The sequence below is a fragment of the Cyanistes caeruleus genome, chromosome 1 (genome assembly GCF_971803275.1).
Source record: "Cyanistes caeruleus chromosome 1, bCyaCae1.hap1.1, whole genome shotgun sequence".
In the NCBI taxonomy this organism is placed as follows: Eukaryota; Metazoa; Chordata; class Aves; order Passeriformes; family Paridae; genus Cyanistes; species Cyanistes caeruleus.
The window spans coordinates 106282242-107412643 of record NC_141701.1 but is presented as its reverse complement, the minus strand read 5'-3'; the positions used below and the strand labels follow the sequence as shown (position 1 = coordinate 107412643).

General features: G+C 39.0%; 18 protein-coding genes, 10 long non-coding RNA genes and 1 other non-coding gene across 99 annotated transcripts; 15 read left to right on the top strand and 14 right to left on the bottom strand.

The window, feature by feature from the left end:
- Positions 1-2854: 2854 nt before the first annotated feature.
- CDCP1 (CUB domain containing protein 1) lies at positions 2855-28382 on the bottom strand. Its single transcript, XM_086848242.1, has 9 exons — positions 28194-28382; positions 15470-15673; positions 13822-14178; positions 12142-12510; positions 9730-9957; positions 8755-9135; positions 8070-8435; positions 6761-6842; positions 2855-5577 (listed from the first exon to the last, which is right to left on the bottom strand). Exons 1-9 carry the CDS (start codon positions 28267-28269, stop codon positions 5133-5135), a joined length of 2508 nt encoding a protein of 835 aa, XP_086704368.1. The 5' UTR covers positions 28270-28382; the 3' UTR covers positions 2855-5132.
- A 3387-nt stretch (positions 28383-31769) lies between these two features.
- On the top strand, positions 31770-35882 carry LOC147655810 (uncharacterized). The gene is made up of 3 exons (XR_015275568.1): positions 31770-34551; positions 34679-34788; positions 35439-35882. It is a non-coding gene; the product is annotated as an uncharacterized LOC147655810 (long non-coding RNA).
- A 13154-nt stretch (positions 35883-49036) lies between these two features.
- Positions 49037-52288, bottom strand: LOC111923588 (uncharacterized). Its single transcript, XR_002861163.2, has 3 exons — positions 52175-52288; positions 51630-51740; positions 49037-50921 (listed from the first exon to the last, which is right to left on the bottom strand). It is a non-coding gene; the product is annotated as an uncharacterized LOC111923588 (long non-coding RNA).
- Positions 52289-61442: 9154 nt separating this feature from the next.
- On the bottom strand, positions 61443-67421 carry TMEM158 (transmembrane protein 158). Its single transcript, XM_086848222.1, has 2 exons — positions 66232-67421; positions 61443-65686 (listed from the first exon to the last, which is right to left on the bottom strand). The coding sequence occupies exon 1, from the start codon at positions 67321-67323 to the stop codon at positions 66325-66327; it is 999 nt and encodes a 332-aa protein (XP_086704348.1). The 5' UTR covers positions 67324-67421; the 3' UTR covers positions 61443-65686; positions 66232-66324.
- Positions 67422-87214: 19793 nt separating this feature from the next.
- On the top strand, positions 87215-99996 carry LOC111923959 (uncharacterized). Its single transcript, XR_002861367.2, has 4 exons — positions 87215-87283; positions 90021-90378; positions 90735-90850; positions 99910-99996. It is a non-coding gene; the product is annotated as an uncharacterized LOC111923959 (long non-coding RNA).
- Positions 99997-117437: 17441 nt separating this feature from the next.
- Positions 117438-201563, top strand: LARS2 (leucyl-tRNA synthetase 2, mitochondrial). 3 transcript variants are annotated; one of them, XM_086848186.1, is made up of 22 exons: positions 117884-117986; positions 120762-121012; positions 122906-123034; positions 123817-123896; positions 132359-132450; positions 134283-134343; positions 141932-142021; positions 146086-146229; positions 158204-158311; positions 159841-160000; positions 163129-163233; positions 165897-166012; positions 167304-167587; positions 170664-170762; positions 173561-173698; positions 181743-181846; positions 183039-183221; positions 185772-185941; positions 186953-187030; positions 189054-189165; positions 195673-195800; positions 201189-201563. In XM_086848186.1, the coding sequence occupies exons 5-22, from the start codon at positions 132371-132373 to the stop codon at positions 201366-201368; spliced, it is 2340 nt and encodes a 779-aa protein (XP_086704312.1). In that variant the 5' UTR covers positions 117884-117986; positions 120762-121012; positions 122906-123034; positions 123817-123896; positions 132359-132370; the 3' UTR covers positions 201369-201563. The 3 variants fall into 3 exon arrangements, with proteins under 3 accessions (XP_086704305.1, XP_086704312.1, XP_086704304.1); XM_086848178.1 differs by lacking the exons at positions 117884-117986; positions 123817-123896 and adding exons at positions 120420-120510; positions 120608-120661; XM_086848179.1 differs by lacking the exon at positions 123817-123896 and having other exon boundaries at positions 117438-117986.
- Positions 201564-212821: 11258 nt separating this feature from the next.
- Positions 212822-246215, top strand: LIMD1 (LIM domain containing 1). Of its 2 annotated transcripts, XR_015275560.1 has the most exons (9): positions 212874-214164; positions 223644-223745; positions 234728-234795; positions 236528-236590; positions 237339-237406; positions 237935-238065; positions 239177-239228; positions 239916-239984; positions 240957-246215. XR_015275560.1 is itself a non-coding variant. In XM_023919852.2 (8 exons), exons 1-8 carry the CDS (start codon positions 213003-213005, stop codon positions 241092-241094), a joined length of 1785 nt encoding a protein of 594 aa, XP_023775620.2. In that variant the 5' UTR covers positions 212822-213002; the 3' UTR covers positions 241095-246215. The 2 variants fall into 2 exon arrangements, 1 of the variants encoding a protein (XP_023775620.2); XM_023919852.2 differs by lacking the exon at positions 237339-237406 and having other exon boundaries at positions 212822-214164.
- On the bottom strand, positions 244966-247453 carry LOC147655808 (uncharacterized). Its single transcript, XR_015275561.1, has 2 exons — positions 247079-247453; positions 244966-246659 (listed from the first exon to the last, which is right to left on the bottom strand). It is a non-coding gene; the product is annotated as an uncharacterized LOC147655808 (long non-coding RNA).
- On the bottom strand, positions 247058-247130 carry TRNAR-ACG (transfer RNA arginine (anticodon ACG)). Its single transcript has one exon. It is a non-coding gene; the product is annotated as a tRNA-Arg (tRNA).
- On the top strand, positions 247273-276877 carry SACM1L (SAC1 like phosphatidylinositide phosphatase). Its single transcript, XM_086848191.1, has 20 exons — positions 247273-247453; positions 256223-256320; positions 257775-257849; positions 259667-259794; positions 260808-260957; positions 262216-262275; positions 263858-263891; positions 266564-266665; positions 267423-267508; positions 267711-267797; positions 268238-268306; positions 268395-268474; positions 269425-269523; positions 272124-272262; positions 272486-272555; positions 272646-272718; positions 273162-273255; positions 273340-273432; positions 274121-274178; positions 274752-276877. Exons 1-20 carry the CDS (start codon positions 247395-247397, stop codon positions 274886-274888), a joined length of 1791 nt encoding a protein of 596 aa, XP_086704317.1. The 5' UTR covers positions 247273-247394; the 3' UTR covers positions 274889-276877.
- Positions 276878-277571: 694 nt separating this feature from the next.
- On the top strand, positions 277572-283792 carry SNRPD1 (small nuclear ribonucleoprotein D1 polypeptide). Its single transcript, XM_086848154.1, has 4 exons — positions 277572-277787; positions 278319-278395; positions 280774-280965; positions 283169-283792. Exons 1-4 carry the CDS (start codon positions 277774-277776, stop codon positions 283243-283245), a joined length of 360 nt encoding a protein of 119 aa, XP_086704280.1. The 5' UTR covers positions 277572-277773; the 3' UTR covers positions 283246-283792.
- Positions 280190-302636, bottom strand: SLC6A20 (solute carrier family 6 member 20). Of its 3 annotated transcripts, XM_086848092.1 has the most exons (12): positions 300924-302636; positions 292943-293888; positions 292665-292805; positions 291900-291991; positions 290978-291205; positions 289923-290033; positions 289297-289538; positions 288281-288443; positions 287766-287970; positions 286841-287000; positions 285659-285824; positions 280190-284759 (listed from the first exon to the last, which is right to left on the bottom strand). In XM_086848092.1, exons 3-12 carry the CDS (start codon positions 292777-292779, stop codon positions 284610-284612), a joined length of 1632 nt encoding a protein of 543 aa, XP_086704218.1. In that variant the 5' UTR covers positions 292780-292805; positions 292943-293888; positions 300924-302636; the 3' UTR covers positions 280190-284609. The 3 variants fall into 3 exon arrangements, with proteins under 3 accessions (XP_086704218.1, XP_023775168.1, XP_086704204.1); XM_023919400.2 differs by lacking the exons at positions 292943-293888; positions 300924-302636 and adding an exon at positions 296761-296980; XM_086848078.1 differs by lacking the exons at positions 280190-284759; positions 292943-293888; positions 300924-302636 and adding an exon at positions 296761-296980 and having other exon boundaries at positions 285482-285824.
- Positions 302637-303288: 652 nt separating this feature from the next.
- Positions 303289-319833, bottom strand: LZTFL1 (leucine zipper transcription factor like 1). Of its 9 annotated transcripts, none has more exons than XM_023919405.2 (10): positions 319603-319833; positions 311868-311992; positions 311232-311426; positions 310667-310727; positions 309617-309685; positions 308193-308258; positions 307966-308043; positions 305399-305572; positions 304816-304919; positions 303289-304242 (listed from the first exon to the last, which is right to left on the bottom strand). In XM_023919405.2, the coding sequence occupies exons 2-10, from the start codon at positions 311942-311944 to the stop codon at positions 304224-304226; spliced, it is 843 nt and encodes a 280-aa protein (XP_023775173.1). In that variant the 5' UTR covers positions 311945-311992; positions 319603-319833; the 3' UTR covers positions 303289-304223. The 9 variants fall into 9 exon arrangements, with proteins under 9 accessions (XP_023775173.1, XP_023775170.1, XP_086704249.1 ...); XM_023919402.2 differs by lacking the exon at positions 319603-319833 and adding an exon at positions 313925-314776; XM_086848123.1 differs by lacking the exon at positions 319603-319833 and adding an exon at positions 312657-313930.
- AVL9 (AVL9 cell migration associated) lies at positions 319806-361043 on the top strand. 2 transcript variants are annotated; one of them, XM_086848043.1, is made up of 16 exons: positions 319806-319991; positions 335024-335144; positions 337170-337255; positions 339452-339523; positions 340423-340512; positions 340882-340948; positions 341590-341630; positions 342746-342784; positions 346240-346309; positions 346905-347452; positions 350320-350454; positions 351243-351462; positions 352844-352961; positions 353679-353732; positions 355606-355694; positions 356504-361043. In XM_086848043.1, exons 1-16 carry the CDS (start codon positions 319926-319928, stop codon positions 356596-356598), a joined length of 1911 nt encoding a protein of 636 aa, XP_086704169.1. In that variant the 5' UTR covers positions 319806-319925; the 3' UTR covers positions 356599-361043. The 2 variants fall into 2 exon arrangements, with proteins under 2 accessions (XP_086704169.1, XP_023775166.1); XM_023919398.2 differs by lacking the exon at positions 319806-319991 and adding an exon at positions 320725-320775.
- Positions 361044-365629: 4586 nt separating this feature from the next.
- KBTBD2 (kelch repeat and BTB domain containing 2) lies at positions 365630-378329 on the bottom strand. Of its 3 annotated transcripts, none has more exons than XM_086848055.1 (4): positions 378052-378329; positions 370614-371142; positions 367674-367839; positions 365630-367240 (listed from the first exon to the last, which is right to left on the bottom strand). In XM_086848055.1, the coding sequence occupies exons 2-4, from the start codon at positions 370781-370783 to the stop codon at positions 365705-365707; spliced, it is 1872 nt and encodes a 623-aa protein (XP_086704181.1). In that variant the 5' UTR covers positions 370784-371142; positions 378052-378329; the 3' UTR covers positions 365630-365704. The 3 variants fall into 3 exon arrangements, with proteins under 3 accessions (XP_086704181.1, XP_086704195.1, XP_086704190.1); XM_086848069.1 differs by lacking the exon at positions 378052-378329 and adding an exon at positions 377665-377716; XM_086848064.1 differs by lacking the exon at positions 378052-378329 and adding an exon at positions 371762-371909.
- Positions 378262-388766, top strand: LOC111923596 (uncharacterized). Of its 4 annotated transcripts, none has more exons than XM_023919409.2 (6): positions 378262-380276; positions 381456-381616; positions 382342-384234; positions 385210-385335; positions 387136-387261; positions 388483-388766. In XM_023919409.2, the coding sequence occupies exons 2-6, from the start codon at positions 381469-381471 to the stop codon at positions 388518-388520; spliced, it is 2331 nt and encodes a 776-aa protein (XP_023775177.1). In that variant the 5' UTR covers positions 378262-380276; positions 381456-381468; the 3' UTR covers positions 388521-388766. The 4 variants fall into 4 exon arrangements, with proteins under 4 accessions (XP_023775177.1, XP_086704148.1, XP_023775176.1 ...); XM_086848022.1 differs by having other exon boundaries at positions 380270-380292; XM_023919408.2 differs by having other exon boundaries at positions 380270-380599.
- A 1045-nt stretch (positions 388767-389811) lies between these two features.
- RP9 (RP9 pre-mRNA splicing factor) lies at positions 389812-400472 on the bottom strand. Its single transcript, XM_023919853.2, has 6 exons — positions 400255-400472; positions 398589-398619; positions 397697-397826; positions 397291-397382; positions 395792-395853; positions 389812-394663 (listed from the first exon to the last, which is right to left on the bottom strand). The coding sequence occupies exons 1-6, from the start codon at positions 400455-400457 to the stop codon at positions 394444-394446; spliced, it is 738 nt and encodes a 245-aa protein (XP_023775621.2). The 5' UTR covers positions 400458-400472; the 3' UTR covers positions 389812-394443.
- A 55-nt stretch (positions 400473-400527) lies between these two features.
- On the top strand, positions 400528-416813 carry LOC147655807 (uncharacterized). Its single transcript, XR_015275537.1, has 3 exons — positions 400528-401016; positions 402710-402880; positions 409933-416813. It is a non-coding gene; the product is annotated as an uncharacterized LOC147655807 (long non-coding RNA).
- Positions 416814-417293: 480 nt separating this feature from the next.
- On the top strand, positions 417294-435437 carry FKBP9 (FKBP prolyl isomerase 9). Its single transcript, XM_086847783.1, has 10 exons — positions 417294-417804; positions 421563-421708; positions 422304-422493; positions 423148-423293; positions 424868-425057; positions 427136-427281; positions 428479-428665; positions 430521-430666; positions 432324-432487; positions 433794-435437. The coding sequence occupies exons 1-10, from the start codon at positions 417548-417550 to the stop codon at positions 433974-433976; spliced, it is 1755 nt and encodes a 584-aa protein (XP_086703909.1). The 5' UTR covers positions 417294-417547; the 3' UTR covers positions 433977-435437.
- A 1673-nt stretch (positions 435438-437110) lies between these two features.
- LOC111923599 (uncharacterized) lies at positions 437111-462412 on the top strand. The gene is made up of 3 exons (XR_002861165.2): positions 437111-437326; positions 460411-460500; positions 461593-462412. It is a non-coding gene; the product is annotated as an uncharacterized LOC111923599 (long non-coding RNA).
- On the bottom strand, positions 440435-468660 carry NT5C3A (5'-nucleotidase, cytosolic IIIA). Of its 27 annotated transcripts, XM_086847853.1 has the most exons (15): positions 468364-468619; positions 453227-453333; positions 450645-450695; positions 450339-450507; positions 448296-448524; positions 447639-448206; positions 446275-446373; positions 445764-445833; positions 445014-445060; positions 444781-444866; positions 444441-444530; positions 443042-443204; positions 442511-442711; positions 441690-441787; positions 440435-440599 (listed from the first exon to the last, which is right to left on the bottom strand). In XM_086847853.1, the coding sequence occupies exons 7-15, from the start codon at positions 446371-446373 to the stop codon at positions 440569-440571; spliced, it is 885 nt and encodes a 294-aa protein (XP_086703979.1). In that variant the 5' UTR covers positions 447639-448206; positions 448296-448524; positions 450339-450507; positions 450645-450695; positions 453227-453333; positions 468364-468619; the 3' UTR covers positions 440435-440568. The 27 variants fall into 27 exon arrangements, with proteins under 27 accessions (XP_086703979.1, XP_086703984.1, XP_086703991.1 ...); XM_086847858.1 differs by lacking the exon at positions 448296-448524 and having other exon boundaries at positions 468364-468610; XM_086847909.1 differs by lacking the exon at positions 440435-440599 and having other exon boundaries at positions 440652-441787.
- Positions 468661-468895: 235 nt separating this feature from the next.
- On the top strand, positions 468896-760213 carry BBS9 (Bardet-Biedl syndrome 9). Of its 23 annotated transcripts, none has more exons than XM_086847607.1 (24): positions 468896-469144; positions 470220-470340; positions 473645-473795; positions 475543-475607; positions 478044-478157; positions 497971-498145; positions 501856-501940; positions 503667-503850; positions 504851-504980; positions 519074-519255; positions 522467-522543; positions 524688-524741; positions 526680-526782; positions 527729-527833; positions 529841-529855; positions 533313-533453; positions 535542-535637; positions 539867-540039; positions 541835-541987; positions 592912-593094; positions 609357-609579; positions 636886-636996; positions 759255-759468; positions 760091-760213. In XM_086847607.1, the coding sequence occupies exons 2-23, from the start codon at positions 470229-470231 to the stop codon at positions 759407-759409; spliced, it is 2787 nt and encodes a 928-aa protein (XP_086703733.1). In that variant the 5' UTR covers positions 468896-469144; positions 470220-470228; the 3' UTR covers positions 759410-759468; positions 760091-760213. The 23 variants fall into 23 exon arrangements, with proteins under 23 accessions (XP_086703733.1, XP_086703793.1, XP_086703739.1 ...); XM_086847667.1 differs by lacking the exons at positions 759255-759468; positions 760091-760213 and adding exons at positions 693578-693671; positions 744547-744739; XM_086847656.1 differs by having other exon boundaries at positions 468924-469144; positions 503667-503754.
- Positions 760214-761513: 1300 nt separating this feature from the next.
- On the bottom strand, positions 761514-762328 carry LOC147655806 (uncharacterized). Its single transcript, XR_015275498.1, has 2 exons — positions 762133-762328; positions 761514-761763 (listed from the first exon to the last, which is right to left on the bottom strand). It is a non-coding gene; the product is annotated as an uncharacterized LOC147655806 (long non-coding RNA).
- A 182-nt stretch (positions 762329-762510) lies between these two features.
- Positions 762511-910503, top strand: BMPER (BMP binding endothelial regulator). Of its 2 annotated transcripts, none has more exons than XM_086847771.1 (15): positions 762511-762579; positions 763808-763893; positions 786894-786993; positions 798540-798622; positions 800165-800255; positions 801421-801503; positions 836325-836424; positions 839704-839813; positions 840428-840568; positions 842827-842931; positions 849536-849581; positions 857777-858106; positions 865099-865435; positions 902467-902597; positions 908585-910503. In XM_086847771.1, exons 1-15 carry the CDS (start codon positions 762531-762533, stop codon positions 908764-908766), a joined length of 1974 nt encoding a protein of 657 aa, XP_086703897.1. In that variant the 5' UTR covers positions 762511-762530; the 3' UTR covers positions 908767-910503. The 2 variants fall into 2 exon arrangements, with proteins under 2 accessions (XP_086703897.1, XP_086703888.1); XM_086847762.1 differs by having other exon boundaries at positions 762564-762991.
- Positions 910504-932031: 21528 nt separating this feature from the next.
- Positions 932032-937619, top strand: LOC147655805 (uncharacterized). Its single transcript, XR_015275374.1, has 2 exons — positions 932032-932170; positions 934097-937619. It is a non-coding gene; the product is annotated as an uncharacterized LOC147655805 (long non-coding RNA).
- A 53239-nt stretch (positions 937620-990858) lies between these two features.
- On the top strand, positions 990859-1046622 carry NPSR1 (neuropeptide S receptor 1). Its single transcript, XM_023919418.2, has 9 exons — positions 990859-991050; positions 1003393-1003525; positions 1029313-1029416; positions 1029743-1029836; positions 1034400-1034601; positions 1043226-1043302; positions 1043983-1044072; positions 1046187-1046367; positions 1046492-1046622. Exons 1-9 carry the CDS (start codon positions 990904-990906, stop codon positions 1046583-1046585), a joined length of 1122 nt encoding a protein of 373 aa, XP_023775186.1. The 5' UTR covers positions 990859-990903; the 3' UTR covers positions 1046586-1046622.
- A 1251-nt stretch (positions 1046623-1047873) lies between these two features.
- LOC111923603 (uncharacterized) lies at positions 1047874-1067648 on the bottom strand. Its single transcript, XR_002861166.2, has 4 exons — positions 1067502-1067648; positions 1061391-1061506; positions 1059767-1059957; positions 1047874-1050461 (listed from the first exon to the last, which is right to left on the bottom strand). It is a non-coding gene; the product is annotated as an uncharacterized LOC111923603 (long non-coding RNA).
- An 8026-nt stretch (positions 1067649-1075674) lies between these two features.
- Positions 1075675-1122468, bottom strand: DPY19L1 (dpy-19 like C-mannosyltransferase 1). 3 transcript variants are annotated; one of them, XM_086847557.1, is made up of 23 exons: positions 1122113-1122468; positions 1120973-1121041; positions 1115862-1115886; positions 1115276-1115363; positions 1114523-1114660; positions 1109492-1109612; positions 1107867-1107960; positions 1105666-1105723; positions 1102035-1102126; positions 1100479-1100578; positions 1099009-1099086; positions 1097311-1097397; positions 1095767-1095826; positions 1093333-1093413; positions 1092458-1092559; positions 1091688-1091759; positions 1089597-1089646; positions 1088961-1088985; positions 1087350-1087469; positions 1080726-1080900; positions 1079871-1079970; positions 1078295-1078420; positions 1075675-1077267 (listed from the first exon to the last, which is right to left on the bottom strand). In XM_086847557.1, exons 1-23 carry the CDS (start codon positions 1122228-1122230, stop codon positions 1077111-1077113), a joined length of 2136 nt encoding a protein of 711 aa, XP_086703683.1. In that variant the 5' UTR covers positions 1122231-1122468; the 3' UTR covers positions 1075675-1077110. The 3 variants fall into 3 exon arrangements, with proteins under 3 accessions (XP_086703683.1, XP_086703675.1, XP_086703688.1); XM_086847549.1 differs by having other exon boundaries at positions 1121939-1122347; XM_086847562.1 differs by lacking the exon at positions 1122113-1122468 and adding an exon at positions 1121355-1121720.
- A 460-nt stretch (positions 1122469-1122928) lies between these two features.
- LOC147655804 (uncharacterized) lies at positions 1122929-1129887 on the bottom strand. Its single transcript, XR_015275355.1, has 3 exons — positions 1129762-1129887; positions 1126223-1126337; positions 1122929-1125978 (listed from the first exon to the last, which is right to left on the bottom strand). It is a non-coding gene; the product is annotated as an uncharacterized LOC147655804 (long non-coding RNA).
- Positions 1129888-1130402: the final 515 nt, after the last annotated feature.

Sequence of the window (1130402 nt, the reverse complement as noted above, 5' to 3'; positions counted from 1 at the left end):
CTTTTAAATAAAAAGCACTGTGATGATGAAGTTGAAGCAGATGCTGAAACAATTTGGCTTAAGAGCCTGCAGTTCATACTCCTGAGACCAAGTGGTGAATTGCATTTAAGACAAGTTCTTCTGTGCAGAAAACTAGATTTACACATGCAATTAGCAGCTGCTTTGCCACCATCAATCTCATGTATGAAGGGAGGTGTCCCTATGGGCTCCATCTGCCATTTTTAGCCTTTAAGGTAAAGACCATTATGGGATATTTTCCCCTTCATGGCAAGTTGCAAAGGTTATATCACCTTCAGACAAAACCATCCCCAGGGTTCCTGAGGAAGAGAAACACCCAAGTCTGTCCCCATTTAATTTAGGGAGGTGAAAGGGAAGTGCCCCCTAACCTCTCTCGATATTTACCCAAACCAACCCACCGAAGGATGCAGCCTCCAAAAAAATGGCAACCAACAACTAAAATAAAAATAAAATTTTAAATAAATTAACAAAATCAATTTAATAAATTAAATATTAAAGGAAAATAGGTATTAAATACATGCAATTTGAAATCAGAAAAATCAGTGTTTTATTTAAAAATTAATAAATAAATAAAAAGGGAAGCACATACTTCACATGAAACATTTAGCTGGTTCTAAATAACACTTTCTCAGATCAAATAATCTCCAGCTTATTAATCTCCAGGAGAAAAGTAAAATAGTTCTGTTGCAAAGATGACAGGATACTGCCAAAACATTTTCTCTCATTTTCTTCTGAGAAAGCATTTTTCAGGAAGCGAGGTCATTTTTTTTTAGCCTCATATCTAAAACAAGTGCTGTGTGCTGAGCGAGTGCTGCTCTGTTGGAGTATCTTTGACAGGATGCAGCATGGCAGTCTTTCTACAGCTGTGAGTGACTGCAGCAGCTGTACCAGGATAAATGCACACATCTATATACAAAATGCACTCACAAATGGAGCAAGGAACAAAGCAGTTCCTCAGGTCTTTGAAGATTCATCTTGCCTGGAAGCGTAAAGCCGGGTTTGTGTGAGGCAGTGTAGCAATTCTTTAAGACAAGAAATGGATACAGCCCAAACCACAAAAAACACCTTTTATGTGTTAAGTGTTGCTAATTGAAACAATTTGCCTTGCCTCATTTACGTCGAAGAAACTTCTTGCATGTTGTTTCAAAGTCCTTGTAAAATGGCTGTTCCTTCCTCCAGGCTGGATCAGTTCTCCACGCCACAATTCCTCAGTTTTACAGATCATCTCTAAGTTGGATGGAGAAAGCTGTTTAGACTCAAAAAATATATCCTCCTTTTTTTGGTTTTGTTTTGTTGTTTTCTGGTTTTTGCTTGTTTTTTGGGGGGGTTTGGGTTTTATTTTTGTTTGGTTTTTTTTTTTTTTTTTTTGGGGGGGGTGTGTTTTTTATTTTGGCTTGGTTTTTTTGTTTTGTTTTGCTTCCAGCTTCAGAGTTTTTGGGAAGGCAGATTTGCTCCCACCTTTGCATGTATCACAGTCTGCAGTTAGATGCTGGTGAAGAGGTGCACATGGATAAGTGATATTTAGTGTTTTGCTCTCCTTCCTCCCCCCAAAACATTCACAGACTTAAAAGTTTTCCCTGTCACACTTACAGGTATCCCAGCACGGTTTCTTCAGAGGAACATGATTTCCCCCCACTCCCTGCTCCCCCAGGGTCAAGGAGTTGAAGTCTCACTGTAAGTCTGGTGTTGACAATAGAAACTGCGTTCTAATTTCCTACCGGTGCTCTACAAATTTTGCTGTAATGCAACAAAACAGTAACTCAGCTTTTGATATATCTGGAAATTTGACTATACAGAAACATGCTTAAAAACAAACTGAGTATTTTGATAGCTCAAGATTGCCCAAACCTTACGAACTCAAGACCAAGAAGCAAGAGGTGTCTTTTCAGCTTTGCTGGTTTGGGCAACAAAACCCTGAGCTTCTCTTTGGTCTTCAAAAGCAAATTACATTTGGGCCAGGAATCCTGCAACTGCTGCCCTCCTATGGACACTCACCTTTCAATTAACAGCTAATTAGACTTAGAAGTTTTCATTTTTAGATAAAGACCACTGCCAGGGAATTACTCCATGGTGGCACAATTGCAGTAAAAATACAAATGATAAGCACTTGCATTTACATTTGTATTAAGTGGCAGTTTTGGAGAAGGCCTAGGGACTGGATGATCCTTGCCACATTTCCCAAGCCTTCCAAGAGGAGATCTCATTAATTAATCCTAGGATCCATCCCCAGCAATTACTGGGATCCTCAGCAGTAAGTATTTCGAACATCACTTTCTATATGCATTAAAACTTGCCCCCAAATGAGTAAATTAATAAATAATGAAAAAAATAAATCCCAAAAGAGCAATCAGTATGTACTGATTCCATGAGCTTATATTTAGAGCAAAATGGGCTTCAGACATTGCCATAAGGGTCACTGCTGGGCTGAAGGACTGTTCACAAAATATGCTATTATCCCCGAAAAGAAATGAATTTTGAATTCAATTGTATGTGTCAGCTGGACATGAATAAATTACAAATATCTTGACCCTACTGAGAAGCCACTGAACTGTTTATTTTCATATGAAATCTACAAATGTTTTACAACCCTTCTCCTCAGTGATCTGAACACATGCCTTTAAAAACAGTCATTAACAGCATATCACTGGCTACACAAGAATAAGGGCATGCAAAGAGAGCAGTTTATTATCACAGGAAACAATATTTCCTAGAAACCCCTTTCTATTGTCCAGGGCAATGGCACAGCTTACCAACAGGCAGACAAAATACTCAAATCAAAATACTTATGCCTGAGTTCACACACACACAAAAAAAGGAGATACATTAGTTACACCAGTTGGCAGTAGCATTATTATTTATTTATATTAAAAAAAAAAAATTAAGTCACAACTTTCTCTTAATGTAAAGCAAACTGAAATCTGTGCCTGAACACACCAAATAAGCACAGTGGAAGTCAACCTCAGACTGGGGACATCTGTAAACTAAGGTTTATATTGCCACTTGAAAAGCTGAGTTAGAACACAAAAAAGTATCAGTCAACAAGAATCATATTGTCAATGAACAAGAGGTTGTGAACAAAAACCCAATCTTCACTATGTTTCCTCCATGTTGGTTACAAGGAACATGAACTAAAAATTTCATCTAAGGAACTGCAGAAGTTGAGCTAGAGGGATGAGAAAACCATGACTTTCTTTTACAGACTATTCAATAAAACAGAAGTGAGGAACATTGACCAGACAAGTGCACAACTGGACTACTCTGATAAAAAATGTTTTTGGCAATTCAGTTACCTGAGAAAAACGGATATTGCAGAAATCTTTTTATCTTCTCAAATTACATCAAAGTGACTCAGTACACTTTGAAATATGTGATCCCAGTGAGTAGCCAGAGATCTAGAAATACGCATTTCTGTATTAAAATTGTTAAAAATGAGCAGGAAGATACCTGAAACAATTAAAGGCACTTTTACCTGGCACGTGTTTTGATATATGCTACAGAAAACTGTGTCAGGTGTGACTTTATACTGAATAGTGTAGTGGTCCAACCAGTATTAACACACTGTTAAATACACACACTTGACCAAATAGTCAATGAGCAATGTTAGCTCATAGTTAACACAGGAAGAAATCCACATTTTTACTAAATGTAAACAGTAAAGTTTCTAATAAAGGCTTTTTAATTTTAAATGTATGTTTAGCATCATTGCATGCAATACTTGTCTAAAAGTTTCATGTCATCTCTGTGTATCACTAGGCCAGAAACAGTCATGGTAAGGTATTTGGAGAGAAATTCTCCAGTCATTGAGGCTTGTGCAGCACACAAAATTACAAACACCCTCAGTAAACTGCACAGATGCAACAGATGTTTGTATATAAAAGGCAACTTCATTCCCACAAGGAATCTGACCCTCGTGTTGTCACAGGCACAGAAACTGAGGGGAGCATGCTAACTACAGCACTTAAAATGAGACCTGATTTCAAGAGATACCTTTCAGGGGCAGGCAGACAACTGATTTTTAAATTCTGCCAGAAGTCAAGAACTGTCCCTAACATCATAACATGGTTGCTAAATTCAGACTGATACACCAGGAAAAAATATTAAAACATATAGGCTTTTCTTATGGATTCAATATTTGCATTTCAGAGACACCAGATGCTGTAAAAAATTTTCTTTACCCTGTATTTTAAACCTTAGTAACAGGTGAAGTTAAAAGCACTGGTAAACAGCTAAATGACTACATCATTATTTCTTTACTGAATTCGTACTCTCATTTGAACCAAAAGTGCAAGGTATTAGTAAAATGTGAATGTCACAGGCACCTGAACAGAACCACAATGGTTTAGACTTCTGAAACTGTTTTTGTCAAAGAGCAAATAAAATAGTCTTTGGTGTAAGCTCACATGGTACAATCCAAGCATAAAAATATCAGTAAAAAATCAGAGAAAACCCATAACTTATCTTCTGAAGGAGAAGAGCCCAAGCTCAAGTGATCACACTGATATACAGGCATAGAACTCTTCCAGGCAGCGTACATGGTCTTTCACTACACTCACATAGCCACTGGCATGCTAAATCTGATGGACTCTCAAGCTGCAAGTGATGGAAAGGACGGTGGCCCCACCTTTGGTCAGATATTAGCAGATCAGCTGGACATGTGCAACCTGAAGATGCCTTGAGATAGTGATGCAGTTTGCTTCTTCTAGGAGTCATCAACCAACACTCAGACAAATAATGGCTTGTGAGAGGAAGAAATACTGGACAGAACACTCTCCCCACTAGCAGTGGCCAGTTTTAAGCTGGTGGCTAGGAATTAACTTTCCTGATGCCCTTATAGTACAAAGCAGAAGCCCACCTTTGGCACCTGTTCCACAACCAGTCCTGGAGAGTCCTGACTGGTATTGAGTTTGCTAGGTGTTCACTTTAAAACTGAAAGCTATCAATAGCTGAAGTTAAAAAAAAAATAAAAAGGACAAAAAACAACTGAAAACATGCACATGAAACAAAACAACATAAAAACACATTTAAAAATAACATTCGTCTTCAGTATGTTTTTCTCCTAGGCCACTGTCCTTATACCTGTGTTTCCACAGGAAACTGCTATACCTGGCATAAAATTACTCCACTAAACCACCCATTTCCTTATTTTCCAGCAAGGGCACACTTGTATCTCCTTTACCCTTTTTATTTGCATCTCCACTGTCCTCTGACTGCCCTGGTTTCTGATGAGCAAATGTGTAAGTGTCTTGGCCTGTGTCCGTCAGGGGCGGACGTTCCTCCTCGATGTTAGAAGAGCGTTTACTGTCTTTTCTGAAGGAGAATGGAGGTGGAGAAGGTGGCAAGAAGGGTCCATCAAAAGGCCGGTACACATCAACTTCTGGAGCAACTGAGCCATTGGACTCCTTCAGCAAGTGTCCATAGACCACAGCATCATCAATAACTGCATAGACATGAGATTCATTGTTTTGCCTCCCTTTTCTGAAAAAGCCTTTTTTTCCAGGCATCTGGGTATTCACATTAGCATTGTACACTCCCACCATGGGATTCTGGGTTTTCTTCTTCCTGTTACAGAGATGAAATTGTTAACAGGTCAAGAACAACACATCTGGTGTGTTGGAACTCAATAACAACAGCTTCTGTTCACTCATTCCAACCAGAGTGTCAGGCAACCTACCTAGATTAAAAGCTTTACTTGCAATTTTGGGAGAAATTACTCTTGAGAATGGACATTCTTTTTTAACAGAGCAGAAAACAACTTCACACTCTTGGGTTACCCACTGCTGCTCTGCCGACCCTGAAGTTTGCAAGATTAACTCCAGTGGTCTCCCAGGCACCGGGGAGCACTGGGCTGTGCACTGTACCGAGTCCCACAACATCCACTGGCATTAATAAGACACAGAGACCATTAGGTCCTCACAAAAACAAGGCTGTGGTACTGAAGACAAGATAATGGGTCAAAATGAAAGTCAAATGATTTTTTCTTGAATATGCTTCCCTGAGTGACTGTCCCTAAAATGGAAAGAACAAAGGCTGAAGACTTTTAAGTCTGTATTTGTAAAGTCTTTCCTGTGTGGCAGGAAAATGTGCTCCTAAGTGCACGAATCACGATATTGCATAAATTCATTCCAGCTCTACAGCCTCAGGACCCAACCACCTTGACAGCACTGAGCATACATGCATCAGAAAGCCCAGGTTTTCAATGACTTCAGACTCTGCTCCTATGAGTAATGCAATGCATGTAAGCTTTGCACAACCCACTTCCCTCCCCAAGGACTCATCTCACACTAGAAAATTGCTCCCACTTGATGTGCAAACTGCAGAAGTTGCTGGAGGCTGTGCAGATGAATAAAGCTCTCTTAGTCTGCGTGAGTTCACTTTGTTTGAACAAAGACTCGAGCGGAGTCATGCATACAACAGCCACATTCATTGGGATTGCATGTTGCAGGGACTGCTGAGGAGGTCCAACCAACATCTGACTTACAGTACACCCAAAAGCCTGCACTTAAGGCCAAGGTAAGCAGTGGTCTGCAGGTTGAAGTAATGTAACTCCAGGAATGCTGCTCTGCTCTTGAAGTTACTCAATTTAGAGTAAAGAAGCATTCCCAGGATCACGCTACTTCCACCATGCCTTCCTCATGCCTTAGACCCTGGTTCAAAGGGTATCAACACATGAAACAGAAGGCCAAGCAGCTCTCCCAAAATGCCTTCTTGAACTGCAAAGTTACAAGCTGAATTATGAACTTACTTCTTCTTAACGCAGTACACCGTCAGTCCAATGGCTGTGAGAACTCCAGCCCCGGCCACCACAGCAAGTATGATTCCAAGGTCTGCAAACAGACAAGGAACAAAGATACTGAGCAAAAGAAGGAACACTCAGCTTTCTCCTAAAATCCGTCTGGGTTTGAACCCCTTCAAAAGCTTCTAAGCATAGCACCTGCTGGCAGAGCAGCAGTTCCTAAGCCATGCTTGCCACAGGCCATTTCCAAGAGACTGGAGGCCAAGAAATAACAAACTCCTGCTATTGACAGTGGAACACAACCAAAAAACCCAACCAATCCACCCACCTCCAAGAGTTTTTGATACAGCTCATGTGCTGCTAAACTTACCCACAGCACCTCACACATCTCTGACTGAACAGGCAAGGAAGAGATGAAAGCATAGAAAGAAACAGAGAAGGACTCAAAAGAAGAAACAGCAGCATTTCCACAGCTTCCCCTCAAAACCATATTTTCCTCTGAAATACACAGGTTGTGCTGACCTGGGGTTTTCTAGGAGTCATAAAATTGATTAGGAAAGTCCACACATGAGCAAAGAAAATTGCTGCATGTTTTAAAAGAAGTATAGATTTTTTTTTAAAAGTAAAAGAATATTAAAAAATTAGAAATTGCAAATGTGAAGCAAATTTACATAAGCAAAGCCTACCCTAAAAATTTCCCCTCATCTGTTTTTTAAAAACTGTTTATGTTTCAGGGGGATGAAAGAGAACAAGAATGCAGAATTTGCTGCTAGCAGTCAGGGCCCAATCTCCATTAAATGGTCAGACCTGTCCTAGGGAGGATTTCTTGCTCATGTGAACACTGAGACTAATTGAACTGCTAACATGAAGTGAGGACTACTTTGATGAATAAGTTTGCATAATCAAGTCCCAAGCTGTTCACCAGGTCTGTGACCCTGGAAGGGAAAAACATCGCTTGATCTTATTATACATTCTGCCTGTTACCTCCAATTAAAAAAGCTAAATTAATTTTTTTTTTTTTAAATGAAATCTAGTCTTACTACCCCTGATCCTTGCAATTTCTTGTGTCAATGAAAGAAAACCCAGAACCACACTTCCCACACCCCAAAAAACCACACCACATTAAAACCCCTCCTTTCTCCCCAGCTCCTAGAAATACCCAGCTGAAACTCAGAAGTTTTTGAGGGACAGACTTTGCCAAAGGCAGGAATCTCACAAACTGCCTACATCCAAGGAGGACCGTCATCCATTACTGTTACCCCAAGGGAAAGCAAGGAAACAAGCAGAAAACAAACCACCACAACCTCACAGGACTCACCTATCTGCTTGTCAGCCAAAGTCACCCAGAACTGCAAGACCAGCTGTGTCTTATCCACAGGTTTACAGTTGGAGACGTTCACCCAGAAGTTGTGGTGCATAATTCGGGGCTGGGGCAGGAGCTCGTCCTCGCGGCGCACGATCTCCTCTGCTCCCAGAGCCTCTTCCTTTATGTTGACAAAGGCACGGCCTGTCTCACAGGCAATGCCCATGCGGTCCTTGGAGAAGCCCAGGCGGGCAGTTTGCTTGTTGGGCACAATGATGAGCCAGGATATGGAAACATAAGGAGGTAAACCATGAAGCCAGTTGGGAGTCTCCAAGTAAACTTTAGATTTTGGATTTGGACTCACAGTGAATGTGCACTCATCTGTAGCAAAGGGAAAGAAGAAAAAAAACCTTAAGTTTTGATAATTACTGTCCTTTCCCACATCAGCATTATCACAATGAACACAGACATACCTGCAGGATTTACCACAATCAACTATCCACTACCTGGAATACAAAGCTCCTTCTCTCTTCCCAAAATAAGCCACATCACTGGTTCAGATAAAGGCTGATTCTAGAGTCTAGTCCTAGAGCCATTGCTAAAGGATTGAACTCTTCATTTCTGTTTATCCATATGGGCTTTAATAAGCCTACTGAGAGATCTATCACTGTCCAACAAAGTAGTACAAAATCTACCTTACCTTTAATATGTGGCACAAAAGACATTTTCAGATCCTGAGGGACAGATTCATTGATGGATCCTTTACCAAATGTTTTTAAGGATATGGTGATATTATTCCTCATCTGAATCTTTTCAATAGATCCACCAGGACAGAATACACCAACATTCAGCTCCGTCTCTGGGGTGGCACTAACGATGCTGTAACTGTAGCTTGTGTTGCACCTCTGCCCTTGGACGTGCTGCTGAAGTTTCAAGGACGGAGATGTAATTTCTACATTGATCAGATCAGTAGCCAAGAGCTTCCAAATGAACATATGCAGTCGGATTGGCAATCGGGTAATAACCTTGGGCACTGAAAGGGAATAGATCTTCCTCTGACACCAACGAATATCCATACAGCCTGCAAAAGCAAAAACAAAATCCCAGGAGTTGGGTATTTTTTGCAGAGGAAATACCTGGACACACACAGACTACTATCAGGTTTGCATTATAGACCCAGATAAGCATCTACCTAAGAAAATATCCTCTCTTAGTAACCTTTATCCAAACGTGTATTTCAAGAGTTTTATATTTCAAGAGCTTTCCTTAACAGGTGCAGGACACCAAAGAAACAAATAGAAACATACTAAAAGGCCCTCACTCAAGACAGACCTGCTGACAGGGACACTGCTGCAGACTAGTCAAGGTATGGATACTCTGAAAAATCTAAATAATTCCATAATTTGCAGTGACTTAGGTGACTTCTATCTCTTCCCTTCTAGGAATAGCTATGCAGTTTCTATTCTTAAAGGCAGAATGATGTACTGAATAGGTCACCTCCAGATCCACTGCACCCGTCTCCCAGCTGGCCAACACCTGGTTTACAACCTCAACCCATTTAAAGCCAAAACAAGGGAGCAGGTTTGGCTGACCCCTGGGGAAAAACATGCAAAAGCATTTCCTAAGGAATAGGAAATATAACATGAAAAGTAGCAATAAACTACTTTTGTTGTACCTATGCCTTTTTCAGCCGTGATCCTCAGCCGGGACAAGTCCTTGCACAGAAAGGAGATCCTATAGACAGCACCAGAGGTTAAAGTCACGACACGGTCACAGGTGCGAGGATCCTTGCAGATCAGGCATATGGGTTCAGACATGAAGGGGCTCTGGCTGGGCCATCCTTCCAAGTGTATTTTCACAGTCATGTTCTTCTCCTTGCTCAGGTCGACCAAGTGGGTGACATCTGCAATGTAAAACACCCCAGAGCATTTACAGGCAAGAAGCACAATGTGAAGCAGAACTTCCTTCACCTCTTCTCACCCCATTATATGAGCACTTGGAACACCTGGAAGGAGAAAATGGGAAGAGAAAAAAAATGCAAGCGTAGTTCATAAAGACTGTCATGTGCAAAGATAGATTTTGGATCCATGCATCATCCTGGTGCTGTTAATAAGGTGCCTCTCTGACATCAAAGACCACTGGCCTGGTGGAAGTCCCTACCCATGACAGGACATCCATTTGGAACTGGATGATCTTTAAGGTTCTTTCCAACCCAAACCATTCAATGATTCTACCAAGGACAGGAGGGGAAAATAGTGTACCTGTATACACACATACACACACATACTCCTCTTCATTTTCTGGTTTTAGCTTTAGCTATGGATCTCAAAGTCATACAAAAAAGGTGATTAAAATAGCTTTCTCCGGTGCGGGAAATCAGGCAGACAAAAAGGCAAGTGGTCAAATGGAGTTATCCAAGTCATTGGCATAACCAAGCACGTAACCTAGGACTCCCAGAACAAGGTCGTCATTTTTCAGAATGTGTATTCCTGCAGCAGCTAAACAAAGGAAAAGTTAAATTATTGTGACTGGAAAGGGCTATATTTTCTTCTTACTTAATGACAAGCACCACAGACAGCTGTGGAATACCCAAATGTTTGGGAAGCTTTGAGAATATGCAGATACCAATGCATTTTTAATAAGAGCAGTGTTGCAGATGGCAACCTGAGGGCTGGATTTGAATCTCTGATGGAACTTACATAACTACAAAATCAATCATGAAATCCTATAAAATCCCTAGAGAAACCACTGTTGTCTCTTAAATCCAAGTGGTTTATTACTTGCATTTCATTCATGGAATGACAACCTGTTTTTAATTTTTTATGTGATTATTGTCTTGTCTACTGGCCATAAATATATTAAAATTGTTTTTCCTTTCCAAAGAAGAAGGGAGATAAAGCTGATTAACTGAATACAATGTTTTCATTCTGTCTAGCTTCCAAGATGCAACACACAATAAATGTAAGCAAACGTGATTTTATTAACAACAATTCTGTGAGGATTTTCTGTTCAAAAATTGAGTCAGGTTAGACAGACAAAGAACAAAGAATTGTAACTGTGAGATGCTACAGCTCCTTTCTGGACATGTGACTTCAGGGCACAAACCATTCAAACCTTATTCTCTCTGAAATTACTTAGAAAGCCTTTAAGTAGCTCCTGACACAGTGGCAGTCAAATGTGGACGTTCCTCCGCCTGCAGTGAGTGTACCTTGATGGTTAACTTCCACCTTGAACAGAGGTCAGAGCTGCAAAGTCAGAGGCTAAATCACTAACTCCATGGCTCATTACCTAGACAGGCCCTTTACTTCTGTTTTTAGAGAAATGCTCTGGTATCACAAGTCATTGCGCTAAACAAATCTGAATTTGGGGCTAGAAAACAACAAAAAAATTATTTCCTCAATATAGAGAAAGAGATGTAAAGACCATCAAAATATGTGGGGGATATTATTAGTGGAATATCTTGCTGACAACATTTGTGTTTAATGTGACTTCTTCACACTTGTTGATGTTCAACGTCCTTTAGAGGAAGCAAAATAAAACTCAAAAGGAAAAAAGGAAGGGAAGATGCATATTGATGCCATTAGCCATACAGAGAAAATTTTACATCTCTCATTTTACCAGTTAATGCCACAGATCTTGCTACCTACCATGACAGTGGGTTTCACCTTGTTAAGCACAACTGCTCATGTAGGGAACAAAAAACTGGGTTTGCACTTTAAGAATGATCTTTAAAACGTAGAGATCATGTCTGAAAGCAAAACTGTTAAAGGCATTTTTCAATTATATGATTCAGGTGCTGGAAAGGGAAAGGAGTCTCCATTTATAAGTTACGGTGTAAAAAATACAGCAGCACTAAATACTCCATTGCAAATTGCAAATTTCAGCATTGCTGCTCGTCTTGCTGTACTGGTGGCCAGTGGTACCCCGGGCAGGAAAACACACTTCAGCGTTGCTTGGCAACCTTCTTAAACTCATAGAGGGACCAAAGTTCAAGAAAAATAACAAAAAAAGCGTATTTCTCTTCCTTGCAGTGCTCAGTCCAGACATGTATAAGCAAAAGCAACAAAAGGGGCAGGCAGGTACTTACTCTCATCGACCTGTGGGTGCTGAATAACGACTTGAAAGAGCAGGCGAAGAACGCCCGGGTTCTGGGCATCCTGATCACAGCCCTGCAGGGACATGTTGAAACTGCCAGCAATATTGGCAGGCTGGCTGTCGCTCAGCTTGAACACCTCCGGGTTGCTGGGGGAGCCGGGGATGTAGTACTCCACCCTCTCCTCCTTCCTTTCACAGTTGGACAGGCTGTAGTTGTGGAAGAACACGCTTGCTCTCAGGCTGGGAGGAATCACAAACTGCCACGTCATGAGCTCGTCTTCTGGAAAGCCCAGCGGGTAGTTAGGGGACATCAGGGTGATTGAAGACTCCCCCTTCAAAATGGATTCAATGATGCATAACCCTGAAACAGGGAAGGAATCACAACATATAAAACAAGTTCCAGTTACTGAAGACACACTTCTAGCGCCCCAGAAGCAGAGGCTTTATTTTGACAGTGAGATCACCCACTCCAACTACAGGTTAGGCTATTACAAAATTCTCAGACTAAAACATATACTTGAGTTGGTTCTTAAGTCTTCAATTACAGAAAAGATAAGGAATGTATTAATACTGCATTTTCAGTTTAGCAGTTTCAAGCACATGGACAGACAGGCCTTTATTATTGGCAAAGGCAAGATCTTAATTCCTGCTTCTACATTTGGCTTTGCAAGAGCAAACACGCAACCTGATAACTGCTTCTGCTTCACTGGGTTTTGGGAAAGAAAAAAATGCAAGCTTTTATAGCAGCATGTAGCTCTCTTCACAAAAGCCTCCTAAATTTAACAAAGGCACACCAGCAAAGAGCCTCAAATAGGTATAATAAAGCACAAATGTAAGCTCTGCAGGCTGTGTAAGACACTTTATCCTTGGATGACTCTTGGCAGTGTGAAGCTGGTACACAGAGATTATGGTCCCACTCTAGGACTCCAGTGATGATGTGCAGCTGTGAGAAGTGCCAGGAATTACAAACCACTCATGCTCTAGACACTCGAACCTGGACCAGGTTTCTTTTATAAGTGATAGCAACAACACTAGAATTCAAGTACAGAGCAAGATTTGTCATGAGATCACAAAGTAACCCACTGATTGCTGTATAATATTCCAGGAATTTCAGGAAGATTATCACACAACAGTTTGTGTTACTGTGCAGGTTGAAACAGATAAAGGTATTTATGCAGCCTCCTGAGTGTTCCAGGCATTGCTTCATCTTTTCCCATACTCCGCTCCTGAAGAGAGGCATTGGTTTGAGGCTCCAGAAGTTAAAGAAACTTTTTTTAAAAATAAACAAGCCAAGCTACACACTGCAACCAGCAAAATACTCTCTGGCTCATTCTAATTATGCTACCTAATCTCACCTAGCAGAATGCATAAAAACAAGAAAACAGGTATGTTTAGGCTATAGGAAGTTTAAAGAGATTTAGAATTATTAATGCACACCAGAACCAGCAACAGAACAGTTTCCATAACTAACAGTCAACCAAACTAGGATACTTTGACTCCAGAAGAGCACCATCTAACCAAACAAAAAATCATACAAAATTAGTTTCCAGAAAAGATGAAGTGGAAGGGAGTTAGGGATAGCAGCACCAAAACTGGAAGGTTAGCCTTGAAGAAAGGTTGAAACAGATTCTGCTGCAATCTGCAGGAGGCAGTTGCACTACTCTGTACTCACGTTTTATGGAAGCCCTGTTGGCTATGTTGAAGCCTGAGGTGATGAGGGGCGAGTGCCATGGGAGGTGCAGGGACATGACAACTCCTCCCAGCAGCTTGATGCGAGACACGGAGCCATTCCTGCAGAAGGTGCCAATGTTGACCGTGGCCTTATCAATACTGCTGTTGATGTTGTAGCTAATGGAGTCTGGGCACATCTCTCCTGGTTCAATCTGTCTTAGCCATGGGGTAGAAAATTTTAGTTCAAGTCCAGCTTTTGTACTTGCCTGCACGTCCCAGATGTAAGTCCTGTTAAGGCGAGGTAACCCCGGTGGGTAAAGATGAACATCTCCGTAGGGGCATGGGCCTGACACACAGTCTAAATGCAGAGAGAGAAGAGCTGTGATACACTCTGGAAAGCATTCCTTTAAATGGGGAGTATGATATTTCCCCTTCCTTGCTATTACCACCTTTTTTAGGTTGCATTGCACTAAAAGACACTCCTGTAACCTGCTCACAGGTTGTCTCCAAACAGGACTCCCAGCCCATAGAACAGACAGGATAAACCTGCTTTAGTCAGGCTGACTAACAGAAGGGATTCATTGTCCCTAGTATTCCACCTTGTTTGCTGAAGAATTTAGAAGGTATTTAGTGAATGGGGAAGTGTCTGAATGGACAAAAGGGAGAAATGCAGTGTCAAGAGAGCTGGAAATCACAGATCTAGAGAATCTATTTTATCCCATGTCACCCAGAGAGTTCCTGGCAAATCATTCATCTTAAATTTTTTTACTGCTTGACATGAACTATTTTTGTTCCATTGGTGCCCAGATGAACAACAACTGCCACTGCAGGATTCTGAGGGGAACTCAGAAAACTTTTATTTGAAAAATCCAAACAACTGATTGACACTCAAAATAAGTATACTTTAATCCATGTCTAGGCTTCAACTTAAAAGAAGAAATATCACAAGTGTGCCTTGCAAATATATGAGATACAGTAAGTGTTACTATCTGCATGAATACTATGAATAAAATTCCAAAAGATGAAGATAATTATTCTTGAACATCACCCCAAAAATAATGAAGATGTTACTAAAGACTGAATACCCAATGAAGTTTGGGATCTAGCTGAGAAGTAGCACGTGTTCATGCCATTAAAGAGTACACACAACAGGGATAACATTCAAAGCTGAAGAAGCTTTAGTTACACTTCTGAATTTACAGTTTCTTGACTTGAATAACATTCATTAAAGATAAAGAAACATGTGCAGGTCTTCAGTGTTTCTGTTGTCCTTATAGACACAACCAAGCTGTTCATCAAATATATATTATTATAAGTGTTCAGAGGCTTTTGACAGGAACAAAAAGATTCTTTGATGGATTTATGAACTGTGGGAAAAGGAAAGGCAGCAAGGAATTGATGCAGCAAACTGCCTCCTAGCTGTTTCCAACACAGCCAAGTCGACATTAATTCTGCCAGCTGCAACACAGACTTCAGCCTGCATAGCAGCAGCAGTCATTCAAGGTTATTTATCAGTGCTCAAAGATTTCTTCTTACCTAAGATTATGGCACCTTAATTACCTTAATACAGCAGCAGAAAAAAAAAAAATGCACATGGTTTTACTGGAGGAAAATTACCACTGCGGAAAAATTAAAAATTTGTATCTTACCAATATTTTTCTTAATTTCCATGATGAAATACTTCTCTGGAGTACTACAGGTGAAGGTAAAAGTCACATTATCCCCAGGTTTTATCTTGAGTTCAGACATGATGACATATTTCATGCGGATTCGACAGCTTGGTGAAAGACTGGGTCCCAGTTTAATCGTAACTGTGGTATTGTCCTCTTTGTGAAGAGAGATTGTAAATGAAGCTAAGGAAAAAACACATAGAACAGAGGTGTTTTGTTATTACACATATGAACAATACCAGGCTCTGCACACAGCCCCACAGTGTCCAAAGGTATATTAGCATCCACATTCTCAGGAGCCTCTGGTGTTGTACCAATAGAAAATGCCTCCCCCCTTCCAGCACAAACAACATAAAAATATGCTTGCTACATGTGCCCAGGAGAGGTATACAAGGAATTTGTGCAGAATCAGTTCTGCTCCAGTTTACCCTCACCAGTGTCATTTATTTCACATTTAAAAAGTAGCTCAGCTATTCCTGTCAAATTTTTGTTCCCCTGATTTTTGTTTTCAATTTGTTATCACACAGCCCGCTTCATTTCTGCAGGCACCCATCAAGTCATGACTCAATTCAGGAAGTTTATTCAGCAGCCAAACAAAAAAACTAGCTTCAACTTTAACCACAGACAATGGTAACAGATGACTTTCTGGGTATACCTCTACAATTACTGCAGGCCAGATGAGCTATTCCAGCAATACCAGAAGCACGTACCAACAGATATTTTTAGGTGCAGTCACATCCCTCTCCTACCCTCTCCACCGTTCACAACTCATTCCCTGAAGGTGCTTTGTTTGCACAGGATGCCTGTGCAGTGCCCCCCACCAGCACAGAAGGCATCTGTGGCCTAAAACATACTGCATGTGCTTGGATACCTCCTCTCCATCTCTGACACAACCATCACTGATTCACAGCTTTTGGGAAACACTTCACAGATTTCAACCTATCTTCAAGTACCGCCAGATGCAGGAGCAGCTCTCACAGGAAATACTGGAGGCACTGAATAAACTGCTTGTTGAATAATCTTTTATTTTATGAGTAGCAGTTTATCAAAAAAAAATGACTCAAACCTGATTGTCTTCTAAAAATATACACACAATATAAGGCACCAGAGAGTACTGACTAGACATTCAAGATGACTATTATTAAACTTCAGTTGCATGCTTAGCAAATAATGAGGCCAGCCCTAGCTGAAATGAGTTGAGTTTGCAGTTAAGTCAACCATACCCCAGCCCCAGGTGAAAATTTGAGGACAGGACAGACAGTAAGTTTTCTGCTACTTGTTTTCATTATTCTCCATTTCTTATTTAAGTGTATGGAAGATAGAATCACAGGGTTTATAGCACTTGTGCTTTTAGTGCATAAGAGAAAATAATCATGCATATAAAAAATAGTAAGATAATAAGAGATCCAGAAATAAAGGTACCCCAAGTTCTGTTCAAAAACATCTCTGCCTTGAGTGGGACATCACACAGGGCTGCATGACAAAGCTGTCATATGCCAGGTTGGGAATCCTCATGTTCATTAACCTCAATGCAAAAATATTTACAAGCTGGCAAACCCAGCAGAGCAGCACCCTGAGGGAGTCCCTGAAGCCATTCCAATTACCAGGCAGCAGCCAGGAAGGTGTAGGAGAACAGCTGGCTCACACACACCTGCACAATGCCCCGGGCTCTGTCCAACTGCTCAGCATCCCTCGAGCTCCAGTTTGGTCCACACCAGCTGCTGCTGGTGCAGGGGTGATAAGGATGCTGGTCAGAGGCCAGACATGCAGGGGCTCACCTGGTGGGGTTGTGGGAACCAGGGCTGAACACACCTTGGGAACCCTTGACTGGCAGGACCCTCTAATGGCCTATGAGCACACCAGAGACCCTCAACAAACATACCCACCCAGCTCAAAACTTCAGTCATCACAGCTGCTGAAAGCAGCTTATTGCATTAGTGACTCCATTTCATACAAAATCCATCTGTTCTACTGAAAAGACGTTTAAAAACCTCCTAATTTTTAAAGGAATCCCATGGTTTTGCAGGGCCTGACTTTCACTGCAATGCTTTGCAAGAGCCCTGGGAACTGAGCAGTGAGCATGGTTGGTCCCCACCACTGGAAACATTGCAGCTCCAGGTTTGCCAGTGCCAGGCATCAAAAATCCCACTGCTGGGGGGAGTAGGGCAGAATAGAGTACTCAAAGACATGCCCATCATTGTGTTTATCTGAGTTTTGCTGCTCTTGAGCCTTTCTAGCTTTTCTATACAATCTTGGAGTCAAAAGACTTAACAAGTCCTTGAAACTGCCTTACTTATTTGCTTCCAGGATCAAAGGTTTTAAATGAAAATCTCAACCATCACAAGGCTTGCCAAACTGCAGCAGATATTTTTAACCACAAGTTTACCAACCCTCGAATACCACCAGTGAGTACCTGGTCACTGAGTAACTTTCCTACAGCTTTTAAGTGACAGGACAGCTCTCTGACCTGAGAATTCTCCTACCTCTTCCAATGGCTCGCACACCTTACATCTGTGTTTCTGCCTTAGAAATGCTTTTGCAGAGGTTTTCAATATGGATTTTCCTGAGGAAGTAAAAAAGATGATGGTGTAGCCTGGGAACTGCCTGTACAATGACCTTCCAAGCACACAGGGGACAATCGCAGGGGCAATGTCCATGGGGTGGGGAAGAGAATAAAGCCAAGCAAGCAGTCAGCGCTACTCTTCCTCATTCTCCAGGAGGAAGCAGTCTCCAGAAGAAAAAATGAAACAACTATTTCCAATCTAGCCCCGAGTTCTATTTCCCATACCTCTGGATTGTTTTTGGATTCTCTTGTTTTTATTTACAACACCTAGTGCACAAAATACCTTTGACCATGTTGGTCATAATTTTTCCGATGTTTAAGTCATCCAGATATGAAATGTTAATAGCACAAATCAAATAATTAATAACTACAGACAAAAGACATTTCTTTCTTGCATATGGTAATTGTAGTACTCGTTAGTTTATAAGTATTACTGAAAAGTCTGTTTCTAACTCTCTGGTCAAACAGTTATCACTGTTCCTGTCCCCATCCCTGGGACAGCACAGCCACATGCCCAACCTGGCAGGACAGATACCAGGACCACCAACAGCCAGCTCTCCTACACCACATGCTGGCACATGGCTCTAATTTTTAGTCATGAGGATTAAGTTTAAGCATAGCCTTAAGCATGTGACTAGTTTTAAATCAAACAAATACACACACTGAGTAAAAACCGAAAAACAGAAATTTTCCACATTTTGAAATGTGCAAAGCATTCCTACAAGGGTCAAAACAAAGTATCTCCTGCCCCAGCCCTTGAAAGACCCAAATTCTGCTGCCTGGGCTTTTTTTCTCCTCTTTCCCCCTCCTCTTGATGACTTCATGACCATATAATCATTCGTCAGCTAAATATTGTTTAGGAAAGCATAGACTTATTCCATTCCTCAGCTTTCCTAAACAGGACCTGCCCAAAATCACAGAAATGTTTTCAATGATCAATGTATCATCACAGCAGTAAGCAAGAAGGATGCAGACACCAAATTAGGCCAGAAAAGTTGCCTGCTAGAAGCCCACATGAGAACATGCACTTTCAGTGCATAAACAGCTTGCACAGATGAAAACCCACAGATAATAATTTTGGCCAAGAAATCAGAGTGTGGTGCTGTAATGCCAACAGCAGCCAGCTGCTAGGGATGTTCAAATCTAATGGGAAAAGCAGAATAAAAGAATCAGGTGGGAAATATATGCAGTGATCCCAAAGTCACTAAAAATAAATGAACAAATGGCTAAAACTCCCCAAACTACAGCCACACATGAGCAGTACAATAAAGAGACTACTTAAAGACCACCTTTATTGGAGAGTTTTTATAAACACAAGTAAGTCTCCTCGTGACTCACACTAATCTGTCTTTGTCTGTGACTCCCACTGCATGCCTCTTTATTAAGATTACCAGTAACTGGACACGTTTCTTGAAAAGAAGCAATTTCCATGCCTTATTGCTGCTGCATAGGGATGACACACAGGATATCCAAATCAACATGAGGAAGCATTGCCAGGCTGGATCTCATCTCTGTCTATACAACAATGAAATTTTTCAGGTAGAAAATGTTAGAGGTAAAGCCTCCAGTGCTGAGCTGGTTCATAGCTGATGCAGACAGCTGATCTCACCCTATTCTTTTTTCCTGTGAGCAATTACAGTTTTGCAGCCTCCCCTGGATATCTCATCAACTGCCCTAATCTCAACCTACACCCTCCCTTCCACAACTGGATTTTTCTACTGCTCTTCATTTCAGAACATGCCTTCATGAGAGTTGTCCCATCACAGCAGCCCTCTAGCACTAGAGTAATGTCCCTCTCTGCACAAACACAGCTTTTCCTTAACAGTATGGTATTTCCAAACTTCTGTGTTAGTGCTCAGAGCTCTCCCACTGGGGTTAGAAGCCAACTGCATAGTATAAAACAAATTCAATAATTCCAGAATGTTGAGCCTATATTTATTTACTGTGTTTGCATCTGACAATCTCATAGTAATTTTAACATGTATATATAAATGTCAAAAGAACATTTTTCCTGTACAAGAGGGAGAGCAGTGTAGAAGGCAGCTGGCGAGTAGTCAGGGCAGTAGCACTCACACGGAGCATGTGTACGTAAACACAAGCAAAGGACTTGGCAGAACAGCAGTTTTTATGGCTATGTAAAGTGCCTTGCTACACAAAGCAGGAGCTAGAACAGAGTCCAACTAGTTTTGGCTTGACAGCTGCATTTTATTGCAGTAATTTACGCATAAGGATCTATGGATTGTTCCACACGACTTGACTGTATGGATTAAAGCAATCAAAAAAGCCCCAGACACACCAAGAAAACAAAACATCCAAGGAAATCCCAGATGTTCATTTATCCCAGAACTATGTACAAAAGCTGTTGGTTTGCTCATTCCGGTCAAATCACGGGCTTGTTCCATGACAGCCTTTTTTACCGAAACCCCGTTGGATGGGGCTGACTCAGGCACCATTCATGAGCTGGAGGAGCCGGGCTGCTGCGCAAGATGAGCAGCAGCAACTTGCTTGATTATGAAATATCTGTACTTAAACCCCTGTTCTGCCCCAGGGGGATCTGAACCCACACAACCAACACGCCTCTCCAGAGAGCAGGCTCATTCCCTGCAGTGTACAGTGCTCGGGACAAGGATAGCACAGGGATGCTCTTTGCCTCTACAGCTTGGCAGGCTTTCCTGAAGGCTCACTGCCTCTTCTGACCCCTTGCAGGGGTGCTGACCTGCAGGCACACTCACAGCCCACTGAGGTTATTCCTCTATGCATAATCTGCTGCAAAATTCGTGGCAAGAGGGTGGGATGCCTGGGGTATAACACAGCAATTCAGTGTGGTAGTGCATCACCTCCAACACAATTCCCTCCATAGTTCACTCAAATTGGCCAAAACACATCGAGGAATATTTGAAAGAGTAAACATCTCCCTGTTTTGCCAACTCAGTTGTTTTGCACCTGTCTTATTAACATCTTTGACAACCTGAGTCCAGCGCTCCAGTTGAACTGCAGCACCCAACTGCCCAAGTATCATCCACCCCTCCAGTCTCACCTGTAATGTAATCCAGATGACTGCCTTCACAGTGTTCAAGCCCTTAGCAAAGTTAGTCAGGGACCCATACACTGTTTGGACTCCTCTCACCTCCTGAACAGTGCTGTGAGCAGCCAAAGAGAGATCACAAGTACTATCACAATGTAGAGCCAACCCTTCCTAATTTAATTGTAAACTACCCTCTACATTACATGATTACCTCCCCTATTTGGACCTGTCTTCCACCACCACACTTGTCTGGGATGTGAGGTCCACATTTTGTGAAAGGATTACTTTCAGGGAATCACCCAGAAAATTACAGTGATAAAATCAGCAAAGCTTGTAAACTCTTAAGAGACAGATGCTGCCAACTGCTACTATGCCATGGAAACCACACCTCAGGAGGGGGAACCTGGGGGAGAATACCCATTCCTCAGCCATCACAGAACAGCACCCTGATCTTCACTGATTGTTTGAACTGATAGCCAGGATGGGGATGCAAAGAAGGTGAGATGTCATGAATTTTCCTCCTCATCAGGAAGGAAGGGTAGACACTTCTGGAATAGTGATGTTACAAGCCATTTCAGCACAGCTCACCAGAGATCTGTTATCACCCCAGACCAATAAGGTTGCTCACTCAAAAGATGTTAATTTGTAATGCCTAACATGAATAAAATACCTCCAGATTGAGAATAACTGACAAAAACCCCCAACAACTATACATTTCTGTACTTATATTGCTTTCTCTAGAACCTTTTTGGAAGATAATTAAAACACTCACATAACTCATGTAGATTTTTAAAAGCAGCTTTTTTCACTGCAAGTGGGAAAGAGACACTGTTGACTCTCAGCTGCCTTTTCCTATTATTTTACAGATATGAAGTGCTGTTCCTTCTGTAGAGGTGAGATGTCAGCAAACACTATCTATGAGCTGACCACCAGCATACAATCTATAAAACGTTTAACACATGGGTTTGCACAGCTTGAGGAGAAAATGTCACACTGGCTCGAGGAACGTTGACACCACACAGGTCCCTGCAGGAGCCTCCCTTGATCAAAGGGGTGTTTGTTTGCATAGTTTTTATCCCTACCTTGATATAAGCCAGCAAGAGGACAACATCTCAGAGCGTGTCTGAGCAGCTCTTCAGTCTTGGCTCTGGTTCACAAAGGTGTAAAAGCACATTTCGCAATCAGGGATCCCTCCCATGCCAAACATCCTGCCATCAGCTCTTAGTTTCTCACTTCTGAGGAGCTCCAGATCATCTTTTTCCACTCCTCAAAGCTTGCTCTCTCTGTCTCACAGCCAGGTACTCAAAAAATCCAGGGCCAAGTCCAAAATGCCAGCATTATCCTACCTTCCAAAATGAGAGTTTGATCTGACATCACTTAACCACACTCTATCCCCCAAGAAATCCAAAGGCACAGCTCAAAGCAGGCTGCCCCATGGCACCCTAGTGGATGTTTGTTAAAAGGTGTCCAATAGAACAGGCAGAGGCCACCTGTACAGGAGACAGATTTAAAATAAAAAAATAAAAAAATCACTTTTTTCACAGCAATGGCAGCTCAGGCACTCATAAGCAGACCAGATCTTACTTGTCAAGATACATACTTGAAATGCATTTCTACTAGACACTATGGCACAATTCTTCAGCTGAAGGTCTTCCTGAAAGTCTTCCAGGATGTTCCATCAATACTATCCACACCAGGCAGGCTCAGCTGCAGGCAGCAAACCCTCACCTCAGCAGCCAATACAGAAACTCAAGATGTTGCTCTGACATAAAAGCCAGCAGCCAATAATTTATAAGTGCAGCCCAGCCCACGTCCTTTCCTTCACACCCTGGTGGCACAAGCAGATGTGATGCAAGAAGCAACTGTATGGTAACATCTGCAAGAGATTTGAGAAGTTTACAAATCAAGGGATGGTGACCCGGCTCTATTGGATGAATCCTACTAAGAAAGCACCAAAAGTCAGCAACTGCTCTTCAGGAACTGGTTAATGGTTTGGTTCCAAAAAGCCAACCCCTGCTGCAGTGGGTGGGTTGTCCTCTCCAGAGCCAAGGTTTGATGGAGACACCTGAGCAGCATCAATGAGTTGGATGCTGTCCAAGAAACTGTTGAAGTGCTTTGTTAAAGTGGTATCTTTAGTCTTTCCCCAGTTGGGCAATGGTTTATAAATTACAGAAATTATTAAAGGTGCAGATTTTAAAAAATATTTTAACAGAAGCTTACAAGAGTAGTCCAAAAAAAGAGTTCATTTAGATCAAAACTTGCATCCAAGGCTATTTTCCCCATATCCTCTAGCTAATACATGCCTTGCTGCAGCTGAGTCTTTCTAAGAGCTTTTGCAAGGACACCAAGACCAGAAAATATCCAAAGGGAGAGCTTCAGGGAGCACCCAGAAGAGAGTAGGAGTACTTTACTGCTGTAAGAGAACTACTGGCCAGCTCAGCTCAGAGGCACATTCCACTCGTGGCAGTGGTGAGCAGCACCCAGCTTCCCCCACAGCCCCAGGAATAACCAGCACCACCGCTGATCCCACCCCAGCCACAACAAGGAGGGGTACATCTCCACACACATTCATTGCTCTCCTGCCCAGGACCTGAAGAAGGTCGTGGTATGCCATCAGAAATTACAAAAAGCAAATGAGAATGGGGCCAAATGAGAATACAGAGAAACTGGTGAAGAAAGGAGCTATTCAGCCACCACCTACACTAATCTGCAAACATGCCATGCCCCTGTCACCCATAGCTTTAGTCAACACAGGTAAAACCAAAAGTATCTTGACTTTGCTCTCAGCACAGGATGGTTCCTCACGCTGTTTCCAATTTGAAAAACTTCTGGAATGCACTAAGTGCAAAGTTATTCAGCCTCTGCCTAAGACTGAGGATTTGGCAGCTATGGATCACAAAGCTTTGCATTTAACATATGCCGGCATAAATATCAATTAGGCTGGGTGATAAGGGCTACATTAATAAACTGAACCCAAGCAACATTCATTTGTGAAAACACTGCTGCTGCTATTACATATTTCAAGAAGTCATATTATTTTTCAGTACTTTTTCTCCTACTTTTTTTTTTTCTATTCCAACCTTATTTGTAGATAAGATAATTCATATAAGCAATTAACAAGCCTGAGCACAACTGACCCAAATGATATCTGATATCATGCTGGGGAAAGGTTCTTCCCTTATTTCATTGAGCAAGCCCTGATTTCTCTCTAGAAATTCTCATTGCAGTATAGAAGGACAACACACAGAATTGTAATAAAAATGAGAGGAGGACTACTTCTTAGTTAACAAATTACTTCATGTCACAGGCCCATGGTGGTACTCTGGATATGAGATTCACCAGCCTTCAATCCTCTCACCTTGTTTTTCCCTTGACTAGTCCTTTGCCTTGAATCAGTGCCAAGAAATAATCATTTTCAGCATGCTTTCCCCTAATTATTTTTTGGCTGATGAGCCACCACATCAAATGACAACCCCAGGCATGAAAAAGATGCCAGCCACCTAAGGAGCCTGGCCCAGGAGCTGGCTCATCACATCCCTTTTCTTCTCTCCTGGGCCACTTTGTAGCCAAGTGACTGCTATGTGTTGCTGCTCCCAGTTTTGTGTATGAGTAAGCCCAGGACCAAGAGTACAGCTCTTGGAGAAACTTCATTCACACAGCTCCAGAGACAACAACCTTACTGAGGATCTCTAGTGGGGTGGCACTCAAATTGGTGGTTATTTGTGCTGCTATGGACAATCAATTCAGCTCAGTCTATCAGTCCTCAAATCTTTTCACACATTCCACCACCTCACACACTCACTTCCCATCAGACTTACAGACTAATGAAAAACACGCACAGGCAAGGCTCACCTCTTAAAAATAAACATCTCAAAGTTCTGGAATTGTGAAAAGAAAAAAAAAGAAATAAAATAAAAAATAAAAAAAATTTAAAAGGGTATTATCTGGTGGAGAATTTAAGGTAGTAGTACCAGAACTGAGACACAGTTGAGACACAAAAAATTTACTATAAACACATTAGTTGCTAGAGAGTAAAAAGTTAGCACTCTAGACTGATAATGGCATGAGGCAAACAAAAAACCCCAAAAAACTTGCAACACATGTTCGTTGGTTGTAGTCTTAAATGGAGAGGTCTCAATTGAATGAACAAATTCATTCAGAATGGATGATTCAGAATGGAAATAATCCAGTTTCCACTGACTTTCAGAGGAGAACTAACAGGGCTATTACTTATATTCTGTCAGAGCAGAAGAATGACCCTGCTAACAGCTTGGGGGTTTTTGTTTCATTAAATGAAGCAGCTTTACATGTTAGGACTGACGTGTGAGTCAAATCACTCAGTTGCCAAGAAAAAGATAACTGGAAGGTAAAACAAGAATCAACATGGCACTATCTCTAAATTCACATATTATAACAATGACATTTTAAAGACAAAGCCCAGAATACATACGCAGATTTTATCACAATCATAAGGATACTCTAAACCTGAAACATTTATGTTTCATAGACAGCATAGATGTCTGATTAAGTTCATTATTAGTGCCTCAAAGAAACTCATTTTTAGTTGGAAAACATATTTTCAAAGGTCAGATAGGCAATACTCCATTCACACTCCCATGTCCATGCAGAGCCAGCAGAACAAATAGTTCTTTCTGTAGTTTTCCAGCGATAAGTTGGAACCAATCTTTCATGTGATAAGTAACTTTAGGCATAAAGCTGCATTTCAAGAAAACGCTCAAGTTCCTCTGAGGACAACATGACCAGCCATGCTGGACCTACACCTTCCTACAGGAACACTGCTGGGAAATGGTGGAGCAGGGGGGTGAGAGGACAAAGAACTTCAGAAAGGATGACAAGAGACAGCTTTAGAGACAGGCACACCAAAATCTGTAGCTGTCCCAGCAGAGCATCGCCACTCCCCACAAAGAGCCACGTGTGCCTCATACATACCCCATGTGCACACCCAGCCTAAACCCAGCCTTGCTGAAAGGGAGAAAGCTGCAACCAAGGAAAGGGAGGCAACCAAAACACAGCAACAGCAGAGCCAGTACCAACGTCAGCACCAGCGCAACAGGAACTCCTTGAAAATTACAAACTACATAGGTGTGCAGAGGAAAATCTTAATCTGAGCTGTCTTGGGCTTTCGGGACAAACCTTTGCTCAGGGAAACGTTCCAGAAGATTGAGTTGTGCAATAACAGCAGCTCCCACTGGAAATAAGGGCACACGAGATCTCACGTGCCAACACACCTGGGAAGGCACCATTCTCCTTTGCCTCATGTCCCGCTCACCATCACAACCTTCAGTCTGCCAACCCATGCTGCCAGGGTAGCAGAGACCCAGTCACCTCTTCTTTTGTGGGACTGGGGCGTCTCAAAGAGGAGGAAGGCACCGTGTTAGAGAGTTTGAGAGGATGACAGAGGATGACTCCTGGCACACAGAAGTGGTGGTGCTTGTGCAGGAGACAGACCAGCGGGCAGAAGCCTGCAGCTGGAAAGCAAGGGACTGAAGGAGGTAGGAAGAGGGGCCACCATCAGTGGCAACAAACCACTGGGTCTGTCAGTGGTGTTTCGTGAGATTTCACTGTTACTAACTTTGCTCTGAAGAACAACTTCAGGATTTGATAAAGAGCGAGGCCAGAGGTTGGGGAGCTCTTTCTCCCACGTTTCTCTAGATTAAGCTAAGATCCTTGGACAGTCTACCTCCTCTGCTTCTAGTACTGATCCATCTAGAGTTTTAAATATTTGTTTCCTTTGAAAACAAAACACAATTATTAAACAGCATTATATCCTTTCTTTTAACTTTGAAGAGGCTTAGAGAGGCAAATTGCTGTTATTCACTCAACTCAGAGGCAATACATTAAATACAAATATTTTATTTAAAAGACTACACAGCTTGAAATTTGAACCTCAGGGCTGCCCAATTTCAAAGGAAACGTTTTGTGTGTATTGTTTATGATAGCAATGGCCTGAACTCCACTTCAGCAGAACCAGTGCGGTTAAAGGTAATATAAATATTAAAAAGGCATCAATTTCACATCAGACTCTTTAGGTAATTTACAGTCACTTCAAATAATTCACCAGTTATTTTGTACATAAGGACTTCAAGAGCCTTTAAAAGGACTACTGATAGCAGTTAAAGAGACTGTTTAGACTTGAGGATGAGCATTTTTTTGCAATCAAGCAGCTTTGGAAATTGAGGAAAACACCACACACTATCCCTGTGTTCATAACTGGAATTCTTTTAGGGTTGCATATAGGGTTAGATACGTGGGATTTCAACAAGCATCCAGGAATTTCAAGAGATTCAGAGCTGGTGCTGAGCATTAGACCATCTGGCTCAGCTGGCCAGATAAGCCATTCCATTTTCCTGTATCTACGGTCCACCCATTGCTCTATATAAATAATATTCTCTGCTGAAAAACTCGGGCAACAGCACGGTCCCACACAGAATACAGTCCAAGGAGCTCTTTACAGAGAATTCAGCTGCTCCTCCGGCGTCCGGGAAAAAGAACTTTGGGAAGTTACTTGCATAATCAATACTCCAGCATGTGAGGACGTAAAGATCAAACCATTTTTCCGGTTAGTATTTTCAAAGAGAAAGAAAAGGATGCGTTCTGACTAGAAGCGCCGAAACGTCCCACCGCACAACCATTACGAATGCCATTCTCCCACCACCCCCGCCCCTTTTAAATAAGTAATAGTTATTAAATCAGCAGCAGCACACGGGGATAAAGCAGAGTCACTGGCGGTGCCGCCAGCTCAAGCGAGTGCGGGCTCAGCCGCGCCCCGGGCGGCTCCCGCCGGCGCGGGCAGCCCTGAGGGGCGGCGGGCAGGGCGCGGGCAGCCCTGAGGGGCGGCGGGCAGGGCATGGGCAGCCCTGAGGGGCGGCGGGCAGGGCGCGGGCAGCCCTGAGGGGCGGCGGGCAGGGCATGGGCAGCCCTGAGGGGCGGCGGGCAGGGGATGGGCAGCCCTGAGGGGCGGCGGGCAGGGCATGGGCAGCTGGGGCCCGCCTGGGGCTGATGGGGGATCGAGCCGGAGGTAGGGGCAGCCGAACCGAGGCTGGGGGGAGCCGGCCCGTCCCTATCCCTGTCTCTGTCCTTGTCCCTGTCCCTACCTTCCTTCGGGAGCAGCTGCGCCGAGGCGGTCAGGAGCGCGGCCAGGAGCGCGGCCAGCGCCCGGCCCACCGCCATCTCCCCGCATGGGCCCGGCGCCGAGGCGGGCGCGGGTCCCCTCCGCCGCCGCCGCCGCTTCCTGCTCCACCTCGCACCTGGAGGGCCGGGCCGGGCCGGGCTGGGCAGGTGAAACCCCTCCTCTTCCTCCCGCCCGCCGGGGCCGGCTCGTCCCCGCCCGGGCGCTGCCTCCGGCCCGGCCCCGGCTTGGCGGGGTGGAGCCCGCTTGGCGGGGTGCCGGAGGTGCGGGTCCTTGTCGGTGAGGTGTTATTCCTGCCCTAAACGCTTTTTCCTGCCCATTTCCGACATCCTTTACACTTTCCCAAAGGGGTATAAGTTGGTCACCAAGCTCCCCTCTCCCCCTCGGAGGTGTTACTGGGTAAAGGGCCCCTTGCCTGCCAAAGCATCTCTGAGCTTCAGCGCTTAAAGGGTGCTTAAATTTGGGGACAGACTTTTTTACCCAGACAAGGGGTAATGATTTAAAACCGCTAGAACAAATTCAGACTAGATATTAGGAAGAAATTTTTTGTTATGACAGTGGTGAAACACTGGTAGAGGTTGCCCAGAGAAGTGGATACCCCGTCCCTGGGAACATTCACAGACAGGTTGGACAAGGCTCAGAGCACGCTGATCTATTTGAAAATGTCACTGCTCTTTGCAAGGGGTTTGGTCTTGATGGCCTTTAAAGGTCCCTTCGAATCCAAACCATTCTGTGTTTGGAAGCACCACGTTTCAGACAGAAGTAGGCTCCTCCCAGCAAACAGCGGTTCGTATCCTGCTTGTTAAACATTTGGGGACTTTGCAAGGAAAAACTCTGAGCAGAAACCATCGTGACATAGTCCAGAGTAGGTGTTTGCCCAATGACTAAATACCTTACTAACGTCAGACAGCTCATCTCCTAGTAATCCCATGCTGTTGCTTTGGAGCATTTGTTTCTTTGGCAATATCATTACAAAAGCCCAGTACATTTATTCTAGCCCACAGCAGCACCTGGCTATTATACAAATCTATGGCAATGTACACCAGAATATTCATGTTCAAAGAAAGACAAAAAGCCTAATGAGATCAAAAATTCACAGCCTGTTACAGATTTGAGACTGAGCTTTGGAGATGACTCTTTGCTCTTGCTGCCTTCAGCTGGCAGTGAAGATACTCAGCTCTCTTGGGAGATCTTTACACCTCTTTTGTGAATAAATCTATTTTTCAGTGATCTTCTACATAGTGTGGCTTTTTACTCATCTTAACAAAGAATATGCAATTAAAAGAACATATATCCAGAAAAAAAAAAAAGCCTTTAGAGAAGGAGCTAATAACAGTGCTCATAAGAAAGTAAGTGGTTATATGACTGCAGAGAAATGAATGGATAGTTTTACATTCACATGAAGAGGAATAGAGAGATTCTGAGGGGCTCAAATCAGATGTGATACCACTTCATTAATTTAAGGAAATACGCGAGGTCTAGAGTTTTTATTTTCTTCTGCTGGAGAAAGTGGAAAGTTTATGTTAATTGTGTCTTATTAGATTTCACCTCTTCCTAAAGTTCAGTATTTTCCCACTAATTCTTGTCTCAGCTTTATATTACCTTACAGTTCCTCTTTTTTCCCCCAATATCTAAACATAGAAAAATCTTAGACTTCCTAAGAAGTTAGACTTCCTAAAATGGATGTGGGTTTATGTCCATTACAAACCTTAACATTACTCTGTCTTTTGTAATTCTGATGTAGGAACACAGAACCAGAAACTACCCACTGTCTGGCTGCTCTTATGTTGTCCTTAGTCTTCCCAGTGGTTTGCCAGAATTTCCAAACAAGAACATCACCATCTAATCCCTTTGTAAGCTCTATGAACATTTGCTGGCCAGGCTAACATCACCTCTGTGAGACAGCTAAGTTCAGTTCCCTTTAGATTTGGAGCTGATGTGCTGAGGGACAAGTCTGTATGACTTTCCTGATGGGGTAAGAGAATAAGTGCTCCTCCCCTGTAGGGTCCAGAGAGCTGCATGATGGACTGTCTATATATAAGAGTCACTTCCTAATAGATTTGGACATTTACTGTTGCATAAACAGTGTAGATAGCTGGACTGAGATGTTTAAAATTCTTGGCATGGGAAAGCATGCAGAAACAACTGCTTCAAGTAAAAAAATATTGACTGTCTATAAATATAATTTTATGGAGGATAAATAACCAACACAAAGTGAAGGCATTTTCCATTGACTTCATTAAGACTTGCACAGTTAATCAGCTTCCTTACAGTGGCAGCAGTTCTGGTGGCTGTTGGGGGTCAGCAACAGTGAAGGAGTCAAGCTCCATCATACATTTTGTCTGGACGTGCCAGGATGCTGTAGCAGAGTCTCAGGGGTTGGCAGAGTTGGTTACAGAGTTGTTTGATGTGTGCGGCAGCTTGACCCTAGCTGAATGCTAAATGCCCAAAGCCACTCCATCAGCTGGGCAGGGGAGAGATAATAGAGTGAAAGACAAAACAGGATTATAAGAAATAGACTCAAATCATAAAAACACCTTCCCCCATCCCTCTCTCCTTCCCAGGCTCAACTTCACTCCCCATTTTCTATACCTTCTTTCTCCCTGAGTAGTGCAGGGGGATGGGGTGTGGGGGTTGTAGTTCAGCTCATCACGTTGTCTCTTCTCCTCATTCTCATTATGCTCTTCCCCTGCTCCAGCATGAGGTCCCTGCCATGCAAGACAGTTTTTCACAAACTTCTCCAGCATGAGTCCCTGCCATCAGGTGCAGTTCTTCATGAAGTGCTTCCATCATGGGTCCCTTCCAGCCCCTCAGGAGCAGACTGTTCCACTGTGGATCCCTGCAGGGTTACAAGTCCTGCCAGCAAACCTTCTCCTGCATGGGCTCCTTTCACCACGGGTCCATAGATCCCACCAGGAATCTGCCCCAGCATGGGCTTCCCATGAGAGTCTCCTTCAGGCACATCCCCCTGCTCCAGTGTGAGTGCTTCCACAGGCTGCAGGTGGATCTCTGCTCCACCATGGACCTCCATGGGCTGCAGGGACATAGCTGCCTCACCATGAGCTGCACCAGGGGAATCTCTGCTCTGGTGCCTGGAGCACCTGCTGCCCCTCCTTCTGCACTGACCTTGGTGACTGCAGGGTTGGTTTTGTTGCATATTCTCACTGCTCTCTCTGATGCTGTTCTGCAGGTTGTTTTTCTTTTCTTATATATGTTCTCCCAGAGGTGACTTGAAGGACTCAGCCTTGGCCAGTGTGGGTCTGTGTTGGAAGTTGTAGCAGCTTCTCAGAGAAGCCATCCCTGTCCACCCTTGCCACACAAATCCAACACCTCTATCCCAAAACATCCTGACCCTCGGAGTACAGTTCAAATGGAGGTGCATCATCCTATGTGATGCTATCCCAGTGTCTAGGAGGTAAGAAGGCATCCTCTGAAGGTGAATGCAGTTAAATAGGCACTCTTCTAAAATCAGACTTTTCCCCTCTGCAAAAACTCAGGACCACAGGTGAAGTCACTCTAGTGACAAGAGTTGATCTGCTAAGCATAAAAGTAACTTAATCTGCTTTGCTATGACCTTAATTGCTTCACCTTTGTTATGAAGATGAAGAAATAAGAAAAATTTGAAGAGTAAGGGACTCTTCCTTTCACGAACCTTTTAAGCAAACTTTCCTTTGAAATAGTTATCAGCTTTCAATTCAGTGTACTTTTTTGAGAAGTTGAACACTCTTGTGATCCTGTCAATTCATCCATGTGTCTATTTTGGCTTTTGCAGATGATGAACAATTCCCAAAGTCTGTCTTTTTGTTGAAGACAAATAATTTCTTTTTAATTCCATCTTGATAATATTTTTTTCCCTAAAACATTTCTTGTCTTCCTCTCGTTTTGGTTATGCCTCTATATTGGCAGTGATGGGAAGGATCTTGATTTTTAGTCCTAATGTAGGTTAAATGTGAAAGTGTTTGTTAGCAAACCTACCCTCTCAGGCTGGAGCGGAGCAAGAGCAGCACGTATCGCTTTACATTCTTCCTCCCTGCTCTAGAGTCATTTCCCAGAAAAGGAGAAGAGTCAGCTAGGTCAGATTTGGGGGCCAGACTTACCAGATCAGCTCGACATGGTGTGCAAATCTATGGATTGAAGCTCCCATGGGTTGAAAAATAATTGTATCTGCAGTAAGTGTGCGCCCACACACAATGAAAGCTCCATCAAGAAGGTCTAATTTGGCTTTCACCTCTCATTAGCTTAATGCAAAGTGCCCTGGTCCAGCTGGAAACGGCGTAGAAAATCATACGTTTTAATCCTTGTTAACATTATTTGTTGTTTTTATGGTATTCTTTTTCTGCAGGTCTTGAAGGGTATTGTAGCAGCCATTTCATGTGGGCCACATGCATTTCACTGGTGAGCTGTGCTGACTGGCTGACCACAGTAATGTCAACACACACTTCTGAGGAAAGGCTGGGTTTAATCATCATGGACATGTGAATTTAACAAGGGAATCCAGGGAAGAAGAAAAAAATGGGATGAAATAAGAAAAAACATGTTAGTCAAAAACATTCCTATTCTTTGTTTATGGGAAATACACCTTTCCTTTGAGTATGGGAATCATATCCTTTGCTTGAAATTCCCTATAAATTACACATAGCAAGTTGCAATAAAACACTGAAAAGCTATAAAGTGAAGCACATGAATTCTGAACCATACTGGTTTTGAGGAGCAAAACTCACACTTCAGCTTCCTTTTATCCCCCCATCCAATGTGTGTAACAGCTAAATAAACACCTCAAAGACTGAGACAGTGTCATCCCTACCAATTGTTGGCAGTAAGAGATTCTGCTCCCTACATTTTTTCACCTGGAAAGAAATCATTAAAGTAACAATCATAAAGGCACACGGGCATAGACCTTTATGGTCAGCCCAGCGAAAATTCTGCTGAGAAAATATTCAATCATCTTATACTGAGAGAGAGAAACAGGTGTTCTTTGTCCTAATGAGAGAATGTTCACTTGACTAATTTTTAGGATGGTGCTTTCTACTGTGCTCTGACTCTCAACACCAGAACAAGCTTGGTCAATCCTGAATTGACGGGATGTGAATTCAGTGCAGATGTCCATGAGGCAGGTGGTAGAGGAGCCAGTGCAGGCTCAAAGAGAGTAATCAAGATGCAGTTCATCGTGCTTGAAACACAGCTGCTGTATGAGATAGTATTTGCTTTCACTGGGTAAAACAAAGCAGCTTTCAGCCAGCTGTGTAACACTTACCCAGCTGCCCAAAGAGCACCAGGTGAGTACCCCATGCTGGTGAGAATAAGGGCACTCATGGGGTGTTCCAGCTGAATTCCCAAGTATTTAATCACCTCTGTTAAGATCAGATCAAGCAGATGATTTATGGCCTTATACCGTAGTCATGGCTAAAGACCTTACATAACATGTCACATGAGTGACAGGGCTTGAGCCCTGTCACTGTGCCAGCTCTGAGAGTGAGCCTTGCTCCACAAAGTTTGGGAATGCATGAGCCAAAAGTAAGAGAAGCCCATACTGGAGAACAGAATGTGTTAGAGGGAGCAGAACCCAGGCTGCTGGTGTCTGTACACTCCAGACAGGGGTGAGTGCAGCTACACATCACTGGGGCTGAAGTACTGGGGAAATTGCTGTGTGCTGCTGGCTCCTTGCTTCTGCTGCAGTTGAGAACAGCAATGATGCACAGCATCTGCTTTCCTGGGCTAGAGGATCAGCTCAGTATGGCAGGGAAATGGTGAAAAGTATAGCATCTCCTGCAAGAGCACAGGAAAAAAATGCATTCTTCAACCCTAGCAAATTTTTGATGTATTTTTATCTGGACCTCATTGGAATCTAATGAATGTGCTACCTCTTGAGGTAGGCACGGAAATATGTAATAGCCTACTTATTTTTGAGTTAGTTTTATGCTTATGTTAGTTGCCATGCTTAATGAAACTGATTGATTCCCCTTGTACTGTAGCTGCATCACCCTAGCAGACTAATTAAGACAGAGTTAATATAAAGGAAATATTATCTTTCCTAATATTAAGGAAAGATGTGAGAGCTTTTTATGTTTTCTCGTCTCTGTTCAAGAGAACCAAAGACACTGTTTCCTCTGCTTCAATCCTAGCAGGAACATCCAGCTGTAGTAACAGAGCGCATCTGTCACAGCACTTGTGGGATGCAGCTCCTCTCTGCTGTGCATGCCAGCTGTGTGGAGAAGAAAGAGTTGAAGTCTCATGACTGTCTCAAATATGGAAGGAAGGAGATGGGATTTTTATTGCCTGCCAGGCATACAGCTCCACATGGTCTTTTACGTATTTGTGAAAATGTGAGCCATATGAGTACATTTCATTCCCTTGATAACTTCTTAAAGCAATTCTCCTGCCAAAGCAATTCTCCTACCAAAGTGGTTCCACTTCAGTGGTTTCTAAGTCTGCCCCTGCACCCCTGACCAGGTCTGGTGAGTCATTCCTTGGGGGAAGCAAGTGACTCAGAAGGAGCAAGGGAGAGCTACAAACATAAAGGCCAAGGTGCATTAGAGTCAGGACCCTTCTGATAAATGTAGGTATGTACTTTGATAATTATGTTATCAGCATGAGCAGTGTTGTACTGACACTGAATCTAGTCCACTCAACCCTCTGGACACAGGATTAAGTCCGTCTCTGCAGGATAAAATGGAATTTTCCACAGTAAAACAGGATTATTTGCATTGCTATCCATATAGGATCAAAAGAAGTTTCCTGTGTTGAAGTGTGTTTGGGAGCTACTCTATTACAGTATTTATCAAGGACACACATGATGCTAAATAAACAATACAACTCTGCATGATCTGTCATAATATATAAACTATTGATCATAAATTTTAAAAAATGTTTCCAGATATAATAATGATCCATGGAATATTTTGGATTCAACAAATCAAGTCTATAGACTGAAATTATGCAGCACATAATTTTGGTCAAAAGCTTAATTATTTCCAAGTTATTCATGGTGGCTAGATGAATTGTAGGAAACATAGTGCTTACAGCACTTGAATGCTGATTCTGATTAGTTTTTGAATACAAGTGATATTCAGCGACGCTTGAATGCAGGGCTTTGAGCCAAGGCTTGTTACCTGAAAATACACGCACAAAGCACCTCAATAGCTTATAGAAATTTTTCTCTTGCCAAAACATTTAAAGTGTTCTTGTTGATATCTCTGAATTGACTTGGCAGGTCTGCACAGGGAGCACAGAAACATTTGTTACTGCTTATTCAATGATTTTAAGCCACAAAACAAACAGCGCCGGAGCTGACTGGTTACTCTCCCGCCGATTAGTTACCGTGAGGCTTTTTCCTCGTCATAGCCCTGATGTGAAAATGATGAGACAATGAGACTTCTGCAAAGATTGCAACTTGTACGCGCAAGGTCTTATCCTGACATCTTTTGCCCATCGCCTGAGACGTCACAAGCGGGGCTGGATGGAGCGGCAGAGCGGGGAGGGATGCGAAAAGCTGTGCCCTGAGCGAGGGGAAGGTGGGGCAGAGGCTGCGAGCCAGCTCTGCCCCTGGCCAAACTTCTCATGCAATAAGGCTCACTCATTCACGTAAAGAAGACGAGCGGGATTTTATCCCCGAGCACGCTTCAATAAACAGATAGCTTGTAATTTTCCTGTGAAACTGGCTGTGAAGAATGTGGTGCTGTTACAGTAGAATGGGAGAGGAATTGCTGCCCCTCCCCGCTAGGTTTTCATTTTTCCGTGGTATAAAGTTACTGTTTCCTTCTTGATCACAGTTGAAAGGGAATTTACTCAGGAAGGGAAACAAGCAGAACTTCATGAGGGGCTGCCTTCCCCACTTCTGTTTTTGTGCTATGCCAAGTGCAGGGGAAGGGAAAAAAACATACCAGCAACCCAGAGTGCCTGTTTGGCTGGTTTGTATCCATCTGCTCCCAAAAGGTGGTCACGGGTGGTTCAGCAAAAAAAGATGTATTGCCTTACCACATGAGACACTGTGGCCTGAAAGGAGTAACTTGCAGATGAAGGGAGTGCCCATCACACATCACACAGACAGGCAAAGGAGACAGCAGAGAGAGTCTTGAGGCTCAGGCATTTCTGAGCTGCTGGGAAGAAACCCAATTTTTTGTCAGGGAGAATTTGTATTCCATCATCTTTATCTGTCGCTAAGTGAAACCCTAACAAACCAGCTTAACAGCAGGAACATTCCTCATCACGTAACCTCTGGTTATTTGTTGCATACTGCATAGATCTCTGTCATTTTGTACAGACATCTCTGGTACAGATGCTCAAGCTCTCATAATAAAAGCTAAAAATAGTATGTGTGGTAAACAACTTGTGGAATAGAATCCCACTACCAAATGGCACATATGCCTGTATATGTATTTAGCAGCCCGAGTCATGTGAGGGACTCCAAGGGGAAACAGCACTTCCACATGGCACGTATGAAAGGGGTGCTTAATATATGGGAACTATTAGTGATGTGCCTGAGCTATCAGCTGTATTGATAAAAAACATGGTAGAGCTGAAAAGAGCTTGAGACATTGAATTTTCCTCATTGGGCTGTGCCCAGGGTTTAGCATTCCCATGCCTTCATAAAGGTCTGTGGCTTTGTTATGAAAGTGAACCAGGTGCCTACTGCGTGATATTCTGCCTTTAAAGGGGTTGTGTTGCCTACTGAAATGATCCAATTCACAAAGACCTTGATTGTGCCTGGATCTGACAATCTTTCCGTGATGGATTTATAAAGCTCCCAAGCAGGGGGCTTGCGTCCCAAGATTTTCTGTTGTCACTCATACCTGGTTCTATTCTTGCAAAATGTTTTCCAGATCAGGTGGACATAGAAAAAAAAAAAGGAGTAGGTCAGGGATTAAAGACAATTGTGGACTTAAATGAGATTTAATGGTGCTGTTATAGGTTCAATGGCTGCATGTTGTCCAGGAAACTGAAGCTAAACTTCTTATTCCACATGTAAAACTGCTAAGACTTTCCTGGAAATATTTAATGAGAAAGAAGTGAGCATATGCTGAAGCTATTTTAAGTTATACAGAACTTAAAAAAAAAAAAAAAAGAAAAAAAAAAAGAAAAAAAAAAAGTGAGATTCTGCCCAACAGGCTAACGTGAAGTGTTAAAGTTTTCTTTTAACCAAAGTCTGCAGCTAGATGCAGTTGTCACCAAAGCCAGAAGAAACTTTCTGTAGAACCTGGTAATGTACAAGCCTGGGGTGAAGTCTAGCTCTATTTTTGTGTCTACAGCTTATCTACTGCTCTTTTGGGTAACTAACTAACTTCAAAATGCACGCTGTTGAACTTCTGCCACAGAAGTGATATATTCACAGATCCCAAAGCTCATCTATTAAAGACCAAAACTCAAGTGAAAGGCATGTACTAGAAAAGCAGCATTTCTCAGAAGGCAATTGCCACACATTGCCTATAGTCATTATTAAATACCACAGAATGCATTTGCCTGGCACATATGCTGGTTTTTCCAAGAGCAAATAATGTTTCCATCAAAAAGATCTTCTCCCTAGGATTTCAGAGCTGGACTTCAAAAAAACATCTATTTTACACTGAAAAGACTTATCATCCTTAGGAGAAGCACAGACTCAGTGAAAAATAACTTTACAAATGTCCAATTTATTGGACAAGGAGAACGTGTTGGCGACAGGAGGCAATGTAAGATCCTTCTTGCCTTAAAAGGCTCAACATCTTTTTCTTTCCTGATCCTGCCTGTGCATTCAAGCTCAGCAGGCGGCATCAAGCCCTCTCAAATGAGCCCCTACAGACTCATTTGAGTCTTCTATCTCTTCCTCCTAGCAAAGCTGTGTATAAAACAGGAGGAGAGAGGGAGTATATTCTCTAGGACACTGCATCTGTACCATGAATTAATTGTGAAAGTCAGTTGGCTCTCACTCCACATTTAGCAAAACACAAATTCACGTCTTCCATCTCAGAGGAACGCTTTGAGAAAAGTAGGTGCAGAACTTCTCCATTTCATTCCATAACAGGACATAGCATAAACCCTTTGCGTGTGCTTTAAATGCTATTATTTCCCTTGCTTGATTTCGCTTGCCTCTTCCTTTGTGCTGTCAAGTATCCCTGCTGTTCTACACAGGTAGAGTCAGCTGGACGCAAATGTCACTGCTGCAGAGATCTGCACGAATCTATCCCCTGCTGGAGCATCAACCCTCTGTCAGCTTCTTACGTCAGAGGGATTCACATTCCTGGAAGAGAGCAGGGACAGATCCTGGCACAGTATTTATACCTATCCCCTGCTTAGCTGCTTAAACTTTCTTGACATCAAATTCTGCCCATTTGATTCTGTAATACATTCAAAACAGAGGCCTTTGGTGCAGGTTTGTAGGGAGAAACAGGGAATTGACTCACCTTTGCTGTCCCTGCCTTCCCATCATTATGCAGCAAATGTAGGAAAACTTCCTGGATTTGGAGCTGGGGTGCAAACTCAGCTGAAAATCCTAAGGAGTCTTCCTAAAGCTTAGCCACTCTGAAGCACTTGGTACGTGGATGCCTCCTGAAATATTCTCGAATATCTTCGTGCTGTCGGATGGATTTTTTGGAGCTACACAAGATGGCACAGCTTACAGCATCCTTCATGCCGCCAGCGGCACCTCCCGATCCCGCCGCGATTCCCTACGCGCTGTCCCCAGGATACAGGCCAGGCCAGCAGGCTTCTTGGAAGCCAACACAGACTGTGGGGGAAATTCAAACTGATTGCTTTGCTGAATGCCACATTCACTGTGTGGAGGCTGAATGGCCCTCGGGTTATTTCAGCGGAGCAATAACTTGGATAAAGTGATGGTTAGGTCATTTCAGAGGGAAGCTGTGAAATGGAAAGCCAGTTTCTCATTCCTCAATAGACAACAGCAACACAGAGAAAAAACTTATTAGTGCCCAGCTGTTCACTGGGACATATATTCCTTTGCAGACACCTTATTCAGGTAGTATGAACTGATGCTGGATCTGCCAAGGTCCAACACAATTCCTTGCATAGAGGAATTGTATTTCTTTAATAAAAGACCCCAGTGAATATATAAAAATATAACTGCAGAGGAAGAAAATCATCATCATCATCATTCAAGAAAATAGCTCTGTACCATGAGAGGTACATATCATAAGTGGCATTTAATGGAATATATAATTTTCACCCATTGTAGATTTGGAATGGCAGTTTTTGGTTAAGATTGTCTAATGCTTCTCTCTCTAAAATAGTTTTTGATTGTTTGTAAGCCTATCATACTCCTGCTGCTGAATTTTTTCATGATATTTAATTCATCCTCAATTCCTTGAGTGCATTCTAGCCAAATTGATTTAATTGATTCAATAAACTCATAATTTTACTGCTGGTAAAAAAAAATATGGAAATAATTTATTTTTTAAAAAAACTCTGTTGTTCATATGTTTTGGAGCCCAAGCTAGAAATAAAATGGGGGTGGTTTGTCTGGCTAGGGTTTTCCAGAATTTCTGGCAGTCTGAAAGCTCTTCGCCTTCTGTTGCTGATGCCATGTAGTTTCCAGGTGTCCCAGTTTGCTGAGCCAGGAAGCTCAAGGCAACAAGCTCTCTAGGAGATGTGAGAAAGGGAACAAGAAGGCAACGTGCCCTAGAGGTGATGTGAGACAGAGAACAAGGTAGGAGACAGGGCAGTGCTGTTCTAAGTCATGGTAAGTCAAGGTAATGCTTTCTCATGTTAAAGCAGCAGAAGCAAAATTTTTGATAAAAGTTTGTCTTATCTGGAAATTTCATCAAACCAGATCTCAAAGCAAAGATACCAGAGACAACTCCAGGAGGAGATCCACAGCTCTGTCTTTAGAATAGTACCTGGCATGAAAGTCATGAAGCTTTGCCTGTCCTGGTGGGAAAATAGCTGGAGGATGATGTGCTGGCACTTCCATGATAACCATCCCTGCTGCCCTGTTCATTCAACACCTGCTTCAGGAAAGAGGTTTCAGGAGCTCAGGGATCACCACTGTGTATTGGCACCTATCAAAAGCTGCAGGTTACATGCTGAGAAGTAGAATTTAAATTTATTTTTGTCTCAGACTCGTGGATCCCCAAAGCACACAATGTTTCTGCTATCACATTGCTGAGAATCAAACCAGCTCACCATGCTGCTGCAATCCTCACTTGCAGCCACAAGTATGTGCACCTTCTCCAGAGAGTGTATGAGCCATTTGTCATCTAACCTTTACATGGGTCAGGGCTCGCTTTCTTTTGTGTAATTCTTCTTCCAACCAGCATTTTAATCAGTCAAGTTTTCAAAAGGCATGTCTGTTAAAAAGGGTCACCAGTGCTGTGCACAAGGGTGGGCAGAAGAAAAAACAATGAGCAACAAGATGTCCCCAGCGCACTTAAAAATGCCACCAGATTTTTCAGTTCGTTCTCCAATTTTGTTTACCATTGTTAAGGAGAATGAGCGAAATTTCTTTGTCATCATTCTTCCCTTCCTGAGATGTAAAGTTATTATCAATACTTACCACAGTTGAATAAATAATTAAAAATGAATAATTTATACAATTAATGCAGTCTTTGCTCCCATTTATTTAATAACTGCCAGAGGATCACAAATTTCTTTTGCATTTATTCCTTAGTTAAGTTTATTTGCTACAGCTTCATGATCCTACTGCTCTGTAGATTGAATGTTAATTTTGAGTAATTATTCACATTCATTAATATGCACACTGTTTTCTTGTGGTTGGTCAAATAAATCAAATTATGTCATTTTTATTTGCTGGTTGAATACATCTGCAGTCACTTCCAGTACAAACATTCATAAACATGAATGCAATGCTTGTTTGTTTGAACAGTTGGGCATATGAACTTTGAAAACTCTCTTCTGAGTTTACTTGAACTTGGAAACCATGATTTGCCCCATATTTGCAAGCAAATGAGCACAAAAGGTGTGGCAGCACATCTACAGCAAATGTATTTCAAATGCAAATGGGTATTAACTTGTGACTTGATTATTTGCACATCTTTTTCCAGTCCTTCAAGCACAATTGGTGCATTCAGGCCTCTGCATTAGACTGCTATATAAAAAACATTATTCTCTCCAGGTTCTGACATCTTCCTTTCTCTAATGAATTCCCAGCAGATAAACAGCATTCTTTTATATTTCTGATAGGCATTTAAGAGCTTCTTTATCCAGTTCACAGCAGTAATGAGAAATAAAAATTACTTTCCTGGTACTGCGACGCAATGATCTGCTTCAGTGCAAGCTTTTCTTTTGACTTCAGCGGCAGATGGATCCTGGCTCTTTTCTGTAGATGGTTACTTTTCTCAGAAAAATCATAATTTCTTTAGCAGCAGCATGCAGCCTTTATCAGAGGGAGAATCCTACCTGCCTTCCCAGGGTCTCTGCTGTCTGCAAGAGACAGTTGCTTTTTCATGTTCTATCAGTCCTCAATAAAACCCCTTCTCACCGTGGCCCAAAGCTCCTGGGAATGAATGTCACTGCAGTAACTTGAAACCTAAGGATCAGGATTTCCTAAAAGCTGAAGCATAATTATTGTCATCAGCCCTTGTTTTTTATGAGAATTTGAAGTGTGATTTTAAATCTGTGAGATGTTTGATATTACTGAAAAAAATATTATAACCCCAAATACAATACAACATTCAGATAATAATACAGCAAATATGATATCACATAATATAACCCCAAAATTACACCACCAAAAAACTATTTTGTTGTGAAATCTACAAGTACTGTGGTTGGGGAAAGTCTTCCCTCTGCACACTGAAAACCTCTTTTCTAGAGGAGTATCTCTGCAAAATGATTCCAGCTGAAATAGACCTGCCTTAGTGAACCTTGGGTATTGCTGAAATGGTGGGAGGCTTTGTTACTGTCAGAGAGTCAGGCCAGCTACAAAATTGTTTTAATTTCTTCGACTTGCATTAGCAGGCTTGGGGACAGGCTGGAATAGGTTCTACTAGAGGAGCAGTGCACCAGGAGGTGCAGGAAGACACGTAAGGAGGGATGCTTACAGCTCCAGCTGGTGAGTCTCCATGGTTAGTGCAATCCACTGTCCAAATCCATCCCAGCTCAGGGCCATGCAGGCACTTTGTGTTCAAGCCAGGATTTGAAGCAAGGGCACACAGGGTGCTGAGCTCTCGCACGGGCTCCAGTTTCTCCTTTCCCACTGGCACAGAGCTCTCTCCTGGCTTCCTTCCTATCTTTCATTCTCTGCAGATTTTTGCTTTTCCACAGATATTACTCACCTGCCCTGCCTTTGTTTTCTCTTCAATTGCTAACACACTCAAATATCCGTTTGATAAAGCACTTCCCCTCTGATTCCACCTCCCTCATGCACTGCCTTTCCAAGGGTATCCAGTTTAATTGAGGTCTCTCCTGGGACTAATCATTGCAGATCAGAAGGACAGCCTTGCAAGGCATCATCTCTTTTGCAAGTCTGAGTGCCCTGCTGCTATTTGTCCTTTTTTTTTTTTTTTTGCATTTTGGCTCACAATTATTTTTGCATTTCTACTTGTGAGTGCCAAAGCTCTGCTGAGAGAGGCTTAATGCTGCTGTAAGTAGATAAACTAAAGGAGGTTTCTGTGATAATAATTTAACAGTCCACTCATAGCCAAGACACACCAGAAGTGACCTCCAGAGTAATCCAGGGGGATTGATTGGGAGATGGGAGAGTCTCCAATCAGCTGGAATCAAAGCCAAAGGCTCAGGCTTGCTTCTGCCAAGCCCTGTCCCCTCCTAGGCTCAGTGGCTCTGCTTTACCATGCATATGACAACAGCCACAGCAACAAGTTTATGAAGAATCTGGGGTGTGTTGACATGAATTATTTTATAAATATTAAGATTAGTCATATGTATAAAACACATTATAAGCATTATAAAATTTATAATTTATAGGGGAATAATTTGTAGAGCTCAGAAAAAAGTCACACAAAATACCAGAGATGTTTCTTGCCCACATATCAAATGAGTAAACAACCTTGAGAAGAAAGCAAGCAACTTTTTAAAAACAATTTTATAAAAATATGGCTGTGAATATCCAACTTTGTACAAATGGATACCATTGATTTATACATATACATCAGGCCCTTACTCATTGGAAATGAAAGCACATATTTGGTTTACATATAAAACTCTCCTGTTTAGTAACAAAGCAGTCAAGGTCTTTCCCTCGGAGTCTTTAAATAAGATTTGCAGTAGCAGGGAAACCTCTGTTCAAACCACTTAGTCTACATTTTCTCATCATCTGGGGAGGGAAGCACTGCATCCACATGGGGAGCTGCATCCATCTGAGCACTGGCAAGATGGGTAGTTCATACTCAGAAGCAGGCAGCTATGGTCTTTATTTTGTTTTTGAAGAAGGTACTGGGGAATGTGGGCACAATTGCAGGGTTAGCAGGTCTCTTGATAATGATCCTGAAGGAAGCTTTTAGCAGAATAGGTTTCCCATTATTGTAACTCACCTACTCCAGGGTTATAATTGTTCCAGATAGATCTAATGCTTTCCATTATGCATCACTCAGATTGCTTTGATAAACAAAGCATTTGCTCATGATGTTGATTGTAAAATGAGAAGGAAACTCACACCCTAATCCAATTTAAAATACAGCCAGGAGGTGGATGTTGATTATAGTGTGAATATAGACACTGTCACATCAGTGTAAACCCAGTTGCTGGATTAGAAAACAGCAGTTTAGTACCTGAAAAACTGGGCAGAAGGAGTGGTACCAGCTCCTAATATGCCTGGGAGTCTCAGAGCTGTGGATTTTTCTTGATCTCCCTTCCTTATGCAATAGAAATGTGCTCCTCAGTGTGTTAAGGCATTCTGCTTATTTCAGCCACTGAGAGGTGGGATGGGAAAAGTACATTTTGGGTTAAAATATAAGCACAGATGAGGAATCACAGTTTGTGAAAGAAGGCTGTGATTTAACAGTTAGTCTGGCTTTGAAAAAATTCTGAGAACTGACGGATGGAAGAAAATAAAAGCAGAACAGTGAAAAAGAAATAGGGAATTGAAGGGGAAGGGGAAGAAAGGAGACAAGCAAAAGACAGGGAAAATGATAGGGAAAATGATAACCCTAACACCCCCAGAGAACCAGGATTCCTGTTCACAGATCAAAACTCTTGGAAATGCCTCTCTGTTCAGCTGCTTTCATTAAGACAAAGCAGCCACTTGTTTTGGTTTGTTTCAGGTCTCGATGCAGTTTCCTCATCATTAAGCCACCTACACCAGTGGCCTTTTTTGTTACCAGCACAGATGTCAGGAGCTTCAAGATCAGAAAGCCTTCATCTTGCTACAGGCTCTTGCCTGGCCCCCATCCCTGTAGTGCCTGAGCAGAGCAATAATCCCATCTGACAGATGGGAAGAGAAGCAAAGCGATGCTCAAGTTCAGCCAGGCAGTCTGCATGAGAGCAGGGTTTGGATCTGCTCAAGCTCAAGTCCAGCCTTCCTTTCAGCCATCCCTTCTTGGGGAGGTCTACATGCACTGGAGCCTCTGTGCTCTCTCCTGAAAAAAAGGGTCTGGTCCTTCTTGCAGAGTGGCAAGGCACCAGGAAAAAAGTTCTTGTTTGCTGCCTGATGGAATTTTACTTGTGCGACATTTGGTTTGGTATAGCTGGATTACCGCAAACATTATGAGCTTCAAATTAAGGGAACTGCCTTTGTTTTCCTTAAAAAGCAGGTTTTCAAAACAGTGTACATAAGATCCCATGGGACTTACTGGCTTGACTGCAGGCCAGATTCAACTCTCAGATGTTATAAATGGAGACTAACTCAACTGCTATTCATAATGTTGCTGCGAACACCCTCTCATTCAGCAGAGAACAATGTCCACTCCTCAGTTTTGCATCAGGATAAATCCAAAAGGAGCACACTTCCAAAAATATAATTTCTCCTGAAATCTCATGGCCAGCTACTCTAGATGTTACCCAGACATGTCTGAGAAGCATGTTTCTATAAGAGGCTTAGACTAAAAAAACAGTGATGAGATGACATGGGTTTTTTTTCAGCTTGTCCAGGTAGTGCTCTGAGCCAGGTTGAAATAATACATCCAATGTTGGACCTGCACAGTCTACAGCCCCGTGTAGGATGGAGCTTCTGTGCTGGACTCAGCCCCATGCTGATTTCAGCTCTCCATCTCCCATCTTGGAGATGTTTCAGAGCATACCCTGAGCTCAGTCACATCAGGACACAAATACCCACAAAGATACATTCTTGGGCAACAGCACAAGAAATAAAAGCATAAGGCAGGAAACTTCTGCACTCTGGAGGGAAAGATGTGAACAGGTGTCTCTGCCTTCTCCCTTGGTTACCAACATCAAAGCGTGGCTCCACCAGAGGACATTGACCAAACAAATGCAGACCACCAGAAATGATGTGGTCCAATTGTGATACTTCAGCACCTGGGGGGAAACTTGCTGGTTTTATTTATCTTTGTCCAAACAGTCCAGTTTTACCCTATTTACCCCATCCCAAGAGATCATTTTCAACCCTTGTGGCTGTAGATCTGCCTGCCCTTCTCTCTCTCTCAGCAGCAGCTGGCAAGGCTTGACTGTATTCACCCCTCATGTGGCATTCCATGTGGGGTTGTGGAAGCTGATGCACAGGAGAAGGAAGAAAAGAGAGGAGGACCGGGAGTACAACAGTAACTATCAGGTTTTTTTCCTTGTCTCTAGTTCTGGTGTTAGGTATCATGGCTGGTTTGAGGATTTACACCAAAAAAAGCAATGAATCTGGCAGAAGAAGGGGTGGAAAGGGGATGATGCTGCAAAGTCCATCAGAATGGTGTATGAGCTATATATACATACAAATACAAGCACACAAATATATGTATATATAGCAGAAGGCAGTTCTGAAAGCAGTAAGACAAATGCAGGAAATGCTTCATTATTACCATGCAAAGACTTTTTTCAGCACAATTCTTCGCATATTCCCCCAAAAAACTGTGCCTGGAATGAGGATAATGGAAATATTGATTGTTATCTTAAATTGTCTTTGTCAGCTTCATTTCCCAAAGTGTCCTATATTTAAAAGACAAAGGACTTGAACCCCAGCATGTGCTTAATAGGAGGAAGTAGCCAGTCTGTTAGCTGGCTTTGGACATTTTTTCCTTTTCTAGGAACTGAAGATGCAGAAAAAAAGTTCTTTGTTAAAATAATTTGGTTAAACTTGAGTGCTTTTTCCTTTTTTCTGTGTTTTTTACCTTTGGTTGGTCTGTCACTTAACATACTTTACTGCATAAAACGAAGCCTGGCCAGGTAACAGTTGCTTATTTACCAAAAAGATACAGTTCTGGTTGCCACCTGAAATTTCAAGCTTCCGCATAATTCTCTGCAAGCCATTTGTGTGGTGTAGCCAGCCTGACCTCCAAGCTGTACGTGCAAAGCTGAAAGCCACCACATCTGATCCACGTGGCTCAGAGAGCCAGGGAGCCCCAGCAGTGGCTCACAGGTGAAGGAGAGTGCTTGTGTGAACCTTTGCAGCTTGCAGGACAGAGCAGGGTTTGGCATGCCTATAGATCCAGGTGCAACCTCCTGATGCTCGGCTCAGAACTATGAGCCAGCCTCCCTGCTCTAAGGCTTTTTTAGGGGAGCCAGCCTGGCTCACTTATGGGCTGCTCAGAAACCATCACAGCTGTGCAACAGCATTCCCTGGTGTCTAAATCCCAGCAGTTATTAAAGCTTTCCTACCTGGTGGTTGTTGCTAGGCAAGAGGCATCCTGCAACTGCTCCATCACTGAGGTCAATTAAATGTTGTCCTCAAGCAAGTTCCTTTGAACTGGAGTCTGTGTGAAAACAAAGAGACAAGATTCTGGTTCTCTTCATTAAAGAATGATTTGAGCTGTTGATAGAGACAAGCCTTAGTCACAGCTTTTAATTTCCTCAAAGTAGAAAGGAAGTTCGGACAAAATTTTTTAAGGACTAAGGACAGAGTTTTTAAAAGGAAAGGATGTAATGTACATAATTTGAAACAGCACTGCTCACCCCCTCCTGCTTTGCATCACTTTTTCATCTGAAATGAGGGCCAGCATCAGATGACACCATAGTTCATGCCCATGTAAATGGTAAGGTCCCAAGTTGTACCAACAGAACAAGGCATATTTTTGCTCAGTTTTTGGATTTGCTGCAAGAGGAGAAAAAAGATAGGAGGGTTGCTAATGTTTAAAAGAGAGGGCAAAGCAGAGAAAGTGAAAAAAGGGAAGGAAAATATCATGTGTAGGCTCAAAGGTAAAGGCTGTTTTTCTCACTGATAATAAATGTGCCAAGAAGGCTGAATTCATTTTAAAAGGTCATTGGAAAAAAAGTCAGATGGAAAACGTTTTGATAATTGAAATCCAAAGTTTTGTGCATGTTATTTCATCCTGGGTTTCTGTCAGCTCAGCCAACCATTCTTTGGGCAAGCAGCATTGCATCTTGTAAAGGAGCCTGTCTCAGAGCCAGGATCCCCAGATCCCTGCTGGAGGAAGCTCTGCTCAGCTCCACCAGGTAGACACAGTCAGGACCAAAACCTGGGAAACTGCTTGCTCTGGGATTGGGAAAATACTCACAGCTCAGCTAAAAAAGCTGGAAGTGGGGTTGTGATTGAGGCTTCCCTTACTTCAAAGTCTCTGGATTTCCTTTCATTCCAGCAGGCAGAATGTTATTTTAAAAAATTAAGTTGCAATGCTAAATTATTTTTAGGAATTTTTGCCTGAAAAATTACTAATCAGAATACTAATGTAAGGAACTTTTCATGCCTCATTCAGTCCTAGTGGGTACCTAAATTGATTTTTGTAACAAATAATTTTTTTTGTCAGTGAGAGACAGTTCAGGAGCCTCTATGCCTATTGAAGTTTCATGTTCAATGTTTTGAATAATTCAGGCAGAAAAAAAATATTTAGAAAATGTCAGATCATTTTACTTTGAGATTTTGGTGTTTCATTTTGCTGCAGCATTGTAAAGCTAAAGGAGACAGAGGAAAACACTTGGTAATGTCAAATCCTTCACTACATTTGGCAGTGCCGTGGGAAAATTCACATCTTTCTACCCTATGAGTTGGAACCCACCTGCCCTTCACCCACCTGTCACCACCAGGTTAGGGAGTTGCTGGCTTAGTGTAATGACAGATATTTTCTTGTATATTTGAGAGAAGTTTGAAGACACAGCACTCAGTGGTCAGGAAATCAAATTTTGTCCTCCCACCTCTACAGTGCCCCAAAATGCTAGGCTTCTCTGGGAAGGGGGAAGAATTATCATGATGTGGTCAGTCTTCAGTATCCGGAAAAAAAAAGTGTGATACTGTACCTGAAGGTGAATAATTTCAGTACTTTTTAAAGAAACAGGAATGTCACCTTTCCTCTTGCTCCCTTGCAGCTGTGTTCCACCTCTTGCTGCTCAGGCTGCAGCAGAAGTTTCTGAAGGCCTCTCTGAAAGTTTATAAATTTTTTCATTTAACCTGAAACAGTTTTTCAGCCCTTTCTTTTGGTGTGGAAAACAACTCTTGATTTTAGGGTCGGTCCAAAACTGATAGTTCTTTATTGAATTATAATCCTGTAGTAACACAGTGCATTATTTCATGCCCCCTCAAATAGCTTTCCACCAGGCAGAAACAAAACACGTATCCTTCCTTTGATTTCTGTTCAGGCATCCTGCTGTTGATAGCAGCCAATTAGCTATTTGCCATGGGATGGCAGCATCCTGAATACATATCTCAGCTGGTGAACCATTTGTCTTCTGAAATCCCCACTCTGCACCTTCTGGATATAGTTCACACCCCGGTCTAACACACTGGAGTAACATGAGCTGCCAGCATGATATCTGCAATTATCAAATCAGCAAATATAAAAATACGAAATATTTGAATCTGTGGGCTTGGTTCTGACACAAAAAATGTACAGACTTTTTTTTCCCTTCTTGTCCTCCCACTTTGAAAGACCCTCCCCAGCTTGCTATGGCTGTCGTGTAGAGGAGAACACATTCACAAACCCTTCTTACTGACTGCTTTTCTCAGCAGTAGTTTTCAAGGGTCTTTCCCCAGTGCTGTACGAGTCCCTGCAGGTGATGTGCCACAGGAGACCTTCAGGCTGCTGGGAAAGCCTTTCGTAGAAGCCAGCGTGATTTTAGAGCCAGAGCCAAGACATGGTTTGTTTCCATTGCTGGGGCTGCAATCCTGCCCTAGCAGAAGGAGTGACAAATGCTGCCCATGAGAGAAGAGTGTAGTACACAAAAAATCATTGTGTAAGAAAACAAATGTTAATTATGTAAGCTAAAAAAAACCTCGCCCGGTGCACAGAGAAAATGACAGACAACAGCTGAATTTTCTTACTAGTGCTTCTCACTCTATTTTATTGCTAGAGCTTTTTGTAAGAAGAGTTAAGCTGCTCACATATGTCAAAATTTGCCAGGGTTTTCAGTTTTAAAGTAGTGCCAGAGGGGCAGGTGGCAAAGGAGCCTGAGAGTGGTTTATCCAGCTTTAACATGAAGTGGAACCATCATGTTCTGGCAAGGAGGCTAAACGGGGGAGTCAAGTCATCACAGCACGTAGTTTCTTGCTCAGCCTCCTCATGCTTCGCCTTTACTCCCCTCTGGACAAGCCATTTAACTGCAGTCATCTTTGGTTGCTTTATTTTTGTGTTAGAGACAGAAATATCTGTGCCCCGTTTCCATGCCTACTCATATTTACAGAGTTTATTCTGAAATCCCAAGCTGAAAAATCAAAGGAAAGGCTTGATAATAATGTGACAGCAAAGCAACGACACCTCCAGCATCCGTTGTTTTGCCCCGAGTCTTTTCTTCCAGGAGAACAGTTATTCAGAAAGGGAGGTCAATAGAACTCTAAACACATGCAAACTGAATACTTCATGTTTCTTATTGTCTTTAATGATGTTCAGTGACATGAAAATGTTACCATGGAAACTAGTTTAACAAAGGTATTACATGTGCTGTTTCCAAGGTTCAAGCAAGGCTCCTGCCTCTACCAGTGAAATTTTAGAGGAAGGAGTGACTTGTCAGTGTCTTCATGGGTCAAACAACAGGTCTCTGAAAACCCCCAGTCCAGTAATTAGATGTTTATGGGACTTCATACAAATAGGACATCCACTGTTCCCAGCTCCTTCCCTTTTAAGTGATCAGTATAAATTTAAGATACTATTAGTTGAAAACCCTTCAGGAAATGCTAGAATGGAGTATGGCATGAAAATGGACTTGCCAAATCAATTAATTTCTTCTAGTGCTTTGCTGTAGGCTGTTTTAGGGCAGAAGAAATATGATCTGGACTTTCAAAATGGAGTTAATCAAACAAAATTTAGGTACTGAGAAACAGAATGTTCTGCATGTTTATGTGTCTGATGATGAACCTCCTCTCATTTCCAAAAGACATATCTCCATGGAACATGCTTCTGAAGTCCATCCAGAGCTCATAGGAGGTGATATATTCTTCAGAGGATATAATCCCTATTATACTCTATTCCTATTCCATTCTTCATATAATTATATTAAATAGCATGCAGAGAGAGAGAGAGAAAGGAAATGCCTGTGGCAGTCAAGGCTGAGGAATTTTTTGGTTGTCCCAAAACCAGCAGTGGCTGAGAGGTAGGTGCAGTGGCAGGATCATCACCAGGGTAAGCACAGCTCTGTGGGAAGCGTACAGAGCATGTTACACCCCAGGATGGACTGACTTGGGAAGGCCAGCCTGCACAGGACATCCCTGATGACACATCCCTGAAAGTCTAGAAAAAAATACCTGCAAGAAGAAATGGAAGGATGTAGGTTTTTTAGCCAAAGAGAGCACTGAAGAGTGACAGACAAAGGGAGTGTTTGGTTGGGGAAAGAGTGTGGTGAGAAGGACAAGGAATAATGGGTTTCAACTACACCTGTGATGCTAAGATTTGGTTTTAAGGGTGGGATTCATCTAAGCAAGTACAGATATCTGCCATATAAATACTCCATCTAGGTTTCATCCATAACCGTGGAAAGAAAGAGTCACTCACAGAGAACTGATCATCTCATCCTAAAATAGACATCTAAAATAGTGCCTTCACAGCACCTCGTGGTTTTCATCCACAGCAAAGCAACCTGTTTCTTGCATCCAGCACTTCCAAACTGGCTCCTGCTCTCACAGCCATAAACACTAAAGTTTGCAAATGAACTACATATGTGGGATGGGATGCCAGGGCCTGCTAACCCCCCTTATCCTCCTTTGCTAAGGCAAAGAGCAAACCCTGGAGCAGGCTGAACTGCTGCATTCAATTAATACTGTGACCAGAATCATATTTAGCAGCTGTAGTACATCCCTGTGAGTGCCAATGACCATGTTAAAAAGACCACATGTTTATGAAGAATATAAATGTCCCTGTTTTGTCTTGTCATGTGCTGGGAATTGGCCCTGAGTCATTCTTCCTATGAATCCTTTCAGAAGGACCAAGGGGAAGAAAGGAAGAGAGAACGTTACCTTGGTGAAGGGCAGGTTTTCTCTTGCACTCTAAGGTGAAGGCACAGCACAGAAGTCTGTGCAGCATTGTGGGTTTTGAGATGTGGAGAATTAGTGTCTGATGACCAGGTTCTGTATCATCAAAGAATTACAGTTTAAGTTGTCAGAAGATAATAAATTAAATAACTCTCAAAACAATACCTTCCTTTCAACATACTGAGTTCTGTTCCAGATATGCACCTATGCTATGGATAAGCCACCCTGCCTCTCTCTGGTAAGCTTCCATATATTTTATCAGAAACAATAAATAAATAAATACCACCCAAAGGAGCAAAGAAGCAGCCATAAGCAGTACACAGAAATCAGGTCAGCACAGTGGTACTTGTAAAACACAGTAAACACATGTTACACCACCAGCACAGGCGTTAAATCAATACATGGGAAGATGTGGTGTTATCAGGAGGCGAGAAGCTATAGATTTCTTCTGGTTTAATTGTACTTCTGCACCTCTGTAAGCTATTAGATGTGAGTAAATATGCCAGTGCAGAGGCTTAATGATAACTTACTCTAGCATTTCTGTGACACTTTTCTTCTTCAGAATGCCACCTGTCTGAGACACGTAGGTAAATATTAACCCTGCTCTGCAGCTGATTTATTTATAAGCTATCAGCAGGCAGGTTATGCTGGCAGGCTGTAGAGACTAATTTATAGCTCAGCCGTGGGGAGTCACTTGGTTTGCCTGCACCTGGGAGTAATTTCATACTGCCACCAATCCTTCTCCAGCCTGCAGATGGAGATCTCCTGGTCAGCCAGCTGCTGCAGTGGGAGGAGAACGGAGAGCTGGCTGCAGGAGCCCCACCAGCCTCCTACCCTCTAGATTTCACGGCAGGATGGCAGGCCAGTTTGTCCCCTGACATTTTACCAAGTGCTAGGGACAGCAAGGAGTACTTTGTTTTACATTTGGAAGAGCTTGCTCTTACTTGCTAAAGAACAAAAAGGTCCTGACCTCAACTTCTCTAGTGCAAATCAGGAGAAATGATGCTGAAACCACTGGGGCTGCAGTATTAGAAGCAGAGTGGTTACAAGGAAATAATTCCTTGTTATTTATCGATCACACAGAGGATTCAATTCTTCCTGTGTTACAAAGAGTCAACCAGAGAAGAAAAAACATTTCATTAAAGAAAAAAAAAGTTTGGTGGCGATTGTTCTAGAGGCTAAGGGACTACATAACAAATGATTTCTCACAATTTTTAACATCTTTCCTACTAGGCTAATAGCACTGTAATACACAACATCTATCCTTTCCTAATTTACTATAAACAGTTAAAAAGCAGGTCTTTAAAGACAAAAAGGTGATAATTTCTGGACACAGTTTCTGTGATAGCTGTTCTTGCTGTCTGGGAAACAGGATAATCATGGATAGCCACACAGGGGCTGTGGTGTGGATGGCACCCAGCCATGTGGGTGCTGCCATGGGCAGCTGGACCGTGTGGAGAGGGGAGCAGCCAGCAGAGCGTGACAGGACATAGCTCTGCTCCCAGGGGGAAAAGGCACAGGGATTTGGTATGCAGGCTAAAGCACACACATACTGAGGTAATACAACTGATTTGGGTAAGTCTGTTGAGCCTGCATACACTGAAGTGTTCATGGTGCTTTATGCCACTGTGCATTAATGGGACAACTGGTGAATGTGGTAAATGCACATTTTGATTCCTTTTCTGCTATTTAACCTGCCAATGAGTCACTTTTGCTCACTGCACAGGCCAGTCTTTGATGGCATCATTAGACTGTGATTACATCATAAATCACACCGGTGTTAAAGCAAATACCCATCTCTGTAGAGCAAACAAAGATATGCCTTGTGAATATCTGTATTTTTGTGAGTCTCTGTCTTCCTCTAGAAAGCAAGATATATACAGTCCCATTTTTCTCTGATGTAATTTAGAGAAAACACTCATTTTAGTTGCAGTGGCTACCTAAATTTTTTTTTTTGCTACTTTGTGAATTATTTACATTCAAAATTAATCATAGATCATGTTGAGGCAGAGAACAGTTGTCTGCTCTAAAGGAACAAATACTTCCATTTTCCAAGTCTCCTGTCTGAAAAACTCATATGCCAAGAGTCAGGTCAGGAGCACGGGATGGCCAGAGGAGGTAGTGAAGGATGCAGTCAGGGATCAAGCAAGAACAGGTGAAATGGTTGAGAACAAAGAATCAGGTTAGAGCTAAGGTGTTCAGAGGCAGAAGCAGCATGCAGAGCCATAAAGCAGGAGACTAAAACAATGACCAGCAGCAAGAATCTGGAGCATAACAACAGTCAAGAGCTGGGCTAAGCAAAGTCAGGGCATCCCAGCAGCCCCCCAAGGACAACCCCAGGGGCTGGTGACCAACTGCAGCTTGACTGTCTGGGACCCACAGATTGGGCTCAGAGTACCCCTGACATTTTGGAGCAAGAGGAGAAGTGAGGTAGTCCGAGACCTCCTTCAGAGCAGTGCAGCAATGGCACTGCCCCTCTTCAGCTGCACTGTGGTAAGCTGGAAGCGTGCAGCTGAAAACTCAGTGGGGCTCCTGTGAGGAGACATCAAGGTGCCATGGGCTGGGTTTGCTGCTGGCACACAGCTCTGGTATTGGCTTGTGTGTGCAGAACATCAGAATGGGCTTGCTGAAGTTTAGCAAAGCATGTTTGACAAACTCATGCTAGGATTGGAAAGCCTGTAGTAGAGTCATACACTGTCTACATCTTCTCATAGGTCAACTGTACGTAAATCATGTTACCATTCTGGGTAGCTCCTCACAGAGACCCAGCTTTCATTAATACTGCCTCCAATTATTATTCAAACACATGCTTTTGCTATCCATCTGATACATTTCTTTTTTTTCCATTTCTCAATATACAGAAGGTAATCTGATTACAACTTTGACCTTTAAGACAAGGCATATCTTGTTTTTTAAATGCCATTCTCAGTATAATGTACACATAAATGTAACCTTATTAGACACTATTACTGGTTATTAATGACATGAGGCATAAATATCTGGGCACAGAGACTATAACCAGATGTACTCCTGAATTAAAATACCAGTCATGTTACTGCTAATCACTCAGACCTTTGGGCACAAGCAATGCTCACCTAACAAAGTTAGAGACAGGAATGGATTCTTCTGTGGGAACAACGGTGGTAGTTGATTTATTTTGCCATTATCTTCAAAAAGGTGCCCAGAGAAAAAAAAAACAAACTCAAGATATGCTATGAAATACATTACAAGAATATATTTTTACTCAAAAACATTGTACATGGAATATTCTGATATGTGGGTCAGGGAAGACAGGAAACCATCAAAGTCATGGTGGGGTCTAGCAACCAAACCAGAATGGGGAAAAATAACTTAGGGAAGGAAGTGTGAAACCCTGAAAATGCAAGAAAACTGGAGAACTGAAACAGGCAACGTAAACACAAATGTCTTTCAGACATGACATTTGGATTCCATTTGCACAGCACCTTAAGGTGCAAACAACTGCAGAAAATCCTGCTCAATTGAAACAATTTTTAAAAATTCTGGCTCCCACAAGCACCTAACAAAGCAAAAACACGACAGGCATGACTGAGCACGGCAGGACTAAGACAGTGAGCATCCCCCTGTACTCAGCACTGGTGAGGCCACACCTTGAATCCTGCATTTAATTTTGGGCCCCTTTCCCTACAGGAAAGAGATTGAGCAGGTCCAGAGAAGAGAAACAAAGCTGGGGAAGGGTCTGGAGCACAAGTCTTATGTGAGGCAGCTGCAGGAAATGGGGTTGTTCAGCCTGGAGAAAAGGAGGCTCAGGGGAAGCCTTGTCACCCTTTAGAACTCCCTGAAAGGAGGTTGTAGACTGGTAGGAGTCTGTATCTTCTCCCAAGTAGCAAGCAACAGGACAAGAGGAAATGTTCTCAGCCAGGTAAGGTTTAGATTGAAATTTTAGTTAATTAAAATTTCTTCCCAGGAAGGGTTGTTAAGCATTGGAACAGGTTGCCCAGGGAAGTGCTTGAGTCACTGTTCCTGGAGGTATTTAAAAGACGTGTAGATGTGGCACTTATGGATACGGTTTAGCGATAAACACAGGGACGTGCAAGGTTAATGGTTAGACTTGAGGATCTAAGGGTCATTTCCAACCTCAACAATTCTATGATTCTATGGAAATTAGAGCTAGTCAGAGCAGCTATAGGTGCCTCTTTAGACCAGCCTGAACACAGGATAATTTGTGCTGCTTTGTCTGAAGCAGCACTCACACCGACAGCCAAGTTAGCACAACGTGGCAGCTCTCACAGGCACCACCTCCTCAGACTGTTCCAGCTATCTGCACTACAGATATGGACACATATCCCACAGCTCACAGACACGTGCAGGGTTTTGCCTCAGAGGTGGCACAGGGATGACCCTGAAGCAGCAGGGCTGACTGCTGCCCTCAGCCCTTGGCCAGCCCTCTTTCATAAGTTTCACCCTCCTGCTCCCCCAGGAGAAGACTCAGATGTGTCAGTTCAGTGTGGTTAACTGCAACACATGGGTGAGTCAATAGGAAGCATGGGCTGCTGTGTGCTTCTTTCCATCAGTAATGTTCTCATGGGATCTATTTTTTCAGTGCATATATATGTATTCTGTACTGTCTCTGAAGTAACTCAAACCCCTACATTTCAGCTGTCTGAAATAACATAAAAACCTATGGTAATATGGAAAATTAAACTCCTCAAATGCAAAACAGAGGAGCTGATATATCCTCCTTGCCTTATGCTTTATCCAGACTGACTGCTCAATGCTTTGAACTGACAAAGATAGATCAATTACCTAAAATCATTGCAGCAAACATTGATTTCATTTTTCTCTGAAGTCACACTCCACTCTTTACAACAGGCAGCATAAGGAAACATCCAGCACACTCTGTTCCTCTGCTAACTTCAAGCCTAGTATTGCTTGAAGAAAGTTTTTGCTGAATTGCTCATATATTCCACTGCTTCCTGAATATCCACAACTATAAACATGCTGAGTAATACTAGATAGTACAGCAGCTGTAGGAAACAAAGGCAAGAAAATGAAGATGGTCAAAGCAAAAGAACATTTTGTACCTTTTAAACTCTAATATTCAAGACAGTCTTATGGGTGCATTGTCATGAGTAAGTGGTTTTACTGTAACTGTAGAATTGGAAGATATTAGGAAGCAACTAAGCACAATAATTATTTGCCAAGCAATAGCAGACAACACATGCTTGGGAACTTGCTGTGAATGCTTTCTATTGCTACAGTCAATCTGTAGCCCTCAACGCTGAGGATTCTGGTATTTTAAATATATTACAGAAATTTATTAACTCTTTGGTGTTTTCCAGCTTATGAGCTCTCTGAATATCATTGTTAGAAGGATTTAACTGTGATTTAAAGCAGTATTTTGGTCAGAAATGTCATTAGCACTATTCATCCTCATAGGTTTCACATTATCTTTTTATATTTTACAAAAGAAAAATAGCAATAGAGACTGCTTGATTGACAAAAAGATATTAAAGATAGTGCAGTTATCAGATGAATCACAGGCAATTTGATGAAATTAATTGGGAAATGTTCAAAAGGTGATCCTATTCTTGTCACTTGTTCATGTAAAAGACTTTCTGATCATGCAGTTAAGGGGGGCTGTTCTCATGGCAATCAGCAGGAGTTACATACACGGAAAAAGGCTCCTGTTTTGTTTTTGAATAATTGGATCATTCAGCATCTGTGCATCAGGGGGTCTGTTTTTCTTACACAGGTGAAGTCTCTGATTTCTGCTTCACTGTGCTCTGCACATGTAGGAAAACAGATTAGCCAATGTTGTTTTCTTTCTGCACTTCATGTGTGGGAGGAGAGTAAATCTCTCTGACCCATTCCACCCACAGCACTTCAGTTAGCATTGGGCATCACCATTATCAGTCTCACTGGCTCAATTCAGGGAACTCAGAATTGTCACGAGCATGAAAGATTCCAGCTGCAGGAAGAAAAAAAGCATTGTCTCCTTCTGTCTTAACCCAGCATGGGCTGATGCCTTTAAGTGTTACAATGGGCACCTGATGTGGAGAGGAGATGAGACTCTGAAATGGAGATAAGTAAGGGACATTTTGGAGGATGGGTTTTGTCCTAGGCAATCCACTCTACTATTCGGATAGCTAGAGCAAAGCCTAGGAAATTACATTTTATATGCAGGGCAATGAAGTATTCCCAGGTAGTATCTACAAATTCTAAAAAAAAAAATAACAACTCAATTCTGAAAAGAAAAAAAAAGTCAAACTCTAAAAAAAAATAATAAAGCAAGCCAAAAATGCCTGCAAAACTCTGAGTACAGGATAAAGGCTTCCATACATGGCTCATGCAATGCACAGACATTCCTGGATAGCTCAGACAAAGATCTTTTCTGCTCAAAATGACTTTTAGGCCAAGCCTTATTTCATTTCCAAAATGGCAGCTACATTTTTCTTAGCTGACCCTCATGGATCTATGAGGAAGGTCCACAGCCACAGCACTGTGGAGCACTCCACAGGCATGGAATGCAACCAGCTGAGCAACTGGAATGCAACCAGCACCTGCTGGAGGTGGTCCTCTCCGTGGAGAGCTACCAGTACTGCTGTTTTAGTTTTTGTGAGAAACTGCTGCTTGCATTGGCTTGCTGTAAATTTATTCACAGCAATATCCACCATAAGTGTGCTTCCAGGAAAGAAGGAAAGGTCATGTGTGGCTGGGGTAGAGTACAGAGAGATAAGACATCAGTCTTCATGTTCTCAGCCCTAAGCAACCCTACAAAAAGATAGCAGGAATTGAGGTGCCATGGGAAATGCTCATCTTAGAGACTGGATGAGATGTTGCATATAAACATCATGCCCCGAAAGTGGGTTTCTCTGTGTTAAGTAAACGATGTGACCCTGCATCATTAAGTGCTTTACATGCCCTGGAGGAAATTAAAAAAATTTCAAGAATTTATACTAAGTATTGCCTGAAGAAAGTACTTTCCAGTTTCCATTTAGAAGCAAGTACATTTCTGGCATAATTAGGCACAGCTGATATTCTCCAGAGAAAATGTGATGAAACACAAAGTGCAAGAAAAGGAATGAAATAGACCCATGATTAATTCTCCACCAGCTACCTCCACACCAAATTTTTCATATATTTACCTCCTAAAAAATCTTTCTTACACTTTGGGGGATTCTTTCATATTCTTTTGGATTAATTAGAATCTCTTCCAGTAACATTCATCACTTAGTAATGATTTGTTTTAATATGTCTGCTCACCGCAACACCTATCAATGGGAAAAACATTTCCAGAGTACAGCTATTGCCTAGCTAAATTGTGGTCAAAATTGTGCAGAATACCTTCATTTAACAACACAAGGCTCTATACATGCTCTTCAGTGCAAAAATGAACACAGAAGGAATAAAATCATGTTCATGCTTTGCATTTTTATTGTGCTTCACAAGCTTAAAATGTTGTATGGGATTTACTTCATTAATCCTTTCACTGCCAGGAAGAAAAGTATAAATATTATTTTGTCTGCAGCTAAAGGGACAAGTTTTCCTAAGGCCTGAACCTCACAAGCCCCTGTCTGAGCTGTACACATTTATCATCTAATAAAAGGAGGGCTGTGGTGACTTAGCCTGGCCATTCAGCCATTTACTAGTAAAGCCAGAAGGCTACTAGACCAACACTTGAAAAATCTGCCAGATCTGTTCCTCATATACCTTTCCCATGGCCCATAATCCAGGGCAACAGAGATCACCCTGCAGAATCCAAGATTTAATTGAAAAGTAACGGGTTTTGGTCCTATGGCTGCATACCTGACCTGAGTGTAACTTTCAGTGCAGGTCCACTCCCAAGTGAGATCATTTCTGCTCTGGCTGTAAGACACCTGCCTTTGGTTAGAGCAGAAGGCAGGATGAGACACATCCTAACATTTCAATTGAGGGTATGTGGGAAAACTGACATGTGAGGGCTCCCATGATACATCAGGTAAGGGTTTGGGCAGGTACATGAGTAGAGGGTGACTCAGAGACAGGACCTTGAGAAATTAAGGAGGAAGGAACTCTTCAAATGGGTCTACTTTTCACTTACCAGAAGACAAAATAACTTAGATCCTTTGCTCAGTGTCTGGGGCAGACGTGTGGAAGAAGTCCTGTGATGACAGGACTGGTGGTAGAGAGAACTTTGCACATGGGTTTTACCCTCAAGACAAAGTTTCCTGTTCATCTTTGTCCTAGAAGTGTCATAGACCAAAGGCATGAGAGGTTCAGTCTGAATGGGTGGGAAGCAGAGTGGAAAAGCAGAAGAAACTGACAGCACAGTTTCCTGAAGTACATTTTTAGGGCTTCATAACAAAAGACATACTTGTGGGAAAGAGAGGTGAGAAGTCTGAAGGCAGAAAATGTCAAGATAAATACATGCTATGGAAAAGGAGAAGGGAAGAAGGACATACCAAGTGAGAAAGAACTAATCTTAAGAATGATTAATTTTCAATGGCAGAAGACAAATGGAGTGAAACTTTGGAAATAATGAAGATAGGCACAAAAAAAAGTGAAGATTCTGTAGGTAGTCATTAAAGGGTTTGAGTGAGAAAGTATGGGCAATATAAATCAGAATGCCATCCACAGCATTCCAGCACGTAGTCTGGTCTGCAGCAGTGACCTGACCCAGCCTGGGACATGCAGTCACACCAGCATTGCTTCACTTCAGGTGGAAAGCTTTAATACAGTCATGAGGAACATTGGACAATGAGAAGTGTATTTTTGGTATGGATCAATCCAAGATATGAGGGAAGAACCGTACCCGTTCCATAAAAATGGTATTTTAACATGTTTTCCTTACAACCTCAGAGAACATATGAAGCAAAATTAGAGTAAAATCAAAACAAGAGAATCACAGAACATCCTGAGGCAGAAGGCACCCTGGAAGACCACCCAGTCCAGCTCCTGGCCCTGAACAGGCCAACCCCAAAAACCACACCATGTCTCTGAGAGTATTGCCCAAACCCTTCTTGAACTCTGGCAGGCTTGGTGCCATGACCACTTCCCTGGGGTAGAATAGAAAACATGCATGAAAGTGCCCTGCCAGTTTGTTGTTTTGCTGCCAACAACACAGTGAACTCTCTTTTTACTACTGGTATGGTGGTGTTATTTCTCAATTTTTCTCATGCCTCACATTTCTTTCAGGCTTTTATTCTCTTTCACCACTAGTTGGTGGTTTGGGGCCAAAAGAGCTATCAGTTGTTCAAGCAAAGAACTGAAAAGTTTGAATATGGAAAGACTGAATATGAAGTATGTAATCAAGTTCCCAATTCACCTGGTGTCAGTTTTCTTTTTTCTCTATGACCTTAAATGCTGTCTTTTTCCCAGCTGATACTTTGCAACTTCTTTGCAGGATGTGCTGGCACATTTACTCCCTTTTATGCTTTTTCTATGATTTTTTTTATTTCTCCACAATCTTCTTCTGTATCTCCATTTAAACCACTTCATGTTGCTTAGCAACACCCAGAATGACACCAACAAGGTACAATCCCACTGTTTCTAACAAGTCTCACCTTACAAGAAACACAAATATAATTTTACTTCACACTCCTAGTGAATTCACTTCCTCAGAACAGCACTGATTTATGTCTCATTAGTCTTATGTTTTCTATAACAGCTAAAAAAAAGTCAAACATGCAAAAACAAACAGTGTTTCATAGGATATTTGCATCTTCCAGTTTGGCTCTGTTTTGTTCTGACACTGTTAACCTGTCAAGATAATACAAAAATTTTATACCAGACTGATTTCTTCCTCAGCACAGTAGAACAGAAACACAACAAACGGGCTAAGCTACTTTTTTTTATTATTATTATGATTTACAATTATTTTGGACAACTTATTTAACCAGAACTATTATGAAGATGGGACAAGAAATACAGCAACTTATTCGTCAAAAGCTGTTATCATTCCAAATCACAGAAGGGAATTCTTTTTCCACAAAAAAATCACATACAAAATCACAGTGTGCGACACTCAAATGCCCACTGATCTTCAGTGAAATGTTTAGCTTCTGAAGGGATAAACGGAAACTGATTTGTTTAAAAATATGCTTTGAAAAATCAGTTACTGATTAAAAAGATTTTTTATGTTTTGAAATTGGAATACACTTCGGATTTGATATTTACATGTTTTTCCAGAATCATTACAAATGCTTTTTTGCAAAGTCAAGGTCTCTCCCTGAAATAGACAGGAAAAAAAAAATTAAATTTATTCTGTAAAATTCCTTGGAAAATAACTGATATTTTTCATACTAGCTTCAGAAAGAAACTAACTTCCAAACTGGCAAGGCCCTATACTGGACTGAGAAATCCTGGCTTTAGATTTATAAACTATGTGTATAAAAACCAAAGAGGAAAAAGAACATCATGCCTACCCTTACATCTAAATATATATATATATATATATATCTTCAAAATAAATCCTTTGATCTCCAGTCCTACAAAACTTCAATTAACTATTTGATTTCAATAGGGTTTTGTTCAGCCCCTAGGATCATGTAATGTCAGCCCTAGAGATACTTTTATTCAGCAAGCAGATGTCATGATGAATAATACTTATTCAGCCAACTACAGCTTTTAATTAGGTTTTTTTAGGGTCTGGTTCAGTAGCCCTTCCTCATACTGAGTAACATTCACTGCACAAATAATCCTGCTGTTGCATTAATCATCGAAAGCACTGGTGAACTAAGCCCTGGATAAGGAACAACTCTTACAGTTAACCTAGTATGGCAATTTTGCCCCAAATATCCAAATACCTCCTGACATACAGAAGTGCTTGATTACTGACAACCTATTGAGCAACAGCGTGCTTACATAATATATAACTATTATTACACTGCACTACATTTTTGTATTTTTATTATTGGAATCAATGTGGCACTAAGTAACAGCAAAACTCTGTCCATGCTAAAACTACATATTCCTCCGTATACTTCCCCTTCTAACACATCTGTGAAACACAACCAAGAAAACAGGGGAGAGATTAAATTCTGAGGTCTGAATATACAGAAAAAATTGTACCAGTCTAACACTAGCACACAAGCCTAGTACTTTCAATAGTACCTTCAATAATGCTGAATGTCGAGATTGTTCTTGGTTCCTGGAATGAAAACAAAAATCTGTAATAGAGTTGAGTTACATTTTAAAAAGTAAATCAAGAAACTCCCTCTGTTCCTAGATATCTCTTGCTTTCCAACAAACACTCATATGTAAATAAAGTCATGATAACTTACCAGGAAACATGATCCAACAAACAGTGAAGGAAAATCAGTACTACTTCCTCAGTATTATTTGTTTCTCATCATCCCTTTTCTCACTTCTGCTTTAACTTCCTGTTCTACACAGTGAATCCTCATATGTAGATAAATATATACAAATATATGCCCTCCCTGAGTACATAAAGGATTATACATGGTGACTAATCTGCTCTCGTGTTGACCCTGCTACCAGCTGGTCTTAAAAATAAATCCAAATGAATAAAAATGGCTTAGAATCAATTCCAGCTAAGAGACAATAAAGCTCCACTCCCAGTGAAGAAGAAAAGAAATAGACATTTCAGTGTCTAAACTTGTAATCTTAAACTAGCTAGCGTGTATCATTTCACATTGCCCTGGGCTTGCTTCTTCCAGGTTGCATTCACATGAAATTCCCATGAATGAAGGCAAAAGTTACCCAAAATTATAGTTTACTTAGAGTCATCGTAGCAGCCACAGTTACAGGAACAGAGTTATTGATGTTAGGTGTAACAGCGACTGAAGAAAGCTCACGGTTTGCATAGTGCATTTCCACTGTCTGTTCTTTACAGAAGCCCTACTGCCACCTCACTGAAACTGGAGGGTTCAGGGAGTAGGATCCAGCCTAAAGCCTGTACAGCAGGCAATCCCTGTGCCCCCTGCTGTGCCTTAAACTCCTCTTTAAGGCGCAGAAACACGGACAGGTCTGCCTCCGAGAAGGGAACATGCTTATGCACGCGGTTGCTGTGATCTAAGGAAACACCTTCCCCAACCCACAAGGGCTCTTTGCACGTTGTGTCCGAGTCCCATACTCCCTGAAAACATTGCAGGGTTTTTTTTCTATTCTGGACAAGATCTGCCTTTGGAGTTTGTTTAATGCCACCCCTGTGTTGTACACATTTGTGTCTTAGCAGATTTTTAATAATAGCTCCAGTTACAAGTGTATTTATAGAATAACTACGAGAAAATCTCTGTCTTGTATCATGCTTTTTAAGTGAAGCAGCAAAATATTCTGCGTGTGGCAGTGTCTATTCACAAAGTTTGTATTCAAGCTGATATCGATAGAAGTTAGAAAAACAAGCCATTTTGTACCAGTTTTGGTGTACTACCTGCTACATGTATGCAAGAACTGCAAAATAATAAATCTTTAATAAATGGAGCTGCCTGTTTCAGACAGTAACACCATTCCCTTGTTTATGGTGATGTAATTCAGAAAAAAAACCACAATATCACATCACTGGTGAAACAAGGATAAGCAAAAAAGAGATTCCACCCTTGAGTTTAAGCACAGGCTGCCTGTACCACAGAGAGGACTGTACATCATGAATTACTAAAGCCAGAAAAACTTCCAGTAGAAATAATTAACTCTCTGCCTAAATGCATCTCCTTCAAAAGATTAAATTATTCCTGAAGATGGCAACTTTTCTGAGGTCTATTCCATATGTATAACATTTCTCTTTTGAGAGGGTGTTAGCAGGATCTTCATGTTTTCCTGCTAACCCTGCCTTTCAGCATGAAGAAGTGTCTCTGTCACACAGGACATGACAGGCAGAGAATTGCTCTCTAGCATGTCAAATGTCTGACAAGAGCTTGCTCAAGGTGGAAATGACAGTTTTACACACGTCAAGGAAAGAAAATAGGGGCTCTCTAAACTAGGCATACAGGGGCAGGTGCCCTTTGGATCAACAGGTCAAGAGAACACTTCCCACATTGACTGGGTCATCTACTTTCTGAAAACAATGCAACTGCAATGTTTACTCAAGTGACAACCCCAACAACAGGATTAACAGGAGGAACAGTGGGTGTAGAGGCAGCCTAGTAACATGGAGCATTTTAAAATCTTGATTTATTTCTCCGTTTGTCAATCTTTTTATCTCTGTCTTTTTGTCCAGACAGCAAACACATAGAGCATGCATTTATTTTATTTTGTTGTCAGTTTAAAAATATGGAAATCCTAAGAATTTAATCCTTCCAGACTTTTCATCCAGTCATTTCCACCATACACTGTGAATACACCAAATTAGCCCCAAGCAAATTCATGCGTTACTAGCAAATTAAATACATCTATGTTGACCAAAAAACCCGAGAATTCCTATTGCAAATATTTGTCACTTAGCTCGTATTTTGGTTTTAGAAACTTCAGCTGGACTAATCATGTCTAAGGCAAATGAAACAACGTTTTGTAAGGCTAAACAGTTGGAAGTATACAACAAATTATATTTCAGGCTACACAACTATCCACTCAAACAAGAGAGAAGAAATCTTTCTTCTTTGCATGCTTGCACAGCAGCAGCTGGAATCTAGTTCTGGACCGGCAGCTCCTGCCTTCTCACCCCACAGACTGGCTGTGAGCAACCCTGCAGACTGGTAGATGAAAAAGAGGTACAGTATTACTGTGTCTCCAACAAATACACTGCATCTAAGCTGGTTTTGAGGAATGAACTTTGAGGAACTCAAGAGACTTGCCCCACGCTGCTTAGCACAACTCAGAGCGGGCCTCGTCTTCCCAGGACTGAAGCCACCCAAGCTCAAATCGAGGAGAAAGCCTTAGTCTGTGGAGCTGTGCAGATGAAATTGCTTTGGAGGATCTCTGGCACAGCTGTGCTCCCCACCCCTCTCCACCCAACCCCGGTGTAGGCATACAGACCCACATCTGCTGCACAGATAGGGCAAACACCAGCCAGAAAGGGTTTGGGATTCTCCTTTTGCCACCAACAGCCCGGTAACACCATTTCACGGGGAAAGGAGCTTCGTGGCAGGTTCGCAGACAGGAAGGCCAGCCAAACCCTCTGTTCCACCCTGGAGGAAACAGACCAACAAAAGGCTACAGTGGCTCCAGAAAGAAAACCTCTGTATTAAAAGCCAAATAACGCGGAGCTACAATAATAAATACACACTATCTCAACCAGGAAATACAGTGTGAAAGGTTCATTAAAGTTCAGCTTCAGCAATAACAATATATATACCGCATCGGTTCTCCATTCTGTCAAAGAGAGACATCCCTTTCTGTCCATAAAGAAAAAACCCGTTCAAACCACATCCTGTACAAAAATGCTACTCTGACAACAAATGCAGCCGAATAGGAGGGTCTTTGATTTCCTCCATTGAATTCTTAGGGAGGCTTTTTCTTGCCTTTTTTTTTTTTTTTTTAACGGGGGGGGGGGGTGTTTGGTGGTTTTTTTGTTTTGTTTTTTGGTTTCGTTGTTTTTTTTTTTTTTTACTAAAAGGTTCGATCAAAACGGGTATTAAAGATATAAAACGCGCACATATGATTTGGTCCCCTCGGGGCCGCTGCCCTCGGGGCCGGGCCGGGCGCTGAGGCGGCCCCACGTCCCGCCGCGCACCTGTGGCACGCTGCAAACGAGAAAAGCACGACAGAGTCCGTCCCGCGTCCCTCCAGAGCACAAGACGAAGAGACGGCGGGTCACCGGGAGAGGCTACTTGGCGGCGGTGGCGGTGGCGGCGGCGGCGGTGCCGCGGCGCTGCTCCATGCCGTTGGGCAGGAATCCGGCGATGATGGGCACGGGCCAGATGAGGGCGGCCACGCTCCACACGATGATGACCAGAGTCATGAAACACGCCACCAAGGTGGACTCGATGGGCTTGCGGTTCATCCGCCAGCCCGGCTCGCCCTTCAGCTCCTCCAGGCTGAAATCCAGGCAGCAGAAATTCAGCGGCTCCCCTTGCAGCCAGTACTGGCCGGGCTCGGCCGCCGGCGGGTAGGAAAGCGAGGAGGAGGAGGAGGAGGCGGCGGCGGCTGCAGCGGCGGGGGGCTGAGGCTGGGGCTGGGGCTGGGGCTGGGGCTGGGGCTGGGGCTGGGGCGCGGCGCCCCGCAGCCGCCCGACCCGCCTGCTCCGCACCCAGCTGCAGCCCACGCAGAGGCGCAAGTCCTGCTGGGCGCCGCCGGCCGCCAGCCCCAGGTGCTCGATGAGCAGCGGCGGCCCCACGCGGTGGAAGGCGGCGGAGAAGAAGGCCCGCCCGTGGCTGTTGGTGGAGAAGAGCAGGAGGTCGCACTGGATGCCCAGCGGGCGGCTCCAGCGCACCAGCAGCGAGCTCAGCATCTGCCGCTGCACGCTGATGTTGCAGTGCGGGTCCTCGGCGGGCTGCGGCTGCCCCTGCGGCTGGGGACGCTGCTGCTGCTGCTCCTGCTGCTGCTGCCCCTGCTGCTCCTGCCCGGAGGTGGTGGGAGCCGAAGGGAAAGGCTCTTGGCTAGGGGCAGCCGGCGTGCCCGGGCTGTCGGTGCTGCCTTCCTCCTTGCTCGCTGCCCCGTCGAGGTCCATCTCGAGGCTGGCCAAGGAGCGGGAGGAGGAGTTGGCAGGGGGCAAGAAGAGCTCCTGCTCCTGTTCCTCCTGCCCGCTGGCAGCCGCCGAGGGGCTCCAGCCCTGGCAGGGCGGCAGGCAGGCGGCCAGCAGTGCCGGGAAGAGCAGCGGCAGCATGGCATTAACTTAGAGCCGGAGAGGAGGGAGAGGAGGAGGAGGAACGGGAGGCTGCATGGCGCTGCCGGCTGCCATCTGGGAAAGGAGGCACAGTGCTCTCGCCGAGCGAGCGAGAGAAAAGGAAGGAGGGTGGAGGCAGGCGAGGGGGTGGGAGCGGGGCTGGGGCTGCCGCGGCGACGAGCCGAGCGAGCCGGGAGCCTCGGTGACGGCAGCGGCTCCCCCCTTCCCCGCCTCCTCCGCCCCCGGCCCGGCCCGGCCCGGCAGCGCCCCGGCGGGAGGAGCCGCCAGCCCGCCCGGCCCCGCTGCCGCGCCCGGCGGAGCTCCCTGCCCCGGCAGCGGCCCCCCCAGCCGGGGACCCTCTCCCCACAGGGACCCCTTTCTTTCCCCGTGGTGTCCGAGGGGAGAGCCGGCGCCTCCCAGCTCCGCCGCCGCCGTCTCACCCGCGGGGCTGGCAGCCGCTCCCCTCCCCGGTGGGCGAGGGGGAGGAAGAGCAGCGGGCAGCGCCGGCTCGGGCCGGGGCGGGGGGCGCGGATCCCGGAATAGCATCCAGGAACGCTTTCACTGCGACTTTATGGGAAGGGAAGGGGACGGGGGAGACGCGGAGAAAGGGAGTTTAAACTCGGTGGCTGCTCTCTCCAAGTCCGGACTCGGCCCCAGGATCTGCTCCCGCAGCCGGGCGTTCAAAGCTGGCCTTGGACCGCAGGCATCCCACCCATCCGACGGGCGCTGCCGGTCCTTGCAGCAAAGATTTAAACGAAGAAGCTGCTTACAAGCAGCACGAAACTCCTAAGCGTGGTAACCGTGAGATTCGGCAGCGTTTTTGAAACGCTGCTTTACAAGCATATTTATAATCAGACCAGATAGTCAGGCTCGTTTTGTGACCCTGTGTTAGTTACAGTATTGCTCTTGACACGGTTTGGAGCTTGCTGTGTTGCAGTTTGACACTCGGAGCCTCGGGGAGGGCCAGAGCCAGTGACACAAATGATGAACGTTTCTTGGTCTTTATTTGGAGCACAGGATGGGACAGAGTTACATTATCCTGGCAGGCATCCAGAACTGAGACTGTCTTCTTTGTCTTTGCAGCCCTTTTTTGACAAATAACAATGCAAAAGGGTACACTAGTCTTTCCCAAAGGATAGACTAGAAATCCATAAGGATCTCCTTTGAGATTGGCGTTGGTCCCATGTCAGACATGTTCCCACGTCAAAGTGACACATGGACACATTATCACTTGGAAAATGAGTTCCTGTAATATCAGCCTCAAGTCCTTCAGGTGAGTGATGGTAGTGAATGAGCCTAGAGAGTGAATTTTAAATTTGATATTATTCAACATGAATGAAGGTAGCGAGTCGGTTTTCTTTTAAAACCTGTGCCTAAATATATCATGACAAAATCCAAAATTGTTTGACTTCCACTCAAAAGATATCTGAGCAGCAAAATGTGTCTGTGTTTGGTCCCAGATTTGTCCAAAGGGTACTGGCTACCTATAGTTTGGCTTACTACAGAGAAAGATGCCTGATGAAATGTTCAAAGCAAGCAGTCTACTTCCAGTTCTGAGCTCATGCTCAAATATTGCAATACAGTTAATACCTTTCTCAGTGTCTCTTATTTTAGGGTTCTCTGACGTCTTTTATTGCCTGTTGAATGTATCTCTACATGCTTCTCTTGATGTCGTTTGTCATATTCGCACTCACACCTATTTGTGAGGTTATAGTATGTCTATAGACCCCAGACCAGATTAAGAGAGGGCTAATGTGTAGCAAGTAATGCCAAAACTGTGTGGCCACTGTGTGCACAAATTACATTGCATTGGGATTTTTGGCACAAAGGACTGGAAATGAAACTAAGCCTCATAAATAAGATTTAACTCCTGAACACTGTTGCAGTATGTGGGTGGTAAATGTTCTCAGGCAGAGCTTCAGTTCTTTTGGTTTCCACTCCCAGCATCCAACTGAATGCAGTCAGGGGTATCTGTGAAGAAATTGGAGGGGAGAAGACTTGAGCTAAGTTTCTTTTTCTGCAAGGAAGGATAACCTGCCACAGGAAATTTAAATGTCTTCAGCATCATTTAGACCTCCATAGCAAAGAGATAAAAGACAGCAATTTATTTCAGGTTGGAGATGCATGGGTGCCTCATACCTATTCCTCCTCATCAAGGAATAATTGACCAAGTGGGTGGAAGAAGCAGAAGGTGTGTTAGATCATTGATTGAAAGGCACTGTCCAGCAGGGCCCTTTACAGATACTTTATTTCTAGGTCTACCATATATAAAATTAATCTCTGCATGGATTCAGTCAGTCAAAGATGTTACAGCGCACTTGAAAACTTTGTAAGCAGAAATATTATATAGCGCTATTCTGTTGTTTTCAGCCACAGATCTCAAAGAGCAGAGTAGTTTTATGGCTGAGGAGACAGGAACATAAAGATATTTGGGGACAGCCAAAGGTGACCTAGATGTCACAGGCAGATCAGAGTGTAGGTTTTGCAGGTTTGAGTCTATAGCTATAACTAGAACTATAATATGTACTATAGGTCACAGTAGAATTTGACAGTATGGTAGAGGAGGTGTGAAGTGGGCTATAATGATAAAATTTTAGAAGGGAATAATGAAGTAACAAGACAGTAGGAGTTTCATGAGACAGACTGCAGAGCTGTTGGAAGAGTGAAGATTAATAGTAAAGGATGATCAGACTCTTTGGAATTGTTTTAGTGACATTTTAACTAAGCATTTTTAATAAAGTAATGCTTGTGAAATACTTCAAATAAGATGAAATCAAGAATAGGTATTTCTGCCCAAGTGCCATTAAAATTGCTTCTCATGAGGGTGCTGTTTCAGAGCCTCAAATCTCATTCCAGCTTGTGAAAATTGATCCTAAGCAGATACTGATTCCAGAAAGAAATCCGTAGTTGCACTCAAGTCAAAAGCTTGTGATGCTCAGGCAGTGTGTCTCAATTGAGCCAACTTGTGTTGTTCTGCACTGAGGAAAGGGAGTAACTGTGTAACTTTTCTTGACAGAGAATATGTTTTAGAGGTTGTCCTTTCTGAAAGGAGTTGCATGTGGGAGAGAAGACAGGAAAGTAGTGGAGTACAGGGTTAGGTATGCAGCTGTAACATCACAGAGATATTTTCCTGTGGAAGGACTCCTGCTGTCAATTACAGGAAAAAAGATGTTGGGAACAAGTAAGTATAGTGATGCATTACCAATCCCTGTAAAAGTGCCAAATAAATAAGGAGACTTTCACAGTCAACAGCTGGAGAGGGAGGCTGGGCCAGGAGAAAGCAGTTGGTACTTGAGTCTTCTAGAAAAAAAGTAGTTTCAATTCTGTGAAAGAAGTAGGATCACATCATCCTGGGAATCCTTCAGAGTGATATACTTGTTCCTAGCTGAGAAAAAATGTTTCTGTGATACAATTTAGAAGGCTTGGTTGGCTAATGGTTTCACAGCTGATATGGGGGGAGAGTCTCAGAGTAATGCAAGGAAGTGAACTGATCATGTAATGTCTGTGGAATGAAGAGTCATCGATAATCAGTGGTTTGCTGGTTGAGGAAGGAGCTAAGGGTTTTTTTGTACTGCCCATAGAGGTGTTTCTTTGATTGTAAGTACAGTAATCAGGACTTTCACTCTCCTCCTTTTTGCTTGTTATTCTTGTGGATTTGCCAGAAATTACTTGCAATAAAATACTTAAAAGGCCACTGAAGCTTCTGAAATAGATAACAGAAGCTGTTCAGGCTAAGCATCTTGTTACTGCTACATCATGTCAGAACGATTTATCTGCAGAGAATAGAGATCATGTGCTGCACACAACAAACCAGGGTTTTGTACCACTCTTCACCTGAATATCAGGAGCCCAGACAAAGGGAACAGTCAATTGGCAAACAGGCCGACAGCAAGGGCATAATCTCTCCAGGGAAGTCAACACATCTCTCTCGGTAAAGACACTAAGCTCATCATTTCACAGGCATTTCTATCAGCAGCAGATTCTGCCTCTGCACCACCCTCTCAGTTATATGAACAGATGTCCCTGAAGCCATAAAATGACCCACGTGCAAGAGTTGGGGCAGATGACAATTTTAAAATAACTTGGATAATTATGCCCTATTTAATTAAAAAACTGTAAACATTTTCAGCCCAACCTTAACCACAATCTTTAACCCCTTATCCAGATCACCACACACTGCTGCAAAAAGCTGTACCTGTGTAGCTGAGGGAGGGAGGCAAGGGAAGGGGTTTGAGCAGCGATGGCCAGGGCTGTCTACTGGATGTCAAATGGGCTCTGGTGGGGCTCCTATGTCTGCAAATCACACAGATGATGGAAGTGTGGACCAAGGGAAAGCAACCACCAGTCAGGGCTCCTAGAAGGAGTACTGAAGAGGAGTCACCCATGTCAATTACTACAAAGTGGATTCCATCTGTAAATACAACTGCTAGAAATCAGAAAAACATTTTTCTGAACATTTTTTTGGTGGTATCACTAAGATAGAGTGCCTGCTGGATGAGTGCTCTGGGAGCTCTGAGGACTACTTAGGAACTCATCTTTGTATTCCACTAGACTGTGTGTTGTACGAGCACAGACTAAAAACACTGTTTCCATTCTAAAGATCAGTGTGAAATATATGCAGAGAATGCTAACGGGAATGCATTAATAGACTTTCAGAACTTTTTTGTGTAACATGCTTTAGCATAAATAGCATGTTTATAGGCTGAGGCTTTTAGACAAACATCAAAGGAAAAAAAACAGGAAAAAAAGATTCTGTGGGAATGGGTATGAGTATTCCAAGGAACAAACTTTGCACCTCCACAGTTGAAGGTGATCTTTAGGTAACTGCAAGATATACCCTTTCCCATATGGGCTGGATAGGTCTAGTTGGCCTACAAAAAGTGTTAAATGCAGTTCTTTCATGTATTCCATTTATACAATGAAGTTTTTAAGATCAGATTTAACATGAAGCAGTGCTCCAGAAGCCTGGGTTAATGTTCTTGCCTAAGTTCCCATTTGAAGCTTGATCAAAACCCTCACTCATGTGAAACTTCCTCCCAACTGAATCTCTAAAGCTTGGGCAAGATTGAACCCTGGACTAAATTTATTTTGTCTTGTAACTACCACGCTTGCTTATTTTATATTTTATTGGCCAGGAGCCTGACTATATTTATAACCTATTTGCCTCATATTTATCTCACCAGCCAACCTATCCAGTGTTGGAGCTTGGCTGAAACTGGCAAATTTAGGATCTGATATATTGAGGAAAAAAAAAAATCCAAATCAAATAGTGCAGGTAGAGAGAGTGGCAATCTGGGTCATTTTAAAGAAATCTCAGATGGGGCTAAAGGAAAATGTAAGAACTTTGTTCCCATCAGAGTATACACATTGCAGGACACGGGCTTAGTTACTCCCAGTTGCCAAAGGCCATCGTACCATGGGTTTGACCAGGTGTCAGACTTCATGTGTTCTTGAAGCACAGATGTTCTGAATGTCTAAATGATCCCTGGGATTCTGAGCAAGCCCTGAGGTGTCAAGCCATTCTCAAGGGAAAAGAGATCCAGTAAAGCAGTAGTTGTTTAATGCCAATGCTGTGGAAGTAGCAGGAATGGAAAAACATTTGGTGTGATTACATATTAAATTGTTCTGCAAAATATTTGTACATAAAGTAGCATTGCTTAATGACTATTTTATGAGTTTGCCTTTGGAAAATCTAAACATTTACTACAATAATACATTGAAAAATAGCTCCCTGGAAAGCATTTAATTCTACAAATACTTTGTTTCCCAGCCTGTTCTGAACATGGCTCTAGGGCTTGCCTTTACTGTTATTTATCCCTGTAGAGAAAAAGAAAAAGTCTGGTATCAGTCTGCACTAAGCACATGTGGGTTTGGCTCTTACATCCAGTGTCACCTTAGCCTCTCAGTGGCTTTGAAGTGCAGCTATGAAGTACAGAACCTTGCTTCCCTCAGAAGTTGCAAGGCACATGGACTGTGAAGCAATCCTGTTCCAGAGAAGAGGAAGACAAGCTAGTTCACAGGTCATTTGAAACGTGTTTTGTCCTACAAAGAAGATGCAAAAAAGCATTACATTGTCTATGGCAGTCTATATCCTAAGGAGCTTTTTCCAGAAATAAGTGAATAACGAGAGAATCTGAGTTAAGGGGATCTCAATGTGCAGCTGTGTGCAGCTCCTTACCCAACCTGCAGCCCTGACCATCCTGTATCTTTCTGTTACTAGCTGGTTCTTCAGCACTCTATGATACAGGACAGAGACATTGTAAGGGAGTCTGCATGGACTTAACTGGTTTCACTGCAGGCTTTTGTCCCCAGCCATAAAGGAAAGTGTAGAATAAAGAAGGAAAAGTGGAGGCTGCGATCAACAAAGTGAGGGTGGGTGGAAAGATAACAAATACCAGGAGTGCTATGAGGCATGATTAAATTGAGAAAGGCTTTGAAAGTGAGAACAAGGAGTTTGCATTTGGCGCAGCAAAAGAGGAGAAATGACTAGAGAACTGTGGTAAAAGAGTGCTGTGCCCAAATGAATGAACAGTTCCAGATGGTGTTGCCAGAGAGGAGATTACAAAAGGGGAGAGGTACAGGCCTTGGCTAGGACTTTCAAAAGGGCAAGCTGAGATGAACTGTGATACTTTGGAGATGCTGCATGAAACAAATCAGTGACATTTGAAGTAGAGCAGCATCAACATCGTCAGTAAAATCAGCAGTAAAAACTAAACTCCTCCCTGCCTCCAGACCATGCATCAACACCTTAGACTGGGACTCTCAGAGCTGCTGTAAGCTTTTGGCATGCAGAATTCTGAATTCTGAAGCAGCACACAGGTACCACTTGGTGGTCAGTAGAATAGTTATATGTGTGCCCCTGTTTGTGCCTTGCCTTCTGTCTCTTCTCCAGTGAGACACTTTTGCTGTACATCAAACGGGGAAAGAGATTCATCTGCCTCAGTGAGTCAGCAGAACAGCATTAACTCTTTGTGGAAGTGTCAATGCCAGCGAGTGGGGCTGAGTCATCCAAGCAGATACAGCTAGCCCGATGCCCACCCATTCCTTCAGCTGGGAAGCAGTCCTGAGCTGCCAAAGAGAAGGTGCTAATATTTCACATTCCACACTCATCAGTCCAGCATCATTATTATTTGCAAAACAGCAGACAGTTTCTAATGTCATATTTAAAAACCTGTCAGCTGTTTCTGAGTTAGATAAGAACCAGATTTTATTTGAAAAAAAAAAAGTTCTTAATTTCCAGGGAATTTGCTTGCTCATACTACTTATTTTCCCAGCAATCAGTATGAGCCATAATTAATCACTCAAACCTCAAGTCTTATACTTTTGCTGAGCTGAAGTAGCTTCATGGAAGTCAAGGGAGTCAGAGCTTTAATTCCTAGCTTTTGAAGAACTCTTGTCCTAGTCCAACAAAGTCAGCATATGAACAAGGTGGCTGATTGCTTTCAGCAGGACCCTGCACTCACAAATGCTGTTCTGTATGGTATTACAGACTCACCCTTAGTACAGGGGCATGCAAGTAAGAACAAATGCCTGTAAGCCTGATGCGTTGAACAAGCAGCAGAGGAACACCAGCTCTTCAGAGAGAAAGATTTTCTATTTTCATGCAAATGTTCCCAATGTTCTGAAGCAGAAGGAGATGCTTGGAAAATGCATGCAGTACAAACTGCTTGTACTCTAAGAGTTTCATATTCACTCAGCATTACCTGCTCTTTCCACAAACTAATAATCACAAAACGAGTAGGAATTATAGCCTTTGATGTTATGTGCCTGGTTCTTTGCTGAACTGATCAGGTTTAGAAGGTGTGCCTGGATATTTATGATATCTTGGCTTGATTCTGTAAATTAAAGAGGGATACATCTCAGACCCAAGATTTTTATCATAAATTAGTTTGTGGGATTTCTTCCTTAAACCACCATGTCAAATGATACCGTTTCTAATATATACAAGACCATCATCCACATCATTGCAATTGCCCTTGGCTCTTTTTACTGTGTTGCTGTAGAGCACTAGAGCTGACAATTGCTTTTTATCTTCTCATGAAGACTGGTAGGTGGTAATCTGTCATAACTGTATTCAAGCTCCTCTTCTCGAGTTCTAGCTATGAATGAAGGCTTTGTTTCTCTTCTCACCTATACCCATACACTATATCCTAATCCTCTTGCAGTCAACAAACTGTGCTGGTGGAATAGCTATGGCTCCCTGTTATTTCTGTTATACAAATCCCAAACTCTCATCTATGAGAAGGTGGCATATGCATATTTGTGCTTTTGGTTATGTCCATTGTAGTTGGATAAAATCATAGACATAAAAATAGGATTTAAAAATAATCCCCTGTATTCCTATTGCAAGACAGGAAAATTTAATTAGTCCCTATGGGATTTCCATGTGCCATGATGGTCAGGGATGCTGACACCACTGGACCACTAGGAAAAAGTGGATAATCTGAGAGAGAGCTTGTAATACTTTAATTAGCCTAATGCCTTATGAGAATATTATTTCCATTGTATTGTCTGCATATTTAAATATTGAATTAGCTTTCATTCCTGACATAAAATGTTCATTGGCTACATTTGCTTCTTCATGCCAGATCAATAGCATCTGCAAGCAGCAGGCTAGATCAAAATCTGTTTTCCCAGCTTTACTGCATATGTACAAGTGCAGTGCCAGAAGAGAAAGTATTTATTCTACAGGGAAGCAGTTTGCTCAGAAATTTGATTCAGGCTTACCTGACTCTCCTGGTTTAGAAGTTTCTCCATTTCCTTTCTGTTAACTTGTGTTCATGTTTTTGCCTTTGATTTTGATGGGTATCTCTTGACACTGATGTCTGCCAATACACATATTCCTGCCTACAGTAAAACAGATGGCTTCTCTGTGCTACAAAGTGATAGATGTTAATCCACTGATCATGACTTCTGAAGTGTATCTGAATGGATGTCAGAGCCTTTCTCTGCAGAGCAGTATATAATATGTACAAGGTAACAATATAACTTTTATTTAAACCCCATTGTAATTCTTGGACTTTCTGCTTTCAACTTTGCTGGGTTATCATCCCTGTAGAGTTTTTGTTTTCTAATACACTGATTTCAAATGCTTCCTCAGGAGACTGGACCCTGACTCACATGCTTAGAGGCTGCAGGAGTTTCCCCAGGCAGCACAGGTTTTCTGCCTGCAGTATCTGAACCAATACTCCCAGTCCTTCTCTTCTATGATTTATACCTACCAGTCCTCAGATGGCCTAACAGGGACTCCAATTTAGACATCTCTCACTGGGTAAAGTGACCTGTTTTAGTTTATTTTCACTTTCTGCCAGCAGCTCTGCTTAAATGGGCCTCCTGGGTGGCTGGTCCTAGGAGAACAGGAACACAGTCTCAGTTTAGGGGCATTTTTATCTCGCTTCTATTCTCCCTGCTTCTAGCCAGGTTTGATATGTCAGTGATGATAAGAAGGGAGCTGCAGGAATGTTAAGTAAAGGTAGTTGCTTGTTAAACTGGGGATTGCATAAGGGGAAACACAGAGCTCAGTGCCATATTTTAACAAAACACAAACAACTGTGCCTTACAGAGAAAATCATGTTATAGGAACAAAATTAGGAAGAAGTATGGAGCATTAGTCTTAATTTGGAAGAATTTTTGGGTTTTATGTAGTTGGAGGAGGTGGGTATTAGACTTTCCAGCTGTTCTCCCTGTTGTCAAGTACACTGGTAGCTGGTTTTCTCTAGAGATGTTACAAATGCTGGTGCTATTTTTGTCCCATAATTTTATACCTTTGAACACACACATAAGGAAGAAAGATGAGTTTAATGAACAGGACTCACTGAAGCTCTACTGATAAGTGAAAATTAATACAGTTAATTTTGCAGCATTATTTCCTCGTTCAAAATGGTGTCTTTAAACATCAAATATTGACATGACATAGTATACAGATTTCCTCAGTGGAAAAAGAAAATTATATAATTTAAGCAAAATTATCCACATAACTTGAATCTGAGGCTTAACTGACACAGGTGGTCTTGTGACAGTCCTTGGAAGAAAATTTGACACAAGAACTGGGAGGTTTTTTTGTGTCACTCTTGAAGAGGAGCTTGAGATATGCTTGAAAAGGCATCTTCAAAGACAAAGTCCAAGAACAGTTTCAAAGCAGTAGAGCTTCTTTTGTGAAAATTCTTGTTTACTATAATTAGAACTGGTTTAGTCTGAGGGCTCTTCCACAGGCCATTCTGACCTTCAATAAATTACTATAAAATCATTCTGAGGAAGAACTGAAAAATTAAATTCCTCAGGAAATTAAAATTCAAAAGAAATTTGTTTCCAAGGTATTATGTATTTTAAGGAACTGGCTTACTGCTGTCTTGTCAATAACAAAAACTGCTTTGTGCCAGCTGTACTATCTTGATTAATTTTACATAGACTTTTCATCAAATTAATGTCTCAAATATCCCACATTGGCAATATCATGTTTATATATTATCTAATTATTTAATACAAAATACAGAAGATAATACATACAAAAGCCATGAATCAAGCAGTACCACCAAAAGCATTTTATTAAACTAAGCATTTCTACAAGATCACAACAAAAGGTGAGAGGGTTGGTTATATCATTGAAAGCTGAACTAGAAAGTTGCAAACTATCACTAAATGGTTTGATTTCAACAAAGACACATTTTGTACCAACTTTACGGGTCATGCCTTTGGCTCATTTACACACCTAACACTGCCCTGATTATTAGCTTTGTTAGAAAAATCCTTCCTAGAGATTTTACATCTGGTCACTCACTCATTGATGGTCAGATTCTCCTAGTCCTCATAACATGCTGTGTCCAATGTGCCAGGATACAAAAAGGTATGAAGAGGAATGCTAAACAATTTATTCTAAAGGCCAGATTACAAGGTTTGCATCAACATCATCCTGTTGTTTTTGATAGATTTCTGATTAAGACAGGAGAGTAGAGAAGCATGAGACTATAAATTCATTTGCAATATGGCCAGGTACCTGCTGAAATAATGGTGTTCTTTGTGATTTCAGAAGTCATTTTTTGGGTCATGTTTTTCAGCTACTAGAAACTGCTTTTGAAATCAAATCCCTTCAAAAAGTATTTGTTTCACAAAAAGTATTTACTCATGAGTCCCACAGGGACTGTGAACACTAAATTAAGATCTCCAGGAGCTCACCACTGAAGGTGATCACTGTTTATATAAATGGTTTATCTGTAGTATGACTGCACCTGGATCCATTCAGCTTCCTTCAAAAGACTTACAAGAGGCACTAGAAATGTCACTAGAGGACACAAAATAGAAGCATGGGTTCAGTCACAACAGCCAAGGTTTCAATCCCAAGGCAGAAAAAGCCTTTATTTCGGGGTTTTCAGCCCCTTTTATAAGGTGTACCAATACAGGTTAACCTGATTAGTACAAGGAACAACACCTCTCTTGTCCCATTGGTGGAACAAGAGAAAAACACTCAGAACATTTGTAAAACATTCTTTTGAGAACCAAAACCAGAAAACAGTCCTTGAGAGAAAAATGTTTCTCAAAAGACTTTCCCTTGGGAAACAGATCAGGCTGAAAACACTCTCAAGCTCAGAAAATCATGTCCACCCTGGAAAAATATATGCATGATAATTTTGGCAGTGCTCTTATATGTAGTTAGCCCATGAAACTATTCCAAAAGTTGAATGCCTATACCTGAGGCAGGAGGATCCCATAAATACACATACATTCCTATCTATATTGTTTACAGGCAATATTATGTTCATATGAAAGCTTATTTTCATTTTCCCATGAGTTTTCTATAAAAGCCAGGCTGAATGGGAGGCAGTTCCTGGCTCTCTGCATTCTTTCCACAGCATGATATGGTGAAAGACTCTATCAAAAAAGGCCCTGGAGGGAATCGTAATCCTTTGAGCAGCCTGTCTGGTAACTGGGCAGAACAGGGTGTTTCATTCTGCCACTTCTTGCTTCATCTTCAGCCTGAGATGTCCTGCATTTTGCTTTATACAAGCAAGAACAGCTAAGCACAGAACAGGTAAATTAGAAGGGACCACTGGACCACTTAGTCCAACCCTCTGCTCTAATCTGGGTCATCTGGAGCAGATTGTTCAGGGCCATGTCTGGTCAGGTCTTGAATGTGTCTGAAGATGAAGATTCCAACAGCCTCTCTAGGCAACCTGTGCCAGTCTTTGAACATCTATACTTAGATGGAATTTCCTTTATTTCAACATGTGCATATTGCCTCTTGTCCTTTAACTGGGTAGCACTGAGCTACAACTCAGTGGATGTCACTACAGCACCTAGCACAAGGACAACTAGTTTTGGGGATGCCTGTGAGTGCCCCTGTAGCCCAAAACATGTCCACAGAGAAATAGCAGCAACAATCATGTGGGATTTCTCTCCCCAACAACTCCCAGAGGGTTCCAGTGCTTTTTGATTAAATTGAATAAATAATTCATTTGACACCACAGACATTGCTCAAGATGAGCTCAGAGCTGATGGAGTGGGAACTAGGAGCATCACCACACAGAAGCAGTGTGAATCTCCTTGGGTGCTGGAGCTCTTTCTCTGCAGCCAGAGGGTAGGCAGGGAGAGAAAGACAAAGTGAGCCTCAGGCACTGGAGTAACAATACATCCCCATGTGGGGCAGGAGACCTCCTGTGGGACACTTGCACCCCACTTTGGGAGCTGGAGGCTCTGCAGAGTGTGGAGGGGCAGGCTCAGTATTCTCTTCCCATCCTTTGCCTGAAGTTTGCCATAAAGGTGAAATGGAGCCTCATTTGTCAGGAAAGAATTAAATGATCCCTAAGGTTACCAAAGCACTCAGAGGCCCTTTGGGAAGAAAAGTGCTACGTAAATAGAAGCTGATTCCTACAGGTTATTAATAGATGTATCTGCAAAAGTAATGTGAAAACTACAAAGGAAAGATCATTCTGAATTAAATTACCATAATTTTTTTCATTGCTGTCTCTTTTCAGGAGACCTGGATTATACTGCTAACAATGACAGGTTTGAATAAGAGACAGGGTTTGTGTGGGCCAGAGGTGGGAACAGAGAAAGAGACTAATTATATCTTTTTTTAACCTTTGTATGCAGCTGGGCAGGATAAAAATGAATCATGCAACCAGCAGCTGAGCTGTTATCCCAGTGGAGGCTGCAAAATGTGCCCAGGTCATTTAGAAACATGATCTAACCTGTCCCATTTCTTTTGGATCTAACCACTTCAGAAATCATTACATAAAATCAGTATTTTCTGCATGCTTCACCTAAAGCTCATGTAATTATCCTATGGACAAACCAAAACATTTATCTCACCTGCTCTTACCTCAACAATGCAGAGGGTGAAGAGCAAGCACTGATGTGGTCTGGCAGAGCTAGAAGTAGCACTCTTCAGCATACCTTTGGAACCTGGGTTTAACAGGCTAAAGATGATGGCACTGCTTTTACAGTCACTCAGATGTATAATTTGAAGTCTTCTATGTGGCATTTATTCCAGTTTTAATGCATGTTTTGATGCAAAGCTTTGTTCAGAAGTGAGAAATGGATGGGAAGAGAAACCTTTAATGCCTGTATTACTCAGCAAAGTAGCGGGTGTCTGACCAATCTTTCTTTGCAGGTAGAAATTATGGAGAAATGGAGGAATATGTTCCCATGAAATAAGAACTCTTTTCTCTCTGGTCCTTGACTTTCCTGCCCAAAATTCAATTCAAACTACAATATAATTTAACTGGTCTACTTCTGACGTGCTGTAGCTTTACTACTTTTAAATGGGTCTGGAATGAGTTGGAGTATATCCTAAGCAAAGAATTTGACCCTTCAGTCTTGATTTTTTGCAAACTCTATTCACACCATCTTGCAGTATCAAAACACAGGATCTGTGTCCTACAGCAAATTAAACCTATGTGAAACAAAGGGCTTGTGATGAACAGAGCTTTTACACATTGCCCTGCAACACTTCAGCCTTATCAGACTAAACTCTGGAGGCTGGATGAAGTGTCTTTGAGAGTCTGAACCCAAATTTTGCTAAGTTTTATATCAGTTTTCCTGGTTCTCAATTTGGTCCAGTATAGTATTTATTAAGAGTGATCCAGGACACTAAAAGGCTGTAAAACCCGCAGTTTGAGCCAATTTATCCAATGCAAGAATTTTGGCTACTTCTTTTTATTTCCACTTTTTTTTTTTTTTTCCCCTCAAGGAAATAGAATCAATTTTGGCTGTGTTTTGAAAAGAGAGTAAAGAATGTGATGCATTTGTTTATTATTAACTTACAGAAAAGGGCAATATATCACTGGGACAGCTGCGCCTGATGGTGTATAAAAGACTCTGATTGCTTAAATCTTCCTGTGGATAACCTGATGATGAGTTCATGCCATTTCTTTGCCTTACATAGTGTAAAAAAGAAAAAAAATGGAGTGGAAGTACTGTACTCAGTAAGTTACAAGAGAAATTCTGTTCCTGGACACTCACATTTTACTGAACTCAGATTTCCCCCCATTCTTCCCATATATAATCTGTGGCCTTTTTGATATTTGCAGTCAAGACCCTGTGACTTTGTGATTATTTAAATTCTTAAATGCTAGGTAACCTGTTGCCACCTGAGTGACCAAATGCATCCTCACCAAACTGCAAAGAATGACCCAATTAAGCAGTAGCCTGCACCAGTATCTGTAAAGGCCAAGCCAGTTTTTGTACATCATCCCAGTAGAGCAGATCTGTTGATAATTTGGATATAGTGCATAACAGCAACGCTTGTCTTAGGAGTTTCCCAGTCCTAATATCACCATTTCTTCTCCAGTGGTATGTGTCATTCACTTGTCATCCACTTGCTGCCTTGGCCTTCAGAAGACAGTATTTTCTAGAACCCTCATCAGTACACACAAGCATCAATCACAGTGGGGAGCAGTCTCCAGCACACATCTCCTGGATTTGGGCTCTCAGTCACAGAGTTTGTGTCCTCCTAGCACGTTTAGTACAGTGAGATGAATACGAATGGAACTCCTGAGCTTGTGAAGATCCAGCAGGTTAAATACCCATAGTTTATTTGTCAGGCCAAGCAAGTGAATGTAATCCAGTACTGCACTCTTTTATGACCCTTCATGAGAAGTGAGGTCAGCATTTTAGTTGCTGTTTTCTAAACCCTCTATTAGGCTGTTCTTGCTTCAAAATCAATCTTTGCAATGTTCTGCTGGATGTGGAACCAGTAAGCAAGCCTGAAGGGATGGGAGGGCTTGATAATGCAGCTACTTCCTCATGACATGAAGGGACTTGCAGGTATGTGTTGCACACCTGTGGCTTTGAATATGTTAATTCCCAGGCAAAGGAAGAACCCATGCAATATGCACTTATCACAAACATAATCATGCCTGCCCAAAAGGAGAAAACTTTTTATAAGCTCCATATAGAATCCATTTGGGAATCAGTATCACATCTTGAATGCCATGAGAAGTTATCAGCAATCCTGCCCCAGCAGAGACAACTTGTGAGGGTTTGCATTAGCTATGAAGAAGCAGATGATAGCGGCAAAGCAGCTTTAGGACACAAATCACTGAAAACGTTTTGAGGAACTAAGGAATTGGAATTGCATTTGGCATTCAAGAAAGAAAGAAAGAAAGCAGCTGTTGCCTCACATATGTTTATTTAATTTCTTCGGGGTCTTTTGGGTAAAAGTTTACTGTTGGCTCTATCAAAGCAGCACTCATGGTGCTGCCCATTTGTCATATTCAGGCAGATGCTCGTATGTCCCAGAAATACCATCTCTATTCTAAGTGAAGAAAATGATCCCAAATAGACAAAAATTAACAAAATGCCTGTATTTCACATGACTTCAGCAGGAAGTTACGCTGGAATGAAACCACTGGGTGCTCCTTCCAGCACAGGTGCCACCTCCAAAACCAGCTCATTTATCCCCAAACCTGGTGTTTTCTTTGCCAGCCTGTCTTGAAGGAGCAGTTTAGAATGCACATGGATGTGAGGCCTTGACTCCAGCTGCAAATGGCACTGTGGAGGAGGGGAAAGACATGTAGGTGGGCTTGATGTACATGTGGGGAAGAGGAGGAATGTTTTGCAGCCTTGCCAACATGCATCTGGTGATGGAGGGGCTGCTTGTGGACCAGCACCGCTTCTGCCAGCACCTGGAACGTTCGCCATGGCTGAGACAGTGAGTGCTCATTGGTTTTTTAGCAGCACTTTTTTTTTTTTCTGAATGGGAAATGCAATCCTGAATTTCTTCTTAAACCAAAAAAAAATAAATATAACTCCATGTCACCATTACAAATCAAGACAGAGAAAGCAATACATAGTCTACATGTGCACAGCTACCCTTTCAGGAGACTGACATTTTCCTTTCTGGGCACCAGCAGAGGCTTTGCACTTCAGCCATCTTCACAGGCAGCATTTTTAATTAAAGTTGTAACTTATCTCAAGGAAGAATCCAGAAAATATCTGGATCTTTCTTCCTTTTGTCAATCCTCTCCCCTAGGCATGGAGATAATGAACTAGTCACTTCAAAATAGTGCTCACCGTGAGCTAATTTATTTCATTGTATTATTGAGCTTGAGGGTTAGTACAGACTTCTGATTTCTCCCAGAAATGACAGAATATTTTGAGCTGACTGATTTGAGACCTCAGTGGCTTTAGTTTTCTGCCTGCTTGAAGCTTCATTCCTGCTGGAGAAAGAAGTACAGTGAGTCACTGGGAAGGGCACTGCAGTAATGGATTGCAGTAGGGACACACACAGAGAGAGACATGAAGTCTGCCATGAGGGATGTGCTGGTCCTTGAGATGACAGGAGTCAGCAGTGCAGCTGGGACATGTGTTTTAGCAAAGCTCCTCGGGCCATGAAGCCCCACCAATAAGCACCCTGTGCACATGGGGCAGTGCTGCTGCATTTTTCTCAGCCCACAGCATCCAATGAAGCCAACCCGGACATGCAGTACAGGGGATCACAAAGGTAGGTAAGGCTGTGCAGCTGTGGAGATACCTGAGCCTACAGCAGAGAAGGGGGAGCACATTGCATGAGCACTGATACTTCCAGAGCAAAGAAAATGAGACAGAAATAATCTCTTGTAAAGTGAAGATTATGGCCTCATCGCAGATCTGTTTGCTTGAAAATTATTCTTACAGATGAGCTAAATAGAAATATGTTTTGTTAGGAAACTTATTTAAAGTTTAGCTTCACTCATCTCACTTTTAGCTTCAGATTTACAGACAGCAGGGAACCTTTCTACTAATTGGAGTCTAGCATCAGTTGGGGCTAGCAGAATTTATACAAAACCTGTCAAGGGAAGAAAAGCTTTTAAGGAAGGCCTGTGCCATTTTTACTGATCAGACTTTTTGGTGTGTTACTCGAAAGTATATGAAAGGCAAGGGGTGAGAGTAAACAGCAGGTATCATTTCTGATCAATTCGCTTCCATTATTTAGACTTGGGCACTTGTAGAGCTGAAACTTCACGTACAGCTCATAAGGGGATAGAATCAAAGACATAAAAATGCCTGTAGGAATCTCAAGAACAAAGTGGCTTTGTAAAGTGTATTTTTGGTCTTGGAATATGGGAAGAGTTTGTGAAACTTAAGACGGTCTTTACTGAACTAACATTGATATCCAACCTCCTAATGAATTTGGGCTCTCATTTCCATTCACTGATACTTTTATTTAGACCATTTCCTAAACTTTACTTCCTTTCTTCAGAGGAGGAAACAAATTCCTATCTACTACTGGACATGCCTGCTTATATCCCATTAGAATCAGGCACAAAGAGATCATCTAATCTTTATTTTTTAAAAAAAAATCTTTATTTAGATTTATGTAATCTAATGCCTATATTTGTGTGTTTCTTGATGGACTTATCTAGATTTTCCTACACAGAGATTCTCCTGTGGTATTTATATCAGATTATCCTGTTGTATTATTTATATCACCCTTTAGAGTTTCCATTAACACCAAAACATTCAACCTTGAGCAGTTACAGTAACTGCACAGGACCTGGAAAGGAAAGCTCTCTATTTATAGTTTAGTAAATCAGAAACCTACATGGTAACGCTTCTTGTAATTCAACAATGGACTTTTAAAAATGTAAACAGAGGAATTAAATCTAAAATAGCATTGATTTTAGTTGAAGGGAAAATATGTAAAGATGATGAAGTCAATGAAAACCTGCCTGTTCACACTAGGTAGACCTTATTTTTGAAAAAATAAAAAATAAAAAATTGTATGACATTCTTTTTCTGAGTGGAGTGTCATACTCATTATTGTCCTTTTTTATTCACTAGTGTTGTTGTTAATGCAAGTTCTCTGTCTGTCTTCACAGTTCAGCAGCTTGTTTAGCAGATCACTACAGATGCTCCAGGTTTGGCTCAGAGATGTTTTCCAAACAGGGTCATTACTGGTGGGTATCAAGATCCTGTCATCTGTGCAGTGGGCTCCCAGTCTTACTCTTGTGCCCATGTCTGCCCATGGTTCTGGGCAGTTGTTCTTTCTTGGTTCCAGCAGTGCTGCCTGGGAACAGCACTGGTTCTGCTCATGGATTTCTGGAGACTCAGAGCTGCCCAGCACCTGGAAGTACTTGTTTGCCTGCCCCCTGCTCTGCTTTGTCAGCTCTCTTCAATCTGCCTGTGGTTGTTGGCTCATATTCATCCTTAAAAGCAAGATGATTCCCACCAAAAATTTTTACTGAAGTAGCTGAGGGAGCACTCACAAGGTCCCTTCCTTTGCCAGAGCTGAAGCAGTGGCAAACAATACAAATGGAGTGACAGGAGCTGGAATGGTACAGCTGTTTGCAAAGTGAATTTCTGTGTGTGTATATATATATATATATGCATATATAGGCATGTGCATTTTATGATCTGATAATTTCTCCTTCAGAAGAAAAATGGTTCACAGCCTGCAGGGAGCAGACTCACCTCTGTTATCTAATAAAGGGGCTGTTTATGCCACAGTCAGTGAAAAACAACGTCCCTTTCTTTAAAGAAGAGCTCTTTGGAGCCAGTCCACCATGACTTTGTCTTGGGTTAAGGAGCTTATTCTTTTTCTTTAACCCAAGACAAAGACTTCCCTGAATGAGTCACCCCACACCCCAATGTCGTTCTTACTGGATGTCTGAAGTATGAAAGAGGATTGAGTTTTTTATTTTTAACATACCCATTTCCTTTGGCTGCTCTGTGAGTTGAGAAACTTTCATTTGTGATTCCAAAGCTGTAGGGTAACTAGTTTCCTAAAATTCTCCAAAGGCAAGAGATTTGCAGTCATACTTTATTATATGTTTATAACTATACTCGGGAAAACTTTGCATGACCCAGAAATGTTTGCCAATATTTAAGGGGATTTGCTGAACATCGAATGGATCTCTCTTACCATTTAATGATGATTTTTTGCACTCCAGATACTGCTTTTTATCTTGGTTCTTGAAATAAGACATCTTTTCTCTAGTTCACCTCTTCTGTAGTATGCATAAACACTTACTTACTGTTGGAATTACTGATTACTGAATGATTACATTTCTGAGTTGGATGGATTCAGTAATAACTCATTGTAACATCAGATTAAGTCCTGCTTTTCATACGTTGTTCTAAGAGTATTTGGTATACTTATTTTGGCAGTACACTAAAACCTAAGTCAGCGTTACTTAACATATAGCATATCCTTGATACATGCTGGTCCATTAAACAAAGGAATGTGTTCATAACCTCTTCCATAGACAAATCATAGAAGTATTTGAGTGTCTGCATTTGAAACATTCCTTTGCTGTAGCCCACATAGGACACTGAGTTCCTCTGACCACACTCCCATGTGGAATCTGGGTAGCTGTGCTGCCATGGCAAATCCTGTACTTGCTTTAAGAAATAAGCTTGATCTTGAACTTCAACAAATGAAAGGTGAAATTTTTTTCCTGTGCTTACAGTCCTTATCTTTGGCCTGCAAAAGGAGAAACAACCAAGAAATGCTGAAAGCAGGAAAATCTGCTGCATTCCAAAGGTATTATTGCTAAGAACCCAAATATGTGAAACACAGACAGTTGAATAGCCAAGGGCATCTTTTTGTAACTCACATAACTCCTAATTATTTCAAATGTCTTTATTTTTCTATTATTAGGAGCTTGACTTGTGTAAAATATTGTGAGATGAAAATATTGTTTCTACTGAATAACTACAGGATGTATAGAATTACCTAAAAAATATTATTACTTTGATGAAAATGTGTACTAGCCATAACTATATATTGAGACATGTAAGGTCTTATCATACATATAAAGAAACTTAAATTTTTCTAGCAGATGGGATATGTAATTCTATTTCCATTCCTTTCCCAACAGACATTTTCTCATTCAGTGCAGGCACATTGCATTGGTGTCCTTGTCAGACTTTCACTTTCTCAAAGGTGTTTAGGCAATTCTGATGTCAAAGGGAATTTGTTACCTAAAATATCACAGAGGATCTGGGCATAAACTCCTCAGAAAAAAAAACCAAAAAAAACCAGGATGAAGCACATTTCAATTCCACTACATTTGGTGGCATTTCCCCATGTACAACTAGCATAATTTGGACTGATAGTTATTTGCATAGTTGCTTAAAAAAAAACTTGGGAGGGAAGAAAAAAGAAAGCAGAGGTGAAGAAAAGCAGAGAACATGAGCAAAGAGTCCTGTAATTCCAGAGGAAAGTGAAGTCAATTATTTGAGGCCTGGAGAAAACTGAAGAAGGAACAGGAAGAATCCCTAGATGTGGTAAAGAAAAGTTCTTACAAGACTAAAAACAAAATTTCAAATGTTAGCAATTACTTTCAAGGTGTTATCAGCCATCGCCGGTGTGTTGTCAAGGGGAGAAAAAGGCATTGCAGCATCAAAGGAAACAAGGAATCTAATGAAGAAAGAAATTAAAGGAGTAATTTGCATCTATTTGGTGGAACAATCTTCAGAGGCACTTTTGTTAATTAGAAGGTTTGAGCTGCACACATTAGAGTACTGAGAGGCTGGTGGAAGTCTCCAGACATGTTTCAAGGCAGCAATTTGAGTGGTCACAGAACATCTCTATAGCATCACAATTTATCAGAGAATTGAGTTATTTTTCCTTCATTGCTTGAAATTTGACACTCAGAAGGAAAAATGACCAGCTGCTTGCAGGAGCCTGTTTCTCTGAGCAAACATAATACTTAAAAGCTTGTATTTTCTTCCAGGACTTTTGATACTCTTTCTATCCACTGGGGTGTGACTATGAGTGTCCCTAGTCTTAATTGTGACTCTTTGCTCATCTTGTATTGTGGGTTGTATTAATTTCTTATTATAGTTTCGTGAGTGTTTAGAGGTCTAGATATCTGTCCTGAAAAAAGTAAATAAATAAAATATACATAAAGGGAGAAAGAGACTAATTCTCTGCTCCACTAAAATTAATGAAGACAGAACAGCAATCAAATTTAGCATACTTTCTGGTAGAGTTCAAGGCTTCAGATGTTAGTCAGGTGGACTTTTTTTATCATTAGCATCTAAAATTTCAAATGACAGGAGATGAGTTCTTAAATCCATGTATATTTTATGAATCAAGAAAAAGTCTTGATTTATCTAGACTTCTTTACGTATAACAGATTTGAATAAAACCAAATTTGTTATTCTATAGACTTTTTTTACCAATAGACATATAACTTCATCCTTTATATAGGAACTCCCTCAGTCTGAATGCCTTTCCCTACCTTTCTACCTCATATTTCCTTCATCTGGGGCATTCTCTGGTCCCCACATTCTCCATTCTCTGGCTGTGTCTCCTACTTCAGAATCTAACATGTCCCTGCCCCTTTCCTGTGCACCCAGCTCTGTTCCCTTGGTGGATAATTGCCTGCAACCACTTCACCAAAAAACAACGCTTCCCGTCTGGTCTCATAGCCTTGCTGGAGTCAAATTGATTCAGAGCCTAAAATTATCCCTGTGGTCAACTCCACTGACATAAATACAGGGGATTTAACTCTGTGTTTTCCTTTCAAACACGATTTTTAAAAATTTCAGTCTTATGTATGTTTTCAAAACATTTTCATTGAAAAGTATGAAAGCAAGAACTCATTCATTCCTTTTGAGTAATACCTATTCTTTGCACCCAGCAGCTGTTGCAAATATTAAAATCTTCTTTTAAAATCAAAACAACTCACTGCTTTCACAGCTCACTTGCTTTTCCCCTCATTACCGATCTTTTGCTGTAACCATGGATCTCTCTGTAATGACGTCTTTTGTGTGTACTAAACTTTGTATTGCTGAAAAAGCATTGACCAAACTTGCCTGGAAGTCTCAGATGAAGATTGCTTAAAGGATGTGGCTGAAACAAAAAGGTGTTTCTACTATTCCATAAATAAATCCTCCTAAGTGTAAATTGTGACCATTCCTCTCTCCATCTGAACAATTCAGATTTTTCAGAGAGCTGCTTTTATGTAAGATTAGAGAGCTGTCTCCTTGACATGATGCTCTGCTTCTCTTCACCATTAGTTGGGCGTTAGTTGTTCTGGCTGTAAATAGACAGGCACAGATGGTACCACGACTCTCCGAGCCTCCACACATCTTGCACTGCAAGGATTTTTGTTATTCTTGCTATGTCTCTAGCAGCTCCTACTCTTTCCTAACAGTTTGTTGAGAAGAAAAATGGAAAGCTAAAGAACAATCAGTCCCTTTCCTCTCTAGGATTGCTGAAATCTTTAGACAGGACAGCAGTATTAATTTTTACTTTTTGTTTTTGCTAGGGAAACCCAGCCATGGGCTCATCAATGTAGCAAAAATTCTGCCATCTTCCTTAGGTGAAATCGGTCATTCCCAAGACAGCTGAGATGCCTGAGACAGACTAGATGTCCCAAAAGCATTAAATTGTGAGACTCAAGTGGTACATCCTCCCTCAGTTCCCTGCAGCTCTGATCATCACAGCTGAAGCACCATGGCAGATAAAAGAGAAGCTGATATCTCGAAAGACTGCCTCAGTGCACAGGAACAGTGTTTGCAGGAAAACAAGTTGGAACAATTAGCAATGCTGAATTGGGAGAGAGCGTGGATAAGAAGGATGTGACAGATTCATACTCCCCGCTCCTCATGTCTGTCATGGAGAAGGTAAAATGGGTGCTGCTCATTAGCCTTTCACATAACAGAAGAACAACATGTTAACTTAAAGGCAACAAATTTGAAATCTAATCAAATTTGAAATGATAAGAGGAAATCAGAACAGTTAACCTGATAGAATAACTATTGAAACCAAGAACTTAGTGAAGCTATAATAAGGACTGGATGTTTCTATGTACTAATAAAGTATCAATTTAATATTTTCTCTGTCCCATTTAATGTAAGGTTATAACTTTCTGTGTCTCTAGAGAAGTCAGTTTACTAACAAAAAGAAAAGAAGTAGTCTTCCTTTCTATGATCAGGCAAATCTGTTTGTTTACTACTTGGTTTTTCATCATCTTCTACAGTCTTGGGGAATGGAAGAATCAGTGACATGGTAATGGGTGGACTGTTCACCTGCTCCTTGACAACAATTCCTGCATTTTCACCTATGAAGCTACTAACAAGAAGAAAACGGATAAAGGTTAGTCAGTGTGTTCATGAATGACTCATCTCACACCTGGGCCTCATATTTTTGTTTAAATCTGTGTAACATTTTTGGGGGGACTAAGATTTTTCAGACATGCTAATGCCACTGGAGTAGACAGAGGAGTAACTGTAGAGCTGTAGATGGAGAGCAAATTTCTCTTTTTCCACTCTTCTTCCTCCACAGAAAGATATTGAAATAGCAGCAATGCAGCTGTGAGCTTGGTGTTGTAAAATGCAGATCTACTAGGTTTCATGGCCAGGGGATGGTTTGCTCCCTCTTCATCCACCTCTTTGATATGACTGAAAACTCATCTACTCATCCACTCAGCCACTCTGTAATGATACAGCTTATCTTTATACTGTGGCAAGACAAAAAAGCCCTCCTTTCACAGGTAGGCATGCCCATGTACACCAGCCATGGTCTCTGGCAGGTCCTCAGAGACCTGTGGGCAAGCAGGAGGGGTGTCAGAGCCTGGACCATCACACACAGGGCTCCTCTTACCTGCTGCTCTGCCTTGCTCAGGGGAATTCATCTACATCTGTACTTATCACCCCATCAAAGCCCTACCTTAATCAAGACGTCAATATCCTCCTACAGGGACAGGCTTGCAGGAGAGGAGAGTATGATGAAAATACTGAGAGAAGAAACATCACAGCTCACCTCTTTTTAGAGAAAGGGTTTTCTGAGAACAGTCCATCAAAAGGGCTAGACACCTAAGTGATAGATGAGTTTCCTAGAATTTCAGTGCTTCGACAAGAAAAGCAAAAAGCACCTTAATATTGAATAGACACTGTGACTGTCATGTAGAAATAAATCTATGACAATCTGCAGAGGAAGCAGTTGAAGGCATGAAAAGCCTGATGAGATTATAAATAATATCATCTATTGCATTGCACCATGCTCACACAATTTGTGTTTCCTCAGCTACTCAGTATAGACTGCTATCAGTTCACCCCTTATCTGCTGCAGACTTTTGCAATCTCTTGGCTCCCCCACAAACGAGACAATTTGGATACTGACATGTAGAAATAGGAGGTGTCTCATAGCAGATGCCAATGTAAGTGGCAAATCTGGGTGAAATCCTGACTGCGTGAATGGCTCAGGATATGCCAGCATGTGTTGCAAAAGGCAAGCAGAGTTGCAGTTCTTTGAAAACGTGAAGACAAATAAATATACAATTCACTTGATGGAATCATCAAGTGGTGATGACTTTGAAGTCTGTGGAGCAGTTTTCCTGGTAGTTGGCTAGTTCAGGCTTTTCTTTATCCTGGAGAGTGTGCAGGCATTCCCAGAAAAGCTTGCAGACGTCCTGCTGCAGAATGCAGGATATGGTTGATTCATCCATTCTTGGTGCCTTCCATTTAAAACCATCTGCCTTCCTAGAACATGTGCCCTCACTGGACACATGGTTAGGATTGATACAGAACTGCAAAGGGAAATTTATGGGCATTGGGACTACGTGTCACCTAAAAGCAATGCTCTCAGACCTGTGAGACACTCATGTGCTCTCTTGCTTGGCTGTCTATCTCACCAGCACACCCCAGCTTGCCGTTCATAGCTGGACAAAAAGCCTGGCATCTACCATGCAGCACTGCAATGGGCTGAGCCCCTAAGGAGGTTTTCTTTGGAGGCTGCTGAGAGTCTTTAATAATATTCCCGATTTTTTTTCTGATTCCTGCCAACCAAACACCATGTCCTGACGATGAATAGAGCAGTTAGAGCCAGGTCTGCGTCTGCCACTGAAACTCTAATGCTTTGGCGCTGAAGCGAGCTGCTTGCAGGAGTTGCTAGGTAACTGTAACCTGCTCACAGCTTATGTGAGCCAGCGAGATACTTCTGATGATGTCATGATTCAGATTTGTATTTCATCTCTGAAAAGTTTTCTCTCTGTTTCTACAAGAACAGGTGTTTGGGGAAGTTCTTCAGTGAGGCAGAACTTCTCTGGCCCAGCATGCTTATGCAGCTTAATTTCACTCTTACAAACACTATAATAAAGCAAAATTGACCATGGCTTCTCAAAGTGTGATTTTAGGGGAGAACTTATAACTGTTCAGACCTCTTTCATCTTCTAGACACCAATTCAGTGGAAATACAGATATCTTCACTGACTACTCTGCAGCCTGCATGTGAACAAAATGATGGCTTACTTTCTGTTATTAGTAAAATATAACAGGAGTTTTGTGATTATTCTTTTCAAGAACAAAAAAAAAATCCAAATATTATGTGCAAGATACAGACTAAAGCTGGGAGTTATGATCCTTCCAATACTAACTACATGCCTAACTTTAATATTTATTACTAAGGAGCATCTAGTTATGGCAATATGTGATATTACAAGCGTGTATAGCATACCAGTGACAATGGGAAAAGCTTCTCCATCATGATGCTCTGAGCATGTTGTGGTGAGTATAGGATTGATGAACAGAAGACCCCAGAACTGTGGGAGATCTAACAAGCTGGGACTTGAGAGACTTCAGCCCTAAACCTGGGCTGAACAAAGACTGCAAAATGTGTATGCTTCCTCACTCCTAAACCAAGAGAAGATGTGCTCCTACAGCATGGTGGGTCTGAAGGCTTTTTAGTGGCTTTCTGACCGTATGGGAAGTCAGGGTGTGAAGATTAATCGTGTGTGTGTGTGTGTTTGACACCCACTGGGGCTCTACTCATTTCTCATTTCTCCTGGTCTCTTCCTCCAGTTTATCAGTGAGAAACCTCTGCTTCTCCCTGAAACACATCATTTTCTTAGATACAACCCAATCCTCTTGGGTTGGAGAGTGCTCTGTAATCTCTGAACAGGCCGGTTTGCCAGGAGCAGTAGCTGGTGCAGGCAAGGAGACATCAAACCCTTTGTTTCCTGTCCTCTGCTTGTAACACACATCCTCTGTGAGCCACTGCCCTCATCCCTGACACTCCTAACTCTATCTATTGGTTTTTCTTTCCCTGTTTGCCTGTCTGATTTGATCTTTTTCTTTATTTCTGTCTCTTGCTGCCATTCTCCTCATGTGTGCTGCTCTTCCCCATGTGTGCACATCCCTAATCAGTGCAGGGCTCAGGTCCTAGGCGTGTGCTGTGCCAGGCTGCTGTGACAATTAGCTAACATTTGGAGAGTGCTGTCTCCAGCATGCTATTTTAAGATGTGCAGTCTTGATCACATATACGGGTCTACCTGGCAGAAAAGGAACTGAGACAGAGCATACAGCTGACATTCCCTCGGCTCTGGATGAGTGCCAGTGTTAAATGTACTGTTTAGCACAGAGAAGACCATTTTCTGCATGGTCTAGCAGGCACTCATTAGGACAGGCAGAGCCCATTGGGAAGGATGATATATCTCACTGTCACCAAGTGCCCTGGTATCTTCACCAATCCAGGGTGATCAGACAAGAACCCCTCCTTGCAGATGAACCACAGGAACCTATTCTTTGTGTCATTTCCACAGAAGTCACTGGGATTATTTGCATAAATGTGCATTTTTCTCCCCTGCTTCATGGTATGATACCTCTCCCAAAACATAATACATTTACTGGCAAAAGAGCAGAGCAGACCTGCCAGTCCTCTAGTAACTGTCCTGTTGTTCTGCCTGCAATTTTTTAACTAGTTGAAAGGATTAAATAAATGGGAACGATTAAAATTGCTGATCCCATTGGGAGAGTTTTCTTTTCATGCATATTTCACATACTGAGGCATTCTGCTAGATCTAATTTACAACCAAGAGTCTATGAAGAATTAAGTGACTGAGATTCCTCATTCTTCACGTTTTCATTTTGTTTTCTGCTTGATTCCCTGTGTATTCTGATGTTCAAACCAGAGATTAACACACACTTCACAAAGCTTCTTGATATTTTATAGAAAGTACCCAAGGTTTTTGTATAGCTGCCCAGAAGTGGAAGAGTAGAGGGCTCCAGAGCTTAACAAAATGATCAAATATATAACTTGAGCCATGTCAGTTTGCATATCATTAAAACTTGGAACTAAAGATTTGATGATTTTCCAAAATGGAGTGAATGAAAACAAGTGTGAGAAGTGATTTTCCAAAGTGAAGTAAATGAAGACGAGTGTAAGAAGTGAACCAAAATGAGGATTAAAGTATATACTTCTCTTAATTGCCCAACATAATCCTCTCATTTATAAATGGCTTAAGTGCCAGGTAAAAGGAAGTCAATTACCTAGAAAACTAGTAATCATTTCACTAGTTATCTAAAAAAAACAGCACCTTCCAGTAACACAGTATAATATTTATGAGTTACATCTAGCAGTGATACTTCCTCAAGGCAGATGATCAGACTATACATAAATCAGACAGGAGTACTTTAGGAAGGTGTCATTAAAGTCCACCTTTAAAATCTCACAACTTTCCCATGCTAGTATTTTGGGGAATGAAGTTTTTCAGTGCTTAATTCCTTCCCAAAGATGATTCCTTTTAGATGTTCATAATCATTCTAGCTTCATATCTACATTTGAAGAACACATTATATAAGCATACTGTTTTGTATGATGAACAGGGGTATCTGCTGATGAAAAAGTATGGTGATACAGGATAAGGAGCAGATTTAAGAGGGTACTTGTAATTCAACAAATGTTGCAGACCAACAACAAATGCTTCACTATACAAGCTGATAATGGCAATCTGAGACATCCATGGGGGGAAACATTTTTTATTGAAAACCATTTTTTAATGCTATTTTGTTTTGAATAATCTGATTTTTCTAACAAGAGGTATGTTAAAAAATATTCATTAAAATACCACAGAAATTATAAGCAGTGTTTGAGTACCCTTTCTTGGGATTAAGGTTTTGAAATATTTCTCCCACGGTTTTTATTCTGTTCTCATTTCATTGTTCAGAGACAGCTTGCAGAAAGAGTTATAATTTATTATGCTCTAAAAAAAACAGCTTACCCAGATGAAGACATATTAAGATCAGTTGGTCTTTAATAGTTCAATTTCTGCTTGCATTGTAACAGTTAGTTTCGGCTTTCAGGAAAAAACATGGTTACCCTAGCCCATCAGGAATGAGTTTCAGCATTTCTGTGGCAGCTGTCCCCCAGTGCTGAGGACTCAAATCAGGTCCCCTTGTGCATGGAGCAGTTCAGCCCTGCTCTGTTCAGTTATGACAAGGAGTCTGGAAGATGATAAAAGGTGCTTCTCCCCAGCCTGCATGGATACTTTACACTTCCAGAAAAATTATTCTGTGTGATTAAAACAAAAAACTAGGTGCCCTCTATCTCAGCTCCAAAGGTTATTCTGGCTGTTTATTCAACAGCAAAGCTCTTCCAAACAAAGCTTTTCCAAAGGGGTAGCTATCCTCCAGCATAAATTCCTCCAGGCAGCTGAAAAGCACTGGCAACTTGGAGATCCCCCTGAAGATGCCAGCAGACACTGCACAGGGTTGAGGCTTGCGCTCTCAAGCACCCTCCACAAAGACAGGCTGGGCATGCCACGCTGCTGCCCTGCTCCTCCAGGAAGGTGCCACTGCTGAAGTTGGCTACAGCCTCTGTGGAAAATTATCATAAGTTGCATTTTATTTTTATACCCTGAACTCCTATCTTTACACTAATAAGGGAACAGCAGCCTCTAATCTCTCTTCTAAATCCTGAGCCTGGTATGGCAACCTCTTGGGCATCATGGATGCTATCCTTAACTCACCAATGAGACACAAATGCCAGCAATTGTGGCATTAGTTGTCTTTTTGGTCATAAGGTCTTTTTTTGCTGCCTATCTAATTTTCTCAGTAGCAGTTGGGTCACAAGAGTCAGAGAAAAACTCTGCAGTCACTTCTCTTGCTGAAGGCTGAGATTCACTGACCAGCAGCATGTAGAGAGTTGTTTGGGGCTGCTTTGACATTAAAGGTTTCATTTCCAGAGATTGCCACACAATGATGCAAACTCCTGGGGAAATTTAAGCACAGATGATTAATACACAGTGGACTAGCTGAGCTGCTATTCCTCCAGAAAAGCTGCCTTGTAATAAGTCCTTTAGATAAGAGCAGCAAGACACTCTGTCTTGGAAGTGCCATGGTTTGGGTTCACCACGGCCATAGGAAATGTGAAGGGGAGCTTTCTTGGCAGGACAGGCAAAATGCAGCTTTCCCACTGTGGATGAGACTGGGCAAAGACTGCAGAGGTGAGGCTGTGTAAAGCTGTTCTGCTCTATAGATCTGGTCCTGCAAAAAAAATAGTCTCCATACACATCACCCTCTTGGTATAATCTCCCTTTCAGAAAGTAAAGAGGGGACCTGCATCTCAAATGATTGTAAAAAAAAAAAAGTGTAAAAACAGATCTATCATGTGGAAATTCTACCTCTATCTACTGGGGAAAACTAAACTAAACACAGGTGAAAGAAAAATTATTTCCATCTTCCCTGAGATTGGTAGGTAAGTATTAAAAGGCATTTTCTCTCCTCTTAGCTAACTTTTGCTAAAAGAGAGGAATTCCAAAATCTTGCCCACCACATAGTTCTGTGTAGGTCAATAGTGGCAATAGTGAGTAAAGCCAAATTTCTTTGACTAATTCAAAAATCCCTGGAAAAGAGATGGGGAAATGTACAGAGCAAATGAGGTACAAGAAATTGGGAAGAGGTAATTTTCTCTTTTTGTGACAAAGAGGAGTTTTATAAAGGGCTCTACAGTTGGTGCTTGTAGCCAGATAAGATTTAATACATATTCTTTCTGACGGTGATGAATTGCATTGTTCAGAAGAGTTCTTTTTCTATACATGCAATACAAAAGTCTTGGAAAGAATATTTTGGCTAAAATGACTGGGGTAGTACTAAAGCTGCAAGGTGGCAGCAGGTCTTCAGAGCTAGTGGTTTGTTGACTTAATATTCCTCTTCCAGGAAAGCCTGTGTGCTGAACCAGACATATCCAGGTATACTTTGTGTTCCTTGCTATGGACTGTGTTTTCTCAGACATGGAGGGGCCATTCTCATGAGTCCCCTTTCCCACCCTTCATCCCACAGAAAATACAGTATGCTAAAATGTGAGATATGTAAGTGATAGCAAACACCAAGAAGAAAGATTCATGCTTAAAAATGAATTCTTCTCCTAACTTAGATTCACCAACCTTCTAGTCTGAGTCTACAGCCAGTCTACTGCTGGTGTTCAGCAGTTACTTGAAGATGGTTCTTCTATATAAACAAGTATGTGCATGGATATATGCAGGGAGATATCTACAAACATTTGCAATTCACTGTAGTGGCAGAGGATATAATTCAAATGGCATGAGGGATGTTTGAACTGTTTTGCAGAGAAAAGTGCCGTAATTTCAGCCTCATGTAATTCCTACATCTTTCACGTGCAGTTAATTGTTGTTTAGTAACTCACAATAAGAACCCTTTTAAGAAGCTGTAAAGAAGCTATTTGTCTCCTTTATCAGACTAGGTAACAGAAATTAAAGTAGCTTCCATCCCATGAATAAGCAGGGCACCAGTCCATTCTTGGTAGCACAACCCTGAGATGCCTACTTTTCCTCAAGGCCATGCTCCAGTGATTCATCCACAGTGCTCAGTCCATCCTACCTCCCTTCTCTCCCAGAGTCATTAGCCATTCTGCTCTATTGTAGGCACAAAGGAACTTTCCATCCACCTACACTAAAGCTAAAAAAAGCCAACAGAGCCTCTGGGCCGTGTATTTTCTGTACTCAATATACTGATTTGTATAAACATGTATTAGTTTTATCTCCTCTGCCAGCAGATTGCATTGCTTAAAGTTTTTTATATTTATCGTGCTCATGCTGGGAGTGGCTCTGCTCACCTGTGGTATCCCAAACACATCTTGCTTTCCAGGATGGGAAAGGATACAGAGGAGAACAACTAAGAAGTAAGTGTCACAGGCCCCTTCCACTAATTGAACGTTGGATTAAAGGGAGAATGCCCAACCTGCTGAAATGGAGACAGGAAAAGAAGTTTTCCTTCCATCACCCTGTGCTGAGCTCTGTAAGGGAAAAGATCTCAGTGCCTACTGACAGAGTTCTGTCTCATCTTGACCTTCCCTCTGTATGCAGATTATTTTTCTATAGACTTAAACAGTGAGTGAAGGTGGGAAGGGTAAATGAAGAAGAAAAAAAGAAGACAAGCAAAAAAAAATATTGAGTTTTATTATTCTTGCTCCTGGGCTTTGTCTATTATTCTTGAATCACCTTGGGATTAAGTCTCTTTAGAGATATGAAGAATATCTTCCTCAGACATAATTTAATAATTTTCCCTTTTCTGTTAGATTAGTAAATTCCCCCCACATACCTTCCTCTGAAAAGCAGATCACTCTGAAATACATCACCTGGGTTAATACTTTATTTTCAGCTGCACTGCTCATGCTTGGGTACTCTTGGTTCCCACTCTTCACAAGTTTGTGGTTATCCAGGAATATTAAAACATAAAAGTGAAAGCCTTTTACATCAGCATTGTAGTCCTGATAGCTTAGGATATTAAAAACCTCCATTTTATTTACCTGCTTCTCTCTTTTTTCCTCAAGTTGTTTACACCATTCTTTTTCTACAATAAACTTGTGTAGCAAAGATTAATCTGAAAGACTTCTTCATCAAGCATAGCCTTTCACCATAAGCACATCCAGTTAGAGCTGTGGTGCCCCTCTGGTTGTTTGATTGCCCATCTCTGAAAGTTTGTAGCCACTTCACTCAGCTTTACCAAGGACAAAGGTGACAGAAGGCCCTTCAAGACCCTGTTCTTCTTCTGCTGGCTTGCAAGGTAGTTCTGAGCTATTATTTCTCTAAGAAGTAAAAGCTTTTATTTTGTCTCATTATAGTCATTCAAGAAGGAAAATAAACCAGAGGGTGTCTATCTGTGCCAGCAAAGAAACATCCCTCTGATTAGTAAGAAACTCATTCATTAATTTCCATTTTGAAACAATGTTTTCATTATCCAATTTTGCTTCTGCCAGCTACAACTAAGTTGAGAAAGATTGAACTGTTTATATGCAACTTAAGATGGATGCCCAAGACAACATTGCTTTCTTAAATAATTGTTTTGTATTGCTGACTGATTTTCTACTGAAGAGGCAGAGTTATTCGAAACTATGATATTCACACTTTGTCTTCTGTTCAGTTCCAGGAAATTTGTCTCATGAGGATTAGACATGCTGCCATCTGCAATACAGACATTTCTATCAGCGGATATGGCCAGGAAAACCTGCTGTTTGTGAGTAATTTATTTTAAAAATAAGTACTGTATCTTAGAAGTGAAACAGGAGAGTGACATGTAGATCTAAAACTAATCTTCTAGTTAAAAGCAGAAAATAACGCACATCAGTGACTATCTGTAAGACAAGTAGCATGGGCATGAAGAAGGATGGGGTTCCACTCCCAACCTAAATGCAACTTTTGAACTTCAGTTCCACAGCAGTGCTCAGACCATTGGCTGGGACCACCGGCTGCCGATTCTCAAATGTCTCCTTGAGGGTCTTCAGCCAAGGTTCCAGCTCCATTCACCTGCACTGGAGTGTGAACCTCCCCTTTGTTCACATGGTAGAGAGAACCCGCAATTGCAAGGGGCCAGGGAAGGGCACACACGCTCAATCTACTAAAATGGGAAGGGCAAGCCAGCATGGGTCAGATTAAAGGTCAGGATCAGACAGTTCCCTTATCCCACAGGAACAACCTGGGCAGGCACTGAAGCATTCACATGTGCCCCTGAAGCAGGCACAGATCTTCTATGACAAACCGCTAACCAAGGGAGTAAACCAGAGATTATAATCAGTAAAGTAATACATGGCTCTTCTGGTTTCTCTCTTAGCACTAGGGTTTTTTGTGCCACCAAGAAACATATAAACTGACATCAACTCCTTAATATACTTGCTCTAATGACAGAGCTTTAGTCACTCCTAGCTGCATCCTTGCTTTAGCTTCAGACGAGTTTGTTACCTTTGTAAATACTGCTTGGGTAGTAATGCATTAGGCACAAACAGTAACTGCCAATTATCATCCTTTCCCACAAACCCACAAAGGGAGGAGAATTTTGTCCCCTCTGTCAGAGACAGGCCACAAAAAGATCACTGTTTCAGTGCTGGCGCAACTGAGAGGGCAAGAATTCTGTGGCCAGGAAGCTGGGGGTGGAACTAGAGATGAAATCTCTTATAAAGGCAAGAAAAAATTCAACTACTTATAGTTTGTGAAAATGGTAAGCAAACAGTCCAACACTTAATGCCCTAATTCTACTGATTGAGTCATAAGTCTTAGTGTGACAAATGAATGAAAGCCTTTTTTTGCAGAAATGTCCAGTATCTGGCTGGTCTGAAGGAAACAACCAGAGAGGTGTTTTAAGGTTCTTGTTTCATTTTAAGGCAGGGCCAACCTTTTCTCTAAAAATTATGGCATTTTAATGGGGCACCACTTAACATCTGGCAATTTGTACTTCTAGATCAGAGAATTAATAAATACTGGCACTGAAAACAGAGAAAACATCTTCCCATACCCATACATCTCCCTGTACTATTGACAAAAGCTTAAGGGCAGTCCATTGTCCACCCTCAGTCAGCGGTCAGAGTGATATTTCTGGAGGCTTGTGCTACACAAAATACATGGAAGAAAAACAATCCTCTTGTCTTAGCTAATGGGAGAACACAATGTAAAGCACTGCCCTGCTTTTTGAGAGCAGGACAGATACCAGCTGACTCCATTTTCATCTTCCAGATTGTCATTCTTATACATATACACCTACTAGAGCTATTTTTCAGGCCAGGACTCGGAGCAAGCTCAGGGGAGTCTGCTGAGCACAGGCCACAGTGGAGCCATTCAAGGAGCACTGTCCCGCAGTGATATGACATCAACAGGAACTTACCAGGAGAATGTAATCTGGAGGGCACATACATGACACAGTACAGGAGAGAGTTGGGAGAAATTTGTGGGAAATTAGCAGAAGAGAACAATGATTTATTTTCAAAAATAATTTCTTTACAAATAAAATATCTAATCAAAGAAAGTGCTGAGAAATACTGGCCTCTTGAGCCCAGCAATTACTCTGGGAGAAGACATAAACACTCTGCACTGGCTGAACCTGTTCTTCATCCCCCCAAAAAACAGAGTTCTGGGGCAGCTCTTTCATTAATATTTCACTGTACAGCTTGCTATGCAACCTGCAGCTTGAGGCCAGTTGTGCTGCCATTCCTGTCCCTAATGGCCTGATTCACTACAGCCCATGTAAATCAGTAAGAAATATTCTCACAGGGAAAATGAGGTCTTGGAGAAGGCTCTGAATACAGCAGATAAATCAGCAGTGATGTTGGCATTGCATAAAGGGCAGGGTGAATAATAATAGCAACAAAGAACTCCCAGCATCCTTAAAATGTGGCAGGGGTTAGGCTTTGCCACCAAGACAGTTGTTCAGGAGAGATTTAAATATTTTGAAGGAAAGCTCAGTAGAGCAATCACGCAGGGAACTACTAAAAGGCTCTGTTTCAGCTGTAGCTCTAAGTGTTGGGCTCTGGCTGAGGATGCTGCCACAGAGCACAGCCTCTTCAGCATTTCACTCATCTCCAAGCATACACATCCAATAGTCCACCACCTTGTTGCATGTGGTTCAACCCATACTGGTGGGCTGTGAAAACTGAAGCCACCTCCTCAGCAGCTTGTAAAAAGGTGCCTCCAGCAACCTGTACTCTGGCCAGCTCTTGCCCCGCTCTCTGGCAACCACCTTGGCCATTTTCAGCTCAGTGAGTGACTACTTCTCCTATGAAAATTCAAGCCTGGTGCTGGAAGCTCCCACCATCCAAACTCACCCTCCACACTCGTGTTGCAGCATGTTTCCAGAACTTCCTTTGCAGATCCAGCCATGTTCCTACTGGCCGCTGTATTCCCAGAAAATTCCCCCTGTATCCCTTCAGGGAAGCCAGAGGGGAATATATTACCATAGCCATCTTCACTGTGCACTGGCTCTTTGGAGTCTGGACAGACTGCAATATTCTCAAATGTCCTTGAATTATTTTTTAATTTCTTCAACAATTAATTCTTGGTCTGTTTCCTGATTCACTGAGTGCTGTACATCTCTTAAGTCATTCATGCTAATGATCATCTCCTCTGGATTTTATAGCTAGTAGTGGTGAAAGATGAAAGCCCAACATTGCCTATTATACTGGGGCTACAGTCAGATATTAAAAGCAAAAAAACCCCTTCAAGATGACATCTGTTGTAGCCAAAGTTCATATATTCCTTCATGAAAATTCAACTACATAAAAAAATGACTTTGCAATAGATGATGATTCACACTTAAATATACAGCTGAAAGCCACTCAAAATTCTCTTTTCACTACTTCCTGCTGTTTTGTGAGTCCAGTGAAAGAAGAACTATGATCAGTGATAATAAATCTCCATTTTCTCACCTTGCCCTTCAGCATTTTATCAGAGATAACAGAAAAATCTGGTGCTCTTTTGACATCACACGAATAGCATTCTGTGGTGCTCTTCTCTCTCCAGCCTGCTTTATTTTTCAGTGCTCACCAAATCTTCACACAAAACTAAAGTTTAGCTGCAAAAAATAAGGATATGGAGGATATGCATGAACACAGAAAGTAGCAACACTGCTGCTGAATGGCCCTTTTTGGAGAAATTGGCCCCTTTACAGTGGTTAGTGAGCAGCTGCTTTTCAGCTGAGATTTATCAGCTAAAGACAAGGTGATACAAAATTTAGCAAAAGCCATGGAGAGATGTGAAAACTGGAGGGCTTCTTTCTGGCCATACGTTGGAAGTGCATGACCCTAGGCATTCACATCCCAGAAAAGGATGTGGTTATGCATGAGAAGCAGACCCATTCCCTGCAGTTCCCACTGGGAATAATCTCCCTGCAGTGAAGGGAAGATGCTAGTGAGTGCCAACCAGTAGACGAAAGCAAAGCAGAAGGCCTGAGGCAAGTGCCCAGATTGATGTCTAGCACAGTCTCCTGTATCACTGAACTGCAGAAGTGGGTTAGAAACTTGAGAGATTGTAGCATTTCTGTCCAAAGGACTAAGTGCTTCCTTGGGCAGACGTTGACTTGCGGCTGCTGTTTACCCATTTCTCTTGGTCACTTCAGTCCCATGGTTACTTTGGCTAACATCCAAAGCAAATCTCTGTCTCCTGCTCCACCCATGTCTCTGGCTGAGGTGGAAGCTGAAAAGATATTTGGATCACAGGAGAGGGTTAGGTGCTACTGAAGTCATCACTTGTCTTCCCTTTTGAATGCCTGCTGCAGCAGAGTGAGGTGAAACCATCCTTACATGGACTCACGTCTTCATAAGGTGTTTCTTGGAATTTGCTGTAATTCAGAATGAAGTAATTGCAGTTTTGTGGGGGAAGGTTAGCCTCCTTAGACACCAACAAACCTCCATAGCAGCCATGACTATTGGATTGGGTATGAGTTGGTGGCATATGACAGCAGGTTGTAGGAATGAGATGGGGAGTATCACATTCATGTAGCCATCCTACAGAAACCATGGAAGAGAAAAATTGGGGCTGGGACCCCACAGAAAGGAGAGCCAATGGAGAGAAGAAGGAAAACATAAAAGACGTTGCCCAGAATAATCTAGGACTAAGCTCTGTTTTATGCAACACAAACATCTTGCTTACATTGACAGTTGAAATGGGAGGCTTTGTCTGCTGGAAGCAAAGAGGCAATACCAAATACATTGGGTTTTTTTTCCTAATTACTATGTCATTCAGCTTTCATGTGCCCATGAGTTAAACAGCAGGGCATGATCCTCAGGGAGGATGCGTGATGGGGGTCCTGCAAGGCTCCTGCCCAGGAATATGGTGGTGAGGAAAGTCATGCCAAATATACCACACCAAGCATGGGAAGCAGGATGCCAGCCAGGAACCATGAAAACTACTTTGAAATTAAGTCCAGGGGGTTTTTGTGCCTTTCTTTCATGTCACAGAGTCTTCTGGCTTCTGAGGTTTTTATGATTGCTCTGATAATTGAATGATTCCCAGTGGAAATAAAAATGTTATTTACAAAAATTCTTTTTAAAAAAAAGTGACAATTAACTGCCAGATTTTTTTCTACATCATACACTGCAATCACAACTATCAGAGCACTGATTAAAACCAAAGGTCACCCCTGCAGATACATGGGGAAAATTACTCGAGGTCTCTCGCAAATTGCAATTTCGCAAGCTGGCAACCCACCAAAGCACCCCAGCTCAGGTCTGGCCAATAAAAGCACAGAAGCAGCTTTTTTATGTATTTCTCTACTAAAGTTTGGTGTTGATGGAACAGAACATTCCAATAACCTTTTAAAAGGTTGGACTAACTCAATTCTTTGGGTTGGAGAGAGCCAAGCTGCATTAATCTGGTTATTGGGTAGTAAGTAATAAGCAAACGGAATGACATAGAAGGGAGAGATGTGGTGGTTTAAGGTGTTTTCATGACACAGTTGGTATAAAAAGAGAGAGGAGCTGAAAAGTGGGAGGCTTAGCTTGCTGAGAGGGGACAGACACCCACAAAGTTGTCTCTCCCTTGCATGACCAATCCCTGAGCCAGGCTGCACCTGCGCATCTCCAGTACTATCATCCTGGGATGAGAGGGATATGTGGGGATGAATAATTCATCTGCAAATCAGCTCTCCAACTGCACTGCATTTTTTTTTACTGGGTTTCTATTTTTAATTTAGATACTCCCACGTGTGTGTTTGGTGGATTAGAGGCATGTGAGAAATAGAAGGAGGTGGCTGACGCAGGCAGGTAGCAGAGCCTGGGGATGGCAGGGGTTGAACCAACACTGGCCTATAGCAGGTCCAATGCCATCTTCCTGCTGAGGGCAGCCAGGGCCTTAGCACCTCTGAGCCCTACCTACTTTGGTGGGAGCTGAAAAAGCTCAGCACTGCTTGCTTGGATTTATACCCCTGTGTTGGCAATCACAAAGAAACAATGCAGGTGCCTGTTCACTTATAGCCAGAGCTGGATGTCAGGATATCTGGGTTCAGTTCTGAGGTCTGCTACTTATCTCCTTTCCAAAAACCTTGTAAATCCTTTCTCTTGTAGTTCCAGATTTGCTAGTGGAGAATTGTTACCACTGTTTCTTTTGGTCTGCCTCACTTTCCTCTGTGGTAGAAACCATCGCTGCTTGTTTACAGCTACAGAAGAGAACTCAGGTGGGAGCCTCTCCTGCTGTAAGGCGTCATCTTCCTATTGTATTTTTTAATCACAAACATCAAAAGGAGCAAGTCATCAAAATTATTTAAGAGGAAGTAGAAAGGTTTTACCTGCAGCAGCTCAATAAGGAGATGAGGAACTGTAGGATACAATGGGGTAGGAAAAGCTACCTATTTGGGCAAAAAAACTATTATTACACACTAATCTTCCTGAGAACCCAGATTTCTGGAAGAGGTTGGCTGGCATTTTGATTTGTTCACTAGTTCCTACAGGTAATAAAAACAAAGATCAATCCATAAAGAAAATCCTGTCATGTCTGAGAATCTTTCCTTTTCCCCTTTCTGCACATACGGTGTCCAGCCAATTACTAATAAAAACTGTTTTTACAAAGTCTAGAGTGCTTTGGCAAATCCCTGGCTGGTAAAGGCATTCATGTCTTCTTGTGGACTCAAGGAAACTGATGTTTAGAGTAGTTCACTCCTTGTTAAGTTATAGAGACTACATGGGGAACTTCTTAAAAATGAGATAAGAGGGAAGTATTTGAAAACCAAAAATTAACTATTGTGACATCATTCTATAGATTACTGCCAGGGTTGTGGAAAGGGCCTATGCTTTTCAAGGCATGATGCACTGTGCTACCCCTTCTCAGTATCTAAATAAAGGTCTAATTTACAAAAAGCCCTTTACTTCTTACTTGATTCTTAATCTTTGAGATCAGGAAAAAACCCTGGACTATTGCATAATTACTCAATTCTTTGTCAACAAAATCAGATGCTGTGCCCAGATTTTGGGGTGGAAACAGCGAAACAAAATGTAGCGATGTAGAAGTGATGAAGAAGCCAACATCCTCCACAATAAAAATTTCAAGACTAATGGTTCACAAAGGCTGGTGGTCAGTTTTAACCATGTGGTATCCAGGAGACTGGGACAAAAAGCATTCTCAGTTACACTCTGTTCAGAAAGTAGGTAATTAGCCAAACAGCTAAATGTCCAATAAGCTCCATTTATCAGGCACCTTTGGCCTCCTGACTTCTGAGAAAACAAGCACCAAGTACACACCACATGGTGCCTTCTCACACCAACATTTTACAAAGAGTATCTACAATTTTAAAACACTAAACAGCATGCTAGACAAAGGTTTCACTTTCTTTCCTAAAACATGAATTTAATCTACAAAAACTACATTTGCCTGCAACCTCCAAACAGCAAGCCTATGAGCATTGAAACAGAATCTGTCTCAAGATTTGGAACCCTTGGAGGCATTAAGGCAGGAATGAATTGCTTTATATCATTAGAAAGCCAAGACTGCTGGCTTTCCCAGGGAACATAAAGCATTCTGTTTGCAGCTGGTACTTCACAAGACACTGAGCCGTAGCACTGCCCCAGTGCATTTTGAATATGCACTACAGACCATTTTAGAGTTTCTAAATTTTTATCAAAAACTTAATTATTTTCTTTTCTCTGATGGCACATCTAAAGGCAGATTTCATAGGCATCTTCTTACCTACCTAATTCTCCATTATGCTTTCCAGATATTTGGAAAATTGTTGGCATGTAAATTTTGCTTTCCAGTTGTTCTTCTCCAGTTTTGTCAGAGCTCAGATCAATAAAGAGAGCTATCATCCAACTTCCAGCCTGTGAATTAGCTTTAGTACAGTCACTTGGTAGACCTCTACCAGGACAGCATGCTGTCAGGCACACCTTGTCCTGCAGTGCAGAAACTTCTGCTGAATGATTGTTCACAGTGTCCTGTGGGAAGTGCCCTGTGTTGGATTAACAACTCAGCCTCAAGCAGGCAAGTACAGGTTTGAGTATAAACCCTCGGTTCAGGATAGAAGGGAGAAGTACTTCAATGGAAACCTGAAAGAGTAAGATGTATTCCTCAATTCTTCTGTCACTCTTTATATAAACAATGGGCTGCTTTTAATACAGATACAGCAAAACACTCTAATATAGAACAGGCACTAAATATCCTGGACAGGCCTTAAGAAATCTTAGCATTATGTTCATATAAAAGCAGTGCTAATGTGGGCTGGTGATCCTAGTTGTCAAGCCATCTTTTAGTCTTAACTCCTCTAGTGGTATTTTGAATGTTAAAGAATAGAAAACAATATTTAAATTAACATAAGGTTAGCAGTTTAAGTATTTGGTTTGCAAAACATTTGTAAAAACTGCGAACATTACATGCTCTGCTTAGACTTGTGAATGTTAACAAGAAAAAATTACATCCAAAACACCTTTAGAAGTAAAAATCAAAAGCAGGAATCAATCTGACTGTATGAGTAATAGACAAACTACCTGAATACGATCTTTTGGTATTTTGTTTGCTTCATGAAAGTCTTCTTCACAAGTTCAAGCTGAACAAAAAAAAAAAAAAAAATTAAAAAAGAAATTTTAAAAAAAGTGGAATGAAACTACTGAAGCAGCCCTGTACTTGTCATGTATACCACAATGACAGGAAACACAAACGGGCAACCACAGTATCCCTCTGGGTCTGCATAACTAGAAGTGAAAATTTCCTTGCATTTCAGAATTAAACTTGGTATGGTTGAGTTTATTTATGGCAATGGAATCTTTAATGAGCCATACTCTCCAAAGACACACCCTCAACCGTTAAAAGAAAAGCAGCACTCATTTAAAAAGTCTTATATTGTTGAAATAGTACTACTTAACATTTAAAATATATTTTCTAATTTTAGCTATACCATACAAATCTCAAACATCTTCTATTAAGAAGCAATACACTCTCCACTTTCTTATTTGGATTTTGTGACATCTTTTCCTGTAATTTCAACTACAAAGAGAAAATGAGTGATAGGTTTCATAACATCAAATCCGGAAAGGAGGTGTTAATTGGTATTTTGGAATTACAGTCCAGAGCATTCAAAAGTCCTATTCGTTATCTAATCATTTAGAAGCAAGAGGATTTCTATCTAGTACCAATGGATTTGAATAGCATATATGATAGCATCATAGCTATCAATCAAGACTATTCTATATAATATCTGTGTAGTTTACATGGCATTAAATATATCTGTTGATACTCACATAATAAATTAATAAAAGTTATTAAAAAAAATTTAAAAATAGAAAAAAATGAAGTTAAATCATAGTAGATGATCATTAGGAAAGATCGCCAGACATCAAACAGCATCCACAATGCATTACCGATCCTGTTTTGCTTCCTTTCCAAAGGAAATTAAATTAAAAATTCCTTTAATTGGACTCCAAGATGCAAATAGTGCTAATGAAGAATATAAGGTATCTGCAATTGCATGAGACAGCAGGGGACCATAATAACATCATAACTCTCCCAGGTGTAATACATGTAATGTCCTAAAGCAGCAACACTTTCTGCTGCACTGTGAGCAAGCAGTCCCCATGTGCATCATCCCTGATGAAGTGGTTTGCTCGGTCCAGTATCTAGTTACTCTTTTGCTGCTTCTGCTTGGGCTTCTCCAGCTCAACAGCCTTCACCATTCCCAGATCAGCAGCCAGGTCGGGACAAAACATCGGACTCAATCTTTCATGAAATTTCTCATGCATTGTTGGCTTTTCGGTCGGTCCATGCATCATAAGAAGCACCAGATTGGTAAATGAACATAAAATATTAATTTTAAAGTGCCAAGATGTCCTGCAGCTTTCACATCTTCACAACAGTTCATGATGGCCAGAGGGTACAAGTGACTGAGGTTGACAAAAGCTGCCCTTGGGAGGTCAGTTCCCTCCTTGGTCTCTTTATGTAGTCAATAGAAAGAGCAGGGTCTGACTTAGGTACACTGTGTTGCCACTGGATGAAATTCTTCCCTTTGTGTAAAACCTTCCTCAGCTAAAACAGGCCCTGGTGAAAACTGTCCCCATCCCCATGCCCAGAGTGGGCTCCAGAGAGCCCAAAGTAGGATTCCCACACGTGGCTCCTCACTGGCCTGGGACAGTGACACACAAAATTTGGCTACCTTAGGTATAAAAAGGGCACAATGTCCTAGCACAAGAAAACAACATATACCCTGAAGCACTACCTACTTTATCACCCTGACTGCAAGGAGATACCATGGCTCGATTGTAAAAAAATGGTAATAAGGAACAGCATTGAGTCACCAACCATAACCATCATTCCCAGGCTTAGCTCATTCTTGAGTAAACAAGTTATTTTCTTTCATCAATAAAGTATGAATCAAGGTATATCCTGTGCTGAAATTGCATGTCTTTTGCTTGAATTTTCTTTTTAGAACAGGAAGGCATGGAACATCCCCTCCTGCCTGTCTCTAGCAAGTCATTTCAATGGGAAAAAGAAACGCTGAGCGAGCTTATCCGGTACATCTGGTATGCCTGCAAGCCATGCTGGCAGTTTTGCTGAAAAATGTGCAGAAGAACCTTCTCCCTGTTGGAATGTAAATCTTCATTTTTATAAAAGCATAACAAGTTTTGAAGGGGTTGCAGAAAGTGATTTACAGAAATGCCAACTTTGCATTACATATCTGTGAGATATTCAGAATTCCCACTGTATTGCAGGATAGATAGCATGGCTGTATCTGCCTTACTTTGTGATTCCAGGCTAAATCCTAGCAAGCAAGGCTCCTGTTTAAATGTTATTTGCCAAAGTAATTTACGATTTTTCCAGGGAAATAAGGACTTGGATGATCAGTTATAGTATTTCCAGAGGCCACCCTCATTGCCAAACCTAGACCAGGCCCTGGCTTTCTACAGAGATTGTGATGTTAATGGGCTGAATTTTGTCCTAAAACTTGCTGGAGTTATTTGAGGCAGGAAGCAGTTTCCACTCCTCTAGAAGGTTGTTAGAGGACCTCGGTGATCCAGTAACGAGAACCTGCTCTTACTATCCAGTCTAAATGCGATATGGTTACTTGTGGGTTTTTTATTCTTTTCCTTAAATAGGAAAAATAATATCTTCTCTGTTGCTGGTACTAGGCTATCTAATATATTCTTAGAAAGAATTCAGTATGTTACCATAGCCTTTGTTTTTTAGGCTAAGCAGTATTTCATGCCATCTCTCTTATGACATGCTTTATGACACCTGTGCACTTGTTGCAGATTAATTAATCTTTTTCAGAGAAATGTGGCAGCAGTTGTGTTGCAGATGTGCATTCACCCATGCCTTCTATAATGAAGTTTTCACTTTCTGCTAGAAATACCTTGTCTAATGTATGCTACGGCCACAAACACCTTGTTCATGGGTTCATCCCATAGTTGATTCACAGTCACTCTGATCATCTCTGACACCCAGAGTTCTCTCCACCTGAGTCATCTCTTGTGTTCCTTAGAGAAATTCCTCATTAAGCCTGAAGTCCACACACTGAAATTCTGTTCCAATCAAACATCTCTTCCACTTATCTTTCAGAATCGGAAAGGTTTTAATAAATGATAAGTCTTACATGTTATCTATGCCCCTTCATCTTTAAAGAGCCTGCTAACTTCATCTGCTAATGTACTTAATGAAAATATTACCAGCGCTGGTCCTAAAATTTACCCTTAAGGAACTCATTGTAGCTTGCTTCTTGACTCTCTTTTTTTCCTCTTCCTCTGCCCTTTCCCATTGGTCAGTTCTTCCCCACCTTTCATTCCATCTGTTAACCCCTGTCTTCTTTTGCTCCATTAATATTTTCCCATATAGGAGTGTATCAACTACTTTGCTAAGGTACAAATGAGATTCACCATATCTTTTATTTTGGAAAATCCATTATCTCATTTAAGGGTTAAGCTATCAGGTTATTCTGGCACCATGTCCCCTCTATGTAAACCCAGGCCACTTTCATCTTGTTTTATGCTTAACTAGAAATAATAATTTAGTCATTCCTTCTCCTTTGGTGATTTTACCATATGTAGAAATACAGAAAAAAAAATCGAGGGAGATCAAATCCACTTCCATCTGGGGCATGTTCATAAGCATATAGATAGAAAACACGAGTTTACGTATGTGTATGTGCATATGAGTGTTATGCATTACATACACACATGGACAACCCATACACATACATGTAAATATTTGTACACTACAACTTCCAAGCTTCACTGAACTTTTAAGGAAATATTACCATTTTCACTTGTCCATACAATAAGGATTAATTAATACTCATTATTTTTAAGATATTTTAAATATGCAGATGTTTTCCTCCTTTTCCACTTCTCCTTCTGGCGCCAGCTGACAGCCACCGAGACAAGCCCAGTGTGCAGGATGGTTTTACCCGGCACTCAAACTGTTTCCTGCTGATATCATTACAAAGTTCAAGTGCAATCTAGTTGTTGGATAATTGCAATGATGAAGTTTGTCCATTAGTGTAAAAAGCTATTTTAATAGTCACAGTGAACAGAAAATGTCCATTTGCCATCTGTTTTAAATATGGGGGCCTGGTTCTTAATGAAAGAAAGGTCAACACATGAAAAGTGTTTAATTAAAAAGTGCCTGTCTTGTTACTCCTTCTTGTCTGACATGGTAGCACACACTTTTGTAATACAAAAATTCATTGTGAGAGGAGGTGGATGAAGAGAGGTGCAGTGCCTCTCCATAAGGTGGCTGTCCAGATGGATGATCCTCTCCTGCACATATGTGTAGAGGATATGTACCTCAGCAATGTGGCAGCCTTTGCTAAGGGCTTTGAGCAGCTGGAATCACCCGCCTCTCAGCATACAACTGACTTACTATCTGAAATGACTCACTTAAAGAAGGACAGAAGAATTAAAAGCCAGGTCTCCAAAACTTGCATTCCTAACTGTAATAAGGAGACACGATATTCCCAGATGGTCCCTGCGTTGTAGATAGTTTAATGACAATATGGTGTCACTGTGACCAGAGCCCAGCAGCTCATGAGGACTGAGCTCTTATTCCCTGTAAATGACTGTAAATTCAAAGTTTTAAACAGTCTTACAAAAAAATTCTTTTCAGATTAAAAGCAAGAAATGTGTAGCTTTGAATGCTGCAAAGGGGTAGCTTGGCTTGCCACTGCATATAACCAATTCAAAACCAACAGCAAAATTGTGTTAGTGCATTAGGAGATGGCCAAAACGAAAATACAGTACCAATTACTTTGTTTGAAAATCGAGCTGGCGATGAAAGGCAAAAAAGTAAAGGTGCATTGATTCTGATAACTTCTCCCCACCCACATGCACACACCTACACACACGCTTTTAGTCTGAATCAGTAAGAAGCTGCTGACTGCCACTGGTCTAACGCCTCCGCGTGGAACATGGAGGATGTGCGTTTTGGGTTAAATGCACCCTTCTGTAAATAACACAATACAAGCGTGTTGTGCATTAAACCCCCCCAGAGTAAGGCTCACCTAGGTCTTAAAAATTGCTCAGCCCCATGTCCCAGCTCCAGGCTCAGGGTACCAACATCAGCCCACTAAAACAATGCCGGTAAATATGATTCCACCAAGTTTGGATGTTTGAATGTTTTCAAAATTCTTCTGTAACATTCAGCATTTTAATGAGTGGCACGGGGACAGGCACAGCTATTTTACAACCAGACAGGGCCATCCTGGTCATCGGGCATTGGATGGGGCAGGCACGTTTTTGACTTCTTATGTAGCTCATCTCTTCTTCCCCTGATGCATTGCATGAGTTCTTCATTTTGACAAACCAAGAAATGACAAATCTTGTATTGGTTTGGATGACAAGAACCTCCCCTGTCACCAAGGTCAGTTCCCAGCTAAAGTGGGCATCAAACAGTAATACCTGTATACAAGTTATGAGTTACCAAAACTCACAGTTTAAAGGCTAAGCTCCATCCCAGTAATGTAACCAGTCTTGCCCAAATCAATTCCTTTCTATCCCAAAAGTATATCTCTGCTTCTTCTACCTCTTTCAAGCATTTATTCTTCCACTACCACTATACTTGAGTGCTTTTAAAATAAAATCCATTTCAAAAGTGAAGCTTCTACTGACCTTTTTGGTCTCACTCAGAATTCTTTCCTTTGAGATCTAGGCTCAGAGAATAGATAGGGTTTGAAAGGATTTTTCTTAATTTTACTCCATGAATTTCTTGTTTTTTGCTTTCTCAAGTGATAGTCTCCACACCCCTGATCTAATCACCTGCATTTTTTATCTGACCTTGTGTTTTAGAGCAAAACCATTAAATATACGTATATGTAAACAACAGCAATATGAAACTCAGTAACAAAAGCCACATTCAAGGAGTTGGATGGAAAAAAATAATCAAACAAATTCTTTAATTACATTAAATGGGGCTGGGATTTGAAATAGGTCATAAAAATTATTTTGCATTCCAAATGCTCGGTTTTAATCCTTTTTGTAGGAGGCTGAAAAAATACTAGTCATGTTGTTGATGTAGGAGCTAAAAAACAATTCCAGGAAGCACAAACATCAATTCTGGTAACTATCAGCCAAAGCAAAATGATACTTGTACGGAAATCTGGAAACCATGTCTATTTAAGTGACAGACAACTGGGGCACTTCTGCACATTTCCCATACAGGAACTAATGAATTATCTAATTACCCAAGTAGCTCCAGGCTTTATGTGGACTAACAGAAATGCTTAACACATTAGTGCAAAATCTTAAAAAAAAGAAACCAGGGGACTATTAGCCTGATGGAAAATAGTTTATGATTATTAAAAGCAAATACAACTATTTCTATATCATTAATTTCCCATAATGAAATGAGACTGAGAAAACAGACCAGGTTAGAAAGCAAAACTGCAGGTGGGGAAGGTGGAGATCATGGGAGAGTGGGTTAGGTACCCTGTTTGGAAAAATCTGAGCTGTTTTAGGGCTTGTGTCTCTTCTTCCTCTCTGCACTCTGCATGGGTTTCAGTACAATAAAGAGAGACAGGTGAGTGGATGGTGTCTCCAACCCTTGCCTGGGCTATCAGGGTACTGTTGGGTTTCATTTTAATTTATATGGTGTGCTGTGTAGCTCACAGCTATGATTCATGATTGCTACAGGATCCTGCTCAGGAACCTGCGAGGTTCCCACTGCCAAAGGGAAGGGACCTGATGTGAAGCAGCTGACCATCCCCTTGCTTGCAAATGAAAATCTCCTTGTGTGTGTAGTGCTCTTCACCTCAACTGAGGAAAACATCACAGAGCTCAGAGCAAGAAAAAGTAGCAAAATAATGAGAGGGTTATCTTATGTTGTCTTGAAAACATTTTGGAAGTCAAATCATGGCCTCAAACTCAGAATTACAATTTTTAAAATACATTTCAATTTCTGGACTGTTGAAGCATCTAACATTAAACATATTGACCTATATTTCTCATGCTCTGCCATCAAGATTATAGCTGATTGAGCATTTAGACCTTTGTTTTATCTTTTTAATCCATTCATTTCACTAAAACATTGCTTTCTCATCCTGACAATCTACTTATGTATTTGATTTGCTCAAAGCTGAGGATAATCTGTTTAGATTAATATTAAATCACAATCTTAAACGCTTCCTAGAAAGTTAGATGTATGCTATACACAAAAGTAGACCTGCCACACCTGAGGAATACTCACTGAGGTTTGGACCCATGTAGAGCCTCTAGCTCTTCTCTGTTTACCATATTAACTAACAACCCAAACTGGGTTTGATTGAACTCAAATCCATCCTGGAATTCTGATGAAATGGCAAGTATTGTACCAAGTCTTGGCTATAGGTGCCATTTTGCAGATGCTATTTAAAAAAAATAAAATGGAGAAAAATAAAACCCCAAATCATACAATATAGTCTTATTTTCTTCTGGAAGGACTTTACTGGTATGACTTCTATTAGCTGCTAACAAAAACAAGTCAAGCAGGTTTGACACACGTTTGAATTCTGTGTTACTTAGAACATGTAAAAGGTGGCTTCTGTTAAGATACTACTGAGAACCTACTCTGAGAATATACTGAAATTTTCATTTGTGACATTTTGTGTTGATTTTATTGGAGCTTATTGCACAATCTGGATTCTAATAGTGAGGAAGGCAGCCAGTATCAAAGGAAGCTAGACAAGACATAAGTTTTCTGTAAACAGAAACTGTAATAACGTGAGAAAAGCCAAGACCAACCAGAAACATTCTGAGAAGGAAAGAAGAGCAAAGGTATTCTGCATAGTATGATAATTCATGAAGGCCAAAACCAATCGAGACATACACTGTTATTTGGTATTTGGGCTTTTTTATTGCCTTATTTATGGTAGGAGTTACTTACCTATTAAGCACTGACTGTTTGGCAGCACCATTTCAAAAACACTGCCAAGACCCCATGTCAGCAGTGCCTAGAAATGGCAATGAATAATTGTCCTGGGTTGTCAAGAGGACAGCCAAAAGCACACCAAAGCCCCAAGATCTTATACTGGCTTTTTTCTGTGGTATTACTCAGTCTGCTAACCTCTCTGAGATAATTTTCATCCATTCACTCACATGTGAATCAGGAGAGTGCAGAGGTTAAGGCCAGTATGAAGGGAAATCATCCTGTAAGCTGAAAATATGTCCTAGCTGGTCCTGAGCTCTCATTTATCCTGGGGAAGGGACTCAGCCAGGAGCTGCACTGCCTGTTCCCACACACAACAAAATGCTTCATCCTTCCTCAGTCCAGGAACTTACACAGAAGCTCAGGGAGAAATCTGGGGTGGAAGACCTGTTAAAGCCAAATTGCCATCACTTGCTGACAGGGGGATCAACTGGAAAGCAAAATAAAATTATGCATAGAGTCATGGGGAATCTATACTAGTTTACCAGCATCAGAGCTGCTCTCTGTTCATTTTTGTGGTGAAAAGGTTATAATTTAAGTACACTTGACAGGTACACACAACCAAGTGGAAAGCTTTTATTCAGTAAATACTTTTTTTTTTTTTGTTACATAAGAAGGTTGACTTTACTGTAGGCATTGCACTGCATAAACAGAACATGTCTGTTTAAACTGTGTTGGAGACACAACAGTGAAGAAAAAGGTCTAAAAATGGAAAGAATCAACAGTTGCCAGCAGCAAAAGGGCACAAACACAGGGGGGAAAAAAAAAAATCTTGTTCCTTGGAGGCTACTACAAGTTACTTGCAGTAACTTGTTGACAGTGTTGTCAACAGGGTGAGATGTTGCTTTCCAGGCAGAAGTAGAATTACTCATGCTGTGCTAGATTGCCATTATTGACTTGTGCCATGTTGTCTAGGACGACCCCACTGGAGCAGGGAGGTTAGACCATATAACAGCCAGGGGCCCACTGCACTAGAGCTGAGCTCGTTCAAACACATGGAATTCCAGGACAAGAAAGAACTGCAGTGCCTTTCCTGCTCCCAGGTACCCATCCTGTGTTTCTGTGACTTCTGCCTTTTACTCTGACTAGTCAAAAAGACATCACGAAAAAATCCCCAAACTATTGCCTTTATTTCAGAATCTGCCAAAAAAACACAAACAAACAAACAAAAACAGAAGTAAAATTACTGAAATTACTGAAATCTAGCCCTAACCTATACAGTCACTTTACAGGGTACACTTTACAGCATACACATCTGTATATGCTGTGGAGGGGAGCAATACTAATCACACAGAAAAGGTCAGGTTGGAGGGGACCACAGTCGGTCTGGTGCAACCTCCTTACTCAAGCAGGATCATCCACAGGACTGCATCCAGACGTTTCCCGAATGTCTCAAATGAGGGAGACTCCACAGCCTCTCTGCGCAAACTGTCCCAGCAAAGTTCTTCCTCATGTCCAACTGGAACTCCCTGTGCATCAGTTTCTGCCTACATCAGTCGTCTCATGTCCTACTGCTTGGCACCACCGAGAAGAGCCTGGAAACATCCTCTTGGCACCCGTGCTTTTGATATTTATAGACATTAATGAGGGCCCCTCTCTCCGTCTCTTCTCGGGGCTGAACAGGCTCTGTGCATCTTATACAGAGCTCAACCCCAGTTAACGGATTTTTTTTATTTTTTATTTTTTTTTTTTTTTCCGATCGTTCTACCCCTCCACGTTACACTCGGGACAGGGGAAGCTTTTCCCGCTCCTCCCTGTGCGGAATTCCCGCCCCTCCGGGCGGTGCCAACGGCGGAGGCGGCGCCTGGCTCCCACACGCCAAGATGGCGGCGCCCGCGGCCCGGAGGGGGAGCTGAGGGAGGGCGCGCGCAGGTAACGGTCCCCCCGCGCGGCCCTGCCTCACGCCCCTCACCCGCCGGGGCCGCCGCTGCTCCCGCTGCCTTCCGGCTGCTTTCCGGCTCCCCATCGCCCGCTCCTTCCCATCGCCCGCTCCTTTGGGCTCCTTGCCCGCGCCCAGCCGGCTCTACCGGCGGCCCTGTGCCCCCGGAGTTCCCCGCTCCTGCAGCCTCCCTCCCACTGCTCCCCCGCTCGCTCTGTCCCGCCCATGGAGCCGCTGCTCCCCGTGCGTGCTTCTCGAGCGGCGGGATACCCCCCTCCTCCCCGGGGCCGACTGAAATGTACTGGGCCTCGTCAAGCACTTTTCAGGACCTTAAAGCAGGCTCCCGCATGCTTGCTGCATCATTCCAAAAGTTTTCTGTGTCAGGGGAGGTGTAGACTGGGTATTAGGCAAAGGTTCTTACCCCAGAAGGTGGTCGGGCACTGGAATAGCCTCCCCAGGGAAGTGGTCACGGCACCAAGCCTGAGTTCAGGAAGTGCTTGGACACTGTTCCTGGGCACATGGTGTGACTCTTGGAGTGTCCTGTGCAGGGCCAGGCCTTGTCCCTTGTAGCTCAGGACATTCTCTGATTTCTCTATCAGACCAGCCCCGCTTTCTCCTTTCTTGGCGCACCTGGCTAAGAGAGTTTCAGGCTCATAACCTGTTCCTTGAAGGACCCACACTGGGAGAGCGCTTAACTGGAGCAGGGAGGGGCCCTCTGCTTGTCGTACTCCCATGCACACAAGACTGGAAAGGAAGAACATCTTAGTGCTGTGTCTTTTGGATTTGATTATCCTCTGTGCCATGGCCCAACACATGTCTGGCTGGCCATTGCATCTTGTGTGTGATGGTACCTGGGAGTAGGAAGGACACTGTAGTTCTCTTTCTCATCCTGAAATTCCATGGACTTGAATGAGCTTAGCACTAGTGCTTTGTGCCCCTGGCTATGGCTGTTTTCTCTCTCTCACCCACTGCTCTGACCCCTGCGTGGGTGACCTGTAGGGCCTGAGGTCACCCAAATGTGTCCTCTCAGGCATTACATTGGCTGGTGGGCTTCCTTTGAGCTGTGCACAGGCATGGGGTCTGTGTTCTTTCTGTCTCAGAACCACAGAATCAATTAAGTTGGAAAAGATCTCTGAGGTCGAGTCCAACTTATGGCTGAATACCACCCTGCAACCAGATTGTGGCACTAAGTGTCATGTCCTGTCTTTCCTTAAACACCCCCAGGGATGGAGACTCCACCACCTCCCTGGGCAGCCCATTCCAATGTCTAATCACTCCTTCTGGGAAGAAATTCTTCCTAATGTCCAACCTTACCATGTGCTTGAGACTGTGTCCTCTCATCTGGTAGTCTCCCTTCAGTGAAGCACAGTATGCACGTGTAGCTCCTGGGCTTTGAAATACTTGCTTTGTAAATCAGCAGTGCTGAAATTGGTTTGCATAAGGAAGCACTCCTTTCTGTTGTAAAATAAATCAATAGAAATAAGACATAAGTAATAAGGAAATAATTTATAAAAATAAGCAAAAAACTTTTGAAGTATTGAAACGCTAATTTTGAGATGAGTGTGATGTTATCGAGGGGGGAAGTTGAAGTCTCCTGAATGACTCATGTGCACCTGTACTGGGAGTCCTGAATACAGTCCTGGGTTTGTTTTTATTACAAATAAGAGAGATTATGGAGGGTAGCAAGAAGAAATTCAAAGCAGTGGTGTGACATAAGTGAAAAAATGTTTATAAGACCCTGCTTGATAAGTATGAGAGAAAAGGAGCAACTCTATAGATAGGTAATGAGACACACAGTGAGGGTTTGTGTATGAATATACGGTGAATGTTAAAGGAAGCATAACTCCCACTAGCTTGCTGGGGATCTAATTTAAGTGCTGTAGCAATTATTTCTACTGATAATGTTTCTACCTTATGGGAAATGCATAAGTAAAATCTTTTCTTATACCGAGTTTCTCTACACTGAGATTTTACTAATGTAACTATGCAAGTAAATTCTGAACTGACACCAAAACCATCCATGGAGGATAGGAAATACTGATGTAAAAATGCTAATATTAAAAAAAAAAAAAAAGGCAGTCAAGATGAGAAGGAAATTTCAGAGTAGAGGTTCTTTTAATGCCACATTTCCTACTGTAGGAAGTAAAATCAGCAATTATGTTGTTGAGACTGGTCCCAAATATGGGAACTGTCTGATTTTTTCTCATCTTAGTAGCTTTAGAAGACTCTCTCTAAAGCATTTGAGGAGTTAACTAGATTTTTAGTTGAAAAAGAAAGCGTTAGCAAAATAGTTGGTTTGGAATATCTGGTTGAAATCTACTAATTATAGTCATCCTCCCCCATCTCTTTTCAGTGATGACAAATTCAGTATTTTTACAGTATAATTTCATCCAACTTCCTCTTCTTTCTGTTTCATTCTGAATTTTTACTAACACCCTGTTAGGCCCATCTTCTGTTCAGGCAGTGGAGCTTCTGGAACCTTCAATTGGCTGATTATGTCTTTATGGGAGACTGAATGTAATAATTTTATTAGACATCTAACACAATACTTTTGGTCTGTGCAAAGGCCACATTTAGTTCTCTTGACTAAAAAATACATACTTCTGTAATTCAGACACAGAAATAAAATGCAAGTTCCGTGGAAAGCAGTTGACTAGTCCAAGTCAAGGTAAAATAGTCTCATAGCTACCAATTTTCAGTATATTCATAATAATCATTGAGTTCTTGTTACATACTGCGGCATGAAATACGTATTTTTGTCTTTTCAGATACCATAACCTTAAGAATGCAGTTGGTTTATCAAAGAGCTGGCCCTTGTTCCTCATGTTTGAAGAGACAATTAAATGGCTTCCTGGGATTAATTAAATGGCAGAGAAAACTGGTTCCTGCTCGTGTGAGAACTATTTACAGTGAGACGGGGAAATGGGAAAAAAAATATGGGTTGGAGACAAGAAAACGAGTTGAAAATTGGTGGTTCCCAAGAATAAAGGATCAGTTCTGCAGAATTTCAGAAATTGATGTAAGCATTATGAGAAATTTGGAGATGGCATGTTTATATTTTTGTTTTCTTAGAATGAAATGAATTGAAGCTTACTTAGTACAGATGGCTTATAATGGTTAGAGGTGCATTACATTTCAGGGGAAAATACTTTCATATAGATTGTTAAAAGCTATTAATGAAATAAGTAAACAAAAACAATAAAAAATCCTGAGGAAAAATACAGTGGTAGGCAAAATATAAATTTGTAAATTTAGGAAGTATTTAAGTAATCAGTTCTTTCTTTGCATATTACACAATATTTGGCAGTTCATTATTTAAAGTATTAAAAGAAACATCTATTTGTAACTTTTGTAAACAATTTTCTCAAGGTTGCATTCCCAGTGTTATGACAAATCTATTACACTACACCTGTGACTCACTAAAATCTGTGTTAAGGGAAAATGATTTTTTAATATTTTCTGGTTTGCAGTCTCAGGAATAGTAAGTGACTTGAAGAAAAAAAAAGTTTTCCCATGCAATAAAAGATCTTGAAAACAATGGTATCTCAGTCTCTGACTCTTTTTGCCTTCACAGTTGTTCTGTCACAATAGATAAAAAACACTTTTGTGGCCCATTGTGGTTTTTTGTTCATCTCCCTTAAAAGCTGCCTTTTCTCTGACAAAAAAAAAATACCAGAATGTTGAAGAGAGAAAAGAGCTTGCTGTTTCTGGGGAAGAAAACTGGCATGAAATGGTGTGCATGCATACCTGTAGCAGGGAAAGCATTCATTTAGACTTGTGTCTTTTATACAAATACATACATAGGAATCATATATAGCATACATATGCTAAGTTCTAAATTGTATTTTTAATGATATTTTCAATCCTTACAGTTGAAGTAGGTTTAGTAACATCCCATATTAAGAGGCAAATAGTGTGTAGTGCTGCAATGAAGTACTCAGATTATTTCTCATTTTGCTGTGATTGAATGAAAGTGATAAAGAAATATTATTTGACAAATATACATTCGGTATATACTGGTTTATATATTAATAATATTAATAATAATTATATTTATATATTCAGAATACTGTTTTATTCAGAACAGTAAAAGCTGAAAGCTGCCTGTAATTTTTTTATTATTAACATTAGAAAAATAATGGAAGAATTTAGCAAGTATCAGTGATACTTGATACTATCAATGTATCAGTGATGAATTCAGTGGTAATCAAGATGTATTAGGAATAATTGATGTGAGAGAGGATTTGTGATTTCTTTGTAACTTTTGTCATTTTAATTAAACCTAAGTAAATTAAATTTTGATTATGCAAAATATAGCATGTAAGATGTGTTTGGATCTGAGCATACATAGCGAAACTGAACAGTTTCTCTTTAGCAGATGTTCATGCAATTGCAAATGATGTAGTCACTCTGGGAGTTACTGCAGTTCAGCTGACAAAAAGCAACTGGCCAGGAGTGAGCTCTGTGTTTGTTGTTAATACAAAGTAAAACATTAATTATTTAAACTGTTATGAGAGTAATTTAATCTGCTATGTTTTCATGTTTTTGTTGGGGCAGACTAAGAACACATAGATAATCAGTTGCAGATGCTACAGTGGCAATGGTGCTTTGTTAAGCTTCAGTTCTGTCAGTATAGTTTTTTTTGAGTAAAAGTGAATCAATTTTCTTAACATTCAAGTGCCATAGAAGTGTCAGTACAAATTGGTGAGATGGCAGCAAAGTGGTAAAACATCTCCATTTACAGCCCCAAAGAAATTGATCCAATGAACTTCATCAGTGCTCACTTGGATCAGTTCCAGCAGAACCGTGTTTCTCTTTCTGGTATCATGTAGTAGTTTATAATGTGCACGTGTATTTATTCAAGTGAAATGCTAACTCATGTAGTTACTAGTTTCTAAAAATTTCTTTCTAGAAATCAAGACCAAAATTTTATGTGCTTTCTATGTTCCCATATCCTTCTGGGAAGCTTCACATGGGCCACGTTCGTGTCTACACCATCAGTGATGCAGTAGCTCGGTTCCAGAAAATGAGAGGGATGCAGGTAAGAAGAGATAAGTGGTAGGACTGGGTGGGGTTTTTTTGTATTTTAGTATCATAATTGATCAGGAAATCAGTATTTTCCAAAATCCATGAAAGTGGAATATGTGCTACAGATCTGTAGATAATGACCCATGAAGCTTTGAGTATTGATATTCAAGACTTTTATTAAAGCCGGTGGTGTTCAGAATTCACTGTTGGTAAGAGATGGTTAGAAGCTACCTCAGATGATAACAGCTGATGCTGGGTGAGGTGCCTGAATCTACTGATGTGTCACACAGTGTTGCTGAGACCTGTGAGACCACACAGTTTTTATGAGACTGACAACCCTCCTGTCGTCTGGGTGGGACCAGGGGAGAGGAAAAGATTTACCTGGCAAGAGAAAATAGACACCACCAAAATCAACTGCCTTCACCTCTTCTGCTCCTGAGAACCAGTTCATGTCATTTGTCACACACGTAGGGACAGCCTCTGTGCCAGCTGGGAGTGAAACCTCTGTTTTTTTGTGACTGCTGCAAGTCAGATGAACAGGATCATTGCCACATCATGTGTGTGTAGCTGAAAGTTTCTCTTCTGTAGCATCTGGCCCCTTGGCTTGCCCCTTTCAGCCTTGCTTATATATTTGAAATATCTTCTGAAGGTGCAGGCCTACAAGGTAGGCTAAGCCTAACTTTCTTGCTGCATCTGCAAGGAGAAATCCTATTTTCCCTTCCACATTTCTCTGTTTCTCAGTCTCCCCTATGCCTGCCATAATTTCTCCCTAGCTCCCTTCTGTCTCTCCATTAGGTTGAAGGGGTAGCTGAGAGCCTTGTTCCTGCAATCTGCAGTGGGATCCTGGCTGGCATTCTGCAGTAAAGGCTGGCAAGGTAAAATTTGAAGGATGTAAGGAAGGTGTGGGAGAACTGTGGCCAGAGTGACAGCCATATTACAGAGAAAAGACATTTGGTAGAGGGAAAATGTGAAGAATCTGGGAAAACAGTAGGAAGGAGGAATATGGAAAGAGAAGGGAACAAAAGAGAAAAATAGCATAGGCAAGGATCTAGGATGACAGGAAGGAGTCTCTAATGTACAAGAGAGAAGGAGCAGCTCAAGAATATAGGTATCAGCATCAAAAGAGTACAAAGAAGATGAAATAGAGAAAAAAATTTGTTAGTTGCCTGTTGTGGTACTAAGTGCTATTTCCTTGCTGCAAGTGCTGTAGAAGTGTAGCATTTCCTGGATTGATCACCGTCCATGAGATCTGATAGGTATCGTCACTGCATTATTCAGTGTGCTGCCTTTCCAAATACTATGTATTTTATGCCAGTGATGAACATACCATGCACTGAATACTTGCTGCTGCTTTACACATACGCATTCCTAGGCTTTCAAAATTACAGGAAAAAGAAATGACTGCCTTAGACTTTAAAGGAGACAAAACCCCCAATGTCTGTTATAACACTTACCTTTCCTGACTCCTCTGAATGACCAGAATTTGGATCTCACTAAAAAAATTGAGCTAATGAGGCATTTGAAGGAATGCTTGATTCTTGCTTGATTCTTGCTTGATGTTAAGACCACTAATGATATAGCCATCTCTTACCAATGGCAGAGGAGGTAGCAAGTAAATTGCTGTTCAGCAAGCTGAAAATTTTCTTCTTATACTTGCAAAAATAAAGTGAAAATAATTATCTACATCAGTAGCATGCCCTAGTTGTAAACTTTTGCATACAAGGTAAGTAAGCACCTTTAATAGAAAAATTTGGAGGAAAGTAAAGATAATATAATTCCAGTGAAGTACAAGAGCCACCATGCAAACAAGTTTTTACTTCCACATTTGCCTATTTTTTTCCCAGAAAAATTTTTCCAGACTTTTCAAGTTTTTTACATCTTGCATTTCAGCATATTTTTATATTACATGTAAAAATTACTTTGAAGAAGTGCCTGTAGAACATGCTGGATTTCTAAAAATACTTTTATCTTCTGTTATGTTAACCAGTTTGAACATCTATTTTTGACTAAAGGTGGGCAGCCAAAGAATATAACTTTCATTTACGATTAAGAGACATTAAAAGTCTCTCAGATGATTTTCTGAGTATGTCAGATTAAGAGACATTGCGTTATTGATGTGCATTAACTTGCTGGAACTTACATTTACCTTAAAAAACTTTTCCCATATTACCCATGCTAATTTCTCCATCACTTAGAATTAGAGTCTGTATAATTGATTTTTTCTTTGCAATTAACTTATCAACTTCTAAAAGTTCTATCTGCCCTTTTTCATGGTTGTACAATCTGTCAAAGGTTATTATGATGTTTAAGATATTGTGACAACTGTAGGCTAACACATGGTTATGTCATAATACTTGCTACATTTCTTAGAAAAATAAATTTGACCCTGTATTCAAGGAATTACTGGAATTCTTCAATATATTAAAAAAAATGCTTTAGAAACAAACTGTTAGTATGCATAATTGTGAAGTTACTCCATTGATTTTCTATTTCTTTCTCAAAATTTGGCTCTAATATTGTATGTTTGAAAGCCTAGGGACTGCTAATTTTTCTCCAATCAAAAATCTGAGTAGAAGTGGAGCCATTGCAAAGTTAGGGTAAGATTTTTGAGTGGCAGTGTTGTTTAAACTTTATATCCATCATTTTCAAGTTAAAAAAAAGGTGTAAGACAATGAGGAACGATGGGCTGTTACCATGAAAATTACAGACAGAACCCTTGAGATTTACAGTTCCCAGGGAAAGCTTCAGAGTACTATATATATTTGTTATTTAATAAACAATGAGGGAAAATATCTATGGTGTGTATGTAATTGAGAAGAATATATGATTAAGAGAGCAATTTATGTTGAATAAGATGGAGGTATTTTTCATTAAGAATGCCTTAATGAGAAAACAGTGAATTAGTTACATATTGATTTAATCTGAACAGGCAAGCATTGGCCCATATTTTGTAATATTTTAGTGAAGATAGACTAGAATACATTTACAAAGGGATTAGGTCCTTTAGACCTTTTTTGGAATGCAGTTGTGTAATTTCTTCATATTGGAGGTATTTTGAAATTTTAACTGGGAAAGTCTTTAATGATTTGGATTCTGCTGTGGTTTTGGTTTTTCTAAAATGTAATTTAGTATTCAATTTTTTTCAGCTCCATAAGGTCTGATTTTGTTTCAATTAAAATATTCTAGAGAGGTAATGCACACTGAACTCTACAAATATTTCCCAGAAACCTGTACTGCGTCAGCACTTTTAAGTATGAAAATAAATATCTACTGCACTTTTCTCCACCTTATTTCTGAGAGAGATACTGCTTCAATAAAAAAGCATTGTGAAGCATTGTCTTGTTCCAGCACTCAGTCCTCAAGGACCTGTAGGCAGTGCATGGGAAACAAGCTGTCATGCGCTTGGATTGGGTTGCTGGATAAATGATTTGTAGAGTACATCTGTTTTAAGATAACTTGTTTACATTTTGATTACTGAAGATGAAGTTTGAAGTCTCTGCATGGGAAATGTAGGCCATATAGATTACTTAGCATGACTGCACTGAGATGGTCTTTCCAGAATGTGTTAACGTGCCATGTTTCTTGAAGTGCAATTAAAACAGTTTTTGTATATGGAGACCTCTACATCTTATTACAAACATATGTATTATAAAATGCTTGAAAAAGTAATTTGTATATTTTGAATGACAAATTCATACCTATTAATAAATCAGTCCAGAATTATGATGCGTAGTTTCTAGTTGCATTTACTCTGTGAATTTACATGCATGTTATGAATTTAAATGTAGGAGTTTTGTAAGAAATTATGAGATTTCCTATTCATTATTTGAGAGTGCAGTATAGAAATGATAGAGATATTCATGGTGGTTTTCACTGTGGCAGATTTCCAGTGTGCTGTTGCTCTGAGAAAAAGCATTTCCCATTACTTTATCATGGTATCGTTAACACGTCTTTGATAAATTCCAAAGTGGATAAATTGTGCCTCTCAGAGGACTGAGAATAATTCCCTTAGTGATCACTAAACAGAGAGTGATTCAGTTCAATAGTTCTTGTGGTATCTTCCTAATGAAACTGGTACCAAAGCAAGGCAGTCGCATGTGAGAGTTGTACAGAACCAAGAACAGTCCTTTCCGTAATCAGGGTGAAATTTCTACATGCTAGCTTCACACTATACTAATTATTTCTTAATTTACATATAAACTGTGATGGATGGGATTAGAATATAATCAGTGATATTTCTACAATAATAACAACGTAAATTACAATGTAAATGAATTTAAGAGCATTTTCTTTTTATCCATATCCTCTTTCAAATTTGATGTATTTTCATTAATTGTTTTCCCTTTCAGCAGTGAATCTTAATACTCTCGAAATTGCAAAAGTGAATGGTATTGAAGCCAGACAGGCAAGTTTAATTAAAACTCTATAATTAATCATCAGTAGAACAAATTATTTCAATACAGATCTGTTTTCTGATCATCACTGGCTGCTGTTCTCCACTTTTTTTTGTGTGTGAGACTGTTGTGGCCTTTTGTCAGGTTATTTCATGTGGTATAAATCAAGTAGCAAATATTGCAAGTATTGTGTGTGAATTGAATCTTAGTTAATTTCACTTTTCCCATAACCTGTACTGAAGGTGTTAATGAGCTCACTCAGTTTCGTTTTGAAAGAAAAAGAGAAAATGAGATATAATTTTAAATGTAATTATGTTAGACAAGAATGTGTGAGATTAAGGAAGAAAAAGATGACTTTGTTCTCAAAATGTGTGTGGTACTCTGTGGATGTTGAATAATTTCTTGTGTTTTATGTTTTATGAGAATAAAAATAAATGGGCATTTTATGTTTTGATAGAAATCTGTATGGGTTGATTATTTTGAAAGTGCCTTCTCTAATATGCAGCGCTATGTTGCAGAGAAGCATTGAAATAGTCCTTTTTAGAATGTACACACTGGTCAAAAATTCCTTATTTTAATCTATTTCCAGGCATGCCTTATCTGCCTGGGGGAATTGTTTGTTGTTAATTTTTACCTGTTGTGTAAGGGTGTCTATTACCTCTAATGGTTAAAAGAGAATCTAGGCTTCACTCAGGTGGAGGTCTTGTATTTAAAGTGTGCTGTAATACGTCAGTTTACATCAGATTTTCAGCAAGTTCAGCCCAATGTAGGCAACCAATGGAAGGAGCTTTCCCCTCTTCAACTGCAAGTCCTCGCTGTCTCATGTGTCTGTGATTGCACAATTATGAGATCCACAATGGAACTAGGGGTGTTTTCTGGCAGCTGGAACTTGTAATCATGCATTTCCCATTTTGTCAGGGTTTTTTTGGTTAGCTCATGTCGAGTGTGTCATGGAGCTGTAAGTAGGGATAGGAATATAGACTTTGCTGTATCAGTTCAAACCACTAATTTGTCAGTAAGCCTCTTAATTTTCATTTCTGGTCATACTTTATGACAGATTCTGTGAATTAAATATATTTATTTGCAGGCCTTTCTGATGCTGAATCTGCTGTCTTTCTTAAAATTTAGAATGCATTGATCTGAGTGCAAGAGCAGTATGTCAGCTCCCTGGTCACAGTTCTGAGACATACTGAGCACATCAGGAGAGCAAACATGTTCTTTGTGTCCTTACAAAGACCGAGGAGAATTCACTGAATCACCGGTCCTGGTTATGTTGATGGAGGCTTAGAACTTTGTTATGAGATCATTGTCAGCTCTGTGTTATATAGTACACTGATCTCACCTACTGATGTCAGATAAGAATGCTCTGAGAGCAAGAGCTGAGAACTCAGCATTCTGAGATCAGTTTCTGTGTCTTCCTCCCCTTGGTCCCACAGTAACACAAAGAGCTCTAGCCATCGCTAACAACAGATGTTTGACCATGCTGTGAAAGGATTCTTCAAAATGCTTCAAGCCAGATTCTTTGGCATCTGAAATGCTTCAAGATGCAACTCTTTTCATTTTTAATGATTTGTTCCCAAAAAGACCACTCATTGTAGTTACTGAGCACTTTGTTCCCCACGCACTGTTTAATCACTTCCTTGTAACATTTTATGTTCCCGTGCAAACCCTGTTAATTGATGGAAAACGCCAATCTTCCACAATTCAAACAGTAACAGTTTCAGGCACGGTGATCCTGCCTGATCATATGAACTTCTGAGGATCTGGAGTTGTGCCACGTGTTCACGAATAACCTGGGAGTTTTCAGCACCAGGAGTTCACCTGCTTGCTTCATTGTGAGGATAAACACAGCTGCCTCTGGTGATAGCACTGCCTTTTGCCACTGTAAAATGGCTGAAACTACACCTGCCTTCTTTTACTTGGTGTAGGCACCCTTAGGCTTATTCAGCTTCCTGTTTAACAAGATACAGTCATTACTTGTTTTTCTTTCTCCTTGAGGCTTAGAGAAATTATTGTCTACCTAGAGAAGTGGCGCTTGGAAGAATGGTCACTGCAGTGAGCAGGATGGATCTCTCAGTTGCATAATGTTTAGAGGTTGCTGTTGAAAGCAAGTTAGCATCTAAGAAAGCATATGACTTGTTTTTCTTCTGTGCTGCTGAAGAGAGCAGCCATGATTTCAGTTAGTGACCCATCAGAGAGCTACAAGGAATACCCTTGGTCTTCAAAACAAGGAAGACCCTTTGGTCTTCAAAACCACTTTCTATTTTTTTCTTCCTATTTTTAATTTGTTTTGCACCATCAAACTGTTCCTTTTTCCTTTGTGCCAACGTTTGACATGTTAGTTGCATATTTTCTTTTCCTCTTCCATTTCTCTTCAGATTTTTATGTTGAATGAGTTAAAATGTAATGTCAAATGCTGCATGGAGACTGAGGCACTTTTGCTGCAGATTACATCCAGAAGGAGCTGACCTGTTGTTTAGACAAACACATTTCACAAATCTTTCAAATCCACTCATGGTAGAGAAATAAAAGAGACAATAAACTTGAAGTCATTTTCTAAACCACTGTGCATATTACATTCATCTCTATAGCAACTACATAAATAGATCTATCCTGGAGGCTAATTTGAGGATATTTTTAATGTCTCTTTAAATTCAGTTTTCTGATTGAAACTTGAATTAGCATACTTCTTCAGACCTTTAACTTGAGGAATGCTATTGGTCGTTAAATTGAACTTTTGAATGTGAAAAGTGAATATGATATTTGTGATAAATGGTAGAATTTGGAAGATCTGGGTGCACAGGTTGCTCCTTCCAGTGTTGATGGTATGGTGATAAAATGTCTGCACATGAACTGTCTGGAGCATCCATCAGCCCTTTTGGGGCGTCTGTAGCTGGTAGTGAAGTTGTTTTTCCCACATACTTTTGCTTGGGAGCATGAGAAATGAGATTGTGCCTTGCATTTGGCTGCCTGTCTATATCCATATCATCAGAAGCCAAATTTAAAAAAAAATAACCAAGAGTGTTTTTTTTCTAATATCATTTACAGTGCATCAGCTTGTAGTAAGAGATGGTATTTGTAGGAATATAAAGGCAGAGCATTAATCTAGGGCATTTAAATAGAGAAATTATATATAATACATGGAAAAAAAATCTGTTTTTTTTTCTTCACATCTGTCCAGAGATAGGTTGTCAGCAATACTAGCAGTCAAAAAGAACTGATCTGCATAAATTAATATTTTAATGTGTCCATAAAAAAATCTGTGGAAATTTATAGCTTATGTGAAGCATAACTGTCTTTTTTTTTCTTTTGTACCAATAGTTTTGAATGATGGATAGATGGTCAGGGAGGGGAAGGGCTGGGCAGGGGTGTGCTTCAGTGGGGTGTTGAGAAGTGGTTTAGGCTCCAACTGACTTTTTCCATGTAAACTCCCCCCTCTGTATGTGAGGAAATAGGCAGTTAAGACTCATAATTTCTGATACTATGGTGTGAGGAGCAATAGTCTGATAGTTAGGGAAAGTTTGTAACATGGAATAGCATTGCAATTTCTGTTAGATGTAGACATCAAAACATGTGCTGTGCATGGGCCCTTACTGGGCTGGCTTGGGTCACAAGTTAATACCTTTGCTTTTGTTGCTGCATCAGTAATGATAGACAGCAGGTTTTGTTTTAGATCTGAAAATGAAAATGCTGAAGAGTCACATCTGTTAAATCCTGTTGCTTTTACACTGTGTTGGTGCCTAGGGCATCTTGATAAACACTATAAAATATTTTTCTTATGAACTTTATCTGTTTATCTAATATTTGTCTATAAAATACTTTCTATGAAATATTACATTAAGTCAGAAGATTGGAAAGTGGTGGAAAAGAAGAATAAAAATAATTCAAAGCAGTGACAAAAGCAGCTCTTGTGCTTCCAAAATGAGCAGATTTTTCACATGGAGATATGAGATTAGTGTGGCTGGGATTGCTTTTTTATGGCTTGTTTGCTTACATGCCACTAAGAAACGTGTTCTTTATATAAATACATATTTTAAGGGGTAAAAAAACTTATTTCTTACAACTTGTAAAATGTTAGTCATGTTTTGCTATTGTTAAACTTGTGTAATTTTTATCATTATTGCTGTATTTATAGCACATTTTTATGTTAAGAAGTAGAATTAGCTTTATCAAGTATCACAATATATATGTGTTTAATGACAGCATCTGAAGTACTGGACTTTCTTTCCTTGGTTATTAAACAGGTTTTTTGAATACTTACCGCATTGCTAGATTGTTTTTCTAAATAATAGGCATGTTAACAGGAAAAATACATCTCTATTTCAACAGTAATTATCTATTATATTTTGTAATAAGCTTTTTTCCCCATCTTTATTTATTTGTGGTCATGAAATAACAACTTGTCAGTCTGTAGTCTATATTTGCAAAAGGTATTTCAGTAAAAATTGACTAAAACTGTTTTTCCTCATCTTCTTAATTCTATCCGGTGAATTTAAAGTTATGGTAGGGTATTCTTTTATTTTGTTTTTCAACACAAAGTAAAAAATTAGTAGGCTACGCATCACTTGCAGTTACAAAACTGTTGGTTCAATTATTTTTACTTAACATCTTCTACTTTAGAATGAATTATTGGTTCTGGCCAGGGGTAGCATCAGCTGCTGAGTTTTACCACCACACAAACTTCCAAAGAGTTGGTTTTTCTCATTGTCAACCTTGAAATATTGAGATATTGAAGTAGTCATGAGAGTTTATTGCATAATACTGCACTTCATAGTCATCTTTTGAAGCAAAGCTGGCCATAGGTGGCAGGTTTGGAAGAAGTTCAGTTCAGACAAAGCAAGTGCTAGAATGCCAAGCACTGTTCATTATTTGGAGGCCTCTCTGTGTTGCTGATGCCATTCCAGGTAGTTGCATAACATTCTGGTTTTTCTTTTTGCTGACAGGTGATAAATCCAATGGGATGGGATGCGTTTGGTTTACCAGCAGAAAATGCTGCAGTTGAACATGGCCTTCACCCTGCAAGCTGGACACAAAGGTGAAGTGAACTGAAATATGGATTTTCACTGTGAATACCTGTATTGTGGCCCCCATAAATCAACAAAACAGAGCAAAAGTAGCACAGAAGAAAGATGGTACAGGAAAGAAAGGGGCTATCTCAGACCAAGGTTATTTGACAACATTTTATGGGACTGTGCAGATGACTCTGTTTTGAAAGATAAAATATGTTGAGATGATTTTCAAGGTTTTAATCTCAATGACTTTTAAATTGTAAAATGCTAGAATATCAAAAGAGAAGCATTCCCCAAACCAGCAGTAAAAATAAATCAGAATTTCATTATGGTGAGGCAAACCTTAGTATAGAATACATAGTGGAAAATTATGATTTACGGGGTTAGATTTACTAGCAGTTTTTTGTACCACGTGAGAGAAGGAAGTAGATAGTTGGGTTTTTTTGAGACTGGATCTTGGAAAGTGCTAAGTAGCCATTATTACTGCTGACTTCTGTGAACATTTTTGGCTTTAGATGACAGAATTGGGTGTTATGTTCTCCTAGTACTCTTTAAAATGAGTAAAAAGTTATAAAAGTAAACAGTTTCTAAAAATTATTTGGAAACCAGTCTTCCTATGTGAAGTTGTTTGTTGTACTCTGGATGCAGTAATCTATCTGTGGTATCTTATAGACCTGGATACATTTGCATCTTTGATAATGTTGTTTCATTCGGTTTGTTCATGCTTCTGGTCCCTTCATAAAATGATAATGTTGTTTCATTCAGTTTGTTCATGCTTCTGTTCCCTTCTTAAAATTCTTGATACTTTTCCAACTAAAATATTATAATATTAAATACTTGCAGTACTCAATTATTCAGCACTGCATGTTTTTTCTGGACCATAATTAAATGCTTGGTTTCATGACTATCAACTTAGCCACTCTGGGAGGATAGATACTACTTTATCTGACAGAATGTATTTTAGTAGAAAGGTAAAAGTCCCTAAGAAATTTTAATCCATTCTACAGTATGTGAATGAGTTCCCACTCACTAATTAATATTGTGTATTTGTGAGTATTTTGGTAAAGGGTATTTAGTACATTTTCAAACTAAAGCTTCACTGTATATCTTGATGTATCCTACTTTACATTTGTAATACAATCCATTCAGGGCAGCATCTCACCCGACAGTGTCATAGTTGATTAATGTTTCTAGTTCCTTGTCACCTCTAAAGATACATGCTCCCACCACCTCGTTTGCACTGGCTCAGCTGGTCTTTGTGGGCCACAGTTTTGGTTTGATCAGCCTGTTGATCAGAGGAAAGAAGGAAAACTGGTGGTGGATTTTTTGAGATTTTTTTGTAGGGCATCTTTTCAGCTGAATGGATAAGATAATTCAGATTATTCTACAGCTGCATGATCACCGAAGCCACAGCAAAATACAGCCGGATAGCATTGCCAGAATAGAGCAGAATTAAGCTGAGAGTGGAAGTATCCCCTACTGCACTGAGATTTAAGAGGGCCCTTTGACTCAACTGCAGTAAAGATAATTAAAAATTGTAGGAAGTAGTGCTTGAGTAATTCTTCCTTCAAACTTCAGTGCCATTTTTACTTTTAAGTTGCATTCAAATCGAGAGAAAAAAATTTATTGCTTCATATACATAGCCATGGAAATTGGACCAGAATACATTAGGGACTTTTAAAATTATTATTTGAGTATTCTGACAATTCTGAGATTTACTGCTAGTGACATCATAGTGTTTAGAGGTTAACTAGTGCTTTTGATTTCTCAGATCTCTATAAGCACCAGATTTTTGATATGATCACTTTGGAAATAGCTTAAGCTAATAATTTTTTAATTTATTTTCATTATTTTGCAGTAATATTCAACACATGAGGAGACAGTTTGATGCACTAGGTCTGTCTTTTACATGGGAAAGGGTAAGATTTTCTTTTTAAAATGGATACTGCTTTATTTTATTGTATGATGGAGCATTGAGACCCATGGAATTTCACCGTTTCATTTACAACAATACAGGTGTCTTTGGCAGTGACCAGTTTGTTAAACTGTAAAATTGAGCTTTTTATCAGATATCCATATTTTTGACATGCTGATATTATCTGATAATATTGATGTGTAGGAGAATCTTTAAAATCATTTTGATTTTGTATTTGCTTTTTCATCTCTTTGAAGTATAAATTTTATATATTAGAAATAAGGCAATAAACAGATATTTATGAAACAGCAATGCCTTTGTGCTAAGGTATGTGTTTTTTGAGGAGTGCAGTTTTCAGTGCGTAAGTCAAGGTTTTAAAGATAATAAATTGAAGTGGTGGCTTGGTTATGTTATTCCAAATTTCAAAGTATAAGCCTGCATTTTCATAGATGTTCATATCAGGATCATTTTAGAAACCAAAAAATTTTATTTAAAACACTAATACTTGAGAATCAGGTGTTGACCTTAAAAAACTTATCAAACACAATCAGACATAAGCTAATGTCATTTTCCAGATAAAAAAAAGAAATTAGCGTTTGAAGTGATTGTGACGTTATTGCATTTACCAGTGAATCAGAGTCAGCCACTACCTTTATATTCTCAGCAATAGCTGCTGCTTATCACCTTAATGTGATTTTGAATAGAGTGATGGAGATGCTAATCTTGGATTTTTATAGTGGTATTGTAGATTTGAAAAGAAAAGCATTGGTTTTCTGTCAGTCTGAGACATGCTATCTGTTTTCTTTAATCATCTAGGTGAAGTTGTTTATTTGTATGTCTTGCATCTAAAAAACCATTTTGTCATGTCTCATACATGGAAGTATTTTTCAGTATAAGCCTTTTAAATAAGATTTGAGTTTTCTTGGTAGCCAAAAAAGTTGCTCTGAAAAGATTTGTTGTGCAAGCTCCACCGCACATGTTCTTGACATCTAAAGTTTAAAGCTGTTGGTGTCTCAGAGGTTGCCTGTATGTGTAGCACAGCAATACTTAGATAATATACAGTACTGCAGAAAACAGTGGAATCCTGTGTGTAGGCTGTGTTATGGAAAACACATGTGCACACACACATCACACACATGACGAGTTCAGTGATGCAGGTTGCGTTTCAAGAAAACTGGGAAAATTATTCTCTTGTGTATAAATTTCTGTTTGGCCCTGTCCTGACCTGAAGAACAGATGGAAAACTGGCAGCATTGAAAATCGTGGCAAGAAGTACACAGGGAAAAATCATTTGTCATCTCTGTGCCTATTCTCTGAGAGTTACCTTCTCTTTACTAGTAAACAGTGTTTTGGTTAATGAACTTTCAGGAGTCTCTGAATACTTGTGGAAAGGGCTTTGAGTCTCTATTATGAACTCCGTTTGAACTGCTTTAGAATGCTCCAGGGACACATACTTGGTGTTTTTGGAAAGTAAGATTTTAAAACAGCTGAAAAATGTTCCTTGAAACACAGCACATTTTAGAGTTTTCACTCCTTAACTTGTGAGCTAAATTTTGTTTTACCTGGAAAGCCTGCCATACTAATTGAAGTAAGAGCAACCTGAATAGTAGCCATAGCAACAGATATGTTTATTAACTGCAAAAAATTTATGATGCCCAAAATATTATGTGACCTCCAAATGCAGATATTTGAGCTGGCCAAGAGAGAGTAACCTGTGGAAATGGAAGGGCTAAGCTGTAGCAGGGTGTTTTACAGGCTGATAAAGCCTGTTTCTCTGCAGAGCTCATTAGGCTGGGCAGAGCATCTTACTGCCTCAGCTGTACTGCTCCTGGGCTAACTCAAGTGTCTTTGCACAGAAAAACACTGTGCTGTGCAAGTACTTACATTAAAAGTGAGCTGTCTGAGGTAAGGAGTATTTTTTTATAGTATTCTATACTTGTATGGCTTTAAATCAGTAGCTTACAAAAAATACTGTGACACTGCAAAAAACTCACTAGTATTAGTGACTCCTATGAACAACCCAAGAAAAACAGATTTTATATGGGCTGGTCTAATTAACCAAGACTGTTTCACAAAACAGGGGCCTGTTTAAAATTTAATTTCATTGGTTTTGCTTAAATCTGCCCCTTTATTGTGCTACTGCGTAGTACTTATCAAATAATGCTGGAGGGAACCTGTTCCCCTAACTTAGATCCTTATTTTGGTGTGTGGTGAATTGCCTTTTTAAAGCATGAACCTTTTATGTTAACTGTCTCTGTCCTCAGTGGCCAGTTTAGAGTATATGCTTAGATGATGGGAAGGAAACTTACATAAACTTTACCTTTTACATGTGGTAAGGGAAAAAAGAAGTGAAAAAAGAAAAAAAAATCCAATTTTATTACCTAGTGCATGTAGCTGTCCTAAAGAATCTGCCTCCTTATAAAGTCAGATGGTGGTCAAAAAATTTGTCTCCAGGAATATGAAGATTAGTTAAATCTCATTGCTTGATAATATTATTATGAACAAATTCCAGTGCACCTGCAATACTAGAAATGTCCTTTTATTTTTCTGTGGGTTTTTTTCATTGTTCTCTGTGTCTTACAAATCAAAATGTGCAGTTATTTCTGTGTTGTAGCTGTCAGTGAACTTACTTATCTAGTAAGATATCATAAATAAGACATTATTAAAAGCTAATTAGATTACTTCAGGTTAAGACACTTTAAAATTGCTCTTCTAAAAAGAAAATCTAAGCAAATTAAAAATGAAATTAAATGCATTACTTTGCCTTAGAGTAGTTTTAAATACTAATGATGATATGATATTTTTACCTGAAACATGGAGGTATTTTACATGCCTCAAGTTAGAAGTATTACATTGTAAATCACTTTGGAAATGGTGTGATTTTGGGGAGAGATTTTTTAAAAATCCGTGAGAGAACACTTCTATTCTGAACATTTGTTTCTCAGTTGGAAGGTTGAAAAGCTGAAGTTTGAACATGGAGGAAATGTCTCTAAAAGACATTAAAAACACATGGAAAATTAAAAAATCCCCAGCATTATGTTTTGATTTTAAGATAACTAATCTGAGCATTTCTGATGACCAGATTTTTCGAAAATATTACCACAGACAGCATAGCAAACTGCCTGTTACTTCTTTTAAACATGATTTTCAGGGGAATTAGGGTGTATAATTTTCAATGATTCCTATCAGCAGCAACAAAAGATGAAGAGCATATAACACTTTTCCTTTATTTTGTTCAAGAGTGTCATCAGATCGAGTGCATGTTCCCAGTAAGCCATCAGTTCACCACTGTTACTATCAATCTGTAACTTTCTCCTAGAAAGTAGCTCGTTCTGTGAAGGTTTTTTTCAATTTCTGCATTCCAAATGACATATTTTTTACGTGAGACTAATGTTCCCTGTCTGCTCTGTACATTAAAAATATTAAATCTTTGGTAGATTTTCTTTGTGCAGATAATTTTCTATTTAGTTTTGAAGTTGTCATTTGTGTGTACTGCCTGAGCATGCATAAAACCAACAGTAGATAGATTATTACCTATGAAATTTTCTTCTTATCCATGTACCATTGATAAACAGTGGCCCTACTTATAATTTAATTTAAAAAAAAAAAGAAACTGTTGATACAAGGCTACTTTCTTTTTTTCAGAAAAGATATTCATGCTCCAAAATGTAACCACTATATGACATTTCTATTTGTAGCTAATAAAGCATAAAACTAAGGGCCTTTGAAATACAAATATTCAAATTAATTTAGAAATGTAGGTTGGTGTAGCTCTAAAACTCTGAATATCAAATAATTATACTTCTAGATGAGGTGGTGTATGCCCTTGAAAACCAAAATAGGCAGATAATTGATTAAATACTGTTTTATCTTCCCAAATAGATTTTGAAAAAATCCATCCAGAGTTTTTCTTCTTATCTCCCTTTAAAGAAGTGCAACATGCTTGTCTTCAGGACAGCATTAGACTGCTAAAAATAAATTTATTATTAATAAACTAGAAAATTGCTTATCTCCGATCTTGAATGTGCTATTCACAAAGCCTGATGGATCTTAGAAAAAAATAAGTCTTTTCATGCAGCCTATAAATATTACTTTTATTTTTTTTTAATAGCCACAGAAGTAGCTTGAAGTTGTAACCTTCTTCTTAAAAATACAAGCAAAAACAATATCAGAGACTCATAATAGAAAATGGTAAGAAAAGAGCAGGTTTAGAACATATAATGAATTTTAAAATAAGACATTTGAAAATTAGTTTTCCTTTTATTAAATACCAAAATTTTTCATCCAGATTTGTGCTTTTTTATGAAGGATTCTTTACTATTGGCTACCCTTATTTGTGGTAGTTGAAAGGACTGTTTAAATCAGATTTTATAATAGTGAATGGCTTTTTGACCTTTACATAGACCAAATTCTTCCCAAGTTGCAGTGATATCAAATCCAGATTGTAATACTACCATTTAGTCTGTAACTGAGAATATATTTGTGAAAATAAACAAGTTACAAACCCCTCTGGTATAGACTTTGTTAGGAACAAATTTCTGTGCTGCAATAAATGGATTAAGCAACGTAGGTTTTGGTAAGGATAAATGTCTTTCCTATGCCTTGCCAGTATTTGCTCTTTTAAAAGCAAACCACCTGTATAGGTGGTTTATTTTAATTGTTGCAATGAATAATTTTCATGAATATCATTTCTGTAAAAATAAGGAACAGTAACCAATGACAAAGATGCATTTTGGTGAGAGTATCTGTTTAAAACTGGGAAAAGTAAAAGGCAAAATGGATGGGGGGAAAGAGGGAGATGCTTTCCCTCCTATTTCATATTACCTTCTGAAGTGCTTGAGATGTGATGGGTGATCACTAAATCTCTCACAGAGCACTGAAAAGCACATGCAGTGGACAACTCAGCAGCATCTTACATATTTTTGGAAGAGTTATGATTTTAATAGGTATTTTATTTTTGTGGAAAATATGGTAATATCCTGTTATATATATTCACTGCACTGCTTTATGATATGGGATTCTATATGTATGCTGTTATGCCACTGTTCAGATCGCAAATGAGAAGCAGAAATGTACAGCTTTTGGCAGGATGGAATGGCTCCAGCGTGTTATTTTTCAAACCCTTTTATAAACTCCTTTGTGTATTTCTGAGTTAAGATAGTTCTGTTAATGTTCTGTGGATCTTTATCGTGCTTATGGAGTATAAATAGAGATGTTAACATTCACCTTAATTTAAGCATGATGGCAGCCTAATGGAAACTTTTTACCAGACGTCATTTATTTAATCAAGGTCAGTAACTGGAATACACAGAAAATTATTTATAACAGTAAATCTTACTGTGCTAAATGATAGGAAAAAAAAACACCAAAACACATTTCAAGATTGGCAAGAGTTTACTGGCTTGTCTTCAGCAGCTCATTTCACTTGGTAGTGATGTAATTTCTCTTTCTTCATTAAATTGAAATGTTACTTAAACCTTCATGGTTATAAAGTTAAATTTTGAGCTTGAGTGATCTTTTTGCATCTCAATGACCATGCAGCAGATTTTTTTTTTCCAGTGATACAGTCTACTGCATTTCTTTCAAAGAAAGCTCTATTTACTCCTGAAAGAGTGTGTACATGGGATTCTGTTCCCAGGAGTTAGCTTGTATCGTGTAGCACAAGCTTGTGTTGCTGGTACATGCTTGTTTAGATTGGGAATTGTAATCCTTTTGTTTCAGTTGACACACATCTGCCCTTCAGGGCCAGAAGGACAAATCTCCATTCACTTTTCTATTTATTTTTTTTTTGACAGCTTACTTTTGTTGTCCTACCTATTTGCCTATTGCTCACACAATCTTATATTGTACTGAAAGGGATTGCTTCTCTTCTTTTGTGTGTCTGATACTCCACTGATGAAACTCTGTTGCCTGTAGTGGCATCACACTGGCACAAGAACTGTTGTTACTGTGTGAAGAAGCAGGGGAGGGAAAAACTGTTAAATGTGCTTAGTTGCAGAGATGGAAATCAGATTTTTATCAAGTGGTGTTTTTTTCAGTGCAGAGAAAAGGGTTTTAATCAAGCAACTGTTTTTCATTACTAGGTCTTCACATGCTGAGCTGAAAACTTGCCATTAAATGTCTCTTTCTGATCTTGAAGGTCTCTTATACACACTTATAGGCACATTTATTCAAAGGTCATTTTAATTGTTAAAAGCAATGTTTCAGCACTGGAATATAAAGTTCAAAGCAACTAGAATATAAAGTTGTAGAAAAACAATAAAAAATTTCTGCTAGAGCATTTCAAATGTCATTTGAGTAGCAGATGATACCGCAGGAGTTGTGTGTAGTGGGAAGCTAGGATGATGGGAAAGCCCACGTGAAAGACATTTCACATTTGGAGCTATTTCTGATGCTTGATAACTACTCCAAATGGAATAAATTTTATCAGTGGCTTACTTTTTATCAGTAACTTTAAAATCAAGAGATGCTCATATTAATTTGAAGCTTGGTGTAGAAGCCGTCTTCCACTTCAAGCAGGTATGTGGGTTTTCATTGTACCTGTGAAACCTGTGTTTGTGTTGAGAAGACAGGGAGTCTCTAATGATGGAATCTGTTACTTGTCATTGCCTATTAAGATCCTTATTTTAAGTTAGGTTTTCTTAAGAACAAACATTTAAAACATGGAGCTTCATAAGCAATTGGTAAGCAGCTTGTTTTTTAATTATCAGAGTTCACTAAAAACTTAGCAAATGTTTTCAAGCTTTAAAAAAGTTATCCATTATATTGTTGTTTGCTTTTCTCTTAACTCCCCTTCTTCCTTCTTATGTTGTCTTTTATTTTTATCTGTCTTTATTTCCTTCATTACCATTCTCCTCACTTGTGACTTTTATGACTCATTTTTTACATACTTTAACCTAGAGCATCCTCCTAACTTGAGCTCCCTTGCCTTTTGGAACAGTTGCTTATTTGACCTTTGAATGTGAGATCTCCTTCTCGAGTCTTTTATCTTGAATTTAAGAATCTTACTGTATTCCATCCTGCCCCACACGGTCTGCCTGCCAACAGCCTGGGTTCCTCAGAGCTGTTTCGCTGTCCTCCTGCTCCCAGTTTCAGCTGTTAGCTCCTCACTCTGCCTGCTTCACATCAGCCAGCTCCCTGCTGCCTCTGAACACCGACAGCCTCTCTCCTGCTTCTCATTGCTGAGCAACAGTGGAAAAGGCAGCCTGGCTAGGAGGCTTCTTTGAGAGAAGTCTACCTTTTTTTCTAGTTTTGCTGTTTCCTTGATCAGGCAGCTGTGATCACTTCCATTCATCTTCTGCTCTTATATCTTATCAGCTTTAATCTTACAGAGTTTTATATCCCATGTTAATAGGGAAACTTTTCCTTCTGCATTAAACCCACACAAAGCCCGTGTTCTCTGGTTTTGTGTGCAGGTGAATATCACTCATTGTAAGCATTATACAAATAAATGGGTTTGTACATGAATATGTACATAAATGTTTACTCTGTGGAATATATTACAAACTCCTGGGTTAATTGTTTAAGTTAAAATGGTGTAGGAAAATACTAAGAATAATTTCAGAATTTTTTATTTTGTTTCATTTCTACAGGAGGTAACCACTTGCTTACCAGAGTACTACAAATGGACACAATATCTCTTTCTTAAGCTTTTTGAAGCTGGAATAGTGTATCAAAAAGAGGTAGGTACAAATTTAACTTTGGATATTTTGCTGCTACACTAATTTAGATCACTCATGTCAGTGGCACATTTCTGGATTGTCCATTCACAGTCAAAAAATGATTGTGTTCTGTTAGGTTTAAATCACTCTAAAATATAATTAATTTTATATATAACAGAATTTTCTATGTAACAGTTTATAACTAACTAACTAACATGAATGGCCATTGTAGCAAGTCAAGTCAGAAGTGTTTATTGTCAGGGATTTGCATTAAAGTGCAGAATCAAAGTACAACTTTTAGTTTTTTATTTATCCTGGCTTTAATATCAAATCTTCTAGATTTTATCATCCCTCATGGAAATATATGACATGGTGGTCATTAGGCGTCTCTTCAGCAGTGAGATTATTTACCTATATAACATTACTGCAGTACTGTCTCAGAACTTAGGGTTTTGTATAGGGTAATTGGAGATTAGGTGCATAACTATCCTGAACTATTCCTGAACCCAATTTGTGATCTCCAAAATATTAAAGTATTAGGTGTCATAAGACTATCACAGCTGTTCATCACTTGCCACTGCATTAAGAAATTACAATATTTGGTAAATAACATGTATCAGGCTATCTGAAAACTGAAGGTTTCAGTTATTTCTTATACACATGATGAAACAAAGATGTTGAATGAGTAGTCCAGAGAACTCTCTGTATAGTCAGGCAACACAGTTCCAAAATGCACGTACAACTGCACTTTAAGGAAGCAGCAATTTAGTACATCTTTCTAACTTAAAATGGAAACTAGAAATTTCTTAAATATGCTTTGATATTTCATTTGTATTCTATAGAAAGCAGGAAACCCCATAGATATCATTCAATAATTCTCTGAACCTGGAAAAAGAGATTGAAGGTGAAAGGTAGCATTTAGGATGGCAGAGTATTACTGAGCTATTTCTCTTATTTGCATTTGTATTCAGAAATCTTAAATGACAACCAGCAAAACCCCTCAATGTTTGATATATATACTAGCATGGTGGATTGGAGTTTGGGGGTTTCTTTCCTTCTGTAATTATTATTTTCTCGTAATAAAAGAATTTAACCCCCTAGCTTTGTTATAACAAACCTATTTTTATCAGTGAATTTGTTTGACAAGTGAACACAGGTGAATCTGAAAAGTACAAGCTTGCCGCTTCCTTCAAAGCAGGGATGATATACAAAATAAATCTTTTATCATTCAGACTCCAAGTACTGTGGGATCCTGGAGGTGTTTGGATACCCGTAATTGAATCTACTTCTAACTTCCATCTGCTTTCAAGTCAAGGATCAGTTTGAGGACTTAAATCAGCATCTGTCAACCTTTAGGGAATGTAATCTCTGGTGGATATGAACCAGTTGCTTTTTGGCAGGAAACAGATGGCAGAGAGAGCCCATAACCCTGGATCTCTTTGAACAATCATATATAGTTAAAGCATATATTTGTCCCACGTTGTCAGTTTATCTGCAATATGTATTAAGCACAGCTTGAAGTCTCCTGTATTACAGTTTCATTTTGGCAACAAGAGATAATTCATAGCCTTGCTGTGATAATAAGAATAAGGCAAGTAGAGTGTTAGCCTAGTTAATGCCCTGTTCCAGGAGTGTGCGTGTCTGACCAGAAATTACCCTGGCAGGGAGACACAGGCTCAGTATGTCCAGGAGCTGCAATTATGGAGGATTAACAATGTCTGTCTGAGTGCTGCAGCATCCATAGAGGGCACCTTTATTCACCGTAGCAAAATCCTCTCTCCTTTTCCCGCAGTACTCATCTAGTCAATATACTGTAGAGGTGATTGACCTGGCCAGATGTGAGTGTCTCACTGAGGTTAATACCTTCCCTGACTCTGTTACTTTGATCAGATACCTGTAATCCATAGTGGACCCAGAGACAGCAAGCCTGGAGACAGATACTTACACTTTTGAGACCTGAAGTTAGACAAGATGAAACCTGTCTTAAAAGCATGTGGTCTGCATTGGCGTAGTGAGGAGAGCGAGATAATTGGTGTGCTCTGAACACTCCTGCACTGTGCTTTCTTTGTGTAGATGACTTTTAGCAGCTTCCTGGGGTCATAGTTTCAGAGGCTGTCATTGTCAAGAAGTTGCCTTTGTGAGGTACAAGCAGGAACTAAAGATTTCATTTATTAGCCAGGTTCTAGATATTGTCAAAAATCTGTGTGAGTTGGAAGGAATGTAACTTAAAAAATTCAAAGACGAGACCTTTCAGCTAACGATTTCTTAAATACACATTTGCTTTATGTTTTGCAGGATTTATTTAGATATACCCTCATGAGTTGTAACAGGAAGATTTATTAGGCTAAATATTATGTAATCATTGCAGTTACCTTCCAAAATTTTCACCATAAATTTGATAAGATATTATCAAAATAGAAACAGTATTTTTTCTTGAGTCACAGCCAGTTTAATACAAGCTTATACTAGCTCTGCTTTATGCAACTTGCATTTTATCACTTCTCAGTATTATCTGATTTATCTCTTTAGGTACTAACTTTGTGTGGTGTTTTTTCAAAACTTTATTAATTAAAAGATCATTACTTTAGAGCCACATTCATAATGTGTTATATTATTACTGAATAAGCTAAATTTTTCTGGAATTCTGGAAAATATGTTTGTAATACTGGAATATATTGATTTCTTTTAATTTCCCAATGAATTTTCATAAGACTTTTATAAAATTTGGTGTGATATTATTGGTTGGTAACAGATAAAAGGTAGGCAGAAAGTGAAAAGTTTAAATTCAGGTCTGAATTCACAGAAGCTTAATTTGAAGGCAAGTTTCAATTTATCAATGAAGAGCTTTCATTCATTTATTGATAATATTTTTTTTATAAATCAGTGTATCCAGACTTTGTGCTCACACAGTTGTCAGCAGTATTTCTAAGCAAGAGGATGTCTGCATCTTTCTTTTAGCTCTCCTCATTATAAGATTTGTGGTTGTGGTATTTAGTATTTGTAAGAATATGTAGCATACTTAAAATGAAGCAATATTAGCTGTTTGGAAACTGGTTGGAAGGTGATCAGTGATAGATAAAATACAAAATACAAGATAAGTACAGTTACTAGTTTTTGATTCAGATACAAGTTCTCCCCATACACAAAGAAGTCATTTGAAATTTAAAAAAAAGTTTAAAGTATTAGATTTCTATGGAACTATAGCTATTGTCTTTCAGTCAGACTGATTTAGCTTTACTACTAAATAACATTCAATATAATGGATTACTCTATTGCTTTGATATTTATTTTTTTTCTGTTCCTTTCTTCAAGTCAATTAACAGCATTTAATGCCACTTTTGGATAGGATTCTTTTGTGATCTTAGATCCTTTTTGAGAAGTGACAAGTTAAATAGTTCAGTACTGGGGGAGGGTAAGTTTGATGTTTGCTCCTTTTCCAGTATGTTATGTCTGGTATTTCAGTTGACTCAAATGCTCAAGATACAAGGTTTGTGAAGTTGAACACCAACATTAATTTTATTTTACAGATTTTCACTTAATGCATTTGTATTGATAAGGAAAGAGGATTCCAGAAGTAATTCACGCAATTGACAGGAGTTACAAACAGATAATAGCAACTCTTTCACTTAAAATAGAGTTGACCACCATAATACTTCTTCGTGATTCTGACCTCTTCAGTTGGACATCCTTGTTTACTCATCCCCCTCAGTCTGACTCAACACTTTTGGATTAGTAGTGAAGAGCTTTTAAGCATCAGACTGTTATTTGCAATATAGTTGATTGGAACACTTACTTATGTATTACAGCCAAGCAGTTAGGTGTCAAGCCTCTCCTGCTAGCATGATCAGTCTAGACAAACCTTGCCAACTGCATTTTTGGGTCTTTTGAGTTCTGAGAAGATGAATGTTCAAAACTTTTCCAACTGAGTCCATGATGCTGATTCAAATGGCTGTTTTAAAAATATAGAAAACTCAGATAAAATTTCAAGGTATGCTTCTGGATAATTAATTTGGCATCTGTAAAGTAAAACTCTGTTTTTTAACTAGCCACTGAAAGTATTTTTTCTTCCTGCAACTTTTTTCTAGGCCTTGGTTAACTGGGATCCAGTGGATCAAACTGTTCTGGCTAATGAACAGGTAGATGACAATGGGTGCTCGTGGCGCTCAGGGGCAAAAGTGGAGCAGAAATACCTCAAACAGTGGTTTATCAAGACAACTGCTTATGCAAAGGTATGAGAATACAGTTTTTGAAAATTATGATAGCACTTCAAAGCAGAGACTTTTTGTCCAGGAATATTAAGCTGGATGTAGTCCTTTATAGATACATGTTTGAATCACATATAATTGCATTATAAGATGTGCAATCTATCCCTGTGTATGTGTGTATATTAAAATTATTGCTTCTGAAGTCCTTCTGTAAAAAATGATTTCTTCTGAAGTCCTTCTGTTCACCTCTTTAAGAACTGTAGGTAACTGGTATGGAATTAACTTTTGAAGAAATCAAATTCTTCATTTGCATATAAACATCTGTATTCACCATCAGGTGCTTTTCTGCATATTTTGAGTGTAAAGTTTTGCAAAACTTGTTTGCTGAATCAACCTATTGGACTTGTGGGCATTTTATAAGCAATGGAGTACAACCTGTCACCTAGTTCAATTCCACTTGTGTCTGCACCATAGCTCTTTATGTTTAACTACTTTTTATTAAAGATTCATCTGGACCTTCACTTCATACTCTACACTATTTCATTATCTTTTATTTTAAAAATGTTTTCAAGTTATTTAAACGTCCCTATTTCTTATGAGCTCAAATTTTGATTGTGCTGGGACAATGTAGTTTCCACACTTAGGAATTCAGAGCAAAAGTTTTGGCTTTATGCTCTCTGAGATGAAAATGTCAGCTTCCTGCCTTGTCTAGGTAAAGTTTTTATTCCTTCTGAGTGTTCTGTATATTGAGACTTCAAGTACTGATTGAGAAAGTTGCTCCAAAGAAAATATTAAAAATTTGTCTTTGATCCTTTTCCCAAGTCTCAGATTCAAGAAACCAAATTTCCACTATCATGCACTAATTCCACTGTGAGGAACGATTGAGCTGGGGCTGTTCAGCCTGGAGGAAAGGAAACTCAGAGGTGACCTTATCACTCTAAAACTTCCTGAAAGGTGGCTGTAGTCAGGTGGGATTGGTCTCTTTTTCCAGGCAGCAACTGACAGACCCAGAGGACACAGTCTTAAGCTGTGCCGAGGGAAATAAAGGTTCAACATTAGGAAAACTTTTTTTACAAAAAGGGTAAACATGTACTGGAATTGTCTGCCCAGGGAGGTGGTGGAGTCACCTATCCTGGATATGTGTGTTTACAAAGACTGGATGTATAGTTGAGATGTTAGAGCTGGGTTGATCTCGATGGTCTTGAAGGTCTCTTCCAACCTTGTGATTCTGTGATCCAGGGAGAAGTCTGTGTTTCTCTCTAGGTCTATTCATAACAAAAAGAAAAACTTCAGATATTCTGCCTGATGCTTTGATTCTTCATACACAGAGAGGTACTTGAGATGTGTTTTTTCATTCTGCTGCCTGTTCTGGTAGTAAGGAAGGAACATTTGCAGTAGCTGAAGCAAAAGTGGAGCGTGTCTGCTCCATCACAAAATAAACACAATGTTCTGAGCTTTTTCTTTTCCCAGTTCCTTTGTCACCAGATTTCATTATGACCTTTGTGATATTTTAGGGTGTGCCCCGAATCACTGTTTCCCTCATTTTGAAGCTGGAGCTCCATTAGAATTTCTATCTTTACTGATATGTCTTTTTTCTATTGTCTCTATACAGGTTGTAGGGAGCAATGGCTGGTATTTCTGGTCTGTGTCCATGCTGGTACCCAATTACTTATATCCCTTTAAAAGAGGTGAATCAGCCATAGATTTTTACTCACCATGACCAAAAGACAAGACTAAGGAACTTTTCAGTAACCTTGAAAGCACTCTTGGTTTATGGGATTATTACCTCTTGCTCCTTATCCACCCTCCACTAGGAGGGATATGTCTTTTGTATTTAGTCTCTTACCTGAGAAATGGTATTACAGGAAAAGCACAATCTCTTGGGCAGATCACGTCTCCATCATGTCATTCCCCAGTAAGCAGGCTTATCTTATGATCAGAAGGAACTTTTGCCTCCCTCATCTTCCCCCAAAGATGTCACCTCAGGACACTGCCATATTCCCTACCTACATCCCCACCAAATGTGCAAGTGATCTTTTGTTCTTGAACATCTTAGTGACATGAATAAAAGCTGCTTCTGCTTTTCATTTCAGGAAGAACATTTGTATCAACTCCTACAAAGCCTTAAAACATTGCTGCAAAGGACAATTGAGTATTCTACAGATTTCTGTGAAGGTTCCCCACAATTTTGTTCTGTTTGTGATTGATATTCTGTAGGGTCTGTGCTAGCTGATACAACCAGATCGATGAATGATGCCATACTGCTTCCAGCTCAAGTGCTTTGGCAAGCATTACCTTCATGTTCTCCCACTTCATGTACAGTGACAGATGCTACCAAGAATCAGCAGGTGGTTTGGATTTTCCTTTTTACTCACCCTCCACTCACTCCTATTTTTGTTGCTGTGGTTCTTTTTAAACAGCCTCACTTTGCTTCTTTTGGCAAGGCTGTTAAACATTTGGTGGTAGAGGGGGAAAAATAATTTCCCCCCCTACACACACCTTGAAATAAGAATAGCAGATTACCAGGCTCTGCTCTATGAAGTCCGGTATCTGATGGTAAATGGATTTCATGCTTGGAAGATAAAGACAAATAAAGTCCCTACTTTTGTAATTTTTTTTTCTTTCAAGTTGGAAGAGACTGGATAACATAGCATGATGTGGTTTGCTTTCTGAAGACTGTTTTGTCCATACAACTCTGAATAGCCCATGAACTGCAAGCCACAATTGAAGATAGTTCACTGGAGGGAGACTGGATCTGAGTTAATAGTGGCCAAGTATTTCAGTCTCTTAGAAACTGTGCACACACTTATATAATCAGGAAGCTTCACATTAGCATTTTGACAGGAGCCAAATTACAGATCTGAAATGCTACAACTTTGGCTTCTCTTTCTGAATAATTTGACTAATTATCCTCAAAATGTCCTTGCACACATTTCTTCATTCCTTATGGTAGTCATGCCAGTACTTCTCCAGGAGTTGTGAGAGCCTTGAATCCTTCCTCCTGTTTCTTTTGTCTGCTTTTTCTTTGGGTTCAGGCTGTTCACAGTTCATCTGAATCCACATTGACCTGCATTGTTGAATACCCTGGTTACAGCAATCACTCTTCCTAGCCTGTTCCTCAAACCTTCTTCCCCTCCTCTTTTCAAAAGCTCTTGCCAGGAGAGTGAGCTTTATTGAGATGGAGACATTAATTTACCTTTATCATTTACTCTTGGAGTGGGGGGTCCAGATTTCATGGAGCTAGTCCTAATAGGTGTGGAGGATAGAGAAATCTCTTTAACTTTACGAAGCTAAGGATCTTTAATTGCTAATACAATTTCAGGAGGATAATATTGGTGGTGATGATACCTTCACTTTGGTAGGGGGGATTATTTCATGTCTCCTGATTTTGAACACACTTATTTCAATAAAGAGATTTTCCTGACTTTCATGACAGACCAGAACTACTACCAGTGTAGCTTTGTTTTTCTGAAATTCTTTAAAGTTCAGAGACTTCAGATATCTGTGCCTCTAATGATAAATTAGTACAGCAGTTCAGTTCTTTATGGATCTCAATTCCCTTTTTTGTCAGTTGTTTGGTAATTCATATGTCAGACTTCTATAAAAGGGAAATCTGAGGGGACATCATAAAAGTCTGTAATGAGCCTGGGGATTTCAAATCCATGGTCAACTTGCTTTGCATTAGACACTAACAGAAAGAGAAACTTGCCTTTCTGATCCTGAGTCCTGTATTCCCCATTTCTGAGGCAATTGCCTGTTTAACATCTATTGTCCAATTCTCTTTTTTTAAAATGTGTCCACAAGGTTAAGACAAGACAGTGTCAGGTTAGCATGGTCAAAATCATTGGGATATGGAGATCTTAGTTTAGGTCTTTGAGCTGTACTACCAGAATTTCAGAACACATATGGCCCTTTATTTCCTCACAGCTTGGACAAGCTCACAGGCACAGAGCAGATTTAATCCTTCCTTGTGTGAGATGTTTTTCCTAGGTTTGGTAAAAGGTAGAGATAAGTGGATCAGCCTTTCAGTGAGCTGTATGACTGGATTTCTGCTATCCACTGAAGTTCCACTCCTTATTTTGAAATTAAAAAATTGGAAGGCACTAAGAGACTATCTGAGAGTAACTTAATCTTTGCATCTTTTGGGGAAGACTTGTATTTTTTTACAACTTTGGCTACTTTCAGACTTAGAGGGTTAGAGTTCTATGAGTTTCTCACTCATCTTTGTACGATCAGGCCCTTATCTGATTTTGGTGTATTGTGGGGAAAGCCATTTGATTCTGGTCATTTTTTTCTTGTGCCTTCAATGGTGACTAATATTTCTTCTGAAAAGTTTACAGAAATTCAAGATCAAATGTCAGAAAGTACCACCTTCCTTGCCCTTTTTCTGAAAAATGGCTCTGCAAATGTTTCCTATTCCTTCCTCAAAGTTATACCTGAGTTTTCTATAAATTGACATAGTGGGAGAGTATTTTGAAAAAACAAGCTTTATTTCTGTTAACTTGCTCCATTCCTGTGTGGCTTAGAAGAAAATAGTTTTTCCATAACCTTGTTTCATAGGAAGAGTTCCATTTAAAATACTTTTAATTCATCTTCATGCATTAATTCTTCATGCAAATTACCAGCTAGCAATAATGACTCCATATGTCTGGTACAACCTATTTTCTACTTGTAACATCCGCAAATAATTTTGTTGTAACTTTTCAGCCTTTTTATAGGTTATACTGATGATCTATTCTAGTCATCTGTGTTCCTCCCTTTTGCCCATTTATCATTTTATGTTTTCCCTTGTATCTCGCAACCTTAATGAAAATAAAAACCAGTCAGAGTAATCTTCATCTGCAGTGCCCCCATTACAGGTCAAATAGCAGCCAGGAGTTTCATGATTAGTAGTGGTCTGTGAAGCTGGGTGTTACAGGAGTCAGTGTTTCATTCCTACACACACTGTTTTTTCAGATTTCTGTTGTGTCCAGAGGAATCATCTCCTGTGGATTTGCTTTGATTTTTTTGTTGTTGTTGTTGTTGTTACTGCACTAGCTCATACTCCTTTCCTGCAATAAAAAGTGCAAACAAAGCAGTGTTGGCTCACATGGCAATTTACCGCTGGTAATGAGCTTTGTTTCAAAGGGCAGAAATATTTACCGTGCTTTTAATGCTTTTAATGCCTAGTAGAAAGCATTTTGCTTATGTAAAGTAATAAAGTAATCATGACCCATTTTTTAAACTGTAAAGTACATGTGAAATGGTCTAGCAGCTTTTATGGATTTTTAGAGAACATTTTAATTGTCATTTTTCTTTTGACACATTTCTTTGATAAAAGTATAATGCCTTAACTGATGGCATTATTATTCAAATTGTTGTCTGTGCATTTAAGATGTTTAAGCTAAAACATTTAGTTGCTATGGTTACCCTGCTGAGTTGGTAGGCAGATTCATTGGAAAAATCTATCTGTAAATGTTAGTATTTTCTCTGTGTACCTGTAAATTGCTTTTATGAAAGTTTTTATGGATGGACAACTGAGTCCTCAAAACAGAATTGGCAAGATTAATCTTTTTTTAGATTCTATTCTTCCTAAATTAATTTTATACAATTCTTTTTCATATTTTACTGTACAAAATATCATTCAAATACCTGGAAAATAACCTTTTCTTGAATAAAAAAAAATAGAAGCAACTTTAAAATTTCAAGTTTTGCCTTAAATCATCTCCCTGTTTTGCGCAGCAATAGGGCAGTCTGTTTAATTCAAATACTGGGGAACATAACCAACAAAATTCTGCTGTTACAATTTACAGTTGCCATACAGATAAGTAGCACCCTTTCTTAGTTAAGCTTTTTTTGTAAAGACATTTAGAAATAAAAACCTTCTCATTTTCTGTGGGTTGCAGGAACACAAATGTTGGGCATGGTGCTCACTCTGTGAAGGGAAAACAATTTAACTACAGTTCTTCTCTCGCTTTTCTATAGCATTGCACAGCATCTGACAGCCCTTTTGTGTCATCTGAATAGATTTGGAATTATTTAATATAATGTGAAGTATAATAATAAAGTAACATAATAAATTGTGTTTTGTTTGGTTTTTTTATTTTGTGTTTTATTTCTGAGACCTTAAGCAGAATGATAATGAAATGTAATGAAACTGAAGTAATGCATTTCAGGATGTTAAGAATCTTGGCATCACTTTGGATTTGATAGCAGGAGGTAATGTCTCATCACTGAGGAGAACTGAAATGCTGGCTCTTTTTTGTTCTTTGTGTGTGATTTTTTTTTGATTGCCACACTTGAAGTCTAGCTCATAGTTGTCTTCTCCCAACAGAACAGGCCTGATAAACCTCACTTTGAAACTCTTCCTCCTGAGCCAGGCTGAGAGCTGTCTCCTGGACAGGGACCAAGAGCAGTGCTCCCTCAGCTTGCTTAGCACTTCATTAATAAGAAATGGCACCTGTTTTGTCAGTTTGGCAAGACAGAAAATTGTTTGTGGATATCCAGACCAGTCTGGTTTTTTCACCTTGGTTTAAACACAGCATGGTATAAGGTTAATCAAAACAGTAAATACTCAGAACTATTAAAAAAAAATTATAACAAATGTTTTGAAGAGCTTTTATATTTATAGAATCAATTACTCATCACAAAGATATAATTCATTTTTTCAGAAAGGGAGTATCTTGATACTCTTTGGAAATTTAAGCAAGGAACAGCTCTAAAGAGCAAATCTGGAAAATAATTCTGGATTTACTTTTTGCTTTTAAGGGATCATTTATTTGCCTCAGTTCTGTGTAATTCACACCAGAGGTGTTTGTTGACCATAAATTGTGGGTAAGGAAATGGGAAAACTGCTGACAGTTCAGACATTTATGAGGAAGAATTTTAAGTATACGCGGTATCTGTGTTACTGCTCCTCTTAAATGTATGTTTTCAGTATGCTCCACACATGGGAAATAAAAGTCAAGAGTGACCTACAATAGTACTGACAGAAACTACTGGAGGAGAAAAAGAAATAGTAAAACAAGAAGGTATTAAATGCCAGCTGTACCATATAATCTCAGTTGGAACAGTGCAATAGAATGCAAAATAAAACAGTGGGCAGCCTAGCTTTAATTTCTTGTACTTTAATATATGTTAATATATTTAGTTGTATTAAATGATTTCATGTAATCTTTAGTTTACGCTTGCTTGCTCTTTTGGGAGTTCAATCAAATAAAGTGAAGAATTTCACTAAAATCCAAACAGAGGTTGGATATTTATTTGACTCTTCCTCAGAAGAAAAGCTTTTAAATTTTATTGTAATTTAGTAGAATGCAATTTTATTTTGCTAATTAATTGAATTATTCTGAAATGCAACCTTTTGCTGATTTTTTTATTCTGATATTGTTGTTACCTTGCAGATCTGTCAAATTTCATTGAAGTGCCTTCATTAAAAAAAGTGTATGCATTTGACTATATAGTTTATATTTAGATTTTTCACTTTATTTCATTTACTATCATAGAGGAGTTAAATTACTCTAAGTGTGAAATCAGTAGCAGGTATTGATCTAGTAAAAACTTCAGTTCTTGAAGTCAGAGACTGAATTTCTTAGGGGCTCAGCAGAATCCTTCTTTGAACTATAAGCAGGGGGACTTCTGGAGTTGAGATGCTCTTGGGAAATTCTTACATTCTTGGATTTTCTGGATCTTTTTTGCCTGAAAATTGCTTAGCTGAAGTTCTGTTTCTGTCATAATCCTCAGCAGACTAAACAGCTAGAAATACGAGACAAGTTTTTCACATACAATGTGTTATTTCTAGTTTCAGGCTTGGTCATCATCGTCTTTGATGAATTTTCAGCAAACTTATCTTGATTTAGTTACTCTCTGATCATCTGAGGTAGTTGGCTTTCATCTTCTGGCTGTGCCAGAATTTTCTGCGTGTTCTGAAGGAGTAAAGAAGTCCATGAAACATTGATTTATTCTCAATCTCCAACTTCTTCAGGTGTAAGAGCCTTTAAATCATTCTCATCCCTGAACACAACTTTGATTTCTTTAGCTTTGCGTGAGTCTGTCTATCTTTAGATTTGAAAGGCTGCCAAAATGTATTTATGCTATTCCTTGACTTGTGTTTAATTAAAATGGGAGTAATTTCTCCTGTAATTAGATGTTTGCATTTGAAGTTTTCTTGTCTCTTCCCAAGTAATGAAAAATGAAAGCAGAAAGACTGCTACATAATTTCTTTTTCTTTTTTTGGGTTTCCAAATTTCTTACTGTCAAGTTATCATCAGAAATTTGAAAAATGAGTTTATTTGATAATCTTATCACTCTCTGCTTACTGGATTGAAATGCTTCTATTGTTCTTTGTCCCCTGCTGACTCCAACATGGTTTTACTTTTGTTTATTTGCCTTTGTGCTGGGAGCCTTCTTGCTGGTTGTCTTCTCTGTGTTAACAAATCTAGTTAACAAATTTGTGGCAGAAAAAACTAGAAGTTATATGCACATTTTTAAGGATACGATTTTTTTTTAATGGAAATTATCAATAATTATAGAATCATAGAATGTTAAGGTGTTGGAATGAACCTTAAAGATCATCTAGTCTCAATCCCCCTTGCCATGGGCAGGGGCACCTCCCACTAGACCAGGTTGCTCAAGGCCCCCATCCACCCTGCCCTTGAATACTACCAGGGTTGGAAAATTGCAAAATTAAAATTGGAGCAGAATTCATGGGACTACTCTAATGATTCAGAAAATGTTCTACTGGACATGGCAGTGATCTTTAAAAAAGAACATGGAAGCAAAATTAAGCGGAGTTAATATTTAACTTCCCAAATACAAACTTAAAATATTCAGGAATTTGTATGCTAGTATCGGTCGAGAGTTTTGTATGCTCAAATAGTCTACATGTAAATTTTTTATATTGATAATAGTTTTAACATGTACTTGTGGGCATGTATTTTGTAGTGCAGTGCAACTGGATTTGAAAATGAAAGGCTTTCTTAAAGGGTTTTCCTTAAGCTATCTTCTAAAAGGTCCTAGTTTGCACAGATGAATTTTCAATGTACAAATGAATTCACATGTGTAAGAATTAATGTTTGTCTACTTTCCTGCTAGTGAGTATCCTAGGTTAATTTACCATTCCAAAACACACACTAACATGATAGCAGTGTGCATACAATGTATTATTTGCCTTTGTAACCCCACGTAAATTGTGATTTGCATGTTCATTTTCTGCTTCACCTGCTCTTCATAGCCTTGACAAGAAACCTAAGGAGTGTGTTGAGTACAAAGAACTGAGAATCATAAGTCCATTTTGAACATTTTTAAAGTTTTTTTGTTTGCTTGGGGTTTTTGTTTCGTATCAGACTAAATTGCTTATGTATAAATTAATTTATAAAGGGTTTGTGTTTGAAAAGCCTGCTAGGCTGCATCATGCAGATTAAGCTTAGTTATCTTCATTCAGATGAAGTAAAGTTGGCTCTTCCTGCATTTAGTTGCATGAAGTAATTGCATTATCAAGAGAAGAACTGGATTAAGTCAAACTGTAGCCTGTAGCTTCTAATAAGGCAAATGAATTAGAGTAAAATCATTATTCCACTGGTATTGACAATCTTGGTATATGAAGACTGCAGTGAAATAACATCTAGGAAGCTTTGCTGGTAAACAGTTACAGACTGTACAGTTTCAGTAGAACACATGCACAGTTAGCTGCTTCTGCCAGCAAAATGTGATGTAGATCAGAATGGATAACTAATGTGAACAGCCAGTTCTGTGTGTACTGACACAATTTCATTCTTTCTAAAATGCGTAAAGTTCTTACAAAGGCTATATCTAGGTATTTTGTGTGTGTATCTCTATGTATCTCCAATTATTCATTATTCTTTCACAGTTATATAAGTACATGGATTGATCATGGTAGATAAAGCTTAGTTGTCTCTGGAACAGTGAAATTAATGAGAATATTGAGAACTTTGAATTCTCTGTGGTATAGTATGCTTGCAATTGTGACTTAAAAGAGATTAAAGATATAGTGTGATAAAAACCCCTCCAAATGCCTAACATTATTTTATTTATAATAATCAATAAATTGTTTTTATTCTTAAAGATGTAGAAAGCAATAAAAATCCCAAGTGGTGGTATAATGTTATACTTTACAAAGGACCGTTTACAAAATGCCTTTTGTTGTATTTCAAATGACAGATATATTACAGAGCAGTAACTAAAAAAGTAATTCTTATATTAACTGTTATGCATCTCACTTTGAAATTACTTAAGAATGTCATTAAAACAGAACTTGAAATGCATTCTTGGAGAAGAATTAAGTGTGCATTCACTAATTATCCACCTACCTACTGTTTAGTTTGAGCAGCACATGGTAGTGACTGTCCATCTTTGCAGGTTGTTAGTAATTACTGAGATAATAAAGAGCTTGCACATTTGATGTTGGGAGTCACAGCTGAAGGAGAAATTATTCAACATGTTGCCTTATTCTTCGATTTTGACTGTAATTGTTCAGCATATTCACCATCTGTCCAAGTGACTCATGCCTCTGGCTGTACTTCTGCCAAAGTAAAGATTTTGGACAGTCACAGTATTGAAAACAAAAATACGTAGTGTTACAAAGTGAAAAATTAGATGAACTTTAAATTATCTGTCTGTCTTCTCCTTTACATTGTTATAGATGCCATTGATTAAAATCATGTTGTTCAAATTTTTTAGACAAATGCTAGTTGACTCGGAATAGACTTTTATGCTTCCATTCCACACATCAGAATGCACATAAATATATGTGCTTTATATATTTATATGTGTGTATATATATATATATACTCTTGCTGAGTGCAAATATGCATGGAAGTTACAAGTTGGCTATTGGACATTATGGCTAGTAAAGGATGCAACACTTAATTTCTTCACTGCTGCATAGTATAGATCCACTTAGGCTGGAAAAAACCTTTGTGATCCTCAAGTCCAACCATTTAGCCAGCACTGCCAAGTCCATCAGTAAAGCCTGTCCCTAAGCACCATTTCTATGGGTCTTCTAAATACCTCCAGAGATGATGACCCGAGCACTTTCCTGGACAGCCTGTTCTGATGTTTGACAACCCTTTCCCTGGTGAAATTTTTTCTAGTATCCTCCCCTGGTGCAACTTGAGACCATTTCCCCTGGTCCCGTTATTTGTTACCTGAGAGAAGAGGCTGACCTGCACTTCACTGCAGCCTTCTTTTGGGCAGCTGTGGAGAGTGATAAGGTCCCCCCTGAGCCTTCTTTTCTCCAGCCTAAACATCCCCAGATGCATCAGCCACTCTGCTTAAGACTTGCTATAGACCCTTGATACCTCTAAATCCAGCTTCACTGCTGGTTGCTTATAGGAGTTATATTATTATAATACTATGTATATTTTTTGATTTGAATATGAACCTTTGTTATTAGGCTTAGTGTTGTTTTTGCAGGATGATACAACTTAAAGAACCCAATCCATTTTACAGCCTGTTGTGTTTGGTAAAATATCAATACCAAATATAAAAAAACAGATATCTAGAAACTATCATGCTATTTTAAGTCAGAGCCTGAAAATTTTAGGACATGTCACCTTAAAGGACACCTTTGGTCTGACTGCCATCTCTAGGCTATTGTCTAAAACCACTAATCCAAATGTAGGCTTCATATCTGCAAGTATTGTTCAGCTCAGTGATCCTACACTTCCCAGAAGTTAAAACCACTGGGAATGTTTTCTGTGCTTGTTTTCATCTAGGTTTTTTGTTCCTGTATCTTAAGGTCTAGTCCATTCAAAAAAAAGGCCACGTTTAATAACAAGGTATCTGTTAGCAGTGACATACCTCTGGCTTGTACCATGTTAGTTCTATTCTCAGAGAGATTAATTTGAGGTAGCAGCAGTATAAAGCTACCTCCTCAAGTGTTTTTACCAAAACCTTAACATTTTGTTGTTAGTTATAATTAAACCCATACATATAACCATTGTAACCATTGTATGCTTACAAAAGCTGAATGTTCTAATTCTTTCTTTTGTTGCTTAAGGCCATGTTTGATGCTTTATCTGATCTCCCTGAGTGGTATGGTATTAAAGAAATGCAAGCAAATTGGATAGGTGACTGCGTTGGGTGCTCTCTTGACTTCTTGCTAAAGGTAAGTCAGATATTTCATGCTGTCTTGGTTGGGCTAGCTGCAGCTCCTGAAATGTGTGATGGGACTGGATTTTCAGATCTGAAAAGCTTGAAGCCTCCTAAAAAGGATTATTATTATATTCATGCACAGACCTGCACAGATTCCTGAAGAACACCAGTTGAGGGTTGAAGAGATACTCCCTGCTATCCTCCTTAGGGAAGGGTTTGTGTGTTCAAATGGATGTAAATTGGCTGTGTATATTTATGCCAAAATATATGCCAGATAATAAGCTTCCCTAAAAGCCAGAACATTTGTGCCAAGTGCACTATCAAGTAGCACTGCACATGTCAGTTAGGATCTAGTTGGGCTTTTGCTTTTCTCTGCATGTCACCTTCTCTGTCAGAACCAGGCTGACCTCAGGCAAGCTGCTTAGCTTACATTTGTCCATTATTTCACTTACCATATACCATAATTAAAATAATGGAAACCACACCATTAGGTAGTGATGGTGCTACAGAGAAGTCTAGATATAAAGAAAGGAGAGGAAGGAAAAGGAAACCTGAAAAAAAATTTATCATTATCTACAGAAAGACTTCAGATTTTCCCCTTTTTTGTCAAGAGATGAAAAAGCCTCCATGAATATGGTAGTGACAGAAGAGATTTTCAGAGACCCTGATTGAATTTCAGCCCTTGTACTTCAAAACTTTGTGATTATTTACTCTGGTCTAACATTCTAAAAGTGACTTCTTATTTTAAAGTACTGAATTCTTTAGAACTTCAAATTGAGACAAATTAAACCTTTTAAATACCTCTGATTTGCACCTTGCTAAAAGATGCTGTATTTGTATTTCTATAAATTACTTTGTATCAAAGTTGGTTTTATCAATTGTTTCTAACAATTTATGTCAATACTTGCTACAGAAAAATCTCTTTCCAAGATCCCCATATACTTTGCAGTTAGCTGGTCTCAGATATAAACCTTGGTTGATAATTCCAGGTGGTAATTCTTAAAAAGTTGCTTAGGTTTACTATTTACATTATATGTCCAATTGTTTGTTGTGCCACCTTTTATTATTTTATTTCTGTACATAAGTTGCAGCATTCACTTCATCAGAGAAATATGGTATAAAGTCATATTGTAGCTGAGAAAATCCTAAATTCTCTTTAGACTTCAGAGGTAGCATCTCCTTCCAGTTTCTTGGAAACAAGGCATGCATATTAAAAGTGAATAGAAGGATTCTGGGTGGCTTAGCCAGGGATTGAATCTATCTCAGTAGCACAGTGCAATATTACATATGGGATTAGAATTATATTTCATAGATATATTTGGAAAAACTAAGGCAAGACTGTAAAGCAACTTTCTCAAGGCCTAAAAGTAAGTTTTGTCAAGGTTTGATTCTGGAAAATTTCTGTAGTGCAAATGCATCTGGCTTTGGTATTTGGATCTGTGTATGTCTGTAGGGTGATACAGACTCATTAGCTGTTTGGAAAGGAAGGGAAATCTATAATCACTGCACTTCCAGTGGGAATTTTTTTCTGCTCTTTTTCAGGTTAATGGCAAAGTAACAGAAGAGAAGGTAGCAGCTTACACCTATACACCTGAAGCCATTTATGGAGCTTCCCATTTATGTATCTTACCAACTCACAGACTGCTGCATGGGAATAGCAGTTTCAAGGAAGTCTTTCAGAGGGAGTTAATCCCAGGGAAAGGTGGTATTTTTCTTGTACTGCATTTTGTTGTAGAAGAGCAACAGTTATAGAGAATGATCTTTGGAGAATGTGTATCAAGCTGAGCAGGAGCTGTTCCTGTTGAGAGCTAGCAGGCCTTTGATTCTTGCTATATGTCACACTGTGTCACAGCAGCCTGTCCTGGCTTCAGATGTGGCAAGAGCAGCTATGCTAGAATTCTTCTTTTTATAATAGTTGTAACACTTCATAGTATATAAAAGCAATGGAAGATATTCTTGTTTCCTTGTCTATCACAAATGAATAGTCCAAATTTGACTGTGTCAGCCCATTGGAAAGTCTCATGTCTTTGTGGTAATTTGTCATTAGTACAAAGACAGCAGAACTAATTCATGCACCAGCAAAGATTTCTTCCTGTCATAAGCAATCTAAAGTGGTCAATAGATCACTAATACATAGCAAAGTGAATCACTGATAGATAGTAAAATAATACTCTACTATGCAGATCCTTAGTTAATACAGGACTCTAGTGGAGTAAATTCAGAGTATCCCTATGGCAGTCATGACTTACACAGTCAACTGATAATGCTTTAATTGTTCTTAACTGCTTTCCTGAAGTCTTCTACCTCCAATTCTGCCTGTATTTGGCATCTGTGACATCATATTTGTGATCTAGTATTTTTTTGTTGTTTGGAAAACATGGAAATGACAAGAGTAAACAGAATATTTTTTGTTTCTACTTCAGGCTGGTGTTCAGTATTTTCTTTTTTCCTTACTGGTAAAGATGAGGCTTCATTGTCTATATAACATCTGATTTTAACAGCATCTTGTGGGAAATTGTGTTGGTTGTACAGAACCTGCTTTTTTAAGTACTTCATTTCTACCTTTAAAAATCTGCTTGCTAGTTGAAAAAAAAAAATGAAGCCTGACTGTGTTGAGTACATAAAGCCCTTGTCTAAGAGGTGAGCAAAGCCTGGAGAATTTTTGAGAACAAAATTGCAGTTCTTGCAGTTGAACCAAATCAAAGCAGTAACTGCACAAACACAGTGTTCATGCATATGTCTGTACCTCATTGGATCCATGCTTAAAGCCAAATCACAAAAGTGCAGAATTTGCTTTTAATAAGGACAATGGTATATTTTTATATTTGTTTTTAAGTGGAAATTCTTGCAAAGCTTTTTTGTGTGTATGTTAACAACAAGCTCAAAGGCTTTGGTTGAGTTAAATTAAGAAACTCTCAGCTGAAAAATGACAGCCAAAAGTCCTCAAAAAAGAGGCACAATTCCACATAACTCTACTATTGTATACTTGTGCTACTTGTGAATATACTTACAGACATTCTTCAGTTGAAATTAGCTGAGATTGGCATTTTACATATGAAAGGCCAACAATGGCATTTAAATGAAAAGAAATTTTGGATGGCCTTATACAAACCCTATTTTCACATTAACCAAGACTTTTTTTTAAAAAACCCTCAGTAACACTGAAATTTTAATTTAATTAAGTATAATTGTTTTCTTTTCAATGGGCATAGTCTTGTAATTCTCTTTCATCACTGTGTTCTCATTTAAATAATTAGGAGGTTATTTTTTTTGTGTTCTCTAGAAGAGAAAAAAAAGCTATTGTATAGCAGAGTAACCGAAAGTTCTAAAACCTTTAGTCTTGAATTGCATGTCTTTATTTTAGGCTACTATTATTTAAATAGATGGAACAACCAGTTGTCAAACATTGAATTTTTTCTTTTTACCTACAAAAATATATGTTAATTTAGAATCTGGCAAATCTAATAGTTTTGACAGCAGGAGGTGCCTGAGATAAAGATTTGACCATTATGTTGTTCATTATCTCATTATAATACTCAGCATACATCGTCTTACATTTGTACCTGTACCATTCTCTCTATTCAGTTATAATAATGATGTGAGCAAATGAGCTCAGGAAAGAGCACCTTCATAAACTGCAGTTATTATTTTGGGTTCCAGCATAAAATGAAAATTATTGCTGGGTGGAAGAGAGAAGTTATTTTTAAAACCAGTGTCCTGCCCACTCAGCTTCCTGCTCATGACGCTTTTTGGTTAGTTGCTTTTAAAAAATTAAATTGTCCCTTTTGTATTTTTTTTACACAGAGGAAAGCTGTGTGTGCAATGGTTTGAATGTGGAAGTTTTCTGTATAATATAAATACCTCAGATACCTAAAATTTGAAAAAGTAGTAATCAGAAATAAATAAACGTATCATTTGTGTTAAGAAGCATGATGAGATATAACAGCCCTGTTCTCAAAATTGCAGTTACTTTACTTCAAGCAGATTTTATGCATTACAATAGAAGCCTTCATAGCCTCAGCTTAGCTTTGAAGAAAGGTGAAAGGAAGCTCTTAGCAGCCCACATTTTAATGGTTGAAATTATCATCAACTTAAAGGCTCTGAAAAAGTTAGAAATTGGCCCAAATTGAGATCTGGGGTTCAAATCCTCAAAATTTGTAGTGTTCAGATTTGGTTTTTTTCTTGCTGAGCCACCCAATCTGCATATTGTAAATCAGTTTCAGTTCATTAGTTCTTACTCGTAATTCTCTCCTCTCCTATCTCCCCTTGCTTGTGGACATTGGGTTCCTCATCTGTAATATGAATATGAATGCCCTGTTTGGAAAAAAGTAGATTACTTAGGTGGCTTTTTAACACAGGTTGAAAAAAAAAAAAAGATTTCACATGCTTTGTAGTTCTTCTGTTAGAAATTAAATCATAAGGATATATGCTCACCTGCAGTTTTATCTGATTTTTGGTGGGATTTTGTAGCATTGTATGCTAGTACATAAACCAGGGCTTACTAAAACAAATCCATACAACTTTGCAGCAGCCTGTATTTTGATCAAAGACTCGATTTTTATGTTATAATCAAAATCCTACTCTGTTTTTATACAGGTGCTTTTTATAAGTATGTTTTCTAATCATGAAAATTTACCAATCTGACTTACTGTGCATTTTCATGCATCTCAACTTTTTTGAAATGTGAATAGGTTTGTAATTTTCTTTCTTTTTTAAAGAAAACTGTTATTTAAAATTCATGTAAGTTTAAGATTAGCTGTATTGTAATGGTAAGTGATGTTCTTAGCATATCTTCTATTTTATTTACCATATCATTACATTTGTTTTCAGACTCACTTACTTCAGTGACAGCTGTGAATTTGCTTACCAATCAGGAGATTCCTGTAGTCATCTCAGCAAAAACCAATTTTGATAATTTTCTTGATACTAAAATAGGTATGTGATGTTAGATATGTAAGTGGAATAGTATGGTTTTCAGTTGCTGTGTTGGAGCACAAGATACTTGTTGTGGTAAATATTTGAACACAGAGGTTCGCTCTCCCAGATTTTGGATTTCTGTTGTTCATTAGGTAAGAAGGAAGGGAAAAGGAGCTATGTGGGTGAAGAAATTTGCAGGATGATAATTTTAAATGGAAATACAAAATTAGTGCGTTTAATGAGCTGAGTTTGAGGATCTGCATATCTTCAGAAAATTGGTTACCTACAACATATGTGTTTGGCTGTCTCTCACCATCCTTAATCAAAACAGAATGGTACCATTTTTTGACAAACAGCCCTAATTTTTGGCTTTTTTTTGTGTGTCTTAAGTTTGCATTAATTATGTACATCCTTATAGAGAAATGCTTCAGATGGTAAATGTACAAAACTTCCAACTTAGACTTTTATCTAGTAATACTTGTTTTGAGGTTAGTAAAGTAGTTCAGGATAGGTAATAATTTTTTTCAGGTAGTCTTGGAGAGTTATCTTAGATCCTTTTTCTCTCAAGGTAGCGTTCCCATAATGTAAGGCACCTGATTTAGAGTTGAGGATCCATAGGTGAAGGGGGAGGGTGTTGCTGGAGGATGCTGAATCACCTGCAGTGAGCTTCTGTTCTCAAAGTTGTCCTATGAAGCTGCCTGTCTTACTCCTTTTCTGGATATGGAGCCTGGTCCCCCAAACTGGGCAGCTAAGTACATACTCTTAGATAATATGGTTGTACTAATAAGTCAAAGTAGAAACTTTGCTTAGTTTTAAAAACCATGTCCATTTTAATCTGCACCCACCAAGCTCTTTGTTTACTGTTGTGCTTTGCCGTGGTCTCGGCTGCATTGAGAAGGCAATATTCTGTTCTAGTCCTAATGGGATTACTATGTCTTCTTCCCTTTTTCCAGTGCATTCCTTATCCCTTAACTCCTGTTGTTACCTCCCTGTTGCTGATACTTCTTTCCTGTCCTGGGGCTGCTGCTTTCACTGCTGCCAATATTGGCTATTTTTGCACAACTGGGCTGAATAAAACCTGCTGACTGTGCAAAAATGTCTTGGATGACCCTCAAGAGCCTGATGGAAATTATCTATTTGGGCTGTATACCTTGCTTAAGCATACCTGCATCTTATGTTTTAGACTTTAATCTGGTTTTGAGAAACAAAGGTTTTCCTCATACAGGAGAAGCCAAATGATTGAAATACCTAATCTCATTTTTCCTTAAAATATTCCAGTTTGCTGGCACATACTTTGGCCTTATGTCTGTTGGAAACAGCCCAGCTCTTCATGGGAAGCTGTGGGTGCCAGCTGTTGAGCTTTGCCAGTGTACATTAATAGCATCATCTTTTCTAAAGGAAGCAGACCAAAAACTGGGACATGCTTTTTTCCATTCTTAGAGCATATTGTGAAGTCACCTGTTGCAGACTGCAGGGCTTTCTGACAAATTAAGATACAAATATTGTTCTTGAAATGGCAAGAGTGTACATCTGCTGGAAAGATAAAATAGCAATTTCGTGTTTTTCTAGTTAAGAAGTTACTTGTCACAGGGGAGTTTTGTTTGATTTTCTTCAGTCATCTGCTTCCAAACTTCCACATATTGGCAGAGTTAAAGTAGAGCAGGCATTTCACTGCCTGAACTAAGCAGTGATTGTTAAGCTGGTTTAGTTAATAATTCCAGTGTGCTCAGCAAATATTTTGAGAATTTCTGTATGTAGTTTTCACCAACTTAATGTTGGCATTGTCTTGTTGGAATAAGTTTCTTTTCCTTTTAACAATGACAGTAATTGTGCAAGATGGTTCAAATTACTAATTAAATTATCATTGAAAAGGAAAAATAGGCAGGAAGATGTAGCTCTGTGTAAATAATAAATGTTAGCATCTTAATATTATTTCAGAATACATGTAATAATAAAGCAAGCAAGAAATTTCTTAACTCACTGTGAAAGGTAACCCTCCAAGTAACCCTCAGAATTAAAATGTGTGACTGTCCCAAATAATAAAACACAGAGGAAAAGAGAGCATTGGGAGCCTTAAATAGTGAGACTTGTGTAACTCATCTGAATATCAGTAGGAAGTGTTCTTACTAGTTATAGTCTGAATTTCAAACTGATGTTATTTGAATTGTTTCCCTGAGTTTATAAACAAATCATGTTTTTCATAGTAAATTAAACGGATAGTAATGTTTGAGACTGTTGCATTATGGTACATTTTAATAAATTATGAAATTAGAGCTAAATTAATATTGAAACAGGAAAACTTTGCTCTTTGTTTAGTCTTTGATTATCATATTAGCAAATAGAATTAAAATTTGTAGTGTTTAAATATATTATATTTAGATAATATGGTTATATTGAAAATTCTATAATTCTATCCAAATTTTATAGCTTTATTTTTAGTTTTTTCAGAATCATCAAATTTTCAAACTTTTCTGAAAGAAGGACAGGACACTGATGAATATTTGAATTACAGAGGAATTGAGAAACATATTTCTAATTATTGCTGTTTCAGTTTCACTACTTAAAGAATACAAAAAACATTTTTACTATTCTTTAATCATTTTCTTTAAGTCCTTTGGGAAAACGTAAGTCATTATAAAGTGACTGCCATAGCAGTGAAATGTTTTTTTCATCCATTCTAGGAATTCCTAGTACTAGTGCAGAAGATGCTGCAATAGCTAAGAATCTGGGTATTTCTTTCACTGAAGTTATTGAGACATTTCCAAATGGTTTGGAGAAGATCATTAATTCTGCAGAGGTAGGTATACATGTATGGATTTCTTTTCAGCTTACGGTAACAAAGCAAATTAAGTCTGTTTTCTCAAGAGTGCCAAATACTTTGAATTATTAAAGATTTTTTTTATTTTTTTTTTAAATCAAGCCAAGCTTATGCTACCAAATTTCTGGGAATAATTTAATGATTAAATACATTGTCTCTACTGTAGCAGTAAAATAAGTTTTTCCTTTTGTACATGAGAGGAAAGTTGAACTTTCCTCTGTATTAGTCTCAGTTCTATAAAGGAAACAGAATAATTTAACCTGTGTTAAAGTTGATTCTTATTTCATAATCTCAGTAGATTCTTAACCTAAACATGAACATACTAGTCCTTCTTCCACAAATTCATTGAAATGCAGCTTCAGCCTTTGTGGTATCATGAATGCCTCAAGAGACATAGGAATCTTATCTTTAGATACAGGTCTTGAAAATGTGTGTTTTAGTAGCCGACACATTATGTCTAAGTGGTTGGGTGTTGCTAGAGGACATGAAATACCAGGCGCGGGTCCAAGCATGAACACCACCAAGGTCAATTTTTCAGCTTTTTGTTTCAAAGTTTTCTAACCTTATATAGTTTTTCCAGCCAGGTTACCCTGATTGGTGGAAGGAACAGCACCCCCTTTTGTCCCCATTGGTGGGACCACAGAAAACACATCAAGGATGTCTGTTCTTATTGTTAGGAGAAAAATTACCTCTTTACAATAACAATTCTGGAGAGAAAAACTGTTCCTAGGAACTGTTCCCTGGAAACAGATGAGCCTCTGACAGGCCTAAATTTTCTCTCTAGCTCAGAAATCCTGTCCACAGCAGGGTAGGGTCTAAGTGGTTAAAAAGTATGTGAAAGCAAGAATAGAAAAACCTGAAATGAGCACAGGAGAAGGAAAGCTGTTCGAACATTTGCATTTCCTCAGTCTCTACCTTATGTTCATCATAGAATTCTGAAAGTTTTGGCATACAGCAACCGATGAAGATATCAGCAGTAAATTCAAATATCTGCCAATAATGGTTGAAGGGGTCTACAAGACTCTTTTTTAGTCTTCTTCTATTCAGACCATAAAGAACATAATCCTTTAAGCAAGAAGGTTCAAATGAGCAGCTGGTATGTGAATAGCCTCTTGGATAGCAGGATGTTAACCAGTGGTAAGAGTGAAATTATTATTTTGGTTCTCAGAAAACTGGTTTTGTTTGTTCTTGCACTCTCACTGATAGCAACTAAAGATTTTTCTTTCTTTTTCTATGTCACTTGTTTTGTTTTGTTTTGTTTTTCAATCAGATCACTGGCATGACTCGGCAAGAGGCTTTAGAAGCTATTACTCAGCAGGCCAAAAAGAAAAAAATAGGTGGAGACCTAACGAGTGACAAATTGAGAGACTGGTTAATATCTCGGCAGCGGTACTGGGGAACGCCCATTCCAATCATTCACTGCCCGGCATGTGGCACTGTTCCTGTGCCTTATGAAGACTTACCTGTGGTATTGCCCACTGTGACCACGTTCACAGGAAAGGGAGCCTCACCTTTGGAGAGTGCCCCAGAATGGGTGAACTGTTCCTGTCCAAGGTAAGTCAGTGCTGTACTTGCTGCAGCCTGGGAGAGATTACTTTGCACCTGCTTGTTTCTTGTGCGCTTTCCCGAAGTGTTGGCAAGTGACTGCTCTGAGACAGGATGCAACTCCAGAATGATGTTTAGTTTGACCCAGCACAGGGATTTTTTTCTTACACACTCTGTAAAACTCCTTTTTTTTTTTGCAACAATCAATGCCCAGACTGCTATTTTTTCATAAGCAAGCTGAAACAAAACTCACTGGTTTTAAGTTACAGGAAAGAAACAAAGGGAAAACAGAATAATTTTCTCTGTTTCCCATTTCTTAACAGTATTTCTCACTTCATTTACTACAGTTATTTTAATTATCTTTCATCAGTGTTTATATAAAGCTTATAATGATTACTGAATTAGTCCTCTTGTTAAGGAAACTGATACTGTGTTCATTTTCTTGCAATAGTCAACAATAAAGTGTTCACTCAGCTATATAAATCTTTATAATGATGCTGTACCTTACAGATAGCATGTAATTCAGATTTGAAAGTAAATGCATCTTGTCATCACTGTAATCCTTATTGTTTGTAGTCCATCTGTTCAAGAAATAAGAAGTCTAAATTATGTAGTGAGAGAAGTGTTGTAAAAATCAATTGTGTAATCTTGAGGACTGCTTAGATACTCTGTACACTGAAGGTTGCCTACAGGTTCTGTGGGAGGAACTGAACATGAGGTATTCCAGAGAAGTTTTTTATCAGCAATGCAATGCATTGCTGCTCTTAGCACACTGACCAAATGTTATCAGGCTTCTAGGCAGGGAAATCAGACATATAAATGGCAATAGGGCTCTCACTGATAATTCAGCTGATTCATAGCATCTAAATTTATTTTAATATTAGCTGTTCCATGGTTCTCTGGAAACATGTATTTTGAACATTGTTGATAACATGTAATGTTTTTGCAAAACAGACCTTTACTCCTATGTTTCTGTATAAAAAAATTTCTTCTCAGATGTGCCTATTGAAATTGCATGTGGTAGTGTATTTTAAAGTGTGACCTTTGCAGTGAAGCCTTACTGAATATGATCCACAGGTTTAGTAAAAACCCCAGAAATGCCTTGGTCTACAATTCCTAATTTCAATTGAGAAATTTTCCTGTTGTGACTGAAAGTCACTGTGTGAAAGGCACTCTTGGCTTCCCCCACAACCTTAGTTAAAAATTATTTTGTTGTTTACCAGGCAATAACATATACTTGTGATGTATAGCAAATCCTTACGATTCTGATTGGTTATTGTGGCTGCACTACATAGAAGTTAATCAAAGGCATTTGTTTAGTCAGAAATAAAGTCACACAGGATTACTTTCTTAGCCCAAAATGTGGTAGCTTACTGAAATTAACTTTTTTTTTCAATTCTCATCTTTATTTGTCTTCCTAATTCTCACCTATTTGACAGCTATCATCAGTATTGCTCATCCATGCTTGCTACAGTTTCCAATCATTTGAGCTATTACTTTTGTGTGTAGTCATCTTTGTTTTTCCTTGCTCGGAGAACTTACATCATCCATTCCTTTAGTTCTTCCCTCCAGTTATAAGGTTTTTTTATTAGTTTTGTTTAATATCTAGAATTAATAAAGAAAGCCAGATGGAAGGATACAAAAGTCTGAGTATTTGAATGACAATAATGTTAACAATCATAAATGGGAGGAGATGCCCAAGTTATTCTTTGTTACACTAGTCCAGGTAATTGTGTTAGTCATCTGAAGATTGTCTAATGAGATTACAGTATTGTGTCTGTAATCACAATATTGATATAAATTATACAAACTCTGAAAGATGCCCATACTGTCTCTGTGTCAGTGAGCCATGTCCATTTAGCACAGAGGCATGAAACAGATGTAATTATGGTTCAGTGACTGTAAAGTATTCTTGCTTTTGACAGAAAAGCCATTCTTTTACATTGGCCAAGTCTTTCCTTATGTGTGCAGTTTAATAAAATTATTATTCTGCACTAAAAATCAGTTAGAAGTAAAATTCCTTTATTACATTATTCTCATTGGAGAAAAAACTTGCATGTAGAAGAGGACCAGGTACAGAGACAGAATGAAGGAAAATGTTAAGCAGTGATGCTCTTGTGAACTTGTCTTGGCAAGCCAAGCTGAAGTATCAGGCAGGCAAGCAGAAATACATGTTGCAGCTCACTCATGAAGACTGATCAGAGACTAAATATGGAGTTAGTAAGTACAAAATAGCCAGTCCCCATTTATTATGTATACATATACATTTATGTATATGTATACATAATATATACATATGTACAAGTGTGTACAAGATTTCAAAATTTCATTGACATTAGAATAATCCCATTGTTTTAATAGTAAGAGTTTTAAGGGGGATCATTTACAATAACTGGAAGTTTATTAAATGTGATTATTGACTCCTACAAACAATGAATATTCAAGGACAAATTAACAGAAAGTAACATGAGATTCTAAAATCTATTTTGAAACTGTTCCTTAGGGCTGCCAATACAATTACAAGCAAAAATCAATTTGCTGTAATCACAAATTAAAATTGTGCTACAAGGTCTAGAAGAGATTTGATCTCAGTGAAAGCTGAAATTAAACTAAGTTAATTTTTTCTAGAGATAATAAATGGAATCTGCAAAGGCCATTTTGTACAGACAATCAGTGAGAGGCAACCACCTGACCTTTCTGCTAAACATGCTGGTACCTAGCGAGTGTGATCTATATTCAGTACCCATTAACTGTATGGCAATGTACGCTCGTCTGTGCTTTGTATCTTTCAAAATGGCAATTCCAAAAAACTCCAAGATTGAGAGGGCTGTCCAGCGTGGTGCCATCTTCTGCTATTGCTGGATGTGATGGCTGTTGAGGCTTCTTTTCGGTTTGCTTTTGCTGTGTCTTGGGAAGGAGAGGGAAAAAGTCACTGTTACTGTTGTTGAATTTTCTCTGAATGTGTCTCTCTTCAGACTGTTCAATTTTCAGTCTAAGTGTCTATGTAGCCCTTCTGTCCATGTTTGTTTGGGGGTTTTGTTCAAGCTTGTCACGTACCTGAAAGGTTTTCTCCTCTCTTGCTCAGGTGCAAGGCAGCAGCACGGCGAGAAGTCGATACCATGGATACATTTGTTGATTCTGCTTGGTACTACCTGAGGTACACGGACCCTCACAACACAGACAGGTGAGAGCTGTAGGCGCAGGGCCGCTGGGGGCAAGCCTGCTACACAGAAGAGAAGGGAGCCAAGAGGCCACACACTCAGGTGCTTCCAGCTTCTAGCTGCAGTCTACTGGCAGTGTAAATCCCTGCACTGTCCTCGTTATGTGCCTGCCCTCTGGGCCTGAACACAGCACAGTGTAGGTGGTGTGGTTTAACACCAGTTGGCGGTTCATTACCACACAGCTGCTTGCTCGCTCCCCACACACACCCCGTGGGCTGGGGACAATCGGGAGGAGGGGGGGAAAAAAAGAGTAAAATTCATGGCTTGGATAACAACAGTTTAATAACTGAAACAAAGTAAAATATTGTGGTGATAATAACAAGGAGGGGGAGGGAGAGAGAGAGAGAGAGAAAACCAAGGGAAAATAAGCTCTGCACTGTATAATTGCTCACCACCTGCTGACCACTGCCCAGCCCATCCCTTAGCAGCAATTGGCATCTCCCAGCCAACTCTCCCAGTTTATATACTGGGCATGACAGTCTATGGTATGGAATATCCCTTTGACCAGTCTGGGTCAGCCTTCCTGGCTTCCTCCCAGCTTCTTTGTGCATGTGCTCTCTGGCAGAGCATGAGAGACCAAGAAGTCCTTGGTTTATGCTCAGCAGCAACCAGAATATCTGTGTGTTACCCACATTATTCTCATACTGAATTCAAAGCACAGCACTGTACCAGTTATTCAGCAGAGAAAAAACTCTCTCACAGCCAGAACCAGGACAATATATGGAGCTAGTCCAAAAATGTGGTCTTTGATTGCTCCTGTGTCAGAAGATCTAGAAGAACAAGATGTATAAACACAACTATGTAAGCACAGGAACTACAAGGCAATGAGCAGAAATTTGCATGAACAGGAATTATGGGGCAGGGCACAGAGAAAATCTTCAGCTGAGGAGCTGAAGTCCTTAGTGGGGGGTACCATCAGGAATGACAGCCTGCCATGACTCTGAGACTGGTAAATTGCATGGAATGTACCCTTCCTGGCAATGCACTGAGTAGTTCAGTGTGTGGACAGGCAGTGCTGTTCCACAGAGGAATAGTCCAGTGTAATATCCAGCTGCCAAGTCTGACATCTTCACTTCTCTTCTTTTGAATTCTGGTGACTCTTGCCGTTTCCTTGCACGCAGACCTCAATTGAAGAGGCATCACAGCAATCTCCTGCTGTGTCAGCACTTCCACTACATGCATAATTAATGAAAGGAGATTTTTCATATGCTGTGGACTAGTGTCTGCAGCATGGAAAGTGTGGGAAGACAGATGTAATTATTTAACTGTTTTTCTGCTTTGTAGTCTGCCTGTAGTAGCGCTGCTTGATAGCACTGTTTTTTTTCCAAAGAGGAATTAGTGCAACATCCCTACTATGTAGTCTGAGGAAGACAGGAAGGATTGAATTTTAAAACATTGATACCACTGATGGGCTGCTTGGGCATGTATTTGTTTGTTTATTGTTCAGAGCAGTATCTGGGAACATACTACATGTACTCAGTGACTTAATATTGCTGGGCCAATTTTTTTTTTGTATCGGTAGCACTAGTTTGGTTAAACTAGAGAAAAATCTTCTGTGAACACTTTTTTTTCATGCCAATTTTAATTATTTTCTAGTGATAGCATGAATATATTATTACTATCACTGAGTTAGGCAGATTGCTTCCTCTCCATGACAGTTTGAAGTATTTTTTGTGTGTGGGCGAGAGGGACTTTTCCAGAAGCTGAAGAAGAAATAGTCAGATGTAACATCCAACTGTCAAAGTAACAGCTTAATGTAGTCTAATCTGTTTTACACTGAAATGAGAACATTTATATGGACTTCTGCACGAAATTGCTGCCTGCATTTGATTTATTTAGTTAGTTATTTTAACTAAGCTACACATATGTATACCCTTCATTTCCATAAACCATATTTCACTGGTCTACAGCTCAGGAGAATTACTCTGTTGATTCTTGAGCCCTATGAGCAAGTTAGGTTTGATTTGTTCCCCCAAATACATGAATCCCAGATCCATGATTTGCTTCTGGGCTCATCTGTGAGGAAGAAAGTGTCACTGTGAGAAAAATTATGGATGGAATAATCAGACAGACTGACAAAACAAGTAGGTTTGTTAGAGCCAAGGCTTGAAGCCTACATTAGAGAAGAACTTCTGTACAAATGGTATTTTGTGGGCCCACTACAGGAGACATGGAAATATGTAATGAAGCAATAAGCAATTCTGAGAAACCATTCAGGTGACCTCCAACGACATGGTAAATATGCTGTGAATAACAAATTTACTGTCATTTCATCCTTCAACTGGAGTGCTGTGACCCATCTCACTCTACAAACGGTTCCACAGCCTTAAACTGCATTATTGCCCCCTAATGGCAACAATGCAAACCATCAATTAAAACAATCAACTGTTTCTAAATGGTCATGTCTTTTCTATATAAGGCGTGATAAATACCAAAAAAATTTAAAGCTGGTCACAAACATTTGCAAAAAAAAATTTAAAGAGCCGTCAAGTGTTTTCATTGCTTTCTCAGGTAATTTCTTACCTGAAATATAGAAAAATAATCCTTTTGTGGATCTACATGTAAGTGGAAATTAGATTTTTGTCTACAATTAGCATTTCACTTCTTAAAAAAAAAAGGATCTGATAGCAAAATGAACGTTTTATTGCACATGTATTGCTCTCTGTAAACAGTGTCGTCCAGTCAAGGATGGTGAGCTACTTTAGTAGTGCTGGTCTTTCTTTTCAACATTGGGTTTTTTTCTGTAATTGTGTTTTTTCAGGCCATTTAATAGTGACTTAGCAGACTACTGGATGCCTGTGGATTTGTACATCGGAGGAAAGGAGCATGCAGTTATGCACTTATTCTATGCAAGATTCTTCAGCCATTTTTGCCATGATCTAAAGATGACAAAACATAAGTAAGCCTTATATATTTCTACTAAATTCATTCTTATTTCATTTGACTTCCACGAGTATTACTGGAAATTATTGTGACAGTTGAGCATTACATTGAATAAGCCTGAATTTTTCTGCTTTGTCAGTACTTGGTTTCTCACAGTGAGTTGTACTTCCTGTATGTGTTCATACAAATGTTTTTATTTCATGAGTATTAACTGGCTCAGAGCAAGTGATAAAACACTTCTGTAGATTTCCAGCCTGCAAAAGCATGCACAAACTAGTAACTTCAGGCATTCTGTGTAGTGCTATTATTTCAAATTAGGTAACTTCCTACCGGCAATAACATTAATTTCAGTGGAACCATGCATATGTAAAAAAAAAAAGCACTCTTTTAAGTCACTGTATTATTGGAGCTGAGAAGTACAAAACACTTCTTGATAGGCAAAAGCATTATATTTATCTTATGTCAATTTATTTTTTGTTTAATGAATTTTATATAATTACTTATAATTACTCTTGCTGATGCTGCTGCTATAGCCTGATTCAGCTGTTCTCTGTTTTGGTTAGAGGTAAAGTTTGATCGAAGATGGTGAGTCATCTGTTGTTCTGTCCTTTGTCCTCTCAGATAGGTTCTGAGCTTAACATCCCCATTTCCACTGAAATTCAGCTCTTTTATACTCTAGAATGCCACTCTCAGCTTGGAGAGTACTAATGGCACAACAGTGAAGCTCTGGCCTGTGCTCTGTCCTGTTCTCCCATCAGCAGAGATGACTGAATAGATTGAGTCAAAATAAATGGCCCCATGAGAAGAACTGCTCAGTAATTTTTCAGCCACAGCTCATATAAATTCATTCTTTACAAGTATTCCTCTCTAAAATCTTGATGTAAAAGAGGAGCCTAACTATATATGTCACTGGACTCATTTGAATGCTGTAGTATTGCTACAAAACTAGAATTCAAGTAGCTGTGAGCCAGAAAAAGATGGACAAGTTACTGCGGCTAGCAGAATGTTTTCCCCAAGGTTTTTTTATTTTGATGAAAATAGTCAATGTGTTTTCATAACTCATTTTTGGCTGTGCAATAGTTTGTAGTGAAAGCTGAGTTTGAAATACTGGATGTAGATGATTTGTGTATCTGTGTTTCACTTTGTTTCTGCAGCTTGTGTAGCTGCAGCAGGAAGGCTGTTTCTTCTCTCTCAGAGTGGGCCTTTCAAAGCAGACCCTCTCAGAGCTGCTATGCCTTCAAGCAGAGAAATCTAAACCTTTCTCTTGCAAGCAATTTCAGGTTTATTAATTCTACAAAAGATTTTACAATCCTAATCCATCAGCCATCTAGTGGAGCTGTAACACACAGCAGCAAAATGTTCTTTTGCTAGTCAAATTCTTTAGCCTTCCAAAATTACATTAACCATATTAGTGGCTGAAGTATTGTCAATATAAAGTGAGATCACAGAGCAGGGGAGATTTTCTTGCAAAGTAAGTGGTTCACTTTGATGTGCAAGAAAAAAAGGCATGGAAAGAGGCCAGCTGGACTAAAAAGGGACCTCCTGTGTCACCTTAAGAAGACCAAAATAAGTGCAAGGGAAGTGGAAATAAGGATGGGCTACCCCTGGAGAAATGTAGAAGCATTTACTGGATAGGCAATATGGATTATGGAAAGGTCATAGCTCATCAGATACTGAAACTGGTGAAGAATTTGAAGATAGTAAGAATAACTTCTGGACAAACATTTAAAAGAACACCAAGGAAGACACTGGCCTGATGCAAAATCCAACCAAGAGCCTAAGTGGAAAGGAAAGTCTTTACCTTGGCTTTTGTTGTCAAGGTCTCTGCTTAGTAGGAAAGTTTGAAGGCAAGAGATACTGCCCATTGTGGAGTAGGACTGAGTTAGGGTTCACTTAAGTAAACCAGACACATGCAAGTTCCAGGCATGAAAGACAAGGTGACAAGGTGGCCACCATAGATTTACCAAGAGGAAATTGCACCCTACTTAATCTGCTTTCCTTCTGTGGTGAAGTGATTCCATCTGTGGATGAGGAGAGAGCTGTGCATATCTTTTACCATGACTTGAACAGAGCAGCTGGGGCTGTGCCATCTATGTGGGGAGGATTGCAGCAGAGAAGGGCTTAGGGATCCTGATGAACACCAAGTTAGAGGTGGGTCAGCAGCTGGCATGACAGTATACTCTGCTTGGAAAACCATGTCCAGCTTTAGTTATCTCTGTTCATCATTCAGGAACAACTGGAATACTGTGTCTGGTTTTGAGGCCCTCACCCCAGTGTGCAGTACACTGTCAAACTGAAGAGGATCTAGTGGAGGAGCACTACGATAGTCAGGGGTTGGAGCACATGACACACAAGAAGAGGCTAAGGGAGTTGAGTGTGTTCCCCATGGAGAAGAGAAGGCTAAGGAGGAAATCTAATTGCTATCTACTGCTACCTAAAGGAGATTTATAGAGAAGATAGAACTAGACTCTTCTCAGAGATGTACGGAGAAAGGAAAGGAGTAAGTCACAGATTGCAGCAAGGTTCAGCTGGACAGAAGGAGTATATTTTGGCAGGGAAGGTGATGAGACTGGAAGTGTTTGACTTGAGACATTGTGACATCTCTGTCATTACATATTTTCAAAATGCAGCTGGACAGGGCCCTGAACAATCTGATGTGAGAAAAAGGATTTGACCAAATGACTTCCTAAGGTCCTTTCCAACCTGCATTATTCTAAGGACTATGTGATTCTGTAGCTGCATTACTTTGGAATGTGTTTTGTTCATACTCTGGTGTGTCAGAGCAGTAGCACAAAAGCTGTGTAGTGTAGCCTTGTCTAAATATGGTAAATTGCAGAAGAAAACTCTACCTTCAATGAAAAAAAAAATCCTTAAGAAGCACTGACTATGTCTAGTGACAATGGCAGAAGAAAATCGAAATTGCTTTCTGTAGAAGCAGTTTGCAAGACTGTGGAGAATTCCTTTGGCACTTGAGATATACGATCTCAAGAACTGTTGCACATATGAAGATCTGTTACAGCATTGCCCTGAGGGCCGGGTGTATGAACTGCTTAGACATGTGCTCGGACTGCAAGATGACTGTAACAAATTCATCATCATGCACAAAATTGTTCAGTTGCTTTAGCTCTTTGCAAGGTAAAGCATTAGGTGTTTTGAAGTCATGAAGTCAAATTAGGATTTTGGTTTAATTTAGAAGTCATAACTCCTTTATAAATATTACCATCTATTTTAAATTTTTTAATGTTAATCAGAAGCCCCTTTTGCTCAGTCTTGTTTGAACTGCTCAAGGGCAGGTCTGAAAGATCTGCAAAGTGTAATTAGAAACAACACACTTATTGTTAGGAAGCTCGAAGTCATGATGTCAAAGCCCGCAGCTCTGAGGGAAAACACTAAAATGTTAAAAAACACTGCCCTCTTGTGCATTTTCTATCTTTCTCTAGTAGATTAGGTCTTTTTCACTAATTAAAAAAATAAAATTGTTATATCTCAGTTAACAAGAGCTGCCACCATTTAAAGTGTCATCTAGCATCCTTAATTTTTATGATTCCCCTACTTATCTGTAGTAGTTTTTCATTTTGATATATTTTCTTTATGGAAATTTTCGTTGTTTAGCTCCTCTCCTCTGACTTTCAAATCCACTGAAATATTTCTGGATAGTCTTTAATTATGTACTAATGGTTATTAATACAGTAATATGGTTGAAAACAGAAATCAAAATTCCTGTAGTTTGAATTTTCAAAGCAGTCTTTCCAAATATGGCGTAATGATTGCTACAGAAATATTATAGGCAAAATGTATGAAATAGGCATTTACAGACACACATGCCCTCATTGAAAATGCAGTGTTTGTAGGCATTTAAAATTGTAAAGGTGTCAGTATAGCTTAAATATCCCCTAAATATGAGGCATGGTCTTTTATTCTTTAATGCATTGGACTGGAGACAGTGGAAAAGAAATGCTGCTCAATTTCTCAGTAATGACAAGGCAGAATAAGTGGTACCCTCTGGGTATTCATACATGTGATATCAGGTTAAGCCCAAATTGATGTCAATTTGTTCTAGCAGTCTGGTCTGTAAAATGCATTGGTTCTATAAATAATTCACAAGGCAGCAAGCCCTCCCAGCTGTGACCACTGCTGGGAGATGGGCCAGGTAGGCAGCTGGGGCCAGAAAACTCCTCCTCTGTTCCAGCTTAATCCACCATGGCAGGCGTGTGCTGACACTCTCGGTTACACCTGCTCAGCTGTGCAAGTACGCGTTACATAGAATTTGGTTCTGCCCTACACTTCAGTAACCAGTTCTGTCTGATGAATAATTGGAAATGGAATCTAGCACATTCTCCCTGAAGGATTATAAAGTAATAAAAAAGTTTATTGTTGCCATTAAGTCAGCAGATTTGACTCTGATAGAGGGAAAATCTGCTGAGTAAGAAGGCACAATTTTTCACATAGCTGACTTACAGAATAAAAGAAGATATGTGTGTGACAGAAATAGCTTGTTCTGTGAAGGAATGATGTTGCAGCTCCTCTGCATTCATTTAGGACCTTATCACTAGTGCTGATTTTAAGCAAAAAGCACTCAGTTGTTAATTGTGTGTAATCTTGAACATTCAATATTGTTTTGTCTTTTTTTTTATTGCCTAAAATTATCAGCTTCCACATCCTTCAGTCACCTCCACAAGGTTTCACAGCTGCATCTAACAGCAGGTTTTACAGCCCCCTGGACTCGGCTGATAGCAGCTGATCTAGTCTTGTCTTCACTTGGGTTCTCTCAGCCTTTCTAAAGGTGCAGGGTGCAAATACATGCAGTGAGCTCCCTTGCTAGGGCTGTCCCTTCTTCTGAATTCACTATTTTATCACTATGGCAGGCTCCACAGAGTTCTTCCAGCCAGGTCATTTGTACTGGGATTGAAAGTCCTGATGCTCACCCTGCACAGAGAAAAGCAAAGAGTGCGAGAACAAGGCACTGAGCAGAAATTACTGATCTGTCTGTCATGCTTGCCCTACCATCCATTGCATGGTCCTATACAGAGAGATTGGTCTCTCACAGAGATGAACCTGTCTGTGAGCATTAGAGAAAGGCAAAGATGGATTACAGACTTCATGGTACAGCTGATCCTTCTCAGAGGTGTCAGGCACACTTTGCAGCTGGGACATACAACATGATCAAAAGCTATAATATGGGCAAGGTCTCAGTGTGGATACACCAGCATGAGCACAAAGGAACCTCACAGGCAGGTGAAGGCCCATCCCATTCCATTATACCTACAATCTGAAACATGACAAAGCATTCAAAGGAACTCCAGACACCTCTTGTGTGCCAGAAATGCCAGTGTGTCTGAAAATGGCTTAATTTCATTATTCTTGGTGTTTTGGATCAGGAGTTATTTATGATGCCATGACCAGGTGCTGCAGTATTTAGGTCAGAATTGCATCATCCCTGCTGTGCCACAGCCCCTTGGAAGTTCCCTTACACAACCAAGAAGTGCATCCCTGCCTTTGAAGGGGAACGTTCAAGCTGTGCAGTTTTATTAACATGAATTCAAGTGTAACTCTGCATGTGAACATGAGATGGAGCCATCACAACACTGCCAAAATCACTGTGCATTCAGTGCAGGGCTCAGTTTGGTTTAGAGCCCTGTGTTTAGCAGATGGGCTCTGGCTTTCTCATTTTGGGCATGTCTCCATACTCCTGCGGTCTCCCACTAGGAACACGTGGTTGGGGTTTTTTTTCCCCATACTTGGTAATGTATTTTGTATTGCATTTTTGTAGCCTCTGTCAGCATAAACAAAAATAAGAAATGCTTGTTCCTGCATTCAGTTTTTAGTAACTTGGCATATGATCTGAACTAACTCTTTGTCATTAAAAATAAGTGTTCCTTGAGAAATCACTTCCAGTGGAGAACCCTATCTGATTTGGATGATCTGGCTACCTCATTAGCTTTACTTTAGATAGCAGGAAGTGTAGCTATTTTAATAACTGTTTGAGATCTTAAACAGACTGAAGTATGAATGATAGGGAGGTAATTTTTTTTTTTTTTTCTGTGGTGTAATGTCTCTAGTTTGTGGAGACAGAAGAAATTTATCGTAAACCATTAAATCCTGAAGCATTTTCCCACCATTGTTGTTGATAGGGTTACAGATTTTGTTCCAGAATTTTACCTTCTAATTCGCTTGGATAATTTATAATATTTTTTTATTTTTTGGATTATTTTTGCATCCTATTTTTAAAATAGTTTTTCTTGGTTTCACTGTCTAAATTTGGCTTAAATTCCCTTAAGTTCCTTTACTTCTAAAAAACAAGATTCTTCAGTCAACCTCTGAAGTATTGTCTACAAAATATTTAGAGAGATTCTTGAGTTGTTGCTCTTACTTAACATTGTTGATAAAACCAGGTGGCGTGGCAGAGACTCATACTTCTTTGTGACTGAGTGATTCATCAATATGTGCCAGTACTTGTACAATATTTATAAGTATACAAAATATGCAAAGAAGGAAACTCATGTTCAAACTTGAACATGGTAAAGATATAAAATGAAGCCTGTAACCTTCTCTCCCAGTTCGTAGCTTTGTTTTCAAATGCCTTCTTACTTCAGAGTCATCAGAAGTGTTTAAGGACTAGTTCTTGGAAGATACCTGATTTAATATGGTAGAAACATGCCTAATTGTTATATGATTTAATAATACTTCAATTGGATTATTGAATTACTTTGTTTTAAATAATGAGATAAATTGTCATGTAATTTATATTTCTTAATAATGTAAAATACTGTGAGTCATGTTTTGGATTATTACTTTTTTGTGCACATGAAATAAAATGTGGAACTCTGGTTTTACTACTTCTTTTTTAGATGGGTATACTCTGGCTTTTTTTAAAAAAAAAAGTTAATAGGAATAATGCATCCTTTTTACATAAGTTGTTTTGTACACGTTTGAGGTTTCATTAGGTAAAAGTGTAGAAAATTCAGATTGTTTATGTTGTGCACACATCAGCATTAGGAGGTGCAAGTCAGTATTAAGCAGTGGTGATGATCATGTCCTCCAACATGATGGTCACTGATGTCCCCGTGTTGGAGGGCCCCAGAATAACATTTCCAGACTGTAAATGCTTTCTGGGACTGGCTCCATACCTCCTTCCCTGGACCCTGCTATTCTGAAAGCTGTGTTAGAACTGCCTTACTTTCCTGTTCTCTGAGTGGCAACCAAAAGGCTTTAGAGATTAATTTTGTTGCCTTTTTTTTTCAGTGAAAACAGTGACAGATGTGTGACTCAATGCGTTAGAAATGCAAGATCATTAAAGGAGGGGGCCACAATAGTGTGTCAACCAGAGCAGTGTTTACTTAGAGTTTATTTCTTGCTGAATGCACTACTGCCTTTCAAGGCTCTCTTTAGCCCTGTCATACACTCATTTATGGGAGTTTACTCTCCCTGGTGTAAATTTTGCTAGAAAAGTAAGGTGCTAAAAAATGGATGCACTGAGATACAAGCTTTTCAGCATTGCCTTTTTCTAGCATACTTTTTCATACATCTGGGCATTCCTGGCTGGTTCTGCAAAGGGACAAGGCATGTGAATACTTATGTTAGAGAAACTGTCTTATCTGTTTATAGAAAGAAATGTGCAACAACATTTTGATTTGTTCAAAATCCTGTGCTCCTCAGAGAAGCTAGAACTAAATATTTGTAAGACAATGAGGCCAGGTACTTGAATGCTTTTACACAAGAGATTTAGCTTGAAGTTAGGGAAATTGTACTGTTGGCTAAGAAACTTCTGTGAACTATCCATATGCTAATTTGAAAAGTGATGTTAGAATAACTTAATACTAAATCAGGGTACAAGAATGTGAGCAGAATGCAGATAAATAATTTAGACTTGCCAGCCAACCACCGTGAATCAAAGCACAAAGTACTCTTTCTAAGGTGACAGTTACTTATGTATAGTGAACTTGAAATTCTTGTTTCATTAAAAAATTGTGCCTGATTGGCTCAACACCTGAGGCATATCATAAAGTATGCTTTTGACAGCTCTTTTCAACAGAGAAGTTTCTTTTTCTTTCCATCCTTAGGGAGCCTTTCCATAAGCTCTTGGTTCAAGGTCTTATCAAGAATCAAACATTCAGACTAACAACAACAGGCCAGTGTTTGAAGAGAGAGGAGGTCGATCTCACTGGTAAGAGAAACTGCATGGGAAAATCAGCATAGGTGCATCCCTGAAGCCAGGGACTGGTTCAGTGCTGGGAAAATTTGGAAGAGAAAATGAATCCTCCTTATATGTAAACTGGAGAGAAACTTCTGTGAGTTTTATATTCACACATATTGCAGAGTGCACAGAGATCCTACTAACGCAGCAGCTTTTAATTGCATCCAAACACAGAAACAATGCTGTGGTATTATTTTGGCTCCAGTGTAGTCCAAAAGATCAAAAGTTAGTTTTGTTAAGACAGTGCTCAGCAGCCTGCTGAATGGAGCCAGTTAGTCCCAGCAAACAGACAACCTACAAAAACATTATGGCAAAACTAACACAGGTGGAGGTGTATTCAGTAGGTACTATGAATGTAAAACCTGCAGGAAACAGTGCTCATTCTCAAGTTCTTTGCAGAGCCTTCACTGCATAAGCTGGACCAGTCATTGCTATGACACCTGCAGCAACAAAAATGGTTTGGTCATATTTGCCTCTCTTAAGCATTCCTCTCATACATCCTTGTTTTCACTGGATACAAACCCTGTGAGACAGTTAAAAGTCAACCAACCAACCAACCCACCCACCCTTTTAAGCTTTGCTACCCTTTGCTACCCTATATTCTTCTAGAAAAGATTGGGGTTTTTTTAGCAGAGAGTTTTACTCAGTTGTACCTTTTTCAGTGTAAATGCCCCACTCTGTCTCTAAATTTGTGGAAGGGAAAACACACTCTTTTCAGGATAACTTACTGCAATTGGAACCTATAAATCTGGTATTTGAAAAAACTAAGTACAGGTCAGAATTGTATCTAATCAATACACTTATCTAGGAAGTTTTAAATGTCATGGTTATAAAAAAGCTTAAATGTCAGGAGCTGTCAAGGCAGCACTTAGGATGCATGCCAGGTACAGCTCCCAAATGCACCTGGAATGTAGGAAACTTTTTGTCATGATGGGATGGAAGCTTTAGGATATTACCAGAGTTAAAAACATTAACACAGAAAAAATTTGGGGGGGAAAATAGTGTTTGGAATGGGTGGTATTCCTCTTGAACCTATTTTGGAAAAAAAAAACCCAAAACACTAGCAATAGTTGTTTCTTCTCATGCTTAGGCAACCAAATTAATTGCTGTTACAAGTGAGCAAAATCTGGTTTAGTAGGTTTTTATATGTCTTATTATTTAGGAAGTGAACCGGTTCACCTAAAAACTGGTGAGAAGCTCCAGGTTGCTTGGGAAAAAATGAGCAAATCTAAGCACAATGGAATAGACCCTGAGGAAATAGTGAAAGAGTATGGCATTGATACCCTGCGTCTTTATATTCTGTTTGCTGCTCCTCCAGAACAAGACATTTTGTGGGATGCTAAAAGTAAGTCAAGTTGTTTCTGTAGTTTGTTTTGTTGTGGGTTTGTTTCTTTTTTCTTAAGTATTATATTTTAAACATAAAACTAATACAGTTCTTGATGCCAAAGTTTTGGAAAACAATGAATCAAAAAAGTATAAACAGGTTTTATTGCTTGTTTCTTTTGGAGGGGGGAGGGTCACAAAGCCATCACTAAGAGGCAAACTTGCTAGATTATTGCAAGCAGCTTACCTCTTATAAGCTAAAATCACATATGAAAACTACTTCTTAAGTTGTGTTTTCTTCTGGAAACTTGGACCTCATTATCTTTTCTTTAATTAGCAATGATTGATTAACTGAAAATTATTTTTCTTTAAATAATACTTTTTTTCTAATCATATCAGATCACAGATACAACTTTATTTTGTTGTTTCCATTTATTAACACAAATGCAATGGCTTTTGTAAGCTGGACTATGAAGTAGTTCTCAGAAGAATCTCATCAGAAGATAATCAGAGTTCCTAATAATTATTATTTCTAGATATGACATTTTTATGAGCTTACTTCTTGAATGTTAAGAATTACTCTGCTTTGCACTTATTTACCCCTATCATGGAATTCCTCATATTGATAGGTCTTAATTTCTTTTATCTACTGTGGTTCATACATTTTAATGTAGTCTTACACATTCATTTAGATTTCACCTTTCTGTCACATAAGACTTCAATAAAACACTCCATTATTGGTTTCAAAGTGTAGTTCTTCATTGTTTCACATGTTAAGTTCTTGCCACTTAGTTCAGCCTGCACTAAACTTTATTTCATTTATGTCTGTCACGCTTTATATCAATTTGTGTTCCTTTATATATTATTGCACTACTGTATGTACTGGAGGAGTGGGCTTTATGAGTTCTCAGCTGGCTTTCTGTCACCACCTAATCACAACAGTAGGGAACTAGGCATTTGAAAAGGTCTCTTAAAAAAATGAATCACTTAGAATCAAGCCTTAACAGCTGCATCCCAAATTTGGTGATGCACAATCATTTTGCTGTATTTTCTGATCTTGAAAGTGGAATAATTAAATTACTGTGAGGATAGTGTGTACCAAATCTTAGTCACAAAGTATACAAGAGTATAATAAAAATGTATTAAACATTTTGTAAGAAAGCTAAGCACATGCAGTTATAATGCTAGCAAAAATGCATTTGGTCATTCAAGCCAACCTGCTTATCACTTCAGAAATAGAAAGAAAGATTTTGGCATCATCTCATGTTACAAGTACTGGAAAATGTGAACAAAAGGAAATTTTAGCTGCCTAAAGATATTTCCAGGGGAGAAGAAAATAAAAAGTTAGTTGAAAAGCATCTCTTAAATCTTTTTACACTTTGGTCTGAATTTTTTAATTATAACAAAATTATGAATGTTTAAATTAAAGAAATTATGCAGATTGTGTTGGGTTTCACCTTGGCCTGGATGTCAGGTGCCCACCAAGCTGCTCTATCACTCCTTGCTTTTCAACTGGACTGGGACAAAAGAACAACAAAAGGCTTGTGGGTTAAGGTAAGGGTGAGAAGATCACTCAGCATTTCCCATGGACAAAACAGACTTGACTGAGAAATTAATTTAATGTATTACCAATTAAAATTGGAGTAATGAGAAGTAAAATCAGATTTACACCTTCCCATCATCTCTCCCTTTTTCCTGGGCTCAACTGGCTCTGTCAGACACAGGAGAAGCTCCTAGAAGCTTCCCAGAGAAGCCATTCTTCCTTCCTACCAAAACTTTTTCACACAAAGCCATTACAGGAATTTATTTCATTCAGAGAATGTTAAATAGTAGTTCTCAGTTGTCATGATCCTTCTCTCCACTGTATGTGATAGCCTTTGGATGATTGCCCTTCAGAATAGATTCCTTGTCCTTGCAGTGGTGGGCCTCAAGGCAGGGCCTCATGTCATTCTCTCCTGTGATGTGAGCAGCCATGGAGTAGGACTGATGCTTCAGGGTCAAGGTCAACAGCTTCACAGTGTCCCCATACCAAACTAAGCTGTGTGGAAAGAGGGTACCAAGGGTCAGAGCCTGTACTCATTAGCACAGTAGCATCTCTAGCAACAAAAGTATACATACTTGCTAAAATCAAATTTGAAAAGAAACTTCTCCATTTGAAAAAATGTGTATGCTGACTTGTACATATGTTTGTACTCTGCCAGGATTTCAGAAAATGAGAGCACATAGAACTCCTTTGTGGAGTCATTAAAACACAAAATGAGCTTTCTAAAACTGACATAACATTGGGTTATTTTACAGATTTTAGTAAATATTCTATGCTGTAGTCTTGCTATATACATCTGTTTCAAAGTCGTTGCAGAAAAATACTTCTATCTTACTGATTTTTTTCCATTAAAGCAAGTCTGCATTACTTGTAAAGACATTTTTAATTGCATTGATACCTTTCATTTGAAATACACAGGGTTTTTTTAAAAAATGTTTAACTCCAGTGTTCTCTTCCTGCTTTTCTTTGAAGTTTTGAATTCTTTACTTGTAACTGACATTTGTTTCTGAAATCTTTCATGAATCTCAGCTGATGCCATGCCTGGTGTTCAGAGATGGCAGACACGGCTCTGGGCACTTGTAACCAAACTTATTGAAGCAAGGACTTCAGGAACCATGCCCAATCCTGAGCTTCTGAATAAGAAAGAGAAGGCTGAAGCCAGAAGGATCTGGGAGCAGAAGAATCTGGTGATTTCTGAGGTTAAAAGAAACGCATAGTTTCTAAATGACTAAATAAGTTGCTTCTTTTGCGAAAGCCATATGTTTGATTTACAGAGCCAAAAGCTTTTTCCCCAGATGAGTAGATATTTTTTTTAAAGTGAATTATTCTCTATGTAAATCATTGTATCTACCTACACATTTTGTGGGACAGGACTTACTTAAAGCATGTATGCCTCATTTAAGGAATGAAATGTTATGACATTAAAGTTTATTAATATGGGATTCAAGTAATTTCATTTCAGGTAACAAAACCGTAGGTGAGTTCTGTAGTTTACCCTAACAAAAGCTTTGGTCTGTTTGCTTCATACCTCATTACCCCACCTGCTGTTTCATACAGAATGTAAAAAAGCCACAGGTGAAAATATATAAGCATAGCCTTGAAAAAAATACTGAAGTGGTTGTTCATCTCTTGTTACGTGTTGTCTCCTGCTGTGATCAGTATCAATTCAATTATCCAAGACTCAGAATGAAACATAAATACCTGCAAAATTAACTTCAAGGATTTTCCTGTGGATAAAAACTTACGCCATTTTAAACCCTGCTGTAAGGGATATTCCAGATCATTTAACAAATTTTTAATTCTAATCTTGTAATCTATGAACAAGTTTTCACCAGTATAAATGGATTTACAAGAGAGAAGGTCCCTTGTAGGGGTGTCCTGGGGTGACAAGGGGCAAAGGGAAGATATTTTATGAAAGGAAATAAAGGGTGACTAATGCACATTTTTCATACCATTGATTGAAGCTTTTTAAATCCTGAAATAGAAGGGAAGCTAATCAGTTGAGTTTTTATATGATTCTTATTTCCCACACACACACATGTGATTGCACACATGATGTATTGGCATACCAAAGTGATTTTCATATAAGAAGAGGCACGTATTTCACAAATTGAAATTGATTATCACTAATTGTTTTTCATTTAAAAACCCAGTATTCCAAATTTGAGAATTTTAAGTAATTAATGACAGACCTTTTCTTTTAATTCAAGGTAACCGAGTACTTCACAAAGGATCATTTGTTCAATGCAGCTATTTCCCGATTGATGAGCCTCACAAATGTACTCCATGTAAGTAGGTGATATTAACAAAGGTATTTTGCTCTCAGACACTGCTTCTGTCAGTCTTTCTACAAAGCAGGAGCTGCCTGAACTACAGGTCCAGCATTCTGTAGTCATTAACTTCATAAACATATTACTAAGCCAAGAATGTTGTTGAGTTACTCAATTCAGAAGCCACATGTTCTAGTACCCCTGTAACCCTGAAATATAAACAGTTTTGCAGGAGGAGCTCGATGGTATAAGATCCACCACATAATGTTTTTGTCTGCATCCTGTAATTTAAAGAGGATACATTTTGTTCAGTTCTGTTCTTTGTTGTCTTGATTTTAGCAAAGTTGCATAGGTAGCTAGGTATAATACTACATTATAGAATTACCAAACATTCTGATTTTAAAAGGGTTATTCTTTGCAAGGAAAATCACACATAGTCCTCAAAGATAGCTTACACTGCTGAACTTAAGATTTTTTTATTTAGATTATGTTGTTTGTCAGCCAGTAGCGATAGATGAAATATAGTAAACTATTACCATTATTTTCTTTACTACTCTTAGATCTGGTTGAGCAATCCTGCAGGCATGTAATGGTAACCTGATATAGGCCAGAAATTAAATATAATTTTGAAATATATTTTTGGAAGTTTTAGCTTCTTTATTGAAATACCATTTTATACCTTATGGATTCCAAGGTACTTATTGGCAAAATCAAGGAACTTAACAATAAGTTAAGTAGGTTGTGCACAGGTGCTGTACTGAGATAACTTAAGTCTGGCATCCTTTATGGTGTTGGGAAGGTAACACACGTTTCTTTATCTCAAACTGAATGACTCATAGGCATTTGGGGCTAATGGATGGTGGAATGAATGTTAAAAAAAAATAAAACTCAGTGTCCTACAGACAGCCAGATACCTGAACACTGATATATTTTTTAAGCAAAGAAGACAGTGCAGTATCTTTGAAGAATAAGTTTCTGCATAGTATGCTAGCACTTCCTCTTTTGCTCCCAGTTAAAAGGAGGAAGTGTAGAGTTGGGCATAGATTAAATATTTAAAGTGGGTAGTAGTTACTAAAACTTACTCAATATAATTTGCACTGTAAGTGATAAGATGCCCTCTGACAAAGCTTGTGGTCAAGCAAATCACTGCTTTTGGACAATTTTCTAATTGATGAGAATGGGTGTTCATCACATCAAATAATGCTCATAAGCTGACATGTATTGACATTTTTCTGTGCTGTTTCATTAGAGAGATAGATTACAAAATAAATGCAGCAGCTGAATTTGCCATGGTGTGTAATCTCTTACACAGGCAAAGAAAGAAGAAGTTCATCTGATTACTTTTAGTGCTGTATCTTTTAAGTTTTCTGTAAGTTAAGTTAAATGGGGAAATGAAGTTCAAATTTTGTCAGTCAAGTTACCTTTTGCCAGAAGTTCAACATTTTCTATACTAAAGAAGCCAGACACTTCACTAAAATAATGAGAACATAAAACTGTAAAAGACTTTGCTATGCTTTTCATTCCCAAAACTTCCTTCAGCTCTAAAACCTCACTTAGTCACTAATTTCAGCTTTAGTGAAGCCACTCTATGATCCTGTACAGCTGAACCTTGTCCCAGCAAAATCTATGTTGCATTCAGCACAGTTTGACTGTCATATACAGGTGCTTCACATCTTCTCAGATAGTTCTGGTTTTACCTAAGATTGCACTTCTAGAAAAGGCAGCACTCAAAATTAATTTTGAGGGCCACTGTTGTCCACATGAGTGTGTGTTCAGAGTTCTGTGCTAGAGAAGACCCCCAAGGGTCTTCATCAGCCACTTTAGGATTAGCTTCTAAGTGTTAGAGAGCACTCTATGATCAAGAGTTGTGATTTTAATTCTCCATTTTCATAAGTTTCCAATTTATTGTGAAATTACACTCTCCTTAGCATAAACATTGATTTTAGGTTTTATTACTTAATTTTCTTCTTAATTAAACTACTTTTCCCCCCCACCTCAGAATGTTAATAGTTTGTTTCTTTTTCCTTGTTTTTTTGCTCAGCAAGCTCCTCGGTCTCTTGTTCTCCACAGCATAGAATTTGAAGATGCTTTGGCTTCACTCTGCATTATGGTTGCACCTATGGCTCCCCACATTGCATCAGAGATGTGGAAAGGTATTTATAAACTTCATATAGGTGTTCCAGGAAAAAGGACAAGAAATTTGCAAAAATGTCTGTAACTCAGTACATGTGACATGAATTCTTTATCTAGCTTGTCTCTTTCTGTCATAATTGTTAAACAAATTTGAATTTTGTTTCATTGCCACGTCTCTCTTTTCTGCCTTTGGTTTCTTTTTCCTTGCATACAGAGGTGGATTTCTTGAAACTAGGCAGAGAAATAGAGAAGAAAAATGCAAGACAGGACTTCATGCCAGCAGCTAACTGTTCCTAAATATGGATAGCATTATTAAAAGCTGAACACCAGTACAGAAACACTCCCTTTTTAAATAATTGTGTCAAGAGCCTTTGGACTACAAATATTTTCTTTCAGGAATTCAGGCAAAGGAAACCATATCAGAGGGCTCCATACTAAAAACACTAAAGGAGTGTTCAATAAAAATCCTACTCTTTTATCTTTTTAGCTCCAGAGACTGAGGGACACTATGCCATTATTAATTATTATAAAATTATAAATTATAATTATTAACATTATAAAATTAACCTGCCATGGAGAATGGGAATGATAGGGTATCTTTTCTAAGACCTGTCACAATTGTACAGGTCTGAATACCAGATGGGCTGAGTTCTGTGGTGCTGATACAGTTAAAGCCTGTGAAATAAGGTATGTGCATGCCAGGGTTTAGCAACTGATTCTAAGTTTTGTTGGGAAAAGTCCCAAGATGCACGTGCGAAGATAGGAATATATTCTGCATTGTGGCTGGCCACAAACTGCTGTGTGGTTTTGGACCTAATGTTAGCTTTTGGATACTGTTTTAATGGCCTTATTTTCAATGGTCCCAAAAAACATAGTGCATTCAGATGTTTACAGAGCAGTGCTACTAAACTGATTATATTTCAGTGTTATTCATGGCCCTGAAATGTTAATTGCTAAGGAAAGACAACTCTTGTTCAAAGCAGTAACAAGGAAGACCCTATGGAAACAACAAGATATGATAGGGAGAGTGGGTTGGGTTTTTTGCATGTGTTTTCATTTCCAGTGATTTTAAAATGTCTTAATTGAAGTTTAACTGTCTAGAATAAAGAATATGACATCTGATATGATCCATCTGGTCTTGTACTATGATGTGCCATCTAATTAAAATAATACTAAATAAAAGTAGTTAGCATGACTCTTTTCCACATTGGCTGAGATGGAGGCAGAAGAGATCCAGGATAATTACTTATATATACAGTGCCTTCTGAACTTGGAATTCTAATACATGTTAGGAAATACAGAATTATCAGCTATGGTTGATAAAATGACAAAGAGCACTAGGGTATCATAATTACAATTTGTCAAACATGAAGCTTAATCCTGTAGCATTTTGAATGTTAGATGAGGAAGTCTTCTTGCTACTAAAATCACTGGACAATGAAAATTATAAGCATTTTCTAGATCTCTTTCTGATGTAAGAATGAAAAGGAAGCATATAAAAATTGGAAGTATATTGTCCTCAGCCTCTGTCTGCATTTAAAGATAAAATTTTACTTGTGTGGTCCAAAGACATGTGCACTGCAATTCAGTGCAGCAATCATAAAAAAGTGTTGATGTGTGTTGATTATTGCATGAAGAATTTTATTACTAAATTTGAAAATGATAGTATGTTTTAGAATGATAATCATTGCATTATACTGAAGTTATTAAAAAATTTTATCAGGAGAATGTGCGTACATTTTGCTGCTGCATTGTGGTAAGAATATTGTATTATTTTGAAATAGCCATCAATCAGATCTGTCCTGGGATTGAGATTTCATATTAAAGATTACCCAAGTTTTGAGTTGTACTCTGGTTCCATCTGATGTAACCAGTTTATCAAACTTTGTTGTGTATAAGTGATGATGCTTTACTATTTTAAATAATTTCAATATGAAAATTAAGGCTCCTAATACTCTGTTTAGTTTTCTCTGTGCTTTAGTTATCCATACTCAGAAGTCTCTCCTTTTGTACCTTGGCTTTGCATCTAAATGTCAGGATAACACTGCTTCCTCTTTCGTAAATTGGTCAGGAAAAGGAGTTTGTATATTAGTTCTATAAATTGCACCTATAGCAGTGGACCCCGCTCTTTGATGGAAGCTGCTTGAATGTTGTAAGTGCCTCACCTTTCAGCAGCTGAACAATAGCAACCCATGATACTTTGTGTGTGAAGAAGGTCTTCTCCTGCCATAGGGGCTGAACAGTTTTTGGTATTTTGGTGTGTCAGCCTGATGGTGTTAACTGTGCAGTGAATGCACTGGTTTATCGTTCAATAACATAAAAAGCAACCGTAGCCCCTCAGTGTGGGAAGAGTTCATCCGGCTGATATCTTGGCAGTTTATGAACACTAACAGGATGAGGAAATCAGTTTCCTTCCTGAAACCTTGTATCTAAGGAATATACAGACACCATTTGAGACTTTTTTTTTAGTTTGTTTGTAGTAGTACAGTGTTTTGCTGTTCAGACAAGGATATGAAACTGCTTATTGTAGTTGCTAATTTTTTATTAGAGATGGCACATGAAAGATAGGTACACATTTGATAAGGACATCTTAGGAAATACTGAAATGAAACATAATTTTTGGAATTTTTAATGGTATCATTGCCTTAGCAATATTTTAACTGTCACTAGAATAGCTCTGTTGCAAGAATTTGTTGGAATTCAGCCCTTGCTCAAGAAGGCCTCTGGAAAGAATGGAGTTGAGTAAAAGCTAATTGATGATGCAGGATTTAATTGAAATTCTGAATGTAGAAACCCCCCTTCACAAATCCAATAAGAAACATGATTTGAAGTATAATTTTTATTTTTATTTTTCTCCAAGAGTAATAACATAAAATGAATGAGAGCAAGTTTTTCAAATGGAGGAAGATATTGTTTTAAGAAGATTAAAAGGATTTGAATGGAGTTTGCTGGATTGCAAGCAAATCCTAGAGTTAGCTTACAGTGACCCAGGGTTTTCACATCTTACTTCTGTACTACTATACCAGTGGTATAAAACATCTTTTCTCAGAGCTGTCTGGAGACAGCTGTTACCATTTCTTTGAGATTGTAGACTGTTTCACATACGACTAACAGACATAGGCTTCCTGAGCTGTAGAAAGGTATTTTGGATATGTAACTTGCCTGAATCTGTCAAATAGGGAGATTAATTAAATGGCAAAAAGCATATCAACAGAGCCAGAAAGAGGCTGCACAGGAGAGTAGATACTCATCCAAAATGTCTCTCCACTTGCCCTGACATACTCCTGATCTGAGCTTTTTAAAAAGTTTTCCTGCTTTGTCTACTAGTGTGGTGGATTTTTGCTTAACACACATTTCTGTTGTTTCATTTCCACTAAATTCAAAAATTAGAAGTACTTGGATATCCACCCTCACAGTCATCTTAGACTTCCCCCTCTGATCATCTTACATTTTCTGTTCGAAAATCCCTAGTCCTAAACTCTGATACTGCCATTGTTTCATTAATAAAATGCTTTTATTAGCTTCCTTTTATCACTCATTAAGACTTCCATCTTCATTTCTTTCTCTGCTTTAACCTCTCTGTTCCAGGGCTTGTCACAGGCCAGCTTTTTCTCAATTTACTTCATAATCACAACTTTTCCTCTGGCCTACATAATTTTGTTACTAAGTAGCTGCACAATTACTGGAATTTTACAGATAATTTTTCCACTGCTTTTTTTCTGTAAGACTAGTGTTACCTTGCTGTCCTAACACCTTCCTGATACACAGTTGCTCCCACATCTTCCTTCTTAAATCTAAATCATTTAAAATGAGAATCTGCTTTGCCCTGTCAAATAGCACCTTAGGGGAAGTATTATGCTTATGAAATACTCCTGTAATGCTAGTAAAACATTGCCCTGAGCTGAAAAGTTGTTAGACTGGTCCTGTTCCCTCTTTCTCTCAACTCACTAATTTATAGTACTCATTTAACTTGGTGTTTTAAAATGTATTCAGTGCTGTGAGTTACTGGCTAGGGAAACCTTGCTCTGATATTAGCTTGCTAGTTGGTAGAGGTCCATTGAAGGAGATCCAGTAGCAAGATCAGGGCTTCAGACTGAGCACAAGTATTGTCTTTGATCTGTCCTGTACAGATGGATATATATAAGTAAAAAGCATACAGTAAGTAAAAATATACTCAGCTTTCTGTCCTGCATCTGCAAGATAGTCTATAGCCATAAAAGCAAAATACATCAAAAAATATGATGCAGAATGCACACCACTTCATAAAATGCACTTCACTAGGCGCTTTCTAACACAGAAGACAATAAAATAGTTTTTTTGTGTTTTCACGATCAAAGTTTCAGAAATGGTCCATTTTTAATGTATCAAACAGTGCTTTTTTTCTAATGTCTCAGAATTGAGTGGGAAGGCTAGAGAAAGGTTCTCTCTAGGTTCTCACAAGTGGACCATCACCTTTCTGGACCAGGGTGGTGAAGTTTCTGGTTTAGTGTGTTGAATTTTGAGAATACAAACCAAATCATTATATTTTCTGTGTTCTACAGCTTACAAAATGTGAATTAAGGCAGGAAGCCAAACAGGCAACATAACTAAAACCTTCATTTTGGTTTCCTGTCAAACTGTTTTCTCAAACTAGTTCTGTTGACTTTTCTACTCTCTTTTTCTATGGATGAGCTCATAGTTCATTTTGCAGCAAGAACATGAAGCAAAAATTGACACCAGGCTTACTCACACTTTGCTTCAGAATACATTTTAATTATTTTTTATTAGTAGGTTTATTAGGACTGACAGCCTCCACAGGAATTAAAAGTGACCCTGGTTTTGCTTTTGTAGATAGAAACTCTTATATCAGAAAGTGGGTTTTAAATAGTTTGAAGAATTCTCTTTAACAGTAAAATAAGGAGTGGCCAGTGTGAATGCTTCTGCCACAAGGCATGTGATCAGTTGGAAAGAAATGAGGTCATCTGAATGTTCAAAAGCCAAAAAGGAAAGAATCTAACAGCTTTTTTCTTTACAGTCAATGTGATAATGAATCATCAACACCAAGATTTTTTTTCTGCTTGAGTTCCTATCTTTTGCTCTCAATTTCTGAGCTACTGGTGCAAAAGAAAAAAAAAATACACAAAATAAGAGCCACTGAACTGTTTTAATAAATTATTTACCTAATAAATAGTTGTTTTCATTAGGAAATGTGCATGTTCTTGCTTGCCATTAGAAACAGCTCCCATCGGTCCTCCCCACTGTCCCTCTCTGAGTCATTCAGTAAATAGCACAGCTGTGTGTCATTTTACCAAAGCATTTTGTCTGAAAAAGCACTGACAAAAATGTGGTGGATTTTTCTGGAGGAAGTTGCATGCTCTTTATGTCCCTATTTGCTGTTATTCACTGTATTAGTCTAAACAATCCCACGAGCTGAACTGATGTGTGCACTGTGCATGGGTTGGGTGTGTGCCTATGGCTGCTGTCATGTTATTTGAACAGCTTCAGTGCCTCAGTCTCACCAGTGAGTCTTGTGTTGATGGGTTTTCTTTATGCTTTTGCTGGAGTTTCCATAAACCAGATGAGATTTCACATAAATTTGCAGTTCTGAACAGAGCATGTGCTTAAAAAAAGTTTTAGTCTGTGTTCTTATTCCTATGCAGAGAATGCTTTGAATTTACAAATCCCCTGGCTCTGTGAGAATTGCAAGAGCAATCATCATCAATACTGATGATATTTGACAGCACCTTGTTAAATGAAATCTTTGTATTTTGTCATACAGCTGCGGTAAACAGCAACATAAATCCCACTCAGGAGCTTCTATTCAGTTACAGAATGCAGCTTCAGGACCTGCATCCTGTTCTCCTATTACTTAAACAAATCAGGAATTAATTATCTTGGTAAGACCATAGCCAGTTTAATAAAAGGAGATCACATTTAGCCATTTTAGAAATTTTTAAAAATCAAAGGATAAAATGTTTCAGAATGTAAAAATCATAAGGAGAGCAAGCTGTGTTTGTATGACCTTTAATTTGTGAGAAAATATATTTCACAAAATAGAGAGAATCTTGCAAGTAGCTTGACTTGCAAATTTAGAAACTACCCAGCATATTACAAGTGGTAAAATAAGTCATAATGGTGTATCATTCTCAATTGCTAGTAAAATTCTAATCAAACTGGTGGCATTACTGAAAATAAATGCAGTATTATAGTTGACTTTTAGAAGCAGAGGTCAGCTTGTGTTGCAGTATTACAATGTAAAATAATAAGCAGTGGTCTTTTGTGCTCTTGGCAAAGTTATAGAGTGTTAATTTAAATCTGAAGTGTGCCCACATTGTTAATATCCTTACTCGTGGTATAAAACAAGTGCTTCAAAGATGTGCATCTTTCTGTTTATAATGTGCTGTATGCTAATCTAAACAATGTTATTTCCTCCTATGGCACTTGCTTTTAAAGTCAGCTTTATCCTGATCTAATTTGTCAAACAAATTCCAGAGACCAAATGTTCTGGTTACCATGCAGATGAATGTTTCACTGTTTTCATTTTCCAGGTTTGGCACATATTCAGAATAAACTTTGTACTCATCATCGCTGGGATGTTGATGTTCTGCATCAGTCCTGGCCCAAGGTAGACCCAGATTACCTTCAGCCATCAGATGTTGTGGAGATGTCTGTACTGGTAAGAGCATTTTGATTTGTTCTCAGTAGTGGCCAAGTAATGTGTTATGAGCCCAGAGGGTGATGGAATTTCTTCTCTTGTGGAAGTCAGTTCCCTTAGTAGATGGTTCACTGAAAGTTCAAAACAGAAGCTGCTATTACAGTTGTGCTGAGTAATTAAAATGGTTTCCTAAACAAAAAGATACAGTGAGTTTGGAAGAGAGATGCCCTAAATATAAACCTTTCAGAGTGACTGCATACCAGTCACTCAACCTGTGGATGTTTGACCAATGAACAGCCATGGGCAAGGATGATACTGTCAAAACTAGGATCAAAATACAGGCTCAAATTTTTTGCCTGACAGTACATTTATTAACTCAGCCCTGTACAAAAATGTATAATCAGATTATATTTCTTGTGGTACCAGTAGTGCTATGGCTCCCTAGCAGAACCAATCATAAGCTGGGTTAAGTTGTGATTTTTACCAAATGATGTTTCCCATCTGCCTTGGGCTGAATTTCTGACACATGTCAGGAGACTACATTTGCAGGAATGGGGTTGAGAAAACCAACTGCCTTTGGAAATGGTATAACTTCCAATTTCTTATTGAACTATAATCCCTTTGAGGCTGGGAAAGAGCTGGCTGCTCAGTGGAAGAGTGGACATGTAACTACCTTTACTTAACCTCCAGTTTTCCAACGCGTGCACAGTGTAGTTTACTGTCTTCTTTCCTGTGGCTCTAGTTAACTAGCATGTGTTCAGAACGCTCCTAGGCATCATAAAACTTGGTCATTAGACAGGGCACAGAGGGAATGGATGCCTGGAGCTAAAGGTGTGGGATCCCTGAGCAGTGTCTCAGCTGACTCTCACTGACTGACTGCTGCTACACCTGCCTTCAAGTTCTTCGTGCTCAAGCATTGTGATAGTCAGTAATTAACATAGTTGAATACTACTAGATCTGCAGGACTCCTTCCCTTTTCACTGTTCCCCAAAGGATAATCTTGAGTGGAAACATTCTAAACTTTAATGTTCTAAACTATATTAAACACTTCAACACTTTCTGTGTTTCTGGATATTGAATGAAATGGAGCCTACAGAAGAAACGTCATTTGGTCATGTAAAACTGTATGTTCTGTGTGTGTAAAAGAAACAGAAGAAATGCATTTTAGTTGTATTTTTTTCTGTTTGCCTGTTTAGGGGAGTGAGCAAAGCAGTTGGGTTGTTTTTGTTGAACTGAGTTTTTTGAGTAGGAAAGAGATTGGTTCAACTTAGGGGAAGCCATGTTGCTGTAGATTTCCTTAATCAAAGTATCTTTGCAAATAATTTCACATCTTGCCAGATATCTCCATCAGTTTATTTGAACAGAATGAGAAATACTGTTAAAACACTAGTTTTTCCACCATTAAACATACACACTTAATAAAGACCAAGGACTGTCTTTTTGAAGGAGATTTTCAATTGTCATCTTTCTAAGCCAAGGACAAGGACTCAGTTGCCAGCTGGGGTTAATAGAAGACTTACCCTAATAGTCTCTGTGGGTGAATTGCTTTTTTCCTCTTTCTTTCTCTCTCTTTTTTTCTTTAAGTGATAAGCATTTAGTTCTGACAGTAAAAATCTTCTCTGAGATATGATCACTTCTCTCAAGCTCAAAATAAGCCTTCACATCCAAGCACAGCTAGCAGACATCTTAAATTCCAGTGTTCCGTTTATAAGGAAGTCATGAATGAGAAATTGTGTAATTATAGAAACATCTTTGCAGTTGTGGTTAAAGCAAACATGTTATTAAATATATCTTTGAAATAACAACTTCAGCAACACAGGGAAAGCTCTGGACACAATTTTTTTAAGACTACACAACCAAACATGAAAATGCCTAAACATGTCACTGATATGAATATTTCCTTCTCATAAAAAGGAACAAGAAAAAAATTAATTTTGCTTTCTATAGCCATTATGAAAATTACTTTTTTTTTTCTTTTCCTGGTTGACTTTGTCAAAGCCATAGCCTTGTGTAACAGTCTTATTGTAATAAGAGAGAAAACAACCCCTGGGTTCTCAGTCATATATTCATGGAATTATATGGTGTAGGTAAACACCTGCCTTCTGAGAAAGCAAGTGAATGGAATACCAGAGAGACAACTTGCTTTTTTGAACTGGGAATAATTCTTAGCAATAGTGCCTACAGAGCATGCATGGCTTTCTACTGTAAGAGTAAGGCAAAAGAGAAATATGGGGGCGCAGGGAATGTGAATGTGCATGGAATGTGGGAAGTCTTGTGGACACTGAAGGTTTTTATATGGCTGCAAAAATAAATTGTCCTCTTTAAACCAAGAAACACTCTCCATATAGAGGAATTGGTTAGTTGCAAAGAGTCAATGTCTTTTCACAAGGCTGTACAGTCAAACCAAGTCTTTGGGCCACAACCCTATTCTTCTCAAGCCATCAAACTGCCTCAGGCTGCCAGGGATTTGTCTGCTGAGACATTCTGGGTTTATTTCTCTTCACACAAAATACTTCATTATTTCCTGTCTGTGCTGCAGTTATGTCTTTCCATATTTAACCCAAAGCAACAAAAGCAACCAACTCACTGTATCCTCGGCTGAAACAATATAAATTGCCTACATAAGAAAGACATTTAAATTCACGGGGTATGCACAGTATCTGTTACTCTAAATATTATTGCAAAGTTAAGTATTTTTAATAATACTGTATGTAACTAATGCTCTGAAAAATCTGACCTGAATGTAGTGTGCATTTCATCCTATAAACACATTTCTGACTAGCATTCCTCACATTTTCTAGGTGGTGCAGAACTGTTAGCAGATGTGGGCTTATAACTGATGTTTTTATAAATTAAAAAAGAAACTTGGTGTCATTTTCCTTGCTTTGGCATATGAGTGCCTAACAGTGCACAGATATTTATTTTCTTTCTAACTTTTCAGAAGGATTATGCATCAATGGTAAAAAAATATTTGGGTTGAATTAAAAATTCCTCTCTGCAGCCTCAAGGTGCTTATTTTTCAGTCTTTTGTGATTTCATTTCAAATTTTATAACTTCTGTAGTTAACACTAGCTCCCTGCAGATCTGGCATAGTATAGAATGTTGAATATTAAAAAAAAAAAAAAAAGGGAAAAGAAGAGAAGAAAAAACAGCTTCTTTCCTTGGGGAAAGAAAAGACCCAAGACTCGTGTATTTCTCCTCGTGCAGTTTGCCATGATCTTTCAGAGAAACAAGGCTGCCAGCACCCAATTTTCTTGTGCTGGCACTTTTACCTGGAAATGTCAAGGGTTATTCTGGTCTAGTGAGATAGAGACAGAGATGGAGGAACAGCAGAAGGCATTTCTCCTGCTGAGAACCTAAGTCCTGGACTAAAAGGATATGTGAATAGGATGCTTGTTACACACAGCATGTGATGAAATCTGCAGCTGCCTGCTTTAAGAATAGTGTTAAAATGCTTCATGATACCTACCATATAATGAAAGCCATGCTCAAACACATGGTGCAGCCATAAGCAGTCTGCTGTTTGATAAGAGCTTTGGTCCCAGAGTGTAGTGTGGGAAGATCAGGAGACATGCTGTGGGAAGGTGGAGATGTGCTGTGGGAAGGTACACAGTGCCAGGTCGCCCAGGCTTCTCGACCTTTCTAGGAAAACACAACCACTAGCAGTCATTTATTTACCAAGTTGATTTAGACCACTTGGCTCTTCTGTTGAGAACAGCACCAAATAAGCTAGTTGTGGAAAATTTCCCCCTGCCAACCTCCATCCACTGGGACATATTAATTTGCATGATGGAGGACAGTGAATGACATTTTAACTAGGCAGGCATAGCTTTGAACTGCAGGCTGTGTGTCCTAGCAGCAAGCTGAGAAGCTTGCTTTATATTCCCACTAAAACTGTATCTGTTTGGATTTTACTGTTTTCCTGTGGAATGCATTTCTTCTCTGGAGTGTCCTGTCAAAAAGAACTGCTTGTATTTATTTTTCAGAAAAGCTTTAAAAATTAGCTCCTATGTGTTTTTCAAGGATTTTATTTTACACCAGGTGCTAAAGGCAAAGTTTAACACAGCCAGCCTTTTATGATGCCACATTATGAATGCATGTAGGAGTAGTTAAAAGCCTACTGGCATTATCGCTTCAAATTATTCTCAAGACTAGTCAAAAAACAGAAGTCGTTCATCTTTGCTGCATTTGAGACTTCATCTTGTTCCTTAAAAATCTGTCCTAACTTCCTCTCTCAGAGAATTGCACAAATTATTTTATTTTCAATAAAATAAAGTACCAACAAAATACAAACTAGGTATACAATACACTACACAGTACAATACACTAGGTAAGTGAACTAGGTCTTTCTCATTTGTCATATGTTGCGTACAGATATCCTGGATAAAATCCAGATGAGAACAAAGTCGTGTCCATTTTTATGTCCAAACTGCATGAAGCAACGTGCTTCTTTTAGAAGATTGAAATCTCCTTGAATGATGCCTAGGGCTCAGAGATCTGCAGTACCTACACAGATTATTATGCAAGTAATGTGATTAATGGCATTAAAAAAATACAAATTATTTCATTTTCTAAAATGTGTGATTGGCATTCTTATTATGCCACTGAAAATAGTCCATATAAATCTGAAAGCTTTTGTAATAATTAATTTTATTCCAGCTCCAGAAAGGTACTCAGGCTGTGTAGTCTGTTTCCATTATCTGCTCTTACTGGATGACAGAAAGAATTTATACAACCATTTTATAAATTAAGGCGATTCCCACCAAAGGACTTACTCTGCTTTACTTACACGATTCTGCCCCACTGAAGCAAAACCAGCATGGAAGCTGCTCTGAAAACCAGCCACAAACAGGAAAATGTTACTTAGTGAGTAGTTGAGATCTTTGTGGTCAGTGTTGGATTAATGAGCCATGGGTTGAGTGCAACATATAACAATGAGTGCAACATACATAAGTTAAACCCTATTTTTCTAAAAATAATAAATCTTCCATTTGAATCTCTGCAAGACATTGCTTAGCTGTAAAGAATCCAAATTGCTGTCCAGAACTACGTACAAACCAAGATTCCCACCAGACATTTTATGCAGCTTATGTGACTGTCACGTTTTTAAAATTAAAAGATCACTGCATTGCACAGTCACGTGCTGCTTGCTGTCTTCAAAACTGAGACTCCCTGTGGCCACTTCTCCAAATTTTTTTGAGTACCGTGAGTCAGAGTTTTATCTTACGGTGGACAGGAGATAGGAAGAATTTTATCCTCTACTTAGAAAGTGTGAGTTTGGAGAAAAGAGACTATTCCACTTTCTCCTTTTCCTTTTGTAAAAAGATGGATTGGATACAGGAAATGAAATTGTGGGAAACAGTCTAGTTAAACTTGTGGTTTTTTCTTGTTTTCTCGTCTCTTTTTCAGATCAATAACAAAGCTTGCGGCAAAGTTTTCGTGCCTCAGCAAGCAGCCCGCAATTTTGAAGAAGTCCACAAGCTCATTCTTCAAAGTGAACTTGGAGTCAAGCATCTCCAGGGACGAGCCATTAAAAAGGCCTTTCTTTCTCCAAGAACTGCCCTTATCAACTTCTTAGTGCAAGAATAGTAAAGGCTCTGCTGGGCTGTAAAAGGGAACTGGAATCTTTTGAGGTGGAAACCAATGAAAAAACAGCAGTTATGGTTATTTCACTTCATGTAAAGGTGGGAAAGAAATCTTATTGAAATCAGGTTCTTGCTAAATCTTCCTTTCAATGTGGAGAAATGTACAGAATTAAAGTTTCTTATGGAGTCACGCTCAAAATGCTGCCTGTCCATGTTCTTTGAGAGGAAGAGAAGGAAGCTCAGAAGAACTAAACAATTGTAACAGAATGTAACTGAAGAAAGCACATGGGCCTTGGTGTTAGCCTAGGGAATATATCCTGTTGGAAAGTTGGCTTGGCTAATTGCAGATGCATAAATACGATTCCAGGGCTAAACTACTGTCCTGAGTATGTGCTGCCCCAAATGTTAGGTGTGCTTTACTCCCTGTATCATGTTTGGGTACCCTACCATTAACTAGCATTTAAAGTTTTAAGGAAACACTACAAAACACTACAGAGTGTTAATTTAAATAATAATTTCTTTGTGCTGACCAATGGCCTTGGGCACAGCAGGTAGCCAGAATGGGTTGGTTTGATACATTTCACATACATTTCAGAGCCAAGCTGAGAAAAAGGTCAGGTAATTTAGCCAAGCCCTGCCTTAGCCAGGGTTCTCCTTCCTAGCTGATGTATTTGTGTTGGCACATGCATGAGATGTGCAACTTTAGCAAAGTACTGATGGTTGTTTTTGCATGGAACAGGATGGAAGTTGCTTCCTACAAATGAGCCATCTCAGAGACTTTCAGGGCATTCAAGAGAGGGATCCGTCAGCTGCTAGAAATGCAGAAGTGGGGAAGGCAGACAAGGTGCTTTTTGGCTCTATTGGATCTTGTAGTGCCTAGATTGTAAAACTTGAATTGAAATTATTTCTTTTTTATTTTTTTTATTTTTTTTTCTGAGGGGTTCATTAAGTGAAAATAGCCACCATGTTTCTAAAAATCAATCAGACATTCATGAATCATAAAGCCATTCTCATGCCAGATTCCAACCAGGTTATTTGTACGCTGCATTGCTGGTATATCCACATGGAAATATTTATTGTGTTCAGCAAATGCTTGAAAAAGAGTTTCCAAGGAAACAATTGCAGGGTTCATTGTGAAAGAATGTTTTTTTCTTTAACAGTCATTCAGCTAACTAGTCCAATAAGCCAGCCATTTGTGAGCCACTCTGACAGTTAAGAAATCAGCAATAACAACCAGCGAGGCAAATACAGAGGTCTGCAGTAACCTTCCAGCCCAGCAGGCATCCACTCTGTATTGAATTGAAAGGAAACCAAGAAAAATATCCTACATAACAGTAAATAAGTCTCATAGGTCCTCAGCAACTAGGCCCAAGACAGATCACATTGCTATGTGGGCACTAGTTAAGCAATGCCAATACTCATTTGGGGTTTATGCATTTTTGGTACCAAATATCCAGATGCATAACAGAGATGCCAGGCTTGGCAAACATGTTTGGCTGTACACATCCCTACCTTTGCAACAAAACTCCTCTGATTTCTGCTTACTCCTGGACCACACTTGTGCAGGTTTTCTCTTCAGCAGTCCTTTGATACCAGAATGACTAAGAAATGGAATATTTATAATGAAGATACAGTCTTTGCAGTTTTAAGACTCTAGAAATCTGAGCCACAAAGGAATGCATTCAGACATTCAAACACAGGCCTTTAGTTGGAGTTAAAATAATTTGAATTCCAGTGTCTGCCTGACATATATGTTGTTATAAATTCATAAAACTCCTGTTCAGAAGCCCCTAAAAGGACTGTGAAAGAGATCCTTTAAAGTAAAATCTGTGGTCCTGCTTATTTTTTATTTTTTTTTTTTTTAATTTATGTAAAAGGTTTAACACACCCTGTGGAACCATTTTAACAGAGATTTTCTTTGGGGGAAAGGTGACATGTTTGATGTAAATAAAAACTTTTAAAATTTTTAAGGATGAAGAAAGATGTTGTAAGCCAGGAACCCTGTGGTGCCTTTAAACAAAAGCTGCAGTCACTGCAGGGCCAGGCAGCAGCCCACAGTGTTTATTGCTGTTAGCACTTGAGGGTATTTGCTCTTGCCTGAGGAAGTGAATTGTAGATGTCACTTGGTGATTCAGGCAAAAATCAAAATAGGGAATGGATTTCTACAGGCTAAAAAAGGAAAGGTAGTGAACAGCAGACTCACAAAAAGTGTAAGGTCAGAAGTGCCGCCAGTGTGTTTACAGTAAGTTGTAATTCAGTGTGGTCTAGAGGATACAAAAAAGGTCGTGAAAGAGTGAGTGAGTGAGAGAGATGATGCAGACAGTGTAACAGAGCCTAATCCCCTGCTAAGTGTATGTTTGAAGGATGGCAGGGGTGCCAGCTGCAGAGCTTTGCTGTTGTGCTGGCAGCCACTGACATTTCTTACAGGACTGACCTGCTCTAAAGCACAAGTTACCGTTTGTCTTACAGTAATTGTGACTCACAGGTTCGGTCTGTGCCTAGATGGAACTGATAATGATATACAGGCTGCAGCCAGTTACTAAGCCTTTTCTTGTAAAATAACTCAACACGGAAGTCTCATTTATGTGGCAGTTGTTATTTGTGCCACAATAGAGAGGCATCTTTATGCTGAAGGTGGTACATATAGATTGTGCCCCCTTGGAAAGCTCAGTGGGTAAGTAGTGCTGGAGTTTTAAATCTGGGCAGGGGACACTTGAGAAGTGAAAAGGAAGGGTGCTGGCAGGTGATCAGTCAAATTGTACTGCATTCACACACCTTAAAAAGGACATGGAGCCACTGTCCTTATTCCATGAAGATCCAAAGATGATGTGGGAGGTTTGCTAAACGCAGTGGGATAGACCCAGGACAAGCTGCTCCAAGAAACGGATCCGTGACACAGAAGGGGCATCTTCAGCATCCTGTGCCTCTGAGGGATAGGAGATTGGCTGTTGCATTGATCCAGTCTATATTGAATTTCTATTTTAAGTAATGTCAAATTTAAAGAATATTGCCACACTTTCTTCCCCAAAATTGTTCATGTGACTAAACTTCAGAAAAATCCAGCCCTCAAACATTGATTCCACAAAAATAAAAACTGGGAAAGTCCTGAAAGGTCACCAAGTACTTTTCCAATGTCATTGATTTCGTGAGAAAGGATCTCAAATGCACTCATCACCCCACACTGAAATGTGGTGGAAGACACCACTGTAGAAAAATGTGTTATTTGGCGTGGGTGACAACTGAGGTGACATAGACACACCCATGGTGCTTTGCAGCAAGGCAAGAGGGCTTCTTATGTCAGGTTAAAGGACACTGTTACAGGTTAGGTCACTAGCTAAGACAGATATCTACTCAGCTTGTTCCACTGGTGCCTTGAAAAAACCCTGTACAGGAGCATTGCTGGACAAGCATGTATATTTCCATGACCTTTATCAGAACCCAAACATGGAGATTTGGTGCAAAATAAAGTCTGTGTGCTCTCTTACCAGACTGAAGTAATGCCCCAGAACTGACACCGGGTTAATAATGGCATTTTCAGATCTGACTTTGTAAAGCCTGCTTGTTTCTTCTGGAGGGAGAATTTCCACAGATAAGGCAGGTCATACAGTCTCTCCTCTTTGTCTCTCCTTCTGTGTAAAGCCTCACAGAAAGCTATTCCTATTCTCTAAACCTTTCACAATCAACATGCACTAGCAAGAATGTTAACTAGTGCATTGCTGGTTGCTCCTTCCTAGGGAGGTTTGCGGTATGGGAGATATTTCTAAAAGCTTGCTATAAATGAAGAAGTAATTGGGGCTGATTGGTTGGTTGGTGGGTTGTTTTTTTTTTTTGTAGTTTTGCAATACTTACTCCAGTTTACAGAGATGGGATTAGTTTTATTCATGTATATTTACCCACTTGGAAGAGTACATATCTGGCTTCGCTGGGTGCTTTTTCTGCTTCCATGTTTTACCAGTCCTTTCCTTCAATGATCTGAGGTGATTTTGTATCAAAGAACTGAGCTGAACAAGTGTTCAATGTTAAACCAGGTCTATCACCAAGGAACCTGAGTGGTGAATATACACACTATCAGTCCATTTTTGACCTTAAAAAATGTTGCTGGAACTACACCATTGTTAGTTTTGGGGTTTTTTTCATGGATATGGGGTTTATGTCTCTAAGAAGAAGGATGAAGCTGATCACAGTAGATCAGAGGGAGTTTTAAGCATCTCCCAGCCCTAGCAGGAGAAGAACTGAACTGAAGCATTGTCTCTGTGCAGGAGGGGAGAGGATCAGAGCTCTCATCTGCAGCCCAGATGATAAAAGAGATCTTGCTTGACATGTGGAGGAAAGGTGGGAATTTTTTTCCCTTTCCTGAATAATGTGACTTTCCGGTATCACAAGGCAGTCTTCAGTGCACTAACCCTGCCTGTCCCAGGAGGCCTTGAGTCACACACAGTCTTTGTGTAACTCGTGGCACTTCTCTCACTCAGGTAAGCTTTGGGTTGGAAAACTTCAGGTCTGGTTTCAAGCCCTGGGGAGTTGCCATCCAGCACCATCTTCCATACAAAGTTATCCAGGACATTCCTTTGCATGCTCATCTGCCTGGGCCACACCGATTTGCTCTCTCTCCTGAGCTGCTGAGTTTCTCACTAAGCAAAGGAATGTGTAAATAGGACAGGCTTAAGTACAATGAATTGAATATTGACACTCTGCTTTCACTAGTGGTGCTTAGCCTGGGCATAAAAAATTCTTTTATTTGAGGAGCCTGGTCTCCTTCAATATAACTCTAAACAGAACGTGTGCATTTACGTGAGCAGAAATGTGTGTTTTGTACATGTTCTCTGGGCTGGCTGCAAGGGGGTGGCCCACACTCCTCCATATAAGGCTCTGAACTTCCTCATCTGCCAGTAGTTTTTTACACGTGCCAAAATGAAGCGTAAAAGGTCCAGGGCTGTCCCTATACCCACATCCCACTGCCAAAGGAAATGCAAGCTGCTGAGCAAAGGGAGTTGCTTTTCAATAACTCTGCTTGTGCCAACAATACGTGAAGCAAAATACGTACAAGTCATAACAGCTGTAGGTGATCCAATCCAGTGATCAGGAATAATAAACACAGGACACATAACTGGGGTACAGAAGAGGGTGATTTAATAAAAGAACATGACACATCACTGGCAGTGGCAGCCTGGGTTTGTTTCTGATGAAGATTAAGAGAATTGGCATAACAGGAAATTGTTTTCTGCTACAAAGGGAAATCAATTGTTTTTAAGCACATAGCAGTGTAATTAGCAAATCTTACTAATTGCTGTGAAACAGAAATACAAGTGTACATTGCTGGGCTGGTTAAGCCAAGGAAGTATTGTGATAAAGATGTGTAGAAGCTTTCAGAAGTGAATATTTTTCTTAAGTACGTCTCCATCCCTGGAGAGCCACGTGGCTGGATGAAACAGCAAGGGTGCAACAAAAACATATAATTCCCAATTTTCCCATGTGAAAGAGCATTTAAAAACATCTGTTAGTCAGAGAGCTTCTCCTAGGACATGCACGGAAGAACTGAGTAGATGCACTGACTGCATCTGGCAAATCCACTCGAAGTCCACCAAACCACGTGAGGCCAGTGACTGATGGCAGGATGTCGTCTGACCTGTGGAGTGCTTCCAGCACAGCATTACTGGAGGCCACGTATGTTGGTTAAAAAGGTCACGGTGCTGTTTGTGTTAATGCACTGATAAAGAGGCAGGGAAACAGAGCTGGAAAATTCTCCAGGCAAGCTCTTGTTCTGATAAAAGGCTCTTTTCAGTAGAAAATGGAGAAAACAAACTATTCCACATTCTTTTGAGCAGGGGTAGGAAAGCCAACAGAGCTGTCTGCATCAGTCTAGTGCAAATCCACAGCCACTGAAAGGAAGCGTTCTGACCCATGGAGTGACAGCTAAGGAAGACCAGTGACTCCAACACTGCTGATGGCACCTGGAGAAACTGAGGAGAGGAAGGTAAAGGCTCTTGTCTGCCCTGGAGCAGCAGCCAGGCGCCTGGCACCCAGCTCTGGCCTTCCTCATGGAGACCGAGCTGCTGCATCTCAGAGGTCTGCAGCTTCTCTCTCTGCTGCTTCCTGGGTTCCTGTTTGGGATCTTGGCGATTCTCCATGGCTCCTCTAACCTTCCCAAGGTGTGGCCTGCCAGGTAACCCTCCCTGCCTCAGTTTACCCACCTGTAGGCAGGGTCCACAGCATCCCCACTGAATTGATGCTGCAAGTGCAGCTATTTAAGAAGGAACATGATCCTGAAACCCCTTCTGTGAAGCATCTGTACCTCTTCTGACAGGCAGTGTGGAAAGGTGTCCCCATACTGCCCTGGCCTCTCTCTGCGGTTAGTGTTAATTAAATTAGTGTTAATTAGTACTCTTAGCATAATTTCCTGCAGAGATAATGCCCTGTGGTAGACACTTGTACCACGGCAGGAGCAAAACATCCAAGTCTGGATCCATTTCTGCCCTGATCCCAAGGGCATGGGATGTACCAACCCAGGCTGAGCGGTGGGCACCTGGGCTGCCCCCAGTCCCCAGGCTGCCCCTGCAGCTTGGGGATTCAATGTGCTGAGAGCTGGCAGGGCTGCCAGAGCCGGCTGCAGGCAGGGCTGGCCTCCTGAAGGAATGCAGGGGCCCCTGGGGCAGCCCTGAGGAGGAACAACATGTCCCTGCCCTGCCCTGCTGCCTTCCTGAAAACCTTCTGGAAGGCGGAGGCTGAGGTTTGGCCTCCCCACCTCTGCAGCGTCCCATCCCGCAGCTGGCCCCCGGCTTGAGCCCAGCCTTCCCTTCCCACACACAGCAGCCCTCGGACTCACCTCTGCAGTCACCTTGCTTCATCCCTGCCTCCTCCTCCACCCTCTGATTTGCCCTACAGTGCTGTGCATCATCTTCCTAGTATAAAGCATTTGGCAGGTGCAGATAAATGGTACATTCAATGAAAACCTCTATTAGAAAGCTGCAAGGAAAGTCCACCAAGGAAAGCTCCCCCCCCCCACAATTCAGTCAAAAATTCGGAGATGCTGTTGCACTGCCTTGCAAGAAGCTGAGAAACACATTTGCTCCTGCAAGAACCAAGCCAGGCTCTATGCTGGAAATACCTCTGCCTTATAAATTGCTCACTCTGTTTATACTCTAGCACTGAAGCCTTTATTACTTTCTTGCTAAAACACAGCAGAGCACATGTCTTGGGCAGTGTGCAGTCCTGTGGGAAATGACCTGCAGAGACACAGGTACATGACCCTGGAGAGACACAGGTACTGAGGACCAGCCCTGGGCATGTCCACAGCCAACCTGCTGTGCTCACACTCGTTTGCTTGCAAATAGGCAGTGTGAATATGCAATAGTTGCTTTTGGAGAGAGGTCTGGCTACAAACTGGCACCCAGACTCCTCCTAATCATGTTTTTCCATAAACTACACAGCCGCGGGCTGTTGTTAGGGTTTAAAATATGAGGATTTTAAAGCTTTAAAATATGAGGGCGTTTTCTGCCAGATAGAGAAATTATAGGGGGTGGGTAGAGGCGGGGAGAGAGAGAGGCGGAGAGAAAAACTTGTGAACTTGTGGTGGAGAATTTCTTCACATTTTCTCCATCTCTCTGCAATGTGAGCCCAGACACCAACGTGGCAGCGAGAAATAAAGAGAGATGATCCCCTTCCTGCTCTCACTCGCCACTTCCCAGTTCAGCCGGGCAGGCGGAGCTTTGCCCGGCCCGCCGGCCCCGGAGCGCCGCGCTGCCCCAGCGCAAGGCTGCGGTGAGGTGCCAAAAGCTGGCAGCACCACTCGGGGCTGCTTCTCCCCACAGTGAGTGCTTCTCTCACTGCCTCCCTCCACCCCACGGGCAGCTGAGATGGCCACGTGGAGCGGGGCTGAGCACAAACTGTCAGCGTTATTTTGCATAAATAAATGCAGTGTGTAAGCCTTGCCCACAGGAACAAAAACAGATTAAATGAGCGATGTTTAATTTCTTTTTCTCTTCGAGGGGGTAGTAGGGTTTAGAATAAGTTAATTCAAATTGGCACATAGATTTTTGGTCCTGTGCTACAACAGCAATCGTGGACCCCTTAGTTTCTTAATAGGCATGGACTGTAAAAGTCACAGGAACTATAAACATGTAGGACCATATCTAATCACAGCAGAAGGGTCTGCAAGTCAGTGTAGTATTACATCTCCAGTCTAGCAGAAAGTTCAAGTTAATCATCTGCTCACTTGGGAATACCCCTAGCCCAAATCTTGCAGAAAGAATAAATCTGAGCAGGAAACTTCAAAGCTATCTTGCTGCCTAACATCCACTGAAAGCGTTGCGAATTCAACTCCAAAATGCCTTTGAATCGCTTGGCTGTGATCCCCCCTCGAAGGCGCTTGCCATCAAAGTGTCTGCTCATGCATGCAGAGTCTGGAAGGAGGCCAAGCCCAGTGCGAGGGGTTCCCTATCCAAAGGACTTCAGCAGCCTTTTCCACGTCGTCCTCGTAAGCATTGTTCTGCAGACAGCTGATTTGATCCTTTGGCATAGGAAGGAAATGTACTTTACATAGCTGGTGAAGGTCAGCAGCATCCAGAGCAGCCATTTGGCAAGAAGACTGCTTCCCCCCACTCCTTCCCTCCACAGCGTGGTGAGCTCCTGCAGGTCAGACTGTAAAAGGACTTACAGATGTTAGATAAAAAATAACTGCAGAAAATATATGCATGACCCTAAAAGAGAAAGGAAAAAAAAAAAAATACATGATCTGATAGAAGTTAGATTCTTCCTTGGTTTGTGTGTTGAAAGCTGAAAATAGAGACATCTATTCCCTAAATCCTTCTGCTCCACCAAATGGTTTTTTTAGACACAAGTCTGAGTCTCTGATGTGCTGGATAGGAGCATGGCTTTCCCTGATTAACTTTACATCCTTTGGGGAGAGGGAGGCAAGAAGGTGCACAACATGTAATTTCCTTTCCAACTGCTCTTTGTCCATGTTGCATATTCCTCTGGTGAGTAAAGCAATGCTGGGGCTCACGCTCCCATCCTTATCTACCTGATGCTCTGTTTCCTTTCTGTCATTCTCCATACAAATATGAACTCAAGATGTGGTTCAGTACCAACTTTGTTGTTACCTACTGTTTTAACACTGAAGCTTGCCCATTTTAGATAAAAGTGCTCATAACTGAAAGTTAAGCATCTCAGCTAAACCCATCTCCAAAAGCATCCTAAAGCCAGCAGTGAGGAGGAGATATCTCACGCCTCAGTCACTTGCTGTGGTTCTCCTTGTCAGCCCAGGATGTTGCCAAAAACAGACTTCCAGGAGCCCTTTCTGAGGATGCTCTTTAGATACTGAAACTGTCTTGGCTTTCATTGCCCCACCTGAGATTTACCTCAAACTTGACAGTTTTGGTCAAGACCCACAAAAGGGGTAGTTACTCTCACTCTTGGCAACTAGTGGCCTCAGCATGAAGCAGCTGATGGGGACCACGGTGGCATCTCCCAGACACAAAAATGGGAGGCTTGCAAACCCTTTCCACTCCAGCCAAAAGAGCTCTGGTACAGACAGGGATTTGTTGTTGGACATCCAGATGGAGGCTAAACCCTCCTCCTGAACTGGTGGAGCTTGTGCAAAGTGGGGTTTTAGTCCCCAGGCACCCAGCTTCTCCCAAAGTAAAACAGGGCTTGTGGGGATCAGCCTGAGGGAGCTGTGATATCTCTCCTTCCCTCATCCCCAAAGCAGAGGAGGGCTTGGAAAGGTTTCATAGATGGGATTGCTTGATAGTTGAGATGTTTCCCTGATACTGTGAAAAGCTCCAACATTATCAATCTCTTTAAAAAGTGGCAGGCCATGGTTAGTAGCAATATGTGCTGGGGTCCCCCTTCTCCAGGTCCTGAGGACTGGGGGAGCTCCACTGCTGTGCTTTTCCCTGTCTTCCCCAGAAACCACAAACCCCCTTACCTAAAGCTGAGCTATGGCTGGGCCAACTTTTCTGTTCAAAGTTCATCAGTTTATCAGCTCAAGCTCCAGCATAAGGCTGTTGCTGCAGGGATGAGCCTCCAGCCTCTCATTCCAGCTCAGAGTCTCTTTGGAGACACCACCCGAGTTCTGAGGTTGCCTTGAAAGAAGACAAGGCACCTTTCCCAGGGGCTCACAGTGCCATCATTTTTAAGCACATTGGGCCAGCTCTCACAGGAAGAGGCAGGATATTTTAGGTCTGGCCTCAGTTGCTCAGGAGTGTTTTTGTAAGGTAATGGGTCAAAGAGGGGAGGAGATTTATTTTTTGTTTCTGACATATTTTGGTCACAGCCCAATTCACCATTATTAAAGGCAATGAATTTCCACATTCCTTAACATTTGGCCCTCCCTCCTGGAGCCTGGGGGGGAATTACAATAAGAGGTTATGGGAATGCAGGACACGTGCCTGAGCCTGTAGGATCAACTGCACCAGTAAGTTTACTTAGAGGTACCACAGCTCCCTACCAAGCAGCCTCTCCCAGGAGTCTGACAGAGTTCCTGCTGCAGGCCCCCAAACTCTGGGCACCCCCACCTGTGTTTTGCCATGGAAATTTTGCAACTGGCCCCAGCTGACAGATGAGGGAGGTGGGGATGTAAAGTGTAGAATCACGTGAGTAAGCCTTTAATCGTGGGTACAAAATCTCCCAGCCATATTGGGGCACCCCAAATGCAGTTTTACACACAGATCCTTGCAAGCATCTGGGAACAGCATGATTCGCCCAATCCCTATGTATTACATATATGCCACCAAACTCCAAAGCAACAATAATTTTATGATGTCATGATCCATCTGCTTCTTTCCTGATATAAATGTCTCTGGAGTTGGTCTTGCTGCAGTTACTTGTATGATGCTGGATAATAGGGTGGGGGGTTCCCAGAGGTGTCAGAAAGGCTGGGATGCTGATGTTACCTTGGATATCCTTTATTCTTCAGACTAGGGGTCATCCTCCTACAATGATCCAGCATCCTCTATTCATGCTTACTTAAACATGACTATCCAGCATAGAATGTCTATCTACACCAAGAAAATTCATACAATTTCCTACTATGCAGACTAATTGCTCCAATAGGTATGGTATGAGATTTTCCTCGCAGTTTTTCATGGGGGAGTAGGGCTGGTTTGTGTTTTTTCCCGACGAGCGTCTGTGACTTTTCACAAGGCTTCTTCAGGAAGGTTTCCGGGCTGCAGGGTGAAAAAGAGGTGTATTATGCAGCGGGGAGACGAGGCAAAAACACCTTCCATGCATCACCCGGGTGACTTTTTAACCACCGTGCGCACCCCCGTCCTTCCCTGCCCTGCTGCCTGACCCGAGCCCTTCCCGAGCCTCACCGGACCCCGCGGGACGTCTCCTCGGACAGACCCCGCGCGCGCCCGCCACCGAGCGGGGACGAGCGGCGCGCGCTGCTGGGTGGGCGTGGTTTGGGGGCGCGGTCCGTGAAGCCACGCCCCCTTCCCGCGCCCACAGCCACGCCCCCAGCGGGGACGGGCGCGGCGGGCGCGCGGCGGGACGGAGCGGCTGCCGCTGCCGGCGCTGCCTTGATCCCGGCGGGAAAGAGGAGACAAGGAAGAAGAAGAGGAAGAGGAGGAGGAGGAAGAAGAAGAAGAAGAAAAAGAAGAAAAAAAAAGGCAGGGGTTTTCCCGTTACGCCGGGCAGGATGGACAAGTACGACGATCTAGGTCTGGAAGCAAGCAAGTTCATCGAGGACCTCAACATGTACGAGGCCTCCAAGGACGGGCTCTTTCGGGTGGACAAAGCTGCCGGCAACAACCCCGAGTTCGAGGAGACCAGGCGGGTGTTCGCCACCAAGATGGCCAAGATCCACCTCCAGCAGCAGCAGCAGCAGCAGCAGCAGGAGGAGATGCTGATGGCCGCGATGAACGGAGGGGCTGCCGCCTTCCACCCCCCCCGTAGCAGCCCGCCGGCGGCGCGGGGTTCGAAGCCGCCCCTCGCCGCCGAGGGGCCGCGAGCGAGGCCCTGCGAGGGAGGGGAGCGGGGCTTCGGAGAGAGCGGCGCACGTGCCGAGGCCCCGGGCAGCCAGGCCGGGCGCCGGGGCTGGGAAGCGGAGCCCGACAGGATCCCCCGGGTGGGGGGCTCACAGCCCGGCGCGGGGCGCGGGGAGCAACAGGCTGGGAGCCCCGGCGACCCGCAGCCCTGCCGCGGCGGGCCGGAGAACGGCGGCGAGGGCAGGCGAGGTGTCGGGGGCCGTGACCCGATGCCAGCCGGACAGAGGTCCTCCTCCTTCTCGAGCGCCGGGACCCCCCCGGCACCCTCGGTGGGGCCAGAGGAGCCTCCGCCACAGCAGAGGGCCTCATCCTTCTCGGCACCCTCGGCGCAGCCCACTCGAGGGTTTTCAGGCTCCGCTGAGCCCTGCGGTCCCAAAGCCGGAGGAGATGGCAACCAGCCGTGGTACCAGGGTGTCTCGCTGTCCTTCCCGCCGGGCTCCGCACCCGCTGCTCCCAGCGTGGAATACCAGCACGCCTATCCCAGCCCAGCCGGTCACTTCGTGGCCCACGGTCAGAACCACAGGCCCGGCGGCAGCAGCAGCAGCGGGAGCCCTGAGCCCGGCTCCTCGCGCCTGGCCTCGCGAGGCATGGTGGCTCCCAGCGCGCCGCAGATGCTTTTCCCGGAGGGTGTGAGCGGGCCACGGTCAGACTCTGGGCACCTGGATGGCTCCAGCGCAGCAAAGGTGAAGCTGCCCTGCCAGACCCTCCTTCCGCAGCCAGAGCAAGGGCCATCGGCGGCCGAGCTGAAGCTGGAGGCACTGACCCAGCGCCTGGAGCAGGAGATGGATGCTCGGCCAAAGGCCGATTACTTTGGTAAGGAAGGAGGCAGTCCGCCTGTCGGCACCAGGAGGGCTCATTGCAAGGTGTCACGGCAAGGTTCAGACCTGCAGGGTTGTATTTGCCTGTACATCTGCTTGGTTGTGTTCCATCAGTTGCCCAGAGCAGAGTTTTTTTCTTAATTTAACTTTTATTTATCTCAGGGATTAGAAGCTCTTCCTCCTGCGACACCTTTTTCTTTAATCCTACCTCTCTAATTTTAAAGCAAGGGTAGTTTAGCAGCTATTTTGGGGGGGAGGAGGGGGGGGCAGTGCTAGGAAGAAGCTGGAACAGCATATTTTGAAATGTCCTTCATTGCCAGCAGGGAGGCACTTAACTTTTCTTGAAAATACTCCTGTTTCTCTGTGTCTTACAAGGATGCTTCCCGACCACGTGTGGGCGGGAAGGCAGCCATCCAACCTGCGGAGGAGTCATGCCTGCATAGGCTGCCGTCATAGAGAAGGGTATGGAGCTCAGGGAAGAGAGAAGTAGCTTGGGGATGGGGAGGGCGGTGGTTTCCCTAAGTTGCCAGGATTTCCCTCTGCCCCCAGGTGCTGGTTCCCATCAGCAGTGAAAGGATTGGTGCATCCTGAAGATGGCAGAACAGGCAGTAGGCATGTTCTTCCCTAAATCTTGGGTCTGTGAGGAGTCCAGATCACTGCCAGAGGTTTTCACTGGCACTTGGCAGTGAAAAGGAACCACTTCCATGCAAGGATCTCCCCATGAGAACATTAAATGTCCTTCTGGATTAAACTGACTTGCAGCCCCAGGAGGGTGGGAGGTCAGAGGCAAATTGCGTGTTTCCTTTGCCTGCTGTGCCACTTCACAATTTAACAGCTCAGCTTTTGGGAGAGGGAAAGCCAGAGTTCATGGGAAGGCTGGAAACTTCACGATTAACTTAAGAAATGACGGGAGCAGGCCAGGTGTACGGATTTTCCTCATGATTTTAGACCTGCAGTCGTAGAACAGAGACAGATTAAACTGTTCAGCCTGGTGCTGAGGAAGGGTTTGCATCTCAGCCTGCACAGGTGCTGTTGCACAGAGTCTTGTCTGGTGGGGTCGGTGGGTGGCTCAGTGGTGCTCTGAGCCACACAAGAGCTTCACACCAAGCTTTGGGGATGTAGCTGGAGGGACCACGAGTGCTCAGCTGCAGATTGTATAACAAATTGTGTTTCTTGGCAGCAGGCGGGGGGGACTTGCCCGCAGAGGCTGTGCCGGGGTTGTTTATCTTGGTATCCGAGACTGGATTAAGCTCTGTGGCAGGGCAGGGGCATTTTTTATGCCGTCGCAGGAAAGTGATGTGTTGAGCTGCTCTACTCACAGTGTTTTGGCCTGGAAGTGAGTTTTGGCACTTTCCGTCCCATGCAGGAAGCGTGCAGTTTGAATGAGCGCAACGGGGCTGGGACAGCAGGCTCGTGGGAGGTGCTGCTGGAAAATGGGAATGTTTGTCTGGAAGTGACATTCAGCTCCATTTCATGCAGAGGTGTCAGGGGGGTCTCCAACAGACCCTGCTGTGTCTTCTCCTCCCGGTGTATGTGAACCAGCTGGATTGTACCTCATCCAAAGTGTGCCTGGGGATGGGCTCAGGAGGCAGAGAAACCCAGTTGATTGTTAGATTGCTTTTACATTTTTGTCACAAAATAAGGATGCGAGGCAGGATGAGGCTTTTGTGGGAGATTTATAGTTTAACAGGAGTATTTTTGGCAGCATGGAGAGCCCAGCTGGTCAGGTGTCTGAGTGAGCCCTAGGGAGGGAGGAGACACAGAGGCTGCCTGATCCCCAGTGAGGTGTTTTGACATCCTCCTCCAGGGGATTTTGCACCAGGATGTGATGTCTCAGAAATTTGGGAAGGAGGAGAGTGAGAGGAAAAAAAAGAAATTATGCAGTCTTGGCAGAGGGAAAAGTAAATTTTTGTGGAACCTCAGCTCAGCAGGCAAAGGTTCAGCAGATCTGCTCTGCTGAGGACCAAGGAACAGGAAGGAGCAAATATCGAAGTATTTTAATTCTGGGCTTCCTCCTTCCCCTTTCTTTCTCACTTTTATTTTCATTTTCTGCACAGTTACCTTACTACCTTTGAAGGTTCAAAGGGCTTTGTTCCTTTGAAGGAACAAAGGGCTCAACTGGCCTACTCAATTATTTTTTGCTATGCTCTACTCTCAAGCTACCGAACTTTAGGATGTAAAATAAACACTTTTATGCAATAGTGATAAAAAGGATCAATAGTTCGTTTTGCAGCAGACTTTTTCCCCAGTGAAGGGAAGTCTTTGTAGCAGCTTTGAAGTTCATCAGAGCCAGGAAATGAAACCAGGACTAAAGTACAGATGACCAAAGTATTTTATAAAAAATACTTTCAGTTCTCCTAATTTTGTGTGCTGCTTTCATAACAAGGGAATGTTTTTGAAGATGGGTCTGTCTGTCAGGTTAACATACTGTCCTTCAGTCTGTCTCAGTCTGGACCAGATTCTGATCATAGTAAAGGGAGCTGCTTTCTCCTTCACTATGTGAAAATGTGTGCTTGTCAGTAAAAGCCTAGGAAAGGATAAGCCAAGAACTAGGCAAAATACAGGTAGGGTGCTGTGCTTAGGAGCAGCAGTCTGGTTATCTGTCAGCACCAGCTTGCTGTGCAAAATTCTTTTGTCTGCTCAGAGTAGGTATAATAAGTGAAAGGAAAGAAACATACAAAGCCAAGAATTCTCTCTGGGGTTTTTTCCTTTTGTTTTTTGGAAGTAGTGACCTATGCATGAGCTGCATGGGCTGCACATGTCTGGAGGAATTTCAGTTCTCCAAGAGAGCTTTTGAAGTGCTGATTTGATTTATGTGGGCTGTCAAGGAGGACACAGGGAGTCTCAGGTGTCATCCAGGTATTTTGCTTGGGGAAGGAAAAGCTGAAGTTGTTCCCTAGAGAGGCTGGTTCTCATGCAGCAGAGAAGAACCCCCATGTCCCTGGGATGTGTCCCTGGGAGGAAGCCAGTTTAGGTTGTATTTAGGTATTGGTATATTATTTCCAGGGTACACTCAGCAGTGAGGTGCCCAGATCCAACTGAATTCCCCAGTATTCCTTTGGGTGCATCAGCCTTCATCTCCTCTTGGTGACAGAAGATTAAATAGGAGTGATGAGATGTAAATCCTTTGCTAGCACCACCCAAATGTTTAGGGTTAGGTGAAGCGACACCATCCCAAAGACTGAAGGTGCCTGATGAGTTTTCAGGTGACACAGATAGACAACAAAACCAAGCATCTGCCTGCACTGCCTGGGAGTGACTTGGTAGAGGAGGGGCCTGGCTGAGGTGTGCTGGGGTCTACAGGGAGGTTTGGCTGCTTGTTTTAGCATGCAGTGCCTTGGTCTGCAGGCACAGATGGGTGCTTTTAGAGATGTAACATGTAACATCACGTTTTTACCAGTGCTTTTTTCATACAGCTAGATGGAAATCTCCACCTGATGAGTATTATCTACACCCTTACCAAGAGCTTTTTATAAACCATTTTAATGAATAGTTTTTGTGTAATAATTATTTATTAGCTGTTGTATTCTGGCTTCCTTATTGTTTACAGCAGAGCTGATAAGCGGTGGGTGTTTTAGGAGGGCCCTTGGCATCGTGTTTTGCAGTGAAAAAGCTGGGATGCTTCCCAGCAGTCAGACAGAGAATACCTCATAGCAAAGTCTGCAGATTTTTTTTCCCCTTGGCAGAAGCAGAGCAGTAGCTGAATTGCTGAGCCCTGTGGAGACCTGGAAGCCCAGCACCTTTGAATGGGTGTGAGCAGCTCAAGGCCAGCAGTGCTCTTTGGTGCATGGTGAAGTTAGTGTTTCACCACTGCTGAAACCACAATTCACTGTACACACCTGGGGACTTTACTGAACCCTACTGATAGTGGAGCACCAGGACACCTTGTGCAGCAAAAGGAGTCTCAGGGCTGACAAGTGGAGAATTTCTGATTAAAATGAAAATTGTTCTGAGTCTGTTTTGTCTGTGTGTGATGATGACAATGTCATTTCCACTGGGAATGAGCAGAGGCATCCTTTACTGCCTTCTCCTGGGAGAGTACCAAAGCTGAAAGGAGATGCCTGCCTGCAGCAGGGAGGAGGGGAAGGCAGGGAGAGACAGGTTCTGGTGGAACAAGGAAAGCTGGAAGGATCACAACACTTGATACTGCTTGATACTACACTACTTGAGTAGTGGGTGTGTACAGATTGTAAAGCTTATCTCACTGCAAGAAACCAAGCAAGTGAGTGGCCTGGAATATGGCTCTTCAAAATTACAGCAGTATGTGCTTCTCCTCCCTTCCTCTTGGGAACTCAGCTGGGTTTGTGAGCTAAGGAAAAATCTACCAAAAGGAAAGAAAAAGCAAAGAGTGGAGGCAGAGGAGCAATCAGTCTTTCAGTCAGGATACAGTAGGAGTGGGACTGAAAGAAATAAGGAGCCTCATTCATGTGGCATGGGAGTTAACATAATCTCTGACGTCACTATAAGGTACTTAAAATATCGCTGACGTGACTTTGATGGCATTTTCGTCCTTCACTGGCAGTGTGTACACAAAGGTCTGCAGCAAGGTCAGGGGTCAAGAACATGGCAAAAAGGGAACAGAAACTCTGTGGTTCTTTGGGGAGGGAGTACCTGTCCATCTTTGTACAGACAACCCAGTCACTCAGTGATGAATGGAACTGATCTGCCAGGTTTTCCAGGCACTCAATCTCACCTGGGCCTCCAGATCTTGAAATCACCTCTCCAGCAAGAATTACTGCTCAGTAGTGGATAAGCAGCATGGCAAGGCATGCAATGTGTATAATTTAGAGTTTGATGTAGGAATTACTTGGCTAAGGTGACCCATGGGAAGGAGGGTGGGTTCAAGTTCCAGAGAAATTCAAAAGTAAGACCACAAGAATTGAGCATCGCATCGTGTATGACACAGTGAAGGCTTTTCTCAGAAGACAGTCTTTAAAACACATGTGTGCAAGTGGGGGGCTTGGTTCTCCTGGGATAAAATAGGTGGATTAGAGACACAGCAGCTGTACCTGCACAGAGTCCTCCCTGTCAGAGTGAGTGTCAAGGAGAATTCTGATGGGGAAGACCCTTGTGAAGGTACAACTTCTGCCAAGAGGCATCAGGATCTGCTTCTGGATTAGCTGTGTGCATGTGTGGACAGATGGGAATGATGATACCAGAGGTGCAAGGGCTGGTGGGGTTCTTCTAGGTTTAGCTGGGGGTTCTTCAGCATAAATCCAGCCTCCTGTAGGGAGGGGACAAAAAGCAGTCGCATCTGATAGAGAAGAGTCAATCTGATTGCTGAAATGTGGCTTGCATAGAGTATGTGGAAGGAGTAGGACAGACTTGCTGTTGCTGGATTAGTCAGATAAGCAGACCCACACCACCGGAATCGTCCTGCCCCTCCATTCCTCTTACCTGAGACCAAAGTGCATGGCAAAGAAATCTCACCATTGAAGCACTGTCACATTTCAAAATGAAATTATAATATCACATTCAAAATTAAGTGATAATATTAGTAAATATTAGTAAACCCAACCAGGAGCACAGGTAGGAAAGCTTGGCCGTGCTGTGTGTTGCTGAGAAGGGAGGTGCTGCTGAAAAGAAGGGGGATGCTGTTGGAAGAACTGTGGTCTTATTCTGTAGATTGATGCTGTCTGAAATGTGGAAATAAATCCTAGTCCCAGAAAATGCTGCTGTTCAGCATGGCTTGTGTTGAATTTTTAGTGAGTGGGATACAGTAAGTAACTAAACTTCTTCTGGTGAGTGTGAAATAGCAACACTTGGAGGAAAAGATGTCTCCAGGGGCTTTGAGTCTGGTGATAAATGGAAGTGCACTTGTTGAATTTTGAGGGTGGGACTGACATTTCAGACTGAGTACCGGGTTTGCTTTCATTTCTCACAGCCCTTGAGGTCTGCATCCAGCCTGTTGGATCACGTGAACTGAGGCTGTTACTGGTGACAGGCTTTTTGGTCTGCAGTGCTGAGATGGAGTGTGGCAAGTGCTGGAAAGGGGCTTACAGGGCATGTTTTCGGTCCCAGCTCCGTTCCAAAGGTCCCTTTGTTCAGACTCTCAGCTGCAGTGCGGGTGGTTGCTTGCTGCATGATGCAAAAAAGAACAGAGATTTCTTTGTTGTCCAGGGACGGCTGCCCTGCCGGCAGAAATTGAACTAAAATCAGCAATTTCCATCCCTTTCCCTTCCCAAATCTGGCTACTATTCTGCCTGTGTGCTTGGGCATGAATCTAGTGGTGCTGTACATGTGTGCTGGTTTGGGTTTGTCATCCTGGTGGTAAAAGAGAAACCCGTCATTTCTTCTTAATAACGTTGTCTAAAGTTAAGAACTGTAATTTCAGAGGGGATGTCTGTTGGCATTGGTGCTTGCACAAACACTTGTTAGCAGCTACAAAGTTACCAAGCACAGGAATTGGGGATTTTGCTGAACCATAGCTACTCAGGATCCCTCTGCTTCACAGTGAGGACAGAAGTTTTTGCTAAAAGCCACTCCATGCCAAGAAAATTACCCAGAACTGCTGACTAGTGTCAGTGGCATGTGGGGCTGGAGTGATGCTGCTGGCATTTTAACACCAGCAGAAAGCACAGTCAGCACTGTTTGAGGAAACAGCCATTGGAGCTGGCATGGAGCAGGGTGCAGAGTGCGTTTTGCAGTGGGATGGGGTTGGAGGAGGCCCTGGTTGTGCTGGCTTCCATCAGCTGGCCTTGCACACATGCTGCCGACCTCAGCGGCTGGCTGCTGTCAGCAACAGGTTCTTCCTTGCTTTTCCCTTGCTTAGCCTAAGCCAAAAGATCAGGGTCATTGTGACAGCAGGGACTGAATGGAAAAAAAAGGAAAGTGGAAAGGAAAATTTAGTAAAAATCTTTTTTTTTCCCCCCCTGCTTTCAGGCCAGGTGTGCTGAGTGTCAGAGATGAAGGCTCAAGTATGTTGGTTATAATACTTCAGAATATTTTATCTGGAAAGAGCAAAGACTTATTTAGAGAGTAATTTCACTTGCTACCGAGATTTAGTAGGCTTTCAAGTAAGATTTAGCAGATACATGTAAGAACATAAACTGGATTTGGATGGCTATAATTTTTCAATTGTCAGCCCTGGCACAGGATAGGTATGAATATTTATAGCATGTCTGGTTATTACATATTTGAGTAATTTTGCACATTGGAGTTATTATGGAAAACATTGTCAATTTATTTTAAAAGCCCATTTCATTCCATGACTTTATTTTCCATGTTTTAGGGGTCTAAATATTGAAAGAAGTGTGTGAAAGGGTTCATCAGGGGGTGAAGTGGAGCATGGGCAGAAAGGAAAAGGTGGAAGGGTGGTTGGGGAGGTTGAGGGGTGGGAGGTGGAGGAAAGTTTTGGTAGAGATGCGAGAGCCTTGACAGCTCCTGCAGGATCTGTTCTGTCGGGAGCCCAGAGGGGCAATGCCTGTGCTCTGAGGCGTAATGGGGTAGACAGGAGAGATGGCAGAGACAATTTCTGCCCTCCACGGGGTTTGCCTTAGCCTACTTAATAGTGGTTTATGCCTGCCAGCATCTTTACTGGGCGCTGTGCCTACATTCAGCTGCTGTGCCTTCTGCCTCCCGCTTCTTCTTGCTGCTCATCCACAGTCAGTGTCACCCGGCTGCTTTGTGGGAAGGAGGGAACTGGAGCATGCTGGTGAAATTTTCTGGAGCAGCCATTCATTGGCACGGAGAAGGGGAAAATGCAGCGCTTACAGTGCAATAAGTACGTTGGCTCTGTGGAAAGCCTGGTGGGTGTCGTGGAAAATTGGCAGGTTTTCTGCTCCCGAAAGTTTCTGCTCGGCATTGCTGTACTCAAGAGGGAATTGTGAGTCGTTAGCTCTTGTGTCAGATCATAGCACAGAAATTCAGGCTGCCGCTGAATGTGTGCATTCCTGGGAGAGCACATCCATTTGAAAAGCTAATTTTTCTTATCTTTGCCTTGACCTTTTTTTCCATTATTAATCCTTTTTCTAATGCCTGTATGATTTATCTTTCTTAAAATGTTTTTTCAATAAATGAGATAAACCTGCTCAATTCAAAAAGAACCAGAAAGATTTGTTTGCTTGGTGCCAGCCTGAGTGCTGGGGTGGGCCCACAGCCAAGTGAGTGTTTCAGTTGGTGTAGGATTTGGACAAAACAAAGTAACTAATTATTCTTCTCTCCAGGTTTGTGTCAGTGTGGACTCTGGCTCCGAGTGCAGCAGGACTTGGCGCAGCACTAGGACAGCTTTCAATGCGCTGGTTGAATGCACGCAGGCAGCTGCAGCATAGAGAGCCGGGTCTGCTCTGCAAAAACCTGGGAAATTCAAGTGTTTGCTTTTCAGCAGCCATGTGTGTGCTACTGCAAAGGACTCCCGAGTGTTTTTATCCTTGTAGTGTGAAAACTGACCACCATGGCTATTGGGTGAAGGAAGAAATTGTTACTTGCCCTGGCAGCGCAAGCCTGGTGCTGCCAGAGTTGAGTTCCTTTTTTCAGTGCTGTTGTAAGCACAATGGACTTCTTCCTAACTTTCTCCAGGCTTTTTCAATTACTCTGGAGCTTGCAGTGCCCCAAAAGAAGTGAAATCTTGTTTACCACCCTTAGCATAACTAAGGATCTCCAGCAAGATGATGCTGTTCCTCCTCCTGGGCCGGTAGGAGTGAGGTGTGACTCACAGTCCCTTGACCAGGGATTTTAAGAGCCAGGATTAATAGGGCTGGGTAGTGTGGTGCAGGGAGAGACCTGGAGATGAAGTCACATAAGAGTCACTACACACCAGAGACAGAAACACATAATCTGTTTCTCCTTCACACTGCCCCTTATTCATTTATTTGCTTAAACAGTGATTCAGATTTCTCAGTTAGGGGTAGTTTAAGGGTGATTCTGCTTTAAAAGCAGCCTGTCACAATCACAGGGTAATACCTGAAGTAAGTAAACTGGCTTGATGTGCCATTTCCTTGTTAAGAGAGGTAGATGTCAGGTAGTTTAGCTCTGTTTTGTTGGGAAATCATTAGGGCCTTCAGCAGGCACAACAGGGGTCTGAAATGGATGATTTAAAGGAGCTAAGTGAAAAGCTGTGTTTTCCTCACATCAATTGCAACCAACAAGTTTATCTTATACAGTGAGTGGCAGAAACTATTGGTCTGTGAAGAGCTCTGAGCACCACTTACTGACACTCACTGCTTTTTTGAGGGTCCTTCAGTAGCTTTGGATGTATGTAAAGGAAGGAGATGTCACTGTACCTGGACAGGACTGTTCTTGTGCAGTTTGTTTTTCGGAAAAGTCTTTATTTGTGGAGGTTTGATGACTGCCATGACCACTGTTAACAATGTCCCTCAGGGCAGGTGACGCTGATGTCGCCTACATCTGGTGGCTTCAGTGAACCGCGTGGTCCTAAGCTGTTCAGCCACCAAGACAAGCTACATGTGTTGTCACCTCACCAGTGTCCCCAGCCACCCCACTGGGTCCCACTTGTGACCTCTCTTCTCTCCCCAGGTACCTGCGTCAAGTGCAACAAGGGCGTGTATGGAGCAAACCAGGCTTGCCAGGCCATGGGCAACCTCTACCATGACAGCTGCTTCACCTGTGGAGCCTGCAGTGAGTATCCCTGGCCTGGTCTGATGCTGGTGCCAGGCCCTGCATGCAAACACTTCGGGCTTAACATTTTTCTGGTGTAAAAGGGCAAGAAAATAAAGTGGTTATTAAACTATCTCTCAGCTGGAGTCTGCTGCAGCTGTATGACTTGGTGGTGGTGGTGGTGCTTGCTGTTTGTTTTTGAATGGATTGTTGCAAGGCATGTAGAAAAGATATTTTGGATTGTGCCAGCCTTCTGCCTTCTGGTATGGGGGATGGTTGTTTTCATTCCTCTGCCTCTCAATTACAGCCACATTTGCTTACAAGAGTATTTTTTCAAAGTGGCAGTGAATATGCCTTAGCTGGCATGTTTTTTGTCTCAGCAGGCTTTACTTTTCAGATGGAGCTGCTGCAAGGGTAAATCCAGTGACAGTGTTTTCACTGTGTGCATTATCTTTTACTTGATAAAATCATTTTGTACCTCTAAAATACCTCCAGTCAAAGCATGTAAGTGCATGAATGATCCAGGTTACATATCTTGCTTGTTCTTTCTCCAGAGAAATGCAGCCATGCCCTGAGATAAGGGGCATGTCTCTGCCAGCTTGGCTTGTGGTTTTTGCTGGGAGGGAACTGGTTACTGTGCAGAGGTATCAGGCTGGAAGCAGTGATGAGCCCTGTGAAATCTACCCAAGATGCAGAGTAAATAGTTCAGCTGGCCCTGCTGACTTCCCTCAGTTGGACCTCCCTGTGGGTCACTTGTCAGATTCACATCTGGAGCTTGCTGGGACATACAGCAATGTATGGATCCTCCTAAGCAGCTTTTTGAAGAGGTCTGTGATGGAGCTGGAGTGAAGAACTGGCCACTTGATTTTAAACTGCGGCTGTGTTTGTAAGACAGTGGTTTTTCTGTTTTGTTATGTTTAACTCCAGCACTAGTAGCGTATTTTTAGAAGTGTAGCTGTATATGTGGTGGCAGAAAAAATAATAATCTTCTGCTGCTTTTGTATATATGAGTTTGGTTTTCCCAGATGAGACTGAGGGTTTTTCTCCTGAGCTGTATTTAGAGTTATAAACTCATCAGGACTGCATGTGTTTTATTTGGAGCTGTAAAGTTGGAATAAATATAGAAAGATGTGTATGCTTTTTAATAATAGCTGAGCCTTGAACTATGCCCGTTTCCCAGCTGTTCTACACCAGCTGCCCTGCCTCACCTATGTTTTTAGTAGAACATTTCACCCTCATCTGACCGAAAATAGGAAAACTGAAAAGAGAAAGTGGTTTTTGCATATAGTGGCAGTTTCCTAGAGGCTCAGAAGTCAGCTGCTCACTCTTCTGTCCTTTCTTTTAAATTAATTTGAAATTAATCTTCTCCCATGGAGAGGATTCCTGGCTGCAGCTAGGGCTTTGCTTCAGTTACCTCTCACCCTCCAGGGCCAGGCAGTCTGTGAACTGCCCTTGCACCCAAAGCTCCTGTTAAAAATAATCCAGCAGCAGGTTTGAGCTGTCTTAAATTTCTAGAATTACTACCATCCAACTGGTGCTTTAGAAAGAAACACTTTTGATCCTCCTTTTAAAATGAATTTTACAATTTTTATTTGGAGACCAGCACTACAAAAGTAGTTGTGGTTGCAGAGGTATCCTTGGTTACGTCTGTTTGTTTGTCTGTGTTTGGTTAAAAATTAGCTTAATCCCATTTCTAATGAGGTAGGTTGTTGAGAGTTGAAAGAATAGCTATTTGCTGCTTATTCTGAAAGTCAACCCTCTCCAAATGTTTCCAGTGCAAGATGAAAAGGTGTGGATGTCAGGTGAGACTTAGAAAGATGGAAGGAAGCCAAGTTTAGCAAGGTGAAGCCCATTTTCTCTCTTACCCAGGCTGTAACAGAAATGTGCTGAGTAGATGTGCTGGGGAAAAGGGTTTCAAACTGAAAGTAAAACTAAAAAACAAGGCTAGTGAAAAGGATGGGGAAATGGGGAAAAAGAAAGGGGTGTGGTGTGGGAGCAATAATGGTATTTCCCTCAGTAGGAAAGACTATTTCAAAACAAGATAAAAAGGGGGAATGCAAGTCATAGGCATATACATGAGAGCCTAATTCAGCTTGTTATATTTAGAAGAGTAGTCATGAAAGCCAAAGTTCTTCCCATTGTGGCAGTGGCCATACTAAAATGGAAACTGGAGGCAGTGGCAGCTGGCAGGATGGGATGGATGGATGGAGGGGAAGGTGTGTGGTGGCATGGGATTCCCAGCACTCCAAAAAGAGTGGTGCCAGAGGGAGGGCCCCACAGTAGTGGTGTTTTCCCTCATGTGCACAGACCTCTACAAGCAGCAAGGTTTGCAAGAAACCCTTCAGAGCAGTGGGTGGTTTCCTGACTACCCCTGTGGTCTGCAGGGCCTTCGTGCACCAGACGCTTGCTCCGGGGCTTTGTGGCCTGACCTGGGCTGGGCTGACTTTCTGATTCACCAAACCTCTGCGCTGCGGCTGCCTGCCTGATGCTGCCTGGGGAGGCACAAGATGTCCTGCCCTGTACTCAGGGAGGAAACCTACTCGAGGGGAGTCCCCCCTTTCGCAGCCCAAAGTAATTTCCCAGCCCCACAGACCATCAGTTGCTGTGGAGATAAAGGGCACACACTCTGTTGTTCGCTCAGAGAGGACACATGCCCCTCTGCAGGCTTTCTGTCACCTTCGTCACCGCAGTAAATGCAATGAGACCATTTTTGTTTGCCAGAAAAATAAATATTTATATGGTGTTGTCTTTCGAACTGCAAAGCACATCTTGAGCAGCCTATGTGGAAACTCTGGTTTCCAGTTGAAAACTAAGTAGTGCTTTTAAGGTCAAGTGGAGTTCATCTTGGACACCATCCAGTACAAACTTGACTTTGAGAAGTCAAGGTTGCTCCTGATTTCAATCCTAAAATTTCTTCTCTGGTGGAACACTGAATATCCCCTACTCCAATAAATAAAATATACAAAATTACCTATTAAGGTAAAGCATATTGTCCTTTAGATATTTATAACCACTGTCCTGCTGTTTTCATTTTAGCAAGGATTTCTAATTTTGCTCCTAGCTGGATTTGTGTCTGAATGTGCATTGGTTTCTGCAACACAGAAAATCAAGAGGGTCTAAGAAGCAAGGGGTTATGTGTGAGGGATGATACCTCATAGTGCCAAATTTCTTTCACCCTCTGCTTCCCAATACACATATGCTCAGAGATAAATGATAGAGCAGTTGAACAGGGCTGTGCATATACTACAGGGTTCAGTTGGCAGGAAAAAAATGTACTGTCTTATCTGAGCCAATGGCATGTAGTGCAGAAAATTTGGCTTAGAGGTCAAAACAACAGATTTAGAATTATTACTTTGGCACAAATATCTCATTTATCTTCTTGTTTGTTACAGGGCAGAGGCACAAACAAGGCAGCCTTTTGCAGAGAGGGAGAGGAAAAAGCTTCAGGCTCTTTCTGCAGGATTAGAAATAAATGATATTTGCTTTACAGGAGGGCCACGAAAGTAAGTTTAAAAAACAAAAATAAGGCCTCCTAACACCTTGAGCGTTTCCTGCAATCTCAAGGTGTTTGTTTCCGTGTTTCTGCTTTGGGGTTTGGGGTTTTTTTTGCAGCTTGTTAGACAAACTTGTAGCTACCAAATAGTTTGTTACATATTAACCATTTAAACTAAATCACTACTTCATACCTTCTAAGAGCATGAAAGATACGTGTGTCTCCAGATGTTGATATTTACCATTTAGGTAGTAAGGAGACCTTATAAATTGTGTACTTTTAATTAGACTGTATCACTGTAACCTGCTGTGTTGATTTTAGTGTTTTCTCTTGGATTCAGCCAGGCTTATATCCAAATTCCACCAGTTGCCTGGAAAACAGACATTTTTGCCCTGCTGGCAGTGTAGTTAAGAGCATAAGTCTTGCTCTTGAGCCACTTGGTCCTCAAGAGGAAATCTGAAAGCTAAAAAAGTGCAAGGGAAATGTTGGAAATGGCTGGGAAGGAAATCAGTAGGAGAGGAAGGAAGTCAGAAAGAACTGATTGCAAGGTGATTTGAAGGAGTGTTTAATTTTGAACTGCAACATGAGGGCCAGAGTGAGGACCAGATTTTGACTCCTTACTGCAAAGAGTTGGAAACGTTGCATGTTTGCCAGATTACAGAATTCAGTCTTTGAAATGTCAACATCACTGCGTTACTTTATTTTTCTTTTCTCTTTTTGCAAGCTCAGATTAATGCTGATGTCAGTGTAGGGGTTAACAGACTGCTGTTTCAGAGACAGACTTTGAAATCACACAAGCTGGCTGCCTCTTGCCACCCTCTGGGTATATATATTTTATATTTAATATTTTGCAACATAGTTGTGTTTAGAGGTATTAAGGGTCATTTACTAAACTAGGTAGATAATCTATCAAAGCAGTGTTTTCTGCGAGCATAACCCTCTGCTTGGGCTAATTAAGTCTTGCTGCAGTGATTATAAAGCATGATTACTTAAAGCAATCCAACTCTTGGTGTCTTTGGGCTAATTATGTTGGATAAACATGTCCTGTATTGACATGTAACTCCTAGAAAAAGAAGGCCATAGTTTTTATTTGCACTGTTAAATAGCTTTACAAGCAGAAAATCACCTAGCCTTGCCAAGTGAATGCCCCATGGCCACATGTATGTGTATAGTTATCTTCAGATGCAGCAACTACCATCTCTTCTTGTGGAGGCAGAACTTGGTGCCTATAATTGGATAAAAACCCACCACACCAATCAACTCACTTGAGAAATGTGCAGATCTTCAGAGTGGAGAGCACAAAGCATTGCCAATAATCCATCCCAAACACCCCTTCAGTAAAATTATCATGCCAGAGTCTGCATAGTAAACAATAGACTTTTTTAGCAAAAATCATGTCAGAAAAGATTCAGTTGTGCTTGGATTTACAGTTTAGGGGACAGGCAATTCATCAGTACATTTTTCTGCTTCAGTCTAAATTGCTGTTATGTTCTTGCTGACTTTTTGTCTTCAGTCTCAGCTCACTGGTGAAAAATCCTGTTGTTTGTCACAAGAAGTGCTTGCTGTAGATGAGAAAAGCCAGGGCAGCTTTTACAGTAAGATGGCAGTACTTGTTCCTCTCCTGGCCAGATTTCAGGGCAGTAGTGATATGAAGCCTGAGCTGAAGGAGCTTTGGCATGGATCAGGTGTCCTCAGTAGATATCCTTGATGGAAAGGTGCAGATGTTCAGCTCCACAAGAGGGTGGATGTGGTCAGGGATTTATCAGTGTAATAGTGGTTTCAGTCAACTGCATCTGTTTTAGTGCTGGCTGAAATCTGCAATCATCAGGACAATGTGAGAAGAAAAAAAAAGGTTGAAATTTTCAGTGGAATAAATTTCCAGTCTTCTAGTCTTTCTATTTTATAATGTCATCTTCAGAGTACCATTTTCTGTTAAGAATAGGCATAGGATTAATTTAATTAATTAATACAGGTTAATTAATCTATGAAGATTTTAGTGGGTTTCTTACAGCGTTTTAATGATGCCTGTGAGTAATTTTCTGAGTAGTGTCTCAGTAAGCACTGAGGCCCTTTCCATAACCAGAGAAATTTAAAACTTATTCATGTCGTTTCAACGTACAGTTACATTCACTGAGGTCACAGAGATTGCCTCCCCCTCCTTCCTCCTCTGAGTCACTTGGTGACAGGGTGGGAGGCCAGCTCTTGATAGCCACCTAGTTTTGGTGCATTTTGAGGAACAGGGCAGCAGTCTCCAGAGGGATGCAGAGTGGTTGAGCACAGGGATGAAAACTAGTTACTGAGCAGGGACTATCTGGATCAAAAGCACTGCTTTGTCCCAAGGTGACTGTAGTTTACCTCTGAATTTTGACACTCCTAGGTGTTTTCCCTAAAAAGAACTCTTGAATATCTTCTTGCAGTGGTTTGCCTGATGGCAAAGGAGAGGTGTTGCTCAGCTGTGTGCTGTGGTTTTGCAATGTTTCTGTCTGGGGATCCATTTCTACCCTCACCTGTGGTTGTGTTGCCCTTGGAGGCAGCTGACCTTTCTTGCTGACCTTTCTTACATGCACCAGAGCACGTTTTTGGCTTTCAGGCATCAGATCATTTTCTGAGAGTTTTGAGGGTTTTTTGCTTGGGTTTGTTTGGTTTTTTCCCTACTGTCTCAAATGTATGGTGTGAGCATAGAGGGTATGTTTTGCAATCTTTCCATACAGCTGATGTAGTTGAGAGAGACTGAACGTCTTACGTGGTAGTGGAGTTACTGTGTTGTAGCAGTTTCTTCTCAGAAATATTCTTTCCTCCTGCCCATGGTTTTAGCAAGTCTGTCCTGATTTACCTGATTTGGAGGATCTACAGGCATTGAAGTGACCCTTTCATGCAGGCCCAGTTCAAGAGCAGATTGGAAATATTGATGCTTCTGTGTTAGCCTCAGTGCTGCATCCAGCTTTAACGGTGGCCAAGAGAAATGGGACAGATGGCAGAAATTAAGAGCTGTCTGATGCCTGACCTAGTTTGCTGCACATGGTAGGACACCATGCTGCCTGTCAGCAGAGTGTCCACAGAGGACTCCCAAAACACACATGTTGGCTGAATTTAACGTGCCACCAGTAATCACATATCCAAATTTATTTTACAGCTGTGGTACTTGAAAAAGCACTGATGTTTTGAAATGGCAAAGGCCCAGGGCTGTCAGTGTGGAAGGGACCCAGGAGAAGCTGCCAGTCAGCAGTGATTTTTGCCCATCTACTGTGCAGATACCACAGGGACTTCCATGATGCTTAGATAAGTGAAGCCCACACACTGCCTCTCCAGCAATGTAGCAATCCTGGTTGTGCGTAACCCACAGAACCCTGGAATCCAGACACGGCCCTGTTCCATTGTATGCACTGACGAGCTATCTCTTGTCTTTGAACATGGGTTTGTGACCCCATTGTTTTTAATAAATAGTCGAAAAGCAACTTCAAAAGAGAAAGTTAAGTCCAAATCTCCAGCAAGCAAATGATGCATCTCCCAGGATCCTCCTTGCAGACTTTGCAAGTCCCTGGTTAAACTCTCTCTTCGTGGTCTTCAAAAGGAGAGAGCCATCATTTGAGAAAACAGTGGACAAAAGCACTGGCATCCTAGGAGTGCAGGCTGATGGTATGCCTATTATCAGCTGCTAAGCAAAGTGTATTTATTTTAGCACAAAGGCACTAGTGACTAACCTTGAAATATTTTGAAATTGGTGCTGAAATGACCTTGAGGTCATCGTGAAGGTCCCACAGCTAAACAGATTAGACAGTGTGAGGGATGAACAGTACATAAAAACTCGGGGCTCAAACTTCCTGTCAGAGACATGAACAAGATACTTTGCAAAAACAAGTGAAGATAGTAAGGTTGAAATGCCAAAGAATTTTGTCTGAATCTTTTCAGGTGTGAGATTAGCTAAATTCAGGGTGAAGTTGAAAGTGAAATATAGTCAGGAGCCAGCAGCATAAGACGTGTAGTAGAAAATTGATCCCGAAAGCAGCAGGCCATGCATTCCTGCGTTTGTCAAAGGATATTTCATCATGATACATATTGAAAGCAGGCAGTTATCAATATGTGATTCCTTATATGCCATTTAACTTCTCAATCCTTCCTTTTGGTGAAAATAAAACAGCATCTCCATGCTCAAGTGAAACCTCTGGCAGCCTCTGCAAGCACAGTCAGCAGCATTGCTTTTGAGAGGGACTGGTAGAGCACTATCCCATAGCAGGGAGCTCAGTGCAGGTGCAGAAGTCACTGCCGCCCTGCTGTGCACTGTGGGGCAGTCCCAGTGCTGTTTCTTGTATTGGTGTGGCTGCAGGAAGAACATGCATTTCCCAGCTCCACTGGGACAGTCCCCAGCACAGCCTGGGAAGTGAGCTTTTCCTGCATCTTGCCTTCCCAATTGTGTGATGAGAAAGTGCTTCCTCATCTCAAAGAGACACTGTGAGAAGTCCATCCCAGAAGTGTGCAGGGAGAAAGAAGTTGAGAGCAGCAGGGAAGAAACGGGCTGTGTTTGCATGAACCACTCCCACAGTGGCTGTAGAAGCACCTGGTTACTCATTGTTTTTGCTAATTTCCTTTTACATTTCTGTCAGGAGCTTAAAGAGAGTCACGGAGAACTAAAAATAGTTAAAATGCTTACCTCTTCCCTAAAAAAAGTAATTCAATCATCCCTCAAAGTGCTTTTGGTGTCAGCAGCTCTTCTTCAGGGACTCACATAATGCCAATGGCCAAATTATAAATCCTTTATAAAGGGTTTATCCCTCTGTTGAATGAGCTTACAGCAGTAGCCCAGACATAGCATGCTGGCTGTGGCACCTTCACTGAAGGTCTGTTGCCATCAATCTTAACCTGCTAATGTCACCGTGTTAAAAATACACTGGGTGCAGAATGGCTGGTAAATGCTTTTTTTGTCACCATGGAAGAATGGCATCATGGCAGTGATCCAAACCTCATCCCTTCTGTCGCAATGTCTGCTGCTCATGCATCAGGCTTTCATCCAAAGAAGCATTTCTTGTTTCATGGCCCCGTGTGTATGTTTTTCCTCAGCACTGTCAGCTTGTCATTAAGGAGACACATTGCACGTAGGTGGAAAGTCACTTGGGCACCTGCCTGTTGCACTGAACTGAAGCCCTCACTACCATGTAATTTAAAACCAAAGTTAAATGTTTTTGTTTGTTTTTCATTTTTGGGAGTGCCAAATCTCAGTGTTGCATTTCAATCAGTGGGAGATTTTCAAGAGTGCTTCTTGCTGCATTAGGCTTGTTAACTTGCTTAGGACCACCCTTGACAAAGGTGATGCAAATCTCAGGTATTCCCTTGCTTCTCCTGTCCCTTCTTAGAAACTGTGACTCTAGAGCTGCTGGTGAGCATGCCAGGCTTACCTGTGGACAGGTGGGGTTATCATGCAAATACACATCCTGGGTCATAAACCACAAAGATTACATGTCCCAGATTAGATACTTTCTATTTCATTTTATATAATATTTATTATATTTATCTTTTTATTTTTAGAAAGTCCTGTTTCAGTTTCAGCAACCTTGGCAATCAGGGTGGATGAGAAAAATCAAAGTGGGATGCTTTCAGAATTGTCAGGTTTTCTTCCATGTCCTATCCAATGTCTGCATTGGTGCAAGGATGGTTTGGTGCCCTGGGTCATCTCTGACCTCTAGGTTACGTGGTTGTCCCTAGCAGGGATCAGAAGAGAATGGGGGACAGTGACTGTGGCCTGGCTGTGTGCTTTTGGGTCCTGCATTGGTCCAGTAAACACAGAGCTGAGCAATGCCCACAGTTTAACCACAAAGTTCCCGCACATGCAAACCACAAAGTTCCCGCACATGCAACCTGGGGCTTGTTCCTTGAGAAAACACACTGCCCTGTCCTCCACCTGCCCCACAGCCTGAGACCTGGACACTAAGGGCACTAAGGGCTGCTGATGAAATGCTGGTCTGGCTCAATGCACTTGGCAAAACTTTGGTGCTTCCCCGGAGCATCTCCATTTTGCAAGGTGTTCCACCGGGACAGTTCCTAGTGCAGCCTGGGGAAGTGAGCTTTTCCTGCATCTTGCCTTCCCAATTGTATGATGAGAAAGTACTTCCTCACCTCAAAGAGACAGTGGGAGCAGTCCATCCCAAAAGTAGGCAGGGAGAAGCGGAGAGCAGCAGAGGAAGAAATGGGCAGCAGGAGTTGTTTCCCAGCTTGAGGGTGCCCTCTGGCGAGTGCAGGAGACTGTAACACTTGTTTCTCGAAGTGGGTTTACTTTGCTTCCTCCGTTCCCTAAAGCCTTGCAGCCAGCGTGGTTCTTTGCTGAAGGCTGCTGGGTAGGTGCATACCATAAGGTGACCCCCAGACCAGTCCCTTGTGTTGTTCACATTTATACACCCAGCAGCTGACAATCACTTTTTTAATGATACTGGCCACATTCAGCATGTCAAGCAGGAGGCTTCTGGGGCCCAGTGTCTCAAACAAAATTTCCTTCCAGCAGTGCCTGGTAGTTGTCCAAAACCAGCCTGCAGCAGGTCCTGCTCCAGCTGTTCCCAGGAGGTGCTGCTCCCCTGCCCTGGGCACTGTCTCCTTGGGGGTCCAGAGCAGAATCATTCCAGTGTCAGGCTGGCATTTCAAACCCTGGGCTCAATAGGGAAACCAGGCTGCAAAGAGGTAGGAACAGCTTTTTACAAACAAACAAAACCTAGCCCTTTATTCTTGGGGAAAGGCAGGGCATTTAGGAGTGGTGGCAGTGTGAGCAAACATTTTCATGATTACATGGAACTGAAAACAGACAGTGAATGAGAGGCATAAATGCAAAAGCTACAGTAAATACAAATCTTCTCCATATGTAGAGTCCTTTCTTGGAAAAACTTTGTCATCTTGTCTTGATTACGACATTTGGATTTTATAACAATTTTTTTTTTTAAATAGTTTCAAAGTTTTTGTTGGCAGCTGTAGTAACAAATGTGCCGGTAGGTAGCAGAGAAGTCTGTTGAGTGCTCTGGTGTTGCACTCTGCTGGGGCAGAGGGAGTGCTCAGATATTGCAGTGCCTTGTCTGGCAGCTGCTGCTCATAGCAAAACAGCAAGGTCATGACATTTTGATAAATTAAGTCAAGTGTGGGTCACTCTCTGTATGCCCTTTCTTCTTTCCTCCTTGTTCCTTTACTGGGGTGTTTTCCAGGATGAGTCAGTGTATCCTCACTCACTCTTCCCAGAGTTACAACACCCCATAATTTGCCAGGAGGTGGCCCAGGCTTGGTACTACTTCCTATCCAAAGGTGGGACTTTTGTCCAGATCGGCCAACTGGCATTCATCAGCAACCACCAGTGAAAGAGGGTTTGGTGGGCTAGAGTCCAGGAAGACCCATGCTGGGGTTAGGTGCTCTTTTCCAGCTGTGTGACTTCTGTCCTTGCATGTCTTCAATTGTTGTCTCCTTCTCAGCAGCCAGGTTTTGATCACATTTTCGCCTTGCTCTCTGGGGATCTTTTTCTTATCTCTGTGGTTTTTTTCCTTAGGTCGAAAGCTGAGAGGAAAAGCCTTTTATTTTGTCAATGGGAAGGTGTTCTGTGAAGAAGACTTCCTGGTAAGCACCCAGTTGGCTCTTGTAATGAGATATCTCACTGTTGCTAGCAGACTCACAGCCTTTCTGCCTGCCAGCTTTGCCTGTGTTTCACACACTTCTGGTCCAGCATCCCACCCGGCCCTTCTGCTCCAACATTTTCCCAGGGCCAGCCCCAGCCGTGGTGGCTGCCCACATGTGGTGCTGAAAAGGCTGACCTAGAACAGAGGCTAGACAGAGTTAAGAATAAAGTAGATATTTATTAAAAGGCTTTAAAGGATACACCTTGGGCAGTACAAGTACCTGGCCAGGGCTACACCCAAGATGGACCCAAAAATGGTCACAAAAAATGGACAACTGGTCAGTCTCACATTTTTAGAAGTTTTGGTCCATCTGCACATCGGGGTTAATTGTCCAATTGCCGCTTCAGGTTATGAAGTGCCATCTTTCTTATTTTCTCTCTTCAGTCCACCGTTGTTTATGCTTTTGGGCCTGAAACTTCTAACTATTGTCCTTGGTATCAAGCTAGAAAAGGAATTGTTTTGTCTACCTACTCTGTGAAGGGAGCTCACCAAAACTTAATATGAAGCTCAAAACTACACACCTAGGCAGTACAGAATCTGAAAAACATGAAAGCTAAAACTTAAGGCATCAAATTGAGTGAGAGCCCCTGTTTTATGGCACAGACCCCTAGCTGAAGCCATAAACTGTTGTGATATCTCCTTCAAAGCATTGTCTCTGTCACTGTATGTGACCATACTAAGGAGGCAGGAGTGGGATGAATGGCTACAGAAGAATGAATGGGTGAATTTCCTTTCTCACCTTGCACCTTAATGGATATCTTTTTGTTGCCCTCAGTGGATTTTGTGTGAGTGTACCTAAGCCTGAAGCAACCCTACAGTCCTCTCCTTGGCTGGTGCAGATAAAAATCCATACAACCTTCTTCCCCTCAGTCCTGGTAGATTAAGCCTTCCTTAAGACTTGAAAAGGTCGTAATTGCTTACTTATTGGTGAATCCTAGTGATTTTTGTCAGAGAGGGGTAAGTTCATCTTCTTTGTTCTCCTCAGTATATTCCACATAGGATGAAAGTAAAAGGATTAAATGCACCTAAAATATTTCATTTTCCAAGTTTGCATTCCTTCATTCATGATGTGCTGTGCCCAAGGTGCATGTCATGGATGTGACAGACAGTTCCTTATCAATAGATCTCAGCAAAAATAGCAAAAAAGTTGTTCTGGGCCAGACTTTATTGCTATCCTAACAGGAAACTGACCTCAGAGAAACTTCAACAGAATTATAACCATATAACCAAAGAAAAAATTTGCTTTCCAGGCCTATATATACAGATATTGTTACATAAATATGTGATAAACACAAGTAGGTTCTTGTCTTGTAGATTCATGTGGTCAAATAAGATGTAAATAAGTCTTATTAGAAACTGCTTTATTTGTATGGGCATTTATGGTATTTATTTTTATACTTTAAATTAAAGTTTAATTTTGGACTTCATTTGGAAGTTACAGGAACTTGTACTCTTTCTGAAATTGGGCAGTCAGAAGTATAGATAAAATATCAGAATATCATCTGTTCACACTTTTATGTAACAAAGAAAGCAATGGAAAGTTTAGCTTTTCTGTGTAAGGAGCACAGAAAAAGGACCAAAAACAAATATGCAAATAACACTCCACACTACACTGTTGTTTGTGCTTGAGTGGCCTTGTGAAATTTTAAGTGAATTCTTTTTTGTCCTTGCAGTATTCTGGTTTCCAGCAGTCAGCTGACAGGTGTTTCATTTGTGGTCATTTGATAATGGACATGGTAAGTGATAATTGCTTTTAGGAGAAAAAACTCCCACAGCTTTTTAGAAGAATGCATCAAAAGCAAAGTACATGCATATCCAGTGCTGTCTGTTACCATTTGGTAGTTTGCTTAGTGTAAGACTGGTATCAGAAGGAAAATGCACTGATCCTTTTGTTGATTTTTTCAAGGAAGTGAAGCTGGCCCCCACCATACATGGTGCAGAGACACTGCTCTGCCCATTTTCAGCAGATGTTGAAAAGCAGAGCCTCCAGGTCTTTCATCCCTTTTTGGACTTCTCTGGACAGTGTATTTGTAACTCTGTTTATGCTTCCTGCTCAGCAGTGCTGTGGCTCTGCAGTGCTCCCTAGCTGTGAGGCATCAGTGCATCTCTCAGCCTCTCTTTCCTGCAGTCAAGTTGTGGTTTCCCATGTGTTTTCTGGATTAAGTCATTTCCTTGTCATTTTTTGTGGGTACTGATACTCTGGGGAGCAGGTTTGACCCGGAGTGTGTGATCCAGACCTCAGTTCAGATCTGTGAGCAGGATTAGCCTACAGCAGGTACCATCCATTCCAGATGTGCATGGGGTAGGGGACTCTCAGGGGATCAGCATTCAGTTGTAGGACATTCAGAGGGAGACCAGTATGGCTGGTGGTGTAAGACTACAGCTGAGGAAAAGAAATTAGGAATTTCTGGTTCACAGCATGCCTCCCAACATTTTCTAATGCATATCATTAATTATCTTTGTTTGCCTGCTTACACTGGAAAGCATTACAATTGGAAGCTGTTTCTTACTCAGAAGTCTCATCTTTCTACTGACGGACCATGGTATTCCAGGTAGTGAATTGCAGCTGTTGAGTTCAACAGTTTCCATAGTCTGTGCTAATTAGAAAGCCAGGTGAGCGAGTACAAAGCCCTTCAATATCTCAGGAAAACCTAGCAATAATACTAGTTTCAACTTCTCATGGAGATTATAAAACTGTATTTTCTTTGTTTGGCCAGTACATCTTGCCTTGAGGTCTTGCTATGTATTCTCTACTTGTTGACTTCAGAAATTATTTTCTTTCCTTTAAATTCTGTCACTTTTATCCTTTGTCATGCTAAATACCTTGACTGAGTCTCTAAATTGTTTTCTTATCCATGCTCTAGTAATTATAATTAATAATATCTCTAGAGCCAGGTACTATATATTGATTCCAGCTGCCTTTTCCATCCTTGTTAACTGATTTCTCAGATGAGACAGGGAAAAAAGACACAGCCCTGCTGATGAATATACAGCATTATCTGGTGTAAAGCTGTTTGTTTACTGTTTTCACCTTTATTGGCTCTTCATGTGCATTTTGCCTTTCTCTTGCTCTGTTGCAGATCCTGCAGGCTCTAGGGAAATCATATCATCCAGGCTGCTTCCGATGCGTCATCTGCAATGAGTGTCTGGACGGTGTGCCATTCACTGTAGACTCTGAAAACAAAATCTACTGTGTCAGAGATTACCACAAGTAAGGACAAAATAAATAGCACAGATGTTCCAAGCAGCAAGCCTCTAATTTAGCTTTTTAGTAAAACAGGGACAGGTTTAAAAGTTTGAGGATGGGGCTAGACCCCAGAAATTCCTCCTCTCTTCTCTTACCCAGCCATTGACTCCCGTGTAACTCTGATGAAGTCAAATTACCTCTGGGCTTCAGCTGCCCCTTCTACAAAGTAGAGAGGGTGAGAAATAGTGCTCCTGAAGTGTTCAGTGATGTACAAAATTAGTCTGCTTTAACGTAAGCCTGTGAATGCCTCTGGAAATCAATTTGATTTTCTTTTTGAGCAGTTGAAGGGCTGATTTTGACTTTTAGAGAATCGCCACTGAACCTGGGAAGCAAAGCTTTTACCCAGTTCTAAATTAAACAATTGATAAATCCATTTTAAAAATCACTTCTTATTTAGACAGTAAAATAAAATGGCTGTGCTTTTGGCTGGTAGTTATGGTATTAGAACTGCACACATTTTGTGTGTCCTTCTGGCTTGCTTTGGTCCTTGCTCCATTTTCTGAACAGGGAGAGTATTAAGTTTTGCTCAGACAGCCCTTGGAACTCTTCTGAGTTGTGCCAAGACTAGAATTGTTACAATCCTGTTTGCCAAGATTAGTGCCCTTGTATGCCATCATTATTCTGAAATAACTCATATTTCCTTGCAATTTAATTTAATTAGTTACTGTGTTACAAGGCCTTAAGAAGCTGTGCAGTCATGTGGTGTTTTCTCAGAAGTTCTCTGCCCAGAGGCTGCTATTCATTTTAATGTATTTTTCTGGGGACAGTCCTGCTCAGTTCCTCCTCATTTTCTTTTCCAAATCTGTCAGTAGCAACCAAGAATTTTATAGGGAATTTTGCATTTTTTTTCTGGCACTAAATGTAAAATATAAGGTCTCTTCTTGCCTGATTGAGCAATGTGTGCCAAGCATTACTTAAAATAAATGCTAAAATGAATTTATGATCTTGGGATGTAAATCTTTCCTGGGCGTAAGTGATTTACACCTGCAGCTTTCCATGTTATCACTGAGAACATACACGCCTCTCTTTTTATGTTGATCCATAATTTACCTTCCATTTCTCGTTGCTCTTCCAGAGTTTTAGCTCCGAAGTGTGCAGCATGTGGACTTCCCATTCTGCCCTCTGAGGTGAGAGCCTTTTATTCCATATCCCCTTGGGGGACGAGTGTCAGGCCTTGCTTGCTTTCACACGTGACCGCGTGTCATGTGCTTGTGGATGGGGAGAGTTGATCACTCCCTCTGGAGTGCAACCCTTTGGTCTAAGCTTATGCACTGTTCTTGAGATGTCACCCTTCTTTGTTCATTGTTGAAGTTTATTCTTCTTGGCCAAGGCTGCTTTTATCATCTCCTGCAGTATTATGCTGCTGCTAGTTCGATGTTCAGGATAATTTTCTTTTATGTCAATAGATGTTGGTGGTACTCATGAATGTCCTTTGTGTGACCACTCTGGGACTCTAACTAATTTTAATACTTGGAGGAGATGAATCTTGAGCAAAAGTAATCTACAGTGCTGAAAAATGTGACCTATTGAAATTACCTAGTCATTAATTTGTGATTCCTGATAGATGTTACTGTTAAACAGAGAACATTTTTACATTTCTGGTGTCACACAAATAGAGGATATTTGCAGTCAGTCAATGATGAAGCTTTACTGTAAAAATAACTGTAAATGGCAGGATTTATTTGTGGTTTCCAACCAGCTGCCCAAATGCATTTCCTCAACATTCATTTTGTTGCAGGAAGCAATCTACAGAGTGCATGTGTCTGATCCTGCTGTAATCCTTTGTAATTTCTGCTTTGCTCAAATGCTCACAGGGGTCTGATGAGACCATTCGGGTTGTGTCCATGGACAAGGATTACCATGTGGAATGTTATCACTGCGAGGTAGGTCAGCAGCTTTCTCAGGGAGTAAGTGCTTAATAGTCATAACTGCTATTATTTTTAAGATGGAAATAAATCTCCTGCCTTACAGTGGCAGTAGCTGAGCAATTCAAACCTTGCAGTGTGAGACCCTTTCTGTCAGTGACTGAGAAATTTCCAGATTGAGGACAAAAGTTTTTGCAGCAATTTGTTTCACTTCTAATTTCATTTGCTATCCGTAAAGTTATGGGCAACAAGTTATTTATTGCTTTTCAAACTTGTCAGTTTACTCATCTGTGCAAGAAGCATGATGACTTAATAAGGTCTGTTGCTGCCTTTCAGAAACTTCAAGCTCCAGATCACACCAGTGTATCTGATTTCCAAGTCAGATTGTTGAAAAATGCTAAGGGAGTGACTGATCCTGTGGGGTGTAAGTTACCCTCACTCTCATGGGAAATGAATGTGTCTTTGGGGCTGGAGAAAGGATGTGGCTGCACAAGGAAAAATTCCAGGAGATGCCAGCTCATAAAAACCATTTAGTCTCCATGCAGGGCATCTCCAAAAGCTGCCATACTTCCACACGGAGAATTAAAATAAATAGTTTTGTTTTCTCACTGTGCTTATAATGCAGTGAAAAGAGGCCCTGACTCCACAAGCTGATTTCACATCAGTACAACTGTAATGTAAAGAGGTGAATCTTACCTGACAGTGTAAGGAGACACAAGTGTGTTTAAAATACAGAGGGCTGCACCTTACCACACGATAAAGCTTATTCAATAAAACGGCTTCAAACAAATTTGTACAAAGCTGCCCATCAAAACTCCTGTCTTGAGAAGATGTTTTTCTTCTTGTGGTACATGCCGGACCTATTAGGAACGAGCTGTTGTCTGGGTATCTTCTGTCCTTGTCACAAAATCACTTTCCTGGAAGCCAGACCCCAGCTGACACTGAAAGATGAACACAAACTCTAACAATTTGCACGGCCTCTCTTTGCAGGACTGTGGGATGGAACTGAACGACGAAGACGGACATCGCTGCTACCCACTGGATGAACATTTGCTTTGTCACTCCTGTCACCTGAAACACATAGAGAATGGCACAACCCCAGCAGCTGCCTACCAGCACCATTACTAGTCAGTGTGGCCAGTGTTGGGAAGCCAGGACAGAAGACTTGATACATGATCTCCCTCTCCCCACCTTCAGCTGATTTCCTGTGCATGTTTTTTGCCAGTCAGCAATGTTCCTGTCAAAGGATATTAGAGATTTTTGCTGGATTCACCAAGTTTGTGTGCTTGTGGGTTTCAGCTGCATCAAACCACATCTATTTGACCAAGAATGTGGCATGTTACCTAAACAGATCAGTTTACTTTTACGTGCCTTTTTCTGCCACCTGGAGATTCCTCTGGGCTCATTTTGGAATCTTCTTCAGTGAAAGCACAATTTGCTCTCGTGCCTATGAACTCAGATCGTGCCATGCACAATGAAAAAGCAGGCTTGCCTGCCTGCCTGCCAGGGACATCCCATCAGTCTACTGTTCCCTGAAAGCACATTTCATCAGGTTCCCTGAAGGACACCAAACTATTAGTACCAGCTTTTTAGACACTCTCTCTTTTTATTAGTTCTTTAGAAAAAGAAAAGAAAGGGGTCTGTGCAAAGTGGCACACCCAGACCTTTCAGTTAATTCCCTGAACTCCAGTATCAAGTCAAGTAAAAGCACCAATTCTCCAAGCCCAAACCAGGCAATGCTGTCTGGCAACTGGAGGTCAACATCCCATTTTGTTTGTCAACATCCCAGAACAAAAAACTGGAACAAGCTAGGCTAAGCCACTGCAATGACTTGGGGCCCAGTCAGGCTTGTGTGTCAGCATGACACATATGGGCCAGTCTGCTGTGTCAGAGTCTGAACAGTGGATCATATTTGGAAAGGAAAGGTCGGGATGCTGAAATGAGGGAAATCCACCCTCATTCTTGCTTGCAGGGCTCACTTTGGAAGAAAGCTCTCTGTACACAGACAGTTGCCTGAGTTTGTCCTCTCAGCTCAGCCCTCAGCCTGGCTATTCCTTTTCATGGTGTTTACCAGCATAAAGCCATTTCATAGTGGTGCTTATTTAGAGCTCAAGAAGCGAACTTGAGATTGTTATGAAGGCTTTGTTATGCAGGGATTTTAGAGCCCAGCTCCACAACCTGAACTCAGATGAGTATGTTGGCATAAACAGATTTGCTCCTATGAATAATAGCAGCTTATCTGACCAAGGGGTTAGAGAGTTTGGCCCTTACTTTCCATTCTGCTGAGAAAGCAAGAAGGCAAATTGTTTCTTTTCTTGACACTCCTACCCTTTATAGTCAAAACTGTTCCACTCAGTGATGGGTTTGCCAGCAGTGCATGTTCTGTACCTACCAAAGCTGAGCAGCCCCTCGTGTACTGGTACTTTTGTTTAACAAAAAGTTCTTAACTTAAAGCCTCAGATACAGCTGGGGATCTTAACTACTCTTTGTGTGGAAAACCAATTAAATCCTCAAGTATCTATGCTGAAGATGTAAATTTGGTTCTGACTGGCAAAGGATGGGATGACATTCTTGAAGATCTTTTCAGTGTGGAAACAACAGTAAATTAGATGAGCTGTGGCATTGGGACTCCTGAAATGTGCCCATGCTGAAAACCCATTACAGTTCAACAAAACCTCTTTTCCAATAGCATGGATGTAGCTTGAACTTCACTTGATGTAGTCAGACAACAACGTGTACCCATCTGGAGCAGCACAGGTGTCAGGTAGCAGCAAGTTCCCTGTCTCTGCCTGTGCTAATAAATCATCTTGCCACGGCTGAAATGTGAAACTGCCCCAGCCTCGGGAGCTTAGCATGGAGTTTCATGGTGCCAACTGACCATCCAGCCCTCTGCCCCATGCAGCTGCAAGTGCCCCTGCCTGTTTCCACTGCTCATCAGGATGGGGATGGCAGCTCGAGGCTGGAGGCTGGTCCTGCCTGGAAGCCATCCAGAGCTTTGGTGTAGCTTGGACCTGTGACACCATTTTTCCTGGGCACATGCATCCCTTCAGTGAGTGACTAAAAGCTCAAGGGGGTGCACTTTATCACTGTGAAATATATCTTCTGAGAGTTTTACCTTTGATTTTAGAGGAGGTAAAGTTGACCCCAAATATGTGAGCCCTCCTAGAGCCTTAAATTTAGTCTCCAAATGCTGGTAAGGAAAGGGATGGGAGCTGACACAAAATGTAAGCAGCACTGCATCCAAGCAGGATGGATCGAGGGCAGCAACAGCCAGGGCAGATCCCAGAGTGCTCTCACACCAGTGTATCCCATCAGCTTGTGTCCTGCAGCACAGCTAGGCTGGAGCAGGGAGGGGGTGTTCAAGGGGTGACTGTGGTCTTAGGACTGTCTGAAAGGACTGAGCTGGAAAATAACACCAGCTCACAATCCCTAGTAAATAATTCAGATAGTCCTGGGCAGGTGGATCTGTGCCCTAGGCTGCTTTTGGCAGCAAGGGCAAAGAGATATCAAAGTGGTTTTTTGAAGTGAGCTGGAAACACCAGCCTTGGTCATCTGTTGCTGTGTCTGAAAGACCAGCTGCTATGTAGTTCATGCTTTTGCTACCTCTCAATTTTTTAGATCAAGCCCTTGTGCACATTTTTTGGCCTTCATTTTATAAAGATCAGAAAACACTAGTGGGACTGGTATTTTCTTTTTAAACTGCAGTTTAAACTTCTGTCTCACCCTTGCAGTTTTTCCCACAATCTCAGAATAAGCAGGAGAGAAGGGGACTGGGAGAAGGACAGTTTTACTTCATGGAAAGCCTTAAGCAGGCAGTTTGTGGCAAGAAGCTCTCTCTGCATCACCAGAGAGTTTGGCCTCTGCTCCCACACAGTGTCTTATTCCTGTCAGCCATCCCGTATCCCTTGGCGCTTGGGAAATGAAGGCTGCCCTACTTCCAGTTTTGAGGTCCCCTATAAATTATTAAGTGCTAAGACTCTCCTTTCCTCTATTTACAAAGAGCTGGAAGTGACAGTGTGAGGCTCTTGAAAAAGGAGCCTGTGAGCTTGTGGTTTTGAAGCTAAAGCATCTACTGCACTGCCCTACACCCCTGTGTGTGCTAACTTGCACTGCTTCTATCTCTGGGAGTTCAGATTCATTTAAGCTCAGTATTATTTCTCCCAGTCTGTGAGGGTTGGAGTGAGTCCCTGTTGATTTTCCCCAGCTAGTCCCCAGCTCTGCAGCTGCCTGACAGTGGATCTGGCACAGGGGAAGGCAGGGGCATCCTGCATAGGGGAAGCTTCTCCTCCTGACCCTCCACCGGGCATCTGTGGAGCTGCAAGCCCTCGTTGCCTGCCTTCAGGCAGCTCCCCCAAAGGGAAAAATAGCTCTGGAGCTGGAGGTGTAAGGCTTTGTGTCCTCTGCAGAAGAAATTCAAAAAACATGTTAAATTCCACCTATCTCCTGGCTGATATTGCTGTTCAAATGAACCTTGTTGCCTTTTAATTTATTGAGAAGCTATGAAAACCGTACTATGAAAAGTTAGTCCTGGTTCCTCCCCCAGCAAGTTCTTCTGATTGGTTTTAAAGTACGGGACCTTTGGAAATCCCATTGTGCTGTTAATGAGTAACTTTCATGCAAATAGTTATTCAAGTGAGTTCCCTGAAGCCTGCTTTCAGGAATCAAAGCTTAAATGATTTTTTCATTCAGATCATGCTGTTAAATTTCTATTGCTTAGAATACAGAAACTCATTTAAATAGGGATTTTTGCATAAGAGCCGGGGGAAAGCCCCAGCTACAGAAGCAACAGACATTTTTGTGTAATTTAAAGTGTAAGAAGCACCTGTGATCAAAGCAATTTGGGAAACTGCCCTGATGTTAAAACACAGGAACAGCAGTTTCTAACACTCTGGTAAAGGAGCATTTGAAAAGATCTGTGGCTCTTCAGTTTCTGAGTTTCATTTGGGGGCTTCTAAAACATTTTCCCAGTCTTTCAAGGTTTAAATGCTTGGTTTTTTGATTTTTTTTTTTTTGGTAGATCTTTTTACTACAAAGTGAATAGCTGCTTAGTCTGGAAATGATAGAGTTTCATCAGCAATCAGGTGCGATGTGGCAGCCTTGAAAGGGGGAAACTGGGCTTCCAAGAGCTGCCATGTGTCTGGCTGGCCATTCCAAAGAAAGGATTATTTTTTTTTTTGGAAAAAGATCCCATATGGGCCTTGACCACTTGCTATGTGCTCACTTTTGGGGTGATATGTGCAGTTGTGTCCATGCACATGGATGTGTGGCAGATGCTGCCTGTGACACACCTGCCTTTCACACCTCTCTGCCCATGCCAAGTGCTTGTAGGCACCTTTTAAGCAACTTTCTGTGCATGAATGTAATGACAAGTTGGCCCAGGCTTCCTCACTGGGAAACACCCCTGGAGTACCTGCAGGCAGGGAAGAGCTATGACCAGATACACATCCCTTTCCCCATCCTGTGAGTGCCTGTGCCACTGGGATAAGCTGGGAAGGGGTTTGCATCTCTCATCATCACACAGCATTTGTGTGCATTCGTTTTTCTTTTCCATTCCTGTGTCTTGCTGCTTGCTGGCTGCAGTGGCCCTGGATGTACTTATTAAAGCTGACTGGGCAGACATCTTCCTGTCACGAGCCCAGAGAGAGCTTGGAACTGCTCACCCACTCTTTTCCTATGGAGAAGCAAAGCTTTCCTGAGCAATAAAAATCCTTACCCTGCTTTCTTCCAGGGCAGCCAGAAGCTGGTGTGGCAGAATGCATCTGCAACCCACTCAGACACCGCAGGAAATGTGAAGATCCTGTCCCCATGTGCAAATACATGGCAAAGGGTCCTGTAAAGGCAGGAGTGCCCTGTGACCCTGATGGAGGGATGACTGGGCTGCAGTAGTTCCCAGCCCTGCTGGCACCAACCCTCCTCCCCACGCAGCAGGTCTGCGGAGCATGGCCAGGCAGGGACCCAGGCACACACACACACACACACACAGGCTCTGGCTTTCTGGATCTGGAAAGCAAATCCAGAGCCTGGCTAACAATACTGAATGGTACTAGTTATTTTATGTTTCCTTCAAAGCTCAGCTCCAGGATAGAGTATTTTAGGATTTGTGCTGGTGTAACTAACCTTAGCCTCCTGTGAACACAGCCCTCTTTTCTTCTGTGCTGTTAAGTATTTATAAAGAATGAAGACTGGTAGCAAAACGAAGCCACTGGTCTGTTGTGATTTCAGTGATTAAAGACAGTATCTTAAGCAACACTCTGAGTCAAGTCTTTCCTAAACTTACAACGATTGTCATTGCCCAGAGTCCATAGTGGGGGGGAGTTATGCTGTGAAATGATGGTTTCCCAACCTCTTCCTTACTCCTGTCCCCCCACCTCAGTGGGGTTCACTGGGAATTTCCAGTCCTTTGCAGGCAGCTGGTATTTGCTGCAGCTCCATGGGAGGCTGTCCTACTCTGGAATCCTGGGGAGGAGGCTCATCCCAGGCTGAGGAGCTGGGGAGGGATGTGCTGCGTGTGGGAGCAGGCTCTGACCCCAGTATGGGAGTCTCCTTTGCAGCAGTGGTGGGAATGGGTTCCTTAGAGGGTTTTGGGTAGTGCTCCCATGTCAGGCAGCTGCACTGTGCTCCTGCTGTCCAGATGCCTCACACCCGAAGACTGGATGTTCGCCAAGCAGCACCACAGCAGGTTGGAGCCATCACCTAAAATGAAGCAAATAAACAGGAATAACTAATTATAGGTCCCCCTCCTTGGGTCAAGAAGCTGCCCAAACCTGGGGCATGACACCCAAAGAGCGGTCTCCAGTGGGAAAGTGGCCAGGAGGTGCCTCAGTTTTGCTTCCTGCCAAACCCCAAGGCCTGCAGGGTCAGAATGCGTGGCCCGGTGAACAGCAGCTATCCCCGAGCTGGGGGCTGCCAAGGGCAGGAAGCCCTGTTGTACACCACCCAGCCCTGGGAGGTTTGGAGACCCCCACATTGGGAGCAAGAAAGTGGCAGCGGTGTGCTTTATGGGGGAAGGGGGGGGCTGTAGGCAGCACCCTCGGCTCGAAGTACAAGAGGGGAAAAAGAAAAATATGAAGTAGGGGTGAAAAAGGAGCAGCCGAGCCAGCCAGGAGTCGAACCTAGAATCTTCTGATCCGTAGTCAGACGCGTTATCCATTGCGCCACTGGCCCTGCTCGAAAACCGACTGCTGCCGCCGCACACTTCAGCACAGGCACTGCTCTCGCGCTGCCTCGGCCAATGGCGGCGCCGGCGAGTGCGCCCGGCCCCGCCCCCTCTGCCATAGGCGGCGCCCCGCCCTGGGCTCGCCAGCGCGCCCGCGGAGGTTTGTCCCGAGCGGGGCTCCGTCGCTCCAGCCCAGGGACGCGTCAGTCGGGCAGGGAGGGAGCGGCCGGGTCGGAGCGGAGCCGGCGGCCGGGGACAGCCCGAGGGGACGGATGGCGACGGCGGCACCGGCGGGAACCACGGCAGCGGCGGCCTACGCCTGCCTGAAGCTGTGAGTGACCTGTTGGGACGCGGGTGACGCGGCTCTGGCACCTGCCGAAGAGGATTGAAAGGGAAGGGAGGAGCCGCCGGTGGAGCGACGGTCGCTCGTCCCGTGCTGTCCCCTGCCCTCCCCTGGCCCGTCCTCTGCTTTTTCTGCCTGTCTTAGCTCCCTCGCTCCCCCGGGTGACCGCGAAGGGCTTGGCCTGAGGTGGCGGCTGCGTGCGGGAGGAGGGGAAGGAGGAGGGAGGACTTTGGCCGCAGACACGGGTCCCCTGTCGCCGTCCATCCGACAGCGCTGCGGGCGGGCGGCTCCCGTGTCTGTTTCGCTGCCCTCCGCGTGTCCAGGAGGTCAATGCCTGCGGGCTTCCCTCGGCGTGAGGAACCAGGGCTGCCTGCTGGTTGTGGAGGCTTCCTCTCTGGAGCCGTTCCAAACCCACCTGGACGCGTTCCTGTGTCACCTGCTCTGGGTGACCCTCCCTTGGCAGGGGTGTTAGACCAGGTGATCTCCGGAGATCCTTTCCAACCATAACAATTCTGTGATTCTGCCTTCGTGCTGGCAGGCGGCCGCTGTAGGGGCTGGGGCACTGGCGTAAGGCTGGGAGTGTGCAGCGCCGCTTGCCAGCAGAACGTTCCCTAGGCGTGCTTGTCCATCGGCCTCTCGTGACACAAATGGGCTTTTTTTTTTTGTTTGTGATAGTTTTGATGCCAGTTGATGACTGAGCTTTGAGGGCTTTGAACTTTCGGGTCTCTCCTGTGCAGTGCCGGCTGTGACTTTTCCAGATAAATTATTCTAACTACTAACAGTGTAATTTTATTATTAAAACTTTTTTTATTATTATTTTTATTTTTAGAGGAAATTGTAACCCTTTGAACATGTGTGTATGCCACATGTTTGTTTGCTGCCTTTAACACAGCAGCAGAAGTTGCATAACCGAAAGCAGTGCAAAATGAACACTGCAAGAGGCATCTCCATTGTAAACCCTCACACCAACCAGTTCAGATTCCCAAGGATATTGCTCTGAGCATGAGACTCTTCATGACTGTCTGAAGGCAAAAGTGAAGTGTCTTTGTGTGTCCTAAAGGCATGCCCAGGCTTTTGACCTCTAAAGAGCAGCTGGAAACTCCATAATTGAGTTACTGATGCCATTTTCAGGCAGCAGTATCAGAAAGTGACTCTTAAGCCTGATTTAACTGTACTTTATGCTCTGTTAAATTTCATTTGACAGTCATCTTTTGGATTCAGAGCAAATAGATCTTTTGGAGGTCTGTATAAACAGTTTGCCATAGTGCTGTTATGTGTTTCAAAGTCACTGGGCTTCTTATTTTTGTTAGGTTATTATGTGAGGGTACACCAATCCTGGAGATAATTGAGTATTGCTGAAGAGTAAGATCATCAATGTTGGCTGAAGGACTTTACTTGGCAGAAAGTTGTGGGATTGTTTTGTTTTGGTTTTTTTTGTGGTTTTTTTATAGTTTTTTTTCCTTCTTGTCACCTTAGCAGTATTTGTCTTTCTTGAAGCTGATCTTGTGATCTTTTTGGCTGCAGAGGAGCAAAGGTGAGCTGTGTGAGAAGCAGTTGTGTGACTTATAGTGCGGAGTTGTTGTTACTGAGAAATTTTTCACACAACAGCACTTTTCTCGATACAGGATAGTAAAGAATTCTCTCATTCAAAGTTTAATCTTGGCTAAAAGTACACTTTGATCTTTTTAGAACAAGGCTGTCTCAGATGTAGTTTAACATGAGTTTTTTCATAAACATAAAAACAGAATTGTTTTGTGTTCTGAAAAATGAGCTTATTTTCTTTTCTCGTCACACCAAGTTGTGATAATGGCTGCAGCCTTTCCACCAAGCAATTGAAGGTACAGGGCCGTAACTTGGATGATGACTCAAACCTACCAGATTGTCAAGGTCAAAGGAGAACATTCTCATGAAAAATCCAGGCTAGACTTCAATTTGGGGATTTAGTGGTGGCAGTGTTTGGGTGTGGGTTTTTAACTGATTACTCACTCTCAAGATGATAAGGTCAGATTCTGCAACTGTACCTCTTCTGGGTAGTCTGCTGGCCCTGTACAGAGCTTCCCTGATTGCGGTGCTCTGCAGGGTCTGTGTACATCCAGACACAAGTTCTAGCTCTCAGCACAAACCTCTTGTATTCTCCACCTTATCAAAAGTAGTGGTTCATGCCCTTTGTGCTTTGACCAGGGTCATCAGTCAGGTTCAGGTGGTAACAATAAAAGTGCTGCTGTCTGCCATTTGTGCTGCTTATGGAACTTACTGAGTGACACCAACAATTATTGGGAAAGCTATGAACCTGACAACTGTTATCCATAGTAATCACCTCTGTCACTGCTATATTTAATTAACTTCTTCTGGTAGCCTCAGGAGTTGCCAGTCCAGTTAATTTATAAAAACTGATTGTTGAAGGTGTCTGCAGAATAGAGAAAATCCTGACTCTTGTTTTGTCTCAGTTAAAATCACTTTAATCACTTTTAAAATTTGTGCTTGGTTGAAGACTTATCTTGCTGATAGCCTTCTCAGTGTCCTGTAGGTCTGTGACACTAGCTGTGTTTCAGACTTAACTCCTCCTGCCCATAGTTATGTTGCCTCACATGCTTTGTGAAATTATTTATCAGTCTTCAGTAGCTACTGCACTTGAACACAGTGCCCATCCACTCGTGTTTGTGTTTGGAGGGAGGTTTAAAAGGGCATTTTTGTTTGAATAACACTTCCAGAAAGAACAACTACAAATCCCTTTCTTCCTGCTCCATCTAAGTGGCTGTCGTGGTAAAGCTTGGGATGTTGATTGAGCAGGACATTAGCTTTTGCAGTAAATTATTTTCATCTAGAGTGAAACTTCACGGGAAATAGACATTATGTAGCTAGACCTTTAATACATGCCTTTTCTGTTTTGTTTTTAAATGGAATTTCCATTAGTATTCTAAATCCTGGGATTTTTCTCCCTGCAACAACTACTGCAGTATGGGAGATGTATGGGTTCCAATTCTTTGAGCTGTTTCTGCTCGAGGAGTAGTATTTATGGGAGACATATAATTAGCACACCTGCTCACCTAGAAAATCTGGAATCTCTGGAGTGCTGAAACCACTGGTGTGTTAGCTCTGTTACTTAACATACTGTTGGGGCTCTGCATAAACTAACATCTTTCCTGTATCTCACTGCAGAGCAGTTTGCTGTGCTCAAGATCCCAAGTGCACCCCTGTGCAGTATAGGGTGTGCTTTTGGCTTGCTTTATTACAGTATTCAGAGGCTGACATCAAAGAGTTCCCTGCATTAGAGCAATGTTAAGTATTTATGGTGAAATAATCAATTACTGAAGTAAGGGTTTGGCTGTTGAGGCCTTAGAAGGCTAAGTAATATTGAGTGAAGTACTATCTTTAGTGGCCATTAGAGCATGCTGGGTCCTCTTTCATGCTGTATCTGAACACAGGAATATTCCTATGTGTAAGATCAACCTAATTAAAATGTGGGATGCAACTGTGCATCATCTGTATGATACACAGTGCTTCTTTATAACATAACTAAGGAAGTGAAACTTCACAACAAATACACAAACAAAAGAAATACTATCTCACTTTACTGTAAATGAGTCTGACTTTGCACTTGGTGTAAGCAAGCAGTGCTTTGTTCTTTTTTTGGCTTTTTTTTAATGTTTCTGTTATGCTGGGAATCAATACTTTTTCCCTGCAACTTTGAATTGTAGGAATGAAATCTACTGAGTTGCTTTATCTCTTGGCTTCAATCAATACAGTTTCAGTTGTAGAAGATTATCAAAATGAAATCCAAGTCACCTTTAGTAATATTTGAAATGGGAATTTGGTGATTGCAGTTCTTCAATACTTCTTCTCTTGAGTAATATGAGTTATACTAAAAATGTAAAATATTTGCTCTTATCACTTTCTTTGTTCTTTAGCAATATTGAGAAATAGTGCATTATAATGATGGTCTGTTTTCTTTTAGTTAAAAAAAAAAGAAATAGGAGAACTCCAATTTTGTGAAGATTTGACATGGTATTAAGTTGTAAGGGAAGCAAGATGATGATGATGAACCAAGGTGGTGAGAGCTCTTGATATCCTGTGTGGTTCTAGACAGCAGTGACAGTGTAGCTGAGGAGAATGCAGGCTCCACTGTCAGATGTGAAGTTTATACAAAACCAGAATATTGTTATTTTTGATATAATATTGGCACTTGGACTTTCATCTGTCCTTTTATCATTAAAAGAATGGAATGAATCTGCATTTTGTAATATTAAAATATTGCAAATTTCTGGTTGTGAATGATCCTTTCTTCACCATTTAATATCTCCCTGTCAGATGAGTGAAATTAGCATGTGTGCTATCTGTCTAAGCTTTTGATAGACATACAAGCTTGCTGGTGAGTACAGTTTGGAGATGAACCTATTCTTGCATGCAATGTTCATCAGCTTCCTTTCTGAAAGACAAGTGAGAGGCAATCATCTTGACTATAGCAATTTAATGCTAGAAAAGGTCATCTAAGTGTGAATGAGACTACTAGCCTAGTTCTGGTAATTGGTAAAGTTGTAAATCAGCACTTGGGCTGGAACTGCTTTGAGTCTTGGCCTCTTCCTCAACTGTATTTATTTTAGGAAATATTGAACTTCTTGCACAAATGAAGCAAGGACTAAGTGAATCATCTTTCTGTTGAAAATTCTGTAGAACACTAATTATCCCACTTCTTCTGAAGCACGAATTTAACATCTTGCAGGGCCTTAGGCTTTCCAGTTTGTATTGCACAGCTGCATTTAAGGCAGTTTTTAAAGGTGATCCTGGCAGTGTAGTATTTGTTCAAGTTCTGTCAACTTTGCAGGTTGTTAACTTCATTTCCTTTTACTCCTGTTTCCCCCCTCTCTGAAGAATCAAAAACGTTTCTGTTTCAGACTGCTGCAAGCTGCTGAAGCCTTTTTGGTCCATTGAGCTGAAAACAGAGATGACTTGCCTTACATTTTCTGACACTTTTGTCACCAGATTTGGTCCTGGAGAGGACCATGGGAAAGAGGACTTGGAATAAATGTGAAACATAAATTTCTCGCTTTGCTTAAACTATAGACACGGTGTAAGAGGAAACAATGATAAAATTGTTAAAAGGGCAGTGGTAGTGGCAGGAGATAATGTGGTCTAGGATTTGAGAGAGAGAAATGCTGTGATCTGATCTAGCAAAGCGGGGCATATGACACACTTTGAGAGACCAAACATCATTTGCAGCAGCAGCCCTAATTCTCTGTTTTCTTTCCAGTTTGGGGGATATTGAGATAAAAGACTTTTTGTTCTTTGGGGAGAAATTGTTTTTCTTGCACGTAGTAAAGAAAACATTTGTTTATATGACAATTATTTGAGATTTGTAAGCTTCTTCTGTGTTGGTTAAAAACAGGCTTTAACTAATATGCATGTGAATCTCTGTTCTGAGAGTGTAGTAGTGTCATGGCCATGTTGTACTTTATAATGTAAGGAGCAGCTTTTAAAAATACTGATCATGGATGGAAATGCTTTCTTTGTGTCAGTATAGATGTCTTGTCCGTGTTGTGCTCATCATACAGACATAGTTCTCAACACTTTATGACCTGATAAGTTAATGTATTTTTTCAGCTTACTTTGTTTGAGATACTCAGATGAGTAAGAGTCCATAAACACCTGTGTTGATGGCACAACAGGTCCAATATTAAACTTCATAGAGTCTCTTCCCAATTGTTTTAACTGGAATCTTGTGTGTCAGCTGTCATCCCAGAGAAAGATGAATGTTCAGCTAAACCAATTGAAAATGAGCTGCAGCTTTCTCTAGTGGAAAAAATCTTTCCTGCTGCCTCCTGCTAGTTAGCAATAGATTTCTGACTGCATCTTAAATAGTATATCCGCTTTTATTTTTAGATTCTTTAACAAACTGAGAGTTTGTAGGTGTCTTTAAGCTTGTCTTGCCCCTCTTCTATCTGTGTACGCTTGTTTGCTTTTTGCCATAGAAACAGCTCCCGTTATTGCTGTGAAACTCCCCTGAAGAGCTGGGGGTGCACTTCATCAAAAACAAAAACAATGGAAGCAAAATAGGTGTTTTAAGGCTTTAGTGTTCAGTGAACTGCATGTCTGTATTTCTTACTCTGGTGTTTTTATTTTCAAAGATTAAGCATTTAATACATGTACGTGGAAGATTTAAGGATGCTGATTTACAAAGGAAACACTGTAGATATGTTTCCCATTTTAGGACCCATAGACTATAATGAAGTTAAATTATCTGATGAACACTTAACTATTAGTTGCTTTACAGGCGGTTGTATTATGTTTGGTGGATTTTTTCAGTTCAGTATTTGCTCTTCTCTGGCTATCCTCTAATTTCACAGTTAGGTTGTGGAATCACCATCCTTTGAGAGTCAAAACACACCCTGAGAAACAGGCTTTAACTTAGAAGTTAAATAAACTTTGAAGTTTGCCCTGCTTTAAGTGGGTAGAAAGTGGGGGCTTCATGACCTCTTTTTAAGGACTCTGGTGAGTTGATCCGGGGTGCACACTGGAGTGGCTCTATCATTCCCTCCTCACCTGGATAGGGGATAGAAAATAAAAGGAACAACTGGTCATTCAAGATAAAGGCAGGGAGTGATTACTCAGGAATTACAGTCATTGGCAGAACAGAGTCAACTTGGGGAAGTTAGTTTAATTTAGTAACAATCAAATCGGGATAGGATAATGAGAAATAAAGCCAGATCTTAACACTTTCCCCTCACACCTCCCTTCTTCCCCATCTCAGCTCCACTCCTAATTTTATCTACTGCCTCTGTCTCACCCAGCAGCACAGGGAGACTGGGAATGGGGTTTGTGGTCAGTTCATCACACTTGGTCTCTGTTGCTGCTTCCTCAATGGAAGGACTCCTTTCCCTGCTGCAGCATAAGATCCCTCTCCCAGAGACAGTTCTCCACAAGCCTGTCCACAGTGAGTCCTTCCCACAGATTGCAGTTCTTTGTGATCTGTTCTAGCATGGGTCTCTTCACAGAGTGCAGTCCTTCAGGAGCAGGCAGTTCCAGCATGGTTTTCCCCCAGGGTCATAAGTCCTGCCAGGAGCTTGTTCCAGTGCAGGCTTCCCATGGGGTGACAGAATCACAGAGTATTCTGTGTTAGAAGGGACCCACAAGGTTCATCACGTTCAGCTGTTAAGTGAATGGCCTGTATGAGGATCAAACCCACACCCTGGTGTTGTGAGCACCCTGTTCTAACCAGCATCACCCTGCTCTGTTGTGGCCCTTCAAGGGCTGCAGGTGGATCTCTGCTCTGCCATGTACCTCCACAAGCTGCAGAGGGACAGCTTTGCCTCACTGCTCTTCATGCAGGGGAATCTCTGCTCCTGGAGCACCTGCTGCCCCTCATTCTGCAGTGGCCTTGGTGTCTGCAGGGGAGTTTCTGTAACACATTCTCACTCCTCTCCCCTGCTGCAGTTGGTGTTGTGCTGAGTGTTTTCCCCTTCTTAAATGTGTTATCCCAGAGGTGCTGCCACCATCACTGATGGGTTGGCGTTGGCCAGCACTGGGTCTGTCTTGGAGCTGTCTGGGATTGGCTCTTTCAGACACAGGAATCTTCCAGCAGCTTCTCACAGGAGCCAGTTCTGTAACCCCCCCACCCCCTGCTACCAAAACCTGGCCATCAGACTTCTCTGATCTAAATTAGGATTCTAATTCAGCTTTCTGAAGGATAAAAAAAAAAATAAATCAAAGATGCCTGGAAATGCAAGATCTATTTAGGGAGAAGGAGCCTAAAAATACCTACCCTGTTACCAGAACAAAAATTTTAAAACTCTGACCCCATGTCTTGTCAAGCCTTACACTGGGAAAAATCACTATAAGAGTCAAGAACAATAGTTAAGAGTGTTTGGGATGTTTTGTTTGTTTGCTGTACATTTCCTGTGTACAGCTGCAAGTTACTTCTGCCTAACCTTCCTATCGATGCACAGTATAACATGTCTGCCTTCTTGCAAATATCACAATAGGTGTATTTTTAAGGAACACTTATAAAAACTGTTTATGACCAGCACTGGATTTTGTGCTGGTTTTGAGGGGAAGGAAGGGAAAGATGGCGATGAAGTCTGAACAGGGAGTCAGTGTGTGACTTGTCTCTTAAGTGGGGGGATACATGTTAATGCTGTGTGTGTTACCTAGACCTGGCTAACACATCTGGGAAATAGTGGTGTTGAGACACCTGCTTCAATAAATTAGTGTGCCACTTGAACTTTTCCATTTCTGCAGTGTTGTTTCCAGTGGATTCTTCCAATATTTACAACATTAATGTGTTGTAAACGTGTTGTAAACATGTGTGTTTATCATTTCGTACATTACATTTATGTTTAATAGACTTGCATTAGGGATGTGGTCTGGTCTGTTAGGAAGTTTTCGTTTTAAAAACTTCTGATTTTGTGTTGGGTTTTGGCTTATCAGATATAGCTCAAGCTTACAGGAATTAGAGTAAATCACTATGTACACAAATTCACTTTCATGTCTTTACCTTATGGTAATAAAAAAGGATTAAGATTGTTAAGCAAGCCATGAATTTTGCAAAAACTGATGAGCTGGACTTGCCTTTTTTTTTTTATTTTTTATTTTTTTTATGCTGTCAACATCAGTGGCTGTTGGAAACAATCCTGTGAGAATTTTGTTATTTTGCAGCTGAAATAAGGTGTAAAATTGATTGTTCTGTCTTCAGGTGGTGAAGAATAAACAAACCCAAAGTAAGTTTTTGAAACTAATTCTGTTTTCCTCTCTATTCCCTTGAAGGCATATAACGCCAGAGAAGTTCTATGTGGAAGCCTGTGATGATGGAGCAGATGATGTGCTTGGTATTGACAGAGTCTCCACAGAAGTCACTCTTACAGGTGACTCTCCTCACCAGTATTTCTCAATACAGTCTTCTCTGTCCTTTTTGTCTGTTTTGCTCTAGGAGTCCAAGAAGATCTTCAGAACCATCCTGAAATGATAATGACATAATTGTTTGGGGGTTTTTTAGTTACAGTTTAAAACAATGCTTTGTCTGTTCTGCAGAGCTTTGTTTCAAATGCCTTTTGGCTTTGAGTTTGATGCTGTGGCTTACCAGGCTGACAGTGCTTGCCTGTTTTTTGGTAAGACTGTCCATCACAATAGGGGAAGCTGACTCATCCAGGCTAGTTGGGGTTGGTGCTAGAAGTTGAAGATCAGACAGGGAAAGGATTGAACACTGGGGTTCTGCAGCTTTTCCAAATTGCCCCAGTGCTGTCTTTTATATAAAACTGAAACCTGACTTTTCATAAAGCCTCCAGAAACAGCTACAGTAAAAAAAAAACTTACTGTAAATTTTCATTGGGTGTTGTAAATCCAGATTCAAATGTTGGTGGGAATAGTCTTAAGTGTGTTGATGTCTTGAAAATTTTTGTTACGTTTTTTAAAGAATATGAAACAACTTTGATTAAATAACAGTAAAATGAAGGCAGTGGGACACTTCCTTTTTGATACTTTAGGAGTTTGGTTCCACAGTATTACTGATCTCCAAACAGACAGATATACTACAGTAAGAGTAATATAAAAGCAGTCATTCTCTCTCTTTTATTAGGCTTCTTGTATACTTCATGTATGAGCAGTGTACCATCCCACTAATACTTTTGGTATTGTAGTATATTATTTTAATTTCTCCTTCAAAACTCTAAAGACAGTTATCCCAAGTCTTTTGTTAGTTTATATCTCTCTCACTACTGGTGTTTTATCAGATGAACCTGCAAGGTGTTTAAAGCAGAGGAAGATTCAAGGGTTACCTTTCTCAGTTTTCTGAGTTCTGAGAAAATGCCTCATTCTGGGAGATGTTTTGGGAGTTTTTAGATTTAGTATATCTTCTTTTGTTTTAGAAGTGTGGGTAAATGAAATTTACACACGCTAAGACTTTTAATTGCTATTTGGGTACTTTTTGGATCTCTTGGTATGTTGTGTGGAATATTGTGTCTCTTGCCACATCTATGCTGTTGTTGGTAGTTTTGCAGAAATAGCCTAGGTCTTCTGAAACAGAAATAGACCAAAGCTCAGAAGAAGCAAACAGACCTGAAAGGCACAAGCACTTATGGTTTGGTTGTCCTTTATGTCTTGTTGGCTTCAAAGCAAAGTTTCTCGAAGTTGGATGGACAATACATTATTGAGGAGTCTACTTGGCTATACTATCATGTAAATAAGCTTGAATTCATGCAGTTGAATGACTACTTTGATTAAACATGAAAAATTGGTTAGAAAGTGGGTTAGAATCCCAGATCCTCCTCCCAAACCTCCATCAGGCTTTGAAATTCTGATGTTCTTTTCTTCTGCTTTTCAGTTAAAAAAGATGTTCCCCCTTCAGCTGTTACAAGGCCCATATTTGGTATTTTGGGAACTATCCGATTGGTGGCAGGTAAGGAGAACTGTGTTCTTTAAACATATTTGGACAAAATAGATTGCTAAAGAAGCTTTAGAGGGAAAAACAGTATTTGCAAGTATCTGAGGTTGCACTTTCATCACTATGATAGGCTTTCCTTGTGGCTTCAAGAGGATAGAGGCATCTAAATCTACTTTATCATGAATATTTGTTTAACCCTTAAACCAGGAGGTACTCTAAGGGTAAGTGGCAGTTTGAGTTGTAAGGAATGCATTTCAAGTGAGTGAAAAGAACCTCGTCTACATAGTCCTTGTAACTATTTTAATCTTAGCTGCAGGATTTGATGCAACAGTCAAGTGTTGCATTGTGAAGCTTGATCAATAATCATGGTATGCAAATAGCTGAGTGACTGGATGATAGACAAGTAGATGCAGCTGTTCAAGTAATGATTGTGTTGCAGCTGGCCTACATATACGAAGAAAATCCAGCATGAAAAGGACAAGAGCAGACTGGAACAATTCTAAATTTAGAGAGTTTTAGAATAATGTAAGAGTGAGTTGTCTAGTTTTTCGAAGTGTCTCCGTGGTCAGGACTTAGCAGTCACTATCATGAATACATCTGATGCATAAAGTGTACGTTCTGGGAATGTAAGCACTGCTGCTCCAACAGTCCTTTTTGTAGAATTTGGTAGAGTTTGAGACTAAAGTACTGTGAAAAACTATGTAATAAGCAGCATACATACTGAAAAAATAGAAAGTATTAAAGATCACTCACTGCAGTATTCCCAACAGAGGCAAAGGGTGATTGCATTGGATGCAGTGCTTTCTACAGGATCTTAAAACTGCTGAACTTTCTATGCCCATATTCTAAAGAATTGTGGGTCTTGCAGGGTAAGAGCCGTGTAATGGATACATGTGTCTTAGGGACTCAACAAGTACTGACTGTTTTAAAACTGAACTGCCCCTAAGGGGAATTTTCACCACTTACAGGCATGGTAATGACTAGTATTAATCTACCTGAATACTACCTGAATATTAAGCATGTTAAGTCTCTTAAAAGCTTGGGGTTTTTTCATTCTATCCTCTGGAGCTTTGCACTGATTGTTAGTATACAGCTGTCAAAGTAAAGATGTTATCAGGTAAATTGCTTAGCTAAGTGTTATTAAGCAGTTCACTGCTGTTAACTGTAAAACTGGCTCTGTATCTTGAAATGCAGCATCTTTAACAAATATAAATATTCTTTGCCTGTTGCAGTATTAAGAGTAAACAAGATGACACTGAAATATGCTATGCTTAGAAATGTGTTCACCAGCAAGTGTAAATTAATTGCTCTGAGTGAACTGTCCATGATGATGGGGTGGGTTTTTTATTCCGTTACTTGCACAACCAGGGAAACAGCAAACTTTGTCTTAAATTGCTAAAAGAACCCCAGATCTCTTTGTTCTGTTTAGAATCTGTTAGGGGGAATATTTTTTTGTGACAAGTTGAGTAGTCCTTTTGGCTTTTGAAACATGCTTCCTTTTATGTATTTTGGACTTGCTCTGTGCTTTCCAAGCCATATTCAAGAGCATTTGCCTCTTTCTGAGTTTGGAAACCTGAAGACTTTCAGTCTGTCTCTCATCAGAAGAGTAGGTGACACTTTATGTTGTCTACTTTTTTTTAAATTCCTTAAACTTAATGAGCAGCTCAAGATCTCGGAGCATAGAGAAGTGTGTAGCTTAGCAAGTGCATTTTGCTTTTGTTCCAGCCCCGTTTTTGCTACACTTAAGAACATGAAGTCCTGTTGGTTTCAGTTTTCTGATATGAGTATCGGCTGCTTTTCTTAATACATGCTTTGTTCTTTCTGATTTACAGGCACGTATCTTATTGTAATAACAAAAAAGAAAAAAGTAGGTGAGATTTTCAGTCATGCAATCTGGAAAGCAACAGACTTTGACATCCTCTCCTACAAAAAGACCATGCTGCACTTAACTGATATTCAGGTAAGTACATTGATTAGGGGTGCGTGGAGGAATGTTATTGTATGTTAATGCTCATTCCCACAGGACCCAATTTGATGAAGCTATTCCAAGAGCATTTTTTTAAGAAGCTCTTGGAATAATACCTTTTCACTGATTTGTTCACATTACTAGAATGGCTTTACTAGTGATGTATAGTATATAAAATGTATGATGTATATGAAATCATGGCATTCAAGATGATAAGTTCACATGGTGCAACTTAGAGTATCATCTGCAGTTTATGGATGTGCATTTTTGCTTCTGTTAAGATGGTACACACTTCCTAATGATTCTGTAAAGCCTCTCTCACATGTTCATGCTTCTGACAGCCCCTACGATAAACTGCAATGCTGTCATCTTATCTTTCTTTATGGAATTTTCAATTACATAGTTACCCAACAGGGAAGAATTGACCTTTATTTTTTTTGAGTGAGGGAAAGGTGTAAGATTTTTTTTCAAACAGATGTGTAGTGAATTGATAAAGAGCAGGTCAGGGTGTCTAACCAATGGAGCTGGAAGGGAATCTGATGCGTTTTCAGGAAAGGCATGAGGTTAATCAGAACTTGAACCATAACACACAGATTATAACTATTCTTTTGTCTTGCCACATTGTTGGTGTTTTTTGTCTTTATTTTTGGTTTTTGTTGGTTTTTTTGGGGTTTTTTTTTTTGACAGAGTGGTTCTCAGGGAAACTTAACAGCTTCCTTTTTGCTTGGAAGTTGTTACAATTTACCTCACAGGAATACTGTTCTCTGCTCTCGCTGTTGTTGCAGAATTTGGTTGCAGTGTGCTAGCTGCAAGTTATCAGTGAACTGATACCAGAATTGCACTCTCATGCTTTCCTTCTTGTATGGTAATCTCTGGATGATGTCATGTATTGCTAGAGCTCTAGCAAAATTCATCTCATCACTTCAAAAAGTAGTGGTAGCTCACAAGAGTAAAATATTTTGATAGTAGTATATGACAGTTCCTCTGTTCTTTCCTCATCTCAACAGTTGCAGGACAATAAAGTATTTTTATCAATGCTTAATCATGTCTTGAGCGTGGATGGGTTTTACTTCTCAACAACCTACGACCTAACACACACCCTGCAACGGCTGGCCAACACAAGCCCAGAGTTCCAGGAGATGAGCCTTCTAGAGAGGGTAAGGATTTGAGTTTACCTTATGTCTGTCTTGCAAATTGTCTGTCAGTTTGATGCAGATGATGTTTAAATGATGCTGGTGTTTTATCCAAGCTGTTAGGGGTTGTGTCTGAGCACACTGGTCCATGCAAGTCTCATAGCTTGTGAGCAGCACCATGTTCTAGGGATCTGTTCTGAACTAATGTCACCCTTTCAGATCAGCAGTTGGAAGTACTTCCTGAAGTATACTTTAAATGGATTTTGAAGAATCCAAAATAAATTAAGTTTTGCCTCTAATTTGAGCAAATTACTTTCTAATTACAAGAAGATGGGGCTAAACAGAAAAATTGAGAGAAAGCAAGTTATTCCTTTGACCTGGAATATGGAGAAGGAATCCAAGGAATAAATTGTACTTGTGTTCGTATTCTTTCTCGGGATAACTTGGAATAGAACTGCAAGTTTTACGGCTGTCAGTCTTGGGATGTTGTATTCTGTAGAAAGTATTCCAATTCTTTGTGTGAAGTATGAATTTAGTATGCTGCTTTTGTTTTAAAGACAGCAGCCAAATGTAATTTGAACTTAAAGTTCTCTTGTGCCTGTATTGATGGGTTTGGTTTTTCATATTGGAAAAACTGTGTATATGTGGGGATTGTTTTGCATCATCAAATGCTGCTCTGGCAGTGCTCTTGCCAGGGAGATCAAGGACACAAAAGGATTGATTTGTCTTAAAATTGTCACTTCAGAAGGCTTTTTGAAAGGTAAGGTACACTAAAAAAGCTTCAGTTTCAAGTAAATTCAAATCTCAGATGGTTACAATTATTGCAGTGTAATGTCATATGCCCATGGCTGCAGTATAATGGCTTATCAAAAGGATAGTGGCAATTTTGAACATCTCAACTTTGTCTGTGCAAGAGAAGTTTGGTCTGTGTTTGGAGTGCGGGTGTTTTTGTTTGATATTTGTTTGTTGTTGTTTTTTAACAGTACTAGTAGAGGGAAACAACCCCAGCATAAGGGCACCAGTGCATTATGTCCTGCAGCTCAGTTGTTAATGGTTTAAGTGTCAGGCAATGCCCTTAAGAGTAGTTAAAAGAATAACTCTCTCCAATCTTTAGTTAGATTTCTAGATGAGGATATGAAGGCTACTGATGAAAGAAGGGAACTTCATCCCCATTTGTACCTGTTTATGTGAACTTAGACATGGATACTATGACACCGCTTTTATGTTGAATTAAACAGAACTGACTGTCTCTAAAAGCATGTTGGCTTTTTTCTTGCTGCAGGCAGATCCACGGTTTGTGTGGAATGGACACCTTCTGAGAGAATTTATTGCTCAACCAGAGGTAAACACTTAATAGTGATTAGGTTAATAGAGAACAAATACTCTTTTGCTAGAAGTATGCAACAGCTTTTTGTGACTCTGTCTCTTTCAGACAGCCAGAATCTAGTATAACATGGCTAATCATCATCTAGTTTAGCACAATGAGTCTTCTGCTTTCAAACTTCCAATTTTGTCAATGTCCTCAGTAGTACTTCTAGAAAGCTAATGTTTTGGAAATGTCTGTGTTTGAAGATACTGTGCTGTGAAGATAGCTGCTCATATAAATCAAAGGGGAAGTTACACTGCACAACATATGCTTCTCAAGCATTTTGAAGTTTAGCTACTTATATATCCTTGGTTATAGGCAAGGTCCAGTTCATCACTTTTTTCCTAAGACTGTCTCACATAATACTCTGTGAGTGCAGTTTAAATTCCATTTTCCTAGTGAGTAGATCATAAAGCTGGTAATTAAGACTGACAGTTTAGAGTCTTCCAGTTTATTTCAAATGAAGACTAACGCAGTGTAACCTTTGAATTCACTTAGTCCAGCAAATGCAAGTGCATGACCATGAGCCACAGCTGTGGCACCTAATGGCCTGTCTGTCTAAGCTCCTTCCTTCTGGAGACATCCTCTGTCTGTTCAACTTCTTGGATTGCCTGCACTACAGCAGGCTCCTCTCTCCATCGGTGCTTTGCATTTATCAAAGCAAGTGACGCACAGCTTCTATTTCTGCCTCGGTAACCTGTGGAGATGTGCTATTACATTAGACAGCACTGTTCCAAAAGGCTGGATTGTGCAGTGCTTCTGGAATGTGAAGATAGGAATTACAGAAGGGCTGTTGTGCATATTCCAGGGGCATTTGACTGGGTGTAAAGTTTGCATAGTGTTATGCAAATAAAACTTGGGAAATGAGAGAGAAGCTGTGGTGGGAACAGCAAAGGAAAGCCAAGTGTGGCTGGCTAGTGAAAACAGACCTAAGAGACAAAACACAGAAGCTGAAGAGGGAGATGGCTGATATTTTTAGGCTACACTTCCTCTCACATTGATTACAGGTGGCTTGATGCAGGAACAGTTTTTTGTAATGAACTGTGGGTTTTCGGACTTCTAGTATTGAACTTTAAAGTTTTCTTGAAAGATGAAGTTATTCAGGAGTGGCAGGATGGGAAAAACCCTTGAACAAGCATTTTGAGTATTAATCACATAGAAACACATCTTACTGAAGGCTTCTGTAACTACTATCTCTGCGTATGTCCTGCTGTGGAGGTAAAGCAAACACACCATGTCAAAAGATTTTCAGCAAATATTGCTTTATATCTGGCATGTTTGTATGAGAGTAAATGCTATGTATAGGGAGGATAAAGCAGCTTGCTTTTTGTCCAGGCTGCCTAATTAGGATTAGATTTTCACTTTTTTCCTCCTGCTGATAGGGATTACATAGGTTGCTGTTTCCCCTGAACTTCTTTTCTCAGAAAGGAATGTTTCACCCTAAACAAAAAGGAAATTATATAAAGTGTATAAAACAAAATACTTAGGCAAAGCATAGTCACTCACCTTTCTTGGCTACTAGTGCTTAGTGTTTTTAACATGTATTTATGTGTTTCAGATCCATAGGTTTGCTACACCAGTGATGCATGGATGTATCCTTTTGTAAAACTGAGTGCTGGGTATGGGTAGTCCAGTAGCAAAATGGCTGCTGATGAGGCTGCTCTATTGTTGTTATTATTATTATTATTATTGTGTTATATAATAACAATATGTATATTGTATTATAATGATACATTATATATATATATACAATTAATGGTTGTCAGAAATAAGTTACATGGGTTATTTGCTCATCTGTGGGTGTTACATATTGTTTGAGTTAACACTTGTGTGTTAACTCCCTCGAATATCCTGCTTTGAAGGCTTAATGTATTTTATTTTACAGTTATGGTTTGCATGACTGTCTTTCACTGGGGAGGTTAAGATTAATATGGCAAATGCTCTTCCATCAGCTTTAGTGTTTTTTTTATCTTGCTAAGATAAGGATGCATTTACTTTAGATACGAAATAAGGGAGAACAGTTCTGACTTGCAGGAGTGCTTATGGATGTTGATGAATAAAAGGACAAGTTCTGCTGAAGGCTTCTGGAATGCTTTTCCTGGGAAACTACTCTTCCTGTACCAACAGCCTTTTTAGGAAAGCAGTCACGAGTCTATTTTTGAGAAGGGATGAATGCTGCAAGGAAGCTGAATGCTTTCTGGAGGCAATGTGTGATCAACAATAAGTCCCAGGTAGTTGCTCCTGAACTGACAGCATGAAAAGGACTGGCAAGAGTGGATGGAGCAACTCATGCCATGTTCTGCTTTGTTCATCCATTGCAAAGGCCTCTCAGGTGTGTGCAGGGAATGGCTTCCAGATGGAATCGGTTGATCTGGTAGGACTGTCAGCTGCTGGCAGATCTCCAGTCCTTTCCTGTGACTTCATTTAATGGAAAATGTTGTGGGAGTAGGCAGAGAGACAAAGATAAAATAGCAAAAGGGAACCATTGAAACACCCTAATCCTTATCCTGCTGGTTCTGGGTAAATTGCAATTAACAACCATCAGACTGTAATTAACACCTTCCTCAATCCTGTTTTTTCACTGTATAAATAATTTGCATAAGTAATGTTTGGTTAAATTAGAATTACAGCAAAACCATAGAGAACTCAGGATTTTGAAGAAATAGGATTTCTAGCAGTAAAAATGCTAGGAAGACTCTTCAGCAGAACTGCTACGGTGCTACTAGTAGATATTTCAATAATATTAAAGCTTCTTTCCCCCCCATATAAACCTAAGTATATTTTTTCCAGCTAAGTATGCTGGGCTTCTAGTCTTGCAGTGATGAGAAATTATAGACTTGGATAGTTGAGATTTTGATCATCTGAAGCCCTAAACTACGTTTGATATTTCCCTTGCTGCTCCAAACCAAAGACCTTCTAAAGAACAGTAAATTCTGTCTTGTCCTTATCTGTGTATGTGGAAGTTGCTAATAGCAAGTTGTCATTTTAAGTGATGACAGATTGCTAACAGAAAATAGGCTGACAATTGCTAAGTAGCTAAGGCTAGAGGTAACCTTTCTTACAGAATATTGTTGGGCTGTACAAATGTTGAATTAATGGGTGGAGGACCTGGCAGTAATTTTCCAGAGGAATGGTTATTTTTCAGCTGTAGTTTTTGAATTGTGAGAACATTCTGGATGGGGCCAATTTATATTATATTTTTGGGGTTGTTTACAAACAGTATTAGCATAAATCCAACTGAAATCAAGATGACTCATGTATGAAATCAGTATGTTCTTGAACATAGCTGAGGTGCTCATGTGTGACACAGCTGCTTTATGTCACATTTGAATCATAGATACAGAACCTAAATTTTACTTGAGATGAAGTATCTAGATTCCTCAAAGAAGAGAAGACTGTAGTACACTAATTGAAGAACTGACCGTTTTTATCTTCTGCTCACTTTAAAAGTGATAAGTTTGAGTTTTTAGGGGCAAAGCATACAAGCTGGTGAATCCACCTGGAGAAATTTTTCATGAGTCCTGGTCTCTATTAGACTTGATAGCTTACTGCAGTCCAAGTAAGTGCCACTGTCAATAGCACAAAACAAGACTAAAGCTGAAACCAGTTGTCATTGCCCCTGTTTGTTGGTTAGTCCCAGGTGCATTTGGCACTTTGGTTTCCTTTCCAGGCCACATACCCATTCTTGTGTAAGAAGCTTACGCTGGAGTCATGGTGTGTGTTCATTTTCTTTTTCTTGACATGGATTTGAAAGCCAGTCTATTTTACTGCTATATCTGGCATTTGTAGATGTGGTGCATGTTGCACTTACTGGTGCAAAATGTATACCCCAAGATATTTGCTCTTCTAAAAGCCTAGAAAAATTTTTGAAGAGGTATTTTTTGAAGTAGTTGTTCCTTTTTAAAAGCAATAGGGGCAAGAAACTGTTATGGTAGTCTGATAAAATTGTGGTTGAGATGGATTCTTAATTTTTAATTAGGACCATAAGACCCAGAATAAGCTTCTTTGGAATCACATTTTCTCAAAATTACAGCAATTTTCTTATTTGTTCATCAGTAACATCACCATAGAGTGTTTTGCAATGTGCTTATTGAGCCTAATATTGTTACTGCCTCTCAAGTTTAATGTTCAGCTGTTGTTGGGGTGACAAATGTTAAGAGATTACAGTCAAATAAATCTGTAGGTTCCTTGATGTTTCCTACCTGTTGATGTGTAAAAATATCCTAATGAAACCTGGGGGTTTTTCCTTAGTGTTGTTCATCAGTTATCACTATGCACTCTTGTTCTATTAATGGCAAGTGTTTTGACTGGCTGCTTGTTTCCAGAAGAAGCTGTTTCAGGGCTGGTGTACGCTACTATGTAAGAGGTAAAACAAAAAAAACCAATTTATTTCAAAAATCTGTATTCCATCTGCACATGTGAGTTACCTTTAAGAGTAATTGCTATGTAGTGGCTTGCAAAAAAAACATTGTTTAGTTTGTTTTGAGGTTCTTCCTCCAAAGAAAATATCAGGCATTGAAGGATTTTTTGGTATTTATTAAAACTGACTCTTCTTCATGTCTTTAAGACATTATTACAAAAGTTTTGTAGTGATTTTTAACACATGGCTCTTCTCATTGGTGCTAAATGAAACTGTGTAATAGCCCTTTTGGTCTAGCAGTAAATCCAGCTAAGAACATCACTGGTGCTGGCAGGGAAGTCCTGAGTGGTGTTCTCTAATTGTTTCAAGTTAAAAAGCGAACAGGGAAATGAATTTAAATTACTTTCTCTGTTCTTAGTCACAACATACATGGTTTTGAAGAAATTAGTTCATTTCTGCAGTACCATTGTTACAGAACTGTGAATATTTTGGTGTCAGAGCACTGGTATTTTATCTCATATTAAATTATAATTTCTAGTGCTGGAAATATCAAAATGTGTTAACTTGAAGAAGCACACTTCTGCTTAAATTTGGTGCAGATCATGTTAAACTTTTACCAAGGGTGCATTTATTTTTACGTTGTCAGGCAGCTCTGTGCTTCCTGTGAGGACTTTAAAGGGAGTAGAAGGAAGCCTTTTGCTGATGTACTGTCACTGTTGTGCAGGCAGGCTGAGCTGGCTAACACGGTCTTTTTCCTACACAGGTATTGATTCAGAAGGACACGCTGCAAACTTTGTTGAGACAGAACAAATTGTTCATTACAAGGGGAGCAAAGCATCGTTTGTTCAGGTAAAGTCACTGTAAGAAACATAGATACATAGCTAGCTAGCTCTGTCTGTGATTTTAAATATAGATTGTATATGATATATGCAAACAAAACTAAACCAACAGCCTGAATTAGTTTAACAAAATAAACCTGTCTGCTTTATTTTTAAATGTAAAGTGGGTTTTGTAAATCCTGCTGTTTAAAACCATTACCATTCTTTTGCAGACCCGTGGATCTATCCCTTTTTTCTGGTCTCAAAGGCCAAACCTCAAGTATAAACCAAAGCCACAGATCAGCAAGTCAGTAAACCATGTATGTGAGTGTTTGTGTCTTGGGGTTTTAACGTGTTACTGGGCTCATAGTTGTGTGATAGGGTAGCAAACTGTAATCAGAAGAATAAAAATCAGCAATACTGGATTGGACTTCATGTTTTTTAAAAGTAATATCAAGAAACCTTGTACTTCTCATAATGAATTCAAAGGCTGAAAAAAATGCAGACATCAATGTGGGTAGTTTCTCTTTGGATTCAGTTTGCAGCAGTTTTAGTAACTGTACAATACTCCTTATCTGTAGCATGTTTAATGAAAAGAACTGAATGGACTGGGAGGAGGAAAGTGGGAATGTATTGGCACAGTAGAGAACAGCTTAAATACTTAGTTATAAGAATCATCAAAAATATAATAGAGGTTTCTTGTAAAGCACAGATCTTAATAGTAGTGTACATCTGTCAACACATTTCTGTTCTCTTCTAGATGGATGGCTTCCAAAGACATTTTGACTCACAAATAATTAGCTATGGAAAGCAAATGATTGTCAACTTGGTATGCTTCCAGTTGTTCTTCCTGAAAAAGTTGTTGTTCTTTTAAGCAGGCTTTTGAGTAATTCTTTCTCTGTTTTCCATTTTCCCAGGTTAACCACAAAGGCTCAGAGAAGCCTCTGGAGCAAACCTTTTCAAAAATGGTGAACAGTATGGCAAATGGAATGGTCAGGTAAGTGTGACATGAAGCAATACATTTTGTATTATGAGTTAAGCTTTGCCTCTGAGACCCACATCTGGTGGAAACCAAGATGTGAAATTATGTGAAGGTGCAATTTGATGATGTTCTGCATATGTTCAAAAGAGGTGTTTGGCAGCCCTATTTTACTATTGCTATCAAAATCCACTTTATTGGCTGTTTTTGATGGTGTTTACCTGTCTCAGAGTCAAACTTGAGACTTCAGTAACTTGTTTCAGTGTGTATAGACCATCTTTCTTCATGCATAATCCTGAAATCTTGTCAAATAACTTCTGGGTTATGAATGCTTGCAGGAATGTGATGCCCTGTAATTCACAGCAAACATATACAGACATACATTAATTAAACAAGCACCACTCATTTAGAGCACTTTGTGCCAGAAATTGGCTGTAAAAGTTTTGTTCCAAGTCAGTAGCCGCTTAATTTTCTTATGACAGTTAAGTTAGCTGCTTAAACAGAACTGGTCTCAGGTTTCTAGTTAGCAAGGGAATTATGCCAGCAAAAAATGTTGGATTTCAACACCTGTGTCTCGTTCAAAGTGAACAGAGAACACAAGAATCCTGGTGGGGAAAAAAAAAAAAAGACATGAAATAAGATTTATATCCCTTCTGTACTTTCTGGAGGAAAAATATTAGCCAGGCCATAGAATGGAACATACATAGAACTTGGAACTCAATGTCTGCTTCCCCAGACTAGTGTCATTTTGTAAAGAGCTTTAAATGGTGTCACCATTCACACTAAGGGTGCAGCATCAGGAGGATTACAGAGCACTGACAAAATCTACAGTTGTGCTGAAAGTCATCTCTAAAGAAAAAAAAATCCGTCACTATCTGTTTTATAGGTCAGCTTTTTCCTGCAGGATTTTCTGTAACCTTCACTGCAGTACATCTGTAATCTGAAAAAATGCTTCTCTCTCTGAACAGATACGTGGCATTTGACTTCCATAAAGAGTGCAGTCGGATGAGGTGGGATAGGCTTCAGATTTTGCTGGATCAACTGGCAGACCAGCAAGATGAGTTCAGGTAAGGCTATGCAGTTCTTTCACCTCTGTGCTGTTAAAATGAGACCACTTCCTCTAGTTTCTATTGTCTTGCATTAAGGCACAGTAAAACAGACCTGTAATCTTCCATGAAGAAGATGCATATGTGTGCATTAATGTATCCATTTCTCTGGTGTGTTGCTGACACCATGTGCAAGGTTAGAGACCTGGTGGGATGGGTAAGATGTAGAGCCTACGTTATCTCAATAAAGTGGGTCTGAGAATTGCAGCAACCCTGAGTTAAGGCAAGAGCTGCCTTTGTAAGGCTGGGTGAAAGGTTAGACAAAGAAATTAATGTGCATACAGCTGGAGCTATTTAAAAGAAAGTCTCCTTAGGTGATATTTTTTTTCATCCATAATAATTTCAGGTGGTGTTTACAGCAAACTGTTCTGCCACACAGTATAAAACACTGGGTGTTCCTTCCACAGGCATTTGTAAAAGTGTTTTCTCTAACACACATTTTTCTGGCTCCAAACCTTGGCACTGACATTGGTTGTTAGTCCTTGCTAATATAAGTAACCTGCAGGGAAACAAATTCTCATTTTCTTTAGTCATATAAAAATACACAAAATGTCCAAATCAATTTAAATATTTAATCCCAAAAGTGTGTGGTTTTGGTCATAGCTACTTGTAGACCTGTAGATTGCTAGGGAAATAGTTTTGTTTGTTCTGCTTTTCTCATTGCTTCCTCCCTGTTCCTGAAATCTTGTGACTAAAGCACAAAGCACATCAGCTAAAATAGTACAGAAGTAGCAGTGGTATTGTCTATCCTGGCAAAATAAAATAAAAAATAATAACGTGTAGACTAGAACAGGAGTCTTGGTAATAAATTTCTTGCCTGGAGTGATGGCTATGGGAATGATATAAATGAAACAGATTATAGTTAATGTTCTCTGTCCACCACAAAAAAAAAACAAACAAAACAAACAAACAAAAAAAAAACAAACAAAAAAACCCCTTAAAAAATCTTAAAAACTCATAAAGACCTAATGAATAAATTGACTTTGAGCACCCCAAATAAGAACAAATAAGATTGTAGGTTTTTCCTATACAGCAAGGATCCTTTATTCAGAATTAATACTGAATCCCATAACTTGTTTACTGTCAGCTGCCACTAGAGGCATAGAAAATAACCAGATTTCCTTGAAATTAAGAAAAAAAAAAGCCATCCCTGAAACAAGATACAAAATTGAGGACTCTTTTTCAAGATTAGGCTGGCTCTAACTTAACATGTTTTATTTCATCTGTAGTAATATTGCTTAAATAGGAAAAGTCTGAGTTCATAGAAACTTCATAGATCTTCATAGAAAATAGTTCTGAAGCCCCTAGGGAGGTAATCAACTCTTATTTTATGCAGGCTAAATCCAGTTGTGGAAGATCTGCCAGAAAGGAGAGTTGGGTTTGTGGAAGTGCTTTTTGTTAGTTGTTGAATTTTTTTAGAGCCGCTATACGAGATGCAGCATTTGAGAACAGACATTTCTAGTTAGGATAATAACAAACTATCTTATCCTAATATCAGTTGTTAGGCAAACCTTGGAGAAGAAAAGAAAGATTTCACAGGTATTATTGTCAGCCTTAGTCTTCAACAATGTAAAACATGGTTTAACAAAATTACTTCAAGAATGATGAAAATGGCTCTTAAAAAGAAAACACAAGTTTAATCAAAGTCATGTGCTTCTAAGTCTCCTGATTGTAGTACTGGACCACTCTAGACTTGATAAAAATGCTCTGCAATTACACTGGATTATTTGCTAGTCCAGAATTCATAATTACATATTGGAGTAATTTAATATATAGATTATAATCTGTAAACCTGTAGAGAAATGGAAGTTTCATGCTGTGGCAGGACAAGCATAGTTCTGTCCCATTCATACATCCAGCTGATAAGTAGATTGGAATTGATTGTTCTACCATCTCAGTATTTGCATTCATGTGTACAATTCAGTATTTAAAATTAACTGTTACCAACTACTGGAAACACCTGGTTTAGTGGATTTAAAAGATTGAAGTAATATTTATAGCATATGCAAGAGGTAATATCTGCTTCCCCCACACATTCGCATAATGGAGAGAACAGTATGTGATGGTAGCAGAATTTTCCATATTTTTCAAGCATCCTTAAAAAATTTGAGTATCTTCCAGGAAGAAGTGTGCTTGGCAACTTTGATGACTTTTTATGCCTTGGTGACCACTTATAAACAAATCTGGTTACTTCAGCTGTTAAGGACTGCTGATGATTTTCATATCTGTGGAGCTGGGACACTTAAATAAGTGGGAAAACAAAAATACAAGTCCCTGATTTTGCACCAGAAGCTGCTCTTCCCAGTGGCATATAACTCATTATTGCTGATTGACTTTCTGAATAGTAAGGATGACTACAGCCCTGAGACTGCTGCATGTTCATCCATTGATGCTGTTTTTCAGCATGGCAAGAATTCAGTGAGGCATCAAAGTTTGAAGACATGGCTGAGCACTCATCAAATGCTCAGGATAATTGTGTTTTGGTTGCTAGGATATTTCCTTATAAGAACACGTGGTTTATATGGACTGTTATCTCTAAATAGATGTATTGTATGTGTTAGTTACTTTCTAGTTGACTCGGAGGGTAAAACTGTGACTCAGCAGGAAGGAACGTTCCGCAGTAACTGCATGGACTGCCTGGATCGGACTAACGTGATCCAGAGCTTGTTAGCACGCAGGTCTCTCCAGGCCCAGCTTCAGGTAAATGTTTTACTCTTCTTTGACAAGCTGGAAGAGGAGAGAGGCTTTCCATTTGGAAATGTAATTTGAATGCTCCAGTAAGAGCTTGCATAGTGGAGTTACTGTACTTCTTACTTGAGCTGCACTAACTAGACTCAAGTTTGGTAAATACATCTTTTTCTGAAAGCAAATCCTAATTTTTCTATCAAACTCCTAGCAAGCTTCAATGTGCTTTTTATTCCAGAGACTAGGTGTTCTGCATGTGGGACAGAGAATTGAAGAGCAGGCAGACTTTGAGAAAATCTACAAAAATGGTAGGCTGTTTATAGAGTTCAAACAATGACTTTTCCTCTGAAGAGAGTATATAACTTCCTTAATATTTCTTATTGTTTTCCTATTCACAGCATGGGCTGATAATGCTAATGCTTGTGCCAAACAATATGCTGGAACTGGTGCCTTAAAGACCGATTACACAAGGCAAGTCAGCCTTTCTTATAAGGGCCTTCTGGATTTTTGAGCATGTTTGGGATTTTCTTCAAGTCCTTCTATCTGAGAAGGTTATTAACCTGGGCCTTAAGCTATAAATCAGTTTTTTGCAATAGTGGAAAAATGTCAGACTAAAATCTCCAGATTCTTTGCTGCGCTTATATGAAAGTAAAGGCTATCTGAATATAAAAACCAAGGCAGTGTGCCATGAATATATACATTTATATTTTCTGATGGAAAGAAGTGTAATTTTATTTTCCAGTTTTGTTGCAAGTCTGTGTGGTAATAATGCAGAGGCAGCACTAGATAAATGTATTCCTGTGCAGGTGCTCATTTAATGTAGTACACGTCTGGATAATGACAATGTTAATTTGAAATTATAGTCTTGAATTTATACATGTATTTTAAATATTTTTCACAATTTCTTTTTGCAGAACTGGGAAAAGAACTCAATGGGGCTTAATAATGGATGGCTGGAACTCATTAATACGTTACTACAAAAACAACTTTTCTGATGGATTTAGACAAGTAAGTAAAGCTTTCAACCATGGGGAAGTGTATTTGATAAACACTGCTGTGAATTCGACCTCTTGTCCTGCCTTTCTCTTCCAGGATGCAATTGATCTTTTCCTTGGAAATTATTCAGTGGATGAAGTAGAACCTGCTAGTCCTTTACATGTCAAGAAAGATTGGAAGTTCTTAGCTGTGAGTATGGAGACTATATTTGTGATAAGAGAAACACAACCATTCAGTCACTGACTTCATTTATGAATGAAGTAGGACTGAATGCCTGAGTAGGACTTGTCTGTTAGTCATGAAGCATCCCTGTAATCAGATAATGTTTCTATGATACCTGATTCTAGGATTAAACCCAGACTGTTCCCTTGAAAGAAAATGGAGTGTCCTTCGGTATTGGAAAAACTGCTGCTTCCTTTTTTAAACATATGCTTCACCAGGTGGAAGGGGGAAAATTCTATTGGTCACTATCAATGACACTTTCCTTCTGCAGAAGAATCTTTTCTCTCACTTCATGCAGAAGCACAGACTGTAACAAAAAACCCCCACCTTTTTTATTTTTTTCACCCTTCCCTTTCTATTTTGAAATGGGATTTGGGAACATAATGGGGTTTAACTGGTGTTTTGGGGTTTTTTTAAACAAAGCATAAACATCAACCTCTCTTTTAATGCACAGGAGGTGTATTTCAATTCTAAACATAGTTATTGAGCACAGTCTTCCAAATTTTGGAACTATCCAAACTTTTATTTGTACCTGAATGCAGGTGAATTGAGAAGCAAAGGAAGTAAATAGCTTTACAGTACAACCCGTCTTAAAGGAAATTAAGGAACATATGTACTGCTGTATCAAGTGATCATTCTGTTTCTCTTTCCCCAGTTGCCTATTATTATGGTGGTTGCTTTCTCCATGTGCATTATTTGTTTGCTAATGGCTGGTAAGTTACTATTGAGTTTAATTTTATAAAACTGGCTTGTTCCTCTGTGAACTTTGTGTAAATGGTTACCACTTACTGTTCGGTATAGAATTGCTTCTCTGTCATTCAAAAAGGTGCTTGTACATGGCTCTGGAGATTGAGGGCTATAGAAAATGATGTTAAAACTCATGTAGAAGTCAGTTAAGGGGTAGTTAATTATCCCCAAATTTAGATGCACCTTGGTAGACCTGTAGCTTTATTGTAGGCTGGATGAAGCCCCAGAGGAATACCTGTGTAATTTTGGGCAGAAAGACAGTTTTTGCCTTCTGTTTTTGCCTTGAATTTTCTAGCATTACTGCCAGTAGAGTTCTTGACTGACTTCCATAAATCTCTGTTCAGTGTGTTCCAAGAACTATGTGGGAAATACAAATTTTCCAAGGTAGAGAAACAGAAAAAGATCTGTGAAAGACTTCTGATTTCATTTGACAACAGATCTCTGAGGGAGAACTTGAAATATTTGCATTTGTCCTAAAGCAAAACTGTCTGCTAATGGGAGATAATGAGCTAAAAGGTTTATCTGACTCTTCTTCTCAGGTGATACATGGACTGAGACACTGGCCTATGTGCTTTTCTGGGGAAGTGCCAGCTTTGGAACTTTTGCTATCATCCTTTACAACGGCAAGGACTTTGTAGATGCACCCAAGCTGGTCCAGAAGGAGAAGATGGACTGAATTTGTGTGTGTGGAAAGCGGCTTGGTACTGAGGATTCTTCAAGCCACACTTGGAGTCTCTACTGACCTGCTTTCCACACCAAAAAATGCTCTTATGAACATTCTTCCTTGACAGTGGGGGGTCAGGGGTAAGGAAATGGTGTCCTGTGGTGGTGGTAGCTTTCAACTGAGACCTGACTTGATAGTCTTAGTTGCAATGGTCTTTGGAATATTGCATTAGTGGACAGGGCTCCACTCTTACTGGGTTAATGCAAAGACAAAAGCCAGCTTTTTGGTGTCTGTAATGTTTCGGAGCTTAAGAGGACTACTTAAGCTCATGCTCCACCTGGGTCGTTTCAGCTGGTTTTTTGATCTTGACAGGAGAGAGCTCTGATGCTGTTCGTGTCTCAAAATACCCAAATGTTAAAGCATTAATAGTGGAACATCTGATAGTGGTCTCTGAACAAATATGGCTTCATACCAATAAAAAGTCTGGGTCCAGACTTACAGCTGGATTACATTTGTTGTGATAAAGTCCGTGTTAAGGAGTCCTTCGTGCATATTTGTGTGTGGATTCTTTTCACTAAATATGAAAGATTTTTGAATCCTAATGCTACTCTAAAACGAGGTTTTTTGTCCTGTCTTGTTTATCTAGAACTGATGCAATATTCTGCTAATCATTGTTTGGGTGAAAGGGCAGTGTAATTGGATGTTCCTGAAGTTGCAAATGTCTTGCACTGTTTCAATACTACAGTCTCCATATGAAAATCCAGTAGTTAGCGAGTTAAAATGTAGAATTTTCTTTCTGAAGATGTTAACAAAATCAAAGAATGTAAAAGTCCTTTGCAGTGTTTATTCAACCTTCCTTATGCTAAAGTTCCAAAGTACTTCATTACTTTAAGAATGGGTCACAACATAAAAGGTGAACTTTATTGTTTTGCTAGTCAGCTGCTTCTATCCTTGGTTATGTTGAAATAATTTATGAAAGAAGGAATAACACCCTGAGGAGAAAGCAGTAAGTCTAAACTCCATATTTCTACTTGGGAGCAGCAGCTTGCTTTTGATGCATGATACTGTAACACACTCTTTTAAGAAAAAAAAAAAAGGAGAAAAAAAAAAAGCTGCAGACTAATTTGTGCTGGTTAATGTGTGTCTTTAAATTTAGTGCTTCCAAGCTGTATAAAAATAAGGACCAATTTTAAACTGTTTTGTCACTTATTTTATATGGTTTGTTCAAAACCAGACATGGAACTTGCTTAAGGCGCTGTGCATTGTTTAATATTTCCTGTAAGTACAGCTGTATATTCAGATTGCGAGTATAAAATTTAAGTGGGGGGAAGGGACAAACATGTAGAATACTACTAGGACTAGCACAGGTGTCACTATTGAAGCTAGAACACAAAACACTGATACTCCAGTGTTCCCTTGTGTTACGACTGAAAATATGTACAGATTCTTTTTTCCTTTTTGGGTTTTTTTTTTTTTCTTTTTTTTTTTTCCTTTTGCAACTGTTCATTTTAACCTTGAATGTTTCTGGAGGCCTCTCTGGGTTTTGTGTAAACATAACCTGTTCATGAGCACTAGTACTTGCAAAGTATCCGTTTGCTTCTAGATGCTGTAATGGAAAAATACCAGTTGGTGGCTAACTGGAAAATCCTCTTAACTTAAAATTTTCAAAGGTGAACTCCGTCATGGGCACAAAGTACAAGAACATCATAGACTCAATATTTGAAAGCAGTGGTTCTGGTGGCTCATTGGCAGGTGGAGTTTGAAACTTGGCTCAGTTGTCTTGCAGTCTAGAACTAAGTTGTTGCATCTTTGGTGAAGAACTTGTTGCAGCAAAGACCAAACTTGAATTGCTAATATAAAAGGTTTGTAAGACGTAGAATAATGTAGGTTTTAGAAGTTGGAAGGCACCTGTGTTTCAGTGCTTTGCAAAGAGTCTGTATTTCTAAAATCACAAATGGTGTACTACTCCTAAATGACAATAAAATGTTCAACTTTTCTAGATGTACTGTCTGCAGTGCATTTTGTGCTTTGGAGCAGTCTGTTCCCAAATGGTTCCTTAGGAGCTGTTTCAAGCCTGAAGGATTCTTCAGTTTTGGGTGTGCTCGTTGCAGGTGGGGAGTATCACTCAAACAGTGATGAATGATCTCATGCAGTGCCTGTCTGCACTGTGTGATGATGTTCTGCTCCTCTCAGCCATGGCCGGATCTCTGCCTGGAGCTGCTGGGGCTGGAGTGCTCCATCCCCAGTGTCACCTCTGCTCAGGGCCAATGGCTCTTTGCCTCTTTCCTCACAAGGGTGCTTCAGGGTCTTACTGGCCATATCAATAGGTGAAAATTCAAGCTGTCTTCCTTTCCCTTTTGCCTTCACTAGGTGAAGAGACTAACACACAGAGAAAATTGTTGCTATTACAGTTCTGGATCCTGAAGCTGTAACTTTTTTCACAATAAATTAGTGCTTTACAGGTTCTAGGCCTTGGATTTTTCCTTTCCTTAAAGCTCAAAGTAGGTTTAAAAGGAAGTAGTCTATTTTTATTTCTTTTCTAAAACTTATTTTAAATTAAGGAAGACAAGCTGGTGCTTGTAAAACCTTACAAAAAGCCAGGCTTTCACACACCAAGTCTCTTTATTCTACCCACAACTCCTTCCCACCATCCTTCTTTTCCTCCATCCCCCGTCCCCACCTTTTCCCCGTCCCCACCTTTTCCCCGCCCTCTCCCCCCACGGGCTCGCGGCGGGTCCTCCGGGCCGCTCGGGGGCGCTGTCGCGGCCACGTCCTGGCGCGCGCGGCCTGGCGCGGCCTAACCAAGAGGCGCCTCCGCCCCGCCGTGTTCGGGGCTCCGCTCGCCCGGGGCTCCCCGCCCGTCGCCGCTCCGCGCCCGGGGCCGCCCGCCCGCCGTCATGAAGCTCGTCAGGTGAGCGGGTGGGCGCGGATGGGGGCGGATGGGGGCGGATTGCCCGCGCCCGGCCGCGGCGGCAGCGCCGGCCGAGCCCGCTCGCTCAGGGCCGCCCCGCGCTCTACCCCCACTGCGGGCGGGAGCGGGAGCGGGCCGGGATGGGCTGTGCCGGGCCGCTCCCGCCCCGGGACTGCGCGGGTCGCTCGGCGAAGCCCCCTTCCCCTTTTTGGGGGGAAACCCCCCGGCCAGGGATAGCGTTGCTTTCCTGAGATTGTAACGATTTTTGAAATGGATCCTTCTTTGTACAATAATGGCCGTTTCGCCTGGAAGTAGATGCTGGATCCGGCAGTGTGTCACTCAAGTGTCCCAGCTCCCGGTGGCTGGGCAGGACGTGGAGTGTGGCACTGAACATCCCCAGCAGAATCTGTGAGCGTCGTGTTTGGGGGCTCAGGATGCGGAGCTGCTTGGTGCTGCCTGTCGAACGCGTACGGCTTTATGTGGAAGTGAACATTGGTTTGGGGTTTTTTAAAACAAGTTCTTAATTCCCAGGTTTCTAATGAAGCTGAGCCATGAGACTGTGACCATTGAGCTGAAGAATGGGACGCAGGTGCACGGAACGATCACAGGTACGGCAGGACGGGAAGATGCAACAGAATATTCCCCGTTGCCTTTCGGCAGACAACTGGCAGCCGCGGCTTGAATGAGTTTTTTGTCCTGTGCTCCCTCTTGCGGGGACCGGCACAGGAAAATGCTGGAGATGGGCTTTGTAATTCATAGCTTTGTGTGCAGGCGCGAGATGTGTTTGTGTTGCAGAAGAGTCTGGATATTGTCGGGGGCTGCTAGAACAGTGGGGAGCTGTGACCAGCCACTCTCCATAGGCAGCCACGAAAGTACTTGGGAATTTCAGTGGGTCACGGATTGTCTTTGCTATGTAGTAGTGGGTGAGTGAATCCGTGGTCAGAGATTTCTTTGGTTTAAAGGTTCTGCTGGGAGCCTCTGAGCCCAACTGCAGCTTTGCCTGCAGACAGGCCCGGGGGAAAGGAAGCAAACTCTTCCAAACTTTGCTTAGTGGTCTCTTAGAATTTTAGTAGCACGGTCACGGAGTCACAGAATGGTTTGGGTTGGAAGGGACATTAAAGATCACTCAGTTCTAACCCTTTGCCATGCACAAGGACACCTTCCACTGGACCAGGTTGCTCGAAGCCCCATCCAGTCTGGCCTAGAACACTGCCAGGGATGGGGCATCCACAGCTTCTCTGGACATCAGCTGTTCCATCTGATATGGTCTTAAATTGGTTAAATTCTGCATGTAGGCAGTTCTAATCGAAAAAATAAAGTTAATTATTTCTGTTGAGCACGGTTTTTGTTAAGGTGAATCTAGATGGAAATGCATATTTGCATATGTTTGATTTCATGAGAGGCGGGTTTGAAAACGCAGAGCTGGGTGTGGGATACAGAGCAAAGAGGAATCCTGGCCAAGGGAATCTGCTCCCGCCCTGTTGCCAGAGGTCTGGCCTGTCGGTTCTGGGAGTGCCTGATTGCCAGGTGCTTCTTTCTGAGCTGAAAGCCAAGCTGAAAGTTGCAGGGAATTCTGTAGGTTCATTATGTGGTTGTCACCTATTAAAACATGTGCAAGCTATTTTATTTGCATTAATAACTTCAGTGAGGGACATTGTTCTGAGTGTGTTCCTGTGAGCTGTACTTAGCATTGTGTTTAATGAGGCAAACCCTCACGGCTGAGCTGAGGAAGCTGCTGCATCTCCCTTCCTAAATTCAGCCTCAGGAAGCTTTCAGAAGCTCTTCTGCCCAGGCACTCTTGGAGAAAAAAAAAAAAAGATACCATTTCTGTTAAGTTTGAATTTTATTCCAGAGGATTGCTGAGGTGCTTTTTTGGCCAGTAGCAATCTGTGGGTATTTGGCAGAGTTCAAAACTGGCATTATTTTGCAGCCAGGTCCATCAGCTTTGATTAGAGCTGACTGAGCCACCTCGGTGCCCGATTGCAGCACGCTCTGCTGAGCCCAGCCAGGTGGGAAGCAAGCACACTGCTGGGCTCCTGACCTTACTGCTCTTTCAGGCTTAATTGTCAAGCAAGGCCTCTCTCATTTTCTGCTAAGAATCTGTAAAAACATTGCACAATCTCCTCTTCCTCCCCGTGCCAGGGCAGGAGCAGGGATGGAGGCAGCTTTTGTGTAATGCCCCTCATACCAACCAAGGGACTGGGTCGGGTGGAGCTGTGTAAAATCCAGAGGGAGCGGGAGAGGACAGAAGAATAAAATCACTGTTATTTTGATCTTCATAACTGGGGATCACATCCCACCTAAAGCTCTAGATATGCAAAATAAAAACTTCTGGGGTTTTTTATTATTGATTGTCACAGCTGTTACACAGTACATGTGTCCAACTGAGATGTTTTTTCCAGTTTGGGATTATGCATAACACAATATAGTGTGCACAGTACTGATTCTGTACAATTATTATGTACTCAGTGTTCTCAGAGTTTGTAACCACAGTGTTCCTTGCAGTGGGGTATTTTATGTATTTATATAGAAAATTCATTCTGGTGTTCAGTGGATTTTATCAGAGAGTAAATGTTGCTTTTGTGGTTGAATTTTCCTAAGGCTTACAGAAAAAGGAAATGATCCAGGTTATTTTTCCTCCTGCAAGGTTTGTTTTCCTTCTTTAAAAGGACTAAAGATTAGTATTAGCCTTTTGTAAGAAGCAGTAGTTTAGTTGTTGTTCAGAGGAGTTGTTTTAACCATTTACAAAGCAGCTATTGTCAGGACCTGGATAAAGATCTCTAACCATGAGGAGCTAAAGGCCTCTCATGGTAACTGACATAATTCAAGAGAGAAAAGAGATGTGGTTGTATTCTGTGACAGGCTGAAGTAATTCATGAGTGGTAGAAGGAGGTCTTGATGAACAGGATAAATCTCATTTCACGTGCATACTTAAAAACACATAACAAGAGACCTCATCCCTGAAATCAGGCTTGTGTTGTTTCAGGAGTGGATGTCAGTATGAACACACATCTCAAAGCAGTGAAAATGACACTGAAGAACAGAGAGCCCGTGCAGCTGGAGACACTGAGTATTCGAGGGAACAACATCCGCTACTTCATTCTGCCAGACAGTTTGCCTCTGGATACTTTGCTAGTGGATGTTGAACCAAAAGTCAAGTCCAAAAAAAGAGAAGCAGGTGAGTTTGTGCTTTCCTAGTCTGTGTTCGTTCTGCCTTTGTGTGCATCTTAGTACTGTGAGTCTGAAGATGTCTAATTTGAGTGTCTGAACATCTGCATTTGGCATTAAATTCCTTCATCGAGGGTTTGACACAGCACTGGCTCAGTCTGCCTTGCCCACCTCCTTGGCATCTGCAGAGCTTCATTCACGTGAAGTTGTGTTATGGCTTTTCGTGCATCTATTTTTAAAAATGTAAATGTTTATCAGCTTGAGTAAGTCTTAACCTATCTGAGTCTTACAGTTGGCACCCAAAGAAATTTACACTTCCTCTTCTCCAGGTGTCTGTTTCCCCAGTTTGTTTGAGGAGCTTCACACAGATAAGTACAGGATAGCATCTCAAATGGTGCTGAATGGTTCATTGAAATTTGGTGGGGGATGAAAATGGTATCTCTGAATTTTGAGAAACTTAGGAACTTGAGGGAATAGAGGCTGTATTCCAGTGAGTGCATCTCCAGCTTTGGCTCCCAGTGGTGTTCCAGTCTCTGCTCTTTTACTCTTCCTGAAACTTTCTTTTCAAAGTGCTGCTGAATAAAAATCCTTTTCCCTAGAAGCCTAACAGCATAGACAGTAACTCAAGTTTAATCCACACTACTAAAGATGAGTCTCCAGTAAACCCCAGGAAATCAGCAGCAGTATATATTTTGCCCACCAGTTAGTCTGTGTGTTTTTAAAACAGTGAGCTGTAAGTGAAAGCTAACTGTGCTGTAAAATCATGTTGTACCATTTCTCCTGTAATTAGTGTTGAAGTATCTGAGTGTGCAGGGTGTTCTGCATTGGTGAAGAACCTTGGCTGTGCAGCACCGAGTGCGAGCGCTGCGGCTGCTGCCTTGATAGGGAATAAGGACAAAGCTCCCAAATGGGCTTTGCTCCTCTCAAGTTCATTAAAAACAATCTGACCACACGGAGAAGTGAGTGTGGTTGGATTGCTTTTTTTCCTGAATCTCATGATGTGTGAGCAAGAACAGCCCTGCTTGGTGTCAGCTTTGGGGAAAGCAGCCATGATAGCTCCAGTTACCTTGGTTTGATGCTCCCTGCATCCACAGTGTGTGGAAGCCCGCTCAGACCTAAGCTATGCTGTGCTTTGCCTTAATCCATAAATTCCCTTGGTTTCAGAAATGTAAAACCCTTGCTCTGTCCTTGGCAAGTGGTCAGGAAAGGGCAGGATGCTGGCTGGGGTGTGTGTGCCCTGTGTGCCTTGGGTCCAAGCGTGCTGGCACTTGGTGAGCACAGCTGCTAGTGCTGTCATCCTCCAGCTGGGGTTCATGCTTCCATGGATTTTACAGGGCTGGTGTACCACCAGCAATATATGACACCTTGCTTATGTCAAATTTGTCTCTGCTCCTTCTGTCTTCTGCATTTCTAACCTCTGTCCCAGACTAATTGTCACAGCCTGCTCCTTGAATGTGGGTGCCAGTGGGTATGTCCTAGAGAGCCACCCACTTCTGCAGAATTTTCAGTATCCTTATGAGCCCTGCATTCACAAACATGTTTGAAATGAACCAATAATCTGAAGTTTTTAGAGTGTCCTTGCAACCTGTTGAGTCACATTTCTTTGAGAGAGAGAAAGATGTGAAGGCACATTATCATCTTATGGATCATAAGGCATTCAGCAGTTGCTTGTGGCCTGTACTGTCCTATGATTCTGTCTTCTGTTTACAATTAAATACCAGTAATTAAAACTGGGAGCACACAGTCAAGACCTTTGCTTTAGAATCACATCTTCAATTGGCAGAGGCATCACTGAGACCAGTAGGAGCTGTTGGATGCTGGGATCCTTTCAAAATGCTGACCTTCTATATGATGGGTTTGGGAATTTCACAGCATGTCAAAATATGCATTTCTCTCTGAAAAACTAGACTGTGTATATGTATGTATGGGGTTCCTGAAAGATTACCCAATCATTTGGGAGCAGCCAACAGTTTTATGCACTTGTTTTCTGCAGTGAAGCCAAGGACAGTAGTCTTGGAAGTTGTATACTGGAAGAACTAACAAAAAAGACATAAATATTGCCTGAAACTTAAGGAGCATTAACAGACTTAATGCCTAAATTAATGTCTTATCACAGGAAAGGAGTGTGGTTAGACTCAATACAGAGTGTTTTAACCAAAATGAAAGTATTCCTGGGTCTCACTTGATTTACCCTTTTCCTTTTATCTGCCAAGTTGCTGGAAGAGGCCGTGGCAGAGGCCGTGGCAGAGGCCGAGGTCGTGGAAGAGGAAGAGGAGGCCCAAGACGATAACTTCTCATCATGCAACTCTTACCAAATTCTGGGCAATGCAGGCTATTTTTTGTACAGGTCTTGTTTATGGTATCCATTTTTAATAAACTGAAATGTGAAAAGGTGTCTTTCCTTTGTTAGCAAAGCCTGGGGAGGGAGGCAGTGTGCTGTTTCTGGGGCTGTTGGACTACATGGATCTTCGTTGTCATTGTCGAGATTTTGGCCACCCCTGGAGGCTGTACAATTCCTCTTGCTTTTTGCCCCAGAACAAGAGACTTGTGTTGTGCTTTAACAATGTTTGCAATTAATCCCTCTTTTCTAAGGCACTTGCCATCTTCTAATGGTTACATAGTTAAGACAATGTGTTAAGTACCCCTGTCCCGTGAGTGTGTCTCTAATACTGTTTTTTTCTAAAATTCATAGATATAATTTTAATGTTTTCTATTACATGAAGCTTGCAATTTAAACATGTTGCTTTCTTTATAAAACATTTACACAGGGAAATTAACCAGGTCCATAGAACTGCTGGATTGTTACATCTGATGATTAAAGAATACCTGGATATAAACTTTGTCAAAGCTAATTATATGGCATACTTTTGTTTGGGTGGGGCTCGTAAAGCAGCTTTATCACAGATACCTTCTTTAGTGTACTTCAAGTACGTCCCTAGAAAATACAAAGTACAGCACAGTGCACAGATGTATACTGGAATTGGAAGCTTTCTTCTGGAGGTGGGAGAACTTGTGCAGCTCACACACATGTGTGCATATATATAGATATATTCATATATAAATATATATATTCACTGCTTTGCTGGACACAAATACAAAAGAAGCTGTGTTGGCCGCATTTATCTCCCAATGCCATCCTGCTGATTTACTCCCATGTAGGAAAGCAATTGCCACATTCTCATTGCCAGACTTCAGCAGTTTCACCTGTTGATGAAATGCAGATGTCACTTCAAACAATGAGTATGCTGAAGTGTCTTGAAGGGTTTGGGGGTATTTGCTGGTACGTTGGTGCAGGAACATGCTTGGTTGTTCATGTTTCCACAGAGGCAGTGCTACAGCAGTGGAAAAGAATCACCTAATCTTGTGTAATGGGCTGATGTGCTGGTTAATTTGTGCTAGGCTGGCATTTTGTGAGCTGCTCTTCTCCTTCTCACCTCTTTCACAGAGGCCACTTTAAGGCTTCATCTTGTTACAGAAGAGCTTTTTTTCCCCCAAACCATTGTGGAACCTCCCAAGAGCACTTTTTGGTCAATATAGCACCCACCATTCTCAACTCTATAAATAGCTGCTACAAATAATGGTTGCTGCTGTCTTCCAGAAGTGCCCAGTCACTGGTGACAAGGGTAAGGTCTTCCCAAGTCCAGCTGTCAGCTTTCATGCAACAGTTGAAACTCGTTCCCTCTTCAGTCTCTTCCTTATAAAAGTCACTAGTGCTCCCAGGGGTATGCACATGGTGGATGCTGCCACCAGCAGCCCGATCACAGCCAGGGCATAGCCTGGGTAATCCTTGGTCACCAGCTGCCCCTGTAAGGGAGAAAAGCAGTGTTGGATCTGTGGGATCTGTCCCAGACTTGGGCCAGGAGCAAAGTGGTGTGCATGGAACTAAACAGCACCTCTGAGAAGCATTTTCAGTCTGTGGCAGCCCACGGCTGCCCTCAGTGTTCTCTGTCAAATCAAACACACTGAAAACTGACAAGAACAGAGCTGCTGACAGCAGGATACGGGAAACTTCAGCAAGCTTTGGTAAAGAGCAGGTTTTGGCTTGATTTGTGTTTCTTAATGAGGTGACTGGGCCCTGACCTCTGTCAGGTCTCTGTTCCCCTCCTGCAGCCTGTGGGCTCATGCTGACACCCAGTCAACAGGCCAGGCCCACCATGAGTCCCAGATTGGCCATGACATGAAAACAATTATGTGCTTTGTTCCTGCATGATGGAAACATTTCCACAAAAGGTTATGAAACCAGTGACTACTTATCCAGTAATAATTGCTCTGTGATAAATGCACAGTCCAGTATTAAGCAAGTGCTCTGGCCATGAAGAAAAATGTATATGAAAATTATGAAAACTATTTTTCCCAGCAGCAGCTCAATTCCGGTAAAGTACCACTAATTTTGTTCAAAGTAAATACAGTTTGAAAGTAGGGGGTTTGGGTCTTCAACATGAATGAAATTTAATTCTATGGAGGATTGATTAAGAATCATAGAGGGAAATTAGTTGATTTTATGGAATCATTGCATCGTCACTAAGTCAAGTGTTTCCTGGTTTTCCATTCCACAAAATCAAGGGATGGCCCTGACTCCAGCTGCCCTCTTTCAGAACATCATTTTCTGGAACAGTGTAGTTAGGAAGAAAGTTTGTATCCTTGCAGGAACTAAGGGGAGTTGAAAACAGAAAAAAAAGCCCAAACCCAAAACTCTTATTTACCTGTGTGGCATCCCATGCTTGGTATTGCAACGTTCCTGTGAGGATATAGTCGGTGAGGTAAAAAATAAATAGGCTTATAATGAGCAGTGGACTAACAAAAGCCCACATAATTTTCCAATACCAGTTTGGCTTGCGTCCAATCATGGTGTAAAGATCTTTCTCAAATCTGTTCAAAAGAAAACATTTTTGTGAAGAAAACCAAATGCATATTTTTGAGACTGGCTACTCAATCAATACTTCTTCTGAGTTACTTCAAAAACCACCTACAGAATCGAGTATGTCAGATGAGAGAGTACAGTTGACGACAAATGAGCAGAGAATTGCTATCTGAAAAGCTGGCTCACCAGAATCACAGTGAGGGGGAAATCAAAAAAGACAGTGAGGTTTCCAAAAGAATCCCAGGTTACAGAGAGTAGCTAGAAATAGGTGCAGCAAGGAAGTTCTGCCTGAAGCACAAGCTAGGGCTGTTACTGGTGTCAGCTGACAGAAGCAATAATGCTGAAGAAATGTGGAGAAAACAACTGGGTTTGCGTAGCTGAGCGTTGTCAGTGCTGTTACCTGACTGTCTTTGAGGAAGTACTGACACTGGGAATGGTACCTAAAAATCTCACAGGAGACCTCGATCTGACTTGAAGGCTTTGAACTCATTAGGGAGGAAATACCCATGTATGTGCCTGGACACCTTCTGTGCTGGCAGACTAACAAAGCAAATGCCAAAACCTTTCCTTTCAGCTGTTTTCAAACACCTTTGCTGTTCAAAACTCCTCCTGATTCCAGAGCTCCCTTTTACCCACGAGGATTGACTTGGGAGACAAACAATGTGTGAGGTGACCACCTTTGAAACCAGACTTACTGGCACTCCTGTGCTCGTGCTGGATTCCTCTCATGGCAGGAGCAGAGTTTTGGCAGAAGTTGCTCCTGATACCAAAGACAAGAGCAGAGAGCTGTGTGTCCAGCTCTTTAGTACTCCCCTGCCAGCAGAGACGTTGTCAGCCCAGCCTGGCCCCTCACAGCCCTGAGCCAAGGCCCTATAAGGGGTCTGCAGGGCAGGGGAGACCCCCACCCCCTTGCTGATCCTATAGCACAGAAGAAACATTTATCCCAAGGCAGTATTTTTATTCTTGGCCCGTGGTGGCTCCCCTAGCTGTCCCACTGGGAAGGAAGCAGGGCTCCAGCTTTTACCTCCTTATCCCATAGATGTAACACACAGCGATGGTTTCCACCAGCACGATGAGCAGCAGGGAGAGGGTGGCTGCGTAGTCATTGAAGATGTCAAACCAGTAATTTCCAGCCTCCATGGTGAAGATCAGGCCAATTATACAATTCATGAAACACACAACACCTGTGTGGATAGAACAGGGATCCTGCCATTACACCTGGAAGTTTGCGTAGGGAAAACGTCATGCTTGTGACTAAGAAGCTGCTGGGATTTCTCCTGAGCAGCTTTCTCTGAGTAGGATTTCTTTTCCCCTGTGGAAAAGACTCCCCTTTGCACATGTGACTCTTGTTTAACTGCTGCTCCTTAGACCTGCAAAGTCACAGGACATCACTCCCAGACATGGCCAAGAAAACCAAATCTTAGCTACAGCCTTGTCACACATGCATGCAGCATCTGCTGTTGGCACTGGGCATCCAGCCAAAATGGGTTTTAAGGCAGGACAACCGATTTCCATGACCAGACAGAAGCACGTATTTCTTTTGAACACTGAGGTGGTTCACAGTTTTCAGAGTTGGGATACTGGCGGTGTGACTGAACAGCTAATTGCTATTCAGCTACACAAGTGCAACTATTGCCATTTGTGTCCTTTTGAGCTTCACCAGTCAGCACACACGAGTCTGAAGGAGCTGGGATGTGTCAGGAAGCCTGGAAATACACAGCCACGGCTGGCCTGGTGCTTTGGGAGCTCCCAAGGGAAAGGATGGGCAGGATTTCACAAGGGCAGGCAAACCCTTCCAGCAGCATATTTGCTATTCTCTGTTCCACCGGAGGTCAGAGGGTGGAGTGCCACTCCACTCAAGAGCAGTGGGACACCACAGCTGCTGCACTCTCACCCCCAGACCCACGTGCTCAGCGTGTGGCCTGTGCTGCAGCCTGGCAGGTGCTTACCTGAGATCACCTCCTTGGGAAAGCGGGAGGCAATGACCTTGCTGTCGGTCAGTGGTGTGAGGATGGCAGCCGTGTTCCCCAGCATGCTGCCAATGCCCAGCATCAGCAGCATGAAGAAGTAGAGCACAGAGTACAGCTGGGGCACCTCCATGTTTTTGATCGCTTCCGAATAGACTATAAATGCCAGTCCCGTGCCCTGGACAGCCTGACAGAGACAAGGGGAGGAAACTGAGCTACAGGCAGCTGCTCAGCTCGCTGAAGGACATATGACAAAAGAGAGTGACCCTGTGTCATGGCAAGGTACACCTGAGGTGTGGCTTGCACAGCAAAGGCAGGTGAGGTCTTCACCGGTTTATCCCACGTGCATGGACACTGGATGCTAATGACTCAGGTGAGCCCCTGCCCCACCCTGAGGGGTAGAAATGATCCCCAGCCCTGGGCAGGCAGCTCCTGGGCTCACATGGGGTGTATGAGCTTATTGGGAGCAAAGGAGACACCACAAAGTGGCAACTCACCGTGTCTAGCTCAGCTTCCAAGCTGCAGTTTTTAATCTGTGGTGCTAATTGGGCATACTCCTGTGGGTAGGTGGTCATGAGGTAATCTTTCATCTCATTGAGGTTGTCTGCTGTTAAAGAGCCTTCCTCCAGGTCAAAAGCATTCAGCAGCAGCAGGATCACCCTAGGAAGGATTAGAGGAATTTAATGGCTTTCAGGCCCAGGACACCTCAATCCCTTTTCTCCATCAGCTCTGTGGGGATGCTTTGCTGGCTCCAGGGCTTCAGTCTCCTTGAGTGAGGGCAGCACAGAGCTGGGACACGGGCAACCTTGTGCTCATTTGTGCCTTGGAGGGAGCAGCTCCTGCACCCACACTGCTACTCCCAGGCAGGTATTTTGGGTGCTGGCCAGTGCTGGCTGGTGTCTCTTCCCCTTTGCCCTGCGGTCTCACGTCCACACCCCACCAACTTTAAAGTCTTTTGGCAGCAAGCAAGGACTAGCAGCTTGGTTTCCTCTCTGATCAGCAGATAGATTGAAAGCTCTAAAAATATGAGCAAATGTGTAACTGCTGTGGGCCCTGCGCCAGGGACTGCACGCAAGCTTGCAGCTACAGGACACAATCCTGCAGGCTGCTGGGCACCTGCAGAGCAGCACAGCCAAGGAGGCTGAGCTCCTGGAACTTAAGGACTTAGCCTTAAAAAGGGGGATCTGAGCATCACTGCATTAATTAATCAGCTCCCCCACACTCCCTGGAGCAAGAACACAGGGAAAAGTGCCTCTGTGACTTGCCCAGGCAAGCTCATCCTCTTGACCAGGCCTATGCCTGGAAGCAGCACCCGGGTGTCAAAAGGCAAAGCGCTCTGACCTTTCATCTCAGGCTTCATTGCTTTGAATAGCTCCTTTAGCTTTATTAGAGCAGTATCAGCTCTGGTCTTGGGGTAGTGCTGGCAGCGCTGTGTGCTGTTATTTATTTACCTCCCCCCTCATCTGCCCAGAACCACTTGCAGCAGAAAAACAGCGAAACAGTGGGCTCTTACTTGTTGATACAGCTCTCGTAGTTAAAGGTCGCCTTGAAGCCGTAGATGGAGAAAGTGACAATGCTGGCAAATATGGAGGTGGTGCTGTTGATGAGGGACACGATGATGGCGTGTCTCTGGCAGTTGTTGCTGGGCTCGTTGTAGCTGGCAAAGGCAATGAGGCTGCCGAAACCAAGGCCCAGCGAGAAGAAGATCTGCGTGGCAGCGCTGATCCAGGTCTTGGGGTTTGACAGCTGCTCCAGCTGCAAAAGCGAGATCAGAGAGCAAGACCATGAAGTTCCACAAAATGTCCAGCACTGCCCCTTCCGGCCTGCAGGAATGGGGACAAGGGCAGGGATGGGGCCCTTTGTGCATTCATTGCAGGTCAGGGGTGGTTTTGGGCAGGGTTACTGCTCTGACTGAAAGTAATAGGTTATGCTAATGGGAAAGTCTTTTTCTGCAGGAAAAAGCAAGCAGCTTATGGGCACCATGGCAGCCTCCAGCCACTGCCAGCTGAGGTTTCCAGCTGCCAGTGGCTACTGCTGCAAAAATTCAGGATAAAAAAAGGAGGACCAAGACCTTTTAAAAACTTACATGCTCATTAACTGATAATGTTTCCTGAAAAATTTAATACCATTTTTCTGTACCTTTGGTGTGAACATGTAGACAAGCCCATTCACAGCTCCATGAAGTGTTAATCCTCTGATGAGATATATGATGAGAACACAGTATGGCAAAGAGGCTGTCACATAGACAACCTGGGGAAAGAGGGTAAAGACTTTGGTCTAAAGAATACGTAAAACAAAGCTAATCTGCTATGCCAGTCTCACTTCACACAAATAATTTCCATTATTTTGTTTGTTATCCTGTACTTAAAGAAATATTATCAGACAAATCTAACTTTATATTTACATTTTAGGGAAACAAATTTTTAATAATACTGAAGACCTGTGCTACTGTTCCAAGCATCTTCTCTTTGACTGGAAATCAAACAAAAATCTAAAATATTTGCAGCATTCACAAACTCAGTTCTGCATCATTTGGTAGAGTAACACCAGTTCACAACTATCTACCAAAAACTCGTCAGGCCAAGATCATTCATCATTTGCTGTACAAGGAAGGCAAGCAGAGCTAATAAAAGGTCAAAATCAAACTTGAATTTTATCAAATGGAATCAAAATTTAATTGAATCAGTTGCAGCAAGTTTAAGAGGTTATTACTAATTTACAGTCTCTTGGCTTTCTGTATTTGGCTAAGATGATTTGGGGATTACAGCCCTCAGTTTGCTGCTTAGTGCAGGCTCAGCCAGGACATTGGGGTTTTTCTCCCTGCTTCCTCATAACTTCTGCTGTGAATAAAAGGCAAGCAAAAAATGCCCAGTAGATGTCTTGTTTTTCTTACTAAGACCAGGGAATAGACATCTCCTGACACGGCTCTGCTGGGGCAGACAGCTTTCCTCATGGCCAGCAGTCTGACAACTTTTGCAGAGAGCTGGCTGTGTGAGAAGAGGACTTCCCCGGATTATGATCATTTTTTCAGTATCACTCAGTGTTTTGATGGCTCCTGCTCCAGCTGCAACTCGACAGGGCAGTAGGGGCAGCGGAGCTCGGTGCTGCGGGGAAGATGCGGTGAGCCCAAGGAAGAGCAGCCATCCATTCCTCCCTGCCTGTCCGGGCTGGGCAGGGCTGTGCCCCGCTCTCACCTTGCCGGTGGAGGCGGTGCCGCGGAGGATGCAGAGGTAAACCACGAGCCAGGCCAGCGTCAGGCACAGCGCCTGCTCCCACTGCACGCTCCCGCTGGCCTCCAGCGACGGAGAGATGTTCAGGGTCTGCCGGTACCAGAAGTACTGCGTGGACGATGTCTTCTCGCACTCCTCCACGTAGCCCGTGCGGTTGCTGTTGAGGGGGCAGGTGGCCCATGGCAGGGGGTCCTGGCAGGAAGGGGCATGCGGTGAGTGCGGAGCGGCAGGGCAGGGAGAGCCGGGCTGACAGCGGGCAGCAGGGAGGATGGTGCCAAGGGCGGCTTTCTGCCCGGGCTTGCCCCTCTCTGCACGCTGCTGCCCAGGGCTGGGGAGGACCCTCTCCCCTGGGGATGATCTCTTTTGACACCGTCCCTTGGGAATGACCCTCTCCCCGAGGACTGATACTTTCTCATCCTTTCCCCTGGGGATGATAATTTCTGAACCCCCTACCCAAGGACAGATCAGCTCTGTCCCGATTCCTTGGGGGTGACCAGACTGAGCCTCTTCAACCCTCTCCCCTGGGGATGACACTCTCCAAGCCTCTACCATGGGCCCAAGCCTCTGCCCTGCCATCAGACAGGTCCATCCCAGGATGCAGGACACCCTGGCACCAAGGTACATGTGACCAAAGCGTCACAAGCCTGGCCTTGACCTGAATCCCATGGTGAGGAAAAGATAACGGCCAATGATTCTGGGAAGACCATGGAGGAGGACACGACTGCCTCACTTTTCCCTCCAGCAAAGCCCTGGGTTTCTGGAGCATTTGACTCTCCTCCACCTCCCCACTCCCAGCTGACAATGGTGCCATGCAACATGCAGCACCTATGCAATGACCCTCTGCAGCCACAGTGCGGCCAAACTGGGCCCTTGGGAGCCCACACACCTGGAAGGAGTGGAAGAGGTACCAGAAGGCCCAGGCATTTATCACATTGTAGTACATGGAGAGGAAGAAGGAGACGACAACACTGGCAACTCCTGTGGGTATGGAGGGAGACACTTGGTCAGCTGAAAACCCCAAAATTCCCAGGGCTCCATAACATCTGTGGGGTGTGAGAGCAACACCACCATGGCTGACAGAGGAGAGGCTTTGTTCCTGCACAGCCATGCACACAGGGCGTGTCCCTGTCACTGTAGTCATTGCCTCCTCCTCCTGCCAGGACTGTCCTGAACTAGATTTGATACTCTGGGCCCTGGGGAATGAATATTCAATGTATCATTAAAAATAAAATGTGTGCTTATGCAAATTAATGATAGCTTGGGTTTTCAGAGTAATTTAATAACAAAAATGTAGCTAAGAATGGACACTGGTAAGTGGTAGGAAATTAAGGCACCATTTTAGCACTCACGTTGAGCTTATTGGGAAGGTGCTGTCAGGGTCAAAGCCCAGTGTAGGCAGCCTCAAGGGCTGGGTTTAGCACTGGCCTTCACACCATGACTTTGGCAGTCTTCCTCTGAGTCCAGATCAAACATTGCAAGCTGGGGTCTGGTCGCAGTGGCCAACAAGGGACAGGGTAAATGCATCAGCCTGGTGAGACTCAGTAAAACCTGAGCTTCCACCTGGCTCTTCTCTCAAAGACAAAGCTCTCCAATCTAAAATCACCCATGTTCCCTGCATGCTGGAAAAAAAAGACGGAAACTGAAAACATACCAACACCACAGAGGTAGGGGCTTATTATTTTCCAGGCACCGATGCTGCCCTGCCGCATTCGCTGCCCCACAGCCAACTCCAAGTACAGCAGCGGCATCCCCTCAGCAATCAGCATGATAAGGTATGGGATCAAAAAGCCACCTGTGAGAACAAACCCAACAGTCAGCCTTCAGCAGAGCAGCAGCAAGATGAACACCACATTGCCCTATTTGTGTTCAAATCATGCTGTCAGTGTCCCAGAGACAGGCTGGGTCTGGGTTCTGGTCCTGTCCAGGTACCTTGAATGCTGAGGGCACAGCCCAGTCCTGAAGTACATCTCACAGAGGTTTCAGGCAGCGTCCCAGAGGCTGATGGGCACTGCCTGCCCAAGCAAAGGGAATTTTCCGCAGGGACTTGGCAGGGCTGGGATTTCTGCTGTTAAACTGTGTTGGTCGGCACTGCCCAGATACATCCAGGAGGTTTGAGCAATGCTGGGGGCTGGGGCTGTTAAAGGGTAACCAACCACCCGCCAAACCTTGTAAACGATAATGAGATGAAGAGGACAAGGGAAAGATTTACTTCCCTGTGGGGTGTTCTGCCCTACAGCCAAAGTGCTCAAAGAGAAGGTAACAGCAACGTCAGTGTCAAACAGACTTCTGTTTCAATATGTAACAGAGTTACATATTGAAGTCTGGCCTTGCTTAAAAATAAAAAGTAAACAATCAAAAAACCAAACTAAAAAGCTCCCAAATCCCCATGTTGGGCCCACAAGCCCCAGGAAATGAATGAAGGCTTTTCCCCCAGAGCCCCACTTGTAGGAGCAGAGCCTGGGACAGAGGTGTAGAGACTCTTCCTGCATGGGGCTGCTCATCTCTGCTTCCCTCCACATGGAGAGCCACAGAGATGCTCCTGTGGAAGATGAACAGCAGGAATGCGGAGGTTGACAGTGAGGAGAGGAAAAGGACATTCCCACCCAGCAACCAGGATATGCTTTGGCTTAAATTTCTGCTGGAAAAAAAATAAAATCCTTGTATTCGACCTGGGGCTCACTTCAGAAAGAGCGGCTGACTGAGTTAAAAGCTGGATTTTTGTGAAGGCTTCCCTGATTCCCTTTTTACAGCAAGCCAAAATATTTACGTAAATATATCTTATTTAGGATTTAATCTGTGGCATTAACATTCCTTGCAATGGGCTCTGTGCAGCGCCGTGGAGGAATGAACTCTGTGCAGCAACTGAAGCAAAGATCTGGAAATAAACACAGAGCAATAATCCGGTTTATTCTGGGAATTAATTTCCCACCTCCCAGCTCTCTTGTTATTAACAACCCCTTTGTTAGTCTGTTAGATAACTTCCTATGCTGCAAGGGAGCTGTTGGAGGTTTAAGAGCTCCTGCAGCCGCTCTGTGCCGGTGGGGTGCGAGCTGCCCCAGCAGCCACTGAGGGAGTTCTGCCATGTACCACAGCGGAATCAGCATTAGGCCCTTGCAAAGGTTTTCCACCCTCCCAGCAGCGCTGCCACATGTTTGGCACTGACTGTGCCACCTGGCAAGGAGAAGAAATGCCTGAAGGCATTGCTTCACCCCAGTGTCCCCCCGCAGCTGGGAGTGCCAGGGCTAAGCCTCTGCCCCTTGCTCTGCATCCTGTTTGCACACAGATCTTGCTCTTAGTGCTACTCTTCCCAAAGAGTGGAACCAAAATGTCTCACACAAGTGACTTCTGGCAGCCGATGAAACAGCTCCCTATCAGCCGTGGATCAGCAGAGCTTTACTATGGGCGTTGCTCCCCACGGTGTCGCTGTCTGCAGACACCAGCCCCCAGGCCGGAGACCTGCAGCTGGCAAAACGTGTCCTGGATGGAGGAGCGTGCTCTGGCTCTGCTCAAGGCACCGAGCTGGCTCCTGCCCGGCGCTCAGGGCTTCCTCGCCCCGCTGCAGGCCCAGCCCAGCCCCGTTCGAGCCTGGCCCAGCCTGCTCAGGGACAGAGGAACTGCACCCACGAGGTTTGAATCCCCCCTGCACTCAAGTCACGCTCTCCTCAGGAAAGCAGGAGAGGGAGGAGAAGGAGGCGAACTGCTGATGAACAGAATGACAGGTTACAAAGTCTGCAAATACTCAGGTTACAAATACTCACTGTCATTTGCGATAAGGGCCCTATTGCCCTGCTGTGCCTACAGGGACTGGCTCTGTGCTTTACTACAAGGAAGATGCCAAACAAACTGGGGTCCCCACCTAATCCCAATGCCTGGCATATCCAGCTTTTAAATTCCTGAAATGATGTTCTGTATGCATGGGTTTTGTGAACCCCTGTAAAGCCACAGAATCCTCTTTAAGAAGACAGTGAATAAAACAATTAAGAAAAGCAAAACCTCCTGTCAGGAGTTTTAATTTCACAGTAGAAAGAGCTGCCTTTCCTCACATAAGTGGTGAGAAGAAAAATAATGGAAAGACATCCTTATAAAACATGTTTTTCAGAAAATACTTGGGTGTATCACAGAATCATAGAATAGTTTGAGCTGGAAGGCACCTTTTAAAGATCATCTAGTCCAAAGCCCTTGCAATGAGCAGAGAATATTATTTAATCTTTTATTCAGGTTAACCAAATGCTCCAGTTTTGGTTACATTTCAGAGAATTTTCACCATCTACTACAATACAGATGGCTGGTTAAAAGAATGACACAAAGCCCCCAAAATGTCCAAGTTTCACTGTCCTTCAGGATATCTGCCATGGTGGCTGCTAGTGAGCTGATCACGCGCAGTTTGACTGTGTACAGAAACGCATTTTAGTCTGTGCTAGAGTTTGGTGTCAGACATGAAGTCTTTATCCTTAAAGCATGTGTAGGGGAATACACACAAAATTAATCTGAACTGTCTAAGCATCAGACACTGCAGCATCTATCTTCTACTGACACTTCACCCACCATATTATCTGGATTTTTCTGACCTGGTCCCACAGGATAGCTCTGATGCAGTCTCAGTGCCAAGATGGCTTTTCAAACAGCAGCATGAACCAGCTCCTACCACCACAAGTGCATTCAGAAGTAAGCTACAAGCTAACAAAACAAGCATAAAAGCAAAAAAAGCTGTTTAACATCTCAGTATTTCTTCCTGAAAGGAAGAAAAGGCAGGAGACCAGAAGCAGATGAGGCAGATGTTCACCATGTCCCTTAATGCAAGATTGAGACAGGTCCCGAACTATTAAAACAGATGAAGTATGAGAAGCAGTAAAACACTTGGTTTTCTTACAGAGAGCCTGTAAAACACAGTGGTAGCTGAACACTAGAGGAGATCATTAATACTGGTCCTTAATTAATCTAATTAACTGCCTTTTGATTTCTAAGGAAGAACGGCTGTGGCTTGTATATGCCACAAACATCGTCTTCCTTCAGTTTGAACCAGGAGGAGGATAAACTTTCAAAGAGGATTTCAAAAGTGGGGTCTTTTTGGTTGGTTTATTTATTTTTGAAGGACAAATCAATTTATTCCTCATTTTCAAAAGTTCCTGGGAGGCTTTAGCTGTGGAACTCCTCTTGATTAAGGCATTTCAGCCAACTTCAAGGCAGATGTGCAGCCAAGTTACCATCTCCTGAAGTAAGGCTTTGTATAAAAGACAAGATATTAATGAAAGGTACTTTCAAATTTCAAAGGTACTTTCAAAGGTAATTTCAAATAATGCAGATGATCATTAAGTTAAATCAGCGCAATCATCTCCTCTTCTCGGTATTTTCCAAGTCCCCACAAGTGAATGTTCAAGAACATGAACCAGTTTCTGACACCTTCAGAGTGATTCAGTGGGGCAAAAATACAATAAATTAATACTATGTGTATCTGTATCTCCCACTCTACCTCCATTTTTTTAGAAAACATGAGCCTTCCCAGTGTTTCACTGCACTTACAGAAAGCAAATGCCACTATATTGGGGCAGCTGTCAGGTAAGAACCTAATGCTAAAGAATACATAAAGTAAAGCCACAATAAAACAGATTGTACACCAACAGAAAGCCAGACCTCCTACTCTGTCCCTTGCTGGGTGGACAGAGCATTAACATGGACAATATACTTTTGGACTTAAAGCTTGCCCCCCTCCTCCTCGAGGGAAGCAAGAAAATGTAAACCACACTTACCTCCTCCGTACATCTGACATAAGTATGGAAACCTCCACACATTTCCTAGCCCCACAGCATAGGAAATGCAGGCAAAAACAAACTGTAGGGGATTGTCCCATAAGGGTCGGGATTTCTCCATTGCCATCTTGCAGGCAGAGGTTTCAGCAGAGCCCCCTGCCTTCACTCCCTCAGGTATTCTGCCAACCGTGCCTCACACTCCACGCCAGTCCGGCTTGGAGGGGAGGGAAAGGCGGAGGAGCTACGCTTGCCAATTCCCTATCAAGCCTTTTAATTACTAATCTTATTAACAGGCACATACTGAAATAGGAATGCTGGTAAATAGATTATAGACACACACACAGAACTATAAAATTGGTACTTTGGGTGAATAGCTGCTTGGGTTTTGACTGGCATTTCTGGGAAGGATGTGAGCTGACGGATTTTTATTGACTTACATGCCAACTCGAAGCTGTGAGGAAATAACACTGGGGCTGCCGTTTGGTTTTCAAAATGGGACACTCCTTCCCCACAGGGCTCCCTTCCTACTGAGTGGCATTCATGTGCATGAGGGCACCAGCTTGAATTTGATTGCACAGAAGATGGGTTCCCACACCATTAGGACTGGGTTTAGAGACTATCAGTGCTTTTAGGGTAAGAATAAACAGAATCCTCAGACATCCATCACTGTGCCCTGGTGCTCACCTCAACCAACTCAGCACGCTCCCCACTTCCAAAAGCAGCTTTGAAACACTCCTATCAGCCACACAGGTCCCCAACCTGGTGCACGCTTGCCACACTCAAGTTTGACCCTCCCAGAATACTGCCTTCCCTCTACATACTCTGCATGCGTGTGCCAGTGTGAAACAGCCAGTCTCTTTTCACTTACCTTCATGCTCAAACCCTACTGCTGCAGGTGAACTTTTCTGAGGGATTGCCATTTTAAAATACTTTCAAGCAGCAGGGACTAAATACAAAAGCCAGAGGAAAAAGGTGTCTGTGACCATTGTGGAGGCAGAAGGATCTAGGGGGCCTTTGGATTGTCTGAAGGCACACTGAGGTGCCAGGTCTGAACATGAACCCTGTGTGTTTGGGCCCCTGCCAAGATACACTTTGAGCTCAACCACTTTGGATACGTCTCCCAGTGAATGAGGCTGCCAGCAGCATCTGCAGCAATAAAAAGTAGCTGAGCAACTCCAGGGACTCAGCTTCTTTCCTCTATTTAAACGTTTTTTTTTTCCAGGGCACCTTTCAGGACCATTTTACAAGTAAAGCTCTCTCAGTTGCTGTCAATCTTATTCCTCCAGTGCCAGGAATTTGATCCCTGCCCGTGCTGTGTGTGCTGCTCCAGCATCCCATTGGGCACTGACTGAGCCAAGGCCTCCAGCTGTGGGTGTGGGTGAGAACCCCAACCCTGGGGCCTTTGGCCAGGAGCCCAAGCTGCAGAGTGTGTTGTGCAGTGCTGCTGAGCCCAGCAGCAGTACTCTGGTGGACCTGCTGACCAGACACCTGTATTACCAAAGCCACAAAGTGGGACACCACTTTTCTGTCTGCTAAAAAAGGTGATGGCAAGAGGTTTACACATTTCACATATGTGCATCCATTCTTCGGGGTGTGTTTTAGTGGTGCTAGAGATGGAAGTTGTTGGAAAACATCAGGGGGTGCTAAAGTTGCCTGTAGTACAGTTTTGAGGGAGTCAGTGTCTTTTTTTGCAGTATCCGTGCAGTTCTTGCCTTGCCTGCAGAACTGCAACATGCCAGCTAGCCCTGACAGCATGTCTCATGGGTATAACCTGCTGGAAGGAATAATCCAAGGTAATTTTAAATACATAAGATGTTAAACTGAAAGACACATACAGAGAATATGAGTTGCCCCACATCATGAAAATTTTTACAAATTATTAAAAAGTCAAATGCCTGTCCCTGGCAGTGAGATTTTTTATAAATTATGTGTATAAATAGCTTACAGTATTAAACAGTTTGCTTTTAAGGACAGCCTTGAAAAAATAGCACATCAATACCACTTGGGATGCTTCTGTGTGAATAGATTACTCCTACTGATGAGCATCATCAAGTTAAAGATTTCCTTGGCTCTGTACCTCCTTCCCATTACATTTCAAACTAGTTTACTAATGGACTGGAGGAGATCATGCAGGCAGAGAGGTGTGATGTCCTCATCTCGGGTCAGGCGAGATCAGGAAGTTCAGGTGGAATGAGATGAATCCCTGCCTCTCTCACAAATGTCAGTCTCATCAGTAGCTCGGATCACAGACTAGTGTGAGTTTTTTTAAAGGTGTTCATGCACATAGGCACCCAGCAAAGTGCCTTTCATCTAGTGGCTTCTTGGGACACACACTTTAAATATATTTAAATATGTATTCAAACAGACAACACTTAGGAATTCTTGCTGTGGGACTTTTCTATACACACCTCAGATTATCAATATGCTATTTCTGATGCTGTTCATGATTTTTATCTCCTTTGAACTGCTTTCATTTGGGTTAGGGAAGGGCTTGGGATTTATCTTTAAGGACAAAGATAATCCTCTAATAGACATATGCAAGAAATTTTAATCATCTCACTGCTCATATTAAAGAAGGATCAGAAAGAATTTTTTCTTCCAGTACCTAACAAATCTGAGATGTGGGGTTTGGCAGAGTGGTTGAGAAGGGCAGGGGTTCATCTGAACAGCAGATCAGGGACTGATGAGACTGCCCAGGAGAACTGCCCTATGCAATCCTAATCAGAAGCTGATAAACAAAGCAAAGAATCACATTTCTCACTGAAGCAAAACCTCAAGTACTTAGGTGAAGGTATAAACTGAAAGCACTGATCTTGTGTCTCTTGATGCCAGTACAGTAAAAAGCCAAACGCCTCTCCCAGCTACCTAAAATGCAGACAAAAAGGGACTCTGGAGTCCTAGCAACAAGTTAGGGGCCATGATTTCAGGGTGTGAGAGAAGCTTACACTTTGATTGGCAAAAGTTTGGAGACAAGGGAAGAAATTCTACTTTGAATTTGTTTGATTGGCAAAAGTCATGGAAACAAGGGAAGAAATTCTACCAGGTAGCCTGGACTTTCATTGTGCTACTTCCAACAGGTATCACTATACAGCTTAGACCTAAAAATAAACCCCCTGGGCTTTCCTTGATGAGCCAGACACTCAGGAGAAGAACAATGTGTCAGGAGCTCTGGTGTTTAGTATCTCCAATTCCTGGAGGCACTCACTTCCAAATGCAAACACTGCTAGTGTGTCAGATGACTATCAAAGCAAAGCCATAGAGCCTCTACAGCCTCTGCATGTATTTACTGATGCTGTCAAGGGAAGCAGATATGCTGACAAGGGAGTAGTAGCTTCCACATATGGGTTTTCTGTTGGGATTCACTGTTCATAGTTGCTACCCTAAGATGCCTGTTTCCTAACCTTAAGAGAAAGAAAGAATCCATCTGGATTTCCAGATTTTTGACAACTCATAGGCCATGACAAGTGTTGGGAAATTGTTCTATGTGTAATTGGAGATTACAGTTACTCCTCTAAGCTGTTACTAGGATTACAATTATTCCTTCCATTTTAACACTACTTCTTGCTGCTCAGTTCCAACTGTTGATGATATCCTTAAGTTCTGTACCCTGAAGTAATTTTCAGCCTCTTAATCACCCTTAAAACTGTTTCACTTTATCTCAACCTCCCAAGGAAAGCATGCCTGAAAACAGTCTATTTATTTTCCTTGCTTTTCTTTAGCATCACAGATCTATTAATCTTCTGACTGTGATTTTTTAGGGTACTCAATCCATGAAGCTGCAATCAATGAAGTTTGGATTTGCAGAATTGCACCTAATTCACCCAGACTTCAAAACTGACCTGTGTCAAATGAGTGTCAGAAACAGGCATGTCACTGAAAGACAGCTGGATTACTCAGTTAGTTCTGCTTGTCACCTGCCAGTTCCCACTTTCTCTGTCAAAGCTGGCCTGCAGTCAGGGGAGGTCTCCAGGCAGCTCTCTTATTCACCAGCAGCTGTCAGTCCTGAGCTGCCCTGCCACAGCCCTGCACTAACCACTCTGCATCACCATGACTTACCACAGACACTCCAAGGCACTACATCAACAAGTTCCTAAAAATAATAATTAAAAAATAATTAACAAACAAAAGTTTCTGTTGAAACAGAATGACATGTACCTACCCACCTTTATTTGGAGAAGAGCTGACTCCAAAGAAGTTGCCTAATGAGTCAGGATACGTCCAAGAGGAGACCCTTCTAAGGAGAGCATATCTAGATGTCTTCAGGGAGAGTCTGTAGGCAGCCAGAGCAGGGCAAGAATTCTGGGACAACACTTTTCCTGGGACGTTGTCAAAATTAACAATCATAGGGTAACTCCCTATGCACATTCTCTGCTCTCAAAGTCAGTTAAAAAATAACTATGGTAACAATCATAATAACAGCCCTTACCTGCTCATATACAAACTTACCTTCAAATTACTTCAAAATGTTTTAGAAGGCACATCCTTCTAGACCAGATCAAACCATCTAAGCTTGATCCATTCAGCTGATACCTCAACATGATTCACATTTGCTTCCTGAGGCAGTAAAGATTTCACTGTGGTTTCACAGCATTTCATATCACACAGAAGTCAAGACCTGTCCTTGATAATGCCAGAAAAGGGAGATCAGACTAAGGAATCTTACAAACATTTTGGCTGGACTGAAATCTAAGTTCCAGGAAGATGACTGTGTTTCCCAAAAGCAAGGTATGTGCGAAATGTCCAAATTTCAGCTGTTTTAAATACTAGTCTATCAAACAAGAAGGTGCACTTGCAGGTTAAGTGTCAATGTATGTATTAGTATTCACTTTAGGACATTTTAAAAATGGCTATTAGCCACAAGAGAAAAACAGGTTAATGAGTACTTCATGAACAGTTAAAGATCATTGATTAATATATGGTCTCATTAAGATGGCAACATGCAGGACTACTGGCTCATTTATTAACAATTCTGAAGTCACTGCTGGAACACAGAGCTGTTGGCTGTCAGAGTCAGTACAAGCAAAGCTGAGATGCCTAGATCTCATTCCTATATTCTTCAGTCTGCAAGAAAAACTAAACCAAAACCAAAACCCAAACCCAAACCATCCTGAAAGAGATACGATTTCTGCAGACTAGCCAGTTACACAGAAATTTTCTTTTTAAACATTCCCTTCAGGCATAACTAGGGAATTAACAACTGAAGTAGAAGTAATGGATGATGTCTATTTGAGCACTACAAGGAACAAAGGTTGCTAAAACCAGTATTAGAATTTGCACCTTGGGGAAAAAAAATGAACTTTTAGAAACATCAGGCACTGTCAGGAGAGGTTCAGATGTCATCCCCATCTTCAAAATATTGTACCTATCTCAAGAGAAAAAAAAAAATCACCACAGTATAACACTCCAGGTCCTCTTTGACAGGTACACCACCTATCAAAAATTATGTATTTTTCATCAAGAGCTCCACACAAGAATTAGCCATTCTGCAGCACAAAAAGCAAGCATCACAGTGATCTCACACTCGCTAAACTGCCAACCTGCAAGGCATGAAATCAGAAAGTCTGAGTTGCAATTTTGCAATGCACAGCTCTTTACAAGAATTGCCTTACTCATTTGAGGAGAGGTGTGCACCAATGCTTGCCTACAGCCAACTTACTTCACTGAGACCTAGCCATATACTGAAGCTGACAGTGCACTTTCTTGCTGAGATTTCTAAGCAGGTAATGAAGGCTGATCACAGAGCCAATATTCTAGAGTCAAAGACTGATGAGAAAAGAAGACCAGCAGGAGTCATGAGACACTCTGGCTTTCTTCACCCTTTACCTGCCATTCTAGAAATAGTAATTGATCTCATTAAAGTGAGTTTTATTATGAAGGTAAAACCCACAACATTCACCCAGACAAGTACTCATGCAAACACAGTCCAGAAAGCTCTTTGGTACATGCCTATTAAGAACTTAACATTTTAGTGACTGTACAAGGGGAAAAATAATACCTTTCATTATCTTAACTGTTACTGCATGAGGAGGATGCCACTCTACAACACTCTATTGTTGTGCTGCAGCAATAATACCCTGCCACAGGCACGGGGCTTTATCTCAAACCAACCTCACTTAACCAGTGGGAGGCAAAAGACAGGAGAACTTACAGAAAACATGAGAAATTAAACTTAGAGAAAAAATAAGAACTTAAGACTGCAAGTATATGGCAGATTTGAGTTAATAAATTTTAACAGCTTTGCTTATTAAAGAAATAATGAGGAAAAAAGATCCATTTCAGTTCAAGCAGCTCCTGAGGAAAACATTGTTAAATGCCAGTTTCTGTAACACAAACACCCTGTCTTCTCCTCTGCCCTGTCACTGGTACTCTCTTTTACAGCTGTTTGATGTGAAGTGGCTTTGAGCATGAATTTACATGTTCTCAGTTCTAGCAAGATTCTTTACTGATCTGCCACCCATTCCTACAGATGTTTTTAAAATAGCTATACAAAACATTCCCATTAAAAAACTCAGCTCCTTAAAGATTAAATGCTTGAAAACATAGTATTTTATTTGAAGTAAAATACAAGATACATATGAACAAGGACAAATGAACAAGTAGAATGCACTATTAGGCGACTGACAAACAAATGCAAGGCAAAGAATTACAAGGAGAAGACTTGAGAGAAGTAAGCTGTTTTCTGGTGAGGCTACATTAAGAAAGGAGATGAAAACCTCTAAAATAACTTATTTCCCATTAAGTTGCTCCACTAACTTTCCAATGCATATTTAGATTACCACTGCAATATTAAGAATACTGGCAAAATCAGAATCTCTGTCTTCTGATGTTCAAATTTGCTTTAAATCAATTCAAGTGAAAAAGCAAAACTTCATTTGAAACGGTCCAGCACTTTGGCTATAAAGCATATTTATCTCATAATCTAATGAACACCCTCTAGAAAAGTGTGACTGATCACACTTTGCTGAGCTATGACATGTCCAGTGTGAAGTAACATTACAGAATCAGTGTTTGTTTTTATTCCTCTGACTCTATCACTGATGCAGTTTTTACATATAATGCTACTTCATAACTACATTAACTACACAAAAATAACAACTGGAGTTTCCACCTTGAAGACATCAAAAACTCTAATGCATATATTTTTTGTCTTTTTTCTCCCCTTTTTTAATAAAAATAAACTCCCATTTTTGTAGGGAATGTTCTCAGTTCTTCAACAAGGTCCTATTTGCTATTTCTCAAGGAATGTCAATTAAAAACACCACTGCAGAAACTAATACCTGTAAACTATAAGTTTACAAGGAAATAAGGTAAGAGTTTCAGTGTGAAATTAATATTAATAAAGAATTATTTTGAACATTAGAAGCAAAGAATACACCATTCAAAACAAAAATTATTGAAAAATAATACCAGTCTACATTTTCTCTCCATGACAACTTCTGATAGATCAGATGCTTTTTGGTATTTCAGTCCTCTGACTCATATCTGAAGATTAAAAAAGAATAAATAGAAAAATAATTAAAACAGATTAGAAAATACCCCAAAGACATTTTGTCTCTAATGAAAATATGAAACCAAAGCAATAAATTACACCCAACACTGACACATTTCTGTCCAAGTTTACTGTATGACTTAAGCCACAGACAAATGCATTTAGTTTTTAGACTATTTTCACCTTTTAAAACTGGCCAGTTTACCAAACAGTAGAATGAAGGAATGACCTACCAACAAATCCAAACATTTACCAAAGCACCTGGAACATCTCCCATCTGTATCTCTGTGTGTAGCTCCTGAGGCCTTCTCTACCACAGCCATGAATAAATAGCCTGTATCTTCTCCATAATAAATTCCCATTACTTGCTACATGGCAGCTGCTGTTGCACACACCAGCCCTAACCACACTATCCATTCAAAGGACTGAATGTCAAAAATCAGGGCATGGCCTATTAGAAGTTCTCTCCAAGGGAAAATGTACAGACTGTTTTACAGACAAAATGGGAGCAGAACATGGATCCAGAACAAGGATCTTGTTGACCCAGACAGGGCAGCACCACCTACTTGGAAAGTCTTCTACGCAGATCCCTGATCTGTTCATTCTTCTTGGTGAGGATGTCTTTCATGTTGCGATAGGCAGCTGTTTGCTGAAATTTCTTCTCCAGTTCCTACATAATAACATCAACATATTATTTACATACTATGAAGACTAGACAAAAATATTAAAAAACAAAAAAGCCTACTTCCCCTCTTCAAGTTTGACAATAGTAGTTTTCTGTAATGTACTCAAATTTAGATAAAGTCAACTGGTAGATTCAAATGAGATTACTGGGGCAGCCATAGAAACACCAATTTCATTTTCTAACAAAATCAGACTAAAAGTCTTCAGAAGACTGGGAATAGGCTTTGCATTAAAAAAAATCTATCCAGACAAATAGTCAATTATTTAATATTCATCTAGTTATAACCATGCAGTTAGTTGTGTGTTTGCTATTTTATGCATAATGTGCTTTTCCACTGAAATAACAAAAATACAAGAGCAAAAGTGTGGCCTGGTAAACTCTGCATCCTGTAGCTTGTGCTTGTTAAATTAATCAGTTAAAATGGGAGTAAGGAACTAATCTTCACATAAAAATAAAATACTAACCTTTTCAGCTGTGGATAGCTGATCTTGAACCTTCAATAAGTCATGTTTTGTTGTCATCAAGTCTTCTTCTAAGAACTTTTGGTTTGCAGTTCTGTCATTCAAAGTCTTCTCAAACTGGGATTTCAAAGCTGCCACTTTATTTTCCAGTTCAGTGATATCCTGGTTTGCATTATTCTTCAACAGAAGAAATATTTAAAATATGTCAAATTCAAGAGAATAAATAATTAAAATTTTAAGTGCAAAATCCCACATAAACTAGGTATGTCTTCATTTCTAATAATGATGTACAAGCTGCTCCTGTAGAGCCTAGATCAGAAGTGCTTCAACTAAAAAAAAAAAAAAAAAAGAGCAGGGACTAATTTATAACTTCAAAAAACTGTTAACAAATGCTTTCTAAAGATGGCTGGAATGTCTTCTCAGCTGAGATTTTAAGTTCTTGTTCTAATTCTTAAGTACTTCATTTCTTTAGGAATTAATTAGAGCCAGAGGATGTATCATATCACAAGATGTTATTTACCATACAGAAACAGTACATTACCATTTAAGATCTGAATGTCTACGCTACAATGTGTTTTTGAAACATTTCCAAAGCTGTTAGTGTAGGATATGTAGGAAAGGCTGAAAGTGTTAAGGCTCACACTCTCAGCCAATGCAACCAACATTGCACCGTTCTCAGACGTCTTACACAAAGAGGCTCCAAGTTGCAAAGCAACTTTTCTGTTTCCTTATGAGAAGAAACAACTCAAATTTTCAGAACATCAGTTCTGGGTCACAAAACATTATAATCATGTAACTGTTCTATGGATTTTCACTTAAATAAAATAAAAAAAACCAAACACAAATTATTCTTAGGTTTTAAAGCTCAATTTCAAACTCAAAAGTGTAATAACTCAGGATGAGGCTGAACCAGAAGCACAAAACAACAAAAAAAAAACCAAACCAAAAAACCAACAAAATCTAAAATCTATGAAAGCCCTGCTACTCTCTCTGTCTGAAACTTAAGACTTGAGAATAGGAAACTACTTGATAGTAGTACCCATACAGAAGAAAAGCTTATTTTTTATTTCTGAGACAGAGTCCAAGCCTGTGGTGTTGAAAAGCATTACATACATTTTGTATGTTTTATTTGCTACTTTCTAACCATGACATAATTAGGCAAAAATTCTAAATCCTTAAATTAAACTGATCCAACAAAGCAGTTACTTCCAGTTACTGCTGGGAATTACTCCCAGTTACAGTTACTGTGACTCACACTTTCTATGTGGAGCCATCTATTAACTATGAATTAAAAAAAAAAATCAATCTCATGAGTTGGTCCTTAAGAATCAATTGTGGTTTGGCAGTCATTTATTTGTTCAAAGAGTTTGAAATCTACTGCTTTACGAGCAACTGGGAGAAAGTGACAGATTACAGAGAGCAAATTAGGACATGAAAGCTGAAGATACTCAGCAGCCCTGACACTGAGGCCAATTCATGTTTATCCAGAAAAGCAGAATGAGATTTGGTTCCAGTCTTTTAACACTACAAACAGTATTAGCCACGATTTAATACACTGCTTTAATATTTTAAACCTGCAATAATTTGAAGTTTAACAAAACAGAGAAAGAAAATATTTTCCATGACTGATTAATCAAGTTCCCTATTAAAAATATTATTGAACACAATTTTGAAAGTTACTAAGTAAACTTTTTACATATTAAGAAAACCAAGTACATACCATAAACCAGGTAGAAAGCAAAATAAAAAGAAATCAGGATTAAAATATAAAAATTAAAAGAGAAGTGTTTTATAATTTTGAACCTTACCTCCTAATCTGTAAATACTGCAGGAATTTTAAAGTCAATTACACAAAATAATGGGATTAAAGTGTTCTAATTTTGCTGAAAGCCTGAACTGAAACGTTTTAAAATTAAGACACAATGAAAAATAAAGGTAGAAACTTAGAAAAATACTACAGTGACCTGAACAGATTAATTTGTGTCAACATGACTTGAGGCTTCTTACATTTTTTTTGCCAGCAGCAACTCACCTTTTGTTAAAAGGTTATTTTGTCATTTACAAAACAGATTAAGGATCTCAAGTAACTTCTTACCTCAAGTAATAGTAATAAATGGTGAAACATTTTTAACAGTATGCTGACACAGGGAGAACTACAGAAAAATCAAATCAGCAGCAAGTCTGGCTTGCTCATGTCAACATGAAGTGACAAATGTGTTAAAGAATTAGTGTTTTATTGTTGCTCTAAAAACCAGGTTAGGTATCACTCTTACATTAATAAACACGAAGAAACAAACAGGCAGATTTGTCTGTTAATACAAGTATCAGCCCTGGGAATATGAATTCTGGAATACTACTTCCTGATAGTTCCTGAATACATCATAACATCAACAAATATTACAGATGACCTGCCGACTGACATACCAGAGGGAACAGAAAATGTCAGCAGGAACAACACTAACTCAAATTCTTGCATTTGCCAGAAAAGAAACACACCATACAAACCAATATTTTATATGTACTGGCAAGAGTTGCATTAAATGGCAGCAGAAGGATATAATTATATTTACCTTCTGATCTCCTTGGATCATCTGTAAATCCCTCAGTGACTTCTCCAGCTTGGACTTTTCATCTAGGGCAGCTGTAGCCTGGAAAACATTGAAAATTTAAAACCTCAGAAACATATTTTAACTAAAAACGTAAGAATAACAACCCTTATTTATTCTTATTTATTCTTATTTAAATGCTTTTAAAATATGTAACCAACATTATGCATCCAAGATTACAGGGAATTTACCTGTGTTTCTATGGTCCTGAGTCTGGTCTTCAATTTTTCATTTTCTTCTTGGAGAAGAGCAACTGTCTGTTATAGAACAAGAAAATACTTGTGAGCACTCTTGTGCCATTCTGGCTTTTGCAAACATTTCAGGGAAGAAAATACACTTCATAACTTAGGAAAACAAAAGAGATCCTAAATGCTTATAAAAATGGCCTTCATAAGAAATCAAGAATTCATTCATTTATTGTGGTTTTTAGCCTCAGTGAGAAAGCAATTTAGATCTCCAATTCTACTGTAACATATAGGGCTGTTCACTTAAACACATTGAGATTACTGAGATCAGTATCTTGTTAGTATCAAAATTCATGATTTAAAAAACGCATGTTCAGGGAGGAAAATCTCACTGTTGCTCATAATTCACATTTTCAACCAACAGGCAAGCAAAAACTTATCTGCAGTTCCTTTTCAAAAGAGACAAATACCAGGTTACTGCATATCCTTTCCTGTGTCACATGAAATACCCATGTTTTATCAGTCAGAGTAAATTCACCACATGAACTTTGAATGATTTGGGGAAAAAAAAAAGACAACAGATGTACATATTCAAGAAAAACTGTTATGATTTTGAAATTACTTTTGAAAAAGAACTACATTAACCTATAAGCAAAATACAAGTCTGAATTATTGAATGCTTTAATTGTTGCAGTGAATAATAACAGCTTGAGACAGACGTACTCAACACGTCATTTTGGGAATGCAGGACAGAAGACAGAAAATAAAACGCCTTGCTAATTATCTTGATTATCAAAAACTTATAAGGGTATTGCAAGAAGTGTGACATTTTAGAAAAGTTCAGCTGAATGAAATGAGTACAATACCTAATAAAAACTACTGATAATATTGAGTACTGGAAAGTGTAATTCTGAAAATGTTTAGCAAGTGAGAAATCAGATGTTTTCAAAATCCAAATTCTTTAAGTGCCTGTTTCTTCAGGAGGAATTTAACTAACTTACAAAACAAAAAAGAATGGATGTAATGAGATTGACTTCAAGTGATACAGAAAATGTTCAACAACCCAGTAATTTCAGCCATCTACATATTTTAATTTATTTCTTTGTTGAAGCACCAGAGAGGTCCATAGAACTAATATAATAATTTACTCTATTAAATGGAAAAATAAATTTCTACAAAGATCAAAATGTCTTGGCAAAAGAAGGGTTAATATTGTAATACGTGTTAGAGACCATAACTGCACAATAAATTTCTGATGCTTTACAGTATTTAATAATTTACTAGTGTTTTACTTCATATTCTGAGGTATATTACCATGAAGTCAGTACAGTGACAGACACATTATACAAATATTACTGTACAGCTATTCAGTTCATTTGCATAAACAGAATGATCATTGACCACAACTGCATGAACAGTCAAGTTCTTACCTTGTTTAGCAGCTCTGACCCACCTTCATTTAATGGAGCAAGTTTTGGTTTAACAGGATCTGCAGTGGACTAAAGAAATAAAAAAGGTGAAAAATTAAATTATACAGATTTCCAGGAGGCATAAAAGTACTCCTTTAGCCTGTAAAATAACTACAGATACTCAATTCAGCTTTCTTTTGCAAAGCAAATAAAAAAAACAACCTTTTATTTCAAATTCATTTTTTACTGCTTCCTTGTCTCCTAAGTTATGATCTTCACTTTGAGCTTAAGTTAAACATAGATCCTGCATAAAGACAGAAGTATCGCAAATGTGATTCTACAAAATACTGACAATCCTGCAGAAACCAAAAGACAAAGGAGTAAGGAGAACATAATATTTGAGTGATTGCAAGAGTATAAAGTATCTACAAAGCTTCAAATTATTTCACACTTAAGGTATTAAAAATAATATCTATATAAATACAATATAATATATATATACATTTATATATATATATACACACACACACATAATATATATATATATATATATATATATATATATATATATATATACACACACACACACACATAATATATAGATACACCTTTATGCTACAAATCTAATAGAAATAAGATGCAATCATATTCATGCAAGACAAGCTAGAGGGATATCTGTGCTGTGCAATCTTGGCAGCTCTTGAGTTCATGCTGGGACAAGTGAATGTCCCATTCTCACACCAGGTGCCCCGGAAAGGGAACCCAGAAGCAGATGCTTCAACACATCCCTGGTCTGGCTGATCTTGGGATGAGATATGTGAGGCACACCCCAAAAGTGCAGAACAGGCACTCTGGAAACAGCCAAGGCAATTCAGAGGGAACCTTGGTGCTGAAATACAAAATAGTACTTTTTGGACAGTTACAAAGACTGTTTTGAAAAAAAAAAAGGATGGGGTTTGTGTTTTGGTTTTGGTTTCCTCTTAAGCGCAAAGAGTCAATACTAAGTATTTTAAACATCTGTCATGACTCCACATGACATCTGATTACAATTTGATTAAAATAAAATTCTACCTTTTTGTTTGAAGATGTATATTCTGACTTTTCAAACTCAGCAACCTGGTCCAATAATTCTCTTGAAAAAAAAATAAAATAAAAAGGCATTTATTTAGCTAAGAAAAATGTAAGGAGAGTTTTTTTTACTAAGAGCTATGCTATGAAACACATTTTAACAGGCTAGTGCTATGCTTTTTCTTACATGTAAAATTCTTGTTAGAAGTACAGGGTGGAGTCCTACACAAATACCACAAATATGTCATGCAATGGCATGATACATGCATTACAATAGATTTAGCATCCTTAATTAAAATATAATCTAACCAGACAACAAATTTTTTTAAATTGAGTCCAGTCACCTGCTCTTAAATTATTAAATCAAGTAAGAATATTACTAATAAAACATCTTGCCCACAAGTTTGAAATTATTTTGTATCTTGCTATTTTATAGATGGAAACATCAAAGCTAATCTATCACTGACCCAACAGTAAAAGAACAGGTTTCTATGGTTACATAAAGAATGCAAATAGTCAACAGTTTGAAGTTTTCTTGTTGTTGAAAGTATAGTCCAACAGCTGTTACCGATTCTCCAAGTCAGAGACGTCTGTCTGTAACTTCAGGTACCATTTCTCAGCCTGTGAAAAGAGCTGCCGCAGAAGTAAAACGTTGGTATAAGTTGTGTTTATGAGCTCTGACTCCACTTCACTGTGTACAACACTCTGCAGTCCATCCAGCATGTCTATCACCTCGTCAACTGTGAAGGTCTCTTCAACAAGTCTAAACAGAGAGGTCAAGATGAGTCAGGTATGGTAAAGGTAACAATTCTGCCTTGTTATGAGATTTCACTACACAGGTACCACTCATATAATGCAATATTTTCTAAAAACTTTCTGTCATTATTAGATGACCACAGCATTACTAATTGGATATTGTATTTGAATTTTCTCTTTAAATCATTAAAATCATAAATACTAATTCAGCTTCAGCCTTACATTGAATTTAGATAGCAGAAGCAAGATATGAAGCAATGTCATGTTGTCAATGTTAATTCCTAAGAATCTGAACAACTTGGGGTTAAAAGCATTTGACTTGTAACTTCTGGAAAATACAAGAACATACAAATGTAAAGGAGAAAAGTCAGCCCATAAAGTATTCAAACCTGCTACTGCTGCTAGCATATTTTGCTTTATTCTCGCTCAGAGCCACCCCACACAGTACCTGCTGTCCTTGAGGTCCTGAAAACAAGAATCCACTGTTTTGAGACACATGCCACGCTTGAAACGAGCGAAGCGCATGTAGCTGACCACTTCGTTCTGGTGGTGCTCATTAACGCCCAGCTCTGCCTGCGGAGGAGGACACAAGCACAAAGACAAACATACGGAAAAATGAGCTTAACTACTGTGAATACCTGCCTTCTGACTAGTTTCTGTGATTGCTTTCACAGGGTTAGCATGCTAACTAGCATGGTGAAAAACAAGATATTTTCATATGTCTGATCCCTATACGCCTCTCTTAAGAGGTTGAGAAAGCTCCAGTACTTGGAAGCAAGGGCTCAAGTAACCTCAAAAAAATCATAAAAAATCAGAGAGACAGAGGCAATCAGAGGATCAGAACCAGCAGGACTGTACAGGAGAGGATAAACACATCTAGGTATTGCATTGCATATGTGTAAGGTAGCTGAATGATGTATCTTCCATAGACGTACTAATAAAAAACCCAGAGAAAGTATGTTATGTTTGTTACTTTTTATGTAAACTCTTGAGACTTCTCACAGAATTATAGATTTACAGAGCGTTTGTGTTGGAAGGGACCTTAAAGCTTATCTAGTTTTAACTCCCTGCCATGGGTAGGGACACCTCCCATTAGACCAGGTTACTCAGCGGTCCATCCAACCCGGCTATGAACACTGTCAGGGATGGGGCATCCATAATTTCCCTGGGCAACCTGATGCAGTGCCTCATCACCCTCACAATAAAGATTTTTTCTGTATATCTAATCTAAACCTACTCTCTTTCAACTAGTGCCCATTACTTCTTGTCCTATGGCTGCAGTTCCTGATGAAGAGTGCCTCCCTGGCTTCCTTGTAGGCCTCCTCCAGATACTGGAAGGTTGCTAGGCAGTCTCTCCACAACCTTCTGTTCTCTAGGCTAAACACCCCCAACTTGTCTGTTTTCATAGGGGAAGTGCTCCAGTGCTCTTGTCTGCCTCATGTCCTTCCTCTGGACTTGCTCCAACACTTCCATGTCCTTCCCATGCTGGAAACACCAGAACTGTATGCAACAGCCCAGACAGGGTCTCATGAGAGCAGAGGGGGGAATCACTTCCCTCAACCTGCTGGCCATGCTGTTTTTGATGAAGGAGATCACAAATGATAATCTGAATTTGCTTCCCAACACATACATAGACAAATATTGCCAGCACAAATTAACAAGAAAGTAATTTCAGACCTGGCTGAGTAGCCCTTTAATGCATGCCTGTATTTCAAAGAACTACTGGCATGAGTAATCACATCAGAACTACACTGTTCATGCATGAGTGACAAGGAGGCGCAACAGGGCATCAGTGGAAGTTTATCACCACAGTCCCCGGCGAGCTGATGCAAAGGCAGGTTCATTTAATTTACTCCGATGTACTTTGTTAGCATGGCTGGTGTTGGAGAGAGACAGGCATGTAGTAACTCAGACAAAACAGTTCACCTTGTCCTTAGGGAAGCTCCAGTGACAATGCAATCCTGGCATACCTGGATGAACAATCAATACTCCGGGAACTAAATGCAGCTGAGGAACCAGCACCAGCACTAAATAAAACCAGCTCTTATAACGCGGCTGCAAGCCCGATGTCGCCCACAAAGCCCCACATATTGCAGATGAGGGATCTTATGGGAAGCTAAACTAATGTCCTCTTTGCTGTTGCTGGAGGGTTGGTGTATTTTTTAATTGAAAAGCTTCTATTCATTACAGACAGAAAGGAAATTATACTAATAAATAAACACATAAGCACAGGCCACTCCTGATCTCTGAGTCACCCACGCTGATACGCAGATAGGCCACCGGATCCCTCAAAAACCTCAAGCCCTAGGAGCCTCCGCAGGACGGCAGGGATGCCCAGGAGGGCAGGTGGCGGCCGCAGCTGCCCCGAGCGGCTCCCTCATGACGACAGGCCGCCCCCGAGCCCCGCCTGCGGGCCGGCCGCCCGACGCGGAGCGCCTCCGTGCCGGGACGGCGGGACGGAGCGGGGACGCCGGGCGGCGGCGGCGGCCCCCTCCCGCTACTCACCATGGCGGCCGCTCCGCCGGCGCTCGGACGGCTGCGGGCCCAGCGTTGCCATGGAGACCGAAGCCTCGCGAGCGCCCGCGGCGCCCTCCGATTGGCGGCGGCGCACCCACGTGACCAGCGGCCCGCAAAACCAGATAAAGGAGATTTTTCCTTTTTTTAAAACTTAACTTTGTATTTCCTACGGGCTCAGGTGCAATTTGGAAAACTGCTGTGTAGCAATGAGCTGCTGAAGCGGTAGGTGCAGTTAGGCGAGATGGGAAATGTCTCAAGTTTATTTACACCACCTAAGATTTTTTTCCCAAGGCTTTTTCACTAAACATGGATTTTTGCAAAGCATTAGCATGATATCAGGACAACTCAGAACCACAGAATGCTTTGGGTTGATAGGGACCTTAAAGATCATCTAGTCCCACCCCCCTGGCATGGGCAGGGACACCTTTCACTAGATCAGGTTACTCAAAGCTCCATCCAACCCAGCTTTGAACACTCGCAGGACTGGGGCATCCACGACTTCTCTGGGAAACCTGTTCCAGAGCCTCACAGTGAAGAATGTTTTCCTAATAATTAATCTAAACCTACTCTCATTCAGTTTGAACTTGTTCTCCCTCGTCCTGTCACTACAAACACTTGTAGGCTCCCTTCAGGTACTGGAAGGCCATAATTAGGACACCCCAAAGCCTTCTCTATGCTGAGTAATCCAAATTCTCTCCTCAGCCTTTCCTCATAGGAGGTGCTCCATCCCTCTAATCATCTTGGTGGCTCTCCTCTGAACTCACTCCTACAGGTCCATGTCCTTCTTGTGCTGGAGACTGCAGAGCTGGATGCAGTACTCCATGTGGGGTAACTATCACCAGAGTCTTTCACCTGGATCACCCAAAAAATTTATAAAATGCAGAAAAATAACCTGGCATGCATCAGCTGAGTGTATGGGAAAAGATCTAACCCTTTGCAGGTGGCCCAGCTGTATTGAACCTTGATTGCACCTAAGGAGAGGATGAAAGTAATGTTGACAGCGTTTGGGGTTTTCCAGTGTAAGTAAAAGGAAGTAAACACTGAAACTATGGATTTTATCCATTAATTGTCCTCAAGACAATTGTCCTCTCCTGCAGGAGATCAGATCTGTCACAGCAGAAATGCAATATTAGAGAGCCACAGACAGAGGGAATAGAGATTATTGAATCTGTCCCATTATGAATGGAATGAAGGGATGTAATGGCCTTCTCCCATGATGCTGGTGGACACATCAAATGCCAGTATCACCTTCCATATCCAGACAAGCCGTGAAAGCAGAGCACTGGAATGACACAGCTAAATGACTAACAGACCAGGAAGCAGAAAGCTGGCAAAAGGCTGTTTGGAACATACACAGGCAGGAGGGCTGCTGCACTTGGGCAGCTGTTCCATCCAGGCACTTTACGGAGCAGAGTGGCCCCAAGGGAAAAGTGCTCTTCTTCCGCAGCTTGAGAGGGAAAAATAGGATCCTTTGCAATTAGCATTCCTCAACACTGTGTTTATCTTATTGACCACAGCCTGCAGTGCATTTTCATTAACTAATGGCCTTAAAAGCAGCAGTGACCAATTTAGGATTAATGGGTAATTTTGAGTAGGCAGCTGTATTGGTGACAAGTCTAACCTAATTTCTATTTACTTCAGACACAGTCAGGAACAAGTGACAAAATTCCATCAAAATTGTCTGGAACAACTCTTGAGACAGATAAAGCCTGACTCCTTCCAAATCTCTTTCAGTAAACACAAGTCACAGGTGGAATCTACATTCAACAAAGACGACTCAGGACATGTTTACAGGAGGCCCTGGAGCATGCCCTCAGGGAAGGGCATCCATGTCTGTCCTCAGAACTGAAAATAACATCCATGTAGCAATCAAGGGAGTGCAGAAAGATGGACCATATACACAAAGGTTGTTCCTGGGCATAAGCAGCTCTACAGTACTTGAAACTGGCCTAAAAGACCTGACAGGAGCTGTGCTCTTATGAGCTTGCACCTCTCTGTCCTCTGCTTCAGCACATGGTATATGCTGGCAGCATCACTTCTTCAGGTTCCTCAGCAAGCTCTGCAGAAAAAGATGTTACCTACACACATTGCCACTAGTGATGTTGACTGGCAACTTTTATGGGGATTTTGTATAGCCTTTCTAAGGTACTCATGGCATCAGTAACAGTGTTGGCATTTGGTTGGGCCAAAACATGTTCAACCATGGATTGCTCTCATTCCTCTTCTTCAACAGCTCCTAGTTACAGAGCTTGGAATGACTGTGCATGAATGGAATGACTGAATGTTCAAGAAGGCTTGAGCTGTGGTAACAGCCTCAGCTCCTGCTGATCTGGGTTCATCTGCCTGCTCTGTACTGCAAAGATCCCTGCACCTGGAAGTGCTTACCTTGGCTGCTTCTGCACACTTGTTAGCAAAGGGACCCCAGTGAAATGAAGCACAAAAGAACAGAAGTACACGCTTTTAAGTACCAGCCACAAAGACACCAACCCATGAATGATCAAGGTGTAACAAGAGAACAGCTCAAAACACTGATCAGATGAACCTCCCTTTCACTGATACCTTTGCCCCTACGCTTTTGCCAATGCAGGGACCCAAAGGCAAATGAGATGCTGGGAAAAGATGAAACCAGTAACAGGTACCAAAAAGCTTTCATACAGGATCAGACTAAAAAGCATTTTGTTTCCTTTTCTGGCTGTGGCAATAACAGCCAGAGTAAGAAAAGGAACAGAATGGGATACATGTGTATCTTGTACAGTTTTTTCCTTCACTTCCATTTACCCTCCCCACTGAGTGGATCGCCAACTTTCTGAGCTGCCAGCCAAACCCAAACTGCAGTCAGTGGCTGATCACCATCCTGGAATCTGTCTGCTTTCAATTTCTCTAGCCCACCTTCAAAGATATTTGTTGTCTGTCTTGACAACCACTGTGGGAATGTACCATATGCTCATTATTTCTTTTTTGTTTCAGCCTGCAATCCGTTCCTGTCAGTGTTGTCTGGCTTTAGCTGTCTCTTGTACTTAGTGCTATGTCAGTCTTGAAAAGAAGAAAAGGAGGTAACAGACCATCCATATCCCACCTGCAGTGTGCATTAGGCTGTGATAACGATTTTTGTGCTTACTGTTGTCAACCTCCAGAGCTTCCACAAAGGACACCAGAGAAGAAATTGGGTTCTGAGGAAAACAGCACAGAATTGCAAACAAAATGATCACCTTTCATGGCTAGTATTTGGAGGGGGAGCATTTGGATCAGGGCCCCCAAAGAGCAGTGTCTACTTCACAAATAATTAACAGCTGCACCTGGGGTCTCAAGCTTCTCTCTGCTCCCCTCATAACCCACTGGAACACATCTCTGCTTTACCACTCATAACCAATATTTTCTAAGGAAACAATTCTGACCAGTTATCTTCTTCAAACATCTCTCATCCAACTTGAAGAAGCAGGACTTAGAGGTCTGTGAACCCTTCTAGCCAAAGTGAGTGGGGACCCCGGGGCACTGAAAATGTCAACAGGGGTCAGGACAAGACAGTATTTGTGTGAGGAGAACAGTCAGGATTTGAGAGCAATGTTTCTGCCATCCAAATCTAAGCCTCTTTAAAGTTACAGAAGATACATTGCATTTGTGTCTGCAAATGTCCCTAACAATCCAAGCTCCCCTTTTTTGCTTCCATGTATCCTATCAATCTCATGAGAATGACACCATCATTCCCATAGGATCAAATACAGTATTTTCCATGGGGAAGCCTGTTTGGAACACTGCCTCCTACATCATGATGCCCTAATGCAACTAAGTGTACAATTCAAATTACATTTGGTCTTGTTGACTGTAAAAAAAAAAAAAAAAAAAAAGAGATTCTTTTCATTTTCTACAAATTACTGCATTCATTTTGGATAAGAGCTTCAAAGAAAACACACTGCGAAAACAAAGTGAGCTTGCCATCCAGAAGAAATTAGATACAACCCTCAGATCCATGCCAGGGTTTTATCTATGCTTTTCTTCAACAGAAATCAAAGGACATTTATTTTTTATTCACGTGCTTGTCTCCACAAATTCAGAGCTTTGCTCTTCAGGAAGCTGGGCTATACCTAACAAATAGAGGGGAGCTACCAGTTGCCATGGGCACTGCTTAGCTCTGGTGTTACTTGCAGACATAAACTATTATACTGCCCAGGGAAAGGTTATCCATCTCGAGAAGTCTCACTGCACGTAAGCTGAGAACTCTGCCTTATTGCTATGACTTGAAGAATGACTAACAAATTACTATTACTATGGTAATGATATCATAGCTGGTGGTTCTTAAGCAAAGTCTCTGAGTAACAGAAGAACTGTAGGGCTGAGTTTTCATTGCTATTTGTTACCTATGCATAGAGAAAGAAAATTCCCTTAGGAAAATTCTAAGACTTTTCTGAGAGCTGTTTCATAGCAGCTCTCACTTGTCTTTCTTTCCCATAAATGCACGCAGTGTGACTGTGAAAACAACATCAATTATGCCAACTAGTTCATCTTCCTAGACTAGACTGATGCTTTCAGTTCAACATTTTTATTGCTTTAGCAGGAAAGAGAATTTCAAGCAGAAAAAAAAATAAATCTAATAATCTATTCAGAGAAGCCATAAGCCACCATTATCCAGTAGTATCACTGAGATGCCTCTATAATGCATAATCCATAACAGTAAGAGTGATGCCAGACTGCACTTTCCTGAATGAAATGAGAATGAACCGTAAACACTCACATGCATCTTTTGGGGGATATCTCATTACTGCAGGAGATAATGGCCAATATTTAATGCATTTTTCTTTTTTTTTAATTATAGTAAACTGACAATTACAGGCTAATACTAATAAGAAACCATTCCTTTGCCAGAAGGATTGCTCCTTGTAGTTTATCCTGTGCTCCCTGCAGTATACGTTTTCTATAACAGCACTTCTGTTGAAGCTGAAAAACAATATGTGATTACATGCTGTATTGTTATCATTTGAGCCCCTGGGTACTGTGTTAGTGATGAGACTTTTTTTAAGCACAATTCTTTTATAGTTCTTTCAAGAAGATTATCTTCCTCCAATTTCCACAGAGAATCTTAATTATTAAGATTACAGCCTCTACCAAAGCAGTTAGAATTTAATCACAACAAAGGTGTTAAAGAGTGAGCATGGTGTGAGAGCAGTAAGATATAGTTCTTTAATTTTATTTTTTCCTCTCACACTAAATTTGCCCATGGTCTTGGACAAGTCTTTGAACTGCCTTCTTTCTAAGGTACACTAAGACATGTTTATAGAATCACAGAATCATCATCGAAGTTGGAAGAGACCTTTAGGATCATCCAGTCCATGTGTCCATCCGGCACTGCCACTGTAACACGTAACCCACATCATCCAGAGCCAGAGACCTCCTAAACACCCCGGGGTGGTGACTCCACCACCTCCCTAGGCAGCCTATTCCAATGCCTGACCACACTAACACTGATTTTATTTTTTTTTTATTCTAATATGTAACCTGGATCTCCCCTGTTTCATTTTAAGGCCATTTCCTCTTGCCCTCTCACTGCAGGCTCGGTAGAGGAGACCAGTCCCACCTGGCCAGGGCCTCCTTTCAGGTGCTCGTAGAGAGCCACGATCGCTCCTGAGCCTCCTCTTGTTGGAGGTTTAGCCCCTTGAGGGAAGAAGCCTTACCTTGATTTTTTCCTCAGTTTTAACCTTCAGCAACCAACACGAGTAAACTGTACTGACACAACCCCTAGACTCCTTCCAGGGCTGCCACTAATCTGTACGACCTGGACTTGCCGACCGAGCAGCTCCTGCCCACCCCAAGTAATCCCGAGTTCGGCGCCGGGCGGGGCGGGCGGAGGGCGGCGCTGAGGGCCGTGCCCGCCCTCCCGGGCCGGGCGGTGCGGAAGCGCAGGCGGCCGGGGCTGCGTCCCCGCCGGACCCCGGGGGGCGGAGCGAGAGCCCGGGCACGGCGGCATCCTCCGGCGCGGCCATCGCCGGGCTGCTCCATGGAGAAGCGGGGCCCGGTGCTGCACATCGTGGTGGTGGGCTTCCATCACAAGAAGGGCTGCCAGGTGAGAGGGCTCGGGTGTCCCTCGACGCCCGCCTCTCCGCTCCGCTCTTGCGCTTTCTCCCGGCCCTGCCCCGCTCCCCTCCCCCGCGCCGAGCGGCGCCTGCCCGGCTGCGGGAGCCGCCGCGGGAGGGGCGCGTCCGGCGGGGCCGGGGGGCTGCGCTCCACTCAGGGGGCGGTAAAGGAGGGGCTGCGAGCTGGCGAGGCCCCGCTTGGCCGCGGCCTCCCCCGGCCGGGGGTGCCCGGCTGGGCCGTGACTCGGCTCGCCTCGGGCAGTTCGTGGTCAGGGAGCTGCCTCCATTCCCGCCCGGCCTCGGCGCTCCCGCCGGGAGCGAGGCGGAGCGAGGGCCGGCGGGGTGAGCTCCTGGGAATGAGAGGCGACCGTGGTGCGCACCGTGGCACCGTATCTGTTCCGAGTCGTGCGTGTTTAATGCGTTCAGACAGAGGATTCTGAGGAAAAACCCCCAAATGGTGTTTTAATCTACCTTCCTCTATCCCTGCCGGCCCATCATTGAGTGCTCACAGGTGCATCTTGTACCAAACAGCCCCAGGGTAACAAGCCCACCCTGGATTTAAGTTTTCTTTGCCTCTTTCCGGTTTTCATAAATGCTTGACTGCTGCGTGTGGCCAAAGTAGAATTTTATGTCATGTATTTCGTAGCTGGTTTATGTTCTGTTTGTTTTAATTCTTTTTTAACCCTTGAAGCAGGAGATGCAGTTGCCCAGCTGGGCTGCCTGCACAGTTGCTTTGCGATGATAAGAGAAGACAGACATAATATTGGATTTCCAGTGAGTCTTTTTCCATAGCCACTTCTTGGCCTTTATAAAAATTGCCAAGACACTAATGAATATGATGGTTATTGTTATACAAGGGTTGATCTGACATAAACACGTTCCATACAAGGTAGCTGAGAATTAAATTACTGCTTCAGCAAAAAATCCAAGCACAATTCCTCAGAATCTAAGGTGAAATAACTCAATTTCTGAAAGATGTACGTGGTTTTCAAATTCATCCTTTCTCCTCAGGGTGTCTGGGCACTGTTTGTATATAGATGTTCACAGGATCTGATCCTGTGAAGTAATTAGATCATCTTGGTTGTCAGGCTTGTGATATTTATCAGGCACTTTCTTGTCAAACACTGTTACAAGGTGAACCTTAGTTGGGTATCTGTAGGGTGGAGAGCATATTTTTGCCCTCTCCTTGTTGGCCTCTTGGAAAAGGCCTAGGCTTTTTTTTTTCTTCTGTTCTTCTGGAGTGTGTATTAATTTTTTTGCACATTAACCAGTGGTGATGTAAGAAAAAAAAAGAACAAAGTACCCAAACAACCCCCCAAACTATAAATTAGTAGCAGTGAATTTTATTTTGTTTCCAGTAAAATAAGAAGTATTTTTGAGGTGGTGTCAAAAATTAGGTCGGAATATCTCTGAACTGAGGTTTTCTTCATCTCAAGAAATTACCTGGAGAAGCTGAAAAGGAAGGCAGTTTGGGAAGGGGACAGGGCAGCTGAGTCACAGGGAGAAGAACTGCAGGAATAGAATGACAATGAGTAGAACCACAACCAGCCACACTTCCTAAGGGAAAACTAAACAGAAATCTAATTTTAAATGTATCCTACCTCTGACGTAGCAGATTTTTTTACTGAACTATGGAGAACATTTCCTAAAAGAACTGGAGGCGAGGAGCAGCACAGCTATAACCTAATGAGTTTGACATCAGTAGTATGCAAGACTCTAGAGAATTTTTGAAGGAAAGAATTAATTACCAACATGAAACTAAGTAGACTGAGTCCTGTGTGCATTTGCTAAAGATAGATCATGCCTGACTGACCTGCATCTTTTGTAAGAATAAGTGATTGAATTCCTTTCACTGTGAAAGAAATGGAGTAGCTCTAACCTGCTGGGAACTTGATAATGGATCACACTTATTTTTAAGGTAGAGATACAGAAGAATTAGTGCAAGAGCTGGTACTTGGGTAAAGAGTAGGAGAGGAAGCAGAAACAGATTTGAGTCAGAAGAGGAACTATTGGTTTGAAAGGTACTTGCAAGAAGTATTTCTCAAGATTGAAAGTGGTGCTGGTATTGTTTACACCATAAAATTGAGCTATGATAAGCAAACTTGAAGAATTAGTATTTCAGAGGAAAACTGCAAAGTCGTGCAAGAGCTGGACAGTAAGGAATGCTGGATTGATAAAAATGAGGTGCCTTATGAAATTGTGCAATAGGAATGAATAACAACAGTATAAGCTTGGGAATTGACACGAGGAAATGTCTGGAAGAGAAATGAGACCACATGTGATCAAGGCTAAGTCACCAAAGCAGTGTGATTTGAGGGCAAGAACGACAATGTATGTAATCTTACTGTGTGATAATATGTTTATTGATGCATATAAATTCTGATCCACTTTTCAGAGAAAGGCATTTTAATTCTTTCTTCCAAAACTGGATGAGATAGTCCCTGGGCAGTCCATATTAAAGGAGAATGTAGAAGAGCTTCTCTAGCTAGGCAAACAAAGTAGATTTGGAGGCTGTATTCACCTCTGTAGGTACGGGAACATTCTTCCCTTTTCCTCTCCTGCCTCTTCACAACTGGTAAGCAGACACAGTTGTGGTAAGCTGAAATGAGGAACTGAGGTGACCAAAAAGCAAGCCTTGTTTTGGTGGTTTGCTTTTGAGGTAGTAGTTTCACAGATTCTGTTTGCCAGGTGGACAGCTGCAGAGGACAAGCACAAGACTAGTGAAGGTGAATCACTGCTCTTGACCTGCTGGCCACATTCCTTTTGATGCAGCCCAGGATGTGGTTTGCTTTCTTGGCTACAATGTGCAAAGTGCACATTGCTGGATAATGTCGAGTTTTTTGTCAACTGTCACCCCCAAATCCTTCTCTACAGGGCTGCTCTCAATGACTTTTAAAGTGTTGATCATGACCTTTGAAGTATTCATTGGAACACTGCATTGCATATGGTTGCATTCCAAGAAACTGTTGAAAAGTTAAAAATGAGGAGGAAAAGCCAGCCATTTAATCTAAATAGGTATTGGTACTACAACCAGTGGATATGAATTCTCTGAGCATGTGCTGCATACCTGAAACTGTGAAGTGCAGAAAAACAAAGGTCTACAGCACTGCTCAAATGGACATCACTCAGAGTGAATTTGGAAAGCTTAAGATTGAAAGATCATAGAGCTGGGCTGCCTGTCCTAACGGGAATCAACCTGGTTTGCCTGACAAGGCTCTTTTCATTTTCTGTTCCCACCTCTTTTCTCTGTATTGTTACTAGGAAATGCATGTGGAGTTAGGAGTTTCTATGGATTTCTTGATGCTAGCTTCTTTCATTAGCTGCCATTGCTTCTGAAGCTTCATCACTTGAAATGTACAGCTCTTCCTGTTGGTTTACTTACAGATAAGGAATGTGTAACATGCAAAGGCTTTGATGTGCAGTTTGGAAATGTATAGGAATATCTTTTTCTTTCACAGACTTGAAAAACAGTCCATATGCATTTGTTTTTGAAAGAGAGGAGAATCAGAGAATCTCTTTCTGTGTGCCCTTGGATTGAGAATATGAACGTCACAATTGTTCCTCAGGCTCCTTTCAAAGGCTGACTGTTTAACTGGGGGTCTTTTTGCTGGAATATGAGAGACAAAGTAAGTTTTGCCATATGTACGTTGTTAAGTCTGGGGATCCAGTTACCCAGTCAGTTGTTAAAAGCTTGGGAGTTGGCACTCACTCCTGTGAAGGCTTTGTGTTATCTGAAAACCAAAGCACTAAAAATTGTGAACACATTGGGAGGAGTTTTCTCTAGCAAATAGGGAGTAAACATTTGGAGAACCTGCAGGCTTTTGTTTGTCTTCATGAGCAGATTGCCATCCTGTTTCTTTGGGCCCCTTAGTTATTGAGTTGAACTGTGAATCCAAGGAGATATGCAAAAAGTGCTGGTTGCTGAGTCTTTTTGCTAAGGATTAGAGGTAGTTATGGCAGTGTCCAGAGAATGGGAGGAGAAACTTGGCTGCCAGCTACGAGGTCCACCTAGTATTTGACATACTTTCAACAGGCCCATTAAGGAAGGGAATGGCAATTGGCAGGAAGCAGGAATGGTGACTGGCTTCTTGGATTTGTACATGCTGGCTCGCTTATGGGCACCCTCCTCAGTGAGTCATTAAATAGTAAATGTCCCACAGCAGGCAGAACTCATGGGCAGTAGGCATTCAATTATGGTTTTCATGCATCTGAAATGAAATGACATTAAAAATTCCTTTTCTGATCCCTCTTTGCTATGGATGAGTGGCCTCAGGAAAAAGTAACAGCAAATACAGTGTGCTTCATCGTATGTAGTTGCTCTAACTCTTGCCCATTAATGTAAAACACACCATTTTGGTGCAGTAGGAGTTCTACACACTTCTCAGGCTCTGTAGGACTCAAGGCACAAAAGCATTGGGGCACAAAGTGACAATATGGGAAATTGCCACAGAAATAATCTGATGTGTTTGGAGTATCTGTAGCTGCTCAACTCATTATCTACTGCAGCAGGTTCTGTTGATCTGCTTCAGTGTAGGGTTATAAGACTTCAGGATTATTTGTACCTTTCTTCTGGAGCAGCTGAAAACAAATTCTTTAGTAGTTTTGTGAAACTGTAGTAGTGAATGACTAGTGATTTCAGAGCAAAAAAGGGGAAAGCTTTATTTCAGAATCATGAAACACTTCCTCTCATTACAAGCGAGTGATAAAGCACCTAATTTGCCTTACAACACTTTAATTTTTGACAGCATTAACTAGTGTGGAAGATCCTTACCTACCTTATAATAGAAGTCTTTAGTAAACATGGAACCTGAACAGACCTTAACTAGAAGATGAAAGTTATGTTGAAAACACATGGAAAGACCTTTGATACACAGTGATGGTAGAAGACTGAAAGTCCTGAGGTCCTCCAGTTGTAATCATGTGTGTTGTGACCATCACTTGAGCTCTGCTTCCAAGCTTTATTTACATGGAGAAGCAGAGAGATAATAGTCTCTGAGGGTGTAGGAAGGCTTAAAATATCACAAGTACTCCAGAAATAATTCAGTTTGAAGGCAGAGTTAAAATGAGAACTGATGTAAAGGAGAGGACGGAAACATTTCAGCAAAGCTGGAAAAACTTGTGGGTAGGAGAGCTAGGCACAAGTCCCTGTAAACTCCCTAGCTGGTTGCTGAGGAAGTATTTGGTCCTTTTGCAGCTGCAGTGCCTGACCTGCCACAACAACCCCTACCTTCTCCTGATGCTGCAAGGCTTCTAGGCTAATCACATCTGGAAGAACTCAGGCCCTGTGTCACCACCAGTGAGACCACACAGAATCTCACTTCATTTGGGGCAAGGCCCAGCTTTTCTGCACTCGGTGTCCTGAGCAGTTGTGCGCATCACTGCTGACCTTGTGCAGCAGGTGACCATTGTCTCATGTATCCTCTTAAGAGCTTAAAATTATTCCACTTTACTCTTGGCTCTCTTTAACATATGCATTTCTTACTATGTTGTGGAAAAAAATTAAATTGTGAGTGGTAGGGAAGGTGAGGAAGTGCCATGTGTGCCCTGGAATGCTCACGCTGCCCCATCAATTTTGTTTGCCTGGGATCTTTGATCTGTGAAATAACGGCAGTGTATCTTGACCCACTTTTCTGTACTTCTGTGGAAGATGACATTTCCAACTCCCACAGACATGGGAATGGATTACTGTAAATACCAAAAGGCATATTTCCATGGAATCCTAAAATTTGCTGTAAGGATCTTCAAGGTGCTTGAACTTTATAATGTAAAGGTGATGCCTGCTTTCTCCAAAGTAGTGTCCGAGTGCTTGTCTGTGTGAGATTCTTTTTGTGTGGACTGTGCCTGAAGACTAATCCCCCTCTCTTGCCTGACCAGAGGCTTTCTTCCTGGAATGCAAAGGAAACCTAAGGTCAGGAATGAAACAGCTGATACTCAGTTTAAAAGAAGAGCCTGAATATAATCCTTGAGAGGGAAGAATGCCCTTTAATTTTTCCTGAATTATGTATGTGATCATCATCATTTGAGAACTTTGAATACTTGAGCTCTGGAAGATGGTGCTTGTTGTGATCTGCAGAAATTGGCACCTGACATGGCCTGAGCAATCCGTGCATGCGGCCTTTTTCACTGGTGCCTAGGAAGTAGGTGTCTTTAAGCAGAAATGTTAGCATCTTAGGCTTGACTTTGCCAGAATTAGGAGATGTCTAAGGAATGAGCAAGGTCAGTCTGCACTTTTTATCAACTCTTGCAAACTGCCTGCTTTTTCAGATCTGCTGCACTCGACTGTAGCACATTTTTTCAAGAGGGAAGTATTGAAGTTGTTCCCTTCCATAGGTTCCATGGGTGGGAAGTTGTAGGGGAACACTTTCCAGCCTTAGTCCCTGTTTTGTTTGCTGCCTTTCTTCTAAGGCTGATCACTGGAGAATTATTTTTTTCCCTTCCTGATCTTTGTCGCTCCAGTAGTTGCTGTGATTCTCTTAGATGTGCTTGATGCTCTTAAACATGGAAGTGAAGTGTATGCTTTGGTGTCTTTAAATTCCTCATGTCTTTGTTTTGGGGGAGCACAGTAGGCAGGTATTATGTAATAGGTAATCTTGTCTAGTGATTAAATAAGATCTTGTTAATGGAACAACAGGAATAAAAATAAGTTGAAAAGGAACTAGGCTGAAATCAAGCTGAAGTGCTTTGTTCCTATTTCTATTGATGATAACCTGTAAACATTAGCATAGTTTCTTTGGTTTTGTTCCCTGCTTTAATTATATTAAAGCACTTTAAAGGACCATTATGAGCATGAAATCGTCTAATAAAGTTAATCATAGCATACATCAAGTATCAAAGATTAGTCTTTTGTCTAAAATATGTGGATTTTATGCTCAACAGTTTGTAACTTTCAAAGAGGCTTTTAGCTTTTATTTGTGAGGCTACTCGGAATGGCATGTATTTAAAACTAATAATTTTTAATACACAATTAATTACTGAGTACACAATATCTGTAAACAATACAGATTTTGGTCTCTTGTGTAGAGTTAACAATGAGTTCAATTTTTTACATATCTGTTTAATCCACTTACATAGTACTTAGTGTTCAGTGTTCGAGAAAACTTCAGGGTGTGGTTGATTTGTTTGTTTATTTTATTCATGTTTCTTTATTGTTTCTTTGTTTAGTTTTGGTAAAGAACCCTGTACTTTGATAATCTTGCAGTCACTTCTGTGAAGTGCTGCCTGGGAAGTGAAGTATCCATACTAAAGGAAGGATCCATACTGGATATTTTTTCCATAATTGTCCTGATATGCAGGTTCAGAGAAAGTTCCTAAATACACATTTGCAGTTATGTAATGCTTCCCATAGTCATCATACTTAACTTTCATCTTATGATTTGTCTGTTCTTTTTATATGTCATAACATCTGAGTAGTTATTTAAATATCCTGTGCCAGGAATCTCAGCCTTTCTCTTGAATAAATGAATGAATGCTAAGTCAATAAAACATGTATTTCTGTATTTCTGCTGCATCTTTCATTTACCTGTTTCAGAATGTTTTCAAATAGTGACTTGGGCTCTTGGCACTTGAGGTGGCAATGTAATTTACCTACATGTAGAGTAGAGGGAGGTTCACAGCTGTAAAATCACTGAACAGAGGCCACTCCAGAAGGAGTAAATTGGAACTTGCAAGGCTCAACTTTGTGTTCCCTGTCCTAATATCACCTGATCTGTGTCTGATTTTGCTAATCCATCTCACATCATGTATGAGGTGCTGAGTTAATACACCTAGGCAGCATGCTGTTTCTAGAAGCAAAGAAAGTTGTGTGTGCAAGGTGTGAAGCAAGCTCCTTGCTGCCCCAACATGTTGGGGGGCAGGACACAGGGCTGGCTGCCTGCTTCCTTGGGCTCACCAAGAGCAGAGTGTGTTCTGTGCTTCATGATGTCACTGTGTTTGTGCGCCTTCTCAGCCTTCGCATACGTGGTAGCGAACCAGATTTGCTGGCTCTCGGGAGTAATTCTGATGTTGAAACTTGTGAGGAAGGAGCAAATTTACTAAGAACAATTCTGGGCCCATCAGATGTCCTGTGGCAAAGAGCCTGAATGCTAAAACCAAATGATGGCTTGCTTGGACTGCATTGGCTCAGCAGCAGATGCTGGGTGAATGAGACACAATGGCTATTTCTAAACCGATGAGTAAAAGCGCTTAGAAGCGTGCCTGCCGTCCTGGTCCTCCCATTTCCCAGGGGAAGGTGGATTTAGTGTATCATTTGTCAACTTGTTGCCAGGTCCTTGCTGTTAGTATCTAGGCCGAGGAGCAGAGCTGAGGAAAGGCTGGATGTCTGAGTCTCATGTGTGAGGTCTGGGTGCTGTCCCAGGAGAGGGGAAATGCCACAGTCCTTGTGGCTGAGTGTGCTCATTAAGAGCCCATGTGAGGGCAAATTGTCTGCTGCTGACCCCAGTCTCCACTGGCTGCTGTGTTGGACAAACATCTCTGTTAGGGGTAGAGATTGGGCCCTAATAAATAAACCCCTGCTTATTTTATCATGGGAGCTGCTCTCTTTTGCTAGAGTCCATCTATGAATTCTTGCTTTCTGTAATGGTACACGTCTTGATGGCATGGAATTCCCTAGCAAGTCCCCTTGGCCGGAATGGTTGCAATAGTATTAAGTTCCTTTTCTGGGAGGAGTGTGGGGTTTGTTTTTTTTTTTTGCTGTTTCTTCTTTCTTTGAAGAGACTAATAAGAGCCAAACTTCCAAAACACAGTATTTATGCAGGGCTTGAATTACTATTAAAATAAACTGTTAAATAATTGGAAAGAGTGTCTAGAATGCATGCTAGCATGACGTTGGAAGTAAAGGTTTTGGTGTTTCAGGTTATTTTATCTCTTAAGGGCCTCAGTAAGAGTCAGAACTTTGCTAACCTAGTCAGAGTTTCTGAGGCAAACTTGAATGGTGATATTGTGCCTACAAATGGCGCCTTAGAACTTGTGTAAGTGGCCACTGTGGCTTTTGCAATATGGAAATGTGAGGAAGTACCAGTTTCAGGAGCTGAAAAGATGGAAACAACTGTGCCCTGCCTCCTTGTAATACAGGGGTTTCTTTTGCTGGTGCTATTTTTGCATATAGTGTATTTTAAAATATATTTCTATAAGTATGTATTATATATATTCTTCATATATATTTTTGTATGCATATATATGTGTTTTGCATAGTTGTTACAAATATTCATATTTATATAAATGTATAACATATATTTAAAACTCTGCTGTTAGAGGTCATTATATTACTGCATAAACATTATTGTTATGTGCATGGGCTCTTCAGCTTGCAGATCCTGGTCTGCTGTGCAAGAAAGGGGGAAGTTTGTAATTTAAATTCAATTGTTATTTAAATAATAAATTGTTCATAAACTGCTGAAAGACAATGCTCTTAGATTTTCATTTGGCTCTATGCTGCAGTTGTTATGGTGATTCAGATAAGATCATTGGTGTGCTGGTCTTCACTGGGTCTGGCTATGCAAGGACTAATATATTGGGAAAACTGATTTTAGAAATCCCTACTTCAAGTGAAGAACAAATACTGACTTATTTATAAAGTGGTATCAAATTTTAGGTGTAATTTTAATATGTTGGGTTTTTTTGCTTGCTGCTGCTTGGAGTTATACTCTATTTAGCATACTTCTGCCTTCCTTTTTTTAGAGGAAGGGTTGGTATCCTTGAAATTAAATGTGTTGTAATGATTTATGAAAAGATTTTCTAAATAGAAATGTAATTAGTAGGTTTTGCTGATCTCGTTTTCTTTATTTCAAGCAATTATCCTGTGGTCAAAACAATGGGAGAAATCAAAGCAATTGTTTAGAGTATGAAATGGGTTTGCTTCCTGTAAATTAGATTCTGTAGCTTACTAAAAGCGTCCTGGGTCTTTAACATAATTCTGTCATTCTAAAGATTTTAGATTTTTTTGAGATTAAATAATCTCTCCATTGTACCAATGCAAAACTTTATTTGGGTCAAAATGTTTTTTCACAATTTATCTGAAGAGAAATCTTCCAAAATACCTGTTATACTGAAGAGGAGGGCTTATATTGTGGTTGTAATTCAAATGTGATAGTACATGAAGTGGGCAGGATGGAAAGGTTATACTGACTTGCCAGCACATTTTAAATTATCTCTGTTTTGTGCTCACTGATGATTTTACTTTGATTAACAATTAAGCACTTTTCACAGATAAGGAGAACAACCTTACATGAGTGTAAAATTAGGACCAACTGCCTGTCAAATGTTTGAGTGCAATAGTTTAGCTGGACATGCACATATATTTGGAAATTCTTCTTTTATCAGTGTCCTTTTTTAACCTCTTTTCTGATTGTGTGCTTGCAATTTAGTAAAAGACACTATTAACGTGTTTTTCTTAAAGAACTATAATTCCTAGGTGTAGGAACTGAAATGCATTTTTCCTTGCCTGTTTTCATGTTTTCTTACGGTGACTTAATGAATGTATAGCAAATTTATTCTGGCTAGGAAGTGCCTTGAAAGACAAAGAACAAAACTAGATTGCCTGGATATTTTATTTTTCTTACTAGAGTTGTGTGTTGGTGCTTTGCATCCAAACTGTTAGATTAAATACAAACTGCATATTAAAGTTAATGCTGCAGAATTCCAGAAAAATAAAAAATGTTAGTTACAGAAATTCAGTTGTACTTCCATTTAAGGAGTTCTTAAAAAGTAGATTTCATTTTAACTTAATAATTCCCAAGAGTTGAAGTGTTTTGTGTAGTGAAGAGCACAGTTATTTATTTCTCCCCTAAACCTCAAGACAATCAATATTCTGTATTGTTTTTAGTTCTGAAATCCATCAGGACCTATCTGCTTACAGAACATGACAGTTTGAACAGGCAAAAAAACATTGCCATCAAAACCCCTTGACAGGCATGAGCAATATTTCCAGCTGGGATGAAGATCCCTGACACTTGGAAGAGTAAGAAATGGAGATACTGGTTCATGTTTTATGTAGTTTATTTTGAAGTCTCTCAGGAGTTCAGCTTTGAATTTGAATTTCATTTTGTTGAGGACTCTTCTTTAATTCAACTGAGGAGACAAAAAACTGTTAAATTTTATCTGGCAGTCAGCTCTAAAAACTTGTGTCTATAGCTTTATTCCTGTTGACTGCTGGGCTTTATGAAAAGATCTTATTTCTCATATTTGCAGGCATTTTTGTGGTGATACATATATTAATGACATACAGGGACATTTAAGTGTATGTTTATGCATGCACATGCATATATGGATGGAAGCTGTTATATTTAAATAAAAAATGAGCTCCTCTTTCTTCATTCTGTGAAGAGGGTGAAAAAGAGGTATGAGACAGGTCTCTTCAGAAGTCCCATCTCTTCCCCTTTTAATGGTTTGTCTTGGGTTTAAGGTGGGAAATGCTAAGAGAATAACTTTTTAAGTTGCCTTCCCTAGGAATACTGCTCTGTAGTTTGCACATGCAGGCTGGCAAAGCTTTTTACTGAGTTGTTTGGAAGCTCTGATAGAACTGAAATTCTATTTACCCTTTATTTAAGCTGTCTTAAAGGTAAAGCTACCCCATGACACCCATTTTTACCACCTTTATACATGTGCACTGCCCATTTCATAATTTTCAAAAACTGTGAGGTTTTAGACATTTTTTTTCAAGGCTGCTCAATATTCTTATAATGTTTTGTTTTTGAAATAATGGTTTCTTTCCGAACAAAGGATTCCTAACTGCAATTGATGCAAGTCTGCCAACTGAGCTGGAGAAGTCAAGCAGAGCACCTAGAGGATGGGGAATAGTAAGTCAGTCATCTGCAAGTTAGACTTAGAGCTGACTCTCTTCAGAGATTGTCAAAAGAAGCAGATGAATCCCCCTCTGCAGGTGTCTGCTGTTTCCTCCTCATTCCTTCTCCAGCATGGGGACCCTCCCCTAGCACACTGCTCCATGAACTTCTCCAGTGTGAGTTCTTCCCACAGGCTGCAGTTCTACATGAACTGTTCCAGTCTGGGTCCCTTCCACAGAGTGCAGTCCTTCAGGAACAGATTCCAGCGTGTGTCCCCCGTGGGGTCACAAGTCCTGCCAGGAGCCTGTTCCAGCACAGAGTTACCATGGGGCCACAGCCTCCCTCAGACTTCCACCTGCTCTGGCATGAGGGTGTCTACAAGCACATCTCTGCTCCACCATGGACCTCCATGTCCCCTTCTGCAGGGGGACAGCCTTGCCTTACTGTGGGCTTCATGACAGGCTGCAGGGGAGTCTCTGCTCCAGTGCCTGGAGCATCTCCAACCCTTCCTTTTTTGCTGGCCTTGGTGTCTGCAGGGCTGTTTCTCACAAATATTCTCACTCCTCTCTTCTCTGGCTGCAATTTCCTTCTCTGCAGTAACTTTCCTTCTCAAATACAGGATCCCAGAGGTGCTACCACCCCCCCTGATGGGCACTGACCAGCCCTGGGTCTCTCCTTGGCTCTGTCAGACATGGAGGAAGCTTCTGGCAGCCTCTTGGAGAAGCCATCCTGTAACCTCCTTTAACTATGAGGAGTCCATAGTGTCTCTTGAATAAAATATACCACTAAGAAAAAAAAAGAAGAGCATCTGACTTATAAATGAGAGACAAACACTGGAATTAGCATCCATACAAGGAGCAGAAAAACTGTCTGCCATTGAGTACACACATACATCCTGAGAATTCCCTGCTATCTTTTTCAAGTCACAGATGAGAAAATTAAAATGGGAGAAACTTCATGTAAATGTCTGCAGTATCATACCCTTTGCTAATATTCAGATTCAAACTGGCTGGCTGAAAACACTGTTTACAGAATTATTACTAGAATCTTGCAGGAGTAACTTTAGCAATAAATATAGCACAGTTACTAAGCTTAAAACATAGTCAAGGAGCATCTACACTGAAGTCCTGACTTGGGTATTTTACTTCACTGCATGGCCAACAGTGAGGGATTCAGATTCACCCTCTGGAGGAGCTTCTTTCTAATACAGAAAAAACCCTGAGTTCCTTAGATTCTAGCAAATACCTTCAATGCATCATTCCTGACAGGGAAATACTGTAAGGATTTAAGACATTGCTTCCAAGCACCTTCAGAATTACCAATGTATTTTGCACTCTAGTCAAATAATGAATTAAGAGACAAATTCAAAGGAAAGAGGGGCAAGATGAGTCAAGCTACACAAAAAACATGTATTCACTACAGAACACTCCTTTTTAAAGTCCAGAATAAAGCAGAGAAATCTGGCTCCTGTGTTCTTTTCACAGTGTGAAATTTGCTGAAGAACTACTTTGTTCTAGCTCACAACACCTCAGCTGCTGTCGGATAATCCCAGCAACAGGATTTCTGCAGGCTCTGTCAGTTCCAAATTCAAAAATAAACTGTACAGGCGTTAATGACACTGATGACAGTCTTGTTTTCTATTAGTCATCTTCTTTCAAATACCAGTTTTAATACAAATTTCTGTATGCATATGAACAGAGACAAATTGATGAATTGTCCACAAACCATTCCCCCTGTGCTGTGGGGGAGGAGGTAGAGAATCAGGAATAAATTTAAGTTCAGGAAGGAATTAACCCACCTCAGGGTGGGGAGAAGGTGTTTTCAAGATTTAGGTTTACTTCTTATTATCTTACTCTGTTTTATTGGTATAAAGTTAATTTCCCCAAGCCAAGTCTGTTTTGCCCATGACAGTGACTGGTGAGTGATCCCTCCCTGCTCTTATCTCATGAAACCCATGAGCCTTTCATTATGTTTTCCCTCCCTTACCCAGGTGAAGAGGGAAGTGATAGAGCAGCCTTGGTTGGCTCCTGGTATCCAGCCAGGGTCAACCCACTGTAACAAGGAATAAGAAAACTTGGAATTGATACAACAAGTAGCAAGGATGATTTCTCATGGTGCTTTCTTGTCCTTCGTGCCTTTTTCACAACTTGGCAACAGTTGTAGACAGTGACATCGTGTGTTAAGGTGAAGAATTTCACTTTTCCTTGGTACTTTAATCCTTCACAGTTTTTTTTTCAATTGATGTTGTTGTTATTATTTTTTTTATTTTGTTTCATTATCCATTAAATGGTAAGATTATTTATATGCTTGCTTTGTCATGCTTTTTATTTTCCATGTGTACATTCATTTTAGCATTCATTTTATCAACTAGCTCACTAGTTATGCTCACTAACTAAATATCCTTGGAAAGAAGTTGAAGTATCAAGAAACAGTTTCTTTTACTGAGAAATCTGTATTTAGATTTTGTTCACTGAATTAAAAAATGCCATCTGGAAAAGAGTTGTTTGAAGTGGCTGGAAACACAGAGGGGTCTCCATATGAAAAGAAGATTGCATTGTAAAGATGCTGATTATGGGGATGTGTGGTAGATGTGTAGTGCAAGAAATGGAGAGGTTGTCCCTATTTCTATGAGAAAGGTAAATAGCAATTAAATGAAAGGCAAAATGGAAAAGTAGGTTTTCTTAGTGAAAGGAAAAGGAGATACTTTTAGCCATTGTGTAGAACATGTTGCAGTCAGGGAAATAAAAGTACATAAACCAGCGTTTTGCTGTTAGTATAGTTTCTGAGATGATTTAAAGTCTTGCAGGGTAAAAGAGAGGCCTGCAAGTTTTAGCATTACCTAGTCATGAGCACTTGAATGGCTTGGAAGTCAAATCTGCTTTCAGGATATGTGTGCCCCAGCAATGAACCCTGCTGATATTGCAGATGTGGCAATGTGCTGCTGGCTCTGTGCACACAGGGAAGAAGATATTCAGCTCTTGGGTGCTGTTTTCTGCTTGAAGATATTTTTCATTCCTCTTAAGGAAAAGGAATTGGGCTCTAGAAGCTAAATTTGCCCAAGGACTGTCAGTTAAACCACATAAGTCAGTCTGTGGGTGCCTTGAAGGAAGAGACAAGGAATGCTAGTTGGAAGAAAACCACTTTTTTCCCATAATATTGCTAGGCTGAATCATAGAGGCCTGCTTGTATGGTAGCTGTAACGTATTCTCTCTTTTTCACCCCTTTGTTTTCATTTGTTTCTTTAGGTTGAATTTTCCTATCCTCCCCTAAAACCTGGAGAAGGACATGACAGCCACAGTTTACCAGAGGAATGGAAGTACCTGCCATTTCTTGCCTTACCGGATGGCGCTCACAACTATCAGGAAGGTGAGAAATAAAAAAGTTGTGTGTACTTCTACTGCAACCTAAAGAAAAGACCTGATATCTGAACAGCTGACCAATGATTCTTCTTACTATTTGACTTCCTGCACTTTTAGTTTAAATTGCAAAATACATTGGCAATGATATGTTCCTTTAGGTGAAAGTAAAGGTGTGCCTCCTACATCCAGAATTCAGATGTCAGTAAAAACTTCAGGGTTACATATCAATTTTGCACAGTTCTAGCAAAAAACAAGGTTGCTGGCTTTCTCAGTAGTTCTTTGAAGGGTGAATAAACTCTCCTCCACTAATTTAGAGATTCTTAAAATGACCTACAAGTTATGGAAAGCCATGTCAGTATAATGGCGTGAGCTTTAAAAGGGTATTTGTTGGCAGAATAAAAATAGAAATAACAATTTTCCATGTAGCCATCACCAAGTTTGTGGCACTTTTTATTTTTTTACTATTGCATTTATTCCTTTATTAGCAGTTCTATTCATCCATGGAATTTAGATTTGTGTCCAGTTGTTTCATCATTTTTTTTCTGCAGAGCAGACAACAAGGAAGTCACTTTAAAAATCACGAAATCACAGAAATCCTTCAATACTATTTTTAATTTGTTTTGTTTTTCAACTTGATATACTTAACTTCCTTATTGTCCAGCTTTTGGAGAGCTCATTTGGAAGCAAAGGAAGTTTATCAAAATAATCTTTTTCCTAGCAGCAATAAGAGTGTCTCTGACTGCTCTGGGTCATGATTTTTGCTGAATTTCTGCGTTGTTAAATACATTAAAAGAAGTAGGCTACATTCCAAGCTAGGAAATTCACATGCAGCTTCATTTACCTGCTCTCTCTTATCTCAGCACCATTCCAGTTAATATTCAAATTTGAGCATTTTTATTGCTGTACTAGAAGAATATAAATGTTTATTTTTTGGTAAGAAAAAAAAGGAGTTGGCAGCAAAGGGTAAATATATATCCTTGTGTTTTGTAGGCAAGAATACACTTGAACTTGAACCATGCAAATAGATTTTCTGATAATAATTGTGTTTCATTTACTGTAACTGTTAGGTATCTGTATTTTGAGATTAAAATTCAATTTTAAATGAATTCCCATGGATAGTTGCATTTGTGCAAAGAGGATGACTTGGTACAGGAAATGGTTTTACAGGCCTTCTAAAACTCTAGGTGATTTCCACAATATAAACTTGATCAAGGTAGTAAGCTTTGTTATAAAAAGTCCCCCTCTCTGTTGGTCATAAGTGCATATGGGATTATCTCTTCTGTGCATTTTCTTACTATGAAGCAAACAAAAAATTAACAGTTGACTTCAGAAAATATTTCACTCATGTTTTGAAAGGAGAGGACAAGTGGTTTTCTTTGCTTAGGATTTAGCAACTTTTTTTCCAGTAGTAACAGGTGTATGTGTATATGTATATCTCAAACCATAAAAGTCTTTCTCTTGTTATGTTTTATAGCTGCTTTTCTTTTTCATTTTGCACTTGCACGAACACAGTAATTATTTTCTGTAAGACTAGGTTTCACAAATTCTTTTTGGTAGTATAGTGCTGCTGATGGTGCAGATATCTACCTTGGCAGTGGTAGGAGATACTCTATCCTTTCAACTGTGTGTATCCTCCTTGACTGTGTTTGCCTTCTTAATGTCATCACACTCCAAATTGTACTCAACAGTGCCTTTGTCCTGAATTGGGAAAGCACTGTACCAGTAGGTTTCAGTGGTGCTTCTCTGCTGTCAGTAGCTGCTTCTGAAAAGCAATGTTGGTTTGGTCTGGCTAAACATGAAGCTGTCCTGCACACCTGGAGATTCTTCCACAAATTATCTTGAAATGTGAAAACTAATTTGGGTCCAGACATAACCTTGTTAGTGACTTGTTCCTTTTTCTTTCTTTTTTTTTTTTTATTTTAGAAAATAAGTGTATGCCAGTACTTTCTGCATTAAACCTCTAAGGGATGCTGAAAATAAATATACCAAACTCTTGTGAGTGAATTACAAAATAGTCTTGTCTTTTTTCTAGATACCGTGTTTTTCCATCTGCCTCCAAGATGTGGGGATCGAACCACAGTGTACGGCGTCTCCTGCTATCGGCAGATTGAGGCAAAGGTAACTTTCCAAGTTGTGAATTAATTATATTAATGAATAATAGGCTTGATGCATTAACAAACCTAAAATTCAGTGGCTTGCATTACACCAACAGGCAAAAACTGCATGATTGTCTTACATTGAAAGTCTTTGATGATGCTCACAGTATGTAGCTCCAGAACTTGAAAAGTATGCTTTCCCATACATCAGCAGGTGTATTGTGATCTTTTAAAATGTTCAAGGCAATTGAAAAATACATTTTTCAATTCTTGAGAGCCCATCTGGCCATCAGCACCAAGGAGCAAAACTCAATTGACAGTCTGTCAGGTGGCAAAGGTAAATTTCCAAGCAGTAGGCCTTTTGGGTGGAAAAAGTTGAAATTTCTCCCCATAGAGAATTTGAATACTTCCTGGGATCTGACCATGCAATTGTAGGGATCTTTCTCTTCACCTACTTCCTTTGCCAAATGTACTCTTGCAGAGTAGACTTGAATCCTCCCATTTATGCTAGCTGCTTAGTGATACCAGCCTTTAGCAGTAAAACTGAAAAATTGAGGAGAGCCATGGTTTGCACGTGATCACACTGAGGAAATTTAAGTACTAGATCTATTCAAATCATCCCATGTTTTCAAAAATAGTAATGGTAGTATGATCTATGCACTTAGAATTGAGAAGTTATTACAAATTTATTTTAAAATTACTTTTTTTTTAGTGAATTGCCAAGAATCTGGAATCTCATGTGGGTTTGTTTTAATTTACAACCTCTGAATATATGATTCGTTTATGTACTCTGTTTCTCTGTTAATTACATCTTGATTATATTTCAAGTTCCTGTTCTTGCTCTAGGAGAAATTTTGCACATGCAGTTTTTAATTCAATTTATTTTGAACTAAATTCCAACTAAATTGGTTTCATTCACTCATTATTTTTGCACCAGCCATCACTGTATTCTGTGATTTAGAGTCTTGCTGTATTTAACTATGCAATAACTCTAGTTTATTGTGCACTTGATTCCACTTTATGCTTTTTAGTAACCACTTAAGAAGATAAATAGATGTTTAAAATGAACTCTTTGGAACAACTAGAATAAAACCCAACGTGTTTCATATGACAGCTCTAGCACTCTCTCCATCTGTCCTTTTTGATGTGTGGGCTGCAGTCCATACATTTTCTGTTTTGTACAGTTAAGTGAATCATTTGTGTGTATTCTGCCCTCACCATTTCTAGGTTTGCTGTAAAGTGCTGGGACCATTTGTTCTGGCTGAGAATGTAACTTATTTTGTGGATAAGTTTTTATTTTATGGATGAGTCAAAAAAGATGCACAAGTATGAAACAAACAATTTCTAGGCAGAGACATTTTAATCTGGTCCATTTTCACTGATGATGTTAGAGAAGAGCAAGTGATGTGTTGTCGTTTCTCTCCTGTACATTCCCCTGAGTTAAAATGCCATTTCCTTTTCCAGGCTGTTGCCTTTTTCTCACGCTAGTGTCTTTTAAATAGGGTTTTGCCAATCATCACAGTTGTATTTGGATCTTTGTTGGACACAGTGAGATGAGAATACAGCTCTGACATGTCAGTGTTATGATGTTTTTTACTAGGTAGAATCATAGAATTGTTATACAATGGTTTGGGTTAGAAGGAACCTTAAAAATCATCTAGTTCCAACTCCCTGCCATGGGCTGGGATGTTTCCCACTAGACAAGGTTTCTCAAAGCCCCATCCAGCTTAGCCTTGAAAGCTGCCAGGGATGGGGCATCCACAGACTCATTGCTTTCCTAGCCAGCATTGAAGTGGTTGAATTCCCCCGTTAGGATGAGAGCTTGCAAACGTGAAGCTTCCTTTAGTTGAAGCAAGGCCTTGTCAACAGGCTCCCTGTGATCAGGCAGCCTGTAGTAGACCACAGCCTGGTGTCCTTTGTAGGTGCTGTCCTTGATTTCTACCCACAAACTCTTGACCTGTTTGTGGCTGTTTCTCAGAGGCAGCTCTTCACAATCTAGCCATTCCTTAACATAGGGGATGACACCTGTGCCCCTCTTTCCCAGTCTATCCCTTGTGAAAACATAAGAGCATACTGTTGCACAGTTTGGATATTCCACCATTGAAGATAGCCATTTTTAGGATTTTGCTTAAATAGGGGGCTAGTGGGAACTAAACTTGGGAAAGAATTATTTTTGAAATTTTTTGGGTAAAAACACTGTAATATTTCTATTTCTTAGGCATTAAAAGTACGGCAAGCAGACATCACCCGAGAAACTGTACAGAAGAGTGTCTGTGTTCTTAGTCAGCTGGTAAGAATTATTGTTTAACTCCCAAAACACCTTCAGGTAACCTTAACAGTTGTTCTTCCATATTCTTATTCGGAACATTTGGCTTCAAATATCTGTCTTAGCCATTGCAGAGTAACAAAATACTGGAGTAAAATTGAATTGGAAGGCTGTGGCATTCGAGTGAGCTGCCTTGATTAGTGGTATCTGCTTGTAACTTGAAAAGCATCTACCTATCGTCATGCATGGATACCTGTTTGCACTTCTGATTCTTCTTAAATGCTACAAACTCAATTTCATGTGGTAGAATCGAGGAGTTTGGCTAGTATAATCATGGAATGGGTAGGGTTGGAAAGGGCCTCAAATATCATCTAGCACAGTAGCTGGAGAGAGTGGCTACTACCTTCAACTGTGAGGGAGGTTTTCTGCTAGCCACACATACAGCATATTCTTGTTTTGAAGAGGTGTCTTTTATTTCTATATTCTATATATTTATATATTTTTATATATTTATATATTTTTATATATTTATATATATACCTACATAGATGTATCTTATATAGCTATTCATCCAAAGCTGCTGGTCGCCAGGCAGGGAATACAAATTCTTTTTTGCGCTTAAAGCTGAAGAAAGAATTGTTATCAGAGCTATTACTATTATGTACAAATTATAAATTTATGATTATTATAAAGCAAGCAACTACTTTTCCAGAAAGGTGTTTAATGAGGAAAAAAAATTGTGATCATTTAAAATGAGCACAGGAGAAAGGTGCTGGGAGTTAGCCAGTGAGGACTGCTCATCCATGAACTCTATGTATAATAAAGTGTCAGTATTGCAAGATAAGCATGGAAGAAGATTAAAGTTCAAAATACGTGACTAAATAGTTTTATTCACTTGCTTTTGTGTTTGTTTTTCTTCCAAGCCTTTGTATGGGTTACTTCAGGCAAAGCTGCAACTCATCACACATGCATATTTTGAAGAAAAAGACTTCTCACAAATTTCAATTCTAAAGGTAACTTTCCAGTAAAATCCACACACAGCAGCTTCCAGTGTATGGCCACAAACTTTACTATCTTAATTTAGTGCTCAAATATTCCTTTTGCATAAGTCATTCAGTTGTTCAGCTCCTGTAACACTTTAACATGAACTAAATGTACTACTCTAATCTGAGAGAGAGCCAACTTTCTAATTTGTTATGAGATACCAGTGTAGTTGGTAGTCTCTATCTCTGTTGATTCTGTTAGTAAAATTCTGCTTTCCTTCTGGAATAAGCCATTGAAATCCTTGAATAAGCAAATTTAATTTATTCTGGATTTTGTGTGACTGTGTGCCATTAACACCTTCTGGGTTTCTTTTTTTGCCTTTGTTCTAACTTTTGTAGGAACTTTATGATCATATGAATAGTTCCTTGGGCAATACCTCTTTAGAAGGGTCACAAGTTTATCTTGGTAAGTGACTTGTTTTGTACAAGGCAGTAGAGATGATGTTACACGAAACAACACATGCCTCTCCTGAGGTAATTTGTTTATGTGCATTAACAGATTAAGCACCAGAGGTCTGCATTTCTTTATTAATGGATTTAAATAAATGGAAAATGTAGTGTTCCTTTCATAATAGGAGTTAGTTTCAGGTTGAAAGCCGTATTACTCCTTGACCTAAAAGTCTGGCTAGCAGCTGTTCATCTGCTTTTGGTAAACAGTACCTTCTTAATTTTTAGATTGAGCATGCCACACCATCAAATTATTTAAGCTTGCATCTATCTGTTATTCAGTATATCTCACCACTCAGTTCTGACCCTGTGTTTTCTGAATGCACAGTGTAGTATTTACCTCAGTGTTTCCTTAATGCTGCGTGGCAGCCAACAGCACAACTATTCATGTTATTATCATCTCTATTGTCGATGAATTCTTGCTCCTGCTGGGAGGGGTGGGGTGGGAAATTGTATGAATTCTGCTGTTAAAATAACCAGGTTTACACAGAATCCATAATGGATTCCCTCACACCAAAAAATGGTGTAGAGAAAAAGAAGTAAATCAGTATCCCTATCAGCTGTTGAACTGTAATAATTGCTTTCTTTTTGGTGCCTCAGGTCTGTCTCCTCGGGATCTTGTTCTCCATTTTAGACACAAGGTAGGCGTTCTCTACTAGAAATAAAAAGGACTGCACTGTTTTGGGGAGTAAAATGCTTTGTGAGGAACAGAATATTTAGATGTACCTGAGCTTGGGAGTAAGAAGACTGTTTCCTAAGGACTGCTGGTTACAGCCTCCTGAATTTTCCCTCCCATTCTACCTGCTTAACTTCGGTGAAAGCACATTCCAAACTAAGGAGTTTTTTTAGTCTTGAGGGATTCCTGGAGATTTCTAGGTTTGAGTGACATTTTTTAGTCCTGTCCCAAATGCTATCTTATTTGTGACCTTGTTTCTATTCCCTGTTTCTCGTTCAATGAATGTGATAAAAAACTGCTGCTAAAGTCTGTACAGACACAACTTGGAGCATTTTCCCTGTGTTTTGTAAATTCAGTAGCTCCTGCCATCATAGCACCTGAGGAGACTTGGACCTCTTCTTCTTTTTCCTAATTTCTGTTCAAATTGAATGTATATCCTATAACTAAAGTACAAATAGCATTTAGAATCTCTTACTAAATGAGATGCATCAAGGAAACAACTCTGAGAATCTGAATTTCATGGTGCACCTGCTTAGTAGATTTTTGGGGTACAACTCATTTTTGTTTGACTTCAGATGTCTGCCAATCATTACCCAGAAGCATCTGTGTTTTTCCTCAAGTGTAGAGAGTCTGGACAGCCACTTCTGATCTAGATGCCTCATCTGTAGATAACATAAAATTGGGTGAAGTGGATACTGTTCCTGCTATTTTGCTGGATATTTTTTTTTCAGTTATTCTGTGTAGGAAATCTTATATTTATGCAGTTTATTGTTTTTCAAAATTCTGGACTTGCACAACATGTTCTTTCTGCTAAGCTATGTATGATTCAAATTACACTGTTCTTGTTTATCGAAGTTTTGGTTGTTTTTTGTTTTTTTTTCATCTCATGCTATTTCTGAATGGATGCTCAGGTGGAGAAAGGGTGTTAGAACATTTGTTTTCACTGGTCAAATGCCTTTGGTCATTTGATTGTTCTGCAGTGATTAAAACAAAACCATGAATAAGAGATTATGCTTGCACATTATTTTTGAAAAATGGCAGTGGTTCACTCACTGTATTTTTTCTTTCTACTTTTTTCAGGTCTTGATCCTTTTTAAATTGATTCTTCTAGAGAAAAAGGTAATTCTTTGTAAGCAGAGGCAGTTTAAATAGAAATGCAGCTGGTAAACATTTTTCATCTATAAAATAGAAGCATCTGAAGTCACATCAACAACCGTGCATCAATATATAAATTGGATTATTAGGCTAAAAGAAACTACTGTGTGTTGACCTATAAATTTGCATCTACTTCTGTTCTGTCCTCACTTTGCTTCTTTAGTTGCTGTCCCAGCCAGAGTAGGTAAAATATGATGCAATATGACCAGAGAAACTTAACCTACTGTAAAATATAGGACAGGATAAACATCATGCAGATAGGTACCTCTGTGGAGGAACTGATAGGAAATATGGGTACCTAAAAGGGCAGCTTAACAGCTTTACAGAGATTCAATAAAACTTCTGGTTCAGGCTTTAAATAGACCAAAGGAAAGAAGTGCTAGAAGTGTCCTTCAGACATGAATTCCACCTGCAGGAGACAATGAAGAGAGCGATATCTGTATCTGTTAGGTCAGCCTGAACTCAGATTATAAATTAATAACTGCTGAATTCTAGAGCCCAGTGCTTGCTTTGGGCTATCTTACTGCCTCAGAAGCCATGCTATTTTAGTAATTTAAGTGTAATATGCAAAATGTGAAAGCAGATGTGAAATTGAGACATTTGTTTTCTTCTGTGTTCATATTAATGCCCTAGAGCAAGAACTTCGAGTGAAATGACTGTGTATCAGCTGCCAGACATAATTATGCAGGGATTTTGTTTTGTTTTTGTTTAAAAATGTTATTTAAAGCTTTGTTTCAGTTTCCCAAATGCTACTTTTTCTTCAGCAGACCTGCTAAAACCCAGCTACTTCAGAGTACTTGGAAGGCATTAGAATTTCCTGTTAGCTGCAGCTGGAAAGTCTGTAGGATTTAATCTATAAGTTATCAAAACAGTTGTGGAGGTGTTTTTTAAGTCTGTATCTGAGACCTAGATATCTTTTGTAAGGCAGTAAATATGCTATTCAGTTTTAAAATAGATGTATCAGCTTCTCTGAAGCATTTGCAGTTGTCACTTAATTCTGTAAGTTAGATATACCTTGACTGTTCTCAGTATTTGTTGATGAGAATATAAGAATAGATGCCTATATTCAAGGCTATGCAAAAGGTACACTTGAGAAAATACAATTATGGCACAGTAGGGGTCACCAGATCAGTTCAGCATTTGGACATATACAAAGAAAATACTTCACTGAGCTACAATTCTTTTCTGAAACTGCTTAAACCACAAGACACAAATGCACAGGAAGAGAGGAGAGGAAGTATTTCCCTAGCGTGTTCACATTATTCAGACATATGAAATTGTTTTCAAAGTATCTGAATGCTTATGGAACAAACCTGCAGGTTCCTTTGTGTCTGTTTTCCCCTAAGCTCTGACAGGAAGACAACACTTGCAATTTCAAAAGAAAGTTTTGGTTTTCAGGCACTGCCTGTTTTCTGGCAAATGTTATGGTTTCAGAATAACTGTGGGAATCTGTATGTTCAAAGACTTTAAATATAATATGCAAGAAGCCACTCGTAATGCCAATTTTTCTTGATCTGAAAAATGCCACAGACTAATTTCCTTTAATCCGTAGCAATTCGATTGATGTTTTTCCACAGGCTAAAAGAATTTCTTTCACCTCTCAGCTGTTATTAGGCTGAAAGACTACTTCCAGATGGTGATCCTTTCCATTTCTGCTGCCAGGACCACCCAGTTTGCTGATGTAAATGCTGAGGGACATGTAGTGGGGTTGGGAAGGGTAAGGAGCTGTGCATCCTTATAGACAGAAAGATGGCAGAGGGACCCAAAGAAACAAATAGAGAAAAGTATTTACCTTAAGTAAGTGGTTTGCCCAAACAAAAACCTAGACTGGAATAGATTTCTTTAAAAAAGGTACTTCTTTATAGGCTTAATTATTTCTGTAGGCCAAAAAATAAGCTTGGCTAAGAATGCATGGTGTCTGAGAATCTAAACCTGTGGGAGTATCATAGGCTTTCTGTTGCAGTTCAGTGCTATTATATCATGCATTTTTCATACATACATTATAAAGCAGCGTCTTTAAAGTTAGGTATTTTTACTCCTATTGCAGACAACCAAGACTTTCCACAGATGTTCTTCTCATCAGGCTTTTTCAGTGGTTGTTGCAATTTGAATTCACCTATCTTGTACAGTTTTTCTTTGTAGTATGTTTAGGTTAATATACATAGTCTGTTTTCAGCTGAGGTACCATTAAATATCATTTGGCCTGCATTAAGGCTGTGTAGGTCTTTCTCTTTGCTCCATCAATTCACTAGCTTGTAGACTGGCAAATACTAGTAGGACATGAGCTATTATTCACCATTCTATTCTAAAGTGTCTGTCTTTCTTAGAGCAGAAGTCTCTTATTAAGACTAAATCCACAAGCTTGCACTTTTAATTACATCATATGCCTGTAAAACTGGACTGCAAAGTCATAAAGTTAGATCATTCTGTATTCCTTTGCATTCTTGATTCCTCTTAATGCTCACGTATGTTTTTTTACAGGTATTGCACTAATTAAGGATATAAAAATGGCATTTTTAAACAAGTTTACTTTTGTGGGGAATTTTTGGGGTTGGATTGTTTTGATTTTGTTTTGTGGGTTTTGGATTTTTTTCCTTTCCCCCCCTTTTTCCCCAAGGACCTATTTTGAAGAAATTCCAGTAGTAATATTCAGTCTGGCTTCTGTTTCTTCTTTCATTGCTAGCCTTTGACACCCCCTTTTGAATTCCTGACTAATTTACTAATTCCAGTGTCTCTGATTTAATTAAGTAGATTCTGTTTTCCCATGTTATGCCTTAAGTGCATTACCAAAGGTAGTATCACTCATGTCTTCTGTTTCCAAAAAATCTTTTTTGTTACATATGAATATTACTGTAAAAAATGCATGCAGCACTTATCCTGTTTTTCATTTATCTACATATCCTTAATGAATCTCTTTAAAAGAAATGTTTTTGCATAGGTTTGTATCAGTGGTTCTGGAATGGAGATTATTTGGCCTCTTTGATTTATAACAGAGAATTTAATGTGCTAGAAATGACCAAGAATTTATGCAGCATGCCAGGAACAACTTTTTTCTGTCAGTTCTTCAGTAATTGGATCAATTTGGAAAAAAAAAAATCTTAAATAACAGTAGAAAACTCTGAATAACTGAGAAGTGTGTTACAAACACATGTGTATATATACATAAATATATAACATGTATCACAAATATTTTATAAGGATTCTGTAGACATATTTAAATACTTACTTTGAACTGTTGTAGGAAGTTTTGTTTATAAGCAGACTTTCTAATATAACATAAAAAGCAGTGCCTTGAATAGTTTGCATGTGTCATTTGTCATGCATAAGTGTAATGTTCTTTTTCTCATTCTCCCCTCTCTAATCCCCCTTTCCTCTCTTGCATTCTCTCTTTCTCCCATTGCCCTTCCTCCTGCCACCAGGTGCTGTTTTATATTTCTCCTGTAAATAGATTGGTGGGAGCTCTGATGACTGTCTTGTCACTCTTTCCTGGTAAGAAGAGAAGTTTGAACTTCTTTTTATATGCTTTCTGGTGATAACTGAGATAGGTTGTGCTGTCACTTGGAAATCAACTCATGTGATAAGAAAGATAAGTTGATATGCTGCCTGAAAAATGGGTGACTTGTGTGCATGTCCATGTACTATGCACACACCTCCTAACACTTACTGCTTGCACTTTATGGGTTATTTCTTGTGCTTAATTGGAGCCACTGGATTTTCTGTATTTCCTGTTGGTAACATAGATGGGCCCCCTGAGTAACACATTCCTGTTGAGTTCCTTAAAACCCCAAAATACCAGCTTTTCCTTCCACATGTGCTCTTAAAAAACCAAAAAAAAACCAAACATAACCCCTAACCGTGCTAATCATTAGCTTCTAACCAGTCTTCTTAAAGCAAAATGTTAAGGCAGATTCTTTAGGAGAGAGAGTGTAGGGTTTGGGTTTGGATTTTTTAACACACTGCTGCCTCCCCAGAGTAGTGTTTTAAAATATGTTATTCCTTCTATGTACACAAGAGCACTTTTTTTTCCCCCCACAAAAGTCACTTACATTTCAATTGAGATATTAGTGTGTGCTGTTCTTTCCAGGTATGATTGAACATGGTCTTAGTGACTGCTCACAGTACAGACCAAGAAAGAGCATATCAGAGGATGCTGGCTTGCAGGAAAATACACCACGGTTAGATGACTATGTTTCTGTGTCTGCTGCTGATGCTTCAAATGGAAACTTGGGAATGGGAAAGGGAGACAGGAAGATGGCAGGAAATAATTCACTGGAAGGTCAAAAAGCAAATGTGCCTTTCTCCCAACCTGAGAAGACTTGCAATGGCGCTCAGTCCTCCAATGGTACCGTACAGCGCTTGAAAGTTCCTTCCCGTGCTTCTCCAGCATCCTCAGAAAGTGACTGGGAGACCCTAGATCCCAGCATTTTGGAGGAGTCTAATTTGAAAGAAGGAGAACGTGAGAATCCAGCATCAGAACAGGCGGAAAATCTTCGGAGCAAAAGCATGAGCTCCGAAGGCCTTCCCATCACTGTGCAGCCCCAGGCAAACACAGGGCACACAGTGCTTGTTCAAGGACTGGTGTCTGGGTTGGAAGAGGACCAGTATGGGATGCCACTGGCTATTTTCACAAAGGTGAGTATGTTCTTTGTGGTACCTGGTAACTCATAAAGACTTTTTTTTTCCCTGAAGTAGGTAATAATTTTGGTTACTGAACTCCAGGTGGACTACAAAACATGTTAGCATGGCCTCTCCTAGTGGGGGGGGAAAGGCCTGAGAGGGTTGTGCACATGCCTATTTGCATTTTACTTTCATACCTATACTTTAATAGAATTTGCAGGGTTTTTTTCAGTTTTGCATGGTGGTAACCTGCAGCCCCACTGTGGTTAATAAATTGTATGTAGAAGAAACTACAGTTTTCTTTTACTCTGAGGAATTGGTGATCTAACCTACACAGGGCCAGATCAGAGTATTTCAGAAGCCTTTAGATACCTTAATCTAAACAAAGACTCTGAAAGCTCTAGCTTTGCTGACACTAAATCTATGTTTTCCTCTTTTAATTTATAGCTATATATGTATTTTTAAATGTATATGTGTATCTATGCACAAAATGTGTATATAAATGCATATATACATATATATATACATATATATATATATACATATATGCAGGCATAAAAAAATATGTCAGATGAAATTTCACTCTCCTCTCCATGATAACTCTTTCTGTTTGTGTCTCTTTCTCTGTGCATGGTGCTTAGCTGCTGAATTTTAAGCTTGCACTGATACCTAACTGAACTCTAGCTATTCCAGAATCTCTAAGGACTCTGATAGGCATAGTCAAATAACAAGCAGTAAGTCTGGTAAGCAGGGCTGCATAGTAGGGCTCATTTCACATAAAAACCAGGTAAAATGTATCCTTTTTAAAGCTACTGCTATCAATAAAAGAAGTTATATAATACATTTCATTGTTTTGTTTTTAGTGTAATAAACGTCTTTATGACCACTTTCACATAGTAGAAGATTCAGATTTATTTCCTCAAGCTGCTGATGTTCAAAGTGTTTTTTCTTCCTTTGCAGGGGTTTATTTGCATTTCCTTGCAGAATATTGTATTTTATGATTGTTTTTAAGCTTCTCACTGTAGCTTTCATTGGAAACAGTACATTGTGTGGGCCCAAGTGAGCAGCTCAAATGTCATTGCCCTGTATTGCTTCATGTCACCATTAGAAATGCTGTTTCAACAAAGATCTGCATTTGATGTTTGTCCTTATGATCTGCTTAATGTGCACTATAGCCTGTAAGTTGTATTTAGTCTAGTTCTTTGAAAATACTAGATGGAAAGCAAGAATAAAATACTAGATGAAAGCAAGAAAAAATTGATCAGGGAACCTCCAAGTGCAAACTTTTGTTTGCTGCTAAGCTCATCAAATGGAAAAGAATTTTAAGGAAGCTGACAGTTTCTGCATGTTTACCTTCTGTTTCACAAAGGCACTTTTCACTTGAGTTCAGCCAGTGTAATTAAAGCAGAAAAAGCTTTGCATGTCTGATTTAGCAGAAAAATCTGATTCAAAGTTACAGTTTTAACCACTTACTGGGAAAGTTTACTTCTGATTCAGAGCTGTTAACTCAGGGTTGTTTTATGCCATGCCATGGAAATACTAATAAATCCGACAAATTTGAATGGGAGGAGGTTTTACCAGGTGTCATAATACATTATCCAGGTACACCTGGATACACCTGGAGCATAAGGGAAAATAGCTTGTGGTACTTGTTTCTTTAGTACCAGTTCTGTAAGATCTAATAGTCGTTTCATTTGCACTCTTTTAAAAAAGAATTAAATAATTCTTTTATTTATTCAAATAGAAGTTGTTGTACTTACAAATGTGCATTTGTAAACTGGCATTTGATACTTCACATAGTGAAAGATTTCCCAGACTTTGCTACTTTAGTATACAGTAATTAAACCTTCCTTTTCCTGTTTCTTAAGCTGTATTTTTTGAAAACTTTACATTTTAGGTTTGTGATTTATTTCAAAGCACTGTCATTCCTTTGACACAGGCTATTTGTTTCCTGCTGATAAGTGCTTGTCATCTCCAAGGCCATCCCTGTGTCTAATATAACAAAAAGGGAGTAGTTATGCTCCTTTTTTCCATATGTTTCCAATTACCATGTACTGGGTGATAAAGTGTGTGTGCTCTTTGTTTCTGTCCAATGTGCCATTAGCCCTAGTGAATAAATTGCTTTGGGCTTTACGCTGTTGAACAGCTGGGATTTCATGTTAAGGATATGTTGATCCTATGTTTAAAAAGAAATTTACCTACATCTGCCTCTCAGTAATCCCTCAATGTCTAACTCAAAGCCTTTTTTCAGAATGTTTTGGGGTTTTTTTTAATTGGAGCATAGGATACTAGATTAATTTACAACCCTGAAGCTAAAACCCATGGCTAAAAAGCACACTAGGTTGCTTTCTGTTCTGCTCCCTCTTAAAGCAGGATTGCATATACTTATCAAAAATTGATTGCTATCTCTGGTGTCTGGAAATCTCCACCCACAAAATGTGGATAGCTGTCTGCAGCTTTCCTGCATTATGTGCCTCACAACTACCAGAAGACATCATGGGGGCAACTGGAGAGATGAATCCTTATGTCCATGGGCTTCTTGTCTCTGAGCTGACACGAGGTCTCATTCTTGCTGCTTATTATTGGTGTCATACTGCTTATTCTGTTGCCTTACAAACACATTTAATTCTTGTCCTTGGCTTTGGATTTCAGTTTCAATCCTGAGACTGAAAGGCAACACAATCTCTTGAAAAATTTAATTCACGTGGAATCCGGTGGCTTCGCTTTGCAAATGTCATGTAGCAAAACAACAGATGACTGTGGCTGAAACTATAATAACCAAGGTTCATTCCGGGTGAAATATGCTGGCTTGTACTAGGAAAACCTTTGAATGCAGGGACTTTTTTTTTAAATTATTTCTATGAATGTCTCTGTTGTTCCAGGGGTACCTTTGTTTGCCGTACATGGCGCTGCAGCAGCATCATCTCCTGTCGGATGTGACAGTCCGCGGCTTTGTTGCGGGAGCTACCAATATCCTGTTCCGTCAGCAGAAACACCTGAGTGATGCAATTGTGGAAGTATGGATCTTGGCATTTGAGCTGGGGGGAAAGCTGGGGGGAGCTGAGGTTCTATTTTAAATGTAGCTTTCCAGTTTCACTTGCATGCCTGAATTTTGAATCCCTTCCATATAAATAAAAATAAATTCTCAACTGCAGAAGATTGTTAAATTTCTATGACTTGAGAGGACAGGATTAGATAAGCTGTGCAAAATTATTGTCCATGTTTTTATATGTATCTAATATTTGAATTTGCAAGGGCACTTGTTAATTTTTTTTGTGTTAGTATGTAATTTAATTTTTCATGTAATGGGCTTTTTCTGGGCTTTGTAGTGAGGTCTTCAAAAATAAGTGCTTGCAGATGAGAATCAGATACAGGTACTTATTTGACTTCCATCAGATTTAATCAGGAAGGTAAAAACACAGTATCTAAAACCCCCACTGTGTCACTTCTAGCAGACACAACTATATAATCAGCATCTGGTAACCTAAGATGGTTCCCTATAGGTAATCAACTTAATTGATTAAGAGATGGTAATCAAAGAGCACCATACTTCCACTGCCAAACTTTCTGCCAAATCCTGTCAAATAAACAGCTTTTACTGTGTGCAGGGAAATGATCAAATTCTGAATAAATCAGAGCACTATCTGACTTTCTGAGAACAGTTAGTTCATTGTTTCTTCGGCCATTTGTTTCTTCTTGGTATTTGGAATGAGGATTTAAATTTAGGTGGCAATATGTTGTAGTGTAAGTTTGTATAAGCAGTTTTATTTAGATAAATGTTTACCCTTGGAATTATTTCAAACAGATAGAAGATGCTCAGGTGCAAATCCATGATCCAGAACTGCGGAAGATCCTGAACCCAACAACTGCTGACCTAAGATTTTCAGATTACTTGGTGAAGCATGTAACTGAGAACAGAGATGATGTGTTCCTTGATGGCACTGGATGGGAAGGAGGAGATGAGTGGATCAGGGCTCAGTTCAGTGCTTATCTTCATGCACTGCTTGCTGCTGTGCTGCAACCAGGTACCTTATCTAGGGATGGAGATAAGGGTGGACATGTCAAGCATTTGTTCTGTTGCTGTCGATGTGTGGTCTGTCAGTGGATCTCCTTCTACCTAAAGCTTCATTTTAGGCTGCTTTTTCAGTTGTCTTTGGCTATCCTTGTTATTTCTTGACAAGCTACTTGTTAATCCTTAGTTCACAGTCTTACAGACACTTACTTATTAGAATGTCTTCTTCTCCTTGATTTGAGTTTTCCTCATAAGTAGTTTCCTCATCACTGTATGTGATGAGACTTACAAATCTGAGTGTCTTCTAGACTGTGTTGCAACCTGAAGTTAATTTTGGGAATCTACTTGGATTCAAGAAGGCATAAAGTTAAGCATCTGTCATCAGGAAGTTTTGCTAGACTGTTCCAGATCTTTTCCCTTCTTGCCATGGTTCTAAGTAGGGATTCACATATGTGAAAAGTTTAATCTACAGGCTTTTTAGCTTTTCTTTCCTGGAGCTCAACATTTTTTGCTTTACCTCAGAAGGAATTCTCTATGTTCCAACCTTTTGTGTGAATACAAATAAAATAATCAGTGTTTTTAATTTGTGGAAAATGTTTAGTTTGTCCTGCACTCACGCTGTTAACTTCATTTTCATAGTGATTTTTCTTTATTCACACCAATTAAATTCAGACTTTGTTTTGTGGTATAAGTGAGAAAACATGGGATTGAGAACCTGATTTTAAAGTCTGGAAGATGCCAAGTTCTTGGCGTGACAAAATTAATATTTTATGAGGATTACCAGATTGATATGAAATATCAGGGTTTTCTGGGAACTCATACTACTTAACTGGCTGGCTGTTAAATTATTTCCTATACTTTTCAGTGTTTTAAAGGGGTTGTTGTTATGATAAAGTTTATTCCACAGTATTTCCTATTGCAGTTTTGGAATGGATTTGGGAGTTACTAAACTTGAATGAGTAATAGCAGTACAGCAAAGCCCAATGTATATTACCAAGACCAGTGCAAATTGTGTTTTTGTTCTTGGTTGCGATGTGGCCATTCTGTTCCCTTTTCTGTCATTGCCCAGAGAAAAAGTTAAGATATGTATATTTGGATTTTTTTTTTTTTCACAGTTGAGCTCTTAGAGCTTTATAAATTAACTAAAAATAAGAAAAGTAAATTTTTGGGCTATTTTTTCCCCTCTTGTCTTGGTACTGTATGCTTTTGACATTTTAAAATAAAAAAACATTTTTTAAGTACCCAGGTTTTAGTACTGGAGTTTTAATTGTTATTTACTTGATAAGAGCCTGGAAAAATGAAAGTTTTCTTACAAGAAAAAAAGTAATTCATCTTGTAGTTATTAGATCTCTAATGAATTTCTTCAAATTCTTGTCTTTATTTTAATTTATCAGACAATGAAAAGATTTTGTCAGACTTCGGAACAGCATTTGTAACTGCCTGGAAAAATACCCACAACTACAGAGTATGGAATAGCAACAAACATCCAGCTCTTGCAGAGGTAAATTCGAGGTAAGGAAACTTAGTAGTATTTATTCTAATTCTGGGCAGTAGTTTTATGAAGAAAGAGTCAAGAGAAGTGTAATTTGAACAAGTTGATGGTCAGCTGTCCCAGCTACAGAAAGTTTGTCATTCCTCAGGAATTGTCCTCGGATAGTTCTGCTTTTTATTAATTGCTTCCAGGTGTGCAGGGAGTAGCTGTGTCTATGGCTGTCACTGGTGGGATGGAGGGGAGCTGGCTGTTTTGTGTGTATTTTCACTGAAAAGTTTGACAGTGCCAGGCTTGGTACCACTGTTGGCTGTGCATGTGTTCTGTTTAGTGTGGATTATTGCTCTGCTGCAGGGAGTTTTGTTTGCTTTTACTTTGTCAGCTGCTATCGTCTGAAAAAGGTTTCTCCTTAGACCTACAAAGCTCTTTTTGTCTACTTAAGGGATGTTTTCTATTTGCTATGTGTTGCTGGAAGGAGGTGCTTTTGGACTTAGTGTGAAAAGGTTGTTAATATCTCATCTGTAAATAGAAGGCACCTTTCAGGTAGTTCATAAGAAATCTCTCATTGAATAGTCACTGCAACCCAGACTTCTGTGAAGTAGTATATCTGCAAAATACTTTTTAAACTTTTTTTTTTTTTTGTAAGTCAGAGGGGAGTACAGCTGACAATTGTGTGTTACAGATTCATAATGAAAAAGAAATTAATGTGTTGGGTTTTTTTGTTTTTCCTCCTCTTCTAGCCATCCATTCCAGGGACAGTACTCTGTGTCAGATGTTAAGTTAAGGTTGTCACAGTAAGTACATAGTACTTTGATTTGTATTTTTTAGAAGTGTGGTCAAATATCTAAAACTGTGTAACTGTTGCTATCATGAACTAAACAAGGTATTGATTCAAACTGGCCATCTTTGTGAAACTATACTCAAAGTTCTCTTGCAAAACAGCACCAGATCTAAAGATGAGATATTTGGCTGAAATAAATAATTTTTTTTTTTTTAAAAAAAAGGCAAATGCACTATTTTGTGTTGTACTTTACATAATACAGCCTTGAGTTTTTGCATTGCAATTATAAGGCTTTTGTACTTTTAATTTGTCAGCTAAAGCTGTTAAAACTTCTATCAGAGATTTGACTTAAGGTCTCATTATTAGGAGAAAATAGCTTTTTTTTCCTTTCTAATTAGCTGGTTTTTAATACAACATTGTTCTGAAACTCGAAGTTCACTGTATGCCTAGTGAGATGTGGTTCAGTTCCTTGAACTTACAAGTTTCAAATGAGTTTGGCATAGTTTTATTGTACCAGACTCGGCTGAACCTTAAGTTGATCTCAACTGCTGCCTTTAAAGCTCAAGTCTAAAACTCAGTGGTACTTATTTTTCCTGTAGCTGTTCAGCCCTCACTGAAGCCAGAGTTCAGCCTGGGGTTTATGCACCAGGAAAAATGGATTCTTTTCTCACTTAGCTGTGCTGACTATAAAACAACAGTCTCTCTCTCTTTTATTAATGGATGATCTTTCCACAAAATCTTAATTTGAAAGCTCTAGACGTGTCTGTAATGTTGGCCTGTTTTTGTCCCCTTGTTTGAAAGGGGAGTTACTAACTCTTCTGGGTAGTGTGACATCAGTGTAAAAGGACCAGTAGTTCTTAGTATGCATAATAATAATAAGTATTTTTTTCAGCAGTGCCTTTATTCTGCAGGTGGGACTTTAATACCAGATCCTCATCAAAATTACTTGCCTTTGCAAACTGAGCCTAGACTTGGTTTTGGTGTATTCTGTTTTTCTGCTTTTTCCATCTACACAGAAGATTTTGAAAGTGGGAGGACAATGTGGCATGATGTGTTGTTAGGTTTCACATTAATGGGTTTGCAAAGACTGAAATGTGGACTTGAAAGTTACAATCTAAAACTAAATGAGATCATTTTCAAGTCATTGTACTTGTGCAGTAGAACTGATCGCTGTTGTGCTTTTCTTTCCAAATGATGATCATGTATCTTCTTGCATTTGTTTAACAGAAGCATGACTGTATACTCTCCTTGATCAAAAATTTATTCTTAGACAAAGATACAAAATCAGTTCTATGTAGAAAAAAAGAACCAATCAGTTACTCTTGCTCTTCTGTTTAAAGATTATGTACTAGGGCTCAGAATCCCCAAAACTACTGAAAATCTGACTTTGTCATTTTAATCATAAATGAATTTTGGTAAACGTTTAGGAAAGATTGATTGAGCATTGGAAGGGGCTGCCTAGGGAGGTGGTGGATTCACTGTCCCTGGAGGTGTTTCAGGAAGGACTGGACATAGCACTCAGTGCCATGGTCTGGTTGACTGAGTGGTGTTCAGTCCTGGGCTGGACTCCATGATCTCAAAGGTCTTTTGCAGCCCCATGGAGTCTGCGAAAGGTTTAAAGTGTGCGGTGTAAGAATGAGCCATTAGGTGTTTTGATTTCCTGTCTTGCTGGCAGCATCTTTTCATCCTCTGAACCTAACTGATTGCCTAACTGATCTCTGTGGATAGGATGAATGCAGGAGTTGGGCTCAGCCATATATGTGAACAATATATATGTGTATACGTATGCTATGTAAATCTGTGTGTAATAATACATACTTTCACTAGTTTATTTACACCTGGGAGTGCTAAGTCAACTAACAGCCTTCAGTATCTCTCTTGTTCAGTTCAGTGCAAAACAGTGAACGTGGAAAGAAGATTGGAAATGTGATGGTTTCTACCAGCCGGAATGTGGTACAAACAGGAAAAGCTGTAGGTAAGAAATCCGTTTAAAATCAGTTTACATCTATGCTGGATCTTTTTTGAAGCATAACATGCTTTATAACATGCACAAGTCAGAGCAACATTTTGAAGGGTAAAGCTGCTGATTGAGGCCCAGTATATTGTGTAATAGGAGAAAGAGAAGCAGTTAAATAAAGAAATTAGTGTACATTCCTTTTCCGGTGTGGCCTGGAGGTGAATATGGGAAGAGAGATGTTCGTGTAAGAGATTCCATGTAATCTGGTAAATACTTCAACCACCCTCTGCACTGAGTTATTCTCAACTTTGATATCACTTTGACTAAAACCATCCAAAGCTGATTGAGATTAGAAAAAGTCCTTGTGTCACTTTTTGCAGATTTTGCAGCAGTCTGTAACTTTCTGGAAAAGCACTTGTTGCACTTGAACAATGGCATCATCACATTATAATCTTGCAGCATGAGTTAAATAGGAGTTCATCCATTAAGGGGTCTGATGGTTGGTTGGCAATAGCTGTGCCAAAAATTGTTTAACTTTCTCTTTTATTCAGTTGGAATCTGTCTTTTCTTTTTGCTGTGGTGCACTCTGGTCAGGACTGCCTTCAGCCCAAAGTCTACCAAGCCTTCCCAGGCAAAGGACACTGTAGGCCATTTCTGCAGAGCTGCTGTGTTCAAGTTCATTGCATATTTTCTGGCACAGACTCTGGAATTGGATTTTAAATCCCAAATCAGACAACTGATGGTGTAATTATTTTTTTTTTTAATATTTCTTTGGAGCAATTCAGTAAAGATAACACTTCACTATTGATCTTTATTTTGTATTGCAGGTCAGTCTGTTGGAGGAGCCTTCACAAGTGCAAAATCAGCAATGTCATCATGGTTTTCCACTTTCACACACTCACCTCAAAGCCTTGGGGACTAAATGCTGGTTTGGCAGGATGCTGCTGACTATTTCAGGTGCAATCTTTCTCTGAGCTGTAAAAAGACCACTCCAAAATGTAAAAGTGGAGATTACCTACCCAGGACCAAAATAAGGTATATGTTGCTTGCAAGCAGATGTGGAATGTTATTATTCACTCTCCCTAGAAAGAATGGTGAGTGTCACCATACAATGGGATGGCATTTGCAGTGTATTGGTTATATTTAAAATGACTACTTCTCTTTAAAACTGAGCCTTTATCAAGACATTAGCAAACGGGGCTTGTTGCAAGCCAAATGTGTTTGACTTTAGATTTGTACATTTTCTTGGATGTTGGAGATATTTATGTAAAGTAGTTCTATTTTTCAATCCAGATAGCCAAATGTTTGTGAATTCTTGTTAGAAATAAACAGAATCTAAATAATAACTCCTCTTTTAGGTTGAATTTGAGAGAATCTCTGCAACCCTTAAAGGGTGGAACTTTCATGTTTATACCTGCAAATGAAAATCAGCAAGGTGCAGAGTAAGACTGTGGCTGACAAGGGGTTTTTTTTCCTCTATCCCCTGTATCCATGTAGAGTTGTTTGGATGAATCTAGCTCTCTTTGTGTCTCCAAATCTGTGTGACAGTTGCAGAATCAGTAGGTTTTTTCATGTAAGCAGTAGGCCTTCATACCTTTGTGTATGTTTTGGTTGTGTTTTTCCCCTGGGACGTGAATGGGATTCCAGTTGGAGAGATCTCTTCAGGGAAAGAATTACAAAGCATTTCTCCCAAACTGGGACTGGATCATAGACAGTTTTGTAAGGTAGGATATAATTACATTAATGTAGTTGCATACATATGAAGTACTAAACCCACCCAAAACTAGCACAATAGCAAACTCTGCATGTTTTGGGTTTTTTCCCCCCCAGTAAAGTTGTGAGGACTCTTCCAAATGAAAATCAGCTATGTGGATTTTCTGTGTCGACTCAGGGAATGTGCTGTTTGGATAATTGCTTTCTTCATAAGGAAAGTAACACTAGAATTGAGAGTACCTAGAACAGCTCAGTTCGTATCCTTGTGTGAAAAAATAAATAGTTTATTTGAAAAGATGTGGCATAATGCTGTATTTCCTATGTAACATGCATGTGGTGTTTTCTGTATGCAAGCGTGTTGCACTTCCTACATTTCTTGATTCCCAGGAAGATTATTTCCTGTTTTCTTGCAATGTGTGTGCCTCTAGATGCCTTCTGACATCCCCACATGTTGCTCTTAACATTTTATACATTACATTATCAAGTGTTCCAACTTTTCTGTACCGAAAGGCTGTTAGTTTATTGCCTCAACAGTATCTGTCAGCATTTTGCCATGTTCTTTTCTGGGGCCAATATTTCCTATTCCTCAAATAAAATGCAGCAGCTGCACAAGAGATAAACAAGAAGACTCAACTGTTTTTAGGAAATTATGTTTTAATTCTTTATGTGCATTTGTAAAGTTAATAGAAAAGCCAACTTGTATCACATTGTCACTCTCCAGCAACTTGGTTGTCAGTTTTTTTGCTTCAGTGATTTGAAAACATGGGATCTGGTTTAAAGCCTTCTTTAATTTTTTTCCCAGGACAGATAGATAGAATGACTGTGGAAAACCTAAAGGCAAACAGCCAGTTTGAGTAGTTCGATTTGAGGAGGGCAAAAAAGGCCACTAAAGCTCTACTAATTTATTGCTTCTGGCACAGAAGTTAAGATGTATCTATCAAACTGCAGCTATTGCTCCTGGTCCCCTTGTGTCTTTGTATCTCTCCTAAAACTTCTGATGCTCTTTTCTGTTTTATTCCACAACTCTGTAATAGACATTTGTATCTTTTTAAAGACTAGGTATTACTTTATATGCAGTGAATTGAGACTAGAGCTGTTTATTCATGGTGTGTCTAGAGCTTTCTGAATCAGCATGCAGATAAGAAAATAACCCAGAATAATCACTTTTGTGAAATGACCAACATATTATCTGCACTCTGGGACATAAGTGGTCATGGTGTTGTGATGAAGACTGAAGACAGGTGCATAAAGGATTTAAGTACCTATAAAACTAACTCAAACAACTTAGGGCATGCCTAGGTAGATTTAGGCTTAGGAGCTCACATTGATGAGTTCTAGAAGCCAGGCAAAGTGGTTGTTATTTATGTGTACAAGCTGTAGAAGCAGGACCTTCAAGGATCCCTTTTCAATATCCTTGTCTTCGTCACCTCCTCACCTGAGTTTTCTCTGTTGGATTCTCAAATGCTCCAAATTTATATGGCAAATTTATTAGCTCTCTGCATTCCCCTTATTCCCATAGATTCCATTGCTGGCCTAAGGGTATTAGAAAGCTGAGCTTTGTTTGTTTTTCTTCTGTTCGATTAATCTGAGGAAAGACAGAAGGAGGTGCCCTCTTTGGCTGCTTGTTGCTTTGTACAGTGATTCTGTTGTGGTACTTCACAATTTTTCTCTTATGGGCAAGAAGACCAGACAGATATTTCTCTGCAGACTTCTTCTCACTGTCCCAGCTGTCTCTGTTGTGGAACCAAACAAACAACCTGATTAAGAATATCTTCCTTTCATTACAAATGACCAAATAAAAAACTTAGGTTACTTTTCAGTCTTTTTAAGAACTGGCACCCTGATAGCAAGTTGGACTTGGATTTAAACTGAGATTTAAACAGTGATTAAGACTCAAGGAGTGGGTGGAGATGAAGTGATCTTCATAATTAGTTGTCTTCATTAACATCTATGTTTACTCTCCAGCATTTGCTTAAGCTTACTTTTGGGCTGTAGGAAGGCATGCAGCTAATTGAAGTTCTACTGAGCTCATGTAGTTCTCTTCTTAACATAATGCTTATAACCTCTTTAGTTAAATCCAATGCAAATGCAAGTTATTTTCCTCTTCTCTCCTTTAATATTTCCAGCGCAGGCATTATTAATTATTCAGAAAGATTTAGGCAGTCGACTTCTATTTCAAAAGTCCTGACATCTATTTGTGCACTGTAAGGAACAATGGGTCCTAAGTGAATTGGTGATAGTGCCTCTAATCAGTCAGCTGTGAAGGTATTGTTACAGCTCTGTCGTGATTTGATGTTGCAAAGGTATTTTTGGCTGTCAACATGCAGCACACATTGACTTACAGGTAACACAATAGCACACCTCTCAACTTTCATCACAGGCATCAACCTCAGCTTTTTGTATGTGGCAGCATTGGAGGAACTGCCTGTTGAGCATAAATATGAGATGTAAGTCCCCAAAACCCCACAAGACTTAAGTATTGCTGACCTTTTATTTCATTTGACTGAAGTGTTCAGCGTCTTTCTTCAGACATTTTTATGTCATAACCTTAATTCCTGTACACATCTCACACCAGTTTCCTCAAATGTCACAATTTAATTAGAATTTTTAGGTCTGTGTTCTGGTACATTGCACTTATTTGACTTTGTACTTCTGTTTTAAGCACCTTTGTAATTAAATATAATATTTTGCCTAAACAAACTTCTGATTTCCATACAAATTATTACTAAGCAAAGAAACTAATGTGGCGGCATTTAATGGTGAAAGTGAAGGTGTGAATGCAGTTTTTTAAGTTAGGAACTATTGCTTGATAATTGAACATACAAGTAATGTATTCGATTTTTCTTGTGCTGCTTGAAAAATAAAACACATCCAGCCTGTTTTAAAGTTCCATCTGCTCAGAAAGCTGTATTATTCTAATAAATTAATTCCACCAGAAGACACTTGCAGGGATCTGGTTTTGATATTGGTAGCTGCTTGTAATTCACTGGCAGTCCTTTTGAAATTTGTCTTCCATTCAAACTGATTATGGATGCTGCTTTTTGCAAATTTAGGACAAAAGGATGCTCTAGAGTGACTTTTTATTCCCTGTGGGGTGGTGCTTGTTGTGAATTGATTGAAGTCCTCAGGAGATCACAGACCTCTCTTACTTCTGTAAGAATTTCAAGTACAACTAAAATTTTGGTGTAGATTTAGCTTCAAATTAACTTGTAGTTTCTGTGGATTGTGACATCTGGTCAAAATCAAGATGCTGTGTAAATTAATTGCTGCACATCCATCTGTCATAGTGAGCTGTTTAAAAACTTCAGTACTTCTACTGCAGATGTCACTGTACCTGTCTGAGAATGATTTGGTGAATGGGTTTTCCAGAAGGAGGAAACTGACTGCCTTGGCTAATGTTTAGATGTGAATTAGACAAAAATTATGTCTAGAGAATGGTTGCAATTCCCTAAAATTTGTTAACGTTTTTCCAACGGTGTGCAAGTAGTTGTGCAAAGAAACTGAAAGATAAATTTACATCATGCTTTTTATGCACTGCATTTTCACTTTCTTGCAGGTATTTGGTTTTCATTAAAAAGGGCAACATGGAGAGTATTCATTAAAGGGAGAAACACTACATTATTGTATTATGATTAAAGATGTATGACAAATTGCTTCCTGGTGTTTTGAGTCTTTAATGCTATATTAGAGAAGGGACTGACTTAAAAAAGCAGGCACAGAGCTTTACTTCTGTGATGTTTCTGGTCTTGACCCCATTCTTTAACAAGCATCAGAAAGTCTTTGGATTCATAAAAAATTAGGGAAATGGATCACTTCTGTCAGTTAAATAGTGACCCTTACTCAGATTACCTTTTTCCCTGAAAATTGACATCACGTGTGCATAACATCTGTACACAGGTGGCTTAATCTCAGGTGGGATGGAACTTGGAACTCTAGCTGCCTTGAGTTAAAATTGTTAAATCATACATTGCTCCTCTTGTAATAATTCAAAATCAACTCATCAAGTAAGGTCAGGTTTTATTTGTTTGGGTTTTTTTGGGTTTTTTTTTGCTTCCACCCCTGAATTTATTGACTAATATTGATGAAAGCACAATTACTGTTTGCCTTAATAGAAGCAGAGAACACCTACAAAATCTTTTCTTTTTGTCTGAATCCAGATCACCAATAATGTGGCATTACTTTCTGGATTGGGTGAGCATAATCAAGCAAGAATGTTTAGACTGAAGGAAGAACAGTTATTTGAAGTGAAGGCAGATGTACAGCTGTCATCTTATCTTAAAAATAATAGGGGAAATAATTTCACTTGCATACTGTATGAAATAGATGGAAAATACTGGAGAAGGAACTCAGTTGATCTCTCATATCTGAAGAAATGCACACAGAAACACAGTGGAGAATTTTAAAGTCCAGGCATACCAGAAAGTGGCAAAAAATAACACTGAGCTTAAAATACTGCCTAATATGACCTGTAATTTCTTTGCCATTTTGAAACATCTGTGTGTGTATGGATTTTGTCACGTGCCAAAGAAGCATATGTCAGCTCTTAAATTTTGGAAATGGTTTCATATTTTTTTTCACTTCAGACTCCTCCTCTGGGTTTATAGGCTCTGTAAGAACTCTGCCTTGCTGAACTGTACTTATGAGAAATGTTGTAGGAGGGAGGTATTTTAAATACTTCTGAAAGTGGAACTAAACAGAACTTTGTGTGGCTGATGTTAAGCATGAAGTGGAAAGAAACTGGTTTTAACAGTGAGCCTGGCTCAGAGTCTGCCTAAATTATAGCTCCTTTCATGTAGGAATCCAGAGCAAAAAACAGAAAACAACTTGAATGTAGCTAGAAATGGGAAACAAAGGAGGAAAAGTACTATCCTGGCTAATAAGTTCAGTGGTCTGCAGGTTTGTCCACAGGTGTCCCTTAGCTGTACTGCAAGGTGGCAGGTGCTTGTGCAGCTTATCAGACGCTTTGAGAAGTGAAATGAGAAATACTGTGAAAAAACTGTAGTGCTTTAAATCTTGAAATAATCTTTAAAATATTATCAAATTATTTCCCCCCAAAATTTAAGTATTTGTCTGATCCTGTTCTCTGCAAAGCTTGGCACAATTCACTGTCCCAGATCTGACTCATCCTTTACACAAAAACTTGCAATTATGTATGTATTTAAACAACTGCAAAAAATGATTGAATGCATTAAAAATTAGCAGAGGCCAGATCACTTTTTTATTACTTTAGGTAAGGGAAACTGAAACTATGTAGGACTGACTTATATTAGGTATACCAGAAAAGAGGTAAACATCTTTGCAAATGTAGCAGCTTGAGGAAGTGAATTGATTCATTGAAACTTGTATGTAAGTGTACTTAAACACCACAGACAGGTTGAATAGGCTAAGATTAGGCTGAAGCTTTGTAGTAAGACAATAGTTAGATCTCTGTGGAGGCTTTAATCATATTTGCTCTATTTATGAGAACTGCAATTTTTTCAGCTGTTGTCTTTGTTCCTGCAAGAGTCTTTCTCTAATTCTACCACTAGTGACCACTTCCAGGCAGATGACAATGCTTTGGCTGCACAGTTTCCTTCTTGGATTATGCAAGGCAAGACTTTAGACTGGAGAAGAGCATTTGCCAGCTGTTTTTCTTTGGGGATGAATACTGGCTCAGCAACTAGTTGTGTAAATGAACTACTAATATGTCTTTAGCAGTCACTAGAGAACTGTTCGTCACTTGACTAGTCTTGTTTTTAAATGCCATATTATTAATAGCAAATAAATTTTATATAAGGTACTATATAATCTTGGGCCACATGAAAAACACATCAGACAGGCTATTTACAGAAAAAAAAAAAAATGAAAGGTACAGACAAGCAGGAAGTCATGCAGGCTGTCTGTATTTCAAAAGATATTTCTAAATGGCTAAAGTAAGTTCTTCCAAGTTCTGTGAGGCAGCTGTGACTTAGAGACACTGCAATTTAGTATTTCCTATTTAGTATTTCTTATTTCCTATTCAAATACACCTTTTTTTTTCCCCTCCAGTAAGAAACTACACATAAGATTTTAAACTCAAGATGAAAGTTCTCAGTAACAGAATGAGCCCACTCTGCTCCTTCACTAGCTATAGATCACCTGCAGTTAAAACAGTAACATCTTGTCCTAAATCATAATGCAGCCTGATAACAGTAGGGTGAGGTGAGAACGAGCCACAGAACTAAGCAGCCCATCCAGGCTGGAGTCACTTGGATACAGCTCATGTTTTTGCCTGAGGTATGTGATTCTCCAAATTGCATTATAAAGGAGTATCTCTGTCTTTCTTTTTATGTATGCTCCCTTGCACAGGCTTGCAACATGAAAGCAATATAAACAGACCTAGCAGCAGGAGCTCCTGAGTCACCTAACACCTCTTATCTAAAAAATGTAGGTGTTAAAAAAAAGTTTATGTAATGGTAAATGCAAACAAGTTATGTCACCTTCATAAAAAAAAAATTTGGTAGCTTGCCATTGTTATTCATGAGTCACATAAATTCTCACATGGTGCAAAATGCCAAAGCATCAGGAAGAGTTTTGTATAAGGTAGCTTTCTTATCTAAAGCCCCCTTTCTAGTCAAAACCTTTAACAGTTGTACAAGACAAAACTTTGTAAAGCCCCTTGAGACCTAGCCCAGACAATACACAGGTGTTGTCTTTATTGAAGGCTGCAGTTGTATTTACTGCAATAAGAAACAATTAAGGAAAAGCCACTGTCAGTCTGGACAATGGAGTAAATAAATTTGCTCTTGATTACTGAAGACTGAAGATAGGTCTGCCATCTTCTGAATTTACAGAAAATGCTCCTCAATGCCTGCTGTTCTTTGCTTTCAGCAGTGCAGAATTTGTACCATGACTGGAGAAGTGCCAATTTCCAAAAACGATAGCAGGGGATTCCAGTCCTATGTAATCCTCAGTTTGACTTCCAATACCTAATTTCCAGCATTTGCTGAGTAGTAGTTAGCAGAGTCAACTTAACATACTCATCTCCAGGCTTTTTGCAGCTTAACTATTTCTAGCTGCCTTTAATAAGCTACTCACTGCAAGTGTGCATGTGGTGGGAGGGTGGTACAGCTCTATTTATTTCAGCCAAAAAGCACACTCAGTCTTTGGATTCAGTCTTTTTTAATAAATTAATGTCATTCAAAATACAGTGCCAGAACATGATGCAGCTGAACATGCTAGTAAGGTTTGTCATGAAGCACCTGTGTTCATGTTAGGTTGGCGGCACCCCGCTACTGCTAGTGGTTCCTGGGATTAATGCCAGAGCAGCACTAGGCATCTGCTCTCCTGCACACACAGCACAGGATATTCCTGAAGTTTGCTTCCCCCCCCCAAAGTAAAAAACCTGACAGCTAAGGGATATCTATACACAATCACACTACAGTAATGCTTGTTATTAAATTAACAGAAAATAAAGACCTGGTTAATCCACACTAAAACTTTGTTTTACAATGGAAAAATACATCAGCAGCAGGAAGTAATATACATGAGCCAATGTTACTGTAATACAGAATGTGGAGGCATTTACTGATTAAAGCCCCACATAGACCCGCACTATGAGGGCTGGCAATTCCTATTGCAAGCCCAGCAACTTAAGTCCACACCTGGTAATCTACCAGCTGCTTGGAAGACCTGTATTCTAAATAGACAGGTATAAGTTAGTGAAAATAGAATACATGCACCTCATCATACAGCTTGACTGAACCTGCAGTCATTTTGCCCAGCATGTTACCATACAATGGAAGATCTACCCTTCCTACCACAGGTAGATCCATGGGATTTGTTTCTTTTTCTTTTAATGGCATTACTATACCAACATAGATATTAGTATTTAGTAAGTGCAGCACAGTTCTTTAATTAGGCCACACTGACAATTATATAACTAGCACTTAAGTAGAATATCCAGAAGTAGTTCAAATGTAACTGGAAGATACTTTCAAAAGAGTTGTGACATCATCCTAGAAACAATAACTACTTTTTTTTTCTGAAGCTAATTTTCCTGAACTGAGACTTTATAGAGCTAGAATTAATTCTTTAGACAAGTCAGATGCTCAAGCTCACGATATACATATATTTTTCTCAATTATCTGATAATAGTATTTGAGATTATGGAAGCATATCTGCTCATTTCACTAATTCATACTGAATGACAGCAAGTGTTAGGTAGGGCATAAAAATACAATTCATGAAAGACAGCTCTGAGATATCAGTCCCCAGACCTGTTCTTTCACAGCCATTTATTTCTTTTATTATTTTATAACTGAGCACAGACTCAGTTGTGCAGTCTAATTTGGGAGCTATACAGGTGGTAAAGTAACCATCTCCCCATCCAGCTCAAATTCATCAGCTCCATCTGGTGAGAACAGATACGTTGGAGGTTTCCACGGGGACTCTTCAAGACAAGATGGATACAGCTTTCCTACAGTGCACCGGAAGTCTTTCCCCAAGTCCCACAGCACGCGTTCCGATATGTGCTGCCTCAGGAACCAGCGGTCGAGTTCCAGGTCATACTGATAGGTGGCATACTTGGCTCTCTCGTTCATGTGGGTCTCCCGTATAAAGACACATAAGGAATTGGAGATGACAACGGCCCTGACACACGGGTCGGAATAGCGCTTGGCAGGGATGTTGGCTGCCATCCTCCATTCGTTTTTATTCACGTCGTAGATCTCCACTGTTACAGAAGACCCATCCACAGTACTGCTGGGGAGCCTTATCCCGGAATTGCTGGCAATATGCAGTCCTCCGATATAGAATATCTTATCGCCAAAAGCAGCAGCTGAGGCGAAACATCTGCTTGTTTGTCGCATGGCCATCTCCACCCAGGCGTCCGAGCGGGGGAAGTAGCAGTACATCAGGTTGTGTGCCATGACATAGATGCAGTTGTGAACTGCCACGGCCGTGCTCCACTGCCACGCGCAGGGCAGGGGGCTGACCATGGTCCACTCGTCCTTCTCGGTGTCGTACCTCTCCACAGTCCTCCTGTTGAGCTCCCCGCCGACGCTGTCCCCCCCGATTGCATAGATGTATCCTTCACAGCACACCAGCGACGGCTTGATGCGCACAAAGAGCATCGGCGTCTTGGGGAACCACGTGTTCTGCTGCGCATCAAACCAGTAAAAGCAATTCACAGTTCTGAAGGCAGCCTGGAGTTTGCTGCTTTTACTGTGATTGGTTTTTGTGTTCTTCAGAGGAACTTGCCCACCTGCTATATAGATGTCATTATCGGGGGTTACCAGCGTCCCAACCTTATGCAAGTCAGCGGGAGGGTTGCAGAGTTTGTAAACTTTCTCTGCCTGCGGGCTGTAACAGACAGAAGAATAAAGACTACCAGGGTTTTCAGCAGCAGCTTCAATGAATATCATCATCTCCTCTTTTGTCATGCCAAGTCTGGGCTTGAAAAATTTGGGCATCGATTTGTACAGTCCTTGCACCACCACTGATTTATCATTAGGTGGCAAGCCTTGAAACCAGGCTCTCTGTGTTACTTCTGAAAGTGCATCAATCCGGATTTGGCTAAGAACAGAGGACAAATACTGCGAGCGTGATTCCGTGTTGTACTCCAGCCATAACATAGCAGCCTCACGCACTGTCTCCTCCTTTTCCACATTTAAATTGTCACTGCTTAAAATATCTATCAGTAGATCATGTGACAGTTGCATGAAGGCCTCCTGGTGGTACACAGCTGTGAACTTGTGCTCCACCATTCTTTTAGCACTCTGTTTTAACTCTTCACAGCTGAAGAGATCAGCAAAACTTAATAGACGCACACAATTTTCTGCATTAATTTTTTTGATTAAGTATTCTCTACATCGTTGTAACACATCATCTACCTGTAATGCAAAGAAACACACAAAGTATTACACATACGATCAATGCTTTCATGTAGCACCAGCACATAAGGTTCCTGCATCTGGTGTTGAACAACACAGTTCAGGGCATGGAATACTATACATACACAAAAATACAGCAGTGACTCACTCAACTGCTTCATACAGATCAAGTAAACAACATGAATAAGTCTGCTGGCAAAACTAATTTTCTAGATGTTAGAAGTGCACTGGTTTACTGCCAGCCTTCCAAAGACACTGTCATGCAAGGAGGGATGGCTACATGAAGCAAATCTGGCAAGCAACTGCTGTCTATACTGAGGGAACGGAACAAAAGTGTTTTGAAATGACTAAAGAGGAAAGATCTTTTAACAAGATAAAGAATAAAGCGGTTCAGAGATTAGAAGCTGTTATTTCCTCCTCTAAACATTCCTACCTGTAAGAAGCAGGCAGTTTCATAGAGCTGCTCTACTGTGCTGTCGCTTATTGCCAGGTTACCCGTGTATGCGTAAGTGATGATGATCTGCAGAGTGGCTGCATCCACATTCCTCAGGTGTACGTGTGTCTGTTTGCTCTCGCTCAGCCCGCTCATGAACATTGCTCTGAGGACAAACACATATTAAGACAAGGATCAGCAGTGAGTAAAGTAATCTTAAACAGTCACCTGTAAGCCTTTGGTGATTACACTCCTAAAGGTGAACAGTCCTTTTGCAGGCCTGTTTGCAGGTATTTAGGATTTACCTTAGGCTAACATCTGCTGTTTATGATAAAACATTTGGACAGAACATTGAAGGAGTGACATCAGTGCCTTCTCCAGAAATACTTCATATTTGTGCAAGACCTTCTGTGTTAATCAGCAGACAGCAATAATGATTTTGGAGTTTTAGTGACGCAACTTAAGTATTTTCTGTTATAGGTGATAAGATGGAAGAAACATTCTCCAGAAAATAATGTTGAAATATACACAGCTAGATTTTAGATTCTAAAACAAAAGAAGCAGATTTATGTAATGGACTGAGCTAAGTCATATCAAAAAGGATGCTCCTCTGGGAGGAGAAGAAATGGAGCAAGGACTAGCACTCTATGAATTATTTCTTATATACTATTCATTATAATATGCACTAAACTTTAAATTTTCAGGCAAAAATCAGTAACAGAAAAAACTATCAGATCTAGCATGGGAAAAATAGAAGAGCAAGTATTTCCATTACATCTTCCTGAAAAAGAGTAGAAAGGCAGCTGAAAACATGGTTATAATGCTTTACACACCTCTTGCCCATTCTGGTATTTTTATTGAAGCACAGTTAAGAGCTAACTGCAATCTGATACTCTAAGCCATGTAATTGTCAATTTTCTTAAAACAGGGGACACTGGTTTCCAGAGCTTTATATTGATTCAGGTTTGGTATTTATGGTTGTGCTAAAAATTCACTTCAAGGCTCTTTATATTTATTTTGGCTTTGTTTTTTAGGAAATGAGAGAAGTTAGAAGGGACAGTGGGTGCACCTTTTAGTCCTGCTTCTGGCTGCAGAGGTGAAGGGGACATGGAGATACACTCCCTAAGCAAAGCCATTCCAGAAAGCATCTGATGCAAAGACAGTATCCCATCCCCATTTCTCTGTCTTCTTCTAAGCTCCTTAACTCAGGGCAACTTGCATTTTAGGAGGGATCACTGACTGAGTATCAACTTGCTGTGCAGCTATTTAAAGGTAAGCAGGAAGGTTAAAGAAGGTACAGAGACTCCTCAGAAAGGAAGAGGGAGCTGCTGGAGGCTCCAGCTCTTGCTCACACACTGCTGAGCAGCCTGTGCTGGAGCAGGGCTGCACATCATTCAGACACAAAGATGGAAGGTAAGCTGGCTGCAGTCACATACAATGGCTGGATCACATAGAAGGATGGATGCTGTATTTTCTTCCCCCTCCTTCAGGGCTATCAATTTTTTATAATAAAACTAAATTTAGGAAGCTGAGCATCTTTTTGTAAGCCAAAGTAGAGAAGAAAAACAGAACATGACAAAACCACAAGTTTGATACTTCTTTTAACCAGTGCCAAAACCTCATTCCATAAATAATAAACAAACACATATGAATAAGAGATTTGACTGCACATTCTGATGCAGCACACTGGGTGGACTCATGACAGCTTTCCAACCTTATGATTAACCACCCACATTAAATCTGGCTACACTTCCAGTGGCTGTTATTTTACAAATTGTTGGAACTGTGTCATCTGCATAGGGCCAATGGTAATAATTATTATCTAGTGATCACACAATGCTTTTTGCTAAAAATTGGACCAGATTCATCTGAGATGAAAAAATAAACAGAAAATCCAGCAGGGACAAAAATTTCTGTGTAAGTAATAAATTAATCCTTACACAATTTTCTACAAGAAAGGACACAAAGTACAGTAAACATCTTGGATGTGTTCTGTATATGAAGCCTGTCTCAGGAAAAGCAAATTTGTAAACTTTCCTGTGATTAAACAGGAAAGAAAAGTTATAATCCCTCCACAATGCATCAGGAAGGTAAAACATGCGTGGATGTCACCCAGACTAGTTTCAAGCTTCAAAATACCTTCCAGACAGGCAGATTAATTACACTGTGTTGCCAACAAAAAATGATTAGTCACTGCAGAAAATTCATGGTGCCTTATCATCCAGGTCTTACTATGAAGGCATTTGCAAAAAGTGGTAACACTAACATATTAATAAAAATGTTTTAAAAGACCAAAATCAGGACATTTGGAAAACAGGAGCTAATGAACCAAAAATTTCAACAGCATCTTCGGGGGACCATGAAAAAAACAAACAAAAAAAAAGAACCCAAACCACACATAGAAACTCTCCACTTGCATTGCCACAACACTCAAGCAAGGGAAGAGTTTCTGGCTTTGCTGAGCAGAGAAAACCAGATAATTCAGAAAAGAAAGCCATGAACTTGCACAGCAACCCCCTTCTTTTAGCAGATGCTTCTACTAAGAAACCACTGTTAAACATGACAATGGGATTCCTGCAGCCAAGTCTCAATAATCCCTTGTTATCCTACCTTGGGAAATAAAAACAGATTAAGTATTTTAAAGATTAAGTGTGAAGAATAAGAAATTTACTAATTATTCAGACTCAATTAACTCCCTAAAGAAAATGAGCCATCACAAGTGTGATTTCCGCCCCCACCCCCCCACTCATTGTAAAAGCAACAATAAATATCTAGAGTAAGTCCCAGGATGCCAGAAATTTTATTTTACTCTGTGTTGGATAGTAACGATATTTAAGTTTTGTACTCAAGTTTCTGATCTTTAAGGCTCTGTAAGACATTGTCAATTACTATTACACTCAAAACCAGGTACCACAGATTTTATAGCATTTGAATACTTACCTGAAATACGAGCTGCAGGTTGCAAGAACCATCTTGTGGCAGGGAAATTCAGTGCCCTCAACAATCAACACTATGTCAGTTAGCAACTGCTGTTCATAAAAGAATTTTAACTGCTCCAGCAAGGATACAGCATACTCTGTATTTATCTGCCTCTCGTCCTGGGTAGACATGACTGTATTCCATCAATATTTCCAGGACCAGAGAGAAAAGTCAAGATCTCTTCACCAAAGAAAGGTCAGTTGAGTGTTTCTGAAGTAGCTGGGAAAGAAATGGCAGGAGGTCTGTAGCCTTCAGAAGCGATACTGATAAAAAGGGCAGTGTTATCTTGAACTGCTGAATCAATGTTTGAGACTTTGACCTCCTATTAGGTCATCATGCTTTGACTCGATGTCCCAATCTGTTTAGAGACTTTCAAGAGTGTCTGCAGAGCTCCCGTTGAGATCTATGACGCAGCAAATGAATGAACAAAAGTGAAGTCTGAGGTAGATTTTGTGGTAACATCTCGTGATCAGTGGCTGCACTTGACTGACTGAAAGCAGGAAAATAAAATTAATTTACACATTAGTGCATTTTGAAAAACCTTTCATAATTACCCCTTAGAAGTAACTGTCTAATAAACATTTCTAAATTAGTACTTCATTACTTGCAATAAAACCCCTCTGAGAAAAAAACTTAAACAAAGGTATCAAAGAGAAATGAAAAGCAGAGGAGTTTGTACAAAAATTCTCATATGGCCTAGACTCACAAATTAAAGTAATTTATTTTGTCAATATAGCTCCTAAGGCTGGAGAGTTAAAACAAGGTTCAGTAAGACTTTATTCCTCCTCAAAGAATTCCCCAGATTTCCCACTGAGTACACCTATGAATTTCATTCAACCATTCATAAGATTTTTTCCCCCCATTTCTACTTTAAACAAGCAAGTTTTTCTGCTTCTTTGTCTACTAAAAGCTTATCAATACCAGGCCACTAAAAATATAAATGCAGTGATTTTAACATTACATCAGTTTCCAACTTAACTCTCATCATCTTAACATCATCATCAGCCTGTTTATTTCACATGTTGCATTCTAGTAGAGATGAAGCAGAACTAGCACTAAGGCTTAAACAAAAGAAACAAACAAACAAAAAAACAAAACAAAAAACCCACCACAAAATAAAAAACCCCTAAAAGTCTGTATTTCCAATGCATATCAAATTCATCTGCTCCATGCAGAAGGGCTTCACCTATTCATATTTCACATTCCCTTGTTTTTTTCCTTCCAAGTAATTTCCATACAGCCAGGTAAGCTTCACTGCTGCAGATGGGATAAAAGAAAAACAGGGAAATAATAGGAGCACAGGGATGCTGGAATAGCAGGGCTCAAAACACCTACAGTGGCTACCAAGGCCTGTTATCTTATTTGGACATTTCTCCTCTTAAAAATGGGGTCAGGTTTTATGTCATCTTCCACTTGAACACAAAAACCTAAGAATGGGATAATTGTGACAGCAAAATTACCATCGTAATGGTATCACAGCTATCAAATGCTTCCAGATTGCTTTAATCTTGCAATGTTCTTCTGCATTCCAAAACTGAGGAATAACCAGGACATGTTTGTCTTGTGTCTAAGATATTGCTATCACTACAGTTCATGATGAACAGAGAACACAGAAACAACTTGCGTGAAATGACATTCCTTAAATTCCCCACAAAAACACAAGATTTAGTGTAAGATGAAGGCTGTACAAATATCTGCCAGCCACACCAAAGAGCTATTATTTCAACACAGCTCTGCCTGTAATACAATTCAGAAACAGTTGTCGTTCAACATTCACTCACTTGAAACAGATATGCTTAATTAATGCCACTTTAATTACTACTAGTTTAGTGTCCCTGATGTTTTTCTTTTTCAGTGATAAATATACACAAACAGAAATCTCAAACTCTTAGATTTCCCTGGCTGTTTAACTGGAAAACAGTCCAACTAGTCAAACCCAATGCTCACTGCTGAGGTGCAAGCAGTTAATTAAGGAAAACAGAAAAGGCTTTGATACTTGGGGGAAGGAGTAGATAGATACTACTGTGTGCTACAATAACAGCTACATACACAAGTCTTGACTGAAGACCTTCAAGTTTCAGGTAACCTCTGAAGTCACTAAACCATAAATACATCGAGGATATAGAGATACTGCTCCATCTAAAGCAATGACCTTCTGCCTCAGGTCACAGCTTCTTTCCACCAAGACAGCGTGCATCCCATCCGCACCACTGCCCACCCTCCCGGTACTCTGGGAACAGCTTACCATGCAACCCAATCCATTGACAGATTTTGCACTGAACTTTAAATGGCTACAGAGACACACAGACTTCCTAAGTGTGTTAGGCCCATAGAAATAAATAGCTTGTGGCTCTGCTGGTATCCTGACTCTCTCTACAGCATTGTTTTTCCTGGCTTAGGAGTAAAGTTTCAAGAACAATACAAGCCGGTGGATTAAGCTCTGTTTGGGCAGAGCATCAGTAACACTAAGCTTTAGCAAAAGAACTCATTAATACCATAACTTCCTTTTCTGATGTAATTGTAAAGAATATATATTTTTCTTCAGAAGCAGGAAAAAATAGAAAAGTAATATGCACTAGTTCAGTCATTAGGTACCAGAACAAGTCAAAGATGCCATGAAGAAATTGATATACACCTGCTAGTAAGATTAAAGACATTTTTGGCAGATAGCTGCTGACAGTCAACTGAAAAAGCAGACCTGTTTAGCAGAAGACAAGTTGAAACTGTGAAATTAATTACTATAAATAACTGGAACATTTGAGTACGACCCTCAGTAGCAGAAAAGATTGAGGAGATGACAGGAATCCTGTTGCAGAACATTTATGTGATGTGGATCACCTTTGAACTGTACATTTACAAAGCTGGAGTCTTTGGTTTACAGAGAACCATCTGTCGTGTACTCCAGGGAAGTGCACATGGTAGGAACATGCTATGTACACAATTCCTGTTTTCCACATCCATACTGTGTTTTGCTGCCAACAATAACCATTCACTAAAGAACAAAGTTTTGTATTTGTAACAAAGTCAGAACTTGCATCCCATTCCCTTGTAATGGAAAGAAATACATCAAGGATCTCTGAATTTCTGGTCCTAAATTGCCATCACTTATCTTTGCCCAAGAGAATCAAATCTGTTCAAAACATTAGAGTAAGTGGTAGGAACATCATTTACTGCCTGGAAAATCATCCAAGATTACCTACCTCTCTCACACCTCTTGGGAGAGTTCAAGACAACTTTAAAGGAGATCCCTCCTCACTTTAGAGGCCGAAAAACTGAGGCATTGAAATAAAAATCAGCTTGCCCAAAGCCATGTACTTCCAAAGGAGAAAAACAAGAGGCTTAGCTCTTCCCAGTCCCAACCCATCATCTCTCTCATTGCACTGTGCCTGGTTGGCATACAGTCATTGGATCTGAGATAAATGAAAAACTGCAGACTTGAGAAAATGTCTACAGATGCACTACTGTCTGCTGTAGTCCCATTAACTATGCAGCAGTGGACATTTCTCATTTATGGATGAAAAGGTCTGTGGCTGAAGTTAGCTTAATATCCTGTACTGAAATTCTGGCAGAATAAAAATAATCCCTGAATACAAGTTCTAGGAATGAGACTTTCCCCTTCAATGATGTCACTGGAGTGACCATTTTGTTCTGGGTAATTTCTTGGAAGCCAGCTACCCAAAACAGGACTGGCAGGTAGCTGCTGGAAGGCCACAGGGTGCTACATTGTAAATGAAACCAAGTAATCACCGGGTGATCCAAAGTACCTCCCTATCAAGCTGGAGAGCAACATTAAGAAACATGTTGATAAGAGGGTTTGTTTTTAAGTAATTATTCCTTCTTGCTTAAGTAATTTTAATGAGGTGGCTTGTTAACACTTGTTCATGTACTTCAGATCTGAATGAGACCATTCAAAAAATTAGTCATCAAATGTTAATGAGTTATGGGATAGGCTATTAATTGCCTTCCTTGAATCTGTTTATTTTCTGAGGTCAGGCAAAGATTGATAGAGATACATACTGCACTACATTCATGGCAGTGTTAGTACTATACTTCAGTGTGTAACATGGAATAGGTAGAATGACTATTTCCATTTTGGTAGGGAAACATATAAGATACATAAATATAATATTCTTCAACTGGACTTATTAAAAAAAATAATTTATTCTCCCCCCAAATTATAAGAAGGGCAAAAGACAGATAGCCATCTTTTGGTTTGGGTTTTTTTAGAGATTCTGATACTCAGAAAAGTTGTTCTGAAAATCCCATTAATTAGGGTCAGATTAGATGCCTAACTTCCCATAAAATGGTGGGAAATGTGTAAAAGATCTATCAAAGTGTTACAGGTTCCCATCAGTATCCAGCCATTTAAATACCTCTCAAATTCTACCTTCGCTAACTACACTTTACACTTTAAAAAACACACTTCATCTTCCATATGTCTGGAAAAGAACTTAAAAAAAATCTCCAACAACCCAAACTTATCTCCCTGGGCATTCAATGTATTTAATCTAGTTTTAACTAATTTAAAAAAAAACAAAACAAACAAACAACTTTAAATGCTACTTTTGTGAACTTTTAAATTCCTATTTCCATCCAAGGGCAGCTTCATACAAATCACAAGTTAAAACATGTCTAAAGAAGTGAGTCATTCACTATTTTTAACATAATAAAAGGTCAGAATTTAGACCTGAACAACCATAAGCCAAACTACACAACCCTTGGTGTGTGGAGATAGCGATCGTCCCAGCTAGCAACACAGTAGCCAGCTCAGGCACTTCAAAACTTGGTTACTAGGTGGCATATTCTGAGTTACAAACCAACCAGTTTCAAACTTAGCATACCTGCTAATAGCAAGGGGGAATGTGAGTACTAAAACTGATTAAAATCAATTATGTAAATCGATATACCTAGCCAATAGATTTCAAAGATAGGAAAGAAATAAAGAAAGAAGAAAAAGGAGTGGAAGCTCTAGATTCTTGAGTAGTGTATCAAATTTGCATCCTTGGCAGAGAGAAAGAAAGGTAATTGATGAAGCAGTTCCAGACTTGGAAGTTTTCCTCTCTTCTAAAGCCATCAAAGGTGTCTTTGATAGCACAGTAGTCCAGAACACCGAGGACATCAAGGAGATTCTAATAAGGCAAAAATGTGAAATTTCACTAAAAACAAGGAAAGGTTTAGTCTACAATGTTATCTTGAAAATGACTATTCACTTAGAAACTACTACTATTTTCCATACATACTATGCTTGGGAGGTGAGTTACAACTTTGAGGAAGGTAAGTTTTCTGGAACTACACAGAAACGAGCAACTAGAAGTGTCAGACTCCATGTTAACAATATGTTTGGTCATAATGCACTCCTGTTTTTCTGCTTCTAAAGGAAGTTATACACAAAAGGAAATACCTGCTCAGAAAGAAAATTAGCATTTATGACATGATAAACCAACAGCTTAAATAGGCAACTGGACTTCTATGGTGAGTACAGACAGTTTCCATTCCCAAAGGCATTTCTGTTTTGTGGAAGACTTGACCTGTTTTGGAAAATTAACCTTTGTAAAAAAGTGGGCCATGGATGTCTCAAGTAAGATCCAACCATGTATCCTATATATATAATTTTTTTTCTCTGAACTATAGTACATTAATGAAGCTTGTCTGTTTTATGTAACAACTTAAATTCTAGTTTAAAAGTACATGTCATTTTCTTAAATAGTCACTATATGACACTTAACTAAAAATTCAAGCATTTCTACATTAAGAAATTAATTAGTTATTAATGTAGCTTAATTAATTGTAAGTTAATTCTGAAAGGTTAAGTCGTATAATGGATATCATACTCATGCATATAAAATTTATTCTCAAAGCACAACAGTCACTAAACTAAGAAAGAGAAATTTTAGGGTTTGCACCAATTCTGGTCTGTTTCATAATCACATGACCAAAACAAAAAAGCCTGCTTCAGCAAAGAAAAAAACAACAACAACAGTCTGTCTAAAATATAGTCAAAAATATTAAATAAGCAGCAATACCTCTTCTTCCTCTTTGGTCTGTTCCTGAAAGATGCTGCTTACACATCTTTAAGTATAAAGGGCCCTTTCTACTCGACACACAAAAACAATTAGGAAAAAGCTGTGACACCTATACTCAAATCCTGAGACTTCTTATGTCTGCACCGGAGTACATTAAATTCTAAAAATTACCTATTCTTCCAGATACATTTCTGAGAAACTGAACTATACTCAGTGTACATGTTAATAATGTCTTAAATACATCATCTGAACAAAATTCATGTAGCTACAGCCCTAAGTGAGCTCAGAACAGCACACAGCCTTTCAGGCCCATTACGATCACAAAATAGATGTACACGATGTAGAAAAGCCAAGCTGGGGCTTTGCAATAAAACCTCTAAAAATGCACGTGCTAACTACAGCACAAATCCATTTTTAAATCGTAATTAATTTCAAAAGCAGCAGGTATTTATCCCATTTCATAGCAGAAATAATGGCAAACACCGGAAAAATTTTAGGCATGCAGACGTACTAACGTCAAAGCTATACTACGTGTTTATTTAGTCCAGAAAGGCTTACTAAGAATTATGTGACTCTTTAAAGCCAAGTATGGCCACAGAAGCCCAGCCCTGGTCACTGCAGGTACCCATAGTGTATATATGCACAACTAGATGGATCAGTAGGGAACGCAGGGGCAGCTACAAGGAACGGCAATGCCACTACACTGCTGTTCGCCTCCAAGATTTCTCAGCGTGAGTCTCTGCGAGCGCTGCCAACACAAACACCGAGGTTTCAGACATCCCCACCTGCTCAGCCCAAGGGGAGCCCCGCTACGCCCCCACTCCCCAGCACAGCCCCGCGCTCGCAGCCCCCTCCCGCCTGCGGGACGCGGCGATGCTGGGCTAGGGGAGAGGAAACACAGTGCTCCCCTCTCCCCGATGCTCAGGTGCGCCGTCCCGTCCCTCCGCAGCCTTAATCCCTTTCCTGCTTCCCCAGAAGGAAGGGGGCACCTTTCCGCTCCTCCAGCACCGCCGCACTCCGCGCTTAGGAACGATCCCGATGGCCTCTCCTTCTCCTCCCGGGAGCCGGCCCTGCCCGAGGGCGCGGAGACGGCCCCGCTGCCGCCTCCGGCGGTGCCCGGCGGGCCCGGGGCCGCGGCCGCCGGGCGGGAGCGGCCGCGGCGGGAGGGGGCGGGCGGGAGCCGCGCCCGCCGGGGCGGGGGGAGCGGCTGCCGCAGAGCCCCCGCGGGGCCCCCCGGGACCGAGGCCCCTTCGGGGCAGTCGCTCCCCCCGCGGGGACGGGAAAGGGCCCGGTGGCCGCGGAGCGGCGGGACGCGAGCGCGGGAGCACCACCACCACCGCCATCCTTCCCCCCCCCCCCCTCCGCTCCGGACAAACCTCCGGCCGCCGCTTCCTTTCGTGCCTGGCCGTCCCGACCGCGGGCGGCCGCGGGGAGGCGGTGGGGGAGGAGAATGATGCGGCGGCGGATCCGGTCTCTCTCCCAGGCTGCGGAGGCGGCGGCGGCCCCTGGGCGCGCAGGCGCTGCTGCTGTTGCCGCCGCCCCCCCCCACCTCTTCCTCCCCCTCCTCCTCCTCCTCCTCGCCCGCCGTTACGGAGCGCCGCGCCCGCCCCGTGTGCGCATGCTCGGCGCGAGGCGCTGGGGAGCGGCCGGGCCCGCCCCCGGTTTCCTGCCCCTGCGAGCGCCCGCGAGCGCCCCCTGGTCGCGCGCCCCGGCAGCGGCGCCGCCCGCCCGGTGGAGCGGGACCCCCCGCGCCCTCTGCTGGGAGCGGCGGCCCACAGAGCCACAGAATCCATCGGCTTGGGAAAGGCCTCCGCGGTCACCGAGTGCGACCTGTGACCGGACACCGCCCTGTCAACCGCATCCTGGCACTGAGTGACACGTCCAGTCTTCCCTTAAACACCTCCCGGGACCGTGACTCCACCACCTCCCCAGGCAGCACATTCCAATGTCTAATCACTCCTGCTGGGAAGAAATTCCTCCTAATGTCCAACTTAAAGCTCCCCTGGTGAAACTTGATGCCATTTCCTCTCATCCTGTCGCTGGTAGCCTGGGAGAAGAGACCGACCCCCGCCTGGCTACACTTTCCTTTCTGGGAGCTGTAGAGAGCGATAAAATCCCCCCCCGAGCCTCCTTTTCTCCGGGCGGACAACACCAGCTCCTCACATGAATTGTGCTCCAAACTTGCTGCAACCTGGAGGCCTGTGGGCTTCAGGGTTAACACCCTCTCCCCCTGGTCCCTCGACCTCCTGGAATCCTGGAGTGTCCTTTGGCCAAGTGTAGGTTTGCTGCCCTAAAAGCAAAAATTCACCTGAGGTTTGTGGGGACAGTAGTTTCCTTCAGGATGGAAGGAAGTGACAGGGGAACAGGAAGCTGAAGTAAGGTATGAGAGAAAGGGAAAGCTGGAGAACATACACGTTTTTAGAAGCCATCCAGTGATACTCATTTTCTTTATTTCTCTTTGGGTGCATCCACCAAGAGCCCTGTCGTAGGCGTGGACACCTCCCACTAGGTCAGGTTGCTCAAAGTCTCATCTAATCTGGCCTTGAACACTCGCAGGTATAGGACATCCAACAACCTCCTTGGGCAGCCTCTTCCGGTGCCTCACCACCCACACAACAGAATTTCTTACTAATATCTAGCCTAAATTTCCCATCTCACTTTGTATCCGTTGCTCGATGTCCTCTCACTACAGGTCATACAAAGTACAAATGCTGCTGTCAGTGGAAAGGATGAGCTTTGGCTGGGAAGGTCTGCAAGGAATGGATCAGTAACCCTTCTCAAACATTAGATAGTTTGTGTTTTAGTACGAAGGATGTGTTTAATCTGAACATTATACAAAGAAAAAACAAATACATTTTGGGAACTTCCCAACACAGGAATACAAGAGTCTCTCAGCATCCATACCCCTTGTTTTTCCCTAATCAGCCTGCATAGCACATGCATTGTGTTTTCCTCTCCTTCCATCTGCCCCACTACCAGTGGTCTCTCATTTGGAGGTGTGCAATTCCAGAGCAGCAGCTCAGACTCTCACCTCCTATAAAGATGTAGGGTAGAGTCAAATTGCAGCCTCACATTTCATAAATTCCCATGACACACAGTGGAGTACACTGTACAGGAAGAAGTGTTTCTCCTGCTCATATGGAAATAACATTACATTTGTCAGCCCCCTCAGCCATGTTAGAATGGAAGAGCATTGCTCCCTTTATTCAATACTGAGCAACAGTTAAATGCTGAAAATAAATGTAAACTTGGCCTTGTGTCTTCTGATTTTTTTTTTCTTCCTGAAAGAAGTGTTTTTAACTGCAGTTTGACTCAGAAGATTGGTAATGTTTCCCTTTCTTTTTTAAAATAATAACAAAAAAGTAATTTCCAACATCACAAAAGGGAAATACCAGATTTACTTAGAGGTGCAGCTTAAACATCTGCAAGATGAAGACTGCCAGCTTTCTGTACACCAGCTGAAGGCTTTTACAACTATTCCTATCCTTGTGTTTTTATTTTCCTCCCACACGTTGATGGGAAAACGTTCCCTGCATCACTGTTAAATGAGCCTCAGGTGGGAGGAGGAGTGGACAAGTAGCAGCTGCCTGCCATAAAGAGGGTAAGCAAAGGACTCGGTTAGTGTTTTGCTGGGCTGTAAGCAGCAGCAGCAGCAGCATTAGACATGAGTTTTTGGGGTCTAAGGGGGTAGGAATGGCTTAGTCCTTGTAGGGGGTTTTGGTTTTGTGTTTTTTTTTCTTTTTCTCTTCCTTGCACTGCTCTCCTTTTCAAAGGTCAAAGTAATTCTTTGGCCTGAGGAAGTCTGTAGGCTTTTTGGTGCTTTCAAGAGCTACACAGGCCACCCTAGATGGAAACTGAAGAGAGCTCCAGCGTTCCTAAAGCATTCTGAAACTCTAGGCTGAACTGTGTGGTAGTTTGTAACAGGTCTCAGAATAATTTTATCTTTTTATAACTTTGTAGGACTTAAGTCTTCTAAAGAGTTAAGCTTCTATGTTATGTGATTTCTTATAGTCTTGCTCATAAGCTGTGTGTGATAGTGTTGTATTGCTTGCAAGTATTAGTTAACTGAGGAGACATCTAAGTGTGGGAGGAAGTTCTGTCTTGTGAATCTAATGTGGCTTTGAATGCAAACTTACACATAAGGATTTTGGTGGGGTTGCTTTTGCTACCTATCATTTGGTTTAAGCGTAGGAAGCTGGGTGTCACTGAAATGCTTGGTTTACTATGTTAGCTAGCTGTCATTGTTCTTAAGTATAGTATAAAGTACAAGCCCTGAATTAATGCAGCTCTTATTGTAATGTGTAACAACACATACATTAGCATTAAGAAGTGTTTTCTTTGTGAAGCATTAAATGTCTGATTGTGTGAAGCCTTGCCTTTTATTTTATTTTTTCTTCCTTTTTGAATGTATGTGGCCTCTGGCTCAAGGCTAATTCACTGAAGGCTTTTTTATTTAATTGGCTGTGATAGTACTTACAGATATGTATGCATCGAAGACTACTGAAGTTCTGCAGCTGTAGAGTATGTTACAAGGTTGCCTTGAAGGACTAATATTGAGAGCTGTGTACAAAAGCTTGCCTAGCAAAGCCCAGCTGAAATATTTGACCTTGATAGCAACATCAGTTTTTTACCTTCTGTTTAGAAGACAGCAGCTTTATTTTGGAAGGATATGTTTTCTTTGGGCAGGGAGAGGAATGTCTGCTAAATTATGACAGAGCATGAAAATAATTAAGTCATGTAGCTTTTAAAGTGGTTGATAATGATCACGTCTCTCTTTCAGTGTTTAAAGAAAAATGAATACTTCCTCAACTTCAGAAAGTGGATCATATTCCACAAACCACCCAAGACCCTTTTTTTATGCACAGCCATCAGCTCAACAGCCTTATCCAAATCCATGGTACCTCAGTCATGCATACAGCCCATACTGTGTACCTGCTCCAGGTAAGGTAAACAGCAGCTCTCTGTGGGATCTTTGCTTAGTTAGTTACATACTTCTTTCCTCCACTCTTGCAGTATCTGTGTTAATGAGCCTTTTGGGAGTTTAACTAATACTTAGTAAATCAGATTTTTGATGACTGCAGCACTGCATTGATTCTGCCTTAAATATGTAGCTTGTGTGGTGGAAAGCATCTGCTTCTGGAGAATGGAAGCTAAGAAAAATATTAAGTAATGGTCATCCTGCAAACACAGAGCTCTAGAATATACTTAGCAATTAATGTGTGGGTATATATGAATTCTATGTGTGCATGCATGATAGGTATGGATAAATGTAAGCTTAAGAAAATAAGAAAAATATTGTTAAATACACCTTGTAGGCACTATACCTATGTGGACTTCTATCTAGAGCTGTCTTTCAAAGACAATGCTATAGCAATAATCTGTAAAATAACCAAAAAAAATACAGAAAACAACTTGGTGAATGTTCCAAGGGATGAAATCAATCTCTAGTTGAAGTGTAGATGTTGAGATAAGCTATTCCCTAACAAAGAACTCCCTCTCTGAGTTTTTGCACCAGATTTGCTTCTAAGCATTGAAAGGCAGCATGTTTTATTTACTGATGTGTCTGACCTTGTAGCTGTCCCTGTCTACGCAAGTAAATATGTTTCAGAATGACTTATTTCAGAAAGATGATATGTTTGTCTTTTCTTTCTGTCACCAATGTCTAGGCTTCCGAAGTGGAAATCCGTATTTTCCATTTTATTCTGTTGCACTCCATGAGTACCCTGGATTTTTTGTTCCACAGCATCCAGTGCATGCAAGAATTAACAGAAGGCCTTATTTTAATGCTGCCCCACCTTCCCCTATGTTTTATCATGCAACAAGATTTAGACATTATAATAGCCCTGGGAAGAAAATGGAGACAAAAGAAACACAGACTGATCCTAGACAGCCTGAAAGCAAGCAAAAAAAGCATCAAGATATCCGTACAGAAACGAAAGGTTGTGATGCAGGAAATATAGGCTGTGTTTCTCCTGGTATAGGTATAGAGGCTGAAAGTACTTCAGAGAAGCAAGATTCATTTGGCTCTTCTGTTGTGGTAGACAGAGAGTTTCATAACAAGAACCCTGCCAGCTCTACACAGTATAGAAATCTTCCTGCTGGAAGCTATGCCTTTGAGAAGGAAGAAGTGAGGATTGAATATGGAAATGGCTCTCCAGCTATTCAGCTGTGGAAGTCCTTTAAAGAAACAATCCCGTTGTATGATGTGGCAAGTGGTAAACCAGTTCCAGAGAACATAGTGCCACATGACTTATTTTCTGTTAGCTCATGTGAAGGCATGATATATGGCCCTCGTGAAGGGGAGAATATGCTGCCAGGAGCTTCCTTAGATGAGAGAAAAGCTGTTGTCACCTCCAAACTGAGTGCTGAAACTGTGCAAGAGAAAGACGTCCAAAATAACGAAGTGAAGCTGGATGCAGAAAAGCTGGCAAAATCCCCCCCAGGTGAAACCATGGCACTGCAAATCACAGATTTGGCAAGATCTGTTGGTGTAGATCAACCAGTGGTAATAACTAAGAAATCTAGCACTAAAAGGTCTGCAGGACCAAAAACTTCTCAAGACGACCCCAGCTTTGTTCAACAAGCAGGACTACTTCCATCTAATGTGGAGGTAATGAGTGACTTTCAGCAGAAAAAGCTGAATTTAAGCCACAGTGCAACCAATGAAAGTCAGACAGAAAAAGGTATTAGGTGTGACAAATCAATTGAGAAATTTACTCCCTCTAGCAGCTGGCTGGCTTGTTTGGACAGTATGGACACAAATTATGATGTTTGTTTGCCACAAAGGAAGCATCAAAGTGTAATCAGTCTGTCTTCTGATGACATGTCCTCTAGAGAGGAAGGCTCATCAATTGATAATGCCCCAGTGTCTTATTTTGTGCCTGACTATGTGCTTCAGAAAAGCATGTATACCTTTCAGAAAAGTACAGAGGGCTTAGAGAAAGAGCAAATTAAAAGTGGTGGGTCCCTTAATGTAGATGAAGTGGCAGGAAAAGAGCAGGTGAACAGCTTGAATGACCAAGATGTCAACTCTTCAAACACAAAGATCAAAGAGGCTTCCAGTAAAGGTAGAAAGCTGGGAGCCCTTTCTAGGTCCTCTAGTAGGAAAGAAACTGATTCTCTCAACAAAAAAGCAACTAAGAGTTTGTCAGAAATTGAGGACTCTGAAGAATATTCTGTGAGGGGAGAAGAGGAAGATGGAGAGGATGAGTACGAGGAGGAAGAGGATGATGACATGGATGAAATTGAGTATTTTTTTCAAGAAGCCCCTCCATATGGCATCTTGAGGCCAAATAAAGGAAATTTCTACCAAGTTGGTGAGAGCGTGCTTTGGAAACCACCTAAGAATGCTGTACCAGCACAATTAATTAGCTGGCCGGCTCAAGAGAAAATAAGAACTAGGAGTGGGTTTGTTGAAAACATTGGTGTAGTTTACAAGCCAAAGAAGAGAGAACAAGATGAAGTTGTATACAGTGACTATGGGTACTATGGAAGAAAGAGGCCTATGACAAGAAGAGAAGGACTTGAACACCAGCGAATGCTGCGGAAATTCTTGGGAGGTGAGCTAATTGCTAAGGACAAAGTGCTGATTAGTAGCACACACAAAGAACACCTAATTGCAGTTTCAAATTGTAGCTTAAACTAGCGGGAAGATCAGAGCATGTTGTAGCTTCAAATTTGGCCAAGAGCCAGAAGTCCTGCAGTCCTTTTTCTGAAGCAGAGGAAGTTTGCTGCAAATTTTTACCTGTTGCATGAGAACTCTGCATTTTCACAACCAGCAGAGAATAATGCAGAAACTCCTTTGTGTTAGATCTGATATACTTAACTCTCTGACATTGGTGGCAATTTATTAATTTATAAAGTTTAAGGTAATTTGGATTATGTATTTACTGTTGCTTAATATCTTAGAAGCTCTGCATTTAAGTTTATACAGTCTGACTCTCCTATCACAGACTAATGCTGGGTGCATTGAACAGAATTAAATTAATTCTAATCTGCTGGACAGACCCTGTGTGACTTGCCTGCAGTAGAGGAGTCAAGCTATCTTTTTTTTTTTTTTTAATTGTAGCTGCTGCTCTCTTTTAGGAAAAGTTTTGTATTTTCAGAAAATCAGTGTGAAATTGTATTAAATTTGACCTGGAAAAGGACATTTTATTTAATCAAAGGTAGATATTCTTAGAAATTGTATTAATTGAAACTGAGAGTAAGAGTTATCAGTTTGCAACTGGTTAGGTGGTCATTTCAGTAGGTGGCTGCTGTTTAGTACAGTCTTGTCTTGTGAAAAACAACCAAAACAGCGTGACTTACTTCTAATAGCAGGATTAGTGTTCTTAAACATTTTCTTTGTTCAAAATCTGTAGACTTAAAGTGTCTTGTAATTTTTCTTAAGTGTGATCTCCAGAAAACTTTCCATTTCAACAGATTCCTACAATCAGATCCAGTAGCTGGCTTTGCATTCTGGCTTGTGGCTCAAACAATACATCAGCATTACCAAGACTAAATACTGACCTTATTTTTTTTTTAATTTGAATTAGGAAGGCTGTTAAGGGAGAACATGGGGATTCCACCAGAAGAGTACTGGATTAGAAGTGGTGCTAAACCCAGATTTACCAGCCAAATACATGGTAGTTTCTCACCTCCAGCAAAGAGCAAAGAACAAGGTATAACTTTTCCTCTGTGTTTTTGTTCTTAAGGAACATTCAAAAGGATATGATACAAAATAGAAGCATATGATAATTGTAGAAGATTTGAAAATAATAAAACTAATCCTTGCTTTGATATTGATGAAATGCCTGTCAGTATATCTTGGAAATATTTATAGCCTTCTCAAACTAAAACAGGGTAATAAGGGTGCATCAGAGCTACTTCTGGGGTTTTTTTTAAAGGTATTATAGGAAATCAAAGCATTAAAAGCTTTGATGTGTCCAAAGCAAATCCTTCATTTGTGCCAAGCTGTTATTGCCCTAAACTGTAATATTAATTTTTTATCCAGATAATGCTACTTTTTAATAGCATATGCAGTGGTAGCTCCTAATTTTCATCAGTAAAACATACAGGGAGTTCTCTGTTGTAGCTTCATATGCCAATGCTCAGAAAAACTAGTATGGACCAACAGTTTCCCTGACACTGCTAAAGAATGACTGAGTACAAATCATTGTGATCTAGTTAAGGAAAATGTTAAGAAATCAGTTATTTTAACAAAGTAAAAGCTTAGATATTTTCTCAGCTCATGAAGCAGAATGTTTTGCTTTTTCTTTATAGTTAATGTTTTACTTGGTGTTCAGATCTGGTTTTGATGCTTTTCAAGAGTGTTTGAGTGTAGGTGCTGTTAGAACAGCTACAGAATTTGCTGTAGTGTGGGTATTGCCACTCTCCTGGGTCATGTACCTCTTGAACATTTCAAGAATCTCAGGATCAGTCTATCAAATGATGGGGTGTGAGGCTATCTTCAGAACAGTATGATTTTTTTTTCTTCAGTTCACTGATAATATACATCAGTTTTCCTATATCAATGGCCAAGTAGACCGTGTATTCCTTAGAGCTCTTTCTCTGCATTGCTTTCCTGCTTGAGCATACTGGGATTTGTAGAGTTTTGTTTTTTAATGCTAGCATGCACTATAGAAGTTGAAAACATTTTACTTCAGCAGTATTGTTCTTGGCTCCTCTACAACAACATATAAAAATATGGTAATAGTTCTAAAATAAGTTACCTTTAACTTTTAGCATATGTCTTCTAAATCTTTGAATTCATAGATAGTACAGCAAACTTGAGGATGTTTGGTCTATTCTTTGCTTATTCTTCCTCTTTTTCCAGTCCGGGTAGTTTGAAGAAGTTATCATATTCAGTATTAGGAAGCAGGAACTGGTGGTTTCTGAATGCTGCTTGTGCCAGTGGATGCCTCAAAAGTGCTATTAAAATCATATCATCTTTAAAAATGTTGCAAATATTAGTATTTGCTTTTTCAAATTCAAGTGCCCTGCAAGTAAGGAGGTTTGTCTAAACAAGATACATTGCTTTAGGAGTAATATGATACACTAAATTTGACTTCCTGAGCAGTGTACTTGTAATGCATAACTTCACAGGTCTGAAGTTTTTTGAAGACAGTGAATGAATTGAGTCACTTGGATGGCACCAACTGGTCTTGAACACTTGAAAAGTGAACTAGAACAGAACTATCCAATGCACTTGGATAAAAGGCTCCTTCTTTACCACATTAACACCTATCCAAATTATGCCCCAAAATACAATGCATCCAGAATTATGGTTAGACAGTGATTAAATATTGTAGATGTGTAAGACTTGCTTGACATGTGTAGTGTCCATTTTATCTGCTATTAAAACAAATACAAAAAAGGGAGGGAGAAAAAGAACACCACAGACCAGCTAGTGAAAATCAAGGTTAAGTTTGCCTTGAGACTATGCATTGGAGAAATAACACCATTTGTATCTCATTATTTAGTGTGCCCACCTTTGATTAAACCAAAGAAGAAAAGAATGGGCAAGCCACCTTCAAAACGCAGAGGCATGAGACATGAAGTGGAAGAAGTAGAAATGTGGGAGCTGCCTAAACACAGTGTACACAAAGGTTGGTATACAGTGACAAGCTACAAAAATGACTGTTACAAGCATTTTCTCTACCTTGGGGACTAATCTTTCTTGGTTTGAACTGCAGGCATATCAGACAGTTTTTTAAATAATAGCAAATGCTATGTATGCAGACAAGGTGGGTGGTGGGAAGCAAGCTAAACTTTGAGCACTTAATCACTTTGCTAAGAATGCCAGTGTGGCTTTGACTAGGTTAGGTTCCTTCTTTGTTTAGTGTAAGGATGGGGGAGGAAGCCCACACCAAGACCTGTTTTGTTTTAGTCTAGTTGCTTTCCAGACTGCTTTACAATCTTTTTTAAAGTGCTGGGTCCTGTGTCACTCTGCAGTATATGCTTTTATTTAAGCTGCTCATGTGTCTCAGCCTGAATGATTTGTAATTTGATATAACACAAATGTACATATATAATTTTTAAGATCTCCAACTTTATGGAATAGGAACTTCTGGCTAATTTGGAGGAAGACTGGGAAAAACAGTGGAGGGAAAAATCGGAATTAAGTAGATTCAGCAATAAATATGCTTTGCTTTTGTACATTTCTGTGAGAGTCAAAGGTTATAAATTGAAAAGGGTCAGTAGATACAAGAAGCTACCTAAAAGATCAGATTTCTTTCTGAAAAAGAGCAAGTTAGTATAGTAAAAAACTCAAATATTCCACCAGGAAATATAAGAGCCAAAGATAATCTCTCTGTCATATACTAGACAAAGTATTAGACTTTCATCTTGAAAGTGTAAGGAATGTTGGAAACAGGCTGAAGTGTCTTACTAGTGAAAATTTGCATCAGTCCTGAAGTGAGATTGTTTGAACATTGGTCTTAAACCTTAAAATTGCTGATCAGCTTTTAATAAAAGCATCCAGGAAACTTGCATAATCCCAAAATACTACTTATATTTTTCCCAGAAATAGCTGATATTTCTTGGATACATTCAACAATGTAGTTACAAGAGTGCACTGAAAATGTGACATGAGCTTCATATGGAACTCTTATCTGTTATGCTGGGATATTCTGAAGCCCAGCATCGTTCATGCACGCTTTATACTTGCTGGGAAGTGGAGTACATACTTCTAATATCAACCATTGGTGCCTACAATAGGAAAAGGCAATCACTGCTATCTAGTCTTTCTTTAGAAGCAAACTGATGTGGTTTGGAGGTAGAATATATACATACCTTAACTTTTTTCTTTTTCTTTTTTTTACCTTTAGGGCATGGAACAAGGAAGTCCCTCTCTAAGAAAAGATAATTGCAAATATTGAGGAAGAAAGGGGGGGGTGGGGTGGGAAATACCAAAGATTTGTTTTGTATAAAACCAAGATTTGATTATTATCCTCTTGTGTATTTTGTAAGTTGCTGTTCACTCTAAAAGGGTAAGAAGTGACACTGAAAAGACTGAGGACACAATTAAAATGGAATGAAGTATTTAACACCGAAGCCACCTTTTTATAACAAGCACATCCACTATTTAAATAATAAATTTCATAGAATTGCACTTTGAGACTTCTTGTGTTCCATCTTTACTTAGCAGCAAAAAAACTTGAGAAGGCCATGTATGTGCACAACTATTATAGCACAACAGTTATTGCTGCCCTGTTCTTAAACTGCAGGGTTGTGAAGCCTGTCCATGTCATCTCATAGTCATATGATGTGGATGTAAGTACAAGATTCTTTTCTATCAGCTGGATTTGTTTTTGTCAAAATGTAAAGGAATATAGTTACAGCTGTAAAAAGTCAAGTGCTGTTTTAAAATTTCAAGGCAGTTCCTCAGACCTTACTCTCATGATTGAGGACTAAAACTAAAGCATTGAGTTGATGTGATGTTTCCCTCTCCTCCCCTTTTTCTCTGGAGATTTTTGAGTCCTTTATGGAGACCCTGAGCTGCAGAGATGGATCTGAAAGGTAAAACAGAAATTTTTAGTGGTGTGCCCTGTTTTCTGACTTCTTACTGATGACTTCTATGACTTACAGTTAATACTGTCCCTGGAAGTCTCTTTATAGAACTAAGATGATAAAACTATGTCTGTGTAGAGCTGTTTTATGAATAATGATAACAGACTGATCTAGATGAGGTGGATAGCTCAAAAATATTTAATTTTTCCCCATGACTATGAAGGCTATTATCACTGTATGAGAAGAATAAATACAATATTGCCAGTATTAAAGGATTCCCAAATAAAGTGAAGAAGATGGGGAAACAAAAAAAAAACCCCACCAATCATCTGGTTTTCCTTAGAAAGGGTGGGGTGAATGGACAGACAGAACTTGTCTTTTGCTTCCTCTCCCATGTTCTTTTTCTGTGTCCTAGAGTAACCTACATGGATAAAAGTAGCATTTCCAGTGACTGTGTTCAGGTTTTGTGCCTACCTATTATTAGTTTGACCTGCAAATGAAGTTAAGCTGTTTTCACTCTTAGTGAGGAGTACTGATGTTTCCCTACCCAATTGATCCTTATCTACTTTTAATACCACCAGCTTAATTGTTATAGCTCTGCTATAGCCTTTACCACAAGCTGTTAGGGGAAAGAAGTAATTCTGATGACAAGTTTTCAATTAATTTTTACTTCAATTAATGAAAGAAAATAAATACAATAAAAATCGCTATTTGGCTTCTGTGCTGCTCAGAATCTCTGCATCATAGCCTCAAATAACAAATGAGGAATTCAAGCATGGAGCTTTTTGACACATATTTCTGCTGATAGCCTTAGCTGTATCTTTTGCTGTTAATCTGATAAAGGAATATTCATAATCTCACAACTGGATGGCATTCTTAGTTTTGGAAATGGGTAATACTGGCTGGGTACTCCAAATGATCATGCTGGTCATCCTTTCACAGGTCTTGCACTACTCAGTGTGATTTCTACTCAGATGCAAGAAGCAATTTAGGGCCTGGTGAATGCTCCTGAGAAGACATGAGGGAGTAGCAGTAGGCAAGTTTACATGGTTCTTTGTCTTAAAACAAATGCTATTTAAAACTGGTTATATTTTGTACTATTCCCATGCTGTGCCCAATACTCATAGTAGTATGCATGAATGCTTCAGTGTTTGAGAAATAATTCTTTGATAAGGTTATATGAAGTGTATTCTAATCTAACAGTACTAGTCCTGTGACCTTAAAACTAAATCTTCTACTTGGCTTTTTTTCCATTCAGCAGCATGGACAATTTGTGGATTGCATCTTTATTGGCTTACAGCTGAATCTAATGTTCCAGTAGGTAAAACGGCCATGCTTCACAAAGGCTGTGTATTCAAGCCTGGGCTCTTTTTATTCAGCCAGGTAACTAGGCACAGGGATACTTAGTTTTGCAGATGCACATACGTGTCAGCTTCTGTTCCCACTGCAGCCAGACTGACTGCCCAGTGACTCACTGCAGAGCTGGCAGTACTGCAAACTTGTAACTGTCGCAGTACTGCATTGCCTTGGAAGTTTTCACATGCTTCCTGCAGCATCTCCTGAAAGGCAGCTGAGGAATCTATTTGCTGCTTGGCACACCAGCAACAAACCTTAGAGGCCTCTGGGATTGCCATACTGACAGCATTGTTTGGACAGACTTACTGTCTGTGGCTCAGTATTTCTAAATCATTATTTGTAGCTAACTGAAACCTCTGTTGCAAAGTGGGTGTGGTGTAATTACTGCTGTGGAGCTGTGGGTTCTCTCGGCTTGCCAGGTATTAACTCTGTATTTTCAGTTTGGTAGCACCTGGATGGCATAATTTTTTTCCCTTTCACAGTGTTCAGTGTTCTGCCTATAAGTGGAAAATATTAACTACAGGTCTTTTTATTAAAATCAAACAAAGGAAGATCAGAGCCAATGGCAAGAAAAAGACCCAAATCCCAAAAGCCTGTAACACTCATGGCATGCTAACTGAAGGCATACCAAGGAAAAACAAATGGATCCTTTTTTTAGAGTCCTTAGCTTCCCCTGACTTGCTGCCACTGACTCACTCAAAAAGACTATAAACCCCAACTAATTGAATGGCCAAAGAAATAAAGAAATATTACCTGAAATAGCTTTTTGACAAAAATGGTGCAGAGCATTAAGATAAAAGACTTGGGATGCCTTTGAGATTTGTTTTAGCTGCCTTTTACACTTGCTTAGTTTCATGGGACTATATAATTATGTTACTATCACTTGGGCTTCAACAGAATGTTCAAATGGAAATACATGTCTACAAAGAAGGTCAGAAAAATGTTTTTTGAACAAAAACATTAAGTGGCTATGATTTTAAAAATAAGGCTAGTCAGCTTTTCAAGACTGTAACTTTCTATCCTGGTTTCTGCATTTACTTCCATACAAAACTGCTTTTCATTAATCTAAAGGAATGTTGGTATTTATCTCTAGTCTACATATTTTTAAAAGACTCATCTTAAATGACAGCTTTGGCAATTTTTAAAATGCCAAATGATAATGTGAATCATGCTTCTCAGCACTCTAGCCCTAGCTGTTAAAAGCACTCTTATAAATCTTAGTCTATTGAAACTGTTAAATTTTGAAATGCTACTTTTATGAGTTGTAGTGAAGACCTACATGGGATAGGACAGAGGCTTATGAAAATGGAAATTATATAGGGAGAAAAAAAGGGAATTAGTTATTCACATACCTTCCAGTGTAAGACTAAAGGTGTGTGAAATTCAACTAATAAGAAGCAGTGTTAAAGCCAAGTGCTCCAGATTAATTAATAAATAATGAAGAATTAATTGCTGAGGGAAATGGCAAGGTTTATAAGCAGTGAGTGGATACGAAAGAAAAAATATATCCAAGGCTACTAAATACTAAAATCTAACTCATGATTTTAAGTACCTGCACTATAGGTATTCTCAGCAGTAGAGGCTGAAAGAGCATTTCAGTGAAGTAACAGAAATAATAGCAGTTTGTATGCTCTGCTGTGGAGGCATCTTCTATTAACCATGATTGGAAAGATACTAATATAACAAACCTTTAGTGAGGCACAGAAAAGTGGTTTGGCATCTCAAACATTTAAATTAGATTTGATACAAGTTAGAAACGGTCTCCCAACTTGTTTTTTCTTAACTGTTGAAATAATAAACCCTGATAGAGTTCCATTAACAAGCAGGGGATTGCACATGAAAAACTGAATTTGTATTTATTAAACTAAATTTCAGAACAATCTTAAATGACAAAAGCTGAAGTAACTGAAGAGATCTCTAGTTAGCCCTGCTGCAGATCAGCCTGAGTAAGAGTTCTCTTGGAATGCATCAGGTGAGTATCAGTCTTCTAGCATCTTATATATCAATAATCTGTAAATACATTAACCTCAGCACCAAGTTCAGCAATACAGGAATTCTAGAATGGTTTGGGTTGGAAGGGGCAGTAAAGATCATTTAGTTTCAAACCCCTCTCACATACAGGGTTGCCTCCCACTAGACTAGGTTTCTCAGAGCCCTGTCCAACCTGGCCAAGAGAATCAGTTCATCATAGATCTCCCCATGCTATTTCAGCTGTTAAATCTTTCTGGTGAAAGAGCAAGGGCCTTAGAGTTTGATGATCCTGCTGATATAGGGAACTACCACAAGAAAATCCCATCATAGGGAGATTTGCTAAATATAAGCAGAATTACAGCTCTATCTTCAAGTTCTGAGAATGTGATACTTTTCATAAGTAGGTCTTGCTTGCCTTTTATCCTGTTTTTCCTCAGAACATACTGTGAATGACTGGCAAGGAAGGGGGTTTACTTTTGCTAAGTCATTCTTAGTCATGTAGGAGAGAGAAAAATCATTTTAATTTATACTTTCCCTTGTCCTCTCTTCCAAAGCTTTGAAGAAAATAAAATATTTTAGATGCAGTTTAGTCTATGGTTCCTTGATTTCACTGTTAATGTTCACTTTATTGTGAAGTTGTTTTTTAATCCTAGCACACCCACAGACCCTAAATTCTATAGAAGTTCTTTCAAGACAAATCTAGTTTTTTCTTTCCTTTTGCACAGTACCATATCCATCATCTACTTCCTCAAGTCACATCTCTGTACTAATGTACCTTGAGGTTTCAAAGAGAGTTGGTTACTGTAATGTTGTTTATAGCTATCTCCATCTCCCTGGTTGAGTCTGCAAGATTATTTAAAAGAAAAGTGTGGTCAGTATGTAAGGTCAACTAAGTACACAGACCTTTCTCTTCTTCCTGCTAACAAGTTCTTTACTATTGCTCTGTGGCTTCATGCATATAGTTGAAAACTATTTTGAGAGCCTTACACATTTATATACTTGTGGGATGATTAAAAAAAAGTTACCTCATCAAATCTAGTAAACATAAAAAGTGAGAATTTATTACCCCCAAGCCTTTTAAAAAGGAAACCTCCCTCAATTTGTATCAAAACAACTGATACTGAAGACTATGCAGAAATTAATCTTTTTAATTTCTTATGTGAAACCCCCCTTTTTAAATAACTAAACCCTCTTCCTCTTTCAAGTTAAGCTGAATATCTAACATCATTACTCCTGGCTCCCACTTCTCTGGTTTAGAGAGTGTAGATGTTTCACTTTAGACACTTCAGAATTGTGTATTAATGGTGGTGATCTTGAGATTTTGTTACACACACACCAAAAAAAAAATCAAGTCTTGCTGATGCTGCAATTTTGTTGTAAAGTAAATCCCCTTGATTACCATTTTTCCCCTGCAGCAGTACTCTTTATTTCCCTAGCTGCCAATAGTAGGATAAGTACACAGAACTTCAGCACGTATGCGGAGAAGAAAATACAGTACAACCTGCTCATTATAAGCACTGTAAAAGAACTCTCAGTGCTCTGCATGGTGCAAACTGCAGTCCTGTTATAATGAGGCTTTGTATATAATAAAGTAACTTCATGGAGTAAAGACACTTCAACAGACAGTCTGCTAATGCTGCAGGTTCATCAGTGATCTCTTGGTGGTCGCCGCTTTCTGCTGCTGGTCACGGGCAGCAATGCAGAGGCCCCATGTGACCAAGCTGGATGACTCTCAGCATGGGTTTTACAGCACAAAGATATGGTTTAATGCAGCTTTCTTCTTTCTGACTGCAGAGGGGCAGAAGAGGATGCCAGCGTAGGATGCTGTATGCATACGCATGTATGTTCCAAGTTTAATAAAACCCTTTCTGGTGTTTTCCTCATCGTTCTTTGGATCTTTCCTCGCAGTTCACAAGTAGAGAGGTCAATGAGCATGCAGCAGGTGTCTGCTGTCAGTCAGATTCTGACTTGTCATTAGATTTGGATGATTTATGCTTCCTCTTTTTCTTCTTCTTCTTTTCTTTCTTTTTCTTTTCCTTTTTTCTCTTTTTCTTCTTGTGTTTATGTTCTGAGGAAGTGGAGCTGCTGCCATCTTCATCATCCTCATCACTGTCATCACTGCTATCAGATTCTGAGGTAGAGTCCTCCAGGAGCTGCTTCAATTGCTGTATCCTGAATTTAAAATATGTGAATGAGAAGCCTTTCTAGCTGTGCTCTACCTCTAGTAATTTATCCTAGCTTTCGTCTTTCCTCCCTGACTTGACAAATGGAAGCTGCATGCAAAGGGCAGGGGAATGCTTCCTCTTTTGCTTAATTACACTCTTGTTACAGATAATATCATGGACTGATAAAAGCAACTACTTTGAGACAAGCAGCTGTTCTGTTTTCAGGGACTGTCCGTCCCATTGGATAGGGAAGGCAGACTAGCTTGTTGGCTTATTTATGTGTGCAAAATAATAAAGCAACAGCTATCACTAGCCCACCTGGTGATAAGTTCTATGCTTATCCCTACAGAGGGATATTTGGACTAGGATATTATGACATTCATTGCCCTGCTGATACAGAGAGGATGTCAGTGAAACTGACAGAGTAGGCTCCACTCTGGATGCATGTAATTGCTGATCTACCACAATGCAGAAGTATTTTTGAAAGGCACTCTTCTTTGAACTTTCAAGGATCACTGGCAGATAGTGGGACAAAATATTTGCTTATTTTATTGGTTGTCTTCTGTATTCTCTTCAAGGATTCCTCTCCAAGAGTGCTGTTCTATGGGCTACCTACAGTTTCTTCAGTTATCCCACTGAAGCAGTTCCAGCATGAAAGCATCAAAACCTGCCACTTTATATACTAAGTAATGACCTCACAAAAGCAGCAATATCAGGTGCCTAGAACTACCTTTCTAAATCCCCCCATTCATTTCCATTGAAAGCATTCTGACAAAGCGAATTTTACAAAACTGATTCAGTGAAGCCAGTGAAAGCAAAAAAAAGTAACTTTTTTTCAGGCCTAAACCAAAACCACACCTAAGTACCTGAATATTATGGCATAAATGCATACAGCTGCTCTTTAAACTTTGTTTTCGGGAAAATACAGAAGCTAAAGAATTAAAACAATTGGAAGTACTAAAGAGTGATTATTTAGAAAGTTGAAATGCATTAGTCTGTCAACATAAAGAAACTGCTATTAAAAAAAAGTTCTGAGCTAAAAATAAGCTTCTATAAAAAGGTCACCTATACATAAGTTCCACATTACCAAAATAAAAACTGAATTGAAAATGAAGTTTACTACAGACACACTCACCTCTTTTCTTTTTCATGACGCTTATTTTCCCTTATTATATCATACATTGGATCTTCATGTGCCTTTAAAATGGAAAACAGGAAATTCAATGTTATCACCAATGGTTTTATTTCCTAAAAAAAATAAACCAAAGCAACCAAATGCAAGAGGCTTTTATCAAAAGATGGAATATGCTTAGCAAGCTCTTAATTCACTGCCAGACTTAGCACTCTTCACCTGAACTGGTGTATTTGCTTTAGGGAAAGGTTATCTAGCTACACCTCACAGGAAGGGGACTCTCCTTAGGTATCTATCTCCCTACCTCTCCAATCACAGCCAGCTATGAGAATCCCATACTTGATCTGTGGGAATAGCTCTACGTAGATGGAATACTCAAGTTCAAAATAATGAGTTGTACCCTTATAGTACATTTAAAAAACCTGGATATAAACAAACAGGATTATAGGACCAAGGAATATAAGACATATGGATAATAAAGTTGGAGTTGTCCTATCATGCTATGCACTACCATTACTGGTTCTTAAATGACATTAAATGGGCATTGCAGCAAAAGATAGTTGTGAAGGAAGACAGCAAATAAACTTTGCAGACAGTTAAGTTGGATTCATGCAAGAATGCAGAAAAAAGGTGGGGTGATCATTTTTGTTGGAAGATTAAGCAAACAAGTCCAACAGAGAGGAGAGATGGCAGATGCTGACCAGAGGTGGGAATTGAAATGTCAGGAGCAAATGAAAGATGTTGGGAATGCACCATGAAGGGTCTTGGACAAACAACAAGAGTTTGATGCAACAAAGAAGCCTGAGGAAAAATGAAGAATAGAAGCAGTCTGGTTATGGGAAAGGGCTAAAAATACTCTTGGCAGTTGCATACAATCAGTACGAATCCAGAGTCTGGAGAGACCAAGCCAAGATTACATTTTTCAAGGATAGGAATGAGGACATAAGACACAAAGTGATGACAGCTTGAAATATAGGTTAATGATGCAGAGCGACAGAAATAGTTAGAGATCACACAGAAAGAATCTGCAGAACTGAGATGTAGCTTCATGTAGCAAGAGATCAGACTTTAGACAATGACTGGATTACAGACCTAGACAACAGCATTCATGATGTGGTTGTTCACAGCGAGAGCAGAAGGCTTGAAACAGCTGTAATGTGGGCAGCTCAAGCTTGACTAAACATTTTTTGTTATGTTGACATTTTTATCACAAAAAAAAAAAAATGAATACAGTGGTTGAAACAGGTTCTTGAAGATTTCCAATTTATATGTAAAAATTATTAATTTTCCTCTTGAAGAGTAGATTTTCTGCACAGTAGTCAAACATCCAACCACATCTGTAGCCTTTTCTTTATTAGGAGATTTTCAGCATCTATATTATACTAGAGACAGAGGAAAAGTCCTTAATAAAGCATCATCTAATAGGCTTATCTTCAGTTGCAAGATTATGCATTATCAGTACTAAAAAATACAAGCAGTAATACTACAGTATTGGTACTCACCACTCTAAATTGTTCCAATTTCTGATTGCCTTTAATAAAGAATGGGCATTCCTTATCTCCTGTTCTGTGTCCATAACGTTTACATCTCCAACCTTTAAAAAAACAAGCAGCAGTGAATTGCACCTCTGAGACAGATCTGAAGAAGCACAAAAAGCCAAAACCACATTTCTGCAAAATATTTTCAATCTGTTGGAAGAAACTGAGAGATACAACTAGTATGCTGATAAATGCAATATCCATAAAATATAAGGCTATTACAGCCTTCAAGATACTGGTTGCTTTTTTATCAATATGATGTCAATCTACCCAGACTTCAAAATTTGTCCACCAGACCTTCTGCCCTCCCCCAGCATAAATGGATGGATACATGATGGTCTGATGACATCTGGAATATTTTCAGCCTTACACTGCATAACTTTGACTTCTTTTCCCAAAGGCATCCAAAGCCCTTTTGTTGGGGCATGTGCCAGGAACTCTCGTGCGCTCTCATTGCCTGGTACATCAGGTATGCAGTCTTCTGGTTTTGTTTCATTCTCCTTCAAAAAAAAAAAAAAAGAAAAAAGAAGAAAGATAAGGATAATAAAATAACTTTCTTTTTTTAACTTTGCAAGAATTAATAATCAAGTGTACAGACCTTCACTTAGCAGGAAACATATTTTCCCCATTATCTTTTTTCCTTGTATCACACAAAAGATCTAAAATACTTGACCCCTTTTTTTTTTTTTCTCACTCTTGAATTTTGCAGCCAGAACTTTCCTGCACAGGAATTTCATTCCTTCCCATCCACTTAATAATTTGTTTAAATAAATAACAGAAATGAAAACTTAACACAAAGCAGAGACTTTGTTATCTTCTTCCTGCTAGTAAGACATAACAATTACAAGGAAACCTTTACAACACAGAGCAGTTATTCTTTAGGTTAAAAGCATTACTTTATGGCTTAGGTATATAAATTTGGCAGAAGTAATGATCATGATGAAAGAATTATTTCAGCCTAAGCAACAGAGAAGAATCCTGAAAAGATGTCATTCAAAACAAAAATCTGCTTTCCATAAAAGGCTCCCCTCTATCCACACTATTAAACACTGCACGAAGTGTGCTAAGAGATTATGAAAGACCTGGTCTCCTATCTGATTCTGGGCATTTCACTTTGGATCACCAAGACAAAGTGGTCAGCTTGTAACGATTCTCTGCAATCTCTCTGTAATTTATATAGGTAACACAGACACTTAAACACCTAAAGAACATGTTCTGTGAAAATCCCTCATAATCCTAAAAAATTATAGCTATTTACCAACCTTAATTAGCCCAGGGGGAGGTTTCTCATAGCTGAAAAGCAATAGAAATATTGTTACTCTGCAGCTTAGCACAGACAAATAAATTGAAAAAATACAGTTTTTCAGTGGTATTGAGTGAAAACCTTCAGCTCACATTTCTCCTTAAATATTACCTTGTAACTAATAACCAAGAACCACAGCAGAACACAGATACAGCAAGCTGACAGACAGCATTTATCATATTACCACACATCTCTTGCAAATATCTCTCAGATTCATATTCTTGTGGGAGAGCACAACTACTTCCTAGGGATATGTGGTATATTTGATTTAGCTTCAACATGCATACATGCATAATTCTCTCTTCTTTTTTCTGCTGCACCCCTCTTCAAGGTCTCCAGACTTCTTTACTCTAGCACTGCTAAATCACAGACACAGTCAACTAAAAATGTCAAGTCAGACTCTCCTTACATCTAGCTTTGCCAGCCAAACCTAATACATAATAATTTAATAATCTTCTGTGTATTAAACCTCAAGACAGAGCCCTACTGACCAAAGTAGCATATTTTCTGCAGCATTTCTTTGGGGTTAACAGTAGATAAAACATTTGTTAAAATCCAAGCAGCAAACAGGTACTACACAGAGTGCACAGCAACTAAGAAAATGCATGTGCTAAGGAGTTAAATGCCAAGGCTATACAGAATGGTCCTGGAGGCAAAGAATACATATTACATAGAAAGATGCAGGTGTGTGTAACTGAATTTGTATTGGGGTTTTTCCCCGCTCTAATCTCATCTGTATTTAAACAGATACACTGTTTCCTGTAAATTGCTGCCTTCGTGAAAGTCTAAAGTGATCACAGAAGAGAATGGAGATATTTTGGTTTTGTTTTTCAGTGGCATAAAAAGAACAGCACTGTGCAAGCCCAGAGTCACGAAATCTTCTGCTTTATGGAAGACTCTTTTCAACAGGACTTTCCAGACATTATCGATGTATTAACTCAGCAGGACATGAAACATCTTTACTGTCTGTGCATCATAGGTTTGATGGCATAGGCAATATTTCATTGGCTTAGCTGTGCGCACACACCCCCCCTCCCCACATACCTCTAGGATTGCTAGGCACAATCATACCGATACAATAAGAACAGCAAGGAAAAGGTGGTTAAAGTATGTTCAACCCATCTTTTTAACAATAACTTCGGAGTGCTGTTTGGTGCATTTAATAACAAACTGATTTTCACTTCCACGCAGAAAAGAAAAAAACAAAATCATGTTCTTGTGTACCTTCTGACCTTTTTATTCCATTAAAACAATAATTCCTTTCCAGAGAAATAACATAAACCTTTTACAGCACCTTTTAATCCAAATTTATTTTTCCTTCTTTGTTTTTTTTAAGTCCGATCCAGAGCAACCTCTGCTCCTATGTTGCATCTCTCAGACTTGGAGGAACCCGGGAGAGCCCCTTCTGTGCCCCAACAAACCCTTCGTAAGTCACCAAGCAACTCTGCAAGTGGCCCCGAAGCCTTTCTGCCGACTCACACTTAAGGGGACAGGGGAAGAAGCATCACCACCCCCCAGAAAACCCCAAACCCTGCACTGGAAACGAGCCCCAAATGCCGGCGGGGTGTGCTCAGGGCAGAGCCGGGGCGGGAGCCGCGGGCAGCCTCCCCTCCTCCGCTCCTTACAAAGACTCCAGGTGCTGGATCTTCTGGAGCTGCTGCGCCTCCTGCCTCTTCCGCTTCCTCTCATGCCGGTCCTGGGTCCTGCCGCCGCTGGCCGCGGGCTCCGCATGGCTCCTGGCCCGCGCCTGGCTGCCCCTCGCCGCCTCCCCCTCCTCCGCTCCCTCCTCCTCGTCCTGCCCCTGCTCCCTGGGCGCCCGCTGGGCCATGGGCGCGCCGGCCACGGCCGCGGCGGACGGCGAGGCCCTGGCGACGCCCCCTCCCCGCCCTCCGCATCCCGGTTTCCGGCCGAGCGCCGACTTCCTCCGGCGCCCGCAGCCACGGGCACCCCGCCCCTCACGGCCCCGGGCGGGCTCCGGGCTCAGAGCTCCGCCCGCCGCAGCCTCAGGCACCCGCGGCACTTTACCGGGGCTTGGGAATACGTGTGGAGTTCTGTGCCTTCAAAACACCGATGTTAAAAAAAAAAAAAATTAATACCAACGTCCCAGTAACTTCTCCCTGGCGGGAGGGTCACCACTCCGGTCGGGTGAGACTCCACCTGGAGTGCTTCATCCAGCTCTGGGGTTCCCAGCACAGGAAGGACATGAAACTGTTGGAGCGAGCTCAGACGAGGCCACCAAGTTGATTAGAGGGATAGAGCACCTTTCCTGTGAGGAAAGGCTGAGAGAACTGGGGTTGTTCAGCCTGGAGAAGGCTCTGGGATGACCTAACTGCGGCCTTCAGCACCTGAAGGGAGCTAGAAGAAAGATGGAGAGGGACAGCACAAGGGTGTGTAGCGACAGGACAAGAGGGAGTGGATTAACACTGAAAGAGAATAGATTCAGATTAGATAAAAGGAATAAATTCTTTACTGTTAGGGTGGTGAGGCATTTGCACAGGTTGCCCAGAGAAATTGTGTCTGTGCCATCCCTGACACTATTCAAGGACAGGTTTGATGTGGCTTGGAGCAATCTTGCCTAGTGGAAGGTGTCCCTGCCCATGTAAGGAGGTTGGAACTAGGTGATCTTTAAGGTCCTTTCCAACTCAAAACCTTCTGTGATTCACACACTAGGACTGAGAGGTGTATAGACACGCATGGGGGAATATGGCAGTGGGCTGGCTATGAGGTGTCAGGAAGCAGGTGTCTCCAGGATGGTGCTGAGGGGGTTGCTTTTCTCACCAAGTCGAGGATGCAGCTGAGGGGCCTCTGAGGTTGGGGAAAGGGGCTGGTTATGCAAGGAGGGCCCCATCATAGCGCTCACTGGGCATTCTTTACTGGGAGGGTGATAAGGCACTGGAACAGGTTGCCCAGGGAAATTCTGGATGTCCCATTCCTAGAAGTGCCCAAAACCAGGCTGGATGGAGCACTGAGCAACCTGGTCTAGTGAAAGGTGTCACTGCCTGTGGCAAGGGAGTTGGAACTTGATGATCTTAAAAGTCCTGTCCAACCAAAACTGATCTATGGTTCTGTGATTCTGTGCTTGAATCATATGTGTGGCTGGAAGGAGAAAAAGGTCAGCATCCAAACTAAAACCCAGACTTGGATTTGGTTTTTCTTTCTTTTATTTATTTTTTTTAATGGCTGGGTTGCTGCATCGGAAGGTACATGTTGGTTATGGGGCAAGGTTCTAGTGCCAAAAAGTCTATAAATAGAGACTTTATTTTGGAAGCAAACACAGCAGTGTCTGGCTAGGACTGTGTTGCTGTGGTGGGACCTAGCTGACTAGCAAAGGGCAGCCTTGTCTTCAGTGTATGAGCACCACTGAAGAGGCAAATCTACCCCCAACCTTTGCAGTTTTCTGCCTTGGCTGTGTTCTCTCTATTGGAGGATGAACAACAGAGGTAGATCAGTATTGGGAAGGCAAAGTTTAAATCTTTGCTTTTGCTTCATGCTGAAATTCAAGGGCACATGAGATTTTGGGAATTGCTTAAGAGCTGAGTGAAATGCAGAAAACATATCTTAGAAGTTCAGGAATTGAAGGTGTTTTTAACTGTGATCATTGTGGTGCTTCAAAAGTGCACATCAAAGACACTTGATGTGCACTTTCATGTAATTTGAGGTAATTTTGATGTAATTTGAGGTAACTGCTATTACAGCACCTTGTGATTCTTAAGTGCAGTAAGACAAACATGGTCCTGAGAATGCCTATCTTTTACAAGGTAAAAATCAATCTTACACACTATTTAGCAATGTAATATTGTTAATCAAGCACTACTTTAATATTACTTTAGCTTTTACTCAGTAAAACCTTATCTGAGATGAACATTCACATGTTATGTTTCTCACTTGCATTCACCTAAGTGGCTGCCATTGGAACTTCAGATCCCAGGAAACTATTTTTGTCCAATTAATTGTCACAGTCCTTTTCAAGGCAAAAGGTGCTTATTTTAATTTTGAAACAAAATAATCTAGCTTTTGCATGTCATGACACTAATATACACTACTGATGAAGATTTTTATTTCATGCACCAAATTTTGTAGGTTTTCTGGCCCTGGAAAGAAGGCAGCAGCCATTCTTCCACAGAACAACACTCAGCAGCAAAGCAACATAATCTTGCAGATACACTTACCAAAAAAACCCAACTCCCGTCCTACATAAAGTAATTCCGACCTATCCATCTGGCCAAGATGTCATGAGATGGTGCATGAGCTGTGAGTAAACCATTTTCATTTATCCCATGCGTTTGTAGACAGCTTGTGTATTTTCTTTAGCAGCGGGCCTTTGAGGAGTAGCCTTTCCTTGGGCCTAAACTCAGAACATGCTGAATTGCTGGCATGTCTTGAAAAGGCAGATCGCAGCAGTTTCTTGAGGTGCAGAACGCCATTAACACCTCTTGTCTAAAGGCTTAGAGGCAAAATCAGTTTATTTGCTAATCTGAGTTAAATATCTGTGTATGAGGCAAATGCAAGGTGATGTGGTTTAATATAATCCACTGTGAAGCAGGTTAAGTAGATGACTTGATGCTTGCTGGAGGCTAAGAGATTTGCTGCTGTGACACTCCTAGCATGTGGGAACATGTCAAATTGCAATCACTCCCTTTCATGGCCATGTATCTTCAAGCAACAAGTGAGGTAGGTGAAATATTTTTAGGTGTTGCAATTACATTTAAAATGTCTGAAAGAACTTAGATGAGACACATTATCAATTTTTCACTCTATTTAGAGAAATGGTAATAGTTACTATTACAATAGTTAGGGATGGACTGGACTGATGCCTACTAAATAGAGACTTTATGTTGGAAGCAAACTGAAGTGATATAATAGAGTTTTTTGGCCCCCCTTTCAGGCCAGTATTGGTTTTTTTTCAAGTGCCTTTTTACTTCACTTTTTCAAACCAACAGAGTAGTTAGACTCTGAAGCAGCTTTCTTGCATGATAGGACAGTGACAGAAAATCTAATATCATTCCAAGGTGGAGTGTTTCCAGTTCATGAATGGTATTCTGTGGGAGATGTGTGCAATAGCAAAAGAAACAGGAGTTCTCCAGAAACCCTACCAGTCTTGCTTTCATACACTCTTGACTATCCTAACTTGGCTGAAATAAGAAGACTTCTGCCAGTTTGGAGAAGTTAAGGGTCTGGCTTTGATGACCTCAGATTCAATGACTTCAGCCATGACAGAATAATTGGCACAAATTGAGGAACTAAGTGCGTGGTCTCAACAGAACTGTGGGGTTCCAGTGGAGGCAGAAGGACAGATCATATTATACATAATCACCTTCTTACTGTTAAGTCAATGGGATCTTGCTGTGTTCTTTGCATCCCAGTGGCTTGGAGACCCAGGCTGTAATTTCTGATCAGATCAGGACATTTGGATGTCATCTTTGCCGCAATAAAACTTAATGGGGCACATGGGACATAAAATTTGATAGATACATAAATCTGCCCAGACACAGTGGTTTAAATGTGTTCTTCATTTTGATACAAATAATTTTCAGTGCATTTTCCCATCTGTCTTGGAAATGAACTTTATCACTTTATTACCTGTCTTAGAAGTACTTTTTTGTGAGAGGAGATTATTCAAAGCTGTAGGTAGCTCCAGAGTTTCTATTTTTTTTCCTCCTTTGCTGAGAAGAAACCCTGGATTCCTGTGTTGCACACTTACTCAAGAAGGCGATTGCTTTCATATCAGTCCATAGCAAAGATCTAAACAAAATGAATTGTGAAAAGGAGGGAGTAGAAAAAAACCTGTTACTTTCATTTCTGTTTATTTTGAAGCAAAGGTGCTCAGTATCTGTAAATTGTTTAAATCCATTCTATTTAAAGGGTTTATATTAACTGAGGATCTGGTACTTAGAAGACTATTTATTTGAAGTTGTGGGGTGTTTTTTTTTTTTCCTGTGTATATGAATGTAGTGCTTCAGCCATTTCAAGAAGTTAATTTTTGGGGAAATATTAGTCTTACAGCTGGTGTCATGGCACTGTAATTCCAGCTTCATCCAAACATCTAAGCAGAAACATTAATTGCTGTTGCAATGCGAAGTATCTGAAAAGTCGTTATTTTTCATGGTATCCACTACACCTTTATAATGTTTCAGCTACAAGAGATAATACTGGGAACAAATTGATTTACATCTATGTCATCCCATGGGCATCAGTATTCCTGTAAGAGGGTAGCCCTGGCAGAATGTCAGCCAGTCTGTTTTTCTCCATTTTTGGCTGGCTAGAGCTTTGGGTCAGGATCTGTTTCTGATTATGTGTCAGATATTACGCATGAGACAGGAATCCAGAACCCGTGTTAGGCTTCATGGGAAGTTAAGCACCTCCTAATGGGATCCAGAAGAAGCAGATCTAAGCAGGCTGAGCAGAGCACAGTCTAAATCCAGAATAGCCAGCCCACGCCAGCTTCATGCCTGAAGCTAGATGGAGACATTTAGAACAGAGTGAGTCTAAGCTCTGGACCACTTCTGACCACAGGAAAGGCTGCCTCAGAATATCAGAGGCTCTTTAACCAATTGGGCACCTCAGCTATTAGGAGAGGTGCTGAGATCCTTTCTTAGAGTGAAAAGTTTTGTCTGAAGTGGAAATGCTGGCAGTTTCTTTTGATACTAGTTTAGCAATTAGAAAGTTTGGTTCCCTCCTTGGTCTGAGTATTCAGTGATGGGAGGTTGTGTGTCACTGGGATAAAATATCCCCTAAGCATCAAGCTAACAGCTACATCAGTGGGGATATTCACCTTTTATACTGCACTCTATGGAAGCAGTAGAGAAAAGCATTTGAGATTCACGGGGCCAGATAGACAAGGGTGTTTGAATTTGGCTGTGAGTACACCATGAGGAGTGCTCATCCAACAATGGAAACTATACTTCTTTCTGTGACACACAAAATCAGTACTCTAAGCAGGGACCAGAGCCCTGTTCATCCCTGTTTAGCACCATTGCACCAGGTGACAATGTTGTGGTCCTTGTTCCTGCTTCTCAGAGTAATCTCATGTTTACAATGATACTGCTCAGCAGTGAAGTGTTCCACACACCAGAACCTTTACTGTGGTGTTTGCTGCTGTATGTCATCACATAAAAGGAATTAGTGAGTTGTGTGATCCATTTACTGAGATATGCCTCACCAGAATGTACTAACCAGCCTTACCTCCGTTAGGCCTGGAATTAGCACCTTCCTGTTGCAATTTTTTCTCTTCTGTGCTTGTCTCGAGTTCCTGATGTGGTGGTTTATCTTGTAGCAAGTTCCTTCTGAGGCCTTGACAGTGTTTGAGACAGGCATCTTTAAGCCTCTTACAGGCAACAAATGTCTGAAAGAGTATGATGGCCACAGCTGCATTTTGCACAGTCCTGATCCTATTGGTATTTGATATTATCTGTACATGTCCACAGGGATATGCCTTTTAGGAAAATTGGGCAGAGGAATATCAGACTTCTACCAAATCTCGATTCAAACCAAGCACAGGTGTGAACTAAGCATTGAATTATTTCTATAAGGACTAGGTTGTCTCAGTGGGGTTCTGAGACCTCTCGTCCGGTTTGGCCAGGTCAAATGTGGCAGAATAAATCGGGATGGGTACGATGGAGTACCCAAAGATAGATTTTAATGTTCACTGGGACTGCTTGGTCCGAGGGGCTTCATCCAAAGACCTGGGGGCATGGTTAACCTAGCAATACATAGGGGTACCTGAGGGCAGGGGTTCAATTGCAAACGTGGATCAGGGACATGACCTGTTACGGAATGATCCCAGTATCATCCAAATTTTCATCCTTTCAGTATCCTGCCTCCCATAGTCTCAGGTTTATTCCCTCCCTGTCAGGAACCTGGTCCAAGGTCCTGATCTATCCCAGCTGATTCAGTTCCCACACTAGGTTACTATGTAGTTTATTCAAAAACATGCACTTGAAGTTTTATAGCTAAGAAAGGAAGCATCTCTGGAAATTAGTTGTGCAAAGTGGTTTGAACTGCAGTTTTAGTCTGAAGTCACTTGAACAGTTACATCCCATTTTAAGCATTCAAATATTTTTATTGGATCTATCCCAAAGTCTGATAAACTGGAACGTAAAAGAGGAATGTTTGTCATTCTTTTTGTAAATTCTGTCCTCCAGAGCTTTGGTAGGTGATTGCATCAATGAAGTCCCTCCATCCTTCTGTGGAGATACCATCTTTTTCATCACTTGGAGTTTTTAAAGTCACCTCCATCAGAAGTGTAATGCATACCATCTCTTCAAGCTACCACTCAGTGAAAATAATCCTTCTTTAATGTTTCTTCATTATTTTAATTCACTTACATCTTTAAAGACATGGAATCATTGAATAACTTACATTTTTCATTGGTTTTTGCCTTTTTCCTCCCAGTCTTTATAAATAAATACAAATAATTTTATGTAGTCCCAGACATTTTACTTTGTGCCATTTGCATTTTTTTTTCAGGATGAAAAGAATTGTCATATTTGATGAGTGTAATTTGTGTGCTACACTCTTAATATAGCATTGTACCTCTGTGTATATGCTGACTTTGAATCATGGAATCATTAAGGTTGGAAAGGCCTCCAAGATTATTGAGTCCAACCTTAGACTGATCATGGTCTTGTCAGCTAGACCATAGGACTAAGGGCCATGTCCAGTCGTTTCTTGTACACCTCCTGGGATGGTGACTCCACCACCTCCCTGGGCAGCCTGTTCCAATGCCTGACCTCCATTCCAGTGAAGAAATTCTTCATGATGTCCAAGTGGAAGTTCTTCTGGCACAGCCTAGGGCTGTGTCCTCTCATTCTATCACTTTTTGTCTGGGAGAAGAGACCAATCCTCACCTTGCTACAACCTTCTTTCAGGTACTTGTAGTAGCAACATGTTGTCTCTTCTGCTAATATAAAGCCCCGAGTACATCATTACAGAGGCAAAGTTTTATTTACCTTCAAGGGACTTTACTCAAGTAAGGACTGATCCCATTCAGGAACTGTGTGAGCAGTAGGAGCACTCAGATGCTAATGGCATGTTACAAAACAGTAGGGAAGGGAGATTCTGGCTGACAACCCTTGAACAGTCTCCCAACTTCTTACAAAACATACCATCCTTTGTGGGATCACTTATGCCCAAGCTGTATGGCCAGGATTTTGGTTTCACAAGAGACAGCCAAATGCAATGAAATCCGTAATTCTTTATTTATCTGGTTTTTTAAAGATGAGAGTTTGAGTCAGGATCTCTGTAATTTGAACCCCTTATTAGGAGGATAATAATTATTCCATTATAATAATTATTATATTATAATTATGTTTCTCTTCTATTACATATATACACTGCTTCTTAACCCTAATAGTTACAGTTTTACTGTCATCAAAGTTGGCAGGAGTTTTGCTACTGACTAAGTAAGAATCAAGGCTAGATTCTTTGCCTGGTAGCCAGTTGGTTTTTTCACAGCTGCAGGAAATTCCTCCTTCTGAGCTTTGGCTGTATTCTCAAATCAGTGATTGGTTTACAAGAGCTTTTTCCTTGCAAAAGCAGATTCCTTTCCTGAATTTTGTCTGTATAATATAGTGACTGATAAAACAGTTCCCGTTTAAACGATGCCCGGCGTATCAAGTAAAATAGGAATCTTCAGTGCCAGCATCTGTCCTTGGTATGTCCCCTCTGAGCTGCCAACTTTCCAGTGAAACCTAAAAAGGCTCCAGTGTTTACTAATGGGTCACAGAAACTGTAGAAATAAAGTGATGAAAAATGCAATCTAAAAAGTTGAAGGCAAAAATTCTTGGTTCTACTTGCCACCTCTATTAAATGGGAACATTCTCTTGTTACAGTAGCTGATCTGTTAGTTCCATGCAAAGCAGCTGTTCCCATTTAACAATAGTTTTTTTCAAAACTATCCAAAATTCACAGGTCTTTAGCTTAACATACTTCCCATATGTCCACTCACCAACAGCTTTCTAGGTAACTGAAATGAAAGGAATGGAAACTCACAGTTCTAGACCTTCTTCTTTCCCTGCACATCTTGAAGGTAATATTGGAAAAGTAGTGTAGCACTGGCACAGCAATGAAGTGAGGATTAGTTGAGCAAGTTGACCTAGTACTGTCTCTGACAGGAATGAGAAAAGAATTCTCCTATGGGGAAGTTGAAACTCATGCCAAACACACAAAAATAATGTTTTCCAATGGTGGGCTAGGAATCTCTATGTATCTATTCCATTATGCTAGTTCTGCTATGAATGACATCCAGGAACATCATAGGTACATTTGCTTGAAACATACTGTCATCTGTAGTTATATAGACATAGAAATGGATAGATAAATATATCATTATAGATAGAGAAAAACACGTTCTTTCCTACTGTGTATCAAGGCAGATTTGCGCATAGCCTATGCTTCTATTTGTCATTTGTGGAGTGTGCAAAAAAAAAAAATATCAATTTAGCATTCTCTAACAGGGATTTCTGCCAGCCTTACATGATGCTTTTTGGTCTTGCTTGAATAAACTAAGAAATAAGAAGTGTTCTGCCCAGTTATAAAGTAATTTTAATAAAGTACCAGTGTTCTTGCCAAAACATGTAGATGTTGGCTACAGGTGGTTAGGCTGTGTTCATAAAACATTAGTTAAGTTATCTGGAAACCACAGCTTGAAGGCTGTAGATTAAAAACCAGGGTGTTTTGGGCCTCCCAAATGCAAGTACAAGATAAGAAAATTCAAGCACAGGATGGTACCAGAGGCCTCAGGACCACAGACTGTCAACCACAGATCACTAAAGAAACGAAGCCTTAGAAGTTGAGTCAATAGATTTAGTGGTTTACCTCCAATATAGGTAAAACCTATAATCTGCAGTAAAGTGAGATGTAACACTGAACTGTGAGCCACAAAGAAGGCACAAAGTTGACAGACTGGTAGCAAACATGAAAAATTACCACAAGCAGACCTCAAGTGAGGAGGGGAAAACTCACAACATCATTTTCCTGGCAAAGAGGAAGAAGAAATCATAAATATTAGCACTGTAATCAAGGCAAATAACTTAGGATGCTGATAGCTTACTTCTGTCAGCCCTTGCTGGTTTTATTGACTTTTGAACCCAGTGGAAAGGGGAGCATGAGACCAGAGAAAGGCATAGGTAATATTAACTTTGTGCATAGTAGTTCTAATGATATCATTATTGAATTAGCCTCAATTATTAGCTGATTTGGACAACAAATCTTAGCATGATTGTAGCCAGACTAATAATAACTACTCTTTCATTTGCTAAGACTTTAATTCTTGGCTTTATGGAGTGTTTCTTTAGTCCACTTAGATTGCACAGGATGTTTGGTCTGAACCGTGAGGACATACAGATAAAACTTGTCTGGAACAATTAGTGGAGAAGGCAGGCAACAAAACCTGTGACCTGTGCTGCAACAGCCCAGCAAACCAGGAATGGGTTCAGAATGTGCCCAACACTCAGAATGATTTTACCAGCTCTATGCAAACACTTAAGGATCATTGTGTAACGTAAAAGTTCCAAATTTTGTGAGCTTGGGCCTAAAACTGTTCTTTTAGTACACAGATCAGATGGCTGGAAAAGTTATTGGAATACCACGCTGAAGTTGCTCTACAGATGGACTCTTCAGTTAAAAACAAACTCACAGATGCAGTAAATATCCAATAAATCTGTGTGAATCTGCTTCCAAAAGAATGCTGACATTTCTAGTAAAACTGAAATGTTAGGAGTTGATGTCTGAATTTTTTCTTTCTCTCTTGAGATGCAAAATGTTAATGAAAATTCACACAAGAGTCACTAAATGTTTACTAATTCAGAGAGAAGATTGCTGCAATCTTCTTGCACTGGACTCCTGGTAAGCACCTGCTTTAATGCTTACACTCACACTAAGAAGAACTAATAAGTGAGCACTATTTTGTAACATCTAAGAACTTCAGGCAGTTCCCAAGGGATTCACACGTGAATATTAATGAAGGAGGGGAAAAATAACAAGGTGTCCTGTTTCCAGTTTGCTTAAGCACTGGCCTCTGGCAGCTACAGCCCTGGTATGCAGAGAAGTGACTGACCTGACTTGCCTCTTTTCCAATCACTTCTGCAAATAATCCTTTTACCCAAGACATGCAAAGTGAGCTTTGTGGTGTGCTCATTTCCAAATGCAAGCAGGCTGTACCCCTGGTGGAACAGATAGCTTTACATTTCAGGAAAGTTTGCATAGCTTGTTTTGTGCCAGGTTGTTTGCAGATTAACCATTTTCTCTTCTCCCCCCAACACATGCAGCTTTCAGAAGGCATTTTATATGGAAAATACTATAGGCAGGGGATGGGTGGATGTGGGGGTGGGGGTTAGACTGGAGCTTGGATAAAAGCGTTCTGTCTTTCTGAGCAGGAGTCATAGTCCACACCTAATTTGCAAACCAACTTTATTAAGGCAGCTTTGTTTAAAAGAATGTTGGAACAAAACATTATTATTTTTTTAATTATAGAGCCACAACAGTTCTAGCAAACAGACTACAGATCAGGCATGATGAAACTTAAGTGTGATAAGTTAATAATCCAATTGTGACCATTTGCTTTTCAGACCTTAGTGTTTATCGTGCTTCTTGAAAAGCTTTTTAGTCTTCAAATAAGCACATAATACTTCTGCTCTCCCTTTTGACTGAGTGAAGATCCTTTATAATAGGCAAACTATCAGTAATTGATTGTTTTTAATGCATTTAAGGAAACCAGTGTGACCCTTGTTGCAGGAACCACCTCTTTCTGCACAGTTTGAGCAACACAATTCTGAGATTGTTCATGCTGCATGTGAAGGTTCACTTCAGAAAGAAGGCTGCAGTTTAGATTTTTTTTTTTTTTTTTGGTGTGCAGTCTCCTAGATCATTTCCATTGCAGATTCAAACCCCCATTCACTGGGAATTTAGGCCAGTGGGCAGCAGGCTTCCTTGTCACTTCTGCATGACACTGTAGTAATCTGCAGACCAAAACCTGTTTAACTACAAATATCCTTTAGGAATAGGAATCTGTTGGATCCATTAGGAATATCCAAGTCTTTCTGCAGTTCAGTATAAGCAGTCCATTGTTTCAAAATCACTCTCTGACTTTGTGGCTTTTGTGGGTACCTGCAATATATTTAGAATATGCTTTAGTTTAGGTGAGTTTTAATAATTTGTTAACATATGTATTTCTCATTTTGTCTTCAGCTACTTATTTCATTTGGTATGTTCCCTATAACCATATTTTTAAAATTTTAGCCCTCCATAGATTAAGTTTTCTGAAAATCTGGTAACTGATTTTCATACTTACTTTGAAATGGTGAGTTTTAACCTCTGTGGTCTCTACTTTGGAGGGTATTTAGTTTTGAAAACCCTTTCCTTTTTTGTGAGATGAGGGTGAAGGCATTCATTTATCTTGCCTGATAAATGTGTGAACATTGAATGGAAATTGGTAACATTTAAATATATGTAGTTGTGAGAAATGGTAGGAAAAGCCGGATGCATAGGGTAGTTTTTCTGCAGTTTTACACTGGCACATCTACACTGAGGCCAACACCAGTGCTCAAGGGTAATTAGAAAATAGTTTTGCCCAGAGTTGGCTTGCTGCAGTTATTTGTTTGTTTCTAGTAGAGTGCAAACTACAACAGTTGCAGTGCAAACACAAAAGAAAGCGTGACTGATGCCTCGGAAGTGTGCAAGCCAGGCCTATGCTTTTGACAGCCATTTGCCTTACAAACAATAGCAGAGTTGGTGGAAGACAACAGTCAACTGTAATTTATCCTCGTGTTTGGCTGCTGGGATCCACTGCCTCATCTCTGATGGCAGCAGCCTTTTGTAAGTGCTGTCTAACTGGTTTCCGCCAAAGTGAGCCAGACTTGCTAAATCACTTGGATACTAATTTAGCATGGCACATTTGGAATGATGGGCTATTCATAAGCACTAATTAAGACAGCTCAGTTGGTGTATCTCATTATGCTGTGACATCCAGCAAAGGAATTGCTGTGTACCTATGGCAAGTGAGACCCTCCTGGCGGGGCAGGGTCTGGAAGAGAGCACTGGTTCACAGAGTTACCCTCTGTTTGACTTTCCTTAGAACATCCATAGTAGCTGGAGTAGAGATAAACTGAAGATGGATTGGAGCAAGTGAAATGTATCAGAAATTTAAAGTATATCCATTTCTCTGATGCTCTGTTCTTTATGTTCACTGCTAAACCACTACCAGTAATAAATCAGGATAAAAGCTGAGTGTTAAATAGCCTGTGGAGTGGCTGAATTGTCCAGCATGACACTCTGTGAAGAGTGAAGAGCTCCATGTCACAGTATTTCTCATGACTCACAAAGGAAGAAGAAAGCCCAAGTCACCTGGATCATGTTGGTCACCAAAGGCATTTAGGGTCATGTCAGTCCCTTGTGACTCACACCATTGACTATAATTTACATGCAATTAAATAATGTGTGAGATAATGTAATAAATATTGAATTTATATTACAATATTTTGGATGCAAAGAGGTATTTCAGGTTCCAGATGCTCTGGAATAATCACTTAGCTGTATAAAACAGGAATAGTGTTTCTTCAAAATCCTGTTTACTGAAACCAGTACTTACTGAGAATGTTTTGTAGTTATAGTTTAGCCATATTTCATAGTTAATAGTTTCACAGTTTCCATTGCTGTTTCAAAATATCTGAAGAGCTCTACAACCTTTACAGACCTTTAGATGCAGAAACTTTTTAATTACAATTAGCATTTTTTTTCCTTTCTTGAAATACAATTCAGCACCAAGAGCACAATGGTTTTTTCACATTAGTTGTAACCCAAAACTATTCTCTAAGAAGCTCCTTAGGATTTTGAGAGTATATACTGAGGTGAATAGCTGTGGAAAACTGCAGAAGATAAAAATAATTCAGAGTCCCTTGTCACAATCCCCCAGTAGATTATACAGCCAAAACCAGCAGTATATTTTGGTCTTTATGAATATTACCTACCTGTTAAAAGCAGATAGATGTTTTTTAAAATTGGATTTCATGTCAGTTCAAGCTGTGATTTCCATTGTTCTCACTTTTTTTACTTCTAGTATCTTAATTATCTCTAAATTTGCCTGCCATAATTTCAAGGTATCTGCAAACTGCAGCATTGACATACTCTTTCTAAGAATAAAAGGATTACCTCTGTTTTCCTTGATGTATAATTGATAGAATATTTAGTAATTTAGTATTGCAAATCCTCTCTGTGTTCTTCTGTCTCAACATGCTATCTTTTCTAGAAAACCTCTGGATCAAAGCACAATGCATACATTCTTGGGGGCATCCAGGGACTGAATCTCCAGGCCTGTAATCCTACTTGTGAGAGGGGTAATTGACAACAGTCAGTGGTTAAGCAGTGAGTAAGTCCAACAGCTACTCAGCAGAAGTTTCACTAGTCACAACTCCTCCTGTGTTTATGTGACCAAATGTGTTGCAAACATTTTCATTTACATTAGACCCCACCATCTCATGACTGCCTGGTGCTTGGCTTCAAGCACATTCCAAGGAGTAGGGCAGCATCTCAAGTTACAAACCAGTGGTATCTTGCCTACCTCAGGCTCAAGCTGAGGCTTTATTTCCTTTTCCCAAGTTACCATAAATTAATCTTTAATTGAAGTGACTCATCAACATGCTTCTCAGCTTTCTTCAGTCATTCTGAGACATGATTTGTATCAAGTAGTGTATGAAGGAATTTTCTTATCTACCTTCTTGGAATCTGAGCTTTTGGATTTCTCCTGTGTGTGATGCTGGTGTGATACAAGGGGAAGCCATAAGAGGTGACATTTTGCTTCCCTGCCCTTACGAAAGATTTGGGAACAGCATCAAATCTATTTTAAATTGATAAAACATAGCTCAAGTCTGCAGCCCCTTGGACATTACGTGAGGCACACAGTGTACTGCAAAGGGAGATGAAAAGGCATGAATCCCAGCTCCTTAATCCTTCTTTAATGTCTGACCTGTGACACTCCTGAAAGCTGACTGGACCTCACCTGTACTGTGTTTTAAAGTGTGGAAAGGATGATCCTCCTTCCAGGACCAGCTTCTCTAGATGGTTCAGGCATGTGTGCTTTTCTCTCCCCCTTCTCACACTGTGTTAGGCATTGCCGTGTGTCAGGTCTGATAGAGATCAGCATGCCCAAAATGCTTCCAGGGAAGCTGGGTTAGTGTTCAAACAAACTGACACATAAATAAGAATTTGTGCTTGCCTGCATACATGCTTTGAAAAGAGAGCAAAATGTTTAAATTTACATTTCTAAGGAAAATACCACATTTGCACATTTGCTACCTCTGTGAACAAAACTAGGGGGACTGAAAAAGGGAATGCACCTTCCTGACAGCTGTCTTGAGCTCTGTGTGTGATTATGGAGAGGCATGTGGCACATGAGCCATGGGGCAAATGGAACTGAGGCATGAAGCGGGCAGGTTTGGTAGCACAGAAGGGATATTTGGCTCTTTTAGGAGTTAATAAAATTGGAAACACTCAGAGCAGTGTTGAGGCAATGGTAATTACATCAGATGTGTAGGACTGTTATTGACACAGGTGAGGAGTAAGGAGTACAAATCTGCATAAATATTAAGAGTCCAAGGAATTATTTTGAAAACATAGAACTTTTTAAATAAACATGCAAAAATAAAGATTGTGTCACTGCCTGGCAATAAGAAGTACCGAATTCAGGGTAAGCTTTATCTTTATGTTGGTTGTATCAACATACTCCAGTGGTGAACTATGAGTTCTCCTTGAAAAAATAAATTGTGTCCACATAAACCAACATTAAAATAAGCTATTTAATGCTAGGCAACTGCCAGACAATTTACATTGCTTGTTTAAAAGACCGATTTGGAATGCACAGTGTGACTTTTTGGAAGAAGAAGGATGTGATTTGCAACCGCAAATCTTGTTATCTTTAAATAACTGTCCAATTGGCTAACTTTTTTGACTGCTTAGGTCATCGAAGAGCACCCATTTCCTAGCAATACATCAATATTATACAAGAGCATTTCTGAATGCACTTACAAAACCTTTGATTGGAATGCATCCCTTCTGTTGCTGGGTTGGTACAGCTGGGTGATAGATGCACAAAAAAGTGGGGAACTGGGGCCTGTGAGCTGTCGTCTCCCCAGCTGCAATGCTCAGGCACACTGTCTTCTCTGGTTTTCATGGGCTTGCATCCACCCAAGAGTACACTGTGCTTGTTTAATAATTTTTCATAACAAAATCTTATCATTGGTGTTTCTTACGTGATCTTCTTAGGATGCCTGCATTTCCAACTGGTTGCCCCAATCCTGCTATCATAAATATCTCTGCTTTTCAAAAATATTGTATCATTTGACTTAATCTTGCTTGAGGTTGTTGCTTCACATGGAGGTGCTTAGCTTTCCTATCCTTGTTCACTGAAACCAGTTAGAATAACAGAGGGAAAAAACTTAAGTTCCTCTTCATTACTGTATTCAAGATCAAAGAGAGAGGAGGGGGATTGCCAGTACACTGGGATGGTGACTCTTTTCAGATGCTGTGTCTTACTGGGTGCTTGTCAGGTCAGGTTCATGACCACATGAAGAATCTGAATATATATCGGTCTATGTGGCCTGATGAGATGCATCCCAAAGTCCTGAGGGAATTGCCTGATGTAGCTGCCAAACTCCTCTCCATGATATTTGAAAAGTCATGGCAGCCTATGAAGTCCCAAGTGACCTCCAAAGCAGCATGGCCAGCAGGGAACGAAGGGATTCTGTCCCGCTACTCAGCTCTGGGGGACCAGCACAGGAAGGACATGGACCTATTGGAGCAAGTCCAGAGGAGACCACCAGGACAGTTGGAACACCTCTTCTATGAGGAAAGACTAAGAGAGTTGGGATTGTTCAGCCTGGAAAAGAGAAGGCTTCAGGGTGACCTAATTGCAGCCTTCCCACACCTGAAGGGAACCTACAAGAAAGATGGAAAGGAACTATTTACAAGGGGGAACAGATTCAAACTGAAAGACAGTAGGTTAAATTAGATACTCATTTACCGTGAGGGTGATGAGGCACTGGCACAAGTTGCCCAGAGAATCTGTGGATGCCTCAGCCCTGAAAGTGTTCAAGGCCCAGTTTGATGGGGCTCAAAGCAGCCTGGTCTAGTAAAATATATCCCTGCCTTTGTCAGGGGATTGGAGCTACTTGATCTTTAAAGTCCCTTCTAACCCAAATCGTTCTGTAATTCTGTCTTTTCTCCGTGTCATTTGGAAAGGTTTCCCGCCAGGGAGTAGCAAATCCCTGTGAAAGCACTGGTGTGCATGAATACTCATTTGCCAACACAGCCTCGTATCTTTGGGGGTTTGATCTAAAATGGAACATTTGCGGTCGGACTTTAAGCTTGCAAATACTACAAGTCGTGCAAGGAGTACGTGTCCAGGTAGAGTGACAAAACCCCCTTATGCGGGGGGTCACTTGCCGTGTTTTCGGTCCCTCCCAGGGCGTCCAGCAGCTCCGCTCCCAAGAGCTGCGGGAAATCTGCGGGAAATGGCGGGGTTGTGTCTGCGTGTTTACAACTCTCGGGGTCCGCCCGTCTCCCGTGCTACCTTCGGGAGCGGAGGAGCGCCGGGAGGGCGGCCGGGGGCAGCGCCACGTCGCAGCTCCGGCCCGGGGAGGGAGCGGGGCGGGGGCGGCGGTGCCACCCCGGCCTGCGCAGCCCCGCGGCGGGCGGGGGGAGCCGGCGCCGGGGCTGCTCCTCCCCCGTCCCGGGTGGGAGCGCTTCATCCACGTTTGCAAGTTTGCAGCGCTGGGGGGAGGAGGCGGAGGAGCGGGCGGGCCGGGGCGGGCGGCTTCTCTCCCTTCCCTCTTTTCCCCTCCCTTCCCTTCTTCCCCTCATTCCCTCCCTTCCCTCCATCCTCCCGTTCCCCCCGAGCGCGCCCTGCGGCTGCCCCGCTCGCTGCGCTCCATGGCGGGGTCGGCGGCCGTGAGGCGGCGGGGCCCGGGCTGCGGCTCGCTGCTGCTGCTGCTGCCGGCGCTGCTGGAGAGCTGGGCGGCCTGCCAGGCGCCGCCGGTGCCCGCCGCCGAAATCCCTCCGGATGGCACCGAGCTCGGCGTGGAGCGGCGCTTCGTGCCCGAGAGCTGCCCGCGGGCCGTGCGCCCCGGGGACTTCGTGCGCTACCACTACCTCGGCGCCTTCCCCGACGGCACCCGCTTCGACTCCAGGTCTGGCACAAGCCCGGCGCCGGTGCAGCCCCGCGGGGTTTGGTTGGGCACTGTGAGGGGGAGAGGAGGGGAGCCAGACGTGCCGTCCCCCACGAGGGAGGTTTTACTGTGGATGTGCAGACATTGTGGCGCTGGGTGGAGGTTCGGTTCAGCTCCCCCTGCTTTTGCCAGCAGTGCCCCGTGGGGTGACCAGTGGGCAGCAGGTCAGTGGCAGGATGGGCAGTGTCGTACATGCGGGACATACGCATCACCGTGGGAAGATGTCTTTGAAATACGAAGGGCAGAGAGCTGGGGTATGACCCCTGGGGACATGGGGCAAGACCTCTGTAGTGGCTGGGTCCAGTCCGCAGTAGTTTGCTTGCCCTTACGGATTCCTACCACGTTCTTTCAGCTGCTTCTCCAAGGCGCTGAATGGGGGTTTTCTGCTCCAAGAGTGAAAACCATAAAGATGCTCAGCTAGCCTTAGCCCGGTAAACAGGAGTGTATATGGTATCACAGTCCCTCACAGTAGTGATTTCCTGCCCCTTTCATTTCCTAAGCCTTCTCCAGGCTCAAACCTACTCGATTGCAATCGTTTCTGAATCATTATCTTTGCCGGAAATATAGGAATTATCAGGCTGTATTTACATAGAATGTTTTTGGATATTTTATTCTTGAATAAATCTGACCTTTGTACAGTGAAGTGCCTGGCTGCTTTCCTGATGTTATTTTGGGATCAGGAAGCCTAAATAGTGGGATCAGGAGATTGTGAAGGATGCTGCTGCCGCTGACAGCTTATTTGTTTTTTCTTATTTCATTCATTGCCACTGATCAAAGTATTATTTAGAAAGATAAAGCAAAATGTATTTTCGGTAATCCTGGTAATCCCCCTTGCGCTTCAAGGAAAATCTACAGCCTTAGGGAAATAAGTGTCCTTCAAAGCTCAGCTCTCCCTCTGGAGCTGACTGTAGTTAGTGTGCCACTAGTGCTGTATCACCAGCACTTCCCCGACTAAAATGTGGGATGTGATAGCTGGCACTTCAGCTGGTGTTGGTGCAGTTTCAGTGAAGTGGCACAGCACAGACAGTGAATCCATGGGCAACTGATGGACTTGGAGCATAAGTGTTAGCTGCGGATGTGAAGACACACCAAGGCAGCATCCTCGTGGCTTATTTTATAAATAGGTGACAATTGGAAAACTGGCCACGTGTTCAGAAGTGTGTTTCTGATTGCTGCTGGTGCATTGAGGGAGGGTGCCTGGAAGGGCTGCCCAGGTGCTGGCTCTCATTTAAGTTCCTTGTCATTGCATTCTGAATTGGGGTAGGAACAGACTGTGCAGAACTGCACAGCATTTATCCCTTTGGATCCTCTAAATATTAGTAAATAAGTAGTAATGATGATACTCTAGTCCAACTTGAATATTTTTGTGGCTGCCTTCATTTCAAAAGGGTGCAAAATATCGGGTTTGTTCACCTTGGGTTTTTTTCCTAAATGGCAGCTCATGTTGATGGATGCTTTTGTTATTCTCTATGATCTTTTTTAAGCTGATGACAGTGTTTAATCATGTTAAGGCATGGAAAAATGGGAGGATTTTATCTTCTGTAGGTTAATGGAAGGAATATTTTGGAGTGTTCATTCTAAAAATCTTTGGTTTGGTTTCTGCCTACAAGTTAAAGAGAGTCAGTTTATACAGAAATAAGCCCATTTTCTTACCTGTTTTTTGTTTGTTTGCCTTTTTTTTTTTTTTAGATTTATGAGCATGTGTACCAGCATCAGTTTAATCAAACACTTTATGCAGTCAGTCTACAAAATACTCTAGATGTCGAGCTAAGGACAGTTTTGCTTTGTTCCTTCTTCAGCTCTTGAAAATGTTCTTGAATTTTAAAATGAATTTTCTGTATTTCCAAGTAGTGGGTAGTAATACTGCTCCTCGCATTACCAGGCTGTTGACAAAGTCTTAGTAATCATGACTGTGTCACATAAATTAGTATTTATAGCATATTATTATCATTAGCTGTTAACTATTTTTTTTTTAATCAGCATTTGCATTTTTTTATTTCAATAGCCATAAAAGGATTTACATTTAAAAGTCTGAATTTTATTGCCTAGGCATCTACTATTAATTTGGTCAATTCCACTAATAGAAACAAATTTTGCTTAATTTTACGGAATCCGCAAAGTCAGTCCTGCAAAGCTGTGTGGTCTGTTCGGTGCTTTGTTCAGTTCTCTGCTTTGCATCGATGTTCTCTTAACTGTGCATTTATTTTACTAAAAAAGAAAGCTCTTCTGTTCTAAGTTCATCCCAGATGTATTGCCAAGTTTTGTCAATTGCTACAAAATACCGTTTTGGAGGGTTTCTTAGAACCTATTATGTTACTAGTCTTAACATCTTAATTATGGTTTTGTGTGTGTGTATAATATAATTTGTGAGGGCCTAATTTAAATATTTTCCATCCTTTCCAGGGAGTGGGAATATTACTGCAACTGAAGGTGAATGCTCAGTAATAGAGGGTTGTCTAAGAGAAACGTTTGTCAGAAAGGAAAAAAAAAAAAAGGAGCAAACAGAGAGATCACTCAGTAAAATATTTGAGAGATTCAAGACTGTGGGCCTGTTAGGAGGCTCAGTATGTTGTGGAAGTGATGTGTACAGTCTTGGAAGGAAAGTTTGACATCATTTCCCTAGGGATGTCTAGCTACTGGCTGCTTTCCAGAATTTTAGCATGCAAAAGGCACAAGCCTTTTTTTTTTCTTTTTTTTTTTTTTTCTCCCCCCAGGTCTGACTTTTATATATATGTATGTGTTTATATGTATGTGTGTGTGTATCTAAATGTAAAAAAAATGTCTTGAAATTATAAAAGGATTTGGGAAATTGGAAAAGGTAAAAGTTTAAAAATAGGCATGAAGCTTTTGAGATGCTTCTTGACATGTGTTTATATATTGCTTCAAAAAGTTCAATAGCAGTAATTCAGGCACATCAAAGTGGGGTCATTGTGCAGATTTAAGGTGGCCAAACGAACCATGTAAATTAGTGATAGTGTTCTGCTGTGGTAACACTGCTGTTCTCCATCATCTCTGGAAAACTGAGTCATTTAAGCATCATTTCTTTTATCTTTTGAATCTTCAAGTGTTATCACAGAGGAGGATCATTTGTTTCTTGATTCTTGGTCTGGAAAATGTGCTGTTTAAAATATGTCTCTGTGCTTTAAATGAGACCTGTGAAAGTAGAGGAGAAAATAAATAACCTGTTGGCAAACCTCACAGCTACTGCTTAAAAAGGCATCTTTTCCCTTTCCCCTTCTCCCACAGAGATTGGAAGTGTGATGTCTCACATTGTAAAGCTTATAGGTTATGTATAATATTTATGTGATGTTACTGACTAGAATCAATATGCTGAGATCCTACTGTGGGAGCGGTTTTCCTTTGATATCTCATAACAGTGCTTAATTTTTCCTTTTCTTCCTTAATTTTCCAGTTCTGCCTTTAATGTTGGTGTGTCAATAAGTTTTTTGTAGTTCTGGCCTTCAGGTGCCTGTCGTACACATTGCACTCTGCTAGAATGTGTTTCAAATAGGTGATGAGCAGTGAACAGAGGGAGAGCTGTGTTGAAGTCTCAGGAACACCTTGGATTTTCCCCTTCCTTTAGGAGGTGTCTTGTGATGAAGTTGTGCTAACGGGGAAAGAGGGAGACGAGGTGCAACTAACTCTCTTTCAAAAAAGCAGACCAGTAGAAGGGGATATCAGTAAACCACTAACATTTTTGCCTGCTTTTCCCCCTTCAGCTATGACAGGGGATCCACATTCAACGTGTTTGTGGGCAAAGGTCAGCTCATTGCTGGGATGGACCAAGCTCTGGTGGGCATGTGTGTGAACGAGCGTCGGTTTGTGAAAATTCCCCCTAAGCTTGCCTACGGAAGTGAAGGCGTCCGTAAGTACAGCACCGGGCCAGCTGCTGGGCTAAGGGATTCAACAGAGCACATAGGAAGCGGAGCCACGGAAGAGAAGGGGGAATCTGCAAGTAGTGAATTTTGGGGAGGTAATCCCCTGGTCCTCAGAGGTGTTTGTTAAGCCTGTAGCCTAAAGTAATCTCTCCAGACTCCCTCTGCATGCTGAAGGAAGAGCAGCTCACTGCAGGAGACTTTCAGGAAATTAATCTTTCTATGAAAGTTAACTATTTATTTATATCTACCTCCCAGTTAAATACTTAATTACACCAGAATTGTGGTTTGGCGTTGCAGTGCTGCACAAGGTCTTGTCAGTTCCAAAAGTATCTTTGTTCTACAGCCTCAGAGAGGCAACAAATGCTAACTCAAGATAGTTTGCTGATGGACAGCTGTGGTAAGAGTACATCTTGCCAGATTTCCCCCCATAAATAGCTGCAGCAAGGGGCCAAGGAGTTGTAAGCACAACAGGAAATAAGGTGTGCGTTATGCAGTTCTTTTAGGCGATGCATGGATTGGTTCCTTTTTGCTGATACCTTGTGTAAAAAGGGAAAGAAAACAGTGTGTGTTCTGCTTTTGCAGCTGGTGTGATACCCCCCAATGCTGTGCTCCATTTTGATGTGCTCCTGATCGATCTGTGGAACTCGGAGGACGAAGTGCAGGTTCAGACTTACTTCAAACCCGAGAAGTGTCCTCGGACAGTGCAGGTGTCTGACTTTGTGCGGTACCATTACAATGGAACATTCTTAGATGGGACTCTGTTTGATTCAAGGTATGCAGCTGGGTTGTGTCTCTATGTGTAGTTTAATAGACATCCCATCATCATTTGCTCCCCTTTTACCTGTGTAACAATTAATGCTAATTGCCCAGAAATACAGGAAATTGAATCTGGCATCGGATGTGTGTTAGTAATTTATTCAGGGTAGCAATACTGACACAAACCAATAAAACTGTGCATTATTTCTTCATGGGCTTTACCAATCTTTATCCAGATTATTTTTTTAATTTTAAGTTTTGTTCCCTGTGTTTATATTTCTGCTTATTGCAGTCAGTTAAAAGGCTCTATAACCAGTATAGCTGTTCAGATTAGATACAAGTTTTGTAAGGGATTTGTAATGAAAGTGAGCCACTAACACTTTCTTACTGAGATTTAAAGTGTACAGCATGCGGGCTTCGTTAAAGTCCATGATGCTTTAGTAACAGCTGCCTGAGAGACACTTTTCAAAGCCTCTGTGAGGTTCCTGACATAGGTAACTACTCTGGAGAAGTTCCCAGCCTGCCCTTGGTAAATGAAGCGCTGATACTTTTGGACTAGCAAGTTGTGAATTATACTGTGCATAGTATGTGGATTTAAAGGTGGATATTGTTCTTTCCTGTGCCAGTCTGCCGTTTGGTTGTGATTTTTCTTTTTCTTTCTCATGTTTAGCCATAATCGGATGCGAACTTATGATACCTATGTGGGAATTGGGTGGCTGATTGCTGGGATGGACCAGGGTCTCTTGGGAATGTGCGTAGGAGAGAAGCGCATTATCACAATACCACCTTTCCTGGCATATGGAGAAGATGGAGATGGTAAAAGTTATTCCTTTAGTTGTTCCTCTTTTTTTTTTTTTTTTCAATCCCAAGTCATACATATTTTAAAACAAACTTTCTGTATTTTAAATTTATGGGCAGCATTATTACCCTGTTCAGAGAGATACTGCTTAACAGATGTATTGTTGATACAATTGTTGTATTTATATACTGAAATTTTATTTCAGTCAGGGAGTATAATCTGTGATTAATGTGCAATGGCACCAAAAGCTTGGAGACAGGTAACTACTAATTCTTTCAGATTGCCACAGAAAGCAGAAAACTTTTAAGGAAAAATGTGTTAAATGTATTTCTAATTCCAGGTGAGTTTTGTTGGTTTTTTGACAAACGCTCTAGTGATAATTACAAAATTGATTGTCTTGTGAGACTGTGCAGCCTGCAGATCATACATAGATGTCCCCATGTTAAATAATGGGGCAGTTAGGTGTAGTTTATGACTTTTTCTTATATTCTTTCTTTGCTCTGATATTTAAGGATTTGTCTGTGGTGTACAAAGTTTCATACCCCTTCTGTGGCTTCATTAACATTAACTGTGAGGCTGAAGAGGCCTTTGTTTTCAGTGAAGCAGTGCCATCACTGTGGGAATAGGAGGAAATGATTGAGTTGGAGAATTCAGTGAAAAACCCCCTGAACCAAAAAGTGACTGACTAGAAACAAATTTGCAAAGAGACCTGGATAAATTAGAGAACTGAGCAATCACCAGCCATATGAAATTAAACTGGATTCTGCACCTGGGATGGGGCAACCCTGGCTGTGGGCACAGACTGGGCTATGAAAGGCTGGAGAGCAGCACCATGGGAAGGGGCCTGGGGCTCCTGGTCAATGGCAAGCTGCACATGAGGCAGCAGTGCCCTGGCAGCCAGGAGGGCCAACCTGGGGGGCATCAGGGACAGCATCACCAGCCGGGCAAGGGAGGGGATTGTCCTGCTCTGCTCTGAGCTGGGGCAGCCTCACCTCAAGTGCTGGGGACAGGTTTGGGTGCTAAAATATGAGAAAGACATTAAGCAATTAGAAAGTGTCCAAAGGATGGCAATGAAGATGGTGAAGGGCCTTGAGAGGAAGCCACGTGAGAAACAGCTGAAGTCACTTGGTCTGTTCAGCCTGGAGAAGACTAAGGTGAAACCTCACTGCAGTCTGCAGTTTCCCCATGAGGGGAAGGGAGATGTAGACACTGGTCTCTTTTCTAGTGACAAGTGACAGGACCTTTGAAGTTGTGTCAGAGGAGGTTTAGATTGGATATTAGGAAGAGGTTCTTCACCCAGAGTGTGACTGGGCACTGGAACAGGCTTCCCAGGGAAGTGATCACAGCACTGAGCCTGACAGAATTCAACAAGTGTTTGGACAATGCTCTCAGGCACATGGTGTGACTCTTGGGGTGCAGGAGCAGGAATTGGACTGATGATTGTAGTGAGTCCCTTCCAACTCAAATAATCTATGATTCTAATTTATTTTGGGAGGAGAGGTGCTTGATATTTGGCAATATGTTACTTTTCTTCAACAAACATGTTTAAGCTTCTGATAGAACACCTGCTGTTTCTTACCAATTTTTGTAGGTAAGGAGATCCCTGGGCAAGCTTCCCTTGTCTTTGATGTGGTTTTGCTGGATCTACATAACCCCAAGGATGGTATTTCTATTGAGAACCAGCTTGTGCCTGAAGCTTGTGAGCGGAGAAGCCAGACAGGAGACTTTGTCCGATACCATTACAATGGTACACTTTTGGATGGCACATTATTTGATTCCAGGTAACCAAACCATTCAGCTCTGCAGATTGCATGTCCAGTTTGGCTCCTCTGTCATGTCCTTAATGTGCTTAAACACGGTTCTTTGATTTTCTTTCCTTTTCAAAAAGTTTGAGTGGACTTGGAGTCTTTTTAAAGGACTCACAGAAAACTTTTCCATATGGGAAGGAAAAGAGCTGTTTTGTGCCATGGCTTTGTCACAGATGCCATCTAGGGGTAGTGACCCACCCAATGAAGCCAAGGGCTTAAGGCACACAAGCCTGAAGACTCTTTGCCTCATAGGGTTTATCTCCCAAAGAGGTTATACCACTGAAGAGAGAGAAAATAAATATGATTCTGTTTTATGTCCTGAGAATTTTGAGTCAGTGTGCTAGTGGCTAGTGTGAGGTTAATCGTATTTACACCTGAAAACCGTTTGCATTTTGAAGGCTGATGTCTTTCAAGACTGAATTATGGAATTGCAGAATTCAGTAAGAGGGGTTTTCTGTGATAAAGAAAGAGGGATTATTGTGACAATAAATTAAAAGCTCTCTGGGAACATGAGCCTCGTGTACAGAATCATATGAATAATACCCTTGTAGTTTTCTGTGACTTTGGTTGATTTTAGTGGAACAGTGCTTTACTATCCCACTCCAGCTTTCAGAACAACTGGCAGAAGTAGCTAAAAGAAGGTGAAAATGAACCAATGTAAAATGTTCTCTGAAATAAATTCAGAGAAAAATGTTCAGTACTACTGCAGCAGCCATCTCTGTAGACCTTGATACACAATTTGTGAAAGCTTCTAAGTTAAAAATTCAAAGCTTATCCACAGCATACCTATTTCTCTTTTTTGAGATACGAGTATTTTCTGTAGTAATTAATCAATTTTTGGAAATAGCTGTGGTATTTATATGAGTGTTGCTGTCAAAAAATAGTAATAAATGTGTTGTAGGCAGCAGCCCCTACATAATTCTGAAGCACTGAGAGTTGTTGGAGGGCTTGTTCATTAAAACATGTGGGAATAGGAGGACCTATTCCTGACCTGCAGAATTCATAAATGAAGAAATAGAGTAGCTAACAATAGGGATTGAAAACCCTGTATCTATCCAGGACAAAGTTTCTCACTAGTACAGGGAGCATGCCAAAACCTCTGCGAATGGCTGGGGTTGAGATGCAGCCATTAATAATACTTTATTTTGCCTTTTTACTCTGAAATATTTGACTGCAGAACTGTCCTGGGCAGCTCAGCCAAGGCTGTCTGGACTTAGAATAGTTTCATAAAGCTTTGAATTACATGAGGGTCTGGTCTTGTACTGGTTTAGTTCTTTCCCAGAGCTACCTTGTAAAGATGAATTAAAACCTTTCTGCCTTCTCTTTCTTGGGCTGTGCCTTTGTGCAACATGCCTTGAAGAAAGGCAGAAGACAGTCATGTCCATGTAAGAAACATCATTTGTTGCTGTAGCCTTGTTTTATTCCACCATGAGGTGTTGAAGCAGGTCCTTCAACCTGTGTGTAAGTGGTTGGCTTGGTTTGGAAGGGAGGGATGGTGTTGATACTGTTTTGGTGTCATGATTCATTTTAATGTTTAGCATCCCAGGAGAACCTGTTAATCCCACCTGCTCCTTTTAGTAGTTGAACTACATAGCTGTGGTTGCAAAATGAGCTAGTCTGCAGGGTGTCTCATGAAAATGAAAAACTTATCAACTATTAGCTATTTGATAAGTGCTTATTAAAGTAGTATCAGGGCAGAGGAAATTTTAAAGGAGTAAACTTTTTTTTTTCCAGTTACTTGTCCAAACCTGTTTTCTGTTTTGTTTAAAATACATAAATAAGTGTGATTTTTCTTTCAAGATACAGTAGGAATGAATTTGCAGATTTGCTGGCTGTTCACTAGCTGGGTAATCAGTGACCCGTGTGTCACTGACTGATGAAACCTGGTGGCCTGGATTCATGGCACATAGTTCCTTTGTGCCTCCCTGGTGCTGGTTAATGACTGTGTGTTTGACCTTAACTGGTTTAAGAGTTGTGTTGCAGAGCTATTGCAAGAGCCCGTGTTTTCTTGAGTACACCTGACGCTGCTAAAATGCAAATGTTTTCCATAGTTACTCGCGAAACCATACATATGACACCTATATTGGGAAAGGTTATGTGATTGCTGGAATGGATGAAGGTTTGCTAGGTGTATGCACTGGTGAAAAAAGAAGAATAATAATCCCCCCTCATCTTGGATATGGAGAAGAAGGGAGAGGTGAGCTTGGCTTTGCATTCAAGTATTCTGTAGTTAAACCTTTATTGTTTAGTTAATCTGTGTGTATTTTCATTTTTCTGGCATTTGGAAGGTTTATTAATAAGTTCATTATTTTGTGGACATCAAACTGACAAGACCATATGCAGAATTTGCAGGATTAATTTGTTTATCTAAATAGGCAGGACAATAAAATACAGAAGAACCTCACATGTAATTGGTAACCTGAACTTGTTTGGGTAATTGGTGTTTTAGGCAATCTGGTACTTGAATGCCAGGAGTTCTGCAGTGTGAGATCTTCCTTCCCATGTGTCTTAAACTCTGAATCCTGAAGGAGTTCATCATGCAGATTTCTTCCCCATTCCTTCCACAGCCACAGCTTTTGTGGACTTCTAAGCCACCTCTGTTAATGCATGAAACAGTGAAGTAATAGTGTAATAGTTATATAAATAAAATAATAAAGTAATAGTTATATATATATAACATACAATTAACATTTCTGTGGGAAAACCCATTGCTATCCAAACAGATTGCTGAATATGATAATCTTCCTAGCTTATTGCAGTGTTGTGGCTGGTGTTTCAGAGTGCCTCCTGGGATGTGATTTGGAGAAGTGATTTAGAAAAAAAGCCTTCCTTCTGGGAATGCAAGTTCTGTGCTGTTGATTTGGAATTAGACTCCTTTACCAACAAACCCAAATCCTAAGTCTGGATGTGTTTTATTAATCCTGGTAATGCACGTAATCCTGGGAAGAGGGGGAAGAAGTTGCCTGCTTTTAGGATATTTTAAGGAACTGTAACCTTTTACATATAATGACATTCCTTGAAGCATGAGAAGTTCTTGAGAATTTTGATGATCAGTATTGAATTGGTACATGAAATACAAATGAGTTATTTAGGATAGTCACAGGAAATACATGGTTATTTACTTCATTTCTGCATAATTTTAAAATTCAGGATAACAAAAGCTTTTTCTTCACCATTTAACTGAGTGCATTCATAGTGCTTTCCTACTGGTTGTCTTTCCTAGTTGGATGCAGCTTGCATCTGTTGTATCCTTTAATTCTGAATGAGAAGAGCAAAATAACTCAATAGCAGACACAGCAGGAGTACATATTCCTCTAGGGTGCAGTACCTGGACATCATCTGCCTGTTCAGGTACCATTACTTTCTTTATTTGTCTAATTTTCTTCCTACTTAGGAAAGATTCCAGGATCTGCAGTGCTGATCTTTGACATCCACGTGGTGGACTTCCACAACCCCTCAGATTCGGTCGGCATTACTGTTCACTACAAACCTTCCAACTGCACTGTACTGAGCAAGAAGGGAGATTACCTGAAATACCACTACAATGCTTCGCTCCTGGATGGAACCTTGCTGGACTCCACGTAGGTATTTGAATGACCTGGTAAGGAAAATACTCCCAGCAGCAGTGAAGGCAGAAGGAATTACCTGCAAAGCAAGCTAGCAGGGAATAAAGAATTTATTTTTCTTTTTAAACTGAGTATTTGTGTAGAATGTATTTTTCTCTTTATGGCTGTCTGCCAGAGATGCATAGGAGGAGGAGAATTTAAAGACAATCTGTCATAGCATAATGAGAGAACCAAGAACAAAAAGGATGTAGGAGTGTGTTGGAGAAGAACATAAACAGTTTGTGTGGAGTGATGAAACTTGTTGCATGGCATTCTATTTAAATGGGCCAGTTCAAGTGTCTGGGCCAATCATGCCAGGACAGCACAGGTCTCATCAGGAATGAACTGACCAGGTTTATTCAGTTTCTTGGATAGGATTTGTGCTCTGTGCTGATCCAGTGCTCCCTAGAGAGGTGTGGTAGGGCTACTTGTTGTGGTCTTGTTAAGGATACCTTGAGTGTGGTTTATAGTAAATGGTCACCTGTCTGTAGCACCCATTGCTGCTCCTGTATTGTAGGGTGGCTTTAAGTGTCAGCATGGAGAAACTATCAGAGGGCTTGATTGTGACTGTGAGGATAAAATGCCTCTTTCTCCTCTTTTGGCAGTAGATTTATGAGGGAAGCAAAAGATTGCTCTAGCCTGTCTCCTGTAGCACTGAAGTGAGTCTGGCACACAGCAACAAGAGTATTTCTGTGTAGCTTCCTTTTTTTTGGCCTTAATATTTTGAATAGTGCAAGTCATCCAAACAATATTTTATTTTTTGGAAGGGAAGTTGGGAAAAGCTATTTTTAACCAGTTTATAATTAATACAGGAAGCAGTTCATAGGTTTCACAGTGTACACAATAGCTTGCAGAGATGAAAAGTTTCCTTAATTTGGAGCACATGGTGCGATGCTGTAGGCAAGGATGTATACAAGTAATGTGTTTGGATTCAAAACACTGTTTATATGTCAGGAATGCTCAATTTCCATTTTGTAGCAGGAACCAAGGGGTGTTGAGACCATCTTACTCAAAGCAGCTTTTAGCGAATCAAAGATCATGAATCATGTGCTCCTAATTTTAAGGCTGACCTCTTAGCCACTGAATTGTTTTCTTTCCAAATCATACTCTGTTGTACAAGCATGTCCTGCAGAGGCATAGCCAAGCCAAATAACCAAAGAAAGGCAACCAGTACAATAAAGGGCCTTAAAGCTGCACACTCTGCTTTTAGAATCACAATATATGTTTGACTTTTGGGCTTTTAACTGGTGCTAGTTTCTAATTTTAGAAATGAGCCACGGGCAACAAGGTATAATTCAAAATTTAATATGGTTAAATAGCAGTGGTAGTAGTAGCTATTCGTGCCAATAGCTACTACATTATAGTGACTGATTTCATTAAAGGGATGGCTGATCCATGAGAATGCACTCAGATCCCTATATGAGCTGGTGGTCCTGGGATGCATGTACATCTGGAATTTTTACATCTGCAGAAAAGTCCAATTACAACAGTTAAAAATATGTGAAAGGCAGAAGCCCTTATTTCAAGATAAAATATCTTGGGGTTGTAATTGGCTCGATTAATGATTTTGATTGTATTTCATTCACAAAGCCTATAATTTTAGTGCCAGAGGACATGTCAGCAGCAGAGACCTGTCTGTTTGGTGCTGGCTGTAACTTGAGAACTACTTCAGGTAACTGTTGGGTAGAACAAAGCACTGGGTATTAAGTTAATTTTTGGCAATGACAGGACACTACTAGAAACTGCTACTTCTGTGGTAATTTTGAACAACAGAAATTCCCTATTTTATGTTGATTTTTTTTTTTTTTTTCATTTTTTCCTTCCCTTCCAGGCACAGCCTTGGCAAGACCTACAACATAGTTCTGGGATCTGGTCAGGTGGTGCTGGGGATGGACATGGGCCTTCAGGACATGTGTGTTGGGGAACGACGGACAGTTGTTATCCCACCTCACCTTGGTTATGGAGAAGATGGAGTTGGTGAGTGCACATTCACTTAGCATCTCTAGAGTGAATGAAACACAGGCCTGCATGTTTTATTAGCTGCTGAATGTGATTTTTTTAGAGGTTTTTCGTGTCATTATTTTAGGCACTCCCCCTCCTCCCTGTTCCCCAGTGGAATGAACATGCTGTCTGTGTTGCATTTCAAGTCATGCTGTTGCTGTGGCCAATAGAAAGACCATCGCAGTACAAAAGGGAACACATGCCCCCAGTAGTGTTGCTTTGTCAGAACAGAAAGCTCCAGGCAATCTGGTGTTGCAGAGGGATGCAAACATTGTTTTCTAGGATAGGGAGTTGGGTGCTTGTGTTTGGACATGGGACATGTTATTCAGGAAACAGAGCTGTAGGGGACTGGTCAGCACTAATATGTTAGGAAATTCAGAAGATACATAAACTGAGTATAAGATGTGAAACAGTGTATTGGTGCTGTTAAAAGTCCAACAAAAATACATTTTAATGCAGCTTTAGGGCATTAAGGCTTATCAATTTTTAATGACATGGACAGCAGTAACAGAAAGAATGATACAGAAGTGACAAGAACTTTCATATCCAGGTATGTTGTTTCTGGTCTTCCTGGTTAGAAGATTTGAGGGAAAGGAGTCTGTCTTGAGATCACCAAGATCACCAAATTCTGACGTGTATGGAAACGGTTGCATAAGTTGCTGTGCTCTCTGAATAGCTCCAGAACAGTTCATAGTTTATAAAGACTGTCAGGCATCATGTGCAGAGCTTAATGGAGAATTAATTTGCTTTAAGAGAGAAGAATGCATTTCCACTTGTACCTGTCTTCTGTGAAAAATTAGGAGCATTATATATATGCAATGTTTTATGCATGATTTTATCTATTATGCATTATAGACAATTGCATAGCTCTATGTATTGAATTGAAAATTTCCTCATATCATAAAAAGTCTGCTTTGTAAAATGCCTGTCATAAGTGTTTGCCATTGTTCAGGTTACATTTGATACACATTCTGAAACATTGCATGATTTGTTAGTGTGTTGGTATATATCCAGCTGTCTGAAGAAACTGCTTGTTTGCAGTCTCTTGCAAACTGATTAGAGGTGAGCTTGATTTTTCTTTTTCAAGACTAAACTCCTTCCATGGTTTTCCTGAGGTAATATCCCAAGCTGTTGCAACACTGTTGAGTCTCACAGGAGTACGCTGTGATACTCAGTGTATTGGAGAGATAAAAGAAAATGGATTATTTCCACAAGTTCAGTTTTTAAAATTAAAAACATGGATGAAGTTAGAATCATGGAATTGTAGAATGGTTTGGATTGGAAGGGACCTTAAAGATCAGCTAGTTCTACCCCCCCTGCCCTGGGCAGAGACACCTTCCACTAGAACAGATTGCTCAGGGCCCCATCCCAACCTGGCCTTGATCATTCCTAGGAATGGGGTATCCACAGCATCTCTGGGCAATCTGATTGTTCCAGTGCCTCAAGTTTTATTATGAAAGGTTCCTTTTATGGTCACCCTTGATGAAGCGATCAGGAAGATTTGATGGGCTAGGGATCACACTAGAGAAGTGCCTTTTGGAGCAGGAAGATAAATTTAATTGTGGATTAGAAGGAAATATCCCCTTCAGTGTAAGTGAGGATAAATAACCCTCTTTGCCATTTGTTGTGACAGAAGGAGAAGTGCCTGGAAGCGCTGTATTAGTTTTTGACATAGAACTGCTGGAATTGGTGTCCGGCTTGCCTGAAGGATACATGTTTGTATGGAATGGGGAAGTCTCTCCCAACCTTTTTGAAGAAATAGACCAGAATCATGATGGAGAGGTTCTTTTGGAGGAGGTAAGCTGACACAATGAAAGCAACTGCATTGGTTTCTTCTACCACTGTCAATGCCAATGTTGAAGGATAGAGTTTTCCCTCATTTTCTTCTCTTCTTCTTCTGGAATGGTGTTTGTCATCAAGGCAACCAGAAGGCAGGCTGTCAGCTAAAACATGGCTATTCAGCTTTAGAGTTAAAAAAGGACTGTAAGAATGGCCATACTATGTGAAGTAATTTACTTGTTGTGGTTTTCTTTGTCAGCAACAAATCCTTAGGACATAAGTGTAAGAGGTAGAGTTGGTATCCAACATTCCTTTGCTGTATCAGCCTTCTTGGTGTCTATCTCAGTGTTAATTGGCAGTTTGTGGTGAATTCTTGAGCCAAAGCTGAGCCTGCAGCAGTACATCCAGGAACTGTCTAATTTCTTCTGGAGCCTGGCAATGCCAGTGGCATTCCTTACACATGTGTACTGTGTGCTGTGTAGTCAAGTTCTTCCCCTTGCTTGCTTTTAAAATCTGCACTGTGAGAATGTCATTGGGTGTCCCAGTTGAAAGCCACTTGCTTTTGCCATACCACCTCCGATAACATAAACCTCTGTGAGATCTTCCTGTGCCTTTTCTTTTAACTCAAATTCTATTTTTTTATTCTCTTCTGAAGTCTTCTTTGTCACCTTTCTCTATCCTTCTGTTTTGTCCCTTCTTCTTTGTCCCTTCTTTTCTCCCTGGAGTGCACACAGGGCAGGCTGTGGCCCTGTGGAGCACCATGAAGTGCCTTTGAGGATTAAAAAACCTAATACGGTAAAACTGAATTCTTATTTTCCCTTTTCCTATCACTCTCTTCCACCTCTTTGTTTTCCTTCCATCTCCATCTTCTCTCTTATGTTTACCTCCACGCCTGTCCTTGCAGAGAAGAAAAAACTTTTACTGGTTTAGAGAAAGAGGTAGAGGGAGGCTGTTGTTGTCCACATCAGCAATCATTCTTGTGTGTTGCTCCCTCTAAGATGCAGGTGAGTTTCTGTTTTGCAGTGTGAGCTTCATGTATCACAATGCACAATTACTGCCCTCCAGCTGTATAGAGCTGCTCCTATGTCCAGCTGCCCAACCCTTCCTCCTAAATGATGAAAAAGAAGTTTTCTTGTTATGGGTCCAAAACACTGGAATGAGTGAGGAAATCCCTGCTGAGCTCCACAATCACCGATTTAACCTCATGTGTCTGTTCTAATTAGTACAGTTTGGGTGGTAAACTTCATAGGGTAGTAACAGTGCCCTACATACACTTAAAAAGTAGTAAAATGCTGGATACTCTTCATTTTCATATCCCTCTTAGTTTTCAGAGTACATCCAAACTCAAGTTGATACTGGCAAAGGAAAATTAGCTCCTGGCTTTGATTTTGAAAAGATCGTTAAAAATATGTTCACCAATCAAGACCGGGATGGAAATGGTAAAGTTACTGCTGAAGAATTCAAGTTGAAAGATCAAGAGGCCAAAGAGGAGCACGATGAACTGTAAAGATAAGGAAAAAAAAAAAAAAAGAGTCCTGAGCTGACCTACTGTTCAAACATGTGTACCAGAAGGAGTTTTGGCAAGCATGGCTTTGGAAGGAGAGCCCTCAGATAGCCTGTGTCTGCCTTTGCCTGGGTGTGGGTAGGCTGTTAAAATAGGAAGAGATTTTCAGTTGGAATTGTTAGATATATCTGAAAAAAGTGTTAAGTGCCTCAAGGTGGGATGTATAGACAGGTAAGGAGTGTCCTGCTGTATGTGGTGCCATGAACCACATGTGTATGTGGGGTCTGCTTTTATGCTAAAGATCCAAGGTTCTCATTAAATAATACACGGTCAGCTGGGTGGATGGTAGAGAGAAAACCTACCAAGTGCTTTTAAAAGAGTTTTAAAAAAACTTCTGTATCAGAAATATTTGTGTAGGAAAATGAATCAAAATATTCCCCATAACAATAACCCATAAAAATTGTCTGCTGTTGTTCCCAGCTCCTTTCAGAAGGCATGAGCAGTCTTCCCAGTAACTGAACAAACTCATAGGGATTTTTGCCAGCAGAAAATCTGATTTGCAAACTGATGAACATGACTGTGCCATTGCAGAATTTACATAAGCTGTGACTTAAATTAAACAGACCTAGAATTGATACTGTGTATGTGTTGGGTTTTTACCTCATGGAATAAAAGTTTCCTACCATTTGTACTGTGTTGAATTAGTATCCTTGAGTCTTGCTGGCAAGTGTTCCCATCAGTCATTCCAAAACCTTTCTATTTGCAACCTTATTTATAGTTTTGTTAGACATTAAATAGTAATGTACAGGGTCCAGATGCTGTCATAAATACTGGACAGAGTGGATTTTGCATTGGGCTTCTGTCTTCTGTTTTGGGAATTGATAAAGAAGTAAGTGCTTAGAGTTTAAGCAGCAGAGCAGTCTGCAGTGGCAAACAAACAGACAAGCAGTGATGGAATCAAGAAACAGGCCCATCTGTTTGTGTGTGCTAACATTCTGGCCCAGCCCTCAACACAAAGTCAGCCCTGGGAGTGCTGCTCAGATTCTGTGACTTGAGACAGTCACCCGTTAGCTCGACAAAAGCAGCAGAGCTGCTCAGTACTAATTACATGAAACAGACCCATTTTCTGTAAGGCCGTGGGATCCCCCTCAGTACACAGCATGCAAAGAGCACAAACACATAGAGTGAGACACTGTCAAAGAGGAGTGGGAAGGGAGTTGTGTTTCCATTATAAGCTTTGTGTCTAGTTTCTTGCTTTCCTTGATCTGTACATGTGGGATGTAAGGTCCCTGAGATGCTCTTTCTAAAAATTTTTATTTCAGTTGGATGAAAACATTCTGTATTGGTTTTTAATGCAGTTCTTGCAAAAAGGGCAGTGAAATATTTTTTTGAGTTTGATACCATTAAATGTTGGATAACTGATCTTTTTGTTAAATAAAATGTTGATCAACTATTACTTTTAAACTTTGTTGTTTTTTACCCCTGGAGTTTTGGTGTGTTGGGACTGTGAGTTGAAGCAGATACCCTTCCTGCAGCTCTCTTCTCTTGTACACAGCAGGCTTACCCTGAATATGTTCAACACTGCTATTAATGTTCAGGAAAAATATTTTAAACTATGATAACGGATGATTTTATACCAGATATCAAAGTTGTGGATATCAGGGACAGGCACTTCCATTCCGAAGTTTGGGTCCAGAATGGCTCCTTACCATCTTGTGAAGGCGGCTCTCTCAGCAGACTGTTTTTCCCTTTTGCAGGGAAGCAGGTTGCTCACTTTTTGCTGTGGCTCAGATGCAGATCCCTTCTGTGTGCTGACAAAGCTGAGAGAAGGAGTGGGAAGCAAGTTGTGATTGGAGTACTACCAGAAGCAGAAATCAGTGTGGAAACAGCTCCTTACTCTGTTCTCATACGTACCCCCAAAAGACCAAGTCTGTCTTGTGGATATCCCCCCTCCTTTTGGGGGGATGGAACAAAATGATCTTTAAGGTGCCTTCTAACCCAACCCATTCTGTGTCATCCTGAATTGTTTTGTCTGAGAAAATTTTAGTGAATGAACCCAATCTTTCTGCATGGAGGAACATTCCAGATCGATCCCAGGAGGTGAGCTGAGGAGTTCCTAGTAAATCAGGATAACAGAATTGTCCTCCAGGGCAGATGCAGGAGAAAAAGCAGCACTGAACTGCCATCAGTTGATGATCCCAAAAATTGCTTTGCCGGATTTTTTTTTTTGAAGTGCTTGTCAGTGATGGGATAACAGAGATGACTTTACCAGTGCCTCTGTCTAGGGTAAGTACATCTGAAATTCTCAAGCCATTGTTCCTTAGGACTTGGCACACATGGCTCATGATCCATGTAAAGCTGTTTTTCCTTTCTCATGTTTTTCCTTCAAGAGGAAATTTTTGTTGCCCTCATCCCTCCAAGCCCACAGGTTGCCATTTTGGAAATCAGAATGCAACTCTGGGGCAAATCAAAGAATATGTGGAAAAACTTTCTATAAAATAATGATGTTTACACAGGGCATTGCCCAGACCTGGCAGAGGCCAGGTCTGCCTGGCTGTATTAGGCTAAACTGTTTAAAATCCAGAATTTCTGATGACTAACAAAGGAGACCCACTCCTTTTCCTTTTGGCAGCTATTGGTGTCTTCCTTGAGGGAAGGCTCGGGGCCACCTTCCTCAGCAAAGGGTTGCACTTAGGTTGAATCCTCCACCTATTGCTTCTCAGGGTCTGTGGCAGCCCCTAAAAGCGAGGGCAGTCTGCCTTGCCTGTTCACCAAACCAGGGCCTGGGGGTACGGGGAGCTGGCTGGGAAGTGAAATTGTGCTGGTGGTGGACTGGGAGAGGGAGATATTTTCTATGTCAAAGCAGGATAAAGTAGCTATTTAGAATTAATCTAGCTGTCTATTTAGAATTCATCTATTTATTAGCATTTTATTGTTAGTATTTAGAATTTGCCTATGCAGAATTTATCTATTAGCATCTACTATCTCCTAGTATTTAGAAGTTACCTATTTAGAATTATCTATAGAATCACTCTATTTTGGATTTATTTATTTCTAGAATTAGTATCTGGATAGCTTTTTACCATACTTAACTGAGATTACTTTATAAAAATAGATGATAACTCTCAAGGGTCATTAGGAACCAGATGTAACTGGGCTTAGCTAATGATGGGCTCTCCAGAACTCGGGCTGTTTCTACTCCTCTCATGAAACAGCCAGGTGCTATTCTCAGAGCTGGCAGCTGACTGCTGTTAGGAAAGGAAGTTGCTGGCAAGGCAGGGTTGGCAACTGGTGACTCAATTGTCAGGGGCACAGTGGAAAAGGAACATGGGTGCGTACCCAGAAAGACCCAGGTATTTATGAATATTTTATTTCTGTGTGATTTTCGTGTCCTAATTGGATAGCAATACTTTTTGCTGTGTAATTCCATCCATGTCCGTGTATAACAGACATTATAGTTAAATCAGAATTTGCAGCTGTTGAACTTGAATATTATGTTTTTCTTTGTGAAAAAAATATTTGGATTTTCCTTTAAACTTAAAAATGACATATTTAGCTAGTATGGGGTGCAAGTTTTTAGCTCAGTTCAGTGCTGTGAGTGTTTGACAGTGAGAGGACATTTGAGCTGGCTGCAACACCCGCTAAGAGGAGGATTCATTTTCAGCTAAATAAAGGTCCCAAATACTTAACCTTGGACATCTACTACAGACAGAACAGATATTGTGAGTAGAGGAAGAAAAAATAGTAACATTCACTTAATTTTGTTTATTCCTTTCTTTTAACTTTAAATATACTCCTTTGGCTATGGGAAAATGATGGGATATGGGAAATGCATATCTTTCTTTCATATCTGTCTTTCTTTCCAAGCTAAATAATAAATACATTTTTAGAGCTGCAAAATGTTTCTAGTTAGAAATTTTATTTAGAAAGACATACTACTCAAAACATTTCTTTCTTAAAGGAGAATCTTGATAGCAATTCCAAGAATTAGACTAGCTGGAGAAGGATGGCTTAATCTGTAGCTGTAGAGTTAATTTTGTTTGCAGTTAATTTTGTTCATGGTTTTGGAGAGGCAACTGATAATACAAGTTCTAATTTCTAGCCCACAGTCTAGTGATAAAACAATGGGATTTTGATAAAGTGGAGGAGGATATTTAAAAATGCATCTTGTGTTTTCCCTTTACTAATTCATAAGCAAGAGTTATGGTTGGCAGTGGGATGATGAACAGACAATGATAATCTGTGCAGCACAATGCAGGTTTTTAAGTCTGACCTCCTGGTTCAGGTTGTTTGCATAAGTAACTGTTTTTCTATAAAGCTGTATGAATGGCATTTTAAAAAGTAAATTATTTGGCATGGAGAAACCCCTTGTACAGCAATGGGGTTCTGTCAAGTAACTGCAACGTGGCTTAATTGCTTTCAAGTCCTAGAAAAGGTTTACTGCTCTAGCAGATCCTTAACACAGGTTCTGAGACTAACAGGATTTAATGACAGGAGAAAAGTGTGCTGGAGATCTTAACTTACCTGCATCTTTGTGGAAGGGCAAGAATCCTTTTCTTTAAGTGCTTGTCATTATGGACTGAACATTTGGTGACTGAACATTCATTGTCCACCTGCTTGGGGGTGAGATTGGAAAATTTTCCTTACATAATGCTTGAAAGATGGTGGTTGCATCTGAAATCCTCTACCAGTTTTAGATGTCTATTTAGTTGGAAAGGCATCTCATTGCCTTCTGATGTTGGTGGGTTCTAGGGAAACTGAGCACTAATTCAGATGTAGTTGGAGGTCTGTTTTGGTAACTGTTTTTAAAGATGCTTCCTAGTCCTTTTCTATATTGCTCTGCATGTGCTTTTCTATGTGGTTTTGTTTATTTGTTGGTTTTTTTTTTTTTAAGTTGTGGGTTGAATAAGATCATCATTGTGCTGAAGGAGTGGTGGCTTGCTCACCTGCTGAGCGAGGCTGAGGAAAAATTCTGGAGAGAGGATCAATGAGTCTATGTGTATCCTGAGGCAAGTTTGATGAAAACATGGACACTTTTCCCTTCTCAGAAACACTGCACAGAGAGACCAGAACTGTCCCCCTCCTTTTCATGGGTGCTGGGATACTCAGGGAAATCCATTACACTTGTAGTCAGGATGCCAGAGAGTGTTGCTGACACATCTTGTGCTGTGAAGCTGTGACTATCAGCTACACCTCACATTCTCTAAATTTTAGCTGTTATCTGTATTCCAAAGATAAACTGCCTGTAAATGGAAAACTTTGTCCCAGTGTCAACTTTGAGAGTAATGCCTGGTAATTAGACTCTTGCAACTAGAGGCTGGTTGAGTAAACAGTGCATCCAAACACCTTGATGTTTTTCAGAAGGCCTTTGCCTTTTGGACTTTTGTTTGGCAGCTATGGCAAAAGAGCCAGCATGATTACATGTCTAAAAAAGCTCTAAACCCAAGATTCCCTAACCCTACTCCCCCCACCCTCCCCCAAACTGGAACATTAGCCCAGCTAATGTAAATTCTGCAGGTGCCTAAAACCCCAAATGTGAACTGTTAAAGAAATTGTGTCTGCTGAGCTCCCCTGAAAAAGCTGCAGCATTCCCCAAATCCTTGTTGTGCCTGGGCAGTGCAGGCCAATTCACTGGGTGGGCAGCTCATGCCGATGCCTGTGAGCAATCATGTGTAGCATAGCCCTGCTTGTCCTGCCCACGCTGCTGAAGCTGCAGTGCAGGCACATGGGAGGCTGTAGGAAGGCTGCTCCCTTTCTCAGTTTTGCCATGACCATCTTGCCCTCCTTCCTGCCCCAGGGAAATGGAGGAGACAGGGAGAGAGGCCACAGGGACTGGGCCAAACTTCACACCCAGTCCCTGTGTCCGCTGACTCAGCAGCTGTCACTGCTGCCTTCAAGCTCTCCCCATATTTTGGCTTTGGCTGACAGGCTCTTAGCAGCTGTTGCTCCCATCTCCTCCTGTCCCTGGCACTGCCAGGGTGTTTTCAGCTCTTCCAGTTTGATGCTGACACCCGAGTCATGCCTCTAGAATGGAAGGCAGCCAAGGCACAAGTGTTCAAGATCCTCACTTTTGTTGTCCTACTGGTTTTCTTCTCAAGGCTTCCACCTCTGGCCTCCTGGCTGCCCCTGTGTCAGGCTTAGGAATTGCATGACTGTAGGTTTTGCACAAGGACATCATCCCTCAAACACTGTCTGTTCAGATGCAGGCTGGAATTTCTAAAAGGTCCCTATGCTCAGCAGTTCCCTGATGGCACAGCATGTGCAGTGCGATCTGTGAAAGGATGCTCGCACTACCTCAGACTGTGCCTTGAGCCTCTGCCCTGCATTCAAAACACAGGGGTGATTTAGTTTCATTTTACTGCAGAGGAGGTGGGATATGGAAACTATCTTCTCTCTTCCCTTCTTGGAAAAGTTCTAGCAGGGGTAGTAACACATGTAAAGCTGCTGATTCAGAAAAAATGTGTCTGTGATACCAAGTCAGGATTTTAATAACAGACAACAGGCTGTAAGGAAAGAGGCCATTTCTTGAGATGTGTTTTAGTTCTGGTGGAAGAGAATGCGGATCTAAGCTCTCCCACATTTTCATTACAATTCCTCAGGGAACGGAAGATGGCACAGTTTCTGCTCTGTATAAAAGAAAGCAAAAGGGAACAATGATTATATTGCACATTAGGGGAGTTGTATGATTTGCTGTCTTTTATTAATGAATAGATTTAGTACAGCCAAGACCTCACAGGAGCAGGGTCACAACATCATCTTTAACTTATCCTGCAACATATCCGAGCAAGCTTCCGAAATTGTAGCTGTATTAAGCTGTATCACTCTGTACATGATGCTGAGAGGTGCTATAATGTGCTCAGTACAGGGGAAATACTTTCTGGAGAGTTTTTTTGTGGTGAGGGTGGTGAAACTGGCACAGATTGTCCAGAGAGGTGGTAGATGCCCCATCCCTGGAAACATCCAAGGTCAGGTTGAACAGGGCTCTGAGCAGCCTGGCCTAGTTGAGGACGCCCCTGCTCATTGCAGGCAGGCTGAGGACTATCAGCTTGTAAAACTATCTGTTGTTACAAAGATGAGAAATTTTATCTCAGACACACTGTGTTAAAATATCCTTCACCTTTCACAGAGGATAAAGGAACAGTAAAGAATAGAGAATGTTTTGCAATGATGCAAAAATATGAAGAAGAAACACTTTGCCTGAATTGGGTGAATAAAAGCATTTTTACTGAAGAAAAATATATGTATGAAAAACTTGTGTGAAATTGTGTAGCATATGAGTCAGATCCTTCAAAATACAGCTGAGACTGAAATGTCTTTGAAAAGGCAACAAATGCACACTCTCTTTACAGAGCATTTACACTTTCAATTTTACAAAATAGCCACATTTTCTAAAATGCTCCGCTGAAATGCCTGATTAAAAAGGACAGTGAACCACAGTATCCCATCAGCAGCAGTTTATCACATCTATAAATCCAATTTAGATCTCGTTATAACAGGAGTATGAGACAATAAAGAACAGTGTAACAGCAGTAAAAGGAGCTTGTAGTTGACAATTGATACCATATATATTCCATAATACCAAAATGAAGATAAAAGTTTTAAATTAAATCAAACAGTTCCATAAATGAGTAATAAACACAACTAAGATAGCACATGTGTGCTCTTCAGTCCAGTTGCCTCCTGAAAGGAATGGAGTGACTTGAGACTGCAATTTACAGGATTTTCTGTAGAATGGAGTTGGCAACTTCCAGGGATTCATCTTTCACCAAGACAATATCATAAGAGTCCATGTATTTTTCCAAAAGCTCATCTACCTAAGTGCAAAAGGGATGAAGAGAAAGACCCCCTTAGTTATATAAATAATTATTTAAGGCATTTTTGTCATTAAAATATTGCCCAGTCTTCCCACCAAATTCTAGGAATAAGCCATGCAAATAATGTATCACTCCTACAAATGAATTCCACAGGAGGACAGAGTAGGAGTGGCCTGACCTAAAGTGCATTCCAGGATATAATACCTCATGTTTATTCCAGAATCTCACACATAAAGATACTGAAAGAAGAACTATTTCTGGAAGGGCAGGGAGAAATATAAAACTGAAGTTTTCTTTCTCCTCAATGCAAATGGATGTTCATTATAACTTAGCAAATAATCAGTTGACTGTCACTTAAAAGCACCAAAAAGTAAAAAGAAGAGAGGAGAGACTGCCTGGATTTGTTAATTATTTGTTATAATTTTTCTCAATTATCATTTCAGTACTGAAAGGAGAAGGAGCCACAGGAATTTAAGAGAATTAATTTTTATAACCTCTGAATTTTACTTCTCTAGGAAAACCTGTTTGGAAGTAGTTTTGTATATAAACCAAGGCAATATATATATTTGTGGCTCTGAAAAATCCATGAAAAATGTTTGAAATTTCAACCCAAATATAGGCTAAACACTTGGTTTGATAACTGAATATGGTATATTATAACAAACTTGTTTCTATCTCTGAGTGTTTCATTCAAAGCTTACAAGGTTATGTAAGGCTACTTACTTTATCATTGAGATAGCCAATCTTAAGAATGTGCTCAACATTTGCTACTCCATCTGCCATACTCAAGTCTCCTTGAGAATCACCCAGCAGTATGATATTGCTGTTGTCTTTTAGCTGTTTGAAATACTCTGTATTCTTCAAGGCACCATCATGTTTGTTGTAAACGTGAATCAATTCTCCTTTAAATCCTTTTAATATTCCCTATTGAAAAAAGCAACACTGAAGTTATTTCTGGTTCTATTCAGGCAGGACAGAACCTAGAAAGAAAGAGGCGATGTTACTGTTGAGCCAAGATTGAACTACATCATCTGTGATGATGAACAAGATCAGTTAGTTTAGAGTAATGTCAAGGCTGTGTGACAGCACAGTCAAGAGCAGGCAGACATTGATTCTCCCTGCTTGGAGGTGTGTACATATCTATGTCTCTCTCTGTATATCTGTTTTGTAGTGTGCATAAATGGCTACTAAATACCACAAACAGTGTGGTATTTATCAAACACGTTTGATAAGAATGTGTTATCCCATACGTACATTTTCATCAAAATCCATGAAATTGGAAACCACTTTGACATTAGAATGGTAGACCCCAGCCTGGTGGATTACTTCCTCAAGAATGTCGCCAATCCCAGCAGAAAATATGAACACAGGAATATTATGTTCACTGAGTTTATCAAAGAAGTTCTCATACCCTTCTCTGCAACACAGAATGCAAATACAAATCAAATATCAAATAAAGAAAGCTAAAAAAAGTCTGAGTTTTTATGAGACAATCACATTATCTTTGGAAAAGAATTAGTATTTCCTGAGCACTTTACTAATTACTTCACCTTTTTAGGTCAGCAAGAATTACCAACCTAACACAATGTGTTTCTTACAAACACATGTTTGCAAGAAACTGCTGCATCAAGCTGTTTAGTCTTGGTCTATATAATTTTTCCCCCCAAAACATCTAATCATGTTTTAAAGATTTAAAAACACTTGCCCCTCTCTAAGTAGTCCAGAACAAGCAAGCAGTTAGCAGAACTCACTCTAGCTACTATCAGGCTATACATCTCCTTTCAATCTTTGTTGCTTAAATATGTGACTTTCTATAGGGTCATTACTATAGAACAAGTTTTGCTTTTAGATCTTGACAACATTTATTGTTGTTCTCTCCTGACAGTTTTTTAGTATTCAGTACCCTATGTATAGTATTCCAGGAACAAATAGTATTATCTCTACATGCTTTCTCCACACAGACATAGATTGGTAGAATTATACATTTTAAAAAAGTATTGTGAAAGTTCTGGAAATAATTTTAGCTTGTGGATGAAGATTCTATCAACATAAACTTAGGCAGAGATTGGCTGCTTGTCTGTTGTACAAAAAAACAAGGATTCACTCAGTGTTATAAACAAATACTTCTACAATTTAAGTTCTAACATTCTGTTTCAGTATTCCAAAATTTACAGATAGTTTTAGAGGGATTTCAAAGAGAATGTACAATTTGAACAAGGATTTTGCTGTCTTTTAAACTCGCCTTCAGCCATAGAGGAAGAACAATATTTAATACAATATATGAAACATGTACCTCAAGTGTTTCTCAAAGGGATTAGGTTAAACTTTACATTGCTCTTAAAACAAAAAGGATCACCAGTGCAATTTAAAGAGGACGAAAGTCTACAGAAATTAAGCTTGTAGGGACTAAAGAAAGTTCCAGATATCTGCTTTATATCATGACATCACTGTCTGCATTTAGATACAGCACACCAATTAAGTGGGAGCATGAAGAACTCAATGTGGTCCAAGATTAAGGTGTCATATTCTCAGGAACATGTGTGGTTTTTTTGAATTTCCCTTTTCTTTTTTTCTCCTCCCCCCAAAACTCAGGAAGAATCTACAGAAAATGCTCTGAAACAGACTGATATAATTCAAATCAAAAGGAACTTACTTCAGCATAACATCAGATTCCCTTACAATTTCTGCAAACTTGTCTTTCTGTAAGCCTTGTTCAATGAGTAGTGCATGAGATTTATGGTACCTAGGACATAAACAAAAAGGGGTGAATGTTACTTACTAAGGTTCACCTTTCATTAAATCCTGTGCTGAAAAGAATCCTGTATGGTTAATTCTTGCTTATTCAGATTAAGAGCAAAATAAAACCAGTTCTACAAAACTTTAAGAGATTAATTCAGTTAGTGTGCTAAGAGCTAAGTACTGTCATTAATTTGCTTTTAAAAACTTACTAAATCTAATCTCAGTACAATCTGAAAATAGGAGATGTCTCTTACCATTCTACCATATATGGGTATTTCTCTTCAATGGTGAGAGCTGGATCAATTTCAATGGCATAGTAGGTTTCTTTCAGCTGCAATAACTGAAGGGAAAGAAAAACCATCAGATGTTTAAAGTATTTCATAAAATACATTGGTATTTGGTCTAAGCAATGAAAATAACATTCTTGTCAGGGAATAATGACAGATGTCTGTACAACAAACCAAATGCTTGTAGGTTTTTTGTTTACCTTTTTCCGACATTCATCTGTGATGATCTTAGAGTTATCAATGATGTCTGGGAAAGGGGTGAAAAAAAGAGAGTTAAACAAGATGGTACGTTTCTTTTACTTTGCTCTACAACACTGTAAATGGCACAGATGACAATATCTGGTGACACACCAATATGCTTCCTCAGAACTTTTCTTACCAGCAACCAGCAAAAAGCACATCTATCTTCGTAAGTGTAAAGATGCCCTTCCCTTCATCTCTGAATTACAAGGTCAGTTACAAGCTTTTGAATCTGTTTCTTGAGATTTAATTGTTTTCAAAATAATCCTGAGGCATCCTGTATGTTTTAGAGTTCCTACTTCTCCTTGTTTGTTCCAAAAGACTATAACATAAGGATAAAATTGCCAAGAATTCTAAGGACTTCACTATCTGGTTCTTGCAGGTGTCAGGACTATGGGCTCTTGAAAAACAAAAGTCAACCATACCATATTTAGCCACTAGAATCTCAGAGTTCAAAACTTAATGCTTTAATCGTGAATGGCAATTTATCTGATTTAAATCACACAAGTTTTGATTAATATATATATATATATACATAAAAACACAGTCACTAGAATACTTTGTCAGTAAAATGTACAGATTAGGTAACAAGTCAATATAAAATCTCATTATGAAATAAATTGAATAGAAAATTAAAATATATAAAATATAGGAAAAACTAAAAGGACCGAACAAATCAATCTGTATTTAAAAGAAACAAAAGTACTCACTATGACAAGTTGGACATCTTTTTCCATTGTAGGAAAATCTACTTAATGTCATATCAAAATCTGTAATAATCTATTTAAGGAAAGAAAAAGCAAAACTGTCTTACAACATGGAGGAACAAAATAAAGAATGGCTAGAAATTCTGAACGATCAATAATAGTGGCAGCTGAGTAGCATGTGTGTCACAGAAGCCTCCCTATTCTATTGAGCCATTGTCATGGAAACCAGCATATCCCAGAAGAGTAACATTCTTTCTAACCAAACTTTTTTTCTCATTCCCTTGGTGATAATAATTCCTGAAATTACTAAGCTTCTATGCTTATGTCATTTACTTAACTAGTGTCTGGCTGAATTACATTTGAATCAACAAGGGCTATTAAAAGAGTTAACATGTCTAAGTTTTGGAGATTTCTTCAAGGTTGAATTCTATTATATATATAGATATTATTAAATTTTTTGGCATAGAGTAACAATCCCACAGTTGCTTTTATTCCAAACTGGTTACACTTTTACCTGAAGTTTGGCAGCTCCACCTTTGATGAGGCCACAAATAATCTCCTCTACTCTTGCTGGGTCCTTAATATGGACAGTCTTCTTCTGAAATTCTGGCATCTATGAAGAGTAAGAATAAAGATATAATTGGAGAGGAAAACTTACTAGGGAATAGCTGCTATCAATCAGATTGGAAGCTCTGCATCCGCAAACAGTTTTATGTGACATCAAGACATGGTCAGGACTGAAAGACATGAATAAGAAACAGAAAATACTCTGGATGTATTAATCAATGACTGAATACTGTTCTGTTTGCTTACAAAATCTGTTTTCATTTCCTTTCCTAATATCACCTTATTCAATAAGTTGACACTCAGAAAAGATCATTGTATTTATAGGAGAAAAGGGAGATATGAAGGAACAGGACATATGGGATCATCTTGTGATTCAGCTATGTCACTAGGAGATGGTAAATCTTAAAACTAACTCTTTGCAATTAATATGCTCTTAAAGTATCAGCAGAGATAAAGAAGACATCCATTGTTTCCTTGAGAGTGCTGATTGAGTGTCAGCTGTGTACTTCAATACAACAAGGCTGTGCAGTAATCCATCCACACTAGCCAGTTCATCAATTGCTACCATTACCTATTTCATTGCACACTTTTTCAATAAACATGATATCACACTATATATTCCTTTTGGATTAAGTATGTTTCTTGAATGTTATCATAAATGCTGAATTTGGTGTAAAACAAGAAAAAAAACCAATAACCCAAACCCACAAAACCCCATTCTTCAAACAATTCCCCAAGCCTTTGTTTACTCTAAGAGTTTATCTTCCTACTTGCAGAATGGTAAATTAACTATTTATTTACAGGAATTTCCCAATGTAGCATGTATTTATTTCCTTAATAATCATGTATAGACCCATTCTAAAAAAAAGGCATAGGACATTCGCAATCTAATTGGGCATTTTTAAGTAGCAAGCTTTATTTTCGTTTATAAAACTTCATAGATGATAAAGTGTTAGGAATTACATTTTTAACATTCTGATCCTTCAACCTTCCTTTTCATATAGCTAGCATATAATCTTTGCTGCAATGAGCTAATTTAAAAAATAAAAAAAAAAAAAAAAAGGGTGGGGGGGGAGCTTCTATTTCAGGACCCAGAGTTCCCATATCACCAATTGTCAGTATAAGCCATGCAGAGCTCTTTCTTCCAACTCTTGATGCTAGTAAATATTTTCTTTATTACTAACAGCTTGCAGTCAAATTGCAATTTGGTTAGCACATAAGAAAAAGGTGGCATTTTTAAGTATTGCAAACATATGTTTTTGTAAGGGAAAAGACACTTGTGTGCCAGACAGAAGAGGGATCTGGACATACCTTGAAATATCAGCTCTAGTCCACTCTGTTCTCAGCTGGGAGCAAAACATTGCAGCTACATCCTTATAAGATGAGCAGAGGCTCATCTAACTCATTCTTCAAAACCCCCATTCACATATTCCTCACTTTCCTCAACTACCTTTATGTTTAGAAAAGTATGCTTTATGTCTAATTGTCCTTACTGTAATTTTAAGTCATTCAACTTGGAGAAGAGTGTTCTTTTTCTCAGATGATCACTGGATAAATTTTTCCCTTCTGCCTGAACGTAAAACCCCAGTGTTCTTCAATCTTCTTTTGCAGAACACAGTTTTCTGAATCTCTGATAATTCTTGATGTTGTCTTGGCCCACCCACTTGAACCATACTGTTTTTCCAACACAGCATCCATGACCATGGGAAAAACCTTTCTGCTCTGGTCTGACAAGGCCTCAGTTGAAGGGCCACTTTGGCCCTTGTCTTCAGGTAGCATCTTTGCACATAAATTAAAATACATGCCCTGTGCTAGCAGTAGTATGGTGAGAACGATTCAAGTTCAGTTGGTAATGACCAATTATTCTTCAAAATGACTCCTAGAAAGAAACGGGTATTAGTGCAAAGTGCTAAATTTTACTTCTAATCTTTCTGGATTATATCTTTTCTTCCATGTCAGTGCTCTTACCTTTCAGTATAACAAATAATTCTAATCCCCACTGTGCTTACTGCTACTTTCTGGCTGATATACTCAAAGACGCTGTTGAAAGCAGGAATCTTTCTAAAACTCTGATCATGAGTCTCTGATAAATTTCCAAGTTTTTCTACCCATTCAAAAAGTTTCACCTATACCACAGTATCTTGTCAAAAATTCTGTCCTGAACAGGGTATTCACTACTTCCTTCCTTTATAAATCTCTAAAAGAAACAAACAGTATTAATTTCATCTTGATTAGAAGAAAAAGCTTTTCCTTTCCAATCCTTTGGCAAAGACATTTTCTGTAAAAGTGGCATCTCCTAAGCCAATATCCCTGAGTTCCTTGTGTTACTACAGTGCCTTGCTACTACTTCTTTTAGCACAGCAAAGTCACAAAAAGTACATTAGGGCTGACTTCCAGCTCTCAGCTACTTCCCAGGCTGGGAGTCATTGAGAAAGCTAATGAGTGTTGACAAGAAATAGAATTCCTGAAAGATATCCATTAAATAATTCACTAGTCTTTTGAGATATACCCTTACAAAGCATTTATTTACAATTAGCAACACATCTAGCTTCACAAAACAAAATATTAATAATCTGTAACTTTGTAAAGGTGCTTTAACTTATTTCTTTTGAATGTTATATGATGCTGGTAAACAAAAGTAAGCTTTCCACTTTTTCTGCATATACCATATTCTTTATAATGAAACACAAAGCATTTTGACTTTGGACATTTACCAAAGCACTTTGACTGGTTTGGTAATTTTTTTTTTACTGTAAATTGACTAATTTAATTCTTTTAACTTTCAGCAAATTGTATATGTATTTTTAGATTTGGAGTGCAAAAATTAAACAGTGAAATCTAATTGCATGCTTTTCTATGAAGTAGTTCAAACATTATTTGGTTTACTTAGATACTAAGCAACAGATTTCCTAATACAACTAATTTAAACAGATGTTGGGGTAGATGGAGAGATCAGAGGAAGGGACTGGATGAGAAAAATTGGATTGTTTGGTACTGTTTCATTTCAAACTGAGCCCTTTCGTAAGTTTCTGCAACAACCTGAGGAAAAGTCTTGGTAAACACTTTAGTAGATCATGTTAAACAAAGCATTGCTTAAGATTTTAAGTATGACGAAAGCTTCCTGCTTTGATGTTGTAAACTCCTACTCAAGATCAGTTTATAAAATAAATTTTTTCTAACACACTTTTCATTTTGCACACGAATTGGTTGAAGAGTATTTTAATTTAGGGGTGGGGGAAAGTTTTCTACAGCAAGTATAACCAAGACATTTTCAGTCTCACAGGCACTTTAAATGGAAAAAAACAAGTCTACATTATGGATGTGACATCTGATAAAGCCTCGGACAAATATGGTTAGACAAAATAGCCCCTTTCCCCATCACTAGCTCCTTGTATTAATATTTGCAACTGAACATTAAGTATTTAACTTTTCTTTAGTCTTCGTCATTATTACAGTTTAAGTAAATTAAACTGTCTAAGGAATGTGTAAATGAAACCGAAACTGCAGCCACCAGTTTTCTGGCAAACTGTCTCCTTCAATGTTTTACACTTCTGCCCAGTTTAGTCGCTTCATTGTTGCATATTTGCCATTCTTCACAGTTGAAAGAGAAAAGCAGATTCTAGTTGGAAAGAACTGATAAGACAGATGAAAGAGCAAATGATGAAAAGTTCAGTAATTTGATAAAATTTGTGTTTCTATTTACTCTTGAAGAAAATTTTAGCAGTCAGTTCAGTGTGCACATAAACCTCCCAAAACTCTCATGCACCAGTTGGCTGGGATGAACGCAGATAGAGAAGCAGCCAACCAAAAATCTCCACAGCACTTAACCAAGTCAAGAAAGCCTTTCAGAACCAGGAGCTTCTACATACAGAACTAAAACTACATAAGCACAGGAAAAGGAATTCATAATTCATTGTGACACCTGAAAGTACATCATGTTAAATCATTTAGTGATTTATTACTATTTATTCTGTCATTATAAAAGTGTGAGAAGAGTTTTTGCTTTCTTACCAAGAGCATCTGTATGCTACTGAATAGCTCAGAGGCAGGTGTGTCTTGAAATATATGTATGACGACTCCCAAAGGTAATTTGTGGTTGGCATATACAATGGCCACAAATACATTTTAGTTCCTAGTCTCTGACATTTTTAAGGAGCCTTTGAGAGAAGGAAGATCAAAACTGAAAAAGATTATTTTAAAGGTTGAGCTTAGTTGGATTTATGAAAAGGAAAAGAATTATCTGTTTGTTTGTGATAGCAGGTAACTAGAATAAGGATGTAGGAAATGATTTTGTAGCTAAGAATGTTATGGTCATACCTTGAGGAACCAACAGTAATGGATTCACGCAGGTTTGGAAATTCCCCAGTCCTACAAACCACAGAATGGGTCATTTACAACAAGGATAGTTCTGAAAATTACAAATCTATTTAGTACATGAGACATGCATTTGCGTAGCTGGGTTAAATAAGGAGAAGTATTTGCCATAAAGACATTTGGATTCTAATTTTGAAATAAAGTTCCTTATATACAACTGGATAACAGAAATACAAATAGAACTGCTTTTATGTATCCAGGTACTGCTAAATACATAAGTTGTCTTCTTAGTATGTGAGGCAGCGTAGCGTGTAGCTAAGTGCATGCTGTGTCAATTTGATTATAAAACAGGAGCTGGTGATAAGACCTGTCATTCATTTTAGTGATCTAAGTGAATTTACAGCTTCCATTTTAGGCATTTCCAGTTAGGTATCCCAGGAAATTAATAACTTATTATATGATTGTGTCCACAAGGAGTAATGTCATGTTCTGGAGCTAGGATTATACTGAATTTTTCAATCTACTGAATGTTAGAGGTAGAGCAGTTGCTTTCCTCCCCCTACCCAGTAAAACAAGTCCCAGTGATTAAAACAAAAATTAAAAAATGTCAAATAAAAAGCTCCATATAAAGGACAACTGAGTGACCTTTTATTTTCACTGTCAGTAATTTTAAGTAGGGATGGATGAGTTGATGAATTACTTGCTATCTTAACTACATAGAGATATGGCTCCTTTCACAATCAACTCTAGACACAGAGCCTGAAATATTAGTAATAATAACTCAAACTGTAGGAGGTTGTCATCATAAGTCTGCTAAGTAATGCTTTGACGAAGGACATAAAAACCTGGTGCAGAGTATTTTTATACTGATACCCTGTAAGCCTACACTACTTGGCAAATACCAAGTTTTCTTATTTTACATAGACTCATCTAGTATGGAAGCCTCCCAAAAACCAAATCATTGCTAAGAAAACACCCTAGATTATGGGTGGACAAAATTTTATGAGAACTTCTCTATAAATCTCAATGATTGACAGTGTACTTTGTTAGATGTCAGTAATTCTGAATCACAGTAAGAACTGTTCTCACACTTGTAAATGTATTAAAAATATTCCACAAAATTTCAGATTACCATAATGTCATAAAAGAGATAGGGCAATAAATAAGATCTAGCTGTAATGCTATTGACAGTACGTGAATTACAAATATAACACAATTTCTGTTTTCCTACTTTGTTGGTAAACCTGACTTAGACTAGACTAGGTTTAAAACCTGTTATCTTTTGACAGAGAGAATACACAAGGGTGGGCTGAAAGGGAGAGAGAACTATCCATGTTATTTTTGAGCAAGGCAAATGGAAATCAAAGTGATAAATTGGATAGGGGTAAATTTATTTGTAAATTTTATTCTAATCTATGGTGATAGCTTTCAGGAAAGAAAGTATAAACCAAGACTAAATGACACTTATTTTGGGAATTACAGATGCCCAATTTCAAGGTCTTAGAGTAGCTATCACATATATTCACTTATGGACACATACCAAAAAAGGCAGGGCATGGCAGCAGTGATAGCTGTGAAATTTGATACCTAGAAGCTACAGAAAATTGTTTTTGGTGTTCTTGGTAGAAGAAAGTAACAGTTTGGTGAAAAAATAAAGAAACAGGGCACATTCCTTAATTTACATATTATTTTCAATTTTTTTTCTAATATTACAGAACATTACTTGCTCTAGAACAAAAAGCTTTTGAAAAGCATGCAAGCTTCTCCATGTAACTTCTGCTACTTGAGTTTCAAGAATCGGGGGAGCCATGACAAAATCCACAGAATGACACTATGAAGATCTTTTCCTCCATATGTTTATGCTCATATATGTATAAAGCAAGACTACCCATAATTCAGACAATTTGAATTCTGGCCCATGAGTGCAACAGAGGTTTGTTTCTCTTAGCTGCCCCAGCTGTTAGTAGGCTAATATTTTAGACAGACACATCAAAAGGTACTGGACGTGAGTGTAATCATACAAGTCACTCCATTATGTGCAGGTTGTCAGGAGAAATTCAATAGTTATCAGGCACTCTGCTAGTATAATCTGAGTTTAGGACAGAGACTCACTAATTTATAATTCCCAAAACCATAATACATTTTATATTCAGATGATGCAAGGTCAAATACGGTAAGAAATCCTTAGTAACTAGTAATTACCGAATTACTATTTTAGTAGTTCTTCCAAGAAATAGCCTTGGGAATACTTTGCTAACATAGCTATTATGAGAATGAAACAACAGAACACTAAGTATCTTCACAATTGCTTGATAATATGCTATAAAACTAGATACCCAGCACAGGTTATATGAAATAACTGAAAATGGGTTCACTGCCTAAGCTATTTTAAGACATGGAATAGGATGCACACTAAAAATAATTTTTCCTGGTTTATTTTATTTATTTATTCCAATCTTTTTATACTTAATGTGCTGGGTCCTGATACTTAATTTGGGAAAAAAAACCTTATAAAAATCTGGAGAGAGTGCTTTCACAGAAAACATGACAATAGTGTTTCCTCTTGTGTTTTTAAAGGAGAGTACCTGTGCGTTGAGCTTAGGGCACTCCTGATTCTTCTGTCCTTGATTTTGTCCTACTGCAACAGCATAGGTGGCAAGCAGAGTCCAGAGATGCAGGGCTTGCATGCAGGCTGCCAACAAAAACCAACCAAATCCTTTTAAGAATTGGTCTGCTATATTATGTGATCTTTCTATTCCTGCTGTATAAAATAAAAGCCAACATGCATGGTACATAATGACATCACTGTGAAAATACCAACACTTCAGAATAGTCTGATACATATTAAAGAGTAGAGGAACATTTACGCTGAATTAACTTATTCAATGAAAACCACTAAGTATACTTATTTCTTTGATGCTGTTGCTCATTCTATGCTATCAATTTTTTTATTTAAAAGTACAGTTTTTTAGGTTTTTTCAGAGTCACAATTAACAACTGTAAGTAAGCCCTCAGCTCATAACCTTGGCTTAAAAACACAGGCAAGAAGACAAGTCAATACTGCTGACAGAAGCTGTGCACACTTACCAGAGGGTTTTGCAGGAGCAGCTGCAGAAGCAAAAGAAAATTCCTCTTGCTTGAGACACACTAATATAGCAGCACAGGGTGCAGTTGAGGGCGTTTCCAAATACAGCCTGACTAATCCCCGTGCAAAACCCCAGGGTCCTGTGACGCACGTCAGCAATGCACAGCAGTTTGTTATGCTCAGCAGTACAGCCCGACGGGCTTACAGATCATCAGCTGGTTCACCAACAACAAAACCTTTGACCTTCACTGAATGACAGCTTTCATGGATGCAACGGGCAAATTTGGGCTGCTTGAACAAAGGAAGGCACTTGTTTTTCAAAGCAGAAGTTTACTACTTTGTTACTTTTTAGTTCTTTTATAGAATCTTTCCAAGTATTTTAGGGTTTCCTGTCATATAGTGCCACAAATTTCTTAGAGCTTCATTGACATGATTTCACTAATGTTTACTAGGTAGCACACATTTATTCATGTAGAAGGAACAAATGAATTAATTAATCTTTGTTTTGGCTGCAGTTATCTGTGTGATACTGAAACAGGAAATCAAGGAGCCTTGTTTGTCAGGATTTTTGAGAGACAAGGCAACTCCACATAGTTTTAGAAGTTTGTCATTAGGCATGCTGCCTGATCAAAGACTGTAACTAGGTGACATAGAAGCTGGATTAAAAAGAAATATTTTTTTAGAATGAGGGAATGAAGGAACTACTGTCTAATCATATTTTACATTTTGAACTTGTGTAAATGCTTGTAAGTGTCACGCAAAGCTGACTATTACAGCAGCAGTGCAAGCTTCTCTATACTACTCCATAACTCATGTTCAACCTCAGGTTTATGATCCCTGTTTCAGGATGCCTGGACTGACCACCACCATCAGGCCAATTCATACATGCCACCAATGTGACCAGTGCAATCGTCAGAGCTGAAGCAAGGGCAGGATACAAGTGTAGCATGTAGAAAGCCTGTAATGCTACAAAACACTGCCAATAGCAGAGCTCTAATAGAAATTCATTAGTTATGAAAATTTCTTTCAAAGGAGGCTGTGCTTTCTACATTAAAAAAAAAAGCCAACAGACTTTCTAAATGGTAAAATAGATCCGTATCTTTTGTGTCTGCATTCCAACTGTAGGCTACTATGTAGTCTATCAGGATTCCTCGGTGTATCTGACCTACATGTGCACTTTCATTTTGTTTTCAGAGATGTTCTCTGAAACAAAGAGGTGTTTCAGAGGTGTTCTGTTTGTTTTGAGCCAACAAAACAACTGAAGTGAATACTTCAGCTAAGACAAAACATACAACTTTAATCAACACTTATCCTCTTAGACCTGACCAGGATCTCCTTAAATATACATGTTAAAGTCTGCTGTATCCTGATGCAGCAAAAGAGTTTGAAAAATATGTTCAAAATATAACATAATCCCTGCAAGGACTGTATACAGTAAATTGAACTTACCTGGCATTGGTATTGCCAGGATTCATAGCTACCAATAAACTACTTATCACATTTGTACACTCTTATAATAGGTAACATTTAGAGAATTTTACTCTTCATAGTACTTTAATATAGGCAGCATGTTTTTCATTTATATTTTTATAATAATGTTTGGGAAACATTTGTATAGTGAAGCATCTTGAATAAATATGAATTATTTGCACAACAAAAAGCTGTAGCTTGTGTCCCTATTAGATTTCCAATGTTAAAAAAAATCTTATGAACAATTAAGTAAAATATGCTTGCCAGATGAATCATGTAGTTCAGGTAAGACATCACTTGATACATTCAGTTTGCAATGCACATGCCTTTGAGCTTTTATGTATTTCAAAGGTGACAATTATACTGATATATAAATGGGTCTTGTGAACCTCATAGATGAGGCTGGGATTTGGTGGGTCAGCAAGCTGGCCTGTTGCTATTCTGGTACTTCTCAGCTGTGATATAGTGAGAAAATTAATTCCAGTGCTGTCAAGAATATAAAGAAAGTTAGTTTCCTTTTCAGAAAGCTGGGGAAACAAAAACAAGGTAGTTTAAAAAATATTTTATTTATTTATTTTTTAAGATTAAAAAAAAAAATAGTTACAGAAATTAAGTCCAACTCTTATAGACTGTTTTTGGTACACCAGACTAATTGAAAAGCATTCTAAATTAACTATTACAGCTTTAGTGAAAGCTCTAGAAAATGTTGTGAGCAAAATTTCTGTAAACATTAATACAGCCAACACCTAATTCTTAGAAAAACATCTACTCTATCTTTATCAACAGTGTACTTTCACTTTAATGAAAATGCCGTACGTGAAACTTCTCATCTACCAAACAAGACTGTCTTTACAACTCCAAGAAATCTTTGTGTACAACACTTTAATTACAACAGCTTTTACTATCCACATTCTATTACTGCTGATCTGAATCTGTCGAGCATTTTGTTTACAGTGTTTAATGTCTGGTAAACAAGGAGTTAAAATGAACAGATTTTTTTAAAGAGAGAGAAATAAACTCCAGCATAACATTTCTACTCTCAAAATATGGAAGGTCATTTAAATATATTTTAAGAATTGTGAATTTATATATAATAACTAATATATACAATAATATAATAAAATGATAACAAATGTAACAAAAATATCAACAATTACTAATAATTTAAAAATATTAATTCTACATAAATAAAATATATTAAAATGTTAAATATAATTATTATTTATAAAGTTATTAATAGTAATAAATAGAAATATACTAGTAAATATAATGTAATAACTAATGAAGTTATTTCAACAGATAGATTAAATTTTAACATTTTCTTTTTGGCTGAGGGCTGTATCTTGACTACAGAATATTCTACACAGAAAAAGAGAGGAAAAAATGAACAACACTTAAAACACTAGATGATTTATAATTTATATAATGGTTCAACTTTATATGCTCGTGTGTTAGGTGAACTTGGTTTGTAGAGGATGCTCTTGAATATGAAGCACTACAAGTTTTAGTCTAAAGCAAAGAAAAGCTGGTTCTACCAGTCCTTCCACACCTGTGACCTAAGTTGCATCCATTTGTGGAAAGAATTAGCACAGGTATATTGCCTAAGCAAGTAAGCTGAGCTTTTTTTTTAACTAATAAATTGAATACTTCAACTAAACTAACATAAACTTTTAAAGATCAGGAAAGAGGTCATAGCTTTTTAAAATATTTCCTACAAAATTTAGAGGTGATTGAATCTTGTCTGCAGTGTAAACATTAGGTAGTGTCCTTTCATGAGCTTACTATCTTTTATTCTTTAGTGACCCGACCACAACTGAACAACTTTTGAATACATCCTCACATGTTTAGTACGTTGCTCAACTTTACTTGAAAATACCTTGCTTTATTGTAGGGATCAATTTTAAACATTAAAGAACTGTATTTGTTATTTAATTTTGCTTTTGTAATAAGTTTACTTAGTATGTATTTTCCAAAACAGCCTACTTGATATAACCTCATGAGACAGGGAAAGGTACCTGAACCTTGCTACTCAAGTACCAAGACCAAGCAGAAGAAAGGAACCAATACAACCCAACTGTACTCAAATATGGTTATTATTCATGCCCTAGTGAACTGAGTTAATGAGCAGCATAATGCTTCCAGGAATAGCTTTTTATATCTGTGACAATTACAAGGAAAGTAAGGTCAATGGTCAGTTTGATGAAGCTGGGGTAAATAAAGGTTTAGAAGGTTGCCTTGCAGGAATTTTGGATACCACTTATCTTTGCAGTAGAGGTTTGGTGTAAAAACCCATGCTAGCCATATTTACAGTTGGTATGTTGCAATACAGAACTATGATTTGTATATGAATATGTGTGTCTGCCATAGAGATCACTTGTGAGGAGTGTAAACAATTCTAAAAGGAAAGAGCTTGAACAGCACCTGTTATGAAAAAGTGCTAAGAACTAAGCTAAGAACTAAGAACTTAAAGACTGAATTCAACAAACTGTGGTAAATCGAGATATGGATGACACATGGTAAGAAGGTGAGACTCTTAACCTGAATGGTATCACAAGACATATTCAACAACTTTTTAATAGAGATTTTCTTGATCTGATCAGAGATCTAGCTTTCTTTACTGTTCATGAGAAAACTGGTGATTGTCTAATAGTCTGACCATTTATGCCTGTGCTGAACACAAAGCTTAGTATCAACACACACACTAAAACACCTCTTTAAGCATTTCTTCTTATGTTTAATACATCTCTCTGATGAGAGAATAAAAGATATTGCAGCATCATTGTCTCTTATGCAGCTTCTTCTTGTGCTCACAAAATCATTCTAAAAGAAGAGATTTCTGCTGGTGATAGATCAACAGACATTTTGAATCTTACAAGAAGATGAAGAACTAACAGTAACTAGGGTCTACATTTCCTGTATTTCATGTGATCCTGTCAATTACTAGTTTGGGAAAGAATTTAGTCTGAGAGAATATAGAAGGTACAAAACATAGAGAACAGTTCTATACATTCTGGGGTGAATGAATACAGCTCAGAATAGGCCTTTTTTTTCCCTCTGATTGTATGTTAGGGAAATCACCTCATCTCTGTGCTTAGTTCCCATTCCCACACTGTGGAGAGAATTAACCTTTATAACTGGCAGGCTAAAAGAAAAGGTATGTATTATTTAGTTATCAGTGAGTATCTGGAAATGATTAAGATCTTCAGTGATTTCTAATGAGTATCTTGAAAATACCACACCTACTTAGCCAAATTTGAACAGGTTTTTTTTTTTTTTTTTTTATCTTTATAGTTTCTCTCCTGCCCTTGTTAAAAAAAAAAAAAAGAAAGAATATAAAAATATTCTAAATGTAAGCAAGCTCGGATCAATACAATTTATCACATTACACTTAAATTTTAAACATATCTTCTAAAGCACTGGATCAAAAGAAGAACTCAAGGTTGTGACACCCTTTCATTGCTTGGCAGAAGGAAATGGAGGCTTTTTTCTTGGCCTTCATACATACATTTCACTGATGCCTATTCTCACCAGGGCTTTCTGGATAAAATCTTTATAAATCCATTATGAACTTGGAGCTTAAATACCAAAACTAGTTCTGGTTTCTCTACCTTACAGGGAATAGACTACAACTGGAAAAGGCCCTGAGAAGGGCAGTAAGAATGAGCCATGAGAAAAGATTCATACAATGAACAGTTGAATATTACTAGAATTCCTTAACCTGGAAATTACAGAGTTGTTTAGAAAGGGTTACTAGAGAAAGATTGGTCACTGCCTCTTCCACTATAAAAGGTAGAGGTCATCAACTAAAATTAAGAGGAGGCAGGTTCAAAACAGTCAGCTACAAATCATACAATTAGGTAAACTAGTAAAATGTAGAACTCCTTTTTATTGATACTGAGGTTTTACACAGCCTTGAAATGCTACTGGGTCATAACATGAAAAAAAGGTCATCCAAAATTACACACACTGTCTCTGAAATACAAGCTGCTAGAGGAGAGGAATCATTGGAGCAAAAACATTCATGACAAATCACTCCTTTCCTATGCTTTCTTTGGGCCTCTGTTACAGACCATTGTACCAGTATGACCTAAGACTTCATGGAAGGCAAGTCAACACTCCATTTTTGTAACATGTAATGACAGGGAGAATAATTTTCTTTTCACGATAATGTTTATCTTAGTTTTAACTCCATCCTTCATTTTTCTTGCTGGTTCTTCTTCTGAGAACACAGATACAGAAAATTCATTTTTGACAAATAAGTTTTTGATTTGAGTGGTACTCGCATTTTCCTTTAATACTGCTATGGAATGTGTTGGAGTCTGCCTGTCTGGAAGATCCATTTCCCTCTCACGTTATACAGAATCTAATGCTTTCTTAAAGAATTCTTACAGGGGATGCTGCTGGTACAAATAATATTTCTTCAAAATACCTAGGCAAACAGTAGAATTCTAAGAACTGGCAGTATGTAAATATACTGTGGTACTGTTGTAGTTTGGCAATCTAAACTACTACAGGTACATTTACAAATTCTTAATTCTTAATTAGCTATCAGGTATGCAAAAGCTCACCTGGTATAATAAGGTAATTTTTATGAGCTATACTATTTTCCCCCCAAACTGTTCATTTGCATGTATACCTTCTATAATTAAATATCCTGTATATATCTACATGGACATGCATTGAAAGAACTTAAACAAATACTTGTTTCCCTAGAAGCTTCCCATGTAACACTATCTAGAATGGAATTTGCATTAAGGCCAAGGCTTGGACTGAAGCAGTTGCTGCTGATTCTCTTCTTCTCTTATCTGCTTCTAAGAAAAAAAAAAAATCTGCTTAGATTTTTTTTCACTAAGTCTAAGAATGCTGTATCTAGATCAAATAAACTCTGACCCTTGAATAGTGGAGCTGTGGGACTCAGTTTGAAAGCAAAGTCAGCAGGACAAAGTTTAATCTACAATACATTACCAGACACTACATGTAAGAATGTAGTGCTAATATAATATTTCATTTAAATTACACATTGAGACTCATGAAGTTTTTAATTGTTAGGTGCTCTTTGATTACAAACCCTTTTTAAAAGTCCTTAAAAAAAAAATCCATTAAATCTAAAGATGTAATACAGTTACCAAACACTCCTTTTAAAGGTAACAGACTGAAGCATCATGACTTAAGGCATGAAGGATTGTTTCAACTCCATGTCTCATTGTTTTATAGGTGTTTCTCACTGCTGGATCCATTGAAAGATGGATCCTTATTTCTTGTATCTCTGTGTACTTGGCATCTGGAAATGTTCAAAACCAACAGGTAATAAATACTACCACTATGATTCTTTGCCCTCTACTACTGATAAAGTACTGATACTGCTTTGTGCTAATTCCTACCCTTCAGTTTCATGGACAATTTTTCCATGGGAACATGCAGACCAAACTGAGGCTTACCCATCAGTGATACTCACTGCAAAGGCAGATGCAGCAGATAATATTAAGTGTTGCGATAATAGCTGATGAGTGAAAAAATCACATTTTTGGTCTGATAACTAGTAAGTTTCTGACAAAGAGGGAAAGCTTTAAAGGAACACAATTAATGGAAGATTTCAATGGTATTCATTCTCTCAGATTAAGGTGGAGCAAAACAACTCCCAGGTAAAAAAAACCAAAAACAAACCACAAATAAACTTGGATGATTTCAGTGATCCAATTTGTAGAGCAGACAAACAAATCTTTATATAAGAGTGCAGGAAGGAAACAACAGTTAATGAGTAGGAAACAAGTAAGAACAAGCACATTTGAACAGGAATTTTCTTGGTGGCAAAACCAGCTCAGGAAGCCTGAAAGTCTGTATTCAGACACTTTCCAAGTCTGGGCTTTGCCCCAGCCCTTTAAAAATAAAATAAAAAAAATATTTTTTAAAAGATTGAGATATATTAAAGTAGAAGCCACATTTCCTTCTAGCAATAGGCATTATTGCTGTAATTTAGAGAAATGTTTTTTAAAATTACTTTTGTAATTTTTTTCTGAGGTAAGTAACTGCAATTCTCTTTTGTGGTATTAGTGAATGAAAATAATATAGTTACTTTTAGTATTTAAACATGGTGTCTTCTTTGACCTGTGTCCTGCAACCTTAAACATGTACTGAAATTTCTTCTTTTTTTTGGCATTCATATAAAGCACTCTTGATGATTAGCCAAATTTAAAAAATGCTGTGGAATTTTAATGGACGCTGATGTTTTTTTTCTTGAACCATCAGAAGCTCCACACACATAACCTAAGAAAGAGTTGAATAACAAAACAGCCACAGATTCCAATTTAATGGCACTCTGCCCATCAAGCTGCTGCATGATAGACATTGAACTAAAATTTTGCCTACTGCAATCATAAGTTCTCTGATGTTTTACAGCAGCTGACCCCTGGTGATTGATGACTTTTGGATGGGAGAAAGACTGACATCCAGCAACTGGTCAAGATAAGAGCTGTATGAAGACTGTGCCCCAGGAGGAAGCAGTCGCTGCAGATCAGCTGCTGCACAGTGCCATGACTGCAAGAAAGCCTGTTAGACTTCACACCCTAACTTTTATTTTACGCACTGTCCACGACAATGTAACCGACTCTCTTGCCCGGTCTTATCTGGCCTTCTATGCCTGCACGGTGGTTAGGAAAGGAAGCCAGGAAGAATAGCTGTGAGGTGCCTCAGCCTGATTTGAGCGGCGAGCAGCTGTCAGGCAGCAGAGACGCGGCTGCTGCTGTGGGCCGGGGCAGCAGGAGCAGTTCAGCCGAACGTGTCAGAGCGCAGTGCGGCAGTGGCCGAGAAAAGCCATCGCTGTGGGCCACGGTTCCCCGACGGGACAGGGCCCTTCCAGGGCAGCGCCAGCGCCTCAGCCACGGCTCCCGCCAGCGCCACCTGCTGCTCCGAGCCGTCTGCCGCAGCGCGACAATTCACTGACAAACGCACCAAAACACAGCGACAAAACTAACAGGCTGCAGCACCTGGAGTGTTTTTTCCTTAAGCTCTCTCCAATAATAATCCTTCGTAGGAGGTGAGGAGTACACTGTGGTTTACTTGCACAAAATACACTTGTGTATGCACACGTGGAGGGAGGAGTGGTGCCTGACGGCTTGAAGGCTATTACTGCCAATTGGAACTAGCCAACACAGAAAAGAAATATGCATTTTGCATGGATGATGTAATTCATGCAAGTGAAAATAAAAGGTTAAAGGCAGCTGTGGTAGGGTTTTTTTCTGTGATTATTTTTTTTTTAATTTTCTAAAGAAAGAACTTCAAAAGTTCAAGCATTTTGCAAGTTTGCAGTCCTGACTTACACAAATTGTGATGTTTTTACATTTACAGGTATATTGCTATTGAATTCACCGCTAGTATTCTGCTTATGAATGCATGGATCCATACCCTGGGTCTCTTCAATGCTTATATCGATCAGTTCAGATACTTTTTATAAAAGCTGGTAGTTCTTGTTACCTCAAGACTGAATGGTATGACTGGAATGCTATGCAACTTTAAGTCATAATATGAGCAGATTTGCAATGATATGCATATTCAGACTAAAAACCAAAAAAATCTCTTATTACCGGTTATATTGTTTGACAGTTAAAGGTAGCATGTTTAAGACTTGCAGCACTTGCTACTGATTTTCAGCTGTAAAAAGAATTTAATAGAACAGATGATGGTAAAAATAAATTATCACAAACAGGAGAAAAATCACTTAAAAATAAACACATACCAAGCATTTATTAAAAGGTAAATATATTTCAGAGCAGAATGAGTAACTGAAAGATTGCTTTTCTGACTTGGAGAAAGACTATACAAAAGATAAAAGAAAGCAGCAACCAACCTCTTCTGAGCCTATACCTACAATCTATATTGTATCCTGACATGTCTACACTGACTACTTAGAACTCAGTTTTCAGGTATAGATCATCAGTACATTTTTGGTAACTATTATAACTTCCATAAATGAGTTCTAAAGAAACTAGTGCAGAATTATAGATTTAATTAATCTTCCCACACCATCCCTTGTAAGAATGTAGGTTTTAAGACTTACTGAATTCAAAATAAACCAAACAAACCCAACACAGGCAGCAGCAATTTCAGAAAATTAAAACTTATTTCTGAAACAGCTGCATTGTAGGATTAGCTTACTATACTAAATGAAGTAAAATACTAGTATATACATAATTTTGACAGTGAGATGAGAAAACAATGGAATTCAGTCAATTTTTATTCTCCTGGGATACAAATTTCTTAAATTTCCAGCTGAATTATTTTACAGTAAGAATGAAAAATGTTACTAGTATCCAAGTTGCATCAACATGCATTGTCCTTAGGGTTTTTCCTGCCCTGTGATAACTTGCTTTACAAACCAGATGTTAGATGACTTTTATCATGCACAGTGGCTTACATTAGGCAGTCATTATCTAGGTGGCATATATTATGACTATCTCTGTAAACAGCGTGTGGACAAAACAAACTTGTTTTAATAAATGGTGTCTACCACCGTCAATTGATTTTTCTTCTGAGGAATACAGTCTAAACAAAGCTCAAGGTTTATAGAAATACTTACATAGCATCTCCAATACTCATATCAAATTTAAATTTATTATAAAATGTTATCAATAATTTAAAAATTATTCTAGTACTCTAGTAATATAAGTACTCTGAGTCACATGTCAGTAGGTAGCAGTGGTATTAGGTCTCAGCAGTTCTTTCACTTTTCACTACTTAGGTTCATATATCACAGCACCATTCTTTTTGAACAATATTATTCCCAAATGGATCATATCACTGCATGGCTCTTGAGCCTATCCAGTGACAATGTCCTGCAAAAGCGTCATTAGGGGGAATTCATCTTCCTTCCATTCCCCTTTTAGTGATTCCAGTTTACTCATACTCAAACCTTTCTTCAGCTCTGTATAGGCATAACTACATATGAAGGAGTTGCAAATACCAACCACTTGGATTCCTGAATATGGATGTTACACATTACATACTGCTCTACTTTTCACTCTACTGGGAGGTCAATCTGCCAGAGTAACGCCACAGTTACTATAACAACTAGTTACCAGCAACAAGACAAGAATAAAGAAGTGGTGTGTGATTGCTGCCAGTGGTATCTTCATCTATGGCACAAATGCTCTTATGCCCAATAAAACAAGAACACATTCTCACCAGAGACTTCCAGGTAAAAGATAATAATAATACACACCCCCTGCAACACCTCTAACAGTCATACTCACAGAATAGGTTCCTTTATTTCTTAGGTAAGTAGATAAATAGCAGTTACCTTGCTTCTTATTAATTTCCTCATTTCCCTCCAGGTAAACTCCAACACTGCAAAAATCCATGCATTTCTTTCCTTCTTTAACACAACAAAAAGTGCACTGTCCAGAGACAGTTGAGTGGTTGAAATGTTTCCTGTAAACGCAGAAACTGCTTTGAAGTTGATTTTAATTTGTTGTTGTTGAGCTTGGATACAAAGTCTCTTTCATGTAATTAAGGCTCTCACTTCAGGAGCAGATTGGAGAAATAGACAAATGTAACTACATATTTGTCCAGTTTCCTGGAAAACAAATCTGAGAGAGGAAGTCTCAGTTTAAGATGTTCTGCCAGTCTGGTTCCAATAAGCTCTATGTTATTATGTTTCTTATTCTAATAAAAAAAAATACAATAAAAAGATCCAAAATCAAAGAGTGAGGAACAAGCTGCTGAAAAAAAACCCCAAGATTTTAACAACTTTGTTTATGAAACAGATAACAAAAAATACTGTTACTCTCCTAAGAAGATTTTTTTCTTATGTTAACTCCATATTTTAATAAATATTGGCTACTGCTCACAGGTGAATGTTTTTGAAATATTTAGGCAATATTTTTCATTCTAGTTTGTGAACACCTGTTTTCTGCTGAACTGATAAAAGGCTCAGCAAAGAGTAATCAAAAATTAAGTCTATTGGCAGTACAACTATTTGCTGTATAGGAATCAGCAACTAAAAAGCAATCTTGTCTGCGGCTTGAAAAACCCAGTAGACTCAACATTACTCTCAGTTTAATTTCTTTCTAAAATAGCCAGGAAACATTTTCTAAAAAGTTACTCTGTAGTCCAATTAATTTTTAACTATCCCTCTAAATTAAAGGTAGCAACCTTGTGTCTAACTTTTGCTTTCACCTGACTGTGGAAACACTTATACAGTCTCACAGAATTGGCAACATGGTTGTGCAAAATAATAACAGAAGGCTTGGAGAGATGGTTGCTTCTTACCACACAGAGTAAAACTTCACGTGACCATTACTATTAATGCCTGTGTTACTTCAGAAGTGGAGCTGAAGTAACTCTGCATTCATGAGTGCCTACGGGAAACTCCCTGTTTGCAAACTACACACCATGGTTGAAGATACAATATTAACATTTTAATTATGAATGTAAACTTTTTTTTATCAAATAAGATGAAGTAATTTTAAGGTATCTCTATTAAGCTTAAATTTCTGTACCAGGCTAATTGGTATGCTTAAGGAATTCATCTACTGAAATGTGAGCTAGATAGTTAAGAATTACTCGATTTCATTATTCAGCAAGGAAAGAGATTCCTTTCCCACAATGCTTGAGAATCCCTTCCACTCTTTTTCACAGTAAACATTCTTGGCATCATAATCCTTGATATTAACTTATATATATCTTAATATATATATCTTAATATATATATAATATATACTTAATATAGAGATGTTTTATTTGAATTGTAAAATCTCTGTCTTTTTAGCACTTAAAGACGGCTGCATTTTTTTTTTTTACTTACACTTGGGTTTTATATTAATCTAACTTTATTTTGACTAAGAAAAAGAATTGCTATAGTTAATTTTAATGAAATAATATTTCATTTATGTAACTCAGGTGTAAATAGGCCTGCTCCCTACTGCTTTTGATAAAAGTCACACATCAAGGTAATTCTGAGTCTAATTTGGATATAAAACTAAAGTGTAGTAGCCCCCAAAGAAAATTTGAACCAAAAATATCTGCTGAAAATACAAGAATGGTCCCATCATTTTAACATAACACAGAGGACCAGCCTGGTATTGGAAGAAACTACATTTCAATAAGGCAGTATTGTTCCTTACCACCATCCTAAATTACACTAAGTTACAGATTAGAAAACAGCCCAGTCTCCTCCACAGCTCAAAGAAAGGTCTCTCTTGTCATAAAATAAAACTGATACAGTGTTTTCTAAATGACAAACATTGAATCAAATCTACATTGGTGAATAAAATAAAGTTCTTCAGAATGCAGCATTTTCAAGTAAAACTCATGTACACTTTTTTGCCCTTGACAAACTCAACTCCTTGGTATGAAGTTTACATAACTATTTCACTTATTTCAAAGAAATTGCACAGCCTGAATATATGTCTCTACTGAAAATTAGGAAAGAAGACTTGGATATTTAGAACTAAGGATGTTTGCTAGCTGAGGAAGCTGCCAACCTGAATATCAGCTGAAATGCTCACTCTCTGAGTGTGAATGTGTTGCATCCAAGTGATAAAATGTTTCTACATGACAAATTGGACATGTTTTCAACAAGTTTAATTTTTCCCTTGCAATTTAAAGCTGAGAAAAGCTCTAACCATATAAGTGCAATTTTTGAAATGTCTACTTAGGATCACAGGTTTGTGTCCAAGAACATAGCTGTGAAAATGTGATCTGAACTATTTGAAAAATACTTGAAAAAAATCACTTACCAGATATCAATTTAGCATTAGCATAATGATTTTTTCCCTAACCAAAAGCAAAATCTTGGCAAAGTTCAAGTTTTCCCAGCCAAAACACCAGTTAAATACTGTACAGAAAGTTAATAAAAATAAATTTTAGCAATTATTAGGTACTTTCCAAACTACAGCTCAAATCAGGTATTATGAACATGAGTTAGTGAAACTATTGCATTTGCCTTTTGAGCACTCATATGATCAAGCTTTTACATGCTGTTATTTTATTGCCCACATAACTCACAAGTAATGGTATTATAATACTAGAATTAAAGAAATAAAAGAAAATTTAGAGTTAACCAGTCTTATGCCACTGTAAGTTTTCAAATGAGTTTTGTAAAATCCTACTATAGTGTCCAAAGCATTTTCACAGAAAGAGATCTAAAACCTCTCTGAAGTGGCAATCCAAACTTTCTGCTCTCCCACAGGCTGTTGGAAGTGGGCTTGGGGAAACTAAAAAGCAAGACAACCCTCTCCAAATTGTCAGATGACATGACTGATGACTAGAAACAGTATTTTTTTTCAAAAGTAGGTGATGCCTTCATAATTAGCAAAAACTCAAAGTAGAATTTTTCTTTGGACCCACAGTTATCACAAACTGCTCTGCATGAATTCCACTGGCAAGCATGGAAATGCGTGGCCAAGTGAGTATTTAGGCAGCTCGCAATTTACATACAGAATTCTAGCTCTTATTAAAATCTGTTTCCACGTGTAACTATAAGAATTCCTCAGAGCTTTCAGTAAAATTCAGCAGGGGAGATGACAAAACACACATTAGCTAACATCAAGTGCCTGGACAATTTCAATTCAGTTCTTCGGTATGGCAGTGTCCAAATCACAAAATTTGAAGGACTTCCACATAATCAGCATGTTGTCCAAACTAAGATCTTTTACGACCCAGTTATTTACAAGCAGATATTTAAACAATTTCCTAAACAACAAGTTTAACAAGGGCAGCAAGAGAGAGCGAGCTTCATCTTCCTTTTATAGTAACCCTGAACAGACTGTACTTCCCAATTTCAACAGATGGTTGAACACGTGTGTGTGCGTGTCCATTTTTCTTTTAAACAAATTGCAAGCACGCTTGTAAATTACCACCAAGACCCACGGGTACGTATGTATCCCACGGGCCGGACAGGACAGGGCAGGAAGGCGCAGACCCTTTCCACACGCACCTTTTCCGTGCTAGTAGCTCACGCTGAGGTGGAACAGCTGCTCCTGCCTCCAGCGCCTGTCCTTACAGAAATCCCAAACTGAGCTCAAGGTCCCCCCTCTGTCCCTGCAGATATCCCCTCGGGATATCCGCCCGGCTCCGCGGGGACGGCCGTGGGGAGCCGCCGGCCGCAGGAGAAAGACAAGGCGAAGGGCGTGCGTCCGGGGGCCGAGAGCCTTTCGGCCTCTTACCACGTACCATCTCGATGATCTTGGTCTTCTTACCCGTCTTCTTCTTCATGGTGAAGATGTACTGCGCCAGCACCACCCCGCCCACCAGCGCGCACACGCTGGCGCTCGCCACCGCTCCCATCTTGGCCACGGCGGTCCTGTCCATGGTAGTAGTTCCCGGGGCGCCGGGAGTGCTGCGGTGAAGCGCGGCTGCGCCCTCGGTGTGGGCGAAGGAGCGCGATCCCGGCGGGTCCTCCCTGACCGACCGCCGGGTCGGCAACGACGGCGCCGCACGCGCTCCACCGGCCCGGCCCCTCGCCGGCCCTACCACGCCACAGGGGAAAGGGGGAGGAAAAGGGTGGACGCACTGATGGAACTGGGCTCCTCGAGAACAAGAGATTTCTACGAGAGGTTTGAAGAAGATCAAAGCGCAAATCTCCGAACGCTTAGGATTGTTTGGGGGTTTTTTTCTCCTCCCAGAAAATGCAGAATAAATGTTTCTCTTCTTTGCTGTTCCCCCCAAGAACAGGACGAAGTGAGAGAGTCCAACGGCCCATGGCGCCGCTTCCCAAACTACATTTCCCAAGCACTCCCCTGGGCGGGGCGTGGGGCGGTGAGCTGTTGGTGCCGGCGGTGGGGAGAGGAGGATGCTGGAGATGGCGGCGGCGGTGGGAATGCGTCTGTAGCTCTGCTGCTCTGTGCCTCGCCTCGGGCCGCGCCTGAGCGAGGAGTTCCTGTGAGGAAGCGGGGCTGCCGCCTCGGGACGGCTCGGACTGCGCCGTGCCAAGGAGCTGTCGCCTCCCGCCCAAGTAAGCCCCCGCAGGACTCCGTCTCCCTTCTCCCGCTCCACAGGGGATGTGTGTCCGTATCTGTGTGTGTGTGTCCGTGTCCCAGGCTCGGTGTAGGTGCTGTGTGTGCTGCTCAGGGACTCTGAGGGAGGGCGGGAGGGAGTGAGGGGGTGTGTGTGGACGGCAGTGCTGTGCCAGCCCGCACTCGGCGGTAGCAGGTTGCCTAGCGGGCATAGCGACGGGAAAAAGGTAGAAAATAAGTGGTTTTGTTTGCCGGACTTGGTTTCCTTGAAAGGGGAAACACGCGGGCGTGCAGGCTGCGTTTCTTCCGAATCTCGTCTTTTGCCCTTCTTCCCGCTGGAGCTGCCGGTGCATGGCAGCCCCTCGCCTCCTGTGCGGGCTGTGGGAGCGAGTGTGCCCGGGTCTCTAGGCACGGAGCCGGCAGTTTTGAACTCGGATAATGGTATTGTCGAGCTGCCCAAAGGGATTAGTCTCCTCGCTCCTTCCCTCCCCCCCTCTTAAAATAACATCAGGTAGGGAGCAGAAAAGCTGATTTGTGCCCTGTATGACCGAGTTCTTTAGTCGTGTCACTGGAGCATCTTCAAGGCGATTATGCGGTGGAAGTTTTGATGTCGTCTGTTTATGTCTCCATTTACTTGTCTAAAAATAATCTCTCTTGCAGAAGACTTGCATCAGATTTTTTTTTTTTTTCCCCCGCTGGTACTCCTTGGTGAGAGAAGAGACCTTAGTTCTGTGACTTTGAAAACTTTTACTTAGTGCTTGTAACAGAAGGCATTTAGATTTAACAGTTTTTAAAAGTCAGTTATTTTGTTGCATTTTCTTCATATAACTAGTAGTGTCTATCACAACTAATTCAACTAATTACTATAAGATTCCTGAGGTTATTTTCTGAACTGTATAACCAGAAACTCCAGACACCTGGAATTAACATTCACTTAGCTCACACTAGCGCAATTTGAAACCAAGAGGTGTAATATACTTAAGGAAACCTGTTGCTTAACAAAGAAAAAGGTTTTTTGTATAAATAGTTGCATGTGTTAGTATAAACTTTAACAATGTTTTGTTTCCTTTTCAGTAAAGAAGAATGTCCTTGTTTAAAGCTAGAGACTGGTGGTCCACCATACTTGGAGAAAAGGAAGAATTTGACCAAGGCTGTCTATGTGTTGCTGATGTTGATAATAGTGGCAGTGGACAAGGTAAATTCAGACTTGAAATTGCTGGCTTTTAAGCCACACAGCTGTAGGTTTGCTTTGACCAATGCATGCTGAAAGCTTGTTAGCCAGGCTAGTTGGCTAGTTAGTTTTAGGTCTGCTATCTTTAATGTGTCCTTATAGGCTTAAGAAGACAAATTCAGTGCTCTCTGTCTTTTTATATTTGTATGCTGCTAAATATGTTAATTCATGCTACTAGTGTTCACTAGTAACTTCTCTCATGTCTTATTCCCTCAATGGTAGATATCTTTTAAATAAAGAATTTTCAGTTAGTAATGGGAGAAAACACATTGTGACTTGTAAAAAACCATGGGAAGAAAAAAGGAAGGTGAGAGCTAAAGAGTTAAGAATTTAGAAAAACAAATAAACAACCCTTTTGATCTGGAAAATAAGTGACAATCAAAGTAAGTAACTCGGCTTGAGTAAACCCTGCATTTCTGTGTAGTCATTAATTATGTGAAATGATCTTTGCTGTCAGGGAGAGTTGTTGTGTGTGTATTTTTTTAAAATTAATAAATTCTTGGTGTCTTTATGATATCATGCTCACCTTGGAATTTTGTTTTTACCTGGTGGAGGTACTTGAGTTTGACTTCCTTGCTGCCAGACTCTTGTAAAATTATTTTAATGTAAGATTCTTCCTTTTCAAGACAATTTGAATAAAGCTGAGCTGTTACTGATTTGGTGCACAACCTTTTTCGGTAGAAATTCATTAGAGTCATTTAGGTTGGAAAAGATCTTTGAGTCCATCAGCTAACACTATGTTCACTACAAAACCGTGTCCTTGAGCACCATGTGTACATGTCTTTTAAATGCCACCAGGAGTGGTGATTCAGCCGCTTCCCTTGGCAGTCTCTTCTGATGCTTCACAACTCTTTTGGTTAAATTTTTCCTAATATCCTATATAGGTTTTACAGGTCCTGGTGCATGTCTAAGCCCTTCACTGACTTTGTTGCCATTCTCTGGCCATGCTTCACTACCTCCATGACTTTCTTGTAGTGAGGGGCCCAAAACTGAATACAGTATTTGAGGTGCAACCTCACTATTGCTGACTACAGGGGGGCAATAGTTCTCTGGCCAAACACTTTCTGGTACAAGCCAAGATGCCATTGGCCTTCCTGTCTACCTGGGCAAATGTTCCAGCTGCTATCAACCATCACCCTAGGTACTTTTCTGTTGGGCAGCTTTGCAGTCATTCTTCCCCAAGCCTGTTGTGTTGCATGGAGTTGTTGTGACTGAAGTGAATGACCTGGCACTTGGCCTTGTTGGGCTTCATATGATTGGCCTCAACCCATTGTTCCAGCCTGTCCAGATTCTGCTACAGAGCCATCCTACCTCCAGCAGATCAACCTTCCCACCCAACTTGGTGTCATCAGCAAACTTACTAAGGGTGCACTTGATCCCCTCATCTAGGTCATTAATAAAGATCTCAAACAGAACTGGCCCCAGTACTGAGCCCTGGGGAATGTCACTCATGACTGGTCACCAGCTGGATGTAACTTAATTCACCACCACTCTCTGGGCTCAGCTACCCAGCCACTTTTCTACCCAGCAAGCAGTACACCCATCTAAGCTGTGACTATCCAGTTTCTCTCCAGGAGAATGCTGTGGGAAATGCTGTCAAAGGTTTACTAAAGTTGAGGTAAACAACATCAACAATCTGTCCCTTTTCCATTAAGCTGGTCACCTTGTCATAGAAGGAGATCAGGTTGGTCTGAACCTGCACTTCATAAAACCCTGCTGGCTGGGTCTGATCCCCTGGTTGTCCCATACAAGCTGCATGATAGCACTAAAGATTATATGCTCTGTGACTTTCCCTGGTACTGAGGTCAGGCTGACTGGCCTATAGTTCCCTGGATCCTCTTTCTGACCCTTCTTGTAGATGGGCCATCACATTTACTAACTTCCAGTCAATGGGAGCTTCCTGGTCTGCCAGGACTGATGATAAATGACAGAGAGTGTCTTGGTGAGCACTTCTACACACTCCCAGTGTTCCTGGGTGGATCCCATCTGGCTCCATAGACTTGTGTTTGTGTCCAAGTGATGTAGCAGAATGCTGACCCTTTCCCCTTGCATTACAGGGGCCTCATTCTGCTTCCTGTTCCTGTCTTCCAGCTCTGGTTACCCAGAGAACAACTGGTGCCCTATTGAAGATTTAGGCAAAGGCATCACCAAGTACCTCAGCCTTTTCCTCATCCTTTGTCACTATGTTTCCCCCCCCATATCCAATAAAAAATGGAGATTCTCTTTTGTTGCTGATGTATTGATAGAAACATTTTTATTGTCTTTTATGGTAGTAGCTAGATTAAGTTTGAGTTGGGTTTTGGCCCTTGTAATTTTCTTCCTACATAACCTTACAATTCAGCTGATTCAGCCCCACAGATTCAGCTGCCCCTTCTTCCAAAGGTCGTATCTCGTCTTTTTCCTGAGTTCCAGCCAAAGCTCTGTGCAGCTGGGATGGTATTCTTCCCTGCAAACCTGTCTTTTGTCACTGGAGGATGGTCTGGTCCTTTTAAGACTTCATTTGTTACAAATGTTCAGCCTTCATGGGTCCCTTTGCCCTTCAGACTGCCTTCCAAGGGACTCTGTCAACCAGTCTCCTAAATGGGTGAAAGTCTGCCCTCAGGAAGCCCATGACAGCTGTTCTGCTGTTACCTTCCTTCCTTTTATAAGAATCAAAATTAAAATTTTGTGATTGCTGTGCCCACTACAGCCTCCAACCATCGCACCACTGACAAATTCTTCTCTGCTCAGAAACAGCAAATCCGGTGGGGCACCTTCCCTAGTTGGCTCCTTCACCAGTTGTGTAAGGTAGTTATCTTTCATGCGCTCCAGGAATCTCCTAGACAGTTCCTCTCTGCTGTGTTATATTTTCAGCAGACATCTGGAAAACTGAAGTCCTCCAAAAGACCAAGGGCTGATGATTGTGAGACTTCTTCAAGCTGCTTGTAGACTATTTTGTTGCCTCTTTGTCCTTGTTGGGTGGTCTGTAACAGACTCCCACCATGACATCTGCCTCATTGCCCTTCTCCCTGATTCTTACCCATAAGCACTCAACCCTATTGCTGCCATCACTGGTGCTGCAAAATTGGTGTTGCATTCACGGACCTGCAAAAAATGGAATTGCTGAAGTTAAACTAGAAGACAGAGCATAATGAACATTAATTGAATCATGTCAATATTCTATCTTTTTAGGGTATTATTTGAATCTCTCTGCAGCAAATTGAATTCCACATGAGCTATTGTATTGTGTAGTATCCTATATGTTGTTTTTATTTGTTTGTTTGTTTAGATAAAATTATTGTGGGCAGTTACAAGGGATATCTTCGAATCTTTAATCCACATCCTGTGAAACCTGGAGATGAAGTACAACCTGAAGACTTGCTCTTGGAAGTGCAGTTACGAGAACCAATATTGCAGGTTGAAGTGGGAAAATTTGTTTCGTAAGTAAATAGCAGGCTATGGTGCTGCTTATTTAAATCTTAGATGTGATTTTCTTCCTTTGTTTTGGAGGGTGAGTTTTCAGTTTCTAGATGGACAACTATTAATCACATCTATGAATCCTATAATATGCATTTGAATTGCTTCTTGAATCATCTTCATGTGAGAGAATTTTTACTTAAGGTATATATAAAGAGGACAATATTGCATCGGGCTGGAGCTTATCTGGCTCTATCACTTTGGCCCGTGCCAGGAGTGGGTCACGCCCCAGGAGCAGGATGACCCGAGGTGCCACTAGAGCACTTGCTCTAAGGCCTTCTGGCTGTCAGTCTGCCTTTTTGGCCTCCTCAGTCCTGAGCTCTGAGGAGGCAAGGACAAGAGGGAGGTCTTTTGCATGGAATAATAGAGGATTTATTGCTCTGGAGAATCTTGGGGGCAAAAGACAGAAAATGCGAGTGTGCAGCAGCTGAAATAGGGAGGCAGTTCAAAGGGAGGGTACAAAGCATCAGCTAATCAGAGATGTTCTGGGGAGGATAAAAGGCAGAGTTCACAAAATCATCATCCGATGATGGAGGTGGCGGGGGGAAACTGGGTCACATGGACTAGTGAAGCCTCAAAGTTTAGGGGATTTCTGAAGTGGAATTTCAAGCATGTGGTGGGCCTAAGATAGATTGACAGGAGACTCAGGTTAGATTGACAGTGTGGGGTGGGGGAGGTCTCATTTGGACCAAACCATCAACTTGGGCAATAACAGAACATACCATTAACAAGAAACACACTGCAACAGCATAATCTTCCAGATAGTTATACAATTTTTTATAAGTATGTAGAACAGGAAAAGCTTAACATTGAAAGTTATATTTTAAGGTGTTAAGAATACTTGACTAACTTGTTATGGTCTAGGATGTAATGCTGGCCAATTGTTTCCTGTTTGATAGAGGATAGAAGATCCTTAATTACAAAGAATTTAATGGAAACGTGTGGCCGGGTAGAGGAGCGATACTGTGACTCTAAGGAAAACACCTTATAGTTAATTGGCACTAAGAGAATCTACTTAGGAGAATTTTATTTTAGAAATTAGTTCTTGAAGGATTAATTTTAATTTTGAAATGAACTTCTAATACTGTAGCATGAACATTATTTAAAAAATGAAAGTAAAATCTGTACTAATCATGGGAAACGGTCATGCACTGAGACCAAAGGCTCAAGTACTCATGGAGTGACCCTTTGCACGAATCATAATGTCTTACTCTGTGAAATGAGATAAAACATTTTCTGTGTTTACATCACAAGTACTTTGTTAGAAGTACAATTTGTGTTTGGAGGAAGAAGAATGTGAGGGTTTGTAGGTTCTTTCAGCTAGTATAGAAGTGAATTTAAGAAAAGTTTGTGTCTGATATCGCTGAATAATGCTTGTTTGGAGGGATGATCCACATATCATCCCTTCATGAAGGATCAATAGCACCTTATTTCAGATGAATTTCAAACTAAACTGGAAAAATAATGGGGCTGCTCTTCACATTTGAATCCCAAAATATGTTCTTAAAGGATTAATTTTGATTTTGGAATTACTTCAGCATGAATTTAGGAAGATCAGTACTTCCAAGTTTTTATGCTAGCATCTAACACCCAAACCTTTGCATTTGGCCTACACTTGAGAACAATGTCAACATGTTACTTGAATTTTATCCTGTATGAATTCTATTTTGATTTATCTGAAAACAGTGTTTTTCATACCCTTCTTTACAGTGGTACTGAGGGACTTCATCTGGCTGTGTTGCATTGCCGAAAACTCTGTGTGTATGCTGTTTCAGGTTAGTTTACAGATCCAAACTTTCCAGCAATTTTAAGTGTATTCTGAAGTTTGAATTAGGTTAATGTTAAACTTGGTATATACAATGTTTGCCCATCATCACTGAAGATCTGCAGTCATGTTCTTTCACTCAAGCCCACATATGAAGAGGAGACACTAGTAATTAGGTTGAGGAGAGATTTGCTGATCTGCTCCATGCCTGAGATGCTGTGATGTGTGTGATGGTCTGTGGTTAGCAGTGATTGTGAACGACTAGTTCTCATTATGGTTTTATGAATTGGTGTTATTGTTCAACATGCTAATGAACAAATGGTTGTAAAATGCCAACCTACTTAGCTCTTTAAAAATAAACAATTATGATTCTTTCTGAACTCAGAAGTCCAGATAATTTTTTAGAAAGCCAGAACATTAGTAAGGTAGACTATGAGAAGACAGGAGGTTAATACTTGTAATAAGGTGAAACCACTGTGCTTTGTCTTAAGTCCTTTTTTTTCTACTGGCTTTGGCTAGAAATTCTATATGATGTGTTCTCTCTCTGTGTGTGAAGAGCCTAGTCATGAAATACATATTCTGTGCTTTGATTTTTTTCTTCTATATGCACAAAGCAAAGCACAGATTTAAGAGATCTGTCAATGGTATACCCATCTTCAAAATTCAATAGAAAACATGGCATTGTTCATTTTCCGCATGCAGGGACACACTCTGTTATTTCTTTCATTACAAGAGCATGGTTTTCTTGTAGGAGAAGCTTTTTCCTATTTACAGCCTTGTAGTCAGGTTACAAAAATGGGCTCTCTTTGCCTATCTGGAGACACCTGTGAAAGTGGTCTTTGCTGAGGAGGGATTCTTTGAGATGTACTGCAGTTTTTGTGCTTTCTCTTTGCTGTAATAATGTTTATGCCTTAGGATTGTAGCCTACCAGTGTGATTTTTATTAAAACAATTTATTTTAAAATCTGCATTAAGAGCATACAACATTAAGTCTAGAAGTCTTTAGTAGTTATAATTTGCTGTTTAGTTTACATGACTTAAGCAGTTAAGTAATAATAAAAGTAAATTTTGCTTTCTTTTAATAGACTTTTCATACTAATCTGTAAGCAGTCATACTTTAATGGTAATTTCTGTTATCTGAGTGGATACTCTCAAGCTTCTCTGAGAAACAACTATCATTACTTCTTTATGCTTTTAAGGCAAATTCCACTTTGATAAAGTGGAATCCTTACTTGCTTTATGCATGTTACCATATCTGTTATTCATAATAAAAATTGCTATGCTGTTTCTTTTGACACATGAAAGCATCCTTCAGGGCTGACTAAACTATGCCTTGATATTGTATTATTGCCAATATACACAGACTGACTTCTTTGTGACTTGTTTATCCTGAAGTGTTTCTGATTTTCTAGTTACTACTCAGCAGAGCTTTTTCCCTCATGTCTATTCCAGTCTTTTCCCTAACGTGGGCCTGCTTTAGGGGTAATTGTTTAAAACTGATTTAAACTGTTTAAAAATTTGGTTTGATTGGAGAAATTGCCTAAAATGTAAGCATAAGCTACAAATCTTTCATAGAATTTTGTTCAAGTTGTTGGAATAATCTTTGTATGAAATTAAAGCTGTGGTAAGATTTAGCAGAAAACACCTTTATTCCCAGCTGATGTGGCTATTCTCAAAGATTTTGGTTTACTTTTTTTTTTGTTTGCTAATATTAGTCCTTAAGTATTACTTTATGTAATGAACTTTCTTCATGGGTTTCAGGAAAAACTTGATTCTCAAAAGAGGAATTTCAGTTTCTTTAGAAAGACTTTTATTTTCTGGTAGGTCCTTGAAGGAATCAGGAAGTTAAAATTTATGCAGGCCTTTTCAGAGAATGTGACGTATATCACAAAATTATTTTCGTTATCCTTTGTTTGTATTTTATCTTTGCATTGCTGATTGCTCCCTTCAATTTCAGACAAAGTAAAAGGAAATGATGAGTGTGCCCTAAACACAGCTTTGTCAAGTGGTAGCTAATGACCAACTACAACTTAATTTGAGACAAAGACTAAAAGACTATTGCAGCTGAAACTGTTAGATATAGTATATTTACCAAATAGCTAGAGAATCATAAGAATTCCCCTTTGAGCAGGGGGAAGTATAGCTTTTTTTTTGATCTTGGAGGTGTGCCCAATATGAAAAATACGTTTAAATAATAAATTCTCAGCATTTTGCAAAGCCTTTATACCATGTATAGTATAACAACACCTTATTTCTGATTCTGGCCTTTAGGAATTTTGTAGCTTGATGATTTTTTTTTTCAGAAAGCAGCAATGTGAGCCTTCATATCTCAAAAGTCACTAGAAATTAAGTAACATTTTCTTCAGATTGTTTACACTGATATTCCTTTATTTTTTCCATAGTGTGTGGATCAAATTAATAAATATTTACCCTTTGTTTTTTTGTAGGAACTCAGGGGAATGTGGAGCATGGGAACCAGTATCAGATTAAACTGATGTATGAGCACAATCTTCAGAGAACTGCTTGTAATATGACTTATGGCCCATTTGGTGGTGTAAAAGGTAAGCTCCTTGTATATTCTTTATAATCAGTTTAACTGAATTTTGAAAGGTAACATGGTACTGCTGTGTAGAGGAAGACATCTTTCTATGCATGATGGTACTTTTTATCTGATGCATATTGAAAATAACTCAAGTTGAAATGAGTGAAGAATATTAAATGCAGAGCAGTTTTTTTTCCCTCACAGTTTGAACTAGGTATGAGTTTACAAGGATAATACTGATTTCAAAAAAGTGACAAAATTCCTGGCTGTTTCCTTGTAAAGTACTTCAACATCTAAAAAAATAATTGTTTTCTTCTGTGATTTAATTCTGTTTTACTTTTCTGTGCTTGTGTATCCTGGACAAATTAAAAAATTAACATATTCTTTTGCTGAACCTAAGGTATCAAGTTTCTTTAAAGATATGTAATGCAGACTTCTAAAAAAACTGATTAAACTTAGATTGGGAAAACAGAACAGTGGACAATAATATTTATGGTGTATTTGTAGATTTGAATGAGTTTAATAGATATCAGTGTTTTGTGGATTTGTGGACTTGTGAACTTGTTTTTGTGTTCTGATATGGAAGCATTTAGATTGGCTTTGCATAACATCTTTTTTTTAGAACTAAAGATTGCCCAAAAGTATTTGGGGGGTGGCAGTCATCAACAAAAGTAGTGTCTCTAAACTGTTGGCAGAGTGATAATTCACTTTACAAGGCAGAAAGTCTCCTGCATCAATATAGCAAATATATGCAGACAGTCCCTCAGTTCTGTGTCTGTAATAATCTTCCAATAATAATGCTACAATGCATTACACTCAGGCTTGTCCCTGGGCTTAAATTCAGCCAACCAAAATCCTTACTGATTGAAGAAGAGATTTTCACCTATTAATTTCTTACAGCTACCTTGGGTAAAATGGTTAGCTCATGTGGGTGAGAAGGTATAAGGGCTATGAGTATCTTGAGGAATGAGTATATAGGGTATGAGCATGTTCCTGTTAAAAGCAGAAAGACAATACAATGTTCCTAAATCTGAGAAGAAGGAATAATGTCCTCTGACATTCTACAGTGGAGTGGCAGTAACAAATGTATAGGGGATAGTGAACTAAGTTGTGTCTGGAACGGTTCAAAAAGAATAAAACAAACACCAAGCAGTGCTGCAGAAGAAGTTCTCTGGATTTTTGACATGCATGTTTATTTACTATGGAGGTCTATGTAGAGGTCTGACCACCAGCTCAATCTTCATGCTAGACCTATGTCTTGAGCTGTGGTGGATGTAAGAAATCTGATGAAGAAGGTGTCTTTGCAAACTAGGGAGACAGGAGGTAATGTTTACCCTAGAACCTACTCAGCAAGCAAAACACTTTTCAACACCTAGGATGGTCAAAATGAGGGCCAATCTTGACAAAGCAGTAAGAGCAGCAGAAGGAACTCTAGTAAGTTCTGTAAACTTATTGGAGTTTTCTGTGTTAGCATGTTGTGCTAATTACCTTTTCCTTTTTTTTTCACCATGTTCCAGTTCACATATGTGTTATTGCTGTTGGACAAAGAATGATCTCAAGTCATAAATAAGGAAGGCAGGGATTTTTTTAATGTAATGAATAATGCATGTTTATATTTTAAGATCAAGATGCTTTCTGTTTAAGACGTAAATCTAGGAAAATTATAGTGAATGTTCAGGTACCTGTTAGGAGGCTAATAAGGCAAGTGTTGATGCATCAGAGAAATTGGCAAAATGGACACGGGGAAAGTTCTTTTCGGGAAATGAAGGAATATTCTTTTTTTGATAGATTTCCTGAATGTTCTTTTTATGTAGCTTTCCTAGACTATCTGGTTAGATTTCTTATCAAGGATATGCTTTTAATCTTGCCCCAAGCCTTTTGCAGTGAGTCTATTTTAGGTTTCTTAAATATCATCTTTAATATCTTGTTCATAAGCCTTGAGGCTTATGAAGGACAGTATTGTTTTTATTTCCATCTTGCAAGTCCAGCCAGAGTGAATCAGAAAGGAGGTCTAGCAAGTACTGTTAATTTTAGTAAACAAATGCCTGTCCTGGTCTAGCCTGCCATGCTGTCTATGTGTATCTGTGTTTGGCAGATGTTCTGGTGTGCCACTGAAAGTCTGTAAATAAATAAACTTTTTTTTTTTTTTTTTTTTTTTTACCATCAGCCTTCCGCAGGCTTCTCTGGAATTCTTTTCAGGCATCTGCTAACAGTGTCTTTTGCCTTCAGAAGAGGTTAATTCATGGTGGTGCTATAAGCCTGTAGCAATAAGCTTGCTTTGCTAACAGTCTTCCTTCTGCACCACAGTCTGGAAGTAGAATAAGAAAATACAGGGAGAGGTTTTGCATTTATTGCCATCTGTTACTACTGTGACTAATGTGTGTCTTACTGCTATACTCAAGCATGTTTGAAACAATGTGTGGGTGAAAGAGACCCTTCACAAGTCGTGTTCACGGAGCTACTGAAGCAAACACAGGAGAATGGCAATCGAACAGAAGGAGGAAAGCATGTGTACAGGGAAAGCATGCTGTGGGAGTGTTGGGGAGGAGGGTGAATGTCAGACCCTCAGGAACATGATTTTTCATCTTAGTAAGCAAAGAATGCTGTAGGAGTTGACACCAAGAACTTGATATATGAAGTTGCTCAGATTTCTCTTGCTGAAGATTATGCTTTTTTTCTTTTTATGGAGATCTTAATCCTATACCTTCAGTGGTAAGTCAGTGTGTTCTACTCAGCCATATGATTTAACACTGACAAAAGAAAAAAAGAGATTGAGTTTGCAGTCATGAAGGGTATGGGATGGGTGAAAAGTAAAGCCAGGACCATGAACTTTAGGCAAGCAAACTTCCCACTCTTCAAGGAGTTAGTTGGACCCCTTGTGAAATGCTCTCACGGACAAGGAGTCAGAAAATGGCCGATCTTCAAGGGTGCCTTCCATAGAGTGCAAGAGCTCAGGATCCCCAGGTGTGAGAAATTGGGAAAGGAAGCAAGAGATGAACATGTCTAAGTTGAGATCTGCTGGTCAAACTAAAGGGCAAGAAGGAAATGCACACCTTGTGGAGACAGGGATAGGTGATCTGGGAAGAATATAGGGATGCTGTCTGGTTGACTAAGGAAGGGGTCAGAAAAGCCAAGGTACAGTTGGAGATGAACTTGGTGAGGGGTGCAAAGAACAACAAGAAGGGCTTCTACAGGAACATTAACCAGAAAAGGAAGGTCACAGGAAGCAACACTGGCAAACTGGTAAGAGTGAACGAGTGGAAGGCTGAGGAACTCAACAACTTTTTTGCCTTAGTCTTCACTTCTAATCTGTCTTCCCACACCTCTCAAGTGGTAGAGAGCAGAATGGGGACTGGGGGAACAAAATCTCTCCCACTGCAAGGAAAGATTGATTTTGTGACTACCTGAGGAACCTAAGTCTCTGCGACTGCACTGAATGATGTTATTATGCTTCTGACCTGATGGAATTGTCTGATGTAGTTGCCAATCTACACTCTATGATTCTTGAAAAGTCTTGGCAGCAGGTGAAATCCAGGTTACTGGAAAAAGGGAAACACTGAATGCATTTTAAAAGGGCTGGAAAGGAGCCCCCCAGGAAGTAGCAACCTGTCAGCCTCACCTCTGTGCCTGGAGCAAAACTTTCTAGAAGCTGCGCTAAGGCACATGGAGAACAGGGATGTGACTCTAGACAGTGAGCATGGTGTCACTAAGGGCAAGTCCTGACAGATCAACTAGAGGTCCAGTGGAAGAGTGCCATGGAGTGGCTACACCAGTGGATGAGGTAAGGATTATGGATGCCATCTATCTGGACTTCTGTAAAGCCTTTGACACACTCCTCCAAAACACCTGTCTCTTTAAATTGGTGAGAGGTGATTTTGATAGTTGGGCTGCTCATTGGATGATGAATTGGTTGTGTGGTTGCATTTAGAGAATAATAGAATCACAGAAAATTCTGTTTGAAGGGACCCATGAGGATCATCCGGTTCAGTTCATGACCCTGTGCAGGACACCTCAAGAATCACACAATGAGCTTTTTGAACTCAGACAGACTTGGTGGTGTTACCACTTCCCTGGGCAGCCTGCTCAACCACCCTCTGTGTGAAAAACCTTTTCTGATATCCAGTCTAAACCTCACCTGGCTCACCTTTTTGTCATTTCTTCAAGTCCTGTCAGTGGTCACTAAAGTGAGAGATCTCCTGCTTCTCTACTTCCCCTCAGGAGGATGTTGATATCTCCTCTCAGTTTCCTCTTCTCTAGGCTGAGCAAATTAAGTGACCTCTGTTCCTCCTTCCTCTCCAGACCCCTCACCATCCTACAGAAGTAGAGAATGACAAGTGGTGCTCCTTGGGCATCTGTAGTAGGACCTGCACTCTTTAATATCTTCATCAATTATGTGTTTTAGGCAGTGGGATTGAGTGCACCCTCAGCAAGTTTGCAGATGACACTAAGCTTTGTGGTGCAATTGACACATCCCACTGAAGGGTGGGATGCCATCCAGAGGCACCTGGACAAGCTTGAGAAGTGGGCCCATGGTAACCTGACAAAGTTCAACAAGTCCAGGTGCAAGGTGCTACACCTGCATCTGAGCAATCCCAGACATGAGTACTGATGAATTCATTGAGAACAGCCCTATAGAGAAGAACTTGGGTGTTCTCATGGATGAAAAGCTGGATGTGAGGCAACAATTTGTGCTCACAGCCTGGAAGGCCAAGCGTGTCCTGGGCTGCATCAAAAGCGGCATGACCATCAGGCTGAAGGAGTGATTGTCTCCCTTGTGAGACCCCACCTGTAGTGCTGCTTGCAGTTCTGGAGTCCTCATCACAGGAAATATGTGGAACTGTTGGGGCAGGTCCAGAGGAGGGTCAGGAATGTGGTCAGAGAGCTGGAGCACCTCTCCTATCAAGACAGGCTGAGAGAATTGGAGTTGTTCAGCCTGGAGAAGAAGGATTCAGGAAGACCTTAATGTGGTCTTTAGCTACTTAAAGGGAGCCTAAAGAAAAGCTGAGGACAAATGGTTTATGCTAAAAGAGGGACAATTTAGATAAGATACAAGGAGGAAGTTTTTTTACAATGAGGGTGATGAAACACTTAAGGTTAGATTGGATGGGGTTCTAAGCAACCTGATCTAGAAGATGTCCCTCATTGTGGGGGAGGTTTGGACTAGATAACCTTTAAAGAACCCTTCTAATCCAAACTATTCTATGATTTGATGATTTTAATGTGTCTGGAGTTGTTTCTTGTGTTCGAAATATGGAAACAAACACCACTAGTTGTGTACTGCATTCTCATTCAGCTTTCTTCAATGTAAGTTTTTGTTGTTCTGTCCTTGCTAGTTTATGGCAAGCTTAGACCCTTGTAATATTTTGGTCTATTTGACAGCACATCTCTTTGATTGAAATCTGATGGATATATAAAACATACAATGTACAACTGTTACTTCTCAACTGTTGATTTTTTTTGTCTCTTGTATTAGGAAAAAGCTGTTCCTGATTTCTCTGTGGGGGTTTTGTGAAGTAAAGAAACCTATTTTGTAGCCTAATTCCTACATTTCATGTCTTCAGATTAATGACTTGGTCTATGAGCAATCTTCACATGTGGAAGAATTGAGATAAATGTTCTCGTAACAAGAACAGATGAAGAAACAACAAACTCATTTATTCTCATCCCAGAAAGTTGAAACTTAAATTAAAGAAGCTGTTAAAACTGTGGAGTAAAAAACTCAAAGACTGAGAAGCTGACCAATGACTTGCATAGTTTAACAGTATATGTTTTTCTTGAAAATACCAGAGTGTGAATTGTGGGTGTCACCACTAGATGGTCCTCTCAGAACAGTTACAGGTCAGCATTTCTAAAGCTGCATTTATTCTTGATACGATTCTACAAGTGTATTTGCTGCAATAGTTAAGTATAGAAAGCACAAAAGCACTTTCTGAAAACCTCTATAGCTAAAAGTCTTTTATTGATCAAAATAAAAAGTATTCTGTTGGTTGTAGAACTTCAGCAAAAAGGTGAAATGAAATTACTCTTACTTTCAGCTTACTTCAGAACTGAAGGCCCAGAGGTGTGACAAATAACTATGAAATCCCTTATTAGTTTAGCTAGAATTCTAAATAAAGCTAATGGAAATGTTTAAAAATAAACATGTTTAAATGTTTAAACATAAAGTAAATGGAAAACACTTACAAAGATGAAAATATACAAGTCAAGCATAGTGTAGACAGAGTTGATTGTGACTTAGAATTTTAAAATCTGCAGCAAAGGATCATAATGCAGATCTTTACATTTCTTTGCTGCTTTAGCCATGTGTTTGTTTCTTGCTGTCTCTGAGCACTGGTGCTAAAATGAAAACAAGAAACTATCAAGAAGGGACATAGAAAGATCAGCTATTGATTTTATATTAAAAAAAAAATCAGTATTTTTAGCCCAGACTTTCAAAAGTTGAACTTAACTTTAAGCCACTGCCTTTGTTGTTTAGAATGTATGCCTCCTTTTCATATTTCTGAACTCTTCCTCATGGTCTTAGAGCTATAAGTTGAGTTTGTCATCCAGTGCTCCAGTTCTAACAAATGGGTGATTTTAGATAGGATGATTCATGATAAAATCATGAGTCTGTAGTGCTGAACCCTGGTTTTCAACCGAGTGAACTCAATCTAGGCACAAAATGTCACAGCCCTTAAGTAATGAACATATTGTAAACTTCATGGTTTACTTCAGATAAAAAAATTAAAGACCTTGAGAGTACTCTACCTTAAGGTATCTTTTTTTTCTTAAGAAAATGAAGGTGAAAAAACATATATCTTTATGTTTTATGTTACACCCTTACTTATGGTGAGGACTCAGCTTTACAAAAATTTTACTTTATATATTCATCACATAAGTTTTATAAGGTCAGGTTGTACTTTTATGGCATCATGCAATTACGCCACTAGAGACTGCCATGCTAAGAATTCAACTGTCATTATATGAAGGGATATTTGCTGATAGCTTACACTATCTTGGAAAGTATTTTCTGTTTTCACATCTGTAGTATGTTCTGAGTCTTTATGAGTCAAATACCAATGACCTAGTACTTGGCTTTAGCTCATAATTTAAGATGATGAGCTCATTAAAGAGGTTAAGTTTGGAGGCAGCCTGGGCTGTGGCGGCTCTGGCCTGGTTGAGTTTGTGATCTCAAGGAGCATGGTCTTGGCAAGAAGCAAAGTCAGGACCCTGAGCTTTGGAAGAGTGAACTTCCAGATGTCTAAAGAGCTGGTGTAAAAGATGCCCTGAAAAGCTGTCCTTAGGGACAAAGTAGCTGACCAGAGCTGTCACTTTTCTTAGAGCACAAAGCTCTCCATCCCACTGTGTGAGAAATCAAGCAAGGTAGGGCAGATACCAGCATGGATGAGCAAGGATTTAATCCTCAAACTGAGAAGTAAGGAAGAAATGCACAGCCAGTGGAAACAGAAGACAGTGACCTGGGGAGAGTACAGGAATATCATTCAAATGTGTAGGAATGGGATCAAGAAAGTCAAAGCACTGATGGAACAGAACTTGGTGAGGGATGTGAAAAATAACAAAAAGCTATTCTGTAACTATACAGTGTCAGAAAGGAAAGGCCAAGGAGGGTGTACCCCCCAATAAATGACAAAGGAGAACTGGTAACAACAGATATGCAGAAGACAGGTGCTCAATGAGTTTTTTGCCTCAGTCTTCACTGACAGGTTTCCCACATCTCAAATCCTTGAACATCTAGTGGGAGTGGGGAGAGCCAAGTGCCTCCTGCTGTAAGCAAAGAGCAGGTTTGGGACTATTTCATGAAACTGAATAGCCACAAGTCTGTGGGGCCTGATGACATGCATCCCAGGGTCCTGATGGAACTGACTGATGTTGTTGCAAAGCCACTCCATTGTATTTGAAATACAATATAGCAGTCAGATAAAGTCCCATTAACTGGAAAAAGGGAAACACCTCTCCTATTTATAATAAGAGGAGAAAGGAAGATCTGGGAAATAGATCATCCTGGAAGCAATGTTAAGGCATAGCTTCACTAAGGACAAATCATATCTGACCAGTCTTTCTCTGATGGACTTACTGCAATGGTTGACAAAGGACAGTGAATGGATATTTTCTACCTAGGCTTCTCTAAGGTGTTTGACATGGGCCCACATGGCATCTTTACCTCCAAACTGGAGAGATGTGGATTTGCTGGATGGACTATTTGGTGGATAAGGAATTGGCTGGATGGATGCAGCAGGAGAGTTGTGGTCAATGGCTTTATGGCCAGGTGGAGGCTGGTGACAAGTGGTGTCTCTTACGGGCTCTGTCTTGTGACATCATGTAGACGATGGATTGAGTGCACCCTCAGCAAGTTTGCAGATGACACTAAGCTTTGTGGTGCAATTGACACATCCCACTGAAGGGTGGGATGCCATCCAGAGGCACCTGGACAAGCCTGAGAAGTGGGCCCATGGCAAACCTGACAAAGTTTAACAAGTCCAAATGCAAGGTGCTACACCTGCATCTGAGCAATCCCAGAGATGAGTACTGATGAATTAATTGAGAACAGCCCTATGGAGAAGAACTTGGGTGTTCTCATGGATGAAAAGCTGGATGTGAGGCAACAATTTGTGCTCACAGCCTGGAAGGCCAAGCGTGTCCTGGGCTGCATCAAAAGCGGCATGACCAGCAGGGTGAGGGAGTGATTGTCTCCCTTGTGAGACCCCACCTGTAGTGCTGCTTGCAGTTCTGGAGTCCTCATCACAGGGAATACCTGGACCTATTAGAGCAGGTCCAGAGAAGGTCCACAAAAACAATTAGACGGATGGGACATCTCCCAAGACAGACTGAGACAGCTGTGTTTTTTCAACCTGGAGAAAAGGCTCTAGGGAGACCTTGTTGTGGCCTTACATTATTTAAAAGGGGCTTACAGAGAAGAGGGAATGTGATCTTTTACAAGGGCAGATAGTGATAGGACAAATGGGAATGGTTTCATTCTAAAAGAAGAGAGGTGTCACATCCCTGGGATTTTTCAAGGCTAGGTTGGATGGGCCCCTGAGCAACCTGACCTAGTGGGTCCCTGCAAAGAAGAGTGACATCATCAACTAGATCAGGTTGCTCTGAGACCTGTCCAGTCTGATCCTGAATGCACCTAGGGATGGTGCATCCACCACCTTAGTGCACAATCTGTTCCAGAGTTTTACCACCCTCCTTGTTAAAAAGTTCTTTCTTATGTCTAATCTAAATCAACCCTTTTTTACTAAAACCTTTGCCCCTTGTCCTATAACAACATGCTCTTCTAAAAGTTTATCCCCATAAATAATTTAAAATGTTGTATTAGCTGGTACACCCTAAGTGATGGAATTTTTTTTTGCTGATTGAAAGCTTCTGATAAATAAGTTGCATGTTATTCCATCTTTAAAAGACAGGAATAGAGTGAAGCAAGTGGTTCCAGTTGAGAATTCCTTTTCTTATTCTTTATCATGCAGTATGCCTCCAGTTCAGTTTCTGAGGCATAAATCTGGTATTAATCTAAAAATAGTCAAGTATTATTAAGCAATATTCCATATATTGTTTAGTCTTAATAAAGTTAAAACAATGTTAATTGAAAAACAGTGAGAAGGGTATTTTTTTGGTAGCTAGGTAGTGATTGGATTTTGAGCCAGTATTGTTACATTTTGTGATAAAATTTGGTCATAATTTTATATTATTCCCATGTTTTGTTTTTTATGGTTACACCAAAATCATGTAGGTGTAATTATTTTAATTAAAATAATGATGATTCGTTCTACCTGTGCAGAATTTTGGTTAATCAATTTACCATTGTTGACATCAGTTGTATGAAATAGTAGTAGTAAACTATCTTAATGTAAAAATATTAAAACTCCTTAAAGATGTGTAATCACATAGTGATTGGTTGAAATAATTATCAGCTGCTTAAGAATCTCATGAATTTACATTTTTTAAATTGAAATATTGGCACAGTAGAAGATTTGCAGGGAATGGGCATTAAGCAAAACTCATTTTTGACTCAGTGCAAATAATTTCATATTACTTCATAGTTAATTTTATTGTCTCTTTCTAACATGATGTTTAGATAATTAGTGCTGAAGTTACCTTAATTTTGTACCTACAACATACAGAATAAACTCTGACCTTGACAAATTATGTGCCTTGAGTTTTTCATGTCCATATTGAAGGTGTTTAGACATGGTATGTTTTTCTGCCTGTAGAGAATTCTGTGAAAGAAGACAGTAGTTTGGAGCATGACTCCTACTCCTACTTTACCATTTTCTGTTGGATGGGTTAGGACTTAGCCACTTTATACCATTAGTTTAAGTCCTTCTACATTCTGAGAAACAATCAATGTACTTCTTGGGCCTGACTGTTCTTAAAAAGAGGTATTTACTGATGTGGAACCTGTTTATAAGAAATGATGGTATTATGCTTTTTATAGTGGAAGAAAAGTGCCCTTATTTCTTTGAAATAGTTTGCAAATCAGGTTACAATTTCATTCTTTGCCTTGTTTGTCTTGAGTCAGATGTGACTTATGTTTGAGGAAAGTATATGCACTAAATTTCTGCAGAAGTAATGTGAAGAGTAGAGAAGGGCTTTGAAGTAAAAACTAAGCCACTGTTACTTGAAACTTTGGCAGCTTTACAGATTATCACATAAATTTCCTGTGGTCAGTAGTGCATTAGACTGAATGCTGGACAGGATAGTATCTCATATATGAACAAACAATGGTATGTAAGAAGTGAATAGTAAAGTTCTCTGCTTTGAGGACTGGTGAATGAGGTGCAGGTTTCCTGAGCTGCTCTCTGAAGTGCTTAGGAAGTATGTGAACGATCACATGCTCTAGTAGGACACCCTTTCGCAGGCGAGGACTGGGTTATGTGGTTGCTCTTCAGGGTGTAAGTGGTACATTAAGGTGTGTGTATAAATACTCTGAATACTTCCAGTGTTCCTTTTCATTTTTTAAATTTTTATTTCCAATGTTAAAAATTTTTTCATCTTCTTAAGAGCTAAAGAAACAGCATATTGATTGCTTACCAGTGGGGGATATAATCTGTTGGGTTGCTCTTGAACAGAATAATAATTTTATTTAGTGACAGGCAGAAATCATAGTTTAATAACTTTGCTTTCTTAGCTGCTGAATTCTTTTTGAGTGGCATTTACTTATAGATAATGGTTTTGGACTGCAAAAGCACTGTTACTGCTTTATGTGATTCTACACACTTACATTATCTAATAAGAAAGTAATAAGTGAATTAAATAATAAGTGAATTAAGTAAAATTAAGTGAAAGAAGTAATAAGTGAATTAACCACAGTTTTCTATAACTCTTCAAATGAGTTGATAAATGATTTAGTATTGGATCCCCCTAATAAGCACAGGCTTTGAAATTGACATTTTCATCTGAAACCTTAATGCCTTAAGTCAGCTTCCAGAGCAGTTCAGATTTGTTAGAAGTTGTTTCATGGATACCCTACCAATAAAAGCAGATAATAAAACAATAGCAAAGGGAAGGCAAAAAGAAAATACAGCTTTGACATGAAAACATTACAAGCAGAAAGGTGTGAAAATATCTTGAACCTATCTTTTTTCTCAGCAAATGGCCTTGAACTCATTTTACTTTTATTATAGCACTGGCCTAGAGGCTAAGTATTTTGAGTGTTACAACAAAGAAGGTGCTATATGGAGGAATTTTTTAAATAATGAAATACAACATATGCATAAACCATGCAATCTTGTAACAGGAAACTTTGTGAGGAGGGTAGACTGTGTTTAACTTTTCTACAATTCTGCAAGAATAAATTTTATTAGGTGTTAGTCAGAAAAAAAATTATCAGCTGAGTTTTATGCTGTAAGGTTAAATGAATCTTATGACTATGTTTAAATACTGGAGCAGTATAAATTCAGACTTTAATTTATTGGGTAGCTGAGGAGCAGAATATTTAACTGTTGCCTTCCTGTTAAATTACTTCTACATAAGAACAGATTTTTGGAAAGGTTTGGGCTTAAAACTTTTCATGGAATAGATCTGCTGTTGACCACTACTTCTAAATGATTTCTCACTCAACTTTGGAAAAGTGTTGTTTTGGTTTTTTTTCCTATTAATAATTGAGTTAGAACTTCTCTAAATTGAACAAGTGAATGGAAAAATAATCAAGGAAAATGTTCTCTGAGTCTCTTACAATCCATTTTCTTTTGCCCTCTTCAGCTTTTCTTAACAGTAATGACTGTAGCCTAATGATCACAGCCTAACTGAAATAAAAGTTCTCATTGCCTTCAGTATGCCAGAACTTTGCCTCAATTATGAATTTCTAGATAAATCTCTTAACCAGAGATTTGTTTAAAAAAAGAACTATAGTTTAAATGAAGTGAAATCAATTGCAGAAATACATAACTTTGCTTTGGGAGCAGTTGTATATGTAAGTGAAAGATTTGTTTTTCAAAACTTCGGTGAATTCCGTATGACACTTTTTCTTATTTCCTGTGTTGAAGTATGGTACCAAAAGTGTGCAGTGGTAGTATAAAATTTGTGTCTTGCTTGTGGGGCTATGGTTTCTGCAGTGCTTCTGCCAAGAGTCAGTGCCAAGGCAGAACAATAATTACCTCATGTTTTTAATAGTACATGTATATTAATAATGACCCAATCCGTCTTTTGTCTTTTTGATGACATATTGTTGACTCATTTTAATTCATCATCCTACTCTAATCTCCAAACTTTTCTTAGTGCTATTGCCTGACATTCTCTGGTTTCCTGTGAGTCAATTGTCTGAGATCACATCAGATGTTTTATTTCAGTTTAGAGATGCTGTCTCTAAAGTTTAGAAACACAGTATATATTATTACACTGTCTAATAAATAGTTTGACATGATGGATTTTCTGTTACTTCAAACCTATGTACAGCTTTATTATTTACATATGTACTTTCTTATTTAAATGTTTCAGCATTTCATGTGAATGCATTTTTCTATAAGATTTGTTTGCAGCCCCATAGTTTTTCCTCCAAAAGAATGCAGTTATAGTTTCTAATTGTTTAGTCTATTTTGTCTTCTCAAAGGGTCTTTCAGAAGTGTGTGTATGTAGCTTCTGTTTATTTTTCTAATGGTCATCAGTTGTTGCTCCATTACAAAATAGTCTCCAACCTATAGGAATTTATTTGGAAAGTCACCAAACCCTTGTTAGTTGCTTTACCTAGAGGGTTGAAATGTATCTCGTACAAGATGTAATGCTTTATGCTTATTTTATTTTGGGTTATTATGTTTGGTACAAATCATTCCTATCAAAAATCAGTCTACTACATCATTGTGGTAGCTTAGTCTCCAAGTACCACACAGCTGCTCACTCACTTTCTCCCACTTCCCTTGTAGAATGGGGGTGAGAATCAGAAAAAGGTAAAACCTGTGGGTTGAGAAAAGAACAGTTCAAAATTTGAAACAAAGTATGATAATAATGATAATAGTAATAAAAAGAACAGAGAAATAAAAATCAAGAAAAACAAATAATGAACTGTACAGTTGCTCACCACCCACTGACTGATGCCCAGCCTGGCCCCCATCAGCGATCAGCCCCTTTACAGCCAACTCCTCATTTGAGTGTTCTCAGTGTGTTTCCAACAGTCTTAAAATACAGGATTACAAATTGTTCCTGCTTGTTAAACCTGTGAAGTCTTTTCTGAGATTGCCAAGAAGGAAGCTAATAGGATGGTGATTTTTTTGATAGAGATGTAATTCACTGACTCATTTGGCCACAAAGTAAGAGTTAAGCTTTTCTGTATGTTGGTTACTAGCCTAGGATATATATAGACAAATGACTTGAATGTGAAAAATGGCTGTGTTTCCTTGGTGTTTTTTAGCAAATTAAGTCAAGCCGTTTATTTCTAATTTTTTTGGGGTATATTTGAAACTTCTTGAAGGTATATTGGATATTGGACTTTCCTCTAATACTCTGTACAGTAAACCCTCACTTTTGTGCTGTAAGCTTATGGCCATCTGACTTTGTTATATGTATTCTCAATGAGCTCTTTGGATGCGACTGCAGTTTTTCTTGAGATCATTCTTCAGCACTTATCTTTAACAATTCTTTAGCTCAAAAAATTAGTAAATAATCACGCAGAAAGGGTAAAGTTGGAAGGTGCCCCTTGGAGGTCATCTAGTCCACAAACCCTGCTTGTCCCTAGAGCATATTACTTGGGGTTGTTTCCAGATGGCTTTTGAATATTTCCAGAGAGGGAGACTTCACAATCCCTCTTGGCAGACTGGTCCAGTGCTCAGCCTCAGCCTCACAGTAAAGAAGTTTTTCTTCATGTTCAGGTGGAACTTCCTGTGTACATCAGTTTCTGCCCACTGCCCCCCATCCTATTGCTTGCCAACACTGGGAAGAATCTCAGTCCATCCTCTTGACACTCCCCCTTCAGATACTTATAAACGTTGATGAGGGCTCCTCTCAGTCATCTTTCTGAAGCTAAACAGGCTCGGCTCTCTCAGCTTGTCCTCATAGGAGAGATGACCTCATCCCTTAATCATCCTTGTTGTTCTCCCCTGGACCTGCTGCAGGAACTTCAAGTCTCTCTTGTACTGGTGATCCCAGAACTGGACACAGCACTCCAGATGTGGCCTCACCAGTGCTGAGTAGAGGGGCAGGATCACCTCCCTCAGCCTGCTGGAAATGCTCTTCCTAATGCATCCCAAGATAACATTGACATTTTTGGCCACAAGGGCATACTGCTGGCTCATGGACTTTTTGCTGTTTATCTCAGATCCTTCTCCACAGAACTGCTTAGACCAGAGATTCTGAGGAATTAGTTCCACAGAACTGCTTGGGCCAGCTGTCTTGGACCTTTTGTCCCTCTGGGGACCCCACGTTCCCCTGGGATTTTTTGAGAAGGTCCCTGAAGAGGCCAAAGTTAACTCTCCTGAAGTCCAGGGTTGTGATCCTACTCACTGACCTGCTTCTTCTTCAAAGGATACTAATGATCTCATGGTCACTGTAGCCAAGGCTGCCCCCAACTTTCATCTCTCTAACCATACTGTGTTTGTTAGTAAACGTCCAGCACCACACCTTTCCTAGTTGGCTCCTTCACTACCAGTGCCAGTGCTTTCCAAGAACCTCCTGAGTTGTTTATGCCTCACTGTGTGGTTCCTCCAGCAAATGTCTAGGTGGTTGAAGTCCTCCATGAGAACCAGGGCCTGTGACTGTGAGACTACTTCTCGCTGTCTGTGTAAGACCTCATCTGCTTCCTCCTCCCCTTCAGGCAGCCTGTAGCAATCCCCCACAACAGTGTCACTCTTATTTGTTTGCTCTTTAATCCTGACCCGTAAGCTCTTGACTCTCTCATTACCCTCCCTGAGACAGAGCTTCATACATCAAAGTGCTTTGGGAAGTGCTTAGCAGTCATGAAGCTTCTTAGTCTAAGGAGACTATAAAAGGAGAAGTAGTAGAAAAGATTGGGAATTTCACTGGGTTTTAACAGTGGGATCATGTAGTTCTGTTTCATTGTAAGTTTTCAGGTCTGTTTTAAATGGAATTTTAAAGTTGATAGATTTATTTTATGATGGTGACTTAAGATCTTACTGACAACTTTTGAAAGTATCTAAAATATTGAAAAATAGGGTATGCATTCAACTTCATGTTGACTCAGTGAAAGGTCTGCTGTTAATTTATGATTGGCTAAAAACATCCAACTGATGTTTTCATCATCCTTTCAGGCATCCAACTGATGCCTGAACTATTCAGTCAAATGTTACTGATTTCGAAGGCCGACTGGTGACAGTACTTGTTTGTGGGATATTTGCTAGTTCAGTAAGATGTTCTGTAATATTTATAAAATGTATGGTAGGTATATAACTTCAGATGAGAGCAGAAGGGTTCACAGACTGGAATTCCTCCTACTTGCTTTAGAAAAAGTGTATGCCAGTGTTGTAATGCCTGTATGAATGCAAGGCTCTTAGAAGATTTCTGCAGCTTCTAGGGCCTGAAAAAGTTACTGAAAAAGTTATGGCAACAAACATCTGAGAATCAAACAAACAAAGAAGAATCTGAGGGGAAGAATTTTATCATCTCTTCATGAATCATCATTATTCAGGCTACATCCATGCATACAGCCATTTTCAAGACCTCCTCTGTTTATGCTATCTATAATTAATCTTCTGCATTAAAACAAAGAACAACCTTGAATAACACTGCTTTCATAGCTGCCTGAACATTTTTACTGAGAGTATTTCTTGCGCTAGGTGGAAACATCCACTTTCAATTGTAGAAAAAATGATTTGCTTCATATGAAGGTTGTAATAAACAAATTTTTGTACTATAATCTGTTTAAGGGAAGAGACTTTACCTGTCATGTGTACACAGTGCCAAATACTATGTTTCTTTCAGGAGGAATTTTAATATGTTGGACATTGCAGCTGTGATGCTTTGAGATCTTTATACTCCATGCTGGTCTGTCTTACTCCCTTGAAACATACTGGTGTTTTCCCTAAGGGTCCTTCCACTACCTCTGGTTAGGAGATTGAAAGGTCTCATTCCCAAGTAACATAATTTAACTGCCTTGTCTTCTGTGATAAGACTTGAATTAAGAACAAAGGAACATATCACAAGTGTCTAAGGGATTAATTGTGTGAGTGAGGGCTGATTTGCCTTAGGAGATATTTCAATGGTTCAAGATTCTCTTTCCACCTGAAATCCTCCTCATGTTTTATGGCAGGCAGAAATCTACAAGAGGTTAGAATATAGTATGATGGGTGAGAGAACCAAGGGCATTTCTTTTTTCATGACAGCTCTGTGTCCATGCTTTAGAACTTGACCAGGGAGGCTCCTTACAGAGAGTGCTGTTACAGAGAGTGTCTCTTGTGGTGGGACTTACGAATATATTTTACTGCAATGCTTTAATATCCAGAATGGTTTAGTAGAATAAGGACTTAGTATTTTCCTTAAACACTTTCCTTAGTTTCTCTTAAAGTTCTTCCTATGCACTATTCTATTTATATTTCCTTCCCATTGGAGTGATTTTTCAATTCCAGCAGAAAAGCATCCAGTCAGTATCAGCTGGAACGTGTATATACTTTGTGCATCATTTGGGATGGGTACTTGCATTATCACTGAGTGATGCAGGGCAGTTTTCCTCTTTGCTTGTGTTCAGGGTGTTGGCAGTCAGATCCTCTGGCCTAGGATGAATGGCCACAGCTGAAGCTCTGAACTTTGTTGCTTTCTGTAGAGCAGCCACCAGACCACCAAGCTAGTGAATTCAGAGTTCTTTCTGAATGTACACTGATACGTGCTTTTTGCACTGGGTTAGGGAGGAAATGTAAGACTTTTCTTTTGCTAGGCATACATTGTTTTAAGAACTGCTCAAGTTATTTTCAAATGTTTTTTCCATTCGTCAGACCTGATCCCTGAAGTCCTTTTCTCACAATTGCCCCAGATCTGCTTTGCTAAAGGAGCAATACTCAGAAGCAAATAGAATTTTCCAGAGTGGGTTTGAACTGGAGAAGCCTGTGTTCCCTTTGCTGTGAGAAATTTCAGGGGCAAATTTCAATGATGAAGGAAGAGGAAAACATACTTGTTTGTTTCAAGTCAGGACTGTGTGTGGGAATATATAGTTTATGTGCATTACCTCACTGGTCACTTTTTTATCGTATTAGGAAAGCATTTCCCATGTAACAGTAAAGAGCTCTTAGGCTCCTGAGTGTGTTGTAAATGCCAGTTTACCTTTTAATTTTATTTCATTGATGCTTCCTTCCACACAAGACTCTTTTAGTGAGGCATTTGATTACCATTGAAAGCAGTTTTCTCTGCTGATGTCTTCAAAAACTCTGTAATTTTACAAAGTTTTTTCTGATTTCCAATTTATCACACTTCATTTTTCATTGCCTGATTTCTTGTGGTGCTCAGGCCCTGTGATTACATAATGTACATTCTATGAAAATAATTTGGTGCCAGAGGGGAAGCTCTGAGTACAGGAAATCATTAACATGCAAAAAACTTGAGCTCCAAAATAGATTTAATTAGAAGCTTATTTCAAAGAACTACTACCTGCCTCTCATTTTGTCTTTGCATTAGCTCTGAAAATACATTGTGGCTTAAAAGTGAGATGTAAATATATTCATATTCTGCTAGAATAACAAAACTACAACACAACAGTAGCTAGACTTGTGCTTAAAAGTAACACTTTCTGGCTAATGGACGTTCCTCCTGAGATGCAAGCTGCTGAAACTGTGTAGAGTACACTAAGTGATTCCATCTGATATGCAGAAAATACTGTGGTTTATATTTTCACTTTATAAATGTGTCATTGGCAAGGCCAACTGGCTGCAATAAGCTTTTTTGAAATGGCCATTTCTGGTTGAGTGTTTGGAGGACTGCATTTTTCAAAGTGAAACATAAAAACTCCATTCACTGGGCATACATTAAAAACAAATGGCTGAAGGAAATAAGTTGACCTATAAATATCTAGGAAATAAGAGTTCATACACAATTTAATTTTCTTTAATTATGCTTTACATGTAATAGTTTGGATAACTGGAGTTTGACCCACTAGTACAAGCTAGTTAAAATCCAAATTTGAAAATTAGTGAGTGGGAACAACACGAATAAGATGAACAAGGTGGTGGGTATATTAAGAAGTGCTGCTGTGCTTTTAAAAGCCAAAGGAGATGAACAATGTTTTGCACTGTATGTTTGTTGCTTTTCAGATATTGAATATTTGACTTTAGTTACCTTTATGAAACTGTAAGAATGAAGTTTTAGTCTATTTTTATTTTGCTTGACCTTCCTATGTTAGAAAACTTATTAAAGGATTGAGGGTGGAACTTAGTGAACAGACAATTTTTTTGAGTCTTTCATGCATACAGAATCATTCCTGAGACAAAATAGAGTATTGTAATTGAGGTGAATAGACATTTTGAATTACATTTGAATATACAATAGACATTTGAATATTTCATGTAATGTTTGCTAGATAAGAGGTTATCTATGAATTCAGGAGAGATGCTTCTTTCAGCTTAAGAAAGTGTTAGTCTTAATGGTATAGCTCTCTTTGAATGCCTAAAAAATATTGTTTGTATGAATTGTCACCCTTACATATGAAGTGCAAACTGCATAATCAGCTTCTGATCTCAGGAATCTTCTCAATGAGACTTTGAATTTATATTGTTGTACTTGAGGCATGACAAGCCGTGTCTCATGTCATGTCTTACGGCTGATGAATAATGTATAAGGCTTGAAGTAATTTACTCCAAGCTGAAATTTTTTATTTGATTTTTTTATACTTGCTAGTAATACAGAGTTGAACTTTGTTTTTTCTTTCCTTGAAGACAGAAAATGTGAGCGTAAAACATGGAAGACATTACCATTGTACTATTTTCACAACAACACATATTTGTAGGACTTTCTGTTATGTTGCTTAAGTAGACTTGAAAGAACAGAATTGGTTATTTTAAACCATATTTGTTATGGCTACTTTTAAGTTATGGATGCATTTAGGAACCAGAATAATTTGATGTTTTGGGAATATTGAAATGTTTCTTTAAACTGAAATTTTAATAGTTATATCCTTAGGATTTTTGTTTTGAAATAAAATATCTTGCTGCCTTTTTTTTTTTTTTTAATGTATTCTTAATGTTATTTGTCTCCACAATCTAATTGGTTTATTTTAGAAAGTAAGCTTTTATCAAGGTTGGAATATTTAATGTTTTTCCTCATAGTGGACACTCCCATAAATGAAAATATGCTTTTGTTAGAATTACTTATGAGTACATTTTTAATTTACTCACAGTTTTAGTATTAAAACTACACAATTAACATTGCTTTGTTTCCTTTGTATTTCTTTCTGTTGCTTCCCTCAGGTCGAGATTTGATCTGCATACAGTCCATGGATGGGATGCTCATGTTGTTTGAACAAGAAAGTTACGCTTTTGGCCGGTTTTTACCTGGTTTTCTTCTTCCTGGTCCCTTGGCTTATAGCTCTCGCACAGACTCTTTCATTACAGTGTCTTCTTGTCAGCAGGTTGAGAGTTACAAGTATGTGTTTATGTTCAGTAATTATAGTACACTTTGGTGGTATCATTTACTAGGTAAACACATTGAAAGTAATCTTGTTTAATTTTTAATGCCTTTACTGGAGTATCCAAAAGCAAGTAGTTGCAGGAAAGATGTTATATGTTGCTGAGTAATTACTGTCTGAATACAGTTGTAGAAGAAAGTGTGCTGTGAGTACTGAGGACTTTATGGTCCTATTTTATTTTTATAAAGGTAGTAAGTCTACTAGTTTATCAAGGCTGTGTTGCTCCCAATTGCCAGTTTTTATCCCTGCTTCAGTTCAGTCTAGTCTGTGCTTTCAGCATTGGAACATGGATGAAACTCTTGTGAGCTATTTTAATTTGTGACCATATTAACTTTATGGAAAGTAAAGACTGCACAAGACATTTTCACTCCCTCCAAGCACAGGGACTATGTATTGTAAGGCCAATCAGACACAAATCTAATAGAGAATAAGAAAGAGAATGTGAAAGATTTTTGAAAGACAGAAAAGGGAGCATTTATGTTTACTCTGAAGGAGCAGCTTAAATCCATGGGGCTCTCGATGCAGTCACCATGTTGAGAGTTTATCAAATATTCATCTGTTTAGAATTAGGTGGATGCTTGAGCAGTGGGACATTGTGGTGTATGTCTGCTGTGAAGCCTTTCTCAAACGAGATGTTTCCCTGTTTCAGACCCTTTTTCTCACAGAGGACTAATGTTAGGGTTATTGAATCTTTGTCCCTAGCAGTAAACTGGGGTGGGGTGGTGTTTGAAGCAGAGCTACTACCTGTGATAACAAAAATCCACACCCCCTAAAATGGATGAAAAAGTGTCAGAGCTGTCAAGCTTACAGAGCAGTAGTTGTTCACAGTTCTAACCAGCAGCCAAAGATGAGTGATGATGATACTGGAGCCAGTATTTCTTTAATATTTTCATCCTGGACAGAAGGACAAATTCCAAGTCCTGAAATTCAAGGACAATGTCAAATTTTTGGAAGTGGCTACTATAAAAAGGTTTGATGGGTCTGCCTTTCATGGAATCTCATGAGGCTGAAGGAATGGGCAAGTACCTTAAGGATTTTTTTCAGAGGTAATCATACATATTTAAGAAAATAAGAATGCCTCTTTTTATGAATAATGCCTTGGGAATCTAATCTACGGAATGTTAGTCAAACACGATGCTTTGTGTTTGACAGAACAGACCCTGTTCTGTCACCTGTAGTCCTCAAGCAATATTCTTTTTATTTTGCTGCTTAAGATTAATCAGATTATACGTATCATGCATTGTTTTCTTAAAACTGGGCAAGATATATGTGTTGCAAATAAAAGTAATTTAATAGAAAATTAATAATTTTCCTAAGAATTTAGAATTAAAATTCTAATACAATATTAGAATAAAATTATAATATAATCTAATACTGGTGTCAAGGAATAAAGATATATTTTCTCCTTTAAAATGAACATCTCATATGTTTAAATTATGTTCAGATTCTTGACCTTTACAAAAAATGTGCCTACAATTATTCATCAGTCTGTTACTAATTCAAAAGCATGCCATCCTTACTGTACTTACTGTAGGGATATAGTTTTAAACAAATTTTTCACTTGGTTATTGGTCTTAAGTGTCAAATGTTAAAACAGTAATGGAACTAATCTCTAGTCTGTGTTTGAAATATTAGAACATTAGAACAGAGTTAAGTAATCCTTTTAAAGGGAAGGAAACAGATATGCTAAGGAGAGAAGAGGTTATTTTTATGGTATTGAATAAAAAATACAACAGTTCTACCTAGTGTTTTTAGCAGAATAAGTTGCTAAACTTCAAATTATCCATCTTCTTATAGCTCTTAGAGACTTCATTTGAAAGCAATTTTTACTGTGTTGATCCTGAATTCTTTCAAGATCTAAAAGCAAAATGCCTCTTATATGCTTGATGTGATAGCTAAATTGAAAGTTTGTGTTGGTCATCTGTGGCTTGAGTTTTTTTTTTATGAAAGACCATATGCATCTAGCTGACTTAAATATTGCTGTTTGATGTGAGCTTTATTTGAAACATCTGTATTATGTCTCTGATTAGTTAATAAAATGTTAAGGTGCTTTCCAAGACTAGTTTCCAAGAATAAAATATGGTGAAGAGAAAATTTTGTTAGGTCAGGATCCTTCTGGCTCCCTTCCAACTCAACTTATTCAGTGATTCTGTGATTCTGTGAATCTGCAACTTCTCTTATAAAAGTGTTAAACTGAATAAGGGAAGTAAATTCATTCATACAGATGACAGTTAAAGACATCCTAGTTGTACTAAAAGCAGCTCTCTCAATATTATTTACTAGGTCATAGCATTCGCCTTAAACAATTAGATTTCTTACTCGAAGTACATAGTTTACTTTTGTAAGTAAAACAATTTTAGAAACTAAAATCCTTCAGTAGCAAGCAGAGCATCACTGGTTAGGATTGGAAGGGACCTCTGGAGTCCATCTGTGCAAGCCCCCTGCAAAGACAGGGTCACCTTGAGTGAGTGACACTGGAATATCCAGGTAGGCTGTGACTCTCTTCAGGGAGAGAGACTCCATGACTCCCTGGTCAGCCTATTCCACTGCTCTGCCTCCCTCAATGTAAAGAAGCTTTTCCTCATGTTGAGATGTAACTTCTTGTGTTTTAATATATGGCCATTACGCCTTGTCCTTTTGCTGCGCTGCAGCACACATGAAATGTAAGGAATATTGTAATTTTAAATCTCCAGCTTTGACAATGAAGAAAAATATGTACTGATATTTTAGATTGAATTGGAACATTCAGAATTGTGTTGGTTTAAGCTTAGGAACTGATGGCACTCCATGACTTCAAGAATTAAGTGCTGTCTTTTTGGATAAGTCTAAGTTAGGTCTTATTCTGTTGTTTATTTCACTTATCTAGAAACCTTCAGTATTCCACAGGTTATCTATGTGTATACACAAGAAACAGGGTAGATCAGTGAATTACGATACCAGCACAAATTCAGGAAACAGTTACAGAAGAGTCAATGAGGACAGAGTTTGAACAGTGAGGATTGCATAGGTGTAAAGAGGACAGATAGATGTGCAGTGCTTTTATGGCAGTTGATATAGTTCAAATATCTTCATTGCCAATTTTTCTTAGTATCGTTTGTTGGCAGTTAAAATAATAAAATGCCACAAACCTTCCAACTTTTGTTAAATGTGCCACCTCCTGATTCCAGTTTACTGCAGTCTCCTAGATTGGAGATGCTTAGTTTACTTAATGGAGGTGCTTGCAAGTTGCACTATTAGATAGAGCAGATTGTATTTCTGAGTGGTTTTGGAAGTTTTTTAAAAGCTTAATAAGTACAAAAAATGGTCATTTTTTTATTAGAATTCCGACTGCACAGTTTGATAATTTATTTTTTCAATCTTTGTGGTCTGTACTTCTATCTACTAATATTTAGACTGTCGAATTTATTTTAATTCCTCATAAAATCTGAATATAAATGCTTGTTTTAATTTCTACCTTTACACTTAGCTGCTACCTTGCACTGATACTAGTCTTAACATCTTTGCTGACAGTAGACATGTTGCAGTAGGCTTTCTAACCATCCTTTTAGACTGTGATTTTACTGTGTATGTATAATCAGAATTATATTTTATTTTTTACTCAGTGTAGAGGTAATATAACAAAGATATAATTTTTTTTTTTTTAATATTTTTAAACTGCCTGTAACAGATACCAAGTGATGGCATTTGCAACAGATGCTGATGAAAGACAAGACACAGAACAGCAAAAACTCAGTTCTGGAAAAAGACTTCTGGTAAAACCTGTTTATTTTACATACCCTCTATGAACACTGCACACATATTGAAATGACTGATGCTAAGTAACAAATGGAAACATTGTCTGCTGACAAAGGACCTGATCCAATTTCTGCTAAGGGCAATGGAAAGACTCCAGTAGATTTCTATTAAGGTTTCTTTGGGCTTCTGTTGTTTAAGGCTGGGCCTTAAAACTTGCTGTTCTTCTAGTGAGGAAAGAAAAACTACTGTGGTGGAAATAACTATTTCCAAGGCAGTCTTTGTAATACAGAACCTACAGTAGTAAAATAGATAAATAGGTATACCTGGATTATTGCTCATGTGTTTAAATGAAGTCTGATTGTGACTTTGTATTGTAGAAAATGAATCTCATTCTCCTTGGGGAATCCTTTGTACTTAGAGAAAAATTCACAGTGAAATATTTCCATAAATAGCGTCCTGAACTATTTTTGTCAAAACCCTGTGGATTCAAAAGTCTTCTGGAGGTCCCTGTCACTATTTAGTTTAATATTTGAGCTACCTCCTCTTAAGAGGAAGAGAATTTAATTTTTTGTGGTCCTGCAGTAGAGTTGCTTGTCTGCTAAATGCACTGCATATATAAAATGCTTGATTCATCATATTTCAGGCTCAACAGTAAAATATTGGGAGAGCATCTTCCTTCCTCGGGCTAATTGTAGAATTTTTCAAACACATGTAGACTGAATCTTACATATAGAAGTGGGAGAAGGCAATTTATAAATAAAAAAACCTGGAGACTTATCAGATATACTGAAAATGGAACAGTTTTTAATCTAAAACTTGAAGCATGCATGGAAACAAACATAATCAGCTGGTTTTTTCCCTTTAACTTTTAAGATGGAACTTCTAGTTTCATATATCAGATGTGCCAGGATATTTTCTGGCACATTCTATGCTCTTTAAGCAAAATCATTAATGCTGACATTTCATATAGGAATTGCTGACAGTTGAACTTCGATATATTTTTACCTCAAAATTCTAAATTTCTGTTTAACCAGCTTGGCAGAAGTCAAAAGCATTTTTTGCACATGTGTTTAGTTGGAATTTATCAGAGGAGCTGAAGAAACAAATCAATGATAAGTGTCAATAAGCAGTAGTATTGTTTAAAGACAGGGGAGGCAGGATTTCTAAGTAGTTGCTTATTATATCAATGTATGTAGCTGGAGAAGTAAACAAACTATGACATACACAAGCATTCTCCAGGTTAAAGGGTGTACATGAATGACTGCAAGCATAAATATTGACTTACACACCTGAAATGTTTGTCTAGTTTTCCATTTACATATATTGGTAGAATAAGTTGTCACCTTTTGCTCTTTATCCTTTTGCTTAGTAACCAAAGACTTGCATGGAGGCAGATGAAAATTATCCTAAATATCTATTCTTGGATTAATTAGTTAAAGTATAAAGCATTTTCATTTTGAATGGGATGTGTATTTTAAATTCTAAATGTACTTAACTGAACTGCATAGCAAACAATTAATGACATATTAAAAAAAAGACATTTTTTGAGTCACATTAAGGAAAGTTGCTGACTGCTGACTGCCCTAAGAATAAGAGGATAATTCTTATCCAGAAAAAGACCTTGATTTTGCTTTTCTGTGTATGTAAATGATATGTAATTTGACTAGCTCTGAGCCTTCTCAATGTTTTGTCTTTAATATGCAGTTGTCACTTGATTTCTGGAGCATGCTTTTTCTTTTGAAGGTGGATTGGGTTTTAAACATCGGAGAGCAAGCACTGGATATATGCGTTGTCTCATTTAATCAGGGAGTTTCTTCTGTTTTTGTGCTTGGTGAGAGAAACTTCTTTTGCCTTAAGGATAATGGGCAAATACGATTCATGAAAAAACTTGATTACAATCCAAGTTGCTTCATTCCTTACTGTTCAGGTTTGTAAAAGGAAGCTTTAACTTTAACTTGGTTAATTTTTTTTTTAATGAATAAATATTTTTTTCTGAATAAGCAAGTTGGGTGGGGTATTGTGCAACCTGGTCTAGTGGAAGGTGTTCCTGCCCATGTTAGTGGGGGTTGAGATTAGATGATCTTTAAGGTCTGTTCTAACCCAAGACATTGTATGATTCTGTGAGTCTATGATCTGTAGAATCATGGAGGTACTTGTCTGGTGCCCAGGCTATCAAAGCAGCAAGCACAGAAGAATGACAGTCTTTGGAAGAGTAAACTTGTGTTTGAGGACCTTCTGTTTGAGGACCTTTTGATTTATGACCTTCTGATACTTACAGATTCTTAAAAAGATCAAAGTTTATTGCGATAAATTGGTGGAAACAACTTAGATACTTGTTGAGAATTATAGACTCTTAATACATGTTCTCTTTTAATGTTTCAAAAACTGTCTGATAAATTTTTGACAGTATGTCTCCTTTTGAACTTAAAATATCATTTTAATCTTTACAAATTTGATCTTAGCAGTCTTCACATTTTATGCTTTGTTTTGAATTATACTATAAATACACCCTATAAATGCATACACATTTAATTGGTATTCACAAAATAAAGAATTAATGAATAGTGTAAGTAGCGGATATTTAATCAATGTGTATTTTGTCATATTTATCCTGGCATGCCAACATGGCCATTATGAGTCTTTGTTTGTTGTGTTTTAAATTACCAAACAAGGCTGGCCAGAACCTTAGCAAGTTGTGGCATATATTGTGTAATATGCAATTGAAATTGGTATCCACAATTAATCACATATGTCCTTGGTTAGTGTCAATGTAACTTTCCTAACTTTTGATTATTTATAATAAATTAATTTATAACAACTAATGGCTAAAAAAATAAAAGAAAACGTAACTATATAAGGCTCAAAGAAAAGTACTGGCTAATGAAAAATCTTTCATTTTAATTTTTTTTTTTTTCATCTTTGAACAGTGCGAGAAGGAACAATAAACACTTTAATTGCAAACCACAGTAAAATGTTGAATGTTTATCAAGATGTTACATTGAAATGGGCCACTCAACTTCCCTGCATTCCTGTGTCAGTAAAAGTAGCGAATTTTCAGTAAGTAACTAGTTAAAGTTTACTTTTTACTTAGATTAATCTCTGGTTGTGTAATTTGCATCTAGATCCTAACAAACAGTTCTGAGGTATGTAGCAAATAAGTTAACTTTTAAAAGGAAAATTCTAAGTTTTTCCTTTGTTTTGTAAAATGTTCATTTCATTAATGAGTGTACTAGAACAATACTAGAATTGCTCTATCGTGATTTAGATTTTCTGTTTTTTTTGAGTGAAGTTTGAACCTGGAGTCTCATAGTTCCAGCCCAGTAGCTTCTTTTTGAAAAGAATGAAAAGTGTGGTTGTGCAATCTGGCAAGGTCCTTCCCTGAGACAGGAAAATAGGGAATCTCAGTGAAAATCTGTTCTTCATTAAGCATTTAAGAGCATATGCATTCCAGAGGTGATTTGTTGGAATGGGTTATTAAAATCCAGTGTTAAATTATAGAAATTAAGGAACTGTTTAAATTGCCAAGGGCTGCACTGCAACAGACCAAAACTTTTTGTAAAAGAAGCATAAGACAGATCACGGGAAAAGTGGTTGGGTAGAGGATTGGGTGAAGAGAAAGTAGGACGTGTTTACAACTTGCGTTGTGACTGTCACTGAAATAAGCAAACTACAGACAGTGTTTTTATACAAGACAGTGTTTTTATACAATCCAATTTATGCCTGTACTGTGTGCCCCCAGAGCTGGGCTGGGTGCTGGTTGCTCAGTGCCTATGACCATAGGGGATGCAGTAGGAATATCCTTGTCACGTAGAACTGATCCTCAGCAGGCTGGTGGCTGCTGAGCCAACATACACTGCATTGCTAAACATTTCATCACAAGTCAAGCATTTTATCTCCAAACAAATGGAAATAGAACATCTGACTAACTAGCTTTGCTGAGTTGTGCCGAGTAATCTGAGGGATGCTTGTGTTTTGTTTGTTACTAATAGATACCTAATTTTTTAAAAAAAATTATTCATAATTTATGTTTTTTTAGACTCTGGAGAGGGTTGGGCTGGCTTTCATCCAGCTGGTCTTAACAAGTGAAATATAATGAAGAGTCTCAGTGGGCCACTTAGTATAACCCAGAAGTCAATTATGCAGGATATGACAGTACAGCTTTTGAAGTATGGAAAAAACACTTGTATTGCAAAAATTTGAAAAAAACCATTGATGTTTATAATAGCAGATTGTACTAATATTTGTATATACAATTACTTGTTTGGAAACCCATTATATTGAATCATCTGTTCCAATAATGTGTCTAAAATGTTTATGCAGATTCTGCCTGTTCCCTGTGAACGTCAACACTGAGCAGTTTGATATTAGGGAGAAATCTGAGAGCCTAAAATCTGTCCCAGCTCAATTTGCCAGTTAGATTCGGAATTCCCACAGATCTACAAATGTCAGGTTTTGACTTGGGGTTGTGTTCTTTAGCAGGTGGAGAGACAGCAATCTAGTTATGCAAACCTCTTTATTCAGGTACTGATAAACAAAGGAGCATCTGTGTGCTTACACCCAACGGCCTGAGAGGCAGGGAGAGGTCCAGGGCTGTATGTTTCTGAGCTGTACTTTTACCCATCTGTTGGAAAATATGCAGTATGCTTGTACTTCTGGCATTAAAAAGAATAAATGAGCTAAACAGAAAAACTGTAGTAAAGCCTGTAGATATAGTAATTTGGCTTAAACAGAGCATATGTGGTTTTTCTGGTTTTTTAAAATATTTTGAAAGAGAATTCCTTGTGTGTCAATGTGATAATGATTTTCTAGTACTCAGGAGAGACCTGTCTTAGTTTGGGCCTCTGAGCACAGTAGTACTGTAACATAAATAATATTAAGGACTTTAATAAGCATAAAGTTGTTAATCCTACACTGCTGAAAGATTGAAGTGCCTTAGATATGATGCATGCCAATTAATTACTTTCTTCACTTTTATTGCAATAATACTTACAAAGTAAATGGAGCATTCTGAAACAGTTGTCTCTACAGCTCATTTGTATGTTCATTTACATGGTCATTTGTATTTTCTCCTTAAGGCATAATGTCTGTTACTTCTAATGTGTGACTCTGGCTTGCTGGATAAGAAAAATGCTATTAGAAGCTATTTTATGTAAATCCCTTAGGGTAGGAGTAGTGATTGCCTCACAAAAGCAACTTGTGATTCCCCCCTTATTATTTATGAATTGATTTTTCCTCTTATAATAACATGTAATACAGTATTTATCTATTGCAATACCTGTATGTAGATAGTAATATACTACAACATTCAAGATCAAATTCCAGTACAAGCTGCTTGATTTCCATCACATTTTCAGAAACATGGAAGAAAAAATAGAATCAAGGAGAAGCAGTTACTTGGAACATTTTTAGGTATTTCTGCACTCGAAAAGTTATGTATTTTTAAGCTTTTAAACTTTTTGCCTTCTGTTAAAAACTGAATGCTCTCTGTCAGGATGTCAAAAATTTGCTATAAAAGCTTGTGACCAGAAACTTGAACCACAGGCAAAACTTTGTGTGTTTATCTCATTCTGGGTTTTCCCTGAGTATCTCTAGTCACTGAACTGGAAGTTCATTTCTAGTAATTGTTATAGAAGTTTGTCCCTTATTTTGTTGGAAGTTTATATTCTGGTTCTGTTGATGTATATTAGTTACTCTTTCTGACATATTTGTAATGTCAAGGGGACTCCTACATACTTCACACTGCCTGGATTGCTTCAGAAGTGTAACCACTTACGCTGACAATTTAAATTAATTTGAACTGCTTAGGTCTCTGTCTCAGCACAAATTTGTCTTCCCATGGATAAGCCTGCTTGAACAGTTATATTTTTGCTTGCCCAGGGTTGTTACCATTCAAGTTATGGCTGTGCAAACACACTCTCACTGAAGCTGAAGCTCTTGAAGAAAATGGTTGAGGTGTTCTGTGTGAGTTGATTAAAAACCCCCAAACATCCCCCCACTCAATCTACAAACCGCACTTTCCAAACCTTTTTAAAGTGGTTTGAAGAGAAACTATCCATATGCTGCAGTTGAAACAGCTGAAATATAGGAAAGTTACACAAAGGAATGACAAGAATTCCTACTCTGTTCAAAATTTCAGTGTTGAAATAGTAGTTGTAAGGAGCAGTATTTGCTTGGTATCCATCATAATTATGTAAGTATCTTCATAGAATTGACTTTAAAGTCCATTTTCTTTTTTCCTGCCCTTGAGTTTCCATTTTTTTGTTTCATGAGAGGCCTCTTTCCTAAGACCTTCTTTTACCTCCACATTTCCTTTGCAAAGGAAGTCTCATGAGCAATATCTCTTACATTTATGGATTATAAATACCATGAATTTTTCACTGATTGCTGCTTCTTGAGATGTGTTAAGATTTCTCTGTCTCTTTTGTTCTCTTCTCACTTTTTATGAGCCCATCACAAGTCATGTTTGCTTTCTGTATCTGAATTATTCTGCCTCCATGTGCTTGACCATTAAAGGTCCTTGGAGTGGTTTATAATACCTAGACAACTACTTTTCTATTTATTTGACAGTTGGCAGAGCTGTTTCTAAGAGTACATCTTGTAATGGCTGATTGATTGCACTGAATATTAGTTACTCTGTCCTGGTTGGCCTGAAACTAGAACATGATGTTAAGGTGCATTCAGTCTGAAGCAAAATAGCTTGTGTTGCCAGCCTTTAGGATATTTCTACCACAAACATCTGAAATGCCAGTATGGGTTGAGTTAAAACACATAGACAGAGTATTATATGTACACTTACATTGAGTTTGGATATAGTCTTAAGAAAGGGGCTTCTGTTTTGATTGCTACCGAGTTATGAACCTATGTTTTGCCATAGGAAAGCACGAAGCCTTAAAATTGGAGATAGGTTTTATTCTTCTGAACATTTCTAAAGTTCACTACTCTGTACTTAGTTCTTGATATTGTTTGTATACAGTCTTCAAGTTATATCTGATAAGCCTGTGAATGCTAAAAGGTAGCCTGACTTTTTCTTTTAAAATGAAATAGAATGCGAACTTGCTCAAATACCTCTTTTCTTCAAATCAGTGTTTCATGATGTCTCTAATTTTGGTTATTTGTGCTTTTGACTGTCCACTGAGAGATTAAGTCTGGTGGTATCCATATGGAAAAAAAATGTTGATTTCATGTGGAATTTATCAGTAGGCACAGCTGTGACAGGAAGCCAGCCTCAGAGTTTAGGGGATATGTTGTGGGATATTTCTTCCATCTCTGTTCTACTGGGGACTCCTAGTATTTTAGGCACCAGTTTATCAGCAAATGCAATGTTTGAATGAAGGATATTTTCCCCTCGAGCCACATTAGAATTTGGTTAGTAATACCTGAAAGAAAAAATTTAGAGTCACTGTAGTGAGGCAGAGATTTGTGAGTTTGTGTTTGGGGTAAGTCACCTGTTCTGAATATGGCAAACTGATTTCATTTCCCACATTTGTGACCCATTACTTTAAAACTTGTGGCTTTATATAAACAGTTGTACATATTGTCCTGTGCAGGGCCAGGAGTTGGACCCGGTGTTCCTTGTGGGTCCCTTCCAGCTCAGTATGTTCTGTGATTCTGTAGAGCTTGTCTATAGGTAACTAGATGCTTTGCATATGTAGTGCCTCTTGTTTTTAGGAGCTACATCTGAAAATTAGAATACAGTAACCAATTTTGTTTTGTGATCATTTGTATGCACCTCTATATCTGTGAGCAGGACATGGAAGAAAGATTCTTAAAAGAATAGACCACATAATGATGCATGTGCCTTGTAAAATGTGAAGTTGCTTTTATTATCTGGGGTTGACAGGTATGGGCAAGTTGATGAAAGCAGCTAGAATATTTGCTTTCACTTTCATTTATTTGACAGATAAATATAATTTTACTTGGTAGTGGAACAGCGTGTTTTCTGAAGAGGTAATATAAAGAAGTCTGGAAAGGCGTTTTTATGTGGAAGTAATTTATCTCTTCCAAAGAATTAGAATTTCTGAGTTTCTTAAAATATTAAATTTCCAGCACTCAACCTTTTAGCTTGAGTTAAGCTAGTAAATAGACTTTCATTATTTGAGATGGGGAAAAAAAAATCTTATTTAAACAAAAGTAGCTGTTGAAAAGTCAGGAAATAAAGTGGACTTTATATGTTCAAGATGACAAGCCGGGTTACTTAGCAAGCTTTATCCACACTTCAGCTCTTTATGAACTTCAAGTCTGCCTAGGTTTATTTGGAACAGTGATCCCATAAATATATCACAGGGTCCCACAGAATCACCACTGATTCTGTGTTGTTCAGTTTGCAGTCAAGAAGTGATTTCTATCTGTGAATTGCTAATACTGCTTCTCCAAGAATGACCTCTGCAGTCTTGACTGCTGGGGTCATGCCTCAACTTCTAAAATTGGTACGTGAACCATGAGCCCATTATGACTATGTCAGATAGTAATATTAATCAGGCATCTCTTAAAAGCTGCTACCCATAGGCTCTTGGTGTTAATTTTTTCACATACACAGTTCTGTATTCGATTTTGCTGAATTAGAAACTAAATTTATTACCTTAAGGTTGCATTGTGTAGTCTGAGATGCAGGAAGTGCTGAAGCTTACTGAATCACTGAAAAATTATTGATTTAACTTGCTATAGTAGTGTCCAATTTTCTTACTACTTACAAGACAAAATAAGGGAAATAATTACATCTAAAATTTGTAATGGTATTCTTGTATGAGTCTTTCACCTTGCATGAATAATACAGAAGCAGAGACTATTTGACTAATGAAGGGACTGAAATTTTATTTTCTATGAAATCATGTTAATAAGTGTTTGAATTTAGAAGAATATTAAAATCTGCAATCAATTTGTGAGAAAGTATTGGCCTGGTTCAAACATGAGCTTGAAATTAGAACTTTTTTCCCAGCACATAATTGTAGTATATTGAGTATTGTTGGATGAACATGCTTTATGTAGCTGGGATCTCCAAATAGTAGAAAGACAACAGGAATTGAATTTAACTGGAAAAAACATGGAGAAATATTGTAGTTGAATTAAGTATATAAAGTGTAAAAGTGCAACCACATATATGATAATAGTGGGTGGAGTCAAAATAAAACTCCCCTAATTGAATTTTTTAGCTATCCAGATGCTTGAAAATACTTTGTTCTTCATTCCAGCCCATCTGTTATTCCTTATTATAACTGACATCACCACAGCTACCACAACTGTTAAAGAATCACTGTATAAAAATGGCAAAACTTACATATAAACCCAGCAAAACATAGCAATTATTACACAGTTTTATGGAAAGAAAACTGCAGGAATGAAACTTTATAGTTTGTTGAAAGATTTTCCCTTTCTGTATAGTAGTACTGCAATAGAGGCAATGCTAGTTATGACATAGGTATGAACTATTCAGTTATTTACACGTATATATATAAATTTTTATGTGAGTGTTCTGTAAGAACATTGCCTGATTTGAGAAGTTAAATGCAGAGATCTCTAGATTCTTTCTACTCAAACATAATTGCATTTTAAAGAAATATTTTTATGGAAAAAAAGAAAAAAAAGATTGCATCTGTTTTTCTCATTGCTGATTTGCCACCAGATTTTTGAGAGATGGCAGTAGAAAATATGACTCTTTTCAAAGGTCTTTTGAAAATATGTGTATCCTAGCCACAAAAATGAATGTGATTTCTTTTACTTTAGTAGGATTTTGATCCTGAAAAAGACGTAGATGTGCCACATACTATGTCCAGCATACACTGGGATTCAGGATGGTCTTTTCTAGCAAGCTAGCTTCAAATGGTGTTTACTCTATGATGCTAAGCACATGACCGTATTGCCAGCTCCCCTAATTTTATTGCATGTCACTTATTTGCTTTTTCAAAAACCTACTTTTTACAGTCATATGATTTTGTAAGGGTTTCAACTTTAGAATAACACTTGAAATATTCCTGCCTTCATGGTTCTAGAGAAAACCGTAAAAGTGGAAATTCTCAAGAACAAGAATGCAAGTAACTTCCCTCCAGTATTTTATATAAGATCCTTGCATTTAAACAAGTATCATGTTTTTTTTTTTTTTCTGGCTAACCCACTATTTGTCTATGCCAGTTGTTGTGTTAGTTGTTGTGACATAGGTTGCATCAGACTCTGAACTCTCAGTCTTGGAGCTAGTTATTGAGCAGTGGGTTGAAGTTTATGGATGTATTCTGACACTCTACTCATGAAAGTGCTGGATGTCTTGTTTGAAAAACATTTTTATAAAAAGTATCAGTCTGTTGATTTTGAATGTCTTATTATGCTATTAACCTGAAAGACTTTTTTTTGTACAAGGAGGAGAATATAGGGCATTTATGCCAAGCTGTGGAACTGAGAGGCAGTAACTAGTGCAAAGTGCTAGAGATGCTTTGAAAAAACAGCATTGTTCTTCACCAGACAGGGTGAGGGCACAATTATAAATATTATTAAAAGTAATAGTAAAAAATATATACACTTTTTTCCTACTGAAATGCTGGTGAATTTTGAAACTTGCAGGCAGCTGTGAGGAGAAAGAAATGTAAACTAATTTGAGTTGAGTGTTTTAAAAGTTATGTAATTCTTCAAACTTTCTGAATAAATCTGTTTTAAAGACACATTATGGTTATTCTTATTAACCTTTTTATAATCTGTGAATAATCTAATTTTCCTTTTGTACCTCCCAGTATTATCTTATAGGAACTGTTAGGAATAAACTTAACCTAAAATGATAAACTTACTAGAGTGTAGATTTTATCAGTGAAGCTGCTGATCTCTTTTATGTTGGAAGCAGAGATCCTAGGGGCCTTTCCAGCTGAAGTGATATGGGCTCTAACCACTGTCTTGAAGTGGGAGAAGAGAAGGCTTAGAGGAAGGATAAACTTTTGAGGCTCTCCATATCCTAAATTTACATGGCATAGCTGTTAATACAGCCTTTGAAAGCTGTTGTGTACCTGTCTGCTAGTGGGGGAGCTTGAGCTTGTAACAGATTGTTGATTTCATGTGACGGAAGTAAAAATGCAGAAATATGCTCTGAGAGAGAATGAAGCATGAAGATGATTTAAATGTGTCACATTAATTTTTTTCTTGTTGCTAATGCTGGTACTGTCACAGAGAATTAACAATGAAATTTCTCTTGTTTCTTATTATTTAGAGCTCTGACATTTAGGCTGCACTCTTACTAAAGTAATCAGATTTGCTTGTCAATTCTCATGTTCATTTTCAATTCTGCTAATGCCACTAAGTGTCTTAGGTATGGAACTGTGATACTGAGAATTCCAATGTGTAGATTATGAATTTTTCATTGAGTACATTGTCTTCCAGTACTCTTTATTTTTTATTTTTTTTTGCTTAAAGCAAGAACATATATTTTTGGAGGCCTGTGTCATTACTCTGAATATTATGCTTTTATTCTACTTGGTGGCAAACACTAATTTTACTTTAAAACTGCATTTTGCATAGCTATCTGCTGTAAATTCATACACGGTTAAATATTAGAATATTAGCCTGGTAAGATTCCCATGTTCCAAGGAAATAACTGTTAAGCTCTTATACCAACCCTGGTAAAAAAACCCCACACCTGCTTCACATTATGTGATGTGGTAGCTCTCAGGACTCACCTGTATGAAAGCTCTGCTTCCCCGCAGGTGGCAGTAGTGCTCTGGCAGAAAGAACCCCGATACAAACTTCTATGAGTAGTGCTTGGTTTTAACTTGGCAGTAAAACCAGTAAATTTTTTTTTTCTTCCTTTTCTCTTTTTTTTTTGGTTTGTTTGTTTGATGGAAAATACTCCTTTTTATTTGGTTGCTGGACGGCATTTTAGGCAAAGCGTCTCTTTCAAAGAGAAACCTGCACAAAGAGAACTACAAAAGCTAAAGCCTGGTGAGAGTTTGTCCTGGTGCTGGCTAGTTTGTTGTTTTGCTGTGTAGTGTCACCATGTGAAGTTGATTGTGGAGATGTCTTCCCTCACAAATAGGGACCAAAAGTGCCAATATATGACTTAAAAGGTGGAAAATTCTTCAGCCATTTAAAATGGCCACATTCAGGTTTTACTCAGCTCTGTTTCTCTGCATTTCAGTGTTTATTAGAGGGGATAAATGTTAACCTGATGTTCTAGCCATAACTTCTGTTTTTTAACTGCTTTTCCATTGAGTTTCAAGATGAAATGGTGTTTCATTTCTGTCTTCTTCTTGCATGTGTTTCATAATTTTTTAATCTAGATTAGTATATGGTTTTCTGTTAAGTTCAGACATCCTAAGGTGATATACAAATGGGAAAGATGAATGCTTTTCTGTAAAGCAGCCACTTTATGCTGTTTAATATAATTACATACTGTTAAATAATTATATTTGAGCACTTTATTTACATTATTTGTTTGCATGCCCTCTGCAGAGTGTGCAAAGGATGTTAAATATATAAATAGTTGAAAAAAAATTTTGATTTCTCAGAGTTATTAGATTGTCTGTTTTCATGTATAATAGCAGAATGAGGAAGGCTTACATATATGAGCATTACTTCTAATATAAGTTGAACCAAGATTTTTTTGCTGAGGAAAGCACCTCAAAGAAGCCTTAGAGTGCTCCACAGATGTGCGGGACAGTTAGACATCAGTCGTAGCTTGCATTGAGTCACACTGGATTTACTTCGAATATTCAGATGTGGGGGTACTTGAGATTTTGGAATGTTTTTTTAATAAGAGTATGATGGGCTTTTTACTATTCTTCCCATTAGTTCATGTTAGAAAATTCTTATAGTTAGCTATTCCTAGTCTGATCTTTCTTCAGTGTTTTATCAAATACTTCACATAGCTGCGGCTTAAAATGACACTGAAATGGTAGTGAACTTAGAATAAATTAGCTTTTAAAAAACACTAAACTAAAAAGTGCTATTGAGGTATCCTCTTGCTTATAATTACCTCAGAGGGTGATAAAATGAAGAGAGAAATGGATTTAAAATGCTTGAGCACAATTCCAGGAATTAGTTTCCTAATTTAGTTGTTTTTAAATAATTCATTATCGATAAGGAACAGAAAGTAGTATTGTAGAGAATCTTGTTTTCTAAAATGGTTGGTTTGAGTAACAGCAATTAAGACTACTTCTGAAACTGAATTAGAAATTTTATGAGCTAATATAAATAATTAAAGCTGCAAATCATGTCAATAACCAAACCTTGTCCTAAGAGTTGTCCGAAGCTTAGTGGATGTCATTCAAGTAAAACTCAGAACTACAGATTCAACTTCTAAATCACTGTTTGAGTGATCAGTTTGGTCTTATATAACTGGAAACATGCAAAGCATTTTAATTTCCTCAAGAACTATGTTGTGAGCAATTTGTTTAGTAAGAGAAGACCTACAAAAAGCATATGCCATTATTATTACCCAGAATCCAATAAAAGATAGTTTTTCAAATTATTACCATATGTGTGTAGAAGCTGCTTTGTACTGTAAAGTTATTTTAGATATCAGAATAATTTGTTTTATACTTTGAGTTCCTCGCTGTTAAAATGTCCCCTTAGATTTATTATTACTCTGACTATTGTGTGATACATAGTAAAAAAATAAATAGCTTAAAATAAAAGAAATTCAACAAGTAATTGAAATTCCAGATTGTATGCAAAATGTGCCAAATGAAGTAATGGTACTTGCAGGGATATTGTGTGAGAGCAGTAGCTGTGGGGAAACTACTATAAAACTGTTAAATATGCTTCCCCTTCCCCTGCTGTCCTTAGCCACTGTTAAAAAAGATTGATAAAATAATGCAATTTTGACTGGCTGACAAACATTCCAGCAGAGAAATCAATGTATTATAAAAAAATATATTAGAACTGCTTACCAATATTTTTCTTATTGTTTCTACTGATGTGCAAATTCATGGACTGCTTTTAACAAGGGAAGATTACTGAGAAATATTTTTTTTTTAATATACTTATGTTTCATGTTGAACAATCTTCTTGGGACCCAGCAGAACACTAACTGAAGTAAAGGAGAAGTGTATTTGTAGTGCATTTGTAATGCTGCTTTCTTAAACTACTATTTTAGACTCTGAGATTGTGTAGATTTTAAGGATGTCATGACTATCAGAAAAGCCAGTTGAAATGAGTTAAAGGTAGAGTTTCTTAATGTGCACTCTGTTGTTCTGACTCGGAAGCTACGCCAAGCATATTTTACATAGGTAAATCACCTCATTGATGTAAATTAATCTTATTTGATAGAGTGATTAGCTGTAGATAACTGCCAGTTTAAATGTGTATAGGAAGGGCTGTATTTACAAACCATTTTTGAATGTATTATACCATAGTAGTATATCATCAAAGATTTATTGCTTTTTAGCTATATTTCTTCATGCTCTTTTGATTTACATTCAGATGTCCTCATGGATCTTTCCTTATTAGATTAACAGATGCATACTTTTGGGAAAAAAAAATTGAGATCATCCAAAGCTGTTGCTGGACAATTCTAGAAATTATCTTGTTTTCAGAAGTTTTCATTCTCTAGTTGTAGGAAAAAGCTCCTGATGCTGTTTCTCTTGTTGTGCCCCCCCACTCCTTTAACGAAATAAAAAAGAAAAAAAAAAGAAAAAAGGAGGTCATTATTTGATAGCAAAAAGTGGAGCAGTGTATTTGGTAGCATGCTAGCATCTGCTTCAACAATGCCTCATTTTTAAAGACTTTGCAGAATCCCTGACCAATATGGCAAAGCTCCTTGCAAACCTTTGGTAGGTGTTGACAAAATCCTGTACATTAGGTGTGATTTGTATGCCTTATTAAGATTATGTTGTGGTGCAAGGATTCATAATAGTCTGTCTCCTACCATTGCTCATATAAGAGAACTTGGGGGTAGCCCAGTGTATTTGTTTAGTGTGCCATCCAGACTTCTGTAAATGTAGCACAGGTTTGTGTTGTACAGAGCTTTTTGGACATAAGAAAATTAGAATGGGTAGTTCTGCATGTAATTAAAACAAGAGACCCAGCCCTGAGCAATGAAACCAACTATAACCAAAACCAAACATTCAAGTAGTGAGAGAAACGAGGACTCATGTTTAGTTCCAGTTCCTGCTGATAGTTTGCTGTTTGTCAGAAAGTCACTTTAGGATGCAAAACCTGAGCTCACAGGTCATAAAAAGGTCATGATGTTCACAGGATGGCTGCTGCTAGCACAGGTACTGGATATGTAAGTTGAAAATCAGTATTAAGTCTTCCACTTTCTTTTCTTCAAGTATATGTTGGGGAAGTCTTGGCATCTCCAGCCTTATGGTGCTCACAAAGCTTCCTGCTAACTTTTTGGTAGGGAATGCTGAAATATTGCATGTTAAAAATTGCAGTGATAGGTGGAAGCTTTTCTGTGGCAGTAAGCAGTGGTCCCAAAAAAGAAGACTCTTTCTGTTTAAGATGAGCTTATATGGTAGATAAGGAGGACATTGTGTTTGAGCCCTTTTATGGTGTTCTGTTCCAGAAGGCCGTTTAGATTTGCATGTTTCAGCTTCAGGGGAGGGCTGACTGGAGGTACCTGTTGTCCAAAAAAGTCAAAGCAGTTTCTGTACATTCATAATTCAGCAAGATTTATTTCTTTCACTGAGTAAAAATTGCTTTTTGTAGAAAGAGAAGGCTTAAACTTACCTATGGCAATTACTTACTTGTATAGTGGCCACTAGGGTCTTCATTCCTGTGTGCAGTTATGACTGTACAGAGTTCAGATGTCTCAGTTACAGCATAGGTTTTCCAGATTATTCAGTTGCAGCTGTAAAACCAGCACTGGGATTGTGGCCTTAGTATGCTATAAAATGACATTTTGAGCAGTACAATTGGACCATCAGTGGTCAAAATTAATCTGTGACATCTGTTGGCTTTTGTAATTAATATTACGTTGGAAAATTTTGGATTGAGGTTTCCTATCTGTGCGTTCTGGAGCCATGCTACAAGACCATGTAGGAAACCAGAGAGAATTCTATTTCTTTTACATAGCTTTTACATACCTGCATTTTTATTGTACTAGAGGAGGCATTTGTAAGGTATTGGTATGCACAAGTTAAAATAATTTTTGTTAATTCTGTATAAATTATATCTTGAATACAAGGGTTTAATTAGTGTGATAGTGAATTAGGCCTTCTTGTCCAAATCACTTTCTATATCTAAGAATTAAGCTTGATCTATCTTTGATTTTTATGGCAGTTGTGTTTGATGCAAAGGCAGTATCTGCTATAAGGTATTCCAAGGATGGAATAAGAGCAAATTAGTGGCATAAATGTGTAATCTTGAGATTATGAAAGGAAATACAGTCTTTTAATTTAATTAAAAGTTGGTATTTTAAAAAAACAAAGTGGAAGTTTATGCTCCTGTTAACTTCTATGTTAGTCTTTACTGTTCATTTTCTCTTCTGTTAGGAATAAGCTTCCAATTATGCAAAATGCTGGCAGTAGTCCCTATTGTCTCATAGTTTGTTAAATACTTTCCTAAATCTTGCATTTTCTTTGTACAAATCAGATACACAGAAAGAGTGGGATTTTTGTAGGAGCAGTGAAGAACTTTTCCCATGACATGAGAGACTATAGCGTATCTAATAAAACACTCACTTGTATTGATTCAGAGGAGTGTAAGGGGAATGCTCTGGATCCATGTGGTTTCCTTTCAGATGGATACTGCAGGCAGCAGCCAGCCAGTGTTTGAAGCCAGCACAGTAGCTGCAATAGCAGCCAAAGAATTGGTTAGGGGAGCTATTGATACCATCAAAGCCCTAAAGCTGTCTTCTTTGTGAGCGTCTTCCATCTGTTCATGATTTCTTCTAACCCCTCCTTCCCTTCCCTTCTATTCCAGTTAGCAAATTCCTTTTCCTGCATAGTAACCTAAATATTGCAACTTCAAAGATTTAGATGAATAAATAAGTTACAACTGTCTGGTCTATTTAGCTTGTTTGTTCTGATCCTTTCCATTACCTCTCTTGATTGTACAGATTCACAGATTCTAAGGGCACTTTAGTCATCTAAGACGAATCCATTATTAGGTATGATTGCACCAAGTGGGAGAAATATTAATGAAGATGTCTGAATTAAGGATTACATATCATTATTAATGTTATTACTTCTGTGATTCTTCTGAATTTCTTAGTAAGCTTTGTTTTTTCCATGCAGAGACTTGAAGGGTGTTATAGTCACTCTGAGTGATGATGGTCATCTTCAGTGTTCATACCTTGGAACTGATCCTTCACTCTTCCAGGCTCCTAAGGTTGATTCTAGGGAAATAAACTATGAAGAAATGAATGCTGAAATGAAAGAGCTTCAGAAAATCATCAGGGAGGCCACAAAAATGCAAGGTATACTTCTTTCTTTTTCTATAATTTTACATACCTTTTTAGCACTTTAAAATATTTTATTTTCACACTTTACCCATAGTTATATTTCTGTAGAAAATTTAGTATTTAAGAAAAATAAATAAATAAACTTTAGACAGTAAAGCCCTTGAATAAAGGGTTTTTTCTTTGTATTTTCATAATGCTGTTGAAAGGTTAAATATGTTTACATCAGGTTGCAGATAATTCTCACTAGTTCAAGGGTTCAGAATTAAAACTGACAGTACATGGATTACCCAAAGGCAAGAAAACTTGAAGTTCAACAGTCTGATGTAGTTAGGCTTCAGAGTGAGTAAAAGTATTGCCAAATTCTTTTTATAAATACAAATGTCTTTTTAAGTTATGAAATGAACAAAATTACTTTTTTTAAAGCAATTTTTCTGTTGGTTTAACTATTCAAGAGCATATTTGTAGAACAGAGTGACATATCTGATGATGATTCTGGAATTCATATACATTGCTAATAAATTGCATTAATTTGATTCAAATCAGGGCACATAATTTCTACAGAGTTCCTTCAAAGTTTATGTTTTCATAACTGTGTTTTTAAACAGCCTGGCTTGCACAGGGATTTGGAAGCATGTGATTTTACAGGGAGCTATGGAAAAATATTCAACAAACAGAACAAATTAATTTTTTTCCTTGATGATAGGTAACATATTCTTAAAATGCATTAAAGAAATATTCATGGTGTTTTCTATATGAAAAAAAGAAAAGTGAAAAACCTTGCCATTGAAATTCCTAGAAAATAAAAATTATTTATCTTCAGGCATGAGTTTGATTTTACAACACAAAGATTTCTTTGTTTTGTAATTACATATAACTTCATCCATTATAACGGTAGACTTATATCAGGATTTTAATTTTCCAAATCTACTAACGTGTTATTTAAGCATATAGATGTGGATAAATTCCACTGATTTTTACCACAGTCCATCCTTATAGGTATTTGACAATTTTGTCTGTCTATCATAACCAAAGGAAAAAAACCCATGATGGAAAGAACAAATCCATTTGAAGTAAATCAACTTTAGCTTGTTAGTTTCAACATGTTGTCTGGAAGATCAAAGGAGAGAGAAAGGAATTGTAGCTGTCCTTTTCAAATTTTGTAATAACTGTCATGGTATGACTGATAAATCTACTATCAATATTTTTTATTCTTTCACCATTCTTTTTTCTTAATTTCCTTTTCTTCCTCAGTTTGTCTACCCTGATCTAAGTGGTGTTTTCAGATGAGTTTTTTATGAATGCTCTTTTTGTTGTAGAGAAATGCCCTAATGATGTTGTATTTGGTTTTAACTGGATGTAAAACTTGTATGAGAACATTTTATACAACAAACATTTTACTTATGAAGAATATCTGTCAGTTTTGGATGTTTTGGCATTGTTTCATCTTGGCTTTATTTTTTCTTAGCTTGAACCTTGGTTGCCATTAAGTACTCCTAAGCACAATCTTTAAAATGACCTGTTGACTTTCTTGACTTTTGAATTCATGCTTGTGCAGTCAGAGCTTGTGTTGTTTTGTGTGTGAAAATATCTACCCTTATAAGGAAATAATTTTTCTTTGTTTCATTTTGTCTTTCAAATGTGGAAGGTATTTAGAATTAGGTCATCATATTAAAAAAACCTTAGAGTAGTTATTTCCATAAATGTCTTGTATTTCTGTCCAGTGCTGACCATTAAACTGTTGAACTTAAGCTGTTTTATACATTTTGAAGAATAAGGATTTACAATATAAACTGATGAAATATTTTAAAATCTTAACTGTTATACAAACTAAAATCTAATGTTACTTGCATTAGTCTGGATGACATAAGTGATTAAACATACGTGTTTTGGCTAAGTTTAATAGTAACAAAAAGCTGATACTTTTATGTAATCTTTGATTGTGATCTCTGTTGTACTTCTAATAGAAAAATGAGTATATGATAGAGGGTGCATCATAGTTAGCTTGAAGAAGCAACCAGAAGAGAAATGGTTAAGAAGGGATAGAAAGAGAATGGACTGTGCTGTGCTATATGTAATTGGCAGTTCTTTGCAATTGTGGCAGTATCAAATAGACCTAAACTTCTTTTCTAGGTGGTATTGGAGAAGTGTGTTTAGGTTTTACTTTTCTCTCTCATAGTAAAGAGAGGCATTTCTCTCTGAGCACAAGAAAACGAATACTTTTTTTCTGTCGTCATCAAAATCTTTTCCCTTGACCCTCTTGTTAGAAAGAGACAATGTGCTGTCTACTAGTTCTAGATATTTTCAGGACCCTGTGTGTAATAAAATTCTTGCAGCTTTCTGAATGTGCTCACACTCTCAGTTATTCAGTTAATATGTTAATTGTCCCTTTACAGCAACTCTTTCCTCGTTATTTTAGGAAGTATATATTTCCTGTTCAGATTTTTCATTTTCCAATACATTTAGTGTTGTAAAAAAACTGGAAGTGTTCTTCAGAAATATGCAAATACCCCAGAGCTGTACTTCTGGACTCTCAAGAGAAGGTTATGTAATTCCTCAAGGTTTTTAAGGCTTTAATTTGTATAACTTTTTTTTGCATGTGCAAAAAATATGCATTGGCATAAGGTTTTGTATAAGTCAGTTTGTAGCATTCTTTGCCTTGCATGTTGACAGTCCTGAAAATCATCTGTTGACATATTTTAATCAAGCTGCATGTAATGATCTTTGATATACATGATGCATAAAACTTTGATGTACCTCCTAATGCAGAGGAATTTGCTGAAGATTAGACTGTTAGACACAGAATCTTTGTTTAACATATTCACTATCAAATTATTTAGATTAAAGTGCTATGAGATGTGTGGTGTTATTTTGGAGGTAGTTATTCATTGTATATTGGCATCTGCATGCAAGGATGAAAGTTTAAAAATACCTTACAATCTCTGAAGATCATGGATATTATGTGTAAAATCTTGTTATAGAATGCACCTAAATCAATTTTCATACATAAAACCTGGCATGCGATTCAGATTTAAGTTGTCTATAGAAATCTAATAAATTTGCTTTTTTGGAAGTTTCCAAAATCATACACATTGCTGTTTCTTCTTTATGCTCCTAGGTGTAGAGGTGTAACTTTGAGACTTGATGCTGTTGAAATTGTATTATTCTTAGGAATGTAGCTGACTATTTCTTAAAGAAGAACTGATTTGATTTTGCTTTTTTCTTTCAGATATTCTGCCTGAATCTGAAAAACAGAGAGATGTAACTGTCACAGCAGAAGTTTCACCTGATTTGGATGAAGAATCTGTATGTACCCATTTAAAAAGGAAATTATTCTGAAAAAAAAACATTGATTTCAGATGAGTAAATAATGACTGATTGTGCACAGTGATTACTATTCACATTTGTGTGACCAAACTTCATGGCCCTCAGTTTTCTATGAAGGAGAACCCACTTTTATTAGAGATTTTAACTAGAATTATTAAATTTATTTATTTGTCTTCTGCCCAGGAACCTTTAGATTCTTGGCTAAGAAACCATAAGTGAGGAAGAACTTTGAGTCTGGAATAACTTTGTAATGGTGAAAAGCTGTACTGGTGAGCAGTTGTAAACATTATGGGAAACAGTTGAAATGTCATCCTTGGATCATTCAAAGACAGAGTACTCAAACCACTCAAGCTGCATTGTAAAAAATCTTTCTCTGACAGCCAGTCACTCAATATTCTTTGGTGTTGCAGCCTAATTAGTTTATTCATGTTATATACATACGTAGCTTACAAAAATCATTCAAATTAAGATTTGGGAGAGCTTATATTGTCTCTTAAAACTCTTCACTTTAAGTATTTCAGAACATACACGTTGCACTACGACATTATCCATTTATGGCCACTAATTCCGGGAAAAATGATTTTTCACAGCTACTTACTGTTTAAAAAATATATAAGGATATTATTCTTTGATAGATGAACCTCTTTATAATGTATGCCAATGTCCTTAGTGCTCTTCTCTGTGGAAAAAAGAGCAGGTCTTGGCTAGCTGCAATAATCTCCTCACAACATTTGGAACCATTAGGTGTACAGAATGCTCTAATGCTGCTATGCTCCTTTGCTCAACCTTCCAGATGCAACTGGTCTGTTTCATGTGTAATTCAGTCCATCAATCAGACCACAGCCTGGAATCTTTATCTGCCCATACATCTTAGTTTCCTGTGTGGCTGGCTTTTCTGTGGGTTCTTTCAGTAGCTGCCTAGGAAGAAAAAATCTGATATGCTACTTTGTGGGGAAGGATCAATAAGCAAGTGTAGGAATGATTTTAGGGCTTCTACAGTTACCTTTGGAACTACAGAATTTTCAGTGCTACTTCTGCACTTGTGAAAAGATTGAAATTGCAATGTGTGTGATAAAAGCAAAGAGGATATAGAGTATTAATATTGTGTAGATAAGTAAGTGGAGGACAGTTCTGTTATTTAACACCACCTCCAGTGTGTGGCCTCTGATTCAGGAAATCCAGGTGATTTTGAAGGCTGAATATGGTAAGGTTCCCTATCCTTATATCCTGCTATTTTTTCAGAATCATCCACTGGTCACCAGAGAGTATGACAATATGAAAGTATCTCTATTTTTTAGGTTGTGAAAGGTGCACAATGTACAAATGAAAGTCCTACTTCCGGAACCCAGAGAGCCTACCAGCCTCCTGACTTCTTAGGAGCTTTGCAGATGTGGTCCTTATACTGTTTTTCATTTACTTTTTTATAATGACAAGGCATAAGTTCAAATCAGTAATTTGGTATTATAGCAGAAGTCAGAGAAGTGTTTCTTTATAATAGTTTAAACTTTAACAGTAGTAACTGACCTGTTTTCAATATGAAATATAAGCATAAAATAAAACTAAAATAGACCACAAGGCCAAGATAAATTTTGAAGTAGATGGAATTGCCTATTGAAATAGAAATTAGCAGGAATTGAAATGAAGTGCCTGCTAGAATTTTCTTTTGAAGTCTCAGGTATATTTCTGATTATAAAATAGTGTGTGATTTTATAGTAGATGCTATGTTGTGTATATAATATATAGGCAGATTGGAAGCCATCTTTCTCTGCTGAACAACAGAAGGTATTTCCCGAATTTGAATAAATATACAGTGAAAAGTAGTGTGCCAAACAAAACAGTTTCAAATATTTGTATATACATCAGAGTGTATTAGTTTCTTACATGTACAACATTCATGACCTTTTGCTATCCTTTTTGCAGGGAATTTCAAACAGAGGCTTCACATTTTCAGAAGGAACTCAGAATGTGTTCTGTGTATTTTAATCTGTCATAGGAATGATAAGTCCTTTAATGTTAATTCTGTGTTTATCAAGTTGATGGTAGGAAAGCAATATTGCTTTTATTGTGTTTTCTTGTTCATGTGGAACATTGAATTTACTCTGTTTTCATCATTTTCTTCACAGCAAGCCATTGACAGTGAGGTAAAAGCAGGGGCTGTACCATCAGTCACAGTAAAGGTACTGTGCCTAACTTGAACAGCAGCATTTGAATGGTGGTGGCAAATTGTAATAAGCTGGTCACTTTCTGTGTATTTCACTTAGAACGTGAAAATGAGTGAAGTTTGAAATGCAATATATACTTAATTTTTTTTCTCCTTAGTATGACATGGTGCCATTCTGGCAAGCCTTCTGCTACAGTCAGAAAATGATTGCAGTTTTATTTTTGATAGGCTTATCAATAAGCCATCACAGAAACATCAGGATAGAATGAAATAATTTTTGAAGTAATGAGAATATTTTTTCTGACAGCCATAAATGTTTGGTTACTCAAATAGGACATTTATAATTTTCAGCTGCCTTTTTAGTTGTCAATAAAATAAAAATAGACTTTCTTTTGTAAAAAGACTTTCATAATGTTAGCAATTGAAAAAGAAGTAGGAAAATCTAATTAGAAAATTGATGATCTTCATGAGAGCTGGTGCCTGTAACTGATTGTGAAAAAAATGTGTGCACGTGCTAGTTTTCCTCAGTACTGCCTAAAAAGGATCATGATTTTTATTTTTGACTTTAGGATGATCTTCTAAGAATATCAGTGGAGTTTCATTTTTGAGAACCTGGCAGGTTCTCTTTCTGCCTAGAGTGAAAAATTCAGAGGATAACTGAAGTGTTTGAATCAGATGTGCTCAGACTAGTGTGGTTTACTTGTACTTGGTTCAACATGTTTCTCTGCATTTTTAAGCACTAAAAATGATACAGGATAAAATGGATATATTTATATTTATATATAAATATATATATTATATTTATATATATCTATATATATTTATATATATATATTATATTTATATATTTATCAGATATATTCTGATAAAATCAGTGATAAATCTGCTTAAAGAAGTTCAAATTAATTATGTATTTATATATTTATAAGCTTTTTAATGGGAAGACATAATTAATTCCCCATTCTCTTTTCTTGTTTATGAATCTTGTACCTTTTAGTGAAACAAAACCAGTAAATGTAGGAGTTACCATGAATTCAATTTTTTCTAGAATCTTTTTTATGTGATAAGTTCCTATAACTGGTGTATTGTTCAATCTAAGTCAATGTTGATGCTAATTAAGTTAATCACATTAGTTTCCTAACACTTGAGTAATTCTATAAGTAGTAATATTCTAAACTGATTTAACCTGGCTGTAGTGAGCTCCTTCACAGACAAGCATTGCAAAAGAGATGATATTAGAGATATGGTCCCTGTCTATGCAGATCACATTCAGATCTCAGTCACCACTGTACTTTCATTTTAGATGTGAGTTAGGGATATTTTTGAAATCCATTTGTTTTGCAGTGGAATAATATCTGTGCACAATAGGAGCAATGAGGGCCACTCTATGTTTAACTGAGCTTTTATTATCTGGAGCTGTTGTGCTGACTATCCTGTATATTGATTTTCTTATTTTGTTTGCATTAAAAATTAAAACAAAACTTGGAGTTATTCAGAAGACAAATTAATTGTTTGCAATTAATGGAAGTAATTTCTTTGGTTATCTTTGATTTTATTATTCTTGTTTTTTTCACGATAATCATCTAAAAATTGCAAAATTTTATGGCTGTTTGTATTAGAATGAATGATCATGACTCTTGCAGGGTATTAAACTTTCAATTAATACTTTTGCTTTAGTTTGGCTTAAGTTAAAATTACAAACAACTTGAGAAGTCCCCTCAGGTTTTTTAATCTTTCAAGTTACTGTATATCATGTATTAGTTGTGAATAAATAAGAATTGTAAAATGAAAATACCAGTTTTGAACTTGAAATTTCAAGTCCTAAAGTGTTGTTTCTGAATTGATCTTTGTAGTTTTTTCATATCTTTCTGTTGATTATCGATTTTTTTTTTTTTCTGCTGTTGAGTTTAATTAGTTGCTTCCTTTAAATACTTCTGTATGCCCCTTGATCTAGATAACAATCCAGAGCAGAGTGACTGCGCAGAAGCCAAGCTTGGCTGTGTGTGTGCAAGCTCCGTTAGCAGTGACCTCTGACCAGTTTGTCTTTGATGATTTAGGTAAATGATGGCACTGTCATCACAGCTGTTGTGTACTATTACTTTTTCTGAGATTTGAAAAGGTATAGCCCAGCCTCCAGTGAGTGCATTGTTGCAGATATACAGCAGTTAAAGCAATTACAAGTTTGCCTTGCCTGCAATCCATAGCTTCTAGACTCTGCTTGGTGGAGGAAGATGAAGTAGATAGGAATGGATTTCTTCCCCTGGTTGTGGTATGATGTGTTGTGGGTGGAGAGAGCTGCTTCATGATGGAGGCAAACCCCCCCTCAATTATTCTCTTGCACTTCTGCTGTGTTGTTTTGTTTTGCTGACATTTCTGTCGGTGTAGAAATGCCAGTCTCGATCTACAAACAGGGACAGTAAGTTTGTCGACTGGGGGACAGTCTAGCATCTGTTCCCAAAGTAGCACCAATTGTTTCAAATAGATTAAAGGATCTTAGCCTTTTTCCAGCTCTGCTGGTAAGACTGCAGGTGGGATTGCCTTTAAGACTATGTGGAGCTTAAGGTCAGTCAAATATGCCTGCTGCTTCAGTTGGAACTACAGGCCATTTCTGCTCTGAAATGGGAACTAATAGTCCCTGTTGAAACAGAGCTTTACTAACTGCTACTCTCATTTGAAGGGGCAGTTCTTATATTTCCTCAACATGTGATTGGGGAAAATGACTTTGTAAATTACTAAAATTGCAATGTAAATATAATTTCTTTTCATCTTCTTCATGTTCAATGTGTTGAATTGTTTTATAGGTTATGCTTCAAGATACTTTGAGGCCCTAGTTTGCCTTTTAAAAATTAAGGATTATAAAAAAGACATGTACAGTTATTTGATAAAGATGAACTAATAGGGAAAATGTCATAATTTAGTAGAATAATTCTCAAAGTGCCAGAAAATATGCTGCTTTCATTTGGATGCCCCTATTACTTAAGTTAATTTTGTGGTTTTTTTTAGAACCAGATTCATCTGAAACTGTGGTCCTGTCTGTCTTTTTGAAGGAGAATTGTTCTCCACCAGAACTAGAAGGAACCTGTATAGTTTCATATATTATACCAACAGGTAAGCCACTGGAGATGTGATGTGCCTTTTTTTTGAGGCCTTTTTCCCTATGGATATCTTATACAAGTTATTTTGAAATATACTAAAGGTGGTAGTAATTAAAGAAATAATATTTATCTAGTCTTCAGTTTTAGTTAATATTTTATGTTGCATCAATTTGTATAATTGATCTTACAGAAGTAAAATCATAAGCTTATTGCTTGGGAAACAGCTGTACCAGCTTTCTCACCCTGTCCTATCAATTTGCTTCTGTTCCATCTCTTGGAGTGAGAAGTTGATTACATCTGTATGACTATTCACCCTTCTGGTCTGCCAACAATAATGCCTTGCCACAGAGAATGACATCTGAATAAGCATTGGGAGTGATTGTTCCTCATTTCCTTTTTAACAGATGAACATACTCATTCCAAACAATAAACTAATCCAAAGAAATGGAAACCAACTTGTTATTTTATGATATTAGTGTCCTAGTGATAGAATATGTAAATTTATTCTGCTATCCATAACTGAATGTTTATTAGCTTAGTGTTCTACACACAACCCTGTGAATGTGTCAGGTTACTGAGAAGTTGTGTTTAGGCAGGGCTTCCATGTTAAATACTTCATAAACCAGTTTAATCTGTCAGTTCTTTACTTCTTGCTGCTTGGCTTTGCTCCTGCACCTCCTCCCCTGTTGTGGTCACACAGTCACCAGTTGTTTCTCAGCCAGATTTGCTGATTTGGTTCACTGTGCAAAGACAGAGCCGTGCCAGCACAAATGGAGTAGATTGGCGTGAAAGAAGTACATGTGTACTAAAGGCTTCTGTGAAGGGTGGTGGTCTTGAGTACCTTATCCTATACTGACACTTTAATGTAAATATTTTCTTTGTATCACTTCACACTTGAAACATTGTGTTTATGATGGTAGTCTAGGCTGTTGTATGACTGAAATGTTTATTTCCAGAAAAATAATGAAACACGTTTTTAAAGAAAAGGAAGTCCTCCCTTTTAACTGAGAGCCTGCATGGAGAGTTTGTACAACTTCAGTCCCTCTGTCCTGTGATTCTGACTGCATATTCCTTGTGAATGAGATGCTGTGCATTCATAACTCTCCAAATTAGTGATGTGGCCTTAGACAGGTTTTTGGCATGACTGAATAGGTAGCACACTAGTGAATATCTTAGATCCTCTGATTTTGAAAGCTTGTTTTTTTGTTTTGCTGGTCTTGTTTCTGTAATTTTGCTTCCTAAGACCAGAAAATAAAATTTATATTTATATATATTAATAAAATATATATTAATAAAAATTATTTATGTCAGGTAATGCTAGTAAAACTTACATTTGTATTTTAAATATTAAGTTGGATTTTGCAAGCCTTTTGATCAGGGAAGTAAGAAAATCTTGCATCTTGAATGTGTTTGATGGTTTATATGCTATTAAAAAAAAGACCAAGCAGTCATGACATCTAACAGAATTATAGAAACTGAAGAATAAATTTAAAAACTTATCTTTGGTGGTTGAATTTTGAAGACTTCTAGGTAAAGGAACATAATTAGGGTTAGGAATAAGATCTGCTAATTTTTTTGGTATTTATTTAAATTATGAATCTGAGATATTTCTGTCGAATTCCATACAAACGCTAGTGTTATTTGGCAGTCAAATCCTTAAGTGTAATATACTAGTAAATGAACTTTAAGTGCTTTTGTGGCTTCATTTTATTTGAACAGAGAATGTTTTTTCTTTAGTTTTTAAAATATCCATATTTGTGGCCAAATCACATTTCAGTCTATCTCTGTGGGATTCATACAGCTAAAGCTTGATGAGTCAGTCACTTGGATGGGGTTGCACTATTGATGAATGTGGTCTCATATCTGGTTTTTGGCTAGTATTATGTCCTTATGTATTGTCTACTTAACAAATGGCTTAAGTTCTTAAAACCCTGTTACACTTCCTTTATATTTTCTTTACATTTAACTAATATCTCATGCATTTTTTCCCCCTTTTGTCCTGTTACTGTTCATATGGCAGAGCTCAATCCTGAAGGTAAGTGAAAGCAAAAAATGCTAAGTTTTATGAGTGGCAATGTATGCTGAATTAAACAGATTTGGAAGGGAGCTGTTATTTTGCCTGTTATTTCTATAAGTTATTATTCTTGTTTTGATGCTATGAAGGTGTGGATATAGAGAATAGAAGGTCATAAGGACATTTCTTGGTGAAGCATATTGCACTTTCTCATATATAAATGGGAATTTTTCAAAGCGTTAAGATCCTTGTACATTGAGATTGGAAATTTGAAACAATTATACCTTCTTATATCTATTTTTTCTCAGTTTTAGCAGTTAGGCAGTTAAATTATATCTTTGGTGCAACTGAAACAGCTATTAGGCATTTATGCTGTTTGGGTTGAGTAGCTCTGAGAACGATGTCACAACATGTCTTCATTCCAATTCCTATTGGGAACATCTTATTCAAGGCTGCAAGGCTGCTTCTTTCTGAGACTACCAGCGATACAAAACTTAGCTATGATTGTGGTAGATACAATTCTTGGAGAAGGTACAATTAAGAGACAAAAAAAGACTGGAAAATGAGCTTATGTATGTGTAGACTAAAAAGAGAGAAGGGTGGTTTTGCAGTATAGTTGTAGATGTGTTGGAAAGATGCAGTGCTTGTAGAAGATATTTTCTGAACTTAAAAAATAAATATATTAAGTACACATTCTTTTGTGTTTTGGGAAGGTAAGAAAGATGATTGTCAGAGATTTAGAGGTCAAGTGAAAGGGAGTTTTCAGTTTTGCAGTTTTCATAAACAGAAGTTTTAGATGTATGTATGGTCTTGTTTTTCAATACTTATGCTCTTTTGAGCTTAGTAAGTGCAGTAAAAAGAAACAAGAAGGTAACTTGTAACAAAAGTTCCCCTCCTTTTCTGGTTTCCAGATATGTCGGTGGACCTTGATGTGTTGTATGGGAAGTAGATGCTCAAAACATCTCAATAAGATCCTGCTCTTGACAAGAATAACTGTTACACTGTGACATTTTTCTGCTAGACAAAGGAATTAAAAAGTTAACTATCAATAAACTATATAAAAACAAGTGTATACAGTTTGAAAGAATAGTATTCTAAAAATGAAGATTGGGTTTTTGTTTTAAGAAATATCAAAACAAGATGAAAGCCTTATCCTGAAAAGAATATTGCAGAGAACAGTAAAGTTTGTAAAATTATCTGTGCCAAAATATTTTTGGGTTACTGTAGGGTCCACTGGACTATGTAAACTCAGGGTCATCAGTGCCAGAGTGAATATTAATTCTCTGAATATTTAAAATCCTAAATTGGGAGATTTGAGTTTTAATACTTTTTGTCATGCACATTAGTGTTATATTTCAAATATAACTAAATGAATGCATGAGGAATTTGGAAATGAAATAGTATCTACAGGGCATATGGCTGTTTTATTACTTATAGGTAATAAAACTTAAAATAAAAATACTTATAGGCAGGTAAGTGCATAGTATGCCTTTAAATACTAGTACCTTATGAGATAATGTTAGACATCATCTGTTTTGTCTCAGAATAGAGGCAAATATGAATTTGTATTTTCATTTCTTTTTTCTTTATTGCACTCCTAAAATTGTGTATCACATGAAGTATCACAGCTCTAAATGAAGTGAAATGTGTTGCTAGACAGAATATCAATGTGTGGAGGAAATTCTGACTCCCTCATGTGGCTACTACTTTGTTTCATTACTACCATTTACAATTCTGAAATACCCTGAAATATTTCCCAGCAAGTTTTCACTCTAGTGATGAATTTTGTTGCAACTTTTTGGTTTGTTTTTCTTATATGTAGCTCTTTTAGATTAATCAACTAGAAATCTCCCCAGTCTCCTCCAAACACTAGATAAGACTTGATTTAGTTTTGATTTGACCTCTGTCTGAAATATTGAAAAGTTATGTTTATGATGAGGCAGACTGACAGCAGTAGAAAAAGCTGGTCTGAAAAACCAGGAAAAATATCTTGTATCAAATATAAAAAATATATTAAAATAATTTCGCCTACTTTTGCTACTAATTTTTTTCTTGTTGATAAGTCTCCATATCTAACTGACTAAGGTGTCTGTGTTATGATGTCATCAAGAAAAATTTTAGTTCTATCAGATGATGAAGATACAGTTGAATTAATCAGTCTGACAGATCATGGGTTTATTTTCAAGTATGCCTTTAGAAATTTTCCTTGGAACCTGGAGATACTCAAATTTTGAAGACCTGTCTTCAATATGAATGAGTTTTCTGCTCAGTTTTCTGTGATTTTATATTTATAAACTGCTGCAGAATAGTTACTTGGAGGCATTATCAGCCAGCCAAAACAGCTTGTGAATTGACAGCCACAGGGAATAATCTGAGCCTTATGGTAGCATTTTTACTCTGAGATGATTCTTAGAAGTAATTTTTTCATTGGAAGAGCTCTGAGAAGCAGCAAACAAACAAAATTACTAGCAGAAAGGGTTTCTTGGATGGCTATTGGGTGTTTAAGCTCAATTTTTATACTCTTGTATATACCTCTGTGTTGCTATGACTTTCCTGACAGTAACTTATTGTCTCTAAAAATCTATTTTATGAAGGTTTTCCTGTTAATGCTTCATCAAAAAATTGTCCTTAAAACCCCACAATTTGTCTTCTCAACAGAGCAAGTACTCCATATTGCATAGCAATGAGCACTTTTGCCTTTTGCATAGAACATAGCAGGCAATTGCTGACATGCCTGCAATTTCAAATAGTATTTATATCTGAGAAAATTTGACTCCTCCAATGTGTTTTCTGAATGTGAGTGTTAAAACTTCCTCTTTTTTCCTGCACCATTCTGATGAAATTGCTTGTGATAGTAGGTCCCAATATTCAAGACAGTAGCCAGTTTACTCTATAGTTCTGTTTTATTATGATGCAACAAGTTGAAAGATTTTAATATACATTTGAGTAATAACCTCCATTGGATACATTCTTTTTCTATGCCACAAACTTCTGACAGACAATATGAAGGTTACATAGATTTTATTTGAGTATATAAAAAAATAGTAAATATACTCATAAAAAGCATTTATTTGTGATATTCCTGATAAAAATGTTGATGCTTCAATTCTGTATTTGAAGCATCATGAGTAATCACACAGCTGTTGTTTATGTTAAAGTGGTATTGTTTGTCTAGAGAATTAAATAAAACTAATCTCCTTTGCATGTTAATTAGTATAAATACAGTGTGCAGTTTTGTTAATAATTTTTGCTTTCCCATACATATAAAAATCTTCACTTGAGAAGGTAATTAGAAGTATTCAAATTTAAGATATTTTAGGTGGAAAATTTAAAAAAAGGAGGATTTTATATAGTTTGGTTTTAATGCATTGCTTAATCACATTAAGTATCTTGTTATACCTCTTTGAGGACAGTGGTATGAAGTATCCTGTATTCAGAATGTGGAAATGAAAAATGAATCTGTGTTCTTTCATTTTAGGAATACCAAGAGTTTCACAGTGTAACTTCAGTCTGCCTTTGAAGTTAGTTTGCTTTCCAGCTCAGCCTTCAAAAGCAGCACACCACAAGCTAACTATTGATACCAACAAACCTCCCATCAGTTTTGTCACCATTTTTCCAGGTAGGTTTTTAAATATTGAAGGTGTTAGAAGCTTGCAACAGGAATGGTTTGTCCATGAAAAGTAATGAGGTAATTTAAAAGCTCATGTTAGTATATTAAAAAATATATTTTGAAAGAAATGATGGCATAATATAATAATAATTTTACACCTGGGATAGTATACCTGCCTCTGGTAAAAATGCAGAGTTCTTTACATGGTATAGATCTAATTTTTATGTATGCAGACATTAATTTTACATAAAATTGCTTAAGAGGTGTTGTAAGAGGGAAAACATTGGCATTTATTTAAAAAACGGTGAGCAGGGCAAAGCAGAAGTGGTAAATATTGTACATAAAGGGTATAGTTGCTTTGGAGGATGACTTGTAGAATATTTGATGTATGTCTGAAGCTGACTATATTTAATACTTTCAGTAGCCTTCTTGGACCAAAAAGAAGATATAGCATTATTTTCTAATGTGCAAACCCAAGCTATGTTCTCTCTTCAGCATTATATTAAAGTAGCATGAAGGAGGAGTTAATTTCCACTTAGCACTGGGAAAAGAAGAATGAAATTGAGTACTATAAAGTGTGATGCTAAGAAAATAAGTTTTTCTGTAATTATGTGCTCACAATTTGGAAGAGAGGGGAGGTGGAAGTTACCACAGGAATACTCTGTTGTACAATATGTTGTAATCACAAGCAAACAAATAAAAACTGAGGATGCATTACACAAAATGTTTCCATGCAGGAAACCAATATCAAACTGGCAAACTGAGTGCTAGTTGCTGATATTAAATAAAATATAACATATATAACTGAAAAGTGTAGCAAAATGTTATCTAGAGATTTCAAGAGAATTAAAAGGAAGTGACTCATTTAGCTTAATAATACACAGGCAAAAAAAAGAGAATACAGTTGACTTCAGTAAATATTTTGTGGCTATATCATGGGTGTAGATGATCATATTAGCACAAGAAGAAATTAATAAACAGGGTTTAGAAAGTGATTGTGAGTAAGTTCAGCCTGGCAGTGATTAAGTTTTTGAAATTCAGATGACTAAGGTTCTGGAACAATATGCTGAGAGCTGTATGAACCAACAACTTTGTTTTTAAGGAGTAGCTGGATCTCTTTGAAAGCTTATACACTGTATTTGAGAACAGTGATACTTGTTGGTTTGTTGCTTTTTTTTGTTTTGTGGTATTTTTTTTTTGTGTTGTTGTTTTTTTAAGGGTGTCTATTTTGAGGTTTTAATAATGGGCTTCCATTATGGCTAAACAATAATGCTTTCAGAATAGCACATTTTATTTTTAACCTAGGGATGCATTGTTGAGAATACAACACAAGCATAGGACTAAGAGGGCATTAAATTGTTCTGATTTTTTTTCATTCCATTTACAGTGATTAAATAAAAAGAGTATGCTGTTTATTATGTTAATATGGTGATGTAATCTATGAACAGAATTTGAATTATTGGTGAAAGCAATGAAAGTTATATCATTTCTCCCTGTTTTGATGTATTTTCAGGAGAAGTACTGGGAGTAGAGGTGACAAAGAGTATTTTTTCAAATATGGTACTCTAAAATTAAACCTTTTGAATTGGTATAATCCAATACATGGAATGAAAAGAAAGGTGGACTTGGATAAACATTTCAGAGTAGCTAGTTTTAGCAACTAGATGTTTGTTTTAGCAAACTGGATGTTTGTTTTGCTCTGTGCTGAAAGCTAAAAAGAGAGTGGGCTTAACCATTTTGTTGATAATTTTTGCAAAAATTTTGCATAAATATTTGAATTAAAGGTAACCTTGCATATGGTGAAAGGTGGTAGTCTTTGGGCTCTACATCATATTGCAGTTCTTTCAGAATGCACAGAGTGAACCTCTGGGAAACCAACCTTTTGTATTCAGGCTGGGGAAGGGAAGCAGGATTCCCTTTGGCTGAATGAAGGAATTGTGTACCAAACTGCTGATATTTGTTACTTTTGAACCCTTAGAAGGGAAACAATCTCTTTCATCTATTTGTGCAAAGATTGATATAGTCCTGGCTATGGATTGAGATTTGCCGAATGCCAGCATAGAATTACAGAAAATGGTGTTTAACTTTCTTTTTCAGATTTTGTTGATCTGTCTGAGGGTGACCATGCAAATGCTCTGGGATTTCAGTTTCTAACAGGTTCAAAAACCACTCTTCTTGCTTCAAAAACATCACGTAAGTTCTATCAGTATTAGAGTAAAAGAAGCCTGATCATCACAAATATACACAAAATGAAAATGTGGATCATACAAAGAAGGATAATCAGTGTTTGCAAATTAATGCAGGAGTTTCAAAGTTTGATAGTTTATTACCTCCTCTTAAATATAAAATTGTGTAATAAAATAAAAAAATCATTCTCAAAATACAGTACACTACCACTTTAAGAAAATCCAATTGAAGAAATTGGATTTTCTTAAAGCTTTTAGCAATGTTTTTTATTCATAAACTAATACTGTCATTATAATAATGGAAAAATCTCTCATCTTAAAGGAATTTCAACATCTGTGTTTGGAATTAGTCACATACTGAAATTTTTGAAAGGGATTAAAAAGTAAGTTTTGAACTTCCCACTGACTGAGTAATCCTTGACTTAAATTAGGCATCAGACCCTATTTGCTTCTCGACATCCAACTAAATGCCCATCTCTTCTTTTTAGATGCCTGTATATCTTTGTAAGTAAGAGATTATGGATTCAAGATCCTTCTTACTATGTTTACAGAGTGTGGGAACAGACATGCAGATGTGTTGTTACCTGGTCCAGTATCTCTTGTATGGAGCAGTTTGTGATTAAAATAGTCCTATTCCAGCTACCTGAATTTGTGCTCTTGGAAAAAGATAGGTTCTCCTAATTTTCAAGAGTTTATGGTTGTGGTCTGTACAACTGCTCAATTTGCGAAACTCTTTCTTGGCGTGTGCTTGGAACCAAATAAATTCAATTGTGTTTAGCATTTTCCATGCCAGCAGAGCACAAAGTCTTCATTTAATACAGTAGACTACAAATTGAAAAGCTAGAAAAACAACTGGGCACTGCAGAGGGTTCAGTTGGAACACTGTGTGAATGCTTAGTGGGAACTGCTTTGAGTGAAAAATCTCAATTTAGTTTGTCGATATGAAATTTTTTCAACACAGGGATAATATTCCATACTGTTTTCAGAAATCCATGTTCATGATGGGCTATATAAGTATTGATGGGGTCAGTTGTGAGCTGCGAGATAATATTTAATACCTTTTCTAATGTAATCATGTGTGTTAAAAACAAAAACCATCTGGAGAGTAATTTTCATTGTACCAAGAATCAAGAAGAATCATGTACCAAGAATTTTACTTTTCTAAGGATCAAATGCATCTGTATTGTTTTTTGTATGCATTATTTACATGCTGTTTTATTGTTACTTTGGTTTTAGTATTTCTTTAAATAAGGGATCTTAAATAGTTTTAACTAAAGTAGAAGTGCAATGATGGTTTTTAAAAACTAAAGAATTGATTTACAAATAACTTTTTCCTTGACTGCAGTTTAAATCTCAGATTTGGATTTTTTTCTTGCATGGTTATTTAATCTGATTGCTATAAGGACAAATTTGTTTCTATGTAATGAATGTATTTTAGTTTCTACTGAAGGCCATAACTTTTAATCTCATGCACCCCTACCCCCAATCCTCAATCTTTTCCTCTCAGGTTTGTTTATTCACCAGCAAGGAATGACGCTTACAGTCTTAGAATAAACTTTCCCACACTGCTTTACTTGTGAAGTTCACTTTACAAAGGAGCTTCACAATATCTGTTTCTCTTAGTGTGGCTACTCATTTACTGTGTATGGGAATCATAGCTTCAGAAAACAAATGAGTAGTATGATGTTACTTTCTATGTTAGCAGCCTGTTTCCAGCATCCACTTTATGCATTGAACTGAGCTGTTAAGAGAAGGTGTTACAGGAAATTTGCTCATTTGAAATGTTACCTAGCTAAAACTTATTTAAAGGTAAATATTTGTAAAATCTCTGATAGTCAAACATAATTCAGAATATTTTTATAAACAGAGACTATTGATAATGCAAAAGCATTGTTTGGTAGAATATCATGATACTGAAATGATTGTGCTTCACTGCACAGATCTGTGAAACTAATGAATGTAGATGAAATTGTGTGTTATTTGATAGGTACTTACTGCACTGTGTAAGTAGCACTGATCTTGTACTTTGTAAAAGTGGTTATGTAGCATTTTAATTGAGGAAATGTTCTTCAAAAAGAAATCTGTATGTGTAGATAACTAGACTTTGACTAGAAGTAATGGTATTTCAGAAAAGTAAAATAAGTTTTTAAGATGAAGCCTTATTTCTGGTTTTCCATGAAAGGAGTTTATCATAGACAATGGAGGAAGACCTCTTTTTCCAATATTCCATATCAAGTTGACCTTAAGTTCTGAATGGGAAGAGTTGCATGTAGCAGTGAAGGTTGTCAGGTTCAGTTTGGTTTCATTGCTGAAGCTGCAAACAGGAGCAACGTCTGATTTCATGTTAGTTTTTAATTCTATTAGCTAATCCATTTTGACCAGTGTAGCAATTGAAGATATTACTTCAACTTGTCAAGAATGCTGCAAAGAAGCCCAGCCTGAAGTACATCTTGACAGGAGATACATATTAAAAAGCAGCTCACACCAGCTAGATTAAAACTTTAAGGGTATTTTTTTGTCTGAAATTTTTAAAACTGACTTTTAATAAAAGTGTAAGGAAGACTTGACTGCTAACTGTGGCTGGGTTTTTTTTCTTCTGATGTGGGTTACCTAGCTGAGAAGTGAACTGAATCTTCTAAACTTCTTACTGGCAGAACAGCTATTCCTAACGTGGGTTGTGCTTTTTGGACAGCCTACTGTAGCATGAATAGACTCTGTAACCTATTTAATCTATTGGTACCCCTCAGTTTCCTGCTTTTCTGATAGAGAATTTTTTGAAAATCTGTTTTAATTTCCTTTAATGGAGCTTATTTTATAAAAAAGCTAATTCAAGTTGGTTAACCATCATAAAAGCATGGGATGAACAGAAGCACAGTTATTTCTTTTTTCTTTTTCACTGTATTCCTGTTTGAAGCATGTGTTTAGTTTAACTACAGATTCTCAGTTTTGTAATGTTTCTAAATCTAATTTGCCTTTTTTGAGACTTGGAAGACCATGTAAAGCAAATGATTGCAGTGTTCTCTACTCAGGCCATGGTTAAATTAGATTGTGTTTGTATTGACCAACAAGCAGTATATGGAAACTAAATGCACAATTTGGAGGAAATTAGTTTTGTCCATTTTAAACCATTAATGTATTAGATATGTCAATTATAAGTGGAATGACTGTTGATTTGGCCTGAAAACATCTGAGCTAATTTCCATCAAGAAAAAATCACTTAAGGCAAAGTATGATGGTACATCCAAGTAAGTCCAGCCATTGCATTGTGAGTGTTTAAAAAATGGATATTAGGTCGAATGCTATCTTTTGCAGATGGTGTTCTTTTCTTTAACAAGTGTGTTTTTAAATAAAACTTGCTTCTTTCCTGTTACAGTGTAAACAGAATTTGTCATTCTGTATTCAGTGAAATACATATCCTGGGAATGATGCCAGTGGTAATGTCAAACAATCTTGAATTACTAATGTTGAGAAAATTTAAAATAAGTACATTCAAGTTTAAAAGAACTCTGGTTAATTTGATTTACTGTGAACTTTTTTAACAAAGGCAAAAAAAGGAACGATTTAGTGTCAAATACCCATAGCTGCATTTCTGTCTATTCTTTTTTTGTTAATTATTGGCAGATGTGTAATGAAAAGATGTAAGGAACTCATGCTTGGAAATGCTTTATCTCAAGAAATTAATATTAAAAGGCTGCTATGATTTTCCACAATGTTTTTCTCGACATTTATTAGTTAATAGCAGTTAATTATGTTAATGAAACTAACATTTATCTTAGTTAATTCTGATTCTCTAGAAGCTGGAGAGAGTGTTATACAAACATGAACTAGAAAGAAAATCTCATTCCACTAGCCTCATACTTTGAAATATACTAAATGAAAAATCTGATGAGATAAATTAATTTACTGGGACAGATAACACTAGCTATCAGGATCTGGTTTTTCACTTCAGTTTATATAAATGCTTTTCATTTCTACACTGAACTGTATTTCCAAAGTCATAGTATGTAGTTGGATAAGAATCACTTTCTACTAATATTAGTTGTATTTAAAATGAAGTGTAATACAATCAATAAAGTATGAGTATTTCTTTAACACGTTAAATGTACATATCTAAAGAAAATCTCATGTAGACTTTGGATACAAGTTCTATTTGTGTGTTAGCTAAACTATTGTATAGAAAATATATATATCTGAAAACTGTATTTATTAGTCTTGTATTTATTCTTTTACTCAAAGAACGATACAGGATTCAGAGTGATCACTTGGAAGACCTTTGGCTGGTAACAAAAGAGCTCATACACCGACTAGAAGAGCATTTCAAGAAGCAAAACTGCAAGGACTTTGCATGTACCTTTTCTGGTTCCATTCCCCTGCAAGAATATTTTGAACTAATTGATCGACATTTTGAGGTATGTTACATAATATATGAGTTGCTAAGGGTCTGCTAGTTTAAAATTGGATTTAAGTGCAATGATTAATCAGATTATAACTATAGTATCCACAGGAATTTGGCTTTCAGAAAATACAAAGTTGTATGTAATGGGAAGTCCCTTCTGATTTTAAAAAATCTGCCCTTGTAGAAGTAGCATTGGAGGCTCAAGGAAGTTTGCCAAACCAGAAATAAAAGAAATGTAATTAATTTTTCCTGTTTGGCCATGCAGGTGACAATGAAAAATCTGCAGTAGTTCAGCTAGCTTGTAGAAATAGCTAATAAAATAAAATGCATGCATTCTCTCCCCCATATCTTTCTGATAAAAGAAGAGAAATAGCTATTTGAAAATTTCTATTAAACTCATGTGTTTGGGCAAAAGGAACAACATATTTATGCAAGAATGAGAAATAATACTGGATGTTCTTTCATGCTCCCAAATTCTGTGAGGTGTAGCTGCCACCACACAGAAAGATGGAAGTTGTCATTGGGGTTTTCTGGGATTTTTTGAGTAATCAGCCTACATCCTGGTCTATATTTCAAGCTCTTGAGTATTATTCTATTGTCTTTCAACTAATTTGAGAGTAAAAGATGTTAATTTTTTTAAGGTGATGGTTATTGTAGAAATACTTTAAACCTAGGCTTCCTTAGATAGTATAACAAGCTTAAATACATTGAAGTTCTAAATACAGGTGTGATATCTGGGGTGCTAATTTAGACTCTAATTATGTTGCAGCTGGCTCTTTTGAAATTTTTGATTTTTTACTGTAATTATCTGACCTAAAAAAAATGTCAGATGTTCTATTAAAGGCATTCTTATGCTTCCATTCCTGTTAGTTTCAGCACACTGTTTTTTTGGCAAGCTTAGGCGAATATTACCTGAGTTTTCCCTTACCTGAGATGTCCCCTTTTTCCTACTACTTCTAGTAAAACTTCATAGTGTTTTTTCCATAGAACCTCTGAGCAGTTTTTCATAATAATGTACAGGCAGAATGACATTTGCTTATTTTAAAATATAATCTGGTATGTAAATTTAAGAAACCTACCTGTTCTCTTCATTTTGGGCCACTTTTTCTTGCATTTGGACAGCTGTGTGTCTTGATGTTTCTTCTGCTAGTTATAACATCAGCTGTATGGTGGTATCACAGCTTTTTGAAAGACTCATCTTTAGTAATTTTTATTTTCAAGGCATGTACTGCAAAGTACATCAAGTACCCAGATAATAAAAATTCCTATTTTATCTTCTAATCATTTTTTCTTTTAAATGTTCTTTTGTGAACACTTCAAGAATATTGTTGGTGTTAGCTAATCAGTATAGATAAAGGGAAAAAGGATTTAACTTCAGAAAAAGACAATCATTTGAACTGTACAGAATTTAGTACTTCTATTCATGCTAAGGGAATAACCCTTTGCTTTCTACTGCAATGAATATCAAGTCCAGTACACTGTGTATATGTTGTAAATAGCACACCAAAACAAGAGGAAGCCTTTGTGTCTTGGTGAAATTTCTTTCTTGTTAATTGGCTTCTCAATGAGATATTTATGCATTTTCAGAGGTTATTGTGGCTGTTGACAATTAGTTTTGATATCAGTGGCACATGATAATTCTTCAAAGTGTCAATCTTTACAAGGTGTATAAAGAAACTGGCATAAATGACATCATATTTGAGTATTACGCTGTCTTAGAAATTTTCCTATCCTTCTCCCATTTCATTTGGAATGTGCATACAGAAATGTATGTTACCCTTAAATTCTTGAAAACCCTTAAATTGCAGCTACGTTTGAATGCTGAGAAATATCAGGAGCTGTTATCTGAAAGGGCTGTACAGTTTCGAGCTATTGAGCGGCGACTGCTGACACGATTCAAAGACAAAACTCCAGCTCCTCTTCAACATCTGGACACCTTGCTAGAAGGAACATTCAGAGAGGTCAGTACACTTTGATTATGAGCCTAACCTTTCTTTATCTTGTTGGTAAAACCCAGCTTAAAGCACATAAGCTATGCTTTCCTGGTTACATTTACCATCCAAGAGACCAGGAAGCCGTAATTTGTTTAACCTAATAGTCCCTGTAGCTTTCCAGATGATTTGCAATAGTTTTATTTAATCTGTGACCACAAAATCTTTACTCCTGGGTCATACCAGCTTGACAGCACATCATTCTTTCCTAACTGATGTTGATAGTGTAAATATTTTATAGTTCATGTGAAAATATTTTATAGTTCATAGCTTGTGTAAATATTTTATGGTACACTGTAAACTGCTGGAATGATTTGGCTAGTGTAACATTCACAACAAAATTGTCTGAGACTGACCATGTCCTTCCTATGGGGATTTATGTTCTAATCATTTCAGAATGTGGTATCTTCAGAACAGTGTTTTTAAAAAAGAAATCCTTCCCATGCCATCCCCATACTGGACAAAGAAGAAATGAATTTTTCTTCCTGTCTCATCTCTCTGTTGCTTTAGGATAACTTTTTCATGCTATGTCCCCTTTGTTAAGAAGTTATTTTACATGTTTTGTGCTTTTCCGTTGGAGGATCTGATTTTAATTTCTGACATGCCTTGTTTGAGAAGCTGAGTCACAATTAGAATCCTTACTGGAAAAAAGATATAACACTTTGCGGTGTTGTATACCACAACAACTAAAATCCAAAGGTATTAAGGGAAAGTATTTGCCCCTACTTTTTAATCTAAGAAAACATTTCTTTAAATTGGAGAAAATTGCCTTTTCTTATATGTTTACATGTAAGCCAGATTTGCTTTTATTCCAGTCTGTGCTGAGTTCACAGTAATATTGCAGTCTTTACTGAGTTCACATGAGATGATTTAAGCTTGAAAGTGGGGATTTTCTGGATCCTTTAATAAATACTAGGTATTGTGCTAGATGGGTTATTCTGTAACACTTCAAAATGGCATGACTGAATAAGCCTGAAAGATTAATTTCAGTGAGTTTCTTGAGTCTGCTTTTGCTGTGTAGAACTTCTTACCTTTAAACTTAAGAGCAACTGGGATGTTTTTGATGGTTTTCCTGTGTAGTTGATTTGAAAACTGAATTCTGAGAATATGGCAAGAGTCAGATTATTGAAATAAATGCCTATTGCCAATGCTTATTTTATGAAGTCCTTCAAACCAACATTAGATGGGTACTTTTCTTAACATTATCATTGTAGGCTTTTTGAACTGGAGTTAGTGTAGTTGAAAGAAAAATGAGGAAAAGGATTTCTTTTCAAAGAACAAATGTTTACATTTTTGCGTAATTGTTTAAACTTGATAGATTTCCTTTGTGATTTCTTTTGTTTGTGGGAATCCCCTTCCAAAAAAGAAATGTTATTGTTACTATAAACAAAGTGTAGTAAAATGGTGATTGCCATAGAGATCCCACTGCTGCATGTGTTGTTTTGAAAGTGAGAGCTGTGGTAGGATTTAATATTGACTCTTCTCTGGGGGTGAAAAGAAATTGCTCAATGTTGCATTTTCTGTATTTGAAAAGACCTTGTTTTCTTTAATTCAGTATCATATTCTGTCTTTATTTGAACAATTATCTCTAATGAAAATAGTTGAGGTATTCAAAATATGATAAACTTGTTTTCTGAAAAGGAATAATGAGGCTGTTTAAATGCGAACAGTATGAAGTCTCACTCCAAAAATTCTTTTAGGCATGTAGCTTTTTGACATTGAAATAAGTACGCCTTTAATTTTCTTATAATCGTCTGAGAATCTCATCCTCCTCTGTTATGTTCAATATATTTATAATGAGAAAATAAAAAATTGCCTTTATTCCCTTATTTTTCACTAAAGTGATAGTTTTGTGCAAAGCAAGGTTTTTGTTACTTCTCACATTGTACATTTTGTACTCAGAAAGGAAATGTCTGTATTTTGGTTTTATAGTGTATTCCAAATCTTTTCATCTAGAGCAGAAAGGGCTTTCCAGTTAGTGAGTGTGTGATTTTATTAGTCTTTTTAACACAATCTTCAGAACTTGGACACTATATGAATTGCATTCTTGGTGAAATAGTTATTATAGTGTAGGATTTTTTTATAATTGAAGCTTTAGTACTGTAATCTCTGCAAATCCACAGGGATATAAAGATGCCTTGTATTGCTGCCTGTATTTCCTTGCAGATGTATAACTTTTTCATGAACAACCTCTAAAGTACAAATAAAACAATGAATATTCAACTCATGTAGTTTCATTGCCTAGGTGTGATAAATATCTACTTTAAACATGTTCTGTATGGTTTCTTTGCCTGCCTGCAAATTGTTATGAATTTCTGAACCAAATCAAATTTTACAACTAAAGTAGATGGTAAATGTTAATTTTCAGATTTTCAGCTACAAGTAACTGTTGTTTGTGTGATATAATGCATGTCAAACTTACAGATGTCAAACTGGAGAAAATTAATCAAATTGCATTTCATTCCCTGGTAAAAAACATTTTTATTTATTAAGTAATTTTTTGCATTACCAACAAGGCAGGCCATATTTAGTGCCCCAATAAAACTACTGATTGGTCTATTATAAGGAAACTTTAGCTTTACTTTCCACCTTGACAGTAATGAAATGTGTAAGCAGGCACCAGTGTGTGCAATGACAAAAAACTTACTTTTAGTTTTATAGCCCTGTGTACATTTTCTTCTAGAATCTGACTTTCTGAAGTAATATTTTAGATCTAAATAGATTCAAGTGGGTGTTAACAACAGCTAACAAATAGTGACATCAGGTGTTCCATTCTGGAAGGAAAAGGACAGCTGTTATGTACATAATAGTCTTGTACATTTGAAATAGGAAATGTTATTCTTATAATCTTTAAGAAGGATTTGTAGGAAGGTACTATGACAATAATGAAAACAGTAAATTTGCAATAGATGCTATTTATATGCCTATGAAATTCTTGATCTGCTGAAAAAAATTTAGTAGTGCACTTGGACATGCTGCTAGAACTTGCCCTAGGAAAGGATTTTAATTAGATACATTTAAAAGCCATTGAATGGTAGTTGAAATTCCATATAGGTTTTGTATTTTAAAGGACTTCAAATATGAAATGAGATTGCAGCAAATTTTATGGTAGCTGTTGTAAACAGCATGTACTTTGTATAATGCTCCCCTACTAGACATGTTTTTGCTTGAAAGGGTAGTTTAATGATCTTTAATGTCTACAATGTTTTTTCTGTCATAATAGAGAAAAAATATTCATAGTTTGGCAGCAGCTTCAAGTTCTTACCCTGAAATCATAATTTTCATGCATTGACTTTTGGCAAACATTACTTGGATTTCCAGGTACAAGCTGGAATTAATAAATGTCATAAAAATTAGATGCTTCAATTTCTTATTGCAACCCACATGGATTTTATCCTACTGAATATAAGCAATATTAGCTGTAAGCTGTGTTTAACCCTTTTTGGAAACCTACCACAGTTACATTTTTTTAGGGAAGGAAGAGGAGGATGAGTTTTAAATATGGGGTGGAGTTCTCCTAGGGCATTAACTGTTCTTTAACCAATTTTAAATACTTAAAACATGAATCTGAGACAAGATTGAGCAGTTCCAGTTTACAAAAAAGAATGTAATTACAAAGCAATCACTTCTACCTCACATTGCTTCTGTTTGTATTAAAAAAAAACTCAGAAAAAGCAAGACAAATCATGATCTTCACATGATGGAAGTATCTACAGACTTCCAACATACGTAGTATAGTTCCCTTCCTATTCTTCGATGACACTATTGCGCAGTACCTCAGGTTTCCCCATGTTATGAGGTCTCTTCATCCCCCACCCTGTAAAACCACTGACTTGTGCTTTCTAATTATCAGATTTTATCTTTCACCCTTGGCCCCAGTATCTCTCTGACAGTTGCTTATTTGTGCACTGTCAGGCCAGTCCATGACTTAGTGCTGACTGGCAGCAACCACATACTCAGACAAGAGGGATGATGCCCCTTGTCTCAGCAGAAACAGTTAAATAGTGTTTCTCCCCTCCCAGTCTGCTAATTAAAAAAAGAACAAACAAACAAACCAACATACAGAGGAACTGAATGATTTCTCGTTCTTCATGTTACTCTAAAATTTTGTGTGGTCAGTGGAAATGACAGTAACTATGAACTGGAATGGACTGACTAAACAAATGTGACATAAATGACCAGCACAGTTCCATAACCTTAGACATCCAAACTAGGTCTGTTTTAAAGATCAGTGATACATTTTAGCTTTTCCTTCAGGTACTTTCTAAATTTGAGACCTTCTTCCATTAGTGAAAGGACCTAACACACTTTTCTAACCAGAACTAATTGATGCTGAAAATTTTCTTCCTTTATTTTCTCCTAATTCAGCAATTCCTCTGTGTTTATCTTCTTTATATTAGTATTGAATAGCCTGTCTCTCAGAAACACTTGTCTGTAAGTAGTAATAAGGTGATTTCCAATGTGATTTCCTGATCCTACTCAGTAAACAATTAGAAGCTGTCCAGATTACTCTGCTGCATCTAGTACGAAGTTTGTATTTATCTTATCTTGGTCTTGCATCTTGTAAGTGCTGTTTATGAATTGCCTCTTGAAGAGATGGGAATGGGTTGCACATGGGAATTTCTCACCTAAAAACTCTTGAAACAAGCAGAAAAGCTTCTAAATAGTCTTTCTGATTTCAAGATGTGCTCATAGGGTTTTTCTTTTAATGTAGTGGAAAATAACACAATTCCTACAGATTTGTCTTCCAGTGTGACTTCCCTCATCAGTTCTCCCTTCTGGAAAGTAAGTGTAGTTTTTCACCATCACTCTGTTAAAAGTTGTCGACAAACACAATGGCTTCCAGGTAGAGACACCATGATTCCTCATTTAGAATAAAAAAGGCCATTCCATCAGGAGGATCTCCTTTAATTACTTACATGGCAGTAAACTGTATAGGAATTTGTTGTCTTTTACTGAGAAAGCTTTATCTACATATAAAGGTAGCCCTTTTCCTTGAGGTCTGTGATGTGAGCTGTCCCTTCATATACAGTTCTGGATGTTAGTTAGGCATCTTGAAGCGTTCAGAAGAGACTGCTGAAGAAACAAATGAATTTTTGCAAAGGATTTGGAAGCCAGATGTTTCTAAATGAATGCACTGGTTCTTTTAATTAGTAATGTTACAGGTGCTGTTCTTTCTCTTTCATATGGAAGTCTTGAAGAAAGGTGCATATATTTTCTGATCTTTGTGAGCTTCATTATATAGCTGTTTCTTTGACATAGCCTAATTTAAACAGAAAGATGGACCATCTCATGTTTTTGAGATGAAATCTCAGCAACTGTGCTATGAATGCCAGCTGCAAAACTTAGGACTGGCCCACAGTTTAATGTTGCAGCACAAGATTGATGCTTAAGTGCCCTTACTTTTGTTGTTTGTTGTTGGCGTGTTTTTTTGGTTGTTCTTTATTAATTTTTTTAATTCTTCAATCCCATGTAATCAATGTTATCGTCAGAATGACAGTGAGTAGCTGTACTACATGACAGGATCTGGTCTCAAAAGTTGATGTTTAAATAATCAAATCTAAGGTACCTTTGTGGCCTTCTTTTTCTCAAAGAAGGAAAAATATTTAGAGCAGCACACAATTAAAGCATATAAGATCATATTTGCAGCTCAAAGCACATGCAGCTCATGTTAAACAGTTAACTGATTTTTTTTTTAGAAAAGCGTCCAGGAAAAGAAAGCTGTGATACAACAAACTTTCCAAACTAAATGTATGAAGAAAAAGAATATGTTTTTCATCTCTGAGCAAACTTAGAAGGCCAAGGGAAATGCACTAAATATTTATGTTTCTTGAGATTTCAGCAGAATGTGTAATTAAACTAAATTTTGGACAGAACTTAAAGGAACTTACTTAAAATCCCTCTGAGCACATCTTACTTAACCAGACAGTTGTGAGGAATTTTTAGCCCAGTGTTACTGATCATGCATATTATGTCTCTCTTCTGTTGTGGTTTGTGATTAAGCAAGAGTTTTGAAACCTTGTCAAGCAATATTTTAGGTATTAGAATACTGTGTGCTGATTCTCATCCATTTTAGAGTATTTGACACTATCAGGCAAAGTTAGTTTTGGGTGTAAATCATTGCATGTTTGAGAGAACTACTTTACTCCAAATTGTACCTTCCAAATCATATGCTTTTCTCTCTGAAATTTGACACTTCATATAAAACACAGTGATGAGCTGACAAATATATAAAGGTTAGTGTATTTTGTCCTCCTTGGTGACCACTTGTGACACTTTTCAGAACAGATCATTAGCTGATTTAAGCCCTCATTTTTTTCTGAGAGCCTGTTTATAAGACATGGGCTTCTGGCCCAGTGTCCAAGGACTTGCCTTTTGCTGAGGGTATTGTCACACATCTGGTTCAGTTAAGTTCAGCATCAGCTAGATGTGAATGTGATGCCATCTGGAGGCTTTACACCTGTGTCAGTCAAACAAAAAGGTGTACTAATACAGCTTTCCATAGTACTGCACTAATGTGGCTCCCAGGTGGGGATGGTCCTCCATCTCCTGTCTTTCAGCTGGTTTGGAACAATTCTGTGTCTGTCTACACCATTCTCTGCATTCTGTTTTAGTCTTTTGCTGTGCTGTTGGATGCTGTACCAAGCAATACATCAAGACCTCAGTCTTTTTGTCCCTAGGTATGTGCTCTAGGTTTGATCTTGTATCTCTCCTGGTCAGTTTTCTGGAGCTCAACCCAAACTGGTGACAACTCTTTAAGCTTTGTCCAGTACCTGGTACTGAATTCCCCCTCTACTGAAAAAAATGTGTATTTGACACTTACAGTTCTGTGAAGGAACTCTTAAATGTGCATGTATACATGAATTTTCTTGGTATCATGAAAAATGCAGACAGGTGTGTGGAAAAGAAAGTCACTCTAATCTGAAGGTCCAAAGTTATTTTCATCTGTTCAGCAAGACAGCAAGAGATTTGGATCTCATTGATATGTTTGTGCTTCCTTTCTCTCCTCTTTGCTTCTGTTTGTTTCCCATTTTTCTCTGCTCTCAGAATAAGACTCCCACAGCTATCAAATGACACCCTTACATTTGATTCTTGAGTCTGTCATACCTGGTTCTTGGTTGGAGACTCACATGATTGAGCTGACTTCTGGCTAGACAGTTTTTTTCATTCAAATGAGCTGGAAATACTCTAAGTTAGTTATCCTTGGTGGTTTCAGACTGGCAGATAAAGTAATTTCTTTTGATATTTCCATAATGATTTCAGCACAAAGATGGAAAATATATTGAAGACAAATGCTTTTGCCCTCCTTAGATGTCAGTGTTTGTGTACGTTTGCACATACAAATCTTAATCTACTCATAATTCATCATATCTTCGTTTTAGTCTTCAGGGTTGTTCCTGCATGTCTTTTTAGTATTGTCTAGATAAAATCCAGATTTCTACTTCTATGGTCTTCACTTTCACTATGATAGTTGGTACTAACAGGTCCAGCACCTAAAATATTGCAGAAAAAAATACGATCTCCTAATTTTTCTCCTTATCTCTTTTCCATCTACTGATTAGGAAGCCAGACTCTTATTTTCTAATCTGTAATTTACTACACTGTTAGGTGTAATATAAAGCATATTCATTACAATTTTTAAAGTAAATATAATTTTCTAATGTTTTGAAAGGCAAAGTACTATTCCTTGCAGTATTTTAACACTTGCAATGTGTGGAGCACTTGGATCGTTGGTGGTTTGTAGTCAGTGGCAAATAAAACTCAATATGTTCTGTTCACTAAAACACAGGGACTATCATTAAAGGTCTATTAACTCTTTGTTCAAGCCCCTTAACTCTTTTCCTTGCTTATTAATCAGATGATAAAAATCTCAAAAGTGTTCATTAATGATTGAGTATTCTCTCTCCAGTGGCACTTCTGACACACAAGGCCTCAGGAACTTGACATTTTAGGAATGATTCATTACTTGATTAGTAAGGACTTTTACCTCAAAGCAAAACTGTTAGGGTTTATCATGCATGACTCAAAGGCTATATATCACACTCTCTCCTGTAATAGTCATTTTCCCCAGATAATGTCAGTGAGAGCTACACCCTTAGTATAAATTAGCTCTTTTTTGGCTTGAATAAATATTCTGTTCCTTGGAGGAGTTATATTTAACTTCTCTTGTTTTATTGCTGTTTCTGCTAAATGTAGTTTTTTCATAGCCACTAAAAGCAGCTTGTTGGCTATTACATATAATTAAAATTCTCTATTTTACTGGTGTTCAAATAGTGTTATGTTTCTATTTCCTTAAGACTTATTTAACTTTAACAGTGGAATACTTACAATGTCATCAAAGCTCCTTTTTATTAGAAGATGTATTCCAAAAATGTCTGAAAGTAGTTAGCTGTGCTTGGGAAACATATATTAGGATTACTGGCAAAACTCTTCTGTATTTTGGTCTGTGGTAGCAATTACTTCAGTGTGGGACAGTCTTCTGACAGGTTCATCAGTATGTGGGACAAATAGATAAAATTGTTCACATTATCAGTAAGGTATGGTTTTGTTTTTTTGTTTTTTTTTGTTTTTTTTCTGTGAAGAGAGTTAAGACACATGTAAAAGCAGGAAACAACACAGCCATCACAAGAGAAAGAAATTGCCAGTGAAATGTTCTTGTGTGGGTAGGCATGGCAGAGAGTGCCTCAACAGGAGTCTTCTGGACTGCATTCAGCCTGGTCAGTCATATTTTCCACACAGGAGGGTTCCAGCTACACTGCTGTGTCCTACAGCCCCATCTACTGAATTACTCCCCTTGAACTTGTCAACAGCCAGCTTTGAACACTCACTGCTCCATTCAAATCAGTGAAGGACCAGACGTGTGATTTTTATTAACTTTTCCCCCCATTCCACTGGGGATTGGATTCACACTTTAGACCTATGGCACCATTGAGACTATTGAAGAATTCCCCAGACTTTCGTTCAGTCCTCAGGGATACGGGCAGATTGTGCCCTCTGGAGTATAAAGGCAATGGTAAAAAGTAATTATTGTCACATCTTGTGATGTAAACATTCTCTGGCACTTTTGTTTCATTGGCTTATGACTTTTTGAAGGGGAAGAAATAATATTCCTTTGTAGTGGTTGATCTTGTATTTTCAGCTTAATATGAGGTCACCAGACTGTGTATGAGGGCTTTCTGTAGGGAAAGTCTGTGTGCATTTGGATGAGTGAAAATGGAACTGGTTGGCTACAATTCCTCAAGGAAAGGAATACTGATAAGTTTTATTTCTTTGAAAGAAATGTCATATCAGATAATCTGAATTATTGGATACCCTTGTTGAAGTTTAAATCATTGACAGTCTCTTTCACTGGGAGAAGTGTACTCCATAGGCAAGGGAAGAAGTGATACGCAGTAGTGTAATCAAAACTTGAATAAAAAAATTGATACCATCTTCATGGAGGAAGGGAAACACTCTTATTTCATGCTCCCTAGAAAGTTTTCTGTAATTTTGTAGTATGGAAGCATTTGAGCTGTAAAAAATATATAGCTAAGAACTAGTGCTTACCTGGTAGAAGCCAGTGTTTACTTTGGGAATTTCTGTACATGATCTTCATGAAATTTCTAATTTTAATTGAATAGTCCAGCTGTGATGAGTTAAGTGACTATTAAATCATTATCAATTTTGGTTGATTTCTGCATGCAGTACTAAGAGCATTTTTGGTGGCTTGGGAACTAATTTTAATAGGTTGCCTTTGGGTGGCTACTGTACTTGTTTTACCAGTGTGTACATGGGTGCTGTGCCTTCAGATGGCAAATAACATTGAGCTAGATAATTTTCTTCTGTAAGGTTGAGATAAGTATACTGATTTCTTTGATATACAGTAGATGACAGTTTTGCATTGTGAATGGATGTCAACTATACTTTGGTTTCAAATTCAGAGTAAGCATTTCACAGACTTTCATACTTGGATTCAGTGAAATGCCTAGTTATACATTCATTATACCAACCATAAATACTAAAGGGGAGAGCTACAAAATTCATGTGATTCAGTAACATTTTATGCCAAACTTGGATTTAAAACCAAACAAAAGGATCTCCCTCCCCCCAAAACAAAACCAAAAACCACACAGGAAATAAGTGTTTGATGGCCAAATTTAGTAAATTATTTACTCATCTAATGCTTACAGATCTTGGTAGGAGTTGAGTATTGAAGTGGATTTGGTTACTGCTGTAACTGTATTGTAAACCCAGCAATACCGAGCTATTTTGTCCGCAAAGTTAAGCTAAAAGTGTTTTACATCAGTCTGTACAACTACTTATTTCCATTACCATATAGAAGATGAGTATCTAAATTACTATTCTGTTGTTCTTGGGTAGTCTTGCAGGTGTGAAATTTGATTGAGTCACTGGTGATGGCTGGTCCAAAATCACTTGTATAACCAATGTCAGAGGTGGAAATAAGACCTCACATTATCAGTCCTCTGATCTGCACACTCTCAGTTAAGATTCTGCGTGGTATTACTTACTAGAGCCAGTAGTAGACTTCGGATTCCTGAAGAAAAAAAAATTCAAAAATAGTTTAGGTGATTTATCAATACAAAAGAAAAATCTGTTTCCTTGTGTGTATGCCCCTTAAAGTCAGCTCTGCTTTAGTCACTACCTTTCTGCTGAAAAATGTAACTTGTGTGGTCATTCTCCCAATTTAGATCTTTTTAATAAAACGTACAGTTTATGTTGGAGCTAAACTGTTGGTTAAATCTGTAAACTGACAAAAACAAAAGGGAAAAGAACTTTCTTCTCCATTTCTTCCTGCCAGTTGGCATCTCAACAAGTCTATTTTATGTCTCAGTTGTGCTTAACTACTGACTTTTACAGAGTAAGTATTTCTACATTGTGAAGCCTTTAATTATTCTGTTGTGGATAGTTTAAACCAGTATGAAAAGGGAAAATTGGCTAATGAAGGAAAATTTGGCATAATGAACAGCAGGGTTCAGAAGTCAGGAATGAAGAAGACAGTAATGATGAGCATCATAACTACAGACATAATATTTCAGGCTTTTATTAACTAGAATGTTCTGCCCATTCTGCTTGCCTTGAATTCTTTGGCAAAGTTTTATGGCTGCCAATTTCTTGGTTTAATATTAGCAATTTGTTTTAGATCCAGACTTAGTGTTATTTAGATATCTTAATTTTAAGAATTTGCTTAAATTTCTTGTTGGATGGATAACAAGGACCCTGAAATGTTGAGTTGACAGAGTTTGACCATAACAACTCGTAATCCTTATTTTTCCAGAAAGTCTCTTGGTGAGCCTACAAAACTGTATATATGGCTGCTGAAGGCTATACTTGCCAGTTAAATTTCTGTTATGTGGGAAGGAGAAGTATGGAAAAAGACATTATATATCACAGGAACTGGATTTTTTAAAATGCTATTTTTAAAGGAATCGTTCAATTTCCCTGTAGGAAATTTGAAAATATTTGGAATGGATAACATAATTTTTATCTTGTTCGTTGTTTATATTCTTAAGGCTAGTCTACTTAGAAAAAGCAACACCTATTAAAGGCCTTTGAATTCAGCCTCTTTCATGTTACAATGAGTCTATTTACCGCTGTCAGTAGGCTTGTAATATATTTAGCTTGAAGAGGTTAACAAGCATACCTTGGAGTGTTACTTTTATTTTCTGTTCTGTGACACTTAGCAAAATCCCATTATACAATTGAATAGTATTATAATGGTAAAATGTTAATTTGTTCTGCATTCCGTTAAAATTGGATTTTTTTTCTTGTGCACTGGCCCATGCGTTTTGTATAAAACCTATAATTTAAACACTACTCCATAGAAATGCTCTAAATTAGTAACCTTTTGCCTTTGCTACCTTAATTACATCTCATTATTTAGTACTTAAAGAGCAACCTCTAGCTACTGGTTAAATATTTGCTAGCTAAATAGATTTGTCATGTTAAAGAAAACACTAGCCCTTGCTTCTTTTGTAATGTGTTTAGGATTTCAGAGTTTTGAGAAAATTATGTGCTTTGTGTGCTTTAACTGCTTTGAATTTTCCTTATTTTTTCATTTCTCCTTAATAAATATGTCATTAGCTGTCTATTGCATCTCAGTAGGTAATTAAAAGGTTGTCTTAAATATTTTGAAGAAAACTGTTGTGTTTCAACATGGTCTATGTCTTCTAGTTACATTTATTCCTTTTAGCTTTTATAAGCATCTGATACAGTAAATGTCTGTTTTTTATTGTGGAAGCAAATATGGAGCAGATTACTTGTTGGCTACTATTAGCTATATTTCAGATTGTTACCTCCTTTTGGGAAGAAGGCTGCATTGTTTCATCAGAATCACAAGGAATAGTATTCATTAAAACATCTGATGAATTGTCTTTTCTGACAAATTGAAAGATCACTTCTCTTTGGTCTTTTAACTGTATGCAGAAATTATACTGCAGAAGTTATTAACAGCTTGCAGGATGACTTAATCTTCAGTATTTTATTCACATCCACTAGGTAGTATTTTTTGCTTATTTTTTTTCCTTTGTCTTTTGCTATTTTTAAATTTGTATAAAACCATGTGAAGAAATTACAATTTATAATTGCAATCAACTAGAATTCCATAATGTTCAACTCCCTGTCATATGTGAAGGTATCCTATTTAATTTTCTGTTTTATGTTTTTTTTTTCTTTTTTTTTTTTTTTGTCCTCAAGATCCACAGTAGTGGAAGCTTGTTTACAACAGATTTGTTCATCTGACTTGATTCCTACCCAGTACCTGACTACTGCTCTCTTTATCTGGTTATTAACTTATTCTCTGCACTGCCCATTTGGTTTTGGAAGCCAGTGTCTCCAAAAACAACCTTCCCCCATTCTTCCCATGTATTTTCTTACATTACAGGTTAAAAATTGCAGACTGGCATAGTTACAGTTTGAAGTATAACTCCATTTATGTGTATGGTTGTACTACCACTGACTTTAACAAAGGTGACAGGGGGAAATGGAGAAAAAACATTGATGCAAATCTTCATCTTGTTCATGTGCTTTTCATTCTGTGGGAAACCCATTTACGGCACAGATAAACACGTGCCCTCTAGCATATACTTTTATCCTGTAAAAATCAATTTTAATTCCAGAAAGGTATTAAACTTCTACTCCAAAAATGTTAAATGGTAGAGGGAATACCAGCAATGTATTTACAGGGAAACTGGTTGCCCTGTCCAGTTCTAGGGTAAGTACTTCAACCCTTGAAGTAGATAGTTTCTCTGAAAATTTCTTTTTGTGTGTTGTTTTTTATGTCACTGTTTATATATTCTGTATCTATAAGCTCTGAAACCATTACTTCACTATTCATGCAAATGTTTTAGTAATTTGTTGCTTATTGTTCGTATTTATTCTTTGGTTTGAGCTTAGCAAGTCAGTCTGTAAAGGCAATGACTTCTGAAGAGGCCGTATTTTATATATGTATGTATGTATATGTGTACATATTTTTTTTTTAAACTAAGAAAAGCTCTGTGGAAACCCTTCCCTGAGAAGAGTTTTTGAGATTTATGTGGATTATAAAGCATTAAGAAGGGTATTCTTTAGTTTTCTTTACTAGCAAAAATGCCAAGATACAATTATAGCAGGTATTATCAAAATTGAAAAGTGTGTTTTGCGTTTGTGCATCTGTGTTTGCAACACCCAAGACAGGTCTAAAAGTGAAGGCTTTTCCTCATTGCCCTCAGAAGACTTGCAAGAACATGCCTGTGATATTTCTGTTCAGTTGCATCTCTTATATTTACTTCCCCTTAAAAAAAAAAAAATATTTTTTTTTTGGAAGTTAATGACCACTGCAAATGAGTTTTTACTCTCTGGAGAGAGGGGAGGGGAGAGAAGGGGGAAGGAAAGAAAAAGGTCAGAACACTTTGTTTTGATCACAGGTGCATTTTTCTAGTAGGAGGTCACATTTAATTTGTGTAGCATGTTTTGGTGGTTCTGGAGCAGATCCTCAGCCAGAATGAATTCTCAGGGGAGTTGATAGCTCTGTTAGCACAAGCTGGGGTTCTGTTCTCTAGCCCAGGTAAGTTTGTTCATTTTCTTAATTGAAGCAAATGCAACAGAATTGTAACATTTCTTAAAAGAAATTGCAGTATCTTTTTAAGGTCTTGTCTCATTTTCAGTGAACCTTATAATAACCTATGTAGTCCCTTAAATTATTTTTTTTAATTTTTGATTGGTTTTGATTTTGTTTTTGATTTTTGATCAAAAGGAGGGGGCTAGGTGTCTGTGCATATGTTGCTTTTTCAGAATAGTGTGTATATCAGGTGAAAGATATGTAAAATGATACATTTGCAAATCCAGGCTCTTCCAATCTGTGTTTCAAGAGGCTTTTCTGTGCCTTAGTGAGGCACTTAAATTTGTTGTAGTTTTTTCTGCACTTGGGGAGGCCTCTTTAATTCTCTTCTATCTAGAAGTGTTTTAGATGCTCTAACATTGAAAATAGGCGACTTTATTAGGCGAACTAAATATGGTTTTAAATGTCTAAACTCTGATTTGACAAGATATGTTCTTCAAAAGAGTACACTTTTTACAAGGAATTAATTGCCCAGATTTTTGCCTTTCTCTTTATTAACTTTTGCATCATGTATAGAACAGATTTGCTTTCAGTGGAAAAATGGATTGTTCCAGCAGAGTGCAGCATAAGACAAATATTGTAAATATGTTTGACTTTCCTGTCAAGAGTTGGAATGTTCTTAAAAAAGAACTTGGATAAGGAGCTAATCATACATAAAACATCAAATTATGGAGGAAATGTATAAGAAGATTGCAGTCTAGTTAAATTTTTTCTGCTATTTTTTCCTTCTGAAATATTGATAGGATTTGCTAGGAAAATTATCATTAAAGAAGTGTTAATATATAATTAGGTAAATTCTAAGATCTCTCAAACATTCCTGATAAGTATAAGCAGAACTTTGAGCAGTAGGTAGCTAAATGCTACTGGTTAGTACTTTGTCTGAGGCTGGACCATGATGTGATTGAAGAGTTGAAACTACAATTCAGGATTCTTGCCTTCTTCCACATACTTAAGCTATTAGCCTTCCCTCTCTTTTATAATTTTAGCTATTAGTATTTGTTTCTTTGGTGGTTTTTGGTGTTTGATTTTTTTTCCCCCCCCCACCTGCATAATTACTTAGAAGTTTGCAAGTCTAATGGTTTTGGTCTTTGTTTCACCATAACATGCAAATGTTTTTCTTTAGCCTTTTAAAGCCTTAATTTAATTGACCCCATTAAGAAAAGATTATATAGTTGTTGTGACCCTCCAAAATGTAAGTAAGAGTTGTGTGCAAGTAGAACTATCTGGGTAATACATACAACTTGAGTCAGTCTTGGAGAAATATTGAGGGGAAATTCCCAGTGATGCCAAAGGATTCTTGCATATTTCATAAATGTCTGCGTGTCTAAACTCACTGAAGGGTGCTTTTTCTTCATATAGGCAAAACTTTCCTGGATAGCAGCAATATAGAAGTGAAGACACCATTTAAATGTATAGTTTTTTTGTAATACTGGACCCAGTAGTAGTTTTCAGATACTGAAAAGAGGAAATTTAGCCTGAAAAAACATTGTTGAATCCAAGAGCGACATATATTCAGTATTTTCTTAGCTAAATATGTATATTCAAAAATTGAAAATTAAAATTGATGTATAAAATATTTCTTAAGAAGTCTCAAAGGAATTAGGTTTTCCTGTCTGTTAAAATTCATATAACTTGAATCAAGCCATAGTTTTTTACTCATAGTTTGTACTGTTGTTCCCATGTCAGAATCTGGATTTAGAGCCGTAAGCAGGCTTATGTTTTCACTGCTTGGGTTGCAGCCTGATCCCCTGGTCCTCCTGATCCTGGGCTTCAAAATGCCTTGCACTGCCAAAGTTGAAGTGGGAACTGTTCCCAGAGAGTTAATTTTCAGCTCATTAATCAACATGAGCAGATCAAATGAGAGACTGAGGATGAGTGAGTCTGCTGGGATCCCCATCCAGTCATTTGTGGGCACTGGTGACCCATCACCCCCACAATCTGCCTCCTGTCTGTCACTGGGTTCCTTTCCCCTCTTGCCACCAGTGGCCCTTCCCTGACACTTTTGCCCAGTAGAAGTGCAAGGTTTGTTGCACCAGTCTCCTCACTGGTCAGATGAGGACAATTCCCCAGGGCACAGTGGGAGAAGTAGCGTATGGAGAAACTGATGTTGCCATGCTGAAGGGGTAGGGATGTTTGGAGAGAAATCAAATCCGGGCTTTTCAGAGGCTATCCCAGCATTTCAGTCTTCTGCAACCAATAGCTCCCTAGTTTTCACATGTCCTCTGGCTCCAGCAGATGCTGGTAATAGTCTCTGAGATTTGCTGAACAATTTTCTTCTACTGTGACTTTAGATCTCTCCGATGGCAGTAAAAAGTTTCTGTTAAATTTGTAAATTCCTGTGTTTGTTTCTGATCAGGTAGGTCTATACAGTGTGAAGTAATTAAATTTTTGTAGTATCTACAGACTCCAGTTAGTCTCAAGGCATTCAGTGTATTCTATGTTCTGCAAGCAGAGAATAAAATTTTTATTTTTTTTCCCCCTGAATATTTTGCTATTGCAGTTCACCAAATCCTAACCAAGTTTTGAATGTAACAGATCTACTATCCTTGGGTAAGGATGAGGGCCAGAATGATAAGAACATGGAGGTATTTTAAAAAGCTATTGCACAATAAGATGAATATTGTTCATTTATTGGCTTTTGTTACTGTTTTTTGTTTAAATTTTTGGATCTGTCTCAGTCTGTACTCTGAAGGGAATTAGTTACTGACCTTTCCCATACCAGAAAAACTTAATAGAGCAAGAATGGTGTAAAGCTCTTCGGTATTTTTCTGGCCTTGGCTTTGTAAAGATTTTATTTACAAGAAGACAAGGGGGAATATGTTTAAGGATCACTCACTAAATAGAAAATATGATTGTTGGAATGACCATTATTCCTGCAAAAGTAATAATTTTACAAAGCACATTGTTCATTTTGGTAAACTGAAGAAAAAGGGATCAACAAATACAGGCCATAAGGTTCACAGAGAAAAGTTTAAAATTCTCTCCAAATAGTGTGGGACATGTGGCAATGACTAAATTTAGGCCTGCCCTAAGTGTTCTTTTACTCTTAACATTTCTTTTGTGGTAGCACACTGTGGCCACATTCAAGTTGGAACCTTTCTCTGTGGGCAGTCCAAACTTAAATTGCCGATCATTGCCTCAAATACTGTGCAGTCTAATACAGTATTTCTCTTCCTTTTTGTAGCATAATGGGTACCTTCACACTGATGGATTTTTACTTATTTTTTACTTTCTAGCTGATTGGAATTTGGAAAGAAGGGAAGATATAAAATAAAGTGTTTGAATGCAGACAAAAAACGTGTTGTTTTACAGAAGCATTGCTTTAATGCTATAAAAATGGATATTTTAAATTGACACGGACTGCAGTCAGGAGCTGGCCTCTGGCTTTGCCTTTGGGTAGGCTCATCTGTATATCTGCCAGCAGAATGGACTTTCTGTGTAGGTAGTTGTTATTTATATTTTCAGGTGCTGGTGGCTTCATGAATTCTGCTAGGAAGATCACCTGTAGATACAAAATCACAATTTGAAAAACTTGCAGAGTTTACAGGTGACTGATATAGATGTATCATTGAAAAGATATAACAATAAGAATATAATGAGCCTGAACATAGTAATAAAAGCCTTTAGGATTGAGGAGTCTTTGGGGCAATCATTACTCCTTGATAATTATCATGATGGGATTTGGTAGGTTGGTTCTGAAATTAATATATGATGAAGTCTTTAGTCTTTGAGAACCACTTTCTGTAAGTGAAATGAAGATTTTGGAAATTGAAGAAGTGGAAAGAATGTTCTAAGAAAGTGTCTGCAAAGAATATACTTGCTGTTTGGGTTTTTTTGAGATAAAAAAAAAGAAGGTGGAATGATAACTTGAAGAGAATATGATGTGCCTGTGTTTTTTTGCTTTATTCATGATGCAAACTATATGCCCCTGGACTGACTATAGTATGTGAACTGCATGCAGGGAAAAAGGAGAGTTTCAAAGCCCTGGAATACAGAGATGTCTTTGTTATCATGATATGAGAACCTTTGCAGCCTTTTTTTTTTACTTTTCCAAGCACTGCACCTAGTAGGGGGTATTTATGATCTGCACAGAGTCTGATTGTTCTTGAGGTTGTGGGGCAATAGAGAAGGAGATCTGAACCTTGGATGGATTTGTGAAGCCCCCGGGAGAGGTGGGTACAGACAATTTTGAAGTAAGGTATTGTGTAGGAAAGCACTTTCTACCTAGAGTTCTCAGTCCTTGTGAGACTACCAAAGATCGATCTTAGCTCAAGGGAGGTACATATGTGTGAAAGGTTGTTGCTTTTGGGTAAGAAAATAAGAATTTAGGAAGACTGAAGGCCAGAGAAATGTAGTGGGGCTTGTACTTGCGATAAAAGATGGGTAAGGTGACACTGAAGGGAGGAAGAGAATTTGGAACTTTAAGACAAAATGATGCAAATGATTTTTACATGTACAACTTCATCTTAGTTTTTAATTACAAATCATCTGTGGAGGGCTATAAATTATTTAAGGCAGGATTGAGCATTTAGATTTTGTGTGTCGTGATTGGAAGGGAAAGGTGGTGGTGGGGGGGTGGGGGAAAGAATTCCCAGCAAGTACAGAAGCTAGTCATGCTTCAAAGAAATAATAAATATTTGGTAAAGAGAGAGAGCAACATTTATGCTGCTTTTAAACTTTTGTCACTCAGTTGATTTTTTCTCATCTAGTAAAGATAATAAATGAATAATCATAAAATATTTGTGTTTGGAAGTTCTTCCTTGGTGTTCATGAAGAGTATTTATTTTCCATCAGCCTTTTACAGTGTAACATTGATTGGTGTGTATAATGTATTATTCATACTGTTCTAGTTTCATGCCATTAGCAATGCCAACATTATGCTGAATTCTGCAGTGGTAATCTTGTATGAAGTCTTTGTACAGCAAATTCTGCTGTGTTTGTCCTTTTTCACATTTAGTGACAAGACAGAGTGAACTGTAGCACCTTATTGATACTACTCAGACTTTGTTCCTCTTCTTTCCTACAAAGAAATAAGAATTGCAAATGTACTGTAGACCTATAAAGCCAAATTGTGAAAGGCAGAAAGTATATCAGAACTGGTTTATTTTTGGTTCTTGTATTATATCTTTGTTTTCCTGGTAGCTAATGCCTGTAGAAGAGCCAAATGACTAAACCCATCATATTGAAAAAATAACAAGAGTAGAATTAGAAACAGCTTCAGATACAAAAGTCTGGGATTTTGGTCCACATGTGTGATCCTATGGGTACAATTTTGATAATGTAAATTGTTCTGTGTAGAGCTGATTTAAATATGTGCCAAATCCAACTGCTCATCATGGTTAAGATTAGTGAAGGTCTGCTTGATGCTAGTACAAAAAAAATAAGTATTTCATTTATATCTTTAGTATTTGCTTTTTTATCATTTAGTACAAGAACTTTTTTTCATGTGCAATAGGTCCGGCTCAAGATGCATCAGATTCAGTGATAACCTGCTTGTTGACTGACTGATTTGGGCCTGGTTTGCCTAGGTGAATATTTAAGGTTTGGGTTTTTTTTTGCTCTGAAAGATATGGACTTCTCCATAGACTTTTCTGAGAATCTAGGTCATAATAAATGAAAACCTTTAGACAGGTGAATTAAAATTAATTAAAAAATATGGTAGTTCTTAAGCACTTATGATATGGAATAAGAAGGAAATAAAATTAGAAGATAGAGGAATTTTTTTTCTCAAATGTTTTAGTGTTTTAAAACAGCTGCATAAACAAGGAAGCATCTCTTCTTGGCACGAATACTTAAAAAAAAAATCCCATGCTTTAAGGTAGACACGTCACGAAGCAGAAATGGTTGGCATCTGTGAAACTGTATTTCTTTGGATTTTTTTATCTTTGTACACAGAGAGAGCCTGAACAAAAATGAGAGGTCTGCTGGGGATATTGGAAGCTCACAAATCAACCAGACCCACAGTTCTGAAAAAAATGAGATGAAGGTGGCAAAGAGTTTCTAGATTTTAAGGAATAAATAAGATGAAACAAAGACAGCTTGAGGAACAAAAGGAATAGATTTAATAGTCAAGGAAGAGTACACCAAAGGAATAAAAGCCAAAAGTTTTGCTTTTAAATGGTGATGATGGGGGAGGGTGATGATTTTTGGTAGAAAAATGAGTGCTTATTCCAAGAGGCAGGATTGTACTATGGTCTTTATTGAAGCTGTGAGAAAGACTTGCTTAGCCTTTCGGAGACTAACTAGGCAAGCATTCTTTAACAGGCTCTAGATGTTCTGAAAGACATTTGTCTTATATATGCAGATCTTTTTCTGTTTCTCTGAAAAGGAAATGTGCATGCTGGAATTTATGTCAATTAAACACTGACCTTTCAGAGCTCAAATGAGTGTGAAGTAGAGAAAACTCGGTTATTTACAGCAGTGTTGTCATGTCTTAATTGTAGTACAATTGAGTGTATGAGATGTTGAATAGATTTAATAAAGGAAAGTAAGTTAGTATTTCAGTAAAATCTTATATATATCTATGTTTTCTTTGTTTTTACCATAGTTTTTATAGAATAGACCTTTTTGCATACAAAAACTAGAGAAGAGGCTCAATAGTCTGGATGGTTCAATAATCAGTGAAACTCATTCCCCAGGGTATTTCCTCCCCCCTATATCTGATATTATCTAGCATATGAGGAAAAAAGACTTTTGTAATACCTTGTGTTGTATTTGACCTTCATAATAGTAGTTACATCTGAATGCATTCCATTGAATAGCACAGTTATGGGGAAAGAATTTAGTCTGGCTAGAGTAGGATATGCCATAGCCAAAGAGCTCAGTGGATTATAAGATATTTCTTCTCATTGTCTTGCAGTTTGTATTAATTTATTTTCTGGCATTATAAATTTTGCGTTCCCTATTTCATTTGGGTCCAACTTTGGTGGGTGCCGTTCCAGGGTCTTTTCATCCTGATGACTAGGGAGCTTAGTAGGAATTAAGGAGGGTTGGGATTTGGAATCACAGTTCCTAGGGTAGTGCTTTAACTCCTCTGTAAAGGGTCCAGCAAAAAGATACAGAGAATCCATTAGATGCTTTCCTGGATTTGGCTTTCTGAGTCTTTAGTGGGTAGCAGGTGCTACTGTAAAGCCCCAAGCTCCCATGGTCTTGCCAGCTGTAGTGTGCTGAGCCAGCAGGAGAGATACAGAGACAATATAGACATGATGTGATGTTTTGTGCTGGAAGCTGCTGGTCCCAGTGAAAAAAGCACTCACACACCACAAGGCATCATTCACAATGCTCTTCACACACTTTAAAAAGCATCCTTTAGATGCTGTGAACCCCAGCACTACCTCCAACCTATGTGCAGTGTGCTGAGAAGACACCCCCTCTGGAAAATATTCTCTCTTTTGATCATTCCAGCTATTAAAGGATTGTCTAGGAAAACAAGCAAACAACTCTCCTAAATTTTTATAATAGAAATGGAATTATGTTCTTGGGAGACCTAGCTGCATGTTCAGGTGTAAAGACAAGACCACGCAAGTGATGCAATTGTGGGTATGGAGGTGGAGCTGCCAACAGGCTCCTTTGCACAATGCATTGGTTCCATGTGTTCAGTGGCCGAGGCATTTGTGTGTGCCACACAACACAGGCCTGGAGACCATGCTGGATATGGAGCACAGCACTTGCCTGGGCCTTTGCAAATGCAATGTTGTGTGGATCACAGACTCCTCATGTGCTGTGTCAGGATCGATGCAGATGTAAAATTCAAATGAAGTCTAGTACATGAGTTTTTTTAGGTTATACTCAATGAAAATTAGTATTTAGCTTTTAAAGTAATTTTATATATTAGTATATACCACAGTATTAGGCTAGATATAAATTATTTAGAAATATGGCAGATGGTAAATGTCAATTTTTCCTGCCTCCAGGAAGGTAAAACTTTATTAGCAACACAAACTGATTGCATACAAACCGTACCAATCTGTTTTTAGCAAATACCAAACAACAGTAAGGGAATTTTACAGCTAGCATATAACTCTGCCTTTGTTCTGTAACCATTTTTCCCTTTCTTTCAAGTTTAATACACTTAGAGCCAGATTTTCCTTGCTTGCTTCAAACTGATAACAGAGCAGTTGAAAAATCAAATAGTTAGGTCCAGTAGGCAGTCTCTGTCACTTAAATGTTTACAATTTATGTATCACATGTAATTAGTTGCATTGTGGGCAATGTGACCCAGTGAATATACTGGGAGATCTGGTACTGGGAGATCTGAACGTTTTTTCAACTTTATTGTGACAGCTCTTACAATCTTAAGTTGCTGCAGTTTAGAGTATGGTTCTATCATGCATGGACTAAACGTCCAATGAAAGTGGTGCTATTTCCAAGTGATAATGTGATAAGATGACATTGAGACTTTAACCATCAATCTTTAACCATACTGAGTAAAATGAAGAATTTCTGTCATCTTAGGAAATTTTTTCTCCGTTTACTGTTCTTTCTCTTTTCAGTTTTTAAAATATGTACTCTTATTTCAAATATGTTTGTGTAATTTTCACAAACTGTGCTCCGTATTAATGTTTGAAATACTCTATTTGCATTTTTCATGCTTTAATGAATTTGTTGGAGTTGATAATCCTCTGAGACTTTTGATATTTGATTTTTCAAATACCACAAACAAAACATCCAACCATCTCACCACTAATTAAAAAAAGTGAAAAAAATCCAGCAACGGGATCAAATACTGTTTTGGCATCAACATTTCACTGTGTATTTTAGTATGTTTCAATAATAATATTTCTACCAGGTTGGATTGCTATATTTTGATCCTTAAACTTTTCTGGTCAAAGGTCCTAAAGTCAGAGGCTTAGAGCTGTGTAAACATTAGGAAAAATAACAGATTGGCAGATGAATCTGTGGCATTCAACTTCTAGATGTAAAAAAACCCTTGATGGACAGTGCTAAATTGTTTTGCTCATAGGATGCTCACCTCTAGCAATTTTGAGTATTCCTTCAACTGTAGGTTGGGATCCACATGTGACTCCTGTTTTATCATCCATTTGAACTACTGATTGATTTTAGCAGTGAAGTTGTAAACCTGGAGTGTAAGAAAATGGAATTTTCCATGTGTTCACAAATTTCACATTGCAAGCTTGTGGGGTGTGTAAGAAGTAGTAGGAAGACTGATAAAGAATGATGTTCAATTAAACACAAACATCATTTTTCCAATATGGCAGAGGTGCAAAAAAAGTCTTTGTGAGGACCCTTAGTAAATTTTGAGGACGCAGTAGAGCACTGTTAGAAGAATTGAACTAAGGTGGACCATGAAGAAATTTGGGAGAAATTGAGCTTTGCTGAGGGTTTTTTATGGTTGGTTTGTTTTTTTCTTGAGGTGAAAGGGATACTGAGGTGTACTGAGACTGTACAGATATGTACTGACTGTAGAGAGCCTTATGGCTGAAATAGTAGGAGAAACTGTACTCGACAATCACTGTTTATAAAGCTAGTGCTACTACCAGAACAGATGTTTTGTTCCACTTCAAGGTTTTTGTAATATTGAGAGCATACTTAAGGCAGTGATTTCATAGCACAGGTTGTCATCTGAAAAGAATAATTACTAAAATATTTTGAGCTTAAGCTGGAAGTAAGGTTATTACTTTAATTGTATTTTCTTCTACAGTTTTATGATTTTGGGTGTAAATGGGACATAATGCTATTACTTTCATTGTATTTTCTTCCACAAATTTATTTAATTAGATGTATTTTAACGCCTACAAATCTAGAAGTCCAGGAGCTACTTCTTTTTGGCATCCTGAATGTCTACTGCAGATATGTCTCTTTCATGCCCTAATTTTTTTGTTTTATACTTGCCTTTTTCTGCCATATTAAACTCATTTTTTTAAGCTTATACTACACATACAGCGTTATTCATTATTCTGGAGAATGCTGTCCCATCTCTGGAGCTCTTTAGCTTTTTTTTATGGAGTATTTTTTCATCAGAAAATGCCAAATCACTAAAATTGGCCTACTAATTAGTATTAGCCAGTCTCCAGGCTTTCACAATTATTTGTAGTTGTCAGAATGTTCTATTCAAACTTTGTCTGTATCAAGCATATGTGAATATTTCTTGCTTATCTAGAAATCTAAAGTAACATGAATTTCCTAATACAGACTAATGGAAGAAATTGGAAAGGTAGCATTTTTAAATGAAGAACTTGAAATGTTATTTCCCACTCTTGATATTTTTGGGTTTCAAATGGTGTTTTGTTGTTCATATCGATAGCATGACTATCTTAAAGCTCAAAGCCCATAAAATAAAGTGGCTCAAAAATGGGATGGTTTCATAAATTCAGCTGGAAAGTTTTAATACTATGGGTTTGCATTGAGATTTTAAATTGCCAGATATTCTGCAAAATGAAAATGTTAAAACTTGTACTTCATGTTAATAATATTTTTCAGGCTGTTATTCAGGTATGTTTTTATATTCATTAGAGAGGAACCATGTAACAATTTCTTGCATCAGAGTGATGTCTGAATCCTTGTTCTCAATTCACTATTGTCAGTATAGCATTCCCATTCCAGCTAAATTCTAAAGGGAATCCAGATGTTTATTTAAATATTCATAACACAACTGCTGTTAGAGCTGGGAGGATCATAGATACCTGTGTTCATTTCACAGTACATTCATCTTATAGTTAAAAATATCGTATTCATTACAGTGCTAGCAGATGAGCTCTTTGACAGGAAAAGGCATTTTTTCCCTTCTCTACAAGTAAGGCTTTATGAAAAGGAGGCAGTAGAGCTGTCTCAGAAAACATAATGTATTGAGTATTGACCTCAGCCTCACAAAAGAAGCTTTGTGTACTGTATTTAAATATTGTATTCTCAAAGAATTCTGAATTTATTTACACTTGCCTTAGCACTGGACATATCTAGGAAGGTCATAAAACATTTTAAGGAGCCATTAAGATGGAGCTGAATTACACTTTTAACATGGGGATTTTGTTGCATTGTTTGTGGAAAAAGTTTACTACCTTTGCTGACAATCAGTGAAGCAAGGAGGAGAAAAATTGAGACCTGTCAGATTTGTATTAATTTGTAAAGAATGTGAAAAAGACCATTAATTTGATGCTTGCTGACAAACTTTCCTAAGAAATGTGATGAAAATCTTAAATTTTAAACATATGTTAACTGATAGAAGCGATGAAATCCCAATTTCTGTTAAATATTTATATCGGGCCTGTTTTTTCCCTTCAGATATTTTTCCATGAGTGTAAATGGTTATGGAGATAGAATGTGGTATGTTGGATATATATAAATTCGGGAGTAGAAGGCAATGTGTACAGTGAAAGGAAATTTATGCAGAGGAGCATGAACACCACCAAACAGGGAATGTGGGGTATGTGTATAGAAAGTCATGGGAAGATGCAAGCAGCAGTGGGAATCTGTAAGGTGAAAGGGAGCAGAGGAATGTGCTTTTCAGCTATTCTGAGGAAATAAAGCATCTGTAAAGCTTTCCAAGCTGGTACTACAGGCTTCTGCTTTTCTTCTTATTACTGAAAAATGGCTCAAAGTCACAGTCTCCTTAAAACCTTTAAAGGAAAAGCAAGTGTAGGGAGGTATGATTGATAATGCTAAAATATATAATGACATAGTCAGCAAAGATTATGTAGATTACTCTGTCAAATTACTAAGGCCCTGACACTACTCCATTCTTCACTTATTTAAGGGTGTACTCCTACACGTTTCAGCATGGATTTAAATGATGTATTTAAGAACCTAAAATGGAAATTTTTAGCAAATGAGAGCAGGAGCATTAGAAGAAAGCAACAAGATGAGCAAGCACAGTTTTTATAAGACTGTTGGAACATCTTCCATGGAAGATTAGGTACAAATGGTGCTTTTTTCAGATGTTTTCTTTCGTCCTTATTCATGCATTCTTTTTCCAGTATGGTATCTGTCTAGATATCACTGTTAGCAGTTGTGACTTTTCCATCCAGATGACGGTGAATGATGATAAAGCATATTTGCACTCTAAGCTCATAGCAGTGGCTTTATATAAACATTGTAATAATGCATTAAAAAGTTGTTTGTGGAGTGTCCAGCTTTATTTGGAAGACAAGTAATTCCTGTAAGCATGCAGTATGTACCATTACTGTCTGAAAGAGCTAGACAGGTATTTGAAACTACTGGATTTTTTCATTCCTTTCAAACCACTGGGAAAATAGTTGAATATTCATTGAATTTGCCAGAGAGGATGGTACATGTAGGAAGACTAACAGTAAAGGGGCAGAAATGAAGATGCCATGAAAGAAGTTCGGTTCCATTGGGTTACCCCATCAGAGAACTTGCTCTTGGGACAGAGCACACTTGGAAAGCTGTACAACTCAGCAGCTGGAGTGCTACATATTGTATGATTCAAAGCTTACTTTCTTGTTTCCTGTAGTGAACAATGATAGTGGGAAGTACTGGTCGGTAGGGATAAATTTTAAATCAGTCATTGGGCTTCCTGCCATGTTTCCTGCTGCTTGGGCCACCTTATTTATAAACCCAGGAGAGTTTAGTAATTATTAGAAGAAAGTGTAATTAATTTATAGAGTTCTAGTTATTTTGCTGAGTACTGTCACTGGAAGTACAATGAAGCCTTTAAGTAACATCCAGTCACTGTATAAAGCTGTCTTGTGGCTGCTAAACTTTCACATTATGCTGAAGTTGGATATAAACACTCCTTTTATAACTTGCATGTCACTTAAGTACGCAGATGTCTTGGCTCTGAAAGCACGTTTATGAAACGAGTGCAGGACTGGAGTTATGCCAGGATTGAAACTCGGTAGTTTGAGGAGGAGTCCTAATACCTCTCAGGATGGGAGGTCAGCTGAATAAGCGGGCCTCCCTTGTTCTGAAAGCAGAATACTAGTTCTGGGAGAGTGTGCTCTATGCATATTAGATGTATTATGCTACAGTTCACTTCTGAAAAATTTGTGCTCTAACACTGCTTTGGTTCTCTTTGAAAAAGGCCAGTTCTGTTTAGTGTGGGTATTTCATGTCAAAGGTGACAATTAGAAGATAAAAATACCCAAAACAGTAAAGTTGTATTAATTTTTGACCTAAACTCACAACAGTTTTGTGTAAAGGGAATAGGAAATATATGGATTCCTCAAGCTTATTTTACATAGCTGATATGTGGATGTATATTTATATAGTGTGTAGTATGTTATATATAGTGTGTGCAAACATGTATTTGTGTGTATAGATTTGTATGAACATAAAAAGCAGAATTTATAAAGGTAACTCTAGAACATGTCTCACAGCATACATTCTGTTTAATTTCTAGAATGTTTCAGTTTCTTACATGTGAAATGGTTGTGTTAAAACAGGTGGGATGGCCTTGTCTCCATGGATTGGAACGTGGCTGTACAACATCCAAGTTGGATATTACACTTTTTCTTGTTTAGACCTAATATGTTATATAATCTGACAGAAATTTGGTGGAACAGAATTCTTTTTTGGATAATTTACATTGTAGTTTTGATCTGTCATTTGAGACTGAGGTGTGAGATTTTATTCTAGTTAGTTAGCACATGAGGAATTGATGGAAGAGAGTTGAGCCAGGAGTTGAAGCACTTGATTTTTCAACACTCAGCCTCTTTCTTCCTCTAGTGATAATGATGAAATGTCAACTAAAATTAAAATTGTGATCATATATATTTTACTTCTCAACATTACCACTATTTGGCAAGATCCTTGGCTCTGTGGCAATATTGAAAATGAATCCATACAAGTTCTGCTTTTGGTATGGTTTGTCTATAATGGGCAGATATGAGTTACTTCTGGCTGTGCTGCAATTCTGGACTCAGCGTGCAAAGTGCTGTGCCTAAGATTACTGGGTTAAAACAGTGCTAAAAACACCTCAGGAAAATTTCTGGCTAGTGCTTTCTTGCACCTGACGGTCTTGTTCATGTAGTAACTAGAGAATCCTGTGCCATCTGTACTTCTTAGATTTGGGTTTTTTGAGATCCTTCTAGAAGGATATCAAAATACTCATGAGACCTCTGTAAAAGGCCACACTTGAGAACCCCAGAGGTTAGATAAATTGGGAATAGCTGCACAGTTCCTATGGCTGCAGTTAACACAAAGGAAGTGGCTCAGTTCACTTCTGCCAAAAGACAGCATAATGCACCAGTTGCCCAGAGCCTGGCCATCATTGAGAACATGAACCCTTATTTCTCTCACGTTATTCCAAGGTATTAGGTGCTATCTTTCATATCTATGTTGTAGTAAGACACTTATGAAATTGTTATGCTCAAATGTATAGATCTTGTATAGTTAGATACTCAGCCTAAAAGATAACATGTGAAATTGCTTTTGAATAAATACCAGATTTTGGGAAAAGTTATTGTTGCTTTTTAAAATTTTCTATGCTTTTTGAAAAAATTGGTTAAGTATTAGTGCTAGTTGCTAGCAAAGAGTAAGATAAAATATTTTGTTTTAGATATTTTTGTGCAAAGTTTTTTTCAGGAATATTAAGTGTAATTTTTTGGGAAGAAATAGAACAATTCTAATATCTCCTGGCTACTGCAATACACTGCAGTTAAGCTGTAGAAGTTAAAAAAAATCTAGTTGTGTCCCTCCAGCTCATTAATCTAAATGTGTGTTCTACCTTTTTGTAAGTCAGTTTTGCTTAATGAGCAGCATAACAAGTTAGCCATAACAAGAAAAAAAAACAATTGAGAGAGAAATGTCATATATGGAGTGACATGGAAGTAAGTGACTAATGTTAGTCAACAGAATTTCTATTTTAATTATTTAGTCCTTTCATAAAAACATAGAATGGCTTGCGTTGGAAGGGACTTTAAAGATCACCTAACTCCAGTCCCTGCTGCTATGGGCTGGGACATCTTCCTCTAGACATATACTGGCATTAAAAGTTGCCATTTTCAGGCTATGCTTTATATGTATTACTTCTGATGTCATATGTCATCAATACTAATCTATGTCAAAATCAATATGTGTTTACTACATCAATCCTATTGTAAATACTATTGGAAACACACTGAATTAATTTGAATTTATGAATACAAATTAATCTTGGTTCTTTTGAGGATTTATTTTATCAAGTGCTTGGCAATAGTTTTCTCATTAAAAATGTTATTTCAATTAATATTAATAAAATATTAATAAACTATTAATAAATAGTGTTTAAATATTCTAATAAATATAAATTATATTTTAAATAATGTTTAAATAAAAAAGCCAAATGTAAATATTTGTGTTTAACTATTAGATCACTGTAGTGTTTAACTATTAGATCACTGTAGTGTTTTCATAAGCAATAATGCTGTATGTGCAATCTTTAGATTTTGTCTGACATAAAACTTGAGAAAAGCATTGGCTGTCATGTTTATATCTTGCCTCTTAATATTTAGCATCAGAAAAAGGACCTGTTAGGGGAATTTGAGGAAGTCTGAACCTTCTGTTTTGCTGTCATGGGCTTCAAATGAATTTTGTTTCAGTCAAAATGACTCAAAGACAGCTGTTTTTGGGATGGAGTATGAGGGCATGTTGTAGACTCTGTGACCATACTGCTTTTAGAGGGAGGCTCCAGCATCCCCTTAAACATGGGGATGACATGCCAGCATGTCCCACAGCATGTCATCAAGAGTACGCTGAGATCTTGTCATCTGGGACTACTTGTGGGCTCTGTGTGCTGTAGAGCAGCTTCCAGGCTCTTTGTGGGGCAGTGGGTACAAGTCAGAACCTGCTGTGCTCCTTGGGATCGTGGAGACAGTTCAGGCAGACTGGCAGGGAATTTTGCAGGCACAGAGATGGCTTTGCTGCTTTGAAGTTTCAGACACTGGAGGAAGCAATGTAGGAAGTGACCCCCATTTTGGCTTAGATGGTATGCATTTACTGCGTGTTAGCAGAAAGCAAACATCTGCCTGATAACCAGGATGTGGTCCACTACAACTAAAACTGTGTGTATTTATAATGTTACATCAATCTCTCGTGTTATTTCTAACCACTGTTATCTACAGTTCTACAGCACAATCAAAAGAGGAGATGACTGATTGCAATAATAATGAGAGTGTACAGCAATAAATGGCAGATGGGTGAATTTTTTTTAATATTAGAAATACCAGTCTTTACACTTTTGAATTTTGCGTTATCCACTGTAGGTTCCCATGCCTTATTTAGGTACCTCAAATAACAATAGACTTTAAGCTGCTTAGAGTATTTGTATTCTCCAAAATTATTGGAAGAGATCTGGTGCATTTCAGCATCAGTCTATGGTACTTAAATAGCCTACATATTTCTGATTTTGCACTCATGACTCTTACTGATGTTGTTCAAAGGAATAGATACATTGTCATTTTACTTTATTTCTTTCTTATTTTCAGCCAGACCTATATATGTGTGTGTGTGTGTGTATCTAGATCTATATCTCCATACTGGAGTTTTGCCAAAATGCTGTGGGTGACAAAAAGCTTTTTTTAGTCCTTTGAGTAGTTTGCAGAGTAGAATGTTTCTCTTTGTGTTTGCAAGTTTGTTTTTGGATTTAAGAAAGGTAGCTGTATGAATTTGAATGACATCATTAATGAATGAGAAGTGTTGTGCACTTTGTGGGTTAATAATTTGTCTTACTCATTCATTGTTTTCTAGGGTATATTTGTGTTAATTAAGTTGTGGCACAATTTCTTTAGGTGGAAAATCTGAAAGCTGTTTCTGTTTCTTTCCCTGTTTTTAGGCACTGTTTTAAATACCTTAGATAAGTAGTCAAACTGAAGGTTGCAATTAATTGTCCAGAACATGAGAATGGAATGCTGGTCTGGCATAGCCCAGTTGTACTGAATTTGGCATGGAGCACAAAAGAAGGTGAAGTCACTTTTAATGATATGTCCCAATTCGTAAACAGGTGTTTGCCCAAGGGGAACACACCAGTCTTACTTTGCAAGCATTATGGCAGAGTGATTCACTGGAATAAGTGAACATTTCTAACCCTTCCCTCCCCCAAAATATATTATGTCAATCCTTTTAGCAATTCATGTTCAGTGAAGTATTGCTTGCAGCAGTGAAAGAGATTGGATTCCAGAAATTGTGGCACTTTTTATCTATTAACCCATCTAATGAATGGTGTTTTAAAATTTGATTGGCAGCTTCTTTTCCCATCTTAATTAAATTGCTCCTTCACCCCAGTGTCTTTGAAGGACAGAGCCTTTGTTTAAGATGTCAAGTTAGTCTTTTATTGTTTGTTTCCATGGGGAGCAGAGCTTGCTGACAAGTTGAGATAAAGGTGGGGACTCAAGAATATACTTGTTAAAATGCTCATTTGAAAGGTCTTAATAGTACTAACCAGGACAAAGAGGGAACTGTGCCCAATCACATTATTCTTCTCCACCTGAGATGCAAAGAGCTTGTAACATTTCTACTATATAAGATTCTTTACCGAAGATAAAGATTAAAAGGAAGGCAATAAGTAATTTTGGAGAATACAAATACTTCTGAAATAAAAATAATTCAGTCAAAAAATATTCTGTTTCCTTGCCAGAATCCTTGCTTAATTTCCATTAAAATATCAAATTTTTAGGGAGGGAAAATATCAAATCAGCACTGCAGAAAAATAATATAGCTGTTAAGGGAGGAAATACTCATGGAGAAAATGGTTGATAAAGGTTTGATTATTGAAGTATTTGGTTTTAAATTAAGTGGGGATTAGAAGCAGATTATTTTAAGGTCAGCAATTGTGAATTATTAGGCTAATCTCCTACAATTTGTATTTTAATTTGCACCGGTAGAAATTGCTTTCTTGAAGCCTTTCAGGGCTTTATTTGCATGTACATTTGACTTCAAGGGTCAAAGTGCAAAATGTACTATTTGAAGTTCACTGACATTTCTCATGTGGATGTATTCCTGTTCATCAGAACCAGGTGGCTGTAAAAAGTTTGTCAGTTTAATCAGACAGAATTTTCCCTGGCTTGAAGAAGACACAGAAACCCAATTAGAAACAATAAAGGTCATCTTATGCTAAGATGAATGTGTTTGTCATTCACATTAACCTCGTGGGCATGGAGGATTGTTGCTTGTAAAATTGTCCTTTATAGTCACAACTTTTTCCAAGGACTCATACGGATTCTGATCTATTTGCAAAACACTTTGCTGGACACTGAAATTACCTGATGAGGAGTTGTACTTTGGTATATAGACTATAGTGATGTACAGTTGTGCTTTATACCTAGAGTATGTTTTATATTCACTTTTAAAATTAACTCATTTTATTCATTGCCATCATGTTTCAGTTAAGCTTGCATGCAAAATTTTTGATTAGCTGGTACCATTTATGGAAGTGAAGTTAAAATTGCCCTTAAGTCTTGTCACTATACTGTATGATAATTAAGTGATCTTAGGCAAAACAAAAGCATACCTTTATTAAAAGGAGACTGAGTTAAGACTCAGAAAATATAGCAAGCCAGTGTAAAAATTATCCAGACTAATAATTCAGATTAAAGGCCATTCAACTAATGCTTTCTAAAGCAATTACAAATTGTGGTGGAATGAGAAAAAATTCAGGCTACCATGTTCTAGCAGTGATATGAAGAACGTGGTGAGACTTTGCTAGCTTGCTTTTGTTTTAGTTCTAGAATGACAACACTACATTATAGAAGCAGATTAGGGAGACCAGTTTCTCTTTAAAACTGGGCATTTTTACATTAAAATATTTTTATGGGCTGCCAAGCAGTCAGAGAAAGGTTGGAAACAAAGTGGCAAATATGCAATGAAAACACATACTTTTCTTGCTGCTCACACAGTACATGGCACCATGGGTTAATGTATTAGGCTTTCAATTATAGGGATCTTGTTCAGATAATATGTGGAATATATTTGTTTTGACAAGTATATTGGTACCTACTATCACATCATCAATTATTTGGAGGTCAATAAAAATAGTTGTAATGCGATATAGGGAAAACCTCTTTACTTGTTAAACTCCTAAAAATTAACAGGAATAAGTCTAGACACAGAAGTCACATGTTTTGCCTGACAATTACTCAAATTAACTGCTAATTGCTTTCTTGAGGGAATGGTTTGCAGCAGTGAAGACGTGTCCCTAAAAATATCCTTTCCATATTATATATAGACTATGTGTTGTCCATATATGGTAAAAATAACAAATTATCCTTCTCTCAAAATATCCCATTCTATAAATATTCTATCCTGTATTCTCTCTGGCTGTGGAGAATAAAACCCAGGAATCTTCAGCAGTTGAATCCTGAAAAATCTTAACTCCCATGAAGAATCCTGAGTACAGCTAGTGTCCCAGCCAATTTAGAGGGCTGTGCTTTATAAACAAAATCTGAGCCTTACCAGGAAGCAAACACCGTTCAAACAATGTTGTATTACCATGGAGCATAAATGCTTCTGTGCTTCCACTGTATATGGAGCTTTTGTAGTACAATCAGAAGTTTAAAATATAGTGTAAAGTTTGATTACAGCCACCCAAGACCTTATTTGATAGTATAATCATCTTGTAGCAAAATTGCAAAGAACATCAGTTTAGTGTTCATAAATGCTGCTGATGCTTTCCAATGCATTTTGCAATGTATTTACATACTGAAAAATCTGTGTACATACTGAGATACTTTTCTCATCCTATCAAATCTAAGAACAAACTGCTAATAAAATCTAGAGTTTGTGTAAGTAAACTGAACTCTTAAAAAATGAATTATCAATTTCTTTATTGCATTAATGTAATGTAGATTAATATTTTACTTACTGAACTTGTGGCATCAGATGTTTTTGAAGCAGAGAGTAATGAAAAGAAATAGAAATTAATTTGTTGGAGATGAATTTGTGACAAAGGGTGAGGAAAATGCTCTAGGAATACATTTAGTGCAGGTGTGAATTTTCTTTCCTGCAGAGGTATTTGTGTGTCTTGAAGTAGTATCAGTTGAGTTGAAAACAGAAGATAGAGATAAAAGACCTCAGCACAATAGGGAAGAAACCTGCTTGATCCCCTGCCTATTTAAGTTAATTAGTTAATAGCATATTTTTCCTAAACCTTTCTTCTGATTGGTTTTGAAATGCATGTATATGGGTTGGTATGGGAGTCATTCAGCAAACAGGAATGTTAGAAAGTTGTATTGTGTTTAAATCTTTGAGAATTTGTAGAGTTTCAGTTACCTGAGACTGGTACATTCATATATTTTGCCATTAGAAGTGTTACTTTATTGTTTGTTTGGGTTTTTTTTCAGCTATGACATGACATAGTAACTTCAAGAAGAGAAATATTTATTATATATTCTTCACTGATCTAAAGGGAGAAGTTTTTGTTCTGATCTAAGGCTTTAATAGTTTCCAGAAGTTACTAAGGAGAATATTAAACATTACTGTAAATCTTTTTAAATCCTCAATAAGAATTTAACTCATATTTAAGAACAGTAAAAGTTTGGACAGACAATTCTGTGTATGAGGAAGGTCAATAAGAAGCGACAGAGGAGGCCAGTTCCAGAGAACTGGGTAAAGCTGATAATCAAATAAATTAGGCGTAGACTGAGATAAGTGTAAGGATATTTGCCTGACATTAATCATGGATAAAATAATGGAGTGTCTGAAATGGAATTGTAATAGGAAGTTACTTAGGAGTATAATATAACCAGTAGTTGTTGAAAAAATTGTATGAAAAGACACAATATTTTTATTTCTCTTTTTTTATTATGTGTTTAGTTTGAACTATTAAAAAAAATTACTTCTTACTGAATTGTATTGCACATCAGTTAAGTAAAAAACTATATGTTCAGGATTGTTGTTATTCAGTATAGCTTGTCTCCCATTTCTACTGTTTGTTCTGGATATTACTTTTCAAAATCACCACAAAAGGACAGGAAAAATTGCAAGTGACTGAAAATAAAGATGAGGGGATGAAAACTGTATTGCTTTTTAAAGACCTGTAGATGGATTACAGATTCAGACATATTTTTTGAGGTATGTTTTTTGTAAAATCTGCTTGTATGTCAGCTGTGAAATGTCATCATCAAAGCTGAAAGAAAAAAATAACTTGATGTCCTGTCATAAATAAGATATGCTTCTAACTCATCCACCAGTTATATCAAGTGACAAAAAAAATCCTTTGCAATGTTTTCATAGACAGATAATAAAGAAATAAATTGAGAAATACACAGATGAATCTTGTTGTAAACTGGAAGATATTTGAAAAGAAAACAAGTAGTTATGGAGGGGTAAGACTCTTGAATGGAGCAGCAGGTGAGACAGGTGCTGGCTGATATCACATAGAGAAAAACAGATAAGAGGAGCACTCACTAGAAAAGACTAAATGAAAGAGGGCACTTTTCAATTAGTAGGGATAATTACTGGCAGAAGTACCCTTTGCCATTTTGAAAGGGATTTTGTCCACTAGTGCTTTGATAGTAACTCCTGATAATGGTAGTGATCTTCAAATGTTGAAAATGCTAAATATTAAGTTGAGAGATTTATTTTATTTAATAGAGAGCTAGGTTTTATCAAGTGAGTTATTGCATCAAGGTTACTCTTTGCTTCAGTTTGTTTCAGTTTTTCTGTTTCTGTGAATATTATTGCAATTGATAGCAGCTGAATGTGTTTCCTCCACACACAGAAAATTGCCTTTTAAAAATAGAATTATATTTTAAGAATTATGCATGTATAATGTGTTTGTATCTAATTATAAATTAAGAGTTAGGATTATCAATTGGAAGAAAATATATTTTTCTAGCTTGCTTACACTCTGCATTTAATTTTTTCCTCATGTAAAATCTCAGTTATGCTGAAATTAGTGACTAAGCTTTCTTTTCTGGTTTCATTAGAATAAATTTTATGTTTTATAATTGGTCAATATTTAATTATTTTTAAATAGAATTACTACAGAAAAACTGTGTAGCAAAAATCTGGTTTTACACTTGTTGACAAACAAAAGAGATGAAGAAGTTTGACCTGCACATACCATATTTAATAAATTTATTTCAGTTAATTTTAAAATGCTCAGATCATACTAGGAAAGATGACTACAGGATGCAATGTTTTTTCCCCAAGTAAAGCCAACCACATCAGTGAGATTTTCTGAAGCACTAACTTTCTAATAAACATTTAGGCTGCCTCCTGCATAATTTGGCTTATAAGAATGGTGACACCCTAAGCTACCAGAGGTATGTGAAGTGTATTCTAAACTGTAGTTTTTGAGTCTTGTTAGTACTGATGTGTTTTATAGTATAGATGTGTGGTTAGATCTACAATATTTCATATTGTGTTTCAAAACCTGTTTGCTATGTGAATTCAGTGAATAATTGTCTGTGATTACTCTTCAGGTTCAGACAGAGAATAACTATTATACAGTGGTCTAAAAAAACCTTTCCTCTATCACAAAATATTGTTTACCTTTAGCTTCTTGCAATACTAGGAATAGCACAACACAAGGAAAATGATGGCATCCCAAATAAAAGATATTTGTTTGTTTTGGGTATATGTTGATTGTTTTTAAGCTGTACTTTGACTTTTAAACAGAAGAATAGACTTTTGTTGGAATGTTTTTTTTCAATGGATAAAAAATAATGTTAATGGTTTTCAGGTAAAGCTTTCAATGCTTATAGCCAGAAATAATTAGGTTTTGGGCTGTACAGATAATGAATCAAAACCCAAATGTACTAAAATTTTCTTTTTAAGGGAACTAAAATGTTTGTGGTTAATTTCTCTGTGGACCACTTTTCTGACTTCTTTTTGCAGGTTTAAAACATGTTGCTATTCACAGTAAAGGAAAGTGTTGGTAATCCTGTGTCCTCAATACTGTGCTGCTATATAGAAGGATTGTGCCCAATACTAGTATGTAACATGCCTTGATCTTATTTCTCTTCTCCTTTTTAAATTTTGCTGCCGTGGGAAGACTTGACTGAGGATTCATGCCTTGATGTGTATGCACCTCAAGACACCTATTGTCCTTCAAGGGTATATTGATAAGAAATGGATAAAAGAGGGAAGGGTAGAGTTCTGTAGTCATTTACAGGAGAGTGGTTGTCCCAGTCAAACAGGAGTTGTGGAAAATCGAACCTAACAATATCATGCATAGTTTTATGCTTGATCCTAAGGAATTATTGAGGTGTGTCTCCAGTGTGCAGAACAGGAGGTGTGAATAAGTGGTGTGATACAGTCAATGCTCTATTACTTTTTTTTAAGAAGGCTTAGAGTAGTAGTGAAGGTCTTGGGGATAGCTTTCTTTTTCACTCCAGAAAAAAGCAATGAAAGCTGCATGCAGGATATATACCTTTCATAGAGTATCCTGAGCTGGAAGGGATCCATATAGATCATCAAAATCCAACTCTTTTGAAGATGAGTAATATTTTCAGAAACGAATAACTTGAAGATGAAGGTTTTTAATGTATTTTTAAAACTATTTCCTCTACCACAGCTCTACCACAGTATTTGGGAAGTTCAGTCTTTCTACTGAGATATGGGATGCTAACCAGCCATGTGACATGCAGACTGTAAAGTACAGCAATTCTGTAAAGTGGTAGTTAAAGCTTTGTCAACAGAGTGTGCAGAGACTCAGATACTTGAGGAAACTTCAGTGCATGTGCAGTTATCTGTGTGTGTGCTGTGAGAACGAACCTGTGCCTTTAACTGAAAGACCTCCCTGTAGGAAGTAGTGGAAATGACTCCCAATATTGGGAATGCTTCTCAAGTAGAATTAATGAACTATGTCTGTGCGGGAAATTAGGAATATCTAACATACAAAATTAGTTACTATACTTTTTAAATTGGTAGGTATAAAATATTCAAACAAGATCCTTTGTTGCTTAGTGCTGTATTAAGCTACAAATTTTCTCTTGAATTCCGTATGTCAGTTTTAATGAAATCTAAAAAATCATTTTTGTCACATGGAATTAACTGTTTTTTATATTTTGTTTTTGTTTTGGAGAATTGTGAACACTAGGGGAAAATGCCATTCATAAGCATATGTGTTGCAAAAATATTGGTTTTAGTTTATCTCATTATAATTTGAGGGGTGATCACTAATTCATGCCTATAAATGCTGTATTAAGGGTAGCTAGTAATTAAAATTTATAATCTCCTCCAGCTTTATTGCTGTTTTTAGGGAAGAAGAAGGCCAAGATCTCCTCCTTCATGGAGTTTAAGGTGTCCTAATACAGTGTTGTGAGGCATGAGAATATATCTGTACTGAAATACTCAAACACAGCAACACCTTTGGTCGTTTGAATAAAGTTAATTCATTGACTGATAATGAATTGATTGGCTCTGATGAGACGAAATTGTCCTTTGATTCTATTTCTCATACAGACTTCATGGCTAAGGGCTATCTATGCATATCCCTTGAAAAACATGGGAATGCTTTGCTAGGATATGGTGGGTGAGATTCACAAAAGCAGATTTCATCTAGGGAATTTCAATTTTCTCTGTATTCAATGGAGACAAAGAAGGATCTTCTGGAGTCAAAGACACTGGATGTTAGATACCTTCTTTGGTTAAAAAAAAAAAGATAATGGTCTTTTATACTTTTATACTCTTTTATAAAGGAAATTAAGGGAAACTAGTCACCTCATCTTACAATTTGTCTTTGTGGACCTCACTCTGTTTTAAACAGTGCATATCTTCCTGGTTCCTCATAGCTTCTTTGCACTGTGAGGGTAGAAGGCACTTCTTCTTCCAGTTCCTTTAACGGAAATCTCTTCAATGGAGTTATTTCCTTTGGGAAATTATTTTTGTTTTATATATTCCCCTAGGAATTTTCCATTTAGTAAAGAGCATTGGGTTTGGTTCATATTCTCATTGCACAACAGATTGTCTTTAGTAGTTCTTTCCACAGGAATGATGCTCAGTAATTCTCTCCAGTCCCATCATTAAACAGCATGCCAGCTGTGTGCTTCCTTGCATGATCAATGGAGCTCAGGAAGTTTGTTCTGTAGCTGATGTGAAGTTTTATCTATTTTTATATATTTTCACCATTAACTTTTGACAAGTGGCTCAGCATTACTCTAGAGGGAATTGCTTACATGGACTCTGTCAATGCAGTCTGATTTCAGCTGTGTGGACCTGCAGTGTGAATCTCAAATGCCATCTTTCTTTATGGGCTCCTAATCAGATTCCAAGACATCTGTTGGTAACAGTGGAAGCAGGCATTGGAAGTGGTCCTGGAAAAGATGTGAATATGGATTGTTCATGAATATGACTGAAAGTAGGCAAATGTTTTTCCTTAAGTTCCTATCATTTTATCCATGGTGAATTTTGCCCTCATCCATAACAAATCCTTCTCTTCCTCCACTTCTCCTACCCTGACAGATGCTAAAGGAAGAGATGGTTGCTACTCATACAGGGGATGTAACTGTATAACTTAGGTCATGTTTCTGAGCTCCACCAACTGAAAACATCAAAGTGAATTTGTTCTGATATTTGGCCAACTTATTTAGTCATCCCTCTAGACAAAACGTTTATCTAGATTTTGGTCTGCAGCATGGCTAGAATGTACGCTACCCAGATGTGTTTTCCTAACTTTGATGCAATAGGAAAAAGGAAACATAAATACCCTTTTGAATACAACTTGCTATGGCAAATAATAGTTGAAACTAAATTAAAACTATTAGATTTGACTGAACTAGGGCATGAACTTCAGCTCTATTACATCTGGGGAGCAAGAAAAGTGTTTAATTTAAACTTTTTTAAAACTTTTTTTAAGGAAAATCTTCTCTTATCAGAAAGTCTTTCTCATCCAAAATCAGTAAGAGCATTTGTTACTAATTTAGTGGGGGGTGTTTGCATGTGGTTATATATTAGTGTTGAAAAGCGAGCTCTTTCCTGTTCTACATAATTGAGTGTATATGCAGTAGAATAATCCTTAAACTTCTGCTCAGACAATGAGGAGATTTTTCTAGATTTAAACCAGAGAATGTTACAAGGTTTATTATCCCATTTCAGACACTGAATTGCACCTGGTGCTTACTATCTCTACCTTATGCTCCCCTTCTTCTAGCAGCTGCACTGGGAATCTCAATCTTAGCAGGACTTAAAAAAAGCTGCACATCTTGTCCCATCTCCTCCATAAACTCAACTGGTTGTTAGAAAAAGAAGTTGAGGAATCAGATGTTTGCATGGAAGGTTGTTATCTAAATGCATTAAGGCTTGTGCATTTGATGGTAGGCTATTTGTCAAAATTTTCCTTCATGGATAAAATGGCTTTCTTCTAGGAAGTAATGTATGAACTGTGAATTTTTTTGAGTGTGACTCCAAAAACTTTTTAAAGGTGAGAGATTCTTTCCCTTAACTCCAGGTGGCCTGCACTGTCTTGCTTTTCTAACAGCATGCTAGGGTAATAGATAGTGAGGCTAGGTCAAAAACTGGCAAGTTTGCCACACAGATCTTTTCTTCCATAGAGAATTGGTGCTAAACATACTGGGAGGTGTTTCATTATACTGATTAATAGTGCTTCCATATCTTCATTTTAAGTAGAAAGCAACAATGAGAGGTATGAGTGGAGCTAGTAATTGTCCTGTTTGCAAGTAGGTAAAAAGTTCTATTTCCAAAGACATTAGCGAAGGAATTTTGCTATTACTGCCAGTTGTGAATTTCTTTCTGTGACATTCATCAAAGACTAAGACACTAAAAGGGCATCATTAAATACTGTATTTTGAAATGAAGATCAGAAAGCCATATAGCTTCAGCTATGTTAAAAGTGCAGCAGGAGAATGACATAGAATGTTATGATTAATAGTAAAGTCTCACTCCTGTGACTATGTATGTGCATATGTAATGGCACACTTACTTTTTTTGAACCTGTAACCTATGGTGAGACATGCTTACTTCATTAGAATAATCTTCGGATAAAATGATTTTTAAATTTTAAAATAATAACTTGCTTGTTTTGTGTCTCATCTTTCTTTAAACATAAAATGAAACAGTTTTTGGGATGAATGTTTTAGTATTTTGGTGGGTGGTGGGGTTTTTAAAAAATTATTTATTTTATTTCAATTTTATTTTTATTTTATTTTTATTTCCGCCTGAGTTCTAAATCTTATATATAACTGGCAGTATGCACTGCCTGAGTTTATTGTGTGACTAAGGCAGGTGTGCATGTAAAGAAAACTATACCTGGCTGTGTACCTATAGGCTTTGTGCTTGTGAATTAGCGGGGTATTTCAGGCAGGAATTTTGTTAATTCTTCACTTTGAGAGAAGAGAGTTGGAAGGTGCAGGTGTGCAGAAGAATGAGTATCATTGGCCATTATCTGCAGCACAACTAATTTGGTGACCTAAAAATATATGTTCTTTTCATCAACACCTGACAATTTGCTGTTGAACACACTGTACTTCAGATGTTTTTTGTTTTTTTGTTTGTTTTCCTTCTGTAGATCAAGGATTTCAGGCAGGGATATGATAAACTCTTTGCTGCTTCATTATTAGGTTAAGACTGCCTGCTGTGTGGCTTGGCAGTAGGATATTTTTGGTCTTTCAGTACTTGTCTTGACCCCACAAAATGAAACTACATCACTGAAAATAATCATATCTGGATGGCAGTACCTGTTGACTTAGAATTTTAATGTCATATGAAGTAGGATGCAGTTTGTAAAGGTTTTTTTGCTGGGTATTGTTGTAAAGCAAGCCTCCATGTGGTCTATGCTGTACTTCATCTGTGGAGAAACACAAGAGTTTTCTTTGTCTGAAATTTATTGTTGTAGCACCTCAAATGAACAATGAATTTTTACTTTCTTAAATGATGCTTTTTAAACTTTTTTTTTTTTTGCTAGTAAATCTAGTAAGACTGGAACTTCTCTCTCTTTGCTTAATTTTCTTCAGTATTTATAAACTGTGTTTTTTGACTGAGTTTTACAAAACCTGGATTTCATCATGATGTTCCTATATTTTGAAATGGTTATGTCTCCCTCAGTAAAAAAAAAAAAAAAAGAATAGAAACACTATGTAAAACTTGTAATTCAAAGACAAAGTATTCAAGCAAGCAATTCATGCATGGTGACCTTTGCACTTTGACTTGGGAAGCTTGTTTTATTTCCAAATGTATTGTCACATGTTCTCAAGATTTTACTAATAACAGAGAAAGTCTATAAGTCTCAAAATAGAAAAGAAATTTTAATGAAATTGGTGTTATAGTTAAATCTGAGCTTCTGATTAGCCTGCCATCCATTTTCTTTGATTTCTATGTTTGGAATTTGTATCTAGAATGTGTAGTTTTAATTTATTCATTATTAGTCTTACTCTTAGACACTGTATTAGCCACCATAATGTTTTTTAATAACTTAAAATTACATACTAACTTTTCCTGAATGGGGATTTCTGGAAATTTCTTCAGGTAATTCAGTATAAAGTAGAAATGCCAAAATTGCAAGTGGGATTGGCAATGCCTTGGAATTCAGGTTAGAACTTCACTATCTTCAACTTGCATATTTGTTTAATGTTGATACTTTTATTGTTAAAGGTGTCAGAATAGAATTTGGTGGAATAGCTTTGTGTTCATTTTTACAGAGGGGAAAATATCTATATTATGTATTACTTGGATTTGTTTTTATTACTCTTTTCAGGATGTGTTTGTCAACATGTTTTTATTTTTCATTATTACAGTAAGATATAGATATGAGACGAAGCTGTTCTAGGACATATTTTACAGTGTACTTTCTGGGAAGCAATAATTTGTGGATTTATTCTAAATTTTTAAAACTACTCTCATAACATGATATCTAGCATTTTGAAAATGCTTTTTCCCCCCACTAGATGTATATGACTGATGACAGTGAGAGTAGAGGTCTTTGATAGGATGAAATTCTGCCTTTACTGAGTGGATGCAGTGCTCCCACTGGAGTTAATGAATCCTTAATTTAACCCATAGAGCTTCACTGTACATTAATTTTTGCAGAAGTGCGATCTAATGTGTTTTGATTTCTTGGCCATCCATAATTTAATTGCACCAATAGGCAATTAAAGATTTTTGGGTTGAGTCTCCTGTTTTTTTTAACTGTTTGTCTAGGTCCAAAGCTTATTTAAACATATAAAGCATGCAACTTCAACTGTTTAAATTTTTTTCCTTTACTGTAAAGATTTTTTTTTTGATCGTCATTACATAATGCCATGTATTTGGTGATACAGACCAAACTCTCCACCTCCCTGTCTCCATTTAGCTCATGTTTGGCTGTATTTTATATACATTGCTGCCAATTCAACCACAGCTTCACAGTGAAACTCTGTCTTCAACATTCATTGACTATTACGGATTCTGGGACATATCTGTGTGCTATTTAGCACATCCCTTTGCCTAAATAGAACTTCTGTTTTGAAGGGTTAAGTAAAGGATTCATTGTAACTCACTGTGTTCTTGGGTTTTATGTAATTTGTAACAGATGTTACTTGGATAAGCTACTAATTTTATAACTCCACTTTCAAATTTGGATTTTATAATGTAAAACTTATTTTTAAATTTATTGCAAAGTACCTTATATATTTTCAAACATGTTTGTAGCTTTCTTTCAGGAAATTTCCTCCCCCCCCTCTTGGTGTTTAATAGTTTTACCGAATAAGAGTTGGTTACTTTTACTCACTGTTCTAATTTCTCACATGCAAAGCTGCTTGCGATATTTACCTGTGGTTAGGCCGTTGAGAGGAGGTGTCAAGTACTTAAATAATCATTTTTGTATTTTTACTATTGACCATATTAATTTATCTGGTATCTCAAAAACAATAAACCCTTAAAAAAACCCCAATGAAACCCTAACCCAGCGAAACACAAAAAGCCAATAACATATGAAAGAGAGAGAAATAGAGATAAGCATATTAATCAAGTTAAAATAATCTTAACTGTAGTCCTTACTGCAGACAGGACCACCAGAGACAAATGGAATTCCTTATTTCTGTTCCCATGGGTTTACACCAGGAAGCTCAGTTCAGGATGGGCAGCAGTATAAAGCACTGAGATCAGTTTAAATAAGCAGTAAACTGGCAACAGCAATGCGAACAGACAGGTTTTTGCCACTACATTAGTATTGCTAAGACAGAAAAAATCTTGAAATTGATTTAAGCACATGAAGAGCTGCATGTTTAGAATCAAAGGAATATGAATTTGCTTACTTCAATTAGAATGTACTAATTTAAGGTAGAGCTAACCAGGTGGTCTTCATGCTTGGATTTTACTGGAAAGGTTGTTTATATACTTAGTACAGGCAAAGTAGAAAATTCCTATGGAATAGGATGACATTGATCTATCAGGGTTTTAATTTGGATTTAAATATATTAGTAATCACAATTTTGGATAATGTGCTCAGGTGCCTGGGGTTCTAAACCCACTAAATGTTTTGCAGTAATTTTCAAGAAAAGTCTATCCAGACTCTAATGGCGTAGATAAAAACGGGGGGAGAGAGACTGCTGAAGAAAAAGCCCATTTTTTTATTGAGTATTCTAAAAAGGAAAAATTAAAAAGGTGGAGTTTTTTTTTCCTTTTGAACTGAATATTCATATTACTGTGCTGCTTTGTCACTAGTTCTTAAAATGAAGGAATCAAAATAAATGATGCAGCGTTATTCTCTGTGGCAATAATCTACTCCCACTTTTTGTTTTGTGGTGGTAAGACACAGCTTTGATACTTGCAAAGTTTCAGAAGAGTATTCTGAATTTAAACAGACACTTAAATATACATTTGGTTCTTGTAAAGTGTTTGAGTGGACTGTTATCAAAATGTGCAACCTTTGTTATGCTTGTGGACTGTATTGCTTTCTGGCAAAATCCAATTTAGAAAGGTGCAGTAGAGCTGTTCGTGATGATTCTGTCATGGAAGCAACAGAAGAACACAAGACCACACAGCTTCCCTGACAGCCCTCAGTATTTTGTTAATCTAACTCTTCTTGTTTCCAGAGGCACAGATTGCTGTAGTAATTACTCGTGGTAATTCCATGTTCATCAAGTGTGGCAGTAGATTTTCAGGAGGTAGCTGTGTGCATGCGGATAAAGCATGGATAGTCATGCTGCCATGTCTTTTGTCTCTGCTGTCTTCTCTCATCAAGGCCATGTTGAGCTTCACTTGAAAGTCGAGTATTTGGCGTCTAGTGAATTGATGCTTTGTTGTCATCATGGTGGTCCTGTGCCACGATATAAAAAGCTGCAGTCATGGTTAGCCCAAGTCGAGACATTCTCATAAGGGTCGGATAATTGTGGCTTGGGGTACTTAATCCCAACGTGCGCTCTCACATCGCCACTGCTGCGCTGTGGGAACGCCTCGGTGTTTAGAAGTGCTCCCTTGTGAGAGGGACATGGTTATTCTTCCTGGTGACTGAGGGTTCGATAAAGATCGCTCTCTGACATGGATATCTCTGCCTACATTCCATAAAGCTTTAGTCACCTGTCAAAAGCTCTGTGCACAATGGCTGTTGAGTGAGATGGTCTGCACAGGGAATCAGGCTGCTAATCATTATTTCTCGATCTTGGAAACCACTTTGAGACTTGTTTAAAAAAACAAAGACTCAAACTGAAGACAAACTTGAGCTTGTTTAAAAAAACAGAAAGTTTACTCCTAGAGTAAGGGAATTAAGAATTTAATATATTAAGGTAAAGAAAGGGGCTTGTAAGAAAAAACACGTTTGACTTTGAATGCTTACAAATCGTATGTGAATTAAGATATGTGAAGGAGACTTCTTAAAATGACACCAAAAAATAGTGTTAGATCTTGTTTGAGGTAGGGCAACCGAACTGTTTTTCCCTTCTCTAAAAAGAAAAGAGTGAGACTAGTAGTAAATGTCCTGTGTCAATAGCAATAAGGAAGCCATAATTAGCATTTCTCAGGTTTCCATTTTTTCCTGCTTTATATTCATTAACATCCTGCTTTATGAAGATCTAATTCTGCTTAAAAATAGTTGTAAAGGTTTGGTTTAATTAACTTCCTTGCAAAAAATTATTCTGTAAAAACAATTGCCAGAAGAGACCTGTGAGTTTCAGCATCCCTGTGTTCATTTCAGAATAATTAAATTTCTGATGTTATCTTTCATATTTTAATGAACTTTTCATACAAGAGTTGCTCATAAGTGTTATGGATGACATAAAGATATTCTCTATTTCTTAAATGCCAAAATTCTGTTTCTTCAAACTTCATTTGTGCTAAAAATAAAGTTACTCCAAAATTCCAGAAGGTGAGCTCAGTGAATTAGAACTAGATGTCAGTAAGAATAGTTGGCTAATTTTTTACCAGTGGTGAATAGCTGTTTTTTCCCTTCTTCTGTTTAAACAACACAAAAAAAGAAAACCAAATTATCTGTCACTTTTCCTGTTCTCCATTTTAGGATATGGGATAAAATCTGGCAGAGTTTTCAGTCCCAGTGGTGTTAGGGACTCCAAGAAAGTATGCTACCAATACAAAGGAAGCTCCCTGGAACTTCGCACTCATTTCTTGCCCTTTACTTTTTCAAAGTTTTCTTCAACTTCCTATCCAGCTAAGAAGAAAGTGTTTTGTCTTCTTGGAATTGTACTTGTATTTTTTTATATTATTAGAATAAACCTGGGAGAGTCATTATTATGGTCATTATTGCCTCAAGAAACTTGTCTGCATGTACAAGAGTGGGCTATGTTGCAAGCCTTTTTCAAGAGGCATTACTAATTTTGAAGTTATTGCTGGGAGTTAATGCCCTAAAAATATCTGACATTACCACTAATGATGGAGAATTCTAACTGGTTTTAAAAATTGCATCACTATCAGTTTACAATTTTCAAATGCTTGACATCTCACAAGTTCTACTTAGCAACGAAATAAGCGTGGAGAGACATCTTTCTGCTTAAATACTTAAAGTTGAAAACACTGAGAAATGTTCTATGCTTGGAAATTATTGAAGTCAAATCCTTGTAATAATGTTGAAGGGGTTTGAAGCTCTCAAGAGCATAAAAAAAAAAATCTGGATTTCAGAGCTACCATTGTAACTGTGAATATGAAATTCAGTATTCTGATTCAGTATGAATCAGAAGTTTCATCTTAAACATGATTTTTGTTTAGAGAGTAATTTTTTTTTTTACAATATGCTTTCATAATAACTTAAGTGGCCTTTATTTTTCATGTATTGGAACAGAGTAGGAGTCTGTTCAGAAAACTGTTAAAAATAATATAAATTAAAAGCAAGTTTTGATCAGTTATAAAAATATATGTTCAATATTGTACTTCCACACTCTTCCAGTACCTCTTAAATATTTCTTGCATCAGATACTTTCTTTTCTTTCATAAATTTTCGAAAGTTTGAAAAACTGATTTTTAGTTTTCTTTGTTTGAAAGCTTTGTGACATTAAAGAAGGAGAAAGAAAAATGTGAAGTCGGCAGTGATAGGTCTTATGCAATATCAATGGATTTTTTGCTTAATATTTTCCAGTCGGTCTGCAATCTTTATATGTAAGCTACATTTGAGACTGTCAGTTGCAATGTATTTTCCTACCTATCCTGTGAAAAAGTGAGACAGGGAGAGGTTTCTTTTTTTATAATATTTTATACCTATTTAGAAAGATGGTAAAATAGATATTAAACAGACTCAACAGGTACTCTGAGAACTGAAAACAAAATTGGCAAATTATGGAGAAAATCATGACCAAGTCTGAAGAGACTAGGATCTCAGATTGCAAAGGGTACAGAACCTTTATCTTCCTCAAATATTACAAAATATAAATGAGATGTTCAGGTGAAAATAAAATTATTAAAAATGTGAATGTCAGGTTGTTAAAACTTAGTAATTCCTAAGTTCTGCAAGTGTTTGAATGAAAAGCTACAGAACACTTCTAAAATTTTTAGCTCGTGTCCTGGGAGATTTTTAGAGTAATTTTACTTCATGTGAAAATATTTCCCTTTTTTTCCCCCCTCCTATCAAGTATTTACTATGTAAACAATATATTTTAAAGAAATCATTGGTCTTGAGGCTTTTTAAAAATTACTGCATCTGTGCAAGCTTACATTATAGTGTGGTAATTCATATTGTGTCCTGGATATTCCAGGATCTCAGAAAGCTATATTGGGTCGCTTCCTCTGTTAACAAAATTAGTAGTACTTAGAAGCAGTTTTTTTTCCTCTCCTTGATTTTTCTGCAAGTGTCAAGTAGAACTTTTATATATGCAGCTATCTAAAGATTTAATTGCTGTGTTTCCGTGACCTGCAATGCTTAAAGACTCCACTTCTCCTTTAAAAACTTAGATCTACCACTTTTATAACATTTGTCTTATTAGTATTACCCAGTAATACTGTGCATGAGAACCGTAGAATTTTGTGCCAAAGACAAAATTTTAATAGTTGTTCTTCTTAAGGGTTTTTATGAAACTGCTTTCAAAATAGGTTATGGACTTGGTACATCAGGCATTGTTTGGGAGCTCTGGGATATTTGTTTTACACCTAGAGCCTGCGAAAAGGTGAGCATCTCCTTTGTTTATGCTTATAAAATGGGAAGAAATCTTATCCTAAAATGATGGCTCCATAAGGTAAAAGGCTACAACAGTTCTCTTTATGCTGTTTGTGTTTCTGAAGCACGTAGTAGAGTGTCAGTTGAAATATAGAGGGTGTTAGAAATCACCTCGGAATTTATAAATGACTCTAGAAAGTAGCCTTTACTGTGTAAGTTGGGTTCAGGTAGCTGTCACACAGGGGTAACTCTATTTGCCTGGATCTTCAGCAAAATTAATATCATCTGAGCATTAGCCATAATAGGGTATAGGTAGCTTGCCAGGAATTCTGAATTTGTACTATCCCAATCAGTGATGACATAGGAAGCATACCAGTGAATGAGCACACCTCATCAGCATGTTGAATTCATCTTCATTCATTGTTCTTTCCAAATTTTCAGTTGTATATTGGACAGGAAAAGAGATTAGGTATTTGAAGGCCTCTGTTAGACTGAGGAAGATTTTACTTGTTTTTGCTGCTTGTCTCAGAAGGATGAAGCTGTGATGTATACTGCATGCAATTACTGGTTACATGGGTCAGAGACAGATGATGTACCTTGCTACATAGTGTGGTGCTTATGAGGTGGCTTTGTCACCTGTAACTCTTGGAAAGTGACTGTAATATGGAACTTCACCCTGTGTAGAACATGAGGTGTGGGAAGCATCAAGGCTTTGGTCAGAGCAAACTGAATGCCAACACAAATGCATCAGGTGACATGTCAGTGATATCATTACTATTCTCTGAACTAAGTATGTTATGCTGGTTTTCACTGCTTGGGATTAATTTCTTGGTTCTCCTTCACTTGGTTAGTTGGGGTTTTTTTGTTTGTTTATTTTGTTATTTGGCTCAAATTTACGTAGTGTTTGGACTCATGGGTGTCCTGTGGGTTCTCTGCTTTATTTGGAAAGATTACATTTTAAAATCTAAAACAAAAGCTATCAACACATTTTGTTTTAAATGTTTCATATTTATAGTCCCCTAAAATGCTGTTTTCTTTATCTTCCCAGTCACATGGGAGCTTGGAGGGAACACACATACATCTCTAATGCCAGCATTGCAGATTAAAAATAGTTCTTCTCCACAAAATGCTAACAGCTGGTTGGCTCTCTTTCCCTGCTGAAGATGCATCATATAGTATTTTCATTTTCCTGCTGTTGCCAAAATGTTAATGGATCAGGCTCTGCAAGTTTTACTTCGTAAATTCTGTTGTAATACTAATTACACTTTAACTGCATTTCTGTGAGGCTTTTCACGACTCCAGTCAAGCACCTATTACTCTGTCTTGCAGATAAATAAACAGAAAGTGGTTGAGAGAGGTGCTTTGTGCTGATTTTAAAAAAATCAGATAATCAAAACTTCTGTAAACCAAGTGTTATTTAGGTAGCATGGAGATGTAATGGCACTCCTGAGAACAGGTCTTCTAAATTGTGGTGCCTTGGGATGAACCCCTAACCTGTATACCTTTCTTTTACTTGAAGTACTCCAGTGCAAATACTGTGGAGAGTCTCTTGTCATAGTGACATTATAGCAATTGGCTATTGAAATCACTGTCATCTTCTCTTTTCACTAGTGGTAGGAAAATGTCTAAACATTCTGTTTCAAGAATGAAGATGCTAACAGCAATATTTTTCAAAAGATCAATTTTTTTTAAATGCTGTGAGTGGACAATATTACATACAATGACAAGTTGTTTCTGAACCAAGTAGAGTATCACATAACAGCTTTTCTGTTTTTCCCCATCTTGAAATACTCAGCAAAACTCTTACCATATTAGAAGAAGTGAATCTGTTACTTTTATTTTATTTTGAAAATTCTTTTGTAAAGTCTGGCACTTAAAGTGATATTGCCTTCATATACGTGATCCATAATGTTTACATTTTGGCATAAAAGATGAAGAAGCTACAACAAAATGTGGGGAGACATGAGAGTTAATAAAATAACAGATGGCAGCTGTGCTCCAATGGAAATAATTATATGCTGCCTTTTTAATAGCGTAAAATCTTTGTGTTGTTTTTAATTAATACAGTAGGCTTACTGGTCATATGGAGATTAGTGTGTGATATAAACCTGAAAATTAGTTTGTTTTCACATATTATGTGATATGATAGGGATTAATTTCAGGAATGCCTTAAAAATATGTTGTAAACAAAATCCTTTCTGCACTGATTGTACTAGATAGATTAATCCTGTTGCCATATGGATTTGAAATTGCCTTGGGTATGTAAAAGGAAAAGCTAGATAAATGATAACTCATTTAATACTCTGTGGTTTGTGTTTATGGAAAACAGAATTCCTCAGGATCTTCTAAAGGAAAACAAGAGTGTGCCAAAGGTAATTTCTGTGTTGAGTGTTCACGGATGGTAAAATTATATTTAACAGATGTTTGTAATTTTTGCAGGTAATAGCTCTAGCAGATGCAGCAGAAGAAAATCAAGCCAACATGTTCCAAGCATTTGCAAAGTTGAAAAGTGCCACCCATCTGGTGATTATGCTGATTAGTTTGTGGCAGAAGCTCAGCACTGATCAAGTTGCTATTTTGGAAGCTACGTTTTTGCCATTAGCAGAAGATACACAAGAGCTGGTAAGAATCTGTAAGAGGTGCTTGAAAAATACTCATTCACAGAGCTTTAAGCCCTTAAATTCCCATATTTCTTCCTGTACTTTGCTGAAGACTGTCCTTTGGAGTAATTTAAGTAGCCTTGTTAAGTAGGTGTTTGATGCAAGCTACACTGATTTCACAGGAAAGTGGAAAAGGAGGAGTAGATTACAGAATGTTTCAATAGAGGATATGGGTGGTGCCAGTTAAATTCTGCTTAACCTTTTCTTACTAAGCCAAGTAGGAGTGTCTCACATAAATGTAGCTGATTTTTACCTTCTGTCCTGTGGTTAGGACAAACAGAATAATACCCCCAGGTTTTGAAGACTGTAATATAAATGCTCTATAACATAGGTGTCCACATTCCAATAGAAATATAAAAAGTAAACACAGAAAATAGTACATACATTTAAGACTATTAATCATTTGCCATACTTTGTCCTTAGTGTATTTGCAGTGGTTTATATAATGAATGAAAGTTATTTAGACAAAATACTGTGAATAGACAATTTCCTTGTATTCCAAACCATGCTCTATATAGTTCTGCATTCTGTAGATGTCTTGCTAATTCTGTTTTGATTTAATGAGTGTGACCAGGTGAGATTGTGTATAAAATCTGGAAAATGGTCTGTGAAGAAAAATAATACTGTTTTATATCTACACCTAAGGTCCACAGCTAAACATTGCTTTAGTTGAATTAAAGAATGCTCTCAACTTAATTAAGATTTGATCCTGGTTAGTTTCAGGAATTATCTTCAGTACACATTAATTTTAATTTTCATGATCTGCACAGGGTTTTTACAATGTACAATGAATCCAAATTTTGGTGCATACTCAGAATAGTTAGAATGGTTTGTGGTCTTTTAGAAAGCTTGTGCTAGCTTCCAAGTGAATCTAGGATCTTCTGCCATTTCCACCTGGGGGGCAAAAAGTGTTTTGGCATTTTACATGATATTGAGTCATGGCAGGCAAAGCAAAACAGTTTTGTTGAGATTTGTTTTGGATTTAGTCCTCATTTAAACTTGGAAAATCAAGCTTCACGACTGAGGAACGTGCATTCCCACAAACTGAATTCAAAGAAAGTTCCTATGAATCTCCTAAAAGCCCAAACAAATGTTTTTTACGTGACAACTTTTTATTTTGCTGTCAGAAATTGGGTTGCTTTGTCGCAAGTTTTGCTAAAATATGGTACAATTTGTTGTGTCCTGTAATGTAGGCTATTACTTCAGTCTGTATCTTGGTGTGGATTTAACATGGTGGTTAACAATTATCTATGTTCAAGCTGTAAGACTTCACGTAAGTGTTGTAAGGATGTATATCCTGCAGAGCAGTCAGGATGAAAAATGTAAACTAACAATAACTGGAGGTGGAAATAGAAGCAAAACCTTTACAAAATACTGAATTACATGCCATATTGAAGTTGTTATGGTACCACAGAAATCTGAATGTAATTTAAGAAGCTTAGGCAGGGAATGGGGAAATCTTCTGACATACCAATGATATTTACAGACAGAAGCTCATAGCTGGTGTTCAGGTTTCCTTGTAAGCAGTGAAGTAGAACACTAGTGAAAGAAAATACTTTGAAGAATTTTTATTTACTCTTCAAACAATTCTGGACAATGGTTTGTTGTATTTTTATTTGGAGGGAATGTGTTAGAAGGCAGTTTGGATGCAGCCTACATTTCCAGAACATTTTGTGCCTTGTGAGCATTAAACTATGGAAGTGTTTTCTTAAAAAAAGGGAAGTGTTTGGAATACACTGTTAACATAAAAAGAAATGCCTCTTTTACCATAACATCAACATTATTCTCATGCATGCCATTTCATTTAGAGCAGATTGTGTCTTGTTTTCCAGACCTGGCAATCACTTCAGTTAGATAATTAGCAAATGTGAAAGTGGCATTCTCTGTTCTCATTGTGTCACCATTTTTTCTCAGACTGCTAAGTGGTTTCTGTTGCTGCAGACTTTTGTCTAAGAAGATATAAAATTTGTGTTTTCATGTCTACAAAGATGTCATGGAAGAAATACTGCAAACCTGCATATTTTCTCCGGATAACAGATATTTGGCATCATATTTTGTTTCTGGCAGTAAACTTCTAACACCTAAATAGCACTGCTATGATAGAACTGACTAAAAGTCAGTTCAGTGTTGGAAATACAAGGAAATTCCTCTTTTTCAGTGATTCTTTCATGAATGCTGCACAGTTGTAGAAGTATAGCATCAGAAATTGAATGACATCTCTCAGGTCTCAGTGGGATAAATGAACTAATTCTTCTGCTAATGAAGCCACTAAGAAATTGATGCTAAAACTGAAGAAAAGTAGCTGCAGGGAAGTTAGGCATTCTTTTGTCCAATGTACTTTGTTACTGTGGGATTAAAAAAAAATCCATATTCAGAATATAGAAGTATATATTAATACTGTTTCAGAGCATAGTGTTACAGCTGCATGGAAGCTATAGTTTCAAATGTATACTGGTTTTGAGTCCTATGTTTTTCTATCTGTTGAAATATACAGTAGAAAAACACTTTAGGATGCTTTTGGAGACAAAAGAATCCATGATTTGTTAATAATGTTAAAAATATACTAAAGGTTTTGTTACGTGAATCATTTTTTTCAGAAGAGTTGGTCACTGTTCTGCTAAACTAACATATTTTTTGATTAGCTTCTGACAGGTACTGACAGCAATTTGAAGTACTATAAAGTCTGAAACAAACACCCTCCCCCCACCTTACAATTCTAAGGGGTGTTTTTCAGTGATTATCCTTTACCAAGCTGAGTTTTCTAGATAGAAGAAGATATTTGGAAAATGCTGAGATTATGACAAAGCATATGTTTACAATAGGAAATCCGTTTGGGACAGGAGGGAATTTGTCCAGGCTAATTTAAAGGGTTCAAAGGGTTCATGCTACATGGGGTAGTCTTGATATAATGGTTGGATGGCGTCTGGATTGACTGATGGCTCATATGCCTGATGGTTAAGGTATTAATGCTTTCTTTGTTTAAGACATTACAAAGGGAGAATATGTCTGTCAATACAAACATTCTGACTTTAAGACTGATGGAGGGCCCTTGGCAGTACAGCCATCAACAGCAACTTTACTGAAGAGTAAATATTTTCATAGTTCTCCTGATGTTACTAAATAATGATGTATAAATGCTTCGTTGCTTAGAATCATTCCTTGCTTGTCACAGTTACATTTGTGTTACTATAGTTAATAGTAATAACTATCAACCGGTGTTGAGGAAGTACATTTCCTTCTCTATTTACGTTTGGAGTCATACCAACCAAGTAAATGTCTGTATTAGAACTTAAGATTTTACTGAAGCTGTAATTTGAAAGAAAAATATGCCTGAGGGTGAAATGCATATTTTAATTGACTCTGTGATTTACAGTAATTAACTTACATTAGGGACTATAAATTTACCTCTTCACAGTGGTGATTAGATAAAGTTGAAAAATATACTTCAAGGCAATGATGAAAAAGAAATGGTGTTAGAAAAAACTCCTGAATTGCCTCTAAAAGTCACAGGGGTTACTATCAAATGTGTCTCTGCTTTTTGTAAGATGATGTGAATGTATTGCACAAGAAAAAGAAAGTCTTTTATTTGGGAAAGACTAGATTGCCTTCTAAGTTTTATGCATGATAGCAAATGGGTTTTGCTCTAGAGTTCTTTGGTAATGTAAAAAATACCATTTTGTGGAAAGAATCCTTTACTGAGAATAAACTCTTCAAATCAAAGGTATTGTTATTTCTGTAATTACAGCAGGATTAATTCTGTCATGACTGACATGAGAAAAATTTTTCTCTGAATTTTCCATTGCTGTCCAGTACTTTTGAAGCTTTGAGCTAATCGTTGCATCTTTGGCAAGAGTAATTTTTATGAACTGCAATTTTTAGAATCTATTGGAAAATGTCACTTTAATTCTCATAATTAATCCAACCTAGTCCTTGATTGCAGTACAAATCATCTGGAATTAGTTTTTTGTGCCTTTTATTTTCTATATTCCATGTGTCATTGTAACCACTTCTTAAATGCAAAGCTCCAACTGTGTACCGGAATGAAATATTTAAAAATAGGCTGAAATATTTAATATTTTCTTGTTTGCCATAGGCTAGTACGAATTATCTTTTAGTTAAAATTTCTTAAATGTAATAAAAAACCCCACCCCAAACCCAATAAACCAACAAAATCCCACAAAACCACCACAAGGCTGTGGCCCATGATGGGTAACTTGGAATTAGTTTTCCCTATGGTTGTGTTCTTTATTATTGTGAACAGACAAGTTTACAGCAGATACATTAGGTTTATTCCCCTCCTTCTTTTTAGAAATAAGGTGAATAATACATCTGCAAGTGGTTTTAGAGAGAAAAAAGACATGGAATTTGTTGCCTTTTTTCCAGCTTTGAAAATTATGTTAAATGACCTTAAATAACATTTTTTTTAATGATCAAAACTAATAGATAAGCTTTTCTCCTATTTGAATCAATGCCATGCAACAGAAAGATGCTTCTGGTACCATGAAGCATGTAAATTGAAAATAAATATGGGAAAAAATGCTAGTAAGTTTTAAACCCTAAATCACCAGAATAAAGGGAAGGCACTTTCAGCTTTTCCAAATGAACCCCATAATTTTTCAGTAAAAAAGATCAGTCTCAGCCTGAAGTTTAGTTTGGCTCAGGGTAACATGAGATTGTCAAGTGAGGGGAAGAAAGTGAAGAAATGAGTTTACCACTCTTCCCTGGGCAGGGAAAGTCCTGTATTGGGGAGAAAGGTTAAAAATGGAGTAGTGATACCTGGTTTCTGTCAATGTCCTTTGCTCATGCGTGTATGTGATCCAGCTGGACAATAAGAGAATTAAGAGAGCATGGTTCAAGTACCTCAAATATTCTTTTATAGTATGTTTTGATATGGAAATCAATGCTCTGCCTGCTAGCAACATACCAGAGTATACCAGAGATAACTAGAATCATAGAAACTTTAAGGTTGGAAAAGATTTGCAAGATCCTGGAGTCCAACCTTTGTCATATCCAGTCGTTTCCTGAACACCTCCAGGGATGGTCACTCCACCACCTCCATGGGCAGCCCATTCTGATGTCCAGCCTGAACCTCCTTTGGTGCATCTTGAGATTTTGTTGTCTTGTCCTGTTGCTGGTTGTACAGGTGGAGAGGCTGCCTCCTACCTGGCTACAACTTCCTTTCAGGGAGTTGAAGAGTGTGGTACGGTCTCCCTTTTCCCTCTCCTTTTCTCCAGGCTACACAGCCCCAGGTCTCTCAGTGGCTCTTAATATGAGTAGGTGGACAGAAGAACATGTGGTTGTAAAGCCACTAAGTTACTGCAATTGTTTCTGCTTTTATTTATTATCCTTAAAAGCAGACTTTCAAGCTGATTGATTATTTGACAGTGTTGGAATGTCTAAACACAGAAGACCAAATGTTAAGTAACTTGGACAAAAGAAGGAATTTGAAGAGATGGTCTTACCACTACTGCAAGCACTATCACAGTATCTTTAAGTGTCTGCTAATAATTTTCTTCCTGCAGTTAATTTTATTTACTGAGAAGACAGTGGGTTATGGCAGCAATAGCAAATTGAAGACAGATTGCACTACTATCTAGTGATCTTTGTGTGTAGCTAAATTCATGTGATTCCTCACAGTGAATTCTCTGGGTAGAACAGAAAAGTGCCAATATTCTGTTGATCTGAGAAAGAAAGACTTAATGTGGTACATTGGAAACATTTATGGATTAGTGAAAATTTATAATATATCTTTATCTATGCTTTCCACTTCAAAATATTATCAAGACAAGTTATGCCCAATTGTATTTTCATTTTTTTTATCATTTGCTGTTTTGCTGGGGTTTGATAAGAAGGGGTAAGATTTTAATTTTTTTAACAGGTTTGCTTCTGGTGGTTGGCAATACAAATGGTTTTCAAAAAATAAAGCTTTCTCTATTTCTTTGAGATGGCATAAAATTGATTTAATCAAAATTATGTAGAAATAGGTTTGGTGTGCATTATGAATTGTCAAAGGACAAAAAGAACTCTTGTTGTAGTGTTGTATTGTATTCTTGTCTTGTTTAGTTGTATTGCCTGAAAACTGTATCAAGCTCAGAACAAGCATTCAACCTTCATAAAAACCTTATGCTAATGGAGAATCTGACATACCTATTGGTCATATGTATTTTAATTAAAAAGTTTTGAGAATTAATTTTAACTTGAGCATTCATCTTATTTTTTTCTGCTGGTATTGGAGATCCTGAAGTTAATCTTCAGTGTGCTGTCTCTGTTGTAAGCAGAGACCTACTTAGGAATCTTATTTCTTGGTGTAAATTAGTCAAGGCAGAACTGTGTTCTGCTTTGATTAGTTTGCTTCCAGCATATATCACCTTCTTTTAAAGGAATTTGGATACCCTGTGAAGTACAGCAGTTGTCCCAAGAGATGTACTCTTTGTTTGATAAATTAAATATCTTCTGTTATCAGACATCTTTCTTTATGTAATATTGTAATAGGGACCTCTAAACTTTCTCGTTAGGGTGATCTGTCTAGTTCAGGTAAAAAGAGCCATTTTAGTATAGTAGTAATTACTGAGTATGTAGTGCATACCAGCAGTTCAGATCAGTTGTCATCTAAACTTGTTAATGACAAGAATGATGCATTACAGTGATTACAGAAATGTTGTTCAGCAAAGGGTCTCGACACTCAATATATATAATCAGTGGCACTTTCTTCTGCTTTTCTTTTTTATTTTAAAGAAGTTTATTGTCAGTGGAGCATTCCCTTGATATAGTGTCCTAATTGGAAGATCCTCAGACTCTTGCTATGCAGCCTTCCAGTAAAAGGGTTTAGAAGAAAGGGATTTTTCACAAGGGCATGTAGTGGTAGGTCAAGGAGGGTAGCTTTAGATTAGAAAATAGGAAAAAATTCTTTTCTGTAAGGGTGGTGATGAGCAGGTTGTGTACCCCCCATTCATGGAAGCATTCAAGGTCAGCTTGGATGGGGCTTTTGGTGACCTGGTATAGTGGGAGGTGTCCCTGCCTATGGAACTGGAGGATCTTGAATGCCCTTTCCCACCCAAACCATTCTATGATTCTGTGTATTGATCAGTACTGTACTAGTATATTAGAAATGTAATGGGATTTATGATTGATTGTAAAATTCTGATGGAATTTCTTATATACTGAAACAACAAATCTGTTTCAGCATCACTAGCGTATGATCTTAATGTCTCCTAATAGGAAAGGATTTATAGAATTAAAAATCACATATTTATTGTTGATTTTACTTTGATTGGCATCAGTTCAAAACTATGATAGTGTTAATAATAACAATATACTGTAGTGTTATGTTAGTAGCATTGTATCTAGCCATAGCTCATGGCATTTTCTGAGAAAATGAGTTAGTCCCAATAATTTTGTTAAGTTCTGTGTTTCTAATGAACATGTAACAATGGTATGCAGCTAAATTAAGAATTTCCCTTAGATCTCATGGTCAGAAATGTTTCTGAGAGGGTGTATCAAGATCTAATCACCAAGCTAATCTTTGTTTTTTGGGGCAAGTGGGGGGAACCAGCTGTGGTGAGACTGTTTTTGGTCCTGAAATTGTTGATGGTTGTTCTTGGCTCTAAGTTAAAATCATGTAGCATTCTTTGGTCATTACTAGATAACATATAGGCTTTGTTCACATGGTGTGCTGTTGTATAATCTGTCTACTGTAATGTACAAATATATCATGTCAGAGATAGGTAGATAGGGATATCATACAGAAGATGTCAGATGAATTTTTCATCTTGTTACAAGATTCCAGAAAAAAACTCACTTTTTGTTTTTACCATGATTTTCAGAGTAGTCATTTTTTCAGATGGATTTATTTTTCTTTTAGTTAATGGCAAGATGCTTTGTCTTAATTCCTAGATTAAGAATGATATTTCACAGGTAGTGAGAGGCTTACATTAAAATAGGCCAGATTAAGGAAATATAAAAATTGCACAATTTATGTCCTCCATCATCTCCTGGCTTTTTCAATGAAGTGAAAGTTTGAAAAAGCAAAAATATAGTTTAGATATCTCAAAAGTAAAACAGTTTATAAATCAAATCTGTACAAACAGTGGAAGAGTTAATGAATTTTGCTTATGACACTGTTGTAGGGAAAAAAAACCAACCCAAAAACCCCTGGCACAAAAGTGAAAGTTGGCTATCCAAGTAAACATGCAAGTCCATTTTACCACTACTCAATTTGTCCTCATCTATGCCTTTTGGGAGAATAGAAATTCCACAGTTTGAAGCAACAGAACTGAGTTTAAAGATAGCAGTGTGTAGTTCTAAAGTAATGTGAGAATTTAAATAGGAAACAAACTTTATAACAATTTTTTTTCCAGTTATAAAGTATTTTAGTGTGTGTGCTTCCATATTTCACAGGTTTTGGAAACACACTCATTTGTCAGTATTTCATAGGATACTGTATTGGCAACCTGCTAAGAGATAAATTGGAAGATGGAAAGTTAATCTCCAAGAATATCAGTGATATAAAAGATGGAGTATGGACTGAGATGCAATGAGAAGTTTCAATAACCTTGTTTTAGCACAAGTTTTATCTACGTTTTTCCTCCAGGCTGAGTGTAACAAGGTCTGATTCTTTTTCCCCATATTAAGAATTTTCTTGCTGGGCCTAACTGTAGAGTTCATATATGACAGACCTATTGCTGGACATGTAGCATTCTTCAGCAAGGTGCACAACTCCTGGTGTGTTTTCTTGCCTTCAGACACGTTTGACAACCTCTGAAAGACCCAAATAGCACCTCAGTTTTCCTGGTGAAAAGTTATTAAGGAAAAGAAAGATGAAGTGTTAGATGATTTCAGTGCTAAAAATCAAAACAACAGACTTCTGAAGCTGGCAACAAGAGATGTCAAGCCATTTCATTCATGTAGTAGAAAGAAACAAGTGTTTCTTTCATCAGTTCCCAGAAGGGATCAATGATGATAAGAAGTCATGCTAAAAAGAAGATTAATATGAAAAAAATCTCTCAAAAATTCAGGTTTGGGAAATAGTGTCTACAGAAACCCATGAAGTATGATTCATTAATATTACAAGAAATAAGCATTACTAGATTAATAACTGTAGAATTATATAGTTATAATTTATCCTTTGAAAAAGTATGCCATTTTCCCTGTCTCTTACCCACTCATAAAAGACCACTGTTGTCCAGGAAAAAACCCAACAAACCAGGTGTTAGGAAACACTCCGTATTGCTCCAATTTTGAGATATGAGACAACTTGAAAGAAGAGTTGAGTAACACAGATAAATGCTTGTTAAGAAGAAGCCTAGTGATCTAATTATAATTTAATTTTAATCTAATTTTGAAATGTGCAAATGAAGAACATCCAATGCGAAAGGAGGCAGCCCATATGGAAACTTGGTTGCAGTATACAGAGGTTGAATTTTAATGGAGAAGCAAATGAAACCATCATCTATATTCATCCTGGTATATAATTTTTTGGTGAAGCATGCACTTTCCTGAGAGTAAATTACTAATCTCAAAAGCATACAAGAGTTAAGTAGTGTTAGAAATATTATGACTATGATCCCCACCCAGAATTTTTCTTTCTTACAGGTTTTGCTTTCTTACACTCTTCAATCATGTTACCAGTTGTTTAATACAGAAAACTCTACAACTGCTGATAACCACAACTCTTTTTTCTGTGAGCAGGACTTTGCTCAGCATTTGACTTGAAAAATAAATTAAAATCTCAAAAGATAGAAGTCATGTCCTCATGCATGCAGCTTTCAGAACCTTTATTTAGTAATGCTCACTTTGCTGGATTCCTAAAACACCCACTGCTTTTACTATTGCTCTTCTACAGTTTGATTTTTCCATTAGATTAGTTTAGGAGCACCATTCCTAAAAGAAACATATCACCTATTCTGTAAGATAATTTAAAAAACACTATTTTGATTGCTAAGCCGTATGCATTTTTAACTTTTTTTCCATATCTGAAGACACTATAGAAAGAGAGCTTGGCAAACCTTATTTTATAGTTAAATGTCCACAGAATAGAATCCTCCAAAAACTGTATTTATTTTTAATGCAAAAGTGTTTGGTGGTTTGGGAATTGAACTTCAGAGGGTGAAAATACCAGGGAAACTTTTAAATAAGTGTACTTTCCAGGCAAGTGTACTTTCCAAGAAAAAATCTGTCATAAAGATTTTTCTCAGGTAAAGTTGCCATAGGCTATCAATATGTGTTTACGAAGTAGGACTCAAAATGAGAAGTTCTTGTAGAGAGTTGTTTATGCTGCTGGAGTTCCTTTTAAATAAATATTTCCATATTGAACAGATAAAGTTGCTCTTTCTGTTATGACTAGCATTTACAGCAGAGCTGTGCAGGAATTACAAGTGTGTCTGTGATAGACTTTTAAATGGACCCACTTTATTCACAAAGGATTTTTGCTAAATCTGATTTTTGCAGTCTATTAACCTCAAAATGTGAGAGACTAGTATTTGAATTAGATGTAAAAAAATAGTTGCTGGCATAAATACTTAATATTAAATAACTGCCCAGATCTATTTTGCTATACTCTAACCAGTTTCATAAATATTGTAAAGAAATCTCATACAGTTTCCTGTACAAGTCTTGATTCCTTTCTGTAGTCTTTTATTTATTTTCCTTTACAGACTGTTCAAGTTTTTGCCTTAAATATCTGTTGTGCCAGGAGCCCTACAGAACTTGATTGCTCATACTGTGGTCAGTTATCGAGATGTAACCTTGTACTTCTCAGGGATTTGCATTTTCTTTTGTCCCTTGTTTGGCTTTTATTTCTTGTGTTTGAAGTAACTTTGTTTGGAGTAGGCAAATTTGCCAAGTCCAAACCCTTAATAAGATATAAAAGTCCATAATGGCTGTAATGTAGCTCTTCACAGTAGTTTGACTTCAGAGTATTGTCTCACGAATAAGGATGGTTTCCATGATTTAAAACAAAATTGATTAATCTACTGTTTTGAATTATTTTTCTAGAACTACATATAATACTAATTTTCTTCTTTTTTTTTTTTTGTTGTTGTTGTTCTGTCTCTTACTTTGTCTGGGATGTTCAAGTATATCCTCACTTTGATATTGTTTTCATCAATCTATGAATTCCTATTAGAACTGAATTTCTTTAAATGACAGTAGAAGTCAGAATCAAGTTAATATTATGAACATTATGCATCATAAATGACTTAAAGAAAAATATAACTATAGAGAGAAGGTTTAAGAACTTCAATTGAGATTTTTTTATTGTGTGCTCAATACGAATGTCCTTCTTAGGCACTTAATAGGTTTGGAATGTATTTAAGCTTGAGTCATTTGTCTGGATTTTCATCAGACTTGAATTCCACTCCTCTGTAGGATTTTGCCAGTTCTCTGTTTTTCAGTTATCCCAGTGGTAGGTTTTTGTTGTTTATATATGTGAAGGTGCTTTTGCTTTTTTTTTTTTTTTATGCAAATGTGAACTGTAGGAGATTCTAGATAATCTGTGACTGGTGTTTCTAATGCATTATGTTAAATAAAACTGGTTTTATATTGTTACAAGTATAATTCTTCAACCAAGAGTAATTTTTTCTTAGAAAACCTTTTCTTGAAAAATATACTCTCTTGGCACATTCAGTGATATCATACATTAAGACTTAAGTAATATTTTGCTGCATTTTTTTTCTGGGTGCTAAATAGACATTGAGTCTACTGGTTGGCCTTTTCTTCCAATTCTTTTCAAAAGGTGTCCTAAAGGCTTTATTAATCTGTTTTTAGCCATAATTTTTCAGGGACACTCACAAGGAGGGTTTGTAATTTCCATTTCTGACAGCACAGGCAGATGTTGCATGCCTACTTTATGGTTTCTGTGGCTGTTATCTCCTCTTTGAGACAAATAGATCAGTTAGAAATATAGAATATGCTTGAAGAATATGAGTTAGGAAGACTGGTACTACAATAAATTCCTGGCCAAATTTACTGATGGTGTGTGCCTGTGTTGGGTACTACCAGGTCAGTAGCTGTGGATTACTGGTTTGTATGTGTAACGAAAAGGTAATGTTTTTAATCACTGTAAAAGCAGAGTGCTTTTACACAAGAGCGTTTCTTGTGAATTAGCTTATACAATGCTTTCAGGTACAGAAACCTCTTCTTTGGTGTTTAAGCATAAAAGCTTGCACAGTATGTAATTCATATTGTGAACTTTCAAGTATTCTAGGAGTTTTGAAAACTGATGAAATCACTATTTTGTCTAAAATAAAGAAATAAGATATAGACAGGCAAATTGTAAGAATTCCCATAATTTGGCTGGCACCAATTTTCCATAGTTTATACAGTATATTTCGCATTACATTTGAATTCTTTCAGAGCTGCCTTGATTGTCACTCTTGGATAAATCATAAATTACATCATAGGCAGCTTGGAAAAAGGCCGTTGCCTTTGGAATATTATTAATAAAGGCTTTCAAGGTAAAAGATATACAATCAAATACTTGTCTGGCTTATGCACACAACATAGGAATCTTGTTCAAGTTTGACTGATAGGCTATTAGAATGATTTATTTGTACTTAGGACAAATAGTATTCATTTGTAGATCTCTGAAATATGCTAACTCTAAATATATTAAGAAGGTACACTATATGAGTAAACCTATCAAATCTGACAATAGGCTCCATCTCAAACTTCTCCCACACATAGGTGCTCTGTGTCTCTTAACAACAGCAATATGGAAATCCTTCTCTCAGATCCTGCCCCTATCTATATCTTGTTGACCTTGTTTTTGACCATCTAAACTCTTAGGGAGTGGAATCTTGCTGCCAAGTGTCAGGCTACAAACAAGGTATTCTGGATGAAGCTTTTTGCCAAAGTGAGATTGAATGTATAATTATGGTCACACTCAGGTATTCCATGACATGTGAGGATTCTTTGTGGCAATTTGTATGGAACACAAGTGATATGTACTAATATACTATTAGCCATGCTATTATCACAAGTCTGCCTTTGGTCTTCCATGTAATACTGAATACAATCAAATACTCTGCAAACAATACCTGCAGTGTATTTGATTTGGTTAAAAGAAAGTGCCAATCTCTTCCTATTACCTAAAATAAAAAAATAATAATGTACATATGCAAAACATGAAGCCTAGCCTTTCCCAATGAAAAAGTAAAACTGATGAATTAAATATTTTTCTTATCTATTTACATAAGATACAGAATTTGGATGATTTAATAATGCCTCTTCCTGTGAGTCTTGCCTGACAGTTATTGTTGCAGTCACGGCAATGCTCGCTGGTCATAGAATGATGGGTTACTGGTATCACACACCTGAAGGTGATCCTTTCGGTCCTCAAATATGCAGAATACTACACAGAAAGCCATTAGTGAATATTGCAGCTATGGCAGTATGGCAGTAGAAACATTCTGAAGTGTGAGCTATAGACGAGAATACTTTTATTTTCAAACATCTTTCAGCTTTTTTAACATGTGAAGAATTTTTCTTGTTCCTGCAATTCTCCCCTTGCACTAATAAAAATTGCTGACAAATGCAGTCTTATTTGCAGCCATTAATTCTTAGCTGTACAAAATCACCTGAACAGTTTTCTAACAAGTTTTTTTTTCATTTAGAGGTAGCTTTTGTCTACTCTTTCATTAATCATAAAATCTGCTTTGGGTTTGACTGGACTTACTAGGTCAACAGACCTTGAATTGGAGAAGATAGTTTTATGGTCTACTGAGAAACCAGTTTTACATGGAAATGAAATACAAGACAAGGGTTGGAAAATGTTAAGGCTGTAGTATAAAGTAAAACATACCTGTGTGAGCCAAGGACAGAATACTAGCCACTTTTAATTTCCTGACTTTTGTTAGCTTGTAATTCAGTGCTTTTATTTAAATGCTTTTGCCTGCAATTTTACAACTTATTTGGAGAGACATATTGGCCAGCTTCTGAGCTACTGTATGCTGACAACAGTTAATCATGTGTTTCTTTGTCTTCTAGTGAAACTCAAGATTCTTATGTTTATGTTGTTCTTATTTTTCATGATTTGTAGTATAATTAGGAGTGGCTGGCTTGGCTGTTTTTGGTGCTTTGTACATATTAAGTTTCATTGCCCAGTGTGTGGGAATGTAGTCAGCATTTACCAGCTCATTAACCTCTTTAAATTGGCTGCAGAATGGATGATTTCCTGTCACCATCACAGGTCAGTGGATGCATTGCATTCTAATGGACTCTTTCTAGAATATTTGAAAAATGTTAAGCTACTACAGAATTGATTGATTGGCTGATTGGCATGATTTTTCTAATTTATGTGGGTTTGGTTCTAATTTATGGATTTTTTATGGGGGGCAAATCCAGATAAGATAGTAGGTTAATGTTGTTTTTCTGAAGTCGGAAAGGCAAATGCTGACTAAGAAAACCTCACTAGGTGATCCTGTTCCTCTACAAAATGTAAATATTTTATACACACACATCACATTTCAGGGACACTCTGTATAGAGAGTGTTTGGACAAGGATGAAATGCATATGACTGTGTGGTCTCACTGGTATACTTGAGCATTTGTAACCATCTGCCCTGGATCTGTTCTTAGGAATTTAACAAGATCACGAAGGTGGCCTTTGATTCTATGTGTTAAAAGAAGTGTCCTTCACAAAAGCAATTATGTATTTAATTGAAGAGATCTATAAACCTTATTTGCTCAGTGGGCTATGGCAGGGTTGACACCATTATTCTTTCAAATGTTACTATTACTGAGTCATAGAAATTTGCGTAGGTAGGCAATTTTGCTGTTTGGCTGAGCATTTTCAATCAAGTAGAATACATCACGAGAAAGTGCTTGAAAACTAGAAGATTCTGTGTTTGTGTTAACTGGGTACCTGAATTTTCTTTTCTGAGTACTTGCCTCAAAAAGAGCAGTCTTGGCGTTATTTTCTGCTAGTTTATCAGCAAGTAGAGCTGGGTTATTCCAGATTGTCATGTCAAAACTTCTGAAGTCACTAAAGAATTGCCAAAAGTCCCAGCCCATCAGAAACATTGAGAGAGCAAATATTAATACTACAGTGATGAAATGTACTTTCCTGTTCATGTAGGCAGAACATACATAGAACTTGCTTACAGGTGGCTAAATACTAAGAGATGTTGTCAGTAGTGAAGTTAGCAGACCACAAAGCCCTTTATGTCAGTTTCTAACTCTATCCAAGCTCTGTGAGATTGTCATGAACAGGCATGAGAAAGCTTTGTGACTGACTCAAAGTTCATTAATTATAGATGCTGTGGATTAATCATATAAGCTCATCAGAGTGTAATTTAAGACTCCATGTTAAGATCAAGAGGAGTCAATCTGCATGTCATATTGCAAAAATGAGATAGATGTCATATATTAGATTTTATGCATTAACCTAATAACCTTGTCACAAATAGTAGGACTTTTCCTATCCAGGATTCTTACTTAAAGGAATGCCTTTGATTTGTTTGTGTCACTGAAAACCACAGTACAGATTACAGACTCAAAGCTAACTTTTAAATGTGCTGTTCAAGGTGCTTAGTGAAAAGAAACATACTTGCTTTTACAGAGTATAATTAGTTTGCTTTAACTGGAAGTGATTACTAAGCTGGTCTTTTCATAAATATTTACAGCTTGGCACTATGCTGAAATCAAAGTCCCTGTTCATCACAACACTGACACACCTCAGCTCATAACTTAAGGTTAATTGATTTGATAAATGGGTGCTGAATATCTGTAAGTTTCTGTTGCAGTCATGATGTTCTCTGCTACTGGCATATTATGAGAATCTTTGTGATTCCAAGGAATGTATAATTGGATGCATATTTTTTCCCTGGCCTTGCTGTATCATCATCATAATATTATATACTACATATTATGCTTTTATTTACATCTGGATTCTGTTTTTAATTTTAAAATGTCACAATCAGGAGCTTCTAGTTTTCAGTTATTAATGCAATGACAGAATTTAACTGTTCTATCACATACTGTTCATACATTGTTATTATTGAAATTAGTTTTCTCTGTCAACCTCAATACTGGAACAAGTTGGTTTTTTCAACTTCTGCTTGTACAAGTTGAAGTTGGGGTTCATGACACTCATTAACCCCAAAACTATATTTTATGTATCAGTATTGTTTAAAAATTTTCATTCCACGATTTGTTGCCTTGTTTTTAATATGCTATATCATATTGCAGTTCACCTAATTTTATTTAATTTCCTTTTCCCTAATGTAGGGTTGGGAAGAAACTGTGGATGCTGCAGTCTCTTACTTGTTAAGAACTTGTTTGTCAAAGAGCTCCAAGGAGCAGGCCCTGACTCTCAGCAGCCAGTTGTCCATGCCCAAAGATACCAGCAAACTGAAGAAGAACATCACCCTCTTCTGTGATAGATTGGCCAAAGGTGGTCGCCTTTCATTAAGTGCAGACTCGGCCACTCAGCAAGCATCTGTCATGCCAGGTAAGACATGAATTTAATGAATGTTCATAATCCAAAATATTTATTTGCATATTAAAACTAAAAATATTGGACATTTTATTTTCTTGGCAGTTTGTTTTTCATTGATTGTGGCAACCAAGCACTGTTTGTGTTGCTGATAAGTAGAATTACTTAGGTAATAAGATAATTCCAAAACTGGAGTTTTTTTCTCATTTTATTCAACACTTACTGTTGCTCATACAATTTGCACAGTAATGCAGCAAATGAAACACAGCTGGTCATTGTTATGCTGAAAATTCTTATCACTTATTTCTTTACACTTTTCAGTTGGATGCGTGCATGTGTATGTTTCTAATGTGATGGAAAAAGTAGTGAAAATTTCTCCTTTCTTAATAAAGAAATTAATATATTTGTATTAGTGGTTTTATGGCATATCCATATAAATCATGAAGTAGTGATAACACTAAATAAAAAGAATCTACAACTTTTGAAAGTACTAGTTGACTGGGTGATATCACACAGAAAGCATTGAATTGAAGATGAAACTAATTTGTGTTGAATAATATTTCCCACATAGAATAAGAGTGTGGGCAAGATTTCACAGTGCACAATGATTTACATGAATATCATGGAATTACTATTTTTAAAGGAAATTTTATTCATGTCCTTTTCTATATTCCTGCTTTTTAGTTATAGTGGGAGCAAAGTTACACTTTTTCAAAGTTTAGCATCTTTGTGCTGTTGCAAGATATTTTCTTCCTGCCATTTTCCTCCAGAGAGACTGATAGATAGGCTGACTCTTAGTAAACATCAGATACTCCTGGTGGCTTGGAAACAGGTATTTTTCCCTATCTTTCTGCTCCAAATCTGGATTGGCTGTTCATTCAGCTTCATACTCTCCTGTGTCATTATGGTCTTTGACCTCATACCTTCCTTCTCCTTCAGCAGTCTTCACATCTGTAAGGATGTAAGGAAACTGGGAATTTATTTTGTTGGCTTCATGGATATTCTTTTTGATAAAGATTGGAGTTGTGTTAGGGAAATATCTTGATTATCAGTATTTTGCTGTCTTATATTATGAAGAATAATTAAATTCTTGTTTAATATAATATAATATGAATTATCTGTATAATGTTCCAGCAACTCAAAAGTCTGTGTTATGTACAGCCCTCTTTTTCATGGGCCACTATAAATGATATGGTGAAACAGCGGCAGACTATGCAGTGGTAGAAATTCTATAAACATATATTAATTTACTTTAATGTTACACTGTTCCATATGTGGAACTTGTCTCATAATCATGTGAAGTAAGGAAGTGAGGCAGAGTAAGTGTCTTACTGGCTTTACAAATTTCTGTTAGTATTTCTTTGCAAAACTAAAATATGTGAAGGGCATTTCATTTGTTGAACTTTGATTATATAATCATTGTTTTTTCTTCTAAGAATTTTGAAAAGGTGTGAATAGCTGCAGTTCAACTTTTTCCACCTAAGCTAATAAAGTGAATTGATTTAATAAGGAAATTCACTTCTTCCTATTCAGTTGACTAGTGTTATTGAGTTCAGGGAACTATGCAATTAATTATGATTCTGTTACGAAAAGAGTAAAATTTTTAAATATTGTAAACAAATTAGAAGAAATATTACTCCTGATAGACTTTGCATTTACTCATTAATTGTTGAAAGAATACAATTTTTGAAAGAGGTTTAAACTAAAAAATGTTATATTAAATAACGAGAAGTTCATTAGAGAGAAAAACTTCTGTCAAATGCTCAGAATAGCGTAGTATTTAAGTAGGTACCCTCCAGCAGGATGTCCTGTGTGATTTGAGACTCAGTGTTTGTCTTTGAATGGACTAAGAAAACTTGGAACTCTTTTTGAGAGTAAAGGTTTTAATGACACTTTTAAAACATGTTTGTCTTGTCATCTGTTCAGCTTTTCTTTGGCCAGTCTCTACCATGGGAATTAATGTGTCCTTTTAGAAGCAGATCTACAGGTAGAAGGAGATGAGGCTAGCAACATGGCTTGTGTCATCTCTGTGTTTCAGAACTAGCTCTGTGCCTGTACTGGTTCCTCATTAGCAGTTGGAGTGCCCTAGGTACATTCCTGGAATTCATCTGCCTGGTTGGATTTTCCTAAAAGAAATGAATTCCTATGCACAAGACCACTCCTCAGTGTGAAAACAGTGTCATTAGTGGGGGTAATAAAAAAATTTGGCTTGCTGTTGGGTCCAGCTAAAAGCACTTGTTCTGTCTACATGTGGAAGAAGTTGAGAATGATGCCTTATAAAGGAAAACCAGTATAAAAAATAACTGTGCTCTTGAGTCAAGAACTCTTTGATAATGCCTAGAAAATAGAGGAGCACCTTTTCCCAGCCCGTAAAGGAGAGAGCTGGAATAGGTAGAGAAGAACAAGGTAGAACCATAGGTGGAGAGGGAGACTGAGAATTGTATTTGTTAAATACTGGATGGTAATGTAGGGGAAAGTTCTTCAGGGTGTTTAAGCTCCAAGCCATGCCAAAGATGGTCCAATAATTATTCAGTAGGGTAACCAGCATTAGCTTGAGGATTTTATTCAGTGCCACTTTTTCTTAAGCTCATTCTTTTTTCTTAATGATGAAAACCCCTTTTTCCATAGCAACCAACTTTTAAAAAAATCTTTTAAATTGCCTAGGACCCTCCTAGTATTGCAGCACTGTAACAGTAGGCTCAATTTCTAGAAGTTTTATTTAATATGTTCAAGATGGTGTACCCTGAAATCTAGAGAAATTGCCTGAAGCCACATTGAAAAGCTGATGATTATCTTGAATTGTGCAGCTCTTTGAAAGATGCCTTCAAAAGTAGTAGTCAGTACTTGTAGTTAATCCAAGAGTATATGTTAGAGGTAGACCATGGTCTCTCCTGGGTCTGATTTTGTTCACTATTTTCTTTAATAGCTTCAGTGATGGAATATGGGCATGACTCTTAAAACTGTGGTTTTGCAACAAGCTTGAAGTAGTTTGAGGCATATTTGGAGAGCAATAATGCTGATCTTGATAAATTAGAGGAAGGATCTAAAGTTATTAAGAAGGTTTTCAGTTGAGACAAGCGCCAAGGACTCTAGCAAGTAAGAATCTGACAAACTAAAATTTGAGAAATAATTCCATAAGCACTGTTGTCATAGGATAGGCTCATGGGGTTATATTGGACCATCAACTGAATAAAAGACAGCAATATGTTTTCACTAAAGGTGAATTCCAACTTTGGGTTGTAGTCATATGACTTTTAATGAGGAGATATGATTATTTCTTTCTATTCTTCATGAGTAGGATTCACAGGGGAACACAATTTAATAAAAACCTAGACAAACTGAATAGAGTTTAGTTTTGATTCTTCTGAGGGAAAGATAGAAATTTCAGGGGGGGCATGATAGCTTTCCAGTATGTAGGATGTTCTTATGTGGGTGATTAAAATTTAATCATAATCATTGGCTAAATATGATTATAACTGTAAACCACATCAGGCTATATCATGTACTGTGTTGCCTTTGGCAATGCATAAGTAGCTGGATGAGAGGAACGGTGAGGGGTTAAGGGAGTAGTGCCAACCAAGAGTGTGGGTCAGTGCCAGGGAAGTGCTTGGAAAGGTGCTGTAGACCACCCACATTGTCATGTATTTAGTTTAATGGGTGTGAGAATTTATAGCATAAATCCCGATGACCTGCAGTGAGTTAATTCTGTAGCTTTTAATGGTCTCTTATAATATCTGTGTGTTGTGGAGGATTGCTTTTAAAACCTTGATGAGTATTAAGTGTGGGTGTTCGAAGACTTGTTTAGATGTCAGTCTGATTGGAACTCTGTTTACAATATAGCTTCACCCATCTTTTGGGAAGCTAGGTTACTCTTCGACTAGAATGCAATCCTGCTTTTCCTATAATAGTTCCTGATGTGATGTGCAAATATCAGTTCAAGGCTTTGTTCAAGCAAGGATTTTTAAATTTAATAAAGGGCTTTATTTGTCTTTAGATCATCCTTTTTCTACTGCCTTTTTATTTTTTAACTCGACTTCAGTATTTTTTATCTCGTGGCTTCGTTAGGAGATCATTGTACTGTGCTTTAGCATGATTTGGTCACATAGTTGAATTTAACTGAAACAGTAGAGAAAATATTATTTAATATTATTTGACTGGAAAGTCAATTACTGATCTCCATCACTGAAATCTGTGGAATGCCAAAGACTATCATCTCCCAGATGGCTGAATCCTTAGAACTGAAATTATAAGGAAAAGAATTAATATTTTGCATCCAGGAAATAGGACTTACAAGTAGTTTTGTGTAATATTTGAAAGGTTAATAAGTTAGAGCTAGAAGGCAAGATGACTGCTCGTTTAGTTTTCCCCTTTGCATTGCAATGGGGTTAAGAGATTCAGAACATCAGTGACTTATCTTATCTTAAGCTTATCTGAACTCTTAAACACCATGGACAATATCTTGATAGCTGTTACAGTAGCTTAGTGTCCTTCTTGGAAGATTTTCCTAATGTTTGATATACATTGTTTTTCCTGAAAATCAGAGTGTTGTGAGTATTGAAAGTGGAGCTGACAATTAATGATGTTCTTTAAGTGTTTAAAACTTTGGAATGTTTTTAGTACATTCCTCCAGTAACTTTTCTTTTATGAGATAAAAGGCTAGCATTCTTTTTATGAATAATTTTCAATCTTACTCTTTGTTTTCTGAAATGGAATACATTTCCTTTAGTCTGAGCAGGAAGTATATTGTACTATACTCTGCCCTATCTCAACTTCAAGACCCTTTTCTACAAATTTGTTGCCTAACCAGATGTTTCCCATTCTGTATTTATATAGAATCAGCAAGGTAGTATTTGCTTGACTGCATATTTTGTTTTCATAGTTTTTTAATTTATCAAGTTGAATATAATTTTACTTTGTATAATAGTGTTTCTACCATTTAGTTTATGAATAGTAGAATGCAAATTTTAAGGGCAATGTTCTTTACCACATTATGTATGTGCACCTAGAATCTATATTCTTACTTAAGAAGAAAAATTTTTCTAGGGTTTCTTTTCCTTGCATAAGCTTATAAAAACCTGTTTTCAAAATCCTGTGGTGGTTGGTATATTTGAGTGCATACTGCCCCTTTGAAAGCTGTTTTCTTCACTGGAAAACTGGGATGAAACAGAATGTGTCATATTCCTTAAGGAACTCTCTGTTTACATGCTATTAAACTTGGGAAGAATGTTAATACTAATTGGAAAAACATGTGGATTTGAGATCCTGGGAGAGTAATATTAATTTATATATGAGAATTAGACATAAATATTGCTCCAAGTTCTTAGTACACTGACTGTATCTGAAGAAAGGCTAGTTATAGTTTGATCTAAAGAAATAGGATTTTTGTTGTTGTAAATTCCTTTCTTACACCCTTAATTATGAAGTCTTCATAGGTCATTAGCAGAAGGGAGCATGCAGTATAAGCAAAATATTCTCCAACTTTCATAGACTTAAATTCAGGATATCTTGAAAAATGTAGTGGCTTCCATTTGTACTCACACAAGTTCCAGTCAGTGTTTGTAATACTATATTGACAGCAATTACTTTTTTTTCCCCTGGAGAAGTTAGAATCGTGTATTTTGAATTTCAAGTAGCCGGAAGAAGGCACAGATACAGAAGTTGGCCCTGAGCCCCAGACAAGACTTTTGAACCACCAGCAGATAATTATAAAAATCATGTGAGGCTCACAGAGCATGGTTTGAGATCTTTTCCTGTAACTTAAGTATTGTGAGCTTGAGACTGTGATGCATTGTCAGTTTTGTGTAGCCCCTTATGGTGGTGCAAAGAAGTGTATAAAAATACGGGTTGTTTCTTGCAGATGTGATACAAGTTGTATCCATTGTTGTATCCAGTGTTATTTATTTCTGCAGAAGACTATAGTCCATAATGAAGTGTGAGTCTCATTTAAGATATTTTCTATATATTTTCTGTAGGGATAAAATATTAAACTACTTTTTTGTTTTTCCTTTAGTAACCCTTAAAATAATGTTTTTAGATTTTTTTTTTCTTAGTTTCAATATATTGGGTAGTCGTAAAGCTTTTTAGGACTGCTTATGAAATCTATGTAAGGAGGAGTATTCACAAAGGTTGTTGAAAGTACTTGAATGGATTTTGTAGACCTGAGCACTGTTCAGCACTGACTGGTGAAACTGGTGGTCATTGACCAAATTAGATTGAGGATTTTACTATCTTTATCTTAGTAGCCCTCAGCTGTTTCCACTATTCCCTACCTGCTTCTATTCAAGTCACATTTACAAAAGTGTCTAAAGGGCATTGGTATCTTTGTATCAAGTATCTTTGAATTCAGGAAATCTAAACCTTAATAATAGTGCTTATTTATCATTGCAAATCACTTTGCTGAGGATTATTTTTCATAGATGTACCTGGAGGTTTTTACTGTCCAAAGCACTGTGTCAATTCATTCCTACAGATTTCTTGGCACAGGCCCTTAAATATGAAATTGACATTAAGTGACTTTAACTGTTGCAAGGCAAACTCTAACTCATCTTTTCTAACTTCCTTAAAATCATAGAGGTTGATCAATTAAATAAGTTTTTTGATTTCCCTGGGAAGTGAGTTGTTTACTATCAGTGAAAAAGCATTGTTTTGATGTATAATATAAAACAGAACTCCTCATTTAAATAGAAAGACAGTAAGTTTTTTCTTACATTTGCTGGCTAAATTTATTGAATATATGTATATGAAATATAGCTACGTATCACTGAAGTATTGCATTCATTATTCTTCATTTACTTACCTGCTCAAAACTTGTATTTACCTGTTTTGAAAGTTAATGTGTGTTTGCAGGTTGAAAACTTGTGTACTGCTTGTATTGAAACCAAAACAGATCAATCATCACTGTAATAGTCTTTTTGAAATTCCCATATTTTTCATACTGCCTTAAGGCAAACATACATTTGGTAAAATATGTACTTTCTGTCTTCTTTTAGTTCTTCCATCTAGTAAAGCTACCAGTATGGCTCTGACTTTCACCCGCCCTGGTTTTCCTCAATTGTTTTCTGTATTTCTCCTCTCTACATTTGGCTTCACTGGTTTCCTTCTCCATCCTGTACCCTTTGATGTCCATGCAACTCCATGCACAGTTCCTTCTCTGTGATAGATGGAGAAAGTAACCCCATCATTTGCCACCCAAGGGACTAAATGAGTCCGACAGAGAGAGGTAGCAACAAAAGGGTAAGAAGATCTTTTCCTGGTCAGCTGTCAATCTGGGGCCCCCAAAGCAGTAACTGCAGGGAAAATCCTGTGGTACCAGTCTGGATCTATCAGGCAAGGAGATTTTTACAAGGTTTGACTAAGGCGTAACAGAGACTACATCCATAAACAGTGCAATCATTGTGTACTTCTGTGTCCAATTTGTGCAGCTCTGCATGGCTGAGCTGTTGTGCTAGTTTAAACATAACTTTCTTCTCTCTGTCTAATTGCAATGATAATCACATAAGAATGATAAGAGCAAAGAGGGTGCTCTGACTCTTACAGCCCTTAGCATTGTCATGTGCTCCTGTTAAATTGTGTTGGGTGAGCTAACAATGAGACATCATGTAGTATATAATGGAACATGATACAATGCTGCAGCTTTAATTTGACTTCTATTTCTTTGTATTGAAATTATTTTTTTTCAGAAATTTATCAGCTGTTCCTGATGGACAGCTCTACCTTAATATAAAAGCCTAGAAATAAGTGAATAATTATATATCAAACACTTCAAACTAATTATTTGGGTTCTATTTTTGAGACTGAAATATATCCCTTATCCCATAAAGCTGATTTTGTGAAAAGGAAGGGGAGTAGCAAGTCATTAGGGAGAATTTTGGGAGAGCTTACAGCAACAAGTTTTTGTGGTTCCTTAAGAAAAGCTTAAGAACAGTTTAGTGGAGCCAGAAACTTGATTGCTTGGCTCTCTGATGTGGATCTTTACTCTTTGTAATTTCTTTCCATTGTAACTTCCTTAGCTCTTTAAAACTTTTATTTCTATTGTTTTAATAACTTTAGTCATTTATGTGGGAAGGAAAATGGAACTATGCAGAAGTACATAGGTACTGTAATACCTATATATATGCAGAGTTCAAATATGCCTATCTTGTGTTGTTACTATGTACACTCCTATGTACACTTTTTCTTAGGTGTTTTATTGTTAAAAGACAGATTACAGATGAATAGATTGTGGTGAGCCTACAACGCATTGCAGCCTGTTCTTACATAACTTGGCTTGGTTCAGGTGAGCACACTGAAAACTGGAAATCTGAATATCAGACGTGGGAAGAAAGCAGGGAACAATGTCTGAGGTGGTCTTTAATTTTAATTCACTTGGTCAGCTTTCATCACTCTGCAGGTCTCAAATGATATTTCTCCAAGTGGTTAATTTTCAGGGATTGTATAAATAACAGTGAAGCACTGGAATTTTTTTTTAATTGGAATGAAAGCACTTATAGAAAATATATTTTTTTTTAAAATTTTTTTTCCTCACAGGGCATTCCAAGTTCCAGTGTTGTGATTAGGGGAAAAATAAGATGGAAGAGTAACAAGACACATTTTTTTGTAGGGTTGTGAAAAGTTTTTTAGTATGTTGTTTAGAACATCTCCCCTTCTCAATTGATATTACAGCTGGCAAAAACCACAGGGGAAAGGAGTACAAAGGTTAAGAAGGCTAAAGCAATAACATTTTAAAAAAAATGAATAATTTAAAGAGGAAAATGTCATGCATAATGAATAAAAAAGAAATCCCTCTTGAGATCTGGGATTCATTCATTTGTGGTACTATGAAATTTAGTTGGCAGCATTGCAATTCCAACTTGCCTCAACTAAGTACAGTTCGGATCAACACATTAGTGCCTTGGTGTGCACGATTCTATTGCTGGCTCTTTGCGTTGAAATCCATTAAATTTTAATATGTCCTACTTAGGTACAAGTGGTCACAAATGATTCATAATGTTGAGGTAAGCTTTCGGTGAAAATAATTGTCAGATGAAAAAATTTCCCCTAATGATCCTGTTTGTCAATGGACTTTATTTTCTATGTTGTTTGAAACATTTAGAGACCACAAGCAATAATACATTTCTAAAATCTGTATTAATAAGGTAATTGTTCAAAACTATGGAAAAGTATCGCTAATGGAGAAACTGTACAGTCTCTGATCTTCCATTTGAGGAGACTCAGTAGTAGCAGGTAAAAAAAGTAACGCTAAAACCTGAATAGTTATTTTAAGAGGCTGCAAAAATTATGCAATTTAAAAAAAAATAAAGCCAAACTTTAATAATATAGTATAATTATTTTATTTAATGTATGATATTAACAATGATTCAGTCTTGCATGTTTAGTTAATCTTTGGATTTCCATTTACCAGGTTTCTTGGTTCCTCTAAGCTTTTTTTTTCCTGTGATATTTGAAGAATAGCCTATGAGAACAGCTTATATGATGAAGTGCACTGGTATTTGCACATGAGCTGTAGGCATTTGAAAACCATAATTAGCTCTGCAGTTTGCATGACATTACTTTTCCAATCCCTATCTGGACAAGACCACCAAAAAATTACCGGGATTGTCTACCTTTCTTAAGTTCACCCATGGTAAATTATCCATCCACAAATAGTTATAAGCAGAGAGATGATACAGATGAAGAAGATATGTCAAGTATAATGAGTTACTCAGTTTCTTCTGACTGGGAGCAGCATCCTTCAGTTGGTAGAGATGCAACTGTTTACACATCAGGAGATGTAGCCATTTTTTCAGGTACCACAATCCATTTACTTGGCATTTGCTATTCTTCTTGGTTTTCTGGCACATTTAGGTTGAGTAAACCTGATTCTCTTTTGCTGCCATAAATTAGGTGTACCTTAGCTGAATTTGCTAGTGTTACATTATTATAAACTGTCCTAAGCAAGTGTGGCCAGAATGAGATAGTTGTTTACATAATTATTGTTTTTATCACTGAATTGGTCTTACAGCTTTTGAAGGTCTGTTTAGTCTTCAGTTAAAAAAAATTAAGTGAATGTTTGGTCTTCAGTAAAAAAAAAAAAATAATTGAAAGCACACTTGAACAATAAAAGTATTAATGTTATTTTTTTCTTAATATTCAGGTCTTTTTAAAATGAAGGTGTTTGTTTGTATATGTAGGATTGATTTCAACATTTCTATTATGTAGGCACTATAAGTAACATGTACAAGTCTATGGAACTCTGTAGTGAATTAAGAGTGTAAAACTATATGTACATCACTAACACCATTTACAGTGTATTTGCTCTTCCACATTACCATAAAGGAGTCCAATAAATCTAAACCTAGTGAAAATTTCATATTTTGTACATGCAGAACTGATTTTTCAATTACTTCAGACTTTTTCAGAGCCTAATCCAAATCCTGATGAAATCTGTGGGAGTTTTTCCATAGACTTCAGTAAGCTTTGGCTCAGACCCTCACTTTTCAATTTTTCAAATAGATTTGCCAAAAATCTGCAGAGAGCCAGGCACTTGGAAAGTTTTTACTTGCAAAGTACAGCTGGTTTTGAGTTGCATACAGGAAAGTTCCCAGTGCTTTTTTGAAACAACAAAAAAAAAGTAGTTTTAAAGGTCTTTTAACTTTAGGTGAAAGAGTGGCTTTAACATTTGAAGCTGAAATTGCCTTGGGTCTTAGTCTAAGCTTGACAAACTCTGTACTAGAAGATTTTTAAAATGCGTAACTATATGATAACAAAGCTTTAAACTGCAATTTTAACCTAACTTTAGCTAAATTTTCTTGGGTTATGAGTTTCAGAGAGCCAGGGAGGGAGGTAGATGTGATTGGACATGCTGGGTCTTAGAGAGCATGAGACACAGCCAGTGCCTTGGCAAGCATCACTCATACCCTTGCATATCAGCCTAAGATTAAAATAGTGCCATTTCAAGGTAGCATCTTGGGTTGTGGATGACAGTCAGTGAGGTGTAGAATCTCTCTCAATTTCCCTTTTATTTTTTTTTCTTTTTGAGTGATCACCTCTAGCATAGATTGGATGCAGATCCGGCTGCAGTAATGTTCCTAAGTAGCTGTGTTGTGAATTGCACCTCTGTGGCCTTGATGGATTTTTCGTAGGGAGAAAAAAGGCAACATCTTCCTGAATTTGAATGCCTGACATTGTTACAATGCTGTGTTTCATCAGTATTAAACTTGCAGACTTTTTTTTTCCCCTGGATTCTTAAAGAATGAGAGCATGTTTATGATTGTTCCACTTTTTTGTGAGCAGTCAGCTGTTAAGTCTACTCATAAGCCTGGTATTGGTCCTTCAGCTAATGTTCACATGGTAGGTGAAGGTCCATAAATTTAATGTTTCTCTTGCCCCTGTGTTTATTCAGACTTGCCCATCCCTAAAACTTTGATTTGGTATCTGAGCTGGAAAATGTCATCAGATCAAACATATGAGGTGCTTCATGACTCTGGCAGATTTAAATTTTTTTTAAAAAGAATTCTTTTTTTTTTAAATTGTGTCCTGGGTGAAACACAAAGACTGATGATAACAGGGCATGCAAAAGCAAAGAGTTTATAAACTTGAATCCTTAAGGTTTTGTTTTGATTCAGTTACACTTTGAGGTGAAGATTTAACTCACTCTCTACTAATTAGAATATTGCTAAGGAACTAATAAAAAAGGAATGTGTAGTTAGCTATGTAATGCTGAGCACTTTTTTTAGGTTTGTAAAAACGTTCAGCAAACTGGTAAAAACTTCAGGCTTGATGAGTTTCATGTGATTATCATGGTAGGCTGCATATCTGGTGGGTATTTGCTGCGTGTTATAAGTGCAAATACCACAGCAGGGTGCATTACCACTAACTCTCTGTCTTTTGATGAAAGATGTACTTTATTAATTCTGACCCTAACCAAAGCTTGACTTATTCCACTTTAAGAAAACTAGTTAACTGTAAATTAGAGATATCACCAAAAAGGGTATTACTTCAAAGTTGGGAAATGATTAGGGGGATGTTCCACTATTTTAATTGAGTTTCAATTTTAATGACTTACTGTCTTCTATGTAACAATAAACAGCTGTGCCACACTCTGTGTTTCAAAGAACATTTACTCAGCCTTTAAATTTACCATTAGAGATCAAAGAGATCTCTGGATGTATATGGATGATGAAGGATGCCTCAATTCAAATGAATGGGTGGACAGAAATAGTGCAACTAGAGGTAATAAATATTATGGAAAACCTTTTTAATGTAAGTTATGTGGTGCTGAACTATATTAAATTTTACAGCTGCACTGAGAAATCTTTCGTAATTATCTTAAAACTGTATCAGAGTATTGATAAGCATGTGTTTCTCCTAGCACTTTTTTCAATCAAACTTTTCAGTCAAAACTGAAGATTTTTAAAATTGAAAAAAATAGCTGGTGACATTCTTAAAACCATTTTAAAAATAAATGGATGCTTGAATTACATATAGGAATGTGTGGAGGACATTTCAGGATAAAATCTTTCTGAGTGATCAGACTTTGCAATCTTAAAATCTATTTCAATAGATATGAATTAGTTGGGTTTTATTTTTTCTAAAATGGAGCAGCTTTCTTGTAACCACAGTAGTCATCAGGGGTACTGGGTTGCTGTTCAGAGATGCTTAAATGAAGTTGTGAACTGACATTATCATTTGAATCAGGTCGTTAGTAAAGCATGGAACAATGCGACAGGAGTTACACAGGAGATTAAAGTTAGTGCAATAAATTATGTTAGAAATCCTGGGTCTGGTTACATTTTACCAGAAAGTTGTTGAGATGGAGGAGATTCTGTGGAGTAATGTAAAATACACTCCAGCCAGATATGATGAAGTAGTTAAAGATGTTAAGATTTAGCAAAGGTCATATTACGTGTTACAGACAGGATTTTCTTATGCTCTTGTGATTAAAAGTCCTTCTGAAAGTAAGACAAGTTCTTCTGATGGCTTTGGCAGTAAACAACTGCCATGTTTCCCTACAAAGGAACTGTATTGGCAGAATTAATACTTTGCAATAATTTCCCAGTCTGAGGAGAAAAAATGAAGTAGTTGTGCTTGGTTACTTCACTTAATTAGATATCAAGGGAAAAATGCTTGTTGTACAATTTTACAACAGATTTCTCAAATATTTCCAAATAAAAAATACTGGTGTCTGTGTAAAAAAGAGCCTTGGTTTTGGTTATTTTTGCAGCACACTAAAATCAGTTTTCTTCTAGCTTAGTGTGAAATTGATTCTCATGTGGATACGTTGATTCTCTCTGGCTATTGAATCGCATATACATGACATCATTTTGGTTAGTGTAGCTACAGTGTATATTGTAAAACCTGTGAAGAAATAGAAGAAGTGTTGAGTTATACTACTCACAGTTAATCTACTCTGAATTTGGGTCCATGGTATGTAGAAAATATTCCTTCCAGTGTGTACTTTGTGATTCACTGTAAAATAGGAAGCTTTTTTTTTTAACCCAACTTCCCCAAACCAAGAAAACACTTTATTTGTTGTGTCCAATCATTCTTATTTAATGCAGGTATGCAACTTCAGCAGGCATGACCATCAGTGGTTGGAAATATGTGTTGAGGGAGTAATAATAATTCATTTGCAGACCTGCAGTAAGGTTATACTAAGGAGAGCTTTGTTATGTCTGGCACTTTTGTTAATATGAAGGAAAGATCTTTGTTTAGGTTGCTGTTTATCATGTTATATTTTTGTCAGTTGAAGAATTTACCTTAGTAGAAAGAAATAGGAATAGTTATAGAGGTATATGCAATTAAGACTCACCATGGTAGGCTGCTTTAAGAAATTCTTGGCAGGTGCAGCAGTCTGGTCCTTCTGAACAGTGAAATAATTGCTTGATCAACAAGATAAGGATGAAATTCTGGCCCTATTGAAGTCACTGGGAGTTTTGCCATTGAATTAATTTAGGCAGGATTTCTCCTGTTTACTTGACAGTTCTCTGTTACTGTTCTGCTAACATCCATGTAGTGGTTGATAACCTGATTTAGCAGAATGCATGAGAGTGAACCCTGAAGTAGACTTCTTTTAAAAGAAGTACCTTCAGAGACTGAATTCACATTAGGTGGGTCTTTTTTCAGTGTTTGGACAAAATGAAGGTACAGAAAGTGTTTTTTATCTTAGTGCAGGTTTGATGTTAGTAGAAAGGAAAACGCAACTGTTAAATTCTGTTGTGGGAAGAAAAAACCTAGAGGACTGCAGAAACATCATTTTTCCTTGTAACTTTGATGCTATGATGGCAGTGCTATACTCTGTGACAAGTACAGAGAGAAAAGTTTTAAAAAAATATGAAAATTGCATTGATTTATTTCTATTAGTTCTGACTGAATTCCTATTCCTACCAAATAGGAAACACTCAGCATGCAGCATTAATAGGTGTCCCAAACCCTTTGCAAAGACTGACTTGAGTAAATCCCACAAATTTGTTGAAATCTTCAAAGGAGAAGATGGTAAGGATCAATTGGGGAAGAGAAAAAATAGAAAGAATCTGAAAGTACTTACTACTTTCATTTATAATTATACATTGCATTTGTTGTAAATCAAATATGAGGAATCTAATGATATGTTATCAATTATATAACAGGCTGTAACAGAGAGGGCTTTTTGTGTAATTGGTACTTAACAAATTCAGCCATTTAGCTGGTACACAAAAGCCCCCACAAGTGTTAGAGAGTTCATAGAATAAAATGGACAGTTTGCTTTAAGTAGCATTTCGTGTTAGAGAAAATACAGATGCTGCTGCAAGATGTAATGTATTTCCATAATCAGTGATAGATAACAAGAATTGTTTAACAATCCATATCGTATGTGTGCACTTAAGCCATGGGCAGATCAATAAAAAAGCATTAAGACTGGTGCCAGCTGCAGATACTGTACCTTCAGGCTATTTGACTACATAATGGAAAATGGAGCTGGATTTCAGTAACTCTATTTAGGTAAATCATTATCTAGACAATGTCTTTTCCAATTTCTCTTTGAGTTCTGGATCATTTGGAAAGGGAAAATCTATATTTAGCCAGTGGAGTTTCCTTTTTAGCGTTTCTAAGACTTTTTCTATTTTCTAAAAGATTTTCTAAAATCTTTTTCTATTTATGAACAAAGTAATTTTAATGTAAATGATATGGTGTTAAAATTAATTAATATAGTCTTTCTCAAGGCTTTGAAAACCTCTAATTTATTGTCATATACTCAGAAAGTTGAGGGATGTGTTGCATTCTATATACTGGTCTGATTTCAAAAATTTTCAATGAGGAAGAAAGTCCTTGTAGTTGAATTTTATATTCAACTGCTTTTTGAATATAAAATCATGATCAAAACTTGAAGTTTCAGAAATGAACAGGGTTAAAATGTGTTTTAAAAATATTCAGAGGGGACATTGAATCTTCAGTGTGAAGTCTTACACTCAACACAGTCTAACATTGCTCTGCTTCACTTGGTGTTGTAGACATGACCAAATTAAAGAAAAGAGGTAGAGAACACTTTTTTTACCAATAAAATGTACTCTTGGCCTTTGTTTATTTTGTGTTTGAGGTCATTAAGTGTATTTTATGGAGGGGATCCAAGACAACCCAGCCTGTTTCAGTAATCTTGAGAGAAGATTACTTGAAGAGAATCATAATGTCACAGTAAGCTTGGCTATACAACAAATCTTTATATGAACACAGACTTTTAATGGAAGGAAACTAAGAAGCATGATGTTTACATGGTGGGATTTTTTTTTTGGTGGTGGTTTGTGGGGTTTTTGATGGGTTTCATTTTTCATAGAAATTGTCCCGCATGAGGTTACTGTTTTTAATGAAGGAGTTCAGATCTTAGCAAGGTCTGGAGGAATTTTGGCACTGTTGGAATAGAAGTTGATGTTAAGTCCGGAAAGCCCCCAACCCATCAGTCAAAATGATATAATTGTTTTTTTCATATTGAATACTTCTTCCTTCTAATGACATGAAAAGGACAATATTTGATAATAGTGTTTGGAGTAAATTTTACTCTAAAATATTTTTAATAACTTTAGATATCCCACAGTTGTGGGCACTAAGAAATTGCTCATGCTGTTAATGAACTGCCAAAAGAAGTTATCACATATTTTGGGTGTGAAGTCAACAAGCTACAGTGATGATCTTTGGATGTCGTATTTATTTTTTGGTGGTCTTTGGTTTGCCGCTCAGATACAGGTATTTGGACTAGTTAGTTTTCTTCAAGTAATGTACAAGTAGAGAAAATATAGCTAGTAAGTCAGAGTAGTGGCAAGATAGTTTAAAGAAAGAACAGGTGGAGTGTAAAAAGAACCAGTAAAGGAAAAGTTACACTGCTGAAGTATAGGAGAAGCAGCAGGGCATGGTGTTAGTTTAATCTAATGTTAGTAGCTTCATAAAGTCCACAAAATAATTTAAAACATATCAAAGTTTGCAGAATCATCCTAGCTTTGTTTAAGAATTGATTTAAACAATAAAAAACAATTTTAAATAATATTTGACTTTCCAGACCAAGTGGTATTTATATCCTAGAAAAAGGGATACTAGTATGTTCTTTTGGTCTAGTTCTGTAAGAGGGTATATTGAGTATTGCTTGGCTGGAGTTTGATAGCAGAGGGCTGCAGGGGTGGCTTCTCTGAGAGGATGCCAGAAGCTTTCCCCATGTCCAACAGGGTCAATGCCAGCCAGCTCCAGGGTAGACCCAACGCTGGCCAAGACCCAGCCCATCAGGGATGGTGGCAGCACCTCTGGGACAGTGTATTTAGGAAGGGGGAAAAAAGTCTGCTAAACTGCAGCCGGAGAGAGGAATGAGAATGTGTGAGAAAAACAGCTCTGCAGATGCCAAGGTCAGTGGAGAAGGAGGTGGTGTTGGTACTCCAGGTAGAGGAGCAGAGATTCCCCAGCAGCCTGTGGTGAACACCATGGTGAGGCAGTGTCCCCCTGCAGCCTATGAAAGTAGATGGTGGAGCAGATTATCCACTGGGATGTGGATGTGCCCAAAGGGGCCTGGGACCCCATGGAGAGCCTGGCTTGGAGCAGGCTCCTGGCAGGACCTCTAAACTTGTTTCCTCTCTTTTTTTCTTGATTAGTGTGATTGGGAAAAGCAAGCCACAAGATCTCTCCAATTTTGTGTTATTTGTCCAATACTTTTAGTTGTATTTGGAATAGTATATTTCATTATTTAGTCTTTATCTTGCTTTGTATGCTTTCCTCGAAGATGAGGTAGACATTTCTAAATTTTGTTTTCTTTAAAATAAGGTTTACAGAATGTATATTTAAGTTGAAAGAGGCTTTCTCTAGCACGTACTGATGTAAAAACAAAGAAAAATGTGATTTGGAGGGGTAGTAGGGGCTCTCCTTTGCATTCAGTTTTCACTTTGTACTTTAGCAGATTTCAGGGTATCCGATCACATTTAGAAATATAGTGTGTTTTAAAAATGTGTAGGCCCTTGTCCTGGTCAAACTACAAGATGATCCTTAAAAACTAGAGAATTAAATAAGCATAAGGCATAAAAGTAGCAGACTGAGAATATCACTTGCTCTGTCACTTAATTTATTTATTATCTTAGACAGCAGTAGCAATGTCAGCTTTTAAATAAAATGAAACAGAACAGTTAATCCTGTGCTTTCTCATATAAAAAGCCACTTTATTTCAGACATAGCATTTTTATTGTAAAAGCATACCTTGCTTTTAAAAAAACCCAACCAAACAAAAAAACCCAGAACCTCACAAAACCCCCCAAAAAACAACAAAAATAAAAACAACAACAAAAACCCCAATCAAAACAGAAAAACCACCTGAATTTGAGCAGAGTTCTCCATAACTATTCATTTAATTTTAGTGGATATAATTCATTTCATGACGGTCAAATTGAATCTCTTCCCCCTGTCTGAAAAGTTCAGTATCAGGATTTCCCCCAGTTATTAGAGCTTTTTGGAAGCATGGTTTTTCAGATCTTCAGATAACTTGTTTGATCACAAGATACTTTGCAATCTTGTAAAGTCGTTTCAATTTAAGGTTTATCATGTGAAGCACATAAATCTGGCTACTTCTTAAAATGTTTGCAGGAGACATGACACGAAATGTTTTTATATGCAAAATTGTTTATCCCTCAGTTGTATCATTTTCATAACATTTGAATGGTAGGGACTTCAGTAAAATTACGTGATTTACACAGGTATAGGTGTGCTACTAGTGCAGTTTGTAGAGTAAAATTTTCTGAATAGGAAGTTCTGTAAACAAAGGAAAAAGTTCTATCTATAGGATAAGATGTAATTTTAAACTATTATATACAGTTTTGTGGTCATTTCCTCCAAATAAACTAAATTAATTGAATGGTATTATGATACTTAGTGGAGCCAAAGTTGCCTTTACTTGATTTCTTTTAAAGTCAATCCCAAAGATTTTAATGCTGTAGAAGGTTGAGCTAACACAAGATAATACTTGTATTTATTTGGTCAGTGGAGTATACAGTGAATGAAGTATTAAATGCTAGTGAAAATAAAGTAAATAAAAGTAATATATGTTTCCTTTGGCAGTGTTGGAGCAAAGATAGGTTAATATAATTAGATTGATTCTTAGCTCCCAATGAATGAATAGAAGTCATAGTTGACAATTCTGTTAAAACATTTTAATGACTAAACAATACCATGTTATTTACATACATTATGTTCTACATACTGTGGACAAATCTAATATTTAGGTACAGCTGAGAAAGTAGAAATTTCCAATACATGAAAACAATGTTACCTTTGATATAATTTACAGAGAAGCAAGAATTTTCAGCAAAGGTTGATTTTCAATTGTGGAAGGGAACTTCAATGTTATTAAAAATGAGAATTCTCTTTTTTCCTTATGAATGCTTTGATTTTTGAAAGTCTTAGTGCCAAAAGGATCTATATGCAGTTTGTCTAATGAATCCACCATAGAGATGTTGGTTTATTTCAACAACATTAAAAGAGAGTGCTTTTATCCGTGTTTATTTCATCACTAGGTAGATAAATAAATACATAAATAGAGAATAGTAATTTATTTATGTTCTAGGAATTGGATACCTATTCACAATTAGGTAAAAGGTAATTGGATAATTTCAGAATGCTAATAGATAAATCTGTATCTGTTTTAACCTCTATTCCATTTATTTTCTATTTGGAGGTGGTGGAAGGGAAGGAAGAAAAGAAACCCCTTGTTCAGAAAGTCCATTTCTGTATTAGAATAAAGCAATTTACCTCCATGGTTTCTGTTCTGGGGTGATTCAATGTCCTTGCTCTCTTGGTAGTCAGAAATCTAATTTCTAGTAGAAATTAATTTGTGAACAATTCCTCCTTGTTCTAATAGTGTCTTCTATTTTGCCAGACACTAAGGGTTTCTGGCCTAATTGCATTATTGATAAAGATCAGTCTGCTCCGTTTTTAGTGGTCTTGGCTCAGCAACACTGGTCATCTGTTCAAATGTGAATAAGGTATGTGGTTCCTATATGATCTTGGTAATCTTCAGCTGAAGTTTCCAGGTTTATTTAACCTGTCATGAACATGATAACAGGAATTGAGCTCAGTGTTCCAGATGTCTTGCTAGTGTCTTGTTCAATAGTCTTACTCCTTTCTTGTTCCTTACATTAAATGTTTTGAGGTGGATTTCAAAATTTTACTAGTCCTCACACTGGGACCTTTTCCTTCAGTCAGCCTGTGGTTATTTCTGTGGGTTTTGTATCTTCTTTCATTTTCATAATACCATTTCTCACTCATAATATTAAAGCAACTGCAATCACTATTGAAATAAGGTATTTCTGTTTTGTTGCTAAAATTTGACTTTTTGTGTACTAAACTACTTTACAGTAGTCTTCCAAAGTGACCAGATGGGCTCTTTCAATAGCCCATCACAATAGAGCTAGGAAGTATTACTCTACCAATTTAATTTTGTTTTTATGAGCAATATGCATTCTTCAGTGCCTACACTTTAATCCCAGTTACTAGTCCGCTGTCTTCTGTTATCCACAGCATATCTGAGATTACATCTGATGTCAGTACGTTTTGTTCCTCTATTTTCTGGCCCAGAATCATGCATTAGCATACATCCCTATAGCTTTTTCTTTGATTTCATTCAGTTTGTCTTCTGGATTAGGCATAGGTTCCTTATCAACTGTTTCTGTCCTCCTACTGTTTTATCAAACATCCAAAATCCCCAGCATAACAAGGCCTCATGCAGCAAATTGCATTGTCTTTTATTTTTTATTCACAGCTAAGATAAAAATCCCACTTTCACTAACTTGCATTTTTTAGCTTCCTCCTGTTAAGTGTTTTGCTTAGGCCTGTACGTACTGTAAACTCCCTGAAGGTAAATAGTTTTTCCTCTGAATCAGTCAAAGACTGCTCATTTTGACAGTCTTTGCACTATGGTTGTGTGATGGAACAGTTCTGTGACTCATGGGTTACAGTACTGCGAACCAGGCAACAAACATTTTACAGTTTCTTCAACTTCTGGGTGCAGGGGATTAGGGCTTGCTCTTCCTTCACTAGTAGGTCCAAAATTTGTGTGTGTATGCACATACATACAAATGTATAGCGTCTGTATATGTGTCTTCATAACTGAGTCTTCAACTGGAAGAAAGTTTCATGTATGTGCTCTAGGAAATACAAGTGTTTTAAATGGGTATAGGAGTTCTAAATTTTGCTCTAAATTTTTTAGAATGATGCCTACCAGAAGGGTTTGTTATTGAGACTATAAAAGTCAGTTTTAGTCTGTTTACTTTCACTGTGTGCTGAAGAACTGTTAGAGACTACATAAAAACAATATTGTGAAAGTTTTTTTGACAAGCATGCTCCAGAGATCCCATCTGCTCCAAACACTGTCTTTGAGATGCTCTCTATTGTACTGGCAGATAGAAACCAGAACTGACATTGCCAATTAATTTAAATATGCTTTTAGAAAAAATTATCAGGAGAGTGTTTATCAAAAGGAGCATTACCTTTTTGATGAAGTTTTTGATGTAAATTAGTATAGAAGTCGAAAGGTCTAGTAGCCTCCTATACAACTGTATATTACCAAAACAATGCGATGCAGGCTCTACAAATTAAAAAGTCTTGCTAAAAATAGATATATTTTGTGTAAAGTTATTTATATATTTCATATGTGCATATATCCAAATACATATATATATATATATATATATTTATGCACACAAAATGAGTTTATCTGTATAAACCAAAACAAAAGCCTTGCATATTCTTCTTGCTTCCCAGAAGGGTAGCATGAAATTAGTTTGTTACTGAATGGACAGTGTTGTCCTGAGAATAGATTGATGACAGTATATTCTGTGACTTCTGCTACTGCTGTATTTGAGCATTTTGAAAGAAAACCATTATTAAATTATGATGAACAAAAGGTATACTTAGTGATACACTGAATATGGGGAAGAGAATGTGAGACCAGGTCAACAAAAACCACCAGGTGTTTTGTGAGGCAGTGTACTCTGAAAAAATAGTGATTTTTATGATTATGTTGTTTGTCAAGTGTTGATATTCGCCTTGAAAAATTCCTTTGTAAGCTGATTTTTCTTTTCTGTTATGCTAAAGCAGATGGAAATCCTCCAAGCTCTAGAAAATGCAGTAAGTTGCCTCTCCCAGCAGATATCAGAACACAAAGAATGTTTTTTCAGCCAGTCTGTGTTCATCAGATGAATAGGTGGTTGGATGGGACAGTTTACTTTTATGGCCAAAGAGCAACTGTCATCGTTCATCCTTTGTTCACTGTGTGTAACAAGTGCCTTTGGCAGATATTGGGTGGCATTTATACAGTTCACTGTTTCTGCATTCTCAGTCCTGAGTTAGAAAGGGTACTACTGAATGTTGATCTTGTGTTCTTGGCCGAATGTCCAATAATGTGTCTTTAATGAAAACAGCTGTTGGATCTGCTCTTAGCAATGTGTTTCCCAATGCCATTCGTATGACTTGCATACCACATGCACTGAACCTCATCCTGGAAGAATGGCCAAGACTATTTGACAGTTTAAACACCACAGTTGCTCCCATAAAGAGGTTCTGCTGCCAAAGTACCCTGAACTTTGTAAGTCAAGGTTTTATGAACTCAGGCGTGTTCAAAATATTTGAATGGGCTACAAGCTCAAACAGAAGCCACACAATTGGTGTGAATTATCTTTGCTTAGCTCTCCGTGCAAATAGTGACAACACATTAAAGGAAAAAAAGCTATGGAATTTAAGAACTGGAAGTTTTGTTAAGAATCATTTCAGTAAAATATGAGTAAATCAGAACAACAGTCTAGTATGTCTTTGTGTGCTTCCATTGAAAATATGTTTTGGTGATTTTTTATGACCTTGTACTACATATTCTGTTAATATAATCTTTTCCCCTAATTTACTATTCTACTGGAATGTAATACAGAAATATTTTCCATTATTTTGTCGAATTTGGTTGTGTCAAGGCAGACAGAAACAATGGAATTGTGTGGTTGCAGGATTGTAGCCACTGTTAGACTTAAGTGATATGTTCTGAAATCCTTAACTGATTATTTAGTGACTCTACATTCTGTAAGTGAATATCCAAACTAAACCTGGACTGTTTGCTATTGTGAATTGTAACAGTATTTGTTACCAGATACCCATTTAGGAGGAAAAAATAAACCAGCAAATCTACCTTTTCTCTGCTTTCCTCACCCCACTCCCTGCCTTCCTTTCTGTCTTAGTCCCCCCACCCCCTCTTTCTCCCTCCCTATTTTTCTCCCTCACTTTTCCCCTTCCTCATAAGTCTTCTCCCTCTTTCTCCTCAAACTCTGCAATGGAAATTTGTTTGCATTCCTGGAATGTGTCTATTCAAATGATAGCCTCTAATCCAGGGCTGGTATGTGAATAAATGTTCCATGGATCTCATAGTACACTCAAATATGTATTGTTTTCTTTTATAGATTGTGTTGTTTTATCTTCCATTTAAACTGCAGCAGTAGCACTACTTATCTTCAGAACCTGCATGCAGTGTTTATTTCAACAGGAAAGTTACTTTTTGATGGGCAGATCCTAATAAAATTTACAGGACTTGAATAAATGTAGCTAACAGAATCAGTACAAGTAATTGATAAACACTTTTAGAGAGAATAACTTCTAAAGCATTAGACTTCATTTTTGGTGTACACTTTCCTAAAATTGTCAACGGAACAGAAAACCCAAGTGAACATGGTTTTGGGTATAGCTTTTGGGAATGTCTATGAAATAATTTTACTCTCTAGATTATCTCCATTTTATAGTGGTATACATACGGATGCAAAACCTGCTATTTACAGAGCTTACTGCTCACATTTTGACTATCTTGCTGCCAAAGACTGCTCAGGAAGCTGTTTTTTCTTCTTTCTGTGGACTCTTGTAATAGTTAATTTCAGAGGAAAATGGAAACTTTATGCATAGTTTAGGTTGTGATTGAGTGGAAAAGAAAAAGGAAACTCAAATACTCCTTACCTCAAAGTGACTTTTCATTTTTTCTGATGTATACCACTTTTGTTTTCCTGTTTTTCAACTTTTAAAACCATATTAAAATGCATAAAAACATGGAGATAGGAACCTGTAAGAAAACTGTCAGTGCTTAATTTTTGTTCAATATGTGTTATATGTTTATGTTTCCTTTGGGTGTGGGTATCTTTTTCCAACTTAAGAACCAAAAGTTTTACAAAAACAGATGTAGTGAAAATAAGCAAGAGAAGTCTCATTTCCTTTGGTGAACAAAGTTCACAATTAGCTTGAGTGTAATTTTTTGCATGTTGTACCCTATCAAGCAGTTTTGTTGACAAAAGCTTGCTTTCTTGGATTTATCACAACTGATAAAAGATCTGTGATGCCAGACAAAAATTTAGCTACACAGAAAAGGGGAAAAGAGTGGGTCAGATGTAATAACATATTCTAGATGTTATTCCTGCCAACAATTAATGGGGAAATTCATTTTATGAAGCTCTGTTTACAGACTGACATCTGGAGGACTTCTCAGCTTGGATCATTTCCAGTGTGTAGATTTATGTACTACTATTCCTCATCCTTTCCCCTTTTTTCCTTTAATATTTCACTTTTCAGATCTGTACCATTCAGTTAATTGTGAATGAATGTAAATGATTTTGTTGCTGTGATTTCTTTTAGCATTCAATGTGGATAAAAACTGAAAATAGTTGCTAAAACAGACATTCAGTGAATACTTATTGAAAGGTATTTAGAGATATAAAAAAATTCAGAGTTCTTGTAATTTAAAAGTGTTCTGATCAGAGAAGTCAGAATACAGACCATGAGTAGATATTTTGAAGTATGAAATGAAAAGCTTGTAGTCCTAGCAGAAAAGTTTTTGTTTTTTTTTTTCTTTTTTTCCATATAGCTGTCCTGAGTTGTAATATGTTTTTGAATCACAAAATCCTGGTCTACCATGGTTCAAATATTATATTCAGTAGTGTATATTTGTGGCTTATCCAGTTTCTTTTTCAGTCTAGTGAAAGTTTGAAATTTTCTTTGAATGTTTCCATTCTTTCAGTGTGACAATAGTCTCAGTGTGGTCTCCACACCTTCCTTCCTGTAGGAAATCATAGCATGTTGTCAAGGGTGTCCATTGTTATCTTGAGGATGGGTACCTGTTCTGATTGGCACAGAAAATTTCTTGTTAGTTTCTTTGGAAGTGGGTACCACTTGTGTTGAGGCAGGCTGTGTGTGTATGAGGGCCCAGTCATACTACCCAGCACTATGCATCTGAGCAAGTTAAGCGACATTTAAACAAATTTGAGTAGCTTCTTCCTTTAGAAGGTAGTACTGGTATTAAAATAGCAAGGTAGAAATGATCCTGTAAGCCTCATTTTCTCGAAAAAAGGTGAAAGTACAACTATTATACTGATTTCTTGTTTGATCACTTATTTAAATTACTATTGTCACAAAAATCCTAGTGAAATCCCACTCCGCTGAGAACAGTGCTTTTAGCACATGGAATGCCTTTATGAAACAATAGCATTTAAAATATAATTCATAGGAAAGAAACCATTATTGGCATCCTGGTTGAAGTAACTTGTAATTACTACTCTTAGTATTGATGCTGATAATACTGCTCTGTGTGTTCTGTCTAAATTTTCTTTTGACGTAAAATAGTATGTCACTGGTAACATTTCAGTCGTCAGTATTCTCAGTAAAATAAATTTATGGAAGAAGTTAATTTTTGTTTTAATTGAAATAACTTGTGATGGTATCATGACAAGTAAATCTCAATCTCTCACGTTAAAATCAAAATCATGACATCCTGCTTCCTTTTAACAAGTAGTGTGTCGTAGCTAATGCAAATAGACCTTTTCCCACTCTTATTTAGTTACTGTCAGCATTGCAAACTAATGAAATATTTTGGCACCAAAGGCCATCAGTCCTCAAGGCTATGTAAGTTACTGAATTTTGGGTTTTAGAATGAATGTTAGAAAAGTTCTCTATTTCCATGTAGAAATTCAATAGATCCTAATTGACTTGGTGAGTTTTTGCTCATGCTGTTACAAAATGTTATAATATTAAAATGTATGATATCATTCTTAATAGTTCTTTGGGGCAAGAAACCTTAATTTTGTATCCTGTATTTACAGGCTAGTGTTTAAGAGTGTAGATTTTATCTGAACAATAAGAATGAAAAAAATTGAAATCGACTTTTAAAGCACTCATTTCCATTTCCTCAAATCTCTTAGTTCACATTTTAGTCACAATTTTCAAATGACAACAGAAGTATTGGTTTACAGATATTTATTTTCATTTAGGCTGTTGATACATTTATATTTAATGCAATGTCAGACATAACCCCATTGTTACAGTATTTTAACATGAAGAGATTTTTCTAATTTAGAGTTTTTTCTTCTATTTTCATAGCAGGTATCCTAAATACTTGAAGCTGTCATGGGTTGCAAGTCTGTACACTGACACATTTACTCCTAACCTTTCTTTCTTACTGTCAAGATTTGCTTGCTGCAAATCGAACATAAATCCTGTGATGCACCTTATACTTTCAGGGTGTATTTGGATAAAGCCGCTTGTGTCTTTACTCTTTCTTAGGAGCAAAAGATGCTGTATTAGTTCTTCATCTGGTAGGATTGTTTGTTTTCACAGGATTCACTGGAGCTGCTGTGCTTTACCCTGGCTGGTCAGGACATTATATTTCTGCAACACATGGTGCATTGGTTTGCCAGGGCTTCTGAAACTGCCAGGGAAAGTGCAACTCTGCTACTTAGGAGTGCAACCTTATTTTTAATTAATTTACTCATTTAGTTTAAAAAAGGGAGGATAGACTGCATTCTGCAAATTTGGTGCTCTTTTTTCAGGGCCTGGAGTAGAACATGTCTTTTCAAAATAGAACAACTCTTATGAAGGTAAAAAGTCTTTGCACACTGTTGGGAGTCGAGGTGCTGCTTATAAGCATGTGCTTTCAGAGCACATTAGATGAGTACATGGATTTGTTTGCTTGCTAGTGGTGTTCCTGGGAGGGCTGTGAGAAAAAGATGCAGCTCAGCTGCATACTGTATTGTTGGCAATGCACTCACTGAGAGGCCATCTTTTTGCTGTGGAATAGTGACATATCCTCCAGTGTCCTGACCACAGCTGTTCTGAAATAAATTTACATCAGCCTATTCCACTGCAAGTCACTACAGCTGATAGTACTACTACTATTACTACTAAATTATATATCCCTTCATATTTTAAACATAGGCATTGAAATGTATTTGAAGAAAAAAACTGTGTGTTGCCTAATGAACGACTTGTAAAGCAATGTTGAAACATACAAAGAAGTTATTATACCATACATCCTATAACTGCTTGAGTAAGGCATGTTGTTGGACACTGCAAGTGTCCCTGTGTTTTTTGTATCTTTAATAGAAATACTGTATTTAATGGCCCATCCAAAAAATCAGTATGTCATTCTTTGTGGCATGCTAACAATTTTCATAAGGTTTGTTGATTTTGTAAAGTTATTTCATTCACACATAATTACTTTATTACAAAAATAGCTCCCAGTAATCTGATCTTTAACACAAATCACATTATTTTCCATGTTTTATGTGGAACATGTTTTGCGTATTCTGTGGTCTAAGTTAATTCAAACTCTTTTTCAAGATGATGTAAGTAGTAGAGAGAATTCATTAAAGCATAATCAACCTTCTAAACAATGGAAATAGTTTTCTTTAGCAAATGTTTCCTTGAAGTGAAAGTAAAGATTATTTTAGTTTTATATGCTCCTGTCAGCTAATTTATTGCCTCTTTTCCTCAATTATGCCCCAGTGAGTTTGTTTTGTTGCATAAACACCACTTTAAATGTCTTCCATTTTCAACTAGGTGGCTGCACTACAATCCCAGAGTCTGATTTAGAGGAAAGGACCATTATACCGGGCTCCACAGCAATGATTGCCAGTCACGGGCAGACCACAAAGCAGAAATCCAAGCCTGGTAAGAAAAGGAAAATTATGTTATTTCACTTAGAGGTTTTCTTGCTACAATAGTACAATGTGTAGGATTCTGAGCTTATTCAGCTTCCTCTATCAAGAGTGGCTCAACTGTAAATATCAGTCTTGGAGTTAAATAACTTCAAAGTTAAAAGGTTTAGTGCTATGTTATACTTGAATGAGGTTCTCACAGGTTTTATTCACTATCTGCTCCACAGAGGCAAGATGAAACTGAGGGCATTTTGATGTAACAAAGGTGGGTTTTTTCCTGTGGTCTGGTGGTTATGCTTTGTGCCAGCTGATTAAAATGTGGTCATTACTTATCTTTTGTGGGGAGACTTCCTAGAATTTCAGAAAAATATTATTGGATATAATAAAATGAAATTATACTGGCTATAAAATATGCTGCGTACCGTGATGACACATTTTCTGGAAAGACTTCATGCTGCCGGGAACTGTGATATAGTGTTAACATATTTTAAAAGCAGCACTGTAAAGTATTGCCTTGCAGTTTAATAAAGTGTCTGGTAAATTCTCAGGGTTTGATTATAGCAATTTCACGTTTTGCTTACTAAGTTGTACCGTCACACTTCTTTTCCCCTCTCCTTGACTGATTTTATCTTATAATATTTATTATAAAATGTATTTGAATGTTGCTTGTAAATCAGAAGTGCTCATTATGGATGGGTGTTGAAGAAAAGCAGCTTAGAGGTTGCAACCAGCAGCAGTCAAAAATAGAAGGTTCTTACACACCTGCAAAACACAGTCAGTTGTGTGTTTAAAAAGCATTCAGCTGCTGGTTTGCCCAGCTAACTGTAGCACAGACAGGCAGGGAGTTGGAATAGATAGTTAATTTCAGTAGCAAAATTTACATTACCAAATTTTTAATAATTGGCACGAAAGAAGGATATGGAATGCAGCAATGTTTAATAATGCCACAGTGTAACTTAAAAATTAGTACCTGCTGACAAAAGCAACCTGAAAAATCCCCTGAAGGCCTAAAGTTCTGACTTTCCTAGAGTGCTAATTGCTTGTGGTCCTCATGGACTTTAGGTCATTAGAGGAAGAGAGCCTGTCAAAGTTGACATAAATATAGTTTAACCTTTGCCATCTGGATATATTAAGTAACCTCCTGGTAATGGAAAAGTATATCATCTCTCTGATGTAGGATACAATCCTGATAAAATTCCAGCTTCAAGCAATTAGACTAATAAATCACAAATGTATGGTAGGTTATTTCTCTTTGTCTGATGCTCCAGTCTTCTGATCAAGCACGTATTTGTTCTTCAGTAGATAATGTTCTCCTATATTTAAATAACCTTATTACTGAAAAGACTAGCATGAGTGGAAAAGTGTAGAAATGTATTCGTGAGATCCAGAAACAACAGCATGGGGACCTGCATATCCTAGTGTAAGTCTTAGCCCATGATATAAATTGAGACTTACGTCACATAGCTGGCTGTTGTTGCTTTGTAACTATGTAGGGCAGAATGAAAACTTTGAAACCTTTTAAAAAAGTCTTTAGGTTTACAGCCGTGTGTTATACAAGTGAGTTTAATTCATTCATGATAAGAATTGACTGCTATCTGCCAGTTAGTGCTGCAATATAGAGAACACCTAGAATATCTGCCACCGAGCTGTCTGGAAATTCTAATTGCTGTGAGTGTAAGAGCCAAGGGAGCTACTTAAACCTGACGGTAACAGTAGGCATGAAATCGCAGCCTTTCAATGTTTTTCTCTACATGATATTTTTGGACTGAGTTCTTGCTCAGGCACCACAGACTGCAGCAAGACCAGGGTGATTACAAAGAGCCCTCAAAGAATATTTCCTGTGTCTTATGTATCTTTTTATTTGAGTTTACATTTAATTTAACTATGTGCAGTAAATAAAAGAGAGAAAAGGACAAAGTAGGGTAAAAGTATTTTTTCTTGATACATCTTCCTTCATTTCCTAATGGAGTTCAAGATAGATTCTCATTATGAGTTGAGAGTCGGTTGTTTGATGACCCTAGTGGGTCACTTCCAATTCAGGATGTTCTGTGATTATATGATAATGTGTTGTATGAGCTATGCAGAGAACTGAGGGAAATGAGGGACTGAGACCTGGAAGGCTGTTCTGTGAGAAAGTGTGCTGTAGGGCATCATCCTGTCACAGACTTGCAAATTATGTCATGCAAAGTATTATACTGAGACTTTCCAGGCAGCTGCTAAGCATGTGAGAGAGACTTTTGGCTTTACTTGGAATAGTTACTTGGGAGAGCAGAAAATGACATCTAGTAGTCATCTGCAAGCCTGTGCAAGGACAGAATGAATGGTTTTAGCTCAATGACAGAGTCTCTTTGGAAAGGGAATTTCTGGTTTTATGATGCTTTCTTTTAATTGCTGAAATAGTTCTCACTGGTTGTTTTTCTTATTTATTTCTAATCCAAATATGTTGTGATTTTATTGTAGAGAATGGGATCACTTTAACGATATCTGGAAGCTAATGATATTGTTGCAGTTGTAGGAGTAGGTTCTTTTAGATGGCTTTTGCTTTGAGTAGGTAAAAAATACTTCCTTGGACATTGTCTATCCCAGTGAATGGAAAAGAGTTCTTCCATTCTTACCACCTTAAGACTCAGAGTCTCTGTTTATTGCATTGGGAGGAATAAGGTTAACATAATAAATCTATGCTAATTTTGTTCTTTTGTTTTGGTTAGAAGGAGGACAGAGAGCACATATTATATATATATGTGTGTGTATATATATATATTCTCTCAATATGCACAAGTCTGGTGGGAGAATCTGAATGTAATTTGAAGTTCATTTGTTATGTCTTTACTTTTTCCATGAACTCACAGCTATAATACTAATGCTTACCTCTACTGCAAACAAGTACAAATATAGTGATTGTAGACTCTGCATAGGTACTGTGGAGTTCCTTTGTCTTTTGGTGTACTCTTCTGTTTTCTTCTTTACAAGTTATGAATTTCTAACTAGAGTTGCATCTGCTTGAGTGGTCTGATTTTACATTTTATTTATTTATTTTAAGTTTTCATGTGTTTTAGAGGGTAACAATTAACAGAGCTTTGCAGAGCTCCACTTCTCAAACTTGTGCTCAAAAATTTCTGATGGTATTAATTGGAAATATGGTTTGTCACAAAGATATATAGAGAAGCTCTTGTACCTGAAGGCTTTTAGAGAAATCTCTAAGAAATATGAGAAACAACCTTAAAACAACAATTAAACTGTGCTGATGGTGAGCTTTAGGATGTAATAACAACATTTGCATTTATCGGGATATAGCCCTTAAAGTAAGTATTTTGAACTCCTTGTATGTTCTGTGCTGCATGCTGCTTCCTATGAAAGAGAATTTCCTAAGACCTTTTTTTCCAACCAGTATTCCTACTGAATATTTTACACAGAAAGGGTATGGTTGTTTTTCTATGAGTAAAGAGTTTTATGCTGGTAAATCATTACTGACTTCACTAAACTGATGGAAAAGCAGATAAAAAGTTAGTATGAATAAAAGAATGGGTTGAAAAATGTATATTGGCTTTTTTGATTGGTTTTGTTTTGGTCTTTTATTTTTTTTGAGGTTTTTTTTTCGTGAATTGCACTGAATACTTTGTAATTTCCTTGCTCAGGATTTTAATGCAACTGGAGTCAGATTTGTCAGATGTGATGACATGCAGGTATTGGAATTTTCACAACTTGTAAGACTTGATTTTCCTGGCAAAATTTTTCATCAAAGATCCCATAAACCTATTCTGTCAATGATCTATCTAAACAAAAACAGCAACAACAAACAACATCTTTAATATTTAAGGGCATTCATTGCCTGACTTTGCTATGGTATTTCAGAATAATTGTCTCTTCCTGAGAGAGCAGTATGGTGCAGTATTTACATTTATCGTTTAAACAAATATTTCTGAAAAGCTATTCATAAGACAAAAGATTTAGCATTTGGATTTGCTACTGTGCATCCACTGTTTTAGTTAAATTCTTTGTATGTTGCTGTTGTGCAAATATTTAGATAACTTAAAGATTAAATTTCAAAGTTCTCATCTTCTATGATTATATTTAGTAAAGTAAATAAACTTCCATAGTTTAATACTCAAATCATCTAAGACCAAAAACTATGTCAGCATTTATATTTATGATTGGAATAGATTTTTAACTGTCTTTCGTTTGAATCTAGCTTATTATTTGTGATTAAATAGGCAGCTATACATAGACAACTGTGAGGCTGAGCTATAAACTCCAATAAAACAAGACATTCTTAGTCAGATTATCAAAACACCCTCCAAAGTTGCACCCAGACATTGTACAGCTGCATGTCTTTAGTTTAGTTTATTTATTTTGTTACTTTTTCTTCAGCAATGAATGGCAATGTTCATGTAGATGTAGTAGGTGATTTAAGAATATCTTTCAACTTCACCCTCCTAATCAAAGATTTCTGTTTTTAATAGCATAGACAATTTTAGGAACTATCCCATGGTTCCAGCCCACAAAGATGTTTAGTTGTACTAACCTTTTTAATAAACAAGAATGAAACTGTTTTCCTTTAAAGGGTCTAGGGACACATTTAAATTTATCTATTTGCTTAATTTTTCTTATGAATACACATCTGTGTGACACTGCAAGCTACATCTGCTAAGTAGCTCATCAAAAAGTGATGTAATACAAAATGAAATTTTGTGATAGTGTTTCATGTATTTGATTTTAGGAAGGTAAACACATAAACACTTGGCTTTGTACAAAGAGTTAGATAGTAAAGAGCTTTTGGATATAAATTGCTGTCAGCTCTCCACTGAGTCTTTTAATTTTTTTGCTGTACTGTTCTTAATATTATTTCTTGCCTACACATTTGAAGAAAGGCATATCCTGGAATTTGTTTTGAAGGGTACCTAAATTTGCTGTAAAAACTCTAAAGCAGGTCTGTGAAAGATTTCTGTTTTCTCTAAGACATATATTGTTTATATATTGGAGTAATAACAGCCCTACATTTTCAACATGCGTGAGTAAGGTACAGATGGCCTTACTACTGTTATTGTAATTATCATAATCTGCTGCACTAGTAATCATTTGGATACAGATGTTTTTGCCAATTACAGCAAAAGTATTTGCAAAGTACAAAGCAATTCACTTTTCCAGGTTAGACAGTATAATAGGACAGAAATAAATTGTAATACTGACTATTGTACATGAGATTAAATAAAAAGGAAATGTTTAAGTTATGCTAAAGATAATCTTGAAAAGAATGTCGATACTGTCTGGAGTGGGATTTCATGCCCATAGTGAACTTTCTAAACAATCAGCTGTATGAGTCAGTCCTGTTGGCAACACATCCTTTTCAGCTGGTCATGGCTGCAGTCTTGAACCTGAACTTCCGGTCTGAAGTTTGGTTACTACACTCATGGCAAGAGTAGAGAACAGACTTTTTTTAAAAAAATCATTGAAGGCCCAATTAACAGGGCTCATCTGAAGGGATAATTGTGATGCTGACAGTTTGACCACAGTTTCAAGCATTTTGACAAGTGACAGTATTTTGTCATTGGGTAACAAAGAGACCTGAATTAGAAAGAAATCTGTCAAAAATATGGAAACTTGTGATGGCCTCAGGTAAGTGAAAGCTCCTTCAGACCTAACCTCATTAGTTGCTCACTTAGGTATTTCTCACTGATGTATTGTGGTATTATGAGACTAGATCCTTGTTTCTTTCTATATGGACTTTGCTATGCAATAGGAAAGATACCGGGAGCCTGCAGCTGGGCCCACCTAATACTTTAAAATTGCTAAGCTAATTGTTTCCACAAGAAAAGGTGCAAAGAAAATCACTGGGCTACAAAAAGCCTATTTTTCTGGAGAGAGTTAAAGAGATTTATGGAGGTTTTCTTTTCCACAGAGTCTGTTTTTCTAAAGAGCAGTACAGCTTAAGAGATTAATGTGAGAATTCCTTCATTAAGTCAATACCAAATGAAGTGCAGTTTCTCTTTTAGCAGGAGCTTGTATATACATCTCCTCTGAAATGTAATATAGCACATGAGAACACAGCAAGTCTTTTATATGTTCTATTATTTGCAGCTTGTACTATATTATAATGTATATTGCCAACTGCAGTGAGTAAAGAGCTCAGCCTGTGTGTTTGCACCATACCAACAGTTGGTATAGTGTTCTACAAAATGCTTTCATTCTGAGGTTAAAAAAAGTGTCTGATTAATTCCACTTTGTTTCATGACTCTCAATGTAACAAAGACCTGAGGACTACCTTACACTCTGCTTTGTGGGTTGTTTCAGAATTTTCTGTGACATCACAGAAAATACGGAGGAATTGAACAAGTCATGGTATAGAGAACCTGACCCTTTTCCTTCAAATTTGGTGGCTTTAATAGAAAGAATTGTTTGTGTCAAGTATTTTGTTTTGCTTTATTTTTTAATGGAGAGAAAATTCAAAGGCAGTCTTAAAATTATTAACAAAAGGTTGCTACTGATGCAGTTAAGGAGCAGCAAAGAGTGATACAAAGCATAACAACATATTCACGGACATATCCAAAGCTTTCTGGAATCTATCAAAAGGCGTTTCCGTATTTTTAACCATGCCTAAGCACGAGAAATCCTGATGGATAATGGAAGGATAAGACGGTAAGGAGCACATAAAAGTTAGGCTGAGAAGAGAGAGTATGCTAAATATGAAACAAACCCAAAAATCAAATCTAAACACATTTTTAGGAATTATGATTAGGTTTTGTAGGCAAGAAAGGTAAACTGTAGCACAGTAAAAGGAATAAACAAAAAAGAGAGACATTTAAAAGCTTTTTTTGTGACTAAATGTAGGTTTTCATATTTCCTTGGCAGTTTTCTTGCATAACTATGAGCTTAAGAGAAGTAGATGATTGTCTATCACTAGGATTCATTCACGCACTTGTCTTCTGCAAGTAAAGATGGGCAGGAAAGAAACTAGTCAGACTTTTCTGTTATTTGTTGCTGCTTACTTTTTATCTGGGTAGGTGCAGATTAATACTCTATTTTCCTTATGAATGTTTATAAGACTTGTGTTGCTTTTGTTTCCTCACACCAGTTATTTCCTCCACTGCATCAAGTGTTGCCATTTAAAGTGCATACTACAAATATGCCCAGCATTCTGTATTTTTTCTCATGGAATTGGACTGCTGGCTACTGTTTTCTTTAGCTTGGGTGAAATATTTTTACTGAATACTAAGTAAAACTTGTTTCTCAACACAAGTGTTTATCCTGTGTTTACTAATGCATTACTGACTCTCCAGTTCTGCAACACAAATTTTGGTACCTAATTTTTTGTTTAACTGGGAAAAAATAATTTTTGTTCAGAACATGGATAGCTTTGAATTTCAAAGAATTGACATTCTTTGGATTAGTGCATTATTCCTGGCTTCACTTCTTTTGTCAGATCTTCATTGGTTTGTGAGATAGTAAACAGATATCTGTGCTACTTTTTTGACATTATAGAATAGTACATATAAAATTTACATTCTGTTATTGATTCTTTATGTTTATTTGTGTTAGATATTAATGGTTCATATTTGTTAATGCCATTCTTTGAGAACCATAAGCATTTCATTCTGTTCTGGTTTCTAACAAGGTGTTATTATTAAAAAAAAGCAGGGGGAGAGAGAGAAAAAAGGGACAGATAAACTCATCAATATATTATTTGAGTGCCTGCTCAACATTCCAAGCCAAGAAGAATTTAGATGCTGCCAGGCTTATTGAATCCTGCTCACGTTCTCATGGCCTGGACAACACAGTTGGCAGACAGACATTTTTGGCTTCTGCCATCCACCTTTGTATAAGAGAGAAAATTAAATCAGAGGCATTCAAAAGGACAAAACAGAGCCAAACACTCCATTGTAACATCTCCTCTACTGCTGAAAACCAGTACTGCAAATTTCAGGAAATCCCAAAAACTCATTGAGCACTCCAAGGAAGAGTTTTTCTGATGCAGAAGCTTGGAATTGAAATTGTATGCTTTATATAAAAGTCAGATTACACTTAGTAAGGGTTACTTCTATCCTAAAACTGTTTCATTACCTTTTTTAGAACCCTAAAGTTAATATTTTTGTAATCATTTGATATATCAGATAAGTATTAGTTATTTGTGAATTCCAGGATGAGCCTTTAAAATGGTTTTCCAGGTCTTTTTTTCCAGGGTATACAAAATGCCAAGTCTTACTTTATAGCTTGTCAACATTGGCCACCAAATGGAGATTAGCTCTAGATCTTTAGGAACTGTTTGCTGGAAAAAAATGACATTGTGGAGGTGTTAGAGGTTATTTTCCAAAATATCTTCTTTTAGAAGTAATTTTAGTGTCTTGCGCCCCTTTCTCCCCTCACCGTTCCAGAAGGCAGCCATCCATATTATGAGCTAATGGCTTAAACGTTCTTTAGAAAAAAGAAAAAAAGGACTGTTTTTGAGATACAGAATTGCATGAAAGCACCTGAAACTGCTAAGATCAGTTCTCTCTCCCTGAGGGCTGACTCTACAACCCCCTGAAAAATAAGGGATTTGAATGGAAACAGTGACTCTCATTTAAGGAACTGCTGACACGCCTCAAAAGAGGGAGCACATTCCCACATGCTTCTTGTTGGAGAGTGTTACTGGAACTGCAAATAAGTTTTCCATGTAATTTTGTGGAAATTGTCAGTGCCATTATAAGTCACTTTGGAACTTTGATAGAACTTTGAATTATAAGAAAATGGATATTATTGGTAATATGGATGATGTATATTGCCAGTTCACATCATCTTAGTTAAATAATATTGTGAATAGTATTGAAATATTTCTGGGGTTGGAATCACAATATTTTTCCTCTTAATTATTAGAATGAAATAGTCAAAATGCTGCTGCACCATCAAGTTTGTACCACTCACAGCTTTTGCATTGAGGCAATTTGATTGCCATGCTTGTACAGGTGGGCGATACTGTGATGCTGCTGTTGATATGTCTCAGAAGAGGCTTGTACCCCAAATCCCAGTAGTCTATTGTAGATAAAATTTTTTCTCACTTTGGTCTTCTGGAGCAGTACACATTTTGGTCATGCTGGCTGTAGTTCTTAAAACTGGTTACTTAAAAATTCTGATTTTACATTTGTATGCCGTAGTGTTAAGAGCTCTTCCACAGTTTTTTAAATTCTCCACTCACTTCTCCAGAGTGAACATAGGCCTAATCCACATTCTACTTTTAAAAGCAATATCTTTTGGGGCCACATCCCTGTGTGCTGTCACAACCATCATAGCTGATGGACTATCATGAGCTCCTTGGTTCTTGAATTGGCTCTCATTGCCTGTGGTTGTGAGATGCAGCACACGTGACTATGTTGTACCTAATACTTGAATCTATCATATTTTTAACTTCTCTGGAGAATTAAATGTAGTAGTTATTGTCACTTTGACTGTAGTTATGCAGGTCTTCTGATGACAGATCAATTGTAATGGCAGAATTCAAACGTCAGGTTTCCAGAACAGATTCAAGTTCACCATACTGATGAGGGTGATTGGATGACTTTGTTAAGGAATTGTTTAGTAACCTGGGACCAAACAATATTCCACTTAGGAAGATTTCCACAAAAGGGACAAGGAACAGCGGAGCAGTAGCAGTAGCACTAGCCCTTGTTATTAAAATCAGCAGCAATCAATGCAGTACTTATAACTTACCCTGAGGTAATGTCTGCTAGGCACATTCTAATTCTGAGTTATTTGGTATTGTTGTGCTCCACAGAGTATCCTCTCAGCTATTTCACCTGTTAGAGTAATTATGTCTTCCTGTGGTTGGGTGTCACCCTCACCAATTTACTGTTAAGCCTAGTGAAATGTTTCCAAAAGTAGGATATGAGGCTGAAGTAGGAATGAATGAAAAACAGGGTGAGTGCTGAATTTTGTAATAACTACTGGAACATAGAGCCAGATGACTCCTGCTGCACGAAGCAGTGCATGAAGCAGGTGTGTCTTCCCAGCCTGTTGTTAGTGTATGTCTATACCCACGTGTCAAGGTTAAGCGGTAGGTTAGTGCACAAGGCTGAATAAATTTAGGACATTGGAAACATGGGCTGGAAGCAAAAATAGTCTGTAATTCCTAGGACAGATTTTGTTTTCAAAGTTTGGTTCACTTTTAAAGGAAAAAATAGAAAGATGTTCCAAAATGTTAATCTGAACAGGGTATGATATTTGGAGTGATGTTAGAGCTATGTCTGATTCCTTTCATGGTACCCCCAAAGCAAATGTATTATATCACTTAATGAAGACACATTTCTATTATTAGTATCAAGTTATTTTACAGCCCACATTGCCTCACAGGACAAGGTAAACCAGAAAAGAAGCCCTGTAGTTCCTTAGCTTGCTCAGTTTCTAAATAGAGTAAACAATTTTGAGGCACCAGTAGGCTACATAGCTTTTCAGCTCACTGTGTAGTTACTGTCTAGCAAATAAGATACTACTTAATAAAACCTGAACTCTTGTAGTTGTCTTTAAAATTTCTTTAGGGCCCTTGCCCTGTAGAAGACCTTTGCCTTCATGTTCATAATTAGGTTGAATCAGGATTTATTTTTTCTAAATTAATTTTGGCTCATAGATGTCATAGGTGTCTTCAGATCTAATACTCTGAGTGTCATGGACAGAGTGGTGATCTGTGTAGCACTGTACAATACCCCAGCCATGCATTAACACCCTGGAGAATACTACTTTAAAAGTTAGAAGCTAAGATTATTTTCTGGAAAATAGCCTTAGAAAAATGCAACTTGAATTTTAATTTGATCTCAATCCCATTCAAAAAAACTTAAATTTTTTAAAAGTTATGTGTAAGAAATAGTAAAATTATATGCAGTTAAGGCCAGAGGTCTCCTGTGGCTCTATTTATCAAGAAAAATTTGTTATTTTCTGGCTTTCTTCTGTTGTGTATATTCCAACAAATGTTATATTCTTCTCATGTTTATGAGTGCTAAAAAATTGTCACTTTGAGCTTGGAAACTGCTGTCATTGCTGGTGAGAAAGATGAAAAAGAAGCAAGGTAAGAACAGAGGATAGAAGACAATAGTACAGTAGAAAATACATTAAATGTAACACATCACATGGATATTAATTCTCTCCCCTGTAGTCATAATTGAGTAAAGTTTTTAAGTGTGAAAAGTGTGATTAAAAACATGTGCATACTTTCCTCTGGGCTGCACTGCTAGCAGCATTAAACAAGCAATCACTGCAACAGTTCCTCAGGCCTCTTGCAAAATGTGCCTAAAGAGATAACTTCTGCAGAGCTAGGCTGTCAGCAGTACTCAGGGTAGCTAACTCTAAACAAGACTGGTTGTGTCCAAATGAGCAGCAGCCTAGAGTGGGGAGGTTGCAATGGCTTTATCTTCTTATCATCTCAGTCACCAAGTGTTTCTCCATCCACTGGTGCCAGCACTATTTATAATGATCAGGTGGGCAAGGCAGCTTTAGGGAGCTAAACGGATCGAAATTTCAAAATGTAGTGCAAGCTGTTTTTTTTCTAACCTTAATCTTTATCCATATAGTTAGACCATCAGAAGGGAAGGTTACTGTCTTGTGGTGTCACTGAACTGTGTGTCCACAGCTGCAAAATTGCTAGTTCTGCTGTAGGAGAGGTTGGTATGTGCATCATGATGCAGGGAGGAGAGCATGAACATTCCTGTGGCAGCAGGCCATAGCTATGTGAAATTAAGTATAAAATGTGATCGCCTTCTACCTTTTGACTCAGTCAGCTGTGTGAATTCTTCTCATAGCAGCAGGAGCATGAATGCTGGATCAAGGAATAAGAGAAAGGGGAAGCCGCAATTAGCCCAGCTTGCGTTAGCCTGTGCTGTCACAGTAGCTTCAACATAATCAAACCCTTAAATAGGAGCTCTGAGAAAAGAACCCAGAATGCTAATAGGATATTTTAAATTGTGTGGTTTGCCTTATTAAGTGTAGTTGTAAAGTTATTCTGAGCTCTCTTACCTAATGAGCCGGTGCTAGAAGTACTAGTTTATTTTTATGCCATGGAAGGTGGTTTGTGTATGATGGGGAGCCTCTTCATTCTTGTGTTTGCAGTCCATTGTGCCAGAACTCATTTATACTTTTTCCTGGCAATTTTCTCACAGCTCTAAAATTGTGGACACAGGACCTAATCCAACAAAGTTTTTAAGCACACATACTGCCAAGCATATGTAGTCTCACTGGACTCACAAGGGAGTATAGTAGGCAAAGTGAAAACGCCCTTTGGTCTTTCTATATCAGCTGTATTTGGTCCTCCTTGGAGTAGAATTGGTTGTAAGCCTGAAAGAAATGTCATATTAGGACAGCTGCTTCTCCTATTCTCCTTAGCATTTTCTTGGTTTTGTCAAATGGAGAATAGGTCAAGACTTCATCATGAACACAAAGCTAAGCCAACACATAAATACCCTTGAGCAGCAGTTTTAACATTTTAGAATATTTATAGCTAACAGTGAAATTTTAGGATAATAAATTGTTGAAGATCCTTGTTAGTTCATTTTCTATAAAATACAATTTTTATTCTGGATTAATTCCAGATGCCTGAGCAAAGACGAGAGATCTATCTGGAATGGTCTAAATACCCTCTCCCTCTCCCTCTCCCTCTCCCTCTCCCTCTCCCTCTCCCTCTCCCTCTCCCTCTCCCTCTCCCTCTCCCTCTCCCTCTCCCTCTCCCTCTCCCTCTCCCTCTCCCTCTCCCTCTCCCTCTCCCTCTCCCTCTCCCTCTCCCTCTCCCTCTCCCTCTCCCTCTCCCTCTCCCTCTCCCTCTCCCTCTCCCTCTCCCTCTCCCTCTCCCTCTCCCTCTCCCTCTCCCTCTCCCTCTCCCTCTCCCTCTCCCTCTCCCTCTCCCTCTCCCTCTCCCTCTCCCTCTCCCTCTCCCTCTCCCTCTCCCTCTCCCTCTCCCTCCTTTTTTTCTTTTCTGTTATGAAAAGCAACATGAATGCTGAAGTGTCTAATTTTCGGAGTAGTAGCTTTGAGACGTACTTGGTTCTTATATCCCAAAAAGAGGTAAAGAAGGTGGAGGGGCTCTTTCTTAACTCTGAGCGAAATATTCTGCTAACTCTTTGAAAGTAGGTCTTTCATTCTTGTCTTCTCACCATTATCTGCTTGCATAGAAAAATACAAGTTGTATTTGACTTCCTGAGGTAGGTTTTAAAGCCGTTTTAGGTGTTTGGAATGTGATTCTGCTAGATATATATTATTGTCTATATTGCATATCCATGGTGATGTGCTTTGTTCTCTATTTTTACAGCAAATGGGATGAGTTTTAAAATCTGCAATATACATTAAGCAATGCTTGTTGCCTGATTTTATCATAGGTAACAGTTTCAGGGGAGACTATTCTTGGCAGGCATTGCTTGAAGTAGAATTAACAGGCTCATCATGATAGAGATATAGAGATCCCCAGAGACCTTCTCTCTTTGTACAGATATAAAATAACTGCCAAAACTTTCCATAAGAATCTCTGTATAGATGTTTCTTTTTTTTTTTGTGAACTTCTTTTCTCCCAGAAAAATATATATCTCTCCTACCTGTTCATATCTGTTTGTCCTGTCATAAGACACCTCTTTCCACCTGCCATTCCAGCTGAAGCTGGAATCATTATTTTTGAGTTCTGGCAAGAGGAAATTTGCCTCATGTTGAGATGAATTTGAGATATTTGTAAAACATTTTCTTTGCTTTCAACTTAGATTTACAGTCAATAGAAAAGGGAATCTTGGTAAGATTCACCTTTGCTGTAGTGGCAGAATATTTTTGATACTGGGACAGTGATAAGAAAACTGATTTGTTAAGTATTTTGGTGATATAAACATTGACATTGGACAAGTCCTTTTTGGCATAGACTCAAATCTTTTCTCTTGCCAACTAAGTTTGGGCATATTAATTTTGTTTAAGGGTAGTGTACATTCAAGTGAGATCAGAAACAGTCTATCATGTTGTGACCGAGGAGCCTTAGGGTCAATGTGCTGAATACTGATGCTTTAAAATTATTTGATCATAAATTTATAGAGAGATAGAATATATTGAGCATTTATAAACTCCAGTTTTTTAAAGACTGAATAAACTCTGAATCTATTTTCAGTTTGCTTAAGTCTTGTCCTGTGTAACAGACACCTGACAGCAACTCTTGGTTTATCTTGGGCCAGTGAGGGATAACAACATTATATGGAAATATTTTTCAAAACCTAAGGATCAATTTAATTAAAATTTTAATAAAAAATGGAGAAAAATATTTTCAAGTGTCTGTTCCCCCACACTCCCTTTCAGGATAGTGTAAGACAGAGCTGCATAACAAATTTGGTGTTCTTCTCTTTATTTCTTCCATGCTGTCTCAAATCATTGCCATGGTTTTAGATGATGTGTTAATGACTAGGTATTTAATAGAAAAGGCAAAAAATGGTAGCCAAGTACCTGCAGTTTGACAGGAGTGAAAATACAGGACACCAACAATGGGAGTGCAATATCAAACACAAGTAGTACAGTTTTGTTTGGGTAAAGCTTGATCCAACACAAAAAGGATGCCAATAGGAAAGTGTAAACTTTTCACCTTTGGAGTATATGCAGAGATCTATAGTGTGCTTCAATGCTGTGCTTGAAATCTGAAAGTATATTCAGCCAAGTGCATTACTAAGCATGTGGTAAAATAAAGAAAACAATGCTAAACATATGTGTAAGACACTCCTTATTGCTTATGTGACTTGATATACATGTCCCCCTACTTATGTCCCTTAAATTCTACTGAGCTCACAGCAGTGGAATGAGGCAAAGCTGCCAGTATTTTATATTTCATTCATTAAAACTTTAAACAAAAATGTCTTAGTAAATTATGAACATTTTAAATCTCTTCTGGAATGAACCTCTGAGTTATTTTAGGTATAATTTATTATTTGAAGGTTTGTGCCTGGGTAGTTTTGAATTCAGCATCAGGATCTGTGTAAGATTTATGCAGAGCTATTCATATTTAATTGGAATGTTTATCCAAATATTCTTGTTATTTAATTAATCTATTAGATTTGGAAAGAAACAGACTTTTGCCTTCTCCAAAGGTCAACCCTACTAGATACCTAGCATTTTAAAAAGACTAAAAGGGAAGACAAGTTTCTACTGTCTCTAGTGAATCCATAGGTCAGAGTTTTGTTCCACTGACTTCACTATTCAGTACAGCAAAAGTAGATGGCAAAATATTTTCTTAAATTATTTTGAATGTTGCTTGTGTTTAGTATATCATAACATCAATATATGATCATTCATACCACTGATAGGTTGTCTTTTAAATTAAGTACACTTCAAATCAAGCCCAAGAGCTTTGACTGCTCACTTTGGGCCCCACAAAAGTGTTTCAATATCTGAAAAGACAACCTGAGCTTTGGTTCAGACTTCATCATTCATTCCACCTACATTAGCAGCTTCTGAAGACTTAGTGAAGAAAGCAGTTTCCTCTAAAGAACTAGTGAAGATACCCATATCTACCCATATCTTTCCATGGATGGTTTTGGAGTTTACTCTGGTGCCTGAATGCTGTGCAGGGGGCTGCATGGCACTAGGGGAAGCTCTAATAGGTTCAGGTACTGCCTTTGCTTTGGAACTTCTCATGCCGTGCTTGCACATTTTGCTAGTCCCACTTCAAGCAGTTCTGTCAGCCACTTCTCTGTGCAGCTGCAAAAATATTTGAGTCAGTCCTGGAAAGTTAAATGATGAGGGCTGGAAGAGTGCTGTTGCCTATTTCGCAATGAGTATTGTTTATGCTCTTTGACTACATTTGTAGAAGTGTAGCATCAGCAGGTTTCTCTCTGCCTGGGGCTGTGGAGACCAAGAGCTCTCAAATTCAGATTCCAAAGAGCAGGAATGAGTAACAGGTTCAGTGTAGTTTGTAAAGTTTACACTTCAGTACATAAAAGCAAGTGCATGTGACAGTAGGCATAATTTGTGGTGTAAAAAGTGATTGTAATGGCTGTGCTGAGCAGTGCAGGGCAAAAACCGCTCAGCATTTGTGGAAGGAAACAGTTTGTGTGGAGAGCTTGATGTTCACACTATCTATATTTCAGGGTGTTCACTTCCGACTCTCTCTAATCTGGTCCAATGCACTCCATTAGTGGTTGGAGTACATTTTCTAGCATTGCTCCATCTAAAAGGACTCTCATCTGTATTCTCTTAGTTCTGTGATATATGAACTGCAGTACAGAAATGGAGATGACTTCAGAAGCTCACTTCTGCTCCACATTTAATCTGCAATGTAGATACATCCAGTGTATGTCACTGATAGCGGCAACAGAATTAACTGAACATGCTATTCATTTTTTACTCATATTTGAGTAAATCATTTCAGTAATTGGTTTTTAATTATTAAATATTCAATTTCTGCATATGGTATTTAACCTTTAAACAAAATATTTTCTTACAGTAATTCCAATTGTTTTCATCTAGAATATTTTGTCCTCCTGTTTCTGTTTTTACCTGAGTACTTCTTGTTATGGACCATTCAAATATTGATTGTATTTAAGTGTATTCCCACATTCAAGTAAAAATTGAAAAGCATATTTTAATCTCTAATCTCCCTGTTCTTACCTACTACCTATAGCTTTACCCCTGTTTAGAATAGGAAATGTTGCTGCATTTTGATATATAACTTAAAGGAATTTTTCTTAGTGCATCTATCACTGCTTTATATTGTTATTAATTGATTTTGTGTGGAAATTTAGAGCAATATGAGTTGTAAAAAAAATTTAACATCCATGTCTGGTAAGGGCTATTTTACTGTGTGAAGAACTGGCCAAATGTGTCTTTATCAACTAAATGAAACATAAGCTGAATTTTTAAGTATCCAAGAGATACCTGCAGTTTGATCTATGATCACCTTTTGCAAAACTACAAGTGTACCTTTTTGATAAAAATTTACTTCTGACTGTCTTCAATATTGGTTTAGTTTGCCTTTTACTACTGTCCAGGACTTCTCCCTTCTAAGGCTCTGAAACAGACTTTGCAAAATTTATCAGCTTTTCATTCTGTTTTGTGGATGCCTGGTAAAGTTGATCTTCATGCAGCAGTCACAATTACATTTGCCATTCAGTGGGTGCATTTTTCATACAAGCAGAATAAAAGTTAACTATGTTGTGTGCTGTGCAGACTTTTTAATCTACAAACCTTTTTATAAATCCATAAATAGCAATAATCAGGAGACAATGAAATTTTAGAATTCTTCTAGTCTGAGAGTCAAGCTCTAGTCAAATATTATGGGAAGTTTTGAAAGTCTCAATATAATTTTGAAACAAGCTCTTTAATTTATTGCTCAGGTGCAAAGTTTTGCAGTACGTTTACACTTATCCATCAATGAAGTGAACCTTTAATAACATCCTCAGCACACTTGAGGATCTGGGTACTGTTTAAGAAAGAATGACTTGCTCGGTACTTGCCAAATATATAGACAATTAGATTTTCATGTGGTTGGGATTTTTTTATTGGGTTCTCATTAATTTTTTTTTTTTTTTTCATATTAGATTCCTGTAAAAGGTTATTGTTTTTCTGACCAGCTAGAACTTTGATATGACTTTATCCTCTATATGAAAGCTTCCCCTGTACGTAAGGTCAATCGAAAAATATTTACTATAGCCACTTATCCTTACTGCCTCTTTAGACTGTTACTTTAACTTTTCCCAGTCTGATTTAAACTTATTTCTATGGAGAAAGGAAAAATACAGCTGTACCTTATTAGGTACAAAAGCTAAAAGGCCCTCTGATGCAAGCACATTTCCTTTAGACAGAAATTATTTTGGGAAAAAGTGCTTCTTTGAGGGCGTCCTCTCTTAGGCATTGCTGGTCTGACAAGCAAAACCTTTTCTCAGAAGAATGATGTATAAGGGATGAATATAATTTAACTCACTTTTTTCTTAATTGAATTGAAATTTTCTTTAATTTTATATTCTCTCATCTTGTTCTGCAGGATAAAAAAAAGAGGCATACTTAAGAAAAAAAGAACAAAAACTTGGAAGATTCATTATAATAGTGTTTAGGTTGAACTACGTATTTGTAATCACTTCTAGTTTCATCATTTGTATGCATGTTTTTAATATTACAAATGGAATATTTAAATGTTGTAGCAAACTTCTGTGCTTGATTTGGGTACTGTTCATAAAGCTATGACAATAAGTTAGTTTATAAAGCAGTGATGCTATTCTTAGATATGTGGTTTGCAGAACTGAGGCCCGAGCTATGTTCTGATCTTTTTACTTTGTCCAGTAAATATTTATCTCTGCCTTTTGGTTTAAATGTAGAAGTATTTTGAAGCTAAAGCACTTCACTGCCACTGGAGAGCTGTGCTCTTGAAGTGTTTTGTTGTAACTTTTTTGAATTGCAGCATTCATAGTTGTTCTTATGCAGTGTACCATGAATTTTTGGTTCTTTATTATGTTTTAATGAAGTATATCAAACTGTTTTTTGAAATGATGTGTAGGACAAACCCTAATTTTTTTTTTTTAAGTGTTTTTGTAGCTTAATTTTTCTATGAGTTGGTATGTGAAAAATAAATTATCCTCTCTACATAAAATACTGTATCTCTTTTCTGTGCTTCCTTTTGCCCATATTCAGTTATCATAAGGAGTGCTGTATATTTCACTGATTCATAGGCTTAACAGGAGGAGAAGTTTAAAGACCTACATCAAGAAAAGACCCAGAAAGCAACCATATTGATTTGATAATCCACCATAAAACTTCATAATTTTGATTCAACAGAAATGTTGCAGTAGTTACAGAGAGGGGTTCTTTGCTCTATCTCCACATTGTTCAGGTTGGATGGCTTCATGAGTTTGAATTTGTCCACAGGCTTCTAAAGGGGAAAAAAAAAAAAGATATGGCTTTATAAACCTGGTGGCTTTAAAGAAGAGCACATTACATCTGTGCTGGTGCAGTCCAAAGTGATTTAATAACTTGATCCACAGAACAGGGAAACCTCAACTAGAGTTTTGGTTTAATCAAGTTTGTAGATTAATTTGGCTCACTTGGATCAGATCTGTCACAAACCTATATGGGAGATTAAAAGCATATCTGTTACTGATGAACCTCTTACAAGTCCCTTTCATTTTAAATTATTTTCTGTGTTTCATTCTAAAAGAAAAAAATCATTCTATCAGAAAAGCCTCTGGGCACTGAAATCTCAGAGAAAGTATAAGGAACTCTCTCTCTTTTTTTTTTTTTTTTTTTTTTTTTCCTTCTTCTTACCTTAAAGGGTTGTTTTTGAAAGATGACCTATAATTTTGTAAGCACAAATTTTTTTTAGCTGTTTAATTGCAAAGCTGTGTTTTGGGATTTAGTCACCTACTCACTTGATTGCACCTGCCTACTAGGTAGTTAAATGACTAACCCCCTTAATCTGATTCTCCAGTTAATTGCAAAAAGAACTCTATTAGAGTGAAATAGTGAGGATTGAAATAAAAACAAAAAATGGTGCTAGATTTTCTTCCTCTGATATTTTTATAAAACACAGTGTAAGGTTGTTTACCAAGATTTTATTGCTGTCTCCTCTGGCTGCAGCCTTGACGAAATTTAATTTTATTAGTAAATTTCACTGACGTTATGTTTTCTGACATTTCTTATTTTGACTGATAATGTTGTATGAAAAGGTCTCTCTGTGTGGTGTATTTAACTGTGGTGGAATTTTACTTTCCATTTGTATTCACATATTTTTGTTTTCTGTCATACAGGTGGTATGTTAAGTGGAATAAATGGTTGCAGTGATATTTTCAAAGTTGCAGTCACTGTTTTACTGGTGTGTTTAATACATGTTGGAAACATGACTTTTTTTTAAAAAAGAGACCAGCTTGTCTTCAGTGCTCCTGATTCATAACCCATTATGTCCCGCACTAAAGATAGCCTTGCTCATTTACGCTGATCTCATTCCAGGAATGTGTTGTGTAACAGCTGGCAGTGCACAACCAGAGGCGTCATCCCAAGCGCCTGCAAATTATTTCAGCAGAGGCTGTGGTCTCTTAGTACCTTGCATGCAGAGTTTGGCATTTCCTAACATATGGCACCTACTGGCTGTCCTCATACCCTCGTGCTTTTATATCATCTATTAGCATGGTGCTGAGCCAAAATTTTAAGTGGTTTGTATTCTTGTTGATGTTGTGTGTTTGTTGCAGTTATTTAAATAGGCAGGAAGAGAGGTTTCTCCTGAGGTATGGAAGCAGCAGCAAACCCTATATCTTCAACTTCCTGCCAGAATTACTTTTCCTCTACTGTCTTTCTCAGTTTTCTTCCTCTGAAATGGTATTCCAGGTTATTGTTCTCTGGGCTGTGTGATTGACAATTGCTGCCTGTTTTTACATAGGCAATGTCATGAATAGTGATGGGGGGGGGGCTGCAATTACAAATAACGTTCACTGAGATACCATACAGAATTTCTTCCTGAGGAAAGTAGTTGGTTTATCTTATTTTTTTTTCAGGTCCTGTTACTGTACAGTGTATACTCTTTGACAAAGCAATCATGAAAGGACACAATTGACAATAATTATTTTTCAAGAACAACCTAGATTTTTATTTTTAAGGCATATATACAGTAGTTTTTCTGTCTATTGTATTGCACAGTGGTGTAATATATTTTCTTGGTGGGGTATTGTACTGAAATTGATTTCACAATGTTTGCTGAAGGAAAAATTGGAAACACCTGCTTTGGTGTTTAAAATTGGACCTGGACGAAGTGGACAAAATTCCTAAGAAAACAGTAGTGAGCTCATGCTCTACATTAGCCTTAAAGATGCCCTAAATGCACTAAGAAAGTTTGTTGGCCTGAAAGTTCCCTTATTTCACTACCCCTTACCTAGTAAGGGGAGGCGGGGAGGGAATATGCCTAAAAATTCCTGGAGCTGCATTCTTTGAGTATTATTAAAATACACCCACAATGTCTGATTCAGAGCACAGCTCAGCATAACACTATACATACTCAAAATCTAGAGAGGTTTTTTAACAAAGAGACAATGGCTGTCTTCAGTAGAGACTTCTGTCCTTGACCTATTCCAAATGGAGAATCTTGGTAGACAGTCATGCTTTTGATAAAGAAGAGGGATGAAGTTCCAACACTTGTTTTTACATGTAATTACAATATTTCCTACTTGCTGTCCTTTTTGGCTCTAAACAGCTTTTTGGGGTTTTGGACCCTTTACTTTGAAGATATTTTTCTGTGTCCATAGACTGCATTAGGCAAGTGATCAGGACTGCAGTCTGGTATCAAATGTCCAACTAGGTATTTCAACCCTTAATTTAGGGATTCCTAAGAAGGTACTTCTGGATATCTCCCATAATTCTAATTCAACTTGTGACACTTTGGCTATCCAGTCTGCAGAATCAAATGTAGAATAAATTCAACTGCTATGGTTTTGCCTCTTGTTTTTCCAGACTGATTTTCATATCCAGGTATGCAAGTACACTTACTGACTTAATTTCCTCTGGGTTTGAGTTTGTCCTGCATGTACATATGAATGCATATGTCTATGGAAATTTTGGAAAGGATCTGAATGCCAAGTAGAGGGATAATTAGTTCTAAGGAAGGGAAGGATAGAGACAAGCAGCTCTCAGGTGTCTATTGGAGGTGTCAGGAATATAAGAGAGGTAGATGAATACAACTGGGGGCACATAAAAGAGCAGTGAGGGCAAGAGGATTCATCTGGGGGGAAAAATGTGAAAATATGGAGCCCATATGGAGTTCTTTTAGCTGCTTTTCCATTGCTGAGTTCTGCCTTGTTTTGGTTTATAATGATTTTCCAAGTACAACATACTTAAAAATAAATCACTGTTTTCATCATAGTTTATGCACTTGCAGTCCTGATTCTGTTTTTAAAGTGCAGCTGTTGAGAATCACTCAAGATAGCTTACATTTCTTTGTGTTTTCCCTGATAAGTTATAGTTAGGTTTTTTTGCCTGCTATATCTCACACAATGTCAGAATTAGACTTGTAAAACCTATTAAAATGCAGCTGACAAGCAGAACTAATAATTCTTGTGGGTTGTAATGCATTAAAAAAAAAAAATTGGTCTTATTTCAGACTCAGTTTTTAGGCTGACTGATCTGCTCCCTGAAAAGTGTGCCTGTGGACTTAAGATCAAAACACTAAAAGATTGTATGGTCATATATAATATTATTCTGTGGGGAAAAATAACCATTAACCACACTGGAGGATTAAATTAAGTCCATTAGGGAAATAGATAACTATTTTTTAAGAACTGTCTGTGAAGCAGCATCAATTAGTCTAAGATAGTAGTCCTGCTCATGTGCAACTCAGTTGAAGGGGCCTGTTTAAATTTTTCTAGCAGCTAAAACTATGCTTTTGATACCATTAACACACAATAAAAATCTTTTCTCTATCTCTCAATGCATATGATACATTACTGAATGGATCTTCTGAGTAGAATATTCAAACAAAAAAACAACCCTCCAACTAAACAACAAACTAATTAATCCTCTACTTTCAGTTTTTTCTTAAGTTATACTATCATCAACATTGTGAATTCTCATACTTATGGTTTTAGACCAGTAAAAAGGTCTTATGTTCCCATTCATTCAAGGAACGCTGTGTAGTCAAAACTTCCCTTGATGCTATAGCTTTTTGCAAGAGATGCTTGAGGTTGGACTATAAGATCTTTATGTTCTTTGGCAGTTATAAAACTACAAGAAACAACCACCTCTATGACAAAACAGACAAATTTATAAGTTGTTCTTAATTTTTCTCTGTGTAAGTTGGATACGCTCAAATAATTTTTAAAATTGTTTGTGCATGACTTGGATTGTGCTAACTTTCAGTCTGAAGAACTGGTTACATTATATGAATGGAAATGGATTGGGCTGATATAATTCTAGCTTATCTTATTATTATGGGTGCCTTGTCTGATTTTACGTATGTGTGTTTAACCAATCATCCTGTATTTTCTGTATTTGAGGAGGTTAAAAGGAAGACTATATTTTAGACTGTGAAATTCCATGTTTAAGCAAAAGATAGTTGGGTGAAATTGAAGTGAATTGGGAGATGACTGGATCTTTGAGTTACTTGAATAGACTCAGAGATTACTACTTTCTTTGCCTGCTGATCTTTTGCTGATCTCCCTTTTGTTGCATGTGTTGTCTTTGCTTCAGTTAGAGATGTGTTATTTTTTAGGGGCTAACAGTCATTCTGGAGAAGGGAAGTTCTTGGAAAAGGCATCAGAGCTCAGGTTTAGCATCTTGTGGCACACTTCATATGTCAGATGATGGAGAGGTTATAGTACCACTTCTTAGCTGTATTTCCCTGGTTATGTCCCTCCTATGAGTTACAGAGATTAAAAAACTCCCCAAAGTTCTTCAGGGGCTGTATTTGTTTTTAATGGCAAGGAAAGGCTGCCAGTTTCCTCATAAAGATCCACCTATTCCCTTTATCTCCCAGAGATATTGGCCACTTCTCTAGATTTTCTAAAACAGCTTATTCTTTCCTTCATGTTTGATAATGATGTAATTTGAGTGACACATGAAATAGAAAACAAAAGACTTCCTTCTATGTGTGACAAATGCTGAGACTTTCAGCCTCTTGCCTCAAAATTTGTTCAGTGTATTTTTGATAAAGTGGAATGCAGGAGAAAAAGCTTGCTTAAAGTCTCATCTAATTCTAATGTCATCACATTTTGTAAAATTAAGTTCAGATTTTGGTCAGGTTGAATAATTTTTTACTAGTATATATTTTATCAGATGTCAATTGGATATTGGATGGTCTTCATTCCAACCAAAGGAAATATTGCTGAATTGTCTACATTTTGTCATTGGTATGATTCTGTAAGGCTTAGTTTTACTTAAAATTATTATATTTATCTAGTAACTCCTCCTGCAGTTGTGAATTTTTTGAATTTATTTTCAACTGTTACTCCAGTGGTTGAAAACAGTAGCAGCCACATAAAAAGAGAATAAGTACCTTTTTACTGGCTAATAATTATGAGAAAATCACATTTTATAGTCTAATACTTATTATGCAAATGAATGGGTTCCAGATTTTTCAACTATCTCTCTTCGTAATGGCATTTAAATCACTGAAGCTTTTAGGATTTTATGATGGAGTAGCCACATGTGTACCCAATTCATTAGTCACCTCTTTTAATGTGATAATTGTGATGTTCAGACTGCTGAAGTGAATGGTTTCCAGAATGTGTTTTAATATCAGTGGACTATTATACTGAGTAGGAATGCATTTATGCATGTGATTATTTCATGCACCAAGCAGGAATTTAAAGGTGTTAACAGTCCTTTTGTATGTGTAGGCTCTTCTTATACCTATTGCCATCACACTATGAATATTAAGTATATTCTCACATGTTTGTAGGATCCATTATACCTGGAATTATTGGCTCTAACACAGATAAAAGTATTTGACACTAATCTTTGTGTTGCATTGCTTTTCTACTGTCTGGAATTTTCTGAGTTCTTTGGTGGTTCTGAACTCTGGTATTAACTGTTTGAAAAAATAACTATGTCACAGGCAGAAGGAATTCATATAGACCGAAAAGGTGAGCCTTTAAATATGATGAATTTTCTTATGTTGATGAGTAACCACCCAATACCACCTGATAGTGAATTCTTCACCATGCCTAGTGACAACTTCATAATAGAGTTCCAGTCTATTTGCCTGCTTATGATGGGATTTTATTTTATTTTTTTTAGTTACTAGTGTCAGCTTTCATTGAAAAAATAATTAAAGCAGGGAAGTATTTAATGGAAATTTAACCTGAGTCACGCTGTTCACGACAACACAGTCTGTTTAAATGTCATGAGTGACGGATTAGGAGATTTACACTGGCTGTTGCTTTTCACTCAATGGTCAAAATAGAACAAGCTCAAGAAGAAGGGTAGCAGGAAAACCAATTAAGCTCCTGTTAAAGTCATTGGTTGAACTGAGACTTGCAAGGCAGCTTCTCAGAATTTACCGCATACTTTCATAAATGATATTGTGTTGACATTCAGTTTCTCAGAAGTTCCAAGTGTTCCTTGGCTTTCCTTTAGGCCTCACTGCTATTTGTAGCTCCTGCAGAGCTTTTAAAGCTTTCCATAGGGAATGTGTGTATCTACACTTTATGCATACTGGCTTCAGATTGTGAGCTCCTTGCATATACTTTTATCACACTGCAAATTTCATTTCTATTGGAAAACTATTTGCATCCTTGCCTCTTTTTCTGAGACTTTTTCTGAGTAGAATTCCAGGCTCATGGCACAGTGCTAGCAGTGAAAAAATTTTGCATTCTGAGAGAAAAGATGGGTAGGTCTAGAGAACAGGTCCATCCAGTTATATTGTGAAACTTATAACCTTTTCAAAGACAAACATCTTTGTTGGAAAAATGGCTTAAACTTCATTCTTATTTTTTTCCCAGTGTTGAGTTCTAAACAACCTACTGCCCTTTTTAAGAAATGTTTCTGTTGATTACAATTTTCATCAGAACTGAACAGATCATAAAGTGAAGATGACCAAGGGTCATCTGCTTGATGAACAGCCACTTGAAAAAAGGTTACTTCTCTCCCGAGTAGTTTAGAGAGAAGGAAAAACTCAGAGCAATGTGGTAATTGGAGGAAAAGAACAGGAATCCTGGATATGTAATAGAGACTTCATTTGTACCTACTGAACTCACCGGAAGGGGAGGGAGACGGAGGCTGTGAAGATCATACAGATAATTTATTGATTACTTTGGTGTGTAAAACTCTTTCACTAAACAAAGGATAGTTGTTTTTATAGCTCTTGCAAATTCTTTTATCATTCATTTAAACAGTGAAGCTCTTGGAAGACTATACTTTAGCAAATCTGTGGATGCTGAAGTTTAGGCCTCTGATTCTTCAGAAAAGTTAGTTATCTACACTCAAGAAATGTCCTAGGGGTAAGAAAGAAAATGTAGTATAAAGGAAAGCTTAAAGGAACTGAGTCCAATGGTGGGACTTCTTGTAAATTAATGAGCAAGGTAGCAGTGAGTGTTTACCCTCAGCATTAGGTGTCTTTGTTTTCTACAAATTCTTGCACATCTGACTTACCCATGCAGTGGCCTGGCAGCACTGCCTATGATATCCATTGGATATAAATGTTCCCAGAAAAATGTAGGATATTAGATGCAGAAGCATATTTGATTACAAACTATTAATTTCCCTTATTTCAGGCTAGGCTGTGTTTTTAAAGCAATGATTCTTAATGTGGTGTCATTTCCTTTTTAGGGCACTTTCTGTGTATGACTAGACAATATATTTGGTGCTATCAATGTCTAAATAATGCAGACATTGATGCATTCAAAGTATAATATATATAGGTAAAGAAATGCCTCCAACAACTCCACTGTACCTTGAAACTTGAGTTTACCTTGAGGCTTCATGGGATTTAGAGGTTCCTTTTAGACCTAGATTCACAATTAGAGGATACCTTGCATCTTTTGCTTGTTTTAGGAAGCTGAATATCTTTACAGCTGTTAGAAAAATAAATAATGCTTCTCTTCTACAAAAACTGCTACAGGGAATTGCAGGTGTGTGAGGGATTTGTGTTTGGGTATGACAGGCTTTTTTTGTTGCTGTTCTTAGGTTGTTTTGTTTGTTTAATTTATAATAATTTAGAGATGAGTTTATTAACTGGCAAGTGGAGAGGAGTTATATTTTGTACTCATTATTTTTTATCCCAGTGTCTTAGAAACTGCATTTGACATTCTTAAATACATGGATTTTGATGGTATTTTAACTTCAGTGTGTAGTTGGTTACTGTTTGTTACAAATTTTTGTTGTGAGGGATGAAAAAGTTATTTGTGTGCATTCTTCCTTAGTTATAATTTATTGTCATGTTATAAAGCTGTTCTCAAATTTGGGATGCAAAAGTTTGCTCCTGTCATATTTTGACAGTCTGCTTATTTCAGTCAGCTGATCTATGGCTAATACAATGTTTTTCAGTCACCAAGCATGTATCATTCTTACAGTTTTACTCTCCCTCCCTGTGCGATTTTTAATAAGTAATTTTAGCAGAGGATGGTATGTTTTAACAGACCTACACTTGATTATTAAATATATAACTCTTATTATTAAATATATAAACTCTTGGATAAATATAACTTGCTCCAGATAGACTGTTACTTTCTAGCCGAATGTCTTGCTTTTTATTACTTCTTTCCAAGATAAAATAATTCTTAAATAAGTCACCCCTTTGCCATCTACAAAGCACAGTGATGCTCTTAAACAGCTTTCTAGTAAGATTCATTCAGATCAAGTATAGTTTTAAGATGAATTTTGGTAACTTATGAAATTACTGCCAGCAACACCATGTAACTGGTGCCTATAATAACTGGGAAATTTCTTTCAGTAATGCACTCCAAAAATAGGTTACTAATGTGGTTCTTTTACTTACTAACAAGTATTAATGTATCTTTTCAGTCCCTGCTATTTGAAAGTAGGTATTAATTCTGAGTAGTAAATTGCATTCAGTACTAAGATCTACAGCAATCCCAACAGCACATTGTTCATGGTATGGTGTCTTTGAATTCAGCATAATTTTATCCCCCACTGTTCACTGGCCAATATTGCCCTGAACAGTGCAGATTCCTATCAATTTTAGTAGGGTACCTTCAAATATTAATATACTTACAATACTAAATATTAACTATGTATTTTGTAGTTTAAGATGATATTTTATTTTTTATTATAAATATTTATCTATTTTTAGTCCCACCTGTTGGATAGGAAATTTCAACCTGTGTTTGCAATGAGCTGAAAAACCTAAATGTGAGGATGAAAGAACTAATCTGTAAAAGACCCTCTGAGTAACTCATAAAGTATAGCTGAGAGCACCTCAGGAACTAGTCCCAGCACGCCACAGAGGAACTAGGATTGGCTAAAGTAAGTGTATGTACTTAAGACTACTGGAAACTGCTAAACTGGGGGTGCATTAGGATAAATAGATAAAATTAGTCAAGTGACTGCTTGAGACAGCTGATCTGTCAGGCAAAGGCAAGTTTATATTGCTTTTATATTTCTTACAGAGGTGATGTGGTCATTAATCAATAGTTGTCTTGCTAGATTTAAAGGTAAAGGGTGGCCCTAACAACGTTAAATGAAGGGCTGTGGTTGAAGCATCCTTTAATAAATAACAAGATTTTGCACTTACATTGCAAAATGCCTTTCATCTAAGCAGGATAGAGATTTATAGAGGTGGGTATGTTATGCTGCATTCATTTTAGTACAGAAAGAGCTGAAGTATAATAAGTTTGAAATTTACCCAAGGTCATGCAGAAAGTCAGGATCAGAAGTAAGCTTTGGGGTTCAAAATATTTTCTTAAAAGCTGTACTTCAAGTCAAACAAGCATAGCTATTCTTTGAGAATTGAAAAGAGCTGTATGACTGGTAATTCTACTGCCTCTTGCTGCTCTTGTATAATTGCTGACCAGTGGGACTGCTTATGGAGTAATACCTCATACCAGGGCTGAGAGCTTCCTTTCCTGAAGTAGGTTGGAGCACCTTCCCTTTGATGCAACACATCTAGGGTCTCACCAAAATGTGAGTATGATTAGGATAATCTACCTGCTCCATGACCTTTGGAAGCTGCTGCTGAATTTTTAATTGAGCAAGATCTGTAAAGTTAGAAAGCTTATCCCTTGATAAGAAGATCATTTACAGAACCCTGACATTGTGTTGTTTTCTCTGCAGAATGCATTCAGGTGAACAGTGATTTCGAGTGCTGTTCTAATGGACTTTTCTCCTGAGTTATAATTTTTTTTGAAAATACAAATTAACAGCATGTATGATATATTACTCCCATTTATTGACATGCAAGAGCATGTCAGTGCTGTATCTTAGAATGGTTTTGCAAATAATCAGTTACTTTAAACTGTATTGTGCTCAGAGTTGGGTGTGTGTTGTGAGATCACTTAAACTGGGGGGAAGAGATTTTAAAGGCACCAGCTTAATTTTGTTTTCAAGCTCTCACTGCTTTTAATTTCTTTCTCAAAAATCTTGTTGTACCTTAGGAATCATGGCAGCTGAAAATATGGTACAATAAATGCTGAATTTGTTTTAATATAAAAAAACCTTCATACATGAGAAAATAATGAAATATTACGGAATGTTTGGCATGACTTTCATACTAGAAGGTCACATCGTACCACAAATAGTATATTTTATTAAGTCATATTCTTATCAGGTGTGTAAAATGAGATTTTAATTAAAATGTTTCCAGAAACTGAATTCTGGATAGTTGAGTTTTTTCTGACCTCATGGATACATTGTAATCAAAGATATTTGCATTAGCATGGCTAGTGATTCTGTTCAGTTGGGTATTTCCAAAACAGGTACAATGCAGAGGATAAAGATGATAAAGTCCAAGAACCAAGTTTCAAATGTTTTTCTATATTTGGTATTAGCATCACTTGGCAAACACCTTGCTAAGGGCATTGGTTTTGGTCTCACGGTCTGACACTGATCTTTTCTTACTGGAATCTTAGGTCCTGCTGTTCTAGGCAATCTGAGGACCTGAATGATGTTGCAGTAGATTTCAGAAAGATCTTTTTTGTCATGTGTAGCAGTTCACAATTATATGGTTTGTCTCTATAAAATCTAAATCCACATCTTTCTTGTGGCTAAGTATGCTAATGTTGAGAGTGTTTTCAGAATCATGGAGCATGAGTTTGAGGGTCTATTTGGTTTTCTTTGTCAAGTAAACTCAGAAAATGCACACATTTGCAAATTATAGCATAAAATATCTATGTGTCTCTGCTGTCCAGTATCCCCACACTTCAGTTCAGAGCTAGAAATGGTAACGTGCAGAGGCAGTTAAAAGATTTTTAAAACAAGCCTGTGTCTTTATTTACCTGATTTGACTAATTCTAGTGCCAAGAAGTTGAATGCAGTTCTGATTATATTACTCGTCTTGATTACACTTCTATTCAGTTTTCTCTTCCTCGCTGCTGTGTTCCTTATATTAACTCAAATTAAAATACCCCATGCATCTTGATTCTGCTTATATGTACACTCAAGATGACTTTTTTTCAGAAAGACTCTTTGGTATATGCTTACATCAATTCAGTAATAATCTCTGCTTGAGAGACCTAAGAGAATTTTACTCCACTTCATGAAAACTTGATCCTATATATTTTTAGCTAATATGAGTTTTGCCTTTGATTATTATTGTGAGTAAGATAGTGGTCAAACTTACTTTTTTTCAATCTGTCTTGGGCCATTGCTTCCCCTTCTCTTCCACTAGTTTTCCATATGCTGTCACAGACTATAAAGCTACTTCCTTGGTTTTGCTTTATGTTAGTTGCAAAATTCCACTGTTGAGTGTTCACTCTGTTATCCGTGTTCTTGTGGAAACATCTCTTAACATACACATTAAAATTATTTCCTAGCACTAATAAAGCACCAGGATAGAAGGGGCCTTTGTATGAACTTAGACTTGTTGCAAAGAGCATGCCACAAGGAAAAGTTTAAAAGCCCTATAGGAACCTATAGACGAGAGAGGATATTAATTAAATGTATTTTTTGGAGTAGTGCTTTCCTTGGGGAGTAAGACTGAGGACCAGTTCCATCGAGTTACACTAGGGATTAATTTGGCCTGATGTCTTTGATGTCAAAAAACTGGGGACAAACTCATTTCTTTGGTATCTGCTTTGAAGAAGAAAATATATAAGGGTGAGGCAGCGAGTTTACATATTGCCAGAGACTGTGTGGATGTGGTTCTGAAACAGTCTGTCTGCTGACACTGTATTAGATTTCTGGTCCTGTTCTGTGCATGAAAGCAGTGGATATTTTAACTACTTTTTTTCCTTTTTTTTTTCACATACATGTCTCTAAGTGCTACAGAATGGGCAATATTTCAAAATGTACATTATTAAGACAGAAGTACTATTTTTAACAAGTAAATTAGCAAAAATCTAAAATTAAAGTCAGCAACACTAGCCAGATTTCTGAGGAGAAGTGAAGCTATTGGAACAGGCAAGGGGAAAATTCTCTGCAACTGGAAAATTGCTATATTCCTGAGGCAAAGCCTTACTGATAAAGGGTTAATTAAACTGACCCCTTGGTGACAGTGAAAGCCCTTGTAAAATTTGATTGTTGATCTGTAACCTTACTCCCTTTACAGACAACAGCCCCTGCATAAACTTATATATTCCTTGTGAAAACTTTAACAATAGATATTGTAAAACAAATACATAATGCTGCAGTGTTTTCCTTCAGGAAGAAAAAAGTATGGTGGTTGTAAATAGTTTAACTCTTAAAGATTTTCTGCTCTTTAGGACTATGACTGACATGGTGTGTGTACAGTGACAGCTTAAATAGGTATAAAATCATCTGTGTATTAGGATGAAATTGGAGATGTAGAAGGCAAAGCTTTCTCAGTAATAAAGTGAAAAGTGCTTCTCTTTGTGCCATGTCTCTATTCAGTCTTAGAAATTTTGTCCAGAATCAGTCTCCCCTGTAGACCTGATAAATAGAAAGTCAGTTTAACAGAGATGTAATATTTTCAGTCATTATTGTGTAAACTGGAAGTTTTGCACAAGTCTAAGTCCTTGTACTAAATTCCCATATGCTCTAACAGTCAACCTGGGAAGGAACTTTTATGGGAAGATTTGTATTTTTTGTATGGGTTGTATTTTTCTTCTCGCTGTTAAAAAGTCTAAATGGGAAAAGTAGTAAAGTAGAAACAGGCTCTTTAGGGTTACCTGTTAGTTGTTTTTGATTTGGTGGTGTGTTTTTGTTTGGTTTCTTTTTCACTCAAATGCTTCTTTACTGTGCAATTAAGGTTGCAACATGTGAAGGAAGATAATATAAAGCTTTTTTTTTTTGCTTTTTTTTTTTTTTTTTAAGGAGGGCTTGTTTGTAGGCTGATCAAAGGAACAAATGTACACTTGTTTATTATTTGATAGCTACATTAAAAATCACTAATAAACAGGTTAAGAGTGTGAATACTCATCCTGACTAATACTGGGGTTTGAGGCATTAAAACATAGTCATTTCCTGAGCTGTGAAAATCTTCCAGCTGTCTTACACTTTTGTAAGTGTTTATTGTCTTCAGACCACAGAAATGCGTAAGGTGAAATTCTGTTTTATTTAGATACAACCATGCTCAGTATAACTTTAAGCATTCCTTTTACTTATTATTTACTTAGTATTTACTTTTGAAGCTTCTACCCAGAAATTTTATCTGTATTTTCAGATACCTGTGGTCATCAGAAATGAGATTTTCAGGTTTGTCATTGTGTCGTCTTGTTGATTGTGCTTCATTTACTGCTTTATTTTGTTCTGGCTATGTTGAAAAGTATAATTTCAGCTGCAAGCTGTAGCAAGTTTATACATATATTTCTGTCTTAGCCAAAATAAATTTTTATTTTATGATCCATAGCTCAGAGTTTAATTTAAAAAAAATATAAAAATTAATTATAGCAGTGCATCATACACATCTCTTTCAATTCCCTTTTTATTAGCACTGATGATTTCAATCACTGAAGTAATTTTCTGTCTTTCCATCAAAGCATCAAAAGTGCCTGATCAAATCAGACTTCTGTAGTGAGAAGGATATCAACTGTAAAAGTAATGTTTGGCCATCTAGAATATCTCATAAGATAATGAGGCAGTAGCTTCATTCTCCTGAACTCTGATTATGAGACAGGACCCTTACTGACAGTTTGACCTGATTAGAAACTATTTAAGTTTGTTCATTATGTTAAGCATAGAGATCTACTTTCCTATTAAAGTATGGGATTGCATTAATTTCCTTTGGTCTCTCTCTAAAAAAAAAAATGGTGAAAGAAAGTGTCAGTGGTATTTAAGTGGAATCAAATGGACCTATTTGATATTGATATTAATTTTACTTTGCAATGATTAAGGCACTAAAGCGGTGTTTTGGCTGAGTTTATTGCTATGTATTAGTAAAGAAAGAACTTTTAAGTATTTTCCAGGGTATTATAAATATGCTATTACATTTGCAGAGTTAAAAAATTATTTTTATTCACATTCAGGAACAATTTTAATTTTGTAGTCATGAAGCTTTGAATTTGCATAACACAGTAGAATCCTGATTGGAATTTAGCCAAATGATTACTTGGGTTCCAAGTCATTGCAGCAATGCAAACTTCAACTGCAAAAGGTACCTTAGCAAAATCTGTGGCTCTAAAGTATTGGATTTACTATTAACTAAATTGTTTAACATCAATGAATAAATTAGTTACTCAGGGTGGTAGTCTATTAAGTAATAAATAATGTAGTTATGGAATTTTAGTTTGTGAAAGGTTATAACGAGTGGTAAGTGATCTTGTATACAATGTATCTGTTTTCCTTATGAACAGCTAAACCATAATTGATGGGTCTGTGCTTGTGTTGGAGGTTACATTTGCATAGTTTGCATGAACAGTCTTTTAGAAGACTTGGGTGAAGGATACAGAAAAATCCCTTATTATGGGATTTTATAAATTGATTCCAAGTCATAAACAACTTATTTTGTGACACTAAATTCACTGAGTACTTACTAAAGAATCCATGTGATTTACTACATTGTCTATTTAACAGTGTATTCCAAAGAAAAGGAAAATAAGACACAGCAATGGTCAGATTCCTTCATGCCGTATTGCCATGGTATGTCTGTAATTTATTTCAGAAACTGAATCAAAGGATATATAGTTATTTTAATTTATGTCCTCTGAGGTTGTCAGCCCAAAGTTGCTAGTTGTTTTCTAGTGTCCAGGCTTCTAATGCAAAATTCTTTAAAATTTAATAATAATTAAGGCCTAAAATTTCCAAAGATATAACTCTGTGTTCTAAATATGTCTCAAGACATTAATGGAAGTCGATGTCAGTTCTGAATCTTTCCATAGAAATCTGAGAGGAATGTAATTAAATATGATAGAAGTGTCAGAAAGGTCTGTCAAAGTCTTTGTATATTTTTTATGGTGTTGATTTCTTGCCCACTGGTACACTGATGAAAGACATCAAGATCCCTATACCCGGTGGTACTGAATGCGATCCCATATGAAATGAACAATTTGAATTATTCTAATTATTCTTCAATTCATGATCTGTTTAATCATCATGGAGATAATGTCATAATGAAACGTAAGAAATACATGGAATTGCTTATGCTTTTTGTATGAAGCTAGTGGGGCTTTCAAATATCTGAAGACTTAAATTCTGTAATAATAACAGCCAAACCAACACTTTGAAGCAGATGATTTAATGCTTTTAACTCTTAGATGCTGCAGAAAAAGCAAATGCCTGACAATAATTTGAGTATTTTTTTATTCAGTTAATTTTCCCAATAAAACTTCAATGTTGGGTAAAAAAAACATTATAATTTTGTCTTGTAATGTCTTGTCAGTGCTTCTTGTCATTCAGCTGTTTAAGAAAATTAGCCAATTATTTTTGACAACCTGCAGAACAGGTCTTTGCATGTATGTCTTCTTGAAAAAAAGATGATGAATTTGTTATGACTGACCCTGAGAAGTAGGTTTTGTGTTAAAATATTTATAAGGAAGAAGGCTGGTTTACCATAGAAACTATGCTTGGGGAAAAAAGATGGCTGTCAGGGTGAGGAGTACATGTTTTTCTACTAGCTGCTTTTCTTTGTAACCTCTGGACAGACCTACCACAGGCAAACAGGAAATGCCAAAATGTAGCAGGTTAGCTAGAAGAAAGGGTGAACAGTTGGTTGTTTCTGGATTTGTAATCCATAGTTATCACTGGAATCAATGTAGGATCCAATGATTTATCTTACTAAACTTAGCAATGAATTTTATAGCAGCTTCTCTCCAAATCAATACTTTCCCCCCATGATTCATAAGGAATATTGTAGTAATAAATGGAGAGGATGCATTTCTCAGTTACTGATTTTAAAAAGCAAGGAAGGGTATTGTTCAAGGGTGCTCTTGCCCATCTGCACTGACAATTCAGTTTTTCTTGTAGGTAAGTGGAGTTTTGTGCTCTCTAACCAGCTTGCTTGTGAAACAATTCAGTCTGATTATACTTTCCTTGGGAATGAGACCCAACTCTTGGGTTGTTTTCAAAGTAGAAGCTATTCCATTCCTCTGCTTACAGAAGTTGCCTTTAAGCAGTCTAATCTTACTTAACTGCATTCATAATTGTGTAATTTGCATCAGCACAGAATAAGCTTGTTTTACTGATAGTTTGTAGTGCTTTCCCAAAACATACCTTCAAGCTTGCTATCAATACAACATTTTGGTTAAGATCTTGCTGTCTGGTTATTAAAGGTACTTTGGAAAATAAATTCTTCAGATGTACAAAATAGTTGTTTTATCTGGAAATTGTATTAATACATCTCAAGCAAGTTGCATTGTCATATGAAATTAGTGACAGCTTAGCACTTAGTGTGCTAGTAGTTCAACTCGCTGCTCTACTAGTTCCAGTTTGCAAGATGGCACAGATAAAAAACCTCAAGTAGACAAGCTCAAACAACATATATTGATTTTAAAATGGTGAGAGGTAATTCTTATTGCTAATTGCTCTGTATACCAAGCAAATTATATGTCCCAAAAGCAGGAACTGATACTTTGAAGTTCTGTAAGCCAATGGAAATGCTCCTTATTGATGCTTGTGGCTCAAGATTCAGACCTTTTCTTGTTTTCCATTTCTTTTTCAATTCCTCCTGGAAGAAGCCTTTCTCTGACATTAAAGAAAGAGGATGACAGTTAATTTGATGGAATACAATTCCTTACAGGAAATCATTGTACTGAGGAGTAGCAGCATAAAAGCAGAAAAGAGAGTAAAATATTGGGATACCCCTCTGTGAAAGAGGGGCATTGTATTTTAGATATTTATGGCTGAGAATTAAGCCTAATACCGTCTTAAAAAGAAAATGAAGTATTCTACAGACTTTGTGTCTTTCTTGTGACCATTCATTTGTTTCATTTTATTGGTTTTTAATGTTTTTGCTCTTTGGAATTTTTGTACAAACATCATGGCGAAGTCAAACATATTCAAATAAAACCTAATAAATCTGACAGAAAAATATTGTATAACAGTTCCATTTAGATGGTGAGAACTCTGCCATTAAAGACTCCTATGGCTTTTTTATTACTTTATTTTTTAATGTTTGGTTCCTAGCTTCTATAAATTATGCATGTTGGCTTTTCATTAACATAGACGGCAAACATAATTCATTGCAAAGAATTTTTTGGTCACACATGATTGAGAAGTTCAGAAAGACCAAAACCACTTAGCTTTGTGGAAGGAACAAAACTGTATTTCATGTGAAGGCTCCAGATCCCTGATTTTTAATATTGATTTCCCCTCCCCAGTTTCACAAAACTTCAGGAATGCTGATACATTACACAAGGACATTTTGTAACTGCTGGAACTTGACAAGGAGCCCACAGAGTGATGTTAACCTCTTCCTAAAAAAGGAAGTAATTGTTGCATTGCTTTTTGTATATAATAGGACTCATGCATTGCAATAATTATTTTTGCCTACAAAAGGGTTTAAGGCACTTTTTCCTTTCCAAAGACATTATATTGGTTGAGAGAGAAGATGAAGATACTGATAAACAGAAGAGATCAAGATGACAGCAAATAAGGCAAGCTTTGTTATAGCAAGCTTGGTAAGGTTTTCTGGGGTTTTGGTGTTTTAGTCTGAAAAAGTCCTATATATTCATAAGACTTCCAATGAAAAGTGTGACATGAGAAAATAATGACTGAGATGTATGAAGGCAAAGGTGGTGTTTTTTAAAATGCAGCAATGGAGAAGGATTAAATTTCATAGTGCTGAAACAGAGTTTTCTCTACTGTGAATATAGAAAGTAGTGTACAGCGTGAACCTGGTGTATGGGTGGTCCAAAGTGAGGAAGAACCCAAGCAGGTTCATAGAGTGATTTTAGTACTTTGTTTAATAGAATAGTTATAGCAGGAATTTGTCCACAGATACTGCAAGCTAGAGAAAATGAGAAGTAAAATATGAAAAGTTGGTGTAGATTTTGATACTTCTATCTGACAATTTATTTTTTGAATAACAAAACTATTATGAGAACATTCTAGTCCTTTGCATGCAGGAGATCTATTATTTCTAAGCTATACCTGCTCTCTTAACAAAATGGTATTGAAATATAGTTCTTGGTTAAACAAACACTCTAAAACCAGTATATACTGACAGATATTGATATAAATACAGTATAAATAAACTGTATACTCAGAAGAGGATATCCCTTATCTTAGGAGTTCATAATAGTATCAGGCCATAGGCCGTGAGGTTTATGTCCTTTTTAATAGTCCATTATCTTAGTATTTCTGATTAATAGCTACATTTAGATTAATTCAAGTAATTGTATTAAAAAACCCAAAAAAACCCATTAAAAAACCCAAACAAGCAAACCCACTGTCAAAAATCTCAAGCAAACATGAAAATATACACATGGACAATACTGTTCAGTTTTGGTCCCTTCCACTACAAGGAAGATGTCAGTAAAATTGTCTAAGAACAACAGTGGACTATGAAGTGGAGAGCTGGAGGTTTTCTCTTAAGAGGAGTAGAGGCGATGGGACTTGTTTAGCCTGGACAAGAGGATGCTTAGTATGGACCTTGAATGTAGTTTGCCAGTATTAAAGAGGAGTTTTTGAGAGGAAAGAGCCTGGTTTTCACAGAGCTGCAAGGCAGGAGAGGATACAATGGTTGTAAATTGAAACCAGAGAGGTTCCCAAATTACATAAAAGGAAAAAAACCCAACAACTTCTCATGATGATGACGTTAAAACTTTGGTATAGGCTTCTAAGTGAAACTGTGGCATCTCCTTCCTTGGAGGTGTCAGGCCTAGAAAGATTAGGTAAAACCCTGAGAAACCTGATCTGAATTCAGTGTTGACCCTGTTTGGAGCAGAAGATTTGATTTAGACTATTTTATTCAGTTATTGTATGAATCAGAAGAATGAAAAGTCTCACACTGTCTTGGTATTGATTTAGTATGTAACTGAAATACAATTCGTGTGCCACTGGATAAGAGAAGTCTAAAAGACATGAAATAGCAATTACAATTTAGAAAGTGCAAAATAGCAGGAGATGCTTTCTCCTTACATGTTTGTGTTAGTTTTTGTGTTTAATATGCCTAGGTTTTACTTTGCAGGTGCCTACTGCAATCTTTCCATTGTTATATTTGTTTTAGAATCACCTATCTCCAAATGTGCTCCTCTTTTTTTCCTGAATTAAGTCAGTGCAGATTGTCTCATTGTAAGGCTTGACTTAAGTATCGCACTATCATTTAAATAATTAGAAATAATGTTTTATATGGGTAATATTTGAATGCTAACTGCAGAAACTTACATTGTGTCTCATCAATTTGTCCTACAAAATTCCTGGCAACTGTCAACAGAATTCAGTGCACTGAGATGGTATTTAAGTAACTGAAATTGAAATAAATCATGAGATTCATTCTTGCTAGTAACTCAGTATGTTGCAATCTTGTGTAAAAGTGAGTATGAGATTTGTTACTTTTACAATGAATTATCTCAAAAAAAAGGCAGTCTGTGTAAGTAAAATTTAAAAGGTAACCCTTCACAGTAAACAGACCAAATTCTGTTCTGTAAATTCAGATTACCAACAACCTGTCTTATCCTCCAGATTTACATGGGTGATTTTATGAAACTGTAAATTACAGGATCTTCAACAAAATCTCTGTTAATCTACTTTTGAAACTGATTCCAAATTAGGAGGCCAAAACTGAAAATAATTATTTTGAAGTTAAATGTGACTCAAACCAAAATTTTTATAAAAATTAAGGTAGACAGAATAATTAGTTATTCAGTTGAAAGTTTTTAAGCTCCTGCACTATTTTGACAGACAGGGTAGGAAATCCACAGGGGTAAAACAGTGTGTCGAGGCACGTGTAAGTAATCTTATATACTTTATTTTTGAAAAGCGGCTGAAAGTGAATAGGCATAACAGGGCATTTCCTCCATGTTAGTTATGGAGGCCAATGGGCCACTGGTTCTCTGTAAATCTAACCCCCTTTGCTCAAACATAAAGCTGGCTGAAAGGTGAAAGGCAGAGGAAGCACAGGTAACTTACACAGGTGTCTCTTGAGCTTATTCCCTAGTTTGCCAAGTGGTTTTATGTGGGGCTTAACTGCTGCAAGAACCTTGCAGCAGTTTTGTACATTTCAGCTAATGGCTTTTCTAGAGGGGATTAGAAATGTTGTCAGATACTGGATTGGATCCCACACCTTGGAAAGTGGTCAAAGCATAGTACTGTGAAAGCTGGCTAATGATAGTCCTATGAGCTATCAGATATAAAAAATACCCATGTTTTCTGAAATATCAAGGTCGGGAAAGGGAAGTTATTGGGTCAAGAGTGAAATGCAATGCATGGGATGGGTTTTGTAATTGCTGGCTATGTGTATTGACCTTTTCCAGTTTTCTTCTGAATAGCTGATGCCCTGTGAACTGGATAAAATGTTCATAGTTAAAAGAAAGTGGCCCCTAAAAGAAAGTAAATCCCTCAAATTCCATAAAAGATGATAAATGAATGGCTCAGAGTGATATATTCACCATGTGTTTCACTTAAGTCTCTGCAGTATTGGGAAATAGTATTTGGCATGGCCATGCTCTCGTCATAAAACAAGTAAATCAAAATCTTTCTTCAGAACAACCACTGAACTGTATTTGCAATCAATTAAAATTGGCATCTCTACTGCCTTCATATTGATCTTAAATGTCTGAGTCTGATAAAAAGTTATATTGCAAGCCTTTTCTTACCTCACCACCTGCAGTTTCTAACCAGAAGTTCATTTCTCAGAGGCTGGTTGTAGCTTTGAAGGTAGCTTCAAAGAAGCTTGAGTAAGGCAGGCAGGGAAATATTTCCCTTGGGAAAAGGGGACCTAAAATATAGCTAGATGAAGAGATGGGTGTTCTGCCTGTGATCCTGCTTTGTATCCAGAACTTTCATAGTACATTAAAGAAACTGGTTTATGACTCCTCTCAAGGAAGTTAAGGAACTGTTCCAGTACAAACATCGTTGGTGTTACCGTGTTCACTGATTAATATCTATAGCTTTTAAAGTTTTATAATGTAATTATTATATAAAACCCTGTAGAATGTCAGGCTTTCCCCAGTGGTTTATAGGATCTTTGTCTACAAATCTATTTCTTAACAATAATGTCATATATATATATGTACACACACATATGCACACACACTTGTATATATTCTATTAATTTTAATTTAACCTTCTTGTGGTAAGAAGCATGACTGAAATTGATAAATGTGAAATGGTAACTTGGAACAATGTTATATGTGTTCCTAGAATGCTTTTGATTGCAGGCACACAGAATACTGCGGCTGCAGTTTTTTGTGTATCAGTACTAAAAATGTTAACTTGAACTGAACCATTTCACGTGCCTAATCCATAGCAGCTGTAATGGTCAGTGAAACTATGTCTGTAAACCACTTCTATTGGCATTCTGAGCTTCTTTTAGTATTGATTTAATTTTAGTCAACCACTCAAACTTTAACCAGAGTAAGCTGGTGCCAGTTTAAGCATTAATGACATATGTATTCTGTATTCTTCGGAAACCTCACACAATTGCAGATTTCACTTGCCTATATGACCACTTTGTAACTAATCAGACCAGACGTGCCACTACAGAGAAACCACAAACACAGCAGTATGCACTGATAGATATTAATACAGTCCAGTCTGTTAACAAAGTGAACAATTGCCCAAATAATGATTTCCTGCTGTGGACTTTTTATGCTTTGTTTGTTAAATCCTATTTTCCTTCCTACTTTCCTGTTGACTACAGCAGAACTGAATTTTATTTAAGCCAACTTGCACTGGGTCAGCAAAACTCTTCACCTTTGTGGAGGAAAAGTTAACTCATTGAAGGCTGTGTGGATTTGAACATATCTTATTGGTGCACTGAGCTCCCACCCACAACCAAAGGGAAGGGGTGAACAGTGCTTTATGAAATGTGGGAGAAATGAGGAGCTGAGGGACATATTTGCTAATGTGTTTAAGGCAAAGCCAGAGTTCACTGGACCATGATTTGCTGTTTTCACTTTCTAATTGTTCATTCTTTTCTTTTCTTAGTGTTTGCTCATTGCTGTAGTGATGTAGCAAAAAGTTGTGCTAAATATATTGAATAAAATATTAGCAGTGGCTGCTAGCATAAACATCACTACAAAACCCGAAGGTATAGCAGGAATTAATCCTGTGGAATATCATATCACTAAAGTGCATGGCAACAGCTCCTCAGCATATTCATTCAGCTGCTAACATGGGGATACTGGAAGTAAGGTAATTTATGACATAATTTAGAGAAATATATGTCTAAATAGGTTTATATAATGATATGCAGAAAGAAACTTTGCTGTTGTCTAGAAGGGAAATAATATACTAACATTCAAGTGTTTGCATACAATGTAATTCTGTGAAAATTTTTAGGTCATTAATTAACATTGCTGCTTGCTACCTTTACAGTTAGAATAACAACCAGTCCAGTAGCCTTTGAAACTTTGAGTCGTTGCAAGAAATGTTTTGTATGGAATAACTTTCTTGCAAGAAAAGGAAAAAGAAAGGTCAGAGGGTTATGTTTTTTGATCAAGAAGGCTCAGTCAAAACTTGATAACTTTTGTTCACCTTCCTCTTTTGTAATTTCATCCATGGGTAATTTTTTTCTAATAAATGACAAGTGCCACACAACTTGTTCAATTTTATACTTTTTTATTTCAGTTTTATATTTTTTTTATACTCTTAAAATATTAGGCCCACAGGGATGCCAATGGTGTTTATTGTCAGAATTAATCATCAGCAGATAAGTGATAAAATATGTTTTTACCTTTGTGTTTTCTTCTGTTTTGCACACTCTAAAATCTATTGTGTGCATGTAATCAGTTAACTAAAGATTCCATACTATCACTTTAAATCCTTAATTGCTACACAGGCTTTCAGTTTAAAAGCCATGTTTTACCAAAGTGGGAAATTGTCACAGTGGTAGATAGAAAATACTACATTTAAAGCAGTAAATAAGTGTTGAAAGTTGCATTTTCTGTGAAGGAAAGTTTCATTCTGTGGCTTTCTCCTATCTTCCAAACCACCCAAGATATCTGAATTATATTCATGTTTTCCCCATTTTTATGTACTTTCATCTACTCAGGTGTTGGGACATGCAACAAAGGAAAGCTCATTGATTATCTAGGAGAAAAGGGTCTGAACCTAAGCCTCCCAAAACTGCTTTCAATAGATCAACATTTACATATGTCATTGATGTCATGTTTCCTGTATCCTTTCATTTTAGAGCCATTTGGAGTGTGGAAGGGCATGCAGGCATTTGTTTATGAATGCTGGGGTAAAACATACTTCCTATTGGTCAAGTTGATCACCCCAGAATTAAGAAAATGTGTTTGCTCCACCTCTACAATATAGAAAAGGAAAAACAACAACAACAACAAAAAAAAGCTTCCAAAGCATTTAACTGTCATTTAAGAACACCTGCCAAGTACAGATGCTTTGTGCAGGTGTAATATCCCACTGTTATTAGTTTCTTTGGAGGAATCCCTGAATCAGTTTCTGTCCTTCAACCACAGTTGATGTGCTTGTTTCTCTGCCTTATTTCCTGTCCCAGAAATGATGCTAACTCCTTGACACACAGTGTCTTAAACAAACTTTCACAGTATTTTGCAAGAAGCAACTGTGTAAATGAGGATTTTTCCATGCTCATTCTACAGATTTGAGCATAAGCATTTTCTAGATTCATTTGTCAGTAAAATGGTCAGTGATGCAAGTAATGGTAATTAGAAGTATGTAGGCAGGGAGAAGCTAAAGCAGACACATTACATGAATTAGATAAATATAAGGAGGAATTAAGGACCAAAATATAGAATTTACCTAACTTGAATCTCACACTTAGTATGCTAGACCATGATATTTTTATGATGTGTTTTATACTTAATGGAAGTCAAATTCACTAATTACAGGAACATATTGGGGAAAATTCAGGTATAACCTGAATCACTGCCTTGACTCTGAAAAGCTGAGTTTTTCCAAACACTGATGTCTATGATTTCTTTTCATTTGAAGTTCAAAGGAATAGGAAGATGATCAATGATCAATAATATTTCAGAATAAAATAACTTCATGTATCTTCTCTGGTTTGTGGGCAAAAAAAGGCTAAGAACCTATTTTACAGATCTTTGTAAATAGCTCTGACGTTTTAGATTTCCGGAATGCAGAGTTCATGAATCTTCAAAGCCTAATAGTTCTTTTGTTAAAACTTTACTATTATGGGAATTATTCTTCTGTATTGAAAAACACAGCTTCTGTATATGAATATAGAGCAATTTTTTTTTTTTAAGTATCAAGACAAGGCAGTTGATGACATAAGCATCTGGATTTTTTTCTGAGGTAAATAAGCAATGATAATGTCTTTTGTATATATTACAAGACATCCAAATGCTGCTTTGGATCATCACAAAATATTTCAGTGGAGCTGAAAAGGTGCAAGTTTGTGTTCCACCACCAGCTGCTGTGCTGCCAACCACATGATTTCCAAAATTTTCCAAAGTTTTGAGAAAAGCAGAATCAGTGCCAGGTTACCAGTATCTAACCAAAACCATTTGTGGTGTGATATTGGACCAGTGTTTGCTTATCAGGGAACTCTGAAGGAATTTGGTTAGAGAGGCAGCTACTTAGGACCTGATATGAAGGTCAGATTTCATTGTGATCCATAGAATGGGGAAAAAAAATTAATTTCTTATACAAGACAAATTATGTTAGTGCATTTTTATTGTGCAAATAATGGCAAAGAATGTTTGGCTTGAAGTTTCTTTGTTATGTTTCTATTTTATCATGTTTGGTTTAAGCCAAAATTTGTGCATCTGTCTCAGAGCTGTGATTACAGTCAACCTGTTTAATTAAAATGTAGCACCCAAATCCCCTCATTGTCTAATGAGGTAAAAATTTACTACCATCACTCTAGAATAAACTGTTTGTATAAAGCAACATCATTGATTTAACATGGATTATCATAAAATTAACAAAAGAAGTTGCAGTCCAAAAATTTGATGTCCAAATGGGTTTAGGAAAGAGAAATTAGAAGGTCACTAGGAGGTCTGATGTCCTGTCCAAGAAGGCACTGAGGCAGGCATGTAAACATGCTTGCATTTCCTACTCTGAGTTGCAGAACAAGCATAAGTCATCTCCAGTAATCCTGCTAATACATCCTGCCCTGGGCATGCTAAACTGCTTGACTATTCTGCTCCTGTTCTTTTTGAGGAGACATTTAGATCTTGAATCACGTAATTTTTTACTTTGAATTCACAGACTCCTGTCCTCAGCAGCTGGTAAGCCATATGATATTTTTCCTGGCAGGAAATGCTTACTCGGTCCTGGTTTGTTTTCTGTATGGTTTTGTATAATGAGCCTTGTGAGATGGAGCAAAGGATTTTGTATGTTTGTCTAGACTGGCTGTGACACTGTGAATGGTCCTGTTTCTCTTGTTACTTGTTGGTTGTCCATGTAAAGATATTTTTGTGTTATATTTCTGAAGAAATAGCTTTTATCAAAAAGAAGCAAGACCTTATTAAGTCTTGGCTCCAGTCACAACTCAAGTATTATAATACACAAGTTCCTCACATCTCCCTGTAATACACTTGAAGCAGTTTTGTTGGCAATATCCAAAGCTGAGAAATAGCCTTGTAAAGGCTTGGCAATCCTTAGTGAGGCCATGGGTGACGCAAATTACTTGAGAGACACATCTGACCTGTATCCAGAATGAATAAGAGAAAGTAATTTTTTCCTATTTAGATGCTGGAAAAGGTATAAACATACACTTCTTTTTTTTTTTTTTTCTTTCTCCTTTTAAATATGATCAAATTTATGACCTTCAATTTCTAGAAGCCTGGTTTTGTATCTGTATTGTTTCTCTGATGGAAGAGGATAAATAAAGTGTAAATTATCTTTGATTGTGGCACTTATATTTGAAGAGGGAAATTAGGACTTTCTCCTTAAATTAATTCTGCCAACAAGGAGGCAACAAGATGACCTGAATCTCAGATTTCATTATCCACAATGGAAATATGGTTATCTTTTTTCCTTTGATTGTTAAAAGGATGTTGGGGAGGGTTATGTGTGATTCTATAACTCTTCTGTTTCCTTTTTTGTTGAAGAATTGTTATTGTTCCCTGCTGCCCTTGCAAATAAGTTCAATGGTCAGTAGACATGTGCAACCTGATAGATGAGGAATGAAAAATAATCCTTCACCTTAGTTTTCTTTATCATAGGCCTTTCTTGTGTGTGACACAGCAAAACAGATAACCCGAAATTTTATAGAAGTCCTTCTTCTACTTGTTGCCAACATTTGGATGTGACAAACATTTTGGGGTGGCTTTAAATTGTTTCCTGGAAGCTTTGGGAGCAGTGAGGACTAAGCATATTTTTCAGCTTACTTGGGTACTAAGATTTAAAGATTCCTCCTGAAAATGTTGCAGTTGACATTGCTTGTTCCTATTTATGATGAGGTAATTTGTAATGTGATTGTTAATATCTGGTTAAAAAGCTCTGAAAGGTCTCAATAGGGTTTATACCCATGTAGAGATTAGTTCTTTTTCTGAAGTGTGATAGAGTTCAAAATTGATCAATCCCGACCAGAGAAGGAATTAAGCAAGCAATGGGTACTACAATTGTGCATTTATTGAGAATTTTTAGTAGCATATACGTGCAGCTTTCCTGGCGAGTGGTAAGTTGGTTACCTCTCACTTGCTTGGACATGTTTCTTCAGGTTGTCTGACAAGAAGTTACCACCTTGCTTGATGTTTCCCTGACCCATTCCAAGAAAATCTTTGCAGAATGATTGCACAGAAAATAATTCCAAGATTTCAGCAATTATGACTGACCACAGAGGACAGGCTTATTTTTGTCCCTATTTTAATGTGGAGCTAGAATTATGGAGCCAGTTTATTTCTGCAACAAACATCAAGAGTAGATTTTTTTTTTTCTCCTGTTCTCTTTTCTTGCTGGGGTTTTGTAGCTGGAATTTCTACATTTTTATATTTTTATTCACCTACTGGAAAAAAAAAAGAAAAAGGAAAAGCCACACTAACCTGCCTGTGACATTTAGAGATGAAAGCATTTGGTGCCAGCAGCAACCAGGCATGATCACTGCAGTGAACCAGTTTATTAAACTCGTGCCGGAATCCAGCTGGCACAGTGAACAGTGACTCAACTTCTCCCTGTGGCAAGACATCAGCACACACTCGCTGCCTGCCACCTTCGCTGGCTCGGGTGGTCAAATAAAACTACTTCTCCTGGACCAGGTCTGAGACCTATAGCACATTTTAATGGCCTGACAGAAGGCACGAGCGACTTGGTGTGTCTGGCACTGTTACTTCGACACTGGGGGCTGGATTTTTACTTCACAGAAGCGCCGTGGTAGTGTAAAGTAATTTGAGATGAGCTGCCTGGCTTAATCCAACTAAAAGCATTCATAAGTGTGATTCTGGTTTGAATATATCTGTTCTCTCTTTTTCTTGGCTGCTAGCCAGTAAGTTTCCATTTTCCATTATGCCTTTTCTGATACAACCATATCAAGATACATGTTCATCTTCCAACTCTGTTCATCTCTTTGCCTTTGGCCATCATGACCAGAGGTAGCTGGTGACCTGCAAATCTTATCCCATAGAAGCAGTTGATGATGTTCCTGTCCATTTGTTTCTATTTGATTCTGCTGTCACCATTCACTTGCTGCAAATCTGCTGCTTGATATTTGTATTTGGCTTTTGAAGCTTAGTTTGAAAAAAGAGAGGCAGGAATTGAGCATAGTCCTAAAGAAAGAGACGCGATATTGTGTCGCTTGATCATAGAGAAAGCACCTGAGCTCAACTGATCCTTCTTCACGTGGAGTTTTGTTACCTTCTGACCTGGCTTTGAACTTGTCTTTCATAGTTGTCACTATGTTTTTGCAGGCTAATCAGCCTGGGTGGATGTATATGCAGGAGTTTCCTGGAATCCTAAAGTATGGTTTTGTCAAATTTTGAAATTTTGAATACCTGAGATAGGAAGGACAGACAATGCATAGTGGCTAATGCTCATGTTACCACATTCAGTCAAATGATGGCTGAACATGCAGACACTTGAGCTGATCACTTATCTGTAGAGTCATGTGGAGAAAACAAACCCTCCTGAAATTCTGTGGGTTTTACATGTTAAGAAATGCAAGCTTATTTTTGGGTAGGTGACATGAATTTTTTTTTAGTTTGTGGTGTGTTACTTTGTTCCCAGTGTATAAAATCAGTTTCAACATATATTTAATGTTTTACATAAAGGTGGGGATGTGGCTAAAAGTAGTGTAGTATAAAATTCTGAGTTCTAGTTTTTCAAAACATAACAACAATAATAATAATCTTTAGTAATAATTTTTTTTAAAGTGTGTACAGAGATGAGGTATGTATATTTGAAGTTATATCTCTTGATCTTTCTGGCAATGCAATCCAGAGTCTATGTTGATTTGAAAAGAACAGTCAAAAGCTGATTACATGGCTTCCCATAGTTTGAAGTTGGGTTAAAAGAGGTATATAAATATTATTTTTCCCCATGCGTGATTTTATACCATACATGAAATCTTAGTTTACTGTAATTACTCTCTAAAAATTGGTTGAAGACAATACTGATTATAGAATTTGTCATAATTTCTTATAGTGAAAGAAACAAGAGTATATAACAATGGGTATAAGCTTTTGAAATAATCCTGCTTTGCTGTGTATTCTGTGTTCTTCTGTTTGTACTCACTCATGTAACTGCGGGAATGGGAATGAGTGTAGCAGGAATGGCTCATGATATGTATATCAGTTCTTGTAACAAGAAAAACTGAAAAGTAGGTGGAAGTTCCCTGTTTCTGCAGCAAACTGGTAAAGTCTACTTCTGGCACACTGTCGCTGTCAACATTGTTTATTCTAAACTACAAGGCAGGATGCTGTGGTTATCAGGAAATTCCAGCAGTTTTCACAGCTGGACATTTCCCACAGGGGTTACAAGGAAACTTAAATTGTTCGTGTCTAGACCAAGCTGTAGCCACCAGCTATTGCTGGGAAAAATCTTCTAAATGCCAGTGAGGTCCTGTGTACTCCATCCATTTCTGTCTCATGGTTGAAACATGAGGATGGCTTTGCTGATAGCTGAGGAGTGCAGATTGAGTTGCAATCTTCCCTTTCCCAGCTCCACCCTCCTGTCACCCTCCTGTAGAGCTACTTACAGGTATGTGCAGTGCCAAGAGCAGAAAGATTCACTTAGTGTAGCTATATCCTGTAGCATCCTACCCTAATAGATGTTTTTTTCCACAGGACTGAGAGCTCAGATATGAATGTGTATTGAGTCATACCCTTGAAATTGGAGTGTTTATGAGGAGGGCTGAGGTCAGTGTGGATGAAGGGGCAGACGGTGGTATAAGTTGTTGTTGTTGTGCTGTTGAAGGTCTTAGTTTGCACCAGCATAGGATCTGCCTATAAAGTGCTTTGCAAAAGTCAAGCAGAATTTCAATAATTCTCACCAACAGCCATCTAGTTCATTGTGGAAAACTGGATGATTTCATAAATCAGGAGGAGAAACTGCTTAAGAAGCCATTGGGAATCATGCGTCACCAAAACATACTCCGTTAATTTGCTCTGACAGGCCTGTTGGCTGTGGTTGTTTATAGTGTTTAAGTGCACTGGAATTTGTTTCATAGGCTGTGACCCTGTTATAGTAGGTGCTGTATAAACGGAGGGCAGCCTGGCAGCCTGTGCCCGAGCTTTCAGTCAGAAAACAAAGCATAAGGGAGGAAGTGGAAATAGAGAAGACAATGAAATACAAGGGGACAGCATTAATATGCATGCAAAGCAGTGATTTCAGCATGCTTTAAGCCTTACTATTCTACTGTTGAATTACTACTTCATTTTGGGGGAGGTGGTAAAAGCTCAGTTCCGATAATGCTTCTGGGAAAATTGTGCTTTGGAAGCCATAAAATGCCTAATGTGTCCTGGACTGGGAGGTTAAAAGAGGAAAATCACCAACAACCTGGCATTTTAATATTCTAGGAGGAGCACAGTGTGGGTTTTATTCAGTTTTACAAAAAGGAACTGATTCCTGTAACCTGTTTCTTCAAAAAATGGTGTGTCCTCTAGGCTGGCACTGGAGAAGGTAAATGCACACGTGCTTTGCTCAGATATACATGCTGCCTAAATCCTAGTAAGACACCAATAGCTGTTACTACAAACTTTTGTTTATTATTTAAGCTCTTCTTAATTGCACTGTGGAGAAACTTGACTCCATCAAATCATTAGGTAACCTAAATTCCACTCACCACATCTTAACCTTGTGTTTTAAGCTTAGATGTTTCTGTAGGTTTATGCCATAGATAGTGGTGCAGGAACACAGGTGGAACTAGCTCTGTCTGCTTTCATGTATAGTAGTATAATGCCTAAGATAGTTTGATCCTTGCCTTTAAGCTTCACATATTAGGGACCTGAGAATTTTATTTTCCTTACTGGAGAATGGTAATACAGAATCTCTGTGTGCACCTGCTGTGCAGAGAAGGCCATATTTGCCATCTGAGCTTAGGTGTTCCCCTTTAGTCTCAATTCTAGTGTTACACAGTCACAGCCTTTAAGAGAAAACTTTGAGACATCCTAGGCTCACTCACCTGAAATATGGAAAACTAAACATGCTGCCTGGTCCATGGGGCTTATTGACCTCACCTGCCTCTATAATGTTGATGTGACTAGTGCTGATAAGAAAGGAGGCATTGAAGGAGCTTGACCTCATTGCTGCTGGGCAGGCAGGCTGTACAAATAGCCTGAACTCAGAAAAAGAAAAATATGAAATTCTAGGTCCTGAAAACAGCTTGTGCTTTGATGATCTCCAGCCTCAGCATAACATAGACCACAGACAGGCAGGATTTTCAGATTAGTGAGACGTTCTGTGGGTGGGATGAAATGGCACAGAGAAACGTATGTTTCTGTTCTGTGAAAGTATGATCATATTATATAAATGTATTAATTCATAGCTTATTATTTAGTTCTGTAAACTTTGTAAAATACTTTACATAATACCATAAAATGTTTTTGCTTAGCAGTAGGAGACTCAGGGCCATCTCTTTCTGCTAAAGCTGTGCTAAGGTACTGGTAAGCCTGTCTGCCTTTTGATATACTTGCAGAGTTAGGACGGGTGGGATTAATGAAATGGCAATATGTGTTGTTTTACTTTATGGACTATCTAAGGGATATCATTAAATGTAACTTTCCTGAGCCCTTCTATGTATTTTTTTGCTTACTGTGGTAGTGAAGGATAACTCATACCCTTTATTGCAGAGAAATGTAATGCAAGATTCTTTTGTCTCATGGATGAGAAAAACATATAAATCAACTGGATATAAGAGAAGGTTTTGTTCTCTAATTAAGTCATCCTTTCTCATGTTTTTACACAAATAAAGCATTTTCATTTTCATTCAGGCTAGTGATTTATGGATTTGGCACTCTGTACTGATGCTGTAGGAGCTCTGAGATGTTCATTGTTAGGCTCAAACTGTTTCAATAATTCTGTTGCTTTCTGTCTCCATGTGTAATTTTCAGTCAAAGATTTACAGTTATGCACCCCATGGATCCTCATATTAAATTGTATCATCTGCAAAAACGGATACAAATGAGTCCCTTGGCTATTTTCTTCATAGTTGCAAAGCCTGCGCATGGACAGCACACAAGAATACTCCTATTGATGTAAGAGCCAAGCCAGTTATTGCCACTGTCTGTAGGTTCACTTTTTGTACAATTGATTGTAGGATAACATTATCCTTGCTCAGTTTTGTCCTTTAATATGTCATAGAAAGCTATGAAAAGCAGATAGATCTGTGCTGCAGAAACACTTGCAGAAAGTTCTATGCTATGTTGGTTAGAAGGCCAACATCTTTCTCAAGTGCACTTAATGTGATTAATTTTTTTTTATGGTCAACTTCAATAGTCACCATATGTTGAGCATAGTTTGTGAACAAATTGAGTTTTGAAACCACCTGGGAGTTACTGTCTAAAAGCTAGTTAAAATTAAAAAAAAAAAAAAAAAGAAAAAAGCACATTTCCTTATAGACACATTTATGAACTGCAGAATAAAAAAGAATGTCATCTGTAGCTTTCTAACTCAAACATGATCCATTTTCCCATTTTAAAAAACAGAACACCACTCATTTTGGAAATTTCAGTTCTCAAAACTCAGCCTGTTACACAAAGATTGGTTCTTATGGACTTGTGTCATCCCCATATAGGCATGCAGAGCCCACAGTTCTTTTAGCTGGTTTATTCTTTTTGATATTTTTCTATCTTAGAGAGTTTGGAGATGTGTAAATCCATGTGTTTTTGTGTAACTTCTTAGTGGTTTTTTTTGTAACTGATAAAAAAATATATATTATTTTGTCTAGGAAATAAGCATATACAAGCTGGTTAAGATAAAAGAATAACTATAACAGAAGCAGAGTTGTAGTAGATGGAAGACAGCCTTTTTTCTTATTTTCTTGACCAAGTTGCAACAAATGGAAAAATACAGAGAGCTTTTTGAAACTTCTGAAATTTTGATGAATTTCAAATTACTCTTTTCTGAGTTTGTTTCTTTATGCAAAATCAATGCTATTCTGCTTTGTCTGGTTTAAATCAGAGTTCTCTGTGCATTAGTAAGTGTTGTTTTCCTGTGCACATCAATGGTGATTTGAACACATTTGCTTTTGTCTGAGATGTATAAAATAGTGGGCAGAGAAATTGGCCTTCCCAGAATTCAGGCTTCAGTAGGTGTGGGTTTTTTTGGTTTGGTTGTGGTTTTTGGTTTTTTGGGATTTTTTGCAATCCTTCAAATTGCAATCTACCTTCTTTCTTGCTCATGTTACTGGGCACAAATAAAGAAGCTCAAATGCAGCACTTCATATGACCTTTGCATGACTCCATAAAAAGCTATGTCTCCAATCTGAGAAGGGGGTTAGCATTGGCCTACAAATTAAATTTTGAGGGGAAAGTGTCTTATTTCTGATAACTGGTTATATCAGTACTGGAATAACAGTTTGATATTCTAAAAACTTGATTTGGAAATGTTTGATTAGTTGAATTAGTGCTGGGGGTGCTGCTTACAACTTTTCAAATATTTAATTTTCTGTACATTAATTTGCCTATTTATAGAATCAGAAATATTTAATTTTGCACTGTGTAGTTTAATAATATACAATATTAGAGGCGTTGCTTTGGAAAAATAATGTTTACTACTAATTGACAAGGTAGAAAATATCTTTCACATTTTCTGTAATTTTTTCCACACATTGGCCGCTGAAGTTTTCCAGATTCATGAGAATAGGAAAGTAGTTTACTTACTACTTACCAATTTTTTTGTTTCCCTTTTGCTCCTCTAATACTTGGCTAGTTATAAAAAAAAAGCTTTTGTTATTGCTTTACATCACTTTTATAATGGGATAATCTTTGATTTGGTTGTACATCATGCAAGTATATCCTAATTCTCAATTAGTGGCATAAACTTCATGGCTTTGGGTTCTTCAATATGGTCAAAGATACTTGATCTTATCATTGCTTCACAGTTACTTTTCACAGTCAACCATGCATTACAAGTGGCCTTCAGCTGTGAAAAAGCATCTATTATGTCCTTTTGGGAAAGTGAACTGCTCTCTGTTGCTGTGCTTAAAACCATCATGTCCTGTGTGCATACCAAAGACAGGCCTGGGGGTGGAGGGGAAGGCTAGACACCAAGGAGTCACTATATATAGTAGGAGTCTTTTTCTTTCCACTGCTTAAAAAGATAAGTAGCTGAAAGAGTGTCAAGTGTTGTTTCTCTATAAATTGTGTGCCAGCAGGTTTATCACTAAATGCTGTAGGTTATGTTGAGTGGAATAATCTGGAGGAAGAAAGGGAGGCTAAAATAACAGAGCAGTAGGACTATTTTGACTCCACAATCAAACTCTCCTTGACTTTTGCCCTTTGGGTGGAAAGTGCTTATGTTACAAAACAACATGAGGTCAGCCTCTTGGTTCTGCTATTAGTTTCTTTCTTGCTGATCTACACTGAGGGAATAGTTACCTCCCGTTCTGTGCTTTTGTGCTAAAAGTTGTGTGCTTTTACTGTTTGGGCAATAAGAATGGCAGCTGCTTTTCCTACACAGTGTAAAAAGAGGTGCTGAATTGAAGAATGAAAAATTGCCTAGGTGGCATTGGAGAGCCATCCATGCTTAGGCTCAGAATGAAGGTATCCTGAAAAACATGAGAGCATCCACTTTTGAAATATCTCATTCCCTCAGAGGCAGTGTGCAGTGCTAGGAGTATTTTTACAGTTGTGCAGTGGATATATTAAAAAAACTGGTTTAGGTGCACCCAATTGATCTAATAGTACACTATGAAAATTCTACTGAGTTGTTTCAGAAAGATAAGTCATACCTGGTCTAGTCAAATTTTTCAGAACTATTCCCATCCTAGGATGACAACTGCTGGGTTAGTGATCCAGTGATAGACCCATGATGTGGAAGAGATGTGGGAGCCTGAGTGTATTATTTAGTGGCTTTGGTACAGTGGAGGAGGCCCCAGCCAGGAAGCAATAAAGTAGTTATTGGGTAATGACTGTGGAGGCACCACATATAAGGTTAAATTGATATATGTAAATCACCAACTTTAGGATGCTGAAGCTGCCTCTTGGTGCCTATCTTTTTTTTACACAAGCGGGGATCAAATAGTCACTGTTTTGATAAATGGTATGCTGCTAACCTACATTAAAGACCTTAAGGGAGTTGAGCTCTTAAATTCCTTTGAAATGTAATGGAATTTGGGTGCCAAGAACTCTTCTTTTTAAAAAAAGCTGGTAGCTCATTTGCTTTTATTAAACTGCTTTTTAAAAATAATGCAAAGCCTTTGATACGTTCTGTCACAGTATGAAAGTGGAACATGGTATGCACACAAATAAGGACATCTTACTTTAAGGGGTGTTTTTGGCAGTGGTAGAAACCAGTTGGGATTAACTGTTGATAGCTTCCTACTGTTGTGTCAGAAGTGTGGTGTGTAATACTCATGGCAGTTTTTAGAGCTCTCTGCACAGGCTGTATGGGATCATTCAAACAGAAGTGTTTCATGTTAGCTGCTTGTTTGAACTCCATAAATGTTAGTGAAAATAATGTATTCTAAAACTGAAAAAAGCCTGTAATTTATAGGAGGTCCAACTCCTGTCTTGTATGTGATCCTAAAGTCAGCAAAATCTATAGGAACCTGAGTAACTTTTACTTGCTTATGTATCTTGTCTGTGATAAAACCATATCTGAAAATATATACATGTTATATATGCTAGCTGTTAGAAAATGTGGTGTGATTCTCATTATTACTCAAATTCAGAATAGATTAAACAATACTTAATGCTCTTGAAGTCTCAGTCATACTACACAAGTGGTTGTGTAGTATGTAGCATTATCCATAAACATTTATACATACAGTACGTAGATAAAAGTGGGTATGTTTGTGAGTAAAATAGATAAAAACAAGATGTCACAGTGCTCTGTTAGCTGCAACTTCACAAACAAAACCTGAGATCCTTTTAGGAATATTTGTTACATAATTGTTTCTACTTTTGAGGCTTGAGATGCCTTTTCCTTGTTTGCAAAAATCAATGTTTTGTATGGAGTCTACAATGCTGTGTATGGAGCCTGTTTATGGGGAACTAAACCAAACAAATTATCCTTCTTCAAACTAGTTCTACTGGGGGTAGGGCTGCAGTTTAGTTATCCTAACATTTTTTACATAACAGTGCTTCAACACAAGTACAAACTCAAGTATTTATTGGGAATGGATTTTTTTTTTTATCTGGTTTAGCAGCTTCCAATGTAGTTCATCCTACTCAAACAATAGAAAACAGTTTTTAGTTGGTGCTCCTTTCAAAAACATTTGTAAATTTTTTTAGATTCCAATTTGAATTACTTGCCTTTCCATTTGTAATGGAGACCATTAGAGGGTTTTTCTTGGCCACACCCAAGACTTTTGAACAATGTTGAATTATACAGTTATTAAGAAGCCAAAACAAAAACCAAAACAAATATTTCAGATCTTATACATCTGTCAGGCTTTACAAAAAAGAACTTGGAAACTGTGAAGCATTGTGACAAGTGAGTAAAACAGAAAAGTATTGCAGTCTGCATTTCTTAAGAGATACTGGGAATTAAGACTTTGCATAGGCTTGCAGTTAATCTTGTGTGCCCTGCTGCTTGAATGGGTGATCACCAGGGGAACAGACTTGCTTTTGTTTGTGAAGGTATGTGAAAGAAATTCACAGTAAACATTTGTATGACATCTTATATAATGTAAAAGAAAATGGAATAAGAATGAAACTAAGTCAAGTGTCATTTTTTAAGGTGTTCTTTAATTGTGTAAGTGCAAATTTTGCAAGTCTTCAGTTTTAAATTCAAATTTAAATTTGAACGTTAAGCTGTAAAGTTAAAACAGGAAAAGTACCTTAATCAGAGTTATGCAAACCTATAGAATCAGCATGAAAATATTTTTGTACTGCCACATGTGATATATCATTGCTTTGCTGTATAAACACAATTAAAGAGTGCCTTGGGGACTTCCTCAACAAGAGATTAAACAGGGAAACAAGACCGGCAATTCTAACACTTTGCGTCTGATGACTTAATCAATCCGGACAGGCTTTCATTCCCAAAGATTTCTATTCCCTGAAATATACATTTTAAGAATTCACAAGTGCAATTTTCTAATGGATCACAAACACACATTCTTATTCTGCCTCTCAGTGAAAGGAATAATCTGTAACCTTCTCACAGATAAGCATTATTTTTCTCTCCCTCTTCCCCCTCTTTTTCCCCTTGTCAGAGATTAGCAACAATTTAAATTTGTGAGTGGAGCTAATTTCTGAATGCTGTCTAAACTGCTTCAAACAAAACGACCTTACTTAGCAAAATCCTACTGCTTAAATTCTTAAGTCAAGCTCACTTGTTTTGTCTGAAATAAGTTAAGGAAGCAGATTGTAAGCTGGTCTGGAGAAGGTGGGCATTTCTGCATTTCTGATGAGGAGGTTGAGGTGAATATCTAGCAAGCCCTTCAGGGAGCATGAGCTCCCTTTACTGAAATAGTGGCTAGCTGAGCAGGTATCAAGTAAACTTCACAGAGCTTGATCCCAACAGGCTGCAGTGATGGGCTGAGGCCAATTGCATGAGGTTCAACAAGGCAAAGATCTGGGTCCTGCACTTGGGTCACAACAACCCCAGGCAGCACTACAGGCTAGGGGAAGAGTAGTGGAAAGCTGCCACATGGAAAAGGACCTGGGTTGTTGGTCAACAGCAGCTGAACATGAGCCAGCATGTGCTCAGATGGCCAAAAAGGCCAATGACATCCTGGCCTGTATCAGCAATAGTGTGGCCAGCAAGAGCAGGGCAGTGATTGTCCTCTTTTACTCGGCACTGGTGAGGCCACACCTCAAATCCCGTGTTCAGTTTTGGGACTCTCCGTACAAAAAAGACATTTTGGTGCTAGAACAAGTCCAGAGAAGGGCAACAAAACTGGTGAGGGGCCTGATGCACAAATCTGATGAGGAGTGGCTGAGGAAGCTGGGCTAAAGCCTGGAAAAAAGAAGGCTCATGAAGGACCTTATCTCTCTCTACAGCTACCAGAAAGGAAGCTATAGCAAGGTGGGAGTCAGTCTCTTCTCACAAGTAATAAATGATAGGACGAGAGAAATGGTCTGAAGCTGTGCCCAGGTGAGGTTTAAATTGGATGTTCAGAAGAAACTCTTCAATTTCTTTCAAATTCTTCAAAGGACTGTCAAGCACTGGTATAGGCTGCCAGAAGTGGTAGAGTCACTATCCCTGGAGGTGTTTAAAAGATATGTAAGTGTGGCACTTGGGGACCTGGTTTAGTGATGGACTTGGCTGTGTTAGGTTGACAGTTGGATCTGATAATCTTAAAGGAATTTTTTTTTTTTTATTATTTGATAATTCTTGGAGGACAAGAAAAATTCCATTTAGTTAACTTAGTTTTGATACAGGCTGTGTTTTGGAATATAAAATTATTTTCAAAAAATTCCAGATGGTTAAAATATTTTGTAAAAGAAAACTACTTTCTTTTTGGCTTGAATTGTTTTGATTGACATCATTATATCATAGCAAAAATTTTAGAAGAATTCCATTCATATGCCAAATCCTAGAATGCATGCTGTAGCATACTGCTCAAAGTCTTTTCCTTGGATTGGATTCAGTCTCACCACAGGCAGAAGGCAGGTATCATTTTTTCAACATGTTTTTTGGGTCCCCAGAATATGCCACATGTTTTTCCATTCTTGTTTCTAATTTTGAGAAGTCTAGTCAATGACATTGGAATATTTTATGAGATATGCATATTTTGCAAACATAGAGGTACTTATGTATTTGTCTTTTTATATGCCATGTGCAGAAAACCCATCTCATTTTTCAATCATTACAGTGATTATATGCAGCTTTTTTTGAGGAGTTTTCTCTTCCATGGCTTCCTTACTTCAAGCTACTGGAAGCAGTTAAGTAAATTCCAGTACCTAAAAAACCTGATAAATAGACTGTGAGAACCGTTTATAGCTGTTGGCTCTTAGCAAAGAGTACTCACAACTCTACTGTTAGCTTCTTTTCCTTTTCCATGCTATACCTGATGTACAATTATTCTCTAAAACAAGTTTTATTAACAATTCGACTGTCCTCCTGCTACCCAGAGATTTCCTTTAAAGCAAGAAAATTCCTAGTGACCTAATCCAAAATGATTACCCAAAAGACCAAAAAACATCATCAGTTGCTTGTGAAGATTGCCTAATTTCAGAAATGGAGTTTACAAATTTTCAAAATAAATCCAGATTGAAAATATTGTCTTTTTAATCATCTTCATGGGCTCATAAGAGAGAAAAATGTATTCAAGAGGGTAAGAAGTAGGAGAGGTGACATTAAAAGACTGTTCTTTTACTGTTCCTCAGCCTCAGAGCAGATGATAGAAATTGATGAGTTGTAAGGCATGAACTAAAATGAAAGTTTCTAAAGAAAAATATACAGACATGGTATGTATTTATGTACTTGATTCCAAAAAAGTGACTTTAATTCAGAAATATTGTACTTTTACATCCGAAACCTTCAACAGTACTGCAAAGTGATGAAATGTTTAAGATTTTTGTTAACTGTCCAGGAATATTCAGTAGCTAAAAAATAAATAACAAATGGTAAGGGAAGGAAATGGATTTTAAACCTCATTTAAAATTAAACCTGTGTTTATTAGTATCAATCCATAATAGTAATACTTGTATTTGAATATACTGTTACCAACAGGGAACATTCGGTCTATTTGGACATGCTGTGAGATCCAGGCAGCTGCTGTGCCTTAGACATTCTTAAATAGTTAATAAACTGGCACTCCTAAACCTGACTTATTTATTATTATGGACATAAAATCCCACAAAAGAAAGCCAGATGTTTTGGGGAAACTGGTTTCAGGGTTTCATGCCATGTGTCATGCTTTTCATTATAAGATTTCCTATTCCCAGTATCTGTATTTTTTATGTCTTCTGATAAGGCTTCCAAAAATTCTTTCAGGCCACCCATTCCCCACATAAATGGGTTAAATGAAAATTGTAAGGAATAAAACGTGTGTGGTTCAAATGCATGCTTCGAGAGTTAGTGTGTTTTCAAGACTAATGTGAGTTTTGGGGTTTTATTCAAAGGAACAAAGTTGCTTTTAAGGGCTTTTGCAAATCTTATTCAACTCAAATCCCAGAAAGTAAGCCTGTGAATTTTCAGTCTTCAGAACACTGTTGCAAACGTGTCCTGTACCAAATCCTACTCCATGTGATTGAACTATGTGACTCTTCTCATTCTTTGTCCCATTTTTACATTGTTTTCATTCTGTCTGAAAAATTCCATGAACCCCAGTTTGTGTTTCCTTTTGAATGTATCATCCTCCCCTCGCTGGCACTGTTTAATGGCTTGGGTTTTGCTTCTCTGTTGAAATCTCTCCTGCATTTCAAATTTTTTATTCATATAGGCTGAATGTTCTCCCTCATTGAAATTCTGTTTTCAGACATATTTCTGTGTGGAAGCTTACACTGGCATATTAATTTAATTATATGTGCATCACAAGAAGGTTGATTGTTCATCTTGGGCACTGTATTTTTACCAAACTGGATTCCATTAGAACCAATTTTATAATATCAGTGACAAGTGTTGCTTGAATTGTTTAAGGTTTGTAGTTTTTGTATAGCATTTAATTAAATTTTATCTATGCATTCTCTGATTAAATGGGACTTGTTAAGGAGTTTGGAGGTCGAAATTATAACAGTAGAAGAAATCATGGCCAAGCAGAAAGTAATTTTGGTTTAGAAAGTAGTCTTGTTGGTTATAGATAATAATATAACTTGTTGGTTATAGATAATGATTGTTTCAAGGTCAAGAAAAATGAAGAATGGACGAACAGGCATGGATATGGGAAGTGTGTGGACACTTTTGCACAGCAAATTTTAAGAAGCAGCTTAGGTACATTCAGACTGTAACTTAACCCTTGTGATAACCTGAAATGCGATATTTAATCTGGCCTAGGTTAATAAAGCAACTGTGAATGATGCATTTTTACAGATAATTTTCTGAGAGAAGATGAGTTTTATTTCTGAACAGTTTTATTAACTGTTCCATAGAATTTTGGTGCCAAGCAAGGATAGTAGGAAAAAAAGCCCAAGCAGGGGCATAAGGAAGTAATTTGAACCTTGGGTAGCTACAGTTTTCTCCTCAAGCTGCAGTCTTCTGAGATGTTTGAGACTTGAAATTGTCTCAGTTTGAGTTGAACAAGGGAAAGAAAGAAGTGAAGAAAGTGAGATATGAATTTTGCACATAGAGAGTTCTGAATTGCACTAAAACTTCATCTGTCCCTAACATATGTGAAATAACCATTTAGTGAGTTAGTGGTCAATACCACTTATTGATTATGGATTCAGATTATGATTATGGATCCTGAGAGAAAAATTTTGTTGTCCTTAGGTGAGGGTTTTTTTCTGTGCTGAAATAGTAAATAAATGCACACCAGCATTGATGTAAATAATTATATAGGAAACAAAGAAAAGACTAATATGAATCAACATGCCTAATATTTCCTAGAGGGTGCTTTCAGTAGCTTTACAGAATTTTTAAATCTATAATGCGTTTTTTACTCAGTGGCTACCAATTTGATACTCAGGGTATACAAAAGTGCTGTCTACGTGTGTTTATGCTTTATCATATTTAAGGGATCAAAAATCCTTTTAACAGTATAAAGACTGGAGAAGAAACAGGGAATGTAGATTTATTTTCAATGCTTGGAGTAGATGCTAAGCATAATTAGTGAAAATAGTGGAGTAGATACATCTTTGAAATAAGTATGAGAAGGATGCAGAGGGTGTTTTCTAGCATTTAGGATTGAAAATCTGAATAGGTAGGTTTAGTAGAAAAATATATTTTAAAAGATAAATCTTGTAAGATTTCATGAAAAGAATTTATCATAGCAAATAATAAATCTTATTAGCTATTTTAAAAAGCAGCATATTAATTTGCATGCATTTTCCTCTACTGCAAGATGTGTTGTGAACAAAATGTTCTCAAATCAGTGTCGTAAATGCTGCCATTTACAATTCTGAATGTACTTTTATGGACATGTGGGTTCATGCTTAAGTGTATAGGTACCTTACATTTTTGGTGGAAAAATCAAAGGCTAAAAAAAAAGAACTGAAATTACTTGAGTACTTACATGGAACCTGAAATGTCTGTTTATGTAAATGGTGGAGTTTATGTCATTTGGATGTTATCACTGAGATTGGAGGGTTAGTTGTCTTCTCTTTTCATGTGTACAAATGAGTGGAGCATTTCCAGCACCTGTTGGCCCTAAATTTTGCCTTTTAATTTCAATTAATTTGAGCAGCCCATGTATTTTTTATTGAGGCTTCTGCTGTTTTCAGAAATTGTATAGATCAATATTGTTTTTATAACACCTCTGAAAAGAAGGGCTGTTCTTTGGACATATTTCAAATGAAATTAATATACATAGAAGATGATCTTAATTTCAGTTTTTATCTTTTTTTATATCTCTCTCTCCCTCCAAGTCTGAAAATTAAATATTTAATATTCAGATTTTCTTCTCACTTGTGTCCATTGCAAATTATTTAATTGCACATACAATGCTTTCTATGGTGAAAGATTCTTCTATTTTTTTTTTTTTATTTGGATAAAATTTTGATCCAAATCTCAATTTAGTAAATAGAAAATTGTACAATATTGTTTCTCTAGTTAATATAAATATTTATTTATGTATGTATGTAGACTAGTTTTATATATTGAATGTGTCTATTGCAGGTAGAAGTATAGAGAGCAAATATATCAATCTATAGGGTCAATTTTACTCTAGGTATCTCTCATAAATTTGACCTTTTTCACCATGTATGCCTGTTGATTGAAAAAAAAAAAAATTAAAATGAACAAAACCCAGTATCCATGGTTGCTTCTTAAATAGTCTGAGAAAGAACATTACCCATAAATGGTTTTCTGAATTCTACAATCACACCTACTATTACACCTCCTAACCTCAATCAAGGAAGGGTTTGTTTCTGTTCTACAGGCTCTGGCAGGAGCAGGTGTAAATGGAAAGCAGATTTCTGACTGCTGAGCCCAGCAGCTAACAACTTCCTGTAGCTGCTCATGCATTCCCTGTAGGGCTCCTCGTTCCTTAAATGCAGTAAAGGTGCAGCTGGGTAAGGACAGTTATCAAGGTGATAGTTTAAAGTGAATTCCATATACTGAGGTTCCTAACTGGTACCCAGGAGAAAGCCAGGCACTTTCTGACTGGTTACCTTGTACAGAACTGGCATAACTTCTAGGGCCAAACCTAAATGTAATGTGCTGCATTGATAGAGTCAATGTATAGACACCATACCTGCATTATATCTTATTCACAATCGTATCTTGAGTTTCACTAAAAGAAAAGATCACATGCAGGCACAAACTTCCCCCTTTCTTAAGTTGTTCCTGTGTGTAAATGTTTATATAATCTCAAGGTCTATGCTATGCAATAGCTTTTTTTTTCCTTTGGACCTTCGTGTTTAGGCTTAGACTGGTTACTTCTGCCCAAATCTTGAATGTTCTCCAACACAGAAAAATCTGATAGTGTATTTACTATTTTGATTAGATTATCTAGTTAGTTGTGGTAAAATATTCAGCACCTCTGAGTGGAGATGAGCCTGCTGCATAGTATAGGATTCTGATTTTGGATCTATAATCTCAGCTGTGAAGTTCAGAAATGTTCATATGGCATATATGTACAGGTCACCTGTAAATATCTGGATACAAAGCCAGAAGTGATTTACAATCAAAACATAATATAGATTAAATACAATTTAATATGTTTCAAAAATAATTGTATGTTGCTGTGCTATTTCATGGTCTGCATTAAAATGCAGAGAAAAAGGCGTTGCAACCCTTTGATTAATGTGCTTTTCACCAGGATATCAATAAAACCCCAATGCCAGCCTTGTCTGTGAATAAAATACCTATAAACACAGTATATAACACGTTTTTACATAGTTGACCTTTTGAACAATTCCATATGTTTTTCATTTATGTGGAATTGTTCTCTCTTACTAGACTCCATTCAAAAAAATTTATTTTAGACTTGGTTTAAATAGAACAGACACCTTAAATATCTTAACAAGCATAGCTGACCCTTTGGTGGAATTCTTAAAAAAAGGATTGTCTGCAGCTGCTGTGCCCATGGTGTGCTTATATCTGGGTTGTGGAATGAATAAAGTAGAGCAATCCTTGGAAGAGTTCGTACAAGTGGAGTGTAAAAGCTACTCACAGGGGGAAATATTGGCACTGGTCAAAGAAATGTATGTGGTACATAAAATTTCCCAGCAGTTGTGCTACAGTGCACTCACATGCACAATATATTGGTTAACTGGTAATAGGAAGCCATTGTTTTCTTTACAGATCAGAAACATTAACTCCTGGCATGTCCTATGAACACGTGCATAATGTAATAATTTGAACATGTGTCACTGTTGTAAGGCAGGTGTGAAACAAGGATATTCAAGCTGAAAGATCCTACAGCCAGCTTTAGAGTGAAGAGAAAGGCCAGGAAGATGTGTGAAGGTCTGGAAATAGACAATATAAATGTTTCAGGAAGTTGCTTTCATTCTGTTACATGAAAAATATATATGTTCATATATAAAAGTCATACTTAATCTAATTCTATCAGTTTATTATTTTCTTTCTTTTTCCCTTTTTTTTCCCCTTCTGATTTTGGGGAAAAAAATTCAAGGTACCTTTTAATGATTTTATTTTATTGTTCTTGTTTTTCTTTAGCTATAAAAGTACTTTGGGTTTTTCAATACCTCTATAGTGAAAAAAGAGAACTTTGCATACTTGGTCTTAAAAATTATTTGTTTTTACCATTTTTGAGACATAAAATTAATATTTAATATTGTAAAACCAGAATAATCTCTATTATGTTGAATGGGCAAAATTATTTGAAAATAGTTGTGTGAAATAATATTATTTTAATTTTTATTAATTTTTATTTTATTTTATATCCTATTACTTTGATAGCTTTCAGTATTATGACATTAGTCTGTTCTACCTAGTGAAAGCACTAGCTCTTCATCTGATGACAATCTGTGCTCTAAACAGTAATTTTGAAGTGTATGTTAGTTTCCTTTTTGTAATGAGACAAACTTTCTCTGGCTCATAAACCCCAAAGCAGCTTTAATACAGAAGTAAAACTGAGGAGTGATTTAGCCATATTATGATTTTGTTTTTGGATTTAGTTCCCTCCTTGTTGCTAGGATCTTTCAGAACAACAGATGTTTTAAATGTACAAAATGAGATTTTTAAGTAGAGAGCAAATCCAATGGATAAATCTCAGATTTGGAGCTTTGTAAACTGTCTCTGTACCACAGAAAAGTAATATTCACAGTCACTGTGGTATAAAAGATGCCTAAAGTTGCTTTAAAATTTCTTATATCAGATATTTGAATGGAGGCTCTATCTCTTTTTAAATCCTTAATTTGTGAATTAGGATAATTTGCAGAAGTTACCCACTATTTTCCTGAATGGTCTGGGTCCCCATTTTTTTTTTAACTTAGTAAGAATTTGTATGAGTGTGAAGTCACAGCCGATACTTTTAAACTTTGTGTAGAAATTACACTCTCCACAAAATCATGAAAATTTAGAAGGAATAGAATATTTTAATTTGTCATTGAAACACAAATATTTCTCATTCCCAGGGAAAATGTATATAATATAATTAAAACAAAATAAATAAAAGACACTCCTCCCCCCCCCCCCCCCCAATGAATCTTCTGTGTGACACTGAGAAAGAACAAGAGAGCAAACTGTTTCCAAATTGTAAAATTTGGGATCTGAAGTCAAGGTCCTCTTTGCTTCCTCTGTACTTGTTTCTGAGTTGGCTCTAGAAGGGCTCTGCAGCACATTCCTGCCCTCCCCAGCTGTTAGCAACAGTAGGGGGAAGTGTAAAGGCTCACCCCTTCTGAGCCATCTGTCCTAAGAACTGGCTCCGACTGTGGCTGTAGCTTCTGCGAATGGTGTGTGAAGCCTTGATGTGAAGCAAAGAAAGTTCACCATTGACTACAAGAGTCTTTGCATCGGGCCCTGAGCTTTTAAGTCTGTAACTGTCATGGAAAATAAATACTGCACTTGAAGGAGCAAGCTCCAGGGTCTCCTAAAAGTAGCTTAAATAGCTCAGAGAGGAGCAGTATAATAACTCCAGCTTTCATATGGTAGGTTCTCACTAGTTTTACATCCCAGGGATACTGCTGGGACTCCCAAATCACTGGTCAACAGTGTAATGATACATGGCAAATTACCTAGGTAATGGCAGTCGGATAAATCACCTCCAGCCAATGCTGGTTAGTCAAGCGAGGGGTGTGCTATGTATTAACTGGAACCAATTCCCCAAAGACAAAATCAAAGGGAAAATGGACTTGAAAAATTTTTTTAAACCCAATATGATGATTAGTGGTCATTAGTAAAGATGATTTATTTTTCCTTATGGAAAGGCTAGTGAGTGATTTAGAAAAGCAAATGTGAATGTGTAAGTTTTTACAGAAATTGCTGGAAGGGATCAAAGATTTCACAGCAGAGCTGTTCGCCTTTATGACCAAATTTCTGTTTATATTCTTCAAATAAGGCAAAACAACATGATGGAAAAATTTCAGGAAGCTCTTGATTGCACCCGAGGTTAGAAACCAGACACGATGACTTTGCGTTATCATTTTCATGAGAAAGAAGGAAACAAACAGTGACTACTCACAAACCTGCCAAATGCTTTTTGGGGGTGAAATAAAGTTGAAGATCAAAGTGCTGTCAACTTGATAGGAATTGAAGGTGCTGAATGTGTCATAGGATCTTGGCACAGCAGAGGAAAGTGCTGTGACTCGTCCTAGCCAGAGCACAAACTGTTTCTGGAACCAAGCCAGAAAGTCAACTGAAGTCACAGAAAAGTGTTATATTTTTCATACATCTATTCACAAATGTAGGACTTTTAAATCACATCTGATGCTCACAGTTAGCTGTGGAAAAGTGAATGTAGCTTAGGCTGATGCCAATTACAATAATAACTTGGATCATCGAATGTTTCAAGATATTTTTCTGACAGTAATGAATCATGTGTTAGTAAACTGAGCAACTAAAGGAAGGTGTTAAAGAAAGGTACGTTCACTGATGAGCATTAAGTACATCCTGTGTTGGGCAGTGATATATGAGTCCATGGTGGTATTTTTGGAACTTCCTTTGTGGAGCATTGTTGAGTGTTGGAATTATCACCTCTTTATGATGGCACAGGCAGGAGGAAAAAACCTAACCTATTTCTGTTGCAGAATTCAAATTGTAACTTCATTATTTTCAATTTGGGCATGTGAACACAAGTCTAGAGGCTCCCATCTTGTTTTACTAATCATATTGCTGGTTTTATGCTGTTGTGACGTTAGTGTATGTGAGTGTGTCTGTGCAAGATTTGCACATATTTAATTTTGAATAATTAAAATGATGACTCTCAGAATCACTCACATGTGGCGTGCCCTTTGAGACTTGTAATGATTTTTTTGCAACATTTAAGGCCGTCTGAGCTAGAACTGCTGTTTATATTTTTCTCTAATGAGCTTGCTTTCCTAATGTGACCTGGCAACCTCTGGTTTCCCTGTAATGTTTCTGACAAAGAAAAAATCCAAGGCACTTATTCTTTTAATGCTGTGGTCTGCACTCCTGACTAATCTTTTTTTCCTGGTAACTTGGATATAATGTGGCAAGAGAGAAGCAGATATGATTCATTACCTACTGTAAAGTCCAGCCAAATAATACATTAATTCTAAGAATGAGTAGAGGTTGTATGACAGAAGGGAAGACTGAGGCAGTCACAGAGGATTTGTGCTAGCAGTGAATACAAAGAACCTGACCTGCTGCTTGATTAAAGGAGCATTTACCTTTTCAGTAGCTTCTCAGAGAAGAGTAATCCCATTGATGTATCTTAATCTTTGCATAGTTTTCAGTATTTATAGACAGCCTAATCTGGAAATTCTGTTGAACTTTTCCTCTGTGACAATGAATTCCATAGGCAGTTATATTAATGACATAAGAGGAAGTGAGCATCAGTGTTCATAATAATGAATTTCTAGTTGTTTTAAATACTGTCCAAGTGCTGCAGAGGCTTAGGCAGATTTTTATTAAGGATGTGGCTAGAATACAAAGAGGAGTAGTAGCAATTCAATCTTGTTTCCATCTTAGCTGATGTTTTGAAAGGTTTTAAGTGGTACTTTATTTTTTTCTGGGATTTCAGCTTGTTATTAACAGCCAAAGCTGGATTGAAAGACTATTCTTTAAGCATCTGTAGTTTCTTTCTATACTGAAAAATATAGAGGAGCTGAGGCTTTCTCTTCTGAAGAGGAATTCCTTGTGTCTGCAGAAACCACTGAGTCTTATTCTTTTTTCAGACTTTTTGTAGCTGAACTAATTGTCTTACAGAGGTGATTCTTCCGTTTCCTAAGGAGTACACAGGGATGATTTTTCTGTCCCTAGGAATTTGTTCCCTCATGGGGCTATTTCTAGTTTCAGCCAGTTCTCACTCATCTGGGAATGACTTCTGTAGCTTCCTGGCTGACTCTTCTCCTCTCTACTCCTTTGAAGATGCTCCTTTAGCAAAAATGACCAGAAAGCTCATGACTTTATGGATCATGCTTCTGACCTTGCTTTGAGTCACTGATAGAATCAAAGGCTTTCTCAGCATCGCTCTTTTTTTTCCCCCCTGTAGGTTATTTTCGTGCTAGTATCTGATCAAGAGAACCACCCAAATACTTGTATATAAAAAAAGAAAAAGCAATTCTTTTCAATGGAATAAGGAGATCAGAGGTCTATTTTATTGTTTGGCCTTACAACAGGTTATGCCAAAAAAATCCCAATCCAAGTCTTTCCTTGTATATAACTGAAAACAAAAGTTGTTTCAGTGCATCTCCTAGTTTATTTAATGGACTACATTTTTCTTTACTTATTGAGAACATACTTTCTACTATTGTGAAGATATTTCTTGTTAATCAAAGAAAACAAATGGAACTTCATGCAGTCTGGATTATCTAATCAGAGGAGCACTTAAAGTCAGGAGGGATTAAGAGTCCTGATGTAACCATTAAATTGGATAGCCTTCCAAAGGCTCAAAGAAATGGGGGAGTGGGAATAGAAGGCTCTTGTTGAAAACTACATGCTGTATGTTATGTTACACTTTGGAGTTCTTAGAAAACTGAAAGTTGACCTTTAAATGGGACAGTTACTGCAATTCTATTTAGCTGCTTTGTTTTCATGGTGCTGATATCAGTCTTGCTGAGAAAGAAGATTTTCAAGTGATTTAGACTGAAAAGAAATAATGATCTAAATATTGAACATTTTTTGCACAAAATCTCTGACAAAACAGGTGCGCAACTTGTTATAATGCAAGCTGCATATCCACCCATGACAGATCCTTTTAAGTATTAGAGGTATAAAGCTTAAATCTGCTGAACCAAGTGCTGCTGCTGCTAGTGTGGCAGTCAGTAACCAAGCTGGGCTGGGAAGAAACTAGGAACTGCATGTACTTAATTCCCATGGCAACGATTTTCTTAATTCCTATGGCAATATTTAGCAAAATTGAAGGAATACTCTAAAACCACTATTTGTCCCAATGATAGATCATATTTTGGAATATAGATTATGATGTATAGCTCAGTAGCAAGATAAATTCCTTAAAGAAGCTTTGGCTTCCATATCTTAGGTCTCCTTTTCTACCATTTGTAATTGGGGAGTTTTGAAGAAGAAAACAGAAGACATGACATGAGAACATAGCTCTGCACTATAACTACCCAAAAAGAATGAATATCCAAGTTAGAGCCATGTGGCTTGGAATGGGAGACAGGTGAGCAAAAAACTGCTTAAAGAATAGTAATGAGTCATGTTCAGCCTGGAGGCCAGTCACAGATGAGTTTTGTCTGCGACTAAATGCTATAGAATATCTCTGTCATTCATCAGGTGGAGGATATGAGTGTACTCTCATCAGGTGTGCACTACATGAAATTGGGGTGAGCAGCTGAGACCGTCAAGGTCAGGGCTGCCATTCGGGATGCCCCAGCAGGCTGGAGGAAAGGGCCAATAGGAACTTTGGTAGGTTCAGTAAGGATACTGTCAAGTGCTGCAGCTGGAAGAGTTAACCCCTTACAGTGATACTCAGGAGGGTCTGGCTGGGAGCAGTGGGTGAGAAGGGCCTGCAGAGGTCAGACAGGTCACTGAGCACGAGTCCCCAGCGTGTCCTGGCAGAGATGGAGAACAGCACTGAGCCCTGATGGGCAGGAACACAGCCCCTAGGTTGAGAGAACATATTTTTCCCCCCTCTACTTGGCACTTGTTGGATACACTTGGCCACATTTTTGGTGGCCCACATGCTTGGTACTGCACCCAGTCTGGGACCTCTGGGAAGGGAAGGATACCAATGAACTGGAGCCAGTTCAGGTGGCCAGGGCTGGAGTTTCCCCACCAAGGGCAGAAGCTGGGGGACAGGACTGGTTCATCCATGCAAAGTCCAGGTATGCCTGCTCAATTAAATGCCTTCAGTAGATTCCATGGTGCTAGTTATTATTTTTGGGTTACTTTTAGATGGCTTTAGTTTCCAAGTGACTTTAATGAGAAAAATTAATTTGAATTGTGCCTGTGGGTATGTTTTGATAATTGATATTTATTCACTGACCTAAGCAGAAGCATGATCATGGCTCTCTTAAGACAGATGAATATATTTGTATCATTAGCTATGCTGGTAATTTTGAACTATTTGTTTTTTTTAAATTCTATTGAAATTGTTTCATTTTAAATAAAGTATCAATGAGAGGGAAAGACCACAATTGAAGGGATGTGCCATTGAGTTCTCTTAGGAAATAGAGATTTTTGACTTTTTATCTTTGCTTCAGTGAATTTTAATTATCAAAAATGTTGCATAGAATGAGTCAATGAGTCAACATCCAAGAAGACAATATATTGATAGGAAGGGAATGCCCAGGTATCTGGAGAAATAGTGGAATTCAACTCCTTTTTGAAATGTATCTTCTACCTGGAGGCATTTTTGTAATCCTTGGTTTTTGAATCAGGAAATTTTACATTTTCAAGTTTAAAAAGTCTATTGAAAACTTCTTGTTGAGTTCTAATCTTAATTTGGTCTGTAACATAATATTTCAGATTTTTAATGCTACTTTTCTTCATTTTGTGTTTATCTTTTCTGCTTCTCTGGGCATTTTTATTTCCAAGTACAAAAATTATTTCCTATTTCCAAAAACATGTCTAAAATCTTCTGGCTTTAGAATTATCAGAAGCAAAACTTTATTCTGCAAGACTGGTAGCTAGTGTAAGGTGGAGTACTGTTCTTGCCAACTATAGAGCATTTGTTAACAATGTTTATTATCATAATGCTAAAAGTATGTTATTACAAACATTGAATGAATAATATTTTTGTGCAGGTTATAGCACACAACAAGGTATGCATTATGAAACAGCAAGTCTTTGGCTGAGTGACCTAAGTGACTTGAAAAGTAGAATTTCTGTGTATATCCACACAATTGTATTCATAGCAATTAAAATTTTCCAAAACCAATTTCTTTTGAATCGTGGGAGAGATTAAAAAGGGAAAAATTATTCTGTGTGTGATCTTGTGATGAAAAGAACTTTGAGCTAATGACTGGATTGTAATTTATAACCTCTTCCCATTTGATTTTTTCAAGGTGGCTGTATGTTTTAAGTATATTGTAGTTCGAGATGGAAACAATACTGCTTTGTGATTTTAAAGGAACTTATCTGCACTGATTTGTTGAAAAACATCAGTGCTACACATCCTGTCTATTTGCAACTCGTACTGTTCCACATAGTTTAAAAAAAGTGAATTAAAAAAAGTGAAAAAAAAGATTTGGTAATTGGTTGTTTTACCCAAAAGTAACCAAATGCAAATACAAAGCAGTTTTTGATATCTGAGTGTTGGCAGGAAACTGAAATGTTAAGCTCTAGTATATACCTGAAATATAACTTGAAAATTAAATGTATAGAGAGGTTTATTTGATTAATATTGTATTGGCAAAACAGAGGACAAAATTCTGCTTTCTGTTGAATGGAATTCAATTTCCTGATAACATTAATGTGAAAGGGTAATTGGTCTCCATCTTCTTAAGTCACCCTGTCTTCATTATGGATAAAGTAATGGTTGTTGTGGTGCACTGTGATGGTGTGGACTTTAGGTTTGAGAGTAAAATAGGGAAACTTTTTGAGTATCAAGCAATGTAGTAGGTAGGTGCTGCTTAGTCAACCCATGTTTACTAGCATCAGAAAATATGATGGATTGCACTGAAATGAAACCATCAGGTTTTTAAACAGAGTGGTTCCTTATTCGGTTTCAAGAAAAAAGTTTCAAGCACTGGATAAAATTATGTGCCAATTATGTATAACTTCTTTACCACTAGAATAAAGGAAGCCATAATTCTGTGGATTTATGTTTTATTGAGTTCATCTGTTTTCATTTATAAATAGAATGTAAGAGAAAAGGAAAACTGTGCTGGTGGACAGTGAAATAATGTGGCTTTCATACACTTGCAGTGAAATGGTTTCTTTTCTTGACAGGTTGAAAAAAGACACAAAAAAGGCAAATCTACTTTAAGAATGTCAGTCTCAAATAATGTAGTTGTTAATGTTGATCTTAAATATTATGGTTAATAATCAGCCTGCTCATTTTTAAGAGCATATTCAGACGACTCCTGGAAAGAGGAAATTTGGGAGGAAGACAATTACTTTAACAATTCTTCAGAGAAGAACTTAGGCTAAGTCTATAAAACCCTGTATTTGGGGCATAGTTTTTTTAATTGCTTCGGAAATTTGTATGGATCTAATTTCATTATTTAGAATGTTTAAACCTGTCCTTTTGTGTGGAGCCTTTTAAAATGAAATGCAACTTAAAAAAAAAAAAGCCACAGAGACATGAGGTATGTAGTACATAGGAAGATACATAAGTTGAGACAATAAAGCAATAAATACAAAAAATTTTAGGGTTAAAATTCTGTTGTTGCCTCTGTCCTGAATGATTGCTGTCTGGAAAAGCAAACTATATTTTCATTTTAGATAGATAGACTTGTCCATATTAACTTCTTGAGAATGATAAATATATGTTCTGTTAATTCTAGCTTCTATTTGCTACTCAACAGTAATCTTATGTTACTTCAAAGACTTGAAATTAATCCCTGGAATAAATCATAATTAGGGAGGCAAGTGGTACAAACAGGAATGAAGTATTTAGTATACCTGTCACTAATGAAAAATTAATTTCTCTGAAGTATATTAATCTAGGTATTAACATATAGCTTGCTAATTGAATTTATGGTATATGGAGTGCAGGATGAATATATTCTAAAGATTCATAGATCCCTTTAGAAGTAATTAGGACTGTAAGGACAGCCTTGTGGTATTTTCATTACATCATTAAAATGAAATGATTAGTTAAGTAGTCTTGTACCAGAGCCATACTAAAGGGGTAGTGTTAGCTTAAAAAAGGGAGTTTTTCTACTTCAAAGATTTAGTAAATCCATGATCAAAATAGTGTGTGTGTATAGATGCAAGTACATTACTTACAGAGAATCTGGAAAAATCAATTACTGATCCTAGACATCAAAGGTAAGCTAACATTCATTTCAAAATACGGTGTATGCAATTTGTAACACAAACCCCCTGTAAATTCCCCAAACATCCTCCTTGATAGTTCCAGATTTCAGTACATTTCAGTGAAATTAGAGTATTTGGGTAGTCGCTAAAAACTGCTCAATATTTACAAATGTTTGTCATGAGAATGTCTGGGCTTCAGTGAGAATCTTGAGGATAGAAAGCATCTTCCAGAGCTTGGCTGTGAATCTGTCTGTAGTTAATTTCAGTCTGAGCTGTGGACATCATTTGGTTGGCATCAAGTGCTGTCTTTTGTAGTTGTGTGGTGCACTGTGAATGGCAAGCATTCAGTTTTACTTTTTTTGTAAATTTAAGGTAATTATTTATCTCTTGATTTTGCCCCAAAATCTTACATCTTAGAGAAGTTCTTCAACAGTGTTTTTCTGATTCCAATCAATAACTTAAATCCTAATCCTTGACTTTGTTGTTTAGGTGGTTTTTGGTGTCTGTTTTTACTGTTTGTTTGTTTGTTTTTGTGGAACTGCTATTATATTGCAATTTAAGACTTAATTCAAGAAGTAAAACTTCTGTGGAGTCAGCTGGGAGGTGAGGGGTGAAAGTTCTTTCCTGCCAAGATACAGAGATATTTTGCCACTTAATGTTAACTCTTAGCAAAACATGTAGACTTAGGAGTCTTAGTGACTACTGTCTACATGTTTACATATCTAAGCAAGGGAATGAATGTGACTTTAGCAAAGGAAGCTTTCCTCCAGCATTGCTGGCACCAGCAGTGGCAAAGTGGTGGCACAACCAACATTGCCAAAGATCACTGAGAACCAGTAGCAGGCCTGTAGCTTGTCTTTGGGGCCACATCTTCACAGAGATGCCCATTAAAATTCCTGATTAGCCTTCCCTCTCTCTGTGGAAATATATGGAAGACAAACAAACTGAATCTTGAGAATTGTAAGACACACAATAGTGAAAGCTGAGCCTCAGAAAAAGCAAAGACTGAGCTAAAATGAGGCCAGATCTGGGGCGAAAGGCAAATAATATCATTAGTGAGAATTCGCCTCAAAGAAACAAGCAACTTTCTCTTGATTTTCTCTTTGTAGTAGAAATACCCTAAGGATGCTGTATTTTGGCTTCCTGCTCAGGCCAAAAAGAAGGAATGTTACTCAGGCAAAACTCCTAAAAGATGTGTCCAATAAAAAAGGATTACTTCCTTTGATTGCCTTTCACTGACTTAACAGAGATTTAGACGACCTTACATACATTATATATGTATATGCAGTATAGATCTCTTTGCTTCTCTGTAGTGTTCAAAATCATTCTTCTAATATCTGTCATAAATTACATGTACCTGTTCTAAACCCAAAAGGCTGACAGCAAGAGCCTACTTAGAATTAGAGCTACTACAGCCATTTCTCTTTTTTCCTTACCTTATGACCAGCAGGTGGGTAGTAAGGAAATATAGGAGTCATTATACAGAACATCTGAGAGCTTTGCAAAGGTGAGCCATCTGTTTACTACAGAAAATAATTCTTAATGATTATTTTTCAGCACCAGAGCACAAATGAACAACTTTTAAAAGGTCAGAATGACTGCCTATATTTCGCTGCCATGGGAAATCCATCAGGCAATAATTTAACCTGTATGCCCCTACATACACATATGCAAGTTCCATATTGTGTTACACATCTGTCATCTACTTTGTATTTCCCCAAACAGTCCTTTTGACTCATAAACTGTGTTTTCTTTAAAACTGTAGCCTGTATAATTCTCTGTGGAGACAGAGGAAAGGAAAAGGATTGCAGTGAATTGTTTCCAGAGTGCTTGTGTATAGAGGGATGATTAAGAAAGTGAGAGTGAATATATTTAAGATTGAGAAATAAAGCGTGTAAACCAAAGTGGATGGATGCCCATGTGAAGGGTCTCTTTTTGGAATTAAGATGATGGTAGAGTGTGCCACCAGGGTGCTAAAAATATACAAGCTGTAACAAACGTTATTTAATGCATTAGTCTTCAAACTTTTTTGCTTAATCACTTTAACTTCCCTGAATGAACCCAGATGCATGAGGCTAATCCAGCCAGTGGATCACCACCTCACTTCTGTGGCAGTAACGTGAGGTTTTCTGGGGCTTAACTTCATCATGTGAATAGAATAGGAAGATTTTGTTGAAAAAAGCCCACAACATTTTTCTCCAAAAGAGAAAGTGGCATGTGGAGAGAGTTACGCTACTCCCACAGCCATCGTGTTATGCTTGCCACTCTTAAATATACCAGGTATTCCATAGCCTTAGGCTTCTCCATTCTCAGCATCAATCTCACTGTGCATTGTGAGACCACTGTGAGAAAGTCTGGCCTCTTACTAAATGAAGCATCGTTCATGAGAAAGCCATCCTAGGAAACTTTCCAGGAAATGTAAAATGGTGTTGTTTTTTTCAAATACCACTGAATCAATAATCACTGCTGTAAGAGAATGTGGCTGCTTTAATGTGACTATACATGTTTAAAGGATGCATTACTGATCTAATTTCATAACTTTACTGTGCTATCCCATTTTTCGTTAGTCAAAAAATAGTCCAACAAAAATATTTGATTTAATGCTATATGTTTTGAAGAGGAATGAATAAGGTTGGAGATAAAAGATAAAAATGATAGTTGGTGTTTTTTAAATTTGGTGTGCCAGGTCAAATATATAATAATAATTTAATTAATTTTGTCTTAATAAAGTTGTTTTTTCATCATAATTTTTTTATTCATAATTTCAAAAAATTCTATGAAAGCATAAACTCCTTAGTAGAGTTTTTGGGAGACAGAAATATTGGAAATAGGAAATAAGCAACAGATATATTAAGAGACCATATATTTGTGGTGTCTGGGGTTGTTGTTTTTGGTTTTTTTTTGATTGGGTTATTTTGTGTTAATATCATAATTATTTAATGTCATAATATACATATTATTATTTTTAAACATAGTTTCTAAAATCTTACGAAGTTCGTGTTCAAGTCTGTTTATCAAACTCTGGGTTCTAATTACAAATTTTACTTGAATAATGGAGAAGTGTCATCAGCTTGATAGGTGACTTGCTTCAGAACTTGCAGCTTACTCTTGTCTTTATGTATGTAATAGAAAACCTGTAGCAGACTACAAAACTCTGTAATTTTGCAGTGCCCAGACAACATGATCTTATCAGAATGTGATTATCCATACTGTCAAGATTGCAGATATCAACAGTAGATGTATTTTCCTGTGAAAGACTGGAAGGGGCACTTTTGTATTCACAAAAGCATCTTTGGTATTTTCAAGATGGCTGGAGTCAATTTCAAACAAACCAATTAAGTTCACATTCTATTTAATAATATTGATGTTTTCTTTTGTTGTTGTTTGTGGACAGTATTAATTTTTAAGAAAATAAATTATATGTCCTATACAAGCATCAGAAAAATATGTTAAAAAAATCCTTTTCTGTCAAAATACTGGATAAATGTTGGATACATTTAATGACTTTCAGTTTTTCTCCAACTGTTTCTAAGGGCTATGTAATTGGGCTGATTCTTGAAGAGGTTTTGGTAATTTTAAGATTTAAGTGAAACATCTGAATCTGCAGAAATTTTTCCTGCAGTATTCATGTATAAAAATTAATCAATTTGAAAAGAATTCTTTCCTATTTCTGCAGCAGCCTTTACTACACAGGGGGGGAAAACTTCAGTGCCCTCCCCTGCAAGCCACAATAGCTCAATTTATTAATATTCACTGTCTGCATTATGTTTCCATTTGATATTTCTCCCTTGTCCTTTATGTCCCTCTCCATTTTCTGTGCATAATATTCATTCTTGTCTAAGTACAGGAAGGACCAATTATTGCTATAGTATTTCAGTGAGGTGACACTGTATATCAAGGTATATTAGGCATTTAGGAAATACCATGGATAGATGGCTGATGGCTTGCCTGCTCTGACTTTTTATTCTTCCAAGTTACAGAGTGCCAGGCCATGTTTGCTTATGCTTGTGATCTTTGGGAAGTTTGTGTTGTTAGCCCAGCTCTGACTAATGATCTTCACAGATATTGCAGAGAGGATTAATGCAGAATTTTTAGATAGCTGTCTGTGTTCTCTGTTCAAATAATAAAATATCATTAAGCTTATATAAGGACTAAGCTGAAGAGATACTTATGGTGTAACTGGTCTAGCACTTATTCAAACTCTTTTGATTTGTAAATTACGTCACTATTTCTAAAAGAGCTGCAAAGATGTGATGAAAATTTGTGTTTTTAAGGCCTTTAATTGACTGTTTATTACAAATTAAAGATGCCTATTTTTGAATTGTATTAATTGTCATTCCTAAATGACAATTAATACAATCCTCATAAAAATTTTCATCCGTAAACCTCAGATTTTTGTCTGTTTTACCCTTTTTGTCCTTTCTGTCATTACCTGTTACAATCTTGTCTTCATCATGGCTTCCTTCCCCCCATCTGTCCTGTTTAAAAATGATACAGATTTCTTTTTTTAGGATTATTTTTTTCCTCTTTCTGATGATCTCTATTATTCTATCTCTTACCACATCACATTCAGTCTCTCTACAATCTAATTTATAAATTGATATATTATCCTGCAATAAAGCATGCTTTATCTGCAAGATGTTTTAATCTTACTATATTTTTATATGTTCTCTGAAGTCTATACAGATAACCCTTTTTTAACTTCTAAATATAGGACAACGGTAACACAGAACATTTCATCCAGGGTGCAAGTAATCTAGCAACAAAAATGCCTGTGTTACAAGGTTTGAGTTCAAATGTTCAAGGGTAGAATTGGCTGTAATGGTATATCTGTGAAAAAAATAAGCCTGTGGTGAAGTTGGAACCACAGTGCCAAAGCACAACATATAATTGGGCCTAATTTTTTCCATATGTATCAACAAAAACAGTCTTTGCTTCCATGAGAGATGAAAGCTTCCCTTTCTGTCATATTTTTATTTTGTATATAATTCCTAACTCTTTATAATTTCATAGGCTTTTAAAAAAAACATGCCTAGATTTAGGGAGAGATGAGCTGTCACCCTGGATTTGAGTTTATATTTCTAATAGAAAAGCCTTTTTTGGTGGGGAAGGAAAAACATGGCTATTTCCCCTCCCCTGCCAAAAGGGCTACTATGTTAAAATCCTTGTACAGTGCCTGTGAGCTATCCAAGTTGGCGTGGAACAATCCATTTGTGAATTGATTTAAATACCTCATTTAAAATAAATAATCTAGTGGAATTAGTGTCATAAATCTTCATAGAATAAGCTTACTATTTATATAAGATCGAAGAAGTGTTAAATACATTTCTGTTCTGTCAACAAGGTAAGGTGGTGTTTGTCCCTTCCTTCAGTTTTATGCCAAGTCCCAAATAAAGGATGCATATTTTTATGCATTTGTTCTGTTGTTTAATGTGGTATCTTTCCAAAAATTCTTTCTTCCTACTGTCTATAAGTTCAACTAACACATATATGAATTCTGTAGAAGACTGATGGTCTACATCACATTTCACCTATATTGTGGTTTATTATTTAACATTCAATAAATTCACTGTTATCAGGATTGTTGAGATATTCTCTGCACTGTGTTTTACCTCTTCTTGGAAGTTACACACCCAGGCATGCAGACATTGTTGTGCTTTCTGCTTCAGTGCAGGGCCAGTCAAAACTGCCAAGCAGAGTATCCCAAAAACCTTCTTGCAGGTGACATTGATGCAGTGGCTGCTAGATCCAAGTACTTTGCTACACGTATAAGCAATCTCTTGCCACACCAGTCTGCTTTCACTGTTTGTGTAGTGGCAGCCACTGAGACTCCCAAGTGTTTGACTGTGTTCAGAACATGGTTAGTTAGGGCTCTGCATGCTGCTTAAACAGTCTTTTTGTGTGTCTCCTAAGGAGGAAAAAAGAAGTTAGACTTCATGGAAATATCTCACAAGATGCCAGCAGTACCTTGCTGTCTTACTTGTTCACCTCACTTCAACTCTAGTTACATCTAGAATTTGTTTTGTAATTTATCCCTTCCTTAACTGATTCCAAGGAAGTGAAGGGATTATTTTTCTCTCTGCCTTTACATCTATGCAGAGTTTAAAACATTTTGCTCTAGACATGGTTGTTTTGCTAGGAGCAGAGCTGAATGTTGCTGTGGGTGTGGAAGGAGATGCCACTGAAGCAATCTTTGAGTTCCCCATATTTCTGGCTCTGCAGAACTTATTTGGATGTGGAAGTGAGCTAAATCCATCTTCAGAGTTTCTTCTCATGGGCTGTTATGTGTCCTATAAAGATAATGTATGCAGTACAGCACACCTTTCCCAAATTACTTTATGCATTTATTTTCTGTTTGTTAGGGAAAAGAAGAAAAAGCAGACACTGAAGGAGGAAGAAGCAGGTTTCCCTCTTCTGATGAAGCTAGACTAGTTAAAATCAAGGAAGGCAGGTCTTGGTTACATACATGATTTCCATGGATCCCCACTAATGTATTTTTGTAGAAGCTTACTTACACACCTTTGCTACTGGTTTAAGAGACTTCAGAAAAAGCAGCCAGGTCAGAAGAATGAAGCAAAGAAAATTTTCCTGCCTTGTTCTCATTTCAAGTCAGCCAGAAAAATATTCTCTTGGACCATAAGTGACCGCAAATGCCAGGGCCCTCCTGTAGCAAGAGAAATCCATTTGGATTTCTTCCAAAGGATTTCTTTGAGTCTTAATGCAGGTCAGCCACTTTAGAAACAGGAGCTGCTACTTATGGTGTTTGAAGCTTCCAGGTGCAAGCCTTTTTTCTTCAGTAATCTGCTCCTGTCACTTGATTCACATGACTGTTTTCAAGTCTTGGGCTGCTTCTGCTTCCCTTTGTTGCATCCATTCTCCACATATACCATGCAAACCTCTGAAATCCCCAGGCAATGGAGCCTCACCTTCAAGTACAGAACTGTCAGAAGTGAGAAGACTGTCCTATATGCCCCCTTTCAAACTTGGATCAAACCCACCACTGAACTGCTTTACAGCACTTCTAAGAACCTCCTGCAAGTTCAGGACCCCTTCTGACAACCAATAACCATATTCCTTCCACTCATTTATGTCAAATGAACTGGGCTGCAAAGCAGATACATCTCTTATTTCCTCTATTGACAGCCACTGGTTTTATTTGCTTCAATTAATTACTGTCTCCTGTCTGAATCACCCATTTTCATCCTCTCATTTCATTGCTTTCAGACTTTCAGCTGTACTTGTGCTTTTCCTGCAGCAGTTCTTCTCTAGCTGCTCCTGACTTGTCTTCGGATCTTGGCAGTGTGTTTTTATTCCAGTCTCTGAGTCTCCTCTTCATAAACTCCAGCATTTTGGACTCCTTTTACCTTCTCAAAGAGGATTTCTTAAGCCAAAATTTTAGGAATGTAATTCTGGCCCTATTTAATTCAACTGGCTGAGGATTTTGCCATCTGCATCTGTCTATGTTGGTTTTTTCCCATGTGTTCAGGCACTATTTGCATACATAATTGTTACATATGGATCTGTCTTGTAAAAAAAAAAAAAAAAGAAAAAGCTGAACTTCGTCCAGTCTCTGTATAGTCAGATGATTGATATATGACCAGTATAGACTAACAAAAAGAACATTCTCCAATGCGCATATTGGTTTGATTACTGAGGTTTTTAGACTGTCCAAATGCTGTACAAAATGAATAACAAACATCAGATGTTTGAAAAGTTAACTCAATAGAAGTCAAGGACATAATGCTTAGTAGCAACTTGCTACAAAGGGTTCAGATCTTTCTATTAATGGAAAATGACACAAAGATGCCCTTAGGCCAGCTCAGTATTTGTATTAGTAAGTGACCAAAACTGTGTGTCAAGGCACTCATACACATACTAATCACTTGCATTTGTAACTGCTTCCTCTGTCATCCTGGCAAAATATCAGCATTAGGAAATTGTGACTAATGGTAAGAAGAAAGAACATTGAAACACTTATCTTAATAGGCACTTTATCGAAGCAATCTTTATAAGTGTCAAAGAAAAAATAAAATACTGTTTGATTAACCTAAATAAGATAGAGTGTGAATGAAGCAGGCAGTTCCTTTGAAATGTAAGTGAAAGTGACCAAAACAGCTCCTACAGTTTGCTTTTATTACTTATTATTTTTTATTGCATTTGTTAGGAACATGAACAGTGTATGTACTCATTCCTATAACACAGAATCAGTTTTGTGCACGTACAAGCATGAAAGAAAGGCAAGTCTACACTGTTCATCTGTTTTGATTTTTGGATATTTTTACTCCTTTTAAAATCTAATATTTCTGGATAAAATTTACGTCCTTTGTTCCCTTGTTTAAAAATAGGGGGGGGTGTTTTTGTTTTGAATAATTAGTTGTGGCGTCTGATTGTATAAGAATCGCTCTATTGTTTGGACAGTATGACAGCCTCTTGTGTTTTAAGGATTTTTTTCAGGCAAATGGCTTTTGAGAATGGCAGCATTTCAAGATTATGAAACTGCCGCTGATGGTAATGGTTCTGTGATAATTAAACTGTCCGCAGCCTCTCTGTTTTTTTTTTTTTTTGTGAAACTGAGACAAGGGTAGTTGTGATTTCATCAAAGGCTTTGTTTGAGCTCTGGCAGCTGGCAAGGCAGAGCCTTCTGAGTACCATCCTGAAGAGTTTTCACTATACATTTCCTTCATCAGCTGCATATTCATCACATTTCATCTTTGCCCATCTTGTAAGGAGACTAGTCAACTTCTTGGAATTCTCTGTTGACAGGATGGCCAATTTGTCCTCTTAGTAGTAATGTATTAAAATTGTTTTTGGGGGGCTTTTTAAGCTGACAGCAAGTTGGAGTTTTGCTCTTTGCATGACAGTTGTGTAAGAAAGCACAGTAACCTAAACTGCCCTTAAATTTAAACTAAAATTATAAAATACTTTGCATCCTTGAATTAAAAATAGAAAAGGCGTTCTTATCATGCTTTAAAGACATGTCCATCCTATTCTCTGAAGAGGTCTGCAATAGCCTGTGTGTCTATCTCTACACAATTGTGTCATTCTCCTGAGTGTTTTAAGACTGGTCAAGAGTTTACAGTTAAGGGTGAACACAGGTTCTCATAGCTGGAGCAATCCTGAGAGGTTTTCAATGTTGCTTTTGTGTGAGTGAATGTGCCATGTAGGCAAGAGATTATCTACTGTTGTCTGGAAAAGCATTCCTGTAAATCGAGTCTTCTAGGGATTCATGGCAGCAGAGCTATGTATCCTGGCATGTAAAATTTGTTCAGATCAGTGGTGGCATATTGTTGTTAAGGCAATACATTTATTTACTGCTCAGTTGGTACCCTCACATTAAATGCATTGGACTTCTGGGCATTCAGAACCTCGTGGGATCAAATCCTTCTACTGAGGGTATTGCTCAGCTCTTATTCTGTCCCTCTTTATATGGTGTTTCATTCAGCACTGTCTATTAACACAGTCTAATTAGACCTAAGTGTAAGGTGGAGAGCCAATAGATAGAAGGTGAAATTCAATTTAAAACTTGCTTCTGGTCTGATGTTTGTCACACATTTTAAATGGAGGTAACCATTTATAGACTGACAGCCTCTTGTTACAATAAAGACATCACCTGGTAGCTGTATGGTCTCTATTGACTGGTGTGTGTGTTGTTCTTGGGATGACATTCTGTTTGTGATGTGTAAAATACAACTGCTGCCCATTTTTGGATAGGGAAAGAGATGGCTCTTCTTCACTAACAGAGAGAACAAATTGAGTCTTCTGAGAGCTAGCTCCAAGGGGAAGGCTAGAAATTCAGAGCTGTGTTAAAGAAAGACATGATTGTGATAGAAAATAAAACTGGGTAAATTCCACTTCTAGCAAAGTTAAAAGTAGTACAACATTTACTTTGAGAAGTCTTTTGAAGAAATTGAGTGAAAGTTAAAACAGTAAAGGAAGATGAAAAGTATTTATGCATAGAGAATAGGGTGATTCAGAGTTTGGGTAACTAGTGAATGTAAGAGTCAGCAAATATTCAGCAGAGCTTAATTGGTGAATTATAAGAAATTAAAAGCTAAGAGGTTAAGAAAGAAAGTAGGAAGACAACAAATACTGGCAAACAATGAGTGGACAAAAGGTTTCTAAGGCTATTTGAGATAAAAGCCTGAAGTATTTGCAAGCACAGCTAAAGTACTAAAGTACTGTTAGCACGTACTAAACAGGCAGTACGTATTTCTGGTTAGCTCTCTCAACACTCTAGCTTGTGGCCCTTTCCCATAGTGTAGGCCTGTATGAGATGACTAAGCTGGTCCAGGATCACTCCTTGCTGGAAAGAAGAGATTGATCCACTTTCTTTCTCCTGCTCCTGCCTTGCCCATGTGCTAGCACTTTGTTCACTAAACCATCAGAAAAGAAGTTTGTGTGATTTATATCACTTTAGCTTTTCCTGCTGTTAAGTGATAACTCAGTTGTGAAGTCTGGTGGGCCATAGCACCAGCACAAGGAAGAAATGGAAACAAGCAGCTGGAGTAAGAGACAGGAGGTAAGCACTCCATTTTGTATTACTAACTCCTTAGAGTAGCCATCTACCTGTCTCTACACCGTGGCTGCAGTTTTATGGGCATCTGAATCATTTAAGTTCAAGCTCCTGCTGAAAGGAGCAGGAGCTAGGTTTGCCGCTCAGCAATGTGTTTTCCCTGCCTTGTGGTGACACCGCCAGTGCATGGTGGGATGGTCAGCTGAGCTGAGACAATTAGCAACCTGACAAAAGAAAATATCTGTTTTCAGCAGTGTCATCTGTTGCCTGATTTGGCTGTGTGAGCCCTGTTTGGAGGGACTCAAGAGGAGGGAGGAGGAGGAGGAGGAAGGGTGGGCCTTCATTCTGGGCTGCAGCCCATACTTAGATGAGCTTCATCCAAGGGTGAAGCCAGCCCATAGGTTTTTCTGGTCCCTGCTGCATTGGATTCTGGTTCTGTAACGTGGATATAGTCTTACTTGCCCAGAGGGAAGAGAGTTGTAAATAAGGAGGCAGTTCATGGAGATATGGTAAAACTTAGCATAAAGTGTTAAGTTCTTCAAGCTTTTTGGATAGAAGGCATTGTATAAATACTGTTTATATTAAACTGTAAAAATAACTGTTTAAAATTTCTGGAATAGCTGCGGGAAATAATTTTAGGTCTGTGTAAGGAATGCATGTTATTTTAAAAGAGGGAAAAACACCAAAAGAGAAAAGTTACAGCAGAGGAAAGGACATCTAGGATAATGCAGTAATGTGGGAGTTTCAGGTATGCCTCTAACTAGATCTGAGTTCTTTAGGAAAGAAGGGGATCTTACTGAATTAAGAAGGATTCCACTTTAAAAGTGTGTAACTTTAAAGGGAATCGGAACAGTACGTCTTTAAAGGCTTTTTGAACTGGAGTCTGGACCAGAAAACAAGGGGATATAGACAAGACTTAAGTGCTGTGTATGGAAGGAATTGAGGAGAAATTTCTCTCTGTTGCCTTCTCTCTAGAAGCTCTACATATTAATAACTGTTTACAGATGGCTATTAATATTGTAGAGCTTCCAGAGAGAGAGTAGGCAACAGAGAAGCAACTATTGCAGTTTTCAAAAAAGAGATGGATAAGTATTTGAAAGAAAATATCTAGTGAACATATGAGGATTTAAGTGAGGAGAATGTCCAAGGTGGTTTCTTGCTCTGGATGAATGGAAATCTGTGTGTGAATGGTTCCTGATTCATGGTGGTATGCAACACAGGTAGCAAAAACATATGCCAGGCTCTGATAGGGTGAATGAGCTTGCCATGGAAGCTGTGGCAGGTTTTTGGTGTGTATTCTCTAATGCAGTCACCAGATCTGACTTCTGTGGTTGCATGTGAGAAGAATACTCTCTAGCCTGGTAGGTGTTAATTTGCTTGTCAAATTACACTGCCATGCAATCCTGTCTGAAACATTCTGTGCATTACATTATCTTGCTTGGTGCTGATATTCTTGTGCTTTTACAAGAGAATGGGTATGTTCTATGTGGTTTTACTCAAACTAAGCACATATTTTTATATGCAGATGGCAATTATAGTGAATATATATAGGGCAGAGATTGGGACTTCCTTCCTTTCAACCACAGCCTCCTCTGTTCCTGTGTAGTTACCTCATAACATAAAAGCAGTCGTGAGCAGTCATGCATACTCAAGGTTAAAAATGGTTTCTCACAGTAGTGTTATACAACCTGTAACTAGATGCCAAACCCCCAAAGTGCACTGAATCAATAAAAATTCCTCTTGGTCTGCATTGAATAAAGTGATACTGAAGTGGACTAGCCATATCATTTTATGTACCCACATCCCTCAGTACTTTCTTGCAGGTGACAGAGTTTCAGCATTCCTTCCCTCATTTCCAGACTGCAAAGGAAATAAATGGTGACAGACAAATCTCAAAAGAATTAAAAGCTCAATTTCTTCAGTTTTCTGTTTAGAATATTTATTCATGTTGTTTTGACCCAGAAAGTAAGATGAGAATTTCATGAGAACAAGTATTTTCATGAGTTTTCTGGGATTTAATTACCTTCTGTTTGAGTACAAGTTTTGCATGTCGTGACATGACTTTAATAATGCTCTGTGTTTATGCTTTTTAGAAGTGCATTTCTTATATAGTCTTTAGCTATGTGCCATGTAAATAGCTGGCCTTGGTTTGCATGTTAACAGAGCCCTTTGATTATAATATTTTGAACCTTTTTTTATTATTTATTTATTTATTATTTAAGAAAGGAAACTAGGACTAGGACCTCTTAAGTGTCCTAGTTTGGACATACAAAAAATGCATTATTCCAAATGCAGTCATGGAGGCTGAGGAGAAAGCCTCAAACTCACTCCAAGCTATTGTTTTCTTCTCTGGAAGCTATTGTTTCTCCTGTCTGTAGACTCAAGATGATGATGGTAGTTATGGCTTGCATTTTCAATTCATCATGTTATTGTTACTCAAAATAGTTAGAGACTGGAGCTAACTCTCCAATAACAATTGATTGCTAATTGCAAAACTGTAAACTCACTGGAGATCCAAGACCTGGATGTTTTGTATCTAATAAAGTTGCCTGCATAGTGTATCACAGGTAAAAGGTGGCTATCTTCAACAGTGATGAGGTTTGAAATATTGAATGCACCTTTTTAAGAAGAGATAAAGTTGAGACTGAAAATGGATGAGGTAGTAATGGTTATTAATTATTTTACCAGTAAAATGGTTATTTAAATTGAAAGTGGAGTTAGGAATTGTAGAGCTCTTAAAAATGAAAACAAAATTAAAAACCAGGTTAACTGATATTCCAAAAACTTTTAGTTTGAGGGAAGATTTATGTAGGTTTTTAGTTTATTCAAACTGCTTCACCTATCCTTAGAAACACTAATAGTACTTTGGATTTCTGTAGCACCTTTCATCTGAGAACCTCAAAGCACTTTGCAGGCATTAATTTAATTAAGTTTCACAGCACTCCTGTGAGCTAAGTAATGTTTAAATAAGATCACTTCACCCAGTACTGAAACGGAGCCACCCCTGGGGTGGAATGCGGTAAGTAGTCAATAGTACATAGCAACACTCCACAAGCGCTCAGGAGAGAGTGCGGAGAAAATACTGTATCCCACTGAGACTGCAGGGTGAATCTTGTTAGACAGCATATCTCTTTGCCTGTTACTTTTCCTTCTTAGTTGCAGGTTACATTCCACCATCTTTTTGATGACTTTGAGGGCCTGGGAGCTTGCTTCTAAGGTCCCCCCAAATGATCTCTTCCTAATAATCTCTGCCTGACTTAGCTCAAAGTGCTGTGACGCTCTGTTCAACAGGGTGTCCCCTCTAATAAACAAGGTCCCTCTTACTTTCAGGCCTGGTACTGTGATACTGATTTTAAAAGAGGAAGATATCATCTGTTCTGTCACTTGTAGAGTGCCAGCACCTTTTTCATCTCCCTCTTTCTTGTAGCTGATTTTACTTTTATGTTCAAAACTGAGCAAATACATTGAATCAACAAAGTCTGAGACCCGAAACAATGCATTTTTCCATGGAATCTTGACATTCAATGTGCTCTGTGTGACATCCAAACTAGAAAATATAGCTGAGGTGGGGAAAGGGTGAAGGGACTCGTGCCAGTTGTGCTTAGCTCTTAGTTCATGCTTCGGTAATTCAGACAGGGACATTGATAGGCCAACAACACATTGGTTATTGAAAGCAGATGGACTTTTTTTTCATATTGTCTACAATGATGACATTATCTTAAGATAAAAATAAATTGCTGTAATAACTCTCACTTTCTATTTCTTTTCCATCACATTTTGCACTATGTTTTTGTTTTACTAACCCACCAAGGTGCTGAACATACCCACTATAAAAAAAAAATAGAGTAATCTTTTGTTTTTAACTTCCTTTGTATGCATTTATCCTTTGCAATTGTGTTTCCTTTTCTAGCATGACACTGAAATTCTCCTGTCTTGTAAGGAATATAGGGGAATATAATGAGAAATTCTGTTCTGTCATAGTGAAGGGGCAGGTGGTTTCCATTATAAGCTCAGCTGGAGCTTCCTTCCATGCCAGCAGCTTCCCACAACTGAATTGCAGTGCTCATCTCTGCCCTTTTTGGTGGGAAATGTGGAGAGGAAGTGGAGCACAGCCCTGACAGATAAAGGATTAGTCAAATGGCTTCTGTCACAGTTTGGGGATTAGGTTTAGTTTTGAATCCATTTATTTTGTGAGTCCTGTTTGTACTTGTGACAGTCATGAATGAGGACATTCTGCTGGCAGGAATTTGGCATCTAAGGAGCAGGATTGGAAGCACAATGTCTGGAAGGGTTCAAGAAGGCAATCTAGCCAGTTTGGTATCTCCTGTCTCTCACCTGCTTAGAACAACAGGGCCTTTTACACACAGAAGTGTTGTCTGTACCTGTGCTGTCTCCTCTTGGGCCTGCTGTGGGAGGGAAGAGTACGTGACTAGAATTCTTTTTGGAACAGTCTGACTCAGGGGAAAAAAAACATAGTTTATCCAACTGTGACCACTTACCCAAAGAGGGACAAATTCCTACTTGAGTTAGGAAATTGGTGTGCAGAGGTGATGGACTTAGCAAGGCACTTACAGGATCTATTAGAAAATGGAGGGGACATGCTTCTCCATGAGGACAGGAAAGACAAAGGAGAGGAGATCAATTCAAAGGACAAAATTTAAGCTAGAACCAAGGTGCTTCATGGTAACATTTTCTAGAATAGAAGAGAGGGGAATGATATGAGATGTAGGAAAGCTTGAATGGTGTGAAATAAGTCAGAACATCTTCAGTTAGATCAGTTTGCTTTCAAAACCCTGTCCAGCCTTACCTTGAATGTTTCCAGTTATGGGGCATCCACAATTTCTAAATTCTCAACATATTAAAATTAGGGCCATTGAAATTGAAAATATCAGGCAGAAGGTTGCAAAAAAATAAAGGGGTTGCCTTTCTGCGTGGCATGTAAATTGCAGTACACCTTCCTGCAGGATGTTGTGGAAGCCCAAAATGCAAATGGATTGGATGAATTTATGAAATAATCATGAGTTGAGAGCTAACCACACTCCTGTGCTTTTATTTAAGTAATGTTTGAGAGAGAGTTTTTTTTCTTAAAGGTAAAGAAAGGTTTGGTTTTAGACAGAAACAGAAGGCACAGAAGGAAATGGAAAGTAGGAATTACCCAGTTTATTCTAAAATATTGGATCATGCTTAACTTTAAATTTTTTAGTACTGACACAGAAATAAATGGAAATATGTGTGTGCTAAAATGTAAGCATACATTAAATTTTTCCATGGTTATGGCACCATGTGAACATTGCAATTGCAAGTCAACAGATTTTAAAATTTTCTTTTCCCCTGCAATTCAGTTTGAAAATAAGTGTAGTCATTGCCAGAGAAGTTTTGGTTTTTGGTTTTTCCCCCTAATATTTAACCCTAATATTGGTTAGTTAGGAATTGGAATCAGGGAACAAGATGTGTAGCTGTTTTGGGGTATAAGAAAATAATGGTGAACATAAGCACTTCTTTCTCTTCCCACACTGCCTTACTGCCAGGACTGAGCATTATCAGTCCAGCTTGCAAGGGTGGTAAAATGCACTTACTCTGTACTTTCTGGAGATAGATTCCTTTCAGGTTTCAAACACCATGCTAAAAGACTGCTAAGGAGCATAATGATAATCATGTTCTAAAGAGATTTGGGCAGCTCTGAACTCATTTGGGAATTAAAGTTCTAAGCAGAGTTTTAAAATGCTGTTATTCCATTTTGCTTAATTGACAAGTTATATTTTTAAGCAAACATGCTACCTGAGCAACTTTAAGCTGGCTTTTGAACTATAGTTTACTTTAATCCTGAAACTTAATTTTGTAGGAAGAAGTAATTCCCAAGTTAATTAAAAGTGGATAAATTAAAATTATTAGATATGAGAATTACATCAAATATTACAATGGATTTGTTTATTTACAAAATGCTTATGATATTACATTTTTAAATGCAATTATTTCAGTACAACGTGCATTTACCATGAAAAGATCGGAATTCTAGCTTTTTAATTCAGCAAGTTACTTTTAAGGTCATTAATAAAATAAGAAGTCTTGTTCTATCCATAGAGAAACAGCTAAAATAATATTAATATTGTTCTTTAAATTTTATATTTTGGGGCCACTTTTATTCCTGCATGTACATTCATTCATAGTGAAGGAAATAAGCAGAATGATAGCTTCAAACTTTAAGAACTTTTTCCGATTTAATTTTCTTTATATTGCAGAAATAGCTGACCTCTGTGTCTCAGGTTTTGAATGAACTTTCAGTTTATTTACACAGCCTTAAACAGTTCTTAAATTTGGTTTTCTATTTCAGTGATGGAACAAATCTTTCTAATTGTCTGAAAGAGTTCAGCAGATGCTTCAAACCAGAAGTATTGGCTTAGCTGGCAACTGGTCTGACCTGTGGCTTAGGTAGCAGGGAATGTATGGCCCCAGCTCCTTGCTTCTCTGGTCACAAACTGCAAACTGTGCAGTATTCTTGTTGTTCCTTGAGGGATATTGTTTGTTTTTATTTCTGCAAATCAAATATAAACCAGGTGGTGAAAGACTAAATAGCCAAACTGTAGTCAGGAAGTGGTTAGAAACAAAGCAACAGTAGCCTGTTGATTCTCAGCCGGGTGACCCGAGCGGGGGACCTGGTCCCAGTATCTATGTATATCTAAATTACTGAGCTGCTCTCTTTGGTCTAGTTGCCTTCTGTGGAGCAGCTGCCAGGAATGACTTTAGGATTTGCCTTTAGGCTATGGTAAAAGATGGTGTAGATGTGGGTGTAACTATGTTCCTGGTATTGTTCTTAGTTTGTTGATGAACATGGTAAAATGGTATTTTTTCTGAAATATTATGTTTATACTATGAATTCTGTTACCTCAGTGTCCCACAGAGAGCTTTCATTGCTCCGTCCCTGCCTGCCATTTAATATTGCAAGCCTGGCTGAAGGTTTCACCACCAGCCACAGGCTTTAGTCACTGCCATCCATCAGAGGTGATGGAGAGCCACCCATGGTTCAAAACTGCTCTTGCCCTTCCCTCTTCTACACTTAGTGCAATTATGTTGGTGCAGTATTCCCATACAACTTGTTTTCCTACTTCATGCGCTCAAATGATATTTTTAGGACACTGAACAACTATATAGTTTGTCTTTATATCTGTACACATTGCTCCTCTGAGTTTCCCATTTTTTTCTTTATTGATAAAGTGTGTATCTTTCTTAACAAAAAGCTTTTTCTACCATTGTTACTGTGTTATGGAACTGAAGTTGAAGGTTTCTGGAAAAATATGTCTGCTAGTGCCTTCTAGTGAAAAAAACATCAGCGTCCTTCCTAATCAGAAGGGAACATTCTGGTATAAAGTTTCAATGTGCAGAGTAGCAAATTTGGTAAACAGAAGTACTGTTATTTTATCAAGAAAATTATCATGCAGTAGAATGACTAATTAAAGCAAAACCTTTTTCATAAGCCAGGTCACCTGGCTTTCAAACACACTCTGGAAAAAAGAGAGAGAAGTGCACCAGACTCTTACTTATCCTGTGAAAAAATCTGCTGAATCTGCAAAAGCACAGTGTAGTGAGTGTCATTTCTGTCTCCTTCATTCTGTAACTGCTCCCTGACAAATGAGGAGACTATCCATGTTAGGCATAAATTGCTTGGATATATTGTTAGGATAAAATGCTTGCTTTACCTAGACTTAATCCTTCTAGTACTGGCAAATTGAACTCACTATCCAAGCAATGGCAATTTCAGTAGACAATGTGTGTTGTATTCCAGATTGCTATCTTGTAGTTTGTATGTCACTAGCCATGAGATTAAGTGCTCTGTAATGTGCATATTACAGCTATTTTTTACTTCCTCTTGTGTTTTGTTTGATGTAAAGTAGAGATGAACAAAAGCAGATAATGATTTTAGAGCCAATGTATTGCACATGTGAGTGCCTGGAAGCAGAAGCAAGAAAAATTTGGACCTGGAAATAAAGGAAAATTTTGGACAGAGAGGAATAACTTCCTTACAGATGTGATTGAAATTTTTACTTCAAAAAGCTCAACTTGAAGTTAAGGGTTTATTGAGTAAATTATTGGGTGAAATTCTATATTCATTATTATTCCAGGCATCCAACTGGATTGTTCTATTGAGAACATCATAGTTGAAGCCCTTCTGTTCTTTAAAATCTGTGAAAAGTGAGGGTTGCTTGCATATGTTTTCGTGTTACCATGCTTTGTTTCCTGTAGTGGTGTACCCCAGTGAACAGCAGCATTCTAAAGGCTGCTCAATAATACCCAGTATTCCTTTAAAACAAATTCTGCTCAGTTTAGCTCCAGCAGGTTTTTTTTTTTTAAGTTCCTGACAGAGAGTTTCACCGACACATAGGTGCTCGGTGTTTGCTGTGCATGTGCCAGATGCATAAACACATTGTCCTCTCCCCACTTATCCATTGAAGTGTCAGTTTGGTGATGCACCTTTAGGGTTGTATGGTAGCAGCTGAAAGAACTCCATTCTTATGCTTCTGAGGATGAGGACCTTCAGTTCAGGCTTCATCCAGGACTATATGTTTAAGAAACAAAACACCCAAAATCTCATTTTTTTCCTTTTGAAAGTGAGCACCTGTTTTGCAAACCCTTACTGGGAAGTTTTTTCCCCATAGATTCCTGTTCTCTCCTTTATTCTGTGGGCAGTAACATGCAGAAACTGGTTTCCACGTTTTTCCTTGAAATCTCTCTGCCTTAAGAGCAGCTGAGGGCCAGAAGGGTGAGCAGAGGGATTACAGCTCTCCTGCTCACATCTCATGGGGGCTGGCAGAGATGTCTCTGCTCAGGACATGTGGGGTCTCCAGTGCTGGTTTGTACTTGTGCATGGAGGTATCTGATCCTGCCAGTGTGGTGTTCATACCCATGTGGGACAGAGCTTATTACTTCCATGCTCTTTTCTGCAGAAACATGAGGGTAAAATTTGGGCATCTCAAATGGTGTTGATTCTTCCTCTCTTCAAATGATCCAATTTTCAGTACAATCTTTTTACAGAACATTTACAAGCAGGAAAGAATTTTTAAAGGTATTGAATTCACCCTGCTTTCTAAATTACAGTTGTTCTTTAATGTGTGTCATTTTTATAAAGCTAACTGGTGGCAAAATCGTAGGGTTATTTTTTGAGTTTAATACCAGACTCTAACCTAGAAATGCTTCCTTATGGACTATTTTCCTAGTCATGTATCTAGTTAAATGTCACAGTGTGGCTTTTGATTTGAAAGGGTTTTTTGTTTTCCGGAATTTCTCATCTGAAATTACTTTTATCCAGGGAAAATCATCAACACCTTTTTTTTTTCCACTGCATGGAAATTAGTGGTGAATTAATTTACATAACCTTCTTCATATAACTTCAGTGAATATCTCTGAGACATGTGGATTGTAGGGAACCAAACTGAAAGTGCCTCTATTTTTGTTTAACATGAATGAATTGGACAAACTGAAATGGAGCATTTGGATTTGTTGAGCTAGAACATATCAAAATTAAAATTTCAAAATGGTTTCTATCCAGTTGTTTTGTATTGAACAAAAATACCTTTCATTTTTAATCTGCTTTGAAACCTTATGTAAACATGAGTATTTTTCATGTTCTTATCTCCTCACCCTTGTTCAACCCTCATGGCCTGTTTAATAAATATCTCAAAAATATATAATTTCATACAATTTTCATAGAAGTTACCAGATGGGTGTAAAGGAGAGGTTCAGATTACTAGAGGGAAGGCTCAAAAAATAATAAATTTATATCAGCAGCTGGGTTTAATATTAATTTGAATAAGTACTGCCTTACCTCAAAACCAGCCTTCCTTGGGAAGAAATTAGTAGATATGAAAGGTACTGTGAGGTGAGATGAGAGGAAACAGGTGGCTTTAGCTGGGTAAATTGTGGGACAGGACATATGTAAATCAGAAATTTACAATGACAAAATGTAAAAAAAAATCAGAAATAGGCATCAGCATATGAGTTTTTCATTTCTGTTGTTCTTCACAGCATTGCCAATCTGAAACTTAGTAAGAAGTTTCTTTATTTGCCTTATTTACATGTTTTGATATAGCAAGTACCAACATTTTCCATAATGCAAGCATTCCATTTCCAGAATACAGTTGCAGTTTCAGACTTTGCATAGTTCTAAATACATATTTCTATACATATATTATACATATATCCATATACATGTATAAATATATATGTCCAGTACCAGTATTGAAAGTCAGCCTTAAAAGAATTCTGATTTCATTGTTCTGGCCTCTTGGCAGTTCAATGTTTTATTCAGATCTCAGAAGAACTGTCTTTGCAAATTTAGGTGACAGTTCACTCCTTGGCAAGTCACATTTCAAGGAAAAAAGCCGTTTTTACAGTCACCCCTAATTTTAGTGTTTGATACCAGCCATAAGCCAAATTTATGAGTTTTTAATGAAAATAGATAACTTGAAGTGGGAAGAATGAAAGACACTAGAAGGTTACCTGGTCTTTTTAATACTTCCAAGTGTTTCAAGTTGATTTATGGCCCTTATTTTATCTCAACATGTTCAACAATCAGAAGATTTACCATGTAAATCTCTGCTTTATCTTTGTTTTTCTTTCGCACTGTTACAATTCAACATAATGAGATGCAAGTTATCCTTTTATCTTCTTCTTACTTTTAAGTTAGCAAAAAACGAATGTGGTAAAAGTTTTGTTAGCAACTTGTAAATCTTTAATGGCTGAAAATGATGATGCTATCTACTCTTTACAGTTTAAAAAAACATAGTATAAGGAGTGTCTTCCAGCTATCAGATCAAATATAAATAATGGCAATGGTGCAGAATTTGGCAGAGTTGATTACCTAATTATAAACGACTGTATATTTACATCATGGTATTAATTGTCTTTTTAAGTTTTAATCTCAAGTATATTATTCTTTAAGTTTTCACCAGCAATCTAAGGAATCTGAAAGGAGCTGATTTTAGAAAATTTTCTTTTTTCTTATAATGTCTGATTGTAATGTAGAAATCGTACAAGTACAGCACAGTTCACAAGGAAAATAAGCTTAGTGTTCTCAGTTCAGTCCAAGTTGGACAACACGTTATTTGGCACAATCAAGTAGCTTCACTTTAAGAGAAGTATAAGACTGAATAAGCATAGAGTTTTTATTATTTGAGTGAGCTGAACTGTATCCTTAGAACGACGAGAAACCTTTGTGCTGCATCCCACCTTCTTTCAATTACACTGATTTTATAAGCACTGGATTTACAGCAAAAAAGTCTCCCAGAGAAATGCTGTTCTTTCTTACTGTGTATAGATGAAAGGATGCATAGTTCTGCCTTTTATGTACTGTGTTTATATAGACAAAAATAGTTGTGTAAGGTTTTTAGAAACATTGATAATAATGTTAGTGCATATTTTAAACAGAGGATGTTTTTCAGAAAACCAATGTGAGGTATTTTATATTCAACAACAACAAAAAAATTGTTATGTTGTCTATTGCTCTTGTGCCTTGCCTGTTGAACAAAACCTACTTTTAAAGTGAAAATGTCCTTTTCTTTGTCCAATCTTGATGGCTCCTTGGTAAAATGTTTGCTTCTGTTGGGGTAAAAGTCTTAAATTATACATTCAGTTCCTGTGAATTCTAATGTGAAGAAGAATGAGACTCATGCATTAAGAAAGAAGTCATTCCAGTCCACGGAAAGTCTGTCTTGTGCTGAAAGACTATGATAGAATAAACTGCCAGTAGGGAGCTTCCCATTGTGGAGGTCTTCACAAAGAGTCTCAGTTACCAGTTGGAAAGAGCTAGCTCAATGACAGGATTTAGTCAAAGCATGACAGAAGTCCTCAGTCTGGTGTGTCTGGTGCTTTGCTCAGAGGTGTTGAGCTTGGGGGCCTGAATTTTCAGACTATGATTGCAATAAAAGGATGGGATTATTAAATGAGGGCCTTGCAGTTGACTCATGGGTTGAAGAGGAGCTATTGAATTTCTTTTCAAGAGGGAAAAGAAAGAGACTGTGTTCTGTATACAGTTCTGTCTTGGACCTGAAGTTGTAATGTACAGGGCATTTTAGATGGCTTGAGCTCAGGTTAAATAAATAAACTGTGAAGTTAAGTGCAGTTATCAACTACTAGTCAAACAAAAAATAAGGCAGCCTTTTTCTTATACTCTTGGCCTTCTTGGAGGTGGCAGAGGAGGAACTTCAGTATTAAGGGTGTTGAAAATAGCTAGTAAAGCAGAAGCCAATGCTAATAAACAGTTTTGGAAGTACTATGAGGGGTTTAAGCATAGTCTGGATTATTGTTATTACTGTGTTAAATCACAGCAATCAAATGGCCAAGCATCGCTTTGAATGATTAAGTGGAACGGCCCGTCAATGAAAAGCCTTCAGGCAGCAAGGCAGACACAGGGATGGGTGTGGTTGTGGTCAGCTCTCCCAAACATTACTTTGGATGCTGTTGTAGATACAGGGCAGGGTGTTACATGATATTTTCAGGACCTGGCAGATTTTAGTTTGGTTTGGATGTTTTTTATGTACCTTGGCAGGCATGCATACCCCTGCAGCCATACAGCACTCTGCATTAATGGCTGAAGTAACACCTACTGGTGAGGCAGAGTCAATCAGCAGCAGGCTGCAGTTGACTCATGACTTCAGTTGACTCATGATCCCATTGAGCTTTGAGGGTCACTTTTGTTCCTACTCTGAAGGCCAGTTCCAGTTCCTGTCATGAATTTGAGTACCCATTGATTAAGAAAGTAGATGATGTACTTTCTGAACAAATGTGCCAGGGCCTTTAAGGAAGATATGGCAGGGGCTTATACTATTTCCCTTAGTTAATTAAGTTAATTAAAATTATTTATTCCTGTTTATAATAGTCTACACCCAAGGTTTTAGGTTGATTGGACCAATAATAGAATTATTAGAAGCATAGAATCGTCTAAGTTGGAAAAGACTTTTAAAATCAAGTCCAGCCATTGAGCTCAGTGTGTCATTGAGTCTAATAAAGAGCTCAGTGTGTCAAAATGATAACAAAAAAGTCTCGCAGAGAAAGGAATGTATTTCAAATTGTATTCAGACTTTATCTTCTGCCTCATATATTTTTGTCTCTCCTAGAAGAGCCTGGAAAAATAGATGAGGCTTGAAGTATTGCAGATCTGGGTATTGTCTGATGAAGGTAGCATCATATACCACATAAAGGGATTTTTAGATGGGATTTAGAGAAAGAATAAGGGAAGAGAGCATTTTGATCCTGGAAATCCTAGAATTTAAAAGGTAAAAAAGTATTAGAAATATTTCTAAGGTGTCATTTAAAATAGTCTTGGCTTGAAAGGGAAGCAGTGTTGAAGCATATTTGAAGATTGGTATCTCAGTATGATCCAGTCTAGTCTAACAAATATTAAGTAATTTATCTTATAATCCTATGTATGATGTTGATAAATATGAGAACAGCTGATTCTTTTTTAAATCTGTATGTTACTCGTTAAATGATTGGCCATCCTTTTCCAAGCTACTGCACTGGAACTCAGGCTGGTAAAAGCTATGGAATCTTTCAGGTAAATACTTTTGCTGGAGGCACGATTTGATTTCTCCTCTGTGGGTGCAGAAGATATGGCTGCATTAAGCATATTCCTTCATGCCTAAAGGAACCATCTGTCTTGAGCTGCTAGGTAGTCCATACAGAAACCCATTAAATTTGGATTCTAATACCTGGACTTATTTCAACAATGCTGCAGTTTTAGTGCCTTCTGAAAGGCATGAGAGAAGGGTAGATACTACTTTAAACCTGTTATTTAAAATATCGATCCATGTTGTAGCTCATATGTTTTACTGTTTTCATGCTCATCATCTATAGATTAAACTTGTAATGAGTGGTTTTCAGCTATTTAGTCATGCATTTCTGCTGGCTTGTTTCATTCAGGTGATCATATCTTTGCACCTTTAGCTGAAAATACTGTGAGGATGATGTTTATTTTCCTGTTTAGTGTAATTTTATGGACTGCTGACCATGATTTCATGGATGAGAGGCTGTAAAACATTCTCACCATTCCAAGTAAGGATTGAACTAAAACTGGTCTATACCTTAACTTAGAGGTCCTTTCAAAACATTTCACATGTGAGGTGTATTGCCCTTCTTCCAACAATATCCCAGATTGCAGCAACAAGACCTGTAAACTGCAAATGCACTGGGAGAGAAGCAGTAGCATCCCACTTGCTGTAAGATCCTAGCAGAACAGATAATGGGCAGGCACAGTAGGAAGATGTCTACATTTTGATAAATCTTCATCTACTGTATTTGGATTTCACTTTTGCTATAACAAAATGTTCCTCAGTAACATTTCTCTCACTATAATTTTGCTGAAACTATCACCTTGAGAGTCTCCAATAGAGCTTTTTGGAGCTTTGTGAACTTTGATGTAAAGCTCTCCTGCAGCGAGAGATCAGAACTGCCATGTGTAAAAGCAGAGGCTCCTTTGAGAACACTTTCCTAGGAAACAGATGCTTTTCTGTCTCAAAAGTTTTAAACAAAATTGTATTGAGTTAAATGTAATATAGGACTTAGGCATTTCCTTGGGTGATGTCACCAGATTCTTTTTAGACTTATAACCTCCCACAAAAACCCCATATCAACATTACTTGCAGGTCATGGGCACAGTAAAGTGTAAAAGATTTAAAAAAATAAAAAAAATGTTACTAAATGGATGTTATCAGAGAAACCTGAATTTCATACTTCAAGAGAGATCATTGTTTGCATTAATTAATAATATTTAATTGGTAATGCTATACTACTCATCAGCATAAAAAGAGAAAACTGGTTGGCAAGTAAAGACTGTATACTATGAAAATTAGGCTTGACTGCAAGCATTTACATGTGTGAGAATTCCTACAGGACTCCTTAAGTTCAGTTGAATTACTTATGCATAAACCACAGTAAGTGTTTACAGTACCTGACCTTAAATCAAGGATTTTTTTATTTTTTTTTTTAACTATCTGTGGTATAGCCTTTAACTATGTTGGGATTCGGCACTTCGTTTTAAAATGTGCCAAGCCACTGATGTTGTTTAAACTTCCTCCAGAGTTGGAAAGAACTGCACTGATTGATAAATTGAAACATTGCACAACAAAAGGTCTCCTTCTCCTTGTACTTCACTGTATTTTCTGGATTTTTTTATCATATTAGATCTTTTGGGATTGTTTTTTTGATTTAGCATGTTTATCTTTGCTTTCTTAGCTTTTTTCAATAGGCACTTACCCTGTTAATCAATAGTCAACGTTATATAATGTTATGTAACCACCAGAATAAAATCTTGCTTCTCCTAGTGTCATTTGTGTCCAGTTCTATGGAAAGCCTGTGATCAAGGAGTTGTGTTGCATTGTAAATTCACATCATTTACCTGACATGAATTTGAGCAGCATCCTTGCAGAAAACAGTAATCTCAACATAACCTGCATTTGTTGTGGGAATCCCATAGCAGTGACATTTCCTGAAAATTTGTAATGCTGAACTGGCTGTCTATAAAAGTTGAGCATGTTTTCCCTAAAGTCACAAAAAATTATGAAAGCTATATTGGTTTCCTGCAGTCTGACTGTACTTAGTTTTTATTGCTTCCTGAGCCCATGAGAAAATCCATAATACATTTAAAACTGTTACTTTCATCATTCCAAGCCTTAGATGCTGGTGCGTTGGCTTCTACTCTCTTTCTGGAGGTGATAAAAGGCTCGGACCCACAAAGTGCTGCCCTTCTTCTAGTTCTGCTGATTGGTGTGAGGTTGGAGGGCACAGAAATTTCTAGTTGTTGCTTAGGTTTTAGCCATAAGGATCCTTAATTGGATCATCAAATTGGGGTAGCTTTGCAGTTGGTTGTGAGTACTGAAATTCCCATTATAGTTACGATGGCCAAGATATGTGTGGAAATATTCAGGGGTGTAGAGGGAGTAACTCCAATTTGTATGAAACAAGACTGTTAGCAGTGTGAAAACAGTGCATATGAGGAGGTCTTTAGTATGTTGAGATATTAAGACAGTTTAGAATACATATTGGGTAAAAAATGCAAAGTGCTTTTATATGGGAGTTGGACTTGATGGACTTAATCCTTGTGGTTGCCTTCCAGCTTTGGTTATTCCATGATATACTTCCACTTCATCCCCCAAAAATCATCCCTTGCATTTGCAAATATATGATTTTATGAAAAGAGGCAATAGTATCAAAAAACCCCAAGGAAAAAAGAAAAAACAAAAAAAAAGCAGATTAAACATGTTGGAGAGCAATAGAAAGGAGTTAAGTGTCCATTTATAAGGCATTTCATCTGTTACTTTAGTGCAGGCTCTTTTTATTTTGTTCTTTTGTTTTTAAGACAGCTCTGAGACTTATCAGAAGATTGGAGAAAAACCTCCTGCAGCATTTTTCTCATATACTGTACCTTAAAAAGAATGTGTGAAATTCAAGATTGGAAAGTATTATACAAAAGTAGTTTATCCTTTTTTAATTTTTTTTTAATTTTTTTTTTTTTATTAACACTTTTTTCCTCAAACCTACTTCTCTACCAAAGTCTTTTTTCCCACAAGACTCCAAAGGAAAAATGACATCAAATGGTAAAATCCTGTTGTATGTTATTTCCAGAAGGATCCATGGAAATCTTGAATATGATTTTATCATTTGCACTGTAATGTTCCATTTTAACAAGGAGCAACATACTGAAGAGTATTCAGTTGCTGAATACTTGATGGTAAGCAAAAGCTGATGTTTCTGTGAATATTACACAGCGCTTAGGAATTTGTAGCACCTCAGATCTGTTGTACAGTAATAGAAGTTGGAAATGGAAAACTCTTGTTATATCAGCTTGACCATCTCCCTCACCACCAGATTTTTGTCTTCGTTGTGGTACTAATTTGCAAATGTCATAAGCCACATGGCTTCTACTACTTCCCCAGGGAGAATACATGGCATTAAAGCAGCCTTGAATATTCCTTTCCTTGACTTCATTTTCTTGATCCTCTTTCATATCTCTTTGTTTTACTAAACTATTCCTAATGTTGCTTTGCCTTTAGCTATTTTGTTTCTCTCTCTCTCCTCTGTTTTCTACAAAATCACAATTACTAATGCTGTTCTTTTTGGAATTTCTTCTGTTTTGTTATATCTTTCTGGTACTGAGGAGCCATGGGCTTATGTGTACTGTAGGCTATAATGGACACACTGGAAACCTCTACTGGAGAAACTGATGTTTGTGTACAAAGGTACTGAGTTGTTTTGTGGCCCTACAAGTTAAACTCATACAAGAAACACAGCACAGGCCATAAGTAGAAGTTTGTCTCAGACTCTTAATGAAAAAGTGAGGTTTTTTCCCCCCACAAACTTAGTAGACTTTTTATTCTATGTTTTACTGAAAATGGTGTTGGATAAAACTGCCTGTACTTTGTATGCATGTATCATAGATAAGTTTGTTTAAAGCTTCATTCTAACAATGATATAATGCATATTAAGAGAGTAACTTCACTCTTTTAAGTTACAGGTACATACTAACAAGAGTAGAGGTCTGTGATTAACTGATTGGTTTGGGTTTTTTTTTTTAAGTTTCTGACTTGAAGAAAAAAAAATTGGAAAATTTGTTCTTTTTAGGACAAGCTCAAATGATTTTTTTCAGGTTTCTCTTTTTTAACCGCAAATGAAGTATTTCACTTAGACTTCATATGAACTGACTTAGTTTTATATATATATATATATATTTAGGGAAGTTTATTTGCAATGCTTCAATATGAAATGAAGATTCAAAAGATTTTTAAAATATTTAAAATGCTGTATATATTTAATGCTTAGCCAAATTGTTCTGATAAATTCAGCAGAAAATTGACCTATGCCTTATTTGAGCTATATTTGCAGATTACAAATGAAAATAGTCTCAGCTGAAAAGTTTGCTCACTATTAGCTCAAGTGACATTATGTAGATGAGGAATGTTTGAAGTGGGAGGTTGTAGGTCTTCAAGACATCAATTATGAGTTGTAGACAACCTGTAGGAGTAGAAATTGACTGTAATATATATATATATATATATATATGTATATATATATATATATACACACACATATATGGTATCTGTGAAGACTCTTAGATCTTCCTGCAGGCAGACACTGGGTGGTTGTTTCCAGGAGTAGCATTCACTGCTATTCATATGAAAATGGTGGAAAATCTTGCCCTAAAGCTAACCTACCCCTGGAGTTTTGCCTATCTGTCATGGTGATTGAAGATAAAGGATTTGTTAATAGTCAGCTGACTGGTCGTCTGTCTGGGAAGGCAACACAACAGCACAACGAATCAGGCAGGCAAAAGACTGATTGCTATGTCATTGCTTCTCCCCAGGAAAAAGCCAAGAGCTATGTCCACACAAAAAAGACTCTGGTTTTAATATATTATAGTCTGTTTAATCTCAAGGTACATGGTCCAAGTGTTTTGGTTTTTTTTTTTTTTTTCTGAAAGCAAATTCTTAAAGACCCAGCATTTCTGAAAAGCTTAATAGATTTGCAGTGAATGGGAAGATATAGGCATGATGAAGAATACATTGAAGCAAGGGTGTTTGTATGGCCATAATTACTTAAGTCTTAGACTTGTATTGTGCATATTTGGCTTAGAAGCCATTGAATCAATTTACCACCCTGACAAAGGCAGATAGCTAATTAGAAAGAAGGGAGGTTTGGCTACTGAAAACCAAACTCATTTGTTAGGATTTACTTCCTGGCAAGAAATATCAGTTCCAGCTGAAATGTGTCATTTGTGACTTCTTGAGATCATCTCTAAATGAAAACAATCACTTTTCAAAACCTTTGCAAGCTTTCTGAGAAAAATGTTCAGGATTTGGCAGGTGATTGTGAGAAGCGAGACATTTGGAAAAAATGAGTATTTTTCATCCAAAATTTTGGCTTCATTGAAATTATGCTTCCTATAGTAATTATAATTGAAATAATTTTAGATAGTTAACTATTTTTTAAACAGCTTGTCATCCTACAAGCATACTCACTTTGCTCTTTAATAATTTTCAGATATTTTTGATATTGTTCCTAAGTGGAACTTAAACCACTGTTATTAGAATGCTGTTTACAGAGCTCTACATTGCATCAAATTAACAAGCATCCCATTCATCTTGATCTCTTTAATATCTATATATGTAAGCTAGATTTGGTGGTTTGACAGCTCCTTGGTTCTTGGAGAATGTGTTTATTCCAGCTGTGCATATATAGAGTGCATGTATTCTTATATATATATATATATATATATATATTTGTATGTACACTTCAGTGTAACTGTGGTCATTAGAAGAAGCATCTGTGCACCTTGGGAAATTTTAGTGTTGCCACTGGATGTTTTTTCCCAGTTTTCAAATTTGGTAATTTTATGTGAGAAACATTTCATATGTCTTAGGCATTTTCCAAATATGAATCAGAAGAAAGACCTAGAGGAAGCATACTGAGGACTACTGAGGGCTAATGACTAGAGGCATGAATGCACAAGAACTTTGTAAGTTGTTTAAAACTTAATTAAAAAAACCCTACATGGACGCTTGGTAAATGTTGCCTTTGTCACTGTTACCTCCTTATTAACTCCATTGTGTTACACAGCTACTACATGTCACTATTAAGTCAGAATGACAAAAGGAAGACTTTGGCAAGGTTTTTGTGAGCTTTGTGGGAATAGACCCTCCTCCTTCCCCAAGGTCAGAGCTGCCCCTTCTACCCCTGCTATTTTGTGGCATTTAGAAACTTATCAGTGGATACCTTCATGTAGGTTGGATTTGTCATGTTAGTCGCAGTTAGTGGGGGGCACATTTACAGGGATGGAAACGGTTGTTTCACATTATCCACCCTGTGATGTATATGGTCCCTCAGGACAAAGCAAAGTTCACTGAATGAAGCCCTTTCTCTCACTCACACTAAATGAAAAACAAATTTATTTGTTTTACACAATTCTTTAATAAATGAGTCAGCCATGCTTCCCATTCATTCAGTTACCACCACTCCACTTTCTGATACAAAAATCTGACCATTTTTAAATTGTGTGTGCAGTGGTCAGTGACTCACTGGTGACTTGAGGAGCCAACGCTGAGGCCCCTCTCAGCTTATTAGCCCATTAAAAGTGATACAGAATACCAATGAAGTCCAGGTTCTCCCATTTAAGCAGTATAGGAAAGTTTGTAGCTTGTTGATTTTACAGTAATCCATTTTGCACTCCTACTAAACTGTCTGTTTGATAAGCAAGACTGGTGCTTTCCTCAACTTTTTGAAAAGCCCTTTGGATTGTGTTTACAGAATAAAGGTTAAATACTAAGAAAAAGGAAGTGGTATACATTTCCTCAAGCAGTTTTTAATGAAAAGAAAATGATTAGTAATGAATAGATGGGACTTCTTGAAAGAAGGATTATGATTTTTAGAAATATGACTTAAAGGTGCTGAGAAAAACCTGTCATCTTTTGTTAACAAAAAAGCAAAAAGCTATTAACTTTGGTCATTTGGAACATTTAGTTTTGGATCCAAAATTTTATGAAAAACAGTTACTTTAAAACTGTAGTTTGTTCTAAAGCTGTCTTATGTCAGGTCTAGAAATAGCAATACTGACCATTAGGCCATGAGATGGGGTGGGTTTTTTTCCTCTTTTAGGTGGGAATAGCTGAAGAACAGGGTGCCTCCCTTTTCTAACTTAATCTGAACTCAAAATAACTTTTGTCTTGTTATAACAGCTCTTTTCTGAGTCACTGTATGAAAAAGAGACTGGAAGTATTGGATATTGTAGATCAAACACTTCAAAGCCAACTTTGACTTAGTTTTATGCATGCTTTAGAGTAGACTAATGTACAATAGTATCCAGGAAACTCGGCCAGTAATTCATAAGGGTCCAAAATGTTCTCCTCAGGATGAATCATAGCAGCATAAATGATAGGATTGGAGAAGATCCTTTAGGTCATCCACTTCGAAACCTCTGTATCTTCCTTTTCACTATCCCCACTAGGATTTCATCTGCCCTATCTCTGAAAACTTCCCATATCCCTGACTCAGCCTCCTCCCTGGGTAGTTTCTTCCATTGCCTAATTATTTAACCTGAACATCTTTAAACCTTACACCATCATGCTTAGTGTGAACAATTTATGACTACAGGAAATTATTCTTTCTCCTCCCTTCTGCCATCATGCTCAAATATCATCTCTCCCTTTAAATGTGTCATTGGGTTTTTTTTCCTTCTAACTGTATGAATAATACAGGAAAGTTGGGGTTTTTCTGCTGTCTTTGGTGCTTCTGTCACTGTAACTGATTTTCTTTGAACTTTTAGTTTTCAAGCCTCAAAAGTACATTTTGATCTAGAAATGAACTTTCTGTGACTCAGTGATATGTGTGTATTAAGTCATGCTTTTGAAGATGTAAATAAAATGACTAAAGTATTCTGTGTCTTTGTTTATAGAAGCTGCTTTCTTGAGGGTGCTAATTGACAAATACATGACACCTGAGAGATTTAAGTGACTTTTTTTGGTGTCAGATATCCTCAATCTCATGTTACTAATCAGGATATTAATATAATCACGTATTCTGGCTCTGATTTGAAAAATGAACTCCTAAAGCTCTTGGAGTTGCTTGGGGTTGCCTACTGCTGAGTTAGAATTTATCATGATCATTTCCAAAAGCAGCTTCCCAGTTTGTAGCCATGTTAATAAACAGAGACATAAACCTTTCAATACACATTTATCTAAGTGTATGTGCTCCGTCCAGTGTTATTATGATAGGATTTTTGGATGCCCTATAAAACTAAACATTGAGAACTTCATAATGGAGGATATGAAGATGAAAGGAAGCTTTTTATTCCTGATGAAATGTGGTAAAGAAGCCTTAATCTTCAGAATTTATATTTATACCCTGTATTTTTTAGGATCTGCCTAAGCTTGTTGGAATATGCTAATGAGAAACCTCTGATGTTAATTATCTCATCTGCTATAATGTAGAATCTGCCAGTTAGATCAATGTGACATTTACATTGTTCTCCTAGATGACTAATAAAAGTTGCATGTTGGAAAAAATACAGGGTAGAGGTGAGAGGGATGATTATTGCAAGCTGTATTTTCCTGATTCTGTATTGCCTTCCATTTTGGAGTTGCACAATAAAAATAGCTGCAGTCTGTGCCTCACCTGTCAGCTCACCTCTCCCAGTTTACTCATGTAGTAGTACTTTGATCCATGCAGAAGTATTCCAGGTTCCCTATAGCTGGAACCTACAGAGCTGTTGTGCAAACTGGTGTGAAACCATGGTAAATTCTGCTCTGTGACTTCAGTTCTCCCAGCCAGTAATTACAGTAAATGTGTAGATTTAGTGGATCCACAGCTTTTCGTGAAAGTAACCCTTCATGGTTCACTTTGGCATGGCAATTTGTAGAAATAGACACAAGTGTTATTTGTGAGAAGTTAATGTCAGGGAAGTAACAGATTTTGAAGGCAGTGTCTTGGGCACTATTTTTTGGCTCAAAGAATTTTTTTTATAAGTTTATAATTGCACTTTAATTTTTAACAGCCATGTTTTCAGCTTAACAAAGGAAAAAATGCATTAGGATATTATTGACCTCTTATTGAGAGGTTTTCTTCCCTGCAGATTTTTTTGTAAACCTCCCTTCTTTAGTTTCTGTTTTGTTTTGCTTCTTAGGGGTGCTGTAGCCAGACAGTCCTCTAATGTCAAGAGGCTGAGGGCACTGTGCAGTGGCAGTGTCATGGCTTAAATGTGCAACACCAGTGCACAGTTGGTAAACTCTTGGTCTCTGGTAAATCTGCAGCCATTCTGTTTGGGTACAAAGAGCTGACCGTAGTCATAACTCTTTTTTTCTCTTTCTCATTCAGATTATATGTGTGTCCAGCTTTTATAGGAGTGTGCAGCAGCCAGTTTCATAATTCTGGTACCATTTTCCTTGACTATGGGGAGAAAACAAGATATTCTCTGGTATTTTTTTTTTTTTATGCAGACCTCTAAAGAGTTCAGCAAAGCTGTGTAGTCAGGAACAGTGTTAACTGCAGCTTTGCAGTGGTTTCTATACTGTGTTGAGCTATGGTGCTTTGCTGCCAGTTTATAACTTATACATAGATACTTACTGAGGAAAGCCCTGCAGAAGTAGCGCAGTGGAAAAAGTGAAAGTTTGTTATTTCCATGTTGAACTTCAAGCAATATTTCCTATCTTCTCTCATATTTGTTAATTTCTTAGTCCTAGAACAATATTTCTTTCTCCTCCCCAGCATTTGTAGCTCATCTTGGTTTCCTAAAATCCACAAGTTTCATTATCATGCTACCTACCTCCTTTCCCATGATCATTACTGAAACAAGATGGGACCTGCTGCTGGTCCCTTTGCATCCCAGCTGTGTGATGAGAGCTCTGAACAAAAGAATGGCCATTCGAGGGCTGACCTTTGGAAAACCAAGTCAGTTCTTAACATGGTGCTTTTAATTGTCCTTTAAAAAAATAGCAACTTCAGTAAGGGGAATTTCTTAGGCCCTTGGGGCTTTGGGCTTCCAGCTGCTGCTGAAATTTTACTGCTTTAGTGTTTTGTATCTCAAGGCTTGAGATAACATTTGTTCAGTTTAGTACCATCACCCATGAAAACCACTGTAAATACTAAAATATCTGAGCAACAAAAACATTAGAAGTGGAAAATAAAAGCTGGGAAATAAATGTAGTTGGTTTTGATCATGTGAAATTTCACAGATCTAAATGAAAGTCTATTGATTTAAGTTTATGTAGGTTGTTGAGACTAAATTCTTTGTGGACATGATTGTGAAGGTAGTTAGGCTGACAGGACACTGGTGGCTTTGGTTTAGAACACTGGATGGTCAAATTTTTTTCTGCTGACCTGCTGGATCATTTCATTGTGTGTTGGGGGATTTCAGCCATCTTTAGAGAAGAAGGGGAAAAAACATATCAAAACAAATCTCAGTCAATCTCTGTATTATTTTCTTATTACTCATATATAATTTGGAGATGGTGCCAGTTTATTTTGGATTGCTTAAATTAATTAGAAAAGGATTTAAGTTAAATAACTTTCAATCTAAACTAAGGGCGCATATGTAGGAAACTGCTGGGTGAAACAGCCACTTTTAATTTTAGTCATTCAAGTATGTGTGTACAAATTTGTGTGATTATCCACTGTTTTCCTTCTCCATAGATATTTGAAGCAACTTTTTATGAGTCTCTACACCCTTTGCAAATTCCATCAGGTTCATTATTGCAAAGATTATTATCCTATCCAAGACTGATTAATCTCCTGAACTAATATTTGAAAATGGGAAACTCATTCCCTTGGCTTAAGGCAGAAGTTATCATCAGTACAAGAGTTTGGCTATTTTCCTCTTGCCCAGACTGATAAGTCATATATATATATATGTGTGTGTGTGTGTGTATAGATATATATGTGTGTGTGTATATATATATACATATATATGTATATAAAAGTATATCCTTGTTAATGAGTGTGTGCACTCAATTTTCTATTGTTTTGCAACTTGTATTGTCCTTTTTTTCCCACAAAAAGGGACAGAATAAATGCAGGTAGATTGGAGTAACTGTGTCTCAGATCATACATATAGCTGTTCTCTGTCATTTTTTTCTGATGATAGTCCATGGTTTTGTAGTTTGAACTGTCATCGTCCATGATATGTATAGAAAAGCTGATGTGAAATTGCCTTTATTGCATTTTTTTTTTATTTTCTGAACTTGTGAGTGCTTGCATTTGCAAGTTAAGCATTTTTATCCTAAGTGTTTTGCATGTAATAAATTGTTTCCTCCAGCTACAACCAAGGCTTTGACAAACTGATAAAATCAACAATATAGTGCATGTAGTTGCCAACTGCACTAAATTTTTAAGCATCTCCTTTTTGCTTTACAGGTCTGTCTGAGGATGCAGCAGAGGAAACAAAAAGCCACGAACTCTGACGACGACTCTCAGGAGAAATTTCTTTCTGATGCCAGATGCATTTATAACGCAGCAGTACCAATCCATTTCACTCTGTAGTGATTGCAGCTTCCAGAAGGAGAGGACTGTGCTAATTTATATTAAAACAAAATCAGTTCCACTCTAATAATTTGGTTGGTTCTCCTTGCCAACTGCTATCATCCCTCCTGTGAGCGAAGTTTAAGCACTTACCCAACTGTGGTAGCGGTGTTGTGTTGTGTTTTACGATATATCATCCCTTTCTAAGGATTCAGTTGATTGATCAAAGACTGTTTATACACAGTTAAAAGCAACCTTTGTTTCAGGATATATTTTGTCCTTTTAAAAAAGATATTCTGAACTGCACCTCCCTTTGAGATTATATTAACATTTGTTATATCACAGTTCTGACAAAAGATAACTATCTCGTTTCCTCCTGTACTAACATTCATGATTCCAGACAGCTGAATTCACCACCAGGAGAAAAACTGGTAATCCATCAACTCTTTCTCCCCCCCTCTCATTGCTTATACAGACTCCTGCTCTCTAGAGATATAGAGTAAAATATGGTTACTGGACATAAAAGGCAAACCTTTTTGCCGTTAACTATGCCACTATGAATGGGAATAAAGTTTACACTGTGAGTACCTTGAGCACAGCAACACATGGATCTTTTTATGGTTACCTGTGATTTCTGCTTTTCTTGTCAAGCAGTCTGCTCTAGTTATGGGTAAGATTTTACAAAAGTAACTACCAATTTTTGAGTGCCTTAACTTTTATTAATCCAGTTGGAGGGTGTTTTGAGTGTTGTGTATTTAGAAACAGTATTTTCTGAGTATTGCCATCTAAACGCTTTTGTATTTTGTCTAAATGCTGAGTATTGCCTTCTGAAAGTCGGACCCCTGCAAGGTAGCTGAAATACAACACCCAATAAGTGAGGCAAACTTTGAGAGGACCTTGGCCTAGAGTTTGGAGGAGTCAGGCTCATGTCTGGATTTCTGTGAGTGAGTTGAGATATTACTAAAATACACTTGGAAGTGAAAATAACTGAGAACTAGATCAAGTGTATAAATGGGCATTTGAACAAGGCCTCTCCTGACTGTTGCTACTTCATACCAAAATATAAGTTGCAGTCTCTTGGAAGGCAGATACAAAATGCACTGATAGCCCCAGTTTAGTTTGTGGTAGATGCAATTGCATGAGCCATCTCCACATCCCACATTGCTATTGGTTTCTTCAACAGGGGTCTGCCAGCTCCTGTTCTAGCTGTAGTAAAGGCCCCTCCAACTCATTTTTGTGCTGTTTCAAAAGAGGTTGTAACAGTTGCTGTGGTCAATGCTATCTTGATCTATGGATAATAAGGAAACATTATTTTTCAGAATTTCTTAAGCCATCAACCTTCATCATCTCTGTGTCTACTTTCAACTTCTTTGCATCCACCCCTAAAACAAAAGCAGCTTTGCAGCACTTGTGCATCTGCTGCTTAACCCTCTGGCCCTACTCTGGCTCAGTACACGCTATAACTGTTTCAAGAAGCCTTTTTCAACATGTTAGCTATTAAATAGCTCAGTAGCCAAGGAACTGGGTAAGGCCTCTGATACCTCTAGGGCTGAAGTGGGCTGTAACTCCCAACAAAAATCACTCTGTTCCCCAGGAGACCTCAGATTTATCTACAAGCTGTGGGGGCAGAAATCTTGTTTCTTTCCCAGAAAGGAAAAATCCTACCCCCTTCTTGTTATGGAGTGATTCTGCTCTCTGAGTTTTCTTCACTCTAATCCCTCCCCTGTGGTTTTTTGTCAGGAGGGTGGTATCCTACCCATTGTCAAGGTACCCTGCTGCGCTGTGAAAATTACACAATAAAATAATCTCCTGTAGTCTCTATACACACCTCAGTGACCAAAGAAAGTCCATGGAGAACTAATCAATTACTGTAGCTATTAGGCTTAAACGTTAACTATAGATCTCAAATCTTCTTTTGTTGTCTTGTCAGTGGCTACTAGGAAATATAGAAAAATCAAGCACAGTTACCACAGAAAGCCCATACCATAATGGTGTAGAGTCCTGGACCAAAGAATCCTAAATTATAGGCATATAATATAGCTGGAAAGTACACTGCTATGAGACTTCTGTGAAATATATTACTCTGTCATGATTCCCATTATTGAATGTGATCCCAGTGCTCAGAGCTGCCTGGTTTCATTGGGACTTCAGGGTAAATGACAAGTAGGCACTCAGGTCAATTATATCATCCACTCTTATTTAAGTTATTTTCTGTCATTTTAAGATGTAATGCTCCGAAGCACTCTTATTTGCCTTTTCTGCTCCATGCTTTGCAAAATAAGGTCTCATGAGAATATTTTTACAAAAAGGAGAAAATATGCTGGTAATAAAGAGGAGGGGGGAAAGGAAGAAAAAGCTAGAAGTATCTATAGTAGTAAAATATGACCTCTTTGTATATTGTGCTAAATTGCAGTATTTGATAGTATCATCAAGATTTAAAAGTTGCATTGAATAAAAATTACTTACTTTCCCCCAATGCCAAATAGTCCATCTAATTCAGAGGAAGGAAGTAATTGAAATGTAGTCATTTATGCAGCAGCCTAAGAGGAAATATTGTAAAGTAATTCTTAGCAGTTCTCAAATGTAGTTTGAATTTTTAAGAAAGTTCTTTTTTGGCTGGAAAAAGATCAGGCCAATTACAGGAAGTTTGGAAGCTAGAGAAGTGAAAGGAAACCTTACTAGTTTGGGGGAACCATATGTTTGGTTCTCATCAGTAACGTTTCTGAGACTGAAAGAGGCACTGGTGGCCAGTCAAACTGTTCTGAATGGGATTTTAGAGTAATTCCTGCTCTTCTGGTCAGCTGAAATAGGCAGCCTATCTGCACATTTAGCTATTTGAATAGGATTTTATATGGTTAAGCCGCTCAAAGATTAAAATTAATTTTAAATGGCAATTTTATTGGAAATAAATCTAAAAGGAATTTTGTGATATTTTGAAAATAATGCTGTGAGTCATGGCATCCTTATTATCTAGAACTTTGAAATACATTTTCTAAAATAAATCCTAACATAAAGCATATATTTTTCTTTTAAGCAGTTAAATCTTCTAAAGTTTTGAAGTTTATTTTCAGAAGGTTCTTGTCCAATGACTTTTCTTTAATTTTGTTTTTCTGCCATTGCATTTTAGAAAAACAGATTAAAACAATTACTACTCTGATGACCAAAATCTGGAGGTCTGGACACCGCTCATCTTTTGGGCTTTGTACACAATGCTGAGTTCAAACTAAGACTGTGGTTTCCAGCCCCAGATTCATTCTTCTGTCCAACTATTATTCAACTGTGACACAGAAAAACAACATTTCTCTACTTTCAAGGGGTTGGGTTTTGCTTTATAATGTCTTGTTATTTTCTCTTTTCCAGCATTTACTGTACAGAGAGAATTAGAGATAAGTTTCAATATTCTTGTATTGCTTATAAAGAATAATTTACTGCCATAAACTGAAATTTGTTGAGCAGAGATTGTATTTCTATGTGAAGTTCTTCCAGCACTGGAAAAAAAATAAAAAAAAAAATTTACAGGATATGCATCATATTGAATAAGTATCTTTCCTTCTTATCAGAATCTTCTGTTTATAAATAATCTATTAAAAAAGCCAAACTGGTGCAAAAGCACTGTAAAATATGACATACTCCTGAAACTAGGCTTCTGTATCACTTCCTCATTTGAAATTAACCCTGAGCTTCCCACAGCTTTGTTTGCTGTCACCCCTTCATGTCTTGTTGCTTTCTTCATTTACTTCTTTATAGCATGAGGTTGCTCTGGTATTTGTGTGGTATCTTCATGTGTTGTTTGCAGGTAACTTAGCTCCTTTGCAGCTCAAAGGTAAAGTTTGCACAGCATTATGCTGCTTCATGAGCCTTGATCTTGTTGAGGGCACATGCCCACAGGGCCAGGCTTATAATTAACAAAATTCATCCAAGCTGGAAGAGGTTATGAATGCGTTATTTCAATGAGAATTTATCCTAATACTCTAGGCAGACCAAGTTCAACACGAGTTTGTTATTTATATAAATACTGAAAAAAATTGCTTTAGAGTCTTGAACTACCTATTTTTTTGTCCCCTGTCTTGTAAATTCTTATAATAGTCAGTAGTATCAGGAATGGTTATTTCTATCCTCCTTTGCAAGACAGCTGGTTGTTTGCTGCATAGAAGCTGCTAACCTGGGGGAGTGTGCTTTTTCCAGGAGACCACCAGATCACAGCAGAGGTACTTTGCAGTTTTATTTGCATTAAGTGTATGGCAAGTGCTGCAGTTAATTATGGGATGGAAGCATAACCCAGGCTAATTGAATTGACCTGGTCTTCTCTGACAACATATCCTGACTGCTCTATCTTTGCATCTGCCATATCAAGGAGTATGAATAAATAGGTTTAAATAAGTATAATTGTTGGTTTTTTTTAAATACTGTGGTATTTTTCAAAAGTTTCATGTTGTTGGAACCAGGAAAGGGAATAAAATATCTATTTATTTTCATGTGCAGTTATGGTAGGTTGATGGGGTTTTTTGCATGATTTGCTACATGCTTGGATTTACTATGTCTTTAAGAGGCATTCATGCTTGCAGATGAACCTGCTGTTTTGAAAATTTTAGTTTCTGTTCTTGTCCTTTAAGTGAAAGGATTGAGCAAAGTCCTGCTTATGTATCAGGTAAAAAATCATGAAAGTAAGCAGAAGCCCTGGAAGAGATCCCACCCTCAGGCTACACCATATAAATTGATGTTAACTCTGACGGGGGTGTTTTCCATTTGATATAGCATCAACATGTATTGTATTGTTCATTTGTTTGCTAGCACCACTGCAACACCACACTGTCATCATAAAAAAATGTTCCTTTGGGTAATTATTTGTTGCAAAACCAGTTAATGCTCTAGACCAATGTGATAACAGTGTTTGATAAGATATTTTCATTCATCTTTATAAGCAGAATAGAGACTTGGAGTGCTTCCGAAGTGGGAATGATCAGTACCAATCATAGCTCACCCTCCAGCACAGTTCCAGCAGACTGACAGTATATTCAGATGCAGAAACAAGATAAAAGCTGTTCCAATTGTGTAAGCTGCTGGCTGGCCTGAAATCTTGAAGGGAGGTCAGTCATCCTGAATCATTACTGTAACCTATTTAGAGGCCCAAATCTACTTCTGATAAATTTAAGTGAGCATTTTGCTATTGATTTTGACAGGAGAGCATCCATAGTCTCCTGCTGGGGGCTGGATGTCAAAATAAGATGACATATAAACACCACTGAACTCCTAGCTAGATGATGTAATAAATTATGAGGGTCTCTCCATAAGGAAAGATATATATTATTATATATTCCTAAAATTCAATTTGCATGGGGCTCAGCTAGTGGGTATTCTTTGAATAGCTGCCACACCGCACCCTAGAAGTGATTAGTTCTCTGCAGAGAGTGATGCTGCATATGAAATAGGTCCTTGCAAATTAAAACCCCTGAGCATTTTATTCATGTTACTTCAGCCACTTACAGATGAAGTCACTCTTGGGATGATGATAGCAGCTTTTCAACAATCACAGCAGCACTATTAAATAGTTTAGGAAATCAAGCAATGAGCAGCATGCTCTCCCTCTGCTCCTCAACCAAGAAAATGTGGAAAGAAAGTATTTCCAGGATACATTCTATTAAGAAGAATGAACATACTTCATTTGACATTTGATCAGCATGAAGCTTGGCACTCTCTTTTTAAAAGTTGTGATGGTTTCTCTAAATTGATTTTGTTGTTACAATTACTATTTCCTGAATTTCACATACAATTTAAAAATTGGAGGCTCCGGTGTCCTCTGATTATACTGAGACATTTTATCATTGTCAGTGAATGTTACACAGGTGCTATTCTTAGAGAAGCTTAGGAACCAGCAAGGGTTTTGATCCAAGGATGACTTAGACCAGTTCTCTATACTTTGCGAAATCTGATGAGACCGTTTGCAAAGTTTACAGTCTCTCTGGGAAAGAAAAGAGTTTTTATTCTATTGATTTTAATACTTCATTCATTTTAAAGGATAGCTTAGTCCCACAGCATCTTGGAAGTGTTAGAGAATATATTAAAAAGTTGGTCTATAACAGTTGATATTTCAATTCATTATGAAGCAAGGAGTCAGTAATTAATAGTTACTTCCAATGCTTGCAATATTTTAAAATCATGGTTGAATTCAATTACAAGAGACATAAAGGGGATTATTGTACTTTTTTTCCCCCTAATGGCATAATGAAGTCAAGATCCATAAATATTGGAGAACAGTCAAGTTACTGCATATATAACAGGAATTGCTTTTTCCAGCTCCCTGGATGTGTAGTGTCCTCCTTCCATTTGAGCAGTGACTGGGCCTATGAACTTGCACGAGTACAGCTTGGTTAATATGGTGTGATTGCTTCTGATCCAGTAGAAACAAAGAGAATTTCTCTTGGCAGCGTGTTTGAACGCCCTGTTCCAGCATTAACTGGATATTTCGTGGTGGTATGACATGATTCTTTCATCATGACACCAGACTGCCTAAATCAGAGTGCAAGTCTCAAAAGCAGTCAGGAGGAGAGTGACTTGTGAGGGGAGCATTTCCCCCATTGTTCTGGGCAACAGTATTTCAAATGTAGAGGTTTGTCCCTTCTGGCTGCTACTTACAAGTCCTGGAAGGAGGAAGAGGAGCTGGAAGGAGGAAGAGGAAACCCAAAGAGCTGGATTCCCAACAGAATTGTGTCCAAATGCTCCCATGCCAGCTGCCACAGAGAATTTTTTTTTTTTTTCCTATTTTTGTCTCTTCTTTTATAAAGAGTATCATTCTATGTTTAACATTTATTATCTCATTTCACGGGGAGAGGAGTCTTTGCTTTTAGTCCTTCTTCTCATCATCTGCATTTTTGTAGGTAGCAGTCAGCTCTTACAATCCTGTCATTCATTTGTTTTTCCTTTTGCCTTTTTTCCTACCAAATTCCACTGACTAAATTGATGATTCTGCCCAGCAGCCACTTTGTAGGTGTGTTTTAAAAATCCCGAAAGAAGGAAAATTTGCAGCAAACTGCGTGCTTTGGTTAAACTTTTGAAATACAATGTATCTATTCTTCACTGGGATGAATAACGTTGCTTTCGCCATCAGGAAAATAATGAATGGAAAACCAAATGTGCGCTAAAGAAGCTGATGCTTTTTTTTAAAGGGCTACTGCCCAAGTATGTCATCCAATGGAGGAAAGTTGGTAGCTGCATTGTTTTTTGTACGACAGCTACCCAGACAGTGATGTGATACCTTTTATTGGGCTAACCAAAGTTAAAATTAGAACTGAGCAAATAAATCCCAATGACTAACAGAGCTTCATGCATTTAACCTTTCTTGCTGCTCACCAAGATCAACTTTTTCAAGCCTAGCCACTGGTTTTTGGCTTCCAGTTTACAGAATGCTGAGAGATGCTAAGCCTGGTGAGCTCCCTACCTTCAGCTTGACAATTTGATCGCACGAAAAACACAGTCTGGTCCTACTTGCTCAGGATCATTGCACTGGCCAGGAAAACAACTTCTACAAATGCTCTTCCACTTCACTGTCATTTAGAGATATCCAGAACATTAATCTGAACCCTGAAGTGTTTGGTTGAATTAGGCTGCTTAGATCTCAAACCAGTGGGTGTGTCCATCCCTTGGGGGCTGAGCTAGGAAGTGAGTTCAGGCATTTACCTGTATTTTTGTTTACTCTGATTGCTGCAGTACAACTGGGGGAGGCTTTGTCATAACATTTATGGAAATCCACATGCACTGTGACTTTTTGTATAGAGGTTCCTTACCAAATGATTTCCAGGCTGACTTCTGATTTGAAATTTGTTTGTCTCTTTCTGGTGATTGCCCTCACTGCTGTGAATTTTTATTCACCAAGTTCAAAGACAAATTATTCCTTCTCTATATCATTTTTACTCCTGGATACCCATCCTTCAAAACTGGTTGTACACAGCTGCAAGCAGAGAGAGCAGTACAGCAGAGGTAAGTGGGTGAAGCCTCCCATAAATAGCAAAGTTGTATAACTCTCCCTGATTCACCATCCCATGGGTGTGGCGGAGCAGCTCCCAAAATGGGACTTACTCACCAATATGGCCAGGGGACATTTTTGTTCAGAAAAAAATCCCAGCCTTAGGGTATAAGCAAAAGGAGCACCCTTCTCCTTCTCAATATTTTGTGCCTACTTCATCATTGCTCGAGGCTAGACTGCTAGTCATGTGGCTTCTGTGGTGAACAGAGTGTGGGTTCTATTTTGAGCTAGGACAAACTGAGTCTGGGTTCAGTCAAGGATCAGATTGTCCCTGTGCCCCTTTGCCCCAGTGCTGTGCAGTATCCCTTTTCCCCCTTCCCCACATCTGCACAGGCTCCTCTGTGCTCCTGAACAGACCAGAAACAGGAATGCTCACTTTTACTTCTCAAGGGTAAGTCTGCTCCAGCAGAGAACGGCAGCAGAGGTTGTGCCAACATCCCTTAAAACTCACCACACATTCCTCCAGCTATGTGCCTTCACCTGGCTCATGTCAGAGGTGTATTCTGGCTCCCTTTTATGTATTTTCCACCTATTGTAATCTATACCACAGAGTGGTGCTTAGAAAATACTCGTAAGCTGGTATTAGAGTTTTCTGCCTCTCCTTACAGTTTTCCACACCTCTCTTCACTGTGTGCCCATGGGAATATTGTAGGGTTACTGTACCACACTCTGCTACATTTGTTTCAGTCCCTATCTGTCCTTTCCCTTGCTAAGGCCTGCATTATCAAAACTAACCAATAATTTCTTGGACTGCACTCATTTTTAAGCTTGAGGCCTGTGTGGGAACCCAGAAAGTGAGACTCCAGATTTAGAGAAATTGGTTTTGGGAGAATAGAGCTATTGTTTGGCTGCTCCCTTGCTCATACCTTTGCAATCTGGCTGGATCCTGCTAGCTGTAAAAAAAAAATAAAAATACTTGGTTTGTATTATCCCTCTTCTAGGACAAAACAAAGTATAATTTTCAGAGCCATCTTTTCTTCCTGATTCTCCTAGTTTGCATCATGTAAATTCAAGCTGTCTTGCCTTAATCTTTCTTTGCACTTGGGCCAGCAGCTGAAAGCCTGTGAAAGCATGTGCATTTTATCCTCTGTGTGCTCTGCAGAAACAACTTTACAAACCACAGACTATTTTAAATTAAATGGCCATTTTTTGAAATCCTATCATTACAAAGCTGAGGCTTGATTGTTGTCCTCAGTGTGCTTCATGGCAGCAAAATTCCTGTATTTTGGGAAATGTGCTGTCTATTCATTCAGCTGGAATGGTTCCAAAAGCAAAGTGTGGAACCGTTGTGAGTTCTCGTTAGTGCTCACAGAATTACTTTCTCTAATAGATGGCCTGCATTGTCTTTTTGTGAAATGCTCAGATGAGAAGTCATCATCATTTGGATCATGAGGCGGATTTTTTTAAAATACAGATGCACTGAAATGGTCTTTTAAAAAGTCCAGTTGTGTTCATTACTGCTGGCATGGCAGCAATTGAAAGCAGCTCTGCTGTGGGACAGAGAAAACCTCAATTCTGTAATTTCTTAACTGATATTTTGCTTTCTTCGTAGGAGCATTTGCGACAGAAAGCGCCTACTTCAAAACAAATCCATCTAAGAAAGTAATTGTGCAAGTTTAGAAATGCCATCCTGGGTGATCTCTAGGGAAAGCATGGGATTCTCCATCTTGCAGCTGTCCCACTCAAGCCATCCAAGAGATGCCAATGGGCAGCCAAGTCATGCAGCTTGCATGCTGTAGTCTGTAAGCACAGAGAAGTCACACATCTTTTCTCCAGAGGTTTCCAGCTGGACTTTTGGGTTTCTTTCTGTCTAGTTTCCATGAAACCACTTTGTCCCAGGGAAGCCTGGGAGATCCTAGGCACAAACAACCACTTAGCTGAGTTTGTGGATTATTTTATGTCTGTTGCCAGTTGGAATGTGAGGGATAACTAAATGGGGTGGAGTGTCCTCAGTAACTTCTGGACCATGCTCACATATCCTCAGGCCAGAGGTGTAGCTGGCTGGCTGCACAGCCCTCACTGCTGCCACTTGCAGAAGGCTGTGGACCCAAATTTCTTCTCTTGGAAGCTTCAGGAGGTGCAGCTCCCATGGAAGAAGACTCCCTTAGGTAATCCAACACAAAGTGAACCTTGAGCACAGGGGCATTCTGATGCTGCAATCACCCCACTTTTGAATGGAGTTATCTTGGCTTCCTCTGGAGCACCTGCTGCAACAAGTGCCTTCAGAAAAGGACCTTCTGCCCATCATGGGATTATTCACACTGACCTCATTGGGACTACTCTGATGTGTGAATATTGCCAGGGAAAAGGTCTAAATTGTGTGGTCTATTAGCATGGTGAGCAGTTTCCAAAATACTTTCAGCACCATAATTTTCTCTGTTTAATAATAGCTGTCTTATTTATTATCTGACTTCCATACCGATACAAGATACCCTACTGCCATATAGACTGACTTAAATTTAATCCAAACATAAGAATAATAAAGATAATTTGATAAATATTAAAAAAATATTTAACAATACTAAAACTGATTAGCATTTTAAGTAACTTGGTAAAGAGTCAGCTCAGTGCTATTTTTCAAGTTAGCTTAATTAAAACCCCAGATTCCCTAAACCACAAATTCTGTTCAGTCTGAAAATAGTTTATCACCAAACAACCTCTCAAAAGATATTTTTTATCTTGGAAGACCTGCCAGCTTGAGACTTCAGAGTCTAGGTTTAAAGATACCTAAAATAAATAGTGTACACCACATGTAAATACATATTTAAAATTCTGTGAAGCCTTAAAACTGTTGATTAATCGTTTTCTTTGGTCACGAGTAATTCAGCTGCCTCTCCTGGGTTTAACCTGCTAATATATACAAGACATGTGACTGATACTTTCCCAAAGTAAATACTATTCCCTGTCTCTGCTCACCTCATGCTTCTAAATGATGTATTTGGAGGTATGCTACTGTCAGAAAACTCAGGGATTTGGCAAAAACTCCCTGCAGATTTGTGTAATGACACCAAAAGTCCACCTCTGGCACATTAAATGTTGCTCTCATCTCTTAAAAGAGCCTTAGATGGAGAGGCAGGTAGATGAATTACTCTGCCTTCTGGAAGTACATTTTTTTCTCTTGCCCGAGTGGCTCTGTGTTTTCTTTTTGGTGAAGATCGGAGACTGATCTGACCTGGGTAAATCAGTAGCAAAATGGAATGCATTTTTAATGAATTTCTGCATTGTTGCTAGTATATTTTCTTATTTCTGCTTTTTTTTTTGGTTTTTTTTTTTTTGTGTGTGTGTGTATACACGTATCTACTTGGTTTAAGAGTATGCAGAATATCCAGGGTTTAATTAAATTGGAAAGGGTTGTGGGCAGCTCAGTATAATAATTAAATCTTGCACTATTGCTGTTTTAATAAGGGTTATATATTTATTTATTTGTTTATTTATTTTTATATATATATCATTATTAAACATCGTAACTTGCAGAAATTTCAGCGGATCAGTGCAGGATTACCCCAGTTTGCCCAGGTGCATTATTTGAACATATCCTGATTGATGGAGCTTTACAAGGCTGCTTATGATTGTCAGATCCTTGCTTTCTGTACGTGTGGTACAGTCAGTCAGCAGGACTGATCAGGTATTAATGCTTAATTGAGTGGGCTTCACTTAAATCAGAAGCCAAGAAGAAAGGGTAAGGAGGATTTCTTATTTGTACCAGCCGTAATGTTGTATAACCGATATACTGAAGATAGAAGGTAACTAATAAATTGGCTAGGCTTTGTATTTGGAAAATAGCACTAAATAGGGGTTCTTTGTTCAGCTCTTTCGTTTTGGATAAAGCGAGGTGTGTTGTACTAATTGCAGGGACAGCGAAAGCGAATGTCCTGTACCGACAAAGGCAGAAGAGTGAAAAGAAAAGGCACGTTCTGAGAACAAACCGGGAGAGTCTGGCGTGGGAGCAGGACGCGGTGACACCCGGATTCTCCCGCTGGCTCCAGGCGCGCCCGTGGCTCGGGATAATCCCGGGAGCGGCTCCGGCTCCGGCTCGTCCCGCCCGGGGCTGGGCGCTCCCAACTGCGCCCCCTGGCGGCAGCGGCGCCGCCCCGCGCCCGGCCGGCCGCTCACACCGCCGCCCCTCGCCCGCCTGGCCGTCAGTGCGAGCGCCCACGAGAAGGAGAGGAGGCTCCGACTGGATGGATTTCGCTCCTCAAACCTCACCTCCGAGTTTTTAAGCGTTTGGTGTCGTTCAAAAGGAAAAAAAAAAAACCCACCAAAACAGTCCTGGGAAAAATTCTGCTGTGAAAGGAGACCCTAAGCAAGAGGAGTGAGCTCATGGGCTACACACTTAGTAGGTGAAGTGATGATCTTACGGCGTGCATGCCATGGAGACTTGCTTCTAGCAAAAATGCAAGCCTTTGCCTTTCTATGCTGGGTAGAGACAGCTGCTTCTCAACTGGATCCTGGCTGGAAGGAAGTCCTCTGTCACAAAAAGCGTATTTAGTCTTTTGCAGGGGAAGGGGGGTGGGATAAAGAACCTCTCTAGTACAGACATGGTCCATCCTCATCTGCAATCAATCAATCAATCAATCAGTCTTCCATTTTATAGAATGTTTCTTGAGTAGTTCTTGTGGCACTCATCAGGTAGTAGAACAGGCAGGCAAAATGCACAGTTTGATTTGTCTCAGAAGCTGAAAACAAGGCAGTACTTCATGTATGCCACTCTTCATGTGATTTCATTAGCTCTTATCCTTTATCAGACACAGCAGATGTTCAAGGGTATATGTTACAAAAACCCACATAACTGGCACAAAATAATTTTTATTATCTCTGGAAGGCAAGCTATTTACAGCAGTGAAATAACAGAAAGGAGCACCAGCACACGCTGCTTTACTCTGCTTGGCCTGTGGCCTCTGAACAGCTTCTGCTGGGAATCCTATCATTAGGATGGCCTCAGCATTTCTGCTGTAATTTACCTCTTTTGTTGTTGTTTTAGCATATTTGATATGGACTATTTCAGCAGTCTATTGTCTCCATATTGGAGCCATACTTTCTGCTGCACACAGACATTTTTCAGTTTCAGATACGGCTGGGGTTTGTATCCAGTTTAGTTTATGCTGTTTGGTTGATTTGCTTTTCTATGAATACAGATGATGAGGATAATTTAGAATGCTTTTGCAATCAGAAGCTCCCTTTTGTAAGGTTTTTTTTTGGTTCTTAGAAAATATAATTTAAACAATAGAAGTATGTAAGTATGACTGTGCCAGGACATTCTATGTTAATAAACTTTTAAAATGATGCTCATTATCTTTATCTTGCCACAAATAAATTAAATGCTTTGCATGTTCCAGGGGTTTATGGAAAACTGTCAAAATTATGAGTTGTTTGATAAAATTTATAAACATTTATGCAAGTAAGTCTCACTGTAAATTTCAGATACTTCTTGTACTTTGCCTTTTTTAAAAGACTTTAACCATATGTGATTTTTAATCCTGTTACTGTTTTAGAACCTCTTGGTGTGGTCTCCAGACCTTGCTTGCATCCATTTAAGTTTTTGGAATATTTTGCAGAAGGGGAGCTTTGTCAGGAGCACCTCTTTGCCATAATCAGGCCACTCTCAAGGCTTATTAACATCATCTCCTAGACCAGAAGTGGCCATGCAAGAAATACAGTTTGCCCACACTGGCAGATGCTCTTAACTTTAAAACAGGATTAAGAACTGAAATGAATGAACACTCAAAAGCATTTCAAAGGCTGCAGCCCACTCAGTACTGAGGAATGAACTGCAAACTCCCAGCTGCTCTCCTGCAGCAAAGAGCCATGTCTTCATCACAATCCTATGAGTTACTACTGAGCTCCTCAATTGCAGATACTCCATGATAGTAAAACACTATCCCAAATGACAGGTCTCTCTCCAAGAATTTTCAGCTGAAGTTTATCAGACCCACACCTCCAACTACAGTGAATGTGTCTGTCCTGACCTTTGTTTTGATGGTGTAAGTTACTGGATCGAGAGTTCCTTATCTTTTGCAAGTTGTTAATAACAATAGAAATGTGTAAGCTTGATCAGATATGCAAACCACCTTCAGTACCTTGTAAATGCATAGTTGTTTAGCAAGCCAGAACTGGAAACAGCAAGTAGTGCCAATTTACAGAGCCTTCTGTATATCTGGGTCATATTTTCTTCTTTATGCTGAGAGTCTAACAAACACAAAGAAACTGTGTTAAAATAATGTATAACAACATAACAGTAATAAAAGCAGGGACTCTTACAGTGTTGATATACACGTAGCATGTTTATTACACTCTTTCTTGCATGGTAGGGAAACCCTAGGACAATCTATGCCCATGACCTAGAAAAGTGATTTCCCAGAAGAAGAAAAAAAACCCAAACAAACCAAAACAACAACAAAAAAAACCCCATCCTAGTTCTAATGACTCATTTTTGCCTTCTGCCACTTCTGGAAGAATTCCCTAGCCCATGAAGAATGGGCTTCCTAGCAATTTTGACTTGCCAGTAAAAATCATGAAGAGAAATGTGAATATGATCACTGTCTTCTTCACTGTTGTTAACCATAAAGCTTTGTTTTTCTTTTAGGATGGGTGCTGGGTGACCAGGTAATGGATGACATTCTTTTATGGCTGACTACTGGGAAAGCATCCCTGGAGAAGGAGCTGAGCTCCACACAAAGTGGTAATTGTGAACAGCTACCGCTCCATCAACTGGGAGAGCCAAGGCCGACCACTAAATAGAACTAATGAACGTGTCCTTTCAATAACAACTGATACCTTGTAATGCTTATACAAAAGAGGTAAGTGGTTTGATGACATGACTTCTGTTTTAACTGCTGGCATACCACAAAATCTCTGTATGTATCTGATAGCAGGACACCCTTTTCCAGTGTGACCCTCAGATTTTCTAAAATGACCACAGCTTTGAATGTTGCTTGGAAAAATAAGTACCTCTTCAAACAGGGATACAAAAGGAAAAAAAAAAACAAACCAACCCACCTTGAAACTTAACACAACATTACAATGAAAAAGGATGCTGATCCCTGATAAGGCAGGCTTGGGAGAGTGGGTACAGGAGAGATAAAAAGCCAAGACAAACCTGTAGCACTGAGTGGGTGAAACTAAGGTGGGGAAGGATTAAGATGGCATTATTTTCCTCCCAGGCTGGGTTTTACTTCATGAGAGATTTAAATGAGTGATCTTCCCCTGTGATATGTCATCATTATCAATATGAAGGAAGCAACAAAGGTTGCTGCTAAGGATGAGCGTCTCTCTCATCTCTCCCCTTTCCCGATGACAGAGGAGATAGGGAACCAGGGGGGACTCAGAGGCAGCACCAGTCCTCAGCAGGCTCTTCCACTGGACAGCAATAAGGCTGTGTGGAGTAGCCATGGTACAGGGAGACCTAAAGTCCCTTTTCAGGAGGTGCTTCAAGCAAAGAAGACGGGAAAATTCCTCACCTCAGTACTACTGCTGCCACAGAAGATGCACAGACTGAGCAAGCTCACCCCATGGACAATGTTTTCGTGCTGCACATGTTCAGAGGTAAGTTTCAGGCCTAATCAGTATGTTGAAGGTGCTGTACTGATGATCACAATGGTTTCTTTCCATGGGAAAAGGAAAATCTCATCACAAATCTGTACATACTGCTTTATCCTGCCTTAATATGATCTTATGAAGTATTTGTCTTAGTGAATGAATTATGGCAGGGATTGAGTGCGATGCTCAGTTGTTGTCACCTCTTGTCTTCATTTCGTAAAGAACTTTCCTCTTTGCTTTTTCCAGGCTATTTTAGCATGTTTCCTGCTGTTACTTGGATGCCTGGATTGTTATTTGATGCCCTCACTGTGATTTGTATGTTTCTCACACCGGGTGATGTTAATATTTAATGACTTTTAGACCAGCATAAAGAGAAGATTCGATGCATTCGATAATATAAGTACTCTCCTGTGGTAGCTGTCACTTAAGAAATTATTAGGGTAGATTTATTTTTCCTATGGCTATTGCTTTAGAAAGGCTGTGGCTGCACTGTAATTAGAAAAGGGAAATGTAACCACTGATTACAGATAGCGAAGTAAGGAAAAGCCAGTTTACCAGAAGATTCAGTACATCTTTCCAATGGAAAAAAACCCAAACCTTTGCATGTGTGGAAATCTGTTCTAAAGTAGTGCATAATAATATGTACCTCTACAGGCTTGCCTTTGTTTAAAATGCATGGAAATGTAAAGATGACATTACCCAGAAAAAAAACCAACATCCACATTATGTGTATTGTATTTATATACTGAGTTTATAATGTATTCTACACAGCATGGAGAAAGTTTGGGACCACACATGTATTTTTCAGGTATATAAAACCCTTATAATGGCACCTAAATTATTCTATGTTCCTATGCAGCTTCAACCTGTACAGATCGAGGCTGGAAGAAAAAAGTAGCTTTCCTTTCCTCGGGGAGAGGGATTTTGATAGTGATGTCCAGAAGGTGATCTGTAGTCCCTCCCATAGGTGCAATTTCAGCTGTTTTAGGACTTTTGCTTTATACCATGCTAAAGGTACGTGGCAAATTGTGTTGGAAGTGAGGTGACTGTATTTTGCTTTTTAGCACAAAGACCTCTGTAGACTTTCAGAGGTCTTGGCTTTTGGGTTTTACTCTCAAAATGAACTTACAAATCAAATAAATTGTCTTGCATCTTACTGGGACTTAAGAAGCAGTATTTGAAGCAGTTCTGTATACATCAGCCTGCCATGCATCTGATTTGCCACTACTTGTAAGCATTTTGGAAATCGCAACTCACATGCAGACCCCAAAGAAACAAAATAAGAACGTGTAGAAATATGGAAGCATTTTTCAGCTTGTTGTCAGACCAGTTTATTTCAGAGAGTACTCATTTCCCCAAATGAAACATTACCGTTTGGAAGAAATCGATTTGTAAAACAGGCTCGGGAAGATCTGTCACAGAGGAGGCTCCTGCCAAACGCCACGAGTGTCATCCCGTCCAGACCCCGCGCCTACTTGTGAGCGCCAGAGCCGGGTGTCGGCGATGTCTATCGTTAACATCGCCCGTCTTTACACCTGGGATAGCAAAGCGTGGACCTGCAAACGGCAAGTGTTAAGGAGGAGCTGCAAAGGCTGCACCGCGGAGCGACCGAGGGCCGGGCTCGGGGAGGGACAGCGCGGCCCCGGGAGCTGCCCTCCGGCTGCCCCCCAGCCCCGGGCGGCCCGAGGGGGACAGGCAGCCCCGGAGCCGGACGGAGAGGGCCGGAGGGAGCCCCTTGGGGGGCAGCGGCCCCGGGGAGCGGCCGGCTGCGGCTGCGGCTGCGGCTGAGGCGGGAGAGGGAGGCGAGGGGAGCTGGGCGGCCCCGGCCGGGCGGGCAGCCGGGGAGCGGAGCCCCTCCGCAGAGCTCCCGGAGGACAGCCTCCGACCCCTCGCTCGCTCCCTCCCTCCCTCCCTTCCTTCCTTACTTCTTTCCCTCCTTCCCTCTCGCCGCTCGCCGGAGGCTGGCAGAACTTGCCCGCAGCACGAAGGGCGCTGACACAAGCCGGGGACGAGCCCGCCGGAGGCAGCCGGCGCCGCCGCGCTCTGCCCAGGTACCCGGGCCCTGCCCGAGGATCCGCGTTTCCTCCCCGGCTACTCCTCTTCTACCTTTTCCTCCTCTTCTTCTTTCCTCCTCTTCTCCTCGATCCTCTCCCTTTCCCCCCGCCCCTCCCGCCCAGCGGCCGCGGGCGCAGCCCCCCGACGCCGCTGCCGGCCCGGGAGGTGCTCGGCGGGGCCAGGGAGGGAGTGGCCGGGCATCTCCCGGCAGGGAAACGGGGTCTGGGGCTGGCAGCCTGTCTGTGCGTGTGTGCGCCGGGGGGGAGGGATGCATGGGGGCCGGGGGGTGCCGGAGGAGGGACTATGGGGAGAGGAAGGTATAAGAAGGGATGCGGGCAAGGGAGGGGGGTGATGGAAAGAGGGGGTGCGGGGCCGAGGGGCAGGCGCTGACAGCTGCTTTCCCCGCACCCACAGTCCCCTCCCCCGGTGCCGCCGTGGGGTGGGACTCCCCGGCGGGCCGCGGTCTCCCGTCCTGCTCCCCACCCCCCGCCGCTGCCCGGCGCCGGGGGTCGGTGCTGGGGCGGGCGTGCCGGGCTGGGCGGGCTCCGCCACCCGACGGCGCGTCCCGGACGCTGCCCCGCAGCCGGCGGGTGGGCAGCGGCACCCCCGGGACGATGCCGCGGCTCGGCGGGGGTTGGCCGGCGGCCCCGCGCTTCTCCCCGGCCTCCGCCGCCGTCCTGCTGGGCGTCCTGTGCCTGCCCGGGGCGCCGGCCTCCTCCCTGCTCACAGGTACGGCGGGGCGCGGGCGGCGGGGCCCACCTGCGCAGGGTGGCATTGCGCGGGATGGGCGGCCCGAGGTGTAACCGCGTGCTTTGGGGCAGCTGAGCACAGTAACCGTGCCTCTCTCCGCCCCAAAAAAAGGTTTCCTTATTCCTTTTCACCCCCCCCTTCCCGTTCTCCCTGTTCCCCTCGAGGGTTTTATTTTCCTGAGATCTGGGGCATGGAGGGAAACGCAGAATCAAATTCTAGCTCCAGCGAGGAGCCATTAGACTTTGAGGAGTGATTCCAGCATGACAGAATATCGGCTAATCAGCATTAGGGCCCTAAAGTGTTTCCTAATTTGATTCCATTTGACAGTCAGCCTGCTAATTTCGACTCATTTGCCAAGTGGTTTCCGTGCATTAAAAGGATGCTTGGTTTAGGGCTTGTGCTGGTCCAGGTCCTCAGAGTGCAGTGGACAGCTTTCTGCCGATTGCAGCGAGCTCTGGATCTATCGTTATAGACGTATCCTGCTTTGCATGGAGCACTCGTTATTCCCCACACGTCATCTGAGAGAAGAAAAAGCGTCCTTTGCTATAACTGGGGCACAAAGAAAGTCTAGGTTTGTGCGGCAATAAAGGGCCACTCGTTTCCCTGTTCTCTTTAGAATCTTGCAGAAACGCTGGACATCCTTGCCTGACTAAATTGGGCAAATTAAGGCAGGGTTTAAAATCGAGGGCTAGGAAGGGAGCAAGGGTTAAACGTGAATGCGAAGAGGATAGTTTCCAAAACTGTCAGGGTGGAATGAAATATGCTAGTACTTTAAAATTTTTATTTCTATTTCAGGATCGGTTGCAAAATGTGAAAATGAAGGGGAAATTCTGCAGATACCTTTTATCACTGACAATCCTTGCATAATGTGTATTTGCCTGGTAAGTGTGTTTTTCAGCTAGTAAGAACATTCAGACGTGCACTAAATGTAACTGCACAGAGAGGGGAATGTTTCACATAATCAAATCTTGGGTGACTCTGTTGCCTTTATGTAACACAAGGTTATCTCAGAGCTGAGCTAATGGAAAGTAACTCAATACATGATCTGGCAATCATTTCTTTGACTTTAAAGCCCGGGCACCGAGCTGTACATGCCTTTATTCCAGGACATTGTGAAACCATGTTTGCCATGTGAATTTATGGGGAGAACTTTCACAGAGTTGGGGGTACACCCAGAAGTCTTTACTTGTAGCTCAGCAAAAAGAAGGAAAGGTAAAGTTTGGAAATGCGGCTGCTTTGAGCTCCCATCTCTTCCCTGTCACCAATCCCAGTGGGTGAGGAGCTCCACAAGGGTGCAAGGTGAAGGCAGCAACGTGACTGTATGTGCTGTAAGAACATGACAGTGAAAGCACAAGTGATGCTTCTGTCAGAGTGCTTTTCCTGCTGTGCTGGGAGTTCAGTGGTTAATGGCGTTACTAGCTGATACACATTTTGGGGAGAAATTCTTCTTCCTTGTTCTGTCTCAGAGTTAAGCATTTTTGGGAGCAGTTCAGTTGGACAAGCCAAGGCTCAGGAGTTATTGTAAAACAGTCATTCTAAATAAAACTTTCTATGATATTTTTAAATAAAAGCCATAAACCTTAATTTGCTGTTGAATGCAATGAAAAGTATAGGCTAGAAAGCCCTGTGTTTTACAATTTGGAATTTACAGAGTAGCTGAATTTACAGAATGTGTTCTACTTTAGGACTGAAGTATCAACACACCCTGTCTCCCTAATATTATTGCTATTATTATTATTGTAAGTCCATAAAAGATGTAAAGAGTTGTTTCAGACTGCCTTTTAGAAGGCAATTTTGGCAACAGTAGGACTAAGATCATCTTAAGCCCCTTGAGGTTGATACCTGTCACTCCACTGAGTTCAGCAGATTTGAAATGAGACTCATTGATAACTTTTTAGGTAATATTGATAAAGAATACATTATTGATTTCTTCTGAGCAGAGTCAGATGGGAAAAAGAGGAGCATGGGATGTGGCGAGTAAAGAAATCAAAGGGAAAACAAAAAGGGGGATGAAGCTGTGTTTTATCATGGATCACCTTCCCAAATATGTCTGCCACCACTTTTGCTAATGGAAGCTGGTGTTAACCAGTGAGGAAGCAATTTATCTGTGAAAGAGCAGAAGTTCAGTCTTGGGCATCAGGGCAATAATGCATGAGGGTAAAACACTTGTATTTATAGATCTCTCTAGACCTTGGCTTTATTAAATCAATGAGCACCCTTTTAGTGTGCAAGCATGAAGAACTGCAAAAAGCACTGGATGTAAGAACTCTAAATCCCTGTGGTTTGCAGGGCTTACTTTAGTGAAATGGCAGCTGAGGGCATTTGGCTCCCTTCTGTGCCAGGAGAACACTATGTTTTATTAAGCTCACAGATGCCTAGTGAGTTACTGCAGTTACCTGCCCTGGCTACACTCTCTTTTATTTCTGCCAAAGGATAAGTGCAATCTGTTTCTTGAGTAGGAAGCTGGGAGACTCGGTAGAGGAGAAGGAAACCTGCCTGGAGATCCTGGCTTTAATGCTGTGCAGCATCCAAAGCACTGACTTACTGGACTGCCCACTGCTGAAATCTTTGTTTAGGCCTGTCCCGAGGGAAAAGATCAATTTTAAGAGGTATGGGGAGAGACAAAACAAAAAGAAACAATGGGGTGATTTGTGACCAGGAGGGAAGAGAAAACCAGATTGCCTTACATTCAAGTAGAAATATTGATTGTTTAATAACAATTCAGTGAGGAACTTTCTCTGGAAGAGTGATCATACTCTTCAAGGGCAAACCTGATGGATGTTCATACTGTAAGAAGTGAGCAATTAAAAAGAGAGCTTGATCAGCTGTTACAGAAAGGAAGCAATTGCTGTTAAAGGGAGGGCAGAAAATTTATCAGAGGACACCTATATTAAAAAAAAAAACTAGTAATGTGAGTCACTGAAATTGAAGATTGGATTATGGCATGTCTTCCTTAGTGGTGATGCATTTCCATGACCACAGGCTGCCATAAATAACAACACAAGTCATGGAAATCTGAACAGCTCTGGGAAGAAGAAGAATATCTTAGTTACTGTGGATGCCCCATCGCTGGCAGTGTCCAAGGCCTGGGATGGGGGTCCTGAACAGCCTGATCTAACGGGTGGCATCCCTGTCCATGGTGAGGGGCTTGGAACAAGGTGATCTTTGGGGTCCCTCTGATCCAAACCATTCTATGATTCTATTAACTCCCTTCCAGGACTTTGCCTATCTCACAAATTAGAGGACACAGAACTGAAATGCAGGGACTGTATTGTCAAGTGTTTGACAGAACTCTGCAGACTGTCCCGTGGAGCATGTGGATGCATCCTAGCAAGAGGGAATGAGAGGCAGCATAAGCAAAATGATCTCTGGCTTTCTCTTGTCAGGCTAAATCATTTTGGAGGGTAAAGTAACGGGTGGTACTCTAGGAGTAAATGTGGTAAACATTGGGAGCTCATGGATTATGAGTAAATTGCAATAATGAAATGAAGACTGCAAAGAGCAATTACAAAATCAATTCCTTTTACACCACTGGAAAGTCTTGGCAGGAAGACCAAAACCAAAAGTTGTTTTTTCTCATTGATTAGCAGAGACAGGGTGGACTGATCTTCATGGTAGGAACGTGAGCAGAAACAATGCAGCTGGAGCACAGACTGCTGTCTGTGGACACTGCTTTGGTGAAAGCTTCCAGCTCTTGTTTTAGAATTTTGTTGTTAACACAAACCCCTGGATCTTGAACACAAGATGGATGTTGGTAGGGGTCTCCTAGACATAGCCAAGTTTAGCTACCAAAAGAGATTTGTTTATTCTTGAGCCCTTGCTCTAACACGTGGAAAGAGAAGTTGAGATGATACAGGAGTTCACATTAAGGGTCATATGCTGGAGGTTTCATGTGCAGTGTGTGGTAAGCCATTCACTTCTGAACTATGGGTAAGGCTTTCTAATAAAAAGACACCCACAGTGAGGTACCTCTGGGTTGGTGTCCCCGCTTGTCAAAATGTGTTGGGGTGCATGGAACAGCTCTGATGCTTGGCTTTAATATAAGGAAACAGGTAAGACTAAGGGTGTGTAGGTAGGTGTGTGTGTACATAAATACTGTAATGCTCTACATGCAAGAACTATTGGCTGAATAAGATTCTGTGGGTAAAATCTTGAGTTCCCAAATTCATAGTTGATGTGTCTCAACTTAATGGTCTTAATAATGTTACAAAAATGATAATTTTTATTATCTCTTAGACAGTAGTTTCAATGTGAGCTTTTACAACTACCACACTTTAGCAATGACATAAACATGAGTGAATTTGATCTCTGTAGAACTTGTCATTAATTACAGCTGACTGCAACAAATGGCCATTTCGGTTTTGTCCTTTTAGAGAAAAACATCAAAGTTAAAGAACAGAATGTGGTTTATCCACAAGGAATTTCTTGTAGGACTGATGAAAGCTCAGGTCTCCTAACTCCTGGTCTAATGGTTTGACTACAAAGACATTGGTTTTTATTTCATGCACTTCCCCTTTACAAGTATATGTGGGTGATACAGTCACAATCTGAACATACTCATTTTTTTTGTGTCTCTCTGACAACAGGCAGGCTGCACAGATGCCAGGTTTTTGGTGTGTCTGCTCTCCTGAGCTTCTTCTGAGGCATGGATGGGTAAAAGACAAATTAAAGCTGTTTTCATGATCCAGAGGTTTGGGGAAGTATGCTTTATGACTTGTTGTTGCTATCTGCAAATGCTGTTAGAGCCAGAGTGCTCTGGTGTTCTACCCACTTCCACTCTGAATGTCTTGTGGCTCTGTATCTCCTCAGAGATGCACTGTCTCTGGAAATAAAACATCCTACCTTGTTTTCCATAGGATCTGAGGTACTGGAAAAGGACAAAGAAGGCTGAAGGCAACTGAAAGTACCTGCTTTCAAATGCATTCACCTTATATGCTGTTAGACACCGGAGAAAGTACTTAGAGCTGATGGGTGAAACAGATACACAGGAGTTGCATTTGAAAATTGTTTTTCTGGTTGTGCCATGGCTAAGCATCCCATTGCAAGTGTGTTTACAGCTGAAGGCTTTTCTGATGAAAGGATGGGAAATGTTCTCAGCTCCAGCAAGTTCTGTATCAGGTGAAGGTAAACACTGAAAAGAAATGTTGGATGTGATGGGCAGTAGGTTAACCTCCCCTACGCAGAAAAATTGTCAAAAAAAGGGAAACTATTATTTCAGATAATGGTGTGGCCCCTGACAGTACCAATACAAGTTGGAGAACATGTGATTTTGACATTGTCATGCTTAATGGTCAACAGTAAAAATTTCTTAAGTCTTGTTGGCTTCGGAAAATCAAAGTAGTGAAATTCTGGGTTATGAAGATGAGTGAAAAAATTTGTATTTTAGTCTGAATTGGTAATGATGACTATAGGTAAAAAGACATAATCTTGATGGTATTCATAATGGAGTTATATTGATTCACTTTGAGAAATTGATTCCAGTTATTAAAGGCTGTAAGACTGCAAGTGATTATAGCTACACTACCTAATGCAAAAATTATCTTCTAAAATTATCCTCCCACATCTGTGGAAAAATGATTTTTTTTTTTTTAATCCATAGGAGCACTTTGCACATCTTGTGCAGTTTGAGGAGCCCAAACATGTTGTATATGACAATTTCAGATCTTTCTCTTTTATATGTGGAAGTTTTGGGCTGAAGGGAGTGGAGGCATAAGTATATTTCTGTTATTAGAACCAAGCAAATCTTCATAAATATGAAAACCTAGCACATTTTGGTATGTTTGGGACTTTTTGTATAATGGGGTTTTTGAAATGTTAGGTGGAAAATGCTATTAACAGACTGTTAAGGGAATTTTTGATTAGATTTCTTTTATTTGAGTGTCAGCATTTAAAACAGGCATGGAATATTTAAGTTCAGCTCTGGTACAAGTACGGTAAATGATCAAATTCAGCAGAGTTTTTGTTGGTACAGCTTTTTGGCTGGAAGGTATCTAACACTCAAAATAGAAGTAGGCTCACAACTGATATTATGGCATTTGCTTTCAAGAAATACGTGCTTCAACATACACGTGGAAAAGACATAAAAATGCTGCAGTCCGTCGGAAATAGGTGAAACGAGAACCTGTGCATAATTATAGGGCGAGAATGTAAAAAGACCACAGAATTAACTTAGCCTGAGTTAAAGTTCTGAGTGCTGAGTTTTTTGAAGGTGAGATGAGCTCAGCAGTGACAACGATGACAGGTGGTGGTGCCAGCGGTGGTGTGCAGAGCCATGTAATTTCATGCTCGTTTGTCATCATCTCCATGGACCCCGAACACCTCGCCAGAAGCAAGCAGGGATCCAAGAATAATGTATCCATTGGCCAGTGGTGTATGTAGTTTCAAAATGAATGTACCAAAAATGCCAGCTGAAAGGGACAGGGTAGAAGTGAGAAACTGCAAGGGAATAGATAAGTGTACCTCAGCGAACGGCGGCCTTGACATTGTGAGGGCTTTTAGAATTTTTTTGATAAAGAGAATGAATGATTTGAGTTTTTCTTGGGTTTTTTTTTGTTTTTTTTTTTGTGGGGAGAAAAGATCTTTTATTATCTTTTTTTCCCCCAACATAGTTTAGAACAAAGTGAGTTGCATCAAGAAATAGCTGATAAAAGCCAGTAGTGATCTTGACAAACCACATCTAAACCAGAACCATTTCCCCCACCTTTTCTCCTCCTCTTTTCCCTCATGCTTGTGCCTTAAACTTGCCAATTGCACCTGAGGAGTGGTAATCATATGTCTCAGCCTTTTATCACCCAAATCCAGACCAGAAGGAAATAAATGTGAGCCAGAAAGGATAACCAAGTGTTGGAAATCTGAGAAAGGTTTGGAGACAGGAGCTCAGGAAACTAGAAATCATAGCTTTGATTGCCATAAGTTTTATTCAGTATGGAACACCATTCTGTAGTTTAAATTTCTGCTTTTAAATCCAAACGAGCAGGGTAGAATTTGACCTTTGCTCATAAAAAATTATGTTAAATTTGTCATTATAAGACCTAGTGTTCTGCCTAGCTTGAACTAATAAATTGGTGAAACCAAGTGCAAGCAAACCAAGAAACTGATGAAATAACTTTGACACACACACACCCCTAGCCAAAAAGAAGCCCAATCCTAAAAACCATGTCCTTATTGCAGACTAAAGCAAAACAGCTACTCAATGTGCTGGGGTTCTTTACCTATAGCATAGCTGATTTCTGTGGCACAGTGCACAAGTGAAAAGCACGTAGCTAGCTTGAGAGCAAGTGTTTGACATATGTTCAGTGAAGAAGGCAGTGTTTTAGTACATGAGGATTCAATTGTTGTTGCTTCAAGGTATAATGCAGCCCAGATGACTTTTAGTGGAGTAGTGCATATTAAAAACCAAACAGAAAATCATCAAACAATTCTTTCATACCTATTTTATTTAATTTAATTTCAATAGTTTACATACATAAGCTACAGTGTCTACCAAGACTGCATCTTCTTTCAATTTAAATATTCTAGGTCTTTATTACTGTATAATACAGTCAGCTTTCTCTTCACCCACAAAAATAATAAACAGAGAGACAAAAAAGCCCGTGATACAGTAGTGTACTGATAGTTTTTCCCCCCATATTACTCCAAAAGAGAATGCTTTTTTGATCGGAACATGAAGGGTTCCTGAAACACAAACATGCTCCAACATGATGAAAGTTTTATTAGTCTTTTTTTTTTTCCCCAATTACAGATGTATGTGCCATCTCTTAAATGAAAAAGCCCAACACCCCCCACCCCAAAAAACAAACCCTGAAAACAAAAACCAGACATAACGCCATGTCTGGTGCAGCAGGGTGTCCCATATGCGCTTTGTCATAGAAACTAAAGAAATGTATGTAGGAATATGTATATATATGTATATATATGTTTATATGAAGGAGGTCTTCCAAGAGAGAAGTGACTTGGATCAAGACCCAGAGGTGGATTGTGATTGCTTTGGTAGGCTCTGCTGGAGGATGATTCTGGTAGGTTCAGCTGTACCTGTACATGTAATTTCATGCAAAACACCTGTGAAACAAGGCTTTGACCTGCCTGACAAACTGTCTGTTGTAGAGGATGGCTGCCCTGGCTTGATCCTTAAAGTTTCCATCAGAAATTTTGAGGAGTGTTCAAGTCAGTTTAGTTCCATGTACAGATATGCCCACCCTGGTTGAGTAGTACCACGTGCAATGTCTTGTCTGATTTCCTCCTCTGGGGAGTGCACATGGATTGTGCAGTATGGTTTGCTGTGTCTGTGCCATCCATGGAGCTTTAGATGTTCTCTTTCTGCACCTCATATCCAAGAGCTGCCTCAGACTGTGGCACATCCATGCACAGGTATGCTGGCCTTCAGATCGCTCTGCTTTGTCGTGACAATTATTTTGGGGATGTGGTACGCAGTCATGTGTGACAGCTTTATGATGAAGCCTTTCTGAAAATCTGCAGGCTGGAAGAATCTATTTCATGTTGTTCTCAGACCACATAGGACAGTGAAGAGTTCACTACTTGCACATTTCTAACATAGTCAGCTGGACTGAGCAAATACACACATGCACACAGTGCTGAACTGATTATAGGTCTTGGCAAAACCCTCCTGGAAGAGAGCTGGTGATATGTCACTGTAACGATGATGAAGATCCAATCCATCACGTATGAAAATGAGATTCTCTTTGGTGTAATTAAAGGATCAGATAGCTCAAATACAAAAGAGTATGTATACATAATACATGGAAAAGTATGAAGGGCACAAAAATGCCATAAACTAAATGGAAAATGTAATATAACTTGCAAATGTCTTTGGAATGTGTCTACAATAAGCGCAAAATGGATCAGTCTAAGTTAAGACACTTTTTTATTGCCAATAAGAAAAACATTATTAAAGAGCTGGTCCAATATCAAAATGGCATTTTAAAAGCATACGGTTACCTGTATATAGCTTTTATTAGCTTTCAAGTTTCTTCCATTGAATTGTTAATGGTCCTTTTAAGAATTATGGTTCTGTAAGTGAATGGCTCACAGTGTCAGTACTTCTGCTGCTCTGCTTTGTGCTGCTGTAGAAAAATAGATATTTTTTCCCCACCAAATATCTGGTTTTATTTCCCCATCATGTTTTAATAGAAAATTTTGAGGGAAGAAAAATATTAAAAAACAACCAAAAAAAATCAAATGAAAATTCAATCGCATTATATTGAGCTTATGGTCAAATAAAAGACCATTGTGAAGAAAAAAACCCCAATATTATATAAAAGCTTTTACCTGTATTACTACTGTTAAAATGACTATCACACTGGTATTTGCTTATAGTTTACCTAATAACTGGTGTGGTTACTTCCTCTGAGGCCTCTTGGCCTCTTCATCTTATGCATTAAGCTGCAGCTAAAAAATTCCTAGTCTGGCTGTTTGGCTGATCGAGTTCTGTGCAGTGCTCTGCATCCAACTGAATCAAGTGCTGAGCTCTGGGTCCAAGTACAGCATGGAGCTTATCCTTTATCATCCCCAGAAGCTGACTTTGTGTGCTGACACCTGAATTTCATATATTTTTGTCTGTCTCTCCATTTTTTATTTGATTTTTTTTCTGGCTTTCTTGTTTTTCCATTTTCCCCATGTCTGGAATCTACTTGCTCTAGATGGTCATCCATAATCCTCTGTTAAAGTAGGACTGTGTACCACCATGTCACTGAGAAAATAACTTGTCTTCATGCATTGACTATGATTTTCTGTCCTTTTTGCTTGTTTTGTACTCCATTCTGCACATCAGCCTCCTGGCCATAGTTTTCGTTTTCTGTATTGTATCCCAGTTTTTTCAGAGAGGGAAGCGTTGTAAGTGTCTGCTGGGAAGTGCTATGGCAAAACACAGTCCTGTGAAATGGCACTAGAGCTGAGATGTATTTATTCTTGTGAGTACTGAGGATGAGGATGTGATAAAATGCCATGTAGAAAAAATGATGCTGAAGACCTGATGCTTTCCCAGACAAATTGCAGTTCCATTTTTTTTTTTTTTTTTTTTAATCCCTGTTTTAGGTAAACCTTTACTAGAAGCTTCAGTATTAGAGGTTGAGTAAGGCCATCTTTAACTCTGCCTCAGAGCTCTGCTGACCTGCTTGCACTGCACTTTGCTCCAGACATTGTCTAGTTCACACTGGGCAGTACCAGTCGGTCACCTGGTAGCAATGCAGCCTGAAGTATGTGTAAACCTCAGCATGCAGTTCTGAAACTTCCTGTAAGACTTGAGAAGTTGAAGACTGCCATTTCTGCTTCTGAAAACCAGCTAGAGCTCAGCCCTGGGCAGCTCAGGTGTGCTCAGTGTAACCCCAGGCTCCTCTGTTGGCTGCAAGATCAGCTGCCCCTCTCCCCATAAGGCCAGGTATGGCTCAAATCCTCTTTCCTGCCTAAACATCTTGCTTGAGGCATGGCAGCAGCACCTTGCACTCCTCCATAACCAGGGGGATGCAAGCAGATGTGTTGCATAGCCCTGGCCAGGAAAATCAGATTTCTGACAGCTCATAGGCTAGAAGTCCATGTGTTCTGGATTGTGTTTCCTTGTTTGGGGTTTGGCTTTTTTTTTACCTGCTCCTGACATGTTTATGTTCAGTTATATTAGGTGGCTTTAATAGGAAATGGGAGTTGAAGTTGGAATCATCAAAATGTGTTCTGATGGCCAGCTAGAGTCATACGTTTGCATTTCTTTTTCTATTTTGTCTTAGGATTTATTAGTGGATGAAGAAAAACAGACCTTGGTTGTCCTGAGATTGTCTCCTTGTTCTTTTTTGTGTCTGGATATATGGTTGAGGTATGGCTTGGGAGAGATGGAGAAGAGCTGATAAATGACTGCTCTAGGGCTACATAATGATTATGATCTGACTGTGCCAGTTAGTGAAACATCTCGAGGTTATGTCACCTAGAAACCACTGGGGCAGGAAGGAGCCAGGCAGGGTGGCTGGCTTTGAGATAAGGCTGTTAGCTGAAGGATTGCCTGTAAGACATAAAAGATTGACAAACCAGAAGGCTCTTCTACTACAGCGAGGCTGTTGATCATTTGCTTGTGACAGAGAATAATTATTTTTTTTTCTGTATATGACACTGCACAGATGATAATTTTCACATGTAGCACTTTACCCTTCTACTCAAACAGTCCTGGGGATAGATAGACTGGTGATACAATCTGGAAAATCCTTTTGATTCTAATAAATGAATAAAATTATTTTGGCAGACAAAATGCAAAGCATGCAAGTTCTCTAGACTCTAAACCAAGGGTTGGTGGGTGTTTGCAATTACAGTAGATAAAAAATGCTGAAAATTTGAAATTGCTACACCTTAAAATGTTTGGGGTTTGGTAGTGTAAGAAACCTTTTTAACAGATGCATGTTTGAGGCATAATCTGTCCATGATCTATAGACATGAAACATTTCCGGAGGAAATTGTTGATGTAGACATTTAAGATGCAGCAGGATGCACTGATACTGAAGCAGAACTTGTTTAACATGAAAATGCAGAGGAAACTGAAGAAGTCTGATTTGTATGGCTTCTGAGAAAATGTCTGTGTATGTTCAGTTTAACCTTCAATCCTCAAGCAAAAATCATTTGACCCAAAAATCAATCTGAAGCTGAAATTTATAAAAAATCTAGAACTTGAGGCTATGATTGTAAGAAATTTGAATGGTTTAATGCACTTGTTGTTATGTGAAGTGTACATATTTGCTGCCTAAAACTTTGTATAATCATTTTAGTATAAAAGGAATATCTTTGATATCAATAGGAGTTTTTTGAAATAATTAAAGCAGTCCACATACAGGAACATACAAAGGTAGGAGCCAAAAAAGGGAAAAAGGAAACCAATCATGTACCAGAAAAGGGAGTTTCACTGGAAGGCAGCCATTTGGAGAGATGAGTAGGCAGCTCCAAGCCTGTTCAGTGGGAAAAAGGACTGCTGGTGGGAGAGAATGTGGATGTGATGTGACTTCAGGAGAGCTATGCATGGCTCTGGAACCAGAGGTTTAGAAGGGTTTGAAGTGTCTGGAGAATTAATATGACTCCTGTGTGTTTGTACACACCCTGTGGGTGTTCCCATTGGAGGATTTAGGTTAATACACTGAGCAGTGCTGATGTTGGGCTGCTGGCCCAGGCAGCCCATGCTTTCTGTCTTGTCTCCTCCATGGAGAAGACGGCTCGGAGCAGGAATTTCTTAGAGTCAAGCTGAGCAGAGAGCTGACTGCTGAGTACAAGATCCTTCCCTGCACCCCCCATCTCTGTTTTGGGGCCAAGCACCTCATGCTGTGCCATTCAGGGTTCACTGCTCTGACCTGGGTGACAGGAGCATCTGCTTCTGTATCACAGAGCTTTATAGCTGGAGGCTGAGGGAGAACAGCAGTTTCTTGTATAAAGCGGTATGTCGAGAGTCACTGATGAAGAGGTTAGTGATCTCATCTTGGTCAGGGAATTTCCCTCTCTTCTCCAGAGTAGGAACCGTATTTCAATTGCCCATGTAAAACACAGCAGTGTGGACAGCCTGGATGAAACAGTGTTTCTCTTCTAATCCAGACCCGTCTGTGACTTGGCAACAAGGACTTTCTCTAATTGCAGAAGAAGGTCCACTTAATAAAAAATTTGGTTTCAAGACCTCAACTGGATACTTTTTTGCTTTTCATCAGTTCAGCCGCAGGTTCCCTGTTTTACAGGACACTTGAGTCCCCCATCATAAAGAGCCCTTCTTTCGCTAAAGGTGTGAAACTCTTGTATTTCAGATCATCTTTCTGCCTCTCCTTGCTGTCCAGGTGGAAGGATTGCTGCCTGAGTTCTTGCTCAAAGAGAGCAGCGCTGTCCCACACAATGAAATCATGTCTGTCTGCCTTCACAGCACTGTGGACTTTGAGCCAGGCATAATCTGTTTCCTGACATTTGAGTCTCATTAATTGGGTTAACAAGATGCTATCTGCACTCCATACTTATGTAAATAGAACCTGCAAGCAAAGATCTTAATGGCACCTGATATATCACACTGCCTTTACATCTATCAAGAGGTACCACTGCAGGAGTCACTTCCAAAAGCAGGTTGTGTTCTTGGTCCCATGGGTCCCTTTATAAGCTGTAAGAAATGCTGGTGGTCAAGGCCAACTGTTCAGATGTCTTTCAAGTGTCCCACTGGTGACCAAATCTCACTTTGTCAAGATGACAAATGACTTGTGCATACCCTGTTCACCTTCGAGCTTCGCTCTAATGTCAGCTCCATTTACTTGTCAGAAACAGGTATTTTTTTTACTTCCTGCAGTGCAAGTGGGGCAGGGGAAAGGAAGGAGTGAAGGGAGCACAGGCTGAAGAAAAAAAAACCTGCTTGTATGGCTTCTATTCAATGTATTATTATAGTTGAGATCTGCAAGCTTTGGACATACCAGAATCTGTTTGTTTGTACATGTGCAAAACAGAAAGAAGGGAATTTGCTTTTCAGAAGTGAGAACTGTCCCTGCAGGGCTACGATTATGCAAAAACATGTTTTAACCACTGGATTTTTCAAGAAGAAAGTGGTTGTGCAAGATGAGTTTCTTATTTTGGACAGCAAATTTTTTCCAGAGCAGCATTTAAAAATAAGTGTTTAATTAACAGGGTCTACCCAGAGCGTAGGGGATTGTGCATGCATCTGCACTGAAGAGCTCAGCTCAAAGCTCTGAGCTCTCATGGGTGGTTTCATTGACTGCAGTGGTATTGTTATGTGGCTAAGTGATCACTGCTGTGATTGAGGGCTGTTACATCTCACCCAAAAGGAGCCATGGCCAGGCCACAAAATATGGTCAAAGTCAGCTCAAGGACTGTGAAAGTGACATTGACAGCTTTGGCTTTTAGTTTCTCCTCAATGACTTCCATATCGCTTTCGCTTAGTCCACAAGTCAAAATACACTTTTTCTCCTATTAGCTACAGCGTTGGCTGAAGGTTTGAAAGTCACAATCTTACTTAATTTGGCAGTGTGATTAATCACAACACAGGAAAGTTTATTCTACCTTTCTTCTTTGCATCTGATGGAAGCAAAGAAGTTTCAGTAGATACGAAGTAGAAGCACACGGAAGTGTGATGTGTCAAATGAAACATCATAGTGTCAGAAGCTTTTCTGACTAATTCTCCCATGACCTTGAGCCTTCCTTTGCTGGCAGCAGCTGGATGAAGACAGCTTGAGGGTGATGCCTGCTGTGAGTTGCCCATTACCCAGGATTACCACGGCCCCTACGAGATTTTACTAGCAGCCAAGCAGCAGTTGCAGCAAAAATGAGTGAGCCTTTGTGGGTAGAAGGCAGCATTAAAAGACCCTGAAAGCTTTTGCCTTCTCTGAGGGGTTCTGCCTGAAATGCTCCTTTTCCTTTTCTCTTCCTGCTCTTCTCCATACTGACTGACAAGTTGGAGGCTGTGCCTTCTCTCTGCAGACTGCTGTGAATAACCTTTTTTTATTTTCTAAAACCACTGCGTAGCACAGGCAAGATCACGTAAGAAAACAAATTCAGGGTCAGCGCTCAGTTTCCTTGCAAGTTCATTAAAACAGCAGTGTCTGGAGGCCTTTTGCCTAAATAATTTCATAATAGAAAACAGACTCTCATTGCTTCTTTCTTTTGGGCTACTATTTTTATTTGGTTGTTGTTCCTCAAGCATTTTGGTCCTATTTCAAAACTGACTTTAATTAAATGAAGAGACTGGGTTTTTTTTGGTGCTTTCTTATTTAAAAGCTGGACTGCAAAACTTCTAGGAGTCCTCTGGATTATGAAGCTACGATTGACAGGGATTTTCCTCTCAAAATAACATTAGAAAACCCCAAAGTGTAGCTTAAACATTTGAAAGAAAATAAAAAAAACCCTCCCCTTTCTCTCCCCCAGCTGAGATCTCCTGTCGCTGCTTCTGGCATGCATCACATCTTTACGGATACAGTATCATGAGAAAACTGTCACTCGGTGATGTATTAGGGTAATACATCATGAGAGCATCGTTTCTTTAGAGGATATGGGCAGTAAAAGACATGATTCTGGCCAGACAGAGCAGCAGGGGACCCTGCTCTTTTTCTTTCCTTTTCTTTAATCTAGCCCTGTTTTTGTGTTGTACAGAAGTGAGTTTCTTCATGGGATATGACTTGTTGCAGAGTAAGTTAGGAGGCCCATTGGGCTTTTTAATGTCTTTAAGAAGTACACAGGCCTCAAGGGCTGCTTTGTTCAAAGTTTTTAGAACAGACTGAAGCCCAAAACTAGAGTATTTGCCACTGCTGAAATCTCCAGTGTAAAGACTGAGTAAGCAGGCTTCAGACAGAGAAGGTAATAAAGATGCAATGGCAGGTAACTATTGTTTGGATAATATATTTGTAGATTGAGCCTATCAAAATGTGATGAAATTATTCTGCTTTTAAAAGCAGTCAAAGCATCTCTTTTTGATAAATATTAAATGAAATTTTAATTCACAACATTAGAAGAAAAAATACTAATGGTCAGTATTCAGTCTCTAATAGAAAATACAGTTATCCAAAAATTGGAATTCTGAACAGATAGATTTTGATTTTGATGTGCTTTGCTCTTGATGTCTTTTTATTGTTTTAATGGCTTTTTTTTTTTCTCATTGACAATATTTTCTGAAAAATAACATTGGGTAGTACTGGGATAACATTAGTAAAGAAACAAAAGCAAAATAATGTTAGGGCACTCTTTTGATGGGCAATTTTTGAGATGAGCCATGACACCATGGTTTGATCTAAAATTTGCTGAATTCAGATGATTTCTTAATTTGTTTTAAACCTTTGGTGTAATCTGCTTTGCCCTCTATGAAATCGCTCGATAACTCATGAGTGTCAGCTTCAATGATTTTAGGACTAGAATTTATTTAGGGTGTTTCAGAGCAATTTTCTTGGCAGACTTCTCCTTCTCCAAGCCATCCTATGGCACTTAAGGGGGACCAGTATGCTCCAGGAATTAATACACTCAGGACAGTAATTCTGTTCCACATCTGCTGACTTCAGCTGTGTTTGGTTGATGAAGTTCAGGTAGCTGAGCCATCTTTTATGGCCCTCAGCTGCCTGTCACTTCTCTGGGAGAATGAATTCTCCACCAGCTTCAGTCAGGGTAAACCTGACTAGGACTAAGCTGGACCATGCTTTCACCATCACCCATTTAGCTGAAATTAAGTTGGGCAGTAATCATCCAAAAGGTTTTGCTGACTGATCTGTGTAGCTGAGAACATTTAGCAAGGGGTCGATCATAAACTCACAGGGCTGGGTTAGTAAGCTGTACCCTTTTACAGCAGCATGGGTACAGGTTTGCAGCTGGAGCTTCAAATTGACAGGTATTCCCTGTGGCTACCTTTTTCTTAGGTATTGTCATCAGATTTAGGTAATTGATAATTAATTCAAAGTCTTCATTGATAAAGTAGAAATATAATCTTGTGAATTCAAATTCACAGAAAAAGGTGTGAATTTTAAAAGTGTGCATCCCATGAAATATGAAGGTGTGGTCTCCCACAAGAACCCCTGTGTGTAACCCTTCCTTGAAATCTGGCTCCTGGATTACTCTGGGTATTTTTTTTTTGCTGCGGTATGAGCTGCTGGGAACTTGTGAAGACCCCATCTCTTATTGCTAGAAGGCTGCCACACTATTCTGCTGACAGACAAAGAGTGTTGCCTATGACTGTGCAGCTGAAGATCTCTAATCTGAAGCTGCACGTGGAGGTTGAGGTGGAGACAGGGAGCCTGAATGCTACTCAGTCAGGATCCTGCTCTGGCTTTCTCACTGACTCAATCTGCAGTTACAGTAATTGTGTCTGGCCATGTCTACTTTGTCCCTAAGCTCACTGGAGCAGGGATGTGCTGCAAAACATTTGATGTTCTGGGACCCTGACCCCAGCTGCAGCCTTAGTATTAATGCCAGAAAATGCAGGAGGAAGAGAGGGTGCTTTCTTTTCACCAAATACTGGTGCAGAGGGCTGCCATCAGGGAGTGCTGGGATTGCAGCAGGCCACCAAAGTCACTTTCCTCATGCTGGTGAACATCATTAAGCACAGTGAAAAAAGGAAAAAAAATCTGTTCAGTCTGTTAGGGGTTGAGTGATTTGTCCTGAATCACTTGTACATACTCATGTCTTCCTCACAGTAGTGGGGAATGACCCATTTGAAGTGAAATTTGGTGTCATCTTTCAGCAGGGCCTTTGTTTTAATCATCTTTCCTAGGGAGCGGGGAGAGCTCAAATTATGAAGGGGGATGGTTGATTCTGGCCGAGCATCACCACAGGGAAGGCTGCAGCCTCCTCCCTGCTCACCCTGAGAGGCCAGATAAGCTAAACAGATTACAGGGATGAGGGGGCAAATTGGAGGCAACCTAGTGCTCTGCTCAAAAAAGGAGAGACTGTGAACTGAACTAAAATACTGTCATTTGTATCTAATGCAATTCATGCTGAAATCGTGGTCATGCTCTGCCACAGGCAAGGACCTAATGCTGAAGGTACTGAAGTGTGTTTGGCTTCACTCCTGTGAATTGTCCCATCATAACTTTATGTGCTTTAAATAACAGGACCTTTCTCTCTCTTTATGAAGCATATGCCTTGGTGTTTGTCAGTTTATATGGGCAAATGGAGAGAACTCTATCATTTTCCAGAGAACAAACTTCGTTTCATAGGGAAATATTTTTCCACCTTGAGTTTAGAAGTGCATCTAGTGTGCTAAACCATTTTTTTACTGTACCCACAAAATTTGTTTTGCAAGGGAAAAAAAACCCCAGCAGATGATTGGAAGGGAACGAGGGAAGTAAGACCTTATTCTCACCTTCCTTGACAGTGACTCAAAGGGTCTGCAAACATCTCTTCTTGAGGAGTGGTGTCTCCTCCCTGAAGCCTAATTGTGTGGCTCTTGCTCAGGTAGGAAAAGGCTCATGGAAGACAGCAGTCCCACAGTTTTAGCAGGAAATCCCTTGCTTGCATCAGCTCTGCCAATTAAAGGGAGGTTTGTGAATCAGACCTGAGACAAAGAGTGCCAGGCAGGAGTGCCAAAGAAGCAAGGGTACTATTTTCAGAAAGAGCCTCAGGATTTGTCTAGACTGTGAGTTAAGCATGTGTCTGAGCCTGTTCTTGAGTTGGCCCAGCTTTGGGGTTGTTTGCACGTAAACATAGGTGCAGGCCCAGGCTTGGGAGCTCCCAAGCTTTGCTGAAGGACAGAGCCTGTGGCCAGTGCCGGCCCAGGCCTTTGCTCCTTGTGGCCCTTGTGGTGTGAGTGTGGCTTCTTGTGCACTTGAGAGGATGCTCTGGCTGTGTGCAGCACCTGGCAGAGAGCCCAGCAGCGTGGCCTAAGAACATGGGGCTGATGGCACGTGGTGGGAGCCTGCGCTCGAGCCTGCCCTTCGCCTTGTGGTGGAGAGGCTGCCTGTGTCAATTGAATACACTCGTTTCATTAATTTTCAATGGCTCTTTCTTCTCCTGAGGTCACATGCGTGTATTTGAAAGCTCCATCCCGAATTCCTCTGGGGTAACTTTTGCTATTGTTTGAAAATGGTTATTGTTTTCACGGGTGATCCCACAGGCTTCTCCTAGCAGAAACTTAAGGACATCCTGTGCTACCTGGTGAGGAGTCCTGTTAGAATTACCAGTGGGACTGTGATGAATAATGGTAAAAATAGAATGTTTTCAGGTTTAGTCATTAATGGTAGTTGGTATTTCTACCTCATCTGTCTCGCTTTTATTATTTTTCTCTCCACAGCATTTTTTTTTGGTTAAATGAAAGTTTAAGTAACATTTTTCCCATTCGGTATAAATAATTAATAACCTCAGGGTATTAGAAATGCAGTGCAAGCTTCCTAAAAGCATTTTCAATACATAAAAAGAAAGAAAGAAAAAAAAGCAACCCCAGACCATCACTGTGGACATCTGGCCCCCTGAGAAACATCTGCAATGTCTTCTGCAGCCAGCTGTTACAGCACAAGAGAGGGCTCAGAATACCATTGATGGAAGCACTCCTTGGTACAGTCCTGAATAAATGAAGCAGACTCCTATTACTTTTTTTTTTTCCCCTCTTGAAGTCAAATCCAGGTTGAAAAGAGCCATCGTTCTGGTGGCTGCTGTGAGCCGGCAGGAGTCCAGTGGGGAACCCTGTAGAAAGTTGGCTGTGGCTTCCAAGCTGTGGTTTGGCACATATCCTCTCCAAGATCTCTGCCAAATATTCAGACTCCTTTTTAGTGTGTGTGTGTTTTTTTTTTTTTCTTTTCATGTTGGCATTTTATTTAGCTGTACCATATGAGTTTAAGACTGTTAGTTTGATATAATTTGTCTCCAGAAAGGGCTGTTTTGTGTGGGGTTCTTTGATAGAAGGTAAAAATATGAGGTGTATGTAGAAGGTGAACAAATTGCGTTGAGAGGAGGTTGTAGTAAAGGTAACATGAAGCAGTAACAGTGATATTGGGTCTGGTTAGTGTATCTCTCCTGTGTGGGAATTTGACATCACTGCTGCATGCCAAGTTAAGGAGAACCCTTGGTTGTCACTGACAAAGTATGGGAGAGGGGAGAAACATGGACACCCAACAAAATTTCTGATCCTTTCCCCAGATGCATTAGAACATGAGTTCTCCAGCAGCTAGGCTTGGTGAGTGTAGTGAGGAGTCCACAGTGACCCTCTAGCACTTCCCTAAATTTTCCTTTCCAAGGGAGTCTGGGATTCCAGAGTGAACCCTTTGCTGAGCTGAGCACTGACTGGGGAGTTGCGTCAGATGCAGCAGCATTGTTCTGGATCAGCCTGACCTCTTTTAAAAAAATACGTATTTTTCCAACACTAATAGAAACCTTAGCTGAGGTTCTCTCCCTTTCTGTGTGTGTGCCTGAGCACTAAATTAAAAAAAAAAAAATAATCCCAGATGTGAATCTATAAACCATCTGTTTAAAATAACTATTGTGCAGGACTATAATTAAAAGTTATTTATTATGAATCTTGGGATCCTATTATGGATTTGACTGACTCCCAGGTTTCTGACTTAGCAAACGGTTTATATATTTATGGGCCATGTGTCTCTTCCGCACTTCTCGGTGCCAGAGTGCATGTCCTTTAAACAAAAGGAGAAAAAAATCCCCTACCCTCCCATAACTGTTGGCTTCTGATTGTTGCAGTCTAAGAAGTTTTCTCTTAAGAACAGCAAAATTCGAAGTATCTGAGAGCTTTCAACAGATTCAGAGACGCTGTTGACAGCACAGATGGAGGCTTGGTAATCCAGCTCTCCTGCATGCAGCTACTTAGTGACTTTCTAAATGTATGGCTGGGACAAGTCATGAAATGTTATGATTACTGGGGGTAGGAGGGGACGTAAGTGGAAGGAAAGGATTTCTTGCTTAAGTCCCATTTGCTCTCAGCCTCCACTTTGCCCTTGTGAAATGGGAGGGGAGGAGGCAGCAAAATTGAAACAAGCAGATGGACAGTAGACATTAAGAGCAGTGTTTTGGGCAACGGGGTGAAGAGAAAAAACCCAGCCTCCAGATGACAATTAGTCTTTTGTTTTATTTTTGTACTTTTACACCCAGTGGGCCCAGGAGATCTGCACTGGATAATGCCTGACTGCAATAGACTAAACAATGATTTACCAGCCCTGCTTTATCTGCTGCAGGCCTGTGATGGATCAGCATGGTACATTAACCCTTTCCTCCACATCTGCTGACTTTGTTTTCCACAAGATACAGCACTGAGATAAAACAGCAGGACTTTTTAAAAAGAATTTTGGGATAATAGTAATAGAAGTAGTAGGAGAATGCACTTCCCTGGAGCTACATTCATATCTTCTTACTTCAAGAAGGATTTTGTCATGAGGACTATGCCAGGGCAGAAATATGTTGCATTTGTGGCTTTACTGTATGTTTTTTTAGTAAAAGGCCCCACAAGCAGTGGTGGGGCTGCACTCCTCAGTGATGCTGTACCTCACACCCTGGAAGAGCAGCCCAGCCCTGATGGCAGCTTGGGATGACATCTGAAACAGCCTGTTTTGGAGCCGTCTGGGCCTTGTCTATAACAAGCTAGAGACGATGAACACCAGCTTGGCAAATCCTACCCTGTTTTAGTGCTTAGCTGCTCTTCTTGTGCTGGCAAATAATTGGCTCTATTTACCTACGATACATGGAGCTGTCCTTTAAGGCAGGAGGATGCAGCTTCTTCCCCAAGGGACAGAGCTGAAAAAAGAGTGCAGTGGGTGGTGAGTGGGGAACCTCCTCCCCACCTGCGCTGTAATAAGTGAGCGTTGAGCCAGTGATCCCGATTTGCTGCCTTCCACATCCAGAGGCAATTCAGTGACTCATCTCCTGCTTTCCCCACAAGTACCCTTGCTGTAAGAACCAGTGACTTGTGGGAGCATGAAGAACAAGCCCCTTTCTGCTGGAGCAAGGGTACTGAACAGCAAATAGTTCAAAGTCTACTGAGACTGACAAAGGAAATGTGAATCTGTAGCCTACTGCTTAAGACACCCTCTTAGGAGGAAGGGCCCTTCAGTTCCTGTCACTGCACTGTGGACCACTAATATTCTTCATGTGGAACAGCTGCTTAATGCAAAACAGCCCTTGGCATCAGCACATGAATTCCAAAATTTTCCCTCCCAGAAAACCTGCTAAAACCAGCAGCTTTGCTGGTGATAAGGAAAGAAGAGCAAGACCCAAATTTGGCTGGCTCATTTATACCAAGCTCATCACTGGAGAGAATTTTTCTGATTTTAGCAATGTGGGGGAAACAGGAGGCTTCTACTGGGAAAAATAACTAGCAAGTTTCTCCTGTTTGAAATGTGTGTGTTTGGGTCATCCTTAGGAACTCCTTGCATTGCCTACAAGAAGAAACCATGTCAGGATGTGCCTAAGGGTGGAAGGAGGCAGACAGCACTCAGGGGACAAATTGCCTAGGAAGCTGGGATACTTGAGGAATTTGTCCCAGTAGTCCTCTGGGAACCAGGGAATTAATAAAAATACATAACTGTGTTATTTTTGTTGTCCCTCTTGCTGCCATCTGCAACAATAATGTTGTCCTTCGATGAGGGAGTCCAATGTGTATCTGCCCACTGGCCATCCTTACACACATCCAGCCTAGCTAGGTAGGTTCTGAAGGGCCCAGGGCACCTCTCTTCTCTCAGAGGTACACAATGCATGCTGCAGCTGAGTCAACCATGTTCTCCACAGGAACAAACCCTAAACTGGGTTTTGCCCTTCCTTCACACCTACTTTCACCAGGCAGATTTTCCCACAGATCAAGGTAGTGGGGCTGATAGGCTTATTAAATCTTTCCTTAAGCAAACTCATTAAAGATAATCAGATATTAGAAGAACCCTTTAAAATACAGACTGTAGTTGAGTTGGTAAGCTTGACTGCTGCCCTTCAACAAACTTTACGGGGGCACCACGTTCCTGTAATGGGAATCAAGATTCCACTGAGCACTTTAAAAGAGATATTGAACCAGTTGCAATTCTGTGTTGTGGCTGCTTTGTGCCAGTCCAGAGCTACAGACCTGCCATAAATTCAGCTTAACCTGCTGGTTAAATTGCATTTATGGTTGCTCTGCAGGGCTGGAGTGATGCAGAACAGCCAGCATGGAGCAGTGACCTGGCTTTTTACAGTAAGCGTTTGTGTTGCCGCAGCTGCGCTTTAGGGCCTGATTCTCATTTGCTGATTTCACACTGTCTTGGTGAGAGCGAGTCCTCATTTGCACTGATAAGACTGAAGTGCCTTTATAGCTCCCATCAGATCAGGCAGTGACTTTGAAGTAAATAAACCTCTGATTTTAGACAAAGGGCTGGAGTGTAATAAAAGCTGCGTGTTATTCTTCACAGGCACCTTGAATAAGGCCACAGGGAGCAAAATAAAAAGACTGGAAAGCACAGCTTCTTTTTCCTTAGTTTTATGATTTACATTTTTCTAGCCCTTTGATTTTTTGGTCTCTAATTAAGTCATAAGATTGGGTGAGGTGGATACTTGCACGTACTCGATGGCCACCTGTGTCACCTAATGAACTGAGCTACTAATTATAGGTGGAGGTGACTTCAGAGGGCTACTTTAAGTAAGGAATTTGAAGTAGCAAAATTTTACTAAAAGAAACGCCCAAAGTATTGTTTTCTGCACCTATTTAATGGCAGGGATAACCAAAAGGGTTGACACCACTGGGGCAAGGTAGGCAATAAATGGAATATCTCTGCTGCCTGCTGTTGCACACCCTCAATTGACACTCCTTAATGTGGTCAATGTGCTCTTTGGCCTTGGGAAATCACTGACTTTTTGCCATAACAAGATGACACTAACGTGCAGTGACCCTGTCTGCTTCTGGTGTTTCATTGATTCTCATCATTTTGGGGAGAAAGATGAATTACACTAATCATCTGGTCTGATATAGTACCTAGTAGCCTTTTTTAAAGAACCTCTAGATAAAATTGATTTTCTGCATTGGCAGAATTTTGTCTTCTCTGAGGTTACCACCTCTTTCTCTGCTGTTTGTCCTTCTGTCACTATGAGAAGTGATTCCTGAGCAGTGCAGTTCATGGGGCAGCTCCTCAAGACCCCGAGGGTATTTTAACAAGCACATCATGTAGGTAGTTGTTCATTTAAGTAACATGGATTTCTTCAGTGCATCACATTTGCTGTACAAGACTGGGATGCAGTCCTTTTTGATTCCTGTCAAAATGGAGTTTAAACACAATTTAGTTGGGTTCCCTGACTATTCAAAGACTCTTTTCTACTGTGTTCCTTCAAGGGAAGAAAGGTGTACTGAATCACAAGGACCTCTCCTGAAGCAAAAGAGCAGACTGCTGTCCCCACATTTTATTTTCTGAATTGCAAGAAATGGTAGCCTTGGGTTTGGTGTACTTGCAATAGCTTTTGTCTTTTTTTTTCTTTTTTTTTTTTCTTTTTCCAGAATAAGGAAGTGACGTGCAAAAGAGAGAAGTGTCCAGTGCTCTCCAAGGACTGTGCCCTCGTCATTAAGCAGAGAGGAGCTTGCTGTGAGCGTTGCAAAGGTGCCATTCCCTTCCTGTCATTTTACCCTCTTTTTAAAATGTTATCAGTGCACATTTAGGTTCCCAAAGATAGGTCTAAATTTGTACCTTCTCGGCTGGGACTTGGCTGTCACCAGAGGCTAGAAGAGGGCAGTAACCATAACTGAAATACATATGTGTACAAAGCTGAGAGAAATACATAAATTCACACATTTGCAGTTATTAGTTCTTGCACAGCAACAATCCTTTAGGAGTACATCTTTATTCTTCATCGCTATCTTGTCAGTTTTTTAAGAGTCATCCCCCTTCTAATGTTATCAGAAATATTTTAGGTCAACATCAATCTGCTAGTCGTCACCGGTCAGTAAGAGTCTCTTTAACTTTTTATGTGGTTGGACAGAATAATACTTCTGAGTAATAAAGAGCAGGGTATTTATCCATGGTTATTCCTCTCTCTCCTCATACTGGAAAAAAAACAAGCAAATTTTATTAATTTTATTAAACATTTCCTGATTCAAACAATAATATTGTAGACATTTTTATGAAAGCAAAATAAGCTTTCCAAGTATTATACATTTATTTATTGACCAATATTGTATATTCCAAGCTGTTTAAAACGAGATAATGATCAAATAATAATAAAAAAAGTGTAAGCATGCATGGCATGTATCTGCTATGTTTAACCACATGAAAAATATGCAAGTAGATGAAGTTGAAAAGTAGTTGTTTTTTTTTTATATTGATGCAGTAAGTAATACGCTCTAAAGCACTAATTTTGCTGAGGGACTGCTTCCACAATCAACGAGGTGGCGAATGTAAAATTCAGACAGTTTTATTTTATTTTTCCTCTGTCATTTTTAATTCTTCACTGGTGATTGTGTGGGATTGAGAGGGAGATAGGGTAGGATAAATAGTTGGGAAATAAAAGCATTTCTTGCCTTCCCAGAGGAAATACAAATGCAGGAAAACAGATTACACTGAAATTCAGATGGAAGAGACATGATGGATGTGTATTTTTCCTGGAAGGTTGCAGAGGTGTGTTAGATGCTGTGCTTATGATTTGCTTCTGTGCTGCAGCTTTGGAATAGTTTGGCAAGCCCCAATTCAAGGATTTGTCTAGAAACATGACACTTAAAAGAGAAGGAAATGAACTGGAAAAAATATTAAAACATTACCAAAACAAGAATTTAAATTACAGATTTTACATAAATTACATGTAATTTATTTCTTTTGTCAAACTGTGTTTAGTGTCAGCTTTGTAGGAAAATATTGCTAAGTGTCGGTTGGATTAGGATGGAGTTTGATTTTTCAATTTCATAATGGGATGTGTATTTGCTCAATGGTCTGAAAATTCTATATACATACATAAGCATAAGTGCATGCATGCATGCAAAATGAAAAGAATGAATGTTTCAAAGCTGAACAAACAATATTTTAATTCAAACAGCATTTTTACTCAGACTCCTTTTAAGATTTTCTGTTTGTTCTGATTTGGGGTGGGTACCTACAGAACATTATCGATAGGCTTGAGCCTGGAATCTGCAGATTGGTATGCTTGACATCTCTAATGGGATAATTAATAGAAACTATTGAAAAATAGAATTAGAGCACACATGGACACTTGAGATAGAAGAGGGATTAGATAGCTAGGGTCCTTTGAATGTATCAGTGGACAGAGAGATCCCACTAATAGGCATCCAACAAGATCCCTCACAAGGAAACTGCTGAAGAAACTAAGCAGCCCTGAGTTTTTAGAGATACTCTTTTCATCAGCAAATAAGTAACTAGTGTATGATTGTTTTCACAGTAAAAAAAGGTTGCCAACATATCCTTGCAAAGATCTCCATTTGTCCAAGTGCTCAGAAATGATCTAGAGAAGGGGCGAAGAGGGACAGGAAGTTTGCTGCTGGTGACCTGATGTCTGTAGCAGAGTAAAGCAAGAGGATGGACTGTGAGGAGCTGCAGAAGGTCCTCAGGGCATTGATCAACTGATGACAAAGCAGCAAAGCAAGTTAACGTGGATGGGAATAAATAGATGCACACAGGACAAAACAGTCCTAACTTTACAGATACAATACTGTGCTCTGAGTTGACAGCTACTGAGTGGTAGCTGTTTCTGAGTGTTATAAATGATACTTCTGTGGCACAATTAACTCAATGTTCAGCAGTTCTCCAAAGAGAAAATTGAACTCTGATTTTGTTAGGAAAGGAGCAAGGTACAACCCAAAATGCTCTGTTTTCCCTTTGAGTCAGACAGGCTATGTATTCCTTCTGGAGGCTAAACTAGAGCTATGGACCTTGGTCTGTATTTTTCACACTTCCCAAGGTGTCACTTAGTAGCTGCTATCAGACAGAAGATTATTGACTAGAAGGGTTTTTGGTCTGATCTAAGATGACAGTTTCTATGTGCTTAAAATGTGTGCTGAATAAATTTCATAATCCTAAGGAAAAAAAAAAAAGCTCTCAAGGACTAAATTTTCAAAGTAGATATGAAATTTCTGAATAAGTTTTTTTGTGTTTTCTGAACGACAAGGCAAAATATGCACCCAATCTAACTCTCACAGTCTTGACACCATGCTCTGTTACCAGGTTGTTCTGGTTCCAGGGGAAGAGGCTGATGGAACCACCTCTACCCCAGGAGAGGCTGCTTGCTCTCCCACCACTCTGAACACTGCTGAAGTTCTATGTGAGACCTAAAATGAGTGTCCCATGGTGGGCAACTGGGGAATCAAGGCTGCAAATACCAGCCTGGCAGTGTATCACTTCAGCTACTCCCTTTAGTGTCCCGGCAGCTCCCCGGCACTCCCCACACAAAGCTCAGCTGCAGACGGGACTTGGCCCTGCAGCACTCATTCTCAGTTACTATTTTGTCAAGCTGCCAGAGTGCCCATGGGGAATGCAGGCAGGAAAAGGAAAACAGGGCTTTTTTGGCACTTTTTTTTTTTTTTTTTTTTTTTTTTACTAGTTGCATTTCATCTAAACATGAACAAAATGTTACCAAGGAAAGACATCAAAAACTGATGGCTTTTTTCTTGGCTTTGTTCCCAAAGCCTGGGAGAGCTTAATCAGGCCTTACAGGCTCTTGCCAGCTCTCTTTGACAGCTTCACGTCTGTCTTCCTACCTTGTGAAGAAATGAATGAATGAGTGAGTGAATGAATGGCTGCTGTCATGCGAGTGCAACATCGGGAGGATAGCGTTAAACCAAAGGGCATGTTCCAGAGTGGGCTTGTGCAGGAAGGAAACACTCATGAGTCATCTCTGCCAGTGAATTTTATTCTGTCATGAGGAGCATGAGGACATTCCTTGCCTGTTGCAAGGGGGTTGGACTAGATGGCCTATTTTGGTCCCTTGCAACCCAAACTGTTCTATGATTGTATGTGCAGCACAATCAGGTGCACACACCTGAACTCTCCTATTCAGAGCTCTGCATACAGGAGAAACTGGATTGTTGGTAGAGAACTTTTCCTGCAAATGGTTGTGTGCTGAGCATAAGTCCCTTGCTTCCATTTGGGGTATTTTTATGCTATTTAGGTAATTTCTAGCACATCTTTTTTTCATATTTTGTAATAAACAGAAAAAGTAAGGAGCAGCCACTAGTACAGCTTTTGGAATCAGAAAATCCACCCATGATAGAAAGCAGCATATGGAAAGATCTGGCTTTGCTTTGTCACAGAATCACATAATATCCTGAGTCTCAAGGATCCCACAAGGATCATCAAATTCTGACTCCAGGACCTGCACGGGATAAGAATGTGCCTGAGAATATTGTCCAAATGCTTCTTGAACTGTCAGGCTTGGTGCTGTGACCACTTCCCTGGGGAGCCTGTTCCAGTTCTCAGCCACCCTCTGGGTGAAGAAGCTTTTCCTAATAGCCAGCTTGAACCTCCCCTTACACTGCCTCATTCCCTTGGGTCCTGTCAGAAGTCACTACAGAGAAGAGACTTGTGCCTGCCCTCCCCTGCCCCTCTGCTTCCCCTTGTGAGGAATTTGTAGGCTGCAATGAGGTCAAACATTTAAATTAAGATTTAAGATTTAAATTCTCCAGACTAGCCATGTGTTTTAACAATGTTCTTGACTTTAGGCCCATAGGACCTTGATTGTAAAGTTGGCGGGGTAAAGCTCACTTTTTCTGTGTGTTTGTGAAAAGTCTGGAACTGAGAAATGTGGGCCCATGATTATGGCTCCCTGCTGCAAGGAGAATGCAGGCGACTCAGTCTAATAGGAAAAGTTTTCAGCAAGATTATTCTTTTGACAGATATCTACTGTAGTTTATAAAACATACCACATACCTCTAGCATGCTATTCATTTTGAAAATACTGAAATAAATAAGACCTCTTATTATTTTTGCATAGGTTAAATAGGCCACTTTTCATCTCTCATTTTATTTCATATATTTAATGAAAACCTATGAGGTCACTGAGATTATAGAAATAGATTTGGCAGCATTATCTTATTTAGTTGGATGGAGACCTGTCATTTAGATATAGAGCTCTCTACACATCAAATAGTAAGTTATTTGCACTCTGAAGAAGTGGTATTACTGGCTCAGGATTGCATAAAGTTTGCATTTCTAAAATTGTGCACCATATTCTACTCTATTATCTTAGGAATCTTAAGCTTCTATGGATGTGCAAAGACAAAGTTGCTGGGAATTCTTTTACAACAAAGAAAATATGTTCAGAATTTTCTTTCACTTCTCATGTACAATTTTGCATTTTCTGTCCTTGTTAACTTTTCAGAATTACTGGGATTTTTGTTTTGGTTGGGTTTATGGTTTTCTTTTTAATAATTAATTATTGATCTTAGAAATTCTTGTGCTATGCTCCATTGATGTGGAATCTATCAGAGAATGGAATCCCAGCCCAGGCAACAACAGTGCTAGGTCTATTAAATATTGAATATCCAAAGGTATCATAGTTAATTGTGCATTTCTTGGAAAGGATATCAAATAGTATGGCTGAGGATTGCAGCCAATTTCAGCTCTTAGGGCTGGCTTGCAAAGGAAGTTAGAGGGGGGTTGTGAGATTACCAATGTTCTGGCTGCTCTGCTGACAACCTGCAGGATCCATATGAACAGAACCTCTGTACTTTGTTTACCTCTGGACACCCCCAGTATAAGGTACCCAACACCATTTTGGTGTCCTGCTGCAAGACTGACTGGGGGGACCTTTTTTTGGGGCCCCAGTGGGGCGCTATACCTTGCAGCCCATCCTTGCATGCTCTAAGGCAAGCTGTCAGAGGCAAGGAATAATACATGGATGGAGGGGGATGGGATGTGAAGATAATATGTATATTTTCCTAAAGAAATTTCTTTCACCTTCACCTGAATAATCTAGACCTGGCTTCGGTCAGGGACTGGTTTTGAGAGATGGTTTGAGGATGTAACCAACTCTTAACTTTTCTTTCGGCCCTTCTCACTGCTTCTGAGTCACCTGGTGTTCCAGCTCTAGGCCAGAAGGTCTGTTTCTTGAGGCTGGAAGTACAGGTTTGTCTCAGTGTTCATTCGGATGTTAGCTTTATATTTGAAGAAAAGGCAAAAGTTTTGAAGCAGTGACAAATAGCCATGAGGGACATTACCATTCAGCATCGTCACAGCGCCACCTTTGATTACTTCTGGTTATGCCTAAGAAAAGGTCTCTATCTCTCCATCCTTTCTTTGAGTTGACACTTCTTACAAAGGTCTTAGCAGATACATTTGACATCTCTTGGATGTCTGGTGTATACTGTTGTGCTCAGTAGCACCTCAAATTTCAGATGCTCTTATTACCTTGGTGAATATAGTTTTCCATTATGTAAGAACCTTTTAATGAATAGTCTTGTTGTGTTATCACAAACAGTTTTTCAGTCAAACATCAGTTAGCCAGATTTTCACATTGATGGTTTCACATGTAATATTTCTCTGGAAAAAAATGATAAACATCTTAGGACATGTATCACTGGAACAAGAATTTTTTTACCATTTTATTTTGAATTTGTAAGATGTACAGATCATGGATGATTTTGCTGGTGTGAGAAAATTGGGTGCAAGAGCAAATAATTTTGTCACTGAGCAACATCATTCATGACAGCCCTCATAACCATGAGAGGTGAAAGTTCTCCAGCTGCCAGGCTTGGCAAGCACATGGAGTATCAACTCAAGATTCAGTGGCAGCTCTAACTGTGTGCCATTTTGAATTGCAATGTTCTCAGGAACCCTGCAGGGCTAAATTTTTTCACCCTATGCATGGAACACAAGACATTTGGGAAGGTAAAATTCAGTTCCAGTGGTTTGCAAGGGACAAAAACAGCACTGGAAGGAGCTGATGTCTTTGTTTCTGCTGCTGTTTGTTCAGTGAATATGGGCTGCCTTGCATCCTCTGTGTGTGAGCTGTGTGGTCCTAGCACAGCTCACCCCCATGGCCTCTTCACTCTGCTGTGTTACATGGCCCCTGTGCATCCCTTGAGTATGGTAATGGCCATGGCTCGGCTGCAAATAGGTTTGCTTGTACTTGGTTACAGAGGAAAGAGTTGGATTTTCACTGTTTGGAGCCAGACTTGATAAGCATGGGAGGTTTTATATACATTTTCATCCTTCTGTGTTGACAAATGAAGACCAGGGTTACTCAACAGGAAGTTTAATTTTCTGGTAGCTGTCAATGGCTCTACTATCACTTCAACATGTGAAAATATATTTCATAATAGGTATATGTTTGATTCAGTTCTTTTATTTTGGCTAACTGATTTCATGCCAGGGAAATACTGCAGAATGTATAAGTTATTGGTTTTGGTTTTTTTTTTTTTTTGGTTTTTTTTTTTTTTTGGTTTTTTTGTTTTTTTGTTTAGGGTTTTGGAGTTGGCTCTTTCTTTTTGGCTAGAGCTGGTATTTAGTGTTAGCATGCCTGGTTACCTCCCTGAGGATTAATTTATCAAACACTAAATAAAACATGTCTTCTGACTCTTTTTCTTAATGTTTATTTTCCATGCCAATAGAGAGGTTACATTTTTTAAACAGAAAGTAGAGGGAAAACAAAAAAAAAGACTTAATAGGAGAAGAAAGATGCTGAAGAAATGAGGGATGAGGAGCCAGTCTATTGTGCACCAATCTATCACTTTCTCTTGGGAGAATAAGGAAATGACTTGTCTATAAAATTCTCATTAGACTAAAATAAGCACAAGTTTCTTCTGGAATCTAATTAGGCAATGTCAAATTGAGTAAAAAAGGGTTGTTTTTTAATGAACTCCTGAGGACACTGGCTGAGCTTTTGCACTGCTAAACTGTCTCTTACAGTCAATTTCCCTATCTTTATGGTACTGCTATATGGGTGGGTATCTGGGGAAGAAGAAAAAAGAGTCATTAATCAGAGTTCTATGGTTTGGAAAGACAAATGGCTTCCTGATCATCAGCTTGTCCACATGCCAATAGAAAAATCTGCTATAATTTTCTTCTTTTGTTATTCTAGTCCAATTCTGTGTGATGATGCTTGTTTTAGAATGAAATTGTTCTTTCAAATTAAATTGGCCAAGGCTTGGTTTATTACATTTGAAACAAAGGTGCCCAAGTGTGTTATGCACAATATTGAAACAAAGTAGCTAAATAATTATATTAGAAGTTATTTATTTTAGCTTTTTTTTTTTTTTTTGTGCCAGAAGAACTAAATCTGGAGGATCACTTTGCCCTTAAGAGGTGACTGGAAAGCAATTGGCATTAGTTTCCACTGCATATGCAACAATTGACCAAGTTCAAAGTATTTAGTGGTTTTGTTAGATTCAGATAAGCAACTTTAGGCTTGCATGTTTATCCAAGACTTATCTGAACTGTTTGGGTTGAAGGAGGTAATGGCAACAAAACCTACAACTAACTGAAAGTTAATATTTTACATTAATAAAACACCAGCTATTTTTAAAGAAAGGAGCAGGAAAGACTGAAAAATTAGGACACACTCCTTGACTGATATGAATCACTTTAACATTTTTAAAACTGGTGTAGACCACTAATATTTAATTTCCTTCCATATGTGGAATCCTAAAGGTTTTCCTTACGGGGTATATAAGTCAAGATCAAATTTACTTATTAATGTCAAATCTTTCACATACTCTTTAGAGTGTTCTCAGACTTTTTGGGTTCTCTTCTTGAAAACTTCTTCTGTAACCCTTTTAAAGTTTTAAGTATTCAGGTATTCAGGTAAATAAGATAACATTTAAGTGATAGTCCCAATCTCTGAACTTTCTTGCTTTATTATTTTCTCCTGCTCTTCCTTTGAATGGTGGAATATTTCCAAAGGGTTTTTTTTGGGAATAAAAAAAAAAAGAAAAACTTTAAAAGGTTTTTAAAAGGAACTTCAAGTATATTCAGTCATACTCTGTTGTGGAACTTGACATAAGGGACTTTGCTGATGACTTTGAACACAAAATACTCAGTGACTTCTACTGAATATTCTACTTTTCAGTAGAATATTTCTATTCTACTTTTCAGGCCAAATGTGGTGGACCTTTAACCATGGATGAGCCAGAATGGCTTGCCTGAGCTGGCACATAGACTGAAGCAGCTTTCACTCAGATGAATTTAGGTGAGGCTCAGGAATTCCCATGCTGTGAGTAGGGGGACGAGAAAAGTCCAGCTGTATGTTTGCAGGTGTCAGCTGAGAGATTTGTACATTGAAAGTGAGGTTCAGAAAACCTAGCTGGTATGTGGGCTTTGTTTCTTTTTCCTTTTGAAGAGTGAGTAGTGGGTGTAGCTCTGGGGCGTCCAAAGGGCAGTGTCAGGGCACACCTGTGGTCAGAGACAGGTTAAAGCGTCACCCAGAGTTTGTAAAACACTCCTTTCTTACCCTGTTCAGCTTTGCCTGACATTCAGCCTTCCCCCATCTCTCCCCAGGGCTGCTTGTTATACTGGCTAACTCTCCCCTTGCTTCCTACTGCTCCTTCTGCTGAGCATCTGCTGAAATCCAGCTCCCACCACGCCCTGCACTGGTGTTGGACAGGTGCTGCTCTGTCTCCCTCATTCAGCACGCTGGCCCATGCCAAAGCTCGAGAGCAGTCTTAGTAGCTCCCATGCTTCTGCCATCTTTTCCATTCTGGTTCCCATTTTTAAACTCCCCTTTAGGTGACTGCAGACTCTCCTTAGCATGGTTGCTTCTGGTGTGCCATCCCCTTGCTGCTTTCCACAGGGACAGTGGCTGGTGATGCAGGGCAGAGGATTTTATAGCATAGCTTGGGTGTGCACCTCCAGCACGAGCAGCATTGACTGCATGAGTGCACCACCTTCATGCTTTGTCGACCAGACTAATCCTTGAGCTGAAAATTTCAGTTTAATATGCACATCTGTACATGCAGATTAGCCCAGGGTCATTAGCTTTCTTATAGAGGAAACATTTTACATTAAAGAACATAATTGCTGAGCAAATATGTAAGGTATTTTGCAGTTGCTACTTCCCAACCCAGCCCTTGATTCTTGATTCTGGTAAAATACACACACAGATATTGAACAACACAGCTCATTCCATGCTGAGTGTCCTGCACACTTGTAAACTGTTTCTCAGACTGGGACCAGTATGACCTGGGCTTCAGCAACTTGGGGATGTTAAACACATTGAATAGGCTCTGCATTCATCAGGGTTTTCAGTGAGCAGCAAGTGAGACTGTTCTGCAAGATTAATTCAGTGTTTTTCAGAATGGAACTTCAAAATGCATAAGAGGACTACAGGGCTTCACACTCCTCTCTTGATGTGCTGTCCTGCGTATGTGAGATGTCAGAGAACTGTATTTAATGCACAGAGAATCTGAACATTTCTTTATTATTCAAAATAATTTCATAGGGGCTTTACTAGTTAAAAATATAAGACTCAGTTGTATACTTTGTGCCTTTCAATGTTTGTCAAAGATGAAACTATCAGAGCCAACTTTGAGACTATTGATTGTTTCTTTTCAAAATATACCTGTTTCAGCTTAGGTAAGTGAAATGGCCACAGCACCTACACATTTTTCCCATGTTGCTCTGTATTTAGCCCGGAAAAAGAATTTCTGATTACTGCAAATCCTGAAGTGCAAGTCTTCTGTTGTTCAGGAACTTAACTGGAGGCAGTTTACACATTTGCAAATGATCTTCATACATAATGATTCCTTTAAATTTTGTGTTGAATTCAAAATGATTTTAAAGAGATTTTAAGTTCCTGAGTACTTCAGAGCTCAAACCAAAACTCTCGAGTTTTCTTTTACAGTGGGCTCAAAGATTTACTGGTGCTGGGCTGATAAATTGCCTTTACTTTCAGAAGGATATAAAACTTATTCCAAAGCAGGACAGTGCACCCTACACAGCAGAGAAAGAGTATTTGTTGAGGTAGGGTGTGGAAACAGAATGGTGCCGTGGGCATTGTTTGACTGATTGTAGTTTTGTGATTCTCCAGCTCTGTGTACATGTCTGTGTTTCAAAGTCTTTGGCAAGATTCCTGTTGGTTTCATGGGCTCTTTGATCAAGCTAATTTTGAATAAAATATACTAGGAAAAAAACCCCTAAAAGCAATAAATGGAAAATGGGCATTTTTCCCATAGAATGGGGTATGTGTTATTTCCAAATTTTTTCTCAGAACCACTCTAGGTCTCCAAAGAATTATTTTTCAGTTGAAACTATTTGCATTAATAAACTAACTCTTTTTAAACAAATATTATATTTCTACTTTATAAGTGTTTTCTGGTTTTGCTTTTCTGGTGAGTTATTTCATTATTTTGTGTTCTTTTTGGCTTTCTTTTTTTTGTAGAATACCAGAAAATGGCAAAAGAGAAAACCAAAAAGGAAGAGAAACTAGTAGGAACATGTAATCAAACATGTGAAAATTAATGTTTGTTTTGGTGTTTGCTTTATTCCAAGTGGCTCCATGAAAATTCTTTTTGCACAAAACAAATGTGGGTTGATGGAATGCACGGGCAAACAAACCTGTTTTCTGTTAACAAAGTGGTCATATAGCATACAAAGGTGAATAAAGCCAAACTCCACGAGAGTCCAAAATGTCTCCCCATGGAGATTCACCACACACACATGAGAACTTTCAGTTCATGCTGATGATGATCCCTCCTGTCATGGATATGAAAAGGCATAAAGGAGAGGTAGCTGCCAGTGTCAGCTCATCCATGCTGAGCTGTGCTTGCTGAAGAGCACTCCCGAGGGCTTTGGCTAATGGAAGAAGATAGCATGGCCAAGCTAGATGATGAATGTTTCCAGTTCTTCTTTCAGCCTCTTTCCTCCCTCTATGTATTCCAGCACTTAAGTAACTAAGTACTTCCTGAATGGACTGCAGAGCAAGCGCTGACATCCACTTTTGAGTGAATTGTCGCTGATTTTGGTTTGTTTTGAGCAGTCAGAGTTAGTAAGGAGTTTGGCCAGTTGGGCATCAGCAGCAGGTGTCTGGGGCAGTGCTGTCAGTCCTCCCAGGACATGATCCTTCTTTTTCATCCCAGCTCTCAGTTCTACCTCTTCTGTTAACCCAGGGGAGAGGGTGGGTTGCATTTAGGATGCTGCCCTGTGATCCTCAGCAGCAGCCTACCACAAGATCTTGTTCAGCTGAACTGATGGGCTTCTCTCTCATTCTCTAGACTGCAGTTTTGGAGGAAATACATACAACAGCTCCATGAAATGGCACCTCCCCAGCAATCCCTGTGTTACGTACCAGTGCCAGGTAAGGATGTCATAAAAATCATGCTAATTGAGTTGCAAGCTTTTCCCAGGAAATCCTGAGCCTTCATTTATCCAATCCAAATAATCTGAAATATCTTACGCTCAAAACACAATATGGACTTTGCATTTAAACTAATTTAAATCCACTCAGATGCAGCCAGCTATAACCAAATATTCAGAAGTATAGGTTTTAAATGACTTGAGTACCCCAATACCCAAACTTTGCTGAAGGAGAGGTACACAGCCATGCAATTTCCTGCTGTCTTGACCTTGAAGTAAGTCCTCTTTTCTTCAGCATTCAAAGCCTTTTGTGCAATACAAATTATTTTAGTAATTGGACACTTCTGTGTGTATGTGTCCATGGGTTTTACCTTTCTTTAAGAAAAACCCACAACCAAACCTTTTTTCCTGTTAACACAATGGGATTTTTGGTAGCTTGGCTATCTGCAGCCATAAAATTTTCAAGAGTGTTGCTTGTCAGGCTCAAACCAAGAAATTATGTAGGTGATTTTATCTTATGTCTGTAAATAGGTCTGCCATTTTTGCTGACAATTTGATCTGGTTTTAATAGTAACACTCAGGCAGGTACTAAGAATTGCAGTTGGAAAGAGGAAATTATTAGTATGAAGAGCTTCTACTAAGAGGAGAAGAGAGTTTCAAGGGTTTTCTTCTCTTTTTCTGTAATACCTCTGCTCTGTGACACCAACTCTTTTTGAAAATAAGTGCACTGAGGTGACTGAAGCTGGAGCAGTACTCTGCACCTAATGAAAAGAAACTCATTACATGAATTTAGATATGTTGCATGAAATGGTCAGTTCTTTATTGTCTGTTTCAGTGTCTCAATGCAAAACTGGGTGATCCTGTTTACCCTAGATACACACATTTAAAAATTTATTTTGCCTTGCCTCAAACAGCTGGAAGCAGAAAGAAGGGTAGCAGCTTTTATGCATTGACCCTCACACCCAGATTTGTTCAGGACACTTGAGTTCTCAAATAAGTACAGGAAATGTTAATTTACTAATACTTATCAGGCAAAATATCAAAGATAAGTGTCTCCCCTCCACAGAACAAGATGCTTTTATCTGCTTTCTAAGTCTATTTTCCTCCAGTAGGAGAGGGAGGAGAATGCCTTGTGTCTGGCCTGTTTTCACCAGAGCTGCATGGCAGATTACTGAGGTTAAGGATTCCTGATAAAGCAGGATTCCTTTCCCTAAGAGGATGCTTGGCTTTTTTACCTGATGCATTTTAAGGCAAATCCTGTGTCTGGAGTCAGGGAGACTGAAGTGGATCTTTTGACTGTGGATTAACCCAAATCCTGATACCAGGCAGCAGGTACAGAAAGAAAAGAAGTTTTGAAACCCAGTGCTTTGTGGCATGTGCTGGGCTTTAATTCTACTGACAGCTACTGAAAGTAATTGTGAATTTTTACTAGTTAAACAAAAAGACAGATTTACAAGTTAAAGTTTTATATACCAAGTTTACAAGTTAAAACAAGTAAACCACAACACTAACAATGAATGTGTCTAATCTGCTTCTTTTCCAGGAAGGAGTGATAGTAGAATCAGAAGTACAGTGTGTTGTTCATTGCAAAAACCCTTCGAAACTCAGGGGAATGTGTTGTCCTGTGTGTCCAGGTGAGATTTCATAGTTAAGATGCTGTTCTACTTGTGCAACTGTATTTCTAGTGATACCCATCATTACCTGGGAGGCTGCCTCTAATTTCCCTGTTATCTTTGAGAAGTTACTAAAATGTGGGCTGGTGACTCACAATGAACAAAATGACACAAGATTTATTTTAATATGTTTTAATAGAGGACATGCAGACTAGGGGACTCATAGGCAATGTCCTGGGCTAATATTCATAGTTGTGTTTATGTCAGTTTTTAGAGGGTCTGTTAGATGGGTTTGCATGACTGATGACCATGATTTTGTCAGGAGAGGAAGGATAACAGTGATCATAAAAAAGGAGATTAACTTTTTTAAGGGGAGTGAGAATGGGTTGCCTTCGTGAAGAACAGTGGAAAATTGCCATGTTTTTTTAGGTTAATATGATTTTATCAGAGATTTTGAATGTAAGCACTGCTCTAGTTGCGATGTAATGTATTTATTATATTTTGATTAGTTATAATATCTGCTAATATCTAATATAAACTCAGGGAGTAAGAATGAATTATTAAAAAGCAAACAGCCTAAAAACCTATTTAAAAGGCACATGTAATGGGAGACTTATCCTAGCCTCGACTTCATTTTTGCAAATTTCTTTGCTGTAGAAGGATGTTTTCTTCCCCCCCCCCCCCCCCCCCCTCCCCCTGCAAGACATTTAGGGTGTCTCAAGGATTTATTCAGGATTTTGAAGTGATTTGTTTTCATCTGAAGTGATTGTCTCTCTACAACAACCTGAGAGGAGGTTGTAGCAAGGTGGGGATTGTTTTTTTCTGCCAGGCAACCAGTCACAGGACACGAGGACACAGTCTCAAGCTGGGCCAGGGGAGGTTCAGTCTCTCCTGATGACAGCAGGAGGAATTTCAGCATGGAAAGGGTTGCTGGTCTTGTAATGGACTGTCCAGGTTGTTGGAGTCACTATCCCTGAAGGTGTTTAAGAAATGACTGGATGTGGCACTTAGTGTCATGGTCTACTTGACTATTCCGTAATCAGTCAAAGGTTGAACTTGATATCTTGGAAATCTTTTCCAACAGAAAGAAAGGATGGTATGATTTACTTTTCACATTGCCTTACATGTTAGGGAGAAAGGGCAGCATTCTATCTTGAGCTAAACTTATTCAAATGCTGTTTTCCAGGTTGTGTATTTGAAGGGAGACTTTACAATGAAGGAGAAGAATTTAGGCCTGAAGGAAATAAATGTACCAAGTGCTCTTGTATTGTAAGTATTTGCCTTTTGGCATTGTATCTTCCTTTATGAACTTCAAAAGGCACGTTATTATTGCCATAACAAAGCAAAAAATATAAGGAATCCAACACTATTATGTTTTTTTCTCTTGGAATTCAGGTCTCTGTTGAAGAATTTATGGCATTACTTCATTGTATCACTCACATTTTGAGCTTATAATATTTACTTTGACCTTACACTGTATGCAGACGGAGCAGGTTTTTTGGGAGAGGGCTGATCTGTTGAATTGGTAATGCCTTTTTTTTTGTGATAGGATCATGCAAGTGGAAACAGTAATCTTTTTGGCCTTCATCTATTGGTCAGCATTTATTAGATGCTTCCTTAAGCCAAACTTTGCCAAGGATTCCTTTTAGCTGTATGCAACAAGGGCCTTTGCTCTGAATTACTGAGTGAGAGTGAGGGTAGCCTCCTGAGGCTGTCCCAGGTGGATTTTTGGCTTGACGCTTGATGAAAAGGTCATATCCTGGATTTTATTCTTGACTAGCAACAATATAGAGAGGAAGTAATAATTGCATCCTTTGGGTAACGAGTGCAGGCTTCTTTTTCACTTCTATTAAGTTAAAAGATAATGCTGTATGAGTTGGGGCAGATAACTTTGGCTTCCTTTTTGTAATCTGTGAGATGAGTAAAACACAAAGTTCAAACTACTGCTTTTGTTGCAATTTGTGGGTCTGTTATCAGTAGAATATGTAAGGCTTTACATTTCAGTAGAATGCCAAGAAATTTGTCAGTACCAGATACAGTTGTCCTGCATCATGAAAATAAAATAAAAGAAGGGCGACAGAAAGATAGGCTTCAAAAATTAATATATCTTTACACATATATACACATTTAATGAAGCTGTTGCAGAGTACTTTTACTGTTCTGTGGGGACAAAAGCCCTGGTAATCTGCAAAATCAATTTACACTAAGTCATCACTTCTCCTGTGGAGATCAGGGTGCTCAGGTAATTTTTTTTTCAAGTTTTAATCCTGTAATAATGAAAACATGCTGTCACATATGTCACAGTGATATTTGCCCTGGGCTCCAGCTCTGCTGAATGCCTTCAGACCCAGGCTGAGAACGCCCTCTGTATTTGGTGGGTCCCCCTCTCACTTCAGCTTCAGCTGCAAAGCAGTATCTTTTCACTCTGGCTTTCCCTAGTTATGTTCCTCAGGGGAAGGCAGGTCTGTATGGTTGAGAATTCTGTGGAGACATGCTTGAGTCTTTTTGGGTTCTGCTTTGCTCTTTCATAAGTACTGTACAGATATTGCCTATTGCCCAGTTATTGGTGTACCAACATCTCCTTGATCAACTTTCCTTTGTTCTCTGAATATCAAAAGCTCCTGTGCTGAGAAGAGCATTGGAGGTGGGAGATAATGAGGGAGAATGGTGTAAAGAAATAAAGGAATAAAGGGTCACAGCTAAGGGTCTAACCTTGAGAGTTACCAGTCTCAGCATCAGCTATTGAGAGTAAGAAGTTTAATGCTACTTAACTATTCCTTCCAAGAAGGAGAGCATGATTGTTTTGGATGTTAATACCATCTGTATAAAATGTCCAGCTTTCAGTCTGAATCTTTCTGACAGCTAAAGAAGTGCCTTCTATGTGTAAGCCACTTTGCTCTCTCTGCAGAGCCTTTTTTTACCCTCTTGCCTGTTCCCCCCAGAACTGGAGCCTATGCTAATTCCTATGTGATTTAAATCTCAAGTAAATAAAGGAGGCATCCTCAGGCTGTGATAGCAGTTTGCTGCCTGCTTTGCATCCATTCCCTTTTGAGAATGGGTCCTCAGAGAATCTCTTATCTAAGCAGTTGGTGGATGGATGGATGGATGGATGTCTTATTTGAAGATACCTATCCAGTCATGCAAAGTGATGGAAACAGGCTTGTGTGTGATGTGCTGTAATTTGTGCAGGCTTTAACAGATGGAGGGAAGCTCTTCAACCCAAGTTAGGTTTCTTCTGGGATTTCAGGCTTTCATTGAAACTTAGCATAGGAAGTAGCACAAACGGGTATTTTGGGGATGGGTGTATAAGGATTCCAGCTACTCTCACTTCAGGGTGAATTCTTCATTTTCTTGGGAGCAAGCTCTCCAAATAATTTAGGACAATTCTGGACTCCATAGGCCATCACTGTCCCAGGGGTAGTTCAAACTTGGGACTGCAGATACCATTGAACAAGAAGAAAGTAAAGAGGGATGGCTGTGATTTGTTTTCCTGGAGAGATGTAGGATTGATCTGCACTCACTAAATGTATTAAAATGAGAAATTATGTAAATATTTTTACCGTTGCACAATGATGCAGCCAGAAGTAAGTACACATCTGCATATCTGGACTGTGGGAACACATTTTGGGACACCACAGGTTTGTGGTGTTATCAGCTCCAAATGGTGCCTACAAGATACTACTGAGCTCCCAAAGGATGTGAAATGGCTGACATTTGTTTATTTGTTTTTAACACATTGTTTGTGTAAATGAGGACAAAACTGGGATCTTGGGAGCTGGGGGTCCCCATCTTGGTGGAGCAGTCTGGCCAGTTGCAGGGCTTCCTATGTGTTCCACGGCTCTGAGGGGCAGAGAAAGCAACATCATGGCTATACCTGGGCAATTCACTCGGTCCTTACCTGCTGGGTGCCCAACTCATTGTTCTGTGTTTCCTGTTTGACACCACTTGTGGTCCTAGCTATTGTCTACTGAAAACCAGACCTAACCCACCAAACTCTTTCATGGAGGTCATCGAAACAAGCCATTAACTAATAACTTTTGGGTTGTTACCGAGCCAGGCTGTGCTCGCGGCAGCGAGGCGGAGATGAAAGGCCCTGTATTCCATTACCGCTCTCCTAAGTGAGCTGCTCCTTGGGGCGACTAAGATTTCTTGCTGAAAATGAGAATGTATCACCTCTCACTCAATGCATATTGCCTGTCAGGAGTGAACGAGCCTGCTTTTAATGACTCAGTTTCTCTGGGGAGAGGCATTTGTGTAGGAAAGGTGGACGGGATAATAGGGATCTCCTCGCACCCAGGCTGAAACGCAGCTGTCTCGCAATAATTCATCTGTCTGGCCTGTTCCTGCTTTTCGTGATAGGCCAGTGGCCTGTTCTAGAGAAACCCTGGCTGTTTTCCCTACCATAAGCACCTACTTAAATGAAGGACTGGCTTCTTTAATCAAGTGTTATTTCTCAGATACTACTTTTATGAGGTTGAGAGTGTGTTTCTGCTTGCACAGTAAGAGCACTTGGCTTACATGTTTCCTTTCCTACAGCCTGCATTAAAATAGTCAGACTGTGATTATCGTAAATGTTTTCATTTTCTCCTTTGATGTAGCACGTTTGGGGAAAAAAAAAAAATATTGGAGAGGGAAGGAGACAGAGCCAGGGAGGGAGGAGAGGAGGTTTGGCAGGAAAGTGACCTTGCGTGAGAGCGGTAACCATGGAGAAGCTTATCTTTAGGTGGTAGTATCCAAACTCATAAGTAGCCCCTTTAGACTCCTTTGAGCGCTGTTACCCAGACCGTGGGCGCTGTGCGTTCCGGCATGTGAGGCATGTGTCCGTGCGAGGCACCACCGCGCTGGGAGCGCGCAGCCCCGCGGAGATGCCGCAGCCCCCGGCCGGCCTCGCTCCACACCCCTGCGGGGAGCAGGGAAGCCAACCTGCTTGGGAAATGGAGGCTGGGTTACGGCATTGCTGGGCTGGTTGAGAGCTGGGAGTGGGAAAGGTTGCGCTGTCTGTCTGTCCTGCAGAGAGGCATGTCTCAGAGACAACCATCAGCAGGGTTAGGAGTGTCTGGTCCCCAAACAGCATCGTTTCACAAAAGCAATGCTGTCCTCTTAGCTGCTCTTCCAAAATGATTTGGGACAAATGAAACCCAAATAGCTGGAAGCAGAGCACAGGGATTGGAGGCTCTTGGAGAGCCGAGTCAAAAAGGAGCCTCTGCTCAATCTCTTTTGCATCTTTGGGGGCTTTTAAACCACTGCTCAGAGGGGTTCAAGATGTGCCCAGCTACTGGTCTGCAGGTGCACTTGTGGGTATGTGCGTGCAGGAAATGTCTTGCCACTTACATTCCTGAGTGCTAGGATACAAATAGTGAATAATAAAAGTTTTGCACAGAGAAAAGGAGACCACAATGCAAAATCTGTTTCTAAATCAATGAGTAACAGGCATTTCAACTGTGATAAGTAATGAGAAACTACATATGTAAGTGTTTTGGATGCCGAGGGTGGAATTAATCTTGTCTAGCTGCAGCTATTCAGAAGTAATGTGTCTGATCTGAACTACTTATCTGGGCTCCTCTTCAGTTAATTGAGAGAGAGAGAGAGGTGGGATGGATTACTCTCTGCAGATGCTTATCTTCCTTCACTAACTAGAGGGGGAGCCTACCCAGCTCCTGGCCTCAGAGATGGCTGAAGATAGCCAAGACGGATCCTGCCCCTGCAGTCAGCTGGGTGATTAAGCACCCTGATACTGCTTTGAAAGCTTGGCTTTAACTGGTATTGGGAACTGCTGGAATACATTCCCACCACAAAAGACAGTGGGGGAGTTACGCCAGTCTACTGGGAAGCTCAGGGGAACGCGCAATTAAATGTATCCTCAGTGAAGGCTGAGGATAATTCAAATTCAAATTTCCATCCTTAGTGCAGTGCCAAATGCTGATCTTCCCAAATTTCCATGTACTTCAGCTGCTTTGATTCAGCTCCAAACTGCAGCAGACACTGTCTACCCTTACTCTGGGGCTAAGAAACAGAGACAAGGAGTTGTAGTGAGGGGTGGAAAAGCAAAGAATTGGTCTTTTGGTAAGAGCGGTGTTCAACATCTTCAAAGTTAGGGACATTAGCAAAGTGGTTTGTTTATGGGTGGATGCAAATGGAGACCAGGGAAAGCTCAGAAATGGGATGTGAAGGGTTGGTCACTGTGTCTCTCTGGGAACACCCCATAATTCTGTCTGCAGATTTTTTGCAAGGCTAAGGAGTTTGGCTTTCCCAGTAACCTAATAACAAAAAACAGTCCTGCAGGTAGGTGAAGTGTGGTTGAGGAGGTGGATGTGGAAGAGAAAGGACTTGGTATGTGTGGAACTAAAGTGAGAAAAATAATGCAGCATGGAGACATAAGCATGCTTCTGTTATTTATATTTTCTTTATCTGATTTTCTTCAGGCTTCAAAAAATATACCTGCTTTCATGGGGATTGTACACTACCATGGCCATGTCTAAAATATTAAGTTCCTTTAAATTTGGAAATAGCAGTGTTTAAAAAAAAAATAGTATATTTAAAAAAGAAAAGGTTAAACACAGTGTGTTTTTTCTTTTATCAACATGCATAGCCATTTTTAATCATTTTTTTCTGATTTCTCTCAAAAAACACATCTCTGAGGAAAAGTTACAAAATATTTTATTAGGAGTCAAGAAGCAAAGTTAAAAATAAAAACTATTCACAGTTTTTCTGAAATGGAAGTAAACTGTGGCATAGAAGTGCAAATGGGATGATTCAGTGGAGTTATTCAGGGTAAATAATTTTTATTTATAACATCTCGATCTTAGAATTTGGGAAGCATTTTTCTGTGTCAAGGTCACATTTCCTCCCTCTGTGGATATTTGACTTTCATCCTATGTCTCTCCTACCTGCAAGCTTTCTAGCTCACCTACTCAGAGTGTGTTCCCAGCCCAGGCTGCAGAAACCCTTCATCATACTTTAAATTTTGGCGAGGATCAAATGAGTCTTTCTATGCAGTGAGAGACCATGCCTTGTTTGGGTGCACTCCCAAGGGAATAGAGGTATTGGGCAGCGCCCTGAAGGTCTAGATTACTCTTTAAGGATCATGGGCTCAGAACAGACAGCCTCTTTCTCATATCCTTTCCTTCCTTCTTGGAGCCTTTTTTCTTGCCCCTCCTATGCTTCAGGGTTCAGCTCAAATCTGCCTTCCATGCTTCAGCATGGTCCCTGTTCCTCTGGCTGTGCAGTCAGCCTCCCGCTGTTCTTCCTTGTCCATCATTTCACATAGGTAGCACTGTCCAGTTACTATTTCTGAGATGGCATGTATGGGCAGCAGTAAAAGATGAGTGCTTGTTGTGTTTTATGTTCTAAGGACGTGTATTCTGTCCCTGAGAGAAAAAAAAAAAACATGGAGAAAGAATGTGAAGAAAGATGAAAGCATGATTTAGCAGATTTCTGTGGGGAATTTTTCCTGTAAGAAAAGGAGGGTGGAAATGCTGAGGAATTGGAGAAAGGTGCTCCAACTTTATAAGGCTTTTGTTTAGACAGAGACTGTTTTTCCAGTTTTATGATCAAAGATGGTTTTGTGATAATGAATGAATTAAGTGATACTAGAAGCCATGAAAGACTTAAACCTTCTTGGATACCTCAATGGCCCAAATGAATGCTGATTAACAATATTCCTGAATGGGGGCATTTCAGTGCAGAGAAGAAGTGTCCAGGACTTCTTGTCCTTTAAAGGAAATAAATACACAAAGGAGGATGGATTTTGAATTCCTAAAACATATAAAGAAAGAAATAACACAGGTTGACCGCTTTTAAATCACGATAATAAGGGCTTATAGCACGAATCCAGGTTGCTGTTGTTCCTGACGTAAAAGGAACAGAGCTTATACTGTCAGGTGCCTGTTCCCTGTTAAACTTTCCTAATTAACAGGCTGAGATTGATTTTTCTTACTGACAAAGAAGAATTAACTACACTGATCTTTAGCAATAAAGGAGAGCTGTTAACAGGCAGCTTCTGACAAGGGGAAGACTATTATTTGTTGGCATTGGGGTGCAATGAGGACTGCAAACATCTCTGCTGTAACTCACTCCTTGCAAAGGCAAGGACCTATCTTAGTGTAAAAACAAAGCAGTAAGATGGCAGAAAACAAAGAACCTGGTTAAAGTAAGCAAACAAACAAGCAAAAAAAAGAACCTGCTGTCCATCAGGGGATGAAAGGGTTGCACGTGGTTCCAGAAGTGCCCAGTGAAGACAAAGGTTTTATGAGAGGCTGTAGCACTGCTTGTAAGTGGCTTCAAATGGGAATGCGTGTGGCATCTCATGGGAACGCTTGTGTGCAGAATTGATTTGGGTCTGAAAGATTCCCACAAATTGTGGTAGGAAGCAGTAAAAGCAATAGCTTGTCAATTAACAGAGCCTTTGTTTGCCAAATATTTTATGGAGAGTCCAAGACTCTTTTGGCTGGTGGTACAATGAAGGAAAGGCTGAAAAGAGTAGGAGTGCTTGGCTTTCATGTTTGTCATCCTTTCAGTTTAAATAAACTTGGATGTCGCAGGTTTGGGGCTTGTTATCAGATAACAATACTTAACGATTTTAAACTTGCACACAGCCCTCTGTGTCCTTAGACAAGATGGTTTAGTATACACAATCCTGGTAAATGAATTTACACGACAGCTTAATTAACAGATTAATTAATTAATCAATCAACACCTACTTGTTTCCTCTCCCTGATTTTCACAAGCAAAAAATAAAATAAAAATAAAATATTAGAGACAATATATTGTTACATGTGGGACTTCAGGTTATATCATAGAATCAAAGAATGTTAAGGGGTTAGATTAGACCTTAAAGGTCACTTAGTCCCACCTCCCCTCTCTCTAGACCAGGATGCTCAAGACCATATACAACCTAGTTTGGAGTGAAAATGAATATTAGCTCAGTTGGCAAAAGCATAGTGCTAATAACACCAAGGTGGTGGGTTTGATTCATGTATGGGCTATTCACTTAGGACCTGGACTCAATGATCCTTTTGTATCCCTTCCACCTCAGAATATTCTGAAATTCTGTGATTTTCCAACCCCTCTTTCTTAAGTCTGACCTTGTATCACTTTGGGTATTGAATTATTTTAGTTAATCACATCGTTGTTGTTGACATTCTTCATATTTAATATATTTGTAGAAGATGTAAAGTGAAACTTGGGATCAGTAAGTCTGAATTGCAGCTGAGCTCTAGTGTGGTTGCCGAATTCCATTTTGACTTACTATCACTCTTCCTAAATTCTCCTTGGTCTTTCTACTGCATCCTACAGCATTGTTTTTGTTTTCTGTCCTTGAAGCATTTTGTGTTGATAAGAGAGTAAGTTTCCAACTCTAACTGATAAACTAGTCTCCAGCTGGGATATGTGATACATTAACATTTTTAAAAACAAACTAGTCATATTGAAAGGATAGCTAAAGCTCCTTGGATTCTATCAACTTTTTAAATGTTTGCAAAAATACTCACTGCTTTTGCCTTATTTAATGATTGGAGACAAACACATTGGATAGTCAAGGAGAGTAAAATGATACCCAGCAAATTATTTTCAGGATTGTGACAGGCTGTAACTTTTTCATATAGTGCTTCCTGTTAGTCTGAGAGCAGAATAGGCAGAATAATTCATTGGCTGTCAAAATAGACATGGGAACGAAAAAAGGGAAAAAAAAGAGTGCTTTGAGACACGACAGTGATTTACTCCCTCTGGTTTAACCTGTCAGAAATAGAATGTGACTAGGTGCCAAACTATCAGCATCCTTGGCAATCTGCTGTGGGTACATCAATGTGAAGCAAAGTTTCAGAAATCCTTGCAGGCAGCAAAGGGTCAGGAGTAGGGCATAAACACCCAGCTTCTGGTGTGGGTGCCTGAATATGAAAGGTGACGCCTTAAAAATGCTTTCTAACTCTAGCCATAGAAATTGCCTGAATGTCTTAGCTTTCTTCCAGGAAGTTCCACTCCCACGGTACCTAAACTTCTGTCCCAAACATGACTAGAACACCATTAAACTTAACAACTCCAAGGTTCATTGAAAACCCAAGAAGTTTTCAGCTCTCTGCCAGAAGCTTTGTAACGAAACATCGAGATTTTCTACAGAAAGCAGATGTGTGTGTGTGTACATGTGCTCGTTTTTTGTTGTTTTTTGTTGTTTTTTTTTTTTAACTGGAGTTACTGGCATTAGTTGTTATTTTGTGCTAAAATCATTGGCATGGAAATTTCTTTATTGCCCCTACTTGGGTGTCAGAGTTGATGCAATTGAAAGACCAGATTTCCAGCACTCAGATCTCATGTTTGAAGCATTGGAGCCCAAAAGGATTTGAGTAGCTTGCGTGCTTTGTATGGTTCCTTTTCCCTTTTTTCTTTTCCTTCTCCGGAACACAGCACCAGGAATTTTCTGAGAGTAGGACAGAAGCTAATGTGCCTTTGCCAATAGAATCCTTCTTCCCAGGAAAAAACAGAGCCAGTCTCAACTCTGAGAGCATAACAATGAGGAGAGTCTTGTTCCTTTTACTACCCTCTGCCTTGCACCCAGATATTCAGTATGCTCAACAAAAATTTGAAAATGAGTTAATGCATGTGAAAATAATTAACTGCAAGAAGTGTAAGTATTTTCTGCTTTTCAGTGCTCGGTCTGTTCTCTGCCCTCTCTCCTAGGGGCAGCATAACTTTCCTTCTCCTGGATGCAGCTGAATAGAAATTCTTCCTAGCAGTCTCAGTTGTTGGTGTACTATTTATTCTTTCAGCAGCCAGCTGAACTGCCCCGCTCCCTGTCTTTTGAGGTCAGTTTTTTAAATTCCCAAAGGTTCCTGCAATTACCATTCCTCCCCCATCTAGGTCTTTTAGTGCTGCACTTAAGCAAGCATGTGTATGTCTGGGATGATGTGGGAAGGGAAAATCCTATGTTTATTATATCTTCTACTCTCCACTGCTTTTTGTAGTTGACAGGCACATGTAAAATCTCTTATCAGTAGTACTTGCACAGCATCTGCTACTGTGACTTTGTCTTTTTGACTGTGAGCCTGATTCTAACTTTGTGAGCATTTTATAAAGCAGCTAAGCGGGAATAGGGCCCATAAAAGTTGACACCTGGTGGAAACCAAGCCAGGGAGGCATTTTCTTTCCTCGTGGTGGTGTTACATTCCTTGTGGTCTGCAGTAATAGCTCTGCCTCCTGAAGTATGGGCTGTGGGGTTTTACTCCATGTTCAAATTGCCATCACTTGAAGCTTTAGCATTTGTGGTATTTGGAGGACACATTTTTGCTTCCTGAGTATTCAGTGCAGCAGAGGTAATAGCAAGTGATTATATAAAATGAGGAGTAAGTTACAGGCTGGTCTGAGGATGGGAGGGAGATGGAGGGAAAAGGAACACACTTGTACATCAACAGAAGTATCATCATCAACCTGTGCAACACTCTTGCTGTCATTCTCCTGAGAACAATGTTTTGCAGTGTTTCTCTGAGTCATATAAGAGGCTAATGAGGATACTATTAATATATCTAAAGGTACTTTTAATATGACCAAAGGTACTTTTTGCAGTTTTTGTAATGAGTGCCAGTTTCTATTTCTAAATATAGAAATGCCTCTCATCACTGACAGTCTCTGGGAAATCCTTTATCTCATACTTTCTTCAAACTTATGGAAAGGTGGCAAAGTTCCCAAAGCAGACTTGGATTTGACTTGCTTGTTCCCCGATACTGCTCTTCAGACTTCAGTGTGTAGCCTGGTATACTCTATGATAATTTTTGATTCCTTGTCTGATTTTTTTTGTAGGGCAATGGGTTCAAAACAGAGAGGATGTTCCTTTCTCAGCATGTTACAAACCTTAGTGGGAGGGAGCCAAGTCATGCCTAGGGAATAATTTTGTCCTTCATGATGTGGTGCTTGCAAAATAATGTGTGAAGCACACAGTGCTCTAAGGGAGCAAGCAGGACTCAAACAGGCTGGCACCCTGGAGCTGCTACAGAAAGCAAAGGTGCTAGATTTCCCATGAAAACCCAGGGGTATCCTGACAGTACAGAGATTAAAATCTGTAATTCCCAGCTCCCTACAAAATCCTTCATCTCTCCTTCATTTTAAACTCTATAGTTTTCTAAATACTTATATTTATTAAGGTGGGGAAGCATGCATAAGATATATCCTGGAAGTGGGCAGATGAAAGCAAAGGCAAAAAAAGAATTAGTAATTTCTGGTGTAAAGGATTTATAAGGTATTTGTGCTCTTGCAAACAAAATAAACCAGTCAGGATGGGAGTAGGAGCTTTAAGTCAGTATCATAAAATAATTCTAAAATCTCATTTGAAGTTCATATCAACTTTGATCAGATAGCAGATTTTCTCCTATGGATGACATTTGCCCACAGAAGGAAAACTAAAATAAAACATAGCATACCACACATACCTAGTCAGAATAGCCTGAAATATTCATATCTGGAATGCCAACAAGCATATTTGTGGTTCAGCTACAGAATAAATAACAATTTAATACTATTAATTAAAAATTATTTAAGCACACAATCTTTGGGTAGCGTATAATACAAAATGTATTAAACTCTGCTTCTCCATTTCCCCAGTGCTGAACAGGAATTTGGATAAAATTTAATCTTGTATAATAGCTTTTAAAATTACTGGTTTAATAAATCAGAAGCAATATGTTGAAAATGTGTAGGAGTTTGACAATTTGTCTTCAACAGCCATAATACCAGAATGAGGATGTGTCAGCCCTATGAAATATTATCAAGATGTTTCTTTGCAGTCTGTTGACAGAATTAAAGTTGCTGGAGTTTTTTTAGCATTTAGGGTTTCAGCATTTCAGTGCAGGAAGGAAAGCAATGTAAAGAATGGAAATTTTCAAAGATGATAACTTATGATTGTGCTCTTAGTTTTTAATTTGGCTCCAAAATCTACATGTCTTCAAATAAGACAGTACTGAATTCCACCACCTCGTTCTAAAGTGAGAAAGTATCAACAGCACTGGCCTTGAAATGCTGGTGGTTAGAGAAGACGTTTCTTCTAGTCCTTTTAAACCAAATTTCATTTAGGCTCCATGTCTCCTCCTTTTATCTGAATTAAACAACACTGAACTTAAAAATTTACAAATATTTAAAAGAATGTGGTTTTCCATGATAAAATTGAGATAACTTTGTTCATAAAAATGGAATCTGGGAGCTGGGTTGGATGGGATAAAAATGAGGAACTAATTATGTCCGCTGCATAGTTTTATCACCTATTGCTAGTGCGCTGTCAAAACAGCAGATTGCTGTCTTTGGAGATGACTATGTGCTATCTCTCAATTTTGAAAAACAAACTGTTTTTTGTGTAATCCCACACAACCCACGATTTCCTTGTTTAATTAGGTTCATTTCAGTAGTGCTAACTCAGAGACAGATTGAGTCCTGCATTTGTAACTTGCTGTTTTGATACTCAAGAGCAAATACTGGCAAGCTCTACCTTAACATTCTGCATAAAGGCTTGGAGGCCAAATGGAAAGTTTCATCTAAATGGATTGTTTTGCCATATCGAGAAAAAGGGATATGAATTTGGAGGTGGGAGGTGCAGGGGAGCGGTGGTAGTGGGGAGATAGGGCATTTTTTAAAATTGTTTTGTTTTTTCGTTCTTTTCTTGTTCTTTTGCTCATTCATTTGTTCTCTTGTTCTTTCTTGGAACACCCCCAGTGGCATGGAAATAGCGGAGAGTGTGTGTGTCCCTCTGTCTGTGCACACTTGCGCCTATCTGTGTCTCGCACGCTCCGCTGCTGCTGCGCGCCCACGCGTGAGCGTGTTTGAGCGAGGGCGCGCACCCGGTGCCCTTGGCAGCGTGTCCCAAGGGGTCCCCACGTCCCTGGATCCTTGTGTCCGGTGGGATCCCCGTGTTCCCGTGGGGTCCCGGTGGTGTCCCCGTGGTGTCCCAGTGGTGTCCCCGTGTCCCTGCGCGTCCCCCGTCCCTCGGCTCTGGGTGCGCGTTCCCGCCCCGCCAGCAGGCGGCGCTGCCGGGCGCGGCCCCGCGGGGCGCGCGGGGTCTGGGCGCTGTTGCCCAGCGCCACCTGGCGGCCGCGGGAGGACAGAGGCCCGCTCCGCCCTCCCAGCGCGTTCCCGAGGGGCCGCCCCAAAAAATAACATGGAAAACTTCTTGTGATGGCAGATTTTGTGAAAATGACCAGGAGCCGTAAAGTGAGAAGGCGGTCAGAGAGGTGAAGCCTGTTGGGTGAAGAGTGACTCGTTAAGATGGGTGATGTTGATCCTGCAGGGGCTTGGCAGGGTCGCCTCAGCCATGCCTTGGTGGCTCCGCCCGAGCCAGGGCACGCATCGCCCCAAGGTGTGCCTGAGGTCCTTAACCAAACCGCAGGGAGACAGCAGGCGGGGGAAACAGACACCAAATTATCTCCCTGGGCCTGGTGGAGCCCCTCAGGGAGGGCCCTGGGCCGTCCCTGTGGTGAGTAGAGAGGTTGAGGCTGGCCTTCCACCCAGCTTGGCCAGGGGCGCTTGCCTTTGGCAGCAGCACAGGGGGTGCAGAAGGGGATGTTTGATGCAGAATGATAAAGGAATAGTTACCCCTTGCCACAATAACTTAGCAGTAGAAACTCACTGTGAAGTGCTACGACAGCCTGATGGGCTGCCCTTGAGTTCAGCAGCTCCTCAGCAGAGAAATGTCCAACTATGACTAGCTGGGCAATTAATAACAGACGTTTAATAGGAGCCATATTCAGAGATTCCAGCAGCTCTGTTTCTGCATGCAGTGAAACCCTGATTTAAATATAATTCCCTGGAACCTGAAAGTACTTGACCCTTTTTTTCTGTATGAGCTGACTTCCCAGCTGGTGGTGTTCCTGTGTGTGTATTTGTGCTAGTGAGGCCTTTTACAAGCGCTCCTGTTCTTTGCTTTCACCTCTTCCCATCATAATTTCTCTGGTAATGAAACTTAGGTCAGCAGGGTAAAATTGTTGGATTTGATTTCTGGTGACAGTGCAGTATTTGAAACAAACTTTTGCACATACAGATTGATTAAAAACTGGCAATACAGGAATAACAGGCATTAACTTACGGCTTTTGGTTTTCAGCCTAATTAAAACTATAGGAGAATACAAAGGAATGAAACCTGAACAGTTGTGCTTTGCTGGGGAGAAAGGCAGTATTGAGTTGGAGACTGGTCAGCTACAAGTGCTAAGCTGGAGTTGTTATTTATTATCAGAATGAAGATAAATGAAATCACCAGTCATTAATTCACAATGTGTAAAGAGCTCTGAAATGCCTTTCCACACATGCAGACTCCCAAGGGGCAGCTGAAGCCTCTCTGCCTCCTTGCAGCAGTTAACAGAATGCAACAGCTTTGCTGCAGGGTTATCCCACACTTGACATACCTTCTCTTGGGCTAATTTGATGGGTAAGGTGTGCCCATGCAGGGAAGCAAGCTAAAAACAGAGTGGGATGGGCGGATTACTGGGTAGAGGGCTTGATTTAGGACATTGTGGCTGGTCAGTGTTCACATCACCACTGAAGTCACCATGCAGGGGACAAATTTAAGCAGAATCTTAAACTCGGTAATACTTCAATTTTTGCAAGGCTGGGAAGGATTTAAGGGACTGAAAGCATTTGTAACCACCTGGAAATCAGCAACTGGTTTCTTGGTGATGGGTCTTTCTCTTTTAGACCCAAGGGGAAGCAGTGCTAGAAGGCACTTACTCCTCTTGTTCTCTCAGGTGAGTTAGCAGGAAGATCCACCCCATGAAGTAAGTAATTAGGAGTGCCTATCCAAAGTACTATTATATTTTAGAGGTACAAGTAGTCTATGCCCTAGTAATTGCCGTTCACATATTATTTCCCTTGTCTCTGAAGTGAAGAGCCTGGGGTGGTGTAGCAGATATGTAGAATAATATGTAGATTTTTTTTCCTCTTTCACTTTCTTTCCTTTTCACTCTAGTAGAGAATGCCTTGCTAATCCTGGGAAGAAGCATCCACATGAATTCGTCTAGGGGCAGCTCTGGCTGCTGCGTGCTTGACTTTTCACAGGGAGACAAGAAAGTTGTTTATTTTGAGTCATCACCAATTCACTGGCATTTGAATATCTAAAAAGAAATATCTCAGCTACTTAGCCAATGACTTTGTGTTCACTGTGACTCCTGTGGACATTTTTCCTTTGTGCCTACTGCTACAATAACCTGTTTAGGTGGCTTGTATGTCCGAATACTCTGCTTGTTCAGACAAGGATCAACAGATTGAGGCAGAAGAGTGGTTCATCTGGGTGTGTGTCTTGTCTCCAGCAGATCCTATAAGGAGGTGTTAATTTAATATTCCTCCTAATACAATATATCAAGTTTTATTGGTTTCTTCAGTTGACTGTAAGAGATGCTGAGGCCAGGAATGTGGTGATTAAAAAGCATAGTAAAACTGTCAATTATAAAACCTTGGGTAGGCCAGGTTGACTTCATCCCTGAAGCATTACATAGAGCCCCATCATGCAGTGAGCAGAAATCAGAGGGTCAAAGGCTTTTTATGGTTGGATATAGTTAGAAGAAATGCCGTGGGTTTGGCTCTAGACCATCCCACCCCTCTGAGAGAGCACAGTGGAAGGTGAGGAGGAGGCCAGTGCTGTCTTATGCCCCAGAAAGGACAGGCTTTTTTCAGGATGTAGAGGGAGATTGGCTTGATTTAGAAGTAGAAAAGGTGCCTGAAATGTTGGAGCAGATGAAGGAGGTAATTTGTTATTTACTAAATGTTTAATCATGCATTTAGGTTTGGGGTTTTTTTTCACTCTACTGCTATAGCCTGTGTTTCCAGTACTCACACTCTCTTAACCCTTGTTTTCTCTTTCTGGTAAGGTTGCTTCTGACTGATGTGGTACATATTTACTCTACAGTGGTGTTCCTTTAACTGGGATATTAGGATGCCTTTAGTAATTACCAGCTTTCCAATGAGCTACTGCACCCTAGCCAGAGCACGTCAGTGGGCACCTTCCTGGGTCACCTACAGAGATGATATTCCAAGAAAAAGGAGAGGAAGAAGTGTCTTCCAGTAACTAGAAATAACTGAGAAAACTCTGGCATTTGGCATGCTTTGAAAAGCACTTATGCTTTTAAAGAGAGAATGTGACATACAGATGTAGGACTAGCATTAAATAGCTACACATGAAAACTGGACAAACATGACAAGTTCTGGGAGCTTGTATCCTGTGAGCAGAGTATTTTCTCATGTTGAAGGAGCAGGATTAAAAGTTCTATTTGAACTTTGAGTTTAACTGTGGGTGATGGAACACATTATTTGTAGCTTTTACAAATGGGATAAATGAGTTTGTGTTACTTCAGTGATAGCTCTAATGATGAAAAATTTTGGGAGGTGGGGAAGGGCCATATGACTCAGCTACAGCCATATCCCTGGACTGGTAACACTTCTGGAGAAAATGGGCATTTGGCCAGCCAGGCTTAAGTATGAGCTCACCTTCCACTGGGACTGCCTGTCCTGCTCTCTTGAAATGCATCTGTATGCAGGACTTATTCACAGTGCTCTTTCCTTGGTTGTGGCTTGTCCTGCTGGAGACAAAAGAGAAAGCTTGATCTGGCTTCACACCTTATCCTTTCTCCCCACATGAAGGCAGGCAATGAGCCAGCAGGAGAGCAGCAAAATACATTTCAAGCTGGAGCACTTTATCTCTATGCATTTTCCCAGGAAGTGTGGCTTCCCTTTTCTTGCACAGTATTTTCATGGTACTGAATGTTGTCCATTAATCTGATATCCTTGAGAACTGTCAAAAATAGAACACTCATGTGAGTTTCAGGATTTATTTACCTTCCCCTGAAACATGGAAAATTCTCAAAACACAGGAAATGTATTAGAAGAACAAATCATTATACTAAGGAATTTGGTAAAAGAATGGTTACTTTTTTTCCCTGCTGCTCCTCCTGCAGTTCAGACCATTAGGAACAATGGCAGAGGTGTACTTAGCTAGACATGGAAAAAACAGAGCACAAATGTGTTCAACTTACTCTGTTGGTTGAAAGCACATAATTTCTATGAAATTTGCAATGGTAGAAAGGGAACTGAGAGATGTGCCAAGCTGTGCTGTACTGAGCTGGAGGGGAGGCAGTAGATGAACAGGCAGAAGTGCATTTACTTGGGAAGCTGAATGGGATTTGATGGAAGTCACAGTGAAGCACCCAGAGAGAGAAGTGACTTCTTATGTTCTCAGGCAGGAATTCCCTCCCCAGACACAGTTGTTTCAAAGCTTTATTGGCTAATGAGAGCAAGAAACTCTCTGGTTGATGTCATGAGACTAGGAGAGCAAGACATCACCAGTGGGAATATGTGAGTTGGAGTAAAATAAGAGTTGATTGCACCTTGGAGCAAAATGAGCTACTGTGAGACACAGGCAGTGTTAGTGGTGATTTCATGCTGGGTGACGCCAGCAGTGCCTGGGAGGCATGAGAATCTTTCCAGGCCAGAAAGATTTGTGGTAAGCACTGGGTGCTGTATCCCTTCCACCTGACACTGCTCTTTCTGTAACAGGGTTTGCATTTTCAGGTGGGACTGACATGACACTCAAGAACTACTCTAGGGCTTTGACTTTCCAAATTCTGGAATTCTCTGTGTCTTAACCAACATCCTTCAGTTGTGGTAGTGCTTCCCTCTGCCATGCAGATGGTGCAGGGTGTACATGACACAGCTGCATCTAAGGGGCTTCCAGATCTTCCACAGTGCTTCAGAGTGGGCCCTAGACAGTTTGTAAACAATGGTTTTGGCTGCGGATGGGACAGCTTCTTGATAACTTACTTAATTACTGAGTGGAAAATAACTTTAAGCTTTAAGAACCAAACCAGGTGTTATGTTCTTTAGGAAAGAAGTAGTTTGAGGTAATCACATTGTTATTATCCAACATATATGCAGTACTGGTCATGCTAAAAAGTCATACAGAATATTCTCCTAGGTGTTGTTTCTTCTCAGGTTCTTTTGTGGCTCATTTACATGAAGCTTGCAATAAAAAAATGGTTAGTGTGCTTGATGCTGCAATATACTCAAGTTAGCTGTTGATATACAAAGGAATCTAGCCATGATGACACAAACCATTGCATGGGCTAATTTACACTGTGGACAAACTTAACTGTGGCCAAGGTACTTAGTGAGGGAGCAGATACTTGTATAGTATGCAGATGAGCCTGTGGGAGAGAGCATTTTTCTTTGTGAAAGGAGACCTGGACAACAGACAGATGTTCACTCCCGGCAGCTGTGCTGGTTAAAATGTTACCATCCCCAGATGCTCAATATTCCCATCCTGCGTACGTTCCTGTCTCCTGAGTTCTACCAGTGGAAGGGAGCCAGAAAGCACTTGCTAAACAGAGAAAATCAGCTGCATGAGCTCAAGCATCTGGTATAGGTGGCTTGAGACAACCTGACCACCTGAAGCTGATAGACTTGGCAAACCTCTGAGTATGGGATAGCCTCCAGGTGGCAATGTTAAAATCTGGAAGGCGGCCATCAGCTGGTGGTCTTGGAATCACAACTGCAACCTTTATTCTTGCTTATCCCTTCTTTTGTGTTGGTCAGGAATGACGTAAATGTTTTGTACCATCTTCATGGGCTTTACATTTTTGAATTGGTGGAGGCTTTGTTCAGATAATGAATCTCACTCAGGGCTTCTCCAATTTATTTCCTGTTTTTAGGTCTCTCTGTAATATTAAAATTCAGTTCTTGTTCCTTACTTCCATCATGCAAAGCAAAACTGGAATGAGAATCCTAAGATGGCCCAGCACTGAGTGTGGAGGACCTTGTAGTGATGGTGCCTTGGAGAGGCTGGTTTTGCTGGCAGTGTTTGACACTGTGAATTCTTACCTGAGCAAAGCATCATCCAAACTCACCTACACTCAGCCTTCCCTCCAGCTAAGTGGATAGGTGTCTCCTGGAAGAGATAGGGCAGAAGGTTACCAGCTCATGGCTCATGCCTGTAGGCATTTGGAGGTTCTCAACAGAACTCTGCTGTGTACAGGGAAAGTGTTTTTCTAACTAAACTTAGAGGTTCTGGCCACCTCCCTGAAGCTGTCTAGCCATCTTACCTAACTTGACTCCTGGGGAACCAGCAGCTGAGTGAAAGTAAACAAGGTCTGTCATGGCATCAGGGAGAGAGGGAAGAGGAGAGCATCATGGCTTTGTAATTGTTGCTGAAGTCATGTAAAGCAGAAAAAAAAGGAAGAAAAAAGGAGCATAATTCAGACCTGTCTTGATTTAATGAGATTATTATGGAATAGACTGAGTCTGTTAGAATTTGCTGGAATAAAAGCAAAGGGAAAAGAAAAGAAAAAAGAAAAACCATCTATCAAATAAGAACTGTATGTAAAAATTACATGAGGAGTCCAGAGTTTGCCTCAGATGCAATAATGGCCTCATTCTCTAGAGTGATAACGTGACTGATTATCCTTCATTGCTTCCTCTTAGAAAGAAGGGTTGAAAAAGAAAAAGAGAGAATAGTAATACATCTCCTGTTTCTAATGCTGATATGCAATCCAAAGGAATTTGAGCCAACTTGGAGTGCTCTTTGGAACCAGCAGTGAAATTAATTAAGGAAGTTTGAGAGGGCTACGGATAGGAGGGATAATACAGAGAAGATTTCATTTAGCTTTGAAGAGGAGCCCTTCCTAAGCAAGTGTTTCACATTTGGGTTGAGTATGAAATTGCTAAATAATCCCCTTCTCTGTACATTTATTTTGGTTGCTCCTGATTGTTTGAAGCAGAAGTGAGTTGAGGGGGAAGGTCTCATGCAAATTGTAGTGCTGTTATCTAGAGTGATGCATTTTCTTCTGTGTCTTCACTTTAATGACAATTCTCTTGCTTCTGGTACATACACTTAATTAAATGTCATGGAAAGAAGAACCAGTATTTTTGGGGATGCCTCTGCTAGGAATTTCTCTTCATCCTTATTTTTCTGTTTCTACTTCATTTATGAGTAAGGAATGAGCTGTGTCATGCCTGTGCCAAATCAAGAGCCCTATACTGCCCTATGTCGTCTTCAAGGACACGTCTCTTGCCTATGCCGCCTCAAGAACACCTGGGACACAGTGGGCATCCTTCCTTGAAAAGCAGAGTAGATTTCTAAGTAGATTTGGGGTTGTTTTTCTCTTTGCGTGTGTCTTAATCAATGCTGGGGAAGACAGTTTGTGCTTACAAGTTACCATCTGAACAATTTTATTGCATGATTTTTACAGAGACCTTGGGAGAAAGGGAAGTCTCAAAGCTGAAAATGACCTTTTTGTCTAATCCTGTTTTCTCAATACTAACCAGGGCTTGCAAGTGTACAGGATTTGGCTGTACTCACACTTGCAAAAAGTTCAAACTGACCTTTTTCTGCAATCTGAAAATGCATGAAAGAAAAAAACCATTTTCTCTTAAAGAAATCATAGAAATATTTTGAAAATAAAGACCCTGCAGAGTCTTTGAACTACAAACAAAATGGTGTTGCCAATCAAACTCCCCTGGTGTTACTGAAAAAATACAAGCTTGATTTTAGTCAGAATAACTTTTCTTTTACATTATCTGCGTGGTCAATCCTAATAATTAAGAGTTCAGGAATATTAAGCATAGCCAGTGGAAAAAGTGCTTGTCACCCACAGAAAACAGTAAAATAGAAAGCTCTTAGCAAAGGCTGCTATAGAATCAGTTTAATTTGGACACAGAATTGCAGAGACCTCATGCAGACCTCACTTGGCAACTCTTTGTTTCTTCAGTCCTATGTTTCTATCATTGCTATTTTTAGCCCCATCTGTAAAAATATGTTTTTGCCAAGGAGCAAAGGCAGGATAAATTGCAAAAAGCTTGTAAGCAAACAAAGAAATCACAAAGCTTACAGGACAGTCACAGTTGCAGTTTTGTTAAGCTGCTTCCCATTTGTTCCCTGGCTTTGTGTTACCTATTTTGATCATAAGGCTGCCCAAACAAGAACTTGGTCTTTAAGCTTCTTTGTTTATGCTTAAAACCTGCAGCACGTTGTTTGTACCTATGTAAATAAATTACTTACTCTTACAGGAGAAGATCTGCACTGCTCCACTCCAAGGAAAACTGTGAATATTTTGTTAAGTAATTTAGTGATAGCACTTTGCAAAAAGTGCCCCTGTAATGGATGTGGGTAGCCTCAAGTTTTCAGCTCATAATCTGTTCTTTCTGAGAAATATTGGCTCGGTGCACTGCCACGCTGAGAGGTCAGTGTGGCCTGCAGGCAAGCCAGAAGCGATGTCTCATCTCTGGCCAGCTCAAATTGTTGAAATATAGAGATTTGTCAGCACCTTTCTCTGCAACCATGCTGGAAAGGTTTTACTGTCACTGAAATGTTTAGGGTAACAACCTGAGTGTCATCTGAATAAAAAATAGCTGGCTGTGGAGAGCAGCTACCAGTTGGGGTAGGACAGCTTTTGATTATTCAACAGAGGCATTTTTTGTGCAGTTGAGTAGAACACCTGGCTGCTTGCTGTTGTTCCAGGTAGGTATGGATCTTCAGTAGTAAATCCTTTAGCATGTCTGCAGGTGCTATGTCTTGGATAGTCACTGGGGATGATGTGGCACAGGTTAGCGGCATATAAGAGTTTGCCCAGAGGGACGTTTTAGCCAGTGCGGTCCATTCTTGCAGCAGCTCTAATTTGTTCCAGCTGGTCACTGATTGTAAGATGATTTATCTTGGTTTACTGATGGTTAGTTAGCAGACGCCTTCTAATTACTGTTTGTTCGTATGTATGTTCATGGTTTGATTGTACAGAATTATCCGTGGATGATGTTTTCTATTGGAATGCATTTCTCTGGGAGGTAATGTGAGTACTGCAGAGCTCTTCTGTGATGTAGGAAGCGTTGTGTGTTTGTGGTGAGTGAGGTATAGGGCTTCAGCTCCTGTACCTACTAACAGTACCATGTAAATGATTAAAAGAACAGGAATTACTGTACTAAATATATGCAAATGAGTTGTAGAATGGTAGCTGGGTGAACCAGAAGGTTGGATTCCTTGAATTCAGTATAAAATGTAGCTGTGTGAGGTTTTAAATTTGTTTTGTTTTGGGTTTTTTTTGGGTTTTTTTTGTCCTGGGTTTTTTTTTTTTTGTATCTTTTAATCTCCAGTAACCCCAGGAGCTACATAGAGTATTTTTGTACTGCATCTCATAACTTTAGCAAGTACCGCTTCACAGAAATGGAACAGTCAGGTGGGAAATTTCTGTCAGGGAAGTGCAAGCCTTCTTCATTGCATGGGAAATGGGCAGTGGAAAATGCTCTCTATGTCTAATCAGACCTAACACGTGTAGCACCAGTGACGTGCTAATAAAAGTGTCAGGCCTTGAGACCAGTAATTTACACCCATGTTTTCAGATTCTCTGTACAAAAAAAAAAAGAAACTCTCGTTGTAGATGAAAAATGATGTGTGAATCTGTAAGGCTAGGCTGAAAAGAAGCAGATGCTGACATTTCTAGAATTAATATTTTTGCCTAAAAGACGCATCTGTCATCAGTCTCCACTTTATAAAAGTGGAGGAGCACTTATCTAAATAAACATGGCAGCTGTTTTCTATGATGGGTCTGTTTTTTAAATAGTAAGAAAATACTGTATCATTTTGAAAGGTATAGTGATCGTTAATATTAACTTACAATTATAATTTGGTGTGTGTAGCTATTCTCTGCTGTAGAATAATTTCAAATGACACTTCTTCACATAATCAGAGAACCATCCTGCATGAGTAGAGGGAAGGTTAATAACTGAAAGTGTGTGCAACTGAGAGCTCTGCAAATGCTGAAAACTTGCTGAGAAGAGAGTTCTGCATTGCAGTCTCAGGAGCATGTTAAATAAAATTAAGAGTAGGGAAAAAAAGACAAGAGCTTTTGGAGAAGTAAATTTTCAAAGTTCTTTGCTTATGGATGATGGCTGCAATATAAGTAATTCACATTTTTTTCAAATTTTTTTGCTTGGCCCATTAACATACCCTTTTCTAGTACTTCAGCAAATCCTATGCATAAAAATGTATGTTTCTGTTTCTGATGAGAGTCTTTAATGAGTTACTTTACACTGATTTAAAGACAATTTTACGTAATTAGACAGGTACAAAGGAGACTTAACAAGGCCAAGGAGACATCTACACTTGCATCCAAACCCAGATTTTATTTGCTTTCTTATTTTCTCTTTGAGAGACTAATAATTGTTTTTGATGATGAGACAGTAAGCCAAGTATAAGGTTGCATTGCAATTTGCAGTTGCAGTTGCACGTGGTGTGACCCCTTTCTTTCTTTAAGTGTTAATTGTAAGTATTTTCTGAAATGTAAAATGCAGAAAGATGTGCGAGATCTGTGTGAGAAGTCCCAGATATTAAAAATCCTTCTTGGGGTACATGCCCCTTTCACTGGGTTCTGGAAATGTATCCCTTCTTTCTAGACAACCTCATTGTTCATATGATTCTTTTGATTTTTGACTGCTCTGTACTTCTATTTTGAAGTGCTTTGGTTAGCAGGACATTATTGGAAAGGTAGGTACAAGTATTTCCACCTCTTCTGTCCATCTTTTTGAGTGAAGTTGGCCTGAACATGGCCTATACATATGGCATTGCAGAGTATTTGGGTATGGCCATACACTTCGGGAATCTCACGAGCTTATCTTGGAGATAAGTTCCAAGCTGGTTAGCTTGCTGTAATGGGGCTGACACAGACCAAGAAGAGCAGCAGGCCTTTAGGCAGGTGCCAGAAGGGCTGTCCTGCCCAAAAATAAAGCCAGCTGTGGTGTGCTAGAAATGCCTAAATGGCATAATATGGCTGTGGATGCTTCACCATGCCTAAGGTGTCTCTGAGAAAGTTGCCGTCTGGGCATCAGCCTTTTACAGATGTTTTGCTGCCAATGAGAAGCTGTTATTTAGCAACAGGATCTCATCCATAAAGAACAGCAATAGCTAGATATGAACTTAATTGTGAAAAACTTGGAAGCAAAGACTTGGAATATCTGAATGTATGTCATGATGGGGTGTAAAGGAGGCATGGATTTCTTAGGGTTTCATTCACCCTATTCCCATGCATGTCCAGATTGTTTGCAAGTTAGGAATGAGAGGAAAATACCCTGTTGTTCTTTTATCAGTCTTGCTAGCCAGGACTGGGAAATGTCAGCATTTGCTGCTCATGCTTCTGTAAGTCATTACCCCTGGAGGAAGGAGGAAGTGGCAGAGGAACTCTGACTTGTAAATGATTCCTAATCAAAATGCTTCCCAAGGCTATTTGTGGAGAGCTGCAGATTCCTCAGCACCCCTTGCTCAGGCTTGTGTTTAAGACTAAAACATGTTTCTTTACCTTGATCCCAAGCCAGAGTGTGCCCTACCCTGGAGTAGAGCCAAGTTACATCTCTGGGGATGGACAGCTCTATGTAGTACAAAGAGTGGAATTCTGCACTGAAGTATTTCAGATGTTGCTATAGATAGGTACCACTGGCTGACAGTGAGTCTAATCTTATATCACTTTGGGTAGATTGAAGCTGCCCCTGTGACTACTTCACTGTAGGAACAGTTTCATAACCTACTGGTTTCATAAAAGTAGCCTAGTTTTCCTAAAATGTTATTTTCCAAGAAATCCTCTGAATGAGCTGCAGTTCGCCTCTTTCTCACATAACATTTTAAAGTGCATTTTTAACTCATTTTGCTAAGAGCCTAGGACAAACAGGATCTCCTGTTAATGAAAACCTTTGATGGATGCATTAAGGAAGCAGAGTGTATGTAATCCTATATTTCCTGAGGTTACCTCACCAGTATACATGGAGCATTACATTTAAGGAGTGTAGATGCCTGTGTAAAGGTCTTGTAAAAAGCTAGAAGCAGTGTCACTGCTACTACTACAACAGTATGATTTATTTTATCATGGATGTTCTTCAGATACCAACCACTGTGCTATATCATCAGACCTTGAGGCAAGGTCCTCCATAAATTGTAGAAATAGCTGGTGAAGGATTATATCTCATTCTTTCCAATACCTCACTGCCCTGAATCACAGAAGGAGATTTGTTCTCTTTGCTTGTGAATGGAACAGTGATGTGATGTGAACTATTCTGGTAGGTTTTGACCTAGTAACAACTTTTCAAAGTTATGGTGTGTAGGTGCTGCTTCTAAATTGTGTGCTTTTTTTTGCTCTTCCAAGAACAATCCTAATTGATTTTATTCATGGCCTTTTCTACTCATTTGTATCCCAAAACCTGAAGTTTCAAACCATTCCATTAAATGACGTTCATATTGTCTACAAGAAAGTATCTACTGAATAGAAAGTCTTTGTATCTAAATGCCAGATGTCAGAATTTGGGCATTTGGAGATTTAATTCACTCAAGTCTTGCAATATATTCCTGCAGATAACTTAAGGGGAATTGTTTAAAACTAATGCTCTAAGGCAAAGCTGTGTGTATACATCTGTAGAGTTTCTGGTTGTGACCAAGTATTTTAAAGAATGATGATGAAGTGAGAGTCAGAACTGTCACCTTTCTCAGGGCCACAATGGTACTAGTCTTCTGTGTGTGCAAGAAACACACTGGGGACACAGGAGGGATTTAATAACTGTATCTCTGTGAACAAACTGTTCAGAAGGAAAAGCTGTTCTCAGAAGGGAGGCCAGTACTGCACAGTAATGTGGGGGTGAAGGGCGTCGTCGATGGTTGCCAAAGTGTGGTGTTTATAGAAGTATCGTTTATTGTAGGATGTAGTAAGAAAAGCTTGTGAGGCACTATCACAAAGCTTATGCTGTAGAAAAAGAAGCCAAAAAAAAAGAGAAAAAAACCTCTTTGTGCAAGTTTATCTTATGGAAAGCGAATGACTGTAATATAAATACATTGTCGCAGTGGCTATCATTTTGCAGGCATTGAGTTAAGACTTTGAAACGTTATGCAAATGCACTGGTGGTGTATACACAACTGTACACCCACTGGACTGTGCTTCATGTGTTCTTGATGCCAATGAAAACAAAGCAGGCTCCAACTGATTCAGGGGAAAAGTCATGGCTGCAAGAAGCCAGGATCTGTTTTACAGAGCTACTGCTCTGCTTCTAATAGCTGAAGTTAGGAAAGTCCCTTGGATTTAACCTTAACTTTCTTATGATCTGGAAAAGGACATGAATAAGCTGAAGAAGCTTGTTGGTGGTTTTTAATAGTTTTTCTGGCCACAGACAGTTTCCAGCTTAGCATGTTTTATTGCAATTTTTCATAGAAACAGTTCTTTTTTGAAGAGAAATAAATAATCATGTGGCTCACAGCAAAGCTTCTGTAGTCACTGGAGACCTCTGGTGCAACAGCTAAATTAGTCATGAATAGCTGAACTCCCTTCTGCAGTGGTGTGCCAGAATTGTTTCCTTGCCAATGTCTTTTCTTCCCATCTGCTGTCCCCAAAAAGCTGCAGCTCTTTACCCCCAAGGTGGTGAAGAGCCCCCTTTCTGCAGTGTGCAGCTGCCTTCCTGGCCCATTCCTGCCTAAGTGGCTGTCTTGCCTCATTTTTCACCATTGCCTGTGCAACTTCTGGGACTTCTGTTGAAAGTGCTGTCATCCGAAGTAGACTGAAAATCACTAGAAAACCCCCACTGGGTTACATGACCTTTGGGGCAGTGCTTGTCTACATCCTGCCTTAAAATCTACCTCTTCCACCCGGTGTATATATTCTAACCTCCAACCTTGGCTCTGTTTGAGTGTGCCCCGTGCAGAAGCTGGCAGGGAGATTAGAGGGGGAAGCATAGGCTGTATAAAGACATCTGGTTCATAAAAAAACACTGTGTGGAGGATAGGGACAGTGGTACCTGCGGTTGTGGCATTACTGTTACGTAGCTGCCTACTAAAAATGAGCTATTTTTAATTTCAGAAGGCTAAAGCCTTTTGATACAATTACCCAGCATGGACTTTATAAGGCACAGTGACAGCAATCAGTTTAATGAGACCTGCAGCAAGGAAGAGTTTGATTAGTAAGTGAATAAAATGGCAGCAAGAGATGGAAATGATATGAAAGGATTCAGACTAGAGGAAAAGCTGGATTTGTGATGCTGGCCATTCATCTCCATGCAGAAAGCAAGAACTAACCAGCTATTTAACATTAAGGCATTAAGTGTAGTTGGTAAATTTAAGAAAATTAAGATAACTTTTTAAATAGTCTCTCACTGGATAAAAACAAAACAAAACATGGAAAGTGTTGATCTGTTGTTGGAAATAGTGCCTGGGATAATTAGACAGTCCACAAAGGTGCTTGTGGTGCAGTGTGAATCCAGTCATTTGAGTTTTTGAGAGATACTGTTTTCTGTTGGATTTCCCTTAATTTACAATCAACTAGCAGCAGAAGAAATAGATTACGTTGTTGGAAGCTCTGCCTTCTGGATGAAACTTCAGAGACATTAAAAACCACGTAAGGAAAGACAGTATAATTTGTGGGATACATTACTTGTACTTGCAGGAGAGATTTGTTGAGAGAAACAGATCTAACCTGGGCAAAAGCCTCAGCTGTTGAACTGTCCAGGAGAAGGATCAATAAAATAATATCTCTCACAGCAGAACAAATACATGGGCTGCATCTGAAAGCATCCAGGACTTAGGATAATTGATGGCCAGTCTGGGATGCAGGTACCATGAATCCTTGTAGGTACTGGGAGTGAAAAAACCAACACAGCAATGGCCTGAAGAGAAATGCCTCATCTCATGGGAAAAGTGTATTAGGTATGGGACACTGTGCCTGTTAACCTCGGAATAGAGATTATGTTCCCAGAACAGCAGAAGCAGCAAAGCTCTATTTCTATAGATGAATGACTTGAATCTGTCCTGTCTGCAAAAATCTGTTTTTTCCCAGCACCACCATGGCACAAGCACTGAATGAAAGGCAGAAGATCTGGCAGGTGCTGGCTGGAAGGCCAGCTGCTGCCAACCACTGTGGGATGCTTTCTGGAGTTCCTACAAAGAAAGAATTCAGGGACTCTCTATTCTCCACAGGAGTCTGACTTTGAAAAAAAAAAACCAACTTGTAGGAACTTAATGTCCTTGAGATCATACTGTAATTTTGATTTTTGCTGTTTTGTCTCTATATACCTTTTTCAGAGTAGTCCCTTGATCATTTGTGACTGGAGTTAGTCAGTGATTCACAAACTACAGATGTCCCTGGTTTCCGCCTCCATAAGCCTTCTTTCCTTAGGAAATCAGCCTGAAAGGGAGAAAGTATGCACCACAATTAAACCTTTCAGGGCTTCCAAGAGAAGGGGGACTACTTACAACATCACTTTGAACAGAGCCAAGAGCTCAGTGTGGAAGCCCTAGAGGGGAGAGGGCTGCTGCCTGTTCAGCTGTGTGACTTTGCAAGTAGGCTATTGGGTCAGCAAACGATTCGATTTCAGCTGGGTTGTAAAGCCAGATGCAATATCATCACAGCAACACTTCTGCTCAGTGCTATTAGACTGGAGAAATGTGGCCAAGTGCTGTTTGCACTGTCCCCCAGCTGAGAGCAGAGTGCTCAGCACTCAGCACTGTGACCTCCTCCAAGGAGCCCTTCTGCAGTTCCAGCAATTGTGAAATTTAGGACCAGTGTCTCTGCCTGTGCATACCTTAAAGGAAGTTACTGTGCAGCCTATAATTTCATGTTCCAGAATGGTCCATTTCACCCAAAGCAGAAATTACCCTGGTCTTCCACCTCCTCCCACAGGACCCTCAGTGCAACTCATGTTTTTGTGAAACTTGAAAGAAGCAGTACTAGCAGCTTCCCGACCGTTTGATTTCAAAGTGGAGAGCTATATCCCCGAAGAGCATACTTCAGTTCCTGTTAGGATGCTGGGATATTTCATCAAACAAAGAGCAACCCACTTCCCCCTTCAAAAGAGAAATCTTTTAATATAGTGCATCCCAGGAAAAGTGGCTCTTGCAAACTGGAATGGATAGCAAGACTGGACAGACCTGGCACCTACATGTTACTTTGTACACACTGGTTAATGGAACACATAATTTGGAACAGATAACAGTATTTAGAGCCCTCATTCTATCCTAAATTACTAATTAATGAATTAATGTAGTTATTCCTTCAGCAGATGCATGCAACCATATACTCAGTAACTTCCAAAAGAGGGAGACATTTTGGTTCTTGGTTTTAGGTCAAGATCTTCTAACTCTGTGACACTTTGCAACTACACTTGCAATTTGCTAAGAACTCAGGGACATGCATTTACATTAGTTGGAGACAATTAGTCAGACTTTTTTGTTATTGCAGCTTGTTGATGACACAGACTGTACACCTAACAAGTTATATCGTAAGGGTTCATTTAGGAGAGGTGGGGGAAGACAAACTTTTACCTGCTAGAAACAGGTGGAATTTTATATGCTTCTTTTTCCATGTCAAGGAATGCCTTTGCATCAGAGAGAGATTAAAAATTTAAATAATTTCAAGAATTGTGCCTTTGCTTTGCCCCAGAGTTGGTTTAGTAATTTATTTCACAAGAATCTTGTATCTTACCATTTCTAATCTGTATTGATTTTTAGGTGATTTTTAAGGCATTTAAGAATATTTATTTATATCCACATTAATCTGTATGACCTGGTCTTAAAATGTACATGAGCTCTGTAGAGTATTTGCTTCACACCCTGTTCTTACAACACCACTTTATACTGTCACCAGGGCCACTTTCTAAAGCCTTCCCATAGGACTGATATTGCAGAAAATAGGGTTTGAGATCTAGATTTGAAGTTTAAAAATCTGGCACATACAAGACAGTGTAAATACCTGCTGTTTCGAATTGAAACTCAAGATCTCCCTATTCTGAATTTTATCCAACACTTTCTAGAGAGGGATTTTAAAAATACTAATCTAGACAATAGATCAGGCTGCAGGGATGTGGGAAGCTCTGGCTTGTCTGTCTGATGTGCTGATTGCTTTTATGGTGAGAACTGTATCGCTACTTTGTGCATTTTCAAAAAATCTTCCTTCTGTGACCCTTCCTGGGAACTCTGACTGTGCATGACATGGCTGTTTCAGGCACCCTGACATACCGTGTAGGGGTGAAGTTATTTCCAGAGGCTGTCCACCCCATGCTGCACCAGTGTTCTTATAAGAAGTGGACTGTCTTTCTTCTGATTTGGGAAGAGAACACCTTTCCAGATTAAATTTCCAGATTAAACCCATACTCTAAGTCGAGTATCCTTTCCTTATTGTGCACAAAATCTACTTACATGGCACATCAGGGACTGTAATCTGATTGTAAAATCAAGGTATGGGTTTTCAGGGCACATGATTCCAGAGGCATTTTGGAGATGCTTGCATAGTACGTGTTGCTGACCTGGTTTATGTTTTTAGTATATGTTTGGGAGGTAGTCAAAGTCCTTATTGTCACAGAGTAGTTAACAAGTCAGACAGAGCTCCTGGGGTGCACCAGGTGTATGCAAACCAACACACCATCCAGTTCACCTAGGAAGCCCTATACACATCAGCCAATGTGCTGTAATGAAACGAGTTCTGGAATTCCTTAATATTTTATTAATTCCAGAATGGTAATAGCCATTGTTAACTGAATCTTAAATAATATGTCCATCTCTTTATTGGTATTTGTCTATTGCCTTTATGCCTTTGTTGTCACAGAAATGATAATATTTCTTATTATGTTCATAGTGACTGTAGTTACTTGCACTGGGGCAGAGTAGTTGAAGACAAACAGTCACACAGTTGTGTGTTTATTTGGCTTCTCTTGCCACTGGCATGGGGCAGACTTGCTCAGTAGTGACCCTGTTGAACTTTCAAAGTTTTTTTTTTCATGCTGGTGGCGTAAAATCTTTCTTCATAGCTGGAGACAGCCTTGAACATCTGTCTTAGTTCTTACAACAACCCTGCTGAGTCTACAGTGTGTGTCTGACCTTGCTCTTAATGTCTGGAATATGTATCCCGAAGTTGAGAGAAATGTTATTTTGATATTTCCTTTTTTTTTTTTTTTCTTTCTTGAAAGGATAGGCTCACTGGTAGCAAATGAAACTTTTCACACTTCTAGAATGAAAGTTAAAAATTAATGTGCATCCACTGAATCCTAATGCCAGTCAGCACTTAGAAAAAATATTCTGCAAAATCAATGGAAATTTTACTTCTGTTAGAGGATGAGCAGTCATTCAAGTGCAAGGTGAACATAGGGCAAAACTAAGGAAGAATCTTTTTAGATGATTTATAGCTTTACTAAAGCACAGAGCTGAAACCTGAAAGTCAAATAGAAAATGAGATACCCACAAGAAACCTGGTTCTTGATAATACTGATGTTAACCTTTGACTTTAAATAACATGTATGTAAAATATTGTTTAGACATGCTCATTAACAGTAGCAAACAAATTGGGTGTGTGGAAATCTCTGTCCTACTGGTATTTCATGAGCTCTTTAAAAATCTGCTAAAGACAAGCTGTTGGTGGTGATCACTTTCTCACCCTCATGGTAGATGAACTTGAAGGTTTTTGGGGATTAATTACAATAGACTCCTAACCTGCAGACATTTTTCTGCAGGCATTTTTTGCTCTGTCTGTTCCAGCACATAGGCTGTGCACCAGGCATGTGCCCTAAACCAGGACACCTACCCCAAAACTGCCCCTTTGTCCTTCATCCAGTGTCTCCAGCAGTTGGTCATAGTCTGGATGGGTGTGTCAACACTGCCAAGGTGTCCTTATTGAACAGCAAAATATCATAATTGAGGTAGGAGCTGAGCAGAAGTGAATGGATGGCTAGATGGACCAGCTCCATGCTTTCATTTAAATAAGGATTTGTTATCTGTCTTTCTCAAAGATGGAGCTCTCGCGGGAGTGTTAGAAAGTGCTGTTTCATCTCCCTCTCTCTTCTGTCTCTTGATAAAACTGCTTAGACAAGATGAAACCTCAGTCCACACCACCTGCTGAGCTGATGCTTCAGAGCCTTTTGGTTTATCTTGCAGATATGAGGTGGCAGTAGGAGATACAGTATTTCTATTTGCCTACAAGTCGGAAAGTGAATATTTTCTTTGTAGACAATAGATTTCTTACAAAATGTGTTACCTCCAGAAAACTGTGAGCTGCAGCAGCCTCCTCTGATTAAGGTTTCAGGTTAACTATTGCTCAAGGATTTATTTGCCTAGATCTTGAATAGCATTTCCCACAGGAAGCAGATGTCACTTGTACTTTATTGGTCTGTACTGGCTTCCAATTCAGGTTTGGTTTTACTGGAATAACTGAGGGGTTTTGCTCCTGACCTGGAGCATTTGGGCTGCCTGGGAGATATCATACAAGAAAATGTGAGCTAAAAGATGTAGATGCAATTGAGAAATGGAAGAGGAAAGGTGTTCACTGTGCAGTTCCCATCCTAGCTTAGGTTGTCCAAAGCCAATCTTCTTACTCTCCAGAGTTATTTTTTCTAATGATTTTTGGTATTTTTGTTGAACTTTTGTTGCACTCATTTTTTTTCCTACCCATCTCTAGTCCATGCAATTTAAAGCACTGGCTGCATCAGCTGCTTTGAAAACAGGTATTCTGAATGCTTTGTGAGTCTTGAATTATGATGACTGAGAGTTTTAAGAAAATAGAAATATTGTGTGTGTTTTAACATTTAGTAAGTGCCCGGTGAATTATCTCTCTAAGTTCTTTAGGGCAGGTAGAATTATTCTTACTTTAAATGGTACAGGTTGTTTGTTTCAGACTGTTTTTGAACTTGCACTTGCCTGAAAATCAAGCCTGGGAGAACCTATCTGGGACAGCAGCAAGTTAGAAAATAGTTTGGTGTTAAAAAGCAGCATTCCAGCTGGAAGCAGGAGTAGCACTGAGGTGAAGAGACAGGTGGAACTAGTCTTAGTTTGTGCAGAAGGGCCAGTACAAAAAGTAAGGCAGGAGCTATAAACAAAAGGCTAAAGTGAGAAAATATTTTACATTATCCATGGCATTTTGTATTTATGAAGATACCTATGCAAGAGGCTACAAAGGCAACATCTCAATAGCGTGCTAAGCTTGAGCTTTGATTCAATCTGTCAGTGAAGCAAAACTCCATGGCAGCTCTGCAGAGCCATAGCTTATGTGAATATTAAATGCAGCAGCAAGATTGCAAGAATGGACCTGTGCTCACCATGTGTTGGAGTATTGCTTTATCTTCACAGAATCATAGACTAGCTTGGTTTGAAAGAGACTTTAAAGATTATCTAGGTACAATTTCCCTGCTGTGTGCAGGGGAACCTTTCATGAGACCAGTTTTCTCCATGCCCCATCCAACTTGACCTTAAACACTTGCAGGAATGGAGTACCCACCACTTCTCCTGGCAACCTGTTCCAGTGTCTCACCACCCTCTCAGTAAAGACTTTCTTCCTAATAGCCAATCTAAGCCTATTCTCAGTTTAAAGCCATTTCTCCTTCTCCTATTCTCTTCTAAATAGCCTCTCTCCATCTTTTCTTGTAGGCTCCCTTCTGGTACTCAAAGGTTGCAATTAGGTGACCTTGAATCCTTCTCTTTTCCAGGCTGAACAGTCCCAGTTCCCTCAGCCTTTCCTCATTATCTTTCATGGATATATCTCTGATCCTGTCACCAGTCTGGCTGAGACATCCATGCCCTGCTTTCCCTTTTGCTGAATTGTCACCGAAGTTTGAACTTTGGCTTCTTGTAGCCTTTTTCCCTGGGTGAATCACAGCACAACTCCAGAGAGCCCTTCTTTGTTTCTTTCCTTTCATTCTGCACCTGTGTCTCTTCTCACAGAGCTATTCCCTGAGCATACTAAGGAACATCACTAAAGAATTAATTTAGTTTTGTCAAGTTTCTGGTCTGACCCTTAATTTAGGGCAGTCATTTCAGTCTACAATAAGGTCTGTGTTTCTGCATGCTGCAGTGAAAGAATTACGAGCAGTCCTCAGCCATGTGCACTCAGGATGCTTTGGTAGCCCCATGGGACAGGTAGACTTCAGTGCCTGAAAACTTATTATAGAACAGGGGTACAGTCAGTATGTTGTTTTCTGTGCAACAGTGGGTCTGCCTATATGTAGAAGCTTTTACATGATTCACTGAGGCCATTAGGAGTGGAGTGGTATGCCATCATTTCAGGCACGGAGCTCTTCAAAATGAACGGCTTTTTCCATCTCTCCCCAGGGAGCCCCGAGAGCCATTCAGCATGTAGGTTGGAGGAGACTGTTTGTAAGCCTTCAATCACAGCATCAGAAACACAAAGCTTATTGCTGGGATGGGCCTGCAGCTCTGAGTGATAAATAAGACAAGACAGCTAGATGAAAAAACCTGACTTGCTGAGAAAAAGGTGGACTGATTTTTAAAGTTTGGCAACCTGGACTTCTCATAAACATATGGAACACATGTTGGTAGAGGGTCTAGAGCTAAACACAGTATTCTGAAGGTGTGATGAAGTAATCAGGCAACAGAGCAGAATGAGAAATAAGATCTCTTTAACTGACTCAATTTTCAATATATTTTCTATGCTTTTGTCTTTGTTTATGACACACCAGGATATATTCAGTCTAGTTTGCTTTTTTTTTTCTTTTCTTTTGTTTTTTTCTCATTTATTCCCGGAATTTCATATATCCACTTGGTTTTCAGTCCTCTGAAGAAAGCAGACCTTCTGGGTTTGTATAGTTGGACTTGGAAACTAACAAGAATGTTCTTTCTTAAGTGATTTCGCCTTATTTGGCTTCTGAGGTCACAGACATAGGGGAAGAACACCTGCTCTCATCTTGTTTCAGCACTTAATCCCTGTCCCAGACAAGCCTAGAAGGGCACAACACAGGAGATGAAGAATAATATAAAAAATTGCTCAATAACTTTTTGGAACATACGGAAATGTTCATGGATAGTGATTTTATTTTCCCTGGTTTTATCATATCCACACCAAGAAGTAAGATAGAAAAACACTGTTTCTTCAATTACTACATTCATTGTTTGAGAGATTGAAAAAAGTATGGATAATCCAAGGTCTCTGCAAGCAATATAGAAACTCTTGAAGGACAATTGTACATGTCCTGTATGTCTGATGCAAGCAGAAATTTCTATTGGCAAAAACTGCTTTGGTAAGGCTTTTCAAGACCTTGTTGCCTCTGTGTGTGTGTGTGTGTGTGTGCGCATGCACACACACGCACATTTGCTTGATGTTTTGCTTTAATTTTTTTCTAATGGAGCCTATTTTCCTTCAGGGTGGCAGGACACAGTGTATCCAAGAAGTCTGCCCCATTCTGTCATGTCCCCAGCACCTCAGTCACATTCCTGCTGGACAGTGCTGCCCCAAATGCTTAGGTGAGTGGTTTTTCCCCTAGGAATTTTGTAATTAATACAATATGTTTGTGCATAACATATTTTAGACCAGTATTTCACAGTACTGGTAAATTCCAGGAGGTGAAAGAGACTCTATTGCTCAGAGTTTATAATCCACAGATTTTGAACAGGTACTCTGAATGGTCAGTGTTAGGCTTGTAGTTAATCAAGCAGCTGCAGAAGAGCATTTGAACACAGACCAGTTGCCTTGCTTAAAAGAAAAAATATAGGGATGCTTCCCACCTTCGTCATATATTTTACAAAGGAGGTTGAGGTGGAGGAAATGTTCCTTTGGAGTTTGCCACAAGAAAAAGGCCTCATCATCTCATATTATTACTTGAGTGAGCATTTGCATTTTTGGTTTTTGAGGAAATGCAGGTCAGAGGAAACTTCTGAACTGACACTGCATTTTTAGAAACTGTTGTCAGAGAGGCCATGGATCCAGGAGTCCATCTCATGGACTCCTCCTCATGGCCTTCTTAAGGTGGAATCACACTGTCATCCAGGAATGTTTTCAATTACATCTTTCCAACACATTTGAAAGGTGTGAGTCATAGGCCTCTAAGAAGGGCTGGCTCTTCCAGGACATGACAAGCTAGGCAGTGACAAAATAAGGCACTGCCTTGTGCTCTTACTTTGTCCACAGATCCCACAGGTTAACATTCCATCTTTTTCTTAAACAAGGAGCACTTACATCCTACCAAGTAAATTGACTTTAGTTTGGTCTATAACTAGGGTTGTAACTAGGTTTGGAAAATTTCAGAGCTAATTACTTCCAGTCCTTCAATGGAAACTTTTTGTAATTTTGACTATATTTTTATCTGAAATCTCTTAACAGGTCTAGGTTGGAGATACAGAGATGTCTGGCCTTGGAGCCAGCAAAGCTATATAGAGTTCCAGGTTCTGATAATACTTTACATTTTTGACTGCTTGAAACAAACCTGAATTTATTTATTTGCTAATTGAGAAGTGCTTCAGGTAAATAAATGTCGGCCTGGAACATTCAACCACAGTACCAGAGAGTAATGCGGTAGAGGAATGAAATGGAGAGGAGAACAGTCCAAACGCTGAGCTTCTGTTTTGGCTGAGAACATTTTTCCTTTCCTTCTGAAAACTCCCCTTGTCCTGTCCTCCCTATGCTTTTCCTGACTGAACTTTCCCCTCCTGAACGAGGCATTCAAAATGCAGCTTTAATTTTTGACTGCTTCAAGGGAATCTTTCTAAAATTTCTTTTTTCCCTTCTTAGAATGTAAACAAATTCAGTAATAATAATGTATTTCATTTTATGTAGTTTTTACTCTAAAGCATTTCATATACCTGCAAATAGATTATGTCTATTTACAGGGAAGTGTTAAAAGTTCTGGTGGGGAGGTAAAGCCAAGGGATGAGTAACACACTGCATGGCAGTTGGGAAAGAGAAAAATTTCCAGGGATGCTGAGGCATGGTTTTTAAAGTATCATATGAAGGACCTCCCTGCAATTGAATTCCTGATACTCAGCAGACATAGCTTAGAAGAATGCTGTGGACTCTACTGGGACTTGAATTATTAGTTTAACTAGTGGTTATGAGCCAGCAAAGACAACCATTAAGCCAATATCTTCATCACCACATCTTTTAAAGTGGTGTCTCCTTTGACAGTGGTTTTTAACCAACTATTTGAACTGGGTAGGCCACCCGGGATTGTGCTGAGCTGTTTGCAAGGCATGGTGAGATAGTGTGGGAGAGAACTGGACTTTTGTTCATTTGCTGACACAAGCTCTGCAGTTGAAGTCCTGGCCCCACAGTGAGCAACAGAAGTGTTGTTACAGGCAGGACTGCAGCATGGCTTTGCCCCTAAGTAGTGCATGGATGTGGAGCAGTTCCTTTTAGGACTACTGAGCATCCTCAACTGATTCCTTATGTCAGTCCTGCAAGATAAATTAAACTTTTTGAGAAAGACACACATCCTGTGAAAGAAGGCTGGCTATGCAATCACAGGCGAATTCCAAGTAGCTAATTTGCAGGAGAGGGATGTTTAAATTGTGTCTAACAGAACAAAAGCAATTATTTAATAACTTTTGTTTAACATTCAATTTGTAAAAACTGAAGGAAAATCCAATGGATTTTGCTGTATGCTTATCCTTTTGTTCACTTATATCTGAGAGGAAAATGAAACTTTTTTTTTAAAGAGGTTCTACATTTATCAAGAATTATTGAAAAAGGAAGGAATTACAGTGTGCCAAAGACCTGATGGTTTGAAAGCTAAAATATTGGCCTAGTATTTAGCACTTCTAATATGTACTTTGAGTGGGAATTCCCTGCCTTGGATTTGATGCCTATTGAACATTAGATGTCAGAAATTATAAGGTAGGAGAGTGACAACCACGCATAAAAGAACTTATTAGTTACCTGCCTCCAACAGTAAACAGGGAAATTCAAAAGTAGGAAAGTAAGTATAGTGTTTTTGTGAAGAGCCCATGTGTATGTATTAGAATAGCCTCTTTTTAAAAATAACTTACTGAGAAAGAAGCTGAGGAATAAGAGAAGCTTACAGGAGTGAAAACTGTATTGTAACTTGGGTCTGAAAGTATTTGCAGGATCACGTGACTTCCAGATAGATTTGATTTTGGTGCTGCCTTCCCTGTATAGTGCCCCAAACCTTTGTCTCACTGCCATTAAACCCAAGTAATTTTCAGATTACGGAAACTAAATATCTTGTGTACATCCTGTTCATAAACGATGCAAATTCCTATATTTCTTGTCGCCTTGCGTGAACACATGGTACACCAAGCTATCTTATTGAGACTGGACAACACCAATGATTTTTTTTGGATCAGTATCACTGAGTTGATTTAGCTTAGCTGCTGTGAACCCCTGAGGCAGATATGCTAAAAAAAGTTTAGACTGCTTTATTTGATAAGTTATTGCTTTAAGTTAAAGACTGTTTAAACTAGTTTAAGTGTACCTACCTTAAGAGTTTGCAGTGCTCACTTTTTATTCCTTTAGCTGCACTGTGCACTTTATGATGAGAAGAAGATTTTTCCTTTATAAACATGCCATAAATCATTTATATTCCATCCCACAGTAGAATGTGCAGAGATGAATGTGTACCAAAAGAATAGTGAACTGTTAAAAGTACGTATTTTTCAGATTGAAATGGAAACACATAGCAAATGACACGTTGCACATGAATTTGGTGACAATAAGCCCTACTATTTTTGTTGACAATGTGGCATATTTTCAACCACATTTTGTTTCTGTTACTGTTTATTCATATTCAGGACAGAGGAAAGTGTTTGACCTCCCATTTGGAAGCTGCCTTTTTCACAGCAATGTGTATGATAATGGTTCCTCATTTATCTATGACAACTGCACAGTGTGTACATGCAAGGTAAGTCCATAGTGCTTAGATATTGTATGCTGATGGTTGTCTGGCTTAGCAGTAATTTGTAGGGCTGTGAAATTGTAAGCCTGATACTATTCTTTGGCATCTTGTGTGGTCTCAAAGAATCTGATCTGAAGAGCACTTGCAGTTGTGCTAGGAAAGTTTAAGTCTCAGTTGAGACATGATGCCTGACCCTGTCTGATGCAAGATAAGGTTGCTCAGATTATGTTGTCCTCTTTAAGACTGCATTAGACTGGAAGAGGATTTTCTAAATTATGAATTACCATATCTCTGCTGAAGGTCAGTGTTTTTTATTTAGTTCCCTAACATGACTGCAACATCTTAGACTTTTTTACCAAGGCAAAAAAATAAAAGTGCCACCAAAATCAGTGAGATTTTGCAGGTCAACAGAAGTGCAAGCTAGTCTTTAAATTCATAGACCATGAAAGATTCCCTTTATCTAGAAATAATATTTATTTTCTCTGAGCTGACCTGTTCAAAGCACCTGTCCAGTGGCTTGGGTGGATGCAATGACTGAGCAAGCAGAAATATATAAGGACACACAGGAGCACAAACATCTTGGTGATGATTTTATGATTTCCTTTCACCTCTGTACCTAGGATTCAACGGTGATATGTAAGAAGAGATGCTTACTTCCTGGTGAATGCAATAAAAACAAAGACCACTGCTGCAAGGAATGTATCTCATACATCTCTCCTGAGGAGGTGAAAGTATGCAAGTTTGGCAATAAGGTCTTTCAGGTAAGGTTTCACATGTGGCTCAAGGATAGGTGCCGTTGTAACAACTAAAAGAGCATGAGTTTGCTGTAAATTATTATTATTGTGACTCGTTTTTAGCAGAATTGTCACCATCCTAGTTGACGATGGAACAACTCAGAGGGAAATCTTTGCAAAATTTTCCATCTGTTCATTTTTTTTCTGAGTTTGCATAAATTCTGCTGATAGTCAACAGTTAAAGTTTAGTTCCCCCTTGAATGTTACATGTTGTTTGCCCCTCTGTATGTAGATGTTCAAGCTGGAGTTTCGTGACAACAGATTCATTTTTAGTAAGAGAAACTAATGCTCTGCTTTCTAAAACAAACATTGATAGTCATGGAGGAGATATTCTGAGTGGTATGTAGGCTTTATCTGCTGAGCCAGAGTCTTTTCCGTAACTGAGCCAACAAGAGCTTTGTGAAGTTCGTTTTGGCTGAAAGTTACTTGATTTACTACATTTCACTTCTCTGCTAAGGACAGCACCCCTGACATCTTATACTGGGATAGCCATGTAATAACTGTTACCTACTGCACTCTCACCCTATGTATTAAAATCACAAGGGATTCCCTGCAGAATGCTTCTGCTGTTTCTGAGACCCCATTTGTTTTTCCAAGTGGTGCAGCTTTTTTTCACACTGTGTCAGAAAAAGATTCTGTCACCTCATGGGCCATCTGTGAATTAAGAGACCCTTGAATCAGATCAAATGTTAAGTCCTGTGTGAGTACTTGGTTTGCTCAGCCAGAATTGCTTCCCATTTATTCCATCTTTTGTGTACATAGCAGAAGTGTTTATTCTGGAAATTACTTGTGAACCTACTGTACACTGAGACTATGCTCCATCTGATTGGCACTTTCACACTGGCACCATTGTGCTTCTGGAACAAATGCCTACTTCTTAGGCACCCAACTAAAATATTCTGCTTCTTGTGAAGATTTTATTATATATTACTAGTATTATATGGAGTGTGAAAAAATAACGAGACAGTACATCCATTTCTGGCCTTGTGTGCAAAAAAGTAAATTCAATATTTCTCTATGAAGTCAATGGTCTAAAACAGAATGGGCACAGCAAATGTGTTTTTGCACTCCTGTGCAAAACCAGCTGTAAGACAAAAATTCAGGGCAGCTGCATGCAGTCAGCTGTGATGTATTCTGGTATCTTGGCAGATGCCTGGTGAGTGGTCATTAGAGACCGAAGAACATCAGAAACTCCAGGCAATAGAAACATGCCCTAGAAACAAAAAATAGGAGAGAGACAGCCTTTGATGAAGCAAGCTGAGCTGAATAAGTTAGTCTCCTTGGCATTTCAGATATAGTCTGTTTCTGTTTCTGGTCGGAACATCATGTTGAGGTGGGCACATAATTATTCACAGCTGTCTGGTTGAACTGCCTGTTCCTGTCAGGTCTATCCTCACCCTTCCTTCCCAGCAGCCCTGTAAACAGAAAACATGCACACTTTGGCTCTAAGCGGACTAGCATAAGACTGTAAGTGGGTGAGACAGAATGTTTTAGGAACCATGCTTGGCAGATACAACACTGTGTAAAAAAGAGCCAGGGCAGTTCCACAAGCAATTCATCCCAAGTGGGGACAAGACCACAAGGCATATTATGCTCTACACTTCATATTTTCAGAGCTATACATAGGCTGTCTTACCTGCTCTGCTTTTGAGAGATTCAATACTGTATCTCTTCTAAATATTTTCAGATGTTTAGCAGATCAGATATCCATGAAAGTGCCGTAGTAATCTAAATTAGAATTATTTGACCATTCATGCCCTATGTTGAAAAGATGCTACATATGGGAATAAATTCACTGTCTGCTGACATCTTAATCAAATATTTTCATGTGCAACAACTTAAAGATGTCACTCAGCCCCCAGAATCAGGTTTTTCTGATTATGTGAACTGAAATGAAAATTTGTGGTAGGTGTGATCACAACTCAGATGCTTATTGGATAGAAAACAATACAAATAATCAGGACACTGTTGAGAAATGCAAATGTGATTTGGTTAGCTTTGGAAAAATAAATTTCTTACCAACAAGGCCGAAGGGAAGAAAACCTGGCTGAATTTGATCTCTGTCTTGAATCCAACTGGCCATGGACAGACACCTCAAAATAATTTAGACTAAACAATGACACAGTGCCAACAGGGAAATTCATCCTTTCTTGTGCAATGATACATTGCTGAAATAGCTTTTTGTTGCCACCCCAGCTGATACTATATCATGTTCCCTCTTGCAGGATGGAGAGATGTGGTCCTCTGTGAACTGCACCATCTGTGCTTGTGTGAAAGGCAAGACAGAGTGTCGCAAGAAACAGTGCATTCCAGTCAGCAGCTGTCCTCATGTGAGTTTTTTAAAAGAACTGAGTTTTCTTCATTTTTATGCTCCACCATTATCTTTTCCAGTGTTTCTTGGAAGTGTGTGCACGACAGTGGGACATACTGTTTGGAAAGAAGGGATCATTTGGAATGTTAATTTAGGTTGGCATTCCCCAAATGTGCTACTGCTATCCTGAGTATGGTCTTCCTGCCTCTGTCCTTTCTCTGATGACTCTGTGCTCCACCTCTTCTTCTCCTTTAACTTTCTCTGTCCCAAGTATCTGCATTGGCACACTTATTTTTGACTTTTATTTAATAGTTTTATAGAGTGGTGAGGTGGCTATGTTAATATTTCAGTAGTGTGTATATTGCTAAGGCACGCCACAGCAGATTGTTGTACTTGCATTTTTCAGTGCATATGGGGCTTAATACTAGGTTGAAAATGTAAATTAGACAAATCTAAGAAAATTAGTTCAACCAAGCCATGCTGCCTTCACTAAGGTTGTGGCCTGGGTATTTTTTATTTGAAACTCTAAAGTGAACCCAAAGAATGCTGTAATTGTAGCTTAATGGCATCAAAAAATAGCTTTGCTTGAAACCCTGAGCTAAAAACAGCCTTTGTTTCTTGGATTTCTCACACTGATAAATGATTTTGGTCTTATGGCTCAAGGTTTCACAAGATGGAGCTCTAGATAGCACCTCATGTAGGGGCAGATCTGTGAGCAAAACTGCAGAAGAGAGACCCAAGTTGTTAGCATTACACCTTCTCAGTGTTTCCTTCTCAATCCTGGAAGCCAGTGGGGGAAATGTGAGTCACAGACACGCAGATATAAATTTTTTAAATGAAAAACTCTTAGTTTGTAAAATTTTTTATGTGTAAACTTTTGACGGAAGTGGTGGTAGTATAAAGAACCAAATAAATTGGTTCTCCCCATTCTGATGTGACAGAGGGCTTCAAGATCCTCAGAAGAGGGAGAATCCTTTTCCTGTCCCTCTGGCACTCACTGCAGAGAGCAGTTCTCCTCTTAATGGGCCTCACATGAGATGCTGCATGCACATCAGGAAGCGTGAACAAATGGAGCTGTTCTTCTGGGAATGTTACATGTATGGCTCATGGCAGTCAGGTTTGCTACCTTCATGCCATTCACAGTATAAGCAGGAGGTGAGAGCCTGGGCTTTTTAGGTCTTGCACACACTGCATTGCATTTATATTTTTCTTGTGCTGATGCATTTTAAACATTTAAGGTGCTTCTGAGATCAAGTAGCTAAAATGACCTAATAGAGATCTTCAATGAAGCACATCAGTTCAGCTGTATCCATATATAAATTTGTGCATTGAGATGATCAGTTGAAGTGGTTTCTAAAATAAAAATAGTGGTGGGTAAAAATTCACCACGGACAGTGCTGCAGCACGTGAGAGTGACAAACTCATTCAAAGCTGCTACAGAACCTGCTCCAAGGCTAATGTGAAGTCCTAAACTGCCCTTGACCTCTGAGGTGAGTCTGCAAACAAGCTGAATGAAAACAAGGTCTGGTTCCTTCGGGCTGGAAAGACCATTTTTGTTACCCTGCAGCACCTCCCCCTCCAGTATATAACCAGTCAGCCAGATCCCTGCCTTAAAATGCAAGTTGCAATCAAACCCACTCTCCTCTATAGGTACACATTACATTTCTGCTGTTCCAAGATAAACTGGAAGGAAAAGTAGGAGAAAGAATGTAAACTCTGGAGTAAGATTTATTTTCCTATTCCAAATGGGTACCAAATAGTTTTAAAGCAAATAATGTATGCTAATTGATTTAAATCTTTTACTTTTCATCTCTGCTCCACTATCTTTGATGAGACTTTCTGTCAGAAATCTATAAACATCACTTAAACACACCACATTTTTCAAGATAAAGATGTATTAGTGGTTCTGATACTGACAGCCTGAATATCACACACAGAGTTATGCTGCTGTCTCTGCAAACTGTAGATGCGTCCATTCCTTTTCTCTCTTCACAATATTTTTGACAGTAAGCAGTCTCCACTGACTGTTAAAGACTGCTGTGGAATAAAATGTGGTTTCATATCCCTTAGGTGTCAGGCAACATAAAGTTATCTCATTAAATGTGTATTATTATACAGACAACTGAGTGTGAAAGGGTTGAAGATTCACAAAGAATTTAGAATATTATTCCTTGACTTAAACGCTTTACCATGCAGTCTTAATACTCTTTGCATGATACTGTGCATGGCTTTTTTTGGCTATTTTATTTTATTTTATTTTACTTATCATAATAAATTTTGGCCAATTATTTCTTGAAAGTATGGGTTTCAAAGTGGTAGTTCTGCAGAAATTTCCAATACTGCACAACCATTTGTTTTATTCAATCTATTGGTTGCAGGCTGACATATTTTTTAAGACTGTTTCTGCCATTTCTTTAGTTTTCTTCATAGAGGTAGACACAAGTTTCTGTTGCTTTTTGGAGCATTTAATCCCGTATCAGCAATTGCAGGAAATGTCTTTCTTAGATTCTTTTCATCTGCTGCAGAGCCAATACATTTTTCAAATTCAGTCCCTCCTGTCACATTTATAGTAGGATTGCTCCTCCTTGGCATTCTAGTGAGCCTTGTGGCTTGTGGTTCCTATTTCTTGCTTTCTGGTCACTGACTCCACACAGATATTCCCTCTCTCAAGTTACCTGGAATGTCAGCCTGCAAGGTGTGGTACATACTGGCCCCCACTCAACAAAGCTATTAAACACACGTCTAGTTCTGCTGAAGTTAGTAGGCTCTCCATGTGTGCTGAAACTTAAACACATGCTTAAATACTTTACACAAAGGGAACAATCTCAACATTTGGAAACAGTTTCAGAGATCCTTTAGACTTCTTACTGAATTTGCTGTTTACTTGCCCTAGCTCTGCTCTAGTCATTCCTTTGCCTGGTGCCATCTTCTTTCTGATTACTCATCCTTATAATTTATCACCTTGCCCCTTCTTATGCCTTTGAATTCCTCACTAACATCTTAAGTCTGTGGTAATGATCAGTGGCCATGAACATGCCTCTTTTTGTACTGCTAGAGAAGAGCTTGGTGAATTTTACAGCATATAACCTTTTCTGAGCTCCAAGGCTGTGCAAAAGTTAATAGAATTAAATTCACAGCAGGTGAAGACATTTGCAGAGTTTGATTCTGTGGGTAAATTTTGAACCCGTGAACTTCAAGTGAGCTGAAAATTTATTCAGAACACGTTCTCCCATCTCTAGCACAGACTGCATATAATGTTATACACATCTGTTATTATTACAAACAAAAAGTTGCTGTTTTTACTCTAGTGCCAAATGAAGCACAAAAAAACAACAGCTGTTGCTATTGCACAACCAAACAACCTCTTTTCCCCAGCAATTAGTCTTGCCTTAAAAAAAAAAATAGAAAATAGAAACCTCAGACACAAAATTGAAAACCCCATAAAAAGGAAGAAAAATCCCTGAAAATAAATAGACTCAAATGTGGTCTGCTTATAAATATTCATAGGGAAAAATGGGATCACATCACTTATCCCACTCCTAAGGGAACCCTCAATGCTAACGAACTCTTGCAGCACATGTTAGCAATAATGGGTTTCCTTATTCTACAAGACAAAAACAGGATCTCAGGCCAACATGGTGGCTCAAGTAACCAGCCTCAGCAGGCTGCCTTGGAGATTCCAATTTCACTTGAATTCTTGCCACTTCCAGCTCAGCTGATGATTTCAACTCTTTTATTGAAACAGAGAGGTAAGGCTATGCAGTGCAGTGTGTGGCATTCAGCTGCATGTTTCTGTTCCTACAAATATGTGTTGCTAAGCTCCCTATTTCTGGGTGGTTTTAAGAGTTCCTCCTTAAAGGGTTTCTGTTCTAGCAGGTGCTTGATAAGCCTACTGTTGCAGCCTGGTCCTCAGCATTTCTCTTTGCCCAGGGACCTGGGAACCACACAAACATTTAAGTGCTGCTCACTCTGCCAGTGCAACTCTGATCCCTTTTCTTAAGTCCAGATGTGTCTCAAGTGTGTTCACATGAAGTTGCATATTCAAAGACAAGCCTACACGGAACTGGGTTGTGTGGGTATTGTGCCCAAGTGCATTCATGACCAAGGATTCGTTCATGCCATGTGTCTACATCAAGCAAGAGCAGGATGGAACATGCTCCACTCCAGTTTTCTAGCAGATACTTGGAGTTCATGCCTCCCCATGCACATTTTCAAAGCTTGGCAGCACTGCAGGCAAAAAGCAAGGCAGACAGCAATAGGGCTGCCTTTGCCCACTTCCCCACTCTTTGCATGGACCTGTCACCAATTTTTTGTCTGTTTTCAAAAGTTTTTTATGTTTAGGGGGCAGGATAGCATAGCTCCATTTGCTCACTTTTGCTGTCCTCACCTTGCTTACCTACTTGGTGGGAATAGGAGCAATAGTCACACAGAGTGGACTTCCTCTCCATATACCTCTCACTACCTGTGTGGGAATATGGGTGAGCTTCAGTATCACTGTAAGTTCTTTTATAACCAACATCAATTTTTGCTTGGAAAAATACATTGTTAAGTGTCAAATTTTTCAGGCTTCTCTGCTAGCTTGCTGATGAACTTTAGATAATTTAGTTCCTTCCTTCCTTCCTTCCTTCCTTCCTTCCTTCCTTCCTTCCTTCCTTCCTTCCTTCCTTCCTTCCTTCCTTCCTTCCTTCCTTCCTTCCTTCCTTCCTTCCTTCCTTCCTTCCTTCCTTCCTTCCTTCCTTCCTTCCTTCCTTCCTTCCTTCCTTCCTTCCTTCCTTCCTTCCTTCCTTCCTTCCTTCCTTCCTTCCTTCCTTCCTGCCTGCCTTCCTGCCTGCCTTCCTGCCTGCCTGCCTTCCTTCCTGCCTGCCTGCCTTCCTGCCTTCCTTCCTGCCTTCCTTCCTGCCTTCCTTCCTTCCTTCCTGCCTTCCTTCCTTCCTGCCTTCCTTCCTGCCTTCCTTCCTGCCTTCCTTCCTGCCTTCCTGCCTTCCTGCCTTCCTTCCTTCCTGCCTGCCTTCCTTCCTGCCTTCCTTCCTTCCTGCCTTCCTTCCTGCCTTCCTTCCTGCCTTCCTGCCTGCCTTCCTGCCTGCCTGCCTTCCTGCCTGCCTGCCTTCCTGCCTGCCTTCCTGCCTTCCTGCCTTCCTGCCTTCCTTCCTGCCTTCCTGCCTTCCTGCCTTCCTTCCTGCCTGCCTTCCTGCCTTCCTGCCTTCCTGCCTTCCTTCCTGCCTGCCTTCCTGCCTGCCTTCCTGCCTGCCTGCCTGCCTGCCTTCCTGCCTGCCTTCCTGCCTGCCTTCCTGCCTTCCTTCCTGCCTTCCTGCCTTCCTTCCTGCCTGCCTGCCTTCCTTCCTGCCTGCCTGCCTGCCTTCCTGCCTTCCTGCCTGCCTTCCTGCCTGCCTTCCTGCCTTCCTGCCTTCCTTCCTGCCTTCCTTCCTGCCTGCCTGCCTGCCTGCCTGCCTTCCTTCCTGCCTGCCTTCCTTCCTGCCTGCCTGCCTGCCTTCCTGCCTTCCTGCCTTCCTGCCTGCCTTCCTGCCTTCCTGCCTTCCTTCCTGCCTGCCTGCCTACCTTCCTGCCTGCCTTCCTTCCTGACTGCCTTCCTGCCTGCCTTCCTGCCTGCCTGCCTTCCTGCCTTCCTTCCTGCTTTCCTGACTTCCTGACTTCCTGCCTTCCTTCCTGCCTTCCTTCCTTCCTGCCTTCCTTCCTGCCTTCCTGCCTGCCTGCCTTCCTGCCTGCCTGCCTTCCTGCCTGCCTTCCTGCCTTCCTGCCTTCCTGCCTTCCTTCCTGCCTTCCTGCCTTCCTGCCTTCCTTCCTGCCTGCCTTCCTGCCTTCCTGCCTTCCTGCCTTCCTTCCTGCCTGCCTTCCTGCCTGCCTTCCTGCCTGCCTGCCTGCCTGCCTTCCTGCCTGCCTTCCTGCCTTCCTGCCTGCCTTCCTGCCTTCCTTCCTGCCTTCCTGCCTTCCTTCCTGCCTGCCTGCCTGCCTTCCTGCCTTCCTGCCTGCCTTCCTGCCTGCCTTCCTGCCTTCCTGCCTTCCTTCCTGCCTTCCTTCCTGCCTGCCTGCCTGCCTGCCTGCCTTCCTTCCTGCCTGCCTTCCTTCCTGCCTGCCTTCCTGCCTTCCTGCCTTCCTGCCTGCCTTCCTGCCTGCCTTCCTGCCTTCCTGCCTTCCTTCCTGCCTGCCTGCCTACCTTCCTGCCTGCCTTCCTTCCTGACTGCCTTCCTGCCTGCCTTCCTGCCTGCCTGCCTTCCTGCCTTCCTTCCTGCTTTCCTGACTTCCTGACTTCCTGCCTTCCTTCCTGCCTGCCTGCCTTCCTGCCTTCCTGCCTGCCTTCCCTCCCTCCTTCCTTCCCTCCCTCCTTCCCTCCCTCCTTCCTTCCATCCCTCCTCCCTTCCCTCCCTTCTTCCCTCTAAAGAGAAAAGTGGTAACAAAGAACCCTTTTAATATTTCATTTCTTATAAGACTGCCAAGGAGTTCGTTGAATGTTCTGTTTTTAGCACCTGATATTTGAAGTTGTAACCAGGGCACTGAGTTCAAACACAACTTAAATTATTTTCAAAGGCTTATCCAGTCTTACAACATGACACAGTCATTGGTCCAAGAACTCTTTCATTAAAACAGCCTGTCTTTCTCCCAATTAGGGTAAAATCCTGAACAGAAAAGGATGCTGTCCAATTTGCACTGAAAGTAAGTTATTTCTTCACATTCTTTAAATTCTTTTTTATTCTTTCAGAGAAAATAACTATATAATAGTATGTTTGCTTTTCTGCTTTCTTTTTAGAGGTAGCTAAAGGGCAAGTGATTATTTTTAGCCATGGATTGTGCCTCCTATAAATCTGTAATTTTAAAATAAGATGCCTGGGTATTTTGTTTTTATTTTATTTTTCAAAATGATGCTATTTTTGTCAAATCTGAGGTGCTGCATTTTGAAAGATATAGTTGGTCTGTGAAATTTGTAGGCAATAAAGCAAGAAAATGAATGGAGTTCTAACTTTAGGACTTGGGTACCTTTTACACCTATAACTAACAATCCAGCTATGTGCATACATAATCACACCTTTGCAGATGATTTGTGAGAGTTAAAAAAAGGTGTGCAGAAATATCGGACACAGTCTGGGGCAGCAGTGGGAAGTAGAATAGAAAATTATTCTTCTTTGTTTATGATGTTTAGTTCAGCTCTTACATTCTAATCGCTTTACTCCTCTCTTCAGGAATGATCATTAAATTGCAGTATCACCCTCCCAGTCAGCAAAGGACTTACTCAAATACTTATCTTTCAGCTTGTTCTATTTAACTCAACTGGGAGACCTGAAGTTAACAAGATACCATTACGTATTTCCTTCAGTATATATTTAAATATTTTACCAAATAGGGACAGACTGCTAAAATGGGGTTTTATGACCTATAGGAAGGCTTTTGCAAGAAGAAAGTGTTCCTGTTCTTTTGCCTAAAATCAAATGGTTTTGCTGTTCAACTCACTTCTGGCTTCTCTTGAACTGCACAAATCCCATATGCTAAATATCTGTTTTTTCACTCTGGGACTCATTCATTTTGAAATGTATATCTTGGGATAAAATAAATCTAGCCTGCAAGTCTTCATTATCAAAATAGAGTAAATACAAGGGACAACCTCAGAAACACTTGAAATAATACTGAGCAGAGGAAGAAATGAAAGAGGATTCAACTGACTAGCAGTTGATTTCATGTTAGCTCAGTTTTAAGGGAGAAGAGATTTGTATAGACCTTTGCTCAGATGTGACATACCATTAGTGTAATTAATTTATCAATCTCTATCTTGCCTCTTTTTTTTATGTTTCAGTCTCATTTAACCTTTCTCATGTGCTCTTCCTGGGTTCTTCTGTAACATAAGCGGGGAGGAAAAGATGGGGCCAGTCATTGCCTCAAAGCACAGGAGACCCTCTACTTTCAGAGGTTCAAAAGAAGACAGTACAGTGACTCCTTCAGAAATGCTGCCAGAGAGTGATGACTTGTGATAATTGTTTCATGGGAGAAGGAGGCAAAAATTACAGTTCTTCAGCGTTAAAATAAGTTATCTAGGAGCCTGGTTACCTAAAATCTCAAAACTTCTTGATGATATAAGAGGGAATAATCATGACTACAAACATGTTAAATTAAGGTCAGATCATTATTGCTTGTCCTCCTGCCATGCAGATCTGTAAAGAGCCTGGCTGCATCTTCCCAGTGACCTCTTTCTATGTACTGACAGCCTGCTATTAGGTCTGCCCACAGGATAAACAGCCTTGTTCCCTTATGGGAAGGGATCAAGGAATCAAGGGTCTGCATTGCACTGCCTGTGCTTGAGCCTAGGCTTGTTGTCCTGTCACACGGTCCTATGCTCCACCGTTGCACCTGAAACAGAGGGGTCTTTTTTTTTTTTACAGAATTATCTCACTATAGACCCATTTAGTACTAGGAGAAGAGCTAATTCCAAACTTTTGTGATTAACAGGGCATTCTTGGATTTCACAGAGAATGTAATCAAGGAGCTTAAATACAGTGTTATACAGAAGTGGTGGCTACCACTAGATGTTTTAACATTTGCCATTTGCAAAGAATTAATCCCACCTTTGCAGAAGAAGTGCTGTAAGTCTCATCACAACTATCATCTGACAGGAATTGGAAACTTTGCTAATTCAGCCAGTTTCTGATAAGATGTACACACAGCCCCTTCCCTCACCCACTCACTCATGTTGATCCTGATCCTGTCTCTACATACTAACACACCAACATTTCTGGCACTCCAGCAGATATTAATTTTCCTAAGTAAAAACAACATAGGGAGGTACAAGAACATATTGTACATGGGGGAGCCTTGAGTACAGTTTAAATGCAGCCAATTTCTATGAAGTGGGTCAAAACCAGTCAAGTTGTGAAAGAATACACTTTAAACTGGAAAAAAAAAATAATCAAAGGATTATTTTCAAAGCAGTTTGTTGCAAAGAGAAAAAGCACCTCGTCTCCTAAAGGGCTGGAGAGTCTCTTTTGTCTACTGTTGCTGAAGTTAACTATAGTTAGTTTTGGCATGTTGCTTTTTAAGCTCCATGCCTGGCATACAGTTATCACTAATTAAACACAGTGGTCATACCAGTGGAAAATTCAACAGTTTAGTTTATGCTGCTGTAAAAATGTAATGAAATGTACTCTTTCGGGCTTGATTTAGAAAAATCACCACTGACGTCAATTCCATAAATTAGTAATCCTATGTTAGACCAAGGTCATTTTCATATTAAAAATAAGAAAAAACTAAACCTGAGTTCAAATAACATTAACAGACTTCTCTTAACTTCAGACAAAGATAGGAACTTACAGTGGAAGTAAAATCTTTTTTCTTGACAAGGAAGAATTCATAGGTTCTGTTGAAATTACAGTACACAGGATGAAATTTTTTTACTAAAATCACGTAGATACACTTTAATCATTATTAATAGTCCTAGCACAATCTTACATCAGTTGTGAGATTTTGTGGATGAAGTTTTTTCAAAGTGGACTGCAGTCATCTAGGTTTACATGTACAGTACACATGATTAATCTTGCAATAAAGGCTGCTTTTGGGACAGAAAATGTCATTCATCACAAATCATTCCACAGCTTTTTTAATTGACAAAATCGTCAACTGAGCTAAACCAAATTCGAGGGCATTTGAACCTACCTTAGGATTAAGAGGTTGGTATTCCACTTGGTCCTGCATCCTTTTTTTGTGTTTTTATAGAATTACTGATAAAAGCACTGACTTTCAAAGAATAGGAAAAAAAAAAGAAAAAGAAACAAAGTGAGGTTATGCATTGTGGGTACCTGTGAGAGAAGGAAGTGGGACTGAAGAACCACATAGGTTCCTGTTTTTTTCTGTTATTTCCTTTCCATGAAGAAATAAAGCAGCAAAAAGGCTGCAATTGTTTATTCATACTGGAACACTGTTCATAATTTACCTCCCATTTCAGCTGTGATGGTCTACTGTACAAATATGTATTTGGACAAATTGGAATAGCTATTTTATTTATGAAATAGACCATAAAGACTCCTGTGGAGATTTTGACACCACACCTTGTAATGTGTATTATATCAAGCTGCCCTATGCAGCAGTTATGAGGAAAAGTCCTCTATGGCTATGCAGTGTTTACAGAAAACCTATGAAATTCTGTTATGCATGTTCTGTAGCTAGTTTTTAGAAGTCAATAATGTTCTGTTTGATTTAGGGCTTAATTCAGCATATGGGCTAATTACATTCAAAGTTTCATTTTATTTTTAAAAAGCTGAGCTATTTTTGAATTATAGATCTACAACTAGAACAGCCTTCACTGGTAAACTTGTGTTTTTTCCTCCTTCTCCTTACTTAGAAAGTGTCCAAACCGATTTTAGTTACAATTTAAAGCATATTTTTCTTGGCCACTCTTAACTACCTACAAGCCCAGCAGAGTGTGACCAGACATCTGGACATCTTGGACTTCAATTGACTGCTCTGATCTCCTGAAAAAACAAAACAAGCTATTCCATGAGTACCAGAACTAACAGAGCCTGGTTTCCTATGGATTTGTGTCCCATTTCCTTTATGTCCCAACAAATAATAAACCCAGCTAGAGACAATATATCCTGTGGCTGGTCTGGAGCTACAAGTGTGTTAATTGCCCAGCCAATATGCTTGTGCTCTTGGCTGGTCAGGATGTGTGTACTGACTGTCTGTCTGGCCTCCGTCACGCAGTATATATATTTTGCCTTTCTAAAAAGGCAAAATACTGTCTGGGGGAATTGAGGCACTGGGTGGAAGGCAGAAAGGTACTTTTTGGCAACCAGTTAGTTTAATAAGTGGTTCTTACCTGTACTCAGCGTACTAGTTACTAGAAATGAGTGGTCTTTCAGACTTTTATCCCTCCACATTGGCCAAACAGGTTGTGATTTTTTTTTCTTTATGAGAGTATGTTGAAACTTAGGAAATGCTAATGTGTTCTTTTCCATGCTCTTGCTTTTTTAGCTTCCTTTTTTGTACAGCTACATGTGTTTTCAAAAACACTCCCTTTTCTAATGAAAGTCACTATTTCATTTGAATTGGGAACATGATTTGAAAATTCAAGAAAAACATGCCAACAGTTCTATAGTATTCACTTTTAGCACCTAAATACTATTATTAGTTTGCAAGTAAGCTGTAGAGCCCTAGGTGGGAGGTAAGCAAACTGCATTAATCACACGTAGTTTAATATTTTAGTCAAATGTAAAAGTGTGAAGTCCGCATTTAGTTGCTTAAAAAACAAATGTGAAAACTGCCAAGCTCCCAAAAGCTTTTATGAATTCCAGAATGTCTGAGTATTGATTAGGAGGCAACATGCATGATTTCCAAAAGAGGTTTAGTGGTGTTTGCATCCAGCTCTCAATAATGTTTAATGAGAGTTAAGTGTCTGAAGTGTTTTAAAAATCACAGCCTGCTAAACATAGCTCTGGGGCCCTCCTTTGAAAAAACCTGTGTTTTTCAAGGATAGAGAGAGAATGGGTAAATTTGCATTCATGTGCATGTCTAGATGAGCAAAAAACAAAACAAAGATCATGAATGCCACTTTCAAAATGAGGAAGAGGCAATGATTCTTCATTTCCTTTGCCCAAGGATGTTGTAGATGCTAAAACCATTTTTGGACTGGAAAAATTTACAGAAAATATTTCTATCAAAGGTTACTGAATTAAAAGAAACCATGTCTAGATCACAAAGTCCCTAATCTGAATTCTATTGTATAGAATTGCCCTTTTCTAGCTCTGCCTTAGCTGACACATGGAGTGTTGGCAATAAGCTGGGAACAATTTACTGTAGGGGAAAAAAGGGAAAGACCTACACCTGTGACCCTATGCCTTGTTACTATAAGCTTGCAAAATTCATACTCCATGGTTGGGGAACGTAACTTTGGTGATGCAGCAGCACCTCTTCATCTGTTATGTCCCAATAGAGAAACAAGTCACACACAGTCCTAACTACAGATCAGTGCTTCCAATAGATTTCAAAAATTGCCAAGTAAAAAGGCTGGTTGTTGAAGGAGGAAAAAAAAGAAAAAAAAAAGAAGAAAGAAAAAAAAAAAAAAGAGAAGAAGCAAACCATAAAATATGATGTGATTGAAATTCTTCCAAAAGGAAATAAACAACAACCCAAAAGCTAAAAATGGCAGGAATTCTTTTCATGTTGATGGTCTTTTGCAGTCTTATTACACCCAGTATTTAAGGTTTATTTCTAGGCCAACCAGTTTTTCTTACTGGCAGTGCCTGAGTTATCGCACACACTTTTGCAGGGTGTGGATTTATTTTTAAACCCCACAATTTTAGCAAACCTTTCAAGAATGTTTTACACAGTGATATCAGAGAATCAATTATTCAGATGGTTTTTAGGTGGATTTTCCCTCCTCCATTTCCTTGGTTATTAAAGAAAACAGCAAAATTTGGATCAGACCTTCAGCTATCCAGTCCAAAATACATTTTTAAGTGCACAGCATCAAGTTGACATATGACGTGACACGATGTAACATAACATAAAACAACATTACTCTGCATAACACATTAGAAATTAAAAATAAATATTTTCTTTGGATCCCATTGGCACTATCAATTTTACTTGCACATCTCTAAATTATGTTTGTTCCTCCCATGTCTTTCCTCTTAGTCACTTGCTTAGGTGAAGAATCAGCCTCCTCCTCCCAACAGATTGATTAAAAACATGTATAACATGTCCGCATTCTTGTCCTTTAGAAACAAGAGAAAAATCAGATCTTTCCTCTAGAGTCTTCGCTGATGTTTGGCTGATGGTTTGTTTTATTTTGATAATTTCCTTGCTTTCATAAAAGTTGTCATTAAATTTAAGGAAAAATTGAAGCTGGAATAGCTGAAGTATAATCTGAGCTGGTAATAACATGTATCTTTAGTACTCGTCATGCAGATACTTGGATGTATACATAAGGAAATTAGAAACATGTTAGTATGATTTGCTAATGGGTAAAGTCAGATGGTCTCCATACAAAATCTATAGATTATGTTTCCTATTGGTAAAAATGATGTTGTTAATTAAAAGCCATATGGTTCGTTCCAATTTTGGAGAATCAATTAATCTTTTAATGAACTTTGGAAAGCAGTTATGGACATCCTTATTGCTATCAGTGAGGAAAATAAAACTCACAGAAGTGCACATTTTTAAAAGCACTCTCTTGCCTAAATGTCTTGGTTTTCAGGGTCTGCTTTAAGTCTGTTTTCTGAAGATGTTCATCAAATAAGGATCATTTTAATTTCTGATGGAGTTGTCAACATGATGTCCTTGAGGAATTGAAACTTTTGGTCCCTAGTTGCCAGATGCAGTAAAGATGGGTCATAATGATGGCAAGATGAGTTACTGGCTTAGCTAAAGAAGCATGCATGTGGCCAATTAGGGGTAAAGTACAAATCACCCAGGGACCTGCTCTGTGATGGCTCTGCATCATGTGGTGAGGGGAAAGTGAGATGAGGCTTTAGGAAGACATTTCTTGCAGTAGGTTGAAACAGGCTGAAACAGGTTGCCAGAGGTGACAATGGAATTGCTGTTACTACTGCTCTTTATGGACAGGTTAGATAAACGTATATCATATAGGTGGAGGTGGTTCTTCCTTGCAGCTGGAGAAGAAGAAGGTAGTATCTCCTGGGGTCTCCTTCAGCTCCATTTGCTGTGTCTCCATGTGGGTTTCCTTGAGCTCTCCTTACAGCTAGAAAAACACCAGAAATGTTACAGTTACTTTAGCATTGCACTCTGCCTAGGCTGAAAAACTCTGTTGGGAAAGGTGTATTGTGTAGTTAGAATTGTATTTCACTCCACAGGAGCAATTTCCTTCCCCTTCTCCACAACATTCATGTCTCCTTTTTTTTTGTAGATTTGAATTTGGCTTTTTTAAGCTGTTTTTTTCAAGCAAGCCATTGTTAGTTAAACAGGCATCATCTTTCAAAAGCAGCCTTAGCTCATGGGTATACAACTGGCAATATAGCAGTGTGCATTTCTCTGCCTTGAGACTCCTTCTTCCAGGAACAGCAGCAATGTGGTTAGAATCTATTGTTATACCAGAAGGCTGCAAGGCAAATGTATTTGCTGCTATCTTTAGTTGTGAGACAATTCAATCAGTTGCTGGGTAGCTGCAGGGTAACTCAGCATAATTGCAATGAAGATAGAAATGCTCTGTCTTTGAGCTGTGACTTCTCTGAGCATTGTATGGCTTCAAATATCCCTAAGAGAACTCCATCCATTTGTAATGACATAAATAATTGGTAGAGACACCATGCTCTTTGGCAGTCATTGCATCATGTTAGTCATGTACTACTGACTTTTAGTTGGTGGTGATATCAGTAACTACAAGTCAGTTCTGTATAAACAGCATATACAGTAGCTTGTAACATTGAATAAAGATGCTGGTTCTATATGTATTTTGGGGAAAAAACATGTAAACACACCTAGTTTATAAATGTACATTATGTATAAGTGTGTATATATAAAATATGAACTGAACCAGCTCCGGCTAAAGTGATCTGATGGCTTTTAATTTCAGTGAGGCACTGAAATTTGAAAAAGCTCACAGGCATTTTAATAACCTACATACTGTAGGTTACTACATAGACTGTACATTATGTTTAAGGGACAAAGCTACAGGTTAGCCTTCCTATGCTGCCCCAGGGATGAACTGGCCTTTGGTTACCAGCCACTTTGGGAAAGACTTCTAAAGCAATGAAGTTTTTGTTTTTTAAAGGTATATTTAATCCTAGTGGGCACCAGTCTACCCTGTAGAGCAGATAGACTAGGTGAGAGCAGGATCTCTAAGTTCTTATCTACTGCTTTTTTCCAACTTTGATCCTGATATGGCACTTTTTTTTCTCACTCACCTGCAGAGCCTGGAGTTTGCACTGTGTTTGGAGATCCTCACTACAACACTTTTGATGGACGGACATTTAACTTTCAGGGAACATGTCAGTACGTTTTGACAAAAGACTGCTCCTCCTCTGCCTCACCCTTTCAGGTGCTGGTAAAAAACGATGCCCGTCGGACCCGTTCTTTCTCCTGGACAAAGTCAGTGGACCTTGTGTTGGGCAGAAGCACAATCAGCCTCCAGCAGCACCTCACAGTGAAGTGGAATGGGACTCGAATTTCACTACCTTGCGAGACACCACAATTTCAGATCGATTTGGATGGTTATTTGCTGAAAGTGACAACCAAAGCTGGTAGGACAAGTATATGTGTGTGTGTCTGTGTGTGTTTGTGTGTGACTTCTTTCTCTGTGAAGAACTTCTGAAGTTCAACATGAACAGTAGTCAGTAAAAAAACATGATAGCAGTAATAAATATCATTATTACTATTTAGAGATCAGAGAAACCCACAGCTCTTTCAAAATTCCCGCATCCCACAAGCAGACAGAAATCCCAGCTATAAATTTGAAGTCTGCAGGACTTTGCTAAGCTGTGTTTCATTCTGCAGCTGCCTTAGCTGCCTGAGTAGACAAATGTGCCATGACTTTCACTTCCAGTAACTTAAAAGTGGCTGTGGAGAGTATGGTGGATTGACCCTGGCTGGACATCAGCCAAACATGGCCACCAAAGCCACTGTATCTCTCCCATCCTCACCTGGACAGGGAAGAGAAAATATAGTGGAAGACTCGTGGTTCAAGATAAGAACTGGTAGAGATCACTCAGTAATTCCCATCATAGAAAAAATAGACTGAATTTGGGGAAATTAGTTTAATTTATTGCCAATAACATTAGGGTAGGATAATAAGAAATTAAGTAGAATCTTCAAAAAACCTCCACACTCCCTTCTTCACAAGCTTAAATTTACTCCTCATTCTATCTCCTCCTGCCCTGAGTGGTGTAGGGGGAATTGGGAATGGGGTTCAGTCAGTCCATCAGATATTGTATCTACCAGTTCTTCCTCCTCAGGGGGAGGACTCCTCACACTCATTCCTTGCTCCAGCATGGGGTCCCTTCCACAGAAGAAAGTTCACTGCAACGTTCTCCAATGCGAGTCCCTCTCATGAACTGCATTTCTTCACAAACTTCAAAAACACAGGTCCCTTCCATAGGGTGCAGCCTTTCAGGAACAGACTCCAATGTGGCTTCCCCATCAGATCACAAGTCCTACTAGAAAATATGCTCTAGGGTGTGTTCCTCTCTTCATGGTTCCAGGATGGGCTTCCCACAGGGTCACAGTCTCCTGTAGACTTCCATCTCCTCCAGGTGGATCTCTACTCCAGCATGGACCCTTATGGGCTGCAGGAGGGCAGCCTTGCCTCACTGTGGTCTGCATCCTGGGCTGCAGGGGAACATCTGCCCCAGTGCCTCCTCTCCCTTCTTCTCCACTGACTGCAGAATTTATCTTGCACTTTCCCTTCTCTTTCTGACTGCAGTTGCACAGGGCTTTTCTCCCTCTTCTTAAAGATGTTATCCCAGAGGTGCTACCACTTTTGCCAAAGCTGAGCCCATCTTGGAGACAGCTGGAATTGGTCCATCTCAGAGCCAGCTGCGATTGGCTTCACTGGACATGGGGGAAGGTTCTGGCAGCTTCTCACAGAAGCCACCCCTGTAGCTCTCTGCTTCCAAAATCTTGTCATACAAGCTCAACAGACTGTACTATTTGATACTTACAGATAAGAACAGAGAGGATATCAGTTCTTAAACATAAAATTATGTTTTTAAAAGTTTCAGCAACATACCTTGCAGTTAAGGTGATCAATTATACAAATTAATAGTTATAGATGTCTTGAGTTTAATGTGTTTAAGTTGTAAATGTTGCTTAATGAGTTTAGGTTGTAAAATTATGGAAATATTTCACTAGGGTTATCCACAAAAATGGAGACATTGGCTTGAAAAACAAGGCCTAATTTATTGTTCAGTGCCATCTTATTTGGCTTGCTTTGTGCCCAAGTAAGAAGTTTTCTGCAAGGAGTAAAGTCTACAGCACCAAAAGCAAGAGGAAATTAGAAACTTTATAGAATATACTACCTTATTTCTAGAAACAGGGAAGGGAAATAGCATTCTTTCAGGTGTTTTGAGTCTTAGAAAATAGATTAATTGTCAAAATGCAAAACCAGAGGACTTACTTTTGTTTTGATAAACTGTTCTGAAACTATAGTATCTTCGTATAGATAAATACTGAGGGGAAGTTTAAAACTTTCTCATTAGCATGTGTTAGGTACTACTGTAGTCCTGGGAGATTTCACTTACACAGTGAAGTACTGTTTCAGTGAGAATACTATTTACTGTTAATTCAATTAAATGCCATGTGAAAGCAGTGAAACCAGTCTTTCTTATGGAGTGATACGATCGCAGGCGTGACGCATAGTCATACTCATTATCTAGCGTAATTTTTTTTCAAGGGGGACACTAGCACCCACTGTTGACCTGAGAATTTAGACACCTGTTCATATAGCCTCTGGAAAAGTGAGTCTGCATACATAATGTAAATCCCGGCTCTGGGCTCATTCCTCAAAGTGGCAATGCAGATTTTTGTGGCTGTCTGTAAAATGCACACAAGTTGACCATTATTCACAACTTCTAATTAGAAGCATCTTGAGGGTTTTTCTTTGCAGCCAGCTGAACACTATGAATTCAGGCGATGTGGATTTCATTAGCCAACCACAAGCCAAGGAAAGGTTTTCAACTGAAGATGAATGACAGCTAATCCTGCTGCTATTCCATTTGTCTCTGGTGCAAGCCTAATAAGTGACTACACACATCCTTGTCCATATGTTGGCAGAGGAAGTGCAAACATGGCACATGACAACATACCAAACAGTGTGTAATCACTGCAAATTATTGCCTAAATAATTCCTCCCCTTAACGGAGCAGGATCAGGTTTCTCTTTCTGAATACAATGGTATGATGGGCCAAGTCCTCCTTTCCTCAGCACATAAGGCCTGAAAAGTAGCAGAATGATCTGGCTCCATTTTGCTGGGAGAGGACAAGCAGCAGGCTGTAGAGAGGAAGAATGTGCTGAGTAGAACTGGTTTAAAGGCAAACGTTTTGTTCTGCAGGAAGTTCTGAGTGCTGGGGGAAAAAAATTGGAGAAATTTCTCTTTCAGAAGGAAACATGGATTTTTAAAAAATATATGCTTTCCCAGTGTAGGGTGAAAAAAAGAGAGGGAGGAAGTAATGAAAAATAAGCAAAACTGCTGTACTAGAAGTAAAATTCAAAGTAAAATTGGGCTGGGAAATGCAGGGTCTGGTGCTTACAGCTCAGCTAGCATTCCCACGGATTTTGGTTTTTCTTTTGCAGATCTGGGAATTGAGCCTTGGATAAAATAGGGAAGCCCAAAGCTTCAGGAAGTCTTGTGGTCCCTGGCTACAGGGCAGTGTGCATGGCAGGGCAGTCCTGGAGTTTTATACCCTGATTGCTCAGGCTTCCAGGCAGCCCACCAGGCGAGCTGGCAGGAAACCAGCTTGGAGCCTTGCCTGTGCTGTGTTGGAAGTTCATTGAATACGATATGTCTCCCTGAAGCATTTCAGTTCTGATGAATTGGCATTTTCCAGTGAAAACCTGTTTTGTTGCTAAATTCCTCACCAGCTGTAGCCCTGGATGCCACGCAGCAGCAGTCCTTGCACTCTGCACTGACAGCTATGGGTGTGCTTGGGATGTGTTGAGTCCTTATCCAAATTTGTGTTAGAAAGACAAGAATAGAGTTTCATGGGGCTGGTGCTACTTATCTGTTCCTCTATTGCATGAGCATTTTGTTGTTTCTGCACTCTGTTTGGCACAAAGCCCCTTTGCTGCACTTTTTCTGTACCACTTTGGCATTGAATCTTTAGGGAAGGGTCATTTGCCAGTTCTTGAGGATGCCTTTAAATCTCAAGGATGCCATGAAAAAATCATGCAGAACAATTGATGAGAGCTTCCATAATGGGGAACTTAGTGTGTGATACACATAAATCAAGAAGGATTTTTTTTTAATGGAGTAGAGCAGATGATGTGCCAAGTTAAGAAATCAAGTAACAAGTAGGTTAAGCATCCTTCAAAGAGAGGGGGTAGTTGGAAAAAATTAAAAAGTAACTCAGAGAATATTCCTTTTCTGCACATCCCCAAATGGGACAGATGTTGCATCCTTTGGCTTCTCTTCCCTTGAATTCTGATTCTTGTCCAAATGAATGGGAAACTCATCCATTTTGAGAGAGGGGAAGAAAGGGGGAGTATAGGCACCAAGAAACTCTTCCAAACAGTTTCTGTCTGCCAAAGAGACCATTTCAAACACTGTTCTGTAGCATAATCCTGTCTGTCACAGCTCTTACTGGTTTACAGAGACTAACTGGACTTTCTGCTTGTGAACAAACAAAAGGCACACACTGCACAGTGCGATCAGGCTCCAACAAAATTATCATACGTGTAGGATTAAATACCCTTCCTTATTATTCCAAAAAGGAACAAGCTCTGTTGTGGACAGAAACCTTTAGGCTGTTCATCAAAGCCAGAAATTACCCTTACCATCTGAGCAATTACAGCAGAATAAAGTGTAATTAAGCCATACCAGCTAGAGGGAAGTAAGTTCATGTGGCAGTTACACAGTGAGTCTCTTGAATGAAATCCAGTAATCAAGACAGGAATCTCTAGATTTAAAAATGTGCATTTTTATATGCTGAGAAGAAAAGCCATAATTTTACGTTATTCTTCTGCATACCTGCATTCCTTTTGTAGGCCTACAAAAGCAACATGGAACAAGTAAATTAACTCAGGTAAAGAGGACATAAATATTCAGAAAACTTTTCAAATTAACCTTTCATAATTAATGTATTTTCACTGAAGGTTAGTAGGTTTTGCCTTAAGGAAAAAAAGTATTCCTAAAAGGAAACTTAAGGTAGAATTGTTAGCCAGTCTTTTCTGACTTTGTTTAAAGTAGAGAGCTTCTCTGGGGGAAGAACTTGAACACAACCTTAAAAACTATAGTTATTTTCTGAAAATTACTGTCTGAGAATTTGGATCTTGATGCTTTAAACTTTGAGAAAGTTTATGTGATTCTCAAGTCTGAAGAAATCTTGGTTTATAAGTTAATGGCAAGTATTTTCTAAGTGCCAGCACGGCAGTATTAATCTTGTGTCTGCAAGACAACAACAATCAAGCTGTGTTTTGTTTTGTTCAGTGTTGTCAGAAGCAAAGACAGCTGGATTTTGAATTTGTCCAGCAATGATAATGTATGAAGCAGCTTAAAAGGCAGCTTTCCCCCTTGCCACTGTGCTGGCCTCATTAGCAGTTGTAGTCTTGCACAATTTCTCAGCTGGCTGGGTGTAAAGTGCCTTTGGAGGAGGAGACAGTGGCCCCATCCATGCTGGGTTTCTGAGATAATTTGAAACTGATTTCAGGCATAGTTAGCTTAGGATACATTTGTGCTACCATAGCTAACTTATGGTGGTAAGCAAACAGTGTATTAGACTGTAGTGACAGGTGATGCAGAATTACCTTCACAGCCTTGATGAGTAAATCATTCTCCAAACCCTTGGAGACATGGTGTAACGTACACAAGCACTGGGGCAGGATGATAAGATGGATGAACCCTTCTATAGCCATAAATTCAACTTGAACCTCACCCTGTTCCTTTGCAGCGCAGGTAGGAATTGTCATAGGAGACAATGGAATGTGTTGCTGAAGGAAGGGTTCCAACTTTGAACTGAGTCACTGGTATGTTAATTACTTACATGAGGATAGGGCAGGATTTGGATCACACAGTGACAAGCACAAATTTACAAGGGGAAAGGGTGGTGCGAAGTTCACACAGCAAATGAAGAATGCTGGAGTGAAGCCCTTGTCCTGCACCACAGAGTGATGCTCTTTGATATTCTTGGTTAAGTAGGGATAACAGGGTAAAATCTGGATTATCCTATTGAAAAGCAGGATCCTGTGTTTATCCTTAACTAATGGCTGCTCATGGGTATTTTATGAGAATACATTAACATTAGCAAAATTGTCTTCAGATGTAGGGTTCCTGCAGATGTGGCATAGAACCATTCAGGAGACATTGGAAGTAATTACAAGAACGGCCATTTTTGGGTAGAAGTTAAGCAGCAATGTTTATTGTTGTTTTTTTTATCCCAAATGATATCAAAATTGTTTTCCCTTATGAGCTGCCTATTTACACCTCAAAGAATGGAGTTTGTTTAATTTACAGACACTCAGATAAAAACTGGAAGTTTAGTCTCCACATGATCTCTAGTCCCTCTAGAGTATCGCTGGGAACAGAAATACATTCAGGAAGTAGTTTATTCCCTCTGCAATAGACAATCCTGTGGTGATCCAGAGCTGCCTATTTTACTCCATCAAAGGGTCTAGACAGCTGACTTCAGCTAGACACCTAACTTTTAGATGGGTACAGATAAAATGCATGTCACTCACAAAAAGTAACTTTGATTTTGATGTTCTAGAAGTGCCAAACCTTCCTGTAAAGCAAATTGTAGTGGAGGGCTTACATCCCAGCCACTAGATACAGGTTAGATGTTTATCATCATTTCTCAGTGATGCTAACTTATGCAGACAGCTTCAAAACACTGGTAATTAATACCTTTTGAATGAACAGTTTGAATCCAATTCAGAATGCTTTCTTACAACGGTTTTGCTAATCTGATATATCTTTGTTGTAATCTTTTTTAACTCTTTCTACTCACACAAAATAAAGTACCTTGTATTGGAATAGTTGTATTCACCCCAACGAGTGATCAGCTTTGTAGGCAAGAATAGGACGTTTTACATAAAGTCACAGCTGGAGTCTCATGAGACATTAGCATCTTTGTATGACCACTATCTGTGCAATGGGTACCAATGGTTGAAATTCTGGTCCCCATGCGAAATCAGCTACAAATTTACCATAGCAAATTCAATTGGTAGAATTTTGCAAGAGCCCTCCTTTGATATTGATATCCTGCCCTGGCTCCATATTTTTTAGGATAACCCCATTCATTAACAAGAAGGAACAGAAATAAGAAGAAATAGGCATGAATGTTTTGTAATTGACTGTAACTTAAGAAACACTGCAGTTGCCAGAGGCACTTATTGTGAGCTATATAAAAATCTAACAGCATTTTCAGAACTAAGCCAATGGCTTTGTTCAGGTTCCCATTAACACTTTTTCACAAACATAAGGTGCAGTTTGTTATCCTCAATTCCTGCTTCTCTCTCTCTCTCTTTTTTTTTTTTTTTTTTTTTTTTTTTTTTTGGGTGCATTTTTGTCTTATCTTTTTATTAGGCTTGGAAATCTCATGGGATGGAGACAGTTTTGTGGAAGTCATGGCTGCACCTCATCTGAAAGGCAAACTCTGTGGTCTGTGTGGCAATTACAATGGGCACAAACGAGATGACCTGATTGGGGGGGACGGGAATTTTAAGTTTGATGTGGATGACTTTGCTGAATCCTGGCGTGTGGAGTCCAATGAGTTCTGCAGCCGCCCACAGAGAAAACCCGTACCCGAGCTCTGTCATGGGACAGTCAGGGTGAAACTCCGAGCTCACCGGGAATGCCAGAAACTCAAAGCGTGGGAGTTCCAGAGCTGCCATTCCACGGTGGACTATACCACGTTTTACAGGTAAGTGTGCCTTGCTGTGGAGGGAGGTACTAAGTTACTTTGTGAAGAGAAAAAACACGTAGTAGGCTCTGTTTCAGTAGCACTTGAACATGTCTTGAGATTTTGCTAAGAAGATATACAGGCTTATATTATGGGAGGTTTTCTGAATCCAGAATCAGAACATGGTCCTGAGCAAAGAGACCTGAGCAGCCAACAGTGAAAAAGGCAGGCAGGCTTGTGATAACCTTGAGAAAAAGTATTTTTGGAGACTGAAGAAAGAGGGGAAGGAGACTTCAAAACATTTTTGTAAACTCCCTCTGATTTCAAACTCAGTTGTAAAGTTGAGGCTGACTTCAGTTGCTATTGCTTGTGGTCCACAGAAGTGTGTCTTCCCAGAAACATTTTGAAAATTATTTTATTAAAGCAGGGATATTAAATATGTCTAATGCCTCTTCAATGGTGTGGTTTGTGGGTTGAGAGTTTAAAGGGGAGAGTTAACAAAAAATTCTATGCATGGCCTGTCCTGCCCTGGGAGAAAAGAAGGACAGATGAGGATCTAGAATCTTTGTCTGAGTGAATTATTTAATATTCTTTTGTCTTTAAAATGCTTACAGTCTAAACCACAAAGACATATTTTCTGTTATTTAATTGGCATGAGTTTATTTACCCTTCACTCAGTAAATACAATTGTCTATTCTTTTTATTGCCTGACATAAAAGGTAAGAGCAAGCTGAGCCACAGTTGTATGGTTGTGGGTGGAGCTGCCTGATTTCTGTGCTCCCAGCTTTCCCCACTTGGGCACAGCCACTGAACTATTTGATTTATTAGGAAAAGCTTTCTAGAATGACTTGATTTCCCTTATGAATTGCCTTTCCTCTTTTTTTTAATGAGACAGACTTTTATCTAATCCAGCAGAATACATCTGCGACTAGGAAATGCTAGAAGAAGACATACAGCTTGGCTTGTAGTCTGTGTGCCTCTAGACTTTGCTGTGGTGTATCCCTGTGCTAGGAGCCTAGCAAAGAGTAAAGATTATATTTTGTGCAGGTTATAATACTTTATCTTTTCCAATGGCGGAAGGCACAATAGAGAGCACTAGAGAAGCTAACACACACACAGGGTCTGTTAAATACATTTCAGCAACATTCCCATCTCACTTCCATCGTTCTTTAAAGGTAAGTGATGACAATGCAAATGGAAAACAGGCACAGAGAGATTTGTTTAATTTTGCAGTGGATTTTTTGTTCCTTTTCTAAAGTAGCTCGTGATTAATTTAGTGCAATACACTTCCTGACACCACAGCAGAAAGTGATTTATATTTTGGCTACAACAGTCAAAAAAATTCTGCATTCTTGCACTCAAGAATTACTATAGAGATTTTCTGTTCCTTTAAAATGATGTCTAATGTTTGTCTCTGGAAAGACAATGAAATCAAGCAAGTATTTAATTTGATTGTGTCCTTTTGTAGAAAAGTGTATTTTTCCCTCAGGAAATGGTGTGTTGAAATGACTATCATATTTTGTCAGAAGTAGACGTTCATTTGTTTCCATTTAGATGTTGCTAGCTGTTAAAATGCTCAGCTTCCAACACAGGAATGAAGATAAACTATAATTTATAGCTAATAAATAATAATAAATAATAAATAATGGTATCTAATAGAATGTTGCTTCTTGTTAGAAACTGATAAAGTTGTAGCAAAGAATTTTGTCTATGACCAACCATTTTTCATACCAGGAAATGTCCGCAAGGAGGTAACAATTACGGGACACACAATCAAGAAAGATTTGCATTTTTTATTAATTTATTTTTAAATAACTCATTACTGGTGATGTGCTTTTGCAGGAGATTTAGTTTCCATTAAAAGAAATTCAAATTAACACAGCTTTTAACTGAGGTTTTTTTAGAAAGGTATATTTAGTCAATATTCTTTAATTTCATGCTAAGTTTAACTAAATTATTTTAAATTTGGTTTTTTAAACTCTAAAAAGGCTCTTAGCAGTAAGAAAAGGGAGGAGGCAGAATGATAGGGTTAGATTATTTTATTTTCTCACAATGGTCTCGTTGAATTTAGTAGTTTCTCAGTTTTTACCCTCCAACATTACATATTATGGAATTTTTCCTTTTGAAATATTATATTTTCAAGAGTTAACCTTTCTTGGTCATTCTTGCAAATATTACTGACGTTGCTTCATTTTAATTTTCCTGCTCAGTTAGTGACTTGCTGTTAATAAAAATTCTCAGAAATAGAAATATACTCAGCAGGATCATTAGGAATTAGGGTGTGTTTTCTCCAAATACCAAAAAAAGGCAGAGAACAATGCATTGCAAACATTTGTCTGACATTGTGTTACTGGGAAGATTTCTGTGAAGATACCTCAAATTCATTTTAGACTCATTCTTTTTACGGTTGTAGTTTCTCCTTTTCTTAGTCATCCAAAAAACATACAGCATGGTTGTTGTGATGGTCAAGTGAAAAGGATATAGTTCATGTTTTAAAGAGCAAAGACCTAGCTGCATGTTAACTCCTGAGGTTGACCTTGAGAAATCTGCGACACCTTAGGTTTTGCACATTTCCCTTAACCCTTTTTTTCTGATGTTGTGTTTCCCTGCAAAGCATATGGCAGAGGAATGCCATACACACAATGTAAGTGTGTGAGGAAGGATTTTGAAATAGTCCTTACTGCAGACTAACAAATTTAGTATCTAATTTTACACCACTTTTTAAGTTCTTTTGTAACTAAACACATTTTATGGTTTTTTTTAATTGTGGCTTGCTTTGTTTAGTTTGGGGCTGGTATTTTTTGTTTAATGCATTTCTAGTTGTTCAGTACTCATGAGTAATACTCTAAAAATAACCCTTAGGGTTTAACTTTTTGGAGGCAAGTTCTTTAAGCAGAGAAACTATTTTGAATTTCTAAGAGATTTTGATAAATCCTGTGTGAAGAAGAGATTAACAGTTAGTGCCATCACCATTGCCACATGCCTTGCTATGGCTAACCATCCTAGAGTGGTCTTTGAAAGAAAAAAGTAAAATAAAGTTACCAAGGTTACTCAGCATCAAGTTTTAGGCAAGATATTTAAACCATGTATGCAATAAAGCTGTCACTCAAACTCCTGAAACTGCTCTTGAGTATAAGCAGAACTAAAAATAGGTGATACTATCTCAATATCTTGTGCTGTTACCAGAAAAAGCTCTATCACATTATTGGGAAATATTATGGCACCATTTAAGTTTATGGGTGAAGATCTGGGGATCTTGGGGAACTTGAAAATGGAGAAGAGGACTTTCTGTGCTCACCCTTTCTGTGCTCACCAAAACCTACCCCATGGCTACTCTCATTGTGCATCTTTGAGCTGTGCTGTGGCAGGGACCTGCAGGTGACTCCATCAGGTGAGGCCAGGGAGCAATGTGATCATGCAGGGCAGATCACCAGTGTGTCCCCATGCCTGCTTTGCTTGTTCATGACTGACACCCCTCAGGAGCCCCCTTGGGAGGCATAGGAGCAGGCAGCCCCTACCATGGGTCTGGGGACTGCAGTGAGAGAGCCACAGCAATGCTGCTTTGTGGAGGGAGAAATATGGCTGCAGGAGACACTGTAGAGGAAGACAGGACTCACTCCCTGAACACCTGCCTTCATTAGCATCCATGGCTTTCTAGTAGGTTGGTGGGCTCTTTTGATTTTTAACAGTTGCATCAACAGATTTGGAACATGACATTGACATGGTATCAGTGTATTGCCCATCTCTAATACACCTACATAAAAGCTGAGTTGATAAATGACTAATTAGACAGTTCTTGTGTCTCTCACTACTGCCACAACTTTGAGGCAGTATCTTCAGTATTTTGGTTTTGCTATGCAGTAGATTCCTCTATTTCACATTGGAAAATTTGTGTCCCTAACTCTTAAAATTAGTCTTTTTATGATTATTGCTCTTCCTATTATTAATATATATATATATATTTTCTATTGTTATTGTATTTTTAGCAGGCAATAGCACTCTGAATAATTAATTACTCTTTTTCTGTTTTGTAATTGTCCTGGGACGTGTTTTTCTCTTAAACACTTCAATTTAATCATCAGTGTTTTAGGGCAAGCAATAATTAACATACTAATAGCATGATTTGTTTGAATCTGTTAATCACATGCATTCAAGAATTGCAAATCTACTTTATTGCAATTCTTAACTTAAATGTTCCTTGTGATATGGTGACATTACTCCATCTGTAGTTCTGGGTTAATCAGTAAAAGAGTTTCTATCTCTGTTAACCTATTAAATTTATGCAATTAACCACTGCAGTCTTGCAGTTTTTCTAAAAACTTTCACTTAACTAGAGAAAATATTACTGCTTGCAGTTAAAGCATAAATCACAATGTTGTGTAGCCTGTTAGATTTCTGTTATTAAGATTGGCAGTGATGCCATAAAATGGCTACAGAGAACATGTGAGCCAGTGCATTGCAAAGGTAATTACAAACTCTGTTTGAAAGATGTGGACGAAGGATTTGTGGCTTTGAAGCAAAAGGTGTGAAGGTCTTTTTTCCTGTTAATGATGTCCTACAGCTGTAAAATTCATGTAGTTATGCCCCTATGTTCATTCAGCAAGATGGTAAAAAAGTATACACTGAAGAATGACTTAAGAAAATCCTGTTTCAAGTGTTTAAGGGGTGGATGGAACAGGGTTCTCTGGAACCCTCAGTTTACTGCCAAGGTGCATATTGCAAAATTCTCCCCACAAGCTTTTCAGGTCCTGGATGTGAGTTAGGGCACAGCAGTTGCTCCAGCTGAGGCCAAGCTGCTCCAGGGCTCTTCTGTGGTGTAAGTGCAGGGCAGCTGTAGCTCTTAGTGCTCACCAGGATGATTCCTGTCCTGGCTGCTGCTGCTGAAGCAGCCTCCACATTTGTCTTTCCACCCACCCCAGGGCAGAGCTGGCCTGTGTCCCCCTTTAAGACAAAGCCAGTAGTGTTGGCTCAAGAAAGGGACTGATGGCATGAAACTGACTGGTCCCCTTACAGACCTGGCACAGAGCAGGGCCTGGATCTTGCTTCCACTGGCCCTTGTGCTGAGGAATGGATGTTTCTGTGCCTGTCAGACTATCTGCCTGAAGCTGGCCCTGAGTCTGGGTACTAGCAGCAGAATGACCACAACAGAGAGGAGTTTAGGATGAAACAATTTATTCAACTTCTTGAGCAAATTGTCATTGAGCAGCTGCATGACCCAGGGAACTTCTGGTTAGAAAGGAATTTAAAAATATTTGAAACTATTATTTCTGTTTCTTTTCTTTATTTTTAAGCAAATCTGCATGAGGATGTGAGTTTTCTATGAATTGCAGAACCACAAAATGGGTAAGGTTGGAGGGGATAAGAGTGGGGTGTTCTTGTCCAACCTCCCTGCTCAAGGAGAATCATCCTAGAGCACATGTCACAGGACTGTGTCCAGAGGGTTCTTGAATATCTCCAGTGAGGGAGACTCCGCAACCTCTCTGGGCAGTCTATTCCAGTGCTCAGTCACCTGCACGGTAAAGTTCTTCCTCACGTCCAGGTGGACCTTCCTGTGCATCAGTTTCTGCCCATTTCCTCCTTTCCTATTGATTTGCATCACCAAGCCTGGAAACATTCTCTTGGCAATTTATGCATATTAATGATGTCCCCTTTCAGTTGTCTCTTCTTGAGGCTGAACAGGCCCAACTCCCTCATAAGAAGGATGCTCCAGTTCCCCAGTCCTTGTTGCCCTTCCTGGACCTGCTGCAAGAGCTCCAAATCTCCCTTGTACCCAGGAGCCCAGAACTGGACACGGCACTCGAGATGTGGCCTCACCAGCACTGAGTAGAAGGGCAGGATCGCATCCCTTGACCTGCTGGGAGTGCTCTTCCTGATGCATGTCAGGACACCATTGGCCTTCTGGGCCACAAGGGAACATTGCCAGGTCCTTCTTTGCAGAGCTGCTTCCCAGCAGTTTGGCCCTCAGCCTGTGCTGGTGCATGGGGTTATTCCTCCCCAGGTGCAGGACCATGCGTTTGCCATTGTTGAACTTCAGACACTTCCTCTCTGCCCATCACTCCAACCTGCTGAGGTCCTTCTGAGGGGCTGCACAGCACTCTGGTAGTAGATGCACAGGCACTGGGAGAACCAGTGTGTTCCCAACCCTTGCAAGAGCTCTAGTGCTTGGGAACCAGTTCTCCCCACACATCTGTCTGGGCTGCCTACTGTCTTTTCTTTATGCCCCTGTATGAATTATTATCCCCCAAATCACTCAATGTCAACCTGTACATTTTGTGTAAGGCTGTGATGAACTACTTGAAATACAGGTAAGAGGCACCATTACTTAGACTGTTGGTGGCTGACAGTGCTAACAATGATATAAAATGGACTTTGTGGTGTCTGATGCACTTTGGGATTTCTAGGAGCAAGCATCAAACTGCCTTGCCTATATGCTAATGGTAAAGGGTACTGCAAACTACTGCATATATGTAAGTATATAGATCACCATTGTTTTAAGCCCCCTCCTTGAAGTGTTTTTCATCTGTTATACCCAAGAGTGAGTGAGTGGAAGCTGCCAGAAAAATACTGTTTAGATGTAAAGATTAGAAGTTTGGATTTGGACAAATGGGTTGAGTGGTCAGAAAAGATAAATCTAAAGCAGAGCTGAGCTCAATTTTCTGCAGATCATGAGTCCTCTTTATCTTTCCCCACACCCCTTACCCTGGTGGGGTATTTTTCATGTAGCTAAGTCCCATCCAATTGTGTGTGTTTAGAAAAGTACCTCAGGAATTTGGGGCTAGAAAACATTCTTCTCTTTGTATCAGTGGTTATTACAGCTGTAAAACATCGAAGCAGTGCCAGAGGATTCACAGATGTCTCCTTTCCTGTTGAGGTATTTGGATTCAGTGGGGGGGAGGTATTAGGGTGGAGAGAGCTCCAAAATCTGACAAAACAGTGGTTTTGGATAGACACCATTCACCTGGGACTGTCCATAGCTTACTTCCAGCTGAGGAGTGCATGCTTCCCCAGTAACTGACTTCGTACTTCCCTATATGGAAAGTTAATTTTTTTTTTTAAACAAGGAGAGATCTGTTATAGGAAAACCAGATGAAGCAGCATACTACTATGTGATTAAACCCCTGGAAGTTTCCTTTCCTTCAAAGGATGGCATGTCTGGAATGTCTTTGTTTTGCATGCTAATTACATGATCACAACCCATGAGATACTATTTCCTACTGCTTGTAAGTGCATTATGAGGCTTCATTTCTCACTTTTCCAGGAAAGAACTTAATTTGTCATTATCATAAATGGAGGTATATAGAGACTTATGATGAAAATGTGCTTCTGTCTAGTAAAACTCCGTTTCTTTCTGGTTTTTTACCTGGCTCAATGAAATTCAAGTCAGGTGTTTCATAACCTATTGCTGTCTTCCTCATTGTCCATTGTCTGACAGATGTGAGACTCTGCATGTGAAACTGTAAGGTCAGTTTGACTGAGACAAAAATGATCCTAAAGGATGGTAGGTGCTATGGAGTAGGGAGGAGGGGAGAGACATCTAACAGAAAAGCAGGGTATGCCCAATGCCTTATCATTATGGACTGCATTCTTAGAACTTGTTGTTCCTGTATTACTTTTATTAGAGGTTTGGTAGTTGATTTTGGGTTTTTTTTCTACAGTGCCTTGAAGTCATGAGATAAAATTCTGATTCATTGAAGGGGAATTTTGCTGTATTTGGGTGACATTATGAATTTTCCTGTCCCAGGCAGCTGTATTACAGTAATCTTTGCATCAGTTAGTAATCCTTGTTTTGTCTTCCCACCATTTGCTGTACCACCGATAATTTCAGAAAACTTCAGCTAGTTGTTTCATCAGCATTCTTTACCGGGGTAGACAAAAGAAAACACATTCAAATCTGGACACCCATATCCTATTTGCTGGTCTATTTTTCCCTAGGGGAAAACTAAAGAGTGATTTTACAAGGCAAAAAAACTAATTTGTCTGGACACAGGCAACTGAGAGATCCTCTCTGTGTTTTGCTGACCAGAATTCAGTTGTGGTTCTTTTTTCTTATCTGTAAGAATCTTGTAGAAAAAAACCTGCAGTGGAAGGTCTGCTGTCACTCACATTTTTCAAAGCTTGTTTGATAGGCTTCAAAACATGCTCTAGGCATAATTTCTTTAATATAAAGTTCACCATCATAAATATTCTTATTAAAGCTACAATATTCAAATGCCACTACTTCACAGTGAACGTGAACATGCTGTAGGACTGCCATGGTGAAATACAAGCACATCCCTGTTGCATACACTAATAAATAGTTTTTGAAAGAGCCCTTTCCCATTCTGGAAAGCACCACTTTCAGTATTATACTAAAATGCATGATGTTTAAAAAGAAGAGAGAAGGTGTGCATAGGAACTGGTAGAAAAGCCGATTTATATCCTCCCTTGTGGAAATATTATAAAAAGATGCCATCTGCCAGTTGGTGCAACTTAATCCATTGCCAAAAAAAAATACCTGCTACTCTGAAGTATTTCTTTTTAGCTGCAGAAACAAATCCCATTTTTGGAGAGATGCTATTTGGAAAAGTTTTAAGCATCGTCAGAGGAAACCACCATATATGACTGTCAGGTACCACAGATTTTTAACTACAGCTGCTACAAAATTCAAGACCTCACTTCAATCTCATTTTAATTAACCTCTATGACAGGTTCTCAGCAGGGCTTTCTTTGCAAATTTGTTTTAATTTAATTTTAGCTTTTCATGTTTTAAGCTTTATTGCAGTATTGACTTTAAATAAAATGCAGAGATGCTTAGCTGATGGCAGTGTCTATTTCTGTAAATAAATAATTCAAGAAACTGACCCATCAGATCTCATATTCTGCCTTAGGGAGAGGTCAGTAAGTGTTGCAAGGAAGAGGAAACCCACCCATATGGTAGATGGCCAACTGTGCCATGTCATATAAGGGGGAGAAATGCTTTCAGGCCCCTGAGATAATCAGTTTACATCTCATAACATGACATTTTAATTATCTTTCCTTTAGCATGCATAATTGCAAAGCTACTATATTTTAGTTCATATTTTAAGTCACCTGCACTTTATCCTACCTAATTAGACACAGCACAAAGATGAGCAAGGGTGTTTATAAGCGGGCAAATGAGATGAATTTGTGGGAAATGTTTTAAAAATAAGCTTAACCTAATCCTCCTGTTATTCTTATGAGTTCATTTATATTTCTGGCAGGACAACCAGACAAAGCAGGACGTGAGCTGTGACCAGCACAAAAAAAAATTCTGTAGAAAGTTTGCCTTAGGAAGGTTTTGACAGCTCAAAGGAATTTATCAAACTTTCTCTCCCTGTATTTTGGAGAGCTGACTTGCTGCATGTGAGGGGTCTTGACATTATTCTAGAGGCATTATATGTATTAGATTTAGCTGAAAGCTTTCTTGTGGGTGTTTTTAGTAGTTAGAGGTTTTTCCTTCAGTTTTGCTGTCTTGTTTTCTCAATCTCACAGGGCATACAAAATATCTGGGATGTTCCCAGGCTCTGAGATCTCTGTGGACTTCTGCATTATGTCAGCTTTTAAGTAGCTGTCTGTGGTATAAAGCAGCAATCCGGGGTATAGACAAATCTTCTTTCCTGTCTGTCCCCATAAGGGCTCACTGTACTGAGAGGTGTATGAAGATCCCATACACCACACTTGCTCTCTCAAGTGTACAAACTGCTAATGTGAAAAGCAATTAATTTTAATTATTCAAGCCTCAATTTTCTATTGTTCTTCACAGCACATGAAGGAATCAGCACTTCACAGGACTTACTGTGATTTACACACTGTGATTTACACAGTACCTCAAACAAACACAGTACAATCCATTTTGAGGTGATCTCCTGTTGCTATTCAACCTGCAAAATGTTCACACTCTGGGCAGTGAGCTCTGAGTGCAAGAGCAGATCAAGCACCAGGCACCAACAGTGAGATGAGAGACAGATGCAGCCCTTGATTAACTGTGAGCACACAGGCCCTACATGTATGGCAGGGCAAGTGCTGGTGAGGGCTTGGGGCATGACAACAAAAGGTCATGACCCCTGAAGGCAAATTTTAGCTCCTGAGGATTATTGTATCCCTGGGCATCGTAGCTCCAAAGCAAAGAGCAGACTCAGTGGAAGCAGGCAAAAATGGTGGCACAGGTACTTGTGCTTATCTGAGAGTATGTATTTATGCATTTTAAATGTTTGCCACTACAATCCCTAATCTTGGATAATGTATGGTATGTGTGTTGGGTTCACCCACTCTTAAACTGATGAGATGCCCATTGGAAACACATTTGTGACTACTCCCATGATTAACTCTGTCTCTGGTGGATTCATCAAAGCAGACACAGACTTATGGAGATTGCCAGCGTCATCCTGGAGCAGGGAGTAGAACTAAAATGCCACTGGATCTGAAGTGCACTATAACGAGTACCTTCCTCACCCAAAGGGAGCAGCAGGGTTATATTTTCACCCAAAATACCTGTGAGAGCAGGTGCTGTGATTTCACCCCTTCATCATGACATGCAGAGGATCAGAAAAGTCTCTCTCTAACTCCTCCACTTAAGCCAGTAGAAATTAAAATTGTTGGTGAATGTGCTGGGAATACTGAAGGGTTGGAGCCATATGTTTTCTTGCATTCCCAAGTACTCCTACAGCTAACATTCTGTTTACATAATATTTCTGAAACATAAAAGCTAAAATAAATTAGCATGTGAAAATTAATAACAAGTGATTTCTCTTATGATAAGTCTAGAGGAAGCTGTTATAAGTGTTAAGGTATTCAGACAGCTGATTTTTGTACATCAGCTCTCAAATGAGGTATGTAGTTTACAGAGAGTGAGTGCTTAAGATTATGTAGTCTATGAGTACATGAAGAGCTTGTTGAGGATGGTGGATACCATGGCAGCAAAGAAAAGATTACAAAGTTCATTTCCTAAGTGCTCCTTCTTAGCACTTTACATTTTCAAATCACAGTGTAAACATCTAATTCTCACTGTACCCTGGTTTGAAGCTGTTGAAATGAAGAAAGACTTCTTTGCTGTGCAGGAAGCTAAGAGCAGAGTTGAGATTAAAACGTGAAAATGCCCAGTTCCTGGCCTCAAGCTCAAGTTCTGATGGGATTTTAAGAAGTTTTGCATGCACAAAAAGTATATTGTCTTATTCTTGTCAAAGCACAAATTCTCAAACTTTCAGAAAAAAGCATTGCTTTTTTTTTTAAGAGAGCACTAAATCTTCTCTGCTCCTTTAAGGCCCAGTAGAGATGACAACCTCATTAATATTCCATGCAGCAATGTGTCTTTGGCAAGTAAGAACCTTAAAATAAGTCAAAACCTAGTAATGAATTGAGGCATGGACTATAAAACACTTGCTTTTGGAGCAGGAGGAGACAATATGCAAGAAAACCCCCACTGAACTCTGTGTTCAGATATCAAAGATTTGGCTGAGGTTTGAAAGCCCATTTTTGTTGTTCTGTTCATCAGTCTGTTTACATGGTTTTTCCTCTGTTGTATTAATTTTTCATCCCATTGTTCATGAAAAAAAAATTTCCATATTCCCTGGAGTATGGCAAGGTGATGACATAGATTATAGATGTCCTTGTTGTCCACAAAGGATGACAGAAAAACTTTCAATAATTTTAAGATTTGTTGTGGTTATAGAAAGCATTTTCAAAAATGCCTTATGGACTGGCTGGCATGAGGAATAGTCTGAAGGCAAAAACGATTTGCTGACAGTAAAGATCACCGATATATCACTAGAAGGGGTTGAATGTTGTTCGATAATCAGAGAAGAACTTAAACAGATCCCACAAAAAAGTGCCTATTTTATCTGCCATTGAGCTTGTTAATATGATCTCAGGCTCTATATGTTATTTTGGCTGTGTTTTGTCAGCATCTGAAAAATGTAGTTCTCACTACTTGCATCACAATTCCTCGCTTTACCAAAGGTCCAAATCTTCCCTGCAACCATTAGCAGTAAAGATCTGACTTCAAAATATCCACTAGCCCAAAATCAAAAACACACTACACAGTCATTTTAGGCCATTTGTTAGGGATATTTGGTTCGTATTCCAGCTCTCCTTTAGCTCACCTGCTCTGATTTCCAGATCATTTGTCTTTCTGGTTAGTTTGATCTCTATACAGTCATTTCAAACTGGTGTCCACCCATTTCTTACAGATGAAGAATGCAATTAGCAGGCATCTGTGAACGGTGTACTCTGCACAGCTGGGTGAGATCACACCAAACATGGTGGCAGAGAGACACCACAGGAACAAATTTCCCTGGCAGTATGTTCTCTCATGAGCCTGTGCTTTCTCCCAAGATGTCTAGACTGCTCCCTTACTTGACATAATCTATTCCATAGCCATAGTCCATATTACATGTAGCCAGTGATATCCCTGGCCAGGATTCCCATCTGGTTTTTGAAGCAAGGAATTCACACTGCATGGTTCTTTTTATCAGCTGCATGCAAACTGTACACTGTAGCCCCAAGAATTTTCTTCACCTGCCTCCTTTATTTCTCTCTGTCTCTCAGTGCTGTTCATATTTCTCTACAAATGATAAAGTACTTGGCCAGGAACACTTTTTAGTTATGGAATACCACAGGGATTTTTGTCAACTTTCTTCATCTATAGAAGTTAAAATTTTATATTGGCAGAGGATATTTAACTGTGGCATTGGAAGTAATAGCATTAAAAAAAATGCATTTTCTTTGCTGTCCTTGCAAAAGATGCAGGCTCTGTTCAAAGTTGTGCCAGGATTTAAAATGTAAATGCTCAGAAAATTGTTGGTGAAATATATTTTAGTTCCATAATTGTGATGGGAATGATCGACAGTGGTCTGTGCAGAATGTTTAAAAGCTTTTCCATATGACTAGGAAGTCAAGAGTTGATAAATTTCCTCAGTGTTTATAATTAAAACCCAGAAGAAGATATTAAACATTTACTGGTTTCTATGTTGTGGTCAATATTAAGATTTATTGACTTGAGGACCAATATTGACTGCGGGGAAACTAGGCCTGATTTTTCCCTTAAGACCTACTAAATCTGGATGGTGACTGAAAGCAGAAAGTTGCATGGTTTAGACATCCAATAGCAACTTATTTCAAGTATAAGAACTTTGACTTTCTGAAAGACTCCAAAGTTTTTTCTAATGTTTTTTACAATGCTTTTGGAACATTAGTATTGCAGTAATGCTTTTAAGAGCTTTTTATTTGTGGAAATGCCCTTTTGACATACAATTGTTGGAGTTATGTGGAGTGCATGAAAATACTGGATTGATGGAGGGTTTTGTGTGTTGTTGGTAGAGTGTTGAGTGGGTACAGTATGAAAAACAGCAGCAGAAGTTTCTTGCTTTGTGTTTCCAGCTCAGGGTGTGACAGCATGGTTTGCTGAAGTCCACAGAATCATCCCTGTATCTATCCAGTCCTTGACTGCAAATTACTGCAAACAACTGATGACTTTTGTGACATGATCTGCTCCTTCCTAAGAAGCATGACAATACACCTGAACTATTCCAGTTCACCCTTACTTATGCTTTTGTGTTAAAAGTTTTATCATTTGAAAACATCAGATGCCCGAGAGTTTGAGCCAGGAAAGCCAGAGATCCAAGACTAATCTCATAAACCAACATTATGTGACTATCACTCCTACATACACAACATATGAATTTTTGCCTGCTCCTAACTGTTGCCTGAATTATATTCATTGCTGAAGATCTGAACACAGAAATTAATTTCTTGCAGATGCTGACTTGTGGCTTGCAGCATCCTTCATTTTCAGGCTTAAGGTACTAATAAAATGCTTTAGTCTGCTTTCCATTCAGATGTGAGAAAGTTATCCAGATTGACATGAACCAAGTCTTTGATTCATTTTTTGTTGTTGGCGAAAGAGGACCTGGCTCGTGTCTCAGGGTTCTAGACAGGATGGTGTTTCATGAAGTAGCCCAATAACCCACTCAACAGTTAGATCCAGCAAAGTAGTTTATCCAGCAGCTCTTGACACCTCTCTTCCTAGGCAGCTTGGAGCCCATCAAATTACATGCTCAGACTGAATTCAGGCTTCTTGGTGGCTCAGCAAAAGGATTTGTTATGAGCTGAGTGTGGAATGACCAAGAGAGGATTACTGTGCTTATGTGCAGTAGGAGCAGAAACAATTTCTGTAATATTGAGTGTCAGCTGCAAGAAAACCAGCTTTATCTTAAGGTTAGTGGTATTTCTGAAAACTGGCAGACACGGGGATTGATTTTCAAGGCTTGTACTGGTATTGTCCTCCTCTCCTGTAGTGTCCTTTGTCTGTTTTGAATGGAAAAGTGATGCCTTACTTATCCTAGGAAAATGCATTACGTTCAGATAGCTAGTGTTTCTGACAGACAGTTATAACTTCTTATAGAGTTTACCAGAAGCCAGTTACCTCAATGTTAAAAACTTTTAGTGTTCCTTTATATATCTTGTAAATGTGAATGTTGTCTTTCTGTGCAGTAATCCAAATGAAAGTGTGAAAGAGTATATATTCCTTTTTGTTTGGTTGACCCTTTGTTTTCCCCTGTTGTAGTACAGGTGTGACAGTGATGGAAGAACACGTTTACAGGTCTATGGGGCTCTTGGAAACATGATCCCTCCCAGGGCTGTTCACAAAGTGAATCATTAGCCTGACTGTAACAATAAATACCTTGACAGAGAACATGGAAGGATTTATCCAAAGGTCACATTCACCCAGAAGGTTTCTCTGCTGAAAGAAGCTCACAGCTGTGTTAAGATTAAAGAGTGTCACAGTACCATAACGTGTGTGATTTTTTCACTCTGAGTAAAATATGAGCTGTTTGTCTAACAGCCCCAGGTGAGGGATGCTAGTGTCAGACTGCTTTGGGGCTGTCATATATATTTCCAGTGGGTTTTTAGTGTTCAGGAATAATCTCCTCTTTGATACATTTATCTGACACATGCTAAACTCCTGCAATGCCCAGGAGGAGAGCTTTGTCCTGCTATTCTAACTACTTTAATAGTCACTCAGAAAAGGGAAGCATAATGGGAACAACTCAGACAAATGACTGAGATGTAAGTTATGTCCCAGAAATGGAAGTAGTCCAAATGAATCACTCACCTTCTGACTTGAATATGCTGGTGGGCCAGGTTGTGATGTGATAAGCATTTTATCTGCAGCAACAGGCAGCTTCTTGGGTGTCTCATCACTGATGGGCTTTGGTGATAACCCCTGTGTGAGTTTTTATGCATGCATGGAGGGACACAGTCATGTAGTTCATTATGTGGCAGCATATACAGTTATCTATGGTTTATCTTAACCTGTTTCCTCTTTCACTGATAATATTTTAAAGTCAGGGGTGGTGTCATGAATATAATACTGGTTTAGAAACGTAGAGTTTTGCCTTTAGTGGTGCAGGGTGCAGTGTAGCCCGTGGTTACATGAAGTCCCTCTCTTTGCTCCTTAGCAAAGATCCTTAGCAAAAATCCTTAGCAGATTGCATCTGTTTTTTCCTCCCCTGCCAACAGTGAGCCTGGCTCTCTCAGCTCAGGCAGAACACCTTGAGTTTTCAGAATACTTCTCAGCAGAGACAGTCCCCATTAGATGCTGTGGAAAAACAATCGTGGCAGAGAGAGATATGGAATTTTGCTGTACTGAATGTTCCTTGGGAAGTAATTGTGGTTATTGTTGCATCTGTGGGCAGTAAACAAATTAATCTTCTGACATGTTGCAGAAAACACCAGAGAAAAACCATGAGAAAGTTTTATATAATTTTAATAGTGCTTTGTAATTTCCTACCCACAAGTCATTTAATTTTTCATCAGAGGACTCAGCATTAGAGGTGCACATGTGGTGAATGTGAGGGAGAGATCTGCTGGAGAGAAGATCTCTTCTCCTGGGTTTCCATTGTAGATTGATTTTTCTGAGAACATTTGAGTGGCATTTTTTCCCTTGTATTTTATAGAAGCTTCAAGTGATCACCTTGTGAGAAGTGGACCCTACTAAGGACTGCACAACAGGCTATAGGCAAATATTTTAACAGCCCAGTGAGAACTCTTTAGCAACCATTTAGCAGGTTTTGTATTTATTTACAAGTAGGATTAGAAGTGACTTTGACTGACAGCTCTCTCAGCAGGGTAGCCATGCTGGTTGTTTGGATCATCTCTGAACCTGTTTTCTGACTCTGAGTCCACGTGATTCTTAAAGTTGGCTTGATCTAGGGAGTCACATCAATGATTGTGGATTGTTGTAAGAGATGGATTTCCATGTATGATAGCTTTTAAATATGGAAAGTTGCTGTGAAACACAACATGATGAAAGGAAAACACCTGGGGCTGAACTGGTGTCATGTTTCTGTTTACTTCCAAAAAACCTAAGATTTTATCCCAATTGCACAAGATAAAATACCTTAAATTAATTGTCTTAGCTTGAGTAAAGCTCCTATAAGAGCTCTGCTTAATCTTCTTAATCAAAGAAAAGCACACAGTTTTTGACAGAAAACCCAGAGCTTTTTGTTGTTTGAGGGTTCTTTTCCACTTCTTTTATGCACAAGTGATTCAATCCTAATAGAGAGCAGTCACTATAATGAAATATTTCTATGTGTTATTATGATATTAAGTAGAAAACCTGTAAAGCAGTGCAGTCATACTCTCAGCTGTAGCCTAGTTAGACACAGGAAAATACCAGGAAAGTCCCATTGTAAAGAATTAATCCCTTCAGGTGGCCTTGGTCTTTCATTTTGAATCTCCAAAGCTTTTTAGTAAGCATAATTTTTTTTAAATCTTCAAGAGCTGGCTGGTGTTTTGGAGGTGACTGAATGGGAGGCATGAGGCTGGGTCCCAGCTCTGTCCCATGTCACATATAAACCAGCTCAAGGGTACATCAGTCAAAGTCTCAATATCTGAGTATGGAAGAGAAAGCCTCCAAAATCAGAGAGAATTGGTTGTCAGGTGCCATGGTAGGGTCTGTCCATCTCCACTGACCTTTTAGTGCAGGTGGGTTATCAGGTGTGCAGAACATGGGCTGCCATTTAAACTGCTGCCCATCAGTGCAGAGTTTTGCAGATGTACCCATTGTACCAAAGACTGAAAATACGTGCCTGAGCCATCCAGGCAAAAAGTACTTCAAACTTTATTTTTGTTCCCTTTTATAAACCCACTTCTTCTCTGTCTCTGGTACTCTAGCTTCATCGGTGCATGCTTTCAAAAGAAAAATAAAAAAACATAATAAAGCCTCTCTTTAGAAAAAGATTTTGAAGCAGTGACCTTCTTCTGAACTTTATGTCATGGTTTCCATTTGCCGTCATGCTTTGTGCAGTTTGAAATTTCCTGGCGTCTTATCCATTGGCTCAACACTGCAGTTTTCACTTTGTCTTCAGTGCCCAGTTAGTGGGCAGAGACCAGGAATGTGCTTCTGGAGTGGCTTGCTCTGCTGGGTTTAGTTCTCCAATGAACCAACCCAACAGCTTTGCTAATGTCTGTGTTCTCTGCTGCACTTATTTGGGATTGTTGCCGGAGAGTGTGTTTCATGGAAGACAAGTTGGAGAAGCAGACTATAAAGTTTAGGTTTGCCACCTTATTCAGTATGATGACTTTTCAGTGTCAGAGAGGTTAGCACCAAATTTCATAGTCGTTGTGAAGGAGGTAGGAAGGGAGTGCAGTGCTGAGGGCAGTAGCTGGCAGCTTGATCTAGCGAGAGCTATTTGCCACTTAGCTGATCTCTGGTGTCTGCATTTCCTGACTAGCACGCTGTGTGATTCCTGTCATGGTTGGAAACAGCAATAAAAGTGGATTTAGAATGAAAAGATTCCATTCTGCCATGTGGTCTTTTAGAGTGCCATGGGTTTTCCTATGCAGGTTTCTGGGAAAAGGGCTTCTCCAGGAGCCAGAGGTGTTTACTTCATGTTGTAGGAATTTGCACTCCAACCAGAATATGAAGCTGTTGGAAGTTCCCTGGAGATAAGACCATGAGCGTGACTGACAGTGCCAAAGGGATATCTAAATGGAGAAATTTAGTTTGACTGTTGCTGTGTAAATGGATATTTTTACAGTCTCTGTCACTGTGCAGGGAAGAATACGCAGAGAGCTAGGACTGTGCATTACCAGTTTCACTGGCTGCAGGGGGTATTCTCAATACAAGCCTGTGGCAGGACAATTTCTGCAGGTCTTTTCCATCTTACATCAGCTGTGGATCTTCCATCTTACATCAGCAGTGGGTCAGAACTTAAGGGCACATTTTTCATCTGTGTCATTGGAGGTGAGATGATTTTCTTGAGGCCACCCCAGAAAATCACATGTCTGTTTAGGATTAATAAGGAAGTGTGTTTTAAGCCTATCCTAGACTGCTGTGCAACTGCATGCAGTAGATCATAGGGCCTATGAGTTGTGCTGCATAAAATAATAGAGGTATTTTGGTTGGTAATACAATAATATTTACAATAATTATAAACAATTATAACAGGGAAGAATTATTTCTCTTAGGCATGTTCTTCTATTTAGCCTTAAACCTCATATTTCCCTATTTTGTCTCATGAATGGAAAAACATCTCTGGGTCACTTTATTGCACAGAAAACAGGAAAAAGAAAACAGGTGCTGGTATTGTCATCACGGTTGATGAAGTCTAGTCAATTTACAGATTTTTACAAAGTTGCTGGAAAACTGATGCTATTTTATTTCAGATCATAATATGGGATAGCACTTGCTGCTTCTGTTGTCAAGAGAAACTCTATGTTTTGAATGTCAACCCTCATGACCCCCTTTTTGACCTGGATAGCTCAGGCCTGATTAATCTAAACTGACACTGCCAAGACCTTGGGCCAGGGGAGTGTGTGTCTGTAAAATCTGGTAAATACGTAAAACAAGTAATATGATAACAGTGATGAGGCATGGGCATCTTCCACCTCTGTGCATATTCCCCATTGCTTTTGGAAGTCAGATGCAGCAGGCTGTGCTGTGCTTCCCCCTGCAAAGGGCTTGGATTCAGAAAGGCCAGTTAGCATGTCTGCTGTGCTTCAGGAAGCATCAGAAGAAGCCCTAGGATGCATGTGTACCCCAGAAACAGGATTTACATATCACTCAGTGGTCACAGAGTGTGATCTGTGCATTTTGTTCATCCTCATGAATGCACTGGAAGGTGAAATAAAAAATGAGAGGGAGGTTCTGCTTCACGCAGATGGACTGAGGCAAAGACTCAAAAGCAATGAAACATCTGGCATGACAGAGCAATGGGGAGGTCAGGAGGTGGGATCAGGGCCAGCTCTGCCATTTCCACACTGCTGAAGACGTGATTTGTGAGTATTGATTTGGGACAAATCAAATCACTTTCCAAATTGTCACCATTCCTGTGCTTCCCCATAACTGGATCCCAGAGGGGAAGGTACAGGTTCCTCGGTTGGGTCTGCCCACTGCCTTGAACTTGGAAAGAACAGACTTAGGACTTGGCATAATTTCCTTCTTGCATCCCACAGATGTGAGATCTGTCTGTCAATGCACACAAATTTAGCAACTGGATTGAATTGAGTATGGGGCTAAAAGCTGTTTGCATTCAGTGAGCAGTATGCAAGTTGCATTACATGACATGGTGACTTCCCTCTGTTATTGGATATTTATATAAATAATTAGCAGAAAAGTGGTATCCTCAGAAGAAGCTTTGTAAAGGTACTGGAGTCTTTCCCCACCTATACAGCTGGATAATTTTTATTACTGTGAAAATGCATTGCTTCCCTTCATTTCTTGTTAAATTGGAGATTTTAATAGTAGGGCTCTTATCTTGCCTGTGTTTTGCAAGTGAAAAATTAAGGATTTTTCACAAGTTAAAAAGTACACAAGGTGCACAAGCTTAGCAGAAAACAGATGGGGTAAAATAGCATTTCGAGCTAGTCTGACTTTAAAAATATTTACTGTAATAGCACATGAATGAAGGTTTGAAGCTCCAGATTGCCCACTTGTGTGTAAAATTAAATATGGAAACAGAACATGGAACAGTGAAATGCTTCTGAGGCTTTACCTGCTGATCTCAAGCATTCAGGGCTGCTTGCTATCATTGCAGCTTCTGACTGGCATAAAGCCCGAGTGGTCAATGGCTATTACCCTCATGGAGTTCATGGTGCAAAACCACAACACATTTTTGTGTGACCAGCTCCCTCCACGCCTAGCAATTTGCAGTCTTTGGAGCATGTCAGAAGTGTATTTCAAATTTCCTCAGCTTTTGGATTGTATTTGAATATAAAGAGATTGTGTTTGAATGTGAAGAGAAGCGCACTTTCTGAGAAGAGGAGGAGCAGCTGGGGCAGGGAGGAGATGGGAGGACTCCTCTATCTGGCATCACCACGAAAGCAGTTGAGTCAAGGCCTGAGTTTAGTTAACTGTCAGACCACTACAACTTCCTGGTGAGTGTCCCAAACTGACTAACTGCTTAGCCGGAAGATCTTTCAAGCCTGGCTCTTTGGTGCTGCTTGGCCAAGCTGCTCCACAACTGGCAGCAAGGTGGTGACTCCAGCCACACAGTCCTGGGCTCCAGTGCTGCAGAGCAGAGGTTCAACCTTGCAGTCTTTCATAGCTCTTCTTTTTCCTCTTGCTACCATATTTCTAAAACAACAGGGGTTCAAAGCAGTGTTGAGAAAAGATGTGGTTTTCATATGATTTCTGAACATGGATACTAGCTTTGTGAAGGACCAGATGTAGAAGGGTTAGGGGGAACAAACTCATAAATTCTTGCTGCTGAGACTGTGATCATATGTGATATTATTCCACTGCTGAAAACAAATATAATGTATTGCTGCAGAGCCAGGTTTGGGGTTAGGAAAGTGGGCTAGAGATTCTTGCCTGGGGCTCTCTGGGAATCTTTGCTCTTTCTAGTGAAACTGAACTGATTTATGGTTGTGTCTGGAAACTAGAAGTGGCCCAACATGGATCTAGAGGCAAATGTTCTTAAAACTGAGTGTTCCATTGTGCATATGTGCAGATATGCATATGGGCGATGGAGAATGAGTTTAGTTTGTTACTAAGTTGGAACAGATGTCAGATCTGAGATTGGAAATTTCAGTTCTTCTCCTTGTCTTGTGGAAACAATGCAGTTCTATAATTTCAGCTGGTGAGTTGGAGCTGGTGTGTAGCTTCGGTCTCAATTTTGTTACCCTCTGAGCACTGAGACTTGTCTGAACTGAAAAGCAAAATACACTTCAAATTTTTTGATGCCAAAAAAACAAAGCAGAAATTGATGTTGGGAACAAACATTGATACTTCTATGGACAGTATCACCTGGTGTAAGCTCACACCTTACTCCCGTTCTTCTAAACGGGTCAGACTGTGTGGGCAGCTTAATATAATATGTCAAAAAATAGATGAACTTCTTATCCTCTGTATGATAGAATTGGAAAGGAAGGATTTTTAAAGGCTTAATCCTTCTATTCACCATTTTGAAATATGGCTAAGGAAAATCCTGTGTGAATCAAATGGACAAAACCAGCATACAAGAGAAAAACTAATGAACATATATACTGAAAGGGAACATTTTATTCTCCCCAAGTAATTCATGCCATTTTATGGTTTATTTGAAATGAAGTAGTCAGTCCTGGCGGGATAGTGAGCTACTTGGCACATATGTTTGGTTGCATCCATGGAGAAAAGAAACAGCTCTTTCTGGAGAAAAGTCAGTTTGTGTGCATGAGCGAACATTTTCAGAGCTGGTCATGTAGGATGAGATGTCAGAAGCAGGTGGTGCTGGCCAACCATACCTGGCATTACAGACAAACAGAATTTTACCCTGGGTTTCAACAGGCATGGAGTTATACCAAGACCAAGTGTTTCTGGAAAATGTTAATCATGAAAGAGCCTTCTTTTCTCAAGCCAGGCTGTGTCCTTCTGTAACCAGCTTTTCAAGAGAAGGGAGAAGTTGGCCTGAGGTTAACCACCACATGCCCAGCTGGGACCAACTCAGAGATGGTGAATGTAGAAATGCTTAAAATATAATCCTTAGTCAAAGCTAGTGCTATTTGCCTAATATCCAAACACCCCTAACAATTTCTTAGCAATACAACTTGTCATGTCCAGGTCCTAGCTAATATTATTTAACTGTAACATCAAAAAGCCTTACTCATAGGTTAAGATCCTAAGGTGCTAGTGTCAAGCATATATTAGAATCTCCTTGCTGCCCTCAAAAAGTTTAAGTTCTAAAGAACTATGTTTGTCTAGCTGTCAGGACAGCCTGTCCTGGCAGTATTGAACTTCATATGATAAAGAAACAGCCTGTTTCATTGCCACAACTTTCCCATCAAAGTGCTTCCACAACTAACATTTCAATGGGATTGAAAAGTGGGTGTATTAAGAAGCAGAAAGAGGGAGTCATAATGGGGTGTCTGTAAGATTTCCTATCTTCATTTGATATATGTTATGTTCTCCAGCTTTTCTTCTTGTTCTTAAGAAACAAAGTCAGATCTCACTAACTCAGCAGAGTCAGGTTAGAATGCTGCTTACATGGAGTACACTGTGGGGTTGAAAGCACACACAGCAAGAAATTTGTTTTAGGACTTACTATATGGCATGCTGCCTTGGAAGGCAGTGCTATAATATAATCATCAAGATGCCTTATAAAAACAGATCTGAAGGAGTACAAAGGAAAGCTATTTGCAATGCACAGCAATACATTTTATTGAGCATACACAACCAAGAAAGGTATTTATCCTTCTGAGCACATCTGGAGACACCCCTACAAGTATACACCCGTGGAAGTTCTCTTTTCCCAGTGAGAAATAAAGACTAAAGACTAACCACATGTGAGCATAAAATTCATGTGACAGTTTGCATTAAAAGTAAAGGGAGGGAAGGGAGGGAGTGTTAATACTATGTTTTTCTGAGTTTCTTTTCTAAACATTTGATTCTGACCACCTCAAGTCTTCCTCCACTTTAACTTAACTACACCCTTTTCGTCACTTCCCAGCGTGAAAATTGTACATTTCTGTGCGATGATAAGCAGGTGTTACTTTTCATTTTGGCAGCAACGGCATTTAGTGCAGGATGAAATAACCCTGCCATTAAATAAGAAGCTCACAGTGGTGTTGTGAAGCTTAATTTGTTTGGAAAATGCTTTGCAATATTCAGATAAAAGGCACTCTGGATATTCAAAGTATTATTACTGCACAGCTGGTGGTCTACATGCTGCAGATGTTTCTCCCATGCTGTTGCATGGTTACTTAAGTGGCTTCTTAGTGCAGATGTTCATGAGTGAGCATGCACAACCTCCTCTGCTGATGTTTTTTAACACACATTTTATTACTGCTTGACTTTTGATCTTGAAAAGAATATTCTTCTACTGGCGAGGTGCTACGTGTGTGTATGACTACAGCCCTGTTGGTTCAGCCCCCACTGCAAACAACAGCATCTGCAGATATTTACTGTGGCCCTTTCTCTTTAGCCTCTATTTCCTTCTGTGGCTTTTACTCATTCCCACAGTGTTTGACTCTGGGGATTCTGACTCTTCTGTTAATACTCTATCACCATCACTCTCTTCATGCAGACGTGATGATTCCCTTTGTACTCTTTGCCCAGATGGGATCAAGGATTTCATTGCATCTTGATTCTTTCTTTCCTTGGCTGCTGCCACTGTTATATAAATGGATCTCTAAGAATTTCTGGGCTTGCCAGAATCTCTCTGAAAAGATTTGAAGATAAGATGAACTTCTAATTTCTTCATGTTCTGTGTTAGTCTTTCTTACAAGTGGAGTTAAGGTATGACTTCAGCTGACATCCACATGGAATGTGCTGAACATGTGCAAATCTTCATGTCTGTGTGATTTCATCAACCTATTTGATGAGAGAACTAATTCTAAACTTTACCTTCCTCTTACTTTGCTGTATTTCCAGCAAATGGCAGGATATCCAGTCCAATAAAAGGGCAACTGAGTAAACAAGATTTTTGTCTAACCTGAAGTGCAGGGCATTACTGACTTAAGAGTAGAAAACAACCAAACCATTACACACAGAGAGAAAGAGGAAAGTACAGTGGAATGGTACTGGTTCTGGTTAGCTCAGACTTTATTTACAAGATTCACATGGAAGACAGAGAGAATTTACTACAGTATACTGAAGTGTTTGTTCTGAAAAGTATTAAAAAAACTGAGCTTTCTGGGCAGCGTATTAAAGAGCCACAATCTTGCAGCTTAGAGGAATGAGTCTTGGCCTTTGCTTTGAGAAGGCAGATGCTTAAAACTGACTGCATCTAATAATAACAACTTCAGAAAGAGAAGTCCTACTATGTTCTGTAGCATTTTATGCAGAATTCAGCATAAATCATAGCAAAAGTCTCAGTCTTTACCTGTAAAAATTAGATCTGAAAGAAGGGCAGCTTAAGAAGGCTAGACCCTAGCTACATTGTGATGTGAATTGCACTTAAAGACTTTCTCCTTTCCCCTGATCTTTATGTGTGTAACAATTTGTCAGTGCCCATGGAGTCTTCTAAATTATATCCGTGGAGACAATGGCTCTACACAGAACTGATAAGGTTTATGCAGATATTTACCCCCTGACCCTACTGGAGTGTCTCATCCTTTCTCTGGGTTCATCTTGGTAGGCATAACTTTCATTCTGCCTCCTTAGTGTTCCTGAGATATAAAAATTGCCACACATATGTGTAACAGGGTTTACTCCACCTAACTTCCCCACTCTTGCTGCTTCAAGAAGATAGACTTACGGTACTGCTACTTGTCCAGATTCCTGTATTTTTTTCATCCTTGACTGCTAGTACTCTAGTTATTTATCTTGTTTTGCTGCACCTGCTTCTAACATTGATGTGCCCAGTATCACTAGAAGAGTAGAGGGCGTAGAGAGGGAAGGAGGAAAAAGGAAGGGTAAGGAAGGAAGTACTTCTAATGTTCTCTCATTATTCACTTCATCTCCCCTGTTTCATGACCAATACTTCCTCCCCTCTTCTGATGTATTCTTTTGCTCATTCTGGTTAGGAATCCCAGCTGAAATCAAGTCATCATATGGGTAACATTTGGATTCATGTAATTTCATTCTTTATGATGTGATCGTTTGTGATTTTCTATTGCTTGGTAACAAAAGATTCTTTTACACACTATAATAATTATATTAAATTACTGGCTTCAGGATGGAGGCTGAAAATCAGTGAGGAGGGGCTTTTACTCTTGCTGCTTTGGCTTGAGTTTGAAACGTTTCACACAGTAGCTCTGCTAGGAGTAAGCTGGACTTCCTAACTAATGTAATAAAACACAGACCATCCTAAGGGGATGAGGGAGTTGCATTCCAAAGCTTGCACTGCAAGCAACCAAAGTTTAATGGAAAATGTTGAAAAGATTCTATTAAAAAACAATTTTCCTCCTATATATCATAAACTATAGTTTATGCTTTCCCCACTCCCTCCTATTTTTCCCTTACTGGCATAAAAGCGGGATCTTTGTTTTGACAGAGCTAATCTGCTCATGCTTTCAAATGGGCCCTCAGGCTCCCCACCTGTGGAAAGATCCATTGGAGCAGAAAAACTACTGAGTGAGTTCCACATGCTCACCTAAAAGGGAAGAAATCAGTGGCTTCACAGAGTTATGGACTGTAAACATTGTGGTTCCCAAGGACCCTTGGAGAACATGAACACAACCTCCTGCACAATCTGCACAATTTCCAACAATAGACTTTTCCTTCTTTATTGTCTTCTGGGATTTCTCTCTCCATCTATCAGCTGCACTTCTTCAGAAGACGTGCTGTATGGGCTGCTTTTGCTGCAGTTGTCCTGCCTCCCTTTTCCCAAAGTCTGAAAGGCACACTTGGGGCTGACAATTTCCACCCGCAAACTTTGCTGGTGAGAAAGGATATAGTAGCTTGCAGCCACTGCCAAGTTTGACAGCAAGCTTCATAACAAACTGGTACAGCTCTGAGATCTCTCTGCTGCTTCTGTAGGGAGGCCAGGGAAGATTTTATAGGGTGAAAAGTGATGGAGAGTGAATGAATTGCTTTGCAGCTCCATCAAGCAACATGTTCAAGGTGGCCAGCATTGAGCACTGATCTGTTCCATAGTCTCTGCCCAGCCAACAAAAAGAGGCAAAACCATATTGAGATTTTTAGTACTTTGTATACAAGACTAAGCCCAGAATTTATCTTAACATCTTTGCCATTTGACATGACCCACAGATGAACAGGGAAAACAACCACGATTATTCTGTGATAGGGAGAGTTTGCTCATGTGGCTGCAATTTCTCATTAAAATCTGCTGATTTACACTAGAGCTGCCTTTGTATCTAGCCAAGTAAATGACCATGCCCAAACCAATTCACTGGAAGGTAAGTTTCGAGAACAGACCTTGGCTCTGTCTGCTCATGTCATCTCATCCCACTTCACCCAGAATTAGGTCATTCTGGCTTTATAACATCTATATGGGTTTCTCTGGTTCCTGGGCCAGGCTGATATGTCTTGGAGTCACTGTGTCTAGTACCGGAAATTTTAATTCATACCATTTAAATTCAAAAAGCTTGAATTTAATGTTCAGTGGTGTCCTGAATGAGTCTGGATCCTTCAAAGCTTTGAAGTACAGAACTGAAAAAAAAAAAAAAAAGCTGATGACAGTTCAGAGTCTTGGCTCCTGTGTTGTCAGCAGGAAAATCCCCATCCATTTCACTGAAGCCAACTTTTCATCCACTGTGTTTTCATGCTCTGTATGGTGTTTTGCACTTGAGACCTTGTAGTCAGGAAGGTTAAAGAACTGTGGCAGCATGCAAAGCCATAAATACTTTATCCAAGGCGCTGTGCATGTGAAGTAGCAGGCTACATCAAACTGACTAGAAAGCAGAAAGCAGGTCTCTGCTTCCTGGCTGAATTCCTATCACTCTGCTCACCCTCTGCCTCTGGTCTATTGAGTCCTGAGTGGAAAATGGCAGCACTGCTGCTGTTTTAACACAGCCATCCTTGATGGGCCTCACTGTTGGGGTGTCAGTCAGGCTTTACGCCTGCCAATGCCCACGTGGTCGTGAGAACATGCAGAGCAAAAGCAGAGGTGCCTGAGGAAATGTAAAGGCATAAATCCATCATGAAAAAGGTCAGCCTTGCTGGAGTCAGGGTATCTCTGCCAGGACTGCAGTTTTGCATTCATGTGTTTGAATTCTGTCTCAATCATGCTTTATAAGACCCTTTGTATGGGTCTGGGCCAGGACCACACAGGAAGCCATAAAACCCAGAAACAGTGTTTTTTTAAATTTTACAGTTCAGGTAAGCTGGCTGTTGTGCCACTTCATCCAAGTCCTATTTTTAGCAACTACTTTAATGAAGAGAGAAGACGGAGACCTCAGAGGTGAAATGCACTGTGAGGATGCAACCAGCTGGAAGGTGGCATTCTCAGTGAGTGTGTCTTTGCTGACATGAGAGTTTGGCTCTTGTTTTCTAAAGAGACCAAGATGAGGGAGAAAGTTGTTTTCCAAAGAGCAGTGCTATCAGGTCTTTCCCTTGTTTCTTCTTATTCCAGCATGGAATAAGAGCCAGCAATTTTTTAAATGCTCTGCAGCCACCTAGAGGAAAAAAACTGCTCGATTAAAGTTAATTTTATATGGATTAAGCCAAGAAGTGGGCTCTGCAGAGTTTAAGAATGTGAGTTTCTAAGCTAGCCAGCCTGTTTATTATTATATCACAAGACCTCCTTGGAAATATATACAGTGAATCATCATCAAAAGCTGAAGATAACTTCAGTTTATGTTTATAGTTCAGAAATATTTCCTGCTTCATGTTCTCATTTTGCTTGTTATTGGATATGGCATATTTTTATGACAGATAATATAGCATGGCCACAATACATTTTGTCAGCAGACAAGAGATGATCTGGTTTGAATTTTTATTTTGAAGATTTAAAACCTGTATAATTTTATGTATTTATCTAATGATTATGACAATACGCTTTTGGTATATCTACATGGTTTATGTTTCTGTAGGGCCATGACTTCAAAACCTCCTAATAATTTTTAAGGTTCTATCTAGGATGTTTATACGCTCATGCAAAACCTCTGGCTTTTCTCAGATGAGAACTGTCACACAGAATACACTAATGGGCTCTCTGTCTACCAGAGTGAAAGTTGATGCAGTCAACCATACAACATATTTGAACCATTTAGTCCATGCCATATTCATTTGCACAGTATGAAACAGAATAACAAAGTTTAACTGTTGATTAGAAGTACTTTAATGTATAAAGTTAGATATTAAAATGTGTCTGTCTTTTTGAAATTGAATTAAAATTACTAGGTTTTATCCTTTTCTAGATAAGATATGTCAGTTCAGTCTCCACTTGACTAGAGAGCTGGGGGAAGTATTCTCTAAAAATCAAGTCTAGACATGGAAAAAAAGATAAAATTTTATGTCAGTTACATAATGTAAAAGATCAAAACGATGATGGATTTTCCTTGGTAGCTATGCCAGAGGACACTGAAAATTCCATTATGATGGAGTGTCTCTGTCATAAGGCAAATTGCTTTAGCAGTGTAAGTGCTAAGCTAAGCATTGCATGCAGTGAATGGAAATGTAGAATCCTAATGTGGATATTGAAAAGGTCCACTAACACATTTTCTTTTTCTTCTCCTCTCTTAAGAAAGACTTGATATATGCATATGGTGTGGTCAGTCAAATAATTTGAATACTGCTATTTATGTCAGAACAGGATCTGCAATAAGGAATCTTACAGGCTTAAGAAATCCTAAACGTTATGAAATTTAGTAATTTTTCGATGTTGTGGCTTGGGAGGAAACCTACAAGAAGGATGGGGAGGGATGTTTTACAAGGACTTGGAGTGATAGGACAAGGGGGAATGGATTCAAACTAAAAGAATGTAGGTTTGGCTTAGATAGTTGGACAAAAATGTGTACTGTGAAGGTAATAAGGCACTGGAATATATTGCCTAGAGAAGCTGTGGATGCCCCATCCCTGGCAGTGCTGAAGGCCAGGTTGGATGGGGTTTTGACCAACCTGTTGTAGTGAAAGATGTCCCTGCCCATGGCAGGTGGAACTAGATGATCTTTAAAGTTCGTTCCAACCCAAGACATTCTGTGATAAATTATGGGGTACCAGAAACATAAAGTAGGCCAATTTGGCCATAGAAAATCAGTGATGAGCATAGGCTGTATACCTCAGGCCCCTGGGCCTATGAAAAATGGATTTTTGGTAGAAAATCCTTTAGGAAATTACTTTCTCTCTGAACATTAGATCTGTAGAGCATCTATAGTATGTTTTTCCAAAACTTTTCATGAATGCATGATAAGCCTTATCATATAGCTTTAGATATACAGCTTCTGTTACCTTTGCGAGTTATGTGATGAATGTTTGCAAGTGGATGACTATGGTTATTAGTTAACTGAAGAAAGACATATGTTTAGAAAGCAGGTTCTACCTTTTGAACCTTCAGTGTCAGATTCCAGGTCATATTCCTAAATTTAGTTCTCTTATATTATTGTTGATTCAAATATTTTATTGCAAATGACCTCTTTATAAGGGGTTTGGAAACTCTGCTCTAGTGCAGTATTATTATGGTCCTGGCATTTTCTGGCTAGATATACAATCCACAGATCATACAATGTACAGGCAGCCAAATCCTTTTTGCAGTAATCTCTTCAAAGAGGGTGGAACAGATTTTATTTATACCACTCCAGTATGCAAGTAATATGAGAATATTACCCATCGAAAGATGGGTATTTTCAGTGTTATCTTGGGCAGTTGTTTGAAATGGGTTAAAAATCTTATGCTGTATTTCCTCTTACAATAATTCCAGTTACAGAGTCATATGTAATGTGCACAGAGAAGGTTTTTTTAATTGTTTCACTTCAAGGTATATGCTACATATGAATTCAAACCACTTGAGTTCTCCTGCATACAGATATTTTTTTCAAATGCCAGGACTATTTATTTCAAATACCATGGCTGTGCAATGAAGGTGAAACCCTTCATGGAGCAGAGAAACAGAAACAGAAGAGGAGGTGAAAACTCTTTTCCACTTTCTGAAAATGTGTGGGAATGCAAAGGGTCAGCTCTTCCACAGCTGTGGGTGGCATTTCCATATTCTGTTGAGAACTTTTTGAGCAAAAATCCACTCTTTCTAAAGGTGGCAAGTCAGCTGCTCAGCTGTACTGTAACCTTCAGCTCTAGGAAATATTCTGAGTCATACCAGATGCTTCTTGGAGTCCAGCATGGGACTACATTGTCTTCCTTAGTCATTGTTCAGCTATTTCCCCATGGAGGGGTTTTAGCCAACCTTTCCATTCTCAGGACCAGAAAGTACAATTAAAGCCACAGACGCCTGTAAGGATCCAAGCACAAGATACAAAAAATCTAATTGACACATTAGTAGGACAATTATCATGAAGGAAGGTTACTGTGCCATTTTGTTGTTTATTTGGCCTTCCTCCCCTCCCCTCCCCTCCCCTCCCCTCCCCTCCCCTCCCCTCCCCTCCCCTCCCCTCCCCTCCCCTCCCCTCCCCTCCCCTCCCCTCCCCTCCCCTCCCCTCCTCATTTAACACTGGTACTACATATTGAGAGAGATTATAAATAGGTGTCAGTGTAGTTCTGTCTTGACAACTTCTATTTCATGAGGTTTTAGAAAATGTTCCAGAATATTTCATTGTTAATTTTGCCATATTCTTGTGGTTTATGTTGGTTAAGGCAAAGAAACACAATTCTGGCATGAATGCTCTTTATATAAAAGGTTAAAAATACATGCAGAACACTCTTCTTGGCTTTATCCAAAGGCTTTTGGATAATATTTTTAGCAGCACATACTGTAGGCTTGTGATGATGTGCAACACAATATGTTTTTTTTCAGAGGTCTACATGGACATTCATTTATTCAGTGTTTAGAAAATGCCATTTTTGCTTGTCCTTTGTGAGGGAAATATGGGTTCTGTTTTTTCTTTTTTTTAAGAAGGTGTATATACAAAGAAATCAAAATTGAATTGCTGTCTGTCTTTGCTATTTTTTAAATTACCAGCAGCAATTACCACTTGCATTGAAAGCATCCTTTTCTCATGTTGACTCTAAATAACTGCTTTGGAAGGATTCCTTGGCAAGGCATGGATGGATGTGGGTATCTTGTATGATTCTGTTTCAGTATCTGAGAGCCAAGTCTATACCTGGACCAGGAAAAATGATACTCAGAGTTAAATTAGGACTTTTCAATGTGTGTGTAACATGACTGCTATCCTCCAAAAATCTTAGATCACATGCAACTCTTTCCCTTTGAGGGAATTACGTATTTTATAATTCTCTCTGCTTAGCTTAGTGTGGCAATGCAGTCCATGGTTGAATCAAAGTTGTGTAAAAATCAGGAATCAGGATGAAATTTGAATGTGTGATTCAAATGCCTACTTCTGCAAACTCCTCCTCTGCATTCTGCCAAAAACAACAGTCATATTCTCAAGTATTATGGCCAATGCTTTCTTTATAGAAATGAGATTTCCCCAAGGTGAGGATGTGCCTGCAGCACATTTGCTATGCACAGCTCACTGAAGATGAGCTGTGAATTCCCTTTCTGCTCCCACACTCGTTGGGATGTTTTAGAGCCTGTTGAGCAGTGTGAGAGTTCTTCAGCATGGGACATTCTCCGGTAAGAGGTGCACATAAGCTGCTTGCCAGGTTTTTTGTGGGCCCTTATTTTCACACTTACCAGGAAGAAGAGTCAGGGCATTGATGATTTAACTTTGTTATTGACGCCTCTATCAGATCCCCAATTTAAGGTAATGTTAGCAATGTTAATATGTGTGGGAAAGGCACACAGACCTGTACCTGGTCTTGGAAGAAATGATCCTTGAAAATGATGGACTTTGCTGTATGAAACAGTTTGTTCCCCAGGCAAGTGCTTTGAATGAATACTCAATAGATGTAAGAATTCTTGTGTTTTTAGCACCCTCCAAAATTACTTTCTTGGAGTTACTTGCTGGTTTTGCATTAATATTAGTAAACTCTGGAGAAAGCAAGAATGATCTCAGGCCTTTGATCCCAAGCCTCAAAGCCATAAAAAGTCTCCAGCGCTACATACTGTATTTCAGTACTTCAGAAAGGTTAAATATGCACATGCAGACAAAAAGTTGTGATAGTAACAGCATGAGACTTCCCTTTATATATTGCAAAATGACTCATCTTCTTACCTTATGAAATCTCTTTTTATCTGGGCCATAAATAATGGCAAGTCATTGAAGTTTGTCAAAAAAGCAGCCCAAACAAACTTTCTCATAACAACTTAACTACTGACAGAGGCTTTAATTTTTCCTAAAAATTAGGCCAAGCTTGTACCAAAATTTGCCTTACCCAATAAAAAGTTATCCCAAGAAATCATGTCTCACAGGATGGTGGGGCTGGAAACTAATCTTCCTCTCTAGGCAGATAACTCTTCAGGCTTTGAAGTTTGCAAGTGTACAGCTCATTCCAAGTGTAGAGGACAAACCCCATCACCATCTGATGCTTCTTCATGTATGTAAAATGTAAGTAGTGATGCACTATCTCTAATAGCTTTTGCAAAATCTCTTGAGGTCTAGTGATGGAAAGGGGAAGATGTTATTATTTTCCATCTGTGTGGAATCCAAAGCTACCAAAATGTTTGAAAATTGCACTGCATCATAGTACTATTGTAAAATGTGGAGGAAAAATTAAGCCCCTCCTGAAATGGTTGATTCTGGGTTTGGATTCATGTGTATTGCAGAGGAAAATGAACTGCTGATGTTCAGCAAGTGAACATCTGCAGTTTCAATCCCGTGTGGCACAGACTAAGGCTGTAGGCTTCATTGCTGTGATCTTTTCTTTTTCTCTTTTTTAAATACTGCATGTAGCACAGGAGTCTGTTCTTTGCCTTTTGTGGGACTTGGAGACTTTCCATGGTTTAATATGAAAAAGGGCTGTTGCTGAAGGAGTGTAGTCATCCAGTTTGCTTTGAAGATGTGGCAGCAGAGTGTGTGTTTGTCTCCTTCAAGGGTGTGTCCCACAGCTGCCGGATGCCTTCACTTTCATGGATTTCCCCTTGCAACAGTTTGTGATTATACACACCCAATTAACGCCATCTCTGACACATACCCTGCAGGCAGCACAGACAGCATCAAAAGGGATCACAGTGAGGCACTTGGTACCAGCTGAGGACTCAGAGGTTGGCTGTACTCTGCTTATTTGGAGCAGGGTTGCCAGATAAAGTGCATGGTCACATTGAAGTGTTTTTCTTTCTCTAAATGAAAATATGTCCTTAAAATAAATGTAATTTTCTTTTGGACCTCAAGATCATTGCATATCTGTATGATTTCACTGAAGGCAGAACTAAGGCTGCTTGAAGTACCTTGTTTGTATTTCCATAACTAGTAAAGTTTCATTTGAAAAGAAACTTGTGCGCAGTCTTCTTGTGGGATTATTTCTGTCTGACTGTAATGTTTTGATGTTTAATTTCTAATATGTGTTTACTTCATTACAGAAATGCTTTGTTCTTGTTAAAGAGTCACAATACCCCACTAGACCCAAAGTCACCATTACTGTGCAGTACAATAAATTGTCAATAGAGCTTCATTAGCAGCATAATTCCAAAGTTTTACTAAAATATATTTTTTTGTTGTTTGAACATTCCAGTCAGATTAGAATACAGATAAACTGTGAGTACATGCAGTTAGTGTCACCAAATCTCATTATCACATTCAAAGGAAGAGTGATGAGAAGGCAGAATCTAGGAAAGCAGAGAATATTTTTTGAAATGTATCACTGGAAAGGATAAAAAAATAAAACCTATGGACATATCAAAGTTTTTTGTAAGGGGAATAGATTAGGATAGCACACAGGAATCAGTTTTTCAAATTGCTTGGTAAATCATGCCATAATAGCCCTTTAACACAACTGTAGCAATAATAAATGTGAGAAATGTAATTAAGTGCAGGAGGTAATCAACTTTTGATAAAAATACAGACCCAAAGTCGAAGCTTGGCCATGGGCCATTGGCAGGTCACCCTCAGAGCTAGCCCCCAGAGAATGGACATCTTTTACGCCTATGTCCTTGCTGAGAACTGCCCTTTCATCAGGAAATAAAAGCAGGCTTTATTTTTATTCACTAGTCTTGGCAGCTGTGGATATAGGTTTCTTTGCTCTCATTTTTGATTAAACATTAATTAATTAATTAAATTAACTGTACAAATGATTAGAAGTTGTAATTCATTAATAAAACTCCTGCAATCTGACCATGGCTCCTCAGCTAAGCCTAGGGCTTGACCCCAGCAGTTTAATCCTGTCACCAGGATTAAACTCTTAATGAAAATAAAAAGTACAAGCAATTTGGTATGCAATGAATCAGCAGGTTCTTTGTGTTGCATATGGTACTCTCTTCCTCAGTGGACACCCATGCTGAACACTGTAGCAAATAGTGCTGATCCCAGTCAAAGCTCTGGTGTTTCGTCCTGGAGCACGCCTGGATGTCCATGGCCATTTCAATGCCAAAGGTTAATGGTTGGTGTTGCTCACATGCATATGGGAGCTAAGCTCTGCACTGTCAAAGAGCATGGCTACCCTCCTGCAGACTGGGAATAGTGCCCTCCCTTCCCTAATCCCTCAGACTGTGCCTAGGCTTTGCCACAGTCTGTGCTAGCCTTGCCATGAGCATGTTAACTATTAAAATGCTTGGGGGATTGATGGTGAGCCTGGAGTTTTCCTGATCTTGCATCTTTTTCTGATGCAAGCACCTGAGGTAGCTGTAGCTTTGTTGACTCAGTGCAAGAGGTGACATGTCTTTCTGAGTAATGGTAAAAAAAAAAAAGCATGCTCTTAAAAGCAGAGGAAGTACCTCAGATTTAGGGTTTTACAAATTCTTAGTCAAGGAAGTTGGTGAACATACAGCCAAGCGGATACTGGAAAGCATCCCTAAACACCGTGGACATCAATAATAACTAAATCTGAGTGGAGAGCAGTGAAATGTGTTTCATAAAGGGAGCTGGCACAGAAACAAAAATATGATAAAATGGTACCTTGATAATCAACTATTTATGGAGATTTTATGCAGACTTTCTTTGTGGTAATGATTTGTTTCAGCAGCAAGCAAGCATCTACTTCACTGTAAAAATGAGACAGGCACCTCCTAAATTGCATGGGGTAAATGGAGCGGTGCCCGCTGCAGAGCTACTAGGAAGAGATCACAAAGAGATATTGTGGCCAAAGGAAACAGTGTGAAGTTATTTAGTGTGTCACGTAAAAAGGTGACTCTTTGTGCTTATACAAGGTCTTTTATCAGCTGACAATATCAAACCACCCAGAGGATGTTGTGCTAATGTATTCCGTGCCTATCAGCTGTGACATGCTCACAGCAACATCTGTTATAGGAAAAGATGTAAAGGGACCTACCGCAGGACTAAAGTGAAATAAAATTACATTGTCCCTAGAAAATAAAGATATTACAAGTGAGAACAACTGGTTTGTAAATATAAGCATATTATATATTTGATCCAAAGCAAGTCTGTTTATTCACAGTGCATATATAGCAGTGAATCAAGGACAGGTAAACTTTTTACATTAGCAATCATGTTACTTATTTGTCACAGTGATTTTTTAGGTAATTTTATATTGAGGGTCCACTGAGATTAAATTTATTAAAACTCATGAAAATATCAAGTAGAACTGTCAGGTCACTGAAGTAGCCAGTGACTTTGGCATGGGGAAATGCTCCTCTTTAAGGCACTCTTAGACTTACAGAAACAGGCTTGGCTGTGTTCAAGGGATCACTAGTCCTTTCCTAGTCTCCTAGTTTTGATTAAAGGGTTCTCAATTACTCTAGAGCAATGTATGGAGAGTAGGGCTCCTGATTACTTTGGATGAGGTTTTTGCACTGTTTCAAAACTCTTACCTCCTCTGCTATGGAAAAAGTTTTGGGGAAACTAACTAAGCCTATATCTGTCCTTTTCCTATAAACAATTCATATTATAGTCCGCAGGAAGAACAACTAACATGAAGAGCACATTTTTCATTTCAGCCCTTCATCTTTGAAAGAAAATTTGTGCCGTTGTCTTCTCAGAAACAGGGAAGCCCCTGGACATGCATGGAGCATGGCGACCTTGACCACTGACACCCAATGTTCAGGCACAGAGCACCTTCTGTGGAAAGCAAAGGAACTGAGGGCATGATTTTCAGAGTATACCTTGTATACTTTTAATATATCTTTTAATAATTCTGCTGAGAGCTGTAGATACTCAGTATTTCTGAATTCACATTGCTACACATGCAGAAACATACTAAGCATTTTGCATATGGAGAAACCACCAACTGCAAATCTCTTGGCTCCTGCCAGTTATAATTTAGGTCTCTGCCAAACAGGCACATGTTCTGAACAAACTAACTTGAAATGTAGTGGTGACATCCACAGTAGCAGTTTCAGTAGGGCCATGTTAGCAGCTTTGCTCCCTGTCATTGTAAGTACTTCCACCTAAGAATGCAATGGAAGAGACTGAGCAATGTGAACCATGCTGCAGGGATTTCATAGCATGAAACTACTCATTTATGCTGCATCAGCCCTGTTCCTTTGGGGTATCCTTAAAGTCTGGCACTTAGTAGTGATGCTGCTGAGAAAATAGGCATATAGCTATTTTCATACCTTCAAAGCAGGAAGAGTGTGGAGGTAACCTGGAGAGAAGACATCATCTCTTGCATGGAGGGACATGTGCTCATTGCCTAAAGAATTCATACACTTAACACTACTGTTATGATTGTTGGTTAAATTATTAAATTATTACTTTCTAGGAATAAAAAGTTTTTATCTTATGTTGACACAAAAGCATTGCATAAATGGAGTTTGCCTTTCCCCATTGTGGTCTCAGTCCTCTCTACCTGACGTTTCTTGGGTCTTCTCAACTCCCTGTTACTGTGTGGTTCCTGGTGCTCTGGAGGCTTCTCTGCATTAAAGTAGCACACCAAAAAAGAGACAAGCCCTTGGGATGTGACCGCAGGGATGCCTTTAACTTTCTTGCCATTTAGCACAAGTTGCTGTGGCATTGAATGCCATGTGATTGGAAAGTAAACAACTCCAAACCTTGTTCAGATGTCTGCCAAAGCATTCCTTTCTTATTTGTCTTGGGGCTTTATTCTGCAGGTCCTGTGTGACAGACATGTGTGAGTGTCCGATCCATAAAAACTGCTACTGTGAGTCATTCCTGGCGTACGCCCGAGCCTGTCAGAGGGAAGGGCTGAAAGTCCAGTGGGTGCCAGAGCATAACTGTGCAGGTAAGCATTTTGGGACTGCTTCTTTGTAAGCTGTTGCATAGGCTAATAGGCTGTGATCATACTATCCTTTTACTGGTAGAGGGGGATCAAAGATGATACAGGAATTGTACCAGCTTGGAAGTTCTTGGAAGTTTTTCTTTCAGGATATGTAAACTGTTGATTACAGAAGAAGTTTAAACTCCTTTGACCTCCTGTGAAAACATAATTATATTTCTGTGGACAACACATGTATATAATTCCAGTAGGTTCAACAAGGAAAGAGGAGCAAATGTATTTAGTGGAAATACTGAAATGCAAATCTGCATTAATTATTGCATTTGGTCCATACTTGCCATGTGATTCGGACTGCATTAATTGCAAGTAATTGTGAGTAATTGCTTCCATGAGAAGCAGTGGCCTGTGGCTATGGGCACTTGAACTAAAATACAGTATTGCAGATGAGTATTTCCCCTGATGATGGTCTCATTAATTTAGGACTTTCTGTAATGGCATTGGTTTGCCTGGAAACGTATTCAGATTTATGTAAAGCAATTAACAGTAGTTGGAAGAAAACAACGAACAATGAGAGGAGGATACTCAGTGCTGGTCTCAGAGCTATTACTCTGTGGTCTATTCTGATGATTGTGTGTGGTTCAGGGTCTACTCTCTCAAAATCTGTTTCCTTTTCTGTAAGAAAGCATTTTAGCAGGGATGGGTAAGTGACAGAGTACATTATGTTTGATTGACTCTTCTCAAAAGATTCACTTTTTTTCTTACAAAGCAACAGGACAATCCAAACAGGGTGTCACTAAGTGAAAACCCTATTCATAGATGTGGCCTTAGCACTAGTAATGTATATAATTTTAATCTATTGATCTGGTAGCAGATCCATGCTGAACCTCAAGCAAGCATTGTGATTTTTTTTTTTCCCAAAATACTTCAGACTGAGACCTCACTATGGCAGATGCTGTAAAAAGAATAAAACCTCTTTGCTAGCAGCCCCTGCCTTAAGGAGTTTATACAAGTGTTGACATATCACGACTTAACTAATTGAGGCTTCATTTCACAATTTTTTTCTGGCATCTTATCAAAGACAAGAAAACTTTCTGAGGCAAAACCAGTCCTTGAGAGAACATTATGAAGGAATTTAAACACATAGCCTCCATTAAAGCTAATGAAAGAAGTTTTTAAATCAACATGAATTTTTTAATCTCTTCTAGAGGGAAAGGGGAAATCTTGTTAAGCAGAAAATACAGATAAGCTGTATAAGGCTAAGTGCCCTCAAAACAGTTATTTAAGTATCCAATGACAGATAAGTAGCACCATCTTCTAAGTAAATAATACAGTAAGCATTAAATTAAAGGGCATCCACTGCTTTCCATATGGTACCAGTGGCTAGCATCAAGATTCTAATCTTTAGCTGACTTTTTTTCTCTCCAAAACAAATAGTTGCAATTTACAGATAAAAGTTCATAGGTGGGAAACAACATTTCTGTAATAAAACTTTAGCATTCTGTGACTTTCATTTCCTGCTTGACATTTCATAGCTGGTAGGATACTTGCAAGAGTTATGGTCTGATGAAAATGGAGTATACTTATTAGTAAAGTCAGGTTTTAATTATACTTTTGTGTGTTTTAAAACCAGATCTTGTGTGGTTGCCAGTTGCTCTACCCTAACTGCTGTAAGCTTAGCTCATTTCAATAATCTCCAGGAAACTTGTGTTGTCTGGAGGGCCAGACAAAGAGGATGCTCAGGAGGCTGAATTGCATGTCCTCTTCCCTACATGCTTTTCTCTCTTCCCCAATGCCATAGCTTATCCTCCTCTGCATTATTCTGCAGAACACTGCTGCTCCAGGTTTGCTGTCCTATGAGGCTGGCTCATTAAAAGGAATGTCAGCTGTCATTTAACTGAAGGAATGAAAATGGAAGATAATGAGTAAGGAAAATGGTTAAGGTAGGAAAAGTTTGGTGAGATCCATATGGGAACTGAGAGGTTAGGAAAAGATACAGGTTGCCATGGAGAGTATTGGGGAGTTAGACCTGTTAGGATGGGCACAGAAAAAAATATGGTTTTTGAAGGAGAAATTAAAAAAACAGGAGAGCCAGCATGAGGGAAAGAAGAAATAAGAAAAAGTGATACATAGAAGAAGGAAAATAAAGAATAGAAATGGAAGGAAGAGGTTTGAAAAGGAAAGAAGAAAGAAAAAAATATTTTTTTTTACCCAAGAAATGCTAAACAAGAAGTCTATAAAGTACAATTAAGTAAACTGAAGTGGTGAAAGGCCTTGGGATATAGTAATTTAACACTGCATTTCTCAGAATACCAAGAGAAAGAAGACTCAAGGATGGTAGAAGGCAATAACTCCCTGCCATGGACATGATTACACATGCAAGAAAACAATGAGATAAGGGTATAATATAGTGCAAAATGCACTGGTGTGCTGACAGGCTACAACAGTTTCATAAAATCAGAACAAATTTCTCTGTGATCAGTTGAAGTAAAGGGAGATGAGTGTATATCTGATTTTGACTCTTCTCCTTTGGGTCCCTTTTCTGCTGGAGAGTTTTCTGGCGCGCATCACTCTTTTCTCCTGCTATATGTTGCTTTCCCTTAACTGCTTTATTCCCTCTGTAAATGTGTCAGGAGTGCTCTCCTGGCTTTGCAGTGGATACTTACTGAAAACTGAAATTTGAAAATATTAACAGGAATGTATCATGGAAAGGTTAGTGCCCATATCCATCACCTTTAGCTCTGTTAGAAGGAGATACTGTGAATTGTAAGCACTATGAGTGAAATGCCATTTGGAAGTCTTACAGAAGACCTCCAAACTGTGTAACACTGACAGAAGAAGCCAGAAGATTCATCGATGCTTAAATATTAGTTCATAATTTTCTGTGAAATCAGATTTACCAGATATCATCAACCAAGGGAATCCTGTAGCAGCTGTGCTACGTATTTTGGCTTTTGTGTTGGGGTATAAAATTCCTCCTAAATAATTAAGGCCATGTCTACAAAGACAGGCACAGAAGCCTCCTCTGTGAAACTGCCAAAGTGGCTGGACTAAACCAGGCCTAGTTTGCAAACTGTAGCCTTATTAGGCTGGGTTTATTAGCCCAGGCACAGTGCTGTATTTATGTGACTATATGGTTTCTGGCCTGGAGCTGGCTATTATCCTGCCAGCTCAGAAAGTGGTCTGAGGAAGCTCACATCTGTCATGCCAAACACATGTTCTAGAAGAAGAGTGGAAAAATCCTGTTGGGACTGGTAATGTTTCAAAATACAGTATTATTAGTAACTTTTGTATGTTGAGTTTGGGTTTTTGATTTTATTTTTTTTTTTGCTAGTGTACTAAGGAAGTTATTAGTAACAGAGCTCAGTTCTTTAAGAGAGGAATTTGTCTTAAAAGACGGGTGCAAAGGCACCGCTTCTGTTTTCCATGTTTACATGGTAGTGAATCACTTCAGCAGTTCCTGGGAAGCCTTCTGCAGAATGTCTTTATTTTTATATTTTAAACTGTTGATGAAGTGGAATGTTCTGGATCAATCACACCACATGTTAGCAGCTGAATCACTCAACAATAAAAGCCATCCAAGGAACTTAAACAGCAGCCATTGTACTTTTTTGATTTTTCCCTTGACAGCATGTTAATAATGCCATTATAGGCTGCCTACAGCACAAAATAGTCATCGTATCTTCTACATGGCATCATCTGAAGGATAAGGAGGTGTTTTGACATCCTACATCCATGTGTGGTAAAGCAGGCTGGGGAGTACTTACAGACGCCGTGGCTGCTGAGGGCAGGCTGTAATACGTTCTCATTTGCTCTGGGGCAGAGATGAGGAAGTAGAAAGGAGCCCTTAGCCAACTTACCTTAAACCTACCAGCTGAGGAACCAGACAGAGCTCAGGTGGAAGGAATGAGCCAGCTATTACTGCAGTGAAGCTTTGTGGGATGAAACCTGTGCAGCCTTGAAACTGAAGCTTGTATTCCTTTCTATATGGAAACCACATGTGTTCAAGTCTAATGTTTGTTTTTGGTTGGTCAATTAGAGGTCCTACAAAGGGAAGCTCATCTTTAGAGAGGAAGGATAAAAGCTTCTAATAAACATCTCCTGTAAGATAATTCACATTTTGTATGGACAATCACTGACCGTCCTTGAACATCTTGGTCTACTTTTCTAGTCAGTTAATACATTGTTTGCAAAGCTCTGGGGAGATCTGCACATTTTCATTCCCCCTTTTACAGAGATTCAATCTTTATTCTTAACACATTATGTAAGTGTAGAATTTCCTGGGAATCTAACGTTTCATTCTATGCTTAATAATGCTTGCATGTTTTTCCCACCTTCTAAATATTCTGTTTATTTTAATTTTTTTTTAGTTTTTCCTTTTGTTAGTTCCTTCTTAAGTATGCATGGAAGTTATCATGCAGAGTAAGAAAGAAATGTAAAGTTGGAAAAATATTCTCAAAAGATCTATGCTCACACACTGAATAAGCCTATCTTGAACATAGCTGACAGATAGATATTTGTTTCCAGCCTATTCTAAAACAAAGTTCAATAAAAGATGTCTGACAGAGTTTCTAGGTAGATTGCTCTTGGTGCTTTCTTATGCTTAAAGATAGAAAGTTGGATTTTTTTCTCCCCTGATATCTAATATCTATCTAGTATTCAGCATTTGATTCTCTGTAACACCAGGTCAATTTTCCTCTGTACTATAATTTTTTTTACAATTTTGTGTTTGTTTATTAATATCTGTGTCCTGAGAATTGTGTATGCATGCATTCCATAAAATCCACAAGAAGTAAAACTTGAAAGAAACTGATGCTGTTTTGAAGATCCCTTAGTGGTAAAAAGGAACCCCTTAAAATTTATGAAGTCTTAATAATAATACTTCCATCCTCTTTGATACACTCATATATATAAAATCAATTTATTTCTGTTTTCTCTTTATGAATCATAGCAGTACTGTAATGACACTGTAGGCCAATTCTCACAACAAAACAATGTTTTCTGTCCGTAACAAAATCGTCACTTAAAAAATATTTACCTTCAGTCTCTCTCAAAGCTGAAGAAACCTTCCTAATACAATTAGCTCTCTGAAAATAGCATGAGATGATTCTGGATGCTTCAGAGTCCCTTACCATCTATGAACAATTTTATCAGTCCTTGTTTTTGTCATCAGCACAGCTGTTAAAAAGAGTAATAGACTTTTATTTGCCATTGAACTGTGTATTATTCTCCATACTGAAAATCAAGATATAAAATGTTGAGAGTTTCAGTATTGATCTGGATAATGCTTTTAGCTGAGCCTTCAGTGATCTTTTATGTTGAAAATACATTGAACTTTCAGCTACATAAATTAATGAATAGATACTGGAATCACTGAGTACAAGAATCCTTTCTGTCAGCTATCGCTTGGTAAAACAGGACAAAGCATGGATACAATTGATTTTTAATGTTTGTTTGTTTGTTTGTTTGTTTGTTTTAGGAATGGTGTTTCTGTATTAACAACATAGATTTAGTTTGCTGCAATATGAAATATAGAAAGTATAATCTTAGGATCAGAAATTCTAATAGAGTGGATGACTCTCTCTTCTCTCTCTAGAAGTGGAACTCATAATAACTGTCTGTCCTTGTAAATGTTTCAGAAGTCTTTGATAAAAGGCATTGTAATAAATAAACACTGTTAATCCTATAATACAAAGTGTAGAATCTGCATATAGATAGAAACCTTGCCAAAGATTTATGTATCATTAGCTATGTTGAAATTCTCAAAAGGTTCAATACTACTGTGTACTTGATAGCTTTTGATAAAGAATTTTGCTACTTTTATATTTATTATGTAATACAGTGGAATAATTTTACAAGTAATTTTTTCGTCTAGATAATCGTCATGTCAAAATGTGCTTTTGATATTTGCAGTAGAAACTAAGCAAACAGATAAGTAAATTTTCATGTGGGACTCTGTGTAATATGCATATTTTGTTCCTTTTAACTCCTTTCAGCAACCCAGTGTAAACACGGTGCAGTTTACGATACCTGTGGTCCGGGATGTGTCAAAACATGTGACAACTGGAATGAAATTGGACCTTGCAACAAGCCCTGCGTTGCAGGGTGTCACTGCCCAGCAAATCTGGTTCTTCACAGAGGAAGATGCATCAAACCAGTCCTGTGCCCACAGCGGTGACACTCGTTCTCTTTCCATGGACACTAATGTGGGTGGTCACTGACCCCTTTGATGCTCACAGCCAGTGAAGGACTCCAGCTGTTTGTGGGCAGATTCTGCAAAATACATGTCTACACACAGAGAATAAATACGCTCCTCTGTGTGTATTTGTGTCTCTAAGTACACACATGTGGCACCTAAAAAGATATATAAATGTATACTGTGTGTATTTGGACACACGTGTCCATACACAAGTGCCCGAAACGTAAGTACAACCCATATATTTATATATATGTCCACACACAAATATACATAATTTCTATATACCATAGAAGGATGAATTATAATATGTATATTTTTTGCTATAAAGTTTATGTATTATTATTTCTAGGACCCTGATCTGTAAGTCATTGTAAAAATAAACCAGGTGTTTTTAATATAATATTGTGGCATGAAAAGATTGGATGACTTTGCCATTGCATAAGTTTGTCGTTACCAAGGAAACTTTTCTAGGGCCACAGCACTGCCAGGCTGGATTAGTTTCAACACAGAACCTGGATTTACAGTTGTTCAGGAAACACATTTCTCTGGAGATGGAGGATTTATCTAGGAATATTTCATGCGTACCTTGGAGCTGCATAGTGATTGGTGACAGTGCTTAATCAGGCAGAGAAAGCTGGGGATTGGCTTTTATGCTTTACTGAAATAACTGTGCAAAATGATTTCCAAAGCTGGTTGGACAATGGCCAGGATAGAGATATTTCTTTCTGGAATGGCACCAAAGAGTTGGGGCCAGATTTTCATAAGTGTTAGGCACCCAACAGCTCACTTTGAAAATCTGACCACTTCCCATTTCATATCCTAATGCCCTATCTCTGTTGTTGTGTTTGGCAGTAGCTGTGAATACACAATGAGGAGCTTGAAGAAAATATTCATGTGCATATTAGCCCCTTAAACATGTTTGAAATGCCTAGGTTTGTTTCATGTCTCCCTCAAATATTATGTAGAAAGCAAATCCCATGCTGAAATGTTTGATTTCAGTGTGCCTTAAAACATAAAATAATGCCAGGCTTAGTAACTCATTTATCAGCATGGTATGGAAGAAAGACAAATTCACCCCACCGAAAACCAGTAGAGAATGTCAAATGCTAATTGGAGAACTGCAATTTATTTCCTTAGTGGTCTTTTGGTTGAGGTTTATGAACATGTGGGCTCTGTGAAGTTTGCATGACTTTTGAAGTCTCCCAGGGGAGAAGCAATAATACAGGATTTCATTAGAAACGGTTAAAAAAGCCATACAACTTTCTCAAGCCTGAAGGGACAGGGGGCTATTTTTCTTCACTGCAAAGCCTCTCACAGAGCCCGGTGGAATGGTCTCTGGAGAGGATAGAAATCTTTGTGCATCTGATTTAGGTTTATAATGAAGTAATATCCTCCCACGCAGCTACTTCCATCATGTCTTGCATTGAAATTGCACATTTTAATGCTTTGAACAACTTTCTCCTTTAATTCTTTTCTATTGAGGAAGTTAAGCAGGGCCCGAGTTTACAGTAGGTGAGCGGGTAAACACACTTGGGTTATACAACCTGTCTGTGATCCCACCCTGGAGGAAGATGCTGAGTGAACCTGGTTAACTTAAGCACCACGCTATCCAAAATTCTGTACCACCACAGTGTTAAAAGGAGCTGGGCATATAATGCCAAGAGTGTTCCATGGATGTTCATCCAAATCTTAAATAAATTCAGCTTGATCTTTTTATGTCCTTTTTGTGTTCGTTTTCTTGGAACAATCAAATAATTCAGTTTTACTGGCAGAGAGGGTTTTGAAGACTCATACACAAGTGCACTGGGAAACAGAATTGACAATGTGCGGATCCCATCAGAGAAAGAAACTAGAAGAGTTTTATGTGGCTCATGTACTAATTGAATGGAGAAGTTGAAATTTAGAACAATTGCAGTGGGCTGAAGGAGTTAAAATATAAAATAGCAGTCATTAAAATAATTTAAAGTGTCAGACCAAAGAGATTTTCAGACAGTGAGCTTTCCATGCTGAGAAATGGAGTATAAACCATTAGAAAGAATATTTGCCTACCTTCAGTTCAGGGCATATTTTAATTACTTACTGCCCAATGTTTCCAAAATAAAAATGCAGGCAACGTGAATTGCATACATGAACAGCGTATACATCTGTCTTTCTCTTTTCTCCTGGCTTATAAAGGTGAGTGAAAGGTGAAGGGAGAGCCCTCTAGCTCTCTCAGTCCACTGATCACATTCAAACAATGCTTAATTGGTTCTAGGTGCAGAGGTGACTCAGTCTCTCTCTAGGATGAACTCTGGTTTTGGATCTTAAAATGATTCAGTTTGAAACCTGACCCAGGTCATCTCTAAATGAGACTCATTCCTTGGTTTAAGTTTTTCATATCTGCCTAATTAAGATTAGGCCCATGCTTTTCAGTTTGGTGATGTAGACTGAGGAAGAGAGGAAAATGGTTTTACCTCTAAGCCAAGTGGTTGTGTCCTTATTGTGCTGTAGAGCTTTTTCCTCCAAAACCCAATTTTCAAGGCAAGAGTAAGTGGTATAATCTGTCTGCTCAGTTCACATGTACCATCTAAGAAAATGCTGTTCTGCTTTCCTAGAAATTTCCCCCAAATTTCCACTTGACATTAGTTTTATATCTGTATCTGTGGTTAGTTACCCCGTGCCTAACTGAACTGTTGAGACCATATCAGGCCCAGGTGGGCTTGTTGTACTCTACTGTTCATCTCTCTCCATCAAGGCCATTCAAAAGTTGAAAGTCTAGCCCAATACCATTATTACCACTGGCCTCACAGAGTTTGGGTTGAAGCCCACCTTCCTCCTGATGTCTTTCCTCATGACATATTATCCCTAGGATTCTAGAGCTGGAAGTTTCCTTTTTAACACTGGGGTTTTATATGAAATTCACTGGTAATCAAATTTTGGTATGCTAAATGTGTTTAATGTGGAATAATTTTTTAAATAATAACATAACATTGGTAAGTCATATGGCATATGGTGTATTCACCGTACAAAACTTATGGTTGTGTAAATTTTGATCTTGATAATGCTTATGTCAATCTGTGCACATAACTTTGTGACAATTTGTAAGGTGAAATATATTTGAAGGAGCAGAGCTTCCAATCAAAGAATGATCCAAAAGGGAAGTCCAAAAAACAACTCTGTAGTCCAAAGGAGGAAGTCAAGTATCAATAATTTCACAATTAATCTGCTGTGTGCTCTCTAACAAGTCTTGGGGAAACAAGGCTCTGGATTTATGCATCTTTTTAAAGTTTATGGATGGAAAATGTTCTAAAATGCCATACCAGGGTAATATCAACTGATAATTTACCAATCTACTCAGGTCTGCTTTGCATCAAGTTGTCCCATCTCTCTGAAATCATTATCACCTGGAAATTAGCTTTTCATTGGCATATGTGAAGGTCAAATGTATTTACTTCCTCCTCATGTATTTGTGTCTTTAGGTTATGTCTATTTTTTTGTATTGTTTTATAAACCATGGAGACAAGCCATAGCCAAACAGAACCATTTGAGTTCTAGCCTGAGTCCCACATCTTCCAAGAGTACTTTTCTTCCATAGGGTAAGGTTGGTTGCACTTGGACAAAAACAAACAAATCCCTGTATCACATAAGTAGTTTTCAGCAGATAACCTAAAAGAATTAAGTTCTCATATTTTCTGCTTTTTTTGAACACAGGATTCAAATACAGTTTGACACTGCCTGGCTTCTCACTGACAGGACCTGACAGTTGCAATGGCTGGACTGATCTTGAACAACTTTGCAGGGGCACGGTGGTTTGCTTTTTCTTGCCTTCCTCAAAAGTGGACAAGGTGATATCAGAGCTAGTAGATAGGTTAATAACAACCCATGCATTTTCAGCTGGACAGACTAGAAAGAGAGTCAGTCTACAGCATTTAGTCCTGAAGTGGTAAGGTGTTCAACTATTTCAGGGACAGTCCCAACTAAAGGATATTATTATCCTGGTCTCAGTATCTGACAAACAGGAGCTTTATGTTATAGAACACAGATCAAATGCTTTTTCTATCTATCTTCTATCCTAGATTATACCATTTTTAGAAAGCCCTGTGGAGAGATGTTTCTGCTCCCTTTCAGAACCATTTCTAGTCCACAACTGCAAATGTTTAGAACACAGGCCTTACTGTGCTCCCATGGCAGCATTATTTTTCTCTGTGTGAAAAAGTTGTTGGACAGATCAATATGTCTGTGCAAAATAACTGCATCAGAATTTCTAACAATAAAATAAGTTTCTCCTCCTGTGAACATAAGGTAGCTCTTGATCCCTCACATGCCCATGGCAAAAAAAACACCCCACCAACTACTCAAAACTCCAATCCAATAGCAGTATAGTTGTATTGAGATCGAATTGGAATAGATAACATTGTTAGGCATAGAAATCCATAATTATAATAAGATTTTGAGTCTATTCCTTCTTTTCTTGCAACTGTTACGTCATCTTTAAAGAAGTTAAAGAAAGGGATTTTATTTCTGGGGTTGTAAATTTCCTAGCACAGCAAACCTGCCTTGGTTTCCTCCAGGAGATGTATTTTAGTGAACACACATCGCCACAACTGTCAGAACAAAAGCTTCAAATGCGCTTTTATAACTAGTCTTGCTTCTGGCCTTGAGATAAAATTGCAAGTTCTCCTTACTGCTGAGAGAGCATAAGTAATTTCTTTTATAACACCAGTTTTACCAGGCAACAACATTACTTGTCATCAAGCACCATTTTAGAAGCTTCAAGTGATGTTAAATGTGACATGTAGCATTTGTTATTTGCATGACTTTACCCTTTTCATGGCGAGCTGAGTTAATGCCAGCCCTGCACACAGGAGGAAGTTGTCTCTAATGGGGTGCATATGTGTGGTGGGAGAGCGATGGCATGATATAATTATCATTATAATTGATAGCACTTTCTATTTCCCTAAGGGATGCTTATAACTGGGCATCAGTATAGTTTGGTTTTGCACATGAAGGTGAATTGATGGGAATGTAGGAAATTCCTGCCCAGACAGACCCACTTTTTTTTTTTTTCCTTATCCAGTGGTGAAGAAATGCTTCAAAGCACACTTCAAAGAGCATTTGTGAGTCTCGTAATGGACAGCTCTGCAACAACCTGCTCATAGCAGCAATTTAGCCCTATACTCTGGCAGTAAGTGGTTGGTACTTTAATGACCCAATCGTTCAAAGCACTTATCTGTGCTCAAACTTTGAATAACCTCCTTTGCTTCAATGGAGCAACATGCATGCTGACTTTTAACCACATGCTTAAATGGTTTGCTAGGCCAGGGCCAGAGAGTTCCATATCTGGCAGGATCAAATATTAAGCCTTGTGATATTATGTATTTCTTCATGATTTCCATGCATAGATCTATTTTTTGATCATGCTGCTATCTACTGCTAGAAAATCATACCAGTTAAGGCTTTTTGAGGCTTTTTGTTTTGAGACTTTAGAAGACTGGGGAATTTCTTTCTGTTGATTTCCTATGTCAGTGTAATAATTTCTTCCATTCACTTTGTAATTTCCTACTCTTTTTAAATTGTTGTTATTGTTAAAACAAAGGGACGTAGTGGTCTTGATTTTTTTTCTTTTGCACTGGTAAAAGTAGGGAACAATTTCAGTGAATTAACTGTTCCCAGCTATTCTAGTTTTAAACTGAGTTGAGTTCATACTAACAACATCCTGACTTTATAGCTGTGGAGGTAATCCACAGTCCTGGTGTGGCTTCCCTCAGTTGTTAGACCCTCAATTGCTTCTAGCTATAGCTCATTATAAAACTCTGATAACACTGTATTAGGATAAAAGCATCTGTAGCCCAAATCAGTATGAATTATTTGCTATGATAATTTGCTATAAATAGTTTGTAAATGAAAGGGAAAAAATTAATTTGTTTTCTTATTTTCACAATAGTTTTTACAGGTTGTAATAAGAATGAAAAGAAAATTATGACTATAGAAAGTGATGAAGAAAAATAATTAAGAAAATTAATTTTATTTTTTTATGTATAGTGCAAGTATTCAGCTTCTTTAACAAGTATCCCTGAATGGCTTTTAAAACCCACAGAAAAAAACTTGATTGGCTCTACAGAATATGAATCAAAACTCAGAACTGGATATGTGCTGATGCAGTTCTGCAGTTAAAATTTCACTGTGTCTTGAAGGGAGTGAAATAAATGAGTAGAGTTTGGAGGAAATAATTTATCCCATCTTAGGCATCTGAATATTTCTTTTCTAGTTTGGGATGTAAATATGCAGGTGTTTGAACTCCACAATGTTGAATAGATAGCCCTGACATTCTTCATATTGGTATGCATCAAAAATAACTTTAGTGGAACTCAGAGGATAATAACTATGTAAAAAGACATGTTTGGGGTTTTTTATTTGTTCATTTCAATTAACTGTTACCCTGCAAGTTATGAAGGGGAAGAGATGCTGCACAGAGAATTTCAGAATGTATCACATTTATTAGAAGCCATTAATGTATAGGTGGGTTACATGAAATATTTTATATGCAATTTATGGAGAATGTAGTGTCAAGAGCATTACTGCAGAATGTTTACATTTTAGTATTTAGAATTGCTTTGCTTACTCCTGCTAAATTTTTAATAAATTTCACCTGAGGTGCATTAATGTAAAATGATACCTATTTAAAATTTTACTAAATTTTTGTCTTCATCATTATGTCTCAGTTTACATCTTCATTGAATTTAAATTTGTTATGTAGTTTAATGTCTCACAAAATTGCAAACTGCGCAGTAACCTTGCCATGGCTTGTCTTTGAATGTCCATACAGTTTTATAAGAATGTTGTACTAATACAATTTTGTAAAAGTAGAATTGTGATGAGTATGTTTGTAAAGACATTATTTATTCCACTATAAACTGAATATTTATTATCTTTATGCAGATAAATATTGATGCCTTATAATTTCATAACTGTCATTAAAACTTATGATTTGCAGGGTCTGACTCAGAAAAGCAGCATCTCCCACACAATGGTTGATACTTTGTTCTCCTAAGAATTTAAATACGGTTATTTCTTGGGATGGGAGGAAGGCAAAATGTTTTCCTTTACTTTTACTTTTACCTGTGATTAGAGAGATGGCATTTTGGGACCCTTGGTTCAGCTGGTGAGCCATTTATGTGGTACTGCTTGGTCAAGTTACTTCACTGCTATTTGCCTTAGATTTCTTACTGGTGAAACAGAAATAATGATGCTTTACAAAAGTTACAGAAACTTTAGGAACAATGAATTTGCTAGAAATCCACTGGTCTGTGTTTGAGCAAGGCTTCTATTAATGTCCATTAGTCTTCAGATCAGTCCTTACAATTGTCAAGTATTTTTATGTTTTTTTCTTTGACAAGAGTAGCTCATTCTGCTTCTGAAAGTGTAAATAGGTCATGAACCCAAACAGCCAGGACTGAGAACAAGCCTTGCTCTACCCTGAGCAAGAAGATACTCTACCATAAGAATACTTTCTTTGATGCTTTTCTTCCTCCTGGAAGGAGGAGCTGAAAGGATGAGGAGAGCACAGAAGGTAAGAGATTGGGCACTTTCTTGGAAATGCATAGGACTACTGGTGCTGTGCACTTTGTAGCTGTGGGAGTCCTTGCTTGGTCTGTGCTAAGTTCACATGAAGCCCCCAGTGACAGCCTGCTTCAGTATCACGAGACACTGAATGTTCATTTTGGGGTGTGCTGGCTCATCCCTTCAGACTCTGTTCCATTACTGAGGTGTGAGGACAATGCAGACATGGCAAGGGCAGGAATTCAAAGGCTGTGGGATCGGGCCCTGCAGGCTCCCTCTGCCTGGTGACAACTCATATGGTTACACATAACTTCTACCCCAGAATAACCACTCAGAGGTCACAGTTGTTACATATAATCTTCCCCACCCATTTTGGATGCAGTCTGTTCACCAAGAATGCTGCAGTATTAATTCTCCTTTAAAACCGCGTTTTATCCTCACTTCTCTCTTGCCAGGCTTCACTTGGCTCCTGGTGAGATCAAGCATATAAGCAATCAACATTTTGTCTCTGCCCAGTGTAGAGCTTTACAGAGTGACCTTTTGCAGAGCGCTTGCACTGCTTGTGGAGGCAAAGTATGGATGCCATGGACACCTCTAGCAGAGCACTCGGTGGGTTCCTCCACTTCTGCTGTCTTGTTCGTTTGGGTAGCCCGTGCCTTTTACATCATAGCAGTAATTCTTCCCTCCCTCCCTGTGTGACCTTTTCTGAGCCAAACATCTTGTGACACTCCCTTTTTTTCATAAAAATGCTCAAAGAGAAAAATCTCATTTAAGAAAAGTATGAAAGAAAGAGCTTACATGGAGAATGAGAAAATAGTGGTGTCTGTTTTTCATTTAAACAGTCTCTAGATTTATTTATATCAGGCTATTTGCTTAATTTGGGCTAATAAGTGGAGTACTTTTCTTCATCATTTACAGTTCATCATCAATAGAATTTTAATGTTTGAGAGTATTGGTAATAATTGTTTTTCTAATTAAACCATACTGACTAATAATCCTCATTTAGGATTTTTAACTGGTGCATAATTTCTGTTTTTATGGTTGTGTCCTGTGGTTAGCACATGTTAAATTTGCCCTAGAAAGACAATGCTTTGTCTCCAGTTGTATTCATCCTGTTTTATTTAGTACATCTGGAAATCAGGCTCAACATCACTTTTATTTCCCCATCTCCTTCCAGTGTTCTGTTGTACAACAGTGTTCTGTAATGCAGTTTCTCCCCCAAGTGTCTATCCCACTCTGTGGTCTATATATAAATTTACATAGATAGATAATGCATTTCTAATACTAGATAAATACTGTTGTAATATTCTAGAGGTGAAATAATTTATTAGAAAGTTGATAACTTTTAAATAATTTGCATTTTTTAAAAAAGCTGGAAAGAGAATAGCAATTTTGGTTGCTATTTTCTGAATGTACAGCAGATGGTGCTTAACAAATATGCTTTACATCCAATGTCTGAAAACAGCTAAGCCTGGAAACTTGAATTTTAAAGATGTTTCCCAGTCTTTTCAAAGAAACAGTTTGAATGGAAGGCCCCCAACAGGATTGACTTACATCAATGTGCACAATGTTTGAATGATGGGGGTATAAAAACAGCTCTTAAAAAAACATCTCTTGTGTGCTATAAGGAACTATATATTTGGAAAGGAATTAGGCATCATAGGATTATTTCAGTCTTGATCATTGCCCTTTTCCTTCAGGCTCATTGTAGTTCACTTAACTAATGGGAAAGATCAAAGCCCCCAGATACTACTTTCCACATGGACAAAAAGATGTGAAGAAAATGATGTGCTCAGACCTAGTCTGATGTCCCTGAACTCTCATTCACACACCTGTCAATGAGAGAAGTTACTTTTTCTTCTAGTACCAAAAGATGAGCCTGTGCTGTGCTTCTGGGTAGCCCTTTCCTAGTGTGGGTGGGACCTGTCCAAGACTAAGCAAGAACTTGCATCACTGTTTCCCCTCTTGGTGTATTATTAGCAAGATAAGGAAGGTGCTGTACCTCTGAGAATGCTATTTACATCCTGCAGTATCAAAACCTGAAGATTTATGTCTAATATGGCAGCTGTTACTATAAAGAAGAACAAGCTACCATGAGCCATAGGAATAATATGAAAGGGGGCAATTGTGGAAGGTCTCTGGGTTCTTTTCCTCAAGGTCGGAATTAATGAATGAGAGAGAGGTTTTCGTGTTTGGACTCAGTTGTTTATTTTTTCTTATCTCTATTACATTCTCACAGACAGTGAGGTTGTCTGCACACTAAACTAACAGTCTAGAAAATGGAGCCTAGGTATTTCTTTCTAAGGCCTTTTAAGTGTCAACTACTCAATTATAAAATGCTAGCTAATTTATTTTTACTTATAACCCAATAACCAAACACCCATGTTCCGCACTGCAGATTTTTCTATCCAATCACACAATATTACTACAATCCATGAAGAAGAAGGTGAAAGAACAAAGCAGGTTAATGCCCTAAACCCTCCATCTTGTTGCATATATATTACTGTATTCTAAAACATTAAAGTCTAAATTTTCCACCAAGTGATATAACACACTTCTGTTTAAACTACATACTCTCATTTCAGTTCTATCTATTAATTTTGGAAGCCTTTTCCACAGCCTCAGGTCAAACACAATGTTCTCTTGTGGGTCTGTGCCTGTCAGCAGAAATCGTGAAATTCTCTGTGTCCAGCGTTCCAACAGGCAATGAGTCAGAAAGCTAAAGAGAATTTAACGACATGCTTAGTAAAGTTTTGACTAATCTTTATTATTTTTTAGGCCTGTTTTCTTCTTCCAAAAGAATAAAAATTTATTTTTAAATGTGCATTTTTTAAATTACCAATCAAAGGGCTCACAATGAAGGTCTCAGGGAAACTTCTCCTGCGCAAACGTTGATAAGGTATGAACAGCAGGAATACAAACATTTATACCAGTCTACAGCAGTGGTGTATCAACCCCAGCCTTGTTGGGTGTCTTCTGAAGCCTGAAGGGTACTTGGCTGCAGACTCTGGGCTGTAGTGACAGCCAGCCAGCCATGCAAAACGTCTTCATTGGGAAGACATTTCATGCTCACATAATCAGACAAAAAATCTCTGTAGTTACTCTGATTTTCAGATGCCTTGCTTGCCAGCTAAATAGGCAGTCAAGCCACAGTGCTGCCCCAAATTCTTTATAGAGTCAGAACATGATTCTCTACTAGAACTGAGGCAACTGGCTGTCCATAGGAAAACAATAGATCTTATGTGCAGCTGTGGGGGATGCAGCTCCTATCCTTGCCTACAGCAGTTTTAAGGCAAGCCAGCCTTTAAGTCAAGTTAATGCAGCTGCAGGCCAAGTGCTGGTGTTAAGACCCCTTTAAGAGCTTAAGCACATGAGTTGGGTGCTTTTCCAGCACATCTGCATAGGGATGCACATGATGACCTGCCAGTTGGACTTGGATGTAGAAGTCCCACATCTGCAGTAGATTTACTTAGATTCAAAACCACAGTGATTTCAAATACAGACCTGATCAGATTAACTTTGAAAAATACATGGTGCCATGAGACATTATGAATCATACCTACTCGTCCATATGGGGAAGAAAAAACATCAGCTTTGTTGTTTAAACCAAGCCAGAATCCAGGTTTTAGCACAAAGGTGAGTGGTCTATTATTGACTCAGATCTCCTGAGACCTGAGTGGAAAAGCTGCCATCAATTCAGCAAAGGGGCTGAAGATCTACCAGGACCTTACATGTGCAAACCCTGTGAAGGGGCCTTTGTTCCTTGCTCCAGGGCTGAGGAGAGAATGAGAATGTATCTCTCTGGCATCTGACGGCACGATTGTTTATGGGCAATGGGAAATGATGTGAATTTATCTGAGGTGTTGCCAAAGAGAAATGGCCAAATTCTCTCTGAAACCTTTATAACTCCAGACAATTAAAGGAGCCTCTGTTCCCTGATCCTAAGAACATTTTGAGCAGTAAGCAATTGTAGCCAAGATTGCTGGGAACCTTTATGCAACTGAGTGTCTGTTTAAGCACCATCTGCAGCTGTTGGCCCACCTTCTCCTTTTGTTTAGATTTCTATTCTCCACAGGCTGCTGTGAACAGATCACGGTGCTGCTGAGGCAATAATCAATACTGCTCTCATTTTAACTCTCTTGCCACTGAGAAAGCCAAATCTAATATTGAAGTTTCTAAAAACAAACTTAGGCTACAGACTCCATTGTTTAAGTTGCTACTTCATTACAATTACAAAGCTGTAGGAAAAAGATTAATTGATATATTAATCTGTCACAAATTTACAGCCTCTACTTCCCTTTCATCAGTCCCATTTTGTAGCACTTTGTAGCACATTTGGGGCAAATGCCAAAGCAGACTGTGAAACAAGTCTTTTATAGGCTTCAGAAAGAAAGTGTGATTTACCCAGTTCTGAAAAGGGTGTGCTCTCAGGCATGGAGTCGGGTCAGCCCGAGTGTGTGTGCACATGTGTGTTGCACGTGTACCTTCAGTTGGGATGGGGGAAGGCAGAGAAGCAGGATCACTCTGACTGTATTATATGGTGTAGGATGCATTGTCCATTTTAATGGTGAAGGCAGTTTCTCTTTTCTCCTCAGATCAGAATATTCCTTACTGGTATGGAGAATTGCAATGTTTCCCTACTGTGAGTACTTGAGCCAAAATCCTCCTGGCTACTTCTGTCCCTACCACAGTCAATAATGTCTTGCTGAGAGCTGAACAGAAATGTAGATTTGGCTCTCCACAAACCTCCTTGAAGGGATAGTTAATACTAAAATAACATTAGAAAAACCACTAAGCAAATCCTTGAAGGAGCTAAAAGGAACAAATTTTACTGCCATATCTACTAGTACCTGATCAGAAATTGTATTCTAATATTTCATATTCAGGAAATTTCAGAGCTGCCCTCCATCTAAAGGGAGGTCTATTCAGCACCACAGTTTCCAGTGGGGAAAAAAAAAGAAAGAAAAATTGAAAATGGAACCAAGCTAGTTTGCAACATTACTTCTAGTCTAAAACTTGTCCCCATAGCCAGGGAAGAGCACATTTAGACACTGTGAGAGGCGAGAGAGATTTGCTGCAATTGAAATTTTGAAAGGTATAAAAGGTGTCCTGTTATTAAGAAGATTGGTCTCTATGATGTTTACCTAAATGTAGCTAGATTTCACAAGCTTGCCCTATTTTCTCAAAAGTGGAAATGGTAATGTGGAGTTGAGTGTAATAAGGGTGTTGTCAAGAGCAGAAGGTATTGTGCCATATAATTTAAAGTCTTAAGAGCTGATGTTTCTTGTCTTTGGGTTTCACTCTACCACTGTGGACTGCACCAAGCAAAGAGAAAGAAAGCGACTTACATCAGGGAAGGTAAGTAAGTGTAAACTTCAAAAGACTTGGAGACATATGTTAGAAATAAATTCTTACATCTACTTTTAACACTGAACTGGTTCTTGGGGTGTCCTGCAAGACTGTAGGTAGCTGCCATTCAGTCTGTATCCAAGTTCAGCTCTCAGTGGCACTAAAAGGTATTCCACGTATTTTTATACAGAGAAAGGAGAGCGGCAATTACACATCTTTGTTTCATTCCACTTGAATCAACTGAAATCCCTGTCCCAAGGCACAGAGTGGAATGATTAAGGTCTGAGCAGGAACTCTGTGGTGTGTCCTTTCAAACTGGCAGCAAGGAAAGAGACTGGGGCACCGTCTTCATTGTGGTTGTGAGTGACAGGAATCTGAAAGTGAGTGAACAACAAGCATAGTCAATGTGGGAGCAAGTCTGAAGAGAAATCCCTACCTAATTGTGTTTAAAATAACTGCTTTCTGCTGTCTGTGTTTGTAAACAGGACTACAGAATCAAAAACAGCAACTCCTTACTCCAATCAGAAAAACATGTCCTACACAAGCAATTTCTGAGAAGATTCCTGTTGTGACTAACGGTTCATGGACTGGTGCTTACAAAAACAGGTGTTTAGACTAGATTTTTAGGAGCATAAATTCACATAATATGCTTCTTGCACAGCTCCAGTGACATACTAGAAACGCTACCAGCCTGTATCAGCTGACACATTCCTTTGGCTTCTCTCATTAATAGCCATCTAGGGCCCTGTCTACATCTCATAGATGCACCTGACCTGTCAAAACAATGATCTTCCTGCAAGGTGTACATTATGATCAGGAATCATTAGAGGAACAGTAGATTCAGGGCTCTGATGTTTCACCTGTTTTCTTCAACACTCCCAAGCACAGGTCTTCCTTTCACAAGGAAAGGAAAACTTGTCCTTTATTTTTTGGAGTGGTCTCTATCAACTCCCGTTGCTCATTGACTGCTGTGACTGTGTTTGGGGTTTACTGTCTGTGATGCAGTTCCACAGGAGGAATATGGAAGAGTAGCTTGCTCAGATGAATGCTATGTGGTGTCTACCATGAGTTAGACATGACTGCTTTGTGTCAGTGCTCTCTGGAAAGATGCTGAAGAAACCTGAAGTGGTTATCTATAAGCAGGACAATGAACAGGATAGAAACAGGTATCTTTAAGATAACTTTCCAAAAAGAAAGGTCTCCAGTTTTTAGAAAAGTCAGAATTATTAGTTAAATAATCTATTTGCATAAGTCAGTAATATTGACTCCTCCTGACATTTCCTGGCTTAAGGAGCTGGATTCCATTTGGAAGGAAACAGATGCAAATCCATCTTTAAAGCAGCCCAAACAACCAAGCTGGGTCTGGACACTGGTCTGATGGGAACTTAATTGAAAAATCCATGGGACTGACTCCCCAGAGGCTCTATAGGCAGCTCTGAATCAGAATCAGGTCCTGCTCCAAAGCTGCTCTCTTTACATGTCCCTGTTGCTATACCACACATAAAATGCAAAGTGAAAACCTCAGATTATTCTCAAACCTGAGCTCTTGACTAAAAATGTTAACCTAGTAGCATAAAATATATACTATTCTATACCATTTAAATGATATAGATGATAATGATAAATTATATATTCTTTCTTGTATTTTGGTACTTCCCACACTAACCTACTTCAACTCCTGAGCCTCTTCCAGATAGTCCAGAAAGTCTAATTCTAGACAGCTTAGTGAAAAAAGGGCACAAAAGCTCTTCACAATTGAGGAAAATTCCATGAGAAGAGATTCCTGAAAATTTATTACAAGCAATGTCTAAAATCTAGGACAATGCCAAATGTTCATCTCCATAGAGGAATGAAAAATATTATTAGAGTGATATGAAATATTGACTACAAACAAATTGTAAATCTATTTCCTCCTGTAATTCTATGGACAAGCTTAACTGAAGCTCTACATAGCAGCTATATTTTTTGTAGGATTTTGTAACCATGCTCTACTGATAAATTACCTATACCAAGAGGAAATAAACCAGAACAATTTTCAGTTGAACCATAAGCCATGGATAATGTGTCAATAAAAAGCTATGTACATTATTTATAGCATTTAAAGTAAAAGTTCAAGGATTTTTTTTTTTTTTTTGTTATTTTGAGGACAAGTATCTTTGTAAATTACCCTTTGTGAATTGTTTTTATTAGCTGTAAACTAGAATTTCATAGCCATGCATTTGATTGTATGGAAAACTTGATTAGACTAGGGTTAAAATGCGCTTCTAGAGCACAGTTCCTCCATGAAGTTGGTTTTAAGGTTTCCTTTACTCACTGCCTAGAATAAACAACAGAAATAAAATTTTAGATGGGTAACTTTGAAGATTTTACCTATACAAACTGCCTTTATTAGATGTAAAGTATCAAAAGTTTTGCTCTGAAAGGCTATTTAAGTTCTTCATAAACCAATTAGTTCTTAACAAGTGGTAACAGTCAAGGGGGGGAAATTGTAATAAGTCCTAATAGGTTAAGGTTTAACTCTTCTAGGGTTTTTTGATGAATGTCTTAATTCACAGAAGATGAATAGATAAAGAGATTTTGCTTTTAAGACTGTAAGCTGAGGTAATCTATTTTGAAGTCTCTATCTTCAACTGTATATCAAGCATGTAAGTGTTTTTCTTCGAGGACTGTTGTGCCTGGATGGCCACGTCTCAAGGAGCAGCAGCTCTCAGTTTGGTCAGCGTTTCACTTGAGGGATTCTTTCAGCAGATGAAGGGATGCTACAGGCAGCACAGCAAGTCAGAAGGGCTCTTGAGGTAGGAGCTGTCAGCAGAGCTGCCTGAGTGGGTGTGTGAGTCGGATGAGGTGCGCACATTTCCCTCGGTTGGATGTAGCCGGTGGCGATGCCCAGCCGCATGTCCAGCAACACCCACCCAGAGGAACAACAGGGGCACGTACTGCCAGTGGCTTCATGCAAGGCAGTTTGTGTTTCCACTGTCTCTTCACACAGAACTGCTTCTCCCTGCTGTGCCAAGATTTCCCTTTTTTTCTCCCCACCTGTCCTCAGAGTTAAAATTCATCTTCTCTCTTGATTATTGCCATCTGTTTTGCTGTGATCTCCATCAGGGTGTGCAAAATAATTACCAGGCTCATTTTCTGCTGGTCTGAAAATACAAGTGGTTTCTCCCAGCATGTTGAGGATTCCTCTGTCCTGTGGAGTTCGACTGCTTTTATTTGAAGGCCCTGGCAAGAAATTAATGAAGCCTCCTTTACCCAAGTTTTCAGCTGGACTGAATATTTTAAAAATGCTGATCATGCTGAACAAAACTCAGTCTTCCCTCTGAAGGTTTTTTTCTTCTTTTTTTCCTGTGTATTTAGAGGTCTCTTGGTCATCTTTTCCATCTGACTCTGAGGTTTCTGCTGCTGCTAATGGTTGAAATTTGGGGCATGAGTGGACGCCTCAGGGGGAAGAAGACTGAGACTCTTTCTAGAGAATATTATTGCAATTTTAGTTTGGCGTGTTTTGACCAACAATTGTAAAACTGCCAGATACAGCACATGTTGATTTTCTTTCAGCTCAGGGTCACTGTGAATATGTATCATGATGCTCTCCTCCTTAAGGGGAAAAAAAAAGGATTTTGGGATACAGAAGGGCAAGTCTTGCATAAGTAGTTCTGTAGGTGAAGGGGTATTACAGCATTTCATTGTGACTCATTTTATTAGTCAAAACCCTCCAGCAGGATGGACTGCTATGAACAGCAAAATGTCTGAAGTAAAGGGAATAAACGGCTTCCAGAATGAAATGCTCACTATTGCAAATGGAGCATTTCTTATGAACTGTCCCCATTTGATATAAAGTTGTTGGAATGTGTAGAGTTGATGTGTATGTAGGTAGCACATAGGAGAACATAACAAGGATTCCATAAAAATACTAAAGCACCTAAATATTAAACCATTCATCATGGTTACAAGAATACAAGACATTCAGAGTCTGAAATCACACTTTGTTTGCGATTGGCAAAGAAGGACCCAGTTTGGCCTATTTAACTTGGTGCAGAACAAATTTTAATTTTGGATTAATCTCTCTGGAAATAGTTTTTTAATTCTCTCTAGCATCTGTGATTTGCATTAATATATGCAAAGCAATGTAACAGAGTATTCTATCCAAAAACAGTTCTCTTCAAAATTAAATGCTCCATTTTGAGGAAGGGAATTATCTTTTGTTTTAATAAAAACTCCTAAACTTTTTTTTTTAACCCACAGTAATCTAGATTTTACAGCAAAATGCACAAACATCTAGAAATACCTGTTTTAGAGGGTTTAATTTTGCTTGTTATTAAACTGGATAATTCCTTCACAATGTGTGCATATATGCTGGTTACACTGGAGTGTTATTGAGAGTATCTATGTGTGTATGCATATGTATACATGACTATTTTCTATTTATTCTGTGTAAATGACAGATCATGTTATTGTTTCCTTTAGTAAATCTGATTTTTCAATCCTGAGTTTGCTGCTCAGCCTATTTAGGACAATTTCTTGCTGATTTCACAGAGAGTTTTGCTCAGTTACATCTGAATAGGAAGTTAATAGTGTCTTCAAATTCTGAGTGACTTTTTTCTTGTGGGCTTCAGAGACCAGGTATCCTCATGTACTCAGCACTGCTGAGGCTGCCCCTCAAGTCCTGTGTTAAGTTCTGGGTTCCTCACTACAAGAAGGACATTGAGGTGCTGGAGTGTGTCCAGAGAAGGGAGCTGGTGAAGGATCTGGAGCACAAGATGGATGAGGAGTCACTGATGGAGCTGGGGGTGGTTTAGCCTGGAGAAAAGGAGTCTCAGGAGAGTGCTCATCGCTCTCTACAGTTCCCTGAAAGGAGGCTGTAGCCAGGTGGGAGTTGGTCCCTTCTCTCAAGAAAAAAAATGATAGGACAAGAGGAAATAGCCTCAATTTACACCAGAGAAGGTTTATATTGGATAACAGGAAAAATTTCTTCACTGAAAGGGTGTTCAGGCATTGAAACAGGCTGCACATGCCTGAAATAGCTCAAAAAACCACGAGGGAATGTGGCACCTGGGGACATGGTTTGTGGTGACATGGCAGTGCTACATTTACAGTTGGACTCAATGATCTTGGAGGTCTTTTCCAAAGTTTATGGTTCTGTGATTCCATAATTGTTTCATGTTTCCTGATATCCAGAAACATTTTTGTCCTGTTTGTATGGAAACACTCCCAGTTTATGTTTTTTCAGATTTCAGCATATGGTCAGCTTGTACCCTGCTGTAAATTTCTGGATCATGAAGAAGAATTTAAAAAAAAATTCCAAAAACCTTGTGGAGACTGTGCCCTGCTTTTCTTTTGGCTTGTTAAGTATTTTTTTTTCAGATTTGAATCTGTCTTAACTGCACAGATGTTTTCAAAAGGTCAGAAGAATGGCCATTTGGAAAGGTAAAACGGTCTATTTATTTGTATCACTTTTCTTTACATCTTTTTGATTGTTTAGTTTGTTTTCTGTGACTGAAGTCATAGCCATCTTAACATTTCCCACACTTAGCTTCATGAAAGAACCCCACGGCCTGTAATTAATGAGAAACACTATAAATGTCAGCACTTTGCTGATGGAACGGTTCTATTTTTATTTGATTCTTGACATTCAGATTTGTTAGTGTGCTGATGTGTATTTTACAACATTTCTTGCTTTACAGCTAACACAGCATCTCAACTGTGCAAATGGCAAATGCCTTTACATAGATTGGACAAATGCAACTTAGAAAAAGATTCTCCGTGGTTTATCACATTTTCTTTGTTACCAGATTACTGGGACTTTTTTAGTCACTTTGAGTGTAAGGTTAAATGCATCCTTCTTCTGGTGTTGCAGTTGCTGGAAACCTGTGACAGAAATCAGACCAATTCTCCCCAATTTTGGACATTGTCATAGCAGTGCCTTCCTCTTGCAGGTGAGGGATGCATAAGGCCCTGTAGCCTCTGGACCACAACAGAACTTAAAACCCCAGTTTTCAAAACCCTTGGTTTTCTTGGTCCTTGTTGCCAATTCACATGTTTTCATAACAGCATCTGAGAAGTGCAAGCACAGAAATGTTGCCGGTTTTGTGTCTTTCAGCATGAAATTTTAATTAATTCTGGAAAAAAAAAATCTTGAAAAAAATGAAGAGATCTAGGTATTATGGTCATGGTCTGATGTCTGGTGACTAATGAAGGATAAATGCTTAATCAGGGTAATTAAAGAGTGAAAGAATCTGCATAGGAATTTAGAAATCTTTCACATTCAAAACCACTAATTCCTGTGATTTTTTTCCCCTTCTGCTTACTCTGTCTCTCTTGTAGAGGTTTTAAACTCCTGTTGTGCCACTTTGCTCACAGAATATATGAAATATAAAAAATCATTTAGCAGTTTTCTGCAACAGCTAATGGTAGATCTTCTCTTCATCTTGTATACCTACTTGCTTTCTAAATCAAAGTCTTTTGGTTTCACTTTTTAGTTTTGGTAACCTCTTGTTTTACATGATCAGATAAACAGTGCTGCTTCTCCCCTTACAGATAACTAGAAGAGAATGCATTTGTATTTGAAATTGTGGCTGAGGTAGCTACATTAGCAACTCACCTGGAATAAGGACAATATCTATAACTGGAGTGTTATTGACATCTCGTATTTAGAAAATGGAAGTGGGAGGGAGGTTCCAGTCCTAATGCCTTCCTATGGGACTGATCTATGGTAGGTGTGCAAACAATATCATGGAATACAGAATCCTTAAAGGTGAGGAGATGGGTGCAAGGCACACAAAAAATATGACAAGTAGCAGCCCAGAGCAAACAAGACTGTTTCCTGATCAATATATTTAGAGAGATCTTTTTTTTCCAAAAAGTTTTGAAGGGGATCACACAGACATTTAAGCTTTTTAAGCATGCTGCTTTAGTCTTAAGTAGCTTCTCTATGATGAGATAATGGTGTGCTAGCTCTGAAATGTAGAACATGAATATGCTCTTGATACATCTATTTTTATAAAGTAGTACATAATTTTTTCCTATTCTAAAGGCATGTATCAAAACCTTCAAAACTGAATGTCTTTTAAGATGACATTTTAAACTATTCAATCAGCTGGAAAGTTGTTTTCAACAGAACTTATGGTTTAAAACACAGGAACAATGCAATGTATTCATAAATAACTTGCTGACATTGCTTAATCTGGTAGTGATTTACATGCAGAAGGTTTCTCTCTGTTCATAGTGAGCGTTTCTAATTATTTTTCTATTAGAGGAGGAAAAAGAAACTGAATTTTGACTCAAAGTATATAAAATGATCACAGGAATCAATGCAGTGCTTCCAATTAGTGTTTCTAATTTTGCATCACTTTTCTCATAATTTGCTCTTAATGAAAACACAAGGATTTCAACAACAGTTTCATTATTTACTTTGGTCATTCAAACCATTCAGAATTTCATGCAGGGACAGTAAATCTGATGAAATGATAGTGCCTGCTGTTCCTCGGGGTGGGGGACTGGAAGGAGTGGACTTTTTTCCCCTGAAATCTTCCCCCTTCAGATTTTGGTAATGGGTTTCTTCTAATATATTCCATCCTTTCTCTTTTCTCTGTTGAGCCAGTAGAATAGAAAATAAACCAAAAAGACAAGGCAAAGCACATGCTTCCTTTGGCCCAGGTGTTGGTTTCTAGGGGGGAACCAAGGCAGAAACAAGAGTTTGTGTGTGTGTGAGGACGTTGAGTACTGATGGATTTATGAAGGGCTGTGCAGGGATGCAGAAAGCACATCCAAAGGAAACCAGTGTCTTTGAATTCTGCTTCTTTAGAACCAGGTTTCTTCTCCATCTGGCTTGCTCCTACCAGTTCCATGAAAAGTGCAGTGCTGGTTGTTGCCAGCCCCCTGCACCTTCTAAGGAAACAAAAGATCCCGAGATGCTTGGTAACATCCCTGCTTTCTGACAGCTGCAATTCTGATGTTTAATTTCAGAGAAACTTAATAAAGCATTTTCCTGGGGAGTCAGCAGGCAATGTTTGCTTCATGTAGGACACCCACTAGAGGGAGTGCTGATAATGTTTTAACGTCGAAGACATTTAAATTGCATTAGTAGCATTTGTGTAAAACTGGGGCATGAAGTAAAGATTTGGGTTCCTGCCTCTCTTGAAAACCCTTTTACATACTAAATCAGGAATCAGAGGGTTTCTCAGTGGTCTGGAAACACTCTTGATAAAATGGTTTTGAATAAAGGCTGATGTTTCATTTCTGACTCACATAACTGCATTGTCGAAAGACCGCACTGAAGAGAATTTTCAGCGATAAAATGAGCTTTAATTGCCATCAGGAATGACTTAGGGGTGGAATGTAAAGGCTCTTTTCTTCATGGGTAAGATTTGCATGTCAGAGTGTAGCCCTTCTGATCTCCAGAAATAATTATTTTAAACTGAATTTAGAATTTAAAATTGTATTGGCAGTTAGATGTTTGGGGTTTTTCTCTCTGGGGTTGAAATAATTTCTATTTGGAAGAGAGAAAATAAATGAAATCTTTCTTGTCTTTTGAATTGATTTTTTTTAATTTTTTTTTTAAGCAAACAGTTTAATATTAATATGCTGTGGGTGAAAAAGCAAGGCAGCTTCTGAAGAGCGCCTCAGTCCACTGAGGGGACTTGGGGACTGCAATGCCTGAGTATTTATGTTTGTTATGTGTGCATCCAGTCCCCAGTGGGAAAGCTGACAATCCAGCGTGGGATACCTACACTCTGCATACAGATAGGGGAAGAAGTGATGCATTCAAACAGGAGCTGTAAAATTTGGGCAGTGAGTAGGAACCAGTTAGCACAGGTTGTCATCTGCACAGTGCTGATGGGAGTGCACATGAGTAGCTGTCACAATAATTCTTTTTTTCACTTGGTCAAAAACCTTTTACATCTTTGGGAAGATTTACTTATGTGAATCGATTTTTATTTCCCTCCCTCACTTGTTTCCCATCCCTCCATCCTTGTTGTATTATATATGACTTTTATACCCACAGCTATAATGCTATAATGCTATAATGCCTATTTCAGTGTTTTCTGTTCTTTCTTTTTCTCTTCTTTTATAATCCCAACCTTATGAAATACAATTTTATTAGTATAATGCTGAGCAATAAGTGTGATAGCAATAGATTATATCACAAGACAGATTTCTGTATTTTTTTGGACACTCCTCCATAGCTAGCAGACAGGGGAACAGTGTAATCAGTGATTTACTACCATGGATCTCTTTTACCTGTTTGATTTCCCTTCCCCCTCTTCCCAGGCTCTCCTCCTCCCTTAGGATTTCTGTCTCTGGCAGTGTGCAGGCAAGGGAGAAGGGGATGTGGTGCTACCTGAGCTGTGCTCAACCTGGCAGACAGGGTGGGCATTCTGTCACAGCTGGAGAGGGGGCCCAAAGCACCTTACCATACACTGACTTCAGAACAATCCCAACCCCCTGAAATTTGAAGAAAGCAGTCAGGAAAGCAGAAGTAAACATGGCATGGATTTTCACAGGCAGTGAAAGATGGAAAATAATAAAGTGCTTGTCTTGAATTTTTTTATATTTAAATTCATAAAATATTTTATTCTGAGACATGGAACAATTTTTACATAGTTACTGGTCTGTTTTTGATTGTGTATCAAATGTTACTGGTATGGAATTCTGTAGATAACAGCAGTAAGTATTTCTTCATGCCAAGTAGCTTCACCTTCCTGGCTAGAGATGGGAGCAGCAGCATCTTCCTTTTGACTCTTGTTTATTTGCAGAGGTTTAGTCTCTCAAGTTCTTGTCTGTCACCTTTGAACATGGACCAGTCAATAGATCTGCATAGCATAGCAGAACCAAGTAAAAGCTGAGGTTGGCAGGGACATCTGGTGATTGTACAGTCCAAACTTTTGTTGAAAACAGGGCCTTAAATTGAGTTGTGCAGGTTCCTGTCAAATCTTGCCATTTCCAGCAAGGGAAATCTTATAGGACAACCTACTCTAATGCTCATTTTTTCTCACGTTGCACAATTTTTCCTTATCATGTGGCATTTCTTCCAAAATAATTTGCATCCATTGCTTATTTTTTGTCCCTATGCATTCTTGTGGAAGTACTTTCTGTCTCTCTTCTGTAATTACATTTCAGGTATTGGAAAAATGTGATTAGATTCTCTCAAGATTTCTCTGGGTCAAACATACCCAGTTCCTTCAATTTTTTTATATCTGTCAAGTCCTACTACACTCTCATCATATTCATGGTCCTTCCCTCTCCAAGTTTTTAGTGTCTTTCTTGAAGTGAGGAGACTTAACCTTGACCTAGTGTTACAGGTGTGCCCTAACAAGTGCCAAATGGACTGGGATAATCACAGCCCTTGATTAGCTGATTGTCCTCTTGTTGATGCAACCTGTGGCAAGGTTTGCTTTCATTGCTGCAAGGGCACCCTGCTGAGACACATCCAGGTTTCCACCCATCAGGACCACCCAAGCTGTGCCTTCAACTGCTGTGTGGGATTCCTGCATCCCAGGTACAGCATTTACCATCTATCTTTGTAAAACGTCATGCAGGCATTGTTGGCTTGCTTTTTTTTATTTTTTCACACTGTCAAGGTGTCTCTATGAGGAGGCTCTTTCCTCCTCTCCCAGTGTGGTGTCATTTGTGCACTGTGTGCATCATGATGTACCCTGCCAGGAGGGGCTCTGGGATGCTCAGAGGTAAAGGTTCAATTGTCTGAGTGGACAGACAATACTCTGTTGGGTCAGAACTGTATCATGTGCTACTCAAGTGTGAATTTAATGCTAAACTTCCCTGAGAACTGGGAGAAGGAGGAGAGCTTTTTGATAAAAGCGTAAATAGCCAAATAGGTTTTTATTTTAAAATCTGACATAGAGTGACTCTGTTTTGCAAAACCAAAATAGTGTTTGATAGTGCTGTCTTGGAGAATAAACTATATTAGTGTAGCTTTCAGAAAAACTAAAAAAGTATGCCGTTTTTCAGCTGCCTTTGTAAATGTACATAACGTCAATCTGCTGTCAAATACTTCTAATCATAAAAAGAGCGAAATGATGGATGGGGAAAACAGCACTTGGACAAGTTATAATTTGAAGACCAAGGAAAAACAGTCACTGATATGAATAGATTATGTGCCCAGAATAGACCAAATAAGTGAAATCTGAATTTAAAAAAAAAGATCCCATAACCAAGTATATGTTTTTGCAACTAAATCTCAATCTTTGCACAAAAAGTGAAGCATTCTCGAGTTAATAGCATAACAGGAATAATATCATCAGGGGTGTTACTTTTTCACATTCTTCTAGAAGAGAACAAGAGAAAATGAGTCTATATATTCAAGCCTGCTTCTGTCACTAATTGTTTCCTTATTGTAAATTCAATCTGATCTGAAAGGATGGTAACCTTAGTGGTAATCTTAGTGTTAGGTCTGCATTTTGTCAGAATTGCTGTATCTGTTTTTGGAATCTTTGGAGTGTATCTGGTGTGTCCTCATTACAGGCTGAGTGTCCAGCTGAATGAATGGTGCATGTACCAAAACCCCAGGCTCCAGTTAATGCATGGCATCTTGAGATATTTACTGCTTAAATTGCAGATAGGTAGCCTGGCTATTCTCCTTTCTTTCCTTCTTTCTTTCTTTTTTAACTCTGGATGATGTGTGTGGACAGCAAGCAGGCTGTTGTATTGCCAGATGGCATCTGACTGCCTACATCCTTATCACTACAAGAAGACTGCAACTTTGTTAAATGAAAGGAACTGGTTAAAAAGAAAGAGAATTATTATGCATTTGGAGGAGTAAAACAAGGTTAAATACAATATGGCCGTGTCATAATTATTGAACTAATGATGCAATAAAATCTCTCTGAGAAATCTTCAGAGTGGGAGAAGAGGGAGTTTCTAGTACATCACAAGTTTAATATGGAATGAGAAACACTAATACATAGTAATTGTTCTGCAGCCATCTGTGCATAAGCTATATTTTTAAGCATGAATTTATTTGCTGTGGGACTAGTCATGCACGAAAACACTCCCTCTCATCTATTTTCAGAACAAAACCATGAGACTTATCAAATGCTTAACACTGATGCTTTGTGCTTAAACTAAAAATTCCTGCTGTTGTTGCTTTCTTCTTCCCCAGCAGATTTCGTTGCTGTTTTCTACCTCTCCTTATGGGCAAATTTTATAAAGGTTTTTGGTTGCTTTAAGAGATTTGCTGTTCTAACAATAATTTGTTAGTCATGGTCTCCTTGAAGTTTCGAATGCCTTTGGATAAAAGTAGATTTGAAGTTGGTATGAGATTAAAAATTCCTGCTAAATGTAATTTGATAAAGAAAAAACACAGTCTGACTTACTGAGTGTAATAGTGATTGCTCAAACAATCCAGCAGCTTCTTTTCCATTAACCTTAATAGGCACACACGTTCCTGCTCTTTTTTCTGCCCCAGATTTATCTGCAGCTCTTCAGAATGTTTCTCTCCATTGGCTGGATGATTGTCAAGACTTCCCAAAGCGTTCCTGCCAGAGCAGCCTTCTGCCCAGCTGGAGGACCTACGTGGCACAGATGCACTGTGGCATCTCTGCTGGGAAATGTGTTAACGTGTTTGTCTTTTTCACAGAAATATGTTCTTCACTGCACTGCATTTTGTTTTTAGAGGAACATCATGGGCCTGATTCTCACCTCATATGTGCTAACAGGTTTAAAATATACCTTTAAGGCCACTGATATCTATCTGTTTTGCAATGAAACTGGAGTTTTGAATTACAGAACAAAACAGTAAAATTCTTCTAAATACTAGATGAGATGTATCAGCTATTTTAATTTAAGAATAGGCCATTTTTAAGGCTTATTCTTAAGTTAAGGCTTGGTATAATACCCCATAGGCAGTAGTGAAAGGCATAAACGGTGACGAGTATGTTTATGAGATGGGTGGTAAGTGTATTTTATCTACATGCTGGATCTTTTCCTCTATCTTTGTCTTCACCAGAACTTTAAATAATTGTAACAAGGTGTCAAAAAAAGATTTTTTTCCCAGAGAAGTACTAAAAATATCTACAGATCTGTCACATTGCCACTGCCTTTCATACTGAAAGAAGAAATCTTAAGAAGAGAACTCTGAAGGATATGAGCAGGTATGCTGAAGGAACACATCTCAATGCTGCTTTTCAAGCAGCTTTCCTTGTTTCTGGTGGAGAAAGAGGGTGATGTCAGGGTTGTCTGTGCTGGGGTTATAAGTCTTGTACAGTACTGCAGCTTCCACAGATGAATGACATGACCTGAGAAAGCCTGAGAAGGCTATTGCAAAGGGTATTGAGAGAAAAAGTACTGCCTCATCTCTCAGCCCTAGTACAAAGAAAATGTTTATGCAGAAGAATGAATTTTCTACCAGAAAGACTTTAATGATCACAAAGTTAAATACTCAAACTTCCAGTCTCAAAAGGTAATGGAAATGTTTTTTGAAATTGTGAAATTTTTTCTTTACTTATTTGTATTTACAACCAATGAGATGATAATGAAGTGTCTTGCAGTCTTTCTTTTCTGTCTGATCCATTTGCCACAAGTAAATAACACAAGGTAGACATGCAGTTTTTCTCTGTGCTTACTGGCTATGGCTCAGTCCCTGCTGCTTCATAGAACACTAACGACAATAAAGGCAGTGCCTTATAAACAGGATTTATGTCTGACCAGGTCTAGATCTTTGTTGATTTTTTTATTTATTTTCAGGAGAGTAATAGTCTGGCAAAGCCCCTGAAAGGCATATAAACAACTATACTGAAAGGAAAAATGTCCCTGACTTTTTAAAGTGTACAAATAGAATTTTAACACAGATGTTTCAGGCCATGTTATTCACAAATTGTGTCTGTACACCCTCAAAAGCTAAACAAGAACACCTACCTTTTATCAAATGCAAAGTTTGTAATGTTCAGCTTAAGGGGTTTTGGTAGGTGTGAGTGTTAGTTAGGGGATAGCTTATACCACAGTTCTTGCTCTTTCTTTTATCTAGTGATACAAACTTGTGTGCAAATAGGAGTGGAAGCAGACTGTCTGGCTTTCTGCATTGCACTTGGAAATGGGTTTATCTGAGGCACCAGGATGTCTGACTCACAATCAGCCCTTGTGAGGACTCAAGGTACAATTATCACTGATGGCATTAGAAAGTACAATTGAACTGTGCAGCACCACACTGCCCCCAGCTCATTCAAACATTTAGTTTATGATGAATAACTTGGCTGCAACTCCAGATTCAGTTACCTAGGAGGAGTTTGCTGGTGGTGCACGGGGCTAGATCAGTTTACACTGGATGTGGAGGACTGGATTGTTCTTAGGGTTTCCTTGGCTCATCACAGGAGTAGGGAGAGATGAATCCTACCAAGTTGTTAGTGAGCTCAGACTAAGAGGGGATGGAAAAGAAAGACTTTTGATTTGTGTAGTTTTAAATGTTAGGTGCAGAGGAATTCTGGAGCCTGTCCAGAAGACTAAGTGCCTTTCCAGATACTTAATAGACTACCTACAGTTAAACTGGGGTATTGCCATATGCTGATTGGAAACATAAAAATCTTGTCTGTGTTCACTAAAGTCATCCATAATTGTCATCTCCCCATAATAGTGTCTAGAATAAATGAAGTCACTGTAAAAGGAGGGGAAAAAAGATTACAGTACTACATGTTCTGTTTTTTGTTAGACACCTTTGAGGTGGGAAAGATGTTAACAGATAGATCAGGGGATGGTTTATTTTAATATGGGTCTTTGGCAATTAAAGGAGTGTAATACCTCCTTTCATAGAAAGTGAAGACATGCCCCAGACTTATTCCCCTCTCCCCTGTGAAGGTGGGGTTCCCACAAGATGTCTGTTAAATATCATGTGGAAGAGCTGCTGTGTTCTGCTGTATGGGAACACAGCTGTTTGTTCCCTATGTAGAAAACCGGATGAGAATCATGGACATCTGCTGGAAATGGAAAAAAAATGTTCAGTGAGAGGGCAATGTACTATCCAAGGGTTTTATAGCTCCTAACATCTGAGATTTCTATTAGGAAGGATTATAATATTGTGATGGGACTTTTAAAGGTGTTTATAGGTTGGATGGCTCCCTTCACCACTTGAATAGTTTGCTCAATGCAGCCATCAAGCCATAGGAGAGTGTCTCTCCAGAGCAGAGTGTCAATTTCCTGTCAGCTTAGTTCATTCCTTATTAATGAAACAAATTTGGAAATCTGCTCTAAGGAGAGGGACTGAAACTTGATCTCCATTGTCAAATCTTACTGGAAAAAATAAAACAAGGTAATGTCTATTTTATAAAGTATTGACAAAATGCCCACAGATGACCTTTTATCCTCTATTCAAAGGCATCATGAATGAGAATTTTGGAGGCATAAGTTAATTGAATGAGATTTGTAGTATATGCTGCATCAAAGTCTATACTAATACCTCTAGAACCGCTGGTCATCTCTTCTAACCTGAAAGCTGCAGATTTATTTCATAATCAGACACTGATTACACAGAAAGGAGGGTGGTTGTCAGTGCATAGGGCCGGGGATTAGTCCTGGGCTCTGTAGATGGACTGTGGTCCCATTAAATTTGTAAGAAGGCCTTTGACAGTTGTAAGTGACAAGTAGAGCTCTCCCAAACAATTCCTGAGCAGGGGCCAGAGGCCAGCTTGGGCAAGGGGCCACTCTCAGTAGGCAGTTTAGATGGGACTGTCTTGCTTTGGAGGGTGAGAGAGATCAAGAGTATAAGTGTAGGTGCTCCTTTGCAAATTAGACAAGCTGGTTTTAAAATATTAGTAGACCAAACAGTATTTTAAAACTTTCTGACAAATGTATGTTCACTTTTGTCTTGGATAATACTAGTACTAATACTAACACTAAATACCTAATACTACTACTGCTGCTGCTACTACTACTATTTTATTAATATAGTTATAATTGATATCAAGAAATAAAAATAAAGTATGATGTAAATTTCAAATACATTATAAGTCATCCATTTTTCTTCTTAAATGTAAGAAATGCTTCAAGAAATGCTATTTCTAACCACAAACCAGGCTGTATTCATTTACTCATTTCTTTGTTCTGACATTACACCTGCACTGCACTCTTTAGGGAATTGCTTCCTCCCCTCAAGCAGCTTATTGAAATGCTGCCTTGTGGCACAAAATATTGCAGTATTTGGGTAAAAAAAAATACCTTACTAGGGAATAGTTTTGCTGCCATTGAGCTGCTTGTTGTCCCATTCCCTGACATCAGTTTCACAGGGTTAAGCAGTAACATTTCTCTGCATGAACCAATGTTGAATTTTTTATTTGTTAACAAAGATTGTGAATGTGATTTGAAACATAAAGATCCTGAAGTGCAGATTTCAGCTACTTTTGCCCTTGTTTTTCCCCAGTGTTTCTTTTTTTTTCATGATTTTGGTGTCAAGGCTGTGTTCAGTGCTTCTGCAGACATCAATTGTGATGTGCCCTTCATGTATACTTCTGAATCATTTTAGTACATACTTTTTTTTCCTGATTTTTATTTTATTCAGCAGGTAAAAGATTGATTGAAAGAGGAAATCTAACTCTGATCAGTTTAAGCATCTCTTGGTTTTCTACAGATTAAAAGATTGTGTGTTTTGTTAAACTTTCAGTAGCCAAACTGTAATGTACCAACTTTTCCTATCCAGAAATCAATTTACAAGAAGGCACATATAGGACACTCTACTTGGATTTCCTTTTGACTTGTCAGTGAATTCCTCATTCTTTCAGCCATTTCTTTACTCTTCAAGCAATTTGTTTGTTTCAGCTTTTTCTGGTATTTGTAAGTATTAAATTGAATTGAAGTATAGAATCCTTTCACGATGAAAAAATCCTGCAGATTATTATTACTTGGCAGTTAATAAGAGGTTATAACTTCTAACCCATCTGTCTAGACCACTGTGCCTGATTGATGAATCTTGGAACAATGAAGAATGTAATATTTTTACCTAGATTCTATGTCTTTTTGCTTTTGTGCAACCTGAAAGATATGTCAGAGAGAGAAAGAAATAATTACAGTATCCAGGCAAAAAGAATATAAGTGTTGAATGCATCTTTTTAGGTGGGAAAATGCTGCATATCAAACTTTTACAGCAAGAGCATTTTTACCTACAGCTCTCCTTATCGTGAGAGCTTCCTGTAAATTTCCTGTCCCTGAATTTTCTTCACATCTGTAATCTCAGCTAAAGTCTTTTACATTTACCATCACAAAAAAGTGCATATATTCCTTCCTCTGTTGGCTGGAAATGGGATCCCTGTCATACCTTTAGTGCAACATGCCAAGGGTATAACTCACAGTACTAAAAGGGTTCCATGCCACAGGTGATGAGCAGGGTCATTTTCCTGTGTGTCCATAAAGACACGAGTAGATGGAATAAGCAGCTGCCTCAGAGCATCTCCTGGGCTGTGGGAGCAGCAAGCCCAGCAGCATCTGGCTTTACACACAAGTTGTATCCTTCAATCATCTACTTGAGTGTTTTATATTATTATCTATGAAGTGGGTGATCAGCACACATAAATGTATATTCTGAGGAGAAAAACTGTAACTATAATTATTGCTTTCATAGGTCTGTAATTTCTGTAAGTGGATATTTAATCTGACATATAAGAAACCCCAAACTGAATAAAGTGTGTGTCTATTGGAGACATAGGAATTGAGAGAAGAGGAAAGATGCTGTAGCTGTTGAACTACATTTCCTACACTTCCATTCACTGCTACTGTAGTCTTTGGGTTTATTTAATTTTAAATAGAAAAAAACAATTGTACTGGGTGGATTTTCCCCCCAAAACTGACAACAGAAATTTGGCAGTTGACAGTACGCTGGCATTTTAAACTGATCTTCCAGCCCCAGGTGCACAGTCTCCAGTTGACAAGTTGAATGGTTGCCAAGAAATACAGCTGGAAGGTACCTGCTGTTACCATGCTGCATGTGCAAAACCAGATGGGGACATGTGCTTTTGGAAACAAGTGTCTTTGAGCCCACTCATTATTTTCTGCTAGCCAGTACAGACAACTTCTGGGTGGCATCTTGCTGTTTGTAAGTCTGACTACTGCCAGCTTCACATTTTTCTTCTCTCTGGTGGTGTCTTGATTGCCTATTTCCTGTCAAATGGGAGTTGAGTTAAACTAAGCCTTTTTAAGACTCAGGTTCTTGTCAGAATGGGACTATTCTGAGAGAGAAAATGTCATCTGTCTATGCTTTGCTATCAATTGACTTTTCCACAAAGCCCTAAGGCATGTCTGCTTAACACCTGCAAAATACTAATTATAAGGCTTTTGATACTCAGTGACTATTTTAACAGTGCACACATTCACCAAACGTTTAATTAGAACTGTTTTAGTGAAAATCCCTTGGTCACAGAAAGAGTTATAATGATCCTTGTCAAATTAAAGGAAAAGCTATTACACTCTGCAAATATGACAACATGATTGAAGTCCCTCCTGGAAATCCAGCAGGGAAAACCCCCATGTGCTTTATTATGGCATCTACATTTTAACATATAATATTGTTTCACCATAAAATTTTGATTTGAGAAGCTTTTCATAATATGCAGTTTTGCAGAATGTTGATTTCTGATGCTACCAAGCTTTGGAAACAATTACACAAAGTAAAAGTTTATATCTATCCATTGTAGTAATCTTAGAACACATCCAAAAGCATTTTAGATGACAGTTATGTATGCAAATGTTGATGCACTGCCACAGTTTACTGTGCATTTTACTGTCGTTATTGTCTCACTCGCATTTACAATGTTAAAGTGCCCGAAACGCCAAACTGAGATTCTGGGGAACAGATGAGGAAACTCCTTGATCTTCATGGAACTGCTCTGTAATGCTGTCATTAAACAACACAAAGTGATGCTATGCAGCCATTTAATAGATAAATTTAGACTTGCCTAAGTCATCATTTCTTTCTTTTCATCTAACTGAACGTACCAGTTTTCTTGACCTTCTGTTCCATGCTATGTAGTTATACTGTTATAATTGCTTTAGTGGTCCAGTAAAACATTCTGCGTGGGAACTTGCATTGGATTTGTGTCTTGCAGTAAGTTTGTCAAGACTTGAACTTGACACAGAACTATTCTTGGTCAAACATGAGCAAACTTTGATCAATCTTTTGTATAACTTTTTTGTAGGAGCTTCCACTAGAAAACCATAGGAAAAAAGATGGCAGTTAATGACCAAATAATTGACGATCCATTATGGAGATTATGTTGGAGGCTCAGGATTAACTTCCAAGCATTGTGGTTTAGACAAATTTGTTATAGAAATATGTCTACCTGTGAAGGTACAAACCTGTGTGTAAGTGTGGATACAGATGTCAGTATCCCAGTACCTTTTCCTAGTGCTCACTCTTGTGTCCTCCTATGATACTGTGAACTAAGTATATTCTTCTCCATGCCTGCTTAGCGTGGCAAGTGCTTCAGGCAACATGGTGTCCCACAGGAATATGTCACAGAGAGGGATCTTCTACGATCATAATCCCACCAGGACAAAAAGACATAGATGCCAGGTGGAAGCAAGGTTATCAAGGACAGGCTGCTCTTCTCACCTGCCTCTCACGGGGCCATGTAATAGCCATGTCCATGCACTCCAGATGGGGAAAGAAGTAATATCCATGCACTCCTGCTATACCTCTTGCTCACCCACCAGCAGCTCTCTCCTTTGGTCAGTATTGCTTTTCTTTGGGATTCATGGCTTCCAAAGCAGATGGGTGTGAGGAAGATTTGCATTGTGTAGGAGACTGAGATACCAGTGTAGTTTTGAAGACAGAAAGGCCTGGTCCAAGTCTAATACCTTTCTGATGCCCTTCCTCTGTTTGAAAAAAAAACCACAAGATTTTCTTTTGCTCTTTTATTATTTACTTGGTTTAGGGGGAATTATATCTCCTTAAGGAATTATGTGACTGATTTTAATTATCTGAGAAACAAACAGCTGCCTCCTGCATGCGGTAGAGTTAGTTATGTGATTCAGGAGAAATCCCTGAAGTCCCAGTTTTGCTGTTCCATGACTGCACCACATACACCTCACTGCCTTCACTGCTGGGGGACTTCCAAATACATGGCAAAGGGCCCAGAATTCCCTGTGCTTTCTGCATGGCTTTCTGCATGGCAAGACACGTGACAAGCATCCCATCTGGGGTGAAGGAAAACCTGCCACCCTTTTGCTCCTGTCTTCTCAAACAGGGGCTGTGCAGTCCTGCAAGGTGCCGACCACTTTCTCATCCTCATGAGGCTGAGGGAAACTGAGCACTTGAGAGCACTGAGACATGGCTGGCACTTCATGAAGTGCATGAGAAAGAGATAAGCCCATCACAGCTCTGTTCACATAACCTTCAGCTTTGATTGCTGCAGAAACAGATCTGATTTTTTTTTTTTAACTTTGAATTTCATACTACTTTCCAATTTTCATTGAAAGTCAGCACTTCAAGAGAAATTCCAAGTTTCTCATGCCTTTGGCATTGGCATAATAAATTGGCATAGGCTCTGAATCCTGTGAAGAGTCCCAGAGGAAATTCTAGACTGACATACATCCAAAGGATGTAGGGACTGCCAGTCTGCAGACCTAATTTTTGCACAGCAAGTATCAAAATGCCACTGTTAGAAAATTGTGTGGAGAAGTCATTACCAGATACTGTGATAAATCACACTCCCTTTGGTAGTTTTAATGCAAACTTTTAAATCAGTATGAATCTAGTGGTGATTCTATGATATGATTCTAGTGAATCTATGAACCCTACCACATTGCTGGTGATATTTAAAATACTACCTTCATCTGCAGTCCTTGCCTGAGCCTGTTTTCTGCAGCATTTGATTCTGCACAACAACATATGGGACTGGAATGCTGGGTTTGACACTTGCCAGTCAAAATCCCCTTGCTGCCATCACCTGTAATGATGCTCCCTGTCAGCCTCTCCTTGCTCTTACGTTGTCTCTGGTGTAAATTGCAGAACACACCAGCAGTGCTCACTGGCATGGAATAAACAATAAAATGATCACCACTCTTTGCAGCCAGACTGGCATGTTCCCTGTGCCATAACATTGCAAGGCTATGCCATTTTGAAGAGACAGATTTGTTCCTGGAAGGATCTGAGGAGTGGCAGAGCTGAAGCTGGGGAGGAGCAGGACCATATGGGCAGGAACAGGAAATGATGTGCCAAAAATTGTGGATGCAGCATCGTTCTCTTTTGGCAGCATGGAGCCCCTGTCCTGGCCTGGGGGTGTGCAGTAAGTGCCTGAATCTCTGCAAGGCAGATAGGAGGGCTGTGTAGCCCAAGTGGGAAGGAAGGGCCCTTTCCAGCAGCAGCAAGTGTCAAGCAGTCTCAATTCATTCAGCTGGTGGTCTTGAACTTACCCCAGATTCTCCCTAGACTCCAACTATGTCATTCTCTTAAATGAAACAGATCTGCAACAACTCTGAGCTCAACTCCAATAAGCAGCTCTCTGTTTTCCATCACAGGAAATCTGTGTCCCTGCTTCCTAATATGTGTATGTACATAGCATAGACATCTGTCAACTGCATATTCATTATCTCGCTGCGTCACATCTGTCAGGCAGATTCAATTAAGTGAACACACTTCCATCTCCAGCGAGACTTTTTGTGCATGCAGAATGCATCAATGCCAAATGAGGCTTTGGTAATCAGAAAAAAGAGCAGAATGAACAAGGGGGAAAATGAGAAGTCGACAGGGGTTGTTACTGTTTCCAGGTTCAATGCTGGAAAGACTGTGTCTCCAGGTTTTTGGAAGTGTTTGCAAATACTGGGCTGTGCAAAGAAAGGATGCTGGAGACAGTTGGAAACATTTAACTGTTTATTATCTGTCATTTCCTTCTTTTGGTAATTCTTAAAATAAATGCAGTTTAATCTTAGAAGCTTCCTCTATTAACGACTGAGTGCTGTCCATCCTTTTGAAGTCTGAAGTGCAGGCATGGTTTTGGGTGCATGTGTATTTGATTTTACACTTCACAGTTCAGTATTCTTACAAACCATCGTTCACGTACGAGGTTTTGCTCTGCTCCAGAATCCTTTTCCAGATGACATGCAAGTGAAAACCTCACAGGGAAATGCACTGCAGGAACAAGGCTCCCTCCTCTTGAATTGCCTTCAGCTGAAAACATGATATGAGAAACTTTGGCACCTGGCTGAGCAATAATCAGGTGTAGGATCACCCAGGGAGTGTGATGAAGACACAGCAGCATGCACAAGGTGCCTGTGAGGAGCAGCAATGCAGAAGTGTCTCTCTACACCTCCAGCAATCTCCCTGCTGCTCGGGGTGGCCACCGGTGCTCATCCCAGAGCAAGGCAGAGCACCTTGGGACTACCCCAGCTTGTAGCAGGTAGGCAACGTAATGCCACGAGTTCTTACTAAATTAACTTCTGCCTTGAACTCTGAAACGAAGGAAATGCAGCCCTGAATGTCTGAGGAAGCAAAAGAACTGACAGGAGTCAAATGCTGAGCTCCCAGGTGGATTTTACGTGTTTTGCATAACTGCCTGTGCTCAGTGTTATTGCTTTGGACCTTGAGTCCTAGCAGGAAAGAAATTCAGGTAGCAATCCCTGATTAGGAATGACCAAGGCCTGTAGAAAATGTGAAGGCAGAATTTTGTATTAGGAGATTCTGGAAAGAAATTTACATTATCAAGTCATAGAATAACTCTGCTGAAGTCTAACAATTTGCATAAGTGCAATAATAACATAATTATTTTTAGTGGAACGATCAATCCTAAACTGCCTTATATTCAGGCTGGTTTTAAATATCTTCCTTGGCCTGGCTTCTATGTGAACAAGATAAAGATGCCACATTTCATTAATTTTTAAATTTAATCAATTTAATTAATTTAATTTAATTTACCACAGCCAGTTTTGTGTGTTGAACAGTCTAACTCAAATATGGATGGTCTAAAACTCTTTTTTAAAACTAATTTTAAGATCTAGAACTGACAGGAGGTTTTGGTTTCAGTGCTGCCTAGTGAAAAAGAATTTTGAGGAATCTAATTATAATGCAATCTTAGTATCCTTCTAGAACTAGATAACTATTCAGATGCCGGCACAGTAACTTAATTAAACAGTTTCTCCCAGTGGATCAGTCATGAAAAGGTTGCTAATGTCCAGCAGAAACATTTCTTTTGAAGAGGAAATTTTGTCTGGCACATTCTTACCAAGAAGATTCTCCACTCAGCTGGGACTGGGGACTGAAGGGCAGAGGGATCTCCTGTTGCAGTAACAGTGCTGTGTCAGGAGCCCAAGCAGTGTAATCTGTGGTGGTCTCCTTTTAAAAATCTTTAGTCCTGTGGTATCTGGTGCAATATTTCACAGCGTTATTTTTAAAGTTCTAGAAGACTAATTCATGTTATTATGTGAAAATCTCAGTCACAGAAGAAGGAAAATGCCTGTTTTAAAATTGTGATGAAACTTGAAGTCTAAAAATGAGACCTAAAATCATTACCTGAACCAGAGACTAACAACTGCACTCCTTTCCAAGATTTTACCATTTTCAAATGTTCACACTTTCCAGAGCTCTGTCAAATTTTATGGGAAAAAAAATATTCAAGATAATTTAAAAAATGAGAGGTTAGCAGTACTACCAGTTTTATCTCATCCAAATCACAGTTGGCAGAGCTCTTGCTCCTGAGCATATGTAGGGTTATGCCAACCCACCCCTGCCTTTTTGTTGTGGCACAAAGATAATCTCACTAAAACATCCACCTGCCAAAAAGCTCAGAAACACTGAATCTCCAAAAGGAAACAAAACTATGGAACAGACTTGTCCGTGGCCCAGCTGTTCCGTGGTCCCTGGGAGCTCTTGTCCTGCTCCTCCCCATCTCTTTTTGCTACAAGGCTCTTATGAAAGTTCACAGTAGCTTTTAAACACAGCTCAGTGCCCTGGAGTTGGTTCCATCTTCATCAGGAGAAAGAGATGTCCCATTTTCAGCTGTGATTTTTGTGTATGCAATTTATTATTAGGTAGTTTCAGAACAAACATAAGAGACATTTGAAATCAATATAAGTAGCTGCAGCAATTTGAGCTAAGGTGTTTTGACATCACTCTCAGCTTCTTCTGTGTCTTCACAAAGTTTAAAGGGTTAAAATATGAAGCCCAAGTGTTTGTTTGTTGTAGGAATATGCATGTGTTGTACATACACTCATTCTTTTATGTCTGCAGCTGCAGCCCTGTGTAAATTGCTGTTTCTTGAATTTTCCCATTCATGGTCATGGTGGTAGATAACACATTTCCTTTCTGGAGGGCTAATTAAAGTCATCCAAATTCTGAACAGTTAATTTCTAGGTAGTCTCGAGGCAGCTGCAACATCTACAACCAAAGAAACACTCTTTACTTGAATAAATGGTCCGTATGCTCTTTGATATTTTATCAGGCCAACGTGGGAAAGGCAGATGTTTAACACTCAGATACTGCTCTCATGGATGGGGTTCATCTGGTCCCTGCTGAAATCAAGAGGATTCTGCTTAATTTGTGAAAACATGAGATTAAAATCACAGGAGGGGGTAAGTGAGGCAGTCAATTCAGTATTTTCTTTTGGCAGAACTCTTCTCTGGTGGCAGTTCTTGCTGTATGCATGGGGGGGAAAAAGGGTTGTGCTGTCAGAGCAGTTCAGGGATCCTGACAGCCTTCATATCTGGGCTTAGCACTTGGATTTCCATGGCTGCTTCAAAGTAGGAAGAATACCTGTAATCAGAAACTTCAACTACACATCAGCTCTTTTGTTCTGATTTTAAACCTGCCTTTTGGGAGAGGGTTTCCACAGTCTGTTTCCTTTGGCAGATGATTTGCTTCAGTGAAATAGCTGCCTTATTGCAAGTGAAAGAAAAGATTAACAGAAAAGTGCACATATTTAATGTTTAAATTTAGTTTTTTTAATTTTAAAATGGGATTTTTTTGTGAATCCTGCATGTTGTCATGAGATTCCTGTCATTTCATCAGTCTGTTTACTTCATGCTCCTCTTTTGATAACAGTAAAATACTTCTTCTAAGTAAATACATCTTCTAAGCTCTTTCTCCAGCTTAGAAGACCACCATATTTTTGTTTTATTTTCCCCTCTCTGTCACAGCATAAACAGGAAACAACCAAGCTGTTGAATGGCCTTCTTTCTAGTGCATAGTTCCACTACTGTTTTTTCCAGCACTGCAGCTGAGAGAAGCCCAGTTGCCATTCCTTTCTTTAGCAGCCTGGCAGGAATGAATTGCTGTGAGTCCAAGGAGCAGATTAATATTCTTCAGTTCAGCATTTAAAAGCTGGGTGTCCAGATTGAGTTTTCATCTATACTCTCTCCTTTGGCTAGGCAGAGAAAGGAAATTTTCAAGGTCATCCAACACATCCAAGAGGAGGAGAAAAATTTTCTATAAAACTTTATCTTTCCTGAAAACCTAGTGTTTTTTAGTCTGGAGGTTGCATTTCTTATCAGGGTAGCATTAGCAGGATGAATGTTTGTTCTGCTCAGTGGCCAGCATCTCCTGGAAATGGAGATGTTCAGTTCCTTCAGTCCCCAAATGAAGCCTTGTTAGGCTAGATCTGTCATAGCTGAAGGCAAAAGAAGAATAAAGGAAACCATTTTGTTTACTGCATTACTGAAAAAATAAACCCTAAACCCTACCTCAGAGTGATAGAACAAAAGAGGGTTTAAGATATTCAGTACAGATTTCCCCTGAACTTGTACCACTACGTTCATCAGTGCAATCAATATAACAATTTGTATGAGCTCAGCAGCATCACAAAAATCCCTGCACATCAGAGTTCTTTAGCTTTGCCCTCTTCTTATCTAAGTGGAGATAATAGTATTTAATTTTTATCACTATATTTTGACATTGATACACTTGAACACTGCTTGTAGTTTCAAACACAGACTACTAGAGGTGATAAATTTGCTGGGCAAGATTTTAGTTTTTCCAGAAGATTTGTTATTGTACAATAAAAACAATTCCAGGCAATATTGATATATTAAAGTGCTACTTCAATACAGTGTAAGAATTGGATTTCCTTACTGGGATGCCTGTAAGAAAGGGGATTGATTATTTGAGGCTGACAGTGAAGCATAAAACACAAAAATAGTAAATCTGATAGTCTGTTTTACAGGTCTCTTGAGGTAATTCCATCTTGATACATGAATGCCTTGACTGCTGAAGACACAAAAATAGTTGAGTCAAATCAGCAGATCTCCACTTGATGAGGCCACAAATTTCAATCTAAACTATTGGAGAAAAAGTTGCTTTGGGGATAATTTACTTTTGGCAGGAACACTGCAGACATAGCTGGCACTGATAAAGCAGGAGTGTTAGCCATGGAAGGGTCAAGTCAGGAGACCAGCAGGGTAAAAGAAGACACTTGGAGTTTTTATGTACAGGTCAGCAGGAAAGCTGTATGAGCACAAGTGCAGGTGAGTAAGGAGTAGCTGCATAGTGCTCTCAGTTCCCAAGTGTGCAGCACAAGAATTCTTAATGCTGCTCTGCCACTTGTAAATGGGAGATAGTTTAGTTTATATATCCCTCCCTGAGGTGTGAATTTGGACTCTCTGAAGGCTGTGAGCTATGTGCACTGGAAATGTCTTGGGTGGATTGTTTTTAAAAGCCAAGGTAAATGCAGAAGTAGTCAAGTAAGCTGCTAAGTCTGTGAAAGGAAACATATCTTCATTTTATATATATTTTTCCCCTGAATACATTGAATTCCTTCTGTTTTGTGTTGCAGTTTATACTGTGGCATATGCTTTACTGATTACAGCAAGCTGAACCTGCAAAATTCATTACCTAACAGAGGAAGGATATTTACAGCAAAAGTAAGAAACCTGGAATGAAAGGACAGATATCCAGGTTAGTTTAAAATATGTCTCACTGCAAGATTAAGTTGATTGGGAAGTTCAGAGAACAAATTTGAGCCTGCTATCAAATCCATTTCAAAAGGCTGGGGTGAATTTTGAGAGTTCAGTCTCAAAGCTTTTTGTTAAGGTTTTAGAGCTTTGCAAATATTGGAGACATTTAATGCTTTTAGGCAGGACTCAGTGGACTGATTCCTTACCGACTAGATGGTCAACAATTGTGCAGCTTTAATCTGGATTTGCAGATGGTTTGGATGTGCACCAAACCATCACAGCAGTGTATTGGTGGTTACTGTTCTGAAGAAAAAATAGTGTGGCCATTTATGTCACCTGTACTTGCATTCATTGAGTTTTGAACCACATGGAGGTGTTTGGTGCTGAACTCTTCAGTTATAAAGTGTGGTAGTGTTCTTTGATGTCGGGGCAGGGAGGCGAGGGATGGCTCTTTGGCAATAGTGAGAGAAGCTAACCTGATGTTCTTCCAAGACCAGCTCCCTAAAAATTAACAGTGCCTATAGGTCATTATGGCATAGCTGGAAGTACTGTGAGAGGCTTTGCATTGCACTCCCAGGACAGTAGCTACCTTGGGCAGCGAAACTGCCAGCCTAGTTCTCAGCTCCTTCTTAAAGAAAGACTAAAACTTCCCTTTCTAAGCAATGTGATTCACCTGTTAGCATCAAACTGCCTATTAACATTTCTTTCTCTTGATGAATAGGTACTTGGTCTTTCAAAATAAGGTAATACAAGCATTGTGCACTATTTGCCTACTTCTGGGCCAACCTAGCTAAGTGGGCCTCTAGAAATTGCTGTAGTCCTGGGGACAAGGTGTGTTTCCAACAGTGAGGTGTTACAAGCAACCCCACTGAAACTTTCTGGCAGCATGGTGTTTGCTGTTCAGTAGAAACAATTGCCATTAATACCCACTGAAATATAATTTCTTTTTCCTTTGTCAAGGCTGTATATGTTGGTGTAATTGTAACTTAGCTGAGTTAGAAGTAAACTACCTTTCTCAAGTCATCAGTGATTTGACCCAAAAACCTGAAGGCATGTGTCAGTGCTGGTAATTAGATTCATGGGTACCATATAGCAGTGGAGTCCAGGCAATCTGTCCCACTACAGACATCCCAAGTAGACCACCAGCAGATCATGAAACTCTGAACCATGTCTTAGGGTTTAAATTACACCCTAGAATACTGCAAGGCTATGGCAGGCAGGGTAATTAGACAGGAGGAAAAGTTTGACCTCTCTGCCTTCTTTGCTGATTGCTGCGTGTCCCAAGGGCACTGGGAGGGGGCAAGGTTTCATTAAGCAAGTTTTTGGTGCTGCTCCATTGCACCTTCACAGCACTAATTTAGAATTTGCTGTTTCTGGCATTTGGTCACTGAAAGGACCAACGGGATCAACAGAAATAGCATCACTTTAATTAAAAATAAAAGTGGTGCTTGGCAGGAAATGCTAATGACTTGTATTCCCTTCAGCCCAGATTTTAAAGGTATTTAGATGCTTAAAGATACAGGTAGGTACTTGGAAGATTTTTCTAAAGTAGCTATATGCTCAACTCCAATTATTTTTAATGAGACTATTGTGCCTCCTTATTTCAAAGATGTCTGATAGGAACATGTGTGAGGGCTAAAGCACTGGAGGGCCTTTACAAATCTGCTACAATGTCACTACTGAAAATGTGACTTCATTACTTAAGCATCACAAGACTGATTTGCCTTTAAAACCATCTGTAGGTAATACTGATGCCTTAAACATTTTGGTGGGCTTGTGGCATCCAACACTGAGCAACCAAACTAGAAAAAAAAATAATGTTTTCCAGCTCCTCAGAAGAATAATAGTATATTAGAGTTAGGGTCTGAAACGATGTAAGCGCAAAATGTGGGGGAGGAGGAAGGGGCGTGTGTATCATAAAACATGAGATTTTCTCCGTGAGTGCTGCAGGGAGCCATGGTACTTTTGTGCTGCTGTCTGAGGTCAAGTGGACCTCAGATTTGAGGAATCCCCTTTCAGTGACCAGAAGGTAGCTCTTGGTAACGTGGTGCCACACATGGGGCATGGACTTGACCCCAGGAGAAACAGGGTTCTGCCTGATCACAGATACTCTTTGCTGGTCCAACATCACCTCCCTTGGAAGCTGTTTTGAGAATTCCTGGTGCATGTAGGTACTTGCAAAGAGTCACCTTCATGTGGCAAAAATAGTCAGTGAAATGGGCAAAGAGGCCAGGAGGGTCTGGAGGTCCCCACAAGCAGGGACTGTGAGAAGATTGCCTGTGCTCACCCATACCCACGGTTCATTTTACACTCACACACACACAGATATGCACACATCCTTTTCTTACCCTGGCACACTCCCTTGCATATTTACCAGTGTGAATATGAATTTTAATGCTAGAAGAAAGCTGTGCTGATAATGATGCCATTAAATGCTATGGATTCTCAAAAGCATGTTTTTTTTGAATGATAAATGAAGAGCAGTGATGGAGGTGGGGAGAAAAGGTGGTTAAAAGCAAACTGTACTGGTAGAATATTAAAGCATGAGCCTACACAGGAAATGTGTGCTTTGAATTGATTCTAATTCTTTTGGAAAAAGGGAATACTGAAAAAGAAAGTACTGAAATCCAAAACTGAGACAAACATCAATGTGCAGTTGAATAATAATAGAAATCATTACGAAGATCAAGTTGGTAATGAGAATTAATGAGATCAAAATCGTGATGGTGGTGATTTCTTTCATTACTGACTTAATTTTGAGGTGACTCTGAAGCTGCCTGCCACATTTTGACCTAAAAAAATCTTTTTCCCTAAAATAGTGACTGTAATATTTTATTACTGCAGTTAATTACTTAGTCATGAGGTTGCCATGGGTGCAAGATGTGCTTACAAAGAGGTGGCAAGGGCTGTGATATTGGTGTATTAGCACTGCATGTACCTGTATGGAGTTTGGTGAAAATTTGGATCAAATACCCTTTTAGTTTTAAAAGATGTGTGCTTTCAGACTAGCTGAAAGAATTTGTGCAGAAGTCAGTGAATAGTTTTATCTATAGGCAAAGATAAAAATGAAAGCAGGAGAACAATGGCTCTTTTTAAATGAAAGCATTGCAATACGATGTGTCAAAATTGCATTCTTCGCAGCCTGCACTAGTGTGCTCCTGGAAAACGGAGTGAGCCCCTCCTGTCATTAGTGGAACTAATTGATTTTGTATGAAACAAAATATCAGTAATATTAGCATATTGTTTACAATTTTCTATCTTGACCAAAGCACAGAAATCATGGTTCTGCCTGCCAGAGTGTGTGTGTTTGCAACAACTGAATTAAACCAAGTTAATAAAGAGCGATGTTTTGAAAAGGAAGACAGCAAGAGTAGAAGCTTATGATGATTTAGCCGCTGCCTTTTGTGTTTTGATTCCTTTCTGACATTTACTTCAGACCAAACCCAGCAATTAGCTATTCCTGATTTGCTTTCTCTTCTTTTGTCCATTATCTCAGAGGCACTGTCAATATGTCCCTTTGAAATATTACAGCACAGAAAATACCTCTATATTTTTTCAGCCCGATTTCTGTTTTCATATAATTGGCATTTGCAAAAAATGCAAAACATTTCCATAACAACAGTCCAGTGCATCTCTAATTCCAAGCACAAGGACAGATATTTTTCCATTTCCATAGGAACACTGCAACAAATCATTAGTGAAGGGCTGGGGAGTTTTATATATCCATAAGCAGTAGTTGGTAGTTTTCTGTATGGATAAAATCTGAGATTGTGGGCATTTGAAAGCAAGTAGAACCTTGGAGCCCAGTTAATCTTCAGGCAGTATTGCTTGAAAGCCTTGTGAGATGGTGCAGACCATTGATCTGGTAGGTACTGACGTTGCTGGGAGTCTGGTCTAAATATTAACAGATATGTGGCAGTTTACAGTTTACAAGGAAAGGCATTTGCATGTTCCCAAGATAGCAGTGTTATTCCCAAAGACAGTAACCTGCTTCTTGGCAGGCTGGAGCAATAAACTCTGTACTAAGAAATCTATATCCAAAACTGGAGTTAAGCCCATGAACATCTAGCTGCATGCCAATGAAGGGGGCAGGCAATGACTTCTGAGATGTGAAGAGTTCTATCTAATGCTGTGCTTTGAGTGTCCACAGCACTCATCCAGACAAGATGCAAACCTACAGCTCTTCCACTTTGAGAGCAGAAAGATCACTTCCTTTTGCATGGGGGTGAGCTGTCCCTCATGTCCTTTACTGATTTTGTGCTTTGATGCAGTCCTTATGGAACTAGGAGGGACTTTATGATGGTAGTTCAGCATTGTAGATGATCGTGTCTGGAAGTTTCCTCAAGCAAATTATTGAATTTCACCTGAAAAATGTGTCCTGGATTCTGTTGGAAACTAGTTCCACATTTCCCGTTCTCCAATGATTATAAATCTCTTGTTTTTTCCAGATTGTTTACTCGTTGCCATGTTGTGTCCTTTTGTTCTGGTTCCAATGTCATCTTTTAATTTAAAAGCTCTTCTTTCTTGTGGAGAATTAGATGCTCCTTTCCTGCAGTGTGATTATTGAAACTAATCTTATTCCCCCCCAGCTGTATCCCAACAGTCTTCAAATGCTCGATATCAGGTGTGATTTTTCTATAAAAAGCACAACCAGTAGTCAATGTAATAAATGACATGAAAAAAAGTTGGACAGCTCAGTAGAGGAAAAGATATATGATGCCATTATGACCTGTTTGATTAGTTCTTTAGTTCTTGGCAGAAAGATTTTCAAGTTGGCCAGATTTCCAAGTGGGTTCTTCTATTCCAGCCTCTGTCACCTGTACCCTTTCTCCCTGGCACACTGTATCATGGACCAAAGCTGTGTTTTCCTAGCATCAATTAAGCACTAAGGGTCCACTTAGGTTAATGTTTTTGTTTGGATCAGAGTGAAGTTTTAAGTGAACCTCCTGGTTTCCCACATTTCCTGCAACCAATTTTGTACCATGGGGTGACCTTAGAGCTCATGAGCTGTGATGTTTCAAGAGGAAATGAAGGTTGAATATGTGCTGTAGTGCAGAACTTCAGCCACAAATGGGCATCCTAGCCAGGAGACCAGAACAGAAATAGTCTGGAAGTAAAACCAAGAACAGTAGATTTGGGAAATCAGGTCCTCAGCATCAAGTCTTTCACTCTACAAGCCCACCCCCATGGGTCACGTTCCTCCTTATTGCAGATGTGGGGTCAGCCATCTGCCCCTTTTTGCTGGGTCGCTGATGGGTGATGTAAGTAGATCATACCTGCATGAAGTTTTCTTTGCCCTTTTAACATCTTTGCATCAATCTTTGATGCTTTTAATCTGCTGCAGGGATTATCCTACCTTCAGGCAAGCAGATGAAACTGTCCAAGGAGTGCAAACCAGTCCAAAATTCCTGCTGTGCATGAATGTAGTCTCACAGAAACACATCCCTGGTAATCAAGATTAGGATCCAGCAACACATTCACCTCCTTGAAACAGATTCCTTAGGATGGTATCCCTTGGTAACATACTGACTCATAAATAGCAATTTGAGGATAAAGAAGACAATTGTATTACTAAAACACTGGGGTAGATTAATATTTAAAGGTTTGAATTAATATGACAGATTTAAACCCTGCATTTGTATATATTGACTTTTCTTCTCTTGGTGCTGAAAGCATAAAGATTTGTCTTTAAGTCTTCCTTATTAGCTTAAAAATGGTCTTTTAGCTGAAAAATAACAAACTGGCTATCTATGTTTTAGTCAGGTGCATTTACCAGAGCATGAAGTAGGAAGAGGAACTTTATGATGGTTTTCCATCTCATTTAAGATGAGCTGTCCTTGTAGTCCCTACATTTGGTGATATGCAGAACAGGGCTTGCCTGACTGCAGTGCTCAGAACCTGGCTCTGCATTAATATACTGACTTGAAAAAGAAGGACTACATGCTGAAGGAATGTTTTCAAGACAGAATGCTTGTTGTATTAATAGCTGATGAATTAGTCTAAGACAAGCCATGGCCTGTGACTCTAGTCCTGCAAGTTTATCAGCTCACTTTTCCTCTGCCTGTCTGAAGGATCTGTGATATGGTTTAAATGGGGATTTGAGATCTTTGTGTGTGGGCAGGAGTTGGTATTCCTGTGGTAGTAATGACAGAATTGTTCCTGGTGTTGATACAACGGTAAAGAAAAGCCTGAAGCAATAACATTTTATACTTCTCTTAATATAGCTCCATTGTGGAATGACCGCCACTTCAAATGAAAATGAACCCTAAGTGCAGTACATTGTTGGCTGTCTTCAAAATTGTGCTATCAGTCCTTCTTTCTTTTATTTTATTAAGTTTGTGGACTTGGTTATGAGGTGGGAATGAGTGATTATGCAGGATATGAACAAGTAAGTTGTATACCTCCATGTATATCCTTGTTCATGTAACTTCTGCTAAAGTAATTTATTCTTGAATTCAGAGAACATAAGCATGGCTCTCTATAAAATATTAGTTATGAGTATATTATGCCCAAGGTAACATCATGTTTAAATTTAAGACTTTTATACAATTCTGTTGTTGGAGTATGTTGTGTTTGGCACACAATCTCTGTAGATTTTATTTCATTGTTAATAACACTTTGAAGAGGAAGAGCAAATACTCTCTCTTGTCATATTCATTGCAGGGGCTTGTGACAAAGACTGAGACACATATCTTGAAGAGCTCTCCTCAAAATCAGTTTAAAAAATAATGAATCAAACATGGAAAATCTGATTGTTCATCCCTGAAAAACTATTTCTTTTCACTTCCTGACCCAAAGCTGAAGAATGGAATTGGTGGCATTTTGCCTTGGGTGAATGGTTTCATCTTCTGTAAACCTGAATTATTTGCAAAATTTGGTGTTAGTGTCAATGCATGGAATGCCCTAGGAAAAGGACTCTTCCTGGATGACACACTCCTCCCTAAGTATTGGTTTGTACAATTTCTGGACACTCAGAGCCCTCAGTATGGGCCCCATAGGAACAGCAGTACTGCCTGGTGCTTGCTTTGGGAGCCTCTCAGAGCAAGACAGCAGCGCTGCTCTCTCACTGCCAAAGGGAAGGCAAAGGAAGAGGGCACTGGTGTGAACCTGATCCCTCCTCATCCCCAGGGCAGGAGGGGGCAGGCAGGTGGAGGCTCTGTATGCCTCTGCAGCCTTGTGTGTTGGATTTGAGGCTGGACAAGGAAGGAACTAGGTCTGCCTGGTCTTTACCCAGTTGGGAATGGTTTTGCAGAACCTGCAGGGAAGGGCCTTGAGGGGAAGCTATACAAGGAACTGTGTCTGTTCAGCCTGGAGAAGAGGAGACTGAAGGGAGACCCCATCACAGTCAGCAGCTTCCTCAGGAGGAGAAGTGGAGAGGCAGGCAGTGATCTCTTCACTCGCAGGACCAGTGACAGGACCCAGGGTCTGAGCCAGGGAGGTTTAGACTGGATAGCAGGAAAAGGTTTTTGACCCAGAGGGTGGTTGGGCATTGGCACAGGCTCCCCCAAGGAAGTGGTCACAACACCTGAAAGAGTCACAAGCCTGAAAGAGTTCAAGAAGCATTTGGACAACACTCTCAGAAACATGGTGCGACTTCTTGGGCTGTTCTGTGCCAGGCCAGAAGTTGGATATTATGCAATTCTGTGATTGCATGGAATTGTGAAAACAGGGACTGTTACTCTTTCCCTAGGATACTAGTTCTGGTTTAAGCTAACTTTCTTTTCTTGTATGCCTTTTGGTGCAGACATTATTAACTTGGGGACATCTCTTTCATGGGACGTTTCTCCTCTTTCTGTTTAAAGACTCTTTTCTGGCTACTATAATCCTGCTGGCTGGCACTTCAGAAGAGAGCTTATTTTCTCACCTTCTGAACCGGCTGACAGGTATATCCTATGGGGTTACTGACAGGAACAGCCTAAGAAAAACAAGGAGAGAGAGGTGGTGGTAGAAAAGAAAGCCAAGTGACACACTGAAGATGGTGTCTCCCAATAATTCCTAGCTGTCCATGGGCACTTGGCTACTTCTGTGCTGAGGTTGCAGACTCAGCATGGGAAAAGTCACCTTGTTTCTTTCACTGTTGCTTTGATACTCAGACGTTTAGAAATGTCTTCTCATTAAGATCTACCTTCAATATTTTTTCCCCGATTGCATGCACTAATTACAGCATCAGAATTTTGAAGAACATTGGCTAAATATAAATTATGGAAGGGAATTAAATACAGCTCCCAGCTGAGCTTATATTTCCAAGAAGTCTTTTAATGTGTTCATCTGTTCCACCACTTACTGTACTTGATAATTTTATCCTAAGCTATATGTTTTCTTGGAGTTCATCCTACTGCAGACTTTGTAGAAATCTTCATTTTGTCACAAAGCTCATGTGGAACACTCTGGCAGACATACTGCCCTTTATTCCAAATAAATACAAATTTACCATGTTTACTGAGCCATCTTTTTAGTAACATTAGTCAGTGTCCCTGCCTGAGTTTCACCAAGTCCTGGAATTGCATGTGACAACCCTCATGTCAAATTAATAGAAAAAAGGTTAAGCCTCCATTAAAAAAAAAAGTCACTGAATTAATGATTCTACCACGCAGATGTTAACTTTGCTTGTGTCCCCTATGTCTTACTGTTGTTAAACTCTCAGATGAAAACCAAGATTTTCAGGACTGATGAGTGCTTTCTAAATTAGGTGTGTCAAATTTAGGATGACAATTTAAAAGGAATTAATTCTCAGTGTTTGGCAGTGCTTCTTGGACAGTTAGATTGTTCCCAGGTTGCTCAGGCTGAACAGAGGAAATAGAACTATCCAGTTTTCTACAGGTTTCTCAGACTGACATTCAAATTTAATTTGTGGAAAGCTTTCCTCTCTCTCTTGACATTATACAGTGGCTTCTGAGATGTGAAAGAGACAATTTATTTTTTCATTTTTTTAGATACTTATTTTCATCTGGATGATATTTGATTCGGCCCAGTGCCCTGAATTTTACTTGTCACGTTTTCCTTTGTGTTTTTAATGTTTTGTAACTAAATTTGTTCATTTACTCTTAATGGATTTATTTTAAGAAAGCTGGTCACATGCTGCACAAAGGGACTCATGGCCCTGCTGTGCCAGTAATCTTGCAAAGATGTATTAGAAAATGCATTTCTAGCAGTGGTATTCATGGAGGGCTGAGAGGGAGCAGAAGTTATCTGTATGAACCATCTGGAACAAGTCCCTGATCCTGAGTGACCAGTGCTGGATGCAGCAGCTGCCTGCTGGGACTGGGGTACCACAGGTGTTCCAGTCTGGGGCACCTCCATGGGGATGGGGATGGGCTGAGCCCAGTCAGAGTCATCAGCCCACACCACACGTGGGGGACAGGATCAGCAGGTCCCATGGCCAGGCAGCTCAGGGCTGTGTGGAGCTGAATATTGGCACTGCTACACATTAGGACATGGGGTAAAATGGGGTCCTGGGCCATAGACAGAGGTAGGAGTGTCACCAAGGGAGGTCAGAATGGGACAAAAAGAGCTGTTCATACCCTCAGGACCCTGTCTGCAGCTCTAATGTTATCAAGACTTACAGAGCCACCACTAGTTTGGGATTTATAGATGTTTGTAGATAATATACTGGCAGTAAGTGAGGTTGAGATTTGATAAAGAAGCTGGCCACTATTAATAACTTCCCTTGATCAAATTAATGCATTTCAGGATGATAGCACATGGTAATCTCTCCTTGGAGACTGTTCTTGGCAGGGGATAGATGCATGTAGCTCTAGTTTCTCTGTGTGTGTGACAGGATGGGATGGGTGAGCTGCTTATATGTGGTTATATTTGTATTCCCTTGCTTAAATGAATAAGCCCTTCTGCTTTGAGTTTAGCATATCGGTGGTATTAAAAGTGCCTTATAGTGCTGCCTTTCTGAGTCTTGTAAGGATTATAAGGCTGTGTGGCTCATGCCCAGCTGTTGCTTTTTTGTTGTATACTTCTAAGCTGCTGCAGCACTTCCCCCCAGAAACTGCTGCTCATTGAGCTTTGATAGAAGTGTCCCTGCTGTGGTGTTACACCCACCAGAATGTACATTCATCCCTCTGAGCCTTGTGGTAAAAAAAAGTAACACAGCACTAGCCAAATGGGTGTTCAGAGATGTCCATAAGGGTCTTGGTTGTCTTACACACAGTCTTCTCAGCATTTGAAGGCTTCAGGCTGATCTTAAGCACTGCATGGCCATATATTTTTTTCACCTGGGGCCAGAAGATGAGTAGGCTTATGCATCTCTGACTTCACTGTGGATTATGATTTTTTTCAAGCCAAATAGATTGAGTGATGTAAGTTATTTCCGGTTTATTGCTTTGTGTGTATTCTTTTTCCAGGTGTGCAAGAAGTGTCTGCTTCACATTACATCCAGCAGAAATGCTATATTTCTGGAAAGTGGGTGATACATACAGTACTTTCAGTCCTGTTTTCTGCCTTAACAGGCACAAATGTGCTTGAAGAAAAACCCAAAAGTTTTGAGGCATAGCTGAATTCCAGCCCTGAAATTTCTGAAAGTTTGCAGTAATGAAGCTGAGCAGTAGAAGGTAATCCTTGAGGGGCAAGACATCTGGGTTGACCTGAGCTGTCCACCTGCATCAGTAAGAACAGTGGAATAGTAGTGGTGGATGTGCAGAGCAAAAGAGCTGACCCTGCAGACTCAGCAGGCAGGGTACACATGTTTCAGGGGGATATGCTTTGGGTTAGTCTCATCCTGTAGGGTCCACATCTGTCAGTGACTGGAGTGCCCTACTGGCAGTTGTGGAAAGCTTCTTACAGGTAAGATTTTTTAAAAGAAGTTTTTTTTTTTTAAAAAAGACACCCAGTTTGTGTTCTGCAGGATTGAACAACCACGTGAACCAAAATGTGGTAAGTGGGGAAAATTGGGAGGTTCACTTCAAAAGGGCACGCTTGATCTGAACTCAAAGGCTAACACAGATGGACCTGTAATCTTTTCCTGTCTGTCACAATTTCTAGTAAGTAGTATAGGAAACTGCTGTACAAATCTGAAAGCTCTACAGAGGTCTCCCATTTACTTTTTCTCACAGCGCTGGCAAAGGTACTATTTTTTCCAAGCTAAATGTCCAGTTATGGCTCAAGTACTCTATTTAATTGGTGATAAAACCCACTGTGTGTGTTGGGGCTTTTAGAAAGGCCAATTTGCTGCAGTCTAACAGCCCACATAGACTGTTTGCTTGAAAGCCAAATTACTGGTTTTATTCAAGTATCATTAAGGGCATGTGAAAACTGAAGGAATTTCTTAAGACACAGATAGTAGAGAATCTACATTAAATGAAATTTGTCAAAGGAAGAAAATTCTGGTTTATATTTTCTGTGGCACTGTTTCTGCAATGAAACTTCCAAGGGGATTCTCATGGAGCTGAAATCCAGAAGCAAATGGATCAGCTTTAATTGTGTTTTCCTGTGGAGCAGAAGCACAAGCTCAAACACCCACCAGTGTTTTTGACTGAAGCTTTCATCTGTTTTATACTGCAGGTATTTTTCACCAACTGAAGGTGAACAGATTTGAAGAATTCTTTCAAACATGTCATAGTTGAGGGAGGTGAATGGGTGCAAGGATGAATTAATGTTTATGTGCTGAACTTGCTGGAGATTGGTGCATGATTACAGAAGATTATTCTTTGTGTGTCATGGTCTGGGTAGTGGGAGAAGGCTGAAGCCACAGATAAGAATTCAGAATGTAAAATTGTTTCCCTTCTGTAGGTTCAGCAGGGTTTTGCTAATGACCTCTGAAAGCCAGGATCTAATGGGGAATATTTAGACAGTTCAGTTGCGATATGGTGGCTTGAAAAAGGTGAAGTTAGATGGGGAAAAAAAAGAGGAACACAGATAAGTAATTCAGTTTCAGGGGTAGCTTTTCAACAAAGACAGCAAAGGAGCTAGGATCATGTGGCAAGACACTTTAAAATATTATCAGGATAAACATATAAATTTGAATTCTTTCCTCTGGAAAGACTATGTCATCATGGGACTGTCACAGAAGGAGTGAGGAGTGGAACAAGGAGCCTGATGCCAACCTAGAGGACATAAAAGACATTGTTTCTTTAGCCAAACAAAATAAAAACATGGTGGAGCATTAGCATGTCAGTACTCAAGAGTGTTAAGTTCCCAAAGAGAAGGACAAATCTGAGAGAAGTGACAATGGATGCATGTGAAAAATGGTTATTAAAAAGCCATAAATAGAGTGAAGGTGCAAATTGGATTCCCAGCCATCAGAATTGTGAGGTTCTGAACCTGTTTTCTAACAGTAGTGGGGGCAAAAAGTCCATGTCTAAGACTGAGCTAGATAATAGTTTGTGAAAGGAATAGTATGAGGCTGTGCCTGTAAGAGGAGTGGACCAGATACAATGATCCTTCAGCATGCTCCTTCAGGTTCTGTGTTCTGATATAGAGCTGTTAGAACACACTGAAGAAAATAAAGGGAAAATTCAAGTCATGTAAAAGCAGCTATTTTTATAAATAAGCAAGTCAATAAATGTATTTCCTTAGGATCACGTTGTGAGTGTGAAACACAATCAAAGTAAAGGCAGCATTGTTATCTTTGCTGATAGAGGTGCATTAGCCAATACAAGAGGTCAAACGATTATTGTATTCTTGCTTGTGCATTAGGTTTGGATATGTTCTGGTTTTACTTGCCTGGAATTTTTCTTGAGATGTGTACATGTTGTAGCGATGCTGCGCGTGCCTGTAAACAGGAAGGCTAATTATTACAGCAATATGGATGAGGTAATGGAGCGTGACAGGAGGGCAACTGGTGAGCAGACAGATAACAGGCTAACGACTGAGACCTTGTCAGAAAAATGAGAGCTCTGTGCGAGATGCCTGTGCTATTGTGCACTGGGGATGTGGAGACTGGAAGTGGCCAATTGAAGACACATGGTTTAAGGTGAACACATACTGCTGGTGATGACTGAGGCTCGACTGTGTGCTTAATGAAATGAAGCATTTTAACTAATGGGAAAGTACAGGGTGCAGCGAAGATTTGATTAAATATATGCAGACAGGAACTATGATCTGGCTGCTTTCTTGGGTAGCTACATCTGGGCCTTCCTACAGACTGTTTGATCAGACAAACATGGAGTCATAGAATGGTTTAGGTTGGAAGGAACCTTAAAGGCCATTTAGTTCCAACATCCCTGTCATGGGCAGGGACAACCTCCACCAGACCAGGTGGTTCAAAGCCCGATCCAGCCTGGCTTTGCTCACTGAGAAGGATGGGGCATCCACAGCTTCTCAGAACAGCTTGTTCCAGTGCCTCATCACCCTCACAGTAAAGAATTTTTTCCTGATACCTGATCTAAACCTGTCCTCTATGAGTTTGAAGCCATCCTCCCTTGTCTTATCATTACATGTAAAACTCCCCTCTCTATATCTCTTGAAGGCCCCCTTCAGGTACTGGGAGGATTCCAAAAAGTCTCTTCTCCAGGCTGAACAATCCCAACTCTCTCAGGCAGTCCTCATAGGAGAGGTGCTCCAGACCTCTGCTCATATTCCTGACCTCCTCTGGACTCACTCCTACAGGTCCACCTACTTCGTATGTTTGGAGCTCCAGAGCTGGATGCAGCACTCCAGGTTGGATTTCATTAAGACACAGGGGCAGAAATAACTCTCTTGAACTGCTGGTCACATGCTAGATATTGAACAAAGAAAGTCTTTCAAGAAGATGTAGGATCTACCTCTTGTCAGTGAGAGAGAGAGAGATAATTGATCTACTAATTATGGCTAGTGGGTATGCACTTGTGAATAATACACTGTTACATGGCTGAACACCAAGACACACCACTGTGGAAGTGGTATATCCATCAAAAAGCAGACCTTGATGCACATTTAGTTTAATACGAGTAGATTGCTGTAAAAGATGGCTTTTGCTGTCTCTCAAGATCCCTGGAGTTCTTGCACTTCACTTTGTGAAGCTCACGTCACACATAGAGCTCAGAGAGGGTTGTACAAAATTCATCTATATTGAAGAGGTCTTCCCTTGACCAGCACTGTGGAAAGAGTTAAAACCCAAATATTTAAAGTAGGATAATAACCTTTACCTCTGGCACTAGAGGAAATACATGTCTAACAAGTTACACTGTGCACAGATAGGATTCTAATGATTGGACCCCAACACAAATCTACTCATCAAACTTGTTAATGAAAGCACTCCTTTGATTTAAATTGCTCAGTAAAGTGCTCATGTGGAAATCTTAATGGGCAGCATGGCTTGGAAAAAGTAAATGAAAAGGTGCAAAGCTTTTGTCTCATGTTGGTTTCAGACGAGGCTAGTGCAGCATCTCAACAGATACAAGTTTGAATGTGGCAGCACTGTCCCAGAAGGCACAAAGCAGCTGTTGAATTTTGACATTATTATGGTTATTACTATTATTTTTATTTTTATTGTATTGCAATGGTCTTGTGTCTTGTTCCATGAGGCAGAGGGGCACAAGTTTCCTTAGGGAGAGTGTTCCCAGAAGGCTGCTGGAGGAGCCAGTCAGGAGAGAGCATCTGGAGAAAAATTCAGCTGAGAATATGTGGAGCTGTGCCAAGAGCCTCTGGGCCAGAAGGAATATCCACAGAATCATAGAATGGTCTGGGTTGGAAGGGACCTTAAAGACAATCTAGTTCCAAGCCCCCTGCCATGGGCTGGGACACCTTGCAGTGGTCCAGGTTTCTCAAAGCCCCTTCCAGCCCCATCCTCTATTGCAACAGAGCTGTCAAGTGAATTGCCTGGGGAGGATTCTGCAGGTCTAGACTGTCCTCTGAGGAAAGTGAGAGCAAGGGCTGTTTAGGTAACAAACCTGGGTATATACCACCAGCATAGCAAGTAGGATGCTGCCTAGCTCATTAAGAGGTGAGTTTGGAGGCCTGCTGTTGGGTGTGATGCTGAACAAGCTGCTTGCTGGGTCCCACGTGCCTGGGGAAGAGGCAGCTGTTCACCTGACATAACCTTGGTAAGGCTGTTGAGATCAAAGACCAACCCTCTATCCAGGGTTCAGTGAGTCACAGCTTTTAAAGTTGTTATAAGATACTCCTCAGCTTACAGTCCAGCAAGGACTTAAAGCAGAAAATCAAAGGGGATGCAGCTTTTTTTTTGGACCACAGTATATCTACTAAATCCAAACCAGAAAGAGTGTGTGCATGTAGAGGGAATAACATCTTAGATGCATTAAAAAAAACCCAACCTCAAAACTCTCTTATGCTTGAAAGTGAGTTTTAGTAATGGTCTTGGTAGTTTGGGTTTGTGTTTTGTTTTCGTTTGGTTGGGTTTTTTAATTTTGGGGTTTTATTTTCTTTTTTGTTTTGTTTTGGTCTTGGTTTTGTTTTTTGTTTTGTTTTATTTGCCTTTTTTGTTTGTTTGAGTTTTTGTTGTTTGTTCTTGTTTGTTTGATGGGGTTGTTTTCCTTTAGTGCCATCTAGTAAAGGCTGCTTTCTTCAGCTATGCTAGGAGTGACAGATGCAATAGAGGTGAAAAACACTTGAGCTGCAGTGGGGAGGGCATTTTTTACTCAATCTACTTCCTTGGCCATGTAAGAGTAGGAGAAATCTTGTGTACAGCTCTGAGATTTGAAGTGGAAGGACAAAATCAGTAGTTAAGCACAGGAACCAGTCTGTGAAAACTCACTCAAATACATCATCTGAGAAAACTGCTGTACTTTCTTTCAAATCCTAAGTATCTTCTTCCCTCCACAACATATTTTCAGTTAAATCCATATCCAAGGATAGGATACTGCAACACAAGTTTTGTATTTCATGGTAATTTCTTTGTATTTCATAGTCACTTCTACAGAAAGTACAGCAAATTGCTTCCTGTGTCCTCTCCTTGATTCGATCACTCTAAGTGTTTACAAATCATTATCCTGCAAAATAATTGACTCAGTGCTATTAGGACTTGAAACTTTTAACAAATGCTGAAATTGTGAACACTTGAGACGTATAAGAATAGTGGCAATGGTCATTACCATCAACAAAAATAAAGGGAAGACAGACTTTACTGATTGAGCATTTTGCCTCAGGACTAAAGAAATAAGTGTGCTGTTGCAGAACAGAATGTTCTCTGGGCATTAAAAATGCATTTTAAATAAGAGGGGGTTGTTTTCCCATTATGTTTCGAAGTTAAAATTAATGCAATCTCTCATGCAGTTCTTAAGGCATGATATGTATGTCTCCCTAAATACCATAGTGTATTCACCACACTCTTCTCCTGTGTTCCATTCCATTTTTGGTAGGGGAGAAGCCACCATGTGCAGTAATTGTTCATGCAGTTTGGTGGCTGAACCATATATTTTGGTAGCCTCTGTATGTATTCATCTGTGTATATGTTGGGTGGCCTCTTGTTGCTCAGGAAAACTGAAAATCATCCCAGAAGAAAAAAAAAAAGCATCCTCCTCTGTGAGTTCTCTGTGAAGACACCAGTACTTTCTGTAGCTGGTGTTCATGCAGTTGCAGGATCTTTATGTCTTGGACACATCGAGTACTCCATGGCTGCAGGTTGCCAGTGCACTCAAAAGGTAAGAGTTGGAAAGATATACAGCGTGATTACAGGTTTTGGCTTATTTTAAAAAAAAAATCAAGCTAAAAGCCCTCATAGATTGTCCTACAAGTAACATTTAAATTAAATATCTTTAAGCAACATTTTGAGCCCGTGGATTCCTGCCATGTTATAAAACACCTGACTACAACATAAAGTGATCTGAAGTACACTTCCTGAAACAGAAATGAGCATAGGATACACCAAAGGAATAAGTGATGAAGCCTGCTAAGACAACAACAAAGACTCTCTGATGTGAACAGTGCTATGAGGAACCTCATGGTATTTTATTAAAAGGTCAGCTGTAACCACTGGGTTGTTTCTTCTCCTGAAGCTTTATAAATGTCATTAAAAAAAAAAGATAAAGAGCAAAAGCTGTGTGAACATATGCATTTCATCAGATGTGTATAGTGGTCACACATAGTAGTCCTACTCTAAAATTTGGGCAATGGTAGCACAAAATTTTGTCCAACATACAATTAACTGAAGAGAGACATCCTTTGCTCATAAAACAAAAATAATGACATCACAGAATCAGCGTTGAACGTAGCTGACCTTGAAAGTTCAGTTAAAGAACTGAAATTTCTTTCTTCTGATATTAAGATTTCATGAGCTTTATACAGAGACCTTGATGCTGTGAAAAATAATCCAGGTAATGCATTGCAGATGAACCAAATCTCAATTAGCAAGAAGTGACACTAAGTCTCTGAAGCCACTGCTGAAAGGATGCAACTTGGCTATATCTGCTAGCAAAAATTATTCTGTCTAATCCAGCTATGAAAGCACAAGTCACCGGTATTTAGTACTATGAGACTTTTTGAGGGGTAAAACAACTGAGCAAATAAAAACTATGTTGTATCAGACTCCTTAATTTTTCTATTAATTTCTCAAGTATATTTTAACTTAAAAGTCTTGTTACTTGTGGTTTAAAAATAGTCAAAAGACCTGTCATATTTCTATTTTAATTTCCATCTGTTAGTTGAATGGGGACTGAACCTGAATCCATTAAATATGAATTAACTAAAGTCTGTGTTCAACCTAAATAAACTTAAACCTGAACTCTTTCTTCCCTTATTTATAATCCCAGACTCTGGATAATCTGACTCAAGACATCCTGGTATTTATTGCTCTCCAGCAGAAACTTTGCATCCTTTGCTTTGTTAGAGGTAAGATGGCCTTCATTTATGTAATGCCACCATGGAAAGCTCTCAGAGCATATAAAAAACCTTGCATAACTTTCACAGAGGTGCATAAACATGTCTTAACCTTTTCATTGGAGCCGAATTAACATTGTGTTTTGGGATTCCATTCATATAAGTCCCTTGCTTGATCATATTCAAAAAGGTATGTTGTGGTTTAACCCCACAAACTGCTTGCTTACACCCCCACCAGCTGGATCAGGGAGAGAATGGGAAGTGTGAAAGCTAGAAAAACTTCTGGGTTGAGATTAAAATGGCTTGATAGTAAAAGCAAAAGCTTCACACAAGCAAAGCAAAACAAGGGATTAACTCAATGCTTCCCATGGCAGCCATCTCCAGCAGAGCAGGGCCCCGTCACACACAGCAGTGATTTGGGAAGACAAACACCATCACCCCAAGTATCCCACTCTTTTCTTCTTGCCTCCACTTTATTATACACTGAGCATGATGTGACACGATCTGGAATGTCCCTTTGGTCAGTTTGGGTCACCTGTCCTGGCTGTCCCAGCCTCCCACACACCCCCAACTTCCAGACCAGTGTGGCAGTATAGAAAACATAAAAGGCTCTGTGTAATCCCTGCAATAACAGCAATAACAAAATCTCTCTATATTACCAGCCTGTGTTCAGCACAAATCCAAAACACAGTCCCACACCAGGCACTGTGAATAAAATTAACTCTACCCTAGCCCAAACCAGCACATTGTGAAAGGGGTTTGGTTTTACCATTTCATTTTTTTAATTATTATTATTTTTTTTAATCCGAGCTTGTTTGTGACCCTTAGGGTGAAAAGAGGACATTCTGTCTGCTTCCCTTCAGCTTCATTGTATACTGGGAACCACAGAGACATTTTCTCACTGAACATCTGAGACTCAAAACTTACACAGCCTTGTATCATGTAAGCCCAGACAGTTTGGTTGACTGGAGAAAATATTAAATTCTTGGAAATCCTGTCTCTAGGTTCAACCAGCTGATTAGGAAGCAACATGCCAAAACTTTGAACTGAGTGTAATAACTATTGACTTAGTGTCAAAGAAATGATGACAGACCACTTAGTGTTAGAAATTGCTGACAGACAGCAAATACTTTTGTCACATTCTTTTGCCCATACCTTGGTGGGAAGAGAAAGAAGTAGAGGAAAATAGGAGGGACAAAACAATATTCCATTGCAGACAAATGATGAAAAGGTTATGTTTGCATCTTTGCAACTCATTTCAGGATTGATGCCTAGCTGGAGGGTAGCTGTTGACTTATGGCAGTATTTGACTGCGGCACTGAATTTATGTTACTTGGCAACAGTAACACACATTAAGTAGGAATGCAGCACACCTCCTTGGCTGGGCCAGTCTGCATCCCCTTAATCATGCACACCAGCGTGTGAGACAGGTTGGATCTGTGGCTTCTGCCAAATTCCTTGTAAAATTTAAGTGCAGATGCCTCTCACAAAATTAAAGGTTATTTTAACTATATTTCTTTTCCAAAAATACTTGTCATAACACAGAGAGAACCCTTAGTTTTCTTTCAAGGACATGAAATGCTTAGCACATCTGAGCTTATAATGTGTCTCTGCAGGACACAAAGCACTGAGTTACCTGAACTCTCAGGATAGAGCTGACCTTTGATGTGTTTTTGTCACTTACAGGAATTTTTCCTTTCCCAGTGCAGCTGAGGAGGGAAGTGTTTCTTATAGTGTTAAGGGACATTCATAGATGTATAAAGAAAGTCACATAGAAGAGAAAAATAAAGAACTCTAATTAAAAATAGCTGAAATTTACAAGTTTGTTCAATGAATTTTCCTATTTTTAAGTTGGACCTATTTGCTTAGATCCTGTATTTTTAAGTTTGTTGCCCAAAGTAACAAACAGCAAGCAAGCTAAGCTTTAAAATACCCTCCATTAGCAGGTACTGCTCAGAGCAAAAAGGAGAAAACAAGTCCTATGCATCTCTAGATGAAAACATGTAGAGCAGAATCCTTTCACCCACTCATCTCTCTGCCTGTATGGGTTGACCTTGTCTGGCTGTCATTTTCCCACCAAGCTGAAGGATTTGTTCCCCATCCTCAGCAGAACAGAAGGAGAAAAGAAGATGAAAAAACTCCTGGGTTGAGGTAAGGACAAGGATGTCACTTACCAATCGCTGTCATGGGTGACTCACCTTGGGGAATAGCAATTTAATTTATTGCCAGTTATTAACAAAGAAGGATAATGAGAAATTAAATATAATCACCTTCCCCCTACTCCCCACCTTGTTTTTCTCAGGCTCAACTTCAGTCCTGACTCTTCCACCTCCCCTTCACTCCCCGAGTGTCACATGGGAATGGGGACTGTGTTCTGTTGAAAACTCTTATCTCCTTCTTCCTCCACTCATACTGTCCCTATTTCATCTAGGGTTCCATTTATAGGACACAAACCTTCATCACCGTGGGTTCTTCCCACAGGCTGCAGTTCTTCAAAAATTCTCTATCATGAATCATTTCTAGATGTCCTGTTCTTTGGGAATGGACTGCTCGAGTGTGGTGGGTCCCCTACGGGCTACAAGTCCTGTCAGAATGGTCTCTGAGCAGTCCTTAGGAACAGTCCTGGGGAAGGTGTTGCAACCATGCACCCTTCTGGCTCTCTGACACTGATGGAGAAGAGGTTCAGTGTGGCATTTAGGGCTGTATAAAAACATGCCCCCTAGAGCAGAACAGGAGATAAAATTCAGGAGCTTTGAGCAATGACAATTTCAGCAGCTGAAAGATTTAAAATGAGTGGGCAGAGAAAATAAATACCAAAAAAACTTCCACATGTGGGAGAGAAGGGGTATTTTGCCTCTCAAAGAAACCTCATTTGAAAATATTTGAAAACTATTTAGTAGAGTTGCAACCTAAAAGAGGAGGAGAACGGCAGTTGAAATTCAGCAAGGAGTGCAGAGCATTAACATTTCTCTCTTGTGCCATTGCTTGAACAAATATATAAATAAACCACATTCTGACAGATTGGCTTATAGCAGTGGACTTAGAGGAAATGGAAAAGGAGAGAATCGTGACAAAACATTTATTTTACATTTGCTTTGCAAAATGAGAAAACTATGTAGCAGTTTAATAAAACATAGTTTCCATTATAATTAACTTAGATACATTTGCATTACAATGCAGTGCAGTTTGAATACTCTGCATATAACCTAAAGATTTCATGAGAAGATCAGCTTTTAATCAGCTAAGGTCTAAAGCTCTACAGTTACACTGAGCCAAAGTTACATTGCTAAGGCTACTCAGTTGAAGCTTTCTGAATGTCATTCCTATTACTCATTCATTAAAAAACATTGCCTTTCATTAGAAGCAGGATTGAGCAAAGCACTTAAAAAGCCAGAAATCTGATGATTCAGTCTGAGAGATCAAAGTACCAGAATTTTCCAAGCTTTGCTTGCATTATGTCAACAAAAGTTGAATGTGTCAGTTTAATTAAGGAAATCAACTCCTTTTTATTTGTTTTTTTTAATCAAAGAATAAATATTTGTGGTTAAATTCTGGGTATTTGATTTTATGAAGATGCTCAGTAAATAAAATAATAGGAGCAAGACAATTAGTGTGACACACTAGATTAAAAAGCCTTTCCACCTTGAGTTAACCTGGAACACAGTGAGAAAAATAAAAGAGGAGAAAACCAAAATGCCCCCCAAAATAAATATAATAGTAGTAACCTGATAATAAATTGTGCATCTTGAATATGTTCTTAAGCTAACACAGCTGGTGGGAAAAAAACTCTGTTTGAAAAAATACTGTAGATATGATGTGATTAGACAGAATCCATGTGGGTATTTTTTGATTCTTTTCTGCAGAAGGGTATTGCTATATAGGTTTACCTTACCTTAAAATGATCTCCAGTTTGAAACTTCTAAAGAAAACAACTGGTCAGGAAAACTACTGGAAAGATGATGCTTCACAGTATTAGATTTAGATTCAATTTAGAAGTTATGACTAGATAGCTTTTAAATTAATGGAAAAAATGCCAATCTACTCTTAAAATACAGTGCCTTTTCTGACAATACTAGTATTTCTGACAATACTGTTTTCACTGTGCTCTTTCTTACTCACTGTCTGACTTCTCAGAAAGGCAGAGATCAGAATAGGAGAATGCAAGCTGAATAACAGTACATATCGCTCTTTGGGAAAGATAAGTGAACAAAGATTTATGGACTAGCTACAAAGATAGGGAGGGAAAAACTGTCAGGAATGTACAAAAATCTATAGCAAAATAAAAACAGATCAAGAAATGTTATAAAATTAATCAAACTTTTATCTGCCTCTTTTTTTTAATTTCTGCTAGATAATAGTTTACAATTGGAAAATTATTTATTATGGAGTCAATTGGGCACCAACAGAAAGCAGCAGAGTGTGCTGGTGAAGTAACAGTCTTGTGTTTTGGGGCAAATTAAAGGTCTTTGATGAAGAGCTCTGCAGCTTATACAATTAGTGTGAGTTCTGAGAAATCAAAATCATACTGAATTTGTTCTTTTGAGTTGTCTTTCCCTGCTCAAAACCCTGCACCTGCCTACTTGCTGTGCTCTTGTGGTAAATTCTCTTTGGCCACTAGCAACTGTATAACAGTGGCACGGTGGCAGGGCAAGGGTTAAGAGGTAAGGCTTTCTGATGTCCATGCTGAGATGCTTCACAGTTTCACAGCTGAGATGCCTTTCACAGCTGTCCAAGTACAGAAAGGATTTCCTGTCCCATCAGAGAAGGGGTTATGTCAGAAATGTGCAATAACTGGATTGAGTGGAGGTAGAGGGAATCTATGACATGCACAGTTTTGTCTGTTAAGAGCACATCAAGTGGTATTAAAAGGTGCTTCTTAATATTTTAATGGTGGGTTTTGTTGGATTTCTTGCATGGTTAATTAGTATGTCTCTCTCTACGGTGCATATTAGTGTTTTAAATTCAAATAGTGTATTGATTGTAGATGGAGACATTAAGGAATATGTATATGTCTAAAACCTAGTGAAAAACATGTATCTGTGTGTGTCTAAAACTGTATCTGTGGACCAGCACTAGAAAATATGCTGGTTTTTGCAGGATGGAATTGTCACTTTACTGAATTTATTGGGAAGGTTACCATATATTTCAGAAGGCCCTTTAGCTTTTATTTTGTTGTTAGAAGGTAATTCATATTTTAATTTTACATGTCCTACAAGATGCAGACTAAAAAGAAAGCAAAAAGAAAAATATCCAAATCCTTACCCTTGGAAAGATCCGGAAGAAGGATGAGGCAGTTTGCATAAAGAGGGAACACCTAGATGGTGTCATGGATTAAAATAGCTTTTTTTTTTTGAAAGGTGGAAAGGAAGTGGTTATGAAAGTGATTTTGGGAAGCATAAAACACATGTTGAAAGATGGAGGATTTTCAAATAGATTTTACAGTTTGGATATGAACCAGGAAGTTTGCTTTGTTTAGATTTTTGACTCAATATGTGAATGAAAAAGCTCTAAATTGAGTAAATTTGAAGTAAATTGCTAAAGATGGAAGAAGAATTAGAAAAGCATGTTCCTTTCAGTGCAGGACAGAGAAATTCAATAAATAAGTATTACTAGCCTGTCATATTTTTGCTACCAGCAACATTCCCCCTAAAAATTAAACAGTTCTATAATGTTTTCTAATATTTCTGTGCTGCTTCTGAGTGAAAACTGTCAAATACATACATAGGTTGCGACATTTAAATAAAATGGCCCCACATTTAAAATGTATCCTGAGGTATAGCTGAAGAAAATTCCAATAATGTTTTGAAAAAAACATTAGGCTATTAGAAAATAAAACACTATTTATTAAATTAAAATCAGATGCATAATGTATGCTCTACTTGCAGGAAGGTCAACTGCTGAGCACAGTGTCGCTTCACCTAGATAATTTCAATCCTGTTAGGACTGCCAAGCGCAGACCATTTTTACAGCTCAGTATAAATAATAAATGGGTGTTAAAAAGCCCCAGATGAGAGCACAACAAACCTCATTGTCTTCTCTTTGCAGTGTGTTGTTTTGTGCAGCTGTTCAGAGCATGTAAAAATAGCCACCATGCCGCGTTGTGTTGTACATCACTTCTGTCGCGTCGCTGTAATGGGCTGATCAAAGCACCAACTGGTGGGGAGGTAATGTCTGATAGCTGAAGTGTGAACCTTTCTGTTCATTGCAAAAGCTCTTCAGAATGCTGCATTGGGTTCTTTCCAGGGGTGCAGACAAGGTTGCAGGCTTTGGTGGCCAAAGTCCTACAGATTCACACACTGAATGGAGCAAACTTTGCTGAAATAATTTTAAAATTGGGTTTGTTGTTATTGCAGCTGGAATGAGTTAAGTAGAGAAGTACCTAGCATACAGCAGATCTGCAAAGTTGCCCTGAATGTATTGTTCTTTAGCTAATTGTTTACAGAAAACTAAAAACATGTTAATTCTGTGGCTGCTTGGTCTTTATTCTTCATTAATATCAATATCAATATCACTGATTTCAGCTGATATTGGAATTATAGCCTAAAAGCCTTCTGAAATGAATTTAATATAAAAACATAGGAAAAGCTGCCAACAGAAATCTTACTTGGAGCCTAATTCTGCTCTGAAATACACCCATTCTTCCATCCTTAGATGTTGTGTCTTTGAGGGGAAAAGGTTGCTCATTTTATATTACTTACACAGAGCAGGATGCACTTTCCTTAATTGCAACCAGAACAGCAAGGTAATTGCAAACATTTTCAGGCAGGCTTGTGAAGAACATAATTTTTGTTCCCTTTTAAACTTCACTAGTTTAAGGAATTCACATATACCTGTGTTCTTCAACTTCTAAGGGATCAGTGGGAGTACTAAGCAAAGCAAAGCTATCAGCAGAGGCTGAAATTCACTGAAGATAGTACACAGCTTCACTGGAAAACTTTTATGGGGTCTTCAAACTGAAAAATACCAGTGACTTACATCAAAGACCAGAAAACATTTTCTCCTTCTGGCCATTTCTCATTTGATTCATAGAGTTCTGCTTTATTTCTCTGCAAAGGAGGCTGTGTGCTCACATTCATTATATAACTGAGTCTGAAACTCATTTTATGACTCACACTTTGAGGCTGACCTCTGCAGCTGCTCGGATTCTCAGCATTTAAAGAGGGAGTGTGAGTCAAAAGGCTTTCATTGCAAAGATGCTGTCACATTATTATAGACTCAGGCTGAAACTAATTTAATGAATGAGGATGCTCTCTGTATCAAAGATTGCTTCACATGGTCAGATATATTACCTTACATCACCAAAGACCAGCAGCAGGAGCTAGTTTTGCTAAGCTAAAACTTATATATATACATATGTATGTATATTAAAATGGCAAGGAAACCTATGGTCCCTCTTTAGCAGAGAGCAAGCTTCCAGTAACACACAGGAGGTGTTTTTACATTTATCTTAATAAATGGAAATTACCTGGTGGCTGTAGAGGTCTGTCAAGTTATCTGTGGGGAATATCTCAGCCTGTGGCAGCCCTGTGGGGTGTTCTGTAGACTCCAGGACAGCTAGGCAGCTGATTTGTACTGCTGAGGTGATAAAAATGTGTGCATCATTAAGGGGTATTCTGAAGAGCCACAAGTCTCCAAGAACAAAGTAGCATCTGTCTCTTCAGTCTGGCATAAGGAAACTAGCATGATTTTTCCTCCATTTTCCTTTATTACTTTCTACTGAGATTTTACCCTGGAATTAGAAAAAAAGCTACTAGAAATGGATCAACCACATGTCAAGAGACATGTCTCCTATTCTCATGGACAGACAAATTGATTCCTAAACCCTTCCTGATGGATGTTTCATTAGCTGAACTAGACAAACTCCTGGGATGGGCTTACATTACATCCCCAGACAACCTGTCCCAGAGGTTGCCTTGTAACTTGAATTTTTTTTTGCACCTAATGTCTACTTTAAAATCCTTGTTGCAAGTTGTGTCCATCATGTCATATCCCTTCCCATGCTGATGGATTTGAAGACTGATCCCTTGTCTTTCTTTACTCACTTCCTCTCCTGATGAAACTGGGTTTTTTGTGTCTTTGCATAGGTCACATCCTTAAAATTTTAATAATTTTTTACTATTACAGGTTTTTGTCTTAAATAAGGGAAAATATAATTATTTATATAAAATAATTGTGCTAAATATTGTAAAGACCAGATCCTCATGGATTGATGAACAAAGATTTTTTAATGAAAGTGATTATTATGGGGAATTCTTGGGGAATGTAAGATAGACATTTAAATGTTATTTAAGGCAATAAAAACAAATTCAAAATAATGCACACGCGCACACACAATACACACAAAGAATTCCACACATATGAAGATCACAAGCAGTCTGCAAAGATAGAGACTGAAAGGATAAATTCAATGTTTCATTCCTGGCTGTCTTGAATTGTTGCCCTAGAAAGGCATGAAAACGATGAGTAAAGAAGAACGGCTTATCTGTAACAACTCTAAGATATATTTAAGTCTCCTAAAGCAGTTTTTCATGAGCAAAAGCACTTTAGTGGAAGGTGAAAAATGAATGCTTACAGGAATACCACTTATGCAATCTGAAAGGAATGCTAATAGAGTTTATTTTGTCAGTGATATTTGTTGTTATCAACTGAGATGTGCCTATGTGTTTGATGGCTTTAGGAATTTCCCTGAAAACATTGTTTATCCTGTAGGCTTAGATGGAAATCACCATAAATGTCATCCTCCTTTAGATCCTGACTCTGCAGAACATTTAAGAACATACTTAATTCTGAATAAAAGCTTCATTTTCACTACTTCAGTAAGAAACAAATATACTTAGCATTAAGCACATCTTAAAGGACTTTGGCTAAATCACTGTGTTATTTTCAGGTAGTTTCATTTTCTTTAGCATTCAATGATTCAGTGCTGTATGATTTATTGCCTGCTACAATGCATCTCTCATCACTACCTTTCCTGCTCCTTTGTTGTTCAGATGAGCATTTCTGCTATAAATAATGCTGTTGTGTGAGTATGAAAAAAGTGTTGCCTCCAGCAACTATCATTGTAAGCTGTCACAAAGTTTGTGAAAGTTAAAGATTAATGCTTAAATAAGGTACTTAATAATGTTCACATTATATATCATATATCTTCTATGCACTGGCATTATTCTTTCCTCTTTTGCTAAGGGAAGATGTGTTATTGAATAACGATGGTTGCAACAGCTATTTGAAAACACTGAACAGTTGTTTTATGGCTGCAAATGATTCAGACCTTTAAAGTTTGGGCCATTTACTGACGAGATGATGGGCTTGTCTTGCTTTGCTCCTATTACATAGATTTTCTGGATGGAGAATTCATCTTGCTGTGTGCTAATGCTCTGATGCTTACCTACACCTAAAGGAGGGGCTGCGAGTTTAAAGTTTCTTGCAGCTGAGAATATGTAGATGTGGCTGAGGTTTAAGCAGCACTTTTTCCTCTCATTTAGCTCAAGTTTTCTGTCATTTTGTTTGTTGTCTTTTAAGATATTTGCTCTAAGCACCTATGTCCTCTCCCACGATATATGTGGCTCTTACCTGCTGAAATCAGTGCTCTATGCTCTCCTAGATGGGCTGATGGAGAACAGCAGTGCAAAGTCCTCTTGTGAGTTTGTAATTGCTCTGACAAAGCTGGTTTATTACTGCACTGAGTAGGATCTATAGGTGAGAAGATGTTTCCAGCAAACCCATGATTTAGGAGGCACTGCCTTTTATGGCATTGACATCTTATGGACAGTAAAAAGGATCATTACTGACTGACAGGCAGAACTTGAGAAAACAGCTGCTAGTAAAGTAGGAGGTACAATTCTCTTTTATTAAAAGGCAGTGATTTATTTGCAGTACTAGATCTCACACCCATCAGGCTTAGTGTGTGTTTTCTGAATCCCAGACAGTTCCAGCAGAACCACGCCAGAGCTTGCAGTGTCTCTGTTTGAGTTTAGGAAATCGAAAGCTCATTAACTTTTGGCTCTCAACAGACAGCTGCTCAATGAAGAGCCCTGTCAGACCTTTGGCTTGTCAATTTGTACAAGAGTATGGAAACATAAAGTGGAAGAATAGGGACCTGGGGAGTGAAGGGAAGAAAGTTTCCATGAGCTAGGAATCCTGTGTTTTATCTTCTTCCATTTCAAGCTAGGATAATGAAATGTGTCTGTGCAGCAGCTGGAAATACTTGAAGGTGTAGGTATGCCCCTGGATACAAGACACTGGAAAATCCAATGATATGGGGGGACTAGCTGTAGAGTAGTGTGACTAATATTGTGGGGAGTTTTATGTAATTTGTCATCTGTGTCCTTCCTCCAACTTTTTGCTGGAACCATCTGGAACCACCAGGATTGGTGTGTCAGTAACCTATGATCAATCACATAACACACCCTTCTGCCTTCTGCATCTCTAGGGTATTTTCTTCTGGTTCCAATGTGTGTAGGGCTTCTCTTGGAGACACTGAGGATGAGTGCTCCTGCTGATTTTTAAACAGCAGCAGAGACAGTTGTCTTTTATCTTTTTCACAGGTAAAACTCATAGAGTACCTGCTCTTCCTGCTGTCACTGATGGTCTGTCAAGCTTTTCAAGGCAACCCATCAATGTTTAGCTAGTTTTCACATTGATTTATCCTCAGAATTCCACCTGAGTTTGAAAACAATCATGATGCCTCACACATAGGGAGCAGCTGATTTCTGCCTTTTAAAAAGCAGACCCTGTAATATGTGAGTAATTTTCAGAGAATTCACGGAGTTAAAGTGGTCTTTGGAAAGCCATCTGGAGGGAAAAAAATTGTCACAATACTGCAGAATGCTAGAAACTGATCAGCCACTTGCAAGCTGCTGTATCCAAGGTTTCTTATACCTGATTGTTGTAGTGGGCTTCTGGGAAAGTTTGTTTTGGTAGCATCAATGTACTTTACAATAAAGGCAGGCCATAGGACAGCTGTGTCTATTGATTTTTTAAATATAATTATGGGAAAATGATTGCGTGCAAATGAAATTTCACCTTGTCTCTTCAGGCTGAGGATCAAACTAAGTTTTCCCTGTGAAATAGGAAAAAAAAAAATCACATTTTCTTTGGTCTCCAGAAGAGACCAAAGAGGTGTCAAGAGGTGTGAAGCTTCATTTCAAAGTCATGCTAGTCACAAACAGCCTTTTTCCCACTGCTCAGGTGTAGGGGATACACCAGGGCAAGCTTGACAATTCACCTCTGTGAGTGGATTTGGTTTGTTTGCTCCTACAAGCAAGTTCCCTGTCCCCAGAGAGTCTGCCCTGCTGCAGCTGAAACCCTGCCATCAGCAATCAAAAGCAAATGTGTTAATTAATGAGAAGCCTTTATGAAGTGAGGTATATCACCAGAATGTGGCCGCTCAGGCAGCATGGTCACTTTGTAACCTGGCTCCACTAGCAGGTATTACCTTGGGTGGCTTTCAGGGTGTAAAATTAACTAATGCTCACCTCTTTCCTTTTAATTGCTCGTGTCAAATTGTTGGGTTTGCTCCTCCATTTGAAAGGCAGCAGTGAATGTGCAGAAACCACTGACAGCTGAACTCATTATTTATCCACTTTATAGTGTTCAGGAGGGACATTCTGTGGTTTAACAGTCTCTGCTGTAAAAAAGCATTAAAAAACCCAGCCACTACATTGATGCTGCAGGAGGTGGCCAAAAACTTTAACCTACCTGCCACTGGGGCTCTATCCCAAACCTTGCATGACTGGTTTCCCTAAGGTGGGAAACCTGAGCCTGCTGGGGGACACCCAGGACTGGAGGTGAGCTGTTTAATGCTGTGGGCAAAGGGGCTGAGCCCAGGTGAGAAAGGCAGGAGGATGCTCCCTCTCTATCCTCTCTATCCAGCTATCCAGCTCTTCTTACCCACCAGCTTGATTGATACCAGCAACAGGGGAGAGGAGGAAAAATATTCTGTCTCTGACCTGAACTGAAGGGCGCTGCTCCTAAGTGGTGACACACAGGTAAGATCTGGGTTCATCTGCAGGCAATCCACCAAGAGCCCGTGAGTGGCCAATGCGATAAAATCCTAATGGTGTTTTTGCTTTTACAAGCAGTGTTCAACTTGGCAAAGATTTTCAGCTAAACTAAAAGGTCAGAGAAATTTCAACTTCAGCACTTTCCCTGTGGAATATTTAATTGTCTTCATTTTACAAGTTTTGAGACAATTATAGCTTCATCTAGTTGTAATTAAACTAAAAAACCTGTTACCTGACCTAAAGAAACACAGTTCAAATTTTCTATTTTTATTTCGCTGCAAGTGAGCTCAGACCTCCTGTCCTCATAGTTCATTAGCACAGTTCCAAAATGTAGTGTAGGAAAAAAGGTACAGAAGGTGAAATGTCTCAGCTAGACAGAGCTATGATTATGCTATGATGTGGTGCAAGCTCAGGTTAATTTTGGACAGGTACCACAAAGACTTCACTATAAATTATTTAATGTAATTGCTGATCTAGTATCGGGTATCTAGAGAGTCTGGGATGAATTAAGAAAACATATATTTTTTATTTTTTTTTTCAATTTCAAAAACGGAATGAGAAATTGTACATATATATTATACATTAGTATAACTTACTGTTCTGTCTTTGAAGTCTAATCTATTTTACAGTATGGAACAGTGATTTTAAATTCACCTATGCCTAATTATTTGATCTTCTCCTTTGACTCTCTCAACCTTCTTCAAACAGAAGAGATTTATCTTTGGAGCATGTTGGGATTTGAACAGAACAAATTAGATGTCAGCAGGACTTTTTTAAGCATAATTAAAATGCAGGACCAAGTCATACCTCCATACCCTTAAGAAAATATTTTATCACATTAAATATTTAATGCTAGGAGAGTTAATCCATGTTCCTCTTACAAGACCATGCAGTGACTGTAAAATTGCAGGCCATCAATCCTTTCTTGAGCTCCTAGAATCTATGATAAACATAGGGACTATACTTGTCTTATAAAGTTCAGGCAAACATTCCTTGAGGTTGAGCCATGTTTAAATGAGTAGACCAGATCCTCCAATTCTGTTCTCTGCTCCATCCAAGAGACGCTGTTCCCTGCTATACTATTTGATAATTACTCGAGTGTGCTCATCAGGAGGAGCATCACCTGCTTTTGCTGGCCTTACCTGTGCTGTGCTGCAGGGCAGAAACCTTGCCCACCTGAGCAAGGGACACTGATGCTCATCAAACAGGGCAGTAGAAGCTGACAAACCTTTGCCTTTGACTTTGTACTTGTTGGGACTGAAGAAATGAGACAGATGAAAGACAAAAAAAACCCCATTGAGGTCCCAAGCTTTTAAGGACAGAAGCTGCACGAGAAAGTGTGTAAAGTTCTCCAATAGAGCCTTTATTTTTGTTTGCTTCTTTAGATCTTTCAGTCTATCACTAATTGCTTCTTACTTTCCTACACTTCTGGTATGGGTTATGCACCTATTACATAGATTTTTGTGTGTTTGGGGTTTTTATTTGCTTTATTTTGTGGTGGGTTTTTTTTATTTGTTTGGTTTTGTTTGGGTTTCTTGTCTTCTTTCTTTTTTATTCTAAAACTAACTATCCATTCATTGTGTGTCAATAAGTTTCAGTGCAGGAAATCTATCTCTGAGTAATTTAAAAACTCTGAAATTTAGCCTGTGTAATTTAAAGTTCAACTAATTATACTTATATATAGACACATGTATATGTATATACACATATGTATGTATAAATTTATGTAAATTTGCCAGATATTTCATTTTTTAAAATGGTACAGCTAAAGGATTGCTGGTGTCAACCTCCTCATAAAAGGGAAGGTTAGTTTTGACAAGAAAGTTAAGAATCATAGCTTTTTTAGTCTTGAGGGCTCAAAATGAATATTTTTAGCATTTTTTAAAATTACATTTGTTCAGTAAAATACCTATTTCTTTCATATCAGTGCTGGAGGGAATTCAGACATGTCTACTGGCATTACTATCATGAAACAAATAATGGAAGATTTTAATTTTTTTTTCACTGCAACTGTCATGAATTGCTGCATTATAGAGAGAAAGAGAATAGAGGGGGCCAGCCACCAGCAGGTATCCTATGAGATGCTCCAATTTGTGTCATTCCTTTCACAAGGTGGGAAAGACATTTCCACATCTCACACCCTGAGGCAGGGCCAGCTTATTTGGATTTTCATCCAAGTTCTCTTAAACACCACATGCTAAGGTCTGCAAATAAACAAAACACAATTGTGTGTGTGTGCATGCTTCAGCTTTTTGACGACAATCAAGGCCTTTTGTGGAAAGAGAGGTAAAATTTATCACAATATGACCATGAAATTTAAAATGTGATTAGGTCTATCACTAGCCAGTAGACTTCCTAACCAATTTCACTGTTGAGCATTGTAAAATATGTAGCAAAAGGACAGATTCTCAGTGACGTTTAAGCAGTATTTCCTCAGCTCCTAACACTACATTTTCTAAGTTTTCTAAAGGAGACTCCCATGATTCAATTTTTTTTGACATTTTGAAAGCACATTAAAATCCCTTCAGCAAGTCCTATGAATAAAAATATAAAGTTATTCCTTTTTTTGAAGAAAAAGATATGAAATGAAAAGTCATCAAATACATTTCGTTTCTGTAGAGAAAAAATTCAAAAGCTCTATATGCATATGAAATTATTTTGCTCATCACCTTCCCAAAGAAGACAGATTTTAATTAATCCTTTCTCTGAGAAAGATATTAAATCCTCATCTAATCCCCGAGCAGCAGTTCATATAAAGTCTGGAATCTTTTTGCATGTTCATAACCACAGAAAACATTATTTTCTCCTGAAGCAAATTGTGCTACAAAGCTTTGAACGCTTCGAGTGTAGAGACATTTTCCTTTTCCTTCATTTAATCTCTCACTGGCTTGATACATGTGGATGCATAACAATAATTTTTTTTCCCTTCCAATTTTCTTTCTGTTACAAAGATAAAACCTAAGGACTCCTTCAACAATTTTGGTCTTTTTAAAAGTTCTGAAAATTTGGTTCTGAGCAGCAGGCGCAACGAATGTCTCCCACACTGATTTCTGGTTTGCTTCTAATGACTCCAGCAAATTAGGTATTGTATTTGCTATTTCATATATTCCGCCCACACCACTGTTATGCACTCGAAACTTCTCACACTCCTGCTTCCTAGATGATACTTATTATTTTATCCTCTATTGCTTTATTGCAAGAACAATATTACCTGTTTCAGAGGTATGTTTGGACAAGCGCTGGGAATTTCTCAGCTAACTAAAGGAGATGTGGTTTTATTTGTATAGACAGTAAATCATCTCTGCTTATACATATATACATATCATTACTAACGTGAAAAGAACCTACAGCTTGCCTCCCAAATGCAGCAAGCCACATCAGCTGCTCACATGCTTGGGCACAACCTATGAGATGAAAATTAAACGAAAATGGGCTCAGCCCATTTATTTGCATGAAGGTCTGGTGCTGCTAGTCCTCAACTGATTGCACATAGAGCAGCTGTCCTCAGCTAGCTGGTGAGGGCTGCCTGTGTGCAAGGCCACTGTGAAGGGTAATCATACCCACTCCAAAAACTACACCCTAGCTCACATTTCTCTGTGCATTTATATCATAATACTCACATTTACAATGGTGAGCAAAGAATCATCAGCATAACGTATCCACATTATTGTCACCTTATTGAAATGCAGATGATCTAAGAGACACAACAGTCTCAAAATGTGGGGACATAAAAATGCTGGATTGAATTTATTTGCCCAGTTAGAATTTGCTGCCTGATTGGTCATTGCTAACATGACCACTTACATCGATTGAATCCACAACCTTAAACTGGTTGCTAAATTTTGTATTTTTCTTTAGACAGTTTCTTTTAGCTGTGCTTTCTGCGTTCAAGTCAGCATGTGAGGCAGTCCTGCTTCACTTCTTCATTGGATTGGAACCATAATTGAATGGTTTTATTTGTGCAGAAATGGAAATGATAGCAGCTCATTTCCACATTTTTAATGAAAATATATTTCATAGTGTGATCAGGAACATCAATGTACTGCTAAAGAATATCAGATAATATCCAAAGAAGTATGCCTGAAAAATATATTAGCAAAAGACTATGTTGTTTTGGAAATGAAGGTTTATATCATGCCAGACTAATCTACATTATAGTCTAAAAATAGCTGGTGTGCAGAAGCTATTTTGTGTATTTTTATATACAAAATATATTTTATAGGAATTTTGTAATTTTTTTTCTCCTGCTGAGTCTTTTTATTATTTGCTGAACATTAAAGAAAAAATTATTAGTAAAAGAATTTTTTTTTATGGCATTTGGTGTTCTGGCCAACGTAAGTTATTAAACACCCTGCTCGTGCCAATGTGCAGTGGCTGATAAGCATGAACAAAGCCTTGAGATTTAAGCCATGCTGAGACAGTTTCTTCAGTGGTTCTCTTTGGTTCCTCTTCCTTTTCACTGTTCTGCAGTTCAGTGAATTCAAAGTAAGTGCTGGCACAAAGCTTCTAGGGTTTGAATTGGTCATCCCTTTTTCTGCCTCAAAATATACATAATCTCTCTCGATGGAAATGACCTGGGATGAAATTATGGTCAATATTGTCCTCTTCTCCCCATCCACTTACTAGTTCTGACCTGTATCATGTCATTTCACAGGTTTCTCTTCTGTCTGCACAGTGGTTCTGAATGGGAGAGCAGTGGGTAAAGTGTATCTTTTTCTGGAGATGGTAAAAAACTCATATTCAGTACTAGATGGTCCTACATTGTCCAAACTGCTCACCAGGTACAGTACTGGTAGCAGTACAGTACATTTATTTTACTCTACCTTAGGCTTTTTTAAAGGGAAATTGGGTGTAACTTGTTCCCCTTCCATACAATGGCATTTTTTATTTCTCTCTCTCTCTCTCTCTCTCTCTCTCTCTGTGTGTGTATGTATCCATGTGAAGGCAGTGAGAAAGAAGCCTGCTACTGCAGAGCACTTTTAGTCTGTTCTGTGTAATTTCTTCAGTCTTTTTATAACAGGAATTAAACCAAAGAGCAGTTAGAATTCAACTGGCTGCTTCTATATTTAATAAATAATAACTCTGCCATGAAATTGCAATTGGTAATAAAAGGTCCTGCAATTCATCTAATGGCTTTCTACCTCTGTTGTAAATCTGTAATTCCACTCGGCTGCTCATCGCCACAAGACAGAGTGTATTCATTACTTCAGGTACAACTTCTGCCATAGAAAGGAGAACAGGGATGCAGGCATTTGAATTTTTTTCTTCCCACAGTTTCTTTTCTTCCCACAACCTCTCTATGGGCACATTTTTTGACCTACATGATGGGTAGGTTTGTGGTGGTTTGTGCTGGCCTTTTCCCAAGCTTTTAGTGTTGATGGATTAGACTAATTCCCTTTGTTGCCCTCTTCTATCTCTGTAGCATCTGTAGTACTATTTGATCAGAGATTAAAGATGGCAGTGTCTAAAAACATGTTCTTATGTATTAATTACCATCTTTTTGCTATGTTTTGAACTTTACTTTAAACTTCACCTAGAACTGTGTTTTTTTAAAACCTTCTGCCCAACAGAAATTGATGGCAAAACTTGCTTGCTCTGAACAGCTCATTTTTTGTGTGGGCTTACCTACCCCTTCTTTGCAACGAGGCTCAGCACAGTTTTAGCTCACTGCTGATTTCACTGGCTCCAATTTGGCACTTGAGGACCACTGGTGTGGTCTCTTTAAACAGAGAATCAGGTCCCTACATATAGAGGGTCTGTCAAAAATTCCAGTTGAATTTCTGACAGACCTTCTGAGTGCTGCAACTGCTCTGCGTGCCCAGATCTGGGGATAGCTATGCAGGCAGGAGCATCCAGGTGAAAGAGGAATGACATCCAGAAGGGCCTGAGTTTCTGTCACATGTTCACTTTCCAAAGCCCTTCCTAATGAGGGAGGGGATCTCTTGGTCAGAATGGAATGTACAGAAGAGCAAGGTGCTTACTATCTTCCCTGAACTCCAAGCCTGAGTCACCAGGATCACCCCCTGCAGAAGAAGATAGTTTATCAGATCCAGGTATTGTCTGAAATCTATCAGGGAAGTAATTCCTATATCAATGCAGGCTTGAATGGGAATAATGGAAATGACCTCTTGTGAGCACTCACCAGAAGTAGCAGACAGAAAGGTAAGGAGAGGAAGGAGAGGAGTACTTTTCTCCCAAAGCAGATACGATGTGGTTATCCGTGCTCTGTAGATTAAGATGAGTTAGGAGGTGGTATAGAAGAGACTAGACTGTTTTCAGCTGGAAGGGTCCTACAACGATCGTCTTGTCCAGCAGCCTGTTAAATTGGTTTTGGTTCAATTAAACATGGGAAAAGGAAAGCAAACTGCTTCTAAGCAGCAATGTGAAAACAGAACTGAAAAAGATTCCTCTTTGTATATGTTAAATGAATTATGTCTCAGTAGTGGCTAAGAAGTTGGCTTGTGGAAATCCCAAACCCAATTTTCCTCCAGTGACCTTCCAGTAGTGCGGAAAACAGAGCTCTGGACCACTGGGGCTCTGGCTTGTGGCTCAGGAGGTTTTACAAGAAGCTCCTCATGCCAGCTGTAGACAAAATGGGACCTACTACCTGCATCTGCACAGCCTCTTGGCCCCCCTCTCTAGGTACATTGGTGCTCATTGTAGTTAAGTGGGACCTTAAGCAGTGGGAGGATCGGGGCAGGGCAAGCATAAGGTTGGTGTTTTGTTCCCTGCAGTTGCCTTGTTAATGAGCATACGGTGTGCTGGGCGATGCACTCAGCCAGGCTGGCTGCATTCCTGCCAGCTCTGCTGGGAGCTGGCCAGGGCTCACCTGAAAACACCTTTCCCTTTTGGCAGCTCGCCTTGATTTCTGTGCTTTTTTTCCCCTTTCCAGCTGCAACCCCCTGAGAAGAGCAGACAGTACCTTGGCAATTGGAAGTGGAAGATTTTGAAGGAAAAATCTTTCCGGTGGTGATGTGAGCTGTGAATTTATTCTACCTACTCACTGGCATCTGTACACACAACTACATGCCAGCACCTGATGGATGCCATACATTTCGGCCACCTGCTCAGCTCCTTAAAAGTTAGAACATTCCAAGTGACTATGTTGACTGCCTCAATATTTTATAGGAGTGCACATTCATCAGGCATCTGTTTCAGTTCACGGGGCTTGGCTCCTTTCTCATGGAAGCTACTTGCCATTCTAGTCACAGAACAGGAAGAAATTCTGCTCTGCGACATTTTAAATGAATGGAGAATCAGGCCCTTGCAAAATATATTATTTCCTTGATGGTAATATTGAGGGGAACAGAGTGAAGGGATTTGAAATCTCAGGGTGTCTGACAGTTCCACTAACACAATATTCATATTTAATGGCATTCCTTTCCGTGTTTTCCTTATCTGCTTGCTTCTTTTCAAGGATAATCCCTTAAGGATTCCTCATTCTTCTGCAAAAGTTTCTTAACAAGAAATGAGAAATGGCTGTGTATCCCTTTTGAAAAATGAACCAATTTGGAAAGAGACCACAAACAGTAATAAAGATGAGGAAAAATCTCCTCTTTAAAAAAAACCGTTTTAATTATACAAGAAAGAGAAACAACCAACTCACACTTTATTATTTATTATAAAAATGTTCTGTGATTTTTATAACTCTAGTGTTTTATTATGGGTAAAATCTAAGTGTTTGCAAAAGTTCTGATTCAAAACTGACATTAAGAGGAAAATTCAACTTGCCGTCAGTTTGGGGATCTGATTCAAAGCTGGATGGAGACTTGACAGGTCAGAGATCATCTTAGAACCCAGCAGAAAACAGTTATCTCATTCTTTTATATGCTTTTTATATAAAAATTAAGTTTATTCAGATTCTAGATGAAAATCAAATTCAAATTTTTCCATCAAAAAGAAGGGTTTTTCTGCTGTAGTTGCTAGCCCCTAACTCCAGAACCAAGAAATTTGGATATGCAGTGAGTGCTGTGTGCTGTTAGCTGGCCCTGTGGCCCAAGGTGATCCATGTGGCACAGATGGGACAGAGTCACAACCCCGGAGTCTCTGCAGAGTGTAGCTGAAATTCACACCTCACCAAGAGCATCCTGGGAATGGCTAAGTTTGGCAGTGTCAACATGCTGCTGCCAGGTGCTACTTTGGGATGCAGATCCTGAAATTAAAAGCCTGGGAGGAGGTTAAAACCAGCTTCTGAAATCTCACTTTGACTCCCGAATTTTTGAATCCTAGTTACAGCCACTTCTTTTGGGAGGGTGGAGGATAGATGTTAGGGGTTTCTGTCAAGAAAACCCAATAGCTGTGTATTTAGCCTATAGAAGATCATTTTATATAAAATGATTTTATAAAAGACGCTATTTCGAAGTCTTGAAGATTTAGATGTTTTATGTCATCTCCACCTGGAAAGGCTCAAAAATTGTATAAATGTGAGTGCAAATGTATGGCAGATTACTTGCATCCTAAGTGAGGCACATATGAAGCCCTCTGTTTCACACACTGCAGTGACCTACAAGAGTCCAGAAACACAGGCATCCCTTCCCAGCCACATCCCAGGCACTGGCACCACATGAAGACATTTTTGATTCCAGATTTGAGAAAATCAATCCAGCCTGTTTGGGTATTGCCTACCCGTGATGCCCAGGTCTGCATCCCTCTGGAGGCAGGGAGCCCAAGGGAACCAATGGGCATGCTAAGCAGCTTGTTAAGTCAAAGGAGAATGAGTTTCTGACAGACAACAGGCATTTTGTCACTAATTTGTCAGTTCTGCTCTCCTGTGCAGCAGGGATGAGGGCACACAGTTGTAAAGTGTGCTACGCTGCCAGAGCCAACAGCTGAGTCCTTCTGAATTGCCCCAAATGTTCAGCTGCTGGGGAGAAGAGCTGTGCATCAGGAAGAGCAGGCTAAGCTTTCTCTTCCAAAGCTGGCATATAAAGATTTGGATAAGCATGGGTTTTTTTTAAAGAAAAGCAATTAACTTGCTGCTCTTTTAGGAGTAAAAAATATTCTCTTTCTTCCTACAGTCTGATACCATTATTTGTTCTTTGCATTTAATATGATTATGCCTAACTACTCCAGGGTGTCAAAGCTCCAAAGAGCAAAAAACCAAATATTTTTTCAATTTTACTCTGAATGATGCCTAAATACAACAAAAAGAAATCTACCATAAAGTCTCAGTAAAAAATAACATACACTTGAGCAGAGCTTTTTTCTGCTCATTTCAGATGTGCTTAATCTTTTTAACAATTGGATTCATTAGAATATTTACACTGGCTGACTTTTGGCAAGTTATCAACATCATGCACAGAAATACTGCCACAGAACAGTTTCTGCCAGGGAAGACAAGGTACAGAAATGGATAGCATAGGAGGAAGAGATGTTCCTGCGTAGTCCCTCCTCCTACTGCTGCTGAGTTTTGGAGTGTAACATCTCCTGTGATGGCACCTCTGCTGGCCATGGAGCATCCACAGTGTGGTGTACAAAACAGCCAATCTCCACCTATTGCATTTCACAGCTGTTAGGCAGGAAAGACCAGAGGTTTTTTCGGGAGGAATTTCAGTCTAAAATAATCAAAATCATTAATTTGTACCTGATCTTTAAAAACTTTGATTCATTGCTTCTTGTTTTTCCTTTTTTTTAACCTTTCCTTTTCCAGAGTTACCTACCTACATCTACCACACCACATCACATCACATCAATCTCCTGGTTTCACTTTCTGCAGTGGCACAGGGTTCTCCTTTTTCCAGTCAGGAATGCCATGCCTCTATGGGGAGATAAAAGATAGGGCATTGCACATCTGCCCCCGTGTTTCTGCACATGGAGGATATCAGTTTTGTTGCACACAGCAACCACAGAATACTCTCTTCACCTTTCAGTGGAACCATTTATGCTCTTAGGTTTTCTGGTCCTTTGGTTGAAGGTTTTATTTAAGAAAACCAAAAGTGTGTCACTTCTGAGACTGAGATGAAAGGAATGGCAAATGAAGAAGCTTCTAAAGCAAGTTCTCTATTCTTCTTTCAAATAATCCATTCTTATTCTTATGGATTTTTTCAATATCTTTCCAATTTATGAAACATGCTGTGGTGCAGTGCAACAGTACAGTGACTTTGAAAAAAGAAAGCTACTATAGTAGCTTAAGGTTAAGAAGGAAGAAGCATATTTTATTATATATTAGATAAAAAACTGTCTTACAATGATAATTGGATGGCATCTTATATTAAAGCAGAGAGAAGACTGAATTTCTCTCCCTGTAAAACTGTCTCAATCTCTTAAAACATTGAAAATTCTCAGAGACTTTTCAAGGTCCCAACTGAGGAAAAAAACAAAGTATCAATCAGCTATTCCTTCAGCACAGAGGAGTTCCTAGGATTTGATCTTGCCTTTTGCAAGCTTTTGAGATTCAATCATAAAAGTGTTTTACTTTGCCATTCATTTCAGAATTTGCTCAATCTCACCCTGAAGAGTGGGGTGGGGAAAAAATTCTGAACACCTGATTTCAAAGAGTTTTAATGACTTGTAGTGATTTAAGAACAAAGTATTTTATTCTAGACAATTAGCTTAATTCTAGGAGTGGTACCACAGCCCACAGCTTCAAATTCTGTGGCTAAACAGCATTTTGATAAAACCAGCCCTCAAAAAAAATTCTCAGTAACTGAGAAATACTCACTGGCAGAAAAGCTAATAGTGATGGAAAACCTGAATTAGCCCTGTGCAGTCCGGAGAGTGCCAGAGCAGGGTATGGTATAACCTTTTACAACACCATAAGCGCTACTTAGAGAGAGTCAGTGTGTGGTGCAGATACTGAAAAGCCTCTTTGTGCCTGTAATATGCTTGAGCTTTACAGCTCTGTAGGAATGGAAGTGCAAAAAACCCAGCAAACCCAAAAGTTCAGTGTAATAAATTTTAACTCTAGCTAAGAGAATTCTGTAAATATAAGAAAGAAAGATACAAAGAAGGAAGAAGAGGGAAAAAAAATGGTAAAATGTGTTCAAGAAGCTTGGATGCTACCTAAATACTTGTTAGCAGAGTTTCAAAGTTGACCTGTACAATCAGTCAGAAAAAATGCAAAAATATTTCTCCTCTCTTTTATATAATATGTATATGAGCATTTCCCCCGTGGTTTTCAGCAAAATATTGTGATTCTATAATATTTCTTCTTATCTTATTTTCTTTATAATACTTCTTTTTTATCTGTTTCATGTTTCAACCCATGTATCATTTGTCACTGTTAAATATTGATCACTGGTGCATATTATTCAGAGCTGATTGCTTCATGACTGGTACTGATTATCTGTATTGGTCTAGACGGATTCCCTCCTCTAAATGGCTCTGCTGAATGACTCTGATGACTCCAGCATCTTCTGGAGAGTCTGAATATTGCTCAGACACTCAGAGGTTTCTGCAGTCTCTAGAACAGCCTGGTCCAAAGCCTTAGATTCAGGCATGTCCTAAGTTGGTAGGGTTCAGTCAAAATTTGGACATGAATGTCCCTAAATTTCCCTGAATTTATCCTGCTAATACAGGCCCTAGGAGCTGGAGGGCCCTTTAGTGACCCCTCTCTTGCTGCTGATGTAGGCAGGGATGGGCACAGTCCCAAGAAGATCAGGAACATGGACGATGTGGGCATGTTATGGAGCCCCCTGCTCCAGGACGTGGGGAGAAGGTGTGCTGTGCTAGCAAGAGAGAGGAGTTTAAAGTCTCCTGAGCTCACCCATGGCCATCCATGTGTGCCTGCATAAACAAGGACTGGGCTTTGTCATGAGCAGGTAAGGAGAGACTGAATTGGTGGGGTGTGAAACTCATCAAGTTAGGATGGCACTGTCATTGAGGCAGAGCATCTTCACAAAGCTGAGCAAGGGCTTTATTTACCAGTGATTTTGAGCTCTGGTCAGGGAGAGGGAGTGAACTCTCATCTGTCACCTTGGTGTAGAGCTGGGGTGACACTGCTGGAGATGGGTAAAAACATCTGCTTAAACAAAGGGAGATCAGTGCCCAGAAAATCTGTGAAGAGAGAGATAATTGATTACCTTGTTCTGTAGAGTCTTGAACCTCCAATTATCAGGGAGCTGTGCCTTTCCAGACAGGCTTTCCATACGACAAAGAAAGCACTGCCTTCCTTGGTGTGCTGCACACTCCAACAAAAGTGAGGGAGAGGTCTGTTTAGGAAGACAGGTAGATATTGACAGGGAAATTGTGATACCTTAAGCCTACAAACTTAATAGGGTTTTGCAAATATGGGAGAGCATTTTGGTGCTTGTTTATGGATATACCATAAGACTAAAAGTAATCAAAATCATAGCGAGCTCTGCTAAGGTAAGTAAGCAATGCTGCTGAGTGGAATACCCAGGCTCCTGGGTTTAGTGCAGGGAGGAGCTCCATGCTTTTACAGGTGTGCCAGAATCCAGAGCTAACAATTTGAGGTGCAAGGTAATCCAGAGTCGACAAAGCACATGGCTGGGTCCATGTGTGCTGACTTTGTTACTGGCTGTTGGAAGGAGCATGTGTATGGCTGTCATCAGAGTTGTAACAAAAGAAAGCTCAAAGGAATGCCAGCTTGGCTTTGTTTTGGTCTTTTTTTTTTTTTTCTATCACTCAGCTGCACTGAAGCCCGACACCTCTGGTAGCCAGTGAGAAGCTGGTTTTGTGCTGCGCTTTTACGGGAGAAGACTGGCTGCATTAACTCTTACTAAAACAAGCATCTAGACAACTTTAGCAAAATCCAGTGATGGAGGTCAACTCCACAGAAGCCAGCAGCAGCTCCCAGGGAGGCACCGGCTGCCTGGATCTTACCCTTGTCACCTTCACTGAAACGGTGACTTTGACAGAAGTGGTGGCAGAAGAGGAGTGGGGATCCTTTTACTATTCCTTTAAGGTATTACTTTAAGGCGTGCATTACTTTTCTCAAATGCTTGCAGCTTTGGAGCATTTTCAGAGCATATATGGGGAGGCAACTAAGATGGTTGAACTTTTTCCTCCCAGATATTTGTGGGTTTTTTCCCCTGCAAAAACAGCCGACAGCATGTGAGGTACTTACTGAAAAGCAAACTACTTGTGGAAATTTGACTTCAGATTTACATGTCTTAGCTTTACATGTCCTCTTCCAAGAAAGGACAGTACCGGTTTTCTGTAGAGGTATTGTAATTATACATGCATCTTTAGTCAAAAGCTTGTATTATTTTTAACACATTTTTTTAAAAATGTAATTTCTTTGAGGCATCATCTTGTCATAAGGGATTTCTTTCCAATTTGCCAGCTGTAACAAACATCCTACACAAGTGAGAGGGGGTTTTTGTTGTTTGGGGTTTTTTTTAATCATGAGGGACAGGTTCTAATTTGTTTGTTTGTTTGTTTGTTAGTAAGCTGAGCAGGGGTTGCAGCGTCTCTCGAAATCTGCTGTTAAGAATGCATTGGATGAGTCATTCAGTAGTGAATGCTTATGAATTCAATGGGAAGTGTATTCAGTCATCTCCAAAACTAAGCATCACCCTAGCAATATGTGAACGTAGGAAAAAGATTAGAGAAGTTCTGAAGTTTGTATTTCCTTCAGATTTCTATGCCTGTTGCTGCTGCTTAATTGCGTTCTGAATGCCACGTGTCTCTTTACTGTTATGGTGTGGTGAACAAGTTCAAGTCACTAAAAGTCTGACTGGGAGTACCCTGCTTTTCCTTCTGGAGCTTGGCACCAGAGAGATCAATTTCAGCTGGAAAGATACAGGCATTTATGTCATTTGACAACATGTGAGGTAGAAGAGGATATATCCAAAATCAATTTTTGTATCTGTGAAATTGGTAGTGAACTGACATAATCCTAGTGGAATCAGTGGAATTACAGCAGGTTCCCAGCCCTGAAAAGAGATAATCCATAGTGCTAGTCTTAATTAATGAGGGTCTCTTTTAACATGCTGCTTATAATTTCTAAAGTAGTACTTCCTACCTAGGATTTCAAGGGTGAAAATTGTTTTTTTATTCCTTGTTTTTCCCTCTCCATATTAGACTCCTAAAATGTTCTTTAAAAAAAATCATTAGGGACAAGAAAAATATTTTAATGGCTTTCTCTTTATCTCCTGTCTTCTTTTCACAGTTCGGGCTGTAAATTTGAACAATGTCATGGGAACAGTATTTTATAATGGTAAAAGTGACAATTAATTCCATGATTAGAAAGTCCCCAGGCAGAAAAATTCTTGCTAATAGGAGAGATTGAGTAAATTACAATAATTAGGAAACCAAGGATAGTCATGCACGTTCATCCATTGCTAAAGGAAACGATTCTGTAGCTGAGGGCTTCTCATTAGACTTGCACTTGAGTCTCTGCCGGATGCCTGGCTCTGGCACATGTAGCATGAACTTTGCAAGTAGGCTCACTGATTTCACATCAATTGCTAGCTGTTGATAGGCATGGAAATATTTTGACTCTAGAGACGAGTGACAGCTGGTGCAGCTGTAGGAAAGGAAGGAGGAAGCACCTGCTCTGATGACTACAGTGCAGGGAAGACAGGGCTCCCTGCCAGCAATTTCAGCCCTCTGTAAAACTCAGATGTGGAAGGTGCTGCTGATACCTGTTGATTCAGCTGGCTGTCCTCCACTAGCTCTGCCCATGTTGTGGCTGTATCCTTGCCAACTTCAACAAGCCAAGCAGCATCATCTTCCTCTTTACAATGCTGTAGTTAAGCAGCTAAAACCATTTAAGGTTGGAACAGGCTGAAGGAATTTGAAAAACAGAGTGTTCAGAAGGTAGCTTACAAATTGGGTTTGGATTTTCAAATGCACTGTATAAGCTGTTTGTATAGACTGACTGTGAAGGCAGGGGAGGTGAGTGGTCACTAGACAGACTGACCCCAGAGCCTGTGTGCCAGGGTGCAGATAGAACACAAAAGCTATTTCTGCTGGGAAAGTGCAGGTGTAACCTACCTTATCAAAGCAGTCATAGGAAAACCTGATCTAAACTGATAAACAGAGGCTAGGGAGTGACACCCTGTATCTGTCTTAATGACCTTTTAATGATTTTACCCAATGACAGCTGCCAGGGTATCTCACATGCTGCTCAAACTACATGAGCATGCACTGGTGTCTTCTTTTCCTCCCAAGTTGCAAAAGGACAGCCAGTACCCACCCCAGGTAGTGTCTGTGTTATACTGTGGTGGAAATGTGACAAAAGTAAAATACTGTGCATTAGAGCATTTCAGTGCCAGAATGTCCTGTTAAAGGCTGAGCTGTGGATGCTTCTCTTTCAGAAAAATTTGAACTTTTGTCTATTCCTCTGCTTAACAACTAAACCCTGCACAGTTTCAGGTTAGATACTGTTTTACCAGTTCAGGTTTTTGTTGTCTTTTTTGAGGGAAGGCCAGGGGGGATTTTGTTGATTTATTTAAGCTCAAAAAAATGGAGCATTTCCTCCACTTAGAGGAATGCAGATTTTCCTCTGGTAGTTGTTACTACAGTAGGGCCAGCTGCTCACCAAAGCTCTGCTAATGGAGTCTGATCTGGGGCCACGTGAGCTAATTAGATTGACTCATGGCATGCAGAGTAGCAGCTTTTGGGGCAGCACTGGGTGTATCCATGCACCACTCAGCACACAAGATGAGCTGGTGCTTCCCATAGCAAGGGCACTGCCTCATCCCCACTGCCATTTAGGTCTTGCTGCTGTGGCAAATTGTCCCTGAAAACCCAGATCATCTTTCTTCCTGGGTGCCTTTCTGTGGTGTATCCAGGTAGGTTACTGACTTAAACTATGAGGAATTCTGCTGGCAGTTTCAGCACCTAATTCAGAACAGATGTGCAAATTGGTATTAATTACAGCTCCAACCTCCCAAGCCAGAGGAGAGTTCATTACATCCCTTTACAATCTCTTCCATATGTGCTTAATCCGTGTGTAAAAGGGCTCTAAGTAAGCATCAACAGCACCTGCCAAATACAGTAGTCCTGAAAGAGCAGAAGTCATCTAAATACCTGTAACCTTCCTCTACTTTAGGACTTTCTTAACTCTGCAAGCCTGACAAGGTAAAAATCAGAAATCTGTCTGGAGAAAAGCTGGAATCTCAAAATAGTTTTGGCCCAACTTTGCACAAGCTTTGGGAGGCTTTGTCAGGGCTGGAGGAAGGATTTCCTCCTGCCAGATACTAAACAGCCCAGAGCTTTCACAATGGTAGGAGCATGTGGTCATCTCAGAAAGACTGGGTATGGATCATCTCTGTTTTAAGAGCTCTGCTGAGAAAGGAGATGTCCTGCTTTTATGCAAGGAAAGTAAAGGTTGGAGTGCTCAAAAAGAGAAAAGAATAGCAACTGTGAGTTTTCTCAGTGGGACTGTGTCCCCACCCTCATTTCCTACCTCCCAGCAGAGCTGGGAATCCATCAAGTAGTACTGTTTGTTTCCTGCTGTGTAGAGTCCCCACCTGTGCAGCAGGACACAAAGGTTTTGTTTTTTATATCCAAGGTTGTTTGGAACCCAAATCACCACTGCAAATGTTGACACGCCTCTGGCCCCATGAGCCCCGGTCCCTGTGCCATTCAGCATTAGCACAGCAGTGACACTGAAGTGTTACAGCTCTCAGGAGGAACTGTGTGTCTGTCAAAACAATCCCAAATGATTTTAAACATATGTCTTTGACTGTCCTCCCCCCACATTGCAGCATTCCCTGTACCTGTGTGCTTTAGCCCACGTAGCTCAGATATTAAACAGGACAGCACAACCCAGCTCAGGTAAGCACAACTCTAAGAACATGGGCTGCCTATCCATGGAGCTAATGCTCTTTACAAAGGTCAGGGTTTACCATCACTGGCAAAGGGCTGAGGAGACCATGTTGAGAGGTTTTGTAGAACTATCCAGTTACATGGATTTGGCTCCAGGTGTTCTCAGAGATTGCTGAAGTCACAGTCTGATGTCCCTATCCTTTCATCCAAATGTAGGAGTCGCTTTATCACCTGAAAAGCATTTGCTTATGCTATTGCTCATTCTGATTTTCAAGCAGATATCACAGAGCATCCCATCATTGAATACATAATAGGAAAATAATAATGGGTGCTGTCAAATTTCTGGAGTAATCTCTGCAAATGCAATCACACATTTTAGAAAATAGACATATCAAATAATTCAGAGGTAACTTTGTGATCTTTCAGTGTGGGGAGAGGAGGAGGATTAAGTTTACACAAATAAGGTGTCAGGGACTCCTGAACACAGCCTTTGCAATATGCTGTAATGACTTCTGCTGTTCCTGAGATGCTGCACTGAGAATGATCTCCTTGGGAAACTGCTGCTGCAGTGCTGGTGGCCAGGCTGGCCTCATCCAGCTGCTTAAACTCAACACAGAAGTGATCTGGCAGTATGATAGCCCAACAGGAGCAGCTCTGAGCCAGCAGATTTGGGCTGTTCTACACTGGCAACCCTCATACTACTGTCCCTGTGCTCCACACAGGCACATGGCTTGCACCTGCCTGCCTCTCCTGTATAAATATGCCTAGAAAGTATCATTTTCTTACATTTTTAGAGGTATTTTAACTTTGCCAACTAAGCATAACCATTTTAAGCGATTAAGAAAAGCAACACTTTAGCATTTTAAATAGGGCTGTCAAAAATCAAATAATGGATGGACCTTTGGGTGACTTAATACTATCTTTCCACATTGAAAGTATTCTACAAAAAAAATAGAGAGATACACCATTAAAAGTTCATTTTTCCTGGTGACCTTTAAGTCAGAAATGTCTAATTCTGTGGAATTTTCCTAGAGTGTAATAGGTAAAACATCCTGCAATAACTGAGCAGCACTGCCCCCATTCATTATCTGTTTTGTACCAAACCACAACAGAATGGCAAATAAGAGCTGGTGATAGAATTGAATTAGTCACATTTGTTACTGACTGCCACCATCATACCTATGCAGAATTTTAGGGCAGAGTGGGGGCTTGTTCAGCTGTTGAGGTCAGAAAGATCACTGCAACTAGCATGCATTAGATTATGTGCAATGAAGGGACCCTGCTCATCCATGGAATTCAGAGCTAGGAAATAGGTTTTTTAGAAAAACAGAGGTTCACAAAATATATATATTTATACATATATATGTGGCTTTGCTAGATTTCAAAAAGATGAAAAAGTAATCTTAACAACAAAATTGGCCCCTTCCATGAGAAAGTGCCCTTAGTGAATAAACTTTCTCCTGTCTGTTTCCCTAAGTCTAAAAGGAAGAAAATATTATAGATCTTTCCTCTATGTAACATATAAAAACATAACAGATTATGAGTGGAATACCACATCGACACAAACTCATACAAAACTGCTTCTCAAGTTCAACAGAACAGAAAAAAATCAACTCATGTTCCTTCCAGCTGTGTACTTTTTCCAATGATAAGGACTCCTTGGGAAGTGACTGTTGCCAGCACGTTTGATAAGTCATGAAGGCTTCATGTGGCAATGCATTCCAGGTTTGCCAGAATGTTCCATGACCTTGGGCTGGGAGGATAACCCAGACAATCAGTTAGAAAGCAGCTCAGTGAGGCAGCCTCTGCACTGGGAATAGGAGAGCTATCAAGCACAACTGGTAGCATTTAAATGAGAAAGCAGCAGTCCCAGAGTCAATCCTGGGGCTGAACTGGTGTTTATGCACTTTGAATCAGGCTCCATTCCAGGCCACACTAATTAAAAAAAATAAATGAACTCCTAGAGGGCTTGTTGCCTGCCCAAATGTGTTTCTCTCAAATTCAATCATAATGGAAGCACTTTCAATGACAAAATATAAAACTTAGCTTTGAACTTTCTTTTCTCCCCAGTCTTTCTTACCTTCACATAAATTTCCCTGGGTTTTTAAGTGTCAATCAATTTTTTTCCCCAAAAAGTTTTCAGGAATATCTTGTGTGAACTCTGTGTAGAAACATCTTCTCAGTTTTGCCTTGCTGGATGGAGACCCCTCTTTTGAAACATATTTGTCTTACAGGGGTGGACAGTACAACTTCCTGCTGCTTGTGACAGCTAAGACTGAAGACTTCGGTGACTTTCCCAGTTGTTTGAGCATGTTTTTTTCTTAATGAGACAAGGACTATCAGCAAATGAATCAAGAGCTTTTCAGACATTTTTTTTCCCAGCTTTTCTTTTCTTGAGCATTAGGAGATGACTTAATTCATCTGAATCTTCACATTGAGGTCATTAGTATTTGCTGTGTGAAGGTTGCTTCTAGCCCAAGTATTCTATTTGTTGTGCCTCTTGTAAGATATTTGGTGCCCCTTACATTTTTTCCTGCTTGACAGTCAGAGCTGTTGTCTACAATTAAAGTATACACAATGCACCTACAGCTTTTCTCCAATTCTTTTTTTGTGTATTAAGGAACCTTTATTTTGTATGTGGTAAGCATAACCATAGTCATGACTCCTTCAGTGGCATCATACTTCATTTCTGAAAGCCTACAGTTTAAGTTGGTCACACATGGCAGAAATGTGTCATCTCAGGACTTCAAATAAATATAAGAAAAATGCCATGTTATACTTTTAAAGTCCTTTTCCTGAGACTAATAGGTTTTTGCTATTCCCATGCCAATAGCCTTTACACCCATACTCTTTACTTGCAGAGCAAATTTTAATTTACATAAAGATTTCCAGAAAGATCTGAGCTGTTCATGTTTCTGTGATGTAATAAATAATATGCAGCATGTGCAAAGCACTCATTTGATTATATCTGTTTAAGTACCTTTTAGTCTTAAGAAAATAGGTCTTATGCATACTTGTGTGTGTGCATAATAATTCAAGTAGAGAAGGACTCCTGGAGGTCGCCCGAACCAACCACTTGAAAGCAAATACAAAAGATGCCAGATTTCTCAGGGCAGTGTCCATTTAACTTCTGAATATCTCCAGGGATGGAAATCCCACAATGTCTCTGGTGCTAGTGCTTGACCACCCTCATGAAGAACACTTTTCTCCTTATGTCTTACCAAGATATCCCATGTTACAACACTTGTTTGTGGAATCTTGCCCTTTCGTGGTGCACATCTGAAAAGAATCTGGCTCCATCTTCTCTGCACCCTCCTGCCAGGTAATTGTAGGCAGTACTTAGACCCCAGAAGGCTCCTTTAAGGTTTTTGCTGTGGAGGAGGCTGGCAGTATGGAAAAGAGGTGTTTTATTATTTTTGCTTTGATTATTTATTTAAAAATTCAGTTAATTATATCAGAGGTTTAGCCAGCACCTTTAAAACTCCTTAACTGGGTTAATGGGTATATTTCTTTGATTCCCTTCAGTGTTGCAGTCCAAAATGCAATTTGTCTTAGAGATAAGCAGATTATAAATCCCTGACAGAAATCAGTCAAACTGCATGGCACCTGTCTGCCTCTGGAAAATTAATTTTCCTGGTTTTTTGGGTTTTATTTGAGTTTTTGGTTTTTTGTTTGGTTTGTTTTTGTCTTGGTTTTTTAGGGTTTTTAAGGGCTTTAAGTTTCCATCCTAAATGGAGGATGTTAACAAATTCATCCTGATGAACATTCTCAGTTTTCAATGTTCAAGATTCCAGATCTTCTACAGCAGAATAAAAAAAAAAATGTTAATGTAGACTGCTCCATTTTTCTAAATGGTCTGCAATTAATGTGATTATTTTTAGAGAATGGGAAAAGATTTTTCTCTTTTTATGCTTCCTACAAGAAAGTGCAATGCAATCTACTAGTGGTGAACTTGACCATGAGCATGACAGTTACTCAATTTAACAAGGGGATTTATGTATTCTTCTTATATATTAAGAACACTCTTGCAAAATTGCTTGGCTTGGTTCATGATTGCATCCCTCTTACAATCCCAATTGCTGCAACGCTAACCCCATAATTTTTAAAATATACCAAAGGCAAGATCATTTATGCATTCCCAGTGTTTATCAACTGTCAAGAAAAAGCTGTTCAGAGACTTAAGCTGCTGCTGGCTTGTGATATGAGGGATCATGCCTCTTCTTCACCCAAGAGACCAAGAACATGGTGCAGAAAGACACTAGGTCACCAGGACCGAGAATTTTCCAAAGGCCTGCAGTCCTCATATTTAGAGGCCAGTCAGCCACTCCAGGCATGGAGTATCTCTCCCTCTCTTTTTCTATTTTGTTCATTTCTTACCTGGAAACCTATTTTTTCCAGGTTGTTTCCCAACCAGCCTCAGCAGATAGAGCTAAACTGTTTTAGATTGAGTCCCTCTTCAGGTACAAATAAACTTTGCCCGTTGATAGTTGAACCTCTCTTTCTATTAGGCAACTTCTCTAATATTAGACAAAAGCTTTTGCACCTCAAGACATGAGGAACAGCACCTCCACTGGGATGGGCTATCAGGTATATCCCCATTCCACAGTCACAGCTGGTGCTCCTCTGCAAAGGGGATACAAATCCTGAGAGAAGATAAATCCAGGAAGCTGGCTGGGGAGGATGGGAAGAAGGGGTGGCATTGTGGTACCAAAATGCTACCCAACATCTCCAAAAGGTTTTAACTATGGTCTTGATTAAAGGTGTTTGCATGGGTGATCTTTGCCTCAAATCTAAAGCAGAATACGCCTCTTGTTAGACTTATTTCAGCCTCTGGATTCAGAAATTTTATTAGAGAAAGAAAATGATAAGCCTTTTTTATAGCCAAAGGAAAATGCACACAATCTTCAGACATGTCTTCTAGCTTACATTTCACCCATGAAGAGGCATTTTCTTCATTGACTAAAACTGGTTTTAATCTTGGAGCAACCTAGCAAAATACAAATATGCTCTCTGGGTGTCAAGCACTTCCATGCTCCAAACACAGCACCCTTGTGGGACAGCAGCGTGTGCAATGGCCCAAGTCAAGCCAAAGAAATCCTCTTTACTTTCATTTGTTGGTGACCTTAATAATGTCAACAGCATCTCTAGCTTTTCTAACCTGAAATAACTGCTGTATGACACTAGTCTCTCATGGCATTCTCATCTAGTGTAATTATTAATGCCCATTTCAAAAGAAGTCCTGGTCAACAGAGGTTTTGGAGATATCATTATCTTCCTTTTTATCAGAATCCTTCTGATGTTTGCACATCATATTATTGAGGAATGCTTTTTGTAAATTACCTTGTCCCAGATTGTTATTAAAAAAGGATTTTTGTTTGATGGATGAACAAGACATGAAATTAAACACTTCTATGTCTAAACAGCCTGAAGATGATGAATAAAACTAGAGAAAATTCAGCTGGAGTGAAATTCAAAGATCCATCAGCTATCTCTCTAATCTAATAACTATTTTTAAGGCCTTCACAGATGGAAGTTTTACTGCCTCAATCGGTCTCTCTATCTATGATATATTTTAAAGCCTTATTTTTCTTTTTAAATTTTCATCCTGAATTCTGTACCACAGTTTTGATTTTTGTCCAGTCCACAGTGGATCTAAGAAGAGATTAGTCCTTTACCTTTTCCCATTAGTCTTTTTGTGTCCTCAAGGCTATGTTCATCTTTTCCTGCAGTTGGATTTTCCTGGATTGAGCAACTTGATTAATTTGGTCGTTTTGCCTGACTCTATCTTTTATGACAACACCTTTGTGTGTCTCTCTTGAAGCACTGTGCCCAGGAGTGGACATGGCCCAGTGGAAAGTTTAGAGCAGAGCCTGGTGTTGATCCCAAAGTGCTGGTGGCTGTTGCTCTCATGGCAGGGTGATGCCATGATATTCTGGGGCACTTTGCACATCTGCTGTGTGTGAGGGTTGGTGTTTTAAAGGCTGGTCCAACCAAATGTGATTACTCTCACTACACTGCAGTCCTGCCCTTTGCCTTGTTGGACAGCATGTTGCTTTTTTCTCAGTAGGTGTTTCCAATTCAGGAGGATAATTTTGAATTCAAATCATAGGCTCTGCAAAGGCCTTTATCACAGTGGGCATCCCATTAATAATCATGGAAGTTTTCATTCTGCAAGTTAACACAGACTGAGAGAGGCTGCAGTGATTTAAGTTGCCTATTGTTATGGCTCCTTAATCCCCAGGAATGAGATATTTTCCCCTTTTGTCTGAATGGCAGCTCCCACAAATAGTTTAATAGAAGTTTCATCTTTATTTCTTTGTCTACGACCCTCCAGACTTTCCTCTATTTTCAGTGTTTGCATTTTTAACTTATTTTTGCAGTCTGGTTTAATTTCTGGAGTCAGACATTGCTTAACTGTTAGGCATTGCTTTTAAATTGGCAGAAGGGATTTAATCTGACCATTTGTGTTGTGCTCCTATGATGGGGAAACATCCTTCTAATACAGCCTCTGTTGCTCCATAGCTATTTCTTCCATGGGAATCACAAGAAAGTTTGAGTATCAGACCCTTGTTCTGGTCCTATCTATATCAGTATAATACAGGAATATAATTCCTTTCAAGAAAATTATCTTCTGACTTTATACCAAAGAAAATAGGAGCAAGTCTAGTCCCTTAGTTTTCTTTATGTGAGAAATATGTTTTCTGCAATGGAAAAACCAAAACAAACCCTGAGGAGAAATCATTGATTTCAAGGTCAAACGTGATGTGAAATCTTATCTTTTATGATCTTATTGTCTTTCAAAAAGACATTTATTTCTAATTCCTGCACTAAGAAAAGCATCCCCATAAAAATAGTTTCACCATATCCCTGCCACACATTTTTAGGGGAATTTTTTTCCAAGAAATTCAAGAGATTTGCAGATACCACAAAAATATGGATTTTTAAAATTTTTTAATTTTTTTTAATCTAAAAGCTGAGTATCTAGCCCACACAGGTTGTATCATCTAGGTCACTCTATATTCAGTGGAGACAGCCCATCCCAGGGTAGGTGAGATGAATGGTGACTCATCTCTGAGACACTGCTATTACCTAGACAATACTAAGACAATTTAGAATAGTTGTGTCTCTTTGGAATGTTTGGTGAGATGACGTGAATGGTAGATTATGCTGCTGAAAATCATCATGCTGGGAAAAGTGAAATCTTTTCTACATGACCTTGATTGTTTGCTTAAACAAATCTCTGGGCTCAGGCACAGAGTGCAGCATCAAATTGCTCCTCATCAGGTCTTGCTTTCCCTGCATGACCACATGATCCACAAGGTAGTGTGGCTCCCTACCTGGAGCAAAGTTGAGGCTGGTTCCCAGGAGAGGCTGCCCAGGGAAGGTGATGGGACAATGACTGCTGGCCAGGAATGAGGCTAAGTGCCAAGAAGGCACTAAGGCTAATTACAAAGCAAGAAGCTCCATGTCCTTGCTCCATTCCTTTTATTTCACCTTCCCTCCCCATGCTCACACCGAGGTATTTTCTTTGCAAGCAGAAGGAGCAGTTTACAAATGCTTCAGTGAGTGTGTTCTCCCTGGCTTCTGGTCCACCATCAGCCCAGCCAGGTAGATGGGGATCTTACTGACAGCATCCTTCCCCCAACCTGCTCGGGACAGGTCCTTGAGGCCACGTCTGTAGTGCCAGCACCTGGCACCCCTCCTCAGCCACAGCCCTTACCTGCCTCCTCCATCTTCCTCTAATTCCCACACTGTGGTTTTGCTGTCCGCAACTGAAAGGTCCGGAACGACTGCATTGACATTACCTAAAACTCATCCCAGGTGCTAGGATGTAAAGATTGGGTGTGCACTCACCAAACAAGCAAACGTGGACACATACCCGTGTGATCTTGTAGCCGGAGCATCCTGATGCTTTGAGAGCACGAATAGCTTTCTTACTTTGTTTTCTTTGTACACACACCACTAGGGGACGTTTTGTCATCACGTTTCAGTCACTACACAATTACACTTTTCTTTAGTGGGTCATGCTTCTTTCTCAGTCTTGGTGCACATCTAGATCATGGAGAGAATGTCTGAATTTCATAGGGCTTGTGAATGACCCTGACTTACTGAAGCTGGGAAAAAGAGAAGTATTTATTCCCTTCATTCCTCCAAAGGAGCCCATCTATCAACATTCCTTATGAAGTGAGGCAGCTGGTTATTTCACAGCTTGCTGGAGCAGCACAAGAAAGCTGAGCTGACTCTCGTTTTAGCACTAAGTGCAGAATACAGGCACTGCTAGTGGTTTTGTGAAGAGAGAAGTAATATACAGCCACTGCAAACCAAACTGGAGTGAAGATCACTAGCAGTGATGCATGTTAAGTATTTTCTGAAAAAAAAAAAAAAAAAGTCTTTTAGACTAAATTGTTGAAATCAATTGGCAAAGCTCAAAATTTCACTCCTGCTTTCCATTCTCATTTGTCTGACAATAAGAGACTGTCTATCCATCCACCCATCAATATGCTTTTTTCTGTTCTTTCCATTGCAGACAGAGCAGCTGGTGACTCTTTGGGTTCTCTTTATTGTCACAATTGCTGGAAATGCCATCGTGCTCTTCTCTACCTGGAGGAGGAAGCGGAAATCTCGAATGACCTACTTTGTTACTCAGCTGGCAATCACAGGTATGGGAGGGGAAAGGGCACCTGACCTGCACAGGAACCACTATTGAAATGACAAATAAGAAAATGAGAGTTGAGTGGCAAAGAATTCAGTTGCCACCTAATGTCCAGTTGCAGTTTTCCATAAAGAAAATGGATGGCTGCTTGTCTTAGGGCTCAGTCTGACTCTGATGTAAAAAGATGTTGCTAGATGTAATAGTATGCAGCAGCTGCAACTCATTGATGTCACCATCTTATCTTCCAGTCTGAGTTTGCATCTGTATTTCCCAGAAGGTATGTCTCCAGCTGTTGTCATGGAACTGTTTAAATTAAACTAGTTTAAGATGTATCTCTTGTGTTTTTCTATTAAAACTACTCCACCAATTATGCTCCTGCAGTAAAGAGTGAAAATAACTTCATGTTGTCCAGTTTAATGCAGTAAGGGAAATATAACAATATTAAGGTGGAGAGGAATTAATTTAGATTTTTTTTTTTTAAATAGACAAAAGGATGTTGATCCAAGGACTTTGTAGTTTTTAAACAGAATGTGAAATGTACAGAAGCCTGGTCTGTAAAATGTCCATCTCAGCAAGAAGGAAAGGAAATGAGCATAAGCAGCACATTGTTTCTCTGTGGTCTTGAATGGACTACATTTGTGGGGGTTTAAGTTTCCCAAGGGAAAATATGTGCTGTTTCTATAACAGTGTCCTGCTACTAATCCCTGCTTACAAGACATCTGTGCTGTACTGTTTGTGTATATAGGATATATTTATATGCTTTCTATTGCTTTTTTTTCACCCCCCTAAGCTATGGTAGGAATTACAGCACTTTTTCATTAAGGAGCCATTTAATATACGATTTTCCAACAATACCACATCCTCCTTTGGTGTCTGGTGTACCTGTGTTTAAACTGGAAAACCAGAGCACTACTCAGCCCAATCTTCAACCTGAGTTTCATAAATAAATGAGCTCCATAGCCCAAACCTCATCTCCTCAGAAATATGTTCAGTTTGAAGAACTACTATCAGCTGAAACAGGGTGTGCAGACTGATGCAAAGAGTCAGGCCTGTAACAGGTGATGTAAGAATCCTTGCAAGGTGAGGGGGTGAAGGTTTGCAGTGACTCCTCGTCTGAAGTGCTGACAGCTGGTTCTCCTGTTCAAGTCATCTGTAATAAATGGTTTTACTTCTTATCTCAGTCGTGACCTTTATGCCACTTCCTTCATGTGCCAGTGGTATTTTCCATCAGGTAAGGCAGATCAATAGATCCTCACCCCACAGCTTGGGAGCATCAATCACAGATCAAGCACTACAGTGTTCACAGGAGTTTCAAAATAAACAGTCTCTGCTCAAAGCGTTCCCAATCCCAGACGAATGGAATGTACTCAGGCAGCCAAGCAGAAGTACAGTAAAGAAGAGAAGAGCAGAGGAAGCCCCAGATGGACATCATCCATTTTCTATTTACTATCAGGTGTACTGGGAGGAGTCTGCTGCTGTTGCTGCGCTGGATAAGTGTCTGAGTGGGAATTTTTCCATTTGGTACCCATAGGAAAGAGGACTTTTTGTATTAGAATGGAGGTGCACGGACAGCTGTTCACAAGGGGTTTAAATACTGTCAGCATGAAGGGAGAGGAAGAAATTATATGTGCAGTTTTGAGGGAGCTGAAAGAATCAGTGTCAGTGGAAAAGACAACAAGGCAAATATACCATTAGATGTGGGCAGCAAATAGTACTATACAGCTGATGTTATAATTTGACTGAGATCCGTGTGTTCCACTCGCTGATTCTTCTGACTTCCCCTTCCCTAAAATTATCCTTGACGTTTAAAATAGCCTGAGTTCAACAATCTGTTCCATTCCACATTACAAAAATTCACATAGAAAACTCACTTGACATTCACATCTGCAATGTTAAAAGAAGTAACTCCAGCTTGAACAGCTAGGCTCCTTTCAAGCAATGTCGATTTCTTTTTTGTGATGCAGGAGTCAGAACTCTAATTTATCTTCCGGCACCAAGACTGCTTGTCAGTATCTTGGCACAAGGAAATGACTTAATTCCTGAAATGGAGCCATTTCACTTTCTTATCTTTAAAAATATTATTAAGAACAAAGCAGGCTGGCAGCAGCCATCATCCTTTCACAACAAGTTATGAGGTAGACGCAGAACATTATGAAAACACTGACTTGTCACATTGCTTTGACATGCCAAGCATATTTAAATCCTACCAACTAAAGCCTAATCTCCTGGCAAACAGTTTCTGCTTAGTCAATATTACTACTTCCATTTATTTTGAGGTTCTTAAAATATTTATTATTTCTGCCCAGTAGCAGAAAGAATAATGGATATAGCTTTATCAATGCAGACATTTCAAAGCCATCTTAAAACTTTTTGTCTATTGATCTGTGGCTCAATAGTTTAGTGGTGCCCTCAATTCTCACATCTTCCCACTATTGTAGTACCAAAATTAAATTCAAATGCGACCTTCTTGTTAGAATAAACAAGGTATTCAAAGCGAAACTGTGCATAATACATAAATCAGAAGTCAGCACTGTTGTTCTTCTTGACTGGTTGCCAAGCCAGATGCAGATGAGAAGTAACTAACTGATTGAGGCTTCTTTCAACACTGACTATTCAGTGGCTCAACCCACCCTGCAAATCTAGAGAAGACTCTTACTGATCCTTTACTACATCATAACTCAACATGGTGATCAATGTTTCAGGGATGTGTGGGAGTAATCCCTTCAACTTCAGAAAGCTTAAGGGTGTTGCTGAAGCCTGAATCCACAATATTTCACACTGAATATACACTTTTACAATGCTTGTGTCAGTACCATATTTAAGTTATGTCTAACTCTCAGTTCATGCATAAATCTCTTTGAAATTTTCTGGGAATTAAGCCCTAGGAAATCAGCTAAGAGTTAACAGCTGAGCTGAACAATAGTACTAATCACTCAGCATCAGCTAATTTGATGAAGAGGAATATTGCCATATTTGCCTTGTGTTCAGTTTTCAGTTTGCCTTTGGGCAGATTCCTCTTCTGTAAAAATGTTGTTCTTAGGAACAAGTTTGTCTGTGCAGACTGAAACTAAAGCTAGGTTTCCTACAGATTTCTATCTCCAAGGTAATTTAGTTTCTCAGAAAGAGCAAGCTCTGAAGATTACCCTGCGAGGAGGGTATTTCTAAGCACTTTTCCCCAAACAGATTTCTTCTGAGTTTAGCACAAGTTATGCTCATGGCATAGCTATCTCTCCTGGCAGGAAATCTCTCACATCTTCCCCTACCTGATGCCATTTCACATAACTTCAGAGTCTTTGTATATTTAAGATGTTTGCCTCCAACTGAAATCACCAAGTGGTTCAAGATCAAAGAGTGGGATGAGTTCATAGGCACTGTATAAAGCTGGAAATGCTGAAGTGAAATATTGTTGTTTTCAGAAAAGATGGTTTGTCCACACATTTATGTATGCTTGGATCAGTTTACCCAGCTCTACTAAATGAAGGCCTTCTAAAGTTTACTCTCAAAATGTAAAAGCAGTGGACATGAGGCATACATCAAACTGAATTATCTGAGTACTAGTGGAAAAGAAATGTAATTTATGGGCCAAAGAGTTAATACAGTAAGAACTGTTATCATTTGACCAATTCCAAAATTTATGGGCCAAAGAGTTAATACAGTAAGAACTGTTATCATTTGACCAATTCCAAAATCAATCAAGAAATACATTAAAAAAGTCTGAATTTGAATGAAAATAAATGAATTGAAAAGAATGAATTGGAAAGAATGAATGAGAAGAAAGAATTTTGCTTCTCATTATTTTCCATTCAACTTTAACTACTACTGACAGGGGAATGTATTTAAGTTCCTTTTATTGACCAGAAGTAGGGAGTTTATTTAGATCTTTTTCTCCAACATTAACATCTGGAGATTAGGAACTTGAAATGTCATGACCTTTAGCTCAGTGTGTTTCTATTCCACCATTTAGCAGAGATCAGTACTTTAGGAACAGTGTTACATTTTTCTTGTTTTGGGGGTTAGAAATACATGTAGGCTCTTTATTGCATGCCAAATTTTAAGCTATAATCTGGCAGTCTTGTTTGGAAATATGTGCTCACATAGGTATTGCTGTGTCTGTAACAAAGAGAGAAAATAGAAGGAACTTCACCTAACTTTTACGATAGCTTACATATAAACAGGAAAACAAAAGATGTTCTGCCAACATATGTAGCTACAAATACCAAATACTAAGGAATGGCTTGAGAATGACATTATAAAGACAAGGAAGTAATTTAAAAAGTGATATAAAGATATTTCTATCATTGCCACCTTCTTCAGCTGGTCCCAGAAAGTTGAAGGTCCTTCAGCCGCACTCGTTTAGTGTTTGGTAAAAAGCCAATACACTGTGAACCTGCTATGAGAGGGTAATGCAAGCTTATAGGTAGAAATAGACCCTGCTAAAGCAAAGTGTGCTGTTTTATTTCTGTGCTGCTTCTGCCCAGAGAGAGCATGACTGCGAGACTAAAACCAGCTGGGCTCAATCACTGATTTCTAGGGAGACTTTGGATTAGATGACTGAAAGCAGAGACTACCAACTAATTTTCCAGTTAAATGAACTAAATGAGTGCATCTAACTGTGCAGCTACAAGAGCTAAACATGAACAAATTTTGTCCTTTTTTTCTTCTCTTTTTCCCTACACCAAAACCAGTAGGGCACTGACTTCTTTAATGGACTGTGCCTGTCCTTCAATAATTTTCTTCATCATTCTATGTGACTTGAATGAATGAAGATAACTTGTTACTCCATGATCTGTGGAAAAGCTTAATATAATAACTCCATTACCAAAATTAACATGTAGAACATGATTAACAGATAATGGTCTCTGTTCCAGCTTTTCATCTGGAAAATGATACTTGGAATATTTCTGCACTTTAGAGAAATCATTCATACAAATTCATCAGTTTTATAAGTACCTCAGACATCACAGTGATTATGAGCATTGGAAGTTAATTGCACAGAGCCAATTAGCAGCTAAATCAGCAAGTCACCTTAATGGAGGTGGACTGTTGGCAGCCAAAAAATCTATAGAGTTCCCAGTTATATTGCAAAACTTGCCTATCTTGCCAGCTGGGTCTTGGCTTGAACCTACCAATATGATTTACACAATTGTCCACCTAAGACACAGAAACATAATGCACAAAACTGAACTACTTCCCAGAAACCTGTCTTCCTCCTCTTTCCACACTAATTGTCTGCTAATTTGTAGGAAAAATATGAAGGCTGAAGAAAGGTGAGAGGTTTCATCATCCTACCTGTAGAAAAGAAAACTTGAAGGAAGTTGCAGTTTACTGCAGAATTCATTGCTAACATTGAAAGAGTGACATGCACATTTCTTACATTCATTGTGTCCAAAACCTCTTGAAAGTGTAATTAATGTAAGGAAACTGTCTCTGCTAATGGATCGTCTGTGTTCTGCACTGCGTGCTCCCATCACTGCTGAAAAAGGTTTGTCAAGATTGAGAAGAAAGGGTGTAATTTGTTAATATTCCCTCAGGCACAGACACTGAAATTTTACAGAGTACCCGATGGCATCCAAATTCCCTGCTTTTGCAGGGCAGCTTTATTCCCAAACACCTAGCTGGAAGTCTAAGAACTCTGCAAATCACCTGACTGTACACACAGCTCGATAAACAGGGAAAGAAATAGATTACATCCACCTTTCCTCCGCAGGCTACGGAAACTATAGCGTTTAGTACAACTTTCATTTTGCATTCACAGAATAAATGTAATTCAATTTACCAAGAGCAAAAATAGTCTCTGGGAGTAAACACAGCAATATTAGTATTGCTTATTCAATACATCACATGAAACTATGTGAATAAGAAAATTGTTTCATGGCTGCATTAGTTGCCTGGAAAAGAAGCAATCATTTTTCCATCCTGAATCTACCAAGAAGACTAATTCAGTAAGAGGAAAGCAACATGGGACTTACTTTAAGTTAGGCATGTATTAACTTGCCCCTACAAACTGAGACATAATGCAGGACAAGATAAATGTAGTCACAGCCTGCAATACCCTGTGGTAGCATGAAGCAAAACAGATTTGCCATCCATTGCCATTCCTGGAGATTTAATAACATCTGGGAGAAACTCAAATTCTCCTTTGAACTTTTACTCAGATTTGAAGATGAGTCATAGTTCCCTAGTTTGTAATATGCAACTTGGACACTGGTGCTGTACAATTCCAGCCTGATATTATGAATCATCTTTTACTATACTCTAAGACTTTTTATGTAAAGAGCCATGAGTATTTCTGCATGAGTGTATGTATCCATTTATCTCTGTGTAAATGGCTAGTCAAAACATAGTTTCTCTTTTCCTGAGGAAAATATCCATTGTGTGCATCCCTCTTAAAAGGTGTTTTCTCTCAAACCAGTCCTGAAGTAAATGGGGTAAAAAGTGGAATATCCTCAGAAGGCAGGAAAGGAAACCAGAAGTGAACTTAAGCATCAAAAAACTAAGAGACAGAAATAATCTTTATGTGAAGGAGATAGGTTCTCTTTAGGGGTATCAGGGTCTCTATTTCACAGTATTTGGTCAGGCAGCCAAAGGAAAATGCTCACAGAAGACAGAGTAGATTTCATATTTTAGAGGTGAAATCATGAAGCAAGAGGTCTGACATAGAAAACTTGGTATCCTGAAAATACTTTGTTCCAGTCCTGTCTCGTAGTGTAGGAACTTTGAATTTGGGACCAGTGCTCAAACAATCCATGAAGCTACTTCCCTGTGAGGTCTAAAGCAAAAGGAATTTATTTTGGTGCAATATTTACCTCCTTGAAAAGGTAAAATTATGATACCACAAGACTGGGACTATAAGAAACAAAGGTAGTCTTGGAGACTCGGCAGTAATCCTGGGGTCTAAGGCAGTTGGATCACCTTTGCCTTTATTGCATGTGCCAAAAAAGTTTGGAGTCAAGCAAGTATATGAGGAAAGACAAAGAATGGATCAAATCTTGATGCAGTAATCAGAGTTTTAGTCCAGAATGATGTACCACAAAAAGCTGTCTGGGAGCTATTGTAGAGATGGGACAGTTGGAGAACGCAGAAATGAGCTGTAAGTTTGCTGACAACAACTTCTGCTTTAGAATGCAATTCCAAACCAAATCCTAAGTGTTTTTTACCAGCCCACAGATGGAAGCCTGTTATGCTGTATTTCTGTTAATTCTCATGTAGTTTTGGATAATTAAATACTTTCTCAGGGGCTCACTGGAAAGTCCAGGGCTGGACTCAGTATTTGTGTTGGCTAAGAGTCTATCCACTGGAGCTCACTGCAGTAGGAAACAGCAGCACTAGCACAAAACCAAAAACAAAATCAAAAACAAAACAAAAAGCAGCAAGATGATGTAAGAGTAGAATGCAATGTCCCTCCCATTAGTGGCAATATAAAGGTAATGAGCTCTCTCAAATTTGCTACTGGAAGCAAGCATGATCATCCCCTTAAAAACCTTGTAATAACTTTTATTTATATAGCCTACTCTAATCTTACAAAAGCAGGGACAAGATGTCCATGATTCATGGTTTGTAATTAATGCAATCACAACCCACTAGGCAGACATCCTTAAAACAGTGATTTTCTGTCTGTTTTCTGTGAACAGTGGTCTTCAGATCCCTTTCAGGTAGCAAAAATCACTCTGCAACTTAAGCCCAAGTACAGAGCTGAGGTTCACACAGGCAAGGAGAACTCACAAAAAAAGTCTTTTCTTTCCTCAAAGTACAGTACCTAAATGCTGTACTTAAACTGTTCTGGAAGGGGACAATTTGTGTGTTTGTCATACATAAGGTCTCAGAGTGGAATTTTCAGAGTGCCTAGGGATATAAACTGTATCTCCCTCTGCAAAACAGCAAACACACTATCTCTGCTTGTCAGTAGTTCCAGTACCACATTTAGTGTAGGGTATGGCCATGTGGGTTTTTTCACATTCCTGTGGACCACCTGGGACCTGAGAATTCAGCAACAAAGATGTTATGCCCTCATTTCATCTGCATCTCAATCACTTTAACACCCTGAAGCCAGTTATATCCTTTTTTAATTTGTATTTTTTTTGAGTTAAAAAGTATTTTCAGTAGATGTGTTGATTGTTGTACAAAGACTATTTCCTTATATATACTTTAGGGACTTAATAAGCTTTAGTTCATAAATCCTCTTGCTTCTAAAGCAGTGGGAAAACTAACTACAACATGCCTACAAATATGCAATACAGTGTGCAATGATTATCTCTTTGCAGTGTATGTGTGTGTTTAAAATCACAAGCAGGCACCAGACTTCTGTCCTAAGTCACCCGGGAGTGTTTCTGAATGCCATCCCTAAGGTTTGGACCCCTGGACCTGCCCAGAAAAGAACTAAGGAAAATTAATGTAACATCTCAGTGACAAGCCCATCTCCCAAAATTCACCCCAGGTCATGAAATTTTAAACAAAGATGGAATCAGTTGTTCTGTTCGCTTTTCCTGGCTAATATGTAATTTCTGAAAGGATTAAAAGTGATGAATGGGCATTATATGGCCTTTATCAAATCTTTATCAAAGGCATTGTTTTCTCATTTCAATAGATGCACACAGCCTAAATTGGATTCCACTTACCCACCTACAGATTTCCACATAGGAGGTCCACATTTACCATTTCTACTCTTTCAAAAGAAGCTGTCATTCCTTCAGATCTTTGCAAACAAATGTTTTTCCTGACTAGACATCTGTGTGACAAAAATGAAAGCATTTCCTTCCAGCTGTTTGTTTTTGTAGCTTTTTACCCCCCACTTTCACCTGCAATATAATTTCTCTAACCCTGTGCTGAGACTTGCACTGTGCAGATAAATTACTGTACTGTCACAACTCTGCTGATACCTGTTGGGCTGTGTGGAGATTATAAAGGTTTGTATGGGCAACTACAGCACTTTGAGGGCTGTAAGAAAAAAAATGCAGTACAGTCTGGGCTCATACACTAGAGAAGCCATGTGGTATTTGACAGAAACAGCAAAAAGAACAAAATTCTAATCTTGGTGATTTTTCTAGTCAGCCAAGTGAAATACAGATTAGGCAAGTATCTTCAGACACCTCCATTGTCTTACAGCTGGGTGGTTGACTATGTAGGTGACAATTTACATCTGCAGGTCTTTGACCAAAGCAATTTTCATCTGTGACCTTCTCCACCTGAGGAAGTTACTGTTATTTGGAACATTACACCTTTTGCTTTATACAACATCATTAATACTGAGGTTAGATCAGCTGGTGGAGAGTTTGGTGTTGATAATGCCAAGGTTGTGGGTTTTATCTCCATATGGGTCATTCACTTAAAAGGTGGATTTTTGGGATCCTTGAGAGTCCCTTCCAATTTAGAATATTCCATGATTCTATGTAATAGGGAAGGTGGAGGGCAGATGCCCTATTAGCCTCTTGCCATGTCTACAGAAGTAGGTCTGAAGAAAGCCCACATTTTGACATCAGTCCTGGGAAGAAAAATGGGATGTAATTGTCACAGAGATAATTGGATTAAATCTCATGACTGCATTCTTGCACACTGGTATTCATTTTAGGGATTATTCATGCCATCTATTTTAGGCGCCTCACTCTAGGTATGTAAGATAAAAAGTCACCCTTCCTATGCTTATTTTATAGTCAATAGAACAAAACACTCCAAGCAGTTCTATACTTGGGCTTAAGTTTCACTGACTTGCACAGAAGGATTCAGTTCCTAATTTAGATCTCTAAAGTTGACGGTATAAATCCCTCTAGTGTTCATACATCACCAAATATGACATTTGTCATTACTATATGTCAAATAGTAATGAATTACTATTCATTTTTGACAACTAAGAACCTAACCTTCCTCCATTTCAGTCAAACCTCAGAAGGCTCTGACTCAAATCCCATCCCCAAACACAAAGTTTTACAGAGAAGGTGTTTTTCAGACCCTTTCAATTTGTTTATTTTTAAGCACAGCAAGGCATAGCAATATTACCTGATGGAAAGTGCAGGATTATTTCTTTTGTGCTCAGATTTGTTTCTTAATTGTCATCTGGAACTTGTCCAAGATTTTCTAGGTGCTGCCCAAAAGATAATTTGTTCATAGAATCACAGAATCATTTAGGTTGGAAAAGATCATGTCCAAGCTAACACTGCCAATTCCATCACTAAATCATGTCCCTCTGTATCACATCTCCATGTCTTTTAAATACTTCTAGGCATGGTGATTAACCCCCTTCCCTAGGCAGCCTGTTCCAATGCTTGACCACCTTTTCTGTGAAGAAATGTTTCCCAGTATCCAAAATAAACTTCCTCTGGCACAACCTGAGGCCATTTTCTCACATTCTACTACTTGATACTAGGGAGAATAGACTGCCCCCCAACTTTCTACAATTTCCTTTCAGGTAGTTGCAGAGATCTAAATGGGGTATGGAACAAAAGTGTAGTTTAAGTGATAAATTTTACTCCAAACCTGTGCATTAACACTACAACTGCATGATTAGCCTTAAAGGAGAATCTTTAGGATCATAGAATCTTTTAGGTTAGGAAAGAACTTCAAGATTTTTGAGTTCAGTGCATGTAAGTGCTGTGCCTCACTGTGTTGGTGGAAAGAACCACCTGAAATTACTGAAGGAAGAAACGTGGATACAATTTTGTTTCTGCACACTTGTAATACACACACACACCCCCCCACACACATCATAGCCCTGAAATCCAAAAGAGAGACTTGTGGGTAAGTCACACGTTTCTCCTCTCCTATTGTATTAGCAGGCAGTAGCAAGCAAAAAAGAAAAGATTGAAGACCTGCTTAACAAGAACATGATCAGCCAAAACAGAATGGAAATAACATCTGGAAAAATCTCCAAACATTTCAGTTACAAGTCAAACTTTTTGCTAGTTCTTAAGGAACAGAGATAACAGCATTTAAAAGCAGAAGTGGTTGATTATGCCAGTTTCTTAGAGGTACTGATAGCAAACAAAAGGATTTCTTTCTTGCAAGACATTTTTACTTTCATTGTAAACTAGCAAAAGAGAACAATAGACAAAACATTATTCAAATATGCCAGAAAACCTGCACACTAAAAGAGGGGAGTAAGGGGTTGTCTGCAGGAGGAAACAGATTGCTTTGAAGTTGTGGGAACTTGAAGATACATAACAAAAAAAGAGATGTTTATTTGTTCCCTAAAATAAACCAAATAAAAAACCCACAAACAAAAACTCAATACATTTTGAGATGGTATTGGTTTTTTTGATGGACATTTTCTAGTCTTGAATGGAAGAATGATTTCTACACATTTTCATTTCCAGCTCCCATAAGCAGGGACAAAATTGGGAACTAATGCCACATATGGAAAGAACGGCGAGCCCTCTTAGAAAATGGCTTTTCCATGCTGCAGAGACAGGAACTGTATAATCACTGGTTTTCTAATGTGTTATGGGAGTGCTGGAGTTACTGCTATATTACTAGAAAGTCCAGAGAAAAAAAATTTGAGGTATATTAGATATAGTAATTTCAATGCTTGTTAAGAAATTTTCTCTCCAGTGATATCTGATATGCCAGCTGAAATACAAGAAATGCCATTTGCTGCTCAGTTATCTTCATTTTAATGAAACATGCAAAACTTTTAGAAATCAAAAAGATATTCTCTCTTATTAAAATCCTTTTCCTAAGAACAGCAAGGTCACAGCTGTTTGCTCATGGAAGTTGGTAACAGATTCCCTCTAAAAGGGCTGAAAAGCAGAGTGGCTTTTCCCCTCATCCTTAGCATGGAATCCAGTGTCACCACTCCTGGGGACAGCTCTGTACATAACCCTGGTAAAGCAAGCATCTTTCAGCATTTTGCTCATCTTTTTGAAAGGAGGATACCACAAACATTTCTTCCTTCTTTCATTCAGAGAATAAACATAAATTTGGATTCCTGCTCATCCGTGTCAGAAACATATGCAGGCACACAGAAAGCCTGACACATTTCAAGTACTGAGCTTGTTAGATGGCACACTCCCTTTGAAGTAATCCTCACAGTACTGGGTGCAAGAGACCCATGAAGACTCTACGAAGCACCAATCCACTCATGGAATCCATGCATTTGCAATCTCTGCTGATCTGCTCTGATGAGGTTTTATGCTGTTGTGATAGTCAAATATCAAATAATTATCTTTGTGTCAAAGAGTTATTAGCACCAAATCTCATTGCTCTAAGACAAAAACTCTAATGAAATTTTAATGCAGAAAAGACAGCACAGTGATAAAACTACTTACCTGAAATCTTTACTTTGCCAAGGTGCCTAATCAAATATTAATAAGTGACAACTACATCAGTTGCATATCAACCTAATTTCTCTGAACTGTCCTCTCATAATATGCTAAAAAATCTTCTCTTTCAAACCCTGGAGCTTCTTAGATAAAGAAATCAGTGATGCATCCTGTGCCTTTGCCATCTGGCTGTAAGTGAAGACTGTCTCTAAGTCTCCCTGCATGGATATGCTGGCACTTACAGCTTGCCAGGTTCAATGGAACACCACAACATGGTACTCATCAAGTGCCTCCCAAATTCCCAGTTTGCCTCCTATGCAGTAAATAAACCAACTGGGTTTGTTCAAAATACAGCACCTTTTGCAGCCCTCGGGTATTTCTAAAAGGATGTAGTTACATGTCTACCAAATGCTTGTTAAACCAGATGTTTTTGAGTAGTGTGAGCATGTAGCACCTTAGCTGACTGGGACCTGGTTATAGAACAAGTGAGACAAGGTTCAGTGTTTGCCATCTTCTGAGGCCTTGGAGAAAATGGATGGTTGATGGAAATCAGCATAGAATTGTTTTGCACTGTCTGGGGCAGGGAAAAATGTGTGTATTACCTCAAGTATGGATTTTCTGTCAGTAATGGCATTAAAAGCATGTTTTGCACTCTGAAGTTACCTTACTGTAAGTACATACCATGTCCAAAGGCAAGGAGCATGAAACAACTTTTGTATACTTAAAACTGAATTTTAGCCCTCTGCCTACTAAGTCCTTTTGGTTATGGTGGAGGCATAAACTCCACCACTGAAAGTAACTTTTATGTGCTCTTTTTGGGAGGAGCATTCACACTCGTATCAAAGACCAAAGTTATCCAAATCAAATATCTACATTCAGAGCTGGAAGTGGAGGACGGGGAGGGGAGCAGAGAAGAGGAGGGAATGAAGGCAATAGAGTTTACTCACTGTTAAAGGGGAGTCCCTAATACACCAAAATACACCAGAAAGGAAAGTAATTTCCATTTTAGGGAAAATCATGAGCTAATAGAGAAATTGTTGTTTGGAATAAAGATCTTGAGGCCAACTGAAAAAATAAATCATACGTTGACAATTTGATACTGACTAGAAAGGTGCCTATTGTCTGTGTGAAAGTCTTAGATGTTCCAACATATCCTCCATCCTTTTTAAATGCAATTTGCAGAAACATTTCTTAAGGCCACAAAACCTGGACCCTGTAGACAGTATAAGGTTAATTTTTAGTTTACAAAAGAACTAGGCAAGATAGGAAAAAAGACAATAAGATCAACATTTACAGAAAATAAAAAATGTTAGAAGAATTCCCCAGCACACTGTAAAGATTAGTAATACTTATTCAGCTGTTGAACTGTACAGCAAATCTTGTTGCTCTTCTCTTTCTGGGGAAAGCTCCAGGTCACCTGCACGTGTTCTGATTTTTAGCAAAAACACATATTCAGATGTGCTCCCACTTCTTCAGGTAAAAGAGAAAACTCATATAACATAATATTCATGGATGTTTCCAGTCAAGGGATCACCTTAGGAGATTAGAAGATTAATGCAGAGAAGATGAGAAGATTCTGGTTTAATGCAACCAGAAAATAAAGCACTATGCCAGTGAGCATCAGGATTATCTTTAAAATGTTTCCTTTATTATTCTGTCTGGTAAAGCACACACAGCATATGGGCACAGAAAATTCTCTTGCCCTCTGTAGGCCTCTCACCTTGGGAGCAGATTCACATTAGCAGGTGAGCCAAAGCATCTTTGCAGGACTCTCCAGAGCCTCCATGGTTTGGGAGAACACTCAGTAGTAGAAGGGAAAAGGTTCAGGATGCTCTGAAAAAGTTTGTTCTGTAGGAAATGAGATTTCTGCAGAAAGAATGTTTGTGCCACCTGCCAACCACTGAGCTTCCCAGCAAACCATGCTCAGACTCCTCACTTCTTGAAATAGAGGGAGAGCCAGAGTCAAACCAAGCCATGGTGACTGGCAGGAGAGCACAAGCTGTCAGCTGGAAAGCCACCAGCTCCAAGAGAGCACATCTCAATATATTACAATGCATTAGAAGTATTAAGGCACTTCAGCTTGTGTAGTTTAGAAGTTATGAGCACAAAGGGCATTTGCCTTTTAATAATGTTTTTATGAGCTGCCTGAGTGGCTTGCAAGCAGTTCAATATCCACTGCTGCATACCATTACTGCTGTAGTTTCTAGAAGACTGCTTGGGAGACAGAAGAAAGAAAATTACTGTGATCAAAGTCAAATTACAATACACAATTGCACTTCTGTGAATCCTCTACCCAGCTAATACAAATAGACTGGAAAAAATTGATTCAACAAGATTGTCAGAAAAACAAAGCTGTGCTTCCAAAACCATGCCCCTTGGAGGTATGCTTTTAAATAACTCTGTGCTCCACTTACACGGTTTATAATGTCAATGTGAATTTTAAAGAATCTGTAAAAGGAAATAATTTTGAGTTCTTCTATTGGACCTCTTTGTGTGCAGATATTATCACAAACAAAATATTTTTCTCTAGCTCAAGACTAATTTGATCATTCTGAAATGTCACAAATGAATGGACTCCTGCAAGATAGAGTTTTGCATTTTCAACACTATTTCCAAATCCTTAAACACTAATGCTTTAGTATACAAATTACATTTTCAATATGAGTGCTTTGGTAGGTTAGCATTGTTTTCAGCTAACAATATTTCCACAATACATTTTTTGTGCCTTGCAGAAAATGTTCTTGAAATGATAGTCGTTACAAATTCTTCATATTGCTGAATTTATGAAGTATGTTGATTATGCTATTTATTCCTCACAAAGATTGTTTCCAACCTAAAAAATTCTATGATTCTAAGATGTTTGTAAAAATACTCACATCCCTTCCCTGACCATTCATGGCTTCAGATGTAGACAAACATACCTGGATCTTCATGAATTTTTTCCCAATTACATTTTCAGTGTGAATTGTAAATAAACACAAAACTTCATATTCATTCATTCATCATTTGGAAAGACATTCCAATTTTCAGAAGTCCTTTTGCTAGGATGTTGACTGACAGGATGTGGAAAAGGCACAAGTCAATTTATTTTAGCTTTCAAATTAGAGTCGCTGTTTACACTCTTTATAGTCAATGTCAGTGAATTGTCTTCAGGGAAAATCCAAATATCTGGTTATTAATCTCAAAGATGCTTATGTATTTTTGGTCAGGAGAAGAAGCCAGCCATTTTGAAAAAACTAATGTCTTTTATGATTTTAACATGCTGGGGTTTCAATTTTGGGTTGCAATTGCAACCTTGACACAGCTTCTGGCTGGCTGGCAGAACTTAAACTAAAAATTAGATGAAATCCAAATACTTTTGACACTGGTGGGGAACTTTGACTCCATTATAGCAAAGCTCTGTGTAGGTCTTGGAGGTTTTTCATGCCCTCATATCAGCCTCAGGTTGAACCCCTTAGGAACAAGGGAAGGTGTGTCTACATCCAGCACTGTCACAGAGGTCTGACTTGTCCACACTGACAACATCTGATGCAACAGCTCCATGCAGTACCACAGTCCAGATGTGGTGTGTGGGGGGCATAGGCACAGCCTTTATTCATATCAGTAACATAGTTTGGGAAAACAGAGCAGCAGCGCCTCTCAGTCAGGCTGGAAAAACTACAGACCCATTTAATGCATCTTTTCATATATTACTTTCTTCAAAACACCACATTTTTCAAACAAAGCAGAGTGCAAGAACAGGTGGGGTGTATTCTTGCTGCATGTAGTGAGGCACAGGGAAACATGAAGGGCAAGAGGTGAACTTGAGGTTTTCTATGGAGCTCCAGAGCAAAACCAGGTATGGGGATGGTTTAGGAAGGTTATTTTGATTACCTTAGGAAGGTTATTTTGATAGCCTTTCCTCTGGCCCAGTGGTGGCCCTGAATATGTTTTGTAGATACACTTGACAGTCAATGAAATGAACCATGCATTTTCTACATCAGCAGCAGCCAGCTTTTGCTGTGCCAATTTATGTCAGTTTATAGGAAGCCTTAATTCTTGTTTTGACAGCTACAGAATTGTTATGTGGTCCTGAAGGACTGATTATGGTTTTCCTACCTTCAGCCTGTTTCAGACATTCAAATCCTAATGACAGTTGTGTTATGATTGTTTCTGGTTTTGTTTTTAATAAAAGGGGCTTGGCAGATAAATTGTACAATCCTTTGGGTCCAACATTTCAGCATTAAGGGGGGAAATGGACTTATTTTTTAATTACTTGGAAAACATTGCCTCTAAATTTTATGGATTCCTGTTTGATTCCCTCATGCATATCCAGGCAGGACTGTCACCTGACATAAAGGACACTTATTTTACAGTTACTCTACATGACAGTTTGTCTTCTATTGTTAAATATAGGTGAATTCCATTGTTAAATATATTGTTAAATATAGGTAGGTGTGTGGAATCTGCTACCCAGCTTCTTCACGTGCCAGCAGCAAATGCTGAGAAACAGGATTGCACAAGTGTGGTGCTGCCAACAGCATGGCCACAATGACTAACTATGCTTTCCTTGGAATCATCACTTAGGATCTCATTAGCTCCTATTAAAAGACATGACTTTAAACTTTTGACATCAAAAGTACAAATACATCATTAGCTCCTTCTAGTCCATCATCTGTACTGCAGCACATGTAGTTGCAATCAAAGAGAAATTATTCTGGAAATAAGCTTTGCATGCACTAAAGTCACATTAAGAAGATCAGGGTTTTTCTATTCCCCTCTTGCATATTAAAGCAGTGATATTTATTTTCTTAGATTGTCTTTGTGTCACTAGCAATAACACTGACACTTTTCCCTTTACCCATCTTTGCAAAGGGCTGTAGGACGACACATCCAACATTTTCATGTGGTAGTTTGTCACCTGCCAATACGTCTGACTCACATTCATGTGTTTAACAGGTTTTCTCTGGAGAGTGACTTCCTTTAATTCCATTGCCTAGCTGGTTACCAAATGTTTACAAATGATTAACAGGATTTATGGAATTCAGGTCAAAGATATCATGCGGTGCTACAGAGACTCAGTTGCTCTATTAAGACCAAGTGCTTAGAAGTCCATTTTGGCCATGTTCAGCTCAATTATAAAACAGAAACCAGGCCACATGTAATGTATTTTCAGCCTGTTCTGGCACTGCAGCATATTTAATGGAAAACAGCTCAGGGTGGGTTTGCCTGATCTACCTTTTACACATGATGATTTTATGTGGGAATTTGCCAATGAAACTTACCAGTGTGCTTTTCTTCATGCTATGAGCAAACACCAGGGGAGACAAAGCAGATACAAAAATGGGAATGAACACTATTCTACTGTTCTGTAATGGAAAGCCTAAGCTTCAACAAAAATTGAGCTGCAGCATGCAGTGTCACTGCTTGAGCACCACGGGAATCTGATTTGCAGTTTGCTGGGGGGAAGAAAGAAAGCTTTACCCTTACCACTCCTACTTAGACTAAAGTATCTGCAACAACAATATCTGAGCCAACTAAGGCTATATTGGAAAAAGTGTGGGTAATCAATAACTATAGTGACCTGGGTGCCTGAACTACACCAGAAGAAAATTCTTCTAGGATAGTCCACATTTTTCAATGAGAATAATGGGTTTCTGTTGTGACCAAGATATGAATCTGCAGTACTTCAAATACTTGAGGTAAAGAGTTAGCAAAAGGATCAGTAGAGAGGATTCAGAAGAAATAGCAGAAGCATCTATATACAAGATGTTGGGGAAGGAAATTAAAAATGGAATTGTTTGGTACTTGGTATCTCAGAATGTAATTTTTTTCTGGAAAACACTACAAGTACACGCACCACTTGAAATATAAACAGCAGCAATGAATTACAAACAGGGTGATTCCTTTGTCTTTTGAGGAGGCATATCCTTGTTTTTCTATGTTTAAGACAAATTGATCCACAGGAGTGTGTCTTCTGCATTTAAACTGAGACACATTCTCTTCACAAAGAATGAACCACTGAACAATTGCATGCAACAAAATAATATTTCATCTAGTAGACAATGGTCTCATCTATGTGCAAGTAACACAAGATGGGAAGAGGAGACTTTGTCCTAGGGTTCAGAATTATCACCAGCTTCATCTGCCCCCACATATTGCCCCTCAGGGAAACTGTTAATCCCAAATCAAAGTATCTGCAGAGGTCTGAAGAAGGGGACATCTGAATGGAAAATGGAAACTTGCCTTTACTGTCCTGACTGGTTCACCAAAAAACAATTCTCCAGCCATTTCTTCAACTTTGTGGGAGGAACCAGTTTTTCTGAATAATGAGACCACTGCTGATGTGGTGTCCAAGCCCTGCTTTTTTCCCACCACACTGTATTTGATGTGCTGCTGCTGTTCCCATTATCCCATCCTGTTTTGGTGGGTGTCATGCTCCCTCTTGGCAGAACTGCTGGAGCAGTCCAGCCCCCTCCAGCTGTTTATCCCCACAGCAACAGTGCAGTAGGAAATAATGGGAGGAAGAGATATATTAATAAAGGCAAATTAAACAAACCTCAGTGCCTTTCACAATGGCAGGGCATGCTGAAGTTTAATTCCTAGGGACCTGATCTTCAGCTCTCTTATAAGTGCTGTTTCTTAAGAGGTTGGTATTGTGCAGTATACACTATTCTCAGCCTTTCATCCTTCAGTCTGGATGAGCTATGGAGTGAGGCTGGAGTCTCCATCCTTGACAACATCTAGCCTAACAGGGCCTGCCTCATCTCATGAGAAAGTGGATCTCAGAGCAGAAATATAAGAAATGCAACAAATAAATTAGGTGCTCACACAGTTCAACAAAATTTTTTGTCACTTCCTCTGAGCCAGAAAGAGAAAGAAAGCACCACTTCTGCCACAAAAAATCCAACCTAGCATTAACAGGTCAATTGGACAAGTTCTATCTTGACAATTTTCTAGCGGGTTTTGCTTCATACATTATATTTGGTGTTCTGTTCCAGGCTGCCAGGCTTGAAAGAGAAAATGCCCAAGAGCAGCATAGTATACATTGTTGGGATCTGTGGAAAAAAACACTGCTCCAATGCAAAACATTCATTCCAATGCAGGCACCACAATGGAACAAAGCACTTATGGGTGTCCTTGCTGATTCCCCACAAAAACTTAGCTCACCCCAGATTTTGGCTCACACTTCCTGTCCCTTTGCCAGAGATTGTCTGGCAGAGAGCTGGGATCCTTGCATTGCATAAGCACAATCATACCTGCTTCATATCAACACTTCTAAAATAGGTAAAATCAGGATTGGCAGATTCATGTCAGCTCCTGGGGTTGTCAGCCATCCTCCCTGTTGTTCCCATTTCCAGCATGGTGCCCAGATGCTCTGCAATGCTGGAGCAAGGGGCTGCAAACCACCATAGGCACAGATAAATGCACCTGGAGGGGTTGTGAAGAGGAGGAAAAAGTTGTTAAAGCATGAGGGCAACTCTTTCACCCAGGTCCCCTGCACCCACCCTGCTCCATACACAGCCCCTTGCTGCACCATGACTGCATGGAGAGGCCACACACCAGGCTCTCGTGCCTCAGTGTTTAAAGAGCTAAAATGTCATAATTTGAAAAGGCATCCTCTAAGTATCTTATAAGTATTTTGTCCTACAGATACCCAGATCAGGGACACAACCTATTTCACTATCACCTCCTGAATGAGAGCAGAGGGATGGGTATATTTTTTAGGAAATATGGTTACAAAATTGTTCCTAGTGCAGTGAGTACTTGAAAAGCCACCTGTGAAATTTTCAGTGGAAAGCACAGACTATGGGAAGAGTTGGAGAAAACAAGCTGTAGGGGTGTCTGCTGGAGGTAGGGCAGCTTCTCTTCCTCTCTCTGCCCTGTGTCTGTCCAGAAGCAAACCTCCAGGACCCCTAAGAACATCTAATTTAACTTGCTTGCAACCACAGGCCTGTAGAAATATCAGATATAGGTTTTGCTAACTTGCAAGGCAAGTTCACAGCCCTGACTCTGATTAGCTGATGGCACATCGAGCGTGATACAGAGCAGCAAGGTCAGAGAGCACTGTCTGCCTCATCAGTTCAAAAATCATGGACAGGACCTTATTTTTGCCATAGGGCAATGGTGCCACTTTTGTTTTTAAGGGTCTATCACCCTTTTGCAGGCAGTTGTTAGTGAACTGATGCTTCCAGAGGATATGCTCCTTGGGGAGTGGTAGGTGATGGGAATTTACATCATGAGGTCCAAAAAAAATGAGCCATATGAAATGCTCAGCCCTGACCAGGAGCTTGCACCCTTTGCCTTGCCTTACAAAATGTTGTGTTGCCTTGCGATGCTGTCCACAAAGCAGAACAAAATGTACCTTGTTAAAATGGAATCACTCTGAAAGTGACATGGAAAGAGAGAGGGTATTTTAGTAAGAGGCACGGCTTCACCTAGAAGTCATGGATCACCACATCCAACTTAATAGAACTGTTCTCATCAGGGGAAAATGAAACTGCAGCTGAGATGACATGTGGAGCTTTTTAACCCATTGCAGCTTACCAGCAATCTGCTCTCCACTTCTGACAAAAAAGGCTTTCATCCTCAGGGTAAGTGTCTTGAGGGAAGAGTGCTGTCAGTACTAATAACAAAATGATAGAGATTTTTTCTTGTGGACTTGCTAGTGCAGATTTTTGTCTGAACCTCCCAAGTTGTAACGAACGGAATATCCTGAAGTCTGCACTGGTACATCCCTTTGGCAATACCATCAAGTCAATGAATTTCTATGAACATATTATCTGAAACAGTTGTAATCTGTCTATTCCCATGCCAGTTGCTAATTACCTCCATTTGCTTTCTATAATGGACTTCTTTCTTGGAGGGCTTTTTGACGTGAAAATTTGTTTCACTCACACCACCAGCAAGCTGACATTCAGATTTGTTCCTCCAAGGGCAGTGATTTCTTTTTTACATTTCTGAGATCAGCCATATGAGGCAGCACCCATCACCCAAGCTACTGCAATCACCTCCTGAACTGAGTGGTTCCTGGGCTCAAAGGTGTAGAGGCAATGCCTGCACTCTGTCATGCCCGTAAAAAAATCCAAACACATTTTGCTGAACGTGATGGAAACCTGGGTTATGTTGGCCTTTAGGGCCCAGGATTTTCACAGGTTGTTTCAGTACCTGACATATTTCCCAACAACAGATGCTGTAGCTCTATATTCAGCATGTTTCAGTCTCCTCTGGGAACAGGGCGCTTCTCCTTCTCTGGTGTTTTCTTGGCCTTTTTCATAAATGCTGTTTAAAAATGCTGCATTTTGAAATGCTGACAGGTTTGTAAAGGCAGACACTAGTTCTGCCTTTGAGGACTGGCTGTGGCCATGGTGGTGACAGGGAGGAGATAGATAAAGGTTTGAAGACCTGTCCAGTTGCACAAACACCTCAAAGCTGTTCTTCCCTCCCTCTGCCCAGCCAAAGCTATCTTTACTCCCTACCTCCCTCTACTTTTTTCTTATTATTGAAATCTCATGGAATTTTTCTTTTACATTTGTTTCTAGAAAATCCACTCTCCCTCAAGAGCAAACTTCTTCCGTTCCTGTCACACTGGTGCCATGTCCTGTCTTCAACAAGGAATTTTTTTCATCTGTATCTTTCTTTGAATATATATTTGGCTTAAAAGTCACAAATTATTGTGATTGGCATCTTTATTTTGTATCAAAATAGAATATATTTCATTAATTGAATTTCTACCTATTTTTCTGAGTAATTAAATGGGCCTATAACCCCACTGTTGCCTAGCAATGCTGACACAGTACCACAGCAAACACACCACTGCTTAGTAAAACAATTTAGAAGACTTTTAAGAAGGCAATGGCAATGACAAGTTTGCACACAGCTGTGAGTGAAGGTTGTTTAGGACAGTTTTCAGAAATTATCTTGGTCCCATTTGGCCCAGGAACATTCGTCAGTGAAAGAACACAAGTATCTTAACACGTGAGCCACTAGCTTTGTAAGGAGTGGTAAGGATACCCAAAGTAATGAGGGCACTGAAGTTCAGAGCTTTGATGTCAATGTCAGCTTTCTGTACCTGACATTCACCATTTAGGATGGCAATGATGCAACACAGTGACACTGTTTGAGGTGTAGGCTTGCCAAAAGTAGCCAGGGAATGTGTGATCTGCTGAGATCTCACTGCTGAAACCATCTGACTTCCATACACTGACCTCTAATACAGCAATTCAAATTACCTGGCAAATGAGGATTTCAAGATGCCATGGTCATGGATATAATTGTATCTGAGATGATACAAGGGTGAGGAGGATTCATTTGCCAGTGGCAGAAGGTCTGCTGGCAATTCATTATCTCTGTACCAGGTTTATAGTGCTGGCATGTTGGGGCTTTGTGTAAAAAGAGGCTTGTAAGGAAAAATGTTGTGAAGCTGTGAAAAATATAAAGTCTGGTTATTGAAGGTGTGATGAGCATAGGAGATTAATGAGCAGCACATTTAGTGTCTAAATGCCTAGTAAAGGTTTGCACTAGATACTTGTGTCTCTGGAGAGTATATAGCAATCCTTTGTCATGATTTGTAGGTTTGCTGCATTTTCCCTTCATGCTGTCTGATCACCAGCACAAAGCACATTATTTACTTGGTGGCCCTATGTAAAATCTGCAGGACAGATCCTCGAGATGTGTGTGCTCATACTGACAGAGCCTGGTCCTTTGCAGAGATGGGATAAGAAACATCCTCTGGAGGACTGAAGGATCCTCTGAGAAAAGTTAGTCTGGTACTTTTAGGATTGAAAAGACAAGAGATATTTCTAAAACCTGAGGAGGGCATGAGGACATTGAGTGGGAGAATGTTTCTATAATTAAAGGGCATTGAGAAATCCGGCTAAATTTGGCCCACACGTGCAGCTGGGTGCATTGGCTTTGGTACACACGTGTGTGTTGTGTTTAGGGACACATGCTCAGAGGCTCACGCCGAGCCCTCCACAGCAATTCTGAAATTCAGCACAGCTGAATTAAAGCATACTGCTGCAGGAAAGGAGCTGAGGCTGCCAGCACAAAAAAAGCTGTGAAGTTTAAGCCTCATTTAAAAGCCTCTGCTGTCACCTGAAAAACCTCACTCAACAGCTCTCAAGGGAAAGACAATCCTGAGTTGTCTTTAAAGCTCCTGAAGTACTTAAGGCTACAGATATATTTGTAGGTAATGGTAGAGACCTGTAGCATGAAAAAGACAGAGCAGATATCCACATTCCATATTTCTGGAGAGGGATCTGCTTCTGATGCATAAACTTTGTCATGGTTCCTGAGCCTGAGCACTGTCTGGTAGCTGCATGGTGTGGAATGAAAGGAGGACAACCCTGGAGAGTACTTTTGGGACAAGCATCAGCTAAACAAGGGCTCATTCTCCTGTGGTTCTCCATCACATGAGCCAGTGAAGTGGGGGCCATCCACAAGTTAAAAACCACACTCCTGATGCAAACTAAAAAGCTGATGTGGGCATAAGTTGAAATTATTTTATCTGGGACTGCCAAATTGCTTACTGAAGGAAACCACCAGGATGCTGTCCCTTCTCCCCCCCAGCTGCAGGATGCACCTCTAAACACTCACCTGATGCACTGAAGAGGAAGACGGCTGTGAGAAGAGGGAAATGAGATAGCTGAGGTGCTGTCCCTTCCCCCTTCCTTTCCTCCTCAGAGCACTGAGACTGGCAGGAGGGAGGGCAGCCGCTGCACCTTCCCCTCCTGAGGAAAGCTGAGCCCTGATTTAGCACCTGCTTGGCAGATGCTCAGACCATCAAAAGCCCGAGGATACCCTGAGGTGAAGCTCTATTGATGTGTAATACTTTGAACCAATATATATTTCATTACTGTAGAGAGAGAGAATATGAATAAATAATTCAGGAGTGAGGAAACGGAAAGAGATAGGTTGGAAATACTGCTGGAGGATGCATTTTGAAACACTTAAACTGTGTTTTTTTCAAAGACCACCTTAATTATATACCTAAAGTCTTTTCTGTAAAGTCTTAAAGCCACTGTTCTCATCAGAGGAACAATCATGCCTTACCCCATCACCCTAATCAATGTTCACCATTTAACATTAATGATCATCATTAATCATTAACATTTAACATAATGTTTCAAACCCCAGACTTCCTTCTGGAGATTGTCTCTGATGCAGCCTCTCTCTGGAGGCAGGGGATGAGAGAAGAGAGAGAAGATGGGGCTGGGAAACGCTGCAAGAATAAAGAGCAAACAAGGATTAATTGAACAGTAGTCATAAGGAGGGAGGCAATGTAGTTACACTAATTTAATTCTGAACTGAGCCTTGCAGAAGAAGATAAACGAAGGAAGAAAATGAGGAGATAAAGGATTGCTGATACAGAAAAAATAACCCTGATTTTCCAGCGAAGCAAAACAGGTTGCTTTTTCTGAGGCATTAAGCTGAAATCTCACTTTCCAACTAGAAATATCTGGAATTTCAAAGGGCTTAGAAAAAACCTATTTTGCAAAACATATTTGCTTGGAAATACTGTCCCAAACTGTTTATTTCTCAAACCATTTTTTTTTAAACTGTTGAAATATCTTGTTTCCAAATGCAAAAATTTCAAATCAAAGTCTTCTGATGCAGGGGTTAAATTATCTTTATCACAATAAACTTTAGAAATGGCTTTTGAATGTGTAAAATGGTGGTAGCAAAATTAAAGGCTTTACCTCACCACTTTAATTTTTTTTTTTTTTTAATATAGCTTGAAGATATTTCTTCATATTGCTTGTTTTTGTCCTGAAAAATTGCACAAGAAGTTTTCCTAACCTGTTTTCTCCCTTTGTGGTGATCTGTGCAAGAAGAGCAACATGGCATGTTGCTTGATGTGGCAGGACATTGGACTGGTACACATTTTCTTCCATGGACTGCGCTGTAAACATTTATCTTGTCCAAGTGAGAGAAGCTGGTTTTAAAGACAAAATTTAATATCACCTATATATAAAGCAGGAGTACCAGTTCTTGTGATTCATTTGTAAAATGTGCAACTCTGTGAGCACTCGCTTGCTCGGTAAGAAACAGAACAAAGGCTGGAATATCTCTTTAGATTTTCTTGTGGGAGAAAAAAAAAAAGAAGAAGAAAAAAGAAAAGATAGCCTGAGGTGTATTTAATTTGGCAAATATAAAAGTACAGGCATAAGTAGGTTAACTTTAAGCTGACAAGGCACGGTTAGTCATTAATTAATTAAGTTTGCAAATTGTCTCCTGACAAAGTTTCCACTAACTTTAGCAGCATTTGGTTGCCACTCCAGGTGATTTCACAGGAGACTTTTTAAAATGAAACAACAGATAAAGAATAAAGGACGTTAAGTGGTTCAGTATTTGTCACAGCTGTAATCAAGCTGACACACTTAGACACTAATTCTGGGGGTGGTTCTGAGGCTGTCCCAGCTGCTCTAGCATACTGGGCTGAGTGGTCATGACTGCCCCTTGGACTGGGGAGCTGACACATCCCAAGGGTCCTACCTGCCTCTGTGGTTCACCTGAAGTCATGTATTTGCTTCTTTCAATTCTTCTTCACTTAATTTCTTTGTAGATTCATTCACAGGACTCATCAACATAATGACTGACATCATTTGGCGCTACACTGGAGATTTTATGGCCCCTGACATCGTTTGCAGGGTCGTTCGCTACTTCCAGGTATAAAAATGTCATGCTTTGTGCCCCCATGGCAGTAAACTCTGACAAAAATGCTGTGTAGAATTTTTTCTAGCAGCAAAAGTCCTAAATGTTGAAATGTTCATTTAAAAGAGTTTAACTTTCATTAAAGCATAATGAAACTTTTAAATTTTGTGGTCAGGAGAAAGGACAAATACTTGGGTGAATATACAAGGTGGGGGAGGTTCTTCCTTTTTTTTTTTTTCCTTCAGTAAGTTTTGAAACATTTCTAGCTCAGAGTTCTTGTTGACATCACCTTCTGCAATAGATGTGTCTCAACTGTTGTCTCTTTATACTTTCTGCCCCAGGTGGTCCTTCTCTATGCCTCGACTTACGTCCTCGTGTCACTAAGCATAGACCGGTATCATGCCATAGTCTACCCCATGAAGTTCTTGCAAGGAGGTAGGAGAATCTTGGTACCTTGTTATTACTATAGATATTATTGGATGATTTTTTAGTTTTCAAAATTCTTAACCTTGCTGCTATGCATTATTCATTCCTGCTCTAACTACTATTTGAACTCTGTTACAGTTTTCCAAATGATGAAGTAGCTGTGGTTTCAAGATTTATTAAACTTCACTTAGCCTTCAGCAGTTTTTATAAGTATTGTGTTAGCAAAGAATGGAATGACATTTTAAAAATTATAGTGGTTTTCATCATATTCCAGCATTTTTAGAATGTTTTAATGGGAAAAAGCTATCCCTTGTTCCACTATATAACTGTAGGGACTGCAACATTTATTCTATCTATTTATTCACAATAGAAAATGACTAGGATGGAGGGTGTGGTACTGAGAATTCATACAAAATTTGAAATATCTTCAGAAGAGATAGCATATAAGTTTGGATATCTATTGTTATAATTTCCTCTGTTTGTTTAGTTTCAGGTTTTTTTGTAGTGCTTGGATATATTCTGGCCTCTTAGCAGTACAGTTTAAACAAAATTATTTCTTTCCCACAGAGCTAAAGTGTTAAGTGTTAAGTATAAGTGTTAACATTAAGTATGTTGCACTGAGTGAAGAAACAGAGGTAGCAGGTGGGGAGGAAGAACAATTACAAGAACCTGTAACTGTTGATCAGATGCAAATATCTTTCTTGTTTTGGAGTAATGATGGCTTTTGCCAGACGTCTCTATTCAGGGGATCAGATTAATGCTCCTTCCTGGCCTTAAAAACCTGTGAGTCAATCACAGCTGAGACAGTGGTGCAGCTTTGGCAGATGTTAAGGTCTGAAAGCTCCAAATACTTGTGTGAAATTTAGCTTTATATTCCCCAGCCTGCAGATCAACTCTTTCAGAACAGGGAGATGGATATCAAGGTTTTTCCGGCGGGCTCTGGGAGAGGTGGCATTGCTCTACAGCTGCTACAGGAGGGCTCCTAAACCAGGCAGGGTGGGGGCTCATAAACCTGCTGGCTGAGCAGGATGAGCTATGGGACAGACCTGCTGGCATTTCTTCTTCGTGTATGGTGCAGGAAAAGCAGCGCTTGTTAAATTACCTCCTGGGTATAGTAAAGAATTTGATGGGTAATCTTTGGAAAGAGCTTTGAAGTTGAAAAAGAACCCACCAAAAAATCACTGCAAATCTTCATAAAAGCCTTTTTTAAATCCCATTTCCTATACCTGTAGCATGAAGTATTTTGTTGTTGTTTTGTTGTTTTTTTTTAAACTGGAGAAGAGCAGATGTTGCCCCCAGTTGAGGGTAGTGAAATCATCACTCGGGTGCAGCTCTGGTCAGGGGAAAAAGGTCACAAGCAGAGAGAATACTGACAAAACCCATCTGCCTCTTGCAAGGTCTGGCTACACACTGATGCACAGAGACCATGTTCAAACGAAAATAGAAGGCAATTTTAAATCCAAAAGAAGGCTCTAGAGAGGCATATTTATCATAGCAACTTTCTGGAATATACATAAAATAATCCCCTTTTGCACCCAGCTATTCCTTGCAGAGGTGCCGTGTGGGACGCTTTTGAAATGCCCTCTCAGCTATTCTACAGAGAGAGAACAAAGAGATTTACAAATCTTTGTCATTGGTGATGACACAGAGGAACTTCATGAACAGTTCTGAGTCAACCTGTGGCAAATTTCTTTACAAAATGAAACACTCATCCCCCCAAAATCCTTCAGTCAAGAAACAAAAGAGTTCTTTCTTCTTACTGATTTGAAAAATTGTTTCCATGTAGCCTTGAAATATCATTTTAGGAAAAAAAAAAAAAAAAAAATCAAACATTCTACTTTGAAAATGTCAAACAAGTTTTTTTAATTGTGGTTTAGTTACTAGCCTAAAGTCCTGTTAAAAAGTATTAGCAATGAGCTGTTCTTGGTTTTTAAGAAAAAAAACTTCAACAGCTGAATATTTCATACTTTGCAAATACATAAATAGCCAGAGAAAGTGCAGTATGGGAAAGAAATATTCCCTTTAATCTTAAAGGTTTACTGTGAGACACCTAATTCTACAATGAAAAGAGTATTAAGAAAAAATTATAAAATAAAGATCAAAAAGAAAAGAAACTGAAAAGTTATAGCAGCAAATATTTTGTGAATACTTCATCATGTTGGACAGCTATATTCAAACAACATGCAAACTAAACAGGTGAAAAAAGAATTGCTTTGTCATTTGTCATTTGGAAATGACAAAACCCAAAAAAGTGTAAACTCATCCTTGTGTGGCTTTGGGCTGAAAATAGTGCTATCACTGAGATTCTGGAAGAGCTCTGCTCTCTCTGGATTTAAAACCTAATTTTAAGGTGGCACTCAATTTATCAAAGGATTGCATAGCATTGACATTCTTGGTGGCAGGAAGCAAAGTTCCTTCCAAGAGCCCCTGTCCCACACTGCTGGGAGCAGAGAGATGTCCTCAAACCCATTGTCACAGTGCAGGGATGGTGGGAGCAGAGCAGAGGGGACAGCCACACCAAAACAACTTTTAGGAGAGTCAGAGCCAGAGCTCACAACTCAGATTCCCACTCCAGCCATGGGAGTTAGTCTTGGCCACCACAGTTTGAAAAGCCCTAAAGGAAAATGCTCAGACTGGTTCAACAGAATAATGTATTTCAAAATTTATTTGTTTGATTTCATTTATAACAGATTCAGCTCTAGCTATGTGATTTGCTGGCATTTAGAGCATATTAGAGCAACTATTTAAAATGCGGCATAAAATAAAACCCCTGCTGGTGAGGCAGAAAATTAATATTACTCTAATAAAGCAAAAATCTGCTTACCTATCAGTGCCCTGTAAAGCTCTTCAGACTAACAAGGCCATATTCTACCAAATGCAAGAGACATTTAAAAATAAAAATAAATTAACATTTCAGGAAAAGTATTATTAAACACGAAGAAATACCATTCTTGCCCAAGACAAGCTGCCCAGTTCTGTTCAATATATAGTGCAAAAAAATAAGGTTTATTTTCCAGCTCTGATCTTTTTTAGTTAGAAAAACACAGGTGGGTCCCACTGAGGCTTGCATGATTGTAGTTTAAGAAGTTAGCTCACATTTGAAATGTCCTTTCTGTCAGGAAATATTTTGCAAAATTTATTCTTAATGTTCCTTTTGTTAAGTCTATTCTGTTATGCTTTGGGAAACTTCACAGTTCTCTTTTGCCTGTACAATATTTATAGTCTTAATCTAACCCTCTCACTTACACAGATGTTATCAGAGTTCCCTTAAGCCCTAGATTAGCAAGACCATACTTTCCTGAACATGGGGAGCATTTAAAAATGAGCATGATAACTGAGTATTTGCAACTGATGTTTTATAAAGCATAAAATTACTTTTTGAATGTTTCACCCACATGCTTTTGTATTGCTCTTTGAGCTTCAAGGAGGAAAGACATTCTTCTTGATATGCATAATTTAAAGTGGTTTTCTATTTCACACACAACCTCAGGTATTTTTTAGGATAATAAAATATTTGAACACTAAAGCTCCCCAGATAAAAAATAAATAAATAAATAAACCTGTCCCCATCTGTTCCTCTTGAAATCTAGCTGAGGAGGAATAAGTGTCACTGATAATCATGGGTACTCCACAGATCAGCCCATTTTCCCCACACTTTTCAGCTAGAGCTAACTGGATTTTAGCCAGAATTAAAGCCTTGGGAATTTTTGCTCCAACCCATTGATATTTACAAAACCTCGTGGGTGCCACCAGGCATCATTTCATTTCCCACTTGTTTTTCCTCACTTGGCAGTGGCAGGAAATAGAGATGATGCAGTAACCCAAACCTGATGGAGGTTTTGGTGTTCTTCAGCTCCTGTTCCTCACGATGAAGTCCAGCAGGATCTCCCAGTTCCTGTATTTTGCAGCAGATAAAATAGGGCTGGGCACTTGAGCACCATCATCTGCCCTGTCTAGTGGTTAGCAGACCACTCCTGGCATTGCTTGTGTTCATCAGCACGAGCTAAATTTGATCCCCAGCACCATACAGAGAAGAGCAGGACATGCCCATGCTTTTTGGGACAGTGAAGTTGCAGATGGAGTTAAAGGCAGCTGGTTGTGCAGTCTTGTTCTGATCCTGAACTGAAGCATTTTCTTTTTCCTCATAGGAAATGTTTTGCTATCTTTGTGACTTCAAGGTGCATCTCTAGGCATGGAGTAGGGCAGGCCTGAGGTCCTTTACATCCATTAATGATATTCTCTTGGTGGCATAGAGGTGCCATTTGCATTTCATGTTTCTGACTTGCTGACCCTGACCAGTGCCTTTCTCATAGTGTTTCAGATTTAACAGGCCCTAAGCATCCTTAAATAAATCTTGCAAAATACAAGCTCATAACGACATGACTATTTATCATGAGAGAGATGAAATCTTTTTTCTCCTTTGAAGTCTTTTCAGCATCAGCCAGCTGCAGCCCAAAATTCCATTTCTTCACAGAATTTCCTCCTCCTCCCTGCCTTTCTGTCAATAGTGCTGCAAGGATTCACTCGTACCAACAACACCACTGACTCTGTCTGTTTGGCTCTGTTACACAGAAAGGCAGGCGAAAGTGCTGATTGGAGTGGCCTGGAGCCTCTCTTTCCTGTTTTCCATACCAACTCTGATTATTTTTGGGAAACGGCAGCTCTCCAATGGGGAAGTGCAGTGCTGGGCTCTCTGGCCTGATGACTCCTACTGGATCCCCTACATGACAATTGTGGCTTTCCTGGTGTATTTCATTCCTCTGATCATTATCAGGTAAGTCAGCAAGTACGTGGTGAAAGCTGTCAAGTGTGCAATCAGCTTAATGCTTTAATTTCTACTCATTCATTACAATTTCATTTCCATACCTGCTGCATAGCTGCTTTGGTTTTTATCACATAATACACGGGTTGTTGTACTTGCCCTGGGTGTTCTCTGTGTGGTATTAACAGCCAGAAACATTTTCTCCAAGAAAAGGAATGAATCTCTAAGTGTGTCCACTTATCTCCACAGCTTCAGGCTTGAAAGGTATCTTTATAAACCCAGTATGAATATTTATCCATTACTACAAAAGATAATTTTAATAGAAGAACAGGAAACTGCACTTAACACTAATTAAACTAAAATTAACTTCAAGTGCTCTTAAGCTTCACAGTACTCAACAAGCATTCCTTCACCAGGACTGGAAAGAAATCTCCAAGAGTTGAAGTTGCCAACTACTCCTAAAATATGAACAAATGTAGTTCTTCCTGTTCTGTAACAGGAAACCTAAGCTGCAGATATTTGAGACTGATTTGCCTCAAATCACAGTCTGCAGAAGCTGTATTAAACTGAGGCAAATCAATATTGCAGACTGTGCTCAGTGATCAGCCTCCCTCTAGAGCGCTGCTGTTAGCTGCTGTAAAACAGAAGTTAACTAGCCATGAGGAGCCACCAACACAAAAGAGCAGTCAAAATCAGATGTGGAACAGGAGTGAGGCTTCCTGACTGCCTCAAAATGCTGCCAGTGGCAGTGACAGTTCTCAGAGCCCTTATTTTTCTTTAACTAGCCAGGTTACAATCATATTTCTTGGTGTCCATCTCTTCCTGTCAGCAGCAAGAACGACTTGCTGGGACTCCATATTTCCCCCCCATAATTTGGTGACAGGCTGCTTTGACTCTGAGAGAAGAACTATTTTTGCAATGTCCCTTGGACTTATCCCTTGGTCCATCTGCTTTTCCAACAAGTGATGAGCCATGAGTCTCCTTTAGCTTCCTGCTCATTGGTACCCTGGGTGAGAGAGAGATGGGCAGAGGCCAGCCTCTTCTAGATGATGACAGGACTGAATACATAACCTGATTAAATGCCTTGAAGTTTATTATGGTTTTTTCACAGAGATTAAAGTTCTGCATCTTTTAATGGCAACAAGTTTATCCCTGGTAGAATCAAAACCATGTGGTGCTTGAACTCATTTAGCTGACTTTTTGATATGGATTCAAAATGGACAAGTGTTGCTCCCTAGAGAGAAGGGATGATTTTTGCACTTTGCTCATAACATGCCAGTTTGCTAAGCCTTCCATTTTTTGTGCCAGATTGCATAGATATAACTTAAAAACTCAAGAAAGTTCTCCTTAATGAAAGGAAACTCAAGTTTTCCTTCCTAGGTGGGATCATTTCTCTGCATGTTTTTCTATCTCTGAAAGCCAGCCTAGCTTTCAATATACAAAAAAAAATATTCTTAGAAATATGTAAATAAAAATGTGGGTAGATCTGCAGCCCAGCAGTAGCAGTGAAAACAATAAACATAGACTACACAGACAAAAAATAATTTAACAGTGTAAAGAAATGGCACTAGAAAATGTTGAGGCTGGCTGTTACTATGAAAGGGGTTCTTTTATGAGCTTTCTCAAATAGATAGCAGCTGGGAAATTCTAGCCAGCATCTTAAGTGTTTCAGGATAAAAAATCCCCACAGCCTGCCCAATTACCAGTCATTCCATAGGTGTGTGAAACATCTCTTTCACACTCAAACCTACAGATTTGCATGGTTTCTGTTACAGACCAGCCACTCCTTTTACACGCCATCTATGCTTGTTTGGCAAGAAAAGGCAAGCTACAGAGCAATAAATATTTCAGAGCTGTTGACATTATGCTCCCCTCCTCCCTGCCAAAGAAAGATATTCAAACCAGATCAGCTCTGTGACTTGCTTTACAGTAAATCCCCAGAAGCAAGGAGGTGATGAAGACATGAGGGGAAAGAGAAAGGCAGTAAAACTGGCATTTCATGAGATTGCCCTGACATCTGAGACATGAATAAAACATCCTAAAATTTTTGTGGCTTTAACCTTAAGCAACATTCACACAAGAAGTTTATGGCAGGACAGGAACTGAATCCACTGGTTTTGGAGCCATGGGCAGCGCAGTGTCCGTCACCTGCCCAGAAACATTCCTGGTTTCAGTGTTTATTAACACAAATGCTCCTGTGTCCTTGCCAGCAGAAGTCAGATTTTTGACAAGTCTAAAGTGGTGTCTGGCACTGGAAGGAAGGAAGGAAATGGAGTGATGCAGGGAAGGATTTATTTTGTACTCATTTATTTCTAGTTGTCAGGGATACTATCTTCTTCAGAACAGAGAGGATTGTCTAAAACCACAGAAAAAGAGGATTAGCATCAGGGCAAGGTCAGCCCAGAGACATTATGAAAAAATGCCATACAATTTAGAAGGAAATAGCTATTTTTTACAACACTTCTTTACGTCTTAAGCATAAAAGTGAAGGTTGCAACTTCCCAGCTGATGCATCTGTAAAACATCTGGCAACATAGCCTAAAGGTGTGACATCTATTTCTTAAAAAATCATGGGCAGTCCAGGAGTTTAAAGCTAATCCACCTGATGTGGCTGCCGCATACAAATACTCTGGTAAGCAGTTTGTGGCTCAAGAACAGCAGGAATGGCTGTTAACATCTCCAGGGACTCAGTTTCTCTGTAGAAGTTTTGTTCCACCCAATACTTTCAGATGCACAGGCAGTTTGGTGATAAATGAGGTGCTGTTTCACAAGGGTGAGAGAGATCACGTACGCTCCAGTTGCACATTCCTCCATCAAGAGATTATTTATAAAATGAAAGGTGTTATTTCAGAAATGCAGGAAGACATTTTGTGATTTTTTTATTTTTTTTTAATTTAATGACCTTTAGCCGAAGATGTTATTTAAAAAAGGCCAAAACATAGAAATGGAGAGAAGATCCATAAACGTGCATCTGAAAAGTCAAGGATCAGTAGAAGAAGCCATGAATACAGATAAGCCAGAAGGCAAGGCATACACCACACTTACTGAGGAAGTGAGGCAGGGTGCACACAAGGAAAAAAAAATAGAACCTTTTCTGCAAGAATTCATATTGTTTGCACAGCTACTTTATTTTCTCTGCTGAAGCACTCTGATTTAGCTGCATGGCAGGTGTCTGATGCAATGTGGGACACTGGCTGGCAGAGTTAATTCTTAATTAGTTCTGCTGCCTGAATCTGCTGAAAACCTAACCTCTAGAGCAAAGTAGTTCACTGATGACAGCACTTTTTCTGGTGCTGTTCATCTGAAGTGCATACAAAGGATAAAATCTTACTTTTCAGGTGCAGGACTTAATTCCACACTAGATATGCTGCTTTAGCTGAGCTGTTTTCACTTGCTACAGTCCAGACACCATCAGCTTTTAAGCTTCTCTCATCCAGCCCTCAGCTCTCTCAGTAGAGCTGATTTCACGTGTTCCTGACAGCCTTCAAGTAACTCACAGGACTTGTGTTATTCATAACACTGCAGCCCATGGAATGAATTATTTAGCTGATAACCTTATGCTCACCATGGAAAACCCTTCCACTGACAAGCTCAACCCCCAGATGTGGTGTGAGCAAACTCTACAGATACAAAGCCAAAACATGAACCAGAGGAACAGAGGACTCTCTCCCCCTCATCCCCTGCTTTTTTTAAAAAATATGTATATTAAAAAGTAATTTATGAAGAAAACTGCAACAGCCTGAAAGATTTTAATACTTCTGAGGTCTATTCCTACCACTTCTCCACAGCTAGAGAATCAGCAATCAGTTATCAAAGAGCTTGTGGTTTTTCAGCAGGTTTTTTTATCTGATTATAATACCAATGAACAAGACCTGAATAATGAAAAGAAAATAAAAAGCCATGACTGGTATTTTCAACCCAAGTGTGTGGATATCTTTGAGAGCTGAAAAAAGTGGAGAATGTTTATTCTTTCCATATTAAAGCTTCCCTTGTCCCCACTGTCTTGGTGCTGTACAGGAAGAGCCACAGATCCTGAGTCAGGTATTTCTATGCAGTGCTTAAAAATTCAGCCTGGTCCGTCTTATTCGTATTATTCTACCACTTCTTCTGCAGTTGATATTATCAACCTCAAAAACCCCAGAAAATTTTTAAGAAAGTAATTAGGGGACCTGCAGTAATTAGTTCTCTCCTCTTCTGGGACAAGTGTCATCAGCTACAACCAAAGCCTTTTCTCCTGTTCTGATATACACCAAGCAAAGCTCAAATGGTATCCGTGAAAGTTGAAAACCTCTGGGGCTGAACAGAGGTTAAATATGGGTCAAATCAAGATTACACCAAGCTCTCCTGCAAATATTTGCACCTGGCCCCCTCAGAAGCTGTGGTGGGGAGACAGAAGAGCTACTGTGTTTCTATTCTGCATGGCTACTCTGTGCCAAAGCATAATTATGTTCTGGCACTTGAGTATCCAGAAATTTAGAGGTTTTTTAGCTGTTATTCATGATTGCTAAATATATTTTTATATCTTTATATTATAAAAATAATACATAGACATTTACCTAATATAATTGCAAACTCATGTTTTTTTAAAAAAATTGCAAAGCTCCACTTGAAGCACAGAGGAAAAAGATATCCATCTGCTGTTTAAAATCTAAACTCCAAAGAGAACATTTGCTTTGGAGCAGCTGAAAAATAATTAGAAGAGAAAAAAAATCAGAATCAGCTAAAATGGAAAATATGGAATTAAACCCAAGGCATTGCAATGAAATAAAAAATAGATTAAATAAAAGGTATTTCTCTGAATGAAATCAAATAAGGGACTGGAAATGCCATTAATAAAAATACCAAAGGTCATTTTTCAAACTTGATTCAGTGAGGCCATTCTTTTTTTGCCTGCAATTTCCATTTCTAAATAAAAACCCTAGATCTTGTGCATACATTCTAATATCTGCCCAGCTCTTCACTTACCCATTACATGTGCTAGCAATGGTTTGCTCAGATGAGGTTACTTTTCTCTTTAGACAAACAGTGCTGTAAATTAGCTGCCATAAAACAAAGCATCGCTTTGCAAAAATAAAGTATAAAGAACAATGGGCTATACTGGATGATAAATAAAAGTAATTAACAGGGAGCTTAAGTGCACTTTTGCCGTGGTGAGGGCTCATTTTACTAGAAAATACTGAGGCTGCATGGGACACTGTCAATTATTTACGATAAAAAAATCTGCATCTAAAGAGAGGGCAGATCAATAACACTTATGATGGTTAGTATCAGTACACTGTTTTTCCAGAGGATATTTATTGAAATAAATAAATAATAAATAAAATAGTGGTCTGTGAATTAAAAATACAGATGGAGTGCAATTATTTGCAGTTGCATTTGTATGACTAACCATAAGTTATGTATTTGCATGGATAAAAAATGCTGTAATTACCAATGAGGCTTCTTAAACAACACCATTAACTAATATCAGGCTATGATGAAAATGCCTCTTAATCCTTTATAATTTGGATCAAGCTAAATTGGTTTTGGAGACACAAAGAATTTCATTTCTGAGATACATCCACAATGTGAGCCATATTTTTGTATTTTCCTTCCATCTCTCGAGATAGACATTTTATCAGGATTAGAAAAATCATCATCTATTCAGATCAAAAGCATGTCCTTTCTGTCCTGGGGTCTTCAAAGCCTGAGCATCTACTTTTCAGAATGGCTTGGACGAATTTTCCATCCAGGTTTTGCACCTTAGTACCCTTTCATTAGTCTCTCAGCCCCAACCTGAGCTGGAGGACAGGTGCGCTGAGCACTTACAGACACAAAGAAGCTGACAACACCTGGACCTCAAGAGCTGCACATCACATCTCCCAGTGCTTTCAGTGGAAACAAGGGCAAGCAGTGTGCAGACATGTTACATGGGTTGGAAAAAGAGCTTTGTGGCAAGGTGTTCCACGTGCTTTTATATCTTGGCAGTGAAGGCTGAGCAGTTCAGCACCCAGAGAAAGGGAACAGAGATTAGGATATAGTTGGAATGGTGCAGACTATTTCCAAACACTCCTCTGAATACCTGTTTGTCATCTGTTCCCTGCTACTCTTTGCTCATCTGCCACTTCATTTTTCAAGTGAGAATTTCTTTGAGATTTGACCAACCTCTGCATCCTCCTCCAGCTGCCTTTTGCAGGAAAGAGAAGCTACAAATATATTCTGAAAAAAGCTGCTTTTCCCTCCTAAGAAAAATACTTCTCTTCCATAAGAACCCTCTTTTTACTTCTGTGGCTTTAACACACATGTAGTTGCCTGTTATGATCCTGTGCGTTAGGTAACACATTTCTGAAAAGTCCAGTTTCTCAGCTCCATGCCAACAATGCTGGGGAAAAAAACAACAACAAAGACAAACAAACAAAAAAAACCCCTAAAACTGTTTAAGCACTACTATGAACTTGAGTCCCAGAAAGATCAAATTGTAAATGAATAAGTGTGACTGGCACAAGAGCTGCTCAGAAGTTTACCTGACACCCACCCTGAGCAGCTCTGCACCACCTCTGGTCTGTTCCTGATAAGGAAGGCTCCAGTGGCTTCAGCTACAGAGAAAAGAAAGATGAAGAGAGGCAAAATCACCCACACAGATCCACTATGCTGGCAGCATATATAGTTTTATAAGCTGCTGGATGAAAACAAGAATTCAACTTTCCTCTGTAGTCCTAAAAATTAAGGATTCAAATGAATCAGCGTGTAATCTATGAATGCTGATGAATGTAATCTATGTATATATGAATGTAATCTATGAATATATGAAATGCCAATGAAAAGACAGATGCTCTAACTGTATCTGGCAAAAGACATGCCCCTATCAGACTCTGCAGCCAAGAGGGCAGGAATTTTGGGGTGAAAGGGAAAGCAAGGGAGAAGCCTGGCTTCATAATTCAATCCTTATGGCATTTGGCTGAAAGTAGGAAGTCTGAATATTTTGACTACTGAGTTAGACTACTTTGTCCTGACAAAAGGTTAAGAAACTCTAAATGTGTCCTGCTGAACAAAGGAAAATCTGTGTCAGAGAAGACATTGTCTCAACTGCAAATAAAGAGGTCAGGCTAGAGACAGCAGGCTAGGAAGAAAATAGAAACAGGACTTTTAAGAGTGATCCAGTAAAATTTTTGAGATGATAACAATTATCATTATAACACATTCTGATTCACTGGAACAATCAAAGGAGAAAAGATGTGTGAATTTTCCGCCATTGTCTGTAAAAAGTACAAAGAAACTCTCAAGTGTATGAGCTGTTAAATAAACAAGCTCTTGAAAAGCCAGGAGATAAAAGGAAAATGTTCAAATCAGCTGGGAGCCAAGATGGACTTTTGAAGGGATTAAGGAGAGCAAGTTGTAGTCCATTGCAGATGTGAGCAAACCCCTCGCTGGGCAAGGATGTTAATTCTCCTCTGCACAGCCCAGACCGCACCTTAAATTTACAGCTCTCACCTACTGAGTCTGGAAACCAGATGGCTCAACCTTCCACAGAAAGGAAACCTCCAAACCTCCATAGTTTTTTGAGGAAAATTCTGCCTTTGTGAGCATGTCTAGCAGTTGAGGGTGCTGTAGGAAAGACTCGTGTATGAGTCTGAAAGGACTAATAAGAATAATGCCTCTTCTGATAACAAAATAAGCCACATAACAGTAAGACACATTTTTGCCTTCACAAAATGCTGAAATTATATCTTTCCTTGCACCTTTCTCATGTAAGGATCACTAAGGAATATGGCAATTAATATCCTCAAGCAGGATGTGGGTTTAAAGAGCTCTTCATCTTGAAGGAATTATTTTTATCTATTCTATATTGAATCAATAGAAGTCCAGATTGGCTATTGCAAAGGGCAAATACTTAACTATCCAAGGTCCTTGTGTACTAGGCCACTTTTCATCTTTCCTATTGAAAGTATATAAACATCTCTAAACATGCAAATTGTGGTGAATCTAGTTTTGGATCATCTAGCTCTTCCAATTTATTTCACACTTCAGTCCTCCTTGATTTCCACCACAGCACCTTGAGACCCAAAACTGAACACTGATGTATTTATTTGCATTTCTCATGGATCTTGCCCTTATCAAATTCCTCAGGGTGAAATTCTATTTATCAGCTTCACACCCAAAAAGTAACAGCAAGATCAAAGTGCACATACAGGAAAACCAGGTCCCTCCCTTGCTTCCCTCATCAGGGCTAGTGTTCCAGAGCTGATACTCAGATGGATTTGGCATTGGCTGGCTCAAAATCACCAATGAGCTCTTGCTTGAAAGATTTTTGGCCAAATCACTGCATTTCTCTGAGCCTCAAATTTGACATCTACAAAGCCAGGACAACCATAAGGACCTCCATAGTGAAAAGTCTTCAGATCTCCTGAAAAATACTGTGGGAGAGTATATTATTATTATTATTATTATTATTATTATTATTATTATTATTATTATTATTATTATTATTATTATTATTATTATTATTATTACTGTAATTTACTATTATTATTCCTATGCAGTCCCACCATGTCTGTGAACTCCTTACACATAGATAAAGTATATTCTTAGAGCACAAATGACTGGGATGTCTGTTGAATTTATTGTGCCTAATACCAGCAACTCTTCCCCTTCTGCAGCGTCATATACTCAATTGTGATTCGAACCATCTGGATGAAGAGCAAAGCTCAGGCTGTCATCATATCTAGCTGTCCTGGTGAGTCTCAGCATACCTGTGACTCCAGCTTTGGGATTCAATTCCAGCTGATCCTCACAAATCTGGGAGTGCTTGGACATGCAGTGTCACATTGGATGCCCATTGCTGCAGGGGGAATGGGGTTTCTGTATTTGTTCATTCAAAACTCGTTTCTACATTATTTACCTTCTTTCCTTTGACACTAAATTCTCTTTAGAAAAATAAGAGGAGACATCTGTGAGAAGATGAATAAAAAGTAAAGACTGATTATTCTAGAAGTTAGAATTCCTTTTCCTAGAACTTTGTCCATTTCCAGAATAGATTTTTTCTAGCATATACTTGGCAATGCTTTTTCTGTGTCTTCACATGTCCTTGCTAGTCTGGATTTTGCTCAAGATCAGAAATTCCTGGCCACACAAAGCTATAAAATGATCTGAGTATTCCATCCCAAGAATACAAATGTCTCAGTGCTTCGGGAAGATCTGCCCTGCTTACCTTTTCCCTTTTTATTTTGTGTGGCTCAGGTTTTGATTGTCCAACTTGAGCAGACTTGCAAGTGTCCAAATTTCAGGAATTACTGAGGGAGGTCCTGAGTGACACCAGGGAAAGATGGGATTGTGTATTCCTGTCCTGCCTGTCAAGGTACACACAGACATGTCCCCAGTCCTATTCTTTCACTAGCTGAACTGTTCTTTTCCCAGGTGGCAAAGCCTCCAGTGGCTACACCAGTCGTGGGTTCATATCCAGGGCGAAGGTGAAGGCGATCAAGTACAGCATTGTAATTATCCTTGGTAAGTGAGAAGCCCCACAGCTGGTAGCTAGGGAGGGTGCTGACATTAGGAAGCTGCTTTTCCTCAGCAACCTCTATCATCAGCAGACAAAGTAGATGGCTTGGAGAAGGAGCTTGACTCCAGACACCTGACTTGCCTTCTGCTCTTGTCCTTTTCCTCTCTTCTGGCTGATATGTTTCCATTTTAAGTATCTGACATAAGCCATAAATTAAATTAGATGCACAGCCACTTGTGTGCATAAAGAAAGAGACAATGTCTAAAGGGAACAGAGGAAGAGGACATCTTTTTCCTATCCAGACTGCCAAAAGACTTGGCAGCTGAGTTGTCTTTTAGGCTTAGAGACACTGTATGGCATGTGAGCTGCTGGGGTGGTGCAAGGGAGAGAAGAAGATGAGAGATGTGCAGCTATTGTATTTGATGTCACAAGTGCATTGCCTGGCAAGATGGAAAGAATGAGGTCTCCTTTCCCAACTGGGCAGCAGATGACTTGGTGCAGGTGTTCTCTGTCTCCCAGGGAAATGGCATTATTCTGATGCAATTAGGAGGCTGATATTCTATCTCAATAAATAAAGGCAGTATCACACAGAGCTTGTGATTAGCTGCCAGAGAGACACAGGAAAGGAACCAAAGCTGTTTACTCCCAAGGGCTGACAGTCATCCCTTGCCACTGAAAAAAAGAGATTGCTTCTTTTTCCAACACTGTGCAAAATTCAGATTGGAGAATATTGTGATAACAGCCACTTGAGTAGCTTAGCTCACTATTTAGTGGCAGCACCTGCAGACATGAGAGAGGCCAGTGTGATTCATACTTCTCATAAGCCCAGGAACATCTCTGTGTCTGAACTTTTCTGCGTGGCAATCAGAGAAAGCTTTTGTCAGACACGACTACTACTGCAGGGCCATCAGATGTTGAGAGCTCACATGGATGCTCAAGTATTCCAGCAGAACTTGGTAATATTAGGCACCCAGCATCTCTTCATGTGCAAACAGATTGACATCTAACATACATGGATTTTTTTTAAAACCACTTAAAGTTCTGCATAGTAAGTGTGATGATCCACACTCTGACACTGTGTATTGCTATTTTGCATATATCTGTGCATGGACACCCCCTGTTTGGTTGTTCTAGAAAACAGGAGGGGAGCTTACCTCTTCCTTGCCCTTTTAGTGAGTGCTCAGCTAACTGCCAGCAAAGAAATTCTGATTAATGTGACAAGAAAACAGGTTACTCTGCTGTCTCATCTGGGTCAGGATGTGATCATGGGTCTGATTTCACAATTACCTGTTTTTTTGCAGCCCAGGTACTTAGAGCATAGTTAAGTGAACTGCCTGTCCCAGCACTTCTATGCACATCCTGAATCAAAAGCCGTTGTGAGAAGAGATGACACAGAAATTTGTGAAGGACAGATTCATTCCCTATGCCCACAAATAAAGCTAGATGTGTGGCTAACCTGTTTTCCCTACCACCTCTGAACAAAAGCTGAGGCTATGAGCAGTACAGCCCTCTCTTCCCTTCCTCAATTCATCTCTCAAATACAGGAAATTAGGAGAAGCTCCCTCCACACTCCATGTACACAGCACCTCCAGCCAGCATGCCAAATGACATGTTGGCTTACCATAATGCAGTGTGAAAGAGTGTCATTCCTTGCTCCTGGGTGTCTGAAAACCTTATTTTACTAGGTGGCTGTGACAGGCAGTGCTGTCACGGAGCAGCACTTTGGCTGTGTGCGCATTTAGATTGGCTGCTCACTCAGGGGACCATTAAAAGAGCACTTCACTATAACTGATGATGCTTTAACTGGCTACCTATTTACCCTTTATGCATTGTGTAGTGTTCAGAAGTGTCTCAATATGTCTACAGGGAGCACTCTAAACACTTAGAGAAACACACATAATATATTTTATAGGCATTAAAATAAAAATAAAGACAAATAAAAGCACAATCTAATAACTATTCTCTTAAATAAGATCCTGAATGGGGAGAGGATTTTTATTTTTTTTTTGCATGAACAGATATTGTCTGTTATGAGAGTCGCTCCATGAGTGTGTAATTGCCTCCCTAAATTGCTAAACTATCCAATGTCCAGCTCTTCCTCTCTCTGTCTCTTCTGCAGCATTTATTCTCTGTTGGAGTCCCTACTTTCTTTTTGATATCCTGGACAACTTCAACATACTCCCTGAGACCAAAGAGCGCTTCTACGCATCTGTGATTATTCAGAACCTGCCAGCCTTGAACAGTGCTGTCAACCCCCTCATCTACTGCTTCTTCAGCAACAGCCTCTGCCCCCCTTCTGAGTATTGCTCCTTTACTGTCACTCTGACTACCCTAAGAGGGGAGGGAACACATAAACACAGTCCCCCAAACTGATTGACTATTTTTGACTCCTTTAATTCCGACCATTCTTTATATTTTTTGTAGGGAAAGAAGAACTCAAAGGCTGGGGGGGACTTTCCGCGAAAGGAGCGATGGAGGGCAGGAGATGCAGGTCCTGTCGAAACCAGAATGCATCTAGCACAGACAGTGTTCTGCAAAGCCACACTGGCACCTGTACAGAGGAAAACAGAGGTCCCCCACAGCTCCTGTGCACCATGAAGCAAATGGACACTGACTGGCAAGAGCCCTCACCTTGTGCTCTTGTGCACCTCGTGGCCCATATATTTTGGGTGGGTACTGCAGGTTCATCGATTGCACACTGCCAGGGGCAAGCTCAGTATGAGGGGTTTGCATGCCTCTGTTTTGAGGCTTCATCTTGACCCTCTGTTTACAGCAAGCTGCAATCTATGTGCTTCAAACAGAAAAAATAATTGTAAATGCTGTCTAGTCTGAGTCTTCTCTATTTTTCAGGAGTCACTAAAAGCCATCTACCGCACCATCTGGCTCTTAGAACTGATAGAGTGTTTACAAGCAATTACAGAGCAAGGACCCCAGTTAAAATGAAAACATGGGCACTTTTCCAATGAGAAAACACCATTGTCACTCTATGTAACTATACAGAACCACTTAACAAAGTCATAGCCAGAGAAGAGGGGAACGAAGAGCTGGGATACTGCCTGCCACATCACCTGGTCCAGCTTCCTCCCCTTCCAGAGTGATATTTCCCTGCTGTCCTACCTTGGCACATCAGTGGCACCCCAGGGTCCCAGCAGGACTCACACATGACACATCTGACAGTTATTTATTTCTGGGCTACTAGCAAATGGTTCACCAGTCGTCCCCCCCAGACCCCATAGCGTATCCCATGTGCAGATCCTTTCACACTTCTGTGGCAAAGGCCCTGAGCTGCCTTTTCAGGATTCTAAGGGGAGCTGCCATGCAGGGCACTTAGCCAGTGCAGATTTATCTCACCACCCACACGACAGCATTTCCCTTTCCTATACCCCCTGTAAGTCATCCCTGTCACTTAAATCATGCAGGGAACCACACACATCTTTGAACAAACTCAGAGCTGGAAAAAGACCCAAGCAAAACCACAAAGCTCAAATTACATTTAGAATAAATAATCTGTCGAAGGTCCAGTCTTGTGAACTCATTGTAGGCTTCACAGAGGAGCAATGGTCAGGCCAAATTTTGCTTCTGAGTGCCTGGGCATCCCCTTCCCCAGCCCTCTGGGCATCTTCCCACCACACTGTTCTCAAATGTAAGGAAAAATTTCTCATGCAGGTGGAGCGTGATATTAACTTCAATGTTCATTTTACTACAAGGCAGCTTGAAGTGTTTGTATTAAAAATGTACTATAACCAGCTGTATGGAAACAGAGTTTGTTTCCTCTCAGTGAAAAAATTATTCTTATTTGAGCAGACTTGGTTTAAAAAGGGGTTTTTATTATTATGATCTTTTGTGATGAGTTTGTTCCCTGTAAAGCAAGAACTGAATAAAATTTATTTATAATTGCCTATATTACAAAAATACATTTTCCTAAGTAGGAGATATATAAAGTCATGGGGCTTTATGTTCTCAGGAAAATAAATAAGGTATCTCTTTTTATTACCATGAAGTTCTGTTATTTAGACTCTACGTCTAAATTTTGCTGCTGCTTAATTAAAACTATGAATCTGCAGCTGCCTTAACAGCAGTGACCTTGGATAGGCTGTATATAAGAATCAGACAATATTTTTTTTCCCATGGGCATGTAATAACTTTCCTAAAACTGGACTGTTTTTTTTAAGCTTCATAGATTGTAGGTTTTAGCTTTTTCATCCGATAAATGTACACTCGTTACCTACTTTTGAACAATTAATGGAGTTTTTAGGTTTAATACCTGGAAATCAGATAACATTTCTGAGCAGTACTTTGATTTGCAAATTTAGTATGACTCAATCCCACTAAAATTTACATAATATTCACTGGGGTCACCACATGAATTATCCCATCCATCTAAATTAAGCATATGCATGAGATAATGTAGGACTCTGGACTGAAATAAAGTAATCCTCCATTTATTTTCAAGAAACAGCTTTTTCTTTCATTCATTATCGTACTATGTACCATTTACAAGTTCTCCTTATCATTTTTCCTCTGGACATGATTGTGATGCCTTTCCTCATATGAGAATCCTTCAGATTAAATGGCCTCACACTGGTTTTGTCTGCATCCTTTCCAAGTGCTTAAATATAGGAATAAATAATTCATCTTATTTTCTATGCTGCTTTCTTACTGTGCAAGAGATGGCATTTTACTACCTTTTTTTTATTCTCCACATCTTCTATTGTAAAGCTGAGTTTGTCCAATAGTCTGGAAAACACTTGCACAGTCTTCCTTTGTCTCTGGGGAGAGAGATTTAGGGAATTTCATCTGTCTCCAGTAGGTTTCTTATTCCTTGTCTGCAACTCACTCTATATCTGTTGATTGTTTAGTTGCTTAATGGTGCCAAAGTTGTTCTGACAGATCCCACACTTAGGAGGGGGCAGCAAGAGTCACTGTCAAGGTTGATTGCCCAGAGAGGGGGGCTGAGCACGACAAGAAGAGGGCACCCAGCTGGCTTGTCCGTGACAGCCCAGGAGGAGCTCTGTTTTTCAACAGCTTTAACATTTCAAGAGGCATCTGTGAGATTCTTCTGACATTCCCAGAGTGAACAGAAATATTCATATGCATGACTGCTAGGACATAAAGCCTTGTATGATGATAAAGTCCTATTTGACTGTAGATTCCTGAGAAGCATGAAAAATCTGATACTCATTCCTCATTCCTCAGTCACGTCAAACAGCATAGGACTAAGATACTTTCTAAACTAACACTAATCCAAGAAAACATGTATGCTTTCTGTGCAAGTTTCAAATAAAATTGGAGTGAAAAAGCTATTTAATTCTCTTTTGGATTTTTTTTATGTAATTTAAAGTTCAGTTCTCTTAGACCAGATTTCTGTATCTTGATAAAAGTGCAAAGCAGTTCTTTGTCTTTCAGCTTGCTTTTGCCTCGCAAAGTTTCTGGCTCCTCTTTTTGTTTTTAATTTGAAAAAACTAATGCAAAGCAGCAAAATTCAACCTTGCCCATTGTGACCATTGAAGACCCAAAGCAAACCTCTAACCTAGAAACATGTTTCACCCTTCTGCACACTGCCAGCCCAGTGCTTAGAAGTGCATACATTATCAGTCCAAGAAAAGAAAAATGCAGCCACTACTTTGCTGTTTATAGGTTTGGGGCTTTTTCTGAAAGATATTTTTCATGGAAAAATAATTATAGCTTTTGAGATGACACAGGATGATTTGACTTCCACACAGTAACAAAAAAATAAAAAATTATTCTTACACATCTCCAGTTTTTGCAAGGCATAAGTGAATGAAGGTCCATACTCTCTCTACAAGTTACCTAAGCATTTAAATATTAATTGTTTTAGTGGGAATCATGCCATGTCTTTAAAGAAGTGGACTTACAAAACATGTTTTTGGAGTATAAGGTACTGCAAACACCAGATCCCTCCTAACAGCAGTCTCTAAAGACACATAAGCAGAAGTAAAAGCAAGTCTAATACTTATTTTAGTTCAAGTCCTGGCATTTGAATACATTTCTGAAACATAAATCCTTATGTCTACTCAGATTACATATTTTCTTGACAATACAAGATGCAGGAAATCAGGAAAATCCTCTCTCAAACCATAGGGCCCTATGAAAAACAAAAGAAAAATAACCCAACTGAACACTCCACAACACTGGCAAAGAATTTCTCAGGATACAAACACTTTGGGGTAACTGTGAGCCAGGACTACTGAGAATGGTCTCTTGGCTCTCTTTACAAGGAATATGCTCGCTGATAAGAGGGTTCAAGTTCAGTGTCTCTTCAGAAGTCCTAATTCTCTGTGCAGATATGTTTCGGACAAGAACACAGAAGGCATCACTCTATCTGCCACTTCGCTTTACTCCTCACAAGGACTTCATGTAGTTTTCAGAGACACTTGATGGAAAAAAAAAAAACCAAAAGAAAGAAATTGCAGAAAGTACACTAAAAAAAAAAACTGTATACATGTATACTGTAGGCACAAGTGACTTTTGTCAAGAGAAGAATCATTCCACAAATTAAGATAAACTGGTATAGAAGTTATTTGTGCGTACCTTCCAACACAAAGCCTTGGTGCTTACAGGAGAAGAGATTTTACTTTATTTATTAACCTCTAGGATTGGGATTAATTTGTGGAGTAAATGCAATATTTAGTGAAAGCTAATAAATGTTTCATTTTCTTTAGCAAACTAATTTATTTTACACAGTGTTTAATTTAGATAAGTATTATAGCTAGATGGCTCATTAGATAATCTTTTGTCATTTTTGCTGGCATCTTATTCTGGGTATGCATAAAATATGGGGGTAGAGGGTGAGGCATACAAACATATGCATGAATTTACAAATAGACATGGCTGATTCCTCAGACTGAGTTGTTTACAGTGGTACATCACTAGAATCTTAGTTGTTGATTATGTCTCAAGCCAGGCAAATGAAAATGGGTTAAAATTCAGCAACTTTAATAAACTCAGTAAAAATTAACAGACTCTGAGGCATCACATAGAAAGATGATCCTCAGGACCCAAATAGCAGAAATGTGGTAAGTACAACACTGTGTTAATAATCGACTACATCAATAATGAGAAATTCTGTTGTAAATTGGGAACTCATCAGCTGGAAATGTCTGAAGAGAAGAAAGCCTTGAGTATCCTCTGCCAGAGGATGCCTGGTTACTGACACCACCACAGCCAGTGGGGTCAGGGGGCTAATACAATCTCCACAGGGACCTGGTGAAGTGCTTGTCAGAAGAGGTCTGAGTGTGTGTGAGTGTCACTGCTGGTCTCTGATGAGACCACTCAGTGCTAAACAAGGGAAAGAGGGAATGTGGCAAAGAACAATCTGAGCTTTTGGTTTGTTGAGGCTGGTAAAATGGAAAGCTGAAAAGAGGTATTTCTTCTGCCTGTTAAGACAATAATGTCAGTGAGAAAAGGAGGAAAAGGAAGAAAAAAAACTACTTGAAAACATAAGTCTGCAACAAACCCTGCCCCCTGGAATAATCTCACTATGAATAAATTTGAATAAATTAATCTAATACAATGATCAGCCTAGCTAGACCTTGTTGCATGAGTTTGAAACAAACTTTTGGGTTATAAGAGAGAGTCCTTCTAGCTTCTGCTATAGCTGTTTATTAAGATCTAAATCCACAGCTAGGCAAGGCAAGGTGTTCTCTACAAGCTTTTCAAGGGGACCAGGAGTTGTGCCTCTCATTTTGGATATTGCTAATGGCCATGCCTCTGTAATGGTGCAGTGAGGATATGAATAGTATCAAAGGGGACTTCTATTTGGAGACATAATATCCTCTTAAGTCAAGTTGAGAGAGCTGGAAAAGCCAATGAACTTTCAGGCATGAGCGTGCTCTCCCCATTGCTGCCCTGCCAAGTCACATCACAGGTTTCAGGAAAGTACAAGGTAGCAGCTGGCCTTTTTGCTTGTGTTCAGACTTTCAGGCTGAGATCAATACTGATGAGAGCAGAGTTATACAAGCAGTGCTCTTTGAAGAATAATCCTCTGTCCCCCTTGCCCAAGACACTCGCACTCTTTGGTCTCACATGACAGCCTCGTGCTGGAGCAGCGGCCCACGGCTACACTGGTGGCTTGTGGGCAGCCTGGATCCACTCACCACTGCCTGGGCTCCCACTCTGCTACATTCACATGTGCTCATGGCTTTACAAAGAAGTGACTAAAAGCCTGTAATTGCATAAGTTATGTATGGAGTGACAGCAGAACTCGGCCTCCTGGGCAGGAAAGACTAATGCCAAAGGGAAAAATTATTGTAACAGTAAATTGATAAAGTGTCCTTAACTTAAAGGATTTGGGTCCCTTAAATGCTTTACACATAAAATTAAAGATAAATCAGACTCCCTTGATCATGCTAAAAGCTAAAAGGCCTTCACATAGTTTCTAAGGAGTGAAAGGAGACTTTAAACTGATCAAGTAGAAAAATATTACCAAGTCCCATTTGGACCTCATGGCCTAATCTTCTCATTGGGAGGATTAATCCAAGAGAGTTTTTACAAAGCTACACAGGGGAGATACTGATTTGTATATATGTAATGTAGGTGGAAGAAGCATGCAAATTATTAATATTAAAATATTAAAATAGCAATTTAAAGGTGACTAAGCATGATGGTGTTTATGAGACGCCATGGGTGTCAGATAATTCACAGAGGAAAGTCAAATGTCATCAATCACTTAGCGATTCCCAGAACATCCCCCAAAGAATGGGCTGGTAATGTGGGACAAGGTGTAGGGTCATTTGGAAATAGTTGTTGTCAATCAAGCTCTTGCAGCAAATTATTATTTTTGAGAGAACTTTGATTTTTAAGTTTTCTGCACACAGAGAACTTTTTCTGGATCAAATGGAAAAGAGAGGCACTTCAGCATCGCCATGGTCTTGGCCACAGGGTTAAGCAAAGTGCTTAAGAAAGATCTTCATGTAGCTTCTCAGGTCCAAAATCCCCAGGGCAAGAAATAAAAATTTCCTGACTTCCAGTTCCACATGGTGTTCAGCATCCACTCTGTGGTATTGAACCCCTCAGACTCATCTCATGACTCCCCATTCTAGGGAAAATACCCTCACAGAGGAGCACGCTGGAGATGTGTTATGATTTAAGCCCATCTGGTAACTAAACACCTCACAGCTGCTTGCTCACTCCCCTGCCACTCTGCCCCAGTGGAACAAGGAGGAGAGTCAAAAAGCTTAACTTGTAGGCTAAGAACAGTTCAATAATTGAAACAATGTATATTATTATATATAATAATAATATTTAAATATAACAATAATAGTTCTAAATTGAAAAAGAAAGAGAGAACCAAGAAAAACAAGTATAGCACAATAGAATTGATCACCATGAGCTCACCCATGTCAAACCCCATCCCCACAATCAGTAATCCTGTCCAGGTAACTCCCCCAGTTTAAGTAGTGAGCATGACATTCTATGGTACAGAGTATTTCCTTGGGGTCAGATGCCCTGGCCATGCTCCCTCCCAGCTTCTTGTGCACCTGCCCAGTGGTCAAGCATGACACACTGGGAAGTCCTTGATTTAGGGTAAGCACTGCTCATCAACAGCCAAAACATCAGTAAATCATCAACATCATTCTCATACTAAATCCAAACCACATCCCTCTACCAGCTACTTAGAAGAAATTATCTCAGGCAAAACCAGGACAAGCTGCCTCTGCTTTCACACCCCTCTGCAGCTCCTCCCCTCACTCTTAGCCTATCTTCCCTCCTACACCAAGATTTTCATGTGGCTTGGGGCTTCTTGTTGAGTCTGGAAAAATGTCTGCATTCTTATGAAAAGGGAAAAAAAGAGAGAAATTTCATTTAAATTAGCCTAACCTCTCCTTCAAGAGAGGGGGAATGGCTCTGCTTCAGTTTTCTTAAAGAGCATTATTTGGCCAGGAGGAATCACTGCAACACACCATACTGCATGACTACAGCAAACGCTCACTTCAAATCCCAAAGCCGTGGGTGAGATACCTAATTAACAATACATGGAGGCAAGCTGTTGATATGGCTCACACAGAGACTCAGCGAGATACCAGAAAGGGCCTGGTGGAAATTCAGAATTACACACTTCAACCTGTTTAATAGTTGGAGCCAGGTTCTCTGTTTATGTATCTCAGCAGGTCTTTATCACCTTTCATTGAGGATATGGTGGGTTTATTAGATCAGGCCTGCATCTGTATATCAAGGAATGCAAGTGTGAGCCATTCTGAACCATGATCAATCATCAGAAAACAAGCATAATTTTAATTTTATAATTATGAGAATAATTGCGAAAGATTAGTAGTCTAGCCAGCTGGAGACTTTGCAAAAGCCTGAAGGCAATTAAGCTGCTATATTTTGAAAGTATCTAATCAATTTAATTTCTTTTCTTAGATAAAGCAGCATGAACTTCAGTTTGCATTGTTGGAGGAGGCCTGTTGGGTGATGAATAAATATTTCTGGTAGATTAACCCAGCCCTATCACAAGTCAGGAAGATTCTTTTTATTGGTTTCAGTAGGAGTTGATCAGGGTCTGTTCAGGAAGAGCACAAGACCTGTTTAATGTGTTTACATTTACTATTTCGGGCAGGACTGAACTGATTTAACTGCCACCTCAAAACAAACTGACATTTAAAAAACAGGTTGCAGAGAGGACTTTTCAGGTCGGCCAAGTAAAATGCTAGGAGAAAAATAGTGCACACTGACACAGAATTATCTAACAAAACACCTAAGAAATGGGATGGGAGGAACCACTGAAATGGTGACAGAGTGGTGAAAGAAGTAATGCCCTCTTCCTATTTCACAGGTCATTCCTAGCTCTTGAAAGAATGCCCTGATACCCTGCTGAAATTCAGTGGATTCAAATTACACTACAGACAGGAGAGACAGGAATATCACACAATACCAAATTGTCTTGAAACAACTTGGATTTTATGACACTATGGGACACAAATCTTTCCAGGATTTTTGCACAAACTTCAGACATCTTCTTGACATTTTTATGGGTTTGGCAGTGGTATAACATAATTCCTGGATCACCAAGCATGCTCAGAGTCACATCTATAGGAACTAAAGGCAATCTCAGGGGAAATACAACCCTCTCTAGTCAAGATCAGAATTCTGATGAATTCCACTCCTTCCCATGGCAAACTGGGATTAAGTAGCACAAAATCCATGCTCAAAAGGTCTCAATAGACAAAAACTCTTAAACTCAATAAAATGTGCTACCCTGCCCTCAGGCTGTGACAAAAAACTCGTAGACAGGCTTTCAAAACTGGTCTTGGAGTATTTCACAGGTGTCACTCTCTTCATGGAGAGTTTGGGGATTCATTTTCAACTTCTCTTTCATCTTCTTGCTCATCTTCTCACCCTGGGGAAAACTCTGGTTTCTGTGGGGTAACTTGTACCATGCACTTGCATCTGCAGCCTGAACCCCAGTCTGCAGAGAGAAGGAATCAGACTGGAAAAAGTCCAAGAAATATTTACTCATGATCAAAAGCCATGTCCAAGCCTATCACTTGAGTAGGCCTTCCTATGGCACTCTTGTGCCTGCATGAGGTTACAGGCAAAAAGTCAGGGGCCACGGTACCCTGGTCATTCTACTCCATGTTCAGAGCCAGTTTGGATACCTCTGCATGCTGCTGTATCCAGCTGCATCCTTAGACACTGCCTCTGCCTCTATACCACCCTTCTGTCTAGGAGACAGTCACACCAACTCTGACACCTGTTTTTTCAGTAAAGTAAAAGCTTTTGGATAAAAGACTCAGCATGCCTGATTGCTTTGCTGTTTGTTCAAGGAGAAGGTGAGCTTCAGGGTAAAAGTGCCCTAAGTGCTTGTCTCTGCCAAGACATTCTCATTTAAGATTAACAGTATAGCAGTCTGATTTTAATATTTTTATGGTGTAATAAAAGCCTCCCACTACTCCATTTCTACTTCACAAAGCTAATATGACTCAGATAATTAACTCAAAGACAAATGATTATCAAGCTACAGGACATTCACCGGTGGAGTCATTAAACCATTTAAACACAGAACCACTGCTCTATTGACTGACAATCTTTATATGATTAGCTGTATTCATTTCATGATCTTTCCAGCCAGCAGCACAAAATACAACTGCAGTCTCCCAGTTTTCCTCTTCTGAATTGCTACATTAGCTGCCTCTGAAGTTTGAATCACAAGGATTTGTGAAGCTTCTGCTGTTATCTATTAAAGTGATTTATGGTTCATACTATTTCAGGTGGTATACCTGCAAGCAGAGACAGAAGTGGCACTTCTACTCTAAAGCTGCTTTTAAGTTCTTTAAAGCATTGCTGAAAGCAGATGACAGAAAAAAGAAAAAGAAGGTTTTTCAAGTAGAGTGACTATCAGGAAAGTTTGTTTACTACAACACACAGCTACAATCAGAACTGCAGCATGACATTTTGGCATACCAAACCCCCCCATTTAGGGCTTTCTCCTGCCATCCCATTGCAGCTTCATAAATCCCTTACAGTGCGTCAGAAATTCTCCTGTCACCATGTTGCAGTGTGCTGAAATCCAGAGCAATCCCCACACAATCCCTAATGGCAGGGGTCTCCTTTCCATCTCATCCTCCAGCTCCACTTGCTATACAGAAAGGGGACAGAAGGAAATGTGGGGGACAGGCAGAGCTGGCTGCAGGTGCCCTCTGCCAGGAATGTGCAGGCAAAGAGGGCATTGAGGAATTACCTTCCACTGAAGGTTCTTTCCCCAGGGCTCTTGCAATTGCTTTGCCGCTAAGCATTACACAGTCTGAACCCTGTAGGCAGATCAAAAAAGAAAGAAGAGAAATATCATATTGATCTGATTCAGTATACTTATCAGTGATTTGGAAACATAAAGGAAATCCCTTCTGCTAAGCTATGCAGATGTCAAACAGATAAACAGTGATGGGGGCTGAGTGTTCACAAAAGCAGGACAAGGACATTCAGTAAATTAGCCCTATACAAAAAAAAAGGTGTATGAGTACAATTAAGCACCAAACTATGCATCAAGGGGAAAAGAATGTCCCCTCTATCTAGAGAAAGTGGTGCTGTGCATGCAAAGCCCAAGACTAGAAAGGCACTAGAGATGATAACAATAATGAACAATAAAGCATAAGCTCCAGTGTTATCAGGTGATCAAAGGAGATGAGGAAAAAGAAAAAAGGGGTCATTCAATACCCTTCCACACACAATGGGAAGGACAGACATAAAAATCACACCTTTTTCAAAAAGCTTTTACAGATTTTGGATAGTTTTAACTAGTGGAGGGAATGACCATAAGGAAGAAATGCTGGATCTTGGTTGTTTTCTTATCAAAGCTGAAGAGCTTCTCTTTTGTAAGCACAGTTCAGCAAGCCTTCTTCAGTTTATGGTATTTGAAAAGCAGAGTTATATTGTGCATGGCAATGCCTCATGCCTTCTGGCAATAGTTAGAGAAGTAATTGGTAATGAAAGAAACAAAGGTAAAATTGTTGTACCGATTCTAACATGAGTTTTGCATCCTTGGTTTGGGATAGAAACAAAATAATGATAAATAATGTAGAATCAAAGTCAGTCAAGTGCTCAAGTATCTTCTAGGACGTGTTGAAGAGGCAGAGGGAAACCAGTGGCTGGGCAAAATCTGGGTAAAGAAAAGTCCTGACCTCATCCCAGCAGGACACAGAGTAAACACAGCATTTTAACAGAAGGGATAAACAAGAACATGGTTGGACAGCAAGAAGAAACTCACAGGATTATGAAAATTTCCTGTTCCTATTATCATCAATGGAAATTCTACTGTTGAAATCAAAAGGAACACACAAATATTGTTTAGTTTGTCTGGGAGAAAGCCAGAATTTGGACAACATCAGTGTTGGGACAGTTACCTTATGAGAATAGGAATAAGATACAAAAAAAGAGAGATAAAGAACAGACTGTGAAACCAGGTGCCTGAATAAATGATGCTCTTCTTAGCACTTAATCGGTGTTTAGATGTCATATTCCAGTTTTTGGAGATTTGGTGACACTCCTATCTATTTTGTCCCATGACCAAGGATCAAAGAGAGCTGGATTCAATGAGAAAGGCAATTACACTTGTAAGCAATCACTACAAATGCATTATCATAATTAGCACATCAGTATCTGGAATTCATCACTCCTCTCTAACACTTAATCAGTTTAAATCTTTGTAAACTCTTAAATGCTTGACTGAAATGAGCAGCACCTGCAGTTACTGTAGCTCTGGGTGGATTTCAGATTAAAAATATCATGATTGCTATCTTTGGAAGTAAAAAATATCACAGAAAAGTGGTGAAATACCACTCCCTGTACCATTAATCTGTGAATGAGTGCCCTGTCATACATTGCTTTTGAGTCTGTCTCCTTTTTCCTTTTCAGATAAACCCAGCCAAGATCACAGTACTGGTAAAACAGAGGGAGATGGTTTCTAAAGTTGGGGAGATGGTTTCTAATCCTTTTGAGGATGTCAGTTCCTCCTTTTCTCTACTAGCAACTATTCTGGCTTGATGTAAATCTTTGCACGTGGTACTTTGCATGTAGCAAGTAGGAAAAGAGTGATTTTATATTTTCACGGTGCTGCACAATGATATTACCAATTGCAATTTTAATCTGCAATATGGGCTGCTTTTGGCTTTACAGCTGAGTCACTGTGACTGCTTGGATCTGCTTTTGTAATTTTGAGAAGGATTTATTTATAAAAAGAAATAGAAGTGCAGGGAGGGAGGAAAGGACTAAACTGGCTCATTGGTGCTTGGCAAACACCTGAGTCTTTTTCTCTTGAATGGAGGATTAGTGGGCATTAATCCTTCCTGAAGGCAGTGTATTCAGCTGATACCCATGGGGAGTGTGGTCCACTGTGACTATTGAGATGTACTGCCTCAGAAAAACTTGACAACTGGCCTTGTCTAAGTGCCAGGATGCCTGGAGCCAAGCAGCAATGGGCCAGGCTTTGCCTTGAGGGAACCTAGACCAACAAGGAAAAATCTATTCCCTCCATGGCTCCAGCAGCAATACTGGGGCTCCAGCGTGCTTGGGTTATCCTCAAAAGACAGACTCTCTTTGGAAGGATGTGTATATCTCTGTCAGCATCTCATGTGTGGGAGTGCAAGCAGAGGGCCAACAAGCACCAGGCAAGTCTGGTAAGGATCTCCACAAGAGTTAACCTATATTAATATTCCATTCAATTTTCATCTCAGTTTTTTTAAGGTCTGAAATTCGAATCACACAAACTAAAGTCAAAGTTGTATTTTCAACAAAATACAGAACTAAGCCTGTTTTCATTTTTTCTAATTGGAACAGGGAAACAATATTGTGAATGTGCAGAATTTTTTTTTTAAATAGTCTCTGTGTTCAAACTACATCCAGGTTTAGTTTAAATATATTGCTCCCTCTTCACCTTCAAGCTCAGATGGTGGTATTTTTTGTTCAATAAAGCAGATGTGAAAATAATTCATTACCTGATGTAATACTGGAGGCTGAGGAAATGCATTTATGAATGCTTTAGGGAATTTGTTTACATGCACTCATTCATTGTCTGTTTTACCCAGACTGAATGTCCTTTTTTTTTTTTTTTCTTAAACAAGACATTTGGAGACATTTTGAAGGTTAATTTAGCATTTCTCAAATGTCACCTAAACTCTGACTGATAAAATTGATCTCATTTTTTTTCCACCCTCCACCACAACAAACTCTTAGCAACTTACTCACTTAAAATTTCTCTGGGCCATAGTCTCTGCAACCTGCAGACATGTAGAAGCGTGAGCAGAACCCTTGGTTGTGATGGAATAAATCCCACTTTCTTGTTTTCCTCTGGTTTCTTCTTCATTATTTCCATGGAAGATAACAACAGGGCAGACAGTTCCACCTACATCTCCATGCACTTGGACATGACATGGGTGCTGAGAAAGAAGGGATGGACATCCTGTAACAGCATTTAGGCTGACAGCTTGTTAGACCCTTGGGCAGCAGCTCTCTGTGGGGTTTGAAGCCGATGGGTTTTCTCACAGCTCTTGAAGCCAGTCTGAATCTAAGGTGTCATGTCTATCAGGCTGTCCGAAAGAAAACTTTAATCTTGTTAGGGCTGTTTTTAACCAAATAATTTCTGAGAACCACTAGCATGCTGAGAGGTGGTGGGGACATGCTTGTGGAGGACAGTGGGAGGTCAAACTGCAGCAGCACTGACAGTTCAAACCTGCACCAGGATCACTGAAAGGGTGCACGTATCCATGTACAAAATTGCCTGCACACTGTCAAGCCTGATGAGACACCTCTTACTACAGAAAACTGCAGGCACCAGCAGCAAACTCTTCACACTACACGAATTCCTGCCTCCCTCCCACACAGGGTGATCCTGCCATGGTCTTAACCCTGTAGACACACCAAATGAACAAAGATATGGCTGCTCCAGGTAAGACCTGTCTCTGGAGAGCCTGCATGTTGACATTTTTATATTATTTGAAAGTAGACATAAATATCTAGATTTGTTAGGCTTCAAGTTGAACTTTACCTGAGCTCTGCTGTTATGTTGTGGAAGTCAAAGGTGGACTGAAGTTGAATCTGGAGCTAACAGTCTGAGCATTAATGAGGGCTAGGGTAGACAAAGCTAGCAGCTTAAATAATTCTTAAAAATTAATAGGCAGAGTGGAGAGCCCCCAGGCCATGGTATATGAACTATAACAGACACATTACAACACCGACTGCAGAATCAGCTGAAACTTTCACTAAATCTGACCTAGGTATGAAGACAACATTGCAACATCTGGTAACAAAACAGTGAACCAATGAAGAGTGATAACACCCCAGACTGTAATTTGTCTGCTTGTCCATACTGTCACATGAAGGATAAGGAATTCAAATTGTAAGGGTACAATTGGCCAGGGATTTCTTTGTTTGGGGTCCCTCTTTAGAGGTACCTTGCTTGAGCTACCAGAGATTGATAGGTCTGTGCCAAAAAAGTATCTAGTGGAGATGAGAGCCTGGTGACAAAATTTCTCTATCACTGCAAGACAAAGGCAGAATCAGGCCCCAGTGCCACTTCAGACCTCCCCAAAGTGGGCCTCTCACTTTGCACAGGGTGCATCTGTGACCAGACCAGTGCACACAAGACACCAGCTGGTGGGTGTATTGCTCTGACCTAACCAGAACTTCCCACCACAACTCCTGAAGACCAAATTCACTGCTGACAAACCCGCACTAAGGATGGGGAGTTTTGGTCCAAAGACTTATGAAACCTCTGATCCCCACAATTCAGCTATTTATGCTTGCCATAATACATCTTCAGTAGTCCAGCAACACCATGTCATCGCCATCGCAAGAAAAGAGTCAGACCTACCAGGTTACACAGTGACCTTGAGCTGAATTCCTTGTCAGTCAGTATAGAGTGGCAGGAAAGATGAAATGAAATTGTCTTCCCAGCATCCATCCAAAGGTGTACTCAGGTAAGCTGGCCTGAAACAGATGAAGGCAGATGGTCAAACTCCAAGTTTCAGTTATTTACACATTTATCAGAAAAACTCAATTCTCACAACTGTTCCTACAGCAAATTCCCCAATAATATTTCTTTTGCTATTGAACGTGACTTTGTTTTATTTGGAAATATCGACCAAAATGAACAGGCTCTGAAATACCAGAGTGAAACAATAGCAGGATGAAGGGAAGGAAGACATTCAAAGTTACCAGAAGGAAAACTGCAATTTTCCAATCAGCTCACGAACCAGGGTTCACTGACACTCTGACAACTAGAGCTTCAATCAGCCTGCAAAGTCTATTTAATCTAATTTGCTGATGAGATCAGGCCAAGCCTTCCTATTCATTCTGTTCCTTGATCTAGTGCTAACCACACATATTGCTGTAGCTTGTGCCATCCACCCCTGCACCCTTGGGACTCTCCAAGAACAAGTGAGCATACAATGCCTGTTACCCTTTGGTGATAGCATGGAAAAATCCTTTTTTTTAGAAGCCTGTGCTAAAGTCTAAGCAGACCAAATGAATTACCAAAAATGCAATAGTGATAAAACATCCTTACCATGGTGCAACTTTAGAGAGAAGGAGGCCGATATTGTCTCTGTAACTATAATTACATAAGAGGCGTGTAAATCAGCAACATAATTACTCAGCCCACACTGTAACTGTGCCTTGGAATTGCACAAAATTGATAGAAAGAAAACAACAAGTAAAAGGTCACAGCAACACATGTCGTTTCCAGGTGAGGTACAGTCAGTTACTATGCAAAAGACTAACAAGACAGGCCAAGAAAGAGAATTTGCCATGGGGAGGTCAGACCCCGGAAGATTTGGATCTGTGCCACATTCACCTCCCAGGTGGAAAAATCTGAGTTTGAGTTTGGCAGCTCAATACTCACACAGCCCTTGTTTAACCCACTAAAAATGATGGCAATGTGGTTTATCCCCTGCTCTCCTCATCTGCCAGGCAAGGAGGGGGAGGAGGAGGGATCATGAGCACATTTCCAAGAAGACAACATTGCTCCTTGATGGCTGCATTTTTCACAGACGCTGCCCTTTCATGCACTGGTCAATGTAGCACCAGCAGAGCACTACTTCAGACAGGCCCTTAAAAATGCAACTTCATCCCACCAATTACCCTGTCTACAAAAGGTCAAACTACCATCTCTCCAACCCCATCCTCCTGCATTCCCCGGGACATTTGCTTCAGGGGGGCAAGGTTTAAGGGCAGGTACATTCTTTTGATATAGTGGCATGAAATTAACTGTGTTGTCTGTAATGCCACTGATGACAAAAACACATTAAGGTGTGTATTTGAATGGAGACAGGCTGAGCACCAAAATGCAAGTTCAGTCCATTGGTTCCAGGTACGGGACACTGAGTTGTCTGCCCTGGGGAAGCCCCTGCTTCTCCCATGCCCTTCCAGCCCCCCATCCACAGCACACTCTATACCCATGGCTAAACATCTCCCAGAAAGGGAGGAAACCCATAATCTTGCTAATCTGAGAGCAGAAGCAGAAAAGCAAGAGCAGGGACACTTCAGGCAGCTCACTAAGAGGCAGGGCTGAAGGAAAATGGTGCCAACCACACATCTACAGAAAATCCTATCAGCATCCTCTGCCAGCTACAGCAGCTATTTTTGCTTTGCCACGTAGACTGCGATTTGCACCGAATGCTCAGAATTTCCCCCTCAGCTTTCTTTGGGAAAGGGATGGACTTTCCTAGAGGTTTGTTGAGCTTGTACAGTCACTGGTGTTAATGAAAAGCATCCAGAAAGGGCCACTGTCCAGATTGATACACCTTAATACACAGAGAGGCTCAGTTCCCCCACAGCTCAGATTCCTCAGCTGGAAGTGAGTCCAGAGCAACATGAACAGAAGCAAGGCTGCAAGAAGCAGATTTCTTTACTGAACTTTAAAGATTAGATGCCTTTCTGAAGCAATTTCTGACCTTCTAAAAATGTCATTTTTATTCATTCAAGCAATTTGCAACATGGAAGTTTAAATATTATTCAGGGGAATCCTTTGTCCTTTTCAAAATGCTGTTACATTCATCAAGACACACATATTTGCTATTTATATGCCTCTTTTAAATTCTATTTTACTGTAGTACTGAAAGCAAAGTTCGTGACCTTTAAATACAAATTCCTCTTTTCTTGCATTGCCTGAAGAATTTACACCACACTGAACTTGCTGCAAGGCTCTGAGGCTGTTCCTTTACCTTCTTTGAAATACACTTGTCTGGAGGTAGGAGCCAGGGCTGTGCTTCCCAAGCCCCTGGCAATTCCGACAAGAGCCCCACGCTCCTGCAATGTCGCCAGCTGTTCTCAGGGCTGCAGGAGGTGAGGGCCCCTTAGCGATGCCTGGGCATCTCTCTGCTCTCCCTCACACTGGCAGAGCAACAATTTGGATCTCTGCTCTCCCTCACACTGGCAGAGCAACAATTTGGATCTCTGCTCTCCCTCACACTGGCAGAGCAACAATTTGGATCTCTGCTCTCCCTCACACTGGCAGAGCAGTGTTAGGGATGCAAATACCTCTGTACAGGTGCACACAAAGTGGTTTTCCATCTGACCGGCCAGGATACCAAGACTGCTCTAACTCTGAGGCGTATCTGCCTAAACATTCAGGGCCAGCGCTGCTGCGGCTACTTTGCCTTTGTCATTTGAGCTATTGAGATGAAAGCTTTACACCTCTGCTTTTATGCCAGCTACAAGCTTTAAATCCCTGCCTGCAGAGTCGACAGGCTCCCAGCCCTTTACCGGCCCTGTCCTTATTTGTACACAGGCAGCAACACCACGTCAAGGAGCATCAGTGCTGCAGCTTTCAGGCTCACTCCTTGTCACTAGCTGTAAGCCAGCACTTGAAAAAAAGAGAGTGCATAAATCAGCCTAAATCCAAAGGAAAACAACTATTTCCAGAATGGCAATATTCCATTATTTTTGCATTTCCATTTAAAGTGAGAATTCTTTTCTGGGTTATATGTTAGCATCTCATCTAGTTATACAGCTTACAAAGGATAAAATATTGACATAAGAAATATTACACTGAAATGAGCTATGTTTCTGCGGTTACCTGAGCAAAAACATATGGAGAATATGAAAAGGCAAGAAAAGCAATTTTCTAAAGCTCTGACATACTGAATTTATACAGGTAACAGCATATGAAACATCGAACTGAAAGCAAACCCCAGCCACTTTGGACCATGACTAAGTACCCTCGGATTGAAGCTGATGATGTGCATTCCCTCAGCTCAGTGTTTCCAAATTCCTTGTTGCCACTGAGCTTCATTCCCAGTCAATTAGCAGATGCTACACTGTGCTGCCAGGTAACAAACTGATCTCAGTTAGCAAATAAACAGTCTTTCAACCAGACAACTGTAATTCAGGTCTTCTAGGTGCCAGGTATCCTAGATGTGCAAGATTTCAGAAATTCCATCAGGCCCTTGCATAACAGGAGGGCACTGGATCTGTCCCACTCCATATGGGCTGCTACTGGGTACTGAGTCATGTTCAACACATCAGTCATTATTTTTTCAGCACTTCAGTGTCTGGGACAACAACTGCTGAAATCTTACAGCTCTTGTACTAGGGAGCTTTAGGTTGGGTACCAGGAAAAATTTCTCCACCAAAAGGGGTGTTAAGCGCTGGAAGAGGCTGCCCAAGGAAGTGTTTGAGTCACCCTCCCCAGAGATACTTAGAAAAGACATAGATGTGGTGCTGAAGGACATGCTTTAGAGGTGGGCTTGGCAGTGCTAGATTAGTGGTTGGACTAGATATTAAAGCTCTTTTTCAATCTAAAAATGATTCTATGATTCTGAAACACTTTTACCCCGGGATAGACACAGCTGACCAGCGCCAGGGTGGGCAGTCAGTATCCAGTACCTGTCCTTCTGGGGGATACAGGGGCACCTACCCACAGCACTGTAAAGCCTGTTTGCTCTGTTCAACACAACCATATACCATAACCAAAAGTTTTAATATTCCCATACTTCCTAGCAATTATCTCCTGACTTCTCACCAAATCTCTGGCTATTTGATCTGAAGACCAGAAATTTTCTCCTCTCATATTTGGCACAGTTCCAATCTCTTTTTGTTCTAGATTTTCATACCTATGTTAGCTGTTGACAACACATGAGGTGGCATAGTGTTGTTCTCATCTGTTTTAGTAATTTCTGCAGTTTAAGACTTTCCTTTACATATCACACAGTTGTTTTCTTCTCTTTATATCTGAGGAAGAATAGGGGGAATGCTAAATAAAAATAACAAAAATGTTTACCTTAGACAGGGTATCTCAGACACAGATACAGCTCCACCCTACAATTAAAGCTCATGCCTTTCACCTGTCCATGCACACTCAGACTGGTGACTGCTCAGGTGATGACCTGCTATGTACCTTATTTATCATACACCTCTCTGTCTCCTCCTAATGAAAATCACCTGAATATAAGCTTGAACAACTGTCATGAAACATCTGACATTTTATAAATTAAGGGAAAAAACTATCTGCAGCTTTAATATGGACTTTCTCTCCTTACAACAGGAGAATTCTCAAGCAGAGCTGGTGAGGTATTCAGCTGTGGTCAGTTCTCAACCCAGGACACCTTCACAACCTCATAATGCTTATCTACACAGATACTCAACTTCGACATCAAAACCAGTCCCCACTTTTCACAATTTCAGGCTTTAGGATGTGACTTTGTAACATACAAGTGTCATAGAGGGTTTGCTGAAGGTTTTCCAGAGTGCATGTTCCCTTCATCTTCATCTCTCAGGTCTTGGCTGCACATGTCTACACACAATTTGCAGAAGCACTTTAAATCAGCTTTAATTTCAGCAACACTAAGTATTACCTTGACCTGTTCCTATATCCTGTTCCCCATAAAGCTGCAGGAATGCCTCAGCTAACCAAAGGAGAGGGTGATGGAGGCAGAGAGCCAGCAGACCATGCTTTCTGACAGCAACAGCAGTTTGTGGAGCTGCTGACATTGGCTTTGTTCTCAGAAAGCAGGCAGCCTTTCGAACTGTCAAAGCTTGCCGAAACAATTGTCTGGTAAAATGTACTCTGAGGACAAAGCACTGTGAGGGTACCATGAACGAAAACTCTGATCCAGCATCGTGCCTAACAGCAATCCACTGTTTGGGTGCCCTTGGACCACACAGCACGTGTGTGTGTGCCTAGACCCTGGAAAACCCACAAATGTGTCAAAGTTAATCCCTGAACTAGCACAAACCAAAATTAAGATTGCATGTGAAAATTAATTTATTCATTCTTTCGATACGTGGATGTTATAGAACAGAATTACTACCACAAAGTATATTTGATTTATACAGCACATGAAATAGGCTACCCTGATTAACTCCATTTCATTAGTTTATCTCATCCCAAATGCTCAGTGCATGACCACACACCTTTACTCCACACTTTTCAGATGTGCTGCCTTAGATTTCTATTTCACACCTATCATCACACTGTGAGTTTGCATTAGGCACATCAATGAAATTAAGTCCCCAACACCCTTGTGAGGAAGCCCATCCTTCCACCCCTGTGGAAGGTGGTCTAAACCAGTCAAATTTCCTAGTGGCTTCATGGATACCTGCAAGACCTCAGCCCTTTACAGCAGATTCCACTTGCATTGGTGAAGGGGCCTGAACTGGGAAAGCCTTGTTCACCCTTTAGTCTGGCTGACTTAGTTAAACTATCAGAAGATAATAAAGAGCATAAATATGACTCAACCACACCTTAGGATATAATCAACTATTTTAGAGAAGCACACACCACTGCTTCCTCTAGAGCTGTGGGAGTCCACAGGTCAAATGCAGATACAAACAGACACTCCACATCCTTGCTGTCCCCAAGCCAGTCCTCTTGAACACATGCACCTCACAAGAGCCACAGAAATGTCTCAGCTCCACAGCTTGCCTTCCAAGCCTGCTCTGATGCTTGTGCCTGCAAGCCTACAGGCCCTTGGGTTGGACCTACCTATCCCTCTGGCTTTCTGCTGTGCCCTTGGAAGCAGGACTGCAGTCCCTGTAAGCTAGAGAGTGATTTGCTACAGTATCCACAGCTCTTCAAGACAGCCTCCTTATCTTGATCCTCCCTGCAGCAGGTGCTGGCCCCACCTGTGCTGACTCTGGAAGGGCTGGGAGTGCCCCATAAGGGCAGCAGCTGGAGCCACCACTTCCAAGCCCTTGAGCTCTGAGGGTGCCAAGAAAGGGACAGGGATGTGCTTACACTCCTTGAGCACAGCCTGCAGATATGAAGCAGGAGAGGGGCTTTTCTGTCTGGAGTATGAAGATGGAAATAGTATCTTAAAATCAGGCTGATGCAATCAATATGGCTTATGGATGGATACCTTGTAGGCATCTTGATCTTTCCAGTGAAAGATCTCTCTCTCCCTTTTATGCACAGAGCTGTGGGGAAAAGCTCTGAAATATAAGCACTTTCCAAAGGAAAAAACCGAATTAATAGCTTTATGAATAGTAATGCCTCCTCTCCTTAGCCTTCCCTCTTTTACCATAATAACCCCATTTTTCCATGTCCTGCACAGAGACAGCAGTGTTTTGGGGCAGAGGTACTCAGGCAGCTGGGTTCTGTGGCTTTTGCAGTGAAGAAGGAAACGTTGGCCTCTCCAGCCTTACTCCTGTGTACCAGTTTCACCAAAACCTGTACGAAATATTGTATTAGATCTCTACCTTCCCATCAAATTTCATTGAACTTAGGTAAGAGTTCAGAAGGTTTTTAGTAGGGCCTGACAAAGCACAGCTGTTCTGAAGGTCCAGCTTCCCAGGCTTCTATCAGTCTTGTTTGACCCAGCCACTGAAAAGAGCTGGTTGACTGTCCAGGTGTTTCTCCATGAGGGCTTTTCTCGTTAGTCATTTGAAGGTTCCTGTAGCTATGTGATGAATGAGGCTACAAAGTCTGTTGATGTAAAAAAAAAATAAAAAAAGTTTAAAAAAAATTCCCAGATGAGTTTCATCTGGACCAATTCCTTATCTGGTTTATGGCCCTGACTGCACGAAATTTCATGCTGTCATGTGAGCTGGCTGAGGGACAATGAATTCATCAGTGGCACTCATGTTTATGCAGTCATGTATATGGAAATACAACTTTAGCCAGACTAAAGCTTTCCACCATTTTGATATCACTTACCTTAGAAAGTCTTTCGAAGAAGATTGTATTTAACATTCTCATAGCTGTATTTTGTATTAGCCATTCTCTCAAAGTTAAATCAGGTTTTCATTTCTTCAAATGTTCATCTTTCACTTTATTTTTAATTCAATGAAAAAGAATACTTTATTGATGTTTTTCTCTAAATGAATGTGATTGCTGTATCTCCTCTCAGCCTTTCAATCTTTCTCAGTCACAATGGTTCTGGGAGGTGGAATTACAGCTTGTACAAATTGTGCGCTTAGACTTCAGTAATCCTGAGGAAGTAGAAAATCTCTACCTCAGGGAAAGTTTAGTTTATCCTCCTCTAAATCCTTCTAAAATCAAACACACATGCTAGTAAATGGATAGGGAAGTTTCATCCAGTGGTAAGAGCTGAACCCGACCACTCACGAAGCAAAGCCTTAGTAAATGGGTATGGATGCTGAAAGCAGGCAGGGAGCACAGAGCCTGTGTGAAACTAAGTCACACAAGGTTCTCACTCTGGCCTGAGAAAGCATAAAGGGGAATCCAAAGAGTCCTTGGAGAAGGACAACAACCTTTGCAGGTGTTGTTTAGATCCTTGTTGTTTACTTGCAAGAAACAGTCAAAGGGTGTTGTTCCTAATTGTCCAATAATAGTGATGTGTTGGTTTAATGACCAATGAGAATTTTACCTCTCAGACCTTCTTGAACCTGTCTATAAATGTAGATCAGGAATAATAAAACTAGCTCTCTTGGGCAACCCAGCTAAGAGTGTCTGTCTTTACTTCGCCGTTCCTAATATAGTGTGACAAATGGGTTCCTGGATACTGGAAACGTAGTCTAAAACCATGGGAAACCTCCCTAAAATTATTGGAGTAGCACTTGAATGACATCTCACCTGCTAGTGATACCTGCTACAGATGAAACCTGCTACAGATGAAACCTGCCTGAACTCTGGCAATGCAGCTGTGCAGGTCAGCACGCTCCATGGTGACAGCCCACGGCACAGAACGTCACCTCCCCAGCTCAGAGCGTCTCCTACATGGGCCTTTGTTGGTCACTCACTGCTACCCATCTTGTTCTCACAGCTGTGATTTAGGCAGTCACAAAGGAGTCAGTGAAACTCATTTACGGGGTCCGTGTCCATGGGGACAAGTAATGTCCAGAAAGATTCCCTGCAATGGACCTCTGCCACTGACTGACTGTGCAGAAACAATAGATACAGAGAACTCGATAAGCTGAGCCAGAAAGGGGTTTGTCTCCTTTGCTTTTTACCTTGAAATTGTCTCTCTGCTCACATACCCTCTGCTATCAGCTCAGATGGAAACAGAGAAGGGCAGCTCACAGTCACACAGTCACCTTACATAAGAAAGTATCAAGGGCTATCAGGAGACCAGAAACTGAGAAAATGTGTCTGTACTGTTCACCCTCAATTCTATTTCCAAATTGTGTGCTTCCCTCATCCTTGGTTCTTAACAAGTGTAATCTGACCCACCAAAATAGATCAGTCTGATCTGAAACATTGTCAGAGAATATCTTCTGACATTTTGGCCACTTTACCAGAGGAAATTGCTCTGCTTAATGAAATGTACAGTAACATTTTCATGTTTATTTTCTGTAATTTCCTGTCACAAATTTGCAGAAGAAAGATCCACAAGGAACTGTAGGCATTGACAGAGTGGTAGCAGTATAAAAGGATTCATCACTGCTGTTATTTATTTGTGGAATTTAAATAAGGGAGCACAGAACAGGTAACTCCATCATAGTTGCCTGGTCTGCACAGACAGCATTTAAATCCCTTTAGTCACAGAGTGGAATATTACTTTTAACACAGAGGCATTAGATAAAGTACAGTGGTGATAAGGGTGTGAAAAAAAGGTGGGGGAGGAAGGGGAAAGCACAGTGTGAGGCAAATGGGAACAGAGGTCCTGTGCCTCACCTCACTGACAGCAACGTTGACAGCAACCATGTGCTGAGAGGGTCTACATGATTCAAAACAATTCAGAAAACACACCTGTACAAAGATAAACCAAGTAGTTAAGCTGCTAAACAATAGTGCTATGAAGTGATAACCACCATTCAAATTTTGTAGTTTTAAACACACTGGTCATGTCTTCTGCTTCAAAGACTCCGAGAGCAGGAGTAGGCATTGCATAGGTCACACATTCATTAAGAGCAGCTCTTCATGAAAGCTTTCCAACTGAACTGCTTAGCATAGTAGAGCAATATCCTCCTGTTGCTTTTTCAGTGACTTGTTTTAATGTGCTTTAACCTCAGTCTTGGAAAGAGAACAAAAAAAGAGCCTCAGAGTGGAAGGACTGTGCAATTCTTCACGTGGCAGCAAAAAACAATGAACAAACTCTAGTCCTACATCCAAAGGAAAAGGGCAGCTTGAAGCAGTGATCATTGAGGATCAGGCAATCTTTTAATTAAAAGATTAATTTTTTAAAAAATATTTCTTTCTTTAAACACTTCCAAGATTTACTGGTATTACTACTATCACTACTCTTTTTAACAACTATTATACACATAGCTTGGTGTAAGCTACTTGTAGGATATCAGTTTCTCTCCCTTCCTCTTGGGGTGAAAGTTTCAGTTTAAGTAGCCCATTCTGAGTGACTGAGTCGACCAGTACTTTTTTTCTGGAAGTTGGGCCAAGTCTGCACACCCTAGAATGAAGGCACACAAATAATTCACACCTTTGGAAATGCCATTCATTCACCTCTTTTGTACTAAGCTTTGTTATGTTTTCAGTGATTAAGAATCCCAACAATCCCTCATTTTGTCCAGAGTGTCGCCCCTGTAGGTGGGCTTGGTCACATTCATTAGTCAGACCAAGTTATACTCCTTCCAAAGGACTGCACCATGACGCAGTATATAACATTTCTCCAAAGTGCTCTTAAGATGAAATCAAAGTCCTTGAGGAACTTGGTCATAGTGGTTGGTGGCTGCACCTAAAAGATGTCGTGCAGATTTCCAGCAGCCTGGAGAAACTCTTTAGTGGAACCCATGTCTGAATGTGATGCTTAGGGTAGCAGCAACCAAGTCCTGCCAAAGAACAAATCCAGCTCCTACTAACTCACTGGTTCAAGATCACAAAGAAGACCACATGCTCTGATCATTGGCATAAGCCAAGCATTTTGACAAGATTTACTAAAACCAAGTCATTTTTGGAAGACACAAACATCTTCTCAGTTTCAGCTATACAATTTTTCTTAAGTCCATTCTGTTCAGTTTTATTCCATTTCCCAGCACCGAAGAGAAACAGAATCAAACAAAATGGAACACAAGGAAAAGAAAGAAAACAACCCAGAAAGAGACATTCTAAATGAAATCTGACTTTATTGAAACCATGTTTCCTTTCGACAGTCCAGCTGTCCCTCAACATTGCAAATATTTCTGCTCTTCATTTTATTTCAGTTGGAACTTTATTGCTTCACTACTTCTTCATGAGTAAGGACAACCTCACAAAACAAGCCATCAGCGCACAGGTTTCCTTCTAAATTCAAATATGAATTCGGTTGCACATCGAGGGTTCAAAGGAAGGCAAAAAGACAACACATGTCACAACTTCCTAATTCAACAGTGTTTTTACAGTATCATTTTATTTCAGGCAAAACCTAATGGATAAAACAAACCTGTAGTTCTAGTAAATAGACAAGACTTCATCAGCTTAAAAATTAGTCACAGATTCTATAAGCACCACTTGCTAAGTAAAGTTTCATTGGTTTTAAGCATTGAATGTAGCAAATTCTAAAATTCTGAATAAAGAAACTGTGGAATACAACCTCTTTTGATCATCTGTTACCATTTGTTCTTTCTCAAAATAATTGTTCCTTTTTATTTTTCAAGGTCAGACTGGATGAGGCTTTGAGTAACCTGGAGTAGTGGGAGGTATCCCTGCTCTTGGCAGGGGGTTGGACCATTCCAACCCAAAACATTTTATGAAAAAATTATGTAGTAACACAAAAATAGCCGAAATGTATCAAATCAAATATTATTTATTACATGACTGCAATAACTGCAGCTAAATCCAACAAGGATCTAAAACAAGGTTAAGGAAAACATCTACACCTAGTTCTTTCATGCAACTCATGTTTTCAGTCGAATGGCCTTTGAAATAATCCAGGAATGTAAAAATTTATACTCAGTGCATTTACTAAGCTTGATTCTAACTTTAGCCTTTTCAAAAGCTTTTTAATAAGCAGTAGAAGATAAACTTCTCCAACTATAGATGCATTCCATTTTAACATTCCAAATAAAACCAAGACAGCAATTCATACACCATCACAAAGCTAATTTAGGAAAAAATATAGGAGGCATCCTACTCTGGGCTATTTTCAGGCTTTGCTACCTTGCTTAAGCCAAGAAAAAATCAGGATTTTCAAAAATAGTTAAACTATAAAAGTCAATACTTCAGAAGAGGCTAGGATTTTTTTTTTTTTGCAGAGCTCAAGCAGAGATACCTACACCAAAACATTAACTGCCTACAAATAATGTTTGCTAACAGCACCTTGAGACACTCCAGGGACTTGTAGTCAGAGAAGCTGAGCAAAGGGTTGTTTAGTAACATGAAGATGATACTCTTCAGCTGTTTAACACAGGAATTATTAGTAAGGGAAGTCAAAATTTGGTGCACTGGCTTTGAAAATAAGCTTGGTCAAGCCTAAAGAATGAACCAGAGTGATTTGTCTCCTTTCAGGTAAACATTTAAAGGAGAGAAGTTTTCCTGTTGCAGGCTCAATATCACTTGTAAATGTGATCCAGTCAGTGTTTTCATATTCTTCAGGCTAAAAAGTTTATCTCATCTTTCCTACCAAATGGGCAAAATGAATGCTGTTTGCCCTCAAGACTCAGTTTAAACATTAATAACCTTGACAGGGTGGAAGACTGGCCACAGGGATCCTCTCTGAGTCCTCAGCCAGATATGAAATCAATAGTATTCATTCACTCTGTTTTTTCTATCCATATCTCATGATCTATTGGCAATAAGTGTTCCATATATGCTGTAACAGGAAGCAATAAAGTTGTTGAACTGTTACATGATGAACCCACTTGAGCACCTGATGCTTTCAGACATTCTATGAATTACATTGATAATGGAGACTTACAGCATGAGACCAGAAACAAGCCAGTTTACTGAGGAGATTCTGCCTAACTTGTAAATTGTCCTACTATGTTCCAACCTAAAAGGTCAGCTTATAGCTTCACTGCAAACAGTTCATTGGAACACTTGACTTTGATTTTGTACTGAAATAAAAGTGCTTATGTTGTACAGCTACAGCTGAGAACTTATTATAGCACTGACAGGTTTCACTACCCAAGCAAATTCTGCACAACTGACCAGCTCCCATATTTAGACCTTCTGCATGCCATGCAGAAAAACATTGCTGATTTCTGACAACCCTGTGTTTACACCATGCCTTACATATCTTCACTTGGAGTGACTCGTGTGTTTTGGAACTCCATGGCTTAATCATAAAAATTCAAGAGATTGATTCAAGTTCACCGTTTCAACTGAAACAGGCAAAAGAGCATTTTCTTTTTAATGGTGTATGAATAGAATGAAGAGCAGGGCAGTACTGAATAGGACTGAGTGCCTTCATTTCACAAAGGTGCTTTATTTGGATTCCATACTTATTATTAAGTTTGCACAATTATCAGAAGTTTGATACCAAATTCTAATTGTGCCCATTGTACTGAAGAAATTTAATGCAAAGCAAGCAGTATTTCAGATTCCAACAGACAAATCATGCAGATTGTCATAGTTTAACCTAAGCAAGCAGCCAAGCCCCACACAGGCACTTGCTCACTTTTCCACCAGCAGGACTGGGGAGAGAATCAGGAGGGCAAAAGCCAGAAAACTCATGGGTTGAGATACAGACAGTTGAAGATAGAAAGCAAAAGCTGCACACACAAGCAAAAACCAAGAAATTAATTTAATGCTTCCCATGGGCAGGCAAGTGTTCAGTGATCTCTGGAGAGAGCAGGGCCCCATCACACACAATGGTGAACTTGGGAATACAAACACCATCACTCCAAACATCCCTCCCTTCCTCCTCCCTCTCCCCACTTTATTATACACTGAGCATGATGTCAGACGGTCTGGAATGTCCCTTTGGTCAGCTTGGATCACCTGTCCTGGCTGTGTCTCCTCCCCACTTCCCACACATCCCCAACTTCCTGGCCAGTGTGGCAGTACACCTTGGCTCTGCCAAAACACAGCCCAAAGCCAAAACCAGCACAATGATCCCATATCAATAAAACATAATGGAAAGTACCTTCAAGTATGGAAGTATTCCAGTCCCATGCCTAAATTACTTCAAGGCCTACATGTATTAACATTATTGTGTTACACATTTTTCGATCAGGATCTTGCAAAGAGAAAAGCAACTTCAATGAGAGCTAAGAAGCCTCCAACTTGTGTTTTCTGGTTGATGTCGCAGTGATAAGCGTAATGTTAACACGGTGCTCCTATGTTAAATGTTGTGTTATTTTAACAAAAATTCTTTCCTTTGAAACTGACATCAAATCACCAAGATGACAAATTCGTAAGACACCTGATTCAAGAATTCACGTTCTTCTTCCTCACAATCATTACTAAATTTTATCACATCAATATCAAACAGATTAAAATACGTATTTGGGTTTCAGAGCAGTTCAAAGAGAGGGACAGCATAATATCCCTGGAGATGAAAATTTGCGATGTCTGGCCATGTACTGAATAACAGTCACTTCCTCAACAAATGATGAACATTTTAAAATTAATTTTAAAGTACATCTTTGAACCTTACCTTTCAAATGTTTCTTTATTCCACCAGTCTTTTCACATATTCCTGCACTGATATTTTGAATAAAAAGGAAGCCAGAAAGAGGTGTGTGAGTTTGGTTTAATCATCTGCAGCCCTTCTGTGCTTTTAGTTGAAAGTTCAGCTTCAATCGTATCTGCGGTGGTAACTGTGTTAAACTTCAGTTTAACAGACATAAGAGAAGTGTAACACCTACCAGAAACATGAGAACAATTTCCATCTTTCTCTTTTTTATTTAACCACGTAAGTACATGTCAACAGTTGGCATAAACTTCATAAAAATACAGTACCTTTTTGTGCCGAAACACTAGTCACAATGTTTATATAAAGACTTTTTTCCTGCTTCCTTGAATTCAATTAACATTTTAAAAAGTGACTTCCCAAAAGCCCTTTTTTTTGAGTTTCCTTATAGAAATTTTTCCAAAATCTATTCTGTAAAAGTTAAAAAGCTAATGCATTTTCAGCCATTGTCCCTCACCCTCTCAATAAAACAGATCATAAAAAAATAAGACGTCTTAGAATACTGATCAGTTGTTATACTACTATTTTATCACAGGTTCCCATTTAATTGACACTGTTACAGGCGTGATGGATGATGCCCCTGTAACATCCAGGACCACCAGATGCTATTAGGGCTAAAAAGACCAGTCATACCAATAGACCGATGTGAACAAAAAAAACTGAGTTGAAACAAATCCAAACCATGAATGATACACGGCGAAACACCAGACCTTAGAAGTCATATGATGCTGTAGAATCACAATTACTGTGATTGCTCTCAATGGCAACAAACATACAAAAGTTCTACCAAGTCAGTTAAACGACTAAAGGGTGTCCTTGCACTGGGTATCTCGGAAAGTGAGATATCTATTATCTAATTATAATACTGGTGTGACATCAGGATGACAGAAGAACAGCAGAACCAGTTTAATAATGCTGGAGCGACTATACCCACACAACTGACTACACCCATAGCACAACTGGGATAAATTTCATTTTTCTTTAATGCTGATGAAAAGGTCCAGCCAGGATCTAATATATGGGGAAAGGAAAAAGGGCATTAAATTTTGAAAGTAATTTCTTATCAAGTTAGGCGCTGAAGGTCTAGTTAAGGCAGTGAAGGATTTATTTTAGTATCTTTCTAAGGCTATGACAGATTTTTTTCCTGAATAAAGCATTTTCCCTTAAAAATTTAATGTATATTACGCCAGCTTATTCTGAATGCATAAGAATGCTAAAAACCCTTGGACACTGAGAAGCTAAACTATTGCTTACTGCAAATATTACCCTTATTAGTCTTCTTTTTTTAATATCAATAGGAATCCAATAACATGCACCAAGAAAAATGAAGTTTCAAGTCCACCTACCAACTTTTCCATAGCTACTTTTAGCTCTTTTTGGATCAGTGTTAAATAATATGTGCAAACATATAATCATTTGCATAGCAAATCTCAAGGGACTGACCCTGAAATAGAAATCCAAACTGTTAGGTTTAAGATACTTCTATAATCAGAATTCACTTAAAATGGTAAAAAATAAAATACACATTTTTCCATTTTAAGTCTAGTAAAAAAGGTATTTCTGACTTAGAATTCTTACAGTTACTAGTTTAAAGATTTGAAAGACTGATGCTTCATTGCATTGAAATGTTATTCCTTTGGAATCTTCAAGACTCTGTAATTGCTATTTTCAAATACTGTGATGAAATATGGCCTGGAATCCTTGCTCATAAGCGTACATAAAGGAATTTTTCCTTTATTAGCAGGATCTTCGACATCCCAAATTTCAGGCATGCTGCAGCCAGGCCTAAAAAATAGGAATACAAAAAGAGAAATGAAGAAATACCACAAAAAAACCACAAAGCTTGCTTCACAGTGCCCCATGAATACTTGATTGTGTTCATCTGTATTTTTTTAAGTTTGTTCTTTATACTGGAAAAATTACCAGATTACAAAATCAATAAATAAAGTAGTAATTTAAAAATTGTATTGAGAATCTGTAAAATGCATCTGGCTTTTGTGGTTATGTAATTAATAAAGAATTAATTTGGAGGAGGAAGCACATAAAACAATGCAAGTTATGCAATACATTATACATTACTAGGGACCCTTAAATCTTCCTATAAAATGGAAGGTGGTATACATATTGCTAACATTTCAAAAGAAAATTCAGGAAATAAAACACCTTAAAAAAGTAGTAACTTCTTGCTTTCTATAAAAGATCACAGCCAACATCAATTCCCTGTACAGCTGCCTTTCAAAGTTAGAATAACAGAATTTTCTAATTTTATGAAAGAGAATAGCAAAGAAATTAAAGAGATATATTTAATTTTATTCTAAATGAAAATAAAATAAAATTGTGTTCTGGAGGGCAGAAAGAGAAACCACGGGGAGAGGAGGGGGAAGAAAAAGCATAGCTCTTTCTGAAGTAATCTTAAATGTGATAAAATTTTTAGTGAGTATTAGTGGTCATAACATTTTGGTGCTCTATCTTTTACTCTGCACCTTATTCATACTAGGCTTTCATTATACACATACATCTGTTCTTGCCATCAGAGAGTAATTACTTCTTTCCTTTGTAATGACTTCTTTGTTTTCCAGTGAAGTTTAAAAAACCATACAACACAGCTTTCCAGGTTCACACAAAGAACACAGGGTTGCTAATGAGGGTAAAGTCAATTTTAGCAATTACTATCTATAGATGCTGGACAAAAATGTATTTTGAACACTTTTAATAAATAAAGCACAAATCAACATTTCAAAACTTGATAAGAATCTTCGACTACGTATTTGAGGGGTGTATCATTCTTGTGAGAAAAAGGGAGATTACTTACTTTTTTCTGCTTACACACAATGACTCTTCAAGGATGTAGTAATTCACTCCTAGTTTTATTAAATCTCTTTTTACTTGGCTTGCAGGTTTTCGACTGTACATGGAATACACTATTTTAGTTCTGGCCCTTCAAAAAGAAAAATCTAAGGGTTAGCTGCAATAGAGCATGAAAATGTTATGCTTTAACCTTAGACTGGAGAGGAAGGCTTTTTATTTCACAAGGTAACTGCTAAAGCAAGGTTTACATTAATTGTGCCACTTGCTTAAGTATGATTACGTCTTCACAAATATAATGATTCCAAGAACAAGTAATACAGCCCTTTGGTTTTTCTGCAGCAGGAGACAATTTTATAACAAGATCTATGGGTACTGTGAACTGAAAGTATAAAGATGTCAAAGAAATGCATTCACCATGTAATACTCAAGGCTAGAAACAACCTTGCTTGGACTGGGGTGACCAGGAGGAATCAATCCTCTGTGAGTCTCTCCACAAAATATCCCCGTCACCGAGTGTCACTGTGGTCACTCTGCCCTTGCTGGGACATTTAGAAATGCAGAGCATTTTCAAAATGCACCTGGAGTCTGCCTACAGCAGTCAAGCAAAATCAGCCCTTGGACACCATGATCTTGTTTTGGAACCAGATGACCTTTAAGGTCCCTCAAAACCAGGCCAGTCCATACCAAATCCACTAATATCCTCCTCTGTACGTGCAAAGCATGATGCTGTTAAAGCCTGTTCATTTTCTCATACTTAACAGGAGTGCTGCCTGTACCTTATTTTTCCCCAAACGCCCTGTCCTGTGATTTTGTAACTAGGACAGAATATTTCAGCTGAAAGGGACTACAGTGATCATCTAAGTCCCACTGTCCAATTCAGGGCTGACCAAAAGTTAAAGCCAGACAGTTAATGCCAGACAGAAAACTAAGGACATAAGGCACGTAGAATGAATTCTTGCCCTTTCTCTTTTAACTCCCTCTACCTTGCTGCTTTCTTGTTGTGTTGGATTTAAGTAGTTACACCAAATTAACAAAAAAAATGATGCAACACTATTAAATTTAGTAAAAAAAATTAATGACCTTTGCAGATAAATCAATTTAAATTTCGGAAAATATCCTGATTTTGAAAACAAGAAGAGTACAAATCTTAGTAATTCCACTACAAAGTTTCAGCTTCAATAATTAACCAATTATCCTAAAAAATGACAGCCAATCACAGAAAGATAACAGAAATAAATACCCTAGCTATCTTGGAAAAAAAAATATCTGTCTACAATGTCAGGAGTAACTAGAATGAAGAAAGGATATAATTCTACAGATGAAATCCAATTCCATAATTTAATTCTGATTTTCTTGGATGTTAGTTTGAAGTCGTATCTGTCCCTGGAGTATATCCATTCTGATGAAGACAAATCCTCAAGAAATAATGCATGTGTTTTCAATCTGACTGAAATAACAAATCCAAGTCTGTGAGATTTTAACAAATTTTACAATATAACATGATGCCATTCCTACTGTGTATTACAAACACTATGAGAATCAAGAGCAGATGCAAATAAAACATCAATTGCAAAATTTACCTTAATCCTGCATCTTCATAGTGAGGATGATTAACAATAGGACGAAGCGTAGACAATTTAACACTTGCCATTGTAGGCATTGCTCCTGCAAAAACTGCATCTGAAATACACAATCAAAGGCATTTTTGAAATGAGGAATCAAACAGTTAGAGAAGCAATTCAAATGTCTGAACAGTAATCCTGTAGAAAAATCATGAAGAGGGTAAGGTACTCCTTTTTAAAAGGCTGTATGTGACATCAACAGGAAATGCACAAAATCAGTTTTAATTTGGGGTTTTTTTTAACCTTGAATATAAGCTATTAGATAACTAAGCATCTAAGAGTGAAGATTTAATGCATTTTTTTTTTAATTAGTAGAATAACATACTCATTATAACAACACACTTTTGTCACTTCTTTCACCAGTGTTAAATGGGCAATAAAATTTCAGTCCACTACAGCTTTAACATAAAAATGTAGCTGAACATTGCTTCCAACCAGTTTTCTGACACATTTTAGGAAAAGGAGGGGTGCAACCAACACACATAGGCATTTTTAATTCTCTTCTTGCAAAATGGAGATCATGGACCCACATACAGGACCAGTGTCATTTAAGTAAAAATCTATCTTAATTTGACTTGGCAAAGGTGCTTTTGTTGAAAATACTCTACTAGTGGTTAAAAGCTCCAGATCAGTAGCCTGGAATCTAACAAAGCCAGCTTTTGGTGCTTTTTTCCATTGGACCTAGCTTTTATGTGGACAAGTAGACATGCCAGAGCCACAGACAGTAGCAGACACCTCTGCAGTCATTGCTCACAGGTTCCATGGTTTGACCTCACAATAAATGGGAACATCCTATATTAATGAATAGTTTACCTTGTCTGGTATTGACTTTTATCCACTCTAAAAGTTCTTCCTGTGGCAAATTGCTAAATTCTCCCATGATGTTCCACTGAGTTCGAAGGTTTGCAGATCCCTCTATTGTCATCAATGCTAAAATAGCAAAGACCAATGTTTTGGGCTGGATTTTATAGAAGAGCCATCCAAACAACTGAAATGCAAGAATCAGTTAATTCCTAGACAACAATTCTGTAATGTTGTATGCAGAACAATTCATTTTTATTCCTCTATGAGGAACTTAACATATATATATTGCACTATGAAACATCTCTGCCATTTCTTCTCCACTAAACTTCAGATTATAATTCATAGTATTATAACATAGTTCAGAATAAAATAATGTATTATATACAGTACATATTAAATTTCAGAATATAATTCCTAAGACTTATTCATGTTTAACAAATATGGCACATTATATTTGCAATTCTAAAGAAATAAAAAAAATATGAAAAATATTAACATTAATACGAACTTTTAAAGTTGGAGCTCCAAAGTGAAAATCTGAAAATAAAGATTATTCAATAAAGCTGACTGGACTTTTACAGTATTTTATCTCCTATTTATATCTAAAGTTTTTATCTGTAGTATACAGATTAGAGATTGTACTGCAAACTCCTGAAACATATTAGAAAAACAGACTTGGAGGATAATAAGTTTAATGCTGCTTTATATTACTTATATTAATATATATTAATACATATATTATTATATATTTTATTATATTACTTTTTCTTTTCTTGAACTGGCTCTTGCCTTGTTTCCTAAAGACAATTTGCTGGAGGCTCTAAGCAAATATTCATATATGCATGAAAATGGGCAGTTAAAAAGTAGTACTAAATTTGCTGTGTTGAAGCTTAGTTTGAGCAGAAACACTTTATCTCATTCATATTTGAAATAAAACTTAAGTAAGAAAGTACAAATTAAGTTATTTATAATTAGAATAAATATATATATAAGAATACATAATAAAGCTATTTTTAATTAGGCTTTACACTTCAAAAATATGAAACCACACTAAATATGCATTTCATTCATAGTACCATTACCTGTTTTTTTTTTTTAAAAATTAAAGCATTAAACAATAAAATCAACTCTCTCAGCAGAAGCTCCCACTAGGCTGACTACACCAATTAGTTATCTTTCTTACCAACTAACCACAAACTACCTCAGATTATTATAATTCTCCAGCCACCCCTCCAAAAATACAGTGTACTCTGCTCTCATCCCTAAAGACTCACTAAACACCCTGAGGAGAGCACCAATACTATCCAGGGAAAGTTAATATCCCACAGAGGCCTGACCACTGTGTGGATCTGGAAGGATGAAGAGAAATGTATTCATCTGTAGGCTTCTCTAGATGAACAAACCTCTTTTTCACCAACAGTTACAAAAATGTCACTTCATGGACATGTTAGAACTTTGACAGTTCCACAGCTTTTAAAATCAAAGAAAATTACATTACTGTCACGCTTTTATAAAATCTCATTGATGTTCAAAGTCTCTGAATTTAACTCTATTTTGTTTACATAAGGAGCATAGAATAGTTGAATAAATGCAAAAGAAGTATTTCTTTCATCAGATGCTGCTCCTTATGTGTTTTTATATCAATTCAAGGTTTTGGGTTTGTTTGGTTTTTTTTTTCCAAATGAGTTCTTTATGTCTTTCTCCAGCTATTTTATTTTGTTTTCAAAATTTCCACTCAAGATAACAAGAAAAGGAAGAGGAATGTGTGAGTGTAAATGATCAAAAAGTCTGAACAGAAACAATAGCAGATATAAGTAACTTGAAGCACAAACAGTAAATTAAACAACAAAAATGAACTGATCCATAATGTAATTACTCCTCTTTGTTCAGCTTAAGAGAATGAAAGGTTCCAATCACAGGTTTCTAACACTTAAAATACAGTTTTACAGAAGAAAGGAGTTACTCCCTTTGCAAAGATGAAGCCACTTTATATTTTTATTTCATTAAAAAAATCCTTTCTTGAAAATATATTATGAAGTGAATTACTTTCCAGTGAAAATTGACATTAGGTCTCTTCATCAGAAAGGATTCCAGACAACGAAAATATTCTTTATTAGAAAAAGAACATTATCGTTTTTATTGCCCATCAGCTGCCACAAGCTGCTGGTAATGAAAAATTGAAAAGTGCAGGGATTCATGCAATGAGCTGAAAGAACACAACATACAAAATATCTTTTCCATGTGCAAATAATAATTTTTAACCTCCAAATAAACTAGATATACTAACATAACGTTGCAGATAAACTTTTCATGGTCTACAAGATGAAAGGATAGTGTTGACCTCAATTACAGTAAGATAACTGCCTATGCTAAATTTGCTAAAATTTTTCTTGCATCTGTAAAACCAAATTGTCACTTATTAACTAATATTTAATTCAAACACTTAAAATTTTATCCAATGATAAAGTGTACCAAGTGTTAATCAATACTTTGGTCACAAGTCCCATCTTCCCCTTCTCATCTTCTTCCATCCAAGAAATTCTGGATCAGTATTGCACATACAGTCAGATTTTTTTAGCCTCAAAAAACTACTCCTCAGCAGCCAGTAGGATAGAAAAAACTCATTGAAAACCACTTGATATTTTCCTGACCCTACAAAAACAACAAATCAACCAAAACAAGAACCAAAACAAAAGGTAGATTTCTTATTGCTTGCTTAAGTCTTAGAAGTGATCTGCTCAGTAGTGGCTCAGTAGCCTTATGGGCCACTCTACCGTGCCATATTGGATTGGCACAGCCTGGTCTTGGGTAGCGGGGGGCAACAAAGACGGCTCCTGTGGGAAGCTGCTGGAAGCTTCCCACCATGTCTGGCAGAACCAATGGCTGATGGCTCTGAAGATGGACATGCTGCTGGCCAAAACTGGGCCAATGAGAGAGGCTGGTAATGCCTCTGTGACAGCATATTTAAGAAGAAAATCAAAACAAATGCCATGGGTTTTGCTTCTAGTCAAAGAAGAAGAGGTGAGAACATGTGAGGGAAACCACATGGCAACACCAAGGCCAGTGGAGAAGGAGGGGCAAAAGATGCTCTAGGTGCCAGAGCTGAGATTCCTCTGTAGGCTGTGGTGATGACCATGGTGAAGCAGCTGTGCCCCTGCAGCCCATGGGGATCCACAGGGGATGCAGTTACATCATCTGTAGCCCATGAGGGAGGTGCCCACACTGGAGTGGGTGGATGCCTGGAGGAGGCTGTGATCCAGTGGGAGACTCGGTAGAGAGAGGGTCTTGCTTCTAGGCTGGAGCAGCCTGTCCTTGGAGGACTGGACCCCGTGGGAAGAGATCCACGCTACAGCAGTTTGGGGAGGACTGTGTGCCCATGGGACTGACACTGCAGCAGGTACAATTTGGCTGCTGCTCATGGGAGTGGACCCACACCGGGGCAGTTCAAGGAGAACTATCTCCTGTGGGAGGGACCCATGGTGCAGCAGGGGAAGGACTCCTCTCCCTGAGCAGCAGAAGAAAAATCTTGGTGATGAACTGACCAAAACCCCCATGCCCTGTCTCCCTGCACTGTTGGTGGGAAAGAGGGAGGGGCTGGGGAGGGAGAAGGTGTTTTAAGGGCTTATTTTACTTCTCATTATCCTCCCCTGATTCTGTTAGTAATAAATTTCACTTCGTAACTAAAGTTGAGCCTTGAAATATTTTGCCCTTGAAATATTTCTCCCAGTCCTTATCTCACTCATGAATCTTTTGTTAACTTTTTTTCCTTTTCCCTCCTTTGCCTTGCTGAGACAGGGGAGGGTGAGCAAGGGACTCTTGTGGGTGCCTGGCTTTGGTCCAGTGTCCAACCACAACACATGCTGAAGCCATGCTGTATTACTTGGAAGATTATCAGCCTTTCCCTACTAAAGCAAGCACACATCTGTCAGACTAGAAAAAAATCCAGCTTGTCTTCTATGGGTATCAATCAGCACCAACCTAGGGAACACACAGAACAGGCAAAAGAACCTTCACTAATAACAGGACAAGAAAATCGATTTTATTTTCAATTACACTGCTCCCCTTAAAGTTGGGCTCACTTAAACACTTTTCCTGAGGCCCAAGACAGGGCCAGGATATTCCCAGGCTGTATTATATACGGCTGCTGGTCATTTATCCCCTTCTGCACAAAGTAAATGTGTGACCTACAGCAATCTAAAGCCCTTCCCTAGCACTCACGACCTATTTCTTTCAAGCCAACTATGCTTCCATGATGCTGCAATGAACAAAGGAATTGTTGGGAGTCAACTGGTCCAACAGGGGCAGCTCCCAGAACAGGTCTGCAATCACAGCTCCCTTAGAAGCTTACTCTCACTCTACAGTAGGAACAACCAAAGGGCCAAAATGCACTTGGAAGCAGCAGATAAAAAAATATTGACAAAATACTCTGAACCTATCCTCCCTTCCAGTATTTACACACTTATGACACATGGCTTCCTCTAAGATCCAACACACAACAATTATGAGAAGCACCAGCATTCACTAACTGGCCTCAGCTGCAGTACTAAAAACCCAGAACAATCCAGGAAGAACTACTGAAATCCTATTACCCAGGTGCTTTAAAAAAATAAAATTGCCATGCAGCTAAAAAAAACAGTACAGATTTTACAGTGGCACAAAATATATAAATACTTTTCATTCTGAACTTCACTACAAACTACTGCTACTACCACCACCACAACCAACAGGGCAGAAAAGCCCATCAAGAAACTCAGCTAAAAGCAGAACTAAGAACAAATCAACTTTGGACAGCATTAATTTAAACTGTAATTGTTATCTAGAAATTGCATGTAAAAAAAACATTTTTTTCATTTTGTTTTTCTGACTTTTGAAAAGCAGCTTCATTTCAAACACATTATGAAAGTTCACTTAGAAAAATAACCAGTGCAACTGCTATTGTTTGAACAACTAGACCACCTAAGAGGATGCCAGCATTTCAAGAAAACTAAGAGCTGCAAAACTGAACACCTGCAAATCTTCCAGAATAGCCAGCATGTAGAGTAAATTCCTAAGTCCCAATACTCAATTACAAGGTGGCTAAAGAAAGAGGTTTTGACAATTTCTTACCATTTTATATTTTAACTGTAGAGATTCTTTTGATGTTGGCAAACAGTCAGCACTTTTATCCATGCCAAGTACATCAGGCATCAAGAATGGGATGAGCACAACATTTAAGCAGACTGATACTGTGTTAGCTGTCCAGTGTTATAAAGCACTACCCTTCTCTACAGATCATTTAGGAAGCAGTTCAGTTTTCTGGAAAACAATTATTTGTTCAGCTGGCCTAACACGAGATAGCTTTCTCCCCTTCACATACATCTGTCTCATTCACTCATCTTCCAGTTGTTTGACACAGGTATCAGCTGTTCACAGACAGGAACTGCCTTCACCACACCACTCTAATTCCCCTTTAGACACTTTCTACAAAATCACAGTGCAGGTGACAGGAACCTCCGAAGGTCCAGCCCTGCTGCTTTGGCATGGTCACCCAGAGACAAGTGCCCCAGGTCCATGTCCAGACAGCTTCTGAATACCTCCAAGGATGGACTCTCCACCACCTCCCTGGGCATCCTGTGCCAGTACTTACCACCCTCACAGTCAAAGTTTACACGTGTTCAGAGGGAACTGCCTGCATTTCAGCATGTGCCTATCACCTCTGGTCCTATCACTGGGCACCATGTGAAAGACTCTGCTGTTCCTCCCAGTTTTGTACCATCAGTAAACTTGCTGTGGCTACACTCTGCCCCACCATTCAGTCCATTAACAAAGACATTGAACAGTCTCGGACACAGCACTGGCCCCACAGGTTTCTGGCCTTCCACCAGACTTGGCACCACTGATCACCCCTCTCTGGGCCCAGCTGTTCAGACAGTTTTCAATGTACCTCCCTGCCTGCTTCCCACACTATTTAGTAAGCAAGGACTACTTACCCTACTTTTGCTGAGTTTTCAAAGTTTCTAAAACAGCTATTTAAATAGAGATTTAATCATGTTCACTTCTCAAAAACACAGATAATGAGACGTGGAAAGCTTATTCTAAGACCTTTCATATCTGGAGGAAATCTAGTAACATTTGATCTCATACATTATGTCGAAGTAGAAAGATTAAGTCTGAGTTAGGCATATGAGTTTTGATTTTTAAGACTGAAATGTATTCAACATGCAAGACTTCAAACGAGACTTCTGGAAAGAATTAATAGACAAGAAATATGCAAGGCAATAAGCTCTGAAAAGCTGTGAAAACAATGTAAACAAAGACAAACACTGGATAAAATTAATAGTCAATAAAAACTTGCAGCGGCATAGAGGTGTGCAAACACAGTAAAACCCAAGATATGTCTCCCTGTGCTCAAGCTTGATACACAGCATGTTAACTCGTGTAATAATGCAGTTGGACAAGTTGCATAAAGCAAGTCTTTAGCTTTATTTCGGAAGAGAGGAGAATGGAACCATTTTTTGACAGCCAATATAATCTGGTTTATTTTTATCTGATACTCTCAGATTCAGCAATTACACACAGAGAAATCTGCTTTAGCACAAATATCTGTGTAATAATCTAAGTACTGAGATAGCTACAGGATAAAAGAGACCTTACCTGCTTTGAACACACCAAGGAAGCCATAATACACAGATGTGGTGTTAAAAACAGCTTTAGTCTCATGATTAAAATTGCTAGGACACTGTATGCCAATAGTTGCAATGCATGGAATACCAGCTGAAAAGAAAAAAAGAAACCACAAGACAGAAGCAAATCTGCATACTTTTCATTTCTGCCTTAAACACACAACTTCATTTTCAGTATAGCTTAAAGTTTGTCTGAAAGAGTCCAAGTCAAAGTAAAGATATTCATATTTTAGATGATGATAATGATTTTCTGTTATCTTTAGTCTAAAGTGCATGTAGTATGCTAAGGAATGAAATAACAGGAAGGAGAAACATTATCTATAAAAGAAAAAGAAGCTAGAGAAGCAGCTAGCTATTTAAAAAATCCTTAGACATTAACAGACAATTATATATGTAAAATTTCTTGTATAACCTCTTTATAGAGGTTAAGAGAGCCTGCTTTTTAGTACCCATAATACCCAAGTATGGAGTAAGAGAAGCAAGTAAGATCATCCTTGATAATCACATAATCAGAGGCAGCTTGCTTTAGTATTCTAAAAAGCATTAGATATGTCACTCACTACTAACATTAATCTATGTTACTTGTCAAAGTGCTGTGCCAAATCAGAGGCATTTTTGCAATCAGTGCTTTTATCTGATTATCATAGAATCATTTAAGTTTGAAAAATATCTCTAAAATCAAATCCATTCATTAATCTAACACTGCCAAGTCCACTGCTAAACCATGACGTCAGTGCCACACCTACATATCTTTAAATACCCTCAGGGATGGTGACTCAACTCCTTCCCTGAGCAGCCCATCCCACTGCTTGACAATACTTTTGGGTATTTTTCCTAACAGCCAATCTAAACCTCTTCTAAGGCAACTTGAGGTTAAACCATGACAGGCATCTACCAACTCTCTGAGCCACCTGATCCCAGTATTTCTCCACTCTCATTGTAGAAAGATTTCTTCCTTATAGCTAGCCTGAATCTACCCAATTTTAAGTCATTATCCCTTGTCCTATTGAAGTAGTTCTCATCTTTCTTATAGGTCCCCTTTAAGCAATGAAAGGCCCCAGTAAAGTCTCCCCGTAGCCTTCTCTTCTGCAGGCTGGACAACCCCAATTCTCCCAGCCTGTCTTCACAGGAGAGGTGTTCTATCCCTGTTTCCATGGACCTGCTCTAACAGGTCCATGTTAGTTAGCAGTTTTACTCAAAAGAACCGTGTGTGTACTACAACATTCATTATGGCATATCTCAAAACAGAATTTGAACATTATCCCTCATGGGAAACCCCAGTAAAGGAACCAATCTCCTTCTCTGTCTCCATGTGGAAAATGGAAGGTCTAGTCTAATTTCAGTGTCTTTTGGAACAACTACAGTAAAAGCCCAAGATCCCCCTCTTGCAAGTCACCCCCATTAGCCAGACTATGCCTTTGTTCAACATTTCAGATTTATTCTGGTGACATACCAAAGAGGAGGGAAATAACGATGCAAATACTTAGGTTCAAATATCAGCATCAGCCCACTGCAACCTGCCTTTCAATATTGAGTATTTGCACTAACATAGGAATGAATTTGTGCAGAAAAAGAATCTTACCTCACCATGGTTAAAACGTTCTTCTCTGAAAAAAATAACAACCCAAAACCCACCATTATTAATGTACTACAGAGCACTGGTTTTATTTTAAAATCATCTCTAATGGCATTATACAATGCAACTAATCCAGTAAGCGTGAATTAAGAATTTTTTTTCCCTTCTATGCAAGTTTTGAAATAAACTGCAAATCATAACTATTTTCCTCAATCCCTGTATCTATTTGGAAATCTTGAGTATTGATTTTAGCAGGTTTTTAAAATTACTTCCATGAGATGAAACTCAGGTATCTTTACAACCTGGAAGAAAATAATGGGGAAAAAGAATTTGCATTCACTATTTATAGTAAAAAAGCAAAAAGGGCATATAAATGCTGATTTAGGAACAGAGAAGAAAAGCAAATAATATAAAATCTAGGTATAAATGGGTTAAGATGTCTAAAACAGGTTTAGCAGATAACCTTAGTTTTAGCTATAATATAAAAATACCATTTGTAATACATCCATTCAGTTACTGAACTGCACATAACTAACCTTTCAAAAAGGACTTACATAATGCAGAATTCTGAATTACATAGCAAAGCAAATGAACTTCCAGCAGAAAATTCAGTTTTACATTAAAAAAGAAGACAACACTTACTTTTCATATCGGCCTGTGTGAGATAAGGACCACAGAATATATTTAATTGCCTGAAGAAAACAAGAGACCACAAAAAGTATGAACATTCATTCTTTCAAAACCATTTTGAAGCATTTTCAACATTTGCTATATTAAACTACACCTAGGTAATCTCTTTTTGAGATAATGCTAAGATAAAAGACATGCAATGTTTTAGCTAAAACTTCTTTTAGAGCATGTTTAATTAGCCAGGCAGTTAGCAGTTATCCCATCTGTTCCTGTGCAAACTGTAAGTTCTTTTTACACAAATTAAACATAATCAAATTTACAAAAACAGTTATAAACTCCAGTTTTAGTATTCATCAGCTACATATCAGAATTTTTTTTGGTGCTTAATATCAAATCAAGTTTTATCACTGACTTAGGGCTGGACCTTTGCAAAAATCTTTGTAAAGAGAATACAGAATTTTAAATACATGTTTTTGAAAACCTGTGTTTGTTCTGACTCTACTGGGTTTACATGCCAAGGTCTCAGTAGCAGGGACATTGCAGGCGTGACTTCTGTGGGAAGAGGCCAGGGGCTGCCCCCATGTCAGAGAGAGCCAGTTCCAGACAGCTTCAAACCAGACCTACCACTGGCCAAAGCTGAACTCATCTGCAACACTGGTGAGACCCCTATTGATAACATGCTTACAAAAAGGTAACTGCAGCAAGGTTAAGAGAGAGCAGTAAGAAAAATGGGAGTGAAATGACCCTGAAGTGACCGAGGTCAGTGAAGGAGCACGAGGAGGTGCTCCATGAGAACCATGAGACTGCAGCTTTTAGAGAGCACCACAGTGATGTAAGTTTATTTTTTTTCCCCTGAAGGCCCATGAAGGGTTACAGTGGAACAGACAGAAATTCACCTGAGACCTGTGCAGGACCCCGTGCCAGAGCAGGTGCAGATACCTTGAAGAATGCTGCAATCCACAGAGAGCCCACAAAGGAAAAAGCTCCTGGCAGGAACTGCAGCTTGGGGACAAGAGCCCACAAAGGAGCAGGTTTTCCAGCAAGAGCTTCAACATGTGGGAGACTCATGCTGGAGCAGCCTGTTTCTGAAGAACTGTACCCCATGGAAAGGACCTATGCTGACCCAATTTTTGAAAGAACCGCAGCCTATGGAAGGGACCCATTGAGCCTGGGGACCAGGAGAAAATGGTACTAGTTTTGGTTTTGCTTCTTGCAATCCTACTCTATTTTTACTGCTCAAAAAACTGAATTCATGTTCCTCAATTCAAGTCTGTTTTGCTCATGACAGTGAGTCAGAGTGAGGCCCTTGTACTTTACTTGACCCATGAGATTTTTCTACTCTTCTTTCCTCATCATATTGAGGGTAGGGAATGTCAGCATGGCTTGGCAGGCACCTGGCAGTCAGTAAAGGTTAACTCATCACATCAATTTCTTCCCATCTGTAAGAGACGGTCCAAAATTTCCTTCATCTGCCTCAAGACCGTCACAAGAACAGAGACTAAGACCCTGAAGCCCCCAGGGGACTTTGTGCAGGGGTTCTAGCCTGGTTGAGGTGGATGCTTGCCAAGTGATTGTTTGAAGGTGTGCTTGACCTGACAGCTGCTTCCCAGAGCAACGGGTCACACCACAATAGGCTGTAAATCTCCCCACCTTTTTGCCAACCACCCCTCGCTTTGAAACAGACTATGAAAGTGACTTTTCCAAGTTTCCAAGTTCTGAAAGAGATCTCCCCATGGAAGAAGACACTGGCGACCCCATCTCGTCTGTTGGTAGCTATAACTCGCCCTTTTTGTCTCTTTACTTTGCCTCTTTATTCCTCTCCCTCTTTTTTTCTCCCTCTCCTCTATCGCATAACCCATGTTGTCTGCACTAAAATAAAGACACATTATTGCTGTTGTGATTTAAACTGAAATCCCTTGGTGTCCTTTTCGCACTCTGAGATCAAACGAACCTCTCACAACTCCTGCTCGTGCTGGCAGATCGTGACACCATGGTAGATAGATAGATAGATAGACAGACAGACAGATAGATAGCTAGCAATACCTTCAAAAAAACTGAAATGTAAGTTCAAGATAAAGGTGACTCACTAAATCAATCACTTACCCTTTTGATGATTACTCCAAAAACCACCAGAACAACTGGTAATAGCAGAGTCTTTGTGTATCTTACTGGGGTCTAAAATGGAAATCAAGTTCATTAATTGCTTTCCTTCATCTGCAATTATTTCAATCACCATTTAAACATAATTAATATAAGGAGATCTTCCTAGATTAAAATGTAAATGTAAACTCCACCGAGGAACCATACTAAAGACATAATACTAAGGTCATAAATAAATTATTTCCCATTCTTTGGCAAGCCATCCAAAGATGAGAAATGGATTGTATCTCATTTGAATCTGAGTACTATGGGCTGACTAACCTATGAACACTCTAAATGCATATCTAGGCACTGACAAATTTTAAAAGGCTGTTAATGCCACATTATGAAGCTTCAATGCTATTCTGTAGTCTAAGCCTATCACATAAGGCCCTTGCAGTTCTCAGTTTTCCATATTCTCAAAGCCACGTACTGAGACCCCCATAAAATCTTGTTTACAGAACTGTAAGCTTTCATTTATTCCTGAGGAAGCACTTCTTTTATTCAAGCAAGCACATTTCTTAGATCTAAAATCAACACTGCTTTGGTTTAAGTTCATTTAAAGGCAATAAACCAAATTAAATTCAGCTTTAGTTCATTAATTTCTCTTTTCACAAGTATGCACTTGAACTTATGATGGCAGGAGGAGGTGTGGTTCTCAAATGTTTTAAGTAACAAATAAAGATAAAATAAAAAGTTTCCTCTTCCAAAATCACATATTTTGACAAAATTACCTCTTTTTCCATGAAGTCGAACTCAGCAGCGCAGGTATACATTAATGTATCAAAATCCTTGTAGCCAATAAATTTAGATTTCAATATATTTCCTATATGAGCCTGGTAGAATATACAGGAAAGAGATACCAAACTGTAGCAAGCAAAATCTGTCCTGTTTTCTACAGCAAAGTAGTATAAATATGACAAATTATATGGTATTGAGAAATATTTTTAATTAGAAGTTTTTACCACTTAAAATATTGTTACAAGAGCACCAAAAATCTATTTCCAGTGTATTAAATAATATCTTTGAGTCTAACACATATTGTACAGTGTTAAAAAAAAGCAGAAAAGAGCAGAATACAGGGCATTACTATTGTGATCATATTCAACAAGAGTATAGTTTTGCATAGTTGTACTTTAAGACATGACCTTCCTATCTTTCACCCCTTGATACACATCTGCAGACAGGTTTTTAATGATAGAATAAAGAGGCTGACATACAGCAAAGGCTGTACTTGTTACGACAAGCATTTCAAAACTGTCCTGAAAATTAGTCTCAGAGAAGAATAAACTGACAAACTGAGTAAATAAAGGTGTCAGCAGATGATACCCAAGACAAACAAAGCCTTATAAATCCACATTTAAAAACAAACACAGAGCGTTCACTAAGACAAAAGTAAAGATATTTGTGTTTCCATAAATTTTGGTAATAACATCTCAAAGTAATAATATATAATGAAAGAAAAAGCAAATATACAATCTCTCTCCCCCTTCTGCAAAACAAATTCTGGAAATTCAGGAAACTGTATCAGTAAAACGTCAAAATCAAATATTAAGAATGATAAAATTTTTGAAAGAAACCAACTAGATACTCTCATGAGACAACTTACATCATCAGCTATTCCGAACACAAGGGAAGTCAGGTATTTCAAGGTGACTGTCCCAAATAACCAGGCACATCCTTCAATGACCTTGAAAAATATATTTAGAATGAAATTAATATATCTTTAACTTTTGCAATTTTTTTTTTCATTTTTTAAAGACTTCTTAAATTTAGCTACTACTTACGAACTCTCCTATGTTACAGCTGAAATAATTTTGTGCAACTGATTTACACTACAGCTGTACCACTGCATACAACATTGTAACAGAGGTGGTATCAAAGTTAATTAAAAAGGGGCAGCCTCACTCTCTTTTCCATCTGTTTTGCACGAATCAGTGTGCAGGGACTGGTTCTGGACAAGACCTGCTCCATATTATCAGGTTGTGCCAGCCTGGTAATTCAGATCTTTGGAGGAATTTGCTGATTTATTGCACCATCTCAAGATGGTTCTGAGGTTAGAAGCTGATGGGAATATAAACAAAGTAAGTACAGTTACTGCTTTTAGTTATGTAGCAAGTTCATTCCTGTACCAGGAAGGTTAAATTCTTGGCAGTGTAGCTTAATCTAGCTAATTCTTTATAAAACTGGATCAACTGAATAGGACAACCTGTCTCAGTATCTTGTATTTGGGACTCACAGCAGACGCTTTTAAAGAAAATGCAACAAAAAACTGATCTTTGCCCTAATGTAACCAAGGCTTTCATGTGAAGAAGGACTGCATTCAATCATCTCATTTAATGGCTGCTAAGAAACCTAAATACCTAGAAGGTATCTATCCTAATCCTTTACTGAATGCCCCTGGGATTTTTCTTCCACAGTGGTTTTCTTATTCCTTGTAAGTTTATTGCTTCTAGCGTAACGGGCACTAAAAAACTATAATTATATTCTACTTTTATTCACTGGCTTTGTCATATTTACCTTTATTTTACAAGATGTAGAATTCTAACATATTTTAAAATCTCAGCTGTTTGGTGAATCTACATTAATAATTATCTCCATACTCTACTTAATGGTAATAGATTTTGGGAAAAAAAAAATTCTGCTCTCTCTACAGGTCCTTCTCTGTGATTGCCATCAAGTATTTCCTATTTGGTACCTACTCAGTAATGAATTGGTGTGTTCAGAGAACTTTGAGTAAGAATACTGAGATTTCTCTGCTGAATGTAGCACTTTATTTGGGATCAATTATTTTATATACACTTTTAGGGTCATGGTGGTCTTTGGAAAACTCACCATTTAATCCTGCCCTTTTTTCTGACCTTCTAACATTCATACCTTATCTCATGGAGTTTAATTTCTTTTATAGCTCCAGTTAGACAGCTTCTCCAAAAAGTTCCTGAAATTTATGTACATTACATTCACCCACACACCCTTATCTACATCTTTCACAGAAGTCAAACACTTTTGCAAGGCATGACTTCCTTCCACAAAGGCTGCATTAGATGTCTCTCATTATGCTGCACATACACAGAGCTTAACACCTTCCTCGTTGTATCAAATTTTTATTGATTTATTTTTATTTTTTACAAAACCCAGATTTTTTAGTTTGCTGTTCCACAAGCACCTTGGATCTCCATTTCAGAAAACTGACATGAAATTTTCCTACACTCTCATTTTCCCTGGTACTACAGCCAGGCATGTATACATTCACTGCAATTTGCTATAAATATTTTAATTCCTTCCTATTCTAATTCCTTTATAATAACTATATAAATTTCATCCAGTTTTGCTAACAGCTTACCCTTCATTTAATACGAATGCCTGCCTTAAGTCAAGCATAGTCTTGGTATGCTCCCATTTCAGGTGTTTTTCCATGTTAACATTATATTTTAAGTAGCAAGTCGCTTCTCATGTTTCCTACAGTGTTACATTTTTTTCATAATAGTTTTGGAAATGTTCTCCCTGTTTGGACATGACTTCTACTACCCTCCAACTCACACACACACCCCACAGTGTTTTCACTCTGGCTTGATTCCTTATGTAATTTTAAGATGTTTGCTGCTGTCATAAAAATATCCTTTAAAAATTATGTAGATATCCACGTTTTATGTGGAGTATCCAATGCAGTACCTTAATCTCCATTTCTGCAAGCACTGTAAACTTTCACTTGCTTTTTCTAAATTGACCTTTACGTTAACAGGATTTCCATACAGATCTTAGGTTTTGTAAACATGTCAGCAATTTAAAATTAAACATGTTGCCATTTAAAGGCTATTTCAGCTTTCTGATATACATGTCTGTTTATGCTGTCTTTATTTCTTCAGGAATTCAAGACTAATTGCTGGAAGCATTGACAATTTATTAAAGACAGTAGTTCAGCTATATTCCTTGATTTTCAGTTACTAGAAATGAAACTAGAAGTTGTTTCTGTATTTGACAAAAACAAAAAAACAAAAGGTCATAGTTTTTCTCTGTAATTCAAAATATACTAAATTCCTTACCCATACATAGACTTCTCTTTTGCGCCTTTTCAAGACTTTTGGACTCCATTCAAGAATTCCCTAATAAAAAAAAATTAATGCACATTTTCAGCAATGTAATAACAACAAGCTATTCCAGTACCCTGAATGAGAGATGTTCCTTTTAGTAAGCCTATTGCATCATATATTTATTTATTAAAAAATCTTCCATAATTAATACAACCTGAGATATGAATATATATAGTATGATTTCACCCTGCACTGGCAAAATTTGCCAACATAAAAACTCTTACTGCAGTTTGAGTACAATTAATGGAAGACTACATTTCTCCTGAATGAGTAAGGAGATTCTGTATTATTCAGTTCTAAGCTTCTTTAAATTAAAACCAATGGGAAACTGAGCTCTGTCTGCTTCTGTGAATGACAAGAGACTGAAGCAATAAATAAATCACTGGCAGTATAATACAAACAATTTTCACATAAGGCAACAGAACACAGAGAGCAGTAGGAGTCACTCCTTTCTGTTTCACAGTATGTTCATTTTATGACATAAGGAAGACCCATTTTAGGCTAATTTGATGAACAATGTAATTAAAGGCTTCCAGAAATCCAGTCCATATGTGAGACTGAGGCCGGTATAAGCATCCAAATAACACACAAACAACAAATACTTTTTTAAAAGCAGAACACAGGTTTTCTGAGCAAGGAACTCTACAGGTTGAGAACTCAACTCAACACTTAATATAGAATTACAAAACCTGCTGCAAGAAACTAGAATAGATTCATAACAAGCAAACTATACTACAGAAAATATGCAGCCGTGGCAGTTTACTGTTAGCATAAGAGAGAAATTGCCACATTCTTCCTGACTGACAAAATATAAACAAACAAAAAGAATCAGAAACTAAGATGATTTCAAGTAAGCTAAAGAGGATCTGTTCACAACACTTTATCTCCTATTTTTTACATACATAAACCCTTTATGAGGAACTATACAAAACTGAAAGAGGTTGTGAGGTTTTTTCCTATTTAAAGAAAAATTAAGATAATGAATGGTGAGATGATGAATCCTCAGTGAATAATTTCATGAACATAGCAGTATGATGCAGCAGTTTCAAACAGTCTTAAACCACATTATATATGGTTTAGTCATTTGTTCTACACTAGAGGATTTATTATCAATAAGAAGCATTTAAATGAAGCTCCCCTCCTTGCTCATGTTCTTGTTTTACAGTCACTCTGGTCAAAACTACATACATGGTAAATTTTATATTTTTATAAAAAGAAGAGAACTATAAAAGTAGAAGAGCAGAGTCTTAACTGAATTTCTTTTACAAAGAGGTTTAGGTATAAATACATGATTTCTTGAATTAGTATTTACCCTTTCACCAGATATCTTTATGATCTAATTCTGCTTCTCATGTGATAGGTTTCTCATCTGTCTGGTAATGCAGCAGTTTTCACATCAATATTTATCTATACATCAATGATATTTTACATCAATAAATATATAACACTACAGCACTGCAGTCTTAGCACAGCACGATTCTTCTTAAGCAGCTTACCGAGATAACTACTAAAGATGCAGCATAATATGATGTCAGTAACATTGAGTTACCAAACATCAGAATAAAACACACCAGAAGAGATACCTGAAAGAAGAAAATAAAAATGACTCAATTTAAAACCAGGAAAGTTAAGGATTACCTAATGTGTTAACAGCTTTAAATTTAAAAACACCTACTTTACAGCAAAGTGCAAGCCTGATACTCACACTTACATATTTGTTCTCAAAATACTGATTGTAAAGGCTTAATGACAGCAGAGAGCCAAGTGTAGATTATTGTCTCAATTTATTTATTAAAAGTATGTAAAAACAAAGCCTGGTCAAAGGATAAATTTATGTAACACAACAGCTACATTTCTGAAGTTATTTCTAACATATTCATGTTTTTCTAAATTACTGCATGAGTTCTCTCCATCCTGCTTGTTACCTTTTAGAAGTCTGGACAAACATAAAAATGAATAGAATGTTTTATGTTTTCTTTCTTCCTAACTGACAAACATGTATTTAAAATACCATCATCATCAAAGTCAAGGAAAGAGAACTATGACAATTTGATCATATGCAGCTAATTTTATGAGCTTGAAAGTCAAGGCTGAAATACAACTTTTATCCACCATCCTGATCTACTGTGCTCTCTTTTCTAACAGAAAGCAATCTGAATTACATTTTCCAACTTGAAGGGCAAAAATCAATAAGCAAGCTCTGTCTTCTTTTATACACAGAAATAAGGAAAAATAACATAGTAATCTGCAGACTTTTCTACTCCCCTCTTCACATAGTTAAGACTTTCATTTTCCACAGAAGGAGGAAGGTAGGAGGGAGGCAAAAATTGAAAACACCACAATAGAGACTGGCAGTTTACCCAGACTCACTAAGCTGTCTCTGTAATATAACATGACTGTTTATCTATCTGAAAATAGGCTATTTATGGCACTTCAGCACTTAAATTATGATACAGCTATTGCCATAAGCCAGAAAGCTCAAGTATGTCATCCTGCTTCTGTCAAAAAACTACCAAATAAATCTGCTTATTCTGTCCCTGCTTCATGCAGCTAATCAGTTGCATAGAACTTACCACTACCTTTAGTTTATCATTTACAGTATTTCAAAAAAATATTTGAACACATATGAAATATAATTTGGTTTCTTTTCTGGGGAAATATTCTATTTTTGCCCACTGAGTTAGCATAGACAACTTTAGCAAAAAAAAAAAAAAAAAAGAAATGTAAACACCATCACATTTCTTAAAACAACTTGTCTACTTCTTCCTTTATATTTAAAACTGTAATCTCACTTCAAAAACAAAACTTGATCATTATCTCAACTTAAAAAATTAAAATCAGGTATTATGCAGAAACTTACACATCTTTTACTTATCATTTCCTTCCTTTCTTGACTTTCTCACCCAGATTTGAAAAAAAAAAAAAAAAAGAAAAAATGTTTTTGAACTTAACAGTTTATTTTCTTGTCCTCCTTTCTAAGTATCTCCCCAAATAGTTAAACCATGAGATCTTTGCATGGTCAAGACTAAAGCAGTTTTCAAAACTCAATTTTAATTCCAATCCAGACCCCTCCCTCCCTTATCACTGCATGTTTTCAACCTTTGCACAACTAAGGAAAACACTTCAGACAAATGGTCTTTTTTCATGCTTTGACCTGTTTCAGGGGACTTAAGTTTTTTTTTAAAAAGCATTACCATATGTGCAGATAGTATCTTCTGTAATTTGCTGGAGTCAATATAACCCATAATACACACCGCAAATAATGAAGCTATCTAAAATCAAAAGTGAAAGGGAAGTTAAAACAATTTGCACTTGTGTACTCCTTCATGCAAAAGAAAAGATTATTCAAACAATCATTAACTTTTATTGCTACTTTTTGCTAAGTACTTAGGCGTTTCATAATTATTTCTTTCAAAAATACTGTTCTGGTGCCCTAAATAAGAATTATCAAATATAGTTAAATATTTAAGAAATAAGTATTCAACTTTATGAGAATGCAAGTCACCAGAATACAGCACTAACACAATACCTTTTGTCTTTTAACTTGAAACAAAATTTAAAAAAAAAAACCAAACATAAAAAATCCCAAACAAAGCAAACAAAAATCCAAACCAAATAAATCAAACCAAATAAACCAAACAAAATAAAAATGGGAAAAAACCCCCAAAACCGAGAAAACTCCAAAGCAACCAAAACACCCAAAATGTATCAGTCAAAAACACAGAATAATTAGTCATTAATTTTAAGTTTTCAGCAAAATATGGAAATAGCCACAATTTTCTGCTGAGGAAAATAAGACTTGTTGACTTATTGATAATACATCTTCTTAAAAGTCATATGGGAAATTAATAAAATTATGAAATGAACCTGAATTTTCAAATTTCAGGCTTAGCATTTCACACAGGTTACAGTGACAAGTTTCTCTCAATATTTTACAGAATTTATTGATTTTCTCTTATGCAGATAGAAAACTTGCACACTGCAGCTTACATTATTTAAAGCTATCAACTCAAACCAGGCAACATCTGCTTAAAGTAAGGCAGAGAAGTGAAAAGGTCTGGAGACACACAGATGAATTTCAGTCAAATGGCTGCATTTCAACCAATTCAAACACTAAGGAAATTGCTGTGTGACAGTACCCTACTGCTCCAATCAGCATTCACTAGATTTCAATGCCAACTACAGCTACCTCAACTATCCAAAATCTCAGACTACAGCACTACTCACAAACTCATCAAAATTATATAGGAAATCATGCAAAATCATGCCAGATATTACATGCCATGCAAACACTGGTACATTTAAAAATTTTTAACAGTCTAAAGAGATGCAAGATCAACGTTTTTTTATTTTTGTGCTTCAAAATACAACGTTTTTGTTCTTGTACTAATGTTCTGATCTCAGGCTAGAGGCTGTTTATATGGGAAAAGTAAGTCTTTTCAGTCCTGGGGACAAAATGGTAAGTAGTGTAAATTGTCAACTTTTAACCTCAAGACTAGAAAAATATTGATTTGATAAATGGTGAGAATCTTTCCTGACAGCGAGAATGAAATCTGGCTAAAAAGAAAGATCTGTATAGCTGTGAATTCAATGGCTGTCTCAAGAAAGCAGTCGATTTGTCCAGGTTAGACAAAGAGGCTATTTAGAAGTAAATATGGGCTTACCTGAGTTAGAAGAACAAACTGAGCAAACTGCCAGGGAAGCATGAAAAAGATATTAGAAACACACAGTGCAATCAAGCTTCCTGTATTAATACTCGGAATCCTTGGGAAAAAGAGACAGAATAGGCATCAGTAAGTACAATTACACAGGTGTTTGCATATAATTGAAAAGTACAATAGAAAATGCAATAAGAACACAGTTACCTTGGAAGATAGCTAGCAATATTGATCAACTACAAATAACACTGCTCAAATAAATTTAATATCTTTTTTGAGTTTCCATGACAACAGCTCTGTTGTTTAATGTTCCTTAACTATTTGATGAGTCACTGATTACCAAACAAGTCTTCTCCTGGCAGAATGCAGTACAGCAGGCCAAAGTATGCAATTTTCAAGTGCTTCACCTTCTTGTGAAAACTCTACAGTCAGGTCACAACCATTTCCATTTCAGCTGAAATCACAACTGTTTCAGAATGGTCTGCATTTGAAAGTGATTTAACTCCTCTCTCTCACATTTCTTCCATATTTACTTTCTACAACTTTCTGCCTGCAATCCTGACTGATGTTTTAGGGAAGGAGACAATAACAAATACATGAACCTCGTCTGTAACTGAAACCCCAGTCTATTCTCCATGTCCTGAAATAAATGTTACTCAAAAGATTTAATCCTGTGTTGATTCGGGTTCAATTCTGAAATACGTCATGTTCCAAATTTCACTAAATTCTAGAGAGCACGTATCTTTTCTTCATGTAAAAAAAACCCAACAAATTACTGAAAAGCATTAATTTTGCTTTAAAAATCAGTAACTACAAATCAGTATGACCTATTAAAAGAAAATTGGTGGTTCTAAGTACTAAGTTCAGCTAAATCATAAGAACATTGTAAATCTGATGCAATGGAATTGGTGGAAAAGCCCTTAAGTATGAACGGTCATGCTTATTTTCTAAAACAGAGGCAAGACAGTAACAGAATCAAGTTGCAAGACAGAAACAATCATGGAAAAGCAGGGCTAATGAACTCAAGAGCATCCCTGCATTAAGGTAATTAGACTGCTCTAAATCATTGAACTAGTTAATGAGACTAGTTAATTAGTCATAGAAAACTGCGAGAACATACTAGCTTATGGGTGCCTATAGCATCCTCTGTTGCAAAGCATAGGCTTACTCTACGTGCAGCCAACATACCACTCTCCAAGAGGGACAAAACCAATTGATGAAGTATCAGCTTGATTCTCATGGGAAGGAAGGGACATCAACCAAAAATTCTGATTTTTTACTTTAGATACGTATTTGCCAACACAGTAATTCTGATTTTTATGTTAATCATGTCTTCAACTTGCAAAGTTTTTCCTTTTAATAAATGAGTAATATGACTGCAGTTCTACTGGTGCAGCGTCTGTAATGTAACAGCCACAGGAAAGTTTCTCTGTTAATGATACCATTGTTACAGCACACAGAGGCATTTAAATAAATGTTTAAATAAAGGCACTTAAATAAATGTCCTGTGACATTCAATTTTTTTAAAGCATTGTAAAGGCCCGGTATAAACTGAGAGGTACCTGAGAATATAGGTCAAAAGCAACATCTGCATCACAAGGAATGGGTAGGAGAAACTTTCACGGAGAGGTGGAGTCCACATGACGCGAGTGCACTAAAAATAAGAACTGGGTTAGATGGTAACATTCACTGATACGTTGCCATAAAACCATGCATTTGTATTTCAAAATGAATGACTACAGATACTCCAATAAAGCAAAAATCAAGCTATATGAGGTTTTACTCAAAGTTAAAAAAACAAGCCAGGAAGCAGAAAAAAGGAAAGAAAAGGAAGTAGTCTCCACGTTTGAGGCCCAATAAACACTGTTCAATTAAAATAGATCGCTTCTTTTCCAAAATGAAATGCAGCAGCTAGAGAATATCCAGGAAAAAAGCAGGACAGCAGCTACTTGTCCCTGGTTCTGCTGAAATTATCAACTCTTCCAGGTAAATCTTTCTCAGATTCCTGAAGTGACTTGCCACACTTAGGCAGAGACAGTGTATGGGGATATAATTTGAAGGATAAACCAATATATTCCTCATTATGCCAGAGTTCTTTAGGTTATAAACACTTCACATTTCTATTAGTAACAGGACATTAAGTATAACATCTGAAGCTGCCTTCCAAAACAGGCCAGTACACTTAACTCATGAAATTAAGTTCATAGAGACCCAATATTGCTTATTCATAACTTACTTATTCCACTCTTTAACCCTAATAAAACAAAGCAGAATACAGTGAAATCAACAGAATATTTTTTTCAATTATTTCTTAATTAATAGGGTTCATGACAAATAAATAATGGGCCTCATGGCAAATGGCTCAGCTACAACAGGTGTCTCCAATGTCTCCATACCCAGCTCTTTATAAAGTGCTTGCACTAACCACCATAAAAGAACAAATACAACTTTACAGGAGTACTTTGACATACAAAAAACAGGTTCAAATTTGCTATAAAGAGATTTGCATTAAAAATTAGAAGTAGGTTCTTTACAACTACAGGAAAAAAAAGTAGTTCATCTCAACATGGACCATAATTAATCTATGAAAAGCTTGTAGGAAACTGCTGCCAGGATGTTCCTTTTCCTTTGCTCCCTAGAATCTTTAAACCATTTTTAAAAATATTGTTTTACCAAACAAGTCACTAAAATCAACATAATTTAATTCCTTTCTTATTGTCTTGCTATTTCCCAAGTACGTTAAATTAATAGTGTAAAATAAAAGCAAAGTACAGAAACCCATCACATTAATCACAGTTCCTGACGTCTAGAAGCACTCTTTGTAAAAGCTGCACCAATTATCATTAAAATAAACCTTTCATAAATATATGTATTAATGTGCTATCCTCAGCTGACTGCACAGATGTGATGAGTTAATTTTTTTTTAATAAGCAATAACTATAATCATGATTATTCCAAAGCAGTGTAGTCATTTTGAGTATTTTTCAGGACTACAGCAGCATTTGGTTTACCAGATCTTATGATACTGGAGAAGACAGCAAAAAATGATGAGCTATACAACCATAAAGAGGAAACACTACCTTAAAAGTGGATTGACTAACGTGGGCTAGGCTACTTTTCTGTATTTGGAATGTAATGCTAAACTCAATCACCGGTGGATGATTTATCAAGGCTGTAAACTCACTCTGCTGCAGGTGGAATTACATCAGATTTGTCTAAGTTTGAAATCATTAAAACACAGTAGCACAAGAACAGCACAAACAAAAACATACAGCCTTAGGGTCACTAGCTCAGAGACAGAGAGTATTTTCACATAGCATTAGAGCTGAGACACCAGGGCTTACAGATCAGCCTTACTCCTGTAGCTCAGCACTATCTTTCCCAAACAGGCAAGGAAATTTTTAGCAGCTGGTCTAGCTCGACTGTACACACTGTTGACCCACACAAGATGATTTGTACATAATCACAAGTGTATTGAAGGGCTGGGCAATTCTTACACACAGGCACACCCACAGCATGGGATTCAACAGAGCACCCAGTGAGAGACCCCCCTGTGCACCTGTAACTACAGGTACTACCACAACTATATACACAACAACATCAAATAAGTCTGAGTTATTTCATTCAGCTATGGTTCAAACACAAAGTGCCAGCTGAGAGCCAACTCTGCACCTCTGCAAGTACTTCCTATTGCTCTCCAGAAAGCCATACAGTTGAGCCTGAATCAGGGACACCCTCCTTAAGCCCTACCTAAGCCCAGACTACATCTGTGTAGAGCTATGCAGATCTGATTTCACACTGTTCTTCAAAACACATTATCTGTGCTTTTTCCCCAGGTCAAGTCACCCACAGAGAGAGAAGCTCTCCTACAGTCACCTATGAACAGAACTGCACTGTATCAGTGAAATAAATTGTTTTTTGCTACCACTACCTTGAAGTTTTCAACACATTTCTTTTTGAAGTTACACTTACCACCTGCACAGACCTGGCAAAACAGTGCCCATTTTTAAGTATTCACTAGCAAAGGATGAAACATCATTTCACTTCAGGATACCATTAAGAACAGAAATTCACATAAAATGTTGTATTTTCACTTGCAGAGCACAAAAAAAGTTTAGCAACTCTAATGTCCACCTGTTCTAACCCAAGCACTTCAACATCCATGCTTGACAATGCTTTAATATGCTTAAATTCTTAAATGCTTAAATTCATTATCCCCCATGCATACATGGGAACATTTAAAGAAAAGACATTTCAAATGAAACTTGAAAATAAAATAGTATTTCATCACACAGATTTTTGTTTTATAAAAAAACTGTCAAAGCTTTCTGTGAATGGAAGCATCTTTAATTCTGTTATGTACAATACATGTTCTTAAAACTCAGTGTTCTCTACCAAGCTCAGCTCAGTAAAATAAGAAACCAAAACATAAATTCAACACTAAACTAAACTTAGAAGAAGGTAGTTAGTTTCCATTTATAAGATCTTTACACATTTCCATTCATAAAATGAGCACTAAGAAAAACAAAAAAACCCAAAAAACCCAACAAAACCAAAAAAGCTGAACACCCAAGAGAATTAGAAGGAAAGCTATGAATTTTCTTTTGAAACATAAAACAATGACATGAACAGCATTAACTGGGAAAACCAGGAGATGTTTTAAGCGACAGTTTCTTTTCTTCTTCCTTCCTGTGACGCAGCTTACTTAAGTTTAGCATTGGAATCCTTTATATATATACACCATTTCTAAATTCTGTGCATCCTGGGTATAGTATATAAGTAATACAGATGTTTCTTTGCACTTTTCTTTGTACTGATGAATTTCCAGTAAAATATATAGCAATTTAAAGAAGTTTCTGAAGCTTACTCATATGGTACACAGTTATACGTGGTGTGAGCATGGAAAGACAGCATTCTGATGTTTTGAAACTTGAAGTCATGGTGCTACTAAGTGGGCCAATTTACAATACATTTCCTTTCTGATTTTTTAAGCATAGTGACATTGAACTGTGCTGTATATTTTCCAGTCATAGTCTATTGTGCTTTTAATTGTCTTATTCATTTATTTTAATTGAATTTATTTAAATTCAATCTCAAATAAATAAGCAACATCACTACATTTAATTAAATGAGAATTAGCTTAAACTTCAATAATAATTAGGTAAAAAGGAGTGCTGGGAGAGGGAAACCTACCTCTCCATGATTGAAAAAGAAACACAACACGGTAACAAGGCCTCCTAGACGACTCCCACTGTGAAAAGAAGAAAAATAGGTACAAAAAAATCTTATAATGGTCAATGTTGCTTAAAAAATGCGAAGCAGCACTTGTATACAGCTAAGTTTATTGGGGGGAAAGGAGGAAAGCTTTCAACCATCACGGGAAGGCAATCAACAGAGTATATACAATATTACAATACTAGTTAATCAGACAGTGTTTATGTCAGAGCAAACCAGTCCTTCATACATCAACACTTTTTCTGCAGATCACCAATTTTAATGTTACTTGGAAAACAGTTATTCCACTGCTCACAAATTTCAGTTTAGATCATTGCATCCGGTGCTTTTAAAAACCGGGCAATATAAATGCAGTACTTCTTCCCTAAGATGCTGAGCAGTGAATTTCAGCATCTACATACTCAATCACCCAACAGGAAATTTTGGTCTGGATCTAAAGATAAATTTAGGGTAATCAAATCAAGCACATTCAAAAAATATATTTAAAAATTAACTCATTATATGGTCAATGCAAGATACAACTCAATTTTTATGTGAAATACTGCAATGCTAATATGAGGAAGCTTTTTAAGCCCTTGACTTAAGAATTTTTTACATTTCCATATGAATCAAATTCACCTATTGAATAAATAGCTAAAGTAAACTCAAAGATATGACTCAGATTTTTTCCCATTTCAAAAGAGCAATAGATAAGGTTCCTCTTTGTTTGAACAGATTTGTAATTACTCAAGTTATGTGACACAAAGCAAAGAACATTTTTGTGCACACAAGTTCACTACTACTCTGAATGACAGATTTTTGCTACTAAATAAAAGCAGCAGCCAACTGCTAAGATTCTTAAAAAAAAAACTAAACCAAGCAACAACAACAACAAAAAATCAACCACACACAACAAAAAAAACACAAAAAAAACCCCCTTCAAATCCTCTCAGATCCTTCACCCATCACTAATATACAAGTCAAACAGAATCAGTAGGTTCTGGGTACAAAATACGAGGATTAAAGATACCAAGTGCTAAAACAATCTCCAGGAATTGTGCATTCTTGCACATAAAACTCAACTTTGCATCCCATAACAAAAAGCTTTAACACTAAAATGCAAAATTACAAAAAAATAACATGCTTAACATTAAAAATGTTAGCCCTAGAAACAAAACAAAAATTTGCCAAAAAACACCCTAAACCCGAAACAAAACTCAAGGTCTATGCTTTCTGAAGAAAGTAGTGAGAAATACAGAGCTCACTCATTTTTCAATGACATTTATATAAAATGTGAATTTCTGCATAATGCCCTCAAGAGAAATATTACAAGTTAATGACACAAATATTCAAATTTTACCTACTTCCTCAAAACATGCACTAGGCAAGTTCCTGCTTTTACTGACAGTGTCTGCCCTGGGCTATTCCTTATTTTAACTATCAGCCCATGCTTGAGAGAGAGAAAGAAGAAAACCCATGACAATGAAGACAGAAAATGAAGGAGAGGAAAAACCAATCACATCTCTCAGAGGAAAACAGAGCTGCCTTTCACTTTTTGGCAAAACCAACACATGAAAACAGACGTTAACAGAAAACGTATTTCCACTTCTGCTTTTCTGCTGAATGTGGAATCTATTTTTGTATGAAAATGTGTAACAGCTCCTGAAATGTAAGGACAGATACTGAAAACACAAATTTATAGAAAAAAGGGAAGTACATACAATTTGTCCAAAAGAATGCATTTTTTTGCCTTCTCAGTTAAGTTAAAATGGAAGTACATGCAAATATGACTTGAAGCACAGCACGGGGAAAACTCCAGTCTTGGTTAAAAGTACACAGTCATTCAACTTACCTTTAAAAATTAGTTACAGTGATAATTCTAAGAGCAGAAATATGTCAAAAGCTGTTTAAAACACATGCAGAATCTAGTTTTATCCACAACCCAGTGGTACCAATGAGATTTTCCATGGTTTTTTTCTAGCATCATTATTATTTCAAGCAAAAAGCTTCTCTTTTTCTGATAGTTTTTATTGAAAACATGTAAAAAAAAAAAAAAGCACTAAGGCTGTACAAACAAGTAATCAATATCCCACAGAAATATTTTTACACTGACTTTTTGAAATTTTGTCTATAAACTGGCAGCTAATACCAATTAAATAGCCCAGTCTCAACGGCCTTACCTGAGATATGTACCGTATATGAAGAACAGTGACATCATGAATCCATTCAACAGAAAAATCACAGCAACATAAAAGGAAGCAGGGTCTCCCAACCCTAACAAAAACCAGTTAATATATGTTGTTAAATATAGAAGAAAGGCCACACTGGTTATAAAGCACCATACAATCAGTATACTATCTTAATCTGTCTATATTATATATAAACTATCAGTATAACATCTCAGTGCATCTACAGAAAGAGACAAAAAAAATATAGATGTCATTAAGACTATTGTAAAGGCTCAATCAGGAAACCACAGCTTTGAAAAAATCCAGGAAGAGCAGGGGTAGACATAACACTGGGGCAGTCAGTGACAGAGTAAGCCAAGAGGAATGCATTAACACCAGAGAAAAACCTGAATGGTTTAAAAGATAGAAGTACTGCTGAGAATATTCTCTACACAACATTTTGACTTCATAGAGCTTTTTTAGAACAGGTTTTTTAATCCTAGCTTTTCACTTTCCATCTCTTGCAGAAGTAAATCCATCTTTAAACATATCACACACAATGCTTTTTGCTTTCTTTGTTTCATTATAAACCAAGATATTTTCCAGTAATGCAAGCCTTTCAATTTATTCATTAACAAGACACTTCTGCACTCACTCTTCTGCTGTTATTCTCTTTCCCACTATTTCTTTAAACCCTCCTGGCTCTAATCATTTCAGCAATACAACATAAAAAGCCTTATTCATTAAAGTGAATGGCAGCAAAACTTAATAGTTTCATATGCAGAACTGATTATTCCCCACTGCTGAAAATACAGCAAGACAGTTTTCTAAAGTAAGATGATGATATGCTCACCAAACATAGCAGTCTCAATAGCTGGTGCTCCTGTTGGTTTTGTTTTTATGAAAAACAGGAATGAAAGGTTGTACATTGCTTACTGCCTCTTACAAAATTAGAGAAAGTGAACCATTCAAGCACTGAAGTTCTTACAGCCTTTGTGCAAAGGAAAAATACTACCCTGTCATCACACAAAGGCATTCTGAATGATAAAATGAAACAACTTCACAAACTACCATCTATTATTCAGCTTGAACTGACTGTAGAACACCTCAAAAGCACTTCTTGGTAAGGTACTTTTATTGTTTAATACTTACCTGACAAGCCAGTATTTCAAACATGGGGAAAAAAAAAGAAAAAAAGTGGCAATGTCCTTGCTTTGGTGTCAAAATCAAGGTATAAGGTTGAAATTCTTAGGCTGAATAGTAGCTCATGAGAGGAAGAGGATTCTTTGCAGCATCAGTATGTAAGATTTCTCTAAAAAGTCTCCAAAATTGAGGGAGGAAATAATGTATTTGGGATCCTTCAGAAGTCACTAAAAATTAATACATGCACAGTAGGCTTCCAATTACACTTAGGACATATTATTCTTTGTACCAATCCAACATTATGAAGGCTCAGACCTTAACTGTGAAGTTTTGAAGCCCAGGATGAGAACTCAATCTAGGCAGGAGGAATTATACCTAATAAACAAAACCCACATTTTCACCCTTGATAACAGAGGAGTATTTATTATTTCTGAAATAAAGAAAGCCACAATTGTATGCTTCCAAGGAGAAACCATGAAAAAAACAGAATTTACCTTCACAGCTTTCAACAGGACTAAGCCCCTTTCCTCTGTTTACAGTCCAACAAGTCTTTGTTGATACACCAAGGAAATCCATAATGGTGGTATACATGCGGTACCAGCTGGCAAGGACCACCTAGGGGAAAAACAGGATTAGAAGTTTCTGCCCAGAGTAACCTCTCATGACAGCTGGCCCTCATCCAGGTTCATTTTTAAACACAGGATTTATCTCATCAGCAACTTAGTACTTTTGACCACAATTTCCTAGAGTTATTGAACAGACCAAGTGTTCATTAACAGACTAAAATTATGTCTATTGATATTTAGATGCTTTTTAACAGAAATAATTTCAAGCATCAAGCTGCAGTATTCAGAAAAAAAATCCCTATGTATTACACTGTCTGGAAGGTTCCTCATTTGAGTACTTTTGTTTATCTGATATTAAAATCACAGATGTTGTTGACACAGGACAGTTGACCAAGTTGAACTCATTCAAGCCAACCAATTTTTTTCCACCTGGCAAGAATATTAGTGGACCAAATCTTTAGGATTTTTAGTCTGTTAAACTTTGAAAGGCTAATTTTAAACATGCATTACAAAGGGCTTCCAGATGCAATGTATGAGTGCATTTCCATTTTCCATGCAAAGGCTGTAATGTTCTTATAACAACAACTCAATTGGAGCTCAACACCCGACACAGAAAACATCAGTACTTCACACAGCAAAAATGACAACTCATCTCATAGCAAAGTCATTAGTTAATAACATTACCAAGCTATTCTGTCAGGATATAACTGACTTTATAGAGTTCATAAATGAGTAATGTGGCCATTCCAGTTGAGCTGCTGCAGAAAGTTATAACCCAGGGGTTCCCAGACTGACAATATGTTTCACCACTGCAGTATTAGCTGCCTTGGCCCTGTGTCACAGAGAACATATATAAGAAAGATGATTCTCTCTTCTCGTTCCCCATACAATTAATAAAACTTTTTATGTCACTTCTGTCTTCAAGAAGGGCAAGAAGGAAAAACGGACAATGCGTGTGAGAATGTAAATGTAATTCCTCCTGGAAACCACTTACAAATATACAAAGGACAAAAAAAATTGATTTGACACAATCATTATGGATTTACAAAGGTGAAATCACACCTGCTCAGCCTTATAACCTTCTGAGATGACTGTCTTGATCGATAAGGAGACAGCTGTGCACATTTTTTTAATCTGGTGCCAATCTGTTCTACATTTTAAGAATAGCTGATGGCACAAGGGAACATCCTCAGCAAGTCTGCAGGATAAACACTGGAAGGAGTGACTGATCCTTGTGCTGCCATTGGGAGGGACATCAAAAGGCAGGATAAATGGGCCAACAGGAATCTTCCCAACAGAGAAATGCAAAGTCCTGCACTGGGGATGATCACCATCGTGCACCACCAGTACAGTTGGAAGCTGACCACCTAGAAAGCAGTTTTGCAGAAGAAGACCTCTGTGTTTTGGTAGATAATTTATACCTGAGCCAGCAATAAGCCCCTGATGCAAAAAAGACAAATATATCTTCAGCTAAAATAGGCGACTTTCCCTTCAGCACTGCTACGACTGTATTTGCAGTGCTGAGCCCAGTTCTGGGCTGCCCAGACAAGAAGGACATAGAATAAAGATGACTGAGACAGACTCTTTTTGGTTGACATGAGATAAGACAAAGAGCACAAATTCAAATACTTGAAATTTTTCATATACATAGGAAAAAAACTTTTTTCAATTTGGGAGTGGTCAAACACTGGAACAGCCTGCACAGAGGTGGAGTATATTCAAATTGAAATTGGAGATGACCCTAAGCAACCTGCTCTACTTCACCCTGGCTTCAGCAGTGCTGAGACTAGATGATCTTCGGACAGCCTGTCCAACCTCAGCTGTTCTGACATTCTAAAATTCATTAATTTTTAATATCAAAGCTCCAATCATCATGGCTGACTTCATCTGTGGCCTTCACATCCTCGCAAGGTAAATCCTGTAAAATATCATCTTCCCAGACCAAGACTCCATGCCTCAACATTGTGCCTTACAAAGTACAATATCCTGAACTCCTGGAAGCCATCTAAATACCTGTGCCCTGGTGGTTCTGACAGTGCACATGTGCATACATGAACCAGACACCTGCCCCACCTCCAGACAGACATCAGTAGGCCTGAAGAACCAAACTACTCTTTCTTCTCATCACCTGGATGTGCTTTGCTAGGGACGTCTGTATGGCATATTTGCATTACCAGCCCTGAAGCTGACATTACCCAAGCATAAAAAGCATTCTTGCCAGACCAATATTGCAAAAAAAAAAAAAAAAAAAAAAAATCAACGATTTTTTTATCAACTTAACCATTTAACTTGTTTATGCCACAAGTGCCTGTGTTTGCTGAAGATTTTACAAGTGAATACTCCCTAAAAAAGTATCAGCGTAGGTACATCAAGCAAAAAAAAACCAAACATTTTTTGCTAAAAGCTCCTTCACATGAAACAGTTAACATGAGCATAAAAATGGAAAAAAATCAGTAAGCAGTACAAAATTGCTAGGTCAGTCAGAGCATGGTGATGTTTCTGGAATTTCTACTGTTCTGTATCAGATAAGGCAGTAAACACAGAACCCAGAATACAAAAGCCTAGCTTTCAGACCCTGGAGAGCTCTGTGGACAAGGCCAGTCCTTTGCTGTAAAAGAACATGGAGAAAAGTCAAGCCCCTTCATTAGCTGCCTTTGAGTGTGCACTTTAAAGCAAATTACATGGATCTTTGCAACACACTCCTCATTTCAACTCACATTTTCATTATCACCACCACACACAGAAATATCAACTGTTCCATAACAATGAACATCCAGAGAGCAAACTTAACACATTATCTCTCCACCACAGAAACTAACACATTATCTCTCTGCCATTTTTCATCAGAAATGAAAACACCACAATTACTAGAACAACCTGACTATGGAGCAAATACTTGGAAAATCAACTTTATTTGGATTATAACATTGTACAGCTACAAGGACTACCTTGTTGCTTTCAACAGATTTTTTTTTTACCATTTATATGTATAATTCACATAAATGACGTACTGATTAGCTACAGACTCATTTTACTTTATTTTCCTTTTATTAAAGTTTTTAAGGCTAGTACTGGCTGTACATGCAAGTGAATTGTTTTACTTTTCTTAATTAATTTAACATTCTATTTAGCAATGGGATTTCCAGATTGATTTTGATTAATTTAATTTTAATATCCACTAAACAAACAAACATTTTATTATAATTTAGCCTTAGTGCTACTAATGGGCTGAAAGAGCTGGAAAGGTCCCAAAATATCAAACAGGAAATGAAACACTTTCAGGAAGCATGACTGGATACTGAGCATCTGAAGGAAAAATTTTACTGCCAACAAATAAATCTACAAGCATCTTCTCACCACCCAGATCCATTATAATTGTAACAAAATTCTACAAATTTGGACAATGTATTTCAAATGTCAAGTTGCAGCAATTGACAGTTTTATAAATACAGTTATGTGGAAACAGGAGTAGTCAAGAAATACACTTAAAAAATAAAACCCCAAAGCACTATTTACTGGAAGGCTAGACATTAAGCAGTGAATGACTGAAAGGAACAGAGAAGACTGTTTGTCTGCTCTGCATGCCCACACAGGCACAGAAAAGATGAATGAATTCATACCTTATCACCAATTTCTGCAAGCCAGTATAATTCTAGAAAACTGTAAGAACAGACAAACCTACAGATTTTGTACTGTCATCAACCTAGTGTTCTTGCAGAATGTCAGCCACTATATGTGGTTGTTCTTGTTTTGAATTCATCCTTGCTCATATTTCAGGATGATACTGAGGAGTCTTGAAAAACAAGTTCATCTGACCAGTAATTTTTGATTTTTGAAAGTCAGAATATAGCTGAAGTCATTAAATCTTTGTCAGCTAAAGGAAATAACTCCTTAGTCTTCGAATGAGGTTCACAATGGGGCATTTCGAGAACTGAATTGCAATCCCTCTGGAGTTAGAAAACAAAATTCCAAGCAAATCATAAGCAATTAAGAGAGCAACAAAAAGTGCTCATCTATACTGCATTTAGTTCTTCCAGTGCAAGGACTTAGGAAGCAAATGAAACAAGTACATGCAACTTGTACAAAAACATGCACACCAAGAACTCTTACACACACAGTTCCTGAAAGCTCTGCTCCAACAGAGCAGGAGCATGAATATAAAAGCTAGTACCCAACAATCACAGCCATTAGTAGTTGGTTCTCATAAAAATAAACTGCTGCTGACACATGAAATTACAGAAACATACATTAACCAAAGAAATCTTCCCTTTGTAAAATGTTTGAGACACACTGGCAAAACCTTAAAAGGCAAAACCCTCAACATTTAAATATGTACTTTAAACAATTGTTCTTTTTACTGACAAAAAAGCAGAGTAGGAATGTGATCTAACCAGGTAACAAGTCCAACATTAAGTATGTACAAAAACAACACCAGTCAGTCCTCCACAGAGGAATTTCCTCTGCAACATCTAAGTAAACTATTACCACTGGATTTCACAGCCACTGTGAATTGTGATGTGCTTAGTTCTGTCAGTTTTGTGTGTCCTACACAAAATGGAAAACAAAATAACCCCTTGCAACCTCCTGAATCATTGCAGTCATTATTGTCACATACTACTGATACTTCATACGCCTTATTTCCTGAAGTACATAATGTCAGCAACCCACGTGCTTTCAGGGAAAAGAAAAAAAAAAGGCAGGAAGTATAGAACTGGTGTGCAACTTTGGGCACAAAATACTAAGATCTAGAAAGCTTTCATAGTTGATTGAAAATACTTGAAGATTGGAAATTGATCACAATGTATGAAGTAATTTACTCATTTGAAATCTGGAACTGAAGTACAGTATTTAAGCAACACTTCATTAGTCACTGCATCTTTAAAACCATATTTTGCAGAGTAACTTTTAAAAGCTTAAACAACCAAAGATTTGCAGAAGGTATTATATTTAGTAGCTCACCTCTGGGTAAAGATTGAACCTTTGTAAGGTGTTAATCACTAAAGGATATTCAGTTAGCTTGTCATTCATAATTGCGCATACTCCACTCCAAAATGATGGTGCCTCAATAATGATCTTGAAATAGGAATAATAAAGACCCTACAGGAAAACAGATTTATTATTTACAATTAAAGATGGCACTTCTGCTTCAGGAACCACTACATACAAGCTTCATTTTTAAACAAATTTTGTAACACAACAAACAGGACAGGCTTATTGAAGATGACTATCCAGCTTTTCAAATCTATTACTGCCACCAAAACAAGCAATGTGGGTTTCCTTCCACTTTGTTTCATGGCCAGTTTGAGCTGGTAACTATGCATTACATAGTGTTCCACAGTTCTCAAAATAAAAGCAGACAAAAGGTGTGCGTGCATGTGTGTGTATATATATGCTAACATATATTAATTCAAAAAATATTTAGAAAAACAGGCTGCATAAGAAGACCATAAATGAAAGCAAGGTACAAGGTACTTGCAGTTTGGTATTTTGGGTTCTCCAGAACCATACTTTTAGATAATATTTTAAGTGAACTGTGAACTAATACATACAGAGGGATCGGCTGCAAGTCGCACAAATACTCTGCACATAAAAGTGTAATGCATAATAGTTCTAAGAGATCAATATGCATACTAATGCAGAATGCATAAATTTTGGAAAGCCCATGATCAGGTTACAGACAGAAGTTTTCCAGACACTGAAACATAATCTAACCATTTCCGTGCGGAAAGCCATTTCTCTTTCTAGCGTTGACAGGTGAGAAAAATGACGGTCATTTTCAAAAAGAGTTGTTATGTGACACCTGCCAAAAAATAATAACAATTAAAATGGAATAAAGAGGTTTAGAATATGTACTAAGTCATAGATGCCAAAGAACATTCAGTGAGCACCCAAAGTTTACTTACAAACTGCTATTGTAGTTTACTCATATATTATCCTAATAATCATCTATTCAGATAATTTTAAATTGAAAAAGTATGAACACAGAGTATTTATTAAATTCTATTATGGCATTAGCAATAATACTATAATGCTATGTATTATATATAAAACTGTAAGGTATTCTACATTTTTAATGTATTTGTATTTTTCACTTGAAAAGCAGGCTTCACTCTTCTCTGAGCAGACTTAAGAAACTTCCCATGTCAGCTTCACAAAAACAGAATTATTCAGCTCAAAGATAACTTAGTCTTGAGAGGAATGTTCTAAATATAAATTATTCCAATATCTTCTCTAAATATAAAATATTTTTATTATTTTAAAATGCTGTATTACTCTGAAGCAATAAAATTAACCTTACCAATGTAGGACTCCTGCAAAAACAGCTGTAAAGGAAACAAAAAGTGCGAAGTTACTCACATATTTAAATAACTGAACATGAAATCATGTCCACTGCAGTAATTGCACTACATCAGAGATGCACAGAAGGTACTCAAGACCCCAGAAAACAGAAGAATAGGAACATCTGCATTAACCTCCACAGCCAGGTCTTTAAAAATTTTCTGTGGTACTCAGCACTAAGCAACATTTCCACTTAGATCTTGAATCACTCAAGCTGACCCACCAGCATCTAATGCACACCTTTCAGTTATCAACAACAATTAAAAGCATTTTTTTTTTAATAAGCATAAATATTTTTAGAGTTTTTATGATGCCTACTGTGACTGTTCACTCAACTCCTGCTCAGATTTTCACTAACTCATGCTAAAAGGCCTGAAGCAGCACTACGAGCAGTGCTGCTAGGTCAAAGCAAGGGCGACCAACAGGGAGGACCTGCTGGCCTGAAAGGGCTTAAGGTCACTGCAGCCATCCTCACCTGCAGCCTGCTGTCTCCTGCAGCCATCCCCTGCACCTCTTGGTGTATTGATTGTCTGGCAGCTTCTTCAGAATCTGCTAACTCATGGAAATGCTACAGACCAAACTTTCAAGCTTTAATGTGAATACACATCAGCTTAGCCAAAAAGCTTCTGAAGCAGGACTGCTGAGGCTTTCATGCCTCTTGGTTTGATACAGCATCATGATGAAAAAGGAAGGATGAACACTCCCACCATCATCTAGGTCATTTGTATTTTGCTGAGAGGTCCACAAGTTAGAAGTTTCAAGTTGAGTGAACTAGAGCATTTGTGAGTTCAAAACCTCATGCCTTAAATGATGATTTAGTGAATTCGTATGTTAGACTAGCCTGTACAGAGTGGACTGGCCCTTGTTTGTCATGTTTGTTTGTTTTCTTTCCTAATGGACTCATAAAATGAATTTTAATTTACAGAGCACACTGTGCTGTAAATATGAGAAATCCAAATGGACCGTGACAACCAGCACAAATCTAATTGAGAATGTAATTGCTAAAAAATTACAGACTCTGCATACAATAATGTTCCATTTGTTCATCTGAAGACTGTCTGCACTGCTGCCATGTAGGTACACAACAAGAGAGGGACAAAGGGAAGAGACAAATGCTGATAAAGCAGTGGGTTAACAGTCTAGGTCTCTGACCTCTTGAGCATGACAAGATCCAGAGAGAACAGGAACCACTCCATTTTGCTTGAGCAGTGCTAACATATGCAGCTTAGCATGGAAGCAAAGCGTGCCTGAGTGAGGGATAATGGGAAGAAATGTAGAGAGACCAAAGTGCACCTCCTAGACTAAAGGTGTCTCACTTGCCCTCCAGGCTTTCTGCCATAGAAGGATCTGGCAGACTAGGTGTCTTTAATCCATGAAAATCTTTAGGTTAATGAAGAACCCTCTTATTCACATCAGCTGTATGGAGCAAACAGAAAGTAGAGAGGACAACCACCCCTCCTGCTTAGACCCAGCTGTGGCCAGAAAGGTGCTGAGCACTGTGTCCCTCCCAGGGGTGCTGACTGGCACACACCTTCCCTCCTTCTGGCACCCAGACACTGATGTTGCCTCTCTGAAGACATGGAATGAGTCACATTGCTTGTTCATTGGTGAAACACACAGCAAGGCCTGCATGCTGATGCAGAATATAGTCTGAGAGTTAGTGAATGGACATTTGTTCAGGCTGTGTGTTACAACACTAGGGTTGTCTGCTTCTGGAAAGCAGCAGGGATAAGAGAAAGAAAACCACCTTTTCATACCCGCTAAATTCATGTGGAATGGTAGGGGATTTAATGTACACTTCACACCCTCATATATACACCAAATATATATATACCATATATACATATATATATTCCACATATTCCTCCAAAACAGAGCCTGGAAGTGCTGCTGACAGTACTTGTTATCGTGGTCACAACAAGGTTCCTAACTGTAGTGTGCTGCATTATGACCTAATTTTAAAATTCAAGTTTTGTATGCAAAGAGAATCAAAGGTGAAGATGGGCAAGACAAAAATAAAATTTAAAAAACCCGAAAGCAAAGCAAAACAAAACAAATTGCCACCGCAAAAAAAAAAAAAACCTGAAAAAAATTCTAAACTAGCTGCTGGTACAATTTAACAACATTGAGCTCATGCTAAACACTCTGCACAGCAGGTGACATGGTACTATACCACACAAACTTCCCTCAGAATTTTACAGCTCCACTTCCATCACTAAAGTAAGTTTTTCAAAGACAAGCCTGGGTTCCAGTTAGAAAATTAAGACCTCAACCTTTCACTTAAAACCTTGCCTTTTTATATGCTTTCTAGAAAAATATCACCAAAATTGCTTGAGGTAAGCAGAACTTACATGTTTTAGAAAAGGTTCAGGAGCTGCAGGGGTTATTTTTGTATTAAGGACATTTATATTAGTTCTCATGGAAAGCTGCAAATGTCTTTTTCAGAAGAGCAGGCATTGATATGAGATGGAATTCCAGGTAAGCACATTAGCTCTACCAGCAATGCAGCAAACTATATTCCATACAAAAAAACCCCTGTGTTTTGCAACAATTTATGGAAAGAAACAGAGCAGACCAGACCTTTCATAGTTATTGCTTACTGAGTAATAGTTACATATGTGCACAAGGCATTATTTCTTTTCTCAGCAACATTCCCAAGATTCCCAGTAAGATTAGATGCTCAAATAGATTTGCATATATACACACAGACCAGCTATGAAAAAATAACAGTTTTAAGACAGATCACATTTTAAGCAAGAATATACAGTAAAGTCCAATCATATTAGTTACCAGTTCATTAACTCAAATTCATGTAGTTCCAAATAAAGAAAATATGCAGTATTTTATTGATACAAATAAATTGTCTATTATTATGGAAATTACATTTCACATCCAGACATACCACTTATTTCATAGAGAAAACAATGTCTTTAAATCTGATTCTTCCCTTCAGTAAATGTTTTATTCAAAGTCAATGCAGCAAGTGTAAATACATTCACAGTTATTTTGGAGAATTTCATATACATTTTCACAGTATCGTTCTATTATAAGTACAAAGTGAAGACCTTTCATAATCACACAGCAATTAATGTTAATTACTCATATTTCAAGAGACAATGGGCTTAATTCATAGACTTCCACTGTAAGACCAAATCAGCATTTTTCAACAGACTGCATTAAGCCTGTTTCTGATGGAAAACATGCAGCTCAGCTCTGTTAAATTACCAGCCTTTGATCTCATTAATGTCCTTACTGGAGAGGGAATGAAGGAGGGGACAGGAAGGGAATACTACAGCCCTAATGCTGTAGACACTTACACAGCTACTATGTACTTGAACTTGCAGATGCCATTTTCTCACCCAGCCTAAGAAACCCTAAAAGCAAAGCATATGATAAGATTTTTGCAGACTAGGGCTATTATGTAAAAACTGATAGATTTCCTATTTTTCCCTGTGCATAATTCTAAGAAAAGCAGTATGAATGGCATATAAAAAGGATTCTAATTCTGGAAATTAAATACTGAAAAATACAGCCATTCATTGGCTTTACTTACCAAGAGAACAACAAATGCTGTGACACTACAATCCAACAGGATGTGAAAGGTACAGAAAAACTGATTAATATTTTGCAAATATCCACAAAGTGACCAGGTAGGAATACAGTGGAATACTGTAAACAATGGAACCCACAAGCATCGACTACTTCTGGAGCTTAGTCAGGTTGCTACATTTTGAAATTCTGTGCAATATAGTAAGGATGTCTTCAGGAATAAGGCCCCAAGTCAACAGTCAATATGGAAAAAAAAACCCCAAACAACATAATAGGGTGAAGTGTTGTATAAGAACATCCTTGAAAGTCTGACAACTTTACTGCTACACATAAATTTGAGATAACTCTTAAGAGAAAAAAATTTACACTCTACAATTAAACTACTTCCAGCTGTGGGATCCTCTGTTTTTAAAATATGGGCCTTAAATCTTAAGCAAAGCAACAACAAAAATTCAAAGTCCCCTAAACTCACCTTTAATCATAACCAAATCTCACAATCAAAACTCACTATTTCATATTATGTATATGTACAATCTTTGCTACTGCAAATACTGTATGTTAGTAGATACTTTGCTATTAAAATTTTACTCCAATTGAAAAACTTCCCTGAAATATTTAATAGGTTATCTGGATTTCACAGACAAATTCAAATTACAAAAATTATAAAGCTCTCTCCCTAATCTACTCTTAATTTCAATCAGAGGAAAGCATTTTTCAATTCTGACCACCATTTTAGCATTTCTATGTCATTTAAGTAACTACGAGTCTAGGAAATGCTGAATAAACAGATTTAAGCAAAGCAATTCAGGAACGCTTTATTCATTAATTAGTTTGTAAGCTAAGGGCTGTTTCCCTGCTACTACTTTGCAATGTAATTCATCAAACTGAAGAAACTCCCTCCGGCAACCAGGACTACTGGTGATGTGATTAACAGTACCAGCATCTTTACAATACCCTGACAGTCTCTGCTAAAATACCTTTCAGGGTATACCTAATGCTGCATCTGACAAATATGCTATTACTTAACATTTGTTAACTTTAGGAATGCATCTCTTTGCAAATACTTAAGCTGGTTTTTTCAAGACTTTAGCCATTTCATTATTTACTTAAAAATATTCCCAAAGATAGTAACATTCGAATTTACATCCCTCTACAACTGTATGTACTTCCACCCACAATTCATCCCAAACAAGCTGTTGCGATTACATTACTTAATAAGAGTTGCTGCCTTTTAATTTTTACCTTTTTTCCTAGAAATTAATGACTCGACAGAAGAAATCCATAAATATCTAGATTTTTTTTTTCCTATAAATATTGTGATAGCACATAAACTGCTACAGTAACAGCTTTACAAAAGTTACCAGGTAGGAAGGTATCTCCTGTCCCTTTTCAACATCACCTATGTTATTTTCTTTTTTCCGAGTTGTGTTTCCAAATATATTTTGATACGATCTACAATTCCAGAGAAAGAAAGGTAAAAAGATTAGTATTCCACCCCCACGATGTATTCCTTCTACTTACCCAGAAGGAATGTGAGCCATATCTTGCTATCAGCTTTTGTGATGAAGGCCTTTCTGTCGACAACAAATACTGCCAAAAGAGCATATAAGCATCACTTAAGCACAGCGTCTACAAAAGGAAATCTGAACTCTGCAACATTAGTTTTACGTAAAAAATCTTGACTAGACCTCAAAAATGCTGGAACTTCATACAGCAAGTCGGTAACTACACATAAAAGCTTTAAACATCACAGACAGACTACTAAAGTGACTATATAAATAATCCGGTTTTTAATTTCTGAAATAACTTTTACGGAATAACTTGTCAAAAGGGAATTTCTACATAGTTGTATTACTGGCAAATTTGCTCAAGCAGAAAGTCAGACTTTTAAAGAATACACAACCTCCCATGCTTTCCAGCAGAAATAAGCTGGTCATGCCAGCACCGCAAGCTGCGATAGTCAACACCACCAGACAGGCTGTTTTAACAAGAGTTAGTTACACAAACAGCATCTTTCCCCACTTCTCCCCCAAAGGATGCTGAAGCGGTAAAAAGCCCTTTCCCTTTCCCTCGCCCCCGTTTCTCGCCGATCCCTGTGTGGGTTTTGTCAGCTTTTCTCTCTCTCTCTGCCGTCCCCGTGCTGTGAGAGGCTGGAGCACGGGCCCGGGCAGGGCGGGAGCGCGACCCCGCCGCCGCTGCCCCGGGCAGCGCCAGACACCGCCCGCCTCCCTCCTCCCTCCTTCCCTCCCGCGGGAGGGACCTTCCCGCCGCCGGACCCCCATCGCCGCTTCCCGGGGAAAGACGTCCCGGCGCTCCCCGCCAACAGCCACCCCGTGCCACGGGGCAAGGCTACCGCCACTTGCAGGAGACAGGGACGGGAAGCGGCGCTCAGCCCCACCGCACTCCCCCCGGGAGGAAGGGCTAGCTCCCATCCCAGCGGGGGCAGAGGGAGCTGGGAGGGCGCAGGGTTCGGGGCAGGAGCCTCACCTCGGAGCCGGTCTCCGCAGACGCGCAGGAGACTCAGGGGGCCGCGGCCCAGCACGTCCCGCTCCCCGTCCGCCGCGGGCCCCTCCCGGTAGGGTCCCCGGGGGTCGCCCCTGGCTCCCCGCCGGCCGCCGCCTCCCTTCCGCATGGCGCGGGCCCCGCCGGAGACCTGCCTGCCGGGCGAGTGCGGCCGGCGGCCGCGGCTGGGGCTGGCGCCCGGCGACTGCTGCTGCTGCTGCTGCCCGGGCTTGAGCGGCGGCGACTCTTTGTTCCTGCCTCGGCTCGGGACGACCATCTCCGCATAGTCCCCGCCGGGGCCGGAGCGCCGCGCCGGAGGGGAGGAGAGCCGAGCCGAGGGGGGCGGTGCTCAGCGAGGAGCTTCTCCCGCCCCCTGGCAGGGCCCGGAGGCCACGGGGCGGAGCCGCAGCCGGCGGGCTCGTAGTAACGGGGCGAGGGGGCGGCCGGTCCTCGCTCGGCCGCCGCCGCCGCCGCCGCCCGCTCCGCCCGGCTGGACACGTGGGGGCGGGGGCGGCGCTGCCGGCGGGGCGGGGAGCGGCTCCCGCGGCCCCCGCTCCGCCCCGCCGCTCACGGACGCGCCGGAGCCCGGCGGGGGGAGGGAGGAGGAGGAGGCAGCGGCGGAGGAGGAGGCGGGAGCGGAGGCGGGAGCGGGGCTCTTCCCGCCTGCTCCTTCCCTCTCCTTTCTGAGGGACGGCTGCGGTTCTCCCGGCGGTGCCCGTGCGGACAGGCCTGCCGTGCCCTCGGCGCTGCTGCGGCCTCGTCCTCCGACATCTCTTGGTGTTTCGCTCATTTGCCTTTCCCGTTCCCGGGCCGTTCAGCTTTGTAACATCGTCTGCTTAAACTGAGTCCACCTCAGAAGTGCCCGGCACCCCTCCCCCTGTCCAAATTCCCAAAATTACAACTCTCAGAAGGTAAATTGTGTTACTGCTATGTTCTATAAGGTTTCCGCACCACAGAAAACACTTCCTTGTCCTGCTTCTTGTTCTGGAATTTTATTGTGGTTTTGCCTTTGCAATGCGGCCTTTTCGCTCATGAGCACCCTGCAGGTACAGCCAAAGCCTTGCTTTGGGTTCAGAGGTTAAAAGGCCCCGTTGCACATAAACGCCCTTGAGACATGAGGTGTTTCATGACTTTTCCGGAGCAGTTCTCTTCAGGAGCTCTTAGTAGCAATCCCTGAAGCTCCTACTCTAATTACTCCTCTTTGAAGAGTGGTGAATATAGAGAACAACTGTGGAGCAAGACCCAGCTACAGCAAAGCCGTTGTTCCTCCTCCTCCTTGTGCTCTCAGCACAGAACAGTGCTCAGGCAGTGCCTCATCCAATAGGGATATATTAATAGATCAATATATTAATTTAATTACTACTTTTTGATAATATTGATTAAATATAGCAGAGTGTACCTCTTCAGTAACATCAATCTCTCCAAACAGATCAATTTTGCTCCCTCCTACTTGGCCTCTTCTTATTTTTCTCTTTCTTGACTGTACATGTTCCTTACCTCCCAGGTGCTCCTCACTGCTGCCTTCATGTTTTTCTTTATCCCTCTGCTCTCTTCATTTATTTTTTTTTTGCTCCCAAGTTTTCTATTTGAGTTCTCCATTCAACTATTTATTTTTCCTAGCCTTTCCACTCTTTTCCTCTGACATAACATATGTAGGTTTCCTCTAAAATGTTTACAGCCTCTTTATGTCCATCTCCTTTCCCTGATTATTTTTATTAATCCTATCCTATGAAACAGAAGGTTTGAGTCTGTGGCAAACACTGGACTAAGCATTAAAAAAAATTGTTTAGCAGATATATAACTGGCACTTTGTAAGCACAGGAAAGTAATTTTGGTTCAGATTCAACCACTGAGGCAATGGAAGGAGCAGGATGGCTTTTGCTGTCTTTGTGCTAGTAGTAAGGCTGCTTACACCCCAATAAAGGTGTAAAGATACAAACTGGTACTAAACAAAGTCCCTGTGGGACTGACAGAAATCCTGTGTGTCCACAAGTTCTCTTGGCCCCATATTTCTTTCCTTGATGGGGGAGAATCACTACTCATTTGTAGCTGTTTTGGGGAAGTAACTGCAAAGGACATGTATTACACTGATCTCAAAAAAGCAAGCAAAGAAGAAATACAATTTTTCATATAAGACAGCCAGTCTCCTGAGTACCCAGGCTCTTCTTCCAACATGAATTATGTGTGGCAGTTTCATATTGCAAGAAACATTTATCTGTGCTTATTACATACTAAATATAAATAAAGGCATAAAAGGAACACCCTTCAAGTGTTTGAAGACTACATACTGTTTTCCCCGCCTGCTTTACAGGAGAAAAAGTCCCACAATCTGTTCTTTTTTGTATTTGATTTTAATTGAGTAGCCTTGTTATAAATTCAGTAACCAAAGGAGTCTATTGTTGCTGTCTGAGTGATTGAAGGGTGCAGGCTCCAGATAGAGTTTTCTACATAACCAGCACAGGAAAAGAGCAGTATTATATGTTCTGCTGATTTTTAACTCCTGTAACCTATATTTCAATTTTTGCCAAAATCGATAGAGTCATGGAACACTTAGAAACTTGAAGGGCTGATATTATTAAGGTTCATAAAATAGCTCTGGAATGGCTCAGCCGTTGAGATTAACTGGGCCTGCTCCAGCCTGCAGCAGATCAATTACCTTCAGGCTGTTTTCTCTTAATAAAACTCTTCAGGCAATTTATTTCAACAGGTACCACCCACAGAACCTGGTTACAAAGGCACATACTACTAAATAATTCTAAAGGTTTAAAAAGTTACTGTAAGTGTGCAAAAACAGAACATCACATTCTTAAATGTAAAGGTGCCCATCTTCAGCAGCCATGACTTGCTGCAGTAAACCTCCAACACTACTTCAGAAGAGCTGCAGTAGAGCAGTACACCCCTAAAAATAAAATGACATTTGTTTCAATCTATACAATACAAGTAGTAAGAAATAAAGCTTGGGTTTATATCATCACAGGAATTGCATATTTTTTTGGGAAGTGCTATGTTTAATATCCAGCATCATGTTTCAGACAGTGTAGCTCATTACTGATCCTGCACGTCACAGCGAAAGGGTGATTCCAATAAATCAGAACATATCTTTCTGCTTGTAACAAAAAAGGAAGAGAAAATAAATTCTGTTTCTCAACTCTCAAGGGTGCTGAAGGACATACACAAGTACATAGGAAAGACATCATCTTAATCAGATTTTCCTAATTTATTTTGTCCAAGGAAAGCAAAATCCATAAGATGTGGTTCCATAGTTTTCTGCTTTTCCAGGACAAGGCACATTCTGGAACACAGGATTTCTGTTTCCTCTAGGTCTTCTCTATCTCTTTGCTCACGCATTTTCTATGATCACTGGACTGTCTCTTCATATTTCCAAAGCACTGTGACAGATATCAGCAATCTCATCTGGATAGTGGTTGTGACACATTGCCAGTGGAAGTAATTTACAGTCCTCAGGAATAAGGCCCTGCTAGTGAAGCACATTGGCCTTGGCAGTTCCTATATATTCTCAAACAGTATTTGTTCCTCAGGATGCTGGGTGGGCACATCTCATCATCAAACATCAAGAGCTTGCTTTCCTCTCCCCCACTCATTCTCATCTTCTTTATTGTTTCATTACACCAGTTCTCTCTTTGTCTCTTGCCTCAAGTGAGACCTTCACTTTCTAGGTTATTACCAGTACCATCCCCTTCTCTCTTCAGTCACCTTCAAGGTGTTCTGATAAGGGTGCCTTTAGAGATTCCTTTTTTCTGTCTGTAATGATGTTTCTGCTTTGTTCCAGCGGCACTGCCTCAGAGCATATTCTGCAGATTTTGTGACAAGGCTGCCGTTTCCACCTACCATAGGGCTTTGCTTCTGTGAAGTTTCTGTTGATCCCCCACACTTTCACACGTTCAGCAGCAGACTTAATAATAGCAGGACTGCATTGTAGCAAGTTGGGGAACTTCAGGCTCCCTTTCCTTGGTTCATTTAATCCAAGGTTAGCATTCAGTGAAGGCATGTTCTAGAAAGTGTGGCTGTTCAGAAAACCATTGTGTGACTGCTGTGTGGTTCCATGTACCCAGCCTAGCACTGAATGTGCCCTTTTGAGTGCTGACAGCGAGAGAGCTGCAGCAATGTGGAGCTCAGAGCCTCAGGTAACTAGCTGGGATGTTGGAGCGTTTGGAGCTCCACGCCATATGGCCGTATGGCCATATCTGACTTAACTCATTATTTATACTACTTGAGCTTCAGTCACACAGCAGACAAATTCTTACTTACAGAAAGAGTTGGGACCTCTTCTTGTGAAGACCAGGAGTGCAGGAGACAAAGGAGTCCTGTAAGGCAGAAGTAAAGACGCAGGATTGCCATTGGAGTTTGTACATGGAGGAATTTCCTAGGGAGAAACAAAAACAGCAGAATGCAGTGGCAGACTATCATAGTGTGTACCCTGTCCTATTTAACAGTTTTGTGGGACCAGTTCACCTTCTGCAGGATACAAATATCCTCCCTTGAGCTAACCCCTTTAAACATACATTACCTATATTCTGAGGAGGGGAAATTATGCTCCTGGTAGGTTACTAATCTGATCTCTACTTGCACATGTCTGTTCTTACGTATCTTTACTCACTTTTAAAGTTGTAGTTGCATTTTAACTTTTATATATATATATATATATATGTAAAAATATGTAGAACTGGATTGTCTGTGTCTGTATGGCTAATTGCTCATACAAGCAAAACCTTATTTCTACTAGAACCAAATAAGAACAATTTACCTAGTTTGTCTACCCTGGCAACAACAACAACAAAAGAAACAAAAAATCACATATTTTGGAGAGATCCTGAAAGCCCTTCTTCCTTTGACACAGAAATTATTTCCTTTGTTTTTGTAATGTTGATTATAAGTCTCAAACTTCCTGCTGCCAGAATAACACTGAAGAACATTAGTGACTCAGAAAACTTAATTAGTCTCCACCAGAGTTCTTCTTATTTCTTTGCTTCCAGTTTCCAGTACCACATATTCATGCTACCTTAAGTGCTTCCCTGCAGCTCTGAAAATAAATTAGTTTTAAAAAAAAAGGACTGCTAAATACCCTGACTTCAGGAAAGAAATTAAATACACTGAGAACCTTTTAAGCAGTTCTAACATATTTCCAGTTACCCTTCTTTCCTTGCTGCAGACAGAACAATGAAAGCAGCACACGCATTCACTTGCTCTATTGACCAGCTGACGTGGGAGATTTGGCAATGTCCCTTCCTCAGGCTTGGAATGGGATCGTCTCCTCCCAGTTGAGGCCTGGAATGTTTCTGTAATTCTTCACTGTTCTGAGGACTTTTAACTCCCCTGCATGACATAATCTCCTTTCAGATTTCAAAATTAAGATCTCTTGCTGTACACTCCACATTCTTATTGCGTGGCATTTGGCCGCTGTGAGTAGTCATGCTAATTTGGCATAGATGCCATGATTCACAGCCACAGCAACTGCATCTCATTATGCTTCCATTTGGAGGAGCAAATTACCTGTTAACGCAGGAAGTTACCTGAGGACCACAGAACTCAATATTTACAAGCAGAAGTGATGGATCTGGTTTCCCCTAACCTGATTTACTAGCCACGGTGGTTTTACTTAATTTTTTATGGAGTCGGTGTTTATCTGCTGTGTCTCTAAGTAGCAGCTGCCAAAAGATGCATCAGAGAACACGGAGGAAACAGCTTGCAGCGACAAGCAGAAGCTAAGTGATAACAGCAGAACAGGACCATATGAACATGGGCTGAGTTACTACGATATTTCATGGCAGATGCTCCCTGCGTGAGATTGAGAATATAGACACCACTTATGGTGGAAATACAGGAAGGTCAGCAATGGACTTAGAAGCAGGAGAAAAGCAATGATCTGGAAGTGCTCACAGAATAGTTTTTCAGTGAACAACTGGCAGAGCAGCCAGATGTGAGAAACAGTGGGGCTCTTGAAATATGTTGCCATGTTGTAATCAGTGTATCTGCATTGGTGGAGATTTACTGGCAAATCTGTTTTGGCAAGAGAAGCTTGTGGACCACTGTGTAATACAAACAGCTGTATCAGAAACAGCAGCAGCTTGCCTGTTCAGATGTTAGCAAATTTATTTCTGCTTCACACTTTACTTGACCTGATTTTCATTTTGGTGGGAATTCCAGAATGTGCCTTTCTGCCCTGGTTACTGGAGGTAGAGAAGAAGCACATTAAGACAGTGATAAAAAGATAGAAAGATAGCTTTACCTCTGGCAAACTGAGCAACATAGCAGACAAGACAAGACAAAATAATCCTACACATCAAACACCCCTTAAATGACAAAGTTGTGGCTTGGGAATGCTGTTTGCTTCCTGCATACGAGTGAGAAAGGGCGAATTCTTTATGGCAAGCTGATGTGACTAACACAGTCACTTTGAGGACTGCAGGGCATCCTTTCCTGGTAAATCTGGTCTTTTCGCTAAACACCTTATAAAGACGAGAAAAAAAAAAAAAAGATACTTAGCCTACAAACCCTTTCATCTATACCCATACAAAACTAAAAATGTGATACAAATTTTACACAGAAAAATTTTGACAATGGTACTTGGAGTCCCTGTTGGTGAATAAAAATAGTAGTTGCATCTCCTCATCTACTTCCTCACCTTTTCAACTTTTTGACAGTCTGTCTCAGAGCATGATCCTAAATACTTCATTATACATTCTTAAACTTCGTTAAGAATAGCACCCAACTCAGGCTTTAAAGACTGTGTTCACAAAACATTAAGATATGTCACAGTGTCAAGCATCTTGATGAAATTTATCCCTTTTCTTCAGTTCTCTACTGTGGAAGTTTGTAGTGATCATTCCTTTACACCATCTCTAAGTCCAACCCCTCCTTGCTTTTTGACGTTATTTCTCTAGTCTCTAGAACTACTAAGAAACAAACAGAGCTCTTTTTTGGTTGGAATAGGGCATTTGTCTGATCAGCTGTGCTCACAAAAAGGCTCAATTACAGCCCGGTCTGAAGCTTATTTTTGAGGTCATAGTGCCCTCTACTGTCCAATGCATCCTCTCTGCTGCCGCATCATCATCATTAAAAACACCAGCAGGTAAAATAACACGTTCATTTGTGTTTCAGTATACCCGTTCATCTAGGCTAGTAGGCCAAGTCTCGAGTTGTTTGATTGATTGAAAAGAAAACGGATTGTCCCGGCCATTATAATTTCTTGCTGACTCTAATACTGCTTTGTCAGAGTTGCTGGTAATTAAAGTTAAACCACTGATCTATGCAGATCTTGAATCACACCTGACTTGTAAATGTTGAGTAAGTCTACATAAGGAAGCACTTGGAGATGCATGCAAAGTAAGAAAAATCAGGCCTGTGTTTCAAGTACAAATTGTAAATACCTCTGCCACAGATTTGTATTGCTCCAGGTGATCATTCCAGCTCTGCAGATACAAATTACCTGTTACATACAGAGGTGTTCTTTACAAGCTCCTCTTCAATTTGTGTTTGCCTTCAGTCTCTCCACAGGTGGTGTGTGGCAATGTAGGCAGTTTCACTTCCCTGTGAGTGTTGCCTGGAGCACCACAGACTGTCCTGGGAGAGAGCCTGGGACCATTCCTGCTCTCCCACCTACCATTGCTCACACCACAGACCCTTGGTGACACTCCCTCTCTCACAACAAAAGCCCTACTTACATTTACAAAAGGCATGGACTTCTCTGCCCATTTCATCCCTACTATTAGAAAATCCTACTTACTTTTGATGTTACCAAAAACAATTCAAAAGAAGTATCTATAGGCAACAAAAATCTCTAGCCTTACCCACTTCTCAGGAAGCATGCAGCTGTTATCACCGAAGAGATTATGTGAGGGAAGGGGAAAAGCTCCTTCTAAAATATACTGCTTGTTTCAAGTTCTCATTTTCTTTTTAGTTTGACAGAACAACTCATTATGCTCAGACAGCTGCAGCTGACTTACTGTTTCACAAGGCAGGTGCAACCACTCCAGTTCCTCAATGTGCTACAACTTGTTTCCCAGTAAGGGATCTTGTAGCATGGCTCCTGTGGCATGACACGTGGGAGTTCAGAGGATTTCCCTTCCAGACAGATTACATTCATGATATGATATGTATCAAGGTATATATTGGCAATGGGCTGAAGCCTGAATATAGGATGGCATTCATTTTCTGCTGCTAGCCCCACAGCAAAAAGAGGAGAATTCACTAAACAATGCACTTTCAAGTGTGCACATACAAATGTATGTGTTTTCATGCACGTATATATAAAAAGCATCTATGAAATACTATGAAATATTAAAAATCCTGCGCTTCTGGGCAAGGAAGGCATATTTCACAAGACAGAGCTGTCTTTAGCCATTTCTCCCATGCAGCTGTCATGTCATAAAGTCACAGAAAATTTCATTGAGTAGAGCTGTGCTTCCAGAATGAGTCTCGGGGCTGCATT

Coding starts and splice junctions, on each gene's coding strand:
- LZTFL1 (XM_086848100.1), bottom strand. CDS start 313,387: ATGCCAGGATTGCATTGTCACTGGAGCTTCCCTAAGGACAAG. Junction 311,427..311,867: donor CAGGACCTCAAGGACAGCAG/GTACTGTGTGGG, acceptor CTCTCTGTTTAG/ACTTGTTGAAGAGACCTTCA. Junction 308,259..309,616: donor GGTCAGAGCTGCTAAACAAG/GTAAGAACTTGA, acceptor GTTCTATAACAG/ACAGTTGCTCTTCTCCAAGA.
- SACM1L (XM_086848191.1), top strand. CDS start 247,395: ATGGCGACGGCGGCACCGGCGGGAACCACGGCAGCGGCGGCCTACGCC. Junction 260,958..262,215: donor AGATGAGCCTTCTAGAGAGG/GTAAGGATTTGA, acceptor TTCTTGCTGCAG/GCAGATCCACGGTTTGTGTG. Junction 268,475..269,424: donor ATGGCAAATGGAATGGTCAG/GTAAGTGTGACA, acceptor CTCTCTGAACAG/ATACGTGGCATTTGACTTCC.
- LOC111923596 (XM_023919409.2), top strand. CDS start 381,469: ATGAATACTTCCTCAACTTCAGAAAGTGGATCATATTCCACAAACCAC. Junction 384,235..385,209: donor GCTGCGGAAATTCTTGGGAG/GTGAGCTAATTG, acceptor AATTTGAATTAG/GAAGGCTGTTAAGGGAGAAC. Junction 387,262..388,482: donor TAAACACAGTGTACACAAAG/GTTGGTATACAG, acceptor TTTTACCTTTAG/GGCATGGAACAAGGAAGTCC.
- LARS2 (XM_086848178.1), top strand. CDS start 120,489: ATGTCTTTATGGGAGACTGAAT. Junction 121,013..122,905: donor GCAGAATTTCAGAAATTGAT/GTAAGCATTATG, acceptor ATTTCTTTCTAG/AAATCAAGACCAAAATTTTA. Junction 163,234..165,896: donor TTTTCTTGATACTAAAATAG/GTATGTGATGTT, acceptor CATCCATTCTAG/GAATTCCTAGTACTAGTGCA.
- CDCP1 (XM_086848242.1), bottom strand. CDS start 28,269: ATGGCGGTGGGCCGGGCGCTGGCCGCGCTCCTGGCCGCGCTCCTGACC. Junction 12,511..13,821: donor CAACAGGGCTTCCATAAAAC/GTGAGTACAGAG, acceptor TCCCTGTTTCAG/GGTTATGCATCATTGAATCC. Junction 9,136..9,729: donor CACGGCTGAAAAAGGCATAG/GTACAACAAAAG, acceptor TTGCTTTTGCAG/GCTGTATGGATATTCGTTGG.
- SNRPD1 (XM_086848154.1), top strand. Junction 278,396..280,773: donor GGTGCACGGAACGATCACAG/GTACGGCAGGAC, acceptor GTGTTGTTTCAG/GAGTGGATGTCAGTATGAAC. Junction 280,966..283,168: donor GTCCAAAAAAAGAGAAGCAG/GTGAGTTTGTGC, acceptor TTATCTGCCAAG/TTGCTGGAAGAGGCCGTGGC.
- RP9 (XM_023919853.2), bottom strand. CDS start 400,457: ATGGCCCAGCGGGCGCCCAGGGAGCAGGGGCAGGACGAGGAGGAGGGA. Junction 397,827..398,588: donor CTCCCCCTGGGCTAATTAAG/GTTGGTAAATAG, acceptor TTTTTTTTGAAG/GAGAATGAAACAAAACCAGA. Junction 394,664..395,791: donor CGTCATGAAAAAGAAAAGAG/GTGAGTGTGTCT, acceptor TTTTAAATTCAG/GATACAGCAATTGAAGCAGC.
- FKBP9 (XM_086847783.1), top strand. CDS start 417,548: ATGGCGGGGTCGGCGGCCGTGAGGCGGCGGGGCCCGGGCTGCGGCTCG. Junction 428,666..430,520: donor GGAACCTTGCTGGACTCCAC/GTAGGTATTTGA, acceptor CTTCCCTTCCAG/GCACAGCCTTGGCAAGACCT. Junction 432,488..433,793: donor GAGAGGTTCTTTTGGAGGAG/GTAAGCTGACAC, acceptor TATCCCTCTTAG/TTTTCAGAGTACATCCAAAC.
- TMEM158 (XM_086848222.1), bottom strand. CDS start 67,323: ATGCTGCCGCTGCTCTTCCCGGCACTGCTGGCCGCCTGCCTGCCGCCC.
- KBTBD2 (XM_086848055.1), bottom strand. CDS start 370,783: ATGTCTACCCAGGACGAGAGGCAGATAAATACAGAGTATGCTGTATCC. Junction 367,840..370,613: donor ACCTGCAGCTCGTATTTCAG/GTAAGTATTCAA, acceptor GTTTGTCCTCAG/AGCAATGTTCATGAGCGGGC. Junction 367,241..367,673: donor AAACTGCCTGCTTCTTACAG/GTAGGAATGTTT, acceptor TTTGCATTACAG/GTAGATGATGTGTTACAACG.
- BMPER (XM_086847762.1), top strand. CDS start 762,592: ATGCGGGCAAGGGAGGGGGGTGATGGAAAGAGGGGGTGCGGGGCCGAG. Junction 800,256..801,420: donor GTGTTGTCCTGTGTGTCCAG/GTGAGATTTCAT, acceptor GCTGTTTTCCAG/GTTGTGTATTTGAAGGGAGA. Junction 839,814..840,427: donor GCACAGTGTGTACATGCAAG/GTAAGTCCATAG, acceptor CTCTGTACCTAG/GATTCAACGGTGATATGTAA.
- BBS9 (XM_086847592.1), top strand. CDS start 470,229: ATGTCCTTGTTTAAAGCTAGAGACTGGTGGTCCACCATACTTGGAGAA. Junction 478,158..497,970: donor CCCATTTGGTGGTGTAAAAG/GTAAGCTCCTTG, acceptor TGCTTCCCTCAG/GTCGAGATTTGATCTGCATA. Junction 503,851..504,850: donor CTTCATTCCTTACTGTTCAG/GTTTGTAAAAGG, acceptor ATCTTTGAACAG/TGCGAGAAGGAACAATAAAC.
- NPSR1 (XM_023919418.2), top strand. CDS start 990,904: ATGGAGGTCAACTCCACAGAAGCCAGCAGCAGCTCCCAGGGAGGCACC. Junction 1,003,526..1,029,312: donor TACTCAGCTGGCAATCACAG/GTATGGGAGGGG, acceptor ATTTCTTTGTAG/ATTCATTCACAGGACTCATC. Junction 1,029,837..1,034,399: donor CATGAAGTTCTTGCAAGGAG/GTAGGAGAATCT, acceptor TCTGTTACACAG/AAAGGCAGGCGAAAGTGCTG.
- LIMD1 (XM_023919852.2), top strand. CDS start 213,003: ATGGACAAGTACGACGATCTAGGTCTGGAAGCAAGCAAGTTCATCGAG. Junction 223,746..234,727: donor CTTCACCTGTGGAGCCTGCA/GTGAGTATCCCT, acceptor TTTTTTCCTTAG/GTCGAAAGCTGAGAGGAAAA. Junction 236,591..237,934: donor GTCATTTGATAATGGACATG/GTAAGTGATAAT, acceptor GCTCTGTTGCAG/ATCCTGCAGGCTCTAGGGAA.
- AVL9 (XM_086848043.1), top strand. CDS start 319,926: ATGGAGAAGCGGGGCCCGGTGCTGCACATCGTGGTGGTGGGCTTCCAT. Junction 340,949..341,589: donor AGGGTCACAAGTTTATCTTG/GTAAGTGACTTG, acceptor TTGGTGCCTCAG/GTCTGTCTCCTCGGGATCTT. Junction 352,962..353,678: donor CTTGCAGAGGTAAATTCGAG/GTAAGGAAACTT, acceptor CTCCTCTTCTAG/CCATCCATTCCAGGGACAGT.
- DPY19L1 (XM_086847549.1), bottom strand. CDS start 1,122,230: ATGGTCGTCCCGAGCCGAGGCAGGAACAAAGAGTCGCCGCCGCTCAAG. Junction 1,114,661..1,115,275: donor TGGCTTTCCGCACGGAAATG/GTTAGATTATGT, acceptor GTTTTCCTGTAG/GGTCTTTATTATTCCTATTT. Junction 1,102,127..1,105,665: donor TCTTTTTCAATCATGGAGAG/GTAGGTTTCCCT, acceptor TCTTATTTTTAG/TGCACTCGCGTCATGTGGAC.
- SLC6A20 (XM_086848078.1), bottom strand. CDS start 296,887: ATGGCAATGGAGAAATCCCGACCCTTATGGGACAATCCCCTACAGTTT. Junction 292,806..296,760: donor ATGTCAGATGTACGGAGGAG/GTAAGTGTGGTT, acceptor TTGTTCTCACAG/GTGGCTTTTTGATCCCATAC. Junction 287,971..288,280: donor TGGAAGCTGAGCTAGACACG/GTGAGTTGCCAC, acceptor TGTCTCTGTCAG/GCTGTCCAGGGCACGGGACT.
- NT5C3A (XM_086847966.1), bottom strand. CDS start 468,501: ATGGACAGGACCGCCGTGGCCAAGATGGGAGCGGTGGCGAGCGCCAGC. Junction 443,205..444,440: donor GAATCTGATGTTATGCTGAA/GTAAGTTCCTTT, acceptor TCTGTGTTGCAG/AGAAGGGTATGAGAACTTCT. Junction 441,788..442,510: donor TTGGCTATCTCAATGATAAA/GTAAGTAGCCTT, acceptor TTTTGCACTTAG/GTAGATGAGCTTTTGGAAAA.